Source organism: Oryctolagus cuniculus, chromosome 9 (assembly GCF_051225735.1).
Source record: "Oryctolagus cuniculus isolate XC-2025 breed Fujian yellow rabbit chromosome 9, ASM5122573v1, whole genome shotgun sequence".
Lineage (NCBI taxonomy): Eukaryota > Metazoa > Chordata > Mammalia > Lagomorpha > Leporidae > Oryctolagus > Oryctolagus cuniculus.
This window is the reverse complement of record NC_142875.1, coordinates 99,017,566-99,976,399: the sequence shown is the minus strand read 5'-3', so window position 1 is coordinate 99,976,399 and position 958,834 is coordinate 99,017,566. Positions and strand designations below refer to the sequence as shown.

Genomic DNA, 958,834 nt, shown 5'->3' with positions numbered 1-958,834 from the left:
GCAATCGGTCAGCCCCAGCAATGCATGAACTTGACCATTATCTTTCTCCTTGTGAGTCCAGATGTTGCTGTGCAAGCCCAGGGCTGCCCCTGTAGAGCAGAGGGGTGCTATGGCCCCTGATGGCAGGGGCTGAAACCAGGATAATCCTGCTGAGGTCACGCCCAGCCCTCCCTCCAACCCTGGCCCTGCTGTCAGGCGGGGATTAGAGGAGAGGCCAGTGGATTAAAGGGACTCATTCTGTCAATGCCTCTCCTGCTGCAGGCCCGCTGGCCGGAGAGGCAGGAAGAGCCCTCCTCCTGCCAGGCCTGGCGGGGTCGCCCAGCGATCTGGGTGTAGGGTAACAGACTGCGTGACCTCAGGGGGGGTAGGGGGGGTTCTTGCCTCTCCCCAACCTGATCCCAGCAGGAGCACCATGCCTGGACTCCCCTGGCCCCACCCAAACCTCAGCCCCCCTCACGGCGGCGTCCCCTGCTGCGGGCGGCCAGGGCCCTGGGCCCTCCTGCGGGAGACAGTGATCATCTTGTGGCTGCTGCTGTCCAGCGCGTCCCTGCCCCCAACCTGGGGGCAGACCAAGATTCCTCTGGAAACGTAAGCATCAGGTGCACCCCGACCCCAGGCCCTCCCGCTCCCTTCCCATGGGCAGACCCCAGCTCTGCCGCTCTGACCCTCTTCCCCAGGGGCTTCTGTCCTGCTGGGCAGACCTTCCTGTCCTCTGGATGCACTGCTGGTTTGGGAGTCTGCGGGCAGTAGGTCATGGGGGCAGGGCGGGGAGGTGGGGGAGGCATAGCCTCCTGATGCCTCCAGCTCAGATCCACCCAGCCAGCTACCTGCTTTATCCCACGTCAATGTGACCTCCCCAAGGGCCAAACAGGTAATAGGTCTTTACTTTATTATTATTTTATTTTCTAAAGATTTATTTTATTTATTTGAAAGGCAGAGTTATATAGAGAGAAAGGCGGTGGGGGAGGAGAGAGAGAGTCCACTGGACCACTCCCCAAATGGCCACAATGGCCAGGGCTGAGACAGACCAAAGCCAGGAACAAGAAGCCTCATCCAGGTCTCCCACGAGGGTGCAGGGACCCAAGCTCTCGGGCCATCTTCCGCTGCTTTCCTAGGCGCATTAGCAGAGAGCTGGATTGGAAGTACAGCAGCCGGGACATGAACTGGTGCCCATACGGGATGCTGGCATTGCTGGCAGTGGCTTTACCTGCTATGCCACACTGCCAGCCCTGGTCAGGCAGTTCTAAACCCAGAGCCTGGCTCCTACAAACAGGGGGGAGCTTTTTCAGGAACCAGGTGACATTGGACTTAGGCTTAGGACTAATGGAGGCCTTGGACTTGCCTTTCTATCTTTCTGCCTCTTTGCAGGCCTAGATTCTACACTGTACTGTTAAGAGGAGCTCCCTGGTCATGTACACTTTGGTGTGAATTTTAATCACAGTGTGACCCTTTGTCCAGGATGGGGGTGGGGGTGTAGACCTCTAATGCCCATTAGAGAAATTTCCAACAGGTGTGGGAGCAGAACACTGTAGACCAATGGGTGCCCCCTGCCTAGTCCATGGCGGGGTCAAGGTTCCTGAGCCCAGCCGGACAGTCAGGCTACTGTAGGGCAGCTACCAGCTACCTGCCTTACCAGACGCGGGGAGCAGGAGCAGGCGGTGCACACTTGTGTGTAGCCTTGCTGGACTGTGGCTTGCGCCATGCCCAGGGCTCTGAGCCTGGCACTGTGTCCAGCCTGTGCCATCTCTGGTCCACACTGCAGGTCACTAGAGTGAGTGACTTTGTAGCCGGGGGGACATAGGATGAGAGGATGGACACCCCCAGTTCCCAGGACCAGCGAATGGATGTGCCAGAGTTTGAACTCAAGTCAGCCTGGCCTCGGCATTCTCCGTGACCCCCACTGGCAGCCTAGGCAGCGTGTACTGCTGAGGGGGGTGCTGGGAGCAGCACACAGCTTCTAACAGTAGGGAGGCAAACTCCAGGGTTGGGCGGCGGTCCAGGAGAGATGGCTGGGAGCCTCGTTGTCACAGGGAAGGATGCTGAGCAGACCCTGATGGTCTGCACACAGACCTGCCGAGCAGCCTGAGGTCCATAAACTGACCCCAGCTGGGTCATGCACCCTGTGGGCTCTGCCCCCACCCAGGCCCTTGGCCTGAGCCCTCCTCGCTTTGCCACTGTATCCTACTCACTATCCTGCTTCAAGCCCCGACCCCCACTCACTTCCTTCCCGCTCAGCCCTCGGCCTCCAGCAGGTGCCCAGGCTTCCTCGGCAACCCGCTCTGAGTGAGGTCACCAAAGGCCTGCTGCTTGCTGATCCAGTAGACATTTCTGGTCTCATCTCTCGGGACCCCATGGCTTTGGACATAGCCTCCCCACTTTGTCTGGAATCCCAATGTCTCACCTTCCATAACCCTGCATCTCCTGGTTTTCTTTGGGTACTTGGGTTCCCCACCATCTCCTTGATACCGCCCACCCTCGGAATTTCAATGCCTACCCCCATGCTGAGCGCTGTCAGCCCCGTCTCTGCCTGTAAGACTCACACACCCGGTGCCCGTGAACATGTCTTCCCAAACATCATGAAAAGTTTTAAGTACAAGTTTGTATCTTTCAAGAGAGAGTGTGATCGGTGCCTTCTAGAATTGTGCAGTGCACAGCCTGCCCTCTGGCACTCTGCAGCCTTGCAATAGAAACTCACACTCAGCGTAGCCCAGACTATGCCCATGACCTTCCCCCCACCCCAGCTTCCTCCCCTCGCTTTCCCCATAGTTCCAGTTTCATTCAACGCCATCAGCCTAGCAACTCAAGCTGGAGACCAGGAAGTCATTTTTGCCCGCAAGCCGCTCTGTGCAATCTACCTAGAAATCTATTCCCGATCTCTTCGGCAGGCAGGACTCAGATCCCCTCCCCCAGGGAAGCCTTCCCTCGTCACCACTAGCCTGTCTGAGCTCCGCTGGGACTCCTTCCAGCTTGCACCGGGCTGTTGGTATAGGAAGGGTCTTCCTCCAGCTGGGGGGTTTTGGGTGAGGACTGGGTGTGGCTCCCCCGGTGTGGCACAGAATAGGGACTCAGTAAATATTGAGGGAGCGACTGAAGCAATGAGCACGCAGACAAATTGCTTTTACTCCATCCAGAGAGCCTCAGACGTGGTGCTGTATCCCCAGCCCCAGGCACCTGAGCCTGCTCCAGATGGCGGGACCTTAGAGCATTGCTAGAGGGTGGGCCAGAGGATGCCCTCAGCTGAAGCAGCTCAGAGCCTACTGCCCGCCTCGCACCTCTTGCTGCCTCTGTGGCGGCTGGGACCTGAGCAGCGGCCTCTGGGGGAAGGATTCATCAAGGAGCCATGGCAAGGCCTGGGTAGTTCCTGTCTCATCCTTGGAGTATCTGGCCTGGCTTGCACTGCCTGCCGCCTCTCTGTCCTCCACCCTCCAGCCAGAGCCCTTGGGGACTTGGGGTCAGGCTTGGCTCTGGGCTCTGCAGCCCCTGCCCATGCCCCTCAGCAGGAAACCCCCGAGGCCACCATGAGCTCAGCGGGGCTCCGGATCTCCTGTCCTGGCCAGGCCCACAGCTTTAGGGACAGTTCCTTGAGTGGCATGTGAGAGTGTGTATGTGCATGTGTGTGCACGCATGTGTGTGAGGGGTCTTCAACAAGTTCATGGAATATTATGAAGAAATGTGTCCAACTTCAGAATTTTCTGCAGTGCAATAAACTGAACTTCTTATTTCATTGTCCTGTAAACATGTGTGTGCACATGTGAATCTCTGTGTGTATTGTGTGTGTGTGTCTCTGTGATTGTGTGCATGTGAATCAGTGGGTATGTATGTGTGTAGACATTCGGTTTGCATGTGTATGTCTATGTGCATGTGGGTCTGGGCACGTGTGTTCACACATGTGCTTTCCTCGTCCGGCAGGGTGAAGCTGTGGGCGGACACCTTCGGCAGAGACCTGTATAACACGGTGACCAAATACTCGGGCTCCCTCTTGCTGCAGAAGGTCAGTAACCACCTCCGGGAGCGCCTGCGCGGTCCCAGGCAGCCAGCCTATGGCGTCTCCGTCTTCACAGGGACGAGGCGCTCTCAGTGGCACCGCTGTGAGGGGCCTTGGAGATCATCTAATCCAACCCCCTCGTTTTCACATGGGGAAACTGGGAGAAGGCGGGCAGGGGAGGAGCAGGTCTCTCACCTGTTGGGGAGGGGCAGGCAGGAGCAGCAGGCGGTGGAGCCTCAGAGCACAGGGCCCAGGGGCTGCTCAGGTGGAAGGAGCAGGTGGGTGGACTGCAGCCCCCGGGTCGAAAGCACAGCCCCCTCCTTAGTTATTGTTACAGCACGGGCAGACCTACGGCTGGCCGGTCCCCTTACCTCCAGGTTTTGTAACTACCAGGGCAGCTGCACCAGCTGCGAGCCCGGCCCCGCGGTTGCTGTGCGCTCAGGGCTTTACTCTCACCGCAGCTCCACAAGGCTGCCCATCTGGCAAATGATGCTGGTTCTCTGGATCTGACGCCTGCCTCTGACCACACTGCAGCTCCTCCCCTCCTCCCAGGCTCCGCCCTGGGAGCAGGCCTAGCTGGGGAGCCCCCAGAAGTGCTGGCTAACACCTCATCTCCCACGCGGAGCGCACACCTGCATTGCAAAGCTCCGCCCCGTTGATTTGCACTTGAGCGCCCTCCCCAGGCCCAGGGCAGGAGGACAGAGGGGCAGTGGTGTGGCTGTTCTGGGTGGGAGTGTTCTTCTCTAGGGTCTATGCCCTCTAGACAGTTCTCTGACGCTATGTAACTGCTACAGCTTACAAATGAGCACGTGCCTGAGGTTGCAGAGCTGGGTCAATGGCGTTCGTTTGTGATGCACACCCTCGGGGAGATGGCGTCAAACAGGCCCACTGAGTAAACTGGAGCCGGTTCTCCAGGCTCTCCCAGCCCACCGGCAGCTTGGCAGGCAGCCATCGGCATACCCTGAGCTGTGACTGTGTCCAGAGGGTGAGAATTGAGGTCCACGTGGATGTGTGCAGGCCTCAGAGGAGCACAAAGAACATGGGCGTGGAGGCCTGGGACACCTGACCTCTGCAGGCTCCCTGCACACTGGCTGTTGACCTTCGTCAAGTTCATTGACTCCTCTGGGCCCCAGCCTACTCCCTTGTTGAGTTGTTAACCAAACATGTCCAGAGGCCCTGGGACACAGAGGGCAGTGGAGAAGAGGCAGCTGGTGTTTATTGTGGTACTAACATTATTACCGGGGAGATTCCGCAAGGAGGTGAACGCGGGCCTTGCATCCAGTTGAGAGAACAAGGTTTCACCTGTGGGAGCGCGGTCACGGAGAGAATGGAATCAGGTGCAAACAGCCTGGTCCAAAACCATACATGGCCCCCTCCCCCACTTTGCCTGGGCAGAAATACAAGGACGTGGAGTCCAGCCTGAAGATCCAGGAGGTGGATGGCTTGGAGCTGGTGAGGAAGTTCTCGGAGGACATGGAGAACATGCTGCGGCGGAAAGTCGAGGCTGTCAAGGTGCTCCAGCCAAGCGCCCCGGCCCCGTCTCCCCTCCTGTCCCCCCTGCTCCCCAGAGGGCAAGGCCAGCCTCCCCAGTCCTTTGGTCTTGGGTGGCCCAATTCCTGGCTGGGTGGAGCAGGAACCATGAACGCCCAGCCCCACAGTGCCTACTGGCTTACCTCCACCAGGTTCCCACAGGCGTGGGAGAGACACTGCACATCGGGGAGGGGGACACCAGGCCTGGGGGTGTCCACTGAAAGAATCCGCTGAGTGCAAGGTGCGCATGCACCTCTGCTTCCAGATGTCCGGGTGCCTTCGGAGCTCCTGGGCACCACGAAGCTTGGGTCCTTTAAGGCCAAAGGGGAAGAGAGGAAGGGGGAACAGAGGAGAGGAAGCGGGGAGCCTTGCTCTGGGCGCGTACCTGGGAGTCGTGGCCGGGCTACATGGTAACGTCATGGCTGACTTTCCGAGGACCCCTTTACCCATTCTCTCTCCTGCTGTGTCCCGCCTCTCAGAGTCTGGTGGAGGCTGCCGAGGAGGCCGACCTGAGGCATGAATTCAATGCATCTCTGGTGGTGAGTCCTGCTCCTGCCGCTGGTGCCAGGAGGGTTCCATGACTGCTTCCTCGACGCCCACCGAGAACGAGATACCCAAGGGAAGCCGGCTTTCTAGGAGGAGAAAGTGCAGCTGGCCTCGTGGCTCTGGAGATTCACAGTCCAAGATCGGCAGCCCCAGTGGTCAGGCGTCTGGTGTCCCGAGGCAGCAGGGCATTGCCCACGTGTCTATCTTTCCTAACAAAGTTGTCAGGATGCCCTTGTGGGGCTCAGCCCACCTGATCAGACCCCAAAGGCCCCACCCCCTCAGTGCTAATAACCCACATGGGATCTGGGGGGACACGCACACTAATATCCAAGCTGTAGCATCACAGGGGTGATGGCTGCGGTGTATAGCAGGGTGCTGCAGGTGTACAGCAGCAAGGCGCTGTGTTCTTGACCCTGAGAATCTCACAGATTGAATAACTCCAGCACAAGGCCTATGGCAAGTCCAGACAGGTCTTGGGGCATTATGGGATACAGACTAAAGGAGGGGAGGGGCCACAGAAACCCCTGCAGATGGAACCATATGAGGAGAGAGGTGTCTGGGCGAGGACCAGAGCAGGCACAGAGCAGGGATCTCTAGGCTGAAGGAGAAGACACAGAAATAAGAAGTGGAGGCAATAGTGGGTAGTCAGCTCCATGTGTGCGGAGGATGGTGAAGAAGAAAGTGGCCTGGGAAAGGTAGGCTGGGGGCAGATGGTGGGAGCCTTGAATGCCAGGGTAGGCAGGGGAGGAACACAGCAGGGGCAGGTGCACCTTTGCACGCTGATGCTGACAGTGGCACTAGGAACAGGGAGCTAGGGGGCCAGGGGGTGTTGCAGCGACAGTCCTGGTGGGTGTTCAGGGTGTGACCCCGGGAGTGACAGGCAGGTAACTCATACACACCCTCCAGCAGTGCACGAGAGGCAGAGAGTCACCTGCTGCTCCTCCGAGAGGCTGAGGCCCCTGGCCTGGAGCCCCCTCGGACCCCCTCTGGGTCCAGGGGCCCTGCCAGACTGGAGGAAAGGCTGGCGCTCAGGAAGCTGTCTTTATCTTTGTCTCCCTATGAGTCAGCCGCTGCCCGTCTCTGGCTCCCACTCCAGCTGCATCACGCACTGAACCCAATGGAGAAGAAATAGGACAACTTACACAAAAGGCTCATCCAATCAGCCAGCTGCTGCGGTTACCTGGCTGTGTCCTGTCCCCACGTCACCCCAACCATTGTGGGGACCCTCCCCATGCCACTGCCATCTGGTCCCCACCCTCTGACACCACCATTTCTCTCTCTCTCTCTCTTGCTCTCGCTCTCTCTGGCTCTGTGCGCCACTGGGTCTGGCTGTCCCTGTCCACCCGCAGTTTAACTACTATAACTCAGTCCTGGTCAACGAGAGGGATGAGAAGGGCAACTACGTGGAGCTGGGGGCCGAGCTGGTGCTAGAGCCCAATGCGCACTTCAGCAACCTGAGGGTGAACACCTCGGTCAGCAGTGTGCAGCTGCCCACCAATGTGTACAACAAAGGTGGGTGCCCCGCCCGGCTGGGTGCTGGATAGCACAGGGCGGCAATGGGGTGGGGGTAGGAGGGCTTTTCACGATGTTGCCCCCATTTCCTGGCAAGCCCCATGGGGTCATAAATGGCCTTTGCAACCTGCTTGACTGAGGATGAAGACGGAAAGGATTCTACCCAGGCCTGGGCTGCAGGGAACTCCATGTGGCTGGGTTAGAGGGTGTGAGCATGGCTGTTCAAGTGAACTGTGCAGGACATCACTGCAGGGTTACGTGTGTGTGTGTGTGTGTGTGTGTGCACGCATGAGGCTGAGCCTGTGGAGGTTTGATCACTGTTGGTGATGACTCAGTTTCCCCTATGGTTCCTTCTATAATCTCACCTTTCAGACCCGGATATTTTAAATGGAGTCTACATGTCAGAAGCCTTGAACCCTGTCTTCGTGGAGAACTTCCAGAGGGACCCTACCTTGACCTGGCAGTATTTTGGCAGCTCAACTGGATTCTTCAGGATCTATCCAGGTAGGGGCATTGGCGGCATGGAATGGACGGTGGATCCCAGCACTCCGTCCCACAGTGAGTGAGGCCAGCCTCCCAGCCAAAGGAGCCTCCAGCCCACCCTTGACCCTCCTCACCACAGCTTGCTCATAGAGAGTTCTTGAGTGGCAGATGAATGATGAAAGTGTTGAACAGCCACTGGCAGCCCACGTTAAGCCTCTGTCCTGAAAAACACCATGGGAGATGCAAGGGAAGGCAAAACAATGCTTTGTTTTCAGAAGGTTACATCGATTGGAAAAGCAAGGCGTCCTCACGGGAGATGTCGCACAGCCGTATAGGAGGTGTCACCAGTGCTGTGTGATCGGGGGCCAGCCCCCCAGTAAAGGTGGAGAGGGCAGCCATCCGCCATGGGCTTGCAGGAGCTCTGTCTCCTTTCAATTCCCATGTGGAATAGGGCACCTCCACACTTCACACCCCACCAGCTTTGTATTTCAGCACATTGTCCAGAAAGCCTTAAAGTTGCCCCATTTTCTGAGACAGGAATCACAAAGGCCCTGAAGGACCACTCTTTGTCCGTGGTCCTGTGGCGCACGGAGACCTCAGAGCTTGGGCTGTCCCAGTGTTTGGCATGCCCCACCTCACATTTCTCTGCCAGAAATACACAGCCAGCCTTGGGTTCCACCTCTGGTCTCTGCAGCCTGAATGAATAGGTCCATCCCTCCTCCATGCCACCTCCGGAAGGCAGCCCCTGACCCCTCACGTCCTCTACAGGGCACAAGTGCTGCAAATACAATGGATCTTCCAGAAGGGCATGCAAAATGTGCTTTATGAATATACTCGGGCCGGCGCCGCAGCTCACTAGGCTAATCCTCCGCCTTGTGGCGCCGGCACACCAGGTTCTAGTCCCGGTCGGGGCGCCGGATTCTGTCCCGGTTACCCCTCTTCCAGGCCAGCTCTCTGCTGTGGCCCAGGAGTGCAGTGGAGGAGGGCCCAAGTACTTGGGCCCTGCACCCCATGGGAGACCAGGATAAGTACCTGGCTCCTGCCATCGGATCAGCGTGGTGTGCCGGCCGCAGAGCGCCGGCTGCGGCGGCCATTGGAGGGTGAACCAACGGCAAAGGAAGACCTTTCTCTCTGTCTCTCTCTCTCTCTCTCCCTGTCCACTCTGCCTGTCAAAAATAAATAAATAAATAAATAAATAAATAAATAAAAAAGAAAGAAAACACTCGGGGGGCTGGTGCTGCAGCATAGAGGGTAAAGCCGGCCATATGGGCGCCAGCTGGAGTTCTGGCTGTTCCACTTCCAACCCAGCTCTCTGCTGTGGCCTGGGAAGGCAGTAGAAGATGGTCCAGGTCTTTGGGTCCCTGCACCTGCACAGGAGACCTGGAGAAAGCCCCTGGCTCCTGGCTTTGGATTGGCGCAGTTCCAGCCGTTGCAGCCGTCTGGGGAGTGAACCAGTAGATGGAAGACCTCTCTCTCTCTCTCTCTCTCTCTCTCTCTCTGCCTCTCCTTCTCTCTCTGTGTAACTCTTTCAAATAAATAAATAAATATTCAAAAATAAAACACTGCATAAATTTCAAATTTTTTGTACCAAAATAAATTTATTTTTAAAAAAAAAGATTGATTTATTTGAAAGGCAGAGAGAGATCTTTCATCCACTGGCATCACAAGTGGTGTCAGCCCACTGCACCACAACACCAGCCCCTTTGCTGTAGCTCTTGATGATAATATATATTACAGTTCTTAAATAGTGTATAGTATGCATTAATAGTATAAATTACAGCTCTTATATTTTTATCCAAGCGGGCAGTCTGTGTCACCAGCTAACAAGTTAAGTGCACTTACATTTGTTGTAAGTATTGATATACTTGAGGTACTAGCGTCTTATTTTTAAAATTTCTACTCATCCCAAAGCTACTTGTTTGTTCTTTCTCCTTTTTATCTGTTTTTAATAAATAAATCTCTTTTTTAAAAGATTTCTTTAAAATTATTTGAGAGATAGAGTTACAGAGAGAGGTGGAGGCAGAGAAAGGTCTTCCATCTGCTGGTTCACTCCCCAAGTGACCACAGTGGCCAAAGCTGGGCTGATCTGAAACCAACAGCCAGTAACTTCTGGTTCTCCCATGCTGGTGCAGGTGCACTTGGGCCATCTTCTACTGCTTTCCCAGGCCATAGCAGAGAGCTGATCAGAAGAGGAGCAGCCAGGACACAAACCGGCACCCACATGGGATGCTGGCACCAAAGGTGGAGGCTTAACCAACCACGTCACTGCGCCGGTCCCCTTTTTGTCTATTTAAATGAGTAAGCTTTTACAATAAATCTCCTCTGGCCTCATGATTTCTCATTTTTATTCTATCAGTTTGAACCTTAACCCTCTATTTCTGTTCTTTCAGTACGCACTCTTGCAATCTTACCAGACATAATTAACACAACAAAAATGTTACAATTAGAATATTTTTATTCTGCTCTCATTCACAGAGGATTTTAGAACTTTGGTGCTTCCTTCCCCCATCCTGACTTCCTGTCTGTTGCCATCTCATACTCGAACTCCTCACCCTGCAATCAGGCACCACCACTGCTCTCTATACACGAGCATGGCCTGTTGTTTACTGTCTTTGTTCACCATTTACTTCCTGAATCCCGGGCTGCCTTTCCCAGCCCATTTTTGTTCTTCTCCATGTAAGTCTTCCAGAAGTTTCTTTACAAGGACTCTTGGTGATGAACTACTTCAGTTTGTGTTTATCTACACATGTTCCTTCTCATCCTCCCTCCTGAGTGATAGCTTTGCTGGGAATGCAATTCAAAATTAGCAGTTCCTTTCTCCACACCTTCAAACTGTTTTCCCACTGTCGCCTGGCTTCTGCTGATGTTGAGAAAATCTGTTACCACTTGAAGTGCGGTTCCTTTGTGGATGTCTTGCTCTTTCTGGCTGCTTTCATTTGCCTTTGAAGTCCTGGAGTTTCACTACTGTGTCTACATGTGGATGTCTGCTCCGTCCTGCTGGGCTGCTCCGTCCTGCTGGGCTGCTCCGTCCTGCTGGGGCTGCTCCCTGCTTCCTGGCTCTGTGTCATCATGAGTGGGATTTATCAGTTCTAGAACATTTGCCTGCATAGTCTCTTTCACTACTGCTTTTCCTTCTCATTCTCACGTTCCTCTTTCTGTGTCTCCAGTAAGATGTATATTAAACCCTTTCATTCTAGCCTCAACAGGATTCTGGATACATCTCCCAAATATGAATTTTCTCATTATCTTACCCATTTAATCAATTTTTCACCTGAAATTGTTTTTAAGATTTACTTTTATTTATTTGGAAGGCAGAGAGAGAGAGAGAGAGAGAGAATCTTCCAACCACTGATTCACAACCCAAATGGTCACAATGGATAGGGCTGGGTCAGGCAGAAGCCAGGAGCTCAGAACTCCATCCAGGTCTCCCATGTGGGTGCAGGGGCCATCTTCCGCTGCTTTCCCAGGCCATTATGGGGAGCGGGAACAGGAGTGGAGAAGCTGGGACCTGTACTATACGCGCATATGAGAAGTCTGCAAGGCCGGCACCACGGCTCAACAGGTTAATCCTCCGTCTAGCGGTGCCGCCACACCAGGTTCTAGTCCCGGTCGGGGCGCCGGATTCTGTCCCGGTTGCCCCTCTTCCAGGCCAGCTCTCTGCTCTGGCCCGGGAGTGCAGTGGAGGATGGCCCAAGTGCTTGGGCCCTGCACCCCATGGGAGACCAGGAGAAGCACCTGGCTCCTGGCTTCGGATCAGCACGGTGCGCCGGCCGCAGCGGCCATTGGCAGGTGAACCAACGGCAAAGGAAGACCTTTATCTCTGTCTGTCTGTCTGTCTGTCTCTCTCTCTCACTGTCCACTCTATCAAAAAAAATTTTTTTTAATTAAAAAAAAAAAGTCTGCATCTCAGGTGGTGGCTTAACCCACTGCACCACAGCGCCAGCCCCATCAGTTAAAAATGTGTAAGGCTGTGTCTTCGTTCCTGATTGTCCCTCATTGTACACTCTTCTTGCTTCGACGTGTTCTTCTCAGACACTCCTGTTCCGTATCCGTGTCTGGCAGTTCCAACATCGGGGACTGACAGCTCTTGGTTCTGCTGCACCTCCCCCCCAGGGGCCTGCTCCTTCTGTGTTGGGTAGTCTTTGCTTGTGAGGTTGTGCTGCTCTGCAATCTGCGGAACCTGCAGTCCTGTTTGAGAATCCTCAAGAGGGTTCACTTCTGATTCCACTTGGACCCACAGCTAGGACCACCAACGCCCTTGGCTAAGATTGGGAGTAAGAGCCAAAAACCTCAGACTCAGCTTCTTTTCTTCATTGCTGTTCCAAGGATCGAATTCCCCATGAGCATGGCACTATTAAGAATGTGGCTTTGGGGCCAGCGCCATGGCACAGTAGGTTAATCCTCCACCTGTGGTGCCAGCACCCCATATGGGCACCGGTTCTAGTCCTGGCTGCTCCTCTTCTGGTCCAGATCTCTGCTATGGCCTGGGAGGGTAGTAGAAGATGGCCCAAGTCCTTGGGCCCCTGCACCCACATGGGAGACTAGGAAGAAGCTCCTGGCTCCTGGCTTTGGATTGGCGCAGCTCCAGCCATTGCTGCCATTTGGGAACTGAACCAACGGAAGGAAGATCTTTCTCTCTGTCTCTCCCTCTCACTGTCTGTAACTCTACTTCTCAAATAAAATAAATAAAATATTAAAAAAAAAAAAAAAAAGAATGTGGCTCTTGTCCCGTGTAGGTCTAGATGTGACTCATGTGGCTACAAAACTGCCCAGTTCTGGTCTCGCTTCCTTCTTTCAAGGCCTTTGCTCCTGGCTGTCCTGGCCTCTACATTCACCCTTGGAACTCTGTTCTCATTTGCTTGGTTTCAAGAGAATTGTCCCTGAAAATCTGTCTTTTGGGAGACCAACAATGCCTGCAAAGGTACCCGCCATCTGCAGTCCAACTGCAATGGCCTTGGGGATTTGCTAACGATACTGCGACCATTTTTTTTTCCTATCCCAAACACAACTCATTAAAATTTCCCCCGTTTTCATTTCTGTAGTTTGAGCCCAGTATTCCCCATTATGAGAGTCGGGGCAACCTCACTGAGCCAGTAAGACAACCAGCCTTTGTTTCCCCAGGTATAAAATGGACACCTGATGAGAATGGAGTCATTGCATTCGACTGCCGAAACCGTGGCTGGTAAGAGCCCCTGGGGACAGGTCTCTGGACCTGGCATTTCTCTTAGAGGGATTCTGCCCGGCTCTCCTCTACTCCCCTCCACCCACCCCTCATGCCGTTTGGGTTAAACCTGGAGTGGGAAGAGTTGCCAGCTGCACTCCTGCTCCCCCCCCCCCAACTTCCCCTGCTCCAGGCCTCGTCCCATTCGCCCGCACTCACTCAGCCTGCTGCTGGGGCACTGAGCTGTCTCCAGACCTACCCTCTGTCAGGCTAGCCTCTCCCTCAAGGCCCCTTTTCTGGCAGATTTGTAGCAGATTCTAAGAGCAGAATCCAGATCCCACCCCCCACCACTCCGTTCCTGCTGCCAGCCCCTCAGGGATCCTAACTGGTCTAAACCAAAAAGGACGAAGGTCACCTCTAGGACTGCCCATCAGGTGGGCAGTCCCAACCACTGCCTTTGGAACTGGGTTGAGTGACAGAGTATTGACCTGAACCCTGGGTGCCCTCGGACCAGAATCCAAATATAAGTAACAAGACTTTGGCTTTCCCATGCATGGCCTGTGCTTTTCTTCCCACTAAAGGTACATCCAGGCTGCTACTTCTCCCAAGGACATAGTGATCCTGGTGGACGTGAGCGGCAGCATGAAGGGGCTGAGGATGACTATTGCCAAGCACACCATCGCCACCATCTTGGACACCTTGGGAGAGAATGACTTTGTTAACATCATCGCCGTGAGTGTTCTTTCTGCTTGCGCACCGCTCCCCCATTGCTCCAGAAAAGTCTTTCCCCCACTCTGAAAGGATTCTTCCTCCGGGAGCTGGGGCTCCTGGCCCACGCCAGGTTCTGCCCAAGGATGGGCGTCAAGGGGTCCATGAGTTCCCGAGTTCTGCATGAAAGGTCAACATCTGTCTGGCTGAGCCCACATCTTTCATCCGTTTCCAAGAAGACTCAGGATCGAACAAAAGTTGAGGGCCACTGGGCCAGGAAAATGTCCCCAGACCAGGGTTGAGGGAGGAGTTTTATTCATTTATGTATCTTTTTTTTTTTTTTTTTTTTTTGACAGGCAGAGTTAGACAGTGAGAGAGAGACAGAGAGAAAGGTCTTCCTTCCGTTGGTTCACCCCCCAAATGGCTGCTACGGCCGGCGTGCTGCGCCAATCCAAAGCCAGGAGCCAGGTGCTTCCCCTGGTCTCCCATGCGGGTGCAGGGCCCAAGCACTTGGGCCATCCTCCACTGCACTCCCGGGCCAGAGCAGAGAGCTGGACTGGAAGAGGGGCAACCGGGACTAGAACCCGGGGTGCTGGCACCGCAGGTGGAGGATTAGCCAAGTGAGCCATGGCGCCAGCCTATTTATTTTTCAAGATTTATTTTACTTATTTGAAAGAGAGTTACAGAGAGAGGTAGAGCCAGAGAGAGAGAGAGGAGAGAGAGGTTTTCCATCTGCTGGTTCACTCCCCAAGTTGCTGAGCTAATCCAAAGCTAGGAGCCAGGAGCCTCCTCTGGGTCTCCCACGTGGGTGCAGGGGCCCAAGGACTTGGGCCATCCTCTGCTGCCTCCCAGGCATACCAGCAGGAAGCTGGGTAAGAAGTAGAGCAGCTGGGACTCAAACCAGCACCCATACAGGATGGCAGCACTGCAGGCTGGGGCTTTAACCAACTGTGCCACAGCACTGGCCCCTTTATGTATCTATATTTAAGATTAATTCGTTTGAAAGCCAAAGTGAGAGAGAGAAAGAGGGAGAGAGAGAGACAGGGACATATCTTTCATTCCCCAAATGGCTGCAACAACCAGGGCTGATCCAGGCAGAAGCCAGGAGCCTGGAACTCCATGAGGGTCTCCCACACAGGTGTCAGGATCCCAAGCACTTGGGCCATCTTCCACTGCTTCCCTAGGCACATTAGCAGGGAGCTGGATTGGAAGTGGAGCAGCCGGGACTTGAACCGGTGCCCATATGGGATGCCAGCATCACCATCAGCGACTTAACCTGCTGCTCCACAGCACCAGCCCCAAGGGAGGACTTCTAGAATGGAGGCCCAGATGTTCTATGTTCCTTTTTCTCTAGTCAGAAAAAACCTGCAAACATCATAGTGTACCTCAAGAGTGCATGACACGGGGGCCCAGTGACCCCCTACCCCAACCGCCCCGGGGGCCTCCCTTGAACCTCCCTGCTGGGCCCTCACTTTCCAAACTGCCCTTGTCTGTCCCGACCTCTCTGCTTCCTCCCCGCAGTATAACGACTACGTCCACTACATCGAGCCTTGTTTTAGAGGCATCCTCGTCCAGGCAGATAGAGACAACCGAGAGGTGAGTGCTGGCTGCAGCCCTGTGCTCTCATCGGGACTGGAGGGCCCATTTGCTCACTCCCACAGCACCTGCAGAGAGGAGAGGGCAAAGCCGGCTGGTGGTCAGCGGGGCAGACACACACAGGAAATCGCCCTTGCAGACCTCGGCCACTAACCAGGGCAAAGAGTGAGCAAATGGAGAGTCCACACGGTCCCTTCCTCGGGGCTGGTGTCTGTGCGGGAGACCGGACTCAGTTTCCCCTTTGGCTCTGTCCCCGTGAGGAGTCTCCCCTGAAGGAGCAAGGTTCAAACCTAGTGGGAGCAAATCCTTCTGTCCACAAGAAGACCCAGAAGGCAAAGACGAGGCCACACTTCTTGAAAGGGGGATCCTGCTCCTCAGAGACCCTCCCTCTGTGGCCGGGCAGTCGGGGGCGGCTTCCTCCTGTGTCCTGGCCTGGGTGCCCAGTGCCCTGCAGCTCCTCCTATGAGAGGTTCACCCCTGGTCTCACATGGCTGTCCTCCTGCTGTGGTTGGCCTTGCCCTTGGTGGGGGTAGCTTTGCAGCAGGCCTTTCATGCTCAGTGTATCTGGGGGTTGGGGGCATCCAGAAAGCATCAACTGCAGGACCCAGCCCATGAAATCAGTTCCCTCGTGGAGGAACAGCCCTGCAGCCATGTGCCGGGCACAGCTCAATCAAGACAGAGAGGAGGGGTCCCCCGCCTCTCCCTGTCCTGAACCCCTCTGCTCGCATCCCACCCGTGACAGCATTTCAAACAGCTGGTGGACGAGCTGATGGTCAAAGGCGTGGGGGTCGTGAATCCAGCCCTGAGTGAAGCCTTCCAGATCCTGCAGCAGGTAGGTACCTGCGGCGGAGGAAGCCTGGGAGAGCCAAGGGACTGGGGGGGAAGGGGGCGGAGGGAAGGGGAGTGGTCACACTGCCCTCCCCTGCCCCACACAGTTCCAAGAAGCCCGGCAAGGCAGCCTGTGCAACCAGGCCATCATGCTCATCACCGACGGGGCTGTGGAGGACTACGAGCCTGTGCTGGAGAAGTTCAACTGGCCCGACCGCAAGGTGGCTCCTGGGGGAGGGGCGGGGCGGGGGACAGCTGGTGGCCCTGATTTCAGTGGTCTCTCCCATCACCCTCATTCACATGAGGAGACTTGAAAGAGTTCATGGAGCATGGAACTGAACAGGTGAGTTTATTCTGGTGCAAAAAAAATTTGAAATCCATGCTTAGTTTTTTGATAATACACATTTTCCATGAGCTTTAAAAAATATTTGTTTACAAGGCAGAGAGATGGGCCAGCGCCGCGGCTCACTTGGCTAATCCTCTGCCTGCGGCGCCGGTATCCTGGGTTCTAATCCCGGATGGGGCACCAGGTTCTAGTCCCGGTTGCTCCTGTTCCAGTCCAGCTCTCTGCTGTGGCCTGGGAGGGCAGTGGAGGATGGCCCAGGTGCTTGGGTCCCTGTACCCACATAGGAGACCAGGAGGAAGCACCTGGCTCCTGGCTTTGGATAGGCGCAGCGCGCCAGCTGTAGCGGCCATTTTAGGGGTGAACCAACAGAAGAAAGACCTTTCTCTCTGTCTCTCTCACTGTCTAACTCTGCCTGTCAAAAAAAAAAAAAAAAAAAAAAAAGGCAGAGAGATGGACAGATACATAAACAGGAGGGGAGACTCCCATCTATTGGTTTACTCCTCAGATGCCGCAAAAGCCAGGAGTGGGGCATGCGCTGGAGTGGCAGGGACCCGAGGACTTGGCTCACCACCCGCCTGCTGCCTCCCAGCGCGCATTAGCAGGGAGCTGGAAGCAGAAGTGGAGCCAGAACCGGGGCCTACGCACTCTGATTTGGAATGGAGGGATCCCAAGTGGGGTCTTCACTCCTGTGTCAAACACCCACTCCCCTCATATGCATGGATTTCAGTTTTTTACACCAAAATAAACTTATTTTTAATGTGGTTTTCCATGAAAATTTTGAAGTACTGTTATAGATTCAGGTACATCCTAACTGGAGGTTTCAAAGCTGTGGCAGGCCAAGGCACAGAGGACAGGTGGGAGGGGTTCAGCAGGGTCTCCAGACAGGTGCTGCAGGCGGTGAACCCAAGCTACGAACCTGCTCTGTGATCATCAGACATCAGACAGACCCTGGGCGCAACACACTGCTGCCTGGGGCTCAGGTCTTCTGTGAGCAAACGGGGGTGAGGTTGGGAGCCAGAGGCTGAACGGTGCTGGGCCCACATCTGGATCTCACACAAGTTCTGCTAACGTTTCTCGCGGCCGGGAGCGTGGCTGCTGAGCCCACACGTGTCTTGCGCGGTAGGTCCGAGTGTTCACTTACCTCATCGGGAGAGAAGTGACTTTTGCTGACCGCATGAAGTGGATCGCTTGCAATAACAAAGGTAAGCAAGGCGGCAGCGGTTAGCTGGAGGCACTGGGTTCCGCGTGTGGGGCCGGGCAGAACAGCAGTGTCCTAGCTTCTCCTTTGGCAAAAGCAAACCCAAAGGTAGATTCCTCCACAAAGCCGTGAGTAAATGCCTGACCGCTCCCGCAGCGTCTCTATGTCATGGAGTCGCCAGAAATGAATCCTGGTGCTCTTCTCTCCAGCGTGTGCACGGAGAGCGCTCTCTCCAAATAAGGCTTCACACAGAACCGCAAGGTACTCATAACACACAGTGAGGCAGGAGCGGGGCCGTCATGTTCAACGCCATCCCTTGCTTCTGTCCCACCTCCACACCCCTTGCAGCAAGCAAAGGGTCATCGTTTTTTCTAGAATAAGGGCTGTGTGCACCAGCCCTCTCGTATCCTCCGGCGGGAACCACGACCTGGGCTTCGCAGCGCCTTGTGGGCTGTTGAGGCAACAAAAATGTGCTGTCTACTGTGTACCTGGCACTGTTCCCGGGGGCTGTGGAGTCCCGAGCGATCAGGGTGAACTCAGGATCAGGCGTGCCCTTGGCGCTGGCCTGCAGGGAGACATCAGCAATGATATGACGGTGGAGAGACGCAGGGTGGTCCCTGGGCTGGGAACAATGGGAGAGGCACACCCCTGACTGGGGGTGACTGAGACAGGTGTCCCTGACAGAGGGCACAGCGTGCTCAAAGGATCCGAACAAGAGCCTTGCTGCGCGCAGGGAACTGTTCCATCCCTCCAGGGTGGGGAGCGTTTTGCAGGAGGTAAAGAGTAATGAGAGCAGAGGGGTAACCGCGTACCAAACCATGCTGAGCCTTTTTTTTAAAAAGATTTATTTTATTTTATTTTACCTGAAAGAGTTACAGAGAGGCAGAGGCAGAGAGAGGGAGAGAGCGAGAGAGGGAGAGAGGAAGAGAGAGAAAGGTCTTCCATCCACTGGTTCACTCCCCAATTGGCTGCAACAGCTGGAGCTGGGCCGATCCGAAGCCAGGAGCCTGGAGCTTCTTCCGGGTCTCCCACATGGGTGCAGGGCCCCAAGGACTTGGGCCATCTTCTACTGCTTTCGCAGGCCATAGCAGAGAGCTGGATCGGAAGTGGAGCAGCCAGGACTTGAACCGGTGCCCATACCAGCACTGCAGGTGGCAGCTTTACCTGCTACACCACAGTGCCCGGCCCTCTGCTGAGCCTTGTGAGCCAGTTATTCTTTAAACTCCATGGCTGCCATGAAGAGGCTCTAGCATGCACCCCCTACTCAGCTGAGGAAGGCAAGCTGGCCTGGGTGGGGATGAGTCAGGGTCTTGACCTGGGCCCCCGAGGACAGGCTGGAAACTGAGTAACATCTACAAGATCTGCAGAGCGACCGGGGATTCCGCAGGGAGGAAGGGGCTGCAGGGAGGCAGGACCAGGAGAGGGAGAGACACACAGAGGTCTTGCAGTTGAGGTCCCCACTGCTCCTGTCCCAAGTCCAGGCAGCGTAGGCCTTTGTCTTCCCACCAGCACCACTGGCCTCTAGCTGTGCCCAGGATTGGGCATAACCTTGGGGACGCAGTGTTCCTACAGCCCAGGGAGGTTCACAAACGGGGCCCAGAGCCATGGGCAGCTGGGGCAGGTGCACGGACCCACAACCACCCTCGTTTCCCTCGCCAGGCTACTACACGCAGATCTCCACACTGGCGGACGCCCAGGAGAACGTGATGGAGTACCTGCACGTGCTCAGCCGCCCCATGGTCATCAACCACGACCATGACATCATCTGGACAGAGGCCTACATGGACAGCAAGGTGGGACCCTGGTGGCAGCTCCAGGATCAGGGTGGGGGTGCAGCTCCAGAGTTAGCAACCTCAGGGAGTGAGGGGTAATTTCACGCCTCAGAAGAGGGGTGAAAAGCCATGCGACAGTGAATAAATGTGTCTCGGGTGCATTTTCTCCTCCTCAGTCCACAAACAGCACCATTGCTGCCCCTGGACGTACAGACCTCTGCTCCCAGCAGACCTGCCCAGGGCCACTCCCCCTGAGCAGGGCTCCTGTACCACATTTGCTCCCCACCCCATATCCTCTTTCTTCCCTCTATCTGTTGGCTGTGGTCATGCCAAGGGAACTGGCAAAGTGACAGTTCTCAGAACTCTGGGATCTAGGGGGAGGAACACGGGCCTTGGCTAAGGATGGCCTCAGCTGGTGCAGAGGCCTGGAGCACTTGGGTGTGCGCTGGGCAAGAGGAATGGGAAGGAGGACAGGGGTGGGGAGAGGAAAATCCTTGCTTCCCTGTAGCAGTCAGAAGACCTCAGGGGAGGGGCCACGTTATGGCTTGCCGCCTACAGTGCTGGCATCCCGTGTGAGCACCAGTTCGCATCCCAGATGTTCTGCTTCTCATCCAGCTCCCTGCTGATGCCTGGGAGAGCAGCAGAAGATGGCTCAAGGGCTTGGGCCCCTGACACCCACGTGAGAGACCTAGAAGAAGCTCTTGGCTCCTAGCTTTGGCCTGGGCCAGACCTGGCCATTGCAGCCATTTGAGGAGTAACCTAGTAAATGGAAGATCTCATTTGGCCTAGTGGTTAAGACATCTGCTTCCCACGCTGGAATACTTGGATTCAATTCCCAGCTCCGACTCTTGACTCCAGCTGCCCGCCGTAGCGCTGATGCACACACCTGTGCGTGGAGGTGGCTCTGGCAATGTCCTTCTCCTTCTCCACTGGCCTGCGCTATCCTTTGTAACCACTTTGGTGTCAGTCAGTTTTTCACCCCTGTGACAGAGACCCTAAGGAAAGCTTCTTAGGAAGAGAAAATGTTTATTTTGGCTCGTGGTCTTGGAGCTCCTGATCAGGCAGGTCCTATTGGTTGGCTGTCAGGAGAAGCTGGAGGAGGGTGATGGTGGAGCGTGTGCAGAGGTACAGCCAGGAAGCTGGAGAGAAACCAGGTCTGACTCAGGTCTCTCAAGGACTACCTCCGGAGGGCACGCCCACGGCGACCCAAGGACCTCCCACTGGGCCCACTGCTGGGCACCTTACTCAGATCCAGCCTCTGCCCCATCAACCCATGACTTTGGATTTTAACCACATGCGTTTGGGAGCAGTGTCCTAGTCACCTCCTAGCACTCAGAGGTTTCTGGCAAGGCTCTTGCTTTTTGCTCTGAATCTGTGGGCAGGTGAGGAACGGGCCTGTTCCCTGGCTGTGCTCACCTTGGCTGGCCGAGATGCGAGGGCTTGGGGAGCCTGCTCCGGAGCTGGGCTGTGGGCTCAGGGCTCTGCAAGGTGATGTCAGCCCCATGCCCCTCTCCAGTCACCCCTGGCCTGAGCTGTCCTCCGGTGGAGAAGGAACAGCAGGAATCCTTCCCACTGGAAGGGAGGCTGAGTCGTTAACATCAGCGACTGCGGGTTCCCCAGCAGGGCAAAGCATGGCCCTCCAACCTCTGCCCGTTCCTCCCTGGCAGCTCTTCACCTCGCAGACTCAGAGCCTGATGCTCCTCACCACCGTGGCCATGCCTGTCTTCAGCAAAAAGAACGAGACGGTGAGTGGCCGCTCCCGCCGGGGTGGGGACCAGGGGACACCAATGCTCCTTGACTTGGCTGAGCACCAGAGTCACCCCTGGGAGGGTTTTGACGCGGATTCCCAGGCCCTATCCCAGCCTAGCTACATCAGAATCCCATGCTCAGAGCTGGGGCTGGCGTCTGTATCGGGAGCACCACCTTGGGTGGTGGAAGAATCACCTGTCAGGTTGGCAGGCCCTAACTTGCCTGTAAAAGCTTGGGATGAGAGAGTTTCTAGAACCTTCCATCCTTCCAATGCTCAGGAAAGTGCCTAACAGGCCCGTGTGCTTCACAGCACCCTTAAGTAAAGTCCCCTGGGGTGCCAATACCTGCCCTGAGCTGTGAAGAGGGATTCCTGGTTCCGAGTTTCGTCTCACTGAAATGCTACAACACGACCATCCACACCGAGTGCCAGGCTCCCGGAAGCTGTGGTCGCTCTGAGGCCTCCTCCCGAGGGTCTGGAATTTTGTTCTGGGAGCTCAGCCTAAACTCTGGCTTCAGAGGAGGGACCTTGAGCTAAGGCCTCAGCGGCCTCATCTTCCAGGCGCTGGAAAGGCCCAGAGTCCAGCCTGGCCCTGTGTCTCCCCTGATCCCCGTACTTTTCCTTCCAGAGATCCCATGGCATCCTCCTGGGCGTGGTGGGCTCCGATGTGACCCTGAGGGAGCTGATGAAGCTGGCCCCCCGCTACAAAGTAAGCCTGGAAGGAGTCCCTGAGGGCCAGTCCCAGGCTCCCCAGGAGCTGTTCCCCCTCCCCGGCCCAGGAGCTCTCCAGGAAGAGGCAGCCAGGCCCAGAGCTGGAAGTTCCCCCAAGTGGCCCCCAGAGGGGTGCAGGTGCTGAGCGTGGGAACAGTAGCTCATCTTCCAGGCGGCTCTACCACTGTTAGCTCTAACTGCCCTGTAGCCTTTAGCAAGGCCTTCCCCTGCCCAGTGCCTCAGTTTCTCAGGCTGCTCCTCCCTGCCACACGGCCCTGTTTGGAGAGTGAATAAGATTACCCATCACATACATCCCTAGAGGGTGTGGCAGTGATGTGCATTCTGGGCGTTGCTGGACACAGGGAGGTTTGGAGAGGATTTCAGCATCAGTAGGGAGGAGCCCGGCACTGCCCAGTGATTTTCTTCTTTGAAAATCTCACTGTGGGAGCAGCCATTTTTAACCACCCTGTCCCCACAAGCCCCTCCCAACTCGCTACCCAACACGACCACCAAGTCTAACGCGCGTCAACCCCGGACTCCGGCAGCTGGGTGTGCATGGATACGCCTTTCTGAACACTAACAACGGCTACATCCTCTCGCATCCTGACCTCCGACCCTTGGTAGGTACAAAGCTTATTTGCTTTGGAATCCTGATGCTATGGGATTTGAGGGGAGCTCTTGAAAACAAGGAACCCTCATTGAGTTCCACTTGGAAGCCTTATGAGTAACATGAGAAAAAAAAAAGTTGTAAGCCCTGGCCCCTCTAGTAGTTGCTTTTTGTTACCATAACAAAACACTCGAGGTGGCTAACTTATAGAAAAAAGGTGTAGTTAGCTCAATTTTGGAAGTTAAAAGTTCAAATGCCATGGGGCAGGCTCTGGCGAGTGGTCCATAGTGGATGACAGGGCGTGCATGGGGGGAGGGTCCCCTGGCAATGCAGGAAGCAGAGAAGGTGGGTGGGGCCAAGAACCAGCTTCCAAGGGCATACCCCCAATCAGCTAAGAGCGCCCACCGGGTCCCACCTCCCAGTTGCACCACCTGGGGACCAAGCCTTTGACACATGGGCCTCCGGGGCCCTCAACATTCAAACCACTGCAGTCCCCATTTACACACTGCTTAGACTCCAGCAGGAGCGACAAGGCCGGAAGGCGACATGCCTGCTGAGCAGCCCGAGAGCAGCCCGGAAGAGAGCAGTACTGCGGCTGCAGGGCCCTGACACCGCCTCAGCGGCCGCACTCCTCCTGTGCATCAGAACCCCGGGGGCCCATGGGAGGCTGGGAACCCCAAGTTACCAGTAAGAATGGGAGGGGAGCCTAGCTTGTCTTGGGGTGTGTTCTTGAGTGGCCCATTCTCACCACCCTAGTGCCAGGGCTGTGGGTATCTTCCCAAGGATTCAGATGAACAGCTGGCGCCTGAGAAACACAGTTGCATGATCTGAGCTGAAGGCTGTCCAGGGCCAGGGGCTCCTCCCTATGGCTCTGGGGCCTCTCAGTGCGATGACTTGGGGCCGGGGTAGCTACAGTCCTGGAGAGAGTTTAGCTCTGCCCCTCCCAGTTCTATACTGAGTCAACAGCGGATGAGGAGGACAGACGGCAGGGCTCCCTACCAAGAACTTCCTAAGGGTGTCATCTGCCCCAAGTGTCATTCGCAGAAACCAGCCGTGTTTCAGGCCATGTGGTTCAAATGGAGACTGGAAGGGGGCTGACGGAGCGATCAAAGACACACTCAAGGGGTTCAGTGGGAAGGGAGGGGGTGCACTGGAGACCAGTCTCTCTCTTCTGTCTTCCCCATTCAGACTCTGCAGGGCAAGCGTCAGCGCCCATGACATTCACAGGTTTGGCCTGTGGGTTCTGTGAGGACAGCCCCAGTGCCAGCAAAATTACTTTCTAGGGAAACCGTATACACATTGGTCCTACAGCTCACCTGCTGGATGAGGGGCACTGATCAGCCCACCTGTCACTGTGACCACCTATGCGTTCAGAGGGAGGACCCGCTGTGTGCCCAACCTGACAATGCTGTGGAGAGAGCTGCAGGCAGACCTGGATATCTAATGAGGGAAAGACGCCTGGCCCGAATGGAGGCTTTGGAGAAAATCGCTCTGGCAGCCACAACACCGGCACGCTGGTGAAGCCCCTGTACTGTCTCTATAAGGGAAGCGCTGCCAGGACAGCAACGTTAGTTACAGAGAATGAACGGACACTCCCAGTGAGAATTTTTTTTTTAAGATTTTATTTATTTATTTGAGAGGTAGAGTTACAGACAGAGAGAGGGAGAGAATGAGAGAAAGGTCTTCCATCTGCTGATTCACTCCCACAAATGGCCACAATGGCCAGAGCTGGTCTGATCTGAAGCCGGGAGCCAGGAGCTTCTTCTGGGTCTCCCATGTGGGTGCAGTTGGGCCATCTTCCACTGCTTTCCCAGGCCATAGCAGAGCCATGGATTGGAAGAGGAGCAGCCAGGACACGAACCAGAGCCCATATGATTTGCTGGTGCCACAGGCAAAGGCCCAGCCTACTGTGCCCCAGCACTGGCCCTGTCAGTAAGAAATTAAAACAGGATCAACAGCCACATGCTACACCTGAAATCTTTGTTTGTTTGCCACATATGAGTAATTGACTAAGTGGAACAGTGGTTTTACTGTGAGGAGTGAGGCTGGCCTTTCAGGTGCCACCAGGCGTGGGGAGTGCTGAGGCAATGTCGCACCTGGTGCAGATGGCCAGACAGAGCTGTCAGATGAGCGTGGGGATCCATAAGGACAAGGGTGGGAGTGACTTTCAGGCTCAGGTTTGGAGAAGAATGGGAGGGGACTGCAAGGGGAAATTATTCTACGGATCTCCTGGGTGGCCGGAAACCAGCAGGCAAAACACTGGCACAATCATAACATGGTGGGACTTCAGCCCCTTGGGTGTCTGCAGAGGCACGCGGATTCATGCTTACTAAGCTGGTCAGCTGCCCTGCTTCCTTACTCGGCTAACCCTGGGAGGTACTGCAGGCCTGACGGGAGACAATGACACTGTCTGGGCATCTGAGAGAGGAAAAGTCAAGGCCAGAAAGTAAGAATTATGCTCAGAGCACTGACGAACAGCTCCATGTCAAGTCGGAGGGAGGGCTTTAAAAAAAAAAAAAAAAAAAAAAAGATGTATTTATTTATTTGGAAGTCGGAGTTACAGGGAGAGAGGGAGAGGCACAGATCTTCCCTCCACTGGTTCACTCCCCAAGTGGCCACAACAGCCAAGGCTGAGCCAGGCCACAGCCAGGAGCCAGGAGTTTCTTCCAGGTCTCCCAGGTGGGTGCAGGGGCCCAAACACTTGAGCTGTCTTCCACTGCTTTCCCAGGCCGTCGTGAGCAGGGAGCTGGATCGGAAGTGGAGCAGCAGGGACATGAACCGGAGCCTAGAAAGGATGCCGGCACTGCAGGTGGCAGCTTCACTTTCTATACCACAGTGCCGGCCCTGGGAGATTTTTATTAAGCACCTAAAAACTAACAAGATAAAATATCTTGGGATGCATGAGAAGCCTGGTAAATTATTCAGTGCCCACACATAAGACTGTGGGGATGTAAGGTGGCAGTGTGCCACATGACCAAGGGGATTTCCTCCCTGTGTGAGCTGCCGGTGGTGCAGCCATCCACGAAGCCCCCATAGAATCCCCCGTGCCACTGGCGTTTGTCCTGGGAGTGACTCCGACAAAGTGGAGCTGTTCCAGAGTTGCTGAGGCCCCTGAAAAGTGGGGTGCTCTGGCCGGAGAGGGGAAATCCTGCCCCGGGACAGGGCCTTTACTGACCACTAGGCTGTTGTTGGGCAGAACACATGCTGTGTCACTCCTGGGGAGGAACTCCGAGCAATGGGTGGAAGCCACAGGGGGACAGATTTCAGCTGAGCACAAGGAAGCCCTTTCTCACAGCTGGAGCTGTGCAAAGGTAGACAAGATGACTCAATGTCAGCCACACCTCCCCATGGAAGGGGAGACCCCTGTCGCCATGGCAGCAAGGGATGCCCTGCAGGGCGTGGACGGTGGGCCCAGAGGACCCTGGCACTCACTGGAGGTCTTTGACTTTATGAATATACCCAAAGGCTTTATTTATAGAAGACAGGGAACTCGGACAGGGCTGTGGACTAACCTTGTGCGTTTCTTCCTGACCTGCTCCATCCAGTACAGAGAGGGCAAGAAACTGAAGCCCAAACCCAACTACAACAGCGTGGATCTCTCCGAAGTGGAGTGGGAAGACCAAGCGGAAACCGTGAGTGGGGCACGGAGCAAGAGAAGCTTGGTTAGCTCTATGAGAGTTTATGGAAAATGAAATCAGATGATACATTTATTTTGGTTCAGAAAAAAAAATTGTGAACTCCATGCATATTGTATGATTTCGCGGTGTGCGTCCGCCATGACCCTTTTGAGGGCCTCTTGTATTTCTGGCAGCTGTGTGGCCGCAAGCTTTGAGGTCACCATGTCCCTTAGAGCAGCTCAGCTCAGTCCTCAGCCTTTCCGAGCCCGAAGAAGCAGTCCCTACAGTGGGCAGGTCTTTGCATGGCTGTAAGACTGTATCACCAGCTGCCTGATTCACTGGGTCACTGAGGCTGGTGAAACTGCGCCTAGAAGCTACAGAGTTTGAGGCTTAGCCATGTCCAATGAGTTTCAGTGACGTCTTAAACAGGTTTGGGCCTCAGCGTCACATCCCAGATGTGATGCACACATGTGACACTATGCCCCACGGTCCCACCCACTGGGTGAAGGCCCAGAGCTGGAAGCTAAATGGAACCCAGGATCAGGCCGCCCTTCCCGCCTGGCATCCTGCTCAGGGCAATAAGGGAGGATCAAGGATTCTCAGGGCTCTGTGGAGCTCAATCCCATCCCATGCACTCCTGGAACTCACAGCCTTATCTTTCCTCTTGAAGCTGAGAACAGCCATGATCAATGGGGAAACGGGTTCTCTCACCATGGACGTGAAGGTGCCCCTGGACAACGGGGTAAGGATCTGGGTGAGGAGCAGGACGTGGCCCCAGGAAGGCAGCAGCATGTCAGTTCATTGTTTAGGGTGCTGATGGAGGGACTTGGGCTCAGCTGAATTAGGGGGGTAGTGCTTGTGCAGCCTAGAGGACCTTGGGGGAGACGGCTCCACCCCAGAGGAACACCTGGCCCAGGAGCGCCACTGTAGTTCATGTCCATGCCTGCTGCTTGGGAGCCTACTGCGGAGCCAGACACCTACAGCCCTTCCTTCTTCCCCATGCTGCCTGCGGCTCAGCTGTTTTGTGGTATATGATGCAAAGGGGAAAAAATGGTAACTCATTTTGCAAATGTTAGCTGCTCTTGTAAAATCAGGCTATGGGGAAGACGCTGAAAATATCTGTCACTCCTCTAGCGGATATTCAGGCCCTGGGTCCTCAGGTAATTGACGGCACCCTCTTGACACTATTCCTATCCACCCTCATTTAGAGAAAGAGCCCTGCATCCTCTCACATAGAAAGTTGCAATGCAGCGACTGATTGGCATGGTCCCTTGACATCTTGCCAAATGTCACCTCCTCCCTCACTGCTGCCCGTCCACCTCAGCTGTTAGACCTGAGTGCTTCCATAAATGCAGGCCACCAGGGAAGCCAGACCAGAAGCCCTGGCAAGGAAAGACTGTTCTCTGTTTCTTAGACCAGGATTCTCCCTGGGACCAGTAGCTGGCTTCTGGGGCATCTGCCTGGCTTTTTGTATGCTCTGGGCTCAGATGGGCCCCCTCTAGACAGACTGGACAGTGTCCTCCGTGCCAGGCCACCAGACTCCTCCTGCTGTCGATCTCAGACAGTTGGAGGTTTCTTTCTTTTGTTTTAAAGATTTTATTTATTTGAGAGGTAGAGTTACAGACAGAGAGCAGGAGAGACAGAGAGAAAGGTCTTCCATCTGCTGGTTCACTCCCCAAATAGCCGCAATAGCCAGAGGTGGGCCGATCTGAAGCCAGGAGCCAGGAGCTTCTTCCAGGTCTTCCATGTGGGTGCAGAGGCCCAAGCACTTGGGCCATCTTCTACTGCTTTCCCAGGCCACAGCAGAGAGCTGGATGGGAAGAGGAGCAGCCAGGACCAGAACCAGCGCTCATATGGGATGCAAGTGCCACACTGGAAGATTAATCTACTGAGCCACAGCACTGGTCTCATGGAATTTTCTTCCATACGCCCCACACACTCCCTAGCCAGACTCCCACTCACACACACACAAGGAAGCTCCCACCTACTCCAGCCCTGCCCTGGGGTCTAACCACGACGGGAAAATTAGCATGCATGTGGCACACCACCGCTTACAGGCAGGTTTGCGTCAGTGTAATGCCCACCAGCGCACGCAGTGGCAGTCCTGGCTTCCACCTTTCCTCTCCGTGTCTGGTGCGCTCACACTGTGTCCTTCTCAAAGCCACCGAGACAGACTGCTGGCCAGACCTACTAGTCTGAACCTCCAAAACCTCTGCTCACCCCTTCGCAATGCACGCAGTGCTATTAAACCATCCAGGTAGCATTTGTGTGCAAGGTAGCAAAGGCCTCCCATCATGTGAGTAAGGCAGCGCTGAGGAGGAAGAGGCTCCAGCCGTGATGGGCGGTTCCCAGCATGCCATGCTCAGGTCCCGCTGCTGGTGCTTCTGATGGTGCTAACCCTCCCCAGAAGGGTGGTGGAGCACTCACTGTCCTCACCCCGGTGTACAGATGAGGAGATTCAAAAAGCCCGAAGTGCTTGCCCAGGGTTGCAAGTCTGCACCTATCTGATTCTAGACCACACTGTCCTCACCGCTGCTGCTCCAGGGGACTTCAAAAAGCTCATAGAAAAATGAAATGGGCCGGGTCCGTGGCTCACTAGGCTAATCCTCTGCCTTGCGGCGCCGGCACACCAGGTTCTAGTCCTGGTCGGGGCGCCGGATTCTGTCCGGTTGCCCCTCTTCCAGGCCAGCTCTCTGCTGTGGCCAGGGAGTGCAGTGAAGGATGGCCCAAGTGCTTGGGCCCTGCACCCCATGGGAGACCAGGATAAGTACCTGGCTCCTGCCATCGGATCAGCGCGGTGCGCCAGCCGCAGCACGCCGGCCATGGCGGCCATTGGAGGGTGAACCAATGGCAAAGGAAGACCTTTCTCTCTGTCTCTCTCTCTCAATGTCCACTCTGCCTGTCAAAAAAAGAAAAAAAAAGAAAAACGAAATGAAAAGATAAGTTTATTTGGGTTCCAGAAGTTGAAATCCATGCAGTCTTACCCTAATATAAATTTTCCGTGAATTTTTTGAAGGCCACTTGTATGCATGAATTTTGAAACTTTTTGTACCCTAATAAACTTACCTTTACCTTCTGTGCACCATGAACTTTTTAAAGTCCTCTCATATAAAGCCTTTCAGTAGGATTGGCACCAAATTCTCAACTCTGTAGCCTTAAAGATTTTCCAAGTCCTGTTAGAATAGCATTTCTATTCCCATCTTTAAACTTGTCTCCTCCTCTCCCTCAATTCTGTCATAACTTAGCCCTCTTCCATCCTGTTTCTCTTTACGTTCACCCCTAGAAGCTCCTGAGCCTCCCTGTGAACTTGTGAACACAAGGCCACTGCGGCGGCCTCTGTCCTCACCCCAGCGTCACCGCATTCTGCCCACTGCCACCTGCTCCATCGCCTCATGCCTTCTCACTTCAGCGGAGTCGGCAGACGGTCCCATTGTACGACTGCCAGCCAGCCAGTCTCTCTGCTCAGTGGTGTGTGTGTCTCCCTGCTCAGTGGTGTGTGTCTCTCTCTGCTAAGTGATGTCTTCCTCCCTCTCTCTCTCTCCCCTTCTATTAACAGGATTCAGAGATGCACCCTGTTCCTCTCAGCCCCACCCCATCCCTGTTCCTTTTGCTTCAGCCTCACAAGATAGTCTCAGAGCTTTGATCACAGTGAGGAGAGAGTAGTTTGAGACTGACCCTCCGGAAGCTGGTAATCATAAACTCTGGGCCAAAGTGTGAGAAGCAAGGCTGCAAAGACTCCTGAAAGTGACCAAGAGCAGGCAGAGACCATCTGGGAATCCAGAGGCCTCTACTGGCTGAGGAATGTGTTGTGTGGCTTTTCTCCCAAAGAGCGCCCCCAGACTGTCTGGAACGGAACAGCTAAGATTCCAACAGAACTCGGAACAGACCTCCCTGGCACCTCCCAGTTAACTTCTGCCGTGCATGTGTGCGTGCGCGTGCGCGTGTGTGTGGTTAGTGTACCTCACATTCTCTAAAACGCCTCTCTTAGCCAACCAGCAGGACACAATGCACCATCATGAACTGCAGTCCGCAAGCCGCGGCTGCCTCTCCAGATTGATGCTTCCTCAACACGGCAGCTTCACCTCCGACCTACATCTCGCGCCCCCTCCCCACTCCAGTGACCTCTGTTTCATTCTGCTCCTGTCTACTCAACTTCCCCTCTCTGTCTCTTTGAATAGAAGATAGAGCGTGCAGTGTTCTTCTTTCTGTGTCCAACCTACTTCACTTAGCAAAATGTCCTTCAGTCGTGACAGAATCTCCTTTTAAAGAAAAAAATCCCTTTGTGTGTTCAAAAGGACGTCAAAAAGTTCATGGAAAATATAGTTAAAAGATAAGTTTATTTTGATGCAAACACTTTTTTGAATGATAAGGAGTGCACTTGCAATGCTGCTTGAGTTCTTTTTTTTTTTTTAAGATTTATTTATTTACTTGAAAGTCAGAGTTACACAGAGAGAGGAGAGACAGAGAGAGGCCTTCATCCACTGGTTCACTCCCCAACTGGCTGCAATGGCCGGAGCTGCACCGATCTGAAACTAAGAGCCAGGAGCCTCCTCTAGGTCTCCTATGCAGGTGCAGAGACTTGGACCATCTTCTACTGCTTTCCCAGGCCATAGCAGAGAGCTGGAGTGGAAGAGGAGCAATCGGAACACGAACCGGCACCCATATGGGATGCCAGCATTGCAGGCGGCGGCTTTACCCGCTATACCACAACGCCAGCCCCATGCAAACACTTTTGAATCAGGCAGTTTTCTCATTAACTTCATGAAGACTTCATACGTGTGCACCACCACTTCTTCACTCCTGCATCCATCAGTGGCTGCCCGCTGGTTCTCGTCTCGCTGTATGAGCAATGGTGCAGCCATCTTTTCGAGGTGGTGATGCCATTGCTGGCAGGTAAACACCAGCAAAGGGGCTGCGGTAATTCCGTTTTCAACTTCTTCAGGGCTTTCATGTGTTTTCCACAATGGATGCACCAACTGCATTCCCAGCAGCAGTGTCTGTGGGTTCTCGTTTTTCCACACCTTCGCCAACATTCACCATTTCTCGTCCTTTCACAAGACTGCCCTAACAGGGGTGAGAGGGTAGCGCGCTGTGATTTCAATTTTATTTCCCTGATGATTCACACTGCTGAGCACCTTTCCATAGACATGCTGGCCATATTTATGTCTTCTTTGGAGAAATATCTATTTAGGTCCTTTGCCCATTTTAAAAAATTTGATTATTCAGGTTTTTGCTATAAGGTTTTGTGAGTTCTTGATATAGTTTAAATGTTAAACCTTATCAAATATATGGTTCACACATATTTTTCCCAACTTGCAGATTTTGTTAGTCCTATTTGTTTACTTTTGCTTTTGTTGGTTGTGCTTCCCAGTGGAAAATTTTTTAAATGTTTGCTTATTTATTTATTTATTGGAAAGGCAAAGTTACATAGAAAGAAAAAGAGAGAGAGAGGTCTTCCATTCGTTAGTTCACTCCCCAAATGGCCACAATGGTCTGGGCTGGGCCAAGCCAAATCCAGGAGACTAGAACTCCATCCATATCTCCCACGTGTGGGTGCAAGGGCCCAAACACTTGGGCCATCTTCTGCTGCTTTCCCAGGCACATTAGCAGGACCTGGATTGGAAGTGGAGCAGCCAAGACTCAAACCAGTGCCATATAGGGTGCTGGCACTGCAGGCAGTGGCTTAATCTGCTGTGCCACAACACCAGCCCTGGAAAATTTTAAAAAGATTTATGTATTTTAAAGGCAGAGAGAGAGAGAGAGAGTGAGCGCTAGATCTTCCATCTGCTAGTTAACTCTGCAAATGGACCAAGCTGAAGCAAGGAGCCTGGAGTTCAAGTCAGGCCTCCCACATGGATTACAGGAGTCCAAGTACTTGGATCATCCTTCGCTGCCTTCCTGGGTGCACTAGCAGAGAGCTGGATCTGAAGCAGAGCAGCTGAGCCTCAAACAGTGCTCTGATATGGGATGTCGGCATCGCAGGCAACAGCTGAGCCCCCGCCCCACAGTGCTGGCCCCACACGGAAATTCTAAAACATGTACAGTATCAGAAATGAAAATTTCACTAGAGGGTCTTCCCAAATGACTGGAGGAAAGAAGGGACAGTGAACTGGAAAAGGAAGTGATAAAAATACACAATTTGAAGAACAGGAAAAAAAAAAGTTGAAAGTAAAAGAAGAAGCAGTCCCTGTTGAGTTGGAAGAGTTAAAGCAATCAAACGTCTTTTTTTTCTTGGAGTCACAGAAAGAAAACAGAAAGAATGGAGCAGAAAAAACTTATTTGAAAAACTAATGGCAAAGCCTATCCTGAACTTGGTGAGAAAACATCAACCCGTAGATCCAAGCATCTCAGCAAACCCCGAGATGAGAAAAGGAAAAGGAAAACCACCCTTGGGCACCTCATAGTCCAGGTACTGAAAACCAGAGACAGCTTTTCTAAAGAAACTAGAGAAGAAAAGATGCATCCCACTGAGGGGAGCAACGAGAACAATGGCTCCCTTCTCATTAGAAGCAACAGTAGAACTTCCTTAAAGTGCAGAAAGGAAAAACACCTGTCAACCCAAATTTCTCTGTGTAAATATCCTTCAAAAATAATGTGAAATAAAGACATCTGCAGATAAGTGAGGACAGAGCTTTCCTCACTATCAGACCCGTGCCACAAGAAATGCTTAAGGAAATTTTTCAGGCTGAAGAAAAACCACACCAGATTCCAATCTACTGGAAAAATTAAAGCATACTGGAAATGTTAAATAAATGTGAAAAATGTTAAATATAGGTTAATGTTATTCCTTAATGTCTCAAAAAGACAACTGAATATTTAAAGCGAACGTTTTGACATTGCGTTGTAGGGTATATCATCTGTGAAAGTATCCGTGCAACAATGGCACGCAGTGGGGCTGTCCTGAGGATGCAAGGTCAATGCAACATTGAGAAAACAGCCAAGTCAATGTGATCTGTCTGTTAACAGAATAAAGAAGAAAAGCCATCTGGCGATCACAATAGTTGCTAAAAGAGCATTCAGTAAATCTTAGGAATGAAAGTAAACTCCATCAACATAATAAATAGCATCTATGAAAGACATAAGCTTTAGGAATGAAATAGCAAATACTTTTTCCCTAACGTTGAGAATGAGACGAGGAGGTCTGTTCTCCACTTCTATCCAGCATTGCACTGTGGGACCTAGTTGGTGTGATAAGGCAAGAAAATGAAACAGAAGATGCTGCCCTCATTCTGGATAATGGGGCTGCTTAGTTAGGAAATCCCACGCATTTCCTGTGGCTCAGGTCTGATGTAAGGAAATCTCTGTCTTCTTTTATCTGCAGATGTCTTTCTTTTTTTTAATTTATTTGACAGATAGAGTTAGACAACGAGAGAGAGAGAGAGAGAGAGAGAGAGAGAGAGAGAGAGAGGTCTTCCTTCTATTAATTCACCACCCAAATGGCCGCTATAGCCGGAACTATGCCGATACGAAGCCAGGAGCCAGGTGCTTCCTCCCAGTCACCCATGTGGGAGCAGGGGCCCAAGCACCTGAGCCATCTTCCACTGCCTTCCCAGGCCACAGCAGAGAGCTGGACTGGGAGAGGAGCAACCGGGACTAGAACCGGCAACCATAAGGGATGCCGGCACCGCAGGCGGAGGATTAACCAAGTGAGCCACGACGCTGGCCCCTGCGGATGTCTTTCTTTCACATTATTTTATTTTATTTATTTTTTTTTTTTTTGACAGGCAGAGTGGACAGTAAGAGAGAGAGACAGAGAGAAAGGTCTTCCTTTGCCGTTGGTTCACCCTCCAATGGCTGCCCCGGCCGGCGCACCACGCTGATCCCATGGCAGGAGCCAGGTGCTTCCTCCTGGTCTCCCATGGGGTGCAGGGCCCAAGTACTTGGGCCATCCTCCACTGCACTCCCTGGCCACAGCAGAGCTGGCCTGGAAGAGGGGCAACCGGGACAGAATCCGGCGCCCCGACTGGGACTAGAACCGGGTGTGCCGGCGCCGCAAGGCGGAGGATTAGCCTATTGAGCCGAGGTGCCGGCCCTTTCACATTATTTTTAAAGGATACTTGCTCATAGAAATTTGTGTTGACAGGTAAATTTAGTAGATCCACAGAACACCAGTCAGTATTATGAAAAAAAATTTTTATATTAACAGCAAATAATTAGAAAATGAAATTACTTTTAAATAGCAATAGCATCCAATAACATAAAATACTTGGGAATAACTAACAAAATGACCTATATACTGAAAACTATGTCACTGATAACAGAATACCAAAGAAAAAATTAAATAGGATCATATAACCATGATTAGAGGTTGTGAGATCTGTATTGCTAGGATGTCCATTCTCCCCAGGTAGATCTATAGATTCACAGTCAAAATTTAAACAGAGGGCCGGCGCCGCGGCTCACTAAGCAAATCTTCCGCCTGCGGCGCCAGCACCCCAGATTCTAGTCCCAGTTGGGGCACCAGATTCTGTCCTGCATGGGAGACCAGGAGGACGCACCTGGCTCCTGCTTTTGGATCAGTGCAGCAAGCCAGCTGCAGCTGCCACTTGGGGGGTGAACCAATGGAAAAGGAAGACCTTTCTCTCTCTCTCTCTCTCTCTCTCTCACTGTCTAACTCTGCCTGTCAAAAAAAAAAATTTAAACAGACAAGGTGATTCTAAAATTTATATGAAAATACAAAGGACTTAGGATAACCAAAAAAGATCTTGGAATAAAACAAATAGGAAAAAGTCACACCACAAAACTTGCTATAAAGCTACAGTAACCAAGCAGGGTGGAGTTGACAAAAGAATAGACAAACAGACCAGTGGACCTGCACAGAGCATTCAGAAATAACCCACATATATTGCAAAATGATTTTCAATACCTTGGCAATTTAGTGGGAAAAGGAAGTTTTTTCAACAAAACTGGAAAACTAAATAAATGTATGAAAAAAATCTATCAATATCTCACATCACACACAAATCAACGTGTTAGATCATAGCCAATGTAAAAGCTAAAAGGCTGAAACTTTTGGGGCCAGAATTGCAGCGTAATGGGTTAAACCACCTCTTTATGATACCAGCATCCCCTGTCGTCATGACAGGTCAAGTCCCAGCTTCACAGCTTCCTTTCCAGACCCCTACAACTAATGCACCTGGGAGACAGCAGAGGATGGACCACATGCACTGGCCCCTGTCACCCACATGGGTGATCTGGATGGAGTTCCCGGCTCCTGGCTTCTGCCTAGCCTAACCCTAGCTGTTGCAGATATTTGAGGTGTGAACCAGAAGATGGACGTGTGTGTGTGTGTGTGTGCGTGCCATTCTGCCTCTTCAAATACATAAATCTTTAAAAATAAATAAATGATAAAGTTTTTACAAGAAAACAAAAAATCTTCTCAATTTGAGGGTGTGCAAAGATTTATTTGATAAAAACACAAAATGCGTTAAACATAAAAATTTGATAAACTGGACTTCAAAAGTAAAAATATTCTGCTCATCAAAAGGCTTTCGAAAGAAAATGAAAAAGCAGAGGTAGACTGTATCTAAAACACATAAAGAACACCGACAAAGCACTAACAAAGCAACTCACACCCCACAGAATGGTCAAAGCACTGCAGCAGACATTTCAGGGAAAAGGCAGGAACTACTAGTCATCAAGAAATGCAAATTAAAACCACAGCGAGGCCTCGTTGCCCTCTCCCTGCAGTGGCTACCATGTAAAAGATGAAGGATCCCATACACCAGCCAAGAGATGGAAAACCTGGAACCCTCAAACCTTGCTAGTGCAGCTTTGTGGTGGTAAAACAACTCCGGGGAATTGTCTGGCAGCTTTTACTACACAATTCCATTTCTAGGTGTTTACCAAGACACAGGAAGCTTAGTTCAGGAGAAGACTTGTTCTAGGATGTTGACAGCAGCTTCAAGCATTACAGCCCCAAACTGGAAGCAAGCCAAGTAGCCATCAGGAGGTAGCTTGTGGAGGCCAACTGTAGTTGGCCCGTTCACTGGAACCCTACTCAGCAACAAAGGAACAGAATTCTTTTTAAAAAGATTATTTATTTATTTATTTGAGAAGCAGAGCTACAGACAGAGAGAGAAGTCTGCTGGTTCACTCCCCAAATAGCCACAACGACCAGAACTGGGCTGATCCGAAGCCAGGAGCCAGGAGCTTCTTCCAGGTCTCCCAAGTGGGCGCAGGGGCCCAAGCACCTGGGCCATCTTCCACTGCTTTCCCAGGCCATCAGCAGAGAGCTGGATCGGAAGTGGAGCAGCCATATGGGATGCCGGGACTGCAGGCGGATTCCTAGCCCACCACGCTACAGCGCCGGCCCCCAGAACTCTTCATACATACAGCAGAACAGGTGGATCTTGAAAGCAGTATGTTGAATAGCAACAACAACAAAAAGCAAGCCAGGAAAGGAACAGGCGGAAATAATCTATGGTGACAGAACTGAGAACAGAACTTGCCTGTGGAGGGAAGGGTGGTGGTGGATTTGACGAGGCAGGCAGGGCACACAGGTGCCATGTTGACAGGGAAGGTGATTAAACACACCTATAAAAAAAATTCAGCAGAGGTCGGCACCGTGGCGCACTAGGTTAATCCTCCACCTGCAGTGCCAACATCCCATATGGACACTGAGTTCTAGTCCCAGTTGTCCTCTTCCAGTCCAGCTCTCTGCTGTGGCCTGGGAAGGCAGTGGAGGATGACCCAAGTTCTTGGCCCCTGCACCCACATGGGAGACCAGGAAAAAACACCTGGCTCCTGGCTTCAGATCAGCGCAACGCCGGCCGTAGCGGCCATTTGGGGAGTGAAACAACGGAAGGAAGACCTTTCTCTGTGTGTGTCTCTCTCTCACTGTCCATAACTCTACCTGTCAAATAAATAAAAATTTAAAAATAAACCAATTCAGCAGCACACTGAAGATATGTGCATGTCACCTTTTCCTTCATCTAAAAAAAACAAATAAGGGAGGAAAAAGACCACCTCTAGTCCTGATGTTCAAGCCAGGATGGAGCGACTACAGATCACAATAACAAATTGTGTGCTGTGCAATGAACTGGAGGATAGGAGCTGGTAGGCTACAAATGTGACAGAAAGGTGGGGAGGTGGGGATGCTGGCCACCAGATTTGAACAGCTTACCCCACAGGCAGCTGCTGAAATGTCACCCTATGCCCCTCAATCGTATAAGTGTCACACGTTCATCAGAAATTGCAAAAACCGAGGCGTGCGCCTTTGTCCTAGTAGTTGAGGTGCTGGTTAGGATGCTCACACCCCATATTGCACGTAGGGCCTGGGTCGGAGTCCCAGCTCCACCCCCAGACGCTAGCTTCCTGCTAACGCACATCCTGGGAGGCAGCTGGTGATGGTCAAGTACCAGGGTTCCTGACACTCACTCGGGAGACTTGGATCGAATTCCTGCCTCCCGAAGGGCCAGGCCATTGTGGGAATTCGGGGAATGAACCAGTGGATGGGAGTTCTCCCCATCTGTCTCTTTGTGTGTGTGCGTACCTGCATTTGTCTCAAAGAAAAATAAAGGAGGAAGAATCAAGCAAGTCATTTTTAACATTTTGTAATAAATAAAAAAGAGGAAAAGTGAAAATATAAACACTTCATCCTGAAAACTAATTAAATTAACACAAATTTGGAAATCTGGTTTACCATGCAGAGTTCAAGGTTCAGTAGTCACATGTGGCCCAGGGCTGCTGTGAATGGCAGTCAGGTGTAGACGTGGTCCTTAAACCCAGGCACCTGCCTCCAACCCACAAGTCGCTGGGCTTGGAGACGATTCTGCCCACCGAGGTCAGCACAATACAGCAGGTCGGTGGTGGCCAGGGACACGCAGGGCAGGTGCAGAGGGGACACACGGGCAGTGGACAAGAGGAAGGTGGCTGTGGCAGGCGCTCTGTCTCCGGCTCCCCAGCACGCACCCTTTGCTCTTTCAGAAGCGAGTTCTTTTCCTGACCAATGACTACTTCTTCACAGACATCAGCGACACACCTTTCAGGTAAGGCCCATGCTTTGTTTTCAAGGGGGAGGGAGATAACTTTGAGGCTTTGGGGGAGGACCTGCTCCCACTGGGTTGGCAGTGTGTGGTAACCGCGGAATCCCAGGTCCACATTCAGGACTCGCCTTGCCTGTGTAGCCCAGTGTGCAAGCTCTGGGTTTGAATCCCAAGGGCACCACTTATAGGAGGCGTGGCCTTAGCCAAGTGCCCTATGCTCTCTGTGCCCTGGCCGCCTCACCTGGAAAGGAGAGAAATAATAGGAGCTCTTTCTGGGTGGGGCGAGGATTAAATGACATAATCCACTTGGAGGTTTTCAGGCACTGCCCCCTTGCAAGAGGAAGGAGTCGAATGGGAAGCCCTCTTAGGTTCCCTCCGACCACACAAATATTGACCGCAAGCACTACACAAATCGGAGAACGAAGGGTCCTCACTGCTGAATTACCTTGTTTCTAGTAAAACTCTGGTCCCAGCTCACTAGAGTACCCAGGAAATTTTTTTTTTCTTTTTTCTTTTTTTTTTTTTTAACAGGCAGAGTGGACAGTGAGAGAGAGAGACAGAGAGAAAGGTCTTCCTTTGCCGTTGGTTCACCCTCCAATGGCCGCCGCAGCCAGCACACCGCGCTGATCCGATGGCAGGAGCCAGGTACTTATCCTGGTCTCCCATGGGGTGCAGGGCCCAAGCACCTGGGCCATCCTCCACTGCACTCCCTGGCCACAGCAGAGAGCTGGCCTGGAAGAGGGGCAACCGGGACAGAATCCGGCACCCCGACCGGGACTAGAACCCGGTGTGCCGACGCCGCTAGGCGGAGGATTAGCCTAGTGAGCCGCGGCGCCGGCCTACCCAGGAAATTTGTAAAATCGCCAATTCCCTATCCAGATCGATTTAATCATAGTAGCTAGAGTGGAGTCCATCATTATATGTATATATTTTTAATATTTATTTTCTTTTTTAAAATACAGAGTTACAGAGAGAGGGGAGGGAAGAGGAGGGGAGAAGAGGGGGAGAGAGAGAGAGAGAGAGAATCTTCCACCTGCTGGTTCACTCCCCAAATGACCACTATGGCCAGACCAAAGCTAGGAGCATGGAACTCCATTTGGGTCTTCTGTGTGGGTGCAGGGGCCCAAGCACGGGGGCTATCCTCTGCTGCTTTTCCAGGCACATTAGCAGGAAGCTGGATTAGAAGTGGAGCAGCTGGGACTCAAACCAGTGTCCATATGGGATGCTGGCACCACAGGTGACAGCTTAACTCGCTGTGCCACAGCACTGGCCCCTCATCACTGTGTCTTTTTTTTTTTTTTTTTTTTTTTTTTTTTACAGGCAGAGTGGACAGTGAGAGAGAGAGACAGAGAGAAAGGTCTTCCTTTGCCGTTGGTTCACCCTCCAATGGCCGCCGCGGCCGGCGCGCTGTGGCCGGCGCACCGCGCTGATCCGATGGCAGGAGCCAGGTGCTTTTCCTGGTCTCCCATGGGGTGCAGGGCCCAAGCACCTGGGCCATCCTCCACTGCACTCCTGGGCCACAGCAGAGAGCTGGCCTGGAAGAGGGGCAACCGGGACAGAATCCGGCGCCCCGACCGGGACTAGAACCCGGTGTGCTGGTGCCGCAAGGTGGAGGATTAGCCTAGTGAGCCGCGGCGCTGGCCATCACTGTGTCTTTTAAAGCTCCCTAGGTGGGGCCGACTCTGGTGCAGCAGCTGAGAACCTGCTTAGGGTGCCCACATCTCATATCGGAGTGCCTGGGTTTAGGCCCCAGCTCCATGTCTGACCTGAGCTTCCTGCTAATGCACACCCCGGGAGGCAGCAGGGATGGCTCAAGCACTTGGCTCCCTGCACCAGCCTGGGAGACCTGGATTGAGTTCTGGGCTCCTGGCTTTGGCCTGGTGCAGCTATGGCTGTTGTGGGCATTTGGGGAGTGAACCAGCAGATGGAAGATCTCTCTGTCTCTCTGCTTTTCAAATAAAAACCTAAAGAAAAATGAGTAAACAGACAATAATGACTCTCGGTGGTCCAGATATTGAACCTAGCTGCCCCATTGATGTCCTGGCAGCAGAGGAGGGTGTCTCCTATTTGTGGGGTGCCCCACGAGGCACAGAGACCTCTCTGCACCTCAGCAGGTCCTTGGGAGGCTTGGGACAGGCCTTGACCAAGACGGGAGCTGTAAGGGCTCTTCTGCTGTGGGCTTTCCAGGGGAGAAAGAAAGGCTGATGGAGGTGCAGAAGTGCTACTTGGGTTCCTGAGGGCATGGCCAGGAGGGATGGCTGTCCACACCACGTGGCATGGGCCCGTGAAGAGCTCCCCCTGGCTGAGGCTGACTGGTGTTGGCCGCTGAGCGTGCACTTTCCCTTCTCTCCCCAGCTTGGGAGTGGTGCTGTCCCGCGGCCACGGGGAGTACATCCTGGTGGGGAACACATCCGTGGAAGAAGGTGGGTCGGCGTCAGGTGCTGACAGAAGCGTGGGGGGAAATGGGTTCTCCTGGGAGGACCAAGAGACCCCTTGGTCCACCTCCACAGTCCCAGGCTCCGAGTGGCATTTGGGAGCCATGCTGCCTGGCAGGGAGGGGCCCGCACATCTGTGATGCCCAGAGTACATAGCATCAGCCAGTCGGTCATCAAACCTGCAGGGCCCCAGGCCTGCCAAGCACGGGTAGTCCGATTTTGGGGGGTGTTGCTCGACCAGAGGGGGAGGGCCTGTCCAGCGAATGCATTTCTCTGTGAGAAGAATACAGAGGGGCCGAGAGAACAGAAGCCAGGAGAGCGAGGGACCAGTGTGCATGAGCTTGCTAAGGAAGCTTAAAGCGGAAATGCATTCCCTCGGCGTCCTGGAAGCAGAGTCTGGAGTCGGGTGATGGGAAGGTGATGCTCCCCACAGCCTCAGCGGGAGAGGGAGGCGGCTTCTCCTTGCTGCTTCCAACTTCAGTGGCCCAGGCCCCCCTTGTCCTGCAGCCGCTGCACTTGGGTCGCTGACTCCACCTCTGGGTGGTGGCTCTTTCCCTCCAGCGTCTCTGTCCCATTGAACCGGGGCCTACCCTAACAACCTCCTCTTAACTGGATGACCTCTGCAATGATCTTGTTTCAAGGAAGGTCACAGTCACAGGAAGCAGGGCTCAGGACTTCTCCCTGACTATGGGGAGACACAGTTCAACCCCCAACAGGGAGTGTATGGGCAGGGAGGCCGGGAGGTGTTAGTCAGCCATCTATCTCCATAATAGCAGGCCTGAGAGAGAGAAGCTACCCATGAAGGAGAGAGGTTTAATTTGCCTCACATTTGGGAGACGCATAGTCCAAGGTCAGGCAGCCCCACCGATCCAGCCACCTGGTGAGGTAGAGGATGACAGGGGTGGCGCTCGTGGGGAGGAAGGGTTGTGTGACCAGGCAGGAAGTAGACAACGTGGCTAGGTCCAAAGTGGCCTTGATACCCACTCCTCCTGCAAGAACTGCTGCTGCTGGCACGCTCTGGCCCGGGACCCAAGGACTTTCCCGTGGCTCCTGGGAGCTACTATGCAATGGGCACGCTAGGATGTCCCCAGGGGTGACTGAGCTCCAGCCTGGTGATGAGTGGGGCGGCTGGAGGAGGAAGAAAGGGGGGCCTCCGGTGTCTGTCCTGAGCCTTGCAGTGGCTGGGACTTGAACATGAGCAATGGGAGGTGTGGACCAAGGCACGGTCCCAGCATGCCCATCACGGACCTGCACTGCACCCCTGCTTGGAGCCGCAGCACGAGGGAGCAGCCCAGCCCCGCCTTTCAGGGGCTCCAGGGCGGGCTGCAGGGCACACACTGCCCACCCTGGGGACGCATCATCCTGAGCCCCACCCTCCGCTTTCAGGCCTGCACGACTTGCTTCACCCGGATCTGAGCCTGGCCAGCGACTGGTAAGGCAGGCGTTGGGGCTGGCGGGGAGGAAGGCCGAGTGTCTGGAGGTAACCCCGACTCTCCCGGTTCCAGGATCTACTGCGTCACCGACATCGACCCTGACCACCGGAAACTCAGCCAGCTGGAGGCCATGGTCCTCTTCCTGACGGGAAAGGACCCTGACCTGGAGTGTGAGTGCAGCCTGCCCACGCACGTGCAACCCCGGTCAGCCGAGCGTGGTCCAGGGCATCCACCTGCCTGCTACCTCTGCCCCGCCCCTTGCCCAGCAGTGGGCCCCTGGGGCAAGTAGCGGACACGCTGCACCCTGAAGGCTCACCCCACAGACGAGAGTGTTTGACCTCACGGCCTCTCAAAGCCTGTGGTCTGGGAGCATTTTCCAAGCCCAGCCTCAGCCGGCCTTAAGTTCCTGCTGCACTAGTGTAACTGGGAGCTCACGGGACCCACGCTCAGCACGATCCTTCTTCCTCTTCTTTGCTCACTCTGTCACGTGTCACATGTCGCCCCCATGAGGAGGCTCTGCCTCCCAAGCCAGGGCACGCCTCAGTTCATCCCATTATCACTTCTGCTCCGAGCAGTCACTCCGTGCGTGCCCTGGGCTGCACACAGAAGCTGCTGCAATCCCCCAGGCAAGGCAAGCATAGAGCTCATGCAGCTTAGAATCTGATGGAAAGACCAGCCAGTCAACAGGAAGCACACACGTGTCGATGCACGTTGCTACGAATCGCGACCAGTGTCCTGTGTGGGCCCTGCTCTAAGCACATGGTCAAGACAGTGCCCCTTAAGTAAGGAGAGCCAAGAGGCACTCCCGCGGCTTAATGGGGGCACAAAGGCATCCTGGAACTAGATACAAGACGTGCTTGCACAGCACTGGGAATGCACTATGTGTGCCCTTTAAGTTGGTTGAAGTCATACGGATTTGACCCGAATAAAAGCAAGTAAGTTAGAGAAAGAGAAGGAGGGAAAAGAAAGCGCAGACGGGGAACAGCTGCCCGGGGCTCTGGGGCCGGCAGCCCACGGTGCAGACAAGAGGCCCGGGTGTCCTGCTGACCAGGCAGCAGCGTGACGGGAGCTGAGATGGGAGAGGCAGATCCAAGTCTGATCCGACAGAGGGGTGTCAGGGTTCAGCTCTACGCATGTCGCTCTGAAGGCTGAAAGAGAGAGAATGATTTCTTCAGGCTCTCACACACTTTTGTTTTTATTGATTGATTGATTGATTTGTTTGTGTGACACAGAGGAGAGAGCTCCCATCTGTTTGTTCACTCTTCAAATATCCCTGGCTGAAGCGCAGAGCTGGGCACCCAATCCAGATCTCCCACACGGGAGCCAGGAACCCCATATGTGAGCCGTCACCACGGCCTCCCAGGGTCTGCATTTGCGGGAAGCTGGAGTTGGGAGCCAGAGCTGGGCGTGGGACCCGAGCGCTCTAACTGTCAGCAGAATCACTCGGTCAAGGTCAAAGCCCACCTCAGCAGCGCGTTCACGAGGCACATCTCGTCCCGGAACCTCCACGCGGTAGGTGAGCTGCATTCAACAAGGAGCGCCTGTGGTGTTGCCCGCAGGCGATGAGGAGCTGGTGCGGGAGGTGCTGCTGGACGCGGTGGTAACGGCCCCCATGGAAGCCTACTGGACGGCGCTGGCCCTCAACGGCTCTGAGTAGGTGCCAGGAGGGGGCGGGGTTCTGTGCGGGACACAGCGGGGCCCCACCCACCACCTGGCTGGCAGCTCAGCAGGCCACCCACATCCTCTGGCCCAAGACCAGTGAGGACACAGGGCTGGGAAAAGGAGTGACCCTCACACAGCCCCCCCAGCAGAGCAAAGGCGCGACAAAGCTGCCACTGCTGCCTTCTCCCTGCTTTGAATAAACACCAAGGCGAGTAGAGTCCCTACCCAGGGTAGCCTGTTCTGAGGCCCCTTCCCTGGGCTGGGCTCCAGCCAGGACAGCCCACGAACCAAAGTGTCCTAGTGAGAGTTCGTATAGGGCGGTGCCTTCTTTCCAGCAGGTAAGGTGGCAACAGCAACACAGTGTCCCCCGCTGTTTCCCGGTCCTTTAGCTTTCCTGGTCCCTTTGCTGGCCTTGACTTGGTGCTGTCATCTAAAGATGGGCAGCATGTGACTGTGTGTGTGTGTGTGTGTGCACACGAGTGCTGACGTTAGTGAGGGTAAGACTACGGAGCACACACTTGACTTCTGAATAGGAAGATTCAACAAACCTCCCCTAGACATCCATAAGTGAGTGGATGAGTGCTATCCTACTAAGACACCAACAGGGCTTTCTAGGAGCAATCTCCTATTTAAAAAGCAAGCTGTGGAGTGCTGTGCAAGGTATGGTGTCGTTTCTGGAGGGCAAGGACAGGAGATAGTATCTGTGCATGTGCGTATCTGTGGGAGGGGGTGTCGGTGTGTGCAAGGGCACTTGGGAAAAGCTCTCCTCCGTTGTTTCCAGTGAGAAAGATGGGTAACTGTGACAGGGATGGGAGGGACACTTGTCACTCTACAACTCTTTGGGACAATTTTGAACCACGTACATGTGCGGCCTATTCAAAACTAAAAAGACAGAAAAAAGGCGCAGTGGACCAGGCGCTTGGTGGGCATTCACCACTCTGGCTCTCACAACAGCCTACACTGTCTGTGCCGCCATCGTCCCCACCAAGGGGCAGTCCAGGTCCGGCCTGCAGATCCTCAGCCCTGCCTGTCTTGCCTGCCACGGAGAGCAGTGGTGCCAGGTTTGAAGGGAAGGGGCACAGATCTTCCCAGGTTCTGAGATTAGCCATGGATGTTTTGTAGTGTTGAGAAACAGTGAGCAGCAAACATTTCTTTTTAAAAAATTGTTTATTTATTTGAAAGTTATTTGAGTTACAGAGAAAGGAGAGACAGAGAGATCTTCCATCTGCTGGTTCACTCCCCAGGTGGCCTCAATGGCCAGGGCTGGGCCAGGCTGAAGTCATGAGCCAGGAGCTTCTTCCAGGTCTCTCACATGGGTAGTAGGGGCCCAATCACTTGGGCCATCTTCTACCGCCTTCCCAGTCCTTTAGCAGGGAGCTGGATTGGAAGTGGAACAGCTGGGAGTTGAACCAGCGCCCATATGGGATGCCAGCCTTGCAGGCAACAGCTTTACTGGCTAAGCCACCATGCATCCCACCCTCACCCAGCAAACATTTCTTAACCAGGACTGTGCATGATAAAAGATGACCTGGGGACTTTAGCTAGGGAGAAAAGTTAGAGAACCCTCTCTACCCATGCACAAAAGGCATATGAACAAATATTCATCTCTATTCATGTCTTCAAAGACCATTCCTTAACATTGACCTAAGCCTGAAAGTCAAGATTTTCTTTTTTAATTAACTCATTTATTTGAAAGGTGGAGTTACAGAGAGTGTGGGGCAGAGGTAGAGGCCGGGCTGATCCGAAGCCAGGAGCTTCCTCCAGGTGTCCCACGTGGATGTAGGGGCCCAAGCACCTGGGCCATCCACTGCTGCTTTTCCCAGGAGCATCAGCAGGGAGCCGCATCAGAAGTGGAGCAGCAGGGACTCGAGCCAGTGCCCATCTGGGATGCCAGCACTGCAGGCAGAGGCTTAACCTGCTGTGCCACAGCGCCGGCCCCGAAAGCCAAGATCTTCATGAGGCTAGAGGCTCTCCCACTAAAGACAGTGGCCAGCCAAACATGCTCACTTCCCTACTGGTATTTAACAAGACTGCAAGGCAAGAAAGCACTTTAAGGCAATGAGAATTGGAAAGAAAGAAGTAAAATTCTCTCTATTTAAAGATGATAGGGAGTGTGGGTGTTTAGGCTGCCAGTTAAGACACCTGTGCCCCACATCAGAGCACCTGGGTGCATTCCCTGCCTGACTTCAGCTTCCGGCTACTGTAGCCACTTGGAGGCAGAAATGATGGTTCAGGGGATTGGATTCCTGCCACCCATGGAGGAGACCTGGCTTGTGTTCCTAGTGCTGAAATTGGGGCTGGCCCTGTCCCAGTTGTTACAAGCATTTAAGGGTGGACAGGGAGGTGGGAGATCTCTCTTCCTCTCTGTGTGTGTTTGTCTCTGTCTCTCAAAAAATAAAAACAAAAAAAGATGATATGATTATATATGTAGAAGCTCCCAAAGAATGAATAGGAAACCCATTATAGACAATAAAGAGAATTTAGTAAAGTAACAGCTTATAGCATCAATATCAAATATTAGCAGGCCTTATCAACACAAAAACTGAATAGAAGATGTAATAAAAGAAGGAGTATTTAGAAGGGCAAGAAAAAGTTTAATATACCTGTAAGACTGAGAACATATGAAGCATGAAACTGTGAGAACTTTCCAGAAGCCTATATAAGGAAAATTATGAAACACTCCTGAGAGATGCAAAAGCAGACTTGCACACATGGAAAGATACCCAGCGTTTTCAGATAGTAGGAGTCAACATCATAAAGATGTTAATCCTCCCTAACTTATTTTCCAGATTAAATGCAATCCCAATTAAAGTGTCATCAGTACTTTCTGCACTCAGATAAAATGATTTAAAACTTGATTTGGAAGAACAAGCAAGAAAAGGCAAACCTTTCTGAACAAGAAAAGTGGTGAATGATGGCAGGATCTGCCAAGATATGAGCACCTCTTACAAAACCCCAGCAATTAATTTATGAAGTTGGCATATGAAAATGTAGGCAGACTAGGGGCATGGAATGGGGAATCCAGAAATTCATCTAGATGCATCCAAGAATTTAGTATATGACAAACGCATCTTGTCTAGTCAGTGCGTGAAAGATAGACTTTTAGTACTGGCTCGAGGGCCATATGGAGAATGATAAAATTGTGTTCTCTTCACACCATGCACCTGGATAAAGTCCAAATGACTCAGAGATTTAAATATAAGAAGTGAAACCACATGAGTACTAAAAGAAACCACAAGCCAATGGCTCTAGAATCTGGCAGTGGGAAAGCCGTCCCCAACAATGACTCAAAATTCGGAAGCAATAAAGGAATGACTGATAAACTTTAACAGCAGACAAACATGTACATGGCAAAAATAAAAGCATGAGCAGGATACAAAGAAATACAAGCTGGCAAAATGTACCTTATGAAGCATAAGAAAGGGTACCATTTCCATCACATATCCATGAAGAAGAAAGGGCTTCAGAAATTAAAATGCAAAAGGCCAAGCATTTTAGAGGAAAAGCGGTCGGGAGATTCGGGAGATGCGCACAGCTTACAGGAAAAGCACACAGAAAGTCCTCATGTAGGTGAGCATGCTTGATCCAGATCCTCATAACCGAAATGCACGGTAACACTGTATAAGATGTGCCTCCCGCCTCTCACAGTGGCCAGTGTGCCCCTGGTGCTGTTGATCCACCAGGCTGTGGGGCGTCAAGTATTCCTGTAGATTGCCAGTGGGGACAAGAAGCGTGGCACACACCACTCAGGGGGATGTGGCGATAGCACCCAATTATTCACACCTGGCCCAGCGCCACTTCTAGAAACTCATCCCAAAGATACACTAGCAAAAATAGAAAAGGACATGGGCCGGCAGGGTTAAAAAAAAAAAAAAAAAAAGGCAGAGACCAACACCTGAGCTATTCATTGCAGCACTGTTTGTTACAGTGCAGTATTGAGGACAGCCTAAATGTTCCTCAGTAGGAACTTGGTAAAACAAATCACCGTAGAAATGAGAACTGTCTCTACCTAGGGCATTTCCGAAAAGTCACAGAAAAATCAAATTAAAAGATAAAGTTTAAAATGTTTATTTATTCATTTGAAAGGCAGAGGTACAGGCAGGAGATGAGGGGAGAGAGAGAGAATCTTCCATCTGCTGGTTCATTCCCCAAATGGCCACAACAGCCTGGGCTTGTCCAGACAGAAGCCAGGGGCCAGGAGCTTCTTCTGGGTCTCCCATGTGGGTATAGAGGCCCAAGCACTGGGGCCATCTTCTACTGCTTTCCCAGGCCACAGCTGAGAGCCAGGACTAGAACACCTGCTTATATGGGATGCCAGCATCCCATGTGGCAGCTGCACCCACTGCACAGCAACACCAGCCCCATACGTGTGTTTTTAATCAAAAGCGCTGTGGCTCACTAGGCTAATCCTCTGCCTGCGGCACCGGTACCCTGGGTTCTAGTTCCGGTTGGGGCGCAAGATTCTGTCCCGGTTGCTCCTCTTCCAGTCCGGCTCTCTGCTGTGGCCCAGGAAGGCAGTGGAGGATGGCCCAAGTGCTTGGGCCCTGCACCCGCATGGGAGACCAGGAGGAAGCACCTGGCTCCTGGCTTCAGATCGGCGCAGCTCACCAGCCATAGCAACCATTTGGGGGGTGAACCAACAGAAAGAAGACCTTTCTGTCTTTCTCTCTCTCAATGTCTAACTCTGTCTGTCAAAAAAGAAAAAGAAAAAGAAAAAGAAAAAGAAAAAGAAAAAGAAAAAGAAAAGAAAAGAAGGTTACCTGCAGGAAGGCTGAAGGAACAGGGCTGTGAGTCGACAGATGATCGTGCCTCAGAATGCTTTATTTTTCATAGTGACTTTGAAACCATGTACATGTTTCATACAATTTTGTGACCAGGGGCCAGCACTGTGGCATATTGGGTGAAGCCACCACCTGCAGTGCCAGCATCCCATTTGGGCACTGGTTCAAGTCCCGGCTGTTCCATTTCCAATTCAGCTCTCTGCTGTGACCTGGGAAAGCAGTAGAAGATGGCCCAAGTCCTAGGGCCCCTGCACCCTTGGGAGACATGGGGCTCCTGGCTCCTGGCTTTGGATGGGTGCAGCTCTGGCTGTTGCAGTTATCTGGGGAGTGAACCAGCGGATGGAAGATTTCTCTCTCTCTCTTTCTCTCTCTCTCTCTTTCTCTCTCTCTCTCTTTCTCCCCCTCTCTCTCCCTCTGCCTCTCTTAACTCTGTCTTTCAAATAAAATAAGTAAATCTTTTTTAAAAAGTGTGTGACCAAATTAGAATTTAAAAAGTAATCTCTAAAAAATTTGAAAGCAAATGAAACAAAGAAGCCTAGCCATGTCAAGTTCATGAAATAATCATGCAAGGAGAAAACTCTCGAGGGCTTCATAACGGTGAAATAGGTGAAGCGGTCAATCGGTAAGAACCTTAAACTCTGCTCAGCACTCACACTCCTGGGAGGAATATTGACATTGCTATTCTAGGTAGATAGAGCAAATAGTATTAAGTTTTTTTAAATATTTATTTATTTATTTGAAATACAGAGTTACACAGAAGCAGAGAGAGAGAGAGAGTCTTCCATCCACTGGTTCACTCCCCTAGTGGTTGCAACAGCCGGAGCTGTGCCAATCTAAAGCCAGGAGCCAGGAGCCTCCTCTGGGTCTCCCACGTGGGTGCAGGGCCATCTTCTACTGCTTTCGCAGGCCATAGCAGAGAGCAGGATCGGAACTGAAGCAGCCGGGACTCGAACCGGTGCCCATATGGGAAGCCGGCATTGCAGGGAGTGGCTTTACCTGCTATGCCACAGCACTGGCCCCGCAAACAGTACTAAGTTAATGTCCTTGGGAACTAAGTATTATGCTAATGTCCTTGAGAACCAAAAGAGAAAGGAGATGCAAATTTAAAAAAATATGCAGGTACCAGGGCCCCACTTGGTGGGTGTCTCGGTGAGTTTGCCACTGGGCACAGGCGGCTGTGGTGTTTAAGCCCTACAGGGTTCCAAGGCACAACCTGTAAGAGCCCCTCTCTGTAGTCCTGGAGTCCGAGCCGACGCCCGCCCGAGGCTCCAGGCCCCTGTCCTCAGTGACTTTCCATACTATGGGCCACGTGTCTCCGTGCCATTCCAGATTCTGTCCAAAGATACAGCCTGGGGCAGCGCCCAGCAAGGACAGCCCAGTGGCCTCACCCATGAGTCTGGGCAAAGGGGCTGCCTACCTTGGACAGGCCCCCAAGCCCTGGGGTCTGGCACTGTGCAAAACTAGCCACCAGCAACCAAGAACCGGGACAAAGGCGGCAGCACCTACTGTCTGTGGCCCTGTTTTGCGCTCCTGTCCAGTGTCCTTTATCACCGTCCAGTGTCCTTGCAGCCTGGGAGGAAAACCAGTCATGCTCTGGCCAGCAATGGACTCTGTTTTTCAGGTCAATGGCAAGCTGGTGAAGTCCCCCTGGACTTCTCTTGGGTGCTGAGGTCAGAGCCTGCTCCTCCCACCCTCACGTTGCCATCAGAAGGGAAAGTGTGGAACACTTTCAAACCCGTCCTGGCCGTAAGGCGTCATTCCACGGACCCCAGGACAAAATCTCCCTGCCCGAGTTCTTATTCCAGACTCTACTCCCCCAAACCCAGGGGCACACAGTGGAAGCTCGATGTGACACACAAGAGAGGCAGGGACCCCAGGGGCCACTTAATGAACAGAGCCACTTCCTGGAAGCTGGGGTGAGGGTCTGCGGCGAGCTGGGACGCTGGCCGTGGATGGGGACAGAGGGCACGTTCCTGGCACTACCTGCAAACTCAGCGGTCTTGGAAAGCATCCTCAGAGCCAGGCTGGGTGCGGCTGGGAGAGATCGCAACGCAGGGGCCACGTGGTCACAGCTCCGCTTTGTCTGTCCCACAGCGAGTCGGAGCCAGAGGTGGACATGGCCTTCCTGGGCACCAGGGCCGGCCTCCTTAGGGGCAGCTTGTTCGTGGGCTCCGAGAGAGTCTCTGACAGGTGAGTCCCTGCAGGGGCCCCGGGACTTGCATTCTTGCTCTTGGGTTTCTGTGGCACTGGGTAGACAGAGGCTGGCCAGGGAGGCCAGGAAGCTGGGGTTTACAGATGGATCTGGAGAGTAAGAAAAGTAACCCTTTCCACCCAGGTTCATATGTGTCCATCCGGGGGTGCCCCTGGCTGGGGGGGAAGGGGACATTCAGGTCTGGGAAGGCAATGACCATGACCTTGAAGTCAGGAGGGTTGACGGGATTCCCTCCTGCAGAAGGGGTGGTGGGACTGTTTTCTTCCCTGGTGCTGAGCCTCCTGTCCCAGCCCTGAGGGGAGAGGCCCTCCTGTGCCCTCTACCCAGGAGATGCCCTCTGGGCTGCGTTGGGACAAGCCCGCCCCTGTCATGTGTGGGAGATTTGTGATTCCCGTTCCGGTCAGAGAGGGTGCCAGCTGCAACCCACTGTAGCGTGCAGAGGGCTTAGGACTCCTAGCCAACAGCTCTCACCTGAGAGATATTTTGATATTTTGGGCTGCCACTGGGCAAGGGGGAAGCGAGGGAGGAAGGGTGCAGCTGACCTCTCACCAGTAGAAGCCAGGGATTCTGTTCAATACCCCGCAGTCCCGAGGGAAGCCCCTGCCACAACAGGCACGCCCCACCTAGTACTGAAAAACCCTGCCCCCCGCAGAAGCTGGCTCAGCCCCAGCCAGGGCGCCTGCAGATGGGAGCCCAGAGGAGGGTGTGGGCGCGGGGCTGGGGGAGCAGCACCACCTGCCGCTCTGCAGACCTGGAGGCTCTCGCAGTGAGGGCCGCCGTCCTGGCCTCCACCCACTTGCTGCTCCTCTCACTGCATCTCAGCATCATCTTTGAGGCCCAGAGCATCATCTTTGAGCTTCTTCCGGGACTCCGAACAATCACACTCACTAAGCAAAGCTGAAGCTTTCTAGGAAAACAGATGCCGTGGCTGTTCCCTCTCCCTCCCTCCTTCCCCTCCCCCATCTCCTCCTCCTGGGGAGAGACAGCAGCGATCTGGGACCCTGTCTCTATTCCTGATACTGCGCCCCACCCCCAGCCTCTCTAAAGGGCTTCTCAGAATGGAGGGTGGAGACCTCAACATGCTTGGGCTTCCCAAGGGAACGGGCACACACGCTGTGCACTGTGCAGTCCCCAAGGGCACCCTTCCCCCGCACATGACATGAAAGGCAGCCCAGCAACTGAATGGGCTCAAACACCCATCCCAGTCCCCTCCTGCTGGATTGTCCACCACCATCCCTCCCCTGCTAGCTGCTCCCAGGGCCACACTGTCCCCTGCAGGCTGCTGTGTGCTCTGGGACACAAGGCAGTAACAAGCGAGGTACAACTGCTCAGAAAAAAGGACACCCGGTGCCTTCTGAAACCTCAGAAGCTGTTTGGGGGAGTTTACGCCCCTCTTAGTGCAGCGATGGGGCTGACAGTTTTCTCACTCAGATGCACAATGAACCAGATGACAGGAAATTAAGATAGGGGCTGGCATCATGATGCAGTTAAATTGCTGTCTGCAGCCGGCACTGTGGCTCACTAGGCCAATCCTCCGCCCTGCGGTGCCGGCACGCCGGGTTCTAGTCCTGGTCGGGGCGCCAGTTCTGTCCCTGTTGCTCCTCTTCCAGTCCAGCTCTCTGCTGTGGCCCGGGAAGGCAGTGGAAGATGGCCCAAGTGCTTGGGTCCCTGCACCCGCATGGGAGACCAGGAGGAAGCACCTGGCTCCTGGTACAGCACCGGCCGTGGCGGCCATTTGGGGGGTGAACCAACGGAAGGAAGACCTTTCTCTCTGTCTGTCTGTCTGTCTGTCTCTCTCAATGTCTAACTCTGCCTGTCAAAAAAAAAAAAATTGCCATCTGCGACACGGGCATCCCACATGAGGACCCATTTGAGTCCCGGCTGCTCCGCTTGCAGTCCAGCTCCCTGCTAACGCACCTGGGAAAGCAGCAGAAGATGTGCTTGGACCCCTGCACCCATGGGAGACTCAGATGGAGTTTCTGGCTCCTGGCTTCAGCCTGGCCCAATCTTAGCAGTTCTGGACATTTGGAGAGTGAACCAGCAGGTGGAAGATTCTCTCTCTCTCTCTTTCTGACTCTCTATCTGTCACTATGCCTTTCAAATAAATGTTCAAATTATTTTTAAAAAGAGGGATTAGGCTACTTCCAAAAGAAACAAACTCTGCAGGCAGAGGCTGACATAAAAACAGAAAATATCCCTCCTAATACAGACCCTATACCTCTTTGAGCTGCTACTGTGCCACTAGACCCAGCATCACTTTGATTCTTGAAAAGGCAGGAAGTGCCAGGACACTGTGTGGTAGAATCCTGTTAGCAGCTAAATTCTCCATCTGTCCATCTGCACCTCTCTTGGCTCAGCCAAGACAACCTTATAGGGGACAGGGTTGAACAGGAGAAGACTTCAAAAAGCTCATTAGAAATGGAATAAAAAGCAAATTTATTTTGAAAAGAGGTTGGGGCCGGCACTGCGGCTCAATAGGCTAATCCTCCGCTTAGCGGCGCCGGCACACCAGGTTCTAGTCCCGGTCGGGGCGCCGGATTCTGTCCCGGTTGCCCCTCTTCCAGGCCAGCTCTCTGCTGTGGCCCGGGAGTGCAGTGGAGGATGGCCCAAGTACTTGGGCCCTGCACCCCATGGGAGACCAGGAGAAGCACCCGTCTCCTGCCTTCAGATCAGCGCGATGGGCCGGCTGCAGCGCGCCGGCCACGGCGGCCACTGGAGGGTGAACCAACGGCAAAGGAAGACCTTTCTCTCTGTTTCTCTCACTGTCCACTCTGCCTGTTAAAAAAAAAAAAAAAGAGGTTGGATTTATTTATTTATTTATTTGAAAGGTAGAGTTACAGAGAAAGGGAGAGAGAGAGAGAGGAAAAGAGAGGGAGAGGGAGAGATTTTCTATCTACAGTTCACTCCCCCAGATGGCTGCAACAGCCAGGGCTATGCCGGGCCACAACCAGGAGTCTGGAATTCTATCCGGGTCTCCCACTTGGGCCATCTTCTGCTGCTTTCCCAGCTGCATTAGCAGGGAGCTGGATTGGAAGTGGAGCAGCCGGGACTCAAATGGGTGCTCATATGAGATGCCAGTGTCGCACAGGCAGTGGCTTTACCCATTGTGCCACAATACCAGCCCCTGAAAAAAAATTGGATTCCATGCATATGAGGGGTCTCTGAAAAGTTCCCAGAAAATATGCATTATGAAATCACTTTGGGTTTCAAAATGTGGCACCAGAGTGAACTTTTAACCCCATCTCCATGAGCACTATGAGGCCGCCCCTTGTGTTCCCCCATTCAGAGGAGCCCCGAATCTTCCTTCTGCAGGAAGTTCCTGACGCCAGAGGACGAGGCCAGTGTGTTCACCATGGACCACTTCCCGCTGTGGTACCGCCAGGCCTCCGAGCGACCTCCCGGCAGCTTTGTCTTCAACCTGAACTGGGCACAGGGACCAGGTAACGCTCACCCCCGCACTGCGATGAGACGCCCTCTGCCTCCTCCTCCTCCTCCTCCTCCTCCTCCTCCTCGTCCTGAGAGAACCCAGACCCAGGCTCCCCCTGCCAGCCCTTGTGACACACATTAGGGCCAGGAGGTCACGCCTGCGAGTCTCACCACGTCCGCCTACACGCACGCCTGGGTGCCTACGCTGAACGCAGGGCCCATCACTTCACTCCCCAGCCCCCGTGGATAAAGGAGAGTCTCCCTGGACATTGAGAGAGCTGGATCTGAGCCCAGATCCCAAATATAAGATCTGGAGGTTGATGGCTAAGGTTCTTGCTCATCTGAAAGTCTTTGCCAGTTCCATGAATGGTTCAGAGGACAGGAACAGACTGGCTGGGGGCTGCGCTGTTTGTCAAGGCCACAGGGTCACCGAAGCTCTTCCCAGGCTAAACAGCAGCGCCCTTGAGCTTGCCTGGAACCAAACGCACCCAGAGCTTCCAGCCTGGGGGAAAGCAGAGCCTCCTGGCTGGAAGGGACATGGCTCTGGCGGGCAGGCAGCAGGCAGCAGCCAGGACAAGGCCTTCAGGGCTCCAGCCGATTCCTGCAAGGCCGGGACCCGGAGGATACTCAGGGCTGGCAGGCACCCAAGTCCCAGCCCCCAGCTCTGAAAAATGGTCCAAAGATGAAAAGTTAGGTGACTTTAACCAGCACCCAGAAAAATCACCAAATGACTTTACTTTACATGCAAAGAGACTGTGGCCTGAGGGACTAAGGGGTGGGTCCAGAGGCCAAGAGCAGGGAAGTGCAGCCCATCTCACACCTGGTCCCTCCACCAGGCACCGGAACTAAAGGGCGTTCCAGTCCGCACAGCACTCATTCAACCTGCACAGCCTGGTTAGGTTAGTGTGATCACTGCCCCTCGCCTCACACATGGCTCAGGGAGGTTCCGTGACTTGCCCAGGACACACAGCAAGGGAGTCACACAGCCAGGCGAGAGCCAAGGTCAGCCCTGCCCACTGGACGAAAGCTGGACACAGAGCAGAAGGGGGAGGGGAGAGGGTAATTTTTATATCCAAGGCAAGCCCATGAGGCAGGTTCTCAGAGCCAGGGGGAAGGGTCACTTCTCCCGCTGCCCACTCCTGACCCCACAGCAGAGAGAGGCAGCCTTCCTCCCTGCCCCTACCAGCCTCTGCAGCCCCTGGGAGGGGCACCCACAGGCTCCTGGCCAGGTCCTCCCTGCCTGCATTGTCACCGGGACTCTGCTTGCTGGCTTCGGGGTTGGAGGAGGAGGCTTGATGTCTCGGTGAGCGGGGACGGTGGGTGGGCAGGGAACTGAAGCTGGCGACCGAAGGGAGGCTGCCGGGGAGAGAGGCAGGCGCTCCCTTGCACGGCCTTGCTCTCCTGCTCAGCTCATGCACAAGCTGGGAGACACAAGGATGCCTGTGTTCTCCCATCCAGCCCAAAGGAGAAAAGCATCTGCATTGAGCAGGCTGAGGGGAAGGGGAGACGCAGGCTGCAGAGTCAGTGGAGGCCTCGTGGCTCCCAGGGGGCGCTGTGCCCTTGGCTGGGGCCCGCAGGCTGAGTTCTGCCTGCACAGAGCTATCTGTTGCCACCAGCAGAGGCGTGGCAGAATCTCGCCACCGCCCGGGAGGCTCAGGGCAGTTGCTCGCCCTCCCCTGCAGCTTCTTCCTGGGCTGCTGCCTGAGCCCTGCCCCTCCTGCACTCAGACCCTTGCAGGTTCCCCAAGGGCACTGGGCCAGGGAGCTGCTGTGACGCAGGCCCTCGAATTCCAGATGTCCCTGGAGACTCTGTGATTCGGGTCTCCACGCCCTCACCTGAGTGCTTGCTGGGAGCCTGTGCTGGCCGCTGCACGGATGCAGTGAGAGATCTGTCTCGGGAAGCAGGCTGCAGAGACCAGCAGTACGGCAGGCCGTCAGCCACTTAGTATCTTCTAGATGTGTCTAGAACCAAGGTGAGGAAGTGGACTTTGACTTCGTTGCGGCAGATGTCCAGAATCAAGGACATCTTGGGTATTGCGAGTTCCTAGCATCAGAGTGCAATTTTAGATTTCTGTGAGATGGTTGATGCCAGCGAGGGTAAACCAGGCAACAGAATGGACTCGAAACAGCAGAGCTGCAGCCCCGCTGCGGCGATGCCCTGGCAGCAATGCCCTCCACAAGTGATTCCCGAGGGTTGTTTGTCTCCCGTGGCACCGGCACACGACAGGCCAGCACCAAGGGAGGCTGCGTGACATCCAGGCAAGGGTGCTTCCACCAGCTGCTCCGGGGCTGGGCGGTGAGAACTACGAACTGGGGGCAGGGAGCAGCCTACCCGCCCTGGCTCCCTGGAGCTCTGGCTACCTTTCTTCCCACGGAGGTCTGGTGCTTCCAAAAGAAGGGAAAAGACGGGGACTTCTGTGCCACTCGTCCGCGGCTTCTAGCCTGACTGCGGGTGTCACCACTGACTTACTAAGGGCACCAGGGTCACCCACCACCCAGTCCTGGAACGAAGCAGGCCCCTCAGCTCCACAGCACCCTGTGGTGCAGCGCAAGTCACCTGTCCTTGGAGGGGACAGCCCCCCAGGGTCCCTGAGCTGTGCTAGCTGGAGCTCAGGTGAGGCGGCAGTGGGCAGACAGGTGTGCCGCCCTGAGACAAGGTGAAAGCCACGGGGTCATGTTGGCGCTGGCAGTGCGGTGTCGTTCAGGCGCTCGGGGCCGCGTGTCGGTCAGACGGGCAGTGCCTGATGCTAGGAAGCACCATGCAGAGACGCGCTGGCAGTGACCCCTCCTCCAGCAGCAAGGTCCCCGCACAGCCCCCCCCCACTTGTTTTAGTCCAGCCATGTCTGAAGCTGGAATCTGTGTCTTGTCGTCCATGAGGGCGCCAGGGCTCAGTCACTGCTCTGCTCCCAGGTGCTCAGAAGGTGACCTCATGATTTTTGTCTCCCCAGAAAGCCAGGGGGAGCCGCTGGCGGTGACGGCGAGCACAGCTGTGGTGGTGACAGTGGACGAGAAGACGGCCGTGGCTGCAGGTAGGACGTGCTGCCCGCTGCGGCCAGTGTACACAGATAAGGCCATGGGGGATGCAGGAGGCCCCCCGCGTGGGGCCTGCCAGGGCCACCGTCCTGCGGCTGCCCTTGACCTTCCACGTGGAGTGTGGGCATGAGGGAAAGGGGGCTCTTCTGAGCCACTTTGCTTATAAAACCTAAAAGGGCTCAACAAGTGAGTACAGTGACGGCCAGAGAGGTTGAGAGACCTGCGCAAGGTTACCCAGGACAGAGACTGCAGCCCAGACCTCCCCCCCCATCCCCCTTCTGTTGCCTCAGGCTCCAGGACCCACTCACAAGACGAGGGGCTTGTGACTCAGTCCCTAAAGTGGGCATTCCATATGTGAGCTCAGCACGCGCCAGGCACCGTGGGAACCGCCTCCCACACCCTTTCCCGTGCAGTCCTCAGGGTGCTCTACAGAAGGTGATGGGGGCTCCACCTTACAGATGAGGACAGTTATATGCCCAAAGTCCAGCTAGTGATTAACGGAGCCAGGCTGTGGCCTCAGCCCGCCCACCAGGGCCAGCGTTCTCCACGCTGGGACGCCAGCACCCCATGACGCCCACAGGTGTCCCCTGATGTGGCAGTTTCTCAGGGCCTCACACATCCTTGGTGGTCCTCCTGACCCGGGCTTCAGCATCTCTGTCCTAGCCCTAGCTCAGTTCTACAAAGTGGCGCCATCCAGTGGCCACTCCCGCAGCTGCTCAGGGCTGCTCCACCCTCCCTATCAGGCACTTGTTTTGTTAGCCTGAGGCCTGGCCAGGGCAAGGAATTCTGGGGAGAGAGGCAGGGTCCGTGTGCCCCCACCCTCCCAGGCTGAGGTCAGGACAGAAGAGCGGAAAGAGTGGGTGGGGCTCTGTCTCCCAGCCTGAGAGGGTAAAAGGACCACCCTTTTACCAGGCTGTTCTCACGCTGCGATTAGAGGAGGAGAGAGAACAGCACCATCTAACGTTGCATTCAGTGGGAAGCAGGTGTGTCTCTGGGGGTCTGCAGGATGCAGGCTGTGGCACTGAGAAGGCATCCACCCCCTTGCTTCCCGAGGTTGGTCTCCTGAGCCTGTGCCCGCCCTGCGCCCCACGGTGTGGCCTCTCAAGGAGAAGGGAGGAGGGGTCAAGCTGCTGGCTGTGCATTCCTGTGCTCCCCAATTATTTGATAACATTTTAAACTCTGAGCAGAATTAGAACAGGAGGGGTTGCCATAGAAACCGTGTCCCAGTGCCGTGGGTTTAACTCGCTGCAGACAGTTGCTCTTACGCTCTAGGGTGCATGGATGTGACAGGAAAAGGATGAGGCGCTAGAGACCTGAGACTTCAATTTTTTTTTTTGTCTTCCTTTGTAATTTATTCTCCCTGGCTTCTGGCTCCGCCTCTCTGCTCCTGGGGTCGGCTGGGGCCTGCAGCTCAAAGAGGAGGTGACGGTCTGCTTCCCTGCAGGGAGGCTGGGGACCCAGTGTGGTGGGGGCTGCATTTGTGCGACGTTTGTGCACTGAGCAAGGGAAGAAGGGAGAAGGGCCCCCAGGGCGGCGGCTTGCGGTGTGTGACCTTGCTCCGGGTCGCGCTCCAGGTCGCGCAGCGGCACACGTGCATGGCGAGGGGTCCTGCTCACCTCCAAGGAGGCGGTTTTTCAAGGGCTTAAGCAAAACTTGCACAACTCAAACGTTCTGATGGGGATCTGTTGTCAGGGCCTTGCTGAGGATCAGGCGGAGCAGTGGGCAGTGGCCTCCCAGGCGCGGGGCCTCCAGTGCCCCCACACCACATGCTCCTGCCCACAGCCAGGCCCATAGCCCTGCCCACTGACTGGGGCAAGGGCAAGTAGTATGTGGTGTCCTTCCCTTGGAGCACGGCCTTCAGGCCATGGTGCTGGAGCCTCCTCTGGGAACACTGGGAAAACCCACGGATGCCTTCCACAGCCTTGTGCAGGGCATGAGGAGTCCCACGCTCCTCGCCACCCGTTCTGCGCGTCTGAGCTCCAGGAACGGGGCCCCTCGTGGTTCACTGCTCCTGGCCGCTCCTGGCCCACTGGGCCATTGTCTTTGCCTGAGGCGGTCACCTGCCCACAGGGAGCCATGGGGCACTAAGTCCTCTTACTCACCGCCCCCAGCCCCCTGGTCCCCCATTCCAACTCCATACCCTCTGTACCCCGTGGAGGACCCCGACTTTAAGCCGAGAGTGTGGCTGGCATGTGCCTGGTGTCAGTGTGAAAGGACGAGATGGTAAGGGGTTAAATGAGGCGAACTCATCAGCCTCTCCCGAGCTAATAAGAGCCAGCAGGGCAGGCAGAGAAGCCCCTCGAGCTGCCCTCCCCCTCCTCTGGGCAAATGAGCCCCTTCTCACCATCTGTCGCTGATGCCAGCACGGATTTGCATCAGGCAGGGCCAGATGAACCCCAGGGGTGCGGGGGCAGGGCCTGCAGTCCACCCCCTTCAGTCCACAAGCCCCTCGCTGCCCAGAGAGCACCCTGAGGCTCATGTGCTGGAGGGTGGGTGGCCTGTGAATCCCAGCTGAGCCATGCCAGCCCCAGAGCCTCCTCCCATGCAGGCCTCGGCCCCCACCCCTGCATCCCCATTGGTGCCCAAGGTGCCCTACGCAGCTCTAAGCGCCAGGGTGGTAGCCCTCAGCGCTTGACTTGGCTGCCGGGGAAGGTGAGGGGCAGGAAGCAGCTCTGCCAGCCATGCACGCCCCGTTCCCTCTCAATAAAGGCAGTAAGTACATAGGAAAATACAGTCTTTATTGGTCTTCTGAAACAACAAACCAGAAATATAATTTTGCCTTTAAAAATCTGCTGTCTCAGGCTAAAGATACCACCAATGACAGTACCCTCCCTTCCCCCATTCCCTTTAGAAAATCTCCAATCCTGGGGTCAGCTCTCAATCCAAAAGAAGGGAGACTGTGCCCCAGTTTAGGGGAGCCTGTGATCCCGATGTGCAGCCTGTGCCCCAGAGGGCCCCTGCACACCAGCTGGGGAATGACCTCAAAGGCACCCCTGCCACCACAAGGAGGCGCCCCGTTCTGCCCTGACACCCTTCACAGACCCTGCCCACCGTGTCTGCCTTGTCCTCTCCCAGTGCTACCATGACCCTCGTCAGAACCAGAAGCCAGCCTGGCGCCTCCTGGCCCCCTCTAAGCACGAGAAAGCCAGTGCCCAGCAGAGGGAAACCTGGGGACTCCCTAGGGACTCACATCAGACTCACGCGGAGGGGCTACAACTAGGAAGAGTCCCTGGAGGCAGTATCTCTGCCCCAAACAGAGCCCCGGCTCACAGGCTGGTGTGGACCCCGGTGCAGATGCAGCCCATAGTCCTGGGGAGCCGGGCTGCGCAGACAACACCCTGGCGAAAGGAAGCGCATGGTGGAAGTCTCTAGACAGAACGCGGCTGCCTGGTGCCTGCTCGGGAGTCTGTCTGGGCCACAGACAGAGAGAGTCTGTCTCTCTGCTCACCACCTGCCTCCTTCCAGGAGGGCCGTTGGTCACCTTGCACGACCCGATCCCAGCCCTGAGATCCCAGGCCAGAAGCTGCAGAAGCTGGAGGGGCTGAGGCTGCAGGCTACAGGAGTGTAATTGGGGGGTGTCCCCCAGGGCCCGGCCTGGGGAGGCACGGGGCGGGGCCGAGGAAACACCCAGTGGCTGGAGGCTGGGCCCCAGGGACTGCCGTCCACACAGCTTGCAGCTTCCAGGCCTCCCTGGAAAGCCCAAGGGAGGCGTGAGCGTGTTGCCACGGCGACCGCAGTCCCCGCAGCGCTGCTCTGGCCCACTTTACGGTTGGCTCCTCCCCCTGCTGGCGGAGGAGACCTCGGTGAGCGCGGGAGGCTCCGCGCCTGGGGCAGAGACCCGCGGCCCCGGCCTGGGCGGCTGCGTGCTGTGGGTGTGTTTGTGTGTGCATATGTGCGAGCGCGCACCTGGGCAACTGTGCCGGCGAGGGCGAGCTGGAGGCTCCGGGAGCAGTGTGCTCTGTGGCGGACACGGTAGCGCCAGGCAACAAGTTAGAGGAGTGCAGCGTCCCGTCGCGTGTCTAAGTGCCAAGTGCGGGGCGGCCGGAGCTGGTGCATTTGTTTGTTTGCGGACCTGACCTTCCCCCGCAGGGCGCCAAGAGCAAGCCCTCTGCCTTAGGGGAGGTCAGAGAACGTGCCCCTGGCCCCACATCACGGCCCCCACTCCCTAATGGGGACCAGTCGCCCAGCTGTGAGGACCCCCGAAGGAAAGGCCACAGCGGGTGCTCGGCACGTGGAAGCTCCTGTGGGGCACGCGTGCCGTCTTCCCCCTGCCACAAGCTTAGGAACAGGCCCCGGGAACTCCAGAGAGTTGGCGGCCCAGGGAGGGGCACCAGTGGGAGCCTTCCGCGCTCGGCGGCTCCAGGCGGGCTTAAAGTTCATGGAGACCGATGCTGCGGCCAGTGCACCACGGGTGAGGAGGACGTGGGGCTGGGGAGGCGGGGCCTGCGCGTTCTTCCTGCCCTTCCTACCTGGGCCGGGTAGGGACGCCGCTCAGGCCACGGAGGAGATCTGCTTCTGATCTTCGGGCTCGCCCTCCGGGTCTCCCATCAGCGGCTGGCGCTTCTTGAGCTCGCGGTGGTACTTGGCCATGAGCGAGGCGTAGATGCAGCCGTAGGCAGCCGCCACCACCATCATGATGCACACGACGCCGCAGACGACCGCGGCGATGATCACCGTGCCGATGGCGCGCCGCACGCTCGCGGGCCGGTGCCGCTGCTTCTGAGGGCAAGCTGTGCTGGGCTCAGGCTCCGGCTCCGCCCCGGGCTTGGGCTTAGGGGGCTCCGGGCTGGCCTTGGTGCAGGGTGGCCCCGGGGCGTCCATGCCGGCGGAGCTGTTCTCGTCGTCCAGCTGCGAGCAGTAGTTGAACATCTCCATGGGGACCACGCGCATGTCTTTTCCCCTCAGCTCCTTGGGCAGCGTGCAAGAGAGCTGGTCCAGGCGCCCCCCTGCAGCCGGGGGGCAAAGGAAAGAGGGGCTGAGCAGGCATCCGGAACTGGACCCCTTCTCCCACCCTCAGCTCCTCCAAATGGAGAGCCCAGAAGTTTCTATCAGCAATGCCATCAATCCTAGAATCCAAGGCTAGGCGAGCAAAGGAAGGAGGGAAGCTGGTATTGGTGGAGCCACCCACCACAGTGGATGAGTTACAGGTCATGCCATTCAGTCCTTGCAGAAGCCATGCAAAATGGACATTGTCATTATTCCCATCTATGGAGAAGGACACAGCCAATTCAACCGACCCCCAGGGGCAGGCTGAGCCTCCTGGGGCAGCCGAGGTTGACGTGGGAGGATGCTCACAGCCATCCCTCGTGGACTACAGGGCCGCTCTCTCCCTGCCGGACTCTGCCTGCTGCCCCCTGCAGCAAGAACACAGCAGCCCAGCCCCCAGGGGTCTTCCCTCTCAAAAGCACAAAAGTCCTAAGCCAGTGCCTCCGCCAGTGCTCTCCAGGCAGGACATGCCGGCCGTCTATGAAGAATGCCTCCTCGGATAGGGGAGAAACAAGTTGGGTGCCCTTGCTCTCCTGTGTAGGAGCAATCCAGCAGCCCCTCCAAGTCCCAGCCAGAGCCTCTGAGTTCGAGGGCATCTTGGCGGGAAATCCTGGAGACACAAGAGGCTGATGGGCACACAGCAGTGGGCACACAGGCTCCCCAGGACAATGGCAAACCAGGCCTGGTCACAGACAGATAGAGCAGCAGCCTTGGGGTGGGGAGAGAGGCAGTGGCTAGGGAAAGTAGCTTGCCAAGATGTCCCCTAGGGAGCGGAGTTTGGATTTGGGCCCGTTTTCAGCCTCGGGTGAAATCCAGACCCAGGCGGGAGACACCTTCTGTAAGGCCCGGGCTCCAGCTGCTCCATCACTGTCGGCCCAGCCGCCATGGTGTCCTCATGCAGCAGACTTCAGTCTTTCCCTGGGATGCTGGTGAAAAACTTCCCAGGATTTGTTTTGAAAGGAGTTCAAGGTTGAAAGCAACTCTCCTGTTAAGAGGATCTGGAAAGAGTCGGTTCCCGTTGCCTGCCCCTTTGTGCTTGGAATTAGGGAAGGGTAGGGATGTGTGCTAAGGGCATCACACGGGCCTGGGTCTGAAGGGAACCTGGCCCCTAGCTACTGGGGCCGCTGGCTGCCTGGGTGGGCTCCGCAAGTCCCACACCTGGTGACCTTGCGCCTGGCAGAGGGCTGGGTTCTGAGACGCACCGTCTCAGAAGACCCGAGACGGAACCCTGGCTGTGTCATGCTTCTTTAACTTATCTCATGACGGTGGGTCTCAACTTTTCTTAGTGTAAAATAAGAATGTCTATCTCAACTAGCAGCCAGCCGGAAGGATCAAAATAGTGCCATACAGGGAAAGATATTTGTAAACTAGAAGCTACATAACCAGTATTAATCATTATTTCCTCGCTGATACAAAAGCAAGACATCAGCGCAGTGACTCACATGGCACTTTACAGTTTGTAAGGGCTCTTCAGCTAACTCACACATAGGAGTGGCATGGAACTCCCCGGGAGCGGCACTGGGTCCCAAAACGAAAGCAGTGAGACTTTAAAGAAAAGCGTTAGCGTTCAGAGATTTGCTATCCGTTCACTCATTGAGTAAGCACTCATTCAGCATCTGCTCAGTGCAGGGCACCAGACCATGTCTCGTCAAGTCCATCGATGTGCTGACCACTGCTAGCAATGGACACACGGATGAGTGTGCGATCGAGGGCTGACTGCCCCAGCTGCCTCTCAAGCCTCTGCCTGCGTTACTGTACTTAATCCTCACAGGGGTCCTGGCAGGCAGACACTGCTTTCCTACCCACTTTACAGAGGAGGCGCCGCAACAGAGAGACCAGTCCACTTTCTCAAGAGTGCACAGCTCACAGGCGGCACAACCCCACTTCCACCCCCGACCAGCACCTTCACCACTGGGCTCACTTCTGTGTCACCTTGTGTGTCCCGTCTGGTCATTTCCTAGCTCATCAGCAAGTTTAAGAAAGGTGAAAGGGGAAGAAAGTAAAACTAAAACCATCTGGCTTCTGACTCACAGTGCTGATAACAAAACCTGGGAGAAGAAGCTGGCACCACCGTCAAAAGGAAAACTGGGTTTCCCAGGCGGGGTTCAGCTGCGCGCCCCCTCCTGAAAGGTGGATATTTAAGAGACAGCTGTGTCGTTCAGAGGAAGGGCACTTTCCTCTCCTCCTCCAACCCGGCAAGGGATGCCCAGAGACATAGCTGGTGGGGTGTGTCTTTAAGTTCCCTCTTTAAATCTGTGCAGGTGAGAGCAAGTTACAGATCCATGTCAAAGAGAACGAGGAGGCAGCAGAGAGGTCCCAGGCAGAAAAGGGAGCAGGGAGGGAGGGAGGGGGGCACAGCAGCCAGCCCCCTGCTTCCTGGTGCAAGGCTCGTGACTCGTGCAGTGAACTTGGCAGAGAGGCAGTGTCACCCCTCTCTGTCCCCTGACCTCACCCCAGTCTCCGGGAGTGCCCTTCCCTGTCCCTCACAGCCGGCTGGGGCTGGCGCGCTCACCTCGGTAGGAGAACCACTCCATCCAGTGCTTGAACTCACGCAGGTTACAGTCGCACTCCCAGGGGTTGTCTCCCACCTGCAGCAGCTGCAGGCTCGCCAGGGGCTCAAACGTCAGCCGGTCCAGGCTCTGCAGGCGGTTAGAGCGAAGGGAGAGGGAGCGCAGAGCCGGGAGTCCATCGAAAAGGCCAGGGGGCAGCTGGGCCAGGCCGTTGATGGACAGGTCCAAGTGGCGCAGCAGTGGCACGTGCTGCAGCAGGTCCCTGTCCAGGGTCCTGATGCTGTTATTGCGCAACTGCAGCTCCGTCAGATTCGTCAGGTCCTCGAAGATGGAGCGGGGCAGCTGGTCCAGGAAGTTGTTGGACAGGTCCAGCCGCTGCAGGCTGGACAGGTTGGCGAAGGTCCAGCTTGGCAGGGTGCTCAGCTTATTGTTCAAGAGCAAGAGTGTTCGGGTGGTGGCGGGCACGTCCGGGGGCACCGTGGTGAGGCCGAGGCCGCTGCAGTCCACCTCCAGGCTGCGGCTGTCACACTTACAGGAGAAAGGGCAGGTGGGGAGGGCCTCCGCAGCGCACAGGGCGATCCAGCAGGTGATCCCTGGGCGGGGGGAGTGGAGAGAAAGCCACAAACTGAGGTTACTACCTCCTGCCTCCAGCCCCTCCCTTCCAGTTCACAGCATAACAGCTTCGAGGCTACATCTGCTTTGGCACAAGCCACAATCAGTGTGCAAACATTTACTAACCATGAAAAATGATAATTAAACCCAAAGCCACTTCTACATCCACAGACAGCACACCGTGTCAGCTGTGTAGCAGACGAAGAAATTGCTTTAGTCAAGTGTGACACATGGGTCACCCCAGCTCGCAGGGTATCCTCGGCTCAGCTCCCTGAGGGGCCTGGGTCCCCTGGACACCACAGATGTTGACACAATCAAGGGCAAGTGTCTAAGGCTATCAGGGAAACCTGTCCCATGTGAGGAGCAAGAGTGTCTCCTTCCAAAACGGCTGCACTGCGGAGGCCCTTGCTCTGCGTTCTAGACCCAACCTGGGGCTGCAGGGGGCGAGGACACACGTACGGAGAGGGGAGAGCCCCGAGGGGACCTCCTCGCCCTGTCCCCTATAGCTTCCTGAGGGCTGTCATGTTCACCACTTCCAAGACAGCACCAGAGACTTCGTGTGAGGATCGGGACTCCAGGCCCACCTAGGGTCCTGCACCAGAGCACACGGCGGACATGACAAGGACAAGATGGGCAATCGCACTGCGCTCGCCAGACCGGGGGGCCCAGGAGGAGCTCCACGTTCATTGTCATGGGGAACCGTCCATGCGCTCAGCCTCCCCGCACGATGGTCATGGCTGGGCTTCCCTTCATGGCCCTGTCTTCTTGTGCAAGGCCCCCAAGAGGCAAGCATGAGGCCCGCCTGTGCACAGGGACTGGGGAGAGTGACCCTGGGCAAACGGTCACAGCAGAGCCGCCGGCATTCCAGCCTTTCCTAGAAGCGACCTCAAAGCCCTCCCTAAGTGACCTCCCTGTGGAAGGAACCCAGGGAGCTCAACACTGGTCTGCCCACCAGGTCAGCTCCACCAGGTCCCGAGGAGAAACCATCGCTGGGGAAGTGGCAGGGAAGTGCAGACCCAGTCCACAGCCCAGGTGGCCTCAGCCACACAGGTTACGGAAGAGGCCTGAGTCCCCTAAGGATGTGGTGAGTACCTGCCACGATGCTGGAATCAGCCCGCACTGAGGCCCAGTGCTGTTAGCAGAGGGTAGGACTCTGGGCAGCGGGGCCGCCGGGTGCCACTGCCCCTCACTGAAGTGGTAGTGGACCGAAGCACCCTTCAGATAGCAGATTGCAGACCTGGTAGGTTCCAAAGCATGCGGTTGTGACTGCCCGGGCCAGCGTGGCCGATGGGGAGCCAGTGCTGTAAATGATTCTCCAGAAGGGGTCACCTGGCCCCCATTTGGAGAGACGAATGTGCTCTGTGGCCCCACGGAGTTTTAGTCACATCTACTAGAGCTTGGGGAGGAGTCGGGACGCGGCCTCACTCAGGCCTGCGTCTTTCATCATCAGGATGAACTTTCCATCAAGTTCTATTTACATCCCAAGAGGTGCCATGAAGAACACTCTATTAAATAAGTTTTTGGAATGTTAAAAACCAAGAACAAACACCTGAGGGCCTGCATGGGACAGCCCTGAGTCTCTGTCTGGTCGGCGTCTGGTCGTCTGATGTCCCACAGGGCTGGGGGACACTGTCCCCCGCCCGCCCTGCCTGGAGGATCGGTGACAGGTGAGGGACACATTGCCACGCTGACACCTGAACCTCTTTGATCTCGACAGGAAATGAGCACAGGCCCGGTGCCTCCTGGCCATCCGGGGTCACCCACTGCTACCTCCAACCCTCTCGCCAGGTCAGCTTGCTCCACACTACCCCACCCCACGCCATGTGAAAATCAACCTTCTCCAGAGGAGAAAAAAAAAAATCCAAGCCAGCTGCCTTATCTGGAAAGGATCCACCATCGGAGAAGCCACTGGCCCCTCCCAAGGGAGGGACTGGTGGCAGTAGGCGCAGACAGCATTTGGAAGAGCGCAGCTCCCTGCCTGCCCCGGCCCATGCCCTGGAAGACCAGAGACCTCCGAAAGCTCTGGAGACAAGAAACCGTAATCCTGTATTGCAAGGTGTTGACTGATTCTAGAATGAGGTTGAAAGGGAGCTGAGTGGCTTGGGGATCAGCCACTCCCACGCGGTGAATTATTCAGGGGCCTGTGTGGTGAGGCGGCCAGCTCACCGGCCGCCCGGCGCGGAGAGAAGTCAGGCAGAATAACCTCACCTCTCGTCTCATAGCCCTGGGCAAGCCAGCTGGGGTTGACCTTGTCTCTGCCTCAGAGAGCGAGCGTTCTGGGGTGTCTGTCGCCCTGACAACTGACAAGTGCTGCCTTCACGGACATGGACTCCTCCTCCTGGCACATGGAGGCCTCAGTCTGCCCATGCGCAGACGGGTCGGGCCCAGTCACTAACGCATCCCGAGAGCCCACTCGCGCCTCTGTGTGGAATTGGGAGGACGGAGGCGTAAAGACCACGAGAGAAGGTTTCAGAGGCAAGACCAGGGAGCAGGGCCTGGCCCGGGCTGGGAGGGGCAGACCTCCAGCCTCCGCACTCGTGGCTAAACACGGGTGGACACGCTCCGACAACATCGATTCCACTTAAAACCCAGGAGGCCTGGCTGGTCTCCAGCAGGACGCAGCTCTTCATGTTGCCATCCTCGAACCCAAAGCACGGGGAAGGACGAGACAGACTCACCAGTGTGGCCTCCAGCTCCTGACCTGACCTCAGACGCCCCCAGCGTTTCCTTGCTGCCATGGACGCTGTTATCAAGGACCTAACCCTGGCTGCCCAGAGCAAGGCCCTGGCATCCTGCGGAGATCTGAGACCTTGCTGCAGGCCCCCACCGCGCACCCCACCCCGCCAAGGGCGTACTCACAGGAGACTCTCCACGGCCCGCCCAGCCTGGTCTTCTGCTCGGGGCCACTGCACAGCGCCAGCATGGTGGACCCCACGGCTCGCTGGGCCCTGCAGCTCTGGGGAAAGAGAAGCCCCTCGGCGTGCACTGCCAGTCAGTCCTGGGAGAGGGAGAGAGAGGGAGAGGGAGAGGGCAAGTGGGAGGGAGCTGAGCCAGGCCCCGTTCCAGCCCAGGGGTTAGGGAGAGGGCCCGGGTGTCTCTTTACACCCTTATTCCTCTCCTGTTCCTCTCAGCTACAATTCCCTGGGCGGGGAAGACGAGGTACAAGGGAGCAGAAAGAGGCCAGGAAACCTTCCGCCTCCCTGGGGTGCTGCAGGGGCCAGGGTCAGACAGGGCTCCTCTGGCGGCTGGTGGACTGTGACCCCCGCCCCCCCCCAGTCTCTCCCTGCCACTTCGCACCGTCTCTCTGGCATGTCGATGTCTTAAATGTTTCCACAGCAATGCTGTCTCCTCCGTCTGCGATGGCCCCTCGGGTGGGGAGACTGAGGCACGTTTCTCGTGGGTAGGCAGGGTGAGGTGGCAGGTCACAGCTACACCTGCCCCCAGCCCAGGGCTGCTTACCATGGCACCGGGCAGGCAGAGGCTGGGCCCTTGGCAGCGTCTGCCTGTGGTGGGCGCACTGGAAGCCGCGGGGTGGCCTCTTGCGCCCGCCTCCGCCGGCGCCTTAGGAGTGAACTGCAGGGCTGCGTCTTCTGGCAGTCGGTCTTTGAGCCTCATCAGCTCAGGGCATCTGGGGTGACTGCGGGGCTCCGTCTTCGCCGGCAGGTCTGTGAGAAGACTGGGCTCAGGCGCCAGGCTGCGCACCTGCTCCGGCAGCAGGGCCAGGGGCCAGGGCAGGAGGGCTGGCAACAGGCTGGGGCTGGGGAGCAGGCGGCTCTGCCAGAGGGGACGAAGAGGGCGGGCTCACCCCACCCCAAGGTCTCCTACGCCTCCACAGGCCCTCCGCTGGGTCCCCACTCCCTTCCAGATGCGGCAGATGGCGTCAGAGCGGGGCCCGGCGCGTCTCCCCGCCCGCCCCTCCGCGGACAGCCCAAGGACACCCTTGCTCAGCCCAGGGCTCTGGGCTCCCGGTTGGCTGACCCTCCCAGGTCGCCCAACGCGCCCCTGGGGAAGGGCGCTGGCAGCCTCCCGGCTGCCGCCCTCCGCAGGCCTGTGCGAAGCTGCAACCTCGGGCGCGAGGGTCCTGCAGCGACTGCTGCGGTCGCCCCTCCCAATCCCCTAGCCTGCGCTCCCCCCGGGCCGCGCCGTGGCGGTGCCCCTCAGGCGGGTCGGCTCCGTCGTCAGCCGGCGCGGCGGGCTCCGGAAACTAGCGCCCTCTGCCGGCCGTCGCCTCCGCCGCGTCCCCGACCTCCGCCTGCACCGGCTCAGAAGAGGGGTGTGGGGCGCAGCCCGGTCCCTACATGGCCTTGTGCTAGGATCCCGAGCACCTGGGATGGAGAGGAGTGGCCTAGCTGCCCTCAGAGGCAGGCCCTGGCAGGCTCCCCGCTCAGGTTTGCAGGCAGTAGGGTCCTGGGTTCAAATCCCCATCCGGAGGCTCCTTTAAACAGACTGTGTAAACTGCAGGCCTAAGTGCCTTTATTTCTAGAACCTATGACTGCGGTACCTCACTGGTGGAACTTGCGCGTGAACATTTACCAAATTCAGGTGAACGCCACAGCTCCTCCCACCAGCCTCCTGAGCACACCCACCCTACCCCACCCCCCAGCCCCTGCTGCGTGGGCTCACACCCAGAGCTCACACCAGTGGGTCTCTGTGTTGGGTCTCCTTTTGCCCCTCACACTCACGCACCACCTTCCCAGACATCAGCCTCCACTCTGTGCCCTTGGAGCTTGACCTCAAACAACCTCTCAGGTCCAGCCCACAGGCATCTCCAAGACATCAGCCAGGTCAGCAGCCCTCACCTGCGTCACCTGTGAGGCTGAGAACGGATTGCAGGCCCCTTTGCCAGCTGCTCATCCACTCCTCTGCCAAGGTCACCCAGCAACGGCCTTGGGAGGACACGCACACACAGGCCTCAGGCACACACACACACACTCGGAGGGCTGTGCCATTACGCATATGCTGCCACGGCTGTACACATATGCACACACACGTGCAAGTGCAGCCGCACATGCATGCGTGCCTTTCTGACACAACCCAGCACTTAGTGGCAGTGTTCCCCGATGCCCCTAGCACACAGATGGAGAGAGACACCTGCAGCCTGGAGGGCGCCTGCGGGTAGCCCCTGACCCAGGAAGCTGCCCATGCTCAGGCTCACAGCGGGCTGGAGACCGCATCAGGCTCTGCTCCTTCCACTCCTCCTGGCTTCCTGCAGAAGCTCCCCCCACCGCCTCTAAAGCTCAGGCTCCACTTCCACCTGGGGCTCCTGCCCTCCTCCTCTCCAGCTCCCTGTCCAGAGCCACCCCCACTAATGAGCCCTGGGGACAGCCAGCTAACAGCTGTTCAGTGGAGAAGGGGACCTTGAGCTCAGGTGCTGATGCCCACATGTGACTTGGGGCATGTCACGCGCACAGAAAATGGCAGGCAAGTGCCCACGGTGCAGACCCACAGGCACTGTCTTGTGGGGGGGCAGAACACTGGTGAGGAATTGTGCGGAGCTGCCCTGTGCGCTCTGGTGGCCCACCCTGCCTCCGTCAGCCCCTGGGACTTCCCAAGAGTGGGGAGAGCAGCTTTGCCCAGCTTGGGGACGAATCACAAGTGTGTGTGTGGACCCTTGGAAAAACCCTCAGGGAGATGTGGGGCTGGAAGCTGCACTTCCTGGCCCTTAACCCTCTGCCCCACAGCGCGCTTCTACCTAAAGGGTCCCTTTCCACCCCAGAAGAGCCAAGCCTCTGCAAAAGGGGTGACCTACAGCAGCAGTGTGGGGAGCTGCTGCTGCAGCAGGTGCTGGCCAGCTGCTGGAATGCATGAGAGCCGTCTGCTGGGGACAGAGAAGAGATGGGGGGAGGGCCCTGCCAGGAAGCTCTCCTGTCTCCAAGGCCCATGGCCTTGTCAGCTTGCAATGCTGGCTGCTCCTCATCCTTACCTGGGTCTTGTCCCTGTCCAGACACAGGGACCAGAGGGAAGGGCCCCCTCCCACCCAAGGCCCCCGGACCTTCTTTCCTGGACCCTGCTGCAGACTGGAGAAGGTTAAGGAGCTAAAAGCTCCTTAGAAAAATCCAGAAACATGAGGCTTTGACTCCAGTCCTTGGCTACTCAAAGTGTAGCCCATGGACCTGCAGTGTCAGTATGGCCTAGGAGCCACTTAGAAATTCAGAATCTGTGTTTTTAACAAGAACCCCTGGTAATTTGCTTGCATGTTCAAGTTTGAGAAGTCCTAGGCTAAGCATCTCCCAGACAGGGGCAAACCCCCTGCAGGCTGCACCCGTCTGTCCCCGGGGCCATCATGGCCAAGGAACAGCACCTGCTCCAGGAAGCGTCTGTACCAGGAGAGACAGTGTCCACAGCCACAAACCTAGGGTTGTTAACTCCACTTGGCAGGTGGGGAAACTGAGGCACAGGATGTTCAGTCACTAGCCTGAGTTAGACAAATGGAAGGACAGAACTGAGCCCAAGCTGAGTTACTGACTCAGTGGCCTTTGTAAGCTTCTGGTCTGCTCCTGACCTGCTTTCCTGTGGGGGTGCCTGCCACAGGCTGGCGGGGGCGGCTGGGCACAGGGAGGGCCACGCAAGCCTTCCTTGGCGCAGCCCTCGCCTCACTGGGCACAGCCAGCTGCTCTTACCCCGCTCACCCAGGAAGAAGCAAGCCCTGTGACTGGCTGGGCTGAGTAGCAAGCCAGGTCCCCGCTCCCAGCCGCCCCCTTTCCAGCAGACACAGGCGCGGTAGTGACAGGAGCTCATTGGGGGGGGGGGCGGGCGGAGGGGGCTGTCTCAAAGCTGTTCTGGGGGGGTGTGCTGGGGTGAGGGAAGCTGGGCTGGGGAGACAGTGATGAGCGGGAGGCAGCAGTGGGAGCAGTGAGAGCACGTGCCCTGCTGTGCTGAGTGGGCTGCAGCACCCCCTGGAGACTAGGGGGTGGGTGCTGCTTCCAGGGAGCTGCCGAGGTCAGCATCAGCAGAGGCGAAGCCTGCACACTCTGGCTAGAGACCCCAGCAAATGACCCCATGCCCGTCAGGCGTCCACACCTTTCCTCCCACACCTTTGTCATTATCCCTGCAAGCCAAGTGTCTGAGCCACTGAGCGCCCAGGGGCTCCCCACTCCCACTGCGCCCTGCCCTGCCGTCATCCCTTGGCCTAGGGTCCCTGACTCAGGACAAGTCCTCTGCACACCCCCAGCTTCAAAGACTCCCAGAACACAAGAGCACAGGAGGGCCTGCGCAGTTTACTCCACCTCTCTTCCATCTGCAGCTGGGCCGCGCTTCCAGCACCAGCAGTGCAGAGCCAGGACCGGGGCTGCACCTGGGCCAGCAGGAACCATGCCTTCCCTTCTCCAGAAGGGCAGCAGGGAGCCTGGACAGGAGCCAGAGCCCCTGTGGGGAGGCAGCACCTGCCACCACCTGCCTGGCCGCCCAGGCCCTTCTAGGAAACCTTCTAGCTCTCTTCCCTGCCCGTCACCCCACACCCGCACTGCCCAGGCAGCAGGGAAGGAGCTTTTATAAAAACCTCTATATTTGTACTTGGAACAGACATATACCCTCCTGGTTCATTTTAAAACACACGCCCCATTCTCACCCCCAGCTTCCTGCACCCTCATTTCCTTGTCATATATTCCCAATCCCAAACAGACTTTCTGAGAAGCATAAGAGAGAAGTCCCCTAAGTCACTCAGCACTGCCTGAGGCTGGGTTCAGGGTGGGGCCGCAGCGAGGGACAGGGAAGGCCTGGCCTGGGGACAGAAGGAGGGGCACCCAGACAGGGCACAGGTGCCTCTGCTCTAGCTCCCTCCTCCTCCATGCACCCCCACAGCCCTCCAGACACCCCAGCCACCACCCACACACCCCTCCCCTGCCACCCACTCACACCCACGCAGCCCCACGGGACCCCTCAGCTTGCGTCCTGGACCCAGGCACAGCTTCCAGGCAAACCTGGATGAAAGCAGATGGCTGACCTGAGGGGCCCCTCTTTCTCTCCCTCTCCCCCACCCCCCAGCCTGGCTTTCCTGGGCTCCCTCTTCCGGTGTGTGTGTGTGTGCCCGTGAGGGGGGAGGGGGCTGCTGTTGGGTTTTCCTCCCAGCTGGACCTCCCCTCCAGCCTGGCTCCACGTGCTTGGCTCCCTCCCCACCCCCACCTGATGCGGTTATCTAAGCTCGCAGGGTGTCAATCTGCCCAACAAGCCTTGACACCCAGGTGCCCACATCACCACCACCCCTGAAATTCTGACAGCAGGGCGGGGAGGGGGGAGGCGGGCAACAGCCGGCAGATTCCCCCTACCCCCAGACCTGCAGGGCAGTGCGGATTTGAATGGCAGACTCCGGTCAGGCTGTCCCTGTGTCCAGCGCTGTCTAAATGGGACTAGAGGTACCGAGTGCCACTGTCCTACTCCAACTCACAGTGTCCATGCTCCCAGGGTCAGGGCACCAGGTCAGCATGGCCTGGCCTCCCTCTAAGCTGAGGCACAGCCCTGGCTCGGGACCCTGACCCATTTGCAGCAAGGCCGGGGCTTTGTGCTGGGACAACCCACAAGGGTTTGTCCAAGCTTCCCTTGTCCTGTCCTCAGGTGAGCTGGAAGCAGGGGGCGCAGGCTTGGTCCACTCTCAGCCACGCCCACACCAGGGAAGCTTTACCCAAGCTGCCTGGACCTGTGGCCAGCTTGGGCACGGCTCCTCTGCACCCTTGTCCAAGGACAGCCAGCAACTGCAGTCCCACAGCCCCCGTGGTGGAGCCCACCCTGCCACCCACCCAAGCCTTCTTCTCAGCCCCATCACTAGCACCGACCCACCCCCTTCCCGAAGCGCCCGAGTTCCTCGGGGCTCCTGTGCAGAGCAGGGCATGCACATAGCACCGGCTCTTGGCCGCTTCCCCGTGCTGCAGGACCAGTTTCCATGCCACCGGGGGGCTGTCATCTGGCACCCGCATTGCCCTCCTCCCCCTCTCCCTCCCCTCTCCTGGCAGAACCCACAGCTCAGTCCCCAGCACTGTGGGGTCAGAGCCCAGTGTCTGGCATTCTCAGGACACCCGGCCCCAGCAGCTGCCCTCAGGCAGGAGGCAACAGCTGCTATGTCTTGCAGGGCAGAGACCCAGCAAAGATGGTCCCCAGTGCCCATGCCCAGCCACCCTCCATCCTTGCCCCCAGCCCTGCATCCTCCCCCACCAGCTGCTTGGCACTCACCTTGCTTCACTCTGACCCATCCAATGAGACCACCCCCCCAGGCTTCCCGAAAGAATGCAGGCACCACTGCCAGCCGAGCGCAGTGAGCAGGGCTGCCGGAGTCCCCCGTCCCCCGGAGCAGGGACCTGGAGTGCAGCACCCAGCGCGGGGAGGGGGGATGCCCCAGGCGGCTGCTGGGTCAATAACAAACTGAGAAGGAAAGCCGGAGGGACGGAGGGAGACCGAGAGGAGGTGGGGGGAAGGGGAGAGGGTGAAAAGCGCGTGTGTGCGCGAGCAGAGCCAGAGCAATGGAGTGACAGCTGGGGGTACATCTGTGATGACAGCGGCTGCCGTGTGCGCGCGCCTGCGCGCGCGTGCACACACACACACACACACACACACACACAAACACGGGCGCGCGCCCGAGGAGCTCCTGGCCGAGAGGGCAGTGCTCACATTTCAGTGGACAAAAGCGCCTGCAGGTGCATCGCTTCCAGCTCCAGGGAGGAGTCACGCACCTTCATTTTCCTTCCAGGCTCTGTGCAGCTCCCCGAGCCCCTGGCTGCAGCCCTTCCATCTCTGGCTCCCCTGGGGAGGGAGGGGCAGGACCCTGACCACAAAACCAGCCGGCTGACTCTTGCTCCCCCACCCCCACTCCCACCCCCACCGTGAGGCTGTGACTAGGTCTGTCTCTTCCGGATATGCCCAGGGAGAAGGAAAAAGCTGAGCTCTTCTCTCAGTCCAAGGGTGATGGCCCCAAAAGAGGCTCCCTGAGGGGTGACAGGGATGCCACTGTGCCCGACCCTCCTCAGGAACGGGGCCAGCGGGCACGTGGTCCTGCACGGGCCGCAGAGTCCCTGCTACCCCAGACCGGGAGTATTTAGGAAGCCCAGTGCCGGAGCAGACAGGCTGGGGGCCTGAGCCTGGGATGTCCGGTGAGCTCCCAGGGCCAGTTCTTGGTGCCCTGGCATGAGCCCAGCAGGAACCAGCCCCCAGCCTCCACAGCTGGCGCCATAGGCCCCTTACTTCTCTCTCTCTCTGGGTTAGGCACAGGGCTCAAGAACTCAAGGGGCCTCTGCTTACCAATCAGGACAAGGCAAGTCGGAGGAGAAACTGATATCCAAGAGATAGAAAGTGGCTGCCCAAAGGCACAGTCAGCCAGGCCCACACCAAGAAAGGAGCTGGGGTCCCAGCTGGGAGCCTCCCGCCCTAAAGGACCCTGGCTTTGCATCTCTGCAAGCCTGCCTAACCCCTCTGGGGGCCGAGGCATGTGAGCGGCACATTACGGGTCTTCTGCTTTCCTCAGGGGTCTCAAAGCCAGGACTAGGGGTGGAGGTCGAGAATCCCCGCCTTGACCCAGGACATCTCTCACAGGACACTCCTCTGCTCCACTGGGGGAGGGGCGCTGGGACTGCCCTGGTGGGAGGAGGAGGCAGCATGAATTACCTCTTGGGAACTCCCTGCCTCTCACCCTCCACCCTCCACCCCGTGCCCACATCCTGCCCTTCAGGACACATGCCTGCTTCCCTATCCTCGTGGAGGTGGGACCTCCTTGGAGCCTGGACGCCTCCCCTCCCCCATGGTGGCCTCCTGCCTCCTTCACTCAGGCAGGGGGTCAGCTCCCAGCTTGCAGCTCTCATCACCACCGCCTTTCCTCTGCGGGGAGCTGTCCGGGAGGAGGCACCCAGCCTGGCCTGCTTCTCCCCCACTGAGTCCACACGCCTGCTCATCGGCCACCTGTTAGCCCCGGGCCACACTCAGTCTCCTGCCCTGCAGAATGAGGTGGGTTGGGACCTGGTCCCCGAGCCCCTGGCGGGCCCCTCTAGCTATGCAGTCTTCACCCAGTTAAGCACAGTGTCCTCCAGGCAGAGGAGGAGGAAGGACAAAGCCAATCCAGAGTTAGGAGGGACCACCAGGGACCATGCAGGAGTCCTTTCTGTGTGCGAGACCTCATATGTGTGTGTGTGTGCGTGTGCGCAGCTGTCTGGCCGCGCCGACTTTGATGACAAAGCAGCACCGAGGTGACAGGATGAGCAGGGGAACAGCACACATCTTGAGAGGCTGCTGCCTTACTGAGGCTCTTTGTTAGGGTGTCCTTGCGGAGGGTCAGGGGCAGAAGGAGGGCCGGACGCTGAGACTTGAACTCTTCCATCACGTCACGGCAGGGCCCCTGAGGGACCAGCGCAGGGTCTGAAACAGCGACCCTCCACACACAGGCTTGGGAGCGCCTGTAACAGGAGCCGTGTCGGGCACACGGCAGGCTGGCAGGCAGCGACAGCAGGGGCCAGGCCTCTGACAGTGGCCACCCAGCCAGGCACAACAGGGCTTCTTTGGAAAGAAGGCGGGGCTGTCTCGGGGCTTAGGGTAGAAAAGCACAGTTGAGGGTGTGAGGATTTGAGATGATTTTAAGCCAAGGGGCTCGAGCTATTGGGCCGAATGCAGCTGACTCCTCACTGTAGATCGGCCATGCTGACCACTGCCTTCCCTCCTGGGGACCTAGTCCTGCGGTCAGCACTGTTCAGGAAGTCCTTCCTTGTGTCTCATTCAAATTCCCCATTTCCCGGACCCAGTGGATTGTCTCCGAGGTCTCTGAAAGACTTGGAGCGCGGTTCAGTCTCCAAGATTTCAAGTCCAATGTTGGTAAGAGGGCAGGCTCGATAGGGGAGGGAGGAGTTGAACAAGGCTGTGGAGCTGGGAGGTGAGGCACAGTAAGATCTTATAGGATTCAGCAAGAGACTGGCTCAAGTGGAATGTATTTATGAAGTTCAGGAAATACGTTTCAAGCACCACTGTATGACAGATAATATTCCAGGACCTGGAGATTAGAATCCAATCCCGTGGCCTACTAGTAGCTCCGTTCTAGTGGGGAGAGACAGACAGTAAGTAGGCAGCCAGATGATTAAATCAAATTAAAAGCTATAGAGTGGCTGGCGCCGCAGCTCAATAGGCTAATCCTCCGCCTTACAGCACCGGCACACCGGGTTCTAGTCCTGGTCGGGGTGCTGGATTCTGTCCCGGCTGCCCCTCTTCCAGTCCAGCTCTTTGCTGTGGCCCCGGGAGGGCAGTGGAGGATGGCCCAGGTGCTTGGGCCCTGCACCTGCATAGGAGAGCAGGAGAAGCACCTGGCTCCTGGCTTCGAATCAGCATGGTGTGCCGGCCACAGCAGCCATTGGAGGGTGAACCAACAGTAAAGGAAGACTTTTCTCTCTGTCTCTCTCTCACTGTCCACTCTGCCTGTCAAAAAAAAAATTAAAATTAAAAAAAAAATTTTAAAAAAGCTATAGAGTGATGAGATAGAGAACAGAGAGGCCAGGCAAGGGCTTGCTGGGGGAGGAGTTTAGGCTGAACTCTGACAATGAGAAGGAAGCAAGCATGTAAAGTTCTAGAGAAAGAGCGTTCCCAGAAACGAGAACAACTGATGCAAATGGCCTGGGGTAGGGATGAGCTTCCCATGTTTGAGTGAAGTGTTTCAGGTTGAAATCAGAGGCCTCAGCGAGCTGGCTTGTTGGCTGTGTTACAGAGGAGTTTAGGTTTTGGTGTAGGGGCCACCGGCCAGCACTGGAGAGTTGAAGAAGGGTGTGTTGTGACTTGCTGTTCACAAAGATCACTGTGTGGGAGGTGGATCATGGACAGGGAAACAGGAAAATGTTCGGGGAGCCCCTGGCGTCATCCTGGGTGACAGGGATGCCGGCCCGGTCAATTGGCGAAGTTTGGAAACTGAAGTCTGCAGAACTGGGGTGGGGGAGGGGCCGTGGGTGCTACCAGGTAGCAATGGGGAAGCGTGGCGAAGACCAGCTATGGGGGAAAGGCCTGCCTTTGGTTTTGAAGACGCCAAGTCTGACACGCCTGGGGGAGACCCAGCTGGAGATGACAGGTCAGGAGGCAGCAGGAAGTTCCAATTTGGCCAAGGACACCCAGAGGCTGCCTTCAAGGAGCCGGTGATCCAGGCCAGCAGGGCCAAAACCTGCTTCCCCCATTCCTACCCAGGGAGAGTCAAAACCTGAGCTTCGTTGGAGAATCAACCGCCTGCCCTCCCAGTGCTGGAACCACGGACTGCCCTGCAGCTCAGAAACCTGATTCCAGGGACTGGACTCTGAGCCCTGGCAGTGCCAAGGCACGGTCTCCTCAGAGGAATAGCTGAGACCCCTTTGACCACAGAGGCCGAGGGTGGGGTCGTGTCCGCTTCCTTAAACCCCAAGGATTGATCACGCCTAGACAGCAGCCCAGTCCTCCCGGGACCTCTTTGCCGCTGCCTCTTTCTTCAGGTGAAAGGAATCTGTCTAAAATGAACAGCACAGCTGGTCCAGGAGGGGCCGCCTGCAGCCTCAGAGAAGTAGGAGTGAGAGGAGGGGGCGTGGCCACGTCTTTGACCCAACAAGTGGATTTTCCTGTCCCCTTCCCTCCTACCCCTTTCAGCCACCTGGACCTTGAAGCAATAAAGAAGCCCCCAAACGCCTCAGCTGCCCCGCACTGTGACTCCAAGGGTGGCCTCTCGGGCCCTTGCTGTCTGCATCTGCAAACTCAGATCAGCTCTAGAACCACAGTGCCCAACGCAGTGGGTGTCACCTCTATGTGGCCACTTAGATTGACGCTAACTGCATTTCAATAACATGTGCAAAGTCAGGTCCTCAGCCACACTGGCCACCTTGCCAGTTCTGGTAACCACATGTGGCCAGTGCTCGCTGTTTGGGACAGCACAGGTAGAGGACATCTCCATTGTCCTGTCAGTGCACAGGGGTTCCCAAAACAGGGTCCCAGGACCTGCAGCAGGAACTTCACTGGGAGCGCTTTATAAATGCAAATTCTCAGGACCCATCCACCCAAGACCTATAAATGAGGAACTCCGGGAGTGAGGGTTTATCAGCCTCCCAGGGGATTCTGGTACACGATGACATTTCTCCTGCAGGATCTCACTGGAGCTGCAACAATCCCACACTCATTCTGTCTCTAGGGCGAGTGTGAGGATACCTCAAAAGTGGAATTAATACATACATTTTTGGCGGTGTCAAAAAAATGTTGAAATCCATGTACAGGTTTTCATGACACACATTTTCCATGAACTTCTTGAAGACCCCTGGTATGCGTGGATTTCAGCATATTCTTGCACCAACTAAATTGATCCTTCAATCCCATTTTCCACAAATTCTTTGAAGTACTCTATATAATCATGCTTCCATTCCCAGCAGTAGAAGCAAACACAGAGGCCACAGTCCCAGAAAATCCCTGTCTAGAATGCTGGCCCTTTGTTCGGCACATTTTTTTTTTCATGCCAAATTTCTCTGGGATCATTCCAGGTTCAAGGGGAGAAAATGGTCCAGTTCTGCATCTCCAGTCCATGTTAGAAGAGCCCAGTAGATACTCAGGAAGCCGGAACAATCGTGACACAAAATCTCTCCACTGGTCATGAGAATGACTTTAGAATTTCCCGTGAACAGCACAATGGTTAAGAACCCATAGCTGTTCCCCACTGTACTGAGAAGGAACCTGAAGCCCAGGGCCAGAGCTTGGCTGGCCCAGCTCCTGCAGCTCTTGACTGTCAAGACCCGAATCCAGGTCCAGAGAGCAGAGAGCTTAAGAACTTACGCCTTAGAGACAGGCAGATTTGGGTTAGAGGCCTGGTTCTGTTATTCACTAGCTGGCTGACTTGTAATGCTTACAAAACCCAAAAAGTAATGGGTGGGTGTGCACATGGTGGTGCCTGACGCCCCCTATGTGCCCAGTGCGTCTGGATATTATTATCCCAGACACTAGGAAGCTGGCCTAGTTATTTAATTTTTTTTTTTTCAGTGTAACCTGCCTTTTCTTTCTATTCTTCAGCCCCAAGTCTTCCTGGAGCTCTTTGTCCCAGATTTCTCTTAGTGCGCGAGCCCCCGCCTGGGTTCTCCAAGCCTACTTAGGAATCAGAGAGGCAGTGGCTGATCAGAAGAGCCTTTGCAGGCACGTGGCGCCCACAGCTTGCTGAAGTCTGCCTGTACCCAGGGCTATCTGAGCACGAGCTCAGCAAGGAGAGAGCCCTCCTGGGAGCGGGAAGCCCAGCCCCGAGCAGCAGCGGGCCTCACAGATGCTGCTCCCGGGGCAGCACCCTGAGTCCCAGCCTATGTTACCACTCTCATGGGCACGCCTCCTTTGTCTTTTTAAACTTACATCTTTAATAACATATTTTTTAAAGATTTATTTAATCTATTTGAAAGAGTTACAGAGAGAGGTAGAGACAGAGAGAGAGAGGGCTTCCATCCACTGGTTCACTCCCCAGATGGCTGCAACGGCCTGAGCTGCACTGATCCAAAGCCAGGAGCCAGGGGCTTCTTCCGGTTCTCCCACGTGGGTGCAGGGGCCCAAGCACTTGGGCCATCTTCTACTGCTTTCCCAGGCCATAGTAGAGAGCTGGATCAGAAGAGGAGCAACTGGGACTAGAGCTGGCATCCATATGGGATGCCGGCGCTTCGGGCCAGGGCTTTAACCTGCTGTGCCACAGCGCCAGCCCCTTTAGTAACATATATTAAAAAAAATAATAAATAAAAAAGCCTTGGAGCTGGGGTAAGCGGCAGAGGGAAGAGGAGCCCAGAGCTTCTCCCCTCAATTACCAGCTGCCTGGGGGCAGGGGCACCCAGCCAAGCCCCTTGTAGCTTTAAGTCCCTAAGAGCTGTGGGTTTAGACAACCTGAGGCTTGAAAGGGGTGAAGTCAGGAGGACAGGAACTTGGGGTGAAGATGGAGAAAAACGCCCCGGGGGTGCTCAGGACATTCAGAGGCCCAAGGCCCACAGAGGCATCCACCTGAGTACCCTCTTCCCCTAAGAGGCTCAGCGGAGGCCAGACCCAGCCCAGGGCCACTGGGAAGGAAATCTTGGTCAGCCCCCCTACCATCCCTGCAAGTCCAGTTCCTCCCCAAGGCAGGTGAATGGAGGATGCCCATAATCAGTCTCTTCATTCTGACTCTGTCTTGGCTCTCTGGGGCTGCGGGGGCGGGGCAGGCAGGCAGGGCCTTCACCGAGAGGCCAGTGGTGGGGGAATTCTCCCATTTGCTATCTTGGCTGGACACAGGCTGTTGGCGTCCAGTGCAGGGGAGTTGTTAAAGCTGTCCTCGTCCATCAGTGCCGTTGGCCGGGTCAGCTTGAACATTCCCCAGCCGGGTGATGAAAGAAAGAGAGCCTCTAGTTCTCCATGTGTGGGAAAGGGGAGCAGGACCTGCCCTGCCTTGGCCCACCTGCCTTGAGCTGGGGGATCCGAGGATGAGTCATCCTCCTTAGGGTTGGGCCTCCCCTCCCCCCCTTCCTCTCTCTCTTTTCAACTCTTTCTCTTTTTCCCTCTTCTCTCACCCCGCCTCCCCCCCACTTCCCCCTCCCTCTCTTTCCCTTTCCTCCCTCCCCTTCTTTTCCCCTTCCCACTTTCCCTCCCCCTCCTCTCCCTCCCTTCTCTTCCTCCCTCTCCTCTCCCCCCACTCCCTCCCTCTCCCTCCCTCTACCTCCCTCTCCCTCCCCCACTCCCCCCCTCTACCTTCCCTTTCTCTCCCTCCCTCTCTCTTCCCCTCTCCTACCCTTCCTCCTCCCCCTCTCCCTCCTGCTGGGGACGCCACCGCCCTGCCCTGCGGAGCCAGTCCTGTTAGACTGGCACTCTGCCATCTGACTGTGTGCTCCATCGGGTCGCCGCCCCGGGTCATCCCTCCATGGTGTCTGCCGGTGCCTACTCTCTCTAACGCGAATCTGTCCTCTCCCACTGTTTTCCCTCCCACCACCTCCTCCCCCAAAACGCACGCCGGCCCTGCCTGCGCTCTCGCTTTCCCGCAGCTGTGGGCGTCCAGATGAAGCTGGGGGGTCTCCAGCGCCGGTTCTGGGCGGCCACGCGCCAGGTAAGTGTGGCGCGGCGCGGGCTCCGGGCTGCCCCCGCTCTCCCCGACGCCAGGCCCCGCAGCCGTGCCCCCCGCCCCCGGCTCCCTGGCTCCCTTCTCTCTGGGCTTCGCAGCCCCTCTGCCCACACGGGGACACCCCGCAGCTGCCCACACGGGGACACCCAGGGACGCCCAGCAATGCCAGCGTTCACGATGCCTCTTCTCCCCTCCAGTGCGACGCCGCGGCTGGGACGTGCCCGGAGAGCTGCGCCGACAGTGTGAGCGCGCCCAACACCTCGAGGGGGCAGTGGGAAGCCGGTCCCCTCTGGCAGGGCGGGGCCCAAAGAGAGGTGAAGGGGCCGGCGGGACCCTGGCCTGACCCCTCTAGGTTTCCTCCCCAGGACCTGGACTGCTTCGTCATAGACAACAACGGGTTCATTCTGATCTCAGAGCGGGCCCCAGAGGTACGTTCCAGGAAGGCAGAGCCAAGGAGGACGGGCAGGAGGAAGCGGGCTGACCGCGGCGGGGAGGGAGCAGAGGGCCACAGGCCTGGCGGGATTCCCGGCGGGCAGCCAGCACAAGCAGAGGTTTGGCGACTCCCCAGTCACCAGGGCATGATACAGAATGCAGAGCACCCTTGGACGGTCGGAGGAAACATGAGCCCTCCACCCAGCTGCTCTGGCCTTCGCTGGACGGCGGGAAAATGTCGCTGCCACACAGAAGTGAGGGACACGCAGTAAACCCCGCTGTACCCCACCCACCACGCGGAGGAGTCTGGCAGCTGAGCATGGCGTGGTGGTGGTGGTAGTGGGGGGACTCCTGGCTTCTCCCTTCTGCCCCATCCCCGTTTCCACCACCCGCAGGGCAGCACCTGCCCTCTCTGCCCTCCCTGGCAGCATGACTCCGTGTCCGGGAAGGAAGTTGTGGTGGAGGGCATCTTTTCTCATCCCAGAGCCGCCTGGCACACCCTCCGACCCCTCCAACCTGTGCCCAGAAAGGCAGAAGAGTCACTTGCAACATAATTTCATATTTGCTGAGCCCCAATCTGGGCGCCCCAGTTAATTATTTATTATCAAGCCACAAAAGAAGCCTGTTGAATCCTGCGCCAAACCACAGTATATTCAACCTAAATTCTCCCAAGAAGTCAGCAGCTTTAGACTGGACCCTAACAGAAAGGATATGGGATTTGATTTGGGGTATATGACTGGGGCAAATGACTTCCATGGAAATAAGGGGGCTGGACTACAAGACAGCCAGGGTCACCTCCCACCTGGATTCTGCTGCCCTGGGCATTGGCAGAGTGGTGGAAGCAGAGGTTGATGGTGGCTGGGGCTATGGCCAAGGCTGTCCCAAAAGCAGTGGTCTGGTCTGCGCTGCATGGGATTTAAGGTCCCAAGAAGGGATCAGAACAGAGCAGATGGCCGACGCTGTGGCTCACTAGGCTAATCCTCCGCCTTGCGGCGCCGGCACACTGGGTTCTAGTCCCGGTCGGGGCGCCGGATTCTGTCCCGGTTGCCCCTCTTACAGGCCAGCTCTCTGCCGTGGCCCGGGAGTGCAGTGGAGGATGGCCCAAGTGCTTGGGCCCTGCACCCCATGGGAGACCAGGATAAGCACCTGGCTCCTGCCATCGGATCAGCGTGGTGCGCTGGCCGCAGCATGCTGGCAGCGGCGGCCATTGGAGGGTGAACCAACGGCAAAGGAAGACCTTTCTCTCTGTCTCTCTCTCTCTCACTGTCCACTCTGCCTGTCAAAAAAAAAAAAAAAAAAAAAAAAAAAAAAGAAAGAAAGAACAGAGCAGAACTGCAGCCAGGGCCCTGGAGGAGGGGGCTCCAGCGGACCATGGGTCTCATTCCTGAGGACAATCTTAAAATCACCACTTCCCCTGTAGCCCAGGTTGGCAGCGAGAGTCAAGAGAGAGGTGACTTCCTTCATTTTCCTGGTGGGGGTGGGGGGAGACAGAGGACCCTACTGGTTTGCAGCACATCACTGCTAGCTGGTCATCGCAGTCACCCAGGCGCCTGCCTTTGATCTCCTCCCTTTGCCCCTTCGTGTCCCCTTTTAGCCATTTTGTGCTTCCCGTTTTCTCACTTGCTCTGGGAGAATGGGTGATGGCAGAATTGAAACCAGGGTGGAGTGCGGCAGGGGATCCTCTGGTGCTCTCAGTCACTCCTGCTCTGATCCCTCCGTGCCTGGTAACTGAGACCAGACCCGGTCTCCAGGGCTCCAGGGTGTTGGCTTTCAAGGGCCAGAGCCTGGGCATTTCAGAGAGAGCTCAGAAGCTTGGCCCCTGGGAGGGAAGATGGCAAGGCTCAGAGGACAGCCAAGTGCCCCTCAGCAGAGTCGGCAGTCATTTCCAAGAGACAGGTTTTGGTTGGGGGCTTTGCAAGTCAGTCAGTCTCTGGTCACCACTCCCCAGCTCTCCGTTGTAGCAAGACAGTAACCCTAGACAACACATAAATGACTGAGCATGGTATTGTTCCAGAAAGATCTTAAGACAATACCAAAATTTTAATTTCACATAATTTTCATATCATGAAATTGATGAATCGTTTGATTATTCCTGCCATTTGAAGATGGAAAAGCCACAGTCAACAGTGAGGCCGAAGTGGCCCACGGGCTAGGGTTTGCCAGTCCCTGCTCCATGAGCAGCCAGGCCAACTTCACAGGGCAAAAGTAAGGACATCTGGGTGATAGGACCCACGCCCCAGAGGCCCTTTGCATAACCTTTGGGCTATTTAGTCCTACTCAGCCTAGACCACAGGCCTTCAGAAATTGTGATATCACTGGGAACTACTGGATACCATGAGTTTGTATGGTAGCAGTCAGCTATTCAGAGGTTTATACTGTATAAAGTATTTTTTTTTTTAAGATTTATTTACTTGAAAGGCAGAATTACAGAGAGAGAGAGATCTTCCACCCACTGGTTCACTCCCTAAATGGCCTCAACAGCCAGGGCTGAGCCAAGCCAAAGCCAGGAATTCCATCTGCATCTCCTACATAGGTGCAGGGGTTCAAGCACTTGGTCTATCACCCAGTGTGCCATCCCAGGCACATTAGCAAGCAGGGAGCTGGATTGGAAGGAGAACAGCCTCATATGGGATACTTCACATCGCTGACCCCAAGTATTTGTTTCTAAGTATATAATATATATAATGGTGTATATATGTATATATATTATATAAAATGCCATATATATACATATAAATGTATATATATACTAATTATATATATATCAAATAAGTACCATTATACAGGGGTACTTGAAAAAATTCAGGGCTTCACATGATGAATTTATATGTTCAACTGCTGAGTGATTACAGACATGAACTAAAACCTAATTCTGACAGAAGAAAAAACATTCAGGGAAAATGGAGTTAAAAGGTAAGTTTATTTTGTTGCAAATCCATGCACATCATAAGCATCTTCCCTTGTACACACATGGATTTTACAATTTCTTTTGCACCAAAATATGCTTATCTTTTATTTTTTACCTAGAAACATTTTGTTTAAAGTATACAAATTTCATGAATCTCATATACATAAATTCAGGAATAATGATTCTTCCCACCCTATGCTTCCTCCTGCCCTCACTCCCACAATTCCTCCTCCTCCCTCTTCTATTCCCATTCTTTTTTTTTTTTTTTTTTTTTTGACAGGCAGAGTGGATAGTGATAGATAGACAGAGAGAAAGGTCTTCCTTTGGCCGTTGGTTCACCCTCCAATGGCCGCCACGGCTGGCGCACTGTGGCCAGTGTACCACGCTGATCCGAAGGCAGGAGCCAGGCGCTTCTCCTGGTCTCCCATGGGGTACAGGGCCCAAGCACTTGGGCCATCCTCCACTGCCTTCCCGGGCCACAGCAGAGAGCTGGCCTGGAAAAAGGGCAACCGGGAAAGAATGCAGCGCCCCGACTGGGACTAGAACCCAGTGTGCCGGCACCACAAGGTGGAGGATTGGCCTATTGAGCCGCGGCGCCGGCCCCCATTCTTATTTTTTTACAAAGATTTTCAATTAACTTTATACTCTATTTTCAATTAACTTTATATCATAAGATTAACCCTACACTAAGTAAAGAGTTAAACAAATAGTATGGGGGAAAAAAACCCTGTTCCTCAACAGTTGAGACAAGGGGTGTTTAAAATCAGCACATGTCCAAGTTTCAATTTCAGTTCTACAGATTACCCCTTAGGTACTCTATTAGTTACTACAGATCAGAGAGAACATATGGTATTTGTCTTTTTGGGACTGGCTTTTTCACCAAGTATAATGGTTTCCAGTTGAATCCATTTTGTTGCAAATGACAGGATTACTTTTTTTTTGCCATTGTGTAGAGTTCCATGGTGTACATATACCATAGTTTCTTTATCCAGTCTTCAGTTGATGGACATCTGGGTTGATTCCATATCTTAGCTATTATAAATTGAGCTACAGTAAACATGGGGGTACAGACAACTCTTTTATATGCTGATTTATTTCCTTTGGGTAAATTCCCAGGAATGGGATGGCTGGATCATACAGTAGGCCTATATTCAGATTTCTGAGGTATCTCTATACTGTCTTCCACAGTGGCTGGACCAGTTTACATTCCCACCAATAGTGGATTAGGGTATCTTTTTCCCCACATCCTCACCAGCATTTGTGGTTGATTTCTTTTTTTTAAAGATTTACTTTTTTTTTTTTTTTTTTTTTTTTTTTGGACAGGCAGAGTGGACAGTGAGAGAGAGAGAGAGAGAGAGAAAGGTCTTCCTTTGCCGTTGGTTCACCCTCCAATGGCCACTGTGGCTGGCGCGCTGCAGCCGGCGCACCGCGCTGATCCAAAGCCAGGAGCCAGGTGCTTTTCCTGGTCTCCCATGGGGTGCAGGGCCCAAGCACTTGGGCCATCCTCCACTGCACTCCCTGGCCACAGCAGAGAGCTGGCCTGGAAGAGGGGCAACCGGGACAGAATCCAGCACCCCAACCAGGACTAGAACCTGGTGTGCCAGTGCCATAAGGCGGAGGATTAGCCTATTGAGCCGCGATGTTTGCCTTACTTATTTATTTGAAAGGCAGAGTTACAGAGAGGCAGAGGCAGAGACAGAGAGAGAGGTCTTCCATCCACTGATTCACTCCCCAAATGGCCACAATGGCTGATCCAAAGCCAGGAGCCAAGAGCTTCTTCCAGGTCTCCTACACAGGGACAGGGGCCCAAGGACTTGGACCATCTTCCACTGCTTTCCTAGGCCATAGCAGAGAGCTGGATCAGAAGTGGAGCAGCCAGGACTTGAACCGGCGCCCATATGGGATGCCAGCACTGCAGGTGACAGCTTTACACACTACGCCACAGTAACAGCCCCTGTGGTTGATTTCTATATGAAATCTATTCTAACTTTTTTTTTTTTTTTTTTTTTTTTTTTTTTTTTTTTTTTGACAGGCAGAGTGGACAGTGAGAGAGAGACAGAGAGAGAGAAAGGTCTTCCTTTGCCGCTGGTTCACCCTCCAATGGCCGCCGCTGCAGCCGGCGCACCGCGCTGATCCTGGCAGGAGCCAGGAGCCAGGTGCTTTTTCCTGGTCTCCCATGGGGTGCAGGGCCCAAGCACCTGGGCCATCCTCCACTGCACTCCCTGGCCATAGCAGAGAGCTGGCCTGGAAGAGGGGCAACCGGGACAGAATCCGGCGCCCCAACCGGGACTAGAACCCGGTGTGCCGGCGCCGCAAGGTGGAGGATTAGCCTATTGAGCCACGGCGCCGGCTGAAATCTATTCTAAATGGGGTGAGGTAAAACCATACTGTGGTTTTGATTTGCATTTCCCTGATGGCTAGTGATCCCGATTCTTTCATGTTTTTTGAGCTTTTTATAGATTCTGGATATTAATCCCGTATCAATTGCGTGGTTTGCAAATATTTTCTCCCATTCTGTCAATTGCATCTTCCCTTTGCTGAGTATTTCTTTTGCCTTGCAGAAGTTTCTCAATCTGATGCAATCCCATGTCAATTTTGGCTTTGATTGCTTCTGTTTCTGGGATCTTTTCGAAGAAGTCTTTGCTTATGCCAATGCCTTGCAGAGTTTCCCAATGTTCTCTAATAATTTGATGGTATCTGGTTGTAGATTTAGGTATTTGATTCATTTTGAGTGGATTTTTTTATGTAAGGTATAAAGTTGGGGTCTTGCTTCATACTTCTGCATGTGGAGATCCAGTTTTCTGAGCACCATTTGGTGAAGAGACTGTCCTTGCTCCAGGGATTGATTTTGGCTCCTTTGTCAAAGATAAGTTGATTGTAGATACATGGATTGATTTCTGGAGTTTCTATTCTATTCCATTGTTTTACTCAATTGGTTTTTTTGTTTTGTTTTGTTTTGTTTTTGTTTTTCCAGTACCAGGCAATGGTGAGAGTGTGCATCCTTGTCTGGTTCCAGATCTTAGTGGCAGTGCTTCCAACTTTTCCCCATTCAATAAGATGCTGGCCATGGGTTTGTCATAAATGCCTTGATTGTGTTGAGGAATGTTCCTTCTATACCCAGTTTGCTTAAGGTTTTCCTCATGAAAGGATGTTGTATTTTATCAAATACTTTCTTTGCATCTATTGAGACAATCTTGTGGTTTTTGTTTTTCAGTTTGTTAATGTGATGTACCACATTTATTGATTTGAAAATATTGAACCATCCCTGCATACCAGTGATATATCCCACCTGGTCTGGGTGAATGATCATTCTGATGTGTTGTTGGATTTGATTGGCTAGTATTTTTTGAGGATTTTTGTTTTATTTTTATTAGGGAAATTGGTATATAGTTCTGTTTCTCTGTTGTATCTTTCTCTGACTTAGGAATTCAGGTGATGCTGGCTTCATAGAAGGAGTTTGGGAGGATTCTCTCCCTTTCAATTGTTTTGAATAGCTTGAGAAGAATTGGAGTTAGTTCTTCTTTAAATTTCTGGTGTAATTCAGCAGTGAAGCCATCCAGTCCTGGGATTCTCTTTCTTGAGAGGGTCTTTATTGTTGATTCAATCTCTTTCTTCGTTATTGGTCTGTCTATGTGTTCTGTGCCTTCATGGCTCAATTTTGGTAGGTTGTATGTGTCCAGGAATTTATCTTTTAGGTTTACTGATTTGTTGGTATACAGCACTTTGTATTAATTACTGATGATTCTTTTTATTTCTGTGGAATCTATTGTTACATTTCCTTTTTTATCTCTGATTGTATTGATTTGGGGTCTTCTCCCTCTTTTTTTTTTTTTTTTTTTTTGGTTGGGCCAATGATGTATCAATTTTGTTTATGTTTTTTAAAAAAACCAGCCATTGGTTTCACTGATCTTTTGTATTTTTTTTTTTTTTGACAGGCAGAGTGGACAGTGAGAGAGAGAGACAGAGAGAAAGGTCTTCCTTTTGCCGTTGGTTCACCCTCCAATGGCCGCCACGGCCGGCGCACTGCGGCCAACGCACCGCGCTGATCCAATGGCAGGAGCCAGGTGCTTATCCTGGTCTCCTCCCATGGGATGCAGGGCCCAAGTACCTGGGCCATCCTCCACTGCACTCCCTGGCCACAGCAGAAAGCTGGCCTGGAAGAGGGGCAACCGGGACAGAATCCGGCGCCCCAACCGGGACTAGAACCCTGTGTGCCAGCGCCGCAAGGCGGAGGATTAGCCTAGTGAGCCGCAGCGCCGACTTCTTTTGTATTTTTTATTTCAATTTTTTTATTTCTTCCTAATTTTAATTATTTATTTTCTCCTACTAATTTGGGTTTGTTTTGTTGTTTTCCTAGGTCCTTGAGATGCAATGATAGCTTATTTATTCGGTCCTTTCCAATTTCTTGATGTAGGCACCAACTGCTATAAACTTTCCTAGTATCTCTTAAGTTTTGATATGTTGTATTTCTGTCTTCATTCACTTCCAGAAGTATTTTGATTTATTCTATGACCCGCTGTTGATACAGGAGCATGTTTTTCAGTCTCCATCTGTTTGCATATGTTCTAGAGATTCCTGAATTGTTGATTTCCAGCTTCATCCCACTGTGATCAGAATGCACTGGTGAGAAGAATGTATATTCTGCAACTGTGGGATGAAAAGTTCTATAGATATCAATTAAGTCCATTTGGTCTATAGTGTTAATTCTGTTTGAGGTTTTTTTTTTGTGATTTTCTGCCTGGTTGATATGTCCATTCCTAAAAGTGGAGTGTGGAAGTCCCCCATTATTACTATTGTATTAGAGTCCCTTTGGATCCATTAGCATTTCTTTTAAACAGCCATGCACCCTGTAATTGAGTGCATATACCTGTTTTATAATCATATCTTGCTATTGAATTGATCCCTTAATCATTACATAGTATATTTTATCTGATTTTAGGATGGCTACATCAGCTCCTTTTTGATTTCCATTAACATGGAATATTTTTTTCTATCCTTTCACTTTCAGTCTGTGGGTATCTTTGTTGGTGCTATGTGTTTCCTGTAGGCAACAAATAGATGGGTCTTGTTTTTTAATCCATCTATTCAGTCTGTATCTTCTAACTGGAGCACTGAGATAATTTATATTCGAGGTTACTATTGATAAGTAACAACTTGGCCCTGCAATTTTTCCATAAATGTTCCTATTGTTTATTTTGTATTTTCTTTGTACTTTTACTGGAAGATTTTCTGCTTTCGCCTTCTTTCATAGTGATGACTGTGTTTCTGTGTTTCTTTGTGTAGCATATCCTTAAGCATCTTTTGTAAGGCTGGACAAGTGGTGACAAATTCTTTCAATTTCTGTTTTATGGAAGGTCTTTATTGTACCTTCATTCATAAACAAGAGTTTTGCAGGGTACAGTAGTCTGGGTTGATAGTTCTTTTTTCTCTTAAGACTTGGACTATATCTCACCATGCTCTCCTAGCCTGTAAGGTTTCTGCTGAGAAGTTAGCCGAGAGTCTAATTGGAGATCCTCTGAAAGTCATCTGGCATTTCTCTTGTGCAAACTTTAGCATCTTCTCTTTATGCTTTACTGTGAAAAGTTTGACTACAATGTGTTATGGTAAAGATCTTTTCTCATCAAGTCTATTAGGAGTTCTGTGTGCTTCCTGTACTTTAACATCCCTTTCTTTTTCCAAATTGGGAGCATTTTCTGTAATTATTTCACTAAAAAGGCCATCTATCCCATTCTCTCTTTCCACACCTCCAGGAACTCCTAAGACCCATATGTTAGGTCATTTGATAGTATCCCATAAATCTCCAACACAGTTTTTAATTTTTCTAATATTCTTCTTCTTTTTGATCTGACTATAAAACTTCCAGAGATTTGTCTTCTAACTCAGATATTCTTTCTTCTGCCTCACTGAGTCCTGTTGTTAAGGATTTCCACCGCATCTTTTATTTGATCTATTGAATCCTTCATTTATAATATTTCATTTTGATTTCTCTTTAAATCTCAATTTCATGGAAAAATTTTTCATTCATGTTATGTATGGAGTTCTTTAATTCATAGATTTGCTTCTGATTACTTCTAAGTAATCCTATGATTAATCTTTTGATTTCCATTTCTGGCATTTCATCAATCTCTACCTCTTCACATTCTAATATTGAAGTGTTGTGTTCCTTTGAGGGTGTCATGTTGTCTTCCTTATTCTTCTTTCTTGAATTTCTGCATTTATTTTTAGGCATTTGTGGAGATAGTTGTTAATTTTTTTTCCCTCTGATGGCTTTTATCTTTGAACTACACCTCTGTGGCTTAGTGGAGTGTCTGCTCTTTCAGTGAATACACAGAGACATGCTCTGGGTGTGGCCAGGGAACTCTGTTCAGTGCTCCAGGGTGGGGGGAGTATCCAGGGTGACACCCAAGTTGGGCATGGTAGAGCTTCTCCTTTATTTTTTATTAGAGGGGAGGATTTGGTCTGCTCTGTTGGTGTAGTCACACCCTCAATGCCTCTCAAGGTCAGTGCCTGGGCACTAGCCCACAGTGGGTTCAATACTCATCCATGCTGCCACAAGAACCATACAAAGGATCAGTGTGAGCATGGATCCTGGCGCAGTGACCACCCCAGGCAATCAGGGAGCCCTGAGCATGTAGAGCTGCCCACAGCGACTGCCCAGAGACCCCACCACACCCTGCGCCCTCCCACACAGCCACAGTGTTTCAATGGTCCCGGCACACAAGGCTCCCACAGTCATGGGGCACTAAGGATCCACTCTGCCCCGCCAGTCTGTCCTGTGACAGAGAGGCAGACACCCTCCCAGTGCCAACTGCCTTTGGGTGCTCTGCCTAGGCAGTTTGAGCCCCAGAATCTGTGATGTGTTGGGAGGCTGGGGGCATCTCACAGTCCTACATGGATGCCCAGTCCCTTGTCAATGCTCCCAGCCAGAATCAGGCGCGTCTTCTCAGCTGGTTGCTGGGTGCACAGACACAAGCTGGTACAGCTGTTATGTATATCCAAAATGGTGCCTGCCCTCTCTCAGCCAGTTACAGGGTGCCATTGTTGGTATATGGGGAGAGAGAAAATGTGCCCCTTTTTTCCTCTAGGTTGGCAGGCACCCTGTTCCCTGCAGGGCTCCAGGCCAGACTCGCACCAGGCTCTCCTTGCAGCCATAGTGCCAGTGGCTTGAGCTGCTGCGGTCTGGTGTCACCTCACTCTCCAAAGCTGGCACTGAGGCTCTCAGCTGCTGGGACTCTGTGTTGCGTCCATGCTCACGCTGTGTGTCCACACCCTCCACATAGATCCACAGCATCCCTCTTCCTTCTGTGGAATTTCCACTGTAGTTTTCTCCCTAAGTCTTCCCTGAGGTTGCACTCCCTCCACTTTTTTTTTTTTTTTAACTACCTTCCCCTAACCTAGAGCATTAGGCTCCCTCCTATTCTGCCATGTTAAGCTTATTTTTTAATTCCATTTTCCCACAAACTTTTTGAGATCTCATGTGTTTTAAAATCCTATGTGATTTTATAATGTGTTTATAATCCTATGTGACTTTATAAGCTCTCCAAGTCCTTTATGAAATGCCCCAGGATATAAATGAAATAGCCCTGGAGAGGCTCCCCCAACCAGGGCATTCAGCTAACACAACTCCCTGCTCCCCACCACTCCCTGCACTGTGAGGCCCCAGAAGCAAGGCAGCCCTTCTCCCATCATCTGGGGGGACGTCATTAGTCTCATACAAGAGCCAAAAAAAAAAACTAAGCTCTGCAAGTTTTGGCTATTAACCCAAAACAGAGAAAAGTTGGACTTTGAACCCAGAATACAAGCAAAGAGGAGCCATGTTGGTGGTGGGGGTGGGTTCTAGAAAAGACATCGTGGGCAGGGAAACCAAGCTGGGAGGACCTTTGCTTTCATGGGATTTGAGCACATGTAGAGCAGGGCTGGCACCCTCCTCTGCAGAGTGGGGCAGGCTGCAAGCCCCTGTCTCCCAGGTGCATGGTCTCCTGCCCTGAAGCACCCACCAGGTCACTGTTCCTGCTCAGGACACAGTTGGTTCACTTTGCTGCACTTGGCTGAGTCCTACAGAATCAGGAGTGATGCCTCCAGAACCCTGAAAGCTAAGAACCAGGACTGCTGATTCCTGGGTCAAGCTGCAAGGACAGTGTCAAGGTTCTGGGAGTGGCAGTCCTGATGGGACTTCCCTCCCTTGGGACAGCTGTGACCCTGTGACTGAGCTGTGCTACGTTATAAAGGCTATTCCCTTGGGAGATGCCACCAGCCCAGAACTCAGCTGACTTCCAGCTGAGGCAGGAAGCAGCCCACTAGACAGCAGTGAGTGGCCAGCAGGCAGGTGGGAAGCCTGGAGCAAATGGAGTCGCTCAGCTTTCTATCCCCCTGTCCATCTGCCTATTCTTGTTTCTTTTTGAACTCATTCAATACCTGTAGCAGTTTTCCATTGCCACATAACGAAGCACCCTCAAATCAGTGTCTTAAAACCAGACACTAGCTGGCATTCCAAGGGTAAGGATTCTGGGTGTGGCTCAGCTGGGTGTTTCTGGCCCAGGGTCTCTCAGGAGGCTACAGTGAGTTAGGGACCAGGGCTGCAGGTCTCTCAAGGCTAGCGGGAAAGGTCACATTGGTTGCTGGTGGCAGAACTGGTAGACTGCAGCCATCGGCTCCCCTGTACCTGGGATACACCTGAGTGCACGTGCGCCTGAGTGACAGCTGTGAAGAGCCCGTGAGAGCAGGGACTAGATGGGACCGGAGCTCAGTGGGGAGCGGCACCTGTCACTTTTCCCACACTGTATTTACTGGAAGCTTCCCTGTGCTCAGGCAAGGGGCTTACACAAGGACAGGACCAGCAGAAGGCTGGGATCACCGTGAACGTTTCAGAAGCTGCCCCCCACACATTCCTACTCTCCTACCCAACCCTGCCCCTCCCCCAAACACACACGTGCTGTCAAGGGCCTCCTGGCCTGGCTGCTACTCTTCCCTATTCCTAGCCTTCAAAGCTCTGTTGAGATGCAGATCCCCCAGGCCCCCAGTCAGATCTGGGGATTCAGAAGCTGTGGCCTGGGGCTCGGGGCCCAGCAAGCCTTTAACAAAGCTTCCAGATGATCCAGATGCCTGACCATTTCCCGGCCAACACTGCGGCCTTGCTGCTGAGTGCTCGCAGCCTGGATGCCCCTGAGTGGGCTGCTCCCACTTTCCGGACCAGGTGACCTGCAGGGAGATTCATCCCTTCCAAGGCCCATCCCAAGGCCTGGCAAGAACGGCCTGTTGCTGCTTCAGAGGCAAGCAATCTCCCCAGACAGCCTCCCAAGCCCTTCTTCCCGACACCTGTCTGCAGCCTGCGCCTGCCCAGAAAGTGGTGGCTTCCCTCCCTTCCAGCTCAGGGCTTGTTAGAATGAAGTCACACCAGGGCAGCCCTCGAAATGGGGCCTAGCAAGAGCAGCAGACAGCCGAGGCCGTGAGAGTGACCATGGCTCTGAAGATCTCCCTAACATTCTCAGGGGATCTGGAGGTTTCAATCTTGATCATTCGCTTCTGGGCGGCACCCACCCACAGGAACTTCCAGTTGGACCTGAGAGGGGCAGCATAGCCTAGAAAACCTGAGGCTTCTGGTACCTTCTGTCAAAAGCACACCACCCTCCTCCCTCCCTGCCCCAGCCTGTGAGCCAGGGTTGGGCAAGGCCCTCAGACCCGGAGTCTCAGAGGTGCCTGCCTTGGGCCCCGCGGCCCCTCCCCTTCCCCACCTCTTTGTCCTCCCCTGCTTCATCCCAAACAGCGCTGCCTCACTGGGTGTTCCCGGAGTAACATTCCTGCGGTCAGCTGGGCCCAGGCAGGCTCTGCAGTGGCTCTCCCACGAGCACAGGGCTGGTGCAGACCCCCGCCCATCACAGGCAAGGCCGTCAGGGCAGGTAAGGGCTGGAAGGAAACAGGGGCCAGACACAGTGACCGCACACATGCTGACTGGTGTTCCCACTTTTAAAGAACAAAGTGCAGCTGTCTCGCGTTTGTTCCATTCTGGCTCAGAGCCAAGGGCAGCCTTTCTCCCTGGGGACAGGCATGTTGGCGCAGCCGCCTCACCCGAGCCCCGAGCCCTGAGCCCCGGCTCAGGCAGGAATCTCCCCAGCTTTGCCTCCTTTGAAGCCTCCAGCCCATCTGCTTCCTCTCAGGACCCCCAGATCCCAGCCTCCCCTGCGGCTAACCCAGCCCCAGGCTGCAGGCAGCCCCATGGGCCCGTGCCCATTGACGTGTTATCCCCAGAGAGAGGGGCCAAGGGGCCACGTGGCCTGACGCGGGCAGAAGGTGGGTGCCGTGGGCGTCGCTCTGACAAGACCCCGCACGCCACACCAGCACGTGGGCTGCACAGGGTCAGAAACGCCATTCGAGGCACCGACCCACTCAGAATCGTGTTCTGATGCCAGAATAGAGTGCCCAGCACAGTGGGCTTAAACAGCTTTATGGTCTGGGCTCTGAAAACGGAAGAAGGCAGTCGACGCCCCCACGGCTTCCTGAATAGGGGCGTTCCCTCCTCCTCAGATAAAACAGCCAGAGCACCTCACAGACAGGCAGGGGTAGGCGGCTTCTCTCTTACATAGGGCGCCGGAAGTCCCGCCCAGCAACTTTGCTCGCCCCTCCCCGGCTAGCCGCACCGCAAGGGCCTCTGGGAAGTGTAGTGTTTTTAGCTGAACATATTGCTACTATCCTTAAGTCACCCTACTTTAAAGGGAGGGGAGAATGGCCCGTGTGAGAGGGCCCGGTCAGCCCGCACCTGGAGTAACAGGCAGAACTGGATACCTTCTCCTTCCCCCGTGCTGGTCTGCCCCGGGGAGGTCCCGGACTCCTTGCTGCTGTCCCCTGCTCTGTCCACCGCCCTCCTCCAGGCCGGGACAGATGGAACCCCGATCCTTTACAGTGTGATCGGCAGCCCCGGTTATCAGCCGGCCCCGAGTTAGGGTAACTTCTGTCTGTCCAAACTGCCCCGAAGCTCTTGCCTGCCCTGCCGCCCCTTCCATAGGCTGTGTGCTGTACGAAAGCTGTGAGAAGGCCGGCGCCGTGGCTCAATTGGCTAATCCTCCACCTTGTGGCGCCGGCACCCCGGGTTCTAGTCCCGGTTGGTCGGGGCGCCAGATTCTGTCCCGGCTGCCCCTCTTCCAGGCCAGCTCTCTGCTGTGGCCCGGGAAGGCAGTGGAGGATGGCCCAAAAGCACCTGGCTCCCAGCTTCAGATCGGCACAGTGCGCCGGCCGCGCCGGCCATTGGAGGGTGAACCAGCGGTAAAGGAAGCCCTTTCTCTCTGTCTCTCTCTCTCACTGTCCACTCTGCCTTGTAAAAAAAAAAAAAAAAAAAAAAAAAGGCAGCTGTGTGAAGGACTTGGGCCATCTTCCACTGCTTTCCCAGGCACATTGGCAGGGAGGTGGGTCGGAAGCGGAGCAGCCATGACCGGAAGCCACACTCTGGTAGGGGATGCTGGTGTTGCAAGCTGTGGCTTAGCCCACTGCACTAGGATGCTGGCCCTGAGGTCACAGTTTTGCCCTACATTTTTAGTGAGCTGTATCCTGATATTTTAATTTTATGTGAGCTATTTCCCAACAGGAAATGCTGTAGGCTATAGGGATTGTGTTTCTTATTTAATCCTAGCTTGGAAAGTGACTTCACTGCCGAGTTGGAGACTAGGTCATAGCACCATAAACCACGGGAGCAGCACTGGGGCAAGTGCCCGGGCGGTGCCATGCCCTCTCTCTGGGAAGAGCCCTTCCCTGGTCAGTGGTGCACTTCTGGGGCCCTGAGTTCCTCTGATCCTTGCTGGGATAACCTCGTTTCCTTCAGAAGGAAGGTAGACTGGCAGCTATGCGGCTTCCCCGGCGGGCCCCGGGCCTGCACACGCGCCTGGCTCGCCTGCAGCTCAGCCAGGCCCTGAGCCTCAGCTCCTGTGCCCGGGCAGTATTTCTCTTTAGTTGGCCGTTACAAGATGTGCCATTATCTTAGGCCCCTCCTGAGCATACTGTCCATGGAGGAAGTGAGAGGAGCAGGCATCCTGCATGTGCACACGGGTCCCTGGCCCCCTTCCTTTTCCCTCCCTTGTCCGCTCCTGTTCACTGGGCTTCTTCTGCTCTGGGCCATCTGCCCTCACCTCTAGCCCAGGGTGCAGCACAGCTGGTCCCTCTCCACACCCGGACCAGAAGCCAGGGAAGCTCTGGAGGAAGAGCCGCGTGTGGCATGGACTTGGCCTCCCCCTCTCTTCCCCACCCAAAGCCTGCACTGCCCTGTGCAGAGTTGAGAGACCAGGAAGAGGTGGTCCTTGTCCTCAAGCAGCTTTCCAGACACCAGGGAACAAATAAGAGCGCGGACTATGACCCCGCAGAGGGGCAGCACGGGTGTCAGGGCGCGGAGGAAGGGCCCTGACTGCGGCTGGAGAGGCCTCCCCTGCGATGCCCGGCCACGGGTAGAGCAGCTTCCTTTACGCGGCGTTGTCTGTGCCACCTGCTTGGTACACCCAACCCCCGGTCTTTGAAACAACCAGCATTCGAACGAGAATCCAACATCGCAGACTGAGCACTCCCCCCACCCCACCCCCAGCCATGTTGAGAAAAGAGCAGAACCAAGAGGCCAAGGCGAGGAGAAAGTGGGGTCCCAGCCATGGGGGGGTGGGTGTTGAGCCTGAGCACCGCACGGGTGTGGCAGGTGCTCGCCAGACACTGCCAGGATAACGCCGGGAGGGATGGGGGTACAGGAGGGAGCATCCCGTTCTGTTTGGAGGGAAGTGATGAAGAGCATGACGCAGTCTTGGCTGCGTTGGGGAGAATGTTCCTGGCAGCAACCACCAGGGACTGGGAAGAAGGGTCAGTTAGGACGGGGGCGCCTAGGGCAGCCGTTGACTATGGCTTTGCAACAGTGAGTGGCAAATCCACAGAGCACCCAACGGTGGGGAGAAGTCAGAGATGGGCCTGGCTGGCTGCAGACAAGGGCAGAGTGTGGATGACACAGGCGACGCCCTTGAACTGTTTTGCAGAAAGGCATTTTTTATTTTTTAATTTTTTGACAGGCAGAGTTAGTGAGAGAGAGAGAGAGACAGAGAGAAAGGTCTTCCTTTTCCATTGGTTTACCCCCCAAGTGGCTGCTACAGCCGGCGTGCTGCGCTGATCCGAAGCCAGGAGCCAGGTGCTTCTCCTGGTCTCCCATGCAGGTGCAGGGCCCAAAGACCTGGGCCACCCTCCACTGCACTCCCGGGCCACAGCAGAGAGCTGACCTGGAAGAGGGGCAACCGGGACAGAATCCGGCGCCCCGACCGGGACTAGAACCCGGTGTGCCGGCGCCGCAGGTGGAGGATTAGCCTAGTGAGCTGCGGCGCCGGCCGCAGAAAGGCATTTTACATCTGACCCTGTGCACACACGCAGCCCAAATGAGTTTTCACAGAAACTTCCTGCCCTCCCACCACCACCACCAAGCAGCCACACGGACTTGTTCCAAGGGACTGTGTCCCGTTTCCAAAATCAGAGCCACCTTCGATCCAACAAGGGGCCGTAGAGCTCGCTGGCAGGGCAGCAGGTGGCCCGTGGCGGGGCACGGCGAGGGAAGAGCTCCCGGGCTGGCGTGCCGGGCCTGGAAGCCGGCGTGCTCCCACTGCCTCTCTCCCCCGCAGACCGGCAGGTTCCTGGGGGAGGTGGACGGCGCCCTCCTGAGCCAGCTGCTCAGCATGGGGGTGTTCAGCCGGTAAGTAGGGCGCGCGGCAGAGGCAAGCGCTGATGCTAAATGCTCCAGACAGATCTCGGGATCCTGACCTCAAACACTCGCAATGAAAGCCCAAAGAGCTCCAAAAGCAACCTTTCCGGAGCTAGGGACTTGACGGGGTGGGAGGGGGGGATGGGGCATCAGGTCACGTGGACGTCCCTGGGAGCGGACCCCTCCACCCCCCCAGCCTCAGCTCAGCCCCTGGAGGGAAAACCATCCAGCCAAAAGAGCAAGCTGTTCGCTCTTCCTGTCCTTCCAACCTTCCGACCGTTCAAAGTGCAGAAATGCTCAGTGCGTGCTGCCCTTGGAGCAGGCGTCCCTGCAGCCTGAGGGTCTGAGGGGCGGGGTGGGGGAGGGGGGCTGTGCTAGTGAGGCCCTCAGAGGCGGGGGCGGGGCAGGGGGATGGCCTGGGACCCCCACCCCCACTTGTCTCTGGCTTCCAGAGTCACCATGTACGACTACCAGGCCATGTGCAGACCCCAGAGTCACCACCACAGTGGGACCCAGCCCCTGGGCAGCGTGAGTGACACCCGACCTGCCTTCGGCCGGCCACCCAGTTCCCCTGCCCCTGCCCCTCCCCACTTCTTCTCCTGACCCCCGGCTGTCTTTCCCGGGGGGGGGGGGCACCGTGACTGTCTCCAACGTGGGCCTGCTGCCCTGCTGCTCACTCAGCACAGGTCCCACGTGTGAGTGGACCGCTGTTTGTCTTCTGCAGCCACTCACCGCCTTCCTGACAGCGACCAGGTGGCTGCTGCACCAGCTTTGTCTGTGAGTGGGGGCCGTGGCCGGGGAGGGAGCCGTGCAGGTGTGGCTTAGGAGGAGCTCCTGTGAGCAGGCGGCTGCCTGAGGTGCCCACAGCACCGCACTGGCCCCCAGAGCCTGGCCGCAGAGTGCGTCTGGTGCCTTCTGCCCACCTGCTCAGCCTAGAGCCCCCCACAAGGATGAGGGTGTCCTGGAGGAGAGGGGTGGGGAGGGCACAGGCCCCCAGGTCCAGTTCTGTGTCCAACAGGTTCCTGCTGGAGTGGTGCGCCTGGGGCTCCTGGCATGAGCGCGGGGCCGAGGGTGAGTTGGTGGCTGCGCAGCCACGTGGGGTATCTGTCAGCTCGTTTGAAAACCTGTCATCTCGGGGGTGGCAGCGGGATAGGGAGTTGGCACCTATGGTTCCATGCTCACATCTCATCCTGCGTGGCCTCCTCTGGCCCCCTCATCTCTCTGTGTGACATCATCATCTCGGAACGCCACTGCTCCATGTGACACCACCACCACCTGTGACGCCCTGCCCTCCTGTGACACCATGCCTTTCCTGTCCATTTCCACCCTGTGCTGGCCTCTGTCCTGGGCAGCCAAAGCTGTCTTCCATCACTGTAAGTAGCATCAGCGGAGGAGGTCCTGGCTGGCCAGGGCGGGTTAGGGAAGCAAAGCAGCTGGGGCTGCACAGCGCCTGCCCTCAACTCTGCATCCCAGGAATAAACCCTGGAAGGGCCTAGTTCTCCGGATCTCATCCCATACCCGTCCAGTCCTGTAGAAAACTGCAGCCGCCTCCTTGGGTGAGGCTCAGCAAGGACAAGGGTGCTGTGGCTCAGTGACCGAGCACACCAGAGCAGCCACCAGGGCACCCCGTGGAAAGCAGAGCAGCAGCGGCTCCGACCCAGGCACCCAGCAGCAGGGCTTGGGCCTCCCCGGGTGCTTGCCTGCAAGGTCTGGGCATGACACCCCCAGCAGAGTCCCCCGCTGGCGGCAAAGCCCCCACAGGAAGCAAAGCAGCAGCCCAGGCCCGAGTCTGTCCCCAGGAGGACAGCCACCAGGAGCAGCAGCTGAGGCTGCCCGGTCCCCAGGGGCCCAGGAGCCCGCAGAGCAGAGCCAGACCCTGGCAGAAAGCTGGGACCACGTGTTCCCGCTCCGTGAGGGCTCTGCTGTCTGCTGCCCTGACCCGAGCTTCAAGCCTGGTCGAAGTTTTTCTAGGTCCCCTATGAAACCCTGTGTCTCTCTGAAAGTCATGTCACCTCCGTGCCTGTCATTCCAGGAGAGAGTGGAGGTCTCACGGCTGGGCAGCAGGGACTAAGGGAAGGGCAGGGAGGGTGCTTGGAAGACGCCAGGCGTCCACCCTCCCTCCTGGGCCCTCATAGGCGCATCCCAGCAGGGGGGACGCGGGGCCTCCCTGGGCGCCACCTTGCCCGGGGCTGAGCCCTGTCTGCGCCACTTCTGTCCTTGACATGGTGGACGACAGCGCATCTGCAGACAAAGGAGGCTCAGAGACTGTGTGCCACAAGCCCAGCTCTCTCTGGCCGGCTGCCGCTGCTCCACTGCTTAGGGAGAGAGGCGGGGCCTGGTCCCCGGTGGACGCCGAGCAGCCATGGCGCCTAGAGGCGCTACCTTCGCCTGGCACCCCTGCTGCCTCTGCTCGCCTCTCCTCTGAGGTGCTGGATAGCAAAGCTGGGAGGAGCCTTGGAGAGGGTGCACTTCCGGGCCCCGGCTCACGCTGAGGACCAGGCTCCCAAAGGCGCAAGCGGCTGCCGGAGGTCGGGAGGCGCAAGGACCCATCCCCCTGGGCGCTGCACCTGTTCTCTGTTGTCTTCCCTCACCCGCTTTCCCCCCTCCCCCGCCCCAAGAGGCCACCTGGCAGGGGACTAGGGGGCGTCCCCATGGCCTAGCGGAGAGCGAGGGACAACCTGTAAGGCGCCTCGCAGTCCTCACACCTGTGCCTGTCCACCCGCAGCTCACAAGCACAAGAAGCAGGACGTGCTGCAGCCCTGCGACACGGAGTACCCGGTGTTTGTTCACCGCGAGGCCGTCCGGGAGGCCAACGGCATCATCGAGTGTGGCACCTGCCAGAAGTACGAGCCCTTGCGCTCGCCCTGCCCGCCGGCGGCAAGGGCGTCAGGACCCACGGGAGGCGGGGCGAGGGGCGCTTCCGGGGGGGGGGGGGGGAAGGTCATTCCCCTGGTGGGGGTGGTGGGTGGTTCAGTGAGGGGGCGGGCAGCGGCGCTCCCGAGTGCACGCGCACCCCAATCCCCGCAGCCTCGGGACCCTCGGGCTGGTCCCCCTCCTATCGGGGCTGCTCACGGTGGTCGGGGCCATCGGCAGTGCTTGGACAGCCAGGCCGGTGGGGAAGAGACCCAAGGCCACTCTCCCTGGAGTTCGCGCTGTGCTGGGAAGCCCGAGAGCAGGAGGAAGCCGCGGGGTGGCTGGGGCCGTCGGAGGGGGCTGGACCTGCCTGGGCTGGGGCCCTGCTGAGCTGAGGGTCCTCCCTGCAGACCCCCGGGGGTCTGGCCCAGGCCTTGCAGGTTCTCGGGTGCCTCGCCGCTCCCCAGGGACCGCCGGAGCAGCCTGCTTCCCAGGCCCACCTCAGACGGGCGTCACACACACGCTGGTGGCCGTGTCCCTCAGTGACGCAGTTTTCTCAGGCTTGTGGTGAGGCCGAAGACAGTGGCATGGCGTGAAGCCAGGGCTTCTGCAAAGACTCGAATTTAAACACAGCTTCTGCTGCTTCCGGCCGTGCAGCCTGGGGGTGCAGGAGGCTCCTCAGGCTCTTCTAGGCTTAGTTGTCCCATCTACAGAATGGGAACAATACGTGGTGCTGTGCAGGTTAAATGTACGTGAGAGGACTTGAAAAAGCTCCCGGAAAATGCATTTAAAAGGTGAGTTTAGGGGCAGGTGTTTGGCTTCCTGATGAAGATGTTTGCGTCCCATTTCGGAGTGCTTGGGTTCCATTCCCGGCTCAGGCTCCTGACCCCAGCTTCCTGCTAATGCAGGCCGTGGGAGACAGCAGTTGTCCCTGTCAGCACGCGGGAGACCCGGATTGCATTCCTGGCTCCAGGCTCCCGGCTCTGCCATTGCAGGCATTTGAAGGCTGAACCAGAAGATGGGAGCTCTCTTTCTGTCTCTCAAATTGAAAAACAAGTTTTATTTGGGTGATTAAATTTTGAAATCCCTAAATAGCTTTTACTGACTACGCATTTTCCATGAACTTATGCACATATTGGCATGTGTGTGTGACAAATCACGGAGGCCATAGGAAACGTGCGGAAAGTGGCCTCTAACATCATCGGCTAATAACCCCAGGCTGCCGCACAAACCATGGCCCAGGTCTTTCACCCTCCCTGTCTGGCGATTCCTGAGCTGTGTGCAGGAGCACTGTGCCACCTTGTGGCCAAACCTGGCACTGCACCTTTCCACACGACCTATCTCCACCCTGGTGGCCTGGCGCCCCTGTTTTTCTTTGTTTTTGTTTTTTAAGATTTATTTATTTATTTGAAAGTCAGAATTACACACAGAGAGAGGAGAGGCAGAGAAAGAGAGGTCTTCCATCCGATGGTTCACTGTCCAATTGGCTGCAACGGCCAGAGCTGTGCTGATCCGAAATCAGGAGCCAGGAATTTCTTCCAGGTCTCCCACGTGGGTGCAGGGGCCCAAGAACTTGGGCCATCTTCTACTGCTTCCCCAGGCCATAGCAGAGAGCTGGATCAGAAGAGGAGCAGCCAGGACTAGAACCAGCGCCCATATGGGATGCCAGCATGTTAACCCACTGCACCACAGCGCCGGCCCCTGGCGTCCCTGTTTGCAGCAGCCCCTGAGCCGGCCCAGCTCATGTCCTTGCCCCAGCCCTCAACACCAGAAGCCCCTTCCAGATGCGGAGCCACAACCCCCGTCTCTGCCGCAGGGTCTTCGTGATACAGCAGATCCCCAACAGTAACCTCCTCCTACTGGTGACAGACTCCACCTGTGACTGCAGCAGCTTCCCGCCAGTCCTGCAGGAGGCCACGGAAGTGAAATATATCCTTGGGTCCTCAGGATGAGCCAGGCAGGCGGGCTGGGGAGAGTCACCGCACCACGGGGCTCGGACGGGACACCTTTATTTGTTCTCCAGTTCCCTCCCTGACTTTTTGGTTGCCGCCCCGACCCCCACACCCTAAGCTGCTGGCAGGCGCAGGTCCTTAGGCTCTCCAAAATGGCATTCTGCTGACCTTAACCGTGAGCCTTGCACATAACGCCTCTGTCAAGTGTGACAGGATGCGCTCCCAGAAGCTCCGCCGCAGACCCGACTCCTGCCACGCCTTCCACGCAGAGGTGATGGGCTGGGGGAGGGGCGCTGTGCCGGGGGAAGGTGGGAGCCACCGCTGTCCCGGTGCACCTGAGTGGGAGGCAGGCCCCACTGTGCATTCGTGTCCACTCTCCGTGACTCTGTCCGGTCCACCCCAGGTCCTGGCATTGAGTTCCTGTAACCCTCGTAGCTCCCTGGTGTGACAGAGGTGACAGAAGCATCTTCTGTTAAACCTTAGTCCCTGGTTCCTGATGCAGGCAACTTCTAAGCCGCCCACGTGCTCAGAGTGTCTGTGTATGCTTGTGAGATGCCGGGGGGGGGGGCAGGGGGGGCAGGTCCCCAGAAAGACAGAGGCAGGATTGGAGCCTTGGGACTGTGGCCTCAGAACCTTATTTCTGGGGAAAGGAGAGGGAATGGAGATGGAGCTTATCTCAAACAGCCAATGATTCAAAAAAAAAAAAAATGACAGTGCCTCGAGCTGTGCAGGTTTGCGGGATGGTGAGCGCGTGCAGGAGCTAAGAGGGTGCAGAGGGCTCGGCGGCTGCCCACCGCTTACCTCCCCAGTCTGGCTGCTCCTGAGTCCTTGATAACAAACCAGTGAGAGGCTGGCAAGTTCCCTCCGAAGCTGCGTGACCCAGTGTAACAGATGACAAAGCCAAGAGCTGGGCTGTCTGCAGTGTGTCTGGTGCTGGCTCACCTGGTGACATCTGCTGCTGGCTCCAGGCAGGGTCAGGATGCAAATGAACTGAATGGAATTATGGGACACCCAGCTGGTGCTCTGTGAGCCAGCATGCTGACAGGGTGGGGGTGGGGGTGGGGGATAATGCGGTCCCCACAGTCGTGGTCATAAATGGTGCAGCAAAACCACATCAAAGCACCAAGCACCATGCCGTTAAAATACCGAGGCAACCAGGATCGAAGGCTGGCTCCATGGAGAGCCACGCTTCCTCGGGCTTGGGGCCCAGGCGAAGTAAAGTAGTTTTCCCGTGGGGTCCTGCGTCCTGCTACATTTAGCTGGGCATGATCTGAGCAAGTGGAAGGAAGTCGATAGGTGGATAAAGGAGCAGGGACTGAGCACATGAGATGTAGGTGTGGCTCCCGGAGCCAGCGCGTTGTGCACAGTCCGTACAGCCTCTGCCCGGCACCCTGAGGTGCTGCCTGACCCCGCAGCCACCCCAGGACAAGGGCCTCCGGAGAAGGTGAGGGCCCAGGACGCAGGCTGCACCCACAGCGTCTGCTCTTGCCCTGACGGTGGCAGGGCTTCCGTGTTCTTCCGGGGTTTCAGCCCTGTCGGTCCCCAGGACCGGCCTTCCCTGGGGCCTGGCTGTCCTGGCTGGCAGGCCTCCCTCCCAATGTGTTCCTCTCTGCTCTGGGCGCAGGAGAACGCGCAGGACTGCGGCGGCACCGCGGACACCTCGGCCTCCCTCGCCCTGCTCCTGCTGCCTCTGTGTGCCTGTTTCTGCGGGCACACAGCCCCCGTCTGACGGCTGCTCGGCGACACATCCTGAGAGGTCCCCGACCGCCGTGGGAGCCAGCCCTGCGGTGGGGCTATCGCCCAGGCCCGGGCCATCTCAGCCATGGGCTAGCCGTCCCTGCCTCTGGACACTGCTGACGGAACGAGAAATGACCACCACCCAAGTCACTTCCCAAGACCCTCCAGGGGGCCCAGCATGAGCTCCACCTGGACCAAGACAGAAGAATTCAGTTCCTCGGTCTCCACCAGTCCCGACGCAGCTTGGAAAGGGTCAGCCTCCTCGTGGACAGGGCGGCCTGTAGGGGTGCTGGCTGAGGAAGAGGAGCAGACTGAGGCCAGTGGCAGAGGGAGACTGAGGCAAGAGCCACATCCCCACCTGAGGCCGAGCGTCCTCCAAGCGAGGTCATGGTGGCGGGCACGCCGTTCCCTAGCTGTTGCTTGGAAGAGCCCTGATGCGTGCGGTGTGTGTGTGTGTGTGAGTAAATCATAATGAGACCATCGGCATGGCTGCCTATGATATGTCCACAGAGAACCCTAACGTAGAGGAAGCAAAGCCCGTAGGCTGAGCTCCGCACCTGCTGCACAGGAACACGATACGCACTCAGGGCAGGTGGAGCGGTTCCTTGCGGCACCACTGTAGGGGCCCAGGGTTGGCTCCAAGCTCACCATGAGGTCCACTTGGTCCCATCGTGGTCTCTTTGATCTACAGAAGCAGCTACCTGTCTCTGGGGTGTAGTCCTTCAGGACCATCCCTGGGGCCCCCGGAGGCCGCTGTGTGGGAACTCACCCTCACACCTCCTTGGTGCCCAAGGCCCTCGGACGTCCTCCACCCCAGCCCCAGCCCCAGATCCCAAGCAGCAGCAGTCTCCCCTGTGAGAGCCGCAGTGAGCCCTGCAGAAATTCCGGGGTGTGCTCAGATCTTTAGGCTTAACGAACCTCCGAAGTGGAGGCCCAGCCCAGAGGGACCCGCCTCCCCTGCCATCCACCTTCGCCCCCACACCAAGGCCAAGCTGCCCCGCGTTTCCCACCAGCAAACAGCCTGCCTCTGTTGCAGGCCAGCTCCTGCAGCACCTTAGGTCATACACGAGCCGATGGTAGCTCCAGGGGCACTTAGTCTTGATCCTTCCAGCTTGGCATGGATGCCCCCTGCACAGCTGCAGAGCTCGGAGCTGTGTAAAGGCAGAATAGCACTAGTAATAGCTAAAGTCTACGTGTACCAGGTTGACAGCACGTACGATGTACATACTCTGCGCAAGTAGCTGCTATGACTAGACCCGTCCTACAGCCAAGGAAACTGAAGCAGAGAGCGCAGAAAGCTGCCTCCAAATTCTAAGAGGATCATCAGCCTGAACGCGATCCATTCATGCCATGTGCCTGGAGAGGCCTGGCTTACAGTAGGCACCGCATATATGTTGACTACTGTGACTACCTGGTCCCCTGGAGGTGGGAATAACAACAAAACTCGCAGTTTGGATGCCAGGAATAACAGGCACAAATCATGGGTGTCCACTTGGCCTGAGGGACTGGAAGGCAGCAGAGCCCACTCCCCAGCCCCCCTAGCTGATGACCTGTGACAACCAGGGCAGGATAAGGGTTTCCAAACTCCTGCTCCAGCCACTCCCTGGGGCCCCTGACTCCCAACCTGACTTTCTTTGGCCTTAGTGAGTGCTCTTGACTTCCAATGGCATTTGATCCAACTCCCAGCTCAGACACCAACTACCAGTTTCTCTCCAGAGTAATCCAGGGCTGTCTTTTGAAAGGCTTGTGGTCCCTACACAGCCAGGGGAAGCACCTGCAGACAAAATTGCACACAGCATTTTTTTAAAAGATGTATTTATTTACTTGAGAGGCAGAGTTAGAGGGAAAGAGAGAGGGGTCTTCCACCCACTGGTTCACTCCCCTTATGACCACAATGGCCAGAGCTGGGCTGATCTTCTTCCTGGTCTCCCACATGGGTACCACTTTCCCAGGTGCATTAGCAGAGAGCTGGATCAGAAATGGAGCAGCAGGGATAAGAACCGGCGCCCACAGGGATCCCAGCTTTGCAGGGTACAGCCTCCTTCCTCTGCTAATAGAGCCACTAGGGGGCAGCAGAGGGCAGCCTGGCTCACTGAAGGAGTCGTCATCTTGATTTCAGAGTGGCAGGGTGGGAGAGCAGTCACCTGGTAAACTGGGGTACAGACCTGAGACCTCGCCAGTGCTGCACACTTTCACATGACCGTGACCTAAGAATGCCGTCAGATCCTCCTTCCTCAGCACCGGCGCTCTGTTAGCTACTGAGTCCACTGCTAGTAATGCTTCTGTGTATTTTAACAGAAGTGTGCTTTCAGGTAAAATGCCTCAACCACCACTTCACAAGGCTAAGTGAAGCTTTTGGTTCAGGAGAGCAAGGGAGTGAATATATCTTAAGGTCAGGAAGGTATGGGGGCCGGGGAGCTCAAAGTGGACAGAAGGAAGATGGGGCAGGAGCTGGCACAAGCACCAGTCACCGCGGGAAGTCTGCAGCTCCAAGGTTGGATCATGTCCTACTTTACTACTGAGGCAGCGAATGACTTCTTGTCTATGTCACATTGGGATTTGAACAGCCTCCTCTTCATTTCTATGGTAGGGACAGTTAGGGCAGTGGCAGCAAGAGGCTTCGTGAACATGCAGCATAAGCCCTGCTCCCGTGGTTCTCCCCAGTCCCGATCTGTGCCAGCCATCAAAGGCAGCAGCCAAGAGTGGGCCAGACCAGCCTTGTTTTCACCAAGTCAAATAAAGGCAGAGAACATATGCACCCAAGACAGGACGTGGCGGGTGGCGAGCAAACAGTTCATGCCCACTGAGGAAAACTCAACAGTGCTCTAGCAGAATATTCCAGAAAAGGATGCTGTTTCTGGGAGAACTGGAAAGCAGCACTGGCCAGGGCTCCTCTATAAAGTCGAACTTCAAACTTGGCCTGATCTACTTCCTTTGCAGTATCCACTGGATCACCTAAGGGGAAGCACAGCTTTTATCAAGACGAGGAAAACCCAAACGGGATCTGTAGGCCTGAACTGAATCAATAGCAGACTGCGATCCAGGTTATATGCCAGGATAATACATGGGAAAACCTTAAAGTTCTATCTATACTTAAGTAAGAATTCTAGGGGTCTGGCACTGTGGCATAGCGGGTAAGGCCACCACCTGTGGACGCCAGCATTCCATATGGGCACTGGTTTGAATCCCGGCTGCTCCACTTCCAATCCAGCTTCCTGCTAAAGCACCTGAGAAATCAGTGGAAGATGCCCAAGTGCTTGGTTTCCTGCCCCACTGTAGGAGACCAGGATGGAGTTCCTGGCTCCTGGTTTCCTGCAGTAGATCATACATCTGTCTCCCTGTCACTTCAGCTTTCAAAAAAATAAATCTTTTTAAAAAGTTCTATCAGAGACCAGATTAACAAACCTCATGGCCTTCAAGTCAATATTCATGAGAATCATCAGAATAAACGAATACAGGAAAATTTCCTCTTAAATTGTCTTTGTTTTCTCCAGTACAGAATGCTGTAACAGACTATGTCACACAGTTTTCTAAGCTTCAGTTTCCTTATCTATAAAAATAAGTCACAAATACCAGTGACTAGCCCACAGGGTTATTGTGAGAACAGTAGTTCATTTAACACATCCCTTGGCATAAAGCATTATTAGGCATTATTTATGTAAACTTTAATAATAAATCAGGTAGGGAGGCTGGTGTTGTGACACAGGTTAAGCAGACAACTGCAACACCAGCATCCCACATGCGCACCAGTTCAAGTCCTGGCTGCTCCACTTCTGATCCAGCTCCCCACTAATGCACCTGGGAAACCAGAAGATAGCCTAAGTACTTTGGCCCCTGCCACCCATATGGGAGACCCAGATGGAGTTCCAGGGTCCTGGCTTCAGCCTGGCCCAGTCCTAGCTGTTGTGGCCATTTGGGGACTGGCCAGCAGATGGAGGCTGAGTAACTCTTTCAAATAAGTAAATAAATAAAGTACTACTACTTTGAGTCAGCTCTCCTCTCCATTCTGAAGCTGGGTCAAGTGACAGTGAAAGCTTAAGAAAAGTTGGAGGCCAGCGCCGCGGCTCACTAGGCTAATCCTCCGCCTTGTGGTGCCGGCACACCGGGTTCTAGTCCCGGTTGGGGCACCAGATTCTGTCCCGGTTGCCCCTCTTCCAGGCCAGCTCTCTGCTATGGCCCGGGAGTGCAGTGGAGGATGGCCTAAGTGCTTGGGCCCTGCACCCCATGGGAGACCAGGAGAAGCACCTGGCTCCTGCCTTCGGATCAGCGCGATGCGCCAGCCATAGCATGCCGGCCGCAGTGGCCATTGGAGGGTGACCCAATGGCAAAAAGGAAGACCTTTCTCTCTCTCTCTCTCACTGTCCACTCTGCCTGTCAAAAAAAAGAAAAGTTGGAAAAAGTGAGTTGGGTGTTAAGTGCCTGATTTGTGAATTCATAGTGGGGGATTTCTGAGAATTTCTTAAACTTTAGTATTTAGGGCTTTAAGAAAGTGCCAAAGGTAATGTTAGTGGCCGGCGCTGTGGTGCAGCAGGTTAGGCTGGCTCCACATCAGAGTGCCAGTTGAAGCCCCGACTGCCCTGCCTCTCACTGGCTTCCTGCTAATGTGCCTGGGCAGGCAGTGGATGACAGTCCAAGAGCCTGGACCCTTGCCATCCACATGGGAAACCCAGACTGAGTTCCTGGCTTAGGCCTGGACCAGACCTGGCTGTTGCCAGTATTTGGTGAGTGAACCAGAAGACAGAAGACACCTCCAACCCTCCCAACCTCCACCATCCCGCCTTTCAAATAAATAACATCAACAAAAGAAAAAGCAGTTTAAAAAACACAACAGAAGCTTAGATTCCATTTGATTCTTTTTATTAGAAGAAATTGAGAATACAGCAAGTAGGGAAACCCCTTGGTGAATGGAATCATCACACAGGTGCCTTTCTGGGACCCCAGCCTTCTAAGATCCCCCCAAAATGTGCTTTGTGGCTTCAGCAATTTATAAAGGAGAAGGGTGGATATACTGAAAAAGGCCACTGTTTAATGGTGAAAGAACAAAGCTGTAGAGGTCCTAAGCAGCCTAGGGCCAAAAAAGAAAAGTAAAGCTCTGCACGGAGCAAGCAGGCCTCTGACCGCTGAGAGTAAGGCATTCAGGCGCCAACCTGGTGAGAGTTCTCAGCGGGCACTGTATGGTCAAGTGCACATTGAGGCTGTTGGGGTGAGCTTCACATTGACACACACACACATACACGGGCCCAGGCAGGCCCACACACAGATACACCCGAAAGAGGGAGGTTTTTACTGGGTTACATATTGGTGGTGTTAACTTCATTTTCCTTAGGGTTTGTGCTATGTTGAACCAGCTTCCTCCTGTTGTAGGGTATGGGGAGACTGGGCCCAAAGACGGCTACCTGGTGTTGTTACAGGGCTCATCCCTACATCCCAAAGTGCATGACTGAAAAACAAGTCTGGCTTTTGATATGTGCTATTGCTCCCAGGAAACCAAGTGAGCTTCCTTCCAGATGGCCACAGTCCTGTTGTACTATGTTTTCTCAAAGGGATTTAATACTGCTCTTGCCTCCCGTCAGGCATGGCACCAGTCCACACACTGAGTCTTTGGCTTGGCCCACCTAGCACCACCAAGGCAGTGACCTTATTGAGAACCAGAACACTCTCAAGTCCTTCCCAAGTTCAAGGCTGGATTCTTTGTTCCTGGATTTCAGCTTGTGCTGGAGACGGAGGGGAAAGGAGAAAAAGAACCAAGAAATGCTGAATAAATGGGAGGTCCTTCCCATGCTCCAAAACATCCATTTGAGGATGTCAGTCCCCAGGGTCTCAATGTTTGGTTCTAATACCCACAATCCCCAGGATGCAACATAATCCCCTGAAGTTTGTGGTGACAGTAACCTAAGACAGCGCTGTTTTAGGAGTTCACTTACAAGCCAAGATCAGAGATCTTTCTCCCCTACCCCTACCCTTTGACATGTAACACTGTAGACCTGGGACAAGAGCAATCATTTTTCATTTCTAGTAACAACTCAAAAACTGAAGGATCCTCCTGGACTTCCTGGCAATACCATGCCACTCCCTTTGACACTGTGTATCACACTAGGCCTGCAGAGTGGGTTCAGTGAGTGGGGACAGTGCCATGGTGGGTACTACATCTTGCCTCACCAGAGTTCTGCTGGCTTTCTTGTGACAGGGGAGTTGAGGTGCCTGCCACCTGAGAGGCTTTATCAAAACAGCATGCCAAGGTCAAATGCTTCCTTCCTGATCCAAAGTGTGCTGCCAGCCTATGAAATGAGTGCAAGGTGACCCTCAACAAGTAAGACTCTCATTGTGGCTGGCTCTGTGCCACAAAGTATGATGCCAGGGATTAAGGTAGGGCAGTGATTTTTAATACAAACTTACGGGGAGTCCCAAAGCTCCATAACAAGGATATGGAGAACAGTCGCATCTCTCTAACCAGGTAAGAACTACCACCCACCTGAGCAGGATGCCAGGAAGTAATCACATCAGCCCTGTGCCGATGTATCCAGAGCTCCTCCACGTCTCCACCACCCACCCCTCACCAACACTGAACGACAGCAGTGGGGAGCTCTCCTCCTCAGAAAGGTCACTATCAGCCTACGAGCCAGTCTCTCAAACGCCGCCTTAACTTGAGTGCACATGCTGCTTCCACTAAGAAAATGCACACCACCTCCCACCACCTCAGGGCTCCCACGGGCCCTCAGACTTGAGAACGGTCTCTCTGACCCACCAAAGCCCAAGGTATGTCAGCCTTTAGAAGGCACCTCATTGCACCAAGACATTGTACATTCTGGGGTTCTCACTTGATCGTCCATCCTACAGTCACTGTGCGAAATTGAAACAGTGTGTGGTACTTGCATGTTTCATTCTATACAAAAATTCTCCCTCCCTCCCCTGCCCCTATGTTTTAAACATTTATATAAATTCTTATTTAAACAGTAAGTTAGAAATCTTATTTACATTAATTTCTTTGTTTGCCCAAAAGAGCATCTAAAATCACACTCCCACCCTTAATTGGATATAAACGTTCACCTAAATTGGTTCGTATTATTGTTTTAAGGAGAGAGAAAGGGAGAAGAAAGAAACAGCAGCTAAACTGTTTCCCCATCTTCTACAAATAAATAGGACACGGATCAGAAGCCAGTTTGCCAAAGGTCTTGCAGAGCCCTCAATCAGCAGATCCCAGGAGTAAGTCAGGGTTTGAGCCATTTCTCCTCCAAACTGATGCACTCCATCCTTTGAGGTATGATTTATTTTTGTTTTTCTCTTCTCAGTCGTGTACCATGTGGAGCCCTGGGCCGTCACAAAGCCCATGATGTTGTCACAGTTTTGGGGCTCCCTGGTACTGGCATCACTAGCCAGCAGAGAGGCCTGCAGGCGTGGCAGGCCCTGTGGTTCAGGTCACGGTCACGGTCCCTGGCTACTGGTAGGTGTCACAGTGCATCCTCTTCACTGCAGCCCCCGCCGATCATGAAGCGGAACTCTTGGAGGTTTGAGACACCATGGAAGTGAACGAAAGCTCCAGCGACCACAAAGATGTGGAACAGCTGATGAGAGTGAAACTGGAGGGGGCGGGGAGGAGAGAGTAGAGAAGTCCATAAATTATTAAGTCTGCTAAGATTTTTATGATCATTTAATCCTGGTTTATACTGAGCAGAGGGCATGGAATGGATGCTACAGAGCTCAAATTCAAGATGTCCACAGATCCTGCAATATCCGTTAGGCCTATCACATTCTGCTGAGTTGAAAGCCAGCTGCCCCCAAAGAAATCAAGGTGCTGCCATTAAGCTTAGACATGAATATGTGCACACTTAACACTAGAGTATCTGGTGAACTCAAGGGTGAGACACAGACTCTTGACAAGAGACCCCCCCCCCCCCCCGGAATCCTACAGGTCTTCTGACTCCTAGCAGTGGGCTATTGTTTCACTGGGGGGGGGGGGGCCACAAAACACTGGTGATCAAGGCCTTGTACTTCCTTCTCGAGTCAGAGCTGGTCTACAAGGGCGATAGTATTGATGAGTTTACCCATTCTGCTGAATGCCATTGCATATTTCCAGAAAGGTTCAATTACTCAGTACACCCAAACATCACTGCAAAAATCACACTACTCTCTTCTACAGTTTCAAATTGGAAAAGTTCACTGGTACAGCAGCATTTATCACGGGAAAGACACTGACTCATTTAGAAGTATAAACCAGAAGCAACCAAAACTCACAACCCAGAGATGTTTCCTAGGAAACCACAGGGGATTAATTCTTCCAGAAAAAGGGAAGGGAGGAAAAACCCCTCTATACCAATGTCAAAATTAAGATAAGTCAATCTCTAAAACAGAAATTAGTCAATTTGAAGTCCAAAAGATTGCTAAAGTTCAGGAGTATATTCATTTTAAAGACAGTTAAACATGACTTCAGAGAGATCACATGATCAGCTTCATTGTCAATACCAGCAATGTGCTAAGAAACAGAATCCCAAAGGTCAGATTTCACATGAAACAATAATCTGACTCTGTACTACTGAAAATGTGTCAGGCCTCCTTCAGTCACAGAATTTTCCATCTATCATTGGTCCCTTACAGGAGTATTTTCTTTCTCCCCTTCTTCCTCTTACCTTTAGCTACAAACTCTTCCTCTTCTCCCAAACAGCCATGAACACATTCAACTCTCATCACAAATCACTGAATTCTGGTAGCAAAAGGACCTTGGGAGAAACCAGATCTCTGGTCCATCACCCTCATATCATAAATGAGGAAACTGAGAAAAAGAATGGACAAATGACCTCCCATCATAGTCAACAGGAGCAGAGACTCCAATAGTAAAACTAGCCTGAGTGTGGGCTCTGTGGTGTAGCAGGTTGAGCCACACCACTTGTAACGTCCACATCACCTATCAAGAATGCGAGGGGTAGGCCGGTGCCACGGCTCAATAGGCTAATCCTCCGCCTTGCGGCACTGGCACACCGGGTTCTAGTCCCAGTTGGGGCGCCGGATTCTGTCCCGGTTGCCCCTCTTCCAGGCCAGCTCTCTGCTATGGCCAGGGAGTGCAGTGGAGGATGGCCCAAGTGCTTGGGCCCTGCACCCCATGGGAGACCAGGAGAAGCACCGGGCTCCTGCCTTCGGATCAGCGCGTTGCGCCGGCCGCAGCGCACCAGCCGTGACAGCCATTGGAGGGTGACCCAACGGCATAAAGGAAGACCTTCCTACCTTCCTACCTTCCTTCCTTCCTTCCTTCCTTCCTTCCTTCCTTCCTTCCTTCCTTCCTTTCTCTCTCTCTCTCTCTCTCTCTCTCTCTCTCACACTGTCCCTCTGTCTAAAAAATAAAATAAAATAAATAAATAAAAGAATGCGAGGGGAAGTACCAGTTACCCTATTTCTGATCTAGTTTCCTGTTAGCGCACCCTGGGAAGCAGCAGACAATGGCCCAAGAGCTTGGGTTCTGCCACCCACACTGGAGACCTATATGGAGTTCCTGGCTCCTGGTTTCAACCTGGAAGCCTCTTTGTTACAGCCACCTGGGGAGTGAACTAGCAGATGGAAGATTCTCCCTCTCTTTCTCTCTGTTTCACTCTGTCACTCCGCTATTCAAGTAGAGGAAAATAAAGAAAACATTTAAAATGACGGAATCTTTAACAGCATATTTAAAAAATTGTCTTGGGGGCCAGCACTGTGGCGTAGCAGGTAAAGCCGCTGCCTGCAGTGCTGGCATCCCATATGGGCATCAGTTCAAGTCTTGGCTGCTCCATTTCCTATCCATCCCTCTGCTATGGCCTGGGAAAGCAGTGGAAGATGGCCCAAGTCCTTGGACCCCCTGCACCCACTTGGGAAGACTCAGAGGAAGCTCCTGGCTCCTGGCTTCAGATAGGCGCTGCTCTGGCCATTGCAGCCAACTGGGGAGTGAACCAATGGATGGAAGTCCTCTCTCTCTGCCTCTCCTTCTCTCTTTGTATAACTCTGACTTTCAAATAAATAAATAAATCTTAAAAAAAAAAAAAAAAACTGGCCAGTGCTGCGGCTCACTAGGCTAATCCCCCGCCTGCAGCACCGGCACACCAGGTTCTAGTCCTGGTTGGGGCGCCGGATTCCGTCCTGATTGCTCCTCTTCCAGGCCAGCTCTCTGCTGTGGCCGGGGAGTGCAGTGGAGGATGGCCCAGGTGCTTGCGCCCTGCACCCGCATGGAGACCAGGAGGAAGTACCTGGCTCCTGGTCTCCTGCTGGCTCCTGGCTTTGGACTGGCGCAGTGCGCCGGCCGTAGCGGCCATTTTGGGGGTGAACCAACGGAAGGAAGACCTTTCTGTCTCTAACTCTGTCAAAAAAAAAAAAAAAAAACTGTCCTAGAAACAAAACAAGGAACAACACTGTGGCACAGTGAGTTAAACTGATGTTTGTGAAGCCAGCAACCCAGCTGCTCCTCTTCCAATCTAGCTCCCTACTAATAATGTGCCTGAGAAGGCAAAGAAGATAGCCCAGTGGGCCCTGGCCATCCATGTGGGAGACCCAGGTGGAGTTCTTAGCTCCTGTGTGTTGTAGTCATTTGAGGAGAGAACCAGTAGATGGAAGATATCTATCCTATCTCTATCTCTCTTTCTCATGGTCTTTAAAAGAAATAAATGAATCTTTAAAAACAAAAAAACTGGCCTGATGCAAATTCAAACTCTGCCACTCAGAAGTCACGTGCCTTGGACAAAGTACCTATCTCCCCTGAATCCCGAGTTTCCTAGTATCTAAAATGAAAACGTGCAACATATGTACCACAGGACTGATGCAGGAAATAAGCTGATTCATGTAGAGTACTCAGCACAGTGCTGGACACCAGGTAAGTGCTCCAAGTGTTTGTTCCTACTGTCCTTATGTCCAGAGAAACATAGCTAATAAGGGACACCCAAGTCTCTTAAACCGAGCTTAAGACTTTTTCAAATAAATCATTTTCCAGTTTGCCAATAAACCACTAGCAGGTGTGAACATACACTTAATCACCTCCTACTATACTCACCCAAATGTCACATTTGCCAGGAAAGAAGCGCTCAGGGATCCGGGCAGCATACAGGGCGGCCCCTGTGATGTAGAGGCTGGCCATCAGCATTAGCCAGCCTATCTGCCCTATGGTGGCGGCCTTCAGGAATCCCTCTGAGATGACATAGTGCAGGGTAGGAATGATCCCACTCAGGCCTAGGCCCAAAAACACTCCTAAGAGCCACAAGAAAGGAATAAAGTGAGAACAGAGAAAAAAGGAAGTCAATATGACAGCACACTGCCATTAACTCTGCAAACTAGGTATTTCAAAGTAAGATGCAATATTACCTTTTGGGTTTTTGTTTTGTTTTTGTTTGTTTGTTTGCTTTGGGCAGGCAGAGTGGACAGAGAGAGACAGAGAGAAAGGTCTTCCTTTTCCATTGGTTCACCCCACAATGGCCGCTGCGGCCGGCACACCGGGCTGATCCGAAGCCAGGAGCCAGGTGCTTCTCCTGGTCTCCACGCGGGTGCAGGGCCCAATGACTTGGGCCATCCTCTACTGCACTCCCAGGCCACAGCAGAGAGCTGGACTGGAAGAGGGGCAACCGGGACAGAATCCGGCAACCCGACTGGGACTAGAACCTGATGTGCCGCCGCCAGAAGCAGAGGATTAGCCTAGTGAGCTGCAGCACCAGCCTACCTTATTGTTTTAAAGAAAAAAAGAGAGTTCTTCCAACTGAGAGATGGCCACACAAAAAACACAGGTATTCTAAAGATCTATTTACAAATGCAATGAGCCTTCTGCTAAGAAGCCTTCAGCAGGCTTCAGGGGTTTAGAATTAGGCTGTCAAGTACTTTGGAGAAAGAGCTCTGGGAGCTTGTTTTAACATTCCCAAATGCTGCTCCTTTATAGACACAGATAACACACAGCAATTCATATACTCTATTTTCTCTCTGAAGCAACTGATTTTCCTAAATTAAGGGAGACAGTGAATGATCAGATAACCTGGGGAGGTAGATGATACCATAAAGGTAAGAAACTTTATAAACAGTACTCTAACTGTGAGCTGTAATTGGGCCTTTAGTTGTTTTTTTTTTTTTTTTTTTAAGATGCTTTGAACAAATGACTTGTCACCTAAGTAACAAGACCAACAGAGAAAGGAAGGCATGTGCTTCTGAAAAGTTTCCAGGGCCCCAACAGCAATTAAGTACAGAAGTCTCAGAACTTCTCAGCATAGTCTGCTGCCTTTAAAAGCATCTACAGCAGGATTTTTTTAAACTGCCAGATATGACTTAGGTCCTAAGATCAACTGGGTCTACATCAGCATTTTAAAAAATGAGTTAGAATAAAAAATATCAAACCGTGTCACAAATGAAGGGTTAAATACTATTTTGTAAAGTTTTCTTTTATATAAACATGAATTTATATATGTATACATGTTTGGGGTTACAACAGAAAATGTCACTATAAAAAAATAAAGTTTGAAGTCCACAGATTTAAAATCACTTTGAAAACTATGACAGCCAAAGCAACACAGGAATCCTTACTTCAGCCAGTAACTGTTCCTACATTTTGACAGACAAAGCTAAGAGTGGCACCTGCAAAACAAGCTATCATTTGGGAAGCTTTCTCACTAAACATTGTTTTGGACATTACCCAGTAAGCTGCTGGTAAGCAATCTCTATGTAGGTACACAGGTATGCATACTCAAATAAGAATGAGTCCAAAACAGGGGGAAAATGGCAAAGGTGAGCTCACAGAAGACAGAAACTCAGCAGGTTCTAACAGCAATGTATTATATACTTCAGAAGAACTAGAAGAAAAGATTTTGAATGTTTTAATACAAAGAAATGATAAACATTGGCGTTGATGAAATGCTAATTACCTTGACTGGATCATTATACAATGTATAGATGTTCAGAAGAAACACACTGTACCCCAGAAATCTGTAAGATTATTTTGTGTCAATTTAAAAAAAATGTTAAAGGAAAAACCCCTACTTGCTACCTCTGTTCCTCCCTAAAGGAAATCACCATGACGCTGTTCCCCTCACTTGGTTCTTGCCCTCTGCATGATAAGCAAAGGTTGTAAGCAGTACTGCCTGTCACTAAGTCAAGGCTCAGAAAGGTGGCTCCTGCAATGCTTGTAAATAGCAGAATGGCTAGCTCTCCTCAACAAAGGTCTTCTTATGTCACATGTCAAGCAGCAGGCTAAGCAGCACAGCCATGCTAGAATACTAAAAGCCAACCCTGACTACTTGCTCACAGGAACACACAAAAAAAGAAAGAGGGCAGAGTGAGAAAACAGTAGTCATTAACGTGAAGTTAATTCTACCTCTAACCTTCTAGGTAACTGCACATGACTGGATTTAATACGAAGGTTGAAAAGAAAAATATTCCTTTTAATACTTATTAGCTTGTTCATTCTTGGTAGGCACTGTGTCTGACACTGGGGACAGAAAATGAAAACACAGCCCTGGCTAACAAGGGTTCCAGTTCAGTAGGAGACAAAAATATCTTTGCTAACTCCATACCCTACAAGGCTCATGCACTGAGGGGTCCTCTGGCTTTCACTATGATCTCCGGCTTAACAGGTATAAGTTACCCTATTAGCACTTCTTCAAAAGAGATACATGGGGGAGGGGGGCCCAGTGCTGTGGCACAGTGGGTGAAGCCACCACCTGCAGTGCCAGCATCCCTTATGGGCGCCGATTCTAGACCTGGCGGCTCACTTCCGATCCAGCTCTCTGCTATGGCCTGGCAAAGCAGCAGAAGATGGCCCAAGTCCTTGGGCCCCTGTACCCATATGGGAGACTCAAAAGAAGCTCCTGGTTCCTGGCTTTGGGTCACCGAAGCCCCGGCTGTTGCAACCATCTAGGGAGTGAACCAGCAGATGGAAGACTTCTCTCTCAGCCTCTGCCGCTCTGAAACTCTGCCTTTCAAACAAATAAGTAAATCTTTGGGGGAAAAAAAAGGGATGCATGGGGACTGATGTTGTGGTACAGCTGGCTGGGCTTCCGCCTGTGATGCTGGTATCCCATACCAGCATCAGTTCAAGTCTTGGCTGCTCTGCTTCTGATCTAACTCCCTGCGAAACTGCCTGTGAAGGCAGCAGATAATGGTTCAAATGCTTGGATCCCTGCCACCCACGTGGGAGACCCAGATGCAGTTCTAGGTTCTTGGCTTCGGCTTGGACCAGACCCAGACACTGTGGCCATCTGGGGAGTGAACCAGCAGATGGAAGATCAATATCTGTCTGTGACTTTCTCTCTCTCCCTCTCCCTTCTTCTATCTCTGCAGCTCTGTCTTTCAAATAAATAAATCTTTTTAAAAAGATTTATTTTATTGGGGCCAGTGCTGTGGTGTAGTGGGTAAAACTGCTGCCTGCAGTGCCGGCATCCCATATGGGCGACAGTTTGTGTCCCGGCTGCCCCACTTCCAATCCAGCTCTCTGCTATGGCCTGGGAAAGCAGCAGAAGGTGGCCCAAGTCCTTGGGCTCCTGCACCCATGTGGGAAACCTAGAAGAAGCTCCTGGCTTCAGATTAGCATAGCTATACCTATCCAAAGCCAGGAGAAAGGAGCTTTTTCCAGATCTCCCCTGGGCCCAACCACTTGGACCATCTTCTGCTGCTTTCCCAGGCGCACTTAGCAAGGAGATGGATCAGAAGTGGAGCAGCTGAGACTTGAACTTGTGCCCATGTGGGATGCCAGTGTTGCAGGTGGTGGCTTTACCCCACTATGCTACAACAGTTTTTTTTTTTTTTTAACAAATTCATTGCACCTGCTTTTTTTTTTTCCCCCAAAGACTTATTTATTTATTTGAAAGAGTTACACAGAGAGAGAAGGAGAGGCAGAGAGAGAGGGTGATTTTCCATCCTCTGGGTTCACTCCCCAGTTGGCCACAACGGCCGAAGCTGCACAGATACGAAGCCAGGACCCAGGAGCTTCCTCTAAGTCTTTCCATGTGGGGAAGGGGCCCAAGGACTTGGGCCACCTTCTACTGCTTTCCCAGGCCATACCAAAGAGCTGGATTGGAAGCGGAGCAGCCAAGACCCAAACTGGCACTCATCTGGGATGCCGGCACTGCAGGAGGCAACTTTACCTGCTACGCCGTAACACTCACCCTGCATTGCACCTACTTTAACAGAACACAATCAGTTTGAGGCCAAGCCTTATTTACCTAATCAGATTCCATATTTAGAATTAAAAATACAGAACAAGGGAACATTGTATGTCATAGCAAGTTAAGCAACTGCCTGCAACGCTAGCATCCCATATGGGCACCAGTTCAAGTCTCGGCTGCTCCACTTCTGATCCATCTCCTTGCTAATGTGCCTGACAAAGCACAGAAGATGGCCCAAGCGCTTGGGCCCCTGGCACCAATGTGGAAGACCCAAATGAAACACCTGGCTCCTGGCTTCAGCCTGGCAAGCCCCAGCTGTGGCAACCAATCAGGGAGTGAACCAGCGGATGGAAGATCAATCTCTAACTTTGTCCTTCAGGTACATAAAATAAATCTTTAAAAAAAATACAAAACATAACAATAAAAAAATCACTACAAAAACATATTGCAACCTAAAAGAGTAGGAGAAATCATTGTTTATTTTATAAGTGACAAAGCCACAGCCTTATAAACAGTGTAGGCCAAAAACTTGAGTAAATAAAACTGCCCAAAGTACATCATCTTATCCAATCACTTTCGCCCCTCATTTCTAAATGCTTTAAGAGAGCTGATAAACACTGCTACTTCTCCTGTGCCTACTACATTAAAAGCCCCTCTACAAACGGAACTACGATCTATTCACCTTTGCATCATAAATACATAATGCAATGTTCAGAAAATAACAGGCTTTTTGTTCTGAGTAAAACCTCAACATGCTCTTACCTGCTCTTACTCCCCGATACTGTGGGGTGGCAAACATGTCCCACTGGGAGACTATAATGGCTGCAATGCCCAGCACACAGATGACAATCAAGTAGATGAAGCAAGGTTGTGGATTACAGTAGAAAGAATAATAAAGCCAAGGAACAAAACTTCCCATAATCAGAAGAGCAATGCCAGAGTAATCCAGTCTAGGATTTAAAAGGAAAATCCATTTAATATTAAAAAAATTACTGCCCATTACAAGTTCCAATTAAACCCCTGTGACATGCTGACTTTAATTTTAAAACAACAAAAAAAGTTCTTATCAGATGGCATCTGAATTCTGCCTCTAACACACACCAAAATTCGCACTTTACAGATACTTACTTAGAGAACAGCCGGGACACCCCTTCTGAGTGGCAGTAGACTGTGTGGAAGAGCCATGAAAATGAAAGGCAGAGAATGGCTCCTAAGAAAAATAACCCAAAGACCACCTTTTCTTGCAGAGGGGCCACAAAGGAGATGTTTGGGCGAAACATATAAAAGATCCCCAGGCACAGAAAGAATACACAACCTAGGAAGAGAGCACAGGAGATGGATAAAATGTCATCCTTTGGAAGAGATCATGTTTCATACTAATTCTGTTTTTCAATTCTCCAAAATACCCAAATCTAAAGTTCCCCGAGATAATTTTTCAATTAACTCTTATCCAAAATGTTAAGTTTACTTCAAACATTATATATCCAAATATACACACTTTGGCTTCATAAACGAATATATAGAATATAAGAACTTAGACATCAAGGCTGGCGCCACGGCTCACTAGGCTAATCCTCCGCCTTGCAGCGCCGGCACACCAGGTTCTAGTCCCGGTTGCCCCTCTTCCAGGCCAGCTCTCTGCTATGGCCCGGGAGTGCAGTGGAGGAGGGCCCAAGTGCTTAGGCCCTGCACCCCGTGGGAGACCAGGAGAAGCACCTGGCTCCTGTCTTCGGATCAGTGTGGTGCGCCAGCTGGAGCACACCAGCCGCGGCAGCCATTGGAGGGTGAACCAACGGCAAAGGAAGACCTTTCTCTTTCTCTCTGTCTCTCTCTCTCTCACCGTCCACTCTGCCTGTCCAAAAAAAAAAAAAAAAAAAAAAAAAAAAGAACTTAGACATCTAAGGGCAAAATCCAAAACTAAACCAGATAGTGCTGCTACTTCCTAGAAGACTGAGTCTACTTCTATCTCTCGATCTTGCATGAAATTTCATGTATAAAGTTTTGGACACATACGTTGTAGCCCAGCTTTCAAAGGACCATTTAGCTTTGCTTCTTCAGTGAACCCTAACACCTCTAACCATGGCCAAGAAACAGAGCCTTCTTCCTTTCACCAACAACTATCAAGGAGCATTATACTGCTTCTCCAGTCCTCATCAGCTGGTCCACGAAATGACAGGTTTAAAGACAGTAAAATGCCATTCAGGCAGTTTACAACCTGGTTTTTTTTTGTTTGTTTGTTTTTTGGGACAGGCAGAGTGGACAGTGAGAGAGAGAGACAGAGAGAAAGGTCTTCTTTTGCTGTTGGTTCACCCTCCAATGGCCACTGCGGCCGGCGCGCTGCAGCCGGCGCACCGTGCTGATCCGAAGGCAGGAGCCAGGTGCTTCTCCTGGTCTCCCATGGGGTGCAGGGCCCAAGCACTTGGGCCATCCTCCACTGCACTCCCAGGCCACAGCAGAGAGCTGGCCTGGAAGAGGGGCAACCGGGACAGAATCTGGTGCCCCGACCGGGACTAGAATCCAGTGTGCTGGTGGAGGATTAGCCTACTGAGCCGCGGCACCAGCCTACAACCTGTTCTTAAACTCTTCTTGTCCAAAGTAAGATACCTTAATATTTAATGTTTTTAATGTTAGAGAAGGGTCACCTTGCAGAAGGCAGGCACAGAAATTTAGAAGTTAAACAGTTGCCAGGTGACTTTACCATTTTACTTAAAAAGTATCCTTGAATTAAAAGTCAGCAACAGGGGCCTAGGGCTGTGGAGTAGTGGGGAAAGCTGCTACCTGAAGTGCCAACATCCCATACGGGCGCCAGTTCGGGTCCTGGCTGCTCCACTTCCAATTTAGCTCCTGCTTATGGGAGATCCAGAAGAAGCTGCTAGCTTTGGATCTGCGTAGCTCTGGCTGTTGCGGCCATCTGGGGAGTGACCCAGTGGATGGAAGACCTCTCTCTCTGCCCCTGCCCCTGCCACTATCCCTATCCCTACCCCAACCCCTACCTCTCTGTGACTCTGCCTTTCAAATAAGTCAGCAACAAACTTGATTTGATTCTCTATTATATTCCCACTATACTAACAGGCAGGAACTTGGAGGCATACTGGAAATTAAATGTGTATAAGAAATATAAGTCAAATGGAGTAAGACCAGAAACTATTTAGTACATTCACAAGGTTGTACAACCATCACTACTATCTAATTCCAAAGCATTTTTATCTCCCCTAAAAGAAATACTGTATCTCTTCGTCATCTCCCATTTCCTACCTCCAAGCCCTAGACACCTACTCACCAATCCACCTTGTCTCTATGGATTTTCCTATTCTGGATACTGTATATGGACTCATATCATGTGGTCTTTTGTGTGTGGTTTCTTTCTCTTAGCAAATGTTTTCAAATCTACCCATACTGCAGCATGTGTCAGTTTATCTCTTCTTATGGCCAAATAATATGCCACTGTATTTTGTTTACCATTCACCCAGCTGGTAGTTATCTGGGTTGTTTCCTCTTTAGCTGTTATGAATAATGTTGCTATAACATTCAGGTACACATTTTTGTGTAAACATGTTCTCAATTATCTTGAGTATATATATATCTAGAAGAACTGTTGGTAGCTATTTTGCTTTTTGAGGAGTTGCCAAACTATTTTCCAAAGGAACTGCTCCACTTTACATTTCTACTTGCAATGCACAACTGTTTCCATTTCTCCATATCCTTTCCATTCAGTTGCTGCAGCAAGACTATTTGTTGAAACGACTATGCTTTCCTCCACTGTATTTTTTCCTGGATATACAATCACAATAGGAAAAAAAAATTACAGTTTACTTTCTAGTTCAAGTCAAATAGATGTTTAACGATGAGCATTTTTGACTTCCATTAAATAATATCTTTCCCTCAATGCTCATTAAAATAATATAGTACATTTTGTATAACAACTTTTCCTTGACCTGGTTTGAAGGCACTGAAAATCTACTAGAGAAAAATATGGTTAGTTGTAATAAAATCATAGTGCAAACTAAATAAACAGTAAACCAGTGCAAAAATTCACCACAGAAATTCAGGAAATAAAATGGTGACTCCAATGCATTTTTAAAGTTCTGTCAAATACACAAAAATAAGGGGAATAAAGTGAATCACCGATTTAATATACACTGATAATACATACCTAAGAGATGTGTCCAGATGTTGCCTGTCTCTGTGTGTATTCTGAAAATGCTCTTAAAACAGGCCCGGAAAGAAGGCATAGGAGGCCGGTGTCCATGTAAAAGAAAGTCGTTATCCTTGAGCCAGTCTGGTAGCACATCATGAGGGATTACTCGCCATCGACCTTCCCACACCTGAAGGAAGAGTATTTTCAAACATTTTTGTAGTTTTAGTTGCCAATTCGGCAACACTGTTCGAAAACAACCATCTCTTCCCACACTGTTTTTATAATGGGAAAAAATCATTTATTTTTCAGAAGATAAATATATTCAAAAGGTATAGTGTTTTGTGTACATAATTCTTTAAAAACAGACTGATAAAAAGTTATTTCTTAAATGAAGGGTTTTTCTTAGGAAAAGGAAAGAATAAACAGGCTTATAGAAGATGCCCTAAGGCCGGCGCCGCGGCTCAATAGGTTAATCCTCCGCCTGCGGTGCTGGCACACCAGGTTCTAGTCCCGGTCGGGGTGCCGGATTCTGTCCTGGTTGCCCCTCTTCCAGGCCAGCTCTCTGCTATGGCCCGGGAGTGCAGTGGAGGAGGGCCCAAGTGCTTGGGCCCTGCACCCCATGGGAGACCAGGAGAAGCACCTGGCTCCTGGCTTCAGATCAGGAGGAGGAGGAGGAGGAGGAGGAGGAGGAGGAAGAAGAAGAAGTAGAGGAAGAGGAAGAGGAGGAGGAGGAGGAGGAGGAGGAGGAGGAAGAGGAGGAAGAGGAGGAAGAGGAGGAGGAAGAAGAAGAAGAAGCCCTAAAAGACTGGTTTCAAGTTTTCTTTCAAACTGGCTACAGCTAAGGTAAGGGGCCCAAATCTCCACACATATTAATCTCCTTTCATCCTGGCTTCAAATTGGCTTACTTTAGGCCATTGCAGCCATTTGAGGGAGTGAACCAGCAGATCTCTGTAACTCAGCATTTCCAATAAATAAATAAATCTTAAAAAAAATACTCCTGTTAGTAGAAAAAGGAACTATAGGAAATTACAATCTTGTGCCTGTTGCTAAAACATCTTTCACTCCCCGTTTTTACTTCTTCTGGTATAACCACAGTAAATCTGATGAAGTAGAAAACAAAAAGTACAGGAGTCAGAAAAATCTGGCTCTCTGATATTAACTAGCTGTATACACTTTAATTAATTACAAAGCCTCCAAACTTCAGTTTCTTCATTTAGAAAATGAAGATAATGGTAGTTCAATTACTTCATAAGGAAACAGGAGGATCAAATAAAATGACACGAAGCTCTTTACAAATGAGTACATACATCCCTAGCATCCCCACAAAGGGTGGTATGTAACCTTGATCCTCTCCACAGGCAATCATCCATGAGTTAGTTTGTTACAACTTGCTAATAGTTTGGGTGTCTCCCCAAAACCCATGAACTGGGGGGTTGGTCCACAAGTCTTATGTTAACAGTTAACAGCTAATGGATTCAGGGCAGAGCGGCGCTCCTTGTGGGTTCAGTAGGAGGTCTTTAGCTCACTGGGGTGTGCCCTCAGAAAGTACTTCTCACAAGAGGGTTGGTTATAAGGGCTGAGAAGGGCCTAGCTGTTCTCCCTGGTTCCTGGCTTACCATATAACCCTCCCCTCTCTCTGCACATATTCTGCCATCCATTGCCTTCATCAGACATCAGTCCAATGGTGCCACCCAATCTTGGACTGTGAATCTCCAAAACTGTGAGCCAAAATAAACTCTCTCTTTTGTAAGCAGCTCCTCATGGGTACTTGTTAGGTAGTAACAAAAAGCTAATACAGTGACTAAGCCACGCTGGAGAGATGGCAAAGCCCTGCCTTAACTGCCATGTAAATCCCTGAGCTCCCTTTTCTTCCTTCTCCTCACTTCATCTAGAGGGAAGGGGCTCAGGGGACTTGGGAGTCCTTCCTCAGAAAATTTGTCAATCTAATGTCTCTCAGAGAGCTCACATCACAAGGACCACATAATCCTGAACTAACTTGCTTCTGCTAGACAGAATGAGATGGAGGGAAAAATTCCAGGCATATGATCTACCTTCCAATTAATGAGGTCTCAGCAGTTCTAATCTATTACCACATTTTGTATAGCAACTCTTCCTTGGCTTGGTTTGAGAATACTGTCGGAAAATCTAGTAGAGAAAAATATGGCTTAGTTGTAAAATTGTAAAGGAAGAATCAGACTACAAATTAGCAAGGATCTCCTTCAGACAAAGACCTTCACTCCTACCCCATGGGGGGTCTAGTGACAACAAGGCTAAGCAGCGGAGACTTGCTGCCATGTGCACAAAGACTGCCACTGATCACCAGCCAGCCACTGTGCCCATTCCTTTCACTATACCACTTGTTTCCTGTTCTTTGCTCTCTTACTTCCCCAACTGTAGGTTTATCTTTTTAAAACTTTTTAGAAAAGCAAAGAGACAGGGAGCTCTCCCTCATTTATGGTTCATACCCCAAATGCCTCCAACAGTTGGGGCTGGGTCAGGCTGAAGCTAGGAGCTCAAAACCCAATTTAGATCTTTCCATTTAGCTAGCAGGGACCCACTAACTGAGCTATCATTACTACCTCCAAGGGTTTGGATTAATAGGTTAGAATCAGGACCAGAGCAGGGATTTGAACTCACCTGATATTGGATGTGGGTGGCCCAAGCAGTATCTTTTTTTTTTTTTTTTAAAGATTTGTTTATTTGAAAGACATAGCAAGTGTGATTAAGTGAGATCTCCCATCTGCTGGGTCACTCCCCGAAATGGTCAAAAGGGCCAGGGCTGGGCCAGGCTGGAGCCAGGAGCTTGGAACTACATCTAGGTTTCCCATGTGGATGGCAGGAGCCCAGGTACTTGGGCCATATTCTGCTGCTTTCCGAAACACTCAGCAAGGAGCTGGATAGCAAGCAGAGCAGCTGGGACTCAAACCAGAGTTGTGATATTGGGATGCTGGCATCGCAAGCAGCAGCTTAACCCTCTGCACCACAACACCCCTGCCCCACCGCGGCAATTTCTTAATAAATGCACCCAATGTCTGTCCCCTTACTGACACTGTAAAAGGACTGATCTTCCTCTACCTCCAAAGGAAGTGAAGCCTAACAATTTAAGAAAGATGTGGCCTTCTTAACACTCTATCAAAACTCTCTCTCTTTATCTTTCAATCCAAAATTTGAGGCAAAGAGTTACTACTGTTAACTTAGCCAATCCTTACTTATTTCTAACAAGCAATAAAATAAACAATGCCAAAACATTAATCTAGATTTCTAATGTCTACTGTTAATAGTATAACCACCCCTCAGTATCTATGGGGGCTAGTCTCAGGAATCCAGAATCTGTGCATGCTCAAGTCCCTTATATAAAATAGCACAGTATTTACAAATAATCTACTCACATTCTCCTGTATACTTTAAATACCTCTACATTACTTATAATACCTAATACAATGTAAATACTATGTAAATAGTTGTTCCACTACAGGGAATAATGTAAGAAGAACAAATGTGTATGTTCAGGGTTTTTTCTGAGTACCCTCCATCAGCAGTTACTTGAATTAAATTCACAGATGTGGGTACAGAGGACCAATGGTACAATCACTTGGTACAAGTAGATATATAAAATTGTCCCTAAGATTTTATGGACTGAGAGAACAAAATACTGAAATTTCTGAACTTGGGAAAGATCATCATTATTGAGATTAACCTTAGAAAATGTTGCTAATTGGCCGGTGCCGCGGCTCACTAGGCTAATCCTCCGCCTTGCGGCACTGGCACACGGGGTTCTAGTCCCGGTCGGGGCGCCGGATTCTGTCCCAGTTGCCCTTCTTCCAGGCCAGCTCTCTGCTGTGGAGGATGGCCCAAGTGCTTGGGCCCTGCACCCCATGGGAGACCAGGAGAAGCACCTGGCTCCTGCCATCGGATCAGCACGGTGCGCCGGCCGCAGCGCACCAGCTGCAGCGGCCATTGGAGGGCGAACCAACGGCAAAGGAAGACCTTTGTCTCTCTCTCTCACTGTCCACTCTGCCTGTCAAAAAATAAATAAATAAATAAAAGAAAATGTTGTTACTCTATGTTACTTCAAAAGAATTTTATTTTCTAGGAAGCAGACAAATCAATCCTCACATCTTCAAAGTCATTCAGAATGTGTACACCGCTCTGCTATGACATCAAAGTGCTACTGTGCTACCACATGCAGACAAAATAGTCAAATGCTCCCTTTTCACAAAGAATACATTGAGTTTCTATACTAATTAATTATATGTATATGTAACAGAGTGATTTTCGCTACTGTTTTAAAATGACATTCTTATGGTATAAATACTGAGCCAAAGAGCTATACTTTCCTAACTATCCTTCAATTAGTGGCATATTCAACAGATAATTCACCCATACTGTCAAATTGAAGTCACTTCATATACAGTCAGTCAAACACCAACATAAATAGCTATGTTTTTATTTACAACTTCTGGAAAACAAAGAATAGAAACACAGCTTAACCAAAGTTATGTTCATTTATAAGCTTAAGATACAGCCTAATTCAAACATCTTAGCAATGGTCTGTTGGATTTTAGACCATAAAATGAACAGGCACACAACACCCACCCACCCACCTAAATGTTTTTAACTACCCATGACACTCTTCCTAGTCTCACATGGGCCTGGCTATCCTGGTAAAATCGCAAAAAAAAAAAAAAAAAAAAGTTTTCTGGGGAAAGAAACAAAGATCCAACTCAGAAACTCATAGTTAGTTATTTCAGTAGTTATAAACAATTTTATGTATCTCCCCCACTCCTGTAAGAAAAAGCTTCTCCGAAAGGGAAGATACATCAGCAAGGCCACAGCACACTTCATTTTAAACTGTTTCCTTGCTTCGCACCCAAGAAATGACCCCTGTGTCACTGGACGTGGCTAGTTTTCAAGTACTGGTCAGCTGCATTGCCACAGCAAGGCAGACCCACACAGGAGAACACTGTAACAGGACACCTCGACATTCTGCTCTCACAGACAGGTTAAACACTAGGGGAAAGGGAATGCTAATGATTTTTGTGTCCCAAATATTTTTTTTTCAGTAAATCATCATTTATAGCAAGCAAATGCTCACCTTGTGTATCCTCCCATTAGCTGTTTAAATTTAAAGTTTCATTTGCTTTATTCTTTGCTCTCAGTTCACAAAGGGAGACAAAAAGTTAAGTCCACTATGGAACCCCCACTGATTTATAATCAGTAAAATTCCCTAAAGGTTCACATATTACATGTGCAACCCTGAGTGATTTCTTCACATCAAATTTGCTTTTTGAAGTACAAAATGTACCTACTATGTCCCTTTGTGCTAATCCTTCTGAAATAGTGATCACTAGAATGGACTTATCCTGCTTGTTCTTTTTTGTCATAAATTTTCAAACACTGATGAAAATTTCCAGGACTCTATGTATATCCATAAATGCTAGTCTTGATAGATATGTCTGTGTTCAATTATAATGTTCTCTTCTCATCCCCTGGTGCAATGTATAGTATTCTAATTTAATTGGCCTCAGTTATTTTTAGCACCATTATAAATGTAAACCTAAATTTAGTTTTCAGGAACTAAGACCATGTGCATAAAAAGTTCAGTTTCTGAGCAGGCCTAGCAATTGAGATGCTGGTTACTACACTCGGGTCTCATAGTGGAGTATCTGGGTTGAAGTCCCAGCTCCTCTCCTGACTCCAGCTTTCTGCTGATACAGACTCTGGGAGACAAGTTATAGCGCAAGTGGCTGGGTTGCTGCCACTAACATGGGAGATTTGAATTGAGTTAGGTCTTTGGGCAGACAGCATGGAATCACAGGACTATTTGGGATTTAGTGCCAGGCTGATAAAACTCAGCACTGAACAGATTCTAACAGTTCCTGTCCCCAGGCCAATCCTGCAGACAGAGCCTCTGAACCTGCCTCAGGGCCCGGCAGAGTTCTGTGGCCCTGGCTTAGCAGTCTTCCAGTAGCTGATAGGTACAGGACTGGGCAGTGAGCTCACTGCAGCAGCAGAGACCACAGCAGGTTGAGCTTTGGTCCTACCCCCAGGTTTCAGTGGTCTTGGTGGCCTGAGAGCTCTGGATATGATCTAGCATTATGGCATTCGTGGACTCAGAATAAGGAGTCTGAGCCTACTACAAGTTCAGGAAGAGGCTTGCAGGACTTGAAAACCCCTTTTTAGGCACTTCCCCGGTTCATTCTGAACAATACATCAACAACAGATTTAGGGCAAATTGAGTTTAAGGAGTAAAAACATACCAATAGCAGACCTGTAGCAAATCATGATTTAGGGTGCTTTCTATCTGGTGCTGAAATAGCAGAAGTGTCCATAGGCTTAGAGAAAACAGACTGCTTAGCATCACTAGAAAGACAACCACAAATGAAGCCAGATCACTGTAACTAATTATTCAAGCACAATGTTGGACACCAACATGCATCAAGAACTTTCATGGAGTAAAAAAAAAAGGGGGGGAGGGCGCAAAATAAATGCCAGAAAACAACTTATCTAAGATTTGAAATTTCCAAATGATTGAATGATGATTTCAAAATAGCTACTTTGAGGAAACTCAAGAGAACACAGAAAAACAACTCAATATAGGATAGCATGAAAAGAGCAAATATTCAGATATTAGGATTTGAATCCCTCTTAAGAGAGATTTGAGAATATCACAGCAGTAGAAAGCATATTCAAAGAGATAATGACAGAAAATATCCCAAATCTAGAGAAAGATACAATTATCCAGGTATAGAAACTTCAAAGGTTGCTAGTCAAATTCAACCCCACGTCTACCCCCTGCTTGGAGTCAAGTTCTCCAAAAGAGGATTCTCAAAGCTGCAAGAGAAAAGCAGCAAATACTGCCAATTCACCTGACCACAGAATTCTCAGCAAAAACCTCACAAGCCAAGAAAAGAGTAAGATGAGACCTTCACAGCACTGCCGGGAAGAAGCTGCCAGCCAAAAACACCATGTCCAGCACAACTATCCTTCAGCTATGAGGGAGAGACAAAAACATTCCCAGACAAACGAAAGCTCAGAGAATCTATCACCACCAAACTTGTGTTACAAGACATGAAAGAGACACTAACAAGTAATAAGAAACTATCAGAAGGTAGAAAATTCACTGGTAAGGTTAACTATGCAAATTTAATTCACCTCTAAGACACAAACAGACTGAAAGTCAAAGGATGGAAGAAGATATTCCATGCAAGTGAAATCCAAAACAAATAAGGAACCGCCATATTTCTGTCAGATAGAACAGATTTTTAAACAAAAAGCAATAGAAGAGACCAGGAATGTCATTATATAATGATAAAGGGCTCAATTCAGTAAGAGGAAATAACCCTTATATATATGTATGTGCCCAACACTGGAGCATTTGGATACCTAAAGCATATATTAAAACAGACCAAAAAGGAGAGAAAGATTCCAATACAATTAAGAGTAGGGTACTTTTAACACCCACTTTCAGGAACAGACAATACTCTATACACAAAGTCAAAAAAGAACCAGCAGAATTAAATTGCACCCTAGATCAACTGGACCTAACAAACATCTATAGAACTTTCTATCCAACAGCTACAGAATACATATTCTCAACAGCACGTGGAACATTTTCTGGGACAGATCATGATAGGTCACAGAACAAGTCTCAACAAATTTAAAATAACAGAAATCATATCAAGGATCTTTTCTGACCTCAATGTAGATAGGAACCAGTAATAAGAAAAGCTTCAGAAACCACACAAATACATGGAAATTAAACTTACTCTTGAACAATCAATAGAGGGAAAAAATTACAAATTTCTTTAAACAAATGAAAACAGAAATACAACATACCAAAACCTGTGGGATATGACAGAAGCAAGATTAAGCAGGTGGTTTACAGCAACCAAGGGAGCCATCAAAAAAACTCACAAAGATCTCAAACAACTTAACCACTGCAGTCCATGAACTAAAAAAACAAAAAGATCAAATCCAAATTTGGAAAAAAATAATAAAACTCACAGCACAAATAAGTAACACAGATACTAAAAAACAAACAAATCAATGAAACAAACAGCTGGTTCTTTGAAAAGATAAACAGCCCAAAAAATAGCTAGCCCAAGGGGAAAAAAAATAATTCAAATTAAATAAGAGACCAAAATGGAGACATTACAACTTACACTACAGAACTACAAAAGACTGTTAGAGTACTATGAATAATTATATATCAACAAATTTGAAACTTAGAAGAAATGGACAAATTCTTAGACACATATACCCTACCAAGACTGAAACACAAAGAACAGAATATCTAAACAGACTAAAGAATAGCAAGATTGACTCAGCAACAAAAAAATGTCTTACCAGAGCCCAGGAACAGATGGCTTCACTGCTGAATTCTACCAAACATTTAAAGAATTAACATTAATCCTTCTTGAATTATTTTTTAAAAAAATAAAGAGGAGGGAATTTTTTCAAATTTATCTGAGACCAGCACAACCTTGATAACAAAAATTGAGCAAGTACACAACAACAAAAAGAAAATTACAAGCCAATACCCTTGATGAACACAGATGCAAAAATCCTCAACAAAATACTAGCAAATCAAATCCAATTGCACATTAAAAAGATGGTTCACCATGATCAAGCAGGGTTCATCCCAGGAATGCAAGGATGACTCAACATATGGAATAAACATGACAAACCATATCAACATAATGAAGGACAAAAACCCATGACCATCTCAATAGAAGCAACAAAGGATTTTGGTAAAATTCAACATCCCTTCATGATAAAACTCAGAACAAATCAGGTCAGAATATATCTCAAGGGGGAGCCAGCATTGTGGCAAAACAGGTTAAGCTACTTCCTGCAACACTGGCATTCCCAAACAGGCGGCCTATTCCAGTCCTTGCTGCTCCACTTCTGATCCAGTCCCCTGTGAATGTGCCTAGGAAAGCAGTGAGATGGCCCAAGGCTTTAGGTCCTGCAATCATGTGGGAGATGCAGATGCAGTTCCAGGTTCCTGGCTTCAGCCTGGCCCAGCCCTCGATGTTGCAGACATCTAGGGAGTGAACCAGCAGATTCAAGAGTATGCTCAGTCTCCCTCTCTCCCTCCCTCTCTCTCTCTCTCCCTCCCTGCCTCCTTCTCTCTCTCTTTGAAATAAATAAATCTCTAAAACAAAAACTGTTAGGAGAAAACACAGGGGTAGGGGTAGCTGCTGTGGTGTAGTGGGTAAAGCCACCACCTGCAGCACCAGCATCCCATTTGGGTGTGCTTCAAAGTCCTGACTGCTCCACTTCTGAACTAGCTCCCTGATTACACACCTGGGAAAACAGTGGAAGACAGCCCAAATACTTGTGCCACGACAACCACATGGGAGACCCAGAAGAAGCTCCTGGCTTCAGATCAGCCCAGCTCAGCCCAGCTCTGGCCATTGCAGCCATTTGTGGAGTGAATCAAAGGATGGAAGATCTCTCTCTGCCTCACCCCCTGCCCGGTAACTCTGACTTTCAAACAAACAAATAAACAAAACATGGGGGAAACAACTCAGGACATTGGAATGGGCAATGATTTTCTAGATCAGACTTCAAAAGCACAGTAAACAAAAGCTTTTGCACAGCAAAGAAAACAATCAACATAGTGAAGAGACAACCTACAGGATGGGAGAAAATATTTGTAACTATACACTTGACAAGGGGTTAATAATCAGAAAACATAAGGAACCTAAACAACTAAATAACAAAAACAAACAACACCAACAAATAATCCAGTAGAGCTAAATATACTTTTCTCAAAGGAAGTCACAGAACTGACCAACAGGTTCATGAAAAAATGTTCAACATTTACTTTTAAAAAAAGATTTAAGCATTTGAAAGACAGAGTTAGAGGGGCGGGGGCGGGGGGGAGGGTGTCCATCTGCTGGTTCACTCCACAAATGACAGCAATGGCCAGAGCTGGGCCAGGCCAAGGTTAGGAGCTTCATCTGGGTCTCCCACAGGGGTGGCTGGGGCCTAAGAACTTGGGCTTTCAGTGCTTTCTCAGGCACATTAGCAGGGAGCTGAATGGGAGGTTCAGCAGCTAGGATTTGAACCAGAGCCCAGGCGGCAGCTTTATCTGCTACGCCACAACAACAGCCCCTCAAGATTACTTATAATCAGAGAAATGGAAATGAAAATTAAGGTACCACCTTAATCCAGTAAGATTGGCAATTATCAAAAAGACAAAAGGGGCTGGCGGGGGCCAGCACTATGGCACAGTAGGTAAAAGCCACTGCCTGCAGTGCTGGCATCCCATAAGGATGCCAGTTCAAGTCCCAGCTGCTCCACTTCTGATCCAGCTCTCTGCTATGGCCTGGGAAAGCAGTAGAGGATGGCCCAAATCCTTGGGCCCCTGCACCTGCGTGGGAGACCCAGAGGAAGCTCCTGGCTCCTGGCTTCGGATTGGCGCAGCTCTGGCCATTGCGGTCATCTGGGGAGTGAAAAAGCAGATGGAAGGGATACCCTTCTCTCTCCTTCCCGTTCTCTTGTAACTCTTTCAAATTAAATAAATAAATCTTTTAAAAACAAAAAAACTCTAAAAAACTGGATTTGGGAAGCTTTTTACTATAAAGAAATGTTAAATGCTTGACAGGATATGTTGCCCTCAGTAGATACTATAAAATGTACACATGAAATGAAACAGCACATGGTACTCCACTAATAAACATAATGTTTTTATCTTTTAAGTTTTATTTGAAAGTCTAGTCTCATAAAACCCAAGAAAAGCTAAATGTCACAAAAATTCCTCTCTAAACAATCTAGAGATCTCCCAAAATGTTTACCAAATGAATTTACATACATGCACATTGACTCTCATAAATGAACTTTAGTTCCTATCTGAAAGGGCCCTGATTGATCTGATTAGTCATCAAGTGCCTATGCGTTTACTAATGTCCTTATTTTCTAAAAGCAAGGAACCTGAATTCTACTATCATTTTAGAAATAAATATACTGGGGCCGGTGCTATGGCATCATGTGTAACGTCACCAGCCTGTGGCAACAGCATCACATATGGGTGCCAGTTCAAGTCCCAGCTGCTCCACTTCTGATCCAGCTCCCTGCTAACGCACCTAGGAAAGCAAAAGAAGATGGCCCAAGTATTTGGGCCCCGGCACCTACAAGGGAGACTTCAGATCGGCCCAGCCCAGCTCTGGCCATTGCAGTCATTTGGGGAGTGAAACAGCTGATGGAAGATCTCTCTCTCTCTTTCCCTCTTGCTCTCTCTGTAACTCTGCTTTTCAAATAAATAAATCAATCTTCTTAAAAAAAGAAAGAAATACACCACAGAATCAGACATTAAATGGGAAGAAACATCTTTTAGAGACAGAAATTACACCAGTTAAAGAGATCAGACGAGTGAAAATTGGGAAATTTCTATCTTAATAGCAGCTTGATTACCCAGGGAAGCCCTAGAAAAATACATTTGTCATCACAGTCAAATAGCAGAATACTGAATGCTATTTTACAATTTCTAAGCATCAGTCATTCCCAATTTTGCTTCATCTTGTCCTATCAACATTTACTCTGTTAACATATATCAGGAAAGCTTTGTTTCTCAATTGGATATTCTAGTTTTTTATAAGAATTTCATCATGGGGGTCAGTGTTGTGGTGCAGAGGATTAAACCACTGCCTGTGATACTTACATCCCAGCTGCTCCAATTCTGACCCTGCTTTCAGCTGATGCACCTAGGAAAGCAGTGGAGGATGGCACAAGCGCTTGGATCCCTGCCACCCACGTGGGAGACCCAGATAGAGTTCTGGGCTCTGTGTTTCATCTTGGTCCAGTCCTAGCCATTGTGGCCATTTGGGGAGTGAACCAGCAGATAGATCTCTCTCCCTCCCTCCCTTCCTCTCCCCTCCTTGTCTTTTTTTAATTCTGCCTTCCAAATAAAAAAAAAATCTTAAAAAAAAAAAAAAAAAGTCATGAAACTTCCTCTGCTCATTTTGCCACAAATTTCACCCAAAGGAAACCAAAGGCTATAGTTCTACTACTCTTTTTAAAGGTTTCTGATTGGGATGGCTACATATACAGCAGGAAACTGACAATAAAGTGCCACCTTACCTTACAAACAAACTCTTCCATTCTTTCCATAGCATGATGGGCTTGTAGGAGAGGGGACATTCCCATAAACCCCTCATCTTCCTGGGAAACATCATCATTGCACTCATGTTCCTCAGAGCTCTGCAAGGCAACCAGAGAAACAGTCAAGGACAGAGAATGAGAACCAAATGACACAATCAATATAATTTTCTTGCAAGATCATAATGAAATTATCTTGATGTCAAAACAAGATCTCAGTATCAACAATATAGTAAGTAAAGTCAGCTTATTACACAGTTCTCAGTAATAAAAATGAGCAAGAGTTTCCAATTTCTCCTATTGATAAAGGCAAGGCAGGGAGTTAAGGACTCCTAACACTGAAGCCATGTGGACCACCTAAATCCCACCACCTTCCATGCCAATTTAATAGGCTTGAAGATTCACACCTCACCATGCAGTAAGTGTCACTTCCATCACACACCAGACACCTTCCTGGAGATCAACATGTATACTGCAGCACCATCACAAACCCTGCCCTCCTTCAGATTTTCAATCAAGTCTTGTCCTGAACCCCAACTCTTAGACTTTAAAAAAGATTATCCCAGCCTGGGTAGGGGTAATTCTCCCTCTTGAAGCTTCTAGCACTCGCATGGGCCCCGGTGTGTACTACCCTTCTGCCTTTGAACATATCCCGCTTTTCTGTTCACTTGATCTATGTCTCCCAGTTGTATCCTTTAAAACAAAACAAAAAAATATTTATTGGGGATAGAGCTGTGGTATACAGGCTAAGCCTCTCCCTGCGGCACCAGCATCCCACAAAGGCACTGGTTCTTGTCCCAGCTGCTCCTCTTCCGATCCAGCTCTCAGCTTATGCCTGGGAAAGCAGAGGAAGATGGCCCAAGTGCTTGGGCCCTGCACCCGAATGGGAGACCCAGAGGAAGCTCCTTGGCTCCTGGCTTCCGATTAGCTCAGCTCGGTCGTTGTGGCCATCTGGGGAATGAACCGATGGCTTCGGCCTGGCCCAGTCCTGACCAATGCAGCCATTTGGGAAGTGAACCAGAGGATGGAAGACCTTTCTCTCTGTCTCTCCCTCTCTCTGTCTATAACTCTACCTCTCAAATAAATAAAATCTTAAAAAAAAAAAAAAAAAAAAAAAAAAAAAGAAGTGTCTTCATGGAACACAGTACATAAAGTTGAGAAAACATCCCACCTGGCACATAAAATAAGTAATTTGCTCTGGTGCAAAAGAAGAAAAGAAAAACATTTATTAAATTTTTAAGAAATGCTTCATTTAAAACACACACACACACACACAAAGAAATACCTTATATAGATCATCTAACTTAACCCTGGTGCATCAGCAGGGAGCTAGATTGGAAATGGAGCAGCTGGGACCGGCACCTATATAGGATGCTGGCACTGTAGGCAGCAGCTTAACCTGATACACCACAAAACTAGTCCGATAAGTATTCTTTTATTCATTTAACATAGAAGTTAAATAAGGTGTTCAAGGTTAAAACTAGTAAAATGGAAAAGTCAAAAACCAAAAATTCACCATCTTTCCAAATTCTTAAAGAAATTTAATTTGCAGAAAAGGAACAAGAAGTGACAATCTGGTAACATCTTACAGGTTATACCACTAAAATAAAAAATTCTGCTTCCATACCAAGTTCCATAACAGTTTAGACAGAATGAGACTGAAAAGAGCAAGGAAGTGGGACTAAGGCCACGAGAAGGCTTATTACCACGCACTACGCCTGGTTCTGCCGTCAACACTGACAGACCTTCTCTGCAGGTCTCTTAACCTTTTTTTTTTTTTTTTTTTGACAGAGTGGACAGTGAGAGAGAGAGACAGAGAGAAAGGTCTTCCTTTTGCCGTTGGTTCACCCTCCAATGGCCGCCACGGCTAGTGCGCTGCGGCCGGCGCACCACGCTGATCCGAAGGCAGGAGCCAGGTGCTTCTCCTGGTCTCCCATGGGGTGCAGGGCCCAAGTACTTGGGCCATCCTCCACTGCACTCCCGGGCCACAGCAGAGAGCTGGCCTGGAAGAGGGGCAACCGGGACAGAATCCGGCGCCCCGACCAGGACTAGAACCCGGTGTGCCAGCGCTGCTAGGTGGAGGATTAGCCTAGTGAGCCGCCTCTCTTAACCTCTTACGCCTCATTTTTCTCATTTATTTCTAAAAGGAAGAATTTAAACAATCTCTGTATTTTTTTTACACCTCCAAAATTTCTGTGATTTTTTAATTTAACAAGTAATGAGAACTGTAATACCCTATTTAAGCAAGAGTCTGCTAAAGAATACTGCTGGGCCAGCACATCCCAAATGGCTGCCAATTCAAGCCCTGGCTACTCCACTTCTGATCCAGCTCCTTGCTAACACACCTGGGAAAGCAGTGGAAGACAGTCCATGTGCTTGGGCCCCTATTATCTACATGGGAAACCCAGATGGAATACAAGGATCCTGGCTTCGGACTAGTCACTGTGGCCATTTGGGGAGTGAACCAGCAGATGGGAGAGATCTCTCTCTCTCTCACTTGCTCTGTCTCTCCCTCTCTAATTCTGCCTTTCAAATAAGTAAGCAAAAATTAAAAAAAATAAAAAATAAAAGCTCTGCTAACATGATTTCATGAAGAAATGAATTGATCCTCCACTCCTGACCAGAAAGGTAATAGTAAAAATGAACAGGCAGAGGTGAAAAGGGAATCTATCCAAACACTCTGAATTCTGAATTTGAACATAACATTTGAAATTCTGAGATTTTAAGAGCCCACAATATAAGATACTGACTTATGCAGCATATGAAATATGTGACACATCCAACCTATCTTCGTCTATTAAAAAAGCTACCTTGAATCTGCCTCTCCACTACTGCTACCAGTAAGACACACTCACGGGGCCAGTGTTGTGGTGTAACGAGTTATAAGCTGCTGCCTGCAATACTGGCATCCTGGAGCTCCGGTCTGAGTCATGCCTGCTCTGCTTCCAATACAGCTGGGGAGGGTAGTGGAAGGTAGGTCCAAGTACTCGGCCCCTGGCCACCCATGTGGGAAACTCAGGTGGAGCTCTGGTTCAGCCTGTACCAGCCATGGGGAGTGAACCAGCAGATGGAAGATCTTGGTCAACTCCATCATTTCATCATTAGTCATCTCCATTATTTATTCTTTCAAATAAATAAAAAATGTAAAAAACACCGTCATCCTTGTTTACCTAAAACTTAACCTATCTTTCAATGCCTAGCCCATCATATTTCCTGTTTAAAACCCTTCCCTAACTACCGTAGCCTCTAACTCTTCCAAATAAATTTTAAAAACTTAAAAAATAAAAATAAAAGGCAGGGGTGGGGTGAAATCCTTAAGCTTAATCCAATTATGTGGTATAGAGGTAGGGCCTTTTCGAGGTGATTAGATCAGATTAGGCTGTTAGGTGCGGCTCCCATAATTCAATCTTGGTGAATTATAAGTCACACACAGACAACTCCATTCTCTGTGTCTTGCCATGTAATTCCATCAGCAGAGGATGAACCAACGGGGTCTGCTCAGTCTTGGACTGTAAACTTCCAGAACTGTGATTCAAAATACATCTTTTCTTTATAAAGTTAGGTTGCCTCAAATATTCCATTATAGTGACAACAAACTAATGTAAGGCAACAATTTGAGATGATCAGCACTTACTTTAAAATATAAAATTATATATAATAGCTCAAATATTTATACATATACAACATGTATTTTCTTTTTCACAAAGAGAAACAAAGGGACTCAATCTTTATTCTCATACAAGTAACTTGTATTACCAGTTTTAAAGCTACAAAGAAGGCCGGCGCCGCGGCTCACTAGGCTAATCCTCCACCTTGTGGCACTGGCACAGGTTCTAGTCCCGGTCGGGGCGCCGAATTCTGTCCCTGTTGCCCCTCTTCCAGGCCAGCTCTCTGCTGTGGCCCGGGAGTGCAGTGGAGGATGGCCCAAGTACTTGGGCCCTGCACCCCATGGGAGACCAGGAGAAGCACCTGGCTCCTGCCATCGGATCAGCGCGGTGCGCCGGCCGCAGCGCTCCAGCCGTGGCAGCCATTGGAGGGTGAACCAACGGCAAAGGAAGACCTTTCTCTCTGTCTCTCTCTCACTGTCCACTCTGGCTGTCAAAAAAATAAAATAAATAAATAAATAAATAAAAAGCTACAAAGAAACACATAAACAGAATCATAGTTAAATGCTTCCTGAAGAAACTGCAGTCTGAAATATCAGTGAGATTACTTACAATTAGTGATTCTAAATACCAGATCTAATGTAACTGGATTCAAAGAGAATTACTGATAGTAAAGGTAAGCTAGCCTCACTAGCGAAAGAAAAGGACATTTCACACATTTAACCTCCAGTTTCAGACGTAGGTAAGGAAAAATAAAAATCGGTGTCTTCTGCAATAGGTACTCAGTACTACATGCATCTAGAAGAAAAACAGTTCTAGGAAGGATGACACTATGTTCTCAGCAGTGCTAATACATGTTTAGTGAAAGAAAGAAGTATATATAGAATGTAGGATGTATGCTAGCAGGAGCCAATAACACTTTTTATTCATTCATCAAACCTGTACTAAATATGTTTTAGGAAAAGGAAGTTTTTTTAAAATGATTAAGACTGAATTTTGACTGACACATTTTGTATTACATAGTCTCTAAACATTAGTTTCTATAAAATGTAAAATGGCTTTAACAATACTATACCTACATTGCTGATCTGACACATCTGTCTGATGAGTAAAGATAATGAATTAAAAAGTCTATAGGCCCAGGAGTATGAAAGTGATAAATAAGTAACAGCCCTGATGATGATGATGATGATGATGACGACGACGACGACGACGATGACGACGGACTAGGTTCTGAGTACATTAAGGTAGGTATCACAATCTAATGAAGACACGTGTGTATATACACGACTACAGCAAGTAACTAAAGAAATTAAGAATAGGGTATGATGCAAAGAGAAGACAATTAACTCTGGCACTTTAGGGAATCTTTCAGAAAGGCACTATCTGAACCAAGCCCTGAAAAATGTTTGAGTTCACCAACAAGACACACCAGGGAGAAGGCACAAGAGGAAAGGAGGTAGCATGTATTCAAAAACACAGAGGAAAGGGGCATAACACAAAAGAATGCCATGGTTTTGTATGGCTGGGGCAAAAAATAAATGTGATGTAGGGCTTAAAAAAAATAAATATGGAAACCCAAATGACCATGAAAAGAAGAAGGGATAAAGTATGGCATATACTTACAACAGAGTATTACCCAGTCATAAAGAGTGGTGAAGTTCTGATTCATGCTACTACACAGATAAACTTTGAAAACGGTATGCTACGTAAACTATGTCAAACCTGAAAAGACAAATATTCTAGAATTACACTTACATGAATATCTAGAATAGGCAAATCCACAGAGACAGAAAATAGATCTGAGGTTACCAGGTACTGGTAGGAAGAAGAAATGAGGAGTTATTCTTTAATAGTCACAGAGTTTCCCTTTGAAGTGACGAAATTTTGGAAATACTAGAAATGGTTGCAAAGCACTGAAATACACTTAATGCTAGTTAACTTAAGCTTGCAAGTAGTTAAAATAGCAACACACATACACATACATTTATATTTTATATATGCTTTATATATTTTACCACAAGAAAGAGTTTTTAAAAAGGAGGTGGAGGTGGTGGTAAAAAGGTCCACAGCAGCATTATTCGTAAGTCAGAAAGCAGAAACAACCCAACTGTGTATCAGGCAGATAATGAACAAGTGTGACATCTTTCTATAACCAAATGCTTAATCTAATAAAAAGTACTACTCACATACAAAACATGGATGAGTAACAAAAACATGCCAAATATAAGAAGCCAAACCTAACAGCTTGTACTTTAAGACTTCATTTATGTTAAGTTCCAAAACAAGCAAAAATAAATCTATAGTAGCAGGAGTCAGAATAGTGGTTATCCCTGGGAATGAGGGTGAAGTGGGAGCAGATGTCTAGGAAAAGAACATGAGAAAAGTTTCTGAAGTGATGAAAATGATACGGCTTCAATCTGTGATAGGCATACAAAGCTACTTCAAAAAGTTCATGGAGGGCAACTCAGCAGTTTAGATGCCTGAAGCCACATCAGAGTGCCTGGGTTTGAGTCTCAGCTTTGCTTCTGATTCCAGCTTCCTGGTAATGAGGACCCTGGGTGGCAGCAGGTGATGGTTCAGATGGCTGGGTCCCTGCCACCCACATGGGAGACCTGGATTCAGCCTGGACCAGCCCTAACTCTTAGAGGCATTTGGGTAGTGAACCAGTAGATGTAGAATTATTGTCTCTGTCTCCCTGCCTCTCAAATCAAACACACACACACACACACACACACGCATAGATATCAGGAGGAATGGAATTAGATTTTTTGTTATTTTTAAAAATCTGATTCACTATGTAAATAGTGACTTCAATATTTGATGGTATTTAAGTTATCCCTCAATAACATGCTTTCTAAAAGGGGGTTGGGTAGTGTAGTTAGGTAGGAACCAGCTTGTTAAAGGCTTTGTCTTGTAGGTAAAGCTGAGCATTTAAAGAATGTGAGGTTAGGACAGCAGAACATTATTAAATTTGCATTTATAAACTATTACTCTGGCAAGAGTAGGAAGGTCAGGGTGAAAAGAAACAGGAGAAAAATCAGGTAACAAAATACTTAAATATTCCAAACCAATGGTTCTGAACTAGGGACAATTCACCACTCCCTCTGCACCAAGGGGTTGTGTGGCAATATCTGGAGTCATTTTTATTTATTGCAGTGGGGAGTGTGCTACTGGCATCTAGTGGATAGGGGCTAAGATGTTAAATATCTTGCAATGCACAGCATAGCCCCTCAAACAATTATCTGGTTAAAATGTCAACTGGAATGATCTAAGGAAATGATCTATGCACTTCAAATTATGTATGCCACAGGACAAAAGTATGTGATCCCATCAGAAAAAAAAAAAAACGCATTCTTTAGACTGAAGATGATATTAACAAGGGAGCTGCGTACCCAGTGTTACCAGTGTCTGCTACCACATTACAGATCAGGGAGGAACCTGAAGCTAAATGATTTGAAATGTCACATATCTAAAAAATGCCACAGTCAGAAATTCAACTTATATCCACATATGTAGTTCCAAAGTTCATGCTCTATCTATTGTATTCACATTGTTTTCTAGTTATAAAACTGTTCAATTTGGGGACTAATAGATATTTAACCCAGAGACCAAAACAAATATAGGCAAGTGCTGCTTGAAACAGTAGTGTGGGACAGTAAACTGACTGTGCAAACCAAAACCACACAAAGCAATCTTAACAACCAATGGGGAAAATGACTATTCCATGACCCTAAAAAGTTTTGGAACATTTAATGTATAAAAGTCTAAGAAATGTCAGTTTTAGATGTATTGGGAAATTTAAAAATTGTTAAAAGTGGCATTTATGGGGCCGGTGCTGTGGCTCAGCGGGTTAAAGCCCCGGCCTGAAGCGCCGGCATCCCATATGGGCACCAGTTCTGGTCCCGGCTGTTCCTCTTCTAATCCAGCTCTCTGCTATGGCCTGGGAAAAGCAGTAAAAGATGGCCCAAGTGCTTGGGCCCCTGCACCTATGTGGAAGACCCAGGGGAAGCCCTGGCTCCTGGCTCCTGGCTCCTGGCTCCGGATCGGCTCAGCTCTGGCCATTGCGGCCATCTAGGGAGTGAACCAGCGGATGGAAGACCTCTCTGTCTCTACCTCTCTCTGTAACTCTTTCAAATAAATAAAACTAAACATTTTTTTTAAAAAGTAGTATTTATTTGTATGCTGTAATTTAAAATGAAAACATTGAAAATTAAGAATTAAAAAAACTCAGGAGTAGCTTGAACATCAGGATTAACTTAAACTGTGTTTGCCTTTCTCATATGGTACTAAGGAAATCTTTTTTTTTATTTTTATTTATTTATGTTTTTTAAATTAAGAGGCAGAGACAAGGAGAAAGCACGTGACCACTGATTCACTCTCCAAATGCCTGCAAAGGTCAGGGCCACAACCAGGAGCCATGAATGCAATTCAGGTCTCCTACAGAGATGGCAGGGACCCAAATACTTCAGCCATCACTGCTGCTTCCTGGGTTCTGCACTGGCAAGAAGCTGGAGTCAGAACAAAAACTCATATACTTCAGGGGTCGGCGCTGTGGCATAGCAGGTAAAGCCGCCACCTGCAGTGGAAGCATCCCCTAAGGGTACAGGTTCGAGTCCTGGCTGCTCCACTTCCAATCCAGCTCTCTGCTATGGCCTGGAAAAGAATAGAAGATGGCCCAAGTCCTTGGGCTCCTGTACCCATGTGGGAGACCTGGAGGAGCCTTCTGGCTCCTGATCAGTGGCTGCTCCCAGCCGTTGCAGCCAACTGGGGTGTGAACCAGTGGATGGAAGACCTCTCTCTCTGCCTCTCCTTCTCTGTAACTCTTCTAAATAAATAAATCTTTAAAAAAAAAAAAAAAAGAAAAAATTAATTTACTTCAATGTGGGGTGTGGTTTTCCTAGCTGGTAGGCTAAATGCTGGCTCTGGAACATCTTTTCTATGCCCCAGCAAACTGTCATACTTCTAAGTTTGGATCAGCTTTCAATATTTTTTTCTTTGCACGTTCAAGTCATTAAAATACTGAGACTTTTCTTATTGTGACTTTTCTGCTAGCATCACTGTCTCTGGACATCTTTATTCTATCATAAACTCAGCTCTTTTATGTCAACAAGTCTGTCTTCACTAGATTCCTGTCTGCTTATCTAGAATCTCTTAAGTACCAGCTAGCAGTGTCAACACTCCCAGAGATGGCTGTGACTCCATGTACATCTGATTTTATTTTCCTCTTCAGTATCATCCCTTTAACTGGTTTGTTTGTTGCCCAAGTTCTTATCCATTTTGGCAAAAGATCACTTAAATTTATTAGTGGGAGACAAGGAAGCAACACAACTATACACTTTGTTGTCTGTGGATTAACTGAAAATCAGACGTGCAATAATCAATCTCTGAGACTTGTGACATGATTGGCAGTTGAATACAATGTATACATCTACTATTTTTATAACCTATAGACTGAAAAGCTAGCAGGAAGGTTTTGCACTTTATGCAATTGCCTACCATAAACAAACCATAACGGAAATTTGAATCATACTGTTGAGGGGCTAGTGTTCATTTTTCACAATTGCCCTTTTCACATAAAATGGTGCCTCTAAAAAGCTCATCTCAGTTCAACAGAATGTTAACCTACCTGTAAGGCAAGAATCTCACTGTAGGTAACATTTCTATGATTTGCAACTACATCCAGCTTATCAGTACTTGTTAATAAATATAATCAACAGTAATAATTTTATCTTTAATGAACCTGTGTGTTATAAGGCAGACTATAACACCAGTGGTCAGACATATATACTTCAGTAAAGATTAATACTTTCATCCATCCCAACACGTCAGCAAGATTGCAGAATACTTGGAAAAGAATGTTTCTTTCAGAAGTGTACAATATTAATAAGTATGTTCATATATAAAGTATTATCCCCAACTGTCACCTTCCTATATGTGATATTCACAAGTGTTTCCTCAAATAACAAATGCCTAAAATGCGAGGCCATAATTAGTTATTTACTATGTTCAAACATTACGGAGTTGCAAATCAGGGACACACATAGCGTGGGGGGTGGTAAAAGCAGTTCCCTACATAAGTGTTTAACAAGTAGGAATAAGGCGGTAGAGCTAAACACAGGGATGCAACACAGAAATAGAAAAAACCTTACCTAAAGTACACAAGCAAGTTTACAGTTACGACATACACTGATGACTTGGTTGGCCTGTTAGGCATTATTTTTAAAAAGTCTCTGGGGCCAGCATCCCATATGGGCACTGGTTCAGGTCCTGACTCTCCACTTACAATCCAGCTCTCTGCTATAGCCTGGGAAAGCAGTACAAGATGGCCCAAGTCCTTGGGTCCCTGCAACCACATAGGAGACCTGGAAGAAGCTCCTGGCTCCTGATCAGTGCAGCTCTGGCCATTGTGGCCAAATGGGGAGTTAACGAGCAGATGGAAGACCTCTCCCTCTCTCTGTTCTCCTTCTCTCTGTGTAACTCTTTCAAATAAATAAATAAATCTTTAAAATAAAAGTCTCTATTTTTCCATATTATTTCCAAAAATATTACATCATGAATAGATTTTCTATTTCAACTTCCCATCTAGCAGTCACTAAGTCACAGTCTCCAAAGATCTTTCAACAATAAATTTTATCTAAATTAGGATGACTGACAAGTGTTAAATACATATCATGTTCTGCTTCTATTGCCAAACCTCTCACTATACTCTTATCAAAATAAATTATCAAGAGAAACAGGACACTGTAAAAGGTTAAACAATTAAAACTAAAGTTGTCAAGAATAAGGGCATAAAACAATTTTCCAGGGTTTTCTATTAATAAACAACTATATTTAAACTTAAAGAGATTAATGCTTTCAAGTAAGTATAAAGACATTTTAAATTCCCTTGTAACATTCAAGAAGGTTCAACTGTGAGAAGAGTTAGAAATGTTGGCTGTATTTTAAATCATAACGCCATCTGACTTTGCTGTCTATCCAAAAAGCAATGTAAAATGACAATTTTCGGGGCCAACATTGTGATGTAGCAGGTAAAGCCGCTACCTGCGATGCCAGAATCCCATATGGGCACCAGTTTGAGTCTTGGCTGCTCCACTTCCAATTCAGCTCCCTGCTAATGCAACTGGGAAACAAGAGAAGATGGTCCAAGTCCTTAGGCCACTCCACTCACATGGGAGACCAAGAGAAGTTCCTGGTTCCTGGCCTCTGGCTTCAGTCTGGCCTAGCCTTGGCAGATGCAGCCATCTGGGGAGTGAGCCACTGGATGGACATCTCTCTGCTTCTCCTTCTCTCTAACTCTACCTTTCAAATAAAACAGATCTTTTAAAAAATGACAATTTTCTACAGTATATTTTACCTCTGAAAAAACAAAACCATAATGATTAAGATCAGAGGCACAGGGCCAGCATCGTCACATAGTAGGCTAAGCCTCCACCTGCGGTGCCAGCATCCCATACGGGTGCCATATGGGCGCCAGTTTGTGTCCCGGCTGCTCCACTTTCAGCTCTCTGTTAATGGCCTGGGAAAGCAGTGGAAGACTGCCCAAGTCTCTGGGCCCCTGCAACCGCGTGGGAGACCCAGAGGAAGCTTTTGGCTTCTGGTTTTCGATCTGCACAGCTCTGGCCATCGCGGCCATCTGGGGAGTGACCCAGTGGATGGAAGACCCCTCCCTCCCTCTCTCTCTCCCTGTCTGTAACTCTGCCTGTCAAATAAATAAATAAAATCTTAAAAAAAAAAAAAAAAAGAAAGAAAGGGACTTTAGATAAATCTAATATAAAAATGATTCACGAACCTGGAAGTTTATCTGTTTTAGCCCAACTCAGCCTTATTCAATTTAACAAATATTACTAAGTTGATTAAAATTAAGATGAATAAAATATAGTCTCTGTCTTCCATGGGCTTACAATCTAATATGGAGTTGAATTAGCCATATTAATGACTATTATAGGAATAAGGAATAGCTAGTCCAAACACAGGACTGTGGAACTGTTCTGCCTAAAGAACAGAATTTGAGGAAGGTGAGAAAAAGGGGGGAAAAAATTAAAAGGGAAAGGCCAAGTATCATGTCGAGGAAAAGAAAATATTTCAGTCCAGTTGAAGCTTCAGATGCCTTTATGGGAACACTAAAACGGAAGTGATACATTTAAATACTAGCCTGAGGTTACAACATTAAGTGCCAAAGAGACTCACAGTCATTCACTATACACAATTGAAAGAAAAAGGTCATGAAATGGTCCTTAGGGGAAACACACACACACACACACACACAGGACACCAAATATTTGAAATTTGCCTTTATAGACATCACTGAGAACTTCTGTATTCACCCAGCTTAATTATGAGGACTAAGCTCTAAAGCCTGTGTATCAACACAAGGTAGGTAAGGATACAAACTGGTAAACAACTTGGTCCAAGAATCTCCAACTATTTTATCACCAACTCTATGGTCTCAATAAGATGTCCATATTGAAAGACCTGCCTTAAGCCACTTGAACCCAGACTCCCTCAAAGCCTATAAAAATCCATTTATGACCCCTCTTTAAAAAAAAAAAAAAAAGGATTAATTTATTTGACAAAGCTAGAAAGAGGAGAGAAAGAGATCTCCCATCCACTGGTTCACTCCCCAAAAGGCCACAGCAGCTGGGCTGGGTTAGGCCCAAGCCAGGAGCCTCTTCTGTGTCTCCCATGTGGGTGCAGGGGCCCGAGCATTTGAGCCATCTTCCTCTGCCTTCCTAAGCACATTCACAGGGAGCTGGATAGGAAGTGGAGCAGCTGGGACTCAAACCAGCACTTATATGGGATGTCGGCATCATGGGCGGCAGCTTTACTGGCTAAGCCACAATGATGGCCTCTCCTTTTTTTTTTTTTTTAAGATTTTTATTTATTTTAAAGGTAGAGTTTAAGAGAGAGAGAGAGAGAGTGAGCGAGCGAGCGAGCACTCTTCAATCTGTTGGTTCATACCACAATGGCCAGCCAGAGCTGGGTCGATCCAAAGCTGTACAGTAAGTGTTGATGAATGTCCATCTAGTATCCTGCTCCAGTAGAGTGGTCTATGTGAACATTCATTCTGGCCTAACAAAATATACACCCTTTACTATATTCACCAGTTAATCCTGCCAAAGCTTGATGGAAAGGATCTTTAAAACCACTAATTTTAAAGAAAGGCAGAGTTTCAGTAAGAGAGAGGGAGAGACAGAGAGATCTTCCATCAGCTCCTCAAATGGCCGCAACCACCAGGGCTGGGTCAGGCTGAAGCCAAGGAGCCAGGAGTTTGTTTGTTTGTTTTTTCCTTTTTTAAAGATTTATGTATTTATTTGAGAGGCAGAGTTACAGAAGAGGGGCAGGGGGGCCTTCCATCCAGTGGTTCACTATCCAAATGGCCGCAACAATAGCAGCTAGGCCCATTTGAAGCCAGCAGCCAGGAGCTACTTCCGGGACTCCCACGTGGGTACAGGGACCCATACACTGGGCCATCTTCTACTTCTTTCCCAGGTCATAAGCAGAACTGGATTGGAAGAGGAGCAACCAGGATATGAATTAGCACCCATATGGGATACTGGCACTGCAGATGAAAGTTTAATCTACTATGCACTGGCCCCAGGAGCTAGGAGATTCATACAGGTCTCTCACGTGGGCACAAGGGCCCAAGGACTTGGGCCATCTTCCACTGCTTTTCCAGGCTCATTATCAGGGAGCTGGATTGAAAGTGGAGCAGCCGGGACTTAAATGGGTGCCCACGTGGGATGCCGACGCTGCAGGCTGGGACTTTAACCCGCTGCATCACAGTGCTGGCCCTGAGAATTTTTTTTTATAAAGATTTATTTATTTGAAAGGCAGAGATACAGAGAGAGGAGAGAGAGAGAGATCTTCTATCTGCTGGTTTTGAAGCCAAGAGACAGGAACTTGCTGCTAATGCACCTAGGAAAGCAGTGAAGGATGGCCCAAGTTTGAGGGTTCCTGTACCCACATCGAGACCCAGAAGAAGCTCTTGGCTCCTGGCTTCAGCCTGGCCCAGCTCTGACTGTTGCAGCCATTTGGGGAGTAAACCAGCACATGGAAGATCTCTCTGTGTGTTTCCACCTCTCTCTGTAACTCTGTCTTTCAAATAAATAAAATAAATCTTTAAAAAAAGAGAAAAATTCTCATAACAACTCTCTCCAACCCTAACTGAATTTCCTAAGAAGACTTCTCTATGAAAACTAGAAAAATTGACAGAATTCTATTTATAAGTTAACTTTATTATAAACTAATAATATAGTGGCATTGAGTTTGGTTGAAATAAACTAGTAACCGAATGAATAAAAAAAGTGAACTCCTCTCAATTTATGAAGGAGAATCTGGAACAGAGGAAAAGTGGGAAAGACATAAACACTGATATCTTTATTCAACCTAAAACCTTGAAAACAGAGATAAGGGGGAAAAAAGTTATAAAATTGAAGAGCTGGGCAATCTAGTTTAAAATTTCTCTTTCATATTATTACCTAAAGAATTACAAAATTTTTAGCAAAGTTCAACAAATAGAGAGCATAGGGTCTAAATGCAGGGGCCTAGAACCAATGGTCTATTCTTACCAATATATAGCATTACATACTTCAGAAAGAATTTGTGTGGAGCTGGCACTGTGGCACGGTGGGTTATAAAGCCTAGCTTGAAGCACCAGCATCTCATATGGGTGCCAGTTCTAGTCCCGGATGCTCCTCTTCCGATCCAGCTCTTTCTTATGGCCTGGGAAAGCAGAAGACAGCCCAAGTCCTTGGGCCCATGCACCCACGTGGGAGACCCGAAAGAAGCTCCTGGTTCCTGACTTCTGATGGGCTAAGTTCTGGCCATTGTGGCCATTTGGGGAGTGAACCAGTGGCTAGAAGACCTCTCTCTCTTCTATTTCTACCTCTTTCTGTAATTCTTTCAAATAAGTAAAAATAAATCTTAAAAAAAAAAAAAAAAAAAAAAAAACCTGTGTAACTCTGAAATGGCCATTCTACTTTTTGTGTTTGCTTAGGCTTTCTTCAGCCCTTTTCTGCCTATAAAACCAATCTCAAGCCGGCGCCGTGGCTCAATAGGCTAATCCTCCACCTTGCGGCGCCGGCACACCGGGTTCTAGTCCCGGTTGGGGCGCCGGATTCTGTCCCGGTTGCCCCTCTTCCAGGCCAGCTCTCTGCTATGGCCAGGGAGTGCAGTGGAGGATGGCCCAGGTGCTTGGGCCCTGCACCCCATGGGAGACCAGGAAAAGCACCTGGCTCCTGGTTCCTGCCAGGATCAGCGCGGTGCGCCGGCTGCAGCGGCGGCCATTGGAGGGTGAACCAACGGCAAAGGAAGACCTTTCTCTCTCTGTCTCTCTCTCTCACTGTCCACTCTGCCTGTCAAAAAAAAAAAAAAAAAAAAAAAACCAATCTCCTCTGCTCCGCTCATGGAAACATTTATTCTGTTTTATAGCATGATATGTTGCCTGATTCTACAATCAAAAATAAAGTCAGAAACTAATGTTGTGGCAAAGCAGGTTAAGCTACCACTTACGATACCAGCATCCTATATCTGATCAGTGCTAGTTCAAGTCCTGGTTGCTCTGCTTCCAATCCAGCTTTCTGCCAATGCACTTGGGAAAGCAGTGTATAACGGCCCAAGTACGTGGGTCCCTACTATCCACACAACAAACGTGGATAGCAGACAGAATTCCCGGTCCCTGGTTTTGGCTTTGCCCAGCCTTGGCTGTTGCTGTCATTTGGAAAATTAACCAGCAGATGGAAGACTTCTTTCTCTCTTTGTCTCTCCCTATCTGTTACTCTGCCTTTTGAACATTTTTTTTTTTTTTTAGATAAAGCCAATTAAGATCTTTAAAAAAAAAAAATAGAATTTTGGATGTAAGCATATTGGACCAGGAGTCTAAAGATCTGGATTTTAAGCCCTAGCTGACTAGACTTATTTGCTGCCACATCCTCCAGCCTGCTATACCCTGGGCCATTCAGTACAGCTATATTGAATAGTTTTTGGGTTCAGGTATCAGTAGATATCAGTGTATAATCAATAAATGTCAGCCATAATTATTATGTTCTCTAAAAGTACCATATTGTTTCTTGCTTCTGAGTCTTTTTTTTTTTTTTTTTTTTTTTTTTTTTTTTTTTTTGACAGGCAGAGTGGACAGTGAGAGAGAGAGACAGAGAGAGAAAGGTCTTCCTTTGCCGTTGGTTCACCCTCCAATGGCCACCGCTGCAGCCGGCGCACCGTGCTGATCCGATGGCAGGAGCCAGGATCCAGGTGCTTTTCCTGGTCTCCCATGGGGTGCAGGGCCCAAGCACCTGGGCCATCCTCCACTGTACTCCCTGGCCATAGCAGAGAGCTGGCCTGGAAGAGGGGCAACCGGGACAGAATCCGGTGCCCCGACCGGGACTAGAACCCGGTGTGCCGGCGCCGCAAGGTGGAGGATTAGCCTATTGAGCCACGGCGCCGGCTTGCTTCTGAGTCTTAATACCTGCTATTCTCTTTGCCTAGAATGTCCTTTAATCCTTTATTTTAGCTGACTCTAAAATGTAAGTTTTACTCTCCTGGTCCCCACTTGCAGCTGGAGTTACTCCTATAGTACTCTGTGCATGCAATCACATAGCACTCACCAAAAACGTACTGATTTATCTGTCTTCCACTCCAACTAAAGCTGCTTAAAGGCAGAAATGCTCCAAATGCCAACACACGGTAAAGAAACGAACAACATCCATAGAAGGAATAAATGCAGGCATATATCCATTGAACTGGATTATCCTGGGAATCCCTTTCACTTTTGACATTCTAGGAACCAAGTCTGGATACTTGAAAGAAAGCTGGTACTATCTAACAGAAATTGGGAATTAAAAAAGCTGGTGCAGAAGAAGGCAAGTTAAATCAGTTCAATTCTGGGGCTGGCATTATAGCACAGCAGTTCAAGTCTCAGCAGCTCCACTTCCAATCCAGTTCCCTGTTAATGGCCTGGAGAAAGCAGCAGAACATGGTCCAAGTACTTGGGCCCCTGCCACCCAAACTGGAGACACAGAAGAAGCTCCTGGCTTCAGCCTGGCCCAGCCTTGGCTACTGCACCATCAGGGGAGTGAAACAGTGGATGGAGGATCTCATTCTCTCTGTCTCTCCCTCTCTCTCTGCAATTCTGACTTTCAAATCAATAAAAGTTTTCAATTTTATCAGCTAAAAGTTCTATAAAGAAGCCAGTTGTAAGAGATTTAGAAATTATTATGATCAAAGTAACATTATTCATAACACAAAAACCAAATTAATTCCATGTCTACAATAAACTATTGAATACATAAAAATATCCATACGATGACATACTATTCCATCATAAAAAGCAATTAAGTATTGACATTCTTTTACATTGATGAACCTTGGGAACACTTCAAGTAAAAGAAGCCAGACACAAAACACAACATATTGCATGACTGCATTCAGAAAAAGAAAAGTCCAGATTAGGCAAAGTTACACACAGAAATTGGACTGGAGGATGCCTAGGGTTAAGGGTAGAGTTAGGGACAGGAAATTATAGCAAATGAGTAAAAGGCATCCTGGGGTACTGAAAACATTCTGAAGTTATACAGCAGTAACAACTAAGCAATTCTGAGAATAAACTAAAAACCACTAAATTGTACATATTAAAGCAGGGGTGGGGAATCTTTTTTCTGCTAAGAGCCATTTGGGTATTTATATAATTCATGGGCCATAAAAAATTATCAAATTTAAAATTTGCCACTATAGATTTATTGAATTTCAAGTCCTGCCTGCAGCTGCCTTGGCAGGGATAGACCAAATGATCTGTGGACTCCATACAGCCAGCAGGTCAGACATTCCCCATTCCTGCTTTAAAGGAATGAATTTGATGGCATGTGGAATATACAAATTAAAATACCTTAAAAAAAAAAAAAAAGTCAGGGCCAGCACTGTGGCACGGCAGGTTAAGCAGTCCCTTATCACAGGGCAGGTTTGAGTCCCAGAAGCTCCACTTCTGATCTGGCACCCTGCTAACATATCTGGGAAAGCAAATGATGTCCCAAGTACTTGGGCCTCTGCCACTCACATGGGAGAGCTGGATGGAGTTCCAGGCTCCCTGCTTTGGCCATTTGCAGAATAAATCAGCAGACGGAAGATCTCTGTCACTCTGTTTTTCAAATAAATTAATAAAAAAAAATCTTAGAAAAAAGGGTCATCTATGTTTCTTTAACAAAAAATAAGTATAATTTTACTTCCCAATATTCCTCAGAGGATGTATATCCTTTGCAAAGTATATTTCTGAAAAGTTTCAATACATTAACCATTTAAAATAAAATAGTACTATTACTTTAGGCAGTGTTTTTTAAACAGTTGTGAGCATCTTAGTTACTTGTCAAGCTTTTTAAAAACACATACTTGTGGAGCTGGTGCTGCCACCTACAGTACCAGCATCCCATATGGGCACCAGTTCAAATCCTGGCTGCTCCACTTCCAAACCAGCTCTCTGCTGTGGCCTAGGAAAGCAGTAGAAGATGGCTCAAGTCCTTGGGCCCCTGTACCTGTGTGGGAGACCTGGAGGAGCCTCCTGGCTCCTGATTGGTGGCTACTCCAGCCATTGCAGTCAAGTGAGGAGTGAACCAGCGGATGGAAGACCTCTCTCTGCCTCTCCTTCTCTCTCTGTGTAACTCTGACTTTCCAATAAATAAATAAGCAAAAAATTTTTTAAAAATCTTAAAAAAAAAAACACTTGTACATCTAAGACCCAAAGATTCTGATTCATTAGGTCTGAAATGAAATCCTGTATTTATTTTCTTTAAAGGCTATATGTGATTAGCACTCCATTAGACACTGAATAAAAGGAACCTGGAGGTAAACACCTGTAACAAAAGCATCTAACAGGACCCAGCATAGCAGATAAAGCTATCGCCTATTGTGCTGGCATCCCGTAAGGGCACTGGTTCAAGTCCTGGCTGCTCCACTTCCAATCCAGCTCTCTGCCATAGCCTGGGAAAGCAGTAGAAGATGACTCAAGTCCTTGGGCCCCTGCACCTGCGTGGGAGACCCAGAATAAAGTTCCTGGCTCTTGGATCCTAGCTTAGGATGGGCGCATCTCCGGCCACTGCGGCCAACTGGGGAGTGAACCAGCAGATGGAAGACCTCTCTCTGCCTCTTTCTCTCTGTGTGTAACTCTTTCAAATAAATAAATAAATCTTTAAAAAAAAAAAAAGCATCTATCATTCTACAATGTACATAACTATCTGCTCTGGTCTAAATATATCCTGCCCTGCTAAATTGATGCTGCAGATTAACCCCCAAAGTCGTATGTTAAGAGGGTTGAAACTTAATTATGGTGTTTAGAGGTGGGATCTCTGGAAAGCGTAGAGCCCCATGATTATATCCTAGTGGCTCTAAACAAGAGGGAGACAGAAGCAGACAACATGTACCCTCCCAGACTCTTGCCAGGTGATGCTTTGTGTTTCCTTGGAACTGACTCTGCCAGCAAGAGGGCCATCCACATGAAGTGATGAAATCAAGGGAGGTCTGCACCAGAACCTGCACCACAGTGTTTGGATTTTCAGTCTCTATACTATGAGCTAAAACCTCTTCTGCTAAAGTTTTCTGCCTTAGGTATTTCATTACAGTAATGAAAAGTAGACTAATATACAACTTGAAGTCTTATTTTATAAATCCAGAATTTCATTTAAGTTAAAAAAAAAAAAAAAAGATACGCTGTTGCCTTGCCCATTAAATTTTTACCCTTGGGGCCAGCGCTGTGGCCCAGTAGGTTAATCCTCCACCCAGGGCACCAGCATCCCACTTGGGTGCTGGTTCAAGTCCCAGCTGCTCCTCTTCCAATCCAGCTCTCTGCTATGGCCTGGGAAAGCAGTAGAAAATGGCCCCAGCGCTTGGGCCCCTGCACCCATGTGGGAGATCTGGAAGAAGCTCCTGGCTCCAGATCAGCTCAGCTCCAGCTGTTGTGGCTATCTGGGAAGTGAACCAGCGATGGAAGACCCTTCTGACTTTCCCTGTCAATGTCTGTAACTTACCTCTCAAATAATAAACAAAATCTTTAAAAAAATTTTTTTTATCCTTATGCATGATTGGAATTTGACACAACTTAGAAAGTTGAAAGGGTTCTCATTGTATATTTAAAAAAATTTTTTTTGAAGTGAGAGTTATAGAGAGAGGTAGGGACAGGGAGTGATCTTTCACTCCTGAGGTATCTGTAACAGCCAGGACTGGGCCAGGCTAAAGCCAGTAGCCAGGAGCTTCTTCTAGGTCTCCAGTAGGTAGCAGGGTCTCATTCAGGACACCCATCACCCATATGGATGCCAGCATTGCAGGCCGCGGCTTTATCAGCTCCTCTACAACACAGGCCCCAGATATTTTAAACTGTTGTTTGTTTATTTGAGAGGCAGAGAGGGAAAGAGCATATGCACACATGCACTTGCTGGCCTACTCCTCAAACACCCATAGCAGCCAGGGAGAACTAAGCCAGGAACCAGGAACACAATCCAGGTCTCCTACATGGGAGGCAGGAACAATCACTTGAACCATTATCAATGCCTTCCAGGGTTCCCATTAACAGGAAGCTGGAGTCAGGAGCCAGACCCAGGGATTGAACCTAGGCACTCCAATGTGGGATATGGGCATCTTAACCATTAGGCTAAACATCTGCCTCCCTCACTATATTTTAGAAGACACTTAAACAATCTATGTTCTACATCTTAAAGGGGAGGAAAAACACTCAAAAGGCAGAAAATGGGCAGAAACATGAAAGATTTCACTATCATATATTAGTTTTATTCATTTTAAAAATAAATAGAAAATGCATTGAAAAGTTAGAATACATCTGGGAAGTAAAATTATCCTAGTATCCCAGAAAACAAAAAGCACAATAGCAGGGTTTGGAATTCAAAAACATTAAGTCAATCTGGTGCCAATTCTCATAAAGGCAGCTTTGTTCAGCAGCAAATGCAGTCCAAAGATTTAGTACATACATTCTTTTAGCCATGTGACCTTGGGTAAATTATTCTCGTCTTTCTAAATTCCACTTTCATCCACTTTCAAAAAGAGACTGTATCTTTTCTCCGTATTTCATAGTATAGTTTTGAGAAACAAATAAGATAATGTCTGTGAAAGTGCTACTATATTAGAATTATTGAAAAGCAAACACTCTACTTGCAACAGTTCAAAGTTCAAAACTGAAAATATAAGAAATGAATCCTTTCTACAAAAATGTAAGTGTATGGAACTCAAGTCACTTGAAAATACTGTTCATATTTTATACTTAACTTCAGTTTCAGAACTGCGTCATTTCCTTCAATTTTTATCCTTTCTTTCCTACTCCCTGTTTACTATATACTAACCTTGAAGTCAGCAGCACAGAACAGTACTGTAAACAGAGTAAGCAGAAAATAGAAGTCATAATGAATAGGAAAAAGGGACAAGGGAGGACCAGAAGAAAAGTTTTTATTGCTGAATTCTCTACTGAAACCACCTCCCAAGTGGTATATACAAATGTACCAGCCTCTCCTTAAACTATCTTTCCTTTGTTAGTAAAGAACTTCTACACCAAAGAGAAACAACATACAAATGACAAATTTTACATTAGAACAAAAATACACAATTTCCTCATTGAGGAAGGCAAAAAGGATTCCAGAACACTTTCAGCTTTACACTCCATGATCTATTCTGTGACTCAGAATCTCTTACTACTTGATTCTTCATAGAAAAGACCAGCGTTAGACCAGATGGGAAAAAGGATTGTTTCTTTTGTTCAGACTGTTGGCTTTTAGGTTAGCTCTAAGATTAAAGGAAAATCAAATACTACAGATTTTCAGGATAACATAGTGTATTCATTCATAAGGATGAAAAAAAATCACATTTACTTATTAGTAGAATGAAAATACAAAAATCATCTTTAGAAGATACCATTCTATCTAGTGAAAACAGTAAATAAAAACACAGAATATAAAAGCAAATAGAAAATTAATGTGGATCAGATACAAAAAGGATTGTATAGGTAAATTCTGAACTCCAAACGTATTTCCTATCTCACTGCTAAAATATAACAAGATTATAAATACATCTTTATTACCATTTTTAATCTCAAACTGGTGAACCTGGAACTGCTTCAAGCTTTAAAATTCCTTAGATTACTGACACCAGTGTTGTGGTATAGTGGGTAAAGCCACTGCCTGTGACCCCTACACCCATATGGGTGCCAGTTTCCTGGCTGCTCCACTTCCAATCCAGCTCCCTGCTAATAGCTTGGGGAAAACAGTGGAGAATGCCTTTTGGAGCCCTGCCACCCACATGGGAGACCTGGATGAAGCTCCCGGCTTTAGCTTGGCTCAGTCCTGGCTGTTGTGGCCACTTGGGAAGTGAACCAGTGAATGGAAGATCCCTTTCCCTCCTCCTTTCCCTGTCTGTAATTCTTTCAAATAAATAAATAAACCTTATATGTTCGACCCTCTAAATTTTATCAATTTCAGTTTTTCGCTCAAGCTAAAATTATTATCCTTGATTCTTGTATTTTCCTCACTGTTCACATCTAACCCATCAGGAGGTTCTACTGCCTTGACCTCCAAATTGACCCAAAATTTATTTCTGCTGCTACAACCACCCTTTCTCAAGTGACATCCTCTTCTAGAATATATTCTAACAGACTTTTGGTCTCTTCCTCTAGCTTATCTTCAAAGAAAAAAAAAATTCCTCACTCATGTTTAAATACCTCAAGGGTTTCCCCCTTTCTGGTGAATATTATTAAAAATGTAATCTAAATTCCTTTGTACATCCATATGATCTGGTCCCCCACCGGCCCACTGACCTCATATCACTTCATTCTTCCCTCGAGGTCCTTAAGCTGTACCTGAGCTGGTCTTCCTTCAGTGCTTATTTAAAAAAGAAGAGGGGCTGGTGCTGTGGCACAGTGGATTAAAGCCCCAGCCTGCAGCACTGGCATCCCATATGGGTGCCGGTTCGAGTCCAGCTGCTCCACTTCCAATCCAACTCTCTGCTATGGCCTGGGAAAACAGTACAAGATGGCCCAAGTTGTTGGGCCCCTGCACCCACATGGGAGACCCAGAAGCAGCTCCTGGCTCCTGGCTTTGGATCAGCTCAGCTCTGGCTGTTGCAGTCATTTGAGGAGTGAAGCAGCAGATGGAAGACCTCTCTCTCTCTCTCTAGCTCTATCTCTCTGTAACTCTTTCAAGTAAATAAAATAAATCCTTTAAAAAAATTTAAAAAACAAAAAAGAATAAAGAGAGGACAGTATAGGAGGAGGTGGGAGAAAAGGAAAGAAAAACTTACTCCTACCTTTGGACCTCCGCACTACCTTGTTTTCTCAACCTGGAAACTTTCCCCAGGTCTTTGCAGGGCTAGTTCCTTGTGGTTCAGGTCTCCGCTCAACACTACTTTCCTTCACCACTAAAGAGGCCCATCAACTACCCTATTTCTCCTTTTTTCACTGTTAATTTTTAACAAAGATCTATTTTCAGTTTAGTTTATACTCATAAGATTAACCCTGCACTAAGTAAAGAGGTCAACATATAGTATGAAGGAAAAAAACACTGTTCCTTAACAGTAGAACAGGAGAGGGAGAAGGAAGAAGGGTGAGAGCATGAGTGGGAGGGAGGGTAGAGTAAGAAGTATCACTATGCTCCTAAATCTGTATATAAGAAATACATGAAGCTTGCATACCTTAAATAACATTTTTTTAAAATTACCCTATTTCTTTAGTTCTTATTTTCCTCACAGCACTGGTCGTGATGATCTTTTCATTTGCGCCTTTAAGGGTTTCACTGCCCATGTCTTCTCTATTACTGCATTAGCACGATGCAGGCAAGAATCAGGGCTGCTTTATTCGTCATCATATTCCAAGTACTTAGAAAGCCACACATGACCACAGTGAGCATTTGCATTTGGTAAAGCAGTTAAGACCCTGCTTCAGGTGCCTATATCTCATATCAGAGTGCCTGGGTTCAATTCCTGGCTCTGCTTCCAATTCCAGCTTCTGCTAATGCATACCATGGGAAGCAACCAGTATGAAATCTGAGTATCTAGATCCCTGCCCCCATGTTGAGAAACCTGGATTGAGTTGCTGGCTTATGGCTTGGCCTGACCCAGCCCTGGCTGTTGCAAATATCTGGGGAATGAATCAGCAGATAGAAGATCTCTGGCTCTGGCACTCCCTCTCTCACACTCTCCAACTCCCTTTAAAATAAATAAAAATGAATTTAACAATTTATTTTTTTTTAAAGCACCTGGCCTTACATAAACAAGGCTAGTAAGTTCCACCACTGACTGTACCTAGCACAACTTAAAACAGATAATTTGGGGCTGTAGTTCTGGTACAACGGGTAAAGCCGCCAGCTGCAATGCCAGCGTCCCACATGGGCACCAGTTCATGTCTCAGGTACTCCAATTCTGATCCAGCTCCCTGCTAATATCTGGGGAATAAACCAGAAGGTCTTTCGAACTCTGACTTTAAAATAAATCTTTAAAAAATTTTTTTAATGTGGCCGGCGCCGTGGCTCAATAGGCTAATCCTCCACCTTGCGGCGCCGGCACACCGGGTTCTAGTCCCGGTCGGGGCGCCGGATTCTGTCCCGGTTGCCCCTCTTCCAGGCCAGCTCTCTGCTATGGCCAGGGAGTGCAATGGAGGATGGCCCAGGTGCTTGGGCCCTGCACCCCATGGGAGACCAGGAAAAGCACCTGGCTCCTGGCTCCTGCCATCGGATCAGCGCGGTGCGCCGGCTGCAGCGGCGGCCATTGGAGGGTGAACCAACGGCAAAGGAAGACCTTTCTCTCTCTGTCTCTCTCTCTCACTGTCCACTCTGCCTGTCAAAAATAAAAAAAAATAAAAATAAAAAATAAAATAAAAAAAAAATTTTTTTTAATGTTTAACACTAAAATGAATTTCATAACCCACTAATGGTAACAAAACTATACTAGAATTACAGTATTGAACACATAGCATATAAGGCACAGGTTCTACAGCACATAGCAAAATGGCTGTAACATGACTTTGAGGCTGTTCACAAATATTTATATCTTTGTTCCCTAGGTATAACTGTGTGAATAATTTAAAAGTTTCTCTGTCCTCTGGGAAGTGAAAGATTAAAAACTATCTTTAGTTCTCAGAATTCCATGAACTCCTAAGGTGTATGCTGGAGATAATAGTTCCTGGAAAAGCATTTCCAGCATGTGATCAGAATGCCTCCAAAAATATCACTGACAACATCACAGCTATAGCATGGTTTAATTAGAAAGTTTATATGTTAACTAAAAACATCTACTGCTCCCCTAAAATAAACAAAGCAAATAAAGAATAATTTTAAGTGTCAGCAGAAAGGCATAGCTATGAAATCAAATACCTGAACATTATTAATTGATTTCAGATTATCCTGAATAAAAATACAAACCAACACCCCATCCTCTTTTATTTTATTTTAATATTCAATTAGTTTTTAACAGATTCAATGTGGTTTTATAGAGAAAATTCTAAGAACACAATGATATTCTCTTTCTCCCTCCTTCCCTCTCCTATTCTTTCTCTAATACTGGCTCTATACATTTTTTTAAAATAGCCTCCCTCCTGCCACATATCCATAAATATTTGCTCTCTTCGCCATCCTTCCACTTTAACTTACTTTTTTGTGATGGGAAGAACAAATAAATGCCTCTAAAATAGGCTCCAAATCTCCCTGGTAGCTGTCATTATCATCTCCTTTTGTACCATCAAGTTGGTGCCCTTTTCTGAGCCTTATATCTGGCTCTGGAGTCCGGCTGCACCCCAATCGGTTTTCTGCTGGCTCGTTCATGGGATTTCCACGCCTTTCTTACAAAGAGGTCTTTCCGTCCCTTCTTCTTGGGGGAATGGCTCTTCAGGATAATGAGTTGAACCTAAGGAGAGGAAAGTTTTTAATATATCTTAGCGAACACGTTATATGAATACTAAGGGAAGAGTTCAGTTATATTACTATACAAACAATAGAAAATTCAGCAATCGTTACAAATAAAACAGTTTAAAAATTCTGTATTTGCTGATAGGAAAAAAAATGCCAAAATCTATATTTTTAAATGAAAAAAGCAGGATGCAAGTTAATGTGTATAATTTATTCCCACTTAAATATTATAAAAATATAAGTATATATATATATATGTAGAATAATTACCAGAAAAAAATTCAAAACCAAAACTATTTCCTTGACACAGAAGTACCCAGGGAAGAACCTAGGGTCTAGAGTGAAAACACTTTTCCCTTTATTCTGCCTTTTTTTTTTTTTTACAATATATTTTTCAATTAAAAACACAGCTATCTTCAGAAAGACTATAGGTAGGGGGGGCCAGTGCTATAATGTAGCAGGTAAAGCTGACACCTTCAGTGCCAGCATCCCATAGGGGCACCAGTTTGAGTCCTGGCTGCTCCTCTTCCAATTCAGCTCTCTGCTATGGCCTGGGAAAGCAGAAGATGTTCCAAGTGCTTGGGCCCCTGTGCCTGCATGGGAGATCCAGAAGAAGCTCCTGGCTCCTGGCTTCGGATCAGCCCAGCTCTGGCCGTTGTGGCCGTATGGGGAGTGAACCAGCTAATGAAAGACTTCTCTGTGTCTGTCTGTCTGTCTGTCTGTCTCTCTCTCTCTCTCTGCAACTCTGCCTTTCAAATAAATAAATCTATTTAAAAAAAAGAAAGACTATATGTAGGCTTATAAATCACAGTAGGATTTTACATATCCGATCTCATGTAAACATCATAATGAACCTACTATGTAGTTTTGTTTCTATTTCACAGGTGAAGAAATCAAAATTCACCACACATTTTTGTATAAAATATATATGATGAGTTCTCTAAATTTATACAGCACATATTATTGGTAATGTTTTACATCCAAAATGCTTAATGTCTGACATTTCAACATTTTTTAGTTGTTTTGATCTCTAACAAAAGACTTTCCTGGGAACCAATAATCTCAGAGCCATAACACACTCCTTTTATATCATCTGAGTTCCCCGAAAGTGCTTTGCATATAAAAGTTTAATGACTATCTGATAGATATTTCAATGTGCTTGAGTGCTAAAAACACTTTGAGAAATCATCAGTTTCTCTCTAAATTGGACTGAGTTAAGTTTCCCAGGAATTCAATTTTTTTAAGTCTTGGCACTTGACCTCTTAACACAGAGTACACAAGATTATTTTAGACAACTATTTGTGCATCCAAATATAGTGATTTTCCCAGTCAATTCAACCAGAAATACCAAAACAGAAAGTGACAAAGTTACTGCCATTTCTTAACTTGCATCAGATTCAAAGTTGCTACCAGAGACAAGGAACAGCAAAAAAAAGTGGTAGGGCCTAGGTGCCTAGTATTCATATACATTGGATACACACACTAAGAATAAAGCAAAGAATTAGAATTAGATTAAGAATTAATCAAACATCTGTCTCTCTCTAACTCTAACTCTGCCTTTCAAATAAATAAAGCTTTAAAAAACAAATAAGACCACATCAACCTTCTCATAAACAGAAGACATATATGGAAGAGGCATATGTGACAAAATGAACATAATCAGAATGCTGTCAGAATTGCTTTTGTAACACTCAACTCAAGAAACAATATTTCCCAAAGAATTTTTAAAGGATTATCTTAAAAAGAAAAATTAAATTTCAAGAAAGTCCTGAGAGATCAATATCCATTCCTGTCAATAATGCTTTCTAAATTTCCAGTATAACAAATATGTTCCAGTAAAACAAAATAAAAATGAAGAAAATAAAACTATGTAAAAGCTCCAAAGAAATTTAATTGTACTAAAAGAGAAAACTATCAATATATTTTAGTTTTAACAACAGAATTACTGAAGGAAAAAGCATTTACATTAACCCTCAGGATCCCACAGATTCAACAAAACACCTCAATCCTAGAAAAAAAATATATATATACATATATGAACTTTATCTGCATTCTACCTACTGAATAAATTAATTCCTACTAAGATATAAAGACTTGAAATCAAATAAGTCACAGTCTAAAGTGAAGTTTGAGCTCATGGGCTAGAATTGGTTTTTATATAAAATAACTTTCGGGGCTGGCACTGTGGCGCAGCGGGTTAATGCCCTAGCCTGAAGCACCAGCATCTCATATGGGCGCCAGTTCGAGACCCACTTCCAATCCAGCTCTGCTGTGGCCTGGGAAAGCAGTAGAAGAAGTCTTTGGGCCCCACACCCACATGGGAGACCCAGAAGAAGTTCCTGTCTCCTGGCTTTGGATCGGTGCAGTTCCAGCCGTTGTGGCCAATTGAGGAGTGAACCATCAGATGGAAGACCTCTCTCTCTCTCTCTCTCTCTCTCCCCCCTCTCTCTCTGTGTAACTCTTTCAAATAAATAAATAAATCTTAAAATATATATATATATATAAAATAACTTTCAGTAGTATATGAATGAAAATTATTTGAGTAAAAAGTTTTGTGTTCATACATAAAGTTTTATCAGAAAACAACCATGTTCATTCGTTTACACATTGTCTACGGCCACTTAGGAGCTATAATAGCAAAGCTGGGTAGTTTGTAGGAAATATCTTTTGTGGCCTACAAAACCTAAAATATTTACCATCTGGTCTTTTACAAAAAAAAAAAAAAAAAAAAGATTTGTTAATCCTGCTTTGAAGTCTTAGGAGCACTGACTAGTTACTAGCTTAATAACACAAATTTGAAGTAGCTTCAAATAGCTAATTAGATGACCAAAAATTAAATTTTAAGTGGCTGTATAGTTTTAATGATGTCTACTAATAAAGGTAAACACTGAGGTATAACTAATTTTTCAGCTATCCCTGTATAAAAATAATGTGCTGTTCCACTGAAAGCCAAGTTTTGGGGCCAGCACTATGGCACAGTGGGTTAACGCCCTGGCCTGAAGCACCGGCATCCCATATGGGCGCTGGTTTGAGACCCGGCTGCTCCACTTCCAATCCAGCTCTCTGCTATGGCCTGGGAAAGCAGTACAAGATGGCTCAAGTCCTTGGGACCCTGCACCCGCATGGGAGACCTGGAAGGAACTCCTGGTTCCTGGCTCCTGGCTTTGGATCAGCTCAGCTCCAGCCATTGCAGCAAACTGGGGAATGAACCATTGGATGGAAACTCTGTGTAACTCTTTCAAATAAATAAATAAATCTTAAAAAAAAAAACAAGTTTGCTAGGGATGCTTACTTAAAGTGACTTAAACAGGAGAAATTTATTTTCTCACAGTTTTGGAGGCAAAACTCCAAGATCAAGGTATCATGGGTTTGGTTCCTCCTAAAGCGCCTCTCCTTGGCTTGCAAATGGCTGCTTTCTTTCGGTGTCCTCACTGGGTCTTTATGAGCATTCATCCCTGGTGTCTCCTCTTCCTTTTACAGGGATTAGGGTCCTGCTCTTATGCCTTCAGTAAACCTTAAAGATCCTATCTCCAAATACAGTCCCATTCTAAGGTACTGGCACTTAGGACTTCAAAATAACATTTTTAGTGTATGTGTTACTGAAGTGAGCACTCAACAAGACTTTTGAGGAGATACAATTCAGCCCACAACATCAAGGAATTCCTAATGAAAAGTTCATTTATTATTTAAAGGTTTTTATTATTACTATGTATTCACTTGAGAGGAGAGAGGCAGACACACAAAGAGAGAGAAACTTCTCTGTCATATCATTCCTGAAATGCCCATAATGGCTGAGGAGATACAGAGATAGAAGGGCTGGCGCTATGACGTAATGGGTAAAGCCACCGCCTGCAGTGCCAGCATCCCATATGGGCGCCAGTTTGAGTCCCAGCTGTTCCACTTCCAACCTAGCTCTCTGCTGTGGCCTGGGAAAGCAGCAGAAGATGGCCCAAGTCCTTGGACCCCTGCACCCACGGTGGAGACCTGGAATAAGCTCCTGGCTCCTGACTTCAGGTCAGCGCAGCTCCGGCCTTTGTGGCCAACTAGGGAGTGAACCAGCGGACGGAAGACACCTCCCTCTCTCTCTGCCTTTCCTCCTCTCTGTGTAACTCTTTCAAGTAAATAAATAAATCTTTAAAGGGGGGAGAGGTAGAGATAGAGACAGAGATAGAGAAACTTCTCTATCTGTTGTTTCATTCCTGAAATGCCCATTATGACTGCGGCTGGACTGAGGCCAAAGCAGAAAGCCAGGAATGCCATCCAGGTCTCCCACTGCTACCTCCCAGGGTCTGCAAAAGCAGGATGCTGTAGTTGAGAGAGAGCCAAAGTTGGGAACTGAACTAGATACTCTGATATGGAATGTGGGCATCCTAACTGCTAATGCTGAATGCCTGCTTCCCATTCATTTATTCTTTGAGCAAGCTGCGGGTATACCAAGTGACAGGCACTACTCTAGATAAGAAGGGTAAATAAGAGGACAAGGTTTGACACTTTAGGGACTGACACGTATTGAGAGAAGATAGGCAATAAAAAGAAAAGCAATTTCAGAGAGTGATAAGGAAATCAAACAGTGTAAAATGTTAAAGTGACTAATGTGAAAGGTGAGGTAATGCTATTTTTGGATGAAAGTGGTCAGGTTAGGGTTTCCTGAAAAAGGAACTTTTCACCTGAGAGCTACATAAGAATTGTTAAGTGCCCAGGCTTGCTTCTCTATTCTCATGCTGATCAAAACTGGTATGGAAAAAGGATCAAACCAATAGTGAGATTAAGGAGCTTTATAATTTGAGTTTGGAGAGCTTGGCAGGGATGAAAATTGTGAAAAACCTTGTGGTGATTATCGTAAACATTTGGTTTTCCTTTGCACAAGGACTAAATCTGGAGAGATTTTAGCAAGGGAATGGCATGGAATTTCTGTTCAAGAGTACCTTGCCTATTGTATAAATAGAGGAGAATGCAGGTATGAGAGTGGAAGTTAGGGAGACCAGTTAGGGAATCAAAATACTCAAGGTCAGAGTATTGGTGACTGGCCCCAAGAATGTGGCAGAAAAGAGGAATATAAATGGAAAGAATTTGAGAGAGATTTTAGAAGTAAAAATCCACAGGATTTGGAGCTGGCATTGTGGTATAACAGGTTAGGCCACCACCTGCAATGCCTGCATCCAATATTGACACCAGTTCAAGTACCAACTGCTCCACTTCTGATTCAGCTCCCTGCAAATGAACCTGGGAAGGGAGTGGAGGATGGCCCAGGTCCTTGGAGCTCTGTACCCACGTGGGAGATTTGGAGGAAGCTCCTGGCTTTGGCCTGCCCCAGCCCTGGCCATTGTGGCCATTTGGGGAGTGACCCAGCAGATGAAGATTGATCTCTCTTCTCTCCCCACCCCCCATTCTGCCTTTCAAATAAATAAATCTATAAGAAATAAAATTTTTTTAAAAAATTTCAACTATGAAAGGTACTGTCTTAGTCTATTTTTTGGCTGCTACAACACAAACCCCTAAGATTAGTAATTACAAAGAAATTTATTTCTCGGGACCAGTGCTGTGGCATAGCAGGCTAATAAGCCTCTGCCTGCAGCACTAGCATCCCATATGGGCACCAGTTCATGTCCTGGCTGCTCTGATTGAGCTCTCTGCTATAGCCTGGGAAAGCAGTAGAAGATGGCCCAAGTGCTTGGGCCCCTGCGCCCACATGAGAGACTCAAAAGAAGCTCCTGGCTTCACATCAGCCCAGCTCCAGCCGTTGTGGCCATTTAGGGAGTAAACCAACAGATGAAAGACCTTTCTCTCTATCTGTAACTCTACCTCTCAAATAAATAAAATCTTAAATATATATAGATATATATAAAGAAATTTATTTCTCACATTTCTGGAGACTGGGGAGACCAATATCAAGGTACTGACACACAGTAAGAACTTCTTGTTGCATCATGACATGGCAGAGGGCATCATATGGCAAGAAAAGTGCAAATCAAGAGAAGGAGCCAGAAGAAAGAGCCGAACTCACTTCTGTAACAATCTACTCTCACAAAAACCCAACCCTCAATAACCCATTAGTCCTTTAATGCATTCACAGAGGCAGAGACCTGTCACCGAATCACTTCTTAATGACTCCATGTCTTAATGATAATTAAATTTAAACATGAATTTTGGAGAGAACATTCAAACCACAGCAGGTGTATCAAGATGTACCTAAACTGAGGAACAGGTATTCAGGTGCTTTAAAAACTGACATACCAAGACTGTAAGCTGGCACCGTGGCTCACCAGGCTAATCCTCTGCCTTGCGGCGCCGGCACACCGGTTTCTAGTCCCGGTCGGGCGCCGGATTCTGTCCCGGTTGCCCCTCTTCCAGGCCAGCTCTCTGCTGTGGCCAGGGAGTACAGTGGAGGATGGCCCACGTCCTTGGGCCCTGCACCCCATGGGAGACCAGAAGAAACCCCTGGCTCCTGCCATCGGATCAGCGCGGTGTGCCAGCCGCGGCGGCCATTGGAGGGTGAACCAACAGCAAAAGGAAGCCCTTTCTCTCTGTCTCTCTCTCACTGTCCACTCTGTCAAAAAAAAAAAAAAAAAAAAATCAGTTCTTTGGCCGGCGCCGCAGCTCACTTGGCTAATCCTCCACCTATGGCGCTGGCACACCGGGTTCTAGTCCCGGTCGGGGCGCCGGATTCTGTCCCGGTTGCCCCTCTTCCATGCCAGCTCTCTGCTGTGGCCTGGGAAGTGCAGTGGAGGATGGCCCAAGTGCTTGGGCCCTTCAACCGCATGGGAGACAGGGAGAGGGCGCCTGGCTCCTGGCTTCAGATCAGCGTGGTGCGCCAGCCTTGGCGGCCATTTGGGGGATGAACCAACAGAAGGAAGACCCTTCTCTCTTTCACACTAACTCTGCTTGTCAAAAAAAAATTCAGTTCTTTAAGGCTTTTTCTACTCAGCCATGATTGCCTTAGTAGAAATGAAAACAGGATATTGTGTGCCTAAACTCTAAACTTCCCTAATAAAAAAAATGAGGATGGTTTAGCTACAAATGTATTTTCCTAACTTGCAAATTTCTGTGTTTAAAAGACACTTTTTACAGGGAAGGGGGCATTGTGCCACAGTGGATTAAATTACCACTTGGGACCCTGCATCCAACAGCAGTGTCTAGAATGGAGTTCCACCTCTGCTTCTGTTCCAGCTTCCTGCTAAGATGCACACTGGGAGGCAGATGATAGCTTAACTACGAGGGTCCCTGCCAACCCTGTCAGAGACCCAATTTGGCCTGGCCTAACCCTTGTTATTTGTGGGCATTTGGAGATTAAACAAGCAGATGAAAGACCTCCATCTCCCCTCCTCTGTGTCACTCTGCCTTTCAAATAAATATAATTGTTAAAAAATAAATAAAAGAGCCTTCAAAAATTAAATTCAGGGATGAGAATTCTGCCTAGCATTTAAGGAGTCCATGTCCCATACTGGAGTACCTAGGTTCAATTCCCTGCTCCAGCTCCTGATTCTAGCTTCCTGCCAATGCAGACTCTGGGAGGCAGCTGGAGATGGATGGTTCACGTGGTTGGATCCCTGGCATCCATGAGGGAGACCTGCATTGATTTCCCAGCCCCAGCTTCAGCTCAGTCCAGTAAGTTGCAGGCATTTGGGGAGTGAATTGGCAGATGGTATAACTCTGTCCATCTTTTCCAACTCTCAAATTAAATTAAATATAACTCCCACACACATATAATTTTTTTAAGTAAATGTAATGACTTAGAAAAAAAGAAAGGGGGGAAAAACCGATTCAACAGTTTTAGTAAGGGGCAGGCATTTAAGACACTCCATTCCATATCAGAGCACCTGGGCTCTATACCTGGCTCCAGCTTGATTCCAGCTTCCTGCTAATGCCCACCCCGTGAGGCAGAAATGATGGCTAAAGTACTTTGGGTTCCTGCACCTGTGAGGGAGACACAGTTTGAGTTTCCAGCTCCTGGCTTCAGCCTGACCACTGTGGACATCTGAGGAGTGAGCCGACTAGGGTTGGTTGGTCAGCCAGTGGGCCTATCTGTTCATCTTTCTATCTTTCACTCTTCTCCCTCCCCCTCTCCCTCTTCTCCGCCCCCCTCCCTCTCAAATAAATGCATGTATGTATGTTAAGGTGTATCTCAAGAGTTTAAGTTCTCGGGGATATCTCTGAAGCTCCTGGTTTCGGATCAGCGCAGCTCAGGCCATGGCGGCTACCTGAGGAGTGAACCAGAGGACGGAAGAATTCTTTCTCTCTTTCTGCCCCTCTCTCTCTCTGTAACTCTGTCTTTCAAATAAATAAATAAATAAATCTTTAAAAAAAATACATTGAGTTTTATTATCGGGTTAATATGCTATAAAATTCATGAGACGAATTATAAACTAATAAGAAGCATAAACTCTGAGAAGAATTATAAACTAATATTTGTAGTTTAAAAAGGAACTACACAAAAGAACTATGCACAACAGCACCCAAAGACGGAAGCAAACCAACTATGTGTCAATAGATGAATGGACAAACAGAACATGGTTTAACTACGAAATGTAGTATCGTTTGGCCACAAAAAGCAAAGAAGTTGGCATATACATGCAATGGAATTCTGAGACATGCTGCAATATGTATGCTAAGTGAAATAAGCTCGACACTAAAAGACAAATACTGTGGAACACCACTTATACGAAAAACCTGGAAGAGAAAAGTTACAATCAAAAAGTTTAACAGATTTCCAGACTCTGGGAGAAGGGAAGAAGCGCGAATTATTACTGAATGGGTATCAAGTTATTACCTGGGATGATGAAAAAGTTCTGGAACTACACAGTGATGATGATTATACAATGCTGTGAATATATTTAAAACCAATGACTTGCACACTTTAAAATGGTAAATCTTATGTTCACCGTATTATCCCATAATTTAAAAAAGGAATCTAAAATACTGCAATGTGTATCTTATTGTTAATTTTATCATGACATAACTCCTAAAAATATATGTAGTATAAATAAGGTGTTTTTTTTTTTTTTTTTTTGACAGGCAGAGTGGACAGTGAGAGAGAGAGACAGAGAGAAAGGTCTTCCTTTTTGCCGTTGGTTCACCCTCCAATGGCTGCAGCGGCCGGCACGCTGCGGCCGGCGCACCGCGCTGATCCGATGGCAGGAGCCAGGAGCCAGGTGCTTTTCCTGGTCTCCCATGGGGTGCAGGGCCCAAGCACCTGGGCCATCCTCCACTGCACTCCCTGGCCACAGCAGAGAGCTGGCCTGGAAGAGGAGCAACCGGGACAGAATCCGGTGCCCCAACCGGGACTAGAACCCGGTGTGCCGGCGCCGCAAGGCGGAGGATTAGCCTAGTGAGCTGCGGCGCCGGCCTAAATAAGTTTTTAATAAGGTAATCACAATTCATTTTTTCAAAAGTCTATAAAAATGATCAATGGCCCAGAAACTCACAATCAATTTATAGTATATATACATGACAACATGGCCAATAATTCAATTTTTTTAACAGTCTGGAGTTAACTTCCTTCTCTAAACTTTTAACTAAAGAGAAATAAGTTTCTTAAAGTCATAATTTGCACTCCCTTCTACTTAGTGCTTTTCACTCTTGGTACAGATGCAAATAAGCAGTAAATTGGCACCAAAGATTTAATCTAGGAGCCAGCACAGTGGGGTAGCAGGTAAAGCTGCTGCCTGCAGTGCCAGCACCCTATATGGGCACTGGTTTGAATCCTGTCTGCTCCACTTCCTATCCAGCTCTCTGCTATGGCCTAGGAGAGGAGTGGAAAATGGCCCAAGTCCTTGGGCCCCTGCACCCACATGGGAGACCCAGAAGAGTCTCCTGGCTCCTGGCTTTGGATTGGCTCAGCTCCGGCCATTGTGGCCAGTTGGGGAGTGAACCAGTGGATAGAAGATCTCTCTCTCTCTCTCTCTGCCTCTCCTTCTCTGTGTAACTCTTTCAAATAAACAAACAAATCTTATATATATATATACACACACACACACACATATATATATATAAAATCTAAAACCCAGATAATCAAAATAGTATTAAACAGAGGCTGGCGCTGTGGTGTAGCAGGTGGGGCCACCGCCTGTGGTGCCAGCATCCCTTATAGCTGCCGGTTTGAGTCCCAGCTGCTCCACTTCTTACCCAGCTCTCTGCTATAGTCTAGGAAAGCAGTAGAAGATGGTCCAAGTCCTTGGACCCCTGCACCCCATGAGAAGACCTGGAAGAAGCCCCTGGCTTTGGATTGGCACAGCTCCGGCTATTACGGCCAATTGGACAGTGAACTAGCAGATGGAAGATATCTCTCTCTCTCTCTCTCTCTCTCTCTGCCTCCCCTTCTCTTTCTGTGTAACACCGACTTTCAAATAAATACATAAATCTTTAGGGGAAAAAAAAAAAGCTGCCACCTGTGACACCAGCATCTTTTATGAGTCCCGGCTGCTCCACTTCCAATCCACCTCCTGTGTAAAGCAGCAAAAGATGATCCAAGTGCTTGGACGCCTGTCCTGAAGTAGCTCCTGGTTTCAGCCTCATCCAACCCCAGTTGAAGCCATCTGGGTAGTGAACCAGCAGATGCAAGATCTCCTTCTCTGTCTCTCCCTCTCTGTACCACTTTCAAACAAATCAATTTTTAAAAAACAAACAAAAAAGAAGACCTGGAAATCAAGTAGAGAAATTTGACTTACATACTCAAGGTGACTTTTCAGCCAGATTTTAACCAATGAGTTGGAATTTGCCCACCAGAGACAGGGAAAGATACTCCACAGAGAAAACACCATATGCAAAACATAGATATGCACCTATATCTGTTCAGAAGTCAGAGAGCAAGGGACAGAATTCAAGATACACTCAAAGAACCAAACATTTAGGTGACTGAATGAAAAGGATCAATTAAAAATGGGTGAAATTAGATAATCATGTTTTCCACTTTAGCTGAAACAGCAATGTTATTCACTGAGATGATAATGGAGAAAAGCTAAGTCAGAGTGGAACAATAATGAATTTGGTCTTGGAAATGGAGTCTGAAGTGACAGAAATGTTCAGTTGGCCCAGGGAAACAAATCTGGAATTTGGAAGAGACAATGCATCTAAAAATAGAACTGTTGCTGGCACAAAAAGTGATAGTTACTGGCATAAGAATGGACAAAATTCTTGGAAAAAAAAAAGCAACTATACAAAATAGTGAGGGGCAAGAATCACAGTGCAGAAACCACAGAAAACCAAACAATAGATGAGAAGTCAGGATGGAAGGCAGATCTCTTGACTCCCAGTCAAAAGTACCCATACATAGCTGCCTTCCCAAAGGGAAAGCAATGGAAAATCGCACACCCCTACACTACTTCCCAGGACTTTACTTCCCTCCAGGTAACATGAGGCAAGGTTATTATGTTGTTTAAAAACATTATGATTGCATAAATGGTACCTCAAAATTAACTTTTTCTACCCAAAGAAACTGTTAACTTAATTCTTCGACACTTCTGGTTCAGAAATCTAAATCTACTCTAGGAAAGGAATTTCTAAAAAACAGTTTGTAAGTGCCACAAGGGCAAGCATTTCTGTTTTTTCACTGTTGAATTCCAAATTCCAACTAATAAACAGTAAACATTCAACAAAGATTTTCTTAATTTTCTAAGAGAAAGAAAGAAACTAAAAGCCTATTGTATCTGCATAGTTAAATTGGGCCAAGACAGACTGCATTAATACAAGGTACTTCTCACTTCTCACCTGTTTGTGATTTTAACCTTTATCTTGCCTTTAATTTTAAAGGAAAAGGTAATATATGGAGTACAATATAGAAGGTCCTCAAAAACCTAAACCTAGAATCACCCTGTGATGGATCAAGTAGTTCTACTTGTGAGTATATACCGACAAGAACTGAAAGCAGAGTCTCAAAGACATAGCTGAGTACCCAGGTGCACAGCATTCTTCGTAAGAGTTAAAATGTGGAAGCAATCCAACTGTCCATCGATGGAGGAATGAAAAGGCAAAATGCAGTTTTAAACAGGAAGGAAATTCTGATACATGTGACCACATACATGAACCTTGAGAACATTTTGCTAAGTGCAATAGGCCAGTTACCAGCAACAAAAAGGCAAATACTGCATGATTCTACTTTTTTGAGTTACTTATGGTAGTAAAAATCCCAGAAACAGCAACTGGAATGGTAGCTGTCAGGGACTACGGGGAAGAAAGGACGAGGAATTACTGTTTAATGGATATAGTTTCAGTTTTCCAAGTTGAAATGTATTTCAAAGAATATACCTAGTCTGGAGCATAGAGTTCACAGTTTATAAAATAAAAACCAATACAAAATTAAAGTTTTATGAATTGGGAAGTAAGATAATCAAGGCTGAGTTTTAGGACTATACTCCAGGTCTAATAAACTTTTTATTCAAATAAAAAATACACAACATTCTAAAACCCAGAAGGACTCTTTATTAGTCCCTTGTGCCCAGTTCCCATCACTGTACAGCTTTTTAATGTTAACTTTAAGAGCCCCAATCCCTTGATAGTTCACATGATAAATCCCTTCCAGCAAGGTCCTGTAAAAATTTCCATCAGATAGGGTAACACTTCCAGTGATTAAAATTGAAAAAAGAAAAAAAAAATGGTGCCTTTAATATTGTTGCTGGTCTTACTGCTCAAATATTCCATCCCAAAAAGTAATCCCATTCAATCCTTTCAGTAGTTTCAGATTTACAGCCACTATATTTTGTTCACTTAATCTGAAAGAGGTTGGGTATCTCCACGTAGAATACTTTGTACTACTACTAAGGTTTCCACTGAGGAAAAGCTGTACTTGATATCAGAAATCTCATTAACCAGGCACTAACTTCAAACACCTATTTCACTACAGAATGATAGGTAAGGATTTCAGTGTAGAACTTTTAAGTCACTTTGAAAATGGCTTGCAAAAAAGCTAAAACAAAATCATGGTACATAATTTTTCCACCTATCTACTATCACTGAGTAATCCAACCACAGAACTTAAAAGTGATGCCACTATACTTTAAACTATGACACCCAAATCACTGAGTCCCGGCTACTACAAAAGGACACAGCACCACTGGCACTTGGAATTAAAGACTTAATATCTTAATTTTTAATAACCTTAAAGATCTTTGGCAGATTAATTTGTACTAGGGTTAACAATCTCTACTTCGTAAGTGGTGGTGGGGAGTGAACAACAGAGACAACCTGAGCATTAAATTAAATCATGCCTCATGAAAATAGGCAGAGCAGAATTACTAATAAAAAAGCCTAGCCTAGTATGTATCAGGATACCTTATGCTGTGATAGTCACATCTGAAAATATGTAAGTTTCTGATGACAGCAAACACTAATAATGAAGTGGTATTAAAAGGCCACATTACGTCATGACATCCTAAATTCTTCATTTCCTTTTGCTATTTTTCTTATGGCAGAGGGTAAGTAATCATCACATAAAAGAGTGAAATATAAATGTAGCTTTTAAAATAGATGGCTGAAGCCCTAGCTCGTAATATAATAAGCTGAAAAAGTCTGCAAATAATAAAATCCACCTATCCAGTATGAATCTTCTTTCATCAAGTAATATCTAAAGAACTGAACCCAAAATATACTGAAGACTTTTAAAATATATGGAGTCAATATTTTTTATTATCATAGATTGGATTCAATTTTCCAAATGAGAATTGTTCAATACATTTTTTAACTGACACATAAAAATTGTACATATTTATAGAGTACCACATGAAATAGTGTGCGATGTTCAAATCAGGGTAAGTGTATCTATCCCCAGTGATGGAGATCTCCTACAAATGTTTACTATTTCGTAATGGGCTGGATCTGTCCAAAAACAATTGTTTTATTCAGTTCCCCACAAATGAGTGGTACCTACTGGTTTGCTGTAAGCCATTATTACTCATTCAACTCTGACTCAATTATGCTAAAAAAAAATTCTTATACATTTATTTTTTCCATATAGGATCCATTTCCTAATTTCTGCTCATTTCCTTGGGACTTTAGTGGAATCTGTCATATGCAGCTTAAAACAGCATTCCTAAAATTTTAAAAATAATACTCTTCACAATCATTAATATTTTATATGAGACAGAGTATATATGTAAAACACATGATTAACATACTACTTTAGACATAGAAAACATCCCTTTAAGTTTCTCCTAAATTTATGATTTTCTTGTTTTGTTATACTTACTATTTTTTTAATATTTATTTATTTGAAAGGCAGAGTTACAGAAAGGCAGAGAGAGGTCACCCAACTGCTGGTTCACTCCCCAGATTGCCTCAACGGACAGAGCTGAGCCAATCCGAAGCCAGGAGCCAGGAATTTTTTTTTTTTTTTTTTTTTTTGACAGGCAGAGTGGATAGTGAGAGAGAGAGAGAGACAAAGAAAGGTCTTCCTATTGCCGTTGGTTCACCCTCCAATGGCCGCCGCGGCTGGCGTGTTGCGGCCGGCACACGGCGCTGACCCAATGGCAGGAGCCAGGTACTTATCCTGGTCTCCCAGGAGCCAGCAATTTCCACCAGGCCTTCCACACAGGCGCAGGGGCCCAACGATTTGGGCCATCTTGTACTGCTTTTCCAGGCCATAGCAGAGAGCTGGATTGGAAGAGGAGCAGCTGGGACTAGAACTGGTGCACACATGGGATGCCGGTACTTCAGGCCAGGGCCTTAACCCTCTGCACCACAGCGCCGGCCCCAGTGAGTCCACTCTTTACTTTTTTTGAAGAGACAGAGAGAGAGAGAGAAAGAGATCTTCCATCCACTGGTTTGCTCCCCAAATGGCTGCAACAACTGGGCTGGTCTGAGCCCAAGTCAGACACTTGGAACTCCATCTGGGCATACCATCTAGGTGGTGAGGGCTCAAACACTTGGGCCATTGTCGTTGCTTTCCTAAGCTCTAATATTAGCAAGAGCCGAATCCAAGGCGCAGCAGCTGGAACTTGAACTGGCACTACCATAAGGGACGCCAACATCCCAAGGAGCAGCTTAATACATTGTGCCCCAATATCAGGCCCAGCTTTTTTGTTTTAAATAAAATAATCGGCTACATTTCTACTGTTATCTACTGTTTCTCATTTTATAAGAGGGTCTTCCACGGAATCTCACATAGCTGTATTTCAAGCATTTTAAAATTAGCCACAGGAAACTTTTTATCTTCTTTCAAAATACATAATTTGATATAAAACAACTTCTTAATAGAACTTCTGGAAAATGTTACTCTCAGTATCAATCCCATGAAGTACTACTCAAAATATAAAGAAAGCCTTCAGATCACAACCCATTTATTATTACTTATTTTTAGCATACTCTACCAAATAAGATACACATATCAATAGCTTGATGTAACAAAAACTTTAAGTCAGTGGCTCCCAAAGCAGTCCAATCAACAATCATCTGAGTATCTTTTCAAAAATACAAATTCCTGGATCTCACCCTCAGAAATTCCCATCCATATAGATTTTTTTTTTTTTTTTTAAGAGAGAAGCAGAAGCCAAGATTTTATTTTTAAAACTGTCCAGGTGGGGCTAGTGCTGTGGTGTAGTGGGTTAAGTCTCCACCTGCAGCACTGGCATCCTATAAGGGCGCAGATATGTGTTCTGGCTGCTCTTCTTTGGATCTAGCTAATCTGGTTTATGGCCTGGGATAGCAGTGGAATATGGCCCAAGAGCTTGGGCCCCTCCGGCCCTTGCAGCCATTTGGGAAGTGAATCAGGGGATGGGAGATCTCTCTGCCTCTCAAATAAATAAATAAATATATCTTTAAAAAACTGTCCAGGTGATTCTGATGATCAGTCAAGGTTTGTGAATCACTGTACTAAACTTTATTCAAAACAGATAAACTAAGATACGCAATCTATTAAGAAAACTAATTTTTTAAAAGATTTATTCATTTATTTATTTGAAAAGTAGAGCTACACAGAGGCAGAGGCAGAGACCATCTGCTGGTTCACTCCTCAGGTGGCCACAACAGCTGGAGCTGCACCAGTCTGAAGCCAGGAGCCAGGAGCCAGGAGCTTCTTCCGGGGCCCCAACACGGGTACAGGGGCCCAGTGATTTGGGCCATCTTCTACTATCTTCCCAGGCCATAGCGGGAGAGCTGGATCGGAAGTGGAGCAGCTGGGACTCAAACTGGCGCCCATATGGGATACTGGCATTGTAGGCGGTGGTTTTTTGCTTGCCTAGCCATAGTACCAGCCCCCAAGAAAACTTTTTTCATTAGTTGAAATATACTTGTGAGTATGAAGACATGTAAGCCAATGTTTGATTTATATAAAAGGATACAAATAAATTATCTATTCATATATACTAGTATGAATCCAAAAACTCAGCGACTAATTAATATAATGTATGGTTATCATAGTTTTAAATAAAGTAAAATGCCTAAGTTGCAGGCTTTTTTTTTTTTTTGTAGAAAAAAGATCTATTCATTTATTTCAAAGAGTAAGAGAGAGAGGGAGAGATGGAAAGGAGAGGGGAGATGAGGGGAGGATAGAAACAATCTTGCATCTGCAGTGCTGGCACTGTGGCATAGCAGATGAAGGCAGAGAGAAAGAAGTCTTCTATCCGCAGGTTCACTCCTGAGATGGCTGCAATAACCAACAGGAAGCTGGATCAGAAATGGAGCAGCCAGGACTCAAACTGACATGTATATGCCTCCATTACAGGCAGCGGCTTTACCCACTATGCCACAATGCCGGTCCCAGTTGCAAAGCTTATTAAAGGAGACTATATAGGAATATCCAGGTCTCTTCTATGCATTATACATATTTTCTCACTAAAATTCCCAGGAAAGTACTAGAATAACCTTTGCCTATTGTCTTACTAGCCTCTGACAGCCAAAGCAAAATAAGCTGATCATCTGCTCCAAACAAGGACTGGTGGCATCTAACAGAGGTCCCTTTAAAACTTGGAGTGGGCATTTCCCCTAGTAGTTAAGATGCCTGCGTCCCATATCAAAGTAACTGGGTTCAATAACTGGATCTGGTTCCTGCTAACATAGACCCTGGAAGGCAGTAGTGATGGCTCAAGTAATTGGGTCCCTGCTACCCACATGGAAAATCTAGACTGAGTTTCTAGGTCCTGGCTTTACCCCAGCTCTGGCCCAGTCATTGTGGACATCTGCGAAATGAACCAGCCAATTGGAGCTGTCTCCATTTCCTTTTCTCTCTTTCTCTCTCTCTCTCAACACACACACACACACACACACACGCACTCTTTTCTCTGTCTGCATCTCATCATTTTTTAAGAAAAACAAAAACCTAAAAAAAAACTAACTCTTAGCTGGAGAAAACTGATTCAATAAAAACTATTCTTAGTTTCAAAATGCCATAGCTAATGGTGATATCCACCTGAATTTTTAGGTGGCACCATATAGTTTTCTTAACAGTTTTGTCATTCCAGGTAAATATCAAGTACACTAAAACAAGTTTTATTCTGGCTGAACAATGACAATTTCAGGTTAATACATAATTTGCCAAGATAAAGTACTAACTTGCTGTAATCTGGGCTGTAATGTGTGTTAAGTGCCTTTGCCAAAGGTTATAAGCAAAGGTCATATGGAAACACTCAGCACTTTTGTGGTTCAAATTACTATCACTTTGTTTTCCTTTCCATAACAATCTATTGTTAACAGGCAGTTAGTTTGTACCCATGAAAATACATCATATCTAACAGCACAAAAGAGGGATTCAGTCAATATTTGCTGAATGACCAATGAATATAGGAAGGAGAGACCAAAGGGAGAGAGTTGAAACTTCCACGTTTTTAAAGAAATTTTTGGGAAAGAGCTCCCTTGGGAAAATTATGAGACCTATGGAACATGCATGGGAGACAAGATCAAGAGTAGAGACATTGACTGTTGATGAACAACTTAATATGTTATCTCTCTTAGTATTTTTTTTGTCTGTTCTACTTAATACTATTGGTTGAATTCTGTAATTAATACACAGTTATTCTTAAGTGTTGAAACTTAACTGAAAAGTGATCCCTGTTAAATATAAGAGTGGGAATAAGAGAGGGAAGGGATGTACAATTTGGGACATGCTCAAGCTGACTTGCCCCAAATGGTAGAGTTAGAAACATACCAGGGGACTCCAATTCAATCCCATCAAGGTGGCATGTACCAATGCCATCTCACTAGTCCAAGTGATCAATTTCCGTCCACAATTGATCATAATGATAGGACTAAGAGTCAAAGAGATCACATAATCAAGACTAATGTCTGCAAATACCAACCGATAGAATAAAAAAGGCAGAGAACGATCCAACATGAGAAGTGGGATACATAGCAGACTCATAGAATGGCGGATGTCCTAAACAGCACTCTGGCCTCAGAATCAGCCCTTAAGGCATTCGGATCTGGCTGAAAAGCCCATGAGAGTATTTCAGGCATGGAAAGCCAAGACACTCCGGCCAAAAAAAAAAAAAAAAAAAAAAACCTAAATGAAAGATCTCTGTGAGTGGGACCCCAGTGGAAAGAATGGGTCATCAAAGAAGGAGGTACCTTTCTCTGAAGGGAGGAGAGAACTTCCACTTTGACTATGACCTTGTCTAAATATTAAGAGTCGGCGAATTCAAAAGGCTTCCATAGCCAAGGCAACTCATGACAAGAGCCTAGGGTGATTACTGATGCCATAAACAAGAGTGTCAATTTGTTAAGTCAACATCAGGAGTCACTGTGCACTTACTCCTCATGTAGGATTTCTGTCCTTAATGTGCTGTACATTGTGATGTAATGCTATAACTAGTACTCAAACTGTATTTTTCACTTTGTGTTTCTGTGTGGGTGCAAACTGTTGAAATCTTTACTTAATACATACTAAATTGATCTGTATATAAAGAGAATTGAAAATGAATCTTGAAGTGAATGGAAGGGGAGAGGGGAGGGTTGTGGGTGGGAGGGAAGTTATGGGAGGGAAAAAGCCATGTAATCCATAAGCTGTACTTTGGAAATTTATATTCATTAAATAAAAGTTTAAAAAAAAAATTTAGACCCATGAAAAGAGGAAACTTTGGAGACAAAAGCTCTGGCCCCTATGGTGGTGGCAGCCAATATTTTGCCAAACGAAATCAGGGTGGCTATAGCAGTTCCAGCAGCAGCAGTTGCTATGGCAGCAGCAGCAGGTTTTAATAACTGCCAAGAAACAAGGGTTAGCAGGAAAGGAGGGACAGAGAAGTGACAAGGAAGCTACAGGTTACAAAAGATTTGTTAACTCAGCCAAGCACAGTGGAAGTAGCAGGGTCTAGCGGCTACTTAAAAAAAACATGCTTTAGATAATATTCCTGTGCATGGGCAGAAGAAAACACAGGTTGTATTTGTGAATAACCTGTATAACAGGTTATTTTAGTTTCTGTTCTGTGGAACAGAACCCCCAAAAGGGGTTACTGTAGTTATTTTCCTTTTTTGTACCCATGCTGTTGAATGCTAAATGTAATAGTCTGATCATGACACTGAATGTTTTTAAAAAGTGCTGTGTAAAGTTAATCTACTCTGAAGCCATCCTGGTAAACCTCCCCAAAAGTGTAAAGCCAGAATTCATCAGGATGATGCCAGGTTCCATTTGAAACTTATTTACAAACTGCTAGGGTGGAGAAGCCACTGTCCTCAGATACTGACAGTTACTGCTTTGACTTTCTGAAGTTCACCATTAAAACAGCCACCCGGTCAGCGCTGCGGCACAATAAGGCTAATTCTCCGCCTTGCGGCACGAGCACACCGGGTTCTAGTCCCGGTCAGAGCGCCGGATTCTGTCCCGGTTGCCCCTCTTCCAAGCCAGCTCTCTGCTGTGGCCAGAGTGCAGTGGAGGATGGCCCAAGTGCTTGGGCCCTGCACCCCATGGGAGACCAGGAGAGGCACCTGGCTCCTGCCATCGCATCAGCGCGGTGCGCCGGCCGCAGCACGCTGGCCCCGGCAGCCATTGGAGGGTGAACCAACGGCAAAGGAAGACCTTTCTCTCTGTCTCTCTCTCTCACTGTCCACTCTACCTGTCAAAAAAATAAATAAAAATAAATAAAAAATAAAACAGCCACCCAAAGTTATGGGATTATTTGTTTATAAAAATGATGCCGGTGCCACGGCTCACTTGGCTAATCCTCCGCCTGCAGCGCCGGCACCCCGGGATCTAGTCCCGGTCGGGGCGCCGGATTCTGTCCTGGTTGCCCCTCTTCCAGTCCAGCTCTCTGCTGTGGCCCGGGAGTGAAGTGGAGGATGGCCCAAGTACTTGGGCCCTGCACCCGCATGGGAGACCAGGAGAAGCACCTGGCTCCTGGCTTCGGATCAGCACGGTACGCCGGCCGCAACAGCCATTGAGGGGTGAACCAACGGAAAAGGAGGACCTTTCTCTCTGGCTCTCTCACTGTCCGCTCTGCCTGTCAAAAAAAAAAAAAAAAGAGTGCGAGGGGGCCGGCGCTGTGACACAGCAGCGCCACCTGCAGTGCCAGCATCCCAGATGGGCACAGGTTTGAGTCCCAGCTGCTCCACTTCCAATCCAGCTCTCCGCTGTAGCCCGGGAAAGCAGTGGAGGATGGCCCAAGTCCATGGGCCCTTGCACTGGTGTGGAGTGCCCGTAGGAGGCTCCTGGCTTCTGACTTCGGATCTTCGCAGCTGTAGTCATTGTGACCATCTGGGGAGTGAACCAGCAGGTAGAAAAACCTCGCTTGCACGTGCTCGCTCGCTCGCTCTCGCTCTCTCTCTCTCTCTAACTCTACCTTTGAAATAAAATAAATAAATCTTTTTTAAAAAAATGATTGCTGACACATCCTTTGCAATATATCTAAATTGAATAATGGTACCAGATAAAATCACAGATGGGAATCAAGCTGAGTATCATCCATTATCATGTGTAATCAGTAAATGATTTCATTCTCTTGAAAAAATCATTTTAAAAAATAACCAATATACAAATGTAATAGCATCTATGTAGTCAAATTGCTTTCAGAGACTCAGAAGAATTAAAAAAAAAAAACATTATGCCCAAGTAATTTGCCTAAGAAAGATGAGTGTAGGTAATACTCCTAATCTAAGCAACCTAGAGAATGAAAGATTGACTCAGAAAATTTTAAATGATTTTAAACAGTTTAGAAATCAAATTGAGGGGCCAGCACTGTGGTGTAGTAGGCTAAGCCTCTGCCTGTGGCACCGGTATCCGATATGGGCGCTGGCTCGTGTCCTGGCTGTTTTTCTTCTGATCCAGCTCTCTGCTTATGAGCTGGGAAAGTAGTGAAAGATGGCCCAAATGCTTAGGCCCCTGTACCCGCATAGAAGGCCCAGAAGACGCTCCTGGAACCTGGCTTCAGATCAGTTCAGCCCCGGCCATTGCAGCTATTTGGGAAGTGAACTAGCAGATGGAAGACCTTTCTCTGTCTTTCCCTCCCTTGTGTCTCTCAAATAAATAAATAAAACCTTAAAAAAAATTTTCAGAAAAATCTATAGCAGGCTGTTTAAAAAAAAAAAAAGAAATCAAACTGGATAATGCCAAGAAAAAAGTGCCTCTCTTTCCAATCAAGTTTTTATCAAATTTAGACAGTAAAAAAGTCCAAGTCTTACAAGCATTCCTATCACAGCAGGCTAGGAAGATAATCAACAAGTTGACTCATCTCAAAACTAATTTTATTTCCTGCTTTCCAATAACACAGCTTATTTCTGAGTGTTTGCATCCAAAATTCTATTCCCTTCTTAAGAGATATTTAAGATTTTCTTCCTGAATTTGGTCACAGATAAATTAAAGCATTTTCTCCACATATCCTCTGTTAAGAAAAAAAAAAAAAAAAAAAGCTGCAAGGGGCCAGCATTATGATGTAGCAGGTAAAGCCACTGCCTGTGTCGCTGGCATTCCAAATGGGCGTCCCGCTAATGGCCTGGGAAAAACAGCACAAGAAGGCCCAAGTACTTGGACCCCTGCAACCACGTGGGAGATCCTAAAGAAGCTTCTGGCTCCTAGCTTTGTCCTGCCCAAGCCCAGCTGCTGCAGCCCACCTAGGGAGTAAACCAGCACATGGAAGGTCTCCGTCTGTCTCTATCTCTCCTTCTCTCTCTTTAACTCTTTCAAATAAATAAATAAATCTTGTTAAAAAGAAAAAAGAAGAAGAAACAAAGAAAAAGGCTGTCATCTTCTCCCACTTGGGAAATAAAAAAAAAATCAAACAAGTTTACTATAATCAATATCTAGCTGGAAACATTTTATGGTAAAATCACATATGCTAAAGATCACAATATAAAAAAAGTCAGAAGAAAAATTATGAGCCTTAAAGAAAATGAATCTTTAGGAAATGAAAACTAAATAAATATTAACAATGTAGTTCAAGTGTAATAGTGTATATATGGCCAAGGAAAATGCATCTTCCAGACACATCACTCACTGGTGCTCCAAGTGAAACAAAATCCATCTATGTAAAATATCTGCTTTGTAGAGCCAATCTTTCAGGCAAAATCAAAACCCTACCTTAAAAGTGATAAAGTACCTATCTCCCATTAGTAGTAACAATCACCCAGGCCCTAATCTCATCTTTAATAGTACCTTCAAGAACACAAGTCTGGAGGTGGACACTATGGCCTAGTGGGTAAGACACCAGTGACAACTCCTTTGGCCTGAATCAGAGTGCCTAGGTTCAGTTCCCGACTCTAGCTCCTGAGTCCAAATTCCTGCTAATGCAGACCATGGAAGGCAGCAGTGATGGCTAAGTAGATGGATTTCCTCTACACATGTGTGAGACCTGGACTAAATTCCTGGCTCTTGGCATCAATCCCTGCTGAGAGCCACTACAGCAAGCATTTAGGGGGTGAACCAGATGAGATCTCTATCATTCTATTCATTCATTCATTCATTCTCCCTCTGTCCTTTCTCAATTTTTTAAAATTCTTTTTTTAAATTTATTTATGTATTTATTTACTTTTATTTGAAAGGTAGAGTTACAAAGAGACAGAGCTCTTCCATTTGCTGGTTCACCTCCCAGATGGCCACAACAACCATGGCCGGGCCAGACTGAAGCCAGGAGCTTCTTCCAGGTCTCCCATGAGGGTGCAAGGGCCCAATTCTCTGATGCTTTCTCAGGCACATCAGCAGGGAGCTGGACTGGAAATGGAGCAGCCAGGACTCAAACCAGTGCCCATATGGGATGCCAGCGCTGCAGGTCCTGACTTTAACCCACTGCATCACAGCGCCAGCCCCTCAAATTTTTTATTTAAAAAAAGCACAAATTTCTCTTTCCAGTTTCTGTAATGCTGCAGATAAAGAATCTAAATGACTAGCTACCTTTCTCAGTATTACTAGGCAGACATTTAAAAATAAAACTTGCACCTACAAGCTTTCCCAGTGTTACACAATTTCAAGAAATCACAATGCCTTATCTTCATCATTACAAAAAAAAGGAAAAAGAACAAAAATAAAAACCTAAGATATATAACTATCTGCAAGCCTCAGTGACAACTTCTCTCAGATTAAAAGTGTAATGAAGGGGCTGGCGCTGTGGCATGGTAGGCTAAGCCTGCGCCTGCAGTGCCAACATTCCATATGAGCGCCCGTTCATGTCCCAGCTGCTCCTCTTCTATTCCAGCTCTCTGCTGTGGCCTGGGAGAGCAGTGAAGGATGGCCCAGGTGCTTGGATACCTGCACCCTCGTGGGAGACCAGAAGGAAGTTCCTGGCTTCAGATCAGCCCAGCTCCGTCAGTTGCAGCCATTTGGGGAGTGACCAGCAGACAGAGTATATCTCTGTCTCTCCTTCTCTCTGTGACTCTACTTCTCAAATACATAAATAAAAAATATTTAAAAAAAAAAAGTGCAATAAAAACTCTCGGCCGGCACTGTGGAATAGCGGGTGAAGCTGCCATCTGCAGTGCTGGTATCCCGTCTGGGCACCAGTTCGAGACCTGGCTGCTCTACTTCCCATCCAGCTCTCTGCTATGGCCTGAGAAAGCAGCAGACGATGGCCCAAGTCCTTGGGCACTTGCACCCACATGGGAGACCCAGAAAAAGCTCCTGGCTTTGGATTGGTGCAGCTCTGGCTGATGCAGCCAATTGGGGAGTGAACCAGTGGATGGAAAACCTTTCTCTCTCTCTCTGCCACTCCTTCACTTTCTGTGTGACTCTTTCAAATAAATAAATCTTTTAAAAAAATTCTTTAAGTGGAAAGAAAAAGTTTTTATTGTTAAAGTGATTCACAATGCTATCAAACATCTCAAAAGGATTCAAATTTACTTGCATAATTCCCCTAAAATCAAAACTAAAAGCCTCAAATTTCAGTATACACATGCAGTAAGAGCAAATGAATGACTACATATACATATACATAAGTATCCTCAAGATTTGAATCAAGTTATCAATCAACTACCTTCTTGTCTAGTTTACAGTCTGTGGACATTAATGAGCAATGCAAAACCAGCAATCTGTTTCCCCATTAAAATATATCCTCCAATTATCTGCAACTTAACTTCTATTTAAAAAGTGATTACGAGAGGAGAGGAGCCGGCAATGTGGCGTAGCGGGTAAAGCCGCCGCCTGCCATGCAGGCATGCCACATAGGCGCCCGTTTCAAGTCAAGCATCCCATATGGGCACTGGTTCGAGTCATGCTGCTCCAGACCTCTGCTATGGACTGGGAAAGTGGTAGATGATGGCCCAAGTCCTTGGGCGCCTGCACCCTTGTGGGAGACCTGGAAGAAGCTCCTGGCTTCTGGCTTTGGAATGACACAGTTCCGATCACTGCAGCCAATTGGGGAGTGAACCAGCAGATGGAAGACCCTCCCCTCCCCTCCCCTCCCTTCCCCTCTTCCTTCCTTCCTTCCTTTTATTGATTTCTTAGAAAGGCAAAGTAACAGAGAGAAGGAGAGACGAGACGAGACGAGAGGAGAGGAGAGGAGAGGAGAGGAGAGGAGAGGAGAGGGGAGGGGAGGGGAGGGGAGGGGAGGGGAGGGGAGGGGAGGGGAGGAGGAGGAGAGGAGGAGGAGAGGAGAGGAGGGGAGGAGGGGAGGAGGGGAGGAGAGGAGGAAGGGAGGAGGGGAGGAGAGGAGGAAGGGAGGAGGGGAGGAGAGGAGGAGGGGAGGAGGGGAGGAGAGGAGGAAGGGAGGAGGGGAGGAGAGGAGGAGGGGAGGAGGGGAGGAGGGGAGGAGGGGAGGAGGGGAGGAGGACAGGAGGGAGAGGAGGAGGGGAGGGGGAGGCAGGGAGGCAAATACTATTATGTTCTTAAAACTATATATATGAAACACATGAAATCTGCTCTTTATACAAATAAATTTATTTAAAAATATTTAATACTAATTTAAAAATTTTGTGTAGCTACAAAAAGACAAGATATCATTTTATACTTACCAGATTTATAAAAATGTTTCTAAAAATCAGACAATGTCATGAATCATTAGGAAATTAGCAAATTCTCAAGTCCTGGTGTTAAAAAATGTGAAATGAGGGGCCAGCACTGTGGCACAAATGATTAAGCCACTGCTTCGAACACCCATATCTCATATTGGAGTGGTGGTTCGAGTCCCAGCTACTCAGCTTCCAATCCAGCTCACTGCTAATATACACAGAAAGCAGCAAAAGATGGCTCAAGTACTTGCGTCCCTGCCACCCCAGATGAAGTTCCTGGCTCCTGGCTTCTGGCCTGGCCCCAGCTGTTGGGCCCATCTGGGAAATTAATCTGTCAGTAGATGGAAGGTATCTCTATTTCTCTTTCTTACACTTACTTCTCCTCACACTACCTTTCAAATAAACAAATCTTCTAAAAACAAGCTAAGTGATACAGATTTGGAGAGCAATTTAACAGTAGCCAACACAATTAACTGAGAGGGTACTTAGCCTAGCAATAAGATGCCTGCATCACATAGGAAGTATCTGGGTCAGATCACTGGCTCTGGCTCCTGACTCCAGCTTTCTGATGATGCAAACCCTGGGAGACAGAAGTGATGGCTCACACACACGGATTCTTGTCACTCACATGGGTGACCTGGATTGCCTTTCTGGCTCCCAGCTTCAGCCCTGGCTCAATCCTAGTGTTTCGTTTGTTTGTTTGTTTTTGTTTTTTTTGTTTTTTATTGATAGGCAGGGTGGACAGTGAGAGAGAGAGACAGAGAGAAAGGTCTTCCTTTTGCCGTTGGTTCACCCTCCAATGGCCACCGCGGCCGGCGCACCACGCTGATCCGAAGGCAGGAACCAGGTGCTTCTCCTGGTCTCCCATGGGGTGCAGGGCCCAAGCACTTGGGCCATCCTCCACTGCACTCCTGGGCCATAGCAGAGAGCTGGCCTGGAAGGGGGGGCAACCGGGACAGAATCCGGCGCCCCGACCAGGACTAGAACTCGGTGTGCCGGCGCCGCAAGGCGGAGGATTAGCCTATTAAGCTGCAGCGCCGGCCTCACAATCCTAGTTGTTGCAAGCATTTGTGGAGAGAACTAGTTGATGGAACCTCTGTCTATCTAACACTCTGTCTTCCAAATAAATAAGGCTAAAAAAGAAAAAAAAATCCCAACAACTTCAAAAACCTGCATCCAAAAATCACACTTCTGGGAAATTTACCCTAGAGGACATTTCAAACTTAATAACCACATACACACAGAACTAAAAATTTCACAAAATTATCTTTACTACCTGCAATACAACCTGATACTTTTCTATTTTAATCCCTAAATTGGTTTCACAGCCCATTAATGGGGTCACAAAGCACAGCTGCCAAAGATCTTCAACTTAGGAACAAAGATTTCTAATCAGGAATATTCAATGTAGTATTGTTCTGGATACAGGAAAAAAAAGTAAACAATCTAAATGCCTATCAATATGAGAATAAATTCAAATTCAACAGCATTCATATAATAGAATATTGTGATTATACAGATCCAAGTGATGACTAGTTATTAGGCTGCACCATATGAAACCACCATTTTTTTAGGTCAAAAATGGTGGAAGTCTCAGCAATTTCAAATGAATCTAAAACACATGTTTCATGAAGACAAGTTACCAAGTAGAATATCATTTACAAAGCTGAAAATAGGCAAAACCATATTATGGTATGTATACCTATATAATAATTAAAAACAGCCATTAGAAATGATCAACACCAAATTCAGGATAACAGTTACTTCTAAAAAGAAAGTGAAATATAATCCAAGGTACTTCAACTGTACATGAAAGTTTTTTTCTTTAAAAAGCAGTAAATACAGGAACATGCTTAGATTTACTATAGCCCTATGGTGGATACATGAATGTTAATGATATTAGTCTCTGTAGTTTCCTCTATGTTTGAAATATTTTAAGAAAAAAAAAAGTCTGGTAGTGCCAAACAATACATACATCTTGCAGCCTAAATAAGAGCCAACACCCATACAAATGTATTTCTTCCACTGGCTTGAAACTTTAATGCTTAACCCTCCTTTTAAAATCTAGGATCTCTAACAACAATGAATGGCTTTTATGTAATCCCATATTAAAATAGTTCCTTCCTTAACATCTCTTATTAAGATTACCTATGGAAAACTGGTCTTGCTCCTTCCTGCTCAGTGCAACATACTTTGCCCAGATTTCTACCTTTGACTTTGCTGCCAAGCAAACTGAAAGTCAACTTTATTCTTAGTCACTGAATTCTGCTGTCACTTGGGAACAGAATATAGGTTTTCTTCTTTTCTTGATCTCTCCTTTTCTTTTTTTAAAAGATTTACTTATTTATTTGAAAGGCAGAGCTACAGAGGGAGAGGCAGAGAGACAGAGAGAGGGCTTCCATCTGCTGGTTCACTCCCCAGATCGCCGCAACAGCTAGAACTGAGCCGATCCAAAGCCAGGAGCTTCCTCCAGGTCTCCCACAAGGGTGTAGGGGCCCAAGCACTCAGGCCATCTTCTACTGCTTTCCCAGGCCTTCGCAGAGAGCAGAGTCAGAAGTGGAGCAGCCAGGACTAGAACCAGTGCCCATAAGGGATGCCAGCACTACAGAAGGTGGTTTTACCTGGTACACCAGAGCGCCAGCCCCTGATTTCTCCTTTTCATAAACATTTTATTACACTTCTGGATACTTTAAGTTACCAGAAATTCTTTATCAAATGAAACCTGATAAAATAAAATTTAAGAAAATAAAAAAGTAAACCTTCTTTCAAATCTGATGAAAGTTTTCACAATGGATCTCACATGACCTTCTCCCTAACCAAAGAAATGGTTATATAAATATAACTATGAACACACATTCACTAAACTAAAACTTCAGGACACAGAGAATTAAAGTGACGATGTTGGCTGGCACCGTGGCTCAATAGGCTAATCCTCCACCTAGTGGCACCAGCACACCGGGTTCTAGTCCCAGTCGGGGCTAGAACGGATTCTTTCCCGGTTGCCCCTCTTCCAAGCCAGCTCTCTGCTGTGGCCTGGGAAGGCAGTGGAGGATGGCCCAAGTGCTTGGGCCCTGCACTCCATGGGAAACCAGGAGAAGCACCTGGTTCCTGCCTTCGGATCAGCGCGGTGCGCCGGCCGCAGCGTGCCAGCCATGGCGGCCATTGGAGGGTGAACCAACGGCAAAGGAAGACCTTTCTCTCTGTCTCTCTCACTATCCACTCTGCCTGTCCAAAAAAAAAAAAAAAAGTGACAATGTTGGCAATGAGACATTAGCTAATATAGTAACAGTAAATGCATCCAGAAGAAAAGGCCTGGATGCCCAAAATTAGTTAACTAAAGCTAATTAATTTTGCCTCTTTAAGACCCCATGTTTCGGGGCTGGTGCTGTGGCATAGCAGGTAAAGCCACCCTCTGCCATGCCGGCATCCCATTTGGGCACCAGTTCGAGTCCCAGTTGCTCCATTTCCGATCCAGCTCTCTGCTATGGCCTGGGAAAGCAGTAGAAGATGGCCCAAGTTCTTAGGCCCCTGCACCCACATGGGAGTCCAGAGCAGGTTCCTAGTTCCTGGTTCCAGATCTGCATAGTTGCGGCCATTTGGGGAGTGAGCCAGCAGATAGAGGACCTCTCTCTCTCTCTCTGCCTCTGTGAATCAGCCTATCAAATAAATAAATAAATCTTTAAAAAAAAATCTTATGTTTCTCATGCTTTGCTTTCTGGTACATTTGTGTATCATGGAAAATACACAAATCCAATAAAAATGTATAACACTATCAGTCAGCTGTAAAGAAAATTCTGGGGCTGGCATTGCAGTATACATTAAAGCCTCCTCCTGCAGTGCCAGCACCCTATACAGGCACCAGTTTGTGTTCTGGCTGCTCCACTTCTGATCCAGCCCCCTGTTAATGGCCTGGGAAAAGCAGCAGACGTCCAGGTACTTGAGCTCCAACCACCTATATGGGAGACCTGGATGAAGTTCCTAATTCCTGGCTTCAGCCTGGCCCAGTGCTGGCCGTTGCAGCCATCTGGGAAGTAAACCATCGGATGAAGACCGCTGTCTCATCCTGTCTCTCTAAAACATAAATAAATCTTTAAATCCATTTTCTCTTCCATGAGAAAATGTTAGTGACCTTTCGCACAGGTATTTTTTCCCATGCCTGAAGATAATCTGGCAGTTTCCAGAATTTTGTTTACCTTTTCCATCGGTCTGAACACTTAACAATGTCTACTTAAACCAAACAGTGATTTTTTTTTTTTTTAAGATTTATTTATCTGAAAAGCTGAGTTACAGCCAGAGAGAGAAATACCTTCCATCCACTGGTTCATTCTCCAAATGGCCCAGGCTGAAGCCTGAAGCTAGAACTCCATTCAGGTCCTCCCACATGGGTGGCAGGGACACAAGTACTTGCAACTTCTTCCACCGCCTTCCCAGGCATAAAAGCAGGGAGCTGTATTAGAAGTGCAGCAGCAGGGCAGACGCGGTGGCATAGCAGATAAAGCCGCCATCAGCAGCACCAGCATCCCATATGGGCACCAGTTGGAGATCCAGCTGCTCCATTTCCAATTCAGCTCTTTGCTATGACCTGAGAAAGCAATAGATGATAGCCCAAATACCTGGGCCCTTGCACCCACGTGGGAGACCTGGAAAACGGTCCTGGCTCGTTGCTTTGGATCAACCCAGCTTCAGCAGTTGCAGCCATTTGGGGAGTAAACCTGCAGATGAAGAGCCTGCTCGCTCGCTCGCTCTCTCTCTCTGCCTCTGCCTCTCTGTAACTCTGCCTTTGGTATATATTGATCCAGAAAATTCAAAACAAATCCCTTATTAACCAATCCCTAAATTTGCAATTTCTGATTTCAGATGAATGTAAAAGAAAAATACTAAGATAACAATTTTATAATGTAGTTTTTCAAGTTATATCTCATAAATACTTTGAAAAGGTAATTTCTAACAAAGTTAAAGCACTTTACTCAACAGTAAGCCTCCAAGAACATGAACCAATTCATGTTTTTAAAAGACTACCTGCTATATACCAGGACTGCTAGTAGACCAGAAAAAAGCTTATTTTCCTTACCTTCAAGAAACAGTTTCCTAGGTAGTCATCCAAATGTGTCTTTGTTAAATTTTCAAGGGTCAACTAGAGAACCTAAGTAAATTAGCTCCATCCAAGGCAGTACTAGGAAGAACTACAAATGCACGTTCCATCCTCAAGTGATTCTAAATTAACTTTAATAAAAGAATGCTATCAAAATGAAGCACATCTCCAAGTTAGACAAAATATACTGCAAGTGCTTAACTGTCTATCAAATATGCAAAGGTGTTTTTGTTTTTGTTTTTTTTGTTTTTAAGTTGGCAGTGGCATGGGAAAATTACACCTTGCCTACATTTCTGGTCAAAGTTTACATTGTTGTGACCTTTCTGGATGGCAATTTAGTAATATACATCAAAACATTCTCTTTCAACACGGCAATTCAACTATTAGATAATCACCCTAAAGAAAGGGTAGGGCCAGCACTGTGGCACAGTGGGTTAAAGCCCCGGCCTACAGTGCCAGCATCCCCTATGGGCACTGGTTTGTGTCCGGGCTGCTCCACTTCAGACCCAGTTCCCTGCTAATGCACCTGGGAAAGCAACAGAGGATGGCCCAAGTCCTTGGGCCCCTGTACCTACATGGAAGACCAGGAAGAAGCGCCTGGCTCCTGGCTTCAGACTGGCTCAGCTCCAGCAGTTGCAGCCATTTGGGGAGTGAGCCAGCGAATGGAAGACTTCTCTGTCTCTACCTTTCTTATAGCTCTTTCAAATAAATAAAATAATGTTTTTTTTAAAAATAGGGTAATTAGCATCCTTTAACTGTACATGCAATGCACAAGGACAATATATATTTAAACAACTGAAGTTTGCAGCAACAGGAGCAACACCAAATTGTAATACATCAGTCAATAAAATACTGCAAAGCTATTAAAAATAAGAGTAGGAGCCGGCACCATAGTGCAGGTTAATCCTCCACCTGCGGTGCCATCATCCCATATAGGCACCGGTTCTAGTCCCGGCTGCTCCTCTTCCAATCCACCTCTGCTGTGGCCTGGGAAAGCAGTAGAAGATGGCCCAAGTCCTTGGGTCCCAGCACCCACATGGGAGACCAAGAAGAAGCACCCGGCTCCTGGCTTCGGATCAGCGCAGCTCCAGCCATTGAGGCCATTTGGGGAGTGAACCAGCGGATGGAAGACCTTTCTCTCTGTCTCTCCCTCTCACCGTCTAACTCTACCTCTCAAATAAATAAAATCTTAAAAAAAAAAAAAAAAGAGTAGACAGATTTGTTGACATAAAAACTATCCACAAATATCAATTTTTAAAAACACATTACTATGGCAGGAGGGGCAGAAGCTTAGTGGTGTGACCTGTTTTGAAAATAAAGTATCTTGAAATAAAATTAAAAAAAAAAAAAAAACACATTACTATGAACCAAGATAGCACATAGACGGCAAGTTCCCACATAGATGGCAGGAACCCAAGTACTCAGGCCATCTTCCAGTGCTTTTCCAGGTGCATTAGCAAGGAGTTGCATTAGAAATGGAGAAGCGAGAACTCAAACCAGTGCCCCAATAAGGGATTCTGGTGTCACAAGCAATGGCTTAACCAGCTGCATCACAAAGCAATCCCCTACAATTATGTTAAATCTAGATCTTGTAACATTCTGTGAGCTTTGATCTCACTAAATATTAAGAATCACATCAATCCATCAAGGTTGCTAGAGCTCTTTGAACTTCCATGTCACAATAAGCTTCTGAGACTTTACATTCTCATGTCTAACTGATAACAATACAGTGAACACGGTATTGCATAATTTCACACACACCAGGTTGAGAGACAGCAACAAAGGATCAGTGTTGTAGTGTAGCAGATTAACCCACTACCTGTGATGCTACATCCCATACGGATGCTGGTTTGAGTCCCAGCTGCTCCACTTCCCCATCCAGCTCCTTGCTACTGTGCCTGGGAAAGCAGCAGCAGATGTCCCTACTACCTGGGCCGCTGTACCCATGTGGGAGACCTGGAAGAAGCTCCTGGTTTCTGCCTGGCCCAGTCCTGGCCATTGTGGCCATCTGGAGAGTGAACCAGCAGATTAAAGATCTCTGTCCCTCTCTCACTATAACCCTGTCTTGCAAATAAATGAACAGATCTTAGAGAGAGACAGCAATGCAACTACAGCCAAGACATGTTTGGATTAATGACTGAACTCCACAAGAGAAAACATGGAATGATGCCGAAACTGTCAATGTTGTCACAACATGTTTCTCAAAGTTTAGCAAGATATTGGTTATTGCCTTAATATTCTTCAAAGGTAAGATGAAAAAGAAGAACAGGATGGCAACTCGGAATCTGTGGATAACAACCAATAGCAAGAGACCTGCTAGTGCAATATGCAACAAGGAAGAAAGACTCCAAACACAAGAAAAAGTTAAAAATGCCATGAAAGTAGTGTCAGCACTGTGGCAAAGTGAGCTAAGCCTCTGCCTGCAGAGCCTGCCTCCCATATGGGCACCGGTTCACGTCCCAGGTGCTCCTCTTTGGACCGAGCTCTCTGCTTATGGTCTGGGGAATCAATAGAAGATGGCCCAAGTGCTTGGGCCCCTGCACCTGTGTGGGAGACCCAGAAGAAGCTTCTGGCTCCTGGCTTCAGATCAGTCCAGCTCATGCTCATGTCATTGTGGCCATTTGGGGAGTGAACCAGCAGATGGAAGACCTCTCTCTGTCTCTCCCCTCTCTCTAACTCTGCTCTCAAGTAAATAAATAAATCTTAAAAAAAAAAAAAAAAAAAAAAAGATAACAGAACAATCTCTAACCATAACTGAAAAACTTCTCAAGACCTGGCCCATTATAAAACATACAAAGATAAGAACATGATGTTTGCTAAAACATTCAACTCAGTTCTTCCAAATCCTCAGATATGGAAGAAAAAATTCCAAAGAAAGCTTACAGAGACCTTGATAAAATCAGGAGTACAAGAATATGAAGGGTTAAATGTTAATGATTACATTCCAGGAACAGAAATTCTGAAAGTTAAAAAAGCGGAAGAGAAAGCCAAAAAATGATAAAGATGGGTGAGAAAGCACCAGTCAGGGAGGAGGATGCCCACAGTCAATGACTTGGCCAGCACCACTCTTTCTGTGACCAGCAAGAAATCTCCAAGAACCTGAACAGCTTGCCCATGGAGAAGCAAAAGGCCTAAGGAAAAAATTAAGTTCTTCCCCCAGGGAAAGCCCCGAAGAGAAAATACTTTGAAACACACAGTGATGAGTAGGAATTACTTTTTGGAGTAGCCTTCACAAAAAAGTCAAAGTCTAATGAAATAAGACTAGCAACTACAAGGGCTGTAAACACAGTCCAAAAATAATTTACAAAGAAAACTAAAAACAATCTATTTTCCAGATTCAGAAACACAGAAAAATGGAATTTTATGATGACATGATGTAGCCAGAACGTTTAGTCAAAAAATAAGTATTCCTTTGGAGAAAAGGATCTGGCACACTTTTTGTAAAAAAAGATTTATGTATTTATATATGTATGCACATATGTACATACATATTTATTTATCTGAAAGGCAGAGTGAAAGAGGGAGGGAGGAAGAGAAATATTCCATATGCTGGTTTACTCCCCAAATGGACACAGCAGCCAGGTCTTGGCGAAGCTGAAGCCAGGAACAAGGAATTCCATCACAGGCACTGGAAGCATCAGGTTAATTTGCTGTGCCATCATGCCAGCCCCACACTTTTTTTTAAAGGAAAAAGGTAAAGAAAAAAAGTAAACTTTTAAGCAAGTCTTCAGTCCCAAGAACACTAATTTTGACATAAATCTGAAAATCAGCACTGTGTTTTGAAAACTATAAGAAAAGTAAACCATTAACAACGATTGGGTTGATCCCACTTGAAAAAAAAAAAAAAACTCTGCGACACAAAAAGTTCAACTATAAATTATGGACTAATTAATGACAACAGACTGATACTGGTTCATCAGTTGTAATAAACTCATTAATGTAAGATGTTATAACAGGAAACTGGAGGCGAATATGGGAACTTTCTGAACAGCTCAAATTTCTGTAAATCTAAACTTCTCCTATGTAGATAGATTTGAAAGTAAATGTGCTCATATGTGCAAAGAGAGGTAGAAAGACCTCTGTTACGAGGGATTATCTACAAAGAATTAAACTAGAAAGAAGAGCATGAAGAAGTTTCACACTGCATACTTCTGAACTGTCTAAACTCCACAATAAGCAGAACAAGGAGAGGCTCTGTGGCAGTGTTTAAGAAAAAAAAAAAAAAAGGCTTCTGAAACCAGGGCGCCTGGATTGCAATCAACCCCTAGCTGATAAACTTCAGCAGTCACTTTATTCCTCTGTGCACACCAGCATTCCCATCTGCAAAACAGAGACCAACGTAACAGTACATAATCACAGAGCTGCTGCAGGGACTATTTATTTAATACAGCTACGTAAGTGAGGAAACTGTCTAATACCTAGTAGGTGCTCAACAAATATCAACCATTATCATCACATCACCTCTAAGCATCTATTATTCCTGAATTTTCTTTTTAAATTTTGACCAATAGAGGAAAACTTAGCTCATCAAGCCCATTTCTTGAGATCTTAAATGCAGAGGTACAAAAGCATTCAAAGACCAAATAAAAATAATATGTGATACTAGTTTTTGAAAAAGCAGATTTCAGAGGCTGGCATTTTGGTGCTGTAGGTTAAGTCATCATCCCAATTCCATATGGGAGGGTGGGTTCAAATCCAGCCTCCTGTTAATGCACCTGGGAGGCAGCAGATGATGGCTCAAGTGCTTGGGCCCCTGCCACTCATGTGGGAAATGGAGATGGAGTTCCTGGCTCCTCACTTCAGCCTGGCCCAGCCCCAGCTGTTAAGGCCTTTTGGGGAGTGAACCAGCAGATGATCTCTCTCTCTCTCTCACTTTGCCTTTCAAATAAAATAAACCCTTTTTTTAAAATAAAAATTAAAAAGCAGATTACAAATCAACATTTAAAAATGAGCTCATTTACACAATCACCAAAATTCTTTAATGAAAATAAAAATACATAGTATAATTCTGAGTAATTTTTCCTTTCTCTTTCATATTTTTCTGATTTAATTTTCTCCATTTAACATGCATCCCTTTTCATAGAGACCAGCACACTTTTTCTATTGAGGACCAAGTAGTGAATATTTTAGGTTTTTCAAGTTATAGAGTCTTTGTCCCAGCTGCTCAACTTTGTTCCTCTACTGCAAAGCAACCACAGACAGTACCTGAACAACTGCATGATGGCCATGCTCCAATAAACACTTTATTTACAGAAACAGGCAGCCGGCAGGACCCGGCCCACAGGTTGCAAAGTTTGATGTGATTTATACAAAAGAAAGTGTACCAGCCAAAAATGATAGTATTAATGGAAAATACTTATTCACTTATAAATTTATACAATAAGCCTAGGATTAGAAAAACACACTCTTTCAGGCTCTGGAAATTCGACTATCATCCCCAGTGGCCCAGTTAGAAGAGGAAATGTGTTACTAAGAAGCCCAAAGCACAGATAGAAATGTATACACTGGTGAGTAGCCAGTTACATACAGAAGTTATAAGAATGCCTTTTATATTTAATTGGAAAATTTTTTCAAATTTCATAAATCACTACAATCTGCCACCTCATATACAGAAGTCTCTACTATTGAAGAACTAATTTTTCCAGATGGTCACAATCAGCATTCTGACAACAAATTTGTAAGAACGAACGAAAAGGAGCCAGCATCACAGCACGACAGGTTAATGACTACCTGTGACTCTGCATCCCATATCCTAGCACCAGTTTCAGTCCCGGCTGTTCTGCTTCCAATCCAGCTCCCTGCTAATGTGCCTGGGAAAGCGCAGTAAGATGGCCTAAGAGTTGGGCCCCTGCCACCTACACAGGAGACCAGGATGGCGTTCCAGGCTCCCAGCTTCTGCCTGGACCATACCTGCCTACCAGGCTGTTGTATGCATTTGGGGGAGTAAACAAGCAGATGGAAGATCTCTCTTTCCCCTGCTCCCCACCCTGCCTTTCAAATAAAATAAAGAAAAAAAGAAAGGATAAGAATATCTCCCCTCAAAAACTAACGCGGTAGGTTGAACAAATTCATTTGTAACATTTCACTAGGAAGTTTTAAGATCATGTAATTGTAAATGCTTTAACAGATTTCTTTTAGTGGCGTATGACAGTGACAATAATATAAACTTGAAAACTCCAAACCAATCAACAAAATAAAAGATCATTCCACTAAAAATAATACTACCAACAAGCTGCTAGGATATCACCGTAGTCTACAAAATCCCAGTTGGATTACTCAACTATTTCTACCAAAATTCACTAGGATCGTCTAAAGTTGTCAAACTCCAGAGGCAAACGTTTAAATCAAGGTCAGAATCAGAAGCCACGAGAAGAGGGGACAAGTACCGGTTTCCAATTCAAACTCCCTCACAGACCCCTAAAAAACTGATGTGTAACCTTGTTATCACCGATTTCAAAAGTGAGAGAAGGCGAGGAAGACCTTGCCAGCCCGGCCGCTGCAAAAGTAGCTACTAAGCACAACCATCCGCAGCCGGCCACCAAATTCCTAGAAGTGACACAGGAGACGGACGCCGGGAGAGGGCAGGCGGACTGTCTCCGCGGGCAGGGGCACCCGACGGTGACAGAGCCCAGAGGGCCGGCGGGAGAAGCCAAGCTCCGCCGACAGCGGCTGCAGGGAGGGAGACCCAGGCCCCTCACGCTGGCCCAGGCGCCGCCGCACACGGTGCGGGCGGCAGGTGCGAGCTGGAGAGCCCAGTCGAGGACTGGGACGAGCGCGCGCGCTCCGGGCCGCGCCGGGGACACTCGCCCCCTCAGCCCTCACCTTCCCCGACCCCGGGCTCTCCCTCCGCGCTCGGGAAACGGCGCTCACACTCGAGACGCTCACCCGGAGCTCGTCTCCACCTGGCCGCACGTCTCGGACTTCTCGGGAACCACAGCTGAGGGGAAGGGGGAGGAGGGGGGAACGGAGGAGGGAGGGGTCCAGCCCGGTGTAACCACTGCCGCTGCCGCCGCCGCGATATCTCGTCTGGACCGTGCCCGCGCTGCCGCGACCGCCGCCGCCGCCGCGTCTCTCCGCCCCCGCGACCGCACGTCGCCGTGACGCGCATCGCACGAGGAGTTTCGAACCAATAAGACAGCACCCCGTGCGCAGCCGCGCTGGCCCAAACCGGAAGCTGGCCCTCTGGCGGTTCGAAAGGCCGGGTGCATGTTGGGAGTTGTGGTTTGGCCAAGCTTACTCGACGGAAACAGTCCTGGCGTCGAAGGACCGAGGAAGGGCACCGCGCCCGCGCTAGCGCGGCTGTTGGTAGTTCTTTCCTCCCACCTAAAAGGGAGCTGTGGAGGAGGCGTCGCCCTGGCTCGCGGACGCTTTTCCCGGTCTCTATGGATACGGGCTACACACCTTGGGGAGTAGCCAAAATTTAGGGATTAGGCTGCAAAGTGTGTTTTTGCCAACGGCCGGTTCAAAATTCGAAAGCGTTAGCCCAAAATAATAGCGATTGCCTTCTATTACTTTATTAACGTGTTATGAGTTGTGCTCCACTCACTCGTATAATTGACAATATACGTATAATTCAGAACACATTTTTAAATGGTTTTAATGGAAAGGTAGATCAGAAACTACTTAAGCGTTTATTGTGTCCACTTCTCCGGAATGCGTGATTTTCTACAAGTGAGCTTTAAATTGAGTTCTAACTCAGAAACCAAAACAGGTATGGTTACATACATATTCTAGAAAAGTGTAGGAGTTGATCTCTCTAGAAAGACAGTTTTTCACATTCAGTTTTAGAAGGAATTTATCATACGATGAAGGATCAAAAGCCTTACTTATCAAAACTTGTTATCAATTAAAGAAGAGCCTTAAGTTTTAGAGAAAGCTTATGCCCATTCTCACAAGAGAAATGAACCAGTGCTGGAAAAGGCTTCATGGGTCTCACATCAAAGGAACTGGAGTCACACATGAGGGAAAAAAAAAAGAGGGCTCTTCAGTCTGGAAATGTAGACTGAAGAAGTGGTTAAGGTTTCCAAAATCACAGGGCATGGACAAGATGGTCTTGACACAGAACTAAGATCCACTTATTTAAGCTTGAGGTAAAATTGGTATAAAGAAAAACTATAGAAACTAATTCCCTTCAAGGGGAAGTTTACCATGAAAATATAAATTGCCTTTTTAAGGTTTCCCTAATTTGTGAAAGACTTCTATGTTTCCAAGTAAAGACACAAAGTGTTTGAGATTGAAATCAAGGAAGGCAATTGTCCACTCACAGAATACAGCCATTTGGGGATTGTGAATTTAACCCATTGTGCCAGCTCACAAAGGGCAAAAAAATGAGAAGAACGAGATTCTCAGGCTTAATACAGGATCTGCTGAAGATGACAAAGTTGTAGAAAAGAAAGATAATTTTCAAAAAAAAATTCTTCTAATAATCCAAGCATTTCCTGTATCCCTCTCACTTAATGATTCCACTTTGACAAAATAAAGGGCTTATGTTAAGAAGCTACTTCTGAGGGCCGGCGCCACCTGCAGCCTCCACCTGCAGCCCCAGCCACCCATATGGGTGCTGGTTCCAGGTCTGGCTGCTCCACTTCCAATCCAGCTCCCTGCTAATGCACCTGGGAAAGCAGAGGAAGATGGCCCAAGTGGTTGGGCCCCTGCACCCACATAGGAGACCCAGATGAAACTCTTGCCTCCTGGCTTCAGACTGGACCAGCCCTGGCTGGTGCAGCCATTTGGGGAGTGAACCAGCAGATGGAAGATCTTTCTCTCTCCCACTCTGCCTTTCCCTCTCTGTAACTCATTCAAATAAAAGCAGCAGCAGCAGCTACCTCTGGAACAGCCCTCCATGTAAGAGAACCTGATCCTTGTCCCACCAAGCTTAACACCTTGTTCTCTCCTTGATCTCATCCCCAGACCACTGCTGCCACTCCTAATGTTCATAGAATGAGCAAACAAGCCACATCCTTTCCTCAAAATGCTTGCCCTTCTCAGCTAGTGAAGCTACTGGCACCCTTTCCAACGCGAGCCCCACCTCCATGGCTCACTTCATCCTTTATACCATCTCTGAATGACCTATTAAATCTTCCAAAGTAGTTTTTTCAGAGCCCCCTCCCTGATGGTACTTCGGCTACTAACCTTCATATATTGTCTTCTGACCAGCTGCCTAGCGTGGAATTCGGTAAAATTCCATATCCTCCAGCGTCAGCTGTGGGTCTTGAGACCCTCTGTCTTCTCCATTCTTACGGTGGCACACTTCGTCACAGGAGGGTGCGGTCCTTCATCTTCTGCTGCGCCAAGATTTCCTCCCACCCCTCCCCGCCCCCCATGCTAGTCACCAGTGATCCGACAGAGCCCCAGGCCACAGCTAGTCTGCTGTGACCATCTCTGCAGCTGTCAGCTATTGTTGACGGGGACGCATCACTGGGTGAGCAACTTTCATGATCCAGTTGTGGCCCCAGTGATGTTACAATCTGCTGCTGACCTGATGACACAGGGACAGACTTGACTTCCATTGTGATACGTAAGGCAATAGCCAATGAGAATTGAGGATGTTTCTAAAACTACAAGCACATAAAGTTGTGGCTTTCAGATTCTAAAAGGGGAAAAATGCTCTAGACCTCATTGTGAACTTGAGTTCACCACTAGTTTTGTCTCTTCTCCAATTAAGGAAAAGAGAATTATTTTGTTTATTATTTTTCTAATCAGAACAATTGCTATTCTTAAGAAGGGAAAAAAGACAACTTGCTAATGAAAACAAAATTAGTAGTCTTTTCCCTCTGAAGTCCCACAAAGGGAAATTAACAGCTTCATTATTACAGAAGTGTTAACACCAGCCTAAACTCCATTTTTCTGCTTGAGTATTTGTCAGCCTTTAAAATAAACACATAGAACTAAGGGGGAAATCTGGACAGTATAGAAGTTAGACCATAAAAAGATAAACCAAGGAATGTCGAGTCAGGCCTCAGGATTGTCTCACATGCATTCTTTTTTTTAAGATTTATTTATTTATTTATGCCACAGTGACAGAAAGAGAGAAAGAGAGAGAGTGGTGGGGGGGCGGGGTGGAGAGAGCTTCCATCTGTCAATTCACTCCCTAAATGGTAGCCACCCAGGGGCTGGGCCAGGCCAAAGCCAGGTGCCATGGATGTTAAACAGTCAGATCCAGCCAGCTAATTGGGATTCAATGGTCTTCCCTGCTTTGAAAACAGTTGTCTTATGATCTGTGTGACAAAACTAGAGGGAAATACTTAAATATCTGCATTCCATCTTAATTAAAAAGGTAAGCACTGATATCGAAGAGCTATATTAAGACAACATGAATGTTAGATTTGAAAGCTGACAATCAATGCATTTTTTTAAACACCTAGAAAAACTTAACACACTAAATTCCCATTTGTGCCAAGTGGTAGTCGTGTTTAAAACTGAGGATAAAGAGCAGCATAAACACTCTCGTAATTACATAAATTACATTCACAGATCCTCAAACACAGGCCAGGTAACATAGCCCTGGGGAATGAAGCTGATGAGTCACTGTTCAGGTAGGGCCCATGCATCAGTTCTTGTTCAGCTTTGATCTCGTCTGTAAAATAAAGATGTCAGCAAAGGCCCGTTTTACATGGGCAGAAAGGATCCCCCCAACTTGATGAATGTCCTTGCCCATGGGCAGAGGAGGAGGATGGGCAAGTAAGGAGATACCATCTGTATCTGTAATATTTCCTTTCTTCTATATGAAAGTTATATAGCAAAGAGCAAAATGTTGAACATTTATGAATCCTGGACAATATGTACATGGTATGGGAACATCTGAGCTTTTATTGTAGTTGATAAAAACTACATAAATCAGTAAATAAAGCTGCTATGAACATTCATGTACATATCTTTAGGAGGATATGTGTTTTCATTTCTTATGGGTAAATAACTAGGGGCAAATAGCTGGGTCATATAGTTTATGTTTAACTTTATGAGAAACTGTCAAATTGTTTTCCCAACATGGCTGTACCAGTTTACACTCCGACCAGCAAAGAATGATGTTTCAAGTTGCTCCACATCCTTGTCAACACTTGGTATTGTCAAACTTTTTTGTTTTAGCTATTCTAGTGTGTATTTAAATGGTATCTCATTGCAACTTTAATTTTAATTTTGTATTTTCTTCTCTCAAGATTTTTATTTATTTGTTCGGTTCACAGGCAGAGTGACAGAGAGAGATAGAGACAAAGAGGTCTTCCATCTGCTGGTTCATTGGAATGGCAACAATGGCTGGGGCTGGTCCGGGCCAAAGCTAGGAGTCTGGAAGTCCATCTGGGTCTCTTATGTGGGTGGAAAGTCCCAAATACTTGAACCATCTTCTGCTTTCCCAGACACATTAGCAGGAAGGTGCCTGGGAGGCTGAGCAGCCAGGACTAGAACCAATGCTCAGCTATGAGATGCCAGCATTGCAAACAGTAGCTTAACAAACTGTGCCACAATGCCAGCCTCTTATATTTTCTTTTGTGATGTGTCTATTCAATCTGTCCCATTTTTAAAAACTGTGTTGTGGGACCAGCGCTGTGGTGTAGCGGGTAAAGCCACCACCTGTATTGTCAGCATCCCATATGGGCACCAGTTCAAGTCCCAGCTGCTCCACTTCCAATCCAGCTCTCTGCTATGGCCTGGGAAAGCAGTGGAAGATGGCCCAAGTCCTTGGGCCCCTGCACCTGTGTGAGAGACCCAGAAGAAGATCCTGGTTCCTGGCTTTGTGTTGGTGCAGCTCCAGCTGTTGCGATCATTTGGGGAGTGAACCAGCAAATGGAAGATCTCTCTCTCTCTCTCTCTCCCTGCCTCTACCTCTCTGTAACTCTGCCTTTCAAATAAATAAATAAATCTTTTTAAAAAACTGAGTTGTTTTCTTCTTATTAAGTTATAATAATTATTTAAATATTCTTGGATACATGTGTTTTGCCAAAATAAAAGAAAGCAAATGCAATTTTAAGAACTCCAATATTACATATTTCACAGTTATAAAGGCTTGTTTCCATTCAATCTCATTTGCTGTGAGCATAGAAAGAGAAACACAAAAAATGTTCATTACATTAAAAATATAGGGTAATAAAAATGTGTTAGTATTGAAAAACAGGAAGTAGAGATGAAATCAATATAGAAAAATGTTGTTTAATAAGTAATGTAGAAACACCTGTTAATTAAAATTCTGTCAGCTTTTTATTAAGGAAAAATTCAAGACAGCATCTGTTACACTCAGTGACTGCTTAAGCCTTCACCCACACACACAAAACTGTGAGTCAGAAAAAGAGCATTTTATTTGTTATGCCAAAATTTAAAATCCGTGAAGAAGTTTGTTAACTTTGAAATATCTTGATGATGTACAGCTCACCTCCAACATTCGGACCAGGTTCTCAGGGTAATTTGACAAGAATTCTTTCATCAAGTTACTTCGAATGAGTTCCTGAGACCTCGGGGCTGCAATACGGTGAAGTGACAGTTTGCCGAAGTAAGCGCCAAGAACTGGCAGGCATTTGCTGCAGAGGGGACAGACTGAGGTGCAGCCGGATTCCAATGGCTGTGACTGTCTGATAGTCACCAAAGGTAGGAAGGCAGCATCTGGGGGGGTTCTCCTCACTTTGTTTCTCGGACTTATTTTTCCTTTTCTGTTGATTTCAGTGAGAATCATAAGCAAAACTGAGTATGAGAAGGGAGCTGTAGCGAAAGATATAATTCTCACCCAAAACTGCTCAGACTAGCAGCCAGCATTGTGGAACAGTGGCATCCCATATTGGAGTACTAGTTCAAGTCCCAACCGTTCTGCTGCCCATCCAGCACACCGCAAATGTGTGCAAAGGCAGCAGAGGATGCTCCAAGTATTTGGGTCCTTCCACCCACATAGGAGCCCTCAACAGAGTTCCTGGCTCCTGGCATCAGCTTGGCCCAGACCTGGCTACTAATGTGGCTACTTGTGGAGTAAACAAGTAAATAGAATCAATCTCTCTCTCCCCTCTGTTGTTCTGCCTTTCAAATAAATAAATAAACCTCTTTTCACAAATACTTAATTAAAAATAATGACAAAAAGGGGGAAATGTTAATTATCAGGATTTGATCAGCATATGTTGCATATGTGTATTGAAATACACTGTTCTCCACAAAAAATATGTAATTGTTATTAAAATATCTTAATGTTTTTTGAAAAAGATTATTTTGTTTATTTGAAAGGCAGAGTGCCAGAGAGGGTGAGACAGAAAGAAAGAAATCTTCCAGCCACTGCTTCACTAGCCAAATGGCTGCAACAATCGCAGCTGGGCCAGACAGAAGCCAGGAACTCCATCTGGGTCTCCCACATGGGTGGCAGGGGCCCAAGCACTTAGACCATCTTCTGCTGTCTTCCCAGGCATATTAGCAAGGAGATGAATTGGAAGTGGGACAGCCGGAACTCCAGCGCTCCAATATGGGACGCTGGCTTTGCAGGCAAAATGGCTTAACTTGCTGCACCACAATGTTGGCCCTTTAATATTTTAAAAAGTAAATAAATATAAAAGGGAAAATTTTTTTAAAAGATTCATGGTGAACCAACATGTAAAAATAAAAAAAAAAAAGCAAAATGAAAAAAGAATGTTGATTCCCAGCTCTTCAAGAAGACAAAAGAAGTAGCAACAGTCACCAGAAAGGGCCTTGGCCACATGTAGCCATTCAGCGCACAAACTGTGCTTGATGTGTGCCCCAAGGACAAAGTACTGGGAAGTTCCCCATTCAAAGCACAGAGCAGGCTGCAGGTGTCCGGGGCATCTCCAAAGCTAGTCTGCCAGGCCCACATGCTTCCCAAACAGTAGGTGAAGCTACAATGTTGCAAGAGTCGTGTTGTGCCACTCACAGCAAGGCAGCCAGGAACTCATCTCTCTCCTTCCTTCCTAATTTTTTTTTAACAAGAAAGATACTTTGTTTAAAAACATTTTTTTAGATAAAGACAGAGCTCCCATCTCTTGATTTCACTCTCCAAATGCATGGAAGGACTGAAAACTGCTACCTAAATTTAAATTTGCAGATGCTGCCCTCATCCTCTACCAAACCCATGTAATGAGTTGAATCCTTAAAGACTGAACCAGAAAAACAGAGTGGAAGCTATATCAACAAGGAATGTAGGTGGTGGGCATCTGGCCTAACAGTTAAGACACCTGCTTCCCATGTCAGAGCGTCTGTGTTTGAGTCTCAGTTCCACCGTCCATTCCAGCGTCCTGCCGTTGCAGACTCTGGGAGGCAGCAGCGATGGCTCGAGGAATTGAACCCTTGCTACCGTGCGGAAGCCCTGGATTGCAGACATTTGGGGAATGAACTAGCAAGTGGAGCAAGCTCTCTCAGAAGAAAACAAAACAAAAAAGGAAAAAATGCTGATTCCCAGACACTATTCCAGGGATTCTGATCCATTAATTCTCCAGAAATCAGGTTTTTACCAGGCATATTCCAGAGATGCTGATCTGTGAGCTGCACGCAGGCCTGGCTTCCTGGGCAAATGACCCATGCAGTCGTGCAGCACCCCGGATCAAGAGCACCCTGTGCTTGGTTTGACACCATCTTGAAATTCTTAATAGCACTTTTTCAAAGATCATTTATTTATTTGAAAGGCAGAGTTATAGATAGGCAGAAGCAGAGAGAGAGACAGGTCTTCCATCTGCTGGTTCAGTCCCCAGATGGCTGCAACGGTCAGAAGCCAGGAGCCAGGAGCTTCTTGCAGGTCTCCCACACAGGTGCAGAGTCCCTAGGACCTGAGCCATCTTCCACTGCTTTCCCAGGCCATAGCAGAGAGCTTGATTGGAAGTGGAACAGCTGGGACTTGAACCTGTGTCCATGTGGGATGCTGGAACCGCAGGCAGTGGCTTTACCCACTATGCCACAACGCCGGCCCTCTAGTAGCATTTCTTAATGAATGAGGTTTCCAGTATTTATTTCATAATAACATGAACAAAAAAGGCCCCTCATTTTCATGTTATACAGGGCTCTATCATTTATGTAGCAGATCCTGTCCCCATAGGCCACAAAACTGAAATGGTCACTGGACATACTGAAAATACCAAGGGAATTATCCGTGGATCTAAGGGATTGTAGGAAAGTATCTGAATAAAATCTCTTTTCACAATTTCTACTTGGCACGTTCAGATCAGGGACCCCTGAGGCCTGGTTTCCAGAAAGAGAGCCCGGGAAGAAAAGCAGCTGTTGATGCAGGAACTGGCAATTATTTGTGCAATGAAGGGAAAATGAAAAAAAAAAAAAATACACACCCCAAAAGCCATACATGAAAAAGGAAAATCACTCTCAGGTATTTGAGGGGAAGCAAAATTGACCCAATAAAGGTGATCAGATAACTTGAAATTCAATTATTTAAAGAAAACTTTAATCCTTAAAAACTAGAAAAAGTTGAAGATCATTGTAATGAATTCTAATTGATGTAATTCTGCTAAAGCTTTCAGTAGTAGAGATCAGTGGGTGGAGAGACTTTAAAAGTCTCTTGTGGTGCAGCAGGTTAAGCTGCTACCTGTGACGCCGGCATCCCATATGTGCACCGGTTCAATTCCCAGCTGCTCCACTTCTGATCCAGCTCCCTGCTAATGCACCTGGAAAAGCAGCATACAATGGCCTGTGCCACCCGTATGGGAGACCCAGATGAAGTTCTGGGCTCCTAGCTTTGGACCTGGACCAGCCTTGGCTGTTGCAGCCATTTGGAGAGTGAACCAGCATATGGAACAGCAATTCTCTCTCTCTCTCTCTCTCTCTCTCTCTCTCTCTCCCTCTCTCCTTCTCTCCCCCACCTTTCCTCTCTCTCTGTAACTCTGCCTTTCAAATAAGTAAATAAATCTTAAGAAGAAAGAAAGAGGGACCAGCATTGTGGCATAGCAAGTAGGCCGCTGCCTGTGTCACTGGTATCCCATGTGAGCACCTGTTAGAGCTTTTTAAAATTTTTTTAAAAAACTCCAATGATTCCCAGCTCCCTGCCAATGTGGCTGGGAAAGCAGCAGAGGATAACCCAAGCCCTTGGGCCCCTGCACACACATGGGAGACTGGGAGGAAGCTCCTGGCTCCTAGCTTTGGGCCAGCTCAGCTCTAACCATTGTAGCCATTTGGGGAGTGAACCAGCGGATGGAAGCCCTCTCTCTGTCTCTCTCTCTGTTTCTATGTAACTCTGCCTTTCAAATAAATAAATCTTAAAAAAAAAAAAAGATGATGAAGACAACAATGAAAAAGAAGAGGAGGAGGATGAGAGAGAGAGAGAGAGAGAGAGAGAGAGGAAGGAAGGAAACAGAGTCTCTCAGGTTGTCTTGGTGTTCTGTGGGAGAACTGGGAGAGATGAGCTTTAGGACATCAAAAGCTCCCATGTCCCCATTCATTATTTATCACTGGTGGAGCATCAAGAATGCACATTCCATGGTGTGAAAAATAAAACAATGGCAATGAGTCAGTTCATCTCAAGCTGGAAAATAGAATCAGTGTTCAAACTGCTTTACCACCATGATTCAACTTGAACATGTTCATCTCTGCAATCCAGTCAGACCACTCAGAGAGGCTGGCTGGCCATGAACTGGAACGACACGGAAAAGGCTCCGTGGTTAGTTTTACCTGAAATGATCAGCTGGTTATTCAACATTTTTTGTGGCTGTTCATTTTCTTCTGTGGCATCAGGCAGGCACAGGTCATGCTGATTTTCACCATCATTATCATCAATAGTAATAGCATATATATAGAACATTTATTATGTGCTGGGCATTTTCTGAGTTACTTATACACATTAACTCATGTAACCAACAACCCCGTGACATAATACTATTGTTGTCCCCATTTCACAGGTGAGTAAACTGAGGCACACAGAAGTTAAGTGATTTGATTAAGGTCACACAGCTGTTAAACAGTAGAGTCAGAATACAAACACAGAGAGTGGGACTCACACTTAACCATTAGTCTATTCTGCAAAGGATACTATTCTGGGAGCTTAATTAAGCTAGGCAGACAGAGCTGCTCTTAACTTTTGTGGATTATAGATTCATTTGAGCATGTATAACTTTCAGAAAAAATAAATATATGTGCCAAATATTTACAAGTTCATAGAGGACTACCTTTTCTCAAGACCATCCATTTTCCTTTATGACTTGATTCTTGGTTAAGAATTCCTACTACAGAGAGCAGGCGCTGTGGCGCAGCATGTAAAGCCCTGACCTGAAGCGCCAACATCCCATATGGGTGCCAGTTTGAGACCTGGCTGCTCCACTACCAATCCAGCTCTCTGCTATGGCCTGGGATAGCAGTAGAAGATGGCCCAAGTCCTTGGGCCCCTGCACCCACATGGGAGACCCAGAAGAAGCTCCTGGCTCCTGGCTTCGGATTGGCTCAGCGCCAGCCATTGAGACCATCTGGGGAGTGGACCAACAGATGGAAGACCTCTCCCTGTCTCTGCCTCTCTTGCTGTAACTCTGTATTTCAAATAAATAAAATAAATCTTTAAAAAAGAAAAGAATTCCTACTGCTGGTATTAGTTGCTCAGCACTGTCAATCTCCAAATTTCTTTATATATATATAGAGAGAGAGAGAGAAGAAGAGACAGAGAGACAGAGATCTTCCATCCACTGGTTCATTCTGCAAATGGCCACAATGGCCAGGCAGAAGCCAGCAGATTCTTCAGGTCTCTCACATGGGTAGCAGGGGCCTAAGCACTTGGGCCAACCTGTGCTGCTTTTCCCAGGCTGTTAGCAGGGAGCTGGATCGGAAGTGGAGCAGCCAGGATTGAAATGGGTGTTCATTTTGGATGCCGGTGCTGCAGGCGGCAACTTTACTTACTACACCACAACACCAGCACCAATCTCCAAATTCCTTTCTTCCTTTCTTCCTTCTTCCTTCCTTCCTTATTTATTTATTTATATGTCAAATTTGGAGATTGGAGCCGGTGCTGAGCTTAGCGGGTAAAGCTACCCTCTGCCATGCCGGCATCCCATATGGGCACCAATTCAAGTCCCCACTGCTCCACTTCCGATGCAGCTCTCTGCTATGCCCTGGGAAAGCAGTAGAAGATGGCCCAAGTCCTTGGGCTCCTGCACCCATGTGGAAGACCCCGAAAAAGCTCCTGGCTCTTGGCTTCAGATCAGTGCAGCTCTGGCTGTTGCATTTCCTGATTTAAGAAGGTATATTATGCTTAGACATGATTTTGTATGTACTTGGTCTGTATTGGCCACTTGGGCAAAGAGAAGTGGCCAAAAGCTATCAATCTCATATACTGAGCAACCATTTCTCTCTTTCTTCCTTTTTTAAGATTTACTTATTTATTTGAAAGTCAGAGTTACACACAGACAGAAGGAAAGGCAGAGAGAGGAGAGAGAGAGAGAGAGAGAGAGAGACTGAGAGAGGTCTTCCATCTGCTGGTTCACTCCTCAAATGGCCACAATGGCTGGAGCTGTGCAGATATACTCTGGTATATTATAAATTATTCTCATATAGTTCCTGTGTGTGAGTCTCCTTTTCCAAGATTGTTATGGTTTGTATTTCTTTTCTTTTTTTTTTTTTAAGATTTATTTATTTGAAAGGTGATGATGAGAGAGAGGGAGAGAGAGAGAGATCTTCCATCCACTGGTTCACTGTCCTGAGCAATGATTTTAAAAGATCTTATTAATAGAAGGAAACAACAGGAGACCACTTGGAGCTATTTTAGCTCAGGCTAAAAAGAGTTGCGCACACTCTATGGAATGATGGATGTGGATCTATCGGTTTTATTCTGCTTTACCTAGTTTACTACTGTTTTTCAAACAGCACTAATGCGTGCTTTTCAAGCCAGATCAAAGGAAGACTTTAGCTGGCTCAAGAGGCTAATTAGCAGGCAGCCTATAAACAGCATGTGACTTAATTAGGGGACATCAGCAAATCTCTGAGAGTTCCTAACGCACTCCACTGGGAAGCAACTTAGCTCTAGAGAACGCTGTCATATGTATGTATTGGCGTCTTCTCTCAGCCGCAGTTTGGTTAATAACTACAATTATGCTTTGGTCATTTCAACAGCTCAGAGTCTTTGTCAGACCTTACCTGTATTATGTACTTTTGTACCTTATTGGACAACTGCAGTGAGCTCCTAACTGGCCGCCCTGCCATCCATCTCACCACCCTCCAATCCAGTCTGTCTGCTGCAGCCATGACTAACTTTCAAAATGAGTTAAGTTCAAAACCTCAAAAGGCTCTCAAGTCTAAATTCCCTTAAACTGAAAGCCAAAGTCCTCCACAATCTGTCCCTAACAGACTCTTCCAGAAATTTGTTCACATTACTCCTTATACCACGTACTGTGCTCCAGCCAATTCAACTACTGACCGATTCCATAATATGTCTTTTGTTTTCTGTCTCTGTCCTCCCTGCCTTAGGAATCCTTTGCTTCCTCCTAGCCCACTAAGAAGTCCTTCCTAATACTGCAACTAAAATTGGGCAATTTTACCCATCCTATTAAAAGCTAATTAATGGGGCCGGCGCCATGGCTCACTAGGCTAATCCTCCGCCTTGTGGCGCCAGCACACTGGGTTCTAGCCCCGGTTAGGGTGCCGGATTCCGTCCCAGTTGCCCCTCTTCCAGGCCAGCTCTCTGCTGTGGCCCAGGAGTGCAGTGGAGGATGGCCCAAGTACTTGGGCCCTGCACCCCATGGGAGACCAGGAGAAGCACCTGGCTCCTGGGAGGGTGTGAACCAATGGCAAAGGAAGACCTTTCTCTCTCTCTCTCTCACTGTCCACTCTGCCTGTCAAAAATAAAAAAAAAAATTAAAAAGCTAATTAATAATTCTTATGGCATATGTATTTTACCACAGTTGTTTTCAATGAAAATACTTGCCCAGAGTAGACTTCAAATTTGGCATATTGGGAGACCAGATGACCTGAAGATTCTCCTGCTACAAACACCTAAAGCTGACGAATAAACTCAGTAAGTTTTCTTTTTGATCATTCTGAACACTCAAGAGAAAAAGTTAAATTGCCAGATGCAAGAACCAGAAAAGGAACCCAGCCCACTGAGGTGTGAGTGAAAGCGTGAGATAGAGAACAGAGAGCAGAAAAACCCTTCCCTGAAGAATTTTGTGCCTGTGCCTCCTATGCTTATGATTGAGGCTATAAAATAAGCATCTTAAAATCATAAAATATCTAAAAGTAGAGAACCAAGACAGAATAAGAATCAGTGAAAGAAGATCAGGTAGAAATGCAAAGCAGACTTCTAGAAATCATAAATGAGCGCGTGGTGAATACATGACACTGTAGACTGGGAACAGCTGAAGAGAATTAGTGGCCTGGATGGATTTATTCAGAAGGCAGCCCAGAGTGAGAGAGAAGAAACAGAGATTCAAAGACAAAGAGGATAATACATTTAGTGTAACTCTAATAGATGAGCCAAAATGGAAAAGAGAGAGAGAATACACTTGATCTTAGCCAAAAGGCCAAGAAGCGATGAGAGAGAGAGAGAATAGAATGGAGGATAGTCATTCAAAGAGATGAACGGGGGGCTGGCACTGTGATGTAGCAGGTAAAGCCGCCGCCTCCAGTGCTGGCATCCCATAGGGCGCCAGTTCGAGTCCTAGCTGCTCCACTTCCAATCTAGCTCTCTGCTATGGCCTGGGAAAGCAGTAGAAGATGGCTCAAGTCCTTGGGCCCCTGCACCCGCGTAGGAGACCCAGATGAAGCTCCTGGCTCCTGGCTTCAGATTGGCACAGCTCCGGCCATTGCAACCAATTGGAGAGTGAATCAGCGGATGGAAGACCTCTCTCTGCTTAACTCAGTCTTTCAAATAAATAAAAATAAATATTTAAAAACGAACAACAAAAAACAAAGAGATGAGCAATGGTAATTTTCCAGAATTGAGGGAAGATGCAAATCTTTGGATTCAAGAATCATAATGAATGCCACACACAATAAACAAAAGAAAATTCACACCTGGACACATCATAGTGTAACAGTGGGAGACAAAAGAGTTGCAATTAGATGCAGTGATAAAGGCTCAGAGATAATAAGCCCAAAGATAAGTGCTGAGAGACAAAACACATTATCTAGAATTCTATATTCAGACAAATTCTCACTCAGGAGTGCAGACACAGTAGCAGGCATTTGGTGTATAAGTCCAGACATGTGTCCCACCTTGGAGTGCTTGGATTCAATTCGAAGGTCCACCTCCTGGCTCTGGGAGGCACTGGGGATGACTCGACTGACGGGGTTCCTGCCACCCACATTAGAGCACTGGACTGTGTTCGTGCTTCCTGTCCTGGCCCTGGCCCAGCCTGGGCCACTGTGGGTATTTAAAGAAGGAGTCAGCAAGCAGGAGCACTCTCCCTATCTCTATCTCTCTGGCTATCATGGAAAAATAAATGAATTTTAAAAAAAGACATTTTCAATCAACTGAAGACTAGGAAAGTTCAACATTCAGATCCTTTCTGAAAAGCAACAACAACTAAACAACTAAAGTGTTTACTTCCAGAAAAGTAAAATGCAAGAAACAATGGTAAGTGTTTTGATCTGTCGCAGGTGGGAATGCTAATTTGTATAACTGCCTTGGACAGCAGTCTGGATTACCAAGTGCTGTTAAGTATACACATATCCAGTGAGTCCAACATTCCATGCTACATATAAAACAACTGCAGAGGGTGGCTAGAGGACCAGCACTGGGCAGCCAGGCCTCACAAGCTCTAGTCACAATAGAAACCAGGGCCCAGGCAGGGAGGCCAAGAAAAGCCCAGCCCCACAGAGTCATTGCGAGCAAAGCCAGCAGAAATTCCAGGCTCCGGGCACCTGAGTTCCAACATGGGACTTAACATGATGCACATGGCCCCGGCCAGAGCCCAGTAGAAACATGGAGCTCTGTGAACGTATGGTTTTAAGAACTAGAAAAAGCAACGGAGGAACAAGGATGTCTGCTTAGCTGTATTGTTATAGTTTTAAATTTTCATTTTACCTACTTGTTTTAATTTGAATGGCAGAGAGACGTACAACCCAGCAGACAAACAGAGCCCCCATTTGCTGGTTCACTCCCCAAACAGCAACAGCAAGGGCTGGGCCAGGGTGGAAGCCAGGAGCCAGGAACTAAATCCAGGTCCCCAGTGGGGGTGGTGGGGTACAAGAGAAGGCTGTGTGTGGGTGGCTCCTCCAAGGGGAGGAACTCCTTGCCTCCGTCCCCAAGGAAACCACACAGAGCTCAGGCACTCCCTTCCTGCCACACTTTCCTTCCTCCTTGGGAGCCTGTAGCCTCCACCCTCCCATTCTTGGCCCTTGGAAAGGGGTTGATGGTAGCACTCACCACTCTCAGTTCCTGCAGAAAAGGGGCAGGTTCGAATGTGGAGGAAGCAAGGATGGCCGCTGGTCTGAGTGTCCACAACTCTTTCGTGTGCCACCAGGAAGAAGCAGATATGGTGGGGGGTTCTATGGTCGAGGGAAGGGCTGTATCCCAGCAACAGCTGGTGATGTCTCCAGTAATTTATTTGAGTTTATCTGAGGGTGGTGACACAGCGTGTGGAGGATTCAAATTGTGCCCGAGCCCAGCACCACTTTGCGCCCTGGCTCCTCCCTAAGTGCCAGGCAGATAAGCTGCAACTGAAATAGAAGGCTGTATCTGGCAGGACTGGCCAATCGATCTCAGGTTTCACCCTTCTCTTCCAGCTGAGTCTCAGCAGTTCAACAGGCAGTCACGCTGCCATGCAGCCTCAGGTGCTGCCCCAGGTGCTGCCCTCGTGGTGCCTGGCTGGGTCCAGGGGGACAGTTCCCTGCTGGGGCGGACTGGACTCCTCTCATTGGTGGAGGCCATATGGGGTGACTTGGCCACAGGACATCTTGGCTCTCATCCAGACTGCTATTTCCAAAGCAAGAATACAACACAGTGAGTTGGGGCAAGCAGGGCTGGGCTCTTGCTACAGAGAGTTTCACCAGTTCTTGGCTATGGTAGTGCAACTGCAGTATCTTGTCCAGATACCAGACTCCCTCTGGCCTAGTTCTCTTCCAAGTCCAAAGACAAGGACACTCCCTACAGCCTGCAGCTTGAGATAGGCTCGTTTTCATGAGTAATGACATTGTCTTTGGAGAGAAACCCAGCTAGACTTCCAGCCGAAAGGTCAAGAAGCAGTGAAATCTGCCTTCCACAGGAGCTCAGCCAGGGGTGGCTTTGTGGGGAAGGGGTTGGGCAAAGGGTTCCTTTGTGGTTTGCAAGTCGTTGAGTTGACTTTGTTTTGTTTCAGCATGTATTACTCATAAAATGGTATGTCTGTCCAAAGGTTGAAGTTGTGCAGTATGCCTGTGTGTTTGTGTTTCCGTGTATGTGTTTGTGTTTGTGTGCTTGTGTATGTGTGTCTCTCTATGTATCTCTATCCATGTGTGCATTTTTGTACGTGGGCATGTATTTGTATGTGAGTGTGTATATGTGTGTTTGTGGGCTCTCACAATTGCAGCTTTTCTCCTCTCCTGGTTGCCCAGAAAACAGAAAAGGATTTATTGGCTATTTCCATCATGTAAGAAAGAAGTCTGACACTGCTTTTACCACCTTAGAGATCTCTGTGTTTTCAGTTGGTTCCATTGTGGGTTTTTTTTTTTTATTTCTTTTTTAAAAATTTATTTTATTTGAAGGACAGAGTGACAAAGAGACGGAGAGAGAGAAAAGGAGATCTTCCATCCCCTAGTTCACTCCCAAAATGGGTGCAATACCAGGGCTGGGCCAGGCCAAAGCAAGGAACCAGGAGCTCCATCCAGGTCTCCCACGTGGGTGCAGGGGCCCAAGCACTTGAGTCATCTGCTGCTTTCCCAGGTGCATTAGCAGGGCACTGGAACGGAAGTGGAGCAGCTGGGACTCGAACTAGCACTCTGATATGGAACGTTGGTGTTCCAGGCAGCAGTTTAACCCACGGTGCCACAACACCTGCCCCTAATTTGTTTTTCTAATTGACATTTAAAAATTGTCCATATCTAGGGTCTCAAGTGATGTTTCAGTACACTCACAAGAGTGTTGTCAGTAGTCAGCTTCAGTGTCTAACCCTGGCCACAGCCCAAGGCTTCTGAGAGGGAAAAGAAGCCCTTTCCTCCCTGAAACTTGAAGCAGTCCTGGCCGACTTCCACTCCCACACCTGTGCACAGAGTCCCCATTGCTCCTCGCCTCCTTGCACACAGTAGATGATCAAGGTTTTTAATCTTCACTCATCTGATGGATGAAAACATTTCTCTCAGAGTTTGAATGAGATTTAAAGCACCTTTTCAGGTATTTTTAAAGCCATGCAAATTTCTTTTGCAATTTCTTTTTCTTTTTTTTTTAAGATTTTTATTTATTTATTTGACAGGTAGAGTTACAGACGGTGAGAGAGACAGAGAGAAAGGTCTTGCTTCCGTTGGTTCACTCCCCTAATGGCTGTTACGGCCAGAGCTGCACCAATCTGAAGCCAGGTGCCAGGTGCCTCCTCCTGGTCTCCCATGCGGGTGCAGGGGCCCAAGCACCTGGGCCATCCTCCACTGCCTTCCCAGGCCACAGCAGAGAGCTGGACTGGAAGAGGAGCAACCAGGACTAGAACCCGGCACCCATATGGGATGCCAGTGCCGCAGGCAGAGGTTTAACCTAGGATGCCGGGCCACGGTGCTGGCCCCCTTCTGCAATTTCTTAAGGTCCTTTGCCCAGTTTTCTTTGAGGATCTTATTACATTTTTAATTGCTTATTTTCTAAATTTTATTTGTATATCTTCATTTTATTTGAAAGGTAGAGAGATAGAGAAACAAAGATCTCCCACCTGTTGGTTCACTCCTCAGATGCCTACAATATCCAGGACTGGGCCAGGCCAAAGCCAGGAAACCTGAACTCTACCCAGGTCTCCCACATGGGTGGCAAGGACACACGTACTTGAGCCATGGCCTGTTGCCTCCCAGGTGTGCACAGCAGGCAGCTGGGTCAGAAATGCAGGAGCCAGGATTCAAACCAGGTGCTCTGACATGGGACGTGGGTGTCCCAAGCGGGGACTTCACTGCTGTGCCACTGTGCAGCACACCCTCCCCCAGGCTTACCTACTATTAAGTACACTTTGCACGTGATGAAAATTCGGTCTTTGTCATGCTGTGCATGGTAAATTATATTTTGATTTCTCCATTTTTGCCACGTGGACAATTTTAATTTTAATCAATAAAAATTCACACTAAGGTTTTTAAGTGGTTTGTCCTGACTGCTGTCCCTTCCTTTCCTCTCTTTCTCTCCTCCCTTCCCATTTTCCCGAAATACTAAAATCTATCTGGTAACATCTGACCCAGAGCATACTTCAGCTTTCTGGGGCTAGGGTCAGAGCAGCAGCCAAAGCCTCCCCAGAGCTAATCCAGGCGAGCCTTAGAGACTCAGCCTAACCCCCCGGGCCCTTCACTCAACCTTGGCCTGCTGTTTATTTATAGGACGTCCTAAATCTGCCCCGCGCTGATACTTCTGGCCTTCTTTCAGCCCCCGGGGGATTTCTGGGTCCCAGCTCATCTGAGACTACCCCTGCCCCTTCTGACCTCCACCCTCGGTGCCAGGGCCAGCAGCAGCCTCTCACTCCCCCACCCTCAGAGCCAGGTTGCTCATGGCAGCGGAGGGAGGGGAGGAGACAGGGACAGGGACGGAGTTCAGGTCAGGGCGGGAGGTCAGGGTTCTGCACACAGAGGAAGACAGAGAGACAGCACCAGCCCAGAGCTGTGTGGGCTTCTCTGAGTTGGCCTCTGCGTGTCCTTGAAAGGCCCACGCACCCCTCCTTCCCCCTTCCCCTGGCCTCCACTTTGTAAGAGCAGAGCAAGGGCAGCTGTCTCCACGGTCTCCGCCCATCCCCTCTCCCGGCACACATAGGGCTGCACAAAACATCACCATGTGGGTGTGGGGGATTCCAAAATCATGATTAATTATCATCGGCATAATTGTTATTCAATTAAGCCATATAATTAATATTAACAAATTAGTCTATATGCATATTATTAACATTTCAGACATAATTCCGAAAAGTTCCACTGCTCCTTAGCATGGCTGCGCCCTCCTAGATGCACTTCAGTCCTAAGTTCCCTCCCTTCTCCCCTCCTTCCTTCTTTTCCTCTTTTCTTTCTTCCTTCCCTCCCTTCCTCCCCGAAATGTTCACTGAGCTGCCAGCATGGCTCAGCTATGACCAGTCTGGCAGGTGCGGGAGCTGCCTGCAGTGAGCGCACAGGCTGGGGTCTGTCCGCCAGGGGCAGGGGCAGGGAGCAGTCCCACCTACAGCCTCCATCGGCCTCCAGTCAAATTGTGTCCTCAGAAAAAGAGTGGGACCCTGATGCCCGGGGACCTGAGCACCTTAATAAAGATGGAGATTTTGTGAGATCAAGTGCAGCTGGGAAGAGGGAAGCCCCCGCCACCTGCACTTTCCACCTGAGAAGTTGTGATCGGTGCCCTCAGCGCTGAGCTAAGGGGAAAAGACCTCTGGGGCTGCAAGGGACATAAAAGCTCCAGGCAATCATTTGTGCCTTCAGTTTTTCCCAGGTCTCCTGACTCCACCCTGTTTCCTAGACCAAAGACGGGGTGGGAGGTGGGGGAGGTGTAGTGACCCTGCTGCCAGAGAGGAGCACATCCAGCACCTGTGGCTGTCCTTTTGCACTGCAAAATGTCTCTTAGACACTGTGCCACTGACATCACCTCCAATTCTTCTCTTTTTTTTTTTTTTTAAAGATTTATTTATTTAATTGAAAGAGTTACACAAAGAGAGGAAAGGCAGAGAGAGAGAGAGAGATCTTCCAACCGTTGGTTCATTCCCCACGTGGCCACAGTGATCCCAGCTGGGTCAGGTAGAAGCCAGGAGCCAAGAACTCCATACAGGTCTCCCATATGGGTGTCAGGGCTCCAGGCACTCGGGCCATTCTCCACTGCTTTCTCAGGGGTATTAGCTGGATCAGAAGCAGACCAGCTGGGGCTCGATCTGGCACTCCAATATGGGATGTTGGCATAACCTGCTGTGCCAAAATGCCAGCCTCTCACCTCCAGTTTTCTCTATTCATTTGCAGGTGCAGTGAGGAGTATGAAACAATGGAGCAACTACTACATGCTAGAGTGTAGACCAGGCCTTGAGCAATGAAGACGTGAGGAAGAATGGTCCTTACCCCTAAAAAGCTTACAGAGGCAGGCATTTAGCCTCGTGGTTGAAGCACTTGTGTCCCACATCAGAACATGCCTGGCTCTGGCTCCTGACTCCAGCTTCCTGCTAGTGCAGCCCTTGGAGGCAACAGCAATGGCTGAAGTAGTAGGGCTCCTGCCACTCACATGAGAGACATGGATTGAATTCCCAGCTCTGGGTTTCAGCCCCAGTCCAGCGCCAGCCACTACAGGAATTTGGGATATGAACCAGCAGATAGGAGCTCTCTGTGTGTGTGTGTGTGTGTGTGCGCGCGCGTTCCTCTAAAGTAAATAAAATAATAGCTCATGGGGCAGGCATTTGGCACAGCAGTTAGGACAACACTTGGAACACCTGCATCCCGTATCAGAGAATCTTGTTTATGTCCTGGCTCCTCCACTCTGATCCCAAAGGCCATGTGGACTTAGCAAAAATAGCTAAGCTAAATCATAATATAAGCAATAAACTGGGAAAATATTTGCACTGCATGTCATGACGAAGAGCTAATTTTGGCCACGTGCAAAGTATACTTAGTAGTCGATAAGATGATGGCACAGTGTTTAAGTCACTGCTTGGGACGCCCATATTCTATGTCAGAGTGCTTGCTTTGAATCCTGGCTCTTCTACTTCCAACCCAGCTGCCTGCTGATGCATACCCTGGGAGGCGGCAGACCATGGCTCAGGTGTTTGGGCCCCTGCCGCCCATGTGGGAGCCATGGATAGAGTTGTGGGCTTCTGGATTTGGCCAGGCTGAGACCTGAATATTGTAGGAATTCAGGGAGTGAAGCAGCAGAGAGAAGATCTCTTTCTCTGCCCATTTCAGACTCTCTGTGCCTTTCAAATAAAAGGAAACTAATTTTAAAAGCTCAGGACTGCTCTCCTGCGTGCGATGAGGAAATCTCAACAAGAGATGAGCAAAGCACCACTCTGAGAACTTCTCGAATTCTTTCTTGCCTGGTGAGGGCTCTCAGGAAGGAAGAGGAAGTGGCGGACAGGCTTGGAGGGAGAGGGCAGAAGGTGCAGGAATTCAGGACCCTCCTGGCTTTGTTAGCTGATGCATACGGGTGTAGGGGACCCAGTACCTGGCCCATGCAGGAGGGTAGCCTGACTGCTGGCAGGTGGCAGGAGCCCCAGGCGCATTTCCCCCACCCCCGACTTCTGCCAATCAGGTAAGCTGCTCCCCCAGGCCCACCTGGAAAGCTACTAGCCTACGTGACCTTCAAGCTGATTGGAGAAGCTCAGCAGCGCCAATATCGGCTCTATCCTATAGAATTCGTGTTGCCCTGAATTAGCTACACCCCCTCTGCTGTCCTTATTTTTTTTTTACGGGCAAAGTGGACAGTGAGAGAGAGAGAGACAGAGAGAAAGGTCTTCCTTTGCCATTGGTTCACCCTCCAATGGCCGGCGCACCGCGCTGATCTGAAGGCAGGAGCCAGGCGCTTATCCTGGTCTCCTATCTGCTGCCCTTTAAAAGGTGTGCTTGGTTGTTAATAAAGGGACGTGTTCACCGAAACTTGTCTCCGGTGCTTCTTGTCAAAGAACGCCTTCGCCCCACCATCCCGGCAGTGTGGACCCCGCAGGTCGAGTCCGCATACTGGGGTCAAACAGAAAACATAGCGTGGAGACTGATTGTGAGAAGGAACCTGAGAGGGGAGGGCAGTAGAGCCCCCAAGGTGGGACAGGATGGAGGTGCAGCCACAGGCTGTGAAGGCAGGCATAGCTGGGGTGAGGGGAGGGGCTGGGCTGGGTTGCAGATAGCTTTCAGACAATAAAGGGATGACGGGATGTGACAGGGCCAGCTCTAGGCAGTGGCTCCCTGAGCCTGACCCTTTGTAGGAGATGGTGGCCACATGGCCAGATCCTCAGTGCCCTTACGAGGGGCCCCATGGTGGGTGAAGTACAACAGCAACATGGGGAGAAGGTGGCCAGGCTGGAGGGAGCCCCGGGCCCAGCTGCGACAGTGCTGTGTGGAGATCCCAGAGACCCCCACCCTGCGGTGCAGAGCAGGAAAGAGCCTTAGCCCAGAGGGTTTGTAAACCCCATGGCAGTGTCCGGGAAAATCCAGGATGCAGTGGGCAAGAAGCGGTGGGATTATTTTCGGGAAAGCAAGTTAAAGCCTTATAAGACTGTATTTTCATGGCGTCTTCTAGATTCTTTCCCTAGCACGATGAGGAGTCAGATGGGTTAATAGGTAGTCAGGGGACCCCAATGGAATTTGGGGTGTAAAATATTTTCTTCCTTCCCCAAAAGGTTATCTTTAGCTAGAACAAACAGGCCACCCTCCTTCCTTCGGAATCTTCAAATTTACCAAGGGAGCTCTTCCTGAGGTCACAGCTTATTGTGAAAACAAGTTACCTATCCCACCCTTAGCAGGCCAGACAGGATGGAGAATTGTAAATCAGGTCTTTTGTTGAGTTGAGTTTATCTCCACCTTTTTTTTTTTTTTTTAAAGATTTATTTTATTTATTTGAAAGAGTTATAGAGAGAGGTAGAGACAGAGAAGTCTTCCATCCTCTGATTCACCCCCCAGATGGCCGCAACGGCCAGAGCTGGGCCGATCTGAATCCAGGAGCCAGGAGCCTCCTCTGGGTTTCCCACATGGGTGCAGGGACCCAAGGACTTGGACCATCTTTCACTGCTTTCCCAGGCCATAGCAGAGCGCTGGATCAGAAGTGGAGCGGCCAGGACTAGAACCGGCACCCACTGGGATGCCAGCGCTTCAGGCCAGGGCTTTAACCTGCTGCGTCACAGAGCTGGCCCCTCCACCTTGTTGATTGACAGTTTGGCCTCCAGGATTGTATTTTAAAAGATTTATTTATTTATTTGAAAGTCAGAGTTACACAAAAAGAGAAGGAGAGGCAGAGAGAGAGAAAGGTCTTCCATCTGCTGGTTCACACCTCAGATAGCTGCAATAGCCAGAGCTGTGCTGACCCAAAGCCAGGAATCAGGGGCTTCTTCCAGGTTTCCCACGTGGGTGCAGAGGCCCAAGGCCTTGGGCCATCTTCTACTGCTTTCCCAGGCCATAGCAGAGAGCTGGATTGGAAGTGGAGTGGCCAAGACTTGAACCAGTGCCCGTACGGGATGCCAGCACTGCAGGCAGCAGCTTTCCCCGCTATGCCACAGTCGGTCCCTCTAATAAATACTTTTAAATCTCTTTGCTGTCTGCTTGGAAATTCTTCTTCCATGTGAGACAAAGAACCGAGGTAACAATAATTTCTCGGCCGCAGTTTCCAGTAGTGGAGCCAGAGTTGGACTTTCCATTCTACTGAATGAAGCATGAGCTCCAGGGTTTCTACTTGACCTAGAAGGCCCTGTTCATAATTTTGCATTTGTAATTTTAATTTTGTTTTTTAGATTTTATTTATTTCCTTGAAAGCCATAGAGAGTGCATGCGAGAGATCTTCCATCTGCTGATCCATTCCCCAAATACCCGCAACAGTAGGAGCTGGGCCAGGACAAAGCCAGGAGCCTGGAACTCCATCCGGGTCTCCCAGATGGATGGCAGGGGCCCAACCACCTGGACCATCTTCTGCTGCTTTCCAGGGAGCATCAGCAGGGAGCTGGATCAGAAGTGGAGCAGCTCAATTCAGCACTTATACTGGACACAAGTGTCGCAGGTGGCCATTGAACCTGCTGTGCCACCATGCCAGTCCCTGTGTTTGCAATATTTAAACATTGCCCCCACTCTGATTCTATAAGCTTGAGGCCACACAAAGGCTTAATTGCTGTCTGGAGCTCCACAAGTCCTGTCCTGGGGGATGAAAGACCTCATTGTTCTGACTTTGCAAACAATGTCCCTGCCTCTGTGTTATCACAAGATAAGCAAGAACAATGGGAAGTGTTCTGCTAGCAAGTGAGTTTTTCCCTTTCACATTCTTTGGCCAGGCCAATCTCTGAGGTTCGGTTACCTTACAGGAGGTCACAGTTACCCAACAGTGTTCCCGGGGAGGGTGCAGCAGGTGGGTTGGAACCACTCGCCTCAGCGTGCTCCTGGGCTCTCGTGTCTGCACCCAGGCCCGCTTTCTGTCGGTGAAACCTCCCGCCTGCCCGGCCGTGGGAAGCCGCTGCACAGAGTGTCCCCAGCTTATAGATGACTATTGTTCTCAGAGAGTTTGTGAGCCAGTTGTGTACAGCTGGAAGGCCTTTCCCCAGAGACACAAGGACTAATGTAATCTGTATTGTGTGAGGCAGCCCCAAAGAACTCCGTGGGGGCCCAGCTCGAAGTGTGCACAGTGGTGGCAGAAGCCCCTCCCGGTGTGAGCCGGGCCCTGCAAACAGAGAGGAGGCCGGGCTGTGGGCTGGGTGTGGGGCGCACGAGGAGGCCGAGACCCCTTCAGAGCCTGGCTCTCTGGCTGTGACTTGGGAGGGCTCAGGAATGGGCTCGCTTTCCCTTCTGCTTCTGTACTTCTTTGAAGTCCCCAAAGGTCTTTGTCCCGTAGAAACAATGGGGCACAGGCTGAGACGTTTTTCTTTGTACAGGCGGCATCCTCCCTTTCCGCTCTAGGCGTCTCAGGAAAGACCAAGGTCTCATGGGGAAGAAGGAAGATTTCTCGGTGGAAAAAGACCGCGCCGATCCGGATCTCCAGGCAAGAACCTTCACGTGCGTGGGGCTTCCATCAGCAGGTGGGGCCCACGGTCCTGCTGGCCGCTCTGAGAGCCTGTTCCTCTCACTGCGCCGTGGGCCCTGGCTGCTGGGTTTGGGGGCTGGCTGATATGCTAAAGGAAGACAGGACTCTGTGGCTGAAGAGAGTCTCTGGAGGATATCAGGTTTTCTCCACGGCTCTCACTCCACTCACTTATCCTAAACATCCCAGGGCCTCTTGTTCTCAACGATGCCTGCAGGGAAGCCCCCCCACCCCACCCCAGCGCCTGTCTGGGGACAAAGCTCCCTCTGGTTAGAAAGTCACCCTTGATCCTTTCTTTCCACCTTGCGTCTTCCTGTTAGCAGCAGCAAGGTTTGGCAGAGAAATTGTTTTTCACAAGTTTGCTGGAGAGAAGCCACGAAGAGCTTGGAAGACAAGGGTCAGCTCACAGCACAACTGAGATAATCCCTGAGGCAGGAACGGGACTGTGCACACCTTCCAAACCCTGCAGAGCCCCGCAGCGCAGGCAGAGCTGAACGCATCAGCAGAAAGCCGTGGGCCAACGAGGGCCTGGGGGCCCACCCACTCCTCCAAGTCTCCTGGGCAAACCTGCAACAGAGCCTGGGCTGCCAGCTGGTCTCCTGACCCTGCGATTAAAAAGCCAAATGTCCACGGCCATCAGAAAACCCAGTCTTGTTGGTTTTACAGATTCACGAGGTTTTCATTTGGGCAAATTCTTCCCTACATGCCCAAGCCCAAGTTCAGGGTTACTGAAGGTGGAAGCAGAGGCGATTCCTGGAGGACTTGGTTAAGGGAGACTGTGAAGCCCCACATGGCTGTTGCCGGCTGGTCATGGGGCGGGGCAGTGGATCGTGAGCAAGTCGGCAGTGGCGTGGGAACCACACTCAGAGCCCGTCCTTCAGGGCTGGCAAACACCGTCTCCCGAGGGCACGGGCTCATTCCTCTCTGAGCAGGGGGAGGACGTGGGAGGCATCAGGAGGCCCAAGAGCTGCTCATCCCGCCTCCTTCACCAACGGCTTGCCCGCGCCCTCATTCCTGCTCAGAACCCAGAAGCCCCTGTTGAGACGTGGGAGTGAGAGGGGCTGGAGCTGCGGCTGCTGCTCTCGCATGCAGTGCAGGGGGCCCGAGAAGCAGGAGGGAGACGAGTTCTCCATTTTTGTGGGCATCACAATACCTGAGCATCCCCTGCTTCCCTCTGTCCCTCATTCCAGGCCAACATGCAATTCCTGGGGCTTGCTTGGTGCAATGGTATGACCCGCACAGCACACCCAGGCCACACTGCTTTGGGATGGGGCCTTAGAGTGACTGAAAACATCACTGAATTTGCAAGTCTTTTTTTTTTATAGATTTATTTATTCATTTGAAAGTCAGAGCCACACAGAGAGATGAGAGGCAGAGAGAAAGAGAGAGGTCCTCCATCCGATGGCTCACTCCCCAATTGGCCGAAGCCAGGAGCCAGGAGCTTCCTCCAGGTCTCCCACGCAGGTGCAGGGGCCCAAGGACACGGGCCATCTTCCACCGCCATCCCATGCCACAGCAGAGAGCTGGATCAGAAGTGGAGCAGCCGGGCCTCGAACCAGTGCCCACATGAGATGTCGGCACTGCAGGCCAGGGCGTTAAGCCACTGCGCTACAGCGCCGGGCTCCATGAGTTTGCAAGTCTCTTAGGAGGTCAGTCCCCTGGCACGCTTTCCTCATGCAGAGACAGGAGGCTGGCATGCTGAGCTCACAGCCCGCCCATACCGTGGCAGAGGCGCTCCAGTGTTTCCCAGCTGTAAAGGCCGTGGCACTGTTACTCAGAGCAAAGCAATGGAAGGAAAATTTCCCTTCCTGGGAGTTCAGGGGAAGTGGTGCTGTGGCTGTCGGGTAGAGCGACTCCCCAGTGCCTGAGTTGTGGGGTAAGCCCCTGCTTGCACTGCTGACAGCCCCAGCTCCTGTACCTGCCATTCAGCTTCCTGGGAAGGAATGGAAGATGGTCCAAGTATTTAGGCCCCCGCCACCCACGTGGGAGATCAGGGTGGAGCTCCTGGCTCCTGGCTTTGGCCCGGCCCAGCCTGACTGCTGCAGCTGGAAGATTTCTCTCTCTCTCTCCCCTGATACACTACCTGTCTGCCTTTAAAATAAATACATCAGATTAAATACTTTTTTTTTTTTGGACAGGCAGAGTGGACAGCGAGAGAGAGAGAGAGAGACAGAGAGAAAGGTCTTCCTTTGCCGTTGGTTCACCCTCCAATGGCCGCCACGGCTGGCGTGCTGCGGCCGGCGCACCGCGCTGATCTGAAGGCAGGAGCCAGGTGCTTCTCCTGGTCTCCCATTCGGGTGCAGGGCCCAAGCACTTGGGCCATCCTCCACTGCACTCCCTGGCCACAGAAGAGAGCTGGCCTGGAAGAGGGGCAACCGGGACAGAATCCGGTGCCCCGACCGGGACTAGAACCCGGGGTGCCAGCGCCACTAGGTGGAGGATTAGCCTAGTGAGCTGCGGCGCCGGCCCAGATTAAATACTTTTAAGGACGAACGCCATGAGGCAGCTCTGAGCCCGTGTTTCACTAAGTGTGCAATACCTGCTGAGTGTCAGGGTCCGGGGCAACTCCCCCCAGCTCAGCTTTCCCCCAGCACTCTTCTCTCTGCACCAGGCACTGTCAATCAACTACCCACACTGGCTGGCCCCGTGCACTCTGTGTTAGCTCTGGAATCCCCAAGTTCTCTGGACCACGTGACCCTATCAGCCAACAGCCCTGTAGTCGCATCTCTCCTGCTCTGCACGCCCTCAGACAGCAGGAAGTGGGCACCTCTTCCTTCAGGAGAGCGGAGTCTTTGGCCACCCAGAAACCCAGGGAGGAGGAACGAGGAAGCGCTCGGGAGTCCGCATCAGCTGTCAGTTCTGTGAGGCCGAGGCTGTGCCTTAACCTCTCCCACGTGCACTTTGCCCTCTGCAGCAGGCCCATCTGGCAGAGGTACCGAGAGAATTGTAAGACGGCGTGTGTATGAAGCAGCCGGCACACGGCAAGCACACGAAAAGCGGTAGCTAAAATTATGGCCGCTTCCCTAATAACACGCAAGCATGCAAAATATTCAGCTGCCTGAAGCAAGGAGCAGGAAACAACGTGAGCCCCGGCTCAGCACAACCTCGCACACAGCCACCTGCCAAGCGGGTGCCCCATGGTGACTTTTTTTAAAAAAAGATTTATTTATTTATTTGAAAGTTAAGTTACAGAGAGAGAGAGAGAGAGAGAGAGAGATTGAGAGTGAGATCTTCCATCTTCTGGTTCACTCCCCAAATGGCCACATCAGCCAAGGCTGGGCCAGGCCAAAGCCAGGAGCCAGGAGTTCACCAGGGTCTCCCACATGTCCCACATGGGTGCAGGGGCCCAAGGACCTGAGCCATCTTCCACTGCTTTCCCAGGCCGTAGCAGAGAGCTGGATCGGAAGTGGAGCAGCCAAGATTTGAACTGGCCCCACAAAGAGGTAGGGCTTTACCTACCACAGTGCTGGGCCCTCCGTAGTGACTCCTGACAGCTGACCCGGAGGAGGCATTCCCCTCATGGTTTCCTTCCTAACCACTGATCTAATCCCTCCAGATCCACACAAATGGAAAAAAGTCAAGAACTCAAAACTCAGGTAGGCTGCAGTACAGACCCCCAAAACCCAAGTTTGGAGCGGAAGCGTGAGTCAGGAAGACATTACCAGGACTGAGAAGACATCGACACCGTGTGGCCACTTGGAGAACTGCAGGCTAGTCGTGGTCTCGTTGGGAGGACTCCCTAGAGTGCCAGAGAATGCCCCTAGTGCTCTGTTCTCAGCCAGAGGAGGGGTCAGAACAGGTTTTCAGGTTAGAAAACAAAGGGAGGAAGGCAGTACAGCACCTTACAAGTGTGAGCGGCACTATTTCCTGCTTTACAAACGTGAGCTAAGATTGCAGGTTGAGATGGCCTTTGCTCAGGACTTGGGTCCCTGCCACCCACGTGGAAGACTCGGGTGGGACTTCTGGCTCCTGGTTCTGGCCTCGGCCCAGCCCCAGCTGTGGTGGGCATCTGGGGAGTGACCTAGCGGATGGAAGTGCATTGTATCTTTTCTCTGCCACGTAAGTTTAACAAAACAAACGAAAGGCCCCAGAAGTCGCCGCTAGGGTAAGCAGGTTTTCAGACGCTTGCTTTGCAGGCCCTGGAGAGCCGTGGACGATGCGCAGGAAAATCTGAGCCGTGCTGTCTGTTGCAGGTTCATCTTTTTGGCACCCTCAGATCTGGAAGGGCAGGAGGTGGGGAGCAGGCAGGAGCAGCTGGTACTGAAATCCCTCTCCCAACCTCCTTCCCGGAGTGAACGACCCTTGAGACAGGGATTGGAGTGGCCAGAGCTGCAGGGCGGGCCACAGCAGGCTGCCCCGACTCCTCCCAGCCCTCTGGTTCTTAGCACCATCACTTCCTCCTCACCCGATCAGCAGGGGGGTCTACTCCTTCCAAGGCTGTGTAGGGAACATGGGCTTCACACCAGAGGGCTCAGGTGCTTAGGACAAGTCTCCTAATTATGGCTTCTTCACAAAGGACTCAGTAAAAATATCCTGAGAGGGTAGGAAACACGGACAGCAACAAGCTGTGCTACGCGCTCGCCCTCTGGGGCTAAACTCCAGCACGGACTCGAATGAGAACGTCAGTAGCTCCTTCCACCTTGAATTAAGAAATTTTTTTTTTAATTTATTTGAGAGTCAGAGAGGGTCATGGAGAGAGTTCTTTCCCATCTGCTGGTTCACTCTCTAAATACCCCCATGGCTGGGGCTGGGCCAGGGAGTCAGCAACTCAATCCAGATCTCTCACATGGGTGTTAGGGACCAACTACGTGGGCCATGCCTGCTGCTTCACAGGCGTTCCTGCCTTGGCAGGAATGAAACCCCATCACACCCATGTGGGATCTGGATGTCAATTTCAGGTTAGCCACTCACTCTCCAACCTTGAATTCTTTTTATTTATTTTATTCATTCAAAAGGCAGAGTAACAGAGCGCGAGGGAGAGAGAGAAAGAGATTTTCTGTCTGCTGGTTCACTCCCCAAATGGATGCAACAGCCAGGGCTGGGTCAGGCTGAAACCAAGAGGCTGGAACTCCACCCAGGTCTCCCATGTAGGTGGCAGGGGGTCATTATCTGCTGCTTTCCCATGCACATTAGCAGAGAGCTGGATCCGAGGTGGAGAAGTGGAGCGGCTGGGACTCAAACTAGGACCCATATGTGATGCCGGCATCACAGGTGGCAGCTCCACCCATTGTACCACAATGCAGACCCCATACTTTGAATACCTAAACACCTGCAGTCCATTGAACTTCACTGAGCCATGGTGGAGGGAGCCCTGGCCGCAGACACCTCCCAGGAACTGGGAACAAGGACCACGAGAGCTTCAGGGTCTCTGTGTGTGGCTGGGAGTGTAGCTCGTTACCATAGAAGCTGTCACTGCCAGGTTTCCCACCCAGGACCAGAGGAAGCTGGGCAGAAAGAGAAAGCAGGGTAGGTGGGTGACGGCCCCCAAGAAGAGGAGTAAGGGAGTGAGATGCAGAGGCCTCGGGGCGGCCGCAGAAGGCAACGCGGCGCTGACTTTCCCGAACCCGGCCCATCCCCACCTTTCCATCCGGCTCCGGGCAGTCGCTCTCAGGACGCCTGGGCTCCCTCAGCGGTTCAGTGGGAACCATCATTCCCTCCTTCAGAACGAATCATTGAGTGCTTTCCCGTGGTGGGCACTGTTTTAGCTTCTGGGACACACAAAGGAGTCCGAGACTTTAAATATTCCTTTGTGGGGGCTGGTGCTGTATCATAGTGGATAAAGCTGCTGCCTGTGACACCAGCATCTCACATGGGCGCCGGTTCGAGTCCCGGCTGCTCCTTTTCCCATCCAGCTCCCTGCTAATGTGCATGGAAAAGCAGCAGAGGATGGGTTCCTACTATCCACACAAGAGACCTGGATGGGGTTCCAGGCTGTGGCTTTGCCTGGACCAGCCAGCCATTGGCTGTTGCAGCCATTTGGGGAGTGAATCAGTGAATGGAAGATTTCTTTTTGTCTTTCCCTCTCTGTCACTCTGCCTTTTAAATAAGTAAAAATGAACCTCGGAGGGAAAAAAAAAAAAAAAGGATATCCACATCTCACATCACAGTGCCTGGGTTCAACTCCCGGCTCCGGCTCCTGACTCCAGTTTCCCACCAAGGCATACCCTGGGAGGCAGCAGTGATGGCTCGAATAATTGGGTCCCTGCCACCCACACGGCAGACCTGGACTGAATTCCCAGCTCCTGGCGCTGGCCCCAGCTGTTGAAGCCATCTGGGGAGTGAAGCAGCAGATGGAAACTCTGTCTCTCAAATAAATCAGTTACAAGAAATCTTTTTTAAAAATGCAACATAAAGGAAGACTCCTGAAAGACAGCCATGTGTCCACAGAAGGCAAGGGAGAGCAGCTTCAGGGAGGGTGTTTAATGTTGGAGAGAAACTGTACATCTAGGGTAGAGATGAAGCGGCCAGGCGCTGTGCCTCCCCTGTCAGCCAGGCCTCCCATGGTAGAGGAAGTGGAGCAGCAGCACCCAAGCTTCAGCGCGAGGCTCGCCCGGGCTGCCCCCCCCCCCCCTTCTGCAGGCGGGCCCGCTCAGTCCCTGTCTTCCCCGCCGTGCCAGGCCGGGCGACCCCGCTCCTTGCGGCACGGGGGTAATTCTCACTGGAAGGCTGGGGCAGTCCCTTTGTGGTCCCTGAGTTAGATGACGTCAGACCTGTCCTCATTTGGGGGGAAGACGCCGTCCCTGGACTGCGGCTTCTGCAGGTGCGCGAATGAATGAAAGCGAGCGGAGACCCGGCGTCCACTCCCAAACCCACGGACACTCTGGGCCGCTTGTCTACTCAACAAAGACTCCAGACTTCCAGACAAAAGCATCCCCTCCCCCTGTGCACACCCTTACCCCCCAAGGCCACGGGCAGAGAGGAGCCCTCTCCTCCCACGCGCTGGGCGCAGAGAGCTGGCAAAGTCCCAGCCTCCACCATCTCCAGCGTCTCTTTAAATAAGCTTTTCCTTTTCTGTTTTCTTCTTTTAATTATTTATCAGCCATCCACTTATTTATACAAATATAAAATATATTTATATAGATTTATATAATATAGACTTTGGAGAGGCAGCGTGGCGGGGAGTGGCGGGAGGCGGGGCCGCCGGCCCAGCTATTTGCAGACGTACTGGTCCACGATCTCCGTGCACTTCTTGCACTTGACAAAGCAGCACCAGTGGAACTTGCAGTGGCAGCGCTCCACCTGCACGCTCTTGAACTGGTCGTAGCCGCGGCCGCAGCACATGAGCTCACAGCCGTCCATGCCCTCCGAGGTCTTGTTGCAGATGCGGCCCTGCGTGCCCAGCGAGCCCGTGGTCTCGTTGCGCAGGCAGTAGTCAGGGCTGGGGTCCACGTAGACCAGGTCCTCGGGCGTGGGCTGGTTGAAGCGGCTGTTGACCAGCTCCAGCTTGCCCTTGCGGGTGATGCGCATGGCGGCCGCGCTGTCGTACTTCTCCTTCAGCTGGTCCCCCACCTTGCGGAACTCGGCCAGCTGCAGCCAGCACGTCTTGAGGCTGCAGGAGCCGGAGACGCCGTGGCACTTGCAGGCTACGTCTGCCATCTTGTACACAGCCTGCGGGGAGCGGACAGACGGTGATAAGAAGGAGAGTCCCAGGAGATGCGAGGGGGCGGGCGTGTGGCACAGTGGGTGAAGCCGCAGCTTGGGACACCCGCATCCCACAGAGAGTGCCTGGTTCAAGTCCTGACTACTCCACACTTCCCATCTATCTAACTTCCTGCTAATGTCCTTGGGAGGCGACCAATGATGGCTCAAGTACTTGGGCCCCTGACATCCATGTGGGAGACCCAGATGGAGTTCTTGGCTCCTGCTTCAGCCTGGCCCTAGCCTCAGCTGCAGAGAGTGGAAGATTTCTTTCTCTCTCTCTCTGTCACTCTGCCTTTCAAACCAGTAAGTAAATAAAATTAAAAAGGAAAAAAAAAAAAAAAAAAAGAGGGTGAGGAGCGTAGCCACAAGCCAACCAGACAAGAGGGGCTGAGGTGAAGAGGGAAAGCTGTTTTTCTTTCTTTCTCTTTCTTTCTTTCTTTCTTTCTTTCTTTCTTTCTTTCTTTCTTTCTTTCTTAAAAATATTTATTTATTTGAACAGCAGAGTTACAGAGAGGCAGAGGCAGAGAGAGAGAGAGAGAGGTCTTCCATCTGCTGGTTCACTCCCCAGAAGCCTGTAATGGCTGGAGCTGTGCTGATCCGAAGCAAGGAGCCAGGAGCTTCCTCCAGGTCTCCCACCCAGGTGCAAGGGGCCCAAGGACTTAGGCCATCTTCTGCTTTCGCAGGCCATAGCAGAGAGCTGGATTGGAAGTGGAGAAGCTGGGACTCGAACTAGTACCCAGATGGGATGCCAGCACTGTAGGCGGTGGCTTTACCCACTACACCACAGCTCTGGTCCTGAAAGCTGCTTCTCAAATGCATGCAAAGATCTTGAGGCTGGCACTGTGGATTAGTAGGCTAAGCCTCTGCCTGTGGCACCAGCAGCCCATATGAGCTCTGGTTCGAGTCCCAGCTGCTCTTCTTCTGATCCAGCTCTCTGCTATGGCCTGGAAAAGCAGCAGAAGATGGCCCACGTGCTTGGGCCCCTGCACCCATGTGGGAGACCCAGAAGAAGCTCCTGGTTCCTGGCTTCAGACAGGCCCACCTCCGGCCATTGCAGCCATTTGAGGAGTGAAACAGCGGATGGCAGACTTCTGTCTCTGTGTCTCCCTCTCTCTGTCTGTAACTCTGCCTCTTAAATAAATAAATAAATATTTTTTAAAAAATGCATGCAAACATCTTCCTGGGACCCCCACATGGCTCAGATTGGAAGCAGATGCCAGGAATACCTCCTGGGAGGACACAGTGGGGACTGCATGGTCTTTTTTTTTTTTTTTAATATTTATTTATTTGAAAGAGTTATACAAAGAGAGGAGAGGCAGAGAGAGAGAGGTCTTCCATCCGCTGGTTCACTCCCCAATTGGCTGCAATGGCCAGAGCTGCACTGATCCAAAGCCAGGAGCCAGGAGCCTCCTCTGGGTTTCTCACGTGGGTGCAGGGGCCCAAGGACCTGGGCCATCCTCTGCTGCTTTCCCAGGCCACAGCAGAGAGCCGGATCGGAAGTGGAGCAGCCAGGACTCAAACCGGCGCCTATATGGGATGCCAGCACTGCAGGCCAGGGCGTTTAACCGCTGCGCCACAGCGCCGGCCCCACCACATGGTCTTATCAGTTATGGGGACGGCACTTGGGACGCTTCCACTCTCTGCTTCACTGTTTTGTATTCCTTGAATTTGGTATAATAATGTGTCATTTGAACAATTAGAAAAGAAAAATTCTATCTTGATCAAGGTCTCAAACAAACCAAAAAACCAAAAATTGGGAGAAAAAAAAAAGAATCCAGGGGAAGGCACTTGGCACCATGGTTAAGATGACACTTGGGACACCCACAGCCAGTCTCGGAGTGCCTGGGTCCAAGTGCCCAGCTCTGTTCCTGACTCCAGCCTCCTGCTAGTGTGCATCAGGGGAGGCAATGGGTGATGGCTCAAGCAGCTGGGTTACTGCCCACCCACGTGGGAGACCCAGGCTGAGTCCACAGTTCCTGGCTTTGGCCTGGTCCAACTTCAGCTTCTGAGGGCATTTGGGGAGTGAACTAGCAGTTAGGGGGTCTCTCTCTCTCGCTCGCTCGCTCTGCCTTTTAAATAAATTAATTAATTTTTAAGAAATCCAATTGTGTCACAAGCCTATGACAGAAAGCACTGGCATGGCCCTGGTTAGTTTAAAGCTCTCACTGAACCTGACAAATGCCCTAAGAATTAAATGGTCCCTTCCCCTGTACTGCTAGCTCCAAGGAGCCACACCACAGACCATCACACTCACAAGCAAGGCTACTTCCTCCCACCCAAGCACTCCCCGGGAGAGGCTGTCATCAAGGGGCAAACTCGGAGACCACGCGTGAGAGTGGGGGAGCAGGACAGGGCTACCTATCCGCCTCATTCATTTGGAAACAAACCTGCCCCAAAGTCACTGAACCACGCACTGTGGACTGGACTTGATCTTGGGTTATCCCAAATCGACATGTACAAGCAAGAGCAGAGCAGAAAGCTGCTTACAAAGTGATTTTCAATAAAGCTTAAGGATGCACTGTGTCAAATACCGCTGGCAGCTGGCCCAGGAGGGCAGATGGCAGGAGAAAAATGCTAGCCAGCTACAGAACATTTTCTTATGCCACAGTCATTGTCACCAATGGAGTCAGGTGGCATTTTTCAAGGGTTCCTCTCGGATTTATTTTTAAGAGTCCCCAGGTTGAGTCTCTTATTCAGCGTTGAGCAGAGTGCTGCAGGTGCAAGAAATTGTACGCCCATCATCAGCTCCTAGGACCACTGTCCGAACCCTTCCCGACTTTCCTTGGCATGGAGTTATTACCACTACTTACGGTGGAGAAAACAACACTCTACAGAGGCCAGTAAGCTGTTGGGAGCGCCACAGAAGGGAGTCAGAATGATGCTACGTCTACACCCCAGCCTTGGGGCTGAAAGGTGGCTTGTATGGACAAAGACAAAGGCTCCTCCCCTAGGTTACGGGGACCAGCACCCAGCCTGCAAGCTCCAGGCCCAAGGCACAAAGGAACTGACCCTGCAGCCCAACAGGCACTTCAAAGATAGGACCTGCAATTATCCTCAGCCCAAATCCCCAGGTCTGAGCCAGCGGACGTGCCTCTGCAAGTGGCCCTTGGGTGAGAGGAAGGGGGCAGGCGTCCAGCCGACAGGAAGCAGCATTAAAGGACGAAGTGTACCCTGCCACTAAGCCACAGAGCAAACGGGAGTGAGCACTTGGGGAGATTTGGAGAAGGAGGGGCCAGAGCCAGACTCCATGGGGGAAGCGCAAGAATTTTACTAAAGCCAATCCCAGGGTAAGAACGCACGGCCCTCACGACTCAGACCTCCCTCCCCTCCATCCTCGCAGACAGTAACATCTGCATTTTCCTCCCATTTTACTATCGAGTTACACATGCCCTTTTGGTAGGAGAATTGAGGAGGAAATCTCGATTTTTCATCCTTCCGGCTAACTCAAAAAGCCTTGTGAAATATGTCAGTTCTCAAATCTGTTAGTTCTCCCTCTTGTCCCCTCGCAGAGTCCTTTCTATCTAAAGCTGTGACGAGCTCGGTGGTCGCAGCCAGGACTGTCACAAGGATTAGGTGCAAGGCATCTCGCTGGAAAAACGCTGAGAAACCCTTGAGTGACAACCTCAGAGCAGCCCACCGGTGTTGCCGTCAGCGTCTAAAGTACAGCTACGGGACGCTCTCAAAGCCAAGAGAACTTTCTAGGCAAGCATGTCCAAGGTTCACTGTGTGGTCAAGAGGTCAGGTCCTAGCCAATCTGTTTAAAAATGCATAGATGGCCATAAAACACTCCTGGGGTCTCCCGCCCGGGCCACATGTCAGCCTCTCCTGGAGCTTTTTGTGTGGGTGTGAGCTGCCGCGAGGTGAATACCTTTGGCCACAGAGAGTGATTGATGGCCAACGCCTGTTCCTTGGAGAGGGGACCAAACATAGCGGGCCAAGAATTCCCGACCTGGAGCAGACAGAGGCAACGGGAGAGATAAAGGGCTCCAGAAGTGGTGTGGGGCCGGGAGGAGGGGGAGGAGGGGCCAGGTCAGAGACAGACAGAGGAAGACAGGGAAGGTGTGCAAGAGAAACAAGACAGATGGAAAGGAAGGTGCTGCCCAGATAAGGGCCCAGGACAAACAAACAAGCAATTAAGGGCAATAAAGTGAGTAGGGGGGACGGTGGGTCAAGATTGACAAGCAGGGGGAGAGCCTGTCTCCTGTCCTCCAGGCTGCAGACTGGGCCTCCTGTCTGGTCACCTCGCATCTGCCCCATCCCACAGGGGAGCTCAGAACAGAGCCCGCAAGGCCTCGATGAATTTGACCTCTACGATCCCACCTGGAGGCGAGACGGCAACCTCAGCCTGTACACGAGTGCCCACGCACAACGCTGCTCCCTGTCCCCAGCAATTACAGCCACAGAGAAAGGCAGAGTGGGAAACTCCTCACGACAGGTGCAGGCGCTCAGCGAAGCTCAGGTGGGAGACGGGAGTGGGGAGACTCTAAGGAGGATGTGGTACCTGAGCCAGGATCTTGAAAGACAGGATCCGGGCATTCGGGAGATAAAAGGGAAAGGCTCAGTCCTTTCCACCCATCTCTCTACTCCCCAAGTCAGACGCCCAAAAGCACTGCTAACAGACGAGGCCTCCAGAGACAGGCAGCTCCGGATGCCCCACTAAGGCTGTCTCTCTGCCCTGGCTTCCACTGTAATAACTGCAGGCCAAGCCAGACCAGGCCTCCTGGCATCACTGCTCCCCCTACCCCACACACACCCATTTCTGACCACACGACGCCAGTCTCTGGATATGGGGTGTGAAAGAGAAGCACGGGGCAAACGGCCAACTCTAATTTCTCCTGGATGTCATACTACTGATGAGGCTGTCTCTGCAATCTATTAAGTCCGTGTCACAAGATCCTAGTGTAGCAAGTAAAGCTGCAGCCTGCGACGCCAGCATCCCATATGGGCGCTGGTTTGAGTCCTGGCTGCTCCACTTCTCATCCAGCTAATGGCCTGGAAAAAGCAGTGAAGGGTGGCCCAAGCGCTTGGGCCCTTGCACCCATGTGGGAGACCTGGAAGAAGCTCCTGGCTTTGGCCTGGTCGTTGTGGCCATCTGAGGAGTAAACCAGCGGGTGGAAGATGTCTCTCTCTCTTTGTAACTCTGACTTAAAAAAAGGTCTCGATTCATACTAAAGACATTTCTAATTTTAATTTCATTTACTTGATATGTGCTCCTAAGAAATACGATTTTTTAAAAATTTTTGTTATATAAAGGTATTTTCTGAAATATTTTCATATCCTGTTGCTGAATCACCAATGAGCCAATGTTAAACACCTGACCTTGGGGCCGGTACTGTGGTGCAGTGGGTAAAGTCGCTGCCTGCAATGCCAGCATCCAATGTGGGCACTGGTTTGAGTCCTGGCTGCTCCACTTCCAATCCAGTTCTCTGCTATGGCCTGGAAAAGCGGTAGAAGATGGCCCAAATCCTTGGGTCCCTGTACCTGTGTGGAGACCCAGAAGAAGCTCCTGGCTCCTGGCTTCAGATTGGCTCAACTCTGATTGTTGCAGCCAATTGGGGAGTGAACCAGAGGATGGAAGACCTCTCTGTGCGCCTCTCCTTTTCTCTCTGTGTAATTCTGACTTTTAACTAAATTAATAAATCTTAAAAAAAAAAAAAAAAAGAAAGAAACCTGACCTTACCTTTCCTCAAGGACTGGCAGTTCTTTTTTTTTTTTTTTTCATGGAATTCATCTTTATTTTGTGAAGATTTTTTTTATTTATTTGAGAGGTAGAGTTACAGACAGTGAGAGGGAGACACAGAGAGAGAGGTCTTCCATCTGCTGGTTCACTCCCCAAATGGCTGCCATGGCTGGAGCTGGGCCAATCCAAAGCCGGGAGCCAGGAGCTTCTTCTGGGTCTCCCACGTGGGTGTAGGGGCCCCAGCACTTGGGCCACCTTGTACTGCTTTCCCAGGCCATAGCAGAAAGCTGGATCAGAAGAGGAGCAACTGGGACTAGAACCAGTGCCTATATGGGATGCTGGTGCTACCGGAGGAGGATTAACCCACTGTGCCACAGCACTGGCCCCTGGAGTTCATCTTTAACCTCACTGTGGTGCTGCACCTGGGATGCAGAGCCAGCTAGCTGGAATCAGCCCTGAGCAGGGACAACAATCCAAGAAAAAAAGTCTGTGTGGTTTCCTGATGGATTCTTTCCCACTGCCCAGCACTCAGACCTCAGGATGTGCTGAATAAAAGGCTGGATGCGCACCTACACGGCCCTCCAGGCCCTGTCCAGGCTGGCTCTGCTGAGCCAGCACAAGGAAGCTCCCCGTAGGGCAGGGCAGGCCTTCCAGTTTCTGGTGGCAGAGGCAGCCCACGGCAGGGGACAGCCCAGACGCGGGGTCTTCACAGACAAGCTGCAGGCCCTGAAGAAACGCGGTCTGGGAGCAGCAGAGACAGCAACCTGAAGCTCCTGCCCAGGTGCGCTCTGCACGTGGAACAAACCAAGCTCGGCGGAGAACTTCAGCAGTTAGGACGCTGGTTAAGACACCTGCCTCCCACACCGGAGTGCCTGGGTTCAATTCCTGGCTCTGCTCCTGACGCCAGGCTTCCTCCTCATGCAGACGCTGGGAAGCAGCAAGGGATAGCTCAAGTAGGTGGGTCCCTGCAACCCACATGGGGGACCTGGATTAAGTTACGGCTTCGGCTTGGCTCGGTCCAACTCTGGCAGGCATTTGGGGAGTGAACCAGTGGACAGGAGCTGTGTCTCTGGCTCTCAAATAAATTAATTTTTAAAAAAATTCTGTTTTAGTTACTACTGAAACTGAGGCTTAGGGAGGCAGTCACATTTCACACAGGATACGTGTGACAGTTTGCTTGAGCCTTAAAAAGACAGCTGTCTTTTCACACTTCCACTTAAGTTTAAAAACAGCTAACGCGGAAACATGCCTCCTTTGGACTTGAATGTGTTTGTTGCCTGGACTCCCGGATAAATGTGACAACAGCTCCTGGAAGTCGGAGCTGGCTTTATCTAAGCCTTTAACAAGTCAAAAGCCAGCTCTTACACCTTCGACTTCCAATCATCTTATCTGTTCGGATAACGAAGCAGTGGCATTCCAGACAAGAACTCTGTGTGTCTAGAATGTTCACTCAAACGCTGCACCCAGGCCTTGAAGGGACAGATGTCCTGTGAGGTAACAAACAAGGTTAGAAAATGACAATCCCCTGTGCCTCCCAAGACATGGGGCATCTGGGCCAGGATTTGCTCAGTAACGTGGGCAGCTGCCCGTGGGAACCTCCGCCGTCGGACTGACTGCCCAGGCCCCTGCGTGGGGCCGGGGCACCAGGGGCCCGCCTTACCCTTCTGCCTGCCTCGTTGTTCTGCAGGTTCATGAGCACGCGGCCCTGCTCCTCCGATCCCTTGGCGAAGTTCTTCTCCCGCTCCCGGGCGTCCACAAACTCCTTAGCAAAGCGGTAGCCGTATTCCACGTTGTCCCCGCAGCCACCCCACAGCCAGTCCCGGGGCAGGTCCTTGGGCCGCGCTGTCCGGCTGCAGCCACAGGTGGACAGCTCGCCCTCGCGGCAGGCCCGGCTGATGGCGTTCACCACCCCCGCGGCGCTCACGGCGTAGGTGAAGGCCGTCTCGCGGCTGCCTGCAAGAGGAGATGAGAGAGGTGGGAGGCGGTCACTCTCCTCGGCCTCCGCCTCCGCCTGGCCGCCCCCACCCTGCCTTGGCTGGGATACCCTCTGGGGGAGCACCTTGCCCCAGAGGTCCATGTGTTAGAAACTCTTTCTCAAAAGGCTGAATTTCTGCCTCTGGGCCTTGGATCCCCGCGGTGAAACCTTTCTGGGTAAAGTGCATCCTGCTGGTGCTGGCCTAGCCTGACGTCCATCGCAGGGTGGATGCTATGACTCAGAAATTCTCAGGAGGGAGAATGGGAATTCCGGAATTGAGGGAACAGAGTGGGTCCTCAGCCTACTGGTTAACATTGCCTGGGTTCAAGAGCGGGTTCAAAAAAAAAAATTGATGTGGGGCAGGCACTGTGGCTGAAGTGGCTGAAGCCACTGCCTGCAGTGCCAGCATCCCATGTGGGCGCTGGTTCAAGTCCCGGCTGCTTCACTTCCGATCCAACTCTCTGCTATGGGCTGGGAAAGCAGTGGAAGATGTGGAAGATGGCCCAAGCCCTTGGGCCCCTGCACCAGCATGGGAGACCCAGAGGAAGATCCTGGCTCCTGGCTTCGGATCGGTGCAGTTCTGGTCGTTGTGGCCAACTGGGAAATGAACCAGAGGATGGAAGACCTCTCTCTCTTTCTGCGTTTCCTTCTCTCTCTGTGTAACTATGACTTTCAAATAAATAAATAAATAAATCTTAAAAAAAAAAGGATGGATCTTGTGGGTCTAAGACTGAGAAGAAAGCAAGAGATCAGTAGCCTGTCCTACCGAAGTCTTCTCTCCCAGATGTGACTTCTCAGCACAGATGATGCTCCCCACCTTTCGTCGCTGCCCTTATCTAGCTAGAGTGGCAGGGGCTGGGGGTAGAAAGTGCACAAGAGGGGCTGGAGCTGTCGCGTACCTGGTCAAGCCTCCGTCTGCAGTGCCCGCATCCCATATAGAAGCCAGTTCAAGTCCTGGCTACTCTACTTCCGATCCAGCTCTCTGCTATGGCCTGGGAAAGCAGTAGAAGATGGCCCAAGTCCTTGGGCCCCTGCACCTGCGTGGGAGACCTGGAGGAAGCTCCTGGCTCCTGGCTTCGGATCAGCTCAGCTCCGGCCATTGTGGCCATCTGGGGAGTGAACCAGCGGATGGAAGACCTCTCTCTCTGCCTCTGCCTCTTTATAACTCTGCCTTTCAGATAAATAAATAAATCTTTTAAAAATAAAAAAAAAATTTAAAAAAGAAAGTGAACTAGAATTAAAACTCCAGAGCAATCCAAACCACCTCCCTCTCTCTTCCAGAGGACTCCCCTGCCTCCCGACTCACTGGTCACGGTGTCTATGGCACAGACTCTCAGCACCCTCCCTCTCCAAATCCGGATGATTGTCCAGGAGAAAAACCCTGACTCTGTTCTTTTTTTTTTATGCTGTAGTGACCACTTGCAAACTCAGATGATGCGTTATCTTCCATTTCAGTAAAAATGCTTATAAAAAAATAACACTCAGCTACCAGAGAAATGCAAATCACAAGAAGATATCACTTCACACCCTCTAGAATGGCTATAATCAAAAGAGAGCTAATAACAAGTTTGCAAGGCGATGGGAAAATTACAACGCTTCTGTACTGCTGTGGGGAGTGCTGCAGGGTGCAGCTGCTTCGGGAAAACCTGGCAGCTCCTCAAGAGGTTAAACTTAGAGCTGCCACATGACCCGGCAATCCCACGCCTCAGACTGCACCCAAGAGAAATGAGAACATATGTCCACAGAAAACTCACACGTGAATGCTCATGGCAGCCACAAAGCAGAAAACCCAACCGTCCATTGGCAGAAGAATGGATCAACAAAATGCTGTATTCTCCATACAGTGAAACTTTATTCAGCCATAAAAGGAATAACATACTGATACATGCTACAACATGCATGAAACTGTAAGTCATTATGAAGGAGATGGGTGTTGTGGTGCAGCAGGTTAAGCTGCTGCCTGCAAAGCCAACATCCCATATCTGAGTGCTGGTTCCTGTTGTGGCTTCTCCACTTCTGATCTAGCTCCCTGCTAATGTACCTGGGAAAGCAGCAGAGTGCGTGGTCCCTGCCACCCACGTGGGAGACCCAGATGAAATTCCAGGTTCCTGGCTTCAGGCTGGTCCAGCCCAGGCTGTTGTGACCATTTAAGGAGTGCATCAGATGATGGAAGATCTCTCTCTCGCTCTCTCTCTCTCTCTAACTGCCTTTCAAATAAATGAATATTTAAAAACAAACAAAAAAATTATAAGAAATGCCAATCACCAAAGGTCACGGCCTCATTTACGTGAAATGTCCAGAAAAGGCAATAGGCAATGCTCCTGGTGGCAGAAGCCTTAGTGGCTGTCTTGCACTGGGCACTGCCGGGAGAGAGAGTGACCGCTAAGGGGTAGGCAGTTTTTCTATGGGGCAAGAAAATGTCCTGGAATCAGTGGTGAGGGCTGCACAGCCTGTGAAGGCACTACACCAGAAGCCTGTCAATTGTATACTTTAAGGTGGTGAATTACATGGTATGTGAATTGTGTCTAAGTAAACCTGATCTAAGTAAAAATAAAAGGTATATGGACTCAGATAAGGGGGGAAGGGAACGGTTCTTAGCAGGACACAGATTCAATCCCGATTTCGGAGACGAAGCCAGGCAGGCTCTTCTATTCTCCATTTCTTCCTCCCCTGAGGTCGGGGCAGACATCCCACAGTGCTGTCTTGGCAGGTGCAAGGGCAGCGTTTGCCAAGAAGCAATCAATGCTTAGGTCCAGAGCGATCTCCCACCCTGCCCTACTTCCTGATTGCCAGACATGGCAGTGACCTTGGCAACCACACCACACCACACCGGATGAGTAAACCAGGGGCTGGCTTCTGGACGGTTACAGAATAGGAACAGCCCGAGAAAACCCCAAACAATGGCAGGAAGTTGCAGGCGTGACTCAGTCCTCAGGACTGACATCTGAGTCAGGCCTGAACCACAGCCTCAGCTACAGCCCAGGGACGCGGTTGAAGGGAGTCAGACTGTGACAGTGCACACCCAGGACAGTCAGACGGCCGGAGACTGTGAGGGAGGAGGCTGTGGGCTCCATCTGGAGGGACTCATCCCTGAGCAGCCTTCCTGAACTGCAGTCCCAACCCCGAGATGGGGCACCCGGAACAGCCTGAGCTACACCTCCGCATGGTGTTCCTTGAACAGGTGGCTAGGTTTTCAAAGCAACCACCCTGTCCCTTGTTTAATGACTCTAACCACCAGAATGTTCTTTCTAATATTAAACCAAACTATGGCTGCCTGCAACCTAGAGCCACTCTGCCTCTGTCTCTGCTGGGGCGGGGCATCCTGAGTCATCGAGTGTGGGGTGCTCTGCCTTCACGGAGCAGCGTTTGGGCCCCTTTGTGACAGTGGACATGAAACCCTAATATCCCAGCTGCCTGGGAAGCACCCCACCCTTTCCCAGGTAACTCTCTTCTCAGGAGGAGCTGCTACCCGACGGGAGGAGTGCAGAACACAGAACTCAACGCCTTCCTTTCTGGGGCCCTGCAGACAGGACTCAGACTACTGCTAGTGTCCCCTTAGCAAGAGAGGGGCAGCTTCCGAATGGATAAGCAATTGGGCTGGGGGGGGGGGAGGCTTCTCAGTTCAGAGCTGAAACTCAGAAAGCAGCCCCTAGAGACCTTACATTCCTCCACCCCTCCCCCACCAGGACAAGAAGCCAGCCTAACCGCACCAGGAAGGCGCCTCCAGGCCTGCCTAGGCAGAGGCTGGGGAAAGTGCCAGGGCCGCTCCAAGCTGCTCTGCTGCCCTCTGCTGCTGGCTTTTGCAGTAGCTTTACAGTAAAAGTCTTTCGGAAGCCATGCACCAAGATAGTGAGGGGACTCACCCAGAACTACCCTAAACCCATTGGGAAGAAAGGACAGCTGGCCAGGTAGCACCAGCTCTAAAAAAGGGTGCAGACATGCGCTGTGTCACTGTGTTGCAGTGGGTTAAGTTGACACTTGGGGCTCCTGCATCCCACATCACAGCACCTGGTTCAAGTCCTGGTTACGCACTTCTGATCCAGCTGCCTGCCAATGCATTCTGGAAGGCAGCACATGGCTCAAGGTCTTGGGCCCCTGCAACAAATGTGGGAGACCTGGAAGGCGTTCCTGGCTCCTGGCTTTGGCCTGGCCCAGCCCTGGTTGTTGCAGGCATTTGAAGAAAGAACCAGGAAGTAGGTGCTTTCTCTCTCTCTCTCTCTCTCTCTCTGTCACTATGCCTTTCAAGTAGATGAAAATAAATACATTTTTTAAAAACAGAAATGGCACTGTGGTGCAGCAGGTTAACGCCCTGGCCTGAAGCACCTGCATCCCATATGGGCGCCGGTTTGAGACCTGGCTGCTTCACTTCCAATCCAGCTCTCTGCTATGGCCTGGGGAAGCAGTGGAAGATGGCCCAAGTCCTTAGGCCCCTGCACCCATGTGGGAGACCCAGAAGAAGCTCCTGGCTCCTGGCTGCAGATTGGCGCAGCTCCAGTCGTTGCGGCCAATTGGGGAGCGAACCATTGGATGGAAGACCTCTCTCTTTGCCTCTCCTTCTCTGTGTAACTCTGACTTTCAAATAAATAAATAAATCTTTTAAAAAGATAAAAATAAAAACAGGAATGAAGGGAACAGGCATCTGACATAGCAGTTAAGACGTGGCTTGGGATGCCTACATCCTATATTGGTTCAAGTCCTGCCTCTACTCTCCATTCTAACTTCCTGTTAACGTGCACCCTGGGAGGCAGCAGGTGATGGCTCAAGCACTTGGGTCCCTGCTACCCACGTGGGAGACCCGAATGGGGTTCTTGGTTCTTGGCTTTGTCCTGGCCCAGCCCTGGCTGTTGCAGGTATCTGGGGAGTGAACAAGTGGATGGGAGCTCTGTTTGTCGACCTTTCAAATAAATAAAATATGTTTAAAATTTTTTTAAGGCAAGTTGTTAGTAAAATGGTGCCACCTTCCTAGGCCCGGCCTGGTTTACTAGAAGTCAGGTGACTAAATGGCCCAATCACAAGCGTCACCTCCACCCCTACCCTCATGGATCTGCCGCTCCCACTTCCTCACCTCTGCAAAGCTATATAAGACCTGTTCGCCCGGTACAGGCTGCTCTCTCTGTACACGGGGAGGCAGCCTGTTGGATTCCCCCCACTCAACAATAAACCTTTTCCCTTACTCCCATTCCACCACACACATCTGAACCCAGCCCAGTTTCTACTCCCACTAACCCTTTGCTTTCCTAAAGCAAAGCCTCTCTTTTTGGCTTTAGCAAATATGAAATCAGCACATGAAAAGGATGTAGCCCCCATCAGGTCCCCGTGTGATTAGAGGATGTCCCTGCTCAGCCAAATACAAGGCAGGGCGAGCTCCCAGGACAATTTCACCAGGGGAGGAACAGACGCTGTGGCCTGGAGAGGAAGCCAGACGTTGTGACTACATCCCCACTTAGCCCACGTGCGCTCGTTGTGGAAAGCTGCCCCAGAGCACGCTTGAAGGAAGCACGCAGGCAGCCAGGGGCCAAGTGTATTTTGGGGCAGGAGTGGTTGAGGAAAGAGGTCTGGAGTTAAAGAGAGGACAGAGGGACTTCCAAGCACCTTTCCTGACAGTGCTGCCTGGGAACTCCCACCCCTCTCCAGGTAGCTCCATGTCCCCTTTTCAGGGGGAGCTGCTCCCCGGAATGTGACGGGAGGACGAATGCAGAGCTCAACACCTTCCTTTTATGGCCCTGTGGATAAGACCCAGTAGAATAGGGCCGGATTTCTCAATTTTGTGCCAGGGAGGGGAGGATTGCATTTCAAAAGGACCTAAAACAATTAGACCTCAGCTCACACCTCCAACTAAGCAATAGCATGGCCAAAGAATCCTCGCCCCAGAGGGGAAGGGACAGGAATCCAGGAAGAGTCCCCTTCTCTCATCTTTCTTCTTCAGTCTGTCCCCTTCCCCCACTTTGACACACATCCCCTTTCAAATGAAAAAGCCATGGGTCTGGATCGCCAATGACAGCTATTGCCAACTTGGCCCAACATTTCCCTCTCTCTTCCAAGGGTCCAAGGGGAAGAGACAAAAATACTGCAGACATTCAGGGCAGCAATTTTTGGTTCTCCACCCAAGGCTCTCAAAAACACTCAAAGGAGGCCCTTGTGGCAGAGAAGACAAAGGAGGCAGTGGTGGGCGGGTCTTCTAACCCACTCTAACGCAACTCAGATATTCTGACCCCCTCCCAGAGGCAGCCCCGCTCCAGAGGACCAAGCAGAGGACAAGCTCCCCTCCCTGCACAGACACCCAGGAAGGCGCTCACTGGAGCTCTGCAGGTGCCAGTGCAGAGAATGAATGGCACCTAGGCAGGAGCACAGGTGTGCAGCCACGCCATACCTATCTGCATGACTCTCCCAAAGACGGACGAGTTGTCCACCGTGCTGCAATTCCACCGCCTCTGCCGGAACTGGTACTGGCACTCCTTGATGCCCATCTTGGCTCCCTCTCCAATGTAGGCCATGTGCTCCTGGTACAGCTGGCACAGCTTTCTCTGGCCAGGGGAGAGCCCGGGAAGCTGACTGCACACAGGCTGAGCGCCGATGATAAACATCTCAGGTCTCTGCACCGGGCTCATGGCTAAGGACCTACAACAACAATGAGGAAAGGGAGAAGAAGACACTGAGTCACTCATTCAACACATTTATTGAGTGCTTTCTGTATACCAGGCCCTGGTCTAGGGATTTGAAAAGGAAAATTAGTAAAAGAGAGTGTCTACCATCAGAGAATGACCAGACAGAAACAGGTGCAAGCAGAAACGCCAGGTGGGAAGCCAAATATCTATCACAGTGGAGCTCTGGATCCACCAAAAGCCCTCTGTGAGGAGGTGGTGAGGACTTGAACTGGACAGGGACAGGCAGAGATGCATATGCAGCTGGGGGCAGGTGTACAGCCATTCATCTGATGCACATGGCAAAGATTCACGTTAGCCCAAGTGCAGGATACCTGATGGAAAGCAATCAACTCCTTCAAAAGGAACTCTCTGGGGCAAGTATGGTGGTGCAGTAGCTTAAGCCACCGCTTATAACATGGGCATCCCATATCGGAGTACCGATTCAAGTCTCAGCCACTGTGCTTCTGATCCAGTGCCTTGCTCATGTCTGAGAAGGCAGTGAAAGATGGTGCAAGAGCTTGGCACCACGTGGGAGATGAGGATGAAGTTCCTGGCTCCTGGCTTCAGCCTGGCCCACAACTGGCTGTTGCAGCCATTTGGGGAGTGAATCAGAAGATGGAAGATTTTTTTCTCTCTCTCTCACTGTTTCTCTCTCTGTTGCTATGACTTTGAAATAAATAAATCTTAAAAAAAAAAAAAATCTCCCTTGAACTCCAGGAGTAGGCATTCCTCCTAGCAGTTAAGATACATGTGTCCCACATCGGAATGCCTGGGTTCAATTCCTGCCTCCAGTTCTTGATTCCAGCTTCCTGCCCAAGTGGACTCTGGGAGGCAGCAGGTGATAGCTGATGTGACTGGGTCCCTGCCACCCACATGGAGAACCAGCCCTGGCCATGTGGGCATTTGGGGAGTAAACCAGCAGATGGAGCTTGTCCTCTCTGTCTCTCAAATTAATTAATTGAAAAAGTAAAGGTGCCAGTGTTGTGGCTTAGCAGGTAAAGCTGCCACCCGAGACGCCAGCATCCCATATGGGTGCTGGGTGTACATCCTGGCTGCTCCACTTCCGATCCAGCTCACTGTTAATGCACCTGGGAAAAACAGCGGAAACTGGCCCAAGTGCTTGCCCCCTGCACCCACGTGGGAGACTGGGAAGAAGCTCCCGGCTCCTGGATTCAGCCTTGCCCAGCCCTGGCCATTGCAGCCATCTGGGGAGTGAACCAACAGATAGAGGATCTTTCTCTCTTTCTCTCTCTCTCTCACTTCTCCTCCTCTCTCTGTAACACTGACTTTCAAATAAATAAATACACCTTTAAAAGAAAATTTGAAAACAAAATAAAACACAGCCCACTTTATTTACATCATAATGTATTCTATATGCATTTACTTCAACCTGCACATCTCCTAATGCGATCTCCATCCATGCAGGGCCCCCCTCTTCCTCGCCACATACCAGACATGATAAAGTGTTAAGTTCAACAAGAAGGCTGTAGATTTGCCATCTGAGTACAAATGTGAGCAGGGCCCAGAAATCATGTAAAAGAGGTGACCACCGCATGTTCATGCCATCCAAGTTGACTTGGCCTTCAAAACACAAAAAGAAAGCCACGCATGGAACTCAAATCCCACATCTCATCATCAGACGTCTAAAGCAGGAATTCTCCTGTCTCTGCCCCTATCAGCAAAAGAGTAAGTCAAGCAAACAGCTGTCAGGACTCCTAGACACCCAACACAGAAGCAGAGCTCTGGATGGCAACCCATGGGCATGCAGGAAGGCCCACAAAATGCGAATGAGGTTGGGACCCAAGAAGAAAATCAAACAATCAAGTCCTTTACCCGTGGAGAACCCTCATCTCTGGGGACTTGAGACAGAGAAAGAACCCTGGGGCCAGTGCTGTGGCGCAGTGAGTAAAGCCGCTGCCTGTGGTGCCAGCATCCCATATGGGTGCCGGTTCGAGACGGGGCTGCTCCACTTCCAATCCAGCTCTGTGCTATTGCCTGGGAAAGCAGTAGAAGATGGCCCAAGTCCTTGGGCCCCTGCACCCGCGTGGGAGACCTGGTAGAAGCTCCTGGCTCCTGGCTTTGGATTGGTGCAGCTCTGGCCTTTATGGCCAATTGGGGAGTGAACCAGCAGATGGAAGACCTCTCTCTCTCTGCCTCTCCTTCTCTCTCTGTGTAACTTTCAAATAAATAAATCAATCTAAAAAAAAACACACACACACACAAAACAAAACAAAACAAAACAAAAAAAAAACAACGCAAAAGAGCCCTGCCTGTTCTCCTGGTTTATATAAAAGAGGCCCTCCCTCAGCACACCTGGGACCACACGGATGATGCCCCTTCTCCACTGGGCCATCACTGAAGGAGGCCTCAGGCTGCAGAAGCAGACCTCGGCCCCGCACTCACCACCAGGAGCTGGCGTCTGCCAGGAGCTGGGCCCAGCTGGAGAGCAGAGCAGCAGTGAACAGCAGCAGCAGGCTGGGCATGGTCGGCCTCAGCCCTCCCCAGGGCCCTGGCGCTGACAGCTTCCAAAGTGCGGCACCCTGGAGAAAACAGAGATGATGGGAGAGTCAGTGTGGAGATGGGGATGGACTTGCAGTCAAGTTCTCCCCCATCCCCAAGGACAGTCAACAGTCCTTCCAACCTGCTTATCGTCTCACCTCCCACCCTTAACAGTGGGAACCCTCACTGCAAAGGAGACAATGAGCTGAGAAACCAGGAAAGAGAAATGGAAACAAAGCATTTCCAAAACACAGTTAAAGGTGCGCCCACATCTCATACCAGAGTGCCTGGGTTTGAGTCCCAACTCCCCTTCTGACCCAACTTCCAGCTAGTGCATAAGCCAGGAGGCAGCAGCTGATGAGCCAAGTACTTGGGCCCCTGCCACCCACACAAGAGACCTGGATGGAGTTACAGATTCTAGGCTTCAGCCTGGCCCAGTCCTGGTTGCTGTGGGCATTTGGGAAATATAACAAATAGAAGATCTTTCTATATCTTTCTGCACTGCAAATAAAAATGAAAATAAATTAAAAACAATTTTTAAAAACTGTATGCTCTACATACATCCTAACTGGGGTCTTCCCAAATAAGTTTTCCAAGTCTCACCCATGTTCCCCCCAAGAGTTATAGCAGAAAGAAGAGCAGACTTGTCACTTGCTCAGGTTAACTCCACAGAGAGATGTAAGAGCCAGGGGAGGGTACTGTGGTGCAGGGGGCTAAGCTGCCTGTTGGGACACCCACATCCTCTATCAGAGTGCTGGCTCCTCTGCTCTGATCCAGCTCCCTGATAATGCACCCTGGGAGGCAGCAGATGATGATCCAAGTACTTGGGCCCCTGCCACCTATGTGGGAGACCTAACCCTAACCCTAACCCTAACCCTAACCCTAACCCTAACCCTAACCCTAACCCAGGCTTCAGCCTGGTCCAGCGCTGGCTTTTGCAGGCAATTGAGTGAACCAGCAGATGGAAGATCTCTGCCTTTCAAGTAGATGAAAATAAGTAAATATTTTAAAACATGTTTGGTATGTTATTTTAAAAAAACCCACAGAGCCAACTGCCTGTCTTGAGAAAGTCTTGGTGGCTGAGGCAGTACCAGGGGAGGTGGACCAGTGCCTTCCTGTGCACCTACGGCTGCAGGGACCGCAATGAGCACCTTTCCCCGCTGCGGCGCTGGGGCCCCGCACCTGGCCCAGCCAGAGCCTGTGCCAGAGCCTCAGCCCCTCCCTGCAGCCCCAGACCTCTGCCTGTGCTTTCCATAACCGATGCCTGTATCTACATCTGCAGAGATCACCCCTCCCGAAGCCCTTCCAAACATTCGGAAAGTCCATGCTTCTGGATCCGAGAGCCGGTAGACAAAAACACGCCCCCTCCCGCTCGCACCCGCCTCATCTCTCTAGCTTCCCCCTGGGGCGTGACCCCACATCTCCAGCGAGTCTTCTGCCCAAGACCCCTTAACACCTCTGCCGCCCGCCGCCCACGCTCGCCCACCCCATCTCACCGCGCCGGTCCCGCGGGTCTGGATCTCCAGGCTCCCCGGGAGGGGGCGGCAGGTGCTTGGGGCCATCAGTGGAGGAAATATTTTTGCCCTGGGGCCACCAAGCGAGGAAGGTGGCCTGAGCCGGCTCCGGGAGAGCCGGGACACAGCCTTTTCCCCACCCCCTTTTGGTTTTTCTCCTGGAGGTCTTTGCTGGGGCGGGGGCGCCAACAGGCAGGTGTGTGGGGCCGGCAGGGGGCAGATCAAAGAAGAAACTCGCCCCTTGCCCTTTGTCATGCAGAGCCCGCTCTCGGAAATGATCCGGCCTCCAGCGCGGGGCTCACAGCTCCCAACACCCTACTTTCCCAGCAGACCTCTCCTTCTCTAAAGGATGCCCCCTCCCCCTCCCCCATAAATCCTCCCCCACCCTCGGGGCAGGAGGTCTGTGAATGCACCGACTGGAACCGAGAGAGATGGGGCAGAGATAGGGCTGGCACCAGAAGCTAATGGCTTTATGGAGGGGAGGGGACCAGGCCCAGGGCAGGGAGGACGAGAGAAAAGCTTCAAAGCATTTCCTTGTCCAAACATCCTCCCCTCCACCTACCAGTCCTTGGGGATCGCAGAGCCAGAGCTGCCCCCCATTCCTTCCTGTGTCTCCTGCCTTCCTCCAGTTCCCTGGCCCTCCTACCGCACCCACCAGCATACCTGTGCCCACACCATCCCACCACTGGAGAGCAGAGTTCTGTCTCCCACCTGGTGACGGTCCTCCTGTCACCCCTCTCATCCCGGACACGCTCTTTCATTAGGCTCCCGGGGAACCCTTTCTGGCCCTGCAAACTCCGGGACCCACGGAGGCCACGAAGGGGCTGCTAAAGGACCTGCGGCTCTGACTGCCCCCCACAGGCCAGACTTCCCAGGGGTCGCTAATCCCGCCCCTTATAAACACAGACACCAGGGTCGCTCCAGGCAGCTGTTCCCCAGCACCCTGTGGGAATAAGCTCCACCAAACTCTCAGCCCATTAAAAAAGATATATTAAAAAAAAAATTGTTTCAAAAGCAAAGGCTGTAGCCTGTGTGTTGGCTTCTCTCTCTGCCTTCCAGATGTGTGGTAAATGAACCTGAACGCCCACACGCCCTCTGTCCTGGCAGCACAGATGTGAGCCACCCCCGAGGGGTCCCAGGGCAGAGGCAAGCAGCTGCCTAGCTGCCTTCCCTCTCTTACATTCCTGGGTGGGCATGGGAGGAGAAGGGGTCCCTGGGGCAGGCAGAATGGCGACTTCTCTGGCCGCCGCCACCCTAGGTGGGGACCCCTTGTTCAGTCTCCAGGTGCCCTATTCAATGAAAGCTCTGCCCGTGAGATGTGAGTCCGGGGAAGGTGCACTGCTACAGAGACCTCCTGGGGTGCAGGCAGGCATCCCTCCACACAGACTCCACGGGTAAGGGTGTGGAATGCGGGGGCCTGGGGGAGGGGGAGTCGCAAACCCTGCAGTCAGGACCCTTGCAGAAGGGGAGAATGGGCTGCTCCAACATCTGTTGGGTTCCCTGTCTCCGCTCATTTCCTTGCTCCTTCAGTATGTTCACTGAGCGCCTGCTGTGTGCCAGTTACTCTGCCAAGTGCCTGACATGTGACAATGAACAGACAAAGCCATCGTGCCGTAAGCCCAGGAAATATCAAGAGAAAAGTACGGTGGGGACCAGAACCAAGAATGACAGGTGGTGATGTTTGCAACACTCAGGGGCCTCGCACAAGCTTGCTCTCAGAACTCTGTGCCCCCCACCCCAGCCTTATCCACTCCACTGTAGATGGGATGGTGGCAGAGGGTGTGGCCTGAATCTGCACATCCAGGGTTCCCAGCTGCCCTGTGCCATGGCTCCTTCACAGCCAAAGGATCGCCTATCTGAACACAGGAACTCCAGGTCCTCTTCCTTTCTCTGCTAGATCTTGTCCCCAGCTGACACTCCTTCCAGAGGCTCCATGCATCCCAGCCAGACTTCAGACACTGGCAGAAGTCAGGAGCAGAGTGGTTTTGTGAAGAAATGTAAAGTTTCAGGAGAAAATGCAAAGATGTTTTAGATTAATCTTTTTTTTTTTTTTTTTTAAGGCAAAGAGAAAGAGAGAGAGCGTGCCCAGGGTCCATGTCTCTCACATGAGTGGCAGGGACTCAGGTACTTGAGCCATCACCGGCTGCCTCCCAAGGTGCACATTAGCAGGAAGCTGAAATCGGGAGCAGAGCTGGGACTCGAACTCATGTACCCCAGTCATGGGATATGGACATCCCAAGCTGCTTGTTAATCTCTGCACCAAATGCCTGCTCCATCAGCTGAGTCTTAACAGTGAAACTGTGTCAAAAAAAAAAAAAAAAAAAAAAAAAAAAAAAAAGCCGGCGCCGAGGCTCAATAGGCTAATCCTCCACCTTGCGGCGCCAGCACACTGGGTTCTAGTCCCGGTTGGGGCGCTGGATGCTGGATTCTTTCCCGTTTGCCCCTCTTCCAGGCCAGCTCTCTGCTGTGGCCCGGGAAGGCAGTGGAGGATGGCCCAAGTGCTTGGGCCCTGCACCCCATGGGAGACGAGGAGAAGCACCTGGCTCCTGCCTTCGGATCAGTGCGGTGCGCTGGCCACAGCGTGCCAGCCATGGTGGCCATTGGAGGCTGAACCAATAGCAAAAGAAAGATCTTCCTCTCTGTCTCTCTCTCACTATCCACTCTGCCTGTCAAAAAAAAAAAAAAAAAAAAAAAAAAAAAAAGTAAAAAAAGTAAAAAAAAGTGAAACTGACCCCAGGACCTTGTCCTCAAAATGGAGCAATTCCATTTAGAGAGCATAACTCTGTGTTTAATATAACTGGACATGCTAATCCGCTTGCAAGTTTTTTGATCCCCCTCAATAAGCTCTGGAAACGGTTTTGCTCCCTGTTTTCTCTGCAGAGGTTCCGACAGGTATCTGGCAGGTACTAGGTAAATATTTGTTGGCTGAAAGAAGAGAAAAGCCCTCTTTGGGCTCTTAAGGAAATAGGATACAAGGCACTAAGTACAGCCTCTCACGGAGACAGGGTCCTCTTGGCTTCCGCATGGCCCGGTCCACTCACCAGCGAGAAAGCAGCGCATCTGCTTTCTTGGGAATCTAGCGCTACGTGAGACCCCGGGCGTGCCCTCCCTCAGTCCTTTCCTGGGTGACTGAGTCACGTTCTGCTTCTAGGAGTAAGACACGGAGCCGCTGAGTCAGACAATGTGCGAACGCTGGCGATGCCGGTGCTTCGGGCCCGCTGGGAAAGCATGAAACCACTCCGAAAGGACAGCAGCGGGACCGGAAGCATCGAGGGAGCAACTGTCCTCAGGATGTGGGGTTGGAGCTGGGTCTGGGAAAATGTGCGGGCTTGCAGCAGGAAGGACGTCACCTGGAGGTGTGGACTGGACCAGAGAGACCACTTCCGGGTGCTTTCGGAAGAGGAAAGAGAGAGACTACATGAAAGAGGAACTCAATTCCTCATTTGTTCAGAACCACTCTTGTTCATATTGTCCCTCCAAAACCTGACATTGAACTTGCACTGATGATTCAATATCAGTTATTTAGGAAAACCTCCATACTGATGTGCTTCTAGCTTCTGGGGGTAACGCTGAAGGAATGGGGCCACAGGCTTGGAGGATCAGTCACCCTGGGTGCGGCCCTCTGGACCATGGAATGACGGCCAAGGGCATCCTCCCAGATGCTAGGCAGTGCAGAGGGGAAGACGCTCCTTCCTTGCAATCCTGCTTGTTCTCATCCTAGATGTGGGCCTGAGAGCCGGGTAGGTTGCTAAGGCCTCATCATGGTGTCTCCATAGTATTTTAAATTCATTCCCTCCTTATTCCTCCAGCCACACTGTGAGGTGCCACCCAGCCCACTATTTGATCACTTCTCCTCCAACTAACTGTAAATGTTTCTGTCTGATGCTTACCTATTGACTACTTAGATATACCCCCCACACCCAGCTCTCCGATTTTCTTTTCTGTTTTTTTTTTCTTTTAATATTTATTCATTTATTTGAAAGGCAGAGTTACAGAGAGGCAGAGGCAGAAGTAGAGAGAGAGATCTTCCCTACACTGGTTCACTCCCCAGATGGCTGCAACAGCAGGAGCTGGGCCAATCTGAAGCCAGGAGACAGAAGCTTTTTCTGGGTCTCCCACATGGGTGCAGGAGCCCAAGGACTTAGGCCATCTCCTACTGCTTTCCCAGGCCATAGCAGAGAGCTGGATTGGAAGAGGATCAGCCAGGACTTGAGCTGGCACCCATATGGGATGCTAGCACTGCACGTGGTGGCTTTACCCACTACACTACAGCGCTGGCCCCATAGGTTTTTCATACTATGTACTTCCCACAAATTTTCTGAAGACCCCTCATATGTGTATAATTTCAAAAAATTTTTGCACTAAAATTATCTTTTAGTTCCATTTCCCAAGAATTTTTGAAGTTTCCTCATACATGAAGCCCAGCTACTGTGCCGGGAGCCAGTTCAGCATCTTGTTCCTTCTCTTTCTCACTCAGGGAATGAGGAGCTGCTAAACCACCTCTGTCTCACTCCTTTGGGGTCAATTATTACTGCTCAGCCCTTTAGATTGCAATTTCTCCTGCATGAATTTTTTTCCTAGACACTATTTTCCCTTAAAACACATTTTTAAAGTAGCAACCAAAGATTAATGCAATAAGGTATCGGAGATGTCAGCAGACAAATCTATAGCTTCTTCAAAGACTCCTGGTGCTCATCTTCCTGGTCAGCTCACTCACTGGTGCCTGGGGCCAGCCTTGATTGTTCTTTCCAAGGGCCTCTTTCTGTCTCTCCAGTTCCTCCTTGTATCTTGGGCTCAACAATCCTCTTAGCTCTAAAGCACAGCCCATCTTTTGCTTTCACTTTCCACAAACTCTTTGAAGTACCTTCATTTTTATAAATCTGGATTTTCACATATGGGCTTTTCTGGTAGTTATTGCACTGATTTTTTTTTTCTAAATAATTCTGTAATTTCACCCCAGGAAGTAAATTTGGATGAGATACTACTGTCTTATCTTATTCTAGTCTTCTTGTTCTCTTGAAATATTACTGAAGCTGCCTACTTCCTTCAAAAATCAGCGATAGGGGCCAATGTTGTGGCACAGCAGGTTAAGCCACCACCTGCAATGCCAGCATCCCATATAAGCACAGGTTCTAGTCCTGGATTCTCCCTTCCAATGCTCCTGGGAAGTACTTGGGCCCCTGTCTCCCATGGGGGAGACCCAGATGGAGTTCCTGGCTCCTAGATTCGGCCTGCTCCAGACCCTGCTGTTGCGGCCATTTGGAGGGTGGACCAGTGATGGAAGACCTCTTTCCCTCCATCTCTCTCTGTCACTCTGCTTTTCAAATAAATAAATCTTTTCTAAAAAATTTAGCAATTTCTGGAGTGAACATTTGTTCTAGTGGTTAAGATAGGAATTAAGAAACCCACATCCCGGGCTGGCGCCGCAGCTCACTAGGCTAATCCTCCGCCTTGCGGCGCCGGCACACCGGGTTCTAGTCCCGGTCGGGGCACCGGATTCTGTCCCGGTTGCCCCTCTTCCAGGCCAGCTCTCTGCTGTGGCCAGGGAGTGCAGTGGAGGATGGCCCAAGGGCTTGGGCCCTGCACCCCATGGGAAACCAGGATGAGTACCTGGCTCCTGCCATCGGATCAGCGCGGTACGCCGGCTGCAGCACGCTGGCTGCGGCAGCCATTGGAGGGTGAACCAACGGCAAAAAGGAAGACCTTTCTCTCTGTCTCTATCTCTCACTGTCCACTCTGCCTGTCAAAAAAAAAAAAAAAAAAGAAAAAAGAAAAGAAAGAAAGAAACCCACATCCCGTACCCGTATCAGAGTGCCTGGGTTGGACACCTGGCTCCAGTTGCTGACTACAGCTTCCTGCTAATACAGACGCCCAGGGAGGCAGTGGTGATGGTTCAAATAGTTGAGTTCCTGCTATCCATTTGGAGTCTGGATTGAATTCCTAGCTTTAGCTTTGGCCCCAGGGCTGCTCCAGGAGATGAGCCACTATGGGCATTTGGGGAGTGAACCAGGAGATGGGAGCTTTGCCTGTCTCTGTCTCCATGTCTCTATGCCTTTGAAACAAATAAAAAAAATTTTTAAAATCTTGGCAGGTGTTTGATACAGCAGTTAAGCTGCTGTTGGGACATCCACATCCCATATGTGAGTACCTGCTCAAGTCCCAGCTCCATTCCTGATTCCAGCTTCCTGCTAATGCACACCTTGATAGGCAGCAAGTGATGGCTCAAACAGTTGGGTCGCTGTCACCCATATAAAGAAGCCTGGATTGGGGGATTCCAAGATGGCTGAATAGGGAAAAGATGTACTGCTTTAGGCGAGGGTGCAAGTAGCAGAAAAAGTGGAGGAAGTACATTTCCAGGGGAGAGATGGAGAGAAATGTGCATTGGAAACCTATAGAAGAAAGAGGGGCTTTGTGGATCAGTGTGGAAGGTGTGGATGCACAGCAACGAATGTGGACACACACATGATCCCCTCAGCCAAGAGCCACAGGATACTCGCACCATACACAGTGATTGCCTAGACTGCAGCAGCCCATGCCCCTGGTGATAATGCTGGGGGCGGGGGGGAGCTGGAGGAGCACACTGTCTTAGAATCCAGCCTGGAACCCTAACAGGGGGCAGGGTACTTGCCAGCCAAAAAAAAAAAAAAAAAAAAAGCACATTTCTTTCTCCCATACCCCCATGAGGGTATTAGAGAGAGTAGTTAGAGAGAGTAGTTAGGCAGCATTTTGACACCGATAGGAGCTGCGGTGGCTTTTTTTTTTTTTTTTTTTTTTTTTTAAGATTTATTGGCCGCCGCCGTGGCTCACTAGGCTAATCCTCCGCTTGTGGCACTGGCACCCCAGGTTCTAATCCTGGTCGGGGCGCCAGATTCTGTCCCGGTTGCTCTTCTTCAAGTCCAGCTCTCTGCTATGGCCCGGGAGTGCAATGGAGGATGGCCTAAGTCCTTGGGCCCTGCACCCCCATGGGAGACCAGGAGAAGCACCTGGCTCCTGGCTTCGGATCGGTGCAGCTTGCCAGCCGCAACGCACTGGCCATAGTGGCCACTTGGGGGGGGGGGTGAACCAATGGAAAAAGGAAGACCTTTCTCTCTGTCTCTCTCTCTGTGTCTCTGTCTCTGTCTCTCTCTTTCTAACTCTGCCTTTAAAAAAAAAAAAAAAAAGATTTAAGGCCGGCGCCGCGGCTCACTAGGCTAATCCTCCGCCTTGCGGTGCCGGCACACCGGGTTCTAGTCCCGGTCGGGGCACCGGATTCTGTCCCGGTTGCCCCTCTTCCAGGCCAGCTCTCTGCTGTGGCCAGGGAGTGCAGTGGAGGATGGCCCAAGGGCTTGGGCCCTGCACCCCATGGGAAACCAGGAAAAAGCACCTGGCTCCTGGCTCCTGCCATCGGATCAGCACGGTGCACCGGCCGCAGCGCGCCAGCCGCGGCAGCCATTGGAGGGTGAACCAACGGCAAAGGAAGACCTTTCTCTCTGTCTCTCTCTCTCACTGTCCACTCTGCCTGTCAAAAAATAAAAAAAAAAATAAAAAATAATTAAAAAAAAAGAATATCTGAGCTAGACGACAAATCTTTGGAAATATCTCAGTCATACAAAAAAAAAAGAAATTAGAAAAATTAAAAATAATGTTCGAGATTTATGGGATACTATCAAATGACCTAACATACAGGTCTTAAGATTTCCTGATGGTGTGAAAAGAGAGGATGGATTACAAGGTCTATTCAGTGAAATAATTACAGAAAACTTCCCTAATTTGGAAAAAGGGATGTCCAAATACACGAGGCATAAAGAACTGCTAACAGACATGACCAGAAAAGATCTTTACCATGACACATTGTAGCCAAACTTTCAATAGTAAAACATAAAGAAAAAATTCTAAAATGTGCATGAGAGAGACACCAGATTACCTTCAGAGGATCTCCAATTAGACTCACAGCTGATTTCTCATTAGAAATCCTACAGGCTAGGAGAGAATGCAGAAACATAGTCCAAGTCTTAAGGAAAAAAAAAAAAAAGTCAACCCAGAATACTGTGCCTTGCAAAGCTCTCATTTATGAATGAAGGTGAAATAAAGACCTTCCATAACAAACAGAAATTGAAAGAATTTGTCACCACTCATCCAGCCTTACAAATGATATTTAAGGATGTGCTACACACAGAAACACAGAAAGATGGTCCTCATTATGAAAGAATGTGAAGGGGGTCGTCGGTGCTGTGGTACATTAGGTTAAGCCTCCGCCTGCGGCACCAGCATCCCATATGGGGTCTGGTTCATGTCCCAGCTGTTCCGCTTCTGACCCAGCTCTCTGCTATGGCCTGGGAAAGCAGTTGAAGGTGGCCCAAGTCCTTGGGCCCCTGCACCCATGTGGGAGACCCAGAAGAAGCTCCTGGTTCTCCTGGCTTCATGTTGGCACAGCTCTAGCCATTGCAGCCATCTGGGGAGTGAACCAGCAGATGGAAGACCTCTCTCTCTCTCCCCGCCCCCCCCTTCAAATAATATATAAATAAATTTTTAAAAAGACACAGACTTGTTTAATGGATTAAAAAACAAGACCCATCTATTTGCTGACTACAAGAAACACAACGCACCCACAAAGATACATGCAGACTGGAAGTAAAAGACTGGAAAAAGATACTCCATACTAACAGAAAGCAAAAAAATGCAGATATAGCCTTCTTAATTTCAGACAAAAATAGGTTTTAACATAAAACTGTTAAAAGAGACAAGGGCATTATGTAGTGATTAAGGAATCAATTCATCAGGAAGATGTAACTATAATAAATGTATACGCACCCAATTACAGGGTGCCTGGTTATTTAAAACAAATGTTAATGAATCTAAAGGGAGACATAGACTCCAATACAATAGTAACAGGGACTTCAATACCCCACTTTCAGCAATGGCCTTATCAACTAGACAGAAAATCAACAAAGAAACAGCAGAACTAATGGACACTATGTAACAAATGGACTTAATTGGTATCTACAGAATATTTTATCCCACAGTTGCAGAATACACATTTTTCTCATCAGTGCATGGAACTTTCTCTAGGATAGATCATATGCTAGGCCATAAAGCAAGTCACAGCAATCATACCATACATCTTTTTTTTTAAGGGAAAAGTTTATGGTCATGTGGAGGGTGGGACAGAGGGGAAGGGATCCAATAGGTTGCCTCCCCATGCATGAGAAAACAGCCCATGCATCTTTTCTGACCACAATGGAATGAAGCTGGAAATTAACAACTCAAGAATCTCCAGAACATATACAAATACATGGAGACTGAACAACATACTCTTGAATGAATAGTGGGTCATAGAAGAAATCAAAAAGGAAATGAAAGAATTCCTGGAAACTAACCAAGATCAAATACAACATATCAAAACTTATGGGAGGAGCCAGCGCTGTGGTGTAGCAGGTAAAGCCACCGCCTGCTGTGCCAGCATCCCAGATGGGCACTGGTTTGAGTCCCAGCTGAACCTCTTTTGATCCAGCTCTCTGCTATTGCCTGGGAAAGCAGTAGAGGATGGCCCAAGTCGTTGGGCCCCTGTACCTGAGTGGGAGACCTGGAAGAAGCTCCTGGCTCCTGGTTTCAGATCGGCACAGCTCCAGCCATTGTGGTCATCTGGAGAGTGAACCAGTGGATGGAAGACACCCCCTATGCCTCTCTATAACTCTGCCTTTCAAATAAATAAATAAATCTTTCAAAAAAAAAAAAAAAGAACTTCTAAGATCAATCCCATTCACAATAGCTTCAATAAAATTAAATATCGTGGGATAAAGTTAACCAAGGGCCTGAAAGATCTCTATGATGAAAATTACAAAACATTGAAGAAATAAACAGGAAACTCACACACACAATAACAGAAAAATATCTCATGTTCATGGATTGGAAGAATTAATATCATCAAATATCCATACTATCAAAAGCAATTTACAGATTCAATGTGATCCCAATCAAAATACCAAGGACAGGGGCTGGCACTGTGACGTAGCAGGTAAAGCTGCAGCCTGCAGTGCCGGCATCCCATGTGAGTGCTGGTTTGAGCACCAGCTGCTCCACTTCTGGTCCAGCTCTCTGCTATGGCCTGGGAAAACAATAGAAGATGGCTTAAGTGCTTAGGCCCTGCACCCACCTGGGACACCTGGAAGAAACTCCTGGCTCCTGGCTTTGGATTGGCACATCTCCGACTGTTATGGCTAATTGGGGATTTAACCAGTGGATGGAAGACATCTCTCTCTCTGCCTCTCCTTCTCTCTGTGTAACTCTGACTTTCAAATGAATAAATAAATCTTTTTTTAAAAAAATACCAAGGACATTCTTCTCAGATCTAGAAAAAATGATGCTGAAATTCATATGGAAACTCAGGAGACCCTGAATAGCTAAAGCAATCTTAAACAACAAAAACAAAGCCCAAGGCATCACAATACCAGGTTTAAAGACATACTATAGGGTAGTTATAATCAAAACAGTCTGGTACTGGTACAAAACCAGATGGATAGAGCAATGGAACAGAACAGAAACTCCAGAAATCAGCATATGCATCTACAACCAACTTATCTTTGACAAAGGAAATAAATAAATAAATAAAATAAATCCCTGGAGCAAGGAGAGTCTCTTCAACAAATGGTGCTGGGAAAATTGAATTGCCACATGCAGAAGTATGAAGCAAGACTTCTACCTCACAACTTACACAAAAATCCACTCAAATTGGATCAAAGACCTAAATCTACTATTTGACACCCTAATATTATTAGATTGGAGAAATCCTGCAAGACACTGACAAAGGTATAGAGTTCTTGGAAAAGACCCCAGAGGCACACTCAATCAAAACCCAAATTGACAAATGGGATTATATCAAATTGAGAAGCTTCTGCACTGCAAAAGAAACACTCAGCAAAGTGAAGAGGCAATTGACAGAATGGGAGAAATTATTTGCAAACTATGCAATTGATGAAGGATTATTAACCAGAATCTACAAAGAGCTCAAGAAACTCCACAACAACAAAACAAACAACCCGGTTAAGAGATGGGCAAAGGATTTAAACAGACATTTCTCAAAAGAGGAAATCCAAAGGGCCACAGACACAAGCAAAAATGCTCAGAATCACTAGCGATCAGGGAAGCTCAAATCAAAACCACAATGAGGTTTCACCTCACCCCAGTTAGAATGGCTGTCATACAGAAATCAACAAACAACAAATGCTGGTGAGGATGTGAGGAAAAAGGTACCCTAATCCACTGTTGATGGGAATGTAAACTGGTGCAGCCACTATGGAAGACAGTATGGAGATATCTTTGTGGTTCCCATGGTTACCACCCTAGCTTGGGCTACCATAATGTCTTACTCAGACAACTGTGAGAATCTTTTGCTATTGATTCCCTTGATAATCTGATTTCAACACTGCAATTAAGATAATCAAGTTAAAACATGAGATTTTCAGTTACTGTAAGACACTAGGTTGCTTCACTATAAGCCCATGGAAAATTATTTCCTTTGCTTGAAATACTTTTTATCTTGATGCTGTTATGTTAGGTTAAACAAAGACAAACAAAAACCCTGCACTTCTCTTGGATCTCAGCTTTGCTTCCACAGAAGTCTTCCCTGACTTACAAGTTAAACGTAAGAAGCTAGAATGAGTATCTAGGCTTCTGAGATGGAGAAAAAAAAATCTGTTCCCATTGCTATTGTGAATCTTTTCCATGAGAGCTAGCTGTAATACAGTTTATTCTCTTCATTTGAGGATTAATGGGATATCACAGGCATGGTTTTGTTATGAAACAAAGCTCTCCCTGGCTGGCTCCCGTGATCCCTATGGGACAGGCTCAGCCATGTTGTGATGCAGTGAAAAGGCCCCCACCAGATGCCATGGCCCTGCTCTTGGATAGCCTAGCCTTCAGAACCGTGACCTAAGAAAATTTATAATCTTTTTTTAATAAAGGTTTATTTATTTATTTGAAAGGCAGAGTTACAAAGAGGCAGAGGCAGAGAGAGAGAGAGAGAGAGAGAGGTCTTCTATGTGCTGGTTCACTCCCAAATGGCAGCAACCACTGGAGTTGAGCCCATCCAAAGCCAGGAGCTTCTTCCAGGTCTCCCACTCAGGTACAAGGGCCCAAGGACTTGAGCCATCGTTTACTGATTTCCCAGGCTATAGCAAAGAGCTGGACTGGAAGTGGAGCAACTGGGACTCAAACCAGCACCCATATGGGATATCAGACCTGCAGGCAGTGGCTTTACCCACTACACCATAGCACCAGGCCCATAAACCTCTAATCTTATGTATTATCTGGTCTCTGGTATTTTGCTATGCCAACAGAAAATGGACCAAAATGGTCTCCTAGAAAGTCAATATTGGGGCCAGCACAGTGGCATAGTGGGTGAGGCTGCTGCCTGTGGTGCCAACATCCCAGGTGGGCGCCAGTTCAAGTCCTGGCTGCTCCACTTCTGATCCAGCTCTCTGCTATGGCCTGGGAAAGCTGTGGAAGATGGCACAAGTCCTTGGGCCCCTGCACTCAAGTCAGAGACCCAGAAGAAGCTCCTGGATCCTTGCTTTTGATCAGTGCAAATCCACCTGTTGTGGCCAACTGGGGAGTGAACCAGTGGACAGATGACTTCTCACTGCCTCTGCTTCTCTGTAACTCTGCCTTTCAAATAAATAAGTAAGTTTTTTAAAAGGAACTTCAGAAAGCTCGTGGAAACAAATTAAAAGATAAAATTATTTTGGTGCAAAAGAATTTTTGAAATCCATGCATTTTTTTTCATGGTATGCATTTTCCATGAATTTTCTGATGACTGAGTTTTTTTAAAAAAAATGCTCTTGTATTTACTGACATCAAGATGTAAAGCCCAGCATGTCAGATTTCACCAGTGGGCTTCTGGCTGTATGTAACTGTGTGACCCCAGACAAGGCACTCAGCTTCTCAGATACTGAGAGGCTGAAGCATTTAACCCTCCAAGTCTTTTCCAGTCCTCACATCTCTAGCACCTACTGATCAGTCAACCAATCTGGTTAAATTGGACCATTAAGTTTATTAGGCAATTTATTACTCTTCAAATATGAACTGTCTGGGGCCAATATTCCATTTGGGCAATGATTCCAGTCCTGGCTGCTCCAGCTTCTGATCTAGCTCCCTGCCAATGGCCTGGGAAAGCAGTGGAAGATGGTCCAAGTGCTTGGAGACCTGAAAGAAGCTCTTGGCTCCTGGCTTCAGTCTGGTCCAGCCCTGGCTGTTGTGGCCATTTGGGAAGTGAACGAACAGATAGATGATCTCTCTGTCTCTGTCTCTCGCTCTTTCTCTGTAACTCTTTCAAATAAATAATTAAAGCTTTAAAAAAATTCTTAGAATTTCCAAACTCTAGTGAAAGTAAAACCTAATAAAATGCTAAAATTGGTTTTTCTTGGAAATGACAGAAGCCAATTAAGATGCTTGGATGTTGGGACCGGCACTGTGGCATAGCGGGTAAGGCCATTGCCTGCAGTGCCGGCATCCCATATGGGCACCAGTTCATGTCCCAGCTGCTCCTCTTCTAATCCAGCTCTCTGCTGTGGCCTGGGAAAGCAGTAGAAGATGGCCCAAGTTCTTGGACTCCTGCACCCACGTGGGAGACCTGGAGGAAGCTCCTGACTCCTGGTTTCAGATCGGCACAGCTCCAGCCATTGCGACCAACTGGGGAGTGAACCAGCAGATGGAGGACCTCTCTCTATATATATATCTCTCTCTGCCTCTCCTTCTCTCTCTGTGTAACTCTGACTTTCAAATAAATAAATAAATTCTTTTTTTAAAAAAGATGCTTGGATATTAGGATTTCTGAAAAATCCTCCCTCAGAATAGGTAAAACATGCTATTGTATTTTATTTTTTAAGGTTTGTTTATTTGTTTGCTGGAAAGGCAGAGCAAGAGAGACAGAAAGAGATCTTCTGTTCACTGGTTCACTCCCCAAATGGCTGCAACGGCCACAGCTGGGCCAAGCTGAAGCCAGGAGCTGGGAACTCCACCTGGGTCTCCCATGTGGTTGGCAGGGGCCCAAGCATTTGGGCCACCTTCCACTGCTTTCCCAGGCATATTAGCAGAAAGCTGGATTGGAAGTGGTACAGGCAGCACTTGAACCAGCACTCCAATATGGGATGCAGGCATTGAAAGCAGTGGCTCAACCCACTGTGCCACAATGATCACCCTGCTATAACATTTTAAACTGCATTTCTTTGATCGTCATTGAGGTCATACATTTTTAAGATGTTCAATAGCCATTTGTATTTCCTCTTTCATAGTGCTTGAGTTTTAAAATTAGAATGCTCACATTCTAATGTCCAGGAGGGACATGATTACCCGTGTCTTTCAGCCAAGAGCCAACTAAAGAAGGGGGCGGCAGTTCACCCAGGACTGTCACCAGCTCAGCCTACTTGGATCTGTAGAACCCCTGCATTGGCTCAGCTGTGCCTCCTACAGTATGCCTGCCTTTCTGTGATACATTCAATGGAGTAAAAGTGGCTGCAAGCAGAGCAGCGTGGGGTTCCATATTTGTTCTCTTTCTGTGACAGCCGCATCCAGTCTTCCCAGTTGAGAAGTCAAAGGGGTTACAAATTCCACCCAGGACCTGAAATCCAGCTGGGCTGTGTGAGTTTCTTTTTACTTCTCCATGAATAAAGATTCTACAGAGGGACCCTAAACAAACAAGGCTGCTAATAAGGTATGAGGCAGATGGGTCCTCGGACTCAACTGGCCAAGGACACACTGGCTTTGCTTGGCTAACTCTAGTGCAAAAAATGTGTTTTTGCCAAAGCAACTCTCTAACTAGATAGACATTTAAATCACCCAGAGAGCAGAAGTGTTGAATCAGAAGGCTTTTGCTGCCCCTGCCATTTTTCCAAACTTAACCATGCTTTGTGGCCACAGCACTGTCCCCAAATCACCCTTCTGTGTCTAGGTGAACTAGCACTTGGGCAGTGATTCAAATGATGGAAAAAAACCAACTCACTCTTGCCATCTGGGTTGAATCCACAGAATACAACACTGTTGATTTCAAAAGCATTTAGAAATTTAGTTTTTATTAAGTACATGGAAAAAAACTGAGGGGAAATTCTAACGTGACTCCTTTGCAAATAATGCGCAAGAACCAGGCTCCAAGGTCCAAATTTAAGAGAGCTGGTGGGGGTCCCCCAACAGATCTCAATTCCTGGAGCAGGAGTATGGGGGAGAGAGTTCTCCATCTTCTGCAAAAGGGCCCCCTCCTCCCAGGTGCTATTGTCTGGGAAGGCAGGATCTGAAGCTCTGATATGCCACCAACAAATGGGTGTCGACAGCACGCAGCAGTATCACACTTTCCTCGTCTCCCTGTCTGCGAGAGAGAAGCCTGGTTTTTTCTACTCACATGCAGCACATTTTCTATGCTATGGGTGGCACTCACAACAGAAAGCAAGAGCAGGAATGTAAAAATGCATCCCGAGGACAGTTTCCAAATTAAAATGACTTGACCCCTAGGAAAATTTCAGTGGTAAAAATGGGTTCATGTTTGTGTCGAGAGAAACCACACACCCAAATCTAAAAGCTAGTTTCAACAACCAAAAAGTCAACAGAAAACAGCACAGCATAACCCAGCAAGTATAATATGACCTGATTTGATGGGATGGTGTGCAGCAAAGGATAAAACAATTACAACTTTCCAACATGAAGGAAAAACTCAACGACCAAGGCAACAATGGCAATGCTTGAGTGTTCTCTACACGTGACAGCATCACTCATGTATACATTAAAAAACATTTTCCAGGGCAGGTATTTGGCTGAGTATTTTAAGATGCTGCTTAAAATATCCATGCCCATATCCCACATCAAAGTGCCTGAGCTCACTACCAGCTCCACTCCTGACTCCAGCTTCCTGCTAATGCAGATCCTGGGAGGCGGCAGTCATGGTTCAAGTACTTGGGTCCCTGTCACCCACATGGTAGACCCTAGATTGAGTTCTGGCTCTTGGATCCCTGCAGGCATTTGAGGAGTAAACCAGTAGATGGTCTTGGCCTCTCTTTCTTTCTCTCCTTGTCTCTCTATCTCTCAAATAAATAAAATGATTTTTTTTCAGATTTTTCAATAATTTTATTATCTAAAAATTGAAGTTATTAAAAACATAGACTTTTCTGAAAAGCGAATTGAGATTGTCTTCCAAAAGGCAACAAATCCCATCTAGTTCCTTCTGAACAGCCTGTTGTACTATATTATTGGTCTTGCAGATCCAACTCTATGCATCAGAATCCAGCTCATGTTATTTGCAGTTCTAGGTAGTCACCCAGGCCTGAAGAACTGTCCACTCGAACCAGCACGGCTTCTTTCTGAACAGTGCTAAAACCAATGGCAAGCCTGTCTGCACGTGTACTTGGCCAGTCACTAGGAGGCCACTTATATGTGATTTGTCCATCACCTTTGCTAAAGATACATATTGTCCAAGCTGCTTTTATTTTATCATAAGGGGCCATCAAGCTCTTTCCTGTTTCTCTACGAGTCTGCAATTCCATGGAGACCAGGCCATTTCTGTGTTTCTGTCCCAGAGTCCCTGCAGACTCTTTAGATCTATGTACCATGCATCTGCTTGATGTTTTAAGGATAATTTACAAATAGCCTACACTCAACTATGTGGAAAACAGAAGTCACTCTGAAATAAAACGATTTTTAAAAAGACCTCACTAGTCGGCGCCGCGGCTCACTAGGCTAATCCTCTGCCTGTGGTGCCAACACCCTGGGTTCTAGTCCCAGTCGGGGTGCCGGATTCTGTCCCGGTTGCTCCTCTTCCAGTCCAGCTCTCTGCTGTGGCCCGGGAATACAGTGGAGGATGGCCCAAGTGCTTGGGCCCTGCACCTGCATGGGAGACCAGGCTCCTGGCTTCGGATTGGCGCAGCGCACCGGCCGTAGCAGCCATTTGGGGAGTGAGCCAACAGAAGGAGGTCCTTTCTCTCTGTCTCTCTCTCTAACTCTGCCTGTCAAATAAATAAATAAAAAAAGACCTCTCTTTTCCTTTTCTTTCCCACACTCACTTCCCAGCCTAACGCATATTAACTGAAGAAAAATGCTCAGAGTTGGAATCAGTGTCTCTCGAGTGCTGACCACATACACTGTACCCACAGCTGAAGGACAGAGTGACCAGAGGCGGAGGGTAGCAAAGAGGGAAAGGCAAATCCTTGCTGCAGTTCAGCAGTGAGAGCAGCCGGGAGGGGCTGGTGATCCCTGACAAGGGGGGCTGCAGGCTGAAGGCTCGGGCCCCATTCCCACCCCTGTTCAATCCTGAGCAGCAGCCGCTGCGGAATCAGCCCTTGAGTGGTTTCCCTGCGTGAACAAACACAGCTTGAGAAAATATGTGTGCAGAGAAGTAAACCTTCCTTGACCCGTTAAATCTCCTCTGACTTAAAAAAAACCCAAAGATACAAACAACTTTTTTATGGAAACAAAACACACATTGACTAAAAGGCACACATCTTGAAACACACAGCTTGATGAATGTTTACCTGCACACATGAAACCACCACTCAGGCCAGGGTACCTAACTCTGGGGTCAAGAAAATGGCAGGAAAAGGCAGGGACAAGATCCAGCCATGTCTCCCCCACACTTGCCCAAAGTGGCTTCGTGGCTGTTATTATTTTTGTAAATATTTATTTATTTATTCTGAAAGTCAGGGGCGGGGGGGAGAATCTTCCATCTGCTCATTCATTTCCCAGATGGCCACAAGGCCCAGCACCAGGCCAGGGCAAAGCCAGAAGCTTCATCCAGGTCTCCCACAAGGGTGCAGGGTCCCAAGGACCTGGGCCATCTTCTACTGCTTTCCCAGGCCACAGCAGAGAGCTGGATCGGAAGTGGAGCAGCTGGGACTTGAACTGACGCCCTTATGGGATGCCGGCACTGCAGGCGGCGGCTTTATCTGCTGTGCCACAGCACCGGCCCCTCCTAGCTGCTTTACGTCATTCGGATGCTGAGAGACAGTTTGCTCCTGCTAGGGGTTGGGAGTGGAAGCCAGCTCAAGAAGCATGCAGAGACTCCGCTGCTGTGCCCAGGGCAGAGTTCCCTTGATGTTTAGGGAGCTCAGGGTCCCTACATCTCAGAGGTGTTCAAGAACCATTCTGGCTCCAACCTACTGCTGTTACACATTCGCACCCCTAATGTATAGGAGTGGTCTCTGAGTCGGCTTAACTTCTACGTGGAAGCAGGTGCTCTCTCCCGCTCAGCACCACGACCTCCTGCCTCCCTCCAGTTTTGTTTCTCCTCTGGGAGACACCTCTTTCCATGCCAGGCCAGAAGTGGATGAGAAAGCAATTTTAAGGTCTCCAATTCTCCTTTTCCGGCTGCATCTTAGAATCCAAATGAGGCCAGCGCTGCAGCTCAATAGGCTAATCCTCCGCCTGTGGCGCTGGCACACCGGGTTCTAGTTCCGGTCGGGGTGCCAGATTCTGTCCCTGTTGCCCCTCTTCCAGGCCAGCTCTCTGCTGTGGCCTGGGAAGGCAGTGGAGGGTGGCCCAAGTGCTTGGGCCCTGCACCCCATGGGAGACCAGGAGAAGCACCTGGCTCCTGGCTTCGGATCAGCACGGTGCGCCGGCCACAGCGTGCTGGCCGCGGTGGCCATTGGATGATGAACCAACGGCAAAGGAAGACCTTTCTCTCTGTCTCTCTCTCTCTCACTGTCCACTCTGCCTGTCAAAAAAAAAAATCTAAATGAACAGGTTAAGAAATAAAACCTGATTTTTTAGGAAAAAAAAAAAAACCCAACCAAACAAAACACTCTGCTGTCAATATGACCCATGCATGGGTATTAAACAACCAGCTCTCTCCTAGAGTAATTTAAGATGATTTAATGTTAACAATGTGATTATACTGGTCAAGGATTTTATTTATGTATGTATGTATTTATTTATTTAAAAGGCAGGGTTAGAGAGAGACAGAGAGATATCACCCATCCACCGGATCACTCCTCAAACAGCTGCAACAGCCAGTGCTGAGCCAGGCCAAAGCCAGAAGCCTGAAACTCCAGGTCTCCCATGTGGGTGGCACAGGCTCAAGTACTTGGGCCATCCTCTGCTGCTTTCCCAGGGGCATTAGCTGGATTGGAAGTGGAGCAGCTGGGACTTGAACCAGAACTCATATGGGATGCTGGTGTCACAGGCGGCAGCTTAGCCTGCCACAACACAACATGGCCCCGGGCCAAGGAGTTTAAATGGCTTGGATTTTAAGCACTTATTCTTCTTATACTGTATAACTCTCTCTTTCTCTCTGTAACCCTTTCAAATGAATAAAATAAAGATATTCTAAAAATAAAAGCATTTATTGATTGATTTAAGAGTTACAGGAAGAGAAGAGACAGAAAGATTTTCTGTTCATAGATTCACTCCTCAAATGGCCGCAATGGCCAGGTGGAAGCTAGGAGCCAGGAGCTTCTTTTTCTATTTTTATTTGACAGATAGAGTTAAACAGTGAGAGAGAGAGACAAAGAGAAAGGTCTTCTTTCCGTTGGTTCACCCCCCAAATGGCCGCTATGGCTGGAGCTATGCCGATCTGAAGCCAGGAGCCAGGTGCTTCCTCCTGGTCTCCCATGGGGTGCAGGGCCCAAGCACTTGGGCCATCCTCCACTGCCCTCCCAGGCCACAGCAGAGAGCTGGACTGGAAGAGGAGCAACCGGGACTAGAGCCTGGTGCCCATATGGGATGCCGGCGCTGCAGGCGGAGCATTAACTAAGTGAGCCATGGCGCCGGCCCTGCCAGGAGTTTTTTTCAGGTTTTCCTCGTGGGTGAAGGAGCCCAAGTACTTAGGCCATACTCGCTGCTTTCCCAGGTCATTTGCAGAGAGCTGGATCAGAAGCACAGCAGCCAGGACTTGAACCAGTGCCCATTTGGGATGCTGGCACCGCAGACAGCAGCTTAACCCGCTGCACCACAACACCAGCCCCTCCAGGGTGTTTTTTTTTTTTTTTTCTTAAGATTCTATTCATTTATTTAAACAGCAGAGCTACAGACAGAGATGGAAACACAGAAAGAGGTCTTCCTCCAGGGTGTTTTTGATAAGTGAGTTTATAACGGAAGATAGGATGGTCAGGTTATTCAATGTAATATAAAGAAGCAAATGTGTAATCAACTTTATTAATACTCCTGTGCATTTTCCCTAATGAAGCATTTCAAACTAAGATACGTCACTGATGAGATCACCAGGCTAGCGAATCCAAGCTCTGCCAGCAGCGATCATTTCTTAGTTTACATAACATTTTCTAAGTATGCCATACGTTGAAAAATGGGTTAATGCCCTAGCCTGAAGCACTGGCATCCCATATGGGCACTGGTTCTAATCTTGGCTGCTCCTCTTCTGATCCAGCTCTCTGCTATGATCTGGGATAGCAGTAGAAGATGGCCCAGGCGCTTGGACCCCTGCTCCCACGTGGGAGACCCAGAAGAAGCTCCTGGCTCCTGGCTTCAGATTGGCACAGCTCCAGCCATTGTGACCATCTGAGGAGTGACCCAGCAGATGGAAGACCACTCTCTCTGTCTCTGCCTCTCTCTGTAACTCTGTCTTTCAAATAAATAAAATAAATCTTAAAAAAAAAAAAGAAAAAGAAAAAGTGTATAAAAGCAGGTAACTGGAGACCTAAGTTGAAAGAGGATGCCCCAAACGGAGTTTCCAGTTCCCCTCACACGGCCACTTCACAGCACAACCATGCCTGGTGATGTGAAAAATGGAATTAAAAGTATGAATTTATTTCAGTGAAAACGTTTTTTCATAATATGCAGAAAATGTGTATTATGAAAAAGCAATGCAAGGATTTCCAAATTTTGTGCACCTAAATAAACTCATACTTTTTTTTTTTTTTTTTTTTGGACAGGCAGAGTGGACAGTGAGAGAAAGACAGGAAGATCTTTCTTTTGCCATTGGTCTACCCCACAATGGCTGCTGCAGTTGGCGTGCTGCAGCTGGTGCAACGCGCTGATCAAAGCCAGGAGCCAGGTGCTTTCCCTGGTCTCCCATGCAGGTGCAAGCCCAAGGACTTGGGCCACCCTCCACTGCACTTCCGGGCCACAGCAGAGAGCTGGCCTGGAAGAGGGGCAACCGGGACAGAATCCGGCGCCCTGACCGGGACTAGAACCTGGTGTGCCGGCACCACTAAGTGGAGGATTAGCCTAGTGAGCCGCGGCGCCGGCCTAAACTCATACTTTAATTCCATTTTTCCATGAATTGTCTGAAGTCCCCTGTACTTCTGCTCATGCTGTGATATCATTCTGATTGAAGGTGATTTTGTGGAAATATGGGGTGCAAAGACAACAGCAGCACATGACTGCAACCACAAGAGGCACCTGTGGGAGCAGATTCATGAGTGCGCCATGGGCCACAGGAAAGATGCATGTGGCCTGGATGGCTCCCAGGACTCTGAGAAAGTCATTTTCTTTTCTTTTCTTTTTTTTTTAATTTTTTGACAGGCAGAGTGGACAGTGAGAGAGAGACAGAGAGAGAGGTCTTCCTTTGCCGTTGGTTCACCCTCCAATGGACACCGCGGCCGGCGCACTGCGCTGATTCGAAGACAGGAGCCAGGTGCTTCTCCTGGTCTCCCATGGGGTGCAGGGCTGAAGCACTTGGGCCATCCTTCACTGCACTCCCTGGCCACAGCAGAGAGCTGGCCTGGAAGAGGGGCAACCGGGACAGAATCCGGCGCCCCGACCGGGACTAGAACCCAGTGTGCCGACGCCGCAAGGCGGAGGATTAGCCTAGTGAGCCGCGGCGCTGGCTGAGAAAGTCATTTTTTTTCTTTCACTTTTTTGAAAGGCAGAGTGACAAAGAGAGGGAGAGATGGAAACAGAGATCTTCCATTCGCTGGTTCATTCTCTAAATGGCCACAACAGCCGGGACTGGGCCCAGGAACTCAGACGCAGTCTCCCAGGTGGGTAGAAGAACCCAAGCACTTGGGCCATCATCTGCTACGTTCCCAGGTGCATTAGCCGGTTGCTGGATCAGAAACAGAGCAGCTGGGACTCAATCTGGTGCTCCAGTATGGGGTGCCGGCGGTGCCGTGAGCGTGTGCTCAGCTGCTGAGCCACAAAGCAGGCCCAGTCACTTCTCCTGCTATGCATTTTTTCCTTCATTTGCAAAAACAACAACATCCAGAGTTGTCAGTCACGCCTTCACAGCCGTTCAGGTGTCCTCTTAGGACTTCGATGGCTTACTCTGCCCAGATCCCCCAGCATTAATTTGGGTTCCCTCAACCCACTCCATGGGGAAATTCTCCGTTACCACAGTAGTCACTGACTACCCGAAGGAGGTACTTGAACTCTGGCCTTGAACAGCAAGTGTAAAAATAAAAAGTAAACAACAAACAAAGAAGCTCAATGACTTCCAGGTTCAAAGACTAAGAAGCACTGTTCCAATTTTAGAAAAAAATGTGAACAGGGTTTCCGCTTCCCGCAGGCCAGGGGGAAAAGCCACGCTTGGTGGAATGTGCTCATCATCTCTGGGCTGTGAAGGGTTAACCCCAGCAAGCCACGGCCAGCTTTTCTACCCCCTTGAGATCAGGCTATTTTTTTAAACCTTTAACCCCATCCTCTTGGCCGCAGAGGGGACCTGGCTGCGAAGTCAGACAGGGTGGCGGCGGCCACTCCTGTGGGCCTGACGTTCTGTGAGAAAGGCAAAGGCGCGGGCTCATCACAACAGGGCTGGCCTGCAAAGCCGGGCTTGCTGCCAGCACCTTTGCAAAACTTGGGCCCTGGCCGGCTGCTTTAGACAGCAGGGGCTCCGGCCTGACGCCCATGGCCAGTTCTGCTCCTCACCCCCACTCCCGTGCCTTTTGAAATACTGACAAGATACGACAAGCCCTCCAGGAACCTTACACAGCCACAGCCGCAGCTGTGGAAAGCTGGGGACTCAGGCAGTGTGCTCCCGGCGCCCCTGGGGAAGGGCCCCGTGGCTGGTCAGCTGCTGCTTCTCCTTAGCCTGCATCCCCGGAGCTCTGTGTGCAGTAACTGTCGCAGGCCACAAACAGCAAATGGCACTTGATAAAAACCAGCATGCTTTCTCTGCTCTCTCCAGACCTTCCAGATCCCCTGTTTCCCATGCTTTTTGAAACAGTCATAATTAACAATAATTTTACAATTGATGGGTTATAGTGTGACGTGCCAATACATGTGTACAATGTGTAGGGATCAAATCAACATTTTCCCCTTCTTTGGCATTACTTTCTAATTGGAGGCTGGGAGCGGCTGTCTTCTGTTTGCTCATACATATATACTAGATTATTGGGAACTACAGCCTCCTCACTGTGCTGTGTGACACCAGGAACTTACTTCTTCCACCTATCCCATTATCCAGACTCCCTCCATCCATCCCACCCCTCCCAGACTGGAGCAGACCAACAATACTCCTGGTGGTGCTTAAATCCTGCCCGGCCACACCCCCTCCTACCTGCCAAAGCCCCTTAGGATCTGCTCACCGGCTCTCTGGGAAAGGAGGTCACCAACACCAAAGTGGGCTGTTTCCCGACTCAGGGCTAATAGGGGAGTAACCACTAGAGGGTGACATGATTACACTCAAGCACATTCCCTCCTATACAAGGCCAGAGCCAGAGGTGTACCAGCTGTGGGCCTGAGGGAATAAAAAATGCTATCAGCATGACACACCCACAGTCTACACACTCCCACAGCTCACTGGTGTGCTCTCTCTCTCTCTCTCACACACACACATACTCTAAAATACAAAGCTACAATGCCTAGCAAACCAACGAGTGTCTTTGGACTACTCCCAGCCCAGACGACATCTCATTCATGCTACTGTTGCTCTCACCAGCTCCCCCACATTTGTGCAATGCAGTGCTGCATCCTGGCCAAGTGGAATACTGACGCGATGCAGCAAAGCCTGGTGTTTTAAAATGTGGGCTCCAGCAGGTTCGAGTCTTGCTGCTTGACTTCCAATCCAGCTCCCTGCTAATGTGCCTGGGAAGGAATGGCTGATAGCCCAAGTGCTTGGGCCCCTGCCACCCACAATGAGAGACCTGTGTGGAGTTCCAGGCTTCTGGCTTCTGCCTGGCCCAGCCCTGGCTGTTAGGGCCATTTGGGGAGTGAACCAGCAGATCTCTCTTGATATTTCTGTGTGTGTGTGTGTGTGTGTGTGTGTGTGTGAGTGTGAGAGGCTCTGCCTTTCAGGTAAATGGAATAAATCTTTCAAAACATAAAATAAATAAACGTGGGTTCTACTGGTAGGCGGTCAGCCTAGCAGTTACAGCACTTGTGACACCCATCGGAGTGCCGGGATTCCATGCCTGCCTCCAGCTTCCTGCTCATGTGGACCCTAGGAGGCAGCAGGGGCGGCTTAGAATGTGGTTCCTGTCAGCCTCTGGGAAGCCTGGATCGAGTTCTCAGCCACTGTCTTTGGGTCCTGGTCCAGGGGCTGGTCCGTAGCAGGCATCTGGGAACAAACCAACAGGTAGGCGTTCTCTCTCTCTCTGCCTCTCAAATACATATATTTGTTAACGTGGGCTCTAGTTCAAGGTCAGATTCAGTTCTGTTAATTGTCTGATCTTGAGCTAGTTATCTGTGCTGCATGAGTTTCCTCATCTGTGAAACAGAGGCAGGAATGAAGCGTGTTCATAGGTGGTGATGACTAGGTAAATTCTTCCACTTAAAGACCTTCAAAGAATGCCTGCTGTACAGGAGATGCTTGGTGACTGGACCATACTAGACTACCTGCATTGTCCCAGTCATGCATCACAAAATTCCCAAGATAGGAAAGTCATTAGTCCCATCATACAGATGAGAAAACTGAGGTTCCTAGTTGTTAAGTAACTGTCCAAAGTCATAAAGCTAAAAAGTGGCAGACCCAAGATTTTATCCCAGAGACTACCTAACTATGAGGCCAATATTCTTTTTACTTACATTCCCAGGGAAAACTTCAGTCTTACAACAGAACAGCCTAACCTCCAAACATACACACACCAGGGTTCGGGGGAAGAACTATAGTTTTTTTTCCTAGATGTCTTTTGTTTTACTCAAAAGGAAAAAATCTTTTAAAAACATAGCTTTTAGGCCGGCGCCGCGGCTCAATAGGCTAATCCTCCGCCTAGTGGCGCCGGCACACCGGGTTCTAGTCCCGGTCAGGGCGCCGGATTCTGTCCCGGTTGCCCCTCTTCCAGGCCAGCTCTCTGCTATGGCAAGGGAGTGCAGTGGAGGATGGCCCAAGTGCTTGGGCCCTGCACCCCATGGGAGACCAGGATAAGTACCTGGCTCCTGTCTTCGGATCAGCGCAGTGTGCTGGCCGCGGCGCGCCGGCCACAGCGGCCATTGGAGGGTGAACCAACAGCAAAAGGAAGATCTTTCTCTCTCTCTCTCACTGTCCACTCTGCCTGTCAAAAACAAAAACAAAAACAAAACAACAACAACAACAACAAAAAAAACCATAGCTTTTAGAGATTTTAAAGGTGATTGGGCAGGCATTTGGCCTAATAGCTGAGACATCTGTTGGAAGGCCCACATCCCGTATCAGAAGGTTCAAGTCCCTCTGCTTCCAATTCCAGCTTCCTGCTAATGGGAGTCCTGGGAGGCAGCAGAGGATGGTTCCAGTACTTTTTTTTTTTTTTTTACAAAAATGTTTATTTATTTATTTGAAAGGCGAGTTACAGAGACAGAGAGGCAGAGAGAGCGAGAGCTAGAGCGAGAGAGAAGTCTTTCATCCACTGATTCATTCCCCAAATGGCAGTAACTGCCAGATATAGCCTGGACCAAAGCCAGGAGCCAGACCAGAGCAAAGCCAGGTCTCCCACATGGGTGCAGGGGCCCAAGCACTTAGGGCATCCTCGGTGGCTTTCCCAGGTGCATTAGCAGGGAGCTGGATTGGAAGTGGAGCAGCCAGGACTCAAACCAGAGCACATATGGGAGACTGGCATTGCAGGCAGCAGCTCTACCTGCTAAGCTACAGCGCCAGCCCCCAGCACTAATACTTGAGTGCCTGCCACTCATGTGGGGGACCTCGGCTGAGTTTTCAGCTCCCAGCTTCTGCTGGGCTCAGGCCCAGTTGTTGCAGGCATTGGAGAGGGAACCAGTAATGGGAGTTTTCTCTCTATGTCTGTCTCTCTGCCTCTCAAATAAACACAAAATAAATAAATAAATAATGATAAAGCAGGAGAAAACAAGCTAGGCACTAGGAGGCAGCTCTACCAGGCTGCTTGATGCTATGGCCCTCAGACCAGTGTCATCAGCATCACCCGGGAAGCGCAGGAAAAGCAGATGCTTGGGCCTCTTCCCAGACATCATGAATCAGAAACCTTGAAGGTGACTCCGATGCCCAGCCAAGGTTGGGAACCATTGCTGTGAGCAAAAGAAAGAGGATAAGCTGGAGGTGAAAATGTGGGCCTGAGGCAAAGGACAGAAGAGTTCCACTCTGTTTCTCTGCGGGTGGGTGGCATCTGCCACTCCTCCACCTTCCAGAGGAGGGGCCGGGTGCGAGGAGACAGGTGGCTCGCTCTCACCAAGGCTGACTATGTTACGCTCCTGTAACCATGCTGTGCTTCTGCTTCCCGGACCCATGCACTTCTTAAAAACAGGAAATAACATTTTAAAAAGGTCTAGCTGTCAGCAGTGTATATCTGTGCAACTTGGGGGCACATCTGTGCAAGGGCTTTTTTTCTTTTATTCTCATGGTGCATTCACACATACACACAGCATATATTAGGGCTCCACTGTGTCTGGGCTTCTACACCAGGCCCTTCCTTTTTCGTGGACTTTCCCTTGATGAATTCTCACAACAGCTCTGTGAACAGGAATCACTTTTGTTTTGTAGACAAGGAAACTGAAACTCAAAGAATTGCAGTCGCTTTGCTGTAAGCCATGCATCCAGCTAGACCCAGGGAGCTGCGGTCTCAGGCAAGCTTCCAAGTCAAGTCTGGAGCAATGTAGCTCAGGATTCTGCCCCAGGGACACACCCGAGTCAAGGACCCTGCAAGCCACAGGGAAGCCACTCCGGGCTTTGTCCAGGGCCAGGAGGAACAGAACACTCTCACCGCCTCCCTCTCTATCCTTGCCTGCATGGCATTCCCAAGTCCTATTGCAAGACGGGGGTGAGCTGAACACACGAAGACAATGCTGATTAAAACCATTTCTTTCCAAGGCAACTTTGATGGCAAAAAACAATAGCAAAGTCCAAACCACAAATTAAAATGCTCTGGCTTCAGGGGTGGCTTAGCAGTTACGACACCTGTGTTTCATTTCAGAGTATCTGGGTTCATGTCCCCGCTCCGGCTATGACTCCAGCTTCTCGCCAATGCAGACCCAGTGATGGTTCAAGTAATTGGGGTTCTGCTTCCCACGTGGGAGACCTAGATTAAGTTCCTGCTTCCTGAGTTTGGCTCTGGCCTAGCCTTAGCCAATGTGGCCATCTGGGGAACAAATTAACACCTGGGAGCTCTCTCTGTGTCTCTCTCTTCTTCTCAAATACACTTAAAATAAAATAAAAATTTCTGGCTTCAGATACTGAATGCCAATTCCAAACAAATAAAAGAGTTAAAATAAAAATTTGTTATTCTTGAGGTTGGGGTGGGGAAGAAAGCTAAGAATTCCTTGACAAGGTGATATTTTTAAAAATATTTATTTATTAATATTTGAAAGCCAGAGATATGGGGTGGGGGAGAGAGAGAGAGAGAATATCTTCCATCTGCTGATTTATTCCCCAGATAGCTGTAAAGGCCAGGGTTGAGCCAGCCTGAGGCCAGGAGCCAGGAGCCAGGAACCAAGGGCTTCTTCCAGGTCTCCCATGTGGGTGGCAGGGGCCCAAGGACTTGGGCTATCTTCCACTGCTCTTCTCAGGCCATTAGAAGGGAGTTGAATTGGAAGTGGGGCAGTTGGGAATTGAACCTCCACTTATATGGGATGCTGGTGTCACAGGTTGGCAGATTTATTTGCTACACCACAATGTCAACTCCAGGGAAGGTTATTTTAAAAAATATATTTCTTTTATTTATTTGAAAGGCAGAGTTGTAGAGAGAGATAGAGAGATCTTCCTTCCACTGGTTCACTACTCAAATTGCCACAATGGCTGGGGCTGGACCAGGTCAAAGCCAGGAGCCAGGAGCTCCATCCAGGTCTCCCACGTGGACACAGGGGCCCACGCACTTGAATCACCTGCTTTCCTAGGTGCATTAGCAACGAGTTGGAACAGAAGTGGAGCAGCTGGGACTAGAACCAGCATTCACATGGGATGAGGGTGTGGCAGGTGGCGACTTAACCCACTGTGCCACAACACTGGCCCCAGAGAGGTAATTTTTTAAACTAACCTAACTGATACCCCCATATGGAAGAGCCATACCAACCTAGAACAATATATCCTTACTATTATAATGGCTTTATTATTTTCTGAACAAAGCAAAGTTTCAATCTGTTCTCTAATAGAATTTCCATCATACGTAATGACCTTCCTTCCATCAACACTTACTCAAATTCTGGCCTTCACTGTGGCTCCTCTGTACTGAAAGCATTTTGTTTCTATCACTCTTGGCACTTACAACACCAACAAACACTGTCATTGTCCACAGGTGTTTTCTAACTCGCCTGCTAGTCCCAAGTACTTCAAGGCAGAAACATCATCTTCAACATCTTTGTTGACTTCACAGCATAGAACAATGTATATCATTTGTATTTCCTGAATACACTTCTTGAATGATTAAATAAACTGAAAACCCACTTTTCTAAACGTTCACCGCCTACACTACAACATTCTTTATTTTTCTTTTCTTTTTTAAAAAATATTTATTTAGGAGTCAGCACTGTGGGGTAGTGAGCATCCCATATGGGCACCGGTTTGAGTCCCTGCTGCTCCACTTTGGATCCAGCTCCCTGCTAATGCTCCTGGGAAAACAGCAGAAGATGACCCAGTGCTTGGGCTCCTGTACCCATGTGGGAGACCCGGAAGAAGCTCTTGGCTCTTGGCTTATTGCCCCAGCCCTGGCCATTGCAGCCATTTGGGAAGCGAACCAGCAAATGGAAGACCTCTCTCTCTCTCTCTCTCCCCCTCCCTTCCTCTCTCTGTAACTCTGCCTTTCAAATAAAATAAAATAAAATGTATTTTTTTTTAAAAATTCAGTTATTTGTCGCCTAGCGGCGCCGGCACACCGGGTTCTAGTCCCGGTCGGGGCGCCGGATTCTGTCCCGGTTGCCCCTCTTCCAGGCCAGCCCTCTGCTGTGGCCAGGGAGTGCAGTGGAGGATGGCCCAGGTGCTTGGGCCCTGCACCCCATGGGAGACCAGGAAAAGCACCTGGCTCCTGGCTCCTGCCATCGGATCAGCGCGGTGCGCCGGCCGCAGCGCGCCGGCCGCGGCAGCCATTGGAGGGTGAACCAACGGCAAAAAGGAAGACCTTTCTCTCTGTCTCTCTCTCTCTCACTGTCCACTCTGCCTGTCAAAAAATAAAAAAAAAAAATAAAAAAAAAAATTCAGTTATTTGAAAGGCAGAGTTAGGGAGAGAGAGCTATCTTCCATCTGCTTGTTTACCCCTCAAATGGTTGCAGCATCTGGGGCTGGGGCTGGGGCAGGCCAAAGCCAGGAACCAGGAACTCTATCCAGGTCTCTCACATGGGTGCAGGGGCCCAAGCACTTGGGCCATCTTCCATCACTTTCCCAGCACATTAGCGGGGAGCTGGATCAGAGGTGGAGCAGCCAGGACTCAAATCGGTGTTCATATGGGATGTCGGCATCACAGGTGGTGGCTTAACTTGCCATGTTTTGACACCGGTCCCAAAATACTTTATTTTTGTACAGTTTCATATCCACTTGCTTTGTGACAAGTACTTAAGGTTTTTGCTAATATTAACAAATAACATAATGTTTGAGATTATTCTATTACTATATTTCTAATACTTTGGTTAGGTGCCTGAAAATACAAAAACTTATATTTAGAGTTAGCACTTAAAAGTTCCAAATTAGGGTTGGCATTGTGGCACCATGCTTAAGCTGCACGCTCCCATCCACCATCGGGAGTGCCCAGGTCAAGTCCTGGTTACTCTGCGCTTCCAATACAGCTTCCTGCTAATGAGCCGAGAGGCAGCCCATGGGCCCCTGCCACCCATGTGGGAGACTTGGATGGAGTTCCTGGCTTCTGGCTTCAGCCTGGCTTAGCTCTGGCTGTTGTAGGCATTTGTGGGGCAAACCAGCAAATGAAAGATCTCTCTCTTTCTCTCTCCATCTCCCTCTGCCTTTCAAACAAATAACTTTTCAAAGAAAGAGGCAAATTACAAATTATAAACAGCAGCCCCGCTTGAAGAGTAGAAGGAGGGACTGACGATCTGGCTGGCGTCCCTTGATAGCATCCTCTTTCGCTGCCAGGATTCTCCAATGAGTGATGTGGATCCTGTGCCATCACCCTAACATGAAGGCTCTAGCTACCAGATTTTCAGGCCTTTGTTTTTACTGTGGTGGATAAAGACAATGCTAACCCAATGTTTACAGTGAAGACCAACCTAATAACTTGAGAGAAAACAAATATTTTGGAGGGTTTTTTTTTTGCAATGTTGGTGTTAGAACATTTTTATCTATTTTCTCCTTTTATTCTGAAGTGCTTATTCTACTTAAATCTTGAAAAAAAATTTTAGTTGAGGTAAAATAGATGTAATATAACGTTTATCATCTTAACCATACTAAGATGCACAGTTCAGTTGTATTAAATCCATTCACTTTTTTAAATAAATATTTATTTTTTTTTGAAAGGTAGAGAGTTAGGGAGAAAGGATAGACAGAGAGAGAGAGAGAGAGAGAGAGAGAGAGAGAGAAAGAGAGAGAATCTTCCATTAGATGTTTCACTCCCCAAATGGTCATAATGGCCAGGGCAGGGCCAGGCTAAGCCAGAAGCGTGGAACTCCACCATGTCTCCCACATGGGCTGCTGCTTTTCCAGGTGCATTAGCAGGGAGCTGGATTGGAAGTGGAGCAGCTGGGACTCACTAGTGCTCATAAGGGATGCTGGCATTGTAATCTTAACCCACTGTACCACAAAGCTGGCTACTTTATTCACATTTTTTTTTTTTAAAGAGATGTATTTATTTGAAAGGCAGAGTTATGGAGAGAGAGAGAGAGAGATCTTCCATCTGCTGGTTCACTCTCCAAATGGCCACTATGTCCAGGACTGGGCCAGACCAAAGCCAAGAACCAGAATGGCCATTCCTCAAAAAAACAAAAATAGAATTGCCATGTGATTCAGCAATTTCACTTCTGGGTATGTACCCAATAGAATTGAAAGCAGGATCTTAAAGAGATGTTCACAGCAGCAGGATCCATAGTACCAAAACATAGAAGCAACCCACATGTTTTTTGCTATTTTCCCAAATTCCAAATGGTGCATAAGAAACAAAATGTGGTATAGTCATACAATGGAATATTATTCAGCCTTAACATGGAAGGAAATTCTGACACATGCTACAGCACAAATAAGCTTTATGGGTCCACTGCTAAGTGAAATAAGCAGTTACAAAAGAACAAATACAACAGGAGTCCACCTATACAACGTATCTAGAGTAGCCAGCACCAGAGACATAGAAATTAGAAGGATAATTGCCTGGGGCTGGAGGTTGGGGAGTGGGGAGTTGGTCAAAGGATACAGAGTTTCAGTTTTATAAGCAGAGAAAGTTCCGGAGATTGGTTGCATGAGAGTGAATGGAGGGGCCAGTGTTGTAGCACAGCAGCTCAAGCTGCTGCCTACAATGCTGGTATCCCATATGAACACTGGTTCCAGTCCTGGCTGCTCCACTTTTGATCCTGCTCCCTGTTAATGCACCCAAGAAAGCAGCAGAAGATTGCCAAAGTGTTTGGGCCCCTGTCACTCATGTGGAAGACCTGGATTGTGTTTCCAGCTTCTGGTTTCAGACACAGCTCAGCCCTGGCTGTGGTGGGTATTTGGGGAATGAACCAGATGATAGGAGGCCTCTCTATCTCTGCCTCTCAAATAAATAACTAAATACACTTTTAAAAAGATACTCTTATTATTAATGTTATTAATCTCATTCATTTCAGTCCAATAGTATCAACCAAGTGTCTACTACATTGTGAACACTGTGTTGTGGATACAGCTAAGTTAATTTAAAGGAAAACAGATATAAACTATCTTAATTCCTTTGGCCCCCAACCCATAATCTAGACTAGGACACTGCTTTTGGGGATGTATCTATCTATGCACCTATTTTTGATACAGGGATATGAGTGAGGCGTTGAGAGCCACAGATCCCTTCTGAACTTCTTGCCAGGTCCTCCCTCTCTGAAGGAGGAAGTAAGCCCGATCTTTGGGTTGGGCCATACAATGTTCCCAGGCCCCACCCAATTGAAAACATTAAAATTCTTGGTAAGGTTTTGGAGATACTCCCTGCATAAGACTATCATTGCTGCTTCTAAACAGACCTTTATTGTTTATGCAGAAAAACAAAACACAAAAACTTCTGCTTTTAATTTGTTGAGTCATACACAAAACCACCTCCTTTTTTAACTTAAAAAAATTTATTTGATGGAGCTGCGGTTGTGGCATAGTGGGTAAAGCTGCCACCTGGGACAACAGCATATGGGCACTGATTCAAGTCCTGGTTGCTCCACTTCTATCCAGATCCCTGTTAATGCTCCTGGGAAAGCAGTGGAGGATGGCCCAAGCACTTGGGCCCTTGTACCCACACGGGAGACCCAGAAGGAACTCCTAGCCCCTGGCTTCTGCCTGGCCCAGCCCTGGCCATTGCAGCCATGTGGGGAGTGAACCAGCAGATGGAAGCTCTCTCTGTTTCTCTCTCTCTCACACTCTGCCTTTCAAACAACTGAAATAAATATTTAAAAAAAATTTATTGGAGAGGCAGAGAGACAAAGAGAGACAGACAGAGCTTCCACCTGCTGGTTCACTCTTCAAATGCCCACAACAGTCAGGACTAGGTTGGCTTGAGTTGGGAGCCAGGAACTCAATCCAGGTTTTCCATGTCCATGGCAGGGACCAAACTACATGAACCCATTGCTTCCCAGGGTTTGCATTGGCAGGAAGATGGAGTCAATAGCCTGAGCCAAGGCTCAGTCCCAGGCATCCTAATTGACAGCTGAGTTGCTAAGCCAAAGTCCCATCCCATGGACGCTTTTGAGATGTAAACGGCTATCTGTGGGAGCCTCTCCATTGGTGTGTGTCTCTTCTAGACAACTAGTCTCCTGTCCAAATATCCTCTTCATCTACTTCTGTGTCCCAGCATAAATGGAACCTCCTAACTCATGGCATGGGAAAACATTCTTAATCAGAAGCTTGCGTTGGGAGCCATGTCTGAGTATCATTGCAGGGTATGAGCCAGCAGGACTCAGTGAAGTTCCTGAACAGCATCTATTAGACCTGCTGGGTTGTGCAAGGAAATTGAGACCCTGAAGCGTGCGAGTGGCATTTCCTCAATGCCAATAAAAGTCACCAGGAGGAGCAAGTGCCGTGGTATAGTGGGTAAAGCCACTGCCTGCACTGCCAGCATCCCATATGGGTGCCAGTTCGAGCCCTGGCTGTTTTACTTCTGATCCAGCTCTCTGCTGTGGCCTGGGAAAGCAGTAGAAGATGCTCCAAGTCCTTGGGTCCCTGCACTTGCATGGGAGACCCGGAGGAAGCTCCTGGCTCCTGGCTTCGGATTGGCACAGCTCTGGCCATTGCACCAATTGGGGAGTGAACTAGCAGATGGAAGACCTCTCTCTCTCTCTCTCTGCCTCTCCTCTCTCTGTGTAACTCTGACTTTCAAATAAATAAATAAATCTTTAAAAAATAGTCACCAGGTGTCCAAACTCAGGGCCATTTTCTTTTCCCCTATGAATACTGATATCTACTGAAATGCTTCTGGATGTTGTAGTAGGCTAAGCCTTGGCATACAGTGGCACCATCCCATATGGGCACTGGTTTGAGTCCCCACTGCCCCTCTTCTGACCCAGCTCTCTGCTAATGGCCTGGGAAAGCAGTGGAAGATGGCCCAAGTCCTTGGACTGCTATTCTACATGGGAGACCCAGAAGAAGCTCCTGGATTCTGGCTTTGGATGGGCTCAACTCCAGCCACTGCGGTCATTTGGGGAGTGAACCAGTGGATGGAAGATCTTGCTCTCTCTCTCTTTCAAATAAATAAATCTAAAAAAAAGAAAAAAAAGGAATAATCTTGGCTTCTGCATTTCCTGATTTAGGAAGGTATATTTTGCTTAGACATGATTTTGTATGTACTTGGTCTGTATTGGCCACTTGGACAAAGAGAAGTGGCCAAAAGCTATCAATCTTATATACTAAGCAACCATTTCTTTCTTTTTTTTTTTTTTAAGATTTACTTATTTATTTTAAAGTCAGAGTTACACACAGACAGAAGGAAAGGCAGAGAGAGGAGAGGGAGAAAGAGAGAGAGAGAGAGAGAGTGAGAGAGAGGTCTTCCACCTGCTGGTTCACACTCCAATTGGCCGTAATGGCCAGAGCTGCACTGATCTGAAGCCAGGAGCTTCTTCTGGGTCTCCCATTCAGGTACAGGGGCCTATGGACTTGGACCATCCTCTACTGCTTTCCCAGGCCACAGCAGAGAGCTGGATCAGAAGTGGCACAGCCGGGACTCGAACTGGCACCCATATGGGATGCTGGCACTGCAAGCGGCAGCTTTACCTGCTACGCCAACAGCACCAGCCCCAGCAATCATTTCAAAATCTTGTTCAGGTCCACAAATAATGACAGGCAGGTGCTTGTCATAGAGGTTAAGTGCTGCTTGGGAAACCTGCAGCCCGTATTAGAGTCCCTGGGTTTGAAACCAAGCTCCACTTTTGATTGCAGCTTCCTGCTAATATGCACCCCTGCCACCAACCTGGGAGACCAAGATTAGGTTCCTGGCTCCTGCCTGGCACTGCCCTGGCTGTTGTGGGCATTTGGGGGTGTGAGCCAGCAGATGGTAGATCTTTCTCTTTCAAATAAATAAAATCAAAATTATTAAAAACTGAATCCACAAACCCATTTTACTTTCCTGATGGATAAATCTGGTTGTCTTTTATCTGGTTGTGTGGCTTCATGAATCAAAATGCAGCCATTACTTTTCTGACTCAAAACCTTTTGGCTTAGGGATAGTGAAAATGAAACTCTGAACTTCTCTGAGTGTGCACGTGGGATGCAGGGGCCGCACTCGGAGCATTGCCCTGGTCTCCCCCCCCCCCCCGAGTTTATAAACTGACAGACAACTATCTAAACCATTCCAGGAGTCATTCTGCTGCTGCTGAAGAGAGCAAATTTGCACCTCTACACTCCAGTGTACTGACATGAATACACGTGGGCCACAGGATGTGTGATCCAGCAGTCGATGAGAAGAAAAAGCCCAAGAAAGGCTTAGAGAGGGCTGCTGCCTTCTACCATCAGAGCAGGCTGAGGGCCCAGCTGTTCCGCAGCGAGGCACGGAAGTGGTCCAAGTTCTGATGTCAAAAGGCCCGACGGAAGCCTGCCTGGCACTGTCTGGAAACAACCATAAGATGCTAGGGGGAAGTTGCCATGAATAATTCTAGAAAATTCTAGAATGGGAACTGAAGTGGGGCCAGTGCTAAACTAAGATGAGTAAAACAGAGTTTCTCCCCCAATTTAAGGGTCGAGACTGGAGCAAAACGAAGCCCCACTGTGGGGAGCTGGGGGAGTGATAACAGTGTTAAGGGTCATCAGGGGCAGCAAAAAGAAGGAAGGAGACTTGGGTGATGATTACCCAGTATTCTATGGGGGCGAGTCTCGCAAGGATGATACAGGAGAAGGGCTGAAGTAAGGGTCAGGAATCCTAGAGATAAGTGAAGGGGGCGTTGGACCGCCAGCAGGAAGAAAAAGAGGAAGAGGGCTGGGGCGTGGCCGGCGAAGCGACGCCTCAGCCTCGGGCTGCGGGCCACGAGGAGGAGGGCGGGGACGCGCTCTGCTGACAGCGGCTTTCCAGCGGCGCCTACAGGGTTAAAAGTCAGGGGCGGCGGGACCGGGAGAACTCGGTTTCCAGGGCAACGGCGCCGACAGTTCCGGCAGCGCAGGCTCGTACCACTGCGCGGCGCGCGCGGGGGAGCCGCAGCGAGGAGGAGACGCGCGAAGGCGCAGTCTGGCGAGCGGCCTGTCCCGGACGCTACCAACCGCGCCGCCCGCCGGCTTGCCCCCGGGTCTGCGCCGGGCCGCGCTCCGGCCGCGGCGGCCGCGGCGTCCTCGGTGCCGGAGCCGGCGGCTGCCAACTGCCTGCGGACGGCGGGGGGCGGGGGCGAGGGGGAAGGGACGTGCGCCCGGTGGCCCGGATTGGCCTCCTGGTCCCCCCGCCTGGGCGGCTGAGTGCGGGCGGCCCGGAGCTGGGAGGTTTGAAAAGCGGGCGAGAGACAAAGGCAGCAGGAAGCCTCCTCGGCGCCCGGAGCCCGTGCGCCCGGCCCCGGGGGCCCCTCGCCGGCCCGCCGGCCCCGCACAGCAGCGGCGCGGCGCGGCGGCGGCGGCGGAGGATGCGGCAGGGGGCGTGGGAGCGGCGGCCGAGCGGCGCGGCCCGAGCGCGGCGTGGTTAGACTCGCGGCGGTGGTGGTGGCGGCGGCGGCGGGGCTCGGGAGTGAGTGCGCGGCGCTTTCCCCGCCCGGGATGTGAGCGCCGAGCAGAGCCCGGGGCGGGGGGAGGGCAGGGAGGCGAGGCCGGCAGGAAGGAAGGAAGGACGGACGGACCAGGAGGAGGAGCGGCGGCGGCGGCCGGAGCCGGAAGGCGGGGAGGGGCCGTCCGTTGGGCCCGAGGCGGCGGCGGCGGCGGCGGCCGGGGCGAACCTCTCGCGTCGGCTCCCCGGGGCAGGAGCAGCAGCAGTAGCGGCGGCGGGGCCCGCGCCTCCTCCCCCCAGCGCCGCGGAGGGGGGAGGAGGAAGATGGAGACCCACATCTCGTGCTTGTTTCCCGAGCTGCTGGCCATGATCTTCGGCTACCTGGACGTCCGGGACAAGGGGCGCGCGGCGCAGGTGTGCACGGCCTGGCGGGACGCCGCCTACCACAAGTCAGTGTGGCGGGGGGTGGAGGCCAAGCTGCACCTGCGCCGGGCCAACCCGTCGCTGTTCCCCAGCCTGCAGGCCCGGGGCATCCGCCGCGTGCAGATCCTGAGCCTCCGCCGCAGCCTCAGCTACGTGATCCAGGGCATGGCCAACATCGAGAGCCTTAACCTGAGCGGCTGCTACAACCTCACTGACAACGGGCTGGGCCACGCGTTCGTGCAGGAGATCGGCTCCCTGCGCGCCCTCAATCTGAGTCTCTGCAAGCAGATCACCGACAGCAGCCTGGGCCGCATAGCCCAGTACCTCAAGGGCCTGGAGGTGCTGGAGCTGGGGGGCTGCAGCAACATCACCAACACCGGCCTTCTGCTCATCGCCTGGGGGCTGCAGCGCCTCAAGACCCTCAACCTGCGCAGCTGCCGCCACCTCTCGGACGTGGGCATCGGGCACTTGGCCGGCATGACGCGCAGCGCGGCCGAGGGCTGCCTGGGCCTGGAGCAGCTCACGCTGCAGGACTGCCAGAAGCTCACGGATCTTTCTCTAAAGCACATCTCTCGCGGACTGACGGGCCTGAGACTCCTCAACCTCAGCTTCTGCGGGGGCATCTCTGACGCCGGCCTTCTGCACCTGTCGCACATGGGCAGCCTGCGCAGCCTCAACCTGCGCTCCTGTGACAACATCAGTGACACGGGCATCATGCATCTGGCCATGGGCAGCCTGCGCCTCTCAGGGCTGGATGTGTCGTTCTGTGACAAGGTAGGGGACCAGAGTCTGGCTTACATAGCCCAGGGGCTGGACGGCCTCAAGTCCCTCTCCCTCTGCTCCTGCCACATCAGTGACGATGGCATCAACCGCATGGTGCGGCAGATGCACGGGCTGCGCACGCTCAACATTGGACAGTGTGTGCGCATCACGGACAAGGGCTTGGAGCTGATAGCTGAGCACCTGAGCCAGCTCACTGGCATAGACCTGTACGGCTGCACCCGAATCACCAAGCGCGGCCTGGAGCGAATCACGCAGCTTCCCTGCCTCAAGGTACTCAACCTGGGACTCTGGCAGATGACGGACAGTGAGAAGGTCAGGTGAGGGCGGCAGCACCGGCTCCCCTGGCCTCCCCCCACCCCAGGCACGTGCATACACAGGTCTTTGCAGTGGATGAGGTGGGGCCCTCCCCACCTGCAGCCCGTTCCGTTCCTTTCGCTTCCAGGACTACCGCCTGGGCCCTCCTCCCCTCTTCCTCATCCCTGCGGGGGAGCGGTGGACTCGGCTGCTTACCCACCCTGCCGCCGCAGGGCCGCAGGACTGACTACTGTATCCCGCCGCGCCTGGGGCTGGGTAGGGAGAAGGGCCAGTCCTTTCGACCCTGGGGAGTTGGGGACAATGTTTGCCTTCACTGAAGCTTTCGTTGGAAAACTGTGATCTGGTTTTTATTTTGAAATGTATAAAGAGCAAACCCAACTACAACAGCCTTTTCACCCTTCGCCCACTCGGTACCCAAACCCCAGTCTCTTCTCATCGCTTCTCTTTCACAGCGCTCTGCTACTCACGCTCCCTGCATGCTCACGTTCCTTTCTTTAAAAATTTTTGGAAGAAATTTGAAATCATGGTCCTTTCTTTCTGCTCAATACATTCTATCCATTATATATATAAATTATATATATATACACACACACGCACGTCTGGCTACCTCGTTTTAGTTTACTTTTTTCTCTGAAGCCCTGGAATTCTACAAGAGCGAGATTCTGAGACTGAAACATTCGTGTGCCTAGACTGGAAAGATGCCCGCTGGGTTTGTACACCTCTTTTTGTTTTGGCTTCTTCCCAACCTCCATCCATCCAGGGTGTACCACTTCCACATTCTGGCCATCATCTTCCCTTTCCTCCTTGTCCACTGGGATATGAGGACCCAACCGTGTTTTTAAATCTTGACTTAATTTATAGCACAAATGTGTGGGAGAAATGAGTCGAACTGCTTTTTTTGTTTGAGATGCAGATTGTGTCTTGCAAATGATGATTATATATGCAAATTCTGCCCTCCCCTCACTCTTCCATGTTTCCCACAAAGAGGTCAAGGGGAGGCTTTCCTGTTGGGAGCCTGCACCCTTCATGTGATGGGGAGGAGACTGGGCACTCCTGTCTTGTCTGTGCTCTGTTCATAACATGGGAGTTTATGGGTTTAAAAAATTCTGTTTCTAAATGGAGGACTAGATGACTTTATTTTGGTGGGGGTTGGGACTTGTGGCTTTAAAGAAATGGCTTTTGAGTAGGATGTATATTTTTGTTGGTTTTGTTTGTCTATTTTTTTAGAACCCTCCACAGCAACACGCAAGACCATGGAGTTAAAGAAACCCAGAGACCTTTATCAATTAATTGTACTGTTTGTGAATTTGTATAAATAATAACAAAGATCCTCTTAAAACGTTTATATTCTTACAGTAAAAGGTTAAACTGATATTTATATAATAAAAGAGGAAATATGAAGTATGTTTTTGAAAAAAAAAACACACAAAAAACCCACAAAAAAAACCTTGTATCTGTGAATTATTTTTAAGGCATTGTGTGTTGGGTCATGCCAAAGTAGGAGGTGCTGTTTGTATGCTCTACCCTGAAGCAGAGTTTGGTGCATCCTATGTGGTATGAGTAAGCTCATGGTTAAACATTGATTCTGTATAAGGTTACTACTGACGTTGGAATGTTTTGTTTCTAGAAATGTGATTAGACGAGATTTATAAAATTTTCGGTTTTAAACTGTCAACAACATGGAAATTTAAGGAAACTGAACCAAATGAAACTTAAAAAAAAAAACAAAAACCCAGATTTGTAAGAGTCGCGATTTGCCGGAGCAGTCAGTTTTTTCCTTGGGTAGAAGTGGGTCAGGAGCTGCGGCCGTGGGCGAGCAAGGTGGGTCTGCCTGGCCTCGGAGTGGGCGCGGGGGGCCGCCGGGGCCGGGGCCGAGCCATTGTTCCGCAAAGTTGAAAGAGCGCTGTCCGGGCCGGCCCGCGGCGCAGTCGGGCGTGTCATGCATGCGGAATGTCACAGCGGGAGCGCGGCCCGGTGGGAAGGCCCCGGCCGCTCCGGCCCGCTTCTTAACATTCCGCTCCGGGCCCGGCCGGGCGCGGCTCTCCGGGGGCTGCGGGGGCCGGCCGGGAGTGGGGCACATTTGCATTTTAAGCACTTCAGCGCGGAGGCCGGGCACTCCATGGACTCTGTGGAGGGTTCTCGGACTGAATCTGGGGCAGATAAAGGAATACCAACAGTTCTAGCGAAGAATGCCCTTAGGAAGACCATCACTGAGTCTCCTCACCCCGCGGGAGCCGTGGGCCTCTAAGCCTGTGCCTGCCTTCGCATCCTTCTGCTCACCTGGTTGCTGAGATGGGCTGTTTTTTTTGTTTTGTTTTGTTTTGTTTTTTTTGAATAAAAAAAACCCAATCTGGTCCAGGGAAGAGGTGGTAAGAGTAGGTATGAAACTTTGCTGGGTCGACCCCTCTTTCCAGGAAGAGGGCTGGAACCCAGGTTCGTCTGCGGGTAAGACCGCTGTGTAAAATTTCCAAGCCTTCTGCTAGAGCATATCACAAAAGCGGCATTGTTCCTTTTTGGAGAGCCATCACAATTGGGTCTAATTGAGCCTGACACCAGATCCATCTTCCTTTTCTTTGGGGAAGGTGTGGGTCTGTGTCTTTGCCACTTAGGTTACAGTGCTTATTGCCTGAAGGGAAAAGAAAATGTGTGAGCCCTAGAAAGAAGCAGGGCCTCTGAATTAGGGTCAGCTTTGAAGCTGGGGTCCTGGCCTGTTTTCTCAGAGCCTGGGGCTGGACAGACTCAATGGATAAAAATTCAAGCACCAGCTAGGTCTGGGCTCTGTTCTCACATTCTTCCTAACAGCTACGGTAATCCTGCCCACTCGGTATTTTCTGCTGTTTAAGACTGATTAATTTGAAAGGGAGAGTGATGCCCACAACAAAGCCAGGAGCCTGGAACTCCATGTGGGCCTCTCACATGGGTGGAAGGGACCCAGTTCCTCCCAGGCACACAAGCAAAGTAGCCGGAACTCCAGTGGGCACCCTCCCAGAGGATGTGGGCCTCCCTGGCCACAGCATGATCGCTGCACGACGGCGCTCGCCCGAATTTTCTGTTTAATATACACTATAGCTTAGTTTATGTTTGAAAGTCAAAACCGTGGGTCTAAGTGTCCTTATCCTGGACCAGGCACACTGAGCGTATCTGGAGCTTCTCCGGGGAAGATGTTGAGATCAATGGCTTATCATCCTTTTTTGATGGGAAGATGAATGTATGCTGTGCATGTAGATTTGGAAACGCTAGTCCTCAAAGCAACCTGCTCTGTTACCCAACCATTAAAGTGAGGGAACCAGGATTCAAACCAGGTCCACTCCTAATGTGCAGGCCCCTGTTCCCTGGAGAAGGTGTAGTTACTGCGCGCACAAGGTGAGCCAGGCAGGTGGCTGGTGCAAAAGTTAAAAGGCATTTCAGGGAAATTTTTAGAGTTACAGGGAAAAAAAAAAAAAAAAAAAAAAACCACAAACCTGGTCCAGATATTTGCCGAAGGTTAACTGAGCAGAGAAGGTATAAACTTACTGTAAACCTGACATCTAGAAGCCATAAACCTTATCAGAACCTGTTTGGGTAGCAGTCAGAAGGGGCTCACGGGCCCAGCTTTTCGAAGTCTCGTTAGGCAGCTGCCTAATGGAATGTCTAAACTGCAAAGATTCTAAGTGCAGCTCGGTCACGATGGGCCGCTAGCTCAGAGCGCTGCTGGTGGTGCGTGATTTCCCCTGCTGAGCTCCTCAGTCCTCACCGGTGGGAGGGAGGGGAGCCTACTTGATTTATTCCACATTTGGCAATGGCGACAGGATGCTTGCCTAACTTAACGTTTACCAAAACTAAAGGCTGGCAGCCGTGCATCCTCAGTTAAAACAGAAACCGATCACACTCTTTCCTGATTCACATCAACAAAGACTTGAAAAAGCAAATGTTCCCTTTACTGCAGTTTCTCCTAAAGGCGTGAACTTGCTGTTCCACAAGGAGCGACAATATGAACTGAAGCGTGCCCTACCCCCCAACTCCTCTTGGCATATACGTAAAACCTTTCACTTTGGGCTTAAGAGAATCTGAACCCAAGTTTTCAAAGGGGAAAGGGTAGTGGCCCCCCAGGGACCACTGTGTTTCCAAAGAATAAGGACCTCTTGATTGAAAGATCAGATTTGTAAAACAAACCCAAGACCTCATGCAGCTTCTGACAACTCTCTCTTCCCGGTCCCATGAAAGGGAAGCCCCTGGCCTCTGATCTTTGCTCTGTTCTGCTGCAGAATAGGGAGGGGCCAGAGTAAGTCATCTAGTGGTCCCTCCTCTGTTCTCTTTCTCTTCCCCGCATCAAACATCACCCCTTTTAAAAGTTAATTCTATCCCTTTAGTAGAGGGCAAGACCTAAATTTTGTGCCATTATGAACCCCTGAGGAGCCAGGCTTTTTCATGAAGTCGTGTGCATCATGAGTGGAGCACAGGATTAGAAACCAGAGAGCTGTCTGCAAACCAAAGCTTAAGCCTGGGCTACCTATCGGCCTCATTTTTGTTCCAGTATTCGGTAGCAGGTTCAATGTTTTACAAAGTGAGTGTTCGAAAGCACGCCTGCTGCAGCCAGTGCCAGCTGGTAATCATTCGTGCTGCCTGAGAGGTGAGCAGCTCTTGGGCAAAACGGTATTTCTGGACAACTGGCAAATCACGGTGACCACCCGTGATCAGTGTCAGCCTCCTCTTCTACAGGGGTCACTCTGATTTTGCCTGGTGGACGTGCCTTTAGCAGCTCAGAACATCTGGTACTCTGTACGGTGAAGCCTTCCAGTTGAAGCGCGAGAGTCCTTACCCATGCAGCACCCCCAGTAAAATGAGGTGGAATGCCTCTGCCTGCTGTTGGTAATGCAGAAAAAAGAAGTATGCATTTTCATTAAAAACTTAAGCTCTTACTGTCCCATTACTCTTCTACTTAAATGCCATATATTCTGCCCCCCCCCCCCCAAAAAAAAGACCTTACAGGGATACACACGTTTGTCACCATGGAAAGGAGCTGCATCTCAGCGATCGGGAAGAGAATGGCGTCTGCAGTGACAGTAGCCAAGAAGCCCAGGTGAGACCTCAGGGACGTGAGTGGGCTCCTATAGCTTCATTTATTTATTTAAAAGATTTATTTGAAAAGCAGAGTGACAGTGATGGAGAAATCTTCTATCTGCTGGTTCACTCCCCAAATTGCTGTAATGGCCGGGGTTAGGCCAGGCCAAAGCCAAGAGCTAGGAACTCCATGTGGTCTCCCACATGGGTGGGGTAGGGGCCCAAGCATTTGGACCATCTTCTGCTGCTTGCCCAGGTTCATTATAGCAGGGAGCTGGATCAGGAAATGGAGCAGCCAGGACTCAAGATGGTGCTCATATGGGATGCTGGCGTCGCAGGTGGTGGCTTAACCCACATGCAGCCTTATTAATGGGCAAAGAGGCTGGACAAGGTTGACAAGATTTTCTCTTGGTGCCAAATGGAGTCAACCTTAGAACCAAGGCTGCTCCAAACTCCAGTGGAATCCATGTGCAGGTAACCCTGAGAGGCTGCAAGGTGCCCACCCACAAGTTTTCAGAAGCAAACTCCCTGAGAGAGCATATTATTTTGATTGAGAGCAAAACCAAAGATTGAAAGGCACTATTTAATATGCATTACTGTATGCAAATATAGCCGTGTATTGTAAACCTCATGCATATAGTTATTCAAGAACGGTGCAGGTTTGCAAGTGGTCCCTATGGCAGTGAAGGAGCTGTTTGCCTGCCGCCCTCAGAGGACTTGAGCCAGTTTCCAAAACACTGCTCTGTTACAAATAATAACGTCTTAGTAGACGTGCTAGAATTTGATGCCTCAAAGCTAAGAACTTAGGCACATTTAACACACTACAGATACCTGTCACATTGGGGTTAGGTGGCCCACATCCTGTATCAGAGTGCTTGGGTCAATATGTGGCTCCAGCTTCTGACTCCAGTTTCCTGGTAATGCAGTGATGGCTCAAATGATTGGGCTCTCGCACCTTCATGGGAGACAGGTTAGATTCCTAGCTCCAGGACTTGGCCCCTGCCCAGCCCCCGACCACTGTGAGCCTTTGGCAAGTGAACCAGCAGATGGGAGGGCTCTCTCACTCTGTCACACAACCCTTCTATTAGGCAGACCTGGGGCAGGAACTCAAGCTGTTTATCCTTTCTCTAGCAGTAGAAAGGCTTGATGGCACAGATGTTTTGTTACAAACCCCTCTTGTCCAGAAAGAGTAGAAAGGTCTAGTTTAAGACCAAGCACCCTCTTGCGTTCACTGCTCCTCTGTTTCTGTAACCCATGCTCCAGGAGGAGCAAGACTCGCCCTCGGCTGCTGTCAGTAGTTACCTCCCTCAGCATCAATACAAGAGACGGGAACGGGACTGCAGGAGAACAGTTCTCTGAGACAAGTTTTCACAAACAGCGTGGAACTGCTCAGTGAGGCATAGGAAGCATTGTTATTCTAAAAAGGATAACAGAAAATATTTATTATCAATGTCCATAATATTTCTCTTTAGGCAATCTTTACCGCCAGCTGGCATTTTTTTTTTTAAGATGTGTTTTTATTGATTTCAAAGGCAGAGTGAGAGCAAGAGAAAGAGAGAGAGAGAGATCGATCTTCCACCTGCTGGTTCACTATCCAAATGGCTGCAGCTGCTGGGGCTGGGCCAGGCTGAAATCAGGAGGAGTCTGGAACTCCATCCAGGTCTCCTACAAGGGTGGCAGGGGCCCAAATACTTGGGCCATCCTTCACTGCCTTCCCGGGAGTGAAGCAGGGAACTGGATTAGAAGTGGAGCATCCGGGACTTGAACCATTGCCCAAATGGGATGTCAGTGTTATAGGAGGTGGCTTTACCTACTATGCTACAGTGCCAGCCCAAAACTGGCATTATTTATATACATATCTGCTTCCATTTTCCAGCCCAGAGCAAGACTTTGAGAAGTGGTCTTCAAGCAGGGAGAAGTCAAAAGAAAGTGGTCCTACTATTTCTTAGACTCTTTAGAAACATCACCAAGGTTAAAACTGGACAAGTGGACAGTAAGGGAGAAACTGCAACAGATAAGCCTCACAAATAAATTCTTACTGTTCTTAGATGGAAGGCAGCATCGCCTTCCACTGTTACTTGCAATATTTTAAACTGCTGCTGGATGGGTTAATAAGCAGTCAGGTGGCCGGCGCCGCGGCTCACTAGGCTAATCTTCTGCCTGTGGCGCCAGCACCCCGGGTTCTAGTCCTGGTTGGGGCGCCGGTTCTGTCCGGGTTGCTCCTCTTCCAGTCCAGCTCTCTGCTGTGGCCTGGGAGTGCAGTGGAGGATGGCCCAGGTCCTTGGGCCCTGCACCCACATGGGAGACCAGAAGGAAGCACCTGGCTCCTGGCTTCGGATCAGCGCAGCGTGCCGGCCGCAACATGCCTGCCATAGCGGCCACTTGGGGGGTGAACCAACGGAAAAAGGAAGGCCTTTCTCTCTGTCTCTCTCTATCTCTAACTCTGCCTCTCAAAAAAAAAAAAAAAAAAAAAAAAAAAAGTCAGGATGGCCCCAGTGGAAATTTGGAGTGTAGTATGCTTGGTTTCCCCCCAAAAGTTATCCTTAGCAAGGTCAGAGTGCCTGCCTGCTCATTCCTTGGGAGCTTCCAAATTCATGATGAGACTATCAAGGGAGTGGTGATCCCATCATCCTGAGCTCACAGCTTACTGTGAAAACAAGTTACCTGCCCACTCTTCTGGTTTTTTGTTTTCTCATGATTGAGCCAGATAGGATAAAGGATTGTAAATCAGGTCTTTTGATGGGTTTTGTCCCTGCCTTGTAACCTGAATGTCAATTAAAATTGTGCACCCCATGGGAGACCAGGAAAAAGCACCTGGCTCCTGCCACCGGATCGGCGTGGTGCGCCGGCCGCAGCGCGCCGGCTGCGGCGGCCATTGGAGGGTGAACCAACGGCAAAGGAAGACCTTTCTCTCTGTCTCTCTCTCTCACTGTCCACTCTGCCTGTCCAAAAAAAAAAAAAAAAGTGCTTAAAAACTACAATGAGACACTTCCGGTTTTTTTCCTCTCTTGGAAGCCCCCCTCCATGCCACTCTGGCTGGAGGTCTGTGACTCTAATAAAATTTTGCTTTTTAAATCTCAAAAACAAAAAATACCTGCTGCTGCGAATTATTAAAAAATAGTGTCCAGTAGGTGTGTCTTAAGCAAACAACATGAAAACAAGTTGAAATTCACCATTTCTAGCTAACCCCTTTTACGTACACAAAATTCAGCCAAGATGGCTGGACTCTAAGGGGCTAGCATGGTGGTGCAGCAGGTAAAACTTCCCATCCAGCTCCCTGCTGAAGGCCTGGGAAAGCAACCGAAAATGACCCAAGTCCTTGGGCCCCTGCACCAGTGTGGGAGACCAGGAAGAAAGTTCGGTTCAGCCTGGTCCAGCCCCAGCCCTTGCAACCATTTGGGTAGTGAACCAACAGATGGAAAATTCTGTCTGTCCTCTCTGTGTAACTCTGCCTTTCGAATAAATACATAAATCTTTAAAAACAACCAACTGAACAAGATGGCTAGGTTCTGTGGACGACACAGGCAGTGGAGGAGTTGTCTGATTTCCAGGGCCTGAGGCAGCGGAAGAGGGAGCCTCGTGCCTCTCTGGCCTCAGTGAGGCCGGATGCTCCCACGGGCAGGCCACCACCGCGTGTTCCCACACACAGGGTCCCGCTTATCCACCGACTCACAGGGGAGCTGAGGAACGCGGCAAACCGTCACCACCGCGTCTAAGCGCCTGTGCGGGAGGAGGCAGGCTGCTGGAAGGTGGCTGGAGAATCATCCTCGCGGTCTCCTTCTAGACTGATCCATGAGCCTCCCTCAAAGGCAGACCCAGAACAGCCTCCTACCGGCTCACTACCATGTGCCTTCCCACTTCGTGATGCCGCCGCGAGCCGCTTCCAAACCGGGATCAGGGGAGCAAGGGGTCCGACCGCGGCCGCCTCTTCCCCTCAAGTTCTTGAGAACATTTTAGGGTCTCGTATCAGGCAGGGAAACTCTGAATACTTGCCCTGCACCGCGGCGACACAAAGTGGAGACAGAGCTGTGCACGAGGCCTGCACGCCCTGGGCTTTGCCAGCAGGCGGCAGCATTGTCTGACACTTGGAGGCCGTGCGCGGGAACCTCTCCCTAGGGCCACATCCCCTCTGGCCACTGCCCCAGGAGGTAGGAGTTAATGAAAACAATGTCACTTCCGCGAAAGGACGAGGCTCAAGTCACCGCAGGAGAGGCCAGGTGTCCCGCTCTTTGTTTTCGGAGTAAAGCAAGAGATGTCAGCCCACGAAGGTTCTAATTTTCTGCTTTTGGAGGCTGGGAATTGAACCCATTTCAAAATCGTTTTTAACTTTTGATTCTCCCTGAAGGCCATTTGGTCTTCCTAAGTCCTTGTTGGGGTGCCTTGCTGGAAAAGTTTGGGAAAACAACCTGGGGACAACTGACACCTGTGCTCCCAGACAGCAGATTCAATGGCCATGGGAACACACTAACGTTCTGATAGAGGGAGCGCACTGTCTGTGGCGAGAACGCCAGTGCTCCCACGGGGAGACACAGTCTGAGCTCCTCCTCCAGAAAGTGGACGACGCCAGGGGAAGGTAGCAGGCATGAGAACAGGGAAAGAACGGAGCCAGCCTGGCCGGATTCCATAGAGTGTCACAATGAGGGCCAGGCAGAGCAGAGGAGAGAGACCTCAGGGGCTCCTGGCGGCTTTGCACTCAACAGCCTGTCCTCGGGCGATCCAAGCATGGAGCCAGGGAATGGAATCTTAGAGCTGCCCGTGCCCTGCGGAGATGGCCACTGAGCTGTCTTGCAGCATAGCAGCTCCGTGATTCAGAAGGCATTTTTGGTTAAAGAATGAACAAGGGAAGGGAAGGAAACGTTTGTGGAACTCAGGGCCTAGGCATGAAGCAAAATGGCTATTCCTGGCACTATCCGTGGAGGTCCTAGACAAGCAGAAACCAGAGCTGAAATGCACCACAGTCAGTGGCTGTGCCCACATAAATGAATAAGTAGAGGAGAGAAAGGAGGACATGTGTCTCTGCACCCAGGATGGGACCCAGGGCAGGCCGAGGGCTGCGTCAGAAAGATTCAGTCAGGGAGGGTTACAGACTAAGATGCCACTTGGGGCACCTGCCTCCCGGGTTCAAGTCCCTGCTCTGGCTCCCAGTTCCAGCTTCCTGCCAGTGTGGACCCTGGGACACAGCAGGTGATGGCTCAAGTGCTCAAGTCCCTGCCACCCACATGGGAGACCCAGATTGAGCCCCAGTCCTCACTGTTGTAGGCAGTTTTGGAGTGAACCAGTGAATAAGATCTCTTTCTCTCTGTGCGTGTGTGTGTGTGTGCCTGGCTTTCAAATAAGTAAACATAATCAAGTGAGGGGAAGTGTATCCTTCACAAGAGGTCTTCAAGTTCATGGGCAATGCATATTATGAAAAAACTATGACAGATTTCAAAGGAGGTCCCTGGAAGAATCAGGAAGCTGTGCTTCAATGTGCTCAAGAAGCTAGGTCCTGCTTCCCTGGTTGTTTGGATTTGACTCGACACAAAAGTCCCCATGGGTGTGATCCCCAGGACGGCCCGTGACCAGGATGGCAGCAACCGGGGCACTGCAGACCCGCCCAGAGACCTGCGGCTGCTGTCGTAGCTGCCAGCTCCCGGAAGTCAGGCTGCACACCGCTTCATCGCTACCCTATCCTTCCAGGGAGGACGAGCTAGAACAGTGCCGGAGACAGGGATGAACAGAGGACGGTGTATCCAGCGCAGGCTGGTGGGCGACACTCCTCATGGGGGTCCAACTTCCATGACTGCAGCTTCTATGCTCCATTGTGGGTAAGAAGGCCTAGCTGAGGGCTCCCGCGATCCCAAGACGACAGGCGTTCCCATGGGAGGAAACTTCTTCAAACCGCTCCCCTAGAGGGCTCCCGAGGCCAGTCTGCAAGTGTACACAGGCTGGGTCCCCACCTGCAGACCAGACAGCCACTGCCGCCCCCTCCCTAACCTTCCCTGGTACTCCCGGCCCCTACTCGCCACCCCCACAAGGGTGTCCGTTGGCTCTTTGAAGGCATCCAGCATGGCTACTTGGGGGTGTCTTGATTTCCCAGGACCATCTACGGAGGCCGTCGAGAGGGCACAGAGTGTCGCCGAGGGGGATTCCAGGGGAGTGTGGACATCCCAGCGATGCCATGAGTCCCACACACGGCGTGGACGCCAAGCAACACCTCGCCTTCACTGCAGACTCGGGTCGCCTCCTGCGCGATGCCACCTCAGGCCCTGTCAGTTCCTGCTCTTGCATCCGTTCCTACTTCTGCACCTGCCCGGAACTTGCAGAGAAACTAAGGAACTGTGTGTAAGTGGCTGCAAACACCTTCCCACCCTTGCGCCAGTGCCAACAACAGCCCCGCTAATGCTAATCTACCCCTCTCTCGCAGCTCAACAGCTTTTCTCCTTTAAGCCCCTGATAATGGTTTTACTAAAATCCCCTTTTGATGGAAAAAAATCCCAGCTGGACATTTCAGGCCCCAGCACAATGTACAAGTCTGCAGGTCCCTTTCCCTCCCTCACAAAGGCCTCTAATCAAGTGGAAAATGTGCTGGAGGCCAGAGGTTTGGGTCTGCAATTATTTTTTAAGGGATTACTAGAGAAGAATAGGGGGCGGCAAGGACCTCCCCCCTCTTGGTTTTCCATTTGGTCCTGCTTTTAGACATAGAGAGCCGGGAGTATTTGTCCAGTTCTCCAAGCATAAGAGCCTCATCTCTCTTCTCTGGCAGGATTTCCTCTTTGAGCCCCATTGCTTCAAAAAGATGGGGAGTTTGGAAGCAATGCGCGGCTCCCATGCTGACCCCATTTAAGCCTCTATGTATAAAACCACCGCTGACCGGGCTCCCACACATGGGGAGGGCACTCATTCACTGACCTCTCGGCCTGCTCTGTGTGTGGAGGGCAGGGGGTGCACGGCGTCCGCTCACCGCTGAGCCCGGGAGCATTCATCTGGGCTTCCCAGCTTGGGAGTGCACGAGGTCAGATACCGGCCTTCCCCTCCCCACCGAGCATGAAGGGCTCCCAGCTCTTCTTCTCAGGGCACAGCACGGACACAAGGACAGAGCAGTAACCGTGCGTGCAATGCTGCGCTCGGGCAGGGCGGCTGTCCCCTGGGCGTCATGCAAAGGGCCTTCTCTGACACCACTGACAGGTGAGCACGCACTAAGGGTTAGCTGACGGAGAGGAGCATGGGGGGGGGGGTGTCCTTGATTCTTTCAGCATCCACTTAAGCCCCCCTGGCTAGGCATGGATGCAAATACCCTGTAGAACAGGAAATGGTCACGGATACCTAAGTGTGTTCTGGAATGATCAAGAATTAGATTATTCAGCTCTGAAAGTTAGACGTCAGCATATTTTCAAACTAAAGACCAGGCTAAGTACCACTTTCAGGTCCTTTCTTCAAAGTTCCTAAAATCTCCGTCACAAACAAAACAGAACAAACAACGCCAGGGTGACTGCAGATCAGCAGAAAACCCCTCTGGTTGTTTTCCTCGAGTGCACGTTTTATCGATACCTGTGGTCTCACTGATTTCTCTGTTTTCCCTCAGAGCACCCTAGCCAAGATGGACAGAAGCACAGACATGGAACACAGAACACAAAATAATGACTGAAAACACCCCTGCTGGGTGTTGGCTTTGGTCTTCCTTGCGGTGGGTGTCAGGGGAGGGGCAGCCATATGTGTAGGTGAGTGACAGTGGGCTCTCTGGACAAGAGCCAGCCTGGCCAGCACACTGCTGCTCACCCCCAAGCTGTGGAGGAGTGAGCAACGGTGACCTACGTTCAGTGAAGGTGGACTTTCACTAGGAAGGTGAAGATATGCACTCACTGGGCACCACGAGACAGCAGAGCATCTCAAAGGAAAGGCCCAAGGAGGCCTGGCTCCTGAACAAGGAGCAGATCGTGAGCTTAACCCGCATCAGAGCGAGACTCGTCCCGGGGCTTCTCTCCCGGGCACTTTGCCTGAGTGCCTGCTACCCTGGTTCCCCCGCCATCACCTCGGCATTCACCAGCAGCCCTCAACTTCTGTGCTCTTTTAACAAAACATCAGGTGTTGTAAAAGCCACTCTTTGGGCTGGCGCTGTGGTACAGTGGGTTCAGCTGTGGCCTGTGACGCCAGCATCCCATATGGGCGCTGGTTCCAGTCCTGGTTGCTCCACTTCCCATCCAGCTCCCTGCTGATGCTCCTGGGAAAGCACTGGAGGCTGGCCCAAGTGCTTGGGCCCTGCACCCACACGGGAGACCCTGATAGAGTTCCAGGCTCCTGGCTTAGGCCTGGCCCATCCCTAGCCATTGTGACCATTTGGGGAGTGAAGCAGCAAGTGGAAGATTCTCTCTCCCTCTCTCTCTCACTCTCTCTCTCTCTCTCTCTCTGTGTGTGTGTGTGTGTCCTTCTCTCTCACCTCCACATAACATTGCCTTTCAAATAAATAACTCAATCTTTAAAAAACCAGTCTTCCTACCAAAACCAGTTTTGAGAGGAGTAAAACACTAATTTGATGAAGTAATGGCAAGAATGAATCTCAGATTTTTATCTTTCTTTTTCTTTAAGATTTATTTATTTATTTGAAAGGCAGAGAGAGAGAGAGAGAGATCTTCCATCTGCTGGTTCACTCCCCAAATGGTGCAACAGCCAGGGCTGGGCCAGGGTGAAGACAGGAGCCAGAAGCTTCTTCTAGGTCTCCCAGTTGGGTGAGGGACCATGTGCTTGGACCATTTTCCGGCTTGTCCCAGGTGCATTAGCAGGGAGCTGGATGGGAAGTGGAGCTGCCAGGAATTGAACTGGCACCCACATGGATGCCGGCACTGCAGGCAGAGGCTTAACCTTCTACACCACAGCACCGGCCTCAGATTTTTATCTTTCAGACTCATTAGATCACAAAGGTCTCTAATTAATTCAGAAAACAAGATGGACATAATTAGAATTAAGAAATACTAAGCTTCAAATGAAGGAAACTTTGTTCAGGGTCTAAAGAGAGAGAGATACTAGATCTTGGAATGGTCTCCCTGTCAAGTTCACTGAGTTAAAGTGGCCTTCATAAAATAGTTGCAAAATGCCCTTGGGTCTACCAGGGAGAGGGGAAGGGTCAGCCCCTGAGGTGGCACTGTGTGGGACGACACAGGAGAAGCGGCCTCCCCTCCCCACGGTGTTTCCTCTGCTTCCTCTTCCTGCCCCCCTGAGAACCGAGGTGCCCCTAACTCCAGCCCAGACTGCTCATCCTTGGCGGGGCTGCTTCACATTTCTTCGTGATGCCCATCCACCCTCTGGCCATCACTTGTGCACTTACCCTCTGCTTCCCACGATTCTCCAGCCCCCGCACAGCCTGCTCCGGATCTCTGTGCCCCTGCCCTGGCGCTCCCTGCTAACCCTGCCCTGCCCTCCACATCCCTCTCAGGCACCTCAACAGGCCCGGAATGCCCCAGAAGCATCCAGAGTCTGCATCCTGCTTCCTGCAGGTTATGGTGGCCAGATGACTGATTTTTATGCATTCATTTATTAAATATTTATTTATTTATTTATTTGAAAGGCAGACTTGCAGAGAGGCAGATTCAAAGAGATCTTCCATCTGCTGGTCCACTCCCTAAATAGCCTCAATGGCTAGAGCCATGCTGATCCAAAGCCAGGAGCCAGGAGCTTCTTCTGAGTGTCCCACGTGGGTTCAGGGGCCCATGGACTTGGAACATCTTCTGCTTTCCCAGGCCATAGCAGAGAGCTGGATCAGAAATGGAGCAGCCAGGACTTGAACTGGTGCCCATATGGGATGCCAGCACTGCAGGTGGCAGCTTTACCCAGTATTCCACAGCACCAGCCCCCAGATGACTGACAATGACCTCATATTACTGTATTTGGTTGTCAATCTCCACACCAAATTTCTTCCAAAAATGTTTACTGAAACACACCTGTCCATTTAACATGATGCATAAATCCCTATTTTTTAAAATGCTTATTTTAAAAAAATCACTCAGGGGCAAGTATTTGGCTTAGAGGTTATCATCTCTGGATTTGAGTGCTGGCTCCTGACTCCAGGAGCTAACTTCCTGCTAATGCACACCCTGGGAGGCAGCAGGTGATGGCTCATTCCTTGGGTCCTGGATGCCCACGTTGCAGGCCTGGGTGGAATTCCCAGCTCCCTTTTGGTCTGACCAAGCCCTGGATGTTGTGGGCATTTGGGGGAGTGAACTAGTCATTGGGAGCTCTCTCTCATACATAAATCAAAAAGATAAAATAAAAAAGCATCTTCCAGAATGGGAAAATTAGATGAGACAGCAAAGATGCTCCCGGTCCTCATGGAATCCCACCTGCTCCCCTGAGGTAACAGAAGGGTCCAGGTCCTCAGGGACTCAGCTCCAGCTTCTCAGGGTTCCAGCAGCAGCGACAAAATGCCTCAGGATTCAGCTGCACTAGCAGACTCTTCTTGACCTGAGGAAGGGCTTCATGTTGACCACTTGTCCACACAGGTTAAGCCTCCAGAGGGTGGATGGGAGTCAGGCAACATCAGGACGCCCTCTGCCCTGGCCTCCAGCTTGACCATCTCCCTAAGTCCCTGCCTGGGACCCGTGAGCAGTTTGTCCACATGCTGCTGACGGTCGGGTGGTGGGGCTGGCTGTCAGTTCTACCGTGCAGGCTACTTTAAGAGCCTACAACACTGCTAACAGGTATTCCTTCCAACCCCTCTGACAGCCACTCACGATCACAAAATCTCACTGGCTCGTTGGGCTTTATTACTAAAATGCTAAAGCTTATGAATGACGTTGGAAAAACACAAACCAGTGTGGGATGGAGGCTATCTCTCACTAGGTAAATAGTTGGCAGCCACCATAGGCAGAGTCCTGTGCCAAGGACTGGGAAAGGCGGAGTGAGGGCTCAGTTTCCTGAGTGGGAGACACAGCCATGGGGTTTCGCTGGGAACTGCTCCCAACCCACAGCCTGGCTTATCTGTGCCGCAGCTGCAAGCTGCAATGTCCCCCCACCCCCCATCGGGGGGGGGCGACTCGAGGGAGGGAGCCAGCCTGAGGTGGATGAAGAAGCAGAACGGAGGTACACACACAAGCACCGAGTCCCCTCCCACGCCCCCAAGCAGCATTCAGGGGTGCACAGCCCTCTGACCTGCTACCCTTCTGGTCTCTTCCCTACCACCCAGAGGCTACCCTCCATACTGGTACAACAGTGCCAGGGGCTCGATGAGCACGCAGGACCTCCACCGCCACTCCTAGAACTGCCACCTGCCTTTGCGGGGGTGTGTGTGTCTTAGCCACCTGGTTTGTATTCCATAACAGAGCACAGGCTTAGAGAGTCTCCAAGACAGCCCAAGCCAAGCCAGGTCTTCAGTTTAAGTGACGATGTGAACGGCTCCCCCACTTCCGCTCCAGTGATCTTGCTTTATTAGATGAAGGGTTTGTGAGAGGACAAGGAAATATTTATGATTTCTTCCGCTGTTCCAGGGCAGTTGAGTGCAAACAGAAGAAACCTGTTGCGAACTATCTGTCACGTGCATCTGGGTGTTGACAGGAACCCACACGCCACCAGACAAGAGGGTTCCTCTTTCTACAGAGGACCCTGCCTAGGGAGAGGTGTTGGGGTCTGCACCTGCAAGCACTTTGTAATAACTCCCAGGAGCCCCCCCCCACAGCCCCCTAAAGACAGTCCCCCTAAAGACATCTCCACGGACACAGTCCTCCTTCATCCCCTTCCTCTGCCACTCACGCGAAAATCACTGTGCATGCACAACACTGTTTTCCAGCCGAGAAACCCCCAGGCGCCTTGGTCGGCTCTCATGGCTGTCCACAGCAGGCAGGGACACACGGCACGGACAGAAGCCAAAGGCAAGCTGCAGCCCAAGGATGCCGTGCACCTGGGGGTGGAGAGGTTGACCCAGGTTCCAGAGAGGAGCTTGGCAGGAGCGGGGTACAGGGGCTGGGAGTGAGGAAGAGGATTTCCCCAGGGACTCTTCCCCGGCACAGTGCCCCTGTCTATTCATAGAACCATTAACCCAGGCGTGCACAGACATCTATCACTGAGGGCTGCAACAATCAGGGACAGACAGACAGACAGACAGAGGGACAGAAACACTTTCTTCTTGTTCAGCTCCTCACCAACATCTCTCAAGAAGCCAAACTACTTTTATCTCACGGTGAAGTTAAGAAACGCTAAGGAGCAAAAGAGGATAGAGCCATGGGGGACCCTTATTTTTCTTTTAATTGAAGTTTTTTCTCCCCTTGGGGTTTTGTTTATGTATCCCTATAGGTCCACAGAAAAATATTATTCTTAGGGTCCAGAGTCTGTTCACGTTTGTTTGTGCAGACTTTCAAGGGCACACAAAAGGCAAGCAGAGCCTTCGGGAGACTGACTGCTGTACTTAGATAATGTGCTTAGATCTCTCCCGTCTAGCTCAGGCGCAATATGTCTGTTCAGTACTGGCCCGCAGTACCCCTGAAATGCACTATTAAGTTCATTAGAGATCATTTGTAGAGGAAGAGGCCCCGGGCTTTTCCAGTGAACTCCTACCAAAGCCTTTCTGGTAGCTGGAAGGGCACCCACATTCCACCGCGTGAGCCTCAGGACACCGGGGTCTGGAGTGACGTGGCACTGTGTTGCCTGCACGCTGGCGTGGCCGTCTTCCCGGGACTTGGTGCCCACGTCCAGCTGTTCACACCGGCACCTGGCAGAGCTGCATAGCTTCGTGTGGTGTTGTTCATCACTGATGCTCTGCTATCTTTCAGGCTCTAAAGTTTAGAGGAGATTCTGGGGTCGGCACTGTGGCACAACGGTTAAGCCGATGCTTGTGATGTCAGCATCCCATATCTGAGCACTGGTTCAAAATCTGGCCGCTCTGTTCGATCTGGTTTTGTGAATGCGCCGAGGAAACCAACGATGATGACCCAAGTGCTTGGGCCCCCTGGCACCCATGTGGGAGACCTGGATGGAGTTCCTGGCTCCTGGCTTCGGTCTAGCCTGGCCCTGGCCATTGTGGCTGTGAATCACAGTGAACCAACACATAGGGGATTTCTGTGTGTCTCTCCTTCTTTCTGCCTTTAACATAAAAATAAATAAATAAATTAGGTATCTTTAAGACCAGAAGACTCTGAAAGCTCCTGTGGCTATCTCACTAGGATGACCCTTCCCGGCTCGGATCCTTTTGCCGTCTGCATGCACCTTGCCTGCCACCAGCCTTAACTTGCTGCAGCTTCTCGTCTCAGCACAGTCTCTCCAGCTGTGCTCTTTGGGTGACCCACATAAGAATCGCCTGGGTGCTTGCCAAAGACGCAGTTTGCAGGGGGCGGGGTTCACAGCCCCTCCATCTGGAGTCTTCTTCCTAAAACTGCAGGCAGATCCCTTTGCTCTCCTGCTTTCTCCACGAGCTTCCGGGTTCAGACACAGTCCTAGCGCCAGTCCTCACCCTCCTGAACCCTAGCCTCTTTTTCTGGTCCCAGGTGACCGTCTCACACGGCCATGTCCTTTAGATGTTGTACTCCTGGGGCCTAGCATGTTCTTCCCTCCCTGTTTGGATGGAGAACTCCTCCTCGCCCTGCACTTCCTGGGCCAGATGACCTCCGCCAAGCCCCTCAGCCCTTCCTCCTCAGGGCCCCATGTGTTGTCTGGCCTGCACTGTCATTGCTTCTCTGTGTCGTTGCCCTCCCTTGCTGCAAGTACCCCCTGGTCAGGCAGGGGTGGCATTCAACGGACAAGAGGGAATAGAACTAAGCGTCTGCCAGGCGCCCAGCTCTGGGCTAGGGGCTGAGGACGTAGAAGTCTTGGAGAAGAGACAATTAGCAAGTACAAAATTACCACAATGTGCCATGAATGTTTTGGTAAGGAAAGTACCTAGCATACTTGGAACCCAAATCAGAAGAATCTGACCTGGCCAGGGGTCAGAGAACACCTCCCAGACAGTGCCAGGGTGAGCCCTGGTATTCCTAGCACTGCGGCTTGCACACTGGAAGGTTCGGAAACAATTGAAATAATCTTCTTTTAAAAAATTTATTAAAGGCCGGCGCCGCGGCTCACTAGGCTAATCCTCTGCCTTGCGGCGCCGGCACACCGGGTTCTAGTCCCGGTTGGGGCGCCGGATTCTGTCCCGGTTGCCCCTCTTCCAGGCCAGCTCTCTGCTGTGGCCAGGGAGTGCAGTGGAGGATGGCCCAAATGCTTGGGCCCTGCACCCCATGGGAGACCAGGATAAGTATCTGGCTCCTGCCATCGGATCAGCGCGGTGCGCCGGCTGCAGCATGCTGGCTGCGGCGGCCATTGGAGGGTGAACTAACGGCATAGGAAGACCTTTCTCCCTGTCTCTCTCTCTCTCACTATCCACTCTGCCTGTCAAAAAAAATTTATTGAAAATTAATAGACATAAAATTGTACATACAAATGATTCACCATGTGATGTTCTGATACCTGTGTACACTGTGTAATGTTCAATCAGGGTAAATGTACCCATCTCCTCTTACATTGAACATTTCTTTATTGGGGTTCAAACACTTGGGCCATCTTCCTCTACTTTCCCAGGTGCATTAGCAGGGAGCTGGTTCAGAAGTGGAGGTACTGGGACTCAAATCAGCACTCATATGGGATGCTGGCATCAGGTGGCAGCTTAACCCCCTGTGCCACAATGCTGGCCCCATCCACCCCTGTACTTATAACTTTAATGAAGTCACCTCAGTGTTAGACTCCACATATGTGTGACATCATACGATACTTGTCCTATGCTTGGCTTATTTTTAAAGCTCTGTTCATTTACTTTTATTTATTTGAAAGGCAGAGAGACACAACGGGGAGAAAGAGAACTTCCATCCACTGGTTCACTCTCCAAATGCTGGCAACAGCTGGGGCTGGGTCAAGTCAAACCTGGGAGCCCAGACCTCCATCCAGGTCTCCCAGGTGGGTGGCAGGGAACCAAGTACCTGAACCATCATCTGCTGCCTCCCGGGATGCACATTAGCAGAAAGTTGGATTGCAAGAAGAGGAGCTGGGACTCAACCCAGGCACTCTGACATGGGACTGGGGAATCCCAAGTGGTGCCTGAGCCCCTGCGCCATGTGCCTGCCCCTCCTGCTAAAATCTCATGCTCAATTTACAATGTTGGCAGTGAGGGGGCCTTTAGGAGGTATCTGGGTTCAGAGAGCTCTGGCTTTGAAGAGCTCAATGCCAGTCTGAGGACTGGGTTGGATCCATGGGAAGAAGCAAGTCCTCACTCTCGAGGGACTGGGTCAGTTCCCAGGAGAGCAAGTTGTCCCGCAGCAAAGCTGCCCCGCCATTCTGCATCTTCACACAGGCCCATGCACACTTTCACTTTTTTTTTTTTTTTTGACAGGCAGAGTGGACAGTGAGAGAGAGAGAGAGACAGAGAGAAAGGTCTTCCTTTGCCGTTGGTTCACCCTCCAATGGCCGCCACGGCCAGCGCGCTTCGGCCAGCGCACCGCACTGATCCGAAGCCAGGAGCCAGGTGCTTCTCCTGGTCTCCCATGGGGTGCAGGGCCCAAGCACTTGGGCCATCCTCCACTGCACTCCCTGGCCACAGCAGAGAGCTGGCCTGGAAGAGGGGCAACCGGGACAGAATCCGGAGCCCCAACCGGGACTAGAACCTGGTGTGCCGGCGCCACTAGGCGGAGGATTAGCCTAGTGAGCCGCGGCGCCGGCCACACTTTCACTTTTTTCACATCACAGTGAGGTCCTCGCCAGCTGTGGCTGCCCCATCTTGGACCCCCAGTCTCCAGCCCTGTGAGCTAAATACACATCTTTCCTCTGTAAGTGACTCAGTCTGGGTATTAACAGACTAAGACAGGGGTCTACGTCTTCTAAGACACACCATACCATATACTTACTTCACCTGGGTGCAGCATGTTGTACATAAATTACACCTCATGAAGCTGTTGAACAATGTTCCCTCTGCAGGCGTTGTGGTGCAGGGGCTTAAGCTGCGGCCTGGGACTCCCACATCCCATGTCTGAGTGCCCACTTCCCATCCCAGCTGCTCCACTTCTGATCCAGCTTCCTGCTAATGCCTGGGAGGCAGCAGAGGGTGGCCCAAGTGCTTGGGTCCCTGCCACCCATGTGGGAGACCCAGATGAAGCTCCAGGCTCCAGACTTCGACATGGCCTGGCTGTGTGGGCTTTTGGGGGGTCAACTAGTGGATGGAAGTTTCTCTCTCACTCTCTCTCTCCCTCCCTCCCTCCCTCCCCACCCCCCGTCAGAAGACTTTAAAATAAATAAATAAATCTCTTTTACAAAACAGCTCCTTCCACCAAACTGACTTGTGTGAAATGTCAGACTCTCACCTGAATTGCTCCACCCCTGCCCACTGGCCTGTGAATTCTACTCTTTCCTCACTGCCTTCCTGAGGCCTTTCCCAACACCCCCTCTCCCAGGGAACCTTGGACATCATTTCTGTCACCTCCCATAGATTCGGTCATCGGTCATCCTTCCCCAACCCTGGTGGTGAGGTCTCTGAAACCCCTCTTCTAGGAGATTTTACAGCTAGGGAACCACAGATTTTTACAGACGTAATAGGCTTGGGTAGTGAGGTCTTGAGCGACTGGAGCGTAGGAACTGTCTTTTCACTTTGGTGCCCCTGCACCTCTGGAAGTACTGGGCACATAGCAGGTGCTCAGTAACCATCTGAAGATAAACATCCCACGTGGCTGGCAAGCTCTGGGGTTGTGGCACATTCTCAGTACATCACACTCAACCGGTTCTTAATTGAGGAAGACAGACTGAGCTGTTAATAATGGTTGCAAATAGGACAAGAAGTTCCCTTGCCAAAGAGAAATTGATTAAAAAGTTACTCTTTGGCCGGCGCCGTGGCTCAATAGGCTAATCCTCTGCCTGTGGCACCAGCACACTGGGTTCTAGTCCCAGTCGGGGTGCTGGATTCTGTCCAGGTCGCTCCTCTTCCAATCCAGCTCTCTGCTGTGGCCTGGGAGTGCAGTGGAGGATGGCTCAAGTCCTTGGGCCCTGCACCCGCATGGGAGACCAGGAGAAGCACCTGGCTCCTGGCTTCGGATCAGCGCGGTACACCAGCCGCAGCAGCCACTGGGAGGAGAACCAACGGCAAAGGAAGACCTTTCTCTCTGTCTCTCTCTCTCACTGTCCACTCTGCCTGTCAAAAAAAAAATTTTTTTTTTTAAAAAGTCACTCTTTGATGATAGCTGTGTCCCTGCCCCAAAGAAACAGTGTGGGGCCAGCTCTGTGGCTCAGTAAGTAGAGCTGCAGCCTGAGGCATCCCATGTAGCCACCAGTTTGAGTGCCAGCTGCTCCACTTCTGATCCAGCTCCCTCCTAATGCGCTTGGGGAAGCTGTAGAAGATGGCCTATCCTTGGGCCCCTACACCCATGTGGGAGACACCAAAGAAGCTCCTGGCTCCTGGCTTTGGATTGGCTTAGCCCTGGTTGTTGTGGGTATTTGGGGCAGAGGATGGAAGACCTCTCTCTCTCTCCTCCTCTCTCTCTATAACTCTGCCTTTCAAATAAATAATTTTTTAAAAGGTAAACAATGTATATGGCCAGGATATTTCAAGTTTGTTTTAAAATTGTTGTGCCAAATGCCTGCCCCTCCAGTGTTCTCAAAAGCGCTATTTAGGTTTGTGCAACTGGCAAGCTGTGTTGCTTAAGTTCAGCTGATGATAAAAGTGTTTTATCACCGCCATACAAAAACATGCTTTTGGAGATCTCTAAGACACATAGAAGTTTCCAAAACAGTAACTGAAGAACCATCTAGTCAAACGGCCATTGCAACGAATGTTCATCGGTGATACACAAATGCCACTCAGGGAGAGGACTAATGACATATTAACATGCTGATGGACCACAGTGATCCCTCACCAAGAGATTCAGCAGACAAGGGGGTAGAAGGAGCATTCCAGGGCAACACTGGGCCACCTGGACTTGGCCCATTACAAGTCCTCTGTCACTACCACGGCCAACTGGGCTACCACCAAAGTGATACGAACTAAGACAAACTGGGAAACATTAATGTCACTTGGTCTCCATGACCATGACATCAAATGTTTATTGAATATTTAGTGTGTGCTCAAGCAAAATCAGGCAAAAGTAGCCAGGAACTTGGGTTCTGTGATCACTTAGGCCTAACTTGATTGGGCTACCCTTGCTTCACTTTTTCACTTGTAAGCAAGACAAAACCCTAGACGTGATACTTGTCTTGAGATCCAGGACAGGAGCTTTGGAATCACCAAGAATAAGGTAAGTTCCAGCCCGGCAAGCAGGTACTGCAGGTGTGGAACACACAGGTCTCCCACTGTGTATGTGGCGTCCCGCCCCAGGCTCCCCTGCGGCCTGTATCCTACCCTGGCAGGGTTCCCTGGTGGGTTTGTTAATTTAATTTTATTTACTTGAAAGGCAGACAGAGAGAAAGCAAGAGAGACCTCCCAGATGCCCACAACAGTGGGAGCTGAACCAGATCAATCCAGGAAGCCAGGAATCCAACCCAGCCACTTGAGCTACCACTACGACCCCCCCACCCCCACCCCCTAGCCCTGTTTGGCCATCAGAAAGCTAAAATCGGAGGTGAAACCAGGATTCAAACCAGGCACTGCAATGGAGCACACGGATGTCCTGAGCAGCATCTTAAGTGCTAGGCCAGGCACGCAACCCTTCCCAACAGCCACAGGTGGTCAGGGGCCTGATGACTCCTCGCCCCCTCCCCACTTTATGGGCGGCCTGTCCTTCCCTGTCTCACTGCCCCACTGCCCCACATCACAAGCTATCTGCTTGCCTCCGTCCTCATTGCAGGGCCGGCTTTGGAAGAAACCCAAACTAAGACAAGTGGTGCCCTCTGGGCAGGTCACCCCACACTAGACCAAGCTGGAGAGGAAAAGGGACATCAGCCTCAGTGAACACAAAACAGCAAAGCAGGTCTCTGAAGAAGAGGCTCCCCCACAAGCCCACCTTTCAAGCATGAAAAACCCTTCCTGGCACAGGAGCTTGGTGGCTCCGAGAAGGGTGCGGCCATCCTCATGGGGGGCACACGGCCTTTCCCCACCCTGTCCACCTTGTATAAGGGACTGGGGTGGAGGGTGCAGCCCACAGGGAAAGGGGCTTGGGTTTTCAGCAGTGGTCTTTTCTGTGGAATAGCATAAAGCTTCCTGGATGAGCAGCGCGACTCCACAGCTAGAAAGAACCAAGCGGTTGATTTTTTTGTTGTTGTTCTTATTTAGTATATGGAGAGACACAGAGAATAGAGGAAATCAGACAATAAATGTAAGTGGCCTCAGAGTGCCTGCTTAACCTCGCAGCTAAGACGCCACGTCCTGAATCAGAGTACCTGGGCTCAGTTCCCTGCTCTGACTCCTGACTCCAGCTTCCTGCTAATGCACACCTTGGGAGGCAGCAAGTGATGGCTCAAGTAACTGGGTCCCTGCCATCCATGTTGGCGACACGGACTGATTTCCCAGCTCCCAGCTTCAGTCTGCCCGGCTCTGGCTATTGTGGGCATTTGGTGAGTGCATCAGCAGATAGAGACAGGAATACTCTGAGTTTCTCTCTCTCTCTCTCTCTCTCTCTCTCTCTCTCTCTCTTTCAAAGATTTAATTACTGGGGCCAGTGCTGTGGTGTAGTGGGCTAAGCCTCCACCTGCAGTGCTGGCATCCCATATGGACACTGGTTCTTATCCCAGCTGCTCCTATTCCGATCCAGCTCTCCTAGCTCCTGGCTTCAGATTAGCATAGCTCCATCTGTTGCAGCCATTTGGGGAGTGAACCAGCAGATGGAAGACTTCTCTCCCTCTCTTCCTCTGTTTCTCTGCAGCTCTGCCTTTCAAATAAATAAACAAACTTAAAAAAAAAAAGGCAAAGAGAACCAGGGGCCAGCACTGTGGCATAGTAGGCTAAGCCTCTGCCTGCTGTGCTAGCATCCCATATGGGCACCAGTTCATGTCCTGGTTGCTCCACTTCCAATCCAGCTCTCTGCTATGGCCTGGGAAAGCAGTACAAGATGGCCCAAGTGTTTGGGCCCCTGCACCCAAGTGGGAGACCCAGAAGAAGCTGCTGGCTCCTGGGTTCAGATAGGCCCAGCTCCAGCCATTGTGGCCTTTTGGGGAGTGAACCAGTAGCTGGAAGACATTTCTCTCTGTCTCTCCCTCTCTTTGTAACTCTATCTCTCAAATAAATAAAAAAAGAGATTTATTTACTTATTTGAAAGGCAGAGTTACAAAGAGAGAGAAGGAGAGAGAATGAGAATATCTTCCATTCACTGTTTTAATCCCCAAATGGCTGCAATGACCTGGTTAGGCCAGGCCAATGCCAGGAGCTTCTTCTGGTCTCCCACGTGGGTGCAGAGGCCAAGGGACTTGGACCATCTTCTGCTACTTTCCCAGGTGCATTAGCAGGGAGCTGGATCAGAAGTGGGGTAGCTTGGGGGGCCGGTGCTGTGGCGTAGTGGGCTAGGCTTCCACCTGCAGCACCAGCATCCCATATGGGTGCTGGTTCATGTCCCGGCTGTTCCTCATCCAATCTAGCTCTCTGCTGATGGCCTGGGAAAGCAGTGGAAGATGTCCCAAGTGCTTGGACCCCTGCACTTACATGGGAGACCCAGTAGAAGCTCCTGGCTCCTGGCTTCAGATAGGACCATCTCTGGCCGTTGTGGCCATTTGGGGAGCAAACCAGTGGGTGGATGACCTTTCTCTCTATCTCTCCTTCTCTCCATCTGTAACTCTACCTCTCAAATAATTAAATAAAATCTTTAAAACAAAATAAAATATTTTAACAACAAAAACAAAAAGAAGTGGGGCAGCCACGTCTGGAACTGACGCCCATATGAGACGCCAGCACTGCAGGCCATGGCGTTAACCTGCAGTTAACCAGCCCAATCTTTCCTCTTAAATAAATAATTTTGAAGAAGGAAATGGCCCTTTCACAAACAACCACTTTTTAAAAAACTATATATTTATTTGAGAGGCAGAGGTAGAAGGAGAGGGAAAGATAGATAGAGATCGCCTATCTGCTGATTCACTCCCCAAATGGCTGTAATTGTCAGGGCTGGGTCAGACTGCTAGGAGCCTGGAACCACATCCAGGTCTTCTATGCAGGTGCAGGGACACAGCCCTTGGGCCATCATCTCTGCTCTCCCAGGTGCATTAGCGGGGAGCAGGAATGGAAGTGTAGCAGCCAGCACTCAGCCAGTACTCAGATGGGGTGCTGGTGTTGCAAACGGCAGCTTAACCAGCTGTGCCACACACCAGCCCTTTCTTCAACTGAGAAAGAAAAATGAAAAGGAAAGAAAAGAGAAGGAAAAATAAAGAGGCTGAATTCAGTTTTATGTCATTTCTTGGACTTAGACACACACAGTCTCTGTAAATACATATACATATGCACAAAAACGTAACTCAGTGTTACGTGTATAAGGGCACTTCAATAAGTTCATGGAAGACAGAACAAAAGGAGAAGTTTACTGTGGTGCAAAAAAATTGATTCATGCATAGAACAGGTCTTCAAAACATTTGTGGAAATTTTTATGAAAACACTATGTGTGAACTTCCATAATTTTTGCACCAAAATAAACTAACTCATTTTAATTCCACTTTGCCACAAACATTTTGAAGTAGTTGCTTATAAAAATATACTATCTTTACTGTTTTGTTTTGCTTATGATTTATTTTAGTTGAAAGCCAGAGTTAGAGAAATGGAGAGATGGATAGATGGAGAGAGAGAGGGAGGGAAGGAGGGAGAGAGGGAGGGAGGGAGGGAGGGAGGGAGGGATAGATAGAGAGAGAGAGAGAGAGAGAGAGGTCTTCCATCTGCTGGTTCATTCCCCAAATGGCTGCAAAGGCCAGGGCTGGGCCAGGCTGAAGCCAGGAGCCAAGAACTTCATCCAGATCTCCCACAAGAGTGCAGGGGCCCAAGCACTTGGGTCATCTGCTGCTGCTTTCCCAGGCACATTAGTAGGGAACTGGATTAGAAGTGGAGCAGCTGGGACTTGAACCAATGCTCATGGATGTCGCCGTTCCACTGCACCACAAATGCCAGCCCCTCATCTTTACCTTCCTGTTGCATAAGAACATTAATGTATTCCTTTTTAAATTTTTCTATGTACTTATTTGAGAAGCAAAGACAGACAAAGACACACAGATATGCAAACACAGAGAGTGCATGTGCTCCCATCTGCTGATTCACTTCCTAAATGCTTGCAATGACCAGAACTGGGCCAGGAGCCAGGAACTGAGTCCAGGTCTCCCAAATGGGAGCCTGGGACCCAGTGACTTGAGTCATCCCCACTGCCACCCAGGATCGGAATTAGCAGGAAGCCAGAGTCACGGATCAAACCCAGGCACTCTGATATAGGACGTGGGCATCTTAATGGCTAGACTAAATGCCCAGCCCCCACTCATGTATCCTTTACATTCCAATTCTATGAAAATACTTATAATAAGATTACTATTATGATTATACTGGATCATTCTTGATGTCTCAGGACCATAACTTTTTCTGCCCATCCCAAAGCCACCTTAATTTCATATGTGCTGTTAAATTTAAAATAGGTTTCTTGGGGCTGGCACTGTGGCGTAGCAGGTAAAGCTGCTGCCTGCAGTGCCGGCATCCCATATGGGTGCCAATTTGAGTCTTAGATGCTCCACTTCGATCCAGCTCTCTGCTATGGCCTGGAAAAGCAATAGAAGACGGTCCAAGTCCTTGGGCCCTTGCACCCGCATGGGAGATCTGCAAGAAGCTCCTGGTTCCTGGCTTCGGATCGGCACAGCTCCAGCCATTGCGGCCAACTGGGGAGTGAACTAGTGGCTGGAAGACCTTTCTCTCTCTCTGCCTCTCCTTCTCTTTTTGTGTAACTCTGACTTCCGAGTAAATAAATAAATCTAAAAAAAAAAAAAAAAGTAGGTTTCTTGTAGACAACATCTAGTTGGGTCTCTCTCTCACACACACACGCACACACACACGCAACAGAAAGAGGGTGCCTATCTTGTCGTCCACTTTCCAAATGCCCACAATGGCCAGGGCTGGGCCATGCTGATGCCAGGAGATGGAAAGTCAATCTAGGATTCCCATGTGGGCGACAGGAGTTCAATGACTTGATTCACTCTGCTACTTCGCAAGGTCTGCATCAGCAGGAAGCTGGAGCCCAAGGATCAAACCCAGGCGTCTGAACCGCTAGACAGAATGCCTGGCCACAACCTGTCTTTTAATTAGTGCGTCTAGGCCACTGACACTCAAAGTAATTACTGACAGGGCCGGATTCACATCCACCACGGTGGTGACTGCTTCCTTTTTGGTTCCCTTGTTCTTGTTCCTATTTTTGTCTTCCACTATTTTCCTGCCTTCTGTGGTTTTAACTGGACATTTCCTCTCCTTTCTTAGTATCAGTTGTACTTCTTTTTTTTTTTAAACTGTTTTTAGTGGTTGCTCCAGATGCAGGGGTGGAGAAGGTCTGGCCCGTGGGCCGTGCTGAGGCCTGTGAAATCATCGTTTGGTCTGGCCCTGCCAAGGCAGCCACAAGAGGGACTTGAAATTCAATACTTCTATAACAGGCTAATTTTTAAGTTGATAATTTTCTAAGGCCCACAAATGAAGTTATAAACATGCAAATGAGTCCTGGCAGAAAAAAGGCTTCCCGCCCCTGCTCTAGAGCAGGCAGTGCACCCGTATAACTCAAGTGACTTACCAGGACCTGCTGCACGGCGGTCTCTTATACACACCACCCGTCCCCCCTCCTGTCTGGCGTGTGACTGTGCACCTGTTCCCCTAGAGGTAAGTGCATCTTTCACCCTGGCTTCTTGCACGACTTCTTGCTTATTTCTGATTTTCAGCAGTTTAAAATGACATGAATAGGAGTAGGTTTTCTGGTGTTTATCCTGGCTGGGGCTCTCTGGGCTGCCCGCATCTCTGGTCTGGTATCTGACGTTAATTTGGAGAAATTCTGTCACCGTTGACTTGGCTATTTCTTCTGTTCCCATCCCTTTTTCTTCTCTTTCTAATGACATATATTAAGCTTTTTGTAGCTGTCCCACAGTTTAGTGTTCTGCTCTCTCCCTTTTTCCAGTCTTCTTTTTTCTTTTCTTTTCCGATTTGGAGGTTTCTATTGAGACAGGCTTAAGCTCAGCGGTCCCCGTCGGTTGTGTCCAGGCTGCTGCTGAGCCCCGCGGATACATTCTGTTTCTGCCCAGTGTCTCTCATCTCCAGCACTTCTTTTTTGTTCTTAGAATTTCACAGTGCCCACCTGTCTTACACATTAGCGCCCTCAGCATGTTAATCATCATTATTTTAAATCCCTGGCCTGAGAAACCCAGCATCGCTGCCATTTCCGAGCCTGGTAGTGATGCCTGCTCTGTCTTTTCCAGCTGTATTGTTTGCCTTTCCTGATGGCGGGACATGATTGATGGGTTAGTTGGTTCTCTGTTGCTATAGCAGAATACCTGAGAGTGAGCCATCTATAAAGAAGGGCAGTGTATTTTGGCTAACAGTTCTGGAGGTTGGGAAATCCAGCATCGGGCGGCCACATCTGGCATGGGCCTTTTCTCGCTGCCTCAACTCAGAGTAGAAAGTGGAAGGGGCGAGCGGCGTGTGGAAGGGACAGAGCCCGAGGGCTGGACTTGCTTGGAAACAGCTGGCTCTCTCGGCAACCCAGCCCGTCCCTGGAGAAAGGAATGCATGCATTGGGAGGACTCTGTCCCCACGACCTAAACACCTGGCAACACATCTTCCGGTCCCGCGAGCAGGGTTCTGTGTGTTACTGAGTGTGCCTCTGGGCTGGGAACTTCCTAAGTACGTCAGCACTCATCTCCCCTGCTATGACCAGGGTGGCCAGAGGGAGCTGGGTTGGGGGTATTCCCTGTCCCCCAGGACAGTTAGGCCCTGAGGAAAACCCAGTGGGGATCAGGCCCTGGTTAAACCCATTCCCCTCAGGTCTGACCTTGCTAAGAAACGAGCACCCGGACATAAAAATGCATTTGTGTGCCGGCTTCTCTGGCGTGCCGGGCCATGGTTTGCTCTGTGACTGCACTTCTCTGGCGGGTCTAAGAGTTGCTGCCTTTCCAGTGTGTGCAGCTTCTCCAAGGCTGTTAGGGCGGAGGAGCAGTCTCGACTTCTCATGTGTCATACAGGAAACGGGAAGTTCCACACTTTAATTTTACACACGCACACCCAGAGATGTATATGAGTATAAAGGAGTATAATTCAAAAAGTTTATGGAAATGGAATTAAAATTTTTTAAGTTTTATGTATTTCTTTGAAAGGCAGAAAGACAAGGAAAGGGAGAGGGAGGGAGGGTGAGGGAGGGGAAGCGAGAGGGGTCTTCCATCCACTGGTTCACTCCCCAAATGCCTGTAGCAGCTGGGGCTGGGCCACGCTGAAGGTAGGAGCCAGGAACTCTGACCAGATCTCCCCACATGACTGGCAGGAACCCAAGGATTTGGGCCATCTGCTGCTGCTTCCCAGGTGCGTTACGAAGGAGCTAGATGGGAAGTGGAGCTGGAACTGTATCCCAGGCACTCCCATATGGGATAAGGGCATCCCAAGGAGTAACTTAACAACCAGCTGTACCACAATGCATACCCCAAAAGATGCTTATTTTGATGCAAAAACTTTTTGAAATCCATTCATATGATTATCCTTCAAAAGTTTGTGAAAAATACATATTAGAAAAACTACATGGATTTCTTTATTTTTTTAAGATTTATTTGAAAGGCAGAGTTACACAGAGAGAAAGAGAGATCAATCTTCCAACTGCTGGTTCACTCCCTAGATGGCCACAATGACCAGGGCTGGGCCAGGCCAAAGCCAGGAGCCAGGAGCTTTCTCTGGGTCTCCCACGTGGGTGCAGGGGCCCAAGCACTTGGGCCATCTTCTCTGCTTTCCCAGGTGCATTAGCAGGGAGCTGGATGGAAAGTAGAGCAGCCAGCTCTAGAACCAGTGTCTATATAGGATGCCACCATTGCTGGTGGAAACTTAACCTGCTATGCTACAACACTGGCCCTATGCATGGATTTCAAAAAATGTTTGCACCAAAATAATAAACATCTTTTGACTCCATTTTTCCATGAACTTTTTAAAGCACCCTCACATACTTTATATATGTCTATACAATGATGTATATGACTGAGAAGGCAAAATATGATTACACAGCAATAGTTGGACATGCAAAGAATTCACAACTCCCCAAAGAAAATACATCTGGATGACCTACCTCACAGTTTCCCCATGAGACAGAGAAATGTCTCTGTATTTCACTCCCAGTTCCTTCCCCGAAACAATTTCAATCACTTGACAAATCATTACCCTTCATTAATAACGTTTACTGAGTGCCCATATGTGAACCAAATCCACCACGCATTCCACAGATGCAAGGCTCTGCCCCGGGGGTCCCTGCTGTCAGAGAAGCAATCTAGGATAGATATGTGTTCCTATTACACAAGCTGCTGGGGTTTGTGGGTGTTGTGTGTATGCCTCTCGGGTGCAGAGGAACAGTCTCCTGGTTTAATAAGCTCAATTGGATCACTTCTCTTCCATGAGTCAGGAAATACTCTCAGATTGGAAGAGGTCTGGGCTGGGGATGAAACAGGGAAAGAAGTGGAATGGAAGGCAGACTAGACTGGCTGGGCAGTAAAAGCTGAGCCTCTGGGATGGACGAGAATTCCCAGGGGTGGGACAGGCTGCCCTGGGGGTTGGGACAAATCACTGGGGGAAAACCAGAACACATCCAGAAGAGGGGGAACTGAGAAATAGCTAATATTGTCCCACTATTACAATTATTATTGTCTAATCTCAAAGTTACCTTGCTGGAATACAATTCTCTCATGTCCCTTTTCATAGCCACAGGGACCGAATTCCTTATTCCACAGCTTAGGGGGGGTCCAGAGAGGGGGACTCTTAAATTGTCTCGTTCTGATTCACTCCAGTTGTGACCGTAAAGGCATGGGAAAACCTTTTTTCTTTTCAATTTTTTTAAATTTATTTTGAAAGGTAGAAAGACAGAGAGAGACAGATGGAGAGATTTTCATGTGCTAGGTCACTCCCCAAATGCCTGCAACAGGTGAGGCTGGGCCTGGCGGAAGCCATGAGCTGGGAACTCTTCCCATCCAGGTTTCCCATGTGGGTGACAGGGACTCTGTCACCTGCAGCCTCCCAGAGTGTGCATTAGCAAGAAGTTGAAATTGGTAGTGGAAACGAGAATGCAACCCAGGCGCCGGGAGATGGGATGCAGGCATCCCAAGCAGCATCTTAGCCCCTGGCCCAAATGCTAGTCCCATATGGTGTGTGACTATTCTGGAAAACCACTGCTTACACGCAGGCTAAGGATTCAGTGATAAGAATCCTCTCCCTACAGCCCAAAGGGACGTTCTGGATTCTTCTCTGGTACAAGGAACCTGAGGCATGAGGCATGAGTCTGCCTGGCTGCCAACCCTGGTCGACCTGGGCTTCTGGTGTAGGGAGCCTCCCTGACCCTGACCCTGTGTGACAATTTGATGGGCAGGCTTTACATTGATCACAAAGGCTCAGGGGTGGTGATTATCCAGTCCAGTGGTTTTCAACTTCAACTCTTTTTTTTTTTTTTCCTAAGGAAGTCGAATTGGTTTTTCTACCGAAATCATATGTTGAGGCAAAAGAAAAGAATATTTATGCAGTTGAAAATTGGGGGGAGGAGGGAATCGTACTGGCTCCTAGTTGCTGTCTGAAAAACCACTTATCTCACCTCAGCCCTGTCTTACAGGCTAGGAACTGACTTCCCAAGGAGGTCAGGTAAACTGCACTGGGTTCCAGAGCTAGCGATCAATCCCATTTGTTGATGCTTAATCCTTGGCTATTTCTTTCACAACACCCATCTCCAAGACTCTATTCTAAAGTAGGGAACCACATGTGGCGAGATCAAGCCACAAAAATTACTGACTCAACGCTTTCATTAAATTCCCTCCCCCCAGTTTCCCGAGAATGAGCGGGTCTTAGTTCTTTGCACCACATTAACTCCAATCAGTAATTTTGAGTTCTTCTTGGCGGCAGTAATATAGGTCAGATTCCATTAAACACATATCACTACAACAAAAATCTGTTTTCTAAAAAAAAAATAAAATAAAATCCAAACCCCATTTTATGATCTACAAGCTCCAGTAAGATTTAATCAGCAAGAGTTTAGCATTCTGCTGTAAAAGAATTTGGACAGTGTTTGAGATTCTGCTGCGAAAGAAATTTTCTTATATTGTATATACTGGCCTCAAATGGGCACATTCAGTAATTCAGAGAGCAACTGGGCTTCCTAACATCACAACAGCGGCTGCAAATTACCCAACACCAGGACACCACCTTTGCATCTCACTTGGTCATCTTCCAGGTAGACTGATACACTACACAATTTGCCCCAATACGTACACAAGTGTACTTACACCCTAGGCCTGGGCTTTCTAGGAAAGTCTCCCAGCTTGTCGGCCAGGAGTCTTGGGCTGCTTAAGAGACCAGAATCATTATTAAAGTAATTGTGTTTAAGGCTGTTTAAAACAAGGGAATGACGAGTAGACGTTTGCTCTGTCGTTAAGATGTGGCTTAGGCCAGCGCCGCGGCTCAATAGGCTAATCCTCCGCCTTGCGGCGCTGGCACACCGGGTTCTAGTCCCGGTCGGGGTGCCGGATTCTGTCCCAGTTGCCCCTCTTCCAGGCCAGCTCTCTGCTGTGGCCCGGGAGTGCAGTGGAGGATGGCCCAAGTGCTTGGGCCCTGCACCCGCATGGGAGACCAGGAAAAGCACCTGGCTCCTGGCTTCGGATCAGCACGGTGCGCTGGCCGCGGCAGCCATTGGAGGGTGAACCAACGGCAAAAAGGAAGACCTTTCTCTCTGTGTCTCTCTCACTGTCCACTCTGCCTGTCAAAAAAAAAAAAAAAAAAAAAAGATGTGGCTTAAAATACCACCTCCCAAATCAGACTGCCTGGATTTGATGCCTGGCTCTAGCTCCTAACTCCTTCCTGCTAATGTGAACCCTGGGGAGGCACCAGGTGATAGCACTACTAATTGGGTCCCTGCTACTCATGTGGGAAGACTTGAACTTAGTTCCCATTTCAGTCTTGGTCCGTATCTGGCTGTCGTGAGCATTTGGGGAAGTGAACCAGCAGATGGGAAATCTTTGTCTGCCTCTCAAATAAATAAGTGAAAAAACATTTTTTTTTAAAGTAGAAGTGAGAATTTGAACAATTCAGGGGCAGGATGGGAGGAGGCCGAGGTGGGCATCGGGCGGGTGCTGGCATCCCTGTGAAGGTGCCTGTGAGCAGGTTCAGTCGGGCTCAGGGGAGGAGCAGCAGTGAGAAGAAGGCCTCCAGGAATGAGGAAGCTGTCCACACGGAGTATACATTCAAGGCCACGATCCAAGTAAAACATCAGGTTGGAGAGAAATCACAGAAACATTGCAGATGACAAAGCTGAAACTCCGTCTCCCTCTGCTACCTGACAGGGCGGCCACAGCCCTGTCATCTCCCAGAGACCCAATCCCTGGCAGGCGATGCCGCTGGTGCAGATGGAAGCCACTGTCCATGCGAGGGAACGAGGCAGGGGACGCAGCGAGTGAGGCCCACTCATCCCCACTCAGGCTGCTCAGCCTGGAGCTGGGGTCTGACACCTGGTAAGAGCACAGTGCATGCCGGGACCCTTTCTGACCTCTGCTTGCCTGGGCCCTGGCCCTTGTGCCCAGACAGAGGAATTCTACCAGCACTGAAAAGGCAGGGGAAAGGGGATGGAATCCAGCAAAGCTTCTGAAAGAACCACATCACCCACACAGAGGCGTGCAGGTGGGAATAGTGCAGAACCTTCTACAACATGCACTTTAATAAAAACTGCAGCACAGCAACTGTTTACCTTAACTCACGGGCAGAGTTCTAACCTAAGACAAAGCTTAGAACAAATCTGAGGCTTCTAAACATTAGGGATTTTAAAACACTTTTGTGCTTCATATTGTTTTGGGGTGATCTACAGCTTTGTGAAGAGAAACAACACCAAGCATGCTAAGTTCTCCAGCATGGTATAAGGACACTGGGGTTTAAACAGTTGTGCCATTTATTTGCTATAATACTGAATTATTTCCCTCTGGTCCTCAGTTTTGTGATCTTTAAAATGGGAACGTGGGGTAGGCATTTGGTACAGTCATTAAGACAGCACTTGGGATGCCTGCCTAGGTTCGAGTCCTGGCTCCACTCTCAAGTCTAACTTCCTGCCACCACATGGGAGACCTGGAGATGGAGTTTCTGGCACCTCACTTCAGCCTGGTCCACTTCTGGCTGTTGTGAACATTTGGAAAGTGAACCAGCAGATAGAAGATCTCTCTCTCTCTGTCTGTCTTAAATATAAGTAAACACTTTTAAAAATGAAAAAGAGGGGCCAGCGCTGTGGTATAGTGGGTAAAGCCATCATCTGCAGTGCTAGCATCCTATTCGGGCATCGGTTCTAGTCCCAGCTGCTCCTCTTCCAATCAAGCTCTCTGCTGTGGCCTGGGAAAGCAGTGGAAGATGGCCCAAGCCTTTGGGCCCCTGCACCCACGTGGGAGACTGGGAAGAAGTTCCTGGCTCCTGGCTTCAGATCGGCGCAGCTCTGGCCATTGCAGCCAATGGGGGAGTGAACCATCGGATGGAAGACCTCTCTCTCTCTGCCTCTCCTTCTCTGTGTAACTCTGACTTTCAAATAAATAAATAAATCTTTAAAAAAAAAGATAGATGATGTCTGCCATTAAAAAATAAATAAATAGAAATAAAAATGAAGAATAAGACAGGACAGGATGCTTCTGGGAGGAGGACCTAGCTACAAGAGAAACAGAAAAGGGAGCACGTTCCAAGTTATTTGTTTCCATATAATGACTGGTCTTAAAAAACAAACAAACAAACATAAATCTATGACAAGTCTTGAATGATTTCAAATAGAAATAACTTTAAATTTTTTAAATTTAACAGAACCTCCCATGGGGAAGGTATTAGTGTGAATCTTGCACGTTTCCATCACAACCTTGACCTAACGAGCTCAAAGAACGTTCGACCAGGCACACAATTCGGTAATGAGCGTTAGGTCCCTGGCGAGAAGACCCAGAAAGGAAAAGGCCAGCAGCTCAGTTTCCCACAGACAGTCGGGTGCAGGTCAAGAGCTGGGTTCTGATTCTGGAGAAATATCAGATCAAGGCAACAGCACTGATCCATTCACTCGGCACATGCATACTGACCACCTAGCCTGGAGCCAGACAGGGGCACGGAACGTCAGGCCCCGTGGACCGTATGAAGCCTGCAAAGTCATTTGGTCTGACTCTGCCAAAGCAACTGCAGGTGGGACTCGAAACTCAATACATCTGGCCGGTGCCGCGGCTCAAGAGGCTAATCCTCCACCTAGTAGCGCCAGCACACCGGGTTCTAGTCCCGGTCAGGGCGCCGGATTCTTTCCCGGTTGCCCCCCTTCCAGGCCAGCTCTCTGCTGTGGCCTGGGAAGGCAGTGGAGGATGGCCCAAGTGCTTGGGCCCTGCACCCCATGGGAGACCAGGAGAAGCACCTGGCTCCTGCCTTCGGATCAGCGCGGTGCGCTGGCCGCAGCGTGCCAGCCGTGGCGGCCATTGGAGGGTGAACCAACGGCAAAAGGAAGACCTTTCTCTCTGTCTCTGTCTCTCTCTCTCACTGTCCACTCTGCCTGTCAAAAAAAGAAGAAAAAAAAAAAAAACACCAAACCACTCAATACATCTATAGCAGGCTAATTTTTAAGTTGATAATTTTTTCTGAACCGCAGATGATGTTATAAATATTCAAATGGCTCTTGGTAAAAAAAAAAGGTTCCTCACCCCTGAAGCACAAAGACGAACAAAATCATGGAGGAGCTTATGGTGTGATGGGGAGCACAGACTCATTGTCAGGTAGCTGTAGAATATGTTGCAGGATGTGCTTCTGGGTCCTAGGCCAGGTGGACAGTGCGCTGGATGGAGGCGGTTGGAGCAGCACCTGGACACAGTGAAGAATCTGTCTGTGATTGGTGTCCTGTGCAGATCCACATGGGCTTAATTGGGACAGCTGTGCAACGCCCCCCATCGGGCGAACATGCTGGGTGGTACCTGTTCCCACCCAGTGGGAAAGCACAAAAGGGCCTCTCGTGTCTTTATCAGTTGTTTTTTTTTTTTTTTTTTTTTTTTGACAGGCAGAGTGGACAGTGAGAGAGAGAGACAGATAGAAAGGTCTTCCTTTGCCGTTGGTTCACCCTCCAATGGCCGCTGCGGCCGGTGCGCTGCAGCCGGTGCACCGCGCTGATCCGATGGCAGGAGCCAGGAGCCAGGTGCTTTTCCTGGTCTCCCATGGGGTGCAGGGCCCAAGCACCTGGGCCATCCTCCACTGCACTCCCTGGCCACAGCAGAGAGCTGGCCTGGAAGAGGGGCAACCGGGACAGAATCCGGCGCCCTGACCGGGACTAGAACCCGGTGTGCTGGCGCCACTAGGCGGAGGATTAGCCTAGTGAGCCGCGGCGCCGGCTGTATCAGTTTTCTAACAGCTATCAGAGGGACTCAATCCCACAGATGTTAATTTTTATAACTCTATTATGGATTGGGCATTTGGTCTAGTGGTTAAGCTACTTGCTGGGATTCCCACATCACATACTGGAGTGCCTGTGTTTCATGTTCGGCTCTGACAATAGAGATCATGGGAGGCAATGGTGATGGCTCAAGTAACTGAATCTCTGCCACCCATGTGGGAGACTTGAATTGAGTTCCTAGCTCCTGGCCCAGCCCTAGCTGTTGTGAGCATTTGGAGAATGAACCAGTGGGTGTGAGCTCTGTCTGTCTCTCTCTCTGCCTGTCAAATAAATACTTTTTTTAAATTAAAATTTTTTAAAAACTCCATTAAGGTCCAGTAATTAGGCAGTTCATTTTCCGCGCATTGGGCACTTTTCTATTTACTACAGAGTAAGCCGCTCTTTAACCCTTTCTGGGTGGACTTACAAGATATTAATAAGAAAGGATGTTCTGAAGCTGTACATCCAGATCACTTTCTATGTAGAATTTTGTATGTTCAATAAATCTGGAGGAAAGTCATAAAATAAAAATGTTAGAGACCTTAATTAGAGTGAAAAACTTTTAAAAAGAGAGAGAGAGATTCCTCAAAAAACTGAAAATAAGGGGCCAGCGTTGTGGCGCGGGGTCAGGAGGAGGGGAGCGAGGGCTAAGCTGCCACTTACAGTGCCAGCACCCCGTATCAGAGCACTGGTTTGAGTCCCGGCTGCTCTTCTTCAGATCCAGCTCCCCACGAACGTGCCTGGGAAGGCATCAGAATACGGCCCAAGTGCTTGGGCTCCTGCCACCCACTTGGGAGACCTGGATGGAGCTTCTGGCTCCTGGCTTCAGCCTGGCCCAGCCCCAGATGTTGAGCCATCTGGGGAATGAATCAGATGGAAGACCAACCTTGCTCTCTTTCTCTTTCTCCCTGTCACTGCCTTTCAAATAACTGAAACAAATATATTTTTTTAACATTTATTTATTTTTTTGAAAGGCAGAGTTACAGAGGCGGAGAAAGAGAAAGAGGTCTTGTATCCACTGGTTCATTCCCCAAGTGGCCTCAATGGCTGGAGCTGGGCCGATCTGAAGCCAGGAGCCAGGAGCTTCTTTCTGCTCTCTCATGTGGGTGCAGGGGCCCAAGGACTTGGGCCATCCTCTACTGCTTTCCCAGGCCAAAGCAGAGAGCTGGATTGGAAGTGGGGCAGCCAGGACTTGAACCGGCCCCTATATGGGATGCTGGCTCTGCAGGCAGCGGCTTTACCTGCTACGCCACAACACCGGCCCCATGGTTGGGTTTTGAATGTGGGGGCTTTTCCCTTTCCTTCCTTCCTCCTCCTCTCATTTGGAATGGGAATGTCCACTGCATGCCTGACCCATCACTGTGGGCCAGTTCAGAACCTGTCTGATTTCACAGGTTCACAGCTGAAGAGCAGCTTGCCACAGAATGAAACGCCCCTTTGAGTTTCATCTGGATCTGGCTCATAACATTTAGGTGAGAGCTGGGACTTTAAACTTTTGAGTTGGTTCTGGAACAAGTTAAGACTCTGGGGCTGCCGGGATGGAATGAATGCATCTGGCATGGGAGAAGGACTTGAAATTTGAAGGGCCTGTGGTGAATGCTGTGACCTAAATGCTTGTGTGTGTGTGTGTGTGTGTGTGTCCCTGCAAAATCTGTATCTAGGGACTTAACCACAAGATGATACCTTTAAGAGATGGGACTTTTGCAAAGTGAAAATCAAATTAGTTCCCCTATGAAAAGAGGTTGAAGGGGCCAGCACTGTGGCAGAGCAGGTTAATGCCCTGGCCTGAAGCACTGGCATCCCATATGGGCACCGGTTCGAGTCCCAGCTGCTCCACTTCTGATCCAGCTCTCTGCTATGGCCTGGGATAGCAGTAGAAAACGGCCCAAGTCCTTGGGCCCCTGCACCCACGTGAGAGACTCGGAAGAAGCTCCTGGCTCCTGGCTTCAGATCAGCAAAGCTCTAGCCATTGCAGCCAACTGGGGAGTAAACCATCAGATGGAAGACCTCTTTCTTTATCTCTGCCTCTCCTCCCTCCCTCTCTCTCTCTCTCTCTCTCTCTCTCTCTGTCTCTCCTCTCTTTCTCTGTCTCTCCTCTCTCTCTCTCTCTGTCTCTCCTCTCTCTGTGTAACTCTGAATCTCAAGTAAAAAATAAATAAATCTTTAAAAAAATTTAAAAAGAGGTTGAAGGCAATACTCTAGCCCCCTCTCCCCTCTTCCATCCTTCTACCAAGTGATGACAAGCAAGAAGGCACCACTGTGGGAGCAGAGCGTGGCCATCGGCAGACAGCGCCTCTGCCAGCGCCTTCGTCTTGAACTTTGCAGCCTCTAGAGCAGCAAGAAACAAATTTCCACTATTTATAAATTAAAAAGTAACAAACTAAAAATAGAATAACTACTTAATCTAGGAATTGCACTTTTGGGTATGTGTTCACAGAATTTAAATCTGTATGTGGCAGAAGAGATACTCAGAGTCCCATGTTCACTGCAGCACAATTTATAACTGAGATACAGAACCACCCCAAGTGTCCGTCAGTGGGTAAAGGAGTAAAGGAAATGTGAGACACATACACGATGGGTGTGATACTATTCAGTCTTGTAAAAGAAGGGAATCTGTCGCTGGTGACCGCGTGGGTGAACTTGGAGGGCATCAAGCTGAGTGAAGTGAGCCTGGCCCAGAGAGACAAACACCACGTGATCTTGCTTACAGATGTAGACAGCAGAACAGAAGTTACCAGGGGCTCTGAGAGGGAACGGGGAGTTACTGTCTAACGTGAATTAAACAATAGGGTCAATCCTAAGCACAACTTCAGTTGGAGAAGATAGTAGAGATGACTGCACAAGAACATGAATGTGCCCAATGCCACAGAACTGTACACCTGAAAGTGGTTAAAATGGTCAATTTTATGTTACGTGCACTTTGCCATAATTAAACACACACACACACACATCATGTTCACAAACTTGTCCAATCACTGAAGAGTCTCTTTCCACGAGACCCTATCAGAACATAACAGCTCTGTGAGTGCTCAGGTCTCAATGCTACCAGGTATGAGGCTATGTGCAAACTAGGGCAGTCAATCAAGGAGAAAACAGACCTTTCAGCTGTCTCCCTCCCTGCCCTGTCTCAGAATAGAAACTGCGACCCTAGCCCTGTCCATGAGACCAAACCCCAACTGCAGGAGGGAGCCCTGGAACCGAAGTTGGATGGCAGGTTACCGTGGGCACTGACAGGAGCTGGCATCCTACATCTAACACACAGCACATACACGGACAAGTTAATGAAGGACCCTTTGTCAATTAGTAAGTCAATACCAAATTCTAGTAAGTTGACCAGTTCCAAGTGCTACTTTTTTTTTTTTTTAATTACAATTTAGAAAAAATCTATTCCAGAGGCAGAGAAAGATCTCATCTGTTGGTTCACTTCCCAAATTCCCCCAACAGTCAGGATGGGACCAAAGCCGGCCGCTGGGAACTCAATGCAGGTCTGCCATGTGGGTGGTGGGGACCCAAGTCCTTGCGCCAGCACTGCTGCCTCCAACCATCTGGGTTGGCAGGAAGCTGGAGTCAGCAGCCAGAGCTGGGAATCGAACCCAGGCACTCAGATAAGAGACAGAGATCTTAACCAATCTGCCAAATGTCCACCCTGGGATTACATCTTTCAAAGTCACTTTAGGTTTTATTTTGTTATATGTTCATTTGCAGAGAGTTCAGAAAATACTAAGAAGCAATGAGAAGAAAAAGCACTTCCTAAGAGAGCCACTACCAAACTTTGGCATAGTGTTTTCAGCTGGAAAGCGTCCTAAATTTATTTTCCAAAGCTCAGTGCCTTGCAGGGGAAGTCACTGCTCTCACTAGGTTACAGATGGCAAAGTGTGATCCAGAGGGTCAGGCGGACCTCCTGGCATGTCACAGGGTGTCCGGAGGGAAGTCAGAATCAGAATTCAATCCCATTTGGCCACGGGAGCCTCCCTGTCACTCTAGTAACCACGGAACGATTCAAGTCATTGCCTACCACAGCCAGATCCCTTGGCTAAAAATATCACCTCCTCTGAGATGGTTTCTGCTATTGAAATGTTTGAGAGCCAGCCAGAGGCTGGCCTGAGACATCTGGGTGAGGGCTTGGCCCCAGCACCACCGGGCAGCTGGAGGCCACATGGACACTGCTCCCTGCCCGCAGGCCCTCCCGCACCTCTCTGCCTTCAAAGCCTTCCTCCCACCCCCTCTTTTGCCAGAGCTCTGCTCTCCTCCGCCCCCTGCCCTGCCTCACTCTCTGGCTCTGCCCAGTGAATGAGATCTCGCACGTCCTTTGTTCCTGTCCTCCCTCTTGCCTCTCTGCCCTCCTCTCTACCCAGCACCTGGAAGAGTTTGCCTGTCTTCTGGCTTCCTCCAGGTCTTTCCTCAGATGCCACTGGTCTCTGAAAGGCTTCCTCAGTGCTCCTGCTGCTGCTCCTGGCCAGTTGGCCTCACCAGCAAGGGCTCCTGCATTGCACCAGGTTTACCCAGACCTGCCATGGGCCGGCCCTGTGCAGCGCTACAGGCACATGAGAAGTGGAAGTGGGCTTCCGCCCTCAAGGGCTCCAGTTAGAGTGCAGGATTTTATATTAGAATCTGGGGGCACAAGTGACTTTAGAAGCCTTGAGAAGAAAACAGGCTGTCCACAGAGGTTGGGAGGTGTGGCACGCAGGGCTCTTGTGGGAAATGTGGGGGCGTTGCCGGCTAGCCAGTACAAAAGGCATCGCAGACCACAAAGCAGGCATGTGCAAAGGCCCACAAGCATGATGATGGTGAGGGCACTGTATTTAGGCAGACAGTAAGGCCGTGACACCAGATGCATCTGGGAGAGATGGAAGTGGAACAATCAGGAAGGGCTATCTTCTAGCTCAGAAGCTTCTTCAGGAAGGGCTATCTTCTAGCTCACAAGCTTCCTTGTGAGGCCACAGAGTGCTGCTTGTGGTTCCTGGCAAGAGGGGCTTAAACTGGCTATGATCTCACCAGATTCGGCGTCTAACTCTTACTTTTCAGTTGGGGAAATTCAGAACACTTTACCGGAGGTGTCAATTCACACACAGGGATAAGACCATTGCTACAGACTGGCTCATGCTTCATACACATCACACAGGTGGCACTCTCACATGGCTCCTGGTGAAGCCATGACCAACCACTGGAGTCTACTGATTGGTTTCCTTTTAATCTACTTGCAAGAGACAAAGAGAGAGCAAGAGAGAGAGAGAGAGAGAGAGAATCTCTCATTTGCAGATTTACTCCCTAAGTGCCCACAACAGTTGACAAGGCTGGGCCAGGCTGAAGCCAGGAGTCTAGAGCTTAATCCTGGACTTGCATGTGGTTGACAGGGATCCAAGTTCTTACACTGTCACCTGCCACTCCCAGGTTCTGCATTAGCAGGAAGCAGAGCAGCGACTTGCTGAGATGGGCTGTGAAGGACCCAGGTGGTGGCTTAACTGCTGACCAGATCCCCGCCCAGGGCCTACTTGATCTGTCAGACTCTGATCCTTGCAACAGTGTTCACTTTCTGCACGCGGCTGTGGATTGCTCAGGACTTCTGACAGAGAAGATTCCACAGTCAAGCACGTATGGGAAATGCTCCTGCCCCTGAGGAATTCACACTGCAAACGAATACACTGAGGTCCTGTGGTTTTATTTTATTCCACTTTTTTTCAGCCGTAAGCAAGCTAGTGAAGTTTTAATGAGGAGACGACACCTGGCAGGCCAGGGGGGCATCTCAGCAAGGAACTGAGGGCCCAGTCTGCATTCAGACTGGAGCTGTTATGGCTAAGGGCCCACTGCTTCTCCTCCTCCTCCCCACTCTCTCTCCTCCTGAGATATTATTGGGCAGAGGGCTTTTCCGGCATGGAATTCCTGAAATTCCTCCTGGAGCTTTAGCAACACAGTGTTATTGGACCAAACAGATCCCCTGTGCAGGGCTGGGAAGATTCCCCTGAGGAGTCCTGAGGGGAAGGCCAGGGAAGGCTGGGACCCACCTGCAAGCTTATGGGACTCGGGCTAGACTTTTGATGTGCAAATACTGGGCTGCCTGAGCTGGCCTTCCCATTCCTTTGTTCTTTGGCCCCTCTCACACACATAGGCTAAAGTCTACCTTCCTACCTAGCAGGCCTCCTACAAGAGCAGTAACCCATAAATCTTAAGGGGGGTAGCATGGGTGAAGGTCTGTCTTCTGTAGCTTCTTCGAGCCAGCATATGGGCATTCTCGCTGTCTGTCCTGTAGCGCTTAGAGATGGCCTGGGAAGAGACTGTCCTCTGCAGTCCAGAGGCTCGGTCACATCATCCAGCAGTGCAGGCTGGGAGCCCTGCCTCAGGACCAACTGGAGCTAGACAGCTGGCATTCTGTTGAGACACATGGTCCAAAGAGAAGCAGCAAAAGTATGGGAGCTATAGGGCCAAGGAGAGGCAGGTTGGATTTGGTTGAAAGCCACATTTTGTAAATTTATTTCTTCACACAAGCCTCCATTTTCACCTACTATTCTTAAGGAGAAAACATATGTCAGTAAGTGCTAGCAGAGATGATCTCCAGCTCACTGTTCAGCTGTTAAGATCCCTGGCTCTAGGGACTGAGAATAAGTCATAGTCATAGGAACTGAGTAATCAAAATGTAATGGTTGTAGATGCTAAAATGTATTCTAAGAAGACACTGAAGCTGGAAATGGGGCATGAGTTTATGAAAGCAGCAAAAGGCTGAGCACCAGGCCAGAGGTGAGGGGAGAAAGGAAAACAGAAACAGGAAAAAGAAGATGTCCTGGAGGAAACCAAAGCTGAGATGGAGATCGGGAGGCCAGAAGCAAAAGGACCCCAACTCCTCTGGGACTGCAGGAGCTGAGAGAGGGAAGCTGGGAAGTGGGCTCTGTAGAAGTGAGGAGAGTCTGGGCTGGCACTGTGGTGCGAGGGGTTAAGCCCCCACTTGCAACGTCAGCATGCCATATGGGAGAGTCAGTACTAGTCACAGCTGCTCTGCGTCTGATCCAGCTCCCTGCCAAAGTACCTGGAGAAGTAGCAGCGTTTTTGACCCAAATACTTGGGCCCCTGCAAACCATGTGGGAGACCTGGATTGAGTCCCTGGCTCTTAGTTCCGGCCTTGCCCAGTCCCTGGCCATTGTGGGCATTTGGGAAGTGAACCAACAGATGGAAGGTCTCTCCCTCTCTTGCTCTGTCACTCTGTCTCTCATCGTCTTTCATTCATTCTGCGTTTCAAATTTAGCAGAGAAGAGGGAGAGGAAGAAGCAAATAACTGTGGGTGACATGGGAGGAAGTATAAAGGGTTAAGGAACACCTTATTGGTTATCCACCCACTCCCGATGGATGAGCTGGGGGATTCCCTTCACCTGCACTTAAATGCCTCACCCCAGAGGTCTCTGGCACCTTGCTCCACCGATTGAATTCCTCTTTCATGTATCCACACCCCACCTCCTAGTTCTCCTTTGATCCTAGTACCTCCTCAAATTACTGCCCAATTTCTATCCTTCATTGCCAAACTTTTAGAAAGATGTTCCACTGCCAGCCATCTCCCCCTTAACACAACCTCCTCCATCGAGCCCCTAACCCAGGTATTCACACAAGGGCCACAGCCACATGTCCGTTGGCTAAAGCTGCAGCTCCCTCCCATGCTGGCTTAGATAGCAAGCTTTATAGCATCTGTCTCTGCCATGATCACTCACATCTGTGCCACACTGTCATCCCACTGCATCACCCTGACCTTCCAAATGTTCTCCATCCCCTCCCCTGGAGGGCAGCTCCTCACATACGGCCCATTCCTCTCACCTTACCCAGAAACTGCTAGAAAGACACAGTGATGGAGTAATGGGGCTCTTTCCTGCTAACCCCTGACCGAGTCTCAGGATCCTGCTTAACAAAGCACACAATCCTAGCAGCCACCATCAGTCAACTCTAGCTGATGCTGGACGTGAGAATCATCAACACACATTTTATTGTGGTTGAACAACTCTGGAATCTGAATGCAAATCTAAATACTGTCAGCTAAACAGCAGTCATGACATAATTGTTATTGGCTCCAAATGACAGAACTTGGTCACAGGCATTCGTGTTATTGTCTCTGCAATTGAGTAATGCCCACTGTTGGTACTATACTTGCTGAGTTTAATTGCTATGTCTTCAAAGAGATGCCACCATGATTCAGCACTGAGAGGCAAAGTTCAGTAGTACACAAAAAGGCATGAAAACAGAAGAACAAGATATAAATATCCCTAGTTTCTTGCTAAGCAACAGTTGAAAGCTTTATGAAACCCAAGAAAGGATGATACCACAGATAGACGAAGCTAGGTTGCCTCTTCCTATAATAGACATGCTTATCCCAGACCAAACACTACCTAGAGGAAACAGAAATGGACAAACCCCTCAGAACAGAGAAAAGAATTTGCAGGGGAAGACATCTGGAACAGTGGTTAAGTCATCACTTGGATGCCCATATGTCATATCAGAGAGCCTGGGTTCAAGTCCCAGCTCAAATCTAGCTTCCTGCTAAGGTGTAGTTTGAGAGGCAGCAGATGATGGCCCAAGTACTTGGGTCCCTGCCACTTACTTATGTGAAAGACCCAGATTGAGTTCCGGGTTCTTGGCTTTGGACTGACCCAACTCCAACTGTTGCAGGCAATTAGGCTTTGGACCAGAAGATGGAAGATGCCTTTCTATCTGTCTCTGCCTTTCAAAGAGATGAAAATAAATTTAGAATGAAAGAAAGAAAGAAATTGCAAAGCAAAAGGGGCTGATGTGACTAATTCTTATATTTCAAAGCACTTTTTTATAGAAAACTTTTATTTAATAAATATAAATTTCCAAAGTACAACTTTTGGATTATAGCGGTTCTTCCTCCCATAACCACCCTCCCACCGGCAAACCATCCCATCTCCTACTCCCTCTCCTATCCCATTCTTCATTAAGATTCATTTTTAATTATCTTTATATACAGAAGATCAACTTAGTATATACTAAGTAAAGATTTCAACAGATTGCTCCCACACAGACACACAAAGTATAAAGTACTGTTTGAAGACCAGTTCTACTGTTAATTCTCATAGTACAACACATTAAGACAGAGGTCCTACATGGAGAGCAAGTGCACAGTGACTCCTGTTGTTGATTTAACAATTAACACTTTTATTTATGATGTCAATAATCACCCGAGGCTCTTGTCATGAGCTGCCAAGGCTATGGAAGCCTCTTGAGTTCACAAACTCCGACCTTATTTAGACAAGGCCATAATCAAAGCAGAAGTTCTTTCCTTCCTTCATAGAAAGGTACCCCCTTCTTTGATGGCCCCTTCTTTCCACGGGGATCTCACAGAGATTTTTCATTTAAGTCATTTTTTCCCAGTGTCTTGGCTTTCCATGCCTGAAATGCTCTCATGGGCTTTTTAGCCAGATCCGAATGCCATAAGGGCTGGTTCTGAGGCCAGAGTGCTGTTTAGGGCATTTGTCATTCTATGAGTCTGTCAAAGCACTTTAGTAAAGCACTGTCCTCTCTGAGTAATTGTGTTTGTTTGTTTTTTGTTTGTGTGTGTGTGTGTGTGTGTGTGAAACAGAAAATACAAGGATACTTCAAAAAGTTAATGGAAGTGGAACTGAACATTTATTTCAGTGCAAAATGTTTGAAATCCAAGCACAATTTTTTCCTAATATGTATATCCATGAACTTTTTGAAGAACCCTCTCATATGCATTGGAGTTTAGACTATTTTTGCGCCAAAATAAGTTTACATATATATATATATATTTTTGAGAGGCAGAGTGGACAGTGAGAGAGAGAGACAGAGAGAGAAAGGTCTTCCTTTTGCCGTTGGTTCACCCTCCAATGGCCGCCGCTGCAGCCGGGCGCACCACGCTGATCCGATGGCAGGAGCCAGGTACTTATCCTGGTCTCCCATGGGGTGCAGGGCCCAAGTACTTGGGCCATCCTCCACTGCACTCCCTGGCCACAGCAGAGAGCTGGCCTGGAAGAGGGGCAACTGGGACAGAATCCAGCGCCCCGACCGGGACTAGAACCCGGTGTGCCGGCGCCGCTAGGCGGAGGATTAGCCTAGTGAGCCACGGCGCTGGCCCAAAATAAGTTTATATTTTAATCCCATTTTTCATGCACTATTTGAGGTACCCTCATAAAGCATGAAAACAAAGGTATGGCAGAGTCAATGAGACCTGGTTCATATTTCTTTTAGTGCCTCAGCAATTTTTACATGGAGTCCTGATCCTGCGACCAGAAGAAGTACCTCACACTTCCATTGGTTAAGTAAAGTCCAAACAACCTAATAATTATTTATGTCCCAATAACTTAGCAACCATTTGAAAACTAATACATAAACCTTGAAAGAAATCTTATTTTTTTTAAAGATTTATTTATTTATTTGAACGTCAGAATCACACACAGAGAGAAGGAGAGGCAGAGAGAGGTCTTCCATCCGCTGGTTCACTCCCCAAGTGACTTCAACAGCTTGAGCTGCGCTGATCCAAAGCCAGGAGCCAGGAGCTTCCTCCGCGTCTCCCACGCGGGTGCAGGGGCCCAAGTGTGCATGAAAGCAAGCTACACCCAAGGCTCCGAGCCCATGTCTGACGCCCGCCTCTCTGTGAAGGTGGTTGGTGACTTCATTTGGGTTTGTGGAGACCAAAGCTTCCTCCCCCAGGACAAGGAGCTCGGCAGTTTCACAACAGGAGTGCTCACAGGCCCCGCGTTGGCACTGGCCTTGGAGGGGGCTCCAGCCGCACTTGGCTTGGCAATGGGACTTCCTGCTGTCACAAGCAAACACGGTAGAAGCAGTCTCATACAGTTAGCTTTCGGCGTGGGTGTGAGTCACACGGCCCGGTTATCTGTCCTAAAAAGGCCTTTTATTTCTCCACTGAAGAAAGATCACCTCTGAAAAAAGTGCGGAGTATGCTGGAGGGAAAACAGCTCTCCACAGGAATTCGCTTAATTCACTTCACCTCACGTAGCCTCCTAAATCCTGCGGTGGAGGCGCTGTCTCTCTGTTTAATATGGGGTGGCTGACAGAAAATGTGTCCCCGGGGAAGCCAGCCAGGAGCAGCTCCGCCGCATTTCGTGGGCCTGCCGAGCTGCAAGGCCCACAGGCCCCGCAGTGCGGAATGACGGCGAGTCGGGAACACAGGGCTCACAGATCTCCCGAGACCACAGAAGCCATCCGGGGAAGTCACAAGTGACACAGAAAGCTCAGTAAACAAGGCGGTACTCCAACAATCTGCTAGCACAGAGCCCCTCGGTGTGCAGACGCTGCGGTCGCCCTGGGCTGAGAAGCAGCTTCCCTCAGTACCCATTTCTATCCTGGGCGACCAGGGCGACAGGGCGGCAACCAGGCCGGGCAGCGCCTGCGGGGCACCGCGCGTGCGCAGAAGTGAGCGTGGGCTCCCGGCCTCTTGGCCTCTCGCATCTCTGGGCTGGGTTTGCTCCCCACCTCAGAGAAGCGGCAGAGCATACGTCAGCCCCCGCAGACAAGGTTACTCTCCCAAGGCAAGCCACAGCCCAAGGTCAGCCAGGGAGCTCTCAAATCCAGATTCCTCCAGTCAGGACCTGTCGACCTCGTGTGTAATCCAAGCACGTTGGGACACACTCGCCACCATGAAAGGGTAGACGCAGCGCGGGGCGATTTGCCTGAGTCGCACTCACGTGCCAAGCAGGAGCTTAAGATCACCTGCTCTCAGTGAACTTCGAGGTTGCTCGCCTGGCAAGGGGGACTTAACGCACCACCAATGGCAGCTAGCCACTGAAGTGTGACTCGGAGAAATGCTTTCCGGAACGTGCAGCAGGTGATGATATTCAGTGACAAGCTGGTCATCCCTGAACAGCTCCAGTGATCTTAAGTGGTGCCAAGAAATACAAAACCAGGCCGACACTGCTGCGCAGTGTGCACGGCCAGCATCCCGTATCTCAGAACTCCAACTGGAGTCCCAGCTGCTCCATTTCTGATCCAGCTTCCTGCTAATGCACCTAGGAAAGCAACAGAAGATGGCCCAAGTGCTTGGGCCCCTGCACCTGCATGGGAGACTCAGAGGGAGTTCCAGGATCCTGGCTTCTGCATGGCCTAGGCCCGCGGATGGGGCCATTTAGCGAGTGACCCAGGGGATGGAAGACGTCTCTCTGTTCCCCTCTTTCTCTATAATTCTGCCTTTCAAATAAATAAATGCATATTTTAAAAATGTTACAAAACTAAATTAACTTCCATTCGTGTTTATTTAAAAGGCCTATCCCATGTAGTCTTTTGGGAGAAGGGATGGAAGAGTTGTTACAATGTTTCCACTCCAAAATCCTTTGCTTTTACTTCTGAAGGACTTTTATTTGCTCCTAAACATCTAAAACTATGGAAAGACACTACTGGCATAAGCTCAAGTTACTGTGGGCTCTGAACAGCCTTAAAATCCCTGAGCTCTAAGAGGCAATGCTCCCATCAAGCAGTCAGCTGTCAGGCTGGGCACTAAGCAGAGGTAATCTGTCTCCAAGGAAAGTCCCCTGCTCAGAGCTCCTGAAACTCCAACGATGTCAGGTAGGGGTCACTTACTGTGTGCTCTACTTCCTGGAGAAAAGAACAATAAGTATTCCAAATATACGAAAGGTCACAAGTCATGGCTCACTGGGATTTTCCAAAGATGTTCTGGTTGCTTCCTCTATCCATAACTCACATAGGAGGCCACGGAGATCTGCATTCACTGCTTACCGTGTTTCAAACTATCATCTTCAGTGACACAGACACCGCGCCCAAAAATAACCCACGAAACTGGAGGAAGTGTTTATAAATCATATGTCTGATAAGCTACAATATATTAAGAACTCTCACAGCCCAATAATAAAAAGACAAACAGCCCAACCAAGGATCTGAATAGGCACCTCTCCAAAGAAGACAGGTAAGAGCCAGCACATATCTAAAAAAATGCTCAATATCATTGACCATTATGGAGATGCAAATCAAAAACACAGTGAAGTTTCACTTCATACCTGCTCAGGTCTCCATAACAAAACATTGGTTTCTCATAGTTTGAGACTGGCAGTTTGAGACCAGGTGCCAACAGTCAGCCAGGCTCCGGAGAGGGCTCTCTCTCTGGCTTGCAGATGGCCAACTACCTTTTCACTGTCTTCACATAGCAGGAGGGAGGAGGAGGAGTGAGCTGGCCCTCCGACGTCTCTTCTGGTCAGGGCCTCTGGAGGGCCTGTATTAGTCCAGTTTCCTCCACTATAATAAAATGCCGAGTCTGGGTCATGCATAAAGGAAAGAGGCTTACTTTGCTGACACTTTCAGAGGCTCAGGGTCCACAATCAGGCAGCCCTGTGGTCTGGTCTCTGACGAGGGCTCCCCTGACTATGTCACATCATGACAGATGGAATCATAGCAAGACAGAGTGAGAGGGAGCGATCTCACAGCAACATGGGAAGCCAGAGGGAGCAGGAAAGTGCCAGTCTTGCCCTTTCAGAGCAGCTTATTCTCACAGGAATTAACTTGGCTCTCTGGAGAACTAAATCGATTCTTTCTGATGCAGCACCTCCAATGACCAATGACCTTGCCACTGGGCTCCACCTCTAAAAGGTTCTACTACCTCCCAGCATCACAAACCCTTGGGGGACGCATTCAAATCATATCCACCTGTAGCATGGCCTAACCCTCATGACCTCATCTAACCTCCCAAAGGCTCCCTCTTCTAAAGCTCTCAGGGCGGGGTTGGGGGGAGCAGTTAGGGCTTCGATGTACAAATTGAGAAGCACACAATGTGGTCTGTAGTAATACCCATTAGAATGACTACAATACAAAAAGATAATAAAGACACTGACAAGGACAGAGAGAAGCTGGAATTCTGATATACTGGTGGGACTGTAAAATCGTATAGCCATTTTGAAAAATACTCAACCATTTCCTCAACAGCTTAAACATGCAGTTACCATGTGACCCAACAATTTCATCCCTGCTGTCCCCGCAGAAATGAAAATGTTTCCACATTAAAAACGTGTACATAAGTGTTGACAGCAACAGTATTCATCATAGTCAGAGTGGAAATAACTCCAATGCTTATCTACTGATGAAAGGATAGTAATGGTGAGACATCTGCACGACGGAGTATTACTTGCTCAAAAAGAAGTGAAGCACTGATTCATGCTGCCCTGCGGAGAAAGCTCATAAAAATTATGCTAAGTGAAAGACCATATACCACATGCTGCCATCTGTATGAACTATCCAGAATAGGCAGATGTACAGAGACAGGAAGGAGACTAGGGCTGGCGGGGGAGCTGAAAACAAATAGGGAATGACTAATGGGTATGGAGTTTCTTCTGAGAGGGATGAAAATGTTCTAAAATTGATTAGGTGGATCAGGGCTAGGGAATATCTGTCCTGCAGGCTGTACAAGGCACACAGAATCATTTGGTCTGGCCATGCCATGGCAACCACAGGTAGGATGTGAAATTCAGTAAATCTATAGCAGGCCAATTTTTAAATGGATAATTCTGTCTGGCCCATGAATAATGTTATAAATATCCAAATGGCCCTTGGCAGAAAAATAGTTTCCCCACCCCTGATGCAGATAGTTGTACGACCTAGTGAGTGTACCAAGAACCACTGAATTGTATACTTTAAATAGGAGAATTGTATGGTATATGAATTATACCTCAATGACATTATTATATATATAAAAGTAAATAGTAGTAAATATCCCTGGAATCCAGTCACACCATGTGTTAGGAATAAGGACCACTTCCATGTCCTACAATAATACTTCTAGTCTCAGTTCAATAAAGTCTAAAGCCAAGCCCCAACAAGCCTGCAGAAAAGACAGAGTTAGAAACTGAGTCCTAGGGTTGGCATGTGGTACCAAGGATGAAACTGCAGCTTGTGATACCAGCATCCGCTATCAGAGTGCCAAGCTCCAGGTGCTCTGCTTCTGATCCAGCTCCCTGCTAGTGCACCTGGGAAAGCAGTGGGTGATGGCCCAGGTGTTTGATCCCCTGAACTCATGCGGGAGACCTGAAAGGAGCTGTAGACTCCTGGCTTCAGCCGGTCCAGATGTGGCCATTGCAGCCATTTGGGGAGTGAACCATTGGATAGAAGATCTCTCTCTGTCTCTTCTTCTCTGCCTTTCAAATAAATAAATAAATCTTAAAAAAGAGAGCAAATATAGTCTGTGTTGAAATAGACAAGAAATCTCAATATAGAAATGAAAAATAAAAATTCAAGAAACAGAAAGCAGGATAACTAAAATGAAAAATCCACTGGGTAGTCTTAGCAGCAAATTGGGTATGGCAGAAGAGACAGTGAACATTAAAACACATTAACATAAATTAAGCAATCTGAAGAACAGAGCAAAAAATGGACTAAAGACAAATGAACTGAATGAACTAAATTTCATGAACCTGCGTTATGGTATCAATCAACCTTAAGTGTAAAGTCTCAGGATAAGATGATAAGAACGGGACAGAAGCAATATCTGAACAAATAACGGCCAAACATTTCCCAAATTTGATGAAAACCACTACATAAATATCTAAGAAGCTGACCAAGCTCCAAGAAGTATAAACACAAAAAGGGCAGACATCTAGTGCAGCAATTAAGTTGCTCCCTGGGATGCCCACATCCCATGTCAGAGTGCCTGGTTCCAGTCCTGGCTCTTCTACTTCCCATCCAACTTCCTGCTAATGCATACCCTGAGAGGCAGCAGATGACGGCTCAAGCACTTAGGTCCCTACTACCCACATGGCCGACCTGGATAGAGCTCAAGGCTCTTGACTTCGGCCCGGCCCAGCCTTGGCTGTTGTGGGCATCTAGGGAATAAATCAGTGGATGGAAGATCCCTTTCTTTCTTTTTTTAAATTTTTTTTTTATTTGACAGGTAGAGTTATAGACAGTGAGAGAGAGACAGAGAGAAAGGTCTTCCTTCCACTGGTTTACTCTCCAAATGACCGCTTTGGCTGGCGCTACGCTGATCAGAAGTCAGGAGCCAGGTGCTTCTTCCTGGTCTCCCATGTGGGTGCAGGGCCCAAGAACTTAGGCCATCCTCCACTGCCTTCCCGGGCCACAGCAGAGAGCTGGACTGGAAGAGGAGCAACCGGGACTAGAACCAGCGCCCATATGGGATGCCGGCACCACAGGTGGAGGATTAACCAAGTGAGCCATGGCGTCGGCCCCAGAAGATCACTTTTTGTCTCTCTGTCTCTCAAATAAAATAAGAAAATAAATAAAACATTTCAAAGGGACCATGTGTAGGCGCATCATGGTCAAATTTCCAAAAAAATATATAAAATCATAAAAGTAAAGGTGGAGAGAACATATTATGTACAGAGGACAATGATTTTCTTAAAAAAGAAAGTGACAGAGAGAGAGAGAGATCTGCTATCCACTGGTTCACCCCCAAATGCCCACTACAGCCAGGGCTGGGCCAGGATGAAGCTAGAATACAGGAACTCCATCTGGGCCTCTCCTATGGATGACAGGAACCCAAGAACTCCAGCAATCATCCACCACCTCCCAGGTGCCTTCACAGGAAGCTGGATCAGAAGGGCACAGTAGCTGAGGCTCAAACCATGCACTCTGATATGGAATGTGGCATTCCAGGTAGCAGCTTTACTGCACAATGTACAACCCTCAACTAATTTTTTTTAAAAAGATTTATTTATTTACTTGAGAGGCAAAGTTACAGACAAAGAGAGAGACAGACAGTGAGAGAGGTCTTCCATCCACTAGTTCACTTCCTAAATGGTCACAACAACCAGAGCTGGGCTGATCTGAAACCAGGAGCCAGAGTCTCCCATGTGGGTGCAGGGACCCAGGCTCTTGGGCCATCCTCTACTGCTTTCCCAGGCCATCAGCAGGGAGCTGGATGGGAAGCGGAGCAGCCAGGACTCCAACTGGCATCTATATGGGATGCCGGCACCACAGGTGGATGCTCAACCCACTACGCCATATCGCCAGCCCCCCACAATTAAATTTAATCTAAGATATTAAATTCAATTTCTGGGGTCAAAAATACATTAGGTGAAAATTCCATCAGGAATAAGATACTGTAGCAACATTAATTTCCTGTTGATAATTGTCCTATGCTTAAATATAATGTTAACATTAAGGGAAACCAAGTGAAGAGTATACAAAAATTTTCTGTATTTTCTTTTTCAAAATCTTTATTTATGTGAGAGGCAGAGACACAGACAGACACAGACACAGACAGAAAGATAGACCTCCCATCCACTGATTCACTTCCCAAATGCCCACAACAGCCAGGGCTGGAGTAGGCCAAAGCCAGGAGCTAAGAACTCAGTCCAAGTCACCCACAAAGGTAGCAGGGACTCAACAACTTGAGTTGTTTATGAACCAAAATCCAGAATAACCCAAATGCCCATTAAAAGTGAACAGACAGGCCGACACCGCGGCTCACTAGGCTAATCCTTCGCCTGCGGCCTGGTTCTAGTCCTGATTGGGGTGCCGGATTCTGTCCTAGTTGCTCCTCTTGCAGTCCAGCTCTCTGCTGTGGCCCAGGAGGGCAGTGGAGGATGGCCCAGGTGCTTGGGCCCTCCACCCGCATGGGAGACCAGGAGGAAGCACCTGGCTCCTGGCTTCGGATCGGCGCAGTGTGCCGGCCGTAGCGGTCATTTGGGGGGTGAACCAACGGAAGGAAGACCTTCCTCTCTCTCTCTCTCTCTCACTGTCTAACTCTGCTTGTCAAAAAATAAATAAATAAAAATAAAAAAAGTGAATAGACAAATTGTGGTAATAAAAAGGAATAAACTACTGACACATCAACATGGATAAATCTCATAGATATTATGCCTAGTGAAAGAAGTCAAACACCAAAAAGGTGAAGGCCAAGAAACTTGGCAAAATTCTGCTTGTTTGAAATTCATAAAACTAGCACAGAATAACACAAGTCCACAGTTCCCTGGTTACTGGCGCTGGGATGGGCTGGTATGTAGCTACTGTAAGGGACTCTGGAGAGGAGCAAAAATATCTTGATTGAAGTGCTGGTTATATTTGTCCCTGTATATTTCCCTAACTACTTACCACACGTAGATTTATTGTATGTATGTTGACTATAAAGAAGAAGTAACTTGGGGCTGGCACTAGGGGGTAGTAGGCTAAGCCTCTGCCTGTGGTGCCGGCATCCCATATGGTCGCTGGCTTGAGTCCTGGATGCTCCACTTCTGATCCAGCTCTCTGTTATGGCCTGGGAAAGCAGTAGAAGATGGCCCAATGCTTGGGCCCCTGCACCCATATGGGAGACCCAGAAATAGCTCTCCTGGCTTTGGGTTGGTCCAGCTCTAGCCGTTGTGGTCATTTGGGGAGTGAACCAGTGGATGGAAGTCCTTTCTGTCTCTCCCTCTCTATAACTCTACCTCTCAAATAAATAAATTAAATCTTAAAAAAAAAAAAAAAAGTAACTGGCATAGCCACCATTCAGCTATGGCAATGCAGAACAGAGCGGGCAGACTACATGAACGTCTATATTTCAGCATAAGACTTTCTTGCACTGTGGAAGTTCATGTTGTATTGCAAAGCTGTCTGGTAAGGTTTCCATCAGGATTTTTTTAAAAAGATTTATTTTATTTATTTGAAAGGCAGAGTGATGGAGAGACAGAGAGCGATATCTTCAGCCTTGAACCAGGAACCCCGTCTGGGTCTCCCACGGGGGAGGGACATCTTCCGCTGCTTTCCCAGGAGCATTAGGAGGAGCTGGGTGGGAGGCAGAGCAGCCAGGGCTAGAACTGGTGTTCATATGGGATGCCAGCATCCTAGGCCCAGGGATCTTGGTTCAGTTACAGTATAACAAGCTGAATATATCAAAAATGCAGTGTTTACTGAGGTTGGGTTACTGTGGAGCTGACATGTTTTGTGTAGCTTATTAATGGCCTGTTTAAGTATGGAAGCAACACCAGCTCCATCCTCTCTCCCCAGATATAGGCAAGCTTTTGATTATGTCAGCAGGACTGGGCACTGATGATTGCACAACCGTACTGTCTGTGGTTGTTGAAGGGCATAATTACAGCGAACGCCTCCTGCGTGCTCTGTGCAAGCTCTGCGTTCATTTCATTTAAGTGCTTTCCATTCATTTCGTTTAATCCCCACAACAGCCCTTGAAGGATTTTCACAGATGAGGAAACAGAGGTCAGAGAGGCCGGGTCACCTGCCCAAGGTCACCTCTGTGGTGGCCACACTGACAGTGAATTTTGGAATCAGGATTGCATCAGCACCTGTTGTGCTACAGAAGTTGATTTTTTGAAGTACTGCACATAAGAGATTAGACTTACTCTTTCATGACAAAGCTGTTTGTGTTAATGTTAATGATATTTTTATCCAGTATATTTTTCAAAGCCGAGCCAGTAAAACAGGAAGGTAGAAAAAGAAAAAAGAAAAAGCTTGCACTGCAGCTGTAGAATGTAACTTCTTTCTGATCCTTTGGGATACTATCTCACCTCACCAGACAAGCTTCTACAGAGTTTTCAAAGACTCTCTCCCAAAACAGACAAATACAAAGACAAGTGCCAGGTATGAGTCACCACTGAGTCACCTGGGGCTGTGTTTTGTCAGTGGATGTAAAGAATTCTCTGAGGGGGCCAGCTCTGTGGCGCAGTGGGTAAGACCACCACCGCCTACAGTGCCAGCATCCCATGCAGGTGCTGGTTTGAGTCCTGGCTGTTCCATTTCCAATCCGGCTCCCTGTTGGTGCACCTGGGAGAGCAGAAGAAGATGGCCCAAGTGCCTGGGCCCCTGTGCCAACATGGGAGACCTAGAATAAGTTCCTGGCTCCTGGCTTTGGACCAGCCCAGCTTTGGCTGTTGTGGCCATTTGGGGAGTGAGGCAGCAGATGGAAGACCTCTCTGTCTCTCTCTTCTCTTTCAAATAAATAAATACATTTTTAAAGATTTTATTTATTTCAGAGGTGTAGTTACACACCAAGAGAGGCAGAAGCAGAGAGAGAGGTCTTCCATTCACTGGTTCACTCCCCAAATGACCACAACAGCTGGAGCTAGACTGATCTGAAGCCAGGATCCAGAATCTCCTCTGGGTCTCCCATGTGGGCACAGGGGCCCAAGCACTTGGGCCATCTTCTGCTGCTCTCCCAGGCCACAGCAGAGATCCAGATCAGAAGCGGAGCAGCCGGGACTCAAACTGGCACCAATATGGATGATGGCATTGTAGGCACAGCCTTACCCGCTACAACACAGCGCCAGCCCCTAAATAAATAAATCTTTAAAAAGAAAAAAAAAAGAATTATCTGAGGAGCGGGCATTTAGCCTAGCAGTTAAGATGTCCACGTCTGACATCCGAGTGTCTGGGTTCGATTCCCAGCTCCAGCTCCTAACTCCAGCTTCCTGTTGGAGACCCGGTGAGACAGCAGTGATGGCTCAAGTAGTTGAGTTCCGGTCACACACATGGGAGACCTACATGGAACTCCTGGTTCTTGGCTCTGGCCCTGGCAGTTGCAGGTTTTGGGGGAGCGAACCAGAAGCTGTGTGTGTCTGTGTGTGTGTGTGTGTGTGCATGTATGTGTGTATGTACCTCTCAAATTAAAAAAAAAAAAAAAGAAGTCTCTGGGTCACATTTCCGTTTTGCACATGCTCCAGGTAGGAACAGTATTGTGCACTGGTTAAAAACCACTTTCATGTGCTCCATTCACCTGATCCAAACAACTCCAGGAGGCTTACACTGTGAATCCACTTACACACCAGGAAAGGGAGGCCTTCGGGGCTTAATTCATTTGCCCATGATGCCTGTCAGAGCAGGGGCAGGAATCCTAGGATTCTGATATTCCCAGGAAGCTTCAGGGAAGCCAGCATAGTCCAGGGTCCAAGGGACATTTGGTGTTTGCCTGGAATTTCCCATCTCAATTTTTCAGATTTATTTATTTGAAAGGCAAAGTAAGAGACAAAGAGGCAGAGAGAGAGATGCCCAAAACAGCTAAGGCTGGGCCAGGTCAAAGCCAGGAGCCAGGAACTCCATCTGGGTCTCTAATGTGGGTGGCAGGGACCCAAGGACTTGAGCCATCACCTGCGGCTTCCCAGGCACATTAACGGGGAGCTGGATGGGAAGCAGAGGCTCCTGGACACAAGCCAGTGCTCTGATATGGGATGCGGGTTTTCAAGGAGCAGCTTAGCCCACTGCACTACCGCACCACCGCGCCAGCCCCAGGGCAGCACTTCTGCCACCCAGGAACGCATATTTCACCCAGGAATCCCTGGAGTCAGAGACGCAATTCCAAAGGCCTGGAGCCACTGAGCTCTCTACAGCTCTTTGGTAAAAGTAGCTGCCGTATCCGTGAATTTTCAGAGCTCCCTTGTCTTCTCACACAAACCACATGATAAAATGTTCAATGCTTCCCGGCCCAACTGTAAGTGGCTATCTGAGCACCTGGCTGACAGTTTCTGCCACGTTCCTTTTGTGTCTATGAAAAGCTGGAGGCCAAGCAGGCGGTACAGGAAAGGCCACCGTCCTAATGCACACAGGTTATCACACTGAATTCTCAAAACAATCTTATGGGTTGGGCATTTTTATCCTTGATTAGAGGATGAAAAAAACCAGAGTTCAGAAAAGCTAAATAGGGGCTGGCACTTGGCACAGCGGTGAAGACAATGCTAAGGATGCCTACATCCCAAATTGGAGGGTCTGGGTTTGAGTCCTGGCTCCACCCCCAATCCCAGCTACCTGCTAATGCCCACCCTGGCAAGCAGCAGTGATGGCTCAAGTGGTTGGGTCCCTGCCACCCACATGAGTACAGAAATGGGATGGAAACAGTGATATTCCCAAAGGGCAAGGAGAAGCGAAACAAGAAGAGGTGGTGAGGGGAAAATGGAGACCTTCTGGAACAGTGATAGTTCCCAGTGGTAACTTTGCCACCCGCTCTCCGGGGACACTTGGCAGCACCTGAGACATTCTCTGTTGTCATCAGTGGGAGAGGCCAGTCAAATACCTGTGACACTGGACAGCCTCCCCAGCAAAGAATTACCAGGCCCAAAACATCTATGGTGGCTAGGCTGGGCAATCTGGCCTTAGAATAGCCTCAGTGAAAAACCAAGAGGAAAAGGTGTTACACTTAGAGCAGGCATTTAGCCTAGTGGTTAAGAGATCCACATCCCACATTGGAGTGCTTGGGTTCCATGCCCAGCTCTGGCTCCTGACTCTAGCTGCCTGCTGATGCAGACCCTGGGAGGCAGAGGTGACGGCTCATGTAGCCAGGTCCCTGCCATCCACATGAAAGACCTGGAGTGAGCGCCCTGCTCCTGGCTTTGGCCCCTGCACAGATCTGGCTGTTGTAGGCATTTGGGAAGTAAATCAGCAGTTGGGAGTTGTAAAAAGAAAACAGAACAGGAAAATTCGATTTTATAAAGTTTGTAGGGGCGGGCGCTGTGTATAGTGGGTAAAAGCTGCCGCCTGCAGTGCCAGCATCCCATATGGGTGCTGATTCGAGTCCTGACTGCCCCACTTCCAATCCAGTTCTCTGCTATGACTTGGGAAAGCAGTAGAAGATGGCCCAAGTGCTTGGTCCCCTGCACCCGCATGGGAGACCTGGAAGAAGCTCCTGGCTTCTGGTTTCAGATCAGCAAAGCTCTGGCCGTTGCAGCCAACTGGGGAGTGAACCAGCAGATGCAAGACCTGTCTCTCTCTCTGCCTCTCCTTCTCTCTCTGTGTAACTCTGACTTTCAAATAAATTAGTAAATCTTAAAAAAAAAAAGTTTGTAAAACATGGAAGTTCAAAGGTTTATTTTGATGCAAAATTTTCGTTTTGAAATCTATGCATACAAAGGCATGCTGTGAAACAAATTACGTATGGAATTCAAAGTTTTTTGTACCAACATATACTGACCTTTTAATTTTATTTTCCGTGAACTTTTTGAAGTGCCTCCCATGCTCAGCACCACAGAGAAAAAGCAGACAGAGAAGAGGACCAGAGATGGAGGAGGGCTGTGGCTGCCACTAGGATGGCAAGGCAGAGCTGGCTGAGGGATGCCTGAAGACAGAGGGAAAGTCCAGGCTGGCAGGAGCCAGGGGTGGAGAAAAGGCAGCCCCCGTAGCTGAAGGAGCCCGGTGCAGCACCCAGCAAGAAGGCAGGGGTCCAATCGCCTGGGGGATCGCCCAAGGCACGCAAGCCATGGGGCTCTGCCTCCTCCCTGCCTGAGCCTGAGGCCCCTGCAGGGCTGGGAGGCAACATGATGGGAGCTTACAGGTTTCAACAGGATCCGTGCTGACTAAAGCAGGAAGATCAGTTGGGACGCTGCTCCTGTAATCCCGGGGGTTACTAAGGGAGTGAGCCAGGATGAGAAGGCCAGAAAAGGTAACCCCCAGACAGGGTTCTGCGTTGATTGTGAAATCAGACTTGGCAAGAGTCACTGACGGAGCGGATGTGGACAGTGAGAAAAGGAAAGTCAAGAGTGACTCTGGGTTCTGCTCCCAAAGGAGGGCGGTGAGAAAGCTGTGTGCACGGCAGGTCTGAGGCCAGCGCCTGTTATCCCGGGGACGGCGCTGCTTGCGCAATGGCCCAGGCAGGGCCTCCGACACAGCGACCGCAGGAGAGCAGGTCATCCCAGCACAGAGAGGGGCAGGAGCGGGCCAGGCAGAGGTGCACAGGTGCCAAGGCCCCGAGAGAGCACAGGCACAGTTCCTGAGAGTGAGCAGGCACGAGAGGAAGACGTGAGCCGTGTAAGAGTCCAGGCAGTCCTCAAAATGAACATCGGGAAGAGTCCGGAAAGGTCAAGAAAACCAGGAGAGCTGCAGCCAGTGAGGTGGAAGGGAACCAGGAGAGTGAGGTGCCCCGGAAAACCACGCATCAGAAAGAGGCAGGCGGATGGCCGGCGCCGCAGCTCATTAGGCTAATCCTCTGCCTTGCGGCGCCGGCACACCGGGTTCTAGTCCCGGTCAGGGCGCCGGATTCTGTCCCGGTTGCCCCTCTTCTAGGCCAGCTCTCTGCTGTGGCCAGGGAGTGCAGTGGAGGATGGCCCAAGTGCTTGGGCCCTGCACCCCATGGGAGACCAGGAGAAGCACCTGGCTTCTGCCATCGGATCAGCGCAGTGCGCCGGCTGCAGCGCTCCGGCCGCGGCGGCCATTGGAGGATGAACCAACGGCAAAGGAAGACCTTTCTCTCTGTCTCTCTCTCTGTCCACTCTGCCTGTCAAAAAAAAAAAAAAAAAAAGAGGCAGGCAGAGCCAGCGTTGTGGCACAGCTGGGTAAGCCGTGGCTTATGATGCCGGTATCCCATATGGAGCGCCGATTTGGATCCCAGCAGCTCCCTTCCAATCCAGCTTCCTGCTAACATGCCTAGGAAGGAACAGATGGTCCACGTGGGAGACCTGGATGTAGCTCCTGGGTCCGGGCTTCCGCCTGGCCCAGGCCTGGCTGTTGTGGTCATTTGGGGAGGGAACCAGTGGAGGGACGATCTCTCTCCTTCTCTCTCTGACATTCTACCTTTTTTTTTTTTTTTAATAAAGATATATTTATTTTAAAGTCAGAGTTAGAGAGTAGGAAAGACAGAGCGAGATGTTCTATCCTCTGGTTCTCTCCCCAGATGGCCACAATGGCTAGGGTTGGGCCAGGCTGAAGCCAGGAGTCCAGAGTTTCCTCTGGGTCTCCCATGTGGGTGCAGGGACCTAAGCACTCGGGCCATCTTCTGTTGCTTTCCCAGGCCGTTATCAGAGAGCTGGACTTAACGCAGAGCAGCCGGGACACAAACCGGCGCCCACGTGGGATGACAGCCTGCCAAGCAATGGTTTTATCCAACTTTGCCACAATGCTGGCCCTAGACACTCTGCCTTTTAAATATAAATGAATCTTCAGAGAAAAGGAGGCAACTGGACACCTCTTTCCTATTAGTTCATTTCTAGTTATATTCAGCAAGGGTAAATGGCCACAGCTGCAGGGCAACCTTGAGGCCCCAGGGAGGAGTGGGAGACGGCGCCAGTGGTCTGGAATGACCACCGAGCAAGGTGGATCAGCACAGCTGCCTTCATGATGGCTGGGTGCCTGCAATGCAGGGCGCTGGGGATGCCAGATCCTCCCCACCAACCCTCCGTATGATGGCAGACACAGTGGCAAACATCCTCCTGGCAATGGCAGCACCTGAGGCTCCAGCCTAAGTCACAGTCTGCTCAGGCCTTTGCGCCCAGGTGGCTTCCCTGGCTTCCTGCTCTTTTTGCCTGTTCTCTCTACACCGCATTCCCAAACCACCTTCTCTGTGCGGGACTACAAGACGAGTCCTGGGCACAAGGTCTGGAGAGTACAAGCCCTGGGGTTTTCAAATACTGCACAATTGCTCTGTGCGTATACAGGTTGAATATCCCTAACATAACAATCCAAAATGCTCCAAAATTTCAGACTTGGGGTTGTCAGATTAGAGAGGTTCAACAGATAAAATCTATACAAATATTTCCAGCACCTGAAAAAAATCTGAAATCAGAAACACTTCTGGTCCCAGGTATGCGGTGTAAGGGTCACTAGGACTGTAGCTGAAGTTGTCAGGACAAAGGTTCCCAAAGTGGAGGAACCACATCTTCAGTCCCAGCACCTGGGGCATGCCTGAATCCACATCTGCCACATGAACAGTCCAGTCACCCAGAGACCCACCAAGGGTGGCGCACTCATCAGGCGAAACGGCCTGTCGCCAGCAAGGAACGTGTTACACAGTGGCAGAGTTCAGTGCCCCGAGGTCAATAATCAGAGACATTTATTGGGCAACTCTGGAGCCCAGACACTGTACAGACGGTGTCTGAGCTCTGAGGAAGGCGTACAGAGCAAGACAGACCAATGAATCGGCAGCCAGAGGTCCGGGCTCTGGAGGACTCCGACAGGAACAGAGGGTGCCCGTGTGGTGGCCATCCCCAGGCAGGGCCTCTTGAGAAACTAGGACCTGAAGGAGGGGGTGGGGCCATAGCAGCCCTGAGAGGGGACAGGGGCTGCCCAGGCAGAAGGGCACAGGTACAAAAGCCCTGCGTATCAGGAGTGCAGTGTGAGTCTGGGTTGCCTTTAAGTTGCAGGGGAGGTAAGAAGGGGATTCTCGGGAAAACACCCAGTGACTACCAGAAATGATGGACAGAAGCTGTAGGGGAGAGGCACCCACTGCGCACAGAAAAGAACCTGTAGTGGGCAGCAGGGTCCCGCTTGTCTGCTGGAGGGCCCTTGCCTGATGAGCAGCCCGGCACCCAGGGCTTTGGCAGGGCTGGCTCAGGGGGTATAAATGTCCGAATGCAAACACCTTGAGCGGGAAGCACACCAGAAGTTGGCCACAGGGGTCTGCCAATACCCTCCAACCCCCACCCCCTGTGTTTTCAGCCCTCACTCCTCTCACCCACCTGCTTGGCTCCAGGTGCACCTGAGGCTGAGACTCAGCGTCTGGCTCGTCACGTACACTGCCCTGTCTCACAGCAGCAGGTAGACCTGGCCTAGGGGAGAAGAACACTGTGAAATCTCATCTTCCCCCAGGGATTTAAAGCTGAGATTACTTGTGACTTTATAGAGCTACACTAAAGGGGGAGAGAGAGAGAGAGAGAGAGAGAGAGAGAGAGAGAGAACGAACACATTAAGATTCTGAGTGATTTCTAAGCCCAGGGGATGACTACCATTTGCTTAACCAGAACAACAGCCACAACTGATGGGGTCAGCAGTATGCCCTCTCCCCTTCTGGACAGCCAGACCTGAATATCTGTTCTCTCCCTGGCATTGCACAAACCTCCCTTCCCCTCAATGCAATGATCAGAAGGACTTCTGTGCCTGACTGGACACCAGCAATGTTCATGAGGATCATTTCCTCCAAGAACCAGTGACATAAGCAGCCTGCAGCTGGGGACAGGTCCCCAAGGGCTGTCAGTGGTCCTGCGATCAGACCCCAGCAATCTCTGCATAACAGAGTCCTGCAGAGCCCCCAGCACTGGCTATGTGCTTGCCACACCCTGATCTCCCCTCCAAGGCACAGCACCACAGGACACGGCCCAGAGTTAGTGTTTCCAGTGTCCTACAGGCGGTAAGTGTGGGCAGGCACACCCTGCACTGAACACCCTGGCCTGGCCTCTGCAGCCTTAGCTTGCCAGGGGCACTCACCCACAGAGCATCCTGACAGTACGATGTAGAACACCCCACCTCTCATTCACCAGCTCCTGCTGAAGCGATTTGTATTTTTTTTAAAATTGTTATTATTTATTGGAGACTCTGTGTGTGTGTGTGTGTGTGTGTGTGTGTGTATGAGCTCCTATCTAATGGTTAACTCCTTAAATGCCTACAGTAGCCAGAATTGGGCTGGGGCCAGAGTCAGTGGCCAATAACTCAATCCAGGTCCCCACAGTAGTGGCAGGGATCCAAGAACTGGAGCCATCACCTGCTGTCTCCCAGGGTCTGCATTGGCAAGAAGGTGGAATCAGAAGCGGAGCCAGGACTCAAACTCAGACACCCTGATATGAAAAGTGAGCATCCCGAGTGGCATCTTGACCCCTGTGACAAATACCCACCTTCCTGTGTGTGATCGTCCAGTCCTAAACTTACACACAGAATCTCTTGAAAGGGTCAATGACCTTCACTGCAGGTCTCATAGCCCAAACAAGATTTCTACGAAGCATTTAGTAATTCACTACTCAAATTTTCCCAGGAGAAACAGCTCATATGGGTGACGCATGTAACTGTTATGAGTCCACAACAGGGGCCCACTGCACCCCAGGCTCCTCTTCTCTGGGGCACGATCACCAGCCTCTTACCCGTGGCCATCATGGGTTAGGTGTGGGGAAAAGCACCTCCGGGGTGAGACCCAGGAGCACTACAAGGGCAGGCAGAGCACCAGCAACAGGGACTGGGAGCGCAGCGCAGCTCTGCAGCTCTTACCTTAAATGCAGGGCTTACTTGCCCAAGACAAGAGGACGAGGGAGACCCAGTAGCAGACGGGATGGCCACACCACAGCCACGGTGGGGGAACACTCAGTGTCTTTCTGCTATGTTACATTTTTCACTCCCCTCAGTAGGCCTCTGACCATCGACCATGTGCAGACTCTCCAGGGGCTTTGGGGGCTACAGCTGGTAAACCAGGAACTTTCTGATCTACTGCCTTTTTCTAACCCAAGCACAGCTATTGCTGTAGTAGGCTAGGTAGATGGAACCTTCCAGGAGTGGGCATCTCTGGGCCTCAAAGAAGCTACCAAGAGGACAGAGGCTGTAACCCCGTTTAAGAATAGACTTGGTGCCTCCCTCCAGGAAACTCAGGCACCAGCCCCAGAGTCACTGGTGCAGGAGACAGAGCCCGGCCATGATCCCTGGGGACACTGGCTAACCACAGAGTCCCCTGCCAGGCTGGAGCCCAATGCCAGGAGCACAACCTGGGCCCCCAGCACGAAGCCTGCCTGCAAGCCCTGGAGTGGTGAGACGGTAACTGTGAGAGCACCAGGTCCAGGCTGCCCCTCCGGTGTGAAGTCAGAGCTGCATCACCAAACCTGAGCAGGGTGGCAGATCCATAGCATAGACATTATCAAACCTGCGTGGGCTGGGTGGTTGGAACTGGAAAGGGCCCCCAAGGCAACAGACTCCAATGTCCTCACTCTATAGGAGCCAGAGCCAGGGGTGATCATCATGCACACCTCGCCTCCCCCAATCCCAAATCAGAAGACCCTCTCCAGCAAAACCCCAAGGAGAGACAGCAAGGAACATTGGGAGCGGGAGAGGCCTTTGGGTCTCTGTAGGTTTGAGGTGCAAAGAAAGACATTCTGAAAACATCCCCATGCCCCTTTAAGGGCTGTTAATGATTACAGTCAGGACAGCCCCCAACTGGCCACTGGACCCAGCTGTGCCAGTGTCTGGAAGGATTAGAGGAGTCTCCCCCAGTACCACATCAGGCTCCAAATCGCCCGGGAGGAAGCACGGCTGGGAAGAAAGCCACACGGGTGGAGAAGCAGGGAGGAGAGACACCAACTTTAGAACGTCTCGAAGAGGATTCGTGCAGCACAAAAAGACCAGACTGCAGCCACAGGGGCCAGAGAAGTCAGGAAACCCTGCGGCAGCAGCCAGCCCAGCGGGAGACCGCCAGCCAGTGGGTCACACTGGAATGGAGGGGGTGGAGGTTTAAATTTAGCCAGGTAAACAGAGCTGGCAGGGGTGGGGCGGCCGGCCTGGCAGGGCAGAGAGGAGCAGAGCAATCACCTGCTCTGGGGAGCCCAGGGAAAAGTCCAGTGAAATCCAGCCAGGACAGAACCAGACAGCGGAGGGGCAGGAGATGCACGGGAGGCCGTTTTGACTTCCACAGGGGGCTCAGAGGAAAAACTACCCGGCCTTTCGTCTTTAGCACAGTATCCACGCCTAAGCCCTCTGCTGGACTTTTCTGGATTCCTGGATACAGGTGCAGACGCTGAGCAGAAGCCGCCCAAGGACGCCCTTGAGTGAGCTCCCCAGTGCTCTCATCACTGGGGGACTTGTTTGTCTATTGCTGGTTGAGGTCCTGGGAGACCAGAGGGAGTTACAAAAGCCACCACCAACTACCACCACAGCTGAAAGCACTGGGGGTGGCGCTCAGGTGGATTCTGCAGGCCTGCTGAGAAGATGAAGGAGCCAGGGAGAACAAAATGTCTATCATGGGCGAGAAAGCTTTTATGGACTGCCTGCCTTCCATCTCAGAGCGATGAAGATGACTCTGTGTACACTTGTCCCTCTGTGCCACAGCTGCCAGGCTGGGGCAGTCCTGGACCCAGCAGAACTATCCTGGAAGCACACCCTAGAGCAGACCCTTGTGGTTCTCTGCCCTTAAGAAACACAGCAGGGGCCAGCGCTGTGGCGTAGCAGGGGAAGGCCGCTGCCTGCAGTGCCAGCATCCCATATGGTCACTGGTTCGAGACCCAGCTGCTCCACTTCTGATCCAGCTCTCTACTATGATCTGGGAAAGCAGTGGAAGATGGCCCAACTGCTTGGGCCCCTGCACGCACGTGGGAGACCCAGAAGAAGCTCCTGGCTTCAGATCTGCCCAGCTCTGGATGTTGAGGTCATCTGGGGAGTGAACCAGCGGATGGAAGCTCTCTCTCTGCCTCTCCTCTCTGTAACTCTGCCTTTCAAGTAGATAAATAAATTCTAAAAGCAGCAGCAGCAGCAGCAGCACAGCTAATGGAACACCTTCACTGAAGCAAGAGGAGGGGAACACACAGCTGAGGGACAACTCCAGATTTTTCCTTTCCACAACACTTGGCTCCCAGCAATTTGGGGCATAGCCTTTTAATTTACACTTTTCACATGGAAGAAAATTTTAGAAGAGGATTGGTGCAAGCCAGTAAGATGCCCTTGGAGATGTTACAACCACCCAACGCACTCAACAGGGCCTGGCTGCAGACATCGCCGGCAAACACTTATACATGCCCTCACCCTCCTTCAGTCATGCACACACGGCAGCTACCAGAGCTGGGGCTCCCGGTGGAATGCAGCCGGCAGCTCCTCCAGCAGGCAGACCCCACAGTGTGCACATGTCTGCTGTCTGTCTGTGTGCAGAGAAAGGAAAGGACAGGCAGGTGTCTCACGGCTTCTCCGCACCATTTATTCACCCGCAGGCTGTCGCCTTAGGGCACCCCCCCTCCATGGCTCTGGGGTCAGTGCCACCTCTATCTGTCAGGAAGGACCTCTGGCTTAAAATACGTCTCTCCTTGGGCTCTGGCACTTGACACCACCAGGAAGATCCCCGGGTCACGTCGCCCCTCTCACACCTCTGCAGAAGAAGTCTCTCTCAGCACTGCCTCTCCTGGCCAGGAGACTGGCTGCCTCCTCCTCGCTATTTATAACCACACATCTTCAGTGTCAGAGAGAGAACAGACACTATTTTGAAATGGAGGAAAGCCACCACTCAGCCTTGCACCTTAAGAGGTCGTTGTGTTTGCCAGGACTGGTTTGAGAGCCTGGACAGGCATGTGGGTGCAAGCTTGGGGCCTGGCATCCATTCGGCTGTCTTGCCTTTGAGATGTGGATCTTCCACCTGAGTCAGATGTGGAGCCGCCTGCGCGCAGGCAGGGTTCTCTAGCTTTCTGGGGGTGCACCTGCTGCTCCGAGAGCCAGCCACAGATGGGGTACCCTAAGCTTCCACCCATGTGTCCAGGTGAGCGCTGGCATCTAGCCACCCACACCTGCAGCTCCCATACTGACGGCCTGGGCACGGATGTCCCATCACACGTCTGGGGAATGGGCACATCCTTGGCGACTGGGAGCGGTTCGGAGAACTGGCAACCCGACCGCACCCTTCCTCCCCCAGGTACCTGGCTGAACTCTGCTCAGGGTGCTGGGGATCGAACGCTGTGGCCAAGGGCTCCAGGTAAGGAGTAGCGAAGAAACCCCCAGTTAAAGTGAGCGCAAACCGCCCCTCCGCACTAGGCGGAGTAGCCGACGGGGACCTGAGCACCCTCAGCTTCCCCGCCCGAAAAACAGAACCCATCATTCCCCACGCACACTGGTTCGCTCTCTCGCAACGACGATGCGCTGCACGCAAACGTCCAGGAGATGTGGCTGTGACGAACGGGCTTAGCCAAACATCCTCGGGAGCGCCACGAGAAGAGGGAAAGAGGTCCCTCACCGCGCTCCCACTCGGGTTGCACAAGGCAGCGGAGCAGGGGGCGCTGAGAGAGCGCAAAGCTCGGCCCCCTTCGCCTCTACCTGCTCGGGCCTCGGCACCGAACCAGCCCCTCTGGTGTGGACCCGACCCAGCCAGCGAGGCCAGCGAGGCGCCCGAGGGCTCAACCCAGCCTCGGGCAGTGTTCCGGGCCAGGAGCTCCAGGTCCAGCCCTGGTCGCCTGCCTCCGGGACGGGAAAGCGGCGCGAGCCACCGCGCCCTACCTGCCCGCGCCGGGAGCGCGCCCTCGGCGCTGCGCGCTCGCTGGAGGCGCCAGGCGGCCCAGCTTTGTTCGCAGCCGGGCGGGGGTAACTCCCTTCACCTTTGCGCCCCCTTCCCGCCACCTGACCCGGCTGCCCAGCAGCCCTCGCCGCCTAGCAGCGCCGCCTCTCCTCCGGGAGGGCAGGGCCGGCGCCCGACCCCCGGTCCTCGGCTCTGGCAGGCGAGAGGACAGCGCGAAGCCGGAGGGGCGCGAGCAGTGGCGGCGGCGGAGGCCCCGCGGCCCGCGCGGCTCCCGCCCGCCGCTGCAGGGGGCGCTTACCTGGGTGTCCCGCCGCTGGTCCGCTCCGCCGGCCAGGCGCTGGCAGCGCCCGGCTCCGCAGGGTCTGCCGGGCACCGCGGCGCCGGGAGGCGCGGCCCGCAGGGGCCCTGCCCCACCGGTGGGGCCCGGGGCAGCTCCTGCCCGCTCCTCTCAGCGCGCGGGCCGCTCGGGCCGCCGCACCGGACTCTTCATCCGCGGCCGGGGCGCAGGGCTGGCGGCACTGGCGGGCGTGCCCCGCTCCGGGCGTCCCGCCGAGGCGTCTGCCCGGCCCCCCAGACGCCCAGTCCGAGCAGTCTCGGCCCTCCGACTCTGCGCTCCCCCTGCCGCTGGGAGGGCTCCCTGTTCCGCTCCGGAGACCCCCGAGCCGGGCCGGCAGGGGGTCGGGGTGCGCAGCCTGAGGCAGGCCCTGGGCCCCGGGCGCGGGGTCGAGCCGCCGCCGGCCGTCGCCGAGCTGCGCGCTACTCTCCTGGGCTCGGGACCCGAGGAAGTTTCGGCCCCGAGTTGGCTGCGGGGCGGGAGGCGGCAGAGGCTCGGAGTGCAGGGGCCGGCGCTGGGCGAGCGGATCCCGGGGGCTCCGCCGCCTCCGCCCCGCCTCCTGCGCCTCCTCCCCGCCCCCGGCAGCCGCGCCGGCCCCCAACTCGCTCCTTCCCACCGGCCGAGCCCGCGACGCCCTCCGAGGGCCCCTCCCAGGCGCTGGGACCGTGACCTCCGCACCTGCCTCCCGCCGCGCGCGCTCGCCGGTCTCCCGGCCCCTGGGCCCGGCGGGTCCCGCTCCCTGATGCGGGTACCAGGCCCCCTCACCCGCGCTACACTCCTACCGCCGTCCTCTCCCGGGGCTCCACTCCAGCCTCCTATAGGACCCGCGGTACCCACCCGGGGGTTGGGGCCCCTGGGGCGCCTGCCCACCCTGGGGCCAGGGCGCGGAGAAGGAAGAGTTACCGAGTCCCCCTGGGGGTGTTTTCGCGCGGTTCGTCCTCCTGTGAATCCCCAGAGAAGCGAAGTGACCCGGGGACTGCTCTTGCCACTTTACACACCCGCTCACTCCCGCCTCGTCCTGGCCCCCAGCACAGACCCACGGGGTGGGGGGTGGGCTGGGAAACCTGCCGCGGGAAAGTGCGCGAGTGGAACTTGTCGGCTCTCGACTCTCAACTGTCGTGGGTGAATTCTTCTCCTGATCTTTTGTGTGGAAAACTGAGGCACAGAAGAGCCCAGCTCGTAGTCGCCCAAAGGTTAGGAGTCCAGCGTTTGCCCTCAGTCAGACCCAAGTTCAGGTACTTTGACTGCAGTAGGAGGCCTGTTGGTAGTGCTGCCTCACAGCACACCTGGGGGAGTCGAAGGGAGCTAGCCAGGGTCTCCAGGGAGGCAGAACCAGACCCCAGCAGCAGGCAGCAACCAAGAGCGGCCAGTCCGGCTGGAGGCCTGCCCTCCAACTGCCTTTGCCTTTAATTTCTGGAAACCCCGGTTGCTTCTCTGGGAGAGCAGGCTGCCCTGCTGCAGAAGGTGCCTTTGAATGCAGTGAGGGCAAAAACAATAGCGATAATCAAAGGCTTTGCCTTTTCTTAATTAGTCACCAGACAAGGTGACAGCCACCCCCTTTCAGGGGGAAGGGGCAGCCGTGGGCAATAAGGGGCTATTGTCCTCTGGATTCTACAATAAGGAGAGTGAGAGCTATTTTAGCAAGTGTCTGGATAATTAGAAGACAAGGCTGTCTTGGAGTTGGGCTGTCTTGGAGCAACTTGCCCCACCTCCACATGCGGGGGTGGGGGGGTGGGGGGTGGTGGTGGTGGTGAGAGCAGGTCCTGCAGCCTGGTGGGTACTGGCTGTAGTTGGGAGGGGTGCTGCTTTCGCTGAAGGGAACTAGTGCAAGGCTTTATCTCTGGGGACAGATGAGACAAGGAGTAGAGATGGTCTGAAGCAGGCATAAAAGCTTTGAATCCACTTTGTCTAATTACCAAATAAGTTCAGCATAAAGCATCAGTTGTGGGTTTAGGGTCCTAGTGGGAGGTCAAGGGAAAGCGACCTGGATCATTCCAGAACGCATCCTGGGAGAATCTGCGGATCACTTCACACACACATTGGTTGCACCCTTAACACAGCAAGGCGACCTGAGACCAGTTCCCACCTGCAGGAAACTTCAAGTCTAAAAGAACAGGTGTGGGGAGACAGCGCCTCTCTCCTGTGAAGTCCAAAATGAGCATGGCTGACTTTGCTGTTCCCAAGCCAGCAAGCCAGGAGGAGAGCAGGTGACCGAGGACAGTGGCCCTGGCACTGTCCTGCAAGTTCTCCATCTTCCACTGTGTCCAAGATGAGGCAAAACTGTGGCACATGGGGAAACAGGGGAGCTGCAATGACCCTCCCACCCCACCCTGGAAGGAGCTTATGACTTAGCAGCTGGGAAACCATTTGAAGCAGGAGATGCAGAGCCACGGGCTGGATCCCAAGGCCATAGCTTGGGGCCCCGAGCTGCTGCAGAGTCTACCTCCAGCTCTGGAGGTGAGGCTGATGTGCGTGACTGCTGCCTGGGGTCTCTGGGCTCATCTCCCAAATACAGCATAACCAATCTGGCATTTGTGATTCAAAAGGCAGGAGGAGGGGGCTGGTGCTGTGGCTCACTAGGTTAATGCTCCGCCTGCGGCCCCGGCATCCCATATGGGTGGCGGTTCTAGTCCCGGTGGCTCCTCTTCCAGGCCAGCTCTCTGCTGTGGCCCGGGAAGGCAGTGGAGGATGGCCCAAGTGCTTGGGCCCTGCCCCACACGGGAGACCAAGAAGAAGCACCTGGCTCCTGGCTTCGGATCAGCGCAGCTCAGGCCGTTGCAGCCATCTGGGGAGTGAACCAGCGGATGGAAGGCTTCTCTCTGTTTCTCTCTCTCTCACTGTCTATAACTCTACCTGTCAAATTAAAAAAAAAAAAAAAGGCAGAAGGAGGATGAAAGAGAAGAGGAAGAAGGAGGGAAGGGTGTGGAAAAGGAAGATGAAAGAAGAGAAGAGGGGAAAAGGCTATTTGGCCTCATGGACGTGTTTGAGGATTCCTGCTCCATTCATTGCACACACTGTTACCCTGTCCTGTTCATGCCTGCACAGGCCACCTCCTACACCAGAAAGCCAATGGTGACTTTCCTGTGGGGGGAACACATGGGGCTGACCTCTAGCTCTCTGGCAGGGGCCTCGTGGGTCAACAGTCCCCCTTCACCATCCCAGAGGTTCCGGTAACTCTGCTGTCCCAGCTGCTGCTGGTGGCGGGGGAAGGCTTTTGCAGCAGGCGCTCCTCCATTCCATCTGGTCTGCAAAGGGTTTATTTGGGATGCACTGAGAGTTTCTTGGGGTATCAGCCTGATGAGCCTTCCAAGGCCAGAACAAGGCTGAGAGGCAGAGTGAGCCCCGTTTGATCCCAGCTGCATGCGTAAGCACTTGAGTCCTAATGCCTGTGTTACTCAGCGTTTACTGTGTGTGTTCTGGATGCAACGTAGAAATCACTGTTTATCTAAGAATGAGGGCTTAACAAAGTGGATAGGATCTGCACCAAATTCCCAGAGATCATCTGTACATTACCCCATGCCTGCCCCCCCCCCCACATTCACTGTAGCTGAGATGATGTGGGACGTCGGATCAGGGGGATTCTAAAAGCTGAAGGCCGCAGTGCAGCTGGGAGAAATCCATGCTATGTGAGTTCTCATCGGGTTTTGCTGTTTACCTGTGGGGGTAAGTTCACAATGAGAGGCTAGGAACAGGAAGAAATGTGCCTTAAAGCAGAAGGAGGACTAAGTGACTGACAATTTCTGAGACCTGAGCGGTGCCTAGATCTTCTCAGTTTATAAACGCCCTTTCTGGGGCTGGTGCTGTGGCATGATGGTAAGGCCACCACCTGCAGTGCCAGCATCCCGTATGGGCGCCGGTTCGAGTCTCAGCGGCTCCACTTCTCATCCAGCTCTCTGCTATGGCTTGGGAAAACAGTGAAAGATGGCCCAAGTTCTTGGGCCCCTGCACCCGCGTGGGAGACCCGGAAGAAGCTCTTGGCTCCTGGGTTCAGATCAGCCCATCTCCAGCCATTGTGTCCATTTGGGGATGAATCAGTGGATGGAAGACCTCTCTCTCTCTCTCTCTCTCTCTCTCTCTCTCCTCTCTCCTCTCTCCTCTCTCCTTTCTCTCTGCCTCTGCTTCTCTGTAACTCTGCCTTCTAACTAACTAACTAAATAAATCTTTTTTAAAAATTGATTTATTTGAGAGAGAGAGAGCAAGGGAGCATTCCTATCCTCTGTTTCTCCCCAGATGCCTGCAGCAGCTGGGACTGGGCCCAGAGCTGGAACTCCATCCAGGTCTCCAGTGTGGCTGGCAGAGACCCAACTGCTTGAGCCGTCACCTGCTTCCCTGGGTCTTCATTGGCAGGAAAGTGGAATCAGGAGCCAGAGCCAGAGTTGGGAATCAAAACGAGGTTCTTCAGTATGGAATGTGGGCATCTCAAACGCTAGGCCAGATGCCTGCCTCTAAATCATTTAATTATTACTTCAAGTAGACATGACTGGATTTTTTGTCTGTTGGATCTAATTTAGTCTCCATTTTTGAGCTCCTGGATTCTAATCCCTACTTTTTCTCCTAAGAGAAAACAAAGCCCTGAGTTGTTTCCTTAAAGAATTACGTCTTTCCAAATGTCTAGAATAGAGCAGCTGAAGATGTCACTGAAAACTGGCAAAATCTGCAGACACTGGCAGATGCGGATGGGATGATTTCCTACATTTCATCGATATTACCTTTCAGGGCCCACAGAGAGAACATGGGAGGTGTCAATGGATGGGGCCAATTAACAAACTGCTCAGGGACCAGTGCTGTGGCGCCGCAGGCAAAGCTGTCCCCTGCAGTGTCAGCATCCCGGTTTGAGTCCAAGCCACTCAACTTTCTATCCATCTCCCTGTTAATGCACCTAGGAAAGCAGTGAAGAATGGCCCAAATGCTTGGGGCCCTGCACCTGTGTGGGAGACTTGAAGAAGCTCCTGGCTCCTGGCTTCAGATCTGCTCAGCTCTGGCCATTGTGGCCATTTATAGACTGAACCAGCAGATGGAAGACCCCTCTCTCTTTCTCTGCCTCTGCCTCCCCTTCTCTGTAACTCTGCCTTTCAAATAAATAAATAAATAAATATTTTAAAAAAGAAAAGAAACTCACGTATTTGGATAAAAATGAGGTACTATTTGGAATTGTGCTTGACAAGAAACGTGATTTCCCTTGGAGACCCTAACAGCCCCCTCCCCAAAGCCTTTCCCTGCTCGGAGCTTGACTTGAAGCGCCGTGCTGCACGGGGGATGCTGCAGACGACACAGACAGGGCCCTGCTCCCGGGAGCCTTGTTTGCATGGAAAGGCCAGGCCATAAGCACACAGAAACAGAGCAGAGGGCAGACGCCCCTGTCCTGCACCCCAGACGCCAAGGCCCTGCAGAGGTTCTCTCCTGGTCTTCCCGAGGTGCTGTCTCCTCTGCGCAGGTCGCGTGGCCCTCTCTGGGTCTCAGTGTCCTGACCTGTAAAGAGTGGGAGCTTGGCTCAGTGATCCCCAGGACCGGGGCAGCGTCTGCTCTGGCAGACATCAGAGAACCTGGGGTCACGTTCCAGCTCCGCTCCCAATTCCAGCTTCCTGCTCATGCACACCCAGGAGGAAACAGGTGATGACTCCAGTGCTTGGGTCCTGCCAGTCATGTGGGAGACTCAGATGGAGTTCTCGACTCCTAGCTCTGGTCTGACCCAGCACCAGCTGTAACAGGTATTTGGGAAGTGAACTACTAGATGGAAGACTCTCTTTCTCTCTCTCTCTCAAGTAGATAAATAAGCAAATAAACAATAATAAAAATCCTCAAAACAAGATGCATCCATCAGGGCTGAAGGGTGGTGCTGCAGGTTAAGCCACTGCCTGTGACACTGGCAGCCCCTATATGTGATGGTTTGCTTGGCTTCCGATCCAGCTCCGTGCTCATGTACCCAGGAAGACGACGGAAGATGACCTGGTTTCCTGCCACCCATCGGGGAGAGCTGGATGGAGTTCCTGGCTCCTGGCTTCAGCTTGGCCAATCCCCAGCAGTTTTTTTTTTTGTTTTGTTTTTTGTTTTTTGTTTTTTTTTTTTGTTTGTTTGTTTGTTTGTTTTTGGTGGTGGGGAATGAACCAGCTGATAGAAAATGGATCTCTCTCTCTCTCTTTCTCTCTCTCCCCCTGTCTTTCAATTAGAAATAAATAAATCCTTAAAAAGTGCATCCATCGTGGAGTCAAAGAGGGATTGGAGAAAGATAGAGGTTTGATGGGAGCCCATGAATTTAACTTCATGTACATTTGGTTTTGAGTGTCAGTGGAGGCATTCAAGTGTTGACAGCAAGAAATAGGGAACTGGAAGGAGGGTCAGAGGTCAGGGGGCTGGAGCTGCAGTTTCAGGGAGCGGAGCTGATAAATGAGAGAGGCAGCCGCCAGGGCCGGGCGGGCTGGGCAGGCCTGGCCTTAGCAGGAGATAACCCCTACAAGTTTAACAGAGGGAGGAGGAGCTACGGGGCACAGGAGGGGCACCGAGGTCAAGTTTTGCACCATCAGGGAGTGAGGACATGCCTCAGTGGCTCTGTGGTCAGAAAGGCTCTGAGCAAAACCTGTGCCCCTGCCGGGAGGCCGCTGGTGCCCAGCTCTGGGCACGCTGTGAGGACGGCGGACACCCAGGGAGACCAAGCAGCAGCACTTCCAGGAAGCGGCCCCTCCGGGAGCCCTGGTGTGTCCTCTGGCCGGGGTGGGGGAGCCTCCGGGGTGAGGTCTGGCCATGGTGGCACCAGAGGGTGTCTCAAGGCTATTCGCTCCCAAATATAAGGGCACTTTCAAAAGCCTGTGGAGAACAGGATTAAAATATAAGTTTATTTTGGACCCAAATTTTTGAAATCCATGCATCTGTGGGCTCTTCAGAAAGTTTGTGGAAAAATGTCCATCATGAAAAAAAATGCATGGGTTTCAAAATCGTTTGCACTCAACTAACTTATCTTTTTTAACAAAAAAAAAAAAAAGTTTAAAATGTGTTTATTGTTGATTTCTTCAAACATCAGAGAGACAGAGAGTTCTTATCCACTAGTTCACTCCCCAAATGATTGCAATGACAGAAGTTAGCAGCCAGGAACTCCGTCCGGGTCTCTTGTGTGGATGGCTGGGACCCAAATACTTGGGTGTGCATTAGCAGGAAACTAGGACTGGGAGTGGAGCCGGGACTCCTCCCAGGCATTTGAATGTGGGATGCAGGTGTCCCAGCTGGGGCCAAGGTCAAACACCCACCCCTACTTATCTTCTATTAATATTTATTTATGTATTCATTTATTTATCTATTTGAAAGGCACAGTGAGAGTGAGAAAGAGACAGAGAGAAGGGCCAGTTGAAGTCAGGATCCAGGCACTCAATCCAGGTCTCCCATGTGGGGAGATGGGACCCAGTTACTGGAGCCATCAGCTGCTGCCTCCTGGGCTCTGCCTTGGAAGGAAGCTGGAATCCAGGCTCTCTGGTATGGGACGTGGGTACACCGACCACTGGGCCTCATGCCTTCCTCCTGAAGTCTGTGGCTTTTAAGGACTGCTCCCCCCAGTTTGCTGCTCAACCTTGGGATCCCAAAGGTGCAACTCTGGTGAGCCTGACAGGAGGAGAGACACTACTGAAATACACAGAGGTAAACCTGGAGAGGGTCTGAGGCCCTTCCCTCCGGTACCAGAAAATGCATTGCTATGGTCTCCAGGGGTCACCTGGCAGGAGACGCAGGAGTCGAGAGCCGGGAGAGCCGGAGCCCCAGAGGGCTTCCACCTGCCTGCTTCTCCCCCACTCTGCCGCGGTAAGGACCAGGCAAGGATGCGCTCAGCCTGAGCTGAAGCTGGGTTCTGGGTTCCGCCATCACACTTAGAGTTAACTTTTGCTAAATGGTACTAATCAGGATGATAAAGGAAATCCATGGATAATCCAGACTTCTCAAGGTAAGTAACAGTTTGTCTCCTGACCTGTAATTATCATCAAAAGCATTTATAAACTACTGAATTCCGCTCAATGAGCTGTGGCTGTTTTGCTAGATGGTTTCCTACCCAAAGCACTCGTCTGGCTTGCGGAAAAGTGGCCGTGTACCCGAGACATGGCCAGTTCCAAGCGTTAAACCCTCAGAAGGCTAGGCCCAGCATCCTCCTGCCTCTGTTCTTTGAGAGTCGTCACTCTGCAGAAGGCCCTGATACCCAGTGTGAGCCGCTCTCTTCATAGCTGGAGGTTCTTAAATATGTTCATCAATAAAAATGACTCGCAGAAAATAGCAATTACACTCCAACTTGTCTCTCTTCCTGGAAGTCCTTCTCGGGGCTTTATGCATTGTAGTAAAGAAGCGAGCTAGAGAAAGATGATTATTAGCCAAGAGACGGAAACTACATCCAGCAATTTTCCCTTCCTTTCAAGTTGCAAATAGGGGCCTTGAACAGCTTTGATTCTAAGAGAAGAATGAGGGGGTAAATACCATCGGTTTGGGTAGACTTAGATGCATGTTGGAGGGCTGACTCGCAGGCCCCCGACTCCAGAGGGTGGAAGGAGGCAGGGAAAGGAGGCACGGGGCAGGTGGCAACCAGGCCGGGGAGGGAAGGCACGCAGTCACCTTGCCCTCCTGCCAGAGGCCCCGGGTCTCTTTTATGCCTAATTCCCGCCTCCCTTTTCTTCCTTTTGCTTTTCTCATAGCCCAGTAACATCCCTGTTTATTTCACTCTTGAGCTGCCATCTGGGGTGTGTTGTAAGCAGGAATTTCTGGAAACAGAAAGCTAAGAGAGGCACAGCAAAAGCTGCAAGATCCTGGGCTGGGATTTCAGGCACCAGGCATCTGAGTGGTAGAGGGGAAGTTCCAGGACCCGAGGGGGAGGGGGAGGTGGGGAGGCCGTGGGAGCCTGCCTGGAACCCTCAGATCTTACCACCCAGGCAGCCGCCCACCGTGCCCATCCCAGGGACGGCCCTGCTGGGGCTCTGGTGCCCTCGCCGCCACGGCAGGTGGCCAGGAGCTGCTTGGCTGCTTTCCGTAATTTAAAGAACCCCATCTGGGTTCGCAGGACAGATGTTCCAGGGAGAAGGGTCTCTGGAGCCGACAGCAAAGGCCCTGCCCTGGCCACCTTCACCCACACCCGGCAATCCGCAGTCCCTGGGAGTTCTCCTTCCTGGGTGGGGCTTTGATGGTGTGTTTTAAAGATGCCTTCGCTGTAACAATTAAAGGCTCAGAATAAATCTGGCCACAATCAGTACTTCTTGCTTCACAGTTTGAGAGCCCTCGGCACAGCCCTGCCCGCAAGGATGACTGAAGACAGGGACCCAGACAGATGGAGGACGCACACTTGCTGCAAATGGCGAGCAAACAAACAAATATTTACTTAGGTACAAGCAAGAGCCCCATGCCTTTTATGTGGCAGGAATGAGTCACGCTGAGTGGCAGTTGGGCCACGATGGGGAGAGGAGAGAGACTTTCTACTCTGGGGAGCAGCTGTCTCAGCTGCCAGCGATAGGAGAGGTCGGTCTGGGGCTCGGGGAGCTTGAATTCAGGGTGGCGCGTGGCACCCCAGGAAGCACCCGACCTCTCTGAGAGGAACCTGGGCCCCCATCAGCCAGCACAGGCCAAGGACAGGAGGGCCCGGCATTGTTCACAAAGCTTTGGAAACCCTGTCGCGTGGGCTGGCCGGGAGGGAAGAGGACCCAGTTGGGCTGGCTTCATGCGACCCTGCTCAGCAGCCCGCAGCTGCAATTTCACCCCACAGGCAGGGGTTCCAAAGCTTCCCTACCATCTGGGGTGCCCATGGGAGAGGCGTGCACACAGGCCCCACCCAGCCCCTCACCCCTGGGCCCAGTTTGGGCCGCAGGACCCCACTGTGACTTCATCTGGGGTCAGGGAGTGGCTAACAGATGAGAAGCAATTAAAATTTTTTAACCAGTTTTCTCTTTCTTTTCTTTTCTTTTTTTTTTTTTTTAAGATTTATTTACTTATTTGAGAGGCAGAGTTACAGACAGAGAGAGCGGGAGAGACAGAGAGAAAGACATTCCATCCTCTGGTTCACTCCTCCAATGGCCACAATGGCTGGAGCTGGGCGGATCCGAAGCCAGGAACCAGGAACTTCCTCCGGGTGTCCCACACAGGTGCAGGGTCCCAAGCACATGGGCCATCCTCCACTGCCTTCCCAGGCCATAGCAGAGAGCTGGACTGGAAGAGGAGCAGCCAGAACTCGAACCAGTGCCCATACAGGATGCTGATGCCACAGGCTGACTCCCAGATGATTCTTCTTAAAATAATATTTATTTGGAAGGCAGAATGACAGAGATAGGGGAGGCGGTGGAGAGACAGAGATCAAGATCTCCACTCCTCACATGCAGTCTTGGCTGGGCCAGGCTAAAGCCAGGAGGCAGGAACGCCACCTTGGTCCCTGCAAGCACTTGAGCCATCACCTGCTGCTTCCCAGGCAGCATCAGCAGGAAGCTGGATTGGAAGCAGAGGAGCTGGGACTGGAACCAGTGCTCCACTATGGGACGCCAGCGCCCCAAACGGTGGTCTAACCCACTGCACCACATACCCACTCCCAGCAGTAAGTTTTGAGCAGGTCAATCCACAGGTGTGCACGCAGGTCCCGGGGCTGGGAAGGGAAGCCGCGGGACTAGCGTGCTGTCCCTTTCCGGTGCCCAGGCTGCCCCACCAACAAGGAGGCGGCTTCTGGGGGCTCTGCCTCCCGCGTTCTGTTCCACTGCTGCTCTGCTTCTGGGCCAGCTGAGAGGGCAGCAGAAGCGAGCCCATCTGGCCCTTGTGCCCACTGGGTAAGAGGGAGGGGACGTTCTTATCCTCCTGACCGGCCCTGGCCGCCTCCTTCCCTCTGCTTTTCCTCCGTGGCCCCAGGCACAGCAGGCTGTGCTGGCTGGGGAAGGAACACTGCTTCCGGCCGAATCCAGCGTCAGAAAGACCATCTCGGCCGGATGGATTCTGGAGTCTGGCTCTTAAGGGAAGCTTTTGGATTAGGGTCCTTCCCATGGTTATTACGTGCAGGCTGTGCTGAGATGTGGAAATACGTGTGCGATACTGGCAGGTGCTGTGAGGAGTATGTGGTGGGCCAGCTGCCTCCACCCAGGACCAACGCCTGCAGAATTATAACAGCATCAGGGCAGCAAAATAATAAGATGCTTCAACGCAAATCAGAATGCAATCCTCACCCTGACACTATGAGGTTGCACTGTTATCCCATTTTACTGAAGGAAACACTGAGGCTCAGAGAGGCCAGGTTATTCCCTGGCATCACACAGCTAGCGGAGGCCTGGTTAGGCTCCTGTCTGGAGAGAGGCTCCGCCCTGAACCACACGGCAGGGGGAAGAAGAGGTTCTTTGTTCCTCCTGTTCAGAATTATCTGGGGACAGGAAACCTACTCTGGTCCTAATTCTACAGAGAATGAGAGAGGAAGAGTTGGCCAGAAACCTCGAGAGAAACATGTGCATTAAAGAGCTTTTTTTAAAAAATGGTTTGTTTATTTATTTATTTGAAAGTCAGAGTTACACAGAGAGAGAAGGAGAGAAGGAGAGGCAGAGAGAGAGAGAGAGAGAGAGAGAGGTCTTCCATCCGCTGGTTCACTCCTCAAATGGCCGCAATGGCCGGAGCTGCGCCGTTCTGAAGCCAGGAGCTTCTTCGGGGTCTCCACGCGGGTTCAGGGGCCCAAGGACTCGGGCCATCTTCTACTGCTTTCCCAGGCTATAGCAGAGAGCTGGATCGGAAGAGGAGCAGCTGGGATTTCAACCGGCGGCCACATGGAATGCTGGCATTCAGGCAGCAGCTTTACCCGCTACGCCACAGCGCCGGCCCCTAAAGAGCTTTTTAAAAATAATCTCAAATTCATAAATTAAGAATGGAGGAAAGAGCGGTCCTTTGATTCTTGCCTCCATTTCTCACCTCTGGAGCCAGAAGCGTGTTTGGTTTATCAAAGCACCTTCCAGGTAGTGCTCAGAACAAAAACCCTGGGGCCGTGAATGGACCAAACCCTTGCGAGTGGGCTCCGACAGTCCAGGGTTGAGGTTGGGGCGGTGGTCGTCGGCGTCCATAGTCTTTATTTTAGTCTGTTTACTTTCTCACCCTCCTCCAAGCTGAGATGGCAAAGAAAGCAGAAGACCCCACCAAATCCCAGGGTGGGGAGCGCCCCCTAGTGCCCAGAGGACCCATTTGTTGCTGGCCCCTAGGGTCTGACCACAGAAGGGCAAGGGGCAGATGTTTGAGTAGGAGAGACAACGTCTGGGTGGATGACCAGAAGAGTGAGGCAGGGACTCAAAGGGTAGCACACCAACATCCGCACAGCCAAAAGGTGAGAACACCCCAAATTCCCATCAACTGCTGAACATAAACAAAATGTACAATCAACAGAACGTGGACTATTACTCAATCTGAAGAAGGAATGATGGGGGCCGGCACTGTGGCACAGCGGGTTAACGCCCTGGCCTGAAGCACCAGCATCCCATATGGGCGCCAGTTCAAGACCTGGCTGTTCCGCTTCCCACTCAGCTCTCTGCTATGGCCTGGGAAAGCAGTAGAAGATGGCCCAAGTCCTTGGGCCCCTGCACCCTCGTGGGAGATCCAGAAGAAGCTCCTGGCTCCTGGCTTCATATTGGCACAGTTCCCAACTGGGGAGTGAACCATTGGATGGAAGACCTCTCTCTCTCTCTCTCTCTGTAACTCTTGACTTTCAAGTAAAATAAATAAATCTTAAAAAAAAAAAAAAGAAGAAGAAGAAGAAGAAATGATGGGTCAGTGTTGTGGTGCCGTGTGTTAACCCACCACCTGTGATGTCGGCATCCCATATCAGAGTGCCAGTTCTCATCCAGCTCCCTGCTAATGGCCTGGGAAAGTGGCAAAAGACAGCCCAAGTGCTTGGGACTCCTGCACCCACGTGGGAGACCAGATGGAGTTCCATGCTCCTGGCTTCAGCCTGGTCCAACCCTGGCTGTTGTGGCTATTTGGAGAGTGAATCAGCAGATGGGAGATTCCTCTTTCTCTCCCTCTCTTTGTAACTGACTTTCAAATAAGTAATAAAATAGTGAAAACAAAACAAACAAAAAAACAAAGAAGGAATGAAATTCTGACACAGGCTGCAACCTGGATGTCCTGGAAGACACCATGCGTGTGAAAGAAGCCACAAAAAGACAAAACTGTGAATGTGTTAGGGGAGGCACCGAGAACAGCTTCACTCAGAGCAGAGCGGCAGTGGCCGGGGCTGGGGCGGGGTTGGGGGAGGGCATGGGGATGGGGATTTGTTGTCTAACTGACAGGGTGGGGAACGTCTGGCCCATGGGCCACATAAGGCCTACGAAATCATTCGGTCTGGCCCTGCCAAGGCCACTGCAAGTGGGACTTGAAACTCAGTACATCTGTGGTGGGCTGATTTTTAAGTTGATGGTTTTGTGTGGCCTGTGGATGACGTCATAAATATCCAAATGGCCCTTGGCAGAAAAAAAGGCCTCCACCCCTGGGCAGGTACAAGGTTTCTGTTGGCATCACAAGTGGCAGTGTGACCCACTGCACCGCAGCACCAGTCCCAGAACTAAAATGTTTTTGTCTGAGTGAGATTCATGTGTAGATTGTCTATAAAGTGAGAAAAATAATGGTTGTCAATGAATAGGAATTAAGCTCTAGCAGATATGTGCAAGACAATATGAATATATGTAAGGCTATTGAATTATACATTTTAAAATGGTTAAAATACTACATTATGCTATATGTATTTTACTACAAAATAAAGTGTGGGAGGGACAATGGGTACACCCATTTTTGTGGGAAAAAACTCACATCGTTCTACATTCCTAAATTGTTCAATGTAGATTGACATCCCATTTGGTCTCAGCCCAGAATGAAATCCAGGGAGAATGCTGTATTAAAATCTACTCCATCTAGGGACCAGTGTTGTGGCACGAGATTAAGCTGCTGCTTGCAACACTGACATCCCATATTTGAGCTGTCGTTAGAGTCTGGGCTGTTCCACTTCTGATCCAGCTTCCTGCTAATATGCCTGGGAGGGCAATGGATGATGGTGGAGCGCGTGGACCCCTGGCTCCTAGCTTCGGCCTAGCCAACACTGGATATTGCAGCCATTTGGGAAGTGAACTGGTAGATGGATGGAGGATCTCTCGCCTCTCTCTCTGCCTTTCATATAAGTACATCTTTAAAAAATACCCACTCTTGGGGCTGGTGCTGTGGCATAGTAGGTTAATCCTCTGCCTGCAGCGTCGGCATCCCATATGGGCGGCGGTTCTAGTCCCAGCTGCTCCTCTTCTGATCCAGCTCTCTACTGTGCCCTGGGAGAGCAGCAGAGGAGGACGGCCCAAGCGCTTGGGCCCCTGCACCCACATGGGAGACCCAGAAGAAGCTCCTGGCTCCTGGCTTCGGATTGTGGCAGCTCTGGCTGTTGTGGCCAATTGGGGAGTGAGCCAGCAGACAGAAGACCTTTCTCTCTGTCTCTCTCTCTCTCTCACTGTCTGTAACTCTACCTCTCAAACAAACAAATAAAAATCTTAAAAAAAAAAAAAGACCCGCTCTGAGGCACTGTGGCATAGTGGGTAAAGCCGCGGCCTGCGGTGCTGGTGTTCCACATGGATGCTGGTTCAAGTCCTGGCTGCTCCATTCCAATCCAGCTCTCTGCCATGTCCTGAGAAAGCAGCGGAAGATGGCTCAAGTCCTTGGGCCCCTGCACCATTGTGGGGGACTTGGAAGAAGCTCCAGGTTCCTGGCCTCAGATTGGCCCAGCTTCAGACATTGCAGCCATTTGGAGAGTGAAGCGGTGGATGGAAGACTTTCTCTATGTAATTCTTTCTTTCAAATAAATAAATAAATCTTAAAAAAAAAAAAACCCACTCCGTTCAGAAGAATAAAGTAGGAGGAATCACTCTATTTAATGTGAAAACTTAGTAACCACTGGAATCATCCAATTGTGTGGTCCCTGGGGCAGGACAGGCAGGGCAGGCTGCTCAGTGAAATGGAATCGAGAACTCGGCAACAGATCAACACAAATGTGCTCAACTGATTTTTGGCCAAAGTGCAAAAATGATTCAACAGAGGAAGGACAATCTTTGCAACAAATGACACTGGAGCGGTTGGAGGCCCATAGGTTAAAAACATGAACTGAAGCCCTAGCCTCAGACTTTATGCAAAAAATTAAGTTAGAATGAACCATTTATTTAAGAGTAAAATGTGAAACCATAAACTTTTTATTTATTTTTTTGAGTGGTAGAGTTACAGAGACAGAGAGAGAGAGAGAGAGAGAGAGAGAGAGGGAGAGAGAGAGAGAGATCGTTCATCCACTGGTTCATTCCCCAAATGGCTACAATGGCCAGGTCTGCGCCAGGCTTAAGCCGGGAGCCAGGAGCTTCATCCAGGTCTCCCACATGGGTGCAGGGGCCCAAGCACTTGGACCATCTTCTATTGTTTTCCCAGGCCACATCAGAGAGCTGGATCAGAAGAGGAGCAGCCGAAACTAGAACTGGCGCCCATATGGGATGCGGGCACTGCAGGCAGAGGTTTAGCCCACTACCCCACAGCTCTGGCCCCTGTTGCAGCCATCGTGGAGAGAACTAGCAGATGGAAGATTGCTTGGATGCTCGCTCTTTCTCTCTCTTTTTCGCTCTTTCAAATAAATAAACCTTTAAAAAGAAAACAAAAAAATTTAAAAATCAACAAAGCCAAAAAAAAACACAAACAAACAAAAAAAGAAGCCCTTTTAAGAGGACCAAAAGACAAACTGCAGACTTGGGAAGGTATTTGTAAACCATGTCCGGAAAAGAGTATATCTAGGATATATGAAGAGTCTCAAAACTCAGTAAAAATAAAAACCCAGTTATAAAACGGGGGAGAGATGTGGGCAGAGAGTTCGCCTGTGAGGCTGCGTGGGTGGCAGGCAGGCACCTGAAAGGCTGTCAATCGCAGGGCAGGCCGAGTTCAAGTCCCAGTGAGACGTCACCAGGGAGGGAGCTGAAGCAGAAGCAGTGACAGCACCGGTTCTGGCAGAGATGCTGAGAAACCGGATCCGGCTCATGGGAATGTCAAGTGGTTCAGCTACTCTGGAAAATTGTTTGGCAGCTTCTTAAAAAACTAAACATATTCTTACCGCACAATCCAGTAATTGCACACCTGGGCATTTATCCCAGCGAAAGGAACGCTTACGCTCACGCAAAAACCTAGACGTGAAAGTTCACGCCGGGTCTGTCTGTAATAGCCCGCAGCTGGTCACAGCCCAGATGGCCTTCGAGGGGTGAATGGTTAAACAAACTGCTGGGAAGCCACACCTCACATGCTGCTCAGCGCAGCGCCAGGCCGGGCGCATCTCACGGCTCCCAGGTGCAGAAAGCCAAGTGCAAGAGGTTCCTGCGGACCAGCATTAAGCTGCTGCTGGTGACACTGGTTCAAGTCCCAGCTATTCTTTTTCCCATCCAGGAAAGCAATGGAAGAGGGCCTGAGTGCTTGGGCCCCTGCCATCATGTGGGAGACCTGGATGGAGTTCTGGGCTTCTGGCTTTGGCCACCCAGCCCTGGCTGGTGTGGCCATTTGGAGAGTGGACCACCTCTCCCTCTCTCTCTGTCACCGTGTCCTTTCAAGTAAAAAAATGGAAAAGTATATTTTTTAAAATGGCTGCCGGTTGAAGATGACAGGAGACCTCAGCACGGGATCTCTGTAACTTCCTGTGAATCTATGATCATTTCAAACAACAGTCATAAAGACTGGAAAAGAGTCCGCGGCAGCCCCCCGGGGGACACGGAAGAAAAGGGCAGTGTGCGTGTGGAGCTCTGCCCCGGGCCGGGCCACGCCAGGCCACCTGCATGTTTGTCTCGGCGGATCCTTCTGTCCCTCACGGAGAATGTGCTACCTGGTTCAGACCAAGCGAGCAGAGCAGAGAGCCCTGCTTCAAACCAAGGCTGTCTAACCCGAAAACCTTTTCTGTTTTAGTGAGCTGAAGTGGATGTGAGGGGACGTCAAAAAGCCCATGGGGAAAAAAAAAAAAAAAGGCCGGCGCCGGCTCACTAGGCTAATCCTCCACCTTGCGGTGCCGGCACACCGGGTTCTAGTCCCAGTCGGGGCGCCGGATTCTGTCCCGGTTGCCCCTCTTCCAGGCCAGCTCTCTGCTGTGGCCAGGGAGTGCAGTGGAGGATGGCCCAAGTGTTTGGGCCCTGCACCCCATGGGAGACCAGGAGAAGCACCTGGCTCCTGCCATCGGGTCAGCGCGGTGTGCCGGCCACAGCGCACCGGCCGTGGCGGCCATTGGAGGGTGAACCAATGGCAAAAGGAAGACCTTTCTCTCTGTCTCTCTCACTGTCTAACTCTGCCTGTGCCTGTCGGGGGAAAAAAAAAAAAAGCCCATGGGAGAAGGGAACTAAAATGTCAGTGCTGTGCTGCTGCAGGTTAAGCTCCTGGTGGCGCCAGGCGGGGGCTGAGCCTGCTACGCCACAGTGTCTACTTCTAACCATTGGTAAGTACGCAATGCAATGGCATGGATGCATTCACCACGCGGTGTCACCGTCATCACCACATACACCCCAAACTGGTTCAGCATCTCCAGCAAAAACCCTGCCCACGAACTCACGCTTCTCCCCTATGCCCTGTGGTGTTTCTAGCTACCTTCCTTATTTTTAAAATTAACTTTCTATGGTGATAAAGTTCACGTGATGCGCAAGTTACCGCTGTAGCCATGGTGACGTGTGTTCGGGGCATCAGTGGCACGCGGTACCTTCACAGAGTTGTGCCACCATCACCACCATCCATCTCAGAGCATTCTCAGCTCCCTGAACACTAACTGCTGGCTTGCGCTTCCCCTCAGCCCCTGGCCGCCAGGGCTTATGTGGGGTAACTGTTATAAGCACGTAGGCCACTTACTCTCTGTCTCCAAGCACTGGCCGATCTCAGGTACCTCAAAAAAGTGCAGCCAAAACACTTTTGTCTTTTGTGTTGGCCCACTTTGTTGCAAGGGTCATTCATGTCACAGCGTGTCTCAGCATTTCAGTCCTTTCTTAAGACTGAAGAGTACTCCATTGCGTATGTGAGAGTGTTTTCAAAAGTTCAGGGAAAGTGCATGTTATGAAAAGACTATACATGGATTTCAAAACTTTTTATACCAAAATAAACTTATCTCTTTAATTATATAATAATGATTTATTATTCATTTGAAAAGCAGAGTTATACAGAGAGGATAGACAGAGAGAGGTCTTCCGTCTGCTGGTTCATTCCCCCAGGGGCCACAACAGTCAGGTCTGGGTCAGGCTGAAGCCAGGAGCCTGGAACTCCATCTGGGTCTCCCACGTGGGTACAGGAGCCCAAGCACATGGGCCATCTCCCACTGCTTCCCCAGGTGCGTTACCAGGAAGCCAGATCAGAAGCAGAGCAGCTGGGACTTGAACCAGAGCTTTGATACGGGACGCCAGCATCATAAGCAGTGGACCACAACACCGCCCCAAACTTATCTTTGTTTTTTTATTTATTTATTTATTTATTTATTTTTTATTATTATTTTTTTATTTTTTGACAGGTAGAGTGGACAGTGAGAGAGAGAGACAGAGAGAAAGGTCTTCCTTTGCTGTTGGTTCACCCTCCAATGGCCGCCGCGGACGGCGCACCGCGCTGATCCGATGGCAGGAGCCAGGATCCAGGTGCTTCTCCTGGTCTCCCATGGGGTGCAGGGCCCAAGCACCTGGGCCATCCTCCACTGCACTCCCTGGCCACAGCAGAGAGCTGGCCTGGAAGAGGGGCAACCGGGACAGAATCCGGCGCCCCGACCGGGACTAGAACCCGGTGTGCCGGCGCCGCTAGGCGGAGGATTAGCCTAGTGAGCCGCGGCGCCGGCCCAAACTTATCTTTGAATCCCACTTTCCGTGAACTGTTTGAAGAAGCCTCGTCTATATAACAATGTGAGTGTCCATTAGTGGCCATTTCGGTTGCTTCCTCCTTTTGGCTTTGTGAGCGATGCTGCTATGGGCGTGGTGTGTGTTGTCTCCTGGATGCTTTCCAATTGCACGCACACCCAGAAACACCCTGGGCGCCAAACACATGACTGTCCCCCAGCTGACCTGTTCTGAGGACTCGCAAGGCCGCCTGGAGGCAGTCTTCGAAAGGGCACGGCAAGCTACACCCAGAGACAGGGGCAGCTCAGGGCAGGAGTGGACGAGCCTCTGCTCTGTGCAGGGGGCCTGGGCTTCCATCTGCCGACCCCCGCCAGCTGTGTGACTCCATTTCCCTGGGCTACTGGAATGCTGCGGCACCGCCCCGGCACAGGGAGGTCCTGGGGGTAGAACAGCGGGGCTGGGCTCTCACTCGGTGTTGGTGCAGAAGGTGGACAGTGGTCCCCACGCCCTCACAGGCGCGTGTGTGGAGGGCTGGCCAGGACCTGACTCCTCCTGGGCACGGGCACTCCTCGTTCTTCCCCTTGAATCTGGCAACCAGCAGGGCGCGTTCACTGCGTGCTCACAGAGAAACAACCTATTGAGGAATTGCTGTAATAACCTTTTAATTCTCTCTCTCTCTCTCTCTCTGAAGATATTTTATTTATTTGAGAGGCAGAGTTACAGAGAGAGGGAGAGACAGAAAGAAAGGTCTTCCATCTGCTGGTTCACTCCCAAAACGGCCACAATGGCCAGGAGCCAGGAGCTTCTTCCAGGTCTCCCAAGCAGGTGCAGGGGCCCAAGCACTTGGGCCATCTTCTACCGCTTTCCCAGGCCACAGCAGAGATCTGGATCAGAAGAGGAGCAGCCAGGACTCGAACTGGCGCTCACGTGTGATGCCAGTGCCACAGGCGGGGGCCTTGCCTACCGTGCCACGGCACTGGCCCCTTAATTCTCATTGTTAAAACTCGAGGAGAGGCCACAGCAGCTGAGTCACTTCCTATGCCTGCATCTTACACCTGGGTTCTGCTCCCAATCCCAGCTTCCAGCTCATGCAGTCCCTAGGAGGCAGCAGGTGCTGAGTCAGGAGGTTGGGTCCTCGCTACCCGTGAAGGAGACGCGGATGAAGCTCCTGGCTCCTGGCTCCTGGCTTCAGTGTGGCCTAGCCCTGGCCGTTGTGGCCATTTGGGGAGTGAACCAGCAGATGGAAGATCTCTCTCTGCCTGTCAAATAAAGTGAAAATAAATATAAATTAAAAGCAGAAATAAAAAATAAAAATCAAAGAGGACTACTGTGAAGGCACACAAACAAGTTCCAGGGTGTTTGGTAGGAATCTGGGCGTGGCCTGGGAGGCAGGCTGCTCAGCGGAGGAGGAGCCAGTGCTCCCAGCAGAGCCAGGGGCCTGGGGGTCTCGTGTGCACGGCAGCCACACCGTGCACACCGTCAGCACCGGCTGGGACGCGGGAGGGGCCGGGGAGCTGAAAGGGGAGTTACTGTCAGCAGAGACTGACGCAAGCCTGGAAACACACATTTCAGCAAACCTCAAAAGGCGTCTCGGAGAAAGCTGGTGCGAGACACACAACATAAATAATGGGGTTTGGGTCAGGAAGCTCCTCCACCAACGCAGCCCAGCTGCAAACAGCTGGGAGCCCGTGTCCTGGAGACCCGGGACACATTCCTTTGCGGCCCTTCTGGGAACAGTTCCGACCTTGAAACTGTCCTGGGCTGCGCCCGCTGAGTGGGGAGAACATCCAGGCCTGCGGCTTCCTGATCCCGGCTGCCGCATGCGGAGGAAGAAAACATTTTTGTGGTGGGGTTGTTTAAGCGAAGGGGAAAACGGGAGAGAAAGAAAGGGCAGTGGCTGGATCCCAGACGCTGTTGCCGTGGAGACGCTGGCCGGGCAGGTGCAGGGGAGGCGGCTGCAAGGGGCCTGTGGCGGCCTCTGCTTCCTCAGGTCCCTCGTGCTTCGTGCCTCCCCCCTCTGAGCAGCCAATACAACGCGTGTGAGCCCCGGCTCCTCCGTCTGTCCCAAGAGGAGGGGGTCACTACCTTTACTAGAAGTCCTGAGTGCTGAGTGGCTGCTCGGAGAGGCAGGTGCACAGTGACTCCGACGGTAGCAGATAAAGCCCCACGAGGCCCGGCGGCTCAGCTCAGAGCCCCCAAGGGTGCAGTGATCCTGAGCAAAGCAGGATCGAAAGTTCTGTGGCCAGCCCCAAGCTGTGCTGCTGGTTTCTAACAACTGCTCATGCATGTGAAGACGGGAAGGGACACACGGTGTTCCAAGGACATTCAGCCACTGAGGTCTAACTGGCCAGGAAAACCTAAGGGCCGTGCTGGCTCCACTAACAGCCTCCTTCCTTCCTCCTGGCCACTGTGTTGTTTTTTGAAAGATTTTTTTTTTATTTGAAAGGCAATTACAGAGAGAGAGAGAGAGAGAGAGCAGAGACAGAGAAAGGAGTCTACCAACTGCTAGTTCACTCCCCAGGTGGATGCAATGGCCAGGGCTGGGCCAGTCTGAAGCCAGGAGCCAGGAGCTTCTTCTGGGTGTCCCACATGGGTGGCAGGGAGCCAAGCACTTGAGCCATCTTCTACTGCTTTCCCAGGTGCATTAGCAGGGAGCTGGATCAGAAGCAGAGCTGCTGGGACTTGAACCGCTATGCCACAGCACCAGCCCCTTTTTAAACAATTTTTAGTTATTCAACTTAATTATTTGAAAGGGAGGGAGAGGGAGAGAGAGATTTTTCCATCTGCTGGTTTACTCCCCAAATGCCTTCAATAGCTGATGACAGGCCAGGCTGAAGCCAGGAGCCTGGGACTCCATCTGGGTCTCCCAGGTGGGCGGCAGGGACCCGAGTTCTTGAGCCATCACTGCTGCCTCCCAGCATGCGCATTGCTGGGAAGCTGGGACTGGGAGGGGAGCCGAGCCTCCAGTCAGCCTAGGCACCCCAATATGGGTTTAAGGAGTCTCAAGCAGCATTAAAAATTTTAATTTCTTGAAAGGAAGAATGATAGAGAGGGAGGGACACACACACATACACACAAATCCTCTATTTGCTGGTTCACTCTCCAAATAGCCACAACAGCCAGAGCTGAGTCAGGCCAATGCCAGGAGCCTGGAACTCCATCCAAGTCTCCCACATGAGTAGTAGGGGCCAAAGTACCAGACATCATCTGCTGCCTTCCCAGACACATTAGCAGGGAGCCGGATGGGAAGCAGAGCAGCTGGATCCTGAACAGGTGTTCATGTGGGATGCCAGTGTGTCAAGTGGCGGCTTAACCTGCTGCATCAAACGCTGGCCCCACAAGCAGCATTTTTTTTGACAGGCAGAGTTAGAGAAAGAAACAGAGAGAAAGGTCTTCCTTCCATTGGTTCACCCCCCAAATGGCTGCTATGGCCAGTGCGCTGAGCCGATCCAAAGCCAGGAGCCAGGTGCTTCCTCCTGGTCTCCCAAGCGGGTGCAGGGGCCCAAGCACTTGGGCCATCCTCCACTGCCTTCCTGGGCCACAGCAGAGAGCTGGACTAGAAGAGGAGCAACCGGGACAGGACCGGTGCCACAACCGGGACTAGAACCCGGGGTGCCAGCGCCGCAGGTGGAGGATTAGCCTAGTGAGCCGCGGCGCCGGCCCATAAGCAGCATTTTGACCTCTGTGCCCAATGGCACCTCACTGTGTGGTCTTGAGGTCTTCGCAGATGCTCAGGGAGGAGGGGAGGGCTCCTGTCCCAGGTACCCCAGTGGGGGTGGGGGAGCTGAGATACTGTGTTCAGTGACACAAAATCACAGGACCCCCTCTTGGTGCAGAAACTTCGAGCTGTGATGGGAAGGGCAGGTGCGGGAACAGGTGCTCCGTGAAGTGCCTGAGCTTGGCGGTGGTGGTGGTGGGGAATTGTGGGAGATGCCATGGGGCCACACTGGGGTTGGAGGTGAGATTCCAAACTCTCTTTGCACTGAAAACACTCCTCGTGCCACCCCCACCCCAATCCTGTCCCCAGGTATGTTGCTCACCACGGTTCAGGTCTTCTGGTTCCTCCACTCTGAACTGCCTCCAAGAGGAGTCTGCTTTGCGTCTGTGGGTCTGCAGGGTGCTGGGTCCGCTCCCAGCCCTCTAGGAGAGGAACCTGTCTCTGGAAGAGGGAGCAGGTGCCACTCTGGTCTGGCAGGAGTCCAGCTCTCCTCTGCCTTGAGTCCTCTGGGCATGAACGAGGCTGCGTTTGTATGAGGAAAGGAAGAGAAAAAGAACCACGTAGGCACAGGGCCTTACCTGGGCTCCTGCACCGGCCCCCGGGGCCACCAGGGTGGGTGGCTGCGTCCACACGGCCTTTCCTGGCGGGCGGCTTCGCCTTGCTCCCACCCTGCTGTCTCCTCCGCTTGATTCCTTGTGGATTAGCTCAGCGCACCATTATCCCAAAGGCTCTGTCCAAGTTGGCGAGAATCACACATATGGCTGTTTGGCTTTTAATGAAGTTTATGATTTAAATCTTGCACTCTTAACACCTTCTTTGCAAGCCTCAGAGGGAAACAAAAATGTTGAAGTTGTTTACTCATTTCCTTCATAACGTGGAGACCCTCGCGCCTGGCCAGAGTCAGGCCTGTGTGTGTGGTGTGTGTGTGTGGTGTGTGTGTGTGTGTGCATGTAGTAGCAGAGAGTTGGGTGTACGGCCGTTCTCTCTCTCTCTCTCTCTCTCTCTGGCCACAGTTCAGCCCTTGGCAAGTTCCCCAAACATCAACGGAGTCCTGCAGAAAGGATTTTCCTGAATATCTCGCACCTGCACTACCTGCTGCTTCTCCCTCACCCAGGTCCGCATCTGCTCCCCTAGGAGCAAGCAGGCCCCCCCCCCCACAGGGACCAAGGCTCCGGTGTGTGGGGGGGTCCTGCTGCTCCCTCCCCTGGCCTGGAAACAGGCAGGCGGCAGAGGGAGTCCCCAGCATGGGGCGGCTGTGGTGCATGGCCGGGCTCTGACCCGCGCTGGCCGCAGGGCAGCTGGGCTGGGGACAGCAGTGAGGGCTGTTTCAGGCTGTTTCACGTCTCCGGGGCGGCGGGATGGGAGCTTGGAACAGAAAGCTACTGGGAGGCCTGCGAGAAGGTGAGTGGTGAGCCAGTTGTCGTCCCCGGGCAGCTCGGGACTGTGCCACCCGGCGGGCAGGGGACCCCGAAGGAAGAAGGGATGCAGCCCTGCCCTCAGGGGGCTTATGGCCAAAGAGGGGACAAGGACAGAAGGCTGGGCCCAAGGTTGGGTGGCAGGAAGTGGGGATCCAAACTCCCTGGCTTCAAGGGGCTGAGTGGGGCCTTCTGTCGATTTTTGTCCTGGAAGCGGGCAGCGTGTGTGGACGGCAGCCTGGACTCCCCGCTGTGACGTCCTGGGCAGAGCATCTGAGGCTGGCCTCCAGTCTCCCCGTGTCGCTTTTGTCACCGTGACTAACAGGCAGGGCAGACAAAGCCCTCATTCAAGAGCCCATCCCCGCTGGAGGGATAGCCCGGCCACAGGATGAGGCAGGTGGATTGGCATCTGGGCTCTTTTTCCTCCCGAGCAGAGACAGTGTGATCGTTGGCACACACGTCCCCTGGGAGCAGCTGGGGGTGGGGGAGTCAGCTCCTGCATTCTGTGGGGGAGGGGGGAGCAAGGGAGCCGGCAAGGTCGAGACTATTTCCAAGGGGGACTCCCATTCGAAGCCTCCGTGTCCCCATCTGCAGGTGGTTTGTCTACAGAGGATTTAAGTCCTGGGCGGGGCCCAGAAGGGTCTGATCAGAGCCGATGACCTTCTACAAAGGGGATGGTTTCAGGCTCAGGATTCTGGGCTTTGGGTGAAACTGCGTGGATTTCCTCCCAGCCGTGGGCTGTCATGAGTCGTCTCCCCGCACTGACAGATGCGCCAAGTGCCCGCCAGGTGCCCGCTGGCTTGATGCTTTTAGTGAAGCCGGCATCGGTAGCTTTGCTCCAAAAGCCACACGCCTAACGAGTGGCAGAGCCAGGGTGGGACCGCAGGGCTTCTCATTCCTTGCTCATGGGCCTCATGTTCAAGGCCAAGGTTCCCACTTCATTCTGAAGTCAAGCAGCCAGCAAGCACCCTGCTCCTTCTGCAGGAAAACTTAGCCTTGTGAGCTTCAAAGACCCTAGTGCTGGGGGAAGAGCCGGCGGAGGCTGGGTCAGCTCATGGCTTCTGGAGTTTTCTTTCCCATCCAGGGCCAGATGGCTCCTAAATGCTGCATGGCTCTGACATAGAAACTTGGAATAAAAACCAAAGGGAAAACCCAGGATGGAAAAACCTGGAGTCCCTCCAGTCACCCACTCACCTGGAGCCACCCTGTGCAGTCCAGCTCTGCTCAAGTTTACCAGACCGCAAGGCCTGGCCCAGGCGCTGTGGAGGGGGCAGCAGGGGAGGCAGAGCCGACACATGGAGTTCCTTCTCTGTTTTTAGAAGAAGATTTATTCATTTGAAGGTCAGGGTTACAGATAGAGAGGGAGAGAGGTCTTCTATCCGCTGGTTCACTCCCCAGATGGCCTCAACAGCTGGGGCTGGGCTAGGCCAAAGCTAGGAGCCAGAAACCCCATCCAGGTCTCCCACCTGGGTGCAGGGGCCTAAGTACTTGGGCCATCTGCTGCTGCTTTCCCAAGTGCATTAGCAAGAAGCTGGATTGGAAGTGGAACAGCTGGGTCAAACCAGCTCCCATATGGAATGTTCCAGGCGGTGGCTTAACCCACTGTCCCACAATGCCCACCTGAGTTCTTTTTCTTTATAAAGAACTGCCATACTATTTTCTTTTTATTTGAAAGGCAGTTGGGGGAGGGGCAGGGGGAGAGATCCATTTCCCATCCACTTGTTCACTCCCCAGATGGCTACAATGAGTAGAGCTGGGGTTGGGCCTGGGCCAGGCAGAGGTCAGGAGCCAGGAACTCCTTCTGGGTCTCCCACGCGGGTGGCAGGGGCCCAAGGTCTCAGGCCATCTGCTGCTGCTTCCCAGGCGCGTTAGCAGGGCGCCGGATCAGAAGCAGAGCAGCCGGACTTGAACTGGTGTCCACACTCCTGCGATGCCAGTGCTGCAGGCAGCTGCTTAGCGCGCTGTGTCACAACCCCGTCCTCATGCCGCTCTCGGTTCTCAGCGGTGCTCCCTGGAGCACCACCCAGAAGCATGGTGAGGACCCGTTCCATTCACATGCGCATGTAGCTCCCTGCCAGTCAAGGCTGCGAAGATTCCCACTAAAGTCTCCTTTCCAACAACCACTACAAGCAAACTCAGCTAAGAAATGCAGCCCCAGGACACAGCGAGCAAGGGGCTGGCTCCCGAGCAGGAAGCCCACCTGACGCCGGAGACCTCTGGCCTGGGGCCCCGCAGACTGTGACGGACATTCTTTCCATCACACCCGCCCAACTCTTCCCCCTTCAAAGGGGCCTGCTTCAGCTCTCCCCCTCACAAGTGAGGCTCAGGGGACCTGGGGCTGCAGACAGAGGCTGAGGGACTGGAAAGAGGATGTCGCCGAGCCGTCAGGCCGCATCTGGAAAGATGACGCAACGTGGCAAAGTGGGGCCAGCGCAGGCCGGGAACGGCCTACATCACGAGCCTTGGTCCTGTCTGTTACTACAACCAGATTCCCGACACCGGGAGCAGTTCACTGGGCTCACGGTTCTGGAGGTCTGCAAACCCGCGGGCGTGGCGCCGGCGTGGCCCCGCCCCCTCACGCGGCGGGGGGCGGGACTGGGCGTGGCCCCGCCTCCTCACGCGGGGGAGTGCGGCACGGCGTGAGGCAGAGCAGGCTGTGGCTGTGGTCTCTCCAGCGCCATTATGGGACACCCCATTTAATGACCGCATCTAATCCTAGTCGCCCTCCCCCCTTCGGCTCCATTTGCAGACGTCATTTTCATAGGAATTGGGGGATTACGTTTTCGGCCCAAGAACTTTGAGGGGTCACAAGTCACACTGCGTGTGGCAGAGGAACCACCTCTTCCTCAAGGAGTGGTCTCCGAGGGCGGGGAGCGCTGATGTGGCATCCCTGGGCCTGCCAGCCCTGCCCCTTTCGCATCCACGGCCAGAGAAGGGGAAAACATTAATAGTGATTTATCGCCAGCTTTCGTCCTCGGCGGGGCACGAAATCCATGTGTGACTCACATCCACCCTGTGGTGACCAAGCCGGGCATGGTGTTTGCCCCGTCCTCCAGAGCCCCCGGCCATGAGGCGGCTCTGACACCTCAGACCCTCCAGGGCTGGTGCTGGGAGGCGCTGTCTCTGCTCGATCACCCATCAGCCCTGACCTGGCGTGCAGCCCCTGGTGGGGCCACAGGCTACCTACAGAAAGCTTTGGAAGCCGACCCAGGGGTGAACCCAGGCTGGTGGCTTGCTGGCCGTGTACCTCCAGGCACTTAATCTATGAGGTTTAGTTTCTCCATCAGAAAAGCAGCAGTGCAGGGGCTGGGTATCTGGCGCAGCAGTGAAGCTGTAGCTTCCACTGCCTGCAGCCCACGTTGGACTGCCTGGTTCGAGTCCCACCTCTGTTTCAGATTCCAGCTCCCTGAATCCTGGGAGGTAGCAGATGGCGGTGCGCGGGCTTGGGTACCTGACACCCATATAGGAGATCTGGATGGGGCTTCTGGCTGTTGTGGGCATCTGGGGAGTGACCCAGCGGATGCAAGACCTCTCTTCTTGTCATTTTCTTTTTTCCTTTTACACAAGGACAGCACTGGCAAGTGATACCTACCGCGCAGAGTAACTGGACACGTGACCCAGCCTTTGCAAGGCGCTGGGCTGAAAGGGCTGCGTTCTCCACGCCGTCTGCGAGGAGCCTGGGCTGGGCCTCTCCGGGGCTTCTCTGCACCCAGCTCGCTGTGGCGCCGCCTCCACACTGGCCCTCAGATGGCCAGGCTGAGGACCCTGAGCCCCTGGGCCAGATGTCTTCTCCTTTTTAAACTCTGCCCCGACTTATGTCGGTAGCCGGGGCGGAGCAGAGCTTCCCCAGGCTGGCCTGGAGTCTCTAAGCTTTACATGCCCAGCCACTCAGCCTCTTCCCAGCCGAATGTCACCACCATGACCCCGCCCCCTTATCCCAGGCAACACTTTCTCTGTGCCTACGTCCCCCTGCCACCTGGACACCTCGCCTACTTCCCAAACTCGTCTTTGCATTGCTCCTTATTCTTTTCTGCCCCTCTCACCCTTGAACTCCTTTGCTAGCCTCATTCTCCTGTGGCGGGCCGGGCTGCAGATTCCGGAAGTGCCTCAGCACCACGTTTCCCTGCGATGCTCTCGCTCTAGCCTGCAGGCTGAGAGTGGCCACAGCAGTGGGGTGAACAGGGACTACCTGGACCGAGCTGGCTTGAAATCTCAGCCCTCCCACTCCTGAGCTGTGGGAGCACGGGAGAAGACGCGGGAGAACAGCTCCCATCTCACAGGAGAGCTGTGAAGACGCAGGGAGACAAAACACGTCAAGCGTTCAGAACCGACCCTGGCAGACGGCAGACGGCAGAAGGGCCCCTCGCTGCTACTACTTTGAGCCTGGTGTCTAGGACATGGGGCTGGGTGGGTGGTGGCAGGGGGAGGGGTCCAGGTGCCCGGACTGGGCAGGTGAAAGTGGAAGGTGTGGATGTTTACCCTATTCAGGAAAATCCCTCAGACATGGGTGCTTCCACAAGTTCATGGAAAATGGTCTGAAATCTAAGGGGCCTTTTTGGTGCAAAAAATGTTGAAATCCATGCATGCATGAAAAGGTTTTTTTCCTAATATGTACCTATTTTCACAACCTTTTTAAAGATCTCTGTATATGTGGCCTTCAACATTTTTGGGATCAAAATAAACTTTAGAAATTTTATTTGAGAGGGAAAGAGAGAGACACTCTCATTCTCATTACTGGTTCACTTCCCAAATGCCCAAAAGGCTGGGGCTGGGCCAAGGCAGAAGCCTGGAGAGTCAGGAACTCAATACAGGCCCCAGCATGAGTGACAGGGACCCAACTACTTGAGCCATCACTGCTGCCTCCCACGGGGAGCAGGGGCTGGAGTTGGGAGCAGGGCCAGGATGGTTCGTGCGCAAGCACTCGATGTGGGATGTGGGCATCCTAACGGTGGGGCTTCCCATCCGCCCTTACACTTACCTCTTAATTCTGTTTTCCCATGAACTTTGTGGAGTGCCCTCGTACTCGAAACCAAGCAGAAGGGTATAAAGAGCCCCACATACCCAACAGCCAGCTTCAACAATTACTGACTCATGGGTAATCTTTTGTATCTACATCTTTCTCCTCACTCCCTCCCTAACACACATGCTGGATCATTAAAAAGGAAATTGCAGATTAAACAATTTTAGGGGCCAGTGTTGTCGCTTAGCGGATAAAGCCCCCTGCGATGCCAGCATCCCATATGGGTTCCTGTTCAGGTCCCTGCTGTCCCACTTCCGATCCAGTTCCCTGCTAATGACACGGGAAAATCAGCAGAAGACTGCCCAAGTGCTTCGGCCCCTGCTACCCATGTGGGGGAACTAGAAGAAGCTCCTGGCCCCTGCCTTTGGCCTGGCCTGGCCCTGGCCGTTGAGGCCATCTGGGGGGCAAACCAATGGATCTAAGATCTCTCTCTCCTTCTCTCAGTAACTTGGACTTTCAAATAAATAAGTAAATAAATAAATAAATCTTAAATTTATGATTTATATTTTTAAAAGAGCTTCCAAAAAGGATGGTGGCTTGTGACTTAGATGAAGCCAAGGGCCCTTTCTGTGACACCCGGCACCCGGGAAAGCTGGTGGCTGTCAAAGCAGCTCCTGCAGGACCCCCCCCCCCCCCAGTCCCCACTAGGGCCTGGGTAGTAGAATCATCTTTAGTATAGCACCTCAAGTATCAAATCAGAGTCTTTGCAATTCAGACAGAAAAACCCGGGGTAACGAGTGGAATTCTCTTCCCAGTTCCCCTCACATAGTTTCCTTAAACCTGTGGTCTCTGCCCACTTGTCTGCCGCTGGGCCCTGGGAGACCACAGAGCGGAGAAATAATGTAACAAGATGAACAGAAAGCCCTGGCAACAGCTGCCCGCGCGCTCTGACGTGGACACCTGCTCGCGGCTGTGACTTTCTACCGCGCGTTCTGCTAGTCACACCCTTCCTGCTCAGCTGACACCATGAGCCGCTCATGGGCGCCTCCACCAGGCAGGACCTGGGAACAGCTGCTCCAGCTGGCAAAGAAAGAGGCAGGGGCAGGGCCTGGGCACAGGTGGGACAGGCCAGAGGCCGTCACTGGCCACATGCGAGAGGGAGGGCTGCAGAAAGCAGGCTGACTTTTCTGAGGTGGCGCAGCAATGCAGCTAAGCCACACACGAATTCTCATGAAAGCAACTCCCCAAGATGGCTTCCTACTGAGCATACGGCCCAGCATGTGCATCGAAGCTGGGAGTAACCAGCATTTTGAGCACAGGGTCTCGGGGCCTTCCTCTCCGTGTTCACACTCTCCGTCGGCGGTGGACACAGCCTACACCGGCGGCCGCGCAAGCCCTGGCTCGAGCTCCTGTGTGAGGCCACGTCTCGCCTGGATGACCACAGTGGGACAGACTCAGACACGGCACACAGTCTTTAAATAACTTTATAATTTCCTGATGGATTTAGTTTGTGAATAAAAAAGAAAAAATGAACAAAGTGTTTACAATAATTATCAAGGCAGAGTTGAATATAACACAATTCCTTTGTACTGTTGTTACTCCATCAGTAACGCGACTCCAGCAGGAACACGCGCACAGTGGAAGGCGCAGGTGCACGTGCAACACGCCACCGCCCGCCACTGAGGCCGCTACTGTCGCGGAGAGGAACTCAAGCTACAAGGAGCCAGCACCCGGTGCCCCTCGGCTCCCCCGCTAAAGTGCAACACTTCCCTCGGGAAGCGCGGGTGGCAGACCCCGTCCCGGTCCCCATCCCGGACGTGCTGGTGCGCTTTCGGGGGGCAGGCAGGCCGGAGTGCGTGGTGCTGCCCTCAGGTAGGCTGAGCTGCATCCGAGGGTGAATGCAATACTGGTGTGGCCTGGAAAGAAGGGCGGGGCCGAGCGCGCAGCTCCAGCTCAGGGGTGGGGTCACTGGCTTCCGCGCCGTTCACTTTCTGTCCTTTCCTGACCGCGGCCTCTCTGAGGCCAACAGAGAGCGCCTGGGCCCGAAAGGCGTGGGGTCTAAAAAGCTTAACAAGAAAGAATGCAGGGTCCGAAGCCAGAAGGAACTGAGATCTGAGTACAATTTATCCCACCTGGATTGCAGGCTCCAGGCGCGCCGGCGCTTGGCCCTACTGGATGGGTCACTGGGTGATGATATAGCACCAAGGGGCTTCAGTCAAGCCCAGGTTACCGCACAATATTAGGCACACTGGGCTGGGGCCAAGGTGGGGTGAGGATGGTCCTGGGATGCAAACTTCGAAACCTCCGTCCAGAGGCCCTGAGGTCCTGCAGGTGCGACCGACAGTCTCCGAGCCCCCAGCTCCTCTGGCCTTGCACTCAGCGTGGGCGACCTGTGGCCCCAGCGCGAGCCCAGCTGCCACCTGAGCCCACCTGGGAGCAAGGGGAGGGCTCGGCTGCCCGGTAGCTTGAATTCCTTTCTTAACATGATATTGGTTTGCATTTTTAAGACACAGCTCTTTAATTGTTTCAGTTCTACAACTACTTTTTAATATTTTAATAATCTCAACAATGGACACAAGGTAACTGCCCCAATTCTCTGGATCACACAGACAATATTGACAAGCAGAGAAACGAAAGAGGAGGCGGATGGGACGAAGTCCGCTCCCCTCAAATCAATCCCTAAAATCATTTCTCCCACGAGAGAGTCAGGAGGAGAAATTCCTACGACAGGGTCACAGCACTCACCAAACACATTGGAAAAAATCAGGAGACACTTGTTACAGTTGTGACACTAAAAAGGCTGGAAACAGTTTTTGCTTAAAAAGAGTAAAGACAGCCATTTTGTTCAGAAGGATTTCCCTGTATGATTTTTTTTCTTGCCCAAATATTCCCTTAGTCCACACGGGGGAAACTCTGGACTCTGGAACACGTCTTCGAACCGCTCCCGTCACTTCCTGAGGAGCCCGGGGATTGGCAGTGATGGGGGCCAGCCTGGCGGGCTCTGCAGAGGGCGTCGGCTGCTCTGCGTCTGCTCTCCTCACCCCACTTCCTCGGCCCGAACCTGTCCAGGTGCAGAGGTGAGGCGGGGAGGCAGACAGGAGTTTCTGACATTGCTGACACAGGTCCCCTGGGACTTCGGAAATGTCACGTGGTGTCACATTCGATGCCGGGCGGTACTCCTTGCTTTGCTCTTCCCTCACAGGCCCCGGGGGCAGCCGGCGGGCCATGCTGGAGTAGCGTAGGAGGTTGCCCAGCCCTGGCATCCGCAGGGCTGGCGACAGCAAGCCCACATGCAGTCCTGACTATCTGCAGGGGACAGAGCGTCGGGCAGCTGATTAAGACGCTCTGTGAGGGCCTCCCTTTCTCCTCTCGCTCCGGGGAGTGCGTGAGCCAATAAGGTCCTCACAGAAGCCCAAAGCGGCCCGTAGCAGCGCCACTGCCGACACTGAGGGCGGTCTCGGGACCAGTCTTCGTTCCCAGTACTTCTACAGCCCAGCGTAAGGAAGAGAGAGACATGCTGAGATCCTCTGTAGGTTGTAAGGTGCAATGACAAAGGTTAGAGCTGAGATGGGGTTAGGGATTCCCCTTCACCTTTCTAAACACGTGAGATCCACTTCAAGCCTTTTCCATTTGAAACGGTATCCAAGTCCTTACAAATGGCAATGCAGATACTTCATCAGTAACCCAATGAGTACCTGGGATAGAGGTATATGAGAAGGCAGGCACCTCGCACGGTGTGTCTTCAGTCGTGAGCAGGCCGTGCACCCACCCGCTCTCCTCTAGTCTCCTCCGTGAGGCCCTTGATTTGGGGTACAGATCCTTAGGTGCTAATGCGCAACGGGACCTGCTAAAGAGTGGCTAAGTCTGGGGAAGAGGACAGCAGCCTGCAGTGAGCTCGCAAGGCCGCCCACCTTCAGTAGCAGCTGCGTGACCGTGTGAAACCACGAGTGCAAGGAAAGGGCCGTGAACAAACCCTAGCACGGCGGGCGCCTGCACCGAGTGGACGTCGTGCAACACGCGATCTGAACGCAGCAAGGTGCTCCAGGTGCTAGGAGCGGCATGAGTGGCCCCTAACACACAGCGGACCGTTTCTACTACCAAACTCCAGCCGACAGTTCCCGGAATCATTTGAGATGCCAGACCGCCTCCCAGGAGTGCTCGCTTTGGGAGCGCGTGATACAGATGCTTCCGGGAAGGATCCAGGAGACTCCTTGCTAAGACTCAGAGACCACACAGATGTCTGCCCCACAAGATTTCTTCTCAGAAGCACTTGTTACACAGCGCTTGCGTCTCAGCGTTCTGGAGGGCAGTGGAGGGGGAGCTGAGAGGACGCGAGGGAGGAAGGTGATGCAGTGGGCCCCGCGCCAAGTGGGCGAGGAGGGCCCGGCAGGTGGCATTCAGGGAGACCTGCTCGAAGCCTTTCCTCCTGCTTTCTCTGTTTCGCTGGAGCCCTGGGAAGGCTGCTATCCTGCCTCCGTTCTTCACTTGGCAGCAGAGGAAGTGAGATTCAAATACCCTGAACCATGGGGAGCTTTCTCCATGCCTTACAGGCAGAGCGATACACAGCCGGAGGTGACTGACCACAAATGACCACCCTGCGTCCCCCCCGGCCATCCCGACTCTCAGGACGCATCTGAGTAAGAGGTCTGTGAGCAGAGTGCATTTAACCTGTGATAAGGGGCACTCCACAGCTTCTCCCTGGGAGAGGGACGCCTTAACAGCAGGCAGTGAGGGGAGCTGGGGGTCTGAGCAGATAAGTTAATGGGACAGTCAAGGGTAGCTGGTGGGAAGACCCTGGACTGTGGCTGTGATGACTTTACAGGCAGCATTAAGTTATTTGAGTAACTGGGGCAGGAGAGAGGAGAAAATGCAAGACAGAAGTGTTTAGTCCTGCAGCTCTTATCACAGATGTGTGTCCGGTAGGTTTCTGGGGGCAGCGGTGGTCAAAGGGCTAGATTCAGGTTAAGTGGTCTCTCTCCCGGTGCCTGGTTGTTTATGACGGCCTTGTCTATGCCTGGGGAAAATGCCCTTCAAAATGCTAACACCTTCAACCATACTGCCGACTTTGGGGCCAACCTTCTGACCTGCGGTGTGGGGCTGGCCGAATTCCACGCGATGCGCGCTGATGTGTCAAGAATGGACGTTCGCAGCCCCCTGAACGGGGCCCCCTGTAAGGGCAACTACACCAAACAATCCTAACCACCAAGTGGGCTCCTGCAGGCAAACAAGTGACTCAGCCCCTAAACCTATCGCTTCCATTACAGCGAGAACGGAGAAGTGTGCATCTGTCAAAGACTTTCCCAGGAGGGGAAGGACTGCCTTTCCTGCTCTGCCTCAAAGGTGTGTCTCACAGGACCTGCTCCTCTCCTCCCTCTCCTTCCCAGGACGGGACGAGTGCCGACCACAGGGAGCTGCGCAGGGCAGGCACTGCACAGATCTCTGAATTCAAACCCAGAGGAGGGAATGCGCATGGGGTAAGACAAATCCGCCTGTGCTGCAAACACGAGGCTGTGGCTCCGAGAGCACAGCTGGGAGTGGAGCTGGGAGGGTGGCAGGGGGTCGTATGCTTCTGTAACCACGGGGCTGCCAGAGCTCGGGGCATGGGTGGTGGGCGGGCAGACAGAAGTCGGGGAGAGGCCGGGAAAGCAGCCTGGCCCCAGCACTGTCCTCCTGTACTGCAGGGCTGCAGGGGTGGCGCCAGTAAAACCTCTCTTCTTCTTCAGGGAGGGACATTCACCTAACAACCTCTTAGGATGAGGGCAAAGTCTTAAACAAGAGAGACTAAGGGAAGAACTCTTCACGTCACCCTCTTCATAACTGGTGGACGATTAGCACAAGGAAGGCTGAGAGAGACAGGCGGGGCTGGGGTGAGAACTCCGAAATCAGAGGGCCGGGGCAGGCAGGGCCTCGAACACACGGCGCGAGACGAGAGAACAGAGGTGTTGTGGAGGTGGCTTCCTCCTTGTCCCTGTCCTCTCTTTTTCTATTCTTTCTGACATGCTTCTAAAACCGTTTTAGCAGAAAGCACCTATCAGCAGTGTTAGAACCGCTCAGCTCTCTGGGCCCCTGGGAGGCGTTCTCTCCACACACTGAGCTCCAAGCGGAGTCCAGGCTCAGTCTCGTGCCAAAGGGAAGAAGGGAAGAGGGCTTTCTCCCCGCCGCCAGCTTCCGCGGGCCTCCGCTCCTGATGACCGCACGGCAGTTCTTCACAGAGACCTGGACGTGGACCCACCTCGGACATGACGAAGATCAGTGTAGAGACGACATCCGCAGCACAATGGCAGAGTGAGGTGACAGGTGGAGAAACAGTGCTGGAAGCGCTCTTCTGCAAGACAGGATGCAGCTTGTCGTGTTTGGTGCCAAGAAGTTTCTGGATGCTGGTGCCCCTGTGGTTCTCCTTTCCTGGCTCCCGAGCGGCCACTCCCCTGGGGCAGGGGCAGGGGCAGGGGCAGGGGCAGGGGCGGGGCAGGGGTGGGGTCAGGACGACTCCTCCAGTGCGTTCACCACCTGCTCCAGGATGTCGGGGCAGTGATCCGCGATCTGCTGAAGAATTGCATTGGCAAACTCCTGCAGCTCTGCATTGTCCCGTTCGCCCCTCTGCAACTCGCTCTGCAGCTGAAAGGGAAAGGAGAGGCGCGGTTCAGATAAAACCATCCTGTTCGCACCGAGTTAAGAACTGTGTATCAATAAAGGCCGGCAGAAAGAGGCCGTCTCCCGGCAGTGAAAGGAGCAATAAGGAAAGGATAAACCTGAAACACCTGCGTCCTCTATCAGAGCGCCTGGGTTCAATTCTCTGTTGCAGCTCCTGACTCCAGCTTCCTGCTGACCCTGGGAGGCAGCGGTTAACGGCTTAAGTGCCTGGGTTCCGGGGTGGGTCCACGTCCAGGTCTCCCGTGGGGGAGACTTGTTGGATTGAGTTGCCAGCCCCTGCTTTGGCACCAGAGCCACTGCTGCAAGCATTTGGGGAGTGAACCAGCAGAAGGGAGCTATTTCTCCATTTCTGTCTCTCCCTGTCACCTTCTCTCTTCCTTCAGATAAACAAAACATTTTTGAAGTTTAAAAATAAATATCAAATGTCCCTCCGTGAAAATAAGGCCCAAAGAAGTTAGGGACAAGTCCAAGGCCCAAAACAGTGAATCTGCAGCCCCGGCCCCTTGTTCTCCAGGGAATGCTCTGCACATCTCTCCCGAGCAGGAGCAGGGCTTGAAGGCGCCCAGTGCTTCCTGCCCCAGGGGCACTTACATCGGGGAGGACGTGTCCAGGAGAGGACGTGTCCAGGCGAGGACGTGTCCAGGCGAGGACGTGTCCACCGATGCGAACCACCTGCATTTGGGCAGGAGCCTCCCCGAGGCTTGCTGACTGGGCTCCCGAGGCTATTGCGGGAGACCCACGACAGCCTGTTCAGGAGTCAGGTGTAATTATCTCCGACCTCTTGTTTTCCCCAAGCCCTTGGACATCCTCCCAGCATTTCCACCAGCACTTACAGAGTGCCTGTTATGCACTGGGTACTGAAAGACGAACGGATTTGGTCCTTCAGGCTAATGGAGGCACTGTCCTCGTGTGTGGCAGCAGGCGAGCTGTGGCCCAGCTGCGTAAGCGCCACAACCGGAATCTGAACATGTGCTGGGGGGAGGGCCTAAGAATGCCTCCTCCCTCCCGGGCTGGGGTCTGAGAAGGTGTTACTAGGAGCATCTGGGGTCAGGGTCTCGCGAGATCAGGACTATCTGACCTGGAGGCCACAGTGAGAAGAGGCCTTGGAGCAGATGAAACACAAGCAGATGCAGGGAGCTAGGGAAGGGCCTGGCACCGGTCGTGGCGGAGTCTGAGGCACTCAGTGTGGCTGGAGCCTGAAGTAGGGAGACTGGCTGGAGAGACAGGCCAGGGCCCGCCGTGTGTGTAACACCAGGGCATTCAGATGCCATCGGGCTACAAACACCGAGACCAAACCCAAAGCACGACAAGGAAGACCAAGAGTTTTCAAATAGTACAGTGACATGATCTCCTTTATTTACTTGGAAGGTAAGAAAAACATGTTAGACTGGGTGGTAGGAAGGACACATCCAGGGAGGTCACCATTCCAAGCCCAGGTGAGAGTCAGGGGGCTGAACCCACGGAGGGCCAGGGTGGTGGGGAGGGACACGTGGATGTGAGACCTTTCCAAGAAAGCACTGACGGGAAGAGGGGTCAAGTAAGAGCGCACAGATGACAATTCCGGACAGCTATAGCTGGAGAAACTGGACGAGTAAGACTGAAAATACAGGAGGTTGACCAGGCTTTACCAAGAAATTAAAAATCGAGTACAATTAAGAATATAGGCAGGCTGGCACTGTGGCAGAGTAGGCAAAGCCTCAATCTGGGGTGCCGGCATCCCATATGGGTGCTGATCTGAGTCCTGGCTGCTCCTCTTCCAATCTAGCTCCCTGCTGTGGCCTGGAAAAAGCAGCGGCAGATGGCCCAAGTGCTTGGGCCCCTGCACCCACGTGGGAGATCTGGAAGAAGCTCCTGGCTTTGGATCAGCCCAGCTCTGGCTATTTTGGCCATCTGGGAGTGAACCAGTGGACAGAAGACCTCTTTCCCTCCCTCCCCCCACCCTCCTCCAGCTCTGCCTTTCAAATAAATAAATAAATAAATAAATCTTTAAAAAAACAGAAAAGCAAAGAGAACCCAGAATTAGCACGATGTCTCTTCACCTATATCAATGAATTGGAACAGATCCAGCCACCTTGTTCCTTCTGTAAATGCTGACTAAATGACCCGAATACTCAACGGCCAGTCTTGGTGTGTCTCACGTGGCCATGTCACATGAATATGACTCCTAAACAGGGGATGCCAGGCGGGCGAGTGCCCTATAAGTGTGGCTGCTAGGAGAAGGGCTGCAACCCTCCAGGCTCCCCGACAGAGCTGAGAGCAGAGGCTGGGAGTCTGCCATCACAATCCTGCCCCGGATACCCCCAACGGCCTGGGCTTATACACTGAGCCAGGTATCTGCACTTCACTCTCCACTAATCACAGACGTACTTCCCTTGAAACACCTTCTTAAAGTATTTATTAAGGAGGAGAGGGAGAGGGAGGGCTCCCATCTGCTAGTTCACGCCGCAGGTGCCGGTGCTGGAGCTCAAGCTGGAACTTTGGACACTATCCAGGTCTCCCATGTGAACTGCAGGGACCCAGTTATTTTAACCACCACTGCTTCTTCCCAGGTCTGCATCAGCAGGAAGCTGGAGTCAGACGCAGGCCTGGGGACTGAACCAAGAACTCTGATGTGGAATGTAAGTGTCTGAACAACAAGGCTAAATGCCTGCCCCCATTTTTTAAAATTCTAATTTAACTTCTATTAAATGAATAATCATGAGGTCTCTAACACATATTTTAGTATTTTTAAAAAAGATTTATTTATTTATTTGAAAGTCAGAGTTACAGAGAGAGAAGGAGAGACAGAGAGAGAGAAATCTTCTCACAGCTGGTTCACTCCCCAAATGGCTACAATGACTGTGGCCGTGCCAGGCTGAAGCCAGGATCCAGGAGCTGCTTTTGGGTCTCCCTGTGGGTGCAGGGGCCCAAGTACTTGGGCCATCTTCTGCTGCTTTCCCAGGTGCATTAGCAGGGATCTGGATTGGAAGCGGAGCAGCTGCATGCTGAACTGGCGCCCATACGGGCTGTAGCACTGCAGGCAGCAGCTACAGCTGCTGTACCTCAGCGCTGGCCCTTATCTTTTAGTTTAACAAAGTTTTTCAGTTTTTTTTTCACCTGATTTAGAGAACAGTATACATACATTATAGAAAGTTTTTAAAACAAAAGCACTAGGGGCCGGTGCCACGGCTCACTAGGCTAATCCTCCGCCTGCGGCGCCGGCACCCTGGGTTCTAGTCCCAGTCGGGGCGCCGGATTCTGTCCCGGTTGCCCCTCTTCCAGGCCAGCTCTCTGTTGTGGCCCGTGAGTGCAGTGGAGGATGGCCCAAGTCCCTGGGCCCTGCACCTGCATGGGAGACCAGGATAAGCACCTGGCTCCTGGCTTCGGGTCAGCGCAGTGCCAGCTGTAGTGGCCATTTGGGGAGTGAACCAATGGAGGAAGACCTTTCTGTCTCTCTCTCTCTCTCTCACTGTCTAACTCTGCCTGTCAAAAAAAAAAAAAAAAAAAAAAAAAAAAAGCAATAAGGGGGGCTGACCGCCTGCGGCACCGGCATCCCATATGGGCACCGGTTCTGTCCCAGTTGCTCCTCTTCCAGTCTAGCTCTCTGCTGTGGCCTGGGAGTGCAGTGGAGGACGGTTCAAGTGCTTGGGCCCCTGCACCTGCATGGGAGACTGGGAGGAAGCACCTGGCTCCTGGCTTCGGATAGGCCGAGCTCTGGCTATTGCAGCCATTTGGGGAGTGAACCAGCAGATGGAAGACCTTTCTCTTTGTTTCTCCCTCTCACTGTCTATAACTCTACATCTCAAATAAATAAATAAAATCTTTTAAAATAAAAGCACTAAGAAAAAAATCATCTATAATATTACTATTGTCTAGATGTATCACTGCTGTTTTGTCATACATTCTTTGTGTTAATCTACATACATGTACATTTTAGAAACAAAATGACAATGATATAGATTACTTGTAAACTATTTTTTTAAAGATTACTTATTTATTTATTTGAGAGGTGGAATTATACACATAGAAAGGTCTTCCATCTGTTGCTTCCAAATGGCTGTAACCACCAGGAGCCAGGAGCTTCTTTAGGGTCTCCCATGTGGGTACAGGGGCCCAAGGACTTGGGCCATCTTATACTGCTTTCCCAGGCCATAGCAGAGAGCTTGATAGGAAGAGGAGCAGCCGGGACAAGAACTGGCGCCCATATGGGATGCCGGAGCTGCTGCAGGCAAAGGCTTAGCTTATAGATAGAAGATGTCTCTCTCTCTGTCACTCTGTCTTTTAAACACATAAACCTCTGAAAAAAGTACATGTAGCTTTGAGGGACATTTATATTACATAATTTTATTTACTGGACTGCACGTGCATTAATTTCTACTGGATCAGAAGCAGAGTAGCCAAGTTTGAACCAAGACCTCCAACATGGGATGTGGACATCCCAAGAGGTGGCTTAACTTGCTGTACCATAATTGCCTGTTCCATGCATGTATTTTGAAATGTGTCATTTTGATATCATGTAGTTATATAAAGTATTTAAAAACATTATGCTAAGTGAAAGAGAGCAACCTTAAAAAAAGACCATATATTCTATGATTCCATTCTTATGAAATGTCCAGACTCAGCAAATTCAGAGCTGGAAAGTAGGTTAGTGGTTGCCTAGGACTGGGGCGAGATGGGGTGACTGGGGTGACTACTAATGGTTATGGGTTTCTTTGGGGGTTGATAAAGATGTTTGAAAAGTGATTATGGGGATGACTGCATAACTCAGAGAACATATTAAATTTAATGAATTTTATATACACTTAAATGAGTGAATTGTATGGCATGTGCATTATAACAATAATGTAACAAAAGCAGACTGAGTACTCTGTAGTAAATGCCCATGCCAAATGTTCCTGCCTTCATTTTAACACAACAGAGGACTAAGTGCACCTGGCTATTCACTGCAGGCAAGAAGTACAAGAGTTACTGGTAAGTGAAGCAATGCCAGCTCCTCACCAGTGACAAAAGGCCCCTGGGGCAGGCTGGGCCTGGGCACTGCCCCACAAAGGACCCGCTTCTACCATACTTTCTCAGGGAAGCCACACCTAGGGTGCTGTGTTCCATTCCAGACACCTCATTACCAGAAACATGGAGACAAACTGGAGTCAGTTCAAAGAAAAATGGCAGGCATGACTAAGAAGCTGAAAGGATCATTTTATGAGGCAGGATTCGAAGAACTAAACATGGAGGCCTGCACTAAGTAAGAACTAAGGGAAGGGAATGTGATTATTACCTGCAAATGTCAGGGGGGTGTAAACAAGAAGAGGGAAGAGTGATTTAGCACCGGAGGAGGAAGTGTAACTAGAAGCGATGGAATTAGATTAAGGGAAAAAACCCAGAGGTAAGACTACAAGGCTATGCTTTTTCCAAGGTGTAATGAATGGTTTGCCTGGGGAAAGGTGTTTAAAAGGAGAGCACAGATCAAAAGAATTAAAAAGTTTAGAAAAGGAAGTGTTCCTTCGTTAGCTTGAGCTGCTTTTCATCTGGTAGGCCTCTCTGTTCTCCAGGGGTTATGGATGGTTCGAATTGTATCTGAAAGTACTACATGTGGGCATGGCTATGTGGGGAGAGATTTCATTGGCACTCGATCACATGCTAAAATTTCTTGGCTTGGGAAAAAAATCTCAAAAATCAACCTCTCTTGTGAAATTGGAATTACTTTTAAAATGAGGACTTTTATTTTGCTGGCCTTGAAATACAAAGCTTTGGTCACTCTTAAGTTAAAGGAGTATAGGAATGTGTTGTTAAAACTTTTAGATCTTTTAGGAAAGAGAGGCAATGTGAAAGAACCAAACTAAAAAACTTAGACAGATGTATTAAGAGGCACAGGTGTGAAAACAAATCTTGAAGTGGATTAGTACCTCATTATTTTAAAATTTTTCTTTAGCATGCATATCACAAGTAACAAAGGAAGTTTTTGTGTGGTTCTGGAACGCAGTGGGGTCCTATGGATGATCTGGGAAGGTGTATTCTAGCTTCTGAAGCTTACTAGGTCTCGCTCAGGCATTCTCCCACCCATATTCCCTCCCATACCTGTCTTCTCACCGCCCCCCAGAGAAAAGTTCTTTCATGCTTAATACCAGAAAATAATTTCCCAAAGAGTACAAACATGGAATATGTGGGACTTAATGAAAATGACTACCTGGGGCTGGTGCTGTGGCGCAGCAGGTGAGGCTGCCGCCTGCAGTCTGGCATCTCATATGGGTGCCAGTTTGAGGCCTGGCTGCTTCACTTCTGATCCGGCTCTCTGCTGTGGCCTGGGAAAGCAGTAGAGCAGTAGGTCCTTGGGCCCCTGCACCTGCATGGGAGACCCAGAGGAAGTTCCTGGCTCCTGGCTTCAGATCAGCGCAGCTCTGGCTGTTGCGACCAATTGGGGAGTGAACCAGTGAATGGAAGACCTCTCTCTCTCTCTCTCTCTGCCTCTCCTTCTCTCTCTGTGTAACTCTGACTTTCAAATAAATAAATAAAACTTAAAAAAAAAAAGAAAATGACTACCTCCCAGTTATAATGAATTAATTCCTTCTCTCTCCCTCTTTCCTTTCCTTGTTAAAGCTACAAATCCAAACTTAGTGTATGTAAAATTGAAGAATCCAACAGGATTGTCCATTTCCTATTCTCCACTTTCTATTATGAGGGTACCTGTAAGTTTGTTGTGGGGGGGAATGGTATTAACAGAATAAAATAAATAGGAAACGATAACTTTCATTTCTCAATATAAAGCCTATCGGTTCAAGACACACCTGTAACTGACAGCACCAAGCTATTTAGTCCATTCCTTAAAAAACTGAGGGTCCTGGAAATTTAACCATATGAATGCTGTCTCTTTTACCTCATTAACTATGGAAAAATGGGTGCCTTTTAAACATATTTTAAGATTAGGAAAGAAGTCAGAAGGAGTCAAATAAGGGCTACAGGATGTCTAATGACTTCCTATCCAAACGCTCACAAAACTGCCCTTGTTTGATGATGGAAGGAACACTGCCCTGCTGGGGAAGGGCTCCCTGGCGACATGCTTTTCTGCTGAAGCTGGAACTAACGTTTTGAGAACACCCTTAGAGTAAGTAGATGTCACTGTTCTTTGTCCCTACAGAAAGTCCACAAGCAAAATGTCTTGGGCATCACAAAAACTGTAGCCATGACCTCTGCTCTTGACTGGTCCACTTTTGCTTTGACTGGACCGCTTCCAACTCTTGGTAGCCACTGCTTTGGTTGTGCTTTGTCTTCAAGATTGTGCTGCTAAAGTCATTTTCCATTCCCTGTTATAATTCTTTGAAGAAATGCTTCAGAGTCTTGATCGTACATGCTGAAAACTTCCACTGAGAGTTCTGCCTTTTTTTTTTTTTGACAGGCAGAGTTAGACAGTGAGAAAGAGAGACAGAGAGAGAGTTATAGACAGTGAGAGACAGACAGAGAGAAAGGTCTTCCTTCCATTGGTTCACTCCCTTAATGGTCACCACGGCCGGCGCTGCACCAATCCGAAGCCAGGAGGAGGGTGCTTCCTCTCAGTCTCCCATGTGGGTGCAGGGACTCAAGCACTTGGGCCATCCTCTACTGCCTTCCCGGGCCACAGCAGAGAGCTGGACTGGAAGAGGAGCAACCGGGACTAGTACCCAGCACCCCAATTGGGACTAGAACCCGGGTGCCAGTGCCACAGGTGGAGGATTATCCAAGTAAGCCATGGCACTGGCCAAGTTCTGCTTTTTTTTGAAGAACAAAATGGGGCCAATGTTCAGTGCAATGGTTAGGATGCCACCTTGGATGCATCCCATACAGAAGTGCCTGGGTTTGAGTTCTGGCTCTGATCCCAGTTCTAGCTTCCTGTTAATGTGTGCCCTGAGAGGCAACAGGTGACAGCTCAAGTATTTGGGTCCCTGTCACCTAGGCAGGAGACCTGGATTGAGTTTTTAGCCCCTGACTTTGGCCTGGCCCAGTCCCTGCTGTCATGGGCATTTGGGAAGTAAATCAGTGGATCAGAGATCTCTTGTCTGTCAGTCCCTGTCTCGCTGCCTTCCAAACAAAGAAACAAATGATATGAGAACATTGTCATCTTGAAGAACAGTGTTACTATACAACCATGGTCATTACATACATAAAAACAGACACAGAAATCAATGGAACACAAAAGAATACAGAAAAAAAAACTCTGTACATACAGAGAGTATTTCAAAAAGTTCATGGAAAATAGAATTAAAAAAAATAAGCTGACTTTGGTACAAAAACATGAAATTCACACATGGGTTTTTAAATTATGAATTATTTTAAAATTCCATTTCCTATGAGTTTCTTGAAATCTCCTTATATGGCCATATGACTCATGATAAAGATGGCAAGACTGTGGAGAATGGATGGTATTTCTTATAGTGGGGCTACATGAAAAATATTTTGATCCTTCACTCACACCATATGCATAATCAATTTCTGATGAAAAGTATATATATAAATGTGAACAGCAAAAACAAGAAAGCATTTAAAGAAAACATATAAGGCGGCCGGCGCCGCAGCTCACTAGGCTAATCCTCTGCCTTGCGGCGCCGGCACACCGGGTTCTAGTCCCAGTCGGGGCGCCGGATTCTGTCCCGGTTGCCCCTCTTCCAGGCCAGCCCTCTGCTGTGGCCAGGGAGTGCAGTGGAGGATGGCCCAAGTACTTGGGCCCTGCACCCCATGGGAGACCAGGAGAAGCACCTGGCTCCTGCCATCGGATCAGCGCGGTGTGCTGGCCGCAGTGCGCCGGCCATGGCGGCCGTTGGGGGGTGAACCAACAGCAAAGGAAGACCTTTCTCTCTGTCTCTCTCTCTCACTGTCCACTCTGCCTGTCAAAAAAACCAAAAACAAAAACAAAAACAAAGAAAACATATAAGGCAATCTTTAGAGAACACCAAGATTTATTATATAGAGCACAAAATGCACTAACTGTGAAGAGAAAAAAAGTCAATAATGCGGACCCATATTAAAATTAAGAATTTCTTTCTCATAAAAGACCCTAATAAGAGAATGAATAAGAGAGTGAAAAGGCAGCCTGACATGGGAGAAGATATTTGTAATGCATATGTCTGACAAAAGATTTACTTAGAACTCTTTCAAATCAGCAGCAGTTAGGACAACTAAAACAACTTGCAATTTCAAAAAGATGGACAAGAAAAAAATTAAAAATTAAAAAAATTAAAAATGGGCAAGAGACTTGAATAGATACACTGTAAAAGAGTATACTGAAATATTAATATATGTAAACATGTGCAACCTCACTAGTCATCAGGAAAATACAGTCTAAAATCACAATGACAGACTAATTATCTGCCAGAATGGTTCAACAATACGAAGGGACAGCAAGGACGCGTAATCACTTCACCTTTCACATCCCCCTGGTTGGGAGTGTAAATTGGTACAACCACTTTGGAAAACTATTTGGTGGCATCTACTAAAGTTGAACGTATGAATATTCTATGACTAAATAATTTGAGTTTTTAAGTATGTGAATTCATTGAAGACATGGACAAGAGTATTCATGGCAGCACTGTATGCAATAGCCCAAACCTGGGAACAGTGCAAATGTACATCAATAACTGAATGATAAATAAACTGTGTTACTGTCACACAATGGACTACCATTCAGCAATGAAAATAAATTAACTATACATACAACAAATTAGATACACTTCATAAACATGATGTTGAATGAAAAGAACCCAGACACAAAATAGTGTGAAAGATTCCAGTTATATAAAATTTTAAAATAGGCAAAATATGGAGCCAACTTTATGGCACAGTAAATTAAGCTACTATTTGCAATGCCAACATCCTGTATCAGAGCACTAGTTCAAGTCCTGGCCACTCTGCTTCCAATTCACCTTCCTGCTGATGTGCCTGGGAAGGCAGCAGAGGATGGTCCAAGTGCTTGGGTCTCTGTCACCCATATGGGAGACCAGGATGGAGTTCTTGGATCCTAGCTTTGGTATGGCCCAAATCTGGCTGTTGTGGTCATCTGGGGAGAGTGAACTAGTGGATGGAAGATTTCTCTCTGTCTCTCCCCCAACCTCTGTCTTTCGAATAAATAAACAGATTTTTTTTAAAAGAGGCAAAGTTAACCTGTAGAGCTAGAAGTCAAGTCACCTTGGAGGGTGGGACAGCGACTGGAAATAGGCATGACAAAGGGCTGAAATGTGTTGCTTTTTTTTTTTTAAAAGTAAATGTGCATTTAATTTAATTTGAGAGAGAGAAAGAGAGAGAGAGAGAGAGGGAGAGAGAGAGAGAGGGAGAGAGAGAGAGGTGTCTTCCACCCACTGGTTCACTCCCCAGATAGCCACAATGGCTGGAGCTGTGCTGATCTGAAGCCAGGAGCTTCTTCCGGGTCTCCCATGCAGGTGCAGGGACCCAAGGACTTGGGCCATCTTCTATTACTTTCTCAGGCCATAGCAGAAAGCTGGATCAGAAGTGGAGCAGCCAGGACTCGAACTGGTGCCCATATGAGATGCTGGCACTGTAGGCAGTGGCTTTACCTGCTACATCACAGTGCTGGACCCATGTATTGCTTCTTCTTCTTCTTCTTCTTCTTTTATTTATTTATTTTTTTTTTTGATAGGCAGAGTTAGACAGTGAGAGAGAGACACACACAGAGAAAAAGGTCTTCCTTTTCCGTTGGTTCACCCCCAAAATGGCTGCTATGGCCAGCGCACTGCGGCCAGTGCACTATGCCAATCCAAAGCCAGGAGCCAGGTGCTACTTCCTCCTGGGGTGCAGGGTGCAGGGGCCCAAGCACTTGGGCCATCCTCCACTGCCCTCCCGGGCCACAGCAGAGAGCTGGACTGGAAGAGGAGCAACCGGGACAGAATCCAGCGCCCTAACGCCCCAACCTGGACTAGAACCTGGGGTGCCGGCGCCGCAGGTGGAAGATTAGCCTAGTGAGCCGTGGCGCCGGCCCATGTATTGCTTCTTGTTCTAGGTATGTGCTGTGTCTGAGTGTGTAAAACTCACTGAGCTGTATACTTACAATGTGTGTACACACCTGTATGCATGTTATTTTCAAAACTTAAAACCCTCTCTCCCCGCTGCGTTACCTAACTGCACGCTGTGATGATCTCTCCTCATGTCTGAGGTAGGTAACACCCTCCTCTAAACTCTCTTCTCACGCCCCGCAGCTGTCATTCCCCTGGCTCCTTCTCTGCTCCTGTGCTAGGCCTCTCCTTTCTGCTCACTCTCGCACATCCTGGGAGCTCCTGAAGCTGAGGGCGACTCTGTACTGTTCCTCCTAATGTCCTCTGTCTGGGCAACCTGCGTGCCTTTCCAAGGGGTAGGTAATGACAGCAGCAACTAACGCACTGGACATTTACTGCAGGCCAATTATTATTCTATGTATTTTAGTGCAGTAATCCATTTAATCTACTTTCTTTCCAATTTGCTTACTCCTTTTGAGGCATGTTTTTATTCTCTAAAGGAAAAAATAAAACTAGAGATTGTTATTTAGCCTAATAGTTAAGCTGCCCATGTCCCATATTAGAGTACGTGGGTTTGAGGCCTGGCTCTGGCTCCCAATCCCAGCTTCCTATTGGTGCAGACTCTGGGAGCCAGCAGTGTTGGCTTAAGTAATGACATTCCCATCACCCATGCAGGAGCTCTGGATTGAGTTCCCAATTCCCAGTCTCTGGTTCACCGGCAAGTGAACCAGAGGATGAGAGTGCCCTCTTTGCCTTTCTCAAAATAAAAACAAGAACAAACAAACAAAACCCAACCTATACAAAAGAGAATAAAAACCAACCTTTTATTGCAGAAAATCTCCAATGTATATAAAAGAAAGCAGTACAATAACTATTATGTGTCCATCATCTAAGTTTAGCCATTATGATTCATTCAGATTCATATTTTTCAGGTACCTGAAAATTTCATTGCAAGTATTTCACTTATACATCAAATGATACCGTTTATACTATTTAATAAACAGTTCTTTTCACTTAATAATTACTACCAACAGTTTTTCATGTGATCAAATATTTTCTAAAACACAGTTTTTACGTACTATACTGTAATCCAGTTTATGGATGCATCATAATGTCACTAATTCCATTAGAATTTTAGTTGGTTTTCAAATTTTTACTACTATGAGGATTAGTGTGACTCTCCTGCACAAAAATCTTTGTATTTTGATTGTTTTCTTAAAATTCTTGAGTCAAAGGGTATATACCACCCCCTTTAGAACTTCTACATGGGGATCGTCTTCCAACGTGGCCGAAGACAACTCTTCAAACAAGAAACTATCAAAAGATCATAGGTGCAGTTGCACAACATTCACAGAAGAGCAACTGAAAATCCTCATCAATGCCTTCACCAAAAACCATACCTGGCTGTGCTACCAACAAAAACTTGCTTCAGAAATCAAGACTGAAGAGTCAAGAATCCAGGTTTGGCTTCAGAATCGAAGAGCATGGCATGTATTCCAGAAAAGACCTGAACTTAAGCAAGCTTTGGGATCAAGCCAAGGCCATGGAGAAGACTGTCCTCAAGAACAGATTCTAAACCCCCTCTCCCTAGATCCTCCTACTGTAAAAAGAGAATCCAGACGGTGTTGTACCAACTGTAGCTCCTCTCAATTGCACACCCTCACCAAGGCATTTTTTTTTTTTATTTTTTTGACAGGCAGAGTGGACAGTGAGAGAGAGAGACAGAGAGAAAGGTCTTCCTTTGCCGTTGGTTCACCCTCCAATGGCCCCCGCGGCCGGCGCGCTGCAGCCGGCGCACCGCGCTGATCCGATGGCAGGAGCCAGGTGCTTCTCCTGGTCTCCCATGGGGTGCAGGGCCCAAGCACCTGGGCCATCCTCCACTGCACTCCCTGGCCACAGCAGAGAGCTGGCCTGGAAGAGGGGCAACCGGGACAGAATCCGGCGCCCCGACCGGGACTAGAACCCGGTGTGCCGGCGCCGCTAGGCGGAGGATTAGCCTAGTGAGCCGCGGCGCCGGCCCCTCACCAAGGCATTTATGAACAACCCTTACCCAGGAATTGATTCCAGAGAACAACTTGCCAAAGAAACTGGGGTTCCTGAGTCAAGAATTCAAATTTGGTTTCAGAATTGGGAGAGATAGATTTCATATTCAGAGAAAAAGAAAATCAAATGAGCCCTTAGAATAAGACCAGGGAGAAGAACACTGAGCTTGCTTTAAGGTATGGAAGGTACATGAAATGGTACCCCTTCACTAGCAACTGTCTTCTCTGTAGCTAGAACATTGTAGACATAGAGACAAATTCAATATATTTTATATAAACAACCTGAGCCCTACATTTCTCTCACAGTCTTTCAAGAAATCTACCTTTTCACTGAGAGTTCAAAGATAAACCTTCAAGAAATGGTAAACAGGACTTCAGGAAGTAAATACAAGAGAAACCACAGAGCCTGACTGACCCATCTTGGTTTCAAAATTCATAAGACATTGAGACAATAAAAGCGAATCTAATAGGACCCAGTGTTGTGGTGCCACTGCCTGCTACACCAGTATTCCATGAGAGCACTGGTTCAAGTCCCAGCTGCTCCTCTTCAGATCCAGGTCCCTGCTAATGGGCCTGAGAAAGTAGCAGAGGATGGCCCAAGTGCTTGGGCCCTTGCCATCCATACGGGAGACCTGGATGGAGTTTCAGGGTCCTGGCTCCTGGCTTCAGCCTGGCCCAGTTCATTTGGGGAGTGAACCAGCAGATGGAGGATCTCTATTTCTCTCTGTCTCTACCTCTCTAACTCTTTCTAATAAGTAAATCTTTTTTTAAAAAGAGAATAAATAATCATTTAAAAAAAAAAAACAACTTCTGCATGTGAACAAACCATTGTAGAATGGTTGTACTAACCTGCAGTCATAAGCACGAGGGAAGGGGGCCCACTGCCCCACCCTTTCAATATACTGGAGACACAAATAAACCCCGATCTTCCCAGCACATCAGGGCTGTTTTTATGTGCATTCTTTACAGTTATTTTCATTTGTAGTCAAGCCAAAAATTGAGGCAAAACTTTTAAAAATATACTTACTGGTCACACTTATTTTCCTGTAAATTTCCTGTTAATGCCCTTTCTAGATTATGTTCCTTTTGAGTTAGTTTCTTCATTTTTGATTTCCTGGTCACAACCCTAATACACACTTTCATATCCTGGTACCTATTTGCTTATTGCAATAGCATCACAACCACCTCAACCCTAGTGTCCTTAATCTAAAACAGGCTGGAATAGGTCCCTCCCCTGCCAATACTGTATATGTTTTCCTACCTACAGAATAAAGTTCAAACTTTTGGGCATGGTAGCCAGTGCTCCAGTTTCATTTCCTGATAGCACTTGACATTTGCTGTATTAGCTTTTCCTTTGATGTGGTTCTCCCTCCTAGAATGTGGTGAGTGCTTCCTCCTACACATCTTTCTTATCCATCACTCTCAGCCTTCATGGTTGAGCTCAATTGCTCCTTTTCTCTGAGGCCTTCCTTGGTCAGAGGTGAAAACTGTTACAATATTCATTTTGTTTCCTGTTTGAGAATTGGTTATGTTGAATTCCCCAGCTGTTGTGCAAACTCCTGGATGATTCCTTCTTGTACACTAACACCACCTAGCAAAATACCTGCACTCACAGATAATTTAAAACTGGTGAACACAACAAAGGAATAGATACTAATACTGTAGAAAAGTCTTAAAGCCTTTCTGAAGAGCTTTTTAGGATCAACTCTGAAGCATCATCAGATAAAACTGTCTGAAGATACAAGCCTTTAGTAGATGACAGGACAAACTATACCCACTTTGTTTAAGGTTCTCAAAAGATGGAATACGGGACAAACCTAGGATATGAAGGTGGCCCCAGGCAGGAACTTTCTGGATTTTGTCTGCTGAATGTTATTGTAATGTCTTCTGTTCTTAGTAGCTGTTCCAGCCCTCCTTGAACTCCAAGTAGTAATGTAATTTCTAGAGGAACCTGAGCCAAGAATCACAAATGCAACAGCAATTCAATCTGGATGCTTGAGGCAACCCACATGGGAAATGTGTGCAGCAGGCAGAGGAAGTTCAGGAGAACAACTGAGGCATCTCAGAGAGGGGGTTCTACCACCTTACACCAAGCGAAAGCGCTGGTATGAGGGCAGGCTAGAGAGGAAAGTACCTCCCCCCTTCCTGCTGTCGGCGCTAGGATAACCACCAAGGAATGATGCCGGCGCGGTGCAGGACGGCGAGGAACAGCAGCCAGCACAGGGGAGGAATGCAGGAACGGCAGAGGGGACACCTGCTGCTCCGCCCCATTCACGGCTTTAGAACAGCGACCATATCTCTCCGTGGCCACTCAAGGGTATTCGGGAGAGCTCCTGAACTCTATGAAGTCAGAAATTCTCCAAACAGAGAAAACAACTCAGAACTCTGTAGACCTGGCCCAATTTCAAAGCAAACAGTTCTCTATACATAGTCACAAAGGACGAGGTGAAAGACAGGGTGCATTGATGAGTGTAACCAAGGGATGGTTACAAGACAGGTCACTGAAAAAATTCAGTGATGGTTGGCAGTGACTCAGACGAATTCCTTTCTGCAGATGTTTTGGTGGTGGGCAAGAACTTTGACAGAGACGCCTAGCTTGGTTTAAGCAGAGAAGGCTCTTACCATGAGGCTTTCACAGCCACTTCCAAGAGGCACAGGCCACGGGGTCTGACTAACAACTGCAAGATGAATGGAGCCTTCTGGAAGTGAGGTGGAAATGGGCCCCTCCGGGCCAGGTCTGGTCCAGGGCCCCTTCGCCCAGTTTAGCAGACTACTTAGGATAGGAAGACATGAAATAACTTCCTTGTTTGGATTTTCAAAGTTTGGATTTTCAAAGACCTGGAGAAAAGGGAAAGGCATATTGCCACACTCTCTGTTGAACAGAGCGTTAACATTTACCTGGTTAGAGGGACCTGAGAGCATGGTGGATATTACTTGCAGGCATTCAATTTTTACTTTGCAGAATCTGGCACTTAGTAGCAGGGAAAACTAAAGTTTCTCTTGAAAAATTTGTCCTACGATTATTTTCCATAGATTAAAACTCACTCCAGAGTCCTCTTTCCTTGATATTTCAAGTCTGAGCTTGCTGTTTGAATCCCACAGCTTTCTTTCCAAGGTCTCCACCTACCCCCCCACCCCAGAGGCCTGCAGTGCCGAGCCTCAAGCGAGTGCCACCAGGGCCCCAGGCTCTGCGCAAGGCCTGCTGGACGCCCGGCGACCCCGTGCATATGCTGGCCTGCCTTCTCCCCTCTCCCTTGCTTTGATGAACTTCTTGCCAGGCAGTGTCTGAATTTGTTTTTATAGGAAGGCAAGGCTGTTGCTGCTCAGGCCAAAACTAAATAAGATGTTACTACTCTCCCATGACTAACCTTGAAAAAAAAATGACATAATAAAAATAAGACTTTAGCTCCAATTGGGCCTGTGTATCAAATCAGAGTCCCACTTGTAATCCTTCAGGAATCCCATGGTGACAACAGGGAACATTTCCTTCAGGACAGAAGCATCAAGGTGGGAGGGAACCCCAATTACTTTAAGCCTGGAAGCACAAAAATCACAAAGCTGCTTTTTGGTATTATTAACAGCATGGTGTACCTGGCACCTGAATGGGCTCACTGAATATGAAATACAACACTAGCCTTACAGCTAAGGTAGCTTGACTTTTCGATGTTATTTTTCTTTTTTTAAGATTTATTTATTTATTTGAAAGAATTATTTATCTCTCAGAATTAGAGAGAATTGCTGGTTCACTCCTCAAATGGCCTCAACACCCAGGGTGGCCAGGAGCCAGGAGCTTCCTCTGGGTCTCCGAAGCAGGTGCAGGGGTCCAAGCACTTGGGCCATCTTCCACTGCTTTCCCAGGTAGGGAGCTGACCTGGAAGTGGAGCGGCTGGGACTAGAACTGGTTCCCATATGAGATGCCAGTGCTGCAGATGGCGGGTTAACTCGCTGCACTACAGCACCAGCCCCTCAATGTTATTTTTCAGTCATATCTTTTTCCTGTTAGTTTTTAAAGGTTAAAAACAGGACAGCCATAGTGGCAGCAGGTCCTCCTGTGACTCTGCATGGCTCAGGCACTTTGGTTCCTGACATGATACGGGAGACCTAGATGGAGTTCCAGGTTCCTGGCTTTGGCCTGGCCACTGTGGCCACATTGGCAGTGAACCAGTGGATGGAAGACCTCTCTGTCTGTTTCTTCCTTTCTCTGTCACTGTCAAATAAATAAATAGTGTTTAAAAAGAAAAGAAACAAGGGGCTGGCATTGTGATATAGTGGGTAAAGTCACCACCTGCAACACCAGCTTCCCACTGGGCACTGGTTTGAGTCCCAGCTCCCTGCTAGTGAGCCTGCGAAAACTGCAGAAGATGGCTCAAGTACTTGGGCTCCTGCACTCACATGGGAGACCAGGGGGAGGCTCCCGGCTCCTGTCTTCGGCCTGGTCCAGCTCTGACCTTTGCGGCCATTTGGGGAGTGAACCAACAGATGGAAGATCTCCCCAGAGATGGAAAGATCTCCTTGTTTCTGTCTCTCTCTCTCTCTCTGCCTCTCCCTCTAACTCTGCCTTTCTAATACATAAATAAAATCTTAAAAAAATAGAAAAAAAATGAATAAAGAAGTTACAAAACTAAATTTAAAATGCAATTCAAAAAAAAAAAAAAAAAAGGTTAAAAACAAAAGGGCCTGCCTTGTGGAACAGTAGGTTAAGCCCCCACTTGTGAACCAGCATCCCAAATCAGAGTACCAGTTTGCGTCTCAGCTACTCTGCTCCTGGTGTAGCTCCCTGCTAATACACTGGAAAGCAGGGGGAAGATGGCCCAAGGATCTGGGTTCCTGTCACGCATGTGGAAGACCAGGATGGAGTTCTTGGCTCCTGGGTATCACAGCCATTTGGAGAATGAATTAGTGGATGGTAGAAAAGACCCTGTTCTTGCTCCCTGTTGCTCTGCCTTATAAAAAAACAAACAAAACAACACAAAAACAAATCAAGAGTTTCTCTGCTCCCCAGCAATGGCACTTAACACTCTACAACTGATACTGGTCACTGCCTAGCTCTGAAGGAAGTAAAACAATTATGACTTCCAGGAAATCTATAGAAACACAAAGCTGATCATGTATTTGTCCACACTGATCCCCTGGCCCAGGCAAATATCCAACCACAGAATGACCAGGCCTGTTAAGCCTGGTCCAGGGGGCCGGTACTGTGGCTTAGCGGGTAAAGCTGCTGCCTGCGGTGCCAGCATCTCATATGGGTGCCGGTTCACGTCCTGGCTGCTCTACTTCCGATCCAGCTCTCTGCTATGATCTGGGAAAGTGGTAGAAGATGGCCCAAGTCCCTGGGCCCCTGCACCCACATGGGAGACCAGGAAGAAACTCCTGGCTCCTGGCTCCGGATTGGCGCAGCTCCGGCCGTTGCGGTCAATTGAAACAGCGGATCTCTCTCTCTGCATAACTGACTTTCAAATCAATCAATCAATCTTAAAAAAAAAAAAAAAAAAAAAAAAAGGCCGGCGCCGCGGCTCACTAGGCTAATTCTCCGCCTAGCAGCGCCGGCACACCAGGTTCTAGTCCCAGTCGGGGCGCCGGATTCTGTCCCGGTTGCCCCTCTTCCAGGCCAGCCCTCTGCTGTGGCCAGGGAGTGCAGTGGAGGATGGCCCAGGTGCTTGGGCCCTGCACCCCATGGGAGACCGGGAAAAGCACCTGGCTCCTGGCTCCTGCCATCGGATCAGTGCGGTGCACCGGCCGCAGTGCGCCGACCGCGGAGGCCATTGGAGGGTGAACCAACGGCAAAGGAAGACCTTCCTCTCTGTCTCTCTCTCTCACTGTCCACTCTGCCTGTCAAAAAAAAAAAAAGGAGCTAAGTTCAGAGCAGGCTGATTCTGAAACGTTAACTCAAAAGCCCGGAAGGGTATTAACAGAACCAGTCGAGGCTTCTAACCTTACAGGTTAGATTACCAAGGCCTAAAGAGGTTCTCTGGCTTGCTATGTCAGATGGGACTGACAGAAGTATTGGCTTCAGGAAATCTTACTATGTGTTACGCAATAAGCCCAATCAGCAGTTAGGGGATCAAGCCTCATCTCCAGATCACAAGATCTCTGTGGAGAAGAGGAGGAAGTCTCCCCCTTAGAAAAAAGTGTACAAGGACAGCGAAGTCCCAGGGTGCACGGCCACGCGCTCTGAGCTACACACACGGGCTGGATGACGGGAGTCGGAGGTGATGGAGCAAGTGCTAACTGGCAGTCCTTTCAGCGCTGTCCCATCACTCACTGGTGCTTACCGCTACACTGTACAATCAGTCATTAGTTTGTGAAAGGCAACAACCGAGAGGCTGAGTAACCCAGGTGAAAGTTACATCGCTGCTTGCGAAGAGTGCCTGGTTTGAGTCCCGCTTTGTTTCTGAGTCTAGCTTCCTGCTAATGTCCACCCTGGGAGGCTGCAGGTGATGGCTCAATTTTGAGTTCCTGCCACTCACATGTGAGACTGATTGAGTTCTGAACTCCTGGCTTCGGCTTGGCTCAATCTTGGTTGTTTCAGGCACATGGGGGAGTGAATCAACAGACAGAAGACCTCTCTCTTTCTCTCTGTGCCTTTCAAATAAAATGAACATAATATACATATTTTAAAAGTGGATTGGTGGGGCTGGCGCTGTGGCATAACAAGTAAAGCCACCGCCTGCAGTCCCGGCATCCCATATGGGTGCCAGTTCGTGTCCTGGCTGCTCCATTTCCAATCCAGCTCTCCGCTGTGGCCTGGAAAAGCAGTAGAAGATGGCCCAAGTCCTTGGGCCCCGGCACCCAGGTGGGAGACCCGGAATAGGCTCCTGGCTCCTGGCTTTGGATTGGCACAGCTCCGGCTATTGCGGTCATTTGCGGAGTGAACCAATGGATGGAAACCTCTCTCTCTCTCTCTCTCTCTGCTTCTGCTTCTCTATAAGTCTGCCTTTCAAATAAATAAAGAAATCTTTAAAAAAAAAAAGTGGATTGGGATTAGTGGCAAGCTACAGAGTGAAAACACAAATCGCTAGCACCTGTTACTCCAGGTTAATCTTCTTACATATGGCAGGAGCTGGAACCAGCAGTGACCCAGTTGTCAAGCCATCTGTATATAATCCAGACTTTGCTTTCTGATGAGTCTATTTAGTATCTGAAGACATCATTAACATACCAGTGTCCTGTGGCTGGCTGCTTACCTGCCTACGGTATGCTTCTCTAGCTTCTAGCTGAGACGATTTAAGTTTACCGTCTGTGAGATACTGTGTCCACAGATTCCCAGGTTGCCCTTGCTCCTGAATGGCTGTAATTTGGTTCAGGTGTTATACCTTCTGTGAACAAATGAGGAAGGGGAATGGACAGAGAAAGAACATGGCCAGGAAACAGGTAACATAACCACAAAAAATAAAAGTGAAGGGTTGGGAGTGTGGGCTAGTGGTCCCATCCTGGAGCGCTTAGGTTTGATTCCCAGCTACGTTCTTAATTCCAGCTTCCTGCTAATGGGCACAAAGGTGACAGCTCAAGTGGCTGGGTCCCTGCCACCAACATATGAGATGTAGACTGCATTCCTGGCTCCTGGCTTTGGGCCCATCTCTGGCCACTGCGACAATTTGGGGAGTGAACCAGCGGATGGAAGACCTCTCTCTATGTCTGCCCCCTTCTCTGCCTGTAACTCTGCCTCTCAAATAAATAAATAAATCTTAAAAAACTAAAATTAGAATAGAACTCCCTCCCCTTCTCAAAAACAAAAACTAAAACTAAAACAAACACCTAAATAGGAGATTCACACTGGCTTGACTGGTCCTTGTGCACTAAGTTTCAGGAGCTGGGAGAATGTAGCGTCACCTCTTGTGCAGAAATGTCCTTGGAACAGTGAGGGAACTGTGATGTAACATCTCACTCAAAGAACAAGCCAGCTACACCGCCTGGTGGAATCTTACAATGAAGCGTGGTTCTCAAGCGAGAGACGGGTGGTTTCTAGGCGGGTTTTGCCAGGCCAGATTCCCTGATGTAGGCCTGAGAAAAAAATGGAGCATTCTAAACAAAGACCTAGACTTCCCAGCTAGGCAGAATTTTAACAGTTGTCTGGTTGGTTTGATGATATCTCATATTGTCTCTTACAGATCTATTGGCTAAAGCGAACTGAGACATTCAAAGCAAGGGCCCGACATTATCAAAATGGAGAAGAATTTCTCTCCTTGCCAGGGGGATCCATCAGAGCAGCCTGCATTCTGGGAACGGCAGCCACGGCCAGGTTAGCCAGCCAGCCCAGCGTGTTTGCTTTGGCTCTCAGAAACAAAAAGTGTCAAAGGGAGAGGATGACAAAACAAAACAAAACAAAACAAACCCAAACAACTAATAAGAAACCCAATGCTCAAACTGTCAGGGAGCTAAGAACAAAGCTTTGTTGCAGCTGAGGTTGAAGCGCTAAACCAGCACACAGCCCAGTCCACGCTCTGTCTCTCTGGCCCTGCGGGAAGAAGGACACCTCCTCTGGCTGCAGTGACATATGCTCAACGCGCCCACAGGTCCGGTGTGGCTCTGCGGTTTCCAGCACACGCCATCCGACTCCAGCCACTGTGGCAGGAAGACTGGGAAGACTCCTGCAGAAAGCTATGGATTTGGCTGCTTTTTTTTTTCCTTCGTACAAATCTAATATGTTCTCTGGATGAAGTCTCCTGACTCCCCGGTAAGATGACAAACTTGCCCTTTGGAGTGATACGAACTCCTGGCCTAGGAACTGGAAAAGGCCATGGCAGGGGCTCCATTACTGACCAGAGCTCTGGAGTCACACGGGCTGCTCTGAGTGTGCCCAGCTGCACACGGCCATCGCATGGGGCACCAGCAGGTGGTGGGAGGGGCAAGCACAGTGACAGGGCGAGTTGTGTCTGGTCTGGCTGACACGGAGAAGGATGGGGGTGGGGTGGGGCCCAGAGATGCTCATTACTAATTCTGGACTGCTGAAGGGAGGAAAATATGTGATGTGATTTGAAAGCTCTGGGGGAAAGTTGGGGTTGAAAGAGAAATATTCCCACAGCCCCCTAAAGCTCGGAGAATTTGGCAGTCACTGTTTACTTAGGTGAAGAAGGGTGAGACTGAGAGACTCCAGGGACACTTCCAGCCCAATCTGGCTCAGTGCAGCTCACCACACTCGTGAGCACAGCTCCCCCAGAAGGTATGGGCAAAGCCAAGGCACTGCAGGGCTTGTATGGCTTCACGCAGCTTTATTCCCAAGTGGAGGGCATGGCCAAGCATGGCAAGGGAAAGCCCATGCCAAGGCAAGCACTTTGGAGAGCAGAAGAATCACCAGATCTCTCTGTACTGCACAGGGAGGTGGGCTCAACCCTCAGGAGACAAGTGAGAAGACAAGTGCTACAAGAGATCTGGAGTCATGGAATCACCCCCTGTACACAATGGACGCGGCCAATCCAAATAAACAACAGCCCAGTGACTGCTGCCTGTGGCTCTTTCCAGTTACCCCCAATGCCTGCAGGATGGCCGCCTGTGGGGACAATATGGCAGGTCGAATGCAAAGGGTTCCTCTGACAACACAGAGAGCAAGAGAGGTGCTGGCAGAGCGACCTGCAAGAGGTTAAAGAAACTCCTTAATGGAGACTTTTCTATTATCTATTACTTTTCTCTCCTAAAGCAACCCACAGGGTTCAGTCACACACAGTGTCTACTACGACTTGCATCAGGGCTGGTGCTGTGGCATAGCAGGTAAAGCCGCTGCCTGCAGTGCTGGCATCCCATACGGGTGCTGGTTCGAGACTGGGTTGCTCTACTTCTGATTCAGCTCTCTGCTGTGGCCTGGGAAAGCAGTGGAAACTGACCCAAGTGCTTGGGCTCTTGCATCTGCATGGAAGACCTGGAAGAAGCTCCAGGCTGCTGGCTTCAGACTGGCCCAGCTCTGGCCATTGCGGCCATCTGGGGAGTAAACCAGCGGATGGAAGACGCCCTCCCCCTTTCGCTTTCTCTCTCTCTCTCTCTCTCTCTCTCTGCCTCAGCCTCTCTGTAACTCTCCTTTCAAATAAAGTAAATCTTAAAAGAAAAAAGTCTCACATCTACCTGTGCTGATCCATTACCAAAACAACTGCTTGAGCCAGAAGCCCTGTGCTCCAGCAGTGTCCCACGGAGATTTCACGACAGAGAAGGCCCACACGGCTGTGACCAGGACATCCTCTGTGAGGCAAGAGGACTTTCTTCTGAAGGTTACAAGATGAAGTGGTAGGAGAGGGCCTGAATGGAAGTAAATGCCATGTCCTAATTCTGCCACCTCACCTCTCTGGCCTCAGCTTCCGTATGTGTAAAAACAAAGAGGAGATGAGATGATCTCTAAGTTCATTCCGGGTTCAATAACCCCTGACTAAATTCAGCTCATCCTGGTTTCTTCATACAACGACACAGGGTGGGTCCCCCGAGAGCCTGCAGCTCTCTCTCTGGAAGTACTCAGTTCTCGGAGGCTCTGGGCTGAAGCTTCTGCATTTCATCCTGTGGTACCGGAGAAAGCTCACCACTGTCATTCCCTGCCTTCCTGAGAGCTGCATTCCGACAGTCTGTGGGGCACTTACGTGCAGGACTAAGTATCTGCTGATTCAAATGATTTAGCTTAACGCCTTGAAAAAGTTAATGTGATTCTCCATCCGCCCCAGATATGCTATCAAGTAGCCTAAAGTCAGAGCATCCTCGTACTTTGTCCCTGGCCTGGGCTATGCTGGAGATGAGTCTGGCACTTTTCTCCTTTCTGGAGCCCCTCTTTCCCCACTCACTCACTCCTTTCACACCCTAGGTGCCAAGGGCAAGCTAAGGGGACCCTGACCATGTGCTGCCCTTCTTAGAAATACCTGTTTGCAAAAAGGCAGCACCTCTAAGAGATGCTTAATTCGAAGGAATAACCTGAACCAGTGAAATTTCAGGCATGGAGCCAGGAAAAACCACACCAGGCAGGAACCTCATCAAACACCCCATCATAGTAGTTTTACGCTTTGATCCTAGCCACTTTCCTGTTAAGTTGGCAGTAAGACACTGTGTCTGAAGTTTGGTTTGAGAAAAGAGTAAGAGCCCTCCAGTCTGATAACATTAAAATCACTATTTATCTTTAGCAAGAACACCATGAGCAATCTCATCAGTCAAAATCTGATCTTTAGGGCTAATAAGCGTCACTATAATTTACAGCAAGATCTGTTATCTTCAGCAGTGAAATGAAAGGCTCCCTCATGCCCAGAGCCTACAGTAGGCTTCCATGCTTAGGTGGTCTTCTGTAGAAGAAGAGGTTACACAAAGCAGTAAGACAGCATTCAGCTGGTACAGGGGAGCAGTGCAATCTTATCTCCAGAAAAGTCCCGATTCCATTCATTTGCTAAGCGAGCATCTACTTCATACTTTATGGCTGCATGTCTGTTACACAGCTGGTTCAGAAAGGTCCAGTTACTATGTTCTTTCCACACAGCACTCTGGATCGAAGTACCCAGCAGGCACTGCATGCCCTGAAGAGAGTACTGTGGGAATCAGCTGCACAAAACAGATTCTGCAGAACCTCCCCACCTTCCGCAGGCAGACCTTGTGGTTTACTAGGAATGCAGCTGCCAGAGTCTGGAACACAGCTGTCTGAAAGCCTGCAGCAATTACCTGTGTAGTAGTTAGGTTCCAAAGCAGTTCCCATAGCCTGCTTTTGTTTTTTTAAGTTTTGTTTATTTATTTATTTGAAAGGCAGAGTGGGGGTAAGACAGAGAGAGAGAAAGAGAAAGAAAGAGAGAAATACTTGGATAGATAGATAGATAGATAGGTCTTAAATATGCTGGTCATTCCCCAAATGCCCACATAGCTGGGGCTGGGCCAGGCTGAGGCCAGGAGCCAGGAACTCCATCTGGGTCTCCCATGTGGGTGGTAGGAACCCAAGTCCTTGGGCCATCATCTGTTGCCTCCTAGGCACAACAGCAGAAAGCCAGATTAGAAGCAGAGCTGGGACTCAATTAGAAGGAATGGGATGTGGGTTAAGTCCAAGAGATGCCTTAATCTGCTGCACCACCACACATGCCCCACCATGAGTCTACTTCACCCATAAAATTTTGGTTTGTTATGGGCTGAACTGTGTCGTGCTCCTTCCCTGCCTCCCCAATTCCAATGAACAGATTACAGCCTTGGTCGTCAGCATCCCAGGCGTTTCTGCGGTTAAGGAGGTGGTTATGTAAAGACAAGGCCTGTAGCACGGCCCTAATCCAACATGACTGAGGTACTCATCAGAGGGAATTTGGACACACACACAGACACCAGAGATGCACAGGAACAGAGGAAAGACCTCGCACAGACACACAGAATGGAACTGGAATTCTACCCCCGAACCGGGAACACACACACTTCTGCTGCTTCAGCCACCCTGTCTGTGGTATTCTGCTGTGCCCGCCTGTACACACCAACACGATGTAACACGAGTGCACCATGCCACGGAATTTAGTCAGCATTCCTAACAGTTTCTCTACTGGAAGGTGCCTTCTGAGTTCTCACTTCAAATACTGGGAACGTGTCTCCCAGAGGACAGCCAACGTGGCTGCCCCACCTTCCCTACTGAGTGCTGGGGGCGGGGGGAGGGGAGCAGGGAGCACACTTCACTCCCATGGCAGTGGCCCCAGCAGTAGGACACTCTTTTAAGGGGTGAAGAGCAATAGTAACAACAGCTAGGATGTTGGGGACTAGTGAGGCCGTGGGAGGGGAGGCTGTGGCAGCAGCCTCCCACGATCCCTGGGAGCAGGACTTGACACAGGGACACAGGGGAGTCAGCACGGAAGGGCCGCAAGAACTGGGAGACTGAGAACTGGAGACTGCTCCTATTTGACTGCAGCCTGGAAGCCATGCCCCTGTCTTTTCCTTTCTTTACACTGACACAGGTTTCCCATGAGAGTCACTGCGCACCACTGCTACTATGGGAATGTGTCACCTGCTAAGGTTTGCAGGGAAAACACATGGCTGCAAGTTGCTGGAACACACCACAGCAGACACTGACTACAAGTGACTTCTGCTTCCTAGGCTGTCCCAGGAAGACTGGTATCACTAAAACTTTTGTAAGAAATGTAATGCTTTGAGAGCTCTGACTGGACTGTCATTTGCAAGCTTCCCCCCACCCTGCTGGCTGCAGGTTTGTGGTATCCATGATTCTCACTCCCTGGAAGAGGACAGTGAAGATGCCAGACCTGTGCTCAGTGCATGGGCTGTGGCTAACTGCCAAGACTCATTAACATGCCCAAATGGCAACTAACTGCTCCTACAGGAGCTCCAGGGACTTGGGGGACACTAACCTTCTCTCACAGAGACACATGAAACACAAAGGAAACGTGTAATTAAGGCAGCTAAAAATAATCAAGATCTGGGGCCAGCGCCGAGGCATCCCATTTGGGTGCTGGTTCGAGACCCAGCTGCTCCACTTCTTATCCAGCTCTCTGCTATGGCCTGGTAAGGCAGTAGAAGATGGCCCAAGTGTCTGGGCCTCACACCCACATGGGGGACCTGGAAGAAGCTCCTGGATCCTGGCTTCGGGTCAGCCCAGCTCCGGCCATTGCTGCCATTTAGGGGGTGAATCAGAGTGAATTCAAGATTCTCCCTCCCTCTCTGCTTCTCTTCCCCACCACTCCCAGCAAGATCAGCCTCCTAAGCCTGTATTCTGCCTCCTAAGCACCTCCAACCACACACACATCAAAACACCATAAGGCTATTCTCACATTGGGACTGAAATGCAAATAACTTCATATCTGTGTAATTTCAACTATGTAAGAGAGTTCTTTACTTCCTCTACACTCAAATCCCCATTTCCTCTCACTTTTTTCAACTTAGTTTTAGGGGATTTTATCAGAAGGCAGGAGATTGGGTCCTGGGGTCTAATTTAGCGCCCTATCAGTCCCTGTACCTGTCTTGGGCTATGTCTGTCCAACTCTTCCCCATATTCCTTTTTTCTTTCTTTCTTCTCAGATAAACTTTTCCTTGCCAGAGATTTCGATATGCAATTGGCAGGATACCCTAGTCTTTGCATGAAACATGGTTAATGGCAGTTGTCAGAAGAGAAGAAAGTACCAGATTGTGTGAGAACAGAGGAGAGGAAAAATGAGTCTCGTCCATTGTATTTCTTGTAAATTTGTCAAGACACACACACATACACACGTGCACGCATGCGCATGGTGCATACACACACACACACACACACACACAGAGCCATTCTCAAGCCCAGTCCTGATACAGAGACACATTTATCTTCATGGGTCTGCAATCCGTTTTGCTGGAGTGCTGGGCTTGCCTCCCGCAGCCTCTCACACTCTGCTGCTCTCAGTGTTTTGGACAAGAGTTCACCATCTGAGCCGAGGAAACAAGTTCAAACATCACAAAAAGAAGAAAACCAGATCAGAAACCTTCGGGCTGGGAACCAGAACAAAGTTTGCTACCCCACAAAGAGCCATTCTTCTTCTTTCTTTCTTTCTTCTGGTCTTCCCCTGCTGCCCCTAATGCTCTGCCCCCCAACAGCTCCTATGTCCACTTGGCTCACTCGTGTGGCACAACAATCTGCAAACGCATTCGGAGAGAAGAATGAAATGTCATGTCTGTGACTGATGGCGGATGCATTCCTGAGTGAGGGAGATGACTTCTAGGTTCTGTGCCCAGTACTGCGCAGCATTAAAGTCCCCTAATCCACCGCTTTGAAAAGAGAGGGGTGCAAGCCAAAGAGCAATTGATCAAAACTAAGAAAACAAGTGGAAAAAGGAATCCAGGGAGAGGGTAAGGCCTGAGCCAAGTTTTGGAACAATACTTCCTGAAAATTAAAAATGGGACTAAGTGCTGGGAAAGGGACCTGGAATCCAAAGCTCAGTGACCCACAGAGTGGGCTGGCCGATACAAGTTCATTCCAGCGTGGCTCAGCCCCAATGGGAGGCTGGCATTTATGGTGGAAAAAAGAAAAAAAAAAAGTTTTACTCTAGGGAAAAATTCCATTTTTAGCTTTTTAGTGGAATCTGCCTATCACTTGAACTGCTTCAAACAGTTCCAAAGGAGATTGGAGTTTGCTTTTTTAAAAAAATTAAAGTAACACTGACATATTAGCAAAATACATAGATTAAGTGTACAATTTGATGAGCTTTGATAAATATATCCACCCACATGACTATCTCTTCAGGCAAAATACAGAATGTTTCCATCATTCCAGAAGGTTTTCTTGCATCCTCTTTCATTTAATTCCTATAGGTAGTCACCATTCTAATTTTTGTCACCATAGGTTAATTTACTTTGTTCTTGAATGTCATGACTACATTAAGTATATACTCTTCTATATCTGATTTCTTTTGTTTAACAGAGTGTTGTTAAAATTCATTCATAAAGTTGCTTGTATCGACTGACATTAGATGCCAGTTGACATGCCCATACACCATACCAGAGTGGCTGGGTTCAAGTCTGAGCTTTGCTCCTGGTTTCAGTTTCCCACTACCATGCACCCTGGGGGGCAGCAGGTGATGCTCAAATAGTTAGGTCCATGTCATTCATGAAGGAGACCAGGACAGAATTCCAATTCCTGGCTCTGGCCTGGCCCAGCCCTGGCTGTTGTGAGCACTTGGGAAGCGAGCCAGCAGCTGGGAGCTGTCTCTCAAATTATAAAACAAAAATATCAACAACAAAAATTCTCCAGGAAGAAATTCTACAGTATTCTTTTGTTCCATGGTTCACAGTATTTAACTGAAATATACTTCTTTTTGTAACTTAATATACACTCAATACATACATTCTATCTTCAGTGGAAAAAGAAAAAAGGAGAAAAAATGGCCTTCATCCTTATCTACACACTGAACTTTTCTATGTAAACTCTTTCTAAACAATTATTTATTTCCCATTACTCCCATCTTCCCCTTTTCAAGCCTTTTACTTAATGTGTGAAGTCTGAGTTAGCATTTCACATTCAAATGCAGTGCTAAGACTGGGTTGGGGGGGCAGAGAAGGGGAGGTTCTGTCTTACATATCCTTGCAATCCTGAATCCTTTCTGTAACCCAAGCAGCTTCTCTCCAGTGGAAAAAGAACATACTCATACACGGCTGCCCGTTTTCTAAAAAAATTTACTCTTTATTTATTATTTGAAAGAGAGAGAGGAAAGAGATTTCTATCTGTTGGTTCACTCTCCAAATGGCTGCAACAGCCAGGTTTGGGCCAGGCTGAATCAGGAGCCAAGACTCCATTCTGGTCTCCCACATGGGGGACAGGGGCCCATGTCCTTGGGCCATCATCCGCTGCCTTCCCAGGTGCATTAGCAGGGAGCTGGATTGGAGACGGAGCTGCTGGGACTTGAACTGGGCACTTTAATATGGGATGCTTGCGACGCAGGTGGTGGCTGCGCCACAACACTGGCCCCTGCCCATTCTTTTTTAGAGAGACATAGAAGTTTTTCTTTCTGATAAACTAAAACTTGCCATCTTCTGTCTACTTACTGGTCATGCAGCCCTCAGCCAGCCACGCACACAACGCTCACTTCTCTCCATGCAGCTGCACCATTTTGCTGCGGCCTCTGCTACCACTCTGCAGGCTGCTACTTAGGCTGCAGCGCTTCTCAGTGTCCTCTGAGGCAGCTTTACTTTCACAAGGGGATGGGCATCTAGCCCCTGGTTTACTGACTTAAATTTTAAAACCTTTTTATTTTGAAATAATTTTAATGGTAATTGAAAATTTGTAAGAGTAATGTAAAGAACTCCCTTACCCTTCACCCAGATTCCTTAATTGCTAGCATTTTACTGTGTTTGCCTTATCACTCATTCATTCCTCTCTCTCTTTCTCAATGGATACAGGTATGTGGGCCAATCTCTCTGCATCTGTAGCTATGTCACCCTATATATGCTTCCTTATTGTTAAATTCAGGTTGTGTATTGTTTGGCAAGAAAACTCACTTGTGCTGTCTTCAGTGCGCATTATCGAGCAGCACACAATGCCGATCTGTGCCATAACTGGTCATGCTAACCTTAATCTCTCGGTTACAGAGTCTGCTTTGTTTTCCACAGTAAGTTACCAGGAAGTATTTGGTGCTAATTAAAAAATGATTTTTTTGTGAAGAGATATTTCAGCCTGTGCAGTAACATCCTGTTCCCTAACACATTTCTGTTCAGTGATCTTCACATACATTGGTGATTCCGCCCTAAACCAGGTATTACTCTGATGGCTGTCGAATGTTGATCCTTTAATCCTGCCATTCTGTCTACGTTTATTAGCTGGCATTCTGCTCTATGATAGTTTTCCTTTCTCCTTCATTTTTCTTTTTAAAGATTTATTTATTTATGGGGCCAGTGTTGTGGCACAGTGGGTAAAGCGCCACCTGCAGTGCTAGCATCCCATATGAGCGCCGGTTCGAGACTCAGCTGCTCCACTTCAGATCCAGCTTTCTACTATGACCTGGGAAAGCAGTAGAAGATGGCCTAAGTTCTTGGGCCCCTGCACCCATGTGGGAGACCCAGAAGAAGCTCCTGGCTCCTGGCTTTGGATCGGCCCAGCTCCAGCCGTTGCAGCCATTTGGGGAGTGAACTAGTGGATGAAAGACCTCACTCCCTCTGTCTGTCTGTCTGTCTCTCTCTGCCTCTCCCTCTCTGTAACTCTGCCTTTCAAATAAATGAAGCAGAATTACAGAGAGAAGGAGAGAGAGAGAGAGAGAGAGAGAGAGATCTTCCAATCACTGGTTCATTCTCCAAATGGCTGCAATAACTGGGGCTGGGCCAATCTGAAGCCAGGAGCCAGAAGCTTCTTCCAAGTCTCCTATGTGGGTGCAGGGAACCAAGCACTTGGGCCATCCTCTGCTGCCTTCCCAGGTGCATTAGCAGGGAAATGGATCAGAAGTGGAGCAACAGGGAATTGAACCGGTGCCCATATGGGATGCTGGTGCTGCAGGCCACGGCTCTAACCTGCTATGCCACAACATCTACTCTGTCTATATCCTTTTGATGTAGCCTTACCACTCTTGAAATACTTCTTTTCTTGCTGGTACAACAGGATGTTCTGAGATTATCTTGTACATTCCCACATATGGCCCTAGACTCAGCCATTTTTCCAAGGAGCCCTGTTTGGCAGAAAAAGAAACCACCATTTGGGTGCTAAATAAGCTCCTTGTTGCTGGTGTCACTGTTTCTAAATCCTCTCAGCAGGCAAAATCAGGAGATGTTCAGAGGTGTGTGTATCTGCAGATGAGGACAAACATGCACACAGAAGAACCTACATCTATTTATCTATCTGTTAAAACCTGTGAGCTCATTTCAACAACAACCCAGCCCCACAGGGTTTATCTCTACCCTTTCTGTATTTGTTAGTCTCTTCTCGTGTAATGACAAGCTTCGCTTACATTACCTTCAACATGTTTACTCATTTGCTCAGTCTCACGGTGTGTAACCAATCTCCCAACCATGGGGGCCACCTTCTTGGCCGTGGCCTACTGTTTCCATCCTTGCCAGCTGAAACCGCAGCCCTGGCCCTATCAGAAATGCTGGCCATGTATGCTCAATCTCTGTCCCAGCTTGTCAAATATACCAGTTGTGCTGGCAGAATCCTTGGTCCTGCCAAATACACAGACCCCAATCCTTGGATCCAGCTCCACTGCTAAATATGCCAGCTGTGCTGATCAAATCCTTGGCCTCCAGCCTGCTGGCTATATCTGTCATTTTGGCTGTATCAGTTGAAATGTTGGCCTCAGCCCCACTGACCATGCCAGTTGATTCCCTGGCCGTGATAAATGGGAAGGGGCAGGTTCCATTTAAAAGGAACACATTTAAAAGGGACAGGTGTTTGGCCCAGAGTTAAGACACTGGTTGGACTACTTCATCCTATTCTGCAGTGCTTGGCTTCATGTCCTGCCTCTACTCTCAAACACAGCTTCCTGCTAATGCAGATCCCATGAGAGAGCAGGTGATGGCTCCAGTAGCTGGGTCTCTGCTATCCAGAGGGGAGACCTGGATCGGGTTCATGGCTCCCAGTTTTGGCCTGGCCAAGCTTCCAGTTTTTGTAGGCTTTTGGGAGTGAACCAGCGGATGGGAGATCTCTGAGTCTCTGCATTTCAAATTAAAAAAAAAAATTAAGATAAAAGAAGAAAAATTTCAGCATTTTGCTGTCAGGGACTATATCCTTGAAGTTATTGTTGCTTAGCGTATAAAAATTTTTGGTGGAGACTACTATATTTGAGGGGTTTTGCCTAAATCTTTCCAGAAACTTGAAAACTTATTCTTTATACTATATAATATACTAGATGTATGAGTACTTGGACAGTAATATTTAGGGTCTCCTAGAGAATGGATTTTATTGCCATGGACTTTGGTGTTATGATATTGACAAGATCAGAAAGAAACCACAACCAGTTTTATGGAACTCACAGTGTACGACGGAAGGACATCAGGAGATTGTTTGTGGCTGGATTCTTTATGTGGACCCACGGAAGGGGGTTTCCTTCAGTTCTCAGGACTAGAAGTGACTGTGTTGTTGAACTACTTGTTTCTCCTGTGGGATGTTATAAACTGCACAGCTAATGTGATTTGAAAGGCAGAGTTACAGAGAGACAGAGAGAAAGAGAGAGAGAGAGAGATTGATTGATCTTCCACCTGCTGGTTCACTCCCTAGATGGCTTCACGGGCTGGACTGGTGAGTAGAATTACAAGGGCAGGGGGACTCAGCAGGGAGGAGAGACCTGTAGGTGACTCGAGGCCCCCATCTTCCCTGAGAAGCCCTTCTATGGAGCTTCTCACTCAAGTACTGAGGACTTAGAACAGACTGCTTATTTTCCAAGATTCTGAAACACACTCCCCCTTCACCTGAGAGCCGGACTAATCCTGTGACTATACCTCTGGATTGGCTACCATTTGAAAGAAGTAAAGAAGTAGAACATGAACCAGACCAAAAACAAAACAAAACAAAACAAAACCTCACAGAGATGACACAATGGAAATTTTACATATATAAGATATTATTTAACAATCTTTACTTGGCCATAAAGTATCCCAAATCTGACCTGGTCCAAGTTTATTTTGCTGTTAGAACTTGACAAGACTAAAAGCTAGAGGTAAAATGGCTCTGAATTCACTGTTTGAAAAATGTATGTTTGCCAGCCTAGACAAAAAAACCAAAGGAACTGGACCCAAATACTTAAGTCTGCAAAACACAACTTTCATGTATCCATTCACTTGCACACCAAAATATTTAAAATGCATACAATTAACTCCAGGGAGTACAATCAAATCCATTTAGTCAGACTATCTGATTCTGCCTAGGGTATGTAAAATCACAATGCACAAAACCTCTTCAAACTAGGATACTTCAGCCCAAGAACAATATTATGCTCCAGGCTGGTTACCACATTCGCTGTCTAACTGAGCCACTGCACTGGTGACAAGCTGAAAAGCTGAAGTTTATTGTTGCAGGGAAGTCGTGTTGTACAGCACAGCAGTGTTTGACTAAGCGAGCCATGGGAGACTTGTAAATGTTTCCTCACCTCATTGCAAGTTGAAAACAATCACTTGGAGCTATGAGAAAGATGACATATACGAGTGTGGTCCTTCCAATCTCTGCACCTGTGCAGGTCTGCAGTTTCCCACCCTGTTGCATCTTTCTGAAACTACAGAATTGATGTGTAGCATATGCTCAGTACAGCCTTTTAAAAACATATACAATGTTTATGTAAAACCCACTGTTACCCCTCCCAAATCCTTGGGCTCTATGAAAATAACTAAGCTTGAAATTTCAAAACCCAAAACTCTTTGCATTTATATTTAAGGAAAAAGCCATTTGTCAAAAAAGTTTTAGTTGAAATTTTCCATAATTTTTCTATAATATTTGACTTAAGAACCACTCACTCCCTGAGACGTCAGCTGTATGCTAGCTCACCATCAATGCTGGATGCATGGGGACACTAACAAGGCTTCCTGTCCAAGAGACGCAAAAGGGTTTGGCAAAGAAACAAGGGCATCATATATATAAGGAGAACTTGTAGGCTCAGTGTGGAAAACTTGCATCTGGAATTCCAGTTACGAGTTGTGATTCCAAAAGATAATAGACAAGGCTCAAAGTATAGGGATGTTCTAAAATAAACAGAAGATGCTGAAATTTAAAACTGAACTTAGTAAAAACCTTCTTCTTAGTCAAGCCACTTTGTATCAGGAGAACATTCTGCCTTGACACTATCTCACTCTGTTTCCATAAAGCAAGCTGCTCCAGGCTCCCAGACAGCACATAAAACAGTGTAAGATCCGCCCTCTCGGAAAAACTGCAGCAACGCTCTTCGTCCAGAGCCAGGTGACCGTGAGCCCCGGTTCAGTAGATGATGACGAGCAGACACAGCCTGAGCATAGTGGAGCCATGCATCTTGGATTTATCTCACACCAAACGATGCTGCTCATTGTTTACGGAAACACATATGTGTGTTAGAAAGGCAAAATGCAGACTATAAAAGTGCACACTGCAGATGGAAAAAGAAAAATGCAACTGAGAGCGGGTACAAAGATTCTATTCCAAGAGATAGAACACCCAAAGTGTTTTTTCCATTCTCCTACTCAACACAACACTTCTGATACAGGTTCTCCAGCAGACACCAACTTATGTCCTAAATTTAACTCAACTCTGACACCATCTATCTGGAGATAGTTTGAGGGCTCAGTCCCATAGTCCCATGAGACTGTCCCCACCCTCTGATGCCAATCACAAGCCCCAGGTTGTAAGTCATGTTTCTGACCCACGGCTGTAAATCAGGTTCCTTTAATTTGGTAGATGGCTGAAAGAACTTAGGGGCACACTTTACTCACGGTCATCCACTTATTCCAGAGGATATTTTAAAGGATACAATCGAACAGCCAGGTGAAGACGCACACAGTGCAAAGAACGTGGGAAGGGGTGTGGAGCTTCCTTGCCTAATCCTTAGTAAACTATCAATTAAAAATAATAACAGCAATTATGACTATCAACTAAAAGGTTTATTTTCTTAAGATTTATTTATTTGAAAGGCAAAGATACAGAGAGAAAAAGGGAGAGACAGGGATAGAGGGAGAGATCTTCAATCGGCTGGTTCCACTCCCCAAATGGCCACAATGCCCAGAGCTGGGTCGGTCTGAAGCCAGGAGCCAGGAGCCAGGAGCCAGGAGCATTCTCCAGTTCTCCCATGTGGGTGCAGGGGCCAAGCACTTGGGCCATCTTGCATTCTTTCCCAGGCACATTAGCAGGGAGCTGAACTGGGAGTGGAGATTCTGGGACTTAAACCAGTGCCCACATCCCATGTGTTTTTTTAAAAATAAATATTTATTTATTTATTCAAAAGGCAGAGTTAGGGGCCAGCACTGTGGCAAAGCAGGTAAAGCTACCGCCTGCAGTGCTGGTGGTTGGAGACGCAGCTGCTCCACTTCTGATCCAGCTCTCTGCTATGACCTGCGAAAGCAGTAAAATGTGGCCCATATCCTTGAACCCCTGCACCCACGTGGGAGACCCGGAAGAAGCTCCTGGCTTCAGATCTGCCCAGTTCCAGCTATTGTGGCCATTTGGGGAGTGAACCAGTGGATAGAAAACCTCTCTGTCTCTACCTCTCTGTAACTCTGCCTTTCAAATAAACAAATAAATCTTAAAAAAAAAAAAAAAAAAAAAGGCTGAATTGGGACACACACACACACACACACAGATATCTTCCATCTGCTGGTTCACTCCCCAAATGGCTGCAACAGCTGGGGCTGGGCCAGGCCAGGCCAGAATAAGAAGCCTGGAACTCTACCCTCCCAAGCAGGGGACAGGGGCCCAAGGAGTTGGGCCATCTCCACCTTCCTGGCACATTAGCAGGGAGCTGGACTGGATGTGGCACAGCCAGGATGTAAACCAGTGCTCAGCGTCATAGGCATTAGCTTACCCTGCTGTGCCACAACACTGGCCCACAGTTCACAGCTTTATTCTTTAAGATTTATTTATTTTAAAGTGTGAGAGATAGAGGAGAGGAGAGGGGAGGGGAGGGGAAGGAAGGGGAGGGAGAGAGAGAGAATCATGGGGCCCGGAGCCATGGCTCACTTGGCTAATCCTCCGCAGGCATCCCATATGGGCACCAGGTTCTAGTTCTGGTTGCCCCTCTTCCAGTCCAGCTCTCTGCTGTGGCCCGAGAGGGCAGTGGAGGATGGCCCAAGTGCTTGGGCCCTGCATCCACATGGGAGACCTGCAAGAAGCTCCTGGCTCCTGGCTTCAGATTGGCGCGGTGCGGGCTGCAGTGGCCATTTTGGGGGTGAGCCAACAGAAGGAAGACCTTTCTCTCTGTCTCTCTCTCACTGTCTGTAACTCTACCTGTCAAATAAATAAATAAATAAATCTTTAAAAAAAGAGAGAGAGAAATAGAGAATCTTTCATGTGCTCATTCACTCCCCAGGTGGCCAGCTGCAAGAGTCAATTCTGGGCTAGACCAAAGCTGGGAGCTTCATCCAGGTCTCCCACACGGGTTGTAGGGACCCAAGCACTTGGGCCATCTTCTGCTGCTTTTCCATGCCATTAGCAAGCAGCTGGATTGAAAGTGGAGCAGTTAGAACATGAACCAGTGTCCATAAGGAATGCTGGCGTGGCAGGCAGCGGCTTTACTATTATACCACAATGCCAGGTCCTCCAGCTCCTAGTGTTATAACCATCACAATGGTTATGTTCATTATGCTTCATTATGTCTGCTGAAAGATCAAAGAACAGATATAGAGATGTTAAGGAAACTCAGATCTTGGGGTCGGCACTGCGGCATAATAGGTTAAGCCTCTGCTTACAGCACCAGCATCCCATAGGGGCACTGGTGCCTGTTCCAGCTGCTCCTCTTCTGATCTGCTCTCTGCGATGGCCTGGGAAAACAGTGGAAGATGGCCCAAGTGCTTGGGCCCTGCACCCATGTGGGAGACCCAGAAGAGGTTCCTGGCTTTTTTATTATTTTTTATTTTTTTTATTTTTATTTTTATTTTTTATTTTTTCAAATCGGCCCAACCCTAGTCATTGCAGCCACCTGGAGAGTGAAATAGCAGATGGAAGGTATCTCTCTCTGTAACTCTTTTAAATAAATAAATCTTTAAAAATAAAAGTAAAACAAATAAAAGCCACAATGAGAATCCAAGTCTGTCTGACCGCAAACCATGCCCTAAACTTGCTCTACACACTGCAGATGACATCAGGGGCTCACGGCACGAATGCACATATATCTACCTGTCATTCAAGTGTGTCAATCCCAATTAATAATCAGACCCAAAGAAAATTCCAAATGGATTGGAAATTGTGGGAGCAGATTTACAAAATTCAAAATTAGAAAGCCACTGCTAATGCCTAGATTCCAGGCAGAGCCTTGGAAGGAATTCACATATTTTGCCATCTAGTGATCCTACAATCGTCATTGAGCCACCACAGGTAGTTTGACAGGCTGAAATACACAAATCTTAATAGCTCCATGGGTAATAATAATCTTTCAACTTTTAAAAATGGAATATTTTACTTGAGGTAAATCAATCCCCATTCAGTTTTATAGCACCAGGAATACAATATTAATCATCATATTTCCTAAATGGATCATTATGGAATTTAACACCACAATAATATTTTATTTCCTAATTCCTCCCAGGCTCTACATTAAATCTTTTCATAACAGTGATTTTTTAAAATAAAATTTTACTTAATTTATTTGAGAGGCAGAGAGAGAATTTCCTCTTGGAAAAAATTTGCTAAGAGCTCAGAGAGAGAAGGTGGGAAAAGAAATAAAAATAGAGTGCTCCCTTCTACTGGTTTACTTCCACTGGTTTCCCCTCTAAATGCCCTCCAATGGGAACTCAATCCAGGTCTCCCACATGACTAGCAGGAACTCAATTACTTGAGCCATCCCTGCTGTCTCCCAGGGTTTGCATTGTGAGGAAGATGGAGTTGTCAGCCAAGTACCAAACATAGCTACTCCAATATGGGACACAAAATGTCCTAACTGTTAGGCTTAATGCTTGCTCCATAGCAGTGGTTTTTAACTTTTTAGTTTGTAACTCTGATCAAAATTTTATATTCTCAATTCTGGATTTTTTTTAAAAAAGTAAGATTTTTTTCTATCTATCTGAATTTACTGTTTTTATTCTTTTCTTTTTTTAAAGATTTATTTATTTGAAAGGCAGAGTTAGAGAGAGGGAGAGACAGATGGAGAGGTCTTCCATCTCTGGTTCATTCTCCAGATGGCCCCAATGGCTGGAGCTGGGCCAGGTAAAAGCCAGGAGACTGAACTCCGGCTGGGTCTCCCACATGTGTTCAGGTGCCCAAGGACTCGGGCCATCTTCTGCTGCTCTCCCAGGTGCATTAGTAGGGAGCTAAACCAGAAGTGGATTCCAGGGCTGGGATCCTGGTGTTCAGGCTGTGACTGAACTTGCTGTGCTACAGTGCTGGCCATGTTTTTATTCTTTATAATATTGCGGGTTGTATAAGAACAAGTGCCAAATATACAACTGCCTTGGAGAGAGGGGGGAAAAAAAAAGTGATGGAAATGAGAAAACTTAAGTAGCCCACAGGGAAAATCTTTGACAAAATGATTCATGATCTAACATAAGGCCTGACTTCTCTTCCTTAAAATTTACCACTACGGGTATTTCTCTACAAGTAGCATAGGTAATATTATTTCACTTCATTAAACCTCAACAGCAATGCTTGGGGGCAAGTATTATTGCAATTTCAGTGTTAAAAAAAAACAAAAAAAAAAACAACAAAAAAAAAACAACTGGGGCTTAGAAAGGTTAAGAATTGTTCAATGTCCCAAGCCAGAAAGAGACAAAAGTTGGAGTTAAGACCTAGATATATTTGACTTTGGTGTCATTATTTTTTCTAATATGCTGCTGCTGTGTGTATATATGTGTGTATGAGACAGAGAGAGTGATTTAGTTTTAGGATGTGGGGACCATTAACACCAAATATGTTTCTTATATGTTATTTCTGGTCAGAGATTTTCCAAATTGGGTCAACAGCAGAAGAAACAATGCTATAGTTTGAATACAGCTTATCCTCTACAAAACTCATGTTGGAATTTAATCCCCAATATGAGATATTGAGAGGTGGGGTCAAGTGGGCCATTTAAGAGGTGACTAAAGGGCTAAGTGACTGCTAGCATCCCATATGGATGCTGGTTCCTGCCCCAGCTGTTCCACTTTGGATCCAGCTCCCTGCTAATGGCCTGGGAAAAGCAGCAGAAGATGGCCCAAGTGTCTGGGCCTGACATTCACGTGGGGGACCCAGAAAAAGCTCCTGGCTCCAGCCTAGCCCAGCCCCAGCCGTTGTGGTCATCTGGGGAGTAAACCAGCAGAAGGAAGATCTCTCTCTCTCTCTCTCTCTCTGACTTTCAAATAAATCAATCTTAACAAAGAGAGGTAACTAAAGCTTATAACTTTCTTAGTATACAGTATTGCATTATTAAGCTATCATTTTTTTTAAAAAAAGAAAAGATCTTATTTTATTTATTTGAAAGGAGGAGTTACAGAGGGAGAGAGTGGGAGAGACAGACAGACATCTTCCACCATTGGTTCACTACCCAGATGGCTACAATGGCCAGAGCTGGGTTGATCTGAAGCCAGGAGCTTCATTCAGGTCTCCCATGCGGGTGGCAGGTGTTTAAATACTTGGGCCATCTTCGACTGCTTTCCCAGGTGCATTAGCAGGGAGCTGGACTGGAAGCTGAGCAGCCAGGACTTGAACCAGTGCCCATGTGTGATGCTGGCATTGCAGGTGGTGACTCAACCTGTTCCACCTCAACACTGGCTCCATGCTATTATTCTTTAACAATAACATGCTATTGTTCTTTAACAATAACATCTGGGAAGTTACCTTGTTCCCTGGCTTTTCCAGTAGTCTGTATCCCTTGTCCAAGTAAGCACAAAGTAAAGTAAGACAGTTCACCTATCAGTACTCAAAATGCTAAAAATGAATATGTGGTGAGTTGTTTTCATCTTCTCTATTGTGTGAGTATATGTATCTGTACAGAAATGTGTAGGAAAAATCCTAGAGTATAAGTTTAATAGACTACAGCTATTCAATAAGCAGAATTTGAGGATCTGGGTAAACTTTGGTAAGAATCAAGAGTCTTCAAATAAGGTGTTTTGCATATTTTTTCTTATACTTTGTAAATTGATAATAACCCAAGCTCAGACAGAGATGTGTCTTATTAGCATGTACAAAGCCCTGAGGGTGATTCTCACTCTAACAAAAAAGGCTGAATAGTCCATAAAATAATACTTTTTCTGGATCCCATCAGTTATGAATGAACTATGAAGGCATTCTATCTCCACACAGTGGAAGTTCTAGGTTAACTGAGTGGGCCGAATTCACTGAATTCAAGGGTGATAGACTTCATGAACATTTAGAATTTCTGTGTATCAAAGATACAGTTAACAGAATAAGAAGGCAACTTACACAATGCATGAAAATGTTTGCAGGTTGCATATATGAGTAGGGATTAATATCAAGATACATAGGGAACTCTAAAACTCAGCAACAAAAAACCAAGCCACTTAAAAATGGGCGAAGGACTTGAATAAGCATTTCTTCAAAGAAAAACAAATGCTTATTGGCAAATAAGAGAAATAAGTCAAAACTAGGATATGCTACCCTATACTTATTAAGATGGCTACACCAAAAACACAAACAAGCAAATAAAAAACAACCAGAAATAAGTGCTGATCAGAATGAGAACAAACTGGATCTCCTGTAAACTGTAGCAATGTAAAGGAAGCATCTACTATAGAAAACAGAATGGTGAATCCTTAAAAAATTAAAATATGTTCTGGCAAGTCAACTCTTTTGAGTATACATCCAAAAGAAAGGAAAGGAAGATCTCGAAAAGATATTTACACACCCATGTTCACAGCAGCACTGTACACCACAGCTAAGATGTAGAAGCAACGCAAGCATCCATCAGTGGAGCAATGGGTAAGTCACATGTGGTATATACATACAACGGAATACTATTCCACTAAAAAGGAAATGCTGACACATGCTACAACGTGGATAAAAGTTGAGGACATTACACTAAATGAAATAAGCTACTTGTAAAAAGGCAAATACTTGTTTATTTATTTATTTTTTTTTTGACAGGCAGAGTGGACAGTGAGAGAGAGAGACAGAGAGAAAGGTCTTCCTTTGCCGTTGGTTCACCCTCCAATGGCCGCCGCGGCCGGCGCGCTGCGGCCGGCGCACCGCGCTGATCCGATGGCAGGAGCCAGGAGCCAGGTGCTTTTCCTGGTCTCCCATGGGGTGCAGGGCCCAAGCACTTGGGCCATCCTCCACTGCACTCCCTGGCCACAGCAGAGGGCTGGCCTGGAAGAGGGGCAACCAGGACAGAATCCGGCGCCCCGACCGGGACTAGAACCCGGTGTGCCGGCGCCGCTAGGCGGAGGATTAGCCTATTGAGCCGCGGCGCTGGCCAAAAAGGCAAATACTTGTATGAGTTGCTTAGAGTAGTCAAAATCAGAGACACAAAAAAGTGGAATGGTGGCTGCCAGGGGCCCTGGGGAAGGGAGAATGGGGAATGATTGTGAACGGGCATAGAGTTTCAGTTTTACAGGATGAAAACAGTTATTGGAGACAGATGCCACGTGGTGATGCTTGCACAACATTTAAATGTATTTAAAATAACAGTGAAGTGTACTTTTAAAAGTGGTTAAGATGGCAAAATTTTGTGTTAAGTGTATCTTGTCACAATAAAAAAAAAAATTAGGTGTGGGTGTTTAGCCCAGCAGGTAAGACACCAGTGTCCCAGATCGGAGTATGTAGCTTTGATTCCTGGCATCAGCTCCTGAGTTTCCTGCTAAGCAGAACCTTGGACACAGTGGTGATAGCTCACGTAATTAGGTTCCTGCCACCATGGTGGCAGACCTGGATTGTTGTCTTGGCTTCCAGTTTTGGCCCCAGCCCCGTCCTGGTCCAGTTTTGGTTACTGAGAGCACTTGGTTGAACCAGTAGAATGGAGCTCTCTGTTTGTCTCTCTGTCGGCCTCTCAAATTAATAAAAGGAACATTCTAAAATGGAATAAAAAATTGAAGAAAAAATAGTGACAGTGTACTTTGGGAGTGATAACATATGAAAGAATAAAATGTATGTCAACGACAGCATGAAGACAGTGACAAAGGAAATAGAGTATGTGTGACACTACTTCAAAGTGGGCCGGGATAAGTTAAAAGTTGTACACTCCAAACCATAGAGCAATTACTTGAGGAAAGGGAGGGGGGACAGGGAGTAGAGTTCAGAAGTCACTGTGGAAATAAAGCAGAATCATAAAAAATATTCAGTTAATTCAAAAGAAAGCCAAGAAAGAGGAAAAAAAGGACAAATAACAGATGAAACAGAGAACAAATTACAAGATTGAGGATTTAACTCAACTATAACAGTAATTATATCAAGTGCAAATGGTCTAACACCTCAACTAGAAAATGGAGAATGAGTGACTGGATATATGCTCTAAAGAAACCCACCCAAATACAAAGACACATATAGCTTAAAAAATGTATAGAAAAAGATTTACCACAAACACATTAATCTAAAGAAAGCTGGAGTGATTATGTTAATTATCAGACAAAACAGACTGCAGAAACTTTGATTAAGGCTGCTACTTAATGATAAAAGAGCCAATTCATTAAGGAGACATAACAATTCTTAATGTATTCATTTAATAACACAGCCTCAAAATACACAAAGCAAAAAATGGTAATGTAAGAAAAATAAATGTGGCCAGCATCATGGCTCAGTGGCTTAAGCCGCCACCTATGATGCCAGCATCCCACATGAGTGCCAGTTCAAGTCTTGGCTGCTCTACTTTCTGATCCAGCTCCCTGCTAATTGTGGGGAGCAACTCGGACTATACTGTTACTGGAATTAAGACTTATTCTATGCATCTGCTCTCCCACAATATGGCGCTGGGAGAGAAGAAAACAGCTTCTACACAGCTGCCTCCAGTTCAGCCAATAAACTGTAGGACTTGCTCCTGATTGGAGGAGAGCAGCGTACTCAGCGTGTGGGCAGCCGAGTTGGGATTGGCAGAGGAGGACTATAAAGGAGGAGAGAGGCGGCATGCACCAGGAACATCTAAGGGGAACATCTAAGGGAACACCTGTGCAGCCCCCGAGAGAGCCGGCCAGCGGTGTGCCGCTCCCCAGCGGAAGTGGGGAATGTGGCAGGGGGAACCGCCCTTCCACGGAGGTGGAAGGGACAGTAGCCAACCCGGGAAGAACCAGCAGCAAACCCGGGGAGGGCCGAGCAGACAAAAGAACAGCGCAGGGTCTTGTGTCGTTCCTCCATGAAGAGGGGGAGCGACATAATGGTGCCATGACTCGGATAGGAAACCTAGGACGGATAGGAAACTTAGGAGGGAAGAAACGGGAAGAAGTGGGAAAATATCGGAGAGAGAGACTAGCAAACAGCCTAGGGAAAAGCCGGACGAAAAAGGTGCCGGAAGAAGCTATTGAAAGCCTAGGCATAGACTAGGATACGGACTACGGGGGGAAGCTGGGAGAAATCTCTAAGGTCGAAAGCGAAAGTGAAAGCTAGAACAAACAGACTCGGATGCGGACTGTGGGGAGAGGCCAGGAGAAATGAGGGAGGAGTATTGTTGGAGGAAAGCTTGGGGAAACATACCGGGTAGAGAAAAATGTTAGGGAAATTGAAGCTGCGGGGGGCAGGCCGAGGCGGAGACGAAAGCCACTTTGGGATTCTCAAGTTAGCCCGGGAATAAGGGGCAAAAAGTTGAAACCAGAAGCGGAAACGTAAGCCAGATTGGGATCCGTCTGATTAGCCCGGGGAGCAAAGGACGGGAAGCCAAATCGTGGGGCGGAGACGTGAGCTGGGTTGAATTCGCCAGGCTAGCCCGGGGAACTTGGATTGAATGCTAGTGGCGGAGACGTAAGCTACGCTGTGTGACTCACGGAGGCTGCCGCGCGCAGACAGAGCGTGCGGGGCTCAAGTAGATAGGGAACGCTGGGCTAGTGCGAAGCCGCGCAGATGAGAGAGGCGCGGGCTGAAGCGGCTCAGAGCCGGGAAGCCGCCGAGAAGCAGCCTCGGGGCGGGCGCCGGGAAGCCGCAGGGATAAGAGAAACAGAAGTTTAGAAGTAAAATGAGAGAAATAGGAATGCTGGTAGATAGAAGTAAAATAGGAGAGATAGGAATGCCCGGAGATAGAGAAATAGAGAAGTAAGGCCTCCCCACAGCACGGCAATGAGAGGCTTGGATTCGGTCTGCCTGATTAGTGAGGCGATGAGCACCTGCGGGCGGCTAGCAGCTTATGCGCCGCAGGTCACCGAAGACAGGCACGTTATTAACATCAATAGTCTCCCCACAATACCGCAATGAGAAGGCTTGGATTCGGTCTGCCTGATTAGTAAGGCGGTAAGCACCAGCAGGCAGCTCGACCAGAGTATGAGCTGCAGGTCACCGAAGATAGGCACGAATCAACACCAATAGGCCTCCCCACAATATGGCAATGAGAAGGCTTGGATTCGGTCTGCCTGATTAGTAAGGCGGTAAGCACCAGCAGGCGGCTCGACCAGAGTATGAGCCGCAGGTCACCGAAGACAGGCACGCATCAGCGCCTAAAAACCTCCTCACAACATGGCGAAGAGAGGACCCGGATTCGGTTTGCCTGATTGATAGGACTTGTAAGAACCTGTGGCAACTCTAGCAAGTAGAGCAGAGTGTGTGCCGCGGGACACCGAAGACAGGCGCGTATCAACGCCAAAAAATAAAAAGAAAGGGGGATCTGTGGGGAGCAACTCGGACTATACTGTTACTGGAATTAAGACTTATTCTATGCATCTGCTCTCCCACAATATGGCGCTGGGAGAGAAGAAAACAGCTTCTACACAGCTGCCTCCAGTTCAGCCAATAAACTGTAGGACTTGCTCCTGATTGGAGGAGAGCAGCGTACTCGGCGTGTGGGCAGCCGAGTTGGGATTGGCAGAGGAGGACTATAAAGGAGGAGAGAGGCGGCATGCACCAGGAACATCTAAGGGGAACATCTAAGGGAACACCTGTGCAGCCCCCGAGAGAGCCGGCCGGCGGTGTGCTGCTCCCCTGCGGAAGTGGGGAATGTGGCAGGGGGAACCGCCCTTCCACGGAGGTGGAAGGGACAGTAGCCAACCCGGGAAGAACCAGCAGCAAACCCGGGGAGGGCCGAGCAGACAAAAGAACAGCGCAGGGTCTTGTGTCGTTCCTCCATGAAGAGGGGGAGCGACACTAATGGCCTGGGAAGAGTAGCAGAAGATGGTCCAAGTGCTTTGGCCCCTGCCACCCATGTGGGAGACCTGGAAGAAACTCCTGGGTCCTGGCTTCAGCTTGGCTCAGCCCTGGCTGTAGCAGCTATCTGGGGAAAAAACCAGCAGAGAGAAGGTCTCTCCCTCTCTCCCTGTAACTCTAACTTTCAAATCAATCAATCAATCTTAAAAAAAAGATTTATTTGTTTATTTGAAAGTCAGAGTTACAGAGAGACAGGCAGAGAGAGAGAGAGAGAGAGGGAAGCTAGGAGCTTCATCCAGGTCTCCCACATGGATACAGGGCCCAAGAACTTGAACTATCTTCCATTGCTTTCCCAGGTGCATTAGCAGTGAGCTGGACAGGAAGTAGAGTTACCAGGACTCGAACAAGTGCCCACATGGGATGCTGGTGCTGTAGGCAGCAGCTTTGCCTGCTATGACACAGCGCTGGCCCCAATAAATAAATCTTTAAAAAAAAAAAAAAAGAAAAAGAAGAAAAATATATCCCCAAGTTAGTTGGTATGGTAGCCAGCCTCTACAAGGGCAGAGGAAACGAAACAATTTCAGGAAATCTTCAGATGCAAGGATCTATTTTTAGGCTCCCACACACCAGGCAGTTGCAGATTATATAGTCAATACTTGGTGGAGTCTGACTGGTTTCTGATATCAGCAGTCAGACTACCCAAAGCTACTCAGTGGCACTAAGGACAGTGCCATGGGCTACCAAATCAATAATCAGCCAAGAATATAATAAGCACAGCCTACATGCTATTCTTTTCCCCTCTCTTTTCATTCAACAAGTATTTATTAAGCAGCTACCATGTACCACGCATTGCTTTTGGGACTGAGGATCCAGCACTCAAGAAGATAGACAAGGCTCTTGTCCTGTCCTCATTGGGGAAGACTGAGGGGAGCATGGTGGCAAGGAATGCACTGAGACAGAAGGTGAATAACAGATGCTGGGGCGGAAGGCTCTACAACACAAACACAAAACTACAAACAAAGCACACACACAAAATAAACCAACGTGCATATCTGTCTTCAGTTTTTTGGCCATCCAAACTAAAGTTGAACCTTGATCACAATATTTTCACAGGCAAATAATTCTGTATTGTTAGACAGCATGCATTATTCCCTTAAATTCTCAGTTGGGGGCAGAGTGAGAAACTTGGCTGGCTTTCTCCACCAATCTTTAGCAGTGATGGAGAAGCCCAGAAAAGGTGGTATTAATTGCTGTATTCCTTTAGATAACCCACATCGCTGTTTTCCAAGGAATTCTGCTAACGATAGCTTTAACACACTTGAACAACAACTTCAGTAATGGAGGATATTCTCAATCAAGGGCAAATGTGACAATATTAACAGAATTCATGTGTGAGAAACCGTAGTAATTTGACTGTATCATAATGCACAATGGCAAGTCTATTTACAATTTCCTGGCTTTATTCACTTAAAACTTTCTGAAAAATTCTTAGTTTAAAATTTTCTATCTTGGTTTTTCTACCTTGGTCTCAGACTGACGATATATTTTTCCCTTTTTGGAAAGACATATTTGAAACACTGGACTAACAGAAAATACTTTTTCTATTTGAGAGACAAGACATTCTACAAAGAAATAATGTAACACCAGTTAAACTTGGATACATCACTGTCAGTAGCAGAAGAAGCTCTAGCTTTCTGCAACATTTTGAAGCAAAAGTCTTAAAAGTGAACTTGTCATGTGTTCATGTAGCTTTCAGATATATTTTTACTGTGTGATTGCTAATATCAAAAAGAGCTATGAGGAACAAATTCATTAAATCAATGCTGTCCTTTAGCTGTTTTCCTCTCTCAAGCAATAACGAAATGGCAATAGGCTATACTTCAGAAATATGCCTTCCATCTTTACAACAAATCAATAGGATAGCTTGAAAATTAGGCTGTTAGGCATTCTGGCCTAGAATCAGCCCTTAAGGCATTAGGATCTGGCTAGAAAGCCCATGAGAGTATTTCAGGCATGGAAAGCCAAGACACTCTGGCAAATAAACAAACAAAAATGACCTAAATGAAAGAGCACTGTGAGTGAGATCCCAGCGGAATGAACGGGCCATCAAAGAAGGAGGTCCCTTTCTCTGAAGGGAGGAAAGAACTTCCACTTTGACTATGACCTTGTCTAAATAAGGTCGGAGTTGTTGAACTCAAGAGGCTTCCATAGCCTTGGCAGCTCATGACAAGAGCCTTGGGTGATTACTGATGTCATAAATAAGAGTGTCAATTGTTAAATCAACAACAGGAGTCACTGTGCACTTACTCCCCATGTAGGATCTCTGTCCTTAATGTGTTGTACTATGTAAATTAACAGTATAACTAGTACTTAAACAGTACTTTATACTTTGTGTGTCTGTGTGAGTGCAAACTGTTGAAATCTTTACTTAGTATATACTAAACTGATCTTCTGTATATAAAGATAATTTAAAATGAATCTCGATGTGAATGGGATGGGAGAGGGAGTGGGAGATGGGATGGTTGCGGGTGGGAGGAAGGTTATTGGGGGGAAAAGCTACTATAATCCAAAAGTTGTACTTTGGAAATTCATATTTATTAAATAAAAGTTAAAAAAAATCTAAAAAAAAAAAAAAAGAAAATTAGGCTGTTAAGTAAATCTATCACTCGGTGAGGTCACACACGGGGGACTGAGTGCTAGCCTGTGCCCTCCAGCCTGCCCTCCTCGACTCATGGGTTGGCACTGCCATCTTTAATGTGGCACCGCTGGAGGCTGTTCTTGCCACATGTCACGTAATTTTCCTTCATGTACTGTGAGTAACCATTCAACTAACAGAAAGTACGTAGCTAGAACAGTGGGCAGCATTAAAATTCTGGTGGGGCATCTCGGTAAATTTATAACACCTGCGGGTTTTGTGGCCTTTTGCTTGGTGTGACAACAGTCTGTAAGGGCTGGGTTTATCACCACTGCCCTCTACGAACTAGGAGCAGAGCAGCTTTGAATTCATGTTTTAGAAGCAGCTCTGCTTCTCCTTCTCCTCCTTCTCATCGTTCATCCAGTTTTTTTTTTTCCTTCTGTCCTGTTTTCTCTTATTCATGAATTCTGTATCCAAGCTAGCCTTATCCTCTCTTTACTGAGCTGAAAAATGATAACATGTCAAACAGAAAATCCTATGTAAATATCCAAGCAAAAGGGTTGCTTTAGGTTGAATCTTTGTACCTTCCCCATTCACATGTTGAAATTCCAACTTTGTTGGCGACAGCATTAGGAGGTGAGGCCTTTGGGGGTGGTGAGGCCTTTGGGGGTGGTGAGGCCATGAAATCAGCAGCCTGAAACTCCAAAGAGGGCCCTTACCAGAAACCAAACGCGCTGGCCCTCTGACATGGGAATTCCAGCCTCCAGAACTGTGAGAAAGAAATTTCTGTTCTTTACAAGCCACTCAGTCTATGGTATTTGTATTGTATTCCTGGAAATTGCTGAGAGTAGATTTTAAGTGTTCTCAACACCAATGCAAAGTGTGTAAGGTAATGCATATATATGTTCATTAGCTTGATTTAGCCATTCCACCATGTATAAATATTTCAAAATAACATGCTGTACATGAAAAATACAGATATTTTTAATTTATCAATTAAAAAATAAATGAGAAAGTAATTTAAAACATGCTATCTGGAATTTCAGGCCCCCAACACCACCACAAAGGGTCTAGAATCTGAATACTGCATTCCCCGAAGTGGCTGCACCCAGCTAAAAAGCAGCTGGATGTCAACAGGCTCTTGTCAAAGCTCAAGGGAGAGACTGACCTGTTCCTGGGTCATCTTCTGCAGCTCCTTCTCCCAAGCTGCCTGGTCATCGTCCAAGTTATAGGAAGCTGGTGGAGTGAGTCCACGAAGGATTAGGGGGTCTCGGTCATGGCAGAGGGCTGTCAGGTGTCCAATATATAACTTTAATTTGCTTCTATTTTGGTCAAGTTCTAAGAGGGGCTGGATGATCTGAGGTGAAAAAAAAAAAAAAAGAAAAAAAAGAAAGAAAAAATAAGGAAAGTCAAGGTCAACCTGAAAGGAGAAGTCAAAAAACACTGGCCAAAGACTAAAAGCTCTTCTAAAAACTACTGACACCTGCAGGATGATGACAGTACCTGTCTACTTCCTGTCACACGTTTACACTCACACACAGAGCCGCCATTGTGGGCGAGGGGCAGGGAATGCGTCCACAGCTGTGTCTGTAGCCAGGGCATTAGGCGTGGTGCTAGCTTGTTCCTACAGAGATGACACCCCTGGTACAGAGAGACGCCAATTACCCCCACAATTTCTCTTTTCATTGATTTATGAGCAGGTCACCAAAAACTGCTAGTGGAAACTGCTCATCTGAAAGCCTGGATTCCATATACTTCGTGTGTTCCTCATCTCCCGGAATGGAAGAAAAATCCTGTCTCTGGAGAAGGTGTTCGTTTTTCTCGGCCAAGAGAACTCGTGACTAAATCTGCCTCCTCCTGGCTGACGCTCCCCTCATTCATTACACAAGGCCGATCTGATAGTCTTTCAAACAGTGACTGATAAATCCTTATGTAACACCAAACACCTGACTCACAGCCAGGAACTCTCTGAAATTCTCTTGGCTGAAACAGTGGCTCCGTGTTTTTCTTAAACACCAGAGCAGCTCTACATGTTTTCTTTTCTGGTCCTTTCACCCGGGACGACTAAACCTGCCTTTGGCCCTGTCTGGAAGCGCGCTCAATGACTGATGACTCCAACCCAAACTTTGTTTCACAGTTCTCATGACGATCTTCTGGCCAGGTATCTGGTAGTCGGTCACGACGGGGGTGTTCAGGAAGCGAGTCGGGCCAGATCTGCCATCACACAATACTGAAGTCTCAGAGCAGCATCTGTTTGACACCCGGCAGCTGGAGAGCTGCAAACACTGCCAAACACCGGCGGCTCACCAACACTCCCATGGCTCACAAAGCAGAGGCCTGCACCTGCGGCATGTCACCAGACTGGCACTTTTCACCAAGGGAACGCCTCTGATCCACCTAATGAGTAAGGAGCTCAATAGTGTTCAAGGTAACAGAAACAAGGCCTGGTGTTACTGGAGACGCTGACATTGACTCCCCATGTACCCCCGGAGAAAACAACCTTTAGCTTACTAAAGAGATCAGAGTTCAGAGTTCAGGCCTACATAGTGTAATACAGTTGGAAGCTGGAGCCCGGCTAGACAAACCAGAGGACAGTGAGAAAATTCAGCATGCTTTTCATTTCTGAAGAACTCTCTCTTTTCTAAGGATAATGGTTAAACATGGACATGCTGCTGCGGAAGATTCTTGGGTTCTCTAAGAACCAGCAGGTTTATGGCAGAGTTCTGTGCTGAACTTCTTCCCTACGACAGGCCATCCACACAACCAGTCACAGAGGAAGAGAACAGCTCACCAAGCAGAGGATCTGCTTATAGGGAAGTCTGGAGTTGGTCACAAACAATACCAACCTCTCAAAAAGAGTTGTGTTTTATTTCTGAGCACCAATGCACAGTCACTGTAGAACATTTCAGAAGAATCCCAAGTGCAGTCTTTAAAGGCAGTATCCCTTTAAATGCATGTGCACCTTGCCTATCTGTGATGCAAGTGTCCACTGCTGCCCTCATATCCCCCATGACTCAGAGCAATGCGTCCTTTTTTGATCTTCCATTTTGTTTGGTCTTCTCTATCTTCACAGACACACTGGGTTTGTGCTATTCTCATTCCATTAGAGAGTGAGACAGAGAGAGTGAGAGCAAGACAGAGAGAGAGTGTGTGTGTCTGTGTGTGTATGAGAGAGAGAAAGAGCGAGCGCGAGTGAGCTACCACCACAAAAATGCCACATCAGGAATGTAAGGTGGAAAGAGCTGGTATCTTAGGTCATTTTGGATTGAAAAACTAGCATTAAAAAACTATGCCCATGGAGGAAGAAGACAATGTGATAAGTGGTCATAATGGAAAGGTCAAATTCCTTACAAGAAAACCCAGTCTGGAAGGCTACTTGTCCATGACTACCACTACAGCTGGAGATGTGGACTTTTTAGGTCCTTGTTCTTAATAAAAAATGATTTTCAAACTGATTTAACGTAATTCAGACTGAAGTGCTAAGTGACTAAAGAATATGACAGTTTTGCACACTGAAAAATTTCAAGGTGCAATTAAAAACTGAAAATATCATATAATTTAAAATTTTTTTGGATTAAACTCATTGTCTGCAATTGTCAGACTGCCTGTCCTTTCTTCTCTTTTCGAAGAGAAATGCCTTTTTTTTTTTTTTTTAACTATAGAGCTTACTATGTGAATGTATATGAAACAGCCCAGCCAGCACAGTCCCCAAATCTATCCATAAAACAATTACCTTGGCCTCTCTGGAACATATTAACCATGTCAGTCATGTGGGAAATGCCCTTATCTCTTCCTTCTCCTATCTAAATTCAGCAGCCCACTTAGAAAAGAAACTGTGATTCCCACAAGGTAGAAAGCCACTGTCTAATCTCCAGAGAGGAAGGACGCTTGCAAGCAGAAGCAGGATGACTTACAGGATCCTCAAGTCCTGGCTTTTGTCCACATACAAGCCTCCGGACACTGGCAAGAAGTCCTACCAAAAATCACCACAAATGTGGTCAGACCTCACTGCTTCTATGCAGAACTGTAGTTATGGATCTTTCTTTGCACTGGGAAAAAGTTAAAAATGAACTTGTCAAGATAACCTTTGCTTGTAGCAAACATAATGCCAAAATGTCAATATTACTCCATACCTATTCTTACCAGGTTGTTAAGGAAAATAATTTATATATGTGCATATATACTATATATATGTATGTATATATTATATATACATATACACACACATATATATAATCACTCATCCCAAGGAAAAGAATTTAAATTATAAGATGGGGTGAGAAAATTTGGTTAAGTAGTAAGAGCTGTGTTTTCTTCTTACAAAGATTAATGTATTCATATGTTAGACTTTCAAATAGGTTTCAGAAACAAGCATTTAATGGCATATGATCTTCAGAGGTGCTGACTTATACCTTGTTTTCAGGTAAATAAGCTTAGATGACTAAGGGTCTTTTGGAAAACAGGTGAGTTGTTGCTTTACTATTTGATAGACAGTAACAGAAGATTCTAGACTATTCCATTTCTGCAATTCATTTACCTGTAAGATCTGAATACTTTCTTAGACCATAAAACTTATCAATACCAGGATGGAATGTGCAGAGCGAATGTGCTCAACCAGCCAATTAGATTGGCCTCTTTGTTTCTCTTTTCCCACTGTTTCTGTATCAGATACGTCAAGTCTGGCTTAGTAGACTGCAACACAATCTAGGAACTCATTTTGGGAAGTATGGCATATCCTCATCATAACAACTGGAAGAAGCGATAATTTTTGTTGTGTGGAAGACACCATTTTTCAGACCTAACATTTATTGATCACTTTACTGTGTTTCTAGCAAATTACTGTTATATTTGCCATGCTTCTTCTATGTGTGTGGCTAGTGTATAGTCTTAAATTGGCTACAAACACCTTTTTTTTTTTAAGATTTTGTTTTATTTATTTCAAAGAGAGTTAGAGAGAGAGGTAGAGACACAGAGAGAGGTATTCCATTCGCTGGTTCACTTCCCAGATTGCTGCAACGGCCAGAGCTGTGCCGATCTGAAGCCAGGAGCCAGGAGCCTCCACTGGGTCTCCCACGTGGGTACAGGGGCCCAAGGACTTGGGCCACCTCCTACTGTTTTCCCAGGCCATAGCAGAGAGCTGGATTGGAAGAGGAGCAGCCAGGATTTGAACTGGCACCCACAAGGGATGCCAACACTTCAGGCCAGGGCCCTAAGCTGCTGCGCCACAGCACCAGCCCCCTACAAACACCTTTTTTTTCTTTTTATCTGAAATCTTCACAGTCAGGTTTAGGTGTCCATTGATCAACAGCATAAATGTCAATGACAGTCTTGATTTCTTGTTGGGTTACCACTTCTTTGCTATCTCTCAATGTGGAGTAGAGAAAGCCCCAGAGTAAACAGCAGAGAAACTTTCCAGAAACATTATTATCTCAATGGTATTCTCATCCAGAAGCCCTAGCAGAGAGAGCTAAACTCTGAAAAGCAAAAATGGATGCAAGGGAGGAGCCAGCACTGTGGTGTAGTGGGTTAAGCCTCTTCCTGTGATGCCATGCCAGCATCCCATATAAGCACCGGTTCAAGTCCTGGCTGCTCCACTTCTGATCTGGCTCTCTGCTAATGTGCCTGGGAAAGCAGCAGAAGATGGTCCAAGTGCTTCGGCCCCTGTACCCATGTGGGAGACTGGAAAGAAGCTCCTGGCTTCCAGCTTTGGTCTGGCCCAGTGCTGGCCATTGCAGTCATTTGGGAAGTGATCCAGCAGATGGAAAGTCTCTATCTGTAACTCTGCCATTCAAATTAAAAAAAAAAAAAAAAAAAAAAAGGAGGCAAGGGAATAAAATAGATTAATCCTGCCTCAAAGTCTCTTTTCCTCTCACTAAGTTTGTCTTCTTGGTCAGTAACATACTTTAGGATTAGAAAGATGAAAGTGTGTTAAACCTTCTTGCAAGCAGCTTTTGTTATGTTCTCATTTATGTAGCTATTCTGTGAAAGAATGGAGTTTGTTAAAAATACGATGAAACCTGTTAACATTTTTATATTGATCATACTGCATATTAAACCATGGCTAAAAAACTAAACAACACATTTCATCAGTAAACACTGAATGAATGCCTTTGTGTCATGCCACATCCAGTTTGAGATGATGGAAATATTAAGGATAAGTAAGATATAAGGGGAGCCGGCAATGTGGTGCAGCGGGTTAAAGCCCTGGCCTAAAGTGCCAGCATCCCATATGTTCGCCGGTTCGAGACCCAGCTGCTCCTCTTGCAATCCAGCTCTCTGCTATGGCCTGGGAAAGCAGTAGAAGATGGCCCAAGTGCTTGGGCCCCTGCACCCAAGTGGGAGGCCTGGAAGAAACTCCTGGCTCCTGGCTGTGGACTGGTACAAGTCTGGCCGTTACAGCCATTTGGGGAGTGAACCAGCGGTGCCTGGGTTCATGTCGGCTCCACTGCTGATTCCAGCTTCCTGCTAATGGACACCCTAGGAGGCAACAGGTGATGGCTCAAGTACTTGGGTTCCTGCTACCCATGCTGGAGACCAGGATGGAGTTCCTTTTTTTTTTAAGATTTATTTATTTATCTGGAAGTCAAGAGTTACACAGAAAGGAGAGGGAGAGGGGGAGGGGGAGGGGGAGGGAGAGAGAAAGAGCGAGAGGTCTTTCATCCACTGGTTCACTCCTCAATTGACCACAATGGCCAGAGTTGTGCCAATCCAAAGCCAGCAGCCAGGAGCCTCCTCTGGGTCTCTCATGTGGGTGCAGGAGCCCAAGGACTTGGGCCATCTTCTACTGCTTTCCCAGGCCATAGTAAAGAGCTGGATCGGAAGAGGAGCAGCTGGGTCTTGAACCGGTACCTATATGGGATGCCAGTACTGCAGGCGGTAGCTTTACCTGCTGTGCCAGAGCACGGGCTCCCAGGATGGAATTCCTGATGCTGGCTTTGGTCTAGCCCACAGTTAGCTGTCATGGCCATTTGGGAATTGAACCAATGGATAGAAGATTTCTCTGTCTCTCGCCATCTCTGTTATTCTACCTTTCAAATAAATGAATAAATCTTAAAAATCAGGAAATAACATAATTAATGTATTGAGTATATATGATTAAAATGTGTATATTTGTGATTTATCTTTGTCTTTTTTGAAATTTATCTTGGGAAAACACAAATTGCTAAATAAACCCCTTTGCTTTGATTTTAGACCTAGTCTGACTTAGGTCATAGTTAGGATATTCAGTTAAGTTTTTTACTCTTAATGCCCACTGAAGTCCAATGATATGGGATAGCTAACCCGGGACCACAGGGCTGAAGGCACCTGCAAGCCACAAGCCCCTGCCTCACACATAGTATTTATTACCTGTCTACTTGTCAATCAAGCTGCCCTAATGCATCTCTAAGTAGAAGGCAAGGACCTGGAATAAAAATGAGGCCCCACTACCCCAACTTCACAGCCTCTTAAGCAATCAGTTTTACTTACTGAAGCCCAAATAAAAGAATATCTAATGGAGTCCCTAAATGCTTTTGGTCTTTCCTCATCTTTAATCCTAACAAATATGAGGGGACTTCAAAGAGTTCTTGGAAAAATGAAATTTTTTAAAAGGTGTATTTTGTTTGGAACCGGTGCCCTGGCGCAGTAGGTTAATCCTCCGCCTGCAGTGCCAGCATCCCATATGGACACCCGTTCTAGTCCTGGCTGCCCCTCTTCCAGTCTAGCTCTCTGCTACAGCTTGGGAAAGCAGTACAAGATGGCCTAAGTCTTTGGGCCGCTGCACCCATGTGGGAGACCAGGAAGAAGCTCCTGGCCCCTGGCTTCGGATTGGTGCAGCTCCAGCCATTGCAGCCATCTGGGGAGTGAACCAATGGAAGGAAGACCTTTCTCTGTCTGTAACTCTAACTCTCAAATAAAAAATAAATAAAACCTTTTAAGAAATGTATTTTATTTATTTGAAAGGCAGAGTTAGGGAGAGGGAGGGAGAGAGAGATGGAGGGAGGAAGGAGGGAGGGAGGGAGAAAGGAGATCTTCCATTACTGCTTTACTCCCCAAATGGCTACAACAGCTGGGGCTGCCCCAGGCCAAAGTCAGGGAGCCCAGAGTTTCTTCTGGGTATCCCACATAGGTACAGGGGCTCAAGAATTTGGGCCATCTTCAGCTGCTTTCCCAGGCCCATTAGCAGGGAGCTGGATTGGAAGTGGAACAGCTGAGACTTGAACCGGTGCCCATATAGGATGCTGGTGTTGCAGGTGGTGGCTCAACCTGTTACTCCACAATGCTGGCCCTGAAAAATGTAATTTAAACGCCAATTTATTTTGATACAATTTTTTTAAAATCCATGCATTGTTTTTGCTTAATACACATTTTCCACGAACTTTCAAAAGACCTTTGTAGAAAAAAGTACATTCTAGAAAAGCTCTCATTGTATACACTGGACAGATACATTGGATAAAAACACACCCACCAGTTCTGTATCTAGGATGGTTTAAGAGACAAGTGTACAATCCTCACCACAAAATAAACCTTATTGTTAGCAGTGAGAATCTGTAAAGTTTAAGTGGCTTTATAATGAATTTGTGTTTAGCAGGAGGGATAACATGGCTGCCTTTCTTTGTCTTTCTTTGACAAGTTATAAAACTTCTGGAAAAATTGAAAGATAACCCAGTAAAAATCAGAGGCAAGAAACTCTAGAATTCCCAATCCTAATCTCTGCTTCGTAACTACTTTTTTCTTCTTCTTCTTCTTCTTCTTTTTTTTTTTTTTTTTTTTTTTTGACAGGCAGAGTGGACAGTGAGAGAGACAGAGAGAAAGGTCTTCCTTTTGCTGTTGGTTCACCTTCCAATGGCCGCCGCGGCCGGCGTACCACGCTGATCCGATGGCAGGAGCCAGGTACTTATCCTGGTCTCCCATGGGATGCAGGGCCCAAGGACTTGGGCCATCCTCCACTGCACTCCCTGGCCACAGCAGAGAGCTGGCCTGGAAGAGGGGCAACCGGGACAGAATCCGGCGCCCCAACCGGGACTAGAACCTGGTGTGCCGGCGCCACAAGGTGGAGGATTAGCCTAGTGAGCCACGGCGCCGGCCCATAACTACTTTTGATTTGATTTCCTCATTCAGATTTTATGAACTGTGGTTATCTATATTTATCATTCAAAACATAAATAGGAATTGATGACAAAACAATGGAAACCCCAGAATAATGTAATAAACTCATACAATGAGTATTTACTAAGTACTTAGATTGGTAGTTTTATACCAGCAGGATCCTTTACTCAGCATCCCTTGGAGATATGTTCTTTGACCACTTGAGTAATGAATGTAGTTTCTGGATCAGCATATTACTTAGGCTCAAGGACTTTCTTATTCCCTCTACCCATGCAAAGGCAGAGCAGACCACTACATGCAGCTACCACACCAGGAGTTCAAGTAGAAAGACTACTAAGGTCACTGAGATGAATAATGTTAATCAGAAATCTTACTGTTGGGTCTGGTGCTGTGGAGTAAAGCTGGCACCTGCAACATCAGCATCCATATGGGTGCTGGTTCAAGTCCTGGCTGCTCCATTTCCGATTCAGCTCCCTGCTAATGCACTAGGGAAAGCAGCAGAAGATGGCCCAGATCCTTGGGGCCCTGTACCCATGTGGGAGACCCAGAAGAAGCTCCTGGCTCCTGGCTTCAGCTTGGCCAAGCCCTGGGCAAGGCAGCCATTTGGGGATGAACCAGTGGATAGAAGATTCTCTATCTCTATTTCTACCTCTCTCTTTCTCTTTGCCTTTCAAATAAATAGAATAAATATTTAATAATTAAAAAAGAAATCTTACTGCTAATAGAAATGTCTGGTTTAAAAGCTCTTCCCAAAGGTTCGAGATTTAAAGGACTTTATGGTTTGTTGAAGTGTCTGTGAAACCTGCAAAAAGACTACAGGTTCTGAAATATGAAGAAATATGAGAATCATTTTAGGAAACAAGTGATCATTTCCTCTTAGTTTTACAGACAGAAATCTGTTGCCAATTTTTTTAAGGATGCATTAGTACTCCAGCAAAACAAAACAAAACATTCCCTATCTTTTGACTCAGATATGGAGAAAAAACATTCTGTCCTCAAAGCTGTAGGGAAATAGCAAACAGGGTTTAGAATAAAATGAATCTTGAGATCTCCACCAGAGAGCTGCTAATTTCACTGTGCTTATTCAATCTTTATTCAGTTAAAATTTATGCTACTTTATGTATTCAAGGCAAAGGATGTGCATAGACAGCAGAGTGTCACGAACCTGCCAGCTGGTCTAGGAAAGACATGTATTTATTGTGTTATGGAGGCTGTTAAGGCTGTGGGCATCACAAGGATTGGTCTTAACACTTAGAAACTGGTAACATGTATGAAAATTAGGTCATTTACCAAGTTGGACTAACATGTTTGTATAGCTGAAGATAGCGCCGATAAATGGGCATTAAGTGGGGGGGGATGTTACTGCGAGGTACAGAAGCTATCACAAGCGAACCAATCAAGGAAACACTTAGGAAGCATCCTGAAGGGATGCTCTGATAAGAGAAAATGAGATAACCAGAATGAAGAAATCAAGAAAGCCACCCACTCTGCTCGATTCAGACACACCAGGAGCAGAGATGTTGTCCAAAATTCTTTTTCACTGTTAAGAGCTAATGAGGATGAGACAACATCAATTCTGTTTTCTTAGCTTGAGGTTTGCCTCTCCACAATAAGTCATTTATTGTGTTTCAGTGAAAAATGGAATAGGGGAAAAAGAAGGCAAAAGAGGGAGAAGGGAGATCCACATGTTTTGAGCAAGCAGGCCAAATGAGTGCTGATGATGGATTTAAAAGGAAAATCCAGTCAGGCAGTTTACCACCAGTGAAAATGGTGTCCTTGAACTCCTTGCCTGCCTGTGCACAAATCCTGAAATTAATAATCCATGCTTCATTCTGACCCTTTGAGGGCTGATGCCTAGTGTATTCCTATTGTATACATATTTCTTGGCATTGTTACATGCCTGCTATACAGATACAGAAAACCAGACACATGCTTGCTGCTTGCTAGGCACAACACAATGACAATCTTATCAGAACACTTAACTTTCTTCTTTCTCTAATGTACCAATAGCATTGCAAATAAAAAGGGAAGGCAAGTGGAGTAGGCCAGGGTAAACAAAAGGAACATCTTGATTTTGACAGTATCTCAATAAGGAGCAATATAGCCAGGAGTTTGAATCTAGATTCTAAGGAGCTCAGCTGTTGGTTTCTTCTCGGTCTACAGTAGGACCACAAAGAAGAAACAATCTAGTTATCCAATAGCTCTGAGAGTTACAGCTTGTCTACACGAAGGCACTCACAAGCAGGCTAGTCTCTGGAGGAGACCATTCTGTGAGTAGCAGCTATTTCAAGATCAGGTGAAGGGTGTGTGTGTGTGTGTGTGTGTGTGTATGTGTACACGGAAGAGGTGGAGACATTTTGCGATTGGTGACATTACTTCAACTCTAGCATCAAATCAAGCACAACAGACTATGCAGATACTCAGGAGTCTACTGCTGAATGGCTGGTCAGGCTGAGACCACCAAGGATCTCAGTCCATGTACTAAGCCTTTGACAGGTGTGGCCCCTCATTAAACCATGCTCAACAAGAACTCGGCGGTGCCGTGGCACACTAGGTTAATCCTCTGCCTGCAGCGCCGGCATCCCATATGAGCCCTGGTTCTAGTATTGGTTGCTCCTCTTCCAGTCCAGCTCTCTGCTATGGCCTGGGAAAGCAGTGGAGGATGGCCAGGAAGAAGCACCTGGCTCCTGGCTTTGGATCGGCGCAGCACTGGCCGTAGTGGCCATTTGGAGGGTGAACCAACGGAAGGAAGACCTTTCTCTCTGTCTCTCTCTCTCACTGTTTGTAACTCTACCTGTTAAATAAATAAATAAAATCTTAAGAAAAAAAAAAAAAAAAAAAGAACTTGGCCTGACAGGGTACAGAGACAGGGAAGGAGAGTTTACTTATCACCTGGCATCCTGAGCATAATAGAAATGTACCTAGAGCTGTATATAAATACCAGAACTATCTTTCAGTTTGGAGAAAGACAAGTTACATAGGGGATTTTCTCTCTGAACACTAATGTTGGAAAGAGGAAAGAAATGTCAAGCCAGACCCATTTGTGAGTTGGTGTCTAAGGACACTTAGGTGATTGCCTGCACCAGCGAGAGGCTATGGGGACAAGAGGCAAGGAAAGCCCAGAGCAAAATGGCCTTCAGCCAGTATTTCCAGCTTTAGTATGGCTTAAGTTTTCTCTGCACAGTGCCACAAGAACTCTGCGTATCTGAGAAAGTGAGGAAAAGTGTCTGAACCTGCAGCTCTTGTAGAAGAACTGACACCAAGTACCAGGACAAGAGGCACAAAGGCTAACTTCCTAACTTCTTCCTCTCCTATTTGAGCACTTCTGCTTTATTTCTAGATACAATTACTCTGCTCTTTCCCCCTTCTATCTCCTCTCTCTATTCTGACCTGCTCACATGAAAAATCTTTATTTCTGTCCTGCACATACACACCAAAAACTCCTGTACATCTGAGAAGCTAAGAGGGATCTTGGCTGCCCTGACTGAATTGTACTTTCTGGATTTATGTCTGCTACAGCCAATCAGGAAATCATATTTAAAAAGCAAATTCTTTCTGAAAATTTTATATGCCATGAACAAATCCCATGTATTAATGATTTCCAGACATCACCCCTCTCACCTTGGGAGTAATCCAGGCATTGGGCGGAAAGAAAGATTTGAGGAAAAGAATGAAAAAGACTGCTTTATCAACTTCCTTTAAGAATAAAATATCCCAATCACTGAATTAATTTTTCTCTCTTTTTAAAAAAGCATGTGTTGCTTTTTAATTAATTCTTTTAAATATTTATTTACTTATTTGAAAGGTAGAGTTACAGAGAAAAGGGGAAAAAAGTGGGAGTAGGGGGGGAGATAGAGAGAGAGAGAGAGAGAGAGAGGCAGCTGGTTCACCCCCCAGATGGTCACAATGGCTGGGGCTAGGCTGGGCTGGACTGAAGCCAGGATCCAGAAGCTTATTCCAGGTCTCCCATGTGGGTGGCCATCTTCCACTGCTTTCCCAGGTATTAGCAGGGAGCGGGATTGAAAGTAAAGCAGCCAAGACTTGAAAATGGAACCCATATAGAGTGTCAGTGTTGAAGGGAGTGGCTTAACTAGCTGTGTCACAATGCCAGCCCCAATTTATTAAATCTGAAATGCAGAGAGACAGAAAAATAGACACACACCCATAGAGGGAGAGAGGTAGGGAGGGAAGGAGGAAGAGAGAGACACAGAGATACTGATCCTCCATCTGCTGGTTTGCTCCCCAAATATTTGCAACAGCTAAGGCCAGGCCAGGCCAGGCTGAAGCCAAGAGGCAAGAACTCCATTCAGGTCTCCATGTAGGTGGTAGGGGCCCAACCACTTGAGCTATCATCTGATGCCTCTCAGGTGTGCATGTGCAGGAAGATGGAACAGAGAGCAGAGCTGGGACTCAAACCCAGGCACTCTGATATGGGATGCATATTTGAAAAGCATTGTCTTAACCACTGTCCAGATGCTCGCTCCTCACTCTGCATAACACAAACGCCGAAGGATATCACCATTTCAATATTACTAGTTGTTGTTGATTAAGCAAAGTTGTATTATTTGAGGTTAAAAAACGACTATGACAAAAGAGGCTCTGCGCAGCAAGTATCAGAAGTGCTATAGGGGCCAGCGCAGTTGCATGGAAGGTTAAGCCTCCTCCTGTGGTGCTGGCATCCCATATGGGCGCCAGTTCAAGTCTTAGCTGTTCCACTTCCGATCCAGCTCTCTGCTATGGCCTGGGAAAGCAGCAGAAGATGGCCCAAGTTCTTGGGCCCCTACACCCGTGTGGGAGACCTGGAAGAAGCTCCTGGCCCCTGGCTTCAGATCAGCCCAGTTCTGGCCATTGCAGTCATTTGGGGAGTGAACCAGTGGGTGGAAGACTTCTTTCTCTGTCTCTCCCTCTCTGTCTATAACTCTGCCTCTCAAATGGATAAGCAAATCTTAAAAAAAAAAAAGAAAAAGAAAAAGAAAAGAAACAGAAGAAGAAGAAGAAGTCCTGCAAATTGTGACTGTTATTATATGTTTATAAATTAATAGCCAGGGAAAATCAAGATTAAATAAGCTGGAGTATGGGAAGGCTTAGGATGTCCAGTGAGAGCATCTTTTGCATGGACATACAACCCCATCTTTGGAAGAAGGACCTGTGCCCTGACTCCCTCTGTTCACTCAGTGGTGATGGAGATCAATTCTGAGGTTTGGTGGCAGAGAGGAGGTATCCCACTCGAATGTGAGAAACAGAATGGGCAGAAAGCACAAATCCTGCCATCTGACAGATCTTCAGGAGAACAGCAGAGTACCAGCAAGTGAAAAGATGGGGAAAAGGCAAGCCATGGGAGAAATGTCCCAACAGAAATGGGGGGATAGACTGAAGCACGCCAAGCCACACACAGAATCTATCAGAGTAGGCAGGTCCTACTTCAGCTATAAGGTAGCTTCACAGTTTAAAAAAAAAAAAAAAAAAGTGGGGGAAGGAAGTTAAGTCTGTATAGAATCTGCACATCTGTTTTATCTTCCTAACTTTAGTCCCATTTTTAGTACTCATAAGAAAGCTACACATGGGGGCCGGCGCTGTGGTGCAATAGGTTAATCCTCCACCTATGGCACCAGCATCCCATATGGGTGCTGGTTCTAGTCCTGGCTGCTCCATTGCCGATCCATCTCTCTACTGATGGCCTGGGAAAGCAGCAGAAGATGGCCCAAGTGCTTGGGCCCTTGCATCCATGTGGGAGACCCGGAGGAGGCTCCTGGCTTTGGATTGGTCCAGTTCTGGCCATTGCGGCCATTTGGGGAGTGAACCAGCAGATGGATGGAAGACCTTTCTCTCTGTCTCTCCCTCTCACTGTCTGTAACTCTGTCAAATAAATACATAAAATCTTAATTAAAAAAAAAAGCTACACATGAACCCATATTTAAATTCCATAGCAATGTTAGTGAGGAAATACAAGGGATGGCAATCATGTTTTTCATAGAATCAGAGTGCCTAATATATTATGGGTGTTTAGAAAACAGGAAACAAAATGATAGAGTGAAATAAACTCCCAATTCCAGAGTTCAAACAAAGAAGTAAAAGAACAAGAGAATGCAGAAATACACACTTCTTCACCATGTTAGTACTGATTTTCCCTGGGTGTTTTACCAGGAATTATACTTTTGGAATCATGGGTTTTACTGGCATCTAACAGGAAGAATCACTCTACCTATGTTTTAAGTATTCTGCTCGAATACATGTACCATATAATATTTTTAGAAGATTTTTTATTTATTTGAGAGGTAGAGTTACAGACAGTGAGAGGGAGAGAGAGAGAAGTCTTCCTTCCATTGGTTCACTCCCCAAATGGCCGCAATGGCTGAAGCTGCGCCGATCTGAAGCCAGGAGCCAGGAGCTTCTTCCCGTCTCCCACGTGGGTGCAGGGGCCCAAGGACTTGGGCCATCTTCCACTGCTTTCCTAGGCCACAGCAGAGAGCTGGATCAGAGGAGGAATAGCTGGGTCTCCAAACGGCTGCGCCCATATGGGATGCCGGCACTGCAGGCGGAGGATTAACCTACCGTGCCATGGCGTCGGTCCCCAACACAATTTTGAGGGGTGCTTCACACGCAGTCACCTGTGGGCTTCAGCAGCTATGATAATCTTGTGTGAGACGCTACTGTTGACAAGCAATAAAAAGCCTCCCTCAGATCACCGCAGGGAGCTAAGCCTCTACTATCTTGTTCATTTAAGTAAGAAGATCTCATGCCACTGCTCTGATGCACTTGTGTTACCCGACTATCTAATCATTTCCCAGATGTGCAATTCCAAGAATCCTAAAGCTGCTCTAAGATGGCTGCGCGTGCGTCAGACTACCTTATCCCCGAATATGCTCTGTCTCAAGGATGACAGAATAAAGCATCACGTTCACATGTTTGTTTTTTTTAAAGATTTATTTATTTACTTAAAAGGCTGAGTTAGAGAGAGGAAGATGCAGAGAGAGAGAGAGGAAGATGCAGAGAGAGAGAGAGAAAGAGAAAAAGCACTAGCTTCCATCTATTGATTCACTCCCCAAATGGCCTCAACAGTGGGAGCTGGGGCAATCTGAAGCCAGGAGCTTCCTCTGGGTCTCCCATGTGGGTGCAGTGGCCCAAGGACTTGGTCATCTTCCACTGCTTTCCCAGGCCATGGCAGAGAGCAGGATCAGAAGAGGCCCAGCTGGGATTTGAACCAGCATCCATAAGGGATGCTGGCACTGCAGGCAACAGCTTTATCCACTATGCCAGAGCCAGCCCTTCACTTGTTTCTTAAAACACACACAGAATGCAGTTTGATCGGCTGGGCCAGGCTCCTCTGAACAGGACTCCTGCATCCTGGCATCTCTTGGAGCAGCCACAAGTGTGCCTTCCAGGAAAGCACAGCTGTGTGCCTGGCTGCTCGCCCCTATCTGCTCTCACACCATTTCTGCGCTCATGAACTCTCTTTATTAGTTTGCCTGTAATTAAATGAACTCAGATGGTCCTCTAAGTCTTAGGATCTTAACTAAGAAGTGCATCTGCTTGAACATTTCTCTGGCAAAAGTTGTTGCGGCATCTCAGCACCTTACAGAACCCCATTTATGCAGACACAGCCGTCTCCGTTCTTTAGTACCAGGGGAAGCCACATGGCTGCTGTGACTGTGGCCAGAAACAGGACCCATTCAGACACCAACCAGAAGCATGAAGGCCCTCAGCTGGTGACATCACGTTAATGGCTGGGTGTCCAGTTTCAGAGACTGTAGTGACAAAATTCTTTAAAAACAAAAACAAAAAGACACTAAAACCAGAGGCTGCCCTCGGCAGAGACAGACATGTATCACTTGCATCGTGTCCTATGAATCATAGCCATGCTGAGAAGCAGCACAGAGCTAAAGAGCCACACAGCGCAGGGTCTAAGAGCAAGGCTCTGGAGACGCTTTCTGGCCTAATTCTAGGGTCTGCTACCTGCCAGTCAGGAGCCCTAAAATCAAGCTCCTCTGCAACAGGATTTCTTAGGCAGCTGGAACAACCCAGGTGTCTGCCACAGAGTCCTAACTGATGATCACCCACGACTACTTTCAAGCATCTGTTTCCTCATCTGTCCACAGGAATGGCAATGCTTTTCCTTGTGAAGACTGGAGTACACGTGAAACACAAGTCACCCCAATCACTCTTCCTGACAGTCCAACCCAGGGGACACTTCAGCCTCACCATCTGTGCCTGGCTTCACTAAGCACTGTGGATGGTTAGTAAAGTGAAGAGAAGCACCAGGAAGAAATGGAAAGGCATTACAACAGACCAGGAGCTGGCAAATTACAGTCTGCAGACCAAGTCCAGCACTGCTATCCGTTCTTGTAGAATCTGCCAGAATGGTTTTTACATTTTTCAAGTGGTTAAATAAAATCAGAAGAATATTTTGTGGGGCAGGCCTGTGTACAGTAAGTTAAGCTGCTTATGACAGCTACATAGCCTTATGGGAGTGCTTGGTTCAAGTCCCAGCTACTCTGCTTCTGAACCAGTTCCCTGCGAATGTGCCTCGGAGGCAGCAAAGGATGAACCAAGTGCTTGGGTTCCTGTTACCCATGGGGAAGAACTAAGGAGGCCCAGCTAGAGCTATTGTGGTCAATTTGGGGGGTGGATCAGAGAAGGGAAGATCTCTATCATGCAGCTTTTCAAATAGATAGATAGATAGATATTAAAAAAAAAAAAAAAAACAATGATGACACACAGGAATTATACTGCTAAGAACCTTCAGTTTCTCTCCACTGAGCTCCTGGAGTGTCCCCATGACAAAGTGGCTGGCTTCACACAAAACAAATGATCCAAAAGACAGCAGCAAGGAGGAAGTTACACACCACCCCTTCTGCCACGTTCTGTTCCTTAGATGTGCGCCACTAAGACCCTCCAACAGTTAACGAGACACAGCGGCTCAGGTACCACTTCAAAAATGTGTCCATTTATTCACTTTTATTTATTTGAAAGCCAAAGTGACAGAGAAGGAGGGAGAGACATATAGAGATAGGTCGATATAGAGACAGATAGACAGATATATATAAAGAGAGAGATAGAGAGACCTTCCACCTACTAGCTTACTAGCCAAATGTGTACAATAGCCAGGGGTGTGCCTGACTGAAGGTAGGAGCCCAGAAGTCCACTGAGTTCTCTCAGGTGGGGGACAGGGACCCAAGTATTTCAGCCATCCTCCACTGCCTCCCAGGTGCACTCACAGGAAGCTGTACTGGCAGGCAGAGGCAGGCCTCTACCCCATGCATGCCCATGTCACCCCAGGCAGTGGCTCACCTCACTGCAGCACAAGGCCCACCCCTTACATGCCACATTTTGAAGGAAGCAATGTCAAACCCTTTTAGGGTTTATTTAAAATCACCACAGGGCATCAGACAGGGAAGGAGAAAGATCAGGAGGCTGGTGTAGTCAGCAGAGGTGTATAATGAGACCTTAGTGGGCCGTCGTAATCTGAGAGGCTGGACAGAAGGGGGAATACTAGAAATAGGAAGACTAGTGGTTCTTTCCGAATGGTGGTGAGCCATCTTAAGCTGCATCCCCTATCAAGGTTTTGGATAAGCATGGTGCAAATTATACCTTGATTACAACCCCATGATAGACCCAGCTAACCATCTGCTAACTAACCTTCCAAATGACTGCAGTGGCTGTCTAGGATTGAGCTGGGCTGATGCTGGGAGCTGAAAAGTCAAATCAAGTCTCCCACATGGGTGGCAATATCCCAATTACTTGAGTCATCACTATCGTCTCCTAGGGTGGGCATTTGCAGTAAGGTGGAATCAGGAGCCAGAGGCAGGAACTGAACCTAGACACTCCAATGTGGGATGCGGGTGTCCTAACTGGTGTTTTAACTGCTAGACCAAATGTCTGCCCCACACTCCTGAATTCTTGATCCACAGCAACCACTGAAATAATGAACAGTGTTTGTTGTTTTCTACCATTAAGTTTTGGGGTAGTGTGTTATGTAGTAACAGATAATTAATACACACCTTAAGCACTATTAATACACACCTCAACCACCAAGAGCACAATAAATTAGTTGCCTTGTTTATGCTTCTACACCTTTTGCAAATGTTATGTCTTTGTCTAAAACTGTATCTGCACGGTAAGAGGCAGCTGTTCCTTTAAGAGCATCTCAAACATCACCTCCTCTGTGAGCCCCGTGGTCTCTTGTAGAGACCTGGGTTTTCTTATTGCATCTTGCGTAAATTTCTCTCTTGGAGAAAATCAGCTGTTCAGTATATGTGTCATAGTCTTGCAATACATGTATGTTTTTCCATGGACTTAGTGCAGTGCAGGGACACGGTAGACGTCAATACTTATTTCTCATTTCAGTCAGTTTCAAGCTAAAATAATAAAAACTTCAAACTACACTTACAGAACTATTCTACATGTACTTGAGGACCCAGATGTAAGTGATAAAGGAGTGTGGGGAATGTGTTTTCAAGTCTGTTACAACATGAAGTCGGGGATGATAACGTCATGGTTCAATTCCTGGAGGATGTAACCATAATGAATATGAGATTTTTATATGTTGATCCACCAACAAAATGACTATGTGACCCAAGTTAAGATGTTTTCATTTGACATCTAGAATGCCAACAGCAAAATGTGAGTAACTTATTTCATGGTCACATGAAAAGAAACCCAGATAATTTAAAACCTTTCTAGGTTTGCCAAACCCTTTCTCATACAGAAAGTCTGTGATTCGAGTCTTGAAATTTAGGAAGAAACAGTGGTATATGTTCAGTGTTGCTTATCTTTCAATGAAATGAAATGAAGTCTTCCCAACAAGTGTTTTGCCTTAAAACCTGAATTTTCACCAAAAAGAATAAGTCATCTGTTTCGAGTATTTTATAGACTAAGCCTCTATTTGTGCACTGCTTTGATCTCCCAGTATAATGGGAAGCTCGTGATACAGTCCAGCTATACCTCAATCAAGTGTGCTCATTTAATTTATCCCAGAAATGCTGCCTGCGAGATCCAGCTGGAAGCTGTAGCCTCGTCATTCTAGGATCAGGAAGAAGAAGGAAGACACATCAAGGGAGAACAGCTTTTTTGTTTGGGCTGATGGTGCAGTTCTGTGTCCAAGAAAATATTCCTTTAACCCAAAACAGATAGCAAGCCTAAAGATAGACAGAATGTATAGGAAACAAATTAGTGGGGAGTTGAGGACAAGTTAATGAACTTAGTACCAGGAACCAAATGTGAGTCAAGTCATATCCTCTACAACACTACCCAATAAAAATAACAAAAAATAAAAAATATAATAGGCAAATGTTAGGCTTCTCTTCCAAAAGAAGGGGTCCAATCATATGTTAACTGTGGGGGTGGGTAATGAACTTAATGATAAAATATTCTAGAAAGTATGCTAGATACTGACTACAGCAAAGACCTGCCTGGGACACACGAGTGGTGTCAGACTGTGGGACAATCTGTTACAGTACAGGGAGAAACTAAAAGATTAAAAATAGGGATGGGCATTGGTCCAGCAATTAAGACACTCCCATATTGGAGCGCCTGAGTTTGAGTAATAGCTTTGTTCACAATTCAAGCTTTTCGCTAGTACTCACCCTAGGTGTCAGCTGGTGATGCCCAAGTAGTCAAGTCCCTGTCACCCATGTGGGAGACCTGGACTGAGTTCCTGGCTCCTGGCTTTGGCAAGGCCTAGCCTCAACTGTGGTGGGCATCTGGGGAATGAACTAGTAGGTGGTAGATATCACTCTGTCTCTCAAATAATAAAGAAATGAAGATACCTACTAGTACAATTGCATGAAACAGTAAATAAAAAACGTACAAGTTTTTTTTTTAGGGCAAAAACTCACTAATTTTTTCATTGAGTAAATATTTATTGAGCCTAAGGAAACCTCACATTTTCAGACAACTACCTGAAAAACAGTAAGACATGAAGAAGTTTGCTTTGCACAAACCCCAAGGATATTTTGTGTCTAAATTACAAATAATACTACAAACCAAAGGAAGACCACCCCTTACTCATTAGTCAAATGCTCATGATCATTAAGATATAAACTTACAGATCTGAGAGTACTTGTCTCAGAGATCCTTAAAATACTATGTAATTTTCAGTCTAATAAATAAATCAAGTGAGGCACAGGACCATGTCACCGTAAACCACTTGGCAGAAGCCACAAAAGTGCAGGATACACCTGTGGAATACTACAAAAATAAGGACTTAACAAATATATTAACAGAAAGGTTCCCAAACCCAAATTACCTACAACTTCTGCCTCTCACCTTGGAGTTCAAGTAATCACTAAGCCTTCCCAGAATTACTTAGAACCACAGGGTAGAAGCAGTAGCTTCTGCTTTTTTCTATTGCCTGAAAATCATCTTCAGGTCAGAAAACTACAGGAGGAAAAAAACCCACTTGCCATGATGGGGTGCTTCTTAGAGGTTTTGGCTTGGACTCGATGTCTGGCTAGCCCACCGTTCCTCTTAGTATCTTGGGGAGGCAGTATTAGCTGAATCACTAAGGATTCAAACAGTAATTCAGAAAAAGAAGACTAATATCTTTGTGATTATCTCTTACTGTAGGAAAAGTTAAACACTAGCAATGTGGGTTCCTTGTGCAATTAGAGGAATGTTATTATATGTGGAGAGAGGTGAAATCTATGAAGTAACAGCAACAGCAGTGGGCCTGAAAAATATTCTAGGGTGTATTACCACCATAATCTACTGGTTCTGTCATTTATTGAGCACACATGTGTGTCAGGCAAAGGCTAAGTGCACTGAATACATTTAATCTGCACAGTAACCTTTGGTAAGTTTTTTTTTTTTTTTTTAAGATTTATTTATTTATTTGAAGGCAGGATTAGAGAGAGGGAGAGAGAGATGTCTTCCATTCGCTGGTTCACTCCCAAATGATCACGGTGGTTGGAGCTGGGCCAAGCTGAAGCCAGGAGCCAGGAGCTCCGTCCTGGTCTCCACTTGAGGGCAGCACTTGGGCCATCTTCAGCTGCTTTCTCAGGCACATCAACAGGGAGCTGGGTCAGAAGTGGAGCAGCCAGGACTCGAACTGGTGCCCATATGAGATGCTGGTGTGGCAGGCAGAGGCTTAATCCACTGTGCTGCAACGCCAGGCCGTGCAAATTTTATTATTGTCATCTTTCAAATGAGGATGCTGATGTTTAAAAGGAGAGGTTACGTGATTGTGGGAAGTCACCTAGTTACCAGGCAGGATTCAAATTAGGTAAAAAGGCAAAGCATATTCTTTACTACCAAGCTAAAATGCCCTAAAAACAAGAAAACAGCCTTGCAGGAGAAGCAAAAGAAAATATATTTGCAAGGTAGAAACTTGTAGGTGAATGATTGTGCATGTATCACAATTATGACCAACACTGCATACAAGACAGTACCACTGGGGCCAGCACTGTAGTGCAGTGGGTTAATACCCCGGCCTGAAGAGCCAGCCTCCCATATGGGTGCCGGTTTAAGACCCAGCTGCTCCACTTCTGATTCAGCTCTCTGCTATGGCCTGGGAAAGCAGTAGAAGATGGCCCAAATCTTTGGGCCGCTGCACCCACATGGGAGACCCGGAAGAAGCTCCTGGCTTCGGACTGGCCCATCTCCGGCCATTGCAGCCAACTGGGGAGTGAAGATCAGATGGAAGACCTCTCTCTCTCTCTCTGTCTCTCCTCTCTCTGTGTAACTCTGACTTTCAAATAAATAAATAAATCTTAAAAAAAAAAAAAAAAGGCCGGCGCCGCGGCTCACTAGGCTAATCCTCCGCCTAGCGGCGCCGGCACACCGGGTTCTAGTCCCGGTCGGGGCGCCGGATTCTGTCCCGGTTGCCCCTCTTCCAGGCCAGCTCTCTGCTGTGGCCAGGGAGTGCAGTGGAGGATGGCCCAGGTGCTTGGGCCCTGCACCCCATGGGAGACCAGGAAAAGCACCTGGCTCCTGGCTCCTGCCATCGGATCAGCGCGGTGCGCCGGCCGCAGCGCGCCGGCCGCGGCGGCCATTGGAGGGTGAACCAACGGCAAAGGAAGACCTTTCTCTCTGTCTCTCTCTCTCACTGTCCACTCTGCCTGTCAAAAAAAAAAAAAAAAAAAAAAAAAAAAAAAAAGATTTAGCATGTAACTCTGAAACTTAAAAAAAAAAAGACAGTACCACCAACTGTGAAACAGCAAAATATTAACTGAGGTTGCATCAGGACCTGGGGACTATGGGCAATTCTTTTACTTTTCTATTTTCCAAATAGGTGACACAACTCATCCTCTCCCCCTCTGATTCCAACTTGTCTATGTGAAAGCTCTGGTATGCTCTGGGGCACATAGGCCTCCAGACAGTAACCTGCACAGGACAAGCAGATATCCTGGGGCTGACTCCCTTGTTGTCTGCTACTTGAATGGAAAAATGGAATGGGGTCTGTCTCTATTACAGTGTTCATACATTTCTGGAAGGTTCTGTTTGTGACTAAAGAAAAAGAAGGGGCAAATGGAGATCTGAAGTACTTCCACATGGTGGTCACTCCTCAGGGAGTGAATATGTAAGTTTGCCTGAAGTAGCCCTGTACTGTGCTCGCTTAAACACAGGGGCCTCAATGTCCCAGTGGCCACTAGAAGGGCAGAGGCAGCCGTGCTGAAGGGAACCAACAGTTGTGACACCGGTATAGGAGAAAGATGCTTCGTAAGAACAAAGTGGAAGACAGAATCAAACCCAATCACAAACCACTCTAAATTATGAAGAAAAAAGGAATGGGAAATCAAATTTAGAGGAACAAAGACAGAACATGGTACAAAGAAAACTGGGGTGAAAATATTTTAGATATGATTGTAACATGATTAAAAGCAGCACTCCATTCTTATGATAATGCTGAAAGAGTTTTCAAAGCAGGGCTAGTATGCATTCCTATATCGCACATGAACTACAGACTGTGGTCCATAAAGCCCCTAACAGAGTTGTAGTCAAAGGTTGGCTGTAAGCTGGAGCCTATAGCAATGATCCCAGAATTCTGGGAATTTCTGCAAGTTATCTGCAAGCATTTGGGTTCCAGAAAATGTCAGTGTTTAGGAAGAGAGAATATCCCTAAAAACAGAAATTTAGTGTCTTTCATGTAAATGATACACTGCTCTCATCAAATTCCTCTCTTTTACCCTATACAGAATGTTCTAAAACCAAGTCTCGCTGTGTTAAACTTCAGATTCCATGAAAAGAACTATGCAGAAGTAAATGTTGGCCATAAGCAGGTTAGCAAATTTATATAGCTAACCACAGAGTTACAAACTACTTTCACATTCCTTATGTTAGCACTTCAAGAAAATTAAGACAGGTATCACTACACCCATTTAAGAGATGAATAAACTAAAGTTGCATTAGGTTAATTCCTTGAAGTATCTGATCTTCATTCAGTTCTTTCTCTACTGTACTAAACAGGAGTCTATATTTTCCCTAGATAATTCATGTTAAAAATGGAGGGCTGGCACTGTGGTGTAGTGGGTAAAGCCACCACCTGCAATGCTGGCATCCCCTATGGATGCCAGTTCATGTCCAGCTGCTCCACTTCTGATTCAGCACCCTATTAATAGCCTAGAGAAAGCAGTGGAAAATGGCCCAAGTGCCTGGACTCCTGCTATCCACATGGGAGACCCAGATGAAGCTCCTGGCTTTTGCCTGGCACAGTCCTGGCTGTTGTAGCCATCTGGGGAGTAACCAGTGGATGGAAGATCAATCTCTCTCTCTGTAACTCTGACTTTCAAGTAAATAAATCTTAAAAAGAAAAAAAAATAAGAAGGGAAAAAAGAAAGAAAAATGGAGGGCAGATGTGATGCAGCAGGTTAGGCCACCACTTGTGACACAAGTATCACATACCGGCGTGACAGGTTATGTCCCAGCTGCTCTTCTGATCCAACTCCCTGCTAATGTGACTGGGAAAGCAGTAAATGATGGTCCAAACAGCTGGGGCCCTGACACCCTTGTTGGAGATCCAGGCTCCTGGCTTCAGTCTGGTCCAACCCTGACTGTTGTGGCCATCTGGGAGTGAACCAGTAGAAGATGCGCTGTCTCTGTCTGTCTGTCTGTCTCTCTCTCTCTATGTGTACATCCTTCCCTCTCTGTTATACTGCCTTCCAAATATCTATATATCTACAGTTATAGCTATAGAGAGATAGATAAATTAAACCTTGAGGAATGTAACAGCACACATCATTAGGGCCAGAAAAATGACAGCTGATCTTAATACTGTGCCTGTTAGGGGAAAACAACTTTACTGTCAAAATATTGTGCTAGTGTATTAACCCACTGTGCCATAGTGTCGGCCCCTCTGAATTGTATTTAATTCCATTTTATTTAGCATGAAATTACAGGAACCAGACACTAGGACTTCATTATGATTTTTCTTTAAATTTGCAACATTTCTCTGAAGTTCTTTCATTTCTAGACACATTTTCTATATCTTCATTCTAATCTTCCCTTTCTGTACTAATAAAGCTGGTATTAAAGCTTATAACAGGGGTAGGTAATTGGCCCAGCAGTTAAGACATTGCTTGGGATGCTAGCAGTTCAAGGCCTGGCTCTGTTCCCAATTCCAGCTTCCTGCCAATGTGCTCACTGGCAGGCAACAGGTGACAACTCAAGTAATGGGGTCCCTGCCATACACACCAGAGACCTGAACTGAATTAAACGTTTTCTTCTCTGACTTTCATTAATTCAGAAGTACATGAATATACACCTAGGGCTTTCTGTACATGATAGTACTTCAGAAAGTCTGTGGAAAATGGATTTAAAAGATAAATTTACTTTGGTGCAAAAATTTTTGAAATCTATATATTTAGGGTTTTCAAAGAGTTTGTGGAAAATGAGTAATATAAAAAAACTACACATTGGTTTTCAAAATTTTTGCACCAAAATATCTTTTAACTCAATCTTCCACAAACTTTTTTTTTTTTTTAATTTATTTGACAGGTAGAGTTATAGACAGTGAGAGAGAGAGAGAGAAAGAGAGACAGAGAAAAAGGTCTTCCTTCTGTTGGTTCACTCCCCAAATGGCCGCCAAGGCTGGCACTGCGCCGATCTAAAGCCAGGAGCCAGGTGCTTCTTCCCGATCTCCCATGCGGGTACAGGGGTCCAAGCACTTGGGCTGTCCTCCACTGCCTTCCCGGGCCACAGCAGAGAGCTGGACTGGAAGAGGAACAACTGGGACTAGAACCCAGCGCCCATATGGGATGCCGGCGCCACAGGTGGAGGATTAACCAAGTGAGCCACAGTGCCGGCTTCTTCAATAAACTTTTAAAAGTACCTTTTCACTAGGCATATACAAAATGAAGTATATTAAAGTTCCTGCCCTCATGTCCCTGTGTATTCTTCTCACTTTGTAAATAAACCTTATCATGCTGGAAAAAAAAAAAGTTCTTGTCTCAAGGCTGGCACTGTAGAGTAGCAGTTAAAGCCAGCATCCCATATGGGCGCCCGTTCAAGTCCCAGTTGCTCCACTTCTGATCCATGCCCCTGCTAATGGCCTAGGAAAAGCAGCAGAAGATGGCCCAAGTGTTTTGGCCCCTGCCACCCATGTGGGAGATCCAGATGAAGCTCCTGGCTTTGATCTGGCCCACCCCTGCTGTTGTGGCCATCTGGGGATTGCCCTGCGGATGGACGATCCCTCTCTGTAATTCTGACTTCCAAAATAATAAATAAATCTTTTTTTTTTTTTTTTTTTGACAGGCAGAGTTAGAGAGTGAAAGAGAGAAAGACAGAGAGAGAAAGGTCTACCTTTTCCGTTGGTTTACCCCCCAAATGGCTGCTATGGCCAGTGTGCTGCACTGATCCGAAGCCAGGAGCCAGGTGCTTCTCCTGGTCTCCCATGGGGTGCAGGGCCCAAGGACCTGGGCCATCCTCCACTGCACTCCCGGGCCACAGCAGAGAGCTGGACTGGAAGAGAAGCAACCGGAACAGAATCCAGCACCCCAACCAGGACTAGAACCTGGTATGCCGGCGCCACAGGCGAAGGATTAGCCTAGTGAGCCATGGCGCCGGGCTAATAAATAAATATTAAGAAAAAAAAGTTCTTGCTCTCTTGGGGCCGGCATTCTACTTGTGAGGGAAGGAGGAGGAAGAGGAACAGAAACAGTTTAAAGTAAACAGGTACAGAGGGGCATGGTTATTAATGTAGACAGGAAATCTTTGCCCTGCATTGCCTATGGGGTTGCCTGAGACTGTCAGCTTTGCATCACTGTGTGAAGTTCAATGAGTCAGCAATAATTGCTATACAGAATGTCTGTGTCTCTCAGAAATTCATGTGGAAAATCTAATGTCCAAAGTGATGGTGTTTGGAGATGGGGCCTTGGTTGATTTTATAGGCCATGAGGATGAAGCCCTCATGATGGAATTAGTGCCTGTACAAGAAGAGACATGAGCTTGCTTTCTCTCTACTGGAGAGAGGCTGGTCATCTGCAGCCCAGGCAGAGGGTCCTGATGAACAACCTGACAATACTGACGTCCTGATCCCAGACTTCCAGCCTCCAGAACTGTGAGAAGTAAGCTTGCTGTTTCAGCCATTTAGTCTAGGATGTTTATAACAGAAGCCCAGGCAGACCAAGATAGCCATATGACAAGACTTGATGGCACTCAAAGCTAATACAATGTAAACACATTACCATACAGAAATTTATTTAACTGATTTACCATATAACTATTGATAAACCCATTTTTACAGATAAAGAAGTGGAGGTTCTGGGAGCCTGGGTGGGAGGGAGGGTAGGGGGAAGGATCACTATGTTCCTGAATCTGTATATAGGAAATACAGAAAATGTGTATACCTTAAATAAAATTTTAAAAAATAAATTAATTAAAAAAAAAGAAACTGAGGTCAGACAATTTAAGTTACTCTCCCACAGGTGTAGAGCAAATGGAGGAGTCTGGGTTCAAAACCATGCAGTGCAGCTGCAGAGTCCACTTGTCTCACAACTCATCTACCTCTCACGGCAACCTTCATCTTAAAGAGCAAGAAATCAAAGCACAGAGAGATTACATACCTTGTCCAAACCCACAAGGAAGGGTCTGAACACAGATCTTCTGCTCCAAAATTGCCACCCTTAACCATTATGTTTCATCATCACTTCTCACTTCTCATAAATGGCCTAACTCCAAAACCCCATACTGGCACGATTCTCTCATCTGAGTATTGACTATCTCTCAAGCCTCGTACTTTGCCAGTATCTAGTGGTATCTAACCAGATATTTCAGATGTGAAACATGTTCTTAAGGAAATCATCAATTTCACAAATCTGAAAACCTGTTCTCTGTGGCGTTAGCAAGGAAATAAGTGAAGGAAACTGGTAGCAAGTCAACATTTCTGCAGGGTTTTAGGGATCACTCAAGCATTTCTTTAGGTAAAAATCCTTATGTCATAGCACATTTTAGAAGCTTGACATTATATAACACAAACTCCAGCTATGTCCAGGTAATTGTGGTTGCACTGTGCTAAACCAATGGCAATTAATATCATTGTGCAGTAAGCACAATAGTAGAGTAATTGGAAAAATGAAAATCAATAGCATTTGAGCTCCTGCTAGGAGTTATTCTATTATGATAAAAAGGAAAGGAAAATGAGATTACAAGGACAAAGTATATGTGATATTTGTTCATTTTTTCAGTCTCCTGCTTAAGTTACCCACAAGACTTGTTTCCAATTCTCTTGGTGTGCAGTATTCTAAGCCAATGATGAGCTTCGTTGATACTGCTCATTTCACCTTCCCCCACACATTTAGGATAATGACACTTGGAAAGCTTCCCATCCCACAGTGACGCCCCTTCACACAACTTACCTCTTCATCCTTCTCGGCGGTGTTCGACAGTAAGAAGTCTACACCTGTCCTCGTCATTTTAAGCAGTTTAACACCAAGACACAGACATTTCCGAGAGAACTGACTCCACGAGAGTGAGATCACCAAAAGCAGGGGCGGTGAATCCAGGGAGTGCAATGCCACCAGTACGTGTGAACTTACTGATCATAACAACTACTTCCTCCAAGTAAAGGGTTTCCTCAGTCAAACCTCAAGGGCATCAGATCAAAGGGAGATACTGCCACAGCTGGCCTGTATTTTCCAGCCCACTGGCCTGCACGGGAGACTCTAGACAGTGTCCTGGCAACTGCATAACACAGCAGCCGTCCATGGGAAGAGAGGGAAAGAATTCTTTAGACTATGTCTTAAAAAAAAAAAATTCTCTTTACTTCTTCGTCCCTCTTTATTTTAGGGATGGTTTGGGAGATATGTCAAAGCCCTAGGGGATATCCTAGGTGGACATCCTTGGTAGTGACCCTGGGAAAGCAGAACACTTCCTCAGAGAGAAACAAAGGGAGTTTTTGCTCATAGTACAGGTTTTTTTTTTTTTTTTAAACAGACTATGTATTTATACTTAATCAGCATACAAAGCACACCTTAACCCTCAGCTAACAGCAGAGTACTTGATCGGTTTCCTGCTGCCAGCTTGATGTAAGGTTCTTCCAACCTTACCAGGACACTGTAAGGTCACCCCAGATGGGCCAATTTATTAGCAACATCACAACGGGAGAAATGTAGTTACATGCCCTGGAAGTTCTCCCCAAAATGTACAAAAAGCAATTACAAAAGTGACTATTAACACACAAGGGAAAAAAAGCAGCCCCAAATCCAAGCCCCACTATGTCAGAAGCACAGCAATGCACACAGGAATAATGTGGAGATGAGAAAACAGACAGCACACCATGGGAATTCATGAATCACAGAGAACAAGACGTGAGAGTGATTGTGTAAAAGGACACATGAAAACAAGCAACAATCATTTCTGTAGTGAAGGAAAGCCGTTTCTCACCGTTCTGAACAAAATGGCTGAACTAAGAGCATCTGAGTGGCTATGCCCATATACCCTCCTCCTCATCCTACGGGAGACGACAAAGGGAGCAATGCCCCAGAGCAGCATGGGAATGAAAAAGAGTTGGTTAGTACTGAAGACAAGGCCATTAGCATAATGTAGTAGAAAAGATCTCTAAGTCTCCTTGTGTTAGATTCTAAAGCCCGACATTATCAACATGAGTAATTCGCGTCTTGCTACACTTCTCTTCCCCTCTTCCCAAGACACCATCTCTATTACGGACTGGACCTGGGCCACATGATCAAGTCGGGGGCTTTTCTTTATGCTTCCCTCTTCTTTAATTTCCTATCTCTGTTTGTCTCCCCCAGACTCTAAGCATCAAATTCTCTCTATGATTGAAACCTGTTTCAAAGAAAGGATCTAACATGTATCTTACAAATTCTGACCTACATTTAATTCCAGGTACCAGGAAGCAGGCAGAGAAAGTAAAGTGATTTCCTGGCAGGGAACTCCTGCTGACACCAGGCAGACAGCTCTCCATTTTGCCATATTTAAGACTAGCACTGTCCTTCCTCTAAAAATAGAAGGTTTGCCTCAATTGGCTTTTAAATGTCATCATATATTTAAAATGTACATACATAGGGCTGTATCTTCTGAACCTTAGAAATAACAGCAATTCGGAATTCAATGCTACTTTCCTCTGTAGTACTTCTGCTGCTTCTCCTAAGACGATGACAGTTAGTGGACATGCCTAGGAGGGGAGCCTTCCTGGACGCTGCAGTCATATGGATGTAATTACTTGACTATTATTTTTCTCCCTTAGCTATATATTTTAAGATTGGGTGTGATGGAGATGTTGAAATCTGACTTTGGCAATGGGTTATGAGGTAATCTGTTCACCACTTTCCTTCATCTATCACTTTCAAGATCTTGGGAGACTTCCCTTCTTCCAAAAACTGGAATTGAATATGGTTCCCTTCAGACTCATCAATGTTGCTTTTGCACTGATGAGAAGTTGGAGGCAACAATTTTCCTGGGGAATGACATGCTGGAGGGATCCACAAAGAAATAGAGCAAAGAAACTAAGCTTCAGTCTCCACTGTAGTAGGTGATTTGGAGAGATTTCATAATTTGCAATCAAACAGAAGGAACCTCTGCAGTGAGCTCTACCTCACCGAGCTTGCAAGCAGCTAGTCTTGTTTTTCTAACAAGACACTGCTTATTGGACAAGAAAAGCAGGACAGATACAAATTAGTATGTATCAATGAGGTTATTTTTTCTCTCTCAACCCAATTCAAGGATTCTTTATTGTTTTTAAACCTTTCAAGAATCTGCTCTTAAAATATTCAGAATTACCAACTTCCTATCCAGAAATTGAGTCTGCATTTTAAACAAAAAGAATCAAAGAGTTTTCAGGAACAGAATTAATGTTTTAGCTTTTATTTTTTCTAACTCATAAACCCAGAATTTGCAATACACTAGTCCAAAATACATCACAAACAGAAGTTTACTGTTTTTATATGTCACTCAAGAGCAGCCTTACCTGGTCCGGGGAGGGTTTATGATTTGTTTGATTGGAATGGGAAGATTTGAAGTGGTCATCCTCATAGTTGTCGGCCATCAGCTTCATTCGATTTTGTGTCTATAAGGAAACAACATATAAGGTTAAATTTAAGAAAAATTTCTTTGAGCCACCTGAAGTAAAAAGTTCTATAAGAATTTTATAAGAAAGGATAAAATTAATGCTGTCTACAGGAAATAGTTAAACCTGGAATATCTGGGCACATTGGGAAGAGTTCAGGCACCTTTATGGACTGAACTGTGTCAGGCACACTCGCCCCCATACTCCCAGAAATTCATAATCCCGATGTCACGGTATCTGGAGACAGAGGTTTATAAGAAGTAATTTGGGTCTAATGAAATTGTAAGGGTGGAGAACTAATAGGACTGTATCCTTGTTAGAACAGGGAGAGAGAAACCTTCATTTCTCTGCCACTTGCTGGCACAGTGAGAAGGCAGTATCTGCAGTCTGGAAGACAGCATTACCAGGAATGGACTTGGCCTGTACCTGGGTCTTGGACTTCCCAGCCTCCAGAATGGAGAGAAAACAAATTTGCTAAGTCACTCAGTCCGTGGTGATTTGTCATGGCAGCCTGAGTTGACTAAGCAGGCACTACATTGGTTCATGAACTTTTTGAGAAGAGGCAATATTCCCAAATCAAGCACTTTCAGTGCTTATTTTTGTATTTAAAAAAAAAGACCGGGGCCAGTGCTGCAGCACTGCGGGTTAGAGCCGTGGCCTACAGCACCAGCATCCTGTATGGGCTCTGGGTCGAGTCCTGGCTGCTCCACTTCTAATCCAGCTCCCTGGTGATGTGCCTGGGAAAGCAGTGGATGATGGTCCAAGTCCTTGGGCCCCTAACCTGCACCCACATGGGAGACCCTGAAGAAGCTCCTGGCTCAGATAAGTCTTTGTGACCATTTGAGGAGTGAACCAGCAGATGGAAGTTCTCTGTCTTTCTCTCTCCCTAACTCTGCTTTCAAATAAATAAATCTTTCATAAAATAAAGACTGGATTACACTATGTAGAGGGCTGTGTGACACTTCATGTTATGATGGATAAGAACCTTTTCCCATGTTACTGTTTTAAGAACCTAGTCATTGTTTTAAACAACCATTTTGATTTTTTAGTGTAGGTCATCTAAGGTACAGACTGTAAATACTAAAGGAAGACAGCTTTCGTCTGTAAGTGAAGTGATGGTACATCTAGAAATCAAAGGAGTCAACTGAAAAACTATTATACCTTATTAGAGTTCAGTAAGGTGATCAGATAGAAGCTACATGTATAACATTCAAGAGTCTTCTATACACCATCGATAAACAGTTCAGGTTTTGAAAATAAGTCCAACATTCTGAAGTCCTTCTTCTCAACCCTAAGACAGATGATGATTTTGCCCATTGCCTGTTCTCTACAATTATAAAACTGGAGGATCAGAATGGGGATTCTGTGTTATAGGTCAGTTTAAGTTCTGAATAAACAAAGAATATATTGAACATTTTAAAGAATTCACTCTGCAGCAGAGTAATTCAGAAAATGCATCAAATGAAGCAGCAGTATATGTCACAATGATAAAATATTGTGAAACCTGAAGTTTTCACGGGGCTGGTGTTGTGGCAGCACAGGAAAAGCTGCTGTTGCTTTCTCATATGGGCACTGGTGGGGTTTGTGTCCTGGCTGCTGCACTTCTGATCCAGCTCTCTGCTAATGTGTCTGGGAAAGCAGCAGAAGACAGCCCAAGTGCTTGGGCCCCTGCTCCCACGTGGGAGACCTGAAAGAAGCTTCTGGCTCCTGGCTTTGGTCTGGGCCAGTCCTAGGTGTTACAGCCATTTGGGGAGTTAACCAGTGGAGGGAAGATCTTTCTCTTCCTTTGAGTCTCTCTCTCTCTCTGTAACTGTACCTTTCTTTCTTTCTTTCTTTATTTTTTTATGATTTATTTATTTATTTGAAAGTCAGAGTTACACAGAGAGAGGAGAGACAGAGATAGAGAGAGAGAGGTCTTCCATCCGATGGTTCACTTCCCAATTGGCCGCAACAGCAGGAGCTGCGCCGATCCAAAGCCAGGAGCCAGGAGCTAGGAGCTACTTCCCTGTCTCTCAGGCGGGGCCTTGGGCCATCTTCTACTACTTTCCCAGGCCAAAACAGAGAGCTGGATTGGAAGGGAAACAGCCGGGTCTCGAACCAGTGCCCATATGGGATGCCGGCGCTTCAGGCCAGGGCATTAATTCACTGCGCCAGAGTGCCGGCCTCATAACTGTACCTTTCTTTTTTATCTTTTTTTTTTGACAGGCAGAGTGGACAGTCAGAGAGAGAGACAGAGAGAAAGGTCTTCCTTTGACGTTGGTTCACCCTCCAATGGCCGCCGCGGCCGGTGCGCTGCAGCCGGCGCACCGCGCCATCCGAAGGCAGGAGCCAGGTCCTTTTCCTGGTCTCCCATGGGGTGCAGGGCCCAAGCATTTAGGCCATCCTCCACTGCCCTCCCTGGCCACAGCAGAGAGCTGGCCTGGAAGAGGGGCAACCGAGACAGAATCCGGTGCCCCGACCGGGACTAGAACCCGGTATGCTGGCACCATTAGGCAGAGGATTAGCCTACTGAGCCGCGGCTGGCAACTATACCTTTCAAATAAATAAATCTTTAAAAAAAAAGCTTAAAGTTTTAAACATTTAAAAATGTGGCAATATTATATGACTGTTGATAGTTTGAAAAATAATCTTTCAAATAAAAAAAAAAGAAATAGAAAAGAAAAATAATCTGTAATCCCTCTAACCAGTGATAACCACTGCTAATATGACTGGTGTATCCAGTCTTTTCCCCTGAGGTGTGCTATTCTGATTTATTCTGCTTCTTCTCTATTCCTACTATACTATGCTGTTTTAAAAACTCTATCTTTGATGTCTGGTGGAATATGTTGCCTTTTCTCCCCACACATTCTACTTTGTCAAAATTTGATAGCTATCATCAGTGTATTTTCTTTTTCTAAAAAAAAAAAAAAAAGATTGATTGATTGATTGATTTGAAAGGCAGAGTTACAGAGAGGCAGAGACAGAGAAGTCTTCCATCTGCTGGTCCACTCCCCAAATGGCACGCAACAGCTGCAGCTGCGCCGATCCGAAGCCAGGAGCCAGGAGTTTCCTCCGAATCTCCCACGCTGGTGCAGGAGCCTAAGGACTTGAGCCATCTTCCACTGCTTTCTCAGGCCATAACAGAGAGCTGGATCAGCCAGGACTCACACCGGCGCCCATATGGGACGTCAGCACTGCGGGCGGCAGCTTTTACCTACTATGCCACAGGGCTGGCCCCATCATGTATTTTCTTTTCTAGATGAATTAAATACATTTGTCTTGTTCCATAAGCAACTTCTCAAAGACACGCAAGGGCCTCAGCGGCAGATGGCCCAGGCGCTAATTGTAGTTTTATCTCTGACCAGCTACCAGCTAACTTTGGATAAAACTACTCCAAGGTCCTGGGTTGCAGTTTTCTCATCTTTAAAACAGACTCACAACAATTTCTCCCCCAGAAGGCTGCTGTCAGGATTAACTAACTGAATTAATATAAGAGAAGTGCTGAGAAAGGTACCTGGCATAAAATCAACACCTAGTAAATTTTAGCTATCATCATCATGACCATTTTTTTTCATGTCATTAAATATTACTCTAAAATATAATTTTAAAATGTATTTATTTATTTGAGATGCAGAGAGACAGAGACCAGGCAGATGCAGGTGTCCCAACTGGTGTCTTAACTGCTAGGTCAAATGCCTACCCCTGAAATCTAATGTGAATTGGCAGTACAGTGTTAACTGAATGTTATGTTAAATGAGCCCCATATTGTGGTCCATGTAGGTTCTTTATATTTTCATCTAATAATACATGCATATTTGAAAGCCAAATTATCTCTCCTGTATACAATAGTAAAGAAAACACATTTCAATAAATTATTTATGTATCAAATTTCTCTCTTGTGGGATGACCCCCTGTGATCTTTGCAATGGGGCTATTTGTGTCCCCTCAAATTAATTTACTACACACTACCCGCAATGAGTGGTATTAATTCGATTTGGGAGATGACTTAGGTCAGGAAGTCCTGCCATCACCAATGGGGTTAGTGCTTTTATGAAGGAGGCCTGAGAGAGCTTGCTCACCCCTTCTGCCAGCAGAGGATACAGCAAGAAGACACCATCTACGATGTGCAGAAGGAACCCCTCCGGTCTAATGCCTTGATCATGAATTTCCCAGCCTCCAGAACTGTGAGCAATACACTTTTATCTATTTATAAATTACCCAGTGTGGTATTTTGTTAGAGTAGCCCGAATGGATGAAAATGTTCTTAAAAATAAATAGGGTAATTGTTCTTATGTCTTATGTCACAATAAACAGAAAGTCTTCCGCAAAGCAGCTTTTGGGGAAAGGGGTAAGGGCAGAGGGAAGGACAGAGGGACACCCAGAATGTGAGCAAAACACCTACACACCATTCACTTGGTCAAGCAACTTTCCACATGGGCTTTAATAGAGATGCACGTGAAAGTATATACAGCTAGTTACTTTTTAGAATATGAGACACTTAAACTTTAATACCTGCTATTGAGCAATAGTTTCAAAACTTAAAAAGAACTCTCAATAAAGCACATACAAATTCATTTTCAAGGCAGAATGTATTTCAAGTACTTCTTACGAATGAAGAATGAGTATCTAAGCCTGCCTGAAGGAACGGATCCCAGCAGAAAGATAAGACCAATGATGACTTGTTTGACTCATGTAAGTCAGTGAGAACTAAGAACGTCTCCATTTCTATAAGATGTGAAGATGATCAGAGTTTAGTGTTCCTAGGTCTTGTATTCAGAAGTTCAGTGTGACATCTGTTCCTTGCAAACTCATGATGTTGAACACTAAATATCTGACAGCTCAGGGAGCATGAGATGTTATACAGATCACATAAATGTGTTCTGCAGGAGCTTTTGGACGATGCTCTTCTCAAGATAAGACCAAAAAGCACCAAGAGTCAGTCCTTCATAGTTTACTGACATGAAAAGTACTTTACATCCAAATGTTTTCATTCTTGATCCGTGCCATGTGCACGTACAGTCAGCTGAAATCCTCTGATCCCAGTGACTTACAGAATAAGATTCCCCAAAGAAGGAAAAAGAGAAGAAAGGGAGAAAGAAGGAGGAAACTTGCTGAGCGACGCTTATTTAGAGCTACAAATGCCCATCTCTGTATCCAGGCATATGTTTCCTCACACAGGAAAGGAGCTCATTTTTTCTTTTGTTAATCTTTTCTTCTTAGACTGAAATGTCAGTGCTCAAAGTTACAGACTCTGTATTTCAGAAACCCCAAAGCTAAGAAACAGGATAGGTTAGTCACCCAATCCCAGGTACTGAATCCAAAGTTTGAACTCCAGTCAGATTTACACTCTAATTATTGGTAAAGCTGTGAGAGTTATGGTTGCAGGCGCTGTTTATTAGACTAAAAAAGACTAATTAATCCTTCAGTAGAGCCCTGAAGGGATAGAAGACTAAATCAGTGTTACAATTACTACACTTGTGACAAAGAGAAATACGATAGAGGCAGCTGTGGGGTCTTCTGATAAAAAGCTGTTCTTCCAACTGTTCTACTATTTCCTTTACCTTGTTTCTTCTTGTCCGAGTCACACAAAGGACAGCATTATGTCAAATGTGTCTCCTTGCAGAGAGTAATGTGGGTGCCCCTTTGCTTCTCATCACAGGTAACTTTCCACTAGGCATTTTTTTTTTCTTTTAATTCGTATTTATTTTATACTGAGTTTATTCCCGAGCCATAAGTTTTTGCTTCTTTAGTTTCTTCTGGGATATCTTTTTCTTTTGTGCCACCTCCTCTTCTGGCTTAGGAACAATCTGTTCCTTCTCAGTGAGGATCATCTCGATGTGGCACGGGGAGCTCATGTACGGGTTGATCCGGCCGTGGGCTCTGTAGGTCCGGCGGCGCATCTTGGGGGCCTTGTTCACCTGGATGTGCTCAATGACCAGAGAATCTACATCCAAACCCTTCAGCTCAGCATTACTCTCTGCATTTTTAAGCATGTGCAGCAGAAACTCGGCACTTTTTTTGGGCCAACGACCCTGGGTCCAACCCCACTGCTTGGCCTGGGCACATCTACCAACTCCACCATTGTACCGACGGAATGGCACACACTGCTTCTTTAACGTGACGTCTTTCAGGTATTTGGTGGCTTTTCGGATATGCATACCCTTGATGGCCTGGGCAGTTTCTCGAGTGTTCTTAAAGTGAACGCGAAGATTCGAGCCTCTTGATTTGCATGATTTTGTGGGGTTTTCTGGGTCCAGTGAGTAGCGAACCATTTTCGCAGGTCACCTAAGGCCGCTTACAGGAAGAGTCCACTAGGCATTTATTATCTCCATGGACAGTCAGTAGTCAACAAGTCGCTCAATCTCAAAATCTCTAAAGCATTCTTGACCTCTTATTTTCTACTGATGTCAACATCCAGTGAAGACACAAAGTCCTATTTATTCTGTTTCCAAATGTTTACCCTGGAATTAACTATACTCTTTCACCCATGTCATCACTGATATATCATTTTATTGCTTTTCTATATTCTTTTTTAAAAATATTTATTTTATTTATTTGAAAGGCAGAGTTAGAGAGAGAGAGAGATTGATTGATTGTCAATCTGCTGGTTTACTCAATAAATGGCCACAACGAAGCCAGGAGTTTGGATGCAGGGGCCCAAGGATTTGAGTCATCTTCCACTGCTTTCCCAGATGCGTTAGCAGATAGCTGGATCAGAAGTGGAGCAGTTGGGACTCAAACCAGCACCATATGGGATGCTGACATTGCAGGCGGCAGCTTAAGTCATTATGCCACAACACTGGCCCCTGCTTTTCTGTATTCTTTCCACAGTTATTATTGTGCAATAAAAATCTGATCCCGACACTGTTGCCAAGTAAGAGCAAATTTGTCCACCTATAACGGGCAATTGCCAGAGCGCAAGCTCCACAGCCAGCATAAAGCCCTTCACTATGGAGCCACATTTCTTCTCCAAGCTCATTTGCTCAAAATCTTTTTCTTGATGTACTGAGATCATTCTATTCTTCTCCTTCACTCTGAATACAAATATTAAACCACCTTTAAATTCTTGAAATAAACTCTAGACAGGTTAACACCCTGGCCTGAAGTGCCGGCATCCCATATGGGTGCCAGTTGTGGTCCCGGCTGCTCCTCTTCTGATCCAGCTCTCTGCTGTGGCCTGGGAAAACAGTAGAAGATGGCCCAAGTCCTTGGGTCCCTGTACCCACATGGGAGACCCAGAAGAAGCTCTGGCTCCTGGCTTTGGGATTGGCGCAGCGCTGGCCACTGCGGCCAATTGGGGAGTGAACCAGCAGATAGAAGACCTCCCTCTCTATCTCTCCCTCTGCCCCTCCCTCCCTCCCTCTCCTCTCTGTGTAACTCTGATTTTCAAATAAATAAATCTTTAAAAAAATAAAATAAAATTTTTGTACCTAAGATCACAGGCAATAATTTGTTTGTATTGCCTCTAGTTTTGGCATCAATGTTATGCTAACCTCATGAAATGAGACAGAGAACTTTCTCTTTATTGTATCTTCTGGAACATTTGTTATAAAAGAGGGAGAATTTACTTGATGTTTAGTGGAACTTATTTCTAAAAACGACCAGGCTTTGTTTTTCATTAGTAGGAAAATATTAAACTCATTTAATCTGTTGTTTTCAGGGAATACTCAGGTTTGGCAAGTAACACACTGGCATGAAGTTCTTCATTTTTTCCTCGAATTTTTAAATTTTAAATTTTAAAACTTTTGTAGCTGTAGAGCTGTAGATGTGTTTTTCTTTACTTTCCCAAATGCTATTTACCCAAACCTGGTCTCCTTTCTCTTGAACAATCTGTCCCACCATCGTTCACTTTAAATAAAGTCACTAAATCACATTTTCAAAGTTTTCTTCAACCACCGGCTTTTAGTTTCATTAATTTTCTCTACAGCTTGTTTCTGTTTAATTAATTTCTGCTTTATTTCCATTCTTTTGTCTGTGTGTGGGGCTACTCTCATGCTCTTCTTTCTAATTTCTGGTGTCAAATGCTTATTAGCCCATTAATTTTTCTGAAAGCTTTTATTTAATAAATATAAATTTCATAGGTACAGCTTTTCGGTAATTTTTAAGCTTATGTATGCACCTAGGGGTATAAATTTTCCTGTAAGAACTGCTCTAGCACCTCAACATGTTTATTTATTTTAAATATTTATTTATTTATTTATTTGATAGGCAGAGTGATAGGGAAAGAGAAATAGAGAGGAAGAAAGGGAAGAAGAGAGAGAGGCAAGAAGAGAAAGAGATCTTTCACCCACTGGTTCACTCTTCCAAATGCTTGCAGGAGCTGAGGCTGGGCCAGGCCAAAACGAGGAACCTGGAGTTCCATCTGGATCTCCTGCATGGGCGGCAGGGGTCCAAGTACTTGGCCTGTTATGCACTGTTTTCCCAGGTACAGTAGGAGGGAGCTAGACAGGAAGCGGAGCAACCGGGACTTGAACTGGTATTTCCAGTGTAGGATGTTTATGTTGCTATTTGCTGCACCAAAATGCTGGCCACCAAAATTTTAATATATAGTGTGTGATATTATGATATGTACATTTTGGTTTCATCGACAGTTCTTGGCTCATAACTTCCTTCCAAAGCAGGCTGCAGAAAGTTTGATCTTCCCTCTGCCTTGCACTTGACCATAAAGAAATTCTCTAACTACCTTACCTGATGGCAGATGACAAGACCCTGTCCCACACCACCAGGAAGGAGTGCTTAAGAATCCGACCAGACAGGCCTTGCTAGGTTTCCCTGACCAGTCTGTTACCATTAGGTTATGTCTTTTTTGTACAATCACATTTCAACAAAGTTGTGCATGCTTCAATCAGGCCTATACAAAGGGGACAAAGTCTGGAGAGGGGACAGAGTCTGCAGAGTTTCTGGATAGCTGAGTATGTGGAGGTCCCTGGAGGGTGGCATGGAAGCTCTGTGACCCGCCCCAACCTCGCCCTCTACATCTCTGCATGGGCAGCGCGTGAACGTTTCACCTTCACGGTCTATTTTCCATGTCTCCTAATTTCTCTTCATATTTTCTATCCTGTTTTATCTCTGCTGCATTTTGGGTAATTTCTGCAGTGCTATTACCTTCCTGCTCATTAATTCTCTTTTCACATGTGTTAACTAACCCATTACATTTTTAATTGAATAACCAGATCATTTGGCAAACCTACATGTACATTCCTAGCCAGCATGGACTGAATGCTTACGATGTGTCAAGCCTTATTCTAAGAGCTGTAGATAATTATTTTCATCCTCATAGCAACAGTGTGAAGTAAACACAATTTTCATCTAGTTTTATAGACCTTCCATAGTACAGATATGATAGTCACATGATGAATAAGTCACAGGGCTAGAATCCTAAACTAAACAGTCCAGCTTCAGAGCCTTTTTTAAATTAAAAAGTTATCTTTATATTAAGAATTTTCAAATGTATACAATGGAAAAGAGTAGAAGGCACTGCCATTTATCCTTGTCCAGGTTCAAAAACCATCACTATATTGCTCCACTTGTTGTTTCTTTACTCTTCCTTCTGTTTATTTGCTAGAGTATTTTCTTCTTGAACTTTTTACTTAACATCATTATAGAGACACACGCAGTTCTAAGAAATAAGAACAACCAAAACAATCTTGAATGAGAAGAAAAAAGATGGAAGATTCATTCTTCCTTATTTCAAAACCTGCTACTAAGCTATAATGATTAAGACTGTGGTAATAGGGGCCGGCGTCGTGGCTCACTTGGCTAATCCTCTGCCTGTGGTGCCAGCACCCTGGGTTCTAGTCCCAGTTAGGGCACCGGATTTTGTCCCAGTTGCTCCTCTTCCAGTCCAGCTCTCTGCTGTGGCACAGGAGGGCAGTGGAGGATGGCCCAAGTGCTTGGGCACCTGCACCTGCATGGGAGACTGGGAGGAAGCACCTGACTCCTGGCTTCGGATCGGCGCAGCACCCTGGCCGTGGCAGCCATTTGGGGAGTGAACCAACGGAAGGAAGACCTTTCTCTCTGTCTCTCTCTCTCACTGTCTATAACTCTACCTGTCAAGTAAAAAAAAAAAAAAAAAAAAAAAGACCGTGTGGTATTGGCATAAGAATAGATCAAGGCATAAACAGATCAACAGAATAAACTAACTTTTATAGTAACTTAGAATCTAAAACAAACTTTACCTGTTTAGTAACTGCTTTTCAACAAGGGTAGCAAGGCAATTCAATGAAGAAAGAATACTCTTTTCTGAAAATGTTGTTGGGACAAATGGACAGTCATATGCAAAAAACATGTTGTTGGCTCACAGAGTATGCATATAAATGAATGAACTTAAAATGGATCAACAGACCTAACGAAGCACTGAACTATAGAATACTTAGAACAAAACACAGCAGTACATCATAAGTTATAGGATCATTTCTGAGATACGGCATCAAAGAGTACAAGTAGTAAAAGAGAAAAACAAACTGAACTATGCTGAAATGTATAAAAATTTAAGCTGTAACCAATACCATCAAAAAAAGTTCAAAGACAAACACAGAATGGGAGGAATATTTACAAATCACATATATCTCTAAAATGACCTGTATCCAGAACTCTTATAACTCAAAAATAAAAAAGATAACCATTTGAATTAAGAAAATATAAAGGTACTTCAAAAAGTTCATGGAAAACAAAATTAAAATATTTGTACTAAAATAACTTCTTAATATAACTCAAAATAAAAAAGATAAATGTTTGAATTAAGAAAATATAAAGGTACTTCAAAAAGTTCATGGAAAACAAAATTAAAATATTTGTACTAAAATAACTTCTTAATTCCATTTTCTATGAACTTTTTTTCACCTTTCAAAGTTTATTTAAATTCTGCTTAATGCTGGGGCTGGCACTGTGGCATACCAGGTAAAGCTGCCGCTTACAGTGCCAGCATCCCACATGGGCGCAGTTTCAAGACCCAGCTGCTCCATTTTGATCCAGCTCTCTGCTATAGCCCTGAGAAAGCAGCAGAAGATGACCCAAGTCCTTGGGCCCCTGCACCCATGTGGGAGACCCAGAGGAAGCCCCTGGCTCCTGGCTTCGAACCCATACAGCTCAGGCTGTTGTAGCCAATTGGGAGTGAACCAGCATATGGAAGATCTCTCTTTCTCTCTCTCTCTCTCTGCCTCTCCTCCCTCTGTGTAACTCTGACTTTCAAATAAATAAATAAATCTTTAAAAATAATATGATACTTCCTCGTTCCCTTCCTTTTAAAAAAACTTTTGAGATTAACACATTGTAATTTACATCATAGTCAAAGGCTTAATGTTCCACTGAAGAGTTCAACAAGGAAAAAGTTCATCAGGAATCTAGGTAAGGGTATAAATAATACTCAAATGAAAATATGATCACTTCACAAGAAATTTTAAAATAATCACATCCATGAACTTTTTGAAGTATCCTTCTGTGTGTGAATATACATTCCCCCTGGCCACTTCTTATGAACACAGTTTCATCTTAATAAAATAGCAGTATTAGACGGGAGGAGTTAAATAAGTGATTTAAGTAAGCAAATGAGAAAGGAATAATCATCCTGTGTGGTTTTTCTTTTCTTTTCTTTTTTTTTATTTTATTTGACAGGTAGAGTTATACACAATGAAAGAGAGAGACAGAGAGAAAGGTCTTCCCTCTCTTGGTTCACCCCTCAATGGCTGCCATGGCCGGTGCTATGCCAATCCAAAGCCAGGAGTCAGATGCTTCTCCCTGGTTTTCCATGTGGGTGCAAGGCCCAAGCACTTGGGCCATCCTCCACTGCACTCCTGAGCCACAGCAGAAAGCTGGACTGGAAGAGGAGCAACCGGGACAGAATCCGGCACCCCAACTGGGACTAGTACCCAGTGCCCATGTGGGATGCGGTGCTGCAGATGGAGGATTAACCAAGTAAGCCACGGCGCTGGCCCCTGTGCAGTTTTTCTAGGACACCACAGGCTCTGTGTCCTTTTTACAGATCCCCTACTTTAAAAATGCACAACTAGGTAAGGACTTCAAGAGGGGATTAGGTGAGGAGGGTCCTCTCCTTGTGAAAAGGATGAAGGTTATAGTAATGCAGGCTTCCTGCTGCCTTAGGTTTGCTGGTCCTTTGCCCATGGCTATGTTGGCACAGCAATCCTCCCCTGCAGAGGAAGCTGAGAGCAGCCTCACAGACACTGAACTTGCCATGGCCTTGGTTTTGGCTTCCTAGCCTTCAAAACTGTGAGAAAATAAATTTGTTTGTAAACTACGCAGTCTATGGGGCATTCTGCTATAGCAGCATAAATAAACCAAGACACTGAGATGATCGGATTGTCACATAGCTATCATTCCTTCAGGCTGTTCGTAAGAGCTAGGAAATACTTTTCTTATTGTTTCAAAGAGGGAGAAGACTATGAGCTAGTGATAATATTTTAAACTCAGATGTGGGGCCAAAGCTGTGGCGTAGCGAGTGGGTAAAGCCACCACCTGTTATCCCATATGGACATTGGTTCGAGTCCCGGCAGCTCCTCTTCCCATCCAGCTCTCTGCTATGGCCTAGGAAAGCAGTAGAAGATGGCCCAAGAGCTTGGGCCCCTGCACCTGTATGGGCGACCCGGAAGAAGCTCCTGGCTTCAGTTTGGTGCAGTTCTGGCCATTGCGGCCATTTGAAGAGTGAACCAATGGATGGAAGATCTCCCTCTCTCTCTCTCTCTGCCTCTGCCTCTCTGTAACTCTGCCTTTCAAGTAAATAAATAAATCTTTTTTTTATAAAAAAAGATCCCATACAATCCCATATAATGAAAAACTTACAGAGCTTTTAAAATACAATACAGTTTGTGGGGCTAGCGCTGTGGTGTAGTGAGTAAAGCAGCCGGCTGCAGTGCTGGAATCCATATGGGAGCCAGTTTGAGTTCTGGCAGCTCCACTTCCCATCCAGCTCTCTGCTATGGCCTGGGAAAGCAGTAGAAGATGGCCCAAGGCCTTGGGTCCCTGCATGTGTGTGAGAGACCTGGAAGAAGCTCCTGGCTCCTGGCTTCGGATTGGTGCAGCCCCGGCCGTTGCAGCCATCTCGGGAGTGAACCAGCAGATTGAAGACCCTCCTCCACTGCCTCTCCTTTTCTTTCTGTGTTTAACTGTGATTTTCAAGTAAAGTAAATAAAACTTTAAAAAAAAAAAAAAAACACACCTCAGGCCGGTGCCGTGGCTCACTTGGTTAATCCTCCACCTGCGGCGCTGGCATCCTATATGGGCACCGGGTTCTAGTCCCGGTTGCTCCTCTTCCAGTTCAGCTCTCTGCTGTGGCCTGGGAAGGCAGTGCAGGATGGCCCAAGTGCTTGGGCGCCTGCACCCACATAGGAGACCAGGAGGGAGCACCTGGCTCCTGGCTTCAGATTGGTGCAGCACCGGCCGTGGCGGCCATTTGGGGGGTTAACCAATGAAAGGAAGACCTTTCTCTCTCTCTCACTGTCTAACTCTGCCTATCAAAATAAAAAACACACACACACACACACACAAAACCCTAATCTTATATATTCTTATTTAATTGCTTTGATTTTTACATTTTGTATCTTTTCCCTCATGGTGCCAAATCTTGGTTCCTAACAACAACATAATTACTTACTGTTTATCTGTCAATACAATGTTTTTACAGTAATAACATTAATGCAATGACAACAATAATTACTTATTGTTTGTTTTTATCTGTCAATACAATGTTTTTACAATACTAACACTAATGCAATGACAACAATACGTCTCTAGGATGAACTTTAAAATTTGTCTTATTTTTCCTTCTCTTTGTAGTTTATTCCACTGAGGATATATACAGAAAAATATCCTTATAATAAGGTTAACTTAAACAATTCTTTGTTGCATGCTACGTCAATAATTTAATATTTAATTAGATTCATTTATTTCTGTTTGCTTTCAAATTATAAGGGCTGTTCCCTCCTTCTTTCTGGTCTAATTCTATGTTTAATTATGGAATTCATTCATCTGATTCTATAGTCAAAGGTACATAACTAGGTACATTCAGAAAAGATTTGCCATCTCTATCTCCTCTATCCTGCTCCTTTATTTTTCTTATAGGTAACTTTTTGGCATTTCTTTTAACTGTTTCTTCTAACAACTTTTTAAAAAGATTTATTTATTTATTTGAAAGGCAAAGTTACAGAGAAACAGAGAAGGATCTTCCATCCACTGGTTCACTCCCCAAATGGCCACAATGGCTGGAGCTGGGCTGATCCTAAGTCAGGAGCCAGGAGCTTCTTCCTGTCAGGGGTCCAAGCGCTTGGGCCATCCTCCACTGCTCTCCCAGGCCATCGGAGAGAGCTGGATCGGAAGTGGAGCAGCAGGACTGAAAAATGGTGCTCATATGGGATGATAGCACTGCAGGCGGCAGATCTACCAGCTAGGCCACAGTGCCAGCCCTTCTTCTAACAATTATGCAAAAACACATCCTTCTGTACTCATTTATGCATGTTACCCTATTTTCTTACATAAAAAAGTATCACGTTACGGGGGAAGGCATTTGGCATAGTGGTTAAAATGCCACTTGTGATAATTCTTCCTTATTTTTTTAAAAAATATTTATTTATTTATTAATTTATCTGAAAGAGTTACAAAGAGAGAGAGAGATCTTCCAACTCCTGGTTCATTCCTGAAATGTCTGCAGTGGCCAAGGCTTCACTGAGCTGAAGCAGGAGCCTGGAACTCCATCCAGGTCTCCCATGAGTGTCTCCAAAGTGCTTGGGCCATCCTTAGCTGTTTTCTCAAGTGCATTAGCAGGGAACTGGACAGGAAATGGAGCAGCCAGGGACTTCAACTGGCACTTACATGGGATGCTGGCATCATAGGCAGCAACTTTACCTGCTGCGTTACAACACTGGGCCCTGGCTTTGCTTCTGAAACCAACTTCCTGCTAATGTATACCTCCCAGGGAGGAGGGGTGAAGCAGAGGATGGCTCAAGAGGTTAGGTTCCTTCTGCCTTCCTCATTCCTTTCTTTTTTCTTTCTTTTTTTTTTTTTTACAGGCAGAGTGGACAGTGAGAGAGAGAGACGGAGAGAAAGGTCTTCCTTTTGCCGTTGGTTCACCCTCCAATGGCCGCCACGGCCGGCGCACTGCGGCCAGCGCACCGCTCTGATCTACAGCAAGGAGCCAGGTGCTTCTCCTGGTCTCCCATGGGGTGCAGGGCCCAAACACTTGGGCCATCCTCCACTATACTCCCTGGCCACAGCAGAGAGTTGGTCTGGAAGAGGGGCAACTGGGACAGAATCCGGCGCCCCAACTGGGACTAGAACCCGGTGTGCCGGCGCCACTAGGTGGAGGATTAGCCTATTGAGCCGCGGCGCCAGCCTCATTCTTTTCTATAGCTGAACATAACTCTACTTTGTTGGATATATGATAACTGACAACCACTGTTGGATATCTAGGCTATTTCTAAGCTATTGCTACTACAAAACTATTGCAAAATTTACCCTGTGGATATTTTATTTTATATTTTTGAAGATGTATCTCTGGGATAGATTCCTAGAAGTGGAGCTTCAGGGTTATAACCAAAGCACAGACACTGTCAACTTCTCTCTATGGTAGATTTACATTTGCATTCCCTTGCTAGAGTACTAGGGTCCCTGACCTGCACAGCTTTGTCAACTGAGCGTGCTGTTAAACTCTTGATTCTGGACACACTGCACCTTAGTTTGCCTTTACCTTATGAGGATCAGCATCTTTTCATGTTTCAGGACCAAACACATTTTTTTCCCTGTGATCTTCCCAGGAAGGAACCTCCCACACTATGTAATGTAAGTTTATACTATACTGGTTTGAGTCCCAGCTACTCCATTTTTGATCCAGCTTCTTGCTAATGTGTCAGGGAACCAGCAGATGATGGTCCAACTGCTTTGGACCCTGCCACCCACATGGGACTGGAGGGAGTTCCTGGCTTCTGGTTTTGGCCTGGCCCAGCCAGGGCTATTGGCAGCATTTGAGAGGTGAATCAGCAGGTGCCAAGTTTTCTCTGTCCCTCTGCTTTTCAAATAAACAAATCTTTCATAAACTAAATTTGTATTCTAGAGCAGTGGAAGGTACATGTTTCAGAATTTCGATTTCTTAAGAGAAGACTACAAGCTCCTTCCCCGAGTCAAGTCAGAGAACAGCTTCTTTGTCATCTACCACTGACAGAACTTTGGATTAGTCTTGCTTTCCCTTGCTTTGTGACCCTGATTGTCCTATCCCTAGCAGAGGTTAAGTTCTACTTCCCCAATTCGGTAAGCCTGATGCCTCACCTTTCTTTGTGTAGGGCATTAAAACCAAAGTTTTTGGTCAAAACTGGTCTGACTGCTCCCCTGGGCTGCTGCTGCATTAGCTAACATACCTCATCCGCCTCCTTTTGTTTCTAACTTCTGAAGATTTTCCTTTCTCTTGCATGAACTCAACTACATATCACAAAGAATGAGAAAGGTTAAAACTTACTCAGCATCTTCAGCTTTAGAACAGAAGGGTTTTAGTGCTATACGGAACCCTTGTCACATTCTAGTAATCTGTTTACAGATCTTTTCTTTCAATAGAATGTGAGTTATTAGAGGTGAGGCAGATTCTCATTAACCTTTGTATCCACTCAAATTGCAGCTTGTATCTATAATAGCCTTTATAGACATTTGTTAAGACAATGTTCCATAGCTGATACAAAGTGATGATAGGTTAATAAGCTCAGGGGCCAGTGCTGTGGCGCAGTGGGTTAAAGCCCCAGCCTACAGCACCGGCATCCCATATGGGCACCAGTTTGAGTCCTGGCTGCTCTACTTCCAATCCAGCTCTCTGCTTTGGCCTGGGAAAGCAATAGAAGATGGCCCAAGTCCTTGGGCCTCCGCACCCACATGGAAGACCAGGAAGAAGCTCCTGGCTTCTGGCTTTGGAGCAGTGCAGCTCCGGCCATTGTGGCCAATAGGGGAGTGAACCAGTAAATGGAAGGACCCCCCAACCCCACCCCTGCCTCTCCTTCTCTCTCTGTGTAACTCTTTCAAATAAATAAATAATTTTTTTTTTTTTTTGACAGGCAGAGTGGACAGTGAGAGAGACAGAGAGAAAGGTCTTCCTTTTTGCCGTTGGTTCACCCTCCAATGGCCGCCGCGGCCGGCGCGCTGCGGCCAGTGCACCGCGCCTATCCAAAGCCAGGAGCCAGGTGCTTCCCCTGGTCTCCCATGCGGGTGCAGGGCCCAAGGACTTGGGCCATCCTCCACTGCACTCCCGGGCCACAGCAGAGAGCTGGCCTGGAGGAGGGGCAACTGAGACAGAATCTGGTGCCCCGACCGGGACTAGAACCTGGTGTGCTGGCGCCACAGGCAGAGGATTAGCCTATTGAGCTGCGGTGCCAGTCCCAAATAAATAAATAAATCTTTAAAAAAAAAAAGAACTATATTATTGGGGCCAGCATTGTGGTGCAACAGGTTTACTTGCTGCTTGTAATGCTGGCATTCCATATGGGTGCTGGTTTAAATCCTAGCTGCTCCATTTCTGATCTAGCTCCTTCCTAATGTACCTGGGAAAGCTGTGGAAGATGGCCCAGGTACTTGGGCCCCTGAAACCCACATGAGAGACCTGGATGATGCTCCTGGCTCCTGGCTTCAGCCTGGCCCAGCCCTGCTGTTGTAGCTATTTGGGGAGGGAACCAGCAGATGAAAGATCTCTCTAACTTCGCCTTTCAAGTAAATCATGAAATGACAATAACAACTATATTACTATTTCCAGCAATGAGTTGCATATTTTGAAAACTTTTCCTATTTCTTTCTCTTTTTTCCAAATATTTATTTTATTTATTTGAAAGGCAGAGTAACACAAAGAGGGAGAAACAAAGAGAAAGAGATCTTCCATCTCCTGGTTCACTGCTCAAAACGGCTGGAATGGTTGGAGTTGAGCCAGGCTGGATCTCCATCCGGGTTTCCCTATGGGTGTCAGGTGCCCAGGTACTTGGGTCATGTTCTTCTGTTTTCCCAAGAATATTAGCATCGGTGTGCCAATATGAGATGCCAGCACCACAAATGGCAACTTAACACACTGTGCCATAGAACCAGCCCTGCTTTTCCTGTTAAACTTCCTTTATTAAATAATTCATTTCCCAACTGTGTTAATTATCCACCAGAATTTAATGCCAGTGTTATCACAATGAGTTCTCTTATTCAAATGCAAAAAAGGACATTTAACAAACTTACCCCAGATAAAGACAATTTCTGTTATGATAGTTTCAAAAAACCATAGACTCCAATATCTCCAGTTTACAAGTATTTATGAAGTTTTTTCTTTGATTTCCTTATACACAAATAGATTGTTTAAAAGGAGAACTTTATATTACAGATATTCATTTATTTATTTTAGGATTCTGGAATTTTTTTAAAGATCTATTTATTTATTTTGAAAGTCAGAGATACAGTGAGAGAGGGAGAGACAGAGAGAGAGAAGGGGGAGAGATCTTCCAACTGCTGGTTCACCCCCAAATGGCCACAACAACCAGGGTTGGGCCAGGCAGAAGCCAGGAGCCAAGAGTTTTGTCTGGGTTTCCCATGTGAGTGCAGGGGCCCAAGCACTTTGGGCCACCCTCCACTGCTTTCCCACACACATTAGCAGGGATGGGAAGTGGAGCAGCTGGGAGTAGAACCAGTGCCCATGAGATACCAGCATTGCAGATGGCAGATCAACCCTCTGTGTCACAGTGCTGGCTCCTGGAATTTTAAAAAAAATTTCATGTAATTTTTTCCTCTTATCTTAATTTTTTCCTTTTATTTCAGAGTATTCTTGGATGTATCACCAATTATGGCATTAAGTGCACAGGACATCTGTTCTTTCAATATCTTCTGTTACCCACCAAAACCCTGGTTTTTCCCTCTTTAGAAAGCAACGAAAAAACAAACAAACAAAAACACAAATGCACAGCAAACTGCCTATCTGCTCACTTCTAAGAGCCTGGCCCCATCTATGTCATTACGATCTTCCCTTATCCTTAGAAGAGCCATGGGATTCCTTGCTCCTACAACACAGACACACACATAGCTGGGAGGATTTACAAATACAGTTAACAGACTTCTCTGAGCTGGCAATATTCCTTCTGAACTACAAGACAGAGTATGTTGATCATAACAGCCCTTATTTATCATATTTACCCCTTTCCTATATGCCACACAGACTTTAAAATGGACTCTGGAGGACAGCAGCCTATATTTTCTTTCTTCAAATGTATTAGTACAAGGATAAGGACAAAATCATCAATTTTAAGTTGAAAAAAGACTTTCATGAGAATTTATATTCCATGCCTACTTTTTTTCTTTCTTTCTTCCTTTCGTTCATTATTTCTTTTAAGATTCTAATTATTTATTTGAGAGGCAGAGTTACAGAGAGAGAGACAGAGAGAAAGGTCTTCCATCCGGTGGTTCACTCCCTATGTGGCCACAATGGCTGGAGCTGGGCTGATCCGAAACCAGGAACCAGGAGTTTCTTCTGGGTCTCCCATATGGGTTCAGGGGCCTAAGCATTTGGGTCATCTTTTGCTTTCCCAGGCCATAAGCAGAAAGCTAGATCGGATCAGAAGAGGAGCAGCCGGGACACAAACCAGTGACTATATGGGATGCTGGCACCACAGGTGGAAGCTAAGCCCACTAAACCATAGCACTAGTCCTCTCCACTCCTAATTTCTGAAAGCAGTCCCTGTTTTTTGGCAAGGCCAAGGTGTGTACCTACCACATATGGTTGAGTGGAAAAGTCACAGCCAGTCTACAACATCATTCCTAAAATTGGGGCATGAACTTAAGTTCCAGGAATGAAATACCTTGTAGGTCAATTTGCTTAGGCTGACCCAGTACAATCTATGAAGTGACAAGATCCGAAGACAAAAGTGCAACTGAGACTTTACTCCCGCTCACTGCCACACTGCGCAGTGCATTCTTCCCCATCCTTGCAATAAGCCTACAGTGATCTAATGTTAATGTCCTAGGTATCATTTCTCCCAGCTGTATCTGTTCTAAAAAAACCAGAATGTCTAAGGTAATATTAGCTGGATCGACTGAGACTCAATACCCTATCTAAAGAAAAAAAGAAAATGTAGCCAAGTGTTTCTGTAATTCTGCAAATCAGTAAGCAACAGCCAGGATCTGAGAGTATTTACCATAGTTTTATCTATGGATATCTGAGTGGCTGATAGTAAAATTTTATAGATATAGAGGTCAGGCAAAAATTCATACCTAACAGAAAAGATGGACTACCTTTGGGGTGACCATAAATGGTGTGCTAAATGCAAGTTTAAAAATATATTATTTTCTCCAAGATGGTGGTACAAACTACAGGTATCATTTACAATGCTCTTCAACCTGACAATTTAGTGCTACAAAGTAGGAGCATTCCTCCTTCAAATGAAAGTATGACTGTTTCTTCAGCAACTATACAGAAATACAATCATTAACACTTTTTATAAAACAAACATTTTTTTTCCTACTCAAGGAATAGCTTAACAGGCTTAAACTTGAGGGGTTCATGAAATCTTCAAGAATTCTGAACATTCAATAATTCTAAGCACTTTAAATACACACACACACATGAGCAAGCACACAGGCATGTGTGTTTTCTCAAACAGAAGAGCACTTTAGATTACATGAATAAACAGTCTTAAAGCAAGAAGTCTGAGAGAATTTTATCTTTTTTTTTTTTTTACAAAATCATGGCTCATGGGCCAGTGTTGTGGCATAGTGAGTAAAGCCACCACCTGCAGTGCCAGCATCCCATATGGGTGCCAGTGCCCATCCAGCTCCCTGCTAATGGCCTGGGAAAAACAGCAGAAGATGGCTCAGTGCTCGGGCCCCTGCACCCGTGTGGGAGACCTAGAGAAAGCTCCAGGCTCTTGGGTTCAGCCTGGCCCAATGTTGGCAGTTGCAGCCATTTAGAGAGTGAACCAGTGGATGGAAGATCTCTGTAACTCTTTCAAGATAAATAAATTTTTAAAAAAGATTTATTTATTTGAAAGTCAGGTACAAGGAGAGAGAGAGAGAATCTTTTATCCATTGGTTGACTCCCCAAATGGCCACAATGGCCAGGGCTGGGCCAGGCCGGAGCTAGGAGCTTCTTCCAGGTCTCCCACATGGTGAGCCCAGACTTCCACCCTCCCATGCTTGTGATGAGGTCTCCAGTCTCCCTGCCTTCACTGGAAGGTGTCAGAGGAAAACCAAGGACGGAGGCAGGGTTTTCCTTCCTATCCGGTGGTAATGTTTCCCTCTGCAGTGACACTGGAGAACCAGGTGTGGATCCTAGAATTCCACTCCCACAGGGAAGGGACAAGGTACCCTTCTCCTGGCAATTGTCAGAGGGGCCCCAGAGGACAGTGCAGGCCTTCTGCCACTGCACTGCAGAAAGGAGACCACCCCACTCTCCAGGCGTTAGTAGGGGCATTCCTACCTCGCCCTGACGATATGTTAGCAGAGCTCCGTGAGGATATGAACTCACATCCCTGCCCAAGACTAACAGTGGGCCCTACCCCATGGGTGTCAACAGAGGTCAAGTTAGGAACTTGGACTTCTACTCCTACTGAGCGATACACCCTCTTCCCTACCCCCTTGTTGGAATGGTATCAAAGAAAAGCAGCTAAAATAGAAGGTTTAAGTAAGATTCAGTCATAACACAGTACCGAAAATGTCCAGGTTTCAGTAGAAAATCACTTGTCACACTAAGAACCAGGAACATCTCAAACTGAATAGAAAAATTTTTTGATTAAAGACACAGCAGGGACCTAAAACATTCATCTTGCCAATGTGGTTGGGTAACTGGGCAGAGGCTAACTGGTATAGTCGGACAGCTGCAGAGCCAGAAGCAGCCAGAAACTGCTCTAAAAGACCTGTCAACATAGTTGCTCTCTCCCACATAAAGCTTGTCCTCGGGGCTGGCGTTGTGGTGCAGCGGGTAAAGCTGCTGCCTGTGATGTGGGCATCCCATATGGGCACCGGTCCCAGCTGCTCCACTTCTCATCCAGCTTCCTGCTAATGCACCTAGGAGAGCAGCTGAAGATGGCCCAAGTGCTTGGACCCTGCAACCATGTGAGAGACCTGGCAGAAGCTCCTGGCTCCTGGATTCGGATCGGCACAGCTCCGGCCGTTGCGGCCAATTGGGGAGTGAACCAGCGGATGGAAGACCTCTCTCTTTCTCTCTGCCTCTCCTCTCTCTGTGTAACTGTGACTTTCCAATAAATAAATAAATATTTTAAAAAATATATAATTTGCCACCCAAAATATATAAAGATGAGCTTCGCGAGATTGATCCACCGAAGATTTTCTTCTCCCCCTCCTCCAAGGCACTACATAATTTTGCTAAGGAATTAAATGCAGAAAGGATAGAAAATTTAAGATACTTTAAAAGGAAACAGAAAAAATAATCTGAATCTGATAGAATTTGGACAGAATCTTTTATGATTTTTTTAAAGCCTACATTTATTCTACCTCTTTGGAGTACTAGTACAGTACATGCCTTCCATGTGCTTATTTCTAGAGATAGAACTTTATTTAATTTGTAAGATATAACAGTAAAAGGGCAGTGGAATACACATTATAATCACTTATAACATATTATTCCACAAACAATTAAAAGCATTTTCAACATATGTTAGACATGAAAAATATCTTTTTAAAAGGTTTATTTATTTGAAAGGCAGAGTGACAGAGAGAAAAGAAGAGAGAAAAATATCTTCCAACTATTGGTTCACTCTGCAAATAGCCATAACAACTGGGCCTGGACCAGGCTGAAGCCAAGAGCCAGGAACTCCATCCCGGTTTCCGACACGGGTGGCAGGGGCCCAAGTACTTGGGCCATCTTCTGCTGCCTTGCCTGGAGCTTGCCTTAGCAGAGAGCTTGAGTGGAAGAAGAGCAGCTGGGACTCAAACTGGCACTCTGATATGGGATGCTGCCTTCACAGATGGCAGCTTAAATTGCTGAGCCACAATTCCTGTCTCCAAAAATATCTTTAAAAGCCCTGGAACTTCATTAAAAGTTCTAGCAATTCACATCCAATAAAGTCAATTCTGTAATTAGTTAACATATGCTATACAAAGGATATACATGCTGGCTAAGTTTTATTCAATAAAGATAGAATGGCTCATACAATATTTTAAGTGTGAGAAAATAGTAAATATATACATATACACATATGTGTGTATATATGTATATATAAAACTTGCTTATATTCTCTCTCGAATGAGCTATTCCATTTTCATGGTTTTCACTTGCACTTCTGTTCTGAGGACTACAAAAATCACTATATCTAGCTCTCACCTTTATCTGGAGCATCATAATTCTCCAGCAAAGGCCTTCTTGACAGACCTACCTGGGTATAAAATACAGGTACTTCAAAATCAAATCCACTAAAAGTAACATAGTGTATTCTCTTCCATAGGTGGTCTTTCTTAGGGCTTACTCCCATCAATTAGTGAAACTCATCTACCTATACACCCAATCTAGATGTCTGACACTGACCACAGTATGTGGGGGGAAGTGACCTCAGGACCCTGACTATCAAGAAACAGCACTGAGCTCCCCAGTGGTTTCTTCAAGGTTTCATCCTTGAAGAGCTAAGCTATAAAATACTGAGTAGAGCTGGATCATTGAATTGCTGGGGGGGGGGGGGGCGCAACTGTCTCATTGAGCCTACAAGACCCACCATGGACTTCATATGACAAAGAAATAAACGTTCATTGTTAAGCCACTGAGTGTAGGTAGTGTTTGCCTAGGATATAAACTAGCATAGCCTAGTGCATACACTACCTCTCAATCCTGACTGCCCCATGTTCTTGTTTTCATCATTTCATATTGGGTACCAGGAAAAGACTCTGTAAACAGACTCTCTGGTTTTACTCTTCTCACTCCAGCTCCCCTCCTCATCCCTGGTTTCCTCCACTAACTGCCAGGGGATTTATCAATGAAAAAAAAAACTCTGAAAACATCAGTGGGACTAATAATCTCTCCATGGGTTAGCATTACCTACAAGGTCACGTCCAAGCTCAACTCAGCATTGTCAGGGCAAGGCTCTTCCATACCTTGTCCTCTCTAGCTCCAAAGTCTCATATCACATCCCACACATAGAATATACTGATAACAATGAATAACTTTTAGTTCTCTGATCTGGTAATGCTCCATGTTTCAGCATCCCAGGTCAAGTTGACTTCTATGCCTAAGAAGGTTCTTTTGCTAGCTTTCTCATGAGGCTAAGGCCACTTTTTTTTTTTTTTTTTTTTTAAGATTTATTTAAATAATTGAAAGTATGAGAGAGAGAGAGAGAGAAAGAGAAAGGGAGGGAGGGACAGAGGGACAGAGAGATTCAATCTGCTGGTTAACTCCCCAAATGGTCGCCAACAGTGAGGCGGGGTCCAGGCCAAAGCCAGGAGCCTGGAGCTCTATCCAGGTCTCCCACGTGGGTGCAGGGGCCCAAGTACCTGGGCCATCCCCCACCACTTCCCCAGCCCATTAGCAGGGAGCTAGATCAGAAGTGGAGCAGCTGAGACTTGAATCAGTGCTCAGATGGGATGCTGGAATCGCAGGCAGTGGCTTAACCTGCTGTACCACAACATCAGTATGTGAAGCTAACTCTCCCTTCTTTAGAAAATGTGATTTGACCTCTGGTTGCCTTCAGAATGCTTTCTTTGCATACATCAGTAACGCTACTCATTACACAAAAATTATTTACCTTTCTCTTTCAAATAAAAAGGGAACCCAACACATTCCAGGGCAACAAGCCTGTCACATTCATCTTTGTATCCTTATACCTTGACAAATGTGTGGTACAAAATGTTCAATTCAATTCCTGCCCCTTCCCAGAGTAAACCAGAGGCAATGACGCGTGTTTTCTACCCTGTTCTTGACTAGTGACCCTGAAGACGTAGAGCAAAAGCGTAGATATGAAGGACTCAAGAAGCTGTATGTTTTAGTTTCCTGGAGCTGCAAAAAGAAGTTATCACAAAGAACTTCATACAACATAAATGTATTTCCTTTCAGGTCTGGAAGCCAGAGGTGCAAAGGTGATGGCAATTACACGTTCCCTGTGGAGACTCTCATGCAAAATCCTTCCTTGCCTCTTTCAGTTTCAGGTGGCTGTGGGCATTCCTTGGCTCATTGCCACATCACTCTAATCTCTGCCTCTGCTTTCACAACAGCTTGTCCTCTGTGTCTGTCATCTGTCTCTCCTAAGGACATACCATGTGGTTTGGGACTCACCTAGGTAATCCAGAATGATCTCATCCTGAGATCCTGAATTCCATTTGGATATGAATATACACTTTTGGAGATTGCCATTCAATCTATTATAATCTGTCCATTAGTCTTCCCAAATTCACATCTGTCTCACATGAAAATTACATTCATCCATCCCCAAATCCTCAAAAATCTTAACCCATGATAAAAACACAAAACAACAATAATAAAACAAAAACCCATCACTCAAAAATCTCATCTAAATCTCATTGGGAGTAGGAGCTTGAGGAAGGAGTAAGTCACTGCTTAGGACGCCTGCACTGAGTATCAGAGTCCTTTGGTTTGTGTCCTGGCTCAGCTTCTGATTCCGTTTCCCGCTGATGTGCCTCCTGAGAAGCAGTGGAGATAGCCCAAGTAATTGGGTCCATATACCTCACATGGGAGCCCTGGATCGAGTTCTGGGCTCCCAGCTTTGGCTCAGTCTAGACCCAGATGCTGTGGGCATTTGGAGAGCAAACTAGCTATGGAAGTTCTCTCTCTGCCTTTCAAATAACAAAAAAAACCCTCATCAGTCCACAAGTCTTGTCATCTAAATCATCTGAACTGGGAATGAGGGGGACTCTGTAGAATTCATCCATGGGCAGGTATATGACAGACATTCTATTCCAAGAAAGGAATACAGATGCCACCAGCCCCGAGCAAGTCTGAAATGCAGCAGGGCACACTCCACTAGGTTTCAAGGCCTGGGAATAGTCTTTGGTGACTCATGTCTGTACCCTCTGTGTCTCCAGTGCTATACTGGTGAAAAATCTTAAAGCCTACACAAATTTTATACTCTCTCTATATATTAACTTCCACAAAAAGAGACAACATGGGACCAGCCCTGTGACACAGTAGGTTAAGCCTCTGCCTGGGGTGCTGGCTTCCCATATGGGCACGGGTTTGTATCCTGGCTGTTCCTCTTCCGATCCAGCTCTGTGCTAATGGCCTAGGAAATCAGTGGAAGATGGCTCAAGTGCTTAGGACCCTGTACCCATCTGGGAGACCTGGAAGAAGCTCCTGGCTCCTGACTTTGGATTGGCCCAGCTCTGGCTGTTGTGCCCAATTGGGGAGTGAACCAGCAGATGGAAGATCTCTCTCTCTCTGTCTCTCCTTCTCTGACTGTAATTCTGCCTCTCAAATAAATAAATAAATCATAAAAAAAAGAGAGAGACAACATGTGATATTTGTTTTTCTGGATCTGGCTTATTTCACATAACAATTATCTCCAGTTCCATCCATTTTGTTGCAGATGTCAGGATTTCTTTTTTTAATGGTTAATATTCTATTGTGTATAACGCCACATTTTCTTTATCCAATCATAAGTTGATGGATACTTACATTGGTTTTGTATCTTTGCTACTGTGAATTGAGCTGTTATAAATATGGGAGTGCAGGTATCATTTTCATATGCTGGTTTCATTTTCTTTGGATATATTCTCAGGAATGGGATAGCTGGGTCATAGGGTAGATCTACTTTTTGTTTTCTGAGGAATCTTCATACTGTTTTCCATAATTATTTGCACTCCTACCAACAGTGTATTGGGACACTCTTTTCTTCACAACCTTCCCAGCATTTTTTATTTTTTGACTTGTGGATAACAGCCATTCTAACTGGAGTGAGGTGACACCTCATGGTGTGGAAGTTAACACAGACAGTAGAAAAATTGTGAGGATGTCATATCATTTGCTATCACTGAATCAGACCATGTAAGTGACAATATACTCTTCTTTCTCCACATTATGATCTCTGCCATGAATCCTTCATTGTGTGATATTCAAGAAAACACACATAAGTGTATCCATATAATGTCTACATTTGAAATGAATGTGGCAAATGGTAAAATAATTATAAAATAGAATTAAGAAAAAGTAAATCTTAAAGTCTTGATTTCAAGATATAACAAACCAATATTATGAGAAGTGATTAAGGAGACTGGTCACTGTTGCAGACGCAGGCAGGGGTGGTGCCCTAAGAGAACATGAGGGCCTGCTTCTGGGTATAGGAAAGTAAGATCTGCTTCCTGGATGTGGGTAGTGGATACAATAGTGTGTTCCCTCATGAAATTCACTGGTGCATATATTTATGATATGTGCACTTTACCACGTGTGCTATATTTCAATGTAAGTTTCTTTTTTGAAAATAAAAAGAAGTCCCTCCCCTACAGTCACAATATTACTGTAAAGAAAAGAAGGATGTTCAGCTATTGCTGGTGTTGCAGGTGACATAAAAGCAACCTATTTTAGTTTCATATTGTTAAAAAACATAATTTTGCCTTCTCTCCTATCATGTGCTAAAAGAAAATTATTTCAGCACATGGTCATAAGAACAGATGTGATTCAATAGCGAATAATTTCATCTACTGTTTTAGGATTATCAGGCTTAATATTTATTTCATTTATTTGAAAGGCATATTTATAGAGTTACAGAGAGAGAGGTAAACATAAAAGACAGAAAGTAGGATCTCTTATCTACTGGTTCACTCTCCAAATGGCCACAACTGCTAGGGTTGGGCCAAGCCAAAGAAGGAACCAGGAGCTTCTTCCAGGTTTCCCATATGGGTAAAGGGGGCCAAGTACTTGGGCCATCTTCCACTGCTTTCCCAAGCGCATTAGCAGGGAGCTGTATCAGAAGTAAAACAATCAAGACTTGAAACAGCACCTATACTGGATGCCAGTGCTGCAGGCGGTGGCTTAACCTGCTATACCACAACACCAGCCTCATTAATATTAATGTGACCACTGCTTTGGTGTCTAAATACAGAGCTCTAGATGGCAATCAGATGAACTAGACTTCTGAAAAACTTATTTTCTACAGTATATTGTTTTTCCTGGCTACCCTTTCTAAATAAGGTAGCTAGGGAGGCAACTGTGAGGAAAACTGTTACAAAAGAAAACTTGATTTTTAGAATCTGCCATTGAGCAAACATTAAAATTAAGAAATGTAGCAGCCATCTGGGGGAGTGAACCAGCGGATGGAAGACCTCTCTCTCTGTCTCTACCTCTCTCTGTAACTCTGTCTTTCAAATAAATAAAATAAATATTAAAAAAAAGAAATTAAGAAATGTTGAACACTGTGGACCAGAGTGGTACAACGCAACTATGTTCCTTCATTGGATTGAGGCCAATGACTTGGAGTCACTGAAGAATCAGCGAGGCCTCGAAGTGTGCTTTATAATCTGGATTTTAGTAGCCAGTTTAGTATTGGTTTCAGGTCTGCAATTTGGGTACGCTTGTTAAGAGAACATATGTGTTTAAACATAGTACTATCCATTCAATGTCTTTGTATGTTTCTGATGAATCAGCTAGTTAAAAGCTAGGTAGGCCCAGAATGTTCATGTTCAAAATTATTTTCAGAGAACCCATAATTTTAGATCTGACCATTAGTAAGTTGTTATTTTATACAAGTCCAGGAAAAACATCATATCCAATTCAGAATGCCCTAGTCAGGAATGAGAATGGCAATATGACTAACTTTATTTTAAACATTCTCCACCTTGCAAACCAACAGCATAAATACTATTTTAGTATTAAAACTCAATGATTTATTTAAATAAATTCTTATAATTTTATGAAACTTTTCAAGTATAGAGGAAAAAATCTTTAGGTATTCACCCTTTGGTAGTCACTATTTTCTAGATTTTTTCTGTAGTATCTTCCCAAACTCTGATCTCTATGAGTTCTTTTTAATGACATAGATTAATTAATGCTGAATAAAATCTACATATTTTGGAGGCTATATTTACATGTATGTGTCTATACATATATATAGGACAATAATAGCATTTTAGTAACAAAATTATCTGTGATGATAATTAAGGGTTAAAACACATGGATTTCCAAACTTAGCCACTTAAAAACCAGCCAGCCTATCATTTCACTTTTCCTCCCACTTTTAAAAAGACTTATTTATTTATTTGCTAGGCAGAGTTATATATAGAGGAGACCTGCCATTCTCTGGTTCATGCCTCAAAAGGCTACAATGGCCACGTGGAAGCTCAGAGTTTCTTCTGGGTCTCCCACGTGGGTGGCAGGGGACCAAGAACTTGGGCCACCTTCATGGCTTTCCCAAACTCATTAGCAGAGAGCTAGATTGGAAGTGGTCCCAGGAGCCCATACAGGAAGCTGGTATCATTAACCCACTATAACACAACATTGGCCTCTCCCCTCTGACTTAATAATCTAGTCAAGAATTTTTAAAAAAATTATTGAGGCCGGTGCCGCAGCTCACTAGGCTAATCCTCTGCCTTGTGGCGCCGGCACACCGGGTTCTAGTCCGGTCAGGGCGCCGGATTCTGTCCCGGTTGCCCCTCTTCCAGGCCAGCTCTCTGCTGTGGCCAGGGAGTGCAGTGGAGGATGGCCCAAGTGCTTGGGCCCTGTACCCCATGGGAGACCAGGATAAGTACCTGGCTCCTGCCATCGGATCAGCGCGGTGCGCTGGCCGCAGCGCGCCGGCCGTGGTGGCCATTGGAAGGTGAACCAACGGCAAAGGAAGACCTTTCTCTCTGTCTCTCTCTCTCACTGTCCACTCTGCCTGTCAAAAAAAAAAAAAAATTATTGAAACAAGAAGAAATCTTTTGATCCTTGATGGGGAAGAGATTTTTACCATCAAGATTCTATTAATTTTTTAAAAATGAGGAAAGTCCTTTATAGTAAAGTATATTAACTCATTGTTAATTTAAAACAAGAGAGACTAAAGTACTACTTATTACAACAGTGTTATGGGATCATTAATAATACAACTGAAGACTACTGAAATCTCTTAGCAAAAGCATATGACGGGGGCCAGCACGTTGGTGTAGTGGGTAAAGCCGCTCTACCTATGATCCAGTTCCCTGCTAATGTGCCCGGGAAAGCAAAATGGAGGATGGCCCAAGTGCTTGGGCCCCTGTACCCACATGGGAGACCTGGATGAAGCACCTGGCTCCTTTCTTCAGTCTGCGCTAGTACTGGCTGTTGCAGCCATTTGGGGCATGAACCAGAGGATGGAAAACCTCCCTCCCTCCCTCTCTCTCTCAGTCTTTCAAATAAATAAAATAAATCTTAAAAAAAAAAAGCATATAATGGTAGCATATTTCAAGTGTCAGCTCTGGAGAGAGACGATCTGTTTGAAATCCTGCCTCACCACTTCATTAGTTACATGACTTAGGGCAAATTACTTGACCTCTGTCCCTCAGCATCTCCTCTGTAAGACAAAAATAACTATGTTTCACAGGGTTGCAGTGAGTATTACATGAGTTAATTCACATAAAGTACTCGAAACAGGACTGGGCAAATGGTCAAATCAAAAGAAACGACATGAACAATGGCATGAATACTGTTTGCTGGAAAGCTACATATGTAGTAGCACAGATGGTTTAATTTGGTCATGAGCATTTCAGATTCTGAAAAGGGCATTTTGCAGCAGCTAATGCTCTAGTTTAGCATCATCCCTCTTGTACTTGAATGCAAGTATCACTTGACACCATATTCAATACTACTAAGTATTTGTATTAGTTCAACAGAGACCAAAAGAGGTGCAGGAGTAGATTTTTGTGGGACACAGGGGCCTGACTGATTCCAGAGGGAACCACTTTCAAACCAGTCTTTCTAGTTTCACTGATGCTTAATGAGATGCTCAGACCCAGGTCAATGAGCACAGGAAAGGCAGCTATAAATCATGCCATCTGACACACAGAAGACACAGGGCTAGGAGGGTACCAGTATAAGGGCAGGAAACCTAGGGTGATTTATTTGCCTTAAGACAATTCAAGAGAGATCAGGAAACTCAGAAGATTTATAAATTAATTCCCAGTTGCATCATAAAAGGCAGCAGTCTTACAAAAGGAAGGGCAAGTTAGATTTCATGCTAGGAAAGAAAAGAAGAAGGAGTCTTACTGAATTGTTGTGAAGAATTTTCCTACATCTGGAACTGATGGCCAAAAAAATAGAAGAGATGGGATTTCCCCACATCTCCCGTCCTCTGGATTTTACTTATCTCCAATCAAGCAGAATTCATCAAAATATAATGTATTTCTTTGTAGGACTGAAAAATCTTAAGGGAATAATGAGTACCCTGGATTTTCTTTTCTTTTCAAAACAGATCTATTTATTTATTTAATTGAGAGAGGCAGAGTTACAGAGAGAGAGCGCGCGAGAGAGTGCTTCCATCTGCTGGTTCACTCCCCAAATGTCTGAAATGGCTGGAATTGGGCTGGGCCAAAGCCAAGAACCAGGAACTTCATCCGGTCTCCCACATGGGTTCAGTGGCCCAACCAATTGGGCCATTCTCCACTGCTTTCCCAGGCACATTAGTAGGGAGCTGGATAGGAAATGGAGCAGCCAAGACACAAACTGGAGCCCAAAAGAATGCTAGTGTCAAAGGTGGGAGCTTAAATCACTATGTTCACAACACCAGACTCACTCGTATTTTTTTCTAACTTCAAAATGCAGTATTTTAAAAATAATAATACTTGCACAAAATAAGTAAATTTCTAATATAAATTTAAACAATCATTACACATGTTTTCTTGTACTTCATGATTGCTTCTTATAAAACTATTCCTAATGATAGCAATTAGCAGATAATACAATATAGGTGAATGTTAATTTATCAAAATATGGAAAATATTTTAGATTTCACAATTCATGAACTATTTAGCCAATATTATAGATGAGGAAGATAAAGCCCAGAAAGGCAAGTTAGGCAGCTGGTCTGAATGATAAGAAAACAAAGAATAAATTAGTTGTCAATATTTAGAAATTAAGGGAGTTATATAAAAATATGGATTTTCGGCAGCAGGGGGAGACGCTTCGATAACACAGGGTTCACATCTTGCAAGGTCACAAGAAGCTGGGATTAAAAGTGGTTGCCTTGGGGGCAGGGTCCATGGCTCACTTGGTTAATCCTCTGCCTGCTGCGCCAGCATCCCATGTGGGTGCCAGATTCTAGTCCTGGCTGCTCCTCTTCCAGTCCAGCTCTCTGCTGTGGCCCGGGAAGGCAGTGGAGGATGGCCCAGGCCCTTGGTCCCTGCAACTGCATGGGAGACCAAGAGGAGGCACCTGGCTCCTGGCTTCGGATCGGCATTGTTCTGGCCGTGGCGGCCATTTGGGGAGTGAACCAACGGAAAAGGAAGACCTTTCTCTCTCTCTCTCACTGTCTGTAACTCTACTTGTCAAATAAATAAATAAAAATTTAAAAAAAAAGTGGTTGCCTCGTCAGACAAAGCATGTGGCCACCAGCTGATCACAGTTCTAGTTTTCCTTTTTTTTAAATTAATTAATTAATTTTTTTTTTGACAGGCAGAGTGGACAGTGAGAGAGAGAGACAGAGAGAAAGGTCTTCCTTTGCCGTTGGTTCACCCTCCAATGGCCGCCGTGGCTGGTGCGCTGCGGCCGGCGCACCCATGGGTGCAGGGCCCAAGCACTTGGGCCATCCTCCACTGTACTCCCTGGCCACAGCAGAGAGCTGGCCTGGAAGAGGGGCAACTGGGACAGAATCTGGCGCCCCGACTGGGACTAGAACCTGGTGTGCCGGCGCCGCAGGCGGAGGATTAGCCTAGTGAGCCGCGGCACCGGCCCAGAGGGAAATTCTTAATATTAGAATAGCCAAACTAGTGAGAATAACTTGATTTAGAATAAACATGAAACAGAAGTTAACAACTCAGTACAAGTGGACAGTTTCCCTTTTTCCTTCTCTCTACTCCTTTCCCCTCTCTTTTACCCCCTTTTTCCTTCTCTCTTAATCCCTCCCTTGTACCTCTCCTCTCATTTGTTTCAACTTATGGCCCAAAGGAAGAAGAATATGTGTGTGAAGAAAAAAAGCATAGCAGAGCTATCCTAATGATAAGGACAAATACCAATTTCCTGGTTACAAAATTCCAAACTGAAAAGATGAGTCTTGAAGCAAATATTAAAGTAGAGATTAATGGACTGGCATTGTAGCATAGCATGTTAAGCCTCAGCCTGCAAAGCTGGTATTCCATATGGGTGCCAGTTTGAGATCCAGCTGCTACACTTCCAATCCAGTTCCCTGCTAATGCACCTGGGAAAGCAGTAGAGGACAGCCCAAGGGCTTGGAACCCTGCACCCATGTAGGACACCTGGAGGAGGCTCCGGGCCTCTGGCTTCAGCTTGGCCCAGCCCAGGCCATTGTGGTCATTTGGGGATTGAACCAGCAGAAGGAAGATCTCTCTCTCCTCCTCTCTTTGAAACTCTGCCTTTCAAATAAATTTTTAAAAACTATAAAAAAAGAATTAAAATATAAGCTTATTAAAAAAAAACACTAGAGATTAAGCCAAGGGAGTACAAAGAAATTCCAGAAGTGAAGACAGTGAATGGAAAATGCTTTCCATCCAGTTTCTTTCAAATACATCTGGACAGCATCGCCAGGAATAATCTAACCACACTTAATATTTATAGTGACTTAGGGAAAGAGATATCTATATTAAATACTTAAAGTTCAAACTTCTAGGGTTGAAGAGGATAGAATGATCTTAAGGAGATTTAACATGTTTAGCTAACCAAGTCAATAAGGGCCATTGAATCAATATACAGATTGAATTGTAATTTTCTGTCCACTTCTGAACTATACATTCTTTTTTTAAAGATTTATTTTAGTTGAAAGGCATAGTTACAGAAAGTGAAGGAGAGACACACACAGAGAGGAAGACAGAGAGAGAGAAAGAGAGAGAGGGAGAAAGAGACAGAGACCTTCCATCTGTTGGTTCACTCCCCAAATAGCCACAATGGCCACAACTAGACCAGGCTGAAGCCAGGAGCCAGGAGCTTCATCTGGGTCTCTCATGTGGGTGCAGGGGCTCAAGTACTTGGGCCATCTTCTGCTGCTTTCCCAGGTGCATTAGCAGGGAGTTGGATCAGAAGTGGAGCAGTGGGATTGGAACTGGCACCCACATGGGAATCCAGCGCTGCAGGCGGCAGCTTCACTTGCTATGCAATAGCACTGGCCTCTGCAAGTGGCTCTTAAAGGAAAGCAAGGAATACTCATTTGTTACTGCAATCCTTACTATGGTAACAGAACTTCAGCAACATCACCTGCAGTTATGGAGAAGCCAGAGAAGGTACCTAATGAACTGAGAGATTTAGCTAGGGAAAGTTCTAGCCATAATGTTATAGGAGTGACCTGATTTCTTCTTCATGCATTTATAAAAATGTGGGAGGAAATACACTCATGTGGCCACCCCCAAAGCTTAGAGGTTCCTTTATGTGTTTATGGGATACATAAAATCTGAATATAAATTATATCTTTTAAAAAACACCTCTCTGAGACTAGTGCTATGGCATAACTGTTCAAGCCACCGCCTGCAACTCTGGCATCCCATATGGGTACCAGTTTCAGTTCCGGCTACTCCGCTTCCAATCCAGCTCCCTGCTAATGCACCTGGAGCAGTGGAAGATGGCCCAAAGTGCTTGGGCCCCTGCACCCATGTGGGACACCTGGATAAAGCTCCTGAATTCTGTCTTCAGTCCAGCCCAGTCCTGGCTGCTGCAGCCATTCGGGGAGTGAACCAGTGGGTGGAAGATCTCTCTCTCTCTAACTCTGATTTTCAAATAAAATGTATAAATCTTTTTTTTTTTTTAAGATTTAGTCACTCATTTGAAAGGCAAAGTTATAGAGAGGCAGAGGCAGAGGCAGAGGCAGAGAGAGAGAGAGAGAGAGAGAAAGGTCTTCCACCTGCTGGCTCACTCCCCCAGACAGCCACAACGGCCAGAGCTGAGCCAATCCGAAGTCAGAAGCCAGGAACTTCTTCTAGGTCTCCCACGTGGGTGCAGGGGCCCAAGGACTTGGGCCATCTTCTACTGCTTTCCCAGGCCATAGCAGAGAGCTGGATTGGAAGAGGAGCAGCCAGGACTTGAACCAGTGCCCATATGGGATGCCGGCACTTTAGGCCAGGGGGCTTTAATCTGCTACGTCACAGCTCCGGCCCCCACACATCCTTTCATATACCATTAAGTCACCTTTGGCTTATCTTTTCAAAAGATTTATTTATTTATTTGAAAGGCAGAGTTACAGAGGCAGAAAGGAAGAGAAAGAGAAAGGTCTTCCATCTGCTGGTTCACTCATCAAATGGCTGCAACAGGCGGAGCTGGGCTGATCCTAAGCCAGGAGCCAGAAGCATCCTCTGGGTCTCCCATGCGGGTGCAGGGGCACAAGGACTTGAGCCATCTTCTGCTTTCCCATGCCATAGCAAGGAGCTGGATTGGAAGTGGAACAGCCAGCAATGGAACCGGTACTCATATGGGATGCCAGCACTGAGGGTGGTGGCTATACCCACTAGGCCATGGTGCTGGCCCCAGATGATTTATTCTTACCTTCCAAGTTCTGTTCTGAAGAATTAATGTATAAGTCAGACACATTTTTTTTTTAAAGCTCAGATTTAGTTTCAGATTCTTTTTATTTTATTTTATTTTTTTGACAGGCAGAGTTAGACAGAGAGAGATACAGAGAGAAAGGTCTTCCTTTTTCCATTGGTTCACCCCCCAAATGGCTGCTATAGCCGGCGCGCTGCACCGATCTGAAGCCAAGAGCCAGGTGCTTCTCCTGGTCTCCCATGCAGGTGCAGGGCCCAAGCACTTGGGCCATCCTCCACTGCCTTCCCGGGCCATAACAGAGAGCTGGACTGGAAGAGGAGCAACTGGGACAGAATCCAGCGCCCCAACCGGGACTATAACCCAGGGTGCTGGTGCCACAGGCGGAGGATTAGCCAAGTGAGCCGCGGAGCCAGCCCAGATTCTTTCTTAAAAAAGATTTATTTTTTATTTTGGAAAGCAGAGTTAGAGAGATAGAGAGAAAGAGATCTTCCATCTACTGGCTCCTGGCTTCAGACTGGTGCAGCTCCAGCCATTGCAGGCATCTGGGGAGTGAACCAGCAGATGAAAGACCTCTCTCCCTCTCTCTCTCTCTCTCTCTCTCTCTCTCTCTCTCTCTCTCCTCTCCCCTGCCTCTGCTTCTCTGTAATTATGCCTTTCAAATAAATAAATATTTTAAAAAAAGAATAAATCATATCTCTTACATACATTTGGGGAGTGAATCAGTGGATGGAAAATCCCCTCTCTCTCTGTAACCCTGCCTTTCAAATAAATAAATATATTAAAATGAAAATCATAAATAATAGGATCAAAAGAGACTGAGTTCGTATTACAGGAGAGGCAAACTGGTTCCGAGTGGGCTCTCTGGATAGAGCATTCAATACTATTAACACGGTAAGTAGCATTCATGGTAGGAATGGGGAAAAATCTGACATGAACACATATAGGTTTACGGATGAGTGAAAGTCTGCTAGGTTACAAAAATGCTAATTCAGAGCATAGATCAGTTTCCTATGACAATCAGTGATTGTCAGAACATTTAGCTTTATATGACGAAGCATTAAATAAGACTTAAGGTATCATATACCAAGTATTATATGTGCCATATGTAGCTCCTTGAGAGAGAGACAAAAACTGTCAACTAAGGAGCAAACAGAACTTAACAAAAGACAATTACTTTAAAAAATTAATTACCTGATGACTGGCGCCGTGGCTCACTAGGCTAATCCTCCGCCTTGCGGCGCCAGCACACCAGGTTCTAGTCCCGGTTGGGGCGCCGGATTCTGTCCTGGTTGCCCCTCTTCCAGGCCAGCTCTCTGCTGTGGCCCGGGAGTGCAGTGGAGGATGGCCCAAGTGCTTGGGCCCTGCACCCCATGGGAGACCAGGAGAAGCACCTGGATCCTGCCTTTGGATCAACGCGGTGCGCCGGCTGCAGCATGCCAGCCGTGGCGGCCATTGGAGGGTGAACCAACGGCAAAAGGAAGACCTTTCTCTCTGTCTCTCTTTCACTATCCACTCTGCCTGTCAAAAAAAAAAAAATTAATTACTTGATTCCAGTATTCTTTTCATACTGTATCTATTGAAAACACCTGGGGCAAAATGGAGTACCCCCATCTATAAAGAACTTTAGGGATTGTGGGAATAAAGTGGTCTCATGAGGGTTAAACAAGTAAAATACGTAGAACCTACCAGGAAACTCAGAAAGTACATGAAAACCTTTGATTGCAGCATATGGGATTGCTCCCAAGACTAATCAGGGCCCCCTGTGTGCCCAGAAAGGACACTCCGCTTGGAACACTGAAATGGAAAACCAGAGACCAGGAGCAGACAACAGGCAACTGAGCAGCGGGCGAAGGGGGAGTCCTGGCATCGCCCTGCTGGAAATCAGCCAGCTTCCCCAGAGCACAGACACCTTTCTGTAATAAATCACCCAGTTTGCCCCACTATGCCAATCTTCTCAATAAGATTTTGGTTCTCTTTGAAGGTACAAGCCAGCTCATCTTCAAATGTCCCTAACGGGAAGAAGAAGGAGATGGTATCTTTCTTCATAGTTGAGAAAAATGAAGCGTAAGCTTACAGAAACTCATCCAAGTTTTTTCTACACTGCATGTACGCACACATTATTTGATTCTTCAGGTCTACTCAGTCAGTGAACTATCCTTTTTATTTTGAAAGTCAGAGTGATAGATGAGAGGAAAAGAGGGAAGAAGGGAGGGAGGAGGAGAGAAACAGATCTTTCCCTCCCTGGCTTACTCCCTAGGTGGCTACCATGAACCCAGGAGCTTCATCAAGGTCTAACACACAGGTAGCAGGGGGTCAAGTACTTGGGCCATCCTCTGCTGCTTTTCCAGGCACATTAGCAAGGAGAGGGTTTGGAAGCACAGCAGTAGGGACTTGGACCAGGGCCAGTGTGGGATGCCAGCATTATAGGTGGCAACTTAACCTACTGCACCTCAACGCCAGCCCCAGCTGAGCTATCCTTAATCCATTTATAATTCTGCTGAGCACTCTGGGAGCTGACAATTTGTTTAGAAATGTGGAATTAAAATTAGTTTGGAGCTCTTATAAAGAGACAAATCACTGATAAATTTTCTTTGCTCAGCTCTCTTGTATGAGGGAAGGATAGTTTGTTAGGCTAGGTGACCTGAAACCTTTGTGTGACAAATACCTAGAAATAGTGTAAAAAGTTGTTGAACTTGCAATAAACAGAAGTCTTCGAGAGGCATGTTTGTTTTGCTTCAGTATCACTCTAGAGTGCAATTCCTGGTAGCACAGTGGAGTTCTAATTTTTGTTTTCTCCAAAAGCAACTCTTCCTCAAATGCAACTAAATCAACGCAATCTGTCCTAAAAAGTGGGTTGTCAACTACATAGTCTTTGAGAACAGCTCTGAATCTGTTGAACCTTTAAATGACTATGCTTGACAGGCTGCCAGGAAAACTGTAAGAGCTGCTTATTTCGTGTATATCACATACATAGGTGACGAAGACTTAGGGGTATCAGAGCTTATGCAGATGATCCTCTCAACCCCACAGAGAAGTCAAAGAGACTGGCCACACAGGCTTAGACTGTTCTAGATGATCTCTTCACTAACCCCAGGGATTGATCAGACCCTCCTCCGCATCACCTGCATCTGAAAAGCCTCCACAAACTGCAGTGGCCATGAGTCACAGGGAGGAAGCCTCTGGGAGGGAGACAAGCTGGTGCTTTCAGGAATGGCTTGCAGACAGCTCCGAGCAGGCCTAATGTGAAGCAATTCTGGGCGCTCATTCTAAGAACCACAGCAGGGGTCAACGTGATAGGGTACTGCCCTCTTGGAAGTCTTGTGTAAAAAGGGCAGAATCATGTAGTTCACTATTCCTTTCTAAATTCAGGTTTGTGCTGCTTCTCTTAGTTACTTGAAGACAGGGACAAATCACATCACTTCTTTCTTGTTTTAGGTTCTTCATCGAAAGAGAGGGGAGGGGTTGAAGCATATATTCTTTCTTGTGTCTGAGGGGAACAAATACCATAAAATCACAAAGTAGCACTGTTTTTATCATTCTGATTCCAATTCAATCTTTGTAATTTCCAACTGTGGAATTTCCACATAAGATACAAGAGTTAAGAAGAAAATCACGGGGCCACGGGGCCACGGGGCCACGGGGCCGGCGCCGTGGCTCACTTGGTTAATCCTCCGCCTGTGGCACCAGCATCCCATATGGGCACCGGGTTCTAGTCCCGGTTGCCCCTCTTCCAGTTCAGCTCTCTGCTGTGGCCTGGGAGGGCAGTGGAGGATGGCCCAAGCACTTGGGCCCCTGCCTCCACATGGCTCCTGACTTCAGATCGATGTACCTCCAGCTATAGAGGCCATTTGGGGGGTGAACCAATGGAAGGAAGACCTTTTTCTCTGTCTCTCTCTCGTTGTCTAACTCTGTCAAATAAATAAATAATTAAAAAATTAAAAAACAAAAAAAGAAGAGAATCACTTTTAATTCTGGTTCCACTAGAATTCCATTTAGTCCTCATAGAAATTTAACCAAGAAATTTAACCTTTTTCAGATCTTGGGTATTTCACTTATATAATGAAGATAACACTATCCAGAGTAGTGAAGATCAGATGTGTGTATTAAGCACTGTATCCAGCATATTACAGTCAGTTAAAGAGTGATAGTCAATCTGCCATTATTCTATTTTTATAGAATTCCGAGAAGTTCTATCAGAGACATATAGAACAGGTATATAACGACTGGAAAACCACTGGGAGTGAGTGAGATAGAATGCATGCATGGGAGTTACCACTTTTCTAGTAGTGAGAATTTCAGGCATTTGGCTATTTAAATGATGCTCTTCATTGATGATGATGTTAAGATTTAAGAATGATCTACTAGAACTTTTTTTTTTTCTTAAGATTTGTTTATTTATTTGAAAGAGTTACAGAGAGAAAGAGGGAGAGACGAAAGAGAAATCGTCTGTCCATGGTTCACTCCCTATATGGCCACAATGGCTGGAACTGGACCAGGCCAAAGCCAGGAGCCAGGAGTTTCTTCAGGTCTCTCATGTGGGTGCAGGAGTCCAAGCACTTGGGCCATCTTCCACTGCTTTCCCAGGTATGTTAGCAGGAAGCTAGCCTAGAAATGGAGCAGCAAGATTCCAAATGGCACCCATATGGAATGCCAGTGCCTACCCACTACACCACAACACTGGCCCCTATTAGAATTATTTTTAAAAATTCTGCCGGCGCCACGGCTCACTAGGCTAATCCTCCGCCTAGCGGCGCCGGCACACCGGGTTGTAGTCCCAGTCGGGGCGCCGGATTCTGTCCCGGTTGCCCCTCTTCCAGGCCAGCCCTCTGCTGTGGCCAGGGAGTGCAGTGGAGGATGGCCCAGGTGCTTGGGCCCTGCACCCCATGGGAGACCAGGAAAAGCACCTGGCTCCTGGCTCCTGCCATCGGATCAGCGCGCTGCGCTGGCCGCAGCGCGCCGGCCGCGGCGGCCATTGGAGGGTGAACCAACGGCAAAGGAAGACCTTTCTCTCTCTCTCTCTCTCACTGTCCACTCTGCCTGTCAAAAAAAAAAAAAAAAAATTCTAGGGTCCGGTGCCATGGCTCAGTAGGATAATTCTCCACCTGCGGCGCTGGCATCCCATATGGGCACCGGTTCTAATCCTGGCTGCTTCTCTTCCAATCCAGCTCTCTGCTGTGGCCTGGGAAAGCAGAAGATGGCCCAAGTCCATGGGCCCCTGCATCTGTGTGGGAGACCAGGAAAAAGCACCTGGCTCCTGGCTTTGGATCAGCGCAGCTCTGGCTGTTGTGGCCATTTAGGGAGTGAACCAACAGAAGGAAGATTTTTCTCTCTGTCTTTCCCTCTGTTTGTAACTCTACCTCTCAAATAAATAAATAAATATCTTTAAACAAATTCTGCATTATGGTCATTTTATTAAAAAGAAAAGGTGGAAGAAAAGAAGGATAAAAACCACCACTGTCTATTTTCTTGACGGCTCTGAGAAATATGTTCTTGCTCACAGGAACATAACACTGTGTGCTAGCTGTGGAATTCTCAACACTGCAGTCACACTCTGCATTAAAGAAAGTAATTAGATATGACTTAGGAAGACAGCCAGAGCTACTGAAATGTACCTTTCTCTCAAAGTAACAGGTATCATCTATGGAATAGTTCTTACTGTGCAACAGGGGTCTTTGAAAAGGAAAGGGGATTTAAGGTTTGCTATTGTTTTTAATTTCATGCCACCAACCCTGTGAGGTAGGTGTGGGCAGCCACAGGCAGTCGCTCCCTTTGTTTACACTTAAACATATGGATGGAGACTTCCCGGCACAGCCAATTGGACTAAGGAGATTCTGGGAAGAGGCAGGAAGAACCTTATCTTACTGCTAAACCTCTCACAAGACATGATATAGACAATCAGTCACACCTGAAACCTGCATTTATCACCTAAGTGTTTTATTGTACCCTTGTAATCAATAATTAAGAACCTTATTGGGAACTCTTTGTAACCTTAAAAGCCTTTTTGATATGTAAATCTTTTGTGCTCCTTCTTGTAAACAACTGGTCATGTTTAAATACTACTGGATTTGTTGAATAAATGAGCCTTGATCTTCCTTTTCCCTGCATTCCCACTCTCTGTTTCAGGAAACCCGGTTCTTTGTGCTGCAGGCCGGCACAGTAGATAACATTATCCTAATTTTATAGATGAGGAACATGAATCTCAAAGAAATAATCTAACAGTAAAAGGGGTAGCTAGAGCAACAACCTGACTTACACAGCTGCTCTCTACCAGGCTGTTAACAGGAAGACATTTACTTTCCATTAATACAGTATTTGGTACACAGTAGGTGCTCAATGGATCTGAAAAGCATATACTATTTGGATGCTCTGCTAAAGCTGCTAGCAGAAAAAGACGGTAAGGCAAGACAACCTTCTACAGATGGTTCTGCCAGACATTTAGAACAACTAATGTTTTAAGGAGAACAACTAATGTTTTAAGGAGTTTCTTTAAGACAAGTGCATGTTGAGCATCCCTAACCCAAAAATCTGAAACTTTTTTGAGAACTGACATGATGTCACAAATGGAAAATTCCACACATGTTTCATGTGACAGGTCACAACCAAAAAGTGGGCATACTAAACACAGTGTACAAAACTACTTTTAGCCTATGTATCTAAGATGTATATGACCTTAAAAAAATGGGGCGGGGGCCAGTGCTGTGGTTCAGCGGCTGCTTGCATTTCAGGCCTCTCACCTGCTCCACTTCCTATCCAGCTACTTCCTAATGTGCCTGGAAGATGGCCCAAGTACTTGGGTCCTTGCCACTCATGTGGGAGACCTGGATGGAGTTCCAGGCTCCTGGTTTTGGCTTGGTCTAATTTTGGCTGTTGTGCCCATTTGGGGAACGAATCAGTGAATGGTCTTTCTTCCTTTCTCTCCCTCTCTCTGTTGCTCTGCCTTTCAAATGAATAAAATTTTAAAAAAGGATGTATCATGAAACATAAAGAAATTTTGTGTTTAGGCTTTATCACCACTCCCAAGATATCTCCTTTTTTATATGTAAATATTCCAAAATCTGAAACACTTCTGGTTCCAAGCAGTTTAGATAAGGGATACTCAGCCTGTACTATGTCTTTGTATCTCTCATGTCTAGAAAGTACTAGAACAAAGAATATATTATCAGATACAAAATTTTAACGCAGAGGATTACAAAATTATAGTTGCAACTGAGGTCACCTTTTATTCTTAAGCCTTTATTCTTACATTGTTAGAGTTGACATTTTAAAGCAGAAAAAAAAAGTTCTATGACATCTGTGTACAGAGTACACAGGGACAAAGGCTGACTTCATACCAACAGCAAATATAATATGGAGGCTGTAAAATTCTGGAGGTGAGGAGATGAAAATAATGCGGAGGAAAAAGGCCACCTTGTGACAGCAGCTGTGGCTAAAACAGCCTGTAACGATGCTTTCCAGGGTTCTGAGTTTGCATTAAGTCTAGCTGGGTGCCTGACAATCCCAACAGGGGCTTCTTCATGACTTAAAGTCTGAACATGCAGGTTGGCACCCGCTGCAGAACATCTGGAACTTGTTAGAAAACCTTTAGCTTTTCTTTTTTTCATCAGCCCTGGTCCCCTCCTCTGATGCAGCCTCTCCAAGTGCTGTTTTATCACAAATGAGTGAAGGAAACAAGCTACCAGGGGGAGGGTGTGTGTGTATGTGTTAGTGGGGACCACATTAGAGGGTGACCCCAGAATCTGTATATCCCTCATTGCTTCACTTCTTTCTGACACTAGGAATTGCATGTGAAGGCCAAGAGCCATCAGGCAGTGGCAACTCCATTTATTGGAAAGTCTGGTCAATGCTGACTGCTTCCCTGTTAGGAAATGGCTTTTAATATGAAGCACATCCCATCAATTCAAGGCTTTAAATTAAAACAGCACTGATGCCATACCCTCTTTCCAAAAGGCATTGTCCTTGTCCCAAAGTTAGTACACACACTTAGAGGGATTAAAAAACCAAATGTCTTTGCAAGACTCCTTCCTTCTTCCTTGCAGACCTAAGATACATTTGGAGAGGGCAGGAATGTGAAAGATCGCATGGAAGGGAGACAGGAAAAGACTGCAGGAAAGGCCTCCTGCGATCTATATTATATTTCTTTTTATATAGATCACATCACTACAGGATATTCAGGGCATATGGCTAGATATAAAGAACTGAGAATTCTTCTAGCTGCTCCTTTCTAACTTTATAAACTCACAGGTTAATTTCCTTAATTTTTACTTAATGAAAACATGAAACACAGAACTCTGGTCTGCTGGACATTGTATTCTATTTGGTGTCTTAGGGTGATCAAGAGCCCCTAAATTTCTCAAATCATATGCCTGTATGATCAGGCCTAATGACTTAAGAGAATGGATATAGCTAAAAACAAGCTCACAAACCAGTGAATTTTCTTCAACAATACCCCCTTACCTCATTAGCAGTTTTGCTAAGCCAAATTCCAGTTTTCAACTTCTGGGCAGATGTCTTTAATCAATAACCACATTCTCCCTATTGTATTTAACAAGCATTCAAATACTGGATGATGTTCTCTTCTTGCTAAAAATTATCTTAGGACATTAGAAAAGGTTTTCTTTGCTTGTAAATAAGCTATGGGTTACTTTTTGCTGGTCTTCTACGTATCTCATAAAAAAGGGGCATCTCTTAGTGTCTGCCCTGCAAAATCAGCCTTATAAATAAATAGAAAGTCTGGGGCCAGTGCTGTGGTGCAGTAGGTTAATCCTCTGCCTGTGGCGCTGGCATCCCATATGGGCACCGGTTCTAGTCCCAGCTGCTTCTCTTTAGATCTGGCTCTCTGCTGTGGCCTGGGAAAGCCCTGCTCCTGCGTGGGAGACTGGGAAGAAGCACCTGGCTCCTGGCTTCGGATCGGCGCAGCTCTAGCCGTTGCGGCCATTTGGGGAGTGAACCAATGGAAGGAAGACCTTTCTTTCTCTCTGTGCCTTTCACTGTCTGTAACTCTACCTCTCAAATAAATAAATAAAATCTTAAAAAAAATTTACAGAAAGTCTACTTTTAAACAGCTTTAAATTTAATCTACAAAAAAAAACTTTGTGTAAATATTGATTCTTGCTAATTTGAACATTAAATTTGGTAAAAATACTATCAATCGATGACTAATTCCTCAAAATGGAAATTTCTTTGCTGAAAAGCTGCTTCCCAGTCTCATTACTGGAGGCAGAAGAGCAACTCTGGCAACCGAAATGCACAGGAAATGGGCCTCAGCACGAAGGATGACATCAGAGCGTGACTGCAGAGCACACGCACAGTATAGGAGTGGTCAGATGAAGAGTTCTGAAGTTAGACGGGCACTCAAATTTAAAAATTCAGCTTTCTCTATTTTCAAAAGGTAAGAATTTCTCATTTTGTGTTATGGTGGTAAAATACACATTACAGAAAATTCTACCACCTTAACCATTTTTAAGCATATTGTCCAACTAGGGATAGCTACACTGTTGTGCAACCATCATCAAAGGGGCAATTTTAACTTTGATTTTCACTAATGAAAGGACTCACATGAATTAAATATTAAATTTTGGTACAATTTAGGATGGAAAAGAAAAAGAATCTTGTTCTTACCTTTAGAGCTTATACAGCTTGCAATAAGTGGAAATCTTTTGATAAAAATTTACTTACTGCCTGTGTAACAGGAAACTGATGGGATATAAACATATTAGCCTTTTTTCATTTCACTGATTTGTACTAGTCATTGCACAAAGCTTAAAATATTCTCACAGAAGACTTGCAACAGCTTCTTAACCAGACCCCTTAGCAATATGCTGCGCTTTCTAGAAAGCCACCGATTTGCCAAGATAGAAGTCTCTATGTTGAGAATTAGTTAGACAGGATTAACAGATGCCTACTATGACACACTAGACTTACTGCACAGTCAGGCAGACAGGTGTGAGTCAGGCTGCCCCTGCACAAACAGTACCTGCTGTTTGAGCTGCTGCACCAGCCGATCCTTCTCCCGCTTTAGTGCAGCCACTTCCTCTTGCGTCTTTTTCTTAGAGGATGAAAGCTCTAAAAGAGCTATATTGGCATCTTTTTCACTAATGGCAGCCAGAAGAGCTTCTTGCCTGTAAAAGAAAATGTCCAGACTTTGATTTAGCCTTCATAACAATTCTTTGAAGGTACTATCGCTATTACTCCGATTTAAGGATGATGAAACTGAGGCTTAGAGAGCTTATATAGCTTGCCTGAGTTCAACATGGAAGCTCAATCAGGTTTGTCCTAACTCTAAATATCCTCAACATGTTGTTATATTGCTATCTCAATCAAAGGGTCCTACATTATGCTAAGTGAGAGGAGCCAGTGCAGAAGGACAAACACCCATGCTTTTATGTATATGAGGTATTTAAAGAGGTCAAACTCAGAATCAGAGCAAAGCAAGGTTGCTGGAGGAGACATGGGAGCTGCTAACCAGCAGGCAGGAAGTCTCAGTTAAGCACGATGGGTATATCCTGGAGATCTGCTGTACAACGCCGTCCCCACAGGTACTACCACTGGGGAGTGCACTGAAAAATGTGTTAAAGGGTAGTTCTCATGTTAACTTACTGAAACAAAGTCTAAAAAATATATTAAACCTTCAAAAATTATATTGGTAACAACTTAGCTTTTCGGTTTACAGTTTTTAAAAAGAACTCCTAGATATAGTTGGAGTTAAACTTGAAAAAGCAATAAACAGCGATTTTTTAATAGAGAATAATCCTGTCACCTACACATTTTATCCATCCCTCCACTAAGTATTCTGTCATTTCCAGGCAAACTGAGGCATGAGCCACATTGAAACCATTTTCATGTATAGATGGGACTCACATAACATATTGTAAACCAAGGACACTGCATTTGGAAACAGCCTTCTGTTCTGAGCACTGATAATTCTTTTTATCTTATCCATGCAAGTAAGTTTGCAGTTGTTGGTAATAACCTGAGTATTTTGAAACAACAGTTTAAACTTTACAGATTTCTTGTGGTCTAGTTAACAACTTTGAGGTATTTCCTAGGGAGGCAGCCATACATTTATAAAATAATCAGAATGGAGCTGGCGAACAATTAGTTTCATAGTCCAAGTGCATTCCTCAGTAGCTCATCTTTTATGTAAGAAGACAGATTTGATTTACAGGGACTATATAAGTGACTTGAGCTTTTGACCTGAGGAAATGTTGAATTGGAGAAAGCACTGCCCAAGTTTAACCCTGCTTCTGTCTTTTGTTAAGATAATTGAGTTTCAACAGCTGTCATCTGGAAGAGTTTTAGTTTAGCCACAAACTGGAAACCTATCTTATCTTTTGAATATTCTGGATGGATAGCTGTACTGAACCCTGAACAAGCAGGACTAACAAATGGAGGGCGCAGATCAGTTTACAGCATGGACAAGAGGATTTGTTTTAACTAGTCTCTGCTGCTGCAAGAGGAGAGAAGCTTCTCATCAACCCCAGGATCACTTTTCACTGCCCCACACTAGGTAATTCTAAGAAATGGCAGATGGCTTACAGCATGAGGCTCCAGTCAACACCAAAGGGATAACAACAATCTAAATATACCCTCTGACCACTTGAAAAAAATATGTTAAGTGGTAAAATGAGCTTAAAGGTGAAGGAGTTCAAGATGGTCTAACTATGCACAGTTTCCTGTTGCTTGCTGTCATCTGTGCCCTTTTGGGAAGCTCAGAGTCTGACAAAGCTGCTTTCTTAAGGGTGCTGCATTTCTGTAGGCAAATGGCAAAAGATGAATGAAAGATAAATTACCCTATCGAAATTATATTGAGTCGTCAGTACCTTTGCTGACTGCAAAATACAAAGGTAATGGGATCTGAGTTTTATTCTGTGTTTAAGCTCAAAACATGAAATGGTAGAAATTATTCTGTGTGTTTCTGAAGGAACTTGAGTGAATTCCAAACTCTTTAATAAATGGTATGCTTGGTCAAGAAGTGGTACAGTTAATCTCTGGGGTAAAATGTCAAATTCCCAAACAGTAATATAATATAACAGGTGACAATTTAATTTCAAATTTCAAATTTTAAAGGATGTGGAGTCTAAGCCACTGGAATAATGTCTTTTTAATAAGATGTATGATTTGATGCATCTTTAATTTTTAGTGTAACTCAAATAGATTTTTTATTATGTCACTCACTGATGCTGCTTATATTTTTTGAGGAATGGAATATGTTATCAACTGCACAGAATTCCATGTTCTTTCCCATACCCATGGTTCTCACCCTCTAACAACTCCCTTGACAAAGGATCAGACCTTAGTCCTTTCCATCTGAAAGCACATTCTTGATTTTGATTTTTACATAAGTATTTGCCTACAAAATGTGCTTCATAGTCAAGAGAATAATATATTTTGATAATATACTACAGTTAATCATATGAATTCTGAGTAATATCTATCATTTATTAGTTTTTAGGTTTTTCTTTCATTTGAGAAAGGACAGAGATAGACAAGAATGTGGAGTCTATTAAATAAGAATAGTCGGGGCTGGTATTGTGGCATAGTGGGCAAAGCTGCCGCCTGCAATGCCAGCATCTCATATGGGAGCTAGTTCGAGTCCCAGCTGCTCCACTTCTGATCCAGTTCTCTGCTATGGCCTGGGAAGGCAGCGGAGGATGGCCCCAGTCCTTGGGCCCCTGTATCCACGTGGGAGACCCAGAAAAAGCTCCTGGCTCAGATTGACTCAGCTTCAGGCATTGTGGCCATTTGCAGAGTGAACCAGCAGATGGAAGACCTCTCTCACTGCCTTTCAAATAAATAAATCTTAAAAAAAAAAAAAAAAGAAAGAAAAAAAAAAAAGGAACAGTCATGACATTTTGGGAATAAGGAAAATTGCTGTTTCCCTAAAATATCTGATAAAAAAGATCATATGGTATACTTCAAATTTATGTGGTTAAATTTTACATAGTACACTTAAAAGCTGTGTTAAGAACAATCTGCTTTTCAGAGGGACTGGAATGCAAAGTGGAAAAAAAAAAGCAAATTGCAAAAAGATCTTATTTTAGTAGTCACTTATTCAATATAATTGCCTCTTTGCAAAAAAGATACTTTCTGATAAGAGTAATACACATTCATTGAATAAACACTGAAAGACACTGAAAAATTATTTTAAAAACTATCAGAAACAATTCCTTTTTAATCAGTCAATGGCTTGAGATACAGAAGTCACCTATTCCGATACTGATATGGATATTTTCAAGAAACTGAACCTTAGTTGGAATTAACCACTGACTTTAAGAGCTTTACTAAAAGATAATCCACAGAAATGGGAGACTTGGCTAGTGTCACACATTCTGACTTTGTTTCCTATGAGCTCCTCAGGAGTAATACGAGCACATAAAATGTGAAAGGTAATAGATGTATGCCACAGTCCTGGGCAAAATAAGAACTTCAGTGCTGTTCCCGCCAAATTACTCTCCTTGTCCTGTTTGTGTCTTTTCCCCAGTCAAAGGGGAAAAAGGAAAATGTGGTCACAAAACCTTTCAAAGTGATTAGTAACCTCCTACTGCATGACTGACATACCATGTTAGGAGCATAATGAGCAGGCAGCAGCAGAAATCCAACTCTAAGTCATTCAAGTGGTCAATTCACTACTCCTGGTGCTTTAAACTACCAGACCAGTTGAACCTGCCCTTTGACCTGCAAATTCTAATAGAATCAAGATGTTTCTCAAAGTACTCTGCTTTGGCATCAGAGCTTCAGGAAACACAAAGCTCACCTCCCTGTCTCCTCACCCCTTCTGGGCAAACTCCAGAAACTGGAGGCAAATGGAGCTCAAAACCTGTTTGATGATTTCTGAATCTTGAGACCAACACAGTAAATAAGAGATTATAATCAGTATTGGGATGATGATAGTTAACAACCTAAGAGCAAGTCTTAAATGTGCATGTGTGTGCTTAACAGAAAGGCAAGACAGAGAAACGACTATGAATGAAGGAATGTTATTAAGGTTTATTATTCTCTCTTCCTCCAGCTGCATATTTCAAATTGACTGTATAACTATGGTTCATAAATTCCATTATTCTGAAAAGAAGAGGAAAAAGGATGGAAACAAGAACAAAATCAGTAGCTTTGGCTATTTTACTGTCATGGCCAGGTAGGCACAATTTAATGCATTCTAATTCTAGGATAAATGTAAAATGCAGATTCTCTTAAGGATGGATTAAGTAATCTTTAAATCTCCTAACTTCTTTGTTATTTAAGCAATGGACCTCCCACAGTAAGTAGTGAACTGCTGGGCTATCTCTTCTACTCTTCTATCTCTATTGCTTCTCTGTTTACTGTTTTCTCCAGCTTCCCTTGCAAGAGGTTCCCAGAGTAAGGTGGATAGACTACCTCATCAAGCTCCTGCAAACTGTAGTCCCTGGGTAAGCCTCTGTCGGCAAATGTGACTCAAGCATCTGATCGCTTAAACTTTCACTCCTGTACCTCTTATTGTGTCCTCTCAAGAATGCCTTTACTTAGATAACCAGAAATCTCTAATGTAAAATGTCAACACTAAATCAACTTTCCCTTCTCCTGTAACAAGTTTCCCTTTCAACAGTAATAGAGCCACCAAACTCCTGTGCCCACAGACTGAGAACATTTACATACTGTGATTTCTTTGTTTTCCATGGTCAATATTCCATTCTGCAGTCTCTTCCTTTCTAGTGGTTTTTAATGAACCTACTGCTCTGCGCCTGCACTGTGAACCTCGGTCACCACTGCCCGTTTATATTGGGCTTTATTATTCTTAAAGCCTCTTCTCTGACTTCCCCATCATTCTACACTGTTACATTTTTCCAAGGTCATTTTCAGGGGCCTTTTACCACATCAAATGCTTTGACCTAATAATCAGGATCATCTATAATTTTTTAGCTCATTTTTCCTGGTTGTCTTCTGAGGACCCTTTGTGTCATAGACTATCTGTTTATTTTCCTTAAGGCTTATGTGATACTCTCTGCCTGAAATGCCTGGTTTCTTATCTAATTACTGATTTTTGTCTTTTCACTTTTTATTTGTTAGGCAGACACACTGGGCTGGGTGATGGGGGTAGGGGGGATGGGGAGCTGGTGGTGGGAAACAGGTAGATAGAGATCTTCCATCTGCTGATTCACTCCCCAAATGCCCACAATAGCCAGGCTGGACCAGGCTAAAGCTCGTAGCTGGGAGGCTGGGACCCAAATACTTGAGCCATCATATGCTGCCTCCAAGGGTACGCATCAGTAGGAAGCTACATCAGAAGTGGAGGAAGTGGGACTAGAATCAGGCCCTCTGGTATGGGACACAGGTGTTCCAGTGGAAACTTTACTTCTGTACCAAAAATCTACCACTGACTGTTAACTTCCTTCTATTCAGCATCTCCTGTCAGGTTAGATCATATTAATAAGCACTCACTCTGTGAAGGTCCTTCAATTCCACACGTGCAGGTCTTGCTTCCCCAACTATAATACGTTTATGGTTACTGCTATAAACTAGTATACTGTAGTATACTATTATAGTTTTCTACTTAAAAATTGTTAATGTTTACTGGTCTTTCAATTTAAGTCATTAACTATTTTTTAATTTTAATTGTGGTAAAATACATGTAAGATTTGTCATCTTAACCACTTTTTTTTTTTTTTTTTTAACAGGCAGAGTTAGTGAGAGAGACAGAGAGAAAGGTCTTCCTTCCATTGGTTCACACCCCAAATGGCTGCTACGGCTGGCGCGCTGCGCCAATCCGAAGCTAGGAGCCAGGTGCTTCCTCCTGGTCTCCTATGCGAGTGCAGGGCCCAAGCACTTGGGCCATCCTCCACTGCCTTCCTGGGCCACAGCAGAGAGCTGGACAGGAAGAGGAGCAACCAGGACAGAATCCGGCACCCCAACCGAGACTAGAACCTGGGGTGCCGGTGCCGCATGCGGAGGATTAGCCTAGTGAGCTGAGGCGCTGGCCAACCATGTTTAAATATTCAGTCCAGCTGTGTTAAGTATATTCACACAGTTGTGTAAACAATCTTCAGAAGTAGAGTTGGGCCAGGCCAAAGAAAGGAGCCAGAAACTTCTGGGTCTCCCACATGGGTGCAAGGTCCCAAGCATTTGGGCCATTTTCTGCGGCTTTCCCAGGCACATTAACAGGGAGCTGGATCAGAAGTTGAGCAGCAGGGACTTCAAATGGCACCCACACAGGATGCCTGCATTGCAGGCAGCAGCTTAACCTGTTATGCCATAATACTGGCCTCTCCAGAACTCTTAATTTTGCAAAACTGATATTGTGCCCATTAAATAGTAACTGTCCATTTCCCCATCCTTGGTCCCTGACAATCATTCATTTATTTTTCTTTTTTTGTCTCTATGAATTTGACTATTCTGGGTAAGTCATCTAAGTAGAATCAGCCATTTTCTGACTGGCTTATTTCACTTAGCACAATGTTTTCAAGTTTCACCCATTTTGTCCATGTATCAGACTCATCTTTTTCGAGGCTGAGTAATATTCCATTGAACTAGACATCACATTTCTTTTATCCATTAAGCCTTCATGGAGAGCTGGGTTTCTTCTAATTTTAGCTATTTTGGATCATGCTGGTATCTTAATTTAAAAAAAAAAAAAAAAAAAAAAAAAAAACTTCCTTCTAGAGTTTTGGTTCATGGCTTTGAAGACTAGAAGCTTTGAAATATTTTTAATCACCTGCATTGCATTTTCCTAACCTGTTTGCATTTTATTTACTCTATAAACTCTATATTGTATAAATTTCAAAAAACAGTTCCTGGCACCCAGCAGGCTCTTAGTAAAGATATCTTGAACCAACAGCTCCTCCAATTCTGAGTTCACTGCTACTTGCTGCAGAAGCTATACAGCTGTTCAAGTGTTTTCTTTTTGTTGAAGCTATGAGTCACTCTATTTTAAGGCTCCCCTCCCACCCCTTGATGTAATAGCATGTAAGGCAAATGAGTAGAGAGTTAAGAGTGAGGAATATCAAGTTTTGAAAATATAAAATAATCCAAGGCTAGAAAGAGACTCCTAGCCCTGATCACTTTACATTTCATTTAAAGTAATGAATTGGGTTATTCTCTAGCTAGACAGATGACATATGGAATACTAGGTTCAATTCTAGATGCCATAATTTAAGGGGCAGTACAAAAGTGGGCTGTATCTAAAGGAGGATGACAGGGTAGGGTTATAAAAGGGTGAGTTAGTCCAAAAAGAGTTATTAATATAGCATAATTGCTATCAAAATATTTAGGGTAGATTTTGCAGAAGGAGTATAATGAATCTTTGTTTTAGAGGTACACAGGAAATGTCACAAAGATGAAGATTTCAGTCCATAGAATACACATCTAATTTATTAACACTCATTAATAAACAGAATTGGAAAGCCTAAAAAATTATTGAGCTTCCCATGACTAGGTGGTTAAAGGGACTTTCAGAGATATTATTTAAGTGACTTTGATAAATCTGTCTTTTTTATAAATCTGTAATTGTCAGAAGTCTTTACTTTTATTTATTTGAAAGGCAGTATGACAGAGAAAGAGCTAGAGATTGAGACTGATCACCCATCTGTTGATTCAATTCCCAAATGCCTGAACTAGCTGGGGCTGGGCAAGGTTCAAGCCAGGAACTACATTCAGGTCTCCTATGTGAGACACAGGAACCCAAGCATCTGAACCATTACCTGCTGCCTTCCAGAGTGTGCATTAGCAGGAAGCTGGACTGGAAGCAGAGAAAGGACTTGGTCCCAAGAACTCTGAAAAGGAATGTGGTTATCCCAAGCAGTGGCTTAACCTGTTGTACCACAATGCCTGCCCCAATCTGTCCTTTATAACCCTAAGATTTTACTATAACTACTAACAAAAATGACAGCACCAATAAATTGTATGGACAGTGAATGCTGGAGTAATACATCATCAGAGAAATTACCTTTGGCTAAGGATGTAGGAACTGAGACGGGCCTTTTTGGGCAGAGAGATCACAAAGACATAAGATGGCAAGCGTAAAAGAGCACAAATCACGTGTAAGTACCCTTTGCATGACTGGGTTAGGGAGTTTCTATAGGAAAAAGGAAATGGTGGAGAGAAACAAAGAAGGTAGTTTTGAATAAGAGTGGTCTATAAATGCTCTGAGACGGTAGTCTAAGGAATAAACACAGATTGTGAACTCCTTGATGGCTCTACCTAGAATCCAGCAGCAAAGGGCAATAAAACAAATACTGAATAGGAATCCTTTGATTTTGAACACAATATAGAAGCACCAAAAGTTCTAGAAAAGTAAAGCATGGCTTTAAAAAGAGTTGGAGGCAAAGAGGAGCGACTAGAAGGTTCTGGAAGCAGAAAGGTCAGGATGCTACTGCTACAGATGCAGAGCATTCTGATTAGAAATTAATATTATAAAAATTGTCTTTAAAGAATTAAGCATCAAATGCTAGTTGATCGTACGTAAGAGTCACAGGTAGATGACTGTTAGTGAAAAACTGCTGTTATTCAATGAATACTCAATACAAAATAAGACTCACATTTAAGATTTTGATGCTGAGATAAACCTTCCATGTCAGCAAGTCTACACTGCTTCAGGGTGGGTGATGCAATGACACTTACAGAGGTCCTGCCTAATAGAAGCTTCTTGCAGCACCGTGGCAAGTCTTCCTGCAGAGACCAATCTCAGGATCCTCTTGGTCATTGCTTACCTTACATCTCCACATCCCCTGAAACACGGAAAAGGACCTCATCTACACTAAGAAGCACACTGGCAAGAAATGGGCAGAGAAATGATTCCAATATTGGTTGATTTTCATTTTTCAGGAATCCTTAAAAAGAATCAAAATTATCCTGAAAGCAGAAAGTTCTGCTAAATGTAGTTCCACAGATGAGGCTGAATGAACAAAATCTTGTGTGGAAAACTTGTGTTTGGCTTTTTCTTTTACTTTTTCTGAAAAACCAACATATAATATATCAAGCCCACTGAGGATAATAGCAAATTTGGAAAATGTAGCTTTACTGTGATATTGATACTTCTCCTGTATCTCTTGTTTCTTAGACTGGCAAAAACATGACACTTTTATCACCATTTGTCATAAAAACAAAAATGTATAAGAAGATGTTTCAAAGGTTCATGGTTATGGCATAACGGGTTACACTGCCACCTGCGACACTGGACTCCCACACTGAAGTACAGGTTCCAGACTCAGCTGCTCTGTTTCCAATCCAGCTCCCTGCAGTAACACCTGGGAAAGAGCTTGGGTTCTTGCCACTAATGTGGGAGATCAACATGGAATTCTGGGCTCCTGGCTTTGCACGGGCCAGCTTTGGCATTGTGGCCATATGGGGAGTAAACCAGTAGATAGAGGATTCTCATTCTTTCTCTCTCTCTCCTCCTCTCTCCCTCCCCACCCTCTTCTCTCTTTCCCTTTCAATTAAATAAAATAAATCTTAATAACAAAGTTCATGGAAAAATAGAATTGAAAAACAATTATTTTGGTGCAAAAAATTGAAATCTTGCAGTTTTTTTCATAACATGCATTTTTTCTACAAACTTTTTGAAGACCCCTGTATCCTTTCCATTAGTTTTAAATTTATAAAAATTAACAGTAATTTAACCCTCAGTATAGAGCAATCAGTCATTGCCAGAGGTTGCTTAGCAGAAAATGGAAAATGACTGGAAAGGGGCACAAGACAGCCTCTTGGAAAAGTACCAAGATGTGGCCATGGCGGTGGTGACACAGGCACAGACATCTGTCAAAGACCACCAAACTGTATGCTCAAAATGATGCATTTTATTGTATGTGTATTATCTCAATCAAGTTATTTTAAAGATAATAATAAAAATTCCCTGAATAAGGATTGTTTTAACATAGAATATAGTTTTAATTGTGGTAAAGACATGTAACATAAAAGTATCCCATTGTAACCATTTTTTATTGTTTCATTGGCATTAAGTCCATTCCAGTTGTGGTGCAACCACTGCCATCATCTGTCTTCCATCTTCCAAGCCTTATAATCTTCCCAACTGAGATTCTGTACCTATTAGGCACCAGCATCCCGTTACTGTCTGTCCCCAGCCCCTTAGCAACCAATGCTCTTTCTGTGTGACCGTGACTATTCCAGGCATCTTGTACAAGTGCAGTCCACACAGCATTTGTCCTTTTGTATCTGACTTATTTTACTTAGCGTAATATCTTCAAGGACAATATGTTTTTTACATTTCCAAATGTAAGTGACCTTGAAGATAAGAAATACTCTATCTGCCCTGTTGCCTTTCAAATTGTTTTTCTTTATTCTATTTTCCAAAAAGAGGCAAACAGATTTCTAAAAATCCCTAGCTTTTATTTAGCCACCATTGGACTAAAAAGGTGTTGGTGGGATGAGCCAAGACCAATGGGTAAACAGATTAGGAACAGTTTAGGGGGACACACTGACAACAGCTACTTTTGGGGTTCTGATACCTTTCTTATTAAATCTAGTTAAATAATATACAACTATAGTTTCAATGCTAATACACTCAACATTGTACAACATAAAAATCTCTTTATACAACTTGCTTTCTGCCTGTTAATATTAAATATCATTTATATGACATTGAAATCTGTTTAAGAAACTGGAGATGATATTTAGAGTAGTTCTAATATCTATTCAAGTATATAAAAGTGCTTAATCTTCTAAAGGACTGTAAGAAAATGACACTTGAAATGCTAGCAATAGAACACAGCAATTTAGAGGTAAAGGGTCTAAAAACAAAGAATGAACTTCATAGAAAAACATAATGGCTTTATTATGAGAGGCACTGGAATCCAGGTCCTCTATCATGATATTAAAAAAAAAAAAACAGATTCAACTTCCTGGCCCTAAAGAGGATCCCAATAAACTGTGCACATTCTTTCTACTCTTCCCCGTGCATCATATTTCATATAAGGAATCACCTATTAGCTTCATCCCATAATGTATTATTATTTGAAAATAAGTAAATAAATACCTTTCAAAAACTACACTCAGCTTTTAAATGGATAACCATGGTCTCAGGATTACTGTACGACATGGCCCCATGTTCCAGAGTTTTGCTTTCCTATGTGCACTTTCATGAACACTGAGTTTGGAATATGAATCCAAACATGGTTTCTATAAAGATTTATTTATTAATTTGAAAGGCAGAGTTACACACAGAGAGAAAGAGACAGGGAAGCCCATTTACCTAAACACAAGAGGAAATTTTGTTAAAGAAGTCCTACTACATCAGTTTTTCAGCAATCACACAAGAAATTTATCCTATTTTTGTTCAAAATCATCTCAATAAAAAGGAAAAAAATCTTTAAGAAAATGGAGACAACAAAATAAAAGAACAGGGGAAGAAACATTTTAGTTACTTACAAATATTATAAGTGTGGCAGTAATATACTATAGGAATTTAAAAACAAATGGAACCTCACAGAACAGTATCAAAATCTTTCAAAAATTACACTAGTATGTCACAAAGCCAGCTACCGAAAAAAGAAATTTAATAACTTTGATAGTTCATTTTAAATTTATTTTAGGTACTGAGCTGCAGTAGCTTCAAAAGCTTGGACATTTTTCTCACTAGCGTATGACCTAGCACTTGGAACGCTAGTGCTGCAAACAAAACTAATATCAAAGTTACCAATTCTCAGTGTTTGGTGAGCGCCTGCTATCTGCCTGGTCTTGTGCTAAGTACTACTGACATACCAAAACAATGACTTCACAGAACATAGTCTATTCTGGAAGCAAGACATTAAACAAAATTATGCACAAAACTAAATAATTATAAAGAATTTTTCTTTGTCTTTGTATGTTAAACATCACAACAAAATTTAATAGGCTCTTTTCAATTCTACTGATGATATCCATGTATTAAAGTGTTACAAAATTCCTTCTGTGTTAAAACCAAACCAAACCAAACAAACCAACAATAATTTTGGCCAATTTTTTTTTTAAACAAAGCCTGGAACACCCACTATAAATTTCGTATGTGTACAACAAGAAGACTGAACTAGTTAGGACTGCAGCAAATGCTGAAGCAATTGCAGAATACAGGTAACCACATGGGAATAATAAGTATGGCATAATCTGTATTGCATGATTAACCTGGCTTGCCCCAGAGGACATGAGCTCAATTCTATGGAATCCTTGGGACTACTGAAAATTTAGTATTATGAACTATGGGAAGATGCTCCTTCTTATTCTACATGTTTTTAGAAGTTATTTGATTGCTTCCTTTATGAAGATATATCTGTGCTTCAAATAAAAGCTGAGACCTTTAGAAGATTTATTTTGGGAAGTTATATGAAAAATCTATTCTAATTATGCTGTCAAATTTGTATTTGAAACTGGTTTCAAAGTTTATTATATTAAGTATCTAGAAATATGATAAATATCCTATTTATTATAAAATTGAATTTTAGTTTTGATAACAAGTCTGGCACACAGATAATGAGCAAGGGGGCTGTGTTTTTTGGACCACAATGAAGTATAAGTAAATAATTATTTTCAGGGATTTGTAAACTGGGTCTGAAAGTAATTCCCAAGAAAAGGATTACAAAGGATTATACATTTTAGCAACAGTACCACTAATGCAACAAGTGCAACATTGTCTAGGTAAGTATTCTGAGACTCAATTGGATCTTAAGTTCCAATGTTTTTATTTTTTAAATTTGAAAACATTTTTATTATATAAGTAGTACAAAGGGTTTGGCACTGTGGCATGGTAGGCTAAGCTTTCTAATGCAGCACCTGCATCCCATATGGGCGCTGGTTCATGTCCCAGCTGCTCTTCTTCTTATCCAGCTCTCTGCTTATGGCCTGGGAAGGCAGTGAAAGATGGCCCAAGTGCTTGGACCCCTGCACCCACGTGGGAGATCTGGAAGAAGCTTTTGGCTCCTGGCTTTGCATTGGCCCAGCTCTGGCTATTGCGGCCACTTGGGGAATGAACCAGTGGATAGAAGTCCCCTCTTTCTGTATCTACTTCTCTCTCTCTCTGTAACTCTTCTTCTCAAATAAATAAAATCTTTTTTTAAAAATTAAAAGTAGTACAAATAAAGAAAAATGGAAATAATGAGGAAAATTAATTTGATCTATTTATTGCCCTGTTATCCTAATAGAACTACAATTAGTAATGTGACTTGTTCATCTTTTTTTTTTTTTTTTGCAGCCATTATCACACTCATTCATATACTTTTTTTTTTTTTAATTTATTTTATTTACTTGAAAGAACTAGAGAGAGAGGTAGAGACAGAGAAAGAGGTCTTGTATCCGCTGGTTCACTCCCCAGATCACCTCAATGGCCGGAGCTGAGCCAATCCGAAGCCAGGAACCAGGAGCTTCTTCCAGGTCTCCCACATGGGTGCAGGGACCCAAAGACTTGGGCCATCTTCTACTGCTTTCCCAGGCCATAGCAGAGAGCTAGATCAGAAGAGGAGCAGCTGGGACTAGAACTGGTGCCCATATGGGATGCCGGCGCTTTAGGCCAGGGCTTTAACCTGTTGCACCACAGCACCGGTTCTTCATTCACACACTTCTGAACCTTGCATTTTTAATATACTGGATGGGAAGAGGAGCAGCTGGGACATGTATGTGAGTCCAGGTTCCCAGGGCCCATATGGGATGCCAGTGCCATAGGCAGAGGCTGAGTCTACTACGCCACAGCACCGGCCTTGAAACAGTTTTTAAGGCTGACACTATCTCTCTTGCAGTATCTCTTGCCATGACGCAATGAGGAGGGTGGTGACAAGAGTGGATGGCAAGGCCCTGTGCTCTGGGCTGCAGCATCCTCTGGCCTGTTAATCCAGTCTGAAAGCTGACCCTCTGGATGAGCTCATTTTTAGGGAAGTAACAGTAACTGCAATAGGAAAAACAACGGGTAAAAATGTTTTACTTTCCACTAGGGATGAAAATGCAGTCAAAAGCAAACTCTCCAGGCATCAAAGTACTTAGAAACACCCCTGCGAGCCTGCTGAGGGGGCCTGCGAGTTGAGTGAGGAAAGAGGTGGCTGTCAGAACAATGTGCTAGCAGCTGCAGAGGGCGATGGAACAGCTCCTGGGCTCCGCGCTCTGAAGCGATCCTAGGCGTGAATCTGCACACAACTGAAATTAAACTGTCTCCAGCTGAGCAGTTCTACAGCAGCTACTCTATATTTCTCAACAATAACAATCTCTCTACTGGGAAGGCTTTATTCTTCAGAAAGAAAACTTACGAATGGGACTAGCTGAGCCAATCCTGACTGTCTCTGAGATAAAAGATGAGGCTGGCAGATGGACCTCAGATCCAATCTTTTCTGACCACAGTAAGCATCATCAAGTGCTGATACTGTCTTTCTAAGGGGATAGTCTAAGGGGTTGGCAGTGTAAACCCAGCAGGAAGTCCAAAACAGACTACTGCAGAATCAGACTCCACTGTGGCCAAAGTAAAGGGCATCAGCAAATCCGGATCACTTTGCAATTTCCGAGGCGCCATCAAGTCCTTCCTGGTGCTACTATGACTGAGGGAGGGCAGAATGCGAGTGGCCACCATGGTGGGAAGCCCTTCTCCTTCCATCAGGGAGTGGCATCCCACAATATTCCTATTTTCTCAAAGAAGTACTCTTACAACTTCCTAGCCAAACCTCATATTCTTGACTACACTGGACAATTTCTTGAATACAGAGTTACTTCCAGCTATGTTTTTGATGTTCTAGCTTCTCTAATTTTGAATTAATTGGTCCAAGTTGGGCATTGGTTGGCTGTTAGTGTGCCTTCCTTGCGTCCCTTCTTCCTGCTGGCTGTGACGCATAGTGGATCACATGGATAAGAGGGATACACCAGGAGGGTCAAGCAACAAGAGACGGTAACTGTGAGCCCCTGGCAAACGTAGAAAGCAGAACTACCATTACCAGTTTGGACTCTCACAGGAAAAAGACACAAACTTACATATGGTTTACTCTCTAATGGTTTTTGCCAATGCAGTTGAACATATATGCTAAGTAGTTTTAATGAAATGTTTCAGACCTGCTTAGCATACACACTTAACATGTATATGAAGCAAGTCTATGGAAAGTCTGTAACTAGAAGAACAGCATCACTGGAACCTAAACTTTGGAAGAGAAATTAAGAAATTAAGTTAGTCCTAAGAATGCATCCTAAAAATAAAAAAGAATAAGCCAGTCAAGAAAGGAATACCTTATTCAGATAATAACCACTCATTTGGTGTATATTATTGATTAGAATAGGATCCACTAAAAATCTGTAGGATCTATATTCATTTTAAAAATAATGGCACAGGGGTTTGCATTTTGGTACAGTGGGTTAAGCTGCTGCTCACATGATAAACCCATATAAGAGTGGCAGTTAGAGTACTGGCCATTCCATTTTGATCCAGCTCCCTGCTAATGCGCCTGGGAAAAGCAGTGGATGAAAGCCGGCGCCGTGGCTCAATAGGCTAATCCTCCACCTTGCGGCGCCGGCACACCGGGTTCTAGTCCCGGTCGGGGCGCCGGATTCTGTCCCGGTTGCCCCTCTTCCAGGCCAGCTCTCTGCTATGGCCAGGGAGTGCAGTGGAGGATGGCCCAGGTGCTTGGGCCCTGCACCCCATGGGAGACCAGGAAAAGCACCTGGCTCCTGGCTCCTGCCAGGATCAGCGCGGTGCGCCGGCTGCAGCGGCGGCCATTGGAGGGTGAACCAACGGCAAAGGAAGACCTTTCTCTCTCTGTCTCTCTCTCTGTCCACTCTGCCTGTCAAAAATTAAAAAAAAAAAAAAAAAAAAAAAAAAAAAAAAAAAAAAAGAAAAGCAGTGGATGATAAACAGCTCAAGTATTTGAGTTCCTGCCCATTTGGGAGACCGAGATGGAGTTACCGGTTTCTGGCTTCTGCTTGGCGCAGCCCTGGCCTTTGCACAGATTTGAAGAGTGAATCAGCGGATGGAAGATTAGTCTTGATAATTCCTCTTTTTCTTACTCTGCACTACAAATAAATAAATAAATCTTAAAAAAAAAAAAGATGGCATGTTAGTTTTATTTAAAAGAAGACTAGGGGCGGCTCACTAGGCTAATCCTCCGCCTGCGGTGCTGGCACCCTGGGTTCTAGTGCCAATCAGGGCACCAGATTCTGTCCCGGTTGCTCCTCTTCCAGTCCAGCTCTCTGCTGTGGCCCGGGAAGGCAGTGGACGATGGCCCAAGTGCTTGGGCCCTGCACCTGCATGGGAGACCAGGAGGAAGCACCTGGCTCGTGGCTTCGGATCGGCGCAGCACGCCGGCCGTAGCGGCCATTTGGGGAGTGAACCAATGGAAGGAAGATCTTTCTGTCTCTCTCTCTCTAACTCTGCCTGTCAAAAAAATTAATTAATTAATAAAAAAAAGACTAGACCATACTGCAGAGGGTCTAGTGGTGAAGATGCTGCTTAGGAAACCTGGGTTTGAGTCTCAGCCTTGCTTCTGATTCCAGCTTCTTGCAAATGCATATCTGGGTGATGGTGCAAGTATCTGGGTCCCTGCCACCCACTTAGAAGACCTGGATTGAAGTTCTTGGCTCTTGGTTTTAGACTGACCCAGCCTTAGCTGTTGTAGACATTCAGGGAATGAACCAGCAGGTGGGAGATCTCTGTCTTCACTGCCTATTGAGACATACATTTACTTCACAAAGTTACAGAAAAATGGCAATTAAAAATATTATTTTGGGCCAGCACCGTGGCTCATTCGATTAATCCTCTGCCTGCGGTGCTGGCACCCCGGGTTCTTATCCCGGTTGGGGCACCGGATTCTGTCCTGGTTGCTCCTCTTCCAGTCCAGCTCTCTGCTTTGCCCCGGGAAGGCAGTGGAGGATGGCCCAAGTGTTTAGGCCCTGCACCCGCATGGGAGACCAGGAGGAAGCACCTGGCTCCTGGCTTCGGATAGGCGCAGTGTGCCGGCCACAGCGCGCCAGCCGTAGCAGCCATTTGGAGGGTGAACCAATGGAAAAAGGAAGACCTTTCTCTCTGTCTCTCTCTCTTTCACTGTCTAACTCTGCCTGGGGCCGGCGCTGTGGCACACTAGGTTAATCCTCTGCTTGCGGCACCAGCATCCCATATGGGCGCCAGTTCTAGTCCCGGTTGCTCCTCTTCCAATCCAGCTCTCTGCTGTGGCCCGGGAAGGCAGTGGACGATGACCCAAGTGCTTGGGCCCCTGCACCCACATGGGAGACCAGGGGGAAGCACCTGGCTCCTGGCTTCGGATCGGCGCAGCTCTGGCCATTGAGGCCATTTGGAGAGTGAACCAACTGAAGGAAGACCTTTCTCTCTGTCTTTCTCTCTTACCACCTGTAACTCTACCTGTCAAGTAAATAAATAAAAAATATTTTAAAAAATATTATTTTGGGGTTCAGTGCTATGGCACAGATGCATGTTGAAAATTGCCACTGTAACAGGATTAACAAATAGGCGGGGCAGAGGTGATTCCGTATAAAAGGACGCGCTTGGCCCCCTTTGGCCTCATTGCCCCTTCCCTGCTCTTCTACCCTGGGATGAAGAAGCAAGAAGGCCTCTGCTAGATGCTGGCCCTTGATCGTGACTTTCTCAGCCTGCACATCTTGAGCTAATAAATTTTTGCTTATTATAAATTACATAGTATAGACAGCACAAGGTGAACTGAGACAGAGTCTTGGACTCTTGTTCTCTGCACAGCCAATTCTGGTGAGTTGTCTCAATAAAGAAAATGGATAAGGAAATTCTAAATGACTTAGCACATGAAAATCAATCCAGAGTATATACTGAGAGAAATATCTATGCGAGTAAGTAGATTCACCCTGCAGAGACCATGGAGGGCTCAAGAATGATTAGGATAACAACTATGGAGAGCTGCAGAGCTCATTATACTCAATCAAATGTACTTTTCAATAGTGGTTCTCACACGAAAGAAATTATTCAAAATGGAAGTCTGTGCTTTACTCCTGACCTACTAAGTCTGAGTCTAGAATGGACATCTATAACTTTTTTAATTAAATTTTTTAAAAAAGATTTATTTATTTGAAAGGCAGAGTTACAGAAAGAGAGAGGAGAGAGGGGAGAGGGGAGAGGAGTGTGGGGAGCAACCCGGACTGGACTGAGTTACTGGAATTAAGACTTATTCTATGCATCTGCTCTCCCACAATATGGCGCTGGGAGAGAAGAAAACAGCTTCTACACAGCTGCCTCCAGTTCAGCCAATAAACTGTAGGACTTGCTCCTGATTGGAGGACAGCAGTGTACTCGGCGTGTGGGCAGCCGAGTTGGGATTGGTGGAAGAGGACTATAAAGGAGGAGAGAGACGGCATGCACCAGGAACATCTAAGGGGAACATCTAAGGGGAACACCTGTGCAGCCCCCGAGAGAGCCGGCCGGCGGTGTGCCGCTCCCCCGCGGAAGTGGGGAATGTGGCAGGGGGAACCGCCCTTCCACGGAGGTGGAAGGGTCGGTAGCCAACCCGGGAAGAACCAGCAGCAAACCCGGGGAGGGCCGAGCAGACGAAAGAACAGGCAGGGTTTAGTGTCGTTCCTCCATGAAGAGGGGGAGCGACATAATGGTGCCATGACTCGGATATGAAGCCTAGGCAGGGTTCAGTGTCGTTCCTCCACGAAGAGGGAGAGCGACAAGGAGGGGGGGAGAGAGAGAGAGAGAGAGAAAGAGAGATCTTTCATTTGCTGGTTCACTCTCCAGATGACTGCAAAGCTGGATCTGGGGTGATCTGACATCAGGAGCCAGGAGGTTCTTCTGGGTCTCCAAGGAGGGTGCAGGGGCCCAAAGACTTGGGCCATCTTCCATTGCTTTCCCAGGTACATTAGCAGGGAGCTGGATCAGGAAGTGGAGCAGCCAGGACTTGAATTGGCACCCATATGGGATGCCAGCACTGCAGGACATGGCTTTAACCCCCTGCGCCACAGTGCTTGTTGTCTCATTAAATGTTTTAAAAAAAATTATTTGAGAGGCAGACACAGAGTAATAGAGACAGGGAGAAAGAACTCTCACCTATTGGTTCTCTCCCCAAATGCCTGCAAAGGCTGAGGATAGGCCAGGAGCTAGAAAGTTAATCAAGATTTCCTATGCGGGTGCTTGGAATCTAATTACTTCAGCCATCAATGTTGCTGCCCAGGGTCTGCACTAGCAGAAGGCTGGAGTCAGGAGCTGCAGCCAGGTATCAAACTCAGAAATGTAGGCATCTTAACTGACATGTCAACCACCAAGCCAAATGCCTGCCCTTCCATCTATAACTTTCCTTAAGTTTTTTTGTTTTTTCTTTTAAAAAAAGGGGCACAGTGGGTTAAGCTAACACTTGGGACAATCACATCTATATATTGGAGTGCCTAGGAGATCAAGTTCCCCTCCATCTCCAATTCAGCTTTCCGTTTATAGGCAGCAGATGATGGCCCAAGAACTTGTGTCCTTGTCACTTACATAGGACACAGATAAATTCCTGGCTCCTGGCTTCTGACTGATCTAGTCCCAGATATTAGTGAACGTTTGTGAATCAACTAGTGGATGGAAGATCTGTGTCTCTCCCTCAATGCTTTTCAAATAAATAAAAATTTGTTTATTATTTCCATTTACTTGAAAGGCAGAATGAAAATAAATATATTTCTCCCAAGTGAATTAGCAGGAAGCTGGATCAGTGGTGGAGGCAGGACTCGACCCCAGGCACTCCAATATGGGATGCAAGGGTCCCAAACAGCAGCTTAACCAACTGAGCAGCAATGCTCACCCCATCTGTAACTTTTAAGAAGTTTTCCAGATAATTTTGAGATTCTCTACTTTATAGGATCATAAACTAATTTAAAAGGCCAACAATAAGGTATTAAGTTTCTCTGAATTTTCCTATAATCCTGTCAGGACAGGATTTTTAGTATTTTTATTTACTTTTCCTAATTCACTAAACATACCAAAAAAATCCCTTCAAATTCCATAGTGAAAATGATCAAAGTTATTTTGAATTATTAAATTCTGATACTGTAGACATTCACAATATTGACCATTACTGGACAGATATGATACAGAGATGATTTCTACGGTTTGGTTCTAATCCAACAGATTTTTTGAAGAAAGCTTAGGAGAGTAATTTACGATGCACTCATGAGCAAATCTTCCACCGTCATGCAAGGGCTGTCACAAGACAGAGCTGAACTCAAGCTCTTCTGCTTTCCACGTATCTCCCTCTGAGGACAGCTGACAAGCCAAGGGGGTTCTGCTCACAATTTACTCAAAGTCCATCAAAATCTCTAGTGAATGACGTCTTAAATTCACTGATCTGTGCTGGAGATCTGGGGCAGGGAGCAGAGGGGGGAAACCTTGCCTTGAGCCTCAACAGATGAAGCTAAGTGGTAGGTTCACAGTAACATCTGGGGATGGTCCATAAGAAAAGATTTATGCTGGCCTTTTCTTTCATTTTGTCTTCACTATTTTATAACAGTGTGTCCTTTTTATCTTATGTTTGCTAGCATAACATGAGCAGTTAATTTTAGAATACAGTCTTCCCATATGAAGATAAAGTCTTTTCAAAATAAGATCCACCTGTTATTCTATATGCACACTTTTGGGCTACTCCCCCTCCCCTCATTTATCTTATCCTCCTTCCTTAGTAAGACTCTACTTCCAAAGGAAAATAAAGTCTTTTTGCATTGTTTCACAGATCTCAAACTCCAGAATGACTCCATTTACTTAGATGTCTGTTTTAAGAATTACTGAATGCTTTCAGCAATTAATCCCTGCACTCTGTCACTGTCCCACTGTTTATTTAACCTTTTCCAGTTTTAGATGGATAACATGTCCATACCAGCTGTCCACACTGTGCTACCGAGGTGGGTGCTTGCCTTTTCTTTAAGTTGAACTGCATTCCAAGTCTGTTTGCTATGACTTTGCTAGAAGAATGCCAGCGGTGTCATGGCAGTTGGTATTCCACTTTCTAGCACAATCAAGAGCTAATGATCTGCATCTCACAAACAGCCAACATTATGTAAGAGCATCTAATCTTTGAATCTGTGTTACACTGAAAAAAAAATAGAAATTTTTACCATGCACAAATATCTAAGATCTTCAAGCTGTAGATGAAGCAAATGAAAACTGGGAGGGGGAAAGACAGAAGTGACTGCTGGGAACACAGAGAGGACTGAAGACACTGCAGCTGCTGAGATCCTACAGGTCACAAATGATAAAGCAGTTCCCGTGACTTATTATCTTCCTGTAATAAGCATTCAACAATTCCATCATTCATCTGTTATCAGTCTGCTGGCAAAAATTCTAAGGACAATTGCTCTCCTACGCAGGTTTGGAATGAGACACCTGGTGGGGAAATTCCGTGGGGACGGGCACGCACCGCCGCCGCGTTAGTTATTGCTCTCAGCTGGGCTGCTCTGTCTTCCCTGCAGCCTCCCATAGCTTCTGGCTGCCTGTCAAACACCAGACGTGGTTTACAAAGAATGCTTACTGCACCGACTTCTTATAAGTAAACATAAGGCGCACACGGTTAAAGTAGGCATAAAAGGATGGGAAATACAGGATCCTTTGATAAGTGGTTTTTTTTAAATTATGGAAAATACAATAGTGAAGCAATAACTTTCTCTATAGAGTCACATATTTACTTCTCAAAGATATAGGAAAAATATGACAACTGAAAGTATTTCAAAATAAGGTTTAAAATTTTATCACATGTAAATTAAATTTTTTTTACCTTTTAAACTTTTGTGTGTTCTTTTTTTAAACTAAAGGAATACAGATTTTAAAACTATAGAAATCTAGCCGGCGCTGTGGCTCAATAGGCTAATCCTCCGCCTGCGGCGCCAGCACCCTGGGTTCTAGTCCCGGTCAGGGTGCCAGATTCCGTCCCGGTTGCTCCTCTTCCAGTCCAGCTCTCTGCTGTGGCCCGGGAGGGCAGTGGAGGATGGCCCAAGTGCTTGGGCCCTGCACCTGCATGGGAGACCAGGAGAAGCACCTGGCTCCTGGCTTTGGATCAGTGTGGTGCGCTGGCCACAGCAGCCACTTGGGGGGGTGAACCAACAGCAAAGGAAGACCTTTCTCTCTGTCTCTCTTTCACTGTCACTCTGCCTGTCAAAACAAACAAACAAACAAAAAAGCAAAACAAAAAAAACACTATAGAAATCGATAGCTATTACTATGGTATTTTGTACGTGACCTTTGGATCTTTTCCTTGACTAAAATATTTCATCCCACTTAGATGTCTCTATTTTACTATTTATTTTAAAGCCATGTATACATTTTCCCTGTTTCTGAAAGCCGACTAACAACATGAACTTCTTCACAGCCACTTTTGGTTCCACCAATCTTTAACTTAGCTCTTGTGCCTCACTGGTGCCTTCCTCAGAGGGCTAGTCAATCTTCCTATGCCAACCTGTGACCAGTTTGCTCAGCTGACTAGAGCAGGAGTAAGATGCTTTTCTCCTCTTATTTCCAATCTGCCCCTCAGCCCAGACTTCACCTCTAGCACACACAGCCATTGTGAATTAGCTTCTCTCAGGGGAATTCCACAGACGTATACCCAGCAGCAGGAAACGCCCCCATGACACAAGATGCCCATGGTCCAATATGTTTGAGAAACACTAGTCCTAAAAGCACTGCTATAGAGCCTAGAAGAGCTTTTTTGTACACCTTTGAAAGGAGACTATTTTAAACTTTTTTTATTTGAGGGGTAGAGAGACAGGGAAACACAGAAACATACACACACAGACAAACACACACACAGACAAACTCACACACACACAGGGTAGTCTTGGCTCACTCACCAAATGCTGGGCCAGGTTGAAGCTGGGAGCAGGAAACTCAATTCTGGTCTCCCACATGGGTGGCAGAGACCCAACTACTTCAGCCATCATCTGTTACCTTCCAAGGTGCTTATCAGCAGGAAACGAGTATAGGGAGCACAGCCAAGACTTGAAAACAGGCCCTCCAATATGGAATGTGGGCATCTGATGTTTTAACTGCCAGGCCTACTATTTGTCCCAGGAGGCTGCAGTTTAAGGCTGGGGTCTACACGCTACTGCTCATAGTCAAATCTGGCCCACTATCTATAAATGTTCAGCACATGAGTGAACATGGTTTTACAATTTTAATGGTTGAAAAAAAGAATACTTCTGTGACACAAAATACATGTTATATTAACATTTTGAGAAAAATATATGAAATTAAAATATTAGCATCTGTACTCTCAACTGTTTATGTATTGCCTATTCTGCTTTAGTGCTGTGACAGATAGGAAGAGCTATGACAGATACTGCATGGCCCACAAGGCCCAATAACTTTTTTTTTTTTTTTTTTGACAGGCAGAGTGGACAGTGAGAGAGAGAGACAGAGAGAAAGGTCTTCCTTTGCCATTGGTTCACCCTCCAATGGCCGCCGCGGCCGGCGCGCTGCGGCCGGCGCACCGCGCTGATCCGATGGCAGGAGCCAGGAGCCAGGTACTTATCCTGGTCTCCCATGGGGTGCAGGGCCCAAGCACCTGGGCCATCCTCCACTGCACTCCCGGGCCACAGCAGAGAGCTGGCCTGGAAGAGGGGCAGCTGGGACAGAATCCGGCGCCCAGACCGGGACTAGAACCCGGTGTGCCGGCGCCGCTAGGCGGAGGATTAGCCAGGTGAGCCGCAGCGCCGGCCTAGGGCCCAATAACTTGACAATCCAGGCCTTTACAGAAAAAAGTTGCCAATCCTGCTATAAACATTTTCCCAAATTTAAGTGTCCATGGAACTCTTCCTCTTTTTGTTTCTGGGTGAAATATCAGTTAACACCTTGAAAGGTAACAGTATTTCATGAAAACAGTTTGGAAAGTAGGGATTTAAGGATAAATTAATGGTTTCTCAGGAGAATGGGTAACATTAAATGAGTAAATAAATAAATAAAATTTTAAAAGAAAGAAAGAAATATGGGGCTGGCGCTGTGGCATAGCAGGTTAACACCTGGCCTGAAGTGCCAGCATCCCATATGGGTGCTGGTTCGAGATCTGGCTGCTCCACTTCCAATCCAGCTCTCTGCTATGGCTTGGGAAAGCAGTAGAAGACGGCCCAAGTCCTTGGGCTCCTGCACCCACGTGGGAGTCCCAGAAGAAACTCTTGGCTCCGGACTGGCACAGCTCTGGCCGTTGCAGTCAATTGGGGAGTGAACCATCAGATAGAGGACCTCTCTCTCTCTGCCTAACTCTGACTTTCAAATCAATAAATCAATAAATAGGAAGGGAGGGAGGGAGGGAGGCAGGGAGGCAGGGAGGCAGGGAGGCAGGGAGTGTTGGGTTCAGCACTGTGGTGCAGGGGGTAAAACTGCCTCCTGCAATGCCGGCATCCCATATGAATGCCACTTTGGAGTCCTAGCTGTTCCAATTCTGATTCAGCTCACTGCTAATGTACCTGGGAAAGCAGAAAAGAATGGTCCAGGTCTTTGGACCTCTGCACCCACGTGTGAGATCCAGAAGAAGCTCTTGGTTCCTGGTTTTGGCCTGGCTTAGCCCTGACTGTTGTGGCCATTTGGGTTGTGAACCAGCAAATGGAACACTTTCTCTCTCCCTCTGCCTCTGCCTCTCTCTGTAACTCTGACTTTCAAATGAATAAATAAATAATAAATAAATCTTTAAAAAAAGAGTGTTTATAAGGTTATGACAGTGCAAAATTTCCATTGGATTTAGCTTTTAGAAAGTTACTAGTGACTTTGCAAAGCAGGTTCAGAGTTGGGAACAGAAACTACATCAAAAAAGGCTGAGGTGCACACAGTAGTGCACAAGGGGACAGAGAGCATAAAACAATCTTTTAAGACAGTAAGGAATGAAACTAGAGCCGCAGACTCTAACAAAAGACCTAACAGATCCAATCTATGCATGAAAATCACTGCTTGATTTGTTCTATTACATTCTATTGAGACAGAAATCAAGCTGTCCTAAGGCAGCATATATTAGCTTTAATAACCTAATTCTTAGAAAACTACTTTATAAAATTGATCCTGAAAGCCATCTCCTTGGGACTTTCTTAGTTCTGTCTCTTTAGGTCATAGAAAGAACTGTCACCACTTTTCTAAATAATGGTCCTTAAAATATTTGGAAATACTATTCTGTCTCCTTCAAGCTAAACAATTATTTGCAAAAAAAAACTTGACTAAAGTGCTGTGGCCTAATTTAGTTTTTCCCTAAGCCCAAGTACACTGAATAAAAGTCTTACAATGCCAGGTAACCTACATGAACAGGTATCTGATGGGCTAATCTGTTAATGAATGTCTAGGATAAGCAATTATGTTTACATATTTAATTCAAAGTAATTTTAAGCAGTATCGTAAGTACAGTACATTGTTGAAATCTCAATGACACAGAGTTGATACATGCTGCACCTCTTGCCTTGATTAATTTGGAGAACAAAACCTTAAGAAATTAGTGCTGGGAGTACAAACCACAAATGTGGATTTTTATGTCTCTTTTACAATTAGATTGATTTTAGGAAATTTTTTACAGAGATTGAAACATAGTACCTTTTGCGGCCGGCACTGTGGTACAGTGGATAAAGCCACTGCCTACAGAGCCGGCATCCCATATGAACACTGGTTCAAAATCTGGCTGCTCCACTTCTGATCCAGCTCTCTGCTAATGTGCCTGGGAAAGCAGTGGATGATGGCCCAAGTACTTGGGCCCCTGCACCCACGTGGGAGACCTAGAGGAAGCTCTTGGCTTCAGATCAGCCCAGCTCTGGCCACTGCGATAATTTGGGGAGTGAACCAGCAGATGGAAGATCTCTCTCTTTCTCTGCATATGCGTCTGCTTCTTCCTCTCTCTTTCAAATGTATAAATAAATCTTTTTAAAAAATAGCACCTCTTAATTTATAAAATTCATTATTTTACTTGTCCAAACAGCTCCAGATGAGACATGATCACTTCTCAAGCCCCAGAGTTTTTTCTTTTTAAAGACTTATTTATTTATTTGAAAGTCAGAGTTCCACAGAGAGAAGGAGAGGCAGAGAGAGAGAGAGAAAGAGAAAGAGAGAGAGTAGTCTTCCATCCACTGGTTCACTCCCCAACTGGCTGCAACCGCTGGAGCTGTGCCGATCAGAAGCCAGTAGCCAGGAGCTTCTTTCAGGTCTCCCATGCGGGTGCAGGGGCCCAAGGACTTGCGCCATCTTCCACTGCTTTCCCAGGCCACAGCAGAGAGCTGTAGCAGAAGTGGAAAAGCTGGGTCTCAAACCAGCGCCCATATGGGATGCCAGCACTGCAGGCGGCAGCTTCACCCGCTACGCCACAGCACTGGCTCCAATCCCTAGAGTTTTATCACAAAGAGAACTAAGAGATCTGATTGAATAAAAGCGATTAAATCACACTTAAAACCACATTAATAAAGTAAAACAAACACAAAAGTATCCCAAAATAATCTCTAATTAAGAAAATTAATTTATATTCTCAAATTTCTGTGATTGCTATGTGCATATGTGTGTGCATCCGAGAACATCCATTGTAAGAGCATTTCTTGGTGTATGACACCAAGAAATTATTTGGGGATCTGCTGAGCAATCTCAACTTGATGTTTTCTGGATTAAGAAGCTCTGTTTGAAGGACATTCTAGCAAGGAAAAGTTACCATTACTAATAAAAAGACAAGTATATTCATACATACATTACACACATTGACAGACCACTTGCAGTTTGGTTTAAACCTAGTTTCCAACTAGCTGCTCGTGTCATTTAGAAATTGTCATTCTGAGATGTGATTGCTGTTTATAGCCCTTGTCTATACTCCTAAGGAACAGTGGTTTTCCTACTTACTACTTGTTGAATTCTTCATTTAGTGGAGGGCTAAGTTTGTGATTATAAAGTAAATTCAAAGTATGTCATTGTAAAAATCACAAGAAACAAAAGGAAGGAGGAGGGAAGGTGGGAATGAAGGAGGAAGGGTAGGGTAGGAAGTATCATTATGCTCTTAAAACTCTATATATGAGGGGCTGGCACCATCGCACAGCAGGTTAAATTCCCAGCCTGCAGCTCCAGCATCCCATACGGGTGCCAGTTTGTATCCCAGCTGCTCCACTTCCTATCCAGCTCTCTGCTATGGCCTGGGAAAGCAGCAAAAGATGGCCCAAATCCTTGGGCCCCTGCACCCATGTAGGAGACCTGGAAGAAGCTCCTGGCTCCAGATCAGCTCAGTTGTGCCATTGCGGTCATTTGGGGAGTGAACCAGCGGATGGAAAACCTCTCTCTGTCTCTACCTCTCTCTGTAACTCTTTCAAATAAATAAAATAAATCTTTAAAGAAAACCTCTATATATTAAACACATGAAATTTGTTCCCTTTATATAAATAAGATAAATAAAAAAAAAAAAACAAAGAAATTTCTCATGTTCTCCAAATATCTTAGCTTTTCCTTTCCCAGCACGTTTTAAACTCTTTGCACGTAGAAGAGAATTCTAATCCTCTTGCCCCTGCTGGTTCGGCTCAGTTCTGTACACATTTATGTCACAAAGGTCACCATGAGCACTGAGAAAACCAAGACGGGGACTAAATTTTGAAACATTCTTTTTTTTTTTTTTCCTTCTAATGGTAGAAGAGTTGGAAAAACAGAGAGAGAGAGAGATGTATCTTCCTTCCACTTGCTGATTCACTCTCCAAATGACCACAATACTAGGCTTGGGTCAGGCCAAATCTGGTAGCCAGGAACTCCATCCTTGTCTCCCAGATGGGTGGCAGGGAACCAAGTACTTGGGCCACCTTCTGCTGCCTTCCTAGGCACGAAGCCGGATCGAAAGCAGGGTAGCTGGGACTTGAACCAGCGTGTGAGGTGATAAGTGATACGAGATGCCAGCATTGCAAGCACTGGCTTAACCAACTGTGCCACAACTATGGTCCATAAATCTTGCAGTGTTATCCTGAGAAATCCAGGAAACTGAACAGGGTGGAGTGATGAAATCTTGCGGGGGATGGAGACTGGAGAGCTAAGGAGCTCTGTGAGAAAATGAAGTGGGCAAGGACTGAGAACTTTTGAAGCTCTGGGGAAAATGGGGGAATTTCAATACACGGTGCTGGGCCAGAACTGGGAGTAGGGGGCTAATGAACTTTTAGACCCCTCTAAGCAGTATATGCTAGGGACTATTTATTTTTCAGTTGTTAAACCAGATTTTCAAAAAAAGAAACTGGTTGTTTACTTCTAAAGAGTTATTTGTGAATGACACAAACTAAAGTTGGAAAATCAACCTCTCCAATTCAAGTGGGTAATCATGTATATCTGGAAGTTCTTTTCCTTTATATTTATAATATACTACCATTAAAACGACAATTTTACATTGTTAAAATTCAGCAAATAAGACTGTTTTCTAGTTTTTACTGAAAACAAGCTTATTCCATTATTTAAAAAATGTTTTAAAATTTCAAATAGCAAGAGAATTACAGGGTAAGCCACAGACTGCAAAAAAATACTTGTAAAATAAGCATTTAGTAAGACTATTCTCTAAAATATATATAGAACTCTTGAATTTAAAATTCAACAATAAGTAAATAAGTAAACAGTGGGGGATGAGGGGAGGCATTTGCCAAAGTGTTAAGATACATTTGAGTGGGGCTGGCACTGTGGCATACAGGGTAAAAGCTAACGCCTGCAGTACTGGCCTCCCACATGGACACCAGGTCGAGTGCTGGCTGCTCCAATTCCAATTCAGCTCTCTGCTATGGCCTAGGAAAGCAGTAGAAGATGGTCCAAGTTCTTGGGCCCCTTCAGCCATGTAGGAGACCTGGAAGAAGCTACTGGCTTCTGGTTTCGGATTGGCCCAGTTCTGGCCATTGCGGCCATCTGGGGAGTGAACCAGCAGATGGAAGACCTCTCTCTTTCTCTGCCTCTGCCTCTCTGTAACTCTGCCTTTCAAATAAATAAATAAACCTTAAAAAAAAAAAAAAAAGATGCACTTGGGATGCCCACATCCCATAATGAAAAGCTCCTGGTTCAAGCTCCCAGCTTAGCTTCCAATTTCAGTTTCCTGCTAATTGTACCCTGGAAGGCAGCAGGTACTGGTTCAAGTATTTGTGCCCCTGCTACCTATATGAGAGATGCAGATTTAAATTCAGGCTCCTCGATTTGGCCTGGCCCAGCTAGGCATTGTGGACATCTGAAAATCAGACAAAAGAACTCTGTCTTTCTCAAATAAAATGAAAATTAATAAATTAAATATAAAATAGCAAACAACCTGATTTAGCAATAGGCCAAAGATGGGGCTGGTGTTGTGGCACAGCATGTTAAGTTTCCACCTGTGATGCCGTCATCCTATATGGGCACTGGTTTGAGACCTGGCCTCTCCACTTACTATCCAGCTCCCTGCTAATGTGCCTGGGAAGGAAGAAGATGGCCCAGCTTTTGGGCTCCTGAACCTACGTGGGTGACCCAGAAGAAGCTTCTGGTTCCTGGCTCCTGGCTCCTGGATTTGGCCTAGCCCAGCCCCAGCTGTTGCAGCCATTTGAGGAGTGAACCAGAGGATGGAGGTTTTCTCTCTTTTTGTCTCTGTCTCTGTTTCTGTCTCTCTCTCTCTCTCTCTGTCTCTCCTCCTCTCTCTGTAATCTTTCAAAAAAATAAAAAATAAAAAATAAACCTTAAAAAAATAGGCCAAAGACATAATTTTTGCTTCACCAAAGAATACATATAGATGGCAAAAACACATGAAAAGATGCTTGATATCATATATCATCAGGGAAATGCAAAGTAAGGTCATGAGATACCCCAACACATTTATCAGAATGGCCAAAGTCCAGAACACTGACACCACCAAATTCTCACTCACTAATGATGGGAATGCAAAATGGCACCATCCCTTAAGAAGAGTTTGGTGGTTTTATTAAATTAATATGGAGTAGGCATCTGGCTTGGCATTTTAATCACGGGTTAAGATGCAATGGGGCCAGCATTGTGGTGCTGTGTGTTAAGCTGTCTCCTACAATGCTAGCATCCCATATGGATGTCAGTTCAAGTCCTAGCTGTTCTACTTCCAACCCAGCTCCTTGCTAATGCACCTGGGAAGGCAGCAGAAAATGGTCCAAGTACTTGGCCCCCTTACCACCCTTGTGGGAGATACAGATGGAATTTCATGCTCTTGGTTTCATCCTGGCCCAGCCTGGGACACTGTAGTCATTTAGGGAGTCAATCAGTGTTTGGAAGATCTCTCCGTCTCTCCCTCTAACTCTGTCTTTCAAATAAATAAATAAATGTTGTGTGTGTGTGTGTGTGTGTGTGTATGTGTGTTTAAGTACTTTATTGGTGTCTGGGTTATCAATACCTCTGCCTCTCTGTAAATCAGCCTTTCAAATAAATAAATAAATCTTTAAAAAACAATCTAATACTAAGTGAAAGAAGCCAATCTGGGAAAATGGCATACTGTATGATTGCAACTATGTGACATTCTGGAAAAGACAATGTTAGGGAGACTGAAAGAGTGGTGGAGGAGGAGGAGGAAGGGAGGAATGAATAAGCAGTGTACAGAGGATTTAGGGCAAATTATTCTGTATAGCAAAGCAATGGAGGATGATACACATCAAATATTTGTCAAAGCCCACAGAATACTCACCGACTCCAAACTATGAACTTTGAGTGATAAAGACAACATCAATGCAGGTTCACTAAACCTTAGACAGTTGAGGAGGTTGATAGGGCAGGAGGCTGTAATATGACCTGGGAGAGGGAGTAAGTGGGAATTCCTGGTAGTTTCTGTTCAATTTTATTGTGAATCTAGAACTGTTCTAAAATGGTTTGTGTTAAAATGTTACGTATTTATATATTTTAACTGATGTATAAAAATTGTCTAGGGGGGTAGGCATGTCCATGTCTCATACTGGGAGTGCCTGGGTTCTAGTTCTGGCACCCTTTCAATATACACTCTGGGAGACAGCAAATGGAAACATAACTTGCAGCCTTGTCTGGTCAGGTGGTCAGAGAAGCCTCCCCTGAGGAGGTGACACATGTGCTGTGCTCTGTGCTAGATAGAGAAGTAGTTAACAGAAAGTCCTAAGGTGGGAAGGTGCATAGGGGCTTCCAGGAACTGAGGGAAGGGAAGGGGAGGGGGAGGATGGTAGGGTGGCAGGGAGGAAGCTCTGAAAGTGAGTGAGAACACAGGGGTAGGGTACTTCTCCCAAGTTGGGAAAGGTGGCTTGCATGGGAAGAGAAACTCAGCCCCTTCAAATCTCCTTGTCCTGACTCTGTGTGGGGTTAGCCATCTCCATCTGGCCATTTTATGGCTCAAGCACTTGGGTTACTGCCGCCTATGTGGAAGACAAGGATGGAATTCCAGGTTCCTGGCTTTTTCCTGGCCCACCCTTGGCTGTTGGAGGCACTCGGGGACTAAACCAATGGTTCTTGTGCTCTTTCTCTCAAATCAGGGTGAACACATATGATATGTCGTTTCTTTGAAGTGAAAACATTAAAAATGCTTTCTCCTGGCTTTTAAAAATGTACAACATATTTTGTCATCTATAGTCTTCCTACTGTACAACAGAACACTAAATTACTTCTGCTATCTAATTAGAACTTAGTAACTGCTGACCACTTTCCCCAACTCTCCCTCCCTCCCCACTAGTCTTCTAAGCCTCTAGTAACCACTATTCCACTCTCAACTGCTGTGAGATCAACTCTCAGATTCCACATATAAGGCAGATCATACAGTATTTGCATTTCTGTGGCCAGCTTAACACAAGTCTTCTAATTCCATCCAAATTGTCACAAATAACAAAATTTCATCATTTTATAGTTGAATAGTATTCTATAGCGTGTGTGTGTGTGTGTATGTATCACACTTTATTCATCAATCATTGGACACTTGGATTGACTACATTTCTTGGCTACTGTGAATAGCTTTGCAATAAACATGGGAATGCACATGTATCTTTGAGATACTGATTTCATTTCCTTTGTATGCATATCTCTACTATTAGGATTACTGAATCACAAGGTAAAAAAATTTAACTTATTCAAGAAAAAAAATACTGAGCTCATATTTAGTTAGAAGACTATTGAGAGGATGAATGGATAAGGTATAGACTAAGAGAAAATACCTGCAAGCCATTTATCTGACAAATGATTAGAATCTAGTCTATACAAAGAACCCTCAAAACTCAACAGTAAAAAACAAACCACAATCCAATTAGAAAATATGGAATAGGAGGTATTTTACAAAAAAAAAATGATGGCATATTAGCACATGAACAGATGTTCAATACCATTTAATACAAATTAAAATCACAACGTCACTATTTGCCTACTGAAAAGCTAAAATAAAAATAATGAGAATTAGAAATTGATGGTGGGGATGCAGAAAAACAGAATCATTCATACACTGTGCTAGCAATGTAATGCAGAGCAGCCACTCTGGAAGAGTCTGGAGGTTTCTTTAAAAAAAATTATACATGGAGGGGCTGGCACCGTGGTGTAGAGGGTAAAGCCACTGCCTGCAGTGCTGGCATCCCATATGGACACTGGTTTGAGTCTTGGCTGCTCCATTTCCAATACAGTTCCCTGCTATGACCTGGGAAAGCAGTGGAAGATGGTCCAAGTCCTTGGGCCCCTGCACCCACGTGGGAGACTTGGAGGAGGTTCCTGGCTTCTGGCTTTGGATCGGCTCTTCTCCAGCCATTGTGGCCAACTGGGGAGTGAACCATAAGATGGAAGACATTTCTCTCTCTGCCTCTCCTTCTCTCTCTGTGTAACTCTGACTTTCAAGTAAACTAAATAAACCTTTAAAAAAAATTAAACATGCAACTACCACATGATCTAGTAATTGAATACCTGGTCCTTTAATCTGGAAAAATGAAAAATTAAGTTTATATAAAAAACTGTACATAAAAGTTTACAGCAACTTTATTTGTAATAACCCAAAACTATAAACCCAGATGTCTTTAACAAGGGGATGGTTAAACCATATTTTCATACCATAGAATACCACTCAACAATGAAAAGGAATGAACTACTGATAGATGCAACAACCTGGAACAATCTTCCAGGGAACCATGCAGATTGAAAAGCAACAATGCCAAAAGACTATGAACTGTATGATTTCATTTAAATATTTCTTGAAATTATAAAATAAGAGAACTCCATTACAGATTAGTGGTTGTCAAGAGATATGGAGATGGCAGGGAAAGAAAGAAGGGGTGTGGCTATAAAAGGGAATCCTTGTAGTAACTGACATGTTCTGTATCTTGACTATATCAATGTCAATATCCTGGGTGTGATATTATATACACTTGGTTTTGCAATATATTGTCATTGGGAAGAAACTGGCTGAAGGATACAGGGAGTCTCTTTACAGTATTTCTTACAACTACATGTCAATCCATAATTATCTCAAAATAAAGGCTAACTTAAAAACAGATCATATTTTATTCAGGTTAAAATGAAGAATTATGCCCCAAATGGTGGAGTTAGAAACGTGCCAGGGGATTCCAATACAATCCCATCAAGGTGGCATGTACCAATGACATCTCACTAGTCCAAGTGATCAATTTCAGTTCACAATTGATCACACTGATAGGTCTAAGAGTCAAGGGGATCACACAAACAAGACTAGTGTCTGCTAATACTAACTGATAGAATCAAAAAGGGAGAGAACGATCCATCATGGGAAGTGGGATACACAGCAGACTCATAGAATGGCAGATGTCCTAAATAGCCTCAGAATCAGCCCTTAAGGCATTCGGATATGGCTGAAGAGCCCATGAGAGTATTTTAGGCATGGAAAGCCAAGACACTGTGGCAATAAAAAAAAAAAAAAAAAAAAAAAAAACTAAATGGAAGATCTCTGTGAGTGAGATCCCAGTGGAAAGAACGGGCCATCAAAGAAGGAGGTACCTTTCTCTGAAGGGAGGAGAGAACTTCCACTTTGACTATGACCCTGTGTGAATAAGATCGAAGTCGGTGAACTCAAAAGGCTTCCATAGCCTTGGCAACTCATGACTAGCACCTAGGGAGATTACTGACGCCATAAACAAGAGTGTCAAATTGTTAAGTCAACAACAGGAGTCACTGTGTACTTACTTCTCATGTGGGATCTGTCCTTAGTGTGTTGTCCAATGTGAAGTAATGCTATAACTAGTACTGAAACAGTATTTTACACTTTATGTTCTGTGTGGGTGCAAACTGATGAAATCTTTACTTAATATATACTGAATTGATCTTCCGTATATAAAGAGAATTGAAAATGAATCTTGATGTGAATGGAATGGGAGAGGGAGCAGGAGATGGGAGGGGTGCGAGTGGGAGGGAAATTATGGGAGGGGGGAAAGCCATTGTAATCCATAAACTGTACTTTGGAAATTTATATTTACTAAATAAAAAAATGAAGAATTAATTTATTCTGTTGTCCATTTTGGCCCAAAATTTGACTATCCCATATAAATCCTAAGTGAAATCTGAATAGAATCTCTTTATTAGTACTGGGGAATAACATGGAATTCAAAATCTGGGTAGAATTTTTACCTTATTGCAAAACTGGCAATCATAAGCTTAGAAAAGATGACTGATCACTAACTTAGTAATCTAAAGCAGTATTTTCCAAAACACAAAACTGCTAGAAAACATATGGACAATAATCAAAAAAATTCAAGTCAATCTCACTTTACAAAAATAAATCCCAGAGAGAATATTAGCAATAACAGTTCAGAACTAATTTTTTTTTTAGACTTGAAGGAGAAAATCAAAAGACTGGATAGACTAAAACATACCACACAGAAAGTCCAAGGATACATTCTAAGAAGGATGCTGAACTTAACTGGCTCTAGAACACTTGGTCCCTACAAAATACAAAGAGATCTCTTAGACATGACATGAGCCCTGCTGGCTCTGTCCTATTTCACTTTATGGATTTATGGCAGTCTGCTGGTTAAAGGCCCATCCCAGAGACCATGTGTGGCTACATATTTGTCATTCCTACTGAGGTATGGCATAAATAAATCACGGAGCTTGGGTCAGTACAGCCAACCTAAAAGTGATTCATGGAGCTAGTAGAACCATCCCATGGGACTGTGTACTTTATTACAGTAAACATCAGAACAAGACACAATTTCCTGACTTAATAAGCAGCCTTTAAATCAGGACACCTGGACAGCCCTGGAACCACTTAAAAAATACAATAGGTCTCAACCCACCACTATGCTCTGTGCTGGCCTGCACTTGCCCCAGGCCTGTTCCTTTTAACATTAAACACTAAATTCAAATGAGTCCCTTCTGAGTGAGTCAGTATGGTGACAGAACTATAGAACAAATGGAATGCATCTGATTCTTTTAAATCTCCATTGTTATCTGGTTTTCCCCAACTTTATGTATACACTCAAGAAAATAATTTCCTCCAAGTCAAATTTCCCTCTCAGTCCTTTTTCCATCATTTAAAACTTATAAACCGAGAAGACATCCCTTTGAAGCAAAAATAAGAAAACAAAGGACCGTGAACCTGGTTTCCCTGGAGCTAACAAGAAACACTGGAGTGGTCCTGGAGACAAAGCAGCCAGGGCATCCCCCAGGGCCTGGACTGACTTACAGAGATTATGGGTACTTTAAGCCAAGAGTGGCAACAGCTCCATGCTCTTGTGTAGGAAAAGTTAAAATATAAACGTTGTGAAGGTCACCTGTTTCTTGAACTCCACGGGCTTTTTACTTTCAGCTCTAAGTGTAATCACCAAGCTATCTTGTATGTTCTCAACTCTTTCAATAAAATGCTTGAAGCAGAAAAAACAAACCCACATTTCCAGGTACCAAAGTGTACTCCTTTTAAGCCAAGATCCCAGACAGTTTGTAGCTAGACAACAGAAAGATATGGAGACCAACCACCCCCTTTACGGATGTGCTGCAGCCTCTGAACTAAAGCCAGTCACACAAGCACACTGTCTCATGCCTCTTGTGGAAGCCCCTGGAAAGGAAGTGTAGGCAGGCACACTTTATCACAACCATGGAACTGAGCCCCTCTCATGAGTTTATTTTCATGGAGACATGTAGCCAATTCAAAACAAAAACAAAAGCAAGCCACAGTGAGTTACTACATCCTTTATAATAAGAAAAGAGGAGAGGAGAGAAGAGTGTAGCTCACTAGCCTAGGCACACCTTTGAAACGGCTAGACTGTATACATACCTGAAGTCCAGGTAAACCAAAAATCAAGCCAGAAACATTACAAGGCTCAAAGCTTTCCAGTGAATCAAAAGCAAGGGGAAAAAATGATTGGGGAATTCTAAGCTAATTAAAAAAAAAAAAAAAAACAACCTACATTTCGATGACTATGTGATGCCCACTGCCACCAGATATGAACGCTCTTCAAAAAGTGTGTGGAAAATGGAATTAAAAGATTAATTTATTTTAGTGCAAATTTTTGAAACCAATGCATGTGAGGGCCCTTCAAAAAGTATGTGGAAAATGTGTATTATGAAAAAAACTGCAAGAACTTCAAAACTTTTTTTGTAACAAAATAATTTGTTTCATTTTCAATGAACACTTGTAACTTCAGAGTCACAAGTCTTTGTATGTCTTGAGTGAGAAATGCTGCCTTATGTTGGAGGGCATTGTACCTTATTTTCCTTAAGCTGATTCTTCATCATTGACCATATAGTCAGACACGTTTCCTAAAGAGAACTGAACTCAATAGCAAAAGTTCTTTGATGAATAAATACTAAAATTTCTGGAAACAAGAGCAGCAGATGTGTTCCTTCTTACTGTCTGCTGGCTCTCTTCTTGTACCTGTATCTTGATAGACAAGTCACCCAGACTTGGAGGAGGTGGTGGCAGATCAGTTACACTGGTCACAGTTGTTCATCACCAGGAAATGCCACCAACCTTCATGTCCTGCTGGACAGTATCAATAAACATTGTGGATGACATGCTGTAAGATGAATTAGCTTGTAGACGATCTACTAAGCATAGACAGGCAATAAGAAATCGGCATAAAACACATTCATTTCCAGATAATCCTTGAATTCTTAACCTGGCAGCCAAAAGGATATTTGATGTGGCTAAAGGGAAAACCGATACCAATAATAAAATTTATTTAATATTTTGTAAGAAACAGATATTAAAAGCCATCAAAATAGACACAGATGAGTTCTATGGAATTTCTCTATATAAAAATTATTATACCCTGAAGACCTCTGAGAGCATATTTTAATTGTTCTCATCATGAAAAATGGTACATGATATAATGCATATTTTAATTAGCTTGATTTGGTCATGCCATAATGTACACGTTTGAAAACATTATGTTGTACATAATACACATATAATTCTTATTTGTAAATTGACAATTTCTAAAAAAGAAAATAAATTATTACCTCAATTTCCCTTATCAAAGTAGTGAGTTTTGATTCAGGTATATTTTAAAGTCAACTAATAACCACCGCTTGAAAAAGTAAAAAAAAAACAAAAACAAAAACAAAAACAAAAACCTGGCACTGAAACATGCAGTAATGTTTCTTTTTTTTTTTTTTTAAGTTTTACTTAATTATTTTGAAAGTCAGCATTACAGAGAGAGAGGAGAGACAGTCAGAGAGATCGTTCATCTGCTGGTTCACTCCCCCAATGGCCACAATGACCCAGCTGGGCAAGAGGGAAGCCAGCACTTAGGGGCTTCTTTGGGTCTCCTATATGAGTACAGGGGCTCAAGGACTTAGGCCTTCCTCCAATGCTTTCCCAGGCTCATTAGCAGGGAGTTGGATCAGAAGTGGAGCAGCTAGAACTTGAACAGGGGATGCTGGTGATGCAGGCAGCAGCTTAACCCATTATGTCATAAGGCGACACCATATATTAGTGTTTCAATGTCACCTTTCAAGAAGGTTTGCTTTAAAATTGCCAAAGTGAGACTTGATAATGATAAATAATTGTGTTCTGTCTTAATTCTATTACTTTCAAAATACCATTTCTGGACTATAAAATACCATTTTTTTTTTAAAAAAAGGATTTATTTTATTTCTTTAAAAGACAGAGTTACAGAGAGAGGTAGAAACACAGAGAGAGGTCTTCTATCTGCTGGTTTACTCCCCAGATGGTTGCAACAGCTGGAGCTACACCAATCCAAAGCCAGGAGCAAGGAGCCAGGAGCCTCTTCCAGGTCTCCCACATGGGTGCAGGGGCCCAAGGACTTGGGCCATCTTCCACTGCTATCCCAGGCCATAGCAGAGAGCTGGATCAGAAGAGGGGCAGCCGGGACTAGAACCGGCACCCATATGGGATGCTGGCGCCACAGGTGGAGAATTAACCTACTATGCCATGGCGCTGGCCCTCCTAAATACTTTATTAACTGATAGTATCTATTTCTGTATTAGGCTCAGTCAGGGTTCTTCCAGAAATGAAAGGAAGGCTGTCACTTTCTTAGCTACAGTCAACGAAGTTTATTAACTGAAACATAAAGATTCTTCTCATTGTTAATGACTTGTCCTTTTGAAATTTACCAAAATTCCTCCCTACTCGGTTTTGATATTAGAAAACAGAAAGATCTGTATTGAACAGACTATGAAATTAACAACATTATTTATAAACAGCCCTGAAGAAATGTAAAGTGACAGAATGAAACGCAAATAAAAAGCAGGTTTCTAAAGAAAACTCTTTGGATATTCTCCGGAGCATCAGTGATCTCCAAAGGTCAATATACCACTAGAGAAGAAACCAAACTTAGACTGTCAGCAGGCCCACTTCTTACCCAGGCCACTTAGTGTTACAGATTTTCCCACTCTGGTAGTTTGGTACTGTAAAATCCAAGGCTTTTGGATAAACTAGTTCAAAAAGTTCATGGAAAAAACAGCATTAAAAGATAGGAGTGGGTGTATAGGATAGCAGTTAAGAGGATGGGCAAGAAGCCCACATCCCACATCAGAGTGCCTGTGTTCAATTCCTGATCTGATGTTAAAAATAACCTTTTTTGGGGCCGGTACTTGGGCATAGCAGGAAAGGCTACTTTGTGTGACGTCAGCATCCCATATAGGCAGCTGGTTCATTTCCTGGCTGCTCCACTTCAGAACCTGCACCCTGCTAATGGCCCTGGGAAAAGCAGTGGAAGATGGCCCAAGTGTTTGGGTCCCTTCCACCCAGGCAGATCTGGAAGAAGCTCTTGATCCTGGCTTTGGCCATCTGCAGAATGAGCCAGTGAATGGAAGATCTTTCTGTCTTTTTCCCTCTCTCTCATGTAGCTCTTTCAAATAAATTAATAAATCTTTAAAACAAATAACCTTTTTCAAAATTATATGAAGATTAAAGTAATTTAAGGTTTGGTGGCAAATTTTTTTTTTCTAATTTAGATGATGTAAAATCAATGTTTTTCTAACTCTGTTGTCTTTAGACCTCACAGAGTAACTGTTCCTTTTGATTTGCAATTAAAAAATTAAGCAAAAATGAAGTAAACATAAAACACTATGAAAATAAATACACAAGTCAAAAAGGAAGAACTAAAATCTTCGTGTCATTGGCTGTGTTGCATTTCTCTGTATCTTCAATAAAGCAGGTACAAATGTTAGATACTGTGGATACAAGTCAACAATCTCTGCTCCAAGGAGCTTACGGTACAGGAACTGGCAAGCTGTGGCTCATGGGTGAGACTCACCCAGCTACCTGCTTGTTTTCTTTCTTCTTTTTTTTTTTTTTGTTTTGTTTTGCAGTTTAAAAAAATTTCTGTAATTTAAAATTGTGGTTAAATATATAAGACAGAAGGGACCCTTAAGGACTATCAAAAGTACCTTGGAAAACTTACTCACACTCTGCTTTCACACTGGGGTTAGCGTTACCACGCCAGCTCTGAAGTAAAGCTCCCAAGCTGCACCTCAGAGCTTTACATTGTATGATTATGGGTTAGCCACAGTTGTTCTGTTAGCTTCTGTGAAGTCATACTTTCTTGGTTCCTACTAACTCAGATAATCTATTCTCTGTCTCTCCCCACCTCCCCCCATCTGCTCCTTAATCTTTGAATCCCCAGTGCATTATCTTCTTGTGTCATTTTATACCTCCTTTGTTTGAATTCCAAATCTATAGATACTCAATTGTCTCTATCAATTGTATTGGATAGTTCTAACTAAATGCCCCACAATTCAGTGGAAAACAACATCCACCTAATTTCTCAACCCCGTCATCTAACACCTTAACTGTTCTACTTCCTAACTCAGTTCATCCAATCAATAACCAATAAATTATGCCTCTTGTCTCAAAAATCTCTTAAACCTCCTTAGTACCACTTCAGGTCAGGATTTCAACAGCTGTAGATTACTAAAGTGTATTCTATCTTTCCCTCTCCAACCCATTCTCCTCCAGAACTACTTATCTGAAATGCAAAGATGAACATCAGTTTCACAGGGGTCTTCCAAAAGCTCACTGCCAGTGCTACTGGTGATACAGCCGAAAGGAGAGCCTAGCCCACTACACCATCTTTGAGTCCAGTCCAGAGCACTGGGGGGAACAGGGTACCCGTTCACTCAGAGGAAGTGAAAAGGGGCATGTCTCTCTCTCCCCATCCCCCCAAACGACACCCAGCAACCAGCAGAGAGAGCGCAGACGCCATTTTGGACATAAGCAGGTAGCAGCTGCTGCAGGTCTGGTGTGCGCACCTAGCAAATGGCAGGGACAGTCACTGTCCTGTCAGCAGAGGCAACCACAGCAGCTCTTGCTGCAGGAACCAGAACCAGGCAGGGAAAAGGAGCCATTCCGATATTAGTATCAGATGCAGAGGCTCTTACATGTGCCCAGCACAACTGTGAAATATGTAGGGCTACAGCCGGCAGGTATTGTGCATGTGTGCTATCCAGGGATTTTATCAGAGGGAAATATCCATTATCCCTCTCTACTCTTAAATATTGTCATTATCTATTCTACTTTATGCTCCACTATTATTGAATCACTTGTGATTCTCAAGTTTTTAGCAATTGCTATCTGTTAGGTAGAAAGTCAGATATGAGCTTATGTGTGTGTGACAAAGGCCTAAGGAGACATCTAGGTCCAGCATATGCATCTCAAAGTCATCCCGATAACCTTCCAGGGGCAGCCCAGTATCTGTACTTGAAACATCCTGCCCCTTCTACTGGGAAACCTGCCAGGTGGGGGTCCCCGCCCCTTCTGCCTGATAATCTTCCAGGTGCAGCCCAGTATCAGCGCTTCAAACATCCTGCCCCGGATCCTGATCTTCCAGGAGGTCCCGCTCACCCTTCCTCTAACTGGGGCGGCGCCAGCCAGGCTTCCCCCTGTCTGATAACTTCAGGGGGAAAACTCAGGAATTTTTAGTATTTACATCCAAAAAGTCCTTTGTTCCAGGAGAAGAAGATGTGGGAAGACAAAGACCCATCTCCTTAAAAACCCCCGGCCTCAATTGGACTGCGTGCTTAGCCCTCTGCCTTTCTGCTGAGTTGCCCGCCTGACCTGCCCAGGTGTATTCTCTCCACTCAACCATGTAACCTCACTCTCCCCCAGTCTGAGCAACTGGGCACTCTCTCTCAGGTTCTGTCTGGAGAGGTGCCCATCCGTTCTTACGGATGTCCCATCCCTAATAAACCTTGCTATTTTACTTTCCACTATCTCTCTCTGAAGCCTGAATTCTTTCTTGCACGAAGACAAGAACCCCTGCAGTTCTCCGGTAACACTATCCATCATTCAAAATCATTTTCTGAACTTACAAGAAGTTATGCTTTATCATCAATTTCTATCTCACTCCAAGTTTCAGAGAATCTGCGGCCGGTGCCTGGGTTGATCCTCTGCCTGCAGCGCCGGCATCCCATATGGGTGCCGGTTCTAGTCCTGGCTGCTATTCTTCCAGTCCAGCTCTCTGCTGTGGCATGGGAAGGCAGTGGAGGATGGCCCAAGTCCTTGGGCCCCTGCACCCACATGAGAGATCAGAAGGAAGCACCTGGCTCCTGGCTTCAGACTGGTACAGCTCCGGCCATTGCAGCCATTTGGGGAGTGAACCAATGGAAGGAAGACCTTTCTCTCTGTCTCTCTCTCTCACTGTCTGTAACTGTAACTCTCAAATAAATAAATAAATAAAATCTTTAAATAAAAAAAGGGGTTTCAGAGAATTTGACTACAGCCAGAATTCTGTGCTACCTTCAGGAACACAGTACTTTCATGGCAGCTTCACATTACAACTTGAGTTGTAGTCATGCGATGGTGCAGCATGTATGCTCGCATATTTGAACTTCATCATGCTTCAGCACATTTGCTTGTATGTCCTACCCTAAGCACATGCTGAATGAACTGATCTGAACTAAATCATCAATACATCCATGTCACACAAACACAAAATATACAACTTTTAGAAATAAGAAGTGGGGAGAACAAGCAATTATAATTTGCAACTTCTATTTTTAATTATCCTAACTCCAGACACAACTTTCCATCCCTGGAAAAAGGATACAATATAGAAATGTAGAGACTGCATTCTAGGTCATCCATGCCCAAGGTAACTATTGTTAAAACAACAAAACCTTGGATTTCAGGTGATAAGAGTTTAGTGCTTCTGAGGCATTCCCATATCATGGAACCCATAGAAAATGACAATGGCAAATTAAGGTAAAAAGATAAACCTGTTCTTGGCATGCACCTGAAACCTGCTGTAGCACCCTGATTCACATACAGGTTGAGCATCCCTAATCCATAAATCTGAAACCCAAAATGCTACAAAATTAAAAACTTTCTGAGTGCTGATAGGACAGGACAGGTGGAAAATGTCATACTTGGCCTCCTGTGATGGGTCACAGTCAAAAGGCAGGCACACTAAAACTACTGTATGAAATTACCTTCAGGGGTGGGGCATTGTGACGCAGCCTGTTAAGCTGCCTCTTGTGACCCCAGCATTTTCTATCAGAGCTCTGTTACAATCCAATTCCTATAATTTGCATGGGAAAACAGTGGGGATGATCCAAGTGCCTAGGTGCCTGCAACTCACATCACAGATTCAGATGGGAGTTCTGGGCTTCTTCCAGGTCTCCCATGTGGGTAGCAGAGGCCCAAGCACTTGGATCATCCTCCACTGGTTTTCTCAGGTTCATTAGCAGAGCTGGATTGGAAGTGGAGCAGCCAGGACATGAACCAGCATCCATATAGGATACCAGTGTCACAGGTGGCAGCAGCTTTACCTGCTATGCCACAAAGCTAGCCCCACATCTAAGAGTTTTCTAAATTATAATGACAAATAAAAAAACAAATAAATAAAAAGGGGCTGATACTGTGGCATAGGGGCTAAGCCTCTGCCTGGGGCACCTGCATCCCATATGGGTGCCAGTTCATGTACCAGCTGCTCCTCTCCCAATCTAGTTCTCTGCTATGGCCTGGGAAAGCAGCAGAAGATGGCCTAAGTGCTTGGGCTGTTGCACCCATGTGGGAGACCTGAAGAAGCTCCTGGCTCCTGGCTTTTAATTGGCCCAGCTCTGGCCTTTGCAGTCATTTGTGGCAGTGAACCAGCAGTTGAAAAACTTTTCTCTCTGTCTCTGTCTGTAACTCTACCTCTCAAGTAAGTAAATAAAATCTTTAAAAAATAAATTATAATTACAAAAAAAACCAAACATGCAAAAACAATGAGAATCAAAATTCAGTACCCACTGGGGCCTGTGTTGTGGCACAGTGAGTAAAGCCACTGCCTGCAGTAATAGCATCCCATATGGGCACTGGTTTGAGTCCTAGCTGCTCCACTTCTGATCCAGCTCTCAGCTATGTCCTGGGAAAGCAGTAGAAGATGGCTCACGCCTTTGTGCCCCTGCACCGGCATGGGAGAGATGGAAGAAACTCTTGGCTCCTGGCTTTGTATCGGCCCAGGCTGATTTCAGCTTGGCCCAGCTCTGGCCTTTGCAGCCATTTGTGGAGTGAACCAGCGGATGGAAGGTCACTCTCTCTCTGCCTCTCTGTAACTTTGCCTTTCAAATAAATAAATAAATCTTAAAAAAAAAATTCAGCATCCACAAGTCTTCCTTGAAAAGTCAATTAAGGATAAAATTCAATAAACATAAAGTTGAATCACAGATGGGGCCAGTGCAGTGGCATAGCAGGTAAAGCCACAGCCTGCGACTCTGGCATCCAATATGAGCGCCTGTTTGAGTCCTGGTCATTCCACTTCCAATCCAACTCCCCGCTAATGTGCCTGAGAAAGCAGTGAAAGACGGCCCAAGTGCTTGGGCCCCTGCACCCACGTGGGAGACCTGGAAGAACCTTCTGGCTCCTGGCTTCGAATTGGCCCAGCTCCAGCTATTGGGGCCATTTGAGGAGTGAACCAGCGGATCAAATATCTCTCTACGTATTTTCCTCTCTGTTTCTATAACTCTGCCTTTCGAATAAGTAAATGTTTTTTTAAAAAATATTTGAAAGATTTATTTGAAAGCCAAAGTTTTACACACACACACACACACACACACACAGAGAGAGAAGGACAGAGAAAGAGGGAGAGAGAGAGATCTTCCATCTGCTGGTTGACTCCCCAAATGGCCACAAAGGCAAGAGCTGGGCCAGGCTAAAATCAAGAGTTGGAGCTTCCTCTAGTCTCCCAAGTGGGTGCAGAGGCCCAAGCACTTGGGCCATCTTCTGCTGCTCTCTCAGGCACATCAGCAGGGAGTTTGATCTTAAGTGGAACAGCTAGGATTCCAACCGGTACCCATACGGGATGCTGGCATCGCAGGCAACAGCTTTTCCCACTATGCCACAACATCAGCCCCAATAAAATAAAAAAAATTAAAAAAAAAAAGATGAAAAGCCGGCGCCGTGGCTCAATAGGCTAATCCTCCACCTTGCGGCGCCGGCACACCGGGTTCTAGTCCCGGTTGGGGCGCCGGATTCTGTCCCGGTTGCCCCTCTTCCAGGCCAGCTCTCTGCTGTGGCCAGGGAGTGCAGTGGAGGATGGCCCAGGTGCTTGGGCCCTGCACCCCATGGGAGACCAGGAAAAGCACCTGGATCCTGGCTCCTGCCATCGGATCAGCGCGGTGCGCCGGCTGCAGCGGCGGCCATTGGAGGGTGATCCAACGGCAAAGGAAGACCTTTCTCTCTCTGTCTCTCTCTCTCACTGTCCACTCTGCCTGTCAAAAAATAAAAAAAAAAAATAAAAAAAAAAAAAAAGATGAATCACAACAGATGATTCAGGGAAAGAGAAAGTATGATAAAAGGTGATAAGTACTGAATTTAGATGTAAAAGACTAAACAAACTTGGGAATTGTAAGATATAGATGTCATCGGATCAGCGGGGTGCGCCGGCCACAGCGCGCTTGCCTCAGCGGCCACTGGAGGGTGAACCAACGGCAAAGCAAGACCTTTCTCTCTGTCTCTCTCTGTCTACTCTGCCTGTCAAAAAAAAAAAAAAAAAAAAAAAAAAAAAAAACACACACAAAACACACTGGTAAGGAGAAGCAGTGATTTATCCATCTTTTTGAATATGGGATGAACTAATACTGATTAGATGATCTGACCCCTATTTATTAATCTTTTCTTGTAACACTGGAAGGATTGCTTAGGAATTCTCCTTTTCAGTAGAGAAATACTCTACTGAAATTTTGTTCATTCAGTTATTATGAAGTTGAATTAAGTTTGAATTTTATTCAAAATGGCATGCCATTATGATCCTGTGAATTTTCTCCAATTTTTCCTTCTGGATATGTGAATAGGAAAATGACAGGAATTCTAAACACATGCTACAAATGCTGGTTATCTCCTACACAGTTGATTTTGGGGCTATTTTTTGCTTTTTTCTTCTTCCTACTGTTTGCTATTGTGGTTTAAAACCATAATAAATAAGTAATTTTTAAAAAACTGACCAGAGTAGCACCATCATACAGTAGAAAAACCATTGTTCCGGATCAGTGGTGTCTCTTGGCAGCTGCGTCACCTTAGACAAGTAGCTTCATGAACATCATTGTTTTTGTCCCTGGTAATACGAATGCCTAAACTTCCCTGAGCTGTTGCTAAGATTGAGATAGCTTAACATGACACATCTCTATGAAATGTGAGTATGGCACCTGGCAGGCACTTAACAAATTCTTAGTTCTTTTTGAGAGCTCAGGTTTTGACTACAAGAAGAAAGAAAGAAAAAAAAAAACCCATTGACACTCTGGGTTTTAGGTTTCTCTCCAATTTTATCGTGTGTCTTTCAGTGGAAAGAAAAATGGATACAAGTTTTACTTCCCAAGATCAGCGTGGCTAAAGACTGTTGGTTCCGTTAAAAGTGACGACTGCAGGTTACTGTTTGGCGTTTCACAGAGTAAAAGTTCAGTGGTTCCAAAGACCTGACTTTTCAGAAAGATCATTTCCCTCTTCTTTTTCTTGGGGCGAGGAGCATGAGAAAAGTAAACCAATTTATTTCCTTAAATAAAAACAAACCATGCTAAAAACAGACTTGCAGAAAGTTCTTTAACAAAGAAATTTCTGATTTAACCCAAGAATTACTCCCATCAGAGTCCTGTTATTTTCAAGTTTGCCTTCCCAATCTGAAAACCACCAAGTGACCCGTTTGGTCTTTCTCCTCCAGCTGTATAACATTTGGAGACACTAATCTGTTTGTTGCTTCTTTCTTTTTTTAATTAAGTGTTTTTTTTTTTTTTTTTTTTTTTTTTTTTTTTTTTAATTTGAAAGAGTTATGGAAGGGGCGGAGGGGAGGAGTGGGGAGACAGAGAGAGCGGTCTTCCATCCGTTGGTTTACTCCCTAAATGGCCAAAACAGCCGGGGGAAGGCCAGACTGAAACTAGGAGCCAGGAGCTTCTTCTGTGTCTACCACATGGGTGGCAGGAGCTCAGGTCCTTGGACCATCTTCTGCTGCTTTCCCAGCCATTAGCAGGGAGCTGGATCAGAATTGGAGCAGTCGGGTCTTGAACCGGCTGCTATATGGGATGCCAATGTCGTAGGTGGTAGCTTAACCAGCTATGCCACAACGTCGGCCCCTGTTTGCTATTTTTAAACGATGCTTTCGTAGAGTCTACCATTTTTTTAATCCAGTAATCAACATTGCTTGATTTAATGCAAAAAATTCAACATTCAAACTGTATCAATCCCCTTTTCTCTCACTAAGATACTGACTGAATCTGTTGCATGATTACTAGGAAAAATAACCATTAGAGAACCAAATCATATTTTTTAAAAATAAATAAATAAATGCCCCTTTCCACCAACCTGACTCTCCCCTTAGTACCCCATAAAAACTTAACATAATTTGATGTTTTATTGGTAAACAAAGACGAAAATGGTTTTGTTTAAGAAATCTATAATTTGAAAGATAAAGCCTCAAAATATAGTCTATTTCAGCACCTTAGCAGGTAGCGTAGAAACATTATAGGAAATCCCTGTTGTAATAGAAATTACATGTGTCAATCTTTCTGGGTCCCAGAAAGAATGAAATAAAAGCACATGAGACTCGAGTGAGAAGGGAAAGAGTGAGGAAGATGCCGGACATCTTGTTCATTAAGTGAATGAGTAACGAAAGCAATGAACTACTAACAGCTAAAAACTCCCTAAAAATGACTCAGTATCAAAACCAAGATAACTAAACTCTCAAGTTACAAGAGAATCTGCTTCAAGGAAGACCACACATACACTTTTTGTGCTAGCTACAGTATTCCTAGTGTAGCTCACAGGAGTCTTTTAAATTAAAAGCAGTGTGATGACTGAATGGACTACTTTCATGCCAAAGTAATCATCAGCAGAATTCTGAAATTGTGAAATACAAAGATTAATAGCAAAGCTGCTATGCTTTGACTGTCTAGTGAAATAGTTTAGCATTAGTACTACAGCTAAAGCAGGGGAGTGTTAGTTGCGACAAATGACAGTGTCTTTTGAAGTGTACAGTCTATAATGGGAAAAAAACGGTTACTTGCTTACGAAGTTTGTTTGCATAGGGCTCTGTTGACCTCATGTTGCCTACAGGAGATCCCCAGAAGAGCTGTAAAGTCGGCTTTCAGTCCAGGTGCTCTAGCTCCTGTCTGTCAAAACAGAGCTATTTTCTTAATAAACATTTCAAAGCTGCCTATGCCAGGACTGATTAGTTTAGGGGCTAGAAGGCATTGTGGGAACTGCATGAGTGACAGGGAAAAATAAAAAGAAAGATAATATAGGTATTGGTATTTATTTCACTGATTTTCTAAAGTGTGTGTGTAATTTTTAACTTTTGAGAGAGTTCCTTTCTAAATCCATGCACTGGATTCCTTATTGGTCTTCTGCTCTATTCCATTCCAACTCATCCTTAACAGAGTGAGAATTATCTTTCTGAAATATGGATTGTACCATCACATCACTTTGCCACTCTCTATGCCTACACAATGAAACTTCAAATTAGTATCATGGCATACAAGGCCATTCTAGCTTTAACCCTCAGAATTTCCTTCCAACGTTCTTTGCTTCAGTAGTATTACAGTTCTTATATTTCCTAAATTGTACCTTAATATTCATACCTTTGTGATTTTTTCATATGCTATTTTCTGTATTTGGAATAATTTCCCATGGAAATGAATCCAAGCATCTACAGCCAACTTGTCTTTGACAATGGAGTTAAAACACACCCTGAAGAAGAGACAGTCTTTTCTTTTTTTTTTTTTTTTTTAAGATTTATTTATTTACTTGAAAATCAGAGTTAGAGAGAGAGAGAGAGAGAGAGAGAGAGAGAGAGGTCTTCTACTACTTTCCCAGGCCATAGCAGAGAGCTGGATCAGAAGAGGAGCAGCCAGGTCTCAAACTGGCGCCCATATGGGATGCCAGCGCTTCAGGCCAGGGCGTTAACCCACTGTGCCACAGCGCTGGCCCCCGAGACAGTCTTTTCAATTAATGGTCCTGAGAATACTGGATATCTACATGCAAAAAATTAAAACAAGGTTTCCTCCCACCCTAACCTGTCCTCCACACAAAAATCACCTAGAAATGGATCAAATATCTAAATGTTAAGACCTGAGACTATGTAACTATTAGAAGAAAACATAGGGGCAACACTTCAAGACATTGGCATAGGCAATGAATTTTGGATGGTTCTATGACTAAATCTCTGTGACAGCCTTAACATTACACTGGAAATGTAAGAATGCCCAATGAAATAATTCATGTCTCCATTAAAAGTGAATACATTGGTAATTACTAAATAAATATTATATATTCATACATTCTATGACATAGCATGAGATTGAAAGAACTATTGACTATATGTTAATAATGTGAATAAAACTCATAAGATAGAGTGAAAGAACCTAAACCCACAAGAGTACTTATTTTTAATTCCATTTATAAATAATACAAACCAGGTAAAATTAAATATACATATACATGTGTATATATATATACACACATATATATCTTGGTGGTTATTCAGGGGAGATGTTAGTGACTGGAAGGGAGCACAAAGAAGTCTTTTGGAGTACTGCTCTTATTCTGTCTCTTGATATGGATGCTTGGTTATAAGCTTTTCAGTTTGTGAAAACAGTGAACAGAACTAGTAGTATATATACATTCTTCTAAAGGTCTAGTACACTTCAATAAAAGTTTAACAGATATGTTAAGGAAGTTTAAAAACAAAAGCTAAGTGGGAAAAATTAAACGGATATAGCTGAAGATAGAATCAGTGAATTGGAAGACAGTATAGAGAAAATAGGCAAAAAATTTGAAGAGCTAATTACTGCTAATGTTCCAAAACAGAAGAACAAGATGAATCTTCAGCTTTAAGGTACTGCTGTGTGTCCTATGTAATAAAAATAGAAGTTCCACTCACAGACATCAGGAGCTGAAGAAGGAAAAGGTAGAGGAAAAGAGGGTAACTAGTAACGGAGCCTGAGATGCTGACAGAACAGAACTTTAGAGTTTTAAGCGTATGATGTGAAGCCATAAATGTACAAACAGGAGCACTAAAACAATAATATTGTGAAAACTGGGAGATTGATGAGAAGCAAGCAGTAATTTGAGTGAGCTAAAATCTTCTGCAGCAAGAAGTCAATAAGAACTAACATTCTCAGTCTAAAGTTGAGATTGATCAAGAAACCTCAAAAACAAGAATTCTCTCTAGAAAGCAGAGCTGAGAGCAAAAAGCTAATGGTATTGTTGCCTTTCCTAACAGGTCTTTCTACTTTCTTCATTATTTGATTTTCATGTATTATAATCCTTATCTTTTCCACAAAATAATGTAAAATGTTGGTTTGAGGTCAGCACCGTGCACAGAAGGTAAAGATGCTGCCTGCCATGCTGGTATCCTATACGAGCCATCCCCCCACCTGCCCTGTTCAAGTCCTAGCTGCTCCACTTCTGATCCAGCTCCCTGCTAATGAGCCTCAAAATCAACATAAAATGTCCTGAGGGCTTGAGACTCCACCACCCACGTGGGAGACCCAGATGGAGTTCCTGGCTCCAGCTTCAGCCAGGCTCAGCCCCAGGGTTGTTGTGGCCACCTGGGGGAGTGAACCAGCAGATGGAAAATCTCTTTCTGTCTCTCCTCCTCTCTCTCTGGAACTCTTTTAGATAAATAAGCCTTAAAAAAAAAAAAGGAAAAATTGGTCTCAGATCACAAATGACACAAGTTCTTAGTCATATAACAAAGGATACTGCTTGAAACAGCAGGGTTCAAACCACTGCTGCTGAAGGTACAGTTTAAATATCCTCCTCTCAGCTTTTATAATTTATATCCATTGGGAATGATGAAACTATTCTCCAGAATTTCTTTAAAGGAGAAATCAAACATACTAGAAAACTGAGTCCAAAGTCCTGGGAGCTTTTAGTTTAAATCATCTTTAACTCCTCCCTTCCCTTTAAACACCACATATCCCTTTGTCATTGACTCTTCTGTTCATTCTTCTGCCTCAAAAGTTCTTCATCTTCCCTGTTAGACATAAACCTAGTTCACTATTTCTTGCTTTAATATCCACATTCTTAGTATCCAAATTATTTACACTTTCCCCTTTACCAACTAGGTAGCATCTAGAAGAGCAGTATTAAACAAATGGAAGAATCCAAAGTGATAGATCTGTTCCTTTCCATTTATGAAAATGACTGGGAAATTATTCACTTTATTACAGCCTCAGTTTCCTCAACTACAAAATGATTATAATGCAGGCAGCCTTCTCACAGGCTGCTATAAGTTAGCACAATATATACCTAGAAGACAGAAAACAACATAAAAATGTATTATTTAATTGAAGCCAGGAACTCCAGATAGGTCTCCCAAGTGAGTGGAAGTACTTGGGCCATCATCTTTCTTAGGCACATTAGCAGGAAGATGGATCGAAGGCAGAACAGCCAGGACTTGAACTGGTATTTTCATATAGTATGTAGGCATCCCAAAAGACAGCTTAACCTGAAGCCCCACAAAGTTGGCCTCTATTTATGGCAATTTTTTTTTTTTGCATTCTGAATAGGATTTAATTTGTAGAAGACCCTCATTAAGTGTATGTGTGATTAATTTTGTTTAAGCTGTTATAAAACTATTTTTTGGGATACTGGATGATTCTACATCTAAAAAACTTACAAAAAAACTTTTCTAAGATCTAGAATTTTGTTCTGGGGCTGGCACCATGGTATAGTGGGTTAAGCTGCTGCCTGCAATGCTGGTATCCCATATGGGCACCAGTACATGTCTTGGCAGTTCTACTTCTGGTCCAGTTCCTTGATAATGTGCCTGGGAAAGCAGCAGAAGATGGCCTAAGTGCTTGGGCCCCTGTACTCAAGTGGGAGACTGGATGAAGCTCCTGGCTCCTGGCTTCAGCCTGGCCCAGCCCTGGCTTTTGAGGCCATTTGGGGAGTGAACCAGCAGAGGGAAGGTCTTTCTCTCTATCTAATCATGGCTTTCAAATAAATAAATAAATGTTTTTTAAAAATGACATTTTTTTCTTTAAAAGATTTATTAAGGGGCCAGTGCTGTGGCATAGTAGGCTAAGTATCCGCCTATGGTATTGGCATCCCATATAGGAACTGGTTCGTGTCCAGGCTGCTTCTCTTCCAATCCAGCTCTCTGCTTATAGCCTGGAAAAGCAGGAGAAGATGGCTCAAGTCCTTGGGCCCCTGCATCCACATGGGAGACCCAGAAGAAGCTCCTGGCTCCTGGCTTCAGATCAGCCCAGCCCTGGTCATTGCAGGTATTTGGGGAGTGAACCACAGATGGAAGTCCTTTCTCTCTGTCTCTCCCTCTCTGTCTGTAACTCTTTAAGAAAGATCTTATTTATTTATTTGAAAGGCAGAGTTACATAAAAGGAGAGACAGAGAGAAAGAGATAGAGAAAGAGATCTTCCATCTGCTGGTTCATTCACCAAATGGCTGCAGTGGTAACTCATGTGGGATGCAAGTGTTGCAAGTGATGGCTTAACCTGCTGTGCCACAACGCAGCCCTGGGGAATTTTTTTTTTTTTTTTTTGAATGAACAAGAATGAGGCAGGCACACGTGCACACACACACACACACACACACACACACTTCCACATACTGGTTCACTCCACAATGCCTGCAAAGGCTCAGGCTGGGGGACGAAAACCAGGCGCCAGGAACTCAATCCAGGTCTTCCACCTAAGCGTCAGGAATCTAATCACTTGATTCATCCTCACTGCTCTAGGGTCTGCATTGGCAGGAAGCTGGAGTCAGCGGCTGGAGGTGGACATCAGACTCAGGACTGTGATACGGGACATGAGCATCTTAACTACTAGGCCAAATTTTAAACATTAAAACTTACACTTTTAAACAGATTTTCATTCATTCATCAAACGGGCACTAAAGAGTTCCAAGAATGAAACAGGCCAGGCTCTTTTCCCTCCTTGAGAACAGGTACTCTGTATTATTCAGTTATACTCCAGCACATAGAATACACTGACTTACACTGACTCAAGGTGCTCTGGATTCTACCAAGAAGAAACCATGTACACAGTTTTAATTTGTGGTAAAAATAAAAAGCAATACGAAAGGCTCAGAGCAAAGTCACAGAAAGGAGTGCCTTCCTGTTGTGGCGTCATTCTTCAGGCAAGAGATAAAGAAAGAGATAAGGCAAGGTGAGACATAGAGGGAGAGCGTGTGAAAAGATGATGGGGAGAGAGGGATCCGTAGGAGAAAGAGTGGGAAGGGGGAGGGATGAAGAGAAGAGTGTGTACGGAAAGAACAAGGATAAAAGTGAGGTACTAAGGGCTGGGAAATGGTGAACAACATGGAGAGCTCTGATTATAGAGAATCTTCAATGCCAGGATCCAGAGTCTTACTTTTAGCCTGAAAACAATGGGTAGGTGGCCTTTAGAAAACTTTAAGATGAAGTATTATGATCACATTTATGTTTTTAAAAGTATTAACCTAGAAAGAGCAAAGGAAAGGATTGGCAAAATGCAGAACAAGTTAGAAATTAAGATTGCCAAAATAAAAGCAACAAAATATCAGAATAATTTCTAGGAGGACAGACACAAAATGATACTACCATATATGGTGAATTGATAGAATATATGATCAAAACAGCTATGGGAAGCAAGAGAAAGAAAGTAGTTAGGAATGATCTATTAGTTTTTGGTCTAAAAAACTGGGTGACATGGTTACATTTATTGTTGCTGAAAGTAATGAAGAGAATGTTTATAAAAGAAAACAATGAGCATGCTTCCGGATTTGTTGAGATTGTTTGTGGAATGTTAATGAGGCCAGGTACAGCTGGCACTGACATAGCTTGGGAGAGGGATGCGGCCTGGAGTAAACTCTGTGTTTGTTTATTTGTACTAGGAAGTCATCAGCACTTATTGACAGTAGTTGATGTTACTGAATAGATAAAATTATTTGGGGAGAATACAGGGGGAAAAGTATAGATCATGAATCTATGAATTCATGAGGCCATTGATGTTAGGGAGAGAGAAAGAATGGCTTTTAAGGAATGGCTAAAGAGGTAGGAGGGAAATCAAGATAATTCAAAGAACCAAAGATCAATTGTCACCACAAAGCAACATCAAGAACTTTCTATAGAAGAATTTATTCAGGGGCTGAATATCATGAAGTTAAAAGGGCACTAAGTGCTACTTCAAGAAACTAAGATATTTGTGCAAGTATATATTTATTCTGCTAAAACCAGCCTATAAGAATTCTACTGTTAGAACATAAGGACATGAAGAATTACTATAAATGCAAGGGTCCACAAAACACATGAAAATAATTCTTGTTACCTGAATAGAAATGTCCAAGACCTTTGTAGCCCAGAGTCTAGATTAAAAGTTTGAATTAATGCAATAAGTAAGAAATCTAGGATCCAAGATTTAGAAGCAAAACCAAAAGACAAAAGAGAATAGGAGAAAATTTTGAATTAAAAACAAAGGCAAACCAGAATTTACAGACCACTGATTATTCATAAAGTGGCATGCTAGGAAATGCATTCATCACCAACTGAAATATCTTAGTTTCAGTGGGATGTAAGTCAACACACTGCCCACAGACTTTTGATATTATTTTTTAAAAAACCACAGAAACAGTTTATCTAAAATTTAGTCTGGAGTAACATTTTCATAGAAAGATATCTAAGTTTTACTTTATGTTGGCATTCCATAATCTTTCCAAGAGGGAGAAATAATGAATTTAAAATGATTGAAGAAATTATCTTATGTACTAGACATTAAAAAGGGAAACTGAAAAATAGTGAGCTTTCAACCTAAAACATTTGTCCTTGGAAGTAGTCTTAGCAAAACTTGGGAGACTTTTTACTCAATATCTAAAACATCACCTTTCAAACACAAAGAATTCTGGCTCCCAGTCTATTCCAAGTTCTATCTAGCACATAATCTTTTTGGCTCTAATAAAGAATGTTTACCTAAGTATAATTTGGAAATGGTATTATCAGGTAGGATCAAAACTCAGGTTGCTTCCTATTTTGACAGAGATGAATTGCTTTTCTGCTTCAAAGGATAAGCTTTTGTTATGAATGCTCTCACTGTTATAGAGTCAGGATTTTCCCAAGAATGAGGTCAGTTATCACTTGATAAGCAAGTTAATTAGGTAGAATAATGAGATTCACTGCAGTTAAGTTATTCGATTAAAAGGTTAAGAACTATTAGTCCAACTCTGACTTACTCTCTTCAATTAGTGGGTTTTGGGTAAAATGTTTTGATTAACCTTGTTCCACTTTACCAGAGGTTGCAAATCAGTATAGTAAGTATCTTTGTTCTTTACTTTTGGAAAATAAAGAATCAAGAGATAAACTTGTAAAAGACTTTAACGGAAAGAAAATATATTTCTAGGGCTACTATTAATAATAACATGGCTTTTTTCTCCAATAATAAGACTTTGGATCGTATATATTAAAGTAGAAGATTGGTAGGTTCATAATGCAAGTAGGCTCTTCAAACCAACAAGATTTACTTGACTTTAGAATAAGTACATATATTACTAAATAAAAAGCAAATATGCAATTGAAGTGACACTATGCGATAACAATTATGATAAAATATAGAAATGAGACATATCCAAATAAACATGTTTGGAGAACTGAAAGATGAATGGACAAATTGGCACATATTTTGTGTTATGACAAACATAAAAGATAAACTATATTCATAAGACAAGATGAGTAAAACTGTAATCCTTAAATTCTCCTTTAATGTTCATGTACTTCTGTTTATTTATTTATTTATTTTTTCCTCCACAAGAAAGAGGAATAAATATCTGGAACAGTCAATGACAAGAATTACAATCTTTAGGGGCCGGCGCTGTGGCGAGGTAGGTTAAGCCTCCATCTGCAGTGCCGGCATCTCATATGGGCACTGATTGAAATCTCAACTGCTCCATTTCCAATCCAGCTCCCTGCTAATGTGCCTGGGAAAGCAGAGGAAGATGGCCTATGTGCTTGGCCCCTGCACCCGTGTGGGAGACCTGGAAGCATCTCCTGGCTTTGGCCTAGGTCAGTCCCAGCCATTGCAGCCATTTGGGGAGTGAATCAGCAGATGAAAGACCTCTCTTTCTCTCCCTCTCCTTCTCTCTCTGTATCTCTGCCTTTCAAATAAATTCTTAAAAAAAAGAAAAAAAGAATTACCATCTTTGAATTATCTAATTTGAAGAGTGAGTGGGGTAGGTGGGTAACTGGCCAGCTGATCACTATGGTTAGGATGCCTGTGTCCCATGTCAGAGTGCCTAGGTTTGTTTGATCCTTAGCTCCAGATCCTGTGTCCAAGGCCCTTAGGAGGCAGTGGTGATGACTCAGTAATTGAGTTCCTATTCTCACATGGGAGACCTCTTCTGAGCTTCTTGCACTGAGCTTTGGCTTGGAAAAGCCTTTGCTGCTGTAGGTATTTAGTGAGTGAATCAGCATATGGGAGTTTTTTCTCTCTCTTTTTAACTCTGCCTCTCAAACACATACACATACATAGATAAATATATATATTTTGTATGTCATTTTTGTTTTACTGTGGCTTCTGCATTTCAAATAAGCACTTGCAGGTAATGGGGGCTTTGAACAGGATCACCTGGTATGAAAAGTTTTCCCAAGAAACCACAAAAAGATTGTTTTTTTTTCTTTCCTTTTTCTGTCAACTTTTTGCCACCCTCAAGGCAGTGTAGGTCCCAACAAAAAGATGGTAGTTAGGGCACCATCGTGGCTGCAGGTGATGTGATGTTGGTTGCATCTGTCCTGGTGTTTGTGTAACTTCCCTGGTTTGTGTTTGATTCACTGGGGGCACCTGGCTTGAGTTGGCTCCTGCTGCGCTGCAGTGAGGCCACAGCCTTGGTTCTGGTGTGTAGGTAAAGGTGAGGATGGTAGAATAAATCATTCCAGCACTACGGACCAAAGTTACTGGAACCTGAACTGGCTGCAGACCCATTGCCAACCTTCTCAGAATGCAGAAATGTCTGGGACAACAGGGAGCACGCTCTCTCCACACCTGTACATGGTTTCTACTTCTACATCCCAAACCACACTCATAAACTTGGAGTGAAATTCTGGCCTGTAAGTTCAAGCATTGCTACGTCCTCTCTGCCATTCAACTGAAGACTTTCTTTTTTATTTATTTTATTTTTTTTTGACAGGCAGAGTTAGTGAGAAAGGGAGACAGAGAGAAAGGTCTTCCTTGTTCCGTTGGTTCACCCCCCAAATGACTGCCACAGCTGGCGTGCTGCACTGCTCCAAAGCCAGGAGCCAAGTGCTTCCTCCTGGTCTCCCATGCGGGTACAGGGCCCAAGGACCTGGGCCATCCTCCACTGCCTTCCTGGGCCACAGCAGAGAGCTGGACTGGAAGAGGAGCGACCGGGACAGAATCCGGCGCCCTCCTCTCTGCCATTCAACTGAAGACTTACTACGACACACACAGGGGTGACTGGGCAAGGACAGGGCCCATTCCCTCATAAAAGTTATACTCTGCCTTGTCTGTACTAACGATTGTCCAGGAAGCTCCATCATTTATCATTTCTTTATTTGGTTCTTTTGGGCATGGAGTGACCTGAAATTAAATTATTTCTTTCTTGAGAAAGGCACATTTTACCTTATTCTTAAGGTAAATGCACATTCATGGAGTTGAGAACAGGATCATCTGCATCCAGCGATGCCATCTGCTTATCAACTTTCCTAATTATCAATCTTGGGAGTGCCATGCCAGTAACTGAACACACAACTTGACCGTCTTTCCATAATGGATGTAGCCATCTTGGACTGTAAATTCTTCTCCTTCTGATTCATCATCACCCAGGAGATGAATATAAAAAGCTCCCCACTGCTGAGAACTGGCATGGAAGTTACTTCCTTCTATAAGCAAATATCTGGTACTGATTGTCTAGGATCAAAGGCGATTAAATAGAGCCACCTTTGTACCTAAGGCAATGCACAAATCCACATTTTTCAGTGATTGTTTCTTTTTGGATGGCTGCGAGATGATTCTTATCTGCTTGCTGAGGAACACATCAATGTCATCACTGTTGCCATAGAACATATTTATGGACAACATGAAGTGTTTTCTCTTGTCTGAATCAGATATTTTCAGTGTTTTGGCTGTGCAATAGTTCTTTCTTTCCAAGTTCGGCTGCTACATTTCTTGATCACTATTTCCTATTCCAATAAATGCACAAGGTTGAAACTCTTGTTCAGAACAACCATCAGGTTCCATTTGCTCTTTTTTTTTTTTTTTTTTTTTTGGCTTCCATCCACTGCCCATAAGATATACACAGGGAGGAGGGCAAAACACCCTTTTTTTCATTTCCATTTGACATCTGTGCAACTTTTGCATGAAGAATAAGCACTGTTTGATCCCCTCGATCTTTTAAATAGTTTCGCATAGCTTCTCTAGTGAGTCGCGTGGGTGGTGGTCGCTCACCAAATTTCCTTTTAATCCACGCATGGTCTTTCAAGAACATGTTAAGGAAAGTCCCAGCCTGGAACACTTTGAGTCACCTCAAAACACCTCAGCCAGTGTATCTGTATCATTCTCTTTTCCTTCTGAGATCATAATGGTTGCAAATTATAATGCTTTCATTTGAATGATAGTCTCATAATTTCAAAGACTTGTCACAACAGGCACCATCTTCCATACATAAATAATTTTAAGAAGAAACATGAATGGGATTGAAATGTGTGCGTGTATATATATCCTATATATAGATTATTTGCTTTACTAAACTGTCTTCCAACTCCCATCCTTCTGATGTTCAATTTACAGTCTTATGAAATGTGCCCTCATTCATTTGCCAATCAAATTAGCTGCCTTGGCTTCTCTGGATTGTTTCCCTACAGCAGAAAAATTGTAACATGAATAGAATAAGGAACAAAATCCAACGTGATTTGGTCAAATTAGCACTTTGATCAAAACTGTGGACACACAGGCTCTCAGCACTTTCTTAACCTCTGCTCCAGCTGGAAGAGTACACTATGGTGCAATGCTTTGAATATGTTCTATACCCCAGAATTTATGCAACAGTTTAACCTGCAAAGTCATATGACAATGGCATTAAGAGGGCAGAATCTTTTTTTTTTTCTTTTGACAGGCAGAGTGGACAGTGAGAGAGAGAGAGACAGAGAGAAAGGTCTTCCTTTGCCTTTGGTTCACCCTCCAATGGCCGCGGCGGCTGGTGCGCTGCGGCTGGTGCACCGCGCTGATCTGAAGGCAGGAGCCAGGTGCTTTTCCTGGTCTCCCATGGGGTGCAGGGCCCAAGCACTTGGGCCATCCTCCACTGCACTCCTGGGCCGTAGCAGAGAGCTGGCCTGGAAGAGGGGCAACCGGGACAGAATCCGGCGCCCCGACAGGGACTAGAACCCGGTGTGCCGGCGCCGCTAGGTGGAGGATTAGCCTAGTGAGCCGCGGCGCCGGCTTGAGTGTAGAATCTTAATATAATTAATTTGAATATAGTGTTTACAGGTGGGGCATTTGGAAATAATTAATGAAGTTATTAAGGTGAGGTCTCCATTATTAAATCCTGTTGACTTTATAAGAAGAGGGAGAGACACCAGATAGTCAGAGATATGTGCGCTCTGTGTCTTCTGCCATTTGATGCTCCATACAGCCTCAGGACTTTGCCAGCAAGGCCACTGCCAGGTGAGGCCCCTAGATCTTGCACTTCCAGGACTGGGAGCCAAAGTAAACTATTTTTGTCTTTTACAAATGAGTCTGCCAAAGGAATTCTGTGACAGTGACAAAGTGAACTGATACAATGGGTTCCTTGAAATTTATCAAGAGATGCTAAACAAGCAAGGCCCTCGCAGTCTGGCAATACTTAGCAATACAGACCCCCAGTGCTGACACACACTACTTTTACTCTTAATGCTCTGTGACTACAAATGTGGCTTCCCTTGACTTCCTTAGTAAGCCTCCTGGACTGCTAGACCACTATTACAGTTTGAAGACAAAGGTATAGGGATAACAGAGTTTTAAAAACTTTCTCTGAAGTCCATGTTCTGCCTAAAAGGAAAAGGAAAGCTGAAGAACTTTAAGAATAAAGAGGGGGCCGGCGCCGCGGCTAACTAGACTAATCCTCCACCTTGTGGCGCCGGCACACTGGGTTCTAGTCCCGGTCAGGGCGCCGGATTCTGTCCTGGTTGCTCCTCTTCCAGGCCAGCTCTCTGCTGTGGCCAGGGAGGGCAGTGGAGGATGGCCCAAGTGCTTGGGTGCCTGCACCCGCGTGGGAGACCAGAGGAAGCACCTGGCTCCTAGCTTCAGATCGGCATAGTTCTGGCTGTAGCGGCCATTTGGGGGGGTGAACCAACAGAAGGAAGACTTTTCTCTCTCTCTCACTGTCTAACTCTATGTGTCAAATAAAAAATAAAAAAATTAAAAATAATAATGTAACATATATCCTTTTGTATCCATGAGTAAGTTACACTTCTGACATGCATCCAAGAAAGCCTACCTGCTAACCTCCTCAAAGTGAATTATATTATTAAGAAGCAACACCTTGGGGCCAGTGCTGTGGCCTAGCGGGTAAAGCTGCTACCTACAGTGCTGGCATCCCATATGGGCACTGGTTCAACTCCTAGCTGCTCTACTTCTGATCCAGCTCTCTGCTATGGCCTGGGAAAGTGGTAGAGGATGGCCCAAGTCCTTGGGCCCCTGTACCCACGTGGGAGACCTGGAAGAAGCTCCTGGCTCCTGGCTTAGGATTGGCACAGCTCTGGCCATTGTGGCCAATTGGGGAATGAACCAGCAGATGGAAGACCTCTCTCTCTGCCTCTCCATCTCTCTGTGTAACTCTGACTTTCAAATAAATTAATTTATAAAAAAAAAGGCAACACCTTGGCAAGTTCCAGAGTGAGGCACACTTGGTCTCTGGGTTCCTTTCTCACCTAGCCAGTAGGGTAGACTTTTTGAGTTCATTATCAACTCATCAGTTCATCTGTCACCTGCCAGTAGTTAGAGAAAACTAAGCCAGGCATCAAGTGCTGGCCTTTCTGCCTTCTCCAAAGCAAATGGAAAACCAGAACAGATGTGTACTTTTAAAACTCATTATATCCACTTGCCCATTTTATCAGATCAGAATAGGTAGTGACTAACATTAGATATGCCAATACAAAAAACTGTTCAAATAGAAGTCTAACTCATCACTCACATCCTAAATGGACATGCACTCTGAACCTCTTTGACATGTGAACCCTAGTTTGTTTGTTTGTTTAAGTTTTTTAAAAATTTTTTTGGAAGGTAGAGTTACAGAGAGAGAAAGGGAGAGAGAAAGCTCTTCCATCCAGTTTCTTTTTTTTTTTTTTTTTTTTTTTTGACAGGCAGAGTGGACAGTGAGAGAGAGAGACAGAGAGAAAGGTCTTCCTTTGCCGTTGGTTCACCCTCCAATGGCCGCCGCGGCCGGCGCGCTGCGGCCGGCGCACCGCGCTGATCCGATGGCAGGAGCCAGGAGCCAGGTGCTTTTCCTGGTCTCCCATGGGGTGCAGGGCCCAAGCACCTGGGCATCCTCCACTGCACTCCCTGGCCACAGCAGAGGGCTGGCCTGGAAGAGGGGCAACCGGGACAGAATCCGGCGCCCCGACCGGGACTAGAACCCGGTGTGCCGGCGCCGCTAGGCGGAGGATTAGCCTAGTGAGCCGCGGCGCCGGCCTCCATCCAGTTTCACTCCCCAAAGGGCCACAATGGCTGGAGCTGAGCCAGTCTGATACTAGGAGCCAGGAGCTTCCTCTTGGTCTCCTATAAAATTTAAAAATTAAAAAAAAAACTAAACAAACAAACTAGGGTTCATATGTCAAAGAGGTTCAGAGCCTGGAAGGTAATGCGGCGGAAGTAAAATTCTGGGAAAACAGGCAGAGGACGTCAGGAGGTAGGAACAACTACCACACGGATTTCAAGGTAAGGTGAGGAGTAGCTTCATAAGAAATGGGGGCAGGTCAGCTGGAATGCTTGTATCCCTTACTAAAGTGGCAGAGTTCAAGTCTCAGTTCTCCTCCCCAAGCCAGCTTCCTGCTAAGGCACAGCCTGGGATGCAGCCAGCTCAAGCAGTCACACCCCTGACACCCATATGGGCATCTGGAAAGGGAATCAGCAGATCGAAGTTCTCTCTCTTTGCATTTCTTAAATAAGTAAAATAAATAAATAAGAAATAGCAAAGACAAAAAATGAAAAAAAGTAATTCCCTTTAAGTGAAATATTTTCCCTATGACTTTTCAATTTTGGAACGTGGGTTCAATGCTTTAATTTTTCCCCTGGGTATAAGGTGATCACAGTTAATTCTCTGCAACTAATCTGCTCTACTTTCTATCTATCCACATTTAGAGGAAAAACTTAAAGAACACTGAGAAAACAGATTCTATAAAATATGTAAGAGACTGTACTCTAAGTTGGATTACAATATACTTATATAAAGGTAGCATTTGCTTTTCAATATTCACAACATTCATAGAATATCAATTTTTGAGACCTTTGTCAAATGGTAAGGCAGTAAAAGAATTACAGAAGTGACTGATTTTTCACTCTAAAATACAATTTCATTTATTTATAAAAGTACTTTAAAATTACAATGCTAAGTGTAGGAACTGTTATTTTCAAAGTTAACTGATATCTTAGATTTGTTGCAGGGAAAGCTAATAATGAAACTGAATGCAGAGCAAATTGCAAGGAGCTGATACGTGATGCTTTTGATTGCCAGCCTTTTTTCTATCACCAGCCTCATCATTCAAATCATCAAGTAAGTGTGTTGGCATTAAAATAATTTGAATTCAGGTTTCAGATTCTGCATACTTATATCCAACATTATTCGCCAGAAGTTAAACATTCCTCTGATTCCCCCACAAAACATATGGTGCATAATGATGTTTCAGACGACAGTGGACCACAACATATACAACAATGTCCCATAAGATCGTATCACCTGTGGGGAGCAACTCGGACTAGACTAAGTTACTGGAATTAAGACTTATTCTATGCATCTGCTCTCCCACAATATGGCGCTGAGAAGGGAGAAACAGCTTCTACACAGCTGCCTCCAGTTCAACCAACAAACTGTAGGACCTGCTCCTGATTGGAGGAGAGCAGCATACTCGGCGTGTGGGCAGCCGAGTTGGGATTGGTGGAAGAGGACTATAAAGGAGGAGAGAGACAACATGCACCAGGAACATCTAAGGGGAACATCCACCTGAGGAACACCTGTGCAGCCCCCGAGAGAGCCGGCCGGCGGTGTGCCGCTCCCCCGCGGAAGTGGGGAATGTGGCAGGGGGAACTGCCCTTCCACGGAGGTGGAAGGGTCGGTAGCCAACCCGGGAAGAACCAGCAGCAAACCCGGGGAGGGCCGAGCAGACAAAAGAACAGCGCAGGGTCCTGTGTCGTTCCTCCACGAAGACGGGGAGCGACATAATGGTGCCGTGACTCGGATATGAAGCCTAGGCAGGGTTTAGTGTCGTTCCTCCACAAAGAGGGGGAGCGACAATCACCAAGTAACATTACAGTTGTCTTAGCTTGTGTAAGTACCGTCCGTGATATTTGCACAACAGCAAAATTACTTAACCTATTTCTTGGAACATATCCCTTCACAGTCATGTGAAGTGATGCATGACTGTGCAAGGACTCTTCAAAATGTTTAAGGAAAAAAGTGAATTGTGCAAAAACTTGCATGGATTTCAAAATTGCTTTAATAAACTCATCCATGAACTTTGTTGATGTACACTCATAAATGCTTTATTTCAAATTGGGTCTTGTTTTTGAAGACCTAAGGTTATTTTACAAATGAATTTTTCCAGGGCCAGTGCTGTGGCATAGTGGGTTCAGTCACCACCAGCAGTGCTGGCATCCCATATGGGCAATGGTTCGACTGCCACTGCTCCACTTTCGGATGGAAGATCTCCTTCTCTCTCTCTGCCTCTCCATCGTGGTAATTCTTTCAAATAAATAAATCTTTAAAAAATTACTTTTCCTACTGTGATGAAGAACCTTGGCAATAAGGAGAGAGATGGAAGAGAAAGTATAGGTGTTATTGGATATACTAGAATTTTCTTTTTGTTGCGTACAAACTTACAATTTTTAATCAACAGGACTAAGGAAAATCAGATGTGGCAAAAAAATGGAAGGGGCCAGTGCTGTGGTGTAGATGTTTGTAAAGCCAGCACTTGCAGTGTTAGCATCCCATATGGGTGCCAGTTCGAGTTGCAGCTGCTCCATTTCTGATCCAGCTCTCTGCTAATGTGCCTGGAAAAGCAGCAGCACATGGCCCAAGGTCTTGGGCCTCTGCACCCACATAGGAGATCAGGAAGAAGCTCCTGGCTCCTGGCTTCGGATCAGTCCTGCTCCAGCTCTTGTAGCCATTAGGGGAGTGAACCAGTGAATAGAAGGTCTTTCTCTCTCTGTCTCACCCTCTCTCCCTTTTTCTAACTCTGCCCTTCAAATAAATAAATAAATCTTTTTTAAAAAAAGGAGTCAGAGGGGCCAGCACTGTGGCTCACTTGGTTAATCCGCCACCTGTGGCGCCGGCATCCCATATGGGCACCGGGTTCTAGTCCCGGCTGCTCCTCTTCCAGTCCAGCTCTCTGCATGGGAGACCAGAAAGAAGCACCTGGCTTCTGACTTCGGATTGGTGCAGCGCTGGCCGTAGCAGCCATTTAGGGAGTGAACCAACAGAAAGAAGACCTTTCGCTCTGTCTGTCTCTCTCTCACTGTCTAACTCTACCTGTCAAATAAAAAATTAAAAAAAAAAAAAAGGCAAATTCAGTGACAGAAGAGAGACTAGATCCATGGCCTTGATTACAACTAAATTCTTTCCATTATACTAAGTCACATCTATATTCACTTATTTTCATTTGTGCAATTTTCAGTAAAGAAAAAAAGCGGTAGGAACTATTGGTTCATATTTTTTTTAACTTGATATGGTATAGTACTTAAGGAAATTGCTAAGGATTATGCATTCATTATACTAAACCCATTCCAGGGGGTAGGTGTTGAGCTCCAGTATAGCATCTTCAGTAAGATAATTCCCCAATAGCAATTTCTATTAGGTTTACCTCTGTTCAGCTGAAAAAATTTTCCAGTGCTCAGCCTTTTTGTTGAAATCTGTAGTAACTTGCCTCAATAGTTGTTTGTCCATTTTCTAAGCTTTCATTAACATTTTTCCATTTTAGAAGACCCAAATTATCCTTGATTTTCCTGTATTAATTTAACTACCTCTGACTCCTTTTTTTTTTTTTTTGACAGGTAGATATAGATAGCGAGAGAGAGACGGACAGAAAGGTCTTCCTTCTGTTGGTTCACTCCCCCCCAAATGGCCTCTATGGCTGGCACTGCGCCAATCCGAAGGCGGGAGCCAGGTGCCTCTTCCTGGTCTCCCATGCGGGTGCAGGAGCCCAAGCACCTGGGCCATCCTCCACTGCCCTACCGGGCCACAGCAGAGAGCTGGACTGGAAGAGGAGCAGCCAGGACTAGAACCCGGTGCCCATATGGGATGCTGGCGCCACAGGCAGAGGATTAACCAAGTGAGCTGTGGCTAGCCCCTAAATTTGCCTTTCAACTGTACTCAAATTACTTAGCCATTCTGAGTACCAGTTCCCTTATATTTATACAAAGAGAATGAAAAGCAAGAAAAGAAACCAAAACATGCACTGAGAACCTGCTACACATTATGTATGCATTCCTAGTGATTTTCAAATGTTATCAATGCTCATATTATGCTTACAACATCCTTATGAATTAGTTATCATGTCCAATTTCCTAAGTGATGAATTTGCCGTCACAATAGGCAGCTGAGCCAAGCTTTGTGTCCAGCTCTACTTAACTCTGAATCCCACAGTTTTAATAATACACTCATTGCCCCTCACTAGCCTCAAAAGGGGCCAATAACGTCAATGCTGTGGGTCCGGTTGACTACTGACTTTCCTGCCAACCCTACTGCCATCGTCATTCAAACTCTTATCTCAGCAGACTGTACCAGCTGTCCTAGATGTCCTCCTGCTCCCACTCACTGGCCTCTCTCACTGATTTCCCATGTTGCTGCCAGAGTGTCTACTCCTGAGACACAAACTTGTGAATTTTACATCCTTGCACAAAGGCTCCAAATACAGAGAAAACACCAAAACTTCTGGAAACAGTCTACTTCCAACTTTCCCACCTAACATCACTCCCCTCCCAAAGAACTACTTGCTGTTGCCCAAACACGGCCAGTTCAGGCCTTTGGAGCAGGCTGAGAACTGGCCTGGAATGCCCTTTATCTTTCATCAACCTTTAAGTGTAGTCTGTTTTTAGTAGGTTACCATGCTCACTAGCCCAGAATGTATTTACTCCACCACATGCAAAATCTTCATCTTTTTAAATACAACTGTTGTCACTTCCTCTGTGACTAGCCCCGCTCCCAATTTTCACTGAGCAGTTTCTGTTGTGCTTCCATTCAGCATTCTCATGTTTACTTTTATAAGACATTATCCTACACTAGTGTTTTTGCCTTCTCTACTGTGACTGCTCAGGGTTTTTTGTATACTTATGTCATTATTCCTTTTTGGTCACTCATCGGTGTCTGACAATAATTATTTGTTAAATTTAAAAATCTGGAAAAGGTAATGCCTTCATCATTAATAACTATCATTTCCTCATTGATATTGCAGGGGTTCCATTTCCAGATAGAAACATCCAGCTACACGAGGTCAGAAATCATCTCATTTAGGATGTATGTATACGTGGTTCAAGAGGAAGAGGAGACAGAGGAGAACAGAAAGGAGCTGGAAAGACAGGCTAGGACCAAATTGTGCAGGGTCTTAGGAGGAGCTGCGACTTTATCTTGTAAGAGATGGGACAGTACACAAAGATTCTTTTTTTTTTTTTATTTGAAAGTCAGAGTTACACAGAGAGAAGAGGAGAGGAGAGGAGAGGAGAGGAGAGGAGAGGAGAGGAGAGGAGAGGAGAGGATTTGGAAGCAAAAGAGACACAGATGCATAGGCAGTTGAGGCTGAAAGATGAAAAAAATGAGCATATCCCTTGACATCCATCAGGTACTTTCCATAGGGCAGCTCCTGTTCTGAGTGCACACAAGTTAATTCACTGTGCCTTTACAGGAGGGAGTTTCTATCACCTTCAATGTAAAGAAAATGGAGACAAACAGATTTTAAGTAGTATCTTGCCAAGCTCACATGGTGAGAATTTGATGGAACTCAGATCAGATCCCAAGCAGTCTAGTTTCAGGGACCTCTTTAATGACCTCTCCGTAGTATTCATATAACGAAGAGTGCCCAGGCCAGCTTGTGGGTGAGAGGTGAACAAACTCAGGCTGGAAGGGAACACTGACATTTAGGAAGTGGAAAATGTTCACTTCCGCAAACATTTACTAAGCAATTACTATATAACAATTCTTACATGCTAAACAGCGACGAAAAAAAAGTCACAGGTTGGGAAAACAAATTTAACTAATAATGAAATATAAATGATGCAGCAGTAAAAACAGACCATTATCAAAGGATTAAAAGGAATAGTTGAAGAAAAATAAGAAGTGTAAGAACAAGGTATCACAAAATCTAATGAAGATACAGAGTTAAAAATAGTACTCGGGGGGGCACATAAAAAGAGAAATAAAAGATGATAATCAGCTGTTTCCTACCTTCTGAAAGGAAATACATTCTGAAAATTCACACTGAAAACAACGGCATTTCTGGTTAGCTCTTGTTCCTCAAGTAGAGATTCTAATTTCTATAACTCTAAACAATTCAAGTAATTCAAGCATCTAAAATTTTCACCATGTAGGATCTAAGTTCTACTTGGTTCCTCACTTGCATCAGTGGATTGTAGCAATTCAAGTGTATAACCCCATATCAGCACAAGGACGCTTGTTAAATGTCATGTCATGAATTTAGAATCAGATGATTACTTCTCAAAGCATCAAAACAGAAAATGTTTTGGTTAATAATTCCAGAAAGATTATCACTGTTGAACATGGCAGGGGAAGAAGTTATTTTTTTCTTAGAAAAATGCTATTGACTAGGGATTAACTCTTAGTCTTTTACTTAATTTTATTAGCAGAAAGGGAGATAATGCTTCACACCATGTAGTTCGCTATGTTCAATAAACTTATGGGAGAGAAGTAGAAATGATTAAAAAAGACAAGCATTCATTGTACTGAACAACCAAGTACTATTTATAAAGTCTTCTAAACCAGCCGGCGCCGCGGCTCACTAGGCTAATCCTCCGCCTAGCGGCGCCGGCACACCGGGTTCTAGTCCCGGTTGGGGCGCCAGATTCTGTCCCGGTTGCCCCTCTTCCAGGCCAGCCCTCTGCTGTGGCCAGGGAGTGCAGTGGAGGATGGCCCAAGTGCTTGGGCCCTGCACCCCATAGGAGACCAGGAAAAAGCACCTGGCTCCTGGCTCCTGCCATCGGATCAGCGCGGTGCGCCGGCCGCAGCACGCCAGCCGCAGCGGCCATTGGAGGGTGAACCAACGGCAAAGGAAGACCTTTCTCTCTGTCTCTCTCTCTCACTGTCGACTCTGCCTGTCAAAAAAAAAAAAAAAAAAAAAAAAAAAAAAAAGTCTTCTAAACCAATTGCATGCTCTTCTAATATATCACCCAAAGCCACGGGTGAGATACTCATCTGAAGAGCCCATAGAGAACATTCATCAGGAAGAGAATAACCTTTAGAGGTCTAAGTTCCCAGGAGTGAAGTGGTTTTGCCTTTAAACTTGTAAAACAGACAATTCAAAGCAGAAGCTGCATTTTTTTTATGTTGACAACACAATGTCTGATTGATTAAATAAAAGCATCATTGACAATCAGACTCCACAGTTCATGAATGCTACACATGGGAGCAGAGAATACAGAGCAAGGGCAGAGTTACACAGAGAGGAGGAGATAAGGGGGGCGGGAATCTTCCATCCACTGGTTCACTCCCCAAAGCTGGGGATATGCCAGGCAGAATACGGGAGCCTAGAGCTTCTTATAGATCTCTTACATGGGTGCAGGGGCCCAAGCACTTAGACCCTTTTCCGCTGCTTTCCTAGGCACAATAGCAGGGAGCTGGATTGGAAGTGGAATAGCCAGATTTTTTTTTTTTTAAGGATTTATTTATTTATCTGAAAGAGTTACACACAGAGAGAATGAGAGGCAGTGAGAACAGCCAGATTTTAAACTGGTAGCCATATGGGATGTTAGTGTCACAGGTGGAAGATCAACCTGCTATGCCCCTGGGAAATCCTTCCTTTATAAATTTTATATTGGGCGTGGTTTGCAGACAGGGGGCATATATCCCATTCTCTGATTCATTCCCCAAAACGAATGGCATAGCCCCACAGCTAGGAGCCAGGAACTCAACCCAGGTCTCCCATTTGGGAGGCAGGAACCCAAGCACTTGAGCCATCACTGCTGCCTCCACTGTCTGCATCAGCAGAAAGCTGGAACCACGAGGGGATCGAGCAACAAACCCAGGCATTTCAATATGGAACACAGTCTCTTAACTGCCAGGCCAAATACCACCCTCTAACCCCAAATTTAAGCTTGGGATAAAGTTGCATGTATCTGTAGCAAGTGGAAAGTCAACTGGTCCATGTGATAATTACTAGAAAAAGCAAGCCTCTGAAAAAATAAGAATAAATCTAGCTTGATACCAGGAGCAAGGACCAATCAAGCACAGTTGGTGCTCTTAATTCAAGATAGGTATTTTCTCTAAAATAGCCATGCTAAATTAGCAAATCCGGAACTCCTGGCCTTGGGGGTGAACAGGTTCCTGGAGCTTCTGGATACAACACCTCTGTCACTCGATCACTGCATAACCTTGTCTATGTGTGCTTCTGTTTAAAGGCACTTTATTTAATAATACATCATTGCTTCAACAGCATGACCAACAGCCCTAAAGCTCATGCCTGAATAAGCTGATTTACTACAGGTACTCTCTCCATAAGGTACATCTCAGCCTTCTTACACTTAGGAACACCAGACAGCTTTAGCACTATCTCTGGAGGCCATTTTAAAACAGACAAGTCAACAGAAAGAGTAACATGTGAAAAATGCAAAGGACACTTGTCTACAGTATGAAAGCTGAAATGAGACAGCAGAGCATCAATCTGATTCCAGCAGGGAACATTAACACTGAGAGCCTCAAAATTTTTTCCCCGAGAATGACCAAAAAAAAAAAAAAAAAAAAAGTATTGATTTGGGGGTCACAGATAAACTTCAAGAAGTAGACAAATTTATAAATACAGAATCCACAAACAGACTGTACTTGTTACTAAAACATAATCAATGAAAACAAACTTGTATTTTCTACCTCATTAATCAGTACTGCTTCCTTTTAGAGTGACATTGACCTGTGGGCCACTTCCTCTTTTTGCTTCTACTTTAGAAAGGAAGCACTGCAGCTGCCAAGTTAAGATACTAAATTTAAAAAAAAAATAAAAAAAGATACTAAATTAAATCCTGGACAAAAATATCTGAGGGGTCCACTATGCTTCAATGACACATTCATATACAAGAACATGTAAAAAAATTTGATGAATAAATACTGAATTTATAAATGAATCTGAGTGAGAAATTGGACTTGATAATTCTTTTCTCCTTCAGGTTATACTTTATTTTTTAAAAAAGATTTTATTTATTTATTTGAGAGGTAGAGTTATAGACAGAAAGAGGGAGAGACAGAGAAAAAGGTCTTCCATCCAGTGGTTCACTCCCCAAATGGCCATAATGGCCAGTGCGGAGCTGCTACAAAGCCAGGATCCAGGAATTTCTTTGGGGTCTCCTACATGGGTGCAGGGGCCCAAGCATTTGGGCCATCCTCTGCTGCTTTCCCAGGCCATGGCAGAGAACTGGTTCAGAAGAGGAGCAGCCGGGTCTCGAACCAGCACCCAGATGGGGTGCTAGCACTGCAAGTGGAGGCTTAGCCTACTACGCTACAGCACCAGCCCCATAGATTATACTTTATATAAGGATTCTCTTTTGCCTAAGACAGATTTCATCCCTGGTGGATTCTTGAGACAGAAAGGTCAGAAAAGGTAAAAGTCTGACTCCAGTTGCCATCAATATTCTTCCAGTAAGCATAAAAGAGCTCCGTCCTCTATGTGAATAATCGGCTACTGATCTCCTGTAGCCAACATTGTTGCTAAGTTAGAAATAAAAATGTGGTCAACATTCACAGGAGGAGTGGCAGAAGTTAGGTATAGATACAGCAACACTGCTGCTTGGCAAATCCCTGCTATTTGCTAGGCAGGCACTAGGAGTTCACTGATCCACCAATAGGGCCTATGGGTAAACAAAATTGGAGTAAAGAGCCTGAACAACACGGCAGAGTTGAAAAGACCAAATGTAAAAGGCAAATAAAATGAAACATAACATGGTCTATTTGTAATAACTCCAAACAGAAAACAACTCAAATATCTATTCATGACTGAATGGATAAATTGTGGAATAGTCAGAGTGGAAAGCTACATGGTAATGAGAATAAATGAACAAATATTACTCAAAGAGGCAGAAGAAAGCAGGAGGCACATCATGAAGGGCGACACAGGAGAAAACCTGTTTCTGGAGACACTGAAGAATCTGAAGTAGAAGGCGCATCCGCATGTTACACTAAGCATCCCAGCAGGCCCTGTGAGGAAGGTATTACAAAGGGACAAGAAGCCCACTTAGGAGGCTAAGGACATCCATGCTAGAAGCATCGAAGTACAAATTATGAGTGACAGGAGGGATGAAGAGAATAGGCCATGGAAGTCAAACAGAATCAATCAATCTACTGCGAACAGAGGAAAAAATGAAGACAGGTCCCAGAATTATTCTGCAAGAAGCAGGAGGTATTTTCTTATTTTCAGTAATTTTTTTTATAATATGAAAAGACTCCTTAAGGGTTATCACAGGTTTGCAGTCACAGAAGAAAATCCACAAGAGAAATGATCAAGTAACAAAAAAAAAGCATATTTAGGGGCCGGCGCTGTGGCGCAGTAGGTTAATCCTCAGCCTGAGGCACTGGCATCCCATATGGGTGCCAGTTCTAGTCCCAGCTGCTCCTCTTCCAGTCCAGCTCTCTGTTATGGCCTGGAATAGCAGTAGAAGATGGCCCAAGTCCTTGGGCCCCTGCACCCATGGGGGAGACCAGGAAGAAGCACCTGGCTCCTGGCTTCAGATCGGCGCAGCTCTGGCCATTTTGGGAGTGAACCAACGGAAGGAAGACCTTTCTCTCTGTCTCTCCCTCTCACTGTCTGTAACTCCACCTTTCACATAAATAAATAAAATTTTTTAAAAAAGCATGTTTAATAAACTGGGTAGTTCTCAGTGGAATGCGAGGGGAAAAGTGCGGAGCTGTGCATAACTGTGTGTATTGTAGTACACATGCAGGCTGATTGCATGAGGAGACACTTGAAAACTCTCAAGAGTTAGAGCACCACAACTTGTGATACACAAAGCAAAGAATGCGGCAGTATTTATTAAGTCAGTGCTATTGCATTTGTATTAAAATAAGTGAAAAAATTCAAAGTACCTGAATGTTCAGTAGAGAGAAAAAATATTTCATGAAATATTTTTCAGTTATATAAGGGATCTTCAAAAGGTTCATAGAAAATGTCTATTATGGAAAATTTACACAAGCATTTCAAAAAAAGTTTTGTACCAATATAAGCTTATCTTTTAATTCTATTTTTCTACAAAGTGTTTGAAGTACCATCACATAGAACATACTAGATGTGTGTACTACATGTTTAGATAACTGTATTGAATTTGAGCAAAGGTCATCCAAAATTTATAGGAAAAAATAATTTTATATTAATTTGAGAGTACGTTTTTACATGTTTCTGAATATTAATTCTGAGCATTAATTCTTATAACATTTCAGAGGAAGTTCTACAGAATAATCAGATTAACACTGCAAATCAATTTAATTCTGGCACTTAAAATCAGCTCAACTCTGTTTAGGCAGGAAATGGAAACAGAGGGACTTTCAAAACTATGCATTTATTTCTGAGGGAGCTGACCATCTCAAGTGGCAGAGAGTGACTAGGTCAGAGGGAACTCGATAATCTGAAGCACACAGTAGCAAACTGATTCAGAGATGAGAGATGGAAATTCGTGTAAAGAAGGCAAAACTTTAGCAAGAGCATAAGGGAAAAAAGGAAGAACAGAACTCATTAGGATCTCCTCAGTTCTTTGGAGTTGGTGATTATACTCAAGGGCAGCTGGGAGGTCAACAGGAATCACCAGGAGTAAACCCTTCTGCAGTCTCTTCCAATTCTACATCTTTGAAGAAAAGTCCTACAAAATCCTGGAGATTCAAATAATTTAGAAGGGAAGACTAACAGTGAATTTGGAAGGATCACAAGATATTTTTAAATAGTGTAGTGAGAACAGTTATTTTAAAAAAGTTGTATTGTGTGTGTGTGTGTGTGCGCGCGCGAGATAGACTATTTCAAAAATTTCTACAGGAACTACCCAGAAGCTATCACCAGCTAAACTGTGCTAACATATAAGTAGTAACTCCCATTAACACACACTCACACACACACACACACCAATGCCAACAGGACACAATCATGCCTGATAATGTACAAACCTCGCTTAAGGGTTGCTCACTTCAGCCATAGCTGATAGGTGTTTTACTCTCCAAAGCACTACACCAGCTCTATTCTATAATCAGTTTCCCATGCATTTTTTCCATTGTCTAGTGATAATTTAATGACTTCTCTTGCTGACACTGTCATAAAATCAAGTAAAACAAATGGCTCAGTTCTGCCTCCGTATTTACACTTAGAGAAAGAACAGATAACAGATAATCTGTGACTGAGTTTATCCCTCTGAATACAACCTGCCAGGCAGATCAGATTACAGGACCGACTCCAGCAGAGAGAATCAAAGACATCTACAGGCATTCACCATTCCTGACAGGCCTCATGTGCTGGCCACTGTGTTACATAACTCCATACACTTTTTCACTTAATCCTCATGGCTATAATAGGAAGGCATTTGCTAGTTTCATTTACATGTATGAGGAAACTGAGGTTCAAAGCAAATTCAATGTTTATGCTGTATTGTGACATTAGTCACAGCACAGATTTCGATATAGTTCTAACTTGAAAGCACATTCTTTTACTACTAAATTAAAGAAATATTTAAAAATATTATATAGCTAGAGTTGGGTGTTTGGTACAGCTGTTAATTGTCCTTTTGGATGCTGGAATCCCATAATACTATGCCTGGCTTGAGTCCTGGCTACTTTGCTTTTGATTCAGCTTTCTGCAAATGTCCACACTGGGAGGCAGCAGATGATGGTTCGAGTACTTGGGTCCCCATCACCCAGATGGGAGACTCAGATTGAGTTCTGGGTTTCTGGTGTTGGCATGGCCCAGCCCTGGCTGTTGCCGGCATTTGGGGAGTGAGCCAGTCAATGGAATCTTTCTCTTTAAAATAAATGAAGAAAACAGGTAATATATTCACAAGACTGAAACAACTACACATAGAGATTCAAAAACTTTGCTCTTGCCTTTTTCCTTAAACAATGGCCATAATAACATATGTTTGTGTCTGTACATGTATATTCTTATTCCCCCACCTTTAAACAAACTATACATCCTGTTTTCCACCTTGATCTTGACAGTAGCAATGAAAATTACAGATGTACACACCCTCTGACCCTGTAACTCTACTTCTTGGACTTTGGCCTGCAGACCAACTAGCATGCATGTTGAATGTGGTTTGAGTGTGTCCCTCAGAGGTTCCTATGCTGGAAGTTTGGTCCCAATGTAGCAGTGTGCAAGGTGATCAGGTCATGGTGGCACTGTCTTTAGAGGGTGCTAACACTAGTCCCATGAAGTGAACTGTCACAGGACAGGAAGCTGTTATAGGAGAAAATCTGGTCCCTGAATCTCTCTGGCTACCTGTCTCCCCTTGTGATTGCTCGTACATACACACTGCTACCACTGTGATGTTAGACACCCTGAGACCCTCAGCAGGGCTGAACTGATGGGGCCACGCAATCTTGGACTTTCAGGTTCCAAACCTGCCAGCTAAATAAACCTCTTTTTTTATACATTACCCAGATTCAAGTATATACAGCCACAGAAAATAGCTGAAACACATTAGAAATGACTTCTTTACAAGGTTAGTTTTATATTTATGAAATTTTATATTATAAAATTATTATTTTGAGCATTATATGGCTTGTGAAGTGTCAGAAAGAACTTAAACATTCATCAGAGGAAGATAAATTAAATACAGTAGTATAGAATACTATCCTACTGCAGAGGACAGTGAGTAATTATAAGAAAAAGTATTCCAAATATAAAATCAGATCATCAAAAATTTAAGAGATGGCTAATTTCCAGTATACCCCCGAGCGTGAGAAAATGTAAATTCTTATACACAGCTGGTGAAATCAAATGTGGATAGTACTTCTTCCTAAGATCCATTTAGCAACTCGTTATCCAAGGTATGTATTATATTTGGATTAGCAATTCCATGAAGGATTCTATCTTAGACAAATATGCTTTCATACATTAAGAGGTTTAAGGATAATGATGCCCCTTTGCAGTATTGTCTATAATATTATAAAACTGGAAATAAATCTAAATGACCTTCAGCAGAGAAATGATTACATAATGCAACGATGTAGTAGAACACAAAGCAGTTGTTAAACAGACTACAGTACATCTTTATGTTGCTATTTAAAAATTAACAAATATTCTTCAGTTAAAATACAAATCACAAAACCACATATCTAACATTTCACTTATATAAAACTCACAAAAAATAAAAACAATGTCAAATAAAAGTGGGGCCAGCACTGTGGCACAGCAGGTAAAATTGCCACCTGTGACACCAGCATCCCATATAGGTGCCAGTTCAAGTCCCAGTTGCTCCACTTCTGATCCAGCACCCTGCTAATGAACCTGAAAAAAGCTGTGGATGATGGCCATCCTTGGGCTCCTGCACCCATGTGTGAGACCCAGATGAAGCTCTTGGCTCCTGGCTTTGGCCTGGCCTAGCCTCAACCTTTGCAGACACTTGGGGAGTAAACCAGTGGATGGAAGATACCCACCCCTTATCCCCTCTCTCTAAATAATGCTTAAAAAGTAAATAAATAAAAGCTCATTCATCTGCTACAAACACATACATACAAGTTTCCTATGTTTTCCCACTTCTACCATAGCTATAGTTACTTAAAGATGAAACTTATTACAGGTAAGCAAAGAAATGCAAGACTCCAACATCCCAGACACATTACTGTGATAGCCCAAAGTACAGAAACAACTAACAACATTCTGAGGCCTCTACTTTCTGGTGATGAACTCAATTCATACATTTATTTCAGTAACAATACCAAAATGTAATATACTGTAAGAAACTTTAAGACAAAATCATGAATAATACAGCACTGAAATGGAGTCTCACAGTAATACCCAAGTGATAGTTTCAGTAATGGAAGTTTATGGACAATAGTTGTTGAATTACTTGAAGGAAAAGAACATATATGAGGGCATTTCAAAAAGTTTGCAGAAATTAAAATACAATGCATGGGCTGGCGCTGTGGCGCAGCAGGTAAAGATGCCACCTGCAGTAACAGCATCCTACATAAGTGCTGGCTCGAGTACTGGCTGCTCCATTTTGGATTCAGCTCCCTGCTAATGCACCTGGGAAAGCAGTGGAAGATGGCCCAAGTGTTTGGGTCCCTGCACCCACATGGGAGACCTGGATGAGGCTCCTGGCTCCTGGCTTCTGCCTGGCCCAGCCAGGGCCATGAACCAGTGGACGGACAATCTCTCTCTCTAACTCTGTCTTTCCAATAAATAAATAAAAACAAATAATGCTATAATGAATGATGAAGGGTGATAGAGTTAAATTATTGTCATTAAGAAAATGATTTATTTAAAATAGAAGATAATGCAGACTTTTCCATAAACTATTTGAAGATCACACACACAACATATGGAACTAGCAGTATTCTTTCTACACAGAGGGTTACAACATAAATCGCAAAAATAATGCAAGAAACAGAAATTTTTAACATAAAAACTCAGTTGATTCTTATGATAATGGGTGACAACTTGTTTTGGGGTTTTCAAACCAGTTATCAACTTTGAGAGGTGGTGAGTTGGTAAGAATTTTTCTATTTGATACATGCAGCAAGCTGAAAGCTATCAAGTAGAGGCAAATAATATCCTTAAAGCACAAAAAAAATATTCCCACATGCAACATAAACAATAGGGGATGAATTAAACATCCAAATTGATTCTTAAAGTTAGGATCTTCGCATAACTGGATAGTATCATTGTCGACTTTTAAAAATAGACAATAAAACTAACACCGACTTGAGACTAGGATGAAAAATAAAGAAAATGGGCCGGCGCCGCGGCTCACTAGGCTAATCCTCCGCCTAGCGGCGCCGGCACACCGGGTTCTAGTCCCGGTCGGGGCGCCGGATTCTGTCCCGGTTGCCCCTCTTCCAGGCCAGCCCTCTGCTGTGGCCAGGGAGTGCAGTGGAGGATGGCCCAGGTGCTTGGGCCCTGCACCCCATGGGAGACCAGGAAAAGCACCTGGCTCCTGGCTCCTGCCATCGGATCAGCGCGGTGCGCCGGCTGCAGCGCACTGGCCGCGGCGGCCATTGGAGGGTGAACCAACGGCAAAGGAAGACCTTTCTCTCTGTCTCTCTCTCTCACTGTCCACTCTGCCTGTCAAAAAAAAAAAAAAAATAAAGAAAATGATCACTGCGGAATATAAAAAAAGGAATAAGAAGGCAGCTATTGTAATACAAGCATCAGTCAGTTGAGAAGTCAGGAACAAGGGAGAAATATGGGCTGAAAGTTTTGTTCTGTTCTTTGCTAACCCTCTCCCTGCTATACACACACACACACACACACACTTCACTGAGGGCAATTTTGGACACTTAATTACTCCCACAGAGGAGGTGCTTTTTTAGATCTTCTTTTTGAAAATGACAAAGAACTGAGAATTACACAGTACATTTCTGGCAGTAAACCTGCAGAGACGGTTGCTTGGAGCTGCTACACCCAAACACTGCGCTTCTCAGCAAACAGAGCCTGCTGTGGCCCATAAACTAATCTCTATGGAGGGCCCCACTGGGAGACCCGCATGTTCTGTAACTCGGTGCCAGCACTCCTTTCAATACTCCAAAGGTTCACTTGCAACTCTGCATAAATTGCCAGTTTCTTTTGGCTCCAGAGACAGCTTCACCTGCAGGGTTTCATTTTTCTGTTTGACACCTTAATGTTGATTTTCCTATATTCTACAAAAGAGCCCTCTCCAGCGCTTCTCACACAATTACACAATCACTCCATTGTAACTCAGAAGAGGATTAATGATTGGGTTTTATTTGATTGTAGCTTTGATTAATCCTGACTTTGTTTAATTTGTGACCTTTGCTGGAATCCCAAGGGCTGGGAATTAGAAAATGCACACTGTACCACTGTGCTCTGTGTGGTTTGAGCTTGCCAATTTATTTCATGCCTCATTAGCCACAAAAGCTATGAAATTTTAGTCCAAAAACAGCTCCACATTTTTTCAGGGTATGGGTACAAAATTTTGTATGAGCTTTTCATTTTGATTTAAATATGGTAAGCCAATAATTAGGTTTATTCTGGTTATGCCAATAGGGTTCTCATTCCAATTGGCAGGTATCTCAGAAAATACCAAATCCAGACAAGTCATATCACGATGCAGCTGTCCTGATTTCTCAAGGTTCAGAATTGGTTTTTCTGAATGGCTTTAAAAATCTGATTTAAAAAAAAAAACTCCCAAATTGCAATATTCTTGGATAGATTTTTTTCTTTGAAATTAAAACAAAATCCAGACCAATGAAATTACTGCAGTTTGTGTTAAATCTTAAAGATCTCCCATCTCACATCATGGAAAAGGTGCTATAATTTTTGGTTATGTAATATTAGAGAATCAGGTCTCTATAACTTTTTTGTATAAATAACTGTTTAAAATTTTATTTAAGGATCTATAACATTTTATAAATAATTTATAATACACACAGGCTATATAAAAATTTTGCCTTTTCAAATTCCCAGAATCCACTAATTACTTACGAGAAACTATAGAAGACTTTTTATATGATATTCAGGTCCACTAGGTCATTACCTGAAGAGTCCATCAATGTAAAGAGCCAAGCAATTATACATACATGTGTACACTGCTTTGCTGATTTTTTTTATATAGGTGAGGTTCAAATCTCACCATATGATCTGATGACTTACGTTCTGTACTTTTTAGATTTTTATTTATTTATTTGAAAGGCAGACTGCAGACAGCACTATCTTTTTCATATCATTTCCAGTTCTGGTTTTGGTAAAGTGAGGCTCATATGTAAAGACATCTGAAAGAAATTTTGGTCTAAACATTTTTATATTTATAAAAATTCCCTCAAAATTCATTAATTGTCTTACTTTGATCAAATTCAACAACAGCAATCTTCTAGTGACTAGGAGTTTTACAAAAATATTTTATTCCTAAGTCACTGATTTCATATAGTAGTTACATAATTATGTCAAGAATAACTGAAACAAAAAGTCTGGAAACAAACAGAACTTTTAGCAGTAACACAACTCAACAAGTTAACGAGATATGCATGGTGTATTCAAGAGTAACCTAATAGCTTTTCCAGCATGCTATGGGCATCAATCAGTACAGTTAACAGAAAACAAAGTCTCAATTAATCTGGCAAGTAGGTAAGGGGTTAAGTGAAGGTTGGTCAAAAGATAGCGCTCAGTTGGCCTAAAACTGCCCATTAGCTTTAAAATGCATTGAAACCGCGGACTCATAGTTCTAGGGGTGACATGACTGTTAGCTTTGTAAAGTAATGAGTAGTAAGAGCATGATTCACTCTACTGCCTTCCTGCATATTCAATCACACTATCTCTTGCCTCTCTTCTCTCTCTCTCTCTTTGATAAAGCAAGTCTAGGATGTAAATAAATTGAGTGTTTTATAGGCAGAACAGCACCAGGAAAGGAGTAAGTCTGAGGATGAGTCTGGGAAGTGGCACAATTTCATGTTTTAAAATATTGTAGAACAGCTCTGGAGGCATGGTGTTTACAACTAAAACCCAGTGACGGAAGAAAAGAAGCAAAAGTTTGTTATGGCACTAGACCATCAAGCAAGTTTCATGTGGAAACACTTTACTGAGGTTTCACTATAGGTAAACCACACAAGACCAAAAGAGACCAACTAAAGCAAAAGATAAACAAATGAACAAAACATTCACAACAAATTTGATTTTAAAAAGTCACATAACTGGGGTCAGGGTTGTGGTGCAGCATGTAAAGCCGCCACCTGTGACACCAGGATCCCGTTTGAGCATGGGTTTGAGTCCTGGCTGTTCCACTTCTGATCCAGCTCCCTGCTAATGTGCCTGGGAAAGCAGTGGAAGATGGCCCAAGTGTTTGGGCCCCTGTACCCACATGGAAGACCCAGAGGAAGCTCCTGGCTCCTGCAGATGGAATCTCTCTCTCTCTCTCTCTGTCCTTTGTAACTTTCAAATAAATAAATCTTAAAGTCACATATCCATATTTATTTTAAAATGGTTGTCATTATTCTAATATGAGGATGCTTCAAAAAGTTCATGGAAAATAAAAGGAAAGGACAATTTTATTTTGTTGAAAAATTCTTAAATCCAAATGCACAAAAACGGTCTTCAAAAAGTTAATGGAGAGCCGGCGCCGTGGCTCAATAGGCTAATCCTCCACCTTGCGGCGCCGGCACACCGGGTTCTAGTCCCGGTCGGGGCGCCGGATTCTGTCCCGGTTGCCCCTCTTCCAGGCCAGCTCTCTGCTATGGCCAGGGAGTGCAGTGGAGGATGGCCCAGGTGCTTGGGCCCTGCACCCCATGGGAGACCAGGAAAAGCACCTGGCTCCTGGCTCCTGCCATCGGATCAGCGCGGTGCGCCGGCTGCAGCGCACTGGCCGCGGCGGCCATTGGAGGGTGAACCAACGGCAAAGGAAGACCTTTCTCTCTCTGTCTCTCTCTCTCACTGTCCACTCTGCCTGTCAAAAAAAAAAAAAAAGTTAATGGAAAAATGCTTATCATGAAAAAACTATATGGATCTCATTACATTTTTGCACAAAAATAAATTTCTTTTTCATTCCATTTTCCATGAACTTTCTGAAGTACCCCATACAATGTAGGAAAAAAAAAAACACACACACACTAAATGCTCATGGTTTAGAATGCCTTTAGAAAGTTAAAGGTTTGACAGTAAATTTATTTCTTAGAAAGCTGCATGCAGTTTAATTACTATAAGAAAAGAAAAAATTGGCTGGAGTTTAAAGATCAATTTACCAGCTCAATAAATGTGCACTTTTCTAATATTTCAGCAGGAAAAGTTCCTTGAAGTAGAACTGCAAGGTCGAAAATTGTGTAATTTTTAAAAACTAATGATGAACACACCCAACTGCCCTGCAGAAGGCTTTATCATGTTAGATTATCCCATGTGCATGACAGTACTTGTTTCTTTATGTTTTTTATTTAAAAATTTATTTACTTATTTTTAAAGAATTACAGAGAGAGAGAGAGAGAATATGAATCTTCCATCTGCTAGTTTATTCCACAGATGGCTGCAATGCCCAGGGCTGGGCCAGGCCACAGTCAGAGGCAGGAGCTTCATCCAGGTCTTCCATGTGGGTAGCAAGGGCCATCCTTCATTGCTTTCCCAGGCGATTAGCAGGGAGCTGGATCAGAAGTGGAATAGCCAGGACAGGAACCAGCATCCATATGGGAGGCTGACATAGGCAGCAGCTTTACTTGCTATGCCACAACGCTGAATCGCCTATTTTCTTAATGGTACTCAGTATTATATCTCTGGTACTATGTTACTTCTGAAAGGTATCTTTAATTTAAGTTTAATTTTCTTTTGTAATAAGTGAGGGTTGATAAATTCTTTTAGTTTCATTGGCCATTTACATGCACATTTTTGTGCGTTGCTTGCCTATATTCTTTGCCTACTTTTTTAAAATCAGAGCCAATGTTCTCATTTCACAGGTAAGAAACAAAGGCCCTACAGAGATTAAACAATATCTTAAATCTCTACAGAGAAAATCTCCTCCTGGAATTAAAATCTGGCTGTCCTTTTCATCTTTCCAATATGCTCTCTAGGAAGTACTGCTGATGTAGACAGGCAACAGGTTAGCAGGTCATTAAGGCAGAATCAGCGTATCCTCCAGCCAATCACCACCACCACCATCACAAAAAAGGAGAACAACAAAATCTTTTATAAACAGAATTTTGTACTTCTGAAAAGAAATTAAGTCATGGGCAGGGGGCCAGCATTGTGCCATAACAGGTTAAGCCAATGCCTGAGACACAAGCATCCCATATGGGCACTGGTTTGAGTCCTAGCTGCTCTACTTCTGATCCAGCTTCCTACTAATGGTCTGGGAAGAGCAGCAGAAGATGGCTCAAGTGTTTGGGCCCCAGATGAAGCTTCTGGCTCCTGGCTCCCATCTGGCCCAGCACTGGTTACTGCGGCCATTTGAGGAATGAACCAGAAGATGGACAATCTCTCTCTCTCTCTCTCTCTCTCTGTAGCTCTGCTTTTCAAATAAATAAAATAAAACTTTTAAATTTTTTTAAAAAGTCATGGGTAAAGTCAAAATTTGGAATCTTTATATATACTGCTCAATTTCTTTTATAATGTTTGACTTATAGCTGGGAGGCAATTAGCCTCTTTTCTGTGGTGAGAGCCTTTAAAGGTCTGATTGTGGTCTTATAATTTTTTATTTTATTTTATTTTTTTATTTTTTGACAGGCAGAGTGGACAGTGAGAGAGAGAGACAGAGAGACAGAGATAAAGGTCTTCCTTTGCCATTGGTTAACCCTCCAATGGCCACAGCGCGCTGGGCCAAAGCCAGGAGCCAGGTGCTTCTCCTGGTCTCCCATGGGGTGCAGGGACCAAGGACTTGGGCCATCCTCCACTGCACTCCTGGGCCACAGCAGAGAGCTGGCCTGGAAGAGGAGCAACTGGGACAGAATCCGGCGCCCCGACCGGGACTAGGACCCTGGGTGCTGGCGCCGCAGGCGGAGGATTAGCCTGTTGAGCCACGGTGCCAGCCCGTGGTCTTATAATTTTTGCAGAGTCTGATAAGCTAGGCAATATGGAACTACGTTTCCTAACAGGAAAGTCGTGGCAGGCACTCCTAGTTACTAGTTCAATATCCATTCTACCCTCAACTGGATAGTCACTGCCCACCTCAAACACAGGATTTTTCTAGGCTCCTCTGCAGTGGGTAGCGGTAGGGTAGCCCATGAGAAAGAGGAAATCTGGTGGATGAATCTTTGATGTGATAATTACTTTGACAACAGAGTTAGATCAGTTGGCACACACCTTTCTCCTCTTGGCTTTCTTTTTGGTCTGGATGATGTATGCAAGGTCTCTGTGCACAACCATTTTGCAAGCAAGAGAAGGAAAGTCACATGCTAAAGATAGTGGAATCTAAAATCTCCTGGTATCACGGAATCACTGTAGTTACAAACTGTGTAACTCTATACTTCTGATTAGGTAAGAGAATCCTTACTCTGTTAACATTTTATTACACTTCTCAAAAAGAGATTTATTTAATTTATTTGAAAGACAGAGTGACAGAGAGAAGGAGAAGTGGGAGACAGAAGATCCACCTGCTGGTTCACTCCCTAATAGCTATTGCAATAGGAGCACTGATGAGATTTTCATTGAAAATGTTCCAAGAAAGTCCTAAGTGACACCAAATTCACTTGCTAGTATAATAATCGAGAGAAATCATTTTAGCATTTTGATGTCAGACAACCTAAAATTGAGAGAAGAATTATGAAGATGAGTTACACTTAGCTGGGGATAATATATGACAAATGTGAAAATGAAAGTGGTTATAACAGAAAGAGAAAGGGACTTTCAAAGTGAAACTTTTTTTTAATTTTTTTTTTTTTTGACAGGCAGAGTGGACAGTGAGAGAGAGAGAGAGACAGAGAGAAAGGTCTTCCTTTGCCGTTGGTTCACCCTCCAATGGCCGCCGCGGCCGGCGCGCTGCGGCCGGCGCACCGCACTGATCTGAAGCCAGGAGCCAGGTGCTTCTCCTGGTCTCCCATGGAGTGCAGGGCCCAAGCACTTGGGCCATCCTCCACTGCACTCCTTGGCCACAGCAGAGAGCTGGTCTGGAAGAGGGGCAACCGGGACAGAATCCGGCGCCCCGACCGGGACTAGAACCCGGTGTGCCGACTAGAACCCGGTGTGCGGTGTGCCGGCGCCACAAGGCGGAGGATTAGCCTAGTGAGCCACTGCGCCGGCCCAAAGTGAAACTTTCAAAAAAACAAACTCAATTCATATGAAAAGATCAACCAGCTCATAAACACGGTGGAAGATTCAAGCCTAAAAATAAATGTTATTTCACAGAAGGAATTATCTTACAAGTGAGTAAAGAATTAACTAAAGTCAACATATTAAATGTTTATAAATAGAAAAATTGTTTTACTTCTCTGAGAGACAAATACATTGTCCGAGTCACTGTCACCATCAGTGGATTAGGAGGTCAGGAGCAAACATATCATTTCCTTTTGTCTGTGGCAATGGTTTTGTTTATCTTTAGACACCTTGGTTGCTTAAGGCTTCAGGGAAAGTCAAGGCATCAAAGGGCAGTCAGCAGTACCAGTTTCAGAGCAAAAACTCCCTGTGGGGTATGTGGTCACACCTGTAATCAGAGATTCACCAGGCATGCTACCTAACTGCTGAATATTATAAAACTTGAACTTGGTTATGGACCTCCGGTATCTGTATAACATGTTCCCTCTGTTAGGGTGAAGTTTTTATTCTCTGTTTCCAGCCTCACTCCCTTGTGAGTTATCTGACTGGCAGGTCTTGAAGAGATAAATGTGCACAGTTCAGTCCCTTCTGATCTCCTCTCTTTAGATCCAGCTCCCTATGCAGAAGGTCCATCCTGTTTTGCTCTCTCAGACAAGTAGTAAGAAGCCTGCAGTATTCAGCTACGCTAGTGGGCAGATCTAATTCAGGAGAGAAATACTAGCAGGACCAGTTGGTTTTTTCATTTTGAGCATGTTGAGCAGCATAAATTGCTTCAATTTTTCACTAAAATTTCATTGTAATACAATTGAATTCTGAAATTCAATTTTTCTTTTGTTCCTTATCTGCTGCTAATCTGCAACACTGAGATCCAAGGGAAATTTGTTTATGAAGTACTCACTATTATTCATGCAAAATACTTACTCCTAAGGAAGAAACAGAATTGTAACAACAAAAATATTAGAATTCAGCAGGTACTGACTCTCCTTACCTGTATTCCATCAGAGGCAATTCACTGCCCTACCGTAAGAACAACACTATCTTTAGATAATGAAATAAGATCATACAGATACACAATGACCAAAATCAAAGATGACTTTGGGATTTATTTTCTGGTATTTTGTACCATGTTGTCAGCATTCAGCTGGGATTTAGAATGAATTTAGAATGAACAGCTACTACTGTTCACAGTACATTACATGTACAATAGAGTGCAAGATACCATAATATTCATTTAGTACTTTTTATTATCCTACAGTTCAGTTCAGCTCTAGTCAATGAGATACATAGAAGTTTCTAATTGAAAGCCTATATTTATAATACTGCTTTAAAAAGCTAAGATAAGGGAGGAATACCATGGAGAACATACATTCTCTGACTTAAAAACCAAGTAAAAATTGCCCAATTTTAAAGAGAAAATCTGGGCCAGAATAAAAGACTCATCAGCTTACTTAAACAGTGATTGGTGAATAAAGGAATGCTCTGGTACTAGTTAGAAATAAAAACAAAACACAGCTTTGTTACCTTCTTATACTTTAAAGTGAAAACAAAAAAAATATATCTATCAGCAGGATGCAACGGAGATATACCCAAAGCTAAAAGTAGTAGAAGAAAAAAAAAAAAAACCAGCTACAACAAAGAAACTGCTTCAGACCAGTGGCATTCCAGAGCTATCTGTACAGAGATTTCACTCAAAACCCACCTTCTATGATCTCAAGTTCTAAACAGCAAAGACTACCTGCCACGATGAGAGGACTCCAAGTATGCTATACAACACCACAAAGTTGGAATGAATGAAGGTACATGCTGACTTACCCCAGGATGGAATCACAAAAAACTTATTTTAGGGGATATTTATTAAACTTTACAATTTCTTTCTGTATTTGTCCAAAGTCTAGTAATTTGATTAGCTATCTTCAAGGGCAAAAAATGATTTTTCTTTCAAGACAACAGCAGAACCTGACACCAAATAAGATTTGTTAAAATGTCATCTTCTTAGAGATACAAAGATGGTACCCTTGTGAGCACTGGGCACCGGTTTGCTATCAACAGTGTCTATGGTCGCTCTAACTCTGAAGCCCAGCAGCACTGCTACCTAGAATGGTGGGAATTTGTCCACAGCATCTCATACAAACTTCTCAACTACAACCATGCCAAACATTTCTGTTGTTTGCATGTGATATGTATATGAAAGTTTATGCATATTGAGTAACTGTTTGGATAAATTATATATTTACATATATATTTGGAATAGTAATAACATGAGTAATTAACATACTCTTAGTTAGCAAAGACCTAAGTGGAACATGGATATCTGTCTTGGTCAAGAAACATTTTGACTAGACCCTCCTTCCATATCTGGAATTTACTGACAGTTTTGCACCACATTATTTCATGACAAGAGGGTGTCATTTCTAGCAAGTGTCACGACCCCAGGCCAAAACAAATACCTAATAGTTCCTAACATTTCTAGCAGCACTTAATCCATCTGCTGGTGTCTTACAATTGAAGTACCAAAGGGTTTAGCTATTCACCAAGAAAATAAAGATAAAATACATACAAAATCAGACCTAGAAATAAAAAGAAATGTCCTCTAGGACAATTTTAAATGGAGAGATTTGGAAATTCACAGGTACAGTGTACCTCTTTTATCTTTTTGGGAAATCAGTGGCTGAAAGAGGTTTACTCATCCAGTTTCTACTTCAATATTAACGGGTTGAGCCATTAGCACACAGAACAGGCCCCTTTAATACCACCTGGTCTTCTTCCCAGCAGTGAGCTCCACTCCTGGGCTGTCATGGCTCATTTAAATAGTACAGTGTGCTCTCTCTGTAAGTCTGCTCCTAGAGTGTATAAAGTCTAAGATATAATGAGATACAAAGGCGTTTATCACGAGGTAGAATGGAGCTCTGAGCCAAAGCAACGGGAGCTCACTATCATGAGCAGGCTGGGAACAGAAAGATTTTCTTTTCCCTCTCCCAAGTATATTGGAAAAATAAACTATTCCATAAGATACACATAAAGTTTGGGTAAAGGCAGACGTTTTAAGCAGAACTAACTCCTACAGAAACTTGCAGAACAAAGTGACATTTCAGGAATAAAGATGAGCAGTAAGAAAATCTTTCAACATGGTTTTTTGTTGCCTTTTCCAAAAAAATTGTGGTTCAATAGAATTCTAATTTACTCTACCACATAATCAATGCGTATTTTTTGCAATAAATACTCTGTCTAAAAAGTAGCATTCAAAATCCTTGTCATGGATTTTGAAGACTTCAGGAAGAAAAAAATGTATAAAAACAATGGCTGATAAAACTAGGCCACAGCAGAGAGCTGGCCTGGAAGAGGGGCAACCGGGACAGAATCCGGCACCCCGACCTGGACTAGAACCTGGTGTGCCGGCGTCGCAAGGCGGAGGATTAGCCTAGTGAGCCGTGGCGCCGGCTACCAACTTACACTTCTAATAACTATTGAGAACTCAACGAAAAAGCGTCCTCCCCTCTTGGTTTAAACTCAAAATTATGACAGGGCCTCAAAAAGTTTGTGGAAAAATAAAATTAAAAGATAATGTAGGCCGGCGCCGCGGTTCACTAGGCTAATCCTCCGCCTAGCGGCGCCGGCACACCGGGTTCTAGTCCCGGTTGGGGCGCCGGATTCTGTCCCGGTTGCCCCTCTTCCAGGCCAGCTCTCTGCTGTGGCCAGGGAGTGCAGTGGAGGATGGCCCAGGTGCTTGGGCCCTGCACCCCATGGGAGACCAGGAAAAGCACCTGGCTCCTGGCTCCTGCCATCGGATCAGCGCGGTGCACCGGCTGCAGCGCGCCGGCCGCGGCGGCCATTGGAGGGTGAACCAACGGCAAAAGGAAGACCTTTCTCTCTGTCTCTCTCTCTCACTGTCCACTCTGCCTGTCAAAAAAAAAAAAAAAAAAAAAAAAAAAGATAATGCAAGGGGCAGGTGTTGTGGTACAAACTACCACTCAGGACACCTCCACCCCTCATCAGTATATTGGTTCCTCTCCTGGCTGCTCTGCTTCCAATCCAGCTTCCTGCTAATGCATCCTGGAGGGAAAATATAATGGCTCAAGTGCTTGGGATCATGCCACCCACATGGGAGACCTGGACTGAGTTCTGGGCTCCAGGTTTTGGCTGGCTCAGTCCTGGCTATTGGTGCATTTAGGAATTAAGCCAGCAGAAGGAAGAACTCTCTATCTTTCTGTAAATCTGCCTTTCAAATGGATGAAAATAAACATTGTTAAAAAAGATAATGTGAATTTTCCCTCAACTTTTTGAAGCCCCCTTTCAAAGGCATCAGGCATAAACCAGAAGTACCAATAATGAATAATTCAAAGTCAGAGCATGGGTGAGAGTTTAAGTAGAAATAACTCACGGAGGATAAAAGCTGGGTAATAAGCCTTAACCAGGGACAAGATTCTGGAATGCAGACTCAGGGGGACAAAGAACTAAAGTTAAAGCAAGTCACAACAGTTGGCTCCATATGTAAAAACAGAGAACTTCAGAAAAATGCTGCCTAAGGGCTGGTGTTCTGGTATAGCTGGGAAAACCACTGCCTGCGATGCCTGCATCCCATATGGGTGCCAGTTTGCATCCCTGCTGCTCCACTACCAATTCAGCTCTCTGCTAATGGCCTGGTGAAAGCAGCAGAAGATGGTTCAAGTGCTTTGGGGCCCTGATACCCACGTGGGAGACTGGGATGAAGCCCCTGGATCCGGGATTTGCCTTGGCTTGGCCCTGGCTGTTGTGGCCACTTGAGGAGTGAACCAGCAGATGAAGGCTTCTCTTCTCTGTCTTTCCCTCTCTCTATGTAACTCCGACTTTCAAGTAAATAAATAAATCAAGAAAGAAATAGAAAAAAAGAAAGAGAGAGAAAAAGGGAGGAGGGAAAGAGAGGGAAGGAGCGAGAGGGAGAAGGAGGGAGATAGAGAAAGACAGGGAGAGAGAGGCGCTATCCATCAAACCAAGGAAGCAGCACAGACTGTAGGACTAGAGATGCAAAGAGTCACTCCTAAGAAATCACTGGTACACGAGAGTTGCACAAAATACTCCCCCACACACACACTCAGATTAAAAAGAAAACTGTTCCAAAGCAGGTGAACGTATTGGGTCCCCACAGAGACAAACTCGAAAGCTGCCCAGGGGAAATGGGTCTCCCAAGGAAAGCAGCACCATGGAAAATGAGCTCATAATCAGAGGTTACTAACCATATGTGAAAACAAATCCTCAGCAGGGAAAATTAAGAGACTTCACATTGTGAAAATGAGAAATAACAGAACGGTGTAAAAGTGTCTTTAAATAAGTATAACAAGCTGGCGCCGCGGCTCACTAGGCTAATCCTCTGCCTTGCGGTGCCAGCACACCGGGTTGTAGTCCTGGTCAGGGTGCCGGATTCTGTCCCGGTTGTCCCTCTTCCAGGCCAGCTCTCTGCTGTGGCCAGGGAGTGCAGTAGAGGATGGCCCAAGTGCTTGGGCCCTGCACCCGCATGGGAGACCAGGAGAAGCACCTGGCTCCAGGCTTCGGATCAGCATGGTGCACCGGCTGCAGCGGCCATTTGGGGGTGAACCAACAGAAGGAAGACCTTTCTCTCTGTCACTCACTAACTGTGCCTGTATTAAAAAAAAAAAAAAAAAAAAAAAAAAAAAAAGGCCCTTCTTCTATATAGCAAAAAAAAAATTAAGAGAATTTAACAGAAAAAATGTCATTCATGACAGCAGCAAATGAGGTAAAAGGAATAAATCTAAGGAAACTATGTAAGAACTATCTTGAGAAAATGTACAACATCTAAATTAGGATGATAAAGAACTATGGAACTATGGTTGATTTTGTGAATTTAATTTTTCTTTATAAAAAATTATTTTATCTATTTGAAAGGCAGAATTAGAAAGAGAGGAAAAGACACAGAGAGAAATGTTCCACCTGTTGGTTCACTCCACAAATGGCCCAAATAGCTAGGGCTGGGCCAGACTGAAGCCAGGAGCCAGGACCTTCTTCTGGGTCTCCTACATGGGTACAGGGGCCCAAGCACTCAGGCCATCTTCTGTTGCTTTCCCAGGAGCATCAGCAGGGGGCTGGATCTGAAGTGGAGCAGCAGGACCCAAACCGGCACCCATATGGGATGCTGGCACTGCAGGCGGTGGTTTTTACCTGCCACGGCACAGCACCAGTCCTGATTTTGTGAATTTTTTGTACTATCTGTTTTTTTTTATTTTCTGATTTCTGCCATGCTTATTACTTCTTTGTATTTACTGTGCTTCATTTTCTAGTTTCTTAGTGTAGAAATCCAGACCACTGGGGCTGGTGCCATGGCTCACTTGGTTAATCCTCCGCCTGTGGCGCCGGCATCCCATATGGGCGCCAGGTTCTAGTCCCGGTTGCTCCTCTTCCAGTCCAGCTCTCTGCTGTGGCCCGGGAGGGCAGTGGAGGATGGCCCAAGTGCTTGGGTGCCTGCACCCACATGGGAGAACAGGAGGAAGCACCTGGCTCCTGGCTTCAGATCGGCACAGCTCCGGCCATAGTGGTCATTTGGGGGGGTGAACCAACAGAAGGAAGACCTCTCTCTCTGTCTTTGTCAAAAAAAAAAAAAAAAAAAAAATCCAGACCACTGACTTTAAACTTTTATCCTTTTCCAATAAGAGGATGTGCAGAGCAAAACACTCTTAAGCATTACTTGAGAGTGAAACACAAAATTTTACATGTGAATTTTTATTTTCAACAGTTCAAAATAATTTTTCATATTCCTTATGACTTCTCTGAGCCATGGTACTTAGAATTACGTTATTTCCAAACATTTGAGGGATTTACTAAATATCTGTTTTTTGACTTCTAACTTAATTCCACTGTGGTTAGAGAACTCTGACATACTACAGTCTTCTGAAATCGACTGAGGTTTGCTTTTGTGGCCCAGCATTTGCTGGTAAACGTACCAGAGTTCTAGAGACAGTATTCTTCAGTTGTTGGATACAATGTTTTTTAAGTATTAAATTGGTCAAGTTGATAGTCCTCAGATTTGCTATACATTTACTGATTTTTTTTGTTTACTAACTCTATCAATTTCTGAGAAATAAAGTTAAATTCTTCATTGATGACCAATGGGTACAGATTTGTCTGTTTCCCCCTTAGTTCATGTCAGTTTCTTCTTCATAAATTTTGAAGCTGTGTTATTAGGTACATACATATAAAGAACTGGTATGTCTTTCCTTTTTCTTTTTTAAAATGTATTTATTTATTTGAAAGTCAGAGTTACACAGAGAGAAGAGAGGCAGAGAGGTCTTCCATCTGCTGGTTCACTCCCCAATTCGCCACAAAGGCTGGAGTTGGGCCAATCCAAAGCCAGGATTCAGGAGCCTCTTCCAGGTCTCCCACAAGGGTGCGGGGACCAAGGACTTGGGGCAACTTCTACTGCTTTCCTGGGCTATAGCAGAGAGTTGGATCGGAAGTGGAGTAGCTGGGTCTCGAACCGGTACCCATGTGGGATGCCAGCACTCCAGGCAGCAGCTTTACCTGCTATGCCACAGCGCTGGCCCCTGGTATGTCTTTCTGATGAACTGTCCCCTTTATCATTAGGAGATATCCTTTGTTAATGTCTGGGAATACCCTTTGCCTGGAAGTCTCTTTTGTCTGATATTAAGGAGTCACATCAGGATTCTGAACAATTACTGTTTCTAAAGTCTACTGTTTTCTGCTCAATTTAGCCTATGTTTTTTGCATGTACACCTCTGTAGATGGCATATAACCGATCTTTGCTTCTTTTTAAAAAAATCCATTCTAATAATCTCTGTTCTTTAATTGCAGTGACTAGTCTGTTGGATTCTGCTATAAGTACCGGTTGGCTGACTTTCCTTTTTATCTATTCATACTTCTTTGTTCCTCTATTGTTACTTTCTTGTCTTTTTCTTCTGGGTAAATAAACTAATTTTTAGCATTAAATTTTATTTCTTCTGTTGGTACTTCACTTTTTAAAAATTTTTGCCCTAATTTTGGTAGCTGCTCAACAGCTAATAGGCATCTTGATTTATCAAAGTCCTTTAGCTTAGAAATTGTCTCATTTCAAATATATTTTTTAAAATTAATTAATTTTTTTTTTGACAGGCAGAGTGGACAGTGAGAGAGAGACAGAGAGAAAGGTCTTCCTTTGCCGTTGGTTCACCTTCCAATGGCCGCCAAGGCTGGCGCGCTGCGGCCAGCGCATCGCGCTGATCCAAAGCCAGGAGCCAGGTGCTTCTCCTGGTCTCCCATTCGGGTGCAGGGCCCAAGGACTTGGGCCTTCCTCCACTGCACTCCCAGGCCACAGCAGAGAGCTGGCCTGGAAGAGGGGCAACCGGGACAGAATACGGCGCCCCGACTGGGATTAGAACCCAGTGTGCCAGCGCCGCAAGGCGGAGGATTAGCCTATTGAGCCACGGCGCCGGCCTCATTTCAAATATATTTGACATTCTCTATTTCAGAAATGTAACACCTTATTAGAGTACAGAAAATCTCTGACTTTAATGTTTCAACTTACATTTTTTGACTTTATGATGGTACAAAAGTCATACATATTCAGTAGAAACCATACTTTGAATTTTGACCTATTTCCCAGCTCTCCAGATGCGATACAATACTCTCCCATGATGCTGGGCAGTGGCAGAAGGCAGCTTCCAGTCAGCCATAAGATCCCAAGGGGAAACAAATACTACTGTACACTGTACTGAGTTGCTCAGCTACGATGATCAACAGATATGTTGTATTAAATGCATTTGAATCTTAACACTACTTTCAACTCACAATTGGTTTATCAGGTGCATAACTCTATTACAAGTAGAGGAGCAAAATATAATTCTACCCCCAATCTTACAAACTATTGCTGTCCTATCTTGCACTTTTACACACATTATAAAGTGCACCTAACCATGTTATTTTTACTTTAAATGCTCTGTTGTTTTTTAAGAAAATTATGAGGAAAAAATATGACTTCTATAGATTTATATTCCTAATTCATCTACAGTAACACCTGGTGTTCTTCATTCCTCTGTGAGATTCAAGCTCCCACATAGTTTCATTTCCCTTAGCTTGAAGAACACCTATTAGAATTTCTTAGAGTGTGTTTCCTAGAGATGGTTTCTTTTTCCCCCTGAAAATGTATGTAACTAGTTTATAATGGATACTGACCTTTGGACACAGAATTTTAGGCTGACAATATTTTTTTTCACATTTTGAAACAAATTCCATCTTCTTCAGACTTCCAGTGTTTTTGATAAGAATGTTGCTATCTGGGCCAGAGCTGTGGCATAGCAGGTAAAGCCACCACCTGCAGTGCCAGCATCCCATATGGGCACCAGTTTGAGTCCCGGCTGCTCCACTTCCGATCCAGCTCTCTCCTATGGCCAGGGATAGCAGTAGAAGATGGCCCAGGTCCTTGGGCCCCTGCACCTGAGTGGGAGACCCAGAAGAAGCTCCTGGCTCCTGGCTTCGGATTGACACATCTCTGGCTGTCGCAGCCACCTGGAGAGTGAACCTCCCTCCCTCTCTCTCTCTCTCTCTCTCTGCCTCTGCTCCTACCTCTCTGTAATTTTGCCTTTCAAATAAATAAATTTTTTTTTAAAAAAAGAATGTTGCTATCATGGTTTCCTTTTAAGTAATATTCCCTTTCTCTGGATGTTTTTTCTCTATATATATTTTGTTTTCAGCAACTGAATTATGATATTTCTAACTGTAGTTTTCTTTGTATTTATTCTGATTGGTTTTACTAAGCTTCAAGGATATATACATCAAAGATTTATGCATGTGTCTAAATAAAATTAAAGAAGTATTGTGTGGCCATAATTTTACTAAACACTTTTTATGCCCCATTCTTCTTTTTTTTTAAAGATTTTTTATTTCTTTATTTGAAAGTCAGAGATAAACACAGAGAGAAGGAGAAGTAGAGGCAGAGAGAGAGATGTCTTCCATCCACTGGTTCACTCCCCCAAATGGCTGAAAGGGGACCCAAGGACTTGGGCCATCTTCTACTGCTTTCCCAGGCCATAGCAGGGAGCTGGATTGGAAGTGGAGCAGCCAGGACTTGAACCGGCACCCATATGGGATGCCGGCATTGCAGGTGGCAGCTTTACCCGCTATGCCACAGCGCCAGCCCCAATGCCCCATGCTTACTCTTTTGTCTTGCTACTGCTCCATTTATATACAATGGATCTTCCAAAAGTTCCTGAAGAATTTATAATTTGCCCATATGGGATGCTAGAACAGTAGATGGAAGTTTTATCTGCTATGCCACCGCATCAGCCCTGGCTTTATAATTTTAAACAGTACCAGTCCTACCAGAGCTATTTGTTTATAGGAATTCAAATATAGGAATTTTATATTATGTTGTTGTGCTATAAAATATTTAAACTGCAGCATTTTAGCCCGGTGTGACAAATGCTTCCAATACCACTGTCTAATGACACACACAAAAGGGGAGGGAGATGGTGAAACAATAAATAAAAAAGTACATATGATAACTTTGTAACTTTGAATGCATTTCAATTTTGAAAGCCACCAGTGTATGATTTACATAACTATTTATAACTTTGTTATTAATTTAGAGGACCACGTCATAAATCCTCAAATGAATATTTTTAACGTCAGCAACCCGACATTTTTTTTAAATGAAATACTATGGGGTAGCAGGATAAAAATATTTTAAATAGTTTCATTAAATTAAGACTTTAAGATATAAGGTTGATCACTTAACCATACTATTCCCACGTAGCCTGAATACTTTTTTTTTTTTTTTAAGATTTATTTTATTTATTTGAAAGGCAGAGTTACAGAGAGAGAGAAGTCTTTCATCTGCTGGTTCACTCCCCAAACGGCAGCAATGGTAGGGGCTGGGCCATGCCAAAGCCAGGAGCTTCATCTGGGTCTCTCCCGTGGATGCAGGGGCCCAAGCACTTGGGCCATCTTCCACTGCTATTCTAGTTGGATTAGAAGGGAGCTGGATCAGGAAGTGGAGTAGCTGGGACTTGAACCAGCACCCATGTGGGATGCTGGTGCTGCAGGCAGAGGCTTAACCCTCTAGGCCACAGTGCCAGCCCCTGCCTGAATACTTTCTGATAGCTATTTTGTATGGCTGTCTTAATTCCAAGCATCTTCTACTTTTATCTCGCAAAAAGGAAAGGACTTTTTAAATGTCAGAATTCAGATTATAGTAGGAGATTCTTCTTAGGTACATATGAAAATTTATTTTCCATTGGTGGGAAGTCAGACCTTTCTTGATCCAAAAAGCATCTCATGAGTCTATAATTTAACGCACAGAGGTTTGGGTTTCTCTGCCAGACTTACTAATCTCACAGGAAGACCAGGAGAAAGGCAAGTGTGAAGAGCCAGCACTGCTGCCACTAGTGCAGCCATGCCTAAGACCAGAGAAGACCCAGGCCGCTGGGCTGCCACCCCAACTTTCCCCCCTCCTCCCCACCAGCAATCTGTATCCTCAGACTGGTTCCAACAGCCTGTGGAAACATGGCAGAGGGCTAGGACATTCATGGTGGGCAGAGACATGTCTCACCCCAGGATGTTAAAAGGCGTGTTGGAACCTGACTGAAGTGGCACCCAGATGAGAATGCTGAGAATAAATAAATGAAGAAAAATCCTAACAAGCAGCTGAGGCATAGGAGTTGTTAATCAAATGAAGAAAACAGGACATGTATGACAAACACGGCAAAGGAGGATAGTGGAGGAGCAAGTGGAAAGAATCCACTTTCACTTGACTTCTTTGAAGACCCATTCGAGGACATGTTAGGGAGACAGAAGGGTCCCAGAGAAAGCAGAAACTGCGATTCAGAGTTGTCTATCTCTGCCTTGAGGGGATGTCCATCTCCTAGAGGTGGATTTTCTTCTTTTCATATAAGATTTTATTTGCGTTACTAGATGATGGGGGCCTCACTTCACTCTCTTCCACATCACTTGGTGGTTGTAGGATGGGCAACGTCAAATCTACATCAGCTTCTACTAAGATAGTTAGTGGCAGAAAAACCACTACAAAGTGAATTGTTGACAACAAAAAAGAGTAAAGGATGCTCTTGCAGAGAACACCCGTGGAGAGGCCAGTACATCCTACTGCCCAGCCAGCCAGGCACTCAACAAAGCCACAAGTCTGACCTCTGCTCAGACACGTGCTGCACTGCGTCTGTGAGGAGGTGGATGAACAGGACAGACTGAGGGTTCCAGGCAGCTGGGACCCTTCCATGTGCTTCCAGGGTTCAGAGAAGGTGGTAAGCAAAGTCTGAAGCAGAGGCAGGAGTTAAAGTTGCCAAAACAGCATTAGCAGTTGGACTTTCCTTTGCACTGTGCACAAGCTGTGGTAGTGGGATCTTAGTATTGCCCCAAGGCCACAGTTACTGAGCAAATTACCGACATGTGACCAAAGACAGGTGAGATGAGGGATGTCAGAGGGCAGGAACCGGTGATCACAGGCGGTCAGGTCGATATTTAGAACACAGCATCAGCTTCGTTTTTTCCTCACACTAAATCCGCTAGCAACTGTTAAATCACTATACAAATTATTGGGACCTTTAAAGTTGTAGAAGTATAATAACAGATAGATAACTTAGTTCATGAAAGGCATCTTATAGATATATTTTCCCAATGGTGACACAGTGTTTGAAATTAGAATGTAATTAATACAATGTAATTAAAGATAAAATTCACATTCAATCACAGTTGCCAGGATAGCTTTTCTTCAGAACAATCCAGCCTCAAACACTGGGAGGCCATTATGAGCCACTTCAGATTAAAAAAATCATTTGTTAGATTTATTGTTTTAGATTAATCTTCTCCATGAAGACCAAATTTCACCATAAGCATTGTTTGACTTTTGCTAAATCCCATATTTTCCCTGGACTCATAGTTCTCCTTTTAAGGAAAAATAATGTTGTTAAACAATACCATCTCAAGTTTCCAGAGGTTAAGAATATGCTGGGGAAAAAAAAAAACTAGCTAGTTACACAAACATATGTAAAGTGACCATATATTGAACAAGTAGAATGAAATAAATATTTCAGTTTGGTTCCTTGAAAAATTTTGTATTAGAGCCAAACTCTGCCCACTTCTTTTCATTTTTAACCATTCATTCTGGTGTTGCCTTAACTCCCTTCATGCTCCCTCTGAGGAACATTTCCTTTCCTTTTTAAGATAAGAATCTGTTTCTTCATACTGCTTTTTCCTTTGTCCTCCTGGGAGGGCATTACAAAAAGCTTTGACATGATTTTAAAATGCCAGAAATTTTTAATCTAGTGGTGTTGAAACTACGAACTTTTTGGTGCAATATATGTAGCAAAGCTACAAGTTTACAGGCCAGAAACAAATATAATCTGTGATTTTTAAAATTAAAGAAGAGTTTGCTTTTTTTATTTGGTTTTGGTAGGGAGGTGGAACAGATGGCTGGGTGGAAAGCAAATTAGCATTTAATGCTTATTGTGGAAAATGCAACCTTAAATGCATAATGATTTAAATGCTACCTACATAAATAAAATCTAAATGTTGTCTAGTTAAGAAAGAAAGCAGGCTCTTCTAAATATGTGTCTAGTAATTCAAGAGATTCTAATGTTTTTCCTTTTGCACCTGTGTGCTAATAACTATTTTTTCCAATCACAATTCTTTATTTTTAAAGCTCCCAATGAACATAGCAATTTATTCAATCCTTTTAGTTTCATTCTTTGAACAACTTATATCTAATTGCTTAAAAAATCATATTACAAGGTCAAATTGTTATATTAAAAACTCTCTGTGGGTGGGCATTTAGCTTAGTGGGTAAGACTCTGGTTACGGGCTGGTGCCATGGCATAGTGGGTAAAGCTGCCACCTGCAGTGTCACCACCCCAGTCTGGGCTCCTCAACTTCCAACTCAGCTCCCTGCTGATGGCCTGGGAAAGCAGCGGAGGATGGTCCAAGTGCTTGCCCCCTACACCCATGTGGGAGACCAGGAAGAAGCTCCGGGCTCCTGCCTTCAGATTGGCCCAGCTCTAGCCATTGTGGCCATATGGGGAGCGAACCAGCAGATGGAAGACATTCTTTTCTCTCTCTGCCTCTCCGTAACTCTGCCTTTCAAATAAATGAATAAATCTTAAAAAAAAAAAAAAAGGACTTTGGTTAAAGTACCTGTGTCCTACATTGGAGCAACTTGGGTTTAATGCCCAGCTCTAGTTCCCAATTCCAGCTTTCTGTTAATGCAGGTCCTGGCAGGCCATAAGCCTCAGTAGTTGGGTGAGTAGAATGGGCAAAGCAAATGTTTATCAACTTTTATTAAAATAGTTAATAGTGGAAAAATCTTTACAAACACAATTCTTGAGAGTGGCTGAGAAAGAGTAGAAGTTGAAGAAGATGACCAGTTAAAGTTTTTATAAAGATAAACAGGAACTGGCGCTGTGGCATAGTGGGTAAAGGCATCGCCTGCAGCAGCTGGTTCAAGTCCCAGCTGCTCTACTTCTGATCCAGCTCTCTGCTATGGCCTGGGAAAGCAGCAGAGGATGGCTCAAGTCCTTGGGTCCCTGCACCCACGTGGGAAGACCCTGGCTCTGGCTTCGGATCAGCACAACTCCAGCTGTTGCTGCCAGTTGGGGAGTGAACCAGCACATGGAGGATCTCTCTCTCTCTCTCTCTCTCTCTCTCTGTTGCTCCTTCTTTTTGTGTAACTCCGATTTTCAAATAAATAAATAAATCTTTAAAAAAAAAGATAAATAGTTAAGGGGAGGGCAAAAGAATGCCTTGCAGAGACACCAGCATGCCCTGCAGCCCCGCCTGGTACCCACCACAGCTGCTTGCCTGCCTCTCTGGTCAGACATATCCATCTGTGAGGAAGAGGACGGAGCAAGATAGGATGCAGGTTCCAGGCAGATGGGACCCCTCCATGCACTCAGTAGATTCAAATAACATTCTAAGAGTTATCAGCTTCTGGCTTTAGCCTAGGCACAGTCCTAGCTGTTGTGGGCATTTAGGGGGGGGTGAATCAGTACACGGCAGTTCTCTGTCACTCACAAATTAATTAAAATGATCTGTTTTTTAACATTCCATGATGCCTATCTACTTGCAAGATGGGACAAGCAAAGCAGCAATAAGGCTACTGAAGGCAGACCCATGGGCAGAGAGAGAGCAAGTCAGACAGAGATAGTGCATTCACGTACAATTAACAATTATGTTTGGAACAAGAGGTAGGGATACAGACTGCTACCAGTAGACTAGATATGGCGTGCTACTCAATAAACAGCTCCAGATTCCCAAGAAACTAACGAGCTCTGCCACTCCCTCCCTGAACATACCAGTTCCCAGGGTAGTCAAATTCACAGTTGGATAACACATTCCATGTTTTAAAAAGTCACTTAAGTTCTATTCTGAATGGTAGCGCATGGTGCAGGAAGAGTCTGAAAGAGCAGGGAGGAGTGAACCAGATCATCCAGAATTCTTAATAGTGAACTTCATGACCTCAACTGATACTTAAAATTTATGACAGTTGTTATTTTTATTATTTTCCTCCATTCTCTTTCATTCCTTTTAAAGGAAAGAGGCTACCATAAAAGTGGAATAAAAAAATAATGGCTAACAAAACCACAGCATAAGGAAAAGAAGAACCACTGCGGGATCTGCCAATAAAAATGTTCCTTCTCTTCAGGGCTGGCTAACCAACTCAAATGTTTCTAATGAACCACTGGCAGGCTACCAAGAGCACAGTTTTACATCTCTCCAAACTCGTGGCCACCATTTATCTGTAACAGACGCTCAAACTGCAACCCCAATTGCTAGGAATGGAAAAGAACTATTAGATCACTCCTCTTGGTTTCATGAGGTCAGGATTATTCCAGAAAACTAGACTATTCTATTGTTCTGCTGAAGAATTTTCGATACAAGTAGGCTAACTGCCTTTTCCAGAGAGAAGACTATTTCTTACCCAGAGTCACACACAGCCATGGCTCAATCTCTCTGCAGAGTACATCCCCCTCATACTCCTACATTTCAAATTCTCTAGTTACAGTGAGCAAGTTCGTTCACTTGTTTTATTATCAGTAATTCAATAACTTGAAAATATTAAAGATGGTGGGTCCTGCAATGGCCCCAGAGAGAAGAAGCTGGTTGTCATGGTAGCCACAGGTGGGATAGTGTCTTTCTCCTCTTAAATTTTACTTGAATAATTTTATTTCCTTATAAATCATCACCAGGAAAACCACAGAGCAAACTAATAATGGCTATTAAGTGCTTTCTGCACCAGACACTGTTCTCATTCTATATATTAAATTTTGTATTTAATTCTTATGAAAACTCTTACGAAGTAGAAATAATCAAATTACCACTTAAAAACTGGAAAGTCTCAGCAACAACTTGCTTGGGCCACAGAGTTAATAAGTGGTAGAGATGGGGCCGGCGTTGTGGCATAGCCAGTAAAGTTGCTACTAGCATCTCATATGGGAGCTGGTTGGAGGCCTGGCTGCTCCACTTCCAGTCCAGCTCCCTGCTAATGTGCCTGGGATAGCAGCAAAGGATGGTCTAAGTGTTTGGGCCCCTGCACCCACATGGGAGATCCAGAAGAAGCTCCTGGCTCCTGGCTTCAGCTTGGTCTAGCCTTGGCCATTGTGGCCATTTGGGAAGAGAACAAGTGGATGGAATCTCTCACGGGGAATCTAGCCGGCTTATATATGGGATGCTGGCATAGTAGACAGTGGCTTAACCTGCTAAGCCACAACATTAGCACCAGATGCAGGTTCTTTTAATGTAGCAAGTATGTTCCTACTGGTTACCATAAGTAATTCGAGGCACATGCTACAGAGAGGGAGCAAATCCTCTCCACAAATTAAGAACAAAATTAATTCTGAACAAGTTTTTAGAAGCCTAGATATCTTGGTCCATGCCACATGATTAGCAGAACCTACTCAAAATACAGACAGGAGAATCCAGAAATGAGCAAAAGGACTCTCTCCTTGCTCAGTTACATGGCAAAAAAAGAACTGAAATTTAGTGTATCAGACTCAATAACAAGTCATTTATATTTTTTTATGAATAATTACATCTTTTTTAAAGATGTATTTTATTTATTTGAAAGAGTTAGAGAGAGAGGTAGAGACAGAGAAAGAGGCCTTCCATCTGATGGTTCACTCCCCAAATGGCTGCAATGGATGGAGCTCAGCCAATCTGAAGCCAGGATCCAGGAGCTTGTTCTGGGTCTCCCACATGGGTGCAGGGGCCCAAGGACTTGGGCCGTCCTCCGCTGCTTTCCCAGGTACATTAGCAGGGAACTAGATTGGAAGTTGAGCAACCAGAACTCGAACCGGTGCCCATATGGGATGCCAGCAGTGCAAGTCAAGGCTTTTACCTGCTGTATCACAGAGCCAACCACTGTATTTATGTTAATTTTATAGTTTTTGATAGAGGTTAGCTGAATCATTGCTTAGTGTTTGTATGGCAAACTTTAAATATCCACATTTTTTTAAAAAGTAGAGGGGTTTCAAATAGATGGGAAGGACAGAACAACTGTTGCTCTCTGTTCTTGGTAGAGTCATGTACTGGCTATAGGGCAGTGTAATCAGAGACCAGATACAAGGTACCACTTTCTCAAAAGAATATTTTGATAGAGGATTAGGCCTAAAGCACTGAGACAATTTACTAAAAAGAAGGTATTGGGCAAGAATCTTAATAAGAAATGTAAAATAAAAGACAGTGACGAGGGAAAATTTAAGTACAAATTAAAGCAAGGAGTGCTTTAAACACTGTAATACGGTACAACTTGTGTGACAGAACCCCTGTGGAAAATCTGGGAACATCATTAAGCCACAGTAAGATCCTAAGCAACTAAAGCTGATTAAAGAAATCAGTCATCTACCAGAGCTAGGTTTTAATACTATTTCTAGAACTTCTGTCTAATATTTGTGTCTCTGAAGTTTTATATTCTTTTAGTACTCCCCTATATCTTTTAAGGAGGCTATGAATTATTGTGTGGGTGACTAACTTTTACTAATCACATTATTTTCCCCAAATGTAATTTCCAACCTAAGTTAACAAGGGAAGCTCATAATAAAGTTTTGCTACTATAGTACAATAAAATAAAAAATAAAACTTACAATTCTCATTCAAGCATTCTTTAAAAACTTCTTTCCTACCCTAGTTTTAATTTTAATAAAGGGAAATTTCAATACACAGAATATCACTCTTTTGCTACCAGCAGCTATCTGAGCTGAATAAGAAAGATCTGACAAGAAAAGATATGTATCAGTGCTTAGAAAAAAACAAAACAAAGCTTATCTATGAGGAGGTCTTCAAGAAGTTCACAGATAATATGTTTTATGGAAAAGGTAGGCATGAATTTCCATTTTTTTGCATTATCTTTTTAATTCTACTTATGCCACACACTATTTGAAGTACTCTCCTACTGTTACTTTATCAAGACTGGTTTCTCCCTAGGAATATCTATATCTGTATCTGTATCTATATGATACTTTGTTGTCCTCAACATTATCTGCATCCTTCTCCACCCCCTACTCCCATTTATTTGGAAGGCAGAGTTACACACAGAGAGAGAAACAGTGATATCTTGGGCCATCTTCCACTGGTACCCCAGGTGCAGTAGCAGGGAGCTGGATCAGAAGTGGAGCAGTTGGACTCAAATCAGCACCACTATGGCATGCCAGCACTGCAGATTTGTGACTTAACCAGCTATGCCACAGCACTGGCCCTCCTCCATTGTTTTAATGACTTTGGGATATGATTTAATTATCTTCTCAGCTCTCTAGGAATGGTGCCCAGATTTGTTCAAATCTAATCATTTGACTCAAGGCCACACAAAAAAAAAAAAAAAAAAAAAAAAAAATCACCTCTATGACTACACCTCTAAAATACTATAAAATACTAGACCTTGTATTTTGCTTCCAGTGATAAAAAATGTGTCTAGGATCTCTTTTAGGAATTTGCTCTTAACAAGCCTATTTGCAAACTCCTAACTTCTCTCTATTGTCCTAGCACATCGATCTAGTTCTGGGTTCACGTATTCTTTACTCCCAAGAGCACATCATCTCTAGTGCTCTTCTAAAGGGTTTGGATCTACTAATGTTGCATTGTGGGCTAGTAAACCATATGCACAAGTGACACCAAACATTTGCTTCCACAACTCTCAGGTTGCTTCCACACCAACACAATAATCACATCCCATGAAACTCAAGCTAAGGTATCACGGCACATTCTTCTGCTACCTTTTTATATAGGCAGAAAGTTCAATAAATTTGGAAGAAGTGATGTCACCTAAACAGTGCTAGTTGCATTGAAAAAAAAGTTTACTTTAGCCAGAAAGAAACTGTCTATTTCTGTGGTGAACATACCATATGGATACATGCTTCCCAAGAGATTACAATCCCAGGACTTCAGGAAAGCAACATACAGCAAAGATTTGGTAAAAGTAACAACTTTTAAAAAAGTACTTCCAGTGTGGCAAAATGTTAACTGATGAATCTGGGGACAGGTATATGAAGGTTCATTCTACTGCCATACTTTGGGAAATGTTTGTAATAACAAGTACTTTAAGAATTGCTCACTCATCATATGATCTCAAAACCAACAGTCCTCTCCATCTCCTGCCTCAAGACCACACCAGTGTACCTGAACTTTCCAGGAGATTTCAGAAAATTCCGAGAGTAATCAGACACAGATATGTGTACACATATGTATATGCTAGAGTGTTTAAAATTTTTTGAAGAGGTACAAATAATTCTATTTGACCAGGATTTGTTAAATATTTGACCAAATTTGTTCTACAGAATGAGAAATACAATTTACCATCAAGACTAGGCTAAGCGTGAAAGCAATGAGGCAAAGAATTACACTAAGCATATCCCTGAAGAATAAGACCATAAGTACTTACTTCATCTCCAGAACTTCCTCTAAATGTTTCCTTCTCTCCGCCCGAAGATTGGTCAAATGAGTTTCTTTTTCTGCCAGAGACTGTTGGGTGGAGGACAGCTTTGCCTTCATAGACTCTAGTTCCTGCTTTACTTTCTCCATGGCCATCAATAACTCCTCCACCTATGATAAATATGGAAAGCAGAAAAACAGAATATCATGATCAATTCAAGTCAGATGAACTGTGCATGAGAAACTCTTGGGTCCACAAGACTGAAGATAAACAAGAATGAATAAAAACACCTCTGTACTCTTTCTGGATCACATACATATAAGAAAATATGGCAGAGGCTGGTTGGTGTGGCACAGTGGTTAAGATGCTGATTGTAACACTAGCATTCCATATTAGAGAGCCAGTAGCAGTCTCAGATACTCCACTTCCAATCTGGCTTCCTGCTAATGTACCTAGGAAGGCAGCAGAAGATGGCCCAAGTGTTTTGGCCCAAGCCACCCATGTCGAAGACCAGGATGGAGTTCCTGGTTCCTGGCTTTCGCTCAGCTCAGACCTGGCTGTTATGCACATTTGGGGAGTGAACCAGTAAGTAGAAGATCTGTCTCTCCCTCTCTTTTGATCACTCTGCCTTTCAAATTAATTAATTAATTTTTTAAAAAGAAGATATGGTAAACAATGCCACCCTGGCACTATAATTCTTTTCAGTTTGGGTCAGAAAGAACTTAAATTTTCTTTTTGGCATATGCTAGGACATGTAAGTCAAATTTTCCAAAAGTCGTGCTCTTTTATGTCATCCTATTATGGAAATTATTTTGGAAATAGTCCAGAAATACGTATAGAAGGATTTTAGGAGATAAAAGACAGAAATCTGACTAACAGATTCAGCATACATCTAAACCAAGAATTTACTGTTAACACCATTCAAAAGAATTTCTCTTTAAAGAAACAGCTATAATTCAATTAGATAAGTTCTTCCTATAAAACCAGGTAAGTAGGTTTTGTTTGTTTGTTTAAGGAAGGCAGGAAGAAATAAAAGATAGAAAGATGCAATAGTTTGAAAATAACTGGGGATAGAAAATAATCTTGATAGAATCAGACCAGAAAATAAACAAAAAACACCCAAGAGAAAAAAGTATGCTAAAACATAAGGAAAGAAACTAAGGAAACAAGGATTATGTTTTGTCTAGCACTTCAAAGTCCTCTGGGTGTTATTTAAAGTAACATGACCACTTCAGTTCAGAAGTGGAAATAATGCTGACAAAAACATCTGTTGTCATCAGAAAGTAACACAGGGCTGGCACTGTGGCACAGCAGGTAAAGCTGACGCCTGTGATTCCGGCATCCCATGTGGACTCCAGTTCAAGTCCAGGCTGCTCCATTTCTGATCCAGCTCTCTGCTAATGGCTTGGGAAAGCAGTGGAAGATGGCCCAAGGGTTTGGGCCCCTACACCCACGTGGGAGACAGAGAAGAAGCTCCTGGCTCCTGACTTTGGCCTGGCCCAGTCCTGGCTGTTGCAGCAATTTGGGGAGTGAACCAGTGGACGGAAGATTCTTTGTCTCTCCCTTTCTCACTGCCTCTGTAACTGTGCCTTTCAAATCAATAAAATAAATCTTTTTTTTTTTTAAAGCCGCCTCAACCAGGTAAGCAAACAGCCAAAAATGACAGTTTATGTCAGGTTGCTACTCGTAAAGCAATACTCCTGGTGACAATACATTTTTCGGAGGCGGAAGAGGGATAAGTAGAGAGGTGTAGCATTTGCCAGGCATCGACTCACATGTAAAACCAGAACAAAGTGGTTTGGTGAGAAAACTGTAGCGTGACAATTCAGTGTTGTTCACAGACCCCTGAGTACCAGTGTCTCTTACCTAGCCAAGTCTTTATGGCGACTGGCACCAGCTACTAAACACTAACAATGAACACATTTCATTTCTCTGGCCCCTGAATTACTTTCCAAAAGTGATCAAGCTAGTGTTCTCAACTGAGAGTATCCTCACTGTCGAGCTGCCACTAAAAGACACTGTTACTCAGATCTCCTCCAGTTAAAGTATTCATATGTGTAAGCTTTACATGAACATGTATCACTCTCTGCCCTTCTAGAAACTGTCCATAAGAATGATTCCATTTTATGAGAATCTTGTAGGGGCCAGCGCTGTGGGTAGCGGGTAAAGCTGCCACCTGCAGTGCCAGCAGAGTCCCAGCTTCTCCACTTCTGATCCAGCTCTCTGCTATGGCCTGAGAAAGCAGCAGAAGATGGCCCAAGTCCTTGGGTCCCTGCACAGTGTGGGAGACCCGGAAGAAGCTCCTGGCTTCTGGCTTCGGATCAGCGCAGCTCCAGCCATTGCAGCCAACTGGGGAGTGAACCCGCGGATGGAAGACCTCTCTTCTCTCCTCTCCTCTCCCCTCCCCTCTCCTCTCCTCTCCTTCTCTCTGTGTGTAACTCTGACTTTCAAATAAATAAATAAATCTTTAAAAAAAGAGAGAGAGAATCTTGTAAAATTCTGTCTAAAACTGGGTACAAACTGTGCACCAAGGTATATTTTTATAACACAAAATCAGTAATGGATAGGCTCCATTTTCAGGAGCTCTAAATCATAAAGGAAGTATCTATCTTTTTTGAATTTATCAAACACTTTGGAAGTGCAGCTATTCAACCGTATCTCCCTAAATCCCTGTCGTGGGTAATCAGCATTCTTACTTTGTTACTTACTTTGACACTCATTTTTCACCTCTGACATACTAAACAAAAGTTTATAAACTTTGTGTAAGTGGAATATGCTAGCTTTCTTACATTATGCTTTTCCATGCATATTTTAAAAAGGAGAGAGGGAGAAGGGAAAGAAGAATGGATACCCTATGAACACAGAGGCAGAAATCCTCAACAAAATACTAGAAAACTGAATACAAGTAAAAAATTGTAATTTATTCTAATAATGCAGGGTGAGTTTAATACAAAAACCAATGTAATAAACTCTATCAATAGAACACAAGATGAAAAAAAATCACATGGTCATTTCAATAGATGTAGAAAGAACATTTGATAATTTCCAACATCAGTTCAGAAAAATAATCAAAAACTCATGAGGCCAGCACTGTTGTGCAGTGGTTAACACCCTGGTCTGTAGCACCGGCAACACATATGGGTTCTTGTTTGAGTCTGGGATGTTCTACTTCCAATCCAGCTCCCTGTTAATGTGCCTGGGAAAGCAGCTGAGGATGGCCCAAATCCTTGGGCCACCACACCTACATGGGAGACCGGGAAGAAGCTCCTGGTTCCTGGCTTCAGATTGGCGCAGCTCTGGCTGTTGTGGCCATTTGGGGAGTGAATCAGTGGATGGAAGGCCTCTCTCTCTCTCTTTCTCTACCTCTCTCTATAATTCTATGTTTCAAGTAAATAAAACTAAATCTTAAAAAAGAAATAGGAAAAAAAAACTCAGAAGAGAAAAGAACTTCCTCAACTGATGAAGGGCATGGATAACAACAGACTGAATGTTTACCTTCTGAGATTACAACCAATCAAAAGTTTAGGACATCTGCTCCTACCAATTCTACTTAACACTGTATTCAAGCTGACAGCTGGGAAAATTATGTCAGACAAAAATCAAAAGATAGCAACACTGGAAAGGAAGACATAAAACTATAGCTGAAAATGACATGCTCTTGTAGAAAGAAAAACCCTAAGGACTACAGTGAAAATCAACTATAAAAAAAAGTGCAGGGGCCGACGCTGTAGCATAGCAGGTAAAGCCGCCACCTGCAGTGCCAGCATCCCATATGGGTCCCAGTTGGAGACCCGGCTGCTCCACTTCCGATCCAGCTCTCTGCTATGGCCCGGGAAAGCAGTGGAGGATGGCCCAAGTGCTTGGGCTCCCACACCCGCATGGAAGACCCGGAGGAAGCTCTTGGCTCCTGGCTTTGGATCGGCGCAGATGGTTGCGGCCATCTGGGGAGTGAACAAGCAGATGGAGGACCCCTCTCTTTCTGCCTCTTTTCTCTCTGTGTAACTCTGACTTTCAAGTAAAATAAATAAATCTTTAAAAAAAAAAGTTCATGGAAAATGGAATGAAAAAAATTATAAAAAAAAGTGCAGGAAGGTTGCAGTACATAAGATCAATAGATCATATACAGAAATCAATTGTATATGCATATTGAGCAATGAAAATAAAATTAAGAAAATAATTCTATTTAAAATAATATTAAAAATTAAATAGCTGCTGGGTTGTTGTTGTAGAACAGTGGGTTAGGATGCAGCCTGCACTGTCAGTTTCCTATACAAGCTCCAGTCAAATCGCAGTTGCTCTACTTCCAATCTAGCTCTCTGCTAATACATCTGGGAAAGCAGCAGAAGATGGCCTGAGTACTTGGGCCTGTGCCACCCATGTGGGAGACCCAGATGGAGCTCCTGGTTCCTGGCTTCAGATGGCCCAGCCCTAGCTACTGAAGCCATCTGGGGAGTAAACCAGTAGATAGGAGATTCCTGTTTCTCTCTGTGTGTGTATGTGTCTCCCCCTCTTTCTCTGTCACTGTGCCTTTCAAATAAATAATGGTTCTTAAAAAAATGACATAGGTAGGTATAAATTTAACAAAAGAAATGTAAGACATGTATACTGAAAATTATGAAACATTGTTAACAGAAATTAAAGACAAATATTTAAAAGATATTCATATTCATGGATAAAAATGTTAAGATGGCAGTACTCTCCAAATTCATCTACAGGTTCAACATAACACCTATAAAAACCCCAGCTGTATTTTTTGTGCTTTTTTCTTATTATCATTGATTTGAGGAATTATAAACATATAAATGAATATATTATTATAAAGAAGAATCTTCATCAATTACACGTGCATCTTATGTCAATTTATGGGTTATCTTTTCCTTTCATTAAGATATCTTCTTCCAAAAGATTAGAAACATATTCACATAACTGGATTTATCAAGCATTTATTTTAGGATTTGTAACTTTACACATTATTTCAGAAATCTTTTCTTATACCCAAATGTATATGGTATTTCCTACTTGACTTTAGAATTGGTAGACAGAATGAGTGGCCTTTTATTTTATTTTATTATTTTGACAGGCAGTTAGACAGTGAGAGAGACAGACAGAGAGAAAGGTCTTCCTTCCATTGGTTCACCCCGCAAATGGCTGCTATGGCCAGCGTGCTGCGCCGATCCAAAGCCAGGAGCCAGGCGCTTCTCCTGGACTCCCATGCGGGTGCAGGGGCCCAAGGACTTGGGCCATCTTCCACTGCCTTCCTGGGCCACAGCAGAGAGCTGGACTGGAAGAGGAGTAACCAGGACAGAATCCGGTACCCCAACTGGGACTAGAACCCGGGATGCCAGCGCCGCAGGTGGAGGATTAGCCAAGTGAGCCGCGGGGCCGGCCGAGTGGCCTTAACTATGGTGTACATCCGTATCTTATGGTCTTATGATCGCCACAGCAGGCTGACTTTGGCAAAGCTATGAAACTTGCTTTGGGCAATGGATGTTAACAGATTTGACAGAAACTTATAATCAGAAGCTTATAATCTGTGTGGTTGAACTGCAATTCTGCCATTGCCAAGCAAACAACACAATGAGTAGCCACTGCTGGAACTAGTCACATGAAGCCACCCTAGTCAACTCTTAAAGCATAGCCAATCATGCTAACCTCTAATGCATGTGAGAAATAAAAGCTCTTATTATATTGGTCAGGGTTCTCAAGAGAAACAGAACCAAGACATATACGGACTACAGTGTGTGTGTGTGTGTGTGTGTGTGTGTGTGTGTGTAAAGAGAGAAAAACAGGCAGACTCAACATGGAATTGGTTTGTGTGGTTTCAGAAGCTGATAAATCTCAGGTCTGTAGGGTGAGCTTGCAAGCAGAGGAGGACAGTGGTGTGGTTACAATCTGAAGGCCATCAGTCTTCAGACTCAGGAAGAGCTGAGGTTTCAGTTTCAGTCTGAATGCATGGCAGGAAAAGCCCAGGTCAAGGGCAGGTCAAGCCCAGGTTAAGCAGCAGTCAGGAAGGAGGAATTCTCTTACTCTTTGAGTCTTTTTGTTCTATCTTTGCCTTCAAGTGACTGGATGAAGTCAAACCATATTAGGAAAAGATTTTCTAAGACTAAAGTCTATTGATTTAAATGCTAATCTCATCTCAAAGTACCCTAACAGAAACAGATAGAATATTCTGTTTAACTAAATACCAGAGCACACCCACCATGGCCTAAACTGATACATAAAATTAACCGTCACAGTGTTACTGATACTCTGTGGCTATTATTTAATACCTGATTGATAAAATTTCTAAGGATTTTAAAGACTTGTTTTTCATATTAAATTCATAATTCATCTGAAACATTTTATATATATTGAGGCAGAGGTCCCAATTTCATTTTTCTTCATGTGAATATCAATTATCTAAGTACTATTCCAGGCTTTCTATCACGATCCACTGATTTGCCTATTCCTGTACCAATACCACAGAGTCTTCACAATTTTAGCTTTGGAAGGACCAATACCTGACAGAGTTAAGTCCTTTCACCTTGTTTGGTTATTGTTGTTTTTTCCCCCAAGAGTATCTTAGCTACTCCTGAATTTCTCAAAAAATATTTACTGAAGTTATCAAATGCCAGGCACTGTTCTAGAACAGTTAATGAGGGGCCTGCATTGTAGTACAATGGGTTAAGCCCCTGCCTGAGATTATGGAAAATTTCTGCTCAATGCAGATTATAGAAATGTAATTTATTAGCAGTATTAGCAGTCTTTTTTCTTTTTTTTTTTTTTTTGACAGGCAGAGTGGACAGTGAGAGAGAGAGAGACAGAGAGAAAGGTCTTCCTTTGCCATTGGTTACCCTCCAATGGCCACCATGGCCAGCACGCTGCGGCCGGCACACCGCACTGATCCGATGGCAGGAGCCAGGTGCTTCTCCTGGTTTCCCATGGGGTGCAGGGCCCAAGCACTTGGGCCATCCTCCACTGCACTCCCGGGCCACAGCAGAGAGCTGGTCTGGAAGAGGGGCAACTGGGACAGAATCTGGTGCCCCGACCGGGACTAGAACCTGGTGTACCGGCGCCACTAGGCGGAGGATTAGCCTAGTGAGCCGCGGCACCGGCTAGTATTAGCAGTCTTAAATGATAAACTCTACAGTTTTTAGTATGCAGCCAACTATATTATAACTGAATGAGAGTTTTCTTTCTTTCCTTCCAGTATTTTTATATTCCTTTCTTTTACTTGTCTTACTTCAGAGCCTAGAATGTTTGCTACAATATTGTATAGATGTGAAGATAAAATATCCTATATTTTATTTCTGACTTAAAAGGAATGTTTTAAAAATTTTATCCATGAAGTTGTATAAAACTTTAACAGGGATCACTTGTTAAGGAAATTCTCTTGCATTGCTAACTTGTCAAGCTTCTTTAAAAATATACACTCAATTTTCTACATTTCTTGGGATGATCATTTAACTTTTCTTCTATCATTTTTTAATCTGATAGATTATAGTAATTTGTGTTTTATTGTGAATCCAACCTTGAACACATGGAACAAAACCAATTTCTTCAAGAAAATGTTTCTTTTCAAGGTACACTAATTTAAGATTGGAAATATTTTGTTTAGGAATTTTTGCTTAATGTCTATAAGAAACTTGAGCCACACCTAAACTTTTTTTATAATTAGTCAACTTTCAATATAAAGTTATGCTAGCCTAATTAAATCTTTGGTTTTATTTTTAAAAATTGTTTCTGTAAGATTGAAATTATTTGTTCCATATATGCTTACCTAAAATCACCAAAGTAAATCTCTGGGGTTGAAATTTGTGGGATATTTTATTAGTGATTCATTTTCTTCAGATTTGCTTTTTCATATTTAGTTGGCTTTGCTAAATTTCATTTTTCTTGGCATTTGTCATTTCATTTACATCTTCAAATGTACTTGCAAAGATATTCTGGTATCTTTCCCTCCCCACAAAGATAGATAGATAGATAGAAAGAAAGATTTTTTGAAAGATACAGAGAGAAAAGGAGAGAGAGAGAGAGAGAGAGAGAGAGATCGATCTTCCATTGCTGGTTCGCTCCCCAGATGGCTGCAACAGCTGAAGCAGGGCAAGTCCAAAGCCAGGGGCCAGCAGCTTCCTCAGGTTCTCCCACGTGGGTACAGGGACCCAAGCACCCAGACCATCCTCCATTGCCTTCCCAGGCACACCAGTAGGGAGCTGGATCAGAAGTGGAGCAGCTGGGATTTAAACCAGCAGCCACATGTGACACCACCATCCCAGGTGGCAGCTCTGGTGTCTTTTTAGCACCTGAAGGACTAGCAGTTACGAATCCTTAATCATTCTAAATGCTGTGTGTTGTATGCTTTTCTTCTTCTCTTTTTAGCCTCACCAAATGAGAGTCAATTTTCTTAGTATTTTCAAAGAAACACTTTGGGATTTATAGATCCTTGAAAAAAATCCCCCCCCCACCCAGTTTATTTGAAAGGCAGAGAGTGAATGGCTGGATCACTCTCTAAATGCCCACAAGAGTCAGGGCTGGGCCACAAGGAAGCCAGAAGCCTACACAATGCAATCTGTGTCTCCCATGTGGGTGGTAGGGAAGCAAGCCCTTGAGCCATCATCACTGCCTCCCAGGATGTACATGATCAAGAAACTGGGCTGGAAGTCAAGGAGCCAGGACTTGAACCCAGGCACTTTGGTATAAGATGTTGACATATCAAGAGGTGTCTTAATTGGTGTGCCACAAGTCCCTCCCTTGTGGTAGGAGGAGGATTTGCTTGCCTAATATATTCTCCACCTCGGGCTGTCCTGGATATTCTGTTTTGTCCTGCCAAGATAAAAAAACAAAAAAAAACAAAAAAAACCAAAACTAATGTTCAAAGTTCAACAGTTCACCAAGTACTTACCTTTGAATTTTCTGCCTATTTATCCTGACTTGAGAATTTCTTTTTTTGTTAGCTTATGAATGCATATTTTATCAGCCATCTTCAACTGCTTCCATGGAACTTATTTGCCTGGCACCTGGTCTGCCATATTTTTTAAAGAATTATTTTATTTATTTGAAAGACAGAATTAAAGAGAGAAGTAGAGCCCGAAAGAGAGAGAGAGAGATCGTCCATTCTGCTGGTTCACTCCCCAAATGACCACAACGACCAGAGCTGAGCTGATCCAAAGTCAGGAACCAGGAGCTTCTTCCAGGTCTCCCACATGGGTGCAGGGGCTCAAGGACTTGGGCCATCTTTTACTGCTCTCCCATGCCATAGCAGAGAGCTGGATCAGAAGAGGAGCAGCTGGGACATGAACTGGTGCCCATATGGGATATCAGCACTGCAGGCTGGGCTTTAACCCACTGCGCCACAGCGCTGGCTCCCTGGTCTGCCATATTTAAAGATAGATTTTACCTTTCAATCAAAACTTTTCTTCCAAAATTTTATGTTCATGAAATACAGTTTTCTTAACTGTATTCATTTTCCAATCCATCTGAGTGCCAGATCCTCAAAATATTTCTGCCTCACATTACACATACATTGTAAGTTTTAAAGCATTCTCTAGTATTTAAGGCAAGAGCAGTACCATAAACCAGGATTTCTAATTAACCATCTGATTTGATCTCTGGCTAAAAGGCAAGGAGACAGTTTCAAAATCAAATTGAATTACTTCATTTTCTTTATGTGCCCACAATGCAGGGGACCAAATTCAGCTGGAAGTATGTGGGTACCTACTCCATTATATGCCTACCACATAGCAATTGTACAGTATTGAGTATAGTCCCTGAGAAATGCAGGTAACAAAGCAGAGTAGAAGGAAAAAAAGATAAACCTCACGCTGAACAATGAAGAAATTCTCCATAACTTAAAAATGTGCTCCAGGTCACAGCATGATTTTCCAAAGCAGAAGTTTTAAGACATGCAGAAAGGTGCAGGCCAGAGCTGAGATTCAAGTATGTGACTTAACTGCCTCCAGTCACATATTACGGAGAAAGCACAGAGCTTGACAGTGGACTGCGCCAGCAGGACCAGATGGTTTGCTTAAATCAGAAGCTAATAAACTTTCACTGAGAGTAAGAAGGGAACAAATTATGACTTTACCACAGACCTATTTTCCTTAAGAGAGCAAAGCCACAAGTAGTGCTTCAGGTGCTGGCATCGCCTGCACCCTCAAGTTCCCCACCTTCTTCTGTTCCGCAACAGAGAGCAGAATAGTTTTTTTGTAGTTCCAAGTTGCTTTATGAAATCTCTCATTATAGTTTCTAGGGAGGGTCACAGGCATAAGTCCCCAAAGGAAGAAAATGGTTAGAAGAAAATAGGGAGTGGTATAAAAATATTATCTAGATGTTTCTGAGTCGCCAAGTAGGCCAGGGTGACTGTAACTAGCAAAGTTTTCTTGAGTCAAACAAAATCCTAGACTGACACACTCTGTTTCACTATTACAAAAAAAAAAGAGAGAGAGAGAGAAAGAGAAAGCAAGCAAGCAAGCAAGCAAGCAAGCGAGTGGGTTACCGGGCTGGTGGGAGGATGAGCATCTCTGAAGTGTCAGTGAGAACAGAAACACATAACAGACCTGCCCATGGAAATTCTATCATGCGCTCCTAACAGATGTCTTTCCGTATCTCATAATTACTGCTAACAGGAATCTGAATTTACATTTCCTTATAGAGGTTTATGTACTTTTTGCCAAAGCAAAAATGACAAGATCCTCATTAACAGTGTGTGTACACTACTTTATAGATATGCAATAGCACCTATTATAATAATAACTAACATTATTGGACTGCTTTATAGATACTGTCATGCCCTGAAGACCTCACCACAATCCTAAGAGGCAGGTATTAGCTATTATAGGGTAGTCTCATTTCTATGGAAGAACAAATGGCTTTAGAGGCCATACAGACAGAAGCAGCAAGGCTGACTGCAACAGGGCAGTCTGACTCCATTGTTTTCACAGTGGATGCAGCTTTGCTACAAAGTACCAATGTTCACCAAAAACATCCTAAGGCCACTTTCCACAATTACAGTGTGTCTAGTGAGTCACTCTGGGGAAGGCTCCTATACAGATCCTTGCATCTTTCCTTCCATCTTTCCTTCCTTCCTTCCTCCCCCCTCCCCTCCCCTCCCCTCCCCTCCCCTCCCCTCCCCTCCCCTTCCCTTCCCTTCCCTTCCCTTCTATCCTCCCAAATGCCTAACTCTTATCCTGTGCCAGGTACTGAGTACCATGCATTGAAGGCATAATGCAAAACAAAACAGTGCAGGAGCAGAGAGCAGATGGGGAGGACAGGGCACCCCAGCTTAGACTACCACATATGTACCAGCACTGAGGTAGGAAAACATACACACCTAAAAAAGAAGACAAAAGATCAAAATATCACAAGTCCTGGGAACAAGGGAGTAAGGATATCAATGCAGCAGAAGAGGGAGTAAAAGGATGAAGAAGGGTCTTAAGGACCATATTAGGGATTTTGGCTTTTGTCCTGTTTTGCAACAGGAAGGTACTAAAGGGATCTGGTTAAATAAGAGCAAGAAGATTTAGGATATTAAAATTAGAATAGGGACCAGCATTGTGGTGCAACAGGTTAAAGCCTCGGCTTGCAGCACTGGCATGTAGGCACTGGTTTGAGTCCTGGCTGCACAACTTCTGATCCAGCTCTCTGCTATGGCCTGGGAAAGCAGTAGAAGATGGCCCAGGTCCTTGGGCCCCTGCACCATGTGGGAGATCCAGAAGAAGCTCCTGGCTCCTGGCTTTGGATCAGCTTAGCCCTGACCATTGCTGCCATTTGGGGAGTGAACCAGCAGATGGAAAACCTCTGTCTCTACCTCTCTCTGTAACTCTTTCAAATAAAAAAAATTTTTACAAAAAGTCAGAATAATTACAATAACAGACTAAGGAATTTAAGCGGAATCAAGAGACGAGGGGATGGGACATTCGGATCTGGCTAAAAGGTCCATGAGAGTCTCACAGGCATGGAAAGCCATGACACAGTGGCAAAAAACAATCTAAATGAAAGATCCTGGTGAACAAGACCCCAGCAAAAGGAACAGGCCATCAAGGAGAGAGGCACCTTTCTCTGAAGGGAGGAAGGAACCTCCACTGTGATACGGCCTTGGCTAAACAAGTTCAGAGTCGGTGAACTCAAGGGGCTTCCATAGCCTAGACAACTCATGGCAAGAGTCTTGGGAGATTGCTGACGTCATAAATAAGAGTGCCAATTGTTAAATCAACAACGGGAGTCACTGGGTACATGCTCCCCATGTAGGATCTCTGTCCTTAATGTGTTCTACTATGAAACTTAAAAACAACACTACTAGTCGAACAATACTCTATACCTTGTGCGGTTGTGTGAGTGCAGCATGTTGAAATCCTTGCTTAGTATATACTAAGTTGATCTTCAGTATATGAAGGTAATTGAAAATGAAACTCGATGGGCCGGTGCTGTGGCTCACTAGGCTAATCCTCCGCCTTGTGGCACCGGCACACCGGGTTCTAGTCCCGGTCGGGGCGCCGGATTCTGTCCCAGTTGCCCCTCTTCCAGACCAGCTCTCTGCTGTGGCCAGGGAGTGCAGTGGAGGATGGCCCAGGTACTTGGGCCCTGCACCCCATGGGAGACCAGGAGAAGCACCTGGCTCCTGCCATCGAATCAGCGCAGTGCGCTGACCACAGTGCGCCGGCCGCGGCAGCCATTGGAGAGTGAACCAACGGCAAAGGAAGACCTTCCTCTCTGTCTCTCTCTCTCACTGTCCACTCTGCCTGTCAAAAACAAAACAAAACAAAAAACAAAACCAAAAACACTCGATGAAGGGTGGGATGGGAGAGGGGAGGGCCACGGGAGGGAGGGAGGTTGGGGGGGGGGAGCCACAACAATACAAAAGTTGCACTTTCTAAATTCACATTTATTAAACAAAAAAAAAAATAACTATATAACAAACAAAAAAAAGAACTTAATACTTTATCCTTTTGGTATTTTTTATGTTCTACTTAAAACTATTGGTTGAACTCTGTAATTAATACACAATTACTCTTAGGTGTTTAATTAATGCTATAACTAGTACTCAAATAGTATTTTAAACTTTGTGTTTCTGTGTGGGTGCAAACTGTTGAAATCTTTACTTAATATATGCTAAATTGATCTTCTGTATATAAAGATAATTGAAAATTAATCTTGATGTGAATGGATGGGGAGAGGGAGTGGGAGAGGGGAGTGTTGTGGGTGGGAGGGAAGTTATGGGGTGGAAAGCTATTGTAATGCATAAGCTGTACTTTGGAAATTTATGTTCATTAAATAAAATAAAATATATATAAAAAAGAGACAAGGGGAAAAATGACTAAAGGATTAAGTCAAAGCAAAAGGGACAGAGATAGAAGTTCCAATAATAGTGAAAAATAGATAGTTGGAGTACTTTAACAAGAAAGCTAAAATGACAGGGAACCATGCTTACAGGAGATGATGTCTGAATGAATGAATCTGGAGGTAAACTAGATTACCATGTCTAGGGTATCTGAAATTAAATGAATAGAGAGGACAGAGTAGCAAATGCAGGTATTCAGTGAGACAACAAAAGCTTCAATGTAAAGTTTCAATGCTACAAGCTGAGTGGCAAGAGCCTTAAAGAAGTAAGGGTTCATGTAAGAAAGTGATGAAATAATGGCTCAAAGGTGTAACAGGAGACAAAAAGGAGTCCTACATGCAACTTCTAAGGTTGAGAATAAACAAGTATCACCAGACAGCGCTGGTGGGAGTAGCCAGAGGAGATAGAAGATTACACTTCAGGCAGAGGTAAAAGATGGTTCAAGGAGGAGGTTAAGAATATATGTATATTTCTCTAAAGCAAAAATAACAACAACAAAAAACACAAGAAAGGATTTTCAATATTTTTACCATAAAGATACATTAAAGATACTGTCTGAAGAGATAGGTAGCTTTGCCCTGATTGGACATTTTGCAGTGTATACCTGTATAGAAACATCTTATAATACCTTACACATATGTACAATTTTGTGTGTTCATTAAAAGAAAAGAACGTATGTGCCAGAACCTGGCACATGGCAGCATTCAGTGAATACCTGCTGAATGAGAGACTGAATGAATATGGGAACTTGTGGATTTTAGTGGCTTCCCAGGGAGACCTAAGAGGGCTCAGAAGAGTTGGAGGGCTGAGTTAGAGCAGAGAACAACATGCGGAAGCTGGTGCAGTGCAGCAGGGCTGATAGTGGCTCATGTGGACAAGGTCTGATGGCATCTAGGAAGAGAGGGACAATGGACTTAACTCCACCAAGTTTCTTTGAAAGGGGCAGGTACTAGTCCTAATAGACTATAACTGCAAAACAAATCAGACGCTGTCGAAGAAAGAACTTAAAATTTTGAAACTTTTTAGCCTCCATTTAAATACATATGCCTTACACAATAGTGTTGATTATATTTTCTATTCTATTCATGAAAACCCAGCTGATTCTTGATACAACCTAATAGTAACAGGTACCACTCCACTTAGCATTGCATTAAATGCAGGGATGGTCAGGTGCTATTGCCATCTTAGGCTACTGGCCTTAGGAAGGACCCACACAGCAGCTCCAAGAAGAAACACATTTCCACAACGCAACTTTGGACTTTACTAGTTTTCTTGATTTAATATATTGTCACATTTTCCCATTAAATCAACACTGCCAAGAGCTTATGTGAACAAATAAAAATTAGCAAATGATACTTTAAATAATTAATGTGCTCCTTGGGTGGGGAATTTACAAAATGTTCTTACAGTCTATTAAAATTTGGCTCACATTCCCATATGTTTCTTAACAATGCTGAATATTTCTACAAAAACAAGTGAATTGTACGTATCAACATAGTTAGGACTGACTTGTGGAGGAGGTATATGTACAATGATTGGTTATATTCTTTCAATGGCAACGGCTTTTAAGTTTCCAGTAATCCTAAGCTGTGATAACAAGTCTAAAACTGAAGATAAATTTTTAAAGACAGTGGAAACATGTCAGCATAAAGAAATGCTTCTTTTTCAGGACATCTCAATTTTCCTTTTCTTTTTTAAAATCAACTCAAGAGGGCTTAGGTAGATAAATCCTATAATGAGCACTCATCACTCCGAAGTGGAGCTTGAAAGATTAGACATCAGTGCAGATTTTCAAAGCAAACGTCAGCCTGCTGCTGCGATTCACTCATCTTGAGTAACTAAAATTGGAAAGAAACTGTAAGAAGGGCCAAGGTTTAATCATTGCAATTCTATTTAGGTATCTTTTTGGTGACATAGCATCAAAATTAAAAAATAAAAACCTAAATTAATGTAATGAAATAAATTTTTTTCTCAGAGCACTATTTGATTGTCTCTTATAATTTGCTTCTTTCAGCAACAAACAGGTCACACCAAATCATGTAAAGCGAAAAATAATTTCCTAGGTCCACGTAAGCGCCACTGTGCTTTTGCACTCCCAGAAGAAAGGACAGACATAATCTAAATAACAGATCACATTTACTTTCTCCAGCACCAGTCGCACAGCAGCTAGGGCAATCATCACTTTCTACTGTCTTCTGCATCTAGGTCCAACAGCTCTTTTTATTTCAGTAGGGTTTGTGACAAATGAGTAATTCAGAAAAAGAAACACAAATAGAGGTGGAATGGAAACACCTTCTCTTGAACTTCACTTCTAGTAAGTTCTCTTTGGAAAATAAAAATTCTTCCCTACTTTGCTTGGAAGACAAGGGAATACCAGTTCCTGCTGTTCCAATTCTGATCCAGTTCCCTGTTAATGCATCTGGGAAAGTGGCAAAAGATGGTCCAAGTATTTGGTCCCCTGCCACCCACGTGGGAGACCCAGACAGAGTTCTGGGCTGTTGGCTTTGGCCTGGAACAGGCCCCGGCCACTGCAACTGTCTGGGGAGTGAGCCAGCAGATTGAGATTTCTCTCCTTTTCTCTCTGTAACTCTGCCTTTCAATTAAATAAAAATAAATATTTTAAAAAGATAAGGGAATAAAATAAGTGTTGAACTACTAGATAGAATATCTAGGTTTTAGAAAAAAATTTCCTTCTTAGTTGGTTATTTCAAATGGACCAAATCTTAACTGCATTTTATTATAGAAAATGGCAATCCTCTTACAGGTACAAAGTTTAACAACACAGAACAAGGTATGCAGGGCTTGAGGCCTTCTCATGGTCCAATGAAATGATTTTAGTAAAACTGTTTTACACTGTTTCCTTAAGTTTTTAACAGCAAAAATAAATGTTTACTGGTATTTAACTGTAAGTTTTAATCTTTCTCATTTCCAATGCTGAAGAAAATAAACTTCTACCAAGATGTAAACAAAGTTAGTATGTCATTATTATGTCAAGAAAATGCATTATTTTAATACCCTTGGACAATGGTTTGAAACAAAATTTTGATGGATAAAATGACAGTTATTTGACTCTATTAGTAGCTTACTATTAGCTAAGGGAAAAAAGTACAGGGAGGGATTTAATGTATGGAAACCTAGAGGAATGTCTGACACCAAGAGGAAACTCATAAGCATCAATTGAGCATGTGTATATTATGTGTACATGTACACTCACACACACAAATTATACTGGCCATAGTAATAAGGCTCAACATTTGTGTGCTGCCTGGTTATCATAATGTGAGATAGTGAATAGATGCTTGGGATCATTTTTTTCCATTTAGATGAAGCTACAGAGCCTTGCAGATTATGGGATCTTAACCCTGAAAACAGCTAATAAACAAAACAAGGAAAAGAATCTACAACACTTGACTTCTGATCTGATGCACTTCACATTGACACTTCCTGTGTCTCTATTCATTTATTAAAGTGGGAAGGGGAAAGAAGAAGGGACAACTGAATGTAATATACAGCTCAGGATATGTCAAACACAAAAACAATTTGTTGAGAAGGATAAATCCTACTGTGCACATTTATCCAGGAAAGTATCTTTCATTAAAAACATCCAGGAAGGTGCAGCCAAGGAGAACATAAATTGCATATAAAAATCTGTGGGAAGCCATCTGGCTTTCATGGCTTCACCTCCAGCCATATCTTGGATGACTGCCTCTATCGTCAATAACTTAGTTTATCAAACTTCCCAGTAGGAGATAACAGAATAAAGGCCAAACACCCCAAGAACTCATCACAAGCGAACTATAAATCATCTGTTATAGATCTGCCACACAGACTCCAAAAGTGCTTCCTTGTGTAGTAGCTATTATGCACTTTAGGCAGACATGTAAAAACATATCTGCTTTGAAAATCAGTAGACTTCTGGCATTCAGCTGTATGATTAGATGTTGGGGCACAACAAAGTTTTATTTCGTTTCTATGGAAGTCAATTTTTTCATTCTGTCATACTTCTGACAACAGATATGTAGATGTTTTATTGAATAAAAGTGAAAACTAAAGTTTAAATTTAGATATGTAAATTTTTCCCCAAGTTTCAAGACAATATACTCAGGTATTTATCAAACATTTTTCAAAAGGAAGAAAACAGGATAAAATAAAGACCAACCAAGATGCATTATTTTAAGAACTACTACCACAGTACAAACTACTCCTGTTTCTAGTGGATTTCTTTTGGTCATATAATCTCATATGATTATTTCCCAGAAGCTTTAGTTCAGCTTCAAAATTTCCTTAGTAGTTATCTACTGACCCCATCTGGCAACATTTTAGAGGAAGCTACAGTGGCTAGAGTTTCTGCCAATCCATTTTATTAACTTAATATAATGAGAAATTGTATAAGAAATAAGAAAACAAGACTAGGGAAAAAGAATCTAGGGACTCTTAGCTATATCCTTCTATAATATATAGAATGAGAGAGAAAACACATAATTAAGAAAAGGTCAGACTGTTGACTCATAAGAATTTCAAATTCCAACTAAATGCATAATCCTATTTCGTATAACGCATAAACTCCCCATATCCCTACTGCTGAATTATTCACAATGTTTTCTGTTTTCTCTTTCAAGTATACTAAACATCACTCCCATCACAGGGATGTCTTTTTGGGCTATTAGTATTCTACTTAAAAAATTTCATGCCCCTGTCTTTTCCCTTGTTATTCCTGAAGATGCTTGTTAGTATTCTGATCCTGTATTAAAAGTTGTATTAAACCACTGAGGTCTTTTGTTCTTTTGTTGTTTAATATAAAGACAAGGTGATTATTTCAAAGTTGTATTCCACAAAACTGGATGAAAACTATTTTAATTAGAGTACATGGTAGTTTCAAATTTTAGGTATGTAGTTAGTAAATGGGGAACAATATCTGTTTAAACACCACAAATTAGCCTTGAGATTACAGATTTGAATATTCAGCCATACTTACAATCAACATTCAGTATCTGATTCTGCTAAAGAGGAAAATTATAAAGATAAATAGAAATAAGCTTTAAAAATACACTCAGAGCTTCATTTTATTCACCATCTCACTTATTGCGTCTATTTTAAGATTTTTAGAACAATACTATGGAGTTTCAAGTACAATTTTCAGATCCCTATACAGAGAACAATCATTCTCTGACACACTGAATTTCCAGATTTCCTATTATTTTAAACATACCTGAGTAATTTCCATAAATAATTAGACAGAAATGCAGTATAATATTGAGTAGCTATTACTACAGACTACATCATTCCTCTAACTTATGGCCATTTTATATATCTTTCTAAGATCAAAAGAAGTTTAAACATGGAGATTTCTGCTACAGCAGGGTACAGCCATTTAACAACTTCTTTCAACAAGCCAGGGATGGCAGAATTCTCTTTGAAGTGGCAGCCCTGTTGGCCTTTGAAGTCCCTTGTCAATTGTAGAATGGCTCTGGTGGGGTTTGTTTTGTAGCCAGCTGTCACCATGAGGGCAGACATGACGTATTTCCAACAGTCTCACTTCAGGGTCTGTCAAGTGACTGATTTCATAACCAGCCACCATAACAAAGGAGATTCAAACTCCTTGACATTAGAGCAAGAGTCTACAATGAAAGTTACTAGGTTCCTCTTGACAGAGCTTGATTTTAAATATTGAATTGAGCACACAATAGCAAAGAGAAAATGATTATGAGCTTAATTGTCATTTCTTTTCAGATCCCTAAATTAAATTCATACTTTTCATATGCTTAATAATAATGTGCTTCATAATATCTTACATTTCTATGTGAAATATCATTGAACATTATGCTTGATCTGTGCATTGACCAAAAATGATGAGTTTTGCAGAAACCTGTAAACTGCTTACCACGCAGAGTTTATGTTGCTAACTTACAAATGGACTTTCTCGTAAGATCAAATGATTCTACAAAGTTCTGAAAAACATATTTGTATTTGAAAGACTTTTAGACTACTCTGCTACTCATCTCAGAAATCTCTGTCACTACTGACATGGACAATGGTCTTAGACGTCTAAGGGCAAGAAAAAGAAAGTTATATATGTTAAAAAATATTACCTATAAATATTAAATGCATTCCTTAGAACAATATAAAAGAAATCAGTCTTTGTAATATTAATTAATCTATTTTCAGGTGGGAAAAGATGAGACATTTGAAAAATGAAGAAATCAGTCCCACTGAAATGAAGTACAGCAGGATCAAGATGATACTGGTATTCATATCTGGCTCATATCTTCTCTACAGAATGTTGTGGATTATTACCTGTTTTTATGAGCATATTTCAGAGTTGAGGACATCTATAACCTAAGACTCTCAGCTCTCTCCATCTAGCTAAACAAGCAATACCAGGGGGACATGAATATCTATCTACTAGACCATGTAAGTCTTCTACTTCATTCTCAATGAAGGATAGTTCAGGGATAAAAATAATGACTTCTCTTTTATTTTTTCCATTCTGGCTAAATACTTTCATTAGCTAAAAAAGAATAAGTTCGTTTAAAATAAATAACAACTATGCTAATTCTTTAAATCTACAAATCTGAAATCTTTGCTTTTCTCTGTTCAAATGACAAGGTGTTTTACCAAATTCAGTGGAAAAACAGCTGTAACAAAGAATAAAAACATCATGTTCCTAACTACTATAAATTCATAAAATTACCATTAAACACCAAATTGTTTAGTAAATAAAGTGATGCTGCTGTTATTGTAGGCATAAACAGTCAGGAGGTCAGAATAAATTTTCATTCACTTATTAATTAGTTCATTCACTCAATAACCGTTCGCTGAATGCCATTATATTACAGGGATGATGGTAGTATTAAGTTTGTAACAATAAACAAAACTCCTACCCTCAAGGAACTTCCATGCTGTGGGAGAAAACTTAAGAGGGAGTTTCTTAGAGTAATATATCATAGATAAGTAATATTAACACAGAGTTATAAAAACAGGGATAAGTACAGGATGCAGTTAAAAAATATGGAGGAGACACAACCCAGGCTTCAAAGTTAAACAACCACAACAATGAAAAACAAAAAAACTCCAGTGAGCACTGATGCTTATTTTGTACTCAGAAACACTAAATATATATGATAATTTGTTCTCTAAAAAATACCACCAAGAAGCTGGCGCCGCGGCTCACTAGGCTAATCCTCCACCTTGTGGCGCCGGCACACGGGGTTCTAGTCCCAGTTGGGGCACCGGATTCTGTCCCGGTTGCCCCTCTTCCAGGCCAGCTTTCTGCTGTGGCCAGGGAGTGCAGTGGAGGATGGCCCAAGTGCTTGGGCCCTGCACCCCATGGGAGACCAGGAGAAGCACCTGGCTCCTGCCATCGGATCAGCGCAGTGCACCGGCCACGGCAGCCACTGGAGGGTGAACCAACGGTAAAAGGAAGACCTTTCTCTCTGTCTCTCTCACTGTCCACTGTACCTGTCAAAAAAAAAAAAAAAAAAATACCACCAAGAAAATATTTATCACTCTGACTGGTAGACAGTAAAGAATCAATAAATGCAGTATCTAAAGTCTTGTTTGTATTATAAGATGTACATCCTGTGTGTCACATTTTCCTTAATAGACCAATTGCACACTTAAGTGTGGGGAGCAGCCCGGACTGGACTGAGTTACTGGAATTAAGACTTATTCTATGCATCTGCTCTCCCACAATATGGCGCTGGGAGAGAAGTAAACAGCTTCCGCACAGCTGCCTCCAGTTCAACCAATAAACTGTAGGACTTGCTCCTGATTGGAGAGCAGCATACTCGGCGTGTGGGCAGCCGAGTTGGGATTGGCGGAGGAGGACTATAAAGGAGGAGAGAGACGGCATGCACCAGGGAACATCTAAGGGAACGCCTGTGCAGCCCCCGAGAGAGCCGGCCGGCGGTGTGCCGCTCCCCTGCGGAAGTGGGGAAAGCGGCCAGGGGGAACCGCCCTTCCACGGAGGTGGAAGGGACAGTAGCCAACCCGGGAAGAACCAGCAGCAAACCCGGGGAGGGCCGAGCAGACAAAAGAACAGCGCAGGGTCCTGTGTCGTTCCTCCACGAAGAGGGGGAGCGACATAATGGTGCCGTGACTCGGATATGAAGCCTAGGCAGGGTTTAGTGTCGTTCCTCCATGAAGAGGGGGAGCGACACTTAAGGAGTCATCCAAAGTTCAGTCCATATGCACAGAGAGAGTAATCAACTGGAGGAAGCCTGTATGTGGACCTCTGCTAACACAAAGTTAACAAAGAAGAGCCAATCACACAATTTGTTCCAACCTTGTGTTTTAACTCAGAGCATTCTCTAACAAACTAAGTTCACAAATTCAATTACTTGACACCTTCATTTGAAAGAGGTCATAGGCATTTCAAATTTAACATATTAACAAAGCTGAATCCCTCCCTTGAATTCTTCCTCCTCCAGTTTCCCCCATAGTTCAATAATCACCCAGGGCTTCATAGTAGAAGACCTAGGGATCAATGTCAGCCACATCCCTCTCCCTCATCCTTCACATGAACTCCATCAGCAAATCTTGTTGATTGTCTCCAAACAGATCTCTCCATCTCCCCAGCCAACAGCATACCATGTCCCTTGAGCATGCAACATCTAACAGGTCCTTGGCTCGTTCTATTGTGGCTCTTCATCCACCTTCTATTAATTCTTCATATAACTCCCCTACTAATCTTTTTAAAATAGAAAATGGATCTTACCCTTCTCCTACTGAAAATGACTTAAAGCTTAACCACTGGGGTTAAGATAAAAATTAAAATCATTAGCATGATTATTCTACCCAGTATGGTTTCTGCCTACCTCTCCAGTTAGTTTCATGTCAAATCATCCCTGCTTTCCCTCACTTAATCATTCACTCACCTACGTACCCATGAAACTACCGATTCACTTCTACTTCGTACTCTCCACGAACCCCAACTTCCTTTTGGTTCTCTGATGAGGCCAAACTATTTCTGTTTCTAGGACCTCTACACGTGTGGCTCCAGCTGAAGCAAACTGCTTGCCATTCCTAATCTAATTAATTTCCATTTGCTTTCAAATAAATTTTCATTTACTTTTCATGTCACAATTTAAATATCAAAGCATTAGAAATGTACTTCTTGACCATTCATTTTAAATGAAGTCCCTTTGCTATTTTATAAAATACTACAGTTTTATTTATTTGTGTCAAAATTTAAAGTATGCACATATTTCTAGGATCACCTATGATTAATCTCCCCCATTATGGGGAGGAGCATTGTGCCATAGTGGGTCAAGCCATCACCTGTGATGCAGGCACATCTCATATGGACACCGTCTTGAGTCCCAGGTGCTCCACTTTCTATCCAGCTCCTTCCTAATGCACCTGGGTGTGGGGAGCAACTGGGAGCAACTCAGACTAGACTAAGTTACTGGAATTAAGACTTATTCTATGCATCTGCTCTCCCACAATATGGCGCTGGGAGAGGAGCAAACAGCTTCTACCCAGCTGCCTCTCACCAACTTGACAAGCTGCAGGACCTGCTCCTGATTGCAGGAGAGCAGCGGACTCGGCGTGTGGGTAGCAGAGTTGGGATTGGTGGAAGAGGACTATAAAGGAGGAGAGAGACAATATGCACCGGGGAACACCTATCTGAAGGAACACCTGTGCAGCCCCCGAGAGAGCCGGCCGGCGGTGTGCCGCTCCCCAGCGGAAGTGGGGAAAGTGGCAGGGGGGACCGCCCTTCCACGGAGGTGGAAGGGTTGGTAGCCAACCCGGGAAGAACCAGCAGCAAACCCGGGGAGGGCCGAGCAGACAGAAGAACAACGCAGGGTCCTGTGTCGTTCCTCCACGAAGAGGAGGAGGAGCGACACCTGGGAAAGCACTGGAAGACAGCACAAGTGCTTGGGCCCCTACACCCACCTGGGAGAACTGGAGGAAGCTCCTGGCTCCTGGCTGTGGCCTGGCCCAGCCCTGGCCATTGTGGTCATTTGGGGAATGAACCAGTGGATAGAAAGTCTAATCCTCCCTCCCCTCCTCCCTCCCTTCCTTCCTCCCTCCCTTCCTTCCTCCCTCCCTTCCTTCCTTCCTCCCTTCCTCCCTTACTTCCTTCTCTAACCAGTGGATGGAAAGTCTCTTTCTTCCTTTCTTCCTTCCTTCCTTGCTTCCTCCCTCCCTCCCTGTCTCTCTTTCTCTCTCTCTTTCTTTCTCTCTTTCTTTTTTTTTTCCCTGTGTAAGCACTTGTTTTTTTTTTTTTTAATCTTTTATTTAATGAATATAAATTTCCAAAGTACGACTCATGTGTTACAATGGCTTCCCCCCCCATACCGTCCCTCCCACCCACAACCCTCCCCTTTCCCACTCCCTCTCCCCTTCCATTCACATCAAGATTCATTTTCGATTATCTTAATATACAGAAGATCAGCTTAGTATACCTTAAGTAAGTATTTCAACAGTTTGCTCCCACACAGAAACATAAAGTGAAAAATAATAGATGATTTTTTTTAAATGATGATGAAATCAGATCAGACCTATTGTCATACAGACAGAGTGGACAGTGAGAGAGACAGAGAGAAAGGTCTTCCTTTTCCGTTGGTTCACCCTCCAGTGGCCTCTGCGGCCGGTGCACCGCGCTGATCCAAAGCCAGGAGCCAGGAGCCAGGAGCCAGGTGCTTCTCCTGGTCTCCCATGTGGGTGCAGGACCCATGCACTTGGGCCATCCTTCACTGCACTCCTGAGCCACAGCAGAGAGCTGGACTGGAAGAAGAGCAACCAGGACAGAATCCGGCACCCCGACCAGGATTAGAACCTGAGGTGCCGGCACCGCAGGCGGAGGATTAGCCTATTGAGCCATGGTGCCGGCCCTAACTCTAACTTTCAAATAAATAAATTCTTTAAAAAAAAAAATCCACCATTAAACATATGTGTTCCATTAGGAAAAGGACCATATTGTTTTGGCTCACTAAAATAGTCCCAGTATATGGCACATAGTAAATTCTCAATAAACATTAACTGAATATATGAATATCTCTAGTACCATTAAACTCTTAATAATGCTTGGATTGCCATTTAATGTAAATGATTCATTTCTGTAAATATTCTACTTTTTCTTCTACTAATTCCAAAAATCATGCTATATATATAAGCATCTAGTATTATAAAAATATGGAGTAAAATACAAACATATATACACATATCTTTTGGATGTAACCTAGTCCTTTACTAACCTAATCCTTAATTATTATTTCCTGAGGGAAGAAATTATTTTGACAAATATATTTTAGACCACGGATTTCTTAAAAAACTAGAAACAGACTTGCCACATGATCCAGCAATCTCACTACTGGGTATATACCCAAAAGACACGAACATATTGTATCAAAGTTAAATAAAAGTAATTACTCAGTTTTCAAGGTGCTTATTTTATATATTCAACAGAAACTGACTAAAGGCTACTATCTTAGAGGAACAGATTTAAAACATTTCCAATGTCTTAGAAAGATCTATTGGATAGCACTGTTATAAAGAGTACAGAGGCTTCAGTAACCCATGAGCTTTCATGAAGAAAAGCATGTGTAATATTTACCTTATGCAAAAAGGAAAAAAGGAAATTCTGTTTGGAATTATTCAAGTCCTGATAATAAGGAACAATAATCAGAGACCACTGGAAATTAAGCACTAGGAATATACGCCGCTACTCAGAACACCATTTTCCTAGGTAATATCAACACACAGGAAATGTGCATGTGTTTATCTGTGTGTTTAACATAAGAAAGTCATAAATTTAAACAGATACTTTTAATTTCAATTTAAGATTACTAAGATTAAACTTTCAGAATTTATTTTCAATCTTAAATGTTCTATAATCTTCTAAGGGGTAACACCCTCAAACCAGTATTTTGTTTCAAACAATGCTAAGAAAACATTTTCCCCTTCCTCCGATCCATTCTTCAGGAAACCATAGGCTATAAGGCTTAGTAAAACTGAGGGACTGCATTAGGAATGGATTCCACAGCACACATTTCTAGCCATTTACTAACGCTACTCAAATTAGTCTTATGAGGAAAGCCTAAAAGTAAAATGAGAAATAACAGACAAATTATTAAGAACCTGCCATTAAAAGAAACTCTTAAGAGAATGAAAGATCCAGTAGTAAGAACAATACCCATCTCATCATTCCCGTAGTCAGCTGTGTTATTTCAGCTGTTGCAAATACTACAAACTCTATGATTATAACGCTGTGCCAAAGGGGGGAATGAGAATTTCTGTGAGTCACAGAAATGAAACTTGATATATGAGAATCAAAATTTTAACAATAAATAAAGAGCCAAAGCCAGGGATTGAACCCATGCACTCTGAAGTGGGATACTGGGCTAAACGTTTGCTCTTCATTCTAGATTTAATTTGCATTACTCTTCAGGATACTGAGGATTAATGATAATAATAATTGAAGATTAATCCCTTCAGGATTAATGATATTCAAGATTAATGATATTGAGCATTTTTTCATATATTCATTGGCTATTTGTATTTCTTCTTTTGAGAAATGTCTATTCAGAGGAATTGCCCATTTTTAAATTGAATTTTTTGTTGCTGTTGAACTTTTTGACTTCCTTTTACATTTTCTATATCAGTCCTTTGTCAGATGAATAGTCTGCAAATATTTTCTCCATTCTGCGGCCTTGGCACTAATACTTTCAATTGTTCTTTTGTCCCAGAGTTTTCACTCCCTAGAGGATTATATAATGGTGAGTCAGGACAGGTGTGCATATTAATAAAGTGGAGAGTGTACAACTGTGAGAGGGAAAGTGAAAAAGGAGAATCTGAACGTCCTAGCGCCTTTCAAACATACTGATCTTGTGGGAACGGTGTGTCTGGAAGGTGAGAAGCTGTGCCCAATTCCCTTTGGGAAAGTGCTGATACCTCAGCTTGAATATTTTTCATATGGGCTACTCTAATAATACATTTGACCTTCTTCTTTCTATTACTCCCCTTCTAATTCATTCTCCAGCTAATATGCAGATAATCTTTGAAAAGCATAGATCAGATGGTATCCTCCTTTAAAACTCTTCAATGGCTTCACTCTTTTTTTTTTTTTTAAGATTTATTATTTATTTATTTGAAGGTCAGAGTTACACAGAGAGAGAAGGAGAGGCAGAGAGAGAGAGAGAGAGGTTTTCCATCTGCTGGTTCACTCCCCAATTGGCCGCAGTGGCCAGAGCCACGCTGATCAGAAGCCAGGAGCCAGGAGCTTCTGGGTCTCCCATGCGGGTGCAGGAGTCCAAGGACTTGGGCCATCTTCTACTGCTTTCCCAGGCCATAGCAGAGAGCTGGATCAGAAGTGGAGCAGCCGGGACTCAAACAGGTGCCCGTATGGGATGCCGGCACTGCAGGTGGCAGCTTTACATGCTACGCCACAGCACCGGCCCCAATGGCTTCACTCTTAAAAAACACAAACTTCGCGGTCAGCTCTGTGGCACAGCAGGTTAAGCTGCTGTCTGTAACGGTGGCATCCCATGTGGGTGCCAGTTTGAGTCCTGGCTTCTCCACTTCCGATCCAGCTCCCTGCTAATGCTACTGGGAAAGCAGCAGAAGACTGCTCAAGTGCTTCGTCCCTGTACCACATGGGAGACCTGGATGAAGCACCTGACTCCTGGCTTCAGCCTGGCCCAGTCGCAGCCATTTTGGGAGTGAACCAGCAGACTGAAGACCTCTCTCGGTCTCTCCATCTCTCTCTCAATAAATAAATAAATTTTTAACAACAACAAAAACCCACAGACTTCCTGCCACGGTTTAACAGAAGGCCCTACAGATCTTGCGCAGTCACACTAGTCTTCCTCCAATATGTCCTGTTCTTTTCTACCTCACTGTACTCTTAATAACAGATTCTTTTTCACTGGTCACACGGTGAGTTGCTTCCTATGGTTCAGGGCTCAGTTACATGTTACTTTCTGATTTTTGATCTAAAATATATTCTAAGCCCTCCAACTTCCATCAAATTATTGTCTTATCACAGAAAGCTTGTTCTTATCCTTTAGAGTACTTAGTGATAACTTGTTATTGCATGTTAGTGATTGGGTTCATGTCTGTATTGTACTCCAAACTGTCTCTTAGGGGATAAACCATAGATGCTTTGTTCATTATTATATATTTATTGCCCAGGACTAACACACACATATTGGATGATCAATAAGGATCTGCGGAATGAATGAGCAAGCAAACTAATAAGTAATTATTATTTCCTGCTTAAAATGCTTCAGTGGTTCTCCTCTACTGTCTTGAATATAAAATAAAAATTCCTGAATATTAGAGTGAACAAGCTTGATCTGATTGGGCAAGGTTGTGTAAATAACCAACCTCTCTCCCTCTCCCTTGCTCTTGTCTTTCTCTTTCTCCCCAAGTTTTGCCATTTATATCTACCCACTAGAGTTCAAATGCTTCCAAGCTTTTACCTATGCTGGTCCCTCTATGTAGGATACACTGAATATCCTCCCTCAGTTCCTTGCCTAAACTTTTCTTATTAAGGCTCAACTCCTGCACAGCCATATCATGCAAGAAGACCTCTTCAAACTGATGACACATGACTCCCACATCCTCCATTCTTTTTATTTTATTTATTTATTTATTTTTTGACAGGCAGAGTGGACAGTGAGAGAGAGAGAGACAGAGAGAAAGGTCTTCCTTTGCCGTTGGTTCACCCTCCAATGGCCGCCTTGGCCAGCGCACTGCGCTGATCCAATGGCAGGAGCCAGGTACTTATCCTGGTCTCCCATGGGGTGCAGGGCCCAAGGACCTGGGCTATCCTCCACTGCACTCCCTGGCCACAGCAGAGAGCTGGCCTGGAAGAGGGGCAACCAGGACAGAATCCGGCGCCCCGACGGGACTAGAACCCGGTGTGCCGGCGCCGCAAGGCGGAGGATTAGCCTAGCGAGCCATGGCGCCGGCCACATCCTCCGTTCTTAAAGCACTCTATACCTCTACCATGGCATTTATCAAATTTAATTATATGTTTATTCTTCAGTCTTTATCCAAAATAATTTTCATCTTCACTGCTTAGTACAACATGTGTAAAATAGCAAGATATTACAGGAATGTTTCTAAAAAAAACCAGCATGAGTTAACATGTCCCTTTATTTTTAGAGCATTACTGTTATTAATTAACAACTGAGCAAAATGTAACTTATATTCAGACCAGTACAGGATTGTTTTTAAAACCAAATACTTACCGCACACTCTGGAAATGGGTAAAAGTGGGGAGGGTTGGGGAATATAATTACAGCTGTACCAGCACACAGCATCCTCCATAGACTACCTTACTACCAGTGCTGTTTCAGTAGAGGCAACTATGCTGCCTGAAAATGTACTTGAGTACATGTTGATAATTGCTGTGTAAACAGATTTATAGCCAATGGGGAACTTACTAAGTCTTTCAAAGTAATAAAAAGATGCAATGTTAAAAATGCTCAATAATCTATATAGTTGTCCCTTGCTGTACACAGGGGATTAGTTCCAGGAAACGCCAGGGACACAGAAACTCATGGATGTTCAAGTCCCTTATATCAAAGGGCATGGTATTTGCATATATCCTATGCACATTCTCTTGTATATGTTAAATCATCTCTAAGCTATTTATAATACCTACCACAATGTAAATGTTATGTAAATAGTTGTTATACTGTATTATTTAAGGAATAGTGATCCAAAAAAGTTCAAGCATTTCCTATCTATCATCAGTTAAATCCCCAGATGTGGAACCCCATTGAGATGGAGGGCAGAATGTAACTGGTAAGCAAACCACAGATAAAATCTTACCATCTCAAAGGTTAAGAAATTCTACTTAACATAGATAAAATATTACAATCTTAAAGGTCAGGAATTTATACTTAACATCTAAGCCAAATGATGCTAAAATGCAATTTGAAAAAAATTTAACAGCATCACTATTAAATAATGGGCTTAAAAAAATCCAAACTCCCATGTGTGAATGTCAGTTTTCTTGAGAGAATATATATTTATCATTGCTCAAAAGATTAAAAATATACTTTAGAAACAAATGTAAATTCAGCTTAATGAAATATAAAAATATCTTTGCGGGCATTTAAAAAATCTTTATTAAGCAGGCTTGGTTGCAAATAATTCCTTGAAGAAATAAATTTATGCTTGAAGAATACTAATGCAGTCTTTTCTAGTTTTTTTTTTTAAGCATTTCTAAAATATTATGTTGATGACAAAATGGTTGAAGCAAGAGTACTGCTCTTTAGACCCTGGCAATTCTGAGGCTTGTTTAAGTGCTCATTTTCTAAAAATCAGTAGGCTCTTAAAGAAGTTCATGGAAAATGTGTATCATGAAAAAACTATGCAGGGATTTAATTTTTTTGTATCAAAATACACATCTCTTAATTCCACTTTCCAAAAACTTTCTAAGTCCCTGTACAGACTCTTAGATCAAATGAAATACAATCTGCCAAAAGTTGAGCAGAGAAAGTTTCAGGAAAATAACTCTCATGTGGGAAGAGATAAAATAAAAGTAAAGGAACCTGTGACTTTTCCCCTTTGGGGATTATTCACGTTCACATCTCCATTTGCCAAAACCAGTTAGAGGGCATCTTCCTTCACTTGGTCACTGAACAACTTCCCTAAATCTCTGGATAGGTTCAATTTAAACAGCATGTATAGTATGAGGAATTAAGAAACCGTAAGGGGATCCTGTGACAATATAGGAATGACATTAAAAAAAATGTTTTCCTGTGGGAATTTTTCCCTGCCCAAACATCAGAAGGGTCTATCTTAATTTAATAAAGAGCTACGGTTCCCATACAGTTTCACTTGGAGAAATTAAGACATGTAGACATCCCCCAAAGGGACTCATTTCTTCTCAAAGGCCAAATTTAAAAACAAATTAGTTTCTGGACCTGAAAAAGAAAATACAAATAATGTTCCTGGCCAAACTTCATCCATTTAAGGCATTTCAAAAGAGTAACTGTAGATGATCTCAATACATATTATTAACAAACAGAAGTAAAATTAAGTCGAGTTAGAAGACAGAAAAATATGAAAATAACACTAGAAGGAAGAACCAAGGGTGGTAGATGAAGGCTGTAAGAATTCAAAGTACAAACAAAAGCAGTTTTCTTCATACCTTGAACCACTTAAAGCCCAAATGACTGGTCTCATGCAATGTATCACTCAACAGCTTCGGATAGCAGTGATAGCAGAATGGTGGGAAACAAGATAAACAGGAAGGAGAGAAGGAAAAAAGCATGCAATTAAAAGCAAATTTTATATAGCCACTTTGGAAGCCAATCTTGTAGTTTTTTACAAAACTGAGTATTATCTTATCATACAATCTTAATATATAATCAATTTCAACCCAAATGAGTTGAAAATTTATGTACATATAAAAACCTGGACAAGAATTTTTATAACAGCTTTATTATAACTGCCATAATTCAGAAGCAACCAAGATATCCTCCAATAAGTGGTAGAATGAACAAACTATGGTATGTCTATATAATGGGAATATTGCTCAGAGATAAAAAGAAATAAGCTCTTAATCCACAAAAAGAAAAATCTTAACTGCAGAGGCAAAGTCAAAGAGACTAATCAAAAAGGCTATATACTGTGTGATTCTAACTATCAGTAAAAGAAAAGGCAAAACTACAGAGATAGTAAAAAGATCAGGGATTAAGAAGATGGAGGAAAACTGAAAAAGGTAGAATACAGAAGACTTTGGCAGTGAAACTTACTAGGTATAATATTGTAATCACACTTCTGTCAAAACCTATATGAAAAAGAATGAATCCCAGTGGAATAGTTAATAATGTATCGATATTGGCTCGCTAATCTTACCAAATACATCATACTAATGCAAGACATTAATAATGGGACAACTGAGGAAAAAGGAATAAACAGAAACTCTTCTTTCTGCTTAATTTTTTGGTATACCTACAGAACTGCTCTGAAAAAATTCTATTAACTATAAATAGATAATAGTTCCAAAAAAGCAAATAATCAGTTTACACATTAAAGAACAAAAACTGTAACTCAAGTCTATATTCCATAATGACACATCTATTATTAATTGCCAACATCTCTGTGATCTTTGATATTTAAGACTTGCTACTAAATAATGAAATTGAGGCAGAAGGAATTCTTTACAGAAAGAAAAAGAGAGAGACATTTGGAAAATAAAAGAAAGACTGTGAAATGGGTTAAGAAGATTTTAAAAAATCCCTCCGCATCCTGGAACAAAGGCTGCCTCCACCCCTCTTTGAAGCCCTCCCCAAGCTCTGTTTGTGCTTCAAGAAGGTATTCCAAGACAGAGCAGATGCCGCAATTACCTAGGAAAAGGGTGCTGAAAGGTACTCATTCTGCAAAAAGGTCAGTTTTCCTCAGCTTTTCTAATAAATGTCGATGGGCTTTTCTTTCTACACTTGACACAGAAGAAACCACGTCCTTGTGTCTAACATGGCTATGGAGGGGCTTCTTGGGGTACACGTCTGCCTTGAAATGCATGTTCTTTATTATTCAATCACCTAAACTCACAATAACACCAGTGGTCTGATCAAGGGGGACTCCCAACTATTCACATCACATCGTTACTGAGCTCTTTTAATTTGTTTAGCATTCACAGTTCTCCCACAAAGCAATGGAGACAACCACTACAAAAATCAAATGTCATGAACCTCTTGCTGTGTGAGGTAGATTCAAAACTGAAAATTACCTTCTCAGAATAGGAACTGAGTTATAGCCTTTACTTGTTAAAAATATTTCCTCCATTCACACTTCCCATCTTTACTTTTCTTAATTAAAAGTCAAAATCGAAGATATGGAGATTTAAAATGATGTAGAAAATACAGAAACAAAGCCACAAACAGCAACAGCAGAACTCTTCAATAAGTCACCTGAAGGCTGAGATAGGCTAATGTGGTTCTCAGGTGCCATGGCAGCTATGTCCTTCACATTTTGTTATTACCCTTAATTGTTTTGTTATAACCTTCATTGCTCTTTTGAACAGGACAAGGTATAAAATATTGAAATTAACATTATTGATTCAGAAATATCTATTTTTTTCTAATTCAATTTTAAAGTCAAGGCTTTCCTGATTCTTATAGCAGAAAAGCACCATTTCATCTCATCAGACATATAAGCATACTCTACATAAATACACATGAAATCAATTCTAAACTATTAATAGAGACATCTGCATTAACCCAAGTCAATTCCTGTGCAACCATTTTTCAATTCTTATTTAAGCCTAGATACTTACAGGTAATGAAGTGGTTTTGAAACCCGATAAACAAATATACGGTATGTGTTGTTCACCTAAACTATACTGGTTGGGTTTTACCTTTCGTTTAACCAGCCGCATTGCTAATAACTGTATAAAATCGCAGACCTGTTTCTCAGCATTGGTCCTGGCTGATTCCTCTTGTGCTAGCACCATTTCTCGCTCTGCAGTTATCTGTACACTCTCTCTTAGTGCTTCTTCCAGCTCTTCAATCCTGTCATCCTTCTTACGGAGACTGTCCTGGAAAACGATGGAAGACCAGGTGAAGTAGACTAATTAGTTAACCCAAGGAGAGCCTATTTATCACAAAGCACTATTTGCTTATTAAAAGTTCTACTCAGAAGCAAATCTAGACCAATAAGATGTCCTCACAGAGGAAAGAATCAAACAAGGGAAGAAAAGAAGTAAAGCAGGCTGAAGAACAACAGCATTAAGAGGAAAGCGTCAAGTTAGTGAAGCAAGACAAATGAGATGGACTTGCTCTCCGCAACAGAGAGAATAACACCGTTAGCACAGGTAGCAAAGCCCTGACTATTTAAAAACACAAGCTGTTTTGGAACTCTCTAAATGGAGCTTGAAGCTAGCACTGATGAAGTCTAAGTGACTGGACTGAGTAACAAAATATTCCTTTTTCTTGCAGAGTTGACCTGGATGAAAGTAAGTTAATGGCGCCATCTTTCAGATTGTATTCTTCATATACACAACTGTTGGCAAACTAATTAAAATAAAAAAGAACTTAAAAAGATGACAATGTTTCCTAACATTTCAAGAAAGAAAGTTTTCTTTCAAAATGAGAAAACCAAAAGTGACGATTGGCTGTAAGTAATTGCTTTGACAAAAATGGGCAATTTGGTTAGCCAAGCAATTCCCGTTAGTCCTGAAGATCTACAACACGTTTACAACCTAAGTTTCGGGGAAGTGAATGTAAGTCCATCTGAAAGACAAACAAAACCCACAGGATTTTGAGATCATGTAAGATGGGAGAGATCTTAAAATAAGGACAAATGAAGAGGATGGAGAACTGGATTCATCAGATTATTATAGGTACCTTCTCTTTAAATCCTTACACAACCAGAGAATAATTATATAAATTAGTTTAATCAATTCCTATAAGTAAAGTTCTATTTTATGAAAGGCAGATTAGCCATGACAAAAAATGCTCTTTGTTCAAATGTTAACGTTTTTAGCTGCCATGCACTGAGCAGCACAGTACAGAGGTTTTTACCACGATGCCAACTGGAGAAAGGCAAGGAGCGATGCCAGCAGGAACAAAGAGCAAGGTGTGTTTCTTTGGAATTAAAGAAAACTAAAGGTGAAGCAAGGGCCAAATGCAAGGATTTGATCTGACATCTCAAATCCTCTAATAAATTAACCATTATTTATAGCAAAATGAGATTCTGAAATACAGATGGTTGTTAGCAAAAACACTTCCATTTCCCATTCCCAACGTGCGGAGATCCTGTATGATGGTTTTGTGACAGGCTACCCTGTCTTTCACTCTTTGTGGTTTTTGAGATCTCCTGAGAGGATTCCATTATCCTAAATTAAACCAAAGCTGAAACAGTTCTTCCAGATGACTTCTGGGGAAACTACTTCTAGCAACCAAATGATGGGAATACTTATAGAAAAAATGGCAGGGCAAAGTCAATACTTATCAAAAGTCACCTCGAATATGAAGGGCCTTAACTCTCAAGTAAAAAAACAGAGACTGGCTGAATGGATTAAAAAACAAAACCCTTCTATTTGCTGCCTACAGGAAACATATCCCACCGACAAAGATGCACACAGACTGAAAGGATGGAAAAAGATATTCCATACTAACAGAAACCAAAAAAAGAGCTGTTGTAGCCATCTTAATATCAGACAAAATAGACTTTAACACAAAAACTGTTAAAAAAGACAAAGAAGGGCACTATATAATGATTAAGGGATTGATTCAACAGGAAGATGTAACTATTAAACATATATGCACCTAATTATAGGGCATCTGGCTATTTAAAAGAAATATTAAGGGACCTAAAGGGGCACATAGACTCAAATACAAATGTCGTGAGGGAGTTTCAATATCCTACTTTTAGCAATGGACAGATCAACTAGACAAAAAATCAGCAAGGAAACAACAGATTTAATCAAAACTACAGACCATATGGACCGAACAGATATCTACAGACAGAACTTTTCATCCTACAGTTGCAGAATACACATTCTTCTCAGCAGCACATGGAACTTTCTCTAGGATTGTCCACATAACAGGCCATAAAGAGAGTCTCAGCAAATTCAAAAAAATCGAAATCATACCATGTTATCTTCTCAGGCCACACTGGAATGAAGCTGGAAATCGGCAACTCAAGAATTTCTAGAGCATATGTAAACACATGGAGACTGAACAACATGCTCATGAATGAACAGTGGGCCACAGAAGATATCAAAAGAGAAACTAAAAACTTTATGGAAATGACTGAAGATGACAACACAACATATCAAAACTTATGGGATACAGCAAAAGCAGTGTTAAGAGGAAAGTTAATAGCAATAGGTGCCTACAAAGGAAAACAGAAAGGCACCAAATAAATGAGCTATCAATGTACCTCAAAGATCTAGAAAAACTACAGCAAACCAGACCCAAAACTAGTAGGAAAAAAGAAATAATTAAAATTAGAGAAGAAATCTACATAATTGAATCCAAAAAAAGCAATATGAAAGATTAGCAAAACAAAGAGTTGGTTTTTTGAAAACATAAACAAAATTGACACATCATTGGCTCAACTACCCAATAAAAGAAGAGAGAAACCCAAATCAATAAAATTAGAGATGAAAAAGGAAATGTAACAATAGACACCACGGAAATAAAAAGAATCATCAGAAATTACTACAAAAGAGCTGTATGCCAACAAGCTGGGAAACCTAGAAGAAATGGATAGATTTTTGGACACAAACAATCTACCTAAATTGAGCCATGAAGACACAGAAAATCTAAACAGACCTATAACCAAGACAGAAACTGAATCAGTAATAAAGATGCTCCCAACAAAGGAAAGCCCAGGACTGGATGGCTTCACTGCTGAATTCCACCAGACATTTAAAGAACTAACTCCAATTCTTCTCAAGTTATTCAAAACAATTAAAAGGTAAGGAATCTCTCTCTCTCTACAAAGCCAGCATCACCTTAATTCCCAAACCTGAAAAAGATGCAACAGAGAAAGAGAATCCAGTTTCCCTGATGAACATAGACACAAAAATCCTCAACAAAATTCTAGCTAATCAAATCCAACAACACATCAGAAACATCTACCTAGACTAAGTGGATTTATCCCTGGTATGCAAAGGATGGTTCAACATTCACAAATCAATCAATGTGATACATCACATTAACAAATTGCTGAACAAAGACCATATGATTATCTCAATAGATTCAGAGAAAGCATCTGACAAAATAAAATACCCCTACATGATGAAAACTCTAAGCAAATTGGGTATAGAAGGAATATTCCTCAACACAAACAAGGCAATTAATTAAAAATCTATGGTCAGCATCATATTGAATGGGGAAAAGTTGGAAGCATTCCCAAAGAGATCCAGTACCAGACAGGGATGCCCACTCTCACCACTGCTATTCAATATAGTCCTGGAAGTTTTAGGCAGAGCCATTAGGCAAGTAAAAGAAATCAAAGGAATACAAATTGGGAAGGAGGAACTCAGAGTATCCCTATTTGCAGAAAACATGATTCTATATATAGGGGACCAAAGAACTCCACTAAGAGACTATTGGAACTCATAGAAGAGTTTGGTAAAGTAACAGGATGTAAAGTCAATACACAAAAATCAATACCCTTTGTATACAAAGATAATGCCATGGCTGAGAAAGAGCTTCTAAGATCAATCTCATTCACAATAGCTACAAAAAAAACAAATACCTTGGAATAAATTTAATCAAAGGTGTCAAAGATCTCTATGATGAGAATTACAAAGCATTAAAGAAAGAAATAGAAGATACAAAAAATGGAAAAATCTTCCATGTTCATGGATTGGAGGAATCAATATCATCAAAATATCCATTCTTCCAAAAGGAATTTAAGATTCAATGCAAGACCAATCAAAATACCAAAGACATTCTCCTCAGATCTAGAAAAAAAATGATGCTGAAATTCATATGGAGGCATAGGAGACCTCAAAGAGCTAAAGCAATCTTTTTTTTTTTTTTAAGTTTATTTATTATTTGAAAGGAAGAGTCACAGGGAGGCAGAGGTAGAGAGAGAGAGAGGTCTTCCATCCACTGGTTCACTCCCCAAATGGCTGCAACAGCTGAAGCTGGGCCAATCAGGAGCCAGGAGTTTTTTCTGGGTTTCCCACAAGGGTGCAGGGGCCCAAAGACTTGGGCCATCTTCTACTGCTTTCCTAGGTCACAGCAGAGAGCTGGATCAGAAGTGGAGCAGCTGAGACTTGAACCGGTGCCCATATGGGATACTGGCACTGCAGGCAGTAGCTTTACTCATTATACCAGAGTGCTAGCCCCTCAAGCAATCTTATACAACAAATGCCAGAGGCATCACAATACCAGATTTCAAGACATACTACAGGGCCGGCGCCGTGGCTCACTTAGCTAATCCTCTGCCTGCAGCGCCAGCACCCTGGGTTCTAGTCCCAGTCAGGGTGCCAGATTCTGTCCCAGTTGCTCCTCTTCCAGTCCAGCTCTCTGCTGTGGCCCGGGAAGTCAGTGGGCCCTGCACCTTGGGCCTTGCACCTGCATGGGAGACCAGGAGGAAGCACCTGGATCCTGGCTTCAGATCGGCACAGTGCACCAGCCGTAGTGGCCATTTCAGGGGTGAACCAACGGAAGGAAGACCTTTCTCTCTGTCTCTCTCTCTCTCTCACTGTCTAACTCTGCCTGTCAAAAAAAAAAAAAGACATACTACAGGGCATTTGCAGTCAAAGCCAAAATTAACAATTGGAATTACTTCAAATTGAGAAGTTTCTGTATGGCAAAAGAAACAATCAGGAAAGTGAAGAGGCAACCAACAAAACAGGAGAAATTATTTGCAAACTATGCAACTGATAAACCAGAATCTAAAGAGATCAAGAAACTCCACAACAACAAAAAAAGCAACCCAGTTAAGAGATGGGCCAAGGACTTAAATAGACATTTTTTCTAAAGAGAAAATCGAAATGGCCAACTGACACATGAAAAAATGTTCAGGATCACTAACCATCAGGGAAATGCAAGTTAAAACCACAACGAGGTTTTACCTCATCCTGGTTAAAATGGCTTTCATATAGAAATCAACAAACAAATGCTGGGGAGGAAGTGGGGGAAAAGGTATCCTAATCCACTGTTGGTGGGAATACAAACTGGTAAAACCACTACGGAAAACAGTTTGGAGATACCTCAGAAATCTGAATATAGCCCTACCTGTCGCTCCCCCATTCATGGAGGAACGACACCAGACCCTGCGCTGTTCTTTTTGCCCGGCCCTTCCCGGGTTTGCTGCTGGCCCCCCCGCCACTTTCCCCGCTTCCGCGGAGGAGCGGCACACTGCCGGCCGGCTCTCTCAGGGGTTGCTCAGATGTTCCCCAGTACATATTGTCTCCCTCTTTCTTTATAGTCCTCTTCCACCAATCCATGCTCTGTTGCCCACATGCCGAGCACGCTGCTCTCCTCCAATCAGGAGCAGGATCAGCTCCTGCAGTTTATCAGTCAAATTGGCGAGGCAGCTGTGTAGAAGTTGTTTGCTGTCGCTCAGCGCCATATTGTGGGAGATCAGATGCATAGAATTAGTCTTAGCAGTTCCAGTAATTTAGTCTAGTCTCGGTTGCTCCCCACACCTACCACATGACCCAGCCGTCCCACTCCTCGGAATTTACCCAAGGGAAAATGAAACCTGCAAATAAAAGAGTTACCTGCACCTTTATGTTTATTGCAGCTCAATTCACAATAGCTAAGACATGGAATCAACCTAAATGCCCTTCAACTGAAGACTGGATAAAGAAATGATGGGATATCTACTCTATGGAATACTACACAGCAGAAAAAAAAATCTGGTCATTTGCAACAAAATGGATGAACTGGAAAACATCGCTGAGTAAAATAAGCCAGTCCCAAAGGGACAAATACCATATGTTCTTCCTGAATTGTGATAACAGAGCACCTAAAAGGAAACCTGTAGAAGTGAAATTGACATTATGAGAAGCAATGACTTGAACAGCCATTGTCTTGACTGTCGAGAAACAGTTTTTTTTTTTTATTATTTTCTCTTTATACTTAATGCCACTGATGAAACTCGTTACTTAACATAGAGTTATTCATACATGTATAAATCCAAATGAAAATAGATCCCAGTAAAAAATAAGAGTGGGAATAGGAGAGGGAGGAGCTGTACAGTTCTGCACACATTTACATGGACTTACCACTAAGGGTAAAGTTGAAAACTTGCCATGGAACACCAAATCCCATTAAGCTAAGTGGTACTAATGCCATCTTACGTGTTAAAAGTGATCATATTAAGTGTGTAACTGATCATATAGATAAGATTAAGTGTCAAAGGATCACATAAATAAGACCAAGTGTCTGGTAATAATAATAGATAGAAAAAGAGAGATTGTTTCAACACCAGAAGCAGTCCTCACAGAGACTCATAGAATAACAAATGCCCTAAATGGCACTGTGACCTCAGAATCAGCCCTTAAGGCATTCAGATCTGGCTGAAAACCCCATGAAAGTATTTCATGAGAGCCAAGACACTGTGGCAAAAAATGATCCACGTGAAGGATCTCTGTGAGTGAGACCCCAGTGGAAAGAAGGGGCCATCAAAGAAGGATGTACTTTTCTCTGAAGGGAAGAGAGAACTTCTACTTTGCTCATGGCCCTGTCTAAATAACTGACAGCAGCTCACGTCAAGAGCCTTGGTTGATCACTGATGTCATAAATAAGAGTGTCAGTTGTCAAATCAACAACAGGAGTCACTGTGCACTTATTCCCCATGTAGGAACTCTGTCCTTAATGAGTTGTACTACAAGAATTAACTGTAAAACTTGTTTTCAAACAGTACTTTATACTTTGTGTGTCTGTGTGGGTACAAATTGTGGAAATCTTTACTTAGTATAGAGTTGGTCTTTTATATATAACATTAATTAAAAACAAATCTTAATGAAGAATGGGATGGGAAAGGGAGTAGGAGGTGGGACAAGAATTGGGGTGGGAGGGCAGGTATGGGGGCAAGAACTGCTATATTCCTAAAGCAGTACCTATGAAATTTGTATTCATTAAATAAAAACTTTCATAAAAAATAAATTTATTTGTGTACCTGCAGGGGGTGAAAAGTAGCTTTGTGGCTGTATAAAGAAAAGATTATTAGTGACTTTTTATAATGCAAGGAACTAATGCCAGTTTTCATTATGTAAGTTTCCTCAAAACCAGTGGCAAATCCAGAGTCTGCCAGAGGAGACCCATGTTCATGGAAATTTAAGAAAGGGTTTCTGGATTTAATGTCAAAACTTGGTGGCAAGTCTCTTTTAGTAATAAGAATGAAGAAGAAAAGGTAAGTAAAGCTACAAATCTCAGAAGAGGATTGTTAAATAACAACTTTGTGACATTTTAAGGTATACAGCTCCTCAATGTAAAACTAAGTATTTGCTCAAAGGAAACTATTGAAACAGGGTAGTAACAAATGAATGAAGAGAACAACTACTTCCCTCACCTTCATTAGCAAATCCATAACTATTTAATCTATCTAGTGAGTAGAATGTGGGTCCAGTTTTAGTTTTAGAACCATAACAGATACCTGCTAAGGTACACCCAGGACGTTTTCTTTATATTAAACTATGCCTTAAATCGCCTATGTAATAAAATATTGAGCCAATACCAGAAATGATCAGAAAAATCTTCTGGTTCTAGGGCAGTAAAAAACACAGTTAAGTCTTATTTATAATCACTCTTTTTTGTTCTTGCTTTTTCAATAACATCAAAAAACATTTTTCTGGGCTTATTTTAATAACAGGTACTCTTCTTTTTAAGTGAAGAATATTAGACAAAAGAACAGAATTAGAAATTTTACAAAGGTCAACAATGACCACATACAAAGTATCAGAAATTCAGAAGACACTGGACTTTTTAATGGCTACAGAGGAACCTAGAAGGCAACTGAGTAATGCCTTCAAAATTTGTAGGGAAAAAATTATTTCTAACCTAGAATTTGTATCCAAACTAACAACCAAATGTGACAATAAAATATAAAAATCGAATGGAATGTTACTTCATTCACAGACTTTGAGGAAGTTGTAGTATGTACTCTATCAACTAAAGAAGCAAACTTAGAGGGGCAGGCATCTGACACAGTGGTTAAGATGCTGCACGGGGCTGGCGCCGCAGCTCACTAGGCTAATCCTCCGCCTTGTGGCGCCGGCACACCGGGTTCTAGTCCTGGTCAGGATGCCGGATTCTGTCCCGGTTGCCCCTCTTCCAGGCCAGCTCTCTGCTGTGGCCAGGGAGTACAGTGGAGGATGGCCCAGGTCCTTGGGCCCTGCACCCCATGGGAGACCAGGATAAGTACCTGGCTCCTGCCATCAGATCAGCGCGGTGCGCTGGCTGTAGTGCGCCGGCCGCAGCGACCATTGGAGGGTGAACCAATGGCAAAGGAAGACCTTTCTCTCTGTCTCTCTCTCTCTCACTGTCCACTCTGCCTGTCAAAAATAAAAAAATTTAAAAAAGATGCTGCACGGGCCATCCATATCCTGTATCAGAGTGCTGCATTCAAGTTCTGGCTCTGCTATGGATTCTAGCTTCCTGCTAATGCACAGCATGACAGGAAACAGGTGATGGCTCAAAGAGTTGAGTCAGTGCTGGTCACACAGGAGACGGGGGTTGAGCTCTAGACTCCTGGCTTTGGTCTAGCCCAGCCCCAGCCATGTGAAAATTTGGGGAGTTAGCCAGCAGCAGGAGATACCTACCTCTCCCCCAACCCTGCCCTGCATCTCAAATAAAACATACAAATGCATTTTTAAAATGAAGTAAATTGGGGCCGGCACTGTGGCGTAGCATGTAAAGCTGCCACCTGCAGTGCCAGCATCCCATATGGGTGCCGGTTCTAGTCCCGGCTGCTCCACTTCCAATCCAGCTCTCTGATATGGTCTGGGAAAGCAGTGGAAGATGGCCCAAGTCCTTGGGCCCCTGTAGCCTCATGGGAAACCCAGAAGAAGCTCCCGGCTCCTGGCTTCAGATCAGTGCAACTCTGGCCATTATGGTCATCTGGGGAGTGAACCAGTGGATGGAAGACCTCCCTATCTCTCTCTCTCTCTCTCTCTCTCTCTCTCTTACTGTGTAACTGTGACTTTCAAGTAAAATAAATAAATCTTTAAAAAATAATAATAAAAAGAATGAGGTAGCTATTATGATATGCATACAGTGTTTTTTCACTTTTATTTTAACTTATTCTATTTACTTGAAAGACAGTATTACAGAGAGAGGTCTTCCATCCGCTGGTTCACTCCCCAAATCACCACAACAGCTGGAGATGAACAGATCCCAAGCTAGGAGCCAGGAGCCTCTTCCAGGTTTCTCATATAGGTGCAGAGGCCCAAGCACCTGGGCAATCCTCTGCTGCCCTCCTAGGCACATTAGCTGGAAGCTGGATCAGAAATAGGCGGGAGTCAAACCGGTGCCCCTATAGGATGCCAGCATGGCAGGCCAGGGCTTCTAATCCCCTGTGCCACACTGCTGGCCCCACTATTTCACTTTAATAATAAAAAAATTGTTCTGGTAGAAAATTGTTTAGTCAGGAAAATTTTAACCAGCAAAGTACTATACTGGAAAAACAGTAAAGGGGCCAGCACTGTGATACAGCATTTTAAAGCCCAAGCCTGCAGTGCCAGCATCCCATATCAGTGCCATTTTGAGTCTGGGCTGCTAAACTTCCAATTCAGCTCCCTGCTGATGAACTGGGAGAGCAGCAGAAGATGGCCCAAGTGCTTGGGCCCCTGTACCTATGTAGTAGGCCCTGAAGAAGCTCCCGGCTCCTGGCTTCAGCCTGGCCTAGCCCCAGTCATTGCAGCCATTTGGGGAGTGAACCAGTGGATGGAAGACCTCTCTCTCTGTCTCTACCTATTTCTGTAACTCTGCCTTTCAAATAAATTAAATCCTCTTTTTTTTTTAAAGTGTAAAATACAAGGGACTTTGTATACTTCTGCTCTCAGGCCCCTGCTTCCTGGAAGGGCTTCATGGTGGCTCAAATAGCTATAGCGATTACCCCAGCTACAGTTTCTAAGATACTGAATGTGTGCTTTATATATGAAACTTTATTTTTCAAAATGTCCAAATTTCATCAGTCTATCATGAGGTAGTTATGGCACTCTGTTTCAGCAAAGCTGGAGTTGTCTAATATTCCTAATATCTCTATCCCTAGACTATTTCTCAGGATTTGAAGCACCTGAAAACTGGGAGGTGGATTTACTGAAACCAAATGTAGCTAGAGATTAAAATTTGGATAGGACATGCCACACTGAAGTTTGAGAAAATAATTTCTATTGCTTATATGCATTCTTGATTTGCTGTTACCTTAGAACAAAGTCTTCTTAACTCCTTTTAGTTAAATATACTACAGGTTGAATAGTCCTTATTCAAAATGTTTGGACTGTTCAAAATATTTCTGATTTTGGATTTTTAAAAAATTTTGGAATATCTACATATACATAATGAAATATCTTGGTGGCAGGATCCAAGTCTAAACATAAAATTCATTTGCTTCATCTATACCTTATACAAATAGCCTAAAGGTAATTGTATTCAGTATTTTTAGTGTATCTGAGGTTTGACTGTGCCTACCATATGAAGTCAGGTTTGGAATTTTTCATTTATGGTGTAATGACAACATTGAAAATGTTTTGGATTTTAAAGAATTTCATATTTTTGGGCTGGTGCCGAGGCTCAGTAGGCTAATCCTCCGCCTTGCGGCACCGGCACACCGGGTTCTAGTCCCGGTTGGGGCACCAGATTCTGTCCCGGTTGCCCCTCTTCCAGGCCAGCTCTCTGCTGTGGCCAGGGAGTGCAGTGGAGGATGGCCCCAGCGCGCCAGCTGCGGCGGCCATTGGAGGATGAACCAACGGCAAAGGAAGACCTTTCTCTCCGTCTCTCTCTCTCACTGTCCACTCTGCCTGTCCAAAAAAAAACAAAAAAAAAAAAAACAAAAAAAAAAAAACACCCTAAGTGGACAGTATCATTTCATTCACCTGCTGCTCAACCAATTCTAGCAACTCAAAGACATGAGCTATGTGCCACAGATAACTAGCTTAATAGCCATCTGGAGACAGTAAAGGAACACATTCTTCCAGTTCAAATAGCTCATATTACTTAAAATAAAAGCAGTATCTTTAGAGTTCTACTTCAACTGGTATTAATTATGTTTGCACTCATCCAAACTGACATAGAGCAGTTAAGCCTACACTTGCCAACTACACTTATTAGTGGAGGTCAAAGGGGAACATTTTGTTCACAAAGTATGGGGTTCAAGACAGGAGGTTTGTGTGACTACTTTTCTGGGTATGGTAGGGAGAGAGGAAGAGGCTACCAAAGAATTTCTCATGCTCTTAAGAAAAATTAGACTCCTATACTCAAACAACATGAGGGCAAAAGCGGCAACAGCTGAAACCATAACTTGGGCAAATTAACAAGACTGGACTGTACAATTTCCACGAAACTATCCACTAATACATTCCTCTGAACTTTGCTTTTTGACATCAGGTTTGTCAACACCAACCTAATACCACCACAGCTGTAAGACTCAAGCCTCCACTTCCTTTCTCTCAAATCAAACATTCCATAAAGAAAACAAACACCAAAAAATGGACAAGGAGAATCAGCCTTTAAAACTTAATTTGAGTATGGGCATTTAGCCTAGCAGTTAAGACACTGGTTAAGATGACCTCATTCCATATGGGAATACCTGTGTTCAATACTCAACTCCAGCTACTGACTCCAGCTTCCTGCTAATGCAGACCTTGGGAGGCAACAGTGATGGCGCAAGTGGTTCAGTTCCTGCTACCCACATGGAAGACCTGGATTGAATTCCTGGTTCCCAATTTCAGCCATTGAAGGCATTTGGGGAGTGAACCAGTGTATAGGGCCTCTGTCTTTCTCTGCCTCTAGAATAAACAAACAAGCATCTTTTAAAAAATTAATTTGCTGTTCTTGTCAAACATCTCCTTCAAAAAAATTTTAAGTGCTATAGAAGAACCTAAAAAGAAAGCACATGATAATGACAGAACTTTATAAAACTTTCTTGCTTCAGTAGCAGAGGAACAGCAAATTCAGATTTCACATAATTATGCAAGGCAGCACAGCCTTCCACATTCTCTCTTCCCTTTCCTAACTCCAACTCTGACATGGTAATGGAGGTCATTTACTTGAATTAACATTAAGAGCTGCTTCCTTTGGAGTAAACATCACTTACCAGATAGACTATAATATGTTCTGAAGGACTTAAATGTTACCAGTTATCCAATGCCCTTTATGTAAAGAGACAGTAATTCGTTATTACCCTCAGCCCCACTGCTTATTTGGTCTCCCTCGCCCCATCCTCCAAGTGTACATACACATGTAGAAGATTTCAGTAAAATCAATCAACATGTCAGAATTCATTTACCAACTTTTCATATGCTTAGCGGGGAAAAAGATTGAAGCCAGATGTATTGATGAAGTCAATTTTAAGAAAAGAAAGCAAACCTAACATACAGACAGAATTTGGTTACACACTAACTACTTCTTACATAAAGAAAATACTTTGGGTTAAACTTTAAAGCCTTCCTCCCTTTCTTTAAAACCCCACAAATATTTCTCCCCAGTTAGAGTTCTGTTATAACCTCAATTGTTAAAAAACCAAAGTCAAAACAATAGCAGATGCATTTCATTAAAGAACCAGAAAAACAACCATACAAAACGCTGTTTATATAAATAATATTTATGGAGTATCTAGTACAAATATCCCATTATAGGTTGGCCAGGTTTTCATCTTGAAAATTCTGGTAGCTGGGTATGCAAAATGTGGGAAAAGATACTCTGGTAGCTGGGGTTTAAGTAATCTTAGAACTTTACAAATCTAAGTACAAATACTCAAAGACTTGGAAAAAATTCCGAAGATAATATTTTGCTTAAAATAATAAACAACTGGTATGGGCCATAGGAAGTCTTAGGAAACGGGCTGCACACGTGCTTACTTTTCATCTCAGCTTGCAGAGGCTTCAGCTTGCAACTGCAAACCAAGGGGAAGCTCCCACAGTAACACAAAGGAGAAAATCATTCAAGCCACAGGAGTGAGAACACAGTGGTCCACTTGCAGAATTTTAGTGCCAATTGTAAGTTTACCCATCATTTTATTCTGAGTATTCTTTTCAAAAGCTAAAAGGATGTGGTCACATGTTCCTGCAGAATAGGGCTGAAATTAACTGTGGGGAATGGACCAGTAGGCTATATATTAGTACTATGAATAAACTTCTTGCAATAAATTTATTGGTTAACAAATGGAACTGCATTTTGGCCAGAGGGAAAACCATCTAGCAGGGGTGAGGAACCTTTCTCTGCCAAGGGCCATGTGGGTATTTACAACATCATTCCCGGACCATACGAAATAATCAACTTAAAAATTAGCCTGCTGTAGAATAACTGAATTCCGAGTTCCACCTGAGGTTGCAGTGGCAGGGTGAGATGAGAGGACTTCACTGGTCTCATACAGCCCGCAGGCCGGACATGTCCTTGTCCTGTAGGCATCAATTTCAAACACCTCCTAAAATAATTTTCAGGACTTGTTCTCATTTTTTTCTAAATGATTGAAAGTGATGTAGGTATGAGCTAGGAGTTTCAAAAGCTGAACACATGCCAAAAATTTTAATAGTACTTCACCTTAGGAAAAGAGAATTTTTATGTGCAATTTCAACAACTATCTGTGGGGTTATAAAAATAGACACTGGTTTGTATGGACACTTTTCCAGTGTGATCCCTAACTCCACTTAATATTTGTCAGGAACACCATAAAAACTCTGCCATTACCCTTTTTCTCTGTAGAAAAAGCCCTGTTTGACTAAGAAAAAAAATAATTTAAAGTAAGATTTAAGATTAAGAAATGGGGACCAGCCTTGTGGTGTAGTCACAAGCTGCCGCCTGTGACGACAGCCTCCCATATGGGCACCAGTTTACGTCTAGTTTCTCTACCTCTGATCCAGCTCCCTGCTAAGAGTCTGGGAAAAGCAGCAAAAGATGGCCCAAGTGTTTGGCCCCTTGCTGCCCACATGGGAGACCTGGAATAAGCTCCTGGATCTTTGCTTTGGCATAGCCTAGCCCTGGCTGTTGCTGTCATCTGGGGAGTGAACCAGCAAATGGAGGATCTCTCTCTCTCTCTCTCTCTCTCTCCCTCTCTCTGTTTAACTCTGACTTTTGAATAAATAAATAAATCTTTAAAACAAAATAAAAGGTAGAAATGGGGCTGGGACTGTGGCCCAGCAAGTTAAGCCACCACCTCCAATACTGGTGTCCCATACAGACACTAGTTCCAGTCTGGCTGCTCCACTTCCAATCCAGTTCCCTGCTAGTGTTTGAGCCACTGCACCTCCTTGGGAGACCCAGATAAAGCTCCAGGCTCCTGGCTTCAGAATGGCCCAGCCCTGCCACTGTGGCCATCTGGGGAGTCAACCAGTGGATAGAAGAGCTCTCTCTCTCTCTGCGCTCCCGTGTCTCTCTGTAACTCTACCTTTCAAATAAATAAACTTTTTTTTTTTAAAGAAGGAAGAAATTTCATGGATTAAACACTTAAATAGGTGAAAAAAAAAGTCTTGAAAGAGGAAATCAAAATTTATTTTTATAAAAGCAAGAATATTAATATATTAGACACATGTAGCCTGTGACACACAACATAAGACTCTAAAAAGCTGTCAAACTTAAATTTTTAAAGGTTTGGGTCAGCACTGTGAAATAGCAGGTAAAGCTGCCGCCTGCAGTGCTGGCAATCCATTTGGGTGCTGGTTCGAGTCCCAGCTGCTCCACTTCCGACCCAGCTCTCTACTATGGCCTGGGAAAGCAGTGGAAGATGGCCCAAGTCCTTGAGCCCCTGTACCCACATGGGAGACCGTGAGGAAGCTCCTGGCTTCAGTTCAGTGCAGTTCTGGCTGTTGCAGCCAATTGGGGAGTGAACCAGCAGATGGAAGACCTCTCTTTCTCTCTCTCTGCCTCTCCTTCTCTCTGTGTAACTCTGACTTTCAAATAAATAAATCTTTACAAAAATTTTTAAAAGGTTTTCTTAATCCCATTTTCATAAAAATTAAAAAATTCATCAAAATGGAAGAGGCTTTTTCTGAAGACAGAAGACATCAAATTTTAGAGAAAAACAAAAATGTTTCACTGGCTCTACATCTAAGAGAAAAATGCCTAAATATATGTAAAGCTGATTTTCCCCATCCCTATTTCTATTGTTTTCACTATCTTTGAACTTTATTCTTAATATTCATTGGTCTCAGGAGAATTCACTCAAAAGAGCATTCTTTCAGCAGGGCCATTAATCTCTCTGACAGTAACCTCTCTCAAGGTTAAACTCAGATATGTACTGTGGTATCACATAAAAACAAAGCCCCAAAGCCACTATTTATCAATAGGAGGCCTCTTTCATTCCACTAAAAATACACAAGGTAAATATTCTCAAGTAAGGAAAGATGGTATTTCAAGGCTCTTAAAGGATAATCTGAGTTTTAGAGAATATGATTATTAGGATGCTGAAACTAAAATAAATTATAATAAAAATTTATAATTGAATTTTAAATCTTACTATGATTTATAATTCAGTAATTATAGCTGTAATTAATGCACCTATGTAAAACACTGTTTTTAAAAGGCTAAAAAGAAAGGTTTGTAAACTAAAGATTGATTTTAACACAGAATTTTTATGTGGTAAAACTGGAAACTCACAGGAAAAAAAACTGGCTAAGCAAAAGAAAACAGATTGGGAAACCAGCAAATTACCAACTTGTCTGCAGCAGGGTAGCGATGTGTTAGGGGGAATAAGACACCAGTCTAAGATGCATGGTACTGAGAATTTTCGACATCTACAGACACGATTAAAATCAATAAACATTTACTGAGTACCTACTATATACAGAGAACCAAGATAAGATCCCCAAACTCAAGTGTATGAGGAAACCAAAGTACAATTAGCATATGATACAAAGTAAGATAAAATAAACCCTGAAATCAAAGCATAAAGAATTCTGATGGAATTAGAACAGAAGGTAGCATTCCAAGGCAAGGGTTTGGCAAGCCCCCAGGAAGGGAGCATTTGACCCTTAAGAGATGGTTAAGGTTTTCAAAAGGGAGCTTTTTAAATGTCTAAATCACTGTCAGTCAAATCAGCCAGGACTATGCTTCCATGTAATCTTGAAGAGGCTCCTGTTGCTGGAATTTACCTTATTTCAGTTTCCCAAAAGCAATCACTGTCCTTTCAATGATAACACCTACACTGTAACAAAACTTTTCACACAGCCATCACAAAAACAAGTTCTAATAAGTATACCTACTGTTCATAGAGAGGAAAATCATTTGTTATTTATCTGTATACCCTCACAACACTCAGGACAATGACTATTCTGTAACAGGCACTCAATAAATACTACTGAAGAAAACTACAGATTATTCTGAAATCTGATTCAGCCAATCAAAACACAATATGGCTTAGCAAAAATGTTAAAGAAACTTTCAGAACTGAACTTAAAACAAAGCTAAAATTCTTGGGTAAAAAAAAAAAAAACAAGAAACTTTAGCCAAATTAAATGCAGAATATTAATAGAAGGGACATGACAATGGAAAAGGCTCATGACCAATATATACACTGTCTTTATTACTCATGTCCAGTTAAGTATCAACTGAAATCATTAAATAGTTTAACTAATGTAAGTCAATATGGACCATGCAAGAAAAACTTACTGTATAATCAAGTCTTAGAAAGTTAGGCAAATGTAGGTCTAAGAAGATATTCCAAATATCTTCTGAGGGTCAGTGAATTTCGATGAGGGTGTCACAGAAAAACTGGCCAAAGCCAAGTACCTGGATCAATACGGGACCACCTGCTACTTCCAAAGTCAATAAGGCATAATGGAAAGCATCTACCCACCTCAGCCACAGGTGATGATGGTGCACTACTGCTTGACTATTCTGAATACACTAGATCACACCTCTCAACTGTGCTGTTCTTTTCTCAGCCTCTGAGGAGCATTCAAATAATATACTTGCAGATTCTCCTCAACTTACAATGGGAACACATCTCATTAGACCCATCATTAAACTGAATGGATTGTAAATCTAAAATATAAGTTAATACAGCTAACCCACTGAACAAAAATCTTTGCAACACAGTACCCTGTCAAGCATCAGCTGTTTGCCTTTGGGATCACGGAGCTAACTAAGAGTTGTAGCTCACAGCCATTGCTCCGTATCATGAGACAGGCCTGCACAGCATATTGCTAGCCTGGGAAAAATATAAAAATTCAAATTTTGAAGAACAGTTTCTGCTGGATGTTTACCATTTTTGCACCATTCAAAGTACAAATTCCTAAGCCAGGGGCAGGCATCTGGTGCAGCATTTAAGATGTCCCTTGGGATGCCTATATTCCATACTCAAGTGTCTGGATTAGGGTCTCCATTCTGCTTCCAAAACCTGCCTTCTGCCAAAGCACACCCAAGTCACAGCAAGTGATGGCTCTAGTAGTTGGTCTCTACCTCCTAAACTGGAGACATGGATTACAGTTCATGTTTCTGACTTTGGTGTGGCCCGGTCCCAGATGTTGAGGCATTTGAAAAAGCAAACTAGCATGTCCTCTCTTTCTCTTTCAAACAAAAATTAAATAAAAAACCTAACTTGAACCACTGTAAGTTGGAGATCATCTGCGCTCTTTTCTCCAAGGATAATCTCTTTTCTGTAGTGCTAAACTCTTCCTTTCCCTCTCCTGCCTCAACTGTTTGCCTTCATTTTAGTTTGCTTTCTCAGCACCATCTTCTGCTACTCTATCCCATATCTAAATATTTAGGATCTTGTAAGGGCTTAGCTGTAATCCTATGTTCTTCTGCTAATATTTTATCTATAGATGCTATCACTGAATCCTATGAACTTAAATGATTTTTTTATAAACGCGGTTTCCCAATTTGTGGTTGTACTTTAATCTTTAGAATTGTGTGTTTTATTTATTTATTTATTTATTTTGAAAGTTGGGGGGACACACATGTGGGGAGCAACTCGGACTAGACTAAGTTACTGGAATTAAGACTTATTCTATGCATCTGCTCTCCCACAATATGGCGCTGGGAGAGGCGAAAACAGCTTCTACATAGCTGCCTCCAGTTCAACCAATAAACTGTAGGACTTGCTCCTGATTGGAGGAGAGCAGCGTACTCGGCGTGTGGGCAGCCGAGTTGGGATTGGCAGAGGAGGACTATAAAGGAGGAGAGAGACGGCATGCACCAGGAACATCTAAGGGGAACATCTATCTGAAGGAACACCTGTGCAGCCCCCGAGAGAGCCGGCCGGCGGTGTGCCGCTCCCCCGTGGAAGTGGGGAAAGTGGCCAGGGGGAACCGCCCTTCCACGGAGGTGGAATGGACGGCAACCAACCCGGGAAGAACCAGCAGCAAACCCGGGGAGGGCCGAGCAGACAAAAGAACAGCACAGGGTCCTGTGTCGTTCCTCCACGAAGAGGGGGAGCGACATAATGGTGCCGTGACTCGGATAGGAAACTTAGGAGGGAAGAAACGGGAAGAAGTGGGAAAATATCGGAGATAGAGACTAGCAAACAGCCTAGGGAAAAGCCGGACAAAAAAGGTGCCGGAAGAAGCTATTGAAAGCCTAAGCATAGACTCAGATACGGACTACGGGGGGAAGCTGGGAGAAATCTCTAAGATCGAAAGCGAAAGTGAAAGCTAGAACAAACAGATTTGTATACGGACTGTGGGGAGAGGCCAGGAGAAATGAGGGAGGAATATTGTTGGAAGAAAACTTAGGGAAACATACCGGGTAGAGAAAAATGTTAGGGAGGATGAAGCCGCGAGTGCAGGCTGAAGCGGAGATGTAAGCTATCTTGGGATTCTTCAAGTCAGCCCGGGGAGCAAGAGGCGAAGATCTGGAACCAGAGGCAGAGACGTGGGCCGCCAGGTTGGAATTTGCCAGGTTAGTCCGGGGAACTTGGACTGAATGCCGGTGGTGGCGGAAACGTGAGCTACGCTGTGTGATTCGCGGAAGCCGCCGCGTGCAGAGAGAGCACGGGGCGTGAATAGATAGGGAACGCGGGGCTGGCGCGAGGCCGTGGTGCGGGCGCGAAGGGCGTGGAGACCGCGGAGTGTGCGCGCAAAGCCGAGCCGCGCAGAGCCGGGAGCCCGCCGCAGGGCGGGCGCCGGGAAACCGCGGGGATAAGAGAAGCCGCGGGAAGTTTAGAAGTAAAATGAGAGAAATAGGAATGCTGGCAGATAGAAGTAAAATGGGAGAAATAGGAATGCCCGGAGATAGAGAAATAGAGAAAAAATAAGGCCTCCCCACAATACCGCAATGAGAAGGCTTGGATTCGGTCTGCCTGATTAGTAAGGCGGTAAGCACCAGCAGGCGGCTCGACCAGAGTATGAGCTGCAGGTCACCGAAGACAGGCACGAACCAACACTAATAAGTCTCCCCACAAGACGGCAATGAGAGGGCTTGGATTCGGTTTGCCTGATAGGGCTTGTAAGTACCTGCATGCAGTTATAGCAGAGCAGAGCATGCGCTGCAGGGCACCGAACTCAGGCACGCATCAGCGCCTAAAAACCTCCTCACAACATGGCAAAGAGAGGACCCGGATTTGGTTTGCCTGACTGATAGGACTTGTAAGCACCTGTGGGCAACTCCAGCAAGCAGAGCAGAGTGTGTGCCGCGGGGCACCGAAGACAGGCGCGTATCAACGCCAAAAATAAAAAGAAAGGGGGATCTGTGGGGAGCAACTCGGACTAGACTAAGTTACTGGAATTAAGACTTATTCTATGCATCTGCTCTCCCACAATATGGCGCTGGGAGAGAAGAAAACAGCTTCTACACAGCTGCCTCCAGTTCAACCAATAAACTGTAGGACCTGCTCCTGATTGGAGGAGAGCAGCGTACTCGGCGTGTGGGCAGCCGAGTTGGGATTGGCAGAGGAGGACTATAAAGGAGGAGAGAGACGGCATGCACCAGGAACATCTAAGGGGAACATCTATCTGAAGGAACACCTGTGCAGCCCCTGAGAGAGCCGGCCGGCGGTGTGCCGCTCCCCCGTGGAAGTGGGGAAAGTGGCCAGGGGGAACCGCCCTTCCACGGAGGTGGAAGGGACGGCAGCCAACCCGGGAAGAACCAGCAGCAAACCCGGGGAGGGCCGAGCAGACAAAAGAACAGCACAGGGTCCTGTGTCGTTCCTCCACGAAGAGGGGGAGCGACACACACACACATGGGGGGGTGGGATTCTTTCTATTCACTGGTTCATTCTCCAGATGGCCACAATGGACAGGACTGGGTCAGGTCAAAAGATAGGATCCAAGGGCTTCATCTGGGTCTCCTACGGTACTGCAAGGGGGCCCAAATACTTGGGCCATCTTCTGCTGCTTTTCTCAAGCCATTAGGATGGAGCTGGACTGAAGTGGAGCAGCTGGGACATGAACTGGAACCCATATGGGATGCCAGCATCACAGGGCTTTACCCAATATACCACTATACTGGCCCAAAATATGATTTTAAGCTCATCTCTAAATTGAACCTATGCAGTAATGCACTAAACTTCAAATTTCTGCATCCAACTACCAGTTTGACACTCCCAACAGGTATCTTGCAGATACCTTAATGTGTTGAAAATGGACTGTTATTTTTTTCCAGGCCTTCCTATCTTATTATTAATATTAGCATATATTCAGTTACTCAACTCAGAAGACAAGGGATCATCCCTGATTCCTCCCTCTCTCTTAGTGCTCATATTTCAACTCATGAGACATTTCTGACCATTCCACCCAGATACATGAGTCAAACTTACAATCTCTCTCCTCCCTTTCTCTTTTTAATCTCTATCTCAACTCTTCCATTATTACTACAGAGCCCGTACTAGAATGTAAGTTCCTTGAGAAGAAGGACTTATGTGGTACATCATTACTATGTCTGGCACAGAACACTGGCATGGAACAAAGTAAGTGTGTAATAAATATTTACTGAACAAATACTTTGTCCATAATACTCTTTTCCTATTTCCAATCATTTTCAAGCACTTCAAACTGGAATACAGGCATCTGAAGCAGATGGTTTAACCACCAGGCCAAATATCCACCTTATCAGGCACTGTGGCACAGCAGGTTAAAGCCCTGGCCTGCAGTGCCAGCATCCAATATGAGCACTGGTTCAAGTCCCAGCTTCTTCACTTCCAATCCTGCTCCTTGCTAATGTACCTGGCAAAGCAGAGGAAGATGGCCCAAGTCCTTGGGCCCCTGCACCCATGTGGGAGACCTGGAAGAAGCTGCTGACTCCTGGGTTCAGATCATATACAAGAAATTTGTTTAATATTTTAATGTATTGAACTAGGAAAAAGGCAAAGTAACCACTACTTCCAAACTCATTTCCTGTCAAAAAGGAATACTTCTAGCTTTATCTGAAGGTTTCAAAATGAATCTCATATATAAACTGAACAAAACTAATGACAAAGGGATCAGTGTTGAGGAACAGTGAGTAAAGCTGCTGTCTGTAATGCCAATAACCCATATGGGCACCAGTTTATGTCCTGGCTGCTTCACTTCCAATTCAGTTCCCTGCTGGAAAAAGCAATAGAAGATGGTCCAAGTGCCTGGAACCCTGCTACCCATGTGGGAGACCAAAAAAAAGCTCCTGGCTTTGGCCTGGCCTAGCTCTTGCCGTATGACCATTTGGGGACTGAACCAGCAGATGAAAGATCTCCCTGTCTCTCAGTCCCTCTATCTCTCTCTAATTATGACTTTCAAATAAATAAATAAATCTTTAAGAAAAGAGGGGTCAAAATCATACATGACTCATTTATATAAAGGAGGAAATATGTAAAACTAAACTATACTTTTTATTCAGTATATATATATATATATATATATGTTGTAAAGAAAAGGAAAGAATAAAACTCACAAATGTGCTTTCCTCTGAACAAAGAGAAGAAAATAGAAAGGGTACTTTACATGGAAAATGTGTATCATGAAATTTCTATTTCAGAAAGTTTTTTGTACCAAAATAAACATCTTTTAAAAAAAGATTTATTTATTTGAAAGAGTTAGAGAGAGGGGGAAAGAGGGATTTTCCAACCTCTGGTTCACCCCCCAAATAGCCACAACAGCCACGATGGGCCCAGGTACAGGTCTCCCATGTGAGTGCAGGGGCCCAAGCACTTGAGCCATCCTCTGCTGCTTTCCCAAGCACAGTATCAGGGAAGTGGAGCAGCAGAGATTCGATCTAGCAGGCGGTGATTTTACCTCCTATACCACAACACAAGCTCCATAAGTTGATCTGTCAATTTTATTTTTTCATCAACCTCTTGAACTTCCCTAGAATATATTTTTGGGGAAGAGATGATCACTTTATATGCTTTATGTTGTGTATGTGTACTTTTAAAAATGTATTTTATTTTTCAGGATAAATGAAGGCAGATAAAATAGTTGTAACACTGCTTTATGACAATTTGTGTCTTATCCATGGAAGAGCGAAGCCACAGATGAACTTATCAGCATAAATGGTAGTTATTGAGCAACAAAAGATGAAAATGAACCTTCCAGGTTAATTTAAATTTTAATCACCACAAATAAACACATTTATTATATGCTTTTTCAAAAAATATTTATTTATTTACTTGAAAGAGTTACAAAAGCAATGAGAGAGAGAGAGAGAGAGAGAGAAGGAGGAAGGTAGAGGGAGATCTTCCATTTGCTGGTTCACTCCCCAAATGGCAGCAAGAGCAGGGGCAAGGGCCAGGCCAAAGCCAGGAGCCTGGAACTCCATCTGGATCTCCTACATAGGTGCAGCAGTCCAAGAACTTAGGCCATCTTCCATTGCTTTTCCGGGCACATTTGCAGTGAGTTGGATAAGAAAGGGAGCAGTCAGGACTTGAATTCGTACTCAAATGGGATATTGGCATCCCAGGCAGCTTTACAGGCTATGCCACAACACAGGCCCCTATTATGTGCTTATTAACATAACTAGAATTAATCTTGGAATGCCAAGATGGCATCTGATAAAATTCATTACTCATTAAACTTCAAGACATTAAGTACAAAGTCTTTCTTTTTAACATGATAAATAACAATTTTAATCCACAAACTATATATACTTACCCTGGAAATACTAAAATTCTTTCTTCCAAAAACAGAAGACAATAATGGTTTCTTTTACTTTCCTATTTTACAAAAGCATCAATAGCTAATCCAAATGAATATCCAGGAACTCTTAACAATTTCAGAAAATAGGGGCCAGAATTACAGCGTATCAGATAGAGCCCCCTCTGTGATGCTGACATCCCATATGGGCCCCAATTCATGTCCCAGCTGCTCCACTTCTGATCCAGCTCCCTCCTAATGACTTGGGAAAAGCAGCAAAAGATGGCCCAAATGCTTGGGCTCCTGTCACCCTCATGGAATACGCAGATGAAGCTCCTGGCTGCAGCCAGACCTAGCTCTGGCCATTGTAGTCATCTGAGGAGTGAACCAGCAGATGGAAAAATCTCTGTGTGTAGATTCTCCCCTTCTTTCTATAACTCTGACTTTCAAATAAATAAACAAATAAATCTTAAAATTAAGAAAATCTTTATATTAAAAATATAGTTTTTCTGTTCTGCAAGACTCTGAAACATAACCAAAATCATTCCAATTGAGGTATGTATGACAAATGACAACAGTAAGATAATTATGTATGACTAATAGTAAATATTTTAGATCACCAAGTCTTCTTTAATAACAGAGTATTTCAATTAAATGGCATATTAAGTCCAAGTTGGAACTGTACACCTGAACATGATGGTTATGTATCATACTACTCACTCACCCCAACTCAACTAGCATTAAAACCATGTATCTATGGGCTGGCATTGTGGCATAGGAAGTTAAGCCCCCACCTGGGATGCCAGCATCCCATATGGGCAACAATTTCAGACCCAGCAGCTGTTCGACTTCTGATCCAGCTCCCTACTAATGAGCTTGGAAAAGCAGCAGAAGGTGGTCCAAGTGCTTGGGCCTCTGTACACTGTGCAAAATTAAGAGTCCTGGAGAGGCCAGCATTGTGGCATAACAGGTTAAGCTGCCATCTGCAATGTTGGCATCCCCTGTGAGTATCAGTTTGAGTTACAGCTGCTCCATTTCCAATCCAGCTCCCTATTAATGTGTCTGGGGAAGCAGCAGAAGATGGCCCAAGAGCCTGGGCCCTTGCACTGGCATGGGTGACCTGGAAGAAGATCTGGGCTCCTGGCTTTGGCATGGCCCAACCCCAGCCATTGCAGCCATTTGGGGAGTGAATCAGCAGTTGAAAGATTTTCTCTCTCTCTCTCTCTCTCCCCCTCCCCCTCTCCCACTACTCCTGCCCCATCTTCCAAATAAATAAAAAAATAAATATTTTTTTAAAAACTCATATATTTAGATACTACTACTATCTGGTCCTACAGCACTACCATTACAGAACATAATGAAAGAAACTTGGGAAGGATGTAATCAATCTTAGATAATAAGTATTAATTTTTCTAGCATGTTAATTAGGGGGCTCTAGCTGTAGTTTTAAAGCAATAAAAGCAAAGGTATATGATCTGAATTTTAAAAAAAATGATGGGGCAGGTGTTTGTCCTAGTAATTAAGATGCCCCATGTAACAACAGAGTTTCTGGGCTCAATATCCAGATCCAGCTTCCTGTCAATGCACTCAGGGAGGCAACTGTGATGGCTCACATGTTCCTGCTACCCATGTGAGAAAACTGGGCTAAGCTCCCTACTCCCAACGTCAGCTCAGGCCCAGCCCTAGGCATTGTGGGTAACTGAGCAGTGAATCAGGGAATAGGAGATCTCTCTCACTTTCACTCTCAACTTGTCAAATAAAAATGACATATGTGAAAAAAACTAAAAGAAAACCAAAAAATATGAAATAAAATGTTATTTGGAAAATATAAGAAAATACTTCTAAAGGGAAGGAAAAAAACTTAAGTAGATCGTACCTCTATGAAACAGCTAGAGTCCAGGCCTCCATTCCAGGATAACATCAGCATGTTTATACAGGCTGGCTTAGTACTGACAGCCAAACTAAAGTGCATGCAGTCTGACCATTTTGGGTCTTTTTAGAGGTACAAAAAGGAGGTTCAAGAGGTTAAGTGACATCTTCGGCATTTTATTAGGAAAATTTTCAAACATACACAAAAGTTTAGAGAGGATTATATAATGAACCTCATATCATCATCACTCAGAATCACAATAAAAAAAAAATAGCCACTGATTTCTACCACTGCCACTGGAATTTTTTTAAAAACTCAAACATTATATTATTTTGTCTGTAAATATTTCACTGTGTACCTTAATAATATAAAACAATACTACAATACCTAAGAAAATTTAAAAATATGTTAATTGCATTTGATGTCTTGTTAGGAACGACAATCTTCCCTTATATTACATATCATATACTATATAATATTATATTTATATATTTATATATAATACATATACAATATATAAAAATATATGTTATATATTGTTATATAATATTATAAATAATATTTATAATTCATATAATTATATATTTTATAATTTATTATAATATATATTTATTTCATAAATATAAAATATGTTAATTGCATTTGATGTCTTGTTAGGAATGACAATCTTCCCTTATATATCATATACTATATATTATATAAATGTATTTATTATATATTAATATATTATGTATAATATATTAATATTAATATATACATAATATATTAGTATTAATATATACATAACATATAATATACATTATATGCATATATAATATGCATATAATGTATATAATATTACTATATTATATTATATAATTATATATCATATATAAATATGTATCATATAAATATAATATATTTATTAATGTTATATATAATATGCATATAATATATATTATACATATTATATAGAAATTCACATATTTATATTTGTATATTAACACATATATTATATAATATATAAAATATGTGTCATATATAAATATATATTGTATAATATATAAATATGTATTATATGTAAATATATAAATATAATACATAATATTATATACAAATATATATTATATATATAAGTCTTTTTTTTTTTTTGACAGGCAGAGTTAGACAGTGACAGAGAGAGAGAGAAAGGTCTTCCTTTTCCGTTGGTTCACCCCCCAAATGGGCAGTGTGGCCGGCGCACCACGCTGATCCGAAGCCAGGAGCCAGGTGCTTCCTCCTAGTCTCCCATGAGGGTGCAGGGCCCAAGGACTTGGGCCATCCTCCACTGCACTCCCGGGCCATGACAGAGAGCTGGACTGGAAGAGGAGCAACCGGGACAGAATCCGGTGCCCCAACCGGGACTAGAACCCGGTGTGTCGGCGCCGTAGGCGGAGGATTAGCCTAGTGAGCCGCAGCACCGGCCTAAATCTTATGAGACTTATAAATATCTTTCAAGTAATGATACAAATAAGTTCTAAACTTTGATTAGCTTGAAATTATAGTTCCTGGACCAGCGTTATTGGTATAGAAGATTAAGCCTGGGGCTGGTGCAGTGGCATAGCGGGTAAAGCCACTGCGTGCACTGCTAGCATCCCATATGGGCACCAGATTCGCATTCCAGCTGCTCCTCTTCCAGGCCAGCTCTCTGCTATGGCCTAGGAAAGCAGCAGAGGATGGCCCAAGTCCTTTGGCCCCTGCACCTGCATGGGAGACCCGGAAGAAGCTCCTGGCTGCTGGCATTGGGTTGGTTCACCTCCGGCCGTTGCAGCCAACTTGGGAGTGAACCAGCAGATGGAGACCTCTCTCTCTCTCTCTCTCTCTCTCTCTGTCTCTCCTTCTCTGTCTCTCTCTGTCTCTCCTTCTCTCTATGTGTAACTCTTTCAGATAAATAAATAAATCTTAAAAAAAAAAAAAGATTAAGCCTCTGCCTGCAGTGTCGGCATCCTAATCCCTTCCCTTTACTCATCTATTTCAGAGTAATGCACTGATGTTCTATAAATCTCCAAATGATTTTTACAATTTTATCATGAAACTTTTGGATTTAAAAATGCTTCATTCATTTTAATCCACTGCAGTCATCAGTCCCTTTTATACTCAAACTGTCCATCCAAGGTTGATGATAGCCCTTCATTCTCACTCCTCTGTTCTCTTTATATGACCCCAATAAGTCTTGGACAGCTTCTTAGCTTCTGAAATCACACAAAACTACAGTGTAACACTTTTCAAAGTATGGTCCCTAGACCAAGAATGTCATTGTTACCAAGAAGCTTATATAGATGCACAAATTCCAAGGGCTTACCCCAAACTGACTGAATTAGAAACCCAAGGGACAAGGCCCAGCAATCTGTTTTGAAAAGCCCTTCAGTAACTCTAATGAGAATCACTAATACAGGTTTATCTTGTACACTGCCTGCTCTAACATTGAAATCAGTAACTTTGCCAAGAATCCCCATCTTCTTTTAGTGGGGAACCATATTAAGAGATCACATCACTTGGGTCCTCACTTGTAACATAAGAAATGCACTTCAGCAACAGAGTAGTTAGTAATAAAAGAACTGAGATTAACCCTAGGTATCCAAATTTGTAGTTCAATAACTTTTTCTATATTTAAATGAATTACATCTATTTGGCCATCAGCTATAATTTTCCATAACTTTGATATATATCACTTGAAACAACTTGGAAAAATGAGTCATTCCCCCTAAATTATTTATTTATATTTTACATATAGAGGAAACTAATAAAATCGATCTTAACTTATTTCTCAATTTAAACAGGAATTAAAAGATTACATATGAAAGCACTTTTGGTGTTATCACAATAACTGACAGATTAAACAGCACTTTTGGTTTACAAAGACAGATTAGCAGTAAAAAACATATTGAATGAGGAGGAAGGGAAGAAACAGCAGAAAAATCTAACAGTTAAGGGGCTAACATAAAGACCATTTTGCTTTATCATAAAACAAACCATTTTCTATAACTAAAAAACAATGCACTCGTAGTTCAAGAAAGGTTAATTTGAAACTCCAGAAATAGACTAATTATTAAACAATTTCATAAAATAGAAAGATATCAATTAAAAAGTGTGAGAAATGAAATAATTCACTATAAACACTCCAATGAAATTACTAGAAAAAGATGCCTTCACCACATAAAATACTATAAAATAAAATGAACAGGTAAAAAATGAAAACACAGGAAAATTTAGAAATATTTACAGTTAAATATACATCTTAAAATGGGACTATTTACTAAGCAAAAAAATCCATGGGGGAGAATCCTACCATGGAAGAGAAGTCTGAGGTACAATAACAAACAAATAAAATCTGAGACATAAAAACACACTCATTGTCATTGGTAATCAGAGAAATGAAATATTTTGCACCCATTAGATTTGTTTTTTTTTTTAAGGAAATTCCTTTTTTAAAAGATTTTATTTATTTATTTGAAAGCCAGAGTTACACAGAGAGAGAAGGAGAGGCACAGAGAGAGGGAGGGAGGTCTTCCATCTGCTGGTTCACTCCCCAGCTGGCCACAACAGCTGGAGCTGAGCCAATCCAAATCCAGGAGCCAGGAGCTTCTTCCAGGTCTCTCACACAGGTGCAGAGGCCCAAGGACTTGAGCCATCTTCTACTGCTCTCCCAGGCCATAGCAGAGAGCTGGATCGGAAGTGGAGCAGCCAGGACTTGAACCAGGCACATATGGGATGCCAGCACTGCAGGCAGCGGCTTTACCCGCTACAACACAGCGCCAGCCCCAATTTCTTTTTTTAAAGGAGGAAAAGGAGGATGGCATTATGACATAGTAGGTTAAGCCACAGCCTGTAGTACCAGCATCCACGTGAGCACTGGTTCGAGTCCCAGCTGCTCCACTGCAAACCCAGCTTCCTGCTAATGCACCTGGGAAAGCAGCAGAAGATGGCCCAAGTGCTTGGGCCCCTGTACCCACATGGAAAACACAGAAGAAGCTCTTGGCTCCTAGCTTCGGCCTGGCACAGCCCTGAGCATTACAGCCAGTTTGGTAGTGAACTGGCAGATGAAAGATTTCTCTCTCTCTCTCTGACTCCCCTTCTCTCTAACTCTTTTATTTCAAATATTTCAAATTTATTTCAAATAAATAAATACATATTTTTAAAAATAAATAAAAGGAGGAAGAATAGGAATATTAAATGTTATAGGCAAGGGTGAGACACAGTATGCTGTTTTTCTCAAAACATGTTGCATTTAGGGAAATCTATACTTTTCCTATAAAGAGTCTACAGTAAGTTACAGAAAAGAATGAAAAAAGTAAAAACTAGTATCTTCATGTGTAAAGTGAACTTGTTATAAGGCTAAAAATGGCTTCCAAAAATCCTGTCTCTCCAGTGAAGATTTTGTATTTATGTAATTGTGGCATATACACCTTATATATCATACCAAATTAGAAGGTGAAGCTAGAAAAAAACAATCTCTTGGTGGCTCAGAAGTCTCACCAGGATTTTCAGAGGATTCCAGCCAGTTTATGGCATTATTCTCTAAAACCTAAATTTCATTCAGAAGATTTACTCAAGATGAAGAGGGCAAGCTGTAGATTCAGGAAGTCTCCTCTAAAATCAGGGCTGAGCCACTCAGAAAGCTCACACATTTCAGTCATTTAATGTCTCTGAGTTATGTCCTTGCCTGAAAAGTGTGCACAACAACTACCTGTTCTAATGGATTACACTGAAGGTTAGAAGAAAGGAATGCCCATCAGGGCCAGCACGGTGGCACAGCAGGTTATGCCAACAGTGCTGGAATTCCATACTGGAGTGCTGGTCGCAACCCCAGCTGCTCCACTGCTGACCCAGTTCCCTGTTCACGTGTGTGGGAAGGCAACCTTTGCGCAACATTTGTGGGAAACCAGGATGGAGTTCTGGGCTGCTGGCCCCAGCCATTTAGGCCACTTGGGAAGTGAACCATCTCTCTTTCTCACCGTGTCTCTCCCTTTCTCTTTGTTCTTCTGCCTTTCAAATAAATAAAATAAAGTCTTTAAAAAAGGGGTGGGGGTGGGGTGGGGGTGGTGATTGGAGAATGACCAAGGCCTAGTTTCAAGTCCTGGGATCATAACTGGCACTTATCACATGGTAGTTGCTACTTGTTGTTACTGAGCCTGGTTTAATCAAGCTGTGCGTAATTAGTCTTACACATAAATTTTTACTCCACTGAAGTGAAAAAATATAGTTTATACATCCAATGTAACTGAAATACTCCCTCTAAATTTAATTTTTAGAAAGAGGAAAGGGCAAAAAACAGAGAGGAAAGAACAGCAGAAAGAAAAGAGGAAGGAAAAAATCATAGAAAAAAGGAAGAAAATCAAACAGACAAGATCAGCAATGAACTTTGAGGAACTGAATAGGCAAACAGTTATACTGACAACCTGAAGGTTAATATCACCCACTCATTGAACTGACATTGAACTTACCAATTAAGTGTGGTCAACTTGAAGCAAGATGAACTTTCTCCTACGCTGAGGTGTCCTCAAAAAGCTGTGGAATAAAACTTGCCTTTTCTATTTAAAGTCATTCCTTTATTGCTAAACAGTTGGCCTGAGAGGAAGGCAGCAAGCGGGTTAGAAAGAGAAAAAAAGAGGAGGATACAGATGAAGAGAAAACATGCGGTTATGGATGAAAGCTCTTCACCCAGTCCCTGCAGATGCTCCTGGCGCTCTAACCTGCAGCTGCTGTGAGCTGTCGTTGAGGTCGTCCTCCCTGCGCCGCGCCTCCTCCAGCATCTGTGCACTCTTCTTCTTTTCCACCTGTTCCTTGTGCTTCAGATTGGCAACCTTCTTATTCTGGTCTTTCACTTGCCTGTGGATAGGAGGGAAAAAAAATCAAGTGATGTACACATATGCCTGGGAAAGAGTATGTTTACTTACAGACTCACAGTAGAAGCACCATGGAAGGGACAGCTGGAACCAACAAAGAATTCCAGCTGTAAAATTCACTCAATTTCAAATTCCTTCCTATCACCGGTAGCAAACTACACAATGATGGTTCACTTCACTTTTCCTCTAAAGAGCATGCATTTCATCATGTACTTTATGGAACACAATTGGATGATCATAAAACAAAAGAAAGGAATGAGAAAGTTTCAAATGACAAAAAAGCAACTGACTCAAATCCAAAAAAAGTCCTTCAGTTTTCTGTTATCTAGAGAAGAGTCCCAAACCACCTTCCCACCCCTCCCCCCTTTTTTTAAAGGACTTTTGTTTCTTTAAAGAAATGCAGTTTTCTATCAAATGACTCAAATTCTGTATATGTGCTTCTTCATGCTGGAATTTAACTTTTTCCTCAATCTCTTGCCCTGTTTTTGTTTTTGATATTGAGAAATATCTTTAAATATTTGAGTACAGTAGGTTTCAACTAGTTAAGTAAGAAAAATAAAGGTGTTGTGTGACTGATAGTCCCTTCCATCAGATGTCAGTTTTCCCAGTGTTAGGCTAAGATTCATCAGTGAGTTAAGGGAGTGACAGAGCAATCATCTTCAGTGCATAAAGTTCACCTGTCATCCATCAACTTTCCATCTAAGGCTCCACGAACTAATAAACACGTCCCAAATACATTAGTTTAGTGATATCTTTTTTGTAAAACTGTATTTTCTAATGGCATTTTGCTGACATACAGATATTCATATGATTGCTGTATCAAGTAAAACTGAAAAATGATCCTGCTAATTATAATAATTTTTCTGTAGACACTTTCAGTTTTCATGTAGCTAGTTACAGAATACACCACCAAAGGAAACTAATAAATCTGTAACAGACTCCAAAGAAACAGAGATCTATTAACTAACTGAAAAAATAAATTTTGATCATTTTGAAGAAGCTTAATAAAGAGCAAGAGAATACAGATAACAAATTAGGAAGACACTGCCTGGACAAAATGAGTTCTATAAGGAAATAGAACTACACCAGCACCAGCACCAGCACCACACACACACTCACACACTCACATACACACTCACACATGAAGTCCTGAAGGTGAAGAACACAACAGAATGGCAACATTCAAGAAAGACAGACTCAACAGTAAACACAACCACACAGAAGAAAACTCCATGAACGAGCATTTGAAATTGGCCACAGGAATAACAACAATAGAATGCAAAAGAGTGATGAAAGCACACAGAACACATGGTACCACATCAAACAAAGAAATATATGTATATGGGGGAACCTCAAAGGAGAAAAGGTAGTAATCCTACTTAATGTCCAGGTATATCAAAGCATCTTGTTCCTCATCTTAATGTACACAATTTCCATTTGTCAATTATACCTCAGTAAAGCTGGGGGGGGGGCTTTCAAAAGGAAATAGTGAACTGATGACACAGATGGTAAGAGAAAAGCTCATTCTCTGATGGAAATGCACACTATGCAAAAGTCACATTTCAGATCTCTTCACTTTTGCCATTTTGAATACATGCAGTAGGATTTTGCCACAGAAAATATAACAAAAACTGTTGCCACTAGAAGAAATAAAAACAGATGTCATGTTTATATTCGATTCTCATCCCTTAATGTTTTGGGGATTTTTCTAATTTTTAAAATCTGATATTCATCATATCAACCAATAGAAAAAGCAAATTGATGTCTTCAATCTGGAAAAAAATAGTAAGATTGTTTTCATGAACCAAACTGTTCTTTTTCAAAATTAAATTGCTTATAACATTCATTTATTAAACACAAAGATTTTGCTCTGTTTTAAGAGAAATACTTTAAATGAGACAAAAATTCCTTTCACCTTGCATCTCTGAATTATTCCAGATGGTGCTGGCAATCACCACCGCCTCGTAGCAGTAACCTGGTTATTTGGGGCACTATGACACATAGAGTAAGGAACCTAATTAAAACCACTTGAGTGTTTTTTGGTTAGCAGGCAAATATTATGGGTTAAACTTTTGATCCAATCAAAGCCAATTTTATTCCTCAGCATTTTTTATTATAATTATGTCTGAGAGTAAGTGATTTCTTTATCCCAACTTTACCCCTAAGACATAGAATTGGGTCATGGTGCTTTCAGCTGTGTTTTAGAAGACAGAATTGAGGAAACTCATTGCTCCCAGCTGACCCCAATTCCTACCCTACTTGTGTGGTTTTTAAAAAGGGTTGTTTTGACCATCAAATGCTGAACATACTATTGAATGACTACCCTCCATCAACTCTAAAAAGACATGATAAAATGCTGAGTAAGGAATACAGACCCCAGCCCTAGCTGTTTTGACATTCTGGGTAATGAATTCCCACAAATGGAACATCTCTCTCTCTCTCTCTCTCTCTCTCTCTCTCTCTCTCTGTGTGTGTGTGTGTGTGTGTGTGTGTGTGTGACTCTCTCAATGTCACCCTGCCTGGCAAATATAAATCAAATGAGAAAATGATTTCATCTACATCAGGCAACTAAGAAAAGTGTAGAAAATTGTGAGATGATTAAACCAATGTCTCCTATTGTCCCCTTTCTACCCTACCTTCTTGTCCTGTGTGTGTGTGTGTGTGTGTATACACACAAATGACCACGCCCACACATCACTGAATGTATAGTTCTTAATTCACATATTAACTAGAACAGATGAAAACACATTATATTCTGGTCTCACTTACATATTTTTCAATACTATTTCTATGGGAAGGGATAAAAACAGAGTATCAAGAGTATCATCAAAATATATGTTAAATGTAAAACAAGGGAGTACTTTCTAAATGCTTATTTAGGAACAAATAACCTGATATATAATAGAATCTATAACACAGGGAATTTCCTTCACTTCTTTAATGTATCAACAAATCAAGATGCATTATAGTGGCCCAGCGCAGTGGTGTAATAGGTTAAAACTCCACCTGCAGCACCAGCATTCCATATGGGCACCAGTTCGAATCTCAGCTGCTCCACTTCTGTTCCAGCTCCCTGCTAGTAGCATGCGAAAGCAGCAGAAGATGGCCAAAGTGCTTGGGCCTCTGCACCCATATGGGAGACCCAGAAGAAGCTCCTGGCTCCCGGCTTTGGATCAGCCCAGCTCCAGCCACTGCGGCCATTTGGGGAGTGAATCAGCAGCGGAAGACCTTTCTCCTCTCTGTAACTCCGCCTCTCAAATGAAAAATAAAAATCTTTGGGGAAAAAAAAGATGTACTGTAAATCTGAGTACATAGGAAAATCCAAATATGTTAGTAAATTCATACTACATGATGCTACCAGTAAGAAAAGATCTAATGGCTTAGTATATGTTGTTTTAAAATTCTCTCAGACTACTGTTGGATCTGAACTAACCTGAATTAAAAGATGTTAAGTTCATTTTGAATTTATCAACCTTTAAGCAGAAAGAGAATAAAAATGAGAGTGATTCATAAGTGAATTAACCCTAAAATGAAATTCACAACTGCTTAAGTTCCCAACTATTACAATAAGCAATGAAATGTTGGATGGATTTAACTATATCTCCTATCCACTACCATACAGAAGTGAGCAAATAAGTGTGTAAGAAGAGAAAAAACCAAGATGGAAAAGGAACCAGTTGTTCAATTTATATTGGTTTCTGACACCAGATTATAAAATGTGGTTCACCATTTTGTTATTCAAAGTGTCATCCATGAACTCACATTGTCAGCATCACCTGAGATCTTGGGAGAATTCAGAAACTTAGGCTCACACAAGATCTATTCAATGAGAATCTGAATTATAACAAGACCCACAGGTGATATGAATGCACACTGCTCTAGTCAGGCTAAGTCAGGCAGGCTCCTCCCTATTTGTTATTGCTGTCCTAAGCTTCTATCTTTTAAAACCCAAACTCAAATTTAGGAAAGTGTATTTCTCCTCTCCTCTCCTCTCCTCTCCTCTCCTCTCCTCTCCTCTCCTCTCCTCTCCTCTCCTCTCCTCTCCTCTCCTCTCCTCTCCTCTCCTCTCCTCTCCTCTCCTCTCCTCTCCTCTCCTCTCCTCTCCTCTCCTCTCCTCTCCTCTCCTCTCCTCTCCTCTCCTCTCCTCTCCTCTCCTCTCCTCTCCTCTCCTCTCCTCTCCTCTCCTCTCCTCTCCTCTCCTCTCCTCTCCTCTCCTCTCCTCTCCTCTCCTCTCCTCTCCTCTCCTCTCCTCTCCTCTCCTCTCCTCTCCTCTCCTCTCCTCTCCTCTCCTCTCCTCTCCTCTCCTCTCCTCTCCTCTCCTCTCCTCTCCTCTCCTCTCCTCTCCTCTCCTCTCCTCTCCTCTCCTCTCCTCTCCTCTCCTCTCCTCTCCTCTCCTCTCCTCTCCTCTCCTCTCCTCTCCTCTCCTCTCCTCTCCTCTCCTCTCCTCTCCTCTCCTCTCCTCTCCTCTCCTCTCCTCTCCTCTCCTCTCCTCTCCTCTCCTCTCCTCTCCTCTCCTCTCCTCTCCTCTCCTCTCCTCTCCTCTCCTCTCCTCTCCTCTCCTCTCCTCTCCTCTCCTCTCCTCTCCTCTCCTCTCCTCTCCTCTCCTCTCCTCTCCTCTCCTCTCCTCTCCTCTCCTCTCCTCTCCTCTCCTCTCCTCTCCTCTCCTCTCCTCTCCTCTCCTCTCCTCTCCTCTCCTCTCCTCTCCTCTCCTCTCCTCTCCTCTCCTCTCCTCTCCTCTCCTCTCCTCTCCTCTCCTCTCCTCTCCTCTCCTCTCCTCTCCTCTCCTCTCCTCTCCTCTCCTCTCCTCTCCTCTCCTCTCCTCTCCTCTCCTCTCCTCTCCTCTCCTCTCCTCTCCTCTCCTCTCCTCTCCTCTCCTCTCCTCTCCTCTCCTCTCCTCTCCTCTCCTCTCCTCTCCTCTCCTCTCCTCTCCTCTCCTCTCCTCTCCTCTCCTCTCCTCTCCTCTCCTCTCCTCTCCTCTCCTCTCCTCTCCTCTCCTCTCCTCTCCTCTCCTCTCCTCTCCTCTCCTCTCCTCTCCTCTCCTCTCCTCTCCTCTCCTCTCCTCTCCTCTCCTCTCCTCTTTCTTTCTTTCTTTCTTTCTTTCTTTCTTTCTTACAGGCAGAGTGGACAGTGAGAGTGAGAGTGAGAGAGAGAGAGAGAGAGAGAGAGAAAGGTCTTCCTTTCGCCGTTGGTTCACCCTCCAATGGCCGCCAAGGCCGGCGCACCGCGCCTATCCAAAGGCAGGAGCCAGGTGCTTCTCCTGGTCTCCCATGGGATGCAGGGCCCAAGTACTTGGGCCATCCTCCACTGCACTCCCGGGCCACAGTAGAGAGCTGGCCTGGAAGAGGGGCAACCGGGACAGAATCCTGTGCCCCGACCAGGACTAGAACCTGGTGTGCCGGCGCCACAAGGCGGAGGATTAGCCTATTGAGCTGCGGTGCTGCCCCGGAAAGTGTATTTCTTAACTACTGTTGACCTTCCTAACTCCCAAACCACTGTAACTCAATAATTTGTCTCCACATTCTAGGTGGCCTATAATACACATATTATTATACCAGTGAATATGCCTTCCTGGAGTATGAGGTTCGTGCCTGATAGATTTTCATGCTGGGAGCTTATGGGGGGAAAAGCTGCTATAATACAAAAGTTGTACTTTGGAAATTTACATTTATTAAATAAAAGTTGAAAAGAAAAAAAAAGATTTTCATGCTGCACAACTCATAGCATAGTTCCTTATTGGTGTATAGGTTTTGATTAAACACTGCTGACCAAATACATAAATAGCATTAACTAAGCACATCCTCTCTACTGACAAGCCTGCTCAAAGTGCAACTCTGAGAGAAAATACATTGTTTAAATGGGAAAAGGAATTATTCTTGCTTTCCTTCCCCAAAATTTATTGCTATTCTATTAAACAATCAATATTTGTCAGAAACTACTACTGGTTGTTTTGCTTCCCCTCTGCCTATATATATATATATATATATATATATATCACACAAATGAAATATGTTAACATATCATAAAAATCTCCCAAATGTCTGTTATTCTCAAATTTAAAGAAATACAACATTCCAACTTGACTCAGTTATTTATGTTTTCCCTGGAGAATGGAAACGAGGAAAGGGCTAATTACAGGTAAAACAATGTAACAGATATGAACATCTGTATTATATATAAAATTACATATATAGAAAATATATATATATTCCACCCCCCCACTACCCACACAGTCTCTCTTTCCTTCTCTCTCTCACTTTACCTTCAAAGAACAGCTCTGCTCAAATTCAGTTAACATAAAAATTGATATAATATTTTTAGTACTACCTAAATGTCGAAGCATGATTTAAAAATAAGAATTTTGGGGCTGGTGTTGAGTGGGTAAAGCTGCCACCTTGCGATGCCAGCCTTCCATATGGCACCAATTTGAGACCAGCTGCTCCACTTCTGTTAATGCACCTGGGAAAGCACTGGATGATTGCCCAAGCGCTTGGGACCCTGCGCCTACCTGGGAGACCCTTCGGTAGAAGCTCCTGGCTCCTGGCCGAGGTGGCCATTTGGGAAGTGAACCACAGGATGGAAGAGATATTCTCTCTCTCTCTGCCTCTTTCTCTCCTTTTCCATCTCCCTCTCTGTAACTCTGGTTTTCAAATAAGTAAGTAAAAATTTTAAAAAATGTAAAACAATAATGTGGAATTTTACATCAACACTTAAACTTCCACAAGAATATTTAAAATTATCAATTCAACTCCTTATTAAGTCACTGATAATTCATCTCACCTTTCATTTATTTCCATGCTTGTTCTCACTACCACTCTGCTCTCTTTGAGGGCAAGCATCTTATTCACACATATGTAAGGTCTGTCCTACAGCAGTTTGTCAATGTTTACCAAAATGTTTTGATAGAAGCTCTTTTCTAATATTGGTTTTCACAGTAATGTTAATCTATTACCATTAATTCAACAAATATCTAATGAATGATATTTCATTCATTATGTACTATAGTTAAGTACTATCTTTGGGAATATTGCTGTGAACAAACAGACAAAAATCTTAGCCTTTACTGAGTTTAATGTTTGTTGGAAAGGAAAAATGTAAAAATGGCAATAAGCCCTGTGGGAAAAAAAATAAAAGAGAAAAGGATACTGGGAATACAAGAATGGGTGTTGAGCTTCTAATTGTAAATAGAATGCTCAGGAAAGGGCACACTAAGAAAGTGACATCTGAGCGGAAATGGAAGGGAAATGAGAGAATAAGCCTCAGGCATACACATATTGAGGAAGGCATGTTCCACCCAGAAGAAAAAGCAAATGCAAAGATCCTAAGATAATAGAGAGGGCTTGATCTGCTTAGGAACAGGGAAGTCAAAGCAGCTAAGTGGACCGGGAATCAATGCAGTGTAGATGAGGTCAGACAGGTAACAAAGGCTCAGATCCTTCAACAAGGGTCAAAGAGTAAATATTTTAAACTTTGTGAACCATATACCATCAGTCTCACACATTCTTGCTTTTCTCAATTGTCAGACAATGTAAAATTCATTCTTAGCTTATAGGGTGTAGAAACAGGTCACAACTAGGCTGCCCTTTTGCCACCCCCTGCTGAAGAGCTTTGTAGATCACTGAAAAGTCTTTTGCATTAGGAAGTGATTCCTTGTATGTAACACAAGGTACAAAGAAATAGTTTATAAAGCTAACAAAAATAAGAGCAAGCCAGTAAACATTCGAGTTTCTAGCAACTGGGGTAAAGCTATATATTTGTCTATGGTGTAAAAGAAATATGTATATATCTCAACCCAATTGTTAATTTTTTCAGAAAGAGTTGGCTTTCATTTATTCATTCAACAAATACTTACTGAATGCTTACCAAGAGTTACATATATACTTTGAAAGAAGAGAACGAAATCCACGTCCCAACCTCACTGAACTCATTTTTGAAGAGGAGGGGCAGACATCATAAACTAACAAGCATCCCACAGCACAGTGACATGTGCTATGGCAAAAATGGACAATGTCACAGCAACACTGGATGTAAGGCAGTCTATTTCAGCAACAGTCAGATCAATAAAGATCTGGGAGAAGAGGCAGAAAGAATACAAATGCAAAGCTTTGAAGACAGAAACAGCTTGGCTTGATTTTGTTTTGCTGATTTTCTTTTTTTTTTTTTTTAAGGAAAAGAAAAAGAAAAAAAAAGCCCAATATGGTAGAGCCTAAGGAAGGGGAGGGCAGTGGTGCATCACACAGGCAGAAAGAAGCCAGATGATGGAGAGCTGTTTGGTAAGAAGTTTGGGTTTTACCCTAAGTATAATGAGAGAACATAGCAAGACCTTAAGCAAGGAGTGACAATATCTACCCTAAAGTGCTTAGTGCAGCTGCTATGGAGATGAGACTAGCAAGGAGCAAGATGCGGAAGCAAAGACAAGTTAGAAAACCCTGCAGTAATCTCAGCAAAAGATAATGCTCACAGCATGAGGTGAACTGAAGATACAGGGGGCACAAAAAGACTTCATGTCAGATTTAATATGAAAAGTGGAAGGAGAGAACAAAGGTCACTTGGTGTTTGGTGAATGGTGATACAATTTATTGAGATGGCAAAAAAGGGTTTTGAAAAGGGCACGCAAAATTAAGAGATCTATTGCAGTTAAAACTAAGTTTGATATTTAATTAAAGCTATTATATAGGTATTCTAAAGTATCTTACTGCGTATCTTAATTTGGGAGCTATCAACAGATGTTTTACACTCAAACAGATTAGGCCAGAAAATGAAGCCTTTCAGGGTCTAGCGGAAGGCCGTGGAATAAAAAAATGCCAATGCAGAAGGAATGACAAGTGAAGACTGGGTGTCAGAGATGCTGAAAGAAAATAGTGTTTCCAAGGAGGTGGTGTGTAGAATGGCACTGAAAGGTAAGGAGAGAACTGATATTTAGATCAGACGAGGTGAATGCTAGGATAGCCTTCCCAAGAGCAGTGTTGGGGGAGTGATAAAAATAGAAGCCATATTAGATGAACTGGAAAAGGCTGAGGAAAGGCAGACAGCAACTTTTTTTTTTTTAAAAAAACAACAAGATCTGCTGAGACGGTAAAGGAAAACATGAGGCAACCAGAAGAGTACATCCATCATGGGAAGGATTTTTAGAGATGGAAGATGAATGTTTAAGATACACCAGCATGCTTGTGATAATGAGCCGAGAGCAGAAATCTGAGCATAAAAAGACAGGGTAATTGAGGAAGCAGTGTGTTTTCGTTGGGGACATGGAGTAAGATTAACAGAGATGGAGGAAGAGAGAAAGTGGCAGAGTTGAATATATGAACAGTGACACTGCTATCAAAGAGCAGGAGCAAGAAGGTTGTTAGAATGAATGCTGGGAAGGCTCTGGAGAGCATCCGACTATTCTGATGTTCTCAATGTAACATGAAGGCAGCCAGCAATATTACATGGGAAGAGGAATTTTTGCAGAGTTAATAAAAGAAGAGAGAATATGATACAGTCATCTCTGAGAATGGGAAACCAAACTTAATAGGCATTTTTCTTAGGATTGCCTGTAGAATTAGGAGTACATTTGAGATCTGGAGCCACAGATTTTATGTAAGACCATTCAGCACAGCTGGGTGATTTTTCCTCTGCAGAAATATGCACATACTCAATGCAGAAGCAGTATAGATAGATGCTCACTTTAAATCAAGAATAAGATTATGCTAGGCAGGTATGACAGAAAACAGAGAGGAGAGAAAAGAAGGGAGTGCTTAGTGTGGAACCCTGAAATCTGAGTCAAATAAAAAAGGAAATTTGGGGGACAAAGAAGATATGAACAAAAAACAACTTAATAGGTTGCCATATCAAGGACCTAATTGGGTCATAAAGTTGTCAGAGTGAAAGACAATCAAAATAACCAGGAGGTTAAGAGGCGGTAGCCAGAGCTGCACTGTGTTTCTAAGCATCACCAAATCAAGGTGGAGAATGGCGACAGGTAACAATCAGGTGCAAATACTTAAATACAAAGGAAAAAAAGAGTGGTTTTACTACAGCCTGAAAAGCACCACAATACCCCACATCACAGAAATGACACTACCCATGATGGACCAAACCAGAGGAAAAGAAAAGCATCGAAACTATTCTCACATGCCACAGTGTAATTTGTAAAATTGCTGTCCTAAAATAGCCATTGTCTGTTTCCCAAGTTGTGTAAAGATAATCGGCACTGCTGGTACAGTCAAAATCAACTGATGAAAGTCTGAAAAGGCAGATCAAGACTCCAACACAATGCTGTGGACATATGTGCCAAGAAATCTGCAGGTGTGATAGTGAAACAGAAAACCCCTGACTTGGCTTTCTGCAGCTATGACACAATAAATATAGTATAAACTTTTCTTCTCTTTAAAGAAAAGCTGGGGTGGAGGTATGTGTGAGTGTGGAAGACAGCTCTGTGATGCTCTCCCTAGATTTCTCCCTGATGCATTCCATTCAGGACAACAGAGGAAAGCACCAAGCATTTTTATGGAGGACAGCACCCATTTATTTTAAACATTATCTTAATTTCTATCACTGTGTAAAACAACACATGCAACCTTATGTGCATAGTAAGAGAAATAATCATATATAACCTCTTGCTCCACCTCTAGTATTTTTCCTTTAATTTCATTATTCTTCTCCAGCACTCCTCTCTGCATTTCTTTTTCCTTTCATGTTTTTCTGTTTACATACCTCAGACCTCACAAATCAACAGGGATTCAACTGTCCTTGGTAGAAACCAGACCTATGGAGGTTGCTGGCTCCATGAACTGAGAAGAACAATGTACTTGCATATAAACAATATGGCTTTCATTTCTTGCTATCCTGATCCCCTCATCCCATCTGAAAGTCACTGTGTAGATATTACTCCAATGACTTTTCTCCCCTCAATGCTGTAGAAACTATAGTTTAATCATACTGCACAGTAGCCTATGAAGACACATATACAGAAATACTTTCCCATACATATATTTTTCATCTGGTGATTTCAGAGGACTCAGGCTAAACACAAATTTAACTTGGACATTTCAATGTAACATGCACAATGTACCATGTAAAGGTAATAGCTTGAGGCTAACTGTGGGGAACAAGGCATTAATGAAATCATTAGTAGGGGGTGCCTAGTGGTTGATGCCCCATTTAAGATACCTGTGTGCCCATGTTCAATTGCTAGCTCCAGCTTTTTTTTTTTTTTAAAGATTTATTCATTCATTTAAAAGGCAGAGTTACAGAGAGGCAGAGGCAGAGAGAGAGAGACAGGTCTTCCATCTACCGGTTCACTCCCCAGATGACCACAACGACCGGAGCTGCGCCGATCTGAAGCCAGGAGTTTTGTTTCTTCAGGTCTCCCACATGGGTACAGCAGCCCAAAGACTTGGGCCATCTTCTACTACTTTCCCAGGCCATAACAGAGAGCTGGATCGGAAGTGGAGCAGCCAGGACTAGAGAAACGGTGCCCATATGGGATGCCGGCACTACACGTGGTGGTTTTATCCACCACGCCAGAGCAGCAACCCCAGCTCCAGCTCTTAATTCCAGATTCCTGCTAATACAGACGCTGGGAGGCAATGATGATAGTTCAGGTAACTGGGTTTCAGATACCTACCTGGGAGACCTGGTCTGAGTTCCTGGCTCAGCTCTAGTTGTTAAGGGCATTCGGGGAATGAACCAGCAGAAGCAGAGGAGAAATCACTGTCACTCTTGCACTCATACTCACTCTCTCTCTCCCTTAATGCTTCTCAAATAAGTAAACAAAAACTAATAAAACAAAATCATTAATAAATGCAAATCTAGTGCGGCCAGTGCCGTGGCATAGTGGGTAAAACCTGTTGCCTCTGGCATCAGCATCCCATATGGGGGCCAGTTCAAGACCTGGATACTTTACTTCCTAGCCAGCTCCCTGCTAATGGGCCTGGGAAAGCAGTAGAGGACAGCCCAAGTGCTTGGGCCCCTGCACGCACGTGGAAGACCCTGAAGAAGCTCCTGACTCCCGGCTTCAGCCTGGCTCAGCTCTGGCCGTTGTAACTATTTAGGGAGTGAACCAGTAGATAGAAGGTCTCTCTCTCTCTCTCTCTCTCTCTGTCTCTCTCTGTCTCTCTGTAACTACTTTTCAAATAAATAAGCAAATCTTAAAAATAAAAAAAGGGGGGGAGGGGGCGGTGCCATGGCTCACTTGGTTGATCCTCTGCCTGCGGCACTGGTATCCCATATGGGCGCCGGGTTCTAGTCTCAGTTGCTCCTCTTCCAGTTCAGCTCCCTGCTGTGGCCTGGGAAGGCAGTGGAGGATGGCCCAGGTGCTTGGGCCCTGCACCCGCATGGGAGACCAGGAGGAAGCACTTGGCTCCTGGCTTCGGATCGGCGCAGCAAGCTGGCCGTGGCGGCCATTTGTGGGGGGTGAACCAACGGAAGGAAGACCTTTCTCTCTCTAACTCTGCCTAATTAAACAAAATTTTTTTTTAAAAGCAGATCTAGTAAGCAGATAATAGTAATGAGTTTTTCTTTTCTCCTGGTATAAATAGATACCAGTGATCAGAAAACTTCCTGAAGTGGTAATAGCTAGCCATAAATTTTAGTTAGAATACAATGAAAAATCATTAAATAAATTAGGCAGAAGACTATTCTAGTTACAAAGTATCCAGGTCAGATAGGAAAGGATAGGTCTATACTAGGAAAGGAGGGAGGGCAGGAAGAACACATCGAGAGTGGAGGACAGGGAAGCAAATAAAAAATGTATAATTCAAAAATTTACAGAGCAACTTATTTTCATTGCAAAACCATTTGAAGCCCACTTCCAAAGAGCCCTTAACCAACTGGGTTTTGATTTTATGTAAAACTTGATTTGATTTGCAAAGCTTCAGCATGTACACAATTAAATTATAAAAGTTCAGCTTATACTTTGCTTTTTGCTTTTGTTAGATTCATCCTAACCACATAATAAAGTCCAAATTCCCTAATTAGCACAAAAGATCTGTTACTGACAATCACTGTATTTCCACTACTCACTCACACAGTAAGCTAGATGTTTTGATGTTCTTATTCTTTCGCTTGCTTTGCTTTGCTGCACACTCAAGCACACATTCTGGAAGGTGAAGCTTATGTGGCAGCACCTTGGCAAAGCTTTCTAGTAGTCTCCCTCAACAAAATTAACTGCTTCAACCCCATGAACTGAAGGGTCTGTCTAGACTACAATACAGAATAATTATAAAGGAGAGTATTTTCTAGATCTCTGATAGATCACAATGCTTTAAAAGATACAAACAATAAGTCTAAAATTTACAAGTCAGCTGACAGGAGTCTTCAAAAAGTTTGTGGAAATGTGTATTATGAGAAAACTACACACATTTTTCAAAAATGTTTTGCACCAGAATAAATTTATCTTTAATTCCATTTTCCATGAACTTTATGAAGTTTCCTGTACAAAGAAAACTAAAACACAATGAAATTCAAGATGTAAATACTAATTATTATCATTATCAATTACTTTATTTTCATTAAATTTTAAATACTCAATTAACCAATAATGTAGTTAAATCACTGCTCAAAGCATGAGTACTTGCTACAATGGTCCAAGTTGTTTCATTCATAAAAATATTCGATTTCTTTATCAAATTGCTAAAAGCAAGTTTGCTTCATATAGTAGATCACAACATTATTTAAATTTTGCTTAGTATAAAAGCAGCATTGTACATCAGATCTACCACTGTTCTTTGTTCATTGGCCCATGACAATGACAGTGGTAATAGTTGAAGACAATGAGATCAAAACCACAGGAACAGATGAAACTACATGTGTTACTTACTTTTAAGATACTGACCCAATGACAATAGGTCCTTGGCCTAGCATTTAAGATGCTGGTTAGGATGAACACGTCCCATGCCACAATACCTGGATTCGATTCCCAGTTCTTGCTCTTTATAGACTCCAGCCTCCTGATAATGCAGACCCTATGAGGCAATGGTGGTGGCTCATAAAACTAGGTTCCTGCCACCTACACTGGAGATCTAGATTGAGGTCCAGGCTCCAGGCTTCACCACAGCCCAGCCCTGGCAACTGCTGTCATTTGGAAGGTAACCAGCAGATGGGGGAGCACTCTTGCATGCTCGCTCTCTCTCTCTCTCTCTAATAAATAAAAGTTTTTTTTTTTTTTTTTTTTTTTTTTTTTTTTTTGACAGGCAGAGTGGACAGTGAGAGAGAGAGACAGAGAGAAAGGTCTTCCTTTGCCGTTGGTTCACCCTCCAATGGCCGCCGCTGCAGCCGGCGCACCGCGCTGATCCGATGGCAGGAGCCAGGAGCCAGGTGCTTTTGCTGGTCTCCCATGGGGTGCAGGGCCCAAGCACCTGGGCCATCCTCCACTGCACTCCCTGGCCATAGCAGAGAGCTGGCATGGAAGAGGGGCAACCGGGACAGAATCCAGCGCCCCGACCGGGACTAGAACCCGGTGTGCCGGCGCTGCAAGGTGGAGGATTAGCCTATTGAGCCACGGCGCCGGCTAATAAATAAAAGTTTTTAAAAAGCTATTCACCTAGATAATACAGAATGTTTGATTGTTATTGAAATGCAAATACAACATCATAAAGTTGGCATGGTAAATATGTAAAACTCAGAACAGGTTCAAGGTCTCCCAGGGATGTGGGAACCACCAATCAGAATACAGTGGCAGTGAGGTTTAAAAGCAAAGGTCTAAGGGTTGGAGAGCTCTAGGTTAAAAAAGTAGATCACCATTCATTACTCTGTGATATTTACCCTCTCTAAGCTGAAGAATTGTTTCTAATTTTTATTTATTTTCATTTTATTTGAATGGCAGGGGGTGGGGAATAAGAGAAAGTGTGACCATCTGCTAATTTACTCCTCAAATGCTCACAATAGCTGGTGCTGGGCCAGACCGAAGCAAGGAGCCAGAACTGAATCTAGATCTTCTATGGTGAGGACAAAAGTACTTTAGCCATTACTTTCTGCCTTCCAGGGTGAACATTAGCAGGAAGACAGAATGAGAAGCAGAGTAGGAACTTAAAACTGGCACACTGATATGGAATGCAGGCATCCCAAGCAGTGTCTTAATCTTAATACCTGCACCAAATGTTCATCCCTTGTTTGATCTTTTTAATTTACAATGCCCATGTATAAATAAAAAGATAATGGGAACGCTGAGGATAGGATTTGGTACACTGTAAGAAGTCAGTAACACATTCTTCCCTTCTACTCCCAAACACATTCACACGAGCAACACACACACACCCACAACCTTACTGTATTTTCATAAGTAAATGTAAGTATCTAAATCCCTCAAACATTAAGACCCAGAGATTCAGGGAATATGCTGCTTCCCTGAGGAAGTGGTGCAAGGTGGAAAGGAAGTCATTGAACGTTATGTGTTAAATATTTCTATCTAAGAACGTGTTAGCTAAATAGTATAATAATCTTTGTAAACAGTATATATCTAGTATACTAATGCTTATATTATCACATTTCAATTACCATCTTGGTAAGAACATTCTTCAAAAGTTTTATTAACTCTACAGATGAAATAATCAAACCTCAAAAAAACTTAGTAATTAGCTGAAAATCAGTTTGACACTACAAAACAGTTACTCAAGCCCAGGTCCGCCTGACTGCAACTACCATACCCTTAACTTCTCTGCTACAGCAACTGTGAACAAAAATTATTGATATGCAAGATCTCTGATACAAAACATTGAAAGAAGATGGCTAACATAACAGATTAAAAAAAATAAAGAAAAAGAAACACACTGCTGTACAGAACTCTGCCCAGACCAGGGATTCACAGACATGGTTAAATGCTTATCTTTCTGTGTTCTTAAAATATTTTAGTAGGTTAAGCCTCTGCCTGTGGCGCCTGGGTGCTAGTTTGTGTCCCAGCTGCTCCACTTCCAGTCCAACTCTATGCTAATGGCCTAGGAAAACAGTAGAAGATGTCTCAAGTGCTTGGGCCCTGCACCCAAGTGAGAGACCCAGAAGAAGCATCTGGTTCCTGGCTTCAGATCAGCTCAGCTCTGGCCATTGCAGCCATCTGGGGAGTGAACTAATGGGTGAGAGACCCCCCTCTCTCTCTGTAACTCTGCCTCTCAAATAAATAATCTATTGGGAAAAAAAAAAAAAAAAGAATTCCAGGTTCAAACACTGGGCTAACTAAAAAAAGACATTTTGCCCTTTTTCCGAAAAAGCAGCACATCCAATGATGTGGTCACTCCTCATAGTGACTCACTTTTTTTTTTTTTTTTTTTGGACAGGCAGAGTGCACAGTGAGAGAGAGAGACAGAGAGAAAGGTCTTCCTTTGCCGTTGGTTCACCCTCCAATGGCCGCTGCAGCCGGCGCACCGTGCTGATCCAATGGCAGGAGCCAGGTACTTATCCTGGTCTCCTGTGGGGTACAGAGCCCAAGGACTTGGGCCATCCTCCACTGCACTCCCTGGCCACAGCAGAGAGCTGGCCTGGAAGAGGGGCAACCGGGACAGAATCCGGCACCCCGACCGGGACTAAAACCCAGTGTGCCGGCGCCGCAAGGCAGAGGATTAGCCTAGTGAGCCAAGGCACCAGCCTGACTCACTTCTGATCCAGTTCCTTGCTAATGGGCCTGGGAAAGCAGCGGAAAATGACCCAAGTGCTTGGGGGCTCTGTTATCCAAATAGGAGACTTAGATGGAGCTTTGGCCTGGCCCAGCTCTAGCCATAGCAGACATTGGGAAGTGAATCATCCAATGGAAGGTCTCTCCCTCTAATTCTTTCTTTTAAAAAAATAAAATAAATCTTAAAAAAAAAAGTCAGTTAGGACAGCCACTTCTCATATCAGAATGCCTAGGTTTGACTCCTGGCTCTGCTTCCAAATCCAGCTCCTGCTAAAATGCAGTCTGGGAGATAGTACTTGTGTCCCTGTCACCCATGTGGGAGTTGTGGCTTCAGCCTGGCCCAAATCCAGCTGTTGCAGGCACTTGGCGAGTAAACCAGTGCATAGAAGTACTCTTTCTCTCAGCCTTTCAAATAAATAGAATAAGTTTTTAAGGCAGTTATATAGAGAGGAAGAGACAGAGAAAAGACCAAGATCATCTATTCATTGGTTCACTCCCAAGATGGCTGCTACAGTCCGAGCTGGGCAACGTCAAAGCCAGGAGCCCAGCCCCTGCCATCCTCTGCTGCTTTCTCAGGCACTTTAGCAGGAAGTTAGAAAGTAGAGCAGCTGGGACTCAAACCACTGCTCATATTGGGATGGCAGTGTCACAACTGGTAGCTTAATCCACTAAGCCACACCGACCCCTAAATAAATCAAAAACCAAATGCTGAACGGTTAAGTATCTTGTCAAAGGTCACATAACGAAATCACCTAAACATTCAATCCTATTTCAAAACATCCTAAATTATACTCTCTTGATAACCTACTCAACTGGACTTGGAAAACTCTTCATTTAAATGGTAAAACACTTTACTATAGAAAAAAACAATTGCCCTAAACACTAATCCAAAATGAAGAGAGGCTTGAAACTTTCACATAACACAAAAGATGATCTTCGCCACCAGAACAAAAGAAATTTGTTTTTATTTTGTATTCCCTGGAAAATAAACTTACTTAGAAATAAGTATAGTTTTAACAGCATTTACTGCAGGGTCAAGTTACAAAATGAACCAAATTATAGTATGATGATTAACATACTTATAAGTCACAGAATTATCTGTATACCCATGGTTTTCAAAGATAAATTCTTCTGGAACTTTACATGGGGTATCACTTACAGAGACTGAGAACAAACCAGTCATGCAAAAGACAAAATATGGGACAATGATAAAACTTCCCACTAAAAATATGAGTCAGCTAGAAGCTCAAATTAGAGATGAAGGTTTTCCAAGGCAAAAGACTTCATGATATTTTTCAACTAGAAGAAAAATGTTTTCAGATTTTCCCATAATAGAATTACTTAAGAGGTACCATAATTTTTAATGTAATATGTGGATAAAATATTTAGAGTAGAAAATGGGAAAATTATTTTAAATGCAGTTTTTGTGCTTGCTATTTTTATTGTAAATACTGTAGATTTCTTTAATGAATACAGCTTATTTGAAATGCAGGTTCTATAAAAATTTATAAAAAACAAAATAAACCTAAGAAGTCCTTGATGCTAACAAGACTGAGTATCAATAATGCGGATGAAAAGGTACTTTAGAACATGAGAGAGGTTGGTGCTGTGGCATAGCTAAGTCAATGTCTGCAGCACCTGCATCCCATATGGGGGCAGGTCCACATCCCAGCTGCTCCCCTTCCGATCCAGCTCCCTGAAATGAACCTGGGAAAGCAGTAGAAGAGATGGCCCAAGTTCTTGGGCACCTGCCACACAGATAAAGCTCCTGACTCTGACTTGGCCCAGCCCTGGATATTGCAGCCATCTGGGGAGTGACTCAATAGATGTAAGATCTCTCCCTATCTCTCCTTCTTTCCATAACTCTGCCTTTCAAATAAATAAAATAAATCTTTTAAAAAAAGATTTATTTATCTGAAAGGCACTTCAGGCCAGGGCGTTAACCCACTGCGCCACTGGCCCCAAATCTTTTAATTTTAAAAGATTCATTTATTTATTTGAAAGTCAGAGTTACACAGAGAGAGAAGGAGAGGCAGAGAGAGAGAGAGAGAGAGAGAGAGAGAGAGAGGTCTTCCATCTGCTGGTTCACTCCTCAACTGGCTGCAATGGCCGGAGCTGCGCTGATCCAAAGCCAGGAGCCAGGAGCTTCCTCCAGGTCTCCCACAGAGGTGCAGGGGCCCAAGGACTTGGGCCACCTTCTACTGCTTTCCCAGGCCATAGCAGAGAGCTGGCTCAGAAGTGGAGCAGCCGGGTCTTGGACCGGCGCCCATATGGGATGCTGGCACTTCAGACTAGGGCGTTAACCCGCTGCACCACAGCGCCGGTCCCTAAATAAATAAATCTCTTTAAAAAAAGTAAAAGAGCATGAGAAACACTATGAGTTAAGAAACACATAAAAGATGTGTGGGGCCGGCACTGTGGAGTAGCAGGTAAAGCCAACATCTGTGATGCCAGCATCCCATATGGGTGCCAGTTTGTATCCCAGCTGCTCCAATTCCAATCCAGCTCTACTAATGGCCTGAGAAAGAAGTGGAGGATGGCCCAAATGTTTGGGCCCCTACACCCACATGGGAGACCTTGAAAAAGCTCCTGGCTCCTGGCTTCTGCCTGGTTCAGCCTTGGCCGTTGTTTCCATCTGGGGAGTGAGCTAGCAAATGGAAGATCTCTCCCTCTCTCTGTAACTCTGACTTTCAAATAAAAAAATCTTTAAAAAAAATGTGAAACTCACTGAAAATTGTCAATAAAGCATTAAGAGATCTAACAGAAAACAATGTACACAAACTACAAAAAACAAAAAGTTTATACAGGGAAGAGAAATAATAATAATATTAAACACCCCAGATGGGTCAAATAGGCCCAAGACAAAGTCACTGAATTGGGCAAGTTTTAAATACATCAGGAGCTTCTTTCATGTCTCCCAGGTGGCTGCAGGGGCTCAAGCACTTGGGCCATTTTCCACTGCTTTCCCAGGAGCAGTAGCAAGTAGGGAGCTGTATTAGAAGTGGAGTGGCCAAGACTTGAACTGGCATCCAAATGAGATGTTAGCATTGCAGGTACTGGCTTACAACCACTATGCCACAATGCCAACCACAAGAAAACTTTTTTTTTTTTTTAAGATTTTATTTACTTATTTGACAGGTGGATTTACAGACAGCGAGAGAGAGAGAGAGGTCTTCCATCCGCTGGTTTACTCCCCAAATGGCCGCAATGGTCAGAGCTGGGCCAGTCTGGAGCTGGGCTGATCATAAGCCAGGAGCCTGGAGCTTCTCCCAGGTCTCCCACGTGGGTGCAGGGGCCCAAGGACTTGGGCCACCTTCCACTGCTTTCCCAGGCCATAGCAGAGAGCTGGCTCAGAAGTGGAGCAGCCAGGACTTGAACCAGGCACATATGTAGAATGCTGGCACCACAGGCAGAGGATTAACTTACTGTGCCACAGTGCCAGCCCCAACAAGAAAACTTTTAAGTGAGAAATCTACCCAAGAAAATCCCAACAATCTGGGGCTCCACAGCTGTTACTTTACCTCCTAGACTAGAGTTCATATAATATAAAGAACCCTGGGTTGAAATGAGAAAATCTGGCTTCAAATCTAAGTATCCTCAATTGGTTGGTTGTCCCTGAAGAAACATGTTTCCTAATTTAGTTCTTCAGCAGAATAATAATCTGCCCTCTGCAACCCATATGTTAACTAAAAGATTCAAAGAAATGGATGCTTCTATAAACAGCAAATAGATGTATGCTGTCATTATTAGTAGAAAGTTGCTATGTAAAATGTACATGGTATTAACAAGTTCATTTTCTGAAACCTATCATATATTCCCACACTTTAGGGCAGATGTTGTGGTGCAGCAAGTTAAACTGATGCTTGCAAAGCCTGCATCCCCTACTGGAGTGCTGGTCTAAGTCTTGGCTCCTGTGATTCTGACCCAGCTTCCTGGGAGAACCACATGAAGTTTCTGGCTCCTGGCTTCAGCTTGGCCCAGCACTGGTTATGGTGGGCATTCAGGGAGTAGACCAGTAGATCTCTCAATATCTCTCTCTCTCTCTCTCTCTGACTTCCAAATAAAAATAAATTTTTGAAAAAGAAGAAATAATTCTCATTCTGTAATTTACACTGTCATGGCTCATATGTGAAATAACTATAAAAATGCAGGTTTCTGATTACTTTAGGCAGCTTCTCTTGCTATATACTTATTACCGAAGATAAGCAAAGTACTCAATTGGCTCTGCACTTGTGTTTTTCACCAAAAAAAAAAAAAATTTAAACCTTTCCACATAGTTGCATCAATGCTAAACAAAATATGTGAAGCTTCTACCAAAATGCTCTCTCATACACACGGCAGTTAGTGGCTGTTGCTTTTGATCACAGAATCACCAACTAAAACAAAATAATTCACAGGTTGACTGCAGTAACTTTCCCTCCATCATTTTTACTGCATTTCCCCAGCTTAACACCCAGAACGTTTCTGATGATATTTTAATTAAATTAAAACAATTTTTTCCCTCCTCATTCTCCTGCTGGCTTTTCCCTCCATTTCTGTGTAAAATGGGCAGTCTGATTCTTGTTCTCTGAATATATTTTGAATCTGCTCTCCTGATAACTCTAATAATTTTCACGTTATGCACATAAAACTCCATTTCTAAAATCTCTTTCCTGGAATATATTCTATCATTTCGGTTCCCTCACAGAATTCAAGAGAATGTTGGTAAACAATGTTCCATCACAATATCTTCATTTTAGTAAAAGCATACTGACCTTGAGGTGAGACTGAAGAAAACAGCAAATCCAGGAAGAAAACGTGAAAGAGAAAGTTAGAAAGAGTTAATAAGGACACTATTCAGAAATATATTAATCACAGACACAGACAAAACACAAAGCACAGGGTTACAGAAAGGGATAGGATCACATAGATTCTACACAGGTGCTACAAAAAGTAATTTCTAATTTTCAACTCTCAGCAAGCTATTTTTCTTATTAGATTACACCATTGTACTTTCATGAAAGCTTCCAAAGGAAAAAATTTTGTCTAAAATTTACTATTTCCTGAGACAGGAAAACAACCAATTTCTTAAACACTAAAGAAAATACAGAAAATTAGCCAGCCCCTTCTCATTTAAGTAGCTAAAAGTAGTATGGAGGGGGCGGCATCATGACATAACAGGTTAAGCTGCTGCCTGCAATGCTGGCATCCTTGGTTGCTTCACTTCTGACACAACTTCCTGCTTTCTTGGGAAAGAACTGGAAAATGGCCCAAGTCCTTGGGACCCCACACACATGTGGGAGACCTGGATGAGGATCCTGGTTCCTGGCTTCAACCTGGATCAGCCGTGACTGTTGCAGCCATTTGGTAGGTGAAACATCAGGTAGAAGAATTCTCTCCCTGTGTATCTCCTTCTTTCTCTAACTCTATTTTTCAAATAAACAAATCTTTAAAAAATAATACAATATAAATAAATAGAAGTAGCATGGAGTGATTTCACAACTTAGCTTACTTCTATAGACACCTGCCTTATAACTGACCTTCCATTAAGAGGATCCAAGTTATCCAAAAGCAAAAGCAGAAAAAAATTGACAGCTTCAGTTTCTCTGTAGCATATAGAACTCTAATTTATTTGAAAACACTGTCTCAAAGGATAAAACATAATAATATTTTTCATTAGCCACAACCAATTATTTCTCAATTTAAATCCAGCAAAATCCTCAAATGGTGGAATCCAAAAGCAATAATGAATAAGAATATACAGCTCTATAAACTCAATTCATTTCCAATGTTGCTTAGCAGCAGGAGAAGCAAAGTGGCCATGCTTAATATTGCTACCTAGCAGGAAGTCCCTATGGTTCATTATTGCCATGTGTAACAGGCAATATGCTTCTCTTTAAAATTTAATCAATTTCACTGAAATTGTTAGCATTCTCTGAATAGTTAAAAATCTAATGGCCAGTGCCATCCGGATTATCTTTGTGATCTAATTTTTAATTGAAGAATATTTAAAAGAAAAGTTTATTTCTTAAATCTAAGTACCACTTCAATTTGTACTGCAATGTTTCCTATCCTTAATGATTTGTTGCAAAAGACTAATCTACTACATACTTAAAACCAAAGTTTTAAAAGTCATAAAATTTTAAAATTATAAAGGTGAGGTGGACAAGATTTATTATTCTCATTATATAAGATGAAAACTCAACACAGAATCCAAATGACTTGCTCATAGATACAGATCCAGCATAAGAATGTGGGTCTGCTGATATCTCACTGGAGCCTACTTCCTATGTTCTGGATTTCTTGAGGGATCTATAAAAAACCATGGACCTCTGCATATATAAAACAAGGTAAAAAAACAGATAGTGTTCAATGGCAAAAAGGTCAATCTTTAATGGATTGTTCCCAATGACCTTTTGTATTTTGGTTGATTATGACAAAGGAAATTAGAATAATTTTAGATCAACAATGACATTAACTGAACTCTCTCAGATGCAAGGCTTTAGGACAAGACTGGTAAATCCATGAAATAAATATTGAGCTTATCCCTGCTAACACAGTAACTTTAATCATCTTTTTACCTATGTTACTGCACATGAATCATATTTTCACTTCCACATCAAAGTATAGCTCTTAGAAATAAATTTGAGAGAAAAAAATTCACCCATGAAATAATTATCTGACTTCAGTGTTTATATTTTTAAGTGAAAAATTCAAGTAGCCACTACTTTAATTTACACCAATTCTTCTAAGATGAAAGTGACAAATTATCAAGTGCTGTGTCCACAAGGAACTTTGGGCAGATGACATAATAGAAGTGACTATGTAAAGCTATGTAATTTAGTCTTCTATTAAATGAAATCAGTGAAATTGATCAAGGAAGAAGAAGCAAGAAACAAGCAGCTTCCCCTGAAAGCAAGCTGAAGCAAGCAGGATCAGATAAAGAATCAGTCATCTTCAGCTGTAATACTTTAACATCTTTCTTCCTGTTTCTGTTCTTCATTTTTTAAAATACAGATCATACTCCATCAAGCAACACAGTTTATATGATTCCTTACAACCACACCAACAGCCCCAGCCATTTCTCTTCTACTCTAACTACCTTAAGAGCATCCTCTCTGATATTGTACATCATAGACCAGGGGGCAGGCATGTGGCACAGTGGGTTAAGCAGTCACTTGGGACACCTGAATCCTGTATCTGAGTGATTGGGTTCAAGTTCCAGCTGTATTTCCAAGTCCAGCTTCTTGCTAAAGCTCACTCTGGAGGGCAGCAGGTGATGGGTCAAATACTTGGGTCCCTGCTACTCATATGGGAGATCTGGATTAAGTTTCTAGCTTCAGGTTTCAGTTTGGCTCAGCCCTGCCTGTTTGGGTCTTTTGGGGAATGAACCATCAGATGGACAATCTCTCTCCCTCTGTCTCCCTGCCTTTCAAATAAATAAAAAATAAAAATAAATACTTAAAAGGTACATAACTATAAACTTGAAAGTAAGGAAATTCTTAGCAACCATTTTCCTCTTATATTATACAGCTGTGTATATTCAAAATAATTTACAGTTTAATATCCAGATGATTTATCTTAGAGGACATTAAGGAGAGTATCAATTCAGGATTTCTTTAATGAAAAACACTTAAAAATCTGAAAACTAAACACCTAGGTTTACATTTTCGGGTTACCACATGCCATAGATGCTTCAACATAATGTTATACCAGTAAAAAATAAACATAAAGCTTATTTTCCCAATGAGAAAGTCCAAAAGTAACTTTTTAGGTCAACCTGAATAAACAAACTCAGGATGTAAATAAAAGAGTCAAATATCTAATTATAATAGTAAATATATTTGGCCGGCGCCGCGACTCACTAGGCTAATCCTCCGCCTTGCGGTGCCGGCACACCGGGTTCTAGTCCCGGTCGGGGCGCTGGATTCTGTCCTGGTTGCCCCTCTTCCAGGCCAGCTCTCTGCTGTGGCCAGGGAGTACAGTGGAGGATGGCCCAAGTGCTTGGGCCCTGCACCCTCATGGGAGGCCAGAAGGAAGCACCTGACTCCTGCCATTGGATCAGCACGGTGTGCCGGCCGCAGTGCGCTGGCCGCAGCGGCCATTGGAGGGTGAACCAACGGCAAAGGAAGACCTTTCTCTCTGTCTCTCTCACTGTCCACTCTGCCTATCAAAAGAATAAAAAAATAAAAAAAAGAATAGTAAATATATTCATTTGGTTACATGCACATTTAAAATAAACTATACAATGCTAATTTAAAAATACTATTTTCTGGGGCCAGCACTGTGGCGCAGGAGGTTAAGGCCCCAGCTTGAGCACCAGCATCCCATATGGGCATCAGTTCGAGTCCTGATAGCTCCAATTCCAATCCAGTTCCCTACTAATGCACCTGGGAAAGCAGCAGAGGACGGCTCAAGTCCTTGGGCACCTGTACCCATGTCAGAGACTCAGAAGAAGCTCCTGGCTCCTGGCTTCAGATTGGCCCAGCTCTGGTAGTTGCGGCCATTTGGGGAACGAACCAGTAGATGGAAGACCTTTCTCTGTCTATACCTCTCTCTGTAACTCTTTCAAATAAATCAAAACAGATCTTTAAAAAAATACAACTTTCTTCCACTCCCATAGTCAACAAAAAATTAATTCACTATTTTTGTGTACATCTTCGACATCAATTCACCCAAGACAGGAGAAGCAACAATACATTAGCTATCACTAAGAAAGGAAAAATGGGCCGGCGCTGCGGCTCAATAGGTTAATCCTCCGCCTTGCGGCGCCGGCACACCGGGTTCTAGTCCCGGTCAGAGCACCGGATTCTGTCCCGGTTGCCCCTCTTCCAGGCCAGCTCTCTGCTGTGGCCAGGGAGTGCAGTGGAGGATAGCCCAGGTGCTTGGGCCCTGCACCCCATGGGAGACCAGGAAAAGCACCTGGCTCCTGCCATCGGATCAGCGCGGTGCGCCGGCCACAGTGCGCCGGCTGCGGCGGCCATTGGAGGGTGAACCAACGGCAAAGGAAGACCTTTCTCTCTGTCTCTCTCTCTCACTATCCACTCTGCCTGTCAAAAAAAAAAAAAGAAAGAAAGAAAGAAAGAAAAAGAAACAAACTAGGAAACACGCATGCTTTTAAAAAAAATTAGAAGCCCAAAGCTTAAGAATATATATCACTTTTTAAACAAAGCCAGTTGTTTATAACTTATAATATAGTTCCTTTAAAAACAATTTTATATAGTGCATGTTTGGTTTTCTTGTTGTTCACAGAATTCAAGTTTAATCCTGATGTAAAAGCCTAGAACTAGTAGATCTAGATGATGTCTGGAAATGATGGTCAACAAGGAGGATATGATTAACCACTGCAAAGTAGAAAAGCCATATTTCCTCGATTAGAACTTCTCACAGGCTGATTATACACAAAATCAAAGTCTCGATTTCTTGTCCTCCTCAAAAATAACCGTAGCAGCAGTATAACATCCTGGCTTCCTCCTCAATTCTTTACCTCTACCTATACTATGGAGTTTGGGAACCTAAAATTAGCTATCCAAAATCCAAAATTACTTATCAGCCTTCTACCCAAACAACCTTCCAAGCCAAAAATTAGAAGAACAAAGACTTAAAAGTTCAAAGTTCAGTAAGTCCCTTCTCTTGCTACTCCTATATCCTAGGGCTCACTTTAATTGGGATGGTCAAACCCGGGGTATATTATGTATTACCTCCCAGGACAGCTCAACTGGACCTGAAGAAATTGCAACCTCATTACTGGAGTTTCCAGCTATTGGACAAACTATGGAAGAATGCCTGGGCTCACATCATCTATAAAAGAAATAACTAGAGGTGCTGTATTGCTGGAATTTTAGTCTCCTGAGGTCAGAAACACCCGCTCTGAATCAAGTCTAGATTGACAGAACAGCTAAGGGTCACACATGCAGGGAAAACAAACAACTGGAAGCAAAGCAAGCCACATGCCACCTTGAAAGCACTGTCCTGTAAGATGGAATTCTAGCAAAATCCTCAAGTGAAAAGCCTCAGAATTTTCTGGGTAGGGGCCAGCACTGTGGCATAGCGGGTAAGGCTGCTGCCTGCAGTGCCAGCACCTCATACGGGCGCTGGTTCGACTCCAGGCTGCTGCACTTCTGATCCAGCTCTCAGCTGTGGCCTGGGAAAGCAGTAGAAGATGGCCCAAGTCCTTGGGCCCCTGCACCTACATGGGAGACCCGGAAGAAGCTCCTGGCTCCTGGCTTTGGATTGGCACAGCTCCAGCCATTGCAGCCAACTGGGGAATGAACCAGTGGATGGAAGACCTCTCTCCCTCTCTCTCTCTCTTTCTCTCTCTCTCTCTCTCTGCCTCTCTTTTTCTCTATGTGGAACTCTGACTTTCAAATAAATTATAAATAAATCTTTTAAAAAATTAAAAAAAAAATTATCTGTGTACCCCTTTCCCTTCTAGGAGGCGAGGTCATCAATGAAAACTGAACAGAGGACATTCCAAAGGAGAAAAGGAAGCAGAGACAAGACACTGGACTTATTAGACACAACTCTGCTATCTTCTATTTAACATTGGACCAGCCATTTAACATCTCTGGTCCTCAGTCTCATCTGTAAAACAAAAATCTATGTAAGAACCCTTCCCAAAAACAAAAAAAAGCCAGGGAAGCAGGCCGGCACCACGGCTCACTAGGCTAATCCTCCGCCTTGCGGCGCTGGCACACCGGGTTCTAGTCCCGGTCGGGGTGCCAGATTCTGTCCCGGTTGCCCCTCTTCTAGGCCAGCTCTCTGCTGTGGCCAGGGAGTGCAGTGGAGGATGGCCCAAGTGCTTGGGCCCTGCACCCCATGGGAGACCAGGAAAAGCACCTGGCTCCTGGCTCCTGCCATCGGATCAGCGCGGTGCGCCGGCCACAGTGCGCCAGCCATTGGAGGGTGAACCAATGGCAAAGGAAGACCTTTCTCTCTCTCACTGTCCACTTTGCCTGTCAAAAAAAAAAAAAAAAAAAAAAAAAAAAAAAAAAAAAAAAGCCAGGGAAGCTAAAATTAACAAATAAAACAATCATACAAATCACATCGTATCTTTCTTAGAAAGGTTTCTATCTGATACACTAAAAACAAAACACAAGACTTGCAGAGTTCCTACATGAAATCTCTACCCAAAATATATGTGCCAGTTTGCTTTTGAATGCTTCTACTTTAGGACAGTAAATGAACTGTTCACTCTATCCAAACAAAATGAAATATGGCATTTCAATGTATCCTCCTGGGTGGGGACACAGTCTGCTATATGTGTCCCTTGCCAAAGATGAAAGGAAGAGCTCTGTTTCAGGCATCTGGGTGGGGGTTGGGATAGCGTAGAGACTACTAAAAACTAAAAGAAAAGGAGAGTAGGATTGAAACCTGTATGGACTTATCTGAAACTAATAGTGGAATACAGTATTTTATGACTGCTTTATTAGGTACCTTCAAAATACTGTCTCTTTTTAAAAGAACCAAAATAGGCATAGTGGGGAAGTAATTAGAATATGGTAATCATTATGTGATTCAGAAGGTATAGGCAGACAAAGAAGCCTTAACCTTGCTAAAGGCCTGCTACTGCTCTGACAGCTGGCTTTAATTGCTGTTTGACAAAGACAAAATGTTTAACTCTTTTCAAAATGATTGCTTCTATTACAGGAAAAAAAAAAAAACCAGAGGAAGAAGTAGGTATATCATTAGCTGTATCAGTTTAAAAATGTCGAGCTACAAAATAACAGAAACTCCTGACTCAAACAGGCTTAAACAACAAGAAAACACACTACCAGGGTGGGCATTTGGTGCCTACATCCCATATCAGACTGCCTGGGTTTGAGTTCTGGCTCCACTTCGATTTCAGCGTCCTGCTAACACACACCCTGGGAGGCAGCAGGTCATGGCTCTAGTATGTGGGTCCCTGCCACTCAAGTGGGAGGCCTGAATTGAATTCCAGGCTTGTGGCTTTCGTCTGGCCCAGCCCCAACATCTGCAGACATTTGGGAAGTAAACTAGTACATGGAAGATCTCTGTCTTTGGCTTACAAATAAATAAAACTTAATAAATGAAAATTATTTTAAACAAAGAAAACATACTATCTCACATAAGTTTAGAGGCAGTTTCAACAGAAGTCTATCTGGATTCTAGCTATGTTTCTCAGTGGTTTTCTCGACTGTCATATTCTGGATGCTGTCATCATGTCAAGCGGGTAGAAGGCAGCCGTGGCAGTTCTGGGCATCATATCCACACACAAAAGAAAGGAGTCGCCTTTCTTTTTGCAACTGTTTCTATTAGAAAATCACTCCCAGAAGCCTTGAAGTGGTCTTTCCTTCAAATCATTCGTGCATTATGAACAGCATGTAGTCAGTCACTAGAAAGGAGAATGCCATTGTCCTGACTGGCTTAAATGAATCAAGATCTACCTATTTCTAGTCCCCATTAGGGAGTAAACCAGTGGATGGAAGATCTCTGTCAGTAACTCTGCCTTTTAAATAAATAAATCTTAAAAAAAAGAAATAAGGCCGGCACCGCGGCTCACTAGGCTAATCCTCCGCCTTGCGGTGCCGGCACACCGGGTTCTAGTCCCAGTCGGGGTGCCAGATTCTGTCCCGGTTGCCCCTCTTCCAGGCCAGCTCTCTGCTGTGGCCAGGGAGTGCAGTGGAGGATGGCCCAAGTGCTTGGGTCCTGCACCCCATGGGAGACCAGGATAAGTACCTGGCTCCTGCCATCGGATCAGCGCGGTGCGCTGGCCGCAGCGCACCGGCCACGGCGGCCATTGGAGGGTGAACCAACGGCAAAAGGAAGACCTTTCTCTCTCTCTCTCTCTCTCTCACTGTCCACTCTGCCTGTCAAAACAAACAAACAAACAAAACAAAACAAAAAAAACAAAGAACAAAGACCCTTCAAATGTCTGCTCAAACATCACCTTATCAGATGGAGCTTTCTTGACTATCTCATAAATAATCACTAAATCGTCTACTAAATTTTAAAATACACCCCCAAAATAGGATCTGTAATCATTAAAATCCCAGTTCTTAATTCCTTAACTAAGGAAATATAGTAAACCTACATTTTTTATTCATTTTCTTTGCATCATACAATAACAGATTCTATTATTCTTTAGATCACTGAAAATCCCTAACTTTGATAAACCAAAGCCAATTCTTCATACCTAAATTATATGAAAATCAGAAGCAGGTACCTAGCCTTACTTATGATGCTGCTTAGGGTCTGGCGCTGTGGTGTAGTGGGTAAAGCTGCCGCCTGCAGTGCCAGATGCTCCACTTTTGGGCCAGCTCCCTACTATGGCTTGTGAAAACAGTGGAAGATGGCCCAATTGCTTGGGCCCCTGCACTTATGTGGGAGACCCAGATGAAGCTCCTGGCTTTGGACTGGCCCAGTTCGGGCCATTTCAGCCATTTGGGTAATGAACCAGCAGATGGAAGACCTCTCTCCTCTCTGCCTATGCCTCTTTGTAACTCTGCCTTTCAAATAAACAAATAAATATTTAAGAAAAAAAACAGATACTGGTTAAGTTGCATACATTCCACAGTGGAGTACCCGGGTTCAATACGCAGCTGCAGTTCCTGATTAGAGCTAGCTTCCTGCTAACGAGCACCCTGGGAGGCAGCAAGGAACTGAAGTGGTTGGGTCCTTGCCAGTCACATGGGAGACCTGGATTGAGTTCCCAGTTCCTGACTGCAGCCCAGCCCAGAACCATCGTCAGAGCGTCTGTGGAGTTAACCAGTGGGTAGGAATTGTCTCTCTGACTTTCTTAAAAAATAAATAATTTGGGTGCCAGTGCTGTGGCCCGGTAAGTTTATCTTCCACCTGCAGCACCAGCATCCCATATGGGCACCGGTTCTAATCTCAGCCGCTCCTCTTCCAACCCAGCTCTTTGCTATGGCCTGGAAAAGCAGCAGAAGTTTGCCCAACTCCTTGGGCCCCTGCACCCGTGTGGGAGACTTAGAAGAAGCTTCTGGCTCCTGGCTTCAGATCGGCCCAGTTCCGGCTGTTGTGGCCATCTGGGGAGTCAACCAGTGGATGGAAGACCTTTTTCTCTGTCTCTCCCTCTCACTGTCTGTAACTCTACTTGTCAAATAAACAAATAAAATCTTTAAAATAAATAAATAATTTAAAAAATTGTATGAAGATTAGGAGATTGTTGCTATCCTCTAGAATACAGGTTTCTGAATGGCATGTTGAATTTAATCAAAATAAACCCCATAGCAAAATTGAGGATTTCTGCTGCAAACACTAACCTCTCAATTCATCAGTCATTTAGGTAATAAAAAAGGTAACAGAGCTAAAATAGAAGCATAATTATAAGTCAAAATAATCACTTTCTGACAGCAACTACTATTTTCTGTAACAGCCAACACAGAAAAGGAATACTGGTTACTTCTCAAACCTACAAAGAACGGGTCTGAAAATTCTTTATGATGTGATCTAAGCCTTTCAATTTCACATAAGAAATACGATGAAATGCAGAAGACACTAGGAATTTTCTTGAGTTGAATCACTGCAATAGTCCCTGCTCCCTTTTGCTCCTGCATTTAGAAGGATGTTGAACACCCTTTAGAAATGAATTCTACAATTACACGTGGCACTACAGATACATCAGTTAAGGGGCTATGTATAGGGCATTTCAGAACAAGCACCACCACACACACACAAAAAAGGCATATACTTGGCATATACTGATCTTTAGTATATAAAGAAACAAGGACTAAAACATAACTAGGGGCCAGCATTGTGGTGTAGAAGGTTAAACCACAGCCTGCAATGCCAGAATCCCATATGAGTTCCAGTTCAAGTCCCAGCTGCTCTAATTCCAATGCAGCTCCCTGTTAAGGCACCTGAGAAAGCAGCAGAAGATGGCTCAAGTGCTTGGGTCTCTACACCCACACAAGAGACCTGGATGAAGCTCTTGCCTCCTGGTTTCAGCCTGGCCCAAGCTCCAGCCACCTGAAAAGTGGAACCCCACTCAATACCCGTCTCTGCAACACTCCCTTTCAAGTAAGTAAAATAAATAAAAAAATATATAACTAGAACTATCAAAACTTTACCACACAGAATACAAACTGAGTTTATCCAAAAAAGACAAGGTTCAATGTGACATATAACTGGCTGTTCTTTAATTCTGATCAAGCAAAATTCCCAGCAAGCCCCAGCAGCAGCAACAGCAGCAGTAGCAATTCACTGTAGTACAAGACTGTAGCTTTACATTACACTCACTTTCCCAGGAAGTCCCAAACAAACCCCCCTGACGGTGCAGGGATAGAAACCTGGCGTGGAGGGTACAATTTGCGGGAAACTGGCTTTCTGAGAAACAGCATGGCCAAGGGGCAGAAGGGAAACACATATAAACGCAGACACCAAACACCCCAATGGAACAGGACCACGGTAAGATAAATCAAAAGAAAGGTGAGGAAACTCAAAATGATAAATTACAGACAGACATCCACACACAGGAAATAGTGGAATGGCAACATAAGAAACAAATGGTTAGTAAAAAACACAACAGCCATATACATGCACCTCAATTCTACATCAGAAAACAAAAACCATAATATAATCCCAACCATCTCTGACATACAATGTACCGATTATTTCCTAGAGCTCAGTTTATAAAAATGGCACTCAAGGGCATAAGTGAAATTAAAATCTAACTTAGCTTCTAAGCAAGTCATAATACTAAATATAGCCATTTTTGCTACTGATCTTAGGTCAAGATGGGACAAAAAGATAAATCCCATGAGAGCAGGGAACTTTGGAAATAAAGAGTTTCCAGTAAAGCCAAAAAGAACATTCCTAACCTTGATGAAAGAAAAAGAAAATGGGAGTTGGAACTGAGTTAACAACTGGGCTTTTCTGTCTATTTGTTGTTTTGTTTTGCTTTGGAATAGCAGCCAAGAAATGTGTCAATTACAACACTGCGTGACCACAGGACAGAACTATATAGGACTCTTCCCAACCTGTACATTCTTTGGAAAGAGTAGACCATTTATAACTCTTTCTCAAAATAGAAGAAACAGAGCAACTAAAAAAACTGCTATTTGGTGTGCTCTGAATGTCACATGCAGAATTAGTCCCGTTTCCTATTCTGTTTCAAATAATATCCATCTCCTAAAATCTGTATTGGGGCCAAAAATGAATCCAAAATGTTTTCCAAGCAAGCTGCCTGGAACAGCAAACAATTTCAAATGTAGATTTCTCATATAAGAAATCAAACTTTGATGCTGGTGCTGTCGCACAGCAGGTAAAGCCATTGCCTGCAGTTCCAGCATCCCATATGAGCACCAGTTTGAGACTCGGCTACTCTACTTCCCATCTAGCTCCCTGCTATGGCCTGGGAAAGCAGTAGAAGATGGCCCAAGTGCTCCTGGCTCCCAGCTTCAGATTGGCTCAGCTCTAGCCCTTGTGGTTATTTGGGGAATGAACCAGCAGATGCAAGACCTCTCTCTCTCTCTCTCTCTCTTTCTTTTTTTTTTTTTTTTTTTTTTTTTGACAGGCAGAGTGGACAGTGAGAGAGAGAGACAGAGAGAAAGGTCTTCCTTTGCCGTTGGTTCACCCTCCAATGGCCGCCGCTGCAGCCGGCGCACCGCGCTGATCCGATGGCAGGAGCCAGGATCCAGGTGCTTTTCCTGGTCTCCCATGGGGTGCAGGGCCCAAGCACCTGGGCCATCCTCCACTGCACTCCCTGGCCATAGCAGAGAGCTGGCCTGGAAGAGGGGCAACCGGGACAGAATCCGGCGCCCCGACCGGGACTAGAACCCGGTGTGCCGGCGCCGCAAGGTGGAGGATTAGCCTATTGAGCCACGGCGCCGGCTCATCTCTCTCTTTCTTTCTCTCTGCCTCTGCCTCTCTGTAACTCTGCTTTTCAAATAAATAAATAAATATTTTTAAAAAAGAAACCAAACTTTATGAAACTTTCATAAGCAATTTCTTTTCTGAAATATACTTAGTAGGAGGCTACTTATCAATAAAAAGTATCATATTTCAGCCTCTATGGAGTATTGCTGCTGATTTCAGGACCATACAAAAGCAAAAGGAGTATTCATCATACTAACACATAAGGCTGTGGGTGTGTGTGCACATGTATGCGTGTGTGTGGGCAGGCTTGTGCACGTGTTTTGGGAAAAGGGTGCAGGGCAGAGATGAAGACATTCAAAAACAAACCAGGGGTCTTCAAAGAGTTCATGGAAAATGAAACTGAAAGAGAACTTTCGAGCGAGCATGAAGACACCGCTTGGGATAGCCTCATCTCACACCAAAGTGCCTCAGTTCCAGCCCCTGCTCCACTTCTGATCCAGCTTCCTACTAATGCACAGGCTAAGAGGCAGCAGATGAGCTGACTCAAGTACTTGGTTCCCTGCCACCCATGTGGGAGACTCAGATTGAGTTCTGGGCTTCTGGCTTTAGCCTGATACAGCCCTGCCTGTTGCAAGCATTTGGGAAGTAAAACAGTAGGTGGAAGATCTTTCTCTGGTCTGTCTCTCCCTGCTGCTCTTTCAAATAAATAAAAGCACATTAATGAAACTTTTTTTTCTAAAGAAAAGATGACATGAATTTTCCATGAACTCTTGGAAGCCCCTAATATATAATCTGATTTTTTATGATTAATTAATTAATTTATTATTTGAAAGGCAGAGTTAGAGAGAGGCAGAGGCACAGAGAGAGAGGTCTTCTATCTCCTGGTTCACTCCCCAAATGGCTGCAATGGCAGGAACTGCCGATTCAAAGCTAGGAGCCAGTGTAGGGACCCAAGGACTTGGGCCATCTTCTACTGCTTTCCCAGGCCACAGCAAAGAGCTGGATCAGAAGTGGAGTAGCCAGGACTCCGGGTACACATAACGGCTTTATCCGTTATGCCACAGTGCTGGCCCCTATAATATGATTTTGAGGCTCTGGTAATTTCTAAATTTTGATTTAAAGAATTGTATTAATTTGCCTCATTCAGAAATAGAGAAAACATAAAAATAAAAGGAAACAAGCAGGCAGGTAATCATTCCATGTGATTCATACTTTCGGTGAAGGAGAACTAATTGTAAGGCAAAGACTTTGTTGTTTTGATTTCTGAAAGATCAAAATTCCATGGGGATAGATCAGGGTAAAACAACTTTACAGGAAAATATCAAGTCCACATGCAAGCCCCCGAAGTTTAAACCTTAGTGAACAATTTATGAAAGTTATCTAATAGTTCTAAATCTTTAAGAACTTGAAGATAAAGTATTCCTTAGGGTCAATCCCCAAGGAGCTACACAGATGAGGAACTTCCTGTGTCACTGTCAGTCTTTCTGGCTGTGCAGAAGACTGTGGTGATTAACGAAGTTCTAACATAAGAGTTGTTCCTACACACTGGAGAAGGTACGTTAAAGTACATGTAAAAGAAGAGCTCATGAGATAGGCATATGCCTCATCCTTAGTTAGTATCAAATATGGTAATAATAATAAAAAAAATTCTAAGAGAGCTGAATGGTTGGACCTGCCCAAAAATAGCTTTGAAGAATTCAAAGTCAGAGTTCCATAAAAATCACCTCTGATTCTCCTAAATTGTCCTCAAAATGTCTGACTTTCTAATTCTGGTTTATCCACTGATGTAACATATTGCTCCTCCACAATGCAAACCATGAAAAGTCTAAGACCTCATAGCTCAAGAGGGTATCAGCTCAACAAAAAAGGTCTACACCAATGATAAAATATTAACTCCTTCTACTTGAAAAACATTTGCTCATTATATATAAAAATAAAAAAAAGCAAGCATCTAGTTGACTGTCTTGATTAGCCAGTAGAAAGCTTTGATTTCTTAATGAATATGTTCTCATTTGCTAATCCATTATGTTGAAGCCCACAGCTTCCCCATTTATTCCCATTCTGTGCTTTCTTTTGGAGACTGCAACAAAGGATTCACACTGACCTAAAATAATAAGCAGTTGGTAAAATAACACCAAGCCTTCAGGAAAATAAATTCAGAGGCAGGTATACTGAGAAAAGGTACAGAGTTTTAAAACCATTCTTCTAACCTGGCAAACCAAGTGAGCTTCATTCAGCTTCCTGTTTTTCTTACCTTTCCAACTCAGCTATCTTCTTATCTTTGTCATTCTTCTCATTTTCCACTTCCTTCAAGATTTCTAAGAGACGGTCAACTTCGGCCTGAGCCTTGCTGGATTCATCTTTGTACCTGGAAATCTCTCTCTCTAACTGCTGTATTCGATCACTCATCTCCGGACTGGCTCTTGCTTCCAAGGTTGCCTCATGTGCCTACAAAGAAAAGTGTTCAAATATTACCAGATACACATAACGGTAGCTGGAAGCAAATCATGACACAAAGAACAGTTCAATTTAAACAGAGTATTACTAAATACCTAATAACTAGCCTTCAATATTTAAGGCATCACTCTGCTTAATTACAGTCATTTTGGTTATCCTTGGAGATTGTTTTCATGACCCACTGCAGATACCAAACTCTGAGGAAGTTCAGTCCTTTAATGAAATGACACAGCATTTAATTATAACCTACAGAATCTACTCTTATACTTGAAAATCAGCTCTCACTTATAATACCTAATAATAATGCCAATGCTATGTAAATAGTTGTTATGCTGTACTGTTTAGGGAACAATGACACAAAAGGGAAGAAGTCTATTCCCATCCAGTATACGGTTTCTTCATACTTCAAATAGTTGAAACCACAGATGTGGAACCAGCAGAGGGGCAATGGTACTGTGCAGACAAAAGTAGCAAATGGAAAAGTAACTGTCTTAGGTTCCAAGCGGATTAGATTTTTATAAAAACTCCTTACTTAGTGTAGGATTAATCTTATGAGTATAAAGTTTACTGAAATTAGATCTGTGTAAAAAGTAAGAATGGGAATGGGGAAGTGGGGAAGGAAGAGGAAGAAAGGTGGGAGTGGAGGTGGGAAGGAGGGTACAGTTGGAAGAATCCAAAATTTGTATATACGAAATGCACAAATTTCTAATTTTGTATATAGTTTGTATACCATAAAAAAGATATATATATATATATATATATAGTTTATATATCTTAAATAAAAGGTTCCTAGGTTTAAAAAAAAACCTACATTCCTGAATATTTAGTATTAGGCCAAAAATCATAAGCTAAGAGAGGCTTCAGAGTTTAGTGAGGTGAACTGACAAGCCACTCAACTGCTACTGATCTCCCTAAGACAGTATCAAAAGGCACCACCAGCGATTCCTTGCTGGTCTTACTGCAAAGGCACCAGTGCTGAGACCTAATTCCCACTGGATTCACACTTCCATGTCCTTCTTCTGTATACTGTGTGACAACTTTGTGATTTACACGGTCCTGAGTATCTAAAATCATACAGATATACCAAGTGTGGTGCTATAAAAATGGAATTAAGTTAAGAAAATGGTTATCACACAGGGCAAAATCCTAATGCAAGGATTCACAGTTTTACAAAACAACATGGAACAAATGAAGTCAGCTATCAAGAAACACATTTAAAAATGACAGAAAAAAATTTATTCAGGATTCTGTTATATTGTACATGCATTTTAAAACAATTTCCATTATATAAAACTAATTCTCAAGCCCTTAATTTGCCTCCTGAGTCTCTCAAGTTCTGCAGGTGGACTGCATTTAGGTTAAGATTAAGATGTTTTATTTTTCCTTCTTTCATGGAAAACAGTACAGTTTTAGTTTGCAAATTATTAAAGGACAAATAATCTTAAAAAGTACTTCAGAAAGCTCCGATACAAAGTTTCTTGAATAAATGAGACGTGTTTAAGTAAACGCTAAGCATTTTGTAGGAGTAATACCCATTCTTTTAAGATTGAGTCCTTTACCAAGTTAATGTACTGAAGGCTTAAAACGTGATGAAAAAGTATTTTTTAAAATGTCTGGCTTCCTTAGCGTTCAACTTATGGAGTCTATTTTAAGAAATAAAAACCATGCTCAAATTTTGCAGGTAAAAAGAGATCACTGTTCTGCACTAACTGTTGTCCAGGGTCTAAATTCAGTTGCTGCACATTGATTTGCCAGTTTTTGAGTTGATAGTAGGAGGGAAACTCCTGTAGCAGTTATTCCTTCATTTGCAGAGGGCTACAGATACTTCTTAAATCTAGTATGTCTAACAGAAAAGGAATGAGGGAGACAGAATAGGGAGAACAGCACGAGGTGATGTTTTACAGAAAACAGACCCTATGTATATACAGGGTGTGTGTGCAAAGGGCTGGGGAGGGGTAACGAGGAAGTGACTAAAGATGCAAACAAAAGCAGAAGAAAATCCCCAGCAAACACACACACACAAAAAAGCTGGATGAAATGGCAGCAGAAAGGGGCTTTGAGTCCGGGGCACAAGAGTACTTTGTAAGCAAACCTGAAGGCCTACTGCTGCTCAGTGCCACTGAGGTAACTCTGACTTGTAATAATTTACTGCAACTTATATTATTTATAATTCCACATATATAATTACTGCATATCAGCATTCTGGACCTTCATACGTGCTGCTGAGTCCTTCCTCTGAGGTCTCAGCTTAGTAAATGTCACTTCTGTGAGGAGGTCTTCCCTAACCGCGACCTTGATGAGTTCACTGACATGAGCTTGCCCACGCCCTGTGCTCTGCTAGCATCACGGCTTCAGCACCTGTCTTCCTGGACAGAGACTACGAACTCTATATGACCAAGCAACAGCCCTCATGTCCACCACTGTATCATCAGTGCCTGGTAAATGACATTCAACTATTTGTTCAAAGAATGAATATATAGAAACAATGAGGCAGGCGCCATGGCTCACTATGCTAATCCTCCACCTGCAGCGCCGGCACCCCGGGTTCTAGTCCCGGTTGGGATGCCGGATTCTGTTCCTGTTGCTCCTCTTCCAGTGCAACTCTCTGCTGTGGCCCAGGAGTGCAGTGGAGGATGGCCCAAGTGCTTGGGCCTTGCGCCCGCATGGGAGACCAAGAGGAAGCACCTGGCTCCTGGCTTTGGATCAGCGTGGTGCGCCGGCCGCAGCGGCCATTGAGAGGTGAACCAAAGGAAAACGAAGACCTTTCTCTCTGTGTCTCTCTCTCACTGTCTAACTCTGCCTGAGACAGAAAAGAAAGAAAGAAAGGAAGGAAGGAAGGAAGGAAGGAAGGAAGGAAGGAAGGAAGGAAGGAAGGAAGGAAGGAAGGGCTAATTTCCTTTTGATTTTAAGTGGTTCATTGGCCTAAATGATAACAATACAAGAGTGACTGGGGCCAGCACCATGGCTCACTTGGTTAATCTTCTGCCTGCAGCAAAGGCATCCCATATGGGCACCATGTTCTAGTCCTGGTTGCTCCTCTTCCAGTGCAGCTCTCTGCTGTGACCCGGGAGGGCAGTGGAGGATGGCCCAGGTGCTTGGGCCCCCGCACCCACATGGGAGACCAGGAGGAAGCACCTGGCTCCTGGCTTTGGATCGGCACAGCACCGGCCATAGCAGCCATTTGGGGAGGGAATCAACGGAAGGAAGACCTTTCTCTCTGTCTCTTTCTCTCACTGTCTATAACTCTACCTGTCAAATAAATAAAAAAGAGTGACTGAGAGGATAAAATAATAATAAAATGTGAGAACAAGGTTAAACGTAGCACAGGATGATCAAGAAGAATATCAAATAGTTTCAAAGACCTCTAAAACTTTATAAAAAACCATTACAAACTATATAAAAATGTATTTTCAAATAAGTATTATAAACATTTCTATAATATGGATTTCTAAATTGCGGAACATGACGTTTAATTCAAGATGTAAGTATTTCTTATGTCCATCATAGCATCAGTCGGAAAGATATTTTCTGGATAAAGCTATTTACTTTCATGTCTTTAATCACCTCTCACCTATTCGATCTCTTAAATTCTAATTGTTCATTAATCTGTGCTTTGAAAATGTGGATATTCTTCACAGTTTTCTTTTAGAGTATGAAGAGTATGAAGATGACAAGATTACTCATAAGCAAAAGCCACAAACCTCAATAAAATAACAATATACTTATAAAAAATCACCTTTGGACAAGAAAAATTAACTTAATAACTAACAGTCCTCCTTAAAATACTTAGTCAAAAGATAAGTTTCCATTCTCAGGCATTTTTCTAGAGGAAACTGACTACCTTGTACATTACTAAAACCTCAACACAGAAGAGGGCATTTAGCTTAGCAGTTAGAATGCCTGCATCCCATGTGGTAGTGCTTGGACTCCAATCCTGGCTCCACTCCCAATGCCAGCTTCCTGCTGACATAGAACTGAGGGGCAGTGATGATGGCTCAGGTAATTGAGTTCCTGCCACTCACATGAAGACCTAGAATGTATTCCCAGCTCCTGGTTCCAGGGCCCAGTGCAAACCATTGTGGACATTTGGAGAGTAACCAGTGGACAAGAGCTTGCTCTCTATCGCCCCCACCCACCTCACTGCTGCTCATATGAAACAAAAGTATTTAAATCCTCAATACATATACACTGGAGGCAAAGATTTTGTTCTTTCGCATTTCACACATGTCAAATTAAAATATGTATGATTGGAGCCAGCACTGTGGCACAGCAGATAAAGCCACTGCATGGGATGTCAGCATCCCAAATGAGCACCAGTTGGAGTCCTAGCTGTTCTACTTCCGATCCAGCTCCCTGCTAATAACCTGGAAAAAGCAGCAAAGGATGGCCCAGCTCGTTGGGTTCCTGCCACTCATGTGAGAGACCCAAAGGAAGTTCCTGGCTCCTGGCTTTGGCCCAGCCCAACCCCAGCCATTGTGGTCATTTGAAGAGTAGATCAGTAGATGGAGGATCTCTCTCTCACTCTCTGTAACTCTGCCTTTCAAATACATAAATAAAGCTTTATATATATTTGACGTATATGAGTAACAGAACTAAAAAGCTGTACAAGACAGGCATATTATTAATTCATAGACTTGTAAGATTTACTCTCAAATTCCTGGGGACAATTAGCTTACTAATTTCATGTATATTTATGTGATATTTACAAAAACAACATCTGATTCTCAAATATATGCAATAAATCAGGGGTTTTTAATATTTTAGATTTAATTCTAAATGGCAACATTCATTTAAATATTTTCATGAAGTAATAACGAGTAAGTCTGTTCCACATGGAAAACCACAATAACTTCACCTCCAACATGCAAAGATTGCAAGTCATTACTCTTGGCCTTATAACAACAAAACGCTATACAATCTGAAAATGAATGACTTGTCTTGGATCCACTAGAAAATGAAGGTCACAGGGAAAACTGTCTCCCCCCAAAAATGGAGAGGTAAGCAAGTCCAGAGACTCAGAGACGCTACTCCTCCTTGAAGGATAGAAATCCAATTTTGAAGAATGACTAGAGGCTGAATGAGGCCACATAAGAGAGTGACAAAGTCCTGGGATCGGTGTTAGAGATGCTCTCATGGCTTTTACAATTCTAGGGTCTCCCCCAGCTTCTTCAAGTGAAAAGCTGAGAAAGGTCTCACTGCTCTGGCAGAGGAAGAGGGAAAGTCAACTCCAAAGGCTGCTTCCTTTGGTATGCTTATTTCTCACTCTCTCTTCCTTTTTGTTTTCCTGTGTTTTTTTCAAAGGCTGACTTTTTAAGAGTAAAGAGTTCACCAGAGCTTTATACTGTCTGGGAGGACAATGGTCCCAGTCTAATCCCATCCCATCACAGAGAAAAAAAGCTAAGAAATGGTTGTTAAGAGCACAGACACAGCGGTGGGTATTTGGCACAGTGGTTAATACACTGCATGGAACACCTATATTCCACATCAAAGTGCTTCAGCTTCCAATCCAACTTCCTGTAATGCACACCCTGGGAGGCAGAAGGTCATGGCTCTAGTACTTGGATCTCTGTTACCCCCGTGGGAGACCCAGATCAAATTCCAGGCTCCTGGCTTTCCCCTGGCTCAGTCCTGGCTATTACAGGCACTTGGGGAGTAAGAGATCTCTCCCTCTTTGTCTCTCTCAGTGTCCTTCTGCCTTTCAAATTAAAAAAAAAATCACAACAAATAAAAATTAATAAATGAATTAATTTTTTTAAAAAGATTTTATATATATATATATATAGAGAGAGAGAGAGAGAGAGAGAGAGAGAGAGAGATTATATAGGAAGGCAGGCCTAAAAAATACTGAGACTTAATCACAAAATTATAGAATGTTAACCCTCCCCCTGTACCTCACCACTACATAAAAAAGCTCCAGGATAGGAATAGTGAATTATGGCTGAAAGAATTGCAAGATACAGATTCTCTGAAGAGGGAAGCCCAAAGTCAGCAAGGGAAACAAGGATACCAGAGGAATCTGAAGCCTCTGGTGCCTGTAGCAAACTTTAAATACAGTCTAACTTCTACTCGGATTAACAACCACCACCACAAACTAGTACACAACAGGCTGATTTATCTAAGTAATAGTTGCAATAGCCAGTTTTCAATTAAAAAAAAAAAAAAACTTAGATGATATGCTAAAAGGCAAGAAGACAACATAATCTCAAGAGATCTAGCAAGCACCAGAACTAGACTTAGACATTCAACACAGATATTGGCATTATCTCACAGGGAATTTAAACCTATGATGAATATGTTAAGGGCTCAGGGCCACCGTCTGTGGTAATGCCAGCATCCCATTTGGGTGCCGGCTCTTGTCCAGGCTGTTCCACTTCGAATCTAACTCCCTGCTAATGGCCTGGGAAAACAGTAGGGGATGGCCAAGAGTTTGGGTCCCTGCTACCCTCATAGGAGACCTGAAAGAAACGTGAGGCTCCTGGCTTCGGTCTGGCCCAGCACTGGCCATTGCAACCATCTGGGGAGTACACTAGCAAATGGAGGCTCTCTCTATCCCTCTCTCTTTGTAACTTTGACTTTCAAATAAAAAAATCTTAAAAAAAAAAAAAAAAACACATACACACAGTAAGGGCTCTTATGGGAAAGGTAGACAACATGCAAGGACAGATAGGTAAAATAAGCACAAAGGAAAGGAAATGCTGAAATCAAAAACATATAAGCAAAATAAAGAACAGCTTTGATGGGCTCATCAGTAGATTGGATGCAGCCAAAGAAAGAATTTGTGAGCTTAAAGGCAGGTCAATAGAAACAGTAAACTGAAATACACAAAGAAAAAGGAAGGGGGAAAAAAAACCAGTACAGAACATCCTAGAACTCTGAAGCAATTTCAAAAGGTAAAACAAATACAAATGGAATTCTAGAAAGAAAAGAGAGACACAGAAAGACTATTTTAAATAACAATGGCTGAGGATTTTTTCCAAATTAATGACATACATCATTAAACCAGGAAACTCTTGTTTATGGCCTCAGTAATCACCCTAGGCTCTTGCCATAAACAAGAGTGTCAATTTGTTAAGTCAACAACAGGAGTCACTGTGCACTTACTCCTCATGTAGGATCTTTGTCCTTAGTGTGCTGTACATTGAGATTTAATGCTATAACTAGTGCTCAAACAGTATTTTTCACTTTATGTTTCTGTGTGGCAGCAAACTGTTGAAATCTTTACTTAATGTATGCTGAACTGATCTTCTGTAGATAAAGAGAATCGAAAGTGAATCTTGATGTGAATGGAAGGGGAGAGGGAGTGGATAAGGGGAGGGTTGCGGGTTGGAGGGACGTTATGGGGGGGAAGCCATTGTAATCAATATTCTGTACTTTGGAAATTTATATTCATTAAATAAAAGTTAAAAGCCGGCGCCGTGGCTCAATAGGCTAATCCTCCACCTTGCGGCGCCGGCACACCGGGTTCTAGTCCCGGTTGGGGCGCCGGATTCTGTCCCGGTTGCCCCTCTTCCAGGCCAGCTCTCTGCTATGGCCAGGGAGTGCAGTGGAGGATGGCCCAGGTGCTTGGGCCCTGCACCCCATGGGAGACCAGGAAAAGCACCTGGCTCCTGGCTCCTGCCAGGATCAGCGCGGTGCGCTGGCTGCAGCGGCGGCCATTGGAGGGTGAACCAGCGGCAAAAGGAAGACCTTTCTCTCTGTCTCTCTCTCTCACTGTCCACTCTGCCTGTCAAAAAAAAAAAAAATTAAATAAATAAATAAATAAATAAAAGTTAAAAAAAAAAAAACAGGAAACTTAGAGCAAGCAGACTAAACACCTGAAAATCCACATTTCAGCATACCATACCCCAATCTTCAGAAAACCAAAGAGAAAGAGACTAAAGCTTGAAAAAAGTCACAGGGAAAACACATCCTATGTTAACAATCTCAGAAGACATATCATCAGGAATCACACAAGCAAGGAGAGAGTAGGGTGAAATGTTTAAAATACAAGGGGGGAGGGACACCAACCTAGAAATCTAGATCCAGAGTGATTACACTTCAAAAGGAGAAAGAAACAAAACCTGAAAGATTATGGCCAGGAGACCCACCCTATAAATAAAGCTAAAAGTAGTTCTTGAGGGAGAAGGAACTTCATCTAGGTCAGAAATCCATACACAGTTCACATAAACAAAGAAAGAGAGCCAGACAGGAGAAAAGGAGGCTGACATTACATCTTTGCTTTTCTTAAAGGATCTAAGAGATAACTGTTTGAAGTAAAACTGATAACAATGTATCAGCTGACTAAAGATGGATAAATGAAAAGAATAACAATCATCATCACAAGCAAAATGGAGAATCAGGACTGCTGTGCTATAAGCTATCAATCCTACATACAAAGCAGGACAGTGTTATTTGACAGAGGTTTTAAATTAGCTAAAATGCTGCGAACCATAGGATAACCACTTAAAGAAATTTTTAAGAAGTATAATTGATACACTAAGATAATAGAGAAAATGCTCAATGAAAACCAGAGAAGACAGAAAAAGAAAGCAGAGCAGCGGGCAGGGGGTGGGGGGCAACAAATGCAACTAATAGAAAATACAGTTAACAACCTGCTTTTTAGAGTAGGGTATTGTGGAAGCAGTCTAATAGAAACTATCAGTAATGAGTTAAAGTTAAAAGGAATAACTGTCCAGAATGAAACACAGGAAAACATGTAAAGAAAACAGCCATGGATAGACAGAAAATAATCAAAGGAGGAGAAAGTCACCTACTTCCTCCACCTAAAGACAATGTTACATCTTTCTTATAAATAAAGTCTAAAATATGAGGCCACATGAGTAAACAACTATACAAGTATTAAGACACAGAGAAAGATTCAAATGAACAATAAAGAATGTAAGGTTGTCATAAACAGGGGCGTTTAGAAGATTAATTAATACATTACTCGTGATAGTTACTTCTCAGTTTTATAACCCTAAATATGTCTAAGAGCTTCATCTTCAATATTTAGGCATTAAATGGAAAATAAGTTCCACCCTTTTAATGAAGAACAAAGATTAAAAATTAACTATCAAAGCAGAATTGGTTATAAATGGAATCCTTAATCTCAAAAAACGTACTTTCCTACTCATTTGTATGTAACTTTAAGATACTAGATTTTTGGGGGCCGGCACCATGGCATAGCAGATAAAGCCACCACCTGCAGTGCCAGCATCCCATATGAGCACCGGTTCAAGTCCCAGCTGCTCTACTTCCGATCCAGCTCTCTGCTATGGCCTGGGAAAGCAGAAGATGGCCCCCGTGGGGGCCCCTGCACCCACGTGGAAGACCCAGAAGAAGCTCCTGGCTCCTGGCTTCAGATGGGTGCAGCTCCGGCTGTTGCAGCCAACTAGGGAGTGAACCAGCAGATGGAAGCCCCATCCCTTCCTTTCTCTCTCTCTCTCTCTCTCTCTGCCTCTCCTTCTCTCTCTATGTAACTCTGACTTTCAAATAAATAAATATTTTAAAAAAAAGACACTAGATTTTCTTCCTCTCCTAAGCTTCAAATGTGATTTTATTTTTAGCATTCTCCAACTGAAGTTATCATGTTAAATATACCAAATACATGAGAAGACAACAAACCCATTAGTCATCACGTGACCTGAACCCAGATCACTTAACTACTCAAAAGTCTAAATTCAACTCTCACAGAGTTGATAACTCACAGATAAGAACAAGAAAGGGCAGAATGGTGGTTAGCCTACCAGCTAAGATGCTCATGTTCTATATTATAGTACCTGAGCTGGCTTCCCAATTTTAGCTCCTGAATCCAGCCTCCTGCTAATGCAGACCCTGGGAGGCAGCAGTGTGTTCAAGTGATTGGGTTCCTGCCATGAGACCTGGACTGAGTTCCTGACCACTGCAGGAATTTGGGGAGAGAACCAGCAGATAGAAGCTCTCTGTCTCTGTCTCTGTCTCTGTCTGCCTGCCACTCAAAAAAAAAAAAAAAAAAAAAAAAAAGTAGTGTTCTGAAAACTATAAACTATTAAAAACATTAGAGAAGTAGAAGTCAAAGAAACAGTACATATCTGCACTATGCCTAATATTTACCAGTATGGGTAACTAACACTGCTTCTTATCTCCTTCTATAAATACAGGATAATTGAATGTTAACACTATATTCTCATATTTTACACATAAGGGAGTTTTATGTCTTAACTTTCCTCTAATTGTTCATCATCCAAGAATTTGGGGATTCTCATGAATAAAATAAGTGGTGGGTAAGAATGCTAAAAGAGGCTGGCGCCCCAGCTCAATAAGCTAATCCTCCATCTGCGGCACCGGCATACAGGGTTCTAGTCCTGGTCAGGGCACTGGATTCTGTCCCGGTTGCTCCTCTTCCAGTTCAGCTCTCTGCTGTGGCCCGGAAGTGCAGTGGAGGATGGTCCAAGTCCTTGGGCCCTGCACCCGCATGGGAGACCAGGAGGAAGCACCTGGCTCCTGGCGTAGGATCAGCGTGGTGCGCCGGCCGCAGTGGCCATTGGAGGGTGAACCAATGGAAAAGGAAGACCTTTCTCTCTGTCTCCCTCCCACTGTCCACTCTGCCTGTCCAAAAAAAAAAAAAAAAAGGAATGCTAAAAGAATTAATAAAAAGCATGAAGATAATTTTGGGCTTTGGAGATTATTCCACTGTGAAGTTATCCCCTATAAACGACCTAGCATTTTTATTATGTTCTTAAAAAAAGAAAAGCAAGAAAAATGGAACATTGTCCTTGAACCTTTTTCAACTGTGATTCCATTTTCAGACACTCCTCCTTCTTCTGCTCCAAAGCAATCTCGAGTGTCTTAAGCCGTGAGTCCTTTTTCAGTCCTGAGGAAGCCAGGGAAGAAGCATGCTCTTTCAGATCCAAAAGTGATGCCTGAAAGAAGTAATACACACCAAGATTCAATACTGACTTTTAAACACAATGGAAACTTAAACTTTTAAATGTATTATCATGGTGGCTTATAGTTTTATTCCATTGCCAACTCCTAACATTCATGAAACATAAAACAATATGAGCTTTAGGTTTCAAGTTATAACTAAAATGAGATTCCCAAGAAATACCAATTGAACAGTGATATAAGGAGTTCCAGTGAAATATACACATTCTCAGAAAATAAAAGTAGAACAAACTTTGTGAATAAATAATCAACTTTAGTGACTACATAAAACATTTTTTCCTTTTAGGAAAAATTCTTTTAAAAATGAGCTTCCATAAATTTTCCTAAAAATATCAGAAAAAAAATCCAGGGGCCGGCTCTAAAGTGAAATGGGTAAAGCTGCTGCCTGTGGCGCCGGCATCCCATATGAGCGTCGGTTCAAGTCCCGGCTGCTCCACTTCCAATCCAGCTCTCTGCTATGGCCTGGGAGAGCAGTAGAAGATGGCCCAAGTTCTTGGGCCCCTGCATCCACGTGGGAAACCTGGAAGAAGCTCCTGGCTTCAGACTGGCACAGCTCCACCCGATGCAGCCATCTGGGGAGTGAACCAGTGAATGGAAGATCCTTCTCTTTCTCTCTCTCTGCCTCTACCTCTCTGTAACTTTCAAATAAAATAAATGAATTTTTAAAAATAAAAAATCCAGAGAAAGTCCTTTTAAAGCTCAAGCACTAGGAATTTAGGCATTCAGAATTCTTTGCTGTTTAGGTCACATTAATAGAATTCTCCAAAAAAGATCAAAGTATATTAAGGCACCTAATAGTTGTGACGCACTTTAATAGTTGTTAGAAATAACAACTATTGTCTGTCACTTTCCTTACTTTTATTACAATATTTTTCCAAATGTAATAGAGCTTCAGGTATCTCAGCATCTATACAAATGCTTCGCAAATAAAAAAACTACTCGAAACATAGTAAATGGGGCCAGCACTGTGGCGTAGCAGGTAAAGCCACTGCTTGCAGTGCCAGCATCCCAAATGGGCACCGCTTCAAGACCCGGCTGCGTCACTTCCGATCCAGCTCTCTGCTATAGCCTGGCAAAACAGTAGAAAATGGTCCAAGTCCTTAGGCCCCTGCACTCACATGGGAGACCCAAAAGAAGCTGCTGGCTCCAGATCGGCACAGCTCCAGCCATTGCAGCCAACTGGGGAATAAACCAACGGATGGAAGACCTCTCTCTCTCTGCCTTTCCTTCTCTCTGTGTAACTCTAACTTTCAAGTAAATAAATAAATCTTAAAAAAAAAAAATTGTAAAGGAGTCCTAAGACTCAAAAAAATGAATAAACCAATCTACTGTGCCTTTGTAAAGCTTCCCGAAATATTCCTTAAGGGACTCAAAGAAAGTCTGCTATTAAGCATAAGTAAACCCTGCATCAGATACTTTCACATATGTATTTTTTAAGCAACAACAACAAATATACCTAATGCATTGACTTAGCAGACCAAGCAATTAAAATTTGATGATACCAACCTCTTTCTCTGAGAGGTCTCCTTGCAACAGGCTGACTTTTTCTTTCAGATCTTTCAGATCTTTTTTGTAGTTATCAATTTCCTCTTGCTTTTCCCGTTCATCTCGATCCCGTTGCTCCTTTAAGCGTTCAATTGTCCGCTCCTGATAAGGGCACATCAATACGTGAGAAAATTACTTGTCATGCTTATATCATCACTGTAATTCTTCTTTCAGCTAGAAAAATTTCACACCTCCATTCTCTGTTCAAAACACAGTGATAAGTTTTACAGGAATTTACTTTTTAAAGAGTCCATTCCTCTGATACAACTTGCCATAACAAAGACCTGGATATGTTCTTTTGAATACCAAGTTTTAAAGTATTCTTTTGGGACATTTCTATTTATTCACTTCCCAAATAGCTAAAAAGTTATATATGTACCCTAAGGACAGTAACTAACAAATATTTCTTCCTTATATATTATTCAAATGTTCCCTACAAGACAATGAAAACAACTCATAATTCACACACTCAAATAAAGGTGGGATGAGGGAATATGATATTTTGAGCTAAAATTATAAAGGAAGACAACAAGAAAGGAAATCATTAAAATGTATTTCTGTCAACAGATACTTGGGAAGTTTAAAAGTTGAAGCGATTTTATTATTTTTAGCATTATTTCTAAATACATTCAGGGACGAAGCCTTGACCCTGGAAGGCAGCCTGAAGCATTCTGAGTGCAAAAGACTTATAGGACAATGACTGTGTTCCTTCAAAAAATTTTCAATTAAAATCCCCTAAGGCCTGCTTCTAAGATACTAACACTGGGGAAGACTGACAGCTTCTGTAGTTAGCCATTCCTGAATGGCTTGTTCACAAAGATAAAATGAAATGGCAGCATCAAAACTAGGAAATTAGCAAGCATATTTTATTAAGAACTAAAATCTAGGAATATATTAGATTCCAAATTAGGTATTTAAGGAGAACTAATTATGTATCACGTCCTGCTGTCATTGTCTGGTATTCTCACACTCCTGTTCTTCTTTCAGAAGATGGTAAATGGGAAACATATGAGTGATTCTTTAGAAAGTTCAGCCACTGCCCTCGAGTGTGGAATCCACCTTGCCTAGTAGCAGATGCTTAAACTGGCAAAGACTAAATGGATTTTCTTTCTCTTTACACCATGTATGCCAACCATACAACAGAGGAGCTCTTTTCCCTTTTGCCCAGGGGGATTTCATTGTATCCTCTATCCACTTTTAGATGAATGAGAAAACAGAAGGAATGTGAAGAGTTTGGGCTGGTCACTCACTTTCTCCGCAAGGGCCTCCTCCAAGGTTGTCAAGGCAGTGTCTGTGTTGGTGGTGTCCGCCTGCAAGGACTTGACTCGTTCTTTCAAGCTGCTCATCTGCTTTTCCTTATCTCTAAGCTGCTCTTGAAGGTTTTCAATCTGAGTGTGCACATATATTTAAGAGAGAAAAAAAGACATTAAGAAGAATACAAATAAGACACAATAAAAATCATTTTAATAGGAAACAGATCAGGGTTCTCTGTGTTCTGTAGAAATAATTTAATCCTAAGGGTTTCAGAACAAGCAATCCAGTGAAGAAATGGGCAAAGGACCTCAACAGACATTTCTCAAAAAAAGAAATACAAATGGCCAACAAATATATGAAAAAATGCTCAACATCACCAGTCATCAGGGAAATACAAACCAACACCACTATGAGAGATCACCTCACCCCATCAGAATGGCTAAAATCCAAAAGATAGAACGTAACAAATGCTGTGGAGGACCTGGAAAAAGGGGAACATTTATACACTGTTGGTGGGAATGTAAATTAGTGCAGCCACTGTGGAAAAAAGTGTGGAGATTTCTTTAAAAACTAGAAATAGACTGGTTATATCATTCAGCAATCCCACTACGGGGTATATACCTGAAAGTCATGAACACATTATAAGAGATACCTGCACCACCATGTTTCTACCACCACTGTTCACTATAGCCAAAACATAGAATTAAACAATGCGTCCAAAATCAGATGAACGGATAAAGAAAATGTGGTATATATGTACAATGAAATACTATTCAGTTATAGAAAAGAATGAAATTCTATCATTTGCATCAAAATGGGTATAACTGGAGGAAATAAGCCAGACACAGAAAGACAAATATCACATGTTCTCCCTTATATATATGTGTGTGTGTTAAAATTTTAAAAAATGAAGTAAAATTTTTTTTGACAGGCAGAGTGGACAGTGAGAAAGAGAGAGAGACAGAGAGAAAGGTCTTCCTTTACCGTTGGTTCACCCTCCAATGGCCGCTGCGGCCGGCGCACAGCGCTGATCCTACGCCAGGAGCCAGGTGCTTCCTCCTGGTCTCCCATGCGGGTGCAGGGCCCAAGCACTTGGGCCATCCTCCACTGCACTCCTGGGCCACAGCAGAGAGCTGGCCTGGAAGAGGAGCAACCGGGACAGAATCCGGTGCCCCGACCAGGATTAGAACCCGGTGTGCCGGCGCCACAGGTGGAGGATTAGCCTATTGAGCTGTGGCACAGGCCAAAAATTAAGTAAAATTTAAAAACAAAAAGGAAAAAAAAGAAATGTCTATGCATATTAGTATTCCTGCAAATATAGTTTTGCCAAATGTTTTATATTTTTGTCAAATGGTTAAGAATAATTTATTACTATAATTCTACTAATCTGTTATTATTTTTAAAATCACTGTATATGAGTAAAATTAGTATCCTTTCATTTGATTGTTTATACCCTTTCCTATATTCATGTTGAACTATGGTCTTTTTACTTTTTACTTGTTAAGCTCTTTTAGTACACCATTAAGCCTTTGATTATAATTTAATTTAAAATGTTCTCTCAAAATTTAATGCAAAAGAAACAGAGAGGGAGGGAGCAAAAGGAAGTTAGAATTATTATATTCTTAGAACTGTATCCATGAACTACATTGAATCTGTTTTCTTCCTATTAATATCACATTAATACGAAAGGGAAAAAAGAAACTAAAAAAAAGTTTCAGAGTTACATGCTAAATCTTAAACTCAGTATTTATAGCTAAAACAAAGACACACACACAGGTTATGAAAACACACACAGAAACAGATCCCTAATACAATAAGGAGAGTAACTAGGAGAAAAGACTCAATGAAGAGATGAGAGTGGAGAAAGGGACAGTGGGAAAAGGGCCACAGCAGAATTACTTCAAAAATGACACTGTAGGCCAGCTCTGCGGCTCAATAGGCTAATCCTCCGCTTGCGGCGCCGGCACACCGGGTTTAGTCCCGGTCAGGGCACCGGATTCTGTCCCGGTTGCTCCTCTTCCAGGCCAGCTCTCTGCTGTGGCCCAGGAGTGCAGTGGAGGATGGCCCAAGTGCTTGGGCTCTGCACCCGCATGGGAGACCAGGAGAAGCACCTGGCTCCTGCCTTCGGATCAGCGCGGCAGCCATTGGAGGGTGAACCAACAGCAAAAGGGAGACCTTTCTCTCTGTCTCTCTCTCTCACTGTCCACTCTGCCTGTCAAAAAGACGAAGGAAGGAAGGAAGGAAGGAAGGGAGGGAGGGAGGGAGGGAGACACTGCAAATGCCAAGAAGGATTTCTTCACGAAGAATTGAGGCAGGACAGCAAATGCAACAGGTATACAGTGAGAAAGATGAGACATCAGTATAAAGGAGAAACTTTTTAAATATTAGGGTTGTTAGATTTTTTTTTTTTTTTTTGACAGGCAGAATTAGTGAGAGAGAGAGAGAGAGAGAGAGAGACGGAGAGTAAGGTCTTCCTTCCTTTGGTTCACCCCCCCAAATGGCCGATACAGCTGGCGCCCCACGCTAATCCAAAGCCAGGAGCCAGGTGCTTCCTCCTGGCCTCCCATGTGGGTGCAGGGCCCAAGGAATCCGGCGCCCCAACCGGGACTAGAACCCGGGGTGCCAGCGCCGCAGGCGGAGGATTAGCCAAGTGAGCCGCGGCGCTGGCCAAGTTAGATTTTTTTATTATCCTTTAAACATAAAGCATTTTCAATGAAACTTCTTACTATAGCCATTCCTTCCTGTACACTTACATGTATTCATTTGCTCAAAAACTTTTACTGAATGCTCTATTGTGTGCCAGGTACTAGTGATGGAAAGAAAAAATGAACCAACTCATTTTTATAATGTTAAGAGATGGTAATAGAGTTCCCCAATCGTGTAGCTGAAGCCAAACTATATATGCAAACAGACACACATATCCATTCTTCCATCCACCAATGCATCTGTCATACTGACATCCATTCTTCTGGCTAATCCCCAACTATACACATTATCTGTTTTCCCACATTCCCACAGGTAGATATGGGCCCTGCCTCATCACCTCATTTCTGTATCTTTATGTTTTGATAGTATCGGGTCTTAAGTAAAAATTAGTTCATTAATCAGTAAACGAATGAAATCTAAGTGTGGACTTAAGCTATTTAAAAGTTTTTTTGTTTTTCCAACTTATTTGAAAGGCATAGAGAGAAAACAGATAAAGAAAGGAGAGCAATGAGGAAAGGAAGAGAGAGAGAGAGAGAGAGAGAGAGAGAGATATCTTCCATCTACTGAATCACTTCCCAAATACCCCCAACAACAAAGGCTGGGCCAGGCTGAACCAGAAGTCAGGAATTCAGTTTGGGTCTTCCACATGAGTGGTACGGAGAAGGTAGTCCTAATAACAGGAGCAGTCAGCACTTGAAAAGATTGTACTTAATCAGGCACACCAAGGAGATGCTGCAGAAACACCTGGGACCTTCTTTTTTGGCACCATTACACTTAACATCATGGCTAAGCTCCTGGGAGAGGTTCCAGGAGTTCAGCCACTGCCACTCTGTGAACTTCCCTCACTGCACAAGCCTTCAGAAGGATGAACGGACTCCAGAAACGGAACATCAGCAGGAAGCTGGAACAGAAGTGAAGCAGCCAGGACTTGACCTGGCACCCCAATGTAAGATGCTGACATTGCAAGACTTGACTTGATCTGCTGTGCCACAATACGGGCCCAGGTATAATTCTAGAGACCCCTACATGTTTCCAATACCAAGGGAAATGAATACATCTCTAGGAAAATGTGGAATGAGAAATGGTTTGTTTCTTTTCCTCTTGGCTGCAGGACAGCAAAATACAACTACAAAACTGTCAAAATGTGATCTTACAAACCACAGTTCTGCAAGGACCAAACCAAAACATGAGGTGCGTGACAAGCTATCCAGTCACACAATGGCTGCATAGTTCTCATAATCTACAAAAACCTATTACAATAATCTTAATCTTTTTAACTTTTAACATGTTAAGAATAAGAAACTATCTCTTAATTATAAATGAGATATATGAAAAAATACATAAAAACATTGTACCAGGGCAGGTGTTTGGTCTACCAATTAACATGCTGGTTGAGACACTTGCCTCTCACACCAGAATGCGTGGGTTTGAATCCCATTTCTGATTCCAGCTTCCTGCTAATGTGCACCCTGGGAGGCAGCAGATGAAGGCTCAAGTGGTTGGGTCCCTGCCACCCACAGGCGAGACCCAGGTTGAGTTTCTTGTCTAGGCCATTGCAGGCATTTAGGAGTGAACCAGTGGATGAAATATTGATTTCTCACTCTCTCTCAAAAACAATAAATAAATAAACAAACAAACAAGCTTTTTAAAGCGTATTCGATGTACGTACCAGACACTGTTATGAGGACTTTATATAAACAACTATTATATAATACTGGGTCATCTAACTACAGAATTCTATCTTTCATTTCTGTGCTATAAATAATATATTCCATGGTAAAAAAATGAAAATCATACAAAGCATCTTACCATAAACTAGAATAGAATAGAATAGAATAGAACAGAACTATAAAGACCATTTATATGAAAAGTTTATCCTGTACTGCAGCAAGGAGATACCAAGTCACTGAACATGCTTCTATACCTCTTTCTTGCCAGGGATATATCCAATCAAAACACACTAAAGCTGATGATCTAAGAATTTCAGTATCATGATTTTATTAAATAATCTATTTGCTCTGAATTTCAAGGCTAAAGGATGCTAGGACTATTAGAAATCCAGTTTACTTACACACAGGTGGACTAAGGAGCACCAGATAATGAAAATATTAGTCCCAGTTTTGCTTTCTGTGTTTTTAGTTGACAAAGGTCAACAAAAGTCTGAAAATATTATGTGGAGAATTCTAGAAATAAACAGTTCTTAACTTCTAAGATCAATCCCATTCACAATAATTAAAAAAACCAATCAAATACCTCGGAATAAACTTAACCAACGATGTCAAAGATCTCTACAATGAGAATTACAAAACCTTAAAGAAAGAAATAGAAGAGGATGCCAAAAAATGGAAAAAGCTTCTATGCTCATGGATTGGAAGAATCAATATCATCAAAATGTCCATTCTCCAAAAAGCAATTTATACATTCAATGCAATACCAATCAAAATACCAAAGACATTCTTCTCAGATCTGGAAAAAATGATGCTGAAATTCATATGGAGGCACAAGAGACCTCGAATAGCTAAAGCAATACTGTACAACAAAAACAAAGCCGGAGGCATCATAATACTAGATTTCAAGACTTATTACAGGGCAGTTATAATCAAAACAGCATGGTACTGGTACAGAAACAGATGGATAGACCAATGGAACAGAATAGAAACACCAGAAATCAATTCAAACATATACAGCCAACTTACATTTGATCAAGATGCTAAAACCAATTCCTAGAACAAGGACAGTCTATTCAACAAATGGTGCTGGGAGAACTGGATTTCCACATCCAGAAGCATGAAGCAAGACCTCTACCTTACACCTTACACAAAAATCCACTCAACTTGGATTAAAGATCTAAACCTATGACCCGACGCCATCAAATTATTAGAGAACATTGGAGAAACCCTGCAAGATGTAGGCACAGGCAAAGATTTCTTGGAAAAGACCCCAGAGGCACAGGCAGTCAAAGCCAGAATTAACAATTGGGATTATATCAAATTGAGAAGTTTCTGTATGGCAAAAGAAACAGGAAAGTGAAGAGGCAACCAACAGAATGGAAGAAAATATTTGCAAATTATGCAACTGATAAAGGATTAATAACCAGAATCTACAAAGAGGTTAATAAACTCCTCAAAAACAAAACAACCCACTTAAGAGATGAACCAAGGACCTAAATAGACATTTTTCAAAAGAGGAATTCCAAACGGCCAACAGACACATGAAAAAATGTTCAGGATAACTAGCCATCAGGGAAATGCAAATCAAAACCACAATGAGGTTTCACCTCACCCCGGTTAGAATGCCTCACATACAGAAATCTACCAACAACAGATGATGGCAAGGATGTGGGGAAAAAGGGACACTAACCCACTGTTGGTGGGAATGCAAACTGGTAAAACCACTACGGAAGACAGTTTGGAGATTCCTCAGAAATCTGAATATAGCCCTACCACACGACCCAGCATCCCACTCCTTGGAATTTACCCAAAGGAAATTAAATTGGCAAATAAAAGAACTGTCTGCACCTCAATGTTTATTGTAGTTCAATTCACAATAGCTAAGATATGGAATCAACCTAAAAGCCCATCAACAGTAGACTGGATAAAGATATTATGGGATATGTACTCTATAGAGTACTATACAGCAGTAAAAAAAATGAAATCCAGTCATTTGCAATAAAATGGAGGAGTCTGGAAAACATTATGCTGAGTGAAATAAGCCAGTCCCAAAGGGACAAATATCTATGTTCTCCCCGATCTGTGACAACTAACTTAGCACCTAAAAGGAAACCTGTAGAAGTGAATTGGACACTATGAGAAACAATGACTTCATCAGCCCTTGTCCTGACTGTTGAGGAACAAGTTACTATTTTATTCATTTTAGCATTTTTTTTTTTGTTCTACTTAATACCACTGGTTGAACTCTTCAATTAACACACAATTATTCTTAGGTGTTTAAATTTAACTGAAAGGTGAAAACTGTTAAATATAAGAATGGGAATAAGAGAGGGAGGAAATGTATAGTTTGGCACATGCTCATTGGGACTTACCCCTAATGGTAGAGCTAGAAACGTGCCAGGAGATTCCAATTCAATCCCATCAAGGTGGCATGTACCAATGCCATCTCACTAGTCAAAGCAATCAGTTTAAGTTCATAATTGATCATAATGATAGGATTAAGTGTCAAAGGGATCACATACACAAGACCAGTGTCTGCTAATACTAACTGATAGAATTAAAAAGGAGAGAACGATCCAACACGGGAAGTGGGATACACAGCAAACTCATAGAATGGCAGATGTCCTAAACAGCACTCTGGTCTCAGAATCAGCCCTTAAGGTATTCAGATCCAGCTAAAAAGCCCATGAGAGTTTCACAGGCATGGAAAGCCAAGATACTGTGGCCAAAAAAAAATGAACTAAATGAAAGAGTTCTGTTGAGTGAGATCCCAGCAGAAAGAATGGGCTATCAAAGAAGGAGGTACCTTTCTCTGAAGGGAGGAGAGAACTTCCACTTTGATTATGGCCTTGTCCAAATAAGGTCAGAGTTGGTGAACTCAAGAGGCTTCCAGAGCCTTGGCAGCTCATGACAAGAGCCTCGGGTGATACTGATGTCATAAATAAGAGTGTCAATTGTTAAATCAACAATGGGAGTCACTGTATACTTGCTCCCCATGTAGGATCTCTGTCCTTAATGTGTTGTACTATACGAATTAACGGTAAAACTACTACTCAAATAGTACTTTATACTTTGTGTATCTGTGTGGGTGCAAACTGTTGAAATCTTTACTTAGTATATACCAAGTTGATCTTCTATCTATAAAGATAATTGAAAATAAATCTTGATGAAGAATGGGATGGGAGAGGGAGTGGGAGATGGGATGGTTGTGGGTGGGAGGGAGGTTATGGGGGGTAAAGCCACTATAATTCAAAAGTTGTACTTTCGAAATTTATATTAAATAAATTTTTTTTAAAAAAGAAATAAACAGTTCTTAAATTTTAGATTGCACACCATTCTGAGTAACGGGATAAAATCTTGTATGGTCCCACTCCATCCTGCCCAGGAAGTAAATCATTCCTTTGTCCAGCATATCCACATTGCACATGCTCCCTGCCCACTAGTCACTCAGCAGCCATCTCCACTATCGGGTCTGGTGTTGCAGTTATCACAGTACTTACATTCAAGTAACTTTTATTTTACCAAATAATGTCCCAAAATGTAAAATTCTGGCAAACTTACTACAGTACATTGTTGTAATTGTTCTACTTCAGTATTAGTTTTTGTTGTTAATTTCTTACTATTCCTAATTCATAACTAAACTACCACAGGTATGGATGCTTTGGAAAAAACGTAGTATAGAGGGGCCAGTGCTGTGGCATAGTGAGTAAAAGCCATCGCGTGCAGTGCCAGCATCTCATATGGGCTCAGGTTTGAGCTCCGGCTGCTCCACTTCCAATCCAGTGCTCTGCTGATGGCCTGGGAAAGTGGTGGGAGACAGCCCAAGTCCTTTTGTCCCTGCACCCACACGAGAGACTTGGAAGAAGCTCTAGGCTCCTGGTTTGGATTGGCCCAGCTCCAGCTGTTGCAGGCCCTTGGGGAGTGAAACAGCAAATGGAAACTTCTCTTTCTCTGCCTCTGCCTCTCTATAACTCTGCTTTTCAAATAAATAACTAAATCTTAAAAAAAAAAAAAAAAGCATGGTATACACAGAATTCAGTACTACCCGTTCATTTAGGTATCCTATAGGGGGTCTTAAAATGTATCCCCCAAGAATAAGGAGGAATCACTATACCTAAAAAGCATTCCTTCTCTTACTTAAATAACTTACTTTCAATGTTGAAAACTAATAATTCGACTGTGGAGAGTACAATACATTTTATAACCTGATAGGCTTTTTTTCTACTTTATACATACTCTACCTGCTATGGAAAGCAAAGTACCCATTAGTACTCAATTTTTACATGAGTAAAGTTTTGTAAAGTTTAAAAGAATTGGCATTTATTCTATATATGTGCGTCCTCAAAGATAAATTGAATGGGGGTGCTACCAACTAGGTTATACATGCAGTTCATTATCATAGAGAAAATCTAAAAGTAAGGAATTGAAGAAAGAATGACTTTTAAATTAACAATTTAGAGGGAAAAAAAGATATATTCCTTAAAATGACTTCTCTAATCACGTTACAGTTCTTTTACTGGCTTGGAAAGCAGACAGAAATAAAATGGCCTGCTTCTCTTATAATTTTTATTTCAAAACAGAAAAATTTATAACACCAGAGGAAGACCAATGCTAAACGCAATGTAGCATGGTGAATTCTTCAAATTTGCCTGCCAGTTCCACACTGGCACAGGTTTATTGAAATCTTTTGTTTTGTTTTTTTATCAGCATTGCCCAGTTGTAGGAGCTATCACGTTCCAATGTGGCTGATTTATTTCTAGTCAAGTGGAACTGATTACTCTGCCTTCAAGGCCCTAATCACCGAGTGAAGGTAGAAGAGACTTCCTCTAGGGTATAGGCTGACGCATGAGAAACTCCAAAACATTTCATGAAATCACCTTGATTACTTAGAACATCATGTAAAGGAAAAGAACTTTTTGTTAATGCTTCCACAGAGGCTGTAAGCAGCTGTCAGCGTTCAGTTTGCTGTATGAAGCCAGATATTCACAAAGACTCTGACCTTCACTTTTGCTTAATAATTCCTCTCAATACCAATGGTACAAGTACGGCCTGATGACCCGGTCGCACTCAGCTGGCAAAGAGTAGGAATTTTCCCATTTTAGATTTTAAGTCCCCTAATTTCTAGTAAATTGTTTGTTTTCCACCCTACCCTCTGACAAAATACACTACACCAGGCACAATTATAACTTACCAAAAAGAATAAGTTTTGGTCAGATTATTTTTACTTGGCTTATAAACTTTATTGTCCAATCACGCGTTTCCAATGATTAGAAGATACAAGAGGAACAAAGTCAGGAGAAATTCTAAGCAAAGTTTAAAACCCAGTTTGGTTTTTTTTTTTTTTTTGGTTGTTTTTTTTTTTTTTTTTTTTTTTTTTAGTTTTAATTCAGTACTACGTTTTTTTCCCCAAAACATAGTGATAAAGTTTAACCTCTAAATTAGGCTCAGTAAGAGATTAATAATAACTAACAATAAAATACAACACCTACAATAATATCCTGTAATACAACAGCCAGCATCACTATGCTTGCACTTTGGGGTCATTATTAAGGAAAATACAGGTTAGTGGAACACAAGCACTGCCACAGCTGACCTGATGATGATGAGGTTACTAAGTGACTGACAGGTAGAGGGTACACAACGAATATGCCAGACAAAGGGTTGTCTCAAGCCCCAGGAGAAACAGCATGAAATATATCACACTACTCAATACAATGTAAAACTTATAAATTATTCTTGGAATTTTCCATTTGTTATTTTCGGACCACTGTTGACCTGAGGTAACTAAAAACTGTGAAAAGCAAAAACAGAGAGAAGGGAGGGATGGGAATACTGTTACAGGAGTGTAGGTCCTTAGGGAAATGCACTCAGAGACCACTGCTGCACAAATACTTTACTAATGCTGGAAGGAGAAGAAAGGCCCTTGACATTCACGCCTCTTGCATTAACGCACACTGGATAAAATGACATAAAAGTAGTTGAGACAAAAGGTCACTGCCAGTCAAAATCTGCCTAACCATCAATTATGCAAAAAGTTCAAATTCCTCCTTTTGTACCTGTTAGATATTTCTGAAAAATTGACAAAGCTTCTTATATAAAACTGTTCAAAAGACAAGAAAGATACATAAACCTGCAATGGTAGGTAACAATGGTAGGTAATACTTCTTCGGCAACAACAATAATGGCGCTACTTGGACCTCAGTTTACAGCATCTATGTCAACAGCATCCCCTGAAGTTTCAGTCACAATAGTACTCCAGAAAGAATAGTCTCAAATCTAAATTTTTCACTACTTATAGTGAGGAGAGAGTCCACTTAAAAAAAAAATTAAAGCAGACACACTAGGTTTAGCTTCAAAAACTATGCACTGGATTATCTATGACAATAACAAAGTTGGGAAAAATTAAACAATAACAGGAAGCTGTTTAAATTAAATATGGCTTATCCCATGGATGGACTATTAAGCAACCATTATAATTCACATTCTCGAGAATGTGAAAACCTGCTTATTATATATTACCACTTGAAAAAGTTACCAAAAAATACATATAAAGTTATCCCAATGTGAAGAAAGAATTTTCCTTCTTTATGGTTTTTCCATATTCTTCAAATATTCAGAATGTACAGCCATAATTTTAATGATAATGACGAAAGCAAAGAAATATAGAAATATAAAAAATAGAAATATAATACAATGCAAGAAATCTTGGGGAAAGAAGATTGCCTTATATGCACTGATCAACAAGGAAAATCTCACTTCTATAGTGCATGAAAGCAACTTTTTATTTAACCCATACCTTTCACAGGTTCACAGTGTAAGACTAAAAAAATTAAGCTATCAGAAATTTTGGGGTTTTTCTGCAATGCCAAAGAGAGACTGGGAAACAAGTGAATTGAAAGAAACCAAGACTTTTAAATCCCACCTGAATGTAAAGCCAAAAAGAAATAGTGAGATACACTTCACTTATTTAAAATCTGAATTCAAGGTCATCTCACTAAATTTTTATTTTTGTCAGGCCTGCTTTCGTGGTTTGAAAGATGTTAACTTATAGTAATGTGAATATTCGGTAGATTCTACTCAAGGTTGGTTTCCCAAGAAATTGATCATGAGATGGATACTACTGTGCATAAAGTTTATTAGCGTGTTGTCTTGAGATCAAATCAGTAGAAAGAGAAGAAATCAGGATAGTGCAGAGGGAGAAATGCAGCGGCCATGAAGTCCCACAAGCCCATGAGGAACTCTGAAGCTGCTATAGCAACTGGGGGCTAGAGGTTCAAACCCTCATACCTGATAAGGACCAAGTTACTGGATGTCAATGACAAGAAGAATGCCCTCGGGCAAGGAAGTTCTCTTTGGCATAAAAAAATCTCCATGGGGGCAGACAATTGAAGGCTTTCTGTCAGCAGCACTTCTAGCATCTGTAGGAATAAGCCCTTCAACCCTCAGAGGGCATTTAGGTCACTCATCACAGCATCCATTATGCACGACAGCTATACTCTTTCTGGTTCAATTACAGTTAACATGAAATTGCAATTGCACTCAATTTCTGTTGTATTTGAATCATACATATCACTTTATAATATTATAAAATGTAGATACTCTTATAATCTCAACTTGAATGTTCTATACACGGTAGTTATTTGTAATTGGGAGTTCACAGATGAACTAACTTTTATGTATGAATGATGTCCCAGTTCACACACAAGCTGTGTTCATTTTACATGGAGAGAGTCCATAGCTTGATTGTTCAAAGTCTAGAAGTCAAAAACACTGATCACAAGCATTCTTGTCAAGTACCAGAATATTGTTTAAAATGAATAACCACTTACTTAAAGTTGCTGGCTTAGTTGATTTATAAAAATACCAAATTTGCTTTATATAAAGGCAAAGTTTGTCCTGAGTAGGGTGAAGTCTAAATGTTAGTTCCATACCTGTATGCAATGGATTTAAGAAAGTTATAGTTCTTACCAAATTTAGTAAATTTTCCTCTGTAAAACTAGAAAATTTTTCTAATCTAAAAAAATCTAGAAAAAAATAAGTGAAAAAAAGTAAGGATGTCTGGAAATTACAGAAAGATGAAGACAGATGAACAGAATATTTATCTGATGTTTGAAGTTATTTTATGGTTGGAGATTATATATATCAAAAGAAGGAGGAACACAAAACATTGCTTCATCAAAGCCTGATTTAATAACTTCTTCAGGTGGTTAAATACTTTAACTGTTCAACCATAACTGCCAGGTAACTGGGCATCTATCCAAACAGCCATTCCCACAGTAAGAGTGCAAAGCAAAGTAATTCATGCAAATTACAGGCAGTTTTTAAGTAGAAGAAATTACTGACTATGCTTTAAAATTTTGATCAAGCACTTTTTTTCCAAATCCTCTGACCCTTTCTGATACTTATCTGTGTATTTATTCTTCGGACAAGTTCCTGCTACAGGGTCTGCTGAGGGACAACTAAAAAAGATCTTTGTCAGAAGAATCCTTCCATATTTACTTAGGCATTGCGCAAGTTTAAAATGTATGCTCAATCAAAACTGAAGTTAAGGTACCCTGAACAAGAACTTACAAGAGCCTGAGAATATTCTTCTTAAGATTTTATTTATTTATTAGAGACAGTTACAGAGAGAGGGAGAGACAGAGAGAAAGGTCTTCTGCTAGTTCACTCTCAAATGGCTGCAATGGCCAGAGCTGGGCCTATCCAAAGCCAGAGCCAGGAGCTTCTGCCAGGTCTCCTACATGGGCACAGAGGCCCAAGAACTTGAGTCATCCTCCACTGCTTTCCCAGGCCATCAGCAGAGAGCTCAATCAGAAGAGGAGCAGCTGGAACACAAATCGGCAACCATATGGGATGCCAGCACCATTGGCAGAGGCTTAACCTACTATGTCATGGCACAGGCCCCAAGAATCTGAGAATATTAAAACAATCTAATATCAATAGATAGAAAAAGTAGACCACAAATAAACATAAATCCTCAAATTATTCACAAACTTACAAAAAGAATTTATGTTTTGGGGGCCAGTGCTGTGGCACAGTGGATTAACACCCTGACCTGAAGCACCAGCAACCCATATGGGCACTGGTTCTAGATCCGACTGCTCCACTTCCGATCCAGACAAATTAGGCAAAGGATCTGAATAGACATTTCTCCAAAGAAGATATTCAAAAAGATGCTCAACATCATTAGTCATTGCGGAATTTCAAGTCAAAACCACACACCCATGGATGCTATTGGGGGAAAAAAGAAAAATAACAAGTGGAAAGGGTATTAAAAAAATCGTAAACTTTGTGCATTACTAGTAAGAAGGTCAAACTGGGGCAACTACTTTGGAAACAGTTTGTCAGTTCCTCAAAGAGTTAAACATGGAATTAATATATGATTCAGCAACTCCATATCTAGGTATATATGTCTAAGAGAAATGAAAACACTGTCATAAAACACTTATACATGAATATTCATAGAATCATTATTCACAATAGTCAAAAAGTAGAAATCTGCCAAATGTTTTATCAGCCCATAAATAAAATATGGTATATCCATTCAAATGGAATAAAAAGTAATAAAGTACTAAGTATTAACAACAATAAAATACTAATATTTGCTACAACTTGGATGCAGCCACAAAACACATCAAATGAAAGAAACCAGACATAAAAGGTACATATTATGATTACATCCCTGAGAAATTTCCAGAATAGGCAAAATCCTACACAGGAAGTTACTTAATGTTTGCCAGAGGAAGAGCGGTTGTGACGGTATGGGTTTCTTTGTGAGGTGATGAAAATATTCTGGAATCAGATAATGGTAATGGTTGCAACAATCTTGTAAATCATACAGTTTAAAAAGGTAAATTTTATGATATATAAATTATGTCAATTGTTAAAAGAAAAACATTCAATTAACCCCTTATTGCTAATTGAAAACCTGTCCAAAAAGTACAAAACTACTCTAAACCTGAGATGTATCCTGCTTTATCCCCCAAATAACACAATAGGATTTCATCAACTTTATTTGTCATTATAAGACTTCAAAATTCCATTGCATTTCATATATCACTTACACACATATTTGGTCTAATTATCTTCTAATAGGCAGTCTTGCAGAAGGCAGACGCTTCCGTATTAGATCACTAACACAAAAGAGCTTTCATATAGACAGTTATACTTCTCACCTACGGTCAATCTCCAAAATAAACATGTAGTATTGATTCATCTTCTGCTGTCAGTCTTCCTCCATTCCACATACCTTACTCCCTTGTACTCTTCTCCTATGAATTGCTTTTATATCCTGTGGTAATTTCTGCATTGAGTAAAATCACTTTCAACTGTTAGTTCTTGCTGGTTTGCAGTGGCTTCTATTAGGAGAAATGCATGACAGTACAAACTCCAAAAATAACACACTGAAACACTGAATAGGGCAAACATTTCACCTAGCAGTTAAGACGCAAGTACAGATGCTCACCACCTCATAACACAGTGCTTCAGGTAAGAGTCATGACTCCACTCCCAATCCCAGCTTCCCACTAATGCTCACCTCTGGAAACAGCAGGTGATGGCTCAATTACTTGGGTCCCTGACATATGCATGAATTCCTGGCTCCTAGTTTTAGCCTGGCCCAGCCTGGCCACCGCAGGCTTCTTTCTCTCTTTCTTTCTCTCTCTCTTCCTTCCTTCCTCTCTCCCTCCCTCCCTCCCTCTCCCACCACCTCTCTTCCTCCTTTCTCTCTCTCTCTCTCTTCCTATGTGTGTGGGTGTGTGTGTTTCTCTGCCCCTCAAATAAATAAGCAAGTAAGTAAATCTTGTAAGCCACTGAAAAGAAAAGTCTTCTTCCATTCTATTAATGCTGCAATGTCATAAAACAACAAAAGACTAGACTGTTCTGGATCATAAAACAATACTTGCCTATTGCTGATTTAATCACTTTCATGTGACTTTTATTATTTCTTGGTTATCAGAATAAAAGGCTGAAAGATGTTTTGTTTTTTCTAGTTTCTGGATGGAAATACTCTGAAGTAGAAGGAATGGTACTAGGAACATATCATATTAAATGATCTTTTTAATAACAAAGTAAACTAAAATCTTCCCTTCTCTTACAGAAAAATTCATTGGTCGTTGCAGTCTGTCACTTGTACAAGATTAGCATCACCCAAAAACAGTAATCTGTTGACATACAGAAAGTTAAATCAGACTTTGCAAGTTAAACTCTCTACTTCCTCAAGGTTTACTTACACAGAGGGAAAAAATGTCAGATGAAAAAATTCATATGGAGTGTACTTCCTTAGTTACCAGTAAAAACATTAATCAGATTTATTTAGTATTGTTTTTCAGTAAATTATTTCAAGATTTGACTATCAATAAAAAACTTTAAAGTATGTTCTATTAAACAAGACAGAAAAGAGTAAGTTTTTAATGCTGAAATTAAGTTTCAGACTTAAAATTCAATTAGGGCCTGACCTGATCTTCTCTTAACAGCTGGACTGAGACTTAAAAATAATGTCTAGAAAATATCAGAATTATTCCTTATTAAAATAAAGTGGCAGAATTTAAAAAACAAAATATTCTCTGAATAAAGTAACATTCTCTTTAATGAAAAAACACATTCTCTTTTCCATTTTACCACACAGAAAAAGTGAAAGGACAAACAACTGCCCTACACAAGACTTCACAAAAAACAAATACAACATACAAAGAACCTATTCGCTCTGACTTTTTACCCAAAACAAAATAACAGAAGCAACCTAAGAACGAATCATGGGAGAAAAAAAAAAAAAAACTTCTAATTCTATATATCAATCAGCTTTCTGCTACTATTAAATCTAAAACTCTAAATATCAAAATGAAGGAAAGTGGAGAAGCAAGCAAAGCAAAATAAACAGAAGTTACAGAAGCATAGCAGGGAATGTTGATAGCATCTGCGTAAGCAAATTAAACTCCAAGCTACATTATCATTTATAATCAACGAAGCAAGAAGCTGTACAATTTTAACACAGATTTTGAATGCAGCTCAGATTCAAATGCTCAATTACATTTTCCAGGTCAGTGATTTATTACAAAGATAAGAAATTTACTGTAACACAAAACTACTTTAAACCATAGGGGAGAACCCTGGGAAGGAGGAGCCCAATACTAATCCCATTGTACAGCATGCTTGGCCATCTGCTATTGTCCCATTTCATTCTCTGAGCACAGGCTTATCCTAGTGCATACAAATACATACACTATCTAGAGAGCTAAAAGACTATGGGTGGGCCGTGTTGGCCTAGACGGAGCCAGACAGTCCAGTGTATGTGGCTCACAACTCAGCCACTATCATAGCTGCCATTGTATCAAAATATTAATAATTCTATAAAATATATGTCTAGATGTATGCTAGAATAACAAACTGCTACTCTGTACTCCTCCCAAAATATTATAATATTTAATATCAAATATATAACTAAAATAATATTTATAAAGAAATTACCAGAGAATGCAGATACCAAAGAATAAGAAAAAGATGAAAACAGACTCACCATAGCCCTCTTCCTTATGGAATTTAAGTGTCTGAATCAAGGAACAAATTATCTTAAGTGTTGTACAAAATTAAGGCATTCCTCCAGGGATACTTAAAGTACTACCTGAAAAATTATACTACAATATTCCACTTCAGGTAAATCCTAAAGCTCTTGACTTGATATTTTCAAAACCAGAAGAAAGAAAAAACTGAATTATATTTGTTTCTAAAATTAACAGGACAATAAAGATGGCAATATTCACTAAAATCATTCTTACTATATAAGAATCAGGTATAATCTTCTCAAAGACCATGTAATTTTCAGAGTTCACAAAAAGAAGATGCAGTCATAGGCAGAGTAATGGCAGAAATTACTAAGAGAGAATAAAATGTCTGAGAAGGGTCAGTGTATGGGTGCTGGTTCCTGTCCTGGCTGCTCCTCTTCCAATCCAGCTTTCTGCTATGGCCTGGGAAAGCAGTGGAAGATGGCCCAAGTCCTTGGGCCCCCACACCTACGTGGTTGACCCATAAGAAGCTCCTGGCTCCTGGCTTCAGATCAGCCCAGTTCTGGCCATTGAAGCCATTTGGGAAGTGAACCAGTAGATGGAAGACCTTTCTCTCTGTCTCTCCCTCTCTCTATCTGTAAATTCTACCTCTCAAATAAATAAATAAATAAAATCTTTAAAAAAAAAAGTTTGATGAACAAATGTGAAATTCTAGGGAATAACACTCTGTAAGGAAACATTCTTTTTTCTTTTTTGTTTTCTTTTGAAGATCTTATTTATTTGAAAGGCAGTTTTACAGAGAGAGGAGAGAGAGATCTTCCATTTGCTGGTTCACTCCCCAAATAGCCACAATAGCTGGGGTTGGGCAAGGCCAGAGACAGGAGCTTCCTGCAGGTCTCCCATGTGAGTACAGGAGCCATCCCCAGGAGTATCAGCAGGGACCTGGATTGGAAGTGGAGCAGCAGGGACTGAACAACGCACCCATTCAGGATGCCGGTGCTGCAAGCAGTGGCTCAACCTGCCGAGCCACAGCACAGGCCCAGAAGGAAACATCCTTCCTCATTTTACTCACACTGCTCTGCTCAGAGTGCCCCACCCCCTGCCAATCTGCAGAACAAAGTTTCATTCATCTTTCAAGACTCAGCTCCTCAGACCTCCTTATACTCCTTCCAGAAAGGTCAGATCTAGAACTCCTTGCTGTACAACATTCATATTTTAAGTTCCTTGATTTCCACAGTTCTGAGACTGTCAAGGGCAGAGACATATCTACTTGTCTTTGTACTTAGCATAGCACTTCACATAGAGTGGAGGGTATTTCGCTGAATGCATGAATTAGGACAACTTAGAATCATTGGGAAGAATGAGAAGCCCAAAAGAAACTAACTTTGACTGCATAACTATCAATGTTGCTTCGTAAGGGAAAAACAAGAAAACAGAGACTATTCTAGTGTGCAAACACCTGAGTTGCACAAATTGAAACACCCAACAAAACTGTGTAAGAAATTCAGCTGCCATATTTATTAATACTTTGTATTACCAGATATCTTTTGCCAATATGTACCAATTATATTTTGTCAATATAGCATAAAATGTCACCTTGTGTATATGCTCCCTAGATATCTAGAAAATATGATGGGTGTAGGGGTTCAGAAAAAGCCCAAAACAGGTAAGTGTATTTTATGGTTCACTATTAAAGCATCATTATGAAGAAGGATTTTACAAGGTGATCTCTCCAAAACAGATTTTTAAAACAGATTTATAAGGGTCTGAATGAAGGACACAGATGAAGAACAAAACACAGAGTTATAGAAATTCTGCAAACTGGACATACAAAATTATTGCACAAATAACAGGGCTTTCTGAAGTGTTTTGATAAACATATCAATCTAATGAGTGGCTTTTTACAACATACTACAACAATCTTGTTTGAGCCTGTTCAACATACTATCACTTATGTGAAAGTTTAAAGAGTAGACTCATAAATGGGTAGAAAGCATAAAATAGAAAGAGACAAACAGACTAAACAAATCAATAGTAAAAGGATTCTCAAAGATTGAATATTCAGAGTAATTTGGCCAAACTTAGCAAAGTAACATTTTAATGAAAATGAGTTACACTGATATCTTATACCCACAGTATATACCACGTAATGGTTCCAACATTATTTCCATATACATTGCATCATTTAACAAGAACCCTTTAAGAAAGCTATTAAGTCCATTATATAGATTAGGGGTGGGAAACAACCAGCCCACCAGCCATGTAAGGCCTGCAAAATCATTTGTTCTGGGCCTGCCAACATAACCAAAGCAGGACTCAAAATTCAATAAATCTATAGCAGGCTAATTTTTAAGCTGATAATATTGTTATGACCTGTAAATGATGTTATAAATGTCCAAATGGTTCTTGGGGTAAAAAGGCTCCCCACCCCTGCTTCAGTGAATAGCCTACACTTCAGCTAAGAGCCAAGAACAGGACATTAATTCTGTCCTAATCATCTCTGTTGCATTTAGATTCAAACTAATTCCAACTGGACAAGAAAAAGAAGGAAGAAAAATGAATGTAAGTACATCACAGCTATTAACAAAACTAACCAGGGCAAACAATCGGGAAACGAAAAACATTTCACCTAGAAAAATAGGAATGGGGGCTTCCCAATAGCAAGCTCCAAATATCTAAAAAAGCTGTCAGTCATATGGAAGAAACATTACACTTGTTCAATACGCCCCCAAGTCAATCTCAATCAGCAAACAGAGAATCAAATTCCGGTTAAAGAAATTAAAGTCAAAACTGTCCAAAACAGATATACACTACTCAGAAAAAAAACAAATTCATCTGTCAAAATTGGACATGTTTGATCATCAGCTAGATAAATCAATTTGTTAAGAGATTTTACAGGAAGGCTGGCGCCGCGGCTCACTAGGCTAATCCTCTGCCTTGCGGCGCCGGCACACCGGGTTCTAGTCCTGGTCGGGGTGCCGGATTCTGTCCTGGTTGCCCCTCTTCCAGGCCAGCTCTCTGCTGTGGCCAGGGAGTGCAGTGGAGGATGGCCCAAGTACTTGGGCCCTGCACCCCATGGGAGACCAGGATAAGTACCTGGCTCCTGCCATCGGATCAGCGGCCATTGGAGGGTGAACCAACGGCGAAGGAAGACCTTTCTCTCTGTCTCTCTCACTGTCCACTCTGCCTGTCAAAAAATAAAAAATAAAATAAAAAAAATAATAAAAAAAGAGATTTTACAGGCAAAAAAAATTACTAAAATGAATGACTGCTCCTTACTGACACTGCACATATCTGTATCACACATGTTTCAAAATGTACAAAAGGTACAGATGTACATTTCCAGAGAAAGACGATAGATGATTCTAATTATATAATCATAACTTGAGAAAATTCTTTTGCAATGAATATATATCTGTACATACACATAGTTAGCATACAGTTTGTCTAAGCATTTTTATTATAAATATTCGAACAAAAATATACAGTATACAATATATACACATAACAATGCAAATTTAATAAGAGCTAAACCTGCAGTTAATTTTCTTATACAGTATTTAATGCATAGATAAATTTATATATAATACATATTTAACAGTTAAATACAAAAGTCCATAACCCCACTTAAGAAGGAGAACATAATCTAATGTATGTAAGATTAAGGCCGGCGCCGTGGCTCAATAGGCTAATCCTCCACCTTGCGGCGCCGGCACACCGGGTTCTAGTCCCGGTTGGGGCGCCGGATTCTGTCCCGGTCGCCCCTCTTCCAGGCCAGCTCTCTGCTATGGCCAGGGAGTGCAGTGGAGGATGGCCCAGGTGCTTGGGCCCTGCACCCCATGGGAGACCAGGAAAAGCACCTGGCTCCTGGCTCCTGCCAGGATCAGCGCGGTGCGCCGGCTGCAGCGGCGGCCATTGGAGGGTGAACCAACGGCAAAAGGAAGACCTTTCTCTCTATCTCTCTCTCTCACTGTCCACTCTGCCTGTCAAAAAAAAAAAAAAAGATTAAGGGCCAGCATTGTGGCATCTCGGCTTAAGCTGCTGCCTGCAATGCCAGCATCCCATATGGGCAGCGAATCAAGTCCTGGCTGCTCCACTTCGAATCCAGCTCCCAGCTAATGTGCCTGGGACCCTGCACACATGTAGTAGACCTGGACAAAGCCACTGTCTCCTGGCTTCAGCCTGGGCCAGACTGGCTGTTGTGGCAATCTGGGGAGTGAACCAGCAAATAAATCTTTCTCTTTCTCTTCCTCCTTCTCTGCCTTTCAAGCGAATAAAAAAAATTTTGTTATTCTTAAAAAATATACTTTAAAAAATTATGGTATAATTATGATGCCAAAAACCAAGCAGACTTTTAAAAAAAGATTTATTTATTTGTTTGGTTGTTTGAAAGAGTTACATAGAGGAGTCCAGCACTGTGGTACAGAAGGTTAAGGCTCCACCTGCAGTGCCCGCATTCCTTATGTTCCACTTCCAATCTAGCTCCCTGCTAATACACCTAGGAAAGAAGCAGACAATGGCCTAAGTACTTGGGCCCTTGCACCCACGTGGGAGACCTGATAGAAGCTCCTGGCTCCTGGCTTCAGCCCAGGCATTGTGGCCATTTGGGGAGTTTATCAGTAGATGGAAGGTCAATCTCTCTTTCTCTCCTTCTATGTATTTCCGCCTTTCAAATAAATAAATAGATCTTTTAAAAAAGAAAGAGCTGAAAAGAGAGAGGGACACATAGAGAGAAGTCTTCCATTTGCCAGTGCACTCCCTAAGTGATGGCAGTGGCCAGGGCTGGGCCAGGCAAAAGCCAGGACCCAGGAGCTTCATCCAGGTCTCTCAGAGGGGCGGCAGGGACCCAAGCACATGGGCCACCTTCTGCTGCTTTTCCCAGACCATTAGTAGGGAGCTGGAACAGAAGTGGAGCAGTCAGGACACAATCCAGCATCCACGTGGGATGCTGGCATGGCCATGCCACCCAGGCCATTGACGTCACTTGAGGAGTGTGCCAGCAAATGGAAGACCTTTGTCTCTCTAACTCTCACTTTCAAAACATAAACAAACAAATCTTTTTTTTTTTTAAAGATACAGCTACCTATAACAAAATACTAAAATGCTTACTTTAAAATGAAAAATACTGTTTGATTTTTAAAATTCAACAATATATACATATATATGAATAGAAGCTTTAAAAAAGAGTACACAAAGTATTCATATAGTTAACATCTTGAAGGAACTACACTGAGAAGGTCAAAAGATGAGGAAAGGGGGGCTGGCACTGTGGCGCAGTAGGTTAATCCTCTGTGGCACCAGTATACCAAATGGACACCAGTTCTAGTCCCAGCTGCTCCTCTTCCAATTCAGCTCTCTGCTACTGGGAAAGCAGTAGAAGATGGCCCAACTGCTTGGGCCCCTGCACCAACGTGGGAGACCCGGAAGAAGCTTCCTGGCTCCTGGCTTCAGATCGGTACAGCTCCAGCCGTTGCAGTCATTTGGGGAGTGAACCAGCAGAAGGACCTTTCTCTGTGTCTCTTCCTCTCACTGTCTGTAACTCTACCTCTCAAATAAATAAATAAAATCTTAAAAAAAAAAAAAAAAGATGAGGAAAGGGAGTTTAATTTTACTTTATATGTTTTGGTACTTTTTTTTAACCTTGAACATTTATTACTTTTATAATTTTCAAACTAGTCCATTTTAAAAACACTGCCATTTCTTAGTTCTTTAAAAGAAACAGGATATAGAGTTAAAAGAGTCAGGGGCCAGGCTGTGGCATAGCAGGTAAAGCTGCCGCCTGTAGCACCAGCATCCCAATATGGGTGCCAGTTCAAGTCCCGGCTGCTGCACTTCCAATCCAGCTCTCTGCTGTGGCCTGGGAAAGCAGTAGAAAATGGCCTTGGGCCCCTGCACCCAAGTGGGAGACCCGGAAGAAGATCCTGGCTCCTAGTTTCAGATCGGTGCAGCTCCATCTGTTGTGCCCAACTGGGGAGTGAACCAGTGGATGGAAGACCTCTCTCTCTTTCTTTCTGCCTCTCCTTCTCTCTCTGTATAACTCTTTCAAGTAAATAAATAAATCTATTTTTTAAAAAGAGTTGAATACATTGTATTTCAACTATAACTGTGGTTCTAGATTATGTAAAAAAAAAGACAAAAAGATTTTAGTACCAAAGTTTTACAATGGTTGTACAATTCTCCAAAATAATACTTAAGAATTACTTTTTCTATTAAAAGGCAACTGCTGGCATGTCAGCAGTCGGAAGCAAAGCTAAAACAAGATTCATAATGGAATAACTCAGAGCTTGACAGGAAGCCAATACATTAATATGTATCAGCCAAGAAAAAAATACACTGAAGTGGTATAGCATCTTTTGTAAAGCTAATGTATTTCAACATCTCCAACTAGAAAGCAATGTAAGAGTAATTTGTTACAAGCTAAACATAGTCTAACCATATGTCCAGCCATCATGCTACTGGGACTTACCCAAACAAGCTGAAAATATACGTGCACACAAAAATCTGCACATAAGTGTTTGCAGTGGCTTTACTCAAAACTGTGTAAGGTTGGAAGTAACCAAAATGTCTTTCAACAAGAAATTGGATAAACAAAGTGGTATATCCACATAACAAAATATTATTTTGATTTGAAAACATGAGCTACTGAACCATGAAAAGAAATGAAAGAACCTTAAATCTATATTTTAAATGAAAAGGGAATATTTGAAAAGCACATACTATATGATTCCAACTAGATGATATCCTGGAAAAGACAAACTTACAGAGATAATAAAAACATCAGTGGTACCAGGGGTTAGGAAGGAGTCTGGAACAGCAAGTGTGTCGAACAAAGGAGATTTTTACAGCAATGCAAGAATTCTGTATGCTACTGTAATCACAGATACATATGATCAGACATTTGGCAAAACTAAGAGAACTGTAAAAGAAACAAAGTGTTAAAACCCTAATGTAGATATGAAAAAAAAAAACCCTAATGTAAATTATAGACTTTAGTTGGTAATAATGTAGCAACATTGGTTGAAAACACCTTAACAAATGCAGCAGACCAATGCAAGATGTTAATAGGGGAAAAGTGGGTAAGGAAGGGGGAGGACATGGAAACTTTCTGTACAGAAATATTTTTGTAAACCTAAAACTGTTCAAAAATAAATTTTAAAAAATACGATATATTCCAAAAGCACATGGAAGAGAGCGCCCAGGGGAAGACACTCGGCTGCAGATTGTAGTCAAGGTGAGATGAAACCAGGTGATGCACAAGAAAAGAGGACGCAGGAAGGTAAGCCCAGCATGGGCACCAGCACAGCCAGGGAGCGGCTTCAGAAAGTATTCCCCTTTTGGTGAAGTCACAGTAATCCACTGGTTTTGCTTCCTCCAAAATCACTCATTCTTCCAATTTCACTAACTGGAATATGTGTCTCTTCAGCTCTAAAAAGCATCAATGGAAAAGGAACAAAAACTAAGGAGCTCATACATCAGGATTAACCTGGGAAAACTGTCTATTTCTTGCCGCTAATCCCAGGAGCCAACCTGAAATCCAGGATCTACTCATACAACATGGGAGATGCCTTTAACTACCTCTTGAATTCACTTCAATGTTCCTCCCATAATCAAGTCTGAGAGTCTCTTCACTGTCGTCTGTTCATCCACTATATGGCTCCCACCAAATGAAAATGGTAAGATAACCTTCTTCAATGGGAAAGACAACAGTCAACAAAGGAGCTAACAGTATGGAAGACAGAGTCAAAGAGAAGGCCCCCACCAAACCAGTCACTGTTAGCTGCCCCAAAAGACCCCTAAACACTACAAAATCCCAGAGGTTTAGGACATTACAAAATCCCAGATCTCCTACTGAGAACTGAACACAGTTCTCTAACACCTTTGTCTTTACCACCATCTTTCTCCCCAGAAAGCTGCATTTTGCAGTCAATTACCTCACTGGCCACCTGGCAACAACCAATCACTTGGTTTTCATCTTGGTTATGTCTACCAACATAGCATAAGCCATCACTCACAACTGGAACTTTGCCCAATCCTATGTGGCATCTGCTATCTTCCGGCATCATATCCTTCATGGCATCCAACCTACATTTCCACTTCATTGCTCTGAACAAGTACGGGCCATCATACATTTCTTATAGTGTAATAAATATCACACTCCAGTCCAGTTATAGGCCACCTCAAACTGTATCTATCCCTCAGCTCTTCTCCCAGTTGTCATGCACAATCTACAATCTACTCCACACAAGAGGCTTTCTATAACCTGTCATGTTCTTAATCATCTTCTGCATGGTATCCGGGAACATCCTAAAGCCACCATCATTTTACCACTGCCAGTTAATCGCAGCTCACTCTGTCTGCTCCTTCAATCACAGACTCCAAGAAGTGCACTTGCAATTGACTGGCTTCCTTGCTTTTCAATCACATGAAAACCAAGTGTGCTGAGAGTATCCTGGAACAGGAGAACATTTGCTTTGCAAGAAAGGAAAGCCATGGAAATCTTGGGAATCCTTTGATGAGCTTTTTTATCATCTACTGTCTGCCCTTCTTTGCTGTGCCTCCAGCATCCCTCCTGCCAGGATTCCCATCATCAATCCAGTTACCTACACTGTTTAATGAACAGTTTCTGCAAGCATTTCAGGAAGTTGTCCATGTGCAGAAAGCCATGGAATCTGGTGGCAGCTCTTTTATGTCCTATAACCCAAGTAGGACTGTCATTCTTATTTTTTCTGGGTCTTGGGTTAATTCATGTCTTGAGTCTTGGTTGAATCAACAGAATTCTTCTGTATTCCTTTTCCTGTTGACTTCTAAGCCACACCAGCAGTACACAATGTAATAGGACTAAAACTTGCCAACAGAACTTGGGAGAAAACATGGCCCACAGGATTCGCTGTTGATGTTGCTCAGACAGAAGACTGTCCAGCTCCATGAAAATAGAATTTAAAAAATAAGTTTATTTTGGCATACAAAAAAATTTCAAAGTCACAAAGTTTTTTCATAACATGAATTTCCCATGAACTTTTTGAAGACTCCTCATATTAACAGGCTTTGAGCCCACCAAACTTTAAGTGAAACAACAGTCCAAACTTTTTAATTTTTTACTCTCAAAAACACTATTATTTATTTATTTCACCATAATACACTGTTTTTAAAAGATTTTTAAAATCTTTTTGTTTACCACAGGTTTGGATTAGCAGAGTGGTTGTGAGAATGGTACAGAAAAGGTGATGCAAAGAATCCTTATGCATCAGGAAGCCAGTTTTCCCCTAATGTTAACATCTTACATTAGCAGGATAACTAATTAGCTATAATTAAGGAATCAACATGGATGCATTATTATTAACAAAAGCTTACACTTTGTTTACAATTCCTTAGCTTTTATCTGATAGCATTTTCCTGTTACAAGTTACCACCTTCGGTATATCACTGAATTTGAATGTCATGAGTCTCCCTGGTGCTTCTTGGCTGTGACAGTTTCTCAGACTTTGTTTTCAGAGGCACTGGCAGTTTTGGAGAACATTAGCATCAGATGGTCTGTGGAATGGTTCCACAATTAGGACGTATCTGATGCTTTGTTCATGAATGGATAGGGGTTGTGGGATTGGAGGAAGAGAACCACAGAGGCAACAAGTCATTCTCACTGCATCACACAGAGGGGTGCATATTGTCCACACAACTCATCATTATTAACAATGACCCAGATAAATTAGTTTTTACATCTCAGTTTGCAAAATGAACCTTTTTTTATTTCATTAAATGTACTCTGAGCTATAGTCTAATCTTCCTTATAGGAAAATTTTAAATGTTAGTTTTGACTTTTTAAATTATTTCAACACACAATAAGACACTTTCTCTCCCAGGATACCCTATTTCACATGCTTCCCCATTCCTCTCCCAAAACCAAACAGAAAGACATGTATTTTACAAATTTCATGGTCTAAAAATTTAGCCACAAAGTGTGATAGAGAAGTAAAGATATAAAAGTCATTGCCCAGTGACTGTAGTAATTAAAACAGATTATAGATACAAAGTGGCTAGCATAGTGTTGGCATTTAATTAACAAAATATGATCATTTTAACTTCAAAAATTATGCTAATTTTAACTTCAAATCTACAGTCACAGTTACAAAAACTTTCTTGGAAAAGCAATTTGGCATAACTGATGTTGAAGCTACTGGTGAAGATACTTGCATGCCACATCAGAGTGCCTGGTCTGATACCTGTCTCTGGCTCCTGACAATGCCAACCCTGGGAGACAATGATGACAACGCAAGTGACTGAGGTCCTGCTACCCAGGCGGAAGACTTGGATTGAGTTTCTGGCTACCAGCTTTAGCCTTAGCCCTGGTCCAGCATTTGGTGGGTGAACTAGCAGGATGGGAAAGTGCTAATGTTCGTGTTTTCTCTCTCAAATGAAAAAAAGAGAAAGAAAAAAGAAACACTTCTAGTGGTAAAACATCATAAGGGGGACCGACATTGTGTTGCTGTGGGTTAAGCCATCTCCTCCTGTGAAGCTGGCAAGCTGTATGGGAGTTAAGTCCTGGCTGTTCCACTTCCCATTCAGCTCCCTGCTAATGCGTCTGGGAAAACAGCAGAAGACTGTCCAAGTACTTGGGCTGCTGGCTACTGTGACAATTTGGGGAATGAATCAGTGGATGGAAGATCTCTTTCTCTGTCATTCTGTTTCAAACACATAATTTTTTAAAAAAATCATACAGCATTCCATAAATACGTACAATTTTATGCATCAATTAAAAATAAAACTTTCTAAAAATTTCTAGCTAGTTAAAAATAGAAATGCATTACTTCCAAACAGCCTTGGTTCCAGCTAGTAAATTTTTTCTTCTAATAATATTAATCATTTTAAGACTTTCAGTAGGGGCCGGCGCTGTGGCACAGCAGGTTAAAGCCCTGGCCTGAAGCACCGACATACCACATGGGCACCAGTTCTAGTCACGACTGCTCCTCTTCCGATCCAGCTCTCTGCTCTGGCCTGGAAAAGCAGTAGAAGATGGCCCTAGTCTTTGAGCCTCTGCACCCACGTGGGAGACCCGGAAGAAGCTCCTGTCTCCTGGCTTCAGATCGGCGCAGCTCTGGCTGTTGCGGCCATCTGGGAAGTGAACCATCAGATGAAAGACCTCTCTCTCTGTCTCTACCTCTCTCTGTAACTCTTGCCTTTCAAATAAATAAAATAAACCTTTTAAAAAAACAGACTTTTAGTAGCTTGATCTCACATTAATATTGAAAAGCAAAGTTTAGTGATGACTAAAAATCCATGCAATGTTTCTCCATTTTGGTTTAAAATGAAATGACCTTAGATGATGACAGCCAAGGGAAAAGGAATTGGGAAAAAAAAAAGCTTTAAAAGTAAAATATAAAGAAAATGTTGTATAAATAAAATACACAATGGAATATTACTCAGCCATAAAAAGAATGAAATTCTAACATCTGCAACAAAATAGATGCAACTAGAGATGACTGTGTTAAGTGAAAAAGTCAGATGCAAAAAGAAAAATATCATGTTTTCTTTCATTTGTGGTAGTTTATATATATATATAGGGAGAACAAAAATCATATGGATGTCTGGTATATAGTTAAAATACTGCTTCATTAAATCATACCATGTCCCAGCTACTATACTTCCAATCCAAAAGCACTGGAAGATGGTCCAAGCATTTGGGCCCCTGTACCTGCATGGGAGACCTGGAAGAAGCTCCTGGCTCCTGGCTTCAGATTGGCCCAACTCCTGCCATTGTAGCCATTTGGGAATGAACCAGCAGATGGAAGATCTCTCTCTTTCTCTCTGTTCTCCCTCTGTGTCTATAACTGCCTCTCAAGTAAATAAATCAAATTAAAAAAAAAAAAAAAAGAAAGTAGAAAGCAGTTTCACAGTTGCAAAAGGCATTAAGTGATAAGAATCTTACATCAGTAGAAGTACCCATACTTGAATTAACATTCATTTTATTTATTTATTTAATGATTTATTTTATTTATTTGAAAGTCAGAGTTACACAGAGAGAGGAGAGGCAGAGAGAGAGAGAGAGAGCGAGAGAGCAAGAGAGAGAGAGAGAGAGTCTTCTATCCACTGGTTCACTCCCCAGATGGCCACAATGGCCAGAGCTGCGCCGATCTGAAGCCAGGAGCCAGGAGCTTCCTCTAGTCTCCCACGTGGGTGCAGGGGCCCAAGGACTTGGGCCATCTTCCACTGCTATCCCAAGCAGTAGCAGAGAGCTGGATCAGAAGAGGAGCAGCCGGGACTAGAACCAGCGCCCATATGGGATGCCGGCACTTCAGGCCAGGGCTTTAACCTGCTGTGCCACAGTGCTGGCCCCCAAAATTCATTTTATCTAGATAAATATTATCTTGCTGTATCTATTAATTCTAACTGTAAAGAGGCATCATACAATACTAGGAGAAAACTATAAAAGCACTATCATCTGGATCAAGTCCAAGACAAAGATATCCATCATTGCTATTATTAATTAGCATGATTTCCCATATGTGGAAAAAAGAAAAAAATGAGAGATATATTCAAAACCGAAATGTTAAAATAGGCATTATTTGGGGCCGGCGCCGCGGCTCACTAGGCTAATCCTCCACCTTGCAGCGCCAGCACACCAGGTTCTAGTCCCGGTCGGGGTGCCGGATTCTGTCCCGGTTGCCCATCTTCCAGGCCAGCTCTCTGCTGTGGCCAGAGAGTGCAGTGGAGGATGGCCCAAGTGCTTGGGCCCTGCACCCCATGGGAGACCAGGATAAGCACCTGGCTCCTGCCTTCGGATCAGCGCGGTGCGCCAGCCGCAGTGCGCCGGCCGCGGCGGCCATTGGAGGGTGAATCAACGGCAAAGGAAGACCTTTCTCTCTGTCTCTCTCTCTCACTGTCCACTCTGCCTGTCAAAAATAAATAAATAAATAAATAAAAAATAGGCATTATTTGAAACTGATATAATGGTATATTTGGACAGACCAAAGGAATCAGCTAAAAAATCAATCCAAAGAGAATTCAGTATGATGAGTAAGCACCAAACTAATATACAAAAATCAAGAGTTTTCAGACACACACAAAAAAACAATAGAAGATATAATGAAAAATATAGCATTATTTATAATGTACAGAAAACCTATGAATAAACTAAATTAATGTACAATATATACATTAAAGAACAATTAAAATGCCCCTGAGGAACACAAAACTTGAATTCACGGAATGACATCAACTCTCCCTAAGTTACTATACATTTAGCAAATTATATGCAATCCCAATGAAAACTGAGAGAGAACTGAGGGGAGAGGATGAGGCAAGCGAATTCTAAATATCTTAGGGAAAAACAAGCAAGTAAAACTAGCTGGTATACTGGTACATTTCTGGAAGTACCTATATTATGCATATTATAAAACAAAAAAAATTTGATGGTGGCACTGAAAACATAAGGTGAGCAGAGAGATATTTTCAATTAGAACTTCTGAAATATCACAAAAACCAGATACTTCAAAACACTCACTTCATAAACACACAAAAAAAACTGATGTGTGACGCGTGCGCAAACATACACACACACACACACACACACACCCAAGTCAAAAAGCTTAACACAAAAAAAAATTTGGAATTCACAGCAGACTAAAATAGTTGATTTTTAAATTGGGTAAAAACTTCTTCAAATCAGTAAATTAAAAAGCAGGAAAGAAGGCAGAATAAAAATAGGTAAAGAATACAAACGTAAATTATAGAAAATACAAAGAATCTTCAAGATGTAAAAATATGTAAAATCTTACTTATAATGAAAGAACGACCAACTAAACTGAAAGATTATTTTTCTACTTATTAGACTGGCAAAAAGTTTGTGATAGTACACTCTGGATAAACAGGGGGGAAAATAGCCATTTCACTCACTAAAAATAAAAACACCAGTTGTACAATGTCTTTAAACTATAAATGCATATCCTTTTCCCCAGCAATTCAACCTCAAATGGAATTTACCCTAGAAATACACTTTGCATGTGCATGCACTGAATATACACAACACTTTTTACTGAATCATCATTTTATGTTAGGTAGAAATTATAAGCAAACTAAATGGCCATCAGTAGAAACATTTCTAAATAAATTGCAGTACATCCACATAGTTGCCATCAATAAGAAACAACGAGGAAACCCTTAGAAGGGATTCCCAAACACATTAACTGACAAAAAGGCAAGGAGCAAGCAGGGTGGAATAATAAGATCTGTGTTCAAACACACAACCATGTATTTTTTCTTGCACAATATACAGATTAAGCATGTGAGAGAAAGAACACATGAAAAAGAGGTTAACAGAAAAACAAGGTTATATATTTGGTTGTATATGTATAGACTTTTTTATGGAAGAATATGCAAAAGACCAGTAAGGGGATATGCACAGTTTGGGGAGAGGGATGAGGATATAAATATGCCTGAACATTTAAAAATACCAAATTAGCACACACTAAAAAGATACAGTCAACCAGTATTTAGAATGTTTACACATAGAAAGCAAAACTTCTATAAACTGCAAAAGCAGGACATGATCCTCTGTACATTAAAAAAAAAAAAGCTGAATTTGAAGTTTAGCAAAAAGTTTAATTACTTTGCTATTGTTAGAGGATAAAAGTAAACTGAGACAATGTCAACTACTTCTATTACCTCAACAGAAATGAACAATAAATGACAGCATCTCTTAACAACTGCTATCTCAAGGACACCTTTTCTATACTTATTCATTCCAGAGTTAGCCTCTTCTCAATAATGATTAAGGTCAAAAAGGAAAGAAAATTCTCCCTTTTCTTGGGGCCGGCGCTGTGGTGTAGTGGGCTAAGCCTCACCTGCAGCGCTGACATCCTATATGGGCGCCAGTTTGAGACCCGGCTGCTCCACTTCTGATCCAGGTCTCTGCTATGGTCTGGGAAAGCAGCAGAAAATGGCCGAAGTGCTTGGGCCCCTGCTCCCACGTGGGAGACCTGGAAGAAGCTCCTGGCTCCTGGCTTTGGATCGGCGCAGCTCTGGCCATTGCGGCCATTGCGGCCATTTGGGGAGTGAACCAATGCATGGAAGACCTCTCTCTGCCTCTGCCTCTAATTCTGTCTTTCAAATAAATAAATAAATCTTTTAAAAAAGGGGGAGGGGGCAAGAAAAAAATCTTTTATTGATACATGCTACTATAATATTAATTATAGTAGTACATTTTTCTACTTGTATTTTCCATCTTATTAATCACACAGATGAAGTTGCAACCACCCCAAGTTCACGTACCCTACTAATTCTAAATAGTTCAGGACAATACAGAAGGGGCAGAAGAATGTCAGTTCAAACACTGGCAATTTCTAAGGAACTTTTCAAAAACAGCATGAAAAATACTACTGAGAGATTCTAATAATGTTTACTTTAATGGGGAAAAATTTTTAAACTGAACACGCAGAGCAGTTTTAACAATTTACCTATCCCACAATGGGTCCAATCATCAGTTACAAAAATAGAGACAGAGGAGTGAGAAGGCAGCTCTGAGAGCATCGGCAGACACTGGAGGGGAGGAGTGTGAGAAGTGGCCGGACTTGGGACACCAGCCCCTCACCTTCTTCTGCAGAACATTGACCTTCCGCTCCTTCACATCCAGCATGTCCTTGAGGTCATGTATCTCTCCAGCTTGTGTCCCCTTCTCCTCGGCCATATCCTGAATTTGTTTTGTCTTTTTATTCAGCATGGTTTCCTTCTCTTCCAAACGCAGTCGGAGAGCATCCACCTAAGAAGGCATGATTTTTACAAGTGATTACTTGCCAAGAAAGGAATACGATTCCTTCCAAACAGATACACTCCAAAGACGTTATAGAGATGGTGAGCAAAATCTACAACTAGGTTTCTCAAACTTTTTATGCATCTGAACCATTTAACAGGCTCAAACAGATTGCCAGGCCCAGCTACCAGAGTTTCTGATTCAGCAGGCTTGGGAATCAAAATCAAAAATTGTTTTAAAAAGTTCCCAGATGATGCTATATCACTTCAAAAATCCAAAATTAGAAGGCACACAAGCTCGGCAGTTGCTGTATCAAATAATATAATCTGTCTGTAGGCTATGATGATGCTTTTAGGAGAAACAAGCCCATCATGCACTTAGATACTCATATAAGGAAAAACCAAAGGTCTCCTTTAGACACCAAGACTAACTGGCTGGAATCCAGTTACCTTTATACCTGAAGTTTAACAGCTTTCATTAGATATAATTTTCAACAAGAATTCTAATGAAAGTAGTATTTATTTCTAAATCCATTCACAGAAAATTTCATAAGCTTTTAGAACCCCACATATATTCATATACTAACTTTTTATTTGCTGTTTGTTTTCCCATTGGGGATTAATTTAAAAAATCAAAAATATATAATGTGTATTTATATGTCACAATGTATTATATAAAATATAGCTCAGAAAATAATTACACATTTAATTATAGCAAAATAGGGAAGTAGATTTCTTTCACCTAAGACAGTGCTGTTGAACACAAACACATTGTGAGCAGTGTTTACAAGGCACATAGTGATTCTTTAATTTCCTAGTAACCACATTAAAAAGCTTTATGGGGCCAGGGATGTAGCAGAGCAGATAAAGCCACTACCTGTGATGACAGCAACCTATATGGGCACTGATTTATGTCTTGGCTGCTCCACCTGTAATCCAGTTCCCTGCTAATGGCCTGGGAAAAAAAGCAGCAGAAGGTGGCCCAAGTATATGGGCCCTTGACACCTACGTGGGAGACCTGGAAGAAGCTCCTGGCTCCTGGCTTCAGCCTGGCCCAGCCCTGGCCATTGTAGCCATCTGGAGAGTGAACCAGCAGATGGAAGATAAGTCCCTCTCTTTCCCTCTCTATGTAGCTCTTTCAAATAAATAAATAAAAAAAAATCTTTTTGAAAAAAGTTTTTAAAACTAGGTAATTTTTTTTTTTTTAATTTGAGAGTAGAGAGAGAGCACTTCCATGGACTGGTTCACTCACAAATGCTCACAACAATCAGGAACTGGACCAGGCCAGATGAAAGCCAGAGGTCAGGAACTCAACCCACATCTCTCATTAGGAATGGCAGGAACCCAATCATGTGAGCTATCACCATTGCCTCACACAAACACTGTTCTTTTCTTTCTCTTATACCTACTAAGTCTACTGTATGGCCACAGTACAATCTCTAATCTTTCACCCCTATCTTTTTTCATAATTCATCGGCCTAAGCAATTGTCTGTGGCGCAGCAGGTTAAAGCCCTGGCCTAAAGCGCCGGCATCCTATATGGGCGCCGGTTCTAGTCCTGGCTGCTTCACTTCCGATCCAGCTCTCTGCTATGGCCTGGGATAGCAGTGGAGGATGGCTCAAGTCCTTGGGCCCCTATCAACGTGGGAGACTGGGAAGAAGCTCCTGGCTCCTAATCGGTGCCGATATGGCCATTGCGGCCATCTGGGGAGTGAACCAGCAGATTGGAAGACCTCTCTCTCTGTCTCTACCTCTCTCCATAACTCTGACTTTCAAATAAATAAAATAAATCTCTAAAAAAAAAAAACAATTATAATGTGGAATTGAAAAAAGCTGAAAAAATAGAAACATTGAGTAGAATGATGGTTACCAGGGGCTTGGTGGGGTGGAAACAGGGAGAAGCATGGGGAGATACTGGTCAAAGGCATGCAAATTTACAGTTATAAGATGAATAAATTCTGATAACCTAATGTACAGCATGATGATTACAGTTAATATTATATTATATTATATTATATTATATATTAGAAATCTGATAAGACAGTACAAACACACTGTAAAGACTTGAATGTGGTTTGTCCCCTCCAAAACTCACCTTGGAGTTTAATTCTCACTATAAGACATTGAGGGTAAAAACTGAATCCAACTGTGATGTTGAAAGGTGGGAATTGAAGAGGATTACTTAAGGTCATCAAGGATGAGTCACCATGATTAAACACTGGGTTTTATAAAAAGGAAAGACCAGCGAATACACAGAGATAAACACACAGGCATGTGCTTCCTACCTCTCACCATACGATACCTATTCCACCTCAAGACTTTGCCAGCAAGAAGGCCATCACCAGATGTGGCACTCAGCCTTGGATCTTTAGAACTGTGAGCCAAAATAAACCTCTTTATAACTTACTGAGTCTGTGGTATTGTGCTGTTCACTAGAGAAAACAGACTAATCCATACACCTTCCACATACTCCAAATACTTCACTCCTGCCTAGTGAATACAGACTCGCACACAAATGTTCACAGCAGCTTTGACAGCATAAATGTCAATCAACAGGTGAATAAAACATGGTATTCCATACAACAGAACACAATTAACAACAAAAAAATGAATTATTGATACAGATTATAACAAGGATAAATCTCAAAAGTAAGTTTTGATACATGCCACAATATGGATTACTCAAAAAAACTGCTACGCTAGGTGAAAAAAAAAACTAAAAGGAATATACATGGAATGACTTCATATATACAAAATTCTGGAAAGTGAGAATTAATTATGGTAACAGAAGGCTGATCACTTCTTGCCTGAGAACGGGGAGGCGGGAGCAGTAACTGGGAGGAAGTGAAGAACCTTAGAGCAGGGCAGAAGGAAGAGAATACAAAGAGCAAACAGTTCCCATCTTAAAATGGCTTAACTTAAACTCTGTTCAACTTTACGATGGTGTAACAGCGGTATGTATTCAGCATACACTACACTTAAAATTTGAAATCTAATCCCTTTTTGGCCTAGTGACATGCTCTCTCATGATGCCAGCAGCAGCAACCAGCCACACCACTCAGTCGGCCACACAATTATCAAGGGCAATAGGGTATACAAACAACACTAAAGTGTACTGTGTTGCTAGGTTACGGCTTTTGGTAGGTTAGGTTATTAAATGCATTTTTGACTTAACGATACTTTCAAATCACAAGTTTATCAGGACATAAACCCCATCATAAGTTGAGGAACGCCCATACAAACTTTTCGAAGTAAAGAAGGATAATGCTCCTTATATAGACTGCAGTGTTTTCACAGATATATCAATGCAATGATGAGTCACTTGATGACCACTGAGTTCTTTAATGGTCCCTGGTAAAGTGCAAGATCACAAAAGTCTCAAGATTTCCAACTGTTTTCCTTCATCTACATATTAAAACCAGTAACACCCTACCATGCAAAGAAAAACTGTCTGAGAAAGAAATCCAGAGGCTGAATACGGGCTCAGTTTAGTGAAGAGGACTACTACCACAAAGATTTGCCCAGAACTCAAAATTCCATAGCCAGACTGCTCATGATGCCAGAGCACCCATGACCCTTATCCACGTGGCACAGCTCAAGCCAGCCTGTGTCGCTACTAATCCTATTTGACATTATCAGATTTGATTCCTGTTAGCTGAACCCATTACAAAGCATCAATCATAGTGAGTGCTTACTGAATCCACTGACCCTGCACCACAGTTAAAGAGGTCATAGGGGCCAGTGCCGAGGCTCACTAGGCTAATCCTCCGCCTGAGGCGCTGGCACCCAGGGTTCTAGTCCTGGTTGCTCCTCTTCCAGTCCCGCTCTCTGCTGTGGCCCGGGAGTGCAGTGGAGGATGGCCAAGTCCTTGGGCCCTGCACCCGCATGGGAGACCAGGAGGAAGCACCTGGTTCCTGGCTTCAGATCGGCGCAGCGCGCCAGCCGTAGCAGCCATTTGGGGGGTGAACCAACAGAAGGAAGACCTTTCTCTCTCTCTCTCTCTCACTGTCTAACTCTGCCTGTCAAAAAAAATTAAAATAAAATAAAATAAGAGGTCATAGGTCAGGGCTGGCTTTTTGGCGTAATGGGAAAAGCTGCTGACTGCAGCACCAGCATCCCATATGGGCACCGGTTTGAGTCCTGGCTGTTCCACTTCTGATCCAGCTCTCTGCTATGACCTGGGAAAGCAGTAGAAGACAACCTAAGTCCTTGGGCCCCACATGGGAGACCCGGGAGAAGCTCCTGCTCCTGGCTTCGGATCAGGACAGCTCCAGCCATTGCGGCCATCTGGGGAGTGAATCAGCAGATGGAAGACACCTCTATCTATCTAACTATCTCTTTCTCTCTCTCTCTCTCTCTCTCTCTCTCTGCCTCTCTGTAACTCTGCCTTTCAAATAAATAAAATAAATCTTCATTAAAAAAAAGAGGTCACAGGTCACAGTCCTAGAAAAGTATACAGGTCGGATATCTTTTTTTAAACAGATTTATTTGAAAGGCAGAGTAACAGAGAGAGAGGGAGAAGAACAGAGAGAGAGTTCTTCCATTCACTAGTTCACTCCCCAAGTAGCTGAAACCAGAAGCCAGGAGATTCTTAAGGGTCTCCCATTTGGGTGCAGGGGCCCAAGCACTTGGACCGTCTTTCATTGCTTTCTCAGGCATATTAGCAGGAAGCTGGATTGGAAGTGGAGAAGCCAGGCACCCATAAAGGATGCCAGCGTTGCAGTCAGTGGCTTTACCAGCTACTCCGTAACACTGGCCCCTAGAAATCTTAAAAATAAATAAAATCACATACTCAATCATTTGTATTTCATTTCTACATTCTAACTTTATTCCATATACTATATATTCTTCCTTTCATATTTCTATCCAATACCTGTAAGAAAAAACAAAGCAGCTCACTGAAAAGACAATATTTTGGGGCCAGTGATGTAGCGCAGTAGGTTAATCCTCCACCTGCAGTGCCGGCATCCCATATGGGTGCCAGTTCTAGTCCCAGCTGTTCCACTTCCAGTCCAGCTCTCTGCTATGGCCTGGGAAATCAGTAGAAGATGGCCCAAGTCTTTGGGCTCCTGTACCTATGTGGGAGACCAGGAGGAAGCACCTGGCTCCTGGCTTCGGATCAGCACAGCTCTGGCCATTGCGGCCATTTGGGGAGTGAACCAATGGAAGGAAGACTTTTCTCTCTGTCTCTCCCTCTCACTGTCTGTAACTCTAACTCTCAAATAAAATCTTTTAAAAAAAAAAAAAGACAACATTTTACTCAATGTCCTATACACACACACACACACACTATTAAATTCTTACTATAAAGGTAAAAATTGCAAACATTTAAACCTGTAGAATGGGCTGGCATTGTGGGGCAGTGCAGTAAGCCTGCAATGCCAGCATCTCACAGAAGCACCAGTTCAAGTCCTAGTTGCTCCACTTCTGATCCAGTTCCCTGCTAATGTGCCTGAGAAAGCAGCAGAAAATTGCCCTAGTGCTTAGGCCTCTGCCACCCATTTGGGAGACTCAGATGGAGTTCCAGGCTCCTGGCTTCAGCCTGATCCAGCCCTGCCATTGCAGCCATTTAGGGAGTAAAATACCAAATGAAAGACTTCTCTCCCTCTCCCTCGCTCCCGCCCTCTCTCTTGTTCTCTCTCTCTCTCTCTCTCTGTATGTGTGTAAAACTCTCTGCCTTTCAAATAAATAAATAAATCTTTAAACGACACTGTGACATAGCAGGTAAAGCCAATGCCTGGGGTGCCGGCATCCCGCGTGGTTGCCAGTTTGAGTCCCAGCTGCTTCAGCTCTCTGCTGTGGCCTGTGAAAGCAGTAAAAGATGCCCCAAGTGCTTGGGCCTCCGCACCCATGTGGGAGACCCAGAAGAAGCTCCTGGCCCCTGGCTTTGGGTTGGCACAGCTCTAGCCGTTGCGACCATCCTGGGAGTGAACCAGTGGATAGAAGACCTCTCTCTCTCTCTCTCTCTCTCTCTCTGCCTCTCTGTAACTCTGCCTTTCAAATAAATACATAATTTTTTAAGTATATATATATTCATATAGTATATGAATCTATAGAGAACAAGTGGGCATTTGGTCTGACAGTTAAGACATCAGCTGGGGGGGCTGGTGCTGTGGCCTTTATGGGCCATATGGATGCCAGTTCACATCCTAGCTGTTCCTCTTCTGATCCAGTCTCTGCTAATGGCCTGGGAAAGCAGTAGAAGATGGTCCAAGTCCTTGGGCTCCTGTACCCGAGTAGGAGACCTGGAGGAGGCTCCTGCTCCTGGCTTTGGATCAGCCCAGTTCTGGCCATTGCGGTCATTTGGGGAGTGAACCAGTGGATGGAAGACCTTTCTCTCTGTCTCTCCCTCTCTTTATCTGTAACTCTACCTCTCAAATAAATAAATAAAATCTTTAAATTAAAAAAAAAAAAAGACATGAGTTGGGAGATGTCTTCACTGCCTAATCTACTTGTCTTCCTGTTCTTCTAAGTATTGGCTTAAGAGGAAAGGTCTTGCATGTGCAGGTCAAGGATCATAACATCCCTAATCCCTTGTAAATGTTAGTCATTTTGGCAGCACTAACATCACATAGGGCAAGATTTGTATGACTCTGTTTGCTGTTTCTTTACCTAAAATACTTAGATGCCCAAGCTGCACTTATATTAGAACCCCGACTCAGCTAAGTGACCTGGAAATGTGCCAATGCTAACCAGTCATAAATACCTGCACGCCATTTTGAGGGTATGTCAAGTATGAGACCCACAGGAATTAGTAACTGGAAAAGGTAAAGAATGAGGACTCTTGTTGTAAACACACAAACCTTAGGTATAAATGTGGCTGGAAACATAGGCTTTGATATTAAAAGTCTCATATCTTGAATATTGGGCACAGCAATCGCACAAGCGCATAGCCCTAATTAATAACCAATCTTTCTTTACTAAGTATTCCATTCAGCTCACCTATATCCTTTTTCTGGGTCTGCTTTTTCATACAATGCTGAATTTAAATGTACAACTCTGGAGATTTGAGATAAAAGCCACCACAAATACCACTTTGCTCCTACTAGATTAATTGCTCCGAATTCTACATTGATCTTTGGTTTGGAATCAACTAAATTTGTAGTGTAATTTTGTGTGAGGTCCATATTTTGCAAACCACAAAAAACATATTCAGGAAAACCCCTCAAAGACTAGCAGGACCCAGTCATCACCCTAACACCACTCCTGGCAGAAGGAATAAAACCTTGTTTATTCACATCAACTGAGTGAGAGTAACAGCATCCATCTAGCTTGCCAAGCATCCAAGTCTGTGGCAAATGGGTTATGCCAACTTCAATAAAAACAGGAGGTTTTTCTTTGCAAGTTTTCTCCATTGATAGAAGTGAAGAGAAAAATGGCTACACTGCTTTTTTGGCCTCTCACTGCTAATCACAAAACTACCAACTATCTTGGCCTACCTTAACCTTCCTTTGTTTTCCATCAGTAAACATATATTTGAATGCACATTAGTAGCAATAATTATGTAACACTCTCCCTTTCTAATTCTCTGAACACATCCTTTTAGTTTTCTTTACTCTCCTGTCATTTCCCCTCCTCACACCTCACTGAATACAACTCCCTCAGGGGAAACCAATTCAATCCTAAAGCTTTACCCACCAGCCTGATGATTTGGAAAGTTACACATTACATTTTTATTCACCTAGTGTAGTAAAAACCATACTGTTTCCCCTTCCATTTATTTCTTAAGCTTATCATTATCTACATCTCCCCACCAACAAGACATTAGCCCAGCACCACTGTGAGAAGTGCTAACTCACCTTGTCAGGTGCGAGGAGTGGCAGGTGGAAGGAAGCCTCCCAGGTAGGAGAGGCCTACGCTACGGTATAAAAATCTGCACCTCTACTACTCTGACAAAGCTCTTTTTTCCAAAGCTGTGGTCTCCCTCAGATCCAAAGATACTGAGAGGGAAAGGAGTACTAACTGGTCTACCTCACAAACAGGCTTGCCTGTCATGTCAGCGTTACTCTGCAGCATCTGCCTCCATTTCCTACCCTGTAACTCATACTGGGTTGTGAAGCAGATCCATATCCAATCTCTGCTCATGGTACCTAGTTCTCTTTTATTCTAAGACATTGCTTCATAAAGAAGAAATACAAATACAGATACAAATACAACTACACAGGCCGGCGCTGCGGCTCACTAGGCTAATCCTCCGCCTAGCGGCGCCGGCACACCGGGTTCTAGTCCCAGTCGGGGCGCTGGATTCTGTCCCAGTTGCCCCTCTTCCAGGCCAGCTCTCTGCTGTGGCCAGGGAGTGCAGTGGAGGATGACCCAAGTACTTGGGCCCTGCACCCCATGGGAGACCAGGATAAGCACCTGGCTCCTGCCATCGGATCAGCGCGGTGTGCTGGCCACAGCGCGCCAGCTGCGGCGGCCATTGGAGGGTGAACCAACGGCAAAGGAAGACCTTTCTCTCTGTCTCTCTCTCTCACTGTCCACTCTGCCTGTCAAAAAAAAAAAAGTTTAAACAAATACAACTACACAGACACATCATCAGTCTGTTTTGTTGCTTTCACTATACACCTGGTCCTCTAGTCCAAAAAATAGAATTCACTGTACCTCCAGTGTTCAGAAGTATTCTAAGCTAGCATTCACAAATAACTATTGATTGAATAAAGGGCTCAATCGAAAGTCCTTCTCTTCTTTGATAACATCATGTCATAAAAGATATCTATCTCTTTCTTAAGTTATACAATTCTATCACCCTAAATTCTAGGCAATATCATTTTCTCATCTCCATTAGCAGGTACCATTCCTTCCTCTGCCCCTGTATCTTTGTGGCTGTCTCTAATCTACCAACTGAACAAGAGTCATGGTCTCTATAACACGCCATCATTAGCAGGATCAGAAAATGGGTTCTAGACCCAAAACTAATACCAAGTTGCTGGAGAGGTCTTTCACATGTCACTTGACCTCTCTGCACCTCATATTTCTCATAGGGAGGAACTGCAGCATCACAATCAACAATATAAGTTTTATAGTTTTAATTGATCAGTTTCTGAATCCCAGGCAGTCAGGCAATAAATGACGTAAATCTCAATCTCTCCAAGCACAGTTACAACAATTCTTATTCCTTAGAAGGTAACTGGAAGGTTACACTCAGAAAACAAACTAAAGTATACAAAACATAAATGATACAAAGAAACCACTCAATATTAGCTATTATCATATATATTTTTTAAATCATAGAAAAACTAGATGATCCCTAAACATGTCCTCTCATCCTAAGAATGCATTACTGACTTTAAGTATCCTGAGGAGTCGGAACCTGGTCTGAAGAGGCAGCACACAGCGCTGGTGTGTTGGGACCGAGTTACATGTCAAACAGCAGCATCAAGGCGACACTGCCTGAACCTCTGAAAGCTGGGCAGTTCTTTACATTGTGTCATATTCTGGACTTGCCTATTAAAAAAAATAAATAATCGGCTGGCGCCGCGGCTCACTAGGCTAATCCTCCGCCTTGTGGCGCCGGCACACCGGGTTCTAGTCCCGGTTGGGGCGCCGGATTCTGTCCCGGTTGCCCCTCTTCCAGGCCAGCTCTCTGCTGTGGCCAGGGAGTGCAGTGGAGGATGGCCCAGGTGCTTGGGCCCTGCACCCCATGGGAGACCAGGAGAAGCACCTGGCTCCTGCCATCGGATCAGCGCAGTGCGCTGGCCGCAGCGCGCCGGCCGCGGCGGCCATTGGAGGGTGAACCAACGGCAAAGGAAGACCTTTCTCTCTGTCTCTCTCTCTCACTGTCCACTCTGCCTGTCAAAAAATAAATAAATAAATAATCACTTCTTCTTACTATAAATGAAAGCATTCACCTATAATATTCCCCAAGTACAATTTCCTAGAGAAGCAAGAAAAAGATGGTACTACTTTGAAGCAGTAAGGTCTGTACAATTTTCATTTACTGATAGAATTAACCCTGATCTGCATGTTAAGAATTTACGAAGAAAATAAAGCCAATAGGTAACTTGTAGTATGGGATCAACATTTAGGAACAAGAAATTGGGCATAAATAGAAAATTCCCTGAGAATACTATAACCAATATGAAAAGTCCCAGTAAGAGTAGCCACAGCGCAAATCAAACACAGTGTGCTGGAAGTGTGCCTTCAGCCTACCAGGTAAGTCACCTGAAACCCCGCCCTGGGAGTGTCTAACTCCAGCTTGCTGCCTTTACAGATCCTGTGTGCCTAGCTCAAAGAACTGGGGTTCCTGTTACCCGCATGGGAGATCTGTGTTCTGTCTCTGGCTCCTGGCTCCAGCCCTTGCCCAGCCCCAGACATTGTATTGTGGTTCACTCTGGGGAGTGAACAGTTGGGTCCTTCTGCCTCTAAATATTTTTTTTTTTTTAAGAAAGTGTGTGTTAATAAGCAGTCCCTATATATATATATATATATATATATATATATATATATATATTTTTTTTTTTTTTTTTTTTTTTTGGACAGTGAGAGAGACAGAGAGAAAGGTCTTCCTTCCGTTGGTTCACTTCCCAAATGGCCGCTACGGCTGGTGCTCTGCGCTGATCCGAAGCCAGGAGCCAGGCGCTTCCTCCTGGTCTCCTTGCAGGTGCAGAGCCCAAGGACTTGGGCCATCCTCCACTGCACTCCCAGGCCACAGCAGAGAGCTGGACTGGAAGAGAAGCAACAGGGACAGAACCGGCGCCCCAACCGGGACTAGAACCCGGAGTACTGGCGCCGCAGGTGGAGGATTAGCCTAGTGAGCCGCCTATAATATAGACGCCAGCCTATAATTTTCAATTATAAAAGCAAGACAACAATACTTATCTTGTCTCTCATAACATTATTATGAAGAGTAGATAAAACAGGCCGGCGCCGCGGCTCACTAGGCTAATCCTCCACCTTGCGGCAACGGCACACCGGGTTCTAGTCCCGGTCGGGGCGCCAGATTCTGTCCTGGTTGCCCCTCTTCCAGGCCAGCTCTCTGCTGTGGCCCAGGAGTGCAGTGGAGGATGGCCCAAGTGCTTGGGCCCTGCACCCCACGGGAGACCAGGATAAGTACCTGGCTCCCGCCATTGGATTAGCACGGTGCGCCGGCCGCAGCGGCCATTGGAAGGTGAACCAATGGCAAAAGGAAGACCTTTCTCTCTGTCTCTCTCTCTCACTGTCCACTCTGCCTGTCCAAAAAAAAAAAAAAAAAGAAAGAGTAGCTAAAACAGACATCAAATAAAAATGTTGTAAACTATAAGGAACTTTACATTTTTTTAGCATACCATATTTAGCCCTCCATATTCATAAGAGCTACATAATTAAACACCTATTCTTGTCTAACAGCCTTAGGAAGTTGGTATTAGCATTATCACCATTTTATAGATAAGAAAAACAGAGGTTTAAAGACTTGGAGTTACTCATTTAAGCCCATACAAGCAGTAAACAGAGTGTGCTTCAAGCCTCCATCTGACCCCAAAGCCCAAGCTTTTAACCATTATATTACTAAACTCAGTCCACCTCTGATAAAGTCAACAGACTAAAAGAGACAGAAAATAGCATCAATACCATAAATATTGTACACTATAAGATACCAGAAGGCCTCATTCCATGTACTATGAACTGAGGGCAGGAGAAACCAATTTTTTCCCATGTTCTCTTTTCCTTAAATGATTAAATCAAAAACAAAAAATCTCCATGATCCATGTTCTTTCTCATATATACTTAATTTTATGATATGAGAGTTAGATAAAAGTCTAGGACAGCAGCAGAAAGGACAAAAAAATCAATTAAAACCAAATTGCAGAATACAGGAGCACTTTCAAAGAGCTGGAAAAAAATTGTCTCTTTTGGGGCTCAAACCTGAGAAAGTTGCTTCAGAAAAAGTGAATATTGTCAAGTGAAACCAGAGTAATTTTTTTTAAATATTTTATTTATTTATTTGAGAGGTTACAGATAGAGGGAGAGACAGAGAGAAAGGTCTTCCATCTGCTGGTTCTCCCTAAATGATCACAATGGCTGAAGATGGGCTGATCTAAAGTCAGCAGCCAAGAGCTTCTTCCAAGTTTCCCATGCGGGTGCAGAGGCCTGAGCACTTAGGCCTTCTTCTACTGCTTTCCCAGACCATTGCAGAGAGCTGTACTGGAAGAGGAGCAGCTGGCACATGAACTGGTATCCATATGGGATGCCAGCGCCACAGGCAGAGGCTTAGCCTACTACATCACAGCGCCGGTCCCACCAGAGTAATTTTTTAAGTTAGTAATCATTCTAAAGTCAAAAGGAAGTTAGCTTTCCTACTCTTATCTTTTAGGATAAGATGAGTATATTTGAGCAGTTGTCCTAGTAACTTACAGGGGTAATCACTGAGACTCAGCTACTCCCACAATGGCTAAAAACAAACATAATAATCATTCAAGAACTCCAACAAATATATTCTTTATTCTCTCTGGTCCACAAAACCAATCACAAGCCCATCTGCATGAGACCCAGCTAATAAGAACATTCTTTGAGAGGGTTACAAAGAGAAGAATGGATTGCCAAGGGGAAAAAGTCATCTGTTAGGCTGTGACAAGCTTTTAAATGTTTGCATTATCATTAACCAACTGCTTGATTCTCTGGTTTGTACACCTGCTGCCTCTAACCAAAGCTATCACAGTAGCCAACTTCAAGTAGGGTCCACCTCCAAAACACTGACACCCTCTTCTGACCCTTTTGCAGTACTGCATGCACATAAGTTAACTTGCAGGTAACTCTTCCCAGACAGTTTTCCACTTATCATTCTCTGAATTAACTAAATTTAGATTAAAAATATGAAAAAGCAGGGGCTGGCGCCATGGTGCAGTAGGTTAATCCTCCACCTGTGGCGCCAGCATCCCATATGGTTGTCAGTTCTAGTCCTGGATACTCTCTTCCCATCCAGCTCTCTGCTGTGGCCCGGGAGAACAATGGAGAATGGCCCAAGCATTTGGGCCCCTGCACCCACATGGAAGACTAGGAGGAAGCACCTGGCTCCTGGCTTTGGATCGGAGCAGCTCCGGCCATTGTGTCCATTTAGGGAGTGAACCAATGGAAGGAAGACCTTTTCCTCTGTCTCTCTCTCTCACGTGACTCTACTTCTCAAATAAATAAATAAAATCTTTAAAAAATATATGAAAAAGCAGTATACGAATGAAAGAAAAAAGCAACTGTATTCTTGTAACATCTTAGTTTACAGATGACAGTACTTCAAAAAGTTTGTGGAAAATAGAATTAAAAGATAAATTTATTTTGGTGCAAAAATATTTTGAAACCCATTCATATCTCATAATATCTATTTTCTAGGAACTTATTGAAATACTCGTATACATTATCTGCTTTTTATTATAAAAATTACAATGACTCCTACACAAAGACCTTACAATGGGCAAGGCACCAGGCATAAATAAACTAGCTTAATTCTAACAACAAACTTATAAGTTAAAGGCATTATCATTCTCTTTATTTTATAGATGCAAAAAGTGAGGCACCATGGAGTTGCACACACACCCAGGATCATACACCTCACAGTAAGTAATGTGGCCATAATGAAGTCCAATCCCAGTGAATACAACATAAGAGCCAGAGCCTTAACTGCATCACCTGTTTTCATACCTATAATATCTATGTAAGGTAAAATGGAGCTAATAAAGTAAAATGTGATAAAAATAGAAAAAAGTATAAGTTACACAAAAAGTGAAACATATATTATACATATCTCTGATTTTCCACAAAGCTCTTAAATTGTACAAATAAAAATATTATATGAGATATTTTGGGCCTTTTCCCCATGTCTTCTCTATTTCTCCTTACTTGGAGAGTCTGGTCTTCTAGGACTATGAATTTTTTTTTTTTTTTTTTTTTTGGACAGGCAGAGTGGACAGTGAGAAAGGTCTTCCTTTGCTGTTGGTTCACCCTCCAATGGCTGCCTCGGCCGCTGCACTGTGGCCGGCGCACCGCGCTGATCCGATGGCAGGAGCCAGGTACTTATCCTGGTCTCCCATGCGGTGCAGGGCCCAAGCACTTGGGCCATCCTCCACTGCACTCCCAGGCCACAACAAGAGAGCTGGCCTGGAAGAGGGGCAACCGGGACAGAATCCGGCGCCCCGACCGGGACTAAAACCCGGTGTGTCAGCACAACAAGGCGGAGGATTAGCCTAGTGAGCCGCAGCACCAGCCTGGACTATGAGGTTTTTATTCTTTATTTTCCTCCCCATTCCTTTCTTCCACCAAACTGTGTCCCTATTTATCTACTGTCTTGTCCTTTCAGAGAGGGGGGAAAAAAAAACTCATCCCTCATCCACATCATATACTTTATTTTTCTTCTATAAAGAAGAAATACTTGCCTATTCCCTACGTCGATTACCTGTTTCACTGAGATCTTTCAAAATATGCATATTTAGACAATCCAAACAACACCATTAATTCTTTCTCTATGATCACTGAAAATATAACAGATGAGGATCTGTGTGAGGTGGAATTTTTTAATGTATACCACCTAAAGTCAGTGCCAACAGACCAAATAATCTTTTATGATTTCTAAAAACACTCTTTTCAAACAAGACAGGAAGACATCAACTAATGAGCTGGAGTTTAAAATGAGAGTTATGCAGAAGATTTATAGATTCTGCAGTCTGTCTATGGATATTCATAATTACAAAAAAAATAAGAACATTTAAATGTTATCCAAACACAGAATAATGAAGCTCATTGTCATTCATTCAAATTTTATCATGAGTGCAAATTAAAGCTTCTAAAAATCAATTACTTATTTTTTACAATTATCTTTTTCTGTAATATTGTTAGAATATACTTTAAGACAGTAAAAGTCTAAAATATTAAAAACCTAAGTAAACGGTACAAATTTTAATTTATTAGATCTAAGCAATTGAAACAATGGTTCAGTTTAATAGAAAAGCTTATCACATTGCTGAAGAATGGATCATAACATTCATATTTCTCAACCTTAAATGTAACAAAAAACAGCACAGGTAACACTAAAAAGTCCAAGGAATCAACTCCCCCAGCCCCGACCAGATCCCAAAACTCTTTTTACCTCAGTCTGTAGGATAGCAGCCCTCTGTTCCTTAGCAGTCAAGGACTCCTTCAGCACTTCAATGTGCTGCTTACTGTCTGAGAACTGGTTCGTCAATGTCTCCAACTTTGTCTGTAGGGCCAGGAGTTCTGTATCTTTCCTGGAGAGCTCTTGTTTCACCTGGCCAATCTAGAAAAGAAAACACTGTAAGAAAAAAGAAATGAAAACACCACCTCTCCTCTGAATCTCTGACAGATCTGCATCACAAGATGTGAAACCAAATACAGCACTAATTTTTATATCATCTAATCTTGGCTACAATTCCCCTCAAAACTAAACTTAACCAGCAAATATAGAGATTTCCAGTTTTATGTACTGTGTGTTCCAAACATTCTTTGAATCCCCTTAGAAAAGAAATGGAGAAAAAAGAAATTTCAATTCAATTATTACTATGAGATAGCAATAAGCAACTGAACACCCCCTGTGCTGAGAAAACAGCTTTCATTTTATTAAGTCAGACCTCTTCAGAACATGATGATCAAATGTAGAATTAGTGTTGAAGATACAACACAGAAGAAAAAGAAGAAACCTGCTAATGGTATTATTAAAAGTAAATTCAAAAGCTGCTGCTGCTTTATGTTCTTTCTTTCTTTAAAGATTTATTTTATCTATTTGAAAGGTAAAATTATGGTGTAGGGGGAGCAGAGAGAGACAGATAGAGGTCTTCCACCCACTGGTCCACTCCCCAAAAGGCCACAAAGCCAGGGCTGGTCCAGGCCAAAGCCAGGAGCCACTTCCCAGTCTCCCACATGGGTACAAGGGCCCAAATAATTGGGCCATCTTCTGCTACTTTCTCAGGCACATTAACAAGGAACTGGATTGGAAGTGGAGCAGCCAGGTCTCAAACTAGCAACCATATAGGATACCTGTGCTGCAGGCGATAGCTTCAACCTGCCATGTGCCAGTCCCACTCCTTTATTTTCTCATTCATTTTAATTTTTCATTCTCAGGCAAAAGTTTACATAAAATCCTTTCCCTAAAAAGCTACAAGTGTTATAAAATGATTTTTTTTAATTCTATAATTTTGGTGAGCTATGTGTACTGAACCAAACAAAAAGATTCCCCTACAAAGTTTACCACCTGTAACAAGTTGTACCAACCCAGTGGATAAAAATATGTGACCTAAATAAAGAATGTATAAAAATTCATTCTGTAAGAACCCTTTGGTGTCATCTAAAGTTCGTTACTCTGAGAGGGTAATCTCTAAGTCATAGGTGCCATTCATCCTCCTAAAAATTTCTCACTTAACACAGAAAGCACTTTCCTTCAAACCTCCCTTATGTTCCTACTGATTCCAAGAATTTTTTACATAGTCTTTTATTCTAAATGTAAGCCAAAAACCAAAAATTAGATCTACTTCTACATTCTATCTCCCATCTAGCAAGGCACTAAAGGATAGATTAATTAATAGAAGTATAAATTTGACAAGTAGTACTTTCAGTATCACTGATGAAAAGTTTTTTGTGTTTTTTTAGAAATCTAATATCTCAGAAGTATCTTAATTGTGGGGCTGGTGCTGTGGCATAGCAGGTGGGGCCACCACCTGCAGTGCCGACATCCCATATGGACGCTGGTTCGGGTCGTGGCTACTCCACTTCTGGTCCAGCTCTCTGCTGTGGCCTGGGAAAGACGGCTCAAGTCTTTGGGTCCCTGCACCCACAGGAGACCTGGAGGAGGCTCCTGGCTCCTGGTTTCAGATCGGCGCAGCTCCGGCCATTGTGGCCAGCTGGGGAGTGAACCGGTGGATGGAGGATCTTTCTCTCTGCCTCTCCTTCTCCCTTATTGACTCTGACTTTCAAGTAAATAAATACAATTTAAAAAATAAAAAAAGTATCTTAATTGTAATAATCTTCAACAAAAGGGGCAAAGCTTGAGAACAACTGCTCATGAGAAAATAATTTAACTTTAAAATTAGACTTTTGGAGCCACCTTTGGGGAGTAGACGTTTAAGCCACTGCCTGCAAAGCCAGCATCCCATAAAGGTAGCTGCTTTAAGTCTTGGCTGCTCCACTTCCTACCCGGCTCACAGTTAATGTATCTGGGAAAGCAGCAGAAAATGGCTCCAGTGCTTGGGTGCCCGCACCCACATGAGAGACCCAGATGAAGCTCCTGACTCCTGGCTTCGGCCTGGCCCAGCAACAGCTGTTGCAGCCAGAAGATGTGTGTGTCTCTCTTTCCCTGTAACTCTACTTTTCAAATAAATAAAATAAATCTTTAAAAAAATAAATAAAATTAGACTTTTAAGGGGCACTAAATTAAATTTTTCACTTAGTGTTCTATGCTAAAAAACAAAAAAAGAAGCATTTTTCTTATGTACATGGAATCTCTATTTATAGATAAAGCTACCTATTCATTCAATAAATATTTCTTTATTCTTATGCACACAAAGTACTTGAGGATTCTAACAACATCAGCAGAAGACACTTGCAAGTAGCTGCTGGGGGCCAGCATTGTGGCTTTGTATGTTAAGCTACTACCTGAGATGCCAGCATCCCATATAGGCACCAGATGGAGTCGTGGCTGCTCCGCTTATGATCCAGCTCATGCTAATATGCATGGCCCCTGAACACATGTAGGAGACCTGGATGAAGCTCCTGGCTCGTGGTTTCAGTGTGCCCCAGCCCTGGCTGTTGCAGTCATTTGGAGAGTGAACCAATGGATGGAATATATATATATATATATCTCCTTCTATCTCTTCTTCTCTCTTTATTAACTCTTCCTATCAAATAAACAAATCTTTAAAATAAACAAACAAAACACATGCTGCCAACAGACATGTGATCAGCAGCTTATTCTGTAACAGTGTGGTACCTTTCATAATATCCCTTTACCACAAGAAACGTACTATTAATAGTATCCCATCCAAAACACACAGTCTGCACTAAAAATCTCATTTGAGATATGAATAAACATTCAGGAGAAATGTTAAAATGTTACCACTTAAAGATTATTCAAATTTCCAGCTGCCTCTAAACATGATTGAGAAATAAACATAAAATCTCAGTTTCTTCATCATCTGCATTATTAAATAAGCTTCAAGTAATGCAATATTAAAGATTGCGAAAGGAAAGAAAATATTTTAAATGAAGAGTTTAGAAGCATAAATTTTCCTTAATGACTTAATGAGTACAGAATAGTATAAACAGGAAGCAAATATGATTCAAAGGCTTTGTAGTCAACCAAATATTAACCTGAGCTAGCTATCTGTCTTTGAGCAATTACTTCTGAAAATCTTGGTTTCCTAATTGAAAATATGGAGAAATTATACCACTGCCACTGTACTGTTAAAGGATTCAATAAATTAATGTTATGCAGTGTGCTTAACCTGTTTTTGACAAAATAATTAATAGTAGCTAAGAAAAAAGGAAATTTTAGATAAACTTCTCAAGACAATACATGGATACCATAAACCAAAGCAGAACCTTTCAAAGTATTTCACTTTCTCAACTACGCTATAAAATGATCCATAAATAGCAAACACACCAGACTAACACGTTTGTTTTTTAATGTTGCATTTCTGTCTTAGCCTACAATTATTTTCAGTTTTCCCTGACACTTTGACAAATGCATACATGACCTCATATTGGGCAGTATGGTACAAGGCTTGTTAAGTAGTTTCTGGAACCAGACTGTAAAATCAAATGCTGCCTCTTACTAGCTGGGTTTTCCTACCTATGTACCATCCTGCTACTTCAGTTTTCTCATCTACAACTTGGAGTAGATAACTCAGCAGGTTACAAAATGCTTATTGTAAGTAAATAAGTGTTAGATATTTTGTTATTATTTTATTACTATGTTTTAAAACTGGAATTGTAAATTTGGTAGACAGAAGAATGAACTATATTTAGAACTATACTGGGAAGGCCGGTGCCGCAGCTCACTTGGCCTGTGGCGCCGGCACCCTGGGTTCTAGTCCCAGTCAGGGCGCCAGATTCTGTCCTGGTTGCTCCTCTCCCAGTCCAGCTCTCTGCTGTGGCCCGGGAAGGTAGTGGAGGATGGCCCAAGAGCTTGGGCCCTGCACCCACATGGGAGACCAGGAGGAAGCACCTGGCTCCTGGCTTCGGATCGGTGCAGCACGCCGGCTTTAGCGGCCATATAGGGGGATAAACCAACAGAAAAGGAAGACCTTTCTCTCTGTCTCTAACTCTGCCTGTCAAAAACAAAACAAAACAAAACAAAAAAAAAAAAACAAAAACAAAAAACAAAAAAACACTATACTGGGGCCAGTGCTGTGGCACAGTGGGTTAAAGCCCTGGCCTTAAGTGCCTGCATCCCATATTGGTGTCGGTTCTAGTCCTAGCTGCTCCTCTTCTGATCCAGCTCTCTGCTGTGGCCTGGGAAAGCAGTGGAAGATGGCAAGTCCTTGGGTCCCTGCACCCATGTGGGAGACCCAGAAGAAGCTCCTGGCTCCTGACTTCAGATCGGCGCAGCTCTGGCCACTGCAGCCATTCAGGGAGTGAACCAACAGATGGAAGACCTCTCTCTGTCTCTCCTTCTCTCTGTAACTCTTTCAAATAAATAAAAATAAATCTTTGAAAAGAACTATATTTACTTGAAATGAGTCTCATACTAATTTTAATTTACTAGATAACTTTAAATACATCTGTCCTAAAGAAAATAACATTTGTTGCAAAACACTTAATGGGGAGTTAAAAATGTCTACCTAGGAAGGTAAAGCACCATACTCAAGAATTCCAAATTCAAATAAACTCTAGGTAATAGACCTACAACATCTGCATATTCATGTACCTAAGAGGAAAAAAAGACCACCATTCAAATAAGTCAGCAAGAGTCAAGTAACAAGATAGAGGGAAAAAAACAAGCTGTGAAATACCACCCATAGAGCGGCAAAAAGCAACAATAAAGAACCAGGCACAGGGCTTCCAGGACAAATGAGGGCTCACTGCACACAAAGTGACATATGGGTCAAACTGGTGAACAGGCAGTCAGTTGAAGAGCAGGGCAGGCTGGTTAGTGCTAGCAATGGGCAAAGCTGCCACCCATAGAGAATGAAAGTATAAGCCACCCAGAAGCCAGAGCTGGCAGAGTCCCACTGTGGGATCACTGCACACAAAGAGGTAAATCTTACGGCAAAGACCTCAGCCTGAAGACCAGCCGCTCTCTTTTTCAGCTCTTCCCCTTGAGCCTCTTTCGAACTTAGCTCCTCCTTCAGTTGTTCTACCTGTCACGACATTGTAATTTTTTTTCACTCATGTGTTAATTTAGGACTTATTATCTGCTTTTGGGCCCAAGTGGTAATTGGACATCAAAATTGATACAGCACAACCAAATCTGCTTCCTAATTCCCTCTTCGAAGACACCCAGACAGTTCCTCTGTTTTCACAGGGTTTTTAAAAATGGACTGGAACGTGCTTATCAACAAATGGGAAGACTTAACACAGAGTTTAACTTGCAGTATATTTTTTTCTCCAATGAAGGTGAAAAATACAAACTAACAAATTTGGATATGTGAATTTTTATGTTCTATAATTAATATGAAATTAACACAAAATATTTATAGTAGCCAGCTATGGGTAACACAGCAAGAAGTTAGAAACTGTACTTATAATTGTGGCATTCTTTTACACTATTAGGAATGTTTTAATTTTCAATTCTGAGAAAGTGAGAAGGAATTCAATTCAGATACAAAAGAAGGAAACACTTATTTTCTAGCTAAGTTTTTATAATTAAAATTATGATTTTCAATTAAATCACAACAAAACTGAAAAAAAAACGGTAACTATAATAAATTAAATCTTGCAATTTGCCTAAATAGTTAACAAAGTTAAACTGAATGACTTTGGACCAAAAGAGAGAGAGTATTTTGACTGATTTATAAATACAAGCTGACAGATCTCAGCGGTATCTATGTTGCTGTAAACATGCCTGAAGTGCACATGGGAAGCAATACACCTGACAGCAAATGGATCTCCCACAAGAGATGCGAGAACAGGCTTTCCCTATGGAACTGTCCTTAAAGGAGAAACATGATTTCATTTAGCCCATTTCAGAAAGGGGGTGCCAGAATCAGCCTCTGAGGGTTTTGACTTTTAAAACACTTCACAAGAGGCAGAGAACTTGATGTCTCATGAAGTGAGAAAACCTCACGCAAATATAATTCTATTAAATCACCTCAGAAGTATGGAGAGACATGAAGAGTTAAGCTGTGACCATGCATACTTAGCTTCTTCTAAGTAAAAATGTGTAATAACTACATGATGTCAGTAATTCTGACTTTAATTCTGGAAAAGTTCCATTTCAAAGACAGGGGCTAAATCTAAGTATTTTTCCTTGAAGTCAATGAAACAATGTGAAGATTTTCTCATCACTAGGGAAGTAAACAATACATTAATTTTTGAACCCCCTTTTAGAATTAAAGCACCACACATCGTTACCTTATTTTTCATAAATTTAGAATGGCTCCGATACACCTCCATTTGCTTCATTTCTTCCTCCCGTTCTTCAGTGCTCAAAGCCCCATTGGACTTCAGCATCTGAATTTCCTCTTCCAGATCCCGGAGACCACGCTCCATGGAGGAAATTTTTGAATCCTGAAGACAACAGAAAAGTAAGACAAAAAGTATTCACCAAAAATATCAAAGTTGAATGACTTCGTCTTCTAAAATATGACCTTTAACAAACATAAACAAATACACTGAAAACTTGCTGCCTGACAACTGCTGTTGCTGCAGTCGTCTGGGCTGGGAAGGAGGAGCCTTACACCTCCACTGTGATTCTTCCTCGATCTCGTCCCCAGTTCTGGACTTCTCAGTTAGAGTTCAACAATGAACTAGAGAAACAGACGCAACAGGAAACTGGTTAAATGGGTGGACACTGTGGTATAGCAGGTAAAGCCCCCACTTCAGACACAGGCATCCCACATGTGGGTGCCTGACATCAAATCCTGCTTCCGCCTTCTGAGTCGGCTTCTTGACAATGCACCTGGAACAGCAGATGACAGCTCAAGAGGTTGACGCCTGATGCTCTTGTGGAAGACCAGATGATATTCCTGGCTCCTGGCTCCAGCCTGACTCAGTCCTGGCAGTTGTGGGCATTTGGGGACTGAATCAGCAGAAGGAAAATCGCATTCTCTCCGTCTTTCTCTGTTGCTCTGCCTTTCACATAAATATTCTTCTAAGAAAACTGGTAGGGGCTGGTGCTATGGCGAAGCAGGCTAAACCTCCACCTGTGGCGCCGGAATCCCATGCAGGTGCCAGTTCATGTCCCGGCTGCTCCTCTTCCAATCCAGCTCTCTGCTAATGGCTTGGGAAAACAGCAGAAGATGGTCCAAGTGCTTGGGAACCTACATGCTCGTGGGAGACCTGGAAGAAGCTCCTGGTTCCAGGCTTTAGATTGGCTCAGTTCTAGCCATTTGGGGAGTGAACCAGCAGATGGAAGACCTTTCTCTCTGTCTCTCCCTCTCTCTGTCTGTAACTCTACCTTACAAATAATAAAATAGATTACCATGATTTAAGAAAAAAGAAAACTGCTTAAAATTGCTTTGCACTTTATAGTTGACAAATTTCTGGTTGAAAAAATTGCATTATAAACAGTAGAACCTTTTCAGTTATATTTTATCACTTTACCAGGTAATCCCTAGAAGGCATATAACATCCCATTACAGAAATTCAAAGGAAAGAATAATTATATTATTTTTATCACATTACAAACCTTTATTTGTTCACTATACTTCTCAATACACTTGAAATATTTCATAGCAATTTTTTAATCTTTTTTAAAGATTTTACTTCATTTATTTGAGAGGCAATGTTAGAGACAGAGAAGGAGAGACAGAGAGAAAGGTCTTCCATCTGCTGGTTCACTCTCCAAATGGCCACAATGGCCGGAGCCGGGCAAATCAGAAGCCAGGAGCCAAGAGCTTCTTCCAGGTCTCCCACGCAGGTGCAGGGGCCCAAGCACTTGGGCCATCTTCCACTGCTTTCCCAGGCCATAGCAGAGAGCTGGATCAGAAGTGGAGCAGCCAGAACCAGAACCGGCACCCATATGGGATGCCGGCGCCACAGGCAGAGCCTTAACCTACTGTGCCATAGCAACAGCCCCCTAAACATTTTCTTATAAAACATCATCAGGGAGGCAGGGTATGATGGCAGCTGAGCAAGCTCCTCCACTCATCATGAAAAGCAACCAAAAGCCCCATGTTCATAGTCAGATGCGCTGCACACAGAGCTACCAGGAAACCATGACCACTTAACCAATATGTCCCTTCAACCCTCTGTATAGGACACCTATAAAGACTGAAACAGAGCAAAACATATACCACTTATAGTAACTTTGAAACAAATGTTATGTCATTGAAATTCAGAATTAAAAATGTGGGGCTTTAAAGGTTATGGGAGCTTCATTCCAACTAGCAGTACAATCCCACAATCCCTGCACCTTAAACCACCATACCCCCAGAGATGTCGCCAACACTGATTACAACGGAAGCCACATGAACACTACACTGAACTTCTCACCTGGAACCAAAGCCAAAGCAACACATCCAATCAGCACCTAGGACACTTGCTAGCACAAAGTCTTTTACTACAAAGGCTATCCTTTAGGGGCCAGTATTGTGGCATAGTGGGTTAAGCCAATGCCTATGATGCCAGTATCCTATTGGGTGCTAGTTCATGTCCTTGCTGCTTCATTTCCAATCCAGTTCCCTGCTAATGTGCCTGAGAAAGTGGAAGATGGCCAAAGTGCCTTGGCCACAGTACCTACATGGAAGACCTGGAAAAAGCTCTGGCTACTAGCTTTGGCCCAACACGACCCTGGCCACTGCAGCCACCTAGGAAGTAAACAGGCAGAAGGAAGAGCTCTCTCTCTGCAACTCTGCCTTTCAAATTAAAAAATAAAAAAAAAAATAAAAATAAAAAGCTATCCTATCTAAAAATGGTACAAGAAACTGATCCAATAGATACCCACTACCCCCACCCCCACCCCAAAAAACAAACACAGGAAATGAGGAGTGAGAAAAAACAAGCTAATATGACACCTCCAAATGACACAATAACTCTAGCAACAGACCACAAAGAAATGGAAAACAAATTGCCTGTAAGAGTTTCAAAAGAGTAACTGAAAGGGACCTGCTATGGCCTGGGAAAGCAGCAGAAGATAGCGCAAGTCCTTGGGCTCCTGCACCCACGTGGGAGACTGGAAGAAGCTCCTGGCTCCTGGCTTTGGACTGGTGCAGCTCCGGCTGTTGCGGCCATCTGGGGAGTGAACCAACGGATGGAAGACCTTTCTCTGTCTCTTCTTCTCACTATCTATAATTCTACCTTGCAAATAAATAAATAAAAATCTTTTAAAAAATAAGAAAATGGTAAAATTTTAAAAGGTGAAACTGTGTCATTTGTGACACCATGAATGAATGTAGAGGATATTATGTTATATTAAATAAGCCAGTCTCAGAATGATAAATACCACATGAAATCACTCATTTGGAATCTTAAAAAAAAAAAAAAAAAAAAAAAAAACTGATCTCACCAAAGTTGAAAGTAGAATAGTGCTTACCAGAGGATATAGGGGAAGGAGGGTATTACTCAAAAAGTACAACACAATTAGGAGGAATGGAGGTTTTGGTGTTCTACTATATAGTTGAGTTACTGTAGTTAACAATAATAATGTATTATGTTCTTTCAAAATAGCTAGAATAGAGAGCTTTTTTTTTTTTAAAGATTTTATTTCTTTGAAAGGTAGAATTAGAGGTAGAGGAGAAGACAGGAAAGTTTTCCAAATGCTAGTTCACTCCCCAAATGGCTGTAACAGCCAGAGTTGGGCCAATCAGAAGCCAGGAGTTGGGAGCTTCCTCTGGGTCACCCATATGGGTGCAGAGGCCCAAACACTTGGGCCATCCTCCACTGCTTTCCCAGGCCATTAGCAGAGAGCTGGAACAGATGAGGAGCAGCTGGGACACAAACCGGAGCCTATATAGGATGCCAGAGTCACAGGTGTTAAGATTAGCCTACTATACCACAGGACTGGCCCCAGAATGGAGGATTTTTAATGTCCTCACTATGAAGAGATGATGTTTAAGGTAACAGATATGCTAATTATTCTAATTTGATCATTCTACAATGCACACATGCATCAAAATTATGGTCCACAACTGAAAGTTAATGAGGCTAAAAGTCTTCTAAGATGTCATTTTCATTAAGTCTTACTACTACATCCTCTCAATCTCTAAAATGAGTGAATAGAGATGGTTATCTAGTGCAGCAGTTAAAAAGTGACTTGTGGCCAGCACCGTGGCTCACTAGGCTAATCCTCCACCTGCGGCGCCGGCACACCGGGTTCTAGTCCTGGTCAGGGCGCCGGATTCTGTACCGGTTGCTCCTCTTCCAGTCCAGCTCTCTGCTGTGGCCCCAGAGTGCAGTGGAGGATGGCCCAAGTGCTTGGGCCCTGCACCCGCATGGGAGACCAGGAGGAAGCACCTGGCTCCTGGCTTCATATCAGCGCAGCACCGGCTGTGGCGGCCATTAGGGGAGTGAACCAACGGAAGTAAGACCTTTCTCTCTGTCTCTCTCTCACTGTCTATAACTCTCTCTGTCTCTCTCTCTCTCTCACTGTCTAACTCTGCCTGTCAAAAATTTAAAAAAAAAAAAAAAGTAACTTGGGACACTCACATCCCACATTGGAGTCCCTGGGTTTGAGTCCCAGCTTCACTCCTGATTCTGGCTTTTGGTTAATGTGCACCTGGAAAGGCAGCTGGAGATGGCTCATGTACTTGGGTGCCTGCCGCTTCAGTAACAGTCACAGACTGAGTTCCCAGTTCCTAGCTTTGGCATGGCTCAGTCCCAGCTGTTGCAAGAATTTGAGGAGAGAACCAGCAGATGGAAAATGTCCACCTATTTCTCTCTTACTCTCTGCCTTTCAAATAATATGAAAATAATTAAATTTGTTTAGAAATTTAAGTGAGTGCAATATTATTACATACCATATAAAAGTATGTGATCACGTAAAAGCATAAAGTGACTCATATGTACCTTTGTTAAATAGTTTGTTCACTTACCTTCATCTCAATAACAGTTTGAAGAGCTTTTGTTTTGGCAGAGTCAGGGGCACTGTCAAATCTCCGATGCATCTCCTACAAAAGATAAGAAAAAGAGTGTGTCTTCCTTCTCAGTCTCGTTTTTTTTTTTTAACCGGAAGGAAGGGATAGTAGTTGTACGCAACAGCTAACAACTCCAGCCTTGTATTGACCCTTTTCCCTGTGGATCAGGGAATCCACAGACTGCATTTAGGGTACTCCAACTATTCAGGCATAGGAGGGTCCCTGAATAAACCTAGTTATCCAGAATCAGTCACACATATGCCACATTACAACAGCTGAAACTATAGCACACTCCTGAGTTGGTACGTCAGTATTCCACATGACTCCAGGGCATACATAAAAATTAGAATTCCACATGATTTTAAAAGGAGATTAGAAGTTTACCCTTTGTAAAAGGAAAAGCAAAAGCTACCACAATCAGTGTGCACCACACAGCCCTATGGAAGACTTGTGATGGCAACTTTCTTTCCACAACATCCACCCCCAGCGTAGCAACCACCTGGTTACCTATAAGAAAAATCTCTCTCCAGGGGTTACAGGCAGAAAGAAAAAGAGTAAAACTGAAGCAGTCGAACAAGTTTCCCAGGTAGTTCCTGTTTAGAAAATATCAGGAAAACAGTTTTTTGTTTGTTTTTTAACTCAACTTTTAGGAGTTCAGGATGCAGAAGAAGGAGGGGATGAAAGGGTCTTCAAGGGTCACCCTTAGTTACCACACCACCTTGAGTGCTTCCCTCGTCAGGTTCTGTGAATGCTTCTCAGCTAGTCAGTACTGGACAACCACCAGCACCCCCTGGGGACAGACTTTCCAGCTGAAGCAATACAGGAGCATCATAAAGAGGATGGATAACATAATACTTGAGCTAGACCTTTCACTTAATTTATCCATTTTTGCCTAACCAGAAGGGGAGAATGGCTTGGGAAAAACAGGAAATAGAACTACAAACTTCACTTAGTTATCTCTTCTTAAAACAGCAGTCAACAATTTGAACACCAGTAATTTCTGAACACCCACAATCCCCATTTGGTCACTTGTAACTTAGCACAAACCACTAAGGTTGAACATCCTTAATCTAAAAATCCAAAATCTTCCATACTCCAAAATCTGGGGGGAAAAAAATGTCTAAAAGAAATTTCTTTTGGAATGCAAAGAGACAGAGAGCTTCCATCTGCCTGTTTACTTTCCAAATGCCTGCAATAGCCAGAGCAAGGCCAGGCCAAAGCCAGAAGCCTAGAACTCAGTCCAGGTCTCCCATCCTGGCTGGCAGGGATTCAAGTCCTTGAGTCATTTCCCACTGCTTCCCTGGGTATACATTAGCAGGACGCTGCAATCAGAAGCAGGGCCAGGACTGAAGCTCAAGCACTCATATGGAACACAGACATCCCAAGCAGTAGCCTAACCACTGCACCCAATGCTCATCCCCAAAATTCAAAAAATGCTGAGAATCACATAAACTCTTCAGAAGCCAGGATCTTGGTTTCACTCACTCACTCACTGATGGCTCCTAAATGCATAGTACAACAGCTGCATGTTAGTACTCACTCACCAGATATCTAGGGAACAAATGTTGGATGAGTGAATAAAGATCACTAAACTTTCAAAAATTATCAAAAAGAAATCATTTAACCCCTTCCCACTGAATTATGTGCACCCTTCTCCTACAGCATGCTACACTGCCTACCTTTAACACTTATTACATTGTATTTGGAACAATGCTTTTCTCTAACATACTAGACTGTAACTCCCTTAAGGGTATTCTGTATTCCTGAGTCAGCACCCAACATGTAAGCAATCACTAAAAATTGAATCTCCCACATCCAATCCTCTTTTGTTAGATGAAGGAAAGAATGAATGAATGATCAGCTGGCTTCCATCCGTACCCTTCTATCAGACCACGCTCTAAACTACCAAATAAGAGATCTTATTTCTAAATATTGTCAGTTCACATCTTTTCTGAACTCCATCTGGTAGTCAACAGAGAGTTAAAAGAGGAATATCTTTAAAATTTTCTCTTTTTTTTCTTTAAAGATTTATTTGAAAGTCAGAGTTACACAGAGAGGGAAGGAGAGGCAGAGAGAGAGAGAGAGAGAGGGAGGGAGCGAGGGAGGGAGAGGTCTTCCATCCACTGGTTCACTCTCCAGCTGGCCACAAAGGCTGGAGCTGCACCAATCCAAAGCCAGGAGCCAGGAGCCTCTTCCAGGTCTCCCATATGGGTGCAGGGGCCCAAAAACTTGGGCCATCTTGTACTGTTTTCCCAGGCCATGGCAGAGAGCTGGATCAGAAGTGGAGCAGCCAGGACTCGAGCTGGGCATCCAAATAGGATGCTGGCACTGCAGGCAGCAGCTTTACCCACTATACCACAGCGCTAGCCCTGAGTATTTTTAACTGGCTTCCATCAAATAAATATCCTAGCTCTCAACACCTATTCTCTACCCTTTTCCTTTTCCTACCTACAAACAGACATTTTAAATTTCTATTCTTGGAATTCTCAACTTATGGCCCAAACCCAAGGGCCTTCCTGTAAATCAGCAAAGAGCAGTCCTCTGAGGAGGATGCAACTTTCCATGAAGCAGACTGGATTCTAGGCTCTACTTGCTCTGTTAGTAGGAAGTTCTTGTCACGTTGATATCTGATCCTTTCCTGTGCGGGGGATTCCACATTCTAAGGCACAGTCTGCTGAGTCTGCCTCCCACAGTAGAAACTGAAATGCCACACACTTGCTTTCCCAGACTCTCTTGTAACTACTGTTCAGGCATGTGACCTAATCACCTCAATCAGACAAATTCATCTAATACTTTGAAACAGAATTCTGTAACATGAGGAAGCAAGAATACGAACATTCAGCAGCCATTCCGGCAATGAGTAGCAGAGCAGCAGCTGCGCAGGCTTCCAAATATGGCAGCAGCAGAGGCTCCAGTTGTGGCAGGCAGTGGCACTGGTGTCACAGAAACAAGCTGCTGTGCCAGTGCCATGCAGTGACAGCAGCACTGTCTTTGCCAAGTCAAGATAAAGGCGCACTTCTCTGAGGCACAGTTATTGGCTATGCAACTTCTGGGCCCAGTTCTCTAGCCAGCCCCCCTTGTCTGAAGTTCTGGAACCTATGATTTTTTTTCCATTTTATCACTCCAGGAACTAGTCTAAGATTCAGAGATACGATGAGAAGAAATAACATATTTGTGGTCCTTTTTGTCATGTAACTTTTAGTATAATAGGAAAACAGATTTTAAACATCTGCACAACTCATTGGGGGTTGGGCAATGATACGCTCTACTACCATTAAACCTAGGATGTAGCCTTAGTCTTCATCTTCCTTGACCCATCAGCAGCACTTGTCACAAGCGCTCAGTCCTTCTTCCTTATTATACCCACTTCTTCTGCAAGACAACACACTCCAAGCCTTTCCTCACACATTACTTTTCTTCCCAAATTCTTAGGCATGCCTCAAACATCAGTCCTTTATCCTTTTCTCATCTCCATCTATAGTCACTGCCTTGATGTTCTTACCCAGTCTAATAACGCTCAGTGCCATATACCTACTAGTAATTCCCAAATGTTTACCTCCCACTGAAATCCACAGTTGTATATTCCATTGATTTCTTGATGCATATATCTAATAGATGTCACATTGCTGATGCCTAAAACTGAACTCCTGTTCTTCCCCCTTTAAACTCCCTTCACCCATCTTATAATTAGGGGTGTGCATCTGCTGTGATTTGGATGGAGTTCATGTGTTAGAAGCCTCGTCCCAGTGTGGCAATTGAAGAGGTGGTAGAACCTTTAAGAGGTGGGCCTAGTGAGAAGTCTGTAGGTCACTGAGCAGTGAAGAAGAAGCGGGTAAAGTCATTCTTGTAGAATCCAGAGTTCTCTCAAGAGGGCTGTTATAAAACAGCAGGCCTGGTCCTACTACCCCTGCCCCCCTGCAAGCTTCATGTCTCACCATGTGATCGCTCCCTGTCACATGCTGGCAGCACCGCAATACCATCCACCACGAAGTCCTCATCAGAGCTGGTACCATGTGGTCTGGACTTTCAGCATCCGGTGTATTTTCTTTCTAAATACCCAGCTCCAGGTATTTTGTTATAGTAACAATCAACAACAACAGCAACAAAAAAATATCACAGTGTCTAGCCAATTGATCAGGCCAAAAACATAAAGAACCTTTTTTTTTTCTTGATACCTATATGCAACCCATTAGGAAATCCTATTGTTCCTGTTTTCAAAATATCTCCAGAAACTGACCAGGTCTTACAATCTCCACTGTCATACTGGCTCAAGCCACAGTTCTTTCTTGCCAGGACAGTTTCCCTTAAGTTGATCTCTGTTCAGCAACAGAGAAGCTCGAGTGCTTTTTTTTTTTTTTTTACTTGACAGATAGAGTTGGACAGTGAGGGAGGGAGAGAGAGAGAGAAAGGTCTTCCTTCTGTTGGTTCCCCCCCAAATGGTCGCTACGGCCAGAGCTACACTGATCCAAAGCCAGGAGCCGGGTGATTCCTCCTGGTCTCCCATGCGGGTGCAGGGGCCCAAGCACTTGGGCCATCCTCCACTGCCTTCCTGGGTCACAGCAGAGAGCTGGACTGGAAGAGGAGCAACTGGGACTAGAACCCGGTGCCCATATGGGATGCCGGCACCGCAGGTGGAGGATTAACCAAGTGAGCCATGGCGCCGGCCTGTAAAGTGCTCTTTTTAAAAGAAAAGTCAAAACATGCTTGCACTCCTAAAAATTTTTTGTTTCACTCATACTAAAAGTCACAGTCTTCTGCCAGCGTAGAAGGCTCTCCACGATCTGGCCTGTTACCTCTCTAGCCTCATCTTTTACAATTCTCCCCCTTGCTTAGTTGGTTCCAGTCAGATCAGCCTCTTTGCTTTCTCTCAATATATCAGTCATGCACCTGACTAGGACCTTTCACTCACTGCTCCTTTTGTTTGGCCCTCTGTTTTTCCTATCACTACTGAACTCTGTTCAAAAGTCAAAGGCTCAAGAAGGTACATCCCATACAGGTGTTCCTGGCTCCAGTCTTGGCTATTCTGCTTCTAATACGGCTTCCTGCTAATGTGCCTAGGAAGGCAGTAGATGATTCCTCCCACTTGCCCTCCCACCCTTCCTCCTCCTCCCACTCATTAAAGGACACTGCCATCCCAGTGGTTCAAGCCAAACACTGGAACATTCATTTTCATTCCTCAACTATCTTCAATCCCCACAATCAAGTCAACTAAATGTTCTGACTCCACTGAATACAGACACTGCATTCCTTTTCCAGTCTAGGTTAAGCCTATATTATTAGCAACAGCCTCTAGAGAATTTACTTCCATTTCCTTGAAACACTTCCAAGAAAGCATCAATGTAATATTGGTAAGTGACAAATCATGGCATTCTGTTTTAAAACCTTTAATGAGGGGCCGGCGCTGTGGTGCAGGTTAATCCTGCGCGGGCATCCCATATAGGCACCGGTTCTAGTCCCGGCTGCTCCTCTTCCGATCCAGCTCACTGGTATGGCCTGGAATAGCAGTAGACCCCCTGTACCCAAGTGGGAGACCCGGAGGAAGCTCCTGGCTCCTGGCTTCAGATCAGCACAGCTCCGCCCATTGCAGCCATCTGGGGAGTGAACTAGTGGATAGAAGAGCTCTCTCTCTCTTTGTCTCTACCTCTCCCTGTAACTCTTTCAAATAAATTAATAAATCTTAAAATTAATAAATAAATCCTTTAATGAATTTCCCATTATACTTCTCACTCCATGAGATAAGCAAGATATGGTCATAATACGGTAACAGATACAAGACTAGCCCTCCTGCTATAAATTATTATAAAATTAGAATGTATGAAACAAGGTTTTTCAGAAATCAGACAACAAACAATACTGCAGTCCTTGGGAGAACAGAAACAAACAAGCAATAGCCTAAACTTGCTGTCTAGTGAGCAGGTACCCAGGGAACAGCAGTCTTGCAGAACTCTTATGCGTGAGCCCAGGACAGGCATTTGGCCTAAATAAGTGGTATGAGTCCCACATCACAGTATATATGTTCAACTTCCAACTCGGGTTCCTTACTCCATCTTTCTGCCAACAAGGACTCTGGCTGGCAGCAATAGACAGCGCAAGTAAATGGATTCCTGCCACCTACACAGGAAACCTGGATCGTATTCCCAGCTCCTAGCTTCAGACCCCACCCAGCCCTGGCCATTGCAGGCATGTGAGGAGTGAAATGCTAATAGGAGTTGGCTCTCTGTATTTCTCTCTCCCTCTCTCTTTGCCTCTCAAATTAAATTAATAAAAAAAAAAGGACATATCAGTGGGTAAGGTTCCTATAAATGTAGTAGTAATTTGCAGAGCAGAATAATGCCTGTAGGAAGGACTCATCTTGAAACGACTGCAGCCATTTTGGCCTGTAATTGTAATCATACCCTTTGGGTAACACGGGAGGCATTTAGTAGGGACTCCAAAAAGGTCAAGCCTTAGAATAAAGCCATAATTTAGCCATAGAGGGAAGGCTATCTAAAAGAGCCCTAAAAGTAAAATAACTTTTATAAGACAAGACATGCAGATCAAGACAATATGACCAGGAGATAAGTCATTCAATTGGAGTAATACAGAAATCACAAAGATGATAGAATTACCATCTATTATTAAAATTATTTAACTTGTACTTCACAACATTTCATATTTGATACTTGAATATTCACTTGAAAACATTAAAATTAGGGGCCAGTGCTAATGGCACAGTAGGTTAAACCTCTTCTTGGCAGCGCCGGCATCCCATATGGGCACTGGTTCGAGTCCTGGGTGCTCCACTTCAAATCCAGCTCCCTGCTGATGGCCTGGGAAACCAGAGGAAGGCGGCCCAAGCGCTTGGACCTCTGTACCCACGTGGGAGACTCAGAAGAAACTCCTGGCTCCTGGCTTCTGGCTTCTAGATTCTGGCTTTGGATCAGCCCAGCTCCCGCCATTGTGGCCATTTGGGGAGTGAACCAGCAGATGGAAGACCTCTCTGTCTCTCCTTCTGTTGGTAACTCTGCCTCTCAAATAAAAAAAAATAAATAAATATTTTTTAAAAAGGGATGGAAGTGTGGGTATAGTGGGAAGAATCACTATTTCTAAAGCTGTACTTATGAAATGCATTAAGTTTGTATTCCTTAAATAAAAGGTTTCTTTAGCCGGGGGACATTAAAATTGAGGATAGACATCTGGAGCACAGGATAAGAACTCACTTGGGACATCCACATCTGAGTGCCTAGGTTTAACCCATAGCACGGTTCCCATTTCAGCTTCCTGCTAATATGCAACTTGAGGAACAGCACACTGCCACCCACCTGGGAGACCCAGATTAAGTTCCAGGCTCCTGTTCTGTTTTGTTAAATCTGTAGGAACTTGAGGGTTGACAAAAATGTTTTTTCCTTCAATAATTCTGCTGCTGAAACCAAAATATATTGGTATTTTTGGCACAGTTGATTAAGCTACTGTCTGCAACACTGGCATCCCATATGGGCACCAGTTTGAGACCCCACTGCTCCACTTCTGATCCAGCTTCCTGCTCATGTGCCTGGGAAAGCAGTGGAAGATGGACTGAGTGCATGTGAGACCCAGATGAAGCCCCAGGCTTCTGCCTGACCCAGCCCCAGCTGTTGCGGGCTTTTGGAAAATGAACCAGTAGATGAAAGAGGTTACTTGCTTTCTCTCTCTCTCTCTCTCTCTCTCTCAATCTGTCTTTCATTTCTTTCTTTCTTTCTTTCTTTCTTTTTTTTTTTGACAGGCAGAGTGGACAGTGAGAGAGAGAGAGACAGAAAGGTCTTCCTTTGCCATTGGTTCACCCCCCAATGGCTGCTGCGGACGGCACACCGCGCTGATCCTAAGCCAGGAGCCAGGAGCTTCTCCTGGTCTCCCATGTGGGTGCAGGGCCCAAGCACTTGGGCCATCTTCCACTGCACTCCCAGGCCACAGCAGAGAGCTGGCTTGGAAGAGGGGCAACTGGGACAGAATCCGGCGCCCCAACCGGGACTAGAACCCAGTGTGCTGGTGCTGCAGGCGGAGGATTCGCCTATTGAACCGTGGCACCAGCCATCAATCTGTCTTTCAAATAAATAAATAAAGGAATTTGTTTTTAAAAATTGATTTTTTGGAAATACTTCACGATTCAAATTTTTCAAAATTTTATCTGACTTTTCTTCCCCCTTTTCTAGTTCCAAACAGGGGATATCAAAATGGTGAAATTGTTTTACTTATGGTGAAATTGTTAAAATATTCTTTTTAAACCCAATCAAGTGGGGTGGGCACCATGGTGCAGTAGGTTAATCCTCTGCCTGCAGCACCGGCATCCCATATAGGTTCTAGTCCCAGTTGCTCCACTTTCTTTTGACAGGCAGAGTTAGTGAGAGAGAGAGACAGAAAGGTCTTCCTTACATTGGTTCACCCCCCCACCCCCAAATGGCCACCACAGCCAAAGCCAGGAGCCAGGTGCTTCTTCCTTGTCTCCCATGCAGGTGCAGGGCCTAAGCACTTGGGCCATCCCCCACTGCCTTCCCGGGCCACAGCAGAGAGCTGGACTGGAAGAGGCCGGTTGTTCCACTTTCAATCCAGCTCTCTGCTATGGCCTGGGAGAGCAGTAGAGGATAGCCCAAGTTCTTGGGCCCCTGGGAAGAAGTACGTGGCTCCTGGCTTCAGATCAGAGCAGTTCCGGCCATTGCGGCCATTTAGAAAGTGAATAAATGGAAGGAAGACCTTTCTCTCTGTCTCTCCCTCTCACTATCTGTAACTCTGTCAAATAAATAAATAAAATCTTTAAAAACAAAAAAAAAAACCCTAGCAAGCATACAAGTAAAATATAAAAACAGAAATTCATTTGAATAAAAAAAATCCTCCTCTATCTACAATAAAGAACAAGAATGCAATTTAAAACATTTTTAGGTATGAAGCATTCTTATTATGACATTTCAAAACCCATCATTTAAAAGCCCATTACTCCTAACAAATTTCCAATCAGAGGCTAGTACTTTAAAACTCATTATGAACATATCTTATAGTCAGTAAGCTGATAAACTCTCCTTTCCCAATGAGTACATCAAGTCATTGACTCATGCACTATTAATAGAGAGGTGACTTTGCAAACAGAAATGAATGACTGTTCAAACAAGTCTAAGGAGGAGAATATGCTATCTGCTCATTTTACATCATGCCTATTGGCCTGAAAAATTTCACATACAAAAAAAAAATTACAAGCAGGATTATCCAGATCTTGTTAAATGATCAATCATGATTGGCAATAGAAAAGGTGTTAATATTCTTTCATTAATTTACTAAAGAGCAATGTTTAGAGTTAAAAATACAACTCATGGGGATCAACATGGTGGTACAGTGGGTTAAGGAGCCACCTGCAATGTCAGCACCCATATGAGCACCAGTTCAAATCCCAGCCGCTATACTTCCAATTCAGATCCCTGCTATCGCACCTGGAAAAGCTGTGGAAGATGGCCCAAGTGCTGGCCCCTGCCACCCACCTAAGTGACTCAGATGTAGTTTCTGGCATCTGGCTCAGCCCTGGCTGATGCTCTCTTGCTCTCTCTCAATCTCTCTCTCTCTAACTCTGTGTTTCAAAACAATAAGTAAATCTTTATTTTTTTAAATCAAAACAAAATTTCAAGTTTCTGCTTTTCTTGAGCAGTTCTTTTCTTTTTCAGGCTTCAGCATCCTTGACTCAAGGACAGAAGAACCCAGCTGTCTGCAAACATTCTTCACAGATTCAACCTCCCAAACAAGTTCTAGGTTAACTGTACTCACAGCACACAGGAGACACACATAAAAAGGGGGAAGATAAATAGAAAGAACCCTCAAAGATTTTTCAGTATCTTAACTCAGCCCAAGTCAAACAACAGCGTACTTTAACCCTTCACCATCTCCAGTAATAGCACTAAGCTGAGAAAAGGCATCTTCTTGTGAAAATGGACTTTAAGGACAAATGGCACAATGGAAAGTGGAGGAAGAACCACATAAACATGTGGTTGCATGGTATGCAACTGTTCTCATTTTCAGAAATCATTGCAAAATATAAACTAACTGGGAACATCTTTCCCTTTTTTAATTCCTCCTATTCACTATCTATTTTAACTATTTTTCTCTCTTTGTGCATCCCCTTATCTTCCTTTTCCAAATCTCCTCAGTTCGTACCTTCCAATTGCCATAATACTGAGAGACATTCCTCAGGTGTTCTGCTTAGATTCAGAATCCCTGGCCTAGAATTTATTCAATATTAGCACTTTTAACCCCTGCACATCCTTACATGACAGCTGTTATACTAACAAGGTTTGGTGACTGAAATATTAAAAAGAACAAAAACTAGCAACAGAATCAAATAATGTTTTAAAACAATTATTTTTCATTATCACAAAAACAACAACTTACATTTTTTTTAAGTAGCACATACAGGTTTGAAATGTTGTAGCTGGCCTTTAGACAAAGCTTGGTACACAGATGTATTAAAGATCTAAAACTTTTATGGACAGCTTACACAACCTTTACTAACAGAATGAGAACCAAAGTTTGAACCAAAGGACTCAAGCTTTGGTATATAATGGAATCACCTGCAAAGCTTATTAAAACTCAAAGACTACTGGCAGGCACCGCAGCTCACTTGGCTAAACCTCCGCCTACAGCGCCGGCACCCTGGGTTCTAGTCCCGGTTGGAGCACCAAATTCTGTCCTGGTTGCTCCTCCTCCAATCCAGCTGTCTGCTGTGGTCCAGGAAGGCAGTGGAGGATGGCCCAAGTGCTTGGGTCCTGCACCTGCATGGGAGACCAGGAGGAAGCACCTGGCTCCTGGCTCCAGATCGGCGCAGTGCGCCAGCCATAGTGGCCGTTTGGGGGGTGAACCAACAGAAGGAAGAACTTACTTTCTCTCTCTCTCTCTCTCTCTAACTCTGCCTGTCCAAAAAAAAAAAAAAAACACCAACAACAACACCTCAAACACTACTAAGCACTACCCAAGGCTTGCCTGTAATTCGGCATTTGTCCAACAGATGTCCTCACTCCTCCATCAACCAAAGGAAAACCGCTACAGCAAAACCATACGAAATCTAATAGTCTCACAATGTAGTTTCAACACAAACAGAAAATACGATACTTCGGAAAATTTTAGTTTTCCTCCTTGGAGGAAAGGATTACCTGCTATCTGTAGAAGCATGTTTATAAACGAACTAAGAAACTAATCACAGATGTCACAGAAACCAATGCCCTTTTTTTTTTTTTTTGGACAGGAATAGTTAGTGAGAGAGACAGAAAGAAAAGTCTTCCTTCCATTAGTTCACCCCACAAATGGCCGCTACGGCCAGCACACTGCACTGATCCGAAGCCTGGAGCCAGGTGCTTCCTCCTGGTCTCCCATATGGTTGCAGGGCCCAAGCACTTGGGCCATCCTCCACTGCACTCCTGGGCCACAGCAGAGAGCTGGACTGGAAGGGGGGCAGCCGGGACAGAACCGACACCCCAATCGGGACTAGAACCCGGGTGTGCCAGCGCCGCAGGCGGAGGATTAGCCTAGTGAGCCGCAGCACCGGCCACCAATGTCCTTTCATGTTAGTATCTAATGCTGGACTCACCACTGCTTTATGTCCTGGAAATAAATGGGGAGAAATTCTTCCAAATAAATCAGGAAACAAAGTTTTATCAATTTTTTTTTTAATGTGAAACTGATTGCAAGATGGCTTTTTTATTTTCAATTTATTTAAATGAAGATTTTTTTTCTTCTTAAGATCTATTTTTTTTTACTTTTTTAAAATTTTTTGACAGGCAGAGTGGACAGTGAGAAAGAGAGACAGAGAGAAAGGTCTTCCTTTGTTGTTGGTTCACCCTCCAATGGCCGCCACAGCCGGCGCACCGCGCTGATCCGATGGCAGGAGCCAGGTACTTATCCTGGTCTCCCATGGGGTGCAGGGCCCAAGCACTTGGGCCATCCTCCACACACTCCCTGGCCACAGCAGAGAGCTGGCCTGGAAGAGGGGCAACCGGGACAGAATCCAGCGCCCCGGCCGGGACTAGAACCCGGTGTGCTAGCGCCGCAAGGCGGAGGATTAGCCTAGTGAGCCGCAGCGCCGGCCCAAGATCTATTTTATTTACTTGAAAGGCAGAGAACCAAGACAGAAGGAAAGAGATCTTCATCTGCTGGTTCCCTCCCCAGATGGTCCCACAGCCAGGTCTGAGGTAGGCAGAAGTCAAGAGCCAGAGATTCCATGTAGGTTTTCCCACATGGGTGGCAGGGGCCCAATTACTTGAGTCCTCATCCACTGCTTTCCTAGGTGCATTAAGAAGGAAGCTGGATTGGAGGCAGAGCAGCTGGGACTCCTCTAGGCACTCTGATATGGGATGCTGGCATTGAAGGCAGCAGCCTAACACGCTGCACCACAATGCCAGCCCCTTTAACACAGATTTTAAAGTTACAAAGTGTTTTCAAAACTTTTTCTAAATCTGATAACTTTGGTTAATGGTGACTGACAGAATATTTCTAAAGACATACTGACAACTAAAGTTAACATGAGAAATACTAACAATGTATTTCAATGGAAGTTAATGACAAAATGAACAGGACTGCATTAGGGAATATACAAGCAAACACCCAGACTGCTGTTTTACAGATTATAATATGCCATCAAGTGTAAGATATAATTCAACTTCATATTATTAAAAAGGGGAAAACTGTGAGTCTTAGAATTGATGAAATATGGATTTCTTTAAAAGATGGGCAATAATCAAATAATAAATTCCAAGACTATACTAGTCTTACCTACTCATAATTCCTTTCTTGACATACTGGTGATATAATGTCACTTAATATCAGCCACATCAACAGTCACTTCAAGTCACCACTCACTAACGCTAGATTAGAAAAGTTAAGTTCCTTACTAAACTTCCTTGTTCACTCTTGACTTTCTCTCTCCCCCATTTGCACTTGACACAATCATGGTATCACACCCTTGATGAAACACTGACCTGGTTTTCTCTCGCACTGTGAATAGAACTGTAACATTATCTTCAAGGATCAGGAAGTCAGGTTCTTTGTCTCCTACAAGGCTTTGATTTTGCTTTTTCTCATTGCTATTTGCTTAGTTCTTTGGACACGGTTGGCGCCCAATAAATATTTGATGAGTAGAATGAAATCTAGCTGTGGTTACCTCTCTAACTTATTTCACCAAGTCTTTCTTTTTCACAATATGCTCTTGCACTCTAGTCTTCTTCCTGTCCCCTCAAAATTCCTTCCTATCAAGCCTTTGAAACTGTTACTCCAGGAGATGATTTTAACGAAATGCTTGAAAACCTAACTGCTCCTCTCTCTTCAGATTTCCAGTTAAAGGGCACCTCCTCAAAGACACTTTGACTATGCTATAGTATGGGTGTAGTCTGTTCCCCAACGGGTTATGTGCTACAGGCTAGATCCTCAGTGTGAGGTGGTGAAGTAGTAGGACGTTCAAGAAGCGAGGGGTCCTTAGGTCACCTCTGTCTTGCTTTCTGGCTTCCTATCAGATGATTAATCCCTTCTTCCTATATGCAATAATGCACTCCCACCACCAGCACATCATCTGGCATGAGGTCTTCACCAGAGCCAGGAAGAAACCAACACTATGCCCTGGAACCTCGAGAATTGTGAACTAAATAAACCTCTTTTCTACAGAGCTAACCTGCCTCAGGCATTTTATTACAATAACAGAAAGCAGACTAACATATTAAATGAACAATCAAGAAGCATACACGTAAGTATATTATAATATGATTGGGTCTATCTACAAATATATACAAAACTACACAAAGACACCACAGAATTAGAATTTGACTAAATTCTGAAGACGAGTAGGAAAAACAAAAATGAGAAAGGGCTCCTAAACATTTTTTCTAAAGTGATTATTTCCACTTGCTTTTAACTTTAAGCTGTATGGCTGTTTCCTGTAAGATGATGTTATGTTACTAATGGCAACTGAAATTTATGTGTTAGTACGACTTTAAGGCCTATATTTCTTTCTATACTGTGTGTGTAAGACAATATTTGTAGAATTTCTTGTTGTTTGAAAATCAGTTTTAAATTCTTAGTTTTTTCTCTACTGCTTTTTCAAATTCAACATATTTCTCATCATATTCAGCCAGAATAACACTTTGGCTTTCCATAATCCTTAGCTATTCAATATTTACAAACCCAAAAACTAATAAAGAACTAGCATAAGCTGAAATATTCAGAATAATATAAGCTTCATTGAAAAGCTCAATATGTGGCACAGCAGGTTAAGCTGCTGCCTATGATGTTAGCATCCCATAAGGGGGGCAGTTCAAGTTCTAGCTGCTCTACTTCCAACCCAGCTCCCCACTGATGCACCTAGGAAGTGCATTGGGCACAAAGTGATTGGGCCCCTGTACCCATGTGGGAGAACCAGATGAAGCTCTTGGCTCCTGGCTTCAGCCTGGACCAGCCCTAGCCATTGGAGCTGGAGAGTGAACCAGCAACAGATAGAAAATGGATCTTCTCTCTCCCTCTGTAACTCTGCTTTTCAAATAAATATGTTTTCTTAAAATTTTTAAAAAAAGAAAGTTCAACTTGATGCTGGTACAGTTTTCATGTTGCATGCTCTTTGAGATTATGAGAATTTAACAGTGATCTATGGCCTGGTTCTGGATTATCTTATTAAAATGTGAAGTCTTTAAAGCAAACTGAGAGGCGGGGCTGGCGCTGTGGTTCAGCGAGTTAATGCCCTTGCCTGAAGCGCTGGCATCCCATATGGGCACTGGTTTGAGTCCCGGCTGCTCCTCTTCCAATCCAGCTCTCTGCTATGGCCTGAGAAAGCAGTGGAAGATGGCCCAAGATGTTGGGCCCCTGCACCCACATGGGAGACCTGGAAGAAGCTCCTGGCTCCTGGCCCCTGGCTTTGGATCGGCACAGCTCCAACCGTTGCGGCCATCTGGGAAGTGAACCATTGGACAGAAGACCTTTCTCTCTCTCTGCCTCTCCTCTTTCTCTGTATAACTCTGACTTTCAAACAAATAAATAAATATTAAAAAAATTTTTTCAAAAAAAAAAATAAAGTAAACTGAGGGGCAAAGCAAGTCCAGCAGCTACCTGGACTCCCACATCCCACACAGGAATGCCTGGCATGGAGTCCCAGCTACTCTGCTTCCAATCCAGCTTCCAGCTAATGCTCCTGGGAAGCAGCAGATGATGGCTCAAATACTTGCATGGCTGCCACCCATGTGGAAGCCCCTGATGGAGTTCTCAATTCCTGGGTTAGAACTGGCCCAGCCCTGACCATTACAGACATCTGGGAAATGAAGTAATGGATGGAAGATATCTGTCTCTTCTTTTTGCCCTACCCTCTCCTTCTCCCTCTCTCCATCACCCTCCCCATCTCTCTCCCTCTCTCACCCCCTCTCCATCTCACTCTGACCTTCAAATAAATAAATCTTTTTAAAAAGATATATAGTGGGCTGGCATTGTGGCATACTGGGTAAAGCTGCTGCCTGCAATACCAACATCCCATATGGACACTGGTTCATTTCCTCGCTGCTCCACTTACAATCCAGCTCCAGCTAAAGGCCTGGGAAAAGTATCAGAAAATGGCCCAAGTGTTTGGACCCCTGCCACCCATGTGGGAGGCCTGAAGAAGCTCCTGGTTCCTGGCTCTGGCCTGGCCCAGACCTGGCAGCTGCGGCCATCTGGGGAGTGAACCAGCGCATGGAAGACCTCAATCTCTCCCTCTCTAACTCTGACTTTCAAATAAACAAAAAAATCTTAGGAAAAAAAAAAAAAAAAAAGAAAGAAAGAAACTGAAAGAAATTCAGGATATGCCTGTAACATGGTAATTAGAAAATATTCTAAAATAATATGGTGTGATACTTTGAAGAGCATAACATGTATACAGTTGCTAATTAACCCTAAGAATACAGTACACATTGCTGGGAAGATAAAGAGATTCAACCACTCTGGAGGTCGAATTTATTCAAAATTTCAAAAATGCACATACCTATGGACAAATTTCCTTAAAGAAAAAGTTAAGGATATACACTGCAGCAGTTTTATAATACTATGGAAGCTAATAGTGGCCTGAAATTTCAACAGCAGAGGTATTCAAATAAATAAAGTGAAATATGATAAAGTCATGTGAAATTGCCAAAGTCTACAAGTACTGACAGAAAAGACTGGTCAAGATAAATTTTTAGGGCCAGCGCCGTGGCTCACTTGGCTAATCCTCCGCCTGCAGCACCAACATCCCATATGGGCACTGAGTTCTAGTCCCGGTTGCTCCTCTTCCAGTCCAGCTCTCTGCTGTGGCCCGGGAGGGCAGTGGAGGATGGCCCAAATCCTTGGGCACCTGCATCCGTGTGGGAGACCAGGAGGAAACACCTGGCTCCTGGCTTCGGATCGGCATAGCTCTGGCTGTAGTGGTCATTTGGGGGGTAAGCCAACAGAAGGAAGACCTTTCTGTCTCTCTCTCTCACTGTCTAACTCTATCTGTCAAATAAAAAAAAAAAAAAAAACTTTTAAACAAGAAAAGTAGTTGTTATTACATTATACATCGCTGCACTAAGATAACAGCCACTAGCTATATGTACATACACAAATATGAATTTCATTAAATTTGATGGCAAATTAACAATATTTAAATAAATTTAAAATTCTATTCCTCACACTTCAGCTGCTGGACCGCCACATGTGACTAGTCATCACCGTATGTGAACACAAATACAGAACATTTCCCCACCATCATAGGAAGTTACACTGAATGATGCTGGTGTATAGTATTCCATCTTTTTAAGGGAAAGAAACAGAAAGAATGTATAAATAATAAAAGTGACTAGAAATATACACAAAATAAAAGGTAACAATTATTACCAGGTAATAATACCTTGGGTAAAAGTTTTGCTAACCTATTTTCTAATTCTACTACAATGAACTGCCATGAATTTCCTTGAATTTTTAAAAATAAAATTATTTTTTAAATGAAGTCCATCTTAAAAAATAAAAATACTCATTGTAAATACAATTTCAGATTTTTTCAAAAGGAGAAATTATAGAACAAGCTATAAATTTGGAAGTAATTTGTTTTAATTATTATTTTGCTGCTTTGGAAATATGTTTCGCTTTTAACCATAGGCTTCACAATTCATTTGAAAAGAAATCAGACTCATACTAACACAATTTGGAGATTTCCCCCCATCAAAATGTGAAAATTGTCTGAATTATGACTATATGTGGAAAAGTTATTATAGCTGTTGCTTTTTTTAATATAAGGTGAGTTATTCTTATATGCTTTATTTAAATGCAGATAACCTAGAAAAGTGAAAACCTATCAATAGCCACAGAGATCAGATAAAGTCTCAGTTTTCTAAGTAAGTAACTGTGTCTCTGATTCTTTCTACCTGTGCCTCCATGACAGCAAATAATTTTTATCACTTATCTCTTCCAGGAAAGCAACAGTTTCCATGGAAACCACAAGGCAAACATCCATCGTTGCTGCCAAGGACTTCATTAGCAAATGTAAACAGGTAACTGCTTCTTTCTCTTATTAACATTTCAAGATTGGGCAACAGTTAGCTGCTCTGATTCTGGTTTTGCTGTCTCTATGAACAAACTTAGAGTTGAGTAACAAACCAGAACTCTCTGTTCTTCCAGCACAGAGGCAGGGGACTCAAAAAGTTATGGAGCCACAGTACATACCAAACAGTGTCTGCCCACACAGAGAGACCAATCAGAGCAGCAATCAAGCGCTTAAATACAGAAGACAGAATTCCCTTCCACTAGCACAGCAGAACACGCACAAGGTAGGTAAGCCAAGACGTTGATCGTCAGGAAAAGTAGTAGTAAATCACACCAACCAAGAAAGTGATCACTCACCTCTCTCAACATATTGTTCTCCTTCTCCTTCTGCTCCAAAAGACCTTCCAGGTGGTGCACGTGCATCTCCGCCTCGGCCAGCCGTCTTGTCCTCTCATGGTCCTCCTCTGTAGCCTTGGCGGAGAGTCCTTTGCTCTGCAACATCTCCAGAAGTTTCTTAATGGATTCATCCCGAGCGTTGAGGGTCTGCTTCTGCGTCTCAATACGCAGTTCCATTTCCTCCAGAGTCTTCCGAAGAAGGAACAGCTCTTTGGCCTGTCTCTCATGCTCGGCATGTAGCCTCTGGAAGTTCTCCTCTGTCAGCTCGGCCAGACAGGGCTCACCTGTCCTGCTGCTACTATCTTGCTGAAACAACTGATTCAGGTCCCTCTGGATCCGCAGTTCATCCTGGAGAGCCTGGATCGTCATCTGCATATGCTAGAACCAAGATAAAAACAGCATTCTAAATCAGCATTCGTCTCTCTTTAGCAGTAATAGGGCACACTGGGGTCAGGAGGCTGAAAATAGCCACAAGGTTTCTCAGAAACCTACATTCAGGAAATAAGGATTCACCTTAGTCTGTTTCATAGCTTCTTTTAAAAAATTGAGAAAATCTACAAAATGACAGTATATTAACTTGCATTTATTGCCAGTACATCATACAAAAGTTAAAACAAACATACTTGGGGCCAACGCTGTGGCACAGCGGGTTAAAGTCCCGACCTGCAGCACCAGCATCCCATATGGGCACAGTTCGAGTCCCAGCTGCTCCACCTCCAATCTAGCTCCCTGCTAATGTGCCTGTGAAAGCACCAGAGGAAGGTCCAAGTGCTTGGGCCCTTGCACCCATGTGGGAGACCTGAAAGAAACTCCTGGCTCCTGACTGTGGATCAGCTCAGCTCCAGCCATTATGGCCATTTGGATGAAGGTCAGTCTCTCTCTCTCTCTCTCCAACTAATCTTCCAAATAAATAAAGTAAATCTTTAAAAAAAAAAAAAAAAAAAAAAAACATTAAAAAACCCCATACTTGCCTATCTCGCAGACATTCATAATGATCAGCCAAAAACCAAGGCACTGAATTTAGTGAGATTTCCAAGACATGTATATTGGAGGAATTTCCATTTGGGAACTCTGCTCCTTACACTTTGCAAAACAATCCCGCATCCTATACTTCTTTTTTTCTTTTTTTGAGACACAGCAAGCACTCCCATCCTCTGGTTCACTCCTCAAATGCCTGCCAACAGATGAGGCTAGACCACCAAAGCTGGAAGCCAGAAACTCAATCCAATCTCCTACTTGGATGACAAGAACCCAATCACTTGAGCTATCACTGCAGTCTCCCATATGTGCATGAGTCAGGACCTGGAGTCAGACATTATTAAATCCAGGGACTCTGACATGGGACGCAGGCACCTTAACCAGTGTCTTAACCACTAGGCTAAATGCTCATCCCACATTCCAAACTGTACGGCAACATCTACTAGCATACTTTGCACTGTTAACACTCAGTTTGATTTGATTTGAAAAGTGGAAAAATAGTTACAGAAAATGCACTCCAAGACTGTGCTATTATTACACCAAGCTGTATGTCAATGATATTGTGAACAACAGTAATAAAAACCTTAATTATGTGACAAAGACTATGATTTTTATTTTAAACACACACATCTGCAAAAATAATGACAAATCACAATAACCTTTTCTATATCTTAGATAAACATAGGAAGCTCCTCTTAAGCAGTACTTCCAACAGATAACTATCATTAGCTTCTTGGAACAAGAGAACACTTTGAAGCAATTTATCCTGGTTCCTAACATAACACAACTATGTAGTCTAAAAACATTTTTAGTTATAGAAAAAGTGTACTATGAATACATGAAAATGATCACCATCACAAACAATGCATCACAAAAAAATGAATGTACTAGTCATCAAGATGACTAAGGTAGAGAAAATTTCAGTATTTTACCCCATTATTATGTTAAATTAATTTTTCCTGAAACATGCGAATACATAAACTAAGAGGCAAAGAGTTTATAACAATTCTTACTTAAGTCTCAGAGTCAAACCTCCACCTTCCTCAAGTTGTCCGATGGTCTTATCTGCTGCACAGCACTGCATGCTCAGCCCTAGAGCAGCACACACCAGATGCCCTGCACTTTACCCTGTTTGTCCTCAATAAGCTTTCTAGGACTTTTTTATTCTCATCTTTTTATCTTAGCCACAGCATAGTACTTGGTATGATAAATGCTCAATACATTTCTGAATGAAATTCAGAACAAATTTTGTGGAATCATTTCAAATACCTATAAAGTTATCTCTCTTCCCTAAAGAATATATAGTAAAAAAATATTCTATGCTTGAGAAATATTTTCAGATAATTAACAGCGAATAATAATCTTTCAGAATTTTAGTACTGTTCTCATCCAAAAATAAATTTATATACTGGTAAAGCCCAATAGTTGTATACATACACACACTCACCAACACTATATCCTGTTACAAATTTTAAATTAAGAGCAAAAAAGAAAAAAAAAAAAAGCACTTATTTTACATGCAATATACTCAAATGTTCAGAACCCAACGAGTAACTGTAGAACAGACCTAAGAATATTTAATAATGTCTATGAAAAGATGGGCTGATTTCTATCATTTTAGAAGAGTAAACTAGATAAAGTAATTTAATGAGTCTCCAGAGACCTGAGGCACCGGCATCCCACATGGGTGCCAATTTGGGTCCCAGCTGCTCCACTTCCAGTCCGGCTCTCTGCTGTGGCCTGGGAAAGCAGTGGAGGATGGCCCAAGTCCTTGGGCCCCTGCACTCACATGGGAGACCTGGAGGAGGCTCCTGGCTCTGGCTCAGCGCAGCTCCGGCCGTTGCGGCAAATTGGGGAGTGGGCCATCGGATGGAGGCTCTCTCTCTCTCCCTCTCTCTGCCTCTCCTCTCTCTGTGTAACTCTTTCAAATAAATAAATAAATCTTTTTAAAAAAATAAAAAAGACAAATACTAAATCAAAGCAAACTTCTCAGAATGATCTAAATGCCAGCAATAGACACATTAATGCAGGAAAGAACCACGCTAGAACTAAAATGGATGTACTTAATTGTTTAACATTTTTACTGTTCACTTAGAGCTAAGAAAAGTTATTCTCCTCTTAAAAAGATGTCAGAGTAAAGAAAATGAACAACTACACTAGATTTCTTACAACTACTCTTTACTACTAAATTCAGGAAAGAAAAAGAACATCAACCTCTGTGCTCTGAGAACTCAGTACCTAAATCTTAGTGGCGAGATATGCCTGAGAAACACCACTCTAATGCCTAATGTTGATATGAACCTGTTGTTGAATCAATCTTTATGCTAGCACAAACCAGAATGGAAATTAAATGGAGGAAAATACTATAAAAATAGAAAAGTTCTAATGTCATAAATATATTCCATATACTATGGACTTCTTAAGGCAATCAAGAACTAAGTAATGGGCTGGCGCTGTGGCGTAGCATGTTAAGCGCTGCCTGCAGCGCCGGCATCCCGTATGGGTGCTGGTTCAAATCCCAGCTACTCCACTTCCAGTCCAGCTCCCTTCTAATGCACCTGGGAGGCAGCAGAGGATGACCCAAGTGCTTGGGTCCCTGCACCCACATGGGAGACCTGGAAGAAGCTCCTGGCTTCTGGCTTCGGTCAGGCCCAGCACCTGCTGATGTGGCCATTCGGGGAGTGAACCAGCAGATGGAAAGGCTCTTCTCTCTCTCTGTATCTCTCCCTCTCTGTGTATCTCTTCCTTTCAAATAAAATAAATATATCTTTAAGAAAACAAAAATAAAATAACTTAAGTAACAATAAGCCACTATAATACACGTGAGAGAAACCCCAGTTTTTAGTTACCCAGATTCTATGCTAGTTACTATTTACTCTCAACCTTTATTTATGCAGTCTCCTCTACCATTCCCCCTCTTTCACTTCTATCTAAATCTTAGTTGTCCTTTATTTCTCAGCTCAGCCATCACCTCCTTTACAAAGCTTGTTCTGACTCCCCTGAATGAGGCAAAGCCCCTCTATTTCCCAGTGATATTCTCATTCTCATTATAAGGACTACTGCCCTTATAATATGGTATCATTTGTATTATTTTTTGCTTCCCCACCAAATTATGTGCCTCTTAAAGGTTTTAAGACCTGCTCATCTTTGTATCTCTACCACCTAATACCAAGCCCAGCACACCAATGCCCATCCTACCCCAGCTGCTGAATCAAATATTTACATAGTTTACCCTTACTTTCTTAACTAGGCTATAATATTTTCAAATTCAGGATGCCACAGGAGCAACACAGTCCTCACACTCAGCCCCTGCATCCGCCTACACTCTGTCGCCTGTCCTTTACCCTTCACTTGGTAAGGCATTAAACTGGTTTGGCTTCCCACAAAATTGATTCCTAGGAATCTTATCACACTGAGCTAATTAATACGTGGTTCTCTTGCTTCACAGGGCATGAGATATCTCGAGAATATTTCTCTTTTCCTATGTTTGAGTAAGGGAAAAAGAGAATGAGGTGCATCAACCAAAGGAAGCATCAAACAGGTATAATGCCCATGTATAAACACCATAATCTCAATAAAAATGATCAGATTAAATTCTCCAGAGTACCCTTCCTGGAGATTTAGTCAATTTAACCATGAAGTAGCCCTGTTAGTATAGGGACAAATGAGAAAGACAGGCAGGAAGAGATGGAGGAATTGGTGGGGGAAGAGAAGTACAGAAACAAAAAAGTGTCCCCAAATCACAAATCAAAATAGCAAAAATACCATACGCTAGGGAACAGGCATTTAGCCTAGTGGTTAAGACATCTGTGTCCCACATCAGAATTCCTGGTATCTATTCTGAGCTCCTAAGTCCAGCTTCCTGTCAATGCAAACACTGGGAGGCAGTAACTGAGTTCCTGCCACCCACTTGGGAGATCCGGATTTAGTTCTTGGCTTCTGGTTCCAGTCCAGCCCAGACAAGCTGTTGTGGGTATTTGGGGAGTGACCCAACAGATGGGTAAACTTGCTTGCCTGCATGCACCACACACACACACACACACACACACACACACACACTCCCTCTCTGTCTCTCTCATTCTCTGCCTCTCAAATAAGCAAGCAATATCTTTTAAACATTATCATACTAAACAAGCTCAGGTTTGAAAGAGCTTTGTTCCATCAAAAATAACTTCAGGGCAGATGTTTGGCCTCACAGTTTGGAAACCACTTGAGATGCCCACATTCCATATTCAAGTGCCTGGGTTCAAGTTCTGGTGCCATTCCTGAGTCCAGCTCCTTGCTAATTCCCAACCTGGAAGGCAACAAATAATGGCTCAAGTGGTTGAGCCCCTAACAGCCACATGGTGACCTAGATTAAGTTCCCAGTTCAAAGCTTCAGTTTGGCCCAGCCCCAGTTCTTGCAGGCATTTGAGGAGTGACCAGCAGATGCGAGGTCTCTCTCTCTCACCCCCCACACTGTGTGCGTATGTATGTCTGCCTTTCAAATAATAAAGCTAAATAGAATTTTTAACAAACACTATCAAAATTTTTTTAAAATCTTAAAGAGTAAAATCAACTCACAGAAGGACCATTTCATTAGGCATTAACTTAAGAATGCTCTGCAGTCAAAAAGCAGCAGCAGGACCTACAAGGAACTATAAAGACACTGCTCATTCCAGCAGCATCTGCTTTACTCCCTACAACCCCAAAGTTTCAGGCACCTGCAACACAAGTATATGAGGTGCTCAAGATAACCAAATGTGGTCACTGAAATAGTAGTTTATGAATCAACAGGAAAGATGGGTAAAGAACAAAGTGGGGAAGGGAGCCGAATCCTGGTCACCTTCAAGGGGCCCAGTAATGGAGTTTTGGCTTGGTAACGGTGCCGAGCTTCTCCCGACAACAGCAATCCTGGGTGTGTGTGCCTGCCCTTCCTTGGAGCAGCCAACTGCATGCATACTTTCACACATTCACTCATGGCAGCAAGGGAAAAAGGGCTGCCCATTAGTCCTATGAGCAGATTTTGATGGAAAGAAACAGGAGCATCTCTGGAGTCACTATGATGTTTCAAAGGGTGTGGAGAACACAGATTTATAAAGCATTTCCCTTATTGATAAAAAACAACTCAGTATGGTCACTGACCTCAGTCAGAAGGTTATGTGGTGTATCAGACAGCATGTAGTATGACAGTGTTAATGAAAGTAACATAAAAAGAAGAGTTAAGTGCACAGAATCAGGTATGAAAGTGTTAACAGTTAATCTTGGCAAGGCTGTTACTGGAAACAGATTTTGCTGAATGAACATAATTGGAGGCAAGAAGCAAGAAGCAAGAAGCTAGGCATCTGAAGGGAGTCCCTGCTGGCAGTCAGCTGCACACATGCTGTAGAGCTGACAGGGACCAATGTCAGTGCCCAGTAAAGCTGTATCAACACCGAGGCCACTGTGCACTCAAAATTTATCAGAAGCAATGTAATTTTTCTTCCATTTATCACTCTTCCTTTCCTTCAGAGAAAAGAAAAAGGCAAGAAAGTACAGAGACCATGACTCTGGTCAAAGAAGCACACGCACATCACACACACACGGAACAAACAGTTAAGGTGCTTTCACATAAGCTAGCACCACAAAAAAAAAAAAAAAAAAAAAAAAAAAAAAAAAAAAAAAGAGGCATCCAAACAAAATTAGTCACATAAATAATTCCCTGGGAAAGGGTAAGTCTAACAAAATTATTCTATGAAAACCAAATCTAGCTACCAAGCAAATCAGAATGAAAATGACACTAGGTAACTGACAGACTATAATAGATAATCCACTGCACAAGACTGATTCCAAATCAGCATATCCCTTTTCACAAGTGTGCTTTTCATATCATACTGCTTGAAACTCTACTACATATTTAGTACACACAAAAAATGCTAGCTAATTCTAAACTGTAAGCCAAGTGTAGAGTAACAGTCCTATCAGTATACATGAAAAGGTTTTAAAAATTTTTTTAAGATTTCTATTTTATTTATTTGAAAAGCAGAGTTACAGAGAGAGAGGGAGAAATAGAGAGAGATCTTCCAACCGCTGGTTCACTCCCTAGATGACCACAACAGCCAAGGCTGGGCTAGCCCAAAGCCAGGAGCTCCTTCCAGATATCCTTCGTGGGTGGCACGGGCCCAAACACTTGGGCCATCCACCATTGTTTTTCCCAGGCCTGGAAGGAAGCTGGATCCAAAGTGGAACAGCCAGGACACAAACTGGAGCCCAGTATCACAGGCAGTGGTTTTACCTGCTATGCCACAAGGCTGTCCCCACCTACATTCTTTAATATATTCTTTGTCCTTTACCCTACATTAATAAGGCTTTAAAATGGCTTCCGAGGCTGGCAATGTGGTGCAGTAGGTTAATCCTCCGCCTGTGGTGCTGCCATCCCATATGGGTGCCGGTTCTAGTCCCGGCTGCTCCTCTTCCAATCCAACTCTGCTCTGGCCTGGGAATGCAGTAGAAGATGAAAAGTAGAAGCCCAAGTGCTTGGGCTCCTGCACCTGCGTAGGAGACTGGGAAGAAGCACCTGGCTCCTGGCTTTCGATTGACACATCTCTGGCCGTAGCGGCCATTTGGAAGACCTTTCTCTGTCTCTCCCTCTCACTGTCTGCAACTCTCTCAAATAAATAAATAAAATCTTAAAAAAAAAAAAAAAAAAAGAACCAGTAGATACACATGTGAGGATCAAATCAAAGATGCTGGCCTCATTAAGACCAAGGTCTACTCTATTTTAATCAAACCATGTCCCCTGGTAGGGATGACTACCTAAATGAGCTACTTTGAGCAAATCATTTGACTAGCCTCCACAAAATTACTCTACCTATTTTTAAAAGGGGTGGGGGGGCTGGGGGAGGCTGGATTCAGTATTTGCAAAAATTAGTAGAAATCCACCCTTCATTCTAAATACAGCAGTGCTCCCTTTTGTTTCACAGATTGCACTTAAGCTACTAATTCTCAACCCTTGTGAGACATTCCAAAACCCAGAAGTCATTCCCCAGAGACTCTAATTTGATCAGACTTGGGCTTACTTAGCAAAGAGTTTGTTTCTTGCTTTTGCTTTTTAATTGATTTATAACAAGGAGTTTATAATTTACAACTGAGAAACACTACACTTTAAAATTCTTAATGCTGTTCTAACTGTTCTATGAATCTGTAACATTTGAGCCTAGATGATCCAAATCTTAATTCTGACATCCAGAAAGGTCTAAAAGCTTGTAAATTCACTAGAAAAACATGAAGATGGTTTTTAGTTCTTATCTATTCTGGTGTGCTTACACTTATCATTGCAGAAAACATACAAAAGAGAACCATAAAATTCTAATTATATACAAGCCAAGTTCAAAATCATGCAAACTTGACAGTGTTAGCCATCAGGATGATCACAGCGGTATGACTAGAAGAAGTCGTAAGGTCATAAGGAGGTGCTTCAGGGATCTGATAAGACATTTTTTCACCTGGTAGTTGCATATCACAGTATATTCACTTTGTGAAAATTCAAACAATACACACCCAGGACTGGAATACTTTTGTATGTTACATTTTAATACAAATTTTACTTTAAAAACTGTTGCATTACCACATTTGTAAAAATAAATTACCTCTTTCTCTATAACTTCTTGATATACAACAATGCCCAAAACTGGTTGGAGTAACTGTTAAAGAACTCCCCACACTGTCCGCTCACCCAGTGTACAGAAAGTCAATCACTGACATGCGAGTGGTGGAAGAAAGGAGGCCTTTATCACAAAGCACAGAACAAGGACTTTGGCAACTACTACTAAATTCTCTGGCTCCCAGTGGAGTCAGAAGTGAAAGTTCTTTTAAGCTGGGGCTGACAGGTGCATGGTCAGCTCAAGTACAAGTTCCTGGTTGGTCTGTGGTACTCATGGTATTCTTTGCTCAGTCAGGGATACTAAGTTCTTTATGATGAAAAAGGTGGCCTTCAGTCAGTCTAGGAGCTACATGTAGGTGGTCGTTACTTCGTGCCTTCAGCTTGAATTCCCCAAAAGAAACGCCTTCCAGATAACACAGAACATCCACATGTTAATAACTGGAGAAACAAATTACCTCATGAGTTTAGTGATAGCTACAATACTTCCTCAGATTAGGGAGTTAATTTTAGTTAGAGGTTGTTTTGCAATCAAAAAGTATAATATTGTGGTGTAAATATAAGTAATTGTACACAATCCTTTAGTATTTTTCATGGCTACTATCAAATAAATGTCTAAGACTCTTTTACACATGATTTTGTGTTAAGTAGATTATGAGGGTAAATTTTAGGTGTCAACTTGACTGTACTAAAGAATATCTAGACACCTGGAAAAGTATTATTTGGGTGTGCCTGTGAAGGTGTTTCTAAATGAGATTAGCACATAAGAATGAATGGATAGGAGAGAGGACCCAGTCTCATTGTGACCAAGGACCACGAATCGGCTGGAGATCTGAAGTGTATAAATACAGAAGGTAAATTAGGCTCTTGCTCCGAGGACTGGGACAGGTTCAACCCCTGTCTTACACATCAGTCGCCAGCCTTTGGACTCCAGGAATTACACCAGCAGGCCCCTCACTGGTACTCAGGATTTCAGCCTGAACTCAGAGTTATGCCCCTGATCTTCCTGGTTCTGAGGCCTTCAGACTTGAACTGAGCCACACTATCAGCATCTCTGGGGCTCCCGTCCACAGAAGCCTTACCACGGGACTGTCATAATTGTGTGAGCCAATTACCCTAATAAATTATCCTTCAAATACCTATGCAGATATCCCATTGTTTCTTTCTCTATAGAACCCTAACTAAGACAGATTTTGGTACCAGGATTGAGGCTGTTATTCTATCTAAAAATGTTCAGACAGCTTTGGAACTGGTTAACTGGCAGATTTTGGAAGTTTAAGCAAGAAAAGCCCAGGATTCTATAAGCAGAACATCATGAGTGATCTGGTGAAGGCTCAAAAGATGAGGAAACTAGGAAAGTGATAGAAAATCTCCACGGTCATGATCAGAGTATTATCAGAATGTGGACAGTAAAGGCCATGCTGATGAGGTTTCAGACGGAAATGAGGATCCTATAGGGAACTGAATCTTGCTGTACCATGGTGAATAACCTGGCTTTACTGTGTCCTTGTGCTCAGACTTCATGAGAGACCAAACATAAAGATAATAGATTAGCTATTTTTGGAGGAAGAGATTTCAAAATAGCAAAGCATTTAGGCTGCAAAATGGGTATTACTGGCTGCTTTTACTGAGTTTTACAGTAAGATTCAGAAGCAAAAGAAACCATAGAAAAAAGATCCAGAAAATTCACAGCTTGACCAAAGAAAGAAAGAAGAAAAAGCCTACCCCCATTTCTAAGATTTTTGAGGCTACTCCTTCCATCACAGGCCCAGGGGCCTTGGAAGAGCATAATTATTTCATGAAACTCCAGAATGCTTTCCAAGAGCTCACTCAAGGATTTACTTCCCTCTGTTCAGCTGCAGAAGCACTCCGGGGCTGTAGGCTCTGGCACTGTCCACATAATGCTGGTTTTACAGGCATACAGGTTAAAATTGATTAGGTTTGTGAGCTGGAAGACTATCCCTTCACCACGCCCCCTGTGTGACCTCACGCCCTACCTGGCCACACCTGAGTGCCCACCGGCCAATCAGGTCAATTAACCACTCCCCTTTGGAAGTGGGTTAAAAGCCTGGGACATGGTGTGTCCTGGCCCTTCTCTTCTTCCCTGGCCTCTTGCCAGAAGGAGGCTTGCTGTAGCCCTGTGCCTTCGGGCTACACGCCCTAGACTTCTAGGCCTTGATGTTCCTCCACGTGGCTGGTTCCTGGTGCTCAGTATGAACCCAGATTTACCTCACTCTTTTAAATAAAGCTCTCACTTTCCTATGCACCTTTCGCACTAAATAAAAGCCTAAAATGTACCATGCTGCCTCGTTTATCTGTGCTGGTATTTAGAATCCTTCTTTAAATACTAGGCAAGAACCCTCTTGGGCTTATTATATTGGGGATTTATTAATAAGCATATGGTGATATCATATGGCACCCCAAATTCCGGTAACATATGTGGCATCCCAGATGGCACTTCTGGGAAACTTCAAGGGGTCACATTTTCGCATAAATTTTAGGGGGTCATTCCCGATATCACTTCCACACTCCTTCTCATGCACTGCTTTTTGCTGTGCCCAACTAATGGGGCCACCCAATCTTGGACAATGAAGCTCTACTACCATGAGCTGAGGTAAACCATGTTCCTTATAAATTCCCTGTCATAAGTGCTTCACTATATAATAAAAAGCTGATTTATAGATTTTTAAAAGCTCTTCAAAACAAAATTTTTTGAAAAATTAATTAAGAAACAATCAATTTAGGTAGCAAACAGTACAAAAGATTGCTTCATGTTTTAGCAACCTTGTTGAAAGCAAATAAAAATATCATATGAGGGGTGGGATTTTGGTATAGTCCCTGGGATACCTGCATCCCTTATCAGAATGCTTGGTTGAGTCCACACTATTCTGCTTCCAATACAGCTTCTTGCTAATGCATAACCTGGAAGAAGCTAATGCATAACCTGGGAAGTAGAAGGTTTTGGCTCAACTACCTGGGACCTTGCCACACACATGGGAGACTCAGATTGAGTTCCAGGCTACTGGCTTCAGACTAGCACAGCCCTGGTTCTTGTGGGCATATGGGGAAAGAATCAGTAAATGGAAGTATTCTCTCTCTCCAGCTCTCTGTGCCATTCAAATTAAACTTTCAAATTAAAAAAAAAAAAAAAAAAAAAAAAACATGAAAATACCATATGAAATCTTCATGGGGTATTTTAAAGAAAATAACTTTGCTTTCCTGAGTGCCAATTCTATGACATAAACCCAAATAAATACATACATTTCAAACAGACATTAACTCCTGCATCCACAGTGTAGAGATTATACTTTCTTAGTTGTATTTGCAATGTAAATACCTGGATCTAGGATCACAAAAGCTTTCACAACCACTTCAGCTGACTGCACACTTTCAAGAGAAGCAGTTCATATCTGCGTTAGAAAGCACTATTTATGAACAGCACTATAGCACAGCAAGTTAAACTGCTGTCTGCAAATCCAACATCCCATATGGGGTGCCAATTCATGTCCTGGCTGCTCCACTTCAAATCCTACTCCCTGCTAATGGCCTGGAAAAGCAGTGGAAGATGGCCCAAATGTCTGGGCGCCTGCCACCCACATGGGAGATCCAGAAGTTCCTGGCTTCAGCCTGGCCTAGCACAGGCCATAGCAGCCATTTGGGGAATGAATCAAAGAAATGAACCAGGCCAGTTCTGTGGCTCACTTGGCTAATCCTCCGCCTGCGGCACTGGCACCCCGGGTTCTAGTCCCAGTTGCTCCTCTTCCAGTCTAGCTCTCTGCTGTGGCCTGGGAGTGCAGTGGAGGATGGCCCAAGTCCTTGGGTCCCTGCACCCGCATGAGAGACCAGAAGAAAGCACCCAGCTCCAGGCTTCAGACTGGCACAGCGCTGGCCGCGGCAGCCACTAGGGGAGTGAAAGAAATGAACCAGATGCTCACTCTGTAACTCTTTCCAATAAATAATCTTTTTTAAAAAATGAAAGAAAGCACTACTGTGAAACTTAAGATTTGGACTTCACAAAAATTTAAAATTAATGCTTATCAAAAGAGATTGTTATAAAAATAATAACCTCACACTGGCAAAAATGGTAACTTTCAAAAAACTTGTATCAAGAACATATAAACTGGTAGCCTGGCTAAGTCTTAGCTTGTGTTCAGGAACATAGGTATTTAAAATGTCACATCTGCATGAAGCTTCAAATTTTTAATTTTATTTAAGACAGTAAAGAGAGTTTACATAATATGTTCTAAGAGGTAGGTACTTTATAAAGTATCTTAAGCAAAAGTGTATAATATATTCAGCAAAACTGTATCAGCAATTATAGACTGTTCTTTATAGAGCATTTACTTGAAGTTTTTCAGTAGTTCCTGAAAATTTGGTCATGGAAGTTGAATGTAAGGGAAATATGCTTATTGGCTGCTTTTTATTTATACAGAATGGAAAAATAAAAATGAGTTTCTGACAGTCAAAAAAAAAGAACATATAAACAACTTACAACTCAAAAACTAAAAAATATCCAACTGTTCTAAAAGGCAAAAGGCTTAGAACTTTCAAATAGGAAGATATACTAGTAGGCAACAAGCAAATGGAAAGTGACGAATATCATTAGTCATTCATTAAAGGAAATACAATTTAAAATCACAACAGACTACAACTACACACCCATCAGAATGGCTAAGATTTACACAACAATGCCAAATGTTGTTGAGAATGTAAAGCAACTACAATATGAAATTATAGCAACATTTTTGAAATTGTTCTGAGAGTTTCTCATTAAAATTAGATATGCAGCCATCCTATGACCTAGCAATTCCACTTTTAGGTATTTCCCTGAAGAGAAATGAAAACATATGTCCACAAACACACATATATAAAAATGTTTCTATAGCTTCAATCGTAACAGCCAAAGAAGTGGAAACAACCCAAACATCCATCAATAGGAAAATGGATAAACTAATTATGCCAGATCCATTATAACAGACTACCATTCAGTATTAAAAAGGTAACTACAGATACGTACAACAACACAGATAAATGTCAAAATCAATATGCAAGCAAGAGAAGGCAGACACAATAAAATGAAGACTATATTACTTCCTTTATATTTAATTTTAAAATGGGCAAAATTAATGGAAGATGAAGGAATCAGACACTAGTTGCTGGGGACAGGATTATTCTGAGTGGAAGGGGTTCAAGGGAGCCTTGTGAAATGATTGACATGATCTATATGGTGACAGGACTGCAGATGATGGAAATATTGGCATCTGTGAAAATTCATGAAACTGTGATGGATAAGATGTGTGCTTTTTACATAGTATAAACTATACCTCAACAATACACGTTAAAAGAGAAAAGCAAAAATTATCAAGATTAAAAAAGGAAAAATAAATATTCAAAATATTCAAGAGAATTAATAATGCCCAACCAACCTTTAATACAAATTACAAACCTGTAATAATTTACCTAGTACTAGAAAAACAGTATCAACAAACAGATCAATGAACAGACCTTGCAATGTATAAGCACTTAATGACCAAAAGAAATGCCACAAACTAAAAGGAAAGAGACTGATCATTTATCACACAGTGTTCAGAAACCCATTCAATTATTAGGAAAATATCAAAATATCAAAAAAAATTATCTCCTCATACACAAATACAAAATAAATTCCAGGAAGATTTAAAAACTAAGCGTAAAATTCGAATGGCGAACCAGCATTGTGGCACAGCAAGTAAAGTCACTGTCTACAACAACAGCATCCCATATGGCTCCTGGTTCATGTTTCCGCTGCTCCACTTCTGGTCCAGTTCCTTGCTAATCACTTGAGAAAAAGCAGCAGAAGATGGTCCAAGTGCTTTGCCCCTGATACCCACATGGGAGACTTGGATGAAGCTTCCAACTCCTGGTGTAGGCCTGGCCCAGTGCTGGTCATTGTGGCCATTTGGGGACTCAAACAGCAGATGAAAGATTTTTTAAAAATCTGAACTACAGAAAATGTAGATATATTTTGTGATATTCAGATAGAGAGAGGCTTTCGAAGTAAAAAAAAGAAATTACAGATTATTATACACTTTACTCCTCAGAAATTTAAAATTTGTATGCATCAAAAAACAAAAAGCGGAGCTGGCACTGTGGCGTAGCGGGTAAAGCCACTGCCTGCAGTGCTGGCATCCCATATGGACACCAGTTCGAGACCCAGCTGCTCCACTTCCGATCCAGCTCTCTGCTATGGTGTGGAAAAGCAGTAGAAGATGGCCCAAGTCCTAGGGCCCCTGCACCCGTGTGGGAAGACCCGGAGGAAGCTCCTGGCTTCGGATCAGCACAGCTCCGGCCAATTTAGCCAACTGGGGAGTGAACCAGCGGATGGAAGAAAGAAGACCTCTCTCTCTGCCTCTCCTTCTCTGCATAACTTTGACTTTCAAGTAAATAAATAAATCTTTTAAAAAAAAGTAAAGGCAAATGACAAATACTGAAAACTACAGCAAAAGATAAAGAAAAAAACGTTATCTTCACCATATAAAGAGCCTATGTAAATCAACGAAATACTAAGATCTTTCCCTCCTCAAGAAAAATTAACAATGAATACATAATCATAAAATGAAAATAGTCAATATACATTAAAAATGTAAACGAGTGGGGCTGGAGCTGTGGTGCAGCGGGTTAAAGGCCGGGCCTGAAGTGCCGGCACCCCAAACGGGCACTTGTTTAAGTCCTGGTGGCTCCGCTTCCAGTCCAGCTCTCTGTTAAGGCCTAGGAAAGCAGCAGAAGATGGCCCAAGTCCTTGGCCCCCACACCCACGTGGGAGACCCAGAAGAAGCTCCAGGCTCCAATCTTCAGATCCGCGCAGCTCTAGCCATTACAACCAATTGGGGAGTGAACCAGCGGATGAAGACCTCTCTCTCTGTGTCTCTACCTCTCTCTGTAACTCTTCCAAATAAATAAAATAAAATCTTTTTTAAAAATGTAAACAAGTTCAAATTAAAACAACATAGCATTTTTTAACCTATACAACAGGCACAAGTTTTATAGGCAAAAGATTTTTAAAGATTATGTAAAGCAAAACAGACTCCTGACACACTCCTAGTCATTACCAAGAGTGGTTCAATCTTTCTGAAAAATAATTTCTACCAGTATTCCACTAAAAAATGAAGCTCTATGTAAAACGGTTTTGGTGACTATTTTCTCAATTACCCCAAGGATAACTCAAGCCAGTGTAGTTCAACATTCACAGGCAGTAAGTTGACTCATTACTTACAGTGGATACCATAGGGCATTAGGGCTTAATTTTTTCAAGGACCAAATTGAGAAGGGCTGATCAAGAGCCATTAGGGGGGAAAAATGCTTTCCACAAGAAGACTGTAGTGATGAATGTCTTTCATTTTGTAGGCACAATTGTGTGTCCTCCAGGACCAGACTGTATTTTAGCAGTACTACTTCTGGTTTCAAACACAAAGCAGATAACACAATAATTTGTAGACTTGTTTGTGTGATTTTTTTTTCTCATTACAAGGAAATATGTGTTAAAATTTCTGTTAAGATTTATTTTATTTATTTCAAAGGCAGAGTTACAGGGAGAGAGGGAGAGACAGAGGAAAAGACAGAGGAGAGAGAGATCTTCCATCCACTGGTTCACTCCCCAAATGGCTGCAACAGCCAGGGCTGGGCCAGACTGAAGCCAGGAGCCAGGAGCTTCCTGGGGTCTCCAACATGGGTGCAAGGGCCCAAGGACTTGAGCCATCTTGTACTACTTTCTAAGGCATATTAGCAGACAGCTGGATCAGAAGTGGAGCAGCTGGGACATGAACTAGCACCCACATGGGATGCTAACATCACAGGCTGCAGCTTTACCCACTATGCTATAATGCTAGCCCCATGTTTAACATTTTAAGAACATATAAAGTATGGGGAGAGTGTGCTCTCTTATAATTACTTTACTCATCTTTGGCAAATAAGATTCAATCCTTCAGCAAAATACCATAGGAAAATAATCAGAAATTTGTAAATGTATTAACAAAAATAACTATAACAGTATTCATATGACCAAACCCAAAATATCCTAAATGTCCAACAATGGAAGAATGACTAAAAGAATGATGATTTGTATAATCACTTAAAATGTTTCTGAAAATGCTTATTAACATATGGGAGATGTTAATCTCATAATATTTTTTTTAACAGTACAGGCCAGGGACCAGCATTGTGGTGCGGCAGGTTAAGCCAAACAAGCACCAGTTCGAGTTCTAGTAGCTCCAGTTCTGATCCAGCTCCTTGCTAATGCATCTGGAAAAGCAACAGAAGATAGCCCAAGCACTTGGGTCGCTGCCACCCACATGGGAAACTCAGATAGAATTCCTGTCTCCTGGCTTCCACCTGGCCCAGCCCCTGCTGTTACGGCCATTTGAGAACTGAACCAGCTAATAAAAGATCTCAATCTCAAACAATCAATCTCTCAGTATCTCTGTCTCCCACATACCCTGTCTTTCCTTCTATCACTATAATTCCAACTTTCAAATAAATACAATTTTTTAAGTAAAAAAAATTTTTAAAGTATCATACAAGCATTTGGCCCAGCAGTTAAGTCACCTACTAAGCTTCTGATCCAGGCCCCTGCTCATGCAATCCTTGGGAAGCAGATCATGCCTCAAGCACTTGATCCCTGCTACCCACACAGGAGACCTGAATTGAGTTCTGCACTTCTGATTTAGCCCGACCTGGTCCCTGCTGTCATGGGCATTTGGGGAGTGAACCAGTGAAAGAAGATATTTATTTCTCTCTCCCACACTCTTTTTCTCTCTCCCTTCTGCCTTTCAAATAAAATGAAATAAAGCATTTTTAAATGAATTGATGAAATAATAAAAGTAATATGAAGTATATGTGTGCTTATGTGATATAGATAGATAGATACAGATATAGATATAAATATATAAAAATTATCTCAACTGGGTATATATATGACAAATATGCAGGATTCTTTTTCCCCTACACAGATTTATAAATTCTTAAAATATTTTACCACATGCATTTTTAGTTGGCAATGAGGACAGAATATTACAAAAATTGCTACAAGTTATCATCTACCCCATGTTTGGAGAGCAAAGCCATATTGCTAAAATAGAATTTCTGCTTCCTGAAGGTAAAACAATTGTGCTTAAAATATAAAGGAGAATGAATATAGTATTCTTCTTAAATATACAAACCAGTGTTCTTTTTTCAATATCCAGGTCTTTCATGTGAGTGGAAATGACCCAAGTACTTGGACTATCGCCTGTTATGAACTGGGGTACACATTAGCAGGAAGCTGGAGTTGGTAGTGGAGCCAGGACTAAACCCCAGACACGCTGACATGGGATGAGAGCATTCCGAGCAGTACCTTAACTGCTATGCCAAATGCCCACCCCAGATTAATATTCATAACAGTGTGGCTATAATAATACACCCTTCCACATACTTGAAAGTCAGTTCTTTAGGGGAAAAGTTAGTCTCCAGGGAAAAAATATGATTACAGCTATATATAAATTAACCATAAATGGTTATTACATTTAGTATACTAAAACTAAGAAATTTGCTGACTCTTCAAATATATACTAATCAGGAACACTTTAAAGCTAAGAAACAATAGTTCTCCTTATATTTGGCCTGTATGTAAAAGCTGCCTGCTTTGGAAATCCCTTCCCCACTGAGTATCATCAAGCTTCCAATTAAATTTAAAGTTCACATAAATATAAAACTTTGGCAGAAAAAAAAAAAAACAGATAAAAGCTTCATTAGGCAATAAGTGTGATTGCAAGATTCAAGAAAAACTTGTTTAAGCACTATATACACAATTTAAAGGTACAGTAACAAAGCAATTGTAAAATCATTTTTTTTTAATTTTATTTATTTATTTGACAGAGTTACAGAGAGAGAGAATAAAAGAAGGACAGATGGAGAGAGAAATCTTCCATCCACTGGTTCACTCCCCAGATGGTGGCAACAGCCAGAGCTGAGCCGATTGGAAGCCAGGAGTTTCCTCCAGGCCTCCCATGTGGGTGCAGGGATCCAAGCATTTGGGCTATCTTCTGCTGCTTTCCCAGGCCATTAGCAGCGAGCTGGATCAGAAGTGGAGGGGCTGGGACTCGAACCGGCACCCATATGCAATGCAGTGTGGCAGGCAGAGGTTTTACCCAATGTGCCTCAGTGCCGGCCAGGGGGCCGATTGTAAACAATTAATAAACAAAGCACCAGTTAGAGCTTATGTTTATCATTTAGGACCTCTGAAGCCAATGCTTCACATTTGAAACAAGACTGTATAACAGGACCTTTGAAATCAAAATATCAAACTGACAACCAGCTATGGCAATTACTATAAAAAACAGCAGCTGAAACAAAATACAGTGACAGCGGCAAACTCCAAAAGATGCACATCCAATCTTAGGTGGTCTAAGATGTGTTTATAACATGAACTAGTTCATGTATGATCACAGTAAATCAAGGACCATCACTGCATCAAAGCTGTGTTGGTTCATAAGCAATTTTTCCAAGGCTAAGGAACTACAAACAGTAGAAGCAGAAAGAATTTAAAGTGAATGGTTCAACAGGAAAGGAAAATGCCCTCAGCTTGGCTGCTGCATAAACAGGAATCCATTTGGCTCTATTTTAAGAAAATTAAAAATAAGCACCTGCAACCAGGGCTCCCTTTCCACAGGAACACAGCCCTAAGCATTACAGCTTCCTATTCAACAGGGGTCGCACCTCACTCTGCATTCAGGTCCACCTCCACGAGCAGGGTCTCAGAGCTGCAGCAAGCATCTCTACTCTGACCCTGAGAGTTTTCACTAGGTGCTGGAGCAGCCTCCAGCCACAGTGACCAAGCTTGCTGGGGCTATCCAAGTGACCTCCATTTATTATTTCTGCTTGTGTTCTGGTTACAAAGTTACATATATTTAGAGCAGTCTTCCCAAACCTTAACTTTCCAATAACAGATTTCATAGAATTTCATGGCCTTCACTGGACAGCAAAAACACCTACATTTTATACTGGGAACTTTAAAAATAAAAAAAAAAATTTTTTATTTGAAAGGCAGAGTTACAGAGACAGAGAGACAGAGAGATCTTCCATCCACGGGTTCAGTCCCCAACTGGCTACAATTGCCAGAGCTGGGCCACACCAAAGCTAGGAGCTTCTTTGGGGTCTCCTACATGGTATAGGGGCCCAATCACTTGGGTCATCTGCCACTGTTCTCCTAGATGCATTAGCAGGAAGCTGGGTCAGAAGTGGAGCAGCCAGTGTCAAACCAGAACCCATATGGAATGCAGCACTGTAAGCTGCAGCTTTACCCACAACACAACACAGGCCCTTGGAATTTTTGAACTTAACTTGTTATTGGTTGTAAAATCAAGTTGGTGATGGAGAACCACTCCCCTTTGAACTATGCCTTTCAAATTAAATAAATCTTAAAAAAAAATAAACAAAGCAACCTGTTTGAAGCCACTTAGACCCTAAGTGGCAGGACCACCCACCAGATAGACTCCATAGTTTGTGCTTTTAACACAACGCTGTAAAGACTATACTGCTTCTAAAAATTGATCATTGCACATACACTATTTCCCTATTAAATAAATAAATCCCTAAAAATAAATAGATAAATTGTACCTCAGTGAGGAAACAGTTTACTCTTTTTTATTTAAAGATTTATTTTATTTATTTGAAAGACAGATTTAGAGAGAGGTAGAGAGAGAGACAGACAGGTCTTCCATCTGCTGGTTCACTCCCCACATGGCCTTAATGGCTGGAGCTGAGCTGATCTGAGGCCAGGAGCCAGGAGCTTCTTCCTGGTCTCCCACATGGGTGCAGCGGCCCAAGGACTTGGGCCTTCTGCTGCTTTCCCAGGCACATTAGCAGGGAGCTGGATCAGAAGGGGAGCAGCCAGGACTCAAACCAGCACCCATATGGGATGCCAGTGCTGCCGGCTGGGGCTTTAACCCTCTGAGCCACAGTGCTGGCCCCAGTTTACTCTTATGAGTAATTCTTTTGTGTAGTTGTTTTGTATTGAGATTTACGTATGTATCTGAAAGGCAGATGGGAAGAGAGACAGATCTTTCATGCACTGGTTCACTTTTCAAATGGTTTCAACAGTCAGGGCTGGTCCAGGCCAAATCCAGGAGCTCAGAATCCATCCAAGTCTTCCACATGGCTGGTAGGGGCCCAAGTACTTAGGCCGTCATCTGCTACTTCCCAGGCCCACTGGCAAGAAGCCAGATCAGAAACAGTGGTCAGGACTCGATATAGGGTGTGGGGCACCCCGAGTTGTGACTTTACCTGCTGCACCACAACACCTATCCTAGCAATTCAATTCTTGACACTAATCTACGTTGAGATATTTGAGAATTGTGTCCCTCCAAAAGTTCAGGTTTATGAAACTACAGAGTATATAGATTTCATGTTAACATGATTTTAAATTTCTCAAATGTATGCCTCTATTTCACTGTTTCTCATCCTCCTCCCTTTTCCAGAATCTCTCAAAGTAGCTAGTATACTACCTGGGCATTCCTAAGTAGGCACTCAATCAATACCTACCAAAGTCCTGATTAGATAATGCTACGTTAAGTAGAGAATTCTGTAGACACACATGTAATCTTGTATGAGTGAATGCAACCAAACCTCTCTTCTCATCAGAAAACCACTCCATCTCAGAAAATGCAAAGTGACACACCACCAGAAAAACAGCTGTTACCACCACTCACTGTGCCTGAATGATGAACTTCTGATTGTACTAAGGTCGGGTAAATATATTCAGCATCCAAACAAGCAAGGTACAAAACAAATAAACTTAAAAGGTTCTAGTGAATTGAAAATAACTAAAAACAAGAGTCCTACAAGGCCTACAATACACAATTCCTAAGCAATTTCAGTGGTTCTGTGATAGTCATCATACTACATAATGTGCCCATGTCCTGGGAAAGCATTTGGCCTTGGGAAGCCCTCTTCAAAGAAGGAGGTCAATTACTAATTGGTCTATAATTTGAATATTTGGCAAATACTAATGAACTGAGGATTATTAACTTTCAAACTCTGAATACATTTAACTATATACAAAAATAATTTCCTCTTTGGTGAATTTTTGGATCCTTCTCCATGAACACAAAGAATCTAGTTATAAAAATAACAATAATAATCTATTAATTTTTTTCTGAATCTAAAAGACCAGGCCAATGAGGATAACACAGAAGTGTGCTATAAAATGCATGCTAATCCCTGTTATTGCCAACACTTGAAAGAAGAGCACATACTACCTAGAAGGTCAAGGCTAGCTTAAAGACCACAGTCTCATCTGCAAGCCAAAAAAATAAAAATAAAAAAAAGAGAGAGAGAAAACCAAACTCCCAGGCTATATGAAAACTGAAGCAAACAAGGCCAGCATTGCGCCATAGCAAGTAAAGCCACCACCTTCAACACAAGCATCCAGTTTGTGTCGTGACTGCCCAACTTCCAATCCAGCTCCCTGCTAACAGCCTGGGAAAAGCAGCCCATGATGACCCAAGTATTTGGCCGCCGCCACCCACATGGAAGACCCATATGAAGCTCTTGGCTTCTGGCTTCAGTCTGGGGAATGACTCAGCAGTTGGAAGATCTCTCTGTAGCTCTGTAGCCTGACTTTCAAATAAATAAATAAATAAATATTAAAAATAAAAATAAAAAAACATGCAATAACCAGGGATAAGCCAGGTTGAAGTCAGGAGTCAGAAACTCAATCCCAGTCTCCCACATGGGTGACAGGAACCCAATTACTAAAGTCACCAATGCTGCCTCCCAGAATCCACATTAGCAAGTAGCTAGAGTCAGGAACAAGGACAACATATTGAAGCCAGGCACCTAATAAGGGATGTGGACATCCCAAGGGGCATCAACTGCTAGGCCAAACACTTGCCTATAAACTCATATTTTAATTCCATTAACTATTTGAAGTATCCCTGTACAAATTTCTGTTTATTGCTTTTTCAGGTTTTCTGGATATAAGAAAATAAATATAACATTCTAAGTTTCCTTTTTTTTTTATGATTCATTTACTTACTTCACAGTCAAAGTTACACAGAGAAGAGAAGGAGAGGCAGAGAGAGAGAGAGAGAGAGAGAGAGAGAGAGAGGTCTTCCACCTGTTGGTTCACTCCCCAGATGACCGCAACAGTCAAAGCTGCGCCAATCCAAAGCCAGGAGCCAAGAACTTCTTCCTGGTCTCCCACATGGGTGCAGGGGCCCAAGGACTTCCACTTCCAAACTCGGAGCCCAAGATGGCTTCTAACTCCATCCCTCTACTGCAAGTTCCAAAAGCTGGGGTCCTTCTAATTTTGCTTTCTTCTTCTGACCCCCTTATCCTCCTTAAAAGCACCTCCCCTGAATACACCAATATGATAACCTCTTGTCCCCCACACTCCATCTTTCCAGCTCTTTTTGAAGCTAATTCTTTTTAAATGCCACAAATCCTGGCATAACCTAATATCAATTTACATCTATCCTCTTAAATTCCAATGATAAACATCCTCTACCCGCTCAAATTGCAAACTGTTCATATATGGCATAGTTATAAACCACCCCACTCAACAGAGCACAGAGTAAAGATGTTTCAGGTCATTTACCAGTTCTTACTCGTTTGTAGTAGCTAGTTAGTCCCTGCCTTGACTACGTAACAGAATTACCTGGGGAATCTTTTGAACTCCCACACGGAGGCCAATCCATATCAAATTAAACAGGAGTATCTGGAGGTGGGAAGTGAAACTCAAGCATCAGTGTTTTTTAAAGTTTCTCAGTGATACCAAAATGAAGTAAAGATTAAAAACCACTGGTGTCGGTTCAACTAGATTGAAAGACTGCCAAAATAGATGGAGTCCGCCATAGGTGAGCAACATTGTGACAAAACATGGAAGATTGACAGTGACTTCTGAGGACAAAAATTCCAAATTCCAACACCAGAAAGAGGAACATGCAAGTATTTGTTTATATTTATCTTAATTAGGGTATGTCTTAATAACAACAACAAAATATTTCTTTGACCTAGCAGGCATTTGCTTGCTCATTTGTTTTACTATCAAACGCCACACCTCCAAATATGTACAGTAGTTTTATAGAATTAAACTGGCTATGATATAGACTTTTAATTGTCTTCAAGGCCTAACATGTCATTTATAACAAACAAGGGGCAGAGGAGATCCCAAGCAAGAAAGTTAAAATTGACAGATAAACACTGCTACCTATATCTGCCATGAAGTATATTCAAATATTAGCTCAAAGTTCAATACTACATATCATAAACAATTTCAACTGTTTCTAAAGTCTGTGATACAAATCCCTTTCATGATTATATTCATTGCAATTAGATCTATTCATTCAGTATCTTCTACAAACAGACTGAAGTCTGGTATACTATAGGTCTTTATGTGAAACAGATTTAAAACCCTATAATAAATATGCCACCAAAAATATTTACCATACATCAAAGGAGAAGTATATTCTACAAAAGTAATAAAAGCCAGCTTTATTCTTGGTGTGATAAAGAAATAATGTTTAATTTTAGGAAGCTATAATTTTTCTAACAAATGAACACTTGGCACAGAGAGTCACAGTTGTATCCACTTCCTGCCATAAATGCCAGCAGCAAGTACATCCAATTGCTAGTTCCTCTGGAGCCAATAAGTGGGCAGAACACATCCAGAGCCAAAATGGGAAACACATGGTATTCATTCTCTGAAAAAATCAGCAGTGGATTACAACCAGGAGGGAAAGCCATCTGTCACATGAAAAAGAGGTGACAGTAACTGTCATAGACTAAAATATACTATCTCAACCCAGGTTAAGTTTTAGATTTTAATTCTAGTTAACTCTTTATAATCAGCAATAGTTTTTCAAAATTATTAGTGCCAAATTATGAATGGAATGGGTAAGAAGAAGAAAAAAATACCAACACTGTAACCCTATCACAACTGTGAAGACAACAACATAGCAGCAAGAAGAAATCCACAAATGCAAAAAACCTCAAACAAGTCAACACCTGACAAATTTACTTCCCATGAGTACAGAAAGCAATGGCAGTTTTATCTGCAATATATTTCTAGCTTTTGAACATCTGCCCAAAGGAAACAAAGAGAGCGGCTTCCCAAATATGAAGTTAAAAATGAACCACAAATCCAAACTCAACCTTCACCACTGTCTCAATTCCCCACATCCTCCACCCACCATAATGTACACTGCAGCCCATCTTCTGGATTTCATCTTTAAGGTAAAATCACTGGGGAACTACATAATTTGAAGGAAGGAAAAAAAACCAGTATTACTGAGCTGTCAGTTCTGTATTCTCTATGGTCTCAAACCCTTTAAAACCAGTAGGATCCTAACCGTTAGAGAACAACAAAACTATATAAACATGATCATTGTTATTATCAAAATATAGTGAAGTTTAATTCAGAAAAAGTATAGCCATTAGACCTTTATTTTATTCAGATCAGCATTTTTTTTTCATTAGAGTGTAGGAAAGCTCAGAACATTGATGTGGTAAAGCAGTTTAAGACACCACCTGTGATGCCAGCATTCCATGAGTGCCAGCTCAAGTCCCAACTGCTCAGCTTCCAATCCAGCTCCCTGTTAATGCACCTGGAAAAGTAGCAGAAGATGGTCCAAATGCTTGGACCTCTGCCACCCATGTGGGAGATGGGGATGGAGTTCCAGGCTCCTGGCTTTGGCCTGGTCCAACTCTGGCCATTGTAGTCATTTGGGGAGTGAATCAGTGAATCTAAGATCTCTTCTCTGAAATTCTGCCTTTCAAATAAATAAATAAATAAATCTTAAAAAAAAAAATCTGGGGCTGGTACTGTGGGGTAGTGGGCTAAGCCTCAGCTTGCAGTGCCGGCATCCCATATGGGCGCCGGTTCATGTCACGGCTGCTCCACTTTCACTTCTGATCCAGCTCTCTGCTATGGCCTGGAAAAGCAATGGAAGATGGCCCAAGTCCTTGGAACCCTGTACTCTTGTAGGAGACCCAGAAGAAGCTCTTGGCTCCTGGCTTCGGATCGGCACAGCTCCAGCTGTTGCGGCCCACTGGGAGTGAACCAGAGAATGGAAGACCTCTCTCTCTGTCTATCCTTCTCTCTGTGTGTAACTCTTTCAAATAAATCTTTAAAAAAAAAAAATCTGTGGCCATATAATAATCATTTTAAAAGATGTAGGAAAGGGGCCGGCGCTGTGGCACAACGGTTAACACCCTGGCCTGAAGTGCCAGCATCCCATATGGGCACCAGTTCTAGTCCCAACTGCTCCACTTCCGGTCCAGCTCTCTGCTGTGGCCTGGGGTAACAGTAGAAGATGGCCCAAGTCCTTGGGCCCCTGCACCTACATAGGAGACCCGGAAGAAGCTCCTGGCTCCTGGCTTCAGACTAGCGCAGCTCCAACTGTTGGGGCAATCTGGGGAGTGAACCATCAGATAGAAGACCTGTCTCTCTCTCTCTCTCTCTCTCTCTCTCTCTCTCTCTCTCCCCCTCTCCTTTCTCTGTGTAACTCTTTCGAATAAATAAATAAATCTTAAAAAAAAAAAAGATGCAGGAAAGCTGTTTTGTTTTTTGTTTTGTTTTGTTTTTGACAGGCAGAGTTAGTGAGAGAGAGAGACAGAGAGAAAGGTCTTCCTTTTTCTGTTGGTTCACCCCCAAGTGGCTGCTATGGTCTGGATCCGAAGCCGATCCAATGCACTGTGCCAATCCGAAGACAGGAGCTTCCTCCTGGTCTCCCATGTGGGTGCAGGGCCCAAGGACCTGGGCCATCCTCCACTGCCTTCCCGGGCCACAGCAAAGAGCTGGACTGGAAGAGGAGCAACCAAGACAGAATCCGGCGCCCCAACCGGGAGTAGAACCCGGGTTGTCGGCGCTGCAGGCAGAGGATTAGCCTAGTGAGCCACGGCGCCGGCCTGGAAAGCTGTTTTTAAACACACTTGTGAAATTAGAACCGATCACTAATTCTAATTCATTAATTATGTGTCAGTATTCTTTCCTTCCTTCAAGCAGTTTTAGAACCCACCCCCCAGCAGACTTCTCTAAAAAGGAAAACAGTGATTTCCTCACGAATACATTCATCCAAATACCCAACTACTGATAACAATTCTTCTTTCACATTTGGCAAACAAAGTCATATCTATTCTACCAAAAAATAGAATCACCATTTAAAATGTTTTACAGTATTTCATTATGGATATTATATTTCAATGTTTTATTTTTTAAACTAAATCAGTGACTTAGGAGGTATTCCTTATTCTCACTCAGAAAAACATGAGTTATTCATGATGACATTGACAAATAAATTACCCTCCACCAAGAGTGTAATTTATTATTCTAATTATACCAAAAATGAAGTCAATACATGTTTAGAAATGACAAATTTATTGGCTCATAAATTCAAAAGGTAGGAAATCAATAAGTAGGATATCTCAATCAGCAAACCTCTGGAGAAAACACAAAGTCCAATAAAAATAAACCGAATTCATGCAGCATGAAATAGTTAATGTTGAACTCTTCAATTACTCAATGATAACATTTTGGGCAACTACAGAACAAAGCTATGTCACTATTTTCCTAAAACAATTAAAGTAAACGTGAAGAGTATTTTAGTGCCTCAAAGCAGAATCCTGAAGTCTTCTTGTTTCCTTTTTCTGACATTCTCACTCAGTGGATAGCTTTGACTGTAGACACTATCTAGGCTGGAATCCTGCCTCTGCCACTTGACAGCTGTGTGAGCCTGGAAAGATATTCCCCCAAAGCCTCAGTTTCCAACTCCAGTAAAGAAGTAACAGGAGGCTGGAGTTGTGGCATAGTAGGTAAAGCCACCACCTGTGATGCCAGCATCCCATATTGGCACTAGTTCATGTCCTGGCTGCTCCACTTCCAATTCACCTTCCTGTTAATGTACCTGGGAAAGCAGCCTAAGATAGCCCAAGTGCCTGGGCCCCTGCAGCCATGTGGGAGACTCGGATGAAGTTCCTGTCTCCTGGTTTCAGCCTGACTCAGCCCTGGCCACTGTGGCCAATTGGGGAGTGGACCAGTGAATAGAAAATTGCTCTCTCTCCTTCTAACTCTGCCATTCAAATAAATAAATAAACCTTAATTAAAAAAAAAAAAAAGTAACAGTACCTACCTCCTAAATGGTTATGATGATTAAGTACAGAGCACATAAAACAAGGTCTGTTCCTTACTAAACCAAACTTACAAGTGTTAGCTTTACTATTTCTTCTGTTGTCTGAATCAGATGTTGACAAACTTTATCTTTAAAGAGCCATTTAGTAAATATTTCAGGTTTATCAAGTCATTTGGACTCTATCTCAACTACTAAACTCCACCTTTGTAGTATGAAAACAACCATAGACAATACAAAAATTAGAACGACTGGGTCCAATAAAACTTTACAAACACTGAATTTGAAATTTCATTTAATAAACATTTTAAAATGCAAAACCATTCTTACTTTGTAGGACGTACCAATCCTGTAGGAAGGATTTGGTCCTCAGGCTGCATGATGTGTGTGTGTATAATATAGACTATATATATTATTACATATTATATATAGTATATATTATATATATATATATATGTAAACCACTGTTCCTCAAAGCTAATCCAAAACCAAGTTTCCACCGATCCTTAATAAAATTGTCCTTATAAAGTTAAAAACTGGGACTGGCTTTGTGGCACAGAGCAGGTTAAGCTACTGCCTGCGACACTGGCATCCATTATAAAGTGCCAGTTCAAGTCCCAGTTGTTCCACTTCTGATCCAGCTCCCTGCTAATGCACCTGGGAAAGCTGCCAAGGATGGCCCAAGTGCTTACATCCCTGCCATCCACATGGGAGACCTGGAAGGAATTCCAGGCTCCTGGCTTCTGCCTGGCCAGCCCCAGCCTTTGTAGCCATTTGGGTAGTGAATCAACGGATGGCAGATGGATATCTCTATTTCTCTTTCTCCAACCTCCCTCCCCAGCCCTGTAACTCTGTATTTCAAATAAATAAAATCTTTAAAATACAAAAACTAAAAGCTGTATTTTCTTGGAAATAATTGTCATTTTTTCTGAAATTATGTAATTTTAATTCCTGGTGATATAATGTCTTTTCTCACAAAATAACAGTAACAGTATCAAGTCATTCTTTTTTTAAATACTTTTATTTGACAATAGCATGCCAGCCACAACCATTGCCCCTTCTCCCCCACCCTCACTTTCATTCTACTGATATGTGAAATTTAAACCTGGGAATCATTTATCTAATGATTTGTCTAATTAAAACAGGAAAAGTACTGATGAGTACCATTTTCACTTGCTAATACAGACAGATTATCTAATCAGATTTAATCTTTGCCATCCTCTTAATTGATAACCTATCTCTTTTTAAAAAAATTTTTCTAAATTTATTTGAAAAGCATAGAGACAGAATATCCACCCACTGGTTCACTCCCCAAATGCATGCCATGGCTGGGGAGATTACACTGGCCTAAGCCAGTTGCCAGGAACTCCATCCAGGTCTCCCACATGGATGGAGGGAACTCAATTACTTGAGCTATGACTGCATTAGCAACAAGGTCCGGAACCAGGAATCAAACCCAAGTATTCCAAAAGCAGATGTAGGCCTCTTAACCACATGGTTAAACACCCTCTTCCTGTCCCTTCTCTTAATGTTAACTTCTTCCAGGATGGCACTGGATTTTATGCTACTCCAATTTCCTCCTCCAACTGAAACATAGAAGCATTATTTTATGCTTTATAGGTGATTGAAGAAACATTAATTTTTCAATAAATAGTTTTTATTTTAATTTGAAAGTTAGAGATATAGAGGGAGACACAGAACTTCCTGGTCACTCCCCAAATGCCCGCAACAGCCAGGGTTGAGCCAAGTTGAACCTTGGAGCTAGGAGCTTCATCTGGGACCCAAATACTCAAGGTATAACTTGCTGCCTCCCACAGTGTGCATTAGCAAGAAGCTGGATTATAAACACAGCAAGGAATCAGGCCCAGGCACTGAGACATAGATGCATGTGTTCCAAGAAGCTTCTTAACCACTGTACGACAACACTTGCCCCCAAAAGACATTTTTTTAAATTTATTTTATTTACTTATATGAAAGGCAAACAGAGAGTGAGCACTTCCATCAACTGGTATGCTCCCCAACTGGCCCCAGTAGCAAGGACCTAGAACCTGGAACTCCATTTGGGTCTCCCATGTGGATGACAGAGGCCCAAATACCTGGGCCATCCTCCCCTACTTTCCTAGGCACATTAGCAGGGAGCTGGATCAAAAGCAGAGCAGATGGGACTCAAACAGCTTACCCAATGTGGGATGCCAGCATCGCAAGCAAGCAACAGCTTAGTCCAATGCATCACAATGCTGGCCTAACAATAAATATTTTAAACAAGCATCTACATTTCACTCCGTTGTCTTTAGCTAAAAACACAATGACATTTTACTTGGTTTTGTAACCAATCAGACCAATATCTGTCACTGCCAGATGTTAGACCTGAACAAGTTCCTCTCTTAATTTTCAGTTTCCTCATCTATAAATGATGACAACACTACATGATCCCTAGATTTTGTCTAAGAATGAGAAGCAAGATATCTATAGATGCTGCCATCTGTAAGTTATTACAGATTTATTAGTATCCAGATCTATAATAAGTATTCTTAGCATCTTCACTAGTTCTCTGTAATTGGTACTGAGAGATATTTAACAAGAGTATCACTGTAAGACATCATTTTCGTTGACAAAACAATTATGGGATTTTTTAAATGATACAACAGCAGATGACATATGAAAACCAAAGGGAACATCAGATGTTATACTACAGTTTTAATGTCAGCAAAGTAAATAGGGATAATGTGAACAAAGTGTACCTTTTAGTGACAAACACTTTTTATGTAAGATTTCACCTAAACTATTAGTTCACAGTTCAAAAACTAATAGTACAAATTGAGCAGAATGAGTAAATGTGAGCATTCCATGTAGCCCATTCTCAGGAAACCTCCACTGTCTTGAAGGTCACGGTTAAAATTATCTTCAGAGTGTTCTGGGCCCAACTAACCAGCCAGGAATCCGTTCCCACAGAAAAATAACAGAGCAATTAAAAAAAAAAAAGCAAGTCCAGCAATATAACATTCATTCCTTTTGGGAAAGCAGTCTATAATTTATAGATGAGTCATTAAGGAAATAAAAAATGTTAAATAATGACTATGACTGTAACTGCAAATTCTGCAAGTTAATTACGCTATCCAAAGTTCCTGGTTTTTCCTCCAGGAATATTAAGACTGCACAGACAGTGATTAGCTATATAAATGAAATTTATCACATGTTGTGACCCACTTCCTAAAAAAACTTTATAGGTCCCAAGCTACTATTTGCCTTTTGATAGCAGAATTATAAGGTGTAATTCATACTTCAAAATGCTATAAAATATATATTTATGAAGTATCTGACTTTTCATTCAACTAACATTTATTGCACCAGTTATTATGTCAAGTAATCATGACCATAATTTTATACATATTATTCCCTTTAAACACACTGCAAAACAAAAGTATTATTCTCCCCTCTTGAAAACTGATGACACTCACATGAAACCTATTAGCTCCTTATATGTAAGCCCTGATTTTATTCTCTTTACATCGAACACAGCTTTAATAGTAATATTTTTCTCATTCACAAAATTGCCTAACTTGGTTATACGCATCAGTCCTGAATTTAGGTATTATAATAAAAACAAAAGGACTCTTAGTGAATTCTACTTGGGTAACAGACAAAAACAAAATTAGGGTATTTCAGAAGAACGAACGAATCTCAAGATCAGTGCTGCCGTTCAGCAAGTTAAGCCGCTGCCTGCAACACTGCCATCCCAGTTCAAGTCCCGGCTGCTGGCTTCCAATCCAGCTCCCTGCTAATGCACCTGGGAAAGCAGTGGAAGATGACTCAAGAAACTAACTGGGCCCCTGCCAGCCACATGGGAGACCCAGATGGAGTTCCTGGCTCCTGGCTTGTGGTTGTCTGAGGAGTGAATCAGCAGATGGAAGATTCTCTCTCTCTCTCTCTCTGTCCCCTTCTCTAACTCTGCCTTTCAAATAAATAAAGAAAATTTTATAAAAATAATAAAAAAGGGGGGCAGGCACTGTGGTGCAGCTGGTTAAGCCACAGCCTACAGTGCGAGCTTCCCATATGGGCACCGGTTGGAGTCCCAGCTGCTGCACTTCAATCTAGCTCCCTGCTAGGGCATCCTAGGGCATCTGGGAAAGCAGCAGCAAGTGGCCTAGTACTTGGGCCTCTGCACCCATGTGGGAGAACCAGGTGAAGCACCTGGCTCCTGGTTTCAGCCTGGCCCAGCCCTGGCTTTTGCAGCCATTTTAGTAGTGAATCAGTGGATGGAAGCGCTCGTGCTCGCGCGCTCTCTCTCTCTGTCTCTGTAACTCTGCCGTTCAAACAAATCTTAAAGGGGCTGGCACCGTGGCACGGTAGGTTAATCCTCCACCTGCGGCACCGACATCCTATATGGGCACCGGTTCTAGTCCCAGCTGCTCCTCTTCCAATCCAGTTCTCTGCCGTGGTCTGAGAGAGCAGTAGAAGATGGCCAAGTCCTTGGGCCCCTGCACCCAACATGGGAGACCAGAAAGAAGCACCTGGCTCCTGGCTTCGGATCAGTGCAACTCTGGCAGTTGTGGCCAACTAGGGAGTGAACCAATGGTCGGAAGACCTTTCTATCTCTCCCTCTCACTGTCTGTAACTCTACCTCTCAAATAAATAAATAAAATCTTAAAAATAAATAAATAAATCTTTTAAAAAGAATAGTCTAACTTGTCCAACTTTTTGGGTTTTATAAAGAAACTGGGACCCAGAAAGATTAAACACTAGGTGCTGACTGACAAAGTCAAGATCAAAACTAGAATGCCATTTCCTGATTTAAAATTCTCTGGGGAAGATATTTAGCCTAGCAGTGAGGACTCCAGTTAGGAGTTCCATTCCCATATTAGAAGAACCTGGGTTTGATAACTGGCTCTGGCTACTAATTCTAGCTTCCTGTTAATGTAGGACTATGTGTGTCTGTGTGTGTGTCATAAAAACACACATGCATACATAAAATGTTTTTAAAGAAAAAAGTAAAATTCAACATCCTGTCCACTCAAGTTCCTAAGACCAAACACAGTTCATCCCTGATTTATAACAAACATTTTATAAATATGCCCTTTACTGTCCTGAAATACGTGAATAAATCCCTCATATATAATTTCAAAACTAAAAATTAATATTATACTCTGTGAAAGCAAAGAATTTCATTATAAAATACCATGTTAATTGCAAATACTGGGCCACAGATAACCCAAAAGACATATGTACTCACAAATGGAAATTTAAATAGGAGGTTGCACTGGCAACAAAGCGATGTTGCTACTGAAGTGATTTTCCAAAATGCTAAAAACTCTAGGTAGCGGCGCCGGCACACCGGATTCTAGTCCCGGTCGGGGCACCGGATTCTGTCCCGGTTGCCCCTCTTCCAGGCCAGCTCTCTGCTGTGGCCAGGGAGTGCAGTGGAGGATGGCCCAAGTGCTTGGGCCCTGCACCCCATGGGAGACCAGGATAAGTACCTGGCTCCTGCCATCGGATCAGCGCGGTGCGCCAGCCGCAGCGCGGCGGCCATTGGAGGGTGAACCAACAGCAAAAGGAAGACCTTTCTCTCTGTCTCTCTCTCTCTCACTGTCCACTCTGCCTGTCAAAAAAAAAAAAAAACACTCTAGGTAAAGTCTCAAACAAAACAACATACAATCTTCCATCAGCATCATCAGCATCATCAGCATACACAGTAGTCCCATGATGGCAAAGTCAGTGTATATTAAAGCTGCTCAAAAAATTATAATTTGCCTGTACACATTTATGTAGTTAAGAACTAGATTCAAGTCACTATAATCAGATTTTCACCTACACAAATTTCTGGCAAGATATTTGAAGATCATATGGAATGAGGGTAAATTTTTCAATGTTGCAGACCTATCCCAAGCCGTATAGGGTTATCTACTAATCCTAAACCCTCTCCATTCTAAACCCCGAAACACCTTCTGCTTACAATAAATTATGCTAGCCACCAATGTTCTCAAAACATTCCAACAACTGAGAACCAGTACACTATCCCTTGAAAACAAGTGTCTATCATCACAAAGAGAAATCCAAGAATTTATTTGCTACCAGTTAAGCAGATTATCTTTTACTTGCTTCATATTTTGGTATACAGGTACATATATTATGTATACCATAATTATATATGTATATATATTATCCTCTGGATAACGTGTTTTCATAGAGAAATAGAAACATACTTCCAGGAATAAGAAAGATTGCATATATTCCTAAATCTACCTTCAGGACAGGAAAGACTGTAACTGCTAATTAAAGTGTGTTTCTCCACACCTGTTCAAGTCCCACCTGTTGGCTGTTCTACTTGCAATCCAACTCTCTGCTAATGGGCCTGGAAAAGCAGAGAAGTAGTCAAAGATGGCCCACTTGCTAAGGCCTCTGCGACCCAGATGGGAGACCCCGATGGAGTTCCATACCCCTAGCTTTGACCTGGCCCAACCCTGACCATTTGGGAAGTGAACAGCAGATGGAAAAACTCTCTACCTCCCTCCCCAAATTCTGACTTTCAAATAATGAACAAATCTTAAAAATAAATAAATTTTTAAAAATTTAAAAATGAATGAAGTATGCTTCTCTCATGAATTTGGCACCTATTCCAAGTTCCTAAACCCATGAAGAGCCATGGGGCAAAAATAAATTACTAATTTTTCAGGTTATCAAATCTACATAAGATAATCAAAAGTAAGAACATTTCTTGAATATATTCTCCCAACTTTTCAACAGATTTTATATCTTACATGACAGTTTTCACTTAGTTCTCAACAGTTTTTCTCTTAAATAGAACAAATATTGTACTTTATAATGTAAATACAATTGTGTTGTTTTAAAAATTAAATACTGTGCTTAAACATATAATAGCTGTGAATAGCTAACCACAGCAGTTATGTTTTCATTTAATACCATTATCTCAGATCAACAAGAATGATATTGATGTACAAAGGAAAAATAAAATATAAATGCCTAAAACTCTTTACCCCAAATAAACTATATTATATATATGTTTGATGATAAAAATACCTGAATTACAGACAAATCTCTTCCTAGATTTCACAGAACATAAAACAGCTCAACATACATAATTTAGAAACTTAACCTGAAAAGCTATTTTCTTCAGTTACACTTCTAAGACAAATACTATAAAAATGGATGACAATGGCCAGTGCCAGGGTTCACTTGGCTAATCCTCCGCCTGTGGCGCCAGAACCCCGGGTTCTAGTCCCGGTCAGGGTGCCGGATTCTGTCCGGGTTGCTCCTCTTCCAGTCCAGCTCTCTGCTGTGGCCTGGGAGGGCAATGGAAGATGGCTCAAGTCCTTGGGCCCTGTACCCGCATGGGAGACCAGGAGGAAGCACCTGGCTCCTGGCTTCAGATCAGCGCAGCAAGCTGGCAGTAGCGGCCATTTGGGGGGTGAACCAACGGAAAGGAAGACCCTTCTCTAACTATGCCTGTCCCAAAAAAAAAAAAAGGATGACAAGGGGCCAGCACTGTGGTGTAGCGCGCCACTGCTTACAATGCCAGCATCCCATATTGGCGCCGGTTGGATTCCCGGTATCCAGCTCTCTGCTATGGCCTGGGAAAGCAGTAGAAGATGGCCCAAGTCCTTGGGCCCCTGTGATGCATGGATTCATTCTGAGAGGAGGAGCGTGGTGGGGGCAAGAGGTGCAGAGTCACCACACAGACCCCGGGAGTCGGGTAAGCGGGCCAGAGGCAAGCAGCCCGCAGACTCGTTTATTTCAGTTGGTACAGCAGCTTAAATAGCCAAGGCAGCCAATCTGGTCAAGGGGTGGTTTACACTCTAACCAATCACAGCATGTTGCCAGGCAGTGTCTGAAGCCATCCAATCACAGCCTGTTGCCAGGCAGGCTCCAGTGCCATGTGGTTTCCAAAGCCATCCAATCACAGCCTGTTGCCAGGCAGGCTCCAGTGCCAGGTAGGTTTCGAAGCCATTCCTGAGTAACTGATGCTCCCTTGCCAGCGGCCATCTTGGCATGGCCTTCTCATTCCACCACATTTCTTCCTTTCCGTTTATTTTTGAGCAGCGGGAGGCATGATTCTTGGCCATACCATTATTGACCCCATTTCCACGTGGTCTCCGTACGCGGCTGTGCCTGTCTTAGGTTGTCCCCCAGGGGATCTTACCCGTCATTGACTAACCAGCCCTCAAAACGAGAGACCACAGGAGTGCTTGCTCAGATGTGGGTAGGAATGAGGAACAATGGTAATCCGGAATGGCATGACCATACACAGGCTGTGGGCCATTTGAGTGGCTGACCAGAGCTAGTGGGGTATAAAACAGTAGTGGATGTGGCTATGAGCAGTTTCTCAGGGTAGGATAATAGGGCAGGTGAGTCTGCTAACAAGGCAGGCTCTCAGTCTTGTTCAGCTGGTTCTGGTTGGCTGTCAGTTGCAGGCTTGATGTTTCTGGCTGGTACCCAAATGGGCTGTCCCGTATTCCCTGGAAAGACACAAGCATATCCTCGATCTTTGGTGAGCAGAGGGTGTGGTCCTTTCCATTCTCCTGTCAGGGGGTCTTTCCACCTAACCATAGGGGCTGGGGTCTGGGATGGAAAGGATCCCCAGTGTTTATAGGCTGGGCTGGTACCTTGGGAATCAAAAGTAAGAAATTTGATAGTGAAAAGGACCTCAGTCAAAGCAAGCTGTGGGTCTGCGGGCATATGATTGTTTCCAGTGGCCATCTTGGCATGGCTTTCTCATTCCACCACACCCCTGCCCCGACATGGGAGACCCGGAAGAAGCTCATAGCTCCCGGCTTCAGAACGGTGCAGCTCCAGCTGTTGCGGCCAATTGGGGAGTGAACCAGCAAATGGAAGACCTCTCTCTCTGCCTCTCCTTCTCTCTCTGTGTAACTCTTTCAAGTAAATAAATAAATCTTAAAAAAATAAAATAAAATGGATGACAAAGTATCTCCACCATCAAATCTGATTGCACAAAGGAAAAATCAGAGATTAATGTATCCAAATTCCTTGCTTCTAAGCAAAACTATATTGTATAGTAAACTAACTTTATCAGATGATATACCTAGGGTATCAGAAAATTAAAATGCACCATTCATTTCTTTTTTGCTATGCAGAGAAGACTTAAAAAACAAAATCAAAGGAAAACACAGGAAATAAGGGGCTAAACATGCACTTCAATTTTAGCAAAAGGCAGCATACAATCATGGGCTCAACTCAACATGGGCTCAAGACCCTTTTAAGCTTAATGGGATAGGAAAAGAAGATACTGCATTCCTCCAACACAAACTGGGTAATAAAAGTTACATAAAGTCTTCCATGAAAGTGCTTAATATACATTGCCTGCCGGCTGGCACCGCAACTCACTAAGCTAATCCTCCACCTTGCGGCACCAGCACACTGGGTTCTAGTCCCGGTCGGGGCGCCGGATTCTGTCCCGGTTGCCCCTCTTCCAGGCCAGCTCTCTGCTGTGGCCAGGGAGTGCAGTGGAGGATGGCCCAAGTGCTTGGGCCCTGCACCCCATGGGAGACCAGGGTAAGTACCTGGCTCCTGCCATCGGATCAGCGCAATACGCCAGCTGCAGCACACCGGCCGCGGCGGCCATTGGAGGGTGAACCAACAGCAAAGGAAGACCTTTCTCTCTGTCTCTCTCTCTCACTGTTCACTCTGCCTGTCAAAAAAATAAAAATAAAAAAATAAAAAATATACATTGCCTGCCAATATTTAAAGTCTTTAAAATTGTGATCGCTCACTTTCAGAATTTTACAATGCTTTCTAATAGGCAATGGTAATATTGATTCCAATCATCTAGAAATTCTTGATTATTCTTTTTTTCAGGGCAAAAAATACAATGTTCAAGGAGTGTTCACAAGATAATTGTTTAAAAAAAAAAGAAGCATTCATTCTTGAAGAATTTAAATGCTCCTTCATTTAGGGCTACAGATATGTTAGAAAGCAGGACTCCCAGAGAGTGGGATGACAAAACTAAATTATTAGTTTGGACACAATTACACCAAAAATCTGTCAATACACTTCTATTTATTTTTTAACTTCACAGTAAAAACTAGGTAATGGGTGAGATAAAGAGGTATACTTAGAACAAAAATTCAGTAAACAGAGTCTTGGTGGGCCAACCACAAGTAGGATTTCCTTAATAGAGCCCACACAAAGAATCTAAGGGCTGGGAAATACATGCTATCAACAACAATAAACAAACAGCATTTGCCATTAGTATCACTTGTGGTATTTTCCCGTTACTCATGATTACTGAAAAAATACATGTAATGTCCTAAACCATGGCAAAGATGCAAGATCCTTGTTGATATCAGAGTTCATAAAACTTTATTACAACACCGAACAGATGAGAAAAAAGGCCTCAACCAAAGAGTGACCTATGCAGTCAAAACCCCAGTAGGAGTCATGACCAGCAGCAGGAGATCCCTGTAGCACCCTTACAATACAGTCATCTTTACAAGGAGCGTTCTTTGTCTTAGAGATTCACACAGCTTAGGTTTCCCTTTGATCAGCTAACATGTCTTCAAAGAGGCAAAAAGTATTTACAATGCATACTAACTAAAACACAATAGATGCTAGAGAAAACACATTTATAGAACTGATTATGAAACACTACTTTTTTCACTGAATGTCATTTTAACTTAAAAGACTGCACTTAAAAACGTATGATTACTTAGAATTTGGTATTTGGTGACTATTTTCTCAAAAATTCATAAATGTGGTGTGACAGGTGAAGCTGCCGCCTGCAGTGCCGGCATCACATATGGGCACTGCTTTGAGTCCCGGCTGCTCCACTTCCAATCCAGCTCTCTGCTGTGGCCTAGGAGGGTGATGGAGGGTGGCCCAGGTCCTTGGGCCCCTGCACCCACACGGGAAGACCTGGAGGAAGCTCCTGTCTCCTGGCTTCGGATCAGTGCAGCTCCAGCCGTTGTGGCCATCTGGGAAGTGAACCAGTGGATGGAAGACCTCTCTCTCTCTGCCTCTCCTTCTCTCTCTGTGTAACTCTTTCAAATAAATAATCTTTAAAAAACTAATAAATGAACCTGTTACTTCAAACACAATAACTGACAACATGTCTCATCAATGATAAAATTGAGCTTTCAAGCAACAATTAGGATTTTGAAAAGCTTTCATAAGTTATTTGGTGAGTCTGTTAGCTTACCAGTACTTAAAGACTTTTCTGATGAGAAGAATGACAGTATTAATGAATGTGGTTTTTTGTTTTGTTTTATTTTAACCCAATAAGGGGGAAGCATATGATACAGTGGTTAAATTGCAGCTTGGGATACCTGCATCCCATATCAAAGTGCCTGGCTCAAGTCCCAGCTATTCTACTTCCCATCCAGGTTCCTGCTAAAACACACCCTGGGAAGTAGCAGGTGATGGCTCAGTTGCTTTGATCCCTGCCACCCACATGGGAGACTGACTTGAATGGAGTTCCAGCTCCCAACTTCAACCTGGCCCAGCCCCGGCTATTGTAGGCATTTGGGGAATGAATCAGTAGATGGAAAATCTCTCTGTCTCTCTGCCTTTCAAATAAAACTGAAAATTTAAAAATTAATTTATTCAATAAAATGTATCAACATTTGGAAGATTTACATAACTCAGTGACTCAATGTCACAAATCCAGAAGAAAGCATATATAGTATTAATATATCCTCTAAGTGTAAAAGATCCCTTCAAATTGCAAAACAGACCAATACATTTTAACATAACAAAGTATGGATAACTCACTGATAGGGTTTTAGATTCCACACTGCAATTAACAAATAAACTACCACTTACTAATGAAAATGTTCTAAAACTGGATTATGATTATGGTTGTACACCTCAGTAAACTTAATAAAAAAGAAAATCATCGAATTACACACTTAACATTGATGTACTTTACAGTATACAAATGATATCTCATTAAGGTTTTTTTTTTTTTAAAGGAATCTACTTGTAAAGTTTTGCTGTGGTTTTTAAAAAAATCCACAATTATCTGAAAGATCTCAACTGTATATTTATGAGCCTTGATTTTCTTCATATACTTCAATTAGAACAAACGTCAGACTGAGTATAGAAGCAAGTATGAGAATCAGTCAACTTTTATTAAGCAGACATTAAAGCGAACTGCAAAACTAGTTTGCATTTTAAAATATTATTTATTTATGTTAACACTTAATGTATCTGTTGCTTCCTAATTTCTATTCCAGTAGCTAATATGATAAATACTGACAGCTACAGCTATATAACAAAAGTTGCTTGGGCTCCTTAATAATTTGTACAAGTAAACAGGGGTCCTGAAGCCAAAAAGTTTGAGAGTCACTGCTACAGAAGACTATTCAATACCTGAAGCTCATGCAAAACGATAGCCATTATCCAAGGGTGACTTCAAAACTAAATAAGTCTGTTTCTCACATTCTCTGTGAAGTCGTAAGCCGCCAGTCACTGTCAAGAGATGTATAGTTTGTACATCAAGGATGAACAATTTCTCACTTCCAAGGCCTAAAGGGTCTCCACATATGAAATTAAGTTGGACAAGTGTCATTTCAACTCAGTATTCTCCATAAACTGCCAAAATGTAACAGAACTTACCATGAACCTATTAAGTAGGAAAGACTGGCAGAACAAGAGAAAGAGAAGGGATTTCAATAGGCAGTAGTGCTATTATATTATTATATAGAAAAATAAAATGGATAGACCTTTTCAACTCCAGAAAGAAAAGTCAACATTTTTAGGGCTGCATGTGGCAGCATGAAATAAGTTAATAGAAGCATTTCTAATCTTGTCTGCAAAAGAACAGGACATTTTCAATACAAAATTAATCATTTCCTCACTGAAAGAACATTTGCTACAATACTTCTCTTTTTTACAAATTCACTCTAATTTACCATGCAGAAGTTCATGAACTGTTATTAGCTAATATAAAATAAGACGTCTATTAGAAGTTTGTTTATCACAGGAATATAAATTATTAACCTTTTTAATGAATAGTGATTTTAAGGAGTTGAAGCATTCAAGTTATTTGAATTAAAAAAAAAAAATACCACTACAAAGTCAGAAGACCAACACAAAAGCTGCTGGGTGAGAAAACACATATAAAATATGTTTTTATATGGCTTCTCCCCTCCTCTGCAGTCCTTACTCCCACAAACCAAAACATGTGGCTTGTGGCACTAAATCAACAAGAACAATAGGCTTTCCTGCATTAAACAGCAAACATACTATGACAGTCATGTGTATGTACATAAGTCTCTTATTTCAAAATGCTTATGAAAACCTTCTATTCAAATAATTAAACTCAAATTTACCATTTATTACTCTCAATCTAGTTCTACTTTCTAATCCTCTCCATTGCTGCTAATAAAAGACAAAAGTATTCCCCCAATCTCAAGACCACTCACTGTCGTCTTTTTTCTTGCCACATAGTCCACATTGAAATAACTCTTTGAGAGAATCTCAGATGTGCAGTTTCCTCTCCATCCCTATTAACCAAGTTATACCAGGCCTTCTGCAGCAAACTCATTTGCTTTCCTACCTCCATCCTTCTATCCATCCTGTTGATCACAACAAAAGCTACTCCTAAATAGCACTTTTGATTATTTCATTCCCTTACTCAAGAACTCCTTAGGGCAACTTACTACTAATGTCTTTAAATTTTTCCATGAATAAGTCAAATGAAAAAAGAAAAAACTATACACTATAAAGGGTGAGTTCAATTATATATCAAAAAGGCTGTCAGAAATGAAGGAAAAGAGGCAGGGAAGGAGGAAAGAAGGAATAAAAGGTGAGAAAATGAGGGGAAACTCCCTGAATTCTTCACAAGTACTTCATCCACACCACTTCAGGCGTTCTAATGGACTCAGAGAACCCATACCACTGTCAAAAGTAATCAGGCCTCCTGGTGACCACGTCCAGCGAAGGTGAAGTATAAATTTATGAAGCTATGTTTTCCATCAAATAAACATGACCTTTTTTTTAGAAAACACATAGAGCCAAAATCTAAAATCTACAATCATTTTTCCAGTGTTAGCCTTTGGGGCAAGGGAGGAATGCCCAGAAATTAAAAAGGGAAAATCTCCTTCCCCGTGTCTACCCATTGAATACAGAGTAAAACTAAAATGTCACAAGTCTTCTCTTAAGTTACTCCACCACTTCTTAAAAAGTATGGTTTCTAGGCCAGCGCCGCGGCTCAATAGGCTAATTCTCCACCTGCAGCACCAGCACACCAGGTTCTAGTCCTGATCGGGGCACCGGATTCTGTCCCGGTTGCCCCTCTTCCAGGTCAGCTCTCTGCTGTGGCCCGGGAGTGCAGTGGAGGATGGCCCAAGTCCTTGGGCCCTGCACCCACATGGGAGACCAGGAAAAGCACCTGGCTCCTGGCTTCGGATCAACGCAATGCACCAGCTCGCAGTACACCGCCTGCGGCGGCCATTGGAAGGTGAATCAACAGCAAAAGGAAGACCTTTCTCTGTCTCTCTCTCACTGTCCACTCTGCCTGTCAAAAAAAAAAAAAAAAAAAAAATTATGGTTTCTAGGGGGCCAGCACTGTGGCATAGAAGATAAAGCTGCCACCTGCAATGCCGGCATCCCATATGGGCACCGGTTTGAGTCCCGGCTGCTCCACTTCCAATCCAGCTCTCTGTTATTGCTTGGAAAAGCAGCAGAAGATGGCCCAAGTGCTTGGGTCCCTGCACCCATGTGGGAGACCAGGAAGAAGTTCCTAGCTCCTGGCTCCTAACCAGCCAATATGGCCTCTTGGGGAATGAACCAGCGGATGGAAGACATCTCTCTCTCTCTCTCTCTCTCTCTCTCTGCACCTCTCTTTCTCTGTAACTCTGCCTTTCAAATAAATAAATAAATAAATAAATCTTTTAAAAAAGTAAAGTATAATTTCTGGACACCTCCAATACTCTCTGGGCATACAGACTTGGGGACAGGAAAGGTGAGAAACTGTAATCTTCTGGCAAATTCTCTTTGCTTCACAAATAAGTTCTCTCAAGTATTTGTGCAACTTTTTTTCTTTTCCTCAATTATTTGAGAGGTAAAAAAGAGAGAAGGAACTCCTATTCACAGGTTCATTCCCCAAGTGCCCACAATGGCCAGGACTAGGCCAAAACCAAAACCTGGAACCAGAAATTCAATCCCAGTCTCTCATGTGGGTAGCAGTAGTGGAGCCACCACCACTGCCTTGCAGGGTCTGCATTAGCAGGAAGCTGGAGTCAGGAGTTAATGTGGGTACAGAATCCAGACAGCCTGATTTGCCTCCAGGCAACATTTTTTGTTAGATATATTGAGCTATTTCTTATAATATCCCACTACATACCAGGTGAACAAAGTCACCAATTCTATAGGCAACAAATTTCCCATACTCATTTACATACCTTTATACGTGAAAGACCTTAATGGGTGTAGTGTTTGAATTTATATAAGCCAAGATGCAAACATTTTGCATTTCAAAATGCTGTCAACTCCCCCAAAAGGAAGATATTTACTTGATTTTCTCAACACCCTCTACATAGTGTCTTTAAGACACCCTTCTTTTGAAACAACAAAAATAAATCTATACGGAAAATAAACTAGAATCTGGATTTGTACCCTGAAGAATCATTCAAATTTCAATTGTATGTTAAAATAGTACTGTCACAAAGAACATTGAAAGAAATAGTATAAGATATAAATACCGGGGCCAGCACTGTGGCATAGTGGGTAAAGCTGCCACTTGTGACATTAGCATCCCATATAGGCACCAGTTCAGGCCCCAGCTGCTCCACTTCAGATCCAGCTCCTTGTTAACGGTATGGGAAAAGCAGTGGACAGTCCGAGTGCTTGCGCCACTGCTACCCACTTGAGAGACCCAGAAAGAGTTTCTGGCTCCTGGCTTTGACCCAGCCCAGCCCTGGCTATTACAGTCATCTGGAGAGTGGATATAATTTCTCTCTCTCTCCTTCCTTCCTTCCTTCCTTCCTTCCTTCCTTCCTTCCTTCCTTCTGTGTAACTCTTTCAAATAAATAAATGCAAAAAAAAAAAAGCTAGGGCCAACGCTGTGGTGCAGCAAGTTAAAGCCCTGGCCTGAGGCGCTGGAATCCCATATGGGCCACTGGTTCTGATCCTAGCTGCTCCTCTTCTGGTCCAGCTCTCTGCTGTGGCCTGGGAAAGCAGTAGAGGATGGGAGACCTGGAGGAAGCTCCTGGCTTCGGATGGGTGCAGCTCTGGCCGTTGCGGCCATCTGGGGAGTGACCCAGTGGATGGAGGACCTTTCTCTCTCTTTGCCTCTCCTCTCTCTGTATAACTCTGACTTTCAAATAAATAAATAAATCTTTAAAGAAAAAAAGCTATAAATCCTAAACTTTACATGTCAGTTTACATGCGACAATTTGCAACCTCATGAAAAAGTTATTTAAATACAAATAAAGGCTTTTACCGGGGCTGGTGCTGTGGCGTAGTGGGTAAAGCCGTCACCTCCAGTGCTAGAATCCCATATGGGCGCCGGCTACTCCACTTCCGATCCAGCTCTCTGCTATGGCCTGGGAAAGCAGAAGATGGCCCAAGTCCTTGGCCCTGCACCCGTGTGGGAGAACCAGAAGAAGCTTCTGGCTCCTGGCTTCGGGTCACCACAGCTCCAGCCCTTGCAGCCAATCGGGGAGTGAACCAGAGGATGAAGACCTCTCTCTCTCTTTCTGCCTCTCTCTCTCTCTGTGTAACTCTGACTTTCAAATAAATAAATAAAATCTTAAAAACAAAAAAAGGCTTTTGCCATGTGGCAAATCAAGGTATACCCTAAAACTATATAAATATTAATAGGCAGTAGTCTCCAAATAGTAAGAACAAATGACAAAAAGATTTATACAGGGTAAGTTTATCTTTTCACATTTCTGAATTTGAAATTCTCTTGATGCCTAAATAATGAGAATCAAAAAATTCAGACTCTCACACTAAAAAAACAAAAAAGCATAAGCCAAAAACATTACCACTCATTTGCCAACCTATAATATACATTACAAAGAATGTACTCCAATCATGCAAAATTCTACTGAAAACGCTTTAGAATAATTTTAAAAAAAAAATTTTTTTGGCAGGCAGAGTGGACAGTGAGAGAGACAGAGAGAAAAGTCTTCCTTTACCATTGGTTCACCCTCCAATGGCTGCTGCGACTGGCGTGCTGCAGCCTGTGCACTGCGCTGATCCAAAGCCAGGAGCCAGGTGCTTCTCCTGGTCTCCAATGCCGGTGCAGGGCCCAAAGACTTGGGCCATCCTCCACTGCACTCCCGGGCCACAGCAGAGAGCTGGACTGGAAGAGGGGCAACCTGGACAGAATCCGGTGCCCCAACCGGGACTAGAACCCGGTGTGCCGGCGCCACAGGCGGAGCATTAGCCAATTGAGCCGCGGTGCCAGCCAAAATTTTTTCAATTTCATTTATTTGAAAGTGAGAATCCTTCATCCAATGGTTCACTCATCAAATGCCTTTAACAGTCCATTGCACCAAATGCCTACCCCTAAAATAGTTATTTTTAAAATAAACCTCCAACTAAACTCAAAATAATTATTCTAAGAGATAATCAAGAAAGAAGTATGACTTATCTGGCTAGGCATTGGTTAGAATAAAATAAAAATATAAATCGCCCAGAGCCTTATTAGGGCTACAATTCCACCAAGCTTATAGGTGGATTTTTAATCTTCATCAATCAAACATAAATTAAAAGCCTTCCCTATATTCAACTAATAAAAAGAGAAAGCCTTTCTGTTAAAATACATTTTGTTCTAACACTCTACCACCATAATTCGAAAGTTCAGTAACAAAGGAGTGTGAAACATAAAAACAGCTGGGAAATTCTTTAGAAAAAACCTCTTAAAAGGTCTCCATAATAATGAATTATACACATCAGGTAATTCTAAGCAAATATCTTTTCACATCTGATAGGATTTTAGATCAAGATCTCTATGGACCAATCAGATCAAACATTTAGAATGAACCTAATCTCCAATCTCAAACTGAAATGAGGAAATTTGTTTAATTACTATAAATCCTATCAAGCCAATCTTCTTTATAAAGTGGAAGATGTCCAACCTCTGAGAGTCAGGGAGGGTATAATGAATGCAGAGTTTAATTAGGGCTCACTGCTGGTTGACTATAATCTATTAATTAGCATTCTCAGTCCCACTATCTCATTGCAGTGATTCACTTCACTTTAAAATTGCACCCTTTGCTTTTTGGACTAAAGTTATACAATTGTAGGATTGTGTAGTAATTATAGTGGGTGCAGGAAGAATATATTCCTGCCAGAAATGGTGTTTAATTAGGGCAAGGGGCGGAAAGTAGACAAGGCCGTGCTCACCCTCCTTCAGCACATATGGTTGTTTTGGTGTGAAAATTCCATGGACTGTTTTACTTGCATTGAACTGAAGTGCTAAGTACCCACTACTACCCTAGCAGAAAATTCAAATATTTTGCTTTGGAACGTAGTTTGAGCATTACAAAGAATACCACAGTTTTTCTTTTTCCCCACAAAGTTTCTGAAGTATTGGCAAAAACAATTACCTCAATTGTTTCAAATCAACAAGAATGTCAATAACTTTTTCTCTCATTGAGCTCCTGGATCCTGACTTCAGCCATGGCCCAGACCTTGCTATTGCAGACATCTGAGGAGTAAACCAGTGTAGATGGAAGATCTCTCTCTGTTCTCCCACTCACACTATCACTCTGCCTTTCAAAAACACAAACAAATCTTAAATATATATATATAATGCACTTATAATACTTAATTATCTAACTATATGTATATAAAGATATCTTATTTGGGAACTGATAACACTACCAGTACATAATTCAAACTTAACAATAATGTAAATACGAAATTTACTCCACATCCCCCAAAAGAATCCAATACTCATTGTAAGATACAGACACATATACTCATTCTAAGATACAGACACATATACCTATACTTTGCCTATACTTTACAGTAAGACTAAAGAAAACATTCTTATTTTTTTCTCTCCTGATATTTACTCAATAACAAACTATAAAAACTGAGGAAGTACTTTATTTCACATTTAGGAACGATATATTTTTGTGTTCTACTTCAATTTCCAACAACTGTAAATGTCAACTGAAGAAAAAATATGTTCCTATTCTGTTGTAATATATAAAACTGGACATTTATTTTGTGCATTAATGGTTCACAAAGCAGGGAGACACCAAAATCACCTGAAAGGCTCTTTCTAGCTAAACGTATCTAAAATCTTAGACCCTCTTCCATATGCACACCCTATCCACTGAGGGCCACTATCATAGTTAATGATCATTATGAATAGGAGTATGTCACATCCCTAGAGTGCAACATGGCGGGAAAAAGGAGCAGCACTGAGCAAATGGTCCCTCAGTTTTTTTCCTTCTTTTACAACTGAGCTGATAAATGGCACTAAAGAACCCTCACAAATTCTCCATGGCTGATAGACAACAGACAAGTTTAATAATTATATGTACAAAGGAAATTCTAAAGCTCACAGAATGGGCTTATCATCAGGACCCTGAGAGAAACTTGTCTCAAATCTAAGTTCCTGGATCCCATCTCCAGAGATTTTTACTTAGTTGATATTAAGGATTGAGAATCTATGTTTTCAACAAAACACATGCTGATACTGATCCACATGAGCCACATTCAAGAACCCTGTCCTCACTTTTAGGATCCATCTTAGTTCTTCTCCTTCTTTTCACATTTTAAAAGGCTTAATGGCTTAAATTCAAATAATTTCATAAACAATATTTTTAAAGGTTCTTTTTTCTTTTTTCTTAGACTGGATTTATAGCAAAGTTAAAGATTTAAGTAAATTAAGGCTTCAAATTTCAAGTGGTGACAATCTACATTTAACCAGTGAATGAAAAAAAAGTATATTGAGGGGCCGGCGCCGCAGCTCAATAGGCTAATCCTCCGCCTGTGGCACCGGAACACCGGGTTATAGTCCCAGTCGGGGCGCCGGATTCTGTCCCGGTTGCCCCACTTCCAGTCCAGCTCTCTGTTGTGGCCTGGGAGTGCAGTGGAGGATGGCCCATGTGGGGAGCAATCCGGACTGGACTGAGTTACTGGAATTGAGACTTATTCTATGCATCTGCTCTCCCACTGTGGGGAGCAAACCGGACTGGACTGAGTTACTGGAATTGGGACTTGTTCTATGCATCTGCTCTCCCACAGTATGGCGCTGGGAGAGAAGTAAACAGCTTCCGCACAGCTGCCTCCAGTTCAACCAATTAACTGTAGGACTTGCTCCTGATTGGAGGAGAGCAGCGTACTCGGCATGTGGGCAGCCGAGTTGGGATTGGCGGAGGAGGACTATAAAGGAGGAGAGAGACGGCATGCACCAGGAACATCTATGGGGAACATCTAGCTGAAGGAACACCCGTGCAGCCCCCGAGAGAGCCGGCCGGCGGTGTGCCGCTCCCCTGCGGAAGTGGGGAATGCGGCCAGGGGGAACTGCCCTTCCACGGAGGTGGAAGGGATAGTAGCCAACCCGGGAAGAACCAGCAGCAAACCCGGGGAGGGCCGAGCAGACAAAAGAACAGCGCAGGGTCCTGTGTTGCTCCTCCACGAAGAGGGGGAGCGACATAATGGTGCCGTGACTCGGATAGGAAACATGACTCGGATAGGAAACCTAGGACGGATAGGAAACTTAGGAGGGAAGAAACGGGAAGAACTGGGAAAATACCGGAGAGAGAGACTAGCAAACAGCCTAGGGAAAAGCCGGACGAAAAGGGTGCCGGAAGAAGCTATTGAAAGCCTAGGCATAGACTCGGATACGGACTACGGGGGGAAGCTGGGAGGAATCTCTAAGGTCGAAAGCGAAAGTGAAAGCTAGAACAAACAGACTCGGACGCGGACTGTGGGGAGAGGCCAGGAGAAATGAGGGAGGAATATCGTTGGAGGAAAGCTTGGGGAAACATACCGGGTAGAGAAAAATGTTAGGGAAATTGAAGCCGCGGGGGGCAGGCCGAGGCGGAAACAGAAGCCACTTTGGGGTTCTCAGGTTAGCCCGGGAATAGGGGGCGAAAAGTTGAAACCAGAAGCTGAGACGTAAGCCAGATTGGGATCCGTCTGATTAGCCCGGGGAGCAAAGGACGGGAAGCCAAATCGTGGGGCGGAGACGTACGCTGGGTTGAATTCGCCAGGCTAGCCCGGGGAACTTGGATTGAATGCTAGTGGTGGAGACGCAAGCTACGCTGTGTTACTCGCGGAAGCCGCCGCGTGCAGAGAGAGCACGGGGCGTGAATAGATAGGGAACGCTGGCGTAGGCCGTGGTTCAGACGCGAAAGGGTTAAGCGTGGAGACCGCGGAGCGCGCGAAGCCGAGCCGCGCAAAGCCGGGAAGCTGCGCAGATGAGAGAGGCGCGCGGGCTGAAGCGGCGCAGAGCCGGGAACCCGCCGGCGGGGCGAGGTGCCGGGAAGCTGCGGGGATAAGGGAAACAGAAGTTTGGAAGTGAAGTAAAAGAGAAATGGGAATGCTGGAAGATAGAAGTGAAATGGGAGAGGTAGGAATGCCCGGAGATAGAGAAATAGAGAAAAATAAGGCCTCCCCTCAACATGCCAATTAGAAGGCTTGGATTCGGTCTGCCCGATTAGTGAGGCGATGAGCACCTGGGCGGCTAGCAGCTTATGCGCCGCAGGTCACCGAAGACAGGCACGAATTAACATCAGTAAAGCTTCCCCACAATGCAACAATTAGGAGGCTTGGATTCGGTCTGCCTGATTAGGGCGGTAAGCACCGACAGGCAGCTCGACCAGAGTATGAGCTGCAGGTCACCGAAGATAGGCACGAACCAACACTAATAAGTCTCCCCCACAATACGGCAATGAGAAGGCTTGGATTCGGTTTGCCTGATTGTTAGGTTTTGTAAGCCCCTGCAGGCAGAGCAGAGCATGCGCTGCAGGGCACCGAATACAGGCACGCATCAGCGCCTAAAAACCTCCTCACAACATGGCGAAGAGAGGACCCGGATTCGGTTTGCCTGATTGATAGGACTTGTAAGAGCCTGTGGCAACTCTAGCAAGTAGAGCAGAGTGTGTGCCGCGGGACACCGAAGACAGGCGCGTATCAACGCCAAAAAATAAAAAGAAAGGGGGATCTGTGGGGAGCAATCCGGACTGGACTGAGTTACTGGAATTGAGACTTATTCTATGCATCTGCTCTCCCACTGTGGGGAGCAAACCGGACTGGACTGAGTTACTGGAATTGGGACTTGTTCTATGCATCTGCTCTCCCACAGTATGGCGCTGGGAGAGAAGTAAACAGCTTCCGCACAGCTGCCTCCAGTTCAACCAATTAACTGTAGGACTTGCTCCTGATTGGAGGAGAGCAGCGTACTCGGCATGTGGGCAGCCGAGTTGGGATTGGCGGAGGAGGACTATAAAGGAGGAGAGAGACGGCATGCACCAGGAACATCTATGGGGAACATCTAGCTGAAGGAACACCCGTGCAGCCCCCGAGAGAGCCGGCCGGCGGTGTGCCGCTCCCCTGCGGAAGTGGGGAATGCGGCCAGGGGAAACTGCCCTTCCACGGAGGTGGAAGGGATAGTAGCCAACCCGGGAAGAACCAGCAGCAAACCCGGGGAGGGCCGAGCAGACAAAAGAACAGCGCAGGGTCCTGTGTTGCTCCTCCACGAAGAGGGGGAGCGACAGCCCAAGTCCTTGGGCCCTGCACCCCATGGGAGACCAGGAAAAGCACCTGGCTCCTGGCTTCAGGATCAGCGAGGTGCGCCGGCCGCAGCGTGCTGGCCACAGTGGCCACTTGGGGGGTGAACCAATGGTAAAGGAAGACTTTTCTCTCTGTCTCTCTCTCACTATCCACTCTGCCTGTCAAAAAAAAAAAAAAAAAAAAAAGTATATTGAGGGGTTGGCGTCATAGCACAGTAGGTTAATCCTCCACCTGTGGCGCCGGCATCCCAGTTCTAGTCACAGCTGCCCCTCTTCAAATCCAGCTCTCTAAAATGGCCTGGGAAAGCAGTAGAAGATAGCCCAAGTGCTTGGGCACCTGCACCTGCATGGGAGACCAGGAAGAAGCTCCTGGCTCCTGGCTTCGGCTCAGCGCAGCTCCGGCCGTTGCGGCCATCTGGGGAGTGAACCAACAGAAGTTAGACCTTTCTCTCTGACTCTTTCTCTCACTGTCCATAACTTTACCTCTCAAATAAATAAATAAAATCTTTAAAAAAAAGTATATTGAGGTCATAATTTATCTAATAAAATAAAATTACCATAATTTCTAATTACATTGAAATCCCAGGTTCAAATGAATTCAAGATTCAATTTTTAATTTACACTGTACTATTTCAAATAAATGTGAAGATTTTTAATTTCAGTTAAATTAACCAGGATAAGTGTACACACAATGCAATAATACATAAGCATTAAAATAATCTTTACTTCTATACTGTACGGCTCTCTACAGTTGCAATGTTGTTGGCAACAAAAAGGTCATAGCATAAATTAAAATACAGCATTCATATAAAATTTGTTATGTACATATGCATAGAAATATTTCAACAAGGAGAAACTTCCACTGTTAGAATACTTTAGTCAGCAGTAAATAGGAGCATCTGGGATAAATTTTGCTTTCAAAATAAATTTTGTTTTTCTGTACTATATCTATCACAAAAAAAAATTATTTTGGTTGCTGAAAAAGTAGGTCTAGAGCTTTAACATACAAAAGGTAATGTAACCACAGATCTTCATGTACCCAAAATAGGTTTGAATACCTGAGCTGAATATTGATAATAAAATGATTTATTTCATCAGACAAAAGATCAATTCTAACTCCTTCTTTACTTCTTAACATCATCCAAGAACAATGAAGAAATTTAAATGTTTATTACTTCTTTACAAATCATATTACTAAACAAAACAAAAATACAGTATATACCAACAACAAAGCAGCTACTTTAAAATTCTATTCCTAGGAGTAGGCATTTAGCCTAGAGGTTAAGACTCCAGTTAGGACACCCACACCCCACTGTGGAGTGCCTGGGTCCAATTCCCAGCCCCAGCTCCTAATCCCAGCTTCCTTCCGATGCAGACCCTGGGAGGCAGTGCTGACTGCTCAAGTGGCTACACTCCTGCTACCCAAGAGAGCTTAACTGAGTTCCTGGCTCCAAGTTCTTGCTTTGCCCAGCCCAACCCTGGCTATTGCCAACATTTTGGGTGTAACCAGTAAATGGGAATTCTTGGTGTCTCAGTCTCTCTATCTCTGTGTGTGTGTCTCTCTCTCCCACCATCCCTTCTCAAATAAATTTTCAAAGAATTTTTTAAATAAAAAAATAAAATAAAATTCTATCTAAAAGTAGAAGACAGTTTTTTAAAAAGACAAATAATCAAGTTCATAAATATAAAAAATGTTCTATAAATACAAAATTTTATAAATACAAAAAGTATGTTTAAGATTTTAATTTCTGGAGCCTAAACATGATTTGTTCACATCTTTGGAGTCTTAAGTATGTATCTGAATGTGATGTGATTATTGTAAAACAACAACTATAATGAGGAAGAGTGTAGAAAAATAACAAATGAATGTTATTCATACAGCTAATGAAATAGAACTCAGTTCTTAAGACTGCAAAGTTCTATAATTGCAATACCTAGTTATGTTATTTACATTATAGAGCAACCAGTCACATCAGGTTGAATTTCCTCTATCTAAATTTTAAAAATTAAAGAATAAAAGTACATAAGCATTCTGAAACTTTCCTAAATGTCAACAAAGAAATCAGTTACTCTTTGCTAATACTTAATATGTACATCATCAGGAGTAGCTATTTGATCTGGTAGTTAAGCTGCCTGCCAGCTGGGATACACACATCTCATATTGGTGTGGCTGGACTCTCAAGTTCCAGCTCCACTCTCAATTCCAGCTTCCTACTAATGCACACCTTACGAAACAGCAGATGATGGTTCACGTAGCTGGACCCCTGCCACCAATGGGCGACCTGGTTTGAGTTCCTGGCTCCCAGTCTTGGCCTGGCCCAGCCCCAGCCATTGCAGACATTCAGGGAGTGAACCAATGGACAAGAACTCATTATCTCTATCTGCCTCCAAACAAAATTTTAAAAATTCTGTAACTTTTTAAAAATAATTTCTGTTCCATACTAACAACATGATGAAGCTTTTTTTTAATAAAGGAAACCCCTCCTTTTATTTTAAAATTTATTTATTTATTTGATAGAGTTACATAGAGAGGAGAGACATCTTCCATGTGATGGTTCAATCCCCAAATGGCTGCAAGACCAGGATTCGGCCAACTCAGAGCAAGGAGCTTCCTCAGGATCTCCCAGTGGGTGCAGGGGCCCAGGGACTGGGGCCATCTTATGCTGCTTTCCAGGCACATTGGCAGGGAATTGTACAGAAAAGGGAGCAGCTGGGAATGGAACCAGAGCCCATATAGAACACCAGCACTGCAGGCTGTGGCTTAATCTGCTATGCCACAGCACCAAGCGAATAACTTTTTTTTAAAACTGGCTTTTTTGATATTTATTATGACAAATCTTAATGGTGTAACTTACAAGGTCACATAGTCTAAATAATTTTGAAAATGGATGTTAGAATGCATGGCAAAATTACATTCTCGCAAGAATTGGAAAAAAAGGAACATATACTGAAAGAAAAGACAGGAAGAGAAAGAGAAGCCAGGGAAAACAAGCAAGAACAATGAGCATACCATCTGGCAACCAGAAAAAAATAAATAGGGCACAGTAGCAAATCTGGAAAAGATTGAGCAATGGAGGACAAAAATACTAAAATAAACAGGGAAAAGGCAAATACATGAACTAAGAAAAAGAATGGCTCATTTCACTTTTATACATGAAATCACCCAAGAAAGAGAAACATACATGGAAAACTAACCTGATTTTCCTCCTGCACAACTCTATATTGTTCCTTCCAAATGGTGATTTTGGAAGCCTCATCTTTTCTCAGAGCTCGTTCTTTCTTCAGCTCTGGGCTCCAGAAGGTCTTGATGCTATTCATTGAAGAACTCAGTTTGCTCTCCTTTACTTCCACATCCTTCCGCAAAAGATCGTTTTCCCTTAATACTTCCTTCAGCTGTGTCTGCAGATCCATGATCGTGTTATCTCTTGCCTGACGAAGAGAGTGCGGTACAGTAGACGCCATACTCACAGGAGGAAGGTGATGTTCTCCAAATGCTATGGTGTCACTAGCAACCCCACTGCTGGCTATATTGGGGCTACTGCCCATAGCAGTCATCCTAACACCATAAGGCAGACGTCCCCCAGAACGGCCAAGTGTCATGGTGCTTTTAGGTGTTTCTGAACCCACGTTTTCGTGGTCACTTAGGTACATAGGGCCAGATGTGGCATAGGCAGCATTTAAGGATTGTATATTCTCCATTGATAGGGTTTTTCCACTACCACCTCCAACACTGCTTCCAGAACTCCCTCCTGTGCTATTGGTCCGACGATGACCCAAACGAGGGGAACGAGGAAGCCTAGGTGAACGCCCAGGGCTCTGGCTGCTTGGTTCCACCTTCCCAACTGAACGAGCACTTCCATACATGGTTGCAAGGTGAATTTAGGTGCAGGGAAAGATGTCAAAATTAAAAAAAAATTTAAAAAAAAGGAACTCCGTGAGGTTTCTCTATGGCTATAAGTTGGCTTAAGGCTCATCAGTATTAATAGGTCACCAGCCGTCCAATCTTGAGGAAATATCTTACACCATATCTGAAATGAAAAGATCACACATTAAATCCTCCAGGAATAAATATTGCCCTTCTCAGAAACTTTGTATTACCCCATACACTAGAAAGATCCCCCTTCAATCATCTATTAACTCATGCATTCAAAATGTATTTCACAGTAAACATTATTTTTAAAAGTTTTACATGTCTCAAAACTAAATACTGAAAACTCATCACCAACTGCAAAAGAAAAAAGGGGGGTATAAATATTGACTGGAGTGGACATTTGGTTTAATGGCTGAGATGAGGTATAAGACAATCACATCCTACACAGGAATTCCTGGGTTTCATTCCTGGCTCAGGCTCCAGACTCCAGCTTCCTATTATGGACCCTGGGAAGCAGGAGTGATAGCTCAAGTAGTTGAGCTCTTACCACACACATGGGAGACCTGGACTGAACTCGCAGTTCCTTGCTTTGACCCCCCTCCCCACTCAGCTACTCTGGGCATTTGGGAAGTGAACCAGTGGATGACAGCTTTCTCTCTCACCCTCTCTCTCTCTGCTTCTCAATTTAAAAAAAAAAAAAAAAAACTGATAAAGAAGAGATAAAAGTTTAAGTATATATAATTTTCTAACTGAAAACTGAAGATTATCAACTAACAAGTAATTAGAACTAACAGAACTCAAAAAGTCAGTCAAAAGGTCAATATATAAATATACAAGTATCGGCCGGCACTGCGGCTCTCTAGGCTAATCCTCCGCCTTGCGGCGCCAGCACACCGGGTTCTAGTCCCGGTCGGGTGCCGGATTCTGTCCTCGTTGCCCCTCTTCCGGCCCGGGAGTGCAGTGGAGGATGGCCCAAGTGCTTGGGCCCTGTACCCCATGGGAGACCAGGAGAAGCACCTGGCTCCTGCCTTCAGAGAGGCGTGGTGCACCGGCCGCGGCGGCCATTGGAGGGTGAACCAACGGCAAAAGACGACCTTTCTCTCTGTCTCTCTCTCGCTGTCCACTCTGCCTGTCAAAAATAAATAAAAAAGAGAATATCAAAACACGACAGGCAATATGACAGAGCAGCAAAGTCACTGTCTGGGACACCAGCATCCCATATCAGAGTGCCTAGGTTTGAGTCCTGGCTCCACCACCAACCCTTCCTGGGAGGTAGTATGTGACAGTTACCGTGTTTGGCCCATGTCACCTGTATGGGAGACTCAGATTAAGTTCCAACCTCCTGGCTTTAGCTTAGTTCAGTCCCCAGCTGTTGTGGGCATTTGGACAGTAAAACAACAGATAAGGGGGCCAGCACTTTGGTTTAGCAGGTAAAGCCACAGCTGCAATGTCAATATCCCATATGGGTATGGTTCCGATCCAGCTCCCTCCTAATGTCCCTGGGAAAGCAGTGAAAGATGGCCCAAGTGCTTGGGGCCTTGCACCCACATGGGAGACCGGGAAGAAGCTGCTGGTTCCTGGCCAGCCAGTTGGGGAGTGAATCAGAGATAGATTTTTTTTTAAATCATAAATCTCTCTCAAGCCCTAAATGTAAAAATCAAAAAATACAATTCCTATCCATTTGACTTCCAAATATCTCTTAAATTGATCCTTCTCTTCTAAGCCCATAATTATTACCTTGGCCTATTATTATTATTATTATAGCCTACCTGAATTACAACAACTTTCTAACTGCCTCTAGTCAGAGTCTCTTAATCAGTTTTCAAACTTACAATTACAACTCAACTGTGGGTTGTAAATCAGTTTGATAGATTTTGTTTGAGCTTTTTATTTTTTTTATTTGAGAGAAAGTAAGCTCTCATCCATTGGTTCATTCCCCAAATGCCCACCAACTTCAAGGGGGGCAAAAGCCTAGTGCCAGGAACTCAAACTAGGTCTTCCCACATGGGTGGCAGGAATCCAGCCAGTTCAGCCATCACCACTTCCCTCCCATGATCTATAAAAACAGAAAGCTGAAATCAACAGCCAAGCTAGGAACTGAGCTCAAGTAGTCTGACATGGGATGTAACCATAGCTGCTACACCAAATGCCTATCTGTGTTTGTTTTTAATAAAATAAAATACTGGCTCCAGAACCATCATGGGTACCAAAATTTGTGGATGCTCAAGCCTCATATCAAACAGCATAGTATTTGCGTATAACCTACACACATCCTTCCATATATTTTAAATCATTTCTTAGTCATAATACCTAATAAAAAGTGAATTTGTATGGAAAAACTGTCATATCATTATTAAGAAAAAAGTCTATACATGTTCAGTAAGATAACATTTTTTTCCAACTATTTATCACCTGCATTTTATTTGAATCTACAGTGTGGAGCCTACAAATATGAAAGGTTAACTGTAATTGAGAATAAAGCAGGAAACAGAATGTAGAGCTTATTTTCAGAGTATAACACACTAAAGTAAAGGTAGATATTGTGAAGGGCCTGGAGTTTTATTTTACCATATTTACAAGTCAATACATTATCTTATAACTAGTTTATGGATTCTGACAGAATAGGAGTCTCTTGGGACTTTAAAAAAAAAGGCTTTATTACAGTACAGCAAGCATGAACACGCATATGTTTGCATTTCTTCCATGTCCCACAGGTTAGATGAAGGGGGTCAGATGGATTCTACTTATATTGTGGGTGTGCATCATAGCTGCAGAACACTGAGCTTGGGAAATCTACCGCTTTCATAGTAATAAGTAAGCCTTTCCTTGTCCCCATGAGAGACATTACCTCATCCCTCAAGACAGCTCATGCAAACCCAATCCTGAGAAACAGCAGTAAGGACAGTACATTCTTAGCATAGATAGCTAAAGTATACCAGAAACAAGAGACCCATGGAAGACACAGCCTCCTGACAATTATCTGTGGCAGCTTTAAACATGGCCATACATTCTTTGACTTCTTTCTTCAAGAGGAAGAAAAATATTCCTTTCTCCTTGAATATGAGCTGGACTTAGTAACTTGCTTCTAAAGATGCATTACTTTCAAGAATCACTCAAGGGCCGGTGCCGCGGCTCACTAGGCTAATCCTCCGCCTAGTGGCGCCGGCACACCGGGTTCTAGTCCTGGTCGGGGCGCCAGATTCTGTCCCGGTTGCCCCTCTTCCAGGCCAGCTCTCTGCTGTGGCCAGGGAGTGCAGTGGAGGATGGCCCAGGTGCTTGGGCCCTGCACCCCATGGGAGACCAGGAAAAGCACCTGGCTCCTGGCTCCTGCCATCAGATCAGCGCGGTGCGCCGGCCGCAGCGCGCTGGCCGCAGCGGCCATTGGAGGGTGAACCAACGGCAAAGGAAGACCTTTCTCTCTGTCTCTCTCTCTCACTGTCCACTCTGCCTGTCAAAAAAAAAAAAAGAAAGAAAGAAAGAATCACTCAAAAAGATGCTGAAGCATGTGTCTTGGTCACTCTTATGGATCACTCACTACACATGGAATTAGCTGCCATGTCATGAGGATATTCAAAACTTCTCTATGAAGAAAGGCAAATAGCCAAGAACTGAGGCCTCCAGCCCAAAGTCATGTGCAATGGCTTGGAAGAGGACCCTTCAACCTGTAAAACCGTGAGATGACTGTAGACTTTACTGACATCTTGACTCAACTTCATGAGATATCTGAGCTAGGACTACCCATCTATACTGTTCATAAAAACTGAGATTCTTTTTTTAAACCCAGTAAGTTTTGAATTTGTTGATGCAACAAGATACAATTAATATGGTGCTGTTTCCTGAAACTTTTTATTTTCATTTGTACATACATATATATATAATGCATACTGTATCACAATTTAGAAGGCACTTCTTTTTGCAGGTGGAAAATTATTCTCAACACTAGTGCCAGAATGATCTTTTACAAGACAATTCTCAAATGGGTTACTGACCCCCAAGGGTGCACAGGACCTTTTTAGGAGGTCCATGAAAGCAAATTATTTTTATAAAATATTTTTATAAAATGTATATATAGTTTGTTTCTCAGAAGTTATGTGCCATGTAATCTTATCCCACTGACAGATATTGAAAAGTATGCTTATATACAGTGGTATTTCAAAGTTTTCTTAGATTTCTAATGTGGTAAATAATGATAGATATAGTCTTTAGAAAAAAAAAGTTATCTGAAGTCCTCATTAATTTTTAACAGTAAAAAGGATGCTAGAACAAAAAAGGTTTAAAAATTATTTTTCTGGGCTGGCGCCGCAGCTCAATAGGCTAATCCTCCCACCTGCGGCGCCGGCACACCGGGTTCTAGTCCCCATCAGGGCGCCGGATTCTGTCCCGGTTGCCCCTCTTCCAGGCCAGCTCTCTGCTGTGCAGTGGAGGATGGCCCAAGTGCTTGGGCCCTGCACCCACATGGGAGACCAGGAGAAACACCTGGCTCCTGGCTTCAGATCAGCGCGGTGCACTGGCCACAGCGGCCATTGAGGGGTAAACCAACGGAAAAAGGAAGACCTTTCTCTCTCTGTCTTTCTCACTGTCCACTCTGCCTGTCAAAAAAAAAAAATTATTGTTCTGGAGCTAGAGCTGTGATGTGATGGGTTAAGCCACTGCCTATAACACCACCAACATCCCATATGGGTGCCACTTTGAGACCTGGCTGCTCCACTTCTGATCCAGCTCCTTGCTAATGTGCCTGGGAAAGCAGCAGAGGATGGCCCAAGTCCTTGGGCCCCTTCACCCACGTGGAAGTCCTGGAAGAAGCTCCTGGCTCCTAGCTTCAGATCAGCTCAGCTTTGGCCATTGCAGCCATTTAGGGGAGTGAACCAGCAGATGGAAAACCCCTCTGTCTTTTTCTTTTTTAGATATTTTTTTTATTTGAAAGGCAGAGCCAGAGAGACAGACAGACAGAGACAGAGAGACAGTCTTCCATCTGCTGGTTCACTCCCAAAATAGCCACAACAGCTGGAGTTGCGCCGATCTAAGGCCAGGAGCCAGGAACTTCTTCTGGGTCTTCCATGCAGATGCAGGGGCCCAAGTACTCGGGCCATCTTCTACTGCTTTCCCAGGCCATAGCTGGATTTGAAGTGGAGCAGCCAGGACTTGAACCGATGCCCATATGAGATGCCAGCACTGCAGGTAGCGGCTTTACTCACTATGCCACAGCATCGGCCCCTCTGTAACTTCAAATTCATAAATCTTTCTTTTTTAAAGATTTATTCTATTTATTTGAAAGACAGAGTTACAGAGCGAGGTAGAGCCAGAGAGAGAGAGAGAGGTCTTTCATCCACTGGTTCACTCCCCAAATGACTGCAATGGCCAGAGCTGAGTTGATCCAAAGCCAGGAGCCAGGAGCTTCTTCCAGGTCCCCCATGCAGATGCAGGGGCCCAAGCACTTGGGCCATCTTCTACTGCTTTCCCAGGCCACAGCAGAGAGCTGGACCAGAAGTGGAGCAGCCAGGACTCAAACCGGTACCCATATAGGATGCCAGCACCACAGGCCGCGGCTTTAACTCGCTGTCCCCAGTGCTGGCCCCTGATAAATCTTTAAAAAAAAAAAAAAAAAGAATAAACTTCTGTTGTTTTCAAGTCATTAAGTTTGTAGTAATTCGTTACAAGATCACAAGGAAATAGTCTGGGTAGACTATCTCATTAAAAGCAATGTGTGGGGTCAGCATTGTGGCATAGCCAGTTAAGCCGCTGCCTGCAGTGACAGCATCCCATATGGGCGCCAGTTCGAGACCCAGCAGCTCCACTTCTAATTTGGCTCTCTGCTGTGGCCTGGGAAAGCAGAAGATATCCCAAGTGCTTAGGCCCCTGCACCCGCATGGGAGACCCAGAAGAAGCTCCTAGCACCTGGCTCCATATTAGCACAACTCCAGCCGTGGCAGTCATTTGTGAAGTGAACCAGCAGATGGAAGACCTCTCTCTCTCTCCTTCTCTCTCTCTCTCTCTGCCTCTCCTTCTCTCTTTATGTAACTCTTTCAAATAAATAAATCAATCTTTAAAAAAAAAAAAGTAGTGCCTCTATAAATAATGATGTGGAAAAATGTTTATATATACTATCAAAACAAAGACAAAGAAGAAAACATAACAGATGCCACCTAAGTTTTTGAAAAAGAGTACAGTGTATTATACAATTGTCAGTTGTTGTTAAGATTCCTGATGATGATCTCATTCTTTTATACAACTTTTCAACGAAAATTTTCAGCTTTTTTATAATCAGGACAAAATACTAAAACTTTCAACAAATATTAACACAGGATAAGGTTCTAGGTACTAAAAATTTAACTACCCACTTCTAGAAGAAAGCCAGAATCTGAGGGTGAGTGTTTAGCCTAGTGGTTAAGACATCAGTGTCCCACAATGCAGTGCCCGGATTCAATTCCTGGCTCTGGCTCCAGCTTCCTGTTCATGCATAGTTGAATATGGGAAGAAGTGTCTGTCTCTCTAATGAATAAAATAGGTTTTATGTTTTTTTTTTTTTTTTTTTTTGACAGGCAGAGTGGACAGTGAGAGAGAGAGAAACAGAGAGAAAGGTCTTCCTTTGCCGTTGGTTCAACCTCCAATGGCCGCCACGGCCGGCATGCTGCGGCCGGCGCACCGCGCTGATCTGAAGGCAGGAGCCAGGAGCCAGGTGCTTTTCCTGGTCTCCCATGGGATGCAGGGCCCAAGCACTTGGGCCATCCTCCACTGCACTCTTGCGCCACAGCAAAGAGCTGGCCTGGAAGAGGGGCAACCGGGACAGAATCGGCGCCCCAACCAGGACTAGAACCCGGTGTGCCGGTGCCACAAGGTGGAGGATTAGCCTAGTGAGCCGCAGCGCCGGCTACAAAATACATTTTTTAACTTGAAAAAAATTTAAATGTATTTACTTACTTGAGAGGCAGACAGAAACAGAGAGATTTCCCATCTGCTGGTTCATTTCCTAAATGGCACAATAGCTTAAGCTGGCCAGGCTAAAGTCAGGAGTTAGGAATTCAAACCAGGTCTCCCACGTGGGTGGCAGAGAGACCCAACCACCTGAGCCATCACTTGCTGCCTCCAAGGGTGCCATTAGCAGGAAGACAGAATTAAGAGAAGAGTTGGGATTCAAACCCAGATGTCTGACAAAAGATGTGAGCATCCAAAGCAGCATTTTAAACACTGTGTCAAAAACCCACTAATTTTTTTAAGCCAGAATTTTTTTTAACTTTTATTTAATAAATATAAATTTCCAAAGTACAACTTTTGGATTATAGTGGCAAGCCAGAATGTTTTTTCATGCCCAAATTCAATGAAGTCTCACTGCTGTTATTGCATCTGACACTACTAACAACTTCTCAATATTTTATTTATTTATTTTCATTTTATTTGAAAGTCAGAGGGGCTGGTGTTGTGGCGTACAGGGTAAAGCCGTGGCCTGCAAAGTCAGCATCCCATATGGGTGCCAGTTCATGTCCTGGCTGCTCCATTTCTGATCCAGCTCCTTGCTAATGGTCTGAGAAAAGCACCAAAACAATGGCCCAAGTATTTGGGCCCCTGCCGCCCTTGTGACAGACCCAGAAGAAGCTCCTGGATCTGGCCTGACTCAGCCCTGGCCATTGCACCCACTTGAGGAGTAAACCAGTGGATGGAAGATCACTCTCTCCCTTTCTCTCTCTAACTCTGACTTTTAAATAAATAAATAAGTCAAGAAAGGAAGGAAGGGAGAAAGAAAAAACAAAGAAACAGACAAAAAGAAAGACAGCTTTTCCATGTGCTGCTTCACTCCCCCAAATGCCTGTAACATCAAGGGTGAGCCAGATTGAAGTCAAGAGCCCCAAACTCAATCTAAGACTCCTGAGTGTATGGCAGGGACTTACATACTTGAAGCCATCACCTGCTGCCTCCCAAAATGCACATCAGCAAGAAGCTGGCTAAGAAGTAGAATAGCTGAGACTTGGATCAGGCACTCTGACATGGGATGTGGGTGTCTCAAGAGGCAACTAAGGCGGGCGCCGCGGCTCATTAGGCTAATCCTCCGCCTAGCGGCGCCGGCACACCAGGTTCTAGTCCCGCTTGGGGCGCCGGATTCTGTCCCGGTTGCCCCTCTTCCAGGCCAGCTCTCTGCTGTGGCCAGGGAGTGCAGTGGAGGATGGCCCAAGTGCTTGGGCCCTGCACCCCATGGGAGACCAGGAAAAGCACCTGGCTCCTGGCTCCTGCCATCGGATCAGCGCGGTGGGCCGGCCGCGGCGGCCATTGGAGGGTGAACCAACAGCAAAGGAAGACCTTTCTCTCTGTCTCTCTCTCTCACTGTCCACTCTGCCTGTCAAAAAAAAAAAAAAAAAAAAAAAAAAAAAAAAAAAAAAAAGAGGCAACTTAACTGATGTACCCCAAGCCCACACCACTACTGATCACTTTTACCTTGAAACTCTTAGGTGGGTTTCTCTGATCCTACTCTTTGGGACCTCCCACTATCTCTCCATGACATTTCCTTTTTTATATATTTTATTGGCTCCTCTTTCTCTACCATTACAGACTAACATGCCTTACAGAGCTACCTAACATGTTCTTGTCTCATTCTCTATCATTTCTCCTGGGAAATCTCCTCCACATTCATAGTTTCACAACCATTATCTATTTTAAGTAGGTACCACATTTAGGTTTTCTCAATCAATATTCCCAACTTTGGCCTCTCTACTGGACTGTAGGCTTAGATGACCATTTATGACCAACTACCTACTGAATATTTCCACCAAGATGTCCCACAAACAACCCAACAATTTTAAACAAACACCTATTTTCCCCTAAAACATACCCCTCCTCCTATGTTCCCCAGTTTGACATAATTTATTTTCACTCCTCCTTTTCTGCTACTCAGTTCAACACCCATTATCTAATCAATTATAACATCAATTCTTTAAAGGTGTATTTATTTATTTATTTGAAAAGCAGAGTTACAGAGTGGAAGAAGAGAAGGGAGGGGACAGAGAGACAGAGACAAGCAGAAACATTTTCCATCTGCTAGTTTACTGCCCCAAATGGCCACAATGGCCAGGAATGGACCAGGCCCACGCCAGGGGCCTAGAATTTCATCCGAGCCTCACATATGGGTAGCAGAGGCCCAAGTATTTGGGCCATCTTCCGCTGTTTTCCCAGGCATATAATCAGGGAGCTGTATCAGAAGTGGAGCAGCTGGGTCTCAAACGGCGGCTCAGATGGGATGCTGGCATTGCAGGCAGGCAGCTGCTTAATACATTGCAACACAATGCCAGTCCCATCATCAATTTTTACCTTTCCAATGTATTTCCATCATCCCTACAGCTACAACTTCATTCTATCTGTCAGTACTATTACAACAATTTCCAAAACAGCCTGCTTAATACACAATCTTATCTTCATAATCTATTGATGCTGAATTTTACTTTCACAGCCTAACGAGTTGAAGGCGTATGACACATTAACACCAATAACAGTCCACTCTAATTTAGATTACCAGGTTGAGGGTGAGAGAGATATTAGAACCCCATTAAACATTTCTGGTTTCAAAAGTCCTATATTCTAATACCTTTTGTTTACCTAATCACATCCCACTGAGAATCAATATACTTTTGCTTCTAGGGCTTTTCATTTTTGCTTCAACTTTTATCCACAGGTTCACTCCCCAGATGGCCACAATGACCTGGGCTGAGCCAGGTCAAAGCCAGAAGCCAGGAGCTTCATCCAAGTCTCCTACATGGTACAGAGGTCCAAGCACTTGGGCCATTCTTCACTGCTTTCCAGAGCCACTAACAGGGAGCTGGATTGGAAGTGGAACAGCCAAGTCTCAAACCGGCAACCATATGGGATGCCAGCATTGCAGGCAGTGGCCACTATGCCAAAATGTTGGCCCATTTCAGCATTTTTCATCAAGCTATAACTCACAAACCATAAAATTAACCATTTTTCAGTGTAAAATTCAGCAGTTTTTAGTACATAATGTCCCTCAGTATCCATAGGGGATTTGTTCCACTTGAGATACCCCAATCCACAGATGTTCTAATTCCTTACATAAAATGGTGTAGTATTTTCATATAGCCTATGCACATCCTTCTGTATACTTTAAATTGTGTCTAAATTACTTAGATTATCTAATACAATCAAGTGCTATTTGAATAGTTGCTACATTGTATTGTTTAGGAAATAACGAAAAAATTCTTTCATGCTCAGTACAATTTTTTTTCTTGTTATTTTCAATCCTCAGTTGGTTGAATCTGTGATGTGGAACCCATGGACACTGAGGGCCAACTGTATTTACAATGTGATGTAACCATCACCACTATCTACTTGCAGAATCTTTTCACCACAGTAAATAGAAACTCCAAGAACATGTAAACAGTCACCATTTCCCAGTCCCCAGGCCCCAGCAACCGATAATCTACTTCTTATCTCTATAATATTTGCTATTCTGGACATTTCATATAAATAGAAATATATAATTTATGACTTTTTTTGTAGAAGCTGGAAAAGATTAGTTATGAGGATCAATTATTTGTCATTCAGGATTTTTTTTTCTTTTTCTTTCTTTTTTTTTTTTTTTTTTTTTGACAGGCAGAGTGGACAGTGAGAGAGAGAGACAGAGAGAAAGGTCTTCCTTTGCCGTTGGTTCACCCTCCAATGGCCGCCGCGGCCGGCGCGCTGCGGCTGGCGCACCGCGCTGATCCGGTGGCAGGAGCCAGGAGCCAGGAGCCAGGAGCCAGGTGCTTTTCCTGGTCTCCCATGGGGTGCAGGGCCCAAGCACCTGGGCCATCCTCCACTGCACTCCCTGGCCACAGCAGAGAGCTGGCCTGGAAGAGGGGCAACCGGGACAGAATCCGGCGCCCCAACCGGGACTAGAACCCGGTGTGCCGGCGCCGCTAGGCGAAGGATTAGCCTAGTGAGCCGCGGCGCCGGCCCTGTCATTCAGGATTTTAATACATATACGTATAATTAATTATTTCCAAAAGCTGAGAAAGACAGATAAAAAAGACAGCTCCCATCTATTGGTTCATCCCCAAATGCCCATAATTGCTGAGGCTGGAAGAGGTCAAAGCCAAGAGTCAGGAATTCAATCCAGGTCTCCCATGTGGGTAGTAGGAACCTAAATATTTGAGTTATCACCTGCTGCTTCCCAGGGTACATATTTTTCCGGAAGCAGAGAAAGGACTCAAACCCAAACACTCCAACATGACTTGCAGGTGTCTTAAGCAGTATCTTAACCACTAGGCCAAACATCTGCCTGTAGAATTTTCCTGAAAACTCCTATTTTCCATATTCATTACATAATGTCTATGAGTTCTTAAAACTGAACAATAAAACTGAGTTCAGACATTGCCACTACTATTTAGACCACCAATGTCTATTAGCTTGACAGGGGAAAATACAAAGAAAATAACACTTAAAAATTCCAGGATCATTTTTCCCCATGAGAGAAGTTTTGATCCCAATAGTAACATACACATTGAAAAAGAAAACACCTCTGGCCTGGCCCCACTCTGGAGATACCCATATACACACAAACTGGATCCTGCAGCACACTCAGAGATCTAAAAATAAAAAGACTTCTACAGACAATGATTACACGTTAGCTTTCAATACTCATTCTTCCCACAAATGGCTATGAGCATAGCATGCAACTGCAGACAGCAGTCTCCCACTCTTTCCTCACAAATTGGATCAATAATATCTTTTTACAACGTGATTCTCCAAAGGAATACAAAATATTCCTAAGACAATGGAAAGCAGAAAATCATTTAATAGCAACATAATGACCTTCTTTAAATTAATTACAATTGAATAGGCTGTGCTATGAAATATTTATAAAAATGCATCACCCATTAGCTATTCAGAGCATTACAGGGAAAATGTCTACCTAAATCTCAAAATTACTAGTCCAACCTACTATAATTAGTTGGAGTCACATATAATTAGCAATTATTATCAGAAAATGAGTTGGATATCTTAAATACTATACTTAAACATTTTCTCGATTCTGTTCATTTTTTCAAAAGGTTGAGTATTATGAGGAGCAAGAAATATGTTGCTTTCTTAAGCTTTCTGTGAAAAGATTGAAAGACCAAAAATTTAGATCTCACTGAAGTATAATTTGGCAAAATCTATCAAAATTTTAAAATGTGCATAACATTTGAACGAGAAGTTTCACTTTTAAAAATACCATATAAGAGGGCTGTAGCCATGGCGCAGCAGGTCATTCCTCCACCTACGGTGCCGGCATCCCATGTGGGTGCCGATTCTAGTCCCAGCTGATCTTCTTCCAGTCCAGCTCTCTGCTATGGCCTGGGAAAGCAGTGGAGGATGCTCAGGTGCTTGGGCCCCTGCATCTGTGTGGAAGACCGGGAAGAGGCTCCTGGCTTCTGATTGGCGCAGCTCCGGCCATTGCAGCTATTTGGGGAGTCCACCAACAGAAGGAAGACCTTTCTCTCTGTCTCTTCCTCTTACCGCCTCTAACTCACCTCTCCAATAAATAAAATCTTTTTTAAAAAATACCATCAAAAAAAAAAAAATACCATCTAAGATATGAGAGTACTTCAAATAGTTCACGGAAATTAATTAAAAGATAAGTTTAGAGGCCAATGCTATAGTATCAGCAGGGCATATGGGTACCACTTCGAGACCCAGCTGCTCTACTTTTTTTTTTTTTTTTTTTTTGGACAGGCAGAGTTAGTGAGAGAGAGAGAGAGAGAGAAACATCTGCTCCACTTTCAATCCACCTCCCTGCTAATGTGCCTGGAAAAGCAATGCAGGATGGCCCAAGTGCTCTCGGGCCCTGCGCCCACTTGTGAGATCTGGAAGAAGCTCCGGGATTCTGGCTTCAGGCTGGCCCAGCCCTGGCCATTGTGGCCATTTGAGGAGTGAACTAGTGGATGCAATATCTCTCTTTCCCTGTCTCTTTCTCTCTCTGCGTACCTCTGACTTTCAAATAAATAAATCAATCTTTTAAAAAAGATGTTTATTTTAATGCAAAAAACTACAGTTCTTTTTATAAGTATGCATTTCTATGAACTTTTTGAAGACCCCTCATGTATTTTCATAAATCCAAGAAAATATGTGCAGTGATGTTCAATGATTTTATTGTTTATACCAGCAAGAAGAGAGAAAACACCACAAATTTCCAACAAGGGACTGTATCTCCAAACTAAAAAATTAAACACTGCTATAACAAAAAGGTTGTTTTTTTTTTTTGGGGGGGGGGGGGGTTGACAGGCAGAGTTAGTGAGAGAGAGAGACAGAAAGAAAGGTCCTTTCTGTCGGTTCACCCTCCAAATGACTGCTACAGCCGGCGCGCTGCACCGATCCGAAGCCAGAAGCCAGGTGCTTCTCCTGGTCTCCCATGCAGGTGCAGGGCCCAAGGACCTGGGCCATCCTCCACTGCCTTCCGGGGCCACAGCAGAGAGCTGGACTGGAAGCGGAGCAACTGGGACAGAATCCGGCGCCCCGTCCGGGACTAGAACCCAGGGTGCCAGCGCCGCAGGTGGAGGATTAGCCTAGTGAGTCGCAGTGCCGGCCACAAAAAGTTTTTTAAGTGAATATCTGTACCTGACAGGCAAAGACATCTTTGATATATTGTAATGTGAAAAAGAAAGTAAGATATAGAAAAATGGGTACAAAACAATCTCATGTGCATATAAAAAGATACACATGTGTATGGGTATAGAGTCTCAGGAATTATTTGAATCATAACAAGCTGGTTCTGAAAAGACAACTCTTTCCTTGCTTATATACTTTTCCTTTTCCATTTTATTTTAATAGTGAACATGCATTACTTTCATATTTTAAAGTCTCATTATAAACTAAGGACCTTTACAACCATTCAGCACTAATTTACTTGATAATTAATGCAGTAGGCCCTGATGCTAACTGTTACTCCTCTCCAAGTAGTGTGAGGTTTTCGTGATTACATGTAATATTTATACACTTTTAAGGGGTACAGTGCAATGTTTCTTTTTTACAAAAAGATTTATTTACTTATTTGAAAGGCAGAGTTACAGAGAGGCAGAGGCAAAGAGAGGTCTTCCATCTGCTGGTTCACTCCCTAAATGGCCACAATGGCCAGAGCTGATTTAATCTGAAGCCAGAAGCCAGGAGACTCTTTCTGGTCTCCCACAAGGTTACAGGAGCCCAAGGACTTGGGCCATCTTCTATTGTTTTCCCAGGCCATAGCAGAGATGTGGATCTGAAGTGGAGCAGCCAGGTCATGAACTGGCACTCATGTGGGATGCTGGCACCACAGCTGGTGGCATACCTGCTATGCCACAGTGCCAGTCCAGTACAGTGCAATACTTCAACAAATGCATTAATTATCTGCTCAAGCCAAGCAACTAATTTCCTGTTTCTTTATCTTTCACTAGGAAACTTAAAAAAAAACAAACTACACATTAAAGAAATCACATGTCTCTACTTCCTCAACATGTAACAGAACTGTATCAAGTTTGGAACTCCATGCAGCATCCGGTTGTATGAATTTCATCTGATTTTCAACACTGACTAGAGACCAAAAATGAAAGAACAGTATGGCAAATGCAGTTGTTTCAGTAGCACTCCATCTGGAAGTGCACGTCTACTAGGATCAGCAATGATGTCACCAACTTAGAGATGGTCTTTGGGGCCAGCACTGTCATAGCAAATAAAGCAGCTGCCTACAATGCCAGTATCCCATATGAGCAACGATTCGATCCAGCTCTCTGCTATGGCCTAGGAAAGCAGTGGGAGATGGCCCAAGTCTTTGGGCCCCTGCACCCATGTGGGAGACCTAGAAGAAGTTCCTGGTTCAGTTCAGCTCACCTCCAGTCATTGCAGCCATTTGGGGAGTGAACCAGTTGATGGAAGACCTCTCTCTCTCTCTCTCTGCCTCTTTGAAACTGCTTTTCAAATAAGTAAATAAATCTTAAAAAGAAAAAAAAAAGGCAGCATTCTTCTTGCTTGTCTTAGTCATGATTTCATCTTTTTTTATGGAAGGGTGAGTAACCAGGTTACAATCAAGTCAATTGCAGGTTTTAATAATTCTTATCAATCGCTTAATCAAGTTTAATTGTAAGTTCTATCAAAGTCTTGCCATGAAAGATATCAGGTAGAGAGAAGTAAATACAAGGTTACTACTCATAGTTGTTCTGTACCTGTATCAGCAATCTATGTCACTTGCTTCAAGAAAGACAATTTCTAGACTATATAGCCTTCAACAGTGACTCTAGTCCTCACTGCTATCCTGATTTCTTAAAACCTTAAAATACTGGGGGCCGGCATCATGGTATGGTAGGTTAACCCTCCACCTGCAGTGCCTGCATCCCATACGAGTGTCGGCTCCAGTCCCAGCTGCTCCACTTCTGATTCAGCTCCCTGCTGTTGGCAGTGGAAGATGGCCCAAGTGTTTGGGCCCCTGCACCACGTGGGAGACCCTGAAGAAGCTCCTGTTCCCTGGCTTTGGATCAGCTCAGCTCTGGCTATTGTGGCCATCTGGGGAGTGAACCAGGGGATGGAAGCTGTCTCTCTCTCTCTGTCTCTCCCTCTCTGTGTGTAACTCTGCCTCTCAAATAATCTTCAAAAAAAAAAAACTTTAAAATATTAAATTATTTAGACTTCAGTTATGCTACTTTGCATTTTATGCCACATCCACACTACAGTATGATCAGTTCAACAACAAAAAAAAAATTCAACATATCTCACCTAAGTCATAAGCTGAAAAAATGTAAGATGTATATGTTCACAAATCAAACATCTGGAAAATCTAAAAATTTTGTTACTGATATGGTGGCAAAACCAGATCTGAATTTGCAAAAATATCATTATGTTTACTGAAGGAGTTAGGGAGCAAACAAACCTCAAAAGTTGTATTGAAGTTAGATAATAAGTAAGTGTGTGCATTAGATCAGTTTCCTTATATTAGAATTAAACCCACATTACTGTTTCAGATTAAACATGCAATCATTGCTGGTAAATAAAGACACAAATCAGGGAGAGCTTCATAAGGAGTTCTAACTCCATAATAGTTTATCTTTTTTTTTTTTTTTTTTTTTTGGACAGGCAGAGTGGACAGTGAGAGAGAGAGACAGAGAGAAAGGTCTTCCTTTGCCGTTGGTTCACCCTCCAATGGCCGCCGCGGCCAGCGCACTGCAGCCGGCGCACTGCACTGATCCAAAGCCAGAAGCCAGGTGCTTATCCTGGTCTCCCATGGGGTGCAGGGCCCAAGTACTTGGGCCATCCTCCACTGCACTCCCTGGCTACAGCAGAGAGCTGGCCTGGAAAAGGGGCAACCGGGACAGAATCCGGCGCCCCAAGCGGGACTAGAACCCGGTGTGCCGGCGCTGCAAGGCGGAGGATTAGCCTAGTGAGCCGCGGCGCCAGCTCCAATAGTTCATTTCTTAAGGGAGGTGGTACACAGGCTTTAATGATATGATTCCCTATCTTTTTTGCATGTCTGAAATATTTCATAATTTTTTTAAGTTTATGAATTTTTTTTAAGTTTAAGTGAAAATTGTTAAGGATACATTAAGTATTTTTCTTCTTCCCTGAAATAATAAAAGTATTTGGAAAGCAGCACTTTGAAAATGGTTATTTTAAGGCTCTTAAAAACATTCATAACTTTTGTTTCAAAAAAAAAAAAAAGGCTTAATTATTAACTTGAAAGGCAGTTACAGGGTGTGGGGCGGGGGGAATGTTTAAATTCCATCCACTGGTTCACACCCCAAATGGCTGCAACAGCCAGGATCCTAGAGCTCCACCCTGGTCTCCCATAGGTCTTCCAAATAAGTGGCAGGGGCGCAAGCACTTGGCCACCCTGTGCTGCCTTCCTAGGCACGTTAGTAGAGAGCTGGATCTGAAGTAGAGCAGGCAGAACTCAAACCAGCACTCTGACGTAGGATGCTGACGTCGCAGGCCGTGGCTTAACTCATTGTGAAACAACACCAGACCCAAAAGTCATTCATATCTTTTGATTCAGTAATTTCATGAACAGGAAAAACCAATCTCCTAAAATGTGGAGAAAAGTTTATGAATTATAACAGACCAGTTTTAGTTAAGTACTCATCTCAGTGAGAAAGGTTCTGGTGAGGGGACGGTACTGTGGCATAGCAGGCAAAGCCAACACCTGATACCAGCATCCCATATGGGTGTTGGTTTGAGTTCTGCCTGCTCTACTTCTGCCAGAAGCTCCCTACCAGTGGCCTGGGAACAGCAGAAGATGGCCCTAACATTTGGGCTACTGCCACCCATGCGGGAGACCCTGATGAAGTCCAATATTATTCAAAACCTTAGTGGATAGACTGGAAAAGCAAGCAATTAGATTTCCTAGCACACACTATACAATACACAGTGTAAGAATTATTAAAATCTTTCCAGTCAGGGCTGGTATTGCAGCCTTACAGGTTAAGCCATCGCTCATAATGCTGGCATTTCATATGGGCTCTGCTTCAAGTTCTGGCTGCTCCATTTCCACTCCAGCTCCCTGCTAATGAATCAGGTTTTTGGGCCCTTGCCACCCATGTGGGAGACCCAGAAGAATCTCCTGCAGATGGAAGATCTTTCTCTGTCTCTCCTAACTCTGACTTCAAAAATAAATCTTTTTTAGAAAAATGTTTCTAGTCTTTTCCAAGACACTGGCAGAATGACATGCTACCAGAGATGACAAGATGGCACTTGAGGAAAAGACCTGGGATAAAGGTCTTGCAGAGACATTAAAAGTCCTAATTCCTTTCTCCTGAATCTGGGAAGAGTCATTTTCTTCTGTTGCCATGCTTCTCTGAATAAACTCTGCAAAGCACTTGTTTTTAATCCCTTACATGTACATAAGCAGATAAAGAATTACACTCTTAAATTCTGTAGATTTATCCAAGAGTATTATGAAATAATTTTCTGTTCCAAAGCATATTTACATGAAATTTTCTAACAGAAATGTCATGTTGCATTGCATATTTAAAAAAAAACTTTTATATCTTCATATAACGTGTTTAACACAATATCTGGTTCACAATGACAACTCATGAAAATAACAGTATTTCTTCTATTTTAAAATATACATTATTTCATATTTTAAAGTTTCTCAAACTGGAATTCAGCACACAATTAATATGTATCATTAAGGTAGGCTTCCTTTTGTCTTTTAAAGAAACAATTATTACATTAATGGCATGCACCTACAGAAAAGAAATGGTAACTCAGAAGTGAGGAAAGAGATTTTACAACCCCATTTGCAGATGAGGAAACTAGGGGTTAGGCTCAGTAACTTGCCCAAGAATTTGCATCCACCTTACTTGAAAGTCAATTTTAATCACTACAATATGCTGTATATTCAGCTAGTATTTTACTCTAAGCAAGGTGTATTTAAAGACTTTTTCTTCCAATGAGACTCAGGGAGAATTAAATTGGTATGTCCAAAACCCCAAACTGTTTTTATCTCCATGTTCTTCACAATCCCTCCCATATATGAGTAACTGTTTCTAAACTTAGCTTTCCAACTATCAAGTGAATGCATTAACTATTCCAGAGCTATATTAGTAACTCAAGAGGTACACTGTCCAGTATGCTGACCAGTAGCCACATGTAGCTGCTAAAGGCTTGAAATGTGGCTGGTGAGACTGAGGAACTGAAATTATTTTCTTATTTTTTATTTATTTGAGAGACAGAGAAAGCTCTCATCTGCTGATTCACACCCCAAACGACTGCAAAAGCCTGGGCTAGGACCAAAGCTGAAAGTCAAGAAAACAATCGAGGATCTCCCACATGTGTGGCAGGAACCCAATCACCAGAGTCATCACCACTGTTTCCTATGGTCCACAATGCCAGGGAGCTGAAGTCAGGAAACCCACTCAGGAATCAAACCCAGGCACTCTGATGTGTATGTAGGCATCTTTTTCTTTTTCTTTTTCTTTTTTTTTTAAGATTTATTTATTTACTTAAAGCAGAGTTACAGAGAGGCAGAGGCAGAGAGAGAGAGAGGTCTTCCATCTGATGGTTCACTCCAAATGGCCACAATGGTTGGAGCTGGGCTGATCCAAAGCCAGGAGCTTCTTCCAGTTCTCCCACATGTATGCAGGGGTTAAGGACTTGGACCATCTTCTACAGCTTTCCAAGGACATAGGAGAGAGCTGGATTGGAAGTGAAGCAGCTGGGACTCAAACTGGCGCCCATATGGGATGCCGGCATTGCAGGCAGTGGCTTTACCTGCTATGCCACGGAGCCAGCTCCGATGCAGGCATCTTAACTGCTAGATTAAATATCCAGTCCCAGAAAAAATTTAATGTTTGGAACAACTTGGTATGTGAACTCTTTTTCAAGTATGTTATATGATTTACGTAACTAAATAAAGATAAAATATTTCACAAAAAACTTAGCATCTGATTATATCCTAAAAAAGTATATCCAAATTGATTTTAAACATTAAGGGGAAATAATGTAAATAACTCACTAATTAGCTGAAATAATTCAGTATGCTGAAAATGATAAGACTGGATGAATTGTATAAAATATATAACACTACAAAATGTATTTATTTTTTCTCTTTAATGTGGCTACTAAAATTTTATTACATATCCGATTTATGTTATATTTCTATTGGACAATACTTTCTTAGAGGCTCCTGTTGCCCCCACCACAGCTATCAAGAGATCAATGAATGGGGAAGACACTGTGAGCGAAGTCACTACTCAGGATGCCTGCACCCCATACTACAGTGTTTAGGATGGAGTTCCAACTCTACTTCCAATCCAGCTTCCTGCTAAGGTGTATCCTGGGAGGCAGATGATGGCTCAAGTACTTAGATCCATGCCACCCATGTGGGCAACTCAGATGGAGTTACTAGCTTCTGACTTTGGCCTGACACAGCCCTGGCTATTTGGGGAGTGAACCAGCAGACAGAAAACCTCTCTCGCTTGCTTGCTCTGTCTTTCAAATAAATAAAACTCAATAAACTTAAAAAAGAAATCAGTGGGGGCCAAAGCTGTGGCGTAGTGGGTAAAGCTGCTGCCTACAGTGCTAGCATCCCATATGGGCACTAGTTCGAGTCCTGGCTGCTCCACTTCTGCTCCAGCTCTCTGCTATGGCCTGAGAAAGCAGTGGAAGATGACCCAAATCCTTGGCTCCTGTACCAACATGGGAGACCCAAAAGAAGCTCCTGGTTCCTGGTTTCAGATCAGCCCAGTTGGGCCGTTGCAGCTATTTGGGAAGTGAACCAGTGGATGGAAGACCTCTCTCTGTCTTTCTCTGCCTTTCAAATAATTAATAAATAAACCTTTTCTTAAAAAAAGATAAATGAGTGGCATTATCATCTTTCTAGCTCAGCACTGTCCAACAGAACGTTCTATGACTATAAAAGAAATGTTCTATGTCTAATGCCAATTTAGTGATGGTGGCTGGCAGATGGTGATGGAGTCTATAACAGAATCCCTAACAGCAATATCCCACAACAGGATATTGTAGAGTCAAAGATACCAGGAAACTGTAGAATACCACCTGCTATTCTGACTTTCCTCTGTGGAAAAGCAAGTAGATTTCAAAAACTGAAGATCAGTGCTGTTCAATAGAACTTTCTATAACAACAGAGATTTTCTGCACTCCCATCTGCACTGTCCAATACAGAAGTCACTAGACCCATCCTACTACTGAGCACATATAATAAGGTTTAAATTAAACTAGTTTAGGGGCTGGCGCTGTGGCACGGCAGGTTAACGCCCTGGCCTGAAGCACTGGCATCCCATATGGGCACTGATTCTAGTCCCGCTGCTCCTCTTCCAATCCAGCTCTCTGCTGTGACATGGGAAAGCAATAGAAGATGGCCCAAGTCCTTGGGCCCCTGCACCTCCATGGGAGACCCGGAAGAAGCTCCTGGCTCCTGGCTTCGGATCGGCGCAGCTCTGGCCGTTGCAGCCATCTGGGGAGTGAACCATCAGATGGAAGACCTCTCTCTCTGTCTCTACCTCTCTCTCTAACTCTGTCTTTCAAATAAATAAAATAAATCTTTAAAAAAATACATAAGCTAGTTTAGATTTAAATAGTCCTACACAGCTAGTGGCTACTGTACTGGATAGCACTGTTTCTAATCTTACTGCTCTATCTGAAAGTCAGGAGTCACCTTAGATTACTCTCTCCCAATCAACTGTCCATTATCCACAGAAATGTGTACACACACACACACACACACACAGAGGGATGGAGGGGTGGTAATTACCCAGGCCAGTGTTCCTCAAGGCTTTCAATTTTGTATGCTTCTCTATCCAGTCTGTCACAATTTCAGTTTTCAGGCTATACAGCAGTAGTGAGGTCACAGCCTTGCAGTTGGCCTCATTTAGTCTCATCCTATCCACTCTTTGTAAAATTTAAATATAGACACGTTATTTCCTTTACTCAAAAGTCTCCAAAGTCTTACTGTGCCCCCAAGTAAAATTCAGATTCTAACATGGTTCAAAAAGTCCTTTATGATCAAAATCCAGTCTCTGGCTTCAACTTCTGCCACTTCTTCCACATTCCAGTTCTTGCTCACATCATTAGAACGGTCTCACCCATATCATTAGCACTTATCATGATCCACTATAATCACCTGTTTTACTTGTCTCTCTCCCAGTCACCACATACTAAGAGCACAGACAGTACCTCAAATGTTACACTGCCAAAACAAAACACAATGAACTACATTAAACACTGCATAATTTTTTCAATAAAGGGACAGAAATAAAGAAAATAGGAAACAGATGTATATTCTTGACCTATTAAAAAAGAAATTCTATAAAACAGATATTTTGCTATTCCATTTAAAACAACCTTAATATGAATTTTAAGAATCAAGCCCTAATTTTGAACTTCTGAGGGAAATGCTGATTATTTAAAGACAGAATATATGCGCATATGTAATTGCTATATAAAAACATAATCGTTAGGACCAGCACTGTGGCATATGGGAGCTGGTTTGAGTCCCGGCTGCTACACTTCCAATCCAGCTCTCTGCTACAGCCTGGGAAAGCAACAGAAGATGTCCCAAGTCCTTGGGCCCCTGCAACCATGTGGTAGACCCAAAAGAAGCTCCTGGCTTCAGATCAGCCCAGCTCTAGCTGTTGCAGCCATTTGGGGAGTAAACCAGAGGATGGAAGATCTCTCTCTCCCTCTCTGCCTCTGCCTCTCTGTAACTCTGCCTCTCAAATAAATGAATATTCTTAAAAAAAAAAAAATATATAATCACATAACAAACTGGACTTTTAGCCTAGTGATTAAAATACCCACATCCCAATACAGAGAACCCGGTTTCAATGACTGGCTCCAGCTCCTGAATACAACTTCCTGCTAATACAGACCCTAGGAGGTAGCAGTGATGGCTTAAGTAATTGAGAGATTCTGAAAAACAGATGATGACAGACCTTTCATCTGCTGGTTCACTTCCTAATACCACAACAGCCAGGGCTGGTACAAGCCAAACCCAGGAAGCCAGACTCTATCCAGGTCTCCCATGGGAGTGCTACCCCACAGAGTGCACATTAGCAGGAAGCTGGATGACAAGGGGAATAGCTGGAACTCAAACTAAGAACTCTTGATACAGGACCCAGGTGTCCCCAGCAGCAACTTAACTGCCATGCCAAATGCCTGCCCAACTTAGTTTTTTTTTAAAAGATTCATTTATTTATGTATTTGAAAGTCAGAGTTTGGACTGGTGCTGTGGTATCCCGGGTAAAGCTACCACCTGCAGTGCTGGCATCCCATATGGGTGTCGGTTCAAGTCCCAGCTGCTCCATTTCTAATCAAGCTCCCTGTTAGTGCTCCTGGGAAAGCAATGGAAGATGGACCAAGTCCTTGGGCCCCTCCCCCCCCTCCTTATTGGAGACCCAGAAGAAGCTCCTGGCTCCTGGTTTCAGATATGCTTAGCTCTGGCCATTGTGGCCATTTGGGGAATGAACCAGTGGATGGAAGATCTCTCTCTGTAACTTTCTTTTTCTTTTTCTTTTTTTTTTTTTAAGATTTATTTATTTATTTGAAAGGCAGAGTTAGAGAGAGAGGGAGGTAGGGAGGGAGAGATGTAATCTAAAGATCTGAATAGATGACTTAAAAAACATAAAATGTAACTACTACTTGTTTCGGAAGAAGCACAGTCGCTTAGATCTTTAGTAATAGCTTCTTATTGATTAATCAGAAGTTCATTATAGTCTCTCTTCCTTGGAAAGTTCACCAATAGCAAATTCAACACAAATAAAGGGGGGGGGGGGATTACATAATACAAGGAGGGTAAGGCAAGAAAAAATGTGCTAAGAAATCCTTAAGGAATTTAAAAGTCCATATAATTGGAGTGAGTATTGACATAGCAATAAACACACCACTTGGTTTGAGTTACAGCTCACTCCCAATTCCAGCTTCCAGCTAATGCATACCCTGGAAGCAGCAAGTGACGGCTCAAGTAGTTGAGTCCCTGCCACCCACATGGGAGATGTGGATTGAGTTTCCAGCTCCCAGCCTCAGCTTGGCCCAGTCCTGGCTGCTGTGGGCATTTGAAGAGTGAACCAGTACATGGGAGCTCTCTCTCTTTCACTTTCTCACTACCAAACTTTTAAAATGTTTAAGCCCATGTAAATAACCACATTAACAAATAAGAAAAAAATTAAATCTCAACAGATAACTAAAGTATCAAATTTCAGCACCTATTAATTACAAATCTTAATATGTTAGGAATAGAAGGGAACTTTCTTAATCTACTTAATCTTAATGCACATAAAGGATATGTACGGAAGCAACTACTACAGACATTTATAGGGGGATGGCTCTGCCATGGGGCTTTAACAACCTGCAGCTTATCTGAGTCTTGGCAGAAAGCCTAGCAATCCTCCCAGAGCAGGAGATGACAGGAGGCCTACAATGCCACCTCTTATGCTTCCCTATCTCACTTGAAAGCTGTAATAAGACAGTTTCTCATTGCTTCCTGGCTTCTGATGAGGCATGGGACTCTCATTCCTGCCCATCTTAGATTACAACTATAGAATATAAAACCACTTAGCAGCAATCTAGAAGGGGGTTTTCATTAATAAAATGACCCACAACTCACACTATAGGCATTTCACTCTGTTTCCATGTCACCTGCTCTAGTGTGTGGGACAAAGATAACAGGGTGTTGACACCTTTGGCTTAATTCTTCGTGATACATTAAGTAACTACCTGATTCTAAAGGTGTCCACTGCCTTAATCTAATTAACCATGCCAGGTCAAGTGTTGCCCTAATTGTTAAGATGCCCATATTCCATTTTGGAATGCTTGGGTTTAAGTCCAGCTCCACCTCCCAATTCACCTTCCTGCCAACGAAGATCCAGGAAGGCAGTAGGTGACAGTTCAAGTAACTGAGTTCCTGCTACCCACACAGGAAAACCTGTTTATGTTCCTAGCTCCTGGCTCTGGCCCCAGATCCAGCCACTGTAGGCATTTTGGGAGTGGACCACAGGATGGGATTCTCTCTCTCATATGTATGTATGTATATGTGTTGTTTTTGTGTGTATGTGTGTGCGTATGTGTGTGTGTCTGCCTGCTTGCCTGCCTGTCTTTGGAATAAATAAAAAGAAAAAAAATTAAAAACAACAGGCCTAGATGGCTCAAGTCCTTGGGCCCCTGCACCCACATGGGAGACCCGGAAGAAGCTCTGGCTCGTGGCTTCAGATCAGTGCAGCTCTGGCCATTGCAGCCAACTGGGGAGTGAATCAGTGATGGAAGACCGACCTCCCTCCCTCCCTCCCTCCCTCTCTCTCTCTCTCTCTCTCTCTGCTTATCCTCTCTCTGTGTGTCTCTTTTAAATAAATTAATTAATTAAAAAAAAAAAACAGCCCTAGGCCTTGGTATTACATTACTGTGTGCATGTGAATTTGACGTCAGATTTAATAATGAAGTTACATAATTTACCTTTGAGATAGGAAATGACAAGGGTGTCTCCCATCTCCTGTCTCCTACTCTATTCTACCACCACATGCCAGAAATCCTAGCTAGTACATTAAGAAAAAGGGGTAAGAATTGCAAAGAGAGACACATAACGGTAATCATTCACATATGCCAGGATTATGTAAGCTGAAGTTCAAGAAAATTCACAAATAAAAATTATTAGAATTCACAGGATTTCAGTAAATTTAGCAAAATACAGTCAATACTCAAAATTCAATTTATTTGCATATAGTAGTAAGAAATAGAAAATAAAACTTACTTTAGAATAAATACTATTATCCAATACTTAGCACTAAATTTAAAAAAGGATGTGTAAGAATACTGGACAGTAAGCTATAAAACACTACTGAGACATGAAAAGCAACATAAAGAAATGGAAATATTATATTCATTAATTCAAAGACCTCATATTATAGAGAAGTAACTCTACCCAAAATCCAATTAAATTCCCATCAGGATCCCAGTGTTGTTTTTCCCTTCTAAAATTTTTAAAATTTTACACAGAGACAGACAGAGAAAGTACCCATCCACTGGTTCACTCTCTAAATGCCAGCAATAGCCAGAGCTGGGTCAAGCCAAAGCTAGAAGCCATTAACACAATTCAGTTCTCTCATGTCAGTGGCAGGGGCCTAAACACTTGACCATCACCTGCTACCTCCCAGGATGTACATTACCAACAAGCCAGAATCAGGAGCAGAACTGGAACTCAAACACCATAAGAGATGTGGGCATCCCAAGGAGTGTGTTAACATATGCCAAATGCCTGCTCCCAACATATTTATTTTTAATTCAACAAGCTGATTCTAAAATTTATAAGAAAATACAAAGATAATCAAAATATTTTATTAATACTTTGCACATCATAAAATTCACACATGTCAAGTGTCCACTTTGATAAGTTTTAGTAATTCTCTACAGTCGTGCAAAACAATCCAGTTTAAGAACACTGCAATCACTTTAAAAAATTTGTTATGCTTTTTCAGTCAATGCTCCCATACCAGCCACAACAGCCACTGACTTGCCTTTTATGAAAATTTCACATAAATAAATAATTTTTTTAATTTCATTTTAAGTTATACAAGTTCCATGTATTTCATATATACAGATTTAGGAACATAGTAATACTCCCCCCACACACACTTTCCCTCCCTCCTCCTCCCTTTCACATTCCTACTCTTAATTTTTACAAAGATCTATTTTCAGTTTACTTAATGATCATATAGTTAACCCTACACTAAGTAAAAGAGTTCAACAATGAGGCTAGCACTGTGGCACAGTGGGTTAACACGCTGGCCTGAAGCGCCGGCATCCCATATGGGCACCGGTTCTAGTCCCAGCCGCTTCTCTTCCAATCCAGCTCTCTGCTATGGCCTGGGAAAGCAGTAGAAGATGGCCCAAGTCCTTGGCCCCTGCACCCGTGTGGGGGACCCTGAAGAAATTCCTGGCTCTTGGCTTCGGATCTGCGTAGCTCTGGCCGTTGCAGCTGTCTGGGGAGGGAACCAGCAGACAGAAAACTTTTCTCTCTCTCTGCCTCTCCTGTGTGTAACTCTGACTTTCAAATAAATAAATAAATCTTAAAAAAAAAAAAAAAAGAGTTCAACAAATAGTATGAAGGAAAAAAAAAACTGTTCCCCAATGGAAAAGACAAGGGCTGTGAACAATCACTGAATCTCAAAAATGTCTTTCACTTCACTACATTATATATCAGGTACTCCATTAGTTACCTCAGATCAGGGAAAACATGGTATCTGTCTTTTTGAGACTGGCTTATTTCACTAAGTATAATGGTTTTTAATTGCATCCATCCTGTTGCAAAAGACAGGATTCCTTTTTTTTTTTTTTTTTTTTTACAGCTGGGTAGTACTCAATACTGTTCAATTCCTTTATCCACTTGATGGACATCTGGGTTGATTCCATATCTTAGCTATTGTAAATTGTGCTGCAATGAACATGGAGTTAGAGATAATTTTCATATACTGACTTCCTTTGGTTTGGGTAAAATCTCAGGAGTGGGATGGCTGGGTCATATGGTAGGTCTATATTCAGATTTCTAAGGTATCTCCATACTGTCTTCCACAACGGCTGCACCAACTTACATTCGCACCAACAGTGGACCAGTGGACCTTTTTCCCCACATACTCACCAGCATTTGTTGTTAGTTGATTTCTGTATGCAACCCATTCGAACTAGAGTGAGGTGAAAGCTCACAGTGGTTTTGATTTGCATTTCTCTGATTAGTGATCCTGAGCATTTTCTCAAGTGTCAGTTGGCCATCTGAATTTCCTCTCTTGAAAAATGCCTGTTCAAGTCCTTTGCCAATTTCTTAACTAGGTTGTTTGTTTTGTTGTTGTTGAATTTCTTGAGCTCTTTATAGATTCTGGATGTTAACACTTTATCAGTTACACAGTTTGCAAGCATCTTCTCCCATGCTGTCGGTTGCCTTTTCACTTTGCTGAGTGCTTCTTCTGCAGTGCTGAAGCTTCTCAGCTTGATGCAATCACATTTGTCAATTTTGGCTTTGACTGCCTGACTTTCTGGGGTCTTTTCCAAGAAGTCTTTGCCTATGACAATGTCTTGCAGAGCTTCCCCAATGTTCTCTAGTAATTTGATGGTATCAGGTGGTAGATTTACGTCTTTGATTCATTTTGAGTGGATTTTTGTGTAAGGTGCAAAGTAGGGGTCTAATTTCATACTTTGGCACATGAAGATCCAGTTTCCCCAGCACCATTTGTTAAAGAGACTATCCTTGCTCCAGGAATTGATTTTAGCTCCTATGTCAGAGATAAGCTGGTTGTAGATGCATGGATTTATTATTGGAGTTTCTATTCTGTTCTACTGCTCTACAAGTCTGTTTTTATGCCAGTACCAGGCTGTTTTGATTATAACTGCCCTGTTGTATGTCTTAAAATCAGGTATTGTGATGCCTCCAACTTTGTTTTTATTGTATATTGCTTCAGCTAGTCAGTGCCTCCCATGTTTCTATATGAATTTTAGCATAAATTTTTTCTGGATCTATGTGGAATGTTATTGGTAACATAAATAAAATTATAAACCAGCATGGTTTTTTTTAAACACAGAATATTGTTTTTCAGTTTTTTCAGCATTGTTAAGTTTATCAGCTTATTCTTTGTTATTCTCTAGCAGTATTTTATTTATCAACAGTTGATGAACATTTGCTCTGTTTCAGGTTTTAAGAAGACTGGATAAAGAAATTATGGGACATGTACTATATGGAATACTACACAGCAGTAAAAAAAATGAAATCTAGTCATTTGCAACAAAATGGAGGAATCTGGAAAAAAATCATACTAAGTGAAATAAACCAGTCCCAAAGGATCAATATCATATGTTCTCCTTGATCTGTGACAACTAACTGAGCACCTAAAAGGAAACCTGTAGAAGTGAAATTGACACTATGAGAAGCAATGGCTTGATCAGCCCTTGTAGCACTGAGGAACAGCTTGCTATTTTATTCTTTTTAATATTTTCTTTTTTACTTAATACCATCAGTGGAACTCTTTACTTAACACAAAATTATTCAAGGTGTTTAAATCCAACTGAAAATAAGAGTGGGGGCCAGCGCTGCGGCTCACTTGGCTAATCCTCCGCCTGCCTGCAGCACTGGCACCCTGGGTTCTAGTCCTGGTTGGGGCGCAGGATTCTGTCCCGGTTGCTCTTCTTCCAGTCCAGTTCTGCTGTGGCCCGGGAGGGCAGTGAAGGATGGCCAAAATGTTCGGGCCCATGCACCCACATGGGAGACCAGGAAGAAGCACCTGGCTCCTGGTTTCGGATCGGCACAGTACGCCGGCAACCATTTAGGGGGTGAACCAACGGAAGGACAGAAGGAGGACCTTTCTCTCTGTCTCTGTCTCTCTCTCTCTGTCTAACTCTGCCTGTCAAAAAAAAATTTTTTTTAAATAAGAGTGGAAATAAGAGAGGGAGGGGAGGAAATGTACAGCTTGACACAGGTTCCCTCGGATTTATCCATAAGGGTAAAGCTAAAAACTTGTCATGGGATTCCAAATCCCATTAAGTTGGCAAGTACCAATGGCATCTTACTAGTCAAAGTGATCATTTTTAAGTATATAACTGATCATAAAGATAGGAATAAGTGTCAAAGGGATCACATAAATAAAACCAAGTATCTGCTAATAACAATAGATAGAATTAAAAAGGAGAGAATGATCCAACATGGGAAGTAGGCCACACAGCAGACTCATAGAATTACAAACGCCCTAAACAGCACTCTGGCCTCAGAATCAGCCCTTAATGCATTTGGATCTGGCTAAAAAGCCCACAAGAGCATTTCAGGCATGGAAAGCCAAGACACTGTGACAAAAAAATGACCTAAATGAAAGATCTCTGTGAATGAGATCCCAGTGGAAAGAAGGGACCATCAAAGAAGGAGGTACCTTTCCCTAAAGGGAGGAGAGAACTTCCACTTTGACTATGGTCCTGCCTAAATAATGTGGAAGTTTGTGGACTCAAAAGGCTTCCATAGCGTTGGCAGCTCATGACAAGAGCCCTGAGTGATCACTGATGTTATAAATTAGAGGGTTAATTGTTAAATCAACAACAGGAGCCAGCGCCGCGGCTCACTAGGCTAATCCTCCGCCTTGCGGCGCCGGCACACCGGGTTCTAGTCCCGGTCGGGGTCCGGATTCTGTCCCGGTTGCCCCTCTTCCAGGCCAGCTCTCTGATGTGGCCAGGAAGGCAGTGGAGGATGGCCCAAGTGCTTGGGCCCTGCACCGCATGGGAGACCAGGAGAAGTACCTGGCTCCTGCCATCGGATCAGCCATTGGACCAGCGCAGTGCGCCATTGGAGGGTGAACCAATGGCAAAGGAAGACCTTTCTCTCTGTCTCTCTCTCTCACTGTCCACTCTGCCTGTTAAAAAAAAAAAAAAATCAACAACAGGAGTCACTGTGCACTTGCTTCCCATGAAGGACCTTAATGAGTTATACTATGAGATTTAACAGTAAAACTAATATTCAAACAGTACTTTATACTCTGTGTGTCTGTGTGGGTGCAAACTGTTGAAATCTTTGCTTAGTATAGAGTTGATCTTCTGTATATAAGGATAATAAAAAATGAATCTTAATGAAGAATGGGATGGGAGAAGGAGTAGGAGGCGGGACGGGAGTGGGGGTGAGAGGGCAGGTTGGGGGGAAGAACCACTATATTCCAAAAGCTGTACCTATAAAACTTATATTTATTAAATAAAAGCTTAAAAAAAAAACAACTTTTTGTACAGACATATTTTCACTTCTCTTTGGCAGATACTATATGAGGACATATAATAGATATACATGTATGTATGCATATTTAACTTAGGATACTACTAAATTATTTCCCACAATGGCTCTAACAGTCCCATTAACAATGTACAAGAATTTCAGTTTCTCTATATGCTTGTCAACACTTAGTATTTCAATCTTTGGATTTTAGCCATTCTAACAGGTGTTTAGTGGTACCTCTCACTAGGGTATCTCACAGCCAATGACTAAGAGTGGTGAGCATCTTTTTTAAGTGCTTATCACCATCTTTATATCTTGACTGGTGAAGTGTTCATTCAAATATTTGTCTCATTTTTTTTTCTTTGGGTTGTTTTATTATTCAGTGTAAGAATTCTTTAACTATTAGGAACACAAGTAATCAAATTCATGATGTGCAAATATTTTCTCTCATTCTGTGATTTGTCTTAGTTTTTTAATGATGTCTTTTGAAGAGCAAAATTCACATTTTTGGTAAAGACCAAATTACCTTTTTTTCTTCTTTTAACAGTCATACTTTTGGTGTCATATCTAAGAAATCATTTCCTAACCCAAGAACTCAATGATTTTTCTCCTCAACTAGAGGACATTATATTGGGTGAAATAAGCCATACACAAATATACAAATACAGCATGTTCTCCCACATATGCTGAAGCTAAAATTTAAAAAACAGAGACAAAAAAAAAAAAAAGAAATGTCTGTGTGTACATACTGCAGTACTACTGCAAATATAGTTTTTTTATATATATAGTTTTTTCTTTTACACCTATGTCAAACCAATGGTTAAGAATGTTATAGCTTTAATGATCTGTGATTACTTTAAAATTTACTGTATATGACTGAAATGGTCATTTTTCTATTCAATTACTGTTTATAGTCATTGTCTATATTCTCACTATAGTCCTTTTGGTTTTTACTTGTAAAGCTTCTTATGTAAAGTTAAAATATGTTATCTCAAAAAAGAAAGAAAAGGAGAGGTAAGAAGGGAGAGGACAGATGGGGAGGGACAGCAGGAAGGAGGAAGGCAATATCATTATACCCTTAGAATTCTAATTACAAACTATACTGAATCTGCTATAAATTATTTAAAATTTAAATTTAAAAAACTCCCATGAGAAAAACTTTGAGGTTCATTTTTTAATTGTTCTGGTACTTTTAATGAAAACACTATCTTCCTCCCATTTAATAACCTTTACTTTATTGAAAATCAATTAACCATAAATGAAAGGTTTATTCCTGACCTTATTGTGTCCCTCTGATGTGGACAGCTGCTACTATACCAATTCCACACTGCCTTGGTTACTGACTACTACAATCACTGACAGACACTGTATACTGAGAAGACATTCTTGGGAACAGGTGTTTGGCGAAGAGGTTTGGACTCTGCTTGAGACATCTGTATCCCATATCAGAGTGCCTGCATTCAAGTCCCAGATCCACTCTCAATCCAGCTTCTGACTCTTGAACACCCTGGGAGGCAGCAGGTGATGACTCAAATTTTACATCCCTCCCACTTACATGGAAGACCCTGCTCCTGGCTTCCATCTGGCCCAGCCCCATAGTTGTAAGGATTTGGGGAGTGAATCAGCAGATTGTACATCTATCTCCCTCCCTTTCTTTCTCTTCCCTGGCCCTCTCCCTCCCCCTCTTTCAAATAAATAAACATTTTGAAGGAGAGAATAGTCGATGGCACAGAATAGAGAAACTTAATTTATTAGAAGGCAGTAGACAAAGGAATTAATTGGGGCCAGCACTGTGGTGCAATGGGTTAAGCAGCCACCTGCAATGCCAGCATCCCATATGGATGCACCAGGTCAAGTCCCAGCTGCTCCACTTCCAATCCAGCTCCCTGTTAATGCTCTGGGGAAAGCAGCGGAAGATGGCCCAAGTCCTTGAGCCCCTGCACCCACATGAGAGACATGGATGAAGCTCCTGGCTCCTAGCTTTGCCCTGGCCCAGCCCCAGCAGTTCTGGCCATTTAAAGAATGAACCAAGAGATGAAAGATCTTTATCCCTCCCTCTCTCACTATGTACCTCTGCCTTTCAAATAAACCATTTAAAAAATAAAAAAGAATTCATTCTTCAAAGGAAACTAGTGAGTCAAAATGGCAAAAATGGAATAGAAATATTTGTAACCCCAATAATTAAAGAGCTCACATTCAAAATACATAAGAATCGCTATAAATTAATTAGAAAAAAAAAAAACAGAAAATTATGTAAGATTTGAAAAAGTATTTCTCAAAAGAAGTTTTCCAAATAACCAGACATAAAGGTATTCAACCTCATTATCAATCAATGAAATGCATTATTAAAACTATGAGACACCATTATAAATCTACCAGAATGACTAAAACTAATAAACCAACAATATCAAGTGTTGACAAGTATATAGAACAAAAGGAATTTCCAAGAAATAGTGTGGGAATCAAAGTTTATACAATCACATAGAAATATTATCTAGTAATTATCTATTAAAATTGTATATATGCATATCCTATGACCCAGACATTCATGCCTGGTTTTATATGAAGGAACTTCAAAAATTTAATTGGGGCAGGGATCTTACCTAGCAGTTAGGATGCTGGCTGGGACACCTCATGTCCCATAATAGAGTGCCTAGGTTCAAGTTCCAGCTCTTCTCCAAATTATAGCTTCCTGCGAATGTGAACCCTGGGAGGAACAAGTGATAGTTCAAAGTAGTTGTGCCCCTGCCTCTCACATGGGAGATCTGACTGAGTGCCCCTCTCTTGGTTTGTCTGGTACAGCTTTTGCCACTGTGGGCGCTTGGGGAGTGAACCAGAAGCTGAAGTGTGTGTGTGTGTGTATGTCTCCCTCCCCGTACTCTCAAATAAAAAAAAAAAAAGTTTATAGAAAAATTTTATTATGTTTTAATTCCATTTTCAATTAACTTTTTGAGGTCTCCTCAAGTATGCATCAAAAATATGAGAATACTGTAAGAAGGTCATGGGAAAATGAATTAAAAGATATATTTACTTTGGTGCAAAAAATTTTTAAAACACATGTACAGCCGGTGCCATGGCTCACTAGGCTAATCCTCCACCTGCAGCACCGGCACACCGGGTTCTAGTCCTGGTTGGGGCGCCGGATTCTATCCCGGTTGCCCCTTCCAGTCAAGCTCTCTGCTGTGGCCCGGGAAGGCAGTGGAGGATGGCCCAAGTGCTTGGGCCCTGCACCCCATGGGAGACCAGGATAAGTACCTGGCTCCTGGCTTCGGATCAGTGCGGTGCGCCGGCCGCAGCGGCCATTGGGGGGGTGAACCAACAGAAAAGGAAGACCTTTCTCTCTCTCTCTCTCTCTCTCTCTCTCTCTCTCTCACTAACTCTGCCTGTCCAAAAAAAAAAAAAAAAAAGTGCTGGGCTTCATGATCTTCATGAAAGCCTGCACTTTTAAGTAAAAAAAAAAAAAAAAGAGTACAGTTTTTCTATAATACGCATTTTCCGCTAACTTTTTGAAGATTCCTCATATGCATGGATTTCAAAACTTTTTGTGCCAAAATAAACTTATCTTTTATTTTCTACATACTTTTTGAAGCACCCTTGACCATACATATATGCGCCAAAACACTTGTACAAGAAGGGTCACCGTGGCATATTTCATAATTGCCCCAACCTAGAAACAACTTAAAAATTCATCAACTGTGGTATACTTATACATACTACTACTCAGCAGTGAAAATGAACAAACTAAAGCTACACACAACAAATGTAAATCTCACAAAATGCTGAGCCAAAAAAGACAGACATAAGAGAACACACACAATATTATTTCAAGTATATAAAGTAGGGAAACAGGGGCTAGCACTGTAGTACAGCAGGTTATGCCTCCACCTGTCATGCTGGCATCCCAGCAGTGGAGTTCCCACTGCTCCACTGCTGATCCATCCCCCTGCTAATGCTCCTGAGAAAGCGGTAGAAAATGGCCCAAGTACTTGGCCCCTGCCACCTAGGTGGGAAATCCATTTGGAGTTCCCAGCTCCTGTCCTGGCCCAGTCTCAGCCATTGCAATCATTTAGGAAGTGAACCAGCAGCAGGGGCTCGCTCTCTCTCTCTCTCACTCTCGCTCTCTCTTCCTTCTCCTCTCTCCTGCCTTTCAAATAAAACTAGAAAACAGGCAAGTAAACTAAAACTAAAAATGATTATATAGTAGTCCCCCCTGCCTTATCTGTGGTCTCACCTTCCTATGGTTTTGGTTACCTGCAGTCAACTGCAGTGCAAAATATTACATGGAAAATTCCAGAAATAAACAATACAAACGGCACACTATTCTGAGCTGCATGAGGAAACAGCACATGCCCTGCTCCATTCAGCTCTGGAGGTTATATGCTACTTGCTCATAAGTAACTTAACAGCCTTCTTGGCTGTCAAATCAACTATCACAGCATGGCAGCACTGCAGTGCTTGTGCTCAAGTAACACTTACAAAGTAGCTCTATCACCCACCTCTCTTCATCTCAGTACACGGTATCATCACAGAAGGGTAGAGCACAATAAGACAGTTTGAGAGACAGTATTCATACTTTTATTATACTATATTATCAAAATTTATTTTATAAATCTCTTATTTTGCCTACTTTATAAATGAAACTTTACCGTATATATTTATGTACAAGACAAAATATAGTGTATATAGGGTCCAGTACCATCTGCAGTTTCAGGCATCCACTGATTGTATCCATGGATACAATGGACTACTGTATAAAGAAAATAATTCCCCCATGAGTTGGGCCATAGATTACCTTTATGGGGAATGGGTGAACTGTGACTGGAAAGAAGTAAGTGGGACTGATGTTTGGCCTAATTGTTAAAACTTGGTAGAATACTCACAGCCTACACATCACGGAGTTCACCTCCTGACTCCGGCTGCTGATTCCAGCTTCCTGCTAACACAGACCCTGAGAGGAGGTGGAACTGGTTCAAACAGGTAAGTCCCCACCACCCACCATGTGTGAGACCTGGATTGAGTTCCTGACTCCTGCAGACATTTAGGGAGTTAGCCAGAGGAAAATGAAGGAGTTTTCTCTCTCTCATTCTTTCATTTTTTCTCTATTTCATCCTCTCTCTCTTTCTCTGTGCATTGGCCTGCCTTTCAAATTAAAAAAGAAAGTAAGCACAGTTTTTGTAATGCCAGTCATATAGTGTTAGCATAATAACCTAGGCTGTTTTTTACTTAATACATTTTTCTATATATGTTATATTCACAAAAAAATTACTTTAATCAGTAAGTTATATTCCCATAATAAAATTAAGTTCTGAAATTTATTTCCTTTTTGAAGATAAGGCAGAACAACAGAGCAAAAGGGAGAGCAAGATCTTTCATCCACTGTTTCACTCCCCAAATGCCCACAGTCGGGCTGCACCAGATCAAATCCAAGAACCAGGAACTCCATCAGGGTCTCCCATATGGGTAGCAAGGTCCCAAGCATTTGGGCCCTTATCCATTGCCTTCCCAGATGCATTAGCATGGGGCTGGCTCAGAAGCAGAGCACTACAATTTGAACAGGTACTAGAATACGGGATGCCAGCATCACAAACAGCAGTTTAACACACTGCACCAGAATGCTGACCTGTACTTGTATTTCTTGAAAAGTTTTTACTTGATTTATTGAAAAGCCTTAGACATGGGGCCAGCACTGTGGCGTAGTGTGTAAAACCGCTACCTGCAGTGCCGGCATCCCATATGACCACCGGTTCGAGTCCTGGCTGCTCCACTTCCAATTCAGCTCTCTGCTATGGCCTGGGAAAGCAGTGGAAGGTGGCCCGAGTGCTTGGGCCCCTGCACCCGCATGAGAGACCCGGAAGAAGCTCCTGGCTCCTGGATAGAAGACCTCTCTCTCTCTGTCTCTACCTCTCTCTGTAACTCTCTTTCATATAAATAAACATTTTTTTAAAAAAAAGAAGTGGAGCAGCAGAGACTTGAACCAGCACCTATATGGAGGTCACCACTGCAGACTTAATCCACTGTGCCACAGCACCAGCCCCCAGACCATTACTCTTAAACCTTCAAGTAAAATCCTTACTCTGATTCTCAGTCTATTCAGAAACACAATCTTCTACCTCTACCTCTTCACTATCCGCTAACACTCACTTGGACATACCCCAAACTCAGTAAACTGTGATTGTCCTATATGTCACCACTACTGCTAGTATCCTGGGTCATTTCATCAAACAGGTTGATGGGCCACCTAAGACAGTTCCTCATGCCCTTCATCTCCATCTCTTTCTGCGGAGAGCCTTTCAACCTGTTGTGGAATCACTTAGTTGTTCTAGTATCCATTCATTCAGCAAATATTTAGTAAGTACCCATCACTTACTCAGTAAAGAACACATGACAGTTCAAGTTCTCATGAAATCTAGGACACAGCTTTTCTTATTTTCCACAAAGACAGCATCAAAAGATCAAGCAAGGCCAGATACGTTATAACTGCTGCATTTCCTTTATCAGTCAAGCAATCATGTCAATTCCAGGAAACCTGCATTACTGTCTGTTCTGACTTAGTGAATCCATGTTGGAGCTCAGTGATTATGATTTCCCTTGTCAAGGCTTCTAAAACTATTGTTTAAGTTCCTGATTCTAAAATAGTGCCAGGACTCCCTATTAGCAGATAAAATACTTCGCATATTTATGCGATTTTAGAAACACTAAATGCTGTATTATTGCACAGAATTTCACTGATTAGGAAAACGAAAAACTTGCATCTAGGAAGACCGAGATAGGACAGGAAGTCAGAGACTTATTTTTCCCTGCATATTCTTTTACCTTCTTTTGGCACATATATTATCTATTTTTAAAAAAGTATAAGGCCTGGCATTATGGCACAGTGGGTTAAGTTTCCATATGGGACGTGTCATCCCATATGGGAGTGTTAGTTAAAGGCCTAGCTGCTATGTTTCCATCTAGCTCCCTGCTAATGTTCTTGGGAAAGAAAATGAAAATGGCCTAACACTTGGGCCCATGCAACCCACATGGGAGGCCTGGATGGATTTCTGTGCTCCAGGCTTCAGCCTGGCCCAGACCAGCGCATTGTAGCCATTTGGGGAATGAACCAGCAAATGGAAGCTTGTCTCTCTCACTGTCATTCTGCCCTTTAAATTAATAAAATTACATTTTTAAGTAAAATAAAAATTAAAAAATAAGTATACATGAGATTAACAACTATAAAAAGTCATACATCTCTCCTGGGTAAAAGTACACACTCCCTCAAGCTGCCTATTTTGCTCTAAAAAGAATGAAACAATTGGGAGAAATTAAAAAAAATGAAAGATCTTTCATTTGTCTCATGTATCCAACACTAAAAAGTATTTAGTCATTTCTCTGCTGTTAGACATTATAATGAAGCAGAACTCTCTTGCTCAACACTCTGACACATCTTTACACAATGACACAGTTGATCACTCCTTCCTCATTGAAAATGTCCTTTCCTTCACTTCTAGTACATTGTGCTTTCCTGGTTCTCCTCCTGACTCAAGGGCCTCCTACCAATCTTCTGCTGGATTCCTCTTCATTTTCCATGTACACAGTTCCATATAGGTGGAGATTTTGTCTGCTTTGTTCACTTCTATATTCCCAATGCCTAAAAAAGTACCTAAAAGGCCGGCACAGCGGCTCAATAGGCTAATCCTCCACCTGCGGCGCCGGCACACCAGGTTCTAGTCCTGGTCGGGGCGCCGGATTCTGTCCCGGTTGCCCCTCTTCCAGGCCAGCCCTCTGCTGTGGCCAGGGAGTGCAGTGGAGGATGGCCCAAGTGCTTGGGCCCTGCACCCCATGGGAGACCAGGATAAGTACCTGGCTCCTGCCATCGGATCAGCGCGGTGCGCCGGCCGCAGCGGCCATTGGGGGGTGAACCAATAGAAAAGGAAGACCTTTCTCTCTGTCTCTCTCTCTCACTGTCCACTCTGCCTGTCAAAAAAAAAAAAAAAAAAAAAAAAAGTACCTAAAACCTACTCATGAAATAACTGTTGAGGGGGCCAGTGTTGTGGTGCAGTGGGTTGAGCTGCTACTTGGGATGCCCACATCACATATCAGAATGCTTGCTTCATGTCCCAGATACTCCTCAGGCTTCCAGTCCAGCTTCCCGCTAATGTATATGGGAGGCAGCAGATGATGGTTCAAGTACTTGGAGCCCTGCCACCCACATGGGAAACCCCCTAATGGAGTTCCTGGCTCCTGCTTTGGCCTGGTCCAGCCCCAGCTCTTGCAGGCATTTGGAAAGTGAATCAGCAGATCTCTCTCACTCTGTCTCTCCCTGTCATTCTAACTTCCAAATAAATAAATCTTTAGAAATAAATAACTAGGGCCAGCATTGTGGTGTGGCAGGAAAAGCTGCGGCCTGTGACGCCGGTATCCCATACGGGCACCAGTTTGAGACCCAGCTGCTCCATTTCCAATCCAGCTCCCTACTAATGCACCTGGCAAAGCAGTGGAAGATGGTCAATGCTCTTAGGCCCCTATATCCATGTAATGACCCAGAGGAAGCTCCAGGCTCCTGGCTTCAGCCTGGCCCAGCCCAAGCTGTTGATGCCATTTGGGGAGTGAACTAGCAAATGAAGATCTCTCTCTCTCCCCTCTCTCTGTGACTCTGCCTTTCAAATAAATTAATTAAAAAAAAAAAAAAGAACTGTTGCAATAAATGAATGAATGCCACAAGGCTCACAGACTGGATCTCTTCTCTGGCTAAACACACCCCTCTGATGATCTCACACACCTCATAATCTTAAATATCACCTAGAAGCTGAAAATAGCCAACTTCCTCAATTTTCTTAGATACCTCCCTGGAACTTCTGCTTTCTCCTCAAACATACTCCAAGTATGTCCGCTTCAGTTACTGACAGCCTCATTCTTATTTATTCTTACATTTTCCTCACATTCTACTGCCAGTCACCAGTAAACACTACAAGTCTACCCTCAAAATATATTCAAACTCAAACCACTTCTCATCACTTCTTGCTATGCCCTGTTCAGTGCCATGCTCATCTAGAACATTACAATATAAATTCCTGTCTAGTCCCTTTGCTTCTCTTGTAACCCTACTCTAAGTCACTACAATGTTGCCAGAGTGATTCCTTCAAAACATAAATCAGGGGTGGGTGCTTGGTGCAGCAGTTAAGTTACCACCTGGGACATCTGCACCCCATATCAAATTGCCTGGGTTTGGGTCCAAAGCTCCACCATTTCCAATGCCACTTCCGATCCACCTTCCTGCTAACGTATACCCTGGAAGGCAACAGGTGATGGCTCAAGCACATGGGTCCCACATAGGAGTCACAAATGCCACCCACATAGGAGACCCAGATGGAGTTCCCTAGTTGGCCCTGGCCTAGCCTCCCCCTGCTGTTGTGGGCATTTAGGGAATGAATCAGCAGATGGAGATTTCTTTCTGTGTGTGTGTGTGTGTGTGTGCACGCCTTTCAAATAAAAGTAAAAATCTTTTGTTGAATTAAAAAAAAAAAAAAAAAACTAAGTCACAGTGACTCCATATCTTACTCAAAATAAAACTCAGAGGGGCCGGCATTGTGGTGTAATGGGTAAAGCTACCACGTGCAATGCCACAGGCACTGATTCACGGCCTGACTGGTCCACTTCTAATCCAGCTCCCTGTTAATGGCCGTGGAAGATGGTCCAACTGTTTATAGACCCCTGCCACCCACATGGGAGACCTGAAAGAAGTTTCTGGCTCCAGTCTGGCCCAGCCCTGGCTGTTACAGATATCTGGCCACTGTGGGGAGTGAACCAGCAGATGGAAGATCTTTCCCTCTCTCTGTCTCTCCTTCAGTTTGTAACTCTTTCAAATAAATACACAAATCTTTAAAAAAGAAAATTCAGAGGCTATGCAATGATCTATTAGTCCCCTATATTCCCATCCCCATATTCCCTATCCTCCTCTCTTTTCTCATGTATCTCTATGTCAATGTCCAATATACCTTGTAGTAATTTATTTACTTATTTATCTCTTCAAATAGCATAAAAGCTCCATAAAGACATAAATTTTTGTCTGCCTTGTTCACTGCTTTATTGCCAGCATCTACAATACCTGAGTTATAATACATGCTCTCTCTCTCTCTCTCTCTATATATATATATGTATATATATATATTTTTTTTTTTTTAAGTGAGAGTAAATAGTACATAGTAATAGCAATAGATATTACTGGATTGGCTATATGGCAAAACCATTCTACATACATAAACTAATTCATTTAACCATCTTAAAAGATTAAGTACAATCATTAATTACTCCCATTTTGCAGATGAAGGAGTTAAGGTTAAGAAACTAAGGTTAGGGGCTGGGCATTGCAGCAAAGCAGGTAAAGCCTATGATGCCAGCATCCCATATGGGAGCCAGTTCATGTCCCAGCTGCTCCACTTTCAATCCAGCTCCCTGCTAATGGCCTGGGAAAGGCAGTGGAAAATGGCCCAAGTGTTTGGGGCCCTGCACTCATGTGAGAGATTCAGATGAAGCTCCAGGATCCTGGCCTTGGCCTGGCCCAGCCTGGTCAATGTGGCCATTTGGAGAGTGAACCAGCAGATAGAAGATCTCTCACACACTTGCTCACTCACTCTCTCTCTTTCTCTCTCTCTCTCTGTAACTCTGACTTCCAAATAAATAAATCTTAAAAAAAGAAACAAACAAAGGTTAGGCAGTTTACCCTAAGTCATACGATGACAAAGCGAGGATTGTAACTGGGGCACTCTGATCCCACAACACAGACTCAAAGATCTGAAGAGCCATAGAATTATATTCCATAAACTTATTTTATTACCTATTTCCCTGAAAACTTATAATCAATGTACTGATGAATGAAATGAAATGGAAATATTTCAATCTCTGATCTTTTCCATCAGTGTTTCTGTTATAATGCATGTAAAACACTTTTTTCCTTAATTTTTCTAAGAGACAGAGAGGGCTTCCGCCTGCTGCTGGCTCCCCAGTTGCTGAGAGCTCAATCTAGGGCTCCCACATGAGTTACACTATTTGAGTATTTATTTGACTATCTGAGTCATCACCTGCTGTCTCCCAGGATCCACATCAGCAGGAAAACAGAAGTCTAAGATGATGGGTATGAGGCTGGAACATGGGATGCAGGCATCCTAATCAACATCTTACCAAGCCAAGTGTCCAGCTCAGGAAAACACACTTTTATCAGCTCTCATACTATATCTACAAGCATAAACAAAGCATAAAACAGAGCAGCTGTTGGGGTGAGAACCTTCATTTTTAAGTTTCCAGTGTTAATGTTGAATTAACAGACTGGCATACTTACCTATGACTTTAGTTATAAAGAAAATACAGGATAGCTTATTAGATTCAACAAGGGTATCACCAAGTAATGAGTAACAAGCAACATTTTCAAAACTTTAAAATGTATAACAAGAAATTCTAAATAGGAGAGATTACTGCTACTCTGGACTTTCTCTTAAGCTCTATGATTTAAGTCCTACAAGAAGAACTGCATCTCAGTCAGCCATGCACATATTAATTTAGGAGTACATACACCAAAAGTTTCACCTGGTGGGGCCAGTGCTGTGGCACAGAGGCATAAGCCACTGCTTGCACCCTACTTCACAATGTTCTGATTGATTAAATCACAGTACCATTCAAAGCCAAAACTAGATATGTGACTTTTTTTTTTGAGATTGATTTCTTTTTTATTTATTTATTTTATTTTGACAGGTAGAGTTATAGACAGTGAGAGAGACAGAGAGAAAGGGATATGTGACTTTTAAGTTTTCCTTCTAACTAACCCAAAATCAAAATTATTCTTTGCACCAACCCAAAAACCAATCTAATATAGTTCATTAAATATTTTATTTGTAACTATAAATTGGACCATACTCTATTATATTCTGTTGCCAGTAAGTCTCTTAAAAGCAGAAGCATTTGCTAGAAGATAACCGCCTGCTCATTAGGCATGTCAAAAAGGCAATGATCGGCAACTCCTAAAACTTACATCTGTGTATTTCTTTCTTGGGATACAGGAAAGCACATCTCTGGCTGTATTTCCAAATAAACTGGTTAAGCCTTAGGAAAGTCACTAATTTCTATCTCATGACGCTTTCTTTTCCTTCAGAAATGAATTATTAAGAATCATGCCTGGCCGGCGCCGCGGCTCACTAGGCTAATCCTCCGCCTGGCGGCGCCGGCACACCGGGTTCTAGTCCCGGTTGGGGCGCCGGATTCTGTCCCGGTTGCCCCTCTTCCAGGCCAGCTCTCTGCTGTGGCCAGGGAGTGCAGTGGAGGATGGCCCAGGTGCTTGGGCCCTGCACCCCATGGGAGACCAGGAAAAGCACCTGGCTCCTGGCTCCTGCCATCGGATCAGCGCGGTGCGCTGGCCGCAGCGCGCCAGCCGCGGCGGCCATTGGAGGGTGAACCAACGGCAAAGGAAGACCTTTCTCTCTGTCTCTCTCTCTCACTGTCCACTCTGCCTGTCAAAAAAAAAAAAAAAAAAAAAAAAAAAAAAAAAAAAAAAAGAATCATGCCTATTTTCATCCATTTCATAATACATGTCCACCACAGGACCTATTTTCTAAACAAGAATTAGCTTAAATGACAATAACCAATAGATAGATAGTTAAGGCTGTAATCTAATAGGGAGCAGGAATCCAAGAGTCTGATTTACTGTACCAAGTTGTGAAACACTGACTTAAAACTGAACACTGTTTACCCTTAATAACATCACTCTACAAAGTAAGACATAACATTATTACAGTATTTTAAAAGCACTTGACTTCCAAAAACATTTCTAAGAAATTGAGGGCCTACCTATAAACATATATATGTACATACATATCTTCCATTTCTTGTTAAGTTTTATTTATTTATTTGAAATGCAGAATGACAAAGAAAGTTATCTTTGATCCCACTGGTTCGCTCCCCAGATACCTGTAACAGCCAGAGCTGGGCCAGGCTAAAGTCTCCCATACTTCCTCCCAGGCACATTAGCAGGAAGCTGGATGGAAAGCTTGGAGTAACTTGGACTCCAAATAGGCACTCCAATATAAGATGCCAGCTCCCAGGGGGTGGCTGTTAACCTCGAGTGACAAAGCCTGCCCCTATGCCCTTCCATTTCTAGAGTGTTTAATAAAGGTTGCAATAAATACAACTGCAATTGAGAAATAAAAACAACTTCAATAACTGAACACAAAACGTCTAAATGTCAAGGTCTACTGAAAAACAAGCCATAAAAGACAACTGTGCCTTAAAACATTTAAGCATTTCTCATATAATTAGCTCCAAAAGAACTGTTCAAATTGTTCATTTTATCCACCCAAAGCAGTCAACCACAACCACCTGCAAGTATTACTCAGAAACGTGTCTTCCAAAACAACCACCTGAGACTCAGGCCTTCTCTTAAGGGGCCCGGAAACGCCTGTACCTTAAAAAGTGGCATAAAGAGATCCAACAGGCACAGGGGGGAAAAAACTGGAAGACAACACCTCACGGAGCTGAGTGTAATGAGACCTGTTCCCTAATGGTTGCTGCCACAACGAAGTTGTCTAAACCCAAGATCTTCCTCTTCTTCGGTATAAAACTTCTGATCCAGCCATGCTCACGATTTACTCATCACGAACTAAAGCAAAGGAATTCTCTTCCCTCCCCGGACCCCTCCCCACCCACCCAACCCAGGAGAAGAAAAAGAAAAGGAACCAAAATCCTAAAGTAGAAATGTGAGATCTGCTGCAACAGCTTCTCCAGCCGCCTCAAAGGCATCACCTATAGTTTAGCTTTCTTTTGAAACAGAACCCGTCTTCTACCTCATCCTTTCACCGGGAAAAGGGGGGGGGGGGGCTCAACATTTTTACATCAGTCCCCAACATCCAAGAAGCACCGTGACCGCACCTCAACCTCAAGGCTCCCCAAGGTTCCCAACTCCCCCCGAGCCCCCAGCACAATCACGCCTCACCAACCTCCCTCCCACCTCCCGCCCCGCAATCGCCCAGAGCCCCTGCCTCCCACCTCCAGCCCGGGGCTCCCCACCGCTACTGCCTCAGCACCCGCCCAACCCGGAGTGCGCGGGGTGGAGCCCGCCGGTGGGCTGGGGTGCGCTGGGGTGCGCTGGGGTGGGGTCCGCCCCTCCCCGGACTTCCCCATCCCCCCCGGTCGCGAGAAGAGGGGGAGGGGGTCCTGAAGCCTCACCTACAGCTCCGCCCCTCCCCGGGGGCGCTCTGCCCTGCCCAGTCAGGGCCGGGAGCAAGAAGCCGGGTCAGAAAAGGCAAAAGCCTCAGCGCCAACAGCAGGCGGGAAGCTGGAGGTCCCACCCGACTTCCGAGTCGTCGCTGCAGCCGCCGCTGTCGTCTCACCCTCCTCAGGGCTGCCGCTGCCGCTGTTACTGCCGCTGCTGCCGCCGCCGCCGCCGCCGCCACTACCCCACCGCCGCCGCCACCGCCGCCGCCGCCACCGCCACAGCCACAGCACGGCCCGGGCGCCCGGACGTCACCGCGCCCCGCCCCCTGCGCGAGACACCTAGCCCCGCCCCCGGCCCCGGCCGCCGCGAGCTCCTCCTCCAGCTCCCAGCCCGGGGACCTCACTGTCCCTCGCTCACCCTCCTGGGACTTCGAATCTGCGGCCCTTGAGCCCCCGGACGCCTCCTAGGGCGCGACGGGGTAGCGGCCGAGAAGTTGGGTGATACGGGGCAGAGCCGGGGGGCCGCGGGGCGGACCCACGTACACACTCTCGCGCCCCTGAGGCCTCGGGAGGGGAGAGCCCAGGCAGGCTCAGGCGCGAGGCTGTAGGTGGGCGCGAGGAGAGGCGGCGATTGTCTCCTCGTGCTTGCCGTAGGAAGTGGACCGCCGAGGCCCGGAGAGAGGAATCGTGTCTCTCCCGAACCTGCGCGCCGCCCCGCCCCGCCCCCTCCCTCCCGGGGCCCGCTACCCGAACCCAGGGACCGCGGCCGCTGCGGGGAGTGGCGCTGGGGCTGTCCTCGGATGCCGGGCTGCAGTGGGCGCCCTTAGTGCACCGTTAGCTTTTGCCAAACGTGGCCGTGGGAGGTAGTGCTCTGCTCCCAGAGGCGCGAGGCAGGCCTCGCAGGACCCTTCGCCGGTGTGCGACGTGTTCCTGTGGTGACTGCGTGGGCGGGAGTCATGTCCACACTCGGCCCCTGCCGGTGCCAAACACGGCAGCGAGGCGAACCTGCTGGGCAACTGGTATTTCAAGCAACCCAGTTTTCTGGGTTCTCCTTTGTCGGCTGCAGCCATTAATTTAAAGATGTAGATAAGCTATCTCTAAGCCAAGAAAAGAAATAGGGGTGTGAATCACACTTACTCCCAGCCTTCCAGCGTATATTAAAATTATTTAAAATACCCTTAAGATGAAAGGCGTTGAGAGTCATCTTTTTACACATACCTCCCACTGCCATAATTAACCAGTCTCTGGCTTCCTCATAGTCCCACTAGTGTTTTCCTATCTCTTCCCAGTGTGCACATCCATTCACCAAATCCTGCCCATCCTGCCCATCCTCCCCAAGCTCCCTCTAATTGTTCCCTTCAGGATCACTGTGCATTGGGAAGATTCTGATTCCCGGGCCTGCGGCGATCACCTCTGTACTCCCTACGTAGTACTGCCATTTGTAGATGGCTACCAGCCGAGCATCCTAACGTATTCCATTTCTTGAGCATCCAGCCTCTTACCCAGGAAAAGCCATCGTTCTTTGACTATTTTTCAAAATCTTTCTCATCTGACTCCCGACATGCCATCCTGTTACCTACCCAGCCCCCGCTCTCCGCTCCCAGCAGTGTGGTGAGGTAAAATAAATGTAGACTGGCAGTCAGTCCATTCTGCCCCTGTCCCTTGTGTATCCTTGGAAGAACCGCTGTATACTTCTGGGAACTACTGAAGGATCAAGTGGGATTTGAGTGGCAGCTGGGATCCAGCCTATCTCTAAAGTGTGCGGATCCATGGGGCCGTCGCTGTGGCGTAGCTGGTAAAGCCCCCGCTTGCAGTGCCGGTATCCCATATGGGTGCGGGTTCGGCTCTGCTTCCAATCCAGCTCTCTGCTATGGCCTGGGAAAGCAGTGGAAGATGGCGCAAGTGCTTGGGCCCCTGCACCCATGTGCAAGACCTGGGAAGGAATTTGGATCACCCCAGCTCTGGCGGATGTGGCCATTTAGGGAGTGAACCAGCAGATGGAAGCCCTTTCTCTCTGACTCTCCCTCTCTCTGTCGCGCTACCTCTCAATATAATAAATAAATCTTACAAAAAAAAAAAAAAAGAGGTTCAAATCTTCATGTTCACTTTAAGAACATTTATGAAATTGACAAGGGTACAAATGCCCAAAAAGCCACAAAGTATCTGAAAGATGCTACATTGAAGAAGCACTGTTAAAGAGTGGAGTTGGCTGGGGCCATCGCAGTGGCTCACATGGTTAATCCTCTGCCTGTAGCACTGGCATCCCATATGGGCGCCGGGTTTTAGTCCCAGTTGCTCCTCTTCCAGTCCAGCTCTCTGCTGTGGCCCAGGAGTGCAGTGGAGGATGGCCCAAGTGCTTGGGTCCCTGCACCCGCATGGGAGAACAGGAGGAAGCACCTGGCTCCTGGCTTCCGATCAGCGCAGTGCTGGCCACAGCGGCCATTTTGGGGTGAACCAAGGGAAGGAAGACCTCTCTCTCTCTGTCAAATAAATTTTTAAAAAATTAAACAAAGAGCCGGCGTCGCGGCTCACTAGGCTAATCCTCCACCTTGCGGCGCCGGCACACCGGGTTCTAGTCCCGGTCGCAGCGCCGGATTCTGTCCCGGTTGCCCCTCTTCCAGGCCAGCTCTCTGATGTGGCCCAGGAGTGCAGTGGAGGATGGCCCAAGTGCTTGGGCCCTGCACCCCATGGGAGACCAGGAGAAGTACCTGGCTCCTGCCATCGGATCAGCGCGGTGCGCCATTGGAGGGTGAACCAACGGCAAAGGAAGACCTTTCTCTCTGTCTCTCTCTCTCTCACTGTCCACTCTGCCTGTCAAAAAAAAAAATTAAAAAAAGAGTGGAGTTGGCAAGTGTACCCAGGGCAAACAATGGACTAGACATAGGTCAGTGGTGCAAGAATAATGCTGAATTTTTGCTCCACGTGCTTAAAAATACTGGTCATTGACCACATCCAGGTGAACAAAGCACCCAAAATGGGCAGTTACAATTACAGAGCTCATGATCGGCTTAAACTGTGCATGAGCTTCCCCTGCCATGTTGAGAGGATCCTCACAGAAAAGGAACAAAAGAAACAAAAACTTAAGGTGCACGAATAAATTCGGCATAAAATAAGTGCAAATAAAAATGTAAAAGTAAAAAATCAGGACTGTGGTGTAATAAGTGAGGCTGCCGCCTGCAGTGCCAGCATCCCATATGGGCGTTGGTTCAAGTCCCGGCTGCTCCACTTCTGATCCAGTTCTCTGCTATGGCTTAGGAAAGCAGTGGAAGATGACCCAAGTTCTTGGGCTCCTGCACCCATGTGGGAGACCTGGAGGAGGCTCCTGGCTCCTAGCTTCGGACTGGCACAGCTCCAGCCATTGCAGCCAGTTGGGGAGTGAACCAGTGGATGGGAGACACCTCTTTCTCTCTCTCTCTCTCTTTCCTTCTCCTCTCTCTGTGTAACTCTGAATTTCAAATAACTAAATAAATCTTTCAAAAACTAAAACATCAGAGCAAGAGGGGCCAGTGTTATAGCACAATGGATTAAGCCACCACCTGTGATGTCTGGTATCCTGTATGAGTGATGGTTCAAGTCACAGCTGCTCCACTTCGAATCCAGCTCCCTATTAATGTGCCTGGGGACAGAGTGAAAGATGGCCCAAGTATTTAGTCCCTTGTCACCCAGGTGGGAGATCTGATGGAGCTCCTGGCTCTCTCGCTCGCTCTCTCGCTCTCTCTCTCTCTCTTCCTCCTCCCTGTCTGTCACTCTGCCTTCCAAATAAATAAATCTTTAAAAAATGAAAAGAAGAGCAAGAGACATCGACTGTCTCTCTCCCCTCCGCCGTGTTTGTGTGTGTGTGTGTGCCCGCGCGCAGGCCAAGAAGACAGTCCTCACCACAAACTAAATTTTCCAGTAGTTTAATCTTGATCTCTAGCTCCAGGACTGTGACAAAATAAATTTCTTTTTTTTAAACTATAGTAACATAACATTCTTTTTTTGAGTTTTTTTTTTTAACTTAAAATTGGAGTTACAGAGAAAGGGAAACAGAGACAGAGAGAGAGAGATTTTCCATCTACTGGTTCACTCCCTAGATGGCCACAATGGCCAGAGCAGGACCAGGCTGAAGCCAGGAACCAGGAGCTTCTTCTGGGCCTCCCATGTGGGTGCAGGGGCCCAAGGACTCAGGAGATCTTCTACTACTTTCCCAGGTACGTTAGCAGAGACCTGGATAGAAAGTGGAGCAGGGCTGGCGCCGCGGCACGCGGACGCACCAGCAGCAGCGTCCACTGGGGGTGAACCAACGTTAAAGGAAGACCTTTCTCTCTGTCTCTCTCTCTCTCCTCTCTTACTGTCCACTCTGCCTGTCAAAAGAAAAAAAAAAAGAAAGTGGAGCAGCCAGCCGGCGCCACGGCTCACTAGGCTAATCCTCCACTTGCGGCGCCAGTACACCGGGTTTTAGTCCCAGTCAGGGCAACGGATTCTGTCCCAGTTGCCCCTCTTCCAGTCCAGCTCTCTGCTGTGGCCCGGGAGGGCAGTGCAAGATGGCCCAAATCTTTGGGCCCTGCACATACATGGGAGACCAGGAGGAAGCGCTTGGCTCCTAGCTTCGGATCAGCGTGGTGCACCAGCCGCAGTGGCCATTGGGGGGTGAACCAACGGAAAAGGAAGACCTTTCTCTCTGTCTCTCTCTCTCACTGACCACTCTGCCTGTCAAAAAAAAAAAAAAAAAAAAAAAGTGGAGCAGCCAGGACTCAAACTGGTGCCATATGGGATGCTGGTGCCACAGGTGGTGGCTTAACCTGCTACGCCACAGCACTGGCCCCGAGAAAATAATTCTGTTATTTAAGTCATGTAGTCTGTGATTTTTTTTTTTTTTTTGACAGGCAGAGTGGACAGTGAGAGAGAGAAAAAGAGAGAGAGAAAGGTCTTCCTTTACCGTTGGTTCACCTTCCAATGGCCGCCGCGGCTGGCGTGCTGCGGCCAGTGCATCGCGCTGATCCAAAGCCAGGAGCCAGGTGCTCCTCTTGGTCTCCCATGCGGGTGCAGGGCCCAAGCACTTGGACCATCCTCCACTGCACTCCCAGGCCATAGCAGAGAGCTGGCCTGGAAGAGGAGCAACCAGGACAGAATCCGGAGCCCCGACCGGGACTAGAACCTGGTGTGCCAGCGCCGCAGGTGGAGGATTAGCCTATTGAGCCGCGGTGCCGGCCAGTCTGTGATATTTTGTTATGGCAACCCTCACAGTTTAAATCAGTAGCCATTAACTAGTATATGGTCTATCTTGTTTTCACATATGTCCTATAAATTACCCTACATCAATCTCTACAGAGAATAAGCAATACTTCACTCCTATAGAATGAGAAATACCTCATTTCAGCTGCATTTCCCTGTTATGTGTTTATACCAGTTTGTCCAATTATGCTTTCAATTTTTTTTGCTATTATAAAAGTGTGCTTCCACGAGTAACTTTGTGTATTTGTTATTTAATGTTTGTGAAGCTGTCTATTTAAGGCAAATGCCTAAAATGGGTAGCTGAGCTGAAGGACACATATCTTGGTTAGATAATGTCTAATGACCTTCAGGGAAGTCACAGTGTTCTGCATCCTCACTAGCAACGTATGAGACTGTCTGTTCCTTCACTGCCTCCCTCACATGCTGTCAAGCCGTTGAATTTTTTCACATCTGATAATGAGAGATGATACATCAGTGAACTTTCAATTTGTATTTCATTTATCATGTTGGGCATACTATCATATGTCAATGATCAATGATTATTTATGCATCTTTTTCCCTGGGCATTTTCTTTGTTTAAAATTTTATTTGCTTATTTGAGGGGGCAGGAGGAGGGAGGGAGGGAGAGAGAGAGAATGCTCCCATCTACTGGTTTGCAACCAAAATACATGCAATGGCCAAAGCCAGGGGCTGGGAATTCAATCCAGGTCTCCAATGTGGGTGGCATGGACCCAATTACTTGAGCCATCACTTGCTGCTTCCCAAGATGTACGTTATCAGGAAACTGGAATAGGAACTGGAGACAGGCCTCAAATTCAGTTAACTCTGATAGGGGACATAGGTGTCCAGACTGGTGTCTTGACGGCTAGTTCAATCATCTACCCCACTGGGCCAGCATTGTGGCACAGTGGGTTAAGCTGCCATTCGAGAGACCTGGATGGAGTTCTTAGCTCCTAACTTTGATCTGGCTATTGAAGGATTTGAACTTGGAGATGGGAGATCTGTCTCTCCCTCTCTCTATCACTCTGCCTTTCAAATAAATGAATAAAAATCTTTAAAAAAAGAGAAAATGCCTTTTAAAATTCCACCCCATATCTCCTTAAAATTATGTTTTCTAACTAGGAGGAAGCATCTGCTCAATTTTTTTATATATTTAACTTGTACTTAGACACTTCACTAAATTATTTTATTATGTTTAATGTTTATTTTTTATTTATAAAAAGGTTTATTTATGTATTTTAAAGGCAGAGTCAGAGAGAGAGAGAGGAGAGACAAACAGAGTTTTTCCATCCTCTGATTCAGTTTTCAAATAGCTGCAACAGTTGGGGCTGGACCAGGTTGAAGTCAGGAGACTGGAACTCCATTTGGGTCACCCAGGTGATTGGTGGGGGTCCCAACTAATTAGGCCATCTTCTGCTGCCTTCCCAGGTGCATTTAGCAGGGAGCTGGATCAGACACAGAACAGCTAGGACTTGAACCAGTTCTCCAATATGGGATGCTGGTGTTTCAAGTGACAGCTTAACACTGGCACCTCCATCTAATATTTAGTCAGTAGATTTTAAAAAAAGGATTATTTATTTATATATTTATTTATTTGAAAAAGCGACAAGGAAAGAGAGGCACAAGCATAGAGACAGATGACATCTGTCTGCTAGTTTACTTCCCAAATGTCTGTAATAGTTGGGACTGAGCAGGGCTGAAGCTGAGTGCAGGAGCTCAATCCAGATCTCCTACATGGGTGGCAAGGACCCCACTGCCTGAGCTATCACTGCTGCCTCTCAAGGGCTGCATTGGCAGGAAACTGGAGTCAGGAGCCAGAACTCCAACTCAGGTACTCTGATGAGATGCAGCTATATTAAAGGCTAGGCCGAGCACTCCCCCGCAAAATATGTTCTAAGTATTGCAAGCTTTTAATTTACTAATTGTAGGCTTTTAATTTACTAATAGGTTGAGTATAAAAGTTAAAACCCCAAAAAACAGCATGTTCTAAACTTTCTATCATGGTAGTTGATTATTCAGTTGAATTATCTTTTTATCCAGGAGAGTTCTTCCCCATAACCCCTCTCCCTCCACTCCAATCTCACTTAAATCTGAGGGTTTCTCTTTTCTATTTTTCTGAATTGGATCTAGGGATTCCCAAATAGGATGTTGTCAGATACCTGGTTTCGCCCACATTTATTTGAGCACACATTTAAGTAAATCTTTAAAAAGGGCACCCGCGGGGTTTGCATCATGGCACAGCAGGTTAAATGGCCACTTGCGACCAGAGATCCCATAGTGGAGCACCAGTTTAAATCTCAGCTGGTCCGCTTCCCATCCAGCTTCCTGCTAACGTGCCTAGGAAGGCAGCAGGTGATGGCCCATGTACTTGGGCCCCTGTCACCCGTGTAGAAGACCAGGATGGAGTTCCTGGCTCCTGGCTTTTGGGGAGTGAACCAGTGGAAAGATCTGTCTCACCACCTCTCTTTCTGTCACTCTGCCTTTCAAATGAATAAATGAATAAATCTTTAAAAAAGGTGGGCATCTGAGTTGCGGGTTTTTAGCCTAACAGTTAGACACAGATTAAGATGCCCACATCCTACAGTGGAGTGTGTGAATCTGATACTCAGCTCCAGAGCCTGACTCAGTGACTGCCCAGAGAACTGGGCGCCTGCCACCCCTGTGGGAAATCTGCATTGTGTCCCCTGCTCCAGGCTCTGGTCCCAGTCCAGCCCTAGGTTGTTGTAGGCATTTGAAGGGTGAGCCAATTGAGGGGAGCTCTCTATCTTTCTGTCCCTCTCCCTCTGTAACTCTGTAATTAAATATCTGAAAATATTTTCATTCTGCTCTTTTACTTAATGGTAATTAAGCTATATATAGTATTTTCTTGAAAATATTTTAAAAATAATTTGAAGTTCAAAATATTTTCCTTTAGAAATGTGAAGGCCTCTGGATGTTCTTTTATCTAGTGTTGCTGGTAAGAATTCTAATGTCAGTTTGATCCTTCTTTTATGGGATCACTTTCTTTCCTTTGAAAATCTACAATCTTCTCTTTGGAGTCTTAACATTTTGCAAAGTTGAATAGTTTATCTTTCTTTCATTCTGTACTACTGCACACTTTCAGGTCTGGTAAATTTTCTTCCATTTTTTTTAAGATTTATTTATTTATTTGAAAGTCAGAGTTGCACAGACAGAGGAGAGGCAGAAAAAGAGAGAAAGAGGTCTCCCATGCACTGTTTCATTCTCCAATTGGCTGCAACAGGCAGAGCTGCGTCGCTACAAAGCCAGGAGCCAGGAGCTTCCTCTGGGTCTCCCTCTTGGGTGCAGGGGCCCAAGGACTTGGGCCATCTTCTATTGCTTTCCGAGGCCATAGCAGAGAGCTGGATCAGAAGTGGAGCAGCTGGGTATCGAACTGGCAACCATATGGGATGCCATATGGGATGCCGGCAGCTTTACTGGATAGACCGTAGGGCCAGCCCCTCAGGGACAATTTTATTTTTTAAAGATTTATTTATTTATTTGAAAGTCAGAGTTGCATAGAGAGAGAAGGAGAAGCAGAGAGAGAGGTCTTCCATCCGCTGGTTCACTCCCCAAATGACCACAATGGCTGGGGCTGAGCAGATTCGAAGCCAGGAACCAGGAGCTTCTTCCGAGTCTCTCATGCGGGTTCAGGGCCAAGTACTTGGGCCATCTTCTACTGCTTTCCCAGGCCATAGAAGAGAGATGGATCAGAAGAGGAGCAGCTGAGACTCAAACCAGCGCCTATATTGGATGCCAGCACTGCAGGCGGCGCCTTTACCTGCTATGCCATAGCACTGGCCCTGTCAAATTCTTTACAAAATAACACAATCAGTTATGCAGAGGGTCTCAGTGACATGATACTCCTACTAGACATTGTGCTTTTTTTTTTTTTAAGATTTATTTTATTTATTTCAAAGACAGAGTTAGAGAGAGGTATTCCATCTGCTGGCTCACTCTCCAGATGGCTGCAACAGCCGGAGCTACACCGATCTGAAGCCAGGAGCCAGAAGTTTCTCCCAGGTCTCCCATGTAGGTGCATGGGCTCAAGGACTTGGGCCCTCTTCTACTGTTTTCCCTGGTCATAGCAGAGACCTGGATTGGAAGAGGAGCAGCTGGGACTAGAATCGCCGCCTATATGGGTTGCTGGCACCTCAGGCCAGGGCTTTAACCCACTGCATACAGTGCCGGCCCCTAGACATTGTGCTTTTAAACTTTCCTACAAATTTATAGGGATGACTAGAAAAATGGATTATTATGTATATTTATTCATAACTTATTTTTAAATAAATAATAATATAATGTAATACAAATAGTTTTTTTTTTTTTGACAGGCAGAGTGGACAGTGAGAGAGAGAGAGAAAGGTCTTCCTTTGTGCCGTTGGTTCACCCCCCAATGGCTGCCGCGGCCGGCGCACTGCGGCCGGCGCATCACGCTGATCCGAAGCCAGGAGACAGGTGCTTCTCCTGGTCTCCCATGGGGGTGCAGGGCCCAAGCACTTGGGCCATCCTCCGCTGCACTCCCATGCCACAGCAGACAACTGGCCTGGAAGAGGAGCAATCGGGACAGAATCCAGCGCCCCAACTGGGACTAGAACCTGGTGTGCTGGCGCCGCAGGCGGAGGATTAGCCTATTGAGCCGCGGCACCGGCCACAAATAGTGTTTTAAAAATTAAAATCTCACCTCCAGGGTTTCTCAAACTTATTCACCTTCTTGCCTTGGACCTATCTTTGGCTGTTTATGGGGAAAGGTGAACTTACTAACCTAACACTGCTTCTTATGTTCCTGTCCTGTCATACCTACCTCCTAAGTTCATGACTCCAGATCCTATTTACTAGTATTTTTCTTGGTATTAGAATTCTCACAAACTTGGGGTAGCCATTTAGCCTTGCAGTTACAACATCGATTAAGAAATCTGTTTTCCACTTCTGGAGTACGTGAGTTTGATTTCAGCTCCTTCCTCCTGATTCCAGCTTCCTAAAAATGCAGACCTTGGGAGGTGGTGTGATGGCTCCATTGATTGCATTCCTGCAACACCTGGTTTGGGATTTCCGCTCCTGGCTTCAGGTTGCCCAGTCCTGACTGTTGCCAGCATATAGGTTCTGTCTTGCTCTCCCTCTCTCTCACTGCCCCTCAGATTTATTTTTTAAAGGAATTCTCACTCTAGAGAGAAGAGCAGTCTTTTCTGGCTCAACGATCATGACTTTTTAAAAATGCCATGCCCCTCCTCACAAAGTTTTCTAGCTCCTTTAATAATCTAAAACAGAACAAAATGTTAATTAAATGAGAATGCATATTGGTTACTTCACAGTTGTCACAAGAGAAATATTAGGCTGCAATGAAGGTAAAGACACACTGGTTCTTTTGCTTCTCCAACCAAAAGAACTTGCTGCTCAGATTTCAAAATCTATATTTTGCACAGGCACAGATAAAAACTCACAAAAATATGGTCATATGTGCACATAAATCCACTTCTACATACATGCACAAGGACTTTTAAGAAACAGCTACAGGGGCTGGCACTGTGGCATAGCGGGTTAATGCCCTGGCCTGAAGTGCTGGCATCCCACATGGGCGCCGGTTCTAGTCCTGGATGCTCCTCTTCCGATCCAGCTCCCGGCTATGGCCTGGGAAAGCAGTAGAAGATGGCCTAGGTCCTTGGGACCCTGCACCCACTTGGGAGACCTGGAGGAAGCTCCTAGCTCCTGGCTTTAGATTGGTGCAGCTCCGGCCATTGTGGCCAAGTGGAGAGTGAACCAGCGGGTGAAAGACCTCTCTCTCTCTCTCTCTCTCTCTGTGTGTGTAGCTCTGTCTTTCAAATAAAATTAAAAATAAATATATATATAAAAAGAAGGCAGGCACCGAGGCTCAATAGGCTAATCCTCCACCTGCGGCACCAGCACCCCAGGTTCTAGTCCCAGTTGGGGCGCCAGATTCTGTCCCGGTTGCCCCTCTTCCAGGCCAGCTATCTGCTATGGCCCGGGAGTGCAGTGGAGGATGGCCCAAGTGCTTGGGCCCTGCACCCCATGGGAGACCAGGAGGAAACACCTGGCTCCTGGCTTCGGATCAGCTCGGTGAGCCGGCTGCAGCACGCCGGCCGCAGCGGCTATTGGAGGGTGAACCAACAGTAAAGGAAGACCTTTCTGTCTGTCTCTCTCTCTCACTGTCCACTCTGCCTGTCAAAAAAAAGAAAAGAAAAAAGAGAAAAAAAAAAAAAAAAACAAATAAAAAGAAACAGCTACAAGAGGCAGGCATTTGATACAGCAGTTGCATTGCCACTTGAGATGCCCAGAATCCTTATCAGAGTGGCCTGTTTGAGTCCTGGCTCCTCTGCTTCTGACCCAGCTTCCTGCTAATTTGCACCCTGGGAGCAGCAGAAGATGGCTCAAAAGGAGTACTTACTTCATAAGTACAACTTTAGGAATACAGTGATTCTTCACATCATACCTGCCCTCCCACCCCTCCTCCTCCTCCCTCTCCCATTCCCAGTCCCATTCTCCATTAAGATCAAACAAATAATTTTTTTTAAGATTTATTTTATTTACTTGAAAGACAGAGTTACAGAGAGAGGTAGAAACAGAGAGAGAGGTCTTCCATCTGATGGTTCACTCCCCAGATGGCCGCAACGGCCGGAGATGCGCCGATCCGAAGCCAGGAGTCGGGGCTGACGCTGTGGCTCAGCGGGTTAACGCCCTGGCCTGAAGCACTGGCATCCCATATGGGTGCTGGTTCAAGACACAGCTGCTCCACTTCTGATCCAGCTCTCTGCTATGGCCTGGGAAAGCACTAGAAGATGGCCCTAGTCCTTGGGCTCCTGCACCTCTGTGGGAGACCCGGAAGAAGCTCCTGTCTTCGGATCGGTGCAGTTCTGACCACTGCGGCCAACTGGGGAGTGAACCATCGGATGGAAGACCTCTCTCTCTCTCTCTCTCTCTTTGCCTCTCCCCTCTCTCTCTGTGTAACTGACTTTCAAATAAATAAATAAATAAAAAAGAAGCCAGGAGTCAGGAGCTTCTTCCAGGTTTCCCATGTGGGTGCAGGGGCTCAAGGACTTGGGCCATCTTCTACTGCTATCCCAGGCCATAGCAGAGAGCTGGATTGGAAGAGGAGCAGCCAGGACTAGAACCAGCACCCATATGGGATACCAGCGTCCCAGGCCAGGGTGTCAACCCACTGTGCCACAGTACCAGCCCCTAAATAAATAATTTTTTAAAAATTATATTTTCATAGGAAGAGCGTGGTAATATCCAGTCATATTGGGCAGTTCTGAAAGTTTATGGAAAAAAATTAAAAGATAAATATTGGTACAAAAATATTTTTGAGAACCATGCTTAATTTTTTCATAATACACCTTTTTCATGAACTTTTTGAAGACCTCTTGTGTGTGTATGTGTATTTGTCTGCATGTTTTGTTGTTCAGAGTTTCAACAAGGGATGTGCCTGGCTTTGGTTACTGATGAGGAAAGTGATTAACGTAATGTTCACATTGCAAAGATAACCAGCCAAAGTAACTCAGTTGTTGGCTCCCTTTCTCCTGATACCACCTTGTCTCATGAACCACCTACTCCCAAATGTGATTGCTTTTGAAAGTTTATTTTGAATTTTAAATAAAGATCTATTTTACAGGGGCTGGCATTGAGATGTAACAAAAAAGCTGCTGCCTGTGATACCAGTACACCGATTCATGTTCTGGCTGCTCGACTTCTGATCCAGCTTCCTGCTAATGGCCTGGGAAAAGCAGCCAAAGATGGGCCAAGTGCTTGGTCCCCTGCTAGATATGTGGGAGGCCTGGATGAAGCTTCTGGCTCCCGGCTTTAGCCTGGCCCAGTCCTGGCTATTGTGGCCATCTGGGATCTGGGGAATGAACCAGCAGATGGAAGATCTGTGTGTGTGTGTGTGTGTGTGTGTGTAACTCTGACCTTCAAATACATAAATAAATCTTAAAAAAATTATTTTATGGACAGAGAGGGAGAGAGAGTTCTTCCATCTGCTGGTTCACTCCCCAATGGCCACAATGTCTAGGACTGGGCCAGGCTGAAGCCAGGAGCCAGGAGCTTCTTCGGGGTCTCCCAAATGGATGCAAGGGCCCAAACACTTGGACCATATTCTGCTGTTTTTCCCAGGCACAATAACAGGGAGTTGGATCGGAAGTGAAGTATTCAGGACACAATTGATGCCCTTGTGGGATGCCAGCATCGCAGGCAGCAGCTTAACCTGCTGCGACATAGCACCAGCCCCCAAATGTGAGTTTTAAACAAGCATTTACAGCCTCATCCTCCCAAATACCCACTTCCAACTGCCTCTCTAAATCAATGTTTCTCAGCCCTAATTTGTTACAATCCTGTCTAGTTGTCTATTCCTCACTGGTCAGTCTTTCAGACTGAAACAATATTAAGAAATCTTTTGATAAAAAGAAATTTTCCCTCATTTTTGGTTGTAAATACCTTGCTTTTTATTTCAAACTATGGATGGGTTCCTGACCGGGCATGACTATGCTAAATCAGAATCCAGTGACTATCCTAATCAGCAAAACAAGGAAATAAAACTATTCCAAGAGGAATGTGACCTTGGAAACAAAGACCAAATTGTGATTCCATCACTGGGAACGGAGGTGGTATATACAAAGATGACATTTCTCAGTCAACAGAAGTAGTTTCTGAATTCAGTTATCACCAATAGATGTACATATAGTGTTCAGAAAGCCTCTTTTTTGTTCTTTTTAAAGATTATTCATTTATTTATTTTGAAAGGCAAAGTGACAGAGAGGCAGGGAGAGACACATCTTCTGCACGCTGCTTTACTCCCTGAATGGCCACAACAACCCGAGCTGGGCCAGCAGAAAGAAGCCATGAGACTGGAACTCCATCTGGGTCTCTCACATGGATGCAGAGGCCCAAGACTTCAGGCCATTTTCCGCTGCCTTCCCCGGGTGCATTAGAAGGGAGCTGGTTCAGAAATGGAGCAGCCAGGATTCCCATATGGGATGCTGACACCCCAGGTGGTGTCTTAATCCTCTTCACCACAATACAAATCCCTCAGAGAGCCTCTTCACATAGTTTCTTCATTTTACCCTTTCCAGACTTGTATTTCTCACTTAATATTGTACACATAAACCAAAATTCTAGGAATTAGGACAACATTGGGCAAAAGTAATACATTATGGATATATAAAAGAAGTGAGCAAATTTCAATTATTTAATCATTTATCTGAGAGGCAGAGAGACAGAGACAGACTGAGTACCCATCCTTGATTTATTCTCCCAAGTGCTGCAATGGCCAGGGCTAGGCAGCCTAAACCAGGAGTTGGGAACTAAATCTAGGTCTTCCATGTGGCTGGCAAGAACCCAATCACTTGAGCCATCACTGCTGCCTTCCATTATCAGGAGACCAGAGTCAGGAGCTTGAGTCACAAATTGAACCCAGGCATTCCAATATGGGATATAGGCAACTTAATCATTTGGCCAAATGCCTGTCTCCAATATTTCATGTAACACATATGCCATCCGAAACAAAATGCAGTCCCACCAAATTCTCATCTAAATAACACTGTTGACCATTATACTTTTACTGTGAGCCAATTCTCATCATGAGAATGGTAAGTAATTGGTGTTCTTGGGTGATACACATGGATATACATACATATATATACACACATTCTATAGGACTCACTAATTCTTCATTTATTTCACAAATACTTATTGAATTTCTACTGTACACAATGAATATTTCATGATACTGAGACTATAGTGGACAAGCTCCCTGCCTTTAATGTCCTTCCCTACAAAGTTAGGGCCTTCTTAGATCTTTCCCTAGCATGCACTCAGCCCTGTTCGTGTTCTGCTTCCTAGACTTCCAGAATGTATTAGAGTTTTTCAAACTCCTATGTGCTTATCATTCTCTAGCCTTTCCTCTTAAGGTTTAGGTTTTTCTATTGTTTGCTCTAATATTATCTGTTATTCAGACAGCAGTGAAATTCAACAGTGGTCTCTAAATGGTTTTGATATCTTCTCCTGAAAGAAATATTTTATAACCCTGGATAAGATCCAAGACAGGTAGAAGAAAGGCAGCCTTTCAAGTGGGGTATTCCAGAGAAGCATCAGACAGATCAAATAGTGACAATTCTATAAGGTTGAACTTCGGGGGAGCTCCCAACACTTGCTACCCTTTCCAGCGGCTGCTGGGTTCCTGAGTTTCACCAGGATGTGGAATGATGGTTTCTAAGGCCATCAGGGAGTTGGAGCGGGAGATGGGAAGAGGGCAAGTTCATACACCTTAAAACACTTTGTCAGGGATGGCACTGTGGTGCAGCAGGTTAAAGCCCTGGCCTGCAGTGCCAGCATCCCATATGGGCACCAGTTTGTGTCCTGGCTGCTCCATTTCCAATCAAGCTCTCTGCTGTGGCCTGGGAAAGCAGTAGAAGATAGCCCAAGTCCTTGGGTCCCTGTACCTGCATGGGAGACCCAGAAGAAGCTCCTGGCTCCAGGCTTCGGATCAGCTCAGCTCTGGCTGTTGTGGTCATTTGGGGGGTGAACCAGCGGATGGAAGACCTCTCTTTCTCTCTCTCTCCCTCTCTCTGGCTCTACCTCTCTCTGTAACTCTGTCTTTTAAATAAATAAAAATAAATCTTTATTAAAAAAACTCTGTCACTGAGATTCAACCATTTTTTTTAAAATAAGTGTTTCCCAAATTGCTCTAAGCTTTTGGTTAAATTGTACCATAAAAATGTTCTTAAATACATACTTCAGTTATAATTTGCACTAATCACAAAGTAAAGGAATCTTGCCCACCCAGAATTCAGTTGTGTGCACAGGGAGAAATAAGGATGCAGAGCCAAAGCAGAAGTCACAGGGGCCAGCACTGCAGTGTAGTGGGTAAAGCTGCCGCCTGCAGTGCCAGCATTCCATATGGGCACTGGTTCCAGTCCCGACTGCTCCACTTCTGATCCAGCTCCCTGCTATGGCCTGGGAAAGCAGTAGAAGATGACCCAAGTCCTTGGCCCTGCACCCACATGAGAGACCTGGAAGAAGCTCCTGGCTCCTGGCTTTGGATCAGCACAGCTCCAGCTGTTGCTGCCAATTGGGGAGTGAACCAGTGGATGGAAAGCCTCTCTCTCTCTCTCTCTCTCTCTCTCTCTGTCTCTCCTTCTCTCTCTGTGTAACTCTTTCAAATAAATAAATTAACCTTAAAAAAATAAAAATAAAATTGTCCCTGAGGGGCTGGCCCTGCAGTCTATCCAGTATAGCCACCGCCTACAGTGCCAGCATCCCATATGGGCACTGGTCCAAGATCCAGCTGCTCCACTTCTGATCCAGCTCTCTGCTGTGGCCTGGGATAGCAGTAGAAGACAGCCCAAGTCCTTGGGCCCCTGCACACTCATGGGAGACCCAGAAGAAGCTCCTGGCTCCTGACTCCTGGCTTTGGATTGGCACAGCTCTGGCTGTTGTGGCCATCTGGGACATAGACCAGCAGATGGAGGACCACTCTCTGTCTGGGGGGAGGGACACGCGCGTGCACACACACACACACAAATATAGAGAGAGGGAGAGGGAGAGGGAGAGGGAGAGGGAGGGAGGGAGGGAGAGAGAGAGAGAGAGAGAGAGAGAGAGAGAGATTTTCCATCTGCTAGTTCACTCCCCAGGTAGCCACAAAGCCAGGGCTGGCCCAGGCTGAAGCCAGGAGCCAGGAGTTTCATTTGGGTCTTCCACAGGGGTGGCAGGGTGCCAAGCACTTTAGCCTTCTTTTGCTGCTTTTCTCAGTCCATTAGCAGACGAGCTGAATCAGAAGCGGAGCAGCCTGGACATGAACCAATGCCCATATGGGATGCCGGTTTCCTAGGCAACAGCTTAACCCAGTGCACCACAGTGCCACCACCCCTGGCTCTTGATTTACATACTAAGTTGACATTTTCATCTAGATGCGTAATAGATAATATAATAACATATTCAAGACAAAACTCCATATTTCCTCCAAAGCTGTTCCTATCTCTGATTTCACCATTTCATAACCAGCAATGCTATCTACTCAATTACTCAAGACAAAAGCCTAGGTATCATCCTTTCTTTAATTTACCCTCTTTATACAAACTATGGTCAAGTCTTACAGTTTGGATTCTCTATGAACACGTTTTCCAAATCTGTTATCTTCTCTCCAACTTCACTAAGCCATCTCTTAACTGCTAAATGATTCTGCTGTGTTTACACTTGTGCCTCTATAATCCATTCTCTTTCTCTCTCTTTTTTTTTTTTTTTTTTTTTTTTTGGACAGGCAGAGTGGACAGTGAGAGAGAGAGACAGAGAGAAAGGTCTTCCTTTTTGCAGTTGGTTCACCCTCCAATGGCCGACGTGGCCAGCGCACTGCACTGATCCGAAGCCAGGAGCCAGGTGCTTCTCCTGGTCTCCCATGGGGTGCAGGGCCTAAGCACTTGGACCATCCTCCACTGCACTCCCGGGTCATAGCAGAGAGCTGGCCTGGAAGAGGGGCAACCGGGACAGAATCCGGCGCCCCGACCGGGACTAGAACCCGGTGTGCCGGTGCCGCAAGGCGGAGGATTAGCCTATTGAGCCACGGCGCCGGCCTCTATAATCCATTCTCTACACAATGAGAGTGATGTTTCTAAATGGATTAGATAATTTTCCTGCTTAAAACTGCCAAAGGGCCCATATCTGGGCAGTCCCCCATATGGGTGTTCCCATTACACTCAAAATAAAACCCAAAGTCTTTACCCTGGTGTATGATCAGTTCATGGATCATGCAGCACCAGGCCATAAGCGTTCAGTGGTCCCCTAAAAGGGGTAAGAATAGAACTCTTTTAAAAAAGTATGTATTTATTTGAAAGGCAGAATTACAGAAGGAAAAACATAGGGAGAGATAGTTCATCCGCTGGTTCACTGCCCAAATGGCCACAGTGCATGGTTTAACTTGCTATACCACAATACCAGCCCAGAAGAAAACTTTTATAAGGAGTTCTTGGGAGCAAGATGAAGAAAATATGTTTGATTAAATTGAGAAGTCCCTACTTAAGAGGTTAGTTGGAAATTTCTAGTTAGAGTTCCTAGTTAGAATTGCTGTCTGCTGAAATAAACCTTTAAAAAATTTAATAATATGGTATAGCCACTGATTGATTGATCTTTACTGATTGATTGATTGATTGATTTGAGAGACAGACAGACAGACAGACACATCCAGAATACTCCCATCTGCTAGTTTATTCTTCAAATGCCTGCAATGGTCCCAGGCTGGGCCCCAAAACCAGGAGGCAGGAATTCAGTCTAGATCTCTCACATGGGTGGCAGGGACCCAACTACTTGAGCCATGACCTGCTGCCTCCCAGGGTTTGCATTAGCAGGAAGCTGGAGTCAAGAACCATAGCTGGAAATCAAACCAAGGAACTCCAATATGGGATATGGGCATCTTAATGGCTAGGCCAAATGTCTACCTACACTTCATAATTTTAATGGTTCTTTTTTTAATCTCTTAACATCAGCCAGAATTGTTCTTCCTCCAAAATTCACTGTTCCTGTCTCTTTCTTCTCTCTCAGGTATTGATATAAAGTCAACACAAGTATGACGCTCCTTTAATGCCAGCAATTTACCTGATATTTTACTATCATCCTTTCTCCTCTAAAAGTTAACAAGTACAGACTTCATCTGCTTTATTTGGTGTATATATATATATATGTATACACACATATATGTATAGATAAAGATTTATTTATTTATTGGAATGGCACAAAGAAATAGAGATCTTCCATCAACTAGTACACATCCCCAATGGTCACAACAGCTGGGGCTGGGCCAGGCCAAAGCCAGGAGTCTGGAACTCTAACCTGATAGCCCATGTGAGTGGCAGCACTTGGGCTGTCTTCTGCTACTTTCCCAGACACATTAGCAGGGAGCTGGTTTACAATCAGAGCAGCCAGGACTCAAACTAGCACTGTGAAACGGGATCCAGCATCTCAAACAGTTGCTAAACCCACAGCACCACAACACCGGCCCCCATAGGTACATTCTTTTTTTAAAAAAATATTTCTTTATTATTTACTTGAAAGTCAGAGTTACACAGAGAGAGAAGGAGAGGCAGAGAGAGAGGTCTTTCATCCACTGGTTCACTCCCCAGATGGCCGCAACAGGTCTCCCACATGGGTGCAGGGGCCCAAGGACTTGGGCCATCTTCTACTGCTTTTCCAGGCCACAGCAGAGAGCTGGATTGGAAGTGAAACAGCTGGGTCTTGAACTGGTGCCCATATGGGATGCTGGCACTGCAGGTGGTGGCTTTACCCACTAAGCCACAGCGCTCCCCACCCCCATAGGTACATTCTTAGAGCTTAGAAAATGCTAACTCCTGGAGCCAGTGTTGTGACATAGCCTCTGATGCCAGTATCCTATGTGAATGCTGGTTCCTGTCCTGGCTACTTTACTTCTGATCCAGATCCCTGCTAATGGCCCAAGTGTTGAGCCCTTGCCACCCACATGGGAGACCCAGGTAGAACTCCTGGCTTTGGCCTGGCCTGGTCCTGGCTGTTGTGGCCATCTAGGGAGTGAACCAGCAGATGGAAGACCTCTCTCTCTTTTTCTCCCTCTCTGTAACTGACTATCAAATAAACAAATAATTTTTTTTACAGGCAGAGTGGACAGTGAGAGAGAGAGAGAGAGAAAGGTCTTCCTTTGCCGTTGGTTTACCCGCCAATGGCCGCCGTGGCTGGCGCACTGCAGCTGGCACACCGTGCTGATCTGAAGGCAGGAGCCAGGTGCTTCTCCTGGTTTCCCATGGGGTGCAGGGCCCAAGCACTTGGGCCATCCTCCACTGCACTCCCGGGCTGTAGCAGAGAGCTGGCCTGGAAAAGGGGCAACCAGGACAGAATCCGGCGCCCCGACTGGGACTAGAACTTGGTGTGTGGGCGCCAGCCTAAATAAATTTCTTTAAAAAAGAAAAAGAGGGGCTGGCGCTGTGTCATAGCGGTTAAAGCCAATGCTTGCAGTGCCAGCATCCCATACAAGCACTGGTTCAAGACCAGGCTGCTCCACTTTTGATCCAGCTCTCTGCTATGGCCTGCAAAAGCAATGGAATATGGCCCAAGTGCTTAGGCCACTGTACCAACATGGGAGATCTAAAAGAAGCTCCTGGCTCCTGGCTTCAAGTTGGCCCAGCTCTGGCCATTGTGGTCATTTGGGAAGTGAACCAACAGATAGAAGACCTCTCTCTCTCTCTCTCTCTCTGCCTCTCTGTAACTCTGCCTTTCAAATAAACAAGTAAATCTTTTTAAAAATTTTTAAAAACAAAAAATAAAAAGTAATGGTAGGATGGCATAGTAGAATCAAAAGACATCCAAATCAGCTGGCCTTGAGCTGCTAACTCTGATACTCAACCTTGCCAATCGCCCCACCTCTCCACATTGCAGTTTCCTTAACTGTGAAATAAATGCTGCCTAACTCTCAGGGTAGTTTTGAAAATTAAATAAGACAAAGCATGTTAATTACTTAGCACACTGTTAACAATTAATGCTAACATATTTTTTCAGAATTCATTGGTGAAAGTATTAAATCATATGCCTATTGCATCTTTGTCTAGTGAGTAGGGTGGCAGTGACCGATAAGCAGTGCAGCTGCCATCACACAATAGACAAGGACAGGAAATAAAAAGAATACTCCATCCCCTGGGGATCACAGGCTTATTCAGGGAGGCATGATGTGATTATGAGATTTGGAACTTGGTTGAGCTGCTAATACCACTGGAGTGATGTTTGTGGGAAGTGGGCTTCAACCTCGTGAATCCAGACTCCATGCTATAGCCAAAGCTTCCTACCCACTTCCATATTGTGTAAGAGGACCTGGGTCTTCGTGTCTCTGCTGCAGCTCCCAGATCCTTCCAGCTTCAGCCTGTGCTGGGCGGGAAGCACATCTGAAGCTTGTCCAATAGATAGTATTCTCCAAAAATGATCATAACGATACTTCTAATTCCACATGATTGGCTTTTTTCAAGAATGTTCATCCATTCGGTTAATATTTTTTCTTTAAAAAAATTGAGAGACAGAGAGAAAGAGACAGAGACAAAGAGAGAGTTCCTGTCTACTGATTCACTCCTCAAATGCCTGCAATGACTGGGGCTGGGCCAGGCCAAAGCCAGGAGCTGGGAACTCAATCCAGGAAGCTGGAATCGAGCTGGAGCCAGAATCGCACCCAGGGACTCTGATGGGCGACACAGGTGTCTGAACCAGCAGGCTTCGCACCTGCCTTCACCTGTTCTTACTGCTTTGTGACTCTGACATTCTCCTGTTGAGAAGTGAGGCTGTGTTTCCTTCTCCTCCTCCTGCTCCTCCTCCTTCTTCTTAAGATTTATTTATTTGAAAGGCAGAGTTACAGAGAGAGAGAGAGGGAGAGACAGGAGAGAGAGAGAGAGAGAGAGAGAGAATCTGCCATCTGCTGGTTCACTCCTCAAATAACCACAATGCTTGGGGCTGAGCCAGGCCAAAGCCAGGAGCTTCTTCTGTCTCTCCCATGTGAGTGCATGGGTCCAAGCACTTGCACCATTTTTTGCTACTTTCCCAGGACATTAGCAGGGAAACCGGATTGGAATTGGAGCATCCAGGACTTGAACAACCACCCATATGGGATGCTGGCATTGCAGGTAGCAGCTTAACCAACTACGCTATGGTGCTGGCCCCCTCTATGTCCTCTTCTTTCGCTGGGTAATTGAAGGTCATAGAGCTGGCTGCTGTTCTCAAGGAATGCTTGCTCTTAGAGCCCAGTTATGTGCCCTGAGCAATCCCAAACAGTCTGTGGAGAACCCCACATGCGTAGCAACAGGAAGCTTCATGTTGGCAGGGATGCAGACTTGCAGGACCCTTATGCACTGTGACTGTCACGGAGAGCAAACCATCATTACTTAGGCATGTAACACATATGTCTATGATCCAACAATTCTACCTCCGTGTGTATATTACAGGAAGTTCTTACACAATTTATGATGAGATATATATGAATTTGGTCCTTGTGGTATTGTTTATAATTGATGGATCATTGTAAGTAACCTAGTGCCCTTGGTCGGGAAACAGGTGGGTGATATATGCTGAGGGTACACCTTGGAAAATTCTGTGGCAGGGAGACATAATAGATTAGATAAAACATTGTATTCATTTCTTACAGCCACCATAACAAGTTACCACAAACTGAGTGGTTTCAAACAATAGGAAAGTTCTTTCTCGGCCGGCGCCGCGGCTCACTAGGCTAATCCTCCGCCTTGCGGCGCCGGCACACCGGGTTCTAGTCCCGGTCGGGGCGCCGGATTCTGTCCCGGTTGCCCCTCTTCCAGGCCAGCTCTCTGCTGTGGCCAGGGAGTGCAGTGGAGGATGGCCCAGGTGCTTGGGCCCTGCACCCCATGGGAGACCAGGAAAAGCACCTGGCTCCTGGCTCCTGCCATTGGATCAGCGCGGTGCGCCGGCCGCAGCGCGCCGGCCGCGGCGGCCATTGGAGGGTGAACCAACGGCAAAGGAAGACCTTTCTCTCTCTCTCTCTCTCTCACCGTCCACTCTGCCTGTCAAAAAATAAAAAGAGAAAAAAAAAAAAAAAGAAAAGTGCTTTCTCACAGTTCTGGAAGCTAGAAGTCCAAGATCCAGACACTACAGGGTCTCGTTCCCTCCAAAGCCTCTAGGAAGAACTCCTTTCTTGCCTCATTCAGTCTTTCTGGCTCATGGCTTCCCAAGCAGAGACCTGGGTAATGAAAATGTGGTGGTGTATATAGACAAGGCAATGCTATTCAGTCACAGAAAAAGAAGGAAATCCTGTCATTTGCTGAGCCTGGAAGGCAGTGTGCCAAGCGAAATATTCTGGGCACAGAAAGACAAATATTACATGGTCTTAACTTATATCTACATGTGGGATATAAAAAAATTGAACTCACAAAAGTAGAGATTAGAATGATAGTTTCCAGAGGCTGGGGAGACATGTTGGTCAAAGGGTACGTAGTTCTGCTCAGACAGGAGGCATACATTTGTGAGATCTATTGCACAGCATGTTGGCCACAGTTAACAATACTAATGGAGGAGTATTTTGTATTTCAAAATTGGTAAGGGAGTCAGGGCAGGCTGTTGGCACAGTGGTTAAACGGCACTTCGGACATCTGCATCCCGTACTGGAGTGCCTGGGTTCAAGTTCTGGCTCTGCTTCTGCTTCTAGCTTCCTACTAATGCACATGCTGGGAGTCAATGGTGATGGTTCAAGAACTTGGGTCCCTGTCACCCATGTAGTAAACACAGGATGAGTTCCCGGCTCCTGGATTCGGCCTGGCCCAGCTTCAGTCTTAGCAACCATTTGGGAAGTACACCAGTGGATGGAAGGTCTCTTTCTCTCTGTCTCCCTCTCTCTATGATGCTCTGCCTTTCAAATAAATAAAAATAAGTCTTCTACAAAATGGATAAATAATTTCACAGACATTTCATCACAGAATACATAAAGATGGCAAATAAGCATGTGAAAAGGTTACAAGCATCATTAGTCACTAGGAAGAGTAACAGCTGCATTAAGAAACAGTCAACCACAAACCTAACGTGGACAAGGATGTGGAACAAGGGTTACTCTCACACATTGCTGATAAAAATGCAAAACGGTACAGCCATTCCAGGAGAGTATCCTGAGAGTGTTTCATAAAGTTATCCCTCAATGTACTCCATTCCATTTCTAGGTATTTTATCCAAGAGAAGTAAAGAACATGTTTGTTTGTTTTTTAAAGATTTATTTATTTATTTGAAAGTCAGAATTACACACAGAGAGAGGAGAGGCAGAGAGAGAGAGAAGTCTTCCATCAATGGTTCACTCCCCTATTGGCCGCAACAGCCGGAGCTGCGCCCATCTGAAGCCAGGAGCCAGGAGCTTCCTCCAGGTCTCCCACGTGGGTGCAGGAACCCAAGGACTTGGGCCATCTTCTACTGCTTTTCCAGGCCTCAGCAGAGAGCTGGATCAGAAAAGGAGAAGCCGGGACTAGAACCAGTGCCCATATGGGATGCTGGCACTTCAGGCCAGGGTGTTAACCCATTGTGCCACAGCACTGGCCCCAAGAACATGTTTATATAAAGAGCTCTGAAAAGTTCATAGCAGCTTTATTTATAATGGTCTACTGGTGAATGGAAAGACAAATTGTCATCCACACAATAGAATACTGCTCAAAAATATAAAGAAACAAACCACTGATACATGCACCAACACAATTATATTTTAAAAACTTTAGGGGATTGGCAGGCACTGAGGCTCACTAGGCTAATCCTCTGCCTGCGGCGCTGGTACCCTGGGTTCTAGTCCCAGCTGGGGTACCGGATTCTGTCCCAGTTGCTCCTCTTCCAGGCCAGCTCTCTGCTGTGGCCAGGGAGTGCAGTGGAGGATGGCCCAAGTGCTTGGGCCCTGCACCCCATGGGAGACCAGGAGAAGCACCTGGATCCTGCCTTCGGATCAGCGCCTTGCACCGGCCGCAGTGCACCGGCCATTGGAGGGTGAACCAACGGCAAAAGGAAGACCTTTCTCTCTGTCTCTCTCTGTCACTGTCCACTCTGCCTGTCAAAAAAAAAAAAAAATTTGGCTTTAAATAAATTGTGGCCACTTGGGGAGTGAACCAGCAGGTGGAAGACCTCTCTTTGTTTCTACTTCTCTTTGTAACTCTGCTTTTCAAATAAATAAAATAAATCTTTAAAACAAATAAAAAAAGAACACTTTATGGGAAGTGAAGGAAGCCAGACACAAAAGGCTGTATGATTCCATTTACATGGAATTCTAGAAAAAGTAAAGTTGTATGGATAAAAGCAGATCAACCCAGGGTCTGGAGGGTGGAAAAGAGAGAAAGGGAATTTTAGGGAGTGACGTCTACAAAGAGCACAAAGTAAATTTGGGGGTGACAACATTTCCGTAGTTTGATTGTGGTAGTTACAAGTGGTTACATGGTTGTAACAATTTGTCAAAATTGTTAAAATGCACATTTAAAATTGGGGAACTTTAGAGTATGCAAATGACACCTACAAAAGCTGAATGTGAAAATTTAAACCTTCCTGGGGCTGGTGCTGTGGCATAGCAGATAAAGCTGCCGCCTGCAGTGCTGGCATCCCATATGTGCCCCAGTTCTAGTCCTGGCTGTTCCTCTTCCCATCCAGCTCTCTGCTATGGCCTGGAAAAGCAGTGGAGGATGGCCCAAGTCCTTGGGCCCCTGCACCCACATGGGAGACCTGGAAGAAGCTCCTGGCTCCTAGCTTTGGATCAGCACAGCTCCAACTGTTGCAGCCAGTTGGGGAGTAAACCATCGATAGAAGACCTTTCTCTCTCTCTCTCTCTCTCTCTCTCTCTCTCTCTCTGCCTCTCCTCTCTCTGTGTTACTCTGACTTGCAAATAAATAAATAAATCTAAAAAAAAAAAAAAGAAAAAAAGAAAATTTAAACCTTCCATTGGTTCACTTCCCCAAATGGGCTTTGTGGTACAGTAAGCTAAGCCACATCTTAGAGCACTGTCATCCCGTATCTGAGGACCAGTTCAAGTACCAGCTCCGTTGCTTCTGATCCAGCTTCCTGCTAAAGCATCTAGGGAAGAAGTAAATAATGGCCCAAGTATTTGAGTCCCCACCACCTAGTTGGGAGACCCTGATTCAGTTCCAGGTTCCTGGCTTTGGCCTGGCCCGTCCCTGGCTCTTGCAGGCATTTGGGGAGTGCACCAACGGAAGGAAGATCTCTCTCTGTCTCTCTCTCTCCTTCTCTTTCACTGTGCCCTTCAAACAAATAAATAAATAATTTTCTTTACAAAAAGAATTGATACGTGCATGTGTAAAAACTCATACAACTATGGGCTTGGCACTGTGTTGCAGTGGTTACACTGGAACCTGTGGTGCCAACATCCCATATGAGTGCTGGTTCCAGTCCAGGCCGCTTCACTTCCTATCCAGCTTCCTGTTAATGCACCTGGGAAAGCAGTGGAGGATGACCCAAGTCCTTGGGCCCCTGCACTCACACAGGAGACCTAGATGGAGCTCCTGTCTCTGGCCTGGCCCAGCCCTGGCCACTGCTGCCATTTGGGGAATAAACCAGCAAATAGAAGATCTCTTCCCCTGACCCCTTTCTCTGTAACTCTGTCTTTTAAATAAATAAATAAATCTTTTAAAACAATCTTAGAATTATAACCAATAATAATTAAAACAACAATAATATTCAATAATTTTTCAAAAGACTATTTGAAAGGCCAAGTTACAGAAAGGCACAGGCAGAGACAGAAGGAGAGAGATCTTCCATCCACTGGTTCACAAAGGCCAGAGACAGTCCAAGACGAAGCCATGAACTTCTTCCAGGTCTTCCATATGGGTGTAGAAGCTGTAGTACTTGGGCCATCCTCTGTTGCTTTCCTAGGCACATTAGCAGGAGCTGGATAGGAACTGGAGCAGCCAGGACACAAACTGGCACCCATATAGGATGCCAGTGTCTCAAGTGGCAGCTTAACTCCCTACATCACAATGCCGGTCCCAATTCTTTTTTTTTCTTTCTTTTTTTTTTTTTCATTTTATTTATTTGAAAGGCAGAGTTACAGAGAGAGAGATAGAGAAATAGAGAGATGGAGAGAGAGAGAGAGAAAGAGAGAGAGAGAGAAAGAGAAGAGGTCAGGCTGGTGCCGTGGCTCACTTGGCTAATCCTCCGCCTGCGGCGTCAGCACACCGGGTTCTAGTCCCAGTTGGGGCACCGGTTCTAGTCCTGGCTGCTCCTCTTCCAGTTCAGCTCTCTGCTGTGGCCCGGGAAGGCAGTGGAGGATGGCCCAAGTCCTTGGGCCCTGCACCCGCATGGGAGACCAGGAGGAAGCACCTGGCTCCTGGCTTCGGATCAGCGCACAGCGCTGGCCGCAGCTCGCTGGCCGTAGCGGCCATTTGGGGGTGAACCAATGGAAGGAAGACCTTTCTCTCTGTCTCTCACTGTCTAAATCTGCCTATCAAAGAGAGAGAGAGAGAGAGAGAGAGAGAGAGAGAGAGTCTTCCATCTGCTGGTTCACTCCCCAGTTGGCCGCAATGGCCAGAGCTGCGCCGATACAAAGCCAGGAGCCAGGAGCTTCCTCTGGGTCTCCCACGTGGGTGCAGGGTCCCAAGGACTTGAGCCATCCTCCATTGCTATCCCAGGCTATAGCAGAGAGCTGGATTGGAAGAGGAGCAGCCAGGACTAGAACCAGCACCCATATTGGATGCCAGCACTTAAGGCCAGGGCTTTAACCCACTGCACCATGGTGCTGGTCCCCAATTCTTTTTTTTTTTTTTCCTACTCAGGAGGAGTAATTATAAGATCATCTTCTTTGGTCTGAACACCAGACAAGATTTCCATCACAATCCACAGTCTTATGGAGGATACACACAAACAGATAAATTACAGTACAAAACAATGAAAATCCTACATAGATAAGGAATGTGTCAATGACAAAAAATGAAAGGATACCTGCATAGAGCCCAGATTCTTCCAGAAGTTTTCTTTTAGGACTTAACAATGAGGTCTAAGTTTTTCTTTCTGTGCAAATTATTTCCTCCAGCTTCTTTATGTCACTTTAAGAATATTGCTTAGAACCAAAGCATGATATTACTTGCCATTAAAGGAATCATATTTCATGGACAATTAAAACCTGCAGATAATTCCTAGATTATTTTGAAGTCAATAAGCAGAGAGCTGGATTGGAATTGGAGCAGCCAGGTCTCAAACCGGCGCCCAAATGCCAGCCCTTCAGGCCAGAGCGTTAACCCACTGCACCACAGCAACGGTCCCTGAAGCTAATATTTTAAGGAGAAGAAACACATCAGAAATTGGGAGAAAGGAGAAAGCATTTGGCTTAGTGGTTAAGGTGTCCATATCTCACATCGGAGTGCCTGGGTTCTATATCCATGTCTAGCTCCTGACTCCGGCTTTCTGTTAATGTACTCTGGGATCAGAAGTGATGATTCAAGTGATTGGGTTCCTGTCACTCACGTGGGAGACCTGGATTGAGTTCCCAGCTTCTGGCTTTGGTTCAGCCCAGTCTTGGCTGTTAAAAGCATATGGTAAGTGAATCAGCAGATGAGAGCTTGCTCTCTTTGTCATTCTCTCTCTTTGCCTGTTCAATAAATAAATAAAATTTTTAAAAGAGAAAAATTTAAAAGGGGGAAATGGGTAGATCAAATCTATGGATGCCCTACGTTTCCACCTTCTAGGGTTTGTTAACTGAGTATTACTGAGCACCTGCTACGTGCTGGCCTACCGCAGGGCAGTCAGTAGGCTCATGGTACCAAGGAAGACAGCATCACAGTTCGGCTGGGTGATGATACAGGATAAGAGGCACCAGCCCTCTCACCAGTGGCTTTTCTGAACTGCTATTAAATCATGGGATTCCAGTGTTGCAAAGGGACTTGGAGGCCATTTGGTCTCAAGAAATAAATACAGAAGAAGAGACAATTTTTCAGAATATGGATTTTGTGCAACAAATGAGGTAATAAAGTTACTATTGATTATTGACCCTTCTAAAGCAATGAAAAGCAAGGTGCAATCCTCTCTAACTGTAAAATCCTTCACCCAGAGGAAAAATCACTGAGTTAATTGACACATAACTGGACTTAATCTCTGTAGAAACTATCAAAATCCAGTAGAAACCCTTGTTTTACATTTGTTAGAGCCCAGTAGCTTATAAAGCATAGTAATAACTATGCTTTGTATCTGTAGGGAGACTTACAGCCTATAAAGCTCTTTCCCTCACAAAATTTTATTTGATCTCCCCAGAAATTCTTTTTAAGTGGTCACAGGAATATTACCTCCAAGTCATTTTTATCATAACTTCTGTCTGAAAGAACGATTGCAACAGCACAAAGAATTTACACATCATCTGCTCCGATTCTCCAGCTCTTCAGTTTACCACATTTGAGTCTCTCTCTCAAATCTTCCTTCTGCACTGTGTGAAAGTTTCAGCCCTTCGACCCTAGACATGCCAAAATATATTTTCTAATAAGTATATTCTTTTACATAACCACTACACAATTTTCAATGTCAAGGAATGAACATTGATATGATACTACTAGCCAATTTACATGTTACTCAAATTTTGACAATTGTTCCAATACAAGCCCTTACAGAACAAAAAATCCAAAATCTGGGTTGAATTCATGCCTCACTTTTTCTTTTTAACATTTGTCTATTCATACGAAAGTCAGAGTTACAGAGAAAGAGGGAGAGATGGTGAGGGGGAGAAGGAGGGAGGGAGAGAGAAAGATCTTCCATCCACTGGTTCACTCCCCAAGTAGCCACCAGAGCTAGGGCTTAGCCAGGCCAAAGACAGGAGCTTCATCTGGGTCTCCCACATCAGTGGCAGGAGCCCAGATTGGGCCATCTTCTGCTGCTTTCCGCAGGCTATTAGCAGGGACCTGGATTGGAAGTGGAGCAGTCAGGACTGGAACCAGCACCCTATGGGATGCAGGCACTGCAGGTGGAGGCTTAACTTCCTGTGCCACAGTGCCAGCCCCAGACCACATTTCAAACCAGTGCCCATATGGGATGCTGGTGTTATGGACAGTAGCTTTACCCGTTACGCCATAATGCCAGCCCCAAATTCAAGTCTCTCTAAATTTTTTTTTTTTTTTTGACAGGCAGAGCGGACAGTGAGAGAGAGAGAGTGAGAGAGGTCTTCCTTTTTCCATTGGTTCAGCCTCCAGTGGCCACTGCGGTTCACCTTCCAATGGCCAATGCGGCCGGCGCACTTCAGCCGGCGCACCACGCTGATCTGAAGCCAGGAGCCAGGTTCTTCTCCTGGTCTCCCATGCGGGTGCAGGGCCCAAGCACTTGGGCCATCCTCCACTGCCTTTCCGGGCCACAGCAGAGAGGGGCAACCAGAACAGAATCCGGCGCCCTAACCGGGACTAGAACCCCGTGTGCCGGAGCCGCAGGTGGAGGATTAGCCTATTGAGCCGTGGCACCAGCCATGTCTCTCTAATTTTTAGTCTGGAACAGGTCCTCAGGTTTTTCTTTTCATAATCTTGATATTTTTTGTAAATATAGGCAATATTAAAAAAAGATTTATTTATTTATTTGAAAGCACATAGAGTCGAAGAGACAGAGAGGGATCTTTCACCTGTTAGTTCACTCCCCAGACGGCTGCAAATGGCCAGGTGCAGGGGCCAGGCCAAAGCCAGGAGTCAGGAATTCCATACTCCATACAGGTCTCCCATGTGGGTGGCAGGGGCCTAAGCACTTTTGCCATCTTCTGCTTTCCCAGGCACATTAGCAGGGAGCTGGATTGGAAACGCTACAAGTGAAACTTGAACCAGTGCTCCAATAGGGGATGCTGGTGTCACAAGTAGCAGCTTCAGATGCAGTGCCACAACACTAACACCCAGATATTTTGTAGAATATCTCTTATTTTTAATTTTTCTGATATTTTGTTTCTATCTTTTTTTCCCCCAAACTTTTATGTATTCATTTATTTGAGATGCAGAGAAACAGACAGAGGGATAGAGAGACAAAGATTTTTTATCCTATCAAAGACTTCCTATTTGGTTCACTCCCCAAATGCTCACAGTAGCCACTGCTGGGCTAGACCAAAATTGGGAGCCAGGAATTCAAACCAGGTCTCCTACTTGAGTGGCAGGAATGAAGTCACTTGAGTCATTATCTACTGCCTCCCAGGGTGCATTCATTTTTTTTTAAGCAAGGAAAATGAGATATAATAAAAGCAGTGTTAAGATGTATATCTGGGCCCCTGCACCCGCATGGGAGACCAGGAAGAAGCACCTGGCTCCTGGCTTTGGATCGTCGCAGCACCGGCCGTAGCAGCCATTTGCGGGGTGAACCAACGGAAGGAAAACCTTTCTTTTTTTAATTTCGACTTGATTGACCTACATGTCCAAAATAGTAACTTAATTCACTTCCCTCCATAATAATAGCTTAATTGATATTGTATCTATATAACTTACTGCCAAGACCTGCTCAGCATATTTTCCAGGGTAAAGAGGGGAGGGTACAATAGAGATAAGAGATTATGGAAAAGCAGGGGGCCAGAGGGAGCCTCCACCCTAGTAGAGAGAGAAAGTCTCTTTCCCTCTCCTGGTGGCTTTTATTCCCTACAGATAACTTTCAGCCTTGCTGTGTCAGCAAGTCTATATTTGTTCACATCAGCACAATTTCGTCCATGGGGTGGTATGCATCAGGCTGTCTCTCACAAGGAGGGGAGGAACATCTTATGTGATAACAAGACCTTTGCCTGCTATCCTGGAACAAGACGTCCAAGGCCTCTGTGGCATGAGCCTTCCCATAACCTAAGGCACGAGGGGACTGTTCTTAGCATCCCTGGCCTTCCAAGGAATGCAGGCATGATGTTTCTGTCTCCCTCCTCAATATATTGGCGGCATCCTTGGCCTTCCAAGGGATACAGCCATGATGCTCCTATCTCTCCCCTTAAGAGGTCGCTGAAGCTGGCGCCGTGGCTCACTAGGCTAATCCTCCACCTTGTGGCGCCGGCACACCGGGTTCTAGTCCCGGTTGGGGCGCCGGATTCTGTCCCGGTTGCCCCTCTTCCAGGTCAGCTCTCTGCTGTGGCCAGGGAGTGCAGTGGAGGATGGCCCAAGTAGTTGGGCCCTGCACCCCATGGGAGACCAGGATAAGTACCTGGCTCCTGCCATCGGATCAGCACGGTGCGCCGGCCGCAGCGCGCTGGCCGTGGTGGCCATTGGAAGGTGAACCAACAGCAAAAGAAAGACGGTGCCTAGGCAGTCCCTGGCACTTACTGCTGCACTTTGGATATGGTTTGAGGGCATCTCATACATGTTCTTGTATTAGAAGCTTGGTCTCCAGTTTGGTGGGGTTAGGAGGTGCTGGAACCTTTATGAGGCACAAGGTAATTAGGTCAAGGGAGCGTTGCCTGTGGTAGTGATTAATGTAGCTCTCTCAGGACAGAGTGAGTTCTCATGAGAGCATCCACCCCATGTGTTTGGCCCCTTCTACATTAGGCCATTTCTCTTTCCACTTCTCTGCCAAGTTCTGATGCACCCAGCGGGCCCTCCCCAGAAACCAGATAGGGCTGGCTGTTTTGGGACTTTCAACCTCCAAGATTGTGAGCTAAAATGAACTTTTATAGCAACACAAAATGGACAGAGGTACTGTCTTTTGCTTGTGACAACCTATTGACGTAGATGTTCAAGCACTGGCTGGCTGATCACTTTCCAGATAAGTGTAAATACTGGATGAGGAGTGGGTGGTGAGTTTCACAAATCTGTAAAGTTAAAGCAGTGCCACATGTTCCCACCCCAATGTCAGCTACAACAGAACCATTGTATTTTCTCTATTTCTATGATTGCATTTGTAAAAAAAAAAAAAAGTCTTCTGCTCCTAAAAATTTGAAAAATGTTGGATGAGATAATCTTTAAGTTCATTTCCAGCAGTGTTGAGCAGACAAATAGGTAAGAAGAACAGTGGAGGTAGACTGTATACATTAATAAGCAGGAGAAAGAAAAAAAAAAAATTTTAAACAATACACTGCACAACAATGCTCTTAGGCATTGCATTAGGTGTAGTATCCACCCATCTACAGCCATCTAAATCCCAGTTCATTTGCTGTTGTCCTCCTCAAAGTCTGCTGCTTCTTCCCTAGATATAATGTCTTTATTCCTCTAATTTCCTTATCTCGAGTACTTATCATTTACTATTTTTTGTTTATGTGGTACTTACCTCTGATGTAGGGTCCTGTGTTTTAGTCTTTGTGTTTACATATAGTTCCCTGCAGTGTTTTGGAAATAGCAAATGCTCAATAAATACTTACTGAATGAATGAAATCCAGGCAGTTCTCATACCATTTGGGAAAATAAAACCAAAACACATTCTTATGGAGAGGATTCGGCTTGTTCTGTGTGGTCCCAAAGGACAGATCAAGAAGTACAAGATGGAGGCCGGCGCCACAGCTCAATACGTTAATCCTCTGCCTATCAGGCTGGTATACAGGGTTCTAGTCCCGGTTGGGGCGCCGGATTCTGTCCCGGTTGCCCCTCTTCCAGGCCAGCTCTCTGCTGTGGCCAGGGAGTGTGGTGGAGGATGGCCCAAGTGCTTGGGCCCTACACCCGCATGGGAGACCAGGAGAAGCACCTGGCTCCTGGCTTCAGATCAGCGCGGTACGCTGGCTGCAGCGCGCCAGCCACAGCAGCCATTGGGGCAAAGGAAGACCTTTCTCTCTGTCTCTCTCTCTCTCACTGTCCACTCTGCCTGTAAAAAAAAATAATAATAATAAAGTACAAGATGGAGTGGGTGCTGAGGTGCAGTGGGTTAAAGCCCTGACCTGCAGCGCTGGCATTCCACAGGGGTGCTGATTTGAGTCCTGGCTGCTACTCTTCTGATCCAGCTCCCTGCTAATGTGCCTGGGAAAGCAGAGGAGGATGACCCAAGTCCTTGGGCCCCTGCACCACATGGGAGACACAGAAGAAGTTCCTGGCTCCTGGCTTTGGATCAGCTCAGCTCCAGCCATTGCGGCCATTTGGAAAGTGAATCAGCAGATGGAAAACCTCTCTCTCTCTCTCTCTCTCTGTAACTCTTTCAAATAAAGTATCTCTTTAAAAGAGAGAGAGAGAGTGTGTGTGTGTGTGCAAGATTTTGATCCAGAAGCACTTTCTTCCAATTGGAGCTCTCCAAAAATAGATCTGCTGAATCATAAGGTGGGGTTTCCTGTCTTGGGAGGTTTCTACTGGCAAAAAATCATTACTGCAGATGCATGGAGTACAAAGCTATTTCAAAAACGTTACAGGGTGCAGGTGTTGTGGCACAGTGGAATAAGTTGCCGCATGAGATACCTGCATCCCATGTCAGAGTCAAGGCTCCTTCACAGGTGATGGCTCAAGTGCCTTGGCCCCTACCACCCACATGGGAGACCCAAATGGATTTCTGGGGCCCTGGCTTTGGCCTGGACCAGCCCTGGCTGTTGTGGACTTTTGGGGAGTGAACCAGCAATGGAAGCTCTCTCCGTCTCTGTCTTTTTTCTCTCTGTCTCCTCTGCCTTAATTTATTTTGAAAATAAAATTTTCTTTGGATTTCAATTTCTATTCAGAGTTACAAAGAGAGAAGAGAGACAGAGAGAAAGATCTTCCATCTGCTAGTTTACTTCCCAAATGGCCACAAGGGCCAGGCTGGGCCAGGCCAAAGCCAGGAGTCTGAAGCTCTATCCAGGTCTCCAACTGTATCAGCTAGAGCTGAGCCAGACCAAAGTCAGGAGCCAGGAGCTTCTTCTGGGTCTCCCACATGGGTTCAAGGCCCGAGCACTTGGGCCATCCTCCACTGCATTAGGTGGCAGTTGGATCAGAAGTGGAGCCTCTGGGACTTGAATAGGCACCATATGGGATGCTGGTGTGGCAGGTGGCTTACTCTAACTCTATGCCACAGACCAGCCCCCAAAATAAATATTTTTAAAAACCCTTTGGAGGGGCTGGTGCTGTGGATGCAGTAGGTTAAATCCTCCACCTGTGGTGCCAGCATCCCATATGGTCACCGGTTTGTGTCCCAGACTGCTCCACTCTCCAGCTCTCTGCTGTGGCCTGGGAAAGCAGTGGAAGATGGCCCAAGTCCTTGGGCCCCTGCACCCATGTGGGAGACTCAGAAGCTCCTGGCTCCTGCCTTCCGATAGGCCCAGCCCCAGCTGTTGCTGCCATTTGGGGAGTGAACCAGCGGAAGGAACACCTTCTTCTCTGTCTCCTTTCACTCTCACTGTCTGTAACTCTACCTCTCAAATAAATAAATAAAATCTTAAAAAAAACCCTATGGAGGAAGATGGAATAAAAAAATCAGTATCTTTCTGTGCAAAAAAATTCTTTTAAGTCTTTTTTTTCCCCCCACAAGTTTCCTATGAACTTTTTGAAGACTTCTATTATCTTATTCCACTCTGAACGTCTCTTAGGGGCAAAAGCACTGACTCTGAGACCAGACCACCTCTGGCTAAGCCAGTATCGATGTGGCTTTGGCAAGCCATTAAATCTCTCTGTATTTCAGTTTCCCTATCTCTAAAATGAAGACAATGTCATTCATGGTAAGATGCAATTATTTCATCATTTTCATCTTTCTTTTCTTTTCTTTTCTTTTCTTTTCTTTTCTTTTCTTTTCTTTTCTTTTTTCTTTTCTTTTCTTTTCTTCCTTCCTTCCTTCCTTGCTTCTTTCTTTCCTTCTTTCTCTCTTTCTCTCTTTCTCTCTTTCTTTCTTTCTGCCAGGCAGAGTTAGGCACTGACAGAGACAGACAGAGACAGAGAGAAAGGTCTTCCTTCCATTGGTTCACCCCACAAATGGCTGCCACGGCTGGCGCGCTGCGCCGATCCGAAGCCAGGAGCCAGGTGCTTCCTCCTGGTCTCTCATGCGGGTGCAGGGACCCAAGCACTTGGGCCATCCTCCACTGCCTTCCAGGGCTACAGCAGAGAGCTGGACTGGAAGAGGAGCAACTGGGACTAGAATCTGGAGCCCATATGGGACGCCGGCGCTGCAGGCGGAGGATTAACCACGTGAGCCACTGCGCCAGCCCCATTTTCATATTTCTGAAATCAGGATGCTTCTTACAATTATTGTCAGGAGCACTTGTGACACGATTGTCAGTTCATATTGTTCATGTTAGAAGTAAACTCTGTACTGTGTAAAATACTTTCCAGGAGTGGCTCTTTGGCCTAGTGGTTAAGATGCCAGTCAAGATGCTGTAGTCCCATATTGGAGCGTCTGGGTTTGATGCCTGGTTCCAACTCCTGACTCCAGCTTCCTGCTAATATAAATCCTGTGAGGCAGCAGATAATTGCTCAAGCAGTTGGGTCCCTGCCATCCATGTAGGAAAGCTGGATTGGGCTCACCACTCCCAGCTCTGGCCGGGAGCCTAGAGCTTCACTGGGTCTCCCAAGTAGATGCAGGGGCCCAAACACTTGGGCCATCTTCCTTTGCTTTTCCCAGGCCATTAGCACGGAGCTGCATTGGAAGTGAAACAGCTGATGGTAAACAAAACAACGATGTCTTAATATTGACAACATCTTCGAGTCAATGAGTATGGTATTTAACTACTTACTTCATGAGATTCTTATGAAACTTATAAGGGTTAAATGAATTAATATATGTAAACTCTTTGGAAATTAAGTACCAAATAAGTGGTATTGCTATGATTTTTATAGAATGAGTCATCATTATTTTCAACAATTGAGCCTTCTAATCCAGATTCTTTTTCTTTTTTTTTTTTTTTTTTTTTGACAGGCAGTGTTAGACGGTGAGAGAGAGACAGACAGAGAAAAAGGTCTTCTTTTCCATTGGTTCACCCCCTAAATGGCCGCTACGCTGATCCTACGCCAGGAGCCAGGTGCTTCTCCTGTTCTCCCATGCGGGTGCAGGCACCCAAGCACTTGGGCCATCCTCCACTGCCTTCCCAGGCCACAGCAGAGAGCTGGCCTGGAAGAGGAGCAACCGGGACAGAATGCAGTGCCCCGACCGGGACTAGAACCCGGTGTGCCTGCACTGCAGGTGGAGGATTAGCCTATTGAGCCGTGGCGCCGGCCTCTAATCCAGATTCTAATAGGATGTCATAGCAATAAGGTTATAGAGGTTGTGAAAGGAACACTAAGGGTTTTCTCAAGTGAAAATATGGCCTTGGGAATAAAGTGGAGGAAGACCGAGGAGAGTAAGGAAAGGGTTGTAGAAACAGACTATGCTCTTCTCAATGAAACTGAATGGAAGTCAAAAGACTGGAAATGAAAATGAGACGTTAGGGTGCAGCAGGGGCCTTCTCCCTCTTACTCGCAACAGTTTCCGGCATCACCCACATTTCTGTTCTGCCACTCCCCTGTCTGGCAGGACCTCCACCATTTTGAATATAAATCACTCGTAAAAGATGCACTTCTTTCTAAACATTCACTGATTCTGCGGGAAAAGTAAGAGAGTCAGTGCTTCTTCAAACGTCTTTGTCTCAACTGCAGCCAAAATGACTGCCCAGGGTTTGATTATCAGGGAAAAGATATTTTGCATTGAAGTAAGGGGTTTCTGATCCCAGCTGGCTCCATTTCAGAACCGCTGGTTTGGATACTCTGCTCAGTGCAGGCTTTGTGGAATGATAGCTATTGAAAGAATGCAAGATGGAGATTTTCACTTGACAACTGCAGCTTTGAATTCTCAAAGCCTTTTAGTTCCTTGTTAAGGAACAGGCATGGTGTGTGGTTAAGCCATCTATTGAGACACCCATATCCTGAATTGGAGGGTCTGGATCCAAGACCTGGTTCTGCTCTCAATTCCAGCTCTGTGCTAATATGCACCCTGGGAGGCTGCAGACGATGGTTCAACTACTTCGATTCCTGCCAGTTACAAGGGAGAGTTAGGTGGAGTTTTTGGCTCCTGGTTTCAGCCTGGCTCAGTCCTGGTTGCTGCAGGTGTTTAGGGAGTGAACCAGTAGATGAGAGATCTTTGTCTCTCTCTGCCTTTTTTTTTTTTTTTTTTTTTTTTGACAGGCAGAGTGGACAGTGAGAGAGAGAGACAGAGAGAAAGTTCTTCCTTTGCCGTTGGTTCACCCTCCAATGGCTGCCGCGGCCGGCGCACCGCGCTGATCCAAAGGCAGGAGCCAGGTGCTTCTCCTGGTCTCCCATGGGGTGCAGGGCCCAAGCACCTGGGCCATCCTCCACTGCACTCCCTGGCCACAGCAGAGAGCTGGCCTGGAAGAGGGGCAACCGGGACAGAATCCGGTGCCCCGACCAGGACTAGAACCCGGTGTGCCGGCGCCGCAGGTGGAGGATTAGTCTAGTGAGCCGCTGCACCAGCTTCTCTGCCTTTCACATTAGATAAGTAAATAAGAATTTTTTAAAAACCCAAAGAATAAGAAGATAAGGGCTGACTGAATGCATTGCTTTGGCTGAGACTCTTAGCCTGCTTTAAATGTCTCCTGGTATGCTTGCTATTGCTTTTCAAAAAAATCTATTACAGCTTTACTAGTGTTAAGAAAGCAGAAAGCGGGAGACACCACACTTTCTGGCTTCAAAAAGTATTATAAACCTACTGAAATTGTATAGCACTGGAATAAAAACATACATATAGAAACAAATCCACAAATATATGGTCAAATAATCTTTGACAAGGGTGCCAACAATACACAATGGGGAAAAATAGTCTTTGTAATAAATGGTGCTGGGAAAACTGGCTATTCAGATGTAAAATGAATGAACTTGAACTCTTATACTATAATCAAAAATTAATGCAAAGTGGATTAAAGACTTAAATGTAAAACTCAAAATTATAAAACTCTTAAAAGAAAATGCAGTAGAAAACTTCATGGGGCTGGCACTGTGGCATAGTGGGTAAAGCCACTGCAGGCAGCACAGGCATCCCATATGAGAGTGGGTTCCAGTCCTGGCTGCTCCACTTTCACTCCAGCCCCCTGCTAATGTGCCTGGGAACGCAGCAGAGCATGGCTCAAGTCCTTGGGCCCCTACACTCAAGTGGGAGACCCGGAAGAAGCTCCAGGCTCCCAGTTTTTGATCAGCCTAGCTCTGGCCATTGTGGCCATGTGTGGAGTGAACCAGTGGACAGAAGATATTCGCGCTCTCCTCTCTCTCTCTGTAACTCTGCTTTTCAAATAAATTAATAAATCTTTAAAAAGGAAAACTTCATGATGTTGGTTGTAGCAATGATTTCTTAGATGTGACATTAACAGCATATAAAAGCAAAAATAGACAAGTAGAACTAAATTGAACTAAAAAACTTCTGCATAGCAAAAGAATAAACAGAAAAAAGACAGGGGTTGGTGTTATGGTTCAGGACCCAGCTGCTTCACTTATGACCAGCTCTCTGCTAATGCGCCTTGGAAAGCAGCAGCGGATGGCCCAAGAACTTGTGGCTTTATTACTCATGCAGGAAACCTGGATGGAGTTTCAGACCCTGGCTTTGGCCTGGCCCAGCCCTGCCCCTTCTAGCCATTTGGAAAATGAACTACCAGATGGAAGATACCTCTCTCTGACTCTTTTTCCCTCTCTGTTGCTCTGCTTTTCTGATAAATAAATACATAAACAAACAAATAAATAAATTAGAAAGAGAAATTATGGAGCCAGCACTGTAGTGTAGTGGGTAAAGCTGTTGCCTGCAAACCCAGCATCCCGTATGGGCACTGATTTGTGTCCCGGCTGCTCTTCCCCGCCTCCTCTCCTCCCCTCCCCTCTTCCTCCTTCTTCTTCTTCTTCTTCTTTTTTTTTTTTTTTTTTTTTGACAGGCAGAGTGGACAGTGAGAGAGAGAGACAGAGAGAAAGGTCTTCCTTTGCCATTGGTTCACCTTCCAATGGCCGCTGTGGCCAGTGCACTGCGCTGATCCGATGGCAGGAGCCAGGTACTTCTCCTGGTCTCCCATGGGGTGCAGGGCCCAAGGACTTGGGCCATCCTCCACTGCACTCCCTGGCCACAGCAGAGAGCTGGCCTGGAAGAGGGGCAACCGGGACAGAATCTGGTGCCCCGACCGGGACTAGAACCCGGTGTGCCAGCGCCGCAAGGCGGAGGATTAGCCTAGTGAGCCGCGGCGCCGGCTTTTTTTTTTTTTTTTTTTTTTAGATTTATTTTATTTACTTGAAAGTCAGAGTTACACAGAGAGAAAAGGAGAGGCAGAGAGAGAGGTCTTCCATCCACTGGTTCACTCCCCAGTTGGCTGCAATGGCCAGAGCTGTGCTGATACAAAGCCAGGAGCCAGGAGCTTCTTCAAAGTCTCCCACGTGGGTGCAGGGGCCCAAGGACTTGGGCCATCTTCTACTGCTTTCCCAGGCCATAGCAGAAAGCTGGAAATGGAAGTGGAGCAGACAGGTCTCGAACTGGTGCCCATTTGGGATGCCAGCACTGCAGGCGGCAGCTTTACCCGCTATGTCACAATGCCAGTCCCTGTTCCACTTCTGATCCAGCTCCCTGCCAATGCACCTGGGAAAGCAGTGAAAGATGGCCAAAGTGATTGGGCCCTTGTACCCACGTGGGAGACCCAGAAGAAGCTCATGGCTCTTGGCTTTGGCCTGGTCCAGCTCTGGTTGTTGCGGCCGTTTGGGAAGTGAACCAGCATATGGAAGAGTTTTCTCTCTGTTTTTCCCCCTCTTGCTCTGTAACTCTTTCAAATAAATAAATGAATACTTTTTAAAAATCACAGTTAAGTTATCATGATATATAAGTTAAATATATATGAATACATATATATTTAATTTAATTTTAGTTCAGTTTTAAAAAGTTTTTGTATTGATTTAAAAGGCATAGTTACAGAGAGATTTTTTTAAAAAAGGTCTATTTATTTGAAAGTAGGAGTTACAGAGAGAGAGAGAGACAGAGAGAGAGAATCTTCCACTTTTGGTTCACTCCCCACATGGTTGCAATGGCCAGGGCTGGGCCAGGCCAAAGCCAGAACTTCATCTGGGTCTCCCAATGATTGGCAGAGGCCTAGGCACTCGTGCCATCTTCCACTTTTCCCAGGCTATTAGCAAGGAGCTGCATTGGAAGTGGAGCCTCCAGGACTCTAACTGGCACGCATATGGGATGCTGGTGTTGGGGATGGCGGCTTTATCAGCTACGCTGAAACACCTGCCCCTTAGTTTAGTTTTTTAAGCAACAATTAAAGAAAAGAAGAGTTGGGAAGAATGTAAAGAAATTGGAACCTGTGTGTACTGTCGGAAGGGATGTAAAATGATTTAAATGCTATGGAAGTCAATACAGTGGTTCTTCAAACATTTAAAAATATAATTGCTATAATATACTCCAGCAGTCCCACTCTGGTACTTATCCAAAAGAATTGAAATGAGGGTCTCAAGAAATATCTGCACTCCCATGTTCACAGTAACATGATTCACAATAGTTAAGATATAGAAACAACCTACATGTCCATTGATGGGTCAATGAATAAAAAAATGTGGTCTGGGGCTGACGCTGTGGCGCAGCAGGTTAAGCCTCTGCCTACAGTGCTGGCATCCCATTTGGGTGCTGATTCAAGTCCTGGCTGCTCCATTTCCAACCCAGCTCCCTGCTAATGTGTCTGGGAAAGCAGTGGTGGATGGCCCAAGTCCTGGGCTCCTGCACCAATGTGGGAAACCTGTAAGAATCTCCTGGATCTGTCTTCAGCCTGGCCCAGCTCCAGCCATTGCAGCCATTTGGGGAGTGAGCCAGCAAATGGAAGATCTTGCTCTCTCTGTGACTCTTCCCTTCAGATAAATAAATAAATATGAAAAAAAAGAAAGAAAACTTAAGTTCATGGGAAAATAGAATTAAAAGATAAGTTCATTTAAAAAAGATTTATTTATGTATTTTAAAGGTAGAGTCAGAGAGAGAGGAAGAGGCAAAGAGAGAGTTTTTCCATCCTCTGATTCAGTTCTCAAATGGCTGCAACCATTGGGGCCAGCCCAGTTAAAGTCAGGAGCCTGGAACTCCATTTGAGTCTCCCATGGGCGTGGTGGGGGCCCAACTGATTGGACCTTGGGGCCACTGCTGTGGCGCAGCAGGTCAAAGCCCTGGCCTGCAGCGCTGGCATCCCCATTCAGCTCCCCACTAATGTGCCTGGGAAAGCAGCAGAGGATGGTCCAGATCCTTGGGCCCCTGCACCCACATGGAAGACCAGAAGAAGCTCCTGGGTCATGGCTTCAGATCGGCTCTGGCCATTGTGGCCATTGCGGCCATTTGGGGAGTGAACCAGCAGATCGAAGACCTCTCTGTCTCTGTCTCTACCTCTTTCTGTAACTGTATTTCAAATAAATAAAATAAATAAATAAATAAATAAACAACTAATTGGGCCATCTTCTGCTCACTTTCCAGGTGCATTAGCAGATAGCTGGATCAGACGAAGAATGCTTTCTCTCTGTGGGTGTGTCTCCTTTCTGTAACTCTGCCATTCAAATAAATTAAAAAAATACTGAAATGAAACAAAAATTTAAAAATAAGATTTTGTGGCCTTTTTTATTTCTAAAATATATTTTATTTTGGCCAGCGCCATGGCTCAATAGGCTAATCCTCCACCTGCGGCACTGGCACACCAGGTTCTAGTCCCGGTCGGGGTGCTGGATTCTGTCCTGGTTGCCCCTCTTCCAGTCCAACTCTATGCTGTGGCCTGGGAAGGCAGCGGAGGATGGCCCAAGTGCTTGGGTCCTGCACCCGCATGGGAGACCAGGAGGAGCACCTGGCTCCTGGCTTCGGATCAGCGCGATGCGCCGGCCGCAGTGCGCCAGCCACAGTGGCCATTGGGGGGTGAAACAACGGCAAAAAGGAAGACCTTTCTCCCTGTCTCTCTCTGTCACTGTCCACTCTGCCTGTCAAAAAAATTTTTATTTATTTATTTGAGAAATGCAGAGTCACAGATGGAGAGAGGAATAAACAGAAAGAAAGGTCTTCCATCCGCTGGTTCACTCCCAAAATGGCCACAATTGGCAGAGCTGGGCTGATAGGAAGCCAGGAGCCAGGAGCCAGGAGCTTCTTCTGAGTTTCCCACGTGGGTGAAAGGGTCCAAGTAGTTGGATCATCTTCCACGGCTTTCCCAGGCCATTAGCAGAGAGCTGGATCAGAAGAGGAGCAGCTGGAACACAAACATATGGGATGAGGGTGCTGCAGGTGGAAGTTTAGCCTACTAAGCGGCAGCACAGATCCAGAAAATGTGGTCTATAAACACAATGGAATATCATTAAGGCCTTTTTTTTTTTTTTTTTTTTTTTTTTGACAGGCAGAGTGGACAGTGAGAGAGAGAGACAGAGAGAAAGGTCTTCCTTTGCCGTTGGTTCACCCTCCAATGGCCGCCGCGGCCGGCGCGCTGTGGCCAGTGCACCACGCTGATCTGAAGGCAGGAGCCAGGTGCTTCTCCTGGTCTCCCATGGGGTGCAGGGCCCAAGCACTTGGGCTATCCTCCACTGCACTCCCTGGCCACAGCAGAGAGCTGGCCTGGAAGAGGGGCAACCGGGACAGAATCCGGTGCCCCGACCGCGACTAGAACCTGGTGTGCCGGCGCCGCTAGGCGGAGGATTAGCCTGTTGAGCCTCGGCGCCGGCCTTATTAAGGCTTTAAAAAGAAGAAAATCTGACATACATCACAATGTGAATGAACATGTGGGACACTGCATTAAATGAATTAAGCCAGTCTCAGAAGGACACATTATGCTCAAATTCATGTATATGAGGAATCTGAAATAGTCAAATGCAAAGGAACAGAGGTTGAATAGTGGTTGACAGGGGCTGGTGGGAGGAGTAAATGCAGGATAACTGTTCCATTGGTAAAGAGTTTCAGTTATGCAAGCTGGGAAAGTTTGAGAGATTTATTATTCATCATTGTGCTTATGGCTAAAATATACTGTATCCTGTACTTATAACACTTGCCAAGGGTCATATGTTATTTTTAAAAAGCAGAAGCCAGGAAACCAGGAACTTCTGTCTCTCCCATGTAGGTGCAAGGGCCCAAGGACTTGGGTCATCCTCCACTGCTTTCCCAGTAGATTAGCAGGGAGCTGGATGGGAAGTGGAGCAGCCATATGGGATGCTGGTACTGCAGGCAGCCGCTTAATCTGCTAGGCCAAAATGTCAGCCCTTTGTCTCTTATTTTTATGAATACATATATGATGCAAAATTACTATGACATTGGATTTAAGTTATTTTTAATTTAACAAAAATTTAAAATGTATTTCAGACAGAGAGGGAGAGGAGGGAGGGAGGGAGGAGGAGGAGGAGGAGAGGGAGAGGGAGAGGGAGAGGGAGAGGGAGAGGGAGAGGGAGAGGGAGAGGGAGAGGGAGAGGGAGAGGGAGAGGGAGAGGGAGAGAGAGGAAGAGAGTGCTCCCATCTGCTGGTTCACTCCCCAGATGTCTGCAACATCCAGAGTTGCACTAGGCCAAAGGCCTGAGCCAGGAACACAGTCTAAGTCCCCCACATGGGTGACAGGAATCCAATTACTTGAGCCCCTGCTGCTGCCCCTCAATGTCTGCATTAGCAGGGAGCTGGAATTAGGAGTTGCAGCTGAGACTCGAACTCAGGTACTCCAGTGCGGGCCATGGGTGTCTGCCCCGATACTGGCACTTCTGAAAACTGCAGTGCCTCTCAGTACATATAAACAAATCTAACCAATAAGCCCCGCCCTTAACACACATTTTTTCTGTTAATTGAATGCTCCTCATTTTACGTTTGTCTGCTCTTCGTGACTTGGTTATACATTCTGTGCTGGGACACCACACAGATGACGTTGTGCCTTCAGGACAGCACACTGGGAGGCAGCAGTGAGGGCTCAGTGATTGGGTTCCTTCCACACCCATGGGAGACCTGGACTGAGTTCACGGCTCCTGTTCTAGCTCTGGCCATCTTGGGCATTTGGAAAGTGAATCAAGGAATGGGAGCTCTCTCTCACTCTTTTCTCTCTCTCCTCTCAAAAAAAAATTTTTTTTGGATGCTTTCTGATAGATTTAATTTTAGGCAAGTTTTTAAAAATTATTTTTATTGGAGCCAGTGCTGTGGCCTTGTAAGCTCAGCCTCCACCTGTGTGTGGCACTGGCATCCCATATAGGTGCTGGTTCAAGTCCTTGCTGCTCCTCTTTGGATCCAGCTCTCTGCTATGGCCTAGGAAAACAGTGGAAGATGGCCCAAGTGCTTGGGCTCCTGGCTTTGGATCAGTCCAGCTCTGGCTGTTGTGGCCATTTGCGGGGTGAACCAACAAAAGAAAGACCTTTCTGTCTCTCTCTCTCTCTCGCTGTCTAACTCTGTCAAATAAATTTTAAAAAAATTTTAAAAATTTTAATTGTTGTAAAATACTCATAACATACAATTTACCATCATAAAAATCCTTAGGTGTACAGTTCAGTGGGGTTAAGTACATTCATATTACTGTGTAACCAATCTCCAAAATTCACATATTTTTATAACACTGAAGCTCTATATCCAATAAATAATAGCTCCCCCTTCTATCCTCCCCTTAGCTACTGGCAAACACCCTTCTACTTTCTGTCTTTATGATTTTTACTACTTTAGGTACCTCCTATAACTAGAATCATACAGTATTCATCTTTCTTAACAGGCTTATTTCACTGACATAATATCCTCAATTTCATCAATGTTGTAGCATGTGTCAAGATTTTCTTCATTTTATAAAGCAAGTAACAGTCCATTGTATGAGTAGTGGTTAAGAGGCTGCTTGGGACATCCATATACTATACTGGAGGGCCTGTTCACCCTGGGAGGAGGCAGATGATGGCTCAAGTACTTAGGTTCCACGTGGGAGACTATGATGGAGTTTTGAGTTCCTGGCTTTGGCCTAGCCCAGCCCTGGTTGTTATGGGCATGTGGGGAGTGAATTGGAAAATGAAAGGTCTGTCTCAGTCTCTCTGTGTCTTTCTACCTTTCAAATAAAAATTTAAAAATAGAAATAAAAATGAAATTTAATTGTGTGTATCTACTACATTTTGTTTTTCAGTTCACCTGTTAATGGAACTTTGGTTGCTTCTACCACTTGGCTTTTGTGAATAATGCTGTTATGAACATGCTGTTAGGAAACATTTCTTGAATGCTTTCCATTCTCTTGGATATTCACACAGAAGTGACATTCCTTGATATATGGTAGTCCTATTTTTAAATTTTTTGTATTTCCATAGTGGCTGTACCATTTTACCTTGCTACCTGCATAGCACAAAGGGTTCGAATTTCTCCACATCTTCAACACTTGTTATTTTCTGTTTTTTAAATACTAGCTATTTTAATGGATGTATTTTTTATACATAGTTTAGGCCTTGCCTTTTCTACAGAAAATGATCTTGAGCATTATCATGTCAATAGACATTCTTCTGAACATGATCATTAATGGGTGAATACCTAATAGAGTCTGTAATGTGGTATTTTGTTTCCAGTAAATATTCAGGGTATAAATAATGTGCATGGTAGTCTTGGAAAGAAATCTTTGTAGGGCTAGTGTTGTGGTACAATGGGTTAATGGGCACCAGTTCAAGTCCTAGCTGCTCCATTTCCTATCCAGCTCCCTGCTAATGTGCCTGGGAAAGCTGTAGAAGATGGCCCAAGTGCTTGGGCCCCTGCAGCCACCTGGGAGATCCAGAAGAGGCTCCATGCTCCTGGCTTCAGCCTTGCCCAGACTCGGCTGTTGCAGCCATTTGGAAAGTGAACCAGCGGATGGATGATTTTTCTTGTCTCTCTTCCTCTCTCTTTAGGTCTGCCTTTAAACTAAATAAAAATCTTAAAAAAAAATTATTTCAACTTAGACAGAGAGAGAGAGAGAGAGAGAGAGATGGGAGAGGGAGAGGAAGGGAGAAGGGGCGGGGGAAGAGGAGGGAGAGGGGGAGGGGCTCTTCCATTGTTGGTGTACTCCCAGATGGCTGCAATGGTCAGTGGTCCAGGGCAATGCAGAAGCTAGGAGCTTCTCCTGGGTCTCCCACATGAGTCACAGGGACCCAAGGACTTGGGCCATCCTCCGCTGGTTTCCCAGGTGCATTAGCAGGGAGCTGGATGGGAAGTGGAGAAGCTGGGACACAAACCTGCACCTATGTGGGATGTCAGCTTTGCAGGTGGTGGCTTTATGTGCTATGCCACAATGCTGGCACAGTGGAATTTCAAAAAGGTTGGGTAGGTAGTTACATTTATATACTTTTTCCTTTATGACTTATTTTTCAATTTTTATTTTTTTAAAGATTTATTTATTAATTTGCAAGTCAGAGTTACACAGAGGAGAGCAAGAGAGAGAGAGAGACAGAGAGAGAGGGAGAGAGATCTTCCATCCGATGGTTCACTCCCCAACTAGCTGCAACTTGGGTGCAGAGGCCCAAGGACTTAGGCCATCTTCTACTGCTTTCCCCGGCCATAGCAGAGAGCTGGATTGGAAGAAGAGCATCCAGATCTTGAACCAGCACCCATATGGGATGCCGGCACTGCAGGCCAGGGTATTAACCCTCTGTGCCAAAGCGTCGGCCCCTATTTTTCAACTTTTATACTTAGAGCATCCTTCTCTAGTCTATTTTTTAAAATCTTGTTTTATGTATCTGTGTGTAACATTTCACCATTAGATTCTACTGTAACTTAAATAGCTAAATAATTGTCTCAGCACCATCTTAAAAATAAACTTTTCTTTCTAGGTTGACTTGAAATACGGTCTATGAGGCTGGCGCTGCTGTTCACTTGGCTAATCCTTTGCCTGCGGCGTTGGCACCCGGGGTTCTAGTCCCAGTTGCCACCCTGGGTTCTGGTCCTGGTTGCCACCCCGGGTTCTAGTCCCGGTTGCGGCGCCGGATTCTGTCCCGGTTGCTCCTCTTCCAGTCCAGCTCTCTGCTCTGGCTCCGGAAGGCAGTGGAGGATGGGAGACCAGGAGGAAGCACCTGGCTCCTGATCGGCGTAGTTCCGGCCATAGAGAACATTTTGGGGGTGAACCAACGTAAGGAACACCTTTTTCTCTGTCTGTCTCTCTCTCACTGTCTAAGTCTGCCTGTCCAAAAAAAAAAAAAAAAAAAAAAAAAAAAAAAAAAAACCTTAAAAAAAAAAAAAAAAAGAAATATGGTCTATGAAACAACAAATAATTTACGCATCGTGGGATTCCAGGGTTCCCACTCGGCTTCCCGCCAGCTGAGTAGGGGCCCTGGATTACTTCCGCCCGGATAGTGAGCCGTTGGGTTCACTGATTTTATTGGAGTTCTCAGTACAGATGCTCTGCG

At 45.5% G+C, this 958,834-nt stretch overlaps 6 protein-coding genes, 4 long non-coding RNA genes, 1 other non-coding gene and 1 pseudogene across 31 annotated transcripts; 7 read left to right on the top strand and 5 right to left on the bottom strand.

The window, feature by feature from the left end:
* The first annotated feature begins 412 nt into the window (after window positions 1-412).
* On the top strand, window positions 413-109,421 carry CACNA2D4 (calcium voltage-gated channel auxiliary subunit alpha2delta 4). Its single transcript, XM_089303316.1, has 38 exons — window positions 413-588; window positions 3,910-3,991; window positions 5,381-5,497; window positions 5,995-6,054; window positions 7,411-7,573; window positions 7,946-8,077; window positions 13,178-13,238; window positions 13,799-13,949; window positions 15,447-15,521; window positions 16,264-16,353; window positions 16,457-16,570; window positions 17,819-17,897; window positions 19,553-19,686; window positions 21,333-21,410; window positions 22,041-22,121; window positions 22,669-22,743; window positions 26,276-26,362; window positions 27,018-27,089; window positions 38,276-38,337; window positions 40,690-40,757; window positions 42,156-42,201; window positions 42,275-42,372; window positions 43,762-43,855; window positions 50,740-50,835; window positions 54,170-54,297; window positions 57,232-57,312; window positions 82,350-82,411; window positions 82,624-82,668; window positions 82,792-82,854; window positions 99,389-99,459; window positions 99,921-99,996; window positions 100,193-100,245; window positions 100,487-100,539; window positions 100,821-100,841; window positions 102,194-102,311; window positions 104,138-104,250; window positions 104,462-104,544; window positions 105,898-109,421. Exons 1-38 carry the CDS (start codon window positions 413-415, stop codon window positions 106,000-106,002), a joined length of 3,363 nt encoding a protein of 1,120 aa, XP_089159442.1. The 3' UTR covers window positions 106,003-109,421.
* LRTM2 (leucine rich repeat transmembrane protein 2) lies at window positions 60,038-74,921 on the bottom strand. The gene is made up of 5 exons (XM_008259810.5): window positions 74,587-74,921; window positions 68,884-69,089; window positions 68,284-68,422; window positions 64,815-65,405; window positions 60,038-62,262 (listed from the first exon to the last, which is right to left on the bottom strand). Exons 3-5 carry the CDS (start codon window positions 68,345-68,347, stop codon window positions 61,808-61,810), a joined length of 1,110 nt encoding a protein of 369 aa, XP_008258032.2. The 5' UTR covers window positions 68,348-68,422; window positions 68,884-69,089; window positions 74,587-74,921; the 3' UTR covers window positions 60,038-61,807.
* LOC127492226 (small nucleolar RNA SNORD5) lies at window positions 85,667-85,739 on the top strand. The gene has a single exon (XR_007921385.1). It is a non-coding gene; the product is annotated as a small nucleolar RNA SNORD5 (small nucleolar RNA).
* A 1,429-nt stretch (window positions 109,422-110,850) lies between the features above and the next one.
* Window positions 110,851-215,914, bottom strand: ADIPOR2 (adiponectin receptor 2). Of its 5 annotated transcripts, none has more exons than XM_017343434.4 (8): window positions 215,457-215,914; window positions 162,568-162,820; window positions 137,325-137,444; window positions 125,250-125,421; window positions 122,225-122,411; window positions 121,859-122,046; window positions 117,013-117,206; window positions 110,851-113,587 (listed from the first exon to the last, which is right to left on the bottom strand). In XM_017343434.4, exons 2-8 carry the CDS (start codon window positions 162,736-162,738, stop codon window positions 113,459-113,461), a joined length of 1,161 nt encoding a protein of 386 aa, XP_017198923.1. In that variant the 5' UTR covers window positions 162,739-162,820; window positions 215,457-215,914; the 3' UTR covers window positions 110,851-113,458. The 5 variants fall into 5 exon arrangements, with proteins under 5 accessions (XP_017198923.1, XP_017198924.1, XP_002712820.1 ...); XM_017343435.4 differs by lacking the exon at window positions 215,457-215,914 and adding an exon at window positions 202,328-202,434; XM_002712774.6 differs by lacking the exon at window positions 215,457-215,914 and adding an exon at window positions 200,081-200,308.
* On the top strand, window positions 215,813-221,788 carry LOC138843851 (uncharacterized). Its single transcript, XR_011378954.2, has 2 exons — window positions 215,813-216,032; window positions 220,169-221,788. It is a non-coding gene; the product is annotated as an uncharacterized LOC138843851 (long non-coding RNA).
* A 10,119-nt stretch (window positions 221,789-231,907) lies between these two features.
* On the bottom strand, window positions 231,908-359,059 carry WNT5B (Wnt family member 5B). 3 transcript variants are annotated; one of them, XM_051850116.3, is made up of 6 exons: window positions 358,455-358,583; window positions 304,219-304,339; window positions 249,244-249,380; window positions 246,567-246,814; window positions 239,882-240,174; window positions 231,908-232,508 (listed from the first exon to the last, which is right to left on the bottom strand). In XM_051850116.3, exons 3-6 carry the CDS (start codon window positions 249,321-249,323, stop codon window positions 232,050-232,052), a joined length of 1,080 nt encoding a protein of 359 aa, XP_051706076.1. In that variant the 5' UTR covers window positions 249,324-249,380; window positions 304,219-304,339; window positions 358,455-358,583; the 3' UTR covers window positions 231,908-232,049. The 3 variants fall into 3 exon arrangements, with proteins under 3 accessions (XP_051706076.1, XP_008258036.1, XP_089160620.1); XM_008259814.5 differs by lacking the exon at window positions 304,219-304,339 and having other exon boundaries at window positions 358,455-359,059; XM_089304494.1 differs by lacking the exons at window positions 304,219-304,339; window positions 358,455-358,583 and adding an exon at window positions 250,836-251,110.
* FBXL14 (F-box and leucine rich repeat protein 14) lies at window positions 286,826-290,596 on the top strand. Of its 2 annotated transcripts, XM_089304493.1 has the most exons (2): window positions 287,620-287,758; window positions 287,860-290,596. In XM_089304493.1, exon 2 carries the CDS (start codon window positions 287,933-287,935, stop codon window positions 288,869-288,871), a length of 939 nt encoding a protein of 312 aa, XP_089160619.1. In that variant the 5' UTR covers window positions 287,620-287,758; window positions 287,860-287,932; the 3' UTR covers window positions 288,872-290,596. The 2 variants fall into 2 exon arrangements, with proteins under 2 accessions (XP_008258034.1, XP_089160619.1); XM_008259812.5 differs by having other exon boundaries at window positions 286,826-290,596.
* Window positions 299,580-302,368, top strand: LOC149124682 (uncharacterized). Its single transcript, XR_016213454.1, has 3 exons — window positions 299,580-299,712; window positions 299,985-300,229; window positions 301,470-302,368. It is a non-coding gene; the product is annotated as an uncharacterized LOC149124682 (long non-coding RNA).
* On the top strand, window positions 357,102-363,604 carry LOC138843852 (uncharacterized). The gene is made up of 3 exons (XR_011378955.2): window positions 357,102-357,406; window positions 357,560-357,619; window positions 363,374-363,604. It is a non-coding gene; the product is annotated as an uncharacterized LOC138843852 (long non-coding RNA).
* Window positions 363,605-388,845: 25,241 nt separating this feature from the next.
* Window positions 388,846-911,325, bottom strand: ERC1 (ELKS/RAB6-interacting/CAST family member 1). Of its 13 annotated transcripts, none has more exons than XR_016213449.1 (20): window positions 911,043-911,183; window positions 866,023-866,855; window positions 812,381-812,797; window positions 794,495-794,569; window positions 789,876-790,031; window positions 788,570-788,662; window positions 783,442-783,609; window positions 768,236-768,403; window positions 735,776-735,913; window positions 734,487-734,627; window positions 732,815-732,955; window positions 721,873-722,066; window positions 686,102-686,237; window positions 655,316-655,447; window positions 622,635-622,795; window positions 518,871-519,015; window positions 473,281-473,379; window positions 471,738-471,804; window positions 443,005-443,193; window positions 388,846-393,992 (listed from the first exon to the last, which is right to left on the bottom strand). XR_016213449.1 is itself a non-coding variant. In XM_089304491.1 (19 exons), the coding sequence occupies exons 2-19, from the start codon at window positions 866,689-866,691 to the stop codon at window positions 393,855-393,857; spliced, it is 3,360 nt and encodes a 1,119-aa protein (XP_089160617.1). In that variant the 5' UTR covers window positions 866,692-866,855; window positions 911,207-911,325; the 3' UTR covers window positions 388,846-393,854. The 13 variants fall into 13 exon arrangements, 10 of the variants coding, with proteins under 10 accessions (XP_089160617.1, XP_089160618.1, XP_008258038.1 ...); XR_016213450.1 differs by having other exon boundaries at window positions 788,579-788,662; XM_089304491.1 differs by lacking the exons at window positions 471,738-471,804; window positions 911,043-911,183 and adding an exon at window positions 911,207-911,325.
* Window positions 415,533-417,059, top strand: LOC138843850 (uncharacterized). Its single transcript, XR_011378953.2, has 2 exons — window positions 415,533-415,693; window positions 416,654-417,059. It is a non-coding gene; the product is annotated as an uncharacterized LOC138843850 (long non-coding RNA).
* Window positions 576,131-577,275, bottom strand: LOC103349010 (recombining binding protein suppressor of hairless pseudogene; annotated as a pseudogene). The gene has a single exon (XR_016213717.1). The product of XR_016213717.1 is annotated as a recombining binding protein suppressor of hairless pseudogene (transcript).
* Window positions 911,326-958,834: the final 47,509 nt, after the last annotated feature.

Bases quoted from the DNA above. Each gene is read 5' to 3' on its own strand.
- CACNA2D4 (XM_089303316.1), top strand. From the start codon at position 413: ATGCCTGGACTCCCCTGGCCCCACCCAAACCTCAGCCCCCCTCACGGC. The intron at 43,856-50,739 runs GTAGGTGCCAGG...TCTGTCCCACAG, and splicing joins CTGGCCCTCAACGGCTCTGA to CGAGTCGGAGCCAGAGGTGG. The intron at 104,251-104,461 runs ATATCCTTGGGT...TGAGCCTTGCAC, and splicing joins GGAGGCCACGGAAGTGAAAT to ATAACGCCTCTGTCAAGTGT.
- LRTM2 (XM_008259810.5), bottom strand. From the start codon at position 68,347: ATGCTGGCGCTGTGCAGTGGCCCCGAGCAGAAGACCAGGCTGGGCGGG. The intron at 65,406-68,283 runs GTGAGTACGCCC...CCCCCCGCCCAG, and splicing joins CGGGCCGTGGAGAGTCTCCT to GGATCACCTGCTGGATCGCC. The intron at 62,263-64,814 runs GTGAGCGCGCCA...CCCCGGCTGCAG, and splicing joins GGAGTGGTTCTCCTACCGAG to GGGGGCGCCTGGACCAGCTC.
- ADIPOR2 (XM_017343434.4), bottom strand. From the start codon at position 162,738: ATGAACGAGCCAGCAGAAAACCGATTGGGGTGCAGCCGGACTCCAGAG. The intron at 122,047-122,224 runs GTAAGTATCTGT...TTTAAATCCTAG, and splicing joins GTGTCCCGGCTGTTCTCTAA to ACTGGATTACTCTGGCATTG. The intron at 117,207-121,858 runs GTAAGAGCATGT...TGTGGCTCTTAG, and splicing joins GTATCGGGGAGTAAGAGCAG to GAGTGTTTTTGGGCCTAGGC.
- WNT5B (XM_089304494.1), bottom strand. From the start codon at position 251,108: ATGACAAAGGGCAAGGGGCGAGTTTCTTCTTTGATCTGCCCCCTGCCG. The intron at 240,175-246,566 runs GTATGGCGTGGC...CTCCTCTTGCAG, and splicing joins TGGGAGAGTCATGCAGATAG to GCAGCCGCGAGACGGCCTTC. The intron at 232,509-239,881 runs GTAAGGCGGGCC...CGCTCCCCGCAG, and splicing joins ACAACGAGGCAGGCAGAAGG to GCTGTGTACAAGATGGCAGA.
- FBXL14 (XM_008259812.5), top strand. From the start codon at position 287,669: ATGGAGACCCACATCTCGTGCTTGTTTCCCGAGCTGCTGGCCATGATC.
- ERC1 (XM_089304491.1), bottom strand. From the start codon at position 866,691: ATGTATGGAAGTGCTCGTTCAGTTGGGAAGGTGGAACCAAGCAGCCAG. The intron at 783,610-788,569 runs GTAAGATTTACC...TTTCTTTTCTAG, and splicing joins TTCAGGCTGAGGTCTTTGCC to ATTGGCCAGGTGAAACAAGA. The intron at 473,380-518,870 runs GTACTGTTTGTG...GTTTCCTTATAG, and splicing joins TGCAGCAGCTCAAACAGCAG to ACACAAAATCGAATGAAGCT.